This window comes from Homo sapiens, chromosome 9 (genome assembly GCF_000001405.40).
Source record: "Homo sapiens chromosome 9, GRCh38.p14 Primary Assembly".
In the NCBI taxonomy this organism is placed as follows: Eukaryota; Metazoa; Chordata; class Mammalia; order Primates; family Hominidae; genus Homo; species Homo sapiens.
In genome coordinates, this window is record NC_000009.12 from 131842775 (window position 1) to 132704563 (window position 861789).

At 46.6% G+C, this 861789-nt stretch overlaps 8 protein-coding genes, 5 long non-coding RNA genes and 1 pseudogene across 82 annotated transcripts, besides 73 other annotated features; 8 read left to right on the forward strand and 6 right to left on the reverse strand.

Moving 5' to 3' along the window:
• Positions 11896-12845: an enhancer, noted in NCBI's record as "H3K4me1 hESC enhancer chr9:134730057-134731006 (GRCh37/hg19 assembly coordinates)". NCBI's record gives its function as "activates a minimal SCP1, AML or CMV promoter by ChIP-STARR-seq in naive H9 embryonic stem cells {active_cell/tissue: H9 hESC(naive)}" and the evidence as "EXISTENCE:reporter gene assay evidence [ECO:0000049][PMID:30033119]".
• Positions 12846-13793: an enhancer, noted in NCBI's record as "H3K4me1 hESC enhancer chr9:134731007-134731954 (GRCh37/hg19 assembly coordinates)". NCBI's record gives its function as "activates a minimal SCP1, AML or CMV promoter by ChIP-STARR-seq in naive H9 embryonic stem cells {active_cell/tissue: H9 hESC(naive)}" and the evidence as "EXISTENCE:reporter gene assay evidence [ECO:0000049][PMID:30033119]".
• Positions 13348-13642: a silencer, noted in NCBI's record as "tiled region #13276; K562 Repressive DNase matched - State 12:CtcfO". NCBI's record gives its function as "represses a minimal TATA promoter and a strong SV40 promoter by Sharpr-MPRA in K562 cells {active_cell/tissue: K562}" and the evidence as "EXISTENCE:reporter gene assay evidence [ECO:0000049][PMID:27701403]".
• Positions 17338-237093, reverse strand: MED27 (mediator complex subunit 27). Of its 6 annotated transcripts, XM_017015329.2 has the most exons (9): positions 236868-237093; positions 234668-234812; positions 171563-171693; positions 96607-96700; positions 51111-51218; positions 45170-45259; positions 41284-41325; positions 20289-20366; positions 17338-17898 (listed from the first exon to the last, which is right to left on the reverse strand). In XM_017015329.2, the coding sequence occupies exons 1-9, from the start codon at positions 237068-237070 to the stop codon at positions 17764-17766; spliced, it is 1026 nt and encodes a 341-aa protein (XP_016870818.1). In that variant the 5' UTR covers positions 237071-237093; the 3' UTR covers positions 17338-17763. The 6 variants fall into 6 exon arrangements, with proteins under 6 accessions (XP_016870818.1, NP_004260.2, NP_001240810.1 ...); NM_004269.4 differs by lacking the exon at positions 45170-45259; XM_017015330.3 differs by lacking the exons at positions 17338-17898; positions 20289-20366 and adding an exon at positions 22441-26610.
• Positions 33954-34454: an enhancer, noted in NCBI's record as "H3K4me1 hESC enhancer chr9:134752115-134752615 (GRCh37/hg19 assembly coordinates)". NCBI's record gives its function as "activates a minimal SCP1, AML or CMV promoter by ChIP-STARR-seq in primed H9 embryonic stem cells {active_cell/tissue: H9 hESC(primed)}" and the evidence as "EXISTENCE:reporter gene assay evidence [ECO:0000049][PMID:30033119]".
• Positions 46606-47137: an enhancer, noted in NCBI's record as "H3K27ac-H3K4me1 hESC enhancer chr9:134764767-134765298 (GRCh37/hg19 assembly coordinates)". NCBI's record gives its function as "activates a minimal SCP1, AML or CMV promoter by ChIP-STARR-seq in naive H9 embryonic stem cells {active_cell/tissue: H9 hESC(naive)}" and the evidence as "EXISTENCE:reporter gene assay evidence [ECO:0000049][PMID:30033119]".
• Positions 56508-56802: a silencer, noted in NCBI's record as "tiled region #801; K562 Repressive non-DNase unmatched - State 23:Low". NCBI's record gives its function as "represses a minimal TATA promoter and a strong SV40 promoter by Sharpr-MPRA in K562 cells {active_cell/tissue: K562}" and the evidence as "EXISTENCE:reporter gene assay evidence [ECO:0000049][PMID:27701403]".
• Positions 122301-122802: an enhancer, noted in NCBI's record as "NANOG hESC enhancer chr9:134840462-134840963 (GRCh37/hg19 assembly coordinates)". NCBI's record gives its function as "activates a minimal SCP1, AML or CMV promoter by ChIP-STARR-seq in primed H9 embryonic stem cells {active_cell/tissue: H9 hESC(primed)}" and the evidence as "EXISTENCE:reporter gene assay evidence [ECO:0000049][PMID:30033119]".
• Positions 125355-125562: a silencer, noted in NCBI's record as "fragment chr9:134843516-134843723 (GRCh37/hg19 assembly coordinates)". NCBI's record gives its function as "represses an EF-1alpha promoter that drives an FKBP-Casp9 reporter gene in an ReSE screen in K562 erythroleukemia cells {active_cell/tissue: K562}" and the evidence as "EXISTENCE:reporter gene assay evidence [ECO:0000049][PMID:32094911]".
• Positions 129064-129264: a silencer, noted in NCBI's record as "peak7336 fragment used in MPRA reporter construct". NCBI's record gives its function as "represses an SCP1 promoter by STARR-seq MPRAs in K562 erythroleukemia cells {active_cell/tissue: K562}" and the evidence as "EXISTENCE:reporter gene assay evidence [ECO:0000049][PMID:32103011]".
• Positions 164090-164782: an enhancer, noted in NCBI's record as "OCT4-NANOG hESC enhancer chr9:134882251-134882943 (GRCh37/hg19 assembly coordinates)". NCBI's record gives its function as "activates a minimal SCP1, AML or CMV promoter by ChIP-STARR-seq in naive H9 embryonic stem cells {active_cell/tissue: H9 hESC(naive)}" and the evidence as "EXISTENCE:reporter gene assay evidence [ECO:0000049][PMID:30033119]".
• Positions 164578-164687: an enhancer, noted in NCBI's record as "active region_29215". NCBI's record gives its function as "activates an Ori minimal core promoter by ATAC-STARR-seq in GM12878 lymphoblastoid cells {active_cell/tissue: GM12878}" and the evidence as "EXISTENCE:reporter gene assay evidence [ECO:0000049][PMID:35858748]".
• Positions 197528-198029: an enhancer, noted in NCBI's record as "H3K4me1 hESC enhancer chr9:134915689-134916190 (GRCh37/hg19 assembly coordinates)". NCBI's record gives its function as "activates a minimal SCP1, AML or CMV promoter by ChIP-STARR-seq in naive H9 embryonic stem cells {active_cell/tissue: H9 hESC(naive)}" and the evidence as "EXISTENCE:reporter gene assay evidence [ECO:0000049][PMID:30033119]".
• Positions 198030-198529: an enhancer, noted in NCBI's record as "H3K4me1 hESC enhancer chr9:134916191-134916690 (GRCh37/hg19 assembly coordinates)". NCBI's record gives its function as "activates a minimal SCP1, AML or CMV promoter by ChIP-STARR-seq in naive H9 embryonic stem cells {active_cell/tissue: H9 hESC(naive)}" and the evidence as "EXISTENCE:reporter gene assay evidence [ECO:0000049][PMID:30033119]".
• Positions 199012-200211: an enhancer, noted in NCBI's record as "CDK7 strongly-dependent group 2 enhancer chr9:134917173-134918372 (GRCh37/hg19 assembly coordinates)". NCBI's record gives its function as "activates an origin of replication core promoter dependent on BRD2, BRD4, P300/CBP, MED14 and CDK7 cofactors, with strong dependence on CDK7, by STARR-seq in HCT116 cells {active_cell/tissue: HCT116}" and the evidence as "EXISTENCE:reporter gene assay evidence [ECO:0000049][PMID:35650434]".
• Positions 232867-234066: an enhancer, noted in NCBI's record as "MED14-independent group 3 enhancer chr9:134951028-134952227 (GRCh37/hg19 assembly coordinates)". NCBI's record gives its function as "activates an origin of replication core promoter dependent on BRD2, BRD4, P300/CBP and CDK7 cofactors, and independent of MED14, by STARR-seq in HCT116 cells {active_cell/tissue: HCT116}" and the evidence as "EXISTENCE:reporter gene assay evidence [ECO:0000049][PMID:35650434]".
• Positions 236990-237269: an enhancer, noted in NCBI's record as "active region_29216". NCBI's record gives its function as "activates an Ori minimal core promoter by ATAC-STARR-seq in GM12878 lymphoblastoid cells {active_cell/tissue: GM12878}" and the evidence as "EXISTENCE:reporter gene assay evidence [ECO:0000049][PMID:35858748]".
• LOC105376302 (uncharacterized) lies at positions 260446-261808 on the forward strand. Its single transcript, XR_930403.1, has 3 exons — positions 260446-260533; positions 260939-261032; positions 261398-261808. It is a non-coding gene; the product is annotated as an uncharacterized LOC105376302 (long non-coding RNA).
• Positions 286475-286975: an enhancer, noted in NCBI's record as "H3K4me1 hESC enhancer chr9:135004636-135005136 (GRCh37/hg19 assembly coordinates)". NCBI's record gives its function as "activates a minimal SCP1, AML or CMV promoter by ChIP-STARR-seq in naive H9 embryonic stem cells {active_cell/tissue: H9 hESC(naive)}" and the evidence as "EXISTENCE:reporter gene assay evidence [ECO:0000049][PMID:30033119]".
• Positions 286976-287476: an enhancer, noted in NCBI's record as "H3K4me1 hESC enhancer chr9:135005137-135005637 (GRCh37/hg19 assembly coordinates)". NCBI's record gives its function as "activates a minimal SCP1, AML or CMV promoter by ChIP-STARR-seq in naive H9 embryonic stem cells {active_cell/tissue: H9 hESC(naive)}" and the evidence as "EXISTENCE:reporter gene assay evidence [ECO:0000049][PMID:30033119]".
• Positions 293778-294291: an enhancer, noted in NCBI's record as "H3K4me1 hESC enhancer chr9:135011939-135012452 (GRCh37/hg19 assembly coordinates)". NCBI's record gives its function as "activates a minimal SCP1, AML or CMV promoter by ChIP-STARR-seq in primed H9 embryonic stem cells {active_cell/tissue: H9 hESC(primed)}" and the evidence as "EXISTENCE:reporter gene assay evidence [ECO:0000049][PMID:30033119]".
• Positions 311699-312199: an enhancer, noted in NCBI's record as "H3K4me1 hESC enhancer chr9:135029860-135030360 (GRCh37/hg19 assembly coordinates)". NCBI's record gives its function as "activates a minimal SCP1, AML or CMV promoter by ChIP-STARR-seq in primed H9 embryonic stem cells {active_cell/tissue: H9 hESC(primed)}" and the evidence as "EXISTENCE:reporter gene assay evidence [ECO:0000049][PMID:30033119]".
• Positions 317684-318926, reverse strand: LOC124902291 (uncharacterized). The gene is made up of 2 exons (XR_007061826.1): positions 318842-318926; positions 317684-317829 (listed from the first exon to the last, which is right to left on the reverse strand). It is a non-coding gene; the product is annotated as an uncharacterized LOC124902291 (long non-coding RNA).
• Positions 318915-401752, forward strand: NTNG2 (netrin G2). Of its 24 annotated transcripts, XM_017015212.2 has the most exons (14): positions 319284-319465; positions 322368-322509; positions 322753-322842; positions 323205-323339; positions 323575-324270; positions 355192-355835; positions 384075-384247; positions 387798-387821; positions 388869-389015; positions 392877-392945; positions 394647-394748; positions 396330-396497; positions 398136-398270; positions 399102-401752. In XM_017015212.2, exons 5-14 carry the CDS (start codon positions 324058-324060, stop codon positions 399335-399337), a joined length of 1911 nt encoding a protein of 636 aa, XP_016870701.1. In that variant the 5' UTR covers positions 319284-319465; positions 322368-322509; positions 322753-322842; positions 323205-323339; positions 323575-324057; the 3' UTR covers positions 399338-401752. The 24 variants fall into 24 exon arrangements, with proteins under 24 accessions (XP_011517398.1, XP_016870702.1, XP_047279926.1 ...); XM_011519096.3 differs by lacking the exons at positions 319284-319465; positions 322368-322509 and adding an exon at positions 318915-318945; XM_011519094.3 differs by lacking the exon at positions 322368-322509.
• Positions 326758-327515: an enhancer, noted in NCBI's record as "H3K4me1 hESC enhancer chr9:135044919-135045676 (GRCh37/hg19 assembly coordinates)". NCBI's record gives its function as "activates a minimal SCP1, AML or CMV promoter by ChIP-STARR-seq in naive H9 embryonic stem cells {active_cell/tissue: H9 hESC(naive)}" and the evidence as "EXISTENCE:reporter gene assay evidence [ECO:0000049][PMID:30033119]".
• Positions 327516-328273: an enhancer, noted in NCBI's record as "H3K4me1 hESC enhancer chr9:135045677-135046434 (GRCh37/hg19 assembly coordinates)". NCBI's record gives its function as "activates a minimal SCP1, AML or CMV promoter by ChIP-STARR-seq in naive H9 embryonic stem cells {active_cell/tissue: H9 hESC(naive)}" and the evidence as "EXISTENCE:reporter gene assay evidence [ECO:0000049][PMID:30033119]".
• Positions 342988-343282: an enhancer, noted in NCBI's record as "tiled region #1592; K562 Activating non-DNase unmatched - State 20:ReprD". NCBI's record gives its function as "activates a minimal TATA promoter and a strong SV40 promoter by Sharpr-MPRA in K562 cells {active_cell/tissue: K562}" and the evidence as "EXISTENCE:reporter gene assay evidence [ECO:0000049][PMID:27701403]".
• Positions 343633-344246: an enhancer, noted in NCBI's record as "H3K4me1 hESC enhancer chr9:135061794-135062407 (GRCh37/hg19 assembly coordinates)". NCBI's record gives its function as "activates a minimal SCP1, AML or CMV promoter by ChIP-STARR-seq in primed H9 embryonic stem cells {active_cell/tissue: H9 hESC(primed)}" and the evidence as "EXISTENCE:reporter gene assay evidence [ECO:0000049][PMID:30033119]".
• Positions 364568-365243: an enhancer, noted in NCBI's record as "H3K4me1 hESC enhancer chr9:135082729-135083404 (GRCh37/hg19 assembly coordinates)". NCBI's record gives its function as "activates a minimal SCP1, AML or CMV promoter by ChIP-STARR-seq in primed H9 embryonic stem cells {active_cell/tissue: H9 hESC(primed)}" and the evidence as "EXISTENCE:reporter gene assay evidence [ECO:0000049][PMID:30033119]".
• Positions 365244-365919: an enhancer, noted in NCBI's record as "H3K4me1 hESC enhancer chr9:135083405-135084080 (GRCh37/hg19 assembly coordinates)". NCBI's record gives its function as "activates a minimal SCP1, AML or CMV promoter by ChIP-STARR-seq in naive H9 embryonic stem cells {active_cell/tissue: H9 hESC(naive)}" and the evidence as "EXISTENCE:reporter gene assay evidence [ECO:0000049][PMID:30033119]".
• Positions 370887-371631: an enhancer, noted in NCBI's record as "H3K27ac-H3K4me1 hESC enhancer chr9:135089048-135089792 (GRCh37/hg19 assembly coordinates)". NCBI's record gives its function as "activates a minimal SCP1, AML or CMV promoter by ChIP-STARR-seq in naive H9 embryonic stem cells {active_cell/tissue: H9 hESC(naive)}" and the evidence as "EXISTENCE:reporter gene assay evidence [ECO:0000049][PMID:30033119]".
• Positions 396950-397467: an enhancer, noted in NCBI's record as "H3K4me1 hESC enhancer chr9:135115111-135115628 (GRCh37/hg19 assembly coordinates)". NCBI's record gives its function as "activates a minimal SCP1, AML or CMV promoter by ChIP-STARR-seq in naive H9 embryonic stem cells {active_cell/tissue: H9 hESC(naive)}" and the evidence as "EXISTENCE:reporter gene assay evidence [ECO:0000049][PMID:30033119]".
• Positions 398256-398745: a silencer, noted in NCBI's record as "silent region_20426". NCBI's record gives its function as "represses an Ori minimal core promoter by ATAC-STARR-seq in GM12878 lymphoblastoid cells {active_cell/tissue: GM12878}" and the evidence as "EXISTENCE:reporter gene assay evidence [ECO:0000049][PMID:35858748]".
• Positions 398896-398945: a silencer, noted in NCBI's record as "silent region_20427". NCBI's record gives its function as "represses an Ori minimal core promoter by ATAC-STARR-seq in GM12878 lymphoblastoid cells {active_cell/tissue: GM12878}" and the evidence as "EXISTENCE:reporter gene assay evidence [ECO:0000049][PMID:35858748]".
• Positions 399416-399485: a silencer, noted in NCBI's record as "silent region_20428". NCBI's record gives its function as "represses an Ori minimal core promoter by ATAC-STARR-seq in GM12878 lymphoblastoid cells {active_cell/tissue: GM12878}" and the evidence as "EXISTENCE:reporter gene assay evidence [ECO:0000049][PMID:35858748]".
• Positions 402246-402751: an enhancer, noted in NCBI's record as "H3K4me1 hESC enhancer chr9:135120407-135120912 (GRCh37/hg19 assembly coordinates)". NCBI's record gives its function as "activates a minimal SCP1, AML or CMV promoter by ChIP-STARR-seq in naive H9 embryonic stem cells {active_cell/tissue: H9 hESC(naive)}" and the evidence as "EXISTENCE:reporter gene assay evidence [ECO:0000049][PMID:30033119]".
• Positions 402752-403257: an enhancer, noted in NCBI's record as "H3K4me1 hESC enhancer chr9:135120913-135121418 (GRCh37/hg19 assembly coordinates)". NCBI's record gives its function as "activates a minimal SCP1, AML or CMV promoter by ChIP-STARR-seq in naive H9 embryonic stem cells {active_cell/tissue: H9 hESC(naive)}" and the evidence as "EXISTENCE:reporter gene assay evidence [ECO:0000049][PMID:30033119]".
• SETX (senataxin) lies at positions 418582-513970 on the reverse strand. Of its 13 annotated transcripts, none has more exons than XM_005272172.4 (28): positions 513897-513970; positions 512545-512656; positions 510875-510981; positions 506478-506661; positions 503487-503697; positions 499916-500025; positions 493522-493741; positions 491834-491953; positions 488503-488674; positions 488278-488365; positions 483550-487725; positions 468983-469082; positions 457856-458029; positions 455306-455538; positions 454113-454280; positions 453098-453254; positions 445776-445877; positions 445462-445577; positions 443649-443720; positions 440490-440639; positions 438693-438800; positions 435296-435483; positions 434286-434378; positions 432482-432646; positions 428936-429034; positions 426841-426928; positions 426629-426715; positions 418582-422211 (listed from the first exon to the last, which is right to left on the reverse strand). In XM_005272172.4, the coding sequence occupies exons 4-28, from the start codon at positions 506652-506654 to the stop codon at positions 421465-421467; spliced, it is 8121 nt and encodes a 2706-aa protein (XP_005272229.1). In that variant the 5' UTR covers positions 506655-506661; positions 510875-510981; positions 512545-512656; positions 513897-513970; the 3' UTR covers positions 418582-421464. The 13 variants fall into 13 exon arrangements, with proteins under 13 accessions (XP_005272229.1, XP_011516706.1, NP_001338457.1 ...); XM_011518404.4 differs by lacking the exon at positions 513897-513970 and adding an exon at positions 513246-513348; NM_001351528.2 differs by lacking the exons at positions 512545-512656; positions 513897-513970 and adding an exon at positions 512143-512212.
• Positions 425909-426895: an enhancer, noted in NCBI's record as "H3K27ac hESC enhancer chr9:135144070-135145056 (GRCh37/hg19 assembly coordinates)". NCBI's record gives its function as "activates a minimal SCP1, AML or CMV promoter by ChIP-STARR-seq in naive H9 embryonic stem cells {active_cell/tissue: H9 hESC(naive)}" and the evidence as "EXISTENCE:reporter gene assay evidence [ECO:0000049][PMID:30033119]".
• Positions 425909-427881: a biological region, named in NCBI's record as "P300/CBP strongly-dependent group 1 enhancer GRCh37_chr9:135144739-135145938".
• Positions 426578-427777: an enhancer, noted in NCBI's record as "P300/CBP strongly-dependent group 1 enhancer chr9:135144739-135145938 (GRCh37/hg19 assembly coordinates)". NCBI's record gives its function as "activates an origin of replication core promoter dependent on BRD2, BRD4, P300/CBP, MED14 and CDK7 cofactors, with strong dependence on P300/CBP, by STARR-seq in HCT116 cells {active_cell/tissue: HCT116}" and the evidence as "EXISTENCE:reporter gene assay evidence [ECO:0000049][PMID:35650434]".
• Positions 426896-427881: an enhancer, noted in NCBI's record as "H3K27ac hESC enhancer chr9:135145057-135146042 (GRCh37/hg19 assembly coordinates)". NCBI's record gives its function as "activates a minimal SCP1, AML or CMV promoter by ChIP-STARR-seq in naive H9 embryonic stem cells {active_cell/tissue: H9 hESC(naive)}" and the evidence as "EXISTENCE:reporter gene assay evidence [ECO:0000049][PMID:30033119]".
• Positions 426982-427156: a silencer, noted in NCBI's record as "fragment chr9:135145143-135145317 (GRCh37/hg19 assembly coordinates)". NCBI's record gives its function as "represses an EF-1alpha promoter that drives an FKBP-Casp9 reporter gene in an ReSE screen in phorbol 12-myristate 13-acetate-treated (for megakaryocytic differentiation) K562 erythroleukemia cells {active_cell/tissue: K562(+PMA)}" and the evidence as "EXISTENCE:reporter gene assay evidence [ECO:0000049][PMID:32094911]".
• Positions 453061-453561: an enhancer, noted in NCBI's record as "H3K4me1 hESC enhancer chr9:135171222-135171722 (GRCh37/hg19 assembly coordinates)". NCBI's record gives its function as "activates a minimal SCP1, AML or CMV promoter by ChIP-STARR-seq in primed H9 embryonic stem cells {active_cell/tissue: H9 hESC(primed)}" and the evidence as "EXISTENCE:reporter gene assay evidence [ECO:0000049][PMID:30033119]".
• Positions 453562-454062: an enhancer, noted in NCBI's record as "H3K4me1 hESC enhancer chr9:135171723-135172223 (GRCh37/hg19 assembly coordinates)". NCBI's record gives its function as "activates a minimal SCP1, AML or CMV promoter by ChIP-STARR-seq in primed H9 embryonic stem cells {active_cell/tissue: H9 hESC(primed)}" and the evidence as "EXISTENCE:reporter gene assay evidence [ECO:0000049][PMID:30033119]".
• Positions 508419-508468: an enhancer, noted in NCBI's record as "active region_29217". NCBI's record gives its function as "activates an Ori minimal core promoter by ATAC-STARR-seq in GM12878 lymphoblastoid cells {active_cell/tissue: GM12878}" and the evidence as "EXISTENCE:reporter gene assay evidence [ECO:0000049][PMID:35858748]".
• Positions 511476-511977: an enhancer, noted in NCBI's record as "H3K27ac hESC enhancer chr9:135229637-135230138 (GRCh37/hg19 assembly coordinates)". NCBI's record gives its function as "activates a minimal SCP1, AML or CMV promoter by ChIP-STARR-seq in naive H9 embryonic stem cells {active_cell/tissue: H9 hESC(naive)}" and the evidence as "EXISTENCE:reporter gene assay evidence [ECO:0000049][PMID:30033119]".
• Positions 511476-512996: a biological region, named in NCBI's record as "CDK7 strongly-dependent group 2 enhancer GRCh37_chr9:135229958-135231157".
• Positions 511797-512996: an enhancer, noted in NCBI's record as "CDK7 strongly-dependent group 2 enhancer chr9:135229958-135231157 (GRCh37/hg19 assembly coordinates)". NCBI's record gives its function as "activates an origin of replication core promoter dependent on BRD2, BRD4, P300/CBP, MED14 and CDK7 cofactors, with strong dependence on CDK7, by STARR-seq in HCT116 cells {active_cell/tissue: HCT116}" and the evidence as "EXISTENCE:reporter gene assay evidence [ECO:0000049][PMID:35650434]".
• Positions 511862-512071: a silencer, noted in NCBI's record as "silent region_20429". NCBI's record gives its function as "represses an Ori minimal core promoter by ATAC-STARR-seq in GM12878 lymphoblastoid cells {active_cell/tissue: GM12878}" and the evidence as "EXISTENCE:reporter gene assay evidence [ECO:0000049][PMID:35858748]".
• Positions 511978-512477: an enhancer, noted in NCBI's record as "H3K27ac hESC enhancer chr9:135230139-135230638 (GRCh37/hg19 assembly coordinates)". NCBI's record gives its function as "activates a minimal SCP1, AML or CMV promoter by ChIP-STARR-seq in naive H9 embryonic stem cells {active_cell/tissue: H9 hESC(naive)}" and the evidence as "EXISTENCE:reporter gene assay evidence [ECO:0000049][PMID:30033119]".
• Positions 512122-512511: a silencer, noted in NCBI's record as "silent region_20430". NCBI's record gives its function as "represses an Ori minimal core promoter by ATAC-STARR-seq in GM12878 lymphoblastoid cells {active_cell/tissue: GM12878}" and the evidence as "EXISTENCE:reporter gene assay evidence [ECO:0000049][PMID:35858748]".
• Positions 529968-530262: an enhancer, noted in NCBI's record as "tiled region #6614; HepG2 Activating non-DNase unmatched - State 7:EnhWF, and K562 Activating DNase unmatched - State 6:EnhF". NCBI's record gives its function as "activates a minimal TATA promoter and a strong SV40 promoter by Sharpr-MPRA in HepG2 and K562 cells {active_cell/tissue: HepG2 | K562}" and the evidence as "EXISTENCE:reporter gene assay evidence [ECO:0000049][PMID:27701403]".
• Positions 532025-532886, forward strand: LOC124902292 (uncharacterized). 2 transcript variants are annotated; one of them, XR_007061828.1, is made up of 3 exons: positions 532025-532111; positions 532210-532363; positions 532467-532886. It is a non-coding gene; the product is annotated as an uncharacterized LOC124902292 (long non-coding RNA). The 2 variants fall into 2 exon arrangements; XR_007061827.1 differs by having other exon boundaries at positions 532210-532886.
• TTF1 (transcription termination factor 1) lies at positions 532774-564066 on the reverse strand. 8 transcript variants are annotated; one of them, NR_134525.2, is made up of 11 exons: positions 564016-564066; positions 558681-560054; positions 557261-557484; positions 555367-555552; positions 553659-553737; positions 549302-549432; positions 547830-548057; positions 545365-545454; positions 543782-543847; positions 536285-536370; positions 532774-533394 (listed from the first exon to the last, which is right to left on the reverse strand). NR_134525.2 is itself a non-coding variant. In NM_007344.4 (11 exons), the coding sequence occupies exons 2-11, from the start codon at positions 560045-560047 to the stop codon at positions 533141-533143; spliced, it is 2718 nt and encodes a 905-aa protein (NP_031370.2). In that variant the 5' UTR covers positions 560048-560054; positions 564016-564066; the 3' UTR covers positions 532774-533140. The 8 variants fall into 8 exon arrangements, 4 of the variants coding, with proteins under 4 accessions (NP_031370.2, XP_006717336.3, XP_047279794.1 ...); NM_007344.4 differs by having other exon boundaries at positions 547823-548057; XM_006717273.5 differs by having other exon boundaries at positions 547823-548057; positions 563501-564066.
• Positions 539487-539646: an enhancer, noted in NCBI's record as "active region_29218". NCBI's record gives its function as "activates an Ori minimal core promoter by ATAC-STARR-seq in GM12878 lymphoblastoid cells {active_cell/tissue: GM12878}" and the evidence as "EXISTENCE:reporter gene assay evidence [ECO:0000049][PMID:35858748]".
• Positions 541064-541113: an enhancer, noted in NCBI's record as "active region_29219". NCBI's record gives its function as "activates an Ori minimal core promoter by ATAC-STARR-seq in GM12878 lymphoblastoid cells {active_cell/tissue: GM12878}" and the evidence as "EXISTENCE:reporter gene assay evidence [ECO:0000049][PMID:35858748]".
• A 3370-nt stretch (positions 564067-567436) lies between the features above and the next one.
• CFAP77 (cilia and flagella associated protein 77) lies at positions 567437-730545 on the forward strand. 5 transcript variants are annotated; one of them, NM_207417.3, is made up of 7 exons: positions 567437-567692; positions 639536-639643; positions 655921-656020; positions 656598-656826; positions 694827-694932; positions 700172-700273; positions 729614-730545. In NM_207417.3, exons 1-7 carry the CDS (start codon positions 567498-567500, stop codon positions 729734-729736), a joined length of 963 nt encoding a protein of 320 aa, NP_997300.1. In that variant the 5' UTR covers positions 567437-567497; the 3' UTR covers positions 729737-730545. The 5 variants fall into 5 exon arrangements, with proteins under 5 accessions (NP_997300.1, NP_001269886.1, XP_011516972.1 ...); NM_001282957.2 differs by lacking the exon at positions 639536-639643; XM_011518670.3 differs by lacking the exons at positions 639536-639643; positions 729614-730545 and adding an exon at positions 700889-701312.
• LOC105376304 (uncharacterized) lies at positions 567867-573481 on the forward strand. Its single transcript, XR_930405.2, has 3 exons — positions 567867-568957; positions 570455-570541; positions 573034-573481. It is a non-coding gene; the product is annotated as an uncharacterized LOC105376304 (long non-coding RNA).
• Positions 568545-568594: a silencer, noted in NCBI's record as "silent region_20431". NCBI's record gives its function as "represses an Ori minimal core promoter by ATAC-STARR-seq in GM12878 lymphoblastoid cells {active_cell/tissue: GM12878}" and the evidence as "EXISTENCE:reporter gene assay evidence [ECO:0000049][PMID:35858748]".
• RNU5D-2P (RNA, U5D small nuclear 2, pseudogene) lies at positions 578867-578916 on the forward strand (annotated as a pseudogene).
• Positions 579488-579989: an enhancer, noted in NCBI's record as "H3K4me1 hESC enhancer chr9:135297649-135298150 (GRCh37/hg19 assembly coordinates)". NCBI's record gives its function as "activates a minimal SCP1, AML or CMV promoter by ChIP-STARR-seq in naive H9 embryonic stem cells {active_cell/tissue: H9 hESC(naive)}" and the evidence as "EXISTENCE:reporter gene assay evidence [ECO:0000049][PMID:30033119]".
• Positions 580028-580322: a silencer, noted in NCBI's record as "tiled region #9749; K562 Repressive non-DNase unmatched - State 21:Repr". NCBI's record gives its function as "represses a minimal TATA promoter and a strong SV40 promoter by Sharpr-MPRA in K562 cells {active_cell/tissue: K562}" and the evidence as "EXISTENCE:reporter gene assay evidence [ECO:0000049][PMID:27701403]".
• Positions 582030-582530: an enhancer, noted in NCBI's record as "NANOG-H3K4me1 hESC enhancer chr9:135300191-135300691 (GRCh37/hg19 assembly coordinates)". NCBI's record gives its function as "activates a minimal SCP1, AML or CMV promoter by ChIP-STARR-seq in primed H9 embryonic stem cells {active_cell/tissue: H9 hESC(primed)}" and the evidence as "EXISTENCE:reporter gene assay evidence [ECO:0000049][PMID:30033119]".
• Positions 614976-615477: an enhancer, noted in NCBI's record as "H3K4me1 hESC enhancer chr9:135333137-135333638 (GRCh37/hg19 assembly coordinates)". NCBI's record gives its function as "activates a minimal SCP1, AML or CMV promoter by ChIP-STARR-seq in naive H9 embryonic stem cells {active_cell/tissue: H9 hESC(naive)}" and the evidence as "EXISTENCE:reporter gene assay evidence [ECO:0000049][PMID:30033119]".
• Positions 615478-615977: an enhancer, noted in NCBI's record as "H3K4me1 hESC enhancer chr9:135333639-135334138 (GRCh37/hg19 assembly coordinates)". NCBI's record gives its function as "activates a minimal SCP1, AML or CMV promoter by ChIP-STARR-seq in naive H9 embryonic stem cells {active_cell/tissue: H9 hESC(naive)}" and the evidence as "EXISTENCE:reporter gene assay evidence [ECO:0000049][PMID:30033119]".
• Positions 638306-638807: an enhancer, noted in NCBI's record as "H3K4me1 hESC enhancer chr9:135356467-135356968 (GRCh37/hg19 assembly coordinates)". NCBI's record gives its function as "activates a minimal SCP1, AML or CMV promoter by ChIP-STARR-seq in naive H9 embryonic stem cells {active_cell/tissue: H9 hESC(naive)}" and the evidence as "EXISTENCE:reporter gene assay evidence [ECO:0000049][PMID:30033119]".
• Positions 644198-644447: a silencer, noted in NCBI's record as "silent region_20432". NCBI's record gives its function as "represses an Ori minimal core promoter by ATAC-STARR-seq in GM12878 lymphoblastoid cells {active_cell/tissue: GM12878}" and the evidence as "EXISTENCE:reporter gene assay evidence [ECO:0000049][PMID:35858748]".
• Positions 644458-644547: a silencer, noted in NCBI's record as "silent region_20433". NCBI's record gives its function as "represses an Ori minimal core promoter by ATAC-STARR-seq in GM12878 lymphoblastoid cells {active_cell/tissue: GM12878}" and the evidence as "EXISTENCE:reporter gene assay evidence [ECO:0000049][PMID:35858748]".
• Positions 654582-655083: an enhancer, noted in NCBI's record as "H3K4me1 hESC enhancer chr9:135372743-135373244 (GRCh37/hg19 assembly coordinates)". NCBI's record gives its function as "activates a minimal SCP1, AML or CMV promoter by ChIP-STARR-seq in primed H9 embryonic stem cells {active_cell/tissue: H9 hESC(primed)}" and the evidence as "EXISTENCE:reporter gene assay evidence [ECO:0000049][PMID:30033119]".
• Positions 667114-667653: an enhancer, noted in NCBI's record as "H3K4me1 hESC enhancer chr9:135385275-135385814 (GRCh37/hg19 assembly coordinates)". NCBI's record gives its function as "activates a minimal SCP1, AML or CMV promoter by ChIP-STARR-seq in primed H9 embryonic stem cells {active_cell/tissue: H9 hESC(primed)}" and the evidence as "EXISTENCE:reporter gene assay evidence [ECO:0000049][PMID:30033119]".
• Positions 667654-668191: an enhancer, noted in NCBI's record as "H3K4me1 hESC enhancer chr9:135385815-135386352 (GRCh37/hg19 assembly coordinates)". NCBI's record gives its function as "activates a minimal SCP1, AML or CMV promoter by ChIP-STARR-seq in primed H9 embryonic stem cells {active_cell/tissue: H9 hESC(primed)}" and the evidence as "EXISTENCE:reporter gene assay evidence [ECO:0000049][PMID:30033119]".
• On the reverse strand, positions 682622-689743 carry LOC124902293 (uncharacterized). Its single transcript, XR_007061829.1, has 2 exons — positions 688943-689743; positions 682622-683294 (listed from the first exon to the last, which is right to left on the reverse strand). It is a non-coding gene; the product is annotated as an uncharacterized LOC124902293 (long non-coding RNA).
• Positions 688545-688817: a silencer, noted in NCBI's record as "fragment chr9:135406706-135406978 (GRCh37/hg19 assembly coordinates)". NCBI's record gives its function as "represses an EF-1alpha promoter that drives an FKBP-Casp9 reporter gene in an ReSE screen in HepG2 liver carcinoma cells {active_cell/tissue: HepG2}" and the evidence as "EXISTENCE:reporter gene assay evidence [ECO:0000049][PMID:32094911]".
• Positions 732466-732535: a silencer, noted in NCBI's record as "silent region_20434". NCBI's record gives its function as "represses an Ori minimal core promoter by ATAC-STARR-seq in GM12878 lymphoblastoid cells {active_cell/tissue: GM12878}" and the evidence as "EXISTENCE:reporter gene assay evidence [ECO:0000049][PMID:35858748]".
• BARHL1 (BarH like homeobox 1) lies at positions 739832-747478 on the forward strand. Its single transcript, NM_020064.4, has 3 exons — positions 739832-740489; positions 744555-744777; positions 746454-747478. Exons 1-3 carry the CDS (start codon positions 740024-740026, stop codon positions 746746-746748), a joined length of 984 nt encoding a protein of 327 aa, NP_064448.1. The 5' UTR covers positions 739832-740023; the 3' UTR covers positions 746749-747478.
• Positions 744198-745050: an enhancer, noted in NCBI's record as "H3K27ac-H3K4me1 hESC enhancer chr9:135462359-135463211 (GRCh37/hg19 assembly coordinates)". NCBI's record gives its function as "activates a minimal SCP1, AML or CMV promoter by ChIP-STARR-seq in naive H9 embryonic stem cells {active_cell/tissue: H9 hESC(naive)}" and the evidence as "EXISTENCE:reporter gene assay evidence [ECO:0000049][PMID:30033119]".
• Positions 749660-750161: an enhancer, noted in NCBI's record as "NANOG hESC enhancer chr9:135467821-135468322 (GRCh37/hg19 assembly coordinates)". NCBI's record gives its function as "activates a minimal SCP1, AML or CMV promoter by ChIP-STARR-seq in naive H9 embryonic stem cells {active_cell/tissue: H9 hESC(naive)}" and the evidence as "EXISTENCE:reporter gene assay evidence [ECO:0000049][PMID:30033119]".
• DDX31 (DEAD-box helicase 31) lies at positions 750223-827209 on the reverse strand. 17 transcript variants are annotated; one of them, NM_001322341.2, is made up of 21 exons: positions 827086-827209; positions 826796-826899; positions 819665-819921; positions 819487-819562; positions 818434-818477; positions 816936-817006; positions 815897-815961; positions 809674-809718; positions 808301-808342; positions 807460-807524; positions 805658-805777; positions 805415-805521; positions 804049-804284; positions 803121-803297; positions 799230-799289; positions 789267-789317; positions 787490-787629; positions 782890-782971; positions 775556-775667; positions 769313-769481; positions 750223-752338 (listed from the first exon to the last, which is right to left on the reverse strand). In NM_001322341.2, the coding sequence occupies exons 2-21, from the start codon at positions 826895-826897 to the stop codon at positions 752092-752094; spliced, it is 2268 nt and encodes a 755-aa protein (NP_001309270.1). In that variant the 5' UTR covers positions 826898-826899; positions 827086-827209; the 3' UTR covers positions 750223-752091. The 17 variants fall into 17 exon arrangements, 16 of the variants coding, with proteins under 16 accessions (NP_001309270.1, NP_073616.7, NP_001309271.1 ...); NM_022779.9 differs by lacking the exon at positions 826796-826899; NM_001322342.1 differs by lacking the exons at positions 826796-826899; positions 827086-827209 and adding an exon at positions 820598-820643.
• Positions 768051-768783: an enhancer, noted in NCBI's record as "H3K27ac-H3K4me1 hESC enhancer chr9:135486212-135486944 (GRCh37/hg19 assembly coordinates)". NCBI's record gives its function as "activates a minimal SCP1, AML or CMV promoter by ChIP-STARR-seq in primed H9 embryonic stem cells {active_cell/tissue: H9 hESC(primed)}" and the evidence as "EXISTENCE:reporter gene assay evidence [ECO:0000049][PMID:30033119]".
• Positions 827066-827933: an enhancer, noted in NCBI's record as "NANOG-H3K27ac-H3K4me1 hESC enhancer chr9:135545227-135546094 (GRCh37/hg19 assembly coordinates)". NCBI's record gives its function as "activates a minimal SCP1, AML or CMV promoter by ChIP-STARR-seq in primed H9 embryonic stem cells {active_cell/tissue: H9 hESC(primed)}" and the evidence as "EXISTENCE:reporter gene assay evidence [ECO:0000049][PMID:30033119]".
• Positions 827066-827978: a biological region, named in NCBI's record as "NANOG-H3K27ac-H3K4me1 hESC enhancer GRCh37_chr9:135545227-135546094".
• On the forward strand, positions 827261-852181 carry GTF3C4 (general transcription factor IIIC subunit 4). 2 transcript variants are annotated; one of them, NR_133925.1, is made up of 6 exons: positions 827261-828181; positions 835203-837029; positions 840447-840484; positions 840789-840919; positions 844465-844553; positions 846107-852181. NR_133925.1 is itself a non-coding variant. In NM_012204.4 (5 exons), the coding sequence occupies exons 1-5, from the start codon at positions 827825-827827 to the stop codon at positions 846169-846171; spliced, it is 2469 nt and encodes an 822-aa protein (NP_036336.2). In that variant the 5' UTR covers positions 827690-827824; the 3' UTR covers positions 846172-852179. The 2 variants fall into 2 exon arrangements, 1 of the variants encoding a protein (NP_036336.2); NM_012204.4 differs by lacking the exon at positions 840447-840484 and having other exon boundaries at positions 827690-828181; positions 846107-852179.
• Positions 827279-827428: a silencer, noted in NCBI's record as "silent region_20435". NCBI's record gives its function as "represses an Ori minimal core promoter by ATAC-STARR-seq in GM12878 lymphoblastoid cells {active_cell/tissue: GM12878}" and the evidence as "EXISTENCE:reporter gene assay evidence [ECO:0000049][PMID:35858748]".
• Positions 827619-827698: an enhancer, noted in NCBI's record as "active region_29220". NCBI's record gives its function as "activates an Ori minimal core promoter by ATAC-STARR-seq in GM12878 lymphoblastoid cells {active_cell/tissue: GM12878}" and the evidence as "EXISTENCE:reporter gene assay evidence [ECO:0000049][PMID:35858748]".
• Positions 827849-827978: a silencer, noted in NCBI's record as "silent region_20436". NCBI's record gives its function as "represses an Ori minimal core promoter by ATAC-STARR-seq in GM12878 lymphoblastoid cells {active_cell/tissue: GM12878}" and the evidence as "EXISTENCE:reporter gene assay evidence [ECO:0000049][PMID:35858748]".
• Positions 830793-830842: an enhancer, noted in NCBI's record as "active region_29221". NCBI's record gives its function as "activates an Ori minimal core promoter by ATAC-STARR-seq in GM12878 lymphoblastoid cells {active_cell/tissue: GM12878}" and the evidence as "EXISTENCE:reporter gene assay evidence [ECO:0000049][PMID:35858748]".
• Positions 852182-861789: the final 9608 nt, after the last annotated feature.

Genomic DNA, 861789 nt, shown 5'->3' on the forward strand with positions numbered 1-861789 from the left:
GCCAGGCATTGCACTGGGTGAGGGAGGCCGGGCCGCCTGCCCCCGAGACGCCCCTCCTGACAGGCTGGCTGCGGGAGAGGCTTTTCTTGTCCGTGGTGTGCAACTTCCTCTGCAGGCCTCTGCGCTGCCGCCTGGCAGTTTTACGAACCTTGTACCTGTCTTAAAAGGCTCCAAAGGCCCCAGAGGCCTCTGAGGAAACTGGTGCGCCCTTTTTTGAGATGGAGTCTCGCTCTGTGGCCCAGGCTGGAGTGCAGTGGCATGATCTTGGCTCACTGCAACCTCCAATTCCTGGGTTCAAGCGATTCTCCTGCCTCTGCCTCCTGAGTAGCTGGGACTACAGGCGCCCGCCACCATGCCCAGCTAATTTTTGTATTTTTAGTAGAGATGTGGTTTCACCATGTTGGCCTGGCTGGTCTCCAGCTCCTGACCTCAGGTGATCCGCCTGCCTTGGCCTCCCAAAGTGTTGGGATGTCAGGCGTGAGCCACCGCACCTGGCCTGGTGTGCCTTCTGTATGCCTGTTTACCCTCTTCTGCCCCCTCAGAGCCAGCATGAGAGGGTGGCTGGTTCCTGGAGCATTAAACGCTTCAGGAGGACCCAGATGTCATCAGGTGAGGAATGTCTAACCTATGGAGGTGTTTAAAGCTGAGTCCGTGAACCTCACATATCCTCATCTCCTTTCACCGACTGTTCACATTTTCCACGTTTGTGCACCTGCCTGCTCTTGCTCTCTCTCGCTCTCTCTCTCTCTCTCTCACCCCTGCCCCGCTAAACCCTTGCAGGCAGGCTGAAGCCACCATAGCACTTCCCCGTCACACTTCAGCCTGTGCCTGCTGAGAACATGGTGCGCTCCTAACAGACAGTCTCCATCATCCCGCCCCAGAAAATAGACGCCGATGCCACCATCGAATGTTCAGTCCACGTCCCAATTTCTCCAGCACCGGGACTGTACCTCAGGCTGCCCTGCCCGGCAACTCTGATTATTGGCTATTCCATTTCTCCATTCCTTCAGTCCACAAACAGTTATTGAGCACTTACTGTTTGCCACGTCCTGTTCTAGGTGCACGGTACACAGTGAACAAGGCGGATCAGGCCCTGCTCCCTGGCCCCCCCGCCCAGGAGAAGCTGGAGTCATTCCAGAGGGTGCCAGGGTGTCAGGATGGTGATTGGAGTCAGGCCCCAGCTCATGGTTGATTTGGTGCTTGCAAGTGAGCTGGGATCTGGGTGACGAGCCGGAGCTGACCATGCGTCTTTGCATCTGAGTCCCAGGCTGTTCCCTCCCTGGCTCCCTCACTCACTGTCTGGGTAGTGGCGGTGCCCCAGGTGCCCAGTGCTGTGCCAGGAGCGAGGGATGGGGGAGTTTGTTGCGGTTACCCCAGGCTACCCTGCTGTGGGTGCAGGGCCTGTGGGGCTGACCGCTTGGCTCTCGGTGTGCAGGCCTTCAGGTGGAGCGGCTCTCAGGTGAGGAGCTGACCCAGGAACAGTCCCGGGGAGCTGATCCTCACCTGGATGAGATCCCGGACTCGGAACAGAGGCTGCGATGGGTTGAGACTTTTGGGGTCGTCTGGGAGGGGGAGCGAGGATATTTTGCACGGGAAGAAATGCAGGACTCGGTGGCCAGAGGGCGGAGGGTGACACTTTGAAATGTGTCCTCAAATCCTTGGGTCTGCTCATCCAATGGTGGGGCCTAATGCTGCACTTCCCTTGAATGTCAGCCAGACTTGGTGACTCGTTTCTAACGAACAGAAAAGGAGCAGAGTGACGGTGGACACGCGAGACCAGGCCATCGAAGGCACCGTGGCTGGCCGCCGGCCCTCCCTAGGATTCCTCACCTGCAGGGGTCAGTGGCCACATGACCACATGGGAGGACACTCCAGACGCTCAGATGGTGACTCCCACATGGTGAGGCGCCGAGGCCTCCTACCGACAGCCACGCGGGTGCTGCCACCTGGGAAGGGGAGCTGCCTACTCAGGGGTGCATCAGATGATGGCCTCTGACTCTGTGACTGCACCTTCGTAGGAGACAGAGAGCCAGGCAATGAAGACACTCCTGAATCCCTGACCCTCAGATCCTGTGGGCCATTAACTTTGTGGCTTTAAGCTGCTGAGTTCTGGGGTAATTTTTATTTTTACTTTTATTTATTTATTTATTTATTTATTTATTTTTTGCAGCAAAATAAAACAAATATGGAGTTTGGGTTTAAACAGGTCCTTGAAAGAGGGGTCCTCTCTAGAGGTGTAATTAAAAATGATAATAAAATTGGCCAGGCGCAGTGGCTCACGCCTGTAATCCCCAGCATTCTGGGAGGCCGAGGCAGGTGGATAGCCTGAGGTCAGGAGTTCAAGACCAGCCTGGCCAACATGGTGAAACCCCATCTCTACTAAAAATACAAAAATTAGCTGTGCATGGTGGTGCATGCCTGTAATCCCAGCTACTCGGGAGGCTGAGGCAGGAGAATCGCTTGAACCCAGGAGGTGGAGGTTGCAGTGAGCCGAGATTGTACCACTACACTCCAGCCTGGGCTACACGAGTGAAACTCTGTCTCAGAAAAAAAAAAAAAAAAAAAAAGAAGATAATAAAGTTGTGGGGTATTCTGTTCAGGTGACAGGTGAAGCATCATCCAAGGAGGGGCCTGGATTCTCAACAGTTCATCTTTTGATGATTCAAACACACCCGCAACATCAGGGCGGGGCTGGAGGGGTTCGAGGCGGGGAACACAGTGGCAGGGAGGGAAGAGAACTCAGGGCCCGGGGTTAGAACATGAAAGCTGTTGGCTGTGACTTGATGGCTTAATCAGCCAATCAATACGCTTCCCAGGCAGAAGGAGTCGATGAAAAATGCATGAAGGGGGCTGGGGAGGCCTGGGAGGAGAAAATGAGGAAACAGCCTGCTCTGTTTGTCCAACACTGACCAAGAGATTAAATCGGCAAGGAGGACACGGGGAGCCACGGGCTGACTGAAACTTAGCACGTAACACACGTGCACACGGCCTTTCTCTTCATGAGGCAGAAACCCGCTCATTAAACTGCTTTTCTTGACTAAAGATGGATTTGATAACCTTTACCAGTGTTAAACACCAGCAGAAACTGAAATCATGTGGGGTGCAAGAGAGGCTGGTAGACTCGGGTGGAACCGGGGTGTTAATGATCATAGGGAAGACAGCCAGCAAGAGGCGAGTGGGAGGGGGCCCCAGCCCCGGCTGGGCCTTGGGTGTAACTGTGGTGAACACCACAGTCAAGAACAAAATCTGGCAATGAGCTGGGACTTTTTTTTTTTTTTTGAGATAGAATCTCGCTCTGTCGCCCAGGCTGGAGCGCAGTGGCGCAATCTCTGCTCACTGTAACCTCCACCTCCCAGGTTCAAGCAATTCTCCTGGCTCAGCCTCGAAAGTAGCTGGGATTACAGGTGCCCGCCATCATGCCTGGCTAATTTTTGTATTTTTAGTAGAGACGGAGTTCCACCATGTTCGCCAGGCTGGTCTCGAACTCCTGACCTCAAGGGATCTGCTCGCCTCGGCCTCCCAAAGTGCTGGGATTACAGGCGTGAGCCACTGCGCCCGGCCTGAGCTGAGACTCTCGATGAGCTCCTCTGTAAGGGGACTACTGTGGATTGTTTTAAAACACCAATTTTCACTTGACACCCTTGTGACAAGTAGGATCAAATCCAGGTGCACGTGACAGAAAACCCAGAACATTAGTGGCTTAAACCAGATAACTTAGTTCCCTCCAGTACAAGAGAAGACCAGAGGTGGATGTTCAAGTTGCCAGTGAGCCAGCCTCTCATCTTCCTGCTCTGCCATCCTCAGCATGTGGTTTCTACCTCAGGGTCTAGAACGGCTGCTTAACCACCAGCCATCATGTCCACACTTCAGCCAGCAAGAAAGAGGAAGGGGCAGAAAAGACCTCCCTCCTCCCACCACTCCCCTAAGGACACCTCCCAAAAGTTGTGCATAACCTGAGTCGCACCTCCCAAAAGTTGTGCATAACCTGAGTCCGCTCCTAATTGTAAAGAAGCTGGTCGATGAAGTCTTTAACCCAGGCTAAAATTGGGAGCTCTATTAGGAAGGAAGAATGGAAGCGTGACCATTGGGGAGGGAAGCGACAGATTCTGCAACGTCCTACGGTTAAAATACATTCAGCCTGAACAAAAACGACATCTTAGGTCAAAAGAAGACATTGACTTTGAGCACAGCGCCAGGGACAGAAGGATGACAGGGAGCGTAAGTCCCCACTTGAAGGGGGAAAATGTCACGTGGCGGGATGTTAAAAGTACACGGGATTAGTCACACAAACTGTGACATTTCAGTCGTGATGTGATACATGTAAAAACAGCAAACTTCATCCAGACAGAAAACAAAAATCTACCTGATCACATCTGAGTAAGAGGTCCCCCGGCCGCCCCTCCACCCCTGCTGCAAGGACCTTCGTGGGGTCCCTGGGCTGCACAGCTTGGGGAGGATAAGCAGAGTTCATCCTCTTTACCCCCAGTTAACAGTGAACCAGCCAGGAAACCCTGGGCTCTGAATATATACCCACTATGCGCTGAAAACCTGCCAGTGGGTAACACACACCCTGATCAGACGCGTGCATGGACAAATAGCACTTTCCCAAGATGTAGGTGCTAACAGAGCCCGTCACAGGGGGTGTATGAGTTGGAACCAAGTTAGTTGGTGAGGGACAGAAGGCCCCAAATCACGGTGCCTTGAACCAGGCAGAGGCTTCTCTCTTCTGTCTACACCCGGGGGTGGGTGGGGAGGGCTAGCTGAGGACCCACGGTGCCTTCAGACCCCCCAGTCTGTCCTATCTGTTCTGGAAGGGTGGGCTCCACGCCCAAGACATTCCATTCCCACTTCCTGGTCCAAGACACTGCTCCATATCCCACAGCAGGAAGAAAAGAAGGACATCCCCTTCAGGTGTAACTGTGTCTCCTTGGCGGGGCGAGACCACATGCCCATCCCTGGGCCTGCCACAGTGTGTATGTGGTATGTGTGTGTGCATGTGTGTGTGTGCATGTGTGTATGTGGTGTGTGTGTATGTGGTGTGTGTGTGCGTGTGTATGTGGTGTGTGTGCATTTGTGTGCATATGTGTGTATGCGGTGTATGTGGTGTGTGTGTGCGTGTATGTGGTGTGTGTGCATGTGTGTGCGTATGTGGTGTGTGTGCGTGTATGTGGTGTGTGTGCATGTGTGTGCATATGTGGTGTGTGTGTGTGCATATGTATGTGTGAGCATGTGTGTGTGCATATGTGTGTATGCGGTGTGTGTGCATGTGTGTGTGTATGCGGTGTGTGCGCGTGTGTGTATGCGGTGTGTGTGTGCATGTGTGTGGTGTGTGCATGTGTGTATGTGGTATGTGTGTGCATATGTGTGTATGTGGTGTGTGTGTGCATATGTGTATGTGGTGTGTGTGTGCATGTGTGTGTATGTGGTGTGCATGTGTGTGTGTGCGCGTGTGTGTGTGTGTGGGTGGCTCTGACGCTAAGACTGGCCTGGATCTCCTTACCCTGGGGTGCAGTGGGGAGGGGTAGTTTGATTCGAGCCAATCTAATCAAAGGATGTGAACTGATGGGACGCTGAGGACGGGTTCCCTCAAAGCAAAGTGAGACCCTGCATCTCTGGCGTGAGCTCAGCAGCCTTCAGTGGCCCCCATGGTGGTCCCCAGGGTGTCCGGTAGGTGTCTGCTACGCCCCGGAACCTGGGAGTATATTAGGTTACACGGCAAGAGGGAAGGCAGGCTGCCGCTGGAGATGCGGATGGATGCCAATCCGCGGAGTTTTGAGTAGGGAACATAGCCTGGATTATGCAGGTGGGACTGGCGTCGTCCCCACCATCCTTAAAGGGGTAAGAGGGAGACAGAAGGGGAGTCAGAGTGACGGCTGTGAGGCCTCGACCCACGCCTGCTGGCTTTGTGGGAGGGAGCGGCCGTGATCATGAACCAAGAAATGAGGGTGGCCTCTAGAAGCTGGGAAAGGCGAGGAAATGGAGTCCCCCGCAGCGCCTCCAGAGGGGAGCACGGCCCTGCTGTCCCTGGTGTCAGCTGTGAGACCTGCCGCAGACTTCCAGCCTCTGGGACTCTGGAATACGTTTGTCTGCGTGAACCACGCAGCTGTGGTCAATTATTACAGCAGCCACGGGGAAGGAACGCACTGCCCGTGGGCGACGGGGAAGGAACGCACTGCCCGTGGGTGACGGGGAAGGAACGCACTGCCCGTGGGCGGCGCTCATGGCACCGAAACCTCACTGCCCACGGGGAGGGCCCAGCGCCTCCCACCCCGCCTGCCACACATGGAGCCACGTCTAGGTCCCCAAAGGGCCGGCTGTGCGACAGCTCCAGCTTCTGTCCTCTGCTCTTTTTGCCTGGGACACGGGTCTGTCCTTTGAGAGTAAATGCCTTTTTTAAATTTTCTTTTTCTGAGACAGGGTCTCACTCTGTCGCCCAGACTGGAGTGCAGTGGCGCGATCTTGGCTCACCACAATCTCCACCTCCCAGGCTCAAGCAACTGATTCTCCTGCCTCAGCCTCCTGAGTAGCTGGGATTACAGGCGCCTGCCACCACACCCGGCTAATTTTTGTATTTTTAGTAGAGACAGGGTTTTGCCATGTTGGCCGGACTGATCTTGAACTCCTGACCTCAAATGATCCACCTGCCTTGACCTCCCAAAATGCTGGGATTACAGGAGTGAGCCACCACACTCGGCCGACTAAACACCTTTCTAGACACCATTGCTGCTGCGCAGAGCTGACTGCTCGGAGCGCCTGGTCCAGGCAAGCCCAGCGTCTCTCACCGCAGCGGCCGGAGCGCCCAGTCCAGGCAAGCCCAGCATCTCTCGCCAGGGCGGCCGTGGTTCGATCGTGCGTCTGCTGCAGCTCCTCATCCGAGAGGGCATGGTGCTGGGCCCAGTGTACAGAAAGGGGTTGTGGGAACCTCCCAATTTCTGGTGAGAGAGGCCTATTGTACAACAACATCAGCCTGGTCACCGCTGAGGACCAGCAGGATGAGTGTGTATAAAGTGCATGGAGGATGTGTTGGAATTTAAACTCTGGGTTCACCAGCCTTTGCTACCACAGCATAGTAAACGTTGCTGAAAAGTTTCTAAGTATCACTAGCAAGCCTCTGTGAAATCCCGGTGGGAAGCCCTGTTTCTCTGCTACCTTCTGCTCCTAGGAGAGGCCATGAAGCCAAGGCACAAGGATCCAGGCTTGTAGAGCCCATCAGACTTGAGTTCAAATCCTGACTCTGCCTAGAACCTCCCTGAGCTGCAGTCTCCTAGGTGATGAAATGGGGAAGCTGCCACGAGACAGGCTGAGGGTCACACGTTCATCCCCTTACAGGGTGCCCAGGCCTAGTGTGCGCCTGTCTGCAGCCAGGACGTAGCCAGCTGCCAACACGAAGTTGCCACTCAGTGAATTGGCGTCTCTTGCTGGTACAGGCTCACAATTGCCCCTTTTTCTATGGCCCCAGAGTTTTTGAAAAATTTTAGAACTACCTGTCTGCTTCCTAATGAGATCCCTACTCTTTTATGCTCAGAAGTTTTCTTGAACTTTGCTGGTTTGCAAACTAATGGAATGAAACAGAAAGGAGAGCAAATTAATTATGGCCTTTTGGCGATCATTAATTTGACCAACTACCCTTTGGAAAGGAAAGGCCAGTGCCTATTAGCTTTAGGGGCATCGCGTGCAAAGTCGAATATCAAAAAGCCACGGCAAAAAAGGGACTGCGTTCTAATCAAGGCAGGAAGATGCAATGTGTTCACAGAAATGCAGAGAGGCCCAGGAAAACGGGGCAGTGCCCATGATTCTACCACAGTCTCAGACACTTGCACTTTTTTCTTTTTTTTGAGACTGGATCTTGCCCTGACATCCAGGCTGGAGTGCAGTGGTGCGATCTCAGCTCGCTGCATGCAACCTCTACCTCCTGGGTTCAAGTGAGACCCTTGCACTTTCTAAGTGGCATTGTAAGGCCCTGTGCTGAGGACAGGTCGCGACCCACAGCTGAAGATGTCTCATGTCTACAGAGAGGAAGCCCTCGTGGGATTCCCATACACCTCCTGGACTCCTTTCTTTCTTTTATTTTTTCCTTTTTTTTTTTTTTTTTTTTGATACAGGGTCTCGCTTTGTTGCCCAGGCTGGAGTGCCGTGGTGCAATCATGGCTCACTGTAAGCCTTGACCTCCTGGGATCAAGCGATCCTCCCATCTCAGCCTCCCAAGTAGCTGGGACTGCAGGTGTGTGCAACCATGGCTGTCTAATTTAATTTTTTTTTTTTTTTGTAGAGATGAGGTCTCACTATGTTGCCCAGGCTGGTCTCGAATTCCTGGGCTCAAGAGATTCTCCCACCATGGCCTCTCTAAGTGCTGGGATTACAGGTGTGAGCCACTGTACCCAGCTTGGATTCCTTTCTCTGAATCCTTTCCTCAGAGTAAGAAGGGAGGCATGAGAAGTGTCCCTGTTCCACGGAAGATGGAGCGGGTCCCACGTGAATGAGCACCTCCCTACAGCATCCACACTTTCGCCTGCGCACACAAGGTGGGCTTCGCTCTCTGATCTTCTGCTCGTCTGACACGTGAACTGCAACCCTGGCACCTAGCACCTGTACACAGGGGCCGTGCAATACACATTTGGTGTTCAGGACTTCCACACCCAAGGGCTAGACTCACTGGCCAAATTGACAGATGTAGAATCCATGCTTAGAAGGGTCAAGTTACTGGCCCAAGGCCACCAATTTAGGAGCATACCAGAAACCTGAGCCTGGCATTCTCACTCCATTCCAGTCGGCAGATATTTATTGAGCACCTGCTGTGTGTGAGGGCCTAGAGCAGCATGCAAGACAGATGCTGCCCCTGCCCTGCAGAAGCTGACACTTGGGGAGACAGATGATAAGAGAGTTACCAGCAGTGTGCGGGGAGATCAGAAGGACGGGGCAGAGTTGGGGGAGGAAGGGACAGGGCGTGCACACTTTTATCCTGAGTGGTCAGGGACGGCCCGGTTAGTAAGCTCACTTCCTGGAGGAAGTCAGAGAGTGAGCCACGTGGCTTTCTGGAGGAAGAATGTTCCAGGTGGAGAAAGCAGCCCAGAGGCCAAGAGGTTGAACATGTGGGGAAGGGCCGGGCGATCTGCTGACCCAGTGGCTTCTTGCACCCGACCATCGAGGTGCCCTCTCCTGCCCTTCCCAGGGCAGATCCAACCGCAGCAGCTGCCCATGACAGGGATGGAGAAGCATCCCTGGCACCCTTCATTCTCAGCTGAGGCTCCTCCTCTAAGCACCATGACCTGGGCCTGGGGCCGGGCTGTGGAAACCAACCTGCTGCCGCCAATGTTTTCTTTCACTCACCTGTGTGGTTGCAGAGTCAATTTCATCTTGACACTGTAGGTCAAGTGTTACCCTGAGACGGGTTTGGGGACGTGAAACGTTGACTGAGGGGGGTTTGGTTCTGGCCTTCATGCTGTCATGCCCCTGCTGGGTGAGCCAAGCATGTTTCCAGGCCTTGGACATGGATGCCGTCAAATGCACGGATGAACTAGAAGGTATCCATAGTCCCTGCTGAGTGCGTGGGGTGGCGGGGAGGAGAGAGCGACCACGTTCTTCCAGTAGAACACCACTCACCACTCACTGAACCCAACACGCTACACCTGACATCAAGGCATGAGCCATAAAAGGGAAAATGGGTAAACTGGACCTTGTCAGAACCGAACACATCTCCTCTGTGAGGAGGAGGAAAAGGCAAGCCAAGGACTGGAAGAAAATACTTGCAAATCACAAAACTGACAAAGGACTTGTATCTCAAATATGGGAAGGGCTCTCAAAATTCACCATAAAAAAATCAATTAGAAAATAGGCAAATGATGGCCGGGCGCAGTGGCTTATGCTGGTAATCCCAGCACTTTGGGAGGCCAAGGTGGGTGGATCACTTAAGGTCAGGAGTTCGAGACCAGCCTGGTCAACATTGTGAAACCCTGTCTCTATTAAAAATACAAAAAATTAGCAGGGTGTGGTGGTGCATGCCTGTAGTCCCAGCTACTTGGAAGGCTGAGGCAGGAGAATCGCTTGAACACGGGAGGCCAAGGTTGCAGTGAGCTGAGACTGCACCACTGCACTCCAGCCTGGGCGACAGAGTAAGACTCTGTCTTGAAAAAAAAAATGGCAAAAGACACGCAGAGACATTTTGCTTAAGACACCAGATGGTAAATAAGCACACAAAAAGATCTTCAACATTATTAGCCAATAGAGAAATGCAAATAAAAGACACAAGACATCACTACATACCTATCAGAATGGTTAACGGAAGAAATATTGACAACGCCAAACGCTGGTGATACTGCAGAGAAACTGGATCACTCACACTGCTGGCAGGAATGGAAATGACTGCAGCCACTCTGGAAAATAGTTTGTTCCTTAAAACTAAAAATGGACTTACCATACGACCCAGCAACAAGATTCAAAGGCTTATATATAAAGGCACAGAAATGAAACTGATTTTCATGCAGTAACTTGTACGTGAATGCTCAGAGCAGCTTTGTTTGTAATAGCCCCAAGCTGGAAACTACCCAAATGTCCTCCAATGGATAAGTAGTTAAACAAAGTGTGGTACATGTACAGCATGGCACACTACTCAGCCATGAAAAGGAATGGACTGTACATACTGGTAGGTGGAACAACTTGAATGACTCTCAAGGAAATGATGGTAAGTAAAAAAAGCCAATCTCAGAAGGACACATACTGTGTGAGTCCATGTATATAACACTGGTGAACTGAAATACTTACAGAGATGGTGAACTGAAATACTTACAGAGATGGTGAACAGATGGGTGGCTGCCAGCGGTTAGGCGAGGGAAGAGGAGGTGTGTGTGGCTAGAGAGGGGTAGGATGGGGAGTCGTAAGGATGGTACCGTTAGTCATCTCGGTTGTGGTGGTGATGGTGGTTCCACAGAGCTACACATGTGATATAATTGTACAGAGCACCAGCCTGGGCAACATGGCAAGACCTGGTCTCTACAAAAAATGCAAAAATTAGCTGGGCATGGTGGTGTGCGCCTACAGTCCCAGCTACTTGGGAGGCCGAGGTGGGAGGATCACTTGAGCCTGGGAGGTTGAGGCTGCAGTCAGCCGGGATTGCACCACTGCACTCCAGCCTGGGTGACAGAGGAGAGCATCTCAAAAAAAAAAAGATATATATATATATAGCATAGCGCCATACACTCACACATACACACGAGTGCATGTCTAGCTGGTAAAACTGGAATAACCTCTGCTTCACCCTGATGTCAGTCCCCTGGTTTTGATACTGTACTTTAGTTATGCAAGATGTTAATATCGGAGGAAGCTGGATGAGGGGTACATGGAGCCTCCCTATATGTTTCTTTGCAACTTCCTGTGAATCTATAATTATTTCAAAATAAAAAGTGAAAAAATCCAACAGGAGATTAATTGGGTAAGTATGGTATGCATTATGGTATGCAACCAAATAGAGGAATACCCTTGTAACATAAAACCCAAGGATGGACACAACAAAGAAATAAACAAGCTGCTAAGGACAGCACCACTGATACACACTCCCGGAGACTGGAAGAGGCTCAGCACATGTTGTGTGGTGGAGGCTGCTGTTCATCCATCAGAAAGGGGTCTCCCCTCGGCCAGAGTGAGGGTCGCAGATGGCTCCATGGCTGCCCAGTTAGAGACTGCATTTCCCAGCAGCCCTGGCAGCTGGGTATGCTGTGTGACGAAGTTTCTGCTAATGAAATTCAAGAGGAACTGACGTGGGCCAGTGCTGGGTCTGGGACTTAAAACACTGGCACGTGCTCCTCACGTGCCTTCCCCTTTCTGCAGACTTGGAAGGTGCCTGTGACAATGTCCTAAGATGGGAGAGCAGGATTCCCAAATGACTGCGTGGAGCACAGCTGTCCACTCCCTGGTGGGGCTCTTAAGTGGAGGAGAAACGTGTCTGCTGTCTTTAAGCCACTGCATTTTTGGACCTCTGTGCTATAGAACCTTAGCCTTTGCTAAAATGGGAAAAAGGTTTCAAAATAGTACACAGTCTGATCTCATCTTTCTGCAAAAACAACAACAACAAACCACAACAACAACAACAACAACACGTCCATAGGAGGGTCTGGAAAGGTGAGCACCAAAGTGCTCCAGTGATGAGCTCCTGCTGGTGGGAATCATGGGTATTATTTCCTTTGCTTCGCTTATTCACATTACCTCATTTCCTACAAAAGGAACATATGGATTCCTTTTGTAATTAAGAAAGCAAGCCTATGATGCCGATGAGAGCCAAGGCTGAGATGAGTAACGCATTAAGTAACAGTCCATCCCACCCGAGTGCAGGGTGTGAGCACGGCGGGTGCTGACGATCGCTTGCTGCCGTCCCGGGCTGGCTCTCCAGCTTGTGGCCTCAGTTTCCTCTCCCTGTCCCCCTGGCCTCAGCCCCTCCCTTGTCCCTTCTTCCCTGGAGGCATAGGTCATTGTCTCTATCAAGCCCGAGAGGAGCACGCTGCAGATGAAGCCGCTGCCAGCAGGACCTGCCTGTTCCCTTAGCGCCAAACTGCGGCTCACACCGAGGACAGTCAATCTGCAGCTGAAATTTCAAACTCAATTAGCACCGAGACAGGCTGGAGCTGCTCCTGAGTAACTAATCATCGCACAGCTGCCAAGTGCTCTACCTGGGATGTGCTGTGAACCTCAAGGTTTAGCTCTTCAAGTACTAATAACAGGGCACAGGCAGCCTGCAATTTAAAATTCAACTTGAAAGTGAGTTTCTGAAGTTCCTTTCCCCGGATGTAAGGACCCGGCTGGGAAGGAGAGTGGGGGAGGGATGGCAGAGACTGGGGAAAGAGGCCGCCTGCGTGTCCTAGAGAGTGAAGCCTAATTATCCGCTGCCTCTTGTCCACAATCTTGGACGTGCAGATCATTCGGCCTTGAGTGGACTCAGCAGGTGAGCAGGTGGAATGGGGCTGGCCCACCCTGTCCCATCAGGCCCGGAACCATGAGGCTCCCCATCATCTTCCACATGCTGCTGGAGATGTGGAGGCTGGGGGCACAGATGAGAAGGGCACCTTGTCCTTTTCTGTCTTCTACCCACAGACCTGATGGCCGAACAGTGCCTCCCGTCAGGTTTGCAGGGGCTCCAGATCTTGTGAGAATCCTGGTGTCGTCCCTGCCCCTCCCAATTCCAGTGCCCTTAAAAGGCTCTCGATGTAGCAGCAGGCCCACACTCTGACACCCTAAATGCAATGGTGAGTTTGCACATTAACACGGAAAGATCAGCCTTTCATGCAGTCAGTGGTGGGAAGTGGAAAAACATCACTCTGTACCAAAAGGCCAATTCCCAATTTAGTTCAGAAAAAAAAAATCTGGACCACCTTTCATAGACCTCCTCGCTCCATTCTGTCAGTTCCTACTGGGCACCCGGGGGATTCACCGTAACCCGGCCAGCAGACAGTGTGGGGTAATGGCGTCCCGGCCTCTGGTGGCCACGGGAAGCATTGGCAAGACGGGGTAACCCGGCCAGCAGACAGCGTGGGGTAACGGCGTCCCGGCCTCTGGTGGCCATGGGAAGCATTGACAAGACAGAGGGGTCAAGTTCTGGCTGAGGGTTCTGGCTTAGGCCACGTTCGATGCGGCACACTCGGGCACGGCAGGGCCAGTCCCTTGCTGCTGAGGAGCCCCAGAGCTCGGCCGTGGCCAGCCTGGCAGCCAGCCCCTCCGTGTGCTGCTGTGTGAACCCCTCTGCTTGGCTTCTCATCTATAAAACAGGGAAAACACCACACCCCCCCCCCACCCCACTCCGGGGATTACATTAGCCGACAGCGTAGGGGGCCTGGCAAGCAGAGGGGCTGCACTGCAGGAGCCCTAATTAAGTCCCATAAAATACCTTGTAGGTCGGGCCTAGAGGTCCCTCTTGGATAGTCTATTTCTAATTGAAAAAAATTCTTTTGTAGAGATGGGGTCTTGCTATGTTGCCCAGGCTGGTCCTGAACTCCTGGATTCAAGCCATTTTCCCACCTCAGCCTCCCAGAGTGCTGGGGTTATCGGTGTGAGCCACTGCACCTGGCCCACCCTTGGACAGTCTAGCTCATGTTTTGCCCCTGGTGAACCAGCACCCATCAATGGCCACGTTCCTTTCAGTGACAGGCACCAAAGGATGGCTCTGAGGCCTGGTGACCATCCTCACAGCAGCGGCGTCTCTGGCTTCCCTCGCAGTCCACCATCTTAGAACTGACCCCAACTCACCTTGGTCTCTATTTGTGTCAACTTCAGGTCAGTGCATTCTGTTTCAGTGGGAGACACACAAAGCCGGCCTCCCTCAGGTTCATCTCCTGGAGTACCCAGCTTTTGAGTGTTTGGCAAATGAACCCATCACCCTTTCAGCCCCTCTCCCCTTTCTGGATCTCAAATATACTCCCGTTCAGCCTTGATTGAAGGTTGAGAATGTCAGAGATGGGAAGACCTTAAAGGCTAGCTGCTCAGGCTCGTTTTCCTCCAAACTTCCCTTTTTTGGGGGGGGCAGGGGACGAGATCTCACTCACTCTGTCACCTAGGCTGGAGTGCGGTGGTGCAATCTTGGCTCACTGCAACCTCTGCCTCCTGGGTTCAAGCAATTCTCCTGCCTCAGCCTCCTGAGTAGCTGGGACTACAGGCACATGCCACCATGCCTGGCTTTTTTTTTTTTTTAGTACAGACAGGGTTTCATCATGTTGGTCAGTCTGGCCTCGAACTCCTGACCTTCAGTGATCCACCCGCCTCGGCCTTCCAAAGTGTTGGGATTACAGGCGTGAGTGAGCCACTGCGCCCGGCCTCAACCTCCCTCTTTAATTAGGGACTGTCAAAAAGCAGGAAAACAGAACAGCAGGCAACACGCGCATCCCCACTGCGTAGCCTCCCTGTGACCAATGCACAGCCGATCTGTTCCATCTCTAAGCCCCCAGCCCCTCCACCATCACTGAATCACCAGCCTTGTGCCTCACGGATGAGGGCATGGGGTTCTCAGATGAAGCCACTTCTCTAGGCTCCTGCCACCGCTAGCAGAAGGCTGGGATGCAGGCCTGGGCAGTGCGTCCGCCCCCCGCCACCTGCCCACATCCTTCACACTTTCTGTCATAGCCACTCTTCCTGTGCTATTATTTATTTAATGTTTTTCTTTAACAGTCACACTTTTTCACCTAAATAAATTTATTTTAAATGGACACTTTGTATCACCCCTGTAAATGGGAAACTGCCATCATTTGCGATAAACAGAAGGTTTCTCTGAGGACGACACAGAGAAGACAAAACCAGCGCATTTAGTTCCAAGTAGAAACAGCGCCTGCCTGAGGCTGTCAACTCAAGGCTCCTCTCTCTTTTGAAAACAGAGACTGGCGGGAATTGGAGCGACCTTTAGTGCCCAATGGGGATGTTCTCAGACTTGCTGCAAATTGGGAGGATTCAAACAGTTAAAAACCCAGATCACTTTCTCACAATGAGATTTACCAGGACCACAAATCCATCAATCCTCAGATAGATGCTTTTCCCCATTTGAACGTCTCTGGCGTGTGCCGTCTGCCAGCTGGCAGTCACGACGTGCGTGCCACTATCTGCACATGCTCCAACTTGGTCATAGCTGGTCATACTGTCGTCACTTCGCATGAGCTGTGCACAACGTTCATACTGCACGGGGTCAGTTTACTTGCCTTTTAAATGTCTCTGGAAAGATGTGCGGCACTGAGACAAACTGTTATTATGTACCCGATATCCTCAATTCCATCTTTTCTTGCAATGCAAGAAAGAAACAAGTGTCTTACAAGACCAAAGAAAGGATACAGCAAGTCAATGAAGCTGTGTGCTGGTCTGTTACTGGGAGTTGGGTAAAGGGATCGCCTATCACAGGCTAAACAATAAGACTTAAGGCAGGAGAAATGACTGCTCCCTTGGAATAGATGAAAGAAACGTCAAAGCAATGAAAGGCTGGTGTGACGGATTCACGTGTCACACAGGATTATCAAGACCAGGGTTTAATTGGCAGCATGTTTTTCTTTATTAGTGGTTAGTAATGATGTATCTTAGGAGCACTGGCATCTTGAATTTGACAAAGTAGGTGTGGCGTTTAATCTACAGCCACCCCTGGTCTGGAAAAGTCCTGCCTTACCCTGTGTGCCCCTCCCACTTCCCCGAGTGGGCCATCAAAGCACGACCATTCCTCCTGGGCAGAGGCCTTAGGTGCCAGGGCACGTGACAGTCACCTGAGGGCTGCTAAAGATCAGGTTGCTGGACCCCACCCCAGAGCATGTGTAATTCTTTCTTTTTTTGAGATAGGGTCTTGTTCTGTCTCCTAGGCTGGAGTGCAGAGGTGTAGCCTCGACCTCCCACGCTCAAGCGATCCTCCCACCTCAGCCTCCCGAGTAGCTGGGACTACAGTCGCACACCACCACGCCTGGCTAATTTTTTCGGTATTTTTTTGTAGAGATGGGGCTTTGCCATGTTGCCCAGGCTGGTCTTGCACTCCTGGGCTCAAGTAATCCACCTGTCTTGGCCTCCCAAGTGCTGGGATTACAGGTGTGAGCCACCGCACCCCGCCTGGGGATGTGTATTTCTAGTAAGCGTCCACGGTGGCAGTGCTGCAGGTGGGATGCCACGTGGGCAGGCACTGTCCTAGAGCCCTCAGCACGAAACCCTCTCCATTCTCTGGCTCTTTTCGGCCAGGGGTGGCGGGGGGAAGGCTGGTGGTACCAGAAGCCAGGGAGGACCCACTGGTTCTTTTGGACATCTCAGAAGGTGTCATCTCTCTTGACGCTTTGTTCACGGCAAAGAGAACATTGTTCTAGCATGGGCCTGGCCAGGCTGGCTCTGGGCGATGCCACCACCCTCCTCAAGCCCTTCGCCAGGTCAACGATCTTCACAGAAACAGGCCATGTCTTTAAAAGTTGGTGCTGAGGCACTGAACAAAGTCGGGAGATGGGGCTGGGATCGAGTCATGGTAATATTTAGGACAAAACCTGGGGCCCACAAGCCGACACCCCTGCGAGTCCTGCTCACACGCATCTGGCCGGCTAACCCGGGCAGGTTCCTTTCCCTCTGGGGTATGCGTGTGACTGGTTTAGTAAAAAGAAACTTCTGCATGTTCTTTTTCTCAAAAGGAATCATTCATTTTTCAAGCCATCACAGCGTCTCTGAAATAGAGGATCTGCCAGCACTGCCCTCTCGCCCGCAAGCAGGACGCAGGGCAGTACGTGCTCAAAAAGAACCACCCTGTGAACATGGGACGTGCTGGTTTCTGCTTCTTCAAGAGGCCCAGGTCCATTATGTGTTCATGAACTGAATGTGTAGTACTTATAAGGTGCTGTAACAAACAGGAGACAAAGCCTTATCCAGGATACAAAAGGTTTATTGCTTATAAAAATAAGTTACCAAAACCCAAGCCCCACAAAACACAAGAACCCCGCATGACGATACCCATGAACACAAGGGCTCATTCCAGTAACAGCTCGCGGAGACGACAGACACCAGCACTGCCGACACACATGGACGAGGAGCATGCTGCACAGCTTCCTTCTACCAGGTTCTAGAAAGGTCTTCTTTGCCTTCAGTCCGCTGGCTAGTGGGAATAATTAGTCCCATCAGCCACAGAGGGAGTCTGCTCTTCAAGAGTGGCCTCTGCACACATGGCGCTGCTTTATGAAAGGGAGGAGCAGCTGTACACATCTGGGCAGTGAGGAACCAGCTGAGCCTTCTGTGGGCTTCCTGCGTGTCTGGGAAGGTGCTGGGTGGGGTCTGAGGCTGGGGCCAGCGTGGGGGCTACTGCCGGCAGGTGTCATGGAAGGCTTCGAGGGTTCGGAAATCCCTCCATGTCGGGGGAAGGCCGTCCTGCAGAAACTTCCCGCAGCGCTGGCACGGGGCCTGGAACAGCTTTATGTAACTTCTTAACCAGGTCTAAAAAGAGAAACGAGGAGAGAAGTGAAAGAATGGGATACGGGTGCTCCCAAAGTCCTCCTTCCTATCAAGCCTAATGGCCCAGACAACTTAAGTTGGCTTTGGCCCCAGAAGATGCCCTGTGATTTCACAGGGAGCAGCAGGCGGAACCCACAAGGTCACCTGACTGCTGATGTTCACGTCTGATGCTCGCGTGCCCCTCCTAACCGAAGGAGTTTTGAAAACAGAAACCCCTACTCTCAAAAGCAGGAAGGCCTCCCTGGAGTCCCCGTGAACCACCGAGCAGCCTGGTGGTCTGGGGGCCAGCACCCCACTTTCACTTTCTGGGTCCCATGTCTTCTGAATGTCAGTATCCATCCTCTTCTCCTTGCCCACTACTAAGAGGTGGCTGTGCATGTGTGCTGAGGAAGCCTTGGAACCGAGGACAATTCCAGAGTTCTCCGCGGAGGTCAACATGCCTTCTAGCTAATCTGATTTCAGAGGTTGTCACTCATTGTCACAGTGTGGCCTGACATACTGGGGGGAGGGGTGGGGACAGCCCTGGTGCCACCAAATAACATCATAAGCAGCAAATCCACACTTGAATGGTTCAGAGTGCAGAGCTTTCTTGGGCGTCATACATAAGGATGAGCCTCCCGTAACTCAATTCTCAAACACAAGGAGATTCACTACCAAAGAAAAAAATACCCAAACGTAAAACAGCAGGCAAGCAAGTTCTCGCGGTGAAAGGGCACGTGAATCTTGTCATTTAATGTCCTCCTGAATTAAGAGAAAACTGTTATTTGAAGAGGTTGGCCGAGCTTATTGATACACATTCTTCCATCTTCACCACAGCTGCCTTCATGGTGACAGGGCATGGCCCATCAGTACTGTCCCCCTTTCCAAAGGCCAGGTGTTTGGGGGTTTTGGCAATAAACACGAGGTCAAGAGGTCCTTCAGTTAAACTACTTATTTTTCCCTAAGTAGAAGAAGTTCTGTCTCTGCCACAAATAGTACTCATGTCTGTGCCTCAAATCAATCAATCAACAGATTCGTATTAATTAGCTGGTGTGGGCTGAGCACAGTGCTGAGTGCTGTGACAGATGTAAATGGTTCTTTTTTTTTTTTTTTTTTTTTATGAGACCACATCTCGCTCTGACACCCAGGCTGGAGCGCAGTGGTGCAATCGATCATAGCTCACTGTAACCTTGAACTCCTGGGCTCAAGCGATCCTCCCGCTTCAGCCTCCTGAGTGGAGTCACTGGGATTCAAATCTTCCCTAAATCCCACAGTCAGTTACCAAAGGGAAAGGGGGCATTACAACGTGTTAGGCTCAAAAGCAAGTCTTTATATCTATCTGAAATTGGAGCTCTTGCTGAAGATGGTCAGGGGAACTGTTCCCTGGACACACAGAAGGACCACTCTGTGGGAGCTCTGAGCACCTGGCTGTGTTGTGCCCACTCTGCCAGCATCATGAAGCCAATCAACGCACCAGGGATGTGTCTTCTGAGGAATGAACTCCAGGCTCTCTGAGCAGTGGCACTGTTGATGCCATGTGATAAGATGCACACTGATTTGGCCTTGCTAACAGGTCTTTGGAGTCGGTTCTCTAACCGGCAGACTTTCTAGCATGAAGAAAACAGGGAGTCCCAGCAGCGGTGGATGATGGGGTCTGCTGGCGTGAGAGCATGCGGCCGTGTGAGCATGCTGGCGTGAGAGCATGACGGTGGAACAGCTGGCGGCTACGTCTGTCAAGGACGCGGGGACATGGTGTTAGCCCTGCTTAGGCCAACTGGTGGCGGCGTGATAAATGCTGATAAACTGGCCCTGGGGTTCGGGGGAAGTCCTGACTTGCAGTGTTTGCCGATTTCCGTGGTGTCAACACTCCCACCAAGTTTGATTTCAAACTAGTAGTGGTTGAAGAACCAGCTCGCAAGATACTGAACAGGCACTGGCAGGAGCCGGCTGCAGCACCCCATTGGAATGGCTGCTTTGGGGCTGCTATCATCTCGAGCTCCAACTCCGAAAATCGAAGGAGGAAACGTCTTGGGAAACTGCACGATCTGTTAATTCACTGCTACATGCTCTGTGCCAACCACAGGGCCTGGCCCAGATTAGGAGCTCAATGAAATATCTGTGGACTAAGTCAATGCTGGAACTATTTTGGAAGATCATTTCTGAAACCACCGCTTTTTCAGCAAGTAGAGAAAGCACCAGTGAATGAAGCTGGAAGTGGTTTCTCCCAGATCCCTTCGCAGTTTAAAGAAAGTAGCAGTTTTAAACTGGCAGCCCCATCTCCCACTGGGAGGCCCTCAAAGTCTGAAGATGCAACGGCTGCCCTTCAAGCTCCCTGTTCTCACTTGAAGGGAGCTGAGGTTTAAACAGGAGACCTGACTCTTGAAGCCACTTACCATGAAGGATCGGACCACGACATCCGGCATCTGGGGCAGCTGATAGTGGAGCAGGGCAGTGGTGGCATGGTCTGTCACCTGAGAGTGAAGGACAAAGACGAGTTAGCGGCCACTCCAAGCTGGCATAGAGAAAACAAGCAGGACAAATGCACGCCTTCTGTGTGAAAACAGATCTGAGTATCTCGTGGAGGAAAGGGCATCTAAAATAAAATCTCTGTAGAAAAATTAGTTAGCAGAGTTGGGGACCCAGAGGGGGAGAAGAGGCATGCTGTCGGCAGAAAGGATGCAGGCCTGGAGGCAGGGGGCGTGTGGAAGATTCCAGCAACGGAAAGCCTGGCCAGGCTGGAGCACTGGCAGAGGGAGCGGCCAGAGGCCAGTGGGGGCAGATCCCAGAGGGGATCCCAAGCCTCCCTGCTCAGCAAGGCGCGGCACACACAGCACATACGACAAGGAGCACTTCCGCCCGGTACGCACACTTCCTCTTCCTCCTGCGATGGTTTTCCCAACAGGGCAATTGGTCTCTTTCCATTTCCTTGAATTCTCATTCTGTCACCATTTGTAGCCACACAGGATTTATGATGGGGAGCCTGGCAGTTTCTGAGCCACACAGGATTTATGATGGGGAGCCTGGCAGTTTCTGAGGCTGTTCTGTTGGGCCTCACCGTTGCTAGGATGGCCCTTCGCAGGAGCCCGGCGCGCCTGGTGTGGTCCCCTCACCAGCTCTCTGAAGGCTGTGGCCTATGGTCAGCACCTTAGGGGTCTGTGCCTATTGTCTCCTGACTCCTCAGGAGAAGTTTATCAGCAAGGCCAAGGGCAAGGCTGCTTGAAGTCCAGTGAAGGCATCAGGTGACCAGATGGACAGAGCACAGGGTTTAAGCTCCAGCACCACCCCCTGACCTGGATCCAGCTCCTTATCCTCTCTGCGTCTCCATGCCCCTTCCAAGGAGCAAAGGGGCTGGCCTCAGAACCCTGGTGGTTCTGAAACTGGATGACACTGTGAATTGTTAATGCCCGCCGTCAATCAGCATATGAGTAGATTATACCTAATTTGATAGTTATGTTCAAAGTAATGGTTTACATGATTGTCCTCATTAGGGATTCTTGACATCGCACATGTCATCATTAAAAACAAAACAGGCCAGGTGCGGTGCCTCATGCCTGTAATCCCAGACCTTTGGGAGGCTGAGTCAGGGGGGATCACTTGGGCCCAGGAGTTCAAGACCAGCCTGGACAATAGAGCAAGACCCCGCCTCTATAGAAAATACAAAAAATTAGCTGGCTGTGATGCCACACACCTATAGTCCCAGCTACTCAGGAGGCTGAGATGGGAGGATCATCCGAGCCTGGGAAGTTGAGGCTACAGTGAACTGTGACTGTGCCACTGCACTCCAGCCTGGGCGACAGAGACCTGTCTCAAACAAAACAAAATGAAAAAACCACACCTAAAATAAAAAACCCAAAAAACTCCAGAGAAAATCCTTAGCTTTGAGAAGAATGAACATAGGTCTAACTTGTGTAGACGTGTTCATTTTCTAACCCCCAATGAACACTGTGTATGTGGCTGAACCCATGCAGGCGCAGAGCAAGCTGGGCAGGTGGAGACCAGGGTCCGCGCCCCGCACGGTGATGTGTGTCCACACCTGCAGCTGGAGAGGCTGCCCCACAAAACGTGAGGACGCCGGCTCTGCAGCCAGGCAAGCCGGGGCCCGGCCCCTGGCCTCTTATGGGGGCCTCTCTAAGCCTCAGTTTCCCCTTCCATAAAATGGAGACTGTACTGCATACTGAGTAAGGCTCGTGAGAGGACAGAGTGAGGCCAGGCGTGGGAAGCACTCACTCTCTGGCAATGCCACCAGCCCCGCCTGCCCAGTCTCCTCTTCTGCTCTGCCTGGGCCCTGGACTTGCCCTATTTCCCACTGGACTTTCACGGCCTGCCCCATACTGCATCCCCAAGGCCTTAGGATATTACCCTGCATACAGCAGGTGCCCAATACATATTTGCTGAATAAAGAAGTAAACTTAAAAACGCCCACCCACCAAAGGCCATGTACCATAAACACCTGCGCTTTCTTGCAAATACATCAACGGTTCTTGTAGCCAACACTGTTGAGAAATTCTTACCCAAGTGGCTTTCAAGATAAATGGTACTTATTCCTTCGAATGCCAAGACTGCTTTTATTTTAAGCATTTTTGACAGACAGCTTTCTAAAATGAGCAATGTTTTTTTTTCTTTTAAACAGTAGTAATGATAACTTTGCAAAATGACTGGTGGTAATTGGCGGGGGGACATTAATGGCTACGAAACACAGCAAAGCAAACTGGGCTCGAACGGTCCCCGAACTTGAACGCTTGGTTCTTGCCCATCTAGCTCCCTTGCTAAGAAAACCTGTGAAAGTGTCATTTTACAGGCTGACAAGATGTTTTTTGCAATTATACTTGCCATTACAGAAGAACCAAAGTTTCTGGAGAATTCTTTCCCCTCACCCCCTTTATTTTTAAAATGTCTCCAGTGTAGCCCCTGTTGGAATAGCCGAGGCAGCTGGGCTGGCTTTGTTTGCTCCGGCCCTGCTGTTCCGTAGCTCCGTGTGTGACACCTTCCCTGCGATAGGAACGTCAGTCCCTGGGATCCCCTGGGTGAGACCACCTCCATCCATTTCAGCCTTTCAGCAGCCATGTGCAGGCAGAGAGGCTTTGTCTGGCTGCACTTTTATTTCTTTTGTTTTCACATTTTTAAACACAAATGACCAACACTTAAAATTTAGGAAACTTCACTTAACTGTGGTGCCCAGCTCCTCTTGAAGCATCGGAGGATCTGGGGACCATCTCATAGGCTACTGTGAAGATCAAAGGGGGCCCAGCTTCTCCTCATCTCTGTGAGTGTGACCCTGGCACTGCCACGTGGCCACCAGCTGCAGCAGCTGAGGAGCGGTGACACGTGCAGTTTGCCTGAGCACCCTAGGGTCTTGGATCCAGCCTACTCCACTCATCAGGGGCCCTGTGGCCTTTGGAGTTTAGAGCCTCTAACCAAACCAACAAGACCCTGCACTCCCAGGTTCCCCAAACCCTCCCCAGCCTGCTGTTCCCTGGGTACCTGGCCTGGCTTCCTGATCTTTATTTGAGCTCATCTTCCCTGGCCTGACAGATCTGTGCCCATCTCCTCCTCCCTTCCTCAGCTGACCTCTGGACTTGACCTCCTCTGGCTGAACTTGAGTTCTCCAAGCATTCCAAGACAACTCAGTACTGATAACTGCAAGGTGCTCTCTCCAGGCAAGGCGTCGTGCAAATTACAGGAACATCTCAAGTGGTCTTCCAGACCTGCACCTCCTCCAGCATTTTTGCTAAATGGCCTTTGACCCAGAGGCCTGAGCCAGAAACCTGGGCCCTGCCCTGTCGCCTCTCTTCCCCCTGCCTCATACCCAAGCAGCCTCGTGGTTCCAAGTTATCTATCTCAAATCCTTCTACTTCTTCCCATCTTGCCTGTCTCAACACGGCTCAGAGGGAACATTCTGCAGCAAAGAGGGAAAGAGCGTGGGCTCCATCCCTTCTAGCAGTGACGCCTTGGGCGAGGCACTTCATCTTTATTAGCTACAGTTTTCCCATCTGGAAAATGGGGATAATGACAGAGTGCCTACCACAGGGGATGACAGTGAGGGTGAAGTAGTGGGCAGAAGCGTGTGCTGGTCAGAAAACATGAGTGATTGCCATCGTTCAACTAGAAACCCAAGTATGTCACTCCCCTAAAACGCTCTCATGGCTTTCCCTGCACTCAGGATGAAATGCGAACTGTGAACTCCATGTGAAACCCTGCAGCACCCGGTGTCTGCCTCCTTTCCTCGGGTCCCTCAGCTCCTCAAATGCCCATCTCTGTCCTCCCTGAGTCCTCCCCTCAGCACGGGCCTCTGTCCTTTCCCCCTCTCCTTCGCGTGTTGAGGGAAGCCCCCCAGGCTCCCCCGATGGGGCTTGTCTCCTTGCCTGGCTCTCTTCTCCCATCTCAATCCTCATATCTGAACTTGGTATTTTTTGCCATGTTTGTTTCGTGTCAATTTCCCTACCTTGAGCCCATGTCAGTCTAGTGCCTGATGCAGAGGTCCTCAGGTCATGTGTGCAGACGGTGAGAAGGACCGCCATTCTGACTCTCTGCGGGGAGAGTGGCTCAGATGAGGTGGGTGGAGCCAGGGGCCTGAAAGGAGTGGGGACTGCGGGACAGGAGCTGAGGACCTGGGCTCTGGTCTACCTCTAAGGTGCTGGGGCATCTTGGACTTGCCCTCTGTGGTAGAAGTTACCAGCGGTCACTCATCCTTGAGTGACACAGCCCCGTCAAAACTCAGGATGGATATGTAATGTGAGGAAGAAATGAGCTTGAGTTGTGCAGAACTACAGGAGGTTTGTCACTCAGCATCCTCCTCCTCTCTGCAGACCAATCTGCCTCCTTGGATATTCACTGCACATCTAGGAAATGGGCCACCATGTTGGCCAGGTCTCCCAATCCCATTACAGTGGTGGCACAGCAAGTTCGAGCTGCGGCCAAGGAATTTTCCCCTTAAGAATGGTGCTGCTTGAAATGTTTGGGGACCAGCGGTGCTGGCACCATCTAGGAGTTGGTTAGAAATCTGCCCTCTTGGGCCCCTCTCTAGCCACAGCATTGGAATCTCCTGGGTGGGGCCCAGACACTAAGTCAGCCCCTCCAGGCTATTCCTAGGGATGCTAAAATGCATGAGAATGCGAGGCTGGTGAACACACAATCACTGGGGGTCTTTTGTCAGATTCTCATCTAGGAGCTCGGGGAGGGGTGGAGCGTTGGCACTGCCAGCTGACTCCCAGGGGTGCCCACACTGCTGGTTAGGGACTGGGCTTTGAGTGGCAAGGCTGGGGCATATCCCAGGCACTACAGGAGAATGGCCCCCAGAGGGCTGGGCATTTGATTCTGGGCCATGAAACAAAGAAATACAAATCAGAAGGACAGTCTGTCTTCTCATGAATCAAAATGAATGGTACCAGTTTCACAGTGGGCACTGTGGGGTGCCAGGGTGGAGGGTTTTCACAACGGGTGCTTGTGGAGTGGGGGTTTTTCCTTATTTCTGAAAAGTGCTTTTTTTAAAAGATCCATCGGATATTTTATTAACTTATAGTAGCTATTATTAATAAGAGCTTATTATGTGCCAAGTCCTATGTGCCCCTCTCATTTAATTCCCACACTAACTTGGAGATAGGTGCTTTTCTTTTTCTTCTTTTCTTTTGAGACAGGGTATTGCTCTGTCGCCTAGGCTGGAGGGCAGTGGCCCAATCTTAGCTCAGTGCAGCCTTGACCTCCTGGACTCAAGCAATCCTCCCACCTCAGCCTCCTGAGTTGCTGGGACTATAGGCTCACGCCACCCCGCCCAGCTAATTTTTTATTTTTGTAGAATCAGGGTCTCACTGTATTGCCCAGGCTGGTTTCCAACTCCTGGCTCAAGTGATTCTTCTGCCTCAGCCTGACAAAGTGCTGGGATTACAGGCGTGCGCCACTGCGCCCGGCCCACTATTCTGATTTACATTGGACAGAGGAGGAGTGAGGATGTCCAGAAGTTGGGAAGATGCACATAGTGGGTGAGGGCAGCAGTGTGGGAGCCCGAACACTGGGAGGCCCAGGCCTCTGCCCACCTCCTACCCACTGACTCCCATCCCCGCTCTCCCAGTTTGCAGATAAAGGTGCAGGCCCAGGGCTGTGGCCAGCAGCTGCCCGCCATCTCCCAGGGCAGGTAAGTCTTTGGGAAGCTACAGTTCCGACGCCAGGCACAGGCTGGGAGATTCACAAATGTGCCTGCTGTAGCACAGGCTGCTCAAGGGTAGCACGAACTGAATTCACTAGAAAGTGTCCTCTTCAGAGGCGGCGGGAGCCATGCGCCACAGCCCTGCTGGGCGTCTGGCTCACAGGCAAGGCACCTAATTAGTTTTTCCATTGCTGGTCGGCAATCTGGCCAAACTCAGCCTCTTTTTCAAAAAGTCCAGTATAAAGCATATATTCTCTTCCACTGCCAAGTGCTGGCAGCTTTTTCCAGCGCTGATGCAATCACTTGATTTCTTCAATTTCCCACCACCAATTACAGAAATATTTTAATAAAGGAAACAGAGCTGATGAACTCGCCATGTTTTCCCTCCTGTCCTCCCCAAGTCCTCCACTGCTGGTTTTGGAATTCCTCTGGGTGGCTGTGGAGCACAGGAGAACTTCACCTACAGTGATCTTCCGTCTTGTCAAAGCACTCCACCTTCAATATTTTTTTGTTTTACATTTTTCAACAACAAAGTTGTTTTTTTGCTCAGCATCCAAGACTTGGAAAAAACAGGCCTGGGGCAAAAAAAAAAAAAAAATCTGCTATTAACTAATTTAAATCCACTCTGTGGCAGCCGAGGTTCGGTCCCATTGTGCGGCAAAGCTAATGAGATTCCGCTGGGAGATAAAAGCCGCCCTCCCCCTTGGCGGAGGCCAGGAAGGGCACTAATGCTCCCAAGGAGAGGGAGGCGATTCACCCACCAGTGAGTGCAGGTTTGAAAAAAGGCTTGTAAAAACATCAAAGGGATGCAAGCCCAAGGAAAGGGAGGGAGGAGAAGGCAGGAGGGTAGCAATAAACCAGTGAGGCAGGGGTCCCTGAAGCAAGAGGAATGCGGGGATGGGGAGACAGGCCTCACAAAGAGGGGCAGAGGGTGATGCAGGGAGGGGTTTCACTGGGAGGCGCCTGGTTCACCCCAAGGCAGAGAAGTCTCAGATGCCTCATTTGGGGTGTGTCCCGTCTCAATGGTGACCTGCAGTGATTTACTTTGAGAAGGGTGACATCTCCATTGCCTGCCAACAGATCCAGTCCACTTGATCAATGTTCCTTTCAGTTTTCCCTACCCTCTCTCAGCATATCCAAACCCAGGAGAGAATGGAGCTTAGGGAGGGAGTAGGGACTCTTTCAAGAGACCTTGAAACAGCTGCCAGTCAACGTGCTGGAAAAGGAGATGCCAGTCAAAACAGTCTCCCAAAGCTCCTCTGCCATATTGTGTGCATGGAGCTCCTGACAGCCCCCCTCCTACAATCAGAGCTGGAGGGTGCTTTGGAGATCATGAGTTATTTTAGCTAAACCCAGAGTGGCACTGCTTGCAATAACAGCAACAACCCACATCGCCATTTACTGAGCACTAATCCTGTGCAAGAGCTGGTCTACGCTGCACAGCTCAGGGTGTGTGGCTCCTCCAACAGGAGCCCAGCCTCTGGATCTGTCCCTTGTGAGCTGTGTGACCTTGGGCGAGGATTAAATGGGCCGATGCAGGGACAGTGCACTGACATACAGACCTCAAGTGTACGACGCATGGCAAGCGCCCGCCAAATGTGTCCCCTCGTGGTTTTAGCCCGCTGAATCCCCACGATGACCTTATGACAGAGGTACTCTCACGTTTGGGACTTCTAAGTCAGGGGGCTAAGTCACAGGGAGGTTAAGTGACTTGCCCAAGCCAAGGAGCTGCTAGGTGGCACAGCAGGAGTTTGTTCCGACCTTCTGAACCCCAGCTTGAGTGCCCAGACTCTATGCCCCAAGCCTCATGGGCCCCCCACTCCAGGCCTCTTGGGGTGGACAGGGGTTGTGGGGGGATGAAGAAAAGTGCCATTTCCAGGCCCTCTCCTCCCCAGAAGGGACTGGACCTCAGCACTTTGAGGGTGGAGATGGGATTGGATAACAAGTCTCCTCACTTACACCCCAGTTCCTGTCACTTATACAATGTTCCTTCCACCTCTCAGCCAGAAGCTTCAACCTGTCTGGCTCCCTGCTATGTGCTGGCCCCAACCCTCCAAACGGTCTGACAGAGACACCGGTGGGCCCTCAAGAAGACCTCCAGATTGAATGAGTCTCCCTGCTGTGGACAAAGAAGGGGAAATCGGGCAAATACAAGGCGGCTGCATCAGGTGGGCATGCCCACACATTCATCGAGGGAATGAAAAAGTGTAGTGTGAGAAAAGGTGCAGGGCGGGGAGAGTGGGATGGTCCTACTGTGGACCCCAGATTCAGTGTGCATCCCACTGTGTGCCCGGGATTCAGTGTGCATCCTACTGTGAGCCCTGGATCCAGGTGTGCGTCCTGCTGTACGCCCCGGATTCGGTGCTCACCCTACCATACACCCCACATTCGGTATGCAGCACCCACACGCTTTTTCCTACTCAGGCCCTCTCCTGCGGTGGGGGCAAAGATAACAGGTTTAGGCCTAGCAAGATGATTTCTCACTTAAGCTTAACTCCCAGATTCCAGGTTTTATGTTGACCAGATAGAGGTTTGTTCTGTAGCAGTAAGGGAAGAATAAAGGACACTGTAATGACACAGAAAGGACTGGGGAGAAAAACCCTCTTAATACACTATTGTCCTCAGCAGTTTCCTCTTTAAAAAGCAAGGGCCTGTTGGGCTCCTTGAAGGGGAAAAGTTAAGAAGATGGCAATGCCAGTCACCAGCCTGGTACAGGAACAACGGCACCATTCACAGCAAGACCCTTGTCCTCTGTTTCAGGGGTGACCTTGTACTTGTCACCCATGCTGGAGTGTGGTGGTCTGATCACAGCACACCGCAGCCTCGAACTCCTGGGCGCAAGTGATCCTCCTGCCTCAGTCTCTCAAATAGCTGGGACTACAGACACACACCCCCACGCCTGGCTAGTTTTTTAATTTTTAGTAAAGACGAGGTCTTGCCATGTTGTCCAAGCTGGTCTTGAACTCCTAGGCTCAAATGATCCTCCTGCCTCCCAAAGTGCTGGGGTTATGGGCCAACCTTGCACCTCTTTCCTATCTTTTTTCCTCCGAATTTTCTGAATACTTTCAACTTGGGGTATTTGATTTGATTTAAATGGAAACTTACAGTTCCTGCCAGGCATTCTAAAACAGGGGCCCTTGTATTTCTCAGTGATCCAGGGATTGTCCTCAGGGGCTCCCGAGTGCCCAAAGGTCATGGGCATCATCTGGCCCCAGGGGGCATGCTCCTGGGCCGGAGTGGAGGCTGGCGACGCAGCATGCAGGTGAGGAACAGACGCTGGAGGCTGACTGCTGGGAACCGCCTTCCAGCTCCTGGCTGGTGGACCAGGCTGGGGACCAGGACCCAGGAGTTCACAGGCTCCCTGAGATGATTTTGGGTGCAGGTTCAAGGGCCGCTGCGGGCCACTGCCTGCTTCCCACCACCAGGGGACAGGACTGTGGCCGAGCAGCGCCTGGGGGAGCTGAGCTTGAACAGAGACGCTCTTCCTAACGCACCTGCTGAGGGCATTATCTGCCAGCACACAGCCCCCGAGGCCAAGCTAGAAGAGCGGGCGCCTCTACTATTCGGAGTATTTCCTCACAAGATTAGTAAACAGGGAAAGTTAAGTACTCAAGTGTTTAGAAGTTGCTTATTTAAAAGAGAAGCCTGGTAGGGACCCAGACTGTGGCTTCCCTCCAGCCAATATCGGCTTCTACGTACTGTGAAGAGAAGATTCTCTTAGATCTGGGTGAAAGTGACAAAAAGGCAGACAGAGGGGAACCGTAAGGAGACCGGGGTTTGACCCTAGCTTAGTGGCGAATGGCCTGGGGGGCCTCTTCCCTGCTGGCCCTCGGTAGAAGAGCGTGGGGAGGCTGGGGTGGGGCTGGGTGATTCTGCAGGCCCCTCTAGGTCTAGGTTTTCAGCAGATGCTGCTGCAGAGCCTGAGCTGTCCTAGTTATCTCCTGGCAGCATGTGCACACTGTGCCCTGAAGTTCCTGCCCCAATCCAGGAACCCACCTGCTGCCCTGATGCGATGGCACCCTCAGGTGGGCCTCAGATTCCAGGCCAGTTCAAAGAGCTTGAGGATTCAGCTTGGAACCAGGGAGGCCACCTGCACAGCACTGTCCTCTGTGTGGGAAGCCTCTGTGCCGCTCAGCCAGACTTTGGAGCACTCAAGTAGCAGGCAGCAAAGCCAAACGTGTGCTAGGCACAGGTGCCCAGGCAGTTCCCACGATGCAGAGATCAGAATGGACTTTCATTGGGTAGATGTATTTTAATGTTACACAAGGAGATCAGCCCAAGAGTTTGGGTCTCTACTAAGAGTTTTGCCAAGGACAGACCCACCAGTAAGGAGAGGGACAGTAGGAATCTCTTGGAAGGAGAAAACTCTTTGTGGGTCCTGTGGGCAAAGACATGAACCAAGTGTGTTAAATGTTTAAAGAGACAGCAATCCCTGCCAGCAGTGTTGCTCTAAGGATGTGTGCTGGTTCGATGAAGAATATTTAAAACAGTCCCAGAAGTACTCATTCCATGAAAAGAGGAGCCATCATTATTTCGAAACTGGAATGCTATGAAGTCAGCCCTGACAGTGATGTTAGGGGGCGATGGGGAGTGCGCAGAGACGAGCTTCTCAAATGGGGATGAAAGTACAGTAGAGCGGAAGCAGGGGATTTATTTTTTATTATGCAGCTCTCGTCTCTAATCTGTACCTCGGATTTGTATGCCACAGGTTCAGCGGGCCTAGCAGCCTGGAGAGGAAACATCGAAGCCCACAGGGACTTGGGATTACTTGGATGGGATCAATATTTCCTCCTCTGCTTAATGAAGGAGCCATTTGCATGGGCTCTGAAGGGCTTATAACTGTCCACCAGAGCCAGGCATGCTGCTCTGGGATGAGACCAGAGGCAAGGCTGCCTGAGCTGGAACTGGAGAGGTGAAGGCAGACATTGCTGCTCCATCTTGTCCGAAATCCCTGCTGACACTTTAGAGATCAAGCTCTGTGTCTGAGAGGGGCGAGCCTGTGGATGTACTCAGCAAGATCTCTGGCACACACCAGGGCCTCTACATATCAGATGTGGTTTGGTTTGGGGGTTCCAACCTTATCCTCTTTAAAGTCCCAGCCAGGGTGCCACTGACGCCTGAAAGGGAAGCCCCCAACTCCCTGGACCCTTGAGTGCAGACTGGCTGCAGACAGCCTTTAGGGGTGATGTACCCCCGCTGGCCACTCCACAGCCACCTACAGGATCCTTCTGAAAGCCCTGGTGGAGCAAAGGAGGCCTTGCGGACCTGGGTCTCAGCCGCATTTCCCTTCAGCCCCCACCTTCCATGGCAGCAATGCCGGCTCCTGGAGGAATCCGCCTCCCGCCCCAACACGTTTTCCTGGCGCACGTCTGTGCTCAAGTGGCCCCTCTGCCTGGAATGTTCCTGTCAGGCTAAGCCCTTCTCACCCCTCAGGACTCAGCTCAGGGTCTTCCCCATCCCAGCCTTGCCTGTACTCTCAGCAGCATCCTCTGCACACCCCCGCCGGGCACTTGCCAGACCTATGACCAGATGCCCCTGTCCCCCAAGCTGTGCTCTCCTTGAGGCCACACCTGCCACATCTCCATCCTCCCTGGGCCTAGCTCAGGGCCTCCGAGAGGACTGTGGCTCAGCACTGGGTACGGCTCACCTTGCAGGAGCCTGAGTGAATGGGAGAGAAAGTGGACAGGAGTGTATGTATTGATTTTCAGCCACTGGGGAAAGGGGAGCGGAGTGAGAGGGAAGGGATGGGGTGGAGAAGCAGAGGTGGACACTGCCTGGAAGGTGGGGCCTGGGCAAACAGGGAAACCCCAGGATAGACACGAGGGAACTTTCCAGGGTCCTGACCGCCTTCGGCGTCTGCCGAAGGCCCTGTGCGTAGCTGCGAGGAGACGCGCTGGGTCTTTGACCTTTCTCAGGATTAAGGAATTAAGGCTTTTCATTTAGATGAAAAGAAAAAAGTTCAGTGCTTTCCAGATGGTAAAACGTCAGTTTCTGTCACTGGCTGCCAGGAGAGTCCAAGCCCAAAGACACCTGAATTGTTCTGCACCCACTTGGTGTGATATTATTTTCTGTAGGAACGGCCCTGCAGTCAGAGAAACATCCAAAGACATCTGGGCTCCCAGGAAAACACAGACAATACCACCTACTTCTCCATCAAACTTGAGGCAATGACTGGAGAAGAATGCAGACTGCAGAGCTGGGAGAGAGACCCCGCCAAGAGGCAGCTCAGCCGCCAAGGTGCCAGGCGCCCCAGCCACCCCTGCTCAGTGGGGGAAACGGGAAATTGGGGCACAACATCTCAATCTCGGGTGCCTTCTGGAGATCACTGGTTGCGCCACTGGCCCTCCCAGGACCCTAGGGACTGATCCAGTTCCTGGACCCAGGATCCTGCCTACATCAGCATATCAGGGCTGCCCACAGGGCACTGCTGCGCGGCTGTAACTGTGGTGTCTTACAGGATCTTCAGCTCACTTTGTGACCAGAAGAGCAGATAACATGCCTGAAAAAATGAGAAGGCAGACAATGCTTTGGTGGGAATGGGTAGGTCTGTCATAGCAGCTGGGTCTTGGGTTGACTTTACACACGACAGCTGGGCACAAACCCAGGTCTGTCTGACTCCAGCCTATACCCTGAGCCACCGTGTCCACTGTGGAGATATGGGAAGCACAGATGGAAGGGGTGGTCACTGAGGAAGAGGCCTGCGGGAGGAAGCCTGCCCACAGGGGATGGAGGGAGAACTTTCTCAGGACAAGAGAGTGTCACCATTGACAGGCACTTCAGAGAAGTTGACCAGGTGGTAGACAAGACATTCACCTTACACTTCATACCTACGAATTCAACTTCACACCAAGTCTGTGGGGCAGCTACTCTCATGGCTCACTGCAGCCTTAACCTCCCACACCCAAACCATCCTCCCACCTCAGCCTCCTGAGTAGCTGGGACCACAGGCACATGCCACCACACCCAGCTAATTTTTATTTTTTTGGGGAGATGGGGTTTTGCCATGTTGCCCAGGCTTGTCTCAAACTCCTAGGATCATGATCCTCTGCCTCGGCCTCCCAGAGTGCTGGGATTACAGGCATGACCCACGCGCCCGGCTGCGTCTCTGTTTTACAGATGAGGAAACTGAGGCAAGTGAATCCACACAGGAAACAGTAGGGGAGCCGGGACCTGATGACACGGCGAATGGCTCTTAGCCACTCTGCTATGTGGTCTCTCTCTGGGATGGTCGCTGTGGGGAATGTGGTGGGAGGTCAGCCTGGGCTTAGAGAGCGGATGGGTGGGGGCCGTCCTGCCATGCTGGCAGCCCATGCATGGAGTTTACAGCCCTATGGGCTGAGGACGGAGACCTGGGGAATGGGAAGGTGGGCAGTCTTTCCAGAAGCAGTTTTCAGATTTTGACCTGAGTACACTGCAGCCCGCACAACCCTTCAGGAAGAAACAAGCTATACAGATGACAGATGACTACTCTGTGACTCCTCTAATGGCAGAAAGCCACAGACCACTTCCAGGGCAACGCAGCGTGCCCTCAGAAAGTCAACAGGATGGCCCAGGCTTTCCTGGTTCAATTTTAGCCATAAAACTGGGTTCATGTGAGCTCCTGGGCCATGCTCACACTCAGCAGGGGCTGAGGGAGCCTTGTGCAGGAAAGGTACTGGGGCGGCGTAAGAGGAGAACAAATGATCAAATCTGTCCTGAGTTTAGTTTAGATGCTTATGAATATTCAAACAAGACCATTAAGAGAGAAGGTGGCGGTAAAAGGGTTTTCGACTGTTGGATTAAGCCTAACGACCCTCCCTGCGGCTCTCAGCTCCCAGAGCCCCGCGCCGATGCTTCTGCTTGGCGACCTGGTCAATACAGTCCAGCTGTCAGCTGAGGGAAGGGCTGCCCTCAGGGATGCCCTGGGACCGTCTGCCGCCGCTCCTTCCCTGAAGCCTGTCGCCAGCCCACTAGCGGGCTCACGCACAAATCTCTTGGGCATACCACTCATCGGAGTCATGGACAGAACTTTGTCTTGCTACATGAAGCGGCCCATTTCCCTTTGCAAGGATGAAAGCTGTCCCCTCAGTTCTATCTGTTTGGGACACACTTGTGAGGCAGCAACAGAACGCACAGAAACAGATGAAAATGACACCACATTCTGTCCTTACAACATAAGTTCTCCCTGTTGGAAAAAGTTAATCACCATTTAAGAGGCGGGGAGATGGTCAGAGGGCTGAGATCTATAAAAGACAGAAGGGCCTTCAACGACTCTGGGAGGCAGCTCCCAGCTGTGGAGTCCCTCTGAGTGTGGGGGTCTCACCTGTGCAGGGCACCGAACAGGGAATGGGACTGAGATCTGGCCTGAGGTCTTAGAACTTTTGTCACAACCATGGCCTCTTCCAGGCCTTCATCTGTGGCATTTGAAGAGAGGCTTTGGGAAGGAAATGTAGAGGAGGCTGGTAGGAGGAAATGTTAGAAACTGAAAATAACGCGGCTGGGCACAGTGGCTCACGTCTGTAATCCCAGCACTTTGGGAGGCTGAGACAGGTGGATCATTTGAGGTCAGGAGTTCAAGACCAGCCTGGCCAACATGGTGAAAATCTGTCTCTACTAAAAATACACACACACACACAAATTAGCTGGGTGTGGCAGTGCACACCTATAGTCTCAGCTACTCGAGAGGCTGAGGCAGGAGAATTGCTTGAACTTGGGAGGTGGAAGTTGCAGTGAGCCGAGACCACACCACTGCACTCTAGTCTGGGCGACAGAGTGGGACCCCGTCTCAAATAAATAAATAAAACAATGTAATGACTGTTTATGGAGCCTCTTTAGTGGTGTGAAACACTGCAGCGGCACCACACACCCAACTAAGGTGTGCAGCACAACCTGACTCAGAGGAGGGTGACGGTTCCAATCCCTGGGGAATGATCCCATGTTGAAACAGTTTCCTTCCCTAGGAGTTGGAATGAGCGATAGGTTAGGATTTTTGAATACTATTGGGGTTGGTAGTCAATTTACGCTAGGTACTCCACGTACCCACCAACGCAATATCAGGTGTCCACCCACTTTTCAGAGAACTGAGTCTTCTAGGGCTGACTCAATCTCTTTTACTGAAAAGCACCTGGTGGCCACCGAGTAAACAGACCTTGATCAAGTCTGCCTCAGTTAGGGGCCAGTCTTGCATATTAAAAAGAATGAACAGGCCGGGCGCGGTGGCTCATGCCTATAATCCCAACACTTTGGGAGGCCGAGGCAGGTGGATTACCTGAGATCAGGAGTTCAAGACCAGCCTGGCCAACACGGTGAAACCCCGTCTCTACAAAAATACAAAAATTAGCTGGGTATGGTAGCGCATGCCTGTAATCCCAACTACTTAGGGGCTGAGGCAGGAGAATTGCTTGAACCTGGGAAGTGGAGGTTGCAGTGAGCTGAGATTACACCACTGCACTCCAGCCTGGGCAACAGAGCGAGACTCCATTACAAAAATAAATAAATAAATAAATAAATAAATAAATAAATAAAATAAAAATAATCAACTAATAAATGAACAAAGGAATGAAGAAGCAAGCGGCACCCTGCCCAGAACATGACCCACCATGCACAATCCATTTGCTCACAGCTAAAAGTTCAGACGGTGCAGAACTGAAAGGGTTACTCATCCCTCTGCAATGACTGTGGATGGAGAGCTGGACATCTGCGGGCTACTTTCATGCTGTCCCTTACCTCTGATGAGAAAGCTGCAAAGTGTGTGTGGGTCCCTCTTGGCCTCTCTCTTGATGTCCCCTGCCTAACCTGGGTGGTACACACACTCCACCTCTCTCTCCAGCCACCCTAGCAAGACAATGCAGTGAGTAGCTGTCGGTCTGCTCTTACTCTCCCTAAATTGCTGGATGAAAATGCACAGAGTTTTGAAATGAGGGGGTTAAAGAACAAAACAGTGGCTGCCCCTGCAGAGTTTAAATGTCAGAAAAATATGAACACGCTTGAAACCTTTCCTGGCTCTTTGTGATTCTGCCCTTTCAGATGGTCACCCGCCCCCACCCCGCCCATTTCTAAGTCCCATTCTCTGAATCTACTCTGCTGGAGACTTGCTGGCTATAAAAAGCTTCTTCACCCTAGGACCAAGTGCAAGGAGCCTCCAGGGACCACAGTAAATGATGGGAACCTGTTAGCAGCCATAGACCCATAGCAAGCTGTCCCCAGCCCTCTGCTACTTCCACACTTGGGTAAGGGGTCTAATGAGGAAGAGTGAAAAGGGCTTGCTGATGGCATGAACATCTGCAGACAAAAGGAAGGCAGAATTTTGCTTCCTGTGGTGGGATTTGCTACAGAAGCTCAGGTGCTCAGGCTGTAAGCCAGCGGGTCAGGCACGGGCCTGAGAGAATGTGACAAGGGCATGCTTCCATTCTCCTACCTCCTGACATTGTTTGCCAGAAATAAAAAGGTGAGTGTTAGCTTGGTTTGGCTCTGCAAGGCAATCCCCCTACCCTGTCACACTGAAGGAGACCTCAGGGTGGGCACGGGTGGGGGGCGTGGCTTCCTGCTTTCCGAGTTCTGCTTTCCCTCGTTCTGGGCTGGCCACAGCTGCTTCTTGTGGGCAAGAAAACAGGCCTAACACAGTGACTGCAACCACATAATGAAGGCCTAGGAGAGGGAGCTCTGCGGTTCTACCTCAGCTAGAGCAGGAGGAGAATTCCTCCATTAATGCCATGTGAGCTGCTGCTGGTGGCCCAGAACTCCCATCTCAGAGGTGGGCATAGCTGTGGCACCTCCCACCACTGTCAGGACATCTGGGTACTATCTTCAGCCTGAGCAATCTCCTCTTCTTGATGACCAAGGAGCATCCTCCAGCATGTCATGCTGCTCCCCAATGCACTTCATGCCACTGCTGCAGGCTGAGCTTTTCTGGATGATGCTGGGAACGAACCCCACCCTCGCCAGTCGACTTGGCTGGGTGCAAACAGGCAGAGCAGGTGGAAGATGTCTGCCGCAGTGCTCCCAAACAGCGTCTTTCTGGGAAACACTACAAGCAACATCAATCATGACACCCCATATATAAGTGGGTGGACAGGAGGAAAATAGAATCTTGAGGAATAGCAAATCCTAAAAAGCGGAGTTTAGAAACGTTGCCACCGAATCCTTCTCTTTTGGTGATTTAGGTTTGAAATACTTAACGTCACCCCATAAACTGTGCCAGGTCTCTGAATCTGCAAAGGACAACGTGGTCCCACCTCTGCACGTAGTGCAGGGCCTGGCAGTGGCACAGGGAGGTCTACCTGCTGGCCACTGAGATGAACACGACGAAATAGGCACGCCAGTCACCGCCCTGGGATGGAGGCTACACCGCGCATGCTTCGTGCTTTCTACCGCCATCTCCCACAAGCTCAGTGATACAGAAACAGGCTTTTTTTTTTTCTAACAAGATCCCAAACTCATTCTGTGTGATGATGATTAGTTGAAGGCTTTATTGATAAAGGATTAAGCTTAATTCTGTACATTATTTTCCAATATGTTTCCTTCATTTGACAGCAAATGGAAGACATTTTAGTTAGGAAGAGAGAGGACTCACTAATTTAATTCTTACTTGTCCCTGAAAAAAAAGGACTTCAATGTTATCTGCCTTTAGTTGTAATCAGAAGGCACTACCACCTCTCCCAATTGTGGTTCTTTAATCTGGTACAGGTCAATATCAGAGGTTAAGTCCACTTAGTTAATAATAGGTGAAAGGAGCGATGATAAAGGAATCTCAGAAAGGCTTCTGCACAAATACACATGATATGCCACTCACCAGTGAGATAAAATTCCCATCCCTTAGAATTCATCAATTTTTACTACTTGAAACGTGTTACACAGACTGGAAGGAAGGAATTGGCGGATGCTCCTAAATCTCTCCAACTAGACTAATATCAAATTTTAAACACTTCTGCTTCAGAGTGTGTTTGTAATTTTAAATAAATACAAAGAGTGCCTGGCAGGTTATTTTCAAGGGAGGTAGGATAAAAATACAGTACTGTCTTTCTAAATCTATGCTTCACCAAATCTGTGTTTTATACATTTTACAACTTCCTAATACACTTTCTGCTTGCATTAAAAAATACTTAATACTACAAGAACATTAAAAAAAAAAAACATGCAAAAGTGAGCATGTGCAAGCCCCTCCCTCATCAAGGGTATTGGAATGGAAATGGACCATTGTTAAATACCAAGTTACAAGCTGCAATGCTTACAGCCCTCAAGAAGTCATCATTGGCCTTTTGTGGAGACTGGAGGAGGGAACTCATTGCAATACCACAGAGGACATGAAGATAAGGACCAGATTGAGGGGAAAAGCTGACCATTTTAATGTTCTTCACTATTAAAGCAAAGCAAGACAAGGATAATGAGCAGCATTCTTTCTCCTCAGAATATTTTTCAACCAGCCACTGGGGGAAAAATGACAAGGACAGTCAGCACGGAAAACGTTAGCATTGAAGGCTGAGACTTTTTGCATGCGAAACAAGTAAATACCTCTGGTATGGTGACTTAGGTAAGAACACTAAGATGAGAAATGTGCTTCCCTGCACTAAAGCCTGTGCGTAACCACACCCTTCCTTCCTTTATGCTTCAGACCCAGGGACCAGGGAGGAAGAGAGAGTGGGAGGAAGGGAGGGAAGGAAGGAGGGAGGGAGGAAAGGAGGGAGGCTATTTTCTTCATTACATTTCCAGGGAGCTCAGTTGGGTAAAGGGTGTTAGAAGAATCAAGCTATGATTTTCTTTGTTAAAACTTTATTTTAGAGCAGTTTTAGATTTACAGAAAAGCTGCAAAGATGCAATAGACAGTTCCCATGTCCCTCACCCCGTTTCCCCATTGTTAACATCTTCCATTACTACGGTACATTTGTCACAACAAAGAAACCAACACTGGTTACTCACTAATAACTGAACTCCAACCTTTATTTGGATTTCACCAGTTTTTCCATTAGTAACCCCTCCCTCCCTCCTTCCCTCCCTCCCTTCCTTCTTCTTCTTCTTTTTTTTTTTTTTTTTTTTTTTTGATGTAGTCTTGCTCTGTCACCCAGGCTGGAGTGCAGTGGCTCACTGCAACCTCCCGCGTAGCTGGGATTACAGGCGCCCGCCACCACGCCTGGCTGATTTGTGTATTTTTAGTAGAGACAGGGTTTCACCATGTTGGCCAGGCTGGTCTCGAACTCCTGACCTTGTAATCCACCCACCTGAGCCTCCCAAAGTGCTGGGATTACAGGCATGAGCCACCGCACCCGGCCCCATTAGTAACCTCTTTCTGTTTCAGGATCCAATCCAGGGTAGCACATTGCATTTAGCTGTGATCAGATCATGAATCTGTAATGCTTATATAGGTTCCCTAAATGTGTGGTTTTCAGCCTCAGACTACTCCCCTAATCCTAGACGCCTGTCCTCTGCCTAGCCCTTATCACCAAAAAGGGGCCCAGGGGGCACTGTGGATTATGTACAGTAAACACCTCTAGAGGGTGGTCCATGACGCCCCTCTGATCCACTAAGTCCTATGCTCACTGCTCAATGCACACCAGATTTTCTTGTGGGGTAAGGAAATGTTTTAGAACCAGACAGAGGTAGTGGATGTACACTATTGTGAAGGCACATCAAGCCAAGGAGCATTCACTTTAAAACGGTTAATTTCAAGTTATGTGAATTTCACCTTGATCTACAAAAGAGTCCTGTGCTTCCTGGCACACTGTGGACACAACCATTCTTCATCGTGGGGATAACTCGGACCAAGCTTTCAAAATCACATCCCCCTCTGTGTAAATCCCGTCAGTGGTTTCTCACTGAATTAAGGATAAAATCCGAATTCTGCACCAGGGCCTAGAGGCACCTCCCTGACCTGAGCCCTGCCTTCTACCTCCACTTCATCCCCACTTCACGGGGCTGGCTCCTCCTCCTCACACTGCCTGCCTCAGTTTCCCCTACAAAGGCTTCCTCTGACTAGCCTAATCAGAAGGAGGCCCCCTTGTGTTTCCTGGCCACAGCCCCCAGTTAATCACCTGGAGTCATTTGTTAGGCTTCCTTGCCTGTTGGAGTTTCCTCTGTGGCCCTGGCACCTAACAGTGCCTGGCACAGAGCAAAGGGGCTCAGTGGATACTTTTTTTTTTTTTTTTGAGATGGAGTCTCATCTGTCACCCAGGCTGGAGTGCAATGGCACAATCTGGGCTCACTGCAACCTCTGTCTCCCAGGTTTAAGCAATTCTTCTGCCTCAGCCTCCTGAGTAGCTAGGATTATAGGCGCCCGCCACCATGCCCGGCTAATTTTATATTTTTAGTACAGACAGGGTTTTGCCATATTGGCTAGGCTGGTCTTGAACTCCTGACCTCAGGTGATCTGCCTACCTTGGCCTCCCAAAGTGCTGGGGAGTGGACACCTGTTGTTGAGCTGGATGAGGGAATGAATGAGATGATGGCCAACTCTCTTATTTCACTACTGGATGAGACCAGAGACAGAAGATGGATGAGAACAGAAGAAGCCGGCTGCTGCCCTGCAGGGAGCTGGCCCTGAGTACTGTGGGGACTGGTGGGGGTGTGGCGGTGGGGACAGAATCCTCATCAGCCACAGGGCCTGAGTTAGTCCAGGGAAGGGGCCCTGCACTGTCAGGAGCTGGGGAAATGAATTTTCTCTGGTCACTTTTCATTTCGTCTGACATTTCCCATAACAGTTTTTCATAAGGAAGCCCAATATCTGAAAAAGATACAGTGTCCCCAGAGCACAAAGTGGGGAAGGGGCAGGGTGAGGGAGTGCCAGCCTGCTTCCCTTGGCCCATCCCTTGGGCACCAGTGGAGACCGCTAGGGCTCTGAGAAACCGAGTTTTAAAACTAGGTTTTCAGAATACAGTTTTTGGAACATCTCAAAAACCTATGGTTTTCCTAAGGTATAATTTACATACAATATGACTGCCCCTTTGTAGTAATATAGTCCTGAGTTTTGACAAACATGTACGGCTGTGTAACACCGCCACAATTAAGATAAAGAATATTCCCACCACCCCACACTCCCTTGTGCCCCTTTGGGGCCAAGTCCCTGTACCCACCCTTAGGCAACCACGGATCTGATTTCTGTCCCTAAGGTTTTGTTTTTTTCCAGAATGTCATACATATGGAATCAGACAGTGAGCATCCTTTTCTGTCTGGCTTTTTTCACTTTTTCAAAAGCCTCTGATTTGAGACCAATGTTTAAACCTCAAAGCATTCACGTTTTCCTAATGCCGCTTGAGTAAGAAGCAAAAAGTAAAACTTACCTTCTGGAATACTTGATAGTTGGATTTGGACCATATATCAAGCTGAGGGGAAAGGAGAGAAGGATCATCAGCATCGGTCTTAGAATTCGGGACTTCAAGAAATAATATTGTAACTACTGTTAACCCTTCTTAAACTTGAAAAAAAAATCTGATTATAGAATAATAGGATCTCAGGGTTGAAAAGGATCTTAAATGTCTGACTTAATTTCTTCTTTATCCATTTGTAGGCAAGTTAAGAAAAGTCAATGAAGGAATACAGCAAGTCACCTTGAGGCACCTGCTGCTTCCAAGGCTCCTGCAAGCTGAGCCCCTGGCTCACTTTCAACTTTGATTCTCACCACGGCTCTTGCATATCTCAATGCCAAGGTCAATGCTGCCTCAGGCCCTTTGCACTTGCTGTGCCCTTTGCCTGAATTGTTTTTCCCATAAACCCCCATGTGGCTCTTCTTATACTCCCTTGAGCTCAAATGTCACCTTATCAGAGAGGCATTTCCCAGTTACCTTATCAAAACATTCTTTCCAGTACCTGTTACCTTGATTCTCTTTACTTTTTTTTTTTTTTTTTTTTGAGATGGAGTCTGGCTCTGTCACCCAGGCTGGAGTGCAGTGGCGTGATCTCAGCTCACTGCAACCTGCATCTCCCGGGTTCAAGTGATTCTCCTGCTTCAGCCTCCTGAGTGGCTGGGACTATAGGCGTGTGTCACCATGCCTGCTTAATTTTTGTATTTTTAGTAGAGATAGGGTTTCACTATGTTGGTCAGGCTGGTCTCAAACTCCTGACCTCAGGTGATCTGCCCCCCTTGGACTCCCAAAGTACTGGGATTACAGGCATGAGCCATTACACTGGACCCTTTTTACCATTTCAAAATTTAAAGTTTTCATAATATTTAAAACTGCCTGAAGCTCTATTATTTCTTTGTTTACTTGTTTCCTGCCTGACTTGCCCACAGGATGGAAGTTCAGTGAGGACAGGAGGCTTGCCTTCCTTCCCACTGCCTCTCCAGGTCCAGAAATGGGGTCTGGCATGTTGTGGGCATCAGTAGGTCTTTTCTGAGTGGAGGAAAGCTGGCAGCATCCAGCTGCTGAGCACCTGTTCCATGCCAGGCACTGCACTAGGCCCTCCACACACACTCATGTAATCCCCAGAACTGGCCCATGTGACTGGCCCCATCACAGTCTTATTCTCCAGATGGGGAAACAATAGCTCAGAGCCTTTCATGAGCCCAAGGCTATCTGGCGAGGCATCTTACAGATGGCCTCATCTGGTGGTGCTCAAATCCTGGCTGAGCATCAGAAGCCCCCGGGGGAAGGTTTTTGTTTTTTGATATACAGATTGCTCAGTTCCTCCCCTAGAGTATTGAATCAATGGCTGGAGCGGGCCCAAGAGCCTGTTCCATTGTTTGTTTTGTAGCCCTGCTCCCAAGGGTAACTGACGCCCGGCTGGTCAAGAGCCCCTGCTCTAGGGCACCCCTACTTGACGAATGAGGAAGCTGGAGGAGGTGTGAGTTGGCATGTGGGTAGGGCTCACAGTAAACCCAGTCCAGTCCTCCTCTGGTCACACTTGGTCACACACAGGGTACTTCAGTAGCTCATTCTAACCAAAAACATTTTGGTTTTTACTGGTTTGCATGATATACCAAATCAATCCCTTCTGTTTCAACAAATCAATGCCTTCTGTTTCAAGAGTTTAGAACAAATTAAGTATGGCAAAAATAGAACTACCCACAATACAGTGCTGACAGAGACGGCTCAAGGGCAATGAGGAAACGAGAAAGCCATCACTGTGTCCCATAGGTGCTAAAAAGTTGACTTTAATATATGAATTCAAGAGTTGAGTGAATGGAACACCTGGTCAATGGGCCTCTGGGAACCTGCCTTGGGGGTTGGCCAGCGGTCAGGTAGAGCCCTGGGCCATGGCGGTTTAGGCCTGTGTGGTGTGTGATTGATTTTGGAACACCAGAAAGCATTGGGAAGCCATTGGACAGGAAAAGTCCTTTAAGAAGACAGGACAGGATGTGTTGCATTTGACCCAGGACACTTCAGAGCTCTGTGTCTATTCTGCGGAATACACTGAAACCTGGCTTTCTGAAAACAGTGCTTGGAAATTAAAAGCAGGGCTGTGAACAGGCATATACATTTAGTTCTCCTGGCTTTTCCCTGTTCACAATTAGTTTCATGAAAATTTCACTGTGTTTGAAAACTTTTAGGACAGTAGAGAAGGTTAAGATGATTCTGAGGAGGCCACTCTGTACTTCCGCAGGAGAGGAACTCCATGAGTTCAGCTCATCGAACTCCATGACAAATCATGGAGGAGCTTTCACTGATCAAGCATTCATTCAATAGGAAAAATGAACCTCAATCACCCACTTCTCCCTACCCCCACTGCCTGCACCATCTCCTTCTTGCATTGCCACAAAAACCCTCAACAGATCATCCTCCTTCTACTCTGGCTAAACTGCTCTTCAGAAAGGTGGTGTCAATTGCCAGTCAGTGCCCCCCACTGAAACCACTGGATGGAGTAAGAATTTTAAAGATCTTCCAGTGCTGGAATTATAATGTGACAGCTCAACAATTTGCAAGGGGAAAAGTGACATGTTACCTCCAGATAACTCTGAGGGAAACCTCAAAAGAAACATATGAAATTAATTCCCCACATTATCAATTCTGTTGAAGAAAACTACTGTTGGGCAGCTGGTCATATTTGGGAGGATAAATCGGGTTCGTATTACTTTCTCAGTGCCGCAGTTTAGCACAGGGCTTAACAAATGCAGCATTTAAAGATTATTCAGGGGTTGCAGGATGAATAAGAATGACTTTTGCATCGTTTAGTTGTACCAAAATTACTGCCAAGATGACAGAGAGAAGCCAAAGATTCCAAATCTCAGTTTTAGGAAGAGGAACACCGATGTCTGAACTTGGAACTAATATAGTTCTCCTTCCATTTTGAGCCCACAGCTGTTTCTTCTGAACTTCTTCACTGTTTACCCTTCCTGCCTGCTTACATCATACATAAGCAGACCAAGACATAAACACAGAGCCAAGAAAAACAGAAAAGAAGAATCTGCTACATTAAAAAGTTATAGTTTTTATTTAAAAGTTAAACATATTTAAAAATCCTTCAGTATCTGCAAAATGTCTTAATTTAAAAAAATCTAGAGAAAAATATGCATTGGTTTAATGAAAACATGGCCTCTCCAGCCTCATTGTGGATTCTCAAAACACACCACATTTATTCAAAGTGAGGATGATGCTCTTTTTAAAAGGTTTAAATGTATTATTCAGGACCCTAGGGAAAAGCTCCTACCATCTGGGACAGAAGGACCTTAGATAATACGGTCTATTTACCTGGTGCGCATGGGTGAAAAAGGGACCCCTTAACCATAGGGCCCTCTTTTGCTAGGAGTGCACAGCAGGTGGTTCGTACTTGATTTTCTGCTAGATTTATGCCAAAGAAAGCCAGAAATGAGCATTCTGGAGTCAATGCCCTGCCTCTCCTCAGGGCCAGGAAGATTTCAGAAATTCATTTCAGGGAGCCAGGACTGATCCAAGTGAATATTTATTAGCTTCAGCTTATTTACTGCAGAGGCAGACATGGCTACCAATTCTTTGCTGGCTGCAATATTCAAAAAAGGAGCATTCTGGAAGCTGCAAACCTTCAACCTGATGAACAAGAAATTATTCTGAACTATAGTGTCAGGAAAAAGAAAGCGAAGCACCCTTCAGTATTCTGAGCAAGCATAAGAAAGATCTGAAAACACAAAAGTCAACCTTGTGGTAATTGGTGGCTGAGTCTGCAGTCTCAGGAGCAGCCTCCTGGCCTCTGGGGATTGCAGTAAGTATTTTAAGGGTGGGGTGTGGTCTGTTCTCAGGTGAAATGAAAACAAACCTTGCAGATGACCAATTGCTTCAGCACAGACACGTCTGTTCTCAGGGCAAACACCAAGACATCAAAAGACCTCTTGACACACAGGAAGAACTGGTGAAAATGGTGACAAATCAAATTTATTCACTGACAAGAACAATCAGAGCGACCCAGTATCAGCAGGCAGGTGATTCTGTCTGCAATGCTGACCACCACCACCACCTCCATCACAACCAGCAAGGGCGGATGCCATTTACTGATGAAGATGACGCATTCGGCCTGCCCTTTACCTGCGTTACTTTTAAAATCCTTTTGGCAATAACATGAGGTTGATAAAACCATTTCCAATTCACAGATGAGGACGCTGAGGCTCAGAGAAGTTAGGTGACTTGTCCACCATTGCATAGTTAATGCGAGGTGGGGGAATTTGAAACCAGGTCTGTGTGCAGAGGCCCAGCTCTTACCCTGGGAGGAAGAGACTGCCTTCCAGTTAGACAGCAGGCAGGATGCCGGGGCTGCGCGCTCCCTAAGCTGTCACTTGCGCAGCTCTTCTGGGAGCATAGTTCTGCTTTGAGGCCTGCTGCTGTGACAACCACTGCCACTAAAATTCATGTAACAGCAAGTGAACATTTTGGCAGCTTATCAGAAAGTTATCAATACTTCATTTCAAAAAACAGTGGAATCGATTCAAAATTATCTAAATAAAACTCGTAAGCCACACGAGGTTCCAACTTTTAGAACCTCTATTTAGTAGCTTCGTCTTGCAAGGTGAACAGGTGATAGGCCTATCAGTTTGGGTAGAATGCTGCAAACCAGCTATGGTGACGGATCTCTCCATGTTGTTACCCACATTTTCCAAACCATAAACTTCTATGTGGTCACCCTCTCAAATCTGCTGACCCTCCCCAGAGAATAAGAGTGAACAAGAGCCTCACCCAAGAACACAGTGTTACAGGTCTATTATTCTTCAACTTTTCACTTTCAATCAGGACATGCATTTGTTACTAAAAAACTGCTGAAAGCACAATTTCAGGGAATCCTCTGCATATGAATTAAACTGGATTCCCCTTTCCCTGGCTTTCACCCTTCCCCCTAGAAGTAACAAGAGGCCATTTTTCTGAAGGTCATCTGAACAATTTCAAAGGCTATAACAAATCAAAATGTTCCCTGCATCTGATATCAAACAGGGCTGATGCCAACACTTATTAGAGAAATCAGATTCAGCTCCCCACCCCCTCGACCCACATGCACACACACAGCCAACTTTGAAGTGGGAAGAATGCAGGGATCAGAAATTACCCTGGAGACAGCTCTGGCTGTCTTTGAAGGTTTCCTTTGATACCACCATTTCTTTTCCTCTCTTATGCTCGGAGGCTAAAAGCTGCCTTTTTTATTGATATGGGGTAATTAATGAAGCTATAGCATTAACATAACCTAAATCCCCCAAAAAGTTAAATTCGAACGAGACACATTTTTTTTTCAGTTAAGTCTGACTGGTATAAAATCAGGACAATGGCCAGGTATTCATCTTCAATCCTGCCTTTTAACATGCTGAGTCGTGGCTCTTGCTACTCCCTGAGTACAATGAATAAGTGGTTGGTAAGTCTGAAAAGCATTTTTATTTTATTAGAGGAATCAGGCTATTGGTCCTTGGTATCAAAAATATGCATTGCAGGTAAAGAGACAGGATGCTAGGGTCATGGCGGTGGTTGTTAGAGCAAAGTGCAAAGTGCAAAGTGATAGCCTTGCTGGGCTGGATTCTGATGGGGAAAAAACCTGCAAGGTCTGGAAATTAGGGGTGGTGCTGGGCCACTACAGCAGCAAGAAGGATAATGAAACTTTCGAATGTGCTGGTTGCTTTGGGCTTGGAGGACAGAGACAACCGCAGAGGCAGAAGTTAAGCCCATAGGAGGCTTCCTGAGCCACACCCAGGGCCTCTGTGGCTGTGCTCCAGGAGACTGCAGCAAAACACCCCCCTGCAGCCACCTAGGCACCAACTCAGCAAACGCAGGCTGCGTCCCGGGAGCAGCGACGTCTCCAGCAACAACGTGCTCTTGTAGAACACATGTCAGGCCCCAAGGGCTCCTTCCAGACGCCACATTTCATTTGGGATGTGCCAGACAATTCAACACATTAATTGCACTAATGCCTAGATTGTATATAAATAAAGTACACACACACAGAGTACTCAAAATAGAGCACTAATAATGTCTGCATGGTTTATTTTTATCATTTGTGAAGTGCTCTGAAAAAAAGGGGCTAATCAAATTGGCTAGGATGAGATTCTGAGTGGAACAGTCATTTGAGAGCTTCTCTGCCAAATGTGGTCAGTGTGTCCTTAAAATAACAAAGAGGCCTGGTTCTCTCGGTCTTGCAATTTCCACTTTTAGGGTCCCTGCTTAAGCACTGCTTGGGCCAACGCATACAGTTGTAAAGGGGGACGCAAGGCTTCCTGTCCAACCACATTTCTGATGTCAACCAGGGTCCCAAATGTACAGCCATTTTCCTTCGGAGAAAGAGAGAGGCCGGGCTAATCTCTCATCAGGAGGGCCTGAGGTCTCCCTTTACTCGTGTGTCTCCTTTATCCTCTGACTTATTTACAACTTCAATTACTGCCGCTCCTTTTAGTCCCCATTTCTCATTTTTGATTCTCCACTTTCCATTCCAGCTTAAGCATTTTCATATCCCAAGTAGGCTTTTTCATCATCTCCTCCCAGACAGGACTGGGCTCCTACCGTGCTCCTGGCACAGAAGTGCACCCTACAGACAGACAGTCACACGATGGAGCCTGTGCCCTTGAGGAGCTCCTGGTAGATGCAGGATTGAGATCCAGCCCTGTGTGGCTGTGGGCAACGTTACCATTCTAGGTCTCAGTTTCTCCATGTGTAAGATGAGTCTAAGAGCAGCACCTGTCTCATGATGCTGTGAGGAGGATTCGACAGCCACCGTGGGCAAAGTTCGCTTTGTGCAGTGCCTGCCTGACCAACGTATGTTAGTATTGTTAGTATTTTTATTAATTGCAAGATGGACATGTAAATAATCATGATGCACCAATTCTAGTACTAGGAAAAGATTGTTCTGAATTCTATGGGTGTATGGATAATGATGATAACTCTGTGCTGTAAGGAGAGGCAAACCCAGGTCGGCCATCTCTAGAGCCCATGTTCATAAGCAAAGAGGCTCTTGGGAAAATGGAGACAGGATGGGAAGGAAGATGGCATTCAGCCACTGTAAAGGGAAGAGTAAAACTTTGTCAGCTGGACTAGGAGGGATCCCAGGGCAAAAGGCACAAAACGTGCAAATACGTGAAAGAGTCTGGCATGTCATGGAAGCTACAGGGAGCACGCGGCTGGAGATAAGATGAGGTGTGTGTAGAGAATGATGCCAGATGAAGTCAGAAAGGAAGGCAGAGGCTGCGCCATGAGGCATTTAGACGCCTTGCAGAGGAGTCTGGATTTTATGCTACAAGCCAGAGTTTTCAGAAGTATATTCTACAAAATGGCAATGTCACAATATGCTCTAAGAATAAAAGAAGATAAAAAGAATTTGGTGGCCAAATAAGTTAGGAAAATATTGCATACTCTCTACTCCCTGTAAGATATTCATAAGGCACATCAGCAAACTGGTTTCCACAGTAAAGAAACCCACTGAACTTTCTCTAACCCAGAGTTTCTCAAACTTGTTTGACCATGCATTGCTTTCTGCCTAACATCTATTAATATCCTACTTTCCTACTTTGGGGAGGGCTGCTTTGGGCAAGGGGGAGATGGCAAAAAGAAAGAGAATCATCCGCTCGCATGTGTATTTTAGGAAGACAGCTCTGGAAGCCAAGTGAAGGACAGACTGTGAGGGAAGCAAGACTGGAGACTAGAAGTGAGGCGGTGCGTGCATTCTTCAGTGCAGAGATAATGAGAGCCGGAGAGGAGCGAGAGGGGTGGAGAGGGATGGGGGGCCCAGTTTGAGAGTTACTTAAGAGGGAGAACTGCCAGTAATCACTGACAGCCTAGACCGGCGGGATGAAGGGAAGAAAGCTTTAACCAATTAGGTGGGGGTACTGTTAACCAAGATAAGGAAAAGAGGAGGGAAACTGAGTGTAGGGAGAGAGATGATGAGTTTTGTTTTAGACAGGCTAAACTTGAGGAACACGGGAAGTCTGATCTAGAAACAAATCATGAGTGATCCTTGTGTGGGTGACATGGATGAGAATGGCCAAAGAGAATGCGCAGAGGGAGAAGAAAACTCTGGGAAACTGGGAAGTCAAGGGGGAAGACAAGAAAGAAGGAAGTAACTGGAGCAGCTGAGGAGGGGCGATCAGAGGTGTTTTGGAAGCACCATACCTCTGAGACTCTATATTTCAAGACTGTTATTTTAAGTTAGAATAAAAATAATACTAGTTATCATTTACTGAGTATTGACTAGATGGCAAAGTGCCAAGTGCTTTATGTGTACTACTTCAGACACTTTCAGTAAGGGGCAATTAAATAGAGTGTTAAAGGTATCATGCAAAGTAGGTAAATTTCCACTCCTTCTTATGATCTCAATTCAGAGCATGCTTCATTTGCACCCTAAGTTTGGTAACTCTAGTAGCACGGTCCTGATTATGACTCACCTTTCTACGTATTTGTTCTTCAACTCTCCAATTCGTTTGTAAGTCCTTGGCAAGCAAGGGCTATGTTTTGTACCAGGAGTGACTATGAAGTTGTCAACTTTGAAAAAACCCAACAAGAATGGCATCTCAAAATGCCACTGCCCATGGTCTCTGCGAGGGTATACACTACCCTCAGTGCTGCCTCTCCTGCTGACCAACAGTGTGGAACCTTCTGGAGCAGCTGTCAGAGTTTACAAATCAGACGCACAGACTACACCTGACTGATTACTCACTTTACATGCATGCTCCAAAGACATTTGGTTTTTCCAAAAAGAAAAAGGAAATCTCCCCTCAATGAATGATTTGGTATCAACGAGGAAATTTACGAGAACTGGGCACAGTCCTTGGAGCAGGAGTTGCATCCCACGTAGACAACACTTGTGTGGAATGTGGAAATGCTGGGTTACTTGTTCAAAACACACATCTCATTATATCACGGGCTGTGCTTCTTATGTAACGCCCTGCTATGTGCTAAGCCACAGTTACCACCTTTTTTTGAAGAACATTCTATTCTCATTATAATGTGGCTGTTGGGTGGTGAGTGCTAGTATTCATACTAACAAACTTTTACATTTTAATGAGAGTCATGAGGAAGGAAAGGCTCCCGATGGGGTGGGGAGACCAGGCTCCGTGCTGAGAGTGGCCTGGAAGAGTGTGGGGCATCTCAGGCACGGTGTTCATTACACTCTGGTGCAAACACAAATGAAGGCTGTCAGCTCCCATCAGCATCCTCTGATGCTCTCTGTGGAGCCATATGGAGACTGTGCAGTCAAAAGGAATTAGGGGTTCACAAGGGTGAACTTTCCATGAAACAAGTCACCCGTGGAAATAACACGTCTTCTTTCAACAGCAGTATTCAATATATGCTGCTGTGCACAGCCACTTCCTAAGGGCGACTTGTTAGTTTTGTGGAAAAAGAGTGTCATCAGGTTGTGTCAAATGAATGGGAATTTTCCTCGTGGTTCTAGGAAAAGCAAAATGCTGAACCTTGGGCTACTGAGGAGCTGCTTGACTTGGGGAAAAAAATCCATTTCCTCAGAAGACACATTTAATGAGGCAACTGGGGTCTAAGGTGATAAATTAGAAATTCAACTAAGGGCATCAGGCTTAGAGGAAAAAGCAGAAGCTTGATGGAGAATGCAAGCAGAGAGAATGAAATGTTTTTTCACAAAGTGTGCATCCTCACACTGACAAATCTATGTTTGCTGATCATTTCCGCTATGATTGCTAGTTTTTAATGCCATTCATCTGGAATTCGACTACACTTGTTCTGGGATACAGAAAACCAAGGAACACACAAGACTGCACAATGCTTACCTTGCCATCTTCTGTGTAGACATTCTCGTTATATCCCTTTACTATTGTTCGATCAATGAACAGGCTCCGCATGACGACGATCACTTTCAACACCTTTCCCAAGGTCACCTGCCAAAACACATGTAAGCTGACACTTGAACACGCAAATCACACAAAGTTGGGCAGGGGTGTGAGAAGAAATGACCACCTGGCCAATCCAGTGAGACTGGATTCATGGTGCTGGCCCTGTGGATCCTCCAGCACTGGAAAATGAACTCTCAATAACAGCAAGTTCTTTCTGTGATCACTGAAAAATGTTTTGGGCCTCAACTCGTCTAACTTCCCTAAATTTATTTATATTTTTGGCTTACAAACTCTGAGGATAAGTTTCATATGTTTACTATCTGCTGGAAAAAGTAAAATCCTTCCCTTTCCCATTTTAAGATTTTCTTTTTCAAAGGCGAGGATTCTACAATTCTGGCAATTATAGGATTTAGTGAGCACGTTGTTTCGTGCTCATGGCCCTATGTATACCTATGCAATATGTACAGAGTACAATATACAGAGCAAAGGCAAGTACCAAATGCCTCTTGGTTGAACTATCTATTTATAGTAACTGGTAAAAGTGGAAAAGCAATACCAAATAAAGTCAGGAGGTAAAAGGAAAGTAGCTGAATTTTATCTTCAAAAAAGAAACATGATCCTGGAAATACATTTAAGTGCTTTTACTCTCAGAACCTAAGCACATATTATACATTAAAAAAAAAAATCCTAAAAAAAGTGCAGTTTCATGTATGCCAGGGAAAAAGGAACCTGCTGTGCTTGCTGGAATAGGCTCAGCACCAAGAATAGAAACAGCACCTTCCCTTCTTTAGGGACACTATGGTGTGGATATGGCTGTTTCCCCCCATCAAAACTCAGCTTGAAATTTTATCCCCAATGTGGTGTTGGGAGGTGGGGCCTAGTGGGGGGTGTTTGGGTCAAGGAGGCGGATCCCTCAGAAATGGCTGGGTTCATTCTCGACATACTGTGTCCCTGCTCTGGCAAGACTGGATCAGCTCCCTCGAGAGTGGCTTGTTATAAAGCCAGGATACCCCTTGGGTTTTGGCCTTCACACGTGTCTGCCTCCCCTTAGACCTTCCACCATGTTGCGATGTTTGTGATGCGGTGCAACACAAAAGCCCTCGCCAGACGGTGAAGCAGATACGGGCATCATGCTTCTTATACTTCCTAACCAGCAGAACTGTGAGCTTAATCTCTTTTCCTATAAACTACCCAGCTTCATGTATTTGGTTATAGCAACAATAAACAATATACGGATGAAGACGAGGGGCTCACGTAACTCTTCTAAGACTTTGCTAAAGCTTTTCATTTCGTATATGAGAACCTGGACGCAGACCCCAGCCTGGGACCCACCCGCCCATAGTGCGAGTTGCTCTGATGAGGTTTTGACGTCACAGAATTTGCTGAAAGGAAGCCCTGCTGAGCTGCCTAAGGTAAGAGCCTTAGCCCCAGATGGCAATCCTGATCCTTCAACTCCGACCTGCCGTCAGTTTCTGGGGATGCCACCTCTAATCACCCCTTCCTTATATCCCCATTCCTTGCAGTTTTCCAACTGATCATCCTCAACAACAACCTTCCTCTTTCCTTGATTAGTCCTGGGTATCAGTGAACACCCCCAACGTTTGATTCCTTCAATAATTTCAAGCGTTAGGTTGATAGCTCTATTTCTGTATACTTTAAATAGTACTGAATACAAACATGGTAAGAAAAAACATTTATTTACATTTAAGGGACTGCTAATAAAGGCATCCTATTTCTGTATAACACTTTTAAATATTGTCACACCATGTAATGTTCAGTGGGTCTCTTTATTTTTTGTTGTCCTATGTCCAATCAATGGGTCATTTTTTTGTGTTACTGAAAATCCCTATCTAAGGATGCCAATAAACCATGGAGGTAGAGTGAGTAACTCTGTCTTTAGTCAACATGGAGCCTACTGGAAGAAAGGGAGGGAGGGAGAGCAACTGAGTTATAGTTGTTTTTTTTTTTTGAGGCGAAGTCTTGCTCTTTCACCCAGGCTGGAGTGCAGTGGTGTGATCTCGGCTCACTGCAACGTCCATCTCCCAGGTTCAAGCGATTCTCCTGCCTCGGCCTCCCGAGTAGCTGGGACTATAGGTGTGCACAACCACATCTGGCTAAGTTTTTTGTATTTTTAGTAGAGATGGGGTTTCACCATGTTGGCCAGGCTGATCTCAAACTCCTGACCTCAAGTGATCTGTCTGCCTTGGCCTCCCAAAGTGCTGGGATTACAGGCACGAGCCACCACGCCCGGCCAAGTTATAGTTTTGTAGTTACAGACACTGAAATCGATACCTTCTCACTAGGCTAAAGTGAATGTAGGTCCCACATGTTCTCCACAGCTCTCCTCTGGAAGGGCCACTGTTTGTAACTGCACATTTTAACTTTCTTTGCTAATAAGCCTAGGTGACTAAGCAATTGTTTCCTGAAACATCAAAACCTGGCTGATATTAATTAAATAATAAATTGCCTTTGTAATTTAAGTTTCTTAAGATGGATTTTAGAAATACATACTAATAACACCAGAAATTTTATATTCAAATTTTTTTCTATTAAAAGTTAATTTTGGTATTTTAAAGTTAACTAATACTTAAAAATATAAATGTTTATTATGGAAAAATCTAAAATTAGAGAACAAAGGAAGAAGACAGTTGTTCCTGGTCTTGAGATGGAAAGATAATCACCATTAACATTTTGGGGTACTTCCTTTCAATCATTTTATTATCAAAGGCTTATGGTTTTTGAATTTCTAACATCGTTATAATGAAACTATATATATATATTTTCTTTCTTTTTTCTTTTTCTGAAACAGAGTCTTGCTCTGTCGCCCAGGCTGGAGTGCAGTGGTGCCATCTCGGCTCACTGTAAACTCCGCCTCCCGGGTTCAAGCGATTTTCCTGCCTCAGCCTCCTGAGTAGCTGGGATTACAGGCGTGCGCCACCACGCCCAGCTAATTTTTGTATTTTTAGTAGAGACGGGGTTTCACCATGTTGACCAGGCTGGTCTTGAACTCCTGACCTCATGGTCCGCCCGCCTTGGCCTCCCAAAGTGTTGGGATTACAGGCGCAAGCCACCACGCCCAGTCATGTATATTTTCAAATCAAATTTTTCCTTAAAACTATGACAAGTATTGTTCCATACTGCTATATAGTCTTCACAATCAGTGTTGCATTGCTGCACGACATTCTACTGAGAGGATATCCTATAATTTCTTTAACCATTCTCCTATTGGTGGACATTCGGGTTACTTCCAAGTTTCCCCTAATATAAATATGGCCACAGTGTATATTTTTGTTCACAAAGTTTTCACCACATTTGGAATTATTTCCCTAGATTTGCAAAGTCATAACTACTGTGGCAAACAATACAAATATTTTAAGGCTTTTGATATAATCTGCCAAACTGCTAACCACAACGGTTATGCCAACCAGAAAGGTATGAACACACCTATTTCATTCTGTTCTTGTCAGCGATGGGCACTACTAAATCAAATCAAAACTTATGAGACTGTTGGAAATCTGAACACTGAACTACATGCTTGATAATACTGGAGCGTTATTATTGTATGAGATGTGGGTGTCATGGTTCTGCTTATGTGCTTTTGGAACCCTTTGAGAAATACGTACTGAAATATCTACAGATGAAGTGATACCATGGCTGTTATTTGTTTCAGAAGAGTAACACAGGGAGGGAAAAGGAGGTGGAGGTGGAGGTGACAAGATTGGCCAAGAGTTGGTCATTGTTGAAGCTGGGATGGGTTCATGGGGTTCTTTGTACTATTTCATTTACTCGTGTATATGTTTTTAAATCTTCCATAATAAGAAGTTTTTAAAAATCAATTAAGTTGGCACTTTGGGCAGGGAAGGGGTTTGTTGGATTTTACTTTTGCCACTTTATTACAAGTCTGCTCGTATCAGGATCCAAATATGGTCCACACAATGTGACTGGTTGACATGTCTCATAAGTCTTTCCCAAACTAAAGAGATCCCCCTCCCAACCCCATGTCCCCATTTTATGTGCTGAAGAAACTGGGTTATCTCCTACAGAGTTTTCCACAGTCTGGATTTTGCTGGTGGCATCCCAGTGGTATACTTTAACATGCTGCTCCTTCCTCTGTATTACCTGCCAATTGATAATTAGATGAGATGCAGGTTTGATTTTTTTTTTTTTTTTTGGCAAGATGACTTCCAGGGCTATAGTAGTTTATGGATAGTCAGTATGAAAAGTCTTGCACTGGCTTACTTTTGGGATCTTCTGAATCCATAAAGCTCTATGAAGTTTGTCAATTCTTATTTATTTATTATTTTTGAGATGGAGTCCTGCTCTGTCACCCAGGCTGGAGTGCAGTGGGGTGATCTTGGCTCACTGCAACCTCTGCCTCCTGGGTTCAAGCGATTCTCCTGCCTCAGCCTCCTGTCACCACACCCAGCTAATTTTTGTATTTTTGTTTAGTAGAGACAGGGTTTCGCCATGTTGACCAGGCTGGTCTCGAACTCCTGACCTCAGGTGATCCACCCGCCCTCGGCCTCCCAAAGTGCTGGGATTACAGGCGTGAGCCACCGCGCCCAGCCAATTCTTATTTTTTATAGAGCCAAAAAAGATCCTGGTGCTCATCTAAGTTGAATAGGCATAGAATTATGGCTTTATGCATTTTTTTTTTTTTGAGATAGTCTCGCTCTGTCTCCCATGTTGGAGTGCAGTGGCACAATCTTGGCTAGTGCAACCTCCCTTCAAAGTTCAAGCGATTCTCCTTCCTTGCCTTTTCTAGTTGCTGGGATTACAGGCGTGTGCCACCACGCCCGGCTAATTTTCATATTTTTAGTAAAGACAGGGTTTCACTATGTTGGCCAGGCTGGTTTTGAACTCCTGACCTCATATGATCCTCCCACCTTGGCCTCCCAAAGTGCTGGGATTATAGGCATGAGCCACTGCGCCCGGCCTGGATTTTTAACATGGTAATAATATACCCAGTTTTGAAGCCTAACATTTTGAGGCTTTAGAATCAGGTCTCGGCTCTGCTGTTGGAAAGCCTGGCCTAGCTACCTACCTTCTCTGAACATCTAAATGGAGATAATGGCACTCCCATCTCAGAGTGACTGTGAGGAGTCAGTGAGACAATGCACAGGTGAAGGGGATGGCACAGGGCCTGGCACAGGGAGTGCTCAGTGGCAATGCTATTGTTACTTGGCCCAAACCCCTGTTTGGACTTTATGGAGGTGAAACGGTTTGAAGCCAGTTAACGTCAAAGCTGGAACCAGAACTGCTGCTGTAGCCAGGTCAGTGAACTGGCTGACCTGGTCCTTATGTTAATTTTCCCTCCTGCTGTCACAACTGGGGCTACAGGAAGCTGAGAGGGGGTGACAGTTGTGCTGGACCTGAAGGATGAATAAGACTGTGGGGTCTGCTGAGCGACCACTGAGCAGAAAGTGCCTGCAAGCCTGAGGGTCAGGCAGCCAGACCTCCTGGCGGTGGCCATTTGGTGTGCAAATCAATTGCTCCTACTCTCCAGCACTGTGCTTCAGGCCCTCATTCTCCACTTGCAGGCAGTGTGACCCAGGGCAACTCAGACAACCTCTGGTGCCTGTTTACTCAGCTGTGAAATGCGGTGGGACCTTTTGAGGAAATTGAAGGAGGCGATCCATGTAAAACTTGGGCCTAGGGGTGCGGTGGACAGCAAAGCTCAATGGCTGTTAGCGTCCTTTCTCTTCGGAGTGTGGTGCAGCAGGAAGGGTAACGTAACAGGAGCCCTCCTGGCTCTGCCATCGAGATGGAGCCTGGTGTGCGCTCTCTAGCAGACCTTCCAGCCCTCACATCGCTCTACAATGATTCCGATTCTCATGTGTCTGGCATGTGCCAGTTTCTAACGTATCTGCATGCACCAGGTTGTAGTGACCTTGAACTTTTTGATAGACTGATAAAGAGATGCAGCACATAGAGGCCAATGGGCATCTTTCCACAAACTAGCCAATGCTGGTCACAGTCAGAAGCAAAACGCCCACCGACGGGGGCTACAGGTCGGCTCTTGGCAACTGCTATAGGATACCACTAATAAAAGCTAATGCCATCTGGTAATGAAGCGAGCTTGCTGTTGCCAAGGTAACACTTTTCTATACCAAGCAGCACATTTCCAAAGAGCTTGCTCACTACTCATGGTAGAGAGTCAGGGGAGGCACTATGTTTCCTGTGCAGGCATCAAGGTGCACTTGAAGAGGAAGCCCAGCCCGCCTCCCATCTGGCCATCGCCTCCCAGAAGTGCATTTATAAAACCTGCCCCTGCCTAGCCCCCCCATCAGGTCAGCTGCACTCTGGGCAGCGAGCGGGGGCCGAAACCAGTGGTCTTCTCTATCTGCTTTTCCAGCAATCGCCTGCCAAGCTGTATTCCACGAAGAGAATTTCTAATCCACTGTGGCAAGGCAAGTCACAAGACAGGAAAGGAAAAGTGGGAGGAAAGTAGAAAAAGTATTTAGTTCAGCTCTGCCAACTGACGTCTAACAAAAACCTAACAAATCTGGTGGTTGAAATGATATCTCTACTGCCTGACCATGTGAGCTGAGAAGGTGAGAGGAGCTGGTCACTTAAAATGATCTTCCCCCAGAACTCGTGTAGGGGGAAAAGTGCTTTGAAACTGAGCGGTATCTGCATCTAGGATCAGGGGAGGTGAGCTGACCAAAAACTTACCTGCACGAGGAACCCGGGGCCAGATAGCATCCCCAACCTGGCAGAAAGCATGTGTGTGGGAGGTGAAGGGGGATAGTTCAGGGGTTTGTCAGTTAGACAAATGGTGGCATGTCTAAGCCCTGCTTTGGGGAGGGGAGTGTGTTATTAAAAAAGAATTAAAAAGAAGCCAACTATTTATGTAAAACCATCCATGAATGTTATTTTCTGTATACAAAATAAAAGTCTGATATGTAGGCGCCCTTAAGGGATCTGTTGTAATTTAAATGATGTTTTTCCAAGTACAGCAGAAAGAAAGAGAGAGGGAGAGGGAGAGAGAGGGAGGGAGAGAAAAAGAGGGTAAGGGAGAAGGAGGGAAGGAGAGAGGAGAGAGACACAGAGGAGGAGAGGGGAGACACAAGGAGAGGGGGGAGAGAAAGAAAGAGGGGGAGAGAGAGGTGAGAGAGACAGAAGAAGAGATGGGGAGAGAGAATGAGGGAGGGAGGGGGGAAGGAGGGGAGAGAAGAAGGAAGGGTGGAAAGGAGGGGCTGGCGGGCACACCCAAAGGAGATTTAGGAAGTGTTTTCCTTCATACAATATTGAGAACTTTTCTCTTTGTACTAATTCCAAAGAAAGAACAGGCTAAGGTAAGTGAGTGCAGTGAACAATGTCTTGTTGAAGAAATGTCTGTACTGTGTGCAACACTGGGCAAGGACACTGATTCACAGAATCATAGAACTGTAGGCTGAAAAGGATATAAACAATCATTTTCTCTAACTCTCCCATGTCTAAAGAAGTAAACTGAGGCCTAGGGAGGTTAAGAAGTATCAAATGTGGCTCCTACCTTAAAGAAGGTAACAAAATCGACATATGCCCGGAGTCACTGGAGGGCACCTAAAGTGCTCTGCCACCTGGAGCTCACAATGTGCTTGAGGAACGGAGGGAGGAGGGCACTGCCTCACTGAGCTGTCTGGCACAACCAGAAAATGCCTGGTTCAGCACCTGCCTAATTCACCGCACATTTTGAAAGGGTGGAGTTGGCTATGTAGATGAGCAGTTCCCAAATGGGGTTCCAAATGGGAATCTCCTCCAAGAGGTGTTTTTAGATACGGTCTGTAAAAGCTCATCAGTGCCCCTATACTTTTCCTAGGGGGTCTTTCCTCCATATCATGCAGATTTACCCCTTTGCTCTGGAACAAGGGCAGGTGCATGCACACAGGGCAGGCAACTTTCTCCTCTGTCTGCCTAACAACCCGGGATTCAGCCCAGGCAGTTGTCTTATTCCCATTCTTAATAGAAGGAAGCTGAAGTTTTGAAAGATTTGAGTCGAAGGTCACTGGTTTTCTGTGAAGGGCCAGAAGCTGTCTCTTGCTGTTTCCCTACCTCATGCCTGGCCCATGACCCCACATCCATGCAAATCACAAGCAATGGTGACCAAAGAGCCTTGAGTCATGGACTCCTCCAGCCACCCAGCAATCCTCCTCCAGGGCTCTGTTAAAGGGCTTAAAGCCTTGCCGATCGAGACTCCTGGCTTCCCTCACAAATGACTTCATACACACACCACTGACCCCATCTCTAAGACGCTAATAAACTACTTGCTTCTTCTACTTGTAGCATTTTTTAAAAAGTTAGCACTCTGAATTCTGCACAGCTGCTAGGTATGTGTAGCCCTGACAGAGTCGTGCTGGGCGGAACTGTCCTCTTAACAGCAGGCTCGAGAGCTGCGGCAGCAAGGGGGATGAGGGAAACTGGCTGTTGCTTCTTTCTAGGAAAACTGTAAAATTGGATACAACCAAAAGAAAACAGAGACAGACCAACTCTGAAAGGCTGAAACTCTGGCAGAGCTGGGGCAAAGAAGATAAACTGTCATGCCAAGGAAGAGGGGGCCACCAGGACTGTATCGAGCGGGACAGTAACTGAATCATAAAAAGAAAACGGAGCGATGTGACTTGGAAACCAAGAGGTCAGACCGAGGGACTGTCAAAGCTAAAACCGATGTTCTTCCATACTGAAGGTCACTCATTTTGCTCTGCAAAACCAAACCAGTTGTGCCTCTGATGATAAAACACAATGTAATATAATGTGATACAGGAAAGGAGAAATGGCCCTGGGGGTGGCTCCCGTGTCCAGACTAGACTCCAGATACAAAGTTGTTATAGCCCTAAGAGGGGAATTATATTTTTCCTTTGACAAGGTCCCAGGAAAAATGAGGCAGACAAACTGAATTTAGGGTCTGTTTGCCAACAAGTCAGAAACCAACGTGCCAGCAAGATGGGAGCTACAGTTCTGGACTCTGGGAGGAAAAAAGACCTGCATTTGTGTCTTGGCTCTGCTCCTTCCTGGCTATGTGACCTTGAACAAGTCACTTACCCTCTTTAGGCTCCAGTTTTCTTGCCTGTCAACCCTGGAAGGAATGACACCATGCATGTGAAGTGCTCAGCACCACATCTGAACCATGAGAGTGCTGGGTCAGTGGTGGCCACGGGTGTATTAGTCCATTTTCACAGTGCTGATAAAGACATAACCGACATTGGGCAATGTACAAAAGAAAGAGGTTTATTGGACTTACAGATCCACATGGCTAGGGAGGCCTCACAATCATGGCGGAAGGCAAGGAGGCGCAAGTCACATCTTATGTGGATGGCAGCAGGCAAAGAGAGAGCTTGTGCAGAGAACACCCATTTTTAAAACCATCAGATCTTGTGAGATCCACTCATTATCATGAGAACGGCACGGGAAAGACCCACCCCCATGATTCAATCATCTTCCACCAGGTCCCTCCCACAACACGTGGGAATTATGGGAGCTACAAGATGAGATTTGGGTGGGGACACAGAGCCAAACCATATCACAGGTGTTACCCCATTAGTCCCCTCGGCACAGGGAAAGGCAGAGTGGGATAACCAGGGGTTTGGAGCCTGAGACCCAGGTTCAGATACTGCTTCTGCCATGTACAGAGCAGAGTGGCCCTGGGAAAGGCGGCCCACATGCACCTGGGCTTTCTTACTTCCAACATGGAACCCTCTCTAAGGACTGCACAGCTGATGCTATTGAGCGTCCACGAGAGCTACTATTGGACACTGCACTCAGTAGGCACTCCCTGTATGGTGGCAAATATTATCACTGTTGTCATTATTATTTTTTTTAGAGACAGTGTCTCACTCTGTTGCCCAGGTTGGAGTGCAGTAGCATGATCTCAGCTCACTGCAACCTCCACCTCCCAGGCTCAAGTGATCCTCCTGCCTCAGCCTCCCAAATAGTTGGGACTATAGGCATGCGCCACCACACACAGCTTTTTTTTTTTTTTTTCTTTTTTTTGAGATGGAGTCTCACTCTGTCACCTAGGCTGGAGTGCGGTGGCGTGATCTCGGCTCACTGCAACCTCTGCCTCCCGGGTTCAAGTGATTCTCCTGCCTCTGCCTCCTGAGTAGCTGGGATTACAGGCATGCAACCACCATGCCTGGCTAATTTTTGTATTTTTAGTAGAGACGGGGGTTTCACCATGTTGGTCAGGCTGGTCTCAAACTCCTGACCTCGTGATCCACTTGTCTTGGCCTCCCAAAGTGCTGGGATTACAGGCGTGAGCCACTGCGACCAGCCCAGCTATTTTTTGTATTTTTTGTAGAGATGGGGTTTTGCCATGTTGCCCAGGCTGGTCTTAGACTCCTGGACTCAAACAGTCCATCTGCCTCAGCCTTCCAAAGTGCTGGGATTACAGGTGTGAGCCACTGCGGCCAGTCTGTTATCCTTGTTTTTAAAAATTATTAAACACCCTGCCTAATAAGACGTGTTTTATTTTTATATTTTTCTTATTTTTTTAGAGACAGGGTCTTGCTCCATTACCCAGGCTGGAGTACAGTGGTATGATCATAGCTCACTGCAGCCTGGAACTTCTGGACTAATTTTTCTTTTTTCTTTTCTTTTTTTTTTAAATAGAGATCGGGGGGGAGCGGTCTCACTATGTTGCCCAGGCTGGCCTTGAACTCCCGGCCTCGAGCAGTCCTCCTGCCTTGACCGCCCAAAGTGCTGGGATTACAGGTGTGAGTCATTGCACCTGGCCAACAAGGTTTTTTTATGAGGTAGCTTATTCCACTCACGAGTGAACTGGGGTCATTTGCTAAAGAGCCATCAATGTTAACAAGTTGGGCAGCACTTCCAATTTTCCTTAGCTCTTCCATATTCTCCTCTCTTCTAAATTCAGAATATCCTGGTTGGAGGGGAATTTCAACACAGTGGACTAATCCATTTACCAAGTGTTATAAAAGGTTTTCATGCCTGGGAAGGGTTATGAAATAGTTTTCCATCTCACATTGTAAATATAAAATTCTTCACAATCTTCCTATCTCATCTCGTCTCCCTTTCAATAATAACAACACAAGTTCACATAAAATGTAAAGAAACAAAGACAGAATAGAGAATTGTGCTTCCCAATCTTGGTTTCATGCTACCTCTGGGCTTCCCTTGCAGTCTTGGGAAAAATCCCCCAAACTATCAAAATTAGCTCATTTAATTTATAAAACGTATATTCAAATATATAAAATATAGCCCTTCCAGGGAAAGTGAATACAGAATGAATGCCAATGCCTGTATAAAAATAGGGCCTCCAATCCAAAAAGATTCTATGTGAATCAAGTGGGATACAGGTTACCTGACAAAATGGGAAGCTACTGTTTTCTTGAACATACTGAAAATGTCAAGGTGCTCCTAACAGATGTGAAGAGGAATCCTCGACAGCACACGTCCTTTATCTGTACATGACACTGAACATGACAGTAATGAAGCCTGCCTCACACTGTGTTCCTGTCTCACTGAAACTACCTGCCACCCAAGGAAGCTGCTGTTTTCTGTGCTGGGTGGAACCAGCTGGCCCAGGGGTAGGCACCCTACACAGTGGCCTGGTAGAGAAGGCTCTGCCTCATACTGCTTAGGCCAACAAAACTGCGTCCTTCCAGGACCAGGTACGGTGGCTCATGCCTGTAATCCCAGCACTTTGGGAAGCCGGGATGGGAGAATTTCTTGAGCCTGGGAGGTTGAGGCTACAGTGAACTGTGATCAAGCCATTGCTCTCTAGCTTGGGTGACAGAGCAAGAGCAAGACCTTGTCAAAAAAAAAAAAAAAAAAAAAAAAAACAGAAAAAGAAAAAGAAAAAGAAAAGAAAAAACCAACCTGCCTCCTTCCAGAATTTGGACTGCAGAACATGGAAAAGAACCCAGAGCTGCCTTGGACTGCAAATTGTTCGCCCTTCCAGTTCCTTCTTCCTCCCATCTACCCAGCAAATATCTGTTAAATACATATTATGTGCAGGCCAGGCATTAGGCACCCAGAGTGAGAAATGAAATAGACATTCACAGAGCTAACAGTCTAGTGAAGGAGACAGGCAATGAAGAAGTGTATAAATACAGACATAGAAATTGCAAAGAGTTATGAAGGAAATGAACAAAACGGGGATAGCTTAAAGAGAGATTACTCAGGTAATATCTACATGTGAAAAAATGACATTTAGAACAGATCACTCAATTATTCACTTGCTCACTCATTTACTCAAATATTTATTAAGTACCCACCACGTGCCAAGCATCGTTCTAAGGACTGGAGACTGAGCAGGGAATACAACAACTTGTGCTCTCAGGCTTGTACATTCTTGGATGGGGGAGGGGGTTGTGGGCAGATAATAAACAAAAAATATTTGGTCCGTATGGGGCTGTGAAGACAACAAAGCTAACAAGGGGGTTGGTTCAAGTTTGATTGAAACCTACTGGGTAAGACAAGGTCATCCATGCCCAGTGCCGGAGCAGAGCAGCACAGGCCGAGAGGGCAGCACCTGCAAAGGCCTGGCATCCTAGGAACAGAAAGGAGGTCGGACAGGTGGGCAAGAGTGTGGCTGGCCACCAGGGGCCTTTGAGACTCTGATGAGGAGCTGAGTTTTGTCTGGGTGAAATGGAAAGCTACTGTAGGGCTTTCAGTAGAAAAGTGGCATGTCTGATGTGTGCTTTTAAAGGAACACCTTCCTGGCTGCTTTGTGGAGGCATCAAGAGAAGAAATGGAAAGACCAGGAGAGGGAATGATGGTGTTACTGAAAAGGGATCCTGATCCAGACCCCGAGAGAGGGTTCTCGGATCTTGTGCAAGAAAGAATTTGAGGTAAATCCATAAAGTGACAGCAAATTTATTAGGAAAGTAAAGGAAAAAAAGAATGGCTACTCCATAGACAGGCTGCTCAACTGACTATACTTACAGTTTCTTCTTGATTAGATGCTAAAGAAGGAGTGGATTATTCATGAGTTTTCCAGGAAAGAGGTGGGTATTTCCCAGAACTAAGGGTTCCACTCCTTTTTAGACTATATAGGTTAACTTCCTGACATTGCCAGGGCATTTGTAAACTGTCATGGTGCTGGTGGGAGTGTCTTTTCAAATGCTAATGCATTATAATTAGCATATAATGAGTAGTGAGGATGACCAATGGTCACTTTTGCTGCCATCTTGGTTTTGGTGGGTTTTGGCTGGCTTCTTTACCACAACCTGTTTTATCAGCAAGGTGTTTGTGACCTGTACTTGTGCTGACCTCCTATCTCATCCTGTGACTAAGAATGCCTAACGTGCTCTCCCTCTCCCTCTCCCTCTCCCCACGGTCTCCCTCTCCCTCTCTTTCCACGGTCTCCCTCTGATGCCGAGCCGAAGCTGGACTGTACTGCTGCCATCTCAGCTCACTGCAACCTCCCTGCCTGATTCTCCTGCCTCAGCCTGCGAGTGCCTGCGACTGCAGGCACGCGCCGCCACGCCTGACTGGTTTTCGTATTTTTTTGGTGGAGACGGGGTTTCGCCGTGTTGGCCGGGCTGGTCTCCATCTCCTAACCGTGAGTGATCCGCCAGCCTCCGCCTACCGAGGTGCCGGGATTGCAGACGTAGCCTCGTTCACTCAGTGCTCAATGGTGCCCAGGCTGGAGTGCAGTGGCGTGATCTCGGCTGGCTACAACCTCCACCTCCCAGCCGCCTGCCTTGGCCCCCCAAAGTGCCGAGATTGCAGCCTCTGCCCGGCCGCCACCCCGTCTGGGAAGTGAGGAGCGTCTCTGCCTGGCCGCCCATCGTCTGGGATGTGAGGAGCCCCTCTGCCTGGCTGCCCAGTCTGGAAAGTGAGGAGCGTCTCTGCCCGGCCGCCATCCCATCTAGGAATTGAGGAGCGCCTCTTCCCGGCCGCCATCACATCTAGGAAGTGAGGAGCATCTCTGCCCGGCCGCCCATCGTCTGAGATGTGGGGAGCGCCTCTGCCCCGCCGCCCCGTCTGGGATGTGAGGAGCGCCTCTGCCCGGCCGCGACCCCGTCTGGAAGGTGAGGAGCGTCTCTGCCCGGCTGCCCCATCTGAGAAGTGAGGAGACCCTCTGCCTGGCAACCGCCCCGTCTGAGAAGTGAGGAGCCCCTCCGCCCGGCAGCCGCCCCGTCTGAGAAGTGAGGAGTCTCTCCGCCCGGCAGCCACCCGGTCTGGGAAGTGAGGAGCGTCTCCGCCCGGCAGCCACCCTGTCCGGGAGGGAGGTGGGGGGGTCAGCCCCCCGCTCGGCCAGCCGCCCCGTCCAGGAGGTGAGGGGCGCCTCTGCCCGGCCGCCCTACTGGGAAGTGAGGAGCCCCTCTGCCCGGCCAGCCGCCCCGTCCGGGAGGGAGGTGGGGGGGTCAGCCCCCCGCCCGGCCAGCCGCCCCGTCCGGGAGGTGAGGGGCGCCTCTGCCCGGCCGCCCATACTGGGAAATGAGGAGCCCCTCTGCCCGGCCACCACCCCGTCTGGGAGGTGTACCCAACAGCTCATTGAGAACGGGCCAGCATGACAATGGCGGTTTTGTGGAATAGAAAGCGGGGAAAGGTGGGGAAAAGATTGAGAAATCGGATGGGTGCCGTGTCTGTGTAGAAAGAAGTAGACATGGGAGACTTTTCATTTTGTTCTGTACTAAGAAAAATTCTTCTGCCTTGGGATCCTGTTGATCTGTGACCTTACCCCCAACCCAGTGCTCTCTGAAACATGTGCTGTGTCCACTCAGGGTTAAATGGATTAAGGGTGGTGCAAGATGTGCTTTGTTAAACCGATGCTTGAAGGCAGCATGCTCGTTAAGAGTCATCACCACTCCCTAATCTCAAGTACCCAGGGACACAAACACTGCGGAAGGCCGCAGGGTCCTCTGCCTAGGAAAACCAGAGACCTTTGTTCACTTGTTTATCTGCTGACCTTCCCTCCACTATTGTCCTATGACACTGCCAAATCCCCCTCTGCGAGAAACACCCAAGAATGATCAATTAAAAAAAAAAAAAAAAAGAACTTTAATAAAAGAATGCCTAACGTCCTGGGAATGCAGCCCAGAAGGTCTCAGCCTTATTTTACCCAGCCCCTATTCAAGATGGAGTTGCTCTGGTTCAAATGCCTCTGACAATAGCAGCTTCAACTAGGGTGGTGGCAGTAGAGAAGTGAGAAGCCAATCAATTTAGGAATTGATATGATTTGCTGATGGAGTGGATATGAGGAGTGAGAAAAAAGGGGAAACTACGTAAGGAAGCCTGCAGGCTTCTGGTTTGAGCACCAGGTAATGACTTTGCTATTTATTGAGAAGAAGAAGGGAAAAAACCTGGAGGGGAAATATCACTTCCTTTTCACCAAGTTTAGGATACTTTTGAAATATGTAAGTGAAGAGATGTTAAATGGGCAGGCCAGGCACAGCTGAGGGCTGAGCTAGAGATAGTTCAATTTTATGAACAATAATAATAGGCCCTCTTTTTCAAGGTAGCCTGAGTGAATCTCAGATAAGCTGATGCTCATCCTAAACCCACTCCTGTGAGCAGCATTAGTGTGGACTCTGAGGGGCTCAAGGGGGCTCTTCCCCAAAAGTGGTGGGCCCCTGGACTTAAACAGGACTGTCCTCTTGATAAGGCAGATTCAAGTCCAGGTGAAGGTGGTCCCCACACAGACCTGCCGCTTGCATTAGAAGGGTGCCACAGCAGCACTGGCTTTTTAATATTTTGTCTGTAGGATATATGCCAACTTGACCTTGATGTAGACAATTTTAATACAAATCAATATGTGGACAAGGTCACTTTAAAAATCCAATTAATATGAATGGAAAAATATGTCCCACAGTTCTGTGAGCTGAAAGTGGAACAGTTGCAAGTTAGCAACAACGAGAGAGGCAACCAAACAACACTGTTTGGGTTCTTGTGTGTCTGAGAATGCAGCTCTCTGTGTCCTTAGATACATGAGGTAGTTAGAATACTGAAAACTTTTTTATTTTGCTTCTATTTAGGGTAGCTTAAAATTAAACTGTAGTTTGTTTGAAGAAAAACATAAGATGTACTGAAAACTGTGAATTCCTATAACCTAATTTTAAATAAATTAAACTCTGGACTTCAACTCACCCAGGAATCCCTAGAGAAATCTAAGGCTTTTATAAGATTTGAATAGTAGCAGTTTGCATTTATGTAGAATGCATTTACAAAACTGTTTGCAATGATCACCACGATATAAGGGGAAACCGAGGCGCTGGTATTTAAGAGTCTTGTTTATTCCTACAAGCATTATTCAACCAGGGCTCTAGGCACTTCCTTCTCAGATTTACCACCTCTACCCCTATATTTTACTCCTGATTAATGAGAAAATTTTATTTTATGCCAAGAATTACACAACCACACAATAAATTATAGGAATGTATTATGTATTACTATTATTACTGGATTCTTCCATATTGTTCTATTTTCCTTGTTACATTGTATCCCATTTGGAATCTCAGCTTTTCTATCCTTAAACCAGGTTGTAAGAGAATATAAATGATTAAGCATCTACCTAAAGACAAAACTGCCTTGTAACATCAAGGAACAGCAGCAAATTATGTAAAATCAGAATGTGATATTAGGGGTGCCAGTGAAATAACATAAACCTGTTTCTCAACTCATTTACATTTGGATTTTTTTTTTAAAGGGCTACTGAAGGGCCCAGAGCTGAGTAATACAGAAAAGTCCCACACTTTGCATGGCTTTTTCAGCATCCTAGGGAATCCTCACGGATTTGAAGTGCAGATGTCCTGCTATGCAGGGCTGAAAAGAAAGCTTCCATCTAAACAACACCGGCTAAGGTCACAGACAATTGTGTGAGTGTGTCTGTTCACCTCCACAGATTACACTGCAGCGACAAATTAAAAAGAGCCCAACTCTTTGCAGCCAAAGGACAAGCTGCTGCCTTGCATAATGTCTGCTCTGTCCTCCCCTCCTGGACTGGTGCGGAGGATCGTTCTGCATTTTCCTTCGTTCGAAAATAATACAAACCAGCAGACTTCCCATCTATCCCTCCCCACCCCCCACAACCACCAGTTACCTCATCTGCCACTAGTATTAATGCTCTTCATATACTCATTATTTTTTAATGATGCCTGTTTGTAAATAGCAAGATGGGATGCAATTAAACCATGAGAGGCTAAATAAACATACATACTAATTAGGATCTTTACAAGAGATTTTTTTTTCATGTATAGACTGGAATTTACCTTTCATTAATCTAACTTAATTGCAATAGTGCACCAATAAAGAGTCAACACAAATTAAGTGCTCTAAATGATTTCCCCATATTAAGGATGAGCAAGTGATCCTTCCTTTGGGTAACAAGCCATAGCGTGCAGGAGGAGGAGACTAAATGGGAAAACAGTACCACTAAACATTAGGAGGATTTTGGCACTAAGATAGGTATTGACACCATTATCAGAATGCTGGTGCTTCAGATGCCTGAAGTTAATGAGGTCAAGGTCACAGGTTCAAACTGCAGCTTCATCCCTCTTGCAAGTCAACTAGCTTTGCTTGGTTCCATGGTAGCAGACATCACCCCTTACATGTGTCAGCTGTCACTGGTTCCAAGAGAGACCAAATAAGGGTTTGGAACAATGGGTTCAAATCCATTCCCACTCCTAGAATAATAATGGCCAGGAACATTTGCTTCGTGGCAAGGCAGTAGATATTTCTGTATGAAAAGAACATCTGTTATTTGCAGGAAAAGAAAAGTTCTCATGTTTTAACCTTTGATTCTAGAAGGTGTGAAAGATTATATACATTTGGCAACTAACTTGAAGCAAGAATATGATGGTATATCAACATTAGATATAGTCTTTTAGCAAAGATGCAGAGTACCTAGCAACGTATTCATTAAACAGGTGCTGACTGAGCCCTGCCTAGCTAGCAGGTGCTGTGCATGGTCAGGAATCTAGAAAAATGTCACTCATCTAGAGCACTCTCCATCCTTTACATATTTTACTTTTCCTTCCCTGATCACTGCTGTTAACTGTCTATTGCCTTTCTCTCCTGGTCAAACACAGACATGCATGGAGATGCAGTGGCCCCAACTTCCCTGCTGCCCCACAGCTGAGCCAGTGGTACCTCTGCCTTAGAACTTGGCAAATCTTAAAAAGCAAGGGCCTGAAAAGTCCAGAAAGGCAAGGGGGCTAAGCCTACCACCCCGAGGAACTGAGACTCTATATTAAACTATATAACCAAGAGACCAATTAGATTCTGGAGTTCCTAATTTAAAAAGAAGTATTTGGGAAGCTCTCCTTGACATTTTCCAAAGTCTACTTCATGAAAAGGGGTCTGTGGTCAAGCATGTCCAGGAAACAACATGCTCCTCTTGAAGATTCAGTGTGTATGAATTAAAGGCTCTGAAAAGGACTGCAACTAAGGAAAGTGCTTAGCTTTCTTTAACCAGTGAGTGCTTCCTAAACTTACTGCACACATGAACTTCCTTAAGAATTAGTGTTCCAAGAAACCCACTTTGGGAAACACTGTTACATTAGTATCAGGAAAAAAATAACTCGCTATTCAACCAGGCACTGGTAGCCTGGATCCTGGTTTTGTGGTTTGATACCACACCTGACTTCACTCACTCCCATGTCACTCCCTGCAGGCAAAAAGGTGACAGCAATGCTGCTCCCCACTCCCTCACCCCCGAGTCTGGAACCCACTGAACCTGACTTCACTGTGCCACAGACCAACAGAGGCTCCAAGGATAGGAAATGGCTCCCTGACAGACTGTGGATAAAAATCTATCAACTCTAAGACGTTTAATCGCTCCCAGTTCAAGAACTTTCAAAGATCCACTCTTAAATTCCTTTTTATGGTTACATTATAAGTCTCTGAAAACCCAGTCTTGTAACAGCATCACCAACAGCCCTCACTTAATCACTCTGGTAGATCATATATAAAAACAAAACAGAGCTAAAAAAAATCATTCCATGTTAGCGAGCAGATGTCTAGCCCATTTGCAATTAATACGACCCACTTCCATACAATCAGACTACTTAAAATTCCTGGAACAAGATGTAAAAGTTAAGATGCAAATGTTCTGATTTTAATGAGAATGAATGGAAACTATAAAATCCTCTCTCCCTTTGAGGGTAGGTACAATCTACATATAAGTCCCAACTGCACACTAAATTTATCAACAAAACAATCATTTGATAACGCTTGTGTGAAGGAAGAAAATAGAACTGGGAAAGTCAGAAGTATTTTCAGAAAGCACTGCCTACCAAAATTACATTTGATCAAAACCATTATTCTTTTAAAAAACTTCACTCATTTCAATACATTTCCCTTAGTCCCCTACATGCACTAGGAGCTTTCTGTATTTCTTTGAATCTCTGTGACCTTTTCATGGATAGTAGCAGAGGTTGATAAAGAAAGACCAGGACTTGGGCATTTCATGGATCTCACTTCAAATCCCAGCTGTACCACTTAATGTGACCTTGAACAAGTTATTGAACCTTCTGAGTCTCAGTGTTCTCATCTATAAAACAGTGATAACATCTTCGGCTGACGGGTGAGTGTGAACATCAAATAAATAATCATAAGCATATAGTAAGGGGTCAAATAGAGTCCTGAGCACACAGTAGGCATATTAAGTGGTAGCAGTCATCAGAATAATATTCACAGTGGCAGGGGCATACTCTTCTAGGATCAAAAGGCAAATCTCACTGTTCACTTGTATTTCTCCCTGTTTGAAAGGCCGTTTGTTCGGCTTACCACAGTTGCATCCCTCCCTCAATGGTCCAGTCATGAAGTCTCTCCAGGGGTCTGTATTGTCCATGGCTAGGTGGCAGTAGGTTTCTCCAGGTGTGGACCCCAGCCCAACTCCATCTGAACCAGATACCCGAGCCTGCCTCCCGCTTTACCCCATCAATTCTGGGGCGAAACTGACACTTCTAACAAGCACCGAGGGCGGTCCAATGATTCCCTGAGCCACTGGCGTGGTACCAAACGCAGGACAGCACTCTGCCAGTCTTTGCTGAATGGCACAACCAAAACTCAAACTTTAATTCCTCTAGCGCTTGCTTGTACCGCTTGTCTTCATTCATTCATTCAACAGCTCTTAACAGAACGCTTCCTTTGTGCCAGGTGCAGTTCTAAGACTTGGAAATATGATAAGTAACAAGAAATAATGTGATAAAATTATATTCTTCTGGGGGAGCTTGCAGCCTAGCAGGGGATTTGTTCAAGGATGAGGGCAGAGGGCAGGGACCTGACACTGACTTTCTTTTTATCTTTTGTGACTGGCACAAACCCTATGGAAATCAGGCACTCAAAAAGTATTTGATGACAACGATGAACAAACTCAAGACAGTAAGACTTCAAAGGTACAATAAAATCCATAGAGACTTGGTAGTGGTTCAGGAACATCCAGTAATGGGAAGCCATGTAGTACAGCAGAAAGCAAACACACTTTGGAGTCCGGCTGACTGAGGTTAAATTTTGGCTTTGCTGCTAATTTGCTAGGCAGGCAGGCAAGTTCTTCTGCCTCTCTGTGCAGTACCTTCCTCTGAGGGCTGCTGTGAGATTACACTGTAAAATGGTGCATTCCTATCATGAATGGTTATTGGGCATTCAGCACGAGCCAGGTGCTACTGTATATGAGGGATACAAAAGCGTTGTACACTGAGGATACAGCAGTGACCAAAACAGTCTCTATCCTCACAGAGCTCTCATTCTAGTGGGTGGAGCCTGGAAACAAGAAACAAATAACATGGGGAAGAGATGGGTCACGTAGGGGCTTAGAGATCATGGTAAGGATGTCTCTTGGTGCAATGGGAAGCCCGTGGATTCTCCTGAGCAGAACAGTGACACTGCACAAGTGGCACTCTAGCTGCTGTGCAGATTACATGGGTGCAAGGGTGGAGGCAGAGAGGCCAGTTGGGAGGATGTGGAGAAAGATGGCAGCCTGAACTGGGTGGCACTGGGGAAAGGTGAGTGAATTCTGGATATGCTTCTCAGGAAGAACCCATGGAATTTACCAATGGATTGATTGTGAAGTATGGGAGAAAGACGAGGCAAGGACAACTCCAAGAATTCTGGCGTGGGCAACAGGAAGAATCTCAAGCAGCAAATGTGGAAGTCAAATGGCGACATGAACAGGCAGATTAATCTGAGGCTGAAGTCCAGGGAAAGGCCAAGACTAAGGATGTCAACTTGGGTGCAGCCAGCAAATAGAACCATTTAAAGCCATGAGATGTATGAGATTATCTAGGGAGTAGGAGTAGACAGAGAGGGGACAAGACCAAAAGCTGAGCTCCCAGACACGTCAATGTTTTGGGGAGATGAGGAGCAATCTATAAAGGAGACCAAGAAGGGATAGCCAGTGAAGGGGGAGGTGACCCTGAATAAACTGTAGCTAGTATTATGATAGCTTATTTTAAGGCAAAAACTAACAAAGCATCTACTCCAAAATTCCATTTGGCAAGTCTCACACATCTTTGTAATTGAAAGAACTGGACATAGATGGATGCGCAGTGAAATAAGCATGATCAATAATGAGTCACCTTAAAAGCAGACACAAGAACTGTCACCATGGAATCCTAACTAAAAACGTAACTCAAGATGGGGAGGGGGAAAAGACAAGAATTTTCACTCTAGGTTTGATTAAAGAACCCAGATTATTTACAAAGGATTTTTGAATGGAAACAATGGCACTTTTTAATAATCACATTGCTTAGGATCAACAGTTGCTGTGGTAATTAAGTGCATGAACAAGGCCTACAACATTTCATGATCTTCAACAAGTGTCTAGTAGAAACCACTGTCCTCCCACTCCCATGCCCACTGCCCACTGGCACAGCTGTAAGCAATGCTATCTGAATTAAATAGGCAATTTTCATGGCAACCCCCAAAAGGAAGGCTTCAATTAGCTCCACTTTACAGAGTAGCAAATGACGGCACAGAGACTGACTACTCAAACTCACATGAGTAGAAATGGCCAAGCAAGGATTTGAACCCAAGCTGCCTGGCTCCAGAGCCTGCCCGCTAATTACAATTTGCTTACAAGTCAGGTTACTTACGATGATGATAAGAATGATGACTACTATTCCTGTAACTACATGTAGTACAATTAGTTAAATTAACTTTTATTAAAATCCAATATAATACAATTTATATAATCAATAATACCATAGACCATATTAGTGTAAATGCATACTAATTTTTTAATTCAATCGCCAACAGAAAGGAATTGTGCATGTCATTTTTATTAAAATTGAGCAACTGTTTTATCTCAATGTATAAACACAATGAAAAGATTAACTGGAGGAAAAATCAACTGTGTAGAATGGGATTAAGAAATAAAGTAAAATATCAAGATAAACTGCTTTTAAAATCAGTTGAAGATTTAATATAGCCCTGGAAGGTTTCAATTATTTACACGCTTGGTCTATACAGTATAAGTCCAAGTTAATGAGATTCAATTGCTATGTATAAATTTGAATCAGGACAACCCGATTGTCTACAAGAAAACAGCAGCTTGGGCCTCTGTGTTAATAACTCTTCGAAACAAAGCTTATGGGTCAGGAAGAGAAACATCATTTTTGCGGCACATTATTGACTGCAGTGGGTTTGGAGAGAAATGGCTCCATTTGGTAAAATACAAACCCTAAGACAAGTTGCAAGGGATCCACAGTCTATTGATCAATACCACTGTTCTTCGAACAACAAGGCTAACGCTAATAATTTACATTGTCTCTTTGTCCTATAGAAATTATGAAGTCCCAAGAGAACCCTTCTTTGTGAAGCTCCCTGTATCTAGTACCAAGGGCTCTGGCATGCTATGTCATGAGGTGGAACACAACAGATGTTAATAGGGCACTGGCCAGCTCCCAGCACCTCCCGGTTACCATCTTCCTAAAGGCACTGTGCACAGCAATATATGATACTGTAGGTACCATCAAATGGCATTCTAAAGCAAAGTGATCCATTTAAGATCAATCCACAATCCTCTTTGCACACAGCACACCCCTTCAATACAGGCATAAATGGGATTCTAGGGGCATAAAGGAAGGTGGGGCTATCTCGGCCTGGAAATAAGGGTAGGCATTTGAAAGATGACATTAGAGCCCCATCTCAAAGAATGCACAGCCGTTTTGCCAGAAGGGGCAGCAGGTGGAGAAGGGTGCCATAGGCAGAAATGCAGGTACAAAGCATAAAAGCACCAGGCATGGGAATCTTGTTCCTAAGGAGCCCCTGGAAATGGGAAGGTATTTTTGCTTGTCACAGTAAGTCAGGGAGCTATTGGCATTTAGCAGATTGGAGCCAGGAATGCTAAACCTTCTGCAATACGCTGGCCAGTTCCATAGACTGGAACTGAAATTGTTCCATCCAAACTGCCAACAGTGCCTCCACTGAGAAACATTAGAGAATACTGAGGATACCCAGGGAAGGGAGGAGAGAGGGAAGAAGAGGAGAAAGGTCAACTGAGGCCGGGTTATACAGACCATGTACACCACCTATCCTAGAAAGGGGGGGCTTTATCCTGCAAGCAACAGGAGCCAACAGGGTAGCAGACTGGCATCTCTGGAATGATGAGTCCAGTGTGGAAGATGAGGGGAGGCAGAGTGTTTCAAAGCAGGTAGACCAGGAGACCAATGAGACGGCTGGAGCAAGGGTTCAGACGACAGGAGATGAGAGCAGTGAAGATGGGGTGGGGGGCTAGTGTGCAGGGACGAGGTAGGCTGATAGCACATCAGGAAGAATGCATGTGGCATTGTGGGTGACAATGGGGATGCCACCCGCAATGTAATCAGTGCTAGAGATTACAGTTTGGGGTTATCTTTCACATAGTATTTGATCAATAAGCATTTGTTACAAGAATGGAGATAAGTATTGGAACAGAAAAATGTTAAATTGGAGACAAGTTGCAAGGGATCCAAAGGGTGTAGGATAAGCGTAAGACAAGTAGTCTGGCCTGAAAACATCCAGCATTTATCACTGACTAAAACTGAATTAGACAGCCTTAAAAAAATAAAAATAAAAATAAAGGTAGTGGTAGTACTATGCATTCACTCAACCCACTTTTCTAAATTTTAAAAACAGTTTCACCCTGTCTCAAAAAGGCAAGTGCCACCTGTTTCTACCTAGCATTAATTTCATACATTCAAAATATTTTAAAAGTAAAATCCAATAAAATTCCCTTGGAGGTGGAATTGCCTTCTCCAACATTTAAATTCACTATTGTAAATGCCAGCCATTGAAATATACCTGCTAGGGATAGAGGAATATGTTTTCCACCTCTTTGGGACAAATGCAGTTGAAATTTGTGGAAGGAAACCAGAGATCTGAATTACGGGGCTTTCAAAGGTATCTTTAGAAATTATGAGTCTGATGATTTGGGCACATTAGCATTTTTGAAAAAGGGGGACAATCTAGATTGCCTAACTAGGCTACTGCTAATGTAGACTAAATATTTTTGTGGAATCTTAGGGAAACTCTGTTATCCTTAAGTCCTAAACATACATTCACTGGACAGATATAAGTGCACCACTGCCTCTGGGAATGACTGTGCTGTAGAAATTAACTAAACAGACAATGTATACCTAGTAAGTAGTATTTGCCAAGCAAACAAACAAACAACTCCCTGAAATTAGTTCTAAGAAAAAACCATTTATCTCTAAATTTGACTTAGTATGTTTTTGACACAAAATAAAAACTATGTAACATAAAGTGTTTTCTTTCTGCATGACTTAGCTGTCAGAAAACTGAAAAACAGGTTTAATGCCCAAGCATTTTTTTTTCAAGCTGCTCCAGTCTGGTGCCTGAAAGCAACTCCTTCTGCTTCCTGTACGCGGCCATTTTCTTCAACAGTAGGATCTCTCCCACTGTGCTTTAATGTGCAAGCCACCAGAAATTCACCCGGAAATGAAACACACATGTTCCAGTGTACTGAGTATGAAACAAGAGTTCAGAGAATAGAAGCTGGACCTGCAGGTCAGCAGAAAGCCTACGGAGAACGGCCTCCCAGTTCTAGCTAAGGCCTATGACCAGCGTCCTTAACCTGCTTTGGGAATGAGCCTCCTATTCTAATGAAAGTCACAGACCCTCTCCCTCAGAAGAAGGCACAGAAGGACATCCACACACAGAAAACTGCGGGGTTCAGAGGTTTCCTGAAACCCATCCACCACCTCCCAGGAGTTCATGGACCCAAGGTTAAGAGCCCTGAGATAAAGATAATAGCAATTTCAAGAGTAGGGAGTAGGGAGAAGGAGGATGGGGAACTCCCACAAAATGACATTACTAGGTTTTAGACAGAATGCCGTATTTACACGGAACTTGAAATCACTTGCCTCCAAAAGATAAAAAGCCAAGTACAGCTTTGGCATACATATTTAAGATGGAAGCATAGCACATATTTTGCCTAAGAGATCTCAGAATTGAGTGGGCCCAGAACAATTTGAGGCAGTTCTCAGCCTCGGTTGCTGGGTCCTGAGTTCACCTTTGGCTACAGGGAGGTTGGAGACTCTAGGGAGCTGAGGGCCAAGTGGGTGGCAAGCAAGCAAGCATGACATGCTGCAGGCTGGGGAAGAGCTGAGCATTTGGCTTCAAGTGATTTTTTTTTTAAGGATGAAAGTTTGAACTCTCAAGTCAGACTGGGATCCAAATTGTCACTCTGTCACTTAGTACTGTAGCACTGTGGGCTTGAGCCTCTTCAAGCCTGTTTTTTCATTTGGAAAATGGGGGATAATGCCACCCACCTCCTGGGGTCCCAAGTAGGGGTGAGTACAACAGTGCGGATAAAGACTGCACACAGTGCCCAGCACAGGGAATGCTCCTAAGAACAAAGACACTGGCTGAGGAAACCTCTAGCATCAGGTCACTATGTACCCCATGAATTTTATACTTGAAAGGAAACTTTATACTGTAAATTGTAATTCTAAGAATAATGCATAATTCTTCTTCCTTTTTTTTTTTTTTTGAGATAGGGTCTCACTGTGTCACCCAGGCTGGAGTGCAGTGGCGTGATCATGGCTCACTGCAACCTCCACCTCCGGGGCTCAGGTGATCCTCCCATCTTAGCCTCCCGAGTAGCTGGGACTACAGGATATGCATCACCATGCCTGACTAATTTTTAAAATTTTTTGTAGAGATGGGGTTTTTCCATGTTGCCCAGCCTGGTCTTGAATTCTTGCACTCAAGCAATCCACCTGCCTCAGCCTCCTAAAGTGCTGGGATTATAGACGTGAGCCATCACACCTGGCCTTAATGCATGATTCTAGTAAAAGTGATCAAACAATACTTCGGTGTCTTAAGCAGAAAGTAAAGAAACTAATGATCTTGCCCCACCCACCATGACATAAACACTCCTCTCTAACAGTGCAGTGTACAGATATCCCCTCTAGCCTGTTTACAAGTGCGCTTATCAATAGGTATATGTCTGTTTTTCTCAAAACCAGGATTGCACAGTCTGTATTTCAGGCTCATTTAATAATATATCATTCCCTAATTGCTCATCTCAGTATTTGAAAGAAGACATTTAATTTTCATCTCTTTACACATACATGCATGAATCTGAATCAACACTTACTCAACCAATAATTACTCAACACCTACTATGTGCCAGGCATTCTTCTAGGGGGTTGGGACATATCAATGAACAAAAGAGACAAACATCTCTCCTGTGTGGAACTTAGGGTCTTTCCAGAGGAAACACAAAAGCAATAAGCATAACAATAAGGAAATCATATCCTACATTAGAAAGTGATAAGTACAACGAAAGAAAATAAAGGCTGTTAAGGAGATAAGGAGTTGGGGTGTAGTCAGTTGCACTTGGTGGTAGAAGAGACAGGAGAGCAGAGCCTTGAAGACTAGGAGGAATGGGGGCCTGGGGAAACCTTTGGCCAAAGGCCTTAAGGCAGCGCTGGGCCTAGTGGTGGGGGAGAGGGGGTGGAGTCAGGGCAGATGATGGGCTGTCACAGGGGACACAGGCTTTCACTGGAGGGAGATGGGGAGCCATTGGAGGTTCTGAAGAGAGAAGATACATGCCTGATTTTCCCTATAAAAGGCTCTGGCTTCACGTGGAGAACTGATGAGAGGCAGGATGGCAGTGGGGAGGCCAGGCAGGAGGCAGCTATAATAATCTAGGTGTGAGGGACCAGAGGCTTGGAGAGGGATGGCGGCATTGCGGAGAGTAGAAGCAACAGTCAGATTCTGGGCCAAACACATATCATTTCATCCAATGTGGATATCTAAATATGCATGCTTACAAATGTTAATTTCTTATTCTGAAACAACTTTAAACAATTTCAGGCTCACAGAAAGTTCCAACAATAGTACAAAGAATTCCCGTACACCCTTCATCTAGGTGTCCTGTTAGCACTACCCTGCACCTGCCGCAAACTCACATCTGCACTCTCTCTGCACACACACCCAGTCCGTCGTCAAACTGTCACCCATAAATTTTAGCATCCATTGATGATTCTTGATTCTTGTCTGAAACAATTACTATGGTTGCTACCCAATTTTCTGGTTTCTTTTACATTTCTTAGTTCACATTCTACTGTAAGAAAGAGCTTTCCTTCATCATCACTGGCCATCAGAGAAATGCAAATCAAAACCACAATGAGATACCATCTCGCACCAGTTAAAATGGCGATAATTAAAAAGTCAGGAAACAACAGGTGCTGGAGAGAATGTGGAGAAATAGGAACACTTTTACACTGTTGGTGGGACTGTAAACTAGTTCAACCATTGTGGAAGACAGTGTGGCAATTCCTCAAGGATCTAGAACTAGAAATACCATTTGACCCAGCCATCCCATTACTGGGCATATACCCAAAGGATTATAAATCATGCAGCTATAAAGACACATGCACACGTATGTTTACTGCGGCACTATTCACAATAGCAAAGACTTGGAACCAACCCAAATGTCCAACGATAGACTGGATTAAGAAAATGTGGTACATACACACCATGGAATACTATGCAGCCATAAAAAAGGATGAGTTTCATGTCCTTTGTAGGGACATGGATGAAGCTGGAAACCATCATTCTGAGCAAACTATCGCAAGGACAGAAAACCAAACACTGCATGTTCTCACTCATAGGTGGGAACTGAATAATGAGAACACTTGGACACAGGGTAGGGAACATCACACACCGGGGCCTGTCATGGGGAGGGGGGAGGGGGAGGGATAGCATTAGGAGAAATACCTAATGTAAATGACGAGTTAACGGATGCAGCACACCAGTGTGGCACATGTATACATATCTAACAAACCTGCACATTGTGCACATGTACCCTAGAACTTAAAGTATAATAAAAAATAAAATAAAATAAAATAATAAAAATAAAAATAAAAAAAGAAAGAGCTTTCCCACAGCTATTGTTAAAGAAATGAGCAATATACCGTGAGCTATTCTTACACTGATAGCTTTCAATTTTTTACCATGTATTTACTTAAATCAGTGTGGACTCAAGGATTACTACTGTATTCAATGGACTGTAATCCATTATGAGTGTTATTTATTTTGGTGTTCAATTGTCCTGGGTTTGGTGAGTAGGAGGCTCCTTTCAACTGGCTTCTGTGTCTTTTTTTTTTTTTTTTGAGACACAGTCACACTCTGTCACCCAGGTTGGAGTGCAGTGGCACGATCTTGCCTCACTGCAACCTCCACCTCCCAGGTTCAAGCAATTCTCCTGCCTCAGCCTCCTGAGTAGCTGGGATTACAGGCATGCACCGCCACACCCAGCTAATTTTTGTATTTTTATTTTTATTTTTTTCTTTTCTTTTATTATTATTATACTTTTAGTTTTAGGGTACATGTGCACAATGTGCAGGTTTGTTACATATGTATACATGTGCCATGTTGGTGTGCTGCACCCATTAACTCGTCATTTAGCATTAGGTATATCTCCTAATGCTATAATTTTTGTATGTTTAGTAGAGACGGGGTTTCGCCATGGTGGCCAGGCTGGTCTCAAACTCCTGACCTCAAGTGATCCACCATTCTCGGCCTCCCAAAGTGCTGGGATTACAGGCGTGAACCACCGTGCCCAGCCTGTGTCCTTTGATGTGTCCCTATCATTCTTTGGGCACTTCCTTACTTTCCGGCACAGCAAGATGCTCTAGGCTCATCTTTTCCTGCTCCTGTTCTGGAATCAGCCACTTCTCCAAGGAGTTCCTATTAGTGAGAATGATATTTAGAAACTAATATGTGGATGATAGTTGTGCTCACTGTTGCTGGGGTCTCACTGCTTCTAGACCTTCTCAGCAGACAGAATTGGGAAACGTGCACTCCTGTGTACAGACACATCTATATCTATTTCTACATCCATACATTAAAAACAATCCATTGATACTGATACTTCCAATCGCAGTCCAACACACTGAGGGTTGACTTTTGGCATTCTACTTTCCATCTTTATAACTTCTCTCTCCAAAGGGATGAAACTTGGCTCCCATTATCCACAATTTATTTCCGTATTTGCTCAAACCTAGAATACACATAGTTTCAGAATCACTAATCCAAACCACTGTGAAAAACCAGCCAACCAACTGAAGTTTAATATTAGTTCACAGTTATTATAATCCCTAGCTTAAGGGTTTAGGGTCAAAATGTCAAGTTCAAAGGTTACTAGTGTTAGTTCTCTATCCCTCTCCTATCCCCTAAGGCATGGTCACATTATTCAATTGAAATACATTTCAATTTACTTGTTTTGCATTCTTCTTTTTTAAAATCTTGTCCAGTTTATTTACTTTTTCAAGTATGTGAAACATTCACATGTTCTAACAGTCAGAACTACATAAGAAGGTATGCTCAGAGTCAGGCCTCCCCAACACACACCTGCTTTCCTCTATTCCCCGCTCCTCACCTGTGACATGCCTTTCCCATCTACCCACCCATAACCAATTTCTCTGCTTCAGGTTTCTCTTTCCTGTGTTGTTTCCCCAGTAGAAATGAGCAGATAAGGGTATTTTATATCTCCCTTTTTCCAGAAAAAGTAAGCGTATTAAGGATACTCTTGCATTTTGCTTTTTTTCTATTAACAATATATCCTGGCAATCACTGCATGTGAGTCATAGAGGTCTTTCTCATTCTTTTCTGAAGATGGAAAAAAAAGTGATGTGGCTCCATTGTGCGAGTGTATCATAATGTATTCAATCACACGCCTCTGCACAGGCATTTCGGCTATTTCCAATATTCTACAATTACAAACAAGCTTCAGTTAATAGTGGTATATATGTATTTTCATATATTGCTGGAAGTGTGATGTACATAGTTTTCTTAGACATTGCCAAAGTCCCTTCAAAACAGTTGGATGAATCTGCATTCTCATTAGCAAGGTATGAGAGGGCGTTTCCCCACAGCCTTTACCAACAGAACCTGTTGTTATGTTTTTTTAATTTTTGCCAATCTGGTAGGTGAGAAATGGTACCTCAGTGCAATTTTAATTCGCATTTCCCTAATTATGGGTAAGGTTGAACATCTTTTCATCTGTTTAAGTATCTCATATATATATTTAAAATTTGGTGAATTGTCTGTTTCTTTTCCTCATTTTCTATCCCATTTTTGGTGTTTTACCCTATATTTTTATGATTTAAAAAATAATTTTAGGGATATTAGTCCTGTCTGTAATGTATGTTGCAAATATTTTCTCCCAGCTTGGCTGTCTTTTGATTTTCTAATGATGTTTTTGACCATCTGAAGGTGTTTTTCCTTTTTATGACTGAGGCCCTACTGACCTGAGATGCCACCTGCATCATACTCAATTTCCACATGTACTTGGGTCTATGTCTAGGCTATTTTATTCTACTAGCCTGTTTGTCTACTTATGAGCCAGTACTGCACTGTTCTAATGATACAGGTTTTAGGGTATGTTTTAATGCTTGACAGGGCTAGCTCCCTTGGTAGCTTTTCTTTTTGTGGTGTTTTCCTATCCTTTAATGCATACCTATTTTTCCACATCATCACCACCTTTAAAAAGCTTTCAATAAGTGTGTTAAATTAATTCATATTTATTGATATGACTGATATGTGTGGTCTCAACTTGGTCATATCATTCTATAGTTATGTGTGTAATATTTTCAGTGTTTCTTTCTCTAGGTGATATTTTCTTTGCTTGTTTATTTATTTAGGTCTACATTTTTGTTCTCACGCTTACCCAATAGATGACAGGAACATCACTTTCCCCAGGTTGTGGCAATTAAAAATATCTCTAGGCCTTGCCAAATGTCTGCTGGGAGGCAAAAATCACTCCCAGTTAAGAACCACTGTCCTAAACCAAGCAATTCCACTCCTAGGAATAGATCCAAGAAAAACTGTAGCCCACGGGTACTATGGAATACGAACAAGAATGTTCTGAGCAGGACTGTTTATTTGATTATTTTATTCTTATTTTTTTGTGGGTACATAAGAGTTGTATATATTTATGGAATACATTAGATGTTTTGATACAGGCATGCAATGCATAATAACCGTATCATGGAGAATGGGGTGTCTTTCCCCTCAAGCATTTATATTTTGTGTTACAAACAATCCAATTATACTCTTCATTATTTTAAAATGTAAGAGCAGGACTGTTTATAATAGAAAAACAGAAACCCAGAAATAAATCGAATGACCATTGATTGAAAAATGGATAAATAAATTAGTATATATTCTGATAATGGAATATTTCCTATCAGTGAAAATGAATAAGCTATAGCTAAACCAACAAATTGAATGAAATTTAGTAAAAAACACAAAATGTTCAGTGAAAAATTAAGTCCCTGAAGATAACATATAATCCCTTTAAAATAAATTAAGTTAAAACCCAGGGAAAATTAAAGAATAAATTTAGGAATATGCATATATATATGGTGAAGCATCCCCTCCAAAACAGGAGAGAGAATGATAAACACGCCAGGGGACAGCAGCTCCTGCGGGGGCGGTGGGGGGCAATCCCAGGCAGCACAGGCTGCCAATCATGCTGCAGCTCCTGGTCCAGTTCTATGTTCAAAGATGCCCACTGCACTATAAATAAACCAATATGAAAGGGCCATGCCTGCGTTAGTGATGACAGTGTGTCATGAGTCAAGGGTCACGATGAATCCAAATTTGTACATCTGAATTTAAAATGACAGGGACACCTCACTAAGCAGGGAGCCCTCCTCCCAGCCTGTGAGGCCCAGACTGGTGTCTCCTGCTTAGGTGGTGTCAACTTCTCCCTTTCTTCCCCTCACTCCTGTGCTCTGGCCACCCCGCTTCTGTTCTTCTGAGCTTTATCACCATCTGGCATCATTTTATGCAAGTTGCTGGTCTCTTGTCCATTTTCTATGCTACAGACAGGCTCCGTGAGGGCAAAAACTTCGTGTGGTCCACGCCGAACAGTGCCTAGAACTATGCCTTTATCTCCAGGGGCTCAGTGAGTATTTACTGAATAAATATGAACGCCTTAGTAGCATATCTCATAAGCCAGTTTGACACTAGAGCTGGGACTTACCAAAAAGGCCAGCCTTCATCAGAACTCCAAGGGCACAAAGGAATTCTCAAAATGTACTCCACAGATTACCTGAGACTCAGCTGAGATGCCCAAGAAACACAGCAGTGAGAAAAGGGAGAGCTCCAGGACGCCACCGTCCTTCCCCTCACTCCCTGCTTCCCCTCTAGCCGTCCTGGCCTCCTGGGTTCCCCAGAGCTGCTGAATTGGAATTTCTGTACTGCCTGTCAAGAATGTGCATTTCCCACAAACTACGCTGGTGACTCTTAGTCCTTTTCAAGCCTGAGCACTATTGAACTCAGTGGAGAAATCAAGGCCCCAAATAATTAAGCAGTCTAGCAATTCAACAGTCTTTCCTACCTCAAAGAACTCGGGGTGGAGTACAATGAGATAATGTTAGTCTAAATGGTTGAAAACAAGATGTGTCATTCACAAGCAGGGTATGAATATGTTATGGAAATTGAAGGTTGGTTAAAATGTCGATTTAGAAAGACTGATAAATGAGTTTCATCCTTTGCAAATCAAATAACATCTAAATAAACATGATAAAATACCAATATATATTTTCAGTGTCATGGTTGAAGCTTTTTTCTTTTCTTACATTTTTCTACCTAATAGATCAGTCAAAAATTGTAAATTAATATTTTAAATGCCGAGAGAAGCCAGCAGCTTGTTCCAGTCTGATTCAGTTAAGCTCTTAAAATATTTTGACTGTTTGAAGAAAATTAATAATGGGATGTTAGGCGGTAGATTAACTGACACTAAATATCAACATAGCTAGATTTATTTTTGGATAACTGTGCTCATCTCTTCAAAGAACGGAAGCAAGATTTATTAAATCATGAGTTATTAATTTACACAATACCAAAACAGCCCCGAAACAGAGCAGACAGCACCACAATGTATTTAAAGATTATGCAAGAGGCTGCAAGTTTAGATTTGACATTAGCTAGGGCTTGGATTGTATAGGCTACAGTTGATTACCTAAGGCTTACAAGGACACGAGAAGTTAAGCCAGTAACTGTCTTGGCAATTTCAGAATCAAATCAGTCACAAGTGTCATTCCTTCTCCCCTGAGTAGCCAAAGAGCAGATCCCCATTTCTGCCAATATGGACAAACAGATACATATGAAAGTCAAAGATGCTTTTATTTCTGCCATTCATGTATTCATTCAGCAAATGCTGAGTGCCCATTTGTCCTTCCTCCCCTCCTCTCACCCCATCTCCTCTCCTAAGAGTGAACTCCCTGTGGGTTCACAATTGTGAAGGGGCCTCCAGCATGTGCTCCATATCAAACACAGTCCTCAGGCTAGGAGGTGACTACTCCTAAGGTTCTGATTGGCCCCGAAGCCCTGGTGCTTCCAGGCCAACAACAAAAAGCTGGTTTGGCTTTAGATAAGCCAAGCTGAAATATACAGAGGGCTCAAAAAGTGCCAATTTGGTAGTCTCCCCCTCCCTTTTCCCTTTTTATACTCTGAAGAAACTGTCGATGATGGACTGAGACTCCCAATTACAGACTGGACCTGCCACGAGGGACAAAGGCCAGGGTTGCTCCAGGCACGTCAGGAGCTTCTTGGCAGGGACTGCTTGGTGAAGGAGGAAGCCAAAATGGGATCACCAAAACCTGCCTTTTGTCCATAAATTGCCTGAAGTCCAATGACTTCATGCTGTTTTCCCATGCATATGCACAAACAACCCCCAAGCCCTCTACACTCATATACCAAAAGCAGATGAGATTTAGAACAACAACAAAATCAGTGGAATGTGTTACTGTAGAACCAAGGCTGTTTAACAGGAGCCGCTCTGGACACCCATGTGGGCACTGCAACATCAGGTTTCACAACTCAGGTGGCTCTTAGGAAAATGCCGTCTTTCCCTACTGATCACAACACCTCCCTGCTCCTCCAGAGAGGAGTCTGCACTGGCTCTGTGGCTTGGGCTAACACTTAAAAATGTATCCTGAGGTGGGTGGAGCAAGATGGCCAGACAGAAGCCTCCCCCGACCATCCCCCCTGCAGGAACACCAATTTTTAACAACTACACACAAAAAAGCACCATAATAAGAATGAAAAATCAGGTAAGCAATCACAGTATCTTGTTTTAACTTTATTTCACTGAAAGAGGCATTGAAAAGAGGAGGAAAGACAGTCTTGAGTGACACCACTCCTCCTCCTTCCTCCAGCAGCTGCTAAATGGCCTGGAGAGGATCTGCACACTTGGGTGAGGGAGAGCACAGCGACTGGGGGACTTGCCATTGAACTCAGTGCTGCCCTGACACAGTGGAGAGTAAAGCCATGCTGGGCTCAGCTGATGCCATATCCACAGAGGGAGTATTTGGACCAGTTCTGGCCAGAGAGAAATCACCCACCCCAGTGTGGGAACTTGAGTTTCTCAGCAAGCCTTGCCAGCGTGTGCTAAAGTGTTCTGGGGTTCTAGGTAAACTTGAAAGGCAGTCTAGACCACAAGGACTACAATTCCTAAGCAAGTTCTAGTGCTGGGCTGGGCTTATAGCCAGTGGACTAGGGCGGCATGTGACCCAGGGAGACAGTAGCCTGGGTGGCTAAGGGAGTGCTTGCGCCACCCTTCCCCCAATTCTAGGCACCACAGTTTACAGCAATGAAAGTGACCCTTCCTTCTTCTTGAGGACAGGAGAGCGAAGAGTAAAGAGGACTTCGTCTTGCATCTTGGACATCAGCTCAGCCACAACAGGATAGGGCACCAGGCAGTCGTGAGGCACCCATTCTAGGCCCTAGCTCCCAAATGATATTTCTCGACACCTTGGGCCAGAAGGGAATCTGCTCCCTTGAAGGGATGGACCTAGTCCTGGCAGGATCCATCACCTGCTGACCAAAGGGCCCTTGGGCCCGGAATAACCAACAGTGACACCCAGGTGGTATGCCGTGGGCCTTGGGTGAGACTCTGAGACGTGCTGGCTTCAAGTGAGATCCAGCACATTCCCAGCCGTGGTGGTTCTGGGGAGAGACTCCTTCTGCTGGAGAAAAGCAGAAGGAAAAGTAAAAGGGACTTTGCCTTGCCCCTTAGGTACCAGCTTGGCTACAGGAGGGTAGGGCACCAAGTGGGCTCTTGGGGTCCCTGAGTCCAGGCCTAGGCTCTTAGATGGTATTTCTGGACCTGCTCTGGCAGAGGGGCATCCACTGCCCTGAAGGGTGAGTCTCAGGCGTGGCAGCATTCACCACACCTGTATGGTGAGTGTAAATTAGTACAATCACTATGGACTTTTCACTGACTGAAGGGCCCCCGGACTTTCAGTGAACATTGGCAGTGGCCTGGCAGAACTCCCCACGGACCAGTGGTGGTGGCGGTCACTGGGAGAGGCTCTTCTGCCTGTGGAAAGGGGAGGGAAGAGTGGGAAGGAGCTCAGCTGCAGTAGAATAGAGTACCAGCTAGATTTCTAAGGTTTTTGACTCCAATCCCTGGCTCTCAGACAGCATCTGTGAACCCACCTGGGACCTAGGGGAACTTGCTACCCTGAAAGGAAGGACACAAACCTGGCTGGCTTCCCCATCTGTTGACTGTAGAGTCCTAGCACCTTGAATGAACATAGGCGTAGTGGTTACAGCGAGCCTTGGGCAAGACCCAGTGCTGCGCTGGCCTCAAGTCTGACCCAGCACAGTCTCAGGAGTGGTGGCCACAGTGGTGTTTGCATCACCTCATCTCCAGCTCCAGGTGGCTTAGCACAGAGAGAGAGAGAGGCTCCCTTTGTTTGGGAGAAAGTAAGGGAAGAGGACCAAGTCTCTGCCTGGTAATCCAGACCTAAAAAATAGCGTTAAAGGGCAAATCTAAGTGTCATTGGTCTTAAAGAGGAGGTAGAGAAAAAAGACGGGTACAAAGTTTATTCCAAGGGGTAACATCAGATCACTGTCCAAAACTAGAGAAAGACAGCAACATTCAAGTACAAGAAGGTTATAGAACACCAAGCAAGTTTAACCTGAAGTAGACTACCTCAAGGCATTTAATAATCAAACTCTCAAAGGTCAAGGATAAAGACAGGATCCTAAAAGGAACAAAGCAACAGAAAAGAAACAAATAACATAGAGTGGAGCTCCAGTCCATCTGGCAGCAGACCTCTCAGTGGAAACCTTACAGGCCAGGAGAGAGTGGCATGGCATATTTGAAGTGCTGAAGGAAAAAAACTTTTACCCTAGAATAGTATATCCTATGAAAATATCCTTCAAGCATGAAGGAGAAATAAAGACTTTTTCAGACAAACAAAACCTGTGGGATTTCATCACACCAGACCTTTCCTATAAGGAATGCTAAAGGGAGTTCTTCAATCAGAAAGAAAAGGATGTAAATGAGCAATAAGAAATCATCTGAAGGTACAAAATTTGCTGGTAATAGTGAGCACACAGAAAAACACGTAATATTATGATACTGTAATTGCGCTGTGAAAACTACTCTTAAGTAGAAAGACTAAACAATGATCCAATCAAAAATAATAACTTTTCAAGATATAGGTAGTACAATAGGACATAAAGAAAAACAACCAAAAGTTAAAAAGCGGGGCCATGAAAAAGTGTAGAGTTATTATTAGTTGTCTTTTTGCCTTTTTTTTGTTTGTTTGTTTATGCAAGCAGTGTTGTCATCAGTTTAAAATAACAGGTTATAAGGCTGGGCACGGTGGCTCATGCCTGTAATCCCAGCACTTTGGGAAGCCAAGGGGGCAGACTGCTTGAGCTCAGGAGTTCAAGATCAGCCTGGGTAACATGGTGAAACCTGTCTCTATCAAAAATACAAAAACTTAGCTGGGTGTGGTGGTGCGGATCTGTGGTCCCAGCTACTCGGGAGGCTGAGGAGGGAGGATCACTTGAGCTCAGGGGGCGGAGGCTGCAGTGAGCCAAGATTGTGCCACTGCACTCCAGCCTGGGTGACAGAGTGAGACCTTATCTCAAAAATAAATAAATAAAATAAAATATAAAGAATGAATAAATAAAACAACAGATTATAAGATAGTATTTGCAAACTTCATGGTAGCCTCAAATTAGAAAATATACAATGGACACACAAAAAATAAACAGCAAAAAATTAAATCATACCACCAGAGAAAATCACCTTCACTAAAAGGAACAAAAGAAGGAAGGAAGACCTCAAAACAACCAGAAAACAGCAAAATGGAAGAAGTAAGTCCTTACTTATCAACAATAACACTGAGTATAAGTGAACTAACTCCAATCAAATATAAGTAAACTCTCCAATCAAAAGACACAGAGTAGCTGAATAGATAAAAAAGCAAGACCCATTGATCTGTTGCCTACAAAAACAGCCTTCACCTACAAAGATACATACAGACTGAAAATAAAAGGATGGAAAAAGATATTCCATGCCAATGGAAACCAAAAGAGAGCAGGAGTAGCTATACTTACACAAAATAGATTTCAAGACAAAAACTGTAAAAAGAGACAAAGAAGGTCATCATATAATGCTAAAGGGGTCAATTCAGCAAGAGAATATCACAATTGGAAATATATATACAACCAACAATGGAACACTTAGATACATAAAGGAAATATCATTAGAGCTAAGGAGAGAGACAGGCCACAATACAATAATTTAACACCCCAATTTCAGCATCGGACAGATCTTCCAGACAGAAAACCAACAAAGAAACATCAGACGTAACCTGGACTACAGAACAAATGGACATAATAGATATTTACAGAACACTTCATCCAATGACTGCAGAACACATATTCTTCTCCTCAGCACACAGATCACTCTCAAGGATAAGACTACATGGACCATTCTCAAGCACAGACCATACGTTAGGTAACAAAACAAGTCTTAACACATTAAAAAAAAAACTATAAGAATATCAAGCATCTTCTCTGACCACACTGGAATAAAATTAGCAATCAATAACGAGAGGAATTTTGAAAACCATACAAACACACGGAAATTAAACAATATGCTCCTGAATGACCAGTGGGTCAATTAAGAGATTAAGAAGGAAACTGAAAAAATTTCTTGAAATAAATGATAATGGAAACACAAAATAAAACTGGCAAACCTTTAGCCAGACTAATTAGGGAAAAAAAAAAAGAGAGAAGATACAAATAAAATAAGAGATGAAAAAGGAGACATTACAACTGATACTATAGAAATTAAAAGGATCATTAGTGGCTACTATGAGCAACTACATGCCAATACATTGGAAAACCTCGAGGAAACGGATAAATTCATAGACACATACAACCTACCGAGACTGAACCATGAAGAAATCTAAAACCTGAACAGACCAATATCAAGTAATGACATTGATGCAGTAATAAAAAAGTCTCCCAGTAAAGAAAAGCCCACGATCCAAAGGCTTCACTGCTGAATTCTACCAAACATTTAAAGAAGAATTAATACCAATCCTACTCAAAGTATTCCAAAAAACAGAGGAGGAAGGAATACCTCCAAACTCAGTTTATGAGGCCAGTATTACCCTGATACCAAAACCAGACAAAGACACAACAAAAAAGAAAACTATAGGCCAATATTTCTGATGATTATTGATGCAAAAATCCTCAACCAAATACTATCAAACTGAATTCAACAATACATTAAAAAGATCATTCATCATGACCAAGTGGGATTTATTCCAGGGATGTAAAGATGGTTCAACATACACAAATCAATTAATGTGAAACATCATATGAACAGAATGAAGGACAAAAACCATGCGATCATTTCAATTGATACTGAAAAAACATTTGATAAAAACCAACATCATTTTATGATAAAAACCTTCAAAAATTTGGGTATGGAAGGAACATACTTCAACATAATAAAAGCCATATATGACAGATTTACAGTTAGCATCATACTGAATGGGGAAAAAATGAAAGCCTTTCCTCTATGATTTAGAACATGACAAGGATGCCCACTTTCATCCTTCCATAATACTGGAAGTCCTAGCTAGAGCAATCAGACAAGAGAAAAAAATAGAGGGCATCCAAATTGGAAAGGAAGAGGGTCAAATTATCCTTGTTAGCAGATGATCCGATCTTATATTTGGAAAAACCTAGACTCTGCCAAAAAACCATTAGAACTGAGAAACAAATTCAGTAAAGTTGAAGGATACAAAATATACAGAAATCAGTAGAATTTCTATATGCTAAGAGCGAACAATATGAAAAAGAAATAAAAAAGTAATCCGATTTAATAGCCACACATAAAATTAAATACCCTGGAATCAACCAAAGAAACAGAATTGAGAAATAATGAAAACTCTCATAATGAAAACTATAAAACTCTCATAATGAAAACTATAAAACACTGATAGAAGACATTGAAGAAGACACAAAAAGATGGAAAGATATTCCATGTTCATAGGTTGGAAGAATCAATATTGTTAAAATGTCCATACTACCCAAAGCAATACACATTCAATACAAGCCTTATCAAAATACCAATGATATTTTTCAAAGAAATAGAAAAAAAAATCCTAAAATTTATATGGAACCACAAAAGATCCAGAATAGCAAAAGCTACCCTCAGCAGAACAAAACTGGAGGAATCACATTACCTGACTTCAAATTATATTGCAGAGCTATAATAACCAAAATAGCGTGGTACTGGCATAAAAAGACACATAGATCAATGGAAGACACTAGAGAGCCCAGAAACAAATCCATACGCCTACAGTGAACTCATTTTTGACAAAGATGCCAAGAACATACATTGGGGAAAAGATATCCCTTCAATAAATGGTGCTGGGAAAACTTAATTTCCATATGCAGAAGAATGAAAGTAGATCACTGTCTCTCACCATACATAAAAATCAAATACAAATGGATTAAAGACTTAAATCTAAGACCTCAAACTATGAAACTATTACAAGAAAATGTTGGGGAAATTCTCCAGGACATTGGTCTGAGCAAAAATGTCTTGAGTAACATCCCATAAACATAGGCAACCAAAGCAAAAATGGATAAATGGGATCATATCAAGTTAAAAAGCTTCTGTACTGCAAAGGAAACAATCAACAAAGTGAAGAGACAGTCCATAGAATGGATCTGCAATATTACTGAATTGCAAACTACCCATCTGACAAAGGATTAATAGCCAGGATATATAAGGAGCTTGAACTCTACAGGAAAAAAAAAATCTAATGATCCAATTAAAAAATAGGCAAAAGATCCGAATAGATATTTCTCAAAAGAAGATATACAAATGGCAAAAACCCAGTTAAAATAGCTTTTATCCAAAGACGGGCAATAACAAATGCTGGTGAGGAGGTGGAGAAAAGAGAACCCTTGTACACTGTTGGTGGAAATGTAAATTAGTACAACCACCATGGAGAACAGTTTTGAGGTTCCTCAGAAAACCAAAAAATAGAGCTACCATATGACCCAGCAATCCCACTGCTGCATATATACCCAAAAGAAAGGAAACCAGTATATCAAAGAGATAGCTGCACCCCCATGTTTGTTGCAGCACTGTTCACAATAGCCAAAATTTGGAAACAATCTTGGTGTCCATCAAGAGGTGAGTGGGTAAAGAAAATGTGGTACATATACACAACGGAGTACTATTCAGCCATAAAAAGTACAAGATCTTGTCATCTGCAACAACATGGGTGGAAATGGAGGTTGTTAAGTTATGTGAAATAAGCCAGGCACAGAAAGATAAACTTCGTTATGTTCTCATCTATTTGTGGGAGGTAAAAATTAAAGTAATTGAACTCCTGTAGATAGAATAAGGATGGTTACCAGCGGCTGAGAAGGGTAGTTGGGGTGGGAGTATGGGGGCAGGATAGTGGGGATGTTTAATAGGTACAAAAAGTAGTTAGTAAAAATAAATAAGACTTAGTATTTGATAGCACAACAGGGTGACTACAATCAATAACAATTTAATTGTACATTTTAAAATAACTAAAAGAGTATAATTGGATAATTCATAAAACAAAGAATAAATGCTTGAGAGGACAGATATCCATTTACCAGGATTTGATGATTACACATCACAGGCCTGTATCAAAGTGTCTCATATACCCCATAAATACATACACCTACTGTGCACCCATAAAAATTAAAATAAAAACTTTCAAAACAAGTATCCTGGTATATGCAAGAGAATGCTCATGCCAACATTATTTATAAAGCAAAATTGTAACCAACCCCAACATGCCTTGGCAAGAGAAAGAATAAAGTGTGGACAGTCACAGGATGGACATTAGACGACAATGATCAAACTGCCAGATACGACCACCATCAGGGATACAGCTCAGAAACAATATACATAGTATGATACTATTTCTACACAGCTCAAAACTCAAGGAGGCATTATTTAGGGATACAGGCACATGTGGCAAATTGCATTTTAAAAATGAGAAGGGGTGCCTCTCAGGGTGGAGATGACCACGGGTCGGGAGGCAGGGACTGGGGAGGAGCCATATTGTTTATATTCTATTTCTCAAATTGAGTGATGAGCTCATGGGTTTATCTAAGCTTTATAATTTACATATACATTACATATATTCTTTAGTATATATCAAATTACATAATTTAAAAATTTTAAGAAAAAATTGGCCAGGTACAGTGGCTCATATCTGTAATCCCAGCACTTTGGGAGGCTGAGGCAGACGCATCACTTGAGCTCAGGAGTTCGAGACCAGCCTGCCGTCTCTACAAAAAATACAAAAATTAGCCAGGCATGGTGGCACACACCTGTGGTCCCAGCTACTCAGGAGGCTGAGGTGGGAGGATTGCTTGAGCCCAGGCGGCTGAGGCTGCAATGAGCTGTGATCACGCCACTGCACTCCAGCCTGGGTGACAAAGTGAGACCCTGTCTCAAAAAAAAAAAAAAAAAAGAAAGAAAGAAAGAAAGAAAGAAAAAATCACCAGCCTAGTGCCTGGTAGTCCAAATCTTACTTGCCACCAGCATGACCTGTCCTCAGAGACAAGAGGAGGACAGCATCCTGGAGGCTTGGGGAGATAGGGATAGGTGTCCCCGCAGCCACGGGAAACAACTGCCTCCATTTCCTACTTGTCAGATGAGCACAGTTGGTGCTACCCACCTCGAGGGCCACAGTGAGGACCAGATGAGATAAGTGCTGTGTAAGCCACAAGACTCTGTCCACACAGACGTTCACTGTGCCATACAGACGGCTGGTTCCTCTAGGGAATTACTTCCCCTCCACTCCTTGCAGTTCTGTGGGGCTGCCAAGGCCTGACTCCCCCATCCTCTGGGCTCAGGGCAAGGAGCAACTGCAGGCTAGGCCAGCAGGAGTGTTCTTCCCAGGTTGTATGCACAGGGATGGAAGGCGGTTAATACGGAATCATTTGGGCCATGGGGCCCCCTAAAAAACGTTGTCCTGATCTTGTTCCTGACATGCCTGGAGCTACTCTGGTTTTTGTCCTGCCGGGCAGGTCAGATTAATCACTGAGTCTGATGCACCTGGCACCATCAAACAGCAAAACCAAAACCAACTCTTTCCTTATGTAAGTCAATCAGAGTTTCTGTTGACTGCATTCAAGGAAGCCCAGCCAATTCAGGAGGAAATGCCGTTTTATTTCAAAAGCACAGGCACAGTTCGTACATTTGCCGAGGGAGGTAAAGGAAGGTGTCAGCTGAGACTGCTCAAGTGCACCCTGCTTCAACGGCCTCTTAACTGGTCTTTCCCCATCAGTCTCGCTTGCCCCCAAAGCCTTCAGGAATACACTGCATTCCAGAATAAATCAATTTATTCCAGATTCATCTCCAGAAAACACTTTTTGGGGAACAGGTGACTAGCAGTAGGTAGTGGGGGAGGTGGCATCTGTTGGTCCTGCTCCCCCTCCAGGTAGGAATTCCCATCACCCACCTCACGATGGATGTGGTAGCAGTGAATAGCCTAGAGATTTGCCATCTCATAAAATTCCAACTTTTAATAGTAAATGCCAAATGCAGGCATTATGTTAAAAGTATGATTAACCCCATGGCCCATGGCAATCTGATTCTGAATCAAATCACCTACCACTGGCCCTGTAAGTAAGCACCAGCTTCTGTGAGTTCCTGTGTCGCTGAAGAAAGGTAACAAGTAGGCACCTAGATCCACGTGTCTGAATTAGCGGGGGTGGATGGGTGTTAGTGGTAGTAAATAAACAGGGCATATGAAATGTGATTCTTGCCTTGAATTGAGCCCCTAAACTCTCTCATCAGTCTATTAGGACAGAAGCTCCATGGGAAAGCAGGCGAGGTCGACCATCACTGTGAAATACATGCCTGCCTTCTCAGGTGGAAGGAACTCATCTGTGTGGCCTGTTTGCCTGGAATCCTGTTCCCTCTGCTCATTCCCTTCAATGCCAAATCCCACCCTCATTATGAAATGGGAGCTCAATGACCCAGAAATAATTTGAACAAACCTATTTCACTGAGGATGCATTCATTTTTATCTTCATTAACTCTCTGGGGCCCTGTCAGGTATGCTGAGAGCAGGGTTTATGTTTCAACTGCTAGGTCTGGGGTATCTTAAAATCTGGGCAATTTGTACATTTAACTGAGGCAGACTTTTTTTTTTTTTTGAGACAGAGTCTCGCTCTTTTGCCCAGGCTGGAGTGCAATGGCGCGATCTCAGCTCACTGCAACCTCTGGAGGCAGACGATATTTTGTGTTCTGTAGACAGATGTATTTTATATGAAGAAAACTGTTTCCCTTTTCTATGAAAAAAACATCGCATTATCTCCTTTTCTTTATGTTTTAACTGAAAGAAATTTTTTAAATATTATGTTATCCAGGTGAATGTCACTAATTTGTTTCCCCCACAAACGAAGTAACAAACATTTAACAAGCCCAGATCTTTTCCTGTCTTAAGACCAAAACACGCACGCACACACAATGCTCCCCGAAGATGAACGGCTGGAGTAAACAGTAACTCATCCTGGGTGACTGGCTATTTATAAGATTTCACACAAGTAAAATGCTAAAATATGGGGAGTTCACACTAGGCTCCAAAGCAGCAACAGCAGAATAGATGGAAAAAATACCCAGTCCTGAACCTTACCTCCCTGACGCCCATCGAAACCATCATTCTTATTCAATAAACTCTGCTTTTTATAAAATGTGGTGGTTCCTCAAAAATCTGTGTTCAGGGAAGTATTCTTCAAGCACATACAAGTATTATTACACAGACCACTAGAAAAGCTTCTCATCATTGAGGTCTCTATGCCTTCCTAATTAATAACATAATTTAGCATTTCTATCCCACTGTATTTCCAAAACACACCTGTCTTCGGTGAATTCATGCAAATACAAACATCTTCTAGGAGATTATGAGGCGATGTGTTCAGAGCAAACCATAATCAGAAACAGCAAAACCAGAAGTCATCAGTCTCAGAACACTTTCTTCAAATACATAATATTCTGGTTTTATATTAAGAGAGTGTTTTCTTTTTTTTTCTTTTTTTTTTTGAGAAGGAGTCTTGCTCTGTCACCCAGGCTGGAGAGTGCAGTGGAGTGATCTCGGCTCACTGCAAGCTCCGCCTCCCAGGTTCATGCCATTCTCCTGCCTCAGCCTCCCCAGCAGCTGGGACTACAGGCACCCACCACCACACCCGGCTAATATTTTGTATTTTTAGTAGAGATGGGGTTTCACTGTGTTAGCCAGGATGGTCTCGATCTCCTGACCTCGTGATCCGCCCGCCTCAGCCTCCCAAAGTGCTGGGATTACAGGCGTGAGTCACCGCGCCTGGCGAGAGTGTTTTCTTTAGCAGGATCCAACAGTTGAGCATCACTATTGTCTACTATACTCCTTTGGGGAAAATAGAAAACAGATTCGCCAAAACATTGGGAGGTTGCATTAAGTGACTTAAGGTGAAATGGTCTTACAGTGTCTTTCCTCTCTGGTTAAGTCTTACATGGGGTCTGAAATTTTGTTCAAAAGCAAGGTTTCAATGTGCAGAATTCTTAACCTACAGAATGCCAGTAAAGAAACTATGTTATTCACTATCAAATTGGAATTTAATCCCCATTCTCTAGATCCTACAACACAGGACCAGAGAGTTAATTGTGAAGTCCATTTTTTCCCCCAACATCCCTACAAATCAGTCAAGCTGATCTTACCAGAAGCATTGCTGATGTTCCATTGGGTCTGGATAAGTGGATGGACATTTCAGGAAACATCCTGTCAATGCGGCTGATCACATCATCAACATATCTACATGGGAAAAAAATAAACATGTGTGAACTACAACTCCAGTTAAGAGCTACAGATTAATAGTATTCAAAAGACATTGCTTTTAAATATAATTTTAAATCAATATAACACATTTTTAAGAAGGCAAATAGAATTAGAAACCTTTTAGTCTTTACCTCTGTATGTCCAGATAATGTGTTTTTAATGCTAGTTCTTGATTTTTCATTTTAAGGCATGACTATTAATCTTCTTCTATAGGAGGTCAGAATTTAGCTGTGTCACCTGCTGGGCCACTGGACTCCAACAACATGGCCCCCTCCCTTTGTCCTTCCAGTCCAGGATGGCAGCAGTGTCCTGCTGTTGCGCACCTCCGGGCTGTCTCACTGTCTAATCTGGCTTCTCCTTTGAATCACTGGAATAACCAATTCCCAGGATTAAATTCCTTCCTTTTTTTTTTTTTTTTTTTTCTTTGAGACAGAGTCTTGCTGTGTCACCTAGGCTGGAGTGCAGTGGCGTGATCTCGGCTCACTGCAACCTCTGCCTCCCGGGTTCAAGCGATTCTCCTGCTTCAGCCTCCCGAGTAGCTGGGACTACAGGCGATCCCCACCACACCTGGCTACTTTTTATATTTTTAGTAGAGATGGGGTGTCACCATATTGGCCAGGCTGGTCTCGAACTCCTGACCTCATGATCTGCCCGCCTCGGCCTCCCAAAGTGCTGGGATTATAAGCATGAGCCACTGTGCCCGGCCAATTCCTTCTGTTTTAAATACCTGAAGTCATTCCTGATCTCCTGGTTGTGCTCTAATTCAAGTTATATCACAATTTTTACTTAAATCAGTAGTCTGTGATTATATTCTAAAATCTCTGCATATATTTTTAATAGCTGAGACACATAGTGGCTCATGACTACATTTATTTACTTATACAGCTTTCTGTTTTCTTACATTTCTATTTTTTCTTCTCTTTTTTTCTTTTTTTGAGACTGAGTCTTGCTCTATTGCCCAGGCTGGAGTGCAGTGGTGCTATCTCAGCTCACTGCAACCTCCGCCTCCCAGGTTCAAGAGATTCTCATGCCTCAGCCTCCCAGGTAGCTGGGATTACAGGCACCCACCACCACTCCCGGCTAATTTTTGTATTTTTAGTAGAGATGGAGTTTTACCATGTTGGCCAGGCTGGTCTCGAACTCCTGACCTCAAGTGATCCACCTGCCTCAGCCTCCCAAAATGCCGGGATTACAGGCGTGAGCCACTGCACCCAGCCCTGTTTTGCCTTTTCATTTGATTAGTTTTCTATGTATCTGTTACAGTTTTATTCCTAAACTCTCTACCTGGCTCTTACCCCAAACATATCAGGCAAGCTATCAGCTTCATGTTTTCCTTGGAGATATCCCACCAAAAGGGAATCCTCTATTCTTATACCCAGATGAAACCTGTATCTCTTAAGGTTTTCAGTGACATTAAGGACTTAGCATGAGAACTGGCACATATAAAGGACTCAAAAATTTTAAGTGCCCTGATTGATAGTTCTACCACTTACACCATGGGCCAATTCTGCAAAAATGCCCTCTCTTACTGGGATAAATTCTCCCCTACAGTGGTAGCGCATTGTGAAGACATCAGCCCATAGCACTGAGTAGGGTCTGGCTCAGGTCCTTTGAGAACAAAATCATACAAGAATTTGTGTTCACCATCCAATTACACTGGACACAAAGAGGATGTATAATATAATAGCTGACATGTAAAACTATCTATTAAGGATTTTACATTGGATTTCATATCCATTGGCTACGACAAATTAAATTACATGTCCGTTAAGTCAGGGACATATAAAAGGTATATTCTCTTGGGGTAAGAGGGAGATTAGTTCTCGGTTCACAACATGAAAAGATTTTAGTTTGAACCTGGGGCTCATGAAAGATAGCAGAAAACATAATGCCTTTTGTTAAAAAGCGAACACACACGCCAGCTCTGAAAGTTAGAAAGTGACCCTACCTATTCTCTAAGGAAAGCCTATCAGGTTTTCCTTAGAGAATGTTATGTCGAGTTTTAAAACTTTAAGCTGAAGAAGGAAGGGGAAAAATTAGAGACGGCCCAGTGGTAAACAACGACAACAGTAAGAAGACTGCAGCAGAGATGAGTGAGAAGGCGTGGAGGTGCACTGAAGGGTATTTGCTCCCGGAGAAAAGAAGGCCAAGGGAGACTTTGATATTCTTCAAGTACATGAATGGCTTTCATGATCTCAGTACCAAACAGCATCTCCTATCTCTCAAAAGCACCATACCGTGAGGATATGGCACCAAAAAGTGAACTTGCTCAGAAAGAATGACAGGCATTTCTTAAAGGCAAAGCCCCATTCTGCTGAATTTTTTTTTTTTTTTTTTTTTTTTTTGAGACCGAGTCTCGCTCTGTCACCCAGGCTGGAGTGCAGTGGCGCAATCTCAGCTCACTGCAAGCTCCACCTCCCTGGTTCACACCATTCTCCTGCCTCAGCCTCCCAAGTAGCTGGGACTACAGGTGCCCGCCACCACGCCTGGCTAACTTTTTGTATTTTTAGTAGAGACGGGATTTCACCATATTAGCCAGGATGGTCTTGATCTCCTGACCTTGTGATCTGCCCACCTTGGCTTCCCAAAGTGCTGGGATTACAGGCGTGAACCACCGTGCCCAGCCTCTGCTGATTTTTTAATAGTTTAATAAACAATCTTTCCTGGATGGCTAAGACACAGGTTGACCACACATCATCTCCCGTGGTTCCCTCTAGATTTACAGCATCATGACACACAACCTTGGATCTAAGCTTAAATGCTACAAAAGGGGTGAGAAGTGAAGAAAGGAGGAAATGAACTCATTTTTCATCATTGCCTGACGTTTCTTGAAATGGTGAAGGCACATGACAAAAACATCATGCCCAAAGTTTATACCAGGTCACTGGAAACATTTCTGCATGTATATACTTCTTCTCTAAATCTATATGTGTGGTTTAAACCCAGTTTCTTCCGACTCAGCAGGAAGCAAACATCCACTGTCCTGTGTGAATGGAGGTCATTGCTAAGTATATGCTAATGGGGAGGAGGATAGGCGATGTCTTCTGAACATTGAGGCTATTGTCCTCAATCAATAGCCATCATAGCTCTGGACAGCAGAAAGCAGATGAATATGCAGATCTTCAGCACAAAGGTAACATCATAATTTGCTTTCCATTGTACCTTTCACCTTGAAGGCGTCAAGATACATTCTGGAAAACTAGTCTCCTTAGGAGGCTAGAAAAATAAAGAAATGAGGTGGGTTAAGTGATGATCCCAGGTCAAGCAAAAAGCCAGAAACCAAGCTCAGTGTGTAGATTTCTAGAATTCCATGCCAACTACCTAACTTTGCTTGCTTTTAGTAAGGGCCAGAGTTCTAAATGGGCAAACAAATGTTCCTGGCCATTTTTGATTCCTTTATTGATGAGATTTTTACCTGTAAGAAAAGGCAATGGCAGAAGAAAAATAAGTTCCTAGGAAAAATATCTGCAGTTGGCACAGGTAAGTAAAGAGATCTGGGTGGGTTTTGTTGTTGTTTTGTTGTTTCTTCCCCAACCCGTGACCTCAGACAAAGCTCAGCAAACTCAAAGACTGTATGAAGCAAAATGGATTTTCAGGAGATTGTTTTCCATTCACATGCCTAATACAAAGGAGATGCAAATTTCTTTTCTACAGGTGACATTATGTATTTGCCAAAAGGGGAAAGAGAGAAAGTCAGCTGCATTTTTAGCTGAGGAAAACAATGTCTAAATTCTCGAGGCAAAAATCAAAACATTTCATTTTCAAACAGACCCAACCTTCGAAACACAAATCAACCACTAGTGACTTGACAGAAATAAGGAAAGCTTGGAAGCTCAAATTAAAAATCTAGAGACAAAAATGACACTCTTTCTTGTTGAGGGAGGGGGTGTTGGTATGGGAGGTGGTCTCTGGCAGTACTCTCTGAGTGCTGCCTCCCGAGACGGTGAGCACGGCTAGCGTCTGCAGCGGGCTCTGCAGTGCGGCGCCCCACTTTGAGAGCAGGGCTAAGGACAGGTAGGAACAGTGTGCTCCCCTCCTACACTTCCACCATATGTTACACTCTGTTCTGTGGCAGAATCAAATTACTTTAATTTTTACCTTTGGAATATAGGCAAACAAGCAGTAACACAGCAGTGGTGACTAGTTTACACTTGAGCAGACGCGGCGCGGAAAGACATTAATTTAGTGCCAAATTGAGCAGTGAGTCACAATTTGCACATATCTGTCAACCTGTTAACAGGGTAATAACTTGGAAAGACTGCTGTTCCTATTTACATTACAGAAGGCTTTCGAAAATGGAGAGCTGCTTGGTTCTCCTTTTTGAAGTATTTGGTCAATGAGCTGGCTTGATGGTCCAAGAACTGGGCTAGAAACACAAACTTCTAGAAATTACAGATTCAAATCAAGGTATGATCCATAACTTCAGTATGTTCGGATAGAAAACGAACTTTTAAGCAACCAGAGCATTCTGTTTCCCTGCCCTTTGCCCTAGCTGCGGTAAGACTCTCAACGGTTTCCAATCCACTTTTTTCCAGCACAACCCAACCATCTCTTCCAGAAGGACAGCTTCAGTCTCAACTGCCTCAACATCTCCGCTGCATCAGAAACAATCCCACCATTTTCAAATGGCGAAAATGGATTTCAAGAGCCCTATACTTTTGTTCACTTCTAATTTTCTTCAAGTAGCCCAGCTTGCTCCTTTCAATGGCCTTAGTCCGAGAATTAAAGAACACCAGGACCTCAGAGGTCCTCTCATCCAGTGTCCCCAACAATTTACGGCTTGAACAGCATCTCCAACAGGTGGTCTGCATAAATACCCCCCATTGCCACCTCATGAGGCAACCCCTTGCATTGCCTGACGTCTGATTGTTTCAAATCCACTTACTAGTATCTGCACCCAATCACCCTACTTTAGCCTTTAGAATGACACACAAATATTTCCTCCAAAAACTAAAGGCTTTCTGGGGTCCATGAATGGACTTTATAAAAGACTGTTGGGTTTTCTGATTTCTTTCATCAGTGGTTTTTAGTCTTTTTTTTTTTTTTTGAGATGGAGTCTCGCTCTGTCACCCAGGCTGGAGTGCAGTGGCGCAATCTCAGCTCACTGCAACCTCCACCTCATGGATTCAAGCAATTCTCCCTGCTGCCTCAGCCTCCCAAGTAGCTGGGATTACAGGCACCCGCCACCATGCCAGGCTGATTTTTGTATTTTTAGTAGAGACAGGGTTTCACCATGTTGGCCAGGCTGGTCTCGAACTCCTGACCTCAGGTGATCTGCTTGTCTCTGCCTCCCAAAGTGTTGGGATTACAGGTGTGAGCCACCACGCCCGGCTGTTTGTTAGTCTTTCTTGGGTCACAGATCCCTTGGAGAAGGTATGAAAATTAAAACACATGTCTGTACAACATTTTATATACAATCTTCTGCAGTTCATGGACCTTTAAAGTCCATTCATGGATCCCAAGTTAAGCATCCCTGCTTTAGCCCTGTTCTAGAACTGTGGTCCCTGGTTTGCTTTTTTGTTCTTTTCTGAATGGTTAACTTTCATTTTTCAATAAAGCTACTTTTATTTATATATAAATATATATAAATAATTTTATATAAAAATATTTATATATAAATATATAAAAATATCTTTATATATAAAAAATTTATATATATATAAATATAAAAATATATTTGTTGCAGCCCAGAAGTGAACATAACTGAAATGGCATAGGGGGTACAAAGAATCTACTAATTCTGATCATCTTTAAATCATGTTTCTGTGATAGAGCCGCAGGCTAGTTTTTGTTTATTTATTTTTTAATTGACAAATAAAGATTGTATATATTTATCATGTACAACCTGTTGTTTTGAAATATGCATATATTGTGGAACAGTTAAAGCAAGCTAATCAGCACATACACTGCCTCACATATTTAGCATTTTTGTGTGTGTGTGGTAAGAACACCTAAAATCTACTGTCTTAGCAATTTTCAAGAATATAATACATTGTTATTAACTACAGCTACCATGTTATACAATAGATCTCTTGAATTTATTCCTCTTACCTACTTGAAATTTTATATCTTTTGATCAGTATCTCTCCCCAACCCCCATGCCAAGCCCTTGGTAACTACCATTCTACTCTGTACTTCTATGAGTTCAACTTTTTTAGATTCCACATAGAAGTGAGATCGTGGCCAGGTGCGGTGGCTTATGCCTATAATTCCAACACTGGGAGGCCAAGGCAGGAAGATGGCTTGAGCTCAGGAGTTCGAGATCAGCCTGGGCAACATGGCAAGATCCTGTCTCTTAAAAAAAAAAAAAAAAAAAAAAGTTAGCCGGGTGTGGTGGTATGTACCTATAGTCCCAGCTACTTGGGAAGCTGAGATGGGAGGATTGCTTGAGCCCAGGAGTTCAAGGAGGCAGTGAGCCATGATTGTGAGACTGCATTCCAACCTGGGTGACAAATCAGACCCTATCTCTTAAAAAAAAAAAAAAAAAAAGCGATCGTGCAATATTTGTCTTTCTGTCTCTGGCTTATTTTATTTAATATAATGTCCTCTAGGTTCATCCATGTTGTTGTAAATGACAAGATTTCCTTCTTTTTCAGGCTGAATGGTATTCCACTGTGTATATACACCACATTTTCTCTACTCATTCATCCACTAATAGACAGTTAAGTTGATTCCACATCTTGGCTATTGTGAACAATATTGCAATGAACATAGGGATGTGGATGTCTCTTTGACACACTGACTTCATTCCTATGGACATATACCCAGTAGCAGAATTGCTGGGTCATATGGTAGTTCTATTTTTAACATTTTGAGGAACCGCCATACTATTTTCCATAATGACTGTACTAATTTGCAGTTCCATCAACACTGTGTGAGGGTTCCCTTTTCTCCACATTCTTGCCAACACGTATCTTTTGTGTCTGTTTTTAAACACCTGCCTCTGACTGTTACTCATCCTTCCAACAAAATCAAAGACCTACCCCCATGACTTCAGAGGTCATCTGATTGGGGTAACCACTTTTGCCCTCTAAAGCCACATTTCTCATGCTTTACACCCATGCTCCTTGTTTGTATAAGTAAAGGGCTCCCTACTTTTTGTATCACTGTTAAGGCACAGCTCAGTGGTAAACTAAAGTCTCAAGTCCTAGGAGGGCCAAGGAGACCTTCACTCCAGCTGCAGTGACTGTTACAGCCTCATCTAGGCTTCTTCCACGTCCCTGAGCAGGCTCACTCTATCTTGGACACTGTGCACACTCTGTCTGGAAGATTCTTCTCACAAGTATTCTCACCCCCGTGCCTGGGTCATTCCTATTCATGCTTCCGTCTTTGAGTTTTCATCTTAAATGATGCTTCCTCAGGGAAGTACGGTCTCACACTTCCCTTGGCACCCCATCAGTCAGTGTACCCCATTTTATCTCTCATGGTACTTTTAAATTTGCTTTGTGCTCCTGTCCCCTTTGTCATTAAATAATTTTTTGAGTGATTATTCAACACCTAACTCCCCTACAGAATTCTATGGGAACCTATGACTGTCTTCTTTGATGCTGAATCCCAGCACCTTGTCACAGTATCTGGCACCCGCTAAGCATGCCTTAAATATTTCCTGAATGAACAGACTGTACATTAAAAGTAAGCCACGGAGACCCAAATTAGGCCATTATAAAACAACTACAATACAAAGTTCTCTTTAGCAGAGGAAGATGTGAGGTGTCGGGGGTCCATTACATTAGCCATCAAAAGTCACCAACAACAGCAACCAGAGAACTCCACAAAACAAACCTCGAAGAAAGCTGCAGAGCTCCTTTATAGTCTTCCAGCTTGATATGCAGCTCCAGAATCCCTGCATGTGTTTTAGTAGAAGCTCAGTGCCTCTTAGAAGCAAAACCTTCTAAAGAAACACACTGTTATTGACATGCCAATTTTAAAATGTTGCTTTTAATGAACTAATTAATTCTGCAAAACATTAGTACAAAGATGCACGCTACCAAATTGGGATTACAATACTAAAATGATCACAAAACAGAATGTGGAAGACATTTCTAAAGATATCGCCTTTGCAAAACATTAATTTTTTACTCCACACATCCAAATACATTGCAAACTATTTGTTATTAAAACCTTAAAATAATTTACTGGACAGATGGCTTAGTTCTCTAAAGACTGACCCCCTCCTCAAAAGAAAAAAAAAACACACACACACAACAAATCTGGGCCCTAGCCAGTGATCCCATGTTAGTGTGATGCTTAGCAGCTCGAGCCGGATTTAAATAGCACTTACCCCACACAATGTGTAAAATATATGCTGTTCATTTTCTCCACCCGTACAAAATCTAAAAGTTAGGAATGCATATATTAATAGACCACCTTTTGGGGAAAAGGGTAATGCCCAGTAGATATCAAGAAGGGAATCATTTGCATGATCTGAAAATGATTTAAGATTTTCCTCTACACCTGTCCGCAGTGATGAGACTGAGAGGCCTTTGACAGTGGGTGGAAACAGACGAGGGCTTGTTTAATTACTTCAGGAGATGAGATTGACTGAAACTACAACTATCAATCTCAAGATGCTGAAGAAAGAGATTGGAAGCTTAGGTCAAATTTGCTTACTTCTCAGATTTATAAAATATTTATATCACGGTTGTGAAACATTTCTGATTATTTGCTCAAGAAAATCAAAAATACTTTCTAAACTGTACAACCAGGCCGGGTACAGTGGTTCACGCCTGTAATCCCAGCACTTTAGGAGGCCAAGGCAGGAGGATCAGTTGAGGTCAGGAGTTCGAGACCAACATGGCCAATATGGTGAGACCCCATCTCTACTAAAAATACATAAAAACTAGCAGGGCATGGTGGCATGCGCCTGTAATCTCAGCTACTCAGGAGGCTGAGGCACAAGAATCGCTTGAACCCAGGAGGCAGAGGTTGCAGGGAGCCAAGATTATGCCACTGCACTCCGGCCTGGGTGATAGACACTCCGTCTCAAAAAAACAAAAACAAAAACAAAAAAAAAAAACAAAAAACCAAAACATAACACCAACCAACCAAACAAAAAACAAAACCGTACAACTAAAAGCAAGACTAGACGTACTGCAGACAGAAATAAACACACACTAGCTTAAATTTCCACACCATCTCTCACTACACACCCTTCTCATCCTAACACAACTGGCTACTTATCTACTGTGTTGTTCTCTTCCAAGGAAAGACACTCAAAAACTTCAAGATCTCTTTATGGCAACTCAACACTTAGGCAGGCAGAGCTGGCAAGATGAGGAAGAGCTGCTTCCTGGGAGGGAAATGGTGACCAGGCAGCAGTAGATGGGGAGCTTGATCCTGTCTTCTCCTTAGTAGCTCTTGAATTTCGAGCCATGTGAATATATTACCTGATGAAATGTAGGAGAATCACCCAGGCAAGCAAATAAAAGCTACCCCTCCATTTCCAGAAGTCGAAATCAATGCACAAGGGCCCAGCACACGCTGAAACGTATAAACCAACCTGCCTACCTTCTTCCTGCTACGGGGTGTCAAGTCGCCCTTTGAGTTCATGGGTACGTCATGAACTAGAACACGTGACAAATACCATCACAAAATAGAGTTCTTCTTACACATGACTTAGCATGATTTAGAGAAGAATTGTTTACTATTCCTACAGTATCTATTAATAAATATTTTTGAGTGCCTACTCCTCAACAATGACTGTGTTCTAGGAATGACATTAAGTACTAAGGATAGAAAACAATTATGGCAGCTGGCTCACAGGCCTTGTGAAAGGGGAGGATGGCGGGGCCCGAGCTTGGCCTTTCTGCTAGAGGAGGGAGAGTGACAGAGCAGGCACTGTTTTCCAGTTTTCAAAGCACTTTTGCACTCTTTGCCTCGCTCAATCTCTCGTCAACTCTGGGAAGTAAGCAGGGCAAGCAGAAAACTCCTGTTTTACAAATGACAGAAAAAAGAAGGCTAAGTGACTTGCCCAGGAAGACACTATGGCTGAGTGGCACAGCTGAGCCCAGAATCCACGTCTCTGGATTCCCCATTCTAGGGCTTTCTTACACACCGCAGTGCTTTTATTAGGTCTGCGAGGATTCCTTGGAAAAAGCAGGTTTCATTTTTGTCATTCTTCAGGTTTCTCATAAAACAACTGAGAAATCTTTTAGTAGTGTAGTAACAAAATGAAATCAATTGATGGTTTTCTTTCTTCCCAGTCATTTGGTAAATATTCATGCAGTGCCTAAGTGAGCTCAGGGATGCAGTGATGACTAAGGCAGTCTCTGCCTTCATGGGGTTTCCAGTTTCTTCAAGGCAGAAGGCTTGTCTCCAGAGAAACAGGACAACCAGGTTAAACGTCCTGAAGTTCTCCTGCTGGGTTTTTGATTTTGTGACTCTCAATTAATGTGCAAAGTTGGCAGGAAACAGGGAGGAGTGAAACAGTGAATACTTGCTTTGCATTTTATTTTATATTAATAACTAAAAATATTAATATAATTAATAATTTCTAAATTTCTGTTCTTCTTGCATTACAAATTTACTCAGGTATCTTGTGGGTCCTAGTTTTCCCTAAAACATTTAAGCAACATACTAAGTTTGGGAAAGAATTTTAATGTCACTCAACAGCTACCTGCTCTGCATGCCCTTACATCTTTACGAGAGAGAAAAAAGAAAAAAAACCCCTAATAATAAAACACCTGTGTTGAGCTTTCCAGCAACACCAATTAACAACGGTTATTAAGTCAGCCATTTCTGTCAGATCTGGTGAAATGACGCTTGGAGCTCAGATAGATGGTGAACTGAGATGCAACAATTCACATGGAGTTAAAGCAAAGCAACCTGTGGGCGGCAGACATTCAACCAGGAGCTGGCGAGGGCAGATGATGCCTGCCTTCCCACATTCCAATGGCTTTCCCTCCCGTGCCCAGGAAGGGCTGAGGACTGTCGCTGTGGCACCTCTTGGCAATGCTCGGATGTGGTGACTGCTTCCAGTTACTCAGTTTGCCGCACACGTGTAGAACCATTATTTCATTTCCATTTGATTTTTTTAACGTCCCTGAGAATCTACATGGTAGATTTCACAAAAAGAAACGCCAAAGAGAATGATCACAATCACTGAACGACTTGTTCTAGTCATAACCATACATTAAAGCAAATGCACACTCAGAGTCAGAAACAGTCAACACATCTGAGGAAACCGCAGAACCCCTCCTGGGACAAACACGCTATTTGTATGACAGTAAGTTTGATAGTCATTCATCAGACAATCAACTCCTTGAGGGGAGAGTCTGAGGCTCACGTCTTTAATTCCTGCAATAATCCTGCACATAATGCATACTCAATAAACATGTGGTGAACGGGACTGATTTAAGTAGACTGAATCAAAGAGAAATAAAGATCCCAGAGTAAACACAACTTTGTTCTGTAATTGTTTCTTCTACAAGTAGTAAAAATTTCTTAATCACAAAATGTCATCCAACAAAGTGAACAGACACAGTGAAGTTGTGCCCTTCCTCTCCCCTTTACTGAGGGCATTACTGTAGGGCAGCTGGGTTATAAAGCAGGACTGAGATGATGACAAACGGAAAGTAACTCACACAAAAACAGACCTTCCTGGGCGAGGTGCCTCGGCTGGAGCTCCAGATTTTCCCACCTCAGGACTCATCCCCCAACCTCTTAAGTGAATTGCTTTCGGGTGTCTACTGAACAGAACCTTCAGTAGAGAAGCCTTCTCCAAGGCCCTCAAATGCACACCAGACAAGTGTCATCAATCACGGTATCCTTGCCCTGTCCTTCATAGTACACATCACAGTCTATCTCACACATGTGGGGGAATGACTGTTTATTTGTTTACCTTGCCCACTAGACTGAGAACTCCACAGGGGGAAGGCACAGGCCATATTTCTCCCTGCCATCAGCCCCCAGCACACTGTCCAGCACACAGCAGGCTCTCAACAGACAACTGATAAATGAATCTTGCACGTGGACTCCTTACAACTCTATTCAGCACAACAGAGTCTGAAGCTGGGGCTTAGGAATCACAGGGACCTAGATGCTCAAGTTCTCACAGTGCCCTCATCTTGGACAAGTTACTTTAACCTCTCTAAGCTTTGGCATCCTTATCTGTGAAATAAGGTAGCATCACTATCCTCTTCACATAATCATTATGAGAAGTAAAGGAGTGAACACAGCACATAAAGCACTTAACACAAAATAGGCAAATAATGGTATTAGCTGTTCCTTTTATGTGTACAAACATTGTCTTTTTCTGCACAAAAAGGTTAGGAACTTCTGTTTGTGTCTACAGAAATACAAAGCCTCAAAAAGTTAATTGCAGTCATGAAAACACCTCGAAGCATGAGCTTTAAAAGCAGGGATGTTCTTTCAGGTTTCTGGTTCATTTTACTACATCAATGCATTTCAGTTAGTAAGCACAGTTCTTTTCATTATTTTTCTAAGAAGGCCAACGAGAGAGTGGACAGACTGTTCATATTTGGCATGATCCTGAAATGACCTAGTCAGGAAGTGAGCTGGAGTAAATGGATCTGGCTTCTAGAACAGGGACTATGCTGGAGAGCTTTCGTTTGTCCCTCTGCCATCCCGCACTGTGCCCCAGGAGGCTGGCCTACACACAGATTACATCAACAAGCCTTTTTCCTCTCTGGCTTCCAGCTGTGTTCTGACCAATACTAGGCACTGGCCGGAGACTCAGAGGGCAGGAGAAGCACGAGGCCAAGGGTCCTTGTCCTTGAGGGCTAGCTGTGACAACTCAGTAACAGCAAAACACCAATTTCTCCAATCCTACAGCAGGAAAGGTCTGGTTCATTCCACTATTCAGCAGAGGCACCAGCAGCAGAGGATAACAGGGACATGGACTGGGGGGAAGCAGAAGTCACCCATGACCAATGACATCACAGACCTTGTTCCTGGCGGCAGGGGGGCAGCAGCAGCTATGTTTCATGTTCACTGTTTCTCCACCCCCTGCCCCACTACCTTATGTAAAGAGCATTGGGTGGGAAATGACCAGAGCCTTCACCCTCTCCAGACCCACCCTCTCCACAGTGGTCTGTGCCCCAAAAAGCTGACCCACGTGGACTGCATCCATGGGCTCCTTTGCCCTCTGGCTGAGTTTGGCCAAAGGGAGATGTGGAAGGTGGAAAAGCAGTGAGGTCAGGGTATTTATCCTGCCTACAAATTCCCCAGGAACTGGCTACAACCCTCATCATAGCTCTGTCAGGATCCCTCTCCACGCAGCTCTCTCTCTCACTCTGGGCTGCAGTAAGTATGCCCTCCTCTTACCCCTGGGGGAAGGATAGTAACAGCTCCGCCCATGGGCACTAGCCCAGGTACTGCCCTAGTCCCTTATGGGTTCCTTATACCCTGCCCACACCTTTGGAAACAGTCCCTTTATTAAAGTCTCCTCAATCTGGAAATCGTTCCCTTAGACAATTTCTTCTCAGAACAAAAAGTTCTTCCTAAATAAAACACATGACATTAAAACCAACCCTGCTAGAGTAAGAAACATGGTAAATTGAAGAATATTTAAACCAACTGAAGGTAACAGTGATATAAGTATTCTAGATTAGTAATGAAACAAAATTTACATGCGCTCTGCTTAACTGAACAACATTCATTTAATAATTTTCCCCTGGAGTATTTTAACTGTGGATGCGGCTAGTTTAGAAATTCAAGACATCCAAACAGGATAATGGAAGGATCTGCCTCCCTGAGAAACAGGTACCCCAGTCTGGTTTTCTGCTGCCTCTCTTATTTCCCCTTCCTTCCTAAAGTGCCCTGGCACCTCCAAACTGTAGCCACAAAGTAGTCCTTCTCAGGCCACTGCAAAGTTTGCTTTTTCCTTTAAGTTTACTGTCAAGTTCATATTTGCAGGTGTGAATTTGCACAGACTAACAGTTTCCAAAATGTCATACACATAAAAGTGGTTTTAGGTGATATATGGATGAACATTTTTCATTTCAATATCTGTAGGTATAGAACAATATACAACTAGTAAATAAAACCTGTGATTTCATAGATAGCATTGCTCAGTCATGGTACCACAGAGGCTAGGCTTTAAAAAATTATACAAATATTATACAAATTATAATTAAAATTACATTATTTAAGAATATTAAAAATACTATACAAATAATAGAACAGCTGGCCAAAGGTTATGGCAAAAATTCTACAGTTGGTTTGCAAATGACTGAGTTTAGAAACACTATCTTACAGTAAGGCAGGTAATTAAACAGCTTCGTTCCAAAAGGGTTTTGCCTTGTTCGTAAATTGTGGGGTTTTTTTTCCCCCACTCTAAATAAATCTTCACTTTTATATCTTTTTTTTTTTTTTTTGAGATGGAGTCTCTGTCTGTCACCCAGGCTGGAGTGCCAGTGGCATGATCTTGGCTCACTGCAACCTCTGCCTCCCGGGTTCAAGTGATTCTTGTGCCTCAGCCTCCTGGGTAGTTAGGATTACAGGCCCCTACCACCACACCCGGTTAATTTTTGACAGGGTTTCGCCATGTTGGCCAGGCTGGTCTCAAACTCCTGACCTCAGATGATCCGCCCGCCTCAGTCTCCCAAAGTGCTGGGTTTACAGGCATGAGCCACCATGCCCAGCCTTTTTATCTTTTTAAAAAAGTTTTCATGCATATATTTGCATATATTGAAGAAGGAGAAATGGACAAGCACCCTAGGAGTGGCCAGGGTGTTTAGGTAAGCAGCACCACTAAGCAAGGGCTGCCAGTGATCAATCAGCTGGGAGCTGACCACACTGGGATGCATGTCTGGGAATGTGTGATGTGAGCACAGGAGGAGGGCCTCCTTGATAGAAAATGTCTTTCCCACAGCCAGCAGCATGCACGCTCAGTGGCTCCAAAATCCCTTTTGCCCTTTTCAAAGGAGTTAAAAACCACACCAGAACATACTTCTCTCAGTGGAGCCAAATCTAGGAGTCTACCTGAGACAGGTGGATTGATGCTTGCAATGCCCTGAACAAACTTTTAGAGGGTGCCCTCTACAGGTTTAAGGTGGCCTCAACAAACCATTAACTAGCCTCAGCTGTGATCTCCTGAAGCTGAGAAGTCTTGTGGCAGTCTTTCAAGTTCTGGCAGAAACTCTTTTATATTGTATATCAGAGGAGAAAGAAAGTGAATCAATTTGACCCCTCTGCTCATCAATGCTACCACTGACCCTCTGAGCCCTACTACCTATTTCTCTCCCATAGCATGCCACCCCAAAGAAACTCCTCTGCCCAGAGAAAGGGGACAACTTCAGGGGTGAACGAAACCCATTATTTATAAGCAAGGAAGGTCATAAGAATTATTATTATTTTTTTAAAAGCTTAGAAGGATGAGCTCATCCAGAAGACATAACAATCCTAAATGTGTATGCTCCTAAAAAATAGTCAATACCACGCCTCTCTCAGTAATTGACAGAACAAGTAGACAGAAAGTCAGTAAGAATACAGAAGACTTGAACAGGGTTAACCCAATGACATATATATTCTATATCCCAAAACAGTAGAAGGTACATCCTTTCCAAGTGCACCTGGAACACTCACCAAGACAGACCATAAGCCGGGTCTCGAAACATGCAGAATATGTTCTCTGACCACAACTGAAGTGAAAAATAAATAACAAAAATATAACATAAAGAGCCCCCATATATTCAGAAATTAAACACACTTTTAAACAACTCACGGGTCAAAGAAGAAATCACAAGAGAAATTAGAAAATACCTTGGGCTGAATGATAAAAATATATTAAAACGTGTGGGATGCAGCTAAAACCATGCTCAGAGGGAAATTTATAGTTTTTAAAAGCCTATATAAGAAAAGAAAAAAGACTTGAAGATCAAATATCTAAGCTTCCATTAAAAAAAGAAAAAGAAGAGAAAATTAAATCCAAGGTAAGTACAAGGAGGCAATAATGTGTGTAAATCAATGAAATAGAAGACAGATACAGAAAAATCACCAAAACCAAGAGCAGGTTATGGAAATAAAAATCAACAAAACTGAGAAGTCGCTAGTTAGACTGATCAAGAGCAAAAAGAGGGAAGATAATTTATCAATATCAGGAATGAATGATGAGACATCGCTCAGATTCTAGAGGCATTAGAAGAGAATACTATGAACCAATCTCTTCGACAGCTAGACGAAGTGGATGTCTTTGAAAGATGTAAGTTATATAACTGACATGAGAAGAAATAAACATCTAAAAAGCTTTACATCTATTTTGCTAAAAGTGAATTTGTTATTAAAAATCTTCCCATGAAGAAAACTCCAGACCCACACAGATCCCTCAGTTAAATCTATCAACTATCTAGGGAAGAAATAGTATCAATCATATGGAAATTCAGAAAACAGAGAAAAAATATTTCTCAACTCATTTAATGGATCAAGCATTATCCTGATACTGAAACTAGAGAAAGACACTACAAAAGAAAAAGAAAGTTATAGACAATACTCTTCCATGAACAAAGATACAAAATTCCTTAATAAAATATTAGCAAATAGAATCCAGCAATATATAAAAAAGATAATATATCATGATCAAGTGTATTCCAGAAATGCAAAATTGGACTAACATTCAAAAATCAACCCATGCTGTGTTCTAGCCATACCATGAAATATTACTCTGACACCTGCTAAAGGTATGAACCTTGGGGAAATTACGCTAAGTCAGAAAAAAATAAATACTGTCTGATTCCACTTTTAGGATATACTTACAGAGGTCAAATCCATAGAGACAGAAAGTAGAATGGTGGCTGCCAGGAGATGGTGGAGTGGGAATTGGAAGTTACAGTTAGTGGGCACAGTTTTAGTTTTGCAAGATGAAGAGTTCTGAAGATGAATGGCGGTGATGGCTGCACAAAAATGTAAATGCACTTCGGGAGGCCGAGGCGGGCAGATCACCTGAGGTCAGGAGTCTGAGACCAGCCTGGCCAACATGGCGAAACCCCATCTCTACTAAAAATACAAATATTAGCCAAGCATGATGGCAGGCGCCTGTAATTCCAGCTACTCAGGAGGCTGAGGCACAAGAATTGCTTGAACCCAGAAGGCAGCAGTTGCAGTGAGCCGAGATCACGCCACTGCACTCCAGCTGGGTGACAGAGTGAGACTCCGCCTCAAAAAAAAAAAAAAAAAGTGAATGTACTTAATGCCACTGAATTGTAACATTTAAAAGTGGTTAAATTATCTGTTATGTGTACTTAATAAGAATTTTTTAAAAATCAATCCATGCCATGTAACTTACCATATTAAAATAAAGGAAAATCATTTGATCACCTCAATAAATGCAGAAAAAACGTTTGACAAAATTCAACACCCAATTGATGATTAAAAAAAAAAAAACACATACACACTTTCAGCAGAGTAGGACTAGAAGAGGGCAAAAGATCTGAACAGATACTTACTTTGTAACAAGGACATGCCAATCTTCAGGCCAGTAAGCACCTAAAAGGAGGCTCAACATCAATAATCAAAGGAAAATGCAAAATGTACTTGGCCTGCACTAGAATGGCTAAAATAACAAGAACTGGCAATATGAAATGTCGGTGAGGATGCAGAGCAAGGAGACGTCGCATTCGCTGCCGGTAGGAGTACAAAGTGGCAGAACAACTTTGGAAAGCTGTTTAGCAGTTTCTTATAGAGGTAAATATACACATACAACATAAGATTCAAGAATTCCACTCCTAGATATTTGCCCAAGAAAAGTAAAATGTTATATCTACACAAACACTTGTACACAAATGCTCATAGCAGTTTTATTCTTTTATTCTTTTTTTTTTTTGGAGACAGGGTGTTGCTCAGGCTGGAGTGTGCGGTGATGTGATCATAGCTCACTGTAGCTGCAATCTCCCGGGCACAAGCAATCCCTCCGCCTCAGCCTCCTGAGTAGCTGGGACTACAGGTGTGTGCCACCATGTCCAACTAATTTTTTTTATTTTTAGTAGAGGTAAGGTCTCTCTATGTTGCCCAGGCTGATCTTGAACACTTGAGCTCAAGCGAGCCTCCCCCTTTGGCCTCCCAAAGCATTGGGATTACAATGTAGCATGAGCTACAGACCATGTGCCTGGTCCAGTTTTATTTTTATTACCCCCAAAACTAAAACAACCCACATGTCTGTAAACAGGTGAACAGATTAAACACATTGTGGTATATCCATACAATGAAATACTACTCCATAATAAAAAGAATATACAATGCCTGAACAACTTGAATGAATCTTGAGAACCTATGCTGAGCAAAAGCAGCTGGGACACAAAACATGCTTCCATGCACCATATATGAACTCTCAAAAGACACATCTGGCTGGGCTTAATGGTTCACGTCTGTAATCCTAGCACTTTAGGAGGTCAAGGTGGGAGGATTGCTTGAGCCCAGGAATTCAAGACGACCCTGTCTCTATTTAAAAAAAAAAAAAAAGAAAGAAAAAAAAGACACATTTAATCTAGAGTGACAGAGAGGAGACCAGAGTCTGCCTGGAGTGCAGACTGGGAGGGGGCAGATGACTGGGGTGGAGCATGAAGAAATTTCTGGGGTGATTATCCTATCTTATTTGGGGTGATATTTACATAGATGCATATATTTGTCAAAACTCATTGAACTGTACATTCATAAACATAAAATACATAAAACTGGTATATTTTATTTTATGTAAGTTATACTTCAAGTTGATTTTTTAAAACATGCTCGGAACATGCATTGAATTCTCAGCACTAATCTCAAATATTAATAGGATGAGAGTCAAATTCAGTGGGGTTTTTTTTTTTTTTGAGATGGAGTCTTGCTCTGTTGCCCAGGCTGGAGTGCAATGGCGCGATCTCAGCTCACTGCACACCTCCGCCTCCCGAGTTCTAGCGATTCTCCTGCCTCAGCCTCTTGAGTAGCTGGGATTACAGGCGTGCGCCACCGTGCCTGGCTAATTTTTTTGTATTTTTAGTAGAGACAAGGTTTCACTATGTTGGTCAGGCTGGTCTCGAACTCCTGACTTCGTGATCCACCTGCCTCAGCCTCCCAAAATGTTGGGATTACAGGCGTGAGCCACTGCACCCGGCCAAATTAAGTGGTTTTTAATAAGTCTTGGTTAGACAAGGCAAGAGACAGGATCTCCTAGGGACTCAGGTGATGAGAACTCAGGTTGCTTTGCTCTGCAGGCTGTGTCAGTGCTAGGGAGGCCATCAGCTCCCACCGTGGTGCCAAACCAGATGAGGTTCAGCAGCTGCTGTATCACCTGTGCCTGTTGAAACTACAGTCCTGAAAGACTCAGGCACCAAGCTTGGTTTTATAATCATTGCTGCATTCCCATCTGAGCCTGTGACCGGTCTTTACAGCTACGACCTGGGTGAAAATGGACGTGAACGTGTTCAGAGATAGCTGGAGAGGAGACGCAGACTCCACGTGCTGAGCAGAATTTCAGCAGGACAACCTCATCCTGTGAAGCCCTTTGGCTCTTTATTTGCCTGTCTGGACTATTAAGAGTTTCACATGTGTTTGAATAGAGAAAACATTTTTGACATATTTAAACCTGTACATTACTACTGAAGTAAGATATTTCCCTCAAAACAATTTTTGGATAGAAAATTCTTTTCATGTTGAATGGGAACAATTAATAAAACAGGAAGACAGTGCTGTAGTTTAGATCATGAAATCAGGCGTCCAACTGCCTTGGTCCAATTCCCAGCTCTATGAAGTAGGTGAGTTACTGGGCTTCAACTCTCATTTTGAAGTGAGGACAATAACAGTATCTTCTTTCATAAGGTGGCTGTGAAGACTAAATGCGTAAGGCATGGAAGGAGCCTGGCACATTTCCTGTACAACACACATGTATACCCGCACTAAGTGGTCAGTTATATGATGAAGATAACTCAGTACATTGAACTCTGACCCAGAATCCAAGTAACTGGGTCTTTTGCCACAGTTTTCTCCACCACCTCACCTTAACCCAAAGCATATAGGGCAGTGTAATCAGCTGAAAAAATCCTGGCGCCGCTCTGGAAAAGTCTAGATTCCATCCTGGCCCTCCTCCTTGTACAGAGGGCCACAGCGGGCAAATCACCCAGCCCTCTGGCTTCGGTTTCCTCTTCTTTAGACAAGGTAATCTCTAAGGGTCCTTCCAGCTCTAGTCAGTTCGATACACATTTCCTAAAGCTTACTACATGCACAAAGAAGCAATTATACAGTTATAAAGACTGTCCATCTTTGAATGGTACATACGGTAATTATTCCAGAAAACTCAAATTAATCAGAATACCCTATTTCTTAACCTCTGGGAATAACTGGAATCTATTATGCTTGATAGATTTCAGTGAAATCTATCAGTATATAACAGCAGAACAATTCCAAGTACCATTCTGGCATAAAATACGTGTTCTTTGCCACTATCTAGGGGGGCCCATTACTAGAAATTTCTGAAGAAACTTGTAACTAGAAGGAACTATTGCAACTAAGCCTGAGGACTAAAGATGAGTATTTTAACAAGAACCCCAGGAAACAAATTTTGTAATCAAGGAAATTTACAGGAACACTACAGTTCACAAATGAATATTTGCTGTAGCTGAGTAGGCTGCCCTAATGTGGCTGTGTAGGATGCTCAGAGGGCATGTGTAATTAAAGGGCACATACCTCATCTGTCTTTCACTTGAGGATCTCAGAATAGAACAGATAAAAACAATTATTTACTTAAATGTCAACGGCTTTAGAAATAGAAGCCAGGAATATAAGCATGCAGGTCTTCGAATTCTTAAATTTCAGACACCCACTCTTGTAAACAGGAGATCTGTTACAATTAACAGATGCAGCTGTAACTCAGATTCAGTTGTGTCGTATCAATCACTCCGTTTAATGCTCCAAATATCACCATATGCACCTACCCCATGAAGGCTGTAGCTTGACGCTCTGACTTGTGAAGTGGGGTGTGTGTGTGCGCTCGTGCACACAAGAAATATTTGAGTGGGTACAGTTCAAGAGCTAGGGACGTGGCTCATAATGATCCAGCAAAGAGTCTCTCTCACTCAGATCTCACCTTTGTCTTGACAGAGACTGTAGTGAATCACACTGTGAATGAGTCAACAATGCAACAGCGTTAAAGTCAACTGCTTAGAATTGTGTTAATATAAAGGATTACATGTAAAATGGGAGATAATCATTCCATTTTGGTAAAAACACGTGTAGTACCAACATGAATAATAATGAGGGATGACAAATTGGAGCGTATGTACAGAAGATGAATACAGCCAGTAATCCCTTTGAACACAGGTATACAAAGCCTTAACAACAAGGGGAGAGTGTCTACCACAAAATAAGAGATGAGATGACACAGCTACTCCTAAAACATGCAAATGGAAGTTGCTGAGTGAAGACAGATCAATTATCCTCAGTCGATGAGAATAATAAGACAGAGTGACAGCAGGAAACACTGAGGTTAAATATTAGGCAAAACGTAACAATGGGAAGAATGCTAGCAGAGGAGAGGCTGCCAGGAGAGTCGAAGAAATGACCGCCTGTAGAGGCATGCAGGGTTAAAGCTGGACACCTGCCTCATTATGAGTGGAATTATTCCTGCCACAGCTCAGGGAAACTGGAGAAGAGTGTCATTAGAGAGGTCTCTGCTGATCTAAATGGGTACGAAAACAAGGAGGCTGAGCTCTTGCTTATCAACATTTTTAACCCTCCAAAGTAAGTGAGGGTTTTGCCCACTGGGCAACAGTCTTGACACTGAAACCCATCACATGCCCGTAAAAATGGCCCGCACGTGGCATATGTCGCAGCAGGCAAGAAGGCAACACAATGGCTGCTTGTTTCAGAGACAGAAGCTTGAAGCTGTCTGGGCGGCGGCTCTGGGTAATCACATCCCAAACACAGAACAGGATTTTTTCCCTGCCTGAAATGCTCTCTGATATTTTTCAGCCTTAATTCAAAGGTTTCTTTCTTTGTTGAGTTCAGAACAGTATAGCATGTTTTCTGTTGTTAAACAACGTAAAGCATTTACACTTGATTAGCTGTAGTATGAGTATCAGCAGGACTTGGAAACTTTTCATCATCTTCATGAAGGTTCTGAGGGTCCGCTGACAGCCCTGGGAAATAGTGTTTTTCCAGATTTCCACTGTAAATAATGGCTGACCATTGGCCTCTGTGTTTCAAGGCCTGATGAAGGCAGCAGGGCACAGGACAGAACCGCTGCTTTCGTGAACTAGCGAAGGAGCCTCATGCTGGGGAGGCGCTGCTTTCTACAGTCCCTTCCCACTTAGGGTAGCACAGCCTGGCCATATCCACAGGGGCCCTAAACACTCTACAGCTAAAAAGCCTTCTTCTGCTCTCTCTCTCTCTGAAAGATGACAATATGTGCTGTGCACCCTTAGCGCTATTTTCTCCATGAAGTGAAAGGCACTTCAGTGAATCAATCCATGTTTGGAAATATATTCCAAAAGTTGATAGATTTAAGAATTATAATGATAATCTCCAAAGGAATCATATAATCCTGGAGACAGAAGACAACTGAGAGGATAGCTAGTCTAAATTTGTTACTCGATGGACAGGCTAGCTGACTGGTTTAAAGACTTCTATCTAGTGGTAGGCAAAGCTGGGACTGGAACTCAGATCCTTCTGAATGTTTTCTTTCCCCCATACACTAGTCTGAGATAGAGACATTTAAAATGTGGCTACTGATAAGCATTGTGAACCAATAAACTCTTCCAAAAGGCAGATTTAAGATACTCTTACAGCCACATGGAGAAAAGTTTCCACTGTTATTTATGTATTTATTTTTGAGACGGGGTCTGACTCTGTCACCCAGGCTGGACTGCAGAGGCACAATCACAACTCACTGCAACCTCCGCCTTCCAGGCTCAAGTCATCCTCCCACTTCAGCCTCCTGAGTAGCTGGCATTACAGGCATGTGCCACCACACCCAGCTAATTTTTGTATTTTTTTGGTAGAGACAGGGTTTCACCATGTTGTCCAGGTTGCTCTTGAATTCCTGGGCTCAAGTGATCCACCCACCTCAGCCTCCCAAAATGCTGGGACTACAGGTGTGAGCCATTGTGCCTGGCGTGTGATTTTTTTTTTTTTGTGATAGGAGTATTATATTCTGATCCACTCTTACTTTTCCAGCAATAAATTCTGGTCATAGTTTACATGTAATCGAAATTATCCCACTAGGTTTTGAGAAAGCTTGATCTATTTTCAAACACAGATTCAAGAAATCATGAGTTTGTGTTTAAAGTGGATGCTTGGACATACTCAACTCCATCCCGGCTGGGTGCTATTTTATGCTCAATTAGTATCTGTTTTGGTATTTTCTTTAAATCTTTTGGAATAAAACAGTAATCCTGTTAAATAAATTTTTGTAAATATTCTTGGCATTCTTTCCTTTAGTGAAGAGGAAAGCTGGATGAAGTTCATAGTAAGATGGTTTCATTTTATCTGAATTTTAAGTAACTGGCTAATGATTTTCATTCCACAGATGTGGACGACATTTCAGCATTGATTCAAATACACTTGATTCATCTATTTTGGTTTGCAAGAAAGTTTCTAATATAAAAATAAAACTTTAAAAAGCCGAACATAAATTTCTAAACCTGTGCTGCAATGGCCAGTAAAATATTAAAGCATAATGTTCAGCTAAACTATTTCCAAGCCATACATCATTTTCTGTTTGGGTCCTACCCAACTGTTTCAAAGTTCATTTTTACAGTGTTCAGGGATAATAGCAACCGTATCATTCACAGGAGCCATGGCCAGTCAATTTCTACAGAGAGGAAATGGAATTGTTCCAAACAGATTAAGTTTTAGCGTAGAGAACAAAGACCCCCTGAGGTTAGCATTTCTGAAACAAAATGGCCAGAAATTAAGTTTAGATAATTTCAAGGGATATATTTCAAGTGTGACTAGCTTAAAGTGGCAGGCCCCCTAACTTAAACATGAAAATTTTTAAAGCCCCCAGAAGCAGCAAGCAGAAGAAGATGGGAACAAGGGAGACACCTATATCATGGCAAAAGTATTTATGACACTAACAGCTGTAAGGAGCCAGGCTCAGTGCCCCAGCCTCCCCTCATTTGTCCACCACTGCTGGAGAATGTGCCCTTTCTCATTAGCAAAGGTTTCAGATCCTTCATGCCTATCTCTTCGAATGCCTACGCTTAATTTTTTCTATTTTTATGAGTATCTTTTTAAAACAAAGATATACTTACATTTATTCCTAACGAGAAAACAACTTAACTTTTGTGAATGTTATGAGCATCGGCTCCTGTGCTTTATATTTATAGTTCTGTCCATCTCCTCTCTTGTTATATAAGCATTGGCTCCTAGCTGTTGTTAGTATGTGCGCTGCATGTTTCCAAATTCGTTACCCTGACAACCCGGAGAAAATGGGCTTTGTGAGAGGGTCTTTGACAGTATGGGAAACCCATAACAGCACTTTCGGTTAGGCCTCCTCTCCATACTTCTTGGTTCTTGACTGCGTTCCAATTTATTACGGGGGTTAAAAAATGAATAGTGAATAAGTGAGTGTGCCCTTCTATGATGTTGACTACCCACCCAGAGTAAGTACTGATCTGATTGTGAGGAGAGTGGAGAAGGTGGTATAGAAGCTGAAAGGGTTAAAAATATGGGCTCCAGTGAACCTGGGGAAGTAATTAATCACTCTGAGCATCAGTTTCCTCATTCATAAAATGAAGATTGTAGTTGCACCTAGTTCAGAAGGTTGTTAGGATTAAATAAGGTAATCAGTGTTAAGTGCTTAGAACAGTGTCTGACAGAGTAATCACTCAATAAATAACAGCTGCCAGCAGTGATGGTGGTGGTTGATAGCGATTGTGGTGGTGCTGGTGCTGGTGGTGGAGGTGATGGTGGTGGTGGTGGAGGTGATGGTAGAGGTGATGGTAGTAGTGATGGTGATGGTGGTGGTGATGCTGGAGGTGATAGTGATGGTGGTGGTGGTGGTAGTGTTGGTATTATGCCTGTGAAGTAATATTCAGGCTCCTTTGTGCCTTCAGTAACTCCTTCACTGCCAAGATGGTCAATGAAAATTTCAGCCACTAAGACAAATCACTCTAGCCAAGTATCAGACAGGACCACAAATACAAAACTGGGTATTTTCAATAACATAAGAACAAGAGAAAGAAGGCGGCAAGGAGAATTTGGATTGGTGATATTGATACCTAACCCCCATCCTAAATTCTCTTACTTAAACCTTGAACCAAGGACGTGCAATTCTTATAAGACAGCGGTCTGTTTTAGAAAGTGGAAGGCATAATGTTTAAGCACAAGGGATCAAACTGGTCTGCTTTGATGAAGTCCTTTCCGATACAAGGACATATTACCCATATTTTAAGCTTTCCCATGGTACTATGCTAATGCATGTTCAACGCTACATCTAAAATCCCACAACCCTTCCAGCAATTCCATACTCAGTTCTTATTTTAAACTCATTGTATTTACATGCCTACACCTTTTCAATAAAGGCTTTTTAAAAGTGAAAGTACAATAAACTTACATACATTGTGTATGCATTATGACTTTTATTTATCTGGATTTACAGCATTTGCAGGTAGTTTCACTTAAGTCAAAAAGGTTTGGGAAGGTGAAAAAGTTCAGATCCCTTAATCTTTTCTTCTGAAAATAAATTATTCATGAAGCTCTCTCCCTCATTCCCAAATGGTTAGGTTTAAACAATTGCTTAAAGTGCTGATTTTAACTGACGAACACATTATTCATAAAGCCTACAGCCCAGGAAACACTTACTTGCTAACTGGTCATTTTCATCTGATCAATGACTTCACAGAGTTGAAACATACCACAGTGGAATGTGCTTCTAGCGCGAGGCCATGGCATTAAGTGCCTGACTCTCATGAACAAAGCAAGCTGGTTAATGGTCATTTTACGGTCCACATACTACTCTGAAATCTATTAGAGTGTGGCTTAGTCAACCTTATCAGAGATGATTTGGGGGTACTCAGCACAGTGGGAACCTTCCTGTAACAGGTTAATGGATCAATTTATTTATTTCAAATCTGTTCTTTTCAAGTTGAAAAGCCACTAAAGACTTTCCAAGAGATCAGCTCAATAACCACAAGGAGAGGCAGTGATGCTGGATCTGTTGCTCTTGGTCCTTCTCTGTCACTTATGGTTCAGAGCCACCGGCTCTCTGGTGACACCACAGCAGAGCTGAGTGAGATGAAAGTCTGGCTTTGCCTCTTAGGAGTCTACATGTCGATTAAAGTCCTGGGATACCTTATGTTGCAAGGCATCACCTCACTTTTTCTTGAACAAAAAATAAAGGATTCCACTTAACAGACCCTAGGCTGTTCCCCTTTCTTGATAAATGTTATTTCAAATTTTTGATAAAAACATGTCACTAACTTTAGACCTGTATCACCACCACCACCCGCTGGGAATTCTCTTTTTAAATTAACACTTTTTCAGAGTATTGTTTTGCAAAATATAACGCACCATTGGAAAGTAACCAAGCATCAGCAAGACAGCAGGTGACCTTCAGAGACCCGGGAGTCTTTAGTGCTCGCAACCATGCGCATCCCAGAGAGGACTTCCACCTTGCAGTATGGTCTGACGCCTAAGAATAAAGACTGCATTTTGGCCAGGGGTGGTGGCTCACACCTGTAATTCCAGCACTTTGAAAGGCTGAGGTGGGAGGATTGCTTGAGGCCAGGCATTCGAGATCAGTCTGGGAAACACAGTGAGAGCCTGTTTCTTTAAAAAAAAAAAAAAAACAAAACAAAACCAAAAGCAACTGATTTGCCAGGCATGGTGGCATGTGCCTGTAGTCCCAGCTACTCAGAAGGCTGGGACAGGAGGATCACTTGATCCCAGGAGGGCTGCAGTAAGCCATAATTGTGCCACTGCACTCCAGCCCAGGCAAAAGAGCCAGACCCTGTCACAAAAAAAAAAAAAAAAAGGAAAGGAAAGGGAAAAGGAAAAGGAAGTGTATTTCCACTAATGGTCCCTAAACTCAAGATTTCACAGACCAGGCAAGAGGAAGCTTTATTTGTGCTGAATTTCAGGTTACATGCTATATGGCTAAAAACCCAATGTTATCCCTAACATAAAAAACAACAAGTTTAAAATGTCTTTACTTAGGATCCCTTGTACTCTTCTAGTATCACTTTTAATGAAATGGTTGAAAGCAAGAGCTTTGGAGTCTGTCAGTCACTATACTGATGCTGGGTGGCATGATCTAGTGGACAAGGACCCGGACTCCCGACGCTTCAGTGCCCAAGTTCAAGTCCTTGCTCTGGCAGGACCTGAGCTAGCTATGTGACCCTAGCCAAGTCACTTAACCTCTCTGTGCTTCAGTTTCCTCCTTTACAAAAAATACCTAATAATATCAACCTCACAGGAATTCTGGAAGACTCAATGACTAAAAAAATGCAGAGTACTTGGACTCTAGCACGTAGCAAGTACTATCTGGATGCTCACCAGAGCTATGACCATCTTCACTCTTCACTAGCTGTGTGGCATTAACTTTCTTGTATCTCAGTTTCTTCATCTGATAAAGAGGAACAATACTATTTCACTCACAGCATCGCTAAATAACCATGCATGTAATGTGCTTGGCACAGGGTCTAGCATATGATATGTGCTTGATATGCAGTAGCTATCATTAATGTTCTATCAGTAATTGAATACTTTCTTACACTGTTCTTTACTCTGTACAAAAATCTTTGTGCTTGAATAAATATGCCATAAGTTTATTCAAAATATAAACTCTAGGCCATTCCAATTTGTGGGTGTTAATTCAAAATTTTCAGAAATGCATGGTACAATTTTCGGAACTGTACCTTCCCAATAAATCTCTCTTAAATGTATCCCCCATGACACCACCACTGTGAATCAACAAAAAATGCTCAATGGCTACTTGCAAATGGATAATTTTAAAATTAAACTGAAGTATAGATTTTAAAGTGATTACTTCTGCTTTCATTATCAGGTTGCACTTACGGCAGAGTCTCCAGCTCAGAAAACACTTTCCTCTCATGAATCTTTTTTTTTTTTTTTTAAGTTTTGAGATGGAGTTTCGCTCTTGTTGCCCAGGCTGGAGTGCAATGGCACGATCTCAGCTCACTGCAACCTCGGCCTCCCGGGTTCAAGCAATTCTCCTGCTTCAGCCTTCTAAGTAGCTGGGATGACAGGCATGCACCACCAAGCCCAGCTAATTTTGTATTTTTTTTTTTTTTTTAGTAGAGACGAGGTTTCTTCATGTTGGTCAGGCTGGTCTCAAACTCCCGACCTCAGGTGATCCGCCCTCCTCAGGTGATTCGGCCTCCCAAAGTGTTGGGATTACAGGCGTGAGCCACTGTGCCCAGCCTCTCATGATTTTTTTTTTTTTTTTTTGAGACGGAGTCTCGCTCTGCCGCCCAGGCTGTAGTGCAGTGGCGCATCTTGGCTCACTGCAAGCTCCGTCTCCTGGGTTCACGCCATTCTCCTGCCTCAGCCTCCTGATTAGCTGGGACTACAGGCATCCACCACCATGCCCAGCTAATTTTTTGTATTTTTTTTAGTAGAGACGGGGTTTCACCGTGTTAGCCAGGATGGTCTTGATCTCCTGACCTCATGATCCGCTCGCTTTGGCCTCCCAAAGCACTGTGATTACAGGCGTGAGCCACCACCCCCGGCCTCATGATTCTTATACTCAGGAATTAGAATGGGTCTTAAGCTAAAAGATATTTATGCTTATAAGAATGTTGAGACCAGGCACGGTGGCGCATGCCTGTAATCCCACCACTCTGGAATGCCAAGGTAGGAGGGATTGCTTGAACCCCGAGGTTCGAGACCAGTCTGGACAACATAGTAAGACTTCATCTTTACAAAAAGTACAAAAATTAGCTGGGCATGGTTTTGCATGCCTGTGGTCCCAGCTACTTGGGAGGCTGAGGTGGAAGCATCACTTGAGCCCAGGAGGTTGAGGCTGCAGTGAGCCTAGATCACACCACTGCACTCCAGCCTAGGCAAGAGAGAGACCCTGTCTCAAAAAAAAAAAAAAAAAAAAAAATCGTAGTACTACGAGGTGAAAGGGACCCAACCCTCTTCTTTTACTGACAGTAGAAACCCTGGTGCATGCAGAGATAGGCCCAAGGTTGCATCATTACTAAGGGGCAGAGATGGGACAAGAATCTTGCTTTGTTTCTGGCTCTAAGTCCATCTTTCTTCCCATTATTTTACAGGACTCCCTAATGGAAACACTTGAAAACATTGTATTTGTGAATCTAGAGCAGGAGTCTCCAACCCCTGGGCCACAGACGGGTACCAGTCTGAGCCTGTTAGGAACTGGGCCGCACAGCAGGAGGTGAGTGGTGGGCGAGCGAGCAAAGCTTCATCTGTATTTACAGTCGCTCCTTATTGCTCACATTACTGAGCTCCACCTCCTGTCAGCTCAGCAGCCGCCTTAGATTCTCACAGGAGTGTGAACCTGATTGTGAACTGCGCATGCGAGGGATCTAGCTTGCACGCTCCTTATGAGAATCAAATGCCTGATGATCTGTCACTGCCTCTCATCAGCCCTAGATGGGACTGTCTAGTTGCAGGAAAATAAGCTCAGGGCTCCCATTAATCCTACATTATGATGAGTTATGTAATTATTTTATTATATATGACAATGTAATGATAATAGAAATGAAATAAAGCGCACAATGAACGTAACGTGCTTGAATCATCCTGAAACCACCCCCCGCTCCTGCCCCCCACACCTTCTGTCCATGGAAATAGTATCTTTCACGAACCAGCCCCTGGTGCCAAAAAGGTTAGGGACTGCTGATCTAGAGATTGTTTACTCAGTCTTAGATATCAGGGACTCCATAAAGGAAAGACAGAAACCAAGATATCAGTCCTCTTTGCTGGGACAGGGTGAGCCTGGATTTTTAGTTTTTGGTGACGGTTGATTCAGTGTATATTTCATTACTATTTTAAACATCTTCAATGGAGGTTTCTTCTTGCATTTTGTACATTAAGTGCTCTCGTAACATTTTAGAAAAAGATTTTTCTTTTACTCATATTTCAGGGTAACATAATCATAATAAAGAGGTTGAGAGCTTTTGGGAAAAGTTTCCCAGTTTCTTGGTGGCAAGGGAGGATAAGCCCGTTGTGCCCATCATTTATACTAGGCCGCTGCTATTCTAGCCCAAGAGGGATTGGAGAGGGAGCCAGATGGCCCTGGCAGACTGCAAGGATGAAGAGCAGGTCCGGGGTGATGTGCGCCACACACAGAGCTCAGAGGCTTGAGAGGGCAGCGCATGAGAGTGGCTACTTGGAGGTGGTCAGGAAGGCCCTGAGGCAACCTCTCATCTGATGGAGCCAGCATAATTTTGGAATCTCTCTAAATCTCCTCCTGGAAACCAGACAAAGCAGCTATAATATTGAGAGCTGAATGAACTCTTCAGTAAAGCCAGATTTAAAGAACTCCCCATGATCCACAGCATATAGGTGGGCAGCACCACCCAGCATCAGCAGCCATGAGGCTGGAGGGCTGGGGGGGGGTGGGGGCATAGGAGGGAGGTGAAAGAGGACAAATGACCTGCCCTAGTGCCACAAGATCCCAAGATCTCCAGGAGATACTCATCTCCATAACAGGGCCCTGCAGCGGGAGCCTTGACAAGTGGGTCTGTGAACAGCAAGCAAATTGGGCAAGGTCCTCTGAGGGTGTGCATGCAGATGCCCACAAACCCTTACAAAAGGGTCACCAAGGGGCTGCAGAACCACCCAGCGAACCTCCACTCAGAAAAGCAGCTCCTCTTCTGTGGACACGTGGCTGGGAGCAGAACTCAAACAAAGCCGGCGGGACGCCCGGAGTGGAAGGAGGGTGGGCTGTCCAGGGCCTGGCAGGGCCACCAGCACAGCACCTGAAGGCCAGGACAGCCACAGAGTGCAGACAGGTACCCAGTACCTTCGTCCTCACTGAGGCCAGGAGGCCGCCCTGGCTACCATGCTCTCTCCACGGAAGAGCCCTCCACGGGGCCAACACAGAAACACTACACCCAGTACTACAAGAGAAAACAAGGTGAACCCGAACAGGACAGTCCACACCACGAAACAGGGACCACAAGCCGGTGAAAACTGTAACCAATTATTTCAAACTGAGCTGAAAGAAATTAAGGAAACAACTAACTGCTGCTTTGAAAAAACAGCACAAATCAGGAATAGACGTTCTCAGAAGCGAGATGGCTGGACAAGAAGAACATGCGAAATGAGAACTGGCAAAACTCAGTAAAATGTGAAGGAAAACAATGTTAGAAATAAAGACCAAATTAAAAGAGACATAAGAGCAAAGAGACATCACAGAAAGCACAGCAAGATAAATGGAGGCTAGGAGGAGAACAGTAGAGAAGACAAACACCAAACAGATCATGTGGAGTTCGTTTGGATCCTGATAAAAAACAAACTGTAAAAAGGCATTTTTAGACAAGTAGGGAAATACGAATACAGGCAGAGTATTGATGATATGAAGGAATCACTAATTATGTTACATGTGATAATGGCATTGTGATTATAACAGTGAATGTCCTTATTTTGCAGAAACAAGTGTTCGGGGGTAGAATGACATGACACAAGGGATTTGCTTGAAAACATTCCAGTAGCAACAACAAAAAAGCAAAAGCAAAAAAGAAAGAAACAAAGGATAGATAAAGAAAACACAGCCAAATGTTGGTGATTTGGGATTTGGGGGATTATCCCATGGGAGTTCATTTTCCCATTCTACTTTTATGGACTTTAAAACTTTAATAATGAAAAAGCATGCTGGGAAGAAGGACACCTGACACACTGTGAAGAGAGCACAGCTGGCAGAAGGAACAGAAAGTGCTGAGGCACAGGTGGGCTCAAACTTGGAGATTTCCCGGAACAGCGAAGAAGCTTAGCAAGGACAGGGGGAGAGAGAGGGAGGTGGAAGGCGATGAGGCAGCGGAGCCAGGAGGGGCCAGATCATGGAAGCCTTTGCAGACCAGCAATAAGAGGAGTTTGGAATTTATCGCGAATGTGATGAGAAGCCACTGAGGGGTTTAACAATTAGGGGCAAAATTAAACCTATGTCGTGAAATGTTGCTCTGGCTGCTTTATGTAGAGGCCAGAGTAGAAGCAGAGTCCAGTGAGGAGACCTTGGCCGGACCCCAAGTGCCAAAAGAGGGTGGCCCGGACCTGGGCCCCGTTAGTGGTGACGGGGAGAAGAGCAGGACTTGAGATGTAATCTAGAGATATTGCTTGTGGGCTAGACTGGGAGTGGGGGGCGGGGAGGTGAGGAAAACAGACATTTATTTTTGGATTCCAGTCTTAATTACCTGTCTGATTTTAATCCTTTTCCCAGAAATGAGAGGAAAACTTTGCAGTTTTCTATGGTTTATCTCTATACAAAGGAGTCTGCATCTCTAAAAGGGAATTTCAAAAGCACTATCAGATTTAAACCATTTCAGAAGTCTGACTTACATGTGTGGTCACTGAGGTCACTCTTCCATATAGATATTACAGTGATAAGCTTGCAGACTACACAGGCAACTGACAGAAGGGATTTTACTGCAAGGCTAACTACTCTCTCTCAAAAAAAAATCTATGTTGGCACTTTCTGTTTGCCTCCCTCTATCCCTCTTAATTCTAGTACAGACAGCTTCTAATCGGATTTGTTGTGATTAGAACATACAGGTTTCAAATATGAGAGGTTTGAAGCAATGAATATTTATTTCAGATCTTTCTGGAGGAATGAGTACTAAAACGATCTATTCCTTTTCCCTACATGGAAAGTGAGGTCAAATTTCATATTCCAATTTACAGTTGGAGCAAGTCCCCAATACAAAATAGTGTCTTTTAGATTTACCAAAAAAAAAATAATAGCTTGAGCAGGCAGGTTTTGCTCACTTATTCTTACACCAAATGCTATTCTTCAGAGGTTCTGCACTATAAATAGAGACAGACACATGCAGTTGATGGACAAAGCAAAGAAATATCCTAAGGCAGTAGACAGCAAATGTAACCTCCAGCAAGAAATTCTTCAAAAGCCACACTAAAGTCTCAGGTGGTATGTCCCTGCCACCCAGAATCTAGCACTCAGCCCTGTATACATTCACGTTTAGTAAATGTCCAATGAATGAATGAATGAGTATTAAATCTTTGACTCCAATTGTCCCGCTTCTCTCCTGAACTCTCCAAGTCCCTGGGCTGAATGAAGAGAGACTCAGGTAGGGGTAATGCTTTCATGGGAACAAGGTCAAGAAGACCCCTGGTAACATTCATGGAAAAGAACTGTTATACCAAAAAGGCTAATCCCAACACAGAGTAACCTACAGAGTTTGCCCCATCAGTCCTGTTCAGAAAACCAACAACAGGGAGGCTGACACGGGTGGGTCATCTGAGGTCAGCAGTTTGAGACCACCCTGGCCAACATGGTGAAACCCCATCTCAACTAAAAATACAAAAAATTAGCCAGGTGTGATGGTGTGCACCTGTAAACCCAACTATTTCCAAAACTGAGTATGTACCTCTCTATATTAAAATGCAGAAAGTAATTACTATCACAGAATTTATAAATGAGGGAAGCAATACAAGAAAATTTCAAACACTCAAATGCTCAGAGCAGGAAGATAACTGACATTAATCATGAACCATCTTCCTGTCACCAATTCCTACCTAGAAGAAATTATAAACTTTCTAGTACACTTTTTTCTTTTCTTTTTCTTTTTAACTTTCTAGTACACTTTCTTGCTTTAATAGTTCCCTGTCCATTCCCTCTTTCCTCCTTATGAACAAAACCCTGCCTGTGACAATTATCCCCTTTCAGGGAAGGGCCTATCCCCAGCTGTAGGGATCCTGAGCAGGTTGACACTATCCCCTCCAGGATAACTCTGGGTCCTTGGCAATGACTGGGATGCCAACAGGCATGCATGTGATGTGTGACCATTCTGGCCAATGAGACATGAAGAAATCGGCCGCAGGGCTTCTGGAAGAGGCTTCCCTTTTCTTTTTTTCTTTTTCTTTTCTTTTTTTTTTTTTTTTTTTGAGATAGAGTCTCACTCTGTCACCAGGCTGGAGTGCAGTAGCGCGATCTCGGCTCACTACAACCTCCGCCTCCTGGGTTCAAGCGATTCTAGAGGCAGAGTTACCTGGGACTTGGCTTTGTCTTGTCTGACTGGACGGGCTGCAGCCGTCTTGCAGCCATCAAGGGAGCAGCCGGAGGAAGAACAGCAGTTTACAAAGATGACATCCTTGAGCTACTGAATTACTGTATTACTGGATTCTTTTTTCTTCGAGACGGAGTCTTGCTCTGTTGCCCAGGCTGTAGTGCAGTGGCGTGATCTTGGCTCACTGTAAGCTCCACCTCCCGGGTTCACACCATTCTCCTGCCTCAGCCTCCCAAGTAGCTGGGACTATAGGTGGCCGCCACCACGCGCGGCTGATTTTTTCTATTTTTTTTTTTTTTTAATAGAGACGGGTTTCACCATAGCCGGGATGGTCTTGATCTCCTGACCTAGTGATCCACCCGCCTTGGCCTCCCAAAGTGCTGGGATTACAGGCGTGAGCCACCGTGCCCGGCCTACTGGATTCTAAGATACATTTCCCTCCACATTTATTAATCTCTGAAATCAGATGTGTTTTCTAAGCTGCAGTATGTCATCATGTAACTGGCAGAGATTTTCCTTCCTTAGTGGAACATAGTACCAGGGCACATCTTACAGGTGGTGACATCTCAGAGTTGACTGCAGTTCACCCTAGTGCTGCCCTCACCTTGGAATTTCTTTTTATAATAAACTGTCTTGTTATAAATGCATTGTCCTGTTTCGGTTAGTTAAATTAGTTCTACTGTTAAGTTAGTTTAAGTTAGTCAGTTGCAGGGTTTCTGATACTTGCAGAAGAAGGTACCAGGCTTAACGGATATACAGATCAAGTAGGAATCCCTGAGGCTCCTGTGTCAGACTGACCAGCAACCTCATTACCATTCTTACCACACAGTTCTGTTAGTAGACTGAACTTTTAATGATCCCAGGACACTGGGGATGTGTGATTATATCTGACTATGTAGATAGTGTTTTCAGAGTGAGAAGGGGCCTTGGAGATTGCAAAGTTTAATTCTCTCATTTAAAAAGTAAGGAAACTCAGGCCCGGAGAGAAATGACCTGCCCAAAGAAGAGGAGTGGGTCAGACAGAGCTGGGGACAGAAATCAGGAGTCTGGACTGTTTTACACTCACAGGGGCCTCCTTTGTTCATTTGCCTGAAATGTGGAACACGGGAGAGAAGAATGTGGTGGAGGGTTATACTTGACTTTGACTGTAAACTTTCCTCCCAACTCACCTGTTAGGCAGGACTTTGGATGTGCTCTTGTCACTCCAGCTGTATTCCAGTGAGTATCCTCCATCTGTCACTTTCACCAGTTACCTCATTTGCTGTCACTTCCTCAGTGTTTTCCTACATCTCCCCCTTCTTTCCCTCAGTTCAGAAGGGCATATATCTTTTTTTAAGACCAGTAAACCCAAAAACTTGGCTGGTAGTGGGTGTTCGATGGAACCTAAGTGATTCTCTACCTGATATGCTCAGTTCTAAGTTTAACTCTCATCTGTTTTCATGCTGACCTTTAAGCCAAAGCAAAAAGCCACGAAAAGAAACATAATTACTTTGTAGTCATTTGTAAAACTTGTTTTAGTTGCTGTTATTTATCTCTTTTTCCTTTAAATATGTGATTTGGAGAATACTCAAATTACATCTTAGAGCCAGTCTTTTTCAAAAGGAATGTATCTCCAATTTTATAATCAAATAAATAGCAGCTTAGCATTGTACCTCCACTATGAGAAGTTCACCTACTTCTTAAAAATTGCAAACAGTCAACTCTCTGTGTTATGAAGAATATGTAGGAATTTGGCTAGTAGGTCATCCAGACCAAGTTACTATTCCTTTCATCTTGCTGAACAGTTCGTTGCTTACTCACACCTCAACAGACAAGGGCAGAAGCAAGGACAGTAGGTAAGTCCTGAGTTCTCATCTTGTTTCTGCTTCTAAATGAACAAGCTTCATCAATTTTCAGTGAATATCATCTCGCTGGGTTAGTTTCCTTGTTTTAATTTTGTTTTAAGCAGCAGTGGTCCAGTCATTCATTCTTTTGACCACCATTGACCACATTCCTATACTGCCATTAGCGCTGGGGGAGCAAAGATGAAGAAGACACAATCCCTGCCCTCAAAGAGTTAACGGCTTAGAGAAGCAGAGTAACGCAAATATGTAATAACTGATGAGAAAGGAACGATGGAGAAACACAATGCATTATGAGGATACAGAAGATGTCATCAGGATCAACTGGCTGCAAAGAACAGGAACCCACTAAAACTAAGTTGAGTAAAAAAGGATGTGGGGTTTCACTGGCAGGACACCCAAATGTCCTCACAGATTCAAACATCAGGAATTCTGCCAGCTCTCCAAGGGAGAGGAACTACAAACTGAGGGACTGTCAGAAATCTAAGCAGCATCTCTCTGTCCTTCTCTGTCAGCTTTGTTTGATTCTCTAGGACATACTCATTCCCTTTCCTGTCCTCCATTTAGCAGGGTCTGTGATCAAAGGCCATGGGGTGTGAGGTAGGCAGTTTTCCACGAAGGGCTGTAAGGGCACAGAGAGAAGGACTGACAGAGGCAACAAGTGTCATCTCCAGGAAAGAGAAGGTTGTGTGTGGACCAGAGCTGTATCATACAGAGGAGTTCAAAGACACCTCGGGACTTGCTTAATCCAACTCCTGGTAATTATAAGGGAAAAAATGGCGGTGAACTAAAGTCAGGTGAGCCCAAGGTCACCTGGCTAAATCAAGAAAGCCCAGAATGAACCCAGACTCTGGTCTCTTACTCAATCCAGGCATCAAAGCATACCCCAGCAAAATGCTGCAATGCTGGAGATTCAATTATCCTCTCCATTATCCTAATCAGCTGATAAGTTATGCTCTTAAAATCAAAGGCCAAGAAAATAACAATAAAAACAGTCACTGGGCAGTGGGTGTATTATTAGTAGGTTATCTTATTACTGAGATGAGTGATAGGATTATTCCCAGGACCCTGAGTGCAGGTCCTGTAACCAAATGTGAAGAGCAAATGTTATTACTAATCCAATCTCCCATTACAAATAGGCCTTGCCAATGAATTTAAACAAATACTGCCAGGAAAAGGCAGGTAATTTAGGGAAGTTAGCAAAGAAATATCTACAAAGTCTTGTTTCTTCCTTGACAAACTGAACTTTTGACCAACTACTTCCTCATTTGCTTTAAGAAAATCTGTAAATATAAACTGTTTACAATGATTACGAAAATAGCTACCAAAAGACATCCAACCAAATAAATGAATACAGCAGTAAACTAAGCTGGTCCTGTCTCTAATCTACAACACTATTATCTAATCAGGAAAGACTGAAAAACAGATCATTACGCTTTAAGAACACTATAATTAAAAGAGGCCTTCCCCCTTTCTGCTCTCCCAAACCCTGATCACAACACGGTTATTTCAAGATTCTACTTGCAGGAGCCCCATTTAAACAGGAAAAGCACTAATTGGGGCTCTAGTAGCAGCTGTACTACTTTGATGTCAGTTACAAGGATGAACTTGAACAGAATTTTTTATGGCCCTGCCAAGCCAGCCAGTCACCAGTCCAGTTAACCCTTCAGCCACTCGTTATTCCAATCATGATTCCTGGAACCGTATTCAAAAGTTGCTTCTTCAGGAACTCCGCGTGTGCCACATTCTCTGCCTGAAGCCCCTACGCAGAGCAGAATGGTGACCATCATAGAGCAGCCAGGTGGCAGCCAAATAAGGAAGTGGCGGCTCTGGAACCAAAGGCAGTCAGGTCAAAGCCTGGTTTGTGGGAAGTAGTACTGAACTGAAAGTGAGAAAATTCAGGCTCTAGTTACCACTTGTCATTACTACTGCAGCCTTAGACAATATTTCTGGGCCTCATTTTCCTTGTCTGTAAGAGTAAGTTGGTCTGCATGATTGTTAAGGAGTGTCCGACTCCTTGAAAACCATCGTTAGGGCAATCTGATTTGATTTCTCCAACACAGCCCTTGTTCCCAGTCAACTCTCTGGGTGGCGTGGACCACTCTGCTCTGCGGCTGGCTGTGAAGAGATCTTCCCCTCCCTGAGAGCTGTGTCCTGGTCTCTCTGGAGGGGGTTCTGGAATGCAGTGCAAACAGCAGCACCCCAATAGCCTGGGGCTGCTCTTGGTTCATGTAAAGGGCTTAGGTCATTGCAAAAATGAATGGTCCTAGCCAAAAATAATTGTTATGTTCATTTCAAGAATAATTAGAAAATAAGTAAATTGGTCATTGTTGAGGGGTGCTAGACAACCAGCTCTATTCTGAAAACTAGAACACAAAGAAACCAATCAAGCATTTACTCTGCCTGTCCTGTAAAAGTTATACCACAGAGCAACCAAATTGTTTGAGATGGGGAAGTTTGTCTTTGTAGACGTGTTCCAGCTGATAGATGAACCGGGAAGATGGCATGACTATATCACCTCCCTGCACCCTGAGGAATGTGGACACTGAGCATAAGCGGCAGCTAACGTCATCAAAAAGAGAGACAACCAGACATTTTGTGCCTCCTGCTAGAACACAATACCATCGATGAAGCAGCCTTGTGAAAACAAACAAGCAAATCAAACATGACTCTGATCAAGCATCTTCACCCAGCCACCAAATCTACAGTATAGACCAAGCACAGACACATGTTTAACGAAACCAAGGAGATGAAGTCAGCAAAATCCAGACTATGGAAAACAACTTGGTGTCTTCAGCGACAAAATTTCAGGGGGAAAAAAAGGGAGATGTGGAAGGAAAAATTATATATACATACATTTAAAAAGACACAAAAGACATATCAATCAAGAAGTGGATTTTATTTGGATCCCAATTCAAACAAACTGCTTAAAAAAATTATGACACCTATGAAACAACCAGAAATTTATAAACTGACTAGACAGCTGACATTACAGAACTATTATTAGTTTTATTTTAGGTGGGATAATAGTATTATGGTTTTGTTTCTTGAAAGTCTTTACACTTTATGTATCTTGAAACTTTAGAGGTCCATAGTGAAATGCTTATGGATTAAATGATATCTTAGATTTGCTTTGAAATAGCATAAGGATCTGATGGATGCCGGAGTCCATATGAGTTTATTTCAGTGTTCTATGTGTGTGGACATTTGAAGTTCTCCATTAAAAAGTTAAAACAACAACAACAACAAAAAAAACTCTTAAGAAAAATGACTGTCCAAGCATGGTTTCACTCTGCCCTGACATTTAACCTTGTACCATTCTGCACTGGATCCAAATGGGCTGAAACACACTACTCTTCAGAACAACTGCAGAGCTGGAGAAACCATCGCAAGAGGGCGTTTTATTCAGGTTTCAATTGTGTATGTACAGAACTTGGAGCAAAGAAAATTTCCTTGCTGTCTATAATATGGCTAGATCATCCCTACCCTTTCTCCCACTTTCCTTGCTCTTCCTTTATACTACAAAGCCCTAAAAATTATGTCAGGGAAGAGCCCTTTATGTAAAGAAATGAATTATCATCTTTACATACATAAGATTAGCTACAACTACCTGGTGACAATTTGGTGCACAAGCTTGTACAGGCAAGTGATGAACCGCAGAGATGATGGGTGTCACTTGGCATCACTTGCCTTTTTCTTTTTCCCTCTCACCCATGCCTTGGGCCTTGGGAGCTCCCTGGACATTATCTGGCTCTCCCGAGGCACATAGCTGGAGGCAGCAGACCCAATCTAGGTCAAATATGGGACCTAACACCTCCCTCTTTGCCTCACCATTTTAAAGAACAGCATCAGCACAACCAATGAATGAAATCAGGTAAGATCCAGAGTATCTCTGCAATCTCGTTTTAAGCAGATTAGAGAATGTAACCAACGCTTATGTATCTTCCTTTCTGTATTAGGAGCATATGATAGATCTGAGCAAACATTTTGTTTTTCTAACTAAGTCACACTACTTATTTGCTACTAAATATTAAAAGCTGTTCCAAAAAAAAAAAAAAAAAAAAACCCCACAATAACCCAATCTGGATTTTAGTACTGAAACTAGATCACCTAGGGAGCCTGGTCTTAATGCTATCTGCCATCCGCCTTGCAGAGGGCCTGGAATATGGCAGGTGCTCAATGAAATATGGCATTGAATAAAGAATGAAGGAATCACTCTTAATTAAACTCCCCCATTTTAGGAATGGAGAGTTTACATTTTAGAAATGTGACATCTCCATAAGGACATCTGCTCAGTGGCAAAGCCACTTATGCCAAAATATTCCTTACCTTGGATGGGTTCTGTCTACTAGTCCATGCTAACTCCTTGTAGAGTGGCACCTGAAAACAAGATGGCTGGCTGGCTGGCTGGCTGGCTGGCTGGAGAGAACTCACCCTCGAGATTCTATGGGACTTCTTTCCTTAGGCTACTTGGTTTGCCTAAATTAACATTTTAATTTTTTATTTAAAGCATAATAAAACTGTATACATTTTCAATTCAGAACTTAAGCTCAAACCTTAACTGTTTCTTTAAATGGCTTTTGGTCTATGAATTGCCAAAAGCACAGATATACCTCTAACAAGAAAATTGTTATTTCTTGGGGGATGGGGGAAGGTAATATATGTGTGTGTGTATATATGTGTGTATATATTATAGTGCCACATACACATGCACATGTACACACACACGTATGTATAAAAGCTTACAATGGGAAAATGGGAGGCGGGTGGCGGGGGGGAGAGGGAGGAAAGTGAGGTGCTATTTAATAAGAGCAGTTGCTCTAAGCACTGAACTGCCTTAAAAATAAACCAGCCACCAAGTTCATTAAAAATCAAATGCTGGACCAGGCAAAATTTTTCCTCACATTCAGAACACACCGGATTCTGATGCTAAAACAAAGACTATTGTGCAATCAGCAGAAGGCTTCAGTGATTGAGAGATTCTAGTATTCGCGAGAGCTGAAAACAGACTGGCAGGCACCCCTCACGGACACAGCATGCTATTTCATGTGTCTGCACTTTGTCTTTCCATAAAACAAATGGGACCTTAGGGCAAAAAGGTAAGGGGTACAAAATAATACATCACTCTTCACTTATCAGGAAGCATTTGACAGAAGACAGTTATGCTTCCCAATTAGTTCCTAAAAATAAACGCACAATATTCCATCATTTTATGGATTCTGCCCTTCTTGAAAACTGTTTTAAAACGGGCTTTGACTGTTTGCTGGAAAAACTGTATGGAAACATGAGCCTGACTAGTCCCATTTAAAAAAAAAAAAAAGGTACAAAAATGTCACGCTTTAACCACTTCACTGCTGCTCCAGAGAGCCTTCTTAGTTCAATGAATTCTGACACTTCCCGCAGCAGACAGCAGGCAGCATAGACACAGTTGAATTTCTTGTTAGTGAAGAAACAGTTCAATGGAGCAGTTTAGGAAATAAAACCCTGGAGGAAGAGTTTCAGTCACCCCAAATTTTTGACAGAATTTGCACATCTTTAAAGCAAGGATTAAACTCCAGGTTTTCACACACACAAAAAAAATTCAGTATAGCTTTCTTTATCAAGAGCTAAATCTGGATGATGGTATCATTTCTTGAAGCAGCAGGACTCCTAATTGCAACAAAGAACACCACTGAAATTGTTACCCAAAATATAAATATGATTTCAGAGCTGTTGGCTAGAAGCACATTTTGTGACTATATGAAACTTAATTTCACACCTTGTATAAACATTTGCTCATTCACAGCAATTGTTACAAGTTTTAAGGAAAACCACTATTTGTCTTGGCTAAATTACAATAAATCATATCCTTCTGATTTTTGCACAGGGTGATGGCTAAAGACGTTTTCCTTCAAAACTGGCGTAAGACATGTGTAAAGCCCCATGGAATCTGGGCCCATGTGCTCAAATGAAACTAAAATACGATCTCTGATCGTGAAGAAGTCAAACACATAAGAAAATGCACAGATGATCCAAAATTCCTCTCTCAGTTTATTTTAAAATGTGGCCATTTGTGAGAACCAATCCTAACTGAGGCAAGCTGTACAGTTCTTCCTTCCTCAACTATTCCCAGGAGAAGGGACTGCTAGTCCAAAAGAGGAGGAGGAGCAGAAAGGGCTCATATAATTTACAACAGCCTGGGCCGTTGAAGCTGGTGTGCATCCGCAATAGCAGGAAGGCAACTTACCACGTCAACACAATTGCAGAGCAAAGCCAGGAGATGGGGCAGGAGGCTATAGTCAGCCCTGTCACCCAGTCATCACACTGCTACCCCAAGCCAGCAAGCGGAGCTCAGGGAGAGGGGGCACACGGCGGCCAAGGAGGCAACGCACTCTCTAACAAAAACAGTCCTCCAATTTCCAACCAGATTTGACAACTGACTCCATTTTCTTCCTACTTTATTTTGAAGTGGTAGACAGGGTAAGAAAAGGGACTCCAGTCAGGAGGAAAGCACCTAGGGAAAGGCACTTACTACCCCAGACCCTCCCCTGACGTCCAGCCCGCCATGTATATGTTTCTATCAGCAGCAGTAGCAGAAGTGGTAGATACCACTTATCATGCACTTCCCATGTTCTTCCACGTTGGTAGTCTGTTTCACTCATGGTCCCCGGTGGAACACTTCCCAGTATTTATGCCCTTGTGGAGTCTCCTCCCCTTGAGTCTGGGACAGTCTTGTGACTTGCTTTAAACAATAAAACATGGCAGAATTGACATGGTGTCAGTTCCAGGCCTAAGCCCCAAGAATGCTTGGCAGCTTTTGCTTTCGCACTCTTGGGAACCCTGAACTGCCACCTAAGAAGTCCAGCTCTTCTGCTCAAGAGATCACGTGCAGAGGCCACACGGAGAGGGAGGGGCTCTGAGGCTACAGGGAAAGAGAATCAGCTCCCAACCAACCACACAACTGAATACAACTCCCTGAATGATCACTGACAAGATCAGGAGTAGAATCACCCAGCTGGGCCAGACCAGACTACACAATCGTGAGTAAATAAAATGTTTTGTTGTAAGTAGCCAAGTTTTGTCATGGTTTGCTATGAGGCAGACGATAAATGATTCAACATGTATGGCCTCATTTATTCTCATGACTACCCATGAAGCAGATACTGTTATCCCCATTTTACAGATGGGAAAACAGCACACAAGTAACTTGGTCCACAGCTACTGATGGGGAGGTGGATTTGAACCCAGTCGGTGGGACACTAGAGGTGGTCCTCTAAATTGGGGACCAACAAACATCTTCTTGAAGGCCCAGGGAGTAAATATTGTCAGCTTTTCTGGCTACAGGATCTGCCGCAATGCCTGACCTCTGTGCATCTCCAACTGTAGTACAAAAGCAGCCATATGTAATATGGAAATGAATGCGCATGGCTGTGCTCAATAAAACTCTGTTTACAGAAACGGGTAGTAGGCTAGTGGGCCTTGGTTTGCCAATCACTGCTCTAGTCAATGTTTTTCCAACTGTAATGATATTCACCACCTGAGGATTTTGTTAAAATGTAGATTCGCATTCAGGAGGATCTGTGACTGAGTTTCAGCAAGTTCCCAGGAGACCATGCTGCTGATCCACAGACCACACTTTCTGACTCATGACACTCAGAAGTGCCTCATGTAATTAACGAGCACTTATTTTGTCCCAGGCATAATACTAGCCACTTTCTATGCTTCCTCTCTCTTTACAATCATGTAAGTTTTATTTTTATCCCCATTTTACAGATGAGGAAAAGGATTAAAGTCACCTGGGCCAGATCTTTTCATGAAGAAAGCTACCATGGATTTTCCCTCACTGCATGGCTCCTGTTACTGGATTCAATAAAACTTACTCTTCACATTTCAAGAACACCACACTTTAGAAGGAAAATTTTAAGACATGCACAAAAAACTTTAATGATGGCTAACCTGCCAAGCAAACTTTCTCAGTGTTTTGTCATTCTGCAAACTTTCTGTCACTAAATAGGGAAGAGGGTCCTTTTATTTCAGCAGTAGCCCCTATTTCAAAGGCTCCTGTAATACTTTACAAAATTGGCTTTGACTTTGGTGAGAGACAAATGTATGGAAGCGTATTACTATATTAAACCTAGTCTTCCCATCCAATCATTAACAATGAATATTTTTAGCATCTAAAAATGTGCATTTCAGGCAGATATGTAAATATTTAGCACTATACTTTTGAGACAACCTTTCATTTTCAATCATGCAGAGGTAGGTGTTTTCACTAATAGTCTAATTATATCTCATATTTTCATTCTACACAATATTTTGCTTCTATATTTGAAATAACCGAATTCATCTGTGCTAATAAATGTTCTAAATGGATATCTTAATAATTGAAATTAGCACATACTATACCCCTCAAAACAATTTACAAAACAAGAACTATTGTTTACATTACACAACAAGGCAAAACCAGCCATGATAGTAGCTTGGCTCCAGGTCACATATCAGGTGAAATTCCTCATGCAGCTCCAACTGATCCAGCTGTATTTGATCAGAGCCACTTTCTGACCTCTCGTCTCAAGAGTAAGTCCAAGCCTTGGTGTTCACGGCCTCAACTTGTCTTTACCCCCTTATGTCACTGTTCCCCATCCTCTGTGTTGCTCTGTCTGGGACACCTACCCTAGAGACCTACACAGCTAACTCCCTCCCCACATTTGCTCAGATGTCACCATTTCAAGGCAGTTTCCCTGACCGTTCTTTTTAAAGTCGCTGCCCACCTCCCACAGGCCCAGCTCTCCTGGCTCTTCACATCCGCCCCACTTTCCCCGATAGCACTAATCACCTCCTCACATTCTGTACATGACTTCTGATTGTTTGTCTTCCATATTCTCCACTAGAATGTAAGCACCACAAGGGCAGGAGTCTGTTCACTCAAGTGCTCAGGGCTCCTAGAACAGTGCCTGCCATTTAGCAGGCACTCAGATGACTATGAACTCAAGATCGACTTGTTTGCCAGGCACTGTTCTAGGCACTGGGGTTACAGCAGTCACCAGAACAAACAGGGTCCCTCCTTCACAGGGATTTGGGCCAAATAACAAAACAAAACACAACATAATACACCCATAAGAGAACAGCGGAACAGAGCGCTACAGAGATCTTAAAAAGGTGTATGATACAAAGTGACTGGGGAAGCTACTTTAGATTGGGTAGTCAGGGAAGGTCCCTCTGAGGAGGTGTCATTTCAGCTAAAAACTACAATAAGGAGAAAGTATTTAAATCTTCCACATGCTTCTCTGATTTTCCATCTTGCTGGTCTGCTGTGAACTCCTGAGGTGAGTCACAGTCCCTGTTTCTCCTGGCGCTTCCTGACATTTATACATTTATGCTGGTATTTTGAGCCTGGGACTGACCTGTTATGGCCTCACTGTGGACTTACATTCTGTCCTTATAAAGCTTCTCTTTGCAGCCATTTATACCATATGCCTTGAGCTCAACCTTATCTAGTATTTCTATTACAAGTCCAGTTTTCTTTTAGTTAGAAATACAGGATCTGTCTTTGTCTAACAGCTGTTTTATGTTGTACATAGCAGGGTTTAATTTTGGGGACAATCTGAGTCTTTTTCCTGTAGTAGATATTTATCTCATTGGTATTTATTGATATTGCAGGTGTGTGGCCTAATTTGGTGGTCTTATGAGACTGTTTTGTTTTATCTTCTTTTATGTCTTATTTCATGTGTCCTGCTCTGGATGCTTGCTTTGGTTCTTTGCCTTTTGCTTTGCGGACTCTAAGTCTTTACTGTTTTCTTCAAGACTCTGGCATCCCCTTTCTTTTTAGTGCTTTTTAAGAATTTTCTTTCAAATTTTACATAATACACTAAAACCTCTATTTCTTAATGTTTAGATATATCTCCTGCTCCCAAATAAGATGAGAAAATTTGTCATCCCAATCTCCTCATTCTATGTGCTTTGTGAATATTTTTGCATTCCCATGTTTTATAACACAGTCAAGTGTCGCATAACAGTGTTTTGGTGAGACCGCATATATGACAGTGGTCCCATAAGATTATAATGAAGCTGGAAAATTCCTATCACATAGTAGCCATGGTAAAGTCACAGCACAACACATTACTCATGTGTTTGTGTTTAAGCTGGTGTCAACAAACCTACTGCACTGCCTGTCACATAGAAGCACAGCCTATACAATTATGTATAGTACAGAGTGCTTGATAATGATAATAAATGACTGTTACTGGTTTATGAATTTACTGTACTATAATTTTAATTGTTTTTTTTTTTTAGCATATACTACTTCTACTTATTAAAAACAGTTGACTGTAAAACATCCTCAGGCAGGTCCTTCAGGAGGGATCCAGAAGAAGGCATTGTTATCATAGGAGATGACAGCTCTGTGTGTTACTGCCTTTGAAGACCTTCCACTGGGACAAAATGTGAAGGTGGAAGACTCTGATACAGATGATCCTGACCCTGTGTAGGCCTAGGCTAATGTGTGCATTTGTGTCTTTGGTTTTAGCAAAAAAGTTTAAAAAGTAAGAAAAAAATAAATAAAATAAAACAAAAATAAAAAATAGAAAAAAGCTTTACAGAATAAGAATATAAAGAAAATCCTTTTGTACAGTTGTACAATGTATTTGTTTTAAGGTAAACGTCATAACAAAAGAATCAAAAAGTTAACAAAATGTAAAAGTTTATAAAGTGAAAAAGTAAGGCTAATTTATTACGGAAGAAAAAATGTTCTTACAGATTTAGTGTAGCTTGAGTGTACAGTGTCTGTAAAGTCTACAGCAGTGTATAGTAATGCCCTACACCTTCACATTCACTCACCATGGCTCACTGACTCACCCAGAGCAACCTGTAGTCCTGCAAGCTCCATGCATGGTGAAGTTCCTGTCCGGGTGTACCATTTTTTATCTTTCTTTTTGGTTTGTTTGTTATAGAGGCAGGGTCTTGCTATGTCGCCCAGGCTGGTTTTGAATTCCTGGCCTCAGGTAATCTTCCCACCTCAGCCTCCCAAGTACTGGGATTACAGGCATGAGCCACTGCACACAGCTCCATTTTTTTTTACCTTTCATACAGTATTTTTACTATACATTTACTATGCTTAGGTATGTTTAGATACATAAATACTTACCATTGTCTTACACTGCCTTTAGTACTCACTATGGTACCATGCTGTAGAGGTTTGTAGCCTAGGAGTAACAGGCTACACCTTATAGCCTAGGTGTGCCGTGGGTTCTACCATTTAGGTTTTTGTAAATATATGTTTGCACAATGATGGAAGAGCCTAATGATGCATGACTGTATTTACCTTCTGAAATATTATTCCTGACAATTACTTGGCCTTGGCTGTTTATTTAAACAGACCACTCACTTCACCATTTCTCATCAGAATGTAAGCTAATGAATCGTTACATCCCCAGTGTCTCAAACAGGGTTTGGCACGTAACAGGCAGTCAATAAATATTTGCTGAATGAATGAACTGACTTCGTTGATCCCTTGACTCACTGCATTTTGTCACTGAGTAGTTTTTTAAAGAAAGACTCATGGGCCTTTCCTTGAGTTCATGGATTTTTTTTTTTTTTTTTTTTTTTTTTTTTTTAGAATACTACTATCTTTCTACATAACTTGGTTCAGTATAAAATTATTGGGTCAAACTTTCCCCCAAATTTTGCACTGCTCCACTGCCTCCTGGTATTAAATGACAGCTGTGGAACTGTAATCTTCTGTGATAACTTCCCTTGCTGCACGTTCTCAAAGAGGTTAAGTCCCTTCCTGTGACTGACTAATGCTGGTGCATCTTTTACTAGTTTTAACTTCTTTTTTGTTTCTTTTACTAAGTGTATGAACAGGAAGATTTCAGAATCTGGGGTAACTCTGCCATCTAACATAAAGCCTCCAGAGTATCTGTAGATGTGGAGATGAGAAGGGTCAGAAGTCTCATGCGATGTGGTGTGTCCCTAAAGTAGCAAAGCGGAGTCATTTACTCAATGCGGGGAGGGGGAGCGGTGGGAATGTGGACAAGCAGGATCTTGAGCTCTTTCCAAAGCTGCATAAAACTGAGAGAAACTTCATTCTAAATAGAGTCTGTCTTAAAGAAATCACTACCTCCCACTAAATAATCACACCTGGCAATGCAAGAGATCAAACGGTTATTCAAATGATATTAAGTCAGTCTTTAAGGTATTTCAAAGGCATTCTTATTTTCTTGCAAATTTCCTCAATTTTCTGTCTCCTCTTGCTTTCTATTTACATTATCTTAGCTGTCAGGAGGACAATATTTTGACGCAATAACAGGCAATTAAAATGCTATGGGCAGTCATGAAGAATTATGCGTGAAACTGGTCCTCTCCCTGCTGGAATGGGTACAAGAAAACCTCATTAATTCTACTGGGGCAGTGGGGAAAGCAGTCAAGTAGGAATCAGGACACTGGGGATGGCCCCCGGTTCCTCTCTTAGTTGGGGCGGCTGGCCCTCCCTGGGCCTCAGAGTCTCCAGTTCCACAAAGAGAGTGTGCTCCAAGGTCCAATGCAGCAAAAACTGTCTGAAAAAGCCACAGTCTGTGTCCATTAAGACAAGGACTGGTTTAGGCGATTTTTAGGTTTACAGTTTTTAAAAATGTGAGCTACAAAAATCATTTCCGTAAATACAACAGTCAATAAGTAAAATCATGGTATTAAAAACCTAAAATTGTGAGCTCTTTTGCCTTTTTCAAAATTTCCTATAGCATAGTGGCTACTCAATCTTTTTAATTTCAGAAAACAACATGATATTGAGAAATAGTTTTTGTTAGCTACTTAGCCATGCTTGTCTACAAAGGAATAGTTATTAATGTATCAGTGGTACCTATTCATTAAAGGAGCCATTTATTCTGGCTCTTGCCATTTGAAAAAATAAAAAAAAAGAAGCCATTTATAGCTGACCCTTGAACAACGAGGGTTTGAACCGCATGAGTCCACTTATACTCAGATTTTCTTCTGCCTCTGCTACCCCACAGGCAGCAAGACCAACCCCTCCTTGCTCCTCAACATGAAGACAATGCGGATGAAGGCTTTTATGAGGATCCATTTCCACTGAATGAATAGTAGATGTATTTCCACTTCCTTATGATTTTCTTAGTAACATTTTATTTTCTCTGGCTTACTTTATTGTAAGAACACAGTAATATAATACATATAACATACAAAATATGTGTTAATCAACTACTTTGCTTTTTTTTGCGGGGGGATTGGGGGAGAGACCAGGGTCTTCTTACATTGCCCAGGCTGGTCTCTAACTCCTGGGCTCAACCTTCCCCCTTTGGCCTCCCAAGGAACTGGGATAACAGGCATGCACCACTGTGCCCAGCTAATTGACTGTTTTTGTTATCAGAAAAGCTTCTGGTCAACAGTAGAACAGTAGACTATTAGCAGTTAAATTTGTGGGAAGTTAAAAGTTACATGTGGATTTTTGGCTGCGCCGAGGGTGAACAACCCCTGCATTGTTCAAAGATCAACTGTACTTTACAAACCTAGTTCTTTTTTTAATTTTACTTTAACCAAGTGCAGAACATGTAGGTTTGTTCCATAGGTACACGACTGCCATGGTGGCTTGCTGCACCTACCAACCTGTCATCTAGGCAAACCTAGTTCTGAAGGAGGATCTTCAGAAGTGTGGAGAGAGAAATGGTGCTAGATTTTAAAATATTCATTATCTCACTTAAACTCTGTAACTACTATAAGGTATAAATATTATTATCCCTATTTGTAGATGAAGAAACTAAGGATTATAGCATTATATAAGTGGCTGGTGAATGCTAGAAAAGAACGCTTTTATTTATAACACTTTGAAAGGATCCCACTATTCAGGATTCCTCTTAGAAAACAAGCTAGGAAACAGGTCTGGTTCTAATATTTTGCCTAGAACTTCCCTTTCAGGACCACAGCAGGAGCCTAGGATTTCTCCTAACCTTTTATTCCATGAAAACGTGTCTTGAGAGGCTTCGGCAATAGGTTCTGTGGCTGCTGGACAGGGTCTGATTACCCCCTTTGTAGGTAAGCTATGTATTTTTTAATTGTGGTAAAATATCTGTAACATAATATTTACCATCCTAACCATTTTTAAAAATTGTTTAAAAAACACATAAAACAGTTACCATCTTCACCATTTTTAAACATGCAGTTCACTGGTATTAAGTAGATTCACACTGTTGTGAAACCAGTTGTATTATTTTTAATTTAACTCTATTATGGAAATGTTCGAACATACCCAAGAGTAGAGAGAACCATACAATAAACTTTTGTGAGCCAGCTCCAGCAATTATCCATGTTGCCATCCTGTTTCATGTATCCCTCCCCTCCACATAAACATACTTAAAAAAAAAAAAAGGAACAATGCAAATCCTGGCATCACTATCAATTCGCCTATAACCTACAGCTATGATATAGCTGTACTCAAACACCTGCCGTTAGGAAGCAATGTATCTACCTGGCAAGTCACTGGGCCAGCAGAGCCTTGCTCAAAATACCTTGCTACTGACTATGTACTAGTTAAAATCTAACTTCAGCTTGCAACCAAGGCATTCCAAATTCAGCCACTACCCTCCTATACTGCAGCTTACACACCACCTGGGCTGTTCACTATGGTTCCCCCGCACACAGAACCTGCCCCACTTTAGATCCTTCCCAGACGGTGCTTCCCTGGCCCACCCCCACCACTGCTTCCCCACAGCTTCTCTGTTTGCTGAAAGTCTTTGCTTCCTTCAAAGTCCAGCTCCAGTCTTGTCTGCGAAGGGTCAGGGCCCTTAACAATGCTTTTTCTTCCCATGATTGAGCCCAAAGATACCATGTAATAAATACCTGAGGCTCATCTCCATCAATTTAGTGATGCTCCGAGGAGTCAACCCCTCTGGAACATTCCTTCATCCTCTGTTTTACCTATGAGCCTCTACCTGAATTGTCTCTCTCTGACCAACTCTGAGGTCCTTGTCCTGGGGTCCTGAAATTGCACACACTATTTACATGTTCACAAAAACTATCACTGCCATGAGGGCAGGGATTTGTTTTGTTGTGCAGGCCCAGATCCCTAGTGCCTGGAGGAGTACTCAGAACACTCATTCTGCAGTCATCCCAGAGTGTTTATGGAGCATCCTCAAATAAAACGTTCAGAACCACTGATCCAGTCCTTTTGGACCTGTGGGTTGCTTGCACACCCCACCTGGCCAATGATTTCAGTGTCACCCCAGGAGGATGTGGTCTCTCAGTTCACCCTTGACTCCATGCTCCACATCCTGAAAACCAGTCTTGTCCCAGGAACGTGGGTTCTGACCAGATCTAGGATTCCCATTAGTGCAGCAGCTGTGGCTGAACTGCACCTCCTGGAGGACTGCGGCTCGCAATAATCCCATGGCCCACCTCTATGCAAATCACCAGGAACAGTATTCTCTCCTCATAGTCAAGGGCACATAACACTATGCACTAATCAGATATGCAACGGGAAATCCATAACACTTGTAGTCAATTCATTAATCAATGTAACTGGCATTACAGGGGTAGGGTACGATGAGAAATCTGCGGGGTTCTTGCTGAAAGACAGGACTAGCTATGCTAAAGAGTGGAGCATAGCAAGTCCTGTCTTTTAAAACATAACTGAGAGCACTAAAACAAGAGCCTGTTTTCCCTTCCAAGACAACCTTGACGGTTTCTCATAGCTGCTACTTGTACCCAAATATCTTTGAGGCAGCCATACAAAACAACAGACACTTGCTATGTTAAAGTACAGCTGCGTTTCAAAAAATGCAAGTGCCATCAGGGACCTAAATGCACCTGTGAGAGAGAAATACTCTCAGATACAACTGCTCAGAACTTAATTTTAAAGCAGAGTTATTATTTCTATATTCTCTAACCAAGCCAGGAATTCCTTAGAAAATAGATAGGAACATTCTAATTTCATTAGTTGCTGTAGAAATTCAAAGCCTCTATTTTTCATCCCACTATTAGAAGCAAGAAAAATACCTTTAGCAATTATCCCTGCCCACACCCTACAAAGATGTGAACCAAACTCAATCACTGTAACAGGCAAATCTTTACTGAGCTCTGTAAATGATCTGTCCTCTCATAAAGCTGTGATATTTTTAATCTAATTTCCTGTTTTAAGGCACCACACTTAACATACATAAATAAACAATTTTCAAAATTAAAATACTATGAAACTCAACACAAAATATATAGCATGAAATTTAATTTTTCTTCGAAGGTTTAGGAAGGAACTAATAGTTTTCAGTGTCTTGGAGATATCAATCATTTATTTATTTGTTTGTTTATTTATTTATTTTAGACGGAGTCTCGCTCTGTTGCCCAGGCTGGAGTGCAGTGGCGCAATCTCCGCTCACTGCAACCTCCACCTCCCAGGTTCAAGCGATTCTCCTGCCTCAGCCTCCCGAGTAGCTGGGATTACAGGCGAGCGCCACCATGCCCGGCTAAGTTTTTGTATCTTTAGTAGAGATGGGGTTTTACCACGTTAGCCAGGATGGTCTCGATCTCCTGACCTCGTGATCTGCCTGCCTCAGCCTCCCAAAGTGCTGGGATTAGAGACGTGAGCCACCGCGCTCAGCCACATGAATTATTAATAACCAAGACATTTACCCAAAATGAACTTTGTGTAAGTTCACCTGGTGACATCTGTTAGGACATTTTATTATCCTTCATTGCCCAATTCCCATATTATTTGTTAAGAAAACAATGTCCTTCCACGTGTAAGAAATATGAGAGTGTGTGTACACAGTGGAAAATATCAATGTTGATTATAGGTGACATAATTTTATCTCAGTTTGAACCAATGAGAAAAAAAGGAAAGGAAAGCCTTGTTATCATTTCTTTCACCATTAACAGAATCTTTGAGATGTGAACATGGAAAACATCTCAATTCAAACGGGGATAAAAATCTACAAAATTCCCATCTGTCGATACTGCACCTCTTTTGGTACCTTCATTCATTCATTCGTTGAGATGGGAGTCTCACTCTGTTGCCCAGGCTGGATGGAGTGCAGTGGCGTGATCACAGCTCACTGCAACCTCGACCTCCTGGGCTCAAAGGATCCTCCCTCCTCAGGCTCCCGAGTAGCTGGGACTATAGGCACGTGCCACCACACCCTGCTATTTTTTAAAAAAATTTTTGTAGAGATGGGGATCTAACTACATTGACCCAGCTACTTTTGAACTCCTGGCCTCAAGCAATCCTCCCGCCTTGGCCTCTCAAAGAGCTGGGTTACAGGTATGAGCCACTGCACCTGGCCCAGTACCTACTTTTAAAGAGGAATGCACATATTCATACAAAAGATAACTCTTCAGAGCCCATCTGCCCCATAAGCCTTCCTCCTTGCCCCTTGCTGGAATCCCTGAGAAACTCACCACCCACAATATTCAGCTGGGACATACTACTGCCACTCTAAACAACAATAATTATAATACACAAGCAGCTAGCACTTACTGAGTGATCGCTGTATCACAAACACGGTACTCTCATTCCATTATTATCCCCATTTGACAAATGAGAAGACTAATGGTGAGAGGGGTTGAATAAGATGCCCAAAGGCACACATATGGGGCATGGGTGACCCGGGGTGCAAGCCCAAGAAATCTCACTCCAGAACCTGTTTGTTTAGCCTATGCATCTTTATTTTCATATGCAGGATGTTCCAAATCCCCAGCTTGACTGTAAATTCCTGAGAACAAGGGCTCTCTGTATTTCTAGAGTCTACCACCGTGCCTTACCTAAATCTGCTGGATAAATAACACCATAGTTTAACATCAGTTGTTATTCATGTTTTTTTTTTTTTAAAAAATTCAAGTTTTTCCTTACAGACCCTTATTTACCATGTTGAAAGGCTGTACCAAAAAGAATACTAGGGGAAGGGGGAGAAATGAATACAGGTATTCTTGATCTTAGCCATACAGCAACAGTATCACAGCTGAGGACGAAAGAGGGTGGGAGACACAGAGACGCCTGCTCAGCTCCCCCTCAGGAATGCTACCCAGCTGTGGGAGGACAGTCAACACGTGGGCTCCAGCTGTCAGCTCACGCAGAGTCAGCGTCAGCTGCAGAGAGCCACTTCTTAGAGTTAACACTGATTCTCAGAGACCTGAGGCTTCAGGATGCCCCCGTTCCGAGTGGGGGCACATGGGGAGCAGGTAATAAATGGAGCCCTGGCCAAGGTCTAGTTTACAGTGGATCCATCCACTGGGTCCACAGACCCATCTCATCATGACTAACTGAGACCAACATACAGCAGGTCCTCAAATAATGTTTTGTTCAACACATTTCATTAACATCGATGACAGGAAAAAAAATCCATTCCCAGCTGGGGCCACTGTCTGTGTGGGGTCTGCAGGCTCTCCCCATGTCTGTGTGGGTCTTCTCCGTACACTCTGATTTCCTCCTACATCCCAAAGACATGCACGTTAGGTGAACTGGTATGTCTAAATTGTCCCAGTCTGAGCGGGTGTGTGTGAGTGTGCCCTGTGATGGGATGGCGTCCTGTCCAGGGTTGGTTTCTGCCTGGCACCCTAAGCTGCTGGGATAGCTGCCAGCCACCCAAGGCCCTGAAATGGAACAAGCAGGTAAATAATTATCTTGTTTCTATTAATCTTTCTTAAATGTATGTATAGCTCACATTTACTTCAATGTTTAATATCAGAAGTGTTTTGGTCTTAATTTAGAAGTTTGGTGATGTTTTGCTGTAGGAACTTAACTCTTGTTATTTCAATTAGCCTAGGGTAAAATTAGCCTTGTTATACATTGTTTTGCTTCAAGTCGCAATTCCCAGGAACCTATCGATGATGCTAAATGAGAACTTATTGTATTTGACAATTTCTACAACCACATTAGGTCCTTGGTCTATGGGGTAAGATCTACCAGAGTAGGGAAGGCCGAATGGAAGTCTCTGATACACCCTGCTTCTGCACTGCCTCCCCCACCCCCAATACTGCATTAAAAACCAATATTGCATCCCAGGGCAATGGCAGAGATTAGTGCCACCTGGAAGGATCTAAAGGACGCAGGGGGCAGTGGTCCCACTTTACGTCTGTTTCATTTACCAGCCTGCCCCCTGCAGAAACCAGATGAATCCTGGAGGACTGCAGACCTCTGCGAGCTCAATCAGGCAGGGAGCCCTGATTGCCACCATGGTATCAGATGTGGCATCTTTGCTAGAGCAGAACAATATGGCCTCAGGTCATACAAAGCCATCACTGATTTAGTGAATGCCTTTTTTTCTATCCCAGTCAAAAACAAGACTCAGGAACAGTTCATATTTCCATGAAATAGACAATATACACTTAGAGTTCTGACTTAGGGCAAGTTCTCTTGCCCTTTGTTATAATATATAACACCCATCACAGTAGTCCCAGTGGCCCTCCCCAGCTCATGCCTGTGGTTGCCTGGGGGAATCCTACACGAGCATACGGAGGAAGGGGGAAGTGTCCAAGCTTGGTTTACAGACAGGTCACTCTGGCATGTGGGTAAAAGCCAAAAATCCATGGCAGCTGCATTACAAACTCACTCGGGGTGACAGAAAAGACAGCTGTGAGGGAAAAGCCTCCCAAGAAGTAGGGCTTCAAGCAGTGCCCTTTATATGGGAAAAGCAGCAGCTCAAGGCTAGACTACAGGAAGACTCATGGGCAGCAGTGAGTGGTCTGCTCAGATTGTCAAGGTCCTAGAAGGAAAAAGATTGGAAAGTCAGGACAAGAAAGTATGAGGTATGGACATGTACATGGGCATATGGGGAGGGGACACGAAGGGTGGAAAAGCTTTGTGTCACATGTCATCACCCACCATGGAAAAGGCATTAAACAACCAAGCAGAAAAGTGACCCAACCAGTTGACATCAGCCATCCCATTGTTAGCATGATAGACCCATGAATAAAGTGGCCACAGTGACAGAAACGGACCCAACAGCATGGACTTGCACTTATTAAAGCTGATCTAGTTGCTAATGCCAAAAAATAACCCATCTACCAATGACAGAGACCATCATCAAGTTCCCAAAATGGCACTATTCCTCAAGGAGCACAACCATCAACGTGGTGCAAGTTAATGGACTCCTTCTATCTTGGAAGGCCAGATATTTGTCCAACAGAAATAGACACGCCTTCCAACTAAGGGTTTGCCCTTCTGACTCACAGGGCCTGAGTCAGCACCACCATCCAAGGGCTTAGTGACAATCTTTGAACCAACAGCACTGGATCCCACATAATATTATATCAAATCAAGGAAACCCCTTTCTGTAGTAGGCCCATGATCATGGAATTCATTGATCACATCACATACTACCACCCAGCAGATGTGGTCTAGCCTGCTGAAGGCACAGCTGAAGCACCAGCTTGGAGACACTACTCAGCAAAGATGGGGTATGGGGTACCATCCTCCAGGATGCAGTATATGCACTGAATCAAAGACCTTTTTATGGTGCTCTCCCCTAATAGGAAGAATACTTGGGTCTGGGAGTCAAGGGGAGGAAGCAGGAGTGTCCTCTACACTCCATAATTCCTGATATCCCATGGTAGACTTCAAGCATCCCCCTTCCAGAACTCTGGGCTTTGCAGAGTTAGAGATCCTGGTCTGCAAAGCCCAAGTCTGGATCCCCATACTTTTGCCTGGGAATAGCAGGGATCTCACTGCATTATAAGCTATGGCTGCCACCTGGGCACTTTGGGCTCCTGGTCTAGGGACCAGTAGTCAAAAAGAAGAGTCACCATCTTGCCAAATTGGTTCTGCTCGTAAGAAGCAGGGGCTGCTGTTACACAATGGAAGCAGAGACAAATATTGTGGAGCCTGGGTACCCCTGGATACTCCCTTGCTCGATTTTGACCGTGAATGAAGACATAGCAACTCTGGCCTGAGAAAGGCACAGTGATGAGGGGCTCAGACCTGCCAGGGATGAAGTGCTGGGTCTTGCCACTATGGGAGCCACTGGAGCCGGCAGAGGTCACAGCTAAGGGTGAGCCAAATCTGGAATGGATGTCAAAGGAGAGAGAGAACGAGACTAACTGCAGAGGTGGAGGCTATAGTTGATCTTGATCCCACGAAGCTTCTAAGCTCTCCCTCAGGAAGGGAGGCCCCACTGGACTCCTGGAGGGGCAGCTCCTCAAATGTACGTAGTAGAATTGTAGAAGTAGAACTGAGCAACACAGGATAGCTGAGAAGACAGGGAGACGCAGTGATACATAAGTGTCTGGCAGTGAAGAACACAGCACAGTTGGCCCTTGAACAACATGAGTTTGAACCACACAGGTCCACTTAAATATTGAGATTTTCTTCCACCTCTGCCACTCCTGAGACAGCAAGACCAACCTCCTCCTCCTTACTCTACTCAACATGAAGACCATGAGGATGAAGACCTTTATGAGGATCCACTTCCACTTAATGAACAGTAAATATTTTTTCACTTCCTTATGATTTTCTTAATGACATATTCTTTTCTCTAGATATTTTATTGTAAGAATACAGTATGTAATGCATACAACCTACAAAATATGTGTTAATCAACTATGCCATTGGTAAGGCTATTAGTAGTTAAGCTTTTGGGGAGTCAAAAGTCACGCACATTTTTGACTATGGTGGGGGATGGGTACCCCTAACGCTGTGTTAAGGGTCAACTGTAGTTTAACAGTGGGTATTCATTGTAAAAAATAAAATTAAAATTAAAAGCCAAGTTTTTCTCCTCTGTAAGCCCTTATCTTATCATGTTGAAAGGTTGTACAAATCTGCCGCTTCCGGAGAATAAAGAATTAACTTCCAGCATGCTGGAGCTTAGCCATCTAGTAATAGTATCACAGCTGATGAAGATCAGGGTAGACAAGGAGATGCAATGGCAGATCCTCTTCCAGGAAGAACCTGCTGTCTGGCTACAGGACAGCGATCGACATACAGCCTCCAGCTATCGGCATGTTCAGGGTCAGCCTCTGCTGCAGACAGCTATCTCACCGAGGTCACAGCCTTCCTGGAGCCACCTGCATATGGTGACTGAGTGAGGCAGGGGTACAAAGGCCCAGACTTTTGGCCAACACAGGACAAGGCAGGTAACCCTGCTGCAGAGATCCCCTGGGTTGACCGAGGCGTTGCCAGCCCTGCACTGTAGGCTGCCATCTCCCCCAGCAGTCCTGCTTCCTCCCACTTTCTTTCACAGGGGGTGATCCCTAATAAATATATTGCAGCCCAATTCCAACTCAACCTCTGCTTCCTGAGAACCTAATCCTCTGCCTTGTACTACAGCTGAGACATACAGATTCCGGGTTCTCTGTGCCCAGGTTTGAATTCCAGTCCCAGCACTTCCTAGCTGGGGGCCTCCAGACAAGGTGGGAGCTTCGGTGTTGGCCTCTGTAAAGCTGAGGCAAGTAACGGTACCTCTCAAAGGACAGCGTTCAAACTACATGAGTGCTCTATGCGGTGGCTTTCATTATTAACCAGTCCGATGGTGTTCCTTCCCTCACTGCAGACTGCTTTGGTTGGTGATCTCTCATCTAATTTCTTTGAACTCTGAGTCTATAAATCTGGGCTCATTTGTAGAACAGAAATATCTGTTCCCACTGGCTGATAAAGTCTTGCTGCTCTGCCAAAAAGCACTGCTAACAGGGCAGAGTTCCAGGGCCACAGAGCACCAAAGCAGAAAGCTCTAATTCTTAGTACACGAGTGCTGAAACCATCCCCTCCATTTGCAAAGAACCAGAAGGAATGGGCGAGGTTCACACGCAAGTCTCAGAAACAAAAAGGGAAGGAGCGCACTTGGGGAGAGCTACGAACAGCAAAACAGGGTAGTGATTCTATAATACCACTCAAAAGCATCATCTTAAAAAAAAAAAAGACACATTTTTAATATCCTTTTTTTTTTTCCTTCCTCCTCCATTGGTCACTTCCTATCCTCCAAGAAGGGAAGACAGTGGTAGATGATCAGTGGGAGCATTATAGGAGCGGGAAACCAAGAAGTTCCAGGCCTGGATCTGTTACTGAAAAGTCTCAGAACTCACTGGAGAAAAATGCTTCACTTATCTGCATCCTTATTTCCTTCACTATGAAATGAGGGTAGAAAGGAGATGCCTTCTGGCTCTTCCAGGTCTGGGTTTTCATGACGCTCTAAATACTACCCAACGATGTCAGAGGTTCCTTAGGGGTGACGGAAATTCCATCTACCGTCTAAATGCCTACTCAATAAACTGCACTGAATTAATTGGTCATAGGAGACCTTTAAATTCTAAGTGCTCCTTTGTTTAAAATTAAAAAGTGTAAAAAGTATTAATAAGGAAAAAGAATGGTGGGGTGAGGTCTGTACAAACCAATCCTAGCCCCACATTTGATGTGTAAAGTCAGGTCCTGTACAAGCCACACTTGGGAGGCACGTCCATGTTAACTGACAGGAAGAAGGAGGGAAAAGGAAATTGGTGGCTTTGATTTACTTAATGTATTTACTTAATTTCAATTGTTTTATTTTTTCCACAGTGCCCAAGTCCACCAAAAAAAAAAAAATCTAAATCTATTTTGTTACCTGTCAAATAGGGAAAGGACAGCTTTCTAGAGCTACTGTGCCTGGGATTCATGCTAGTTTAAGGAGCTGATAAAACATGAAACAAAAATTTAAGACTGTGAGAGACTTCTAAGGAAACCTTTGGAACACTGTGATGCCCCAAGGTTTCTTCTCCGGGGACATTAAGTACCCAGCAAATCGAACTCCCTGTGTGGGGACCTGAAGCTGCAAAGAAAGAGTTCCATTCCTTTAAAAGACATACCTGGGAATATCTTTGCCGGAGCCCCAAAACATAGCAGGGTAAGAGAGAGTTGGAAGGTGAGGAGAAGTTTCAGCTCAACCATCCATAATGAAGTCTATCTATGGGCCGGGTCCACGAAAAAGTTCCCAAAGCCGGTCCTGTCCTATCATGATGTGTCCATCAATGTCAGAGACTAGGTCTTTTGTAAGTTTCATGTGAGACCCAAGTCTGGAAAAGTCTCTTGGTGTGGTTACCGAAGGGTTAAAGACAAGGTTTCTAAGGGACAAAGATGAACAGGACAATGGGGGTCACCCTGGCATTGACCCCAGAAGAAAGGCCTTCTTCTGGATCCAAAAGGCCTCTTTGCTGGTCCCCAAGGTACATTGCAAGCTCCTTAAGGGAAGGTTATTCATCACTGAATACCAGCACCAAACACTGTAGATATTAGATTTTATTTACTGAATTGCAAAAATGAATAAAAAGCATAGTGCCAATAAAATAACAATTACAGATAAAGAAGAGCAAGAATCTAGACTTCAGTGCTTCAAAGATAAGTTTTTCTACCAAAAGAAAATAAAAAATCAGGACAAACTAATTAAAAGCCTGTCACCAGCACCAACTCCAGCCCCACAGCTATCACATCTGTACAGGAAAGGAGGTGACAAGGTTAAGAAACACCATGAAATACTTAAGCAAAACTTGGAGTGTTTGGACTTGTTGGTGTTCCAGCCCACAACTACTGTTTCCTCTGAACTCCTCACAGCAACTAGTGGAATGATGAGCAGACAGTGGGTGTCCAAAGGACGCTCACCAATCAATCAGTACAAAATCAATCTAAGACAGGCTCTACATTAAGGCATTTTCAAAGCCATGAAAGGAAATTCTGAAAACCTGTATTTCTCAAAAGTAAAATCACTTTTGATCAAAAGTAAAATCACTTTTGATCAAAAGTAAAATCACTTTTGATCAAAAGTAAAATCACTTTTGAGAAATACAGGTTTTCAGAATTTCCCTTCATGGAAAAAAAGCCTTAGCCTTTTTCTGCACTTCACCAAAGATATACGGATGGCAAATAAGCACATGAGAACATGCTCACCACCATTACTCATTACGGAAATTCATGTTAAACCACAATGAGATACCACTGCATACCAGTCAGAATGTCTAAACATTAAAAAGATGGACAATGTCAAGTGCTGGTGGAAGCACAGCAACTGGAACTCTCATACCCTGCTGGTGGGAAGGTAAAAACGACACAACCTTTTGAAAAACAACTTGGCAATATCTTTAAAAAAGTTAAACACACACCTACCATATGACCTAGCTATTGTACTCCTCAATATTTACCCAAGAGAAATGAAAGCACATGTCCATACAAAGACTTGTACATGTATGTTCATACTGGCTTTATTAATAGCCAAAACAACCCAGTTGTCCATCAACAGATAAATGGATAAACAAACTGCAGTATATCCAATTGGTGGAATACTATACAGCAATAATAAGAAATAACCTATTGATACATGCAACAATATGGATGAATCTCAAAATGACTATGCTGAGTAGAAAAGTCAGATTTTAAAAAAAAATTTTTTTTTTTTTTTTAGAGATGGGGTCTCACTATGTTGTCCAGGCTTGTCTTGAACTCCTGGGCTCAAGTGCTCCTTCTGCCTCTGCCTCCCAAATTGCTTAGCTTACAGGCGTGAGCTACCACGCCTAGTCAAAAGCCAGATAAACAAACAAACAAACCAGTATATGCTAGGCCATCTTTACAAAAAACTTAAAAATTAGTCAGGTGTGGTGACACACACTTGTAGTCTCAGCTACTTGGGAGGCTGAGGCAGGAGGATCACTTGAGCCCAGGAATTTGCAGCTGCGGTGAGCTATGATCACACCACTGCACTCCAGCCTGGGCGACAAAGCAACATCCTGCCTCAAAGAGAAAAAAAGAAAAAAAAAGTATATGCTGTATAGTTCCTCTAATATGACTTCTAGAAAATGCAAACTATAGTGACAAAAAGCAGATCACTGGTTGCTTGGGGTGAGGGTGAAAGGAATGATAAAAGGGCATGAGAAAACCTTCAGGGTAAGAAATATGTTCATTGTCTTGATTATGTTTGAGTAAGGTGATAGTTTCAGAGGTATATACATGTGTCACAATTTATATACTTTAAACAGGTATAATTGATTATATTTTTGTAGCCTCAAATAAACCTGAAAAAATACAGCTATAAAGGAAAAAACAATACACATCAGATCACAATAAATTAAACTGTATACTTCTGATTTACATAAATGACAATGCATTATGCTTAGTCATAGATACCAATTTAACTAGAGGGATCAAACCACTATTATAAAATGAAATAATATATTCAAAAGAAAAAAAACAAAAAAATCACCAGCCTATCCTTTTCTGTGGATCTGAGCATAATAAGCTAAAAGAGGTCAGGAAAATGATTGGCATTGATGATACCAGATACATTCCAGAGCTGATGAGGCAGCAACAAAGTTAGGATCCACCTTCTTCTAAGTTCTAAATTCCAGCAGGTTCCCATCTGTGGCCTTGAGCAAGTCAGCTCTGCCAACATTCCCCCCACAATGCTCATTTCCCTTACGGTATAGATGCTCTGACAACTCTTGGCCCAGAGCCTCCATCGCTGGAGCAATCCTCGTACCCCTTCTGGAGCAGTGGTTCTGAGTCTCAGCTGCATGCAGGAATCATCCTGGGAGCTGCTTAAAAATATGGATGACTGGGCCTCTTCCCTGAAACAACTCCCCGTAAGATTCTAATGTGTAGCTAGGGCTGGGAGTCACTGTTGTTCCAAAGTCCCCCTTACCTGCAGAGCAAAGCTGTGGCCCTGCATCAGCTGGCTAGTCCCTTTAATTGGCAGCCCATTATAGTCTACTACTACTATTCAGCTGTCAGATGTCCCTAAAGTGAGGACTGGCCCTGACCACTCCTCCTAAGGGCCAGCAGGCCCTGAGCTCAGAGCGTAACTGAGGTTTAGAAACACCTTTAGTACCCATCCCCCTCACCACTGCCTCCAAACACAAAGAATGTCCAGTTCTTTCCACACTAACCAAAATTAGAGATTTAATGTCTCCGCAAGCTAGAAATAAGTATAATCTGCACTGAAAACAGGTTTTTCATGTTATTATTAAGAATTCCTGTGTATCTATTTTAAACGAGTACTCTCAGAGTGACTGGTACAACTAGGATAAAATCTGTTCTGCCCTAAAAGACTCAAGCTAGGAGACAAACCCACTTCCCATGCATGCCTATTCTCATGTTACTGAGGTCACTGTACCTGTGAGAGCTGGTGCAATCTTCAACACAGGTGAAAGAGAAACTGGCTTACTGCTTCTTGATGACTTATAACCCTAACCAGGGACTTGCTTTCTGGGCCGAAATCTATATGGCACAGAGACAGAAAGAAAAAAGCATCAAGAAACCATCAAAATTGGCTGGGCACAGTGGCTCTCGCCTATAATCCCAGCCCTTTGGGAGGCTGAGGCAAGCGGATCACTTGAGGTCAGGAGTTCAAGAGCAGCCCAACCAACATGGTGAAACCCCGTCTCTACTAAAAATAACAAAAAAATTGTCCTGGTGCGGTGGTGCACGCCTGTAATCCCAGCTACTCCAGAGGGTGACACAGCAGAACCGTTTGAACCTGAGAGGTGGAGGTTGCAGTGAGCCAAGATCACGCCACTGCACCCCAGCCTGGGGTACAGAGTGAGTGAGACTCTGTCTCAAAAAAAAAAGAAAAAAGAAAAAGAAAAGAAACCATTAAAATTACTTTCCATTCCAAGAAAGAACAGAAAGATCTGAAACAAAAGAGTTTCACTTACAACCAGCATTAGTTGGGGGACAGCATGGTGTGAAGTATTAACAATCCTGAAGCTCTTTGTTATGCAAAGAGAGATTTAAAAAAAAAAATGGATCCAGCTTCTATGTGATGAGCTGTACTACACAACCACCCATTTCTTTTCTTCCTTTGCCCAATAATGGCCAGTGATGTAATAACCACACCAGACAGCTGTCTTCCTGGATAAAATCACCTTGTAAAGGAGAAATGCAATTAGAGGATGCAATGAAATATAATTTTCAGACTGCTTCTGCAGGCTGCCACATTCAACTTAGTGCTTAATGGCCAGGTTCTTTATTACAGTTTTCTATTTTATGCAATTTCTCTTTGACTCAGTATCTACGGAAGACACTGGGTTTTAAATTTTAGTCTATGTCACGATGGGTCTGAGACAAACCCAGGTCAGGTTAGCTGAGAGTGAGGCCAGGATCAGAACCAGACACTAAGGGCCACAAGGGGCACGTGACAGTTGGGCCTGAAGGGTTGGCTAGAGCAAGGCTAGACGGGGAGGCAGGGATAGGTGGGATGGGGTGGCAGGGCTCTGTCACCAACTCCTCTGCCTGCTCTTCTGGTCTCCCTCCACAATTGCTGGCACAACATATCCACTCTGAGACTTCTACCCTCCCTGTGCTCATGAACAGTATCCCGCTCTCATCATGCAGTTTTAACCAATTAGCAACTATTTCTCCATACTCCTCTTTCACACCCCACCACCCAGTACTTTTGGGAAGGGGGGATTGGAGTATTTTAAAGTGAATCTGGTTCATCAAATCATTTCACCCAAGGTTTAAGGGTACCTCAAACTTGACATGCTTCAAATGAAACCCATTAATTTTCTGTTTAAATGCAGTAGTACTTTCTGCACCTTTAGATTCCCGGTGTGGTCAAACATACATCTGGCCTGTGGAAAGTACATAAAGGCTTTCAGAGTGAACATACACACACACACATACACAGAAATTCTCTCCTCACTCTGTCTCTCTCTTCTCTCTCTCCCCCACCAGGACTTCCTCCTAGCTTTCTGCCACAGGCCAGTGCTTCTAAAGATGAGGGAACCGAGGAAACCCCCCGGGACGCAGCAGGGGAGCGAATCAGTTCTCCTGTCCGCCTAAAGTGTTCCGTCCCTGACAGGCTACAGATTTCAGTCTGTGGCTTATTGAACTGAGTACGGTTCTCTCAAGGGGAGAAAAGTAACTTTTACAACATATATGCTAATGAAGCATAACGACAGAGAGCATTTAAAACAAAATGTCCCTATATTTATTCTCCATAGACAGATTTTTGCATTAATATTTATGAGGGATTCCTCGTTTATTTCTCCCAGAGATTTTTCTCTTGCCCAAAGAGAGGGGATAAAAGATAAGTAACATGAACCAATTATCTTTTAAACAGTTACAAAGGACTATCTTATTTATCTGCATTCTGCTACTTGATTAATCTTCCTAATATACCACTTTCCACATATCAGCCCCTGCTCACAAGCCCCGGGGGCCTGCTCTCCCTGTAGCAGCGCACTGCAAGACCTCTGCCTGGCTCTGGGGCCCTGCTCGCTGCCAGTACCTCTAGATCCAACCCTATCCATCCTCACTCTGCAGGAAGGGTTGCCACTGCCACTGGGGACAGACCTGCAGCTACAGAGCCCTACCCATAGGCATTTCTGTCTGTCCAAATTCCACCTGGTTCCCGGCCATTCAAATACCCAACACTTACACTTCCAATCCACTAAGAGCCACGGGCAGTAGGAACGCACGTCCAGAACATGCTGTGAAAGGATGTTTTGAGCCTCATCAGCCAGGTGAGCAGCACACAGAGGAACGAGCCTTCAGGACTCATTCATTCAACCAACAGTGCACAGTCAAGACTAGGCCGTAAAAGAGACACAGGCAGCGCCAGTCCTCAAGGAGTTGAAGTCTCACAACATGGGGCACAAAGTGGCAACTGCCCTGGAAGAGACAAAACTGAAACCTTATAGGAGTAAGAAGCTGAAGGTTTCTTTCTGCCCAATCACTGAATCACATTTTTCCTTCCCTCATCAAAGACAGACTGAGAGAGACACTTTCCTCTTCTACCTGCCAATAACAGGAGTACATAAAATAAATACATAAAAACGGACATTTCAGCAACTATTACTGGGTGTGACTTCTCTGACGCCTCAGATGAGAAACTCTAAAGAGCAATGAGGACAAGGCGACACTGGAGATGGCACACATAAGGAAGATGATCCCATACCCTTGGCCTCAAAATGCCTTCTGAGTCTACTTCAAGGCAAATGGAACAAAAAAGCAGAAGGAGAAAGAAACAGTGCTTGGGCCGTTAAATGTTTACAATCCAACCAGGCAAGGCCTTTCTCTGTTCCTGTGTGAGTCTGAGAGTGTACGCTGGCTTCAAGGAGCTCTGAATGCCAGGTATTTGACCACGAAGGGTTTCTTTCTGTCACCGTGTCAAGGTGGCCTGGTAATGTCTATAGTGCTCCTGACCGTTCATGAGCCACAATTATAAAACTTTGGCAGGTATCCTAGTTCCTACCAATCTTTTAACTTTTGCAAAAAAACTGGCCGAAATTGGGATCTTAAATCTTGAAATTCATTGTATCCCTCTCTTTTGGCAACTGAATAATTTTCCATCTAAGATCCCAATACGGGTAACCCTTGCTGTCTAAAACATTCCTATTCACACTCGGGACATGGAATTGATACGGATAAATATCTGGGATAAGAGTGGTATCCCTCACCATTCCTGGAGACAGCTCCGGTCTTGCAGGAAAAAGGCAAAAGCAGCTGTCTCAGTCAGACAGCTTAAACATGACTGATATTAATAAACGAGCTTAGGTAGTGTCAGTTATTGGAAACTGATCTCCTCCTTATTAATATGGTCCCGCAATGGAGAGAAAAGATTTCTCCATGTTCTAGAATGCAAACAATGTTTTAATCTTTAATTATATTCTCAATTTCAACTCTTCTAGAGAGTTATCGCCACCTAGGCCTAGGATTATTTCTTTATTACATAGCCTCTCTGTGGTATTTCATGAATACTGTTACTTAATACTTGCCAGTAGGGGAAAGAATGACTTAGCAAATTTCTACCCAAGTTTTGATGACTTTTTCCAAAACGCAGGAAACTTACAGCTGCAAAGTTCTCTGTTTCCTTTGTGGGACATTAAGCCGGGCGACATCTCTGCCCACCAGCCCAAGCTCAGGGTGAGCCAGCCTGCTCCCTTTGTACAGTGTCCCTGGAAAAGGAGACTGAGGAAACGCTCTGCATTTCCAAGGCTTGTGGCAATGAACCAGTTTGTATCACATTCATGGTTTATTCACTGTTACTTTGCTCAGAGGCAAACTAAATTCAACTCCAATAAAAAGAGATGCCAGATATTCTTGTTCAAGGTTCCTGTCCCTTCAAAGTTGAAGAATTTAACATAAATGAATCAGCATATAACCAAATTCTGCCCTCAACAAAATACCAAGAGTCCAGGAACAAAACAAACCCCAGGTAATCAAGAAGAAAATCAAGTCCCTGCAAGGACACATGCTCACAGTCACTATGTAAATGGTGTCTATAGCCAGGTTTTTGTAATCGAACTGCAGAAACCTGGAGTTTTATACCTGTATGGCAGAGGAAAAAAAAAAACAACAACCTTAAAAAAGGTCTCAAAATGAGCAACAGAAGAGATAATGATATAATGGCCAGGAAGCTACGAGAAGAGACTTGTTTAATGAGCTTCATCCTGGCAAGTGTTTGCCTTGCTCAGTTTAAACAGCAATGACGATCACCCCCCCTTCATGCATCACTATTGCCAAAGACGGATTCAAGTTGCTGCTTTGCTCTCTGTGATTCCCACTGGTTTTACATCAAGCAAAAAACAACATGAGCCTCTGACTTTCAAGAACAGAAACAGCATCTACCACACATCTTGGAAAGGATCCAATCATCTGGATAAGCACCATGTGTAATTTCAAGTCAATGATCTTCTTGGGAATTAATGTGCAAGGCGGTGGCAGAAAATGAGCCTCTTTCAGTTAAACTCCCAGAGCCAAATCAGTGGCCGTACCAAAGGCAATCTGTTGTTCAAACACTGGAAGCCCTAGGTGTGAGTGCTGTGTCATTATCCCTGTTACCTCCTGAATGGGTGGCACTTCCTTCCAGCAACACTTGTCACTGCATGCTGTTTTTGTGGTCTTATTGTTACTCAAACCTGAGAGGCAAGTCATCCAAGAATCGAAACGCAAAGTGAGGACTCTCTCTCTCTTGAAAGTATTACAAGATACTGAAACAAATGCAAACGCTGAGGAAATGGCACCAGTAAGCTCCAAAGAACATCGAAAAAATACTATTCAGCAATAAAATGGAACCAACCGCTGATACATGCAACATAAAGGAATCTCAAAAACATGTTGAGTAGAAGAAATCAGAAGGAAAATATTATGTTCTGCATGACTCCACTTATACAGAAGTTCCAGAAGAGGCAAAGCTAAGGTATAAGTATAGATATCAGAACAGTAGTTGCCTGGGGTGGGAGAGAAATTGGAGACAAGTATAATCCACCCTTTGGAGGAGTTTTGCTATAAAGAGGAGAGACACGAGGTGGGAGCTGGGAGGCAGAATGCAGTCATGGATGTGTGTTCTTACAGGAGACAGTTTTCAGGGTAAGCATGTTTTGTCTATGAATGAGAATGATCAGGAGAAAAGGGAAATAATTATGGTGTAGGACGGAAAAAGGAGACCAATGGAGACAAGGCCAGGAGTAGGTGAGAGGGATCCATCAGCAAGTAGATGGGCTGTTCTTAGCTTGGAGCACGAATAGCTCACCCCCAGGGACCACAGAGAACAAAGCCCGGGAAACAAGTATGCCCTTAATCAAGCAGACAGAATCTTTTCATGGAAGATAATATAATGCAAGAGAAACTGCCTGTCCCCACAACTTCCAGGGCATGGAGGTAATAGTTTTCAATGTAAGCTTTCTGAAAAACTATTTGTTTTCCCTCAAACCTAAATAAGATCTCGGTTTGCTGGATATGAACACAGTCACCTCTGCTGTTACTGAAAGCTGGCATTTCATCAGGCCAAGTTGTTGAAACTCAGAGGAGTGCTAGGCCATTCAGCCTGGCCATACTGATTGAAAGCAATATTCCATGTTAACACAAAAGCACACAACACTGCATTAGAAAATCGAGGCTGCTATCTAAGATAGAACACAGGTAAACACAGCTACATCTCTCAATAAATACATAGATATCTCAATATATAACTCATAGATCAATTAAATAAGATATAGCCACTCTCCAGGCTGATCCCAATCCTATGAGGCTCAGAAGCCCAACAATGTTTGCACAGCAACAGTGGACACAGCCTCTCAGCCTCTTTACGGAAACGATAGCACCCCTTGTGCAAAAACCTTAATTTGAGCATTTGGAAATCCTAGAAGTGAGGTCACTTCATCAGTGCCCTCTGAACGCTAACAAGTGATAAAATATCTTTCATCATGAACAAGATCTTTATCTTCTATCAAGCTTCTTTGGAGGGGGAGAAAGATATGAATCATTAATCCCATGAATCACTCATCCTATGGGAGCTCAGGGAGGAATCTGAGTCTTCAGAGACTACCGTTAGAGCCCTGCATTTTAAAAACAAACACATCGTACACAGCTCCTGCATTCCTGCCACGCCTGTGCTCTCTGCACAGTTGGGCAGAACTAGTAGTTTTGCTGTAGCAGCCTTAGTGCCATCCAACTGCTAACACAAGCCACGCAGAAACCTACCCATCACTGCACTAATACGCACAGGGTTGCAGAGAAAGGTGTGTGAGGAACCCAGACGCTAGCCCTTCACTGCTTTCCTCCACCGTTTAAAAACAAAACCTTTCCTTAGAATCCTGTAAGCCTATGCAAGAAAGCATCTAGCATTCTCAATGAAATAAGGCCCCCATCCTTCACAGCCAGCAGCAGATAAATCTGGTGAAGGGCGGCTGGGCTTCCCCAAGTGGACCTCCCTCCCCACTCTGCCCGTGGCCTTCTCAGGCACTGGAAGAAGGTCATGTCAGTCAACTTGGTCCATGTTGCTATGATGCTCTGCTCCTTGTTTGCTCCTATCTCTACTCAGAACTTCCCAAAAACCAAGATTATATCTTATTCATCTCCGAATCCCCAGCACAGTGCATAGAACCAAGCATTTGTAGGCCCTGAGTAAATATTTACTGAATAAATAAGTGAATGGGGTTTACAGGCTCAGCCATTGTTCCTGTGTGCGATGTGATGGTTTTAAAATAAATATGTCCACAAATTCTTTGACACGTCTTTCTTCAAAAGGGAGAGCCTCATCCCCTCCCCTTGCATGCCAGTCAAACTTCGTGACTCATTGCAAATGAACAGAATGGGGTAGAACTGACGCTGTGTGTCTTCTGAGATTAGGTCATAAAAAGGATGGCTGCTGCCTGGCTCTCATTCTCCTAGATTGCTGGCTCTGGAGGAGCCAGAAGCCATGTCATGAGGATATTCAAGCAGCCTGCGGAGAGGCCTAGGTGGAGAGGAACCGAGATCTCCTGCCAACGGCCAGCACCAACTTGCCTGCCATGTGAGTGAGCCACCTTGCAAGTGGAGCTCCTAATCCCAGCCAAACCTCAGGTGACTGCAGCCTTACAAGAGGCTCTGAGCCAGAACCACCCAAACGAGCCACTCCTGGATTCCTAATCCACAGAAACTGTGAGAGATAATGTTCATGGCTGTTAAAGCACTAAGTTTTAGAGCAATCTGTTATGAAGCAATAGATAATTAACATAGCAACCTTGGAGGATTTCGGTGTTTTATAAGGGGGTTGAAAGGATTTTCTTAATGACAAAAAGTTAGTTTATAGTTATGTTGTGCTTATAATAAAAATTTTGTTGATGGGGTTGTTTTTTCTTGTAAATTTGTTTGAGTTCTTTGTAGATTCTGGATATTAGCCCTTTGTCAGATGAGTAGATTGCAAAAATTTTCTCCCATTCTGTAGGTTGCCTGTTCACTCTGATGGTAGTTTCTTTTGCTGTGCAGAAGCTCTTTAGTTTAATTAGATCCCATTTGTCAATTTTGGCTTTGTTGCCATTGCTTCTGGTGTTTTAGACATGAAGTCCTTGCCCATGCCTATGTCCTGAATGGTATTGCCTAGGTTTTCTTCTAGGGTTTTTATGGTTTTAGGTCTAACATTTAAGTGGGTGAAGGATATGAACAGACACTTCTCAAAAGAAGACATTTACGCAGCCAACAGACACATGAAAAAATGCTCATCATCACTGGCCATCAGAGAAATGCAAATCAAAACCACAATGACATACCATCTCACACCAGTTAGAATGGCAATCATTAAAAAGTCAGGAAACAACAGGTGCTGGAGAGGATGTGGAGAAATAGGAACACTTTTACACTGTTGGTGGGACTGTAAACTAGTTCAACCATTGTGGAAGACAGCGTGGTGATTCCTCAGGGATCTAGAACTAGAAATACCATTTGACCCAGCCATCCCATTGCTGGGTATATACCCAAAGGATTATAAGTCATGCTGCTATAAAGACACATGCAAACATATGTTTATTGTGGCACTATTCACAATAGCAAAGACTTGGAACCAACCTAAATGTCCATCAATGATAGACTGGATTAAGAAAATGTGGCACATATACACCACGGAATACTATGCAGCCATAAAAAATGATGAGTTCATGTCCTTTGTAGGGACATGGATGAAGCTGGAAACCATCATTCTCAGCAAACTATCAGAAGGACAAAAAACCAAACACCACATGTTGTCACTCGTAAGTGGGAATTGAACAATGAGAACACTTGGACACAGGAGGGGGAACATCACACACCGGGTCCTGTTGTGGGGTGGGCGAAGGGGGGAGGGATAGCATTAGGAGATATACCTAATGTAAATGACGAGTTAATGGGTGCAGCACACCAACATGGCACATGTATACATATGTAACAAACCTGCAGGTTGTGCACATGTACCCTAGAACTTAAAGTATAATAAAAAAATTTTGTAATAAGGAGTCTTCTATAGAATACAACCAAAAGATGGATATTGATATGCAAATTTGAATAGTCCATAGATCAAATTATGCTCCCTTAAATGTCACAACTATATTCAATAAAAGGTTGAGATATGAAATAGAACAATACTATAATATACTCCTTTTTGGAGATTATTTTGCTTTTAAAACCTATTTATTGCTTTAAAAAAACTATTGCTTTTAAAAACTATATATGACATATGCACAGAAAAAGTCTAGAACAATATCCATCCTAATCTTAATAACTTTTTCAGATAACAAAAACATTATTTTTTAATGTTTTTGTTACCTTTTCAAAATCTACATTATGTATATACTATTATTGTTCTATTTCCTAGCTTAAAAAAGAAAAACAAAACTTTTTAGACAGGCAGCCATGTTGCATTTCTAGCCAACATCAAACATAATGAGTGGCACATAGTAGGTGCTCAGTGGAAGTGCAATGGGGCGGGACGCAGTGGCTCACATCTATAATCCCAGCACTTTCAAAGGTCAAGGTGAGAGGATCATTTGAGCTCAGGAGTTTGAGGCTGCAGTAAGCTGTGATCATACCACTGCACTCCAGCCTGGGTGACAGAGGAAAAACATGCCTCTAAAAAGAAACAAAAAGGGGAGTTGGGGAGGCAATTGATGTCTTTTAGATATAGCTTCTGCCTACTGGACAGTAGTTCTATAAAGGGATTCCAGGATAATGTAAGCCCAAAAAGCTCAATGATGTGAAAAGGCAGCAGTCAATTTTCACAGGAAATAGGCTACTAAGTATAGGAAATCATTTCTATGTTGTATTCTTAGGACACAGTAACCACTTTTCTCTTTGAAACTATTTTGAGTGATTTATTATAAATTTATAATGACAGTTGTGAACACCTCTCGCTCTTTTTTTTTTTTTTTGGCATGAGAACAGTCTGTTGATTGCCCTAATGCCTAAAATAGTTTCTAAGTGTCCTCACAATAGCATGTCACCTGTAAACAGGTTTCAAGCCAATGCAAATTAACAAATGGTGAACAGATGGACTAAGAACTGACTTTTGTCAAGAGAGAGTTAGCAACAAATACTTTTTGGCTCCAGTCTTATGGGACCATTAGAAAGTCTTTTACTTCTCGCCAAACATCTTGCCTCAGTAGACAATCCATGCAGGGAAAATGACAAGTTACAAGGCCCATTAGACTTTAGAGAGCTGAAAGTTGAGATTTGCAGAATCACCAAATCGACACATGAGAAACAACAGATAGAATAATGGCCCTTAAGAAGCATTCTGCCAAATAGTCAAAACTCTGGCTTGCATCACTAAAAGCAGCTGTCCCTGTAGTGACCTTCTTTTTGAAAAATATGGCCCCTGTGCATGCAAGCAACAGACACAAGCTACTTGTCGAGGCTGGCTGGTTACATTCCTCCTATCCTGGAAGCAAGTGTGAACTGTGAAGAAAGCCTGAAAATCATGGAAGTGGTGGCATAAGAACGTCCACCAGCTAGAGAAAGGATCCCCAGAGCAGTCACCCCTTGGGATCCCCCCGGCTCTTCACTGGTCTTTCTCCTCCTCATTCGTCAAGTCTCTGCCTCATATTGGCTCCTCAGAGAAGCCCTCTTTGATCACCCTATTTAACAGTATCCCCCACTCCCATACCTTACCCCACTCTGTAGTCCCTTCCTAGCACTAAGCATAACTACAAATTATGGCGTTAATTTATTAATTTGTTGAGGGGTGCTTGTTTGGTCTCCTCCCACCCCCGAAATGAAAAGCTTAACAAAGATGGGACAATGTCTGTCCTGCCCATGTTTATATCCTTGGGGCCTAGAAACATGCCTGACACAGAGTAGGTACAATAAATATTTGCTAACCAAACAGCAAATGAGACCTTGAGCAAAGGTAAACAATCAACTCATATATGCCAACACTCCCTTGGACTAGAAAAGAATGCTGTTTGTAACTGAGGATGTAATCAGAAGAAGGTACAAGGGGTGAGCAGGACAGGCGAAGGAACGCTTCTCGGGCATCTGGCCCTCCCAGAGGAGTGTGCACACTGACAGGAAATGGACTGATGTGCCCACATTTCTCATTCCACATCACTGAGTGAGCCTTTGCACTCACCTACTAGGGCTTCTAATACAAAAGAACCCAACAGGTTGAACGAACCAAGTGGATGAATCAAATGTGGCATATTCAAAGGAAGACTACACTGCAACAGAAAAAGGACAACAGGATGAATCTAACACATATGATGTTGAGTGAAAAGAAGCTCATACAAAAAAATGACACTGCATGATTCCGTTTAAATGAAGTTCAAAGACAGGCAATATTAACTGTTTAAAGAAGTCAGAATGGTGTTAAACTTGGGAAGGAGGGCAGCACAGGTATAGACAGAGAGCAATGAGGAGGAACCCTTATGGGATTCTGGAAGTGGTGGCTACACGGATGTACATGAGTGTGAAAAAATCATTAAACTGTATGCTCTGTGAAGCTTACTGTATCTGTTATCCTTCCTAATGGGAAAAAGAAGAGCACATATATTACTATTTTTAAATGTGAACGAATGAACCTAGCATTTATTCTAATCTCAGCTCTAGCAGGTTCTCTAGGTGGTCTGCAGCTTAACCAAATGTGCTCCTCAGCTGTCTCATTTATAAAATAAGGACAACTGTACTCATATTCTACCACCTTTGGGAATGTGATAAGGAAACAAATAATAAGCCGTGAGGTCTCTTAAAATCCTAGGTGGAAAAGTCACATACAAAATATGTAAAATAAACTGCATTACAGCTGTTTCACAAAGATCTATGCAAATTATGTTACCATCATGCTTGGTTTCTAATCCTAATAGATGCCTTTTTAAAAGAAAGAAATAATTCTGGGCCGGGTGTGGTAGCTCATACCTGTAATCCCAGCACTTTGGGAGGCCGAGGCAGGTGGATCACCTGAGGTCAGGAGTTCGAAACCAGCCTAGCCAACACAGTGAAACCCCATCTCTACTAAAAATACAAAAATTAGCTGGGCATGGTGGTGTGCGCTTGTAATCCCAGCTACTTGGGAAGCTGAGACACGAGAATTGCTTGAACTCGAGGGGGTGGGGGAGGGCAGAGGTTGCAGTGAGCCGAGATCATGCCACTGCATTCCAGCCAGGGTGAAAAAGTAAGACTCCGTCTCAAAAAAAGGAAGGGAGGGAGGGAATTTTGAAGAAAACAGTAACTTTCCACTACCCAAAAACAAGTATAAAGTAAAAAAGTTCACCCAGTACTAAAGTAATTTTTCAAATCCATCACTCACTGAGGTGGTAGGACAAGAGTTGTGGGCTGAGCCTTTGGTCTACGTTTGGCAGATACTCCCATCTGATTAGCGGAACGCTTCAATGACTGCTGATTTAAAAGGCCAGATGCTAGTCCTGCATGGTACTGCAACTGCAGAGAAAAACAAAACAAAAGGGGAAGAAAAATAGCATTTGGTAAAAGTAGGACAAATGGTATTAAACTAGCAATGCTTGATAATCTTATCCCCTTAGAACATTTTAAGTAACTTCAAATACAACTGCTCACATTCTGCTTCAAGGAATTTACCCATAAAAAGATAATCAGACAAACAGGAAACAAAACAAGAACAAGACTGTTCATCACAGCATTACCTCATGATGAAAAACTGGAAGCAGTCGGAATGTCCAACAACTGACTGTGAAATTGATTAAAATAGAGAAAGAACTTCACAACACCATTTTGTTGAATTAAAAGAAAAAAGGTTCCATTGTAAACAGAGAGGCACTTTAAAAAATGTTCTCTAAAATGCTAACTGTATTTTTCAGTAGTAGAATTCGAGTGATTTTTACTTTCTTCTTTATTTTTGACTACTATTCATATGCTTTATGTAAATGGTTTTAAAGCCTACGTAATTTTTTAATAAGAAAATCCAGAGGTTTTCCTTAGAGACAAAGTTAGTTCTGGGAAGTCTTGCTACCACCATATCTTGCTTATAATAAAAACCATAGAATTTGTAGTCTACCGCAGTACACCATGACCACGACATGGCTTATCATACACAGATTCAAACATACTATCAGTCTGCATTCAGAACCACTGAGCTATCTTTTCAATGGTTAAATTACAAATATCAATCATAAGAACAAGCTTATGAATATATCTTACAACAATGTATACAAATGGATATAGGCTCATTGAAAAGAATCGAATGGAGAAGCCAATTTCAAGTCCATGGACATGCAATTGGAACAATGTCATGGAGGTAAGGAAGCAGCATGCTTTAAATGTGTCTGGTGCCAGCATCCCTTACTTGATCCCTGGACAAACTGCTGAGCTTCATGGTGACTTAGGATAGATAACTTTACTTCTCTATACTTCAGTTTCTTATTGGGAAAGAGAAATGATACTGCCCAGTTCTAAACCAAACAAAACTTTGAATTCTAATTTACGTAAAATATAATATGCACATTTAAAGTGAACAGTTTAATGAGTTTTGACAAATGTATATACCTGTATAACTACCACCCCAAGCAAGACAAAGCAACTTTCCATCATTACAGAAAGCTCATTTGTGCCCTAACGCAGTCAATCCCCTTAGCACCTAACATCAGGAAATTCTGATTTAAAATATAACTCATCATTCTCACTCCTTGCTAAATGAAGTTTATATCCAATTTGACGTGTGACAATAACTTTTAGCTTCCCTTTCTAATTCTATACTTTTGTATTTTAGATCATAAGAGTTGTCATCAATATCGCTATAATAAAATTATCCTTGAAAGGTATCCCAATTTTGAGCAGATGTAAATAAAAGATTCACATGTGAAAATGCCAAGCTAAGAACTTGGATAGAGACCATTTATAACATCCAATATGTTTCTTCCTCTCTTCTCAGATTAAGCAAGGTCTTTCAAACATTTATTTAGAATTATCTAAACATACAAATAGTAATTCATTCTAAAGCTCTGAATCAATTTCTTCTCAAAATGCTCTTCCAAGGCACAGATTTTCTTTGCCGAGTCAGCTGCATTACAGCTCACGGTAATGAAACTGGCGACCACCATATAAAAGGGGCTGGGCCTTGGATGCAAAGGGCAATAATGTTCTGAAAAATAAATGGCCTCACCTAAAGCCATAGGGCTGCATGCAAATAGAGAGCAAAGACAACAAAACCAATTGAAATGATCTGCTCCTGGAAAGTGGCTATAAAAATGAGGCTATCCAGTGATCCAGTATGACAGAAGTATCTGTGTTTGGAGCATCCGTACTGCTTTTTAACAGGCTCTTGATTTACTTGGTCGATTTGCTGTGGGAGCCTTACAGGTGCCCAATACAAGACAAACATACATCACATTCATAATAAAGATGGAGCTCTTTTCAGGGTAGAAAGGGGGGAGCATAATTTGGCTCTAACAACTCATCTTAGACCAATGAATTTTCCTCAAATTTGTTTTTTTCCTACAGATTTCTTAAATGGGAAATCAATGGAGGCAAGGGACAGTACAAGTTTGAAAGACAATGTTTCAAAATGTCAGCTACTTGGGTTTCGATCTTCCCTGCCAGAATTTGCAATGAGTGCAATATGCATGGGGCTTTATGGAATTACAGGGAAAGACAGCTTGGCAGGGGCCTCCTCCTGGCTCAAGGAATCGACTCTCCTTTTGGCTTTCCTCCTTTGTATTTACTAGGGTCCATGCAAGCTCAGCCATTCCAGCCCTGCTGACTCTTTGAGTGGAGGAGGCCTGCTAACTATGCAGAGTGGCAGGGTGATTTTGCCCACCCGGCATCATTTTGATCATTTGCTCAAACAAACAAACAAACAAAAACCCAAAACAGCAGAAATGTACGCTAACTGCTATCTGTCTTTTAAAGGGTTCCTCTGAAACCTCAACCATCTTGGATGCTCTCAGTGTACAGTGCACCTCTAACAGCACACATAGGTGGAAGGACTCTTCTTCCCCCAAAACAAAATCTGCCCTTGAGAGCTGACTCATAAGGATTAAGCAGCACTTGTTAATCATATATATGTATCCCAGTTTCCAGGAACACGGCTCTGACTGTCAAGATCTATAAGGGGCCCATTAAATATTTACTGAACCACCTTTATAATGGGAGAAAAGGTCAAAGTTAATAAAACTGACAGGCAGCTCCTGTCCAACTGGATTATACATTATTTAAGCACCAAAACTCCATTCCATGCAACACAGTTTAGATCTGAAGAGGCTCCTGGAAAATGTTCACTCAGCCAATGGTTCTAAAACAGCAGAAGGGAGTTCAGAGTGAATCTACAAATTAACATTAGAAACATATAACTCCCCAAAATACCGCCATAAGTTCTCAATTACAGGTTCTGTAATATTTTCTATAAAAATATATTTCAATAAACATACTTCTCTCCAAATGTCTGCAGCATGGAAACAAGTCTATTTCAAAAAGCAACTTATCAAAGTTCTATTGTGATTTTTCTATCAAAGATCCTCCACTAACCGGGAGGAATAAAAATGAAAGAAGGAGAGAAATGATCTATTCTTTTAACTTTCATATCTTACAAGTGCGGGGAATGGGAGTGTTTATGTGCTGAGTTGGAGGGGAAGGTTCGTGATTTACTGTTAAGTTACTGCTCCACAGGAACAGCCATTTCCGTGTTGCAGTGTTCTCTGGATTTTTTAGAGTATTTCTCTCAGTTACAATTTCACTATCCATTAATTTCCACTTTCTATTTTCTATGAATGACCTAGGATTTTTCTATCAGTTCTCAACCTAAAGCCCTTTCTAACCAATTATATCTACTAATTACCTCTATACCTGAGAAAATTTTAACAATTAATAATGGTCTGAGGAAAGACCAATTAAAATTAGGAAAACTTTGATCTACTGAATCGTTTTTAAAATAATGCTGTTTTAGTCTTATTGAACACGTAAGAGGCTCCAAGTTGTCAGGCAGGGTCCTGACGAAATGTAAGTGGGAGAGGAAGCGCCTCTGTAACCAGCAGCCTCTTTGGAAATGTGCTCCTGGGCTTTGCTGCTACCAAACTGGGTGACCTTACACATCTCCTGTCCCTCTCTAGAAAATATGCATGACATTTTCTCTGAGGACCCCCAAACTCTAAAATTCAATTCCTTTGTATTTCTAAAGGTAGAAAGGTATTTGATGTGAAGGAATGTCCCTACAACATTAATACAAGAGACTTAACAAATCTTTTTCTGTTGGATAGCCAAGGTCTTTACAGAATCCTCTTTTAAAGAGTCCAAACTACTGGGAGTCCAAATTCAATTAGCTTTAATACGCTTCAAATTACAAATAACAACAAATACTGGAAGCAAATGATATAAAAGGAAATGATAAAAACAGGATTCAAATGCAAAGTTTCTGACTTAAATCTTGAGTTCAAGAAATCAGATGAGCAATCACCCCTCTCCCGTTCATTCTCCACTTGCATGATGTCTTCTGCATTGTTCTGAATGCTTCTACCCGCCCCAAAATATTCATAGGTTAATGTTTTGCACTGGACCAAAGTTTGAAAAGAGAACAGAAGGAAATTCATCACACCGATCATGTTCAATATACTAATGAAGCCAGTGGCATTCAATTAGGCCTAGTACTTAAAAGCTGAAGTGTATGCTGGAGCCTCCCTGGGGTCCCTGCTACAGCATCCCATCATATGCAGCACTGCTCTACCCTTGCCATCTGGCCCGAATCCCACTTTAAGAGAACCTGACATTTGAAAACCTCAAAACTTATAAGCCAGATCAATCAAGATTTGATTCTTCTCACTATGAAAATCACTATTCCTTTCTCAAGATTCACCAAAGGCTTCTTTAAGGGTAAAGGGGAAAAAAGAGCTCTCCTGGACGTAAGTTATGATTCACTTTATTTTTTTTTTAAATCACTTTGCATATAATTACATATAAAGGCAAAGAATGGCATAGAATTAAGTTATAATAAATTCTGTCTGGCTTAGACCAGAGGACCCACAGGAGGGCAGAAGAGATCAAGGGGGTAGGGAGCCCCACCATCTCCTCTGCCAGTCACTCTAGGCCAATTTCCTTCTCCAAGCACAAAGCTCCGGTCTGTACTGGGAAAAACGCCCAGAAAAGACAGCCTTGTGTTATTCCTGGGTCTGGGAGTGAAGCTGCCACCCAGGGAGTCTTATCTCTAGGGCACAGACCTTGTTATTGATGACTCTATTCTGTACAATGTCCAGGATAGTGCATTGAATACAGGTGATGCTAATGAATTTGTCAGCTAACAAGTAGACTGGCAGATTCATGGGAATGCTGGCTTGGCTTGGCACTGCAACCAATCTAGAACAGACTGCCTCCATCTGACAGTCCTCTTATGGCTGGCCTCTTACGAAAGCAAACACACTGCTTTCTAGGTGCTCACTGTCAAGATAGAACCACAGAAGAAACCTTTTTTCCTCTTATTCCAGTTGCCCAGAAAGTGGGTATGTTCACAGGCTTGAGCTTGGACCAAGCTCAAAAGAAAAGGGGTCCATAGGGACTGCCCCTAGATGACTTCAAATCACAGAATTTAACAATAGAGAAAGGCCAAAGTAGATGCCAATCTTCCCCCCTACCCACAACCCCATTTCACATGAGAGGAGATGCCAGCCTTAAAGAGGTCACTGACCTCAGGTCACACCATTCGCAGGAGGACGGTGGGCCATACAGGGTTTGCCTTAATAGCTCTGTCCCGCGGGGATAGGTATGCTGCATCTTTCTAACTGGAGGTACTGATGTTTATCTTCCCTTCGGCAACAGAACACAGCGATCCCCCCTGGATGAGAGCTGGCCCATGCCAAGCAGGCAGCCACGTTCCCATCACCAGCCTCTCCTGGCTCCTGCTTGTCATGATAGAACTCTTCACTCTGCCCTCCTGCAGGCGCTGAGACGTTGCATGCTTTTCCCTCCCACTGACTCCAGTCATGTGTTAGGTGGTGAGTTTGAAGAAGTTTTAAACTCTGTTGTCTTCAAGTTTTAATATTCACAGTTAAATACTTTAGAGAAAAGAAATCAAGAAACCATAGTTTCATCAGAAAATCTAAATTCCAGATGCACAGTGGCATGTTGAACCTTCCTAGCAGTTTTGATATGGCTGTGTCACAGAGCAGTTGTGCTTCTGTCTAACGGGTTTCTAGGAGATTCCACATGTATACTCTGTTTCTACTGAAGAATTCTCTTTGCAAATGTATGTTATATATAATGATAGCAAGCAAGGACACCAGTGCCACTTCCCCTGTAGATCACTGACCAAAACAGCCAGAGGTGGCTGGCGTAAGTGCACTGAAAATCCTTCCAATGTATAACAGAACACACCAAAGCCCACAGCCACAACCTAAGGACCCATGACACCTGGAACAATCCACACTGTGTACACCTGAATCAAGTCACACCCCATACAGCTGGGATGTGTGTTGCGACACTGCAAGGTAGGGTGCTAATCTGAGAGTCTCACATAGTCATGTTTCCCCAGACCATTAAGCTTTCAACTAGAACTAAGATTTCTGCAACATCAGGAAACTTTGTCACCACTGTGAGTTGCAAGGACCTTTGCCCCTCATTACTGAAATATGTTTTGTTTCCAGCTAATGAGAAAGAATCATGTATTACAATAGAGTTCTGGTTCTTCTTTTGAACATAACTCCAAGCAAAAAACAGGCAAGCTTGTCTGGTATTATCTGTGCCAAGGAAAACAGCTACAGAAAAATACCATAAATCTAATTGTTTTGCTTGGGTTTTAATCTAAATATCAGATGATGATATTAGCTTCTTTCCTCCTTTTATCTCCTAATGCTTCTTTCAAATAGCCAATAGTTTAGAAAAAAACACCTTAGACTTGAGCTTTTATGGGTAAATAATCTTTTTACTTGGTCAAAACAGCATCAATAAACCATAAGAAGGAAGCCTCCAATTTACTTGCCTATTTGTTCTCTCCTGGAAGCTCGGTTTCACAGCTCCTTCAATTACTAGGAAAGCAGGACAGCAAATCAGGGCTGCGCTTCCTGCTCCACTGTGGCATTATTTATATGCTAAATGCCATTTGAGTTTCTTTCTTCCCTACATATTAGTGCTCAAATGTCCAAACTTCAAAAGCTATCCAAGAAGTAAACAGAGACGATGGATAGCAGCCCTTTTCTTTCTTAAATATCTGTAATGGTTAGGGTTGTTTAGATTGTTCTACTGCAACTCCCCAGAATTTGCACCTTTATTAATAGGACTTTCTCCACAACTGCTCCTGTTTACACTACAGCTGTATGCATGTTATCATCCTTCAAAGGTGCCAGTCCAATAGAAGGAGAATGACTCACATATCTGAATGAATTCACTAACAAAGCAAACTAAAATGTGGCTAACAATGGAAGAAACAACCATCATAGGGATTATTATTTGTAAAGGGAAAGAGAAAGACAACAGAAGAAAGGGAAAAAAAGGGAAGATGAGCAGCTAAGAAAAGACAGACGAGGGTATATAAAAATTGGTGTTTTCCTGTCTCCCAGGAGCCCCCTCTCACTTCACACCAGGTGCTCACCCCATCTGCCTTGCATGGTCTGAGAGAGCAATGGACAGGGTCATAAAGAAAGATCATGTTGGAGAGTCACCTGGTGTCAGGGGTTGAACGTTTTTGTCTCCCCAAAATTCTTCTGTTTCAATACACATTGGCCTAATTCCCAATGTGATGGTATTTGAAGCTGGGGACTTTGGGAGATAATCAGGTTTAGATAAGGTCATGAGGGTGAAGGCCCCATGATGGGATTAATGCCCTTATAGGAAGAGGAAGAGGAAGAGATCAGATTTCTCTCTCTCCACCATGTGAGGATATAGCAAGAAGGTGACCATCTGCAAACCAGGAAAAGAGCCCTCACCAGACACCAAATCTGCCAGCAACTTGACCTTGGACTTTCCAGCCTTCTGAACTGTGAAAAATAAATGTTTGTTGTTTACCCCAGTCTATGGCATTTTATTACAGTGGCCTAAACTAAGACACATGGCCACTTAAGAAGATGCAGGCCAAAAATATAAATAGGATCAATGCAAAATTTGACAACACAGTAATGAGAGCATCATGACAGATTATTGACAGGCGGTGACAATGAATGAGAATATGCCCTCTGAAGAGGGACAACATGGTGGGCTATCTTGTTTGCCTATGTTTCTACTGGGGGAAGAAGGCCACGTCAGATGCACCATCATGTTCTTGTCACCAGCTAAGGTTGAACCACCCCAGAATCCTTATCCATTTGCATATTATACTTCTGGACTCAAGAAAAACAGATTGTGCATCTGATCTTTCAGTTATTAACCAAAGACAGAAGTAACAGGGAAGAATGACACATCTCAGGATTATCTTTATATTTCTACCAGAAATGTAGGACATTAGTTTTTAAACACGTACTTAAGGCCTGAATCAAAAGTCTACAAAGGAAGGCTAGAATTATGTCTGAGGTCCTAACACTGAAATCCTGTATTATAAATATTACTTTGAGCAGTCTGCGCTTGACTTCCTAGTACAAAAATCAACATCAGTGAAATTTAAATATGGAATGCAAACATTTTACTAGTCACCAAAAGTCTCCAATTAAGGCAGCTAGTGAGGGGTTGGTGTATTAGTCCATTTTCGCACTGCTGTAAAGATACTTCCAGAGACTGGTAATTTACAAAGGAAAGAGGTTTAATTGACTCGCAGTTCCACATGACTGGAGAGGCCTCAGGAAACTTATAATCATGGCAGAAGGCATAAGGGAAGCAAGGACCTTCTTCACATGGCGGCAGGAGAAAGAAGCAAGCAAAGGAGGAACTTGCCAAACGTAAAACCGTCAGATCTCATGAGCACTCACTATCATGAGAATAGCATGGGGGATCCGCCCCATGATCCAATTGCCTCCCATGAGATTCCTCCCTCAACACCTGGGGATTACAATTAGAGATGAGATTTGGGTGGGGACACACAGCCAAACCATATCAGTTGGGAAAGGGCTCCTTGAGATGTCTTAGGCCTAGTAAAAGTTGAAATCAAATGCAATGCTAGAGCCCTAATAGGCACTTGAGCATTTACTGACATACAATACTTTATTGGTTTTTCTTTCCAAACATTCATAGGTGAGGCATGGGGGAAGAACTAAATATTCCCATATAAGAAATATGACCCTGAATATTTCTCTTTTTCCCCCCCAAAAGAAAACAGATGGTTTTCAACTAAGCCATGAGTACAATGAGAACCATCACTGGACATTTCTATGTCTCAGTTCTAAACACTGAATTCTAAGCATCAGTCACTCATTGCCAAGGTATCCAGTCAATAAACTAATAAACATGATTTTTTGAAAATTGCCAATCTGATATTTTATAAACTTCTTCTTTTATGGGTAGTGTGAAAAAGGGATGGCTTCTCAGAAGAGAAAAATGAGTTTCTATGCGCCTCCTAGTCCATTTAGATTTAGCTGGAGAGTTTATTTAGCTCTTCTTTATTCCAGTGTCATGAAATGCCTGTTTCTGCTTTAAGCACCATTTTCATTATGGTCAGATGCAGCCCCATTAGCCTCCTTGGCTTCCCTCCATAAACCAACAGTCTGCTGGGAGACACCTGGCTACAAATCAGGGATTTGATCAGCCATCCCCTTACTCCCTGCTTACTGGGGATATACAGTCAGAAGAGGCAAGGAAGAAGGAAAGACAGTGAAGAGAAACTCACACGGAAGGAGACAGGAAAACAGGGAGCCATATAATCACTGACTGGAAAAAGATATATGATGATGATGTCAGAAAAACAAAAAAGTATAGGAGTGGAAGTGAGACAGCTGCTTAGTTAGGAGGCATGCAAGAACAGAAATCAGGAAATAGGAGAGAGCTCTTAAGAAGGAATTTTTTTTTATTGATCATTTTAACAACTGCATTGTCCTTTTGGGAACAGGAAGAACAAGGCGTGGTGGCTCAGGACTACGAGGAGGCAACGGGTCCAAGGAGGCACCTGCTTTCCTTTGTACTTGGCCATGAAGCAGCAAAGGCTGACACTCTGGAGGCAGTGTGGCCCAATGCACAGAAGATGGAGCCTTGCAGTGAGATGGCCCTGAGTTCAAACCCCAGCTCAACATGAGTGATTCTGGGTGTTTTTCCTCCCTTCTGAGCCACTTTCTTTATCAGCTCAATAAGAAAGGCAACGTTCAATCTTGTAAGGAGAGAGTTGTCTTTGCGTTTATTGGGCACACTCCCTAAGGCAGGCTTTAAAAGTGCCTTTTCCCTATCTCACAACAAATCCATGGGGGGCAGTATTGTTGGCCTCCTTTTACAGATGAAGAATGGTTGTTGTTGGAATTTGGCGGTATAATGTGTGCAAAAGCCTTAAGCACAGTGTCCAGCACACTGCAAACAGGCAAAAAGAGCTGTTCTTGTGATTTTCCCAAGTGCCATACCTAGAAATTCGCTTCCTCCAATAACACCAGGAATGACTGAATTTTCACAAAATTGATGAGAATGATCACCTTTTAAATCAAATCCTGTCACCCTAAGCATGTCAGATAACAAATTGATAAATGTAATGAGAAAATAGGAAAAATGTACCCACTAGGTCGTTCTAAATGAGTAGCTATATTGAGAAGGAAATCTAACTCAGAATTCTTCTCATACAACTGTGGAAGACAATCTATTACAAGACGATACCTCTTGGCATCATCAAATCCTAAGGACAATCGTCTAAGGCCTGCAGAAACAAGGTAAGTGCTCTAAATGAAAGGCAATCCCGAGGATTAGTTGGACAGCTCCTTCTAATATACTGTAGAGATTGTTCTTTTTAATCTACACACAACCTAAATGCCCAGAAAGTTGGCTCAAGCTTGACACGTGAAATAATCAGGTTAAGGAGTGCTTCTTAGGCATCTAGCAAAGCATTCGGTACTAGAAGATCAAAGTCTCTCTCCAGACTCCCACAGCACTCTATTTCTGTCGGTCTGTTTAAATTCTGATTGTGATTATCTACACACAGGAAGTATGAGAAAAGGTAATGCAGGTGGAAGCCTGTGTGTCAGGATTTTCCCACATAAATACAGGACTACGGCTTTTCCCCTTGGAAGGAAAAAAAAAAAGCTAAAGTCATACATATTAACAATGGGCATGTTTTTGGTTTAAAAGAAACAACAGATTAGAGTGAATTTTTTTTTTTTTTTGAGACAGAGTTTTGCTCTTGTTGCCCAGGCTGGAGTGCAATGGTGTGATCTCCTCTCACCGCAATCTCTGCCTCCTGGGTTCTCAAGTGATTCTCCTGGCTCAGCCTCGCGAGTTGCTGGGATTACAGGCATGCGCCACCACACCCAGCTAATTTTGTATTTTTAGTAGAGACAGGGTTCCTCCATGTTGGTAAGGCTGGTCTCGAACTCCCAACCTCAGGTGATCTGCCCGCCTCGACCTCCCAAAGTGTTGGGATTACAGGCGTGAGCCACCGCGCCCAGCCCTGAGTGAATTTTCTACTGATCAACAAGAGCTAGGCAGAGAAAGAGTTCTACTACTCTTAATCTAATTAAGAATGTGGGTTCATAGTCAACCATCTGGATATACAACAGAGGCCCTCTCCTTAACCAACTCTATGACCTTGGGAGAGTTCTTCAATTTTCTGAAGCCTTGGCTCTCTTCTACTATTGGGGATAACACTGCTACTCAATACTATCTGATTACTCTAGAAACAATCTCAGGTTTCACTGAACAAAATCATACTCTGGTTATTGGAGTTAGTGAGGGTTAAGAACATGAAAAGGGCTCAGCAAAGTGGCTGGCACAAAGCACACATTCAATAAATATTATTATGATTAGTGTTAATCGGCTGAGATTGTTGAGCCATTAACACTTAAGCTAAGTCTTAGGAGTGACTGTGTCAATAACTGGAAGAACTTGTATCTGATGAAAAAAACCTTAGAAAAGATAGACAAGTCAAAAACAAGTCTGTTCCTGTGGATTTGGGGAAGGGGAATGCACAGGAATGGCTGAGTCATAAGAGAGTTGAGCCTAATACGAGAAGGGCTACTCCAATGTGCATGTTCCCTACTCCAACTCCAATGATGCTCAGCAGCCTTACTCAAACTTTCCCAAATCTGCTGTGAAGAACAAGCCGAGCAACCAAAATGAGGAGCAGCAGCAGCCAGCTGGGAATGTCCAAGAAGGAATATTCACGCATCCATCACCAACCACGTCCATCCAGAGGAAGAGCCCAGATATGGAAAGTAGCCTGCTTTGGGACCAGGAGTGAGAAAATAAGAATAGGCAACTTGTGCAACACCTCATGTGTCCTTTTGGTCCTCAATACCCAATAAGTAGGCTGCCTTTCCCTTTAAGTACCTGGCAAGCAGGGAGCAGTGAAGAACTGAAGTTGCTCAAGCCAGACCAGAAGCCTTTCTGAAACACCTTTCCCAAGGCTGACCACTGTACATGACAGTGTGGGGGTTTTTGTGTATCTACCTTTACTCTTTTCCCAAAGTGTATTCCACAAGAGTGCCGGAACTGTCTTGTACTCCATTTTAGAAGCCTTACTGGCCTAGCAGAAGGGTCTACGTGAGCATTCAATAAAAATGTGCTGAGAATGGGATGGCCTGATGGATGCAAAGCACAGTGCTGGACATGAATGGACATACAAAGAAACCCTCTGCTTTTAGAAGGTCAAGATCTGCCTAGAATGTAAGCCCCGTAGGAGTAGATATCTCCCCTAGTCCTCACAGCTACATCCCCAGTGTCCAGAACAGTGCTTGGCCTATCAATAAAAAAAAAAATAATAACATTAGCTAATGTGTATACAGGACTCACTATGAACCAGGTGCTATTCTAATTCATTTAATTAATCTGTACAACCACCCTGTGAGGTAGGTACTATTATTATCATCTCTGTTTCACAGATGAGAAAATTGAGGCACAGACGTTAAGCGGCAGGGTCAGGACTGGTATCCGGGGAGCCTGGCTCTGGGGCCCCTGCTCTGTAACCACTACACTCAACTGCCTCTCCAGGACTTAGCAGGCTCTCAATAAGTATTTTTTAAATAAATGAGTAAATGAATACATTAGCTGGCAGGAGATAGCCTGAGGGGATGTAAGTAAACCTCAAAGTATGGTAGGAATTTGAATTCTGAATCAACGGAGTGAGGATGGTGGGGATCTAACGACTGCTCTTATTATCCAGTTAGGACTGCAGGTTACAACAAGCACAGTTGTGCTCTGGTTACCCAGGTAGTAAGGGTCCACTCTGTGAGAAAGAAGAGAACGCAGGAGCCGTGTCCACAACCAGGCCTCTTAGAGACCAGAATGCAGCCCACCGCAGCCCAACTGCTCCAGCAGCTTCCGGCCATTTGCCCTACTCAGCTTCTGGGATTCGGATTCTTCTGGGCTGCTTCTTCCAACTCCACCACAATCAACTCCTCCTGACTCGCCTCTGCTCTCTCTGGGACTCTGCCTGCTGCAGCCTGAGCAGGCACACTCGTGTGCACACACCTTTTCACCCACTCACTGCCTTCTGATGCTTCACACCCAGAACAGAGGAAGGGCCAAGAATCTGCCAGTACACAGCCATAATTCCCTAGCACAGTATAAAATGTATAAAAAGTTCTGAACATCTAAAGCCTTCTCATCGATGTAGGCGCCAAAACTCATGTGGCAGCAAAACCTGACGTGAACTGATGTGAGTCTATTTAAACCTTAATTTATCTCACTTAGTGTGAATAGTCATACATTTTGCTGCACAAAATTTGATTACAGGGTACTGCTCCAGACCCTGCTGGAGAAATTAATGGTATATGAGCCATGCTACTTTTCTATAATATAAAATGTTGTAAAATCCAAAACACATTCAGATGCCCAAAGCTTTGATAAGGAGCTGTGAACCTGTGCCAGGCCGTGGAGGGTGAGTGTACTGGGCACAGCACCCATGCTGGCTGGGACCTCATCAACTGCTGGCAGTCACCGGCCTAGGTGCCCATCTCTGATCTGAGCAACCACAGCCATAGTAGAGTCACAGGGCACACACACAGCCGGACAACCTACGTGCTCCGGCCCCAGCTCCTCCTTCCACCTGCCTCACCAGCATTCTACCACTCTGGTTGGCTTCCTTTCTGTTCCTGTTTTGAGGCCTCTTGCACTAGCTGTCCCCTCTACCTGGAACGCTCTTCACCCTGATCTTTGCATACCTGACTTCTTGTTGTGCAAGTCTCAACTTGAACTTCACCTTCTAAGAGAGCCTTTTCTGGCCGCCTAAAGGAGCTGGGGGTGCTTTCTATCACAGCAGTTTTATCTGAATCACAGTAGTAAAGCTGGCTAGGTATTACATACAGAGGGTTTGTTTCTTTAGTTTCAACTTCTCCCACTCACCTTCTCCCTGTCTCCCATACCTTAGAATACCTTAGAATATAAGCTCCATTAGGACAGAGGCTTCTTAGTCATGACTGTAGCTGCAGCACCTAGGACAGTGCTTGGCACATAGCCATGGCTGAATGAACAAATAAATTAAAAAAAAAAAAAATCCAAAGAGGTCTGTAGGCATTGCATAACTGCACAGCCAGACCTATATACCCTGCCTACACAAATGACAAGTCCCAATGCTCCCAAGTAATATGGAATTTTTATACCTTCTTTGGACTTCATGTAGTAGACAATTGGGGGAGAGGTGTCATTGGAGATACCGAACAGGGGAGTGGTATAATCAAGGACATTATAGCCTTCAAATCATTTTCAAAACACAGCCAGAGATCATCTGCAACAGAATCATCTACAGAGTGCTTGCCAAAAGTGCAGATTCCAGGGGCCCACCTCCAATCTGTGGGATCAGAACTTCTACTGAGGAACCCAGGAATTCACACTGTAACAAGCACCCCCAGGCAGCTCCAAGACGCGCTAAAATCTGAGCACAATCATAGTACACTCTCAAAATTAACATTTGCAGATTCACCGGTAGCTTCAGGAGGCCAGTCTCTTGAGACCTGGAAGCCATCAGAGATGCCACGGAGAGAAGCCTCAGACAAGTCACGGTCAACTAAGAGAAGGACACAGCTCTTGTTGGTTCACCAGAAAGATTCAGCACTGTACTTCCAGTATTGAGAGGATTCCTTCTTTCCAACTCCTATCAAAAATCTGGCCATTTCATGCATGTATTGTTGAAGAGTCAGGGAGGGAGCAGGATAGGAACAAATAGTAGAGATTGAAAGCTTTTAGAATTCTGAAACCCTACTCTAGTACCAAGTTACTTGATTAAGCAAATACAGAACATGCATTGCACAAGTCTTCAAATAGTTAAATTTTCAATCTTTATAAAAAAGAAAATCCATCAGATTTGATTGATAAGTATACTTTTTAAAACTAAGAGTAAAAAAGTAAAGATTGGCAACATTTTTTTGCCATATAATTTGCTTTCTTTGCCTTTTTCCACAGCACTGCACATAAATCAAAGAAATGTTAAAGAGGCCCATATATCACCAACTGGCATTTCAAAACTATTTACAAAGTCTTTAACAGACACAGGACAGAGTATGAAAAACCATGGCCAGGGAGGCTAAAACGAAAGGGAGAAAATTAACTCAAACACTGACAGAGAGTTAATTAAGTTTACAAATAACTCTCCAATGAGCAAATTATGATATTTAATAAGAAGGGCCTCGGTGAAGCAAGGTTACAAAATAGGGAAGGAGGTGGGGAGGAAGACAAGCCAAGAGTTTTCCAAGCAAGAATAATGTATATTTGAACAAGCTGGCTTTCTATGATTAAGCACAGAAATCTGGGAACAAGGCAGGGGAAATGATGTTTTAATAAAGTCTGAAATAGGCCTGTGAGCTGCATTTTGTATTACCCTTGCAAAAAAAAGTGTCGGTGTGTGTGGGGGCGGGGGAGGGGAGCAGAGCATGGCCCAAAAATTGCAAATCAAGGTATACAGGCTATGGTATGTGAACTGCTACTAGAGTGGCAGGAGGTAGAAAAGGGTGGAGTGACATGGGCTGGCTGTGCTTCCCACACAGAAAATGTGAGGATTTCCCAAAGGCAGAAGACAACAAACTGGTGACTTATGTCCTGGTTTTCAAAGACAGGGAGGGATGTGAAAAGGTGTTACTGGTCCATCTGTTGGAGGTGGCACAAGCCTGACCAGTGTTAGGGGATTCGGGCCTCTGCCCCCTCTTCAGGGGAGTGTGCACTGGTGCCAGAGCCACGTTGTCTCAAAGACAGCGGTGCCCCTCGTGACAGCGCTGCCTGGCTCTCCAAGGCCCTGACCCAAGGGAGTGGCTCTAAGTCTAGTGGAGTCTCTGCTTCTTTGAAAAATTCAGCTTCTAACACTGCCATCACACACCAGGTACTCTTGCCCTCAGCTATTCCGCTCCAGAAAAGCTAACTGCTGAGAGCCAAAATAGTAAGAGCACTGCTGAGAAAGAGGTTTTTAAAACCAGCGTGCACCTAAAAGAGGGGAAGAAAGGCCAGTCCTTTCTTTTCAGGAGCTTCGTGTTTTATCATTTCTCCCTCCCGCGACATAATGAAATACTAGCATCCGACGGATCTTCTTAGAAAGCATACTAGAGACCCAGAGACGTTATTACTCTATTTCAAAGCAGCAATGTGCATGTCTGCACACATTTCTTAGAATCATGTGATGAAAAGAAGACCCTTCATGAAAAATATAGACCCATTAAATCAAAATGTGCTTTTTGAAATACAAAGATGCTATAGACCTATGTGTAAAAGAAAGCAAAATGTATCAAAAACAGGAGCCAGAGGCCTTCCTGTTGAACACGGCAGAATGAAGTCATGTTCACCTGCATTCTCTCCCCAAACCACTAAAATGACAGCAAATGAATAAACTCACAGTATGAGCCTACAAGGACAAAGAGAAGAGGAGACAGCAACAGAAAGAGAGGTCAACTACATTTCAGAAGACAGGAAGTAAGTGGAACAGCACTACCTTTGCAGAGTGAAGTATACTAAACACCTACCCTGAACAGAAGGGAAGGTTGGGAGGGTGGGAGAAGTCGATTTTTAAAAAGCAAGCTGAACTGCACTGCAGAATTTCCAAAGACTGAGGAAGTGGGGACACTCGGTGGCCTGGAAGGCCAGGTGTCAAGTAGGCATAAAACAGATGGACTGGTTAAATCTTTCTTGAACACCCAGATCCCTGCTCCATCAGAAGCCAGGTGGTGTCCTCTCTGGAGAGGCTGTCCTAGAGGCTCAGGGTTTAGGGACAGCTGAAAACAGGTGGATAAATCTGCACACTAAATGGTGAGCTACCCTCTACCTCAGCCTTCACCAACAGAAATAGCAATCACAGTATCCTACATGTCTCCACTATAAAAAACATTTCATAGTCATAATAATGTAAAAACCAAGTATCAATTAAAGCAATGCAGTGGGAAGATGGTGGTCTATAAAAGTTAAATCTTCATCTTCCATGGCAGAGGCAACAGATAACTTCTAAAACAGCAGTCTAAGCAGGTTATTTAGGAAAATGTGGGCAAGTATCCAAGGAAAGAGCTAAAAGAGTTAAGAGAAGCCAGGTATGGTGGGGCACACCTGAGTCCCAGCTATTCAGAGAGGTTGAAGTGGGAGATCACTTGAGCCCAGGAGTTACAGTCCAGCCTGACCCCTCCTCTAAAAAAAATAAACAATGAAATACAGACTTAAAAGGAGTTGCCTCTGAGGAGTGGCATAGCAGAGTTGGGCAAGACCAACACATCTGGTATAAATCTTGTAGTATTATTTATTTGCCTTTTAAACTACGTACTTATGTTCCTTGGATGAAAATAAAAACTATACCAGGAAAAAAAAAACAGGGCCTCAAAGTTAAACAGATCCTGAAAATGGAAGCCCCTACACACTACAAAATGTGCTTTATCACCTGGTGACTATTAGTTTACTATAGTAACACTTAATTTTATTTCAAGTTTTACTGCCACAGTTAAAGGTTTTTACAATAGCAGATGCCTTCCCTCCCACACATCAATTAATTTGCAAATTCACTCAAGGTTGTAGAAATAATGAGGTGTGGAGAGAGTTCGTTCCACTGGTGGGCACTGCCATCAGAAGGTGGATGTGGTAGGCGAGGCGCTAAGCTTGGCCGCTGCTAGCTGCATGCCATGGGAGCCTGGGCACGGGGGACGGCTCTGCCACAAGCCCACGAGCCGAGCCCACCTTGGCTGCAAATAAAGATAAAGAACGTAATGCCAACCACCTTGAAAGCTGAAAAACCATAGAAAAATTAGACAGGCAAGGCATTTTAAGTCTCATGAAATAAAATCATGTTTTTAGGCTCCTTTTTATAGGTTCTTATTTGGTGTTTACCGAGAAAGTGAACTTTTTGAGAAGAAATGATGTGGCACTCTGAATGCAACTCTGGTCTGTACTTTGGCAAAACCACCTGTCAAGCCCACACATTTGATTTTTTTTTCTTCTTTCTGAAAGAGCTGAAGTAAACCACTGTTGTTTCAAAACACAGGGGTTGAAAATAGTTACACAGTTTCTGCTCTGCCAAAGAACTGTCTCTTTTCTCATTTTCACTTAAATCTTGTTCTTTAATGACCTAAATGATAAGAGGAACAAGAAGACACATTTTCATTTGCACCTAAGCAAATAGGATTGTAACAGAATGTGTTCGTTCCCAAATGTAGCTCTTAACTAACTTGAGGGGTTGACAGGTCCCAGGAGGCAGAGCCAGTCAGGAAGGAATGCAGAATGCCACAGATCACCAGGGCCCACTTCCTGCTTCCACTGGCTTTAAGTGATGGCTCTTGTCACCTAGCCACTCTCTTGGCCTCCCCTGCCCCTCCCTCTCACAGCCCTGCGCCCAAGCCACTCTTCTCATGGGGATCACCTAGTCCCGCGCTCCACACTAAGCCTCTCTCTAGGTCTATAATAAATTGTCTGAGTGTGAATAAGCATTTCAAAAGGCTTCCTGCTTTGAGAATTCACCTTTCCAACAAATTTAATAGGTGTCTACAACAGCCTGACAGGTAGCAACATTTTTTCTTATCCACAATTGGTCTGAACCAAAAGTAAAATATCACTCAAATATTTTTCCTACCCCGCCAGCTAAAAGCAGCCCCATACATGCTGTTTGTGTCTCTAAACATATCACTCTATTAAGAACGCCTGTCATAGTCTCTGGATTTTGAGGACAATAATTTTCTTTACACAATTATGAAGGCAATCCAAAGCTCCCCTGACATTTTCTGACCTGGTATTGTCTGTAAAGGGCACAGGTTAACAATGTTTAAGAAAAGATCACATACAATATATAAATCACGAAGCTTCCTGGGACATTGTATGGTCCGAGGCTTCGGATTCAATACCACATTACCAAGAAAGAAACTGCTTTTCTTTTCACTTACACTCCATACTGGGCTCAAAAAGCACCATTAAAATGCCAACAAAGGCATTTTTGGATCTACAATCATTTGACATTTTTTTCTAAGAAAATTTAAATTTGAAAAACTTTGGTAAATTTAGAGTCTTGTGAAGTACCACCCGCCTCCCCTTTCACTCCCCTAAAAAGGGCAAGAAAATTCATCATCAAAGGTTACCTCTCCATCGAATGTCATCAGAGTGTGGTATTTCAGCACATACATTTGTGTATATAAACTTCCAACTGTTCTGAGATCTCTGCCATTATTGGCATAACTGGATGAGTTAATAACGGAATGCTGCCTTCCTAAACTCCGGTGTGGATTTGGGCTTTTTGTTTTTGCTTTTGTCAGTGTAACTTAGATCTTTGGTGTTCTGTGTGTCTCCAGATTCTATTTCGCATAAAGGTAAGAGGAAGCCACTTTCTTTCCTTTCTCCACCTCCCTAACACAAGAATCCAAGGACATTCATAACTTGGTTATTAAAAATACACTATTTGTATTTTGAAAGTTCAACCATAATGTATTCCCTTCTTTAAAAATTTTATAGTATCTACACTTTCAATTTGAGATTTTTCATTCATGCCAGGTGAGGCTCTTATGTTCTGTATTAAATGCGAGGCATGTGTGATCAGTACTATTAATAATATAACAGTGCCAATCTCAGAAGCAGCAACACAGCACCAATACAGCCCCGTATGAATAGATGAGGAGTCATGAGTACCGCTGCAATCTTTATTAAACATATGGGAATAAAGAATGTGGCTTACTGCTCTCCCCCTCCCCCAGCTCAAGAATCAAGAGGAATTTTTCCTCTCTTCCCCAAAGGCATAACATATCATTAGGTCTCATAAATATAAACAGATCTGAAGCAGAAAACAAGTGATTACCTTTATTAGATTCAAGGGAGCAAAGAAAGAGGAGTTTAAAAGTGTCCATGGACAAATAAAGATCATAAATTCATCAAAGTATGTCAGACTCAAGGACTGAGGGTCACTAAAGTCACCTACTATCACAATAAGACAAACTCCAGTCCTCACGTCTCCAAGAACTACAACCCTAACAAAGCCTGCCCTTCGCTTTGATGCTATTGCAGCGCTCTGTCCAAGGTCAAAGGGCAACTTAAGAAATGTTCTGGAAAGATGTCTGCAGAAGAATCACAAGGTACATCTCACTTTTAGGTCGAAAGGTAGCTAAAACTGAGCACGTGATCAAGAATGGAACCTCAGCGCGATAGCTTGGGTTTCTGACACGGTACCAGAAAGCCACGCCCTCCTGTCTCCTCAGCAATCTCATGTAATTCAGGGACAGCCCCTTCCCTGGCACCCAGGGGGTTCAGGAAGAGCACCAGACTATGCACTGACTGTGGCCTTCACCTTCTCGACTGGCTATGAGCACAGGTCAAACAGAAAGAAACTCAAGGTTAGGGGGATGTGACATGTAGGTCTTCATTATAAAACATCAAATTGTTACGTGTAAAAAGTGGGGAGCATTTGTGCTGAGACTTCAACTCTTAAAACTATCTGTGAAAGTGGCCTAGTTTATTCACCGAGTACCATAATCAGTTCACCGGACCATACATATGTATGTGCACACAAACAGACACCCCCCTCAAATGAGTAGTATGTAAACGGAAAAGACCAATCAAGACTCCCAGGCTACGTAACTTTTGAAACGGTAACAATAGCCTCCAAGTGTTCACTGTGGGGCAGGCATTAAATCCTTGCAATGCAATAAAGGGGAAGGTGTTCCTACAACCCACACCACCAATCAGGAAGGAGGCTTAGAGAAGCTGTCATTTGCCCAAAGTCACACAGCTGATCCCAGGTCCAAATGAGCCCAATACCTGCAGGTTGAATTACAAAGCTAACTTGTCTAGCCAAACAGCATTTCATTCATTCAATAATGAATAATGAATATTAATACATCCTGAGTCAAATGTGCCTGGCACTGCTCTAAGGACAGTACTGGGAATAAGCAACAAACAAAACAGACAGACATCCATGCTTGTGGAGAGTACACTCTAGAGGAGAGATAGGACAGACAATAAACAAAGGAATAGGTACAACATGCAGGATGTTCAGTGACAAAAAGGAGGACCATGAAAAACGCACAGGGAAGCAGATGGGGGGTGGTGACGAGAGGGCCGCAATAGTAAATAGTGTGGTAAAGGAAGGCTTTCCTGCGAAGGGACCACTTGAGCTGAAACCCGAAGGATGCAAATGCATCTTAGAGGCAATCAAGGAAACCGTCTGACAGAGGGGAAAAAATGCAAATGATCATCTCGACAGTGAAAACTCCAAGGCCTGGTCAGCCATGGTGGCTCATGCCTGTCACCCCGGCACTTTTGGAGGCCAAGGCAGGAGAATTGCTTGAGCCCAAGGGTTCAAGACCAGCCTAGGCAACATAGCAAGACCCCATCTCTACCAAAAAATTTTTAAAATTAGCTGGGCATGATGGCAGACACCTTTAGTCCCAGCTACTTGGGAGGCTGAGATGGAAGGATCACTTGAGCCCAGGAAGTGGAGGCTGCAGTGAGCTCTGATCACACCACTGCACCCCCAGCCTGGGCAATAGAGCAAGACCCTGTCTCTAAAAAACACAAAAACACAAAAAAAACCCCAAGACCACAGAGAATGGGGCCTTTGTATGACTCAATCCCATTCTGGTGCTGGGTTGTTTAAAGCAGAGAAACAGACATTTTAGAAACATGAAAAAGCAAGAAAACAAAAATATTCCCTGGCTAACGTTTATTAAGTAGGAACATCTCTTTCTCCTAACCATTTTGATAGACTCAGAATGCAGGTCTTTTGGTTTATATGTATTACTGTTTTGTTTTTTTGTTTTTATAGTCAGGGTCTCTCTCTGTTGCCCATGCTGGAGTGCAGTGGTGAGATCACAGCTCACTGCAGCCTTTAACTCCTGGGCTCAAGCTATCCTCCCGCCTCAGCCTCCTGAGTAGCTGGGACCACAGGTACATATTACCACACCCAGCTAATTGTTTCTATTTTCTTGTAGAGAGGTCTACTATGTTGCACAGACTGGTCTCAAACTCCTGGCCTCAAGACATCCTCCCACCTTGGCCTCCCAAAGTACTGGGATTACATGTGTGAGCCACTGCGTCTGGCCGTTAACTGTTTTCTGTCTGTCTTGGTCATTCATATGTCACTCGTGCCGGCATGCGCTGCTTCTTAAGAAGAGCTGAGAAAAGAGCATGGCTCTACCACTTACCACCTGGATGATTTGGGCAAGTGATTTAACCTCTCTTTATCTCAGTCTCCTCACGTGTAAAACAGAAGTTATACTATGCATACGTTTCATAGGGTTGTCTGTGAAAACACATTTATTACAGAAACATGACTCAGTCTATTTCCAGGTACAGTGTTAGGTGCTAATAAAGCTTGGAACCTCAAAGAGGTTACAGCCTGTAAGTATTGACAGACATTAAATAGGTAACCCCCTACACTAAAAATGAATGACCTTTGTGTCAAATGCCACAAAGGAAAGTCATAGGTGCTGAAAGCCTATGCCAGAAGGACAGTCCAGGCCGAAGGAACAACATGTAAAAGCAGAGGCACTGCCTGTAAAATTTGTGACCGTGTAAAGTGACAGCAACGGAGAGAAAGACAGACAGCCCAAAGAGCAGAGCAAGGAGAGCTTGGCATGTTAAAGAAAATGAAAGAAGCTGTGGGTGGAAGACGAAATGTTGAAGCACTGCGCTGGGCACAGGTGAACGCTCAGCAAAGGATGGCAGTAACAACAGATGCTGCTGCTAGGACTGAGGAGCGCGCCACACACAATCACGCTCACAGACCCCTCCGTTTATCACAGAGAACAGTAAGCTGAAGTCACAACGCGAATAAACACGCTTGAAGTGTAATCCTAATCCATGAGCTTACTATATTTACGGTTACTATACACTGGTATCTTTCTCAAACAACTTTCTGATTTAATGCTCCCTATCAGGATGAAAGCATGGACAGTAATAGTCGCATATGGTGGTTTTCAAGCCCATGGTTCAGTCAGATACCTAGGTACTAGTTCATTCAGCCACAGTGACTGCCCAACGCGCCTACACAACAGAAGAGTAATCTAGGCTTTTAAAACGGTGATTCTAACAGTTGAAAGACTAGTTACTGGCATACAAAACAAACAGTAAGCCATTGAAATCCTTGGAGCGGTTGGTAATTCATATTTCAAAATCTAAAGCTTGGATGGTAAAGAGAACAGATGGCTGTGCAATATGCAAACAAATCCACAGCAACAATGGGCTTGGGCTGGCTTCGGTGGCAATGACAGAAAACCGGAGCTACCCTGCTGGTGATGGGAAATGACAATGGCATTGCAAAGAGGCTCTGGAAACATCACCAAATGAAAGTGGGCAAAACAGTCAGGCTTTCACCGGGCAGCTGTAGACTGGGAAAAGTGCTGTGTTTCTGACACATGAGCTTTGGCTGACACACAACATGTCCCGACCCCAGACAGGAGCTGCACCTAGATCTCTAGATCTAGCAATGCAGGATATGTCATCTGCCTCCCCAACACCAGCTGAATTCTGCCTGCCCCACGAATCTCACATCCTAGGGTGCGTGAGGGTGGATTTGTGATGCATTGACGCAACCAATATGCAAGGAATCAACAGAAGTTACAATTGGGAGGGTGTATGTCATCTACAGCAGTACAAGCTGCTATTCTACTTTTTTTTTTTAAGGCCCCAAAGAGAAAGCAGCTTCACCAAGGCTACACTCTCATTCATTCATTCATTCATTCAGCAAATATTTATGGGCCAATCGCTAAAATGTGCCAGGCATCCTTCTTTTTTTTTTTTTTTTTTTTTGAGACGGAGTCTCGCTCTGTCGCCCAGGCTGGAGTGCAGTGGCGGGATCTCGGCTCACTGCAAGCTCCGCCTCCCGGGTTCACGCCATTCTCCTGCCTCAGCCTCCCAAGTAGCTGGGACTACAGGCGCCCGCCACTACGCCCGGCTAATTTTTTTGTATTTTTAGTAGAGACGGGGTTTCACCGTTTTAGCCGGGATGGTCTCGATCTCCTGACCTCGTGATCCGCCCGCCTCGGCCTCCCAAAGTGCTGGGATTACAGGCGTGAGCCACCGCGCCCGGCCGCCAGGCATCCTTCTAAGCACTCGAGAAATATCACTGAAATAAACAAAGGCTACTTCCCAGTAAGCACTCTTTTTAAAGTAAAATATACAGTATATTAGAAGATAGAACATGTTATGGTTTTTCAAATGTGCAGGGCATGGGAGTGGGCTGCAATGTTAAATGTGGTGCTTACTGAGAAGATGACACCTGCAATGTGATCTGAAAATGAGAATCTAGGTATTTGGCATATTTGGGGGCAGAAGAGTCAGCACAGAAGCTCTAAGGTGGAGATGGGAGTGTGCCTGGAATGGCTTTGAATCAGCAGGAGACAGGGAAGAAGGAAGGAGCTGAGGTGGGTGAGGGCGGCCATTGTAAGCTTTCCTCTGGATAAGATGGGTGCCGTGGCAGGGCTTCGAACGGAGTGACAGGACCTAACTGTCCTTGCTAAATGACACTCTGCCTGCTGGTAGAGAACAGGCAGCAGAGCGGAGAAGCCAGCCAGTCCATGGCAGGGCTACGACAAGAACATGGAGGTCAACCTGGTTTCATTATGGCTTCAAATGCAATTAAACACTATGATTTTGGTCTCTTTGCCTTGAACCTGGACTTCAAAATTGCAAGGAATTCCATAAACCAAAATGACTCCCAATGGAATAAAGAGTTAACGATTTCTAGATGGAGAAGTTCTCAAGCTTGAAAGCAAAGAAACCACAAAGAACACTATTAAGAGATTTGCCGTACAGTTTAACTTTATCATCAAACCTGTCACTTACCACGTGAGTGCTATGTGTCGGGCACTCTGCTGAGAGGCGGGAGAACTCAGGGGCTAGTGAAGAGGAAGCTGTGTAACTGAAGCTCTGTGCACCTCAGTTTCCTCAGCTCTCAAGTGAGAACGATAATAATAATAGTACACACGCCTCCAGGCTCTTGTGGGGACTAGATGTGTTAATTCACGCAAAGTACCTAGCATGGTGCCCCGCACATGGCAAGTGCTCAATAAGTGCCGGCCATTGTCATTATGAGTCGTAACAGTGCAGCTCCAGTACTGACTCCATCCCGAGGTACTGAGCGAAAAGAAGGTTGGGTCTCACAAGTGGCCACTGAGCTAAATTCACCGCCAGTCTGTCTGCCATCAAAGGCCACACTGGATCCAAGGTACACTTCAAGGAGGGGAACCCTACTTCAAAGGAGAGTGAGTGAACACCCTGTGTCCCAAGGACGAGTGGAAGAGGACCCAGGAAGCCAGAGTCCACCTGCTTGGCAATCCCTCCTACCCCTTAACCGCCACTGTGTGCTCCGTTCAGTGCTGGCCCTGGGGAGAAAAAGACACTCAAGACAGGGTCCTGCCTCTAGGAGTTTCACTGGCTACAAAGGACACCACTCGCCTCTGTGACTGCAGGTCCCTCCCTTATAAAAGATAGTACTTCTGTGGCCTCTCTGCTAATTCTGAAATTTCATGATTCCAAGCTTTGTTTTGTTGTCTTGTTTCATAAGACCATAGAAGGGTGAAAAGTATCAATAAAAAAGTGGGACATTTTGATAAAGAGAAAATACACAATATTCCCCTTTCACATACACTTTACGATATGATAAATTTCACTCATACCACTACACCAATATCAGCTCCTTATACATCACTTTTCAAAATGCTGTCAGCTACAAATTGATGACCTGTGAGATTTCACCTTGTCGTGCTCAGCATCAGTCCCCGCATATGGGCTGCCCAGCACTAAACAAAGCTGCTGCCAGCCACCAGGGGCCTCAGTCTCTTCCCTGCGGCGGGGAAATGAATTATTAAAAGATTAAAAAGCAAATGCCATCACCTTTTTGCTTTATTTCCCTGTGGGAGAATACTTTAAACCAAACTAGGTAAGAAACCGCATGGCAGGTTGCTTAAGAGCAGCCATTTATACACAGAGAAATCTAAGTTGGGATGAGAGGTGGGGCCGTGGAGAGCGGCTGGCTGGTCTTAGGCGGCTCCACATGCAGAGAAGGCATCACCTGACGAGAGACTGCCCGTACAAATGTCACGAGAAAGCTATAAATAGGGCTTTAGATCTATACATTGGGCAAAAGTGTGGTGTGGAAAACAAATACTAAGGCAGCATGTTTACTTTTAGCTGGGAGCAGACGGCAGAGCTTAACTACACCCAGACCTTCCAGCCCATCAGGCTTCAATCTGGTCAAGGACATGAAGGTCCCAGCAAGGAGCACTCAAGGTGACAAAGTGCTCGGCTCCACCAGCACATCTCTGTTTCTGCCGGTACGCCCTGTGCACGTGCACACACACCGCACACTCAAGCACCAGCACACACGGCAGGATATTCTAGGAAGGCCCAGGCAACGGTTTGATTTCCTCCCATATGCTTTGTCAAACAACTAGGTGCTTCCATCATTTTCCCTCATGTTGAGATTAGGGGAGGGGAGGGGGCCACAGCCTGGTTCCAAAGAGTTAAGCTGCACTCGCAGCCAGGACCCAGAGCCACTGCCATCTCACCACTCCAGAGGCAAGGCGTACAATTTATCTGGAAGCAGTGCAACACAGCAGCCCTGCTGGCAGCTGTCATCAGACCACACCACGGGCAGCAGAGAAGAAGAGCAGAAGGGAAGAACAAGAAAGAGGAAATAAAGTAAAGAGGGGTAGAGAGAAGAAACAAAAAGAGCAAAGGGAAAAAGAGGGTTGTCAACAACTGCCTCTGTGTCCCTCAGCACCTAATGTGGGCTGTGAGGGAGACGACAAGCTCGCTAACAGAGCAGAGAGGATGGCAGTGAGGGTCCAAAGTGGGAGAGTAGACAGTCATGCTGAGAGCCCAGACTTGAGTGGACTGAACTGAGCACGCACACACGACTAAAGAGTCTGCATATTTTCATGGCTCACACATCCACTCTCACACCATCAGCTCTGTGATTTGGGTGCAAGGAAACATTCTGTAGACACCAAGCTTTGGGAAGAACCAGGTATGGCATGTAGGGGTAGCACCAAATGAACATTTAACATAGGGGACTGCAGTTCTGCCAGACAGTAACCATCATGCTACCGACTGCAGCGTCCACAGAGCTCAGTCGCTCCCCATCTTCCTGTCGGGCACTGCAAGCACAGCCTCACACGGCGTCAGAAGGCCTGCAGTGCCCATGTGTGTTGTGACAAAGCTCGACTGAAAGATGGACAGTCACAGGATGTATGGAACAAAATGAAAGAGATTACTTTTTAAATTTTTAAATAGTCAAATAGTCAGTGTGCTGAAAAATTTGTTCTTAAGGGCCAAAGTCCAAATCAGTACGGTATGGCAAAGAAGAAAAGGGAGAAGCAATTACGTGCAAACACGTTCGTGGGGCCTGGCCTACGGTGGCAGCTGCCGCTGACTTTCTTCTTCTCAAGAATGCAAATGATTAAGATAGATTAAATACCTACTTTGCTTAAATACTCTTGATAATGAGTTTCTTTCCTTCTTTTAAGGGTGTTTGATGTTGGCAGTTGATGGATCTTGAGTTAAATTGTTTTAATTCAAAACAGGACCATCTGTTGTTAGGATCTGCCGGCACTGCAGAGAACCAGGGGAGGTGACAAAGTACGTGATCTAGAGATATGTGGAGACAGGCAGGTGGCGGGGTGGAAAGAGCACGGCACGGGAAGCACAGACGCTGCCAGTCTTGTCCCAGCTGGGCTGCTGAGTGGCCACAGGATCTGGGACTCAGTTTCTTCCTCTACAAATGAAGAGGCTGGCTTAAGGATGACAAAGATGATGGTGACGGCCATCACTACCGGCAGCTACAGTTATTAACCCATGCTGTGTGCCAGGCACGGAGAAAAGGCTTTCACTGAAACAGTCTCATGGACACCCTATTTATACATTGTATAAACTCTTTATGCTCGAAAGTGTGTATACTGATGTTGCCCCCATTTTACAGATGAGAAAACAGGCTTCACGAGGTAAAGTCACTTGCTGCAGGTCACAAGGCAAAAAGGAAGTGCCAAGAGGTATGAGACTTCAACGTCTGCACTCATAACCACAATGCCATACTGCCCAGGGACCTCTGGGACTGAAGATCCCACAATTCCTGCCCCTCCTTTATCCACAGTCTAGTGGCCACAATCTGCATTCACCGTGAGTCAGCACTGAAGGAAATGCCAAGAAGAACACTAAGCATTTCTGATGCTGGAATCTTAGATCTATGAGTGGACCCTGCTGCACACACCACCATTGCAAGTTAGATCTTATTTCACTGGGCTTCACTTTTAATCCACATCTGTGACCTGAATGTTGATGTGAGTTATAAAAATTAGCAAAAACTGAACTAGAGCCAGTGGAAAATCCCCAGCATTTGACTTTTTGAAAGGCTAGCCATCTTTCAAGATAGGTTTATTCATTTGGAACCATGGTATTGATTGTATAAAAGAGGTGATCACGTACCAATTAATCATGTGTACATTACCTTTGCCAACTCTAGCTATGGGAACAAATTAGAGAGGTCAATACACAGATATCCCATAGACCATAGGTACTTTTGTTTTTGAGGGACAAGGTAAGTTTTCTAGTAACATCTGGAGTAGGCAAATGTAAAACTCTCAGTAATAAGAGCACTGCTTCCCCAAAATTTAAATGACTCTTCAGAAAAAATCTATATAGTTAAAACCAATAAAGTTAAATCTATATAGGGTGAGGGTCAAAAAAACCACAATACTATCAACACAATGAGGAGGTATTACAGTGTTTCAAAACGGAAAGAAAAAGTAACACTTATACTAGAAGTCCAAGATTTGGGTGCTAGCATCACAGTTATTTTCACTGCCAGACCCTGAGCAACTTACTTGACCTTTTAAGGCTTCTATTTTTTTTTTTTCTTAAAAAAAAAAAAAGGAATAAAGATGTCTGTCTTCAGGAAATAATAAACTCAAAATTCAGTTAGGTGGGGTACATTGGAGGAACTAGAAGGAGAGAGGGAGAATGAGGAGGGGCTCATAACACACGCACAGGAACTGCTGCCTGCTCTGTTTCATAAGCTGGGAGCAGGTACATGAGCATTTATTATACATCTGCATTTCACATATATGATATATATAGTTTCATACATAAAATCTTTTGTAATTTAAAAAAGAAAAAACCCTTCTAATTCCACTATTACAGAGATAAAATGAAAATATATGCTTCAGAAAAGAGTAAACTGAAAAAAATAATTTTCAATTAAAACTCACATTAACTGATTTAATAAGGAATTCCTAATGGTAATGGAATTTATGATCCAGGAAAAAGGTTCTTAGGGCAAAAGAACCAAAGCTCTACAGTATAGTAGAGGTGGAAGGAGCGTGGATATCAATAAGAAAAAAATGCCACACCAAGCAATGCAGAAAGGGCAATGGCATGAACTTACAATGTGCAAAAGATGACATGCAGGTCCCACCTTCCTTCAGGGCAACTGGCAAAGACTGTCTTCTCATCTCCATACCCAGTGCTGACAAACCGTGAAGGGAAATGAGACTCATACACCGTAGTCAACTGTGTCAACTGGCAGGGATGTCTTCTTGCTGATCTTTGCTATATTCTCCAAAATTTATATAATAAATGTGTTACTTTGATAATTTGAGATGTTTTTTAAAGTCCCTCATGAGATAACAAAGGAAAAGAGAAAAAAAGTCACAGAGGGACAAAGGGTAGATGGGAAAGAAATAGGGAGGGGAGGAGGGAAGGGAGAAGTACTCTGAAGTTTGGGGGCAGACACAAGCCTGGCTCCACTGCCTGGTGGCTGAGGGACCTGACATGGGCCACCTAACTCTCTAGACTGTTTTCTCCTCATTAAAGGAGGAACAATAATGCATACGTCATGGAGTTGCTTCTAGGTTCAGCAATTGTGTCAAGCACCTTGCACAGTGTTTGCTCATTTATAAATGCATGATAAACTTTCTTTCTCTTACGCTTCTTACTTCTCACTCCCAGCGCTTTTTCAGTGATCTTGCATCAGAAACTCCCAGAGGGAGAGGGAGAAGGAGACAGAGATGGAGAGAGTAACCATGAGATGCTCTGTCCTAAGGGGCAACACGAACAGAAGGTGAAGACGAGGCCGACTTCACCTCTTCCCTGGGTGGGTGCTCTACCGGCAGCCAGGCCGCCCACTGCACCAGATTTTCAGTGTGTAAGCTAACTTTGTTTATCCTTAACTGCTTTGCAGTTGGATCTGCTGACCTCACATCTGAAGGACAACTCTGTATCTGCTTCAGTGATCAAAAGCAGTCCACATTTTACCCTCAATGCCATGGCTGGAAAATTCCCTGTAGAAGCCAATCAAATGAAGACACTCTAATTTTTTTTCCCCTTCATTTCTGGTTAGTTTTCATTTAATGAGAACTCTTATCATTCAAGTCAAAAATGAAATTTATTTAATTCAGTGGAAATACATTAAAAACAGGAAAAAGTTTTAATTTGGAGTGCTACTTCATACCGTACACCAAAAGTAATTTTAGATCAATTAGAGTTAAAAGTATGAAATCAAATCACAGAGAAATATGGGAGGAAAAACAGATGTGAACGTCTCACAACTACTAAGTTTCAAAGAGACAGGTGAAAAGAAAAAGACCAACAGATTTGGCTATGAAATTTAAAATTTGTATATGTTTTTAAAAAAGAAAATATAACAAAATATAAGGCAGACAACAAATTGGGGAGATACTTTAAAAAAACAAAAATGTCTAAAATTAATAGATTTAAGGAAAACAAAGACAAATATATGTACCAAGTATGCCAAGATAGATACTCAAGATTGTTCCCTGCAGGCATATTTGTAAACATAAAATAGCTAGGCAACATATCTATCGATACAAGAAAAGTTAAGTAAATTACAGTACATTCATATAATAGAATGTTGTATGTATGGTGTACATACATATGATTTGTATGTATATTGTTGAATGAAAGAAAACTCGAAGATAATGTCTAAGAAGAGGAAATTACACACACACACACACACACACACACACACACACACACACAGACACACACCTTTTACATGCATAATAAAAGGTTCTAAGAAACTATTTGCCAGCCATTAACAGTGGTTATATTTGAGTGGTAAAGGGACAGGATAGGAAGGAAATGCCAACCCAGCCATTCACCCTTGACTTTTTAGGCCTCTATTATGTTTGTTTGCTTGTTTTACAACAAACAGATATAATTCCAAAGGAACTAACACCATGGCAGCCACTTCTAACTGCATGTCAGTATTTATTCTCCACTACGTTTTGAGTTACGGAACTCCAGTTTTTTAAACAGGATTCTTTGCTGCCCAGCTAAAACACTCTGTTTCTCAACAACCCTTGCAGCGAGGTAGCCAAGTGTCTAAGTTCTGACCAGTAAGAAGTGAACAAAATGTTATCTGTAGGTTCTGGGAAACCTCCTTAAAGCTCATGAGTGTTCTCTGTTCCTTCTTCTTCACTACTTCCTCCAGGTTGCTGCTAGGAATGAAAGCCTAATGGCTGGAGCTCCAGCAGCCATACTGGACAACTTGGGAATAAAAGATACATGTGGCAAAGCAATAGGATAATGGAACCTTGGTCCCTGGAAATACAGAGCTCCCAGACCAACTCTGTGATATTTTGAGAGGTTTATGTTATTTTATAGTTAAAAATGACCACGTATAAATATGAACACTAAATTTAGCAAGTAGGCAATGGATCAGAACTGACGAATCGAGAGAAGAAAAGAGATATGTTAAGGTAATAAATATACAGGCAAAAGTTCAACCACACTACTAATTAAGAAAATAAACTAGCACGGTAAACTGCAGTGGTTCACCTATCAACTAAGTAAAGATGAAAGTAGTTTTATTTTGTTATTTTGTGTTGATTGTTTTGACAATTTTTTCTAATGCTCACAAAAGTATACTGAAACAGGCCAACTAATATTGCTATGGAATATAAACTGGTATAGCTATTTTGGAAAGCAATTTAGTAATAGGTACCAAGAGTCTTTAAAAAAAAAAAATCCATACATTATTCTGGATGCAAGTAAGACAGAGGGAGTACTCTCCACCCTGACTTTCCACTGAATGCAGCTATAAAAGCTGAACAGAATATATGGAGCAGTTATTCGAGGACTATGAAGAGTAAATAGTAATGGCTGAAATCATCTGTTGGGTTTTTCCCGTCTCTCCATTCTCTCACGTCCCAGCCCCCAAGCAATCGTAGCAGTGGTGATGACACTGGCATTAGCAGCTGCAGTGGGAACCCAGAAGAGCCTAAAATGTTGAGGGTAGAGAAATTTCCTTTCCAGTTAAAGGAACAGTAGTCCCAAGAGAGTGAAGGAATCTGTCCCCCGCACATACGCACATACACACACATGCAACCTTGCTTTTATTCTCTCTCTGCCCTGCTACAGTTTTGTCACAAATACAACTGTGAAAGTACCCAGCAGAGCAGGGCAAATAAAGCCCCAGTTTTTTGGCTAAGGAATCAAAAAGGAGAGCCTCAAGAAAAGTATAAGAGAGATTACACAAAAAGAGGCACTTGGAAAAGTTACCTCATAAAGTTGATGAACTCCTGGCTTCATCCTTAAGCTGAACATGCATAGGTTTCACCTTAGAGAGCGTATGTGGTGTGTGTGTATATATATACACATGCAATCTTAAAGATATGTATGTAAAAGACCATATATCTATATATATCTTTAAGATTGTACTTGTTTCAGGGATCTCTCTGCCTTTACAGCTTTGCACCTCAGTTCAGTATTACCCAGAGAGAAAATAACCACGTGGAATGTGAACGTGTATTCAGCAGCAAAGACAGAGGCAGAGCATGAGATGAGGGGAGGAGGAGCAAGAGTGAAGGACATAAGAGATCGATAACCACGAGGAAGAGTACCAAATACAGTTGGGGTCCCATCTGCAAAATGGCAGAAAAGAGCCACCCATATACAGGTAACCTTACAGTTTAAGGCCAAACTGCTTGGCAATTTTAAAATGCTTCATTTCATAATGTTTTAGACACACACACACACACACACACACACACACACACGTCTTAGTCCACTTGGAACCTGTATAGTGGTTCAAATGGTGACCTATGGTTTTGTAATAAAGCTTGTCCAAATCACGAAAAAAAAAAATCCATACTCTTTGACCCAATCATTCTTCCGAGACTCTATCTTTAGGAAATACTCCTAAGCAAAAGATATTTATGCCATCAATATGTGTATCAGTGGTAAACAAAATTTCCAACAACAAGAAAATGGTATGAGAAATTATAGTGCATGCCCTGAATGGAATATTATACAGTTTTTAAAATCCAAATTTTCTGAATACTATATAATAACATTATCATATAATATCATAAAAATTCGTAAGCTATAGTGGGAAACAGGGTGAGGCTAGTTTTCATTGCATATCAAGAATGAACACAACAAAGCTAAAAACGAAAACATTTACCTAGAAAAAAAGACTAGAAGGAGGTATAAAAATGCTGATGGTGTTTAAAGCCCATTTATGCCTAGTGTTCCATTATTGGAACACTAAGCATGTGGGAGTTATTTATATCCTACTGCTCAAGGTCATTGCCAAGGTCTGATCGCAAAAAATTCAAAAACTGCAACCTCAGGTATACATTGGTTAGGTGGTGAGATTATAGATAACTTTTTTCTTCTTTCTGCTTTTCTGTTTTTCAGGCTGGGATAATGAGCACATATTACTCTGAAAACAATAATTAACCATCCCCTACAAAATAATAATTTTTCTTCTATCTTGCAAACATCCTTGACATTATCTCTTAGGATACTAAGTCATGTTATAGATTTTCCAATCACAATTTTTCTCTCAGGAATGGAAAAAAAAAATGTTTCTTGAATGCAGGAATCTCAATTACTCGTTTCCAGTCCTCCAGTCAACCACTACGGAGAGGAAAAACATTCCTACAGCTGATAGTTAATAAATAATGTGAAATTACTCAGAACTTTCATATCAGACCATTCCTCCTTATTAGGGAAAAAATTAATATGACACATTTGCAAGAACACCATTCCAAAGTAGTTTGGTCTCTGTGGACAATTACAGAATGTCAAGCTGTCACACAGAACGCCACTAGTAACTAAACTGTTCTTTTGATTCATCATAACTTAAAGGTCCCCAACCTCCCAAACTGTCAAGAAGGCCCCTTCCTTTCCATCTGTTCTACAGCCCCATGCTTAACATGAAAGGCCAACAGCAGAACCCCTCTGGACCTGTCAGCTCGGTTCATCAACCGCTCAGATAAGCCAACCCCACTCTGTGGCCACGGCCCGTCCTTCATCCGACACCTGCATCACGGGGGTGGCGGGCAGGGCTTTGGCAGCATGCTGGGGTGTCATGCCATTCATGGTAGGATTTCCGTGGGCAAAAGAGACCATTTCTAAACCACAGACAACTGGCTGTGACCAATTTTCAGGATAAAAAATGCACCCTGGGTTTTGCCCTTTAAGCACAGGTATAACTGCTTAGTAAATGAGAGATGTCCTGTTAAAAGCAAATAGCACCAAAGGGGAACACAAAGTCAACTATGGAACTTGGGCAATTTGGAGTCTTCTTCAATCTTCCTGAAATGTGATTAAGCATGACCTTTAAGAGTAGTGGAGCAACCAATCAGTTTTGGTGAAACAACCTTGGACAAGACGAAAGAGCACACGGCCTGGATGGAGGAGCCCACCATGGCAGCAGAGCCTAACCACCTCATTGTGCAGGAAAAGTTACTGAGGTTTATCTCCATTGATTTTACTTGCAAGAAAAACACATCAGAAAACTTCAACCTCAGCAGGACACTAAAGGTCGGTCTTGGCTTCTGGAGGGATGAACTTGATATCAATAGTTATTAGGACACATTCATACAAGATACACAAGAGTGATGGAGAGAAGATACTGGTAATCTTACTTAATCCTGGTGTGGCCCTAAATCAGGCTCTGCAGACTGTGGGAAAAATCAAGCAAAAACTTCAGTATTCCTGAGATGAGCTTCTGCAGGCATGTGCTCACACTGGAGCCAGAGGGAGAGCAGCGGTAAAGTGGTCATTCTAGAGCCCAGTGGGGAGGAGGCAACAGACTGGGAGCAGGAAGACGGCCAGCACGGTTGCCACACTCTCCTCTCAGCTCTAAGGGACAGGCTGGCAAGGTCTGGTGAATGTCCAGCAGAATACGGTCAGCCCAGCCGGGAAACCAGCACAGAGCATCATAGAGAACTTGGGCCTGGACAGGACCTTCCAACCAGAAAGGGCTGAGAACAAAACAAAGCAATGTGAGCACTCCGAAGCTGCACACTTAATCTCTGGCCCACCAACTGTCTGCGAGACTGGCTCCCAGAAGCCCACATCACCCTAACCACACATTCAGCTCTCAGAAATAGGAGGAAACTGAAAAGACTGCCAAAGAGAAATGGGGGAAATCCAAAGAAACCCAAAAAAGGTAAAATTTCTTCTAAAGAATCCAGAATTGGAATGTCTGTATGTTTTACACTATTTTAAGTTAAACTATTTTTTTTTTCCTCAAACCTAACACTACAAAGAGTCCTTGAGTTCAAGGCCAAGAAATTGGAGAAATATAACATGGGATGGGCCTGATCATACTTATTACCAACTCAACAAATATCAGGGCGTTGCTCATGATGTAATCCGAACAATCCGTCACCAAAAATCAGGAAATAAGGGTTCCGGCCACAGCTGGGTGGGTGTGGTCAAGTGTCCCAGGAGAAGGGACAGTAAGCAGGCCTTTAAGGATGGGAAGGATCAGGGAAGAATTGAGGAGAAAAGTTTGTTTCAGAAAAGAGGCACCATGTGAACAAAAGGGAAATCTGAAAAGTACCAGCTATGTTCCAAGGACAGAAAATGGAACAGTCTGACTACAGAAGGCAACGTGCAGGGCCTCAGATGGGAGATGAGGGGCGGTCCAGGTGCCGGGCTAAGGAGGACGCTTGTCCACGGGATCACCACTGAAGATGCTGACACAGCCCGTGGGAAGACAGCCCACTGCATGTGGCAATTAACAACCTGATTTTGGCTGAAGGTGTCCAATGAAGACAGTCGCTCTGTAAAAGACAGGGTCCAGGCCTGATTATGTTCACAGGGAAAAGAAGAGTAGGAAATCAATATAAGTTATAGATATCAAGAGCCCCTTTTGTGACAGCAAGAAATACTAACAGCTTCAACTGCAGCAGAGTGCCTTCCAAAGACTCCAAGGCTGGACTTGCAGTTTCCTCTGCTGGAAGGCGCTCTCCAGACACCACATGCAGGCCTCTGCTCAGACTCTGCTCTCCACACAGGCCTGCCCCCAACCCCATCAAAGGGACTCACCCCCGTCTTTCTGTAGCCCTTATCCTGCATGATTTATCACTACCTGCCATTGCTTTTATAGTTTTGTCTCCCCCGGCAGAATGTAAGCTCCATGAGGGAGGGTGAGGGCTGTGAGACCTTGACTTTTTCATTACTACATTGTCAACATCTCGGCATATGAATGGCACTCAATAACTACTGGATGACTGAAAAGACTCAATGATGGCCTTATTCATGTTTCTCCAATCATCACTTGTCCAGGAAACCCTAGGCTCAACACATGCATCTATACAACTGCACATTCACCCACACACACTGCAGCGAATGTTCTAATGGATCCATCCTTTTTCAAATGAAGTGTCAAGACACAGCAGTTTTTGTAATCAATTATGAGATGTGTCCCAAATAACATGTTCCCGATAACAGTTAAAGTACATGAGATTATCAATTATTTACTGATAAATTAGATCAGATTCAAGGTTATCCCTAATAACATTTCGGCCACTCATTTGCATTCCAGTAAGCTTTCCTGAGTGGGAAAGAAAGGGGTAGAATTACAGCTAGCTAGTACATGGATTTCTGAAAGGATTAACCCAAATGCCAAATGTACTTTGTTCTGAAGTCTAACTACGTTGGGGAAAAAAGAGGGCTTGTCTTGGCCACAGAGTCCAAGGCTCCCTGTCTCAGAGGCTCTACGTTCTTTCTCACCCCATCACTAGAGCTGATGCTTTTCAAAGCCCTATCCCATCCCCTGCCCCTCCTTAGCTAGACATAAAGACTGTGGAAATATGCACAGTGAAGGAAAAAAGGGTTAGGTCAAGCACTCATCTACATGGCCCAAGGTTCCTTCCAGCCTCCAGATCTGTGTTGTCCAACATAGTGGCCACTGGCTACAGGAGGCTATTTAAGTTTAATTAAAATTAAGTAAAATAAAAAACTTATTTCCTCAGTAACACTAGCCACATTTCAAGAGCTCAACAGTTACATGTGGCTAGTGGCTACCACGTGGGATAATGTGGATACAGAACATTTCCATCATCACATAAAGTTCTATTGGCGAGCACTGCTCTGATCCCAGAAAATATGTCACATATCACATTAAAACCAGAAGAATCCCGATGGACGAGACTGAGGTGCCAAAACAGGTCCCTTTCCTTGCCATTTTAACTACGATGAGAAAGTTTAGCTTATAATAGTTGATCAAAAGATGAATAAAACAAAACAACTGTGTTCCAGGAAAAAGGGCAACAGGAGAAAATAACATGGCTCCATTCAATCCGTGACTTGCCTCATCCAGCCCAAGCATGAGATTTCGCGAGACAGGGGTGGGCAGCGGCATAGCTCTGACAATCAGAGATGGATGGCAACACAGAGAGGGAACACCAAGGGGGAAAACGGCACCAGCAGGCCCTGGGTCTCCTGGCTCTGACAAGGTCGCCTCAAGACAACTTCATTCTTGTACATTTCCTTTAAGAGGGGTCAGTTATTCGTCTACAAATTTCTGCTTCAGAAGCAAAATCAAAACACTGTGGACAAAAGCAGACATTTAATCTGCAAACAGTCCCTATTTTGAGGTTGAATAATGAAGGTTAAATCCACGCAGTAGTGATCTATTAGTTATACAATATATAGGTTTTTGAAGTATGTAACAGCTATCAGGATAAAGCCTAATAACTCTTTGTAGAGGTCACATTTCAAAGCTAAGATTTAAATACATACACAGGGAAAAAAAATCTCTCTGCAGCAAAGCCCAGCCAAACACAGGTGCAGTGAGAGTTTCCACACCACATTCCAAGTCAGCTGAAATTACCTGTCTATTCCATTCTCTCTCTTTTAAAAAAAAAATAGTGGTTTCAGCGTAACCATCACCTGAATAGTATACATCGTCGCTGTTAGGCAATTTCTCATCCTTCCCACCCCTCCCACCCTCCCACCTTTCTCCGTCCTCAATGTCTATTATTCCACTCTCTGTGTCCATGTGCACACATTATTTAGCTCCCACTTAACAAGTGAGAGCATGCAGTACTTGACCTTCCATTTCTGAGTTACTTCACTTAATAACCTCCAGTTCTATCCATGCTGTTGTAAAAAACATAATTTCATTTTTCGTGGCTTAGCAGTATTCCATGGCATGCACACATCACACCTTCTTTATCCAATCGTCTGTTAATCCACCTTCCATTCTTTATGAGTGTGCTCTTTAAGGTTCCCACGAAAGGGCTGCTCAGGGCTGGGCGGGGTGGCTCATGCCTGTAATCCCAGCACTTTGGGAGGCCGAGGTGGGTGGATCACGAGGTCAGGAGATCGAGACCATCCTGGCTAACACAGTGAAACCCCGTCTCTACTAAAAATACAAAAAATTAGCCGGGCGTGGTTGCAGGCACCTGTAGTCCCAGCTACTCGGGAGGCTGAGGCAGGAGAATGGCCTGAACCCAGGAGGCGGAGCTTGCAGTGAGCCGAGATCGCGCCACTGCGCTCCAGCCTGGGCGACAGAGCGAGACTCCCGTCTCAAAAAAAAAAAAAAAAGAAAAAGAAAGGGCTGCTCAGACACCTGTGAGTTAGGCTGGCTGCTGAGAAAACATGATAAGGGAAAAAATAATGGGGTACGGAGGTGCTAATTTTGTTAGGATGAGCACCAAAGATCTCAATATAGTACACCAGGGAGAAAGAGATTTGGGTACCTAGCAGAAATGCTTACCTCTTGTAACAAAAAAAAAAGGAAAAGGAAAGTCTATTGAGAGGCTTACTATGTCCCAAACTCTGCAGTGAATAACTTATAGACATTACTGCATCCTCACAATAACCCTACAGGGTGGACACTATCCCGTTTCACAAGAGAAAATTGAGGCACGGAGACATGAAACAACATGCCTGGAGTCACACCGCTGGGAAACAGCAGAAGCAGGCTGTGGAACCAGGCTGCCTGCGTCCAGACCCAGCTTGGTAACTCTGGGCCACACTCCCCATCTTCCTGCTCTGCTTCTCCTACTTTTCTCCAAGTTTTCAGACAAAACAGTCGAGCCTCTTCACCAAATACAGAGTTCCCCAAAGCGTGGAGTGTACCCCTGGTGAGTACCAGGTGATTCCTGGGTAGATCTCAGGGGAACACTGTTTCTCATTTTAGTGTTTATATATTTATTGTAACATGTATTGGGAAAAAATATATATAAATTATATATAATATGCAAATTATAAACAAAATTAACAGATTAGATAAGTGACAAAATTTCCTTCTTAAAACAAATGTATTCAGAAAAAAAAAATCTGCTTAAAAAGATATCAAGTAATCAAAACTAAAGATAATATGGGAGTGTGGCAACAACAACAAAAACTCAAGAAGGTAGCATGCTGATATAGTTTGGATATTTGTTCCTGCCCAAATCTCATGTTGAAAATGTGATCCCCAGTGCTAGAGGCGGGGCCTGAAGGGAGGTGTTTGGGTGAGCGGGGCGGATCCCTCATGGCTTGGTGCTGTCCTGGCCATATTGACGTCTCCTTTAAAAGTGTGCGGCACCGCCCCGCTCCTCTCAGTGCTCCTGCTCTGACCATGTGAGGTACCTGCTCCCACTTTGCTTTCCGCCATAAGTAAGAGCTCCCTGAGGCCTCCCCAGAAGCCCAGAAGCTCAGCAGATGTCCCGCCACGCTTGTGCAGCCTGCAGAACGGTGAACCAATTAAACCTCTTTTCTTTTATTTGAGACAGAGTCTCACTCTATTACCCAGGCTGGAGTGCAGTGGCCGGATTTCTGCACACTGCAATTTCCACTTCCTGGGCTCAAGCCATCCTCCCGCCTCCCAAGCAGCTGGGACTACAGGGGCACGACCACACCCAGCTAACTTTTTTTGTATTGTTTGTAGAGATGGAGTTTTGCCATGTTGCCAGGTCTCAAACTCCTGGGATCTAGAGATCCACTCGCCTCGGCCTCCCAAAGTGCTAAGATTACAGGCATGAGCCATCACGCCCCACTACCTCTTTTCTTTATAAATTCCCCAGCCTTGGGTATTTCTTCATTGCAACCCAAGAACAGCCTAACACACCTGCAAATCTAATTTTTAGATTAAGAAATTTAGGAACCTAGTTGTTTTGTTTACCTTTGCTCAAACTGTCCTTTCTACCTGGAATATTCTCCTGCCCTCCTCCCTACCCTCCACGTCTGCCTGTCAGAAGCAGTCACCCTTTGGGGCAGGCCAAAACTCTCCCCTGGTCTTCTCTAGGGTACCCTCACCAGTGCTGCCTCCTCCTCAAGCCTCTCAGAAGGGCGCTTTCTTTGACCATCCCAGCCTCACTGCTCCCTCCTGCTGTGTACCCTGTGGATCTGCTTCCTTGCTGTCCCCCTCACTGCCCTGGAAGCGCTGTGAAGGCAGGGCCTTCAGTTGAGCATACATCCCTGCACATAGTGGGCCCTCAAGAAGCATTTCCTAAATGACCAAGCTGGGGCTCCCCCAGCATTCTCAGGAGACAGGATTAAGTATTCTTCATTTCTGTCAGCAAACAGGAAAAGGTACAAAATAGTTATGCCCCCAATATTTCCTGAAACAAGGGACCCAAGCAGGAATCTCCCAGACTGAATCTATAAGGAACTGGAAATTCTTTTTCATTAACGCTCACCAAGTTTTATTGCAACTCTGCAGGCCTAAGCCCAGATGGAGCTTTTGTAAGTCCTCCACAATGGACCTAGTCATCTATGAGTACTTTATAAACAAAATACAGTAATTAACCTTGGGACCATCGAAAACCACATGAACAACCAGACTAAATTAATATTTACAAGATCAAACAGGACAGCAAAGACGATTAGATCAAGGAAGATTTAGATGTGGGTCAACTCACACTGCAAACCACAAATGAAATCTGCTATTAAGATGCCTTATACTCACTCATAGCACTCATAAGCCACCTCTAAGACAGAACATTAGGACAGGTAAAGCATCTGGACTAATATCAGTATTGAGAGGACTCCCCATTATCCATCCGTTCACTGGAACCAAGAAAGCAGCCGAGACCATTAAATCCACAGATAACACAAAAGCCTCATTTTAGTCAAACCTCCACCACAGTGCAATTGCAATGATTAACAACGCTAAGAAAAGTAGCCATTTATTGAGTCCTTATGATGTGCCAGATGCCACTTTAAGTACTTCAGGGGATTTAATTCATTGAAGCCTTACAACAACCCACAGAGGCAGCTGCCAGCTTAGGCCCATTTTTCAGATTAGGAAGCAAAAGGAGATTAATTCGCCCCCAGGACAGCCAGGAAGGCAGTGGTAAAAGCAGGGTCTGAACCTGGCATCAGACAGGGCCTGTGTGCTTAATCATCATGTCATACTGCTGTACACCTAAAATTGCAATTTTATCCTCGAATATAACAGGCATAACATTTGCTCACATTTCCATCAAAATAACTATGGCATATTTGCTTGTTTCATGCCTTCCTTATGGTGACTTCATTAAGTCGGACAAATACTAGCATTTTTTATACCTCATTATTAGTTCCACAACAGACACTGCTCATGCAAGGAACACAAAGATTAATCCTCTTTCTAAATCTTAGCGGAGTTCTAGCTGATGCAGTCATGACAGGGAAAAGCAGCAGCAAACTTCAAATGTATAAGGCTGATGCCCTAGTAAATAATTACACAGTAGCCGGCCTCCCATCCCAATGATAAAATGAGAATCGCTGGGTGAAAATACCACCAATTTCCAAGCAGGTACAAGTTGAGCATCCCAAATCTCAAAATCCAAAATCCCAAATTTTTTTAGTGCCAACATGATATTCAAAGAAAATGTACTTTGGAACATTTTGGATTTCAGATTTTTGGATTTAGGATACTCAACTGGTAAGTGTAATGCAAAATCTGAAAAACCTCTGGTCCCAAGCATTTTGAAAAAGGGATGTTCAACCTGTATGAGCTCTTTCAGAAAAGCAACTTCTCAACTTTCACAGATTAGGAAAGGTATAGACACCGTGACAGAGGGCTCACACCTTGCAGAGGATGACTCAGGTCTAGTTCAGCATAACACCTCTGTCTCTGAGAACTGTACACCCCAACTCCATGGACACATTCAGTGGACCAGAACAAAGAGCTGGCTCCAGATGCTCTCTCAAAAAATGGAACTAAAGATTCTTCATTCGGCTCATATGGCTGACCGACGCTGAGGTAATGTAAACTCAGAGGCCATGAGGCCATCGTGCCCTGACAAGTACACCCATCTGCAGACAGCAAAGCCTGATAGAGACTCATGAGGAAGCAGAGACAAGGGACCATGGGGCCCCACAGCACCAAGACTCACAAAGGAGTTGCTCTAGCTCTTGGTGCCAGGCCCTTGCAAGGCCTGGCTATACTGTTTGCCCTCTGGTTCCACAAAACACCTAAATAATGCCTCCTTTTTGTTCACATGAACTCAAGTGAATCTTTTCCTTTTAATCACAAGAGCCTAGACAAAAGCACACCACCCGCGGTAATCCTCTGCCAATCCCACCAAACAGGATGATCTACAGTGCTTGGCCATCCAGAGCTGTCTGGTTTCAGGCAAGGCATGTGTCCTCCTGTAGCCTTAGCGTCCTCATCCGGCAAACCAATCTAGTCTAGATTCACAAGTCACTGGGGACCAAATGAGAAACAAATGGAATGTGGGCTGTGGTCTGCTGTGAGCAGTTACTTCTATGGGTAATCACATATGGAGGCAGCCGCGGCAAAGGTCTGCCAGTGGTTGGTGTGCCTTCAAGAGGGAACAGAGCTGGGCTGCGCAGGCCACAGGTCACATGCATATGGTGTTTAAATATTCTCTTGCATCTGCAGCTAGTTTCCAGCCTGAAATAATCAGGAATAACTTAGTGGGACCTCCTTAAACTTCATTTGCTCTAGGATAGACATAAGCCAATGCGATGGCAATTAATTCAGTTTCCCACACTCACCGAGGGAGTGACTAGAAAATTCTGCCTGTACCTTGGATTTCCTAACACGTGGTCCCAAACGTTACTCATGAAAGTGAAAAGACCTCCTGAGTTTATCTTTCTTTGAGACTCACAAATTGTCAATGCCCCCTCCACTTCCTCAGCCCTCCGTGGTGACAACAAAGGAGACATCAGGACTGTGGCGCCCAGTGAGTGGAGCCCGGTGAAATGGCATGCACCAACAATCCCAGTTACTTGGGAGAATGAGGCAGGAGGAGCCCTGGAGTCCAGGAGTTTGAATCTAACCTGGACAATATAGTAAAACCTAATTTCTAAAAAATAAACAAAATAATAAATTAACAGAGTGGAATGTTCTATCCTCAAGAAAAAAAACTTGTCAAGTGATAATCCTATTTTTTTAAAGTTAAGAATTATATGAGGCTTGGCCACCACTTTTAAAAGTAAAAACTTTAAGCTGAGTGAAAATATGTAGAATGTGATCATCTGAAAGTCACACATAAAAAGCACAATATAACATGATTTTTCCAATCTTTTTGTGCATAATCTAGGGACACTGGTCTCCCTCTTCCTACCTCACAGAGAGATGGGTACATTACTTTTTTAGCAACTTGGAAGATGGTACAATTTGGCTGTGTCCCTACCCAAATATCATCTTGAATTGTAGTTCCCATAACCCCCACATGTCGTGGGAGGGACCCAGTGGGAGGTAACTGAATCATGGGGTGGTCATCCCCACACTGTTCTCGTGACAGCGAGTTCATTCTCACAAGATCTGATGGTATCATAAGGGGCTTTTCCCCCTTTGCTCAGCACTTCTCTCTCGGTATCATAAGGGGCTTTTCCCCCTTTGCTCAGCACTTCTCTCTCCTGCCGCCATGTGAAGAAGGACATGTTTGCTCCCCCTTCCAGTGCAATTGTAAGTTTCTTGGGGCCTTCCCAGCCATGCGGAACTGTGAGTCAATTAAATATCTTTTCTTTATAAATTACCTAGTCTCAGGTATTTCTTCATAACAGCGTGAGAACAGACTCCTATAGAAGGTCACGTGAAGGTCACCGGATGACACAAATATCTGGGCTCTCCAAATCCACATCTCTACAACTTCAGTGAAACTGTATCAAAAGCTAAGGGTTTTATAACCAGCCCCATTAACAACATATCACATGTCACTTATTCTAAAACCTGAAATCATGATGCATTTTACGGTCACAGTGTCTGAAAATTACCTGTGGCAGTGCTTTATCTTTCTTAGTGGTACAAAGAATGAAGCGTCTTACACTTTATGGCACTTTACATTCAATAAAACAGAAGCGATTTGGTGAGTGTCACCCTTCCCCACCGTGCACACCTCCTTCCCATCCCTGAAGGAACTTTTAAGCCCACTCGGGCCCCATTCTGAAAACCCCACTTGACTGGAAAGAAGCAGCAGCAGCAGTCGGCTACAGACTCACACTACTTAGCAGAAAAATGAAATTTAACTCACATGCAAAGATAAAAGGGGACAGCTCTCCGCAACTGAGACACAACATACGGGACCAGAATCCAAACAAGTCCTTTCTTCAAAGCTTCTAACCCGAACTTTGGAGAAAGTCTGGTATCTCAGAGAGGGCAAGAGGAACAGATCACCCTCAGAAAGACTCTGGTGGAGCACTACAGACCAGCCTGGGGGCTTAGTGAAAGGGAGGCCAGCTTCAAGTTTCAACAGTAATTTGTGCATAATGATCCTCTCAGGTTGACACAAGATAAATTAAATAAATTAATCAAAGTACAAATTGTGCTGGCAAGCTCTAGTGCCTAGCTTCTCCTAAGACCAACCTGCCAGCAATGCCAAGGCTGCGCCTCACAGCCACCAGCTCAGAGCTGGCAGGTGATGGGGCCGAGAGATGCAGTCATGCTCTGAGCCAGAGGCAGCAATCTGAGGGGCGGGCCGAGGGAGGGCTCTGCTGAGCCGCGACAGTGGAAGCCTTAAACACAAGATCCATTACAGCCTCAACACCCACAGCCATTTGTACATCATGGCTGGAAATAAATCCTCGGGAAAGCAGCCATTAATGCGCCTTGCCCAAAACCCAGCTGAAGATCCCTGTCTGCTGATTTGTGATACAGGGACATACGACTTCCCTCAACTTCCTCGCTTGGTATTACCAGTCTGAATGGCAGCTTAGGTGACTGTTGATATATTTAGTACCAATGCTCACTAATAAATTTCATTATCATACTCCTCAGAGCTAACACTGAGGGAGCCCTGAGCTAAGTTCTTTACCAGGGTTAGCTCACTGAGTCTTCACAGACATCCTAGAAGGTAGGAACCATGATTCTCTCCATTTAAAGATGTGGAAACTAAGACTCAGGGGAGGTCAAGCAACCTACCCAAGGACACAGTAAAGAAACTGCAGAGCTTGGACTTGATCTAGTTACCTAATGCTGCTGGGAAGTTGGTTTCAAGGTAGAAAAACAGAAACAAATTAACAAAAATTCAGTTTCCATTTTTTTTGTAGAAGAATCACTGATTAGCATAGGTATGACCCCCATGCGTAGAGATTAATGGGAGAATGAGGAAATGGGTGGCCCCCTGTTTTGGGGGAGGCAGTGACACACCATCTTGTCGAAATGCAGACACGTCACCACTGGCAGACAGACACAGTGGAAGAAGATGAGTGTTCACAAAAAGCTGTAGACACAAGCTTGACCTCTTTGGCTGCCAGCTCCATGTACACCTGTAAGATACAGATATCCCTGTCATAAGGCAAATTTGATGTAGGCCAACTCTCAAAGGCCTTTCTCATCAGTTGGACAAATGTGCAGAGAGACGGCAAAATTTACTACTCCCCCTCCCACCCGACTGTGACCACTGCACGGTCCCACATGATGGCTCCATTTCTATAGAAGCTTCCTTCAAGGGCCGCCCTTTCCAAGCTTCTACAGGAAACCCTTTACGGTCCCCACCAAGCACACTGTGTTGCTCAACTGGAAAATTCAGTTTTCAAACAAAATGTTTCAAACATTTCCCAGCTGGGCGCAGTGGCTCATGCCTGTAATCCCAGCACACTGGGAGGCTGGGACGGGCAGATCACTGAAGGTCAGGAGTTCAAGATCAGCCTGGCCAATATGGTGAGATCCCGCCTCTACTAAAAATACAAAAATTAGCCAGGCATGGTGGCAGGTGCCTGTAATCTCAGCTACTTGGGAGGCTGAGGCAGGAGAATCACTTGAACCCACAAAGCGGAGGTTGCAGTGAGTGGAGATCACACCACTGCACTCCAGCCTGGGTGACAGAGCAAGACTCCATCTCAAACAACAACAACAACAACAAATCCCTTTTTTCTTTCAGAGGACAGTGTCTACAAGTTTTAAGTTTCTTTTCATCTCCTGTCACCCTACAAGTAGCTCTTTCTTCATCAACTAATGGACTGATACAAGAGCCTTTCTGCATCTACAGCCATTTCTCCAACACTAAAGGACACTTTAGGATAGAAAGGGGGGCGGCAAAAGGATGTGGGTGAAACCTTGATGGATGGATGCTGAACCTTAACTTCAGACATAAGTTCTCCAAATGAAAAGTAAGTCAGAGCTAAAAGGGCCAACGGTGCCTTATTCACAGCACATGCCTGCAGGCCCTGTCCCTTGAGGGCCAAGGAGTGGCTATGGGAGGGTATGTCTCAGTCTCAGCCAGCATGGTTAGAACTGGAGGTGATGCTAAGGTATAAAAATAACCACACTTTACACCTTTTGACTTTGGTTGTAAGATCTTGCTTTTTATACTGACACTGCTAGTAGCTGGTAAGTGAAGTTGATGTGGCATACTTTCAAACTATATTGTTTTAGCTTGAATGGTCTATAATAAACTTTTATAGAGCATAACATGTTAATCACTATAAAATTTGTTGTATTTTAAGAAGGGTCTAAACATTTTATTAATAAAATGCCTTGTTTACAAATCACTCCTGCCATCAACCTCATTTTACAGATCAGGAAACAGGAGTGAGCTGAACAACGTCACCAGTTACTAAAGGGCAGCAGCAGGGCTGGCACCCAGGCCACCCACCGGGCCCCAGAGCCCAGGCTTTCACCCCATTCATCGCAGCTGCTCCTGGCTTGATGCAATGACAGGCATGTCCATGCTTCAGAAACTGTGAAGGGCTAAAATAAACATAAGGTATTTCTCTGACTTTCACTGTATCCTTTCTTTGCCCTTTTCATAACTGCCTCAAAATAATCAGGATAATTTACCTTCTGTTTGTATCCCCAAACTAGTTTTAAAAAAGAAAAAAACAAGCCTTAATATGCATGCTCCTTCAGCAAGCCGAGCTGTGAGTGGAATGCATAAGCCCAACACAGACATTGCAGCAGCCATGTGCTCTGGAGACACAGGAGTTAGTAGTCATCTCCCACCAACCTGCAGAAAAGTGGGCCTGGAATCCTACCTATGCTCCTACCTCCTCTCAAAAATACGCCCAATTAAAGCTATCATATTGTCTTCAAAGATAATTAAGCTACTCATCTAACTGAAAGTGTTTTGTTAGTTTGTTTTCTTCTGATGGACTTGCTAGATGTTGGAAATACAATGGGGAACATGCCCAACTGGCCCCAGGCCCTGTCCAGGTAATCAGTACCTACAGTCCAGCATGAATCAGGCCATGATGTGGGCAACACGGGAGCGGGCAGGTGGCCTGCAGAAGCACATAGGAGGGCTGCCTCACCCCAACTTGGGGAGTTAGAAAAGACTCTCAAGTAACAAATATAGAAAAATGAAAAAGTATTCGCCATGCATAAAGTGAGGTGGGCCCATCTGAACATGGCAACAGCTCAGGCAGTAGCAAGGGCCAGCAGGTTGAGTATGGTGGCTCAAGGTGACTAAGTACCAGAGCTGGGGTGCAATGGGAGCCAGACCTGGACCACATAACGAGCTACATTATGGAGACTGTCTTCATCCTGAGCACGAGAAGGAGTCATCAATACATTTTTTTTTTTTTTTTAAACAGACAGGGTCTCATTCTGTCACTCAGGCTGGAGTACAGTGGGGTGATCACAGCTCACTATAGCCTCAAACTCCTGGGCTCAAGTGATCCTCCCACCTCAGCCTCCTGAGTAGCTGGGACTTAGGATTATCACATACCACCACACTTGGCAGATATTTTCATTTTTTTGTAGAGACGGAGTCTCACTATGTTGCCGAGATTGGTCTTGAACTCCTGGGCTCAAGCTATCCTTAGCATCAGCTTCCCAAAGGGCTGGGATTACAGGTGTGAGCCACTGCACCCAGCCATCAATACATTTTCAGCAAGACAGTTACGTAATCAAACTTGCATTCTGAAAGGTCACTCTGACTATGTGGGAAAAGGACCAGATGTAAGACAGGGCTCAGTGAGGAAGCTGTTGCAAGTGTCCTAGTGACAAAAGATGGCCTGAAACAGGGTGGGAGTATTTGCTCATTCAGTTAGCAGCAAACTCATTAGTATCATCTGAGGAGATGGGAGATGCAGTCACTAGGAAGTGCCTTCCAGAGCACGCCAGGCTGCAGACAGTGACAATGTTCCCATCTGGGTTGCTTATGGGAGGCCTATAATAGGCCTTTTCCATTTTGCAACTCATAAGAATAAAGCAGTTCCCCCAGAAACCCCCTCAGCTAGCCAAGAGCTCTGAAACCTTCCTTGAAAGCAGTACGTACCCATCACTACGTGACTGAGAAGGACAACACTTCACTATCTGGAGGAAGTCTCAACAGGAAAAGCAACATTCCCCACAAGACATCTCACTAGGAAATTACCACGTTCTGGCTTTATGAGCTGAGGTCCCCAAGTACAACGTTTTGGCCGAGGATTCCAACCAACTGCCAGCAGGATAATGTGGTTATGCTGTCTGAGCTACTGTGAAAATGCATTAAAATCTCAATGTTTGAGCTCATCCAAGCAATTAAAATTAACACGGACTGTTCTGTTTTAGACTGGGAAAAACAAGGGATAGGGGAATGTTGGCCTCCATAATCCTCTGCTAGTTTCTTAAACACTTTAAAGGCATTTGGAGCTGGCATGGATGCTATCCAAACTGAGTGTGAAGGGAATCTAGTTAGGCAGGAACACCTCCACCGCTCAAGTGTTCAGGGGCAGGGGGAATGGCAGATGGGAGCCTGGGGTAATGAGCAAAAAACTTAGACCTACTGGGCACCTACTATGTGCCAGCCCGAGCTAGGTGCATTCACCACCCGGAAAAAGGAGTATCTTCAAACCCATTTGGCAGGTGAAGTGGAAGAAACTTGGAGAGGATCTAAAGCACACAGAAACTATCATGGAGACACCGGAAGGAAAACGCACTTCCGCCTTGTTGCTAAACAAAGCTCTTCAATGGTCACTTCATCATTTTCTCCTCACTAAGACATCAAGAATTCAGTCTATCTTGAAACTCAGGTGATTCCAATTCTCATCACAAACAACATGGATGATGTAGTAGTTTGAATCAATGCATTCAATTCTGGGAAACATGCAGAATACCAAGTGTGACTTTAAATGGCAAGGTAGATAAATCTTGCTATGATTGGATGACTGGATGAAGAGCAGGTGGGTGATCGGACACACCAAGAGAATACAGAGCATCCGGGAACCCAGCATACCCGGAGGAGGTGCTGAAGTCAGGGAATAAGGCCGGTCTCATGCACGGGCAAAATCGGCCTTCGGGGATCTAGAGGAGATGTAAACAGACCCAGTCCGAGATAAAAGGAATAACAAATATGTAGCTTCTTTGCTACAGAGTCACCAATACATATCTCAAAGAACATGTAGAAAGTTATCTCATGATAGAAACAGACCAACTGAGTCACGTCTGAGGTCGATGGAACCCTAAAGCTGATTGAGTGGTTGCCTTTCCTCCATGGGCCACAAATGTAAGATATATAGTGTTCTCTTCCAATCAATGAGAATCCCTTAAAGAGAGCACAGCCTTAGGCTAGAAAAGGATAAGGGAAACTGGTGCCATGCCAAAGGCAAATAAGCCAGAAAACGGTATATCGCTAACAATACATTTGCACTAAGTGTGGAGCAGAATTAAAATGCACCATACTATAAAAACTGGGTGATATTTAAGACACCAGGATAGCAAGACAAAATTTCCTTCATGTTCAGACACTGCTTTGGATAAGTTACATTTGCCAATTTAAGTCACCCGGCACTCTGTCATGGTCCTTTCTGACAGGAAGGACTGGTAAGCTGAGGCATTTAAGGCCACTGGTTAAGGAAAAAATAAAACTAGAAAAGACAAGCAGTAGGGCCAGAAATTCTTACTAAAACTAGGTGCTTTGGGCACTTTAGTCCTCTGTCGACCAGGAAGGTAGGGAATTACTGGCTTCGTTCACTGTGTGTAGAACAGCAACTGGAATATAGAGGTGCTCAATAAATGCATATAGACTGGATGGACAGGATATTTCCTAGCAAAAAGCACACTACCCAAAAACACAGTTTGGAAATGATTAAGAATTAGCACACTGGTAGCAAGTGCGACCATTTTCTCACACGTTAATGCATATACACGTTCAAAATCTACAGATTCTCATCCTTCAAAATTTAACACGTATAGCGGCATCAAGAGAGGGCTAAGACCAGAATGCACCGTGGCGGGAACTACTGATAAGTAATCAGTAATCAGTGAAGCCTACTGACTAAAAATAACAGTGGTCTACCATAACCCTCCAGTGCTGAAACACACAGACACACGCAAACAGGGAAAGGAGAAGAGCGGCGGGCATCTCAACTTATGAACCCAATGGGTGACCAAGTACGATTCCTGTTTAAAACAAACAAAAAGGTGCAGGGGTGGTGCCTGTCTTGACACAGTCATTCTTTTGTGCCCCCTCCCACCCCAGTAAGGGGCTCCTGGGCAGTACCTTTCTCTTTCATGAGACACCCCGCAAAGATGCCAGTGAGTTGCTCAGATCCCAACTTACCGTATCTAGAGCTTAACGCACACAAGGGTGCCTGCCACTCCCGAATCTGAGAGGCCTGCAGCTGCCTTCCTCATAAAGGTCAAGGCAATTCCTCTAAGCTATGTCCATGCCCGGGCTGGGCCCCATATGGCTGTCTGTGGATCACACCTGTCCCCAGTGATTCCCTTTGGTATGTCTCATGGACGGACCACTGGTCCTGCTGCACTGATGGGTGTCGCCCGGGGGAAAAGGCAGTACCTTAATGGGCCTCAATGGTAGAAGAAACCTCTCTGCTTTTCTGGACATTCTGCTGACATTCCCTTTTATAGCTGCCAAATACTGTTGGTCCCCGTTAGAGGGCTAGCAGCATGGCCTTGGACAAGTCACTCTCTATCAAATGAGATGTGATGCCCAACCTGGTCACCAAGGTCCCCTAACAGTCAAAGGAAGTACAGTCCCTGGAGTGTGCTTGGAAACATGGCAGAGGTGGTGCTCAATTACTGCATGCCTGCTCTGTACTCAGTGCCAGGCATGCCAAGACGACTCCAGTCCCCACCCTGGAGAACGGGGCCAGACCCATAGAGCAGGCAGCCGCAGTGTGGTCAGCGTGACTGCCCAGAGGCTGTGGGGCAAAGCCGGCTGAGCTAAGCTCTGCTTGGTCTTCATCGAAGAGACACTTTATCAGGGCTGGAGGAAAGAATGCATTCGCAAAAGTGCAAGGCATTCCAGGCGGAGGCATGGCGAGCAGCAGGGCACAGCTGACCTCTGCAGGCTCCTTGCAGCTGACCCAGGGTGCATCTCGCAGAGCAGCCACAGATGAGGCTGGAGGAGACTTCAGAAACAGCCTCCAATTCCCAGGGTTGAAACAAGTTTGGCAACGTGATAAAAAGACAACAAAGTTCTTGACTTGCCAGCAAGTACTAGATGAGCAAACCGTCCCCAGTGTGATGTGAGGGTCTTAGGGAGTTCCCTTCACCTGGAGAAGTCAGCAAGGAAAAGCAGAAGCTGAGCCAAGACCCTGGCCAGGGACTGGCCCCAGCAACAGGCCTCACCAAGCCCAAGAAACTGTGGTGAGCTGGTGCCTCCCAAAACAAGTAAGTGACTGCGGCAAAGGAAATGCAGAGAGCAAGTTCCAGAAGCCAAAGAAAAGTGCAGTGAGCAGGAGGCAAAACAGATGCCCCAGCTCCCCTCCCGCACACAGGCCAGAAGTCCTGAGCCAGCGCAGAGGATCCCTAAGATTAGCACAGAGCATAGTTTGGGAATCTTCTACTGCCAGAAAGAAAATGAAAAAAATAATAAAAATAAAAATAAAAGCACATAGCAGCCAAAGAACTGGAGAAGAAGCCTCCTGGCACTCACTCCCAGGCCTCCTGCCTCTCAGTGCTCCTGCACCTGACAACAGCCACAACCAAAATCTGAAAAAGTTAAGGTGATGCAAACAGAGGCAGATTCAGAAGGAAAAGAAACCACAATCTAAAAATGACCGAGGAAGAGACTCAGAGGCTCCAATTTCACTCCATTCAAATACTGTTTTATTGCACACTTAGAAATCGTTAATACAAATAATTACCATTTATTAAATGCCACTGTGTGTCCAACGCTGAACTAGAAACTTGATATACAGTTTCCAGTTAGATGCTTAGAACAGCCCTGTGAGATCAGCGCCATGCCCATTTCACAGTCCAGCAGGTGTCAGGTAACTGGCCCAAAGTCTCAGGGCTAATACAGGACAAGCCTTCATCTTGCAGGGAAAACAGACAAGTAAAGGCAATCATGGGGTAAACACAGGGAGCACCTAATTTGGATGCATCTCAAAGCCTTGCTTCCCAGAGATGTTTAACAACTAAGCTGAGACCTGAATGACTAAGAGTTTTCCACAGAAAGAAAGGAGGAGGAAGAACAAGTGCAAAGGCCCCAAGACAAAGAGATGATGGCCCCTTGGGGAACGACAATTACTTCTGTAGACTAGAAGTGGCAAAAAGAAGAAGAGCAGGGAAAGTGGGGAGAGAGGAAGCTGTGCACTAAAGTCTCCATAGACAAAATGCAGGATGTCTGGGCTCCATTTTCACGTATGGACTCCAGTCCTCGCCCCCCAACCAAAAAAGCAAGCAAGCATGCAACAAATTTAGCAAAATGTTCTTTTTGTTGTTGTTGTTGTTTTGAGACGGAGTCTTGCTCTGTCGCCCAGGCTGGAGCGCAGTGGTGTGATCTCGGCTCATTGCAAGCCCCGCCTCCCGGGTTCACGCCATTCTCCTGCCTCAGCCTCCCCAGTAGCTGGGACTATAGGCACCCGCCACTATGCTTGGCTAATTTTTTGTATTTTTTAGTAGAGACGGGGTTTCACCGTGTTAGCCAGCATGGTCTCCATCTCCTGACCTCGTGATCCGCCCACCTCGGCCCAAAATGTTCGTAATAGTTGAAGCTAGGTCATTATTCTCTCACTTTTGTGCATATTTGAAATTTTCCATAATAAAAAGTTTTCATAATAAAAAGGGTTTCTTCCCCCCGCAAAAAGGGGGGAGGAAACAAGCTAGAAGAACAAGTGGTGCTAGACCATGACGACAACAACGGGCCTGTGCTGGGGCTGCTAACGGTCAACAGGTCATGTACAGAGACTCCCCCGGGCCACACACTCGCATGCAGTATTCACATCATCCTCACTGCTACCCTAAGAGGCAGGACTACTCGTGGCATTTTACAGATGAGGAAACTGAGGCTAGGTAAGCCGGCCAAAGGACTCGGGCTCCCGTGTACTATTACTAGAAAGCCTCCAAGTGCCAGCGAGGGAGCTGGAATTCATCCTGAGAGAGAGGGAGGAAATCACCGAAGAGTGACAAAATCAGATCTCTACATTTTAAAGATCCCTCGAGAGCTGCAGAGTGGAAAATAGATTAGAAAGGGTAGACTACAGGCCAGAAACCAGTGGGGAGGCTGCGGCATTGCCCTGAGCAATAATGGAGGCCCGGGGAGAGGCAGTACCAGTCAAGATGGAGAGGGAAGAGCTGAGAGGCTGTGAAGAGGGGAAATCAATAGATCTGTCAGAGGGTGTGAGGGACAGGCAGAAGCGACGGATGACACCCAGGGATCTGGGTAGGTGGCTGGCTAAGGCATCCCACCACGAGAAGCAGGTTGGTGGTGGGGGTGAGGATTTCAGTTCTGGACTGCTTCAGTCTGAGAGGCCTGTGAGTCTCCAAGGGCAGCTGTCCAGCTGGGCCCTTTGATACATGGGTCTGGATGTCGAGGGAGGGAGCCAGCCTGGTGATGGAGTTAGATGTCATTGTGTGTGGCTGGCAAGTGAAGCCACAGAACAGATGAGATGGCCCAGAGAAGGGAGAGAAGCACTAATAACCCAGCGGCCTTCTCCCAAACCAAACCACCATGAAGAGAGAAGACAAGAAAACGGGAGGCTTCTGTACATGTAATGATATGCTTCCTTCCCACCACCAATGTGCAATTTTGCATAAGGACAAATGACAGAGACAATTTCCTTTCTATTCAACATTCCTGGAAGAGAAGAGGAAATGCCCTTCATAGGCTCTGGTTACAATGTACAGAAGGCTCTGGACAAACCACACAAACCTGATCATCCCAGAAAAGGCTGATGGAAGAGAGTCAAGCAGGGTATCAACATGAGTCCCCATGGCCAGTGGCTCCCAGACGGCAAGTTGACACACGTCCAGCAGCCTCTGCAGCCTCCCTGGGGCCGGCCAGTGAGGCTTCCAAAGACAGTTCCTGCTCTTTTACAGAAAAGAATGAGGGAGTCACAAACCTGATTCCAGGCAACAATAAAGTGACTATTTTCAGAAACCACAACTAATAAGTAGAACATAAAGACATGGAATTGGGCCAAAGCCTTGGGATAGAAACCGTTTAGAATGATAGGGGCATGGCTTGATTTTCAGTAATATTTACCTGTGGTGTGTCACAAGAGGCGAATGCTGTCTGCAGAACCTTTGCAAGGTAATTTTCCACTAAAGTCCCTGGGGGCTGCTGCTCCACTCTGGGATATTCTGAGATGCTCTGGAGCATACAAAAAGGCTGTGTGTACTTCAGAAACATTACTGGACTAGAGCTGAAGAGGTGGAAATACTCTCCATTCCTCGGATTACAATTTTGTTTCCACGACCACAGAAATGCAATGATGACTCCAATGAACCTCTCCAGGGCAGAGCTGGAAGGGACTGAAGAGATCACCCAGCCCAACCCTTCATCCTACCGATGAGGAAGGTGAAACCCAGTGGGGGAAAGCCACTGGCAGGAGGCCACATAGCAGGACAGTGGAAGGCCGAGACTGAACAGTGCTCTCTAGAATGCTCTGTCAGAGTTCTCCTGACTGCACACCGCCAGGCACAGCTTCACCGTTCATATTAAAATGAGCAAGAATAAAGGACAGTCGCCGCAAGCACGCCACACTGGGCACCGGCCTAGGTCCCTCAGATGTGCTCAATGCCTTAGTCCCCACGACAGCCCCGGAAGGTGGAAGCTACTGTTATCCACATTGAACAGAGGAGGAGGCTGAGGCAAAGACACGTTCTGCCACTCGTCCCAAATTAGAAAGCTGGGAAAAGGGGGATAAGGATTCAAACCCTATAAAGTCTGACTCCAGAGCCCTGCTGATAACAAGCACCCAGTTTACAACCTGGAGAGAATCCAAAAGTTCTAAATTAGCCTTTGTGTTCAGATATTGTCCTAAAGAAACAGGGCTTGCCGAGCATGGTGGCTCATGCCTGTAATCCCAGCACTTTGGGAGGCCAAGGCTGGAGGATGGCTTGAACCTAGGAGTTTGAAACCAGCCTGGGCGACATAGTGAGACCCCCATCTCTACAAAAAATTTAAAAATTAGCTGGGCGTGGGTGTGCATGCTTGTAGTCCCTGCTACTTGGGGGGCTGATGCAGGAAGACCTCTTGAGCCCATAAGGCTGAAGCTGCAGTGAACCATGACTGTGCCACTGCACTCCAGCCTGGGCAACACAGCAAGACCCTGTCTCAAAAAAAGGCTAAAAATCCCAGACTGGCCCACAAGACTTTTCCCACCAGGTAAGAGGACTATAAAACAGATCTGATTTCCTAGCTCTTACTGAGTACCAAGATGAGAAGAGTCCCCTTTGGTGTGCACAAATATCTGCCTGGGGCAGAATATGCCCTTCTCACCTCCTCTCCATGGTCCTCTCACCACTCCTGTGGTTTGTCCCCAGGATCCTCGCCCTGCCTTTGCCCCTCGACTCCCACACCCCCCACCAAACCCCCAGTCCCTTACCTCCACCCCCAGGTTCTGTGAGGAAAGAACTGCCCCCCACACACTAATTCATATTAATGTGTGAATTGCTGTCTCACTGGAAAAGGTGCTGATTATTCAACAGAATCTCCAATGTGAAGAACTTCAGGAGAATAGCAAAGTCAGGTGTGGGAGGCCTGGTGAGGGAGCAGAAGCCACTGGAAGATGGGCCACCACTGCCTGGAACCTGTCCTCAGCATCGTCTTAAGACAATAATAGCAGCCACTGGAGAGTACTGACTCTGTGCTAGCTTAAGTGCTTTACTTGTATCACCTCATTTTGTCCTCATAACACCTTTCTGAGGTGGGTACAATTATCATTCCCATCTTAGAGAATACAGCACTGAAGCACAGAGAGGTTAGCCTCACAGCTGTCAGGTAACACAGCATGTGAGCCAGAGTGGTCAGGCTCTGGAGCCTACGCTCTGAACCACCGAGCAACACTGCCACTTGATGAACGAGCACACACACGAGAAACAGGCGTCCCATGAATGAGCACACACACATACGTGTAACATGCACCCCATAAATGAGCACACACACGAGTAACGCACACCCCATGAACGAGCACACACACACATGAATAACAGGTGCCTCATAAATGAGCACACACACGAGTAACACACACCCCACAAATAAGTCCATACACGTACGAGTAACACTCACTCCATGAGCACACACACATGCGAGTAACACACACCCCATGAACGAGCACACCAAACACACAAGTAACCCGTATCCCATGAACCTGTGCCCCATGAACGAGCACATGCATACAAGTAACCCACACCTCATGAACGAACACACGCATGAGTAACCCGTGCCCCATGAATGAGCACACGTGTATACGAGTAACACGCGTCCATGAACAAGCACATATGCATACGAGTAATGCACGTCCATGAACGAGCACACATGCATACGAGTAACACACGTCCATGAACGAGCACACATGCATACGAGTAATGCACGCCCCATAAGTGAGTACACACATACACACACCCCATGAACAAGCACACACACACACACGCATAACACGCGCCCCATGGATGAGCACACAAGCATATGAGTAACACACACCCCATAAATGAGTACAGAGGCATATGAGTAACATGCAATCCATGAGTACACAGGCACAGAAGTAACGCACGCCTCATAAATGAGCACACACGTGTATGCGCAACACGCACCCCGTGAACGAGCACACAGGCACTTGCGTAACACACACCCCATAAATAAGTACACATGCATATGAGTAACACGCACTCCATGAGTACACATGCGTACAAGTAACACACGTTCCATAAATGAGTACACACATGTGTACTATCACGATGCCTGGTCATTATAACTACCATTTACTTAGCACTTACTATGTGTGAGTTACCCTAAGACATTTGATGTGCATTATCTCAATCTTCGCTTCAACCCTATGATCCAAATACTAGTATTATCCCCATTCTACAGATGAGGAAACTGATACTCAAAAAGATTTTTTTCCCTTGTATCAAGGGTTGTGAGCTCAAGCATAAGCAGAGCTGGATCAGAACTCAGGTAGTCTTGACTCCAGAACTTACATCTAAGTTTTTATATTTTTGTTATACCTTCCTTGACTTCTGAATCCTGCCATGTATCTTGCTGTCCAGGAGACTGGCTGTATTTCATTGTTTTCTCTGGTTGGCTGTTCTTTTCACAATGGCTCCCACGGTATCCAGGGTTTGCAGGTGGGGAGGGAGGAGGAGGGTGTAGGGTTCAAGGCTAACCAGGGCAGTCTATACTACAGCCAAACTCACTACGCTAGCAAGTTCATTTTGAGTGATGGGGTGCTACGAAGGTTAGATTTAGGTGAAAGAACACCTTTGCCAATAAAAGGACAATTCAGAAGGGTGCTCAATCCTAAAGTCATGATGATTAAATTGTGAGGGGCATTTAAGTGATTTTCTCTCCTATTATATTCTGAAGGAATCTGTATTCCCTGAACATGTAGCAGCTATATGGAGAGAAGAATGAGTCAGGGGTGGGCCTGGTGGGAAGGAAAACACAAGTAGAAATCGGTTATACGTAACTCACAAAGTAGGATAACCCTAAGAGGCTGGTGGAATTGACTCTCCTCTTCCCAGACAGTTTTCACACTGCTGCCAAAATGACAGCCGCCACAGAACACCTGACATCAGGTGCAGCAGCTCAAATTAGCCTGACTCAGGCAACTCCAAAAAACTTCCACCAAGTCCCATTAGAAGGGCACACCAGGTGACAGATGATGTGGATAAAACTGCTACAATCAGCCTTCAAAGAGCTTATCATTGGTTCACCCAATGACCTCACCTTGGCCTTCCAAATGACCCCCAGCCCTGGCCTCCATCATAAGGTCTCCAAATTGCCTCCCATCCAAGCACCACAACTGGCTTTCTCAGTAATGGCTGAAAATGGAAATGCCCTCACTGTACTTCATCAAAAATACAAGCAAGCAAACCACGAAAGGGGTTGTAAATTAAAAATTCAACAGAAAACGCTTCGATTCATTTATTCTTTCATTCTCTCAGTGAATCTTCACTGAATGATTACAGTGTACCAGGCGCCTTGCTAGTTGCTGGGGACTCCCAGCAAGGAACAAGATGGACATGGTGCCTCTCCCCTGAGCCTTATAGTTTACCCTTAATAGAGGACAGAGTCCCTAAAGGAAAGGCTCTGCGTTGCAATGTAAAACGATTCCAACCCTGTTAGTTCCATGATGCAAAAACAGAAAAGAGCACCTTCAGAGATAGATGTGAGAGGTGAACTTTGCAGTAACTTAGTCATTAAGCAACTGGATTCTAATAAGAACAGTTCAGGAGGGCAGGAGGGAGGAAATGTCTTCAGACTTTCCAATGGAATATTCTTGGAATAGAAAGTTGCTCTTTCTGTAATAAAAAAAAAATCAAACGTGAAAAAAAAAAAAGGTAGCAGCAGCACCTCGCTCTGGGCCCATTTCCCAAGCCCAGTAAAAAGTGACACTTCTGGGGTCTTTGCAGCTTCAGATGTTGCCAGGGAAAGGCGGACGTCTTAGTCTGCTTTTCCAGGCAAATATACAAGTAGCCTTCTGCCATAAACAAATGAAAAAAATCAAAGCCAGAAATAAAAGCCTGGTGACAGGATGCCAGAAACCTTCAAAAGAGGACCTTCAGAATAAGTTCAGGTTAACTCTCAGCATCTCTGAACATAATAAGCACTATCAAGTCTACATTGACTATTTTATAGCAAGGACAGCGTTGATGCCAATTATTTTTTGCCCTAGTCAAGAAAGCTTGTCATCCTTCTCACAACAATTATCTATAGGTGCATAATAGTGAAAAGCTAAATTCTTTCCCCAATTCAGTACAGGAAAAGTGCTGCTCACAGCAATTTAACATCATTCCATTAGATGGGATTCATTTTTAAACATGTTATTCTAACAATTATGCCAAGTACCATGTAATTAATATTCCAACTGACTTTACAAAAATTACAAAATCCCCTAAAGAAAATAATTAGTCATTAGGCATGAACGAGACTTTTCTATGGCCAACAGCACATAAAACAGAAAGTTCATCTCATAATGGATGGGTATCAAAGCCTTTCTCATATGTCCTTCAATTCTTAGCCAATAGTGCATAGAGCTGACATTGGCAAGTTACCCCAAACTTCACTTAACCCATTAACGCACTTACTGGTTTAAACTCTTTGAGGGTAAAATGATGAATGATGAAAGCTTTACCAATTAAAAAGCTCTTTTCATTTGTAGGAAAGGCAAGATAAACACATATAATTAATTGTTTGCTTCTTCCATGTTCCCAGCTGGAAATTAGAGTACTGGCTTATTTCTTGAGGCTACTTTTTGTGTTTATTAAAGAAATGTATATAGACATCCTCATCCTTGTTCTCCCTCTTTTCTTTCAGGGTTTTGTGTATTCTTATAATCTACTTTAAATCCCTTCTAGAAAAAGGTAAGGTATAAATAAGTAATAGTCACATAGGACATTATCTGCTATAACAGAAATAAAAAACATGTTTTCCTTGCCGCCCTCCTCTGAATAACTGGCAGTGGCTGCCTAGCGCCAGAACAGAGAGTTACAAGGATTCTAAGCCAACATACACACAGCCTCAGCAGGAAAGAATGCAATGGTTGATTAGTGATGTCTGCCCTAGAAAAAGCAATAGGTTAAGAATCCATGTACCATGTATTTGCCATCTCCACCCTTTGATAAATCACTAAAAATTAGAAAAATACATACAGTTTCATGAATAAAATATAATGTGAATTGTTTCCAGGATGCAAGTAAACGGGGAAAAAAATTGTTTTCTACAGTTGAAAACCTTAAGCAAAACTGGACTAAAACATCAAGTTTTAGAGGAAAGAACATTGAACCAGGTCAGGAAACCCAAATTCTGGTCTAGCTTGGGGAGCTATAAACAGGTCAGTTTACTGGGCCTCAGTTTGCGCACCTCTAAAATAAGGGGCTGAGTCTCTTAACTGTTCTCTTGTGCTGGTGAAAGAACATGGTTCTTTTACAGATGCTTAACCTCAGCAGGCCGGGGGCATGGCTACAACCTCGACACCTCCTCACATTGCTCATATGAGATTTATAATCTGGGATAAATGCATACGGATATTTTTAACCTGTAGCATTTCCAGCACAAGAAGTTCCACATACATAACATTTCTTTTCCTTAATACAACCTATTTTCCACTGTGGGGCAAGGGTGGGGGTTGAAGTAGGAACTTCTAATAGTAGAACAATTCAGTGATTAAACTACCTTCATTCAAAAGTTCAGTGTCATCACTTCAATGTAAGACTAGTCATTTCCACGAAGTGTCCCACTCACTCATGGTTTTGAGATCAGCCTGAATCTTCTCACCACTGAATAGCCCTTGTCACTGTAGCCTATTTTGAGAACTTTACCCATGGAATACATCAACATGGCTTCCTTTTCCAAACACCTATCTGTGTAGAGCTGGAACAGTCCCACGTCTGGCCTAAAAAACTGCAACAGACATCTGTGATTTCTCCAACTGCCCTGCATCCATCCCTTCCGGGAACTCCCTCTCTCCCAACTCCAAGGAACCCCATTTCCTGTGTTTCAGGTGCTCTGAGCTGAGGATCCCACCCACGGGTGCAGTGAATCATCTCAGAGGGCACCTATCAAGTTTGGGCCAGAATCCTTTTTCAGAGCCTGACATGGACACTGGGAGGTCACCAGGTATAAGAACTATGTATATCCACAGCTGCTGAGTCATGTTTTTTATCCCTTGGAGAGCATCAGGACAACAAAGGAAAGCAGTCCTAGAGAGGGCAGGAGAGTGATGTTCCTGCCACCCACCCAAGCACCCTGATCCTCCTGAGTTCAGCCACAGAGAAGTAACTCCCTGAACATTTTAGTTCCTTGAACCAATGAAGGCCCCATGCTTTTTTTTTTGGCTAAATCTAGACCCAGCTGGGTTTCTGTCACTGGCAGTCCAGAGTTTTGGGGAAAGGCTTTACAGGCTAAATGTATGCATTCAAGGTTCAAGTTCTTTCTTTAGTAACCCATGATAAATCACCTTCCTGAATCACAAAGCAGCTCCCACGGTTCCACTTCAAACCAAAGAATACTAAAACACCCTCAAAGAGAAATTCAAAGAAAAAATTCTGCACACCAGAAAAACTCTCAAGCTTTAGCTCTTACTCAAGACCTAAGGGGAAAAAAAACCACAGAAACGAGGAAAATGACAATGGATTACTGGAGGGGGCACAACCCTGCATACAGTTAAACAACCAACAATTCTAACAACAATTATTCAAAGAGGCAGCACAGTATAATAAAAGAGCTTCCAAAATCATTCCTAAAATATATATTCTAGTTCCCAATCAACAAAAAAAGCCCATACACACATGTACGCCACACCACATAGCACCCAAACAAAAGGAACTTGTTAGTAAACAAACGAACCGTTTCCAGATTCATGAGCCTAATTGTTTCTGTTATTTTTCAGCTACAGTTTAGTTTGCAACTTACAGCTGTCCTAGGGTCTCTGCCACAGGCCTGCCTGCTGAAAGAAACCATGAATATCAAACTCTACAGAGCATGTTAAGAACAATCTCCCTTAGGTGGCATCTAAGTAATTAGAGAGTCATCTAACAAACGGTATTCTAGTGATGCTCATCCATCTGTGACAGAGGAAAAGACAATACAAGAACATAATGTGCGCAGCTAAACATTTAGACACCTCCTGGGGGCCACAGATTCCTCTGCGAACCTGACAAAAGCTAGGAAGCCTTCCCTAGATATACATGCACATACCACAACATACTGCATATAATTTTAAGGGGTTCATAAGAGTTGCTCCCTATACCCAGTCTCCAGGTTAAATACACCTGAGTTAGAATTTTTAACATGTAATCACCTGAACATCATGAATCCCCAAAGACTTCAAAGGACTACAAAATAGGTTACAGAAAAATTCTACAACTTCCAACTCTATAACCCCATGCTGAATCAAGAACATAAAAAGCAATAAAAACATACTCTTGCTTTCTGCATGTATGGAATATAAGAAAACTTGGTTTTCCATATATTAGCTCCGTTTATTACATCTCCCTTACCTTGTTTGACCACTTATATGCTTGAAGGAGTTGACTATAGAGAGGAGTTTTGTCCTGCACAGGATCCAGGCTTAACAGCCCACTGTTATGAAGAGGATGGTTCTCAGATGGCTTGCCTACCAGATTGCTCAGACGTTCCAGCTCACTGAAAAGCAAAGAGACAAGGCAAATAAACCTAAGCCCATTTACACTCCAGGGTAAAGCCAGCCCCCAGGATCAAAGACTGCTCTTCAAACCATCCATCAGAAGTCCCTTAAGAAGAAATACTTTTTGAAAGGTTAAAAAATACTTGGGACACTTAAAAAAAAAAACCCTAAATGAGAGTTTATCTGACTTTAAAACAGAGCTTCTGGTGCCATTCCAAAGGAGGAAAAAAAAGGTAAGGGCAGTAGAATCAATAAGACCCCCATAATCAGAAATTAACAACTCAAATTCATCCCTGCAGTGGGGAGGAGACTTTCTGGAATTTTGAAATGTGGTATAACACTGCCTCTCACTAAGAGTTTTCAGACCCACGTGCAGATCATTACACTTGGCAGAACAGCAAGTACCTGATTAAATGATGATTATTTATCATTCACATAGGGATAGATTTGTACATGATGCTTCACAGATGGTAAAACTTAACAAAACAAAGAAGAGATAAAATAAACAAATGGAATGGGAAGACACCACTGAGGTGGCTGTGTCAAACAAACACACTTCAGTCTAGCAGGAAAACCCTAGAGAAGCTTGGGAAAGCGAGCCAACAAGAGCACATTCCAGGAGTACGTTCTGAGGGGCCAGTCCCAAACTGCCAACAAAAGACTCTCTAGGAACAGCTTCTTATGCCACATTCATTTTGGAATCATCAGCCACCTTCTTCTTGGCACTACTGTACAAAGATTTAAGAAGGCAAAAGGATAATGTCAGCACTCTTAAAGTTTCTATTTAAAATGGTGAAGGGTTATAATATCCTGAACATTACAAAGGGAAGTAACTCGGAGAGAAAATGGAAAGAAAACAGAAGATAGGGAAGAATAGCCAGTGCATCCCCTGAAGCAGAGAAAGTATTAACTGGTGCTCGGCGCGGTGCCAGAGAACAGCAAGCGGATGTGGGCGTTGAGGAGGGCTGTGTGATTTACGGCAACTACTTAGGGGGAAAACAAAAAGGCACCCATCATTTGGCCACCTCCTCCTCCTCCTCCTCCATCCTACCTCCTCTTTCCATCTGGTTACTAAGGAGACCAAGTTGAAAAAACAAAAATCCAACCAGTCCAGAAATCAAAGGATGACTAGCTCACCAAATGCTTTCCCCTACTCAGGTCAGTTCTGAGAAGTAAAAGGCAAAAATCCTGAAATTCTAACCTTCCTGGGAAGGACTGACTCTCTTATAAAACAGAAGGCAAGTTCAGGACCTAAGCAATCAAGAAGTGCCTACTATGTGCCAGGCCCTTTACAAACATCCTCTCATTTAATTCTTACAACACTTAAAAAGTGTAAGTGAAGAAGGTACTTTGTAAGGAAGAGGAGGAAAAGTGGAATCCTTAACCCTAAAAGACTACAAATTAAGAAGCAGGGGCGTTAAGCATAAGTAATTAAACTGGTTAAGAGATTAGAGAGTAGGTCTCTACTGCGGAAGGAACTCCCACAGGAGTGGGAGTGAGGAAACTGATCAGGTGGTTTGGGAGCGGTTAGGGGAAAAGGTGAAGACAGCTCAAGGCCTGGCCGGTCCGTCGTGGTTGCGGGTGGGTGGTGGTGGAACTGATGAAGTCCAAGTTCAGGGCCGGGGAATTGGGGCTAATCAGATCGGGTGCACTTGGGTTTGGAGCCGACTGACCAGGTCCTGTCTGTACTATTACTACATTCGGATCAGACGTGATGGGGCACAGAGGGCCTACAGGTGAGAAACCTGCCAAGCTCAGAGAAGTGGAAGTTCATGGGAAAAGCATGCCTCCTTGTTAGGAATGGAACCGCCACAGAAGAGGTCGAGGATGGCGGAAGACAAACAGGACCAGGAGGCCAGGAGAAGCAAGACGAGAAAGCGGGGATGGTGTTAAGATGTCCCTGAGGGACAGGCAGAGGCTTGGAGAACAAGAAGAGAAAGAACAGGGATCAAGGGAAACGGAGAACAGCCCCTGCCTGGGAAGACTCGAGCGACGTAGGGGCAGGGTCGGAGCGGGGCCGGTCCCCGACCCCGGCCCCTTCAGCCGGTACCTACTTGAGGTCCCGGTTGACCGAATGTAAGTTGTCCTGGAAGTGCGCAATAAAGGCCTTCTCCCGGCCCTCCAGCGTCTCCTTGTTCCGCATCCCATCCTTCAGGCAGTCGAACACCCTGCTCACGCTGGAGCGCAGCGCCTGGATGGCACTAATGGCCTGGGAAAAGGCCTCCAGGTTCACACTGACATTTATCACGTCCGCCATGTTGCCGCCGCCACAGCAGCTCTCCAAAGCCGGCTTCGCAAGCAAAAAAGCCGCGCTCGCTGATGACGTATCTCCGAAGACCTCTGGGAAATGCAGTTCGCGCGGGGCTACCCAGAAAGCACTTTCGAAAAAGGGTTTCCCCTTGAGCTAAACTAATGCATGGGCAGGAAAGTGATTTTTCTCAACTTGGGGAAGTCAGGTTGCACTCCCGGTTTGCTTAATGGTGACAAAGAAATACAGAAAGTTCCCGCATTTCCCCAAACTTGCACTCTGGGGAATCATAGGGAAAAGAATTGCTCAGAGCAATAGTGTAAAAAGGAAAGGAACATAGCCCATTCAATAAAATGAGTCCATATTCATAAATAAAGCGGGGAGAAGGAAAGTTTCTTCTTTCCAATAGAATGCCAGCTCATAAATGCAGAAAGAGTGATGGAATTAGAAAATTGCCATTTGACAGCCATTAGAATAATTGATTCAGATAGAAATCGATGGATGCTAAAACTAGTGGGTGAAAGTGTCAGAAAAATAACAGGCTTTTTAGGTAATCTCAAAGTATCGTCCCCCAAGATGCTTATTAATTAAGAAGAGGAAAATAATGATCCAGAGATTCCACTTCTGGGCATATACCCAAAAGAAGCGAAAGCAGGGACTCAATACCTGTACACATGTTCATAACAGCATTATTCACCAAATAGCCAAAAGGCAGGGGAAACCCAAGTGTCCATAAACTGATGAATAAACAAAGTGTGATACTGGCATACAATGAAAAATTCTTCAGGCTTAAGCAAGAAAATTCTGACATATGCTACCTGGAGGAAACTTGAAGACATTATGCTAAGTGAAATAAGCCAGTCACAAAAAAACAAAATTCTGTGTGACTCCACTTATATGAGGTGTTTAGGGTAGTCAAAATGTTAGAGACAGAAAGTAGAATGGTGGCTGGTTTACAGTGAACACACACCTCTGAAAATAACATACATAGCATAGAGGTTGTGGAAGAAAGAGAAGGTTTGGGATTTAAATAAAACCAACAAAATGTTGGCCAAATCTGGCTTTATGGAAAAATTCAATGTCTCTTTGTCCTGTTGGCTATAGACAGGTTTCTGAAAATTTATTATCTTTTTACTAAAGGGAACCTGCCCAAGTCCTCATGTTCTTTCCTTAGAGGAGCTGGGGTTGCATAGCTTGGAGCAGAGAAGAGGAGAGCAGGAGGCAGATCATGATTGTGACCTTCAACTCACCTTCATGTCAACCCAAGACAAGAGTCCTCCTTGGTTAACTAGTGGCAATAACAATAACCAGTTGTAGGAAGGCTGTAGAGAGGAAGATTTCAGCATAATATTGCAAAGGGCCATATTTAAGTCTGTACTTAAAGAGTACAGACTTGGAAAAGTTTTACAGCTGGATGGTGGTGATGGCCATACAACAATGTGATTGTACTTAATGCCACAGAACTGGACACTTAGAAACAGTGAAAATGGTTGATTTTATATTATGTATATTTTACCAAAAAATTTTAAACAATTCATTAATGTAAACATAAGGGGGGATGGATAGTGACTTAATAGTGACTTCACAGTGGAGAAACATGGCAGACACCAGCTTAACCAAAAGGCCAAGGTCAACATCACCAGTGACGGGACATGTTGTGCACCTCCTGATACAATGCACTGGAAAGAGCACAACATGACCTCCATGATATTCTTGCCAGCAGTGCATAACCTGAATCTAATCAGGACATCAATAGAACTCAAACTGAAAAACGTGACAAAATAACTGACTGACCTATACTTTTTCAAGAAATATCTGTGTCAGGCCATACACTGTGGCTCACACCTGTAATCCCAGCACTTTGGGAGGCCAAGGTGGGTGAATCATTTGAAGTCAGGAGTTCGAGACCAGCCTGGCCAACGTGGTGAAACCCCATCTCTACTAAAAAGACAAAAAATTAACTGGGCGTGGTGGTGGGCACCTGTAATCCCAGCTACTTGGGAGGCTGAGGCAGGAAAATTGCTTGAACCTGGGAGGTGGAGGTTGCAGTGAGCCAAGAGTGCATCATTGCACTCCAGCCTGGGCAACAAGAGCAAGACTCAGTCTCAAAAAAAAAAAAAAAAATTACATATATATATATATATATGTCTGTGTCACGAAAGACATGAAGGTTGAGAAATTCTTCCAGATTAAAGGAAACCAAAGAGCTGTGACAACTGAGGGCAATGTGTGAGCTAGGATCTTCTTTTGCTGATACAACTGGGACAATTGGTGAAATCCGAGTAAGATCTGTAGATGAGTTAACAGTATTTTATCAGTGATTGTATTGGTCTGTTCTTGAACTGCTATAAAGAAATACCTGAGACTAGGTAATTTGCAAAGAAAAGAGGTTTAACTGGCTTATGTTTCTGCAGGCTGTACAGGTACCATGACTGGAGAGGCCCCAGGAGGCTTTCAATTATGGGGGAAGGTGACAGGAAGCAGGCGCATCTTACATGGCTGAAGCGTGAAAGAGGAGGAGGTGCCACACACTTTTAAACAACCAGATCTCGTGAGAACTCACTCACTATCACGAGAACAGCAAGGGGGGAATCCACCTCCATGATCCATCCGCCTCCATGATCCAATCACTTCCCATCAGGCCCCTCCTCCAACACTGGGGATTACAATTTGACATGAGATGTGGGTGGGACATAGAGCCAAACCATATCATTGATAATTTCATGATTTTGTTCATTGTACTGTGGTTATGGAAGAGGATGTCTTTGTTTTGGGGGAAATACACCCTGAAGAGAAAAAAGATCATCATTATGTCTACATGAAAAAGAAAATAAAATGAATATGTTTATTTAGAGAGAGAAGGCGAAAGCAGATGTGGTAAAATGTCAACAGACACGGAATCTGGGTGAAGGGTATACAGGAATACTTTGTATTATTCTTGCAAGTATGAAATTATGTCAAAATAAGTTTGTTTTTGTTTTTTTTTTTTGAGACGGAGTCTCACTCTTTCGCCCAGGCCTGACTGCAGTGGAGCTATCTCAGCTCACTACAAGCTCTGCCTGCCGGGTTCACGCTATTCTCCTGCCTCAGCCTCCCGAGTAGCTGGGACTACAGGCGCCCGCCACCGCGCCCGGCTAATTTTTTGTATTTTTAGTAGAGACCGGGTTTCACCGTGTTAGCCAGGATGGTCTCGATCTCCTGACCTTGTGATCCGCCCACCTCGGCCTCCCAAAGTGCTGGGATTACAGGCGTGAGCCACCGCGCCCGGCCAATAAGTTGTTTTAAATGGCCATCCAGGCCAGGCGTGGTGGCTCATGCCTGTAATCCCAGCACTTTGGGAGGCCAAGGCGGGAGGATCACCTGAAGTCGGGAGTTTGAGACCAGCCTGACCAACGTGGAGAAACCCTGTCTTTACTAAAAATACAAAATTAGCCGAGCGTGGTGGCACATGCCTGTAATCCCAGCTACTAGGAAAGCTGAGGCAGGAGAATCGCTTGAACCCTGGAGGCGGAGGTTGCGGTGAGCCGAGATCACGTCATTCCACTCCAACCTGGGCAACAAGAGTGAAACTCCGTCTCCAAAAAAAATAAATAAGTAAGTAAATAAAAAGGCCATCCTTAAGAGGCAGGGAAAGTCTAAACCACCGTCTAGGTGGTAAGAAAAATCTTCAGTTCAGCCAGACTGTGCTGACAAGGATTTTGAAATTGGGTAGTTCACCTCAGTTCCACCTCCTTAATAATTCCCCACTTCCCGGCCAAGTGCGGTGGCTCACGCTTGTAATCCCAGCACTTTGGGAGGCCGAGGAGAGCAGATCACTCGAGGTCAGGAGTTCAAGACCAGCCTGGCCAACATGGTGAAACCCCGTCTCTACTAAAACATACAAAATTTAGCCGGATGTGCACAAAACTTAGTCTGGCGTGGTGGCACGTGCCTGTAATCCCAGCTACTCGGAAGGCTGAGGCAGGAGAATCGCTTGAACCCAGAAGGTGGAGGTTGCAGTGAGCCGAGATCGTGCCACTACACTCCAGTCTGGGCGACAGAGCCAGACTCTGTCTCAAAAAAATTCCCCACTTCCTCCCAGCCTGACCGCACCACCTCGGTTCAAATCCTCTAGTTCTGGAAACACAAAGATGAATTCTGCTAAGAAACTGGACCCCGACAAACCAACTATTAAACACTATTTAAATTAATTGTCTCTTGCAAGAAAGCTGTTTTGTCTTGAGATTATATAGTTGCTTCCATTTCCTGACATCTAGCTCACCTTTACAATGTGGTCATTTATAGCTTTTCTTAAGGGAAGGGATGAAGATAACAGGAAACTTCTAGCTGTGGAGCTTTAACAAGTTATTGAACCTCCCTGAATCTGTTTCCTTGTCTGTAAAACAGACTGGTAATAATACCTATCTTCATAAAATAGCTGTGAGGTTTAATAACACCTTGCAGGTGAAGCTTTTGAAATAATGCTTGGTAGATAATAAACGCTCAGAAGAGCATAGCTGTTAGGAGAAGGTGTCTGTGAATTATGCTTCTCATCCCACTGAGAATTCTTTACATAGACTCAAGCAAGGATTAGCAATGGGATTATTAGTTCAAATTATCTCTAATGACATGATCTTGTTGCTAATAGCTGGTCAATGAATTTTATCCCATAATTCACTATATTTGGTGGTTTTTTTGTTTTTGTTTTTGTTTTTGTTTTTGTTTTTGAGATGAGTCTCGCTCTGCTGCCCAGGCTGGAGTACAGTGGTGCAATCTCAGCTCACTGCAACGTCCGCCTCCCAGGTTCAAGCAATTCTCCTGCTCAGCCTCCCAAGTAGCTGGGATTACAGGGGCACGCCACCATGCCCTGCTAGTTTTTGTATTTTTCGTAGAGATGGGATTTCACCATGTTGGCCAGGCTTGTCTCCAACTCCCAGCCTCAGGTGATCCGCCCGCCTCTGCCTCCCAAAGTGCTGGGATTACAGTCGTGAGCCACCGCCCCTGGCCTTGGTGGCCTTTTTGTCACCTTTGGAATGTAGGGGTAAGGCTTTTTCCTAAGGTTTTGGTAGAAAATATTTTTTAACTTTACAAAAGTAAAGGAAGTAAAAGTAAAGAGAAATATCTTTGTTCGTTGGCTTGTTTTGGTTTTGGCTTTGGTTTGTTCATTCTTTCTAGGAAAAGAGTAGAGGAGGCAAATTCTATTATCTTAGGTACTTACCTTTTGGGGGTTCCTGAAGGATTAGAAAATGTGACTCATGTGGTATATTTTGTCCCCAGGAAAAAAAAAAGTACCAATCTATTTCTACCCTCACCCACATATGCCCATAAACATGAGATTTTATGTACAATTTCAGGGGGTTCATAGCACCACCCTCCAAAGCCCAAACATGAACCTCTCGTTAAGGATCATACTCTAGCACAAACACCGTTGGGTGTCCAATGCCTGGGACTCAATAAGCACTCAGTATAAGTTGGTGGAAGCAATTAATTAATGCAATATGTTATATTTACTTTCTTGGATCCTCTCTCCAAATTATTCCATCTCTTTGTGTATGCAGATCCCATCTCTGCCTCATGCTTAGTCTCACACATACAATAAGATTTTTCTTTGTCTCACTGTCTGATTCAGTGGTTTAGACTCTGATTGGTGCAATAAAGTACAAATAGACTTTGCTCCCATAGCCATTAGTTTTCAGGATTTCTCTGTGGCTCCCCTCTTCTGGGAAACTCAGAAATTGATCAGTGGAAATACACATTTCCCCTGAACATAGTAAGGAGTCTTTTATCACATCAACAGAAAACTTTTCATTTTGGAAAGGAATGGACAGAGTTTCTCTAAGGGGTCGTAAATTCTTGGGAATGTTGGCACTTACACGCCTGCATCTGTGTGTGTTTGTGGGATATAAATTACTTTAAAGGAGTTCATTTCGAGCAATATCAGATTTTAATTATTATGATCTTATGTTTGGGTAAAAGGCAGCGCCCTGCTGTTAATATCTTCCAAAATGAACAAGCCATTAGCTTGGTGCTATTAGCTCAGGAGTATTAGAATGAGCAATCAGAATTAAAGTTGTCAGTATTTAATTAAAATATGCTGCAACTCCCATCATATTCGGAGAGCATGTGGTTTAAGCATTCAGACTGAGAAGGCACCCTCATTAATTAATAATTATTAAGGATTCGCTAGGTGCAGAGCAATGCATTCGACGGTTGGAATGTCACCAGAGAGATTTAAAATCAAATCTGCCTCAGATAAGCCACAACGTAACTAAGCCACATGTCGTAATCAGTGTGGCATAACGCTTAAGACCTTGCAGGTTGTTCTGATGATTAAATTAAGGAAGCATCCAGTTCTGGGGACATAGTAGGCATTCGTTTTAGTCCTCAACAAATATATATTGAATGTGCCCAACATTTTGCTAAACCTCTGGGGAGTCAATGGTACAGCCCAATAAATATCACCGAAAATATCTGAAGTGGGTTTTGTGTTCTTCCATGTTTACCTGGTTAAGGCTCAGAACAACCAACATTTTTAAATTGCTTAGAATCAGGTTTATTATAACTAATCTAAAACAAGTATGGTAAAGAATCCTCTTTTAGTCCTCTCTGAACTTTTCCTCTTATTTCCTTCCTATGATGATTTTGACACGATGCTGATGCTGACGATGGTTACCATGAGGACAATGACCCACATGATCCCAGGGACAAAGCGGACCCTGGAAGTCAGAAAATCTTCATAGACTAGGGCCTTGGCCCCACTGGTATTTCTCAGATGCATAAGTTAACCCTTCCAGGCCTCAGTTCTTGCAGCTAGAGAGTAAGAAAGTGAATCCCCTCTGGGGCTAACAATCCAAGGGTAGGTGATTCAGAGGAACTTGTTCAAGAAGGAGGACAGGGAGGGAATCCTTAACCGTCAACCCTGATCATAACCACCATGCCAGGATTCCTGCATTCCTGATTCATTCATTTATTAGGGAGTATCCACCCAATAAAAGGATTAAATAAAGATCCAGGTAGAACGTGTTCCTGTTCTCATGGCACCTGCCCACCAGCTTGGTAGGGTAGGCAGACACAATCAGAACATGAAACACAGTGAGGTTCAAGTGCAAGGTAAGAGACATACATGGAGAATTGTGGAGTCCCTAGACAGTATGGTCAGAGCATCCTCCTGGAGAGGGGAGGCTTGAGCCATACTGCCAAGGTACATAGGGGCTGACCAGGTGAAGTGGGGGTAGAGGTAAGGGAGGACCATCTGGCCAGGGCAAAGTCTCCAGAGTGAGAAGCCGCATAGAGTGTGGAGGGGCGGAGCTTGCAGCAAGGAGCCAGAAAGGCCTTGGATGGCATTTAATAAATAAATGGAATAACTGTTGTGTATCCTGAGCTTCCCTCTGTAGGTAGGGGCGGGGCAAGTGCAATAGATGGTTAAAGCAGGGGGTGTCATGTGATCAGATCTCTTTTTGCAAGTCCACTGTCTAGCTATGGAGAAAGTGGGCAGATGTGCGCGAGCTCAGAAGCAGAGAGATCAGAAAGGCAGGGGAGACCTCCACCTGCAGAACAGCCAATGAAGGACACACAGGAGCCATACTCTTCCCATCACAGGAAGCCAGAAGGTATTTTAAATATTTTAGTAAATTATTGATTGCCCATTTGGATGCTCACTTAATCAACCACTGGGTATGTTGTTAGGGGCCTCCACTCTCTGCCATGTTCATACGTAATTAAGTACAAGACGTCTCAGGAACGGACCCTTTTACCAACACATTAGGCCAAATCAAAGTGAAACAAAACACGCATTGTTTGTGCAGCCTCAACCGCAGCCCATTTGAGGGAGGAATTGCCTTCTAATTCTATTACTGAGTTATGTGGATGGTGCATTTTAATCAAGAGGGTCAGTGGTCTGCCAGCATCAGAAGCTACTAAACCTGGAGTCTTCACCCAGCACCTGAGTGCAAAGGGCAGATGCCTGGCTTCCAAGGCCCCAGGGAAGGCCAGGGCACATGGGGCGGTAGCAGCTCTAGGATTTTTGTCTCAGGAGCTCCTATTCAGCTCTCCCTACCCCTCCCAACACCCTCTCTAGCTTTCCCTCCCCCAACTCTCCATAAGATAACAAAGGGAGCTAGTGAGATTCCAGACAAAGCAACAGTCCATTCGCCTTGAAACAAGAGCCTTATTTTTCTTAATTTTCCTGATTACAAAATACATGCTTACTTTGCAATCTGGGAAACCATAGAAAAAGCCTACATAAGAAAATTAAGACCGGATGAGGTGACTCACACCTGTAATCCCAGCATTTTGGGAGGCGAAGGTGGGAGATCAATTGAGCTGAGGAGTTTGAGACCAGCCTGGGCAACATGGTGAAACCCTGTCTGTAGAAAAAATACAAAAATTAGCCAGATGCGGTGGTGCCCGCCTATAGTTCCAGCTACTCAGGGGGCTGAGGTGGGAGGTTCACTTGAGCCAGGGAGGCAGAGGTTGCAGTGAGCCAAGATGGCACCACTGCATTCCAGCCTGGACAACAGAGTGAAATTCTGTCTCAAAAAAAAAAAAATGGCCAGGCATGGTGGCTCATGCCTATAATCCCAGCACCTTGGGAGGCCAAGGTGGGTGGATCACTTGAAGTCAGGAGTTCAAGACAAGCCTGGCCAACATGGTGAAACTCCATCTCTACTAAAAATACAAAAATTACCTGGGTGTGGTGGTGTGAGCCTGTAATCCCAGCTACTTGCGAGGCTGAGGCAGGAGAAATCGCTTGAGCCCAGAAGACAGAGGTTGCTGTGAGCTGAGATCAAGCCACTGCACTCCAGCCTGGGTGACAGAAAGAGACTTTGTCTCAAAAAAACAAAGAAAAAAAATTAAGTTATGCATAATCCTACCACTCCACATTTTGATTATTTCCAAATATACATTCTTTTACAAAATTAGAATCATACTATTTGGAGACCTCCATCTTTCATAATATAGATTAAATACTCTATCATTAAAAAATCATCTTCCAAAACATCATTTTAATGACCATCAAAGATTCTATTCAATGGCTTTGCAGAATTTATTGAATTCCCTGTTGCTGATGGCTTAGGTTTCCTACCTTAAACGATACAGCCAGCTGTGGACATGCTAATTTGTAAGTCTGTGTGTGTGTAAAGTAGACACATTCCCTGCAATTGATGCGTGGTCACCGTTTGGCTAGAAAACACCTTCCCTGTTTGGGAGTAATCATGCAGAGGACAGCCAGGAGCCTGGTTTTCACCTCACTGGTATCACCAGTCCATTATTGGGAGGCAGTGGGTGGTAGAGGTGGAGAGAGAGATGATGATATGGTTTGGTTGTGTCCCCACCCAAATCTCATCTTTACTTGTAGCTCCCATAATTCCCACATGTTGTGAGAGGGACCTGGTGGGAGATAATTGAATCATGGGGGTGGTTTCACCCATACTGTTCTCATGGTAGTGAATAAGTCTCATGAGATCTGATGGTTTTGTAAGAGGTTTCCCCTTTCGCTTGGGTCTCATTCTCTCATTCTCTTTGCCTGCCACCATGTAAGAAGTGCCTTTCACCTTCTGCCATGATTGTGAAGCCTCCCTAGACACGTGGAACTGTGAGTCCATTAAACCTATTTTTCTTTTCTTTTTTTCCTTTTTCTTTTTTTTTTTTTTTTTGAGATGGAGTCTCACTCTGTCACCTGGCTGGGGTGCAGTGGCACGATCTCGGCTCACTGCAACCTCCGCCTCCCAGGTTCAAGCAATTCTCCTGCCTCAGCCTCCTGAGTAGCTGGGACTACAGGCATGCGTCACCATGCCCGGCTAATTTTTGTCCTTTTAGTAGAGACTGGGTTTCACCATGTTGGCCAGGATGGTCTCGATCTCTTGACCTCACAATCCGCCCGCCTCGGCCTCCAAAAGTGCTGGGATTACAGGTGTGAGACACTGTGCCCAGCCAAACCTCTTTTTCTTTATAAATTACCCAGTCTTGGGTATGTCTTTATCAGCAATGTGAAAACAGACTAATATAGATGGAGAGGCTTTAGGAGACAGACAGACAGACGTGTGCTCAAGTCCCAGCTCTGCCACTTTTGGAGTGATCCCATTATAGAAGTGTGGCCACACTAACAAATGCATAAAAAGCTACAGGTGGTTTGAAGGGAGAAGAGTTTATGGTCTTGCGTGATGAGTGGTCTGGAGATACATAATGAGAGGCTGATGCCAGGGTTCATCAGCAAGTCTCCTCTTTCATCAGTCTGCCCCACCACCCTTAACCTCATCCTCATTTCTGTCACTTCATGGTTGCAGGATGCATCATAGGCAGGAAGAAGTAGGAAGCAGAAGAGGTGGCACCGGCAGACATGCTCATGCCTCGCTGGCCAGAACAATGTCACATGGCCACCTCTATCTGCAGAAAAGGCCAGGAAGTCAAGTTTTTCTTTCTTTTCCAGCCCCCATTAGCACGGCTGGCAAGAAGAAATAGAATGTGAGCTACATGTTTTCTAATAGTCATGTTTAAAAAGGCAAAGAGCCTCATACCCACTAGGCCAGCTATGATCAAAAACAAAAACAGCTGGGCGCAGTGGCTCACGCCTGTAATCCCAGCACTTTGGGAGGCTGGGGCGGGTGGATCATCTGAGGTCAGGAGCTTGAGACTAGCCTGGCCAATATGGTGAAACCCCATCTCTACTAAAAAAAAAAAAAAAATTAGCCAGGCATGGTGGAAAATTAGCTATGTGTGGTGGCACATGCCTATAGTCCCAGCTACTCGGGAGGCTGAGGCAGGAAAATCGCTTGAACCCAGGAGGCAGAGGTTGCAGTGAGCCAAGATCGCGCTACTGCACTCCAGCCAGGGTGAGAGAGTGAGACGCCATCTCAAAAAACAAAAACAAACAGAAAGTAACCAGTGTTGGCAAGGATGTGGAGAAGTTGGAACTGTGTGCATTATTGGTGGGAATGTAAAATGGTACAGCCACTGTGGAAAACAGTATGGCAGTTCTTCAAAAACTTAAAAATAGAATTACCATATGATCTAGCAATTCCACTTCTGCATATATACCCAAAGAATTGAAAGCAGGGTCTAAAAGAGATATTTGTATGCCTATGTTCACAGCAGCGTCATTCACGGAAGCCAAAAGGTCTAAGCCACCCAAGTGCCCAGCAAATGAGTAAACAAAGTGTGGTCTAGCCACACAATGAAATATTACTCAATCTTGAGGATAAAGGAAATCTGACACATGCTACAACGTGGATGGACCTTGAAGACATTATGCTAAGTGACTAAGCCAGGCACTAAAGGACAAATACCGTATGATTCCACTTATGTGAGGTACCTAAAGAAGCCAAATTCATTGGCCAGGCAAGGTGGCTCACGCCTGTAATCCCAACAGTTTTGGAGGCCCAGGCAGGTGGATGATGAGGTCAGGAGTTCAAGACAAGCCTGGCCAAGATGGTGAAACCCCATCTCTACTAAAAAAAAAATACAAAAATCAGCCAGGCATGGTGGCAGGCACCTGTAGTCCCAGCTACTTGGGAGGCTGAGGCAGGAGAATCGCTTGAACCCAGGGGATGGAGGTTGCAGTGAGCTGAGATCGCGCCACTGCACTCCAGCCTGGGCAACAGAGTGAGAAAAAAGAAGTCAAATTCATAGAGACAGAAAGTACAGGATGGTGGCCACCAGGGGCTGGTCTTCAGTGAAATTCATACATCTGAAAAGAACACAGCATAGAGGTTGTGGAAGGAAGAGAAGGTTTGGAATTTAAACAAAACCAACAAAATATTGGCCAAATCTGTCTTTACAGAGGTTTAAGAGGTCCCTGGAGTAGTCAAATTCATAGAGATAGAAAGCAGAATGATGGTTGCCAGGGGCTAAGAGTAGAGAGGAATAGGGAGTTGTTGTTTTATAGGGCAGAGCTTTGGTTTGACAAGATGAAAAGAGTTCTGGAGATGAGTGGTGGTGATGGCTGGACAACGATGTAAATATGCTTAATGCCACTGAGCTGTACACACAAAATGGGTCAAGATGGCCAATTTTATGTTATATGTATTTTGCCACAATTTTTTAAGAAAGGTAAAGAGCCACAGTGATGTGGTTTGGCTGTGTCCCCACCCAAATCTCATCTTGAATTATGGCTTCCATAATTCCCAAGTGTCGTGGGAGGGACGAGGTGGGAGGTAATTGAATCACGGGGGTGGGGCTCTCCTGTGCTGTTCTTGTGATAGTGAATAAGTCTCATGAGATCTGATGGTTTTATAAATGGGAGCTCCCCTGCACAAGCTCTCTTGCCTGCTGCCACGTAAGATGTGACTTTGGTCTTCACCTTCCGCCATGATTGTGAGGCCTCCCCAGCCATGTGGAACTGTGAGTCTATTAAACCTCTTTCCTTTATAAATTACCCAGTCTTGGGTATATCTTTATTAGTAGCATGAGAACGGACTAATACATACAAGAATTAATTTTAGTAATATATTTTAACCCAATATATCCAAAAATTATTATTTTAATCTGCAATCAATATAAAAATTACTAATGAGATAGTTTACATTCTTTTTTTACACTAAGTCTTTGAATTCTTTGTGGATCTTACAGCACATCTCAAATTGGACATTAGCTACCCTTTAACTATTGTGCCACATGCAGCTAGTGTCTAGACTATTGGACAGCTCAGCCCTATAATAAAGATGGGCATGGGAGAACCAGGAGTGGGAAATAGAGATTAGGTCAGCCAGCCTGACCCGTCTTTGAACCTTGGTTGGGACACTCAAACTCCTTGAGCTGGGAGATGGTGGATGGGTGGGTGATAATAAACAACTTCTATGGTTGACGCAAAGATTTTATTGGAAAATATGTGGAAAGCCCCCAGTAAACTCTCCGGCACACAATAGCTGCTTTTGTAAATAGTGGCAATTGCTATTCATGTTTCCATGGAGAATAGAGATAATAATAAAAAGGACATTATATAAACTTTTTTTAAAGTTTGTAAGATAATAAGAGAAACTTGAATATGTTTTGTATGTGTGTGGGTTTTTTTGTTTTTGAGACAGGGTCTCAGGCTGCCACCCAGGCTGGAGTGCAGTGGCTTGATCACTGCTCACTGCAAACTCTGTCTCCCAGGCTCAAGTGATCCTCCCACCTCAGCCTCCCGAGTAGCTGGGATTACAGGCGTGTGCCACCACACCAGGATAATTTTTGTATGTTTTGTAGAGACAGAGTTTTGCCCTGTTACCCAGGCTGGTCTCAAACTTCTGAGCTCAAGCAATCTACCTGCCTCGGCCTCTCATGCCTGGGATTACCATGCCCAGACATGTGTGTGTTTTTAAAGAGTCCTCTTTCAGAAGTACATACTGAGATATTGATGGGTAAGATTATATGTTATATGGAGGAGCAGAGGTAGATGGGGGAAGGTGAAATCAGATTGGCTATCAGCTGAGAATTATTGAGACTGGGATTCATTCTACTGTTCACTCAACTTATGTTTGATAGTTTGATAGTTTCCATAATGAAAAGTTTAGAGATTTTTTATTTTTTATTTTTGTTTTTAGGTACGTTATGTGGGTACTCAACATGCCATGAGTTTTTCAGATCCTAAGTTGTTATTTTGGGAATTTCTTGGTTCTTTATTTTGTTGTTAGAAATGAGGTCTCCCTCTGTTGCCCACAAGTGCAGTGGCACGATCATAGCTCACTACAACCTCAACCTCCTGGGCTCAAGCGATCCTCCCAACTAGCTGGGAGACAGGTGTGTGCCACCGTGCCCAGCTCAGGAATTTGTTGGTTATGGTGACTGCCTGGTAGAAATAAACAGGCCGTGCGGACTCTTGGGCACCATAAGCAACCTGTCCACTGTCCACTGTCCAATGTGATGGTCACTGCTGGAAAGGATGAAGATAACATGATACTACTAGCAATCACTTTACTTCCTCTGCATAGTATCAACAGGAAAATGACTTCTGTTTTTATCTTTGCCCAAAACATTGATGTCTTGTGTTATTTGCACTGGGAGGAGATAGTTGAAGTCTGTCAAAATGGTAGTTCATTCTATTCAACTGCTTGATTTGTGTGTGTGTGTGTGTGTGTGTGTGTGTGTTTTCATAACAGATGTAAATATGTAAAAGCTACCTATGGTAATCACTTTTATCAATTGTTTAATTACTTAAAGGTGAAGACTAATTTTTTAGAAAAATAACAGCTACATTGAGCTATAATTTACATACTATAAAATTTACCCTTTTAAAGTGTGCATACTTTATATATCCACAAAGTTGAGCAGCCATCACCATTATCCAATTCCAGAACACTTTCTGTCCCTCTCAGTCTCTGGAAACCACTTTTGGTCTCTATGGATTTGCCCATTCTGCAAAATTCATGTAAATGGAATCATACGATATGTGGTCTTCTGTGTCTGGCTTCTTTTACTTAAAATAATGGGTTTTTAAAAGTTTCATCCACGTTGTAACATGTATCAGAATTTTATTCCTTTTTATGGACAAAAAAAGTGGATAGACCACATTTTGTTTTTCCATTCAACAGTTGATGGGCATTTGGGTCATTTCCAATTTTTTGACTATTATGAATAATGCTGCTGTGAACATTTGTGTATAAGTTATTGTGTGGACATATGTTTCCAATTCTCTTGGATATTTATCTAGGAGTGGAATTGTTGGGTCATATGGTAACTCTGCTTACATTTCTGAGAAACTGCCAAACTGTTTTTCACAGTGGCTGCACCATTTTTTATTTCCACCAGCAATATATGAGGGTTCTTATTTCTCCACATCCTCATAGACACTTTTTATTATCTGCCTTTTTGATTATAGCCATTCTTGTGTGTGTGTACTGGAATCTCATTGTGGTTTTGATTTGCGTTTCTCTAATGACTAACATATTAGTCAGGGTTCTCTAGAGGGACAGAATTAATAGGATAGATGTATATATGAAAGGGAGTTTATTAAGGAGAATTGACTCACACCATCACAAGGTGAAGTCCCACGATAGTCCATCTGCAAGCTGAGGAGCAAGAATGCCAGTAGTGGCTCAGTCTGAATCCCTAAACCTTAAAAGTAGGGAAGCCAAAAATGTGACCTTCATTCTGTGGCTGAAGACTGGAGAGCCCCTGGCAAACCACGGTGTAAGTCCAAGAGCCCAAAAGGTGAAGAACTTTGAGTCTGATATTGGAGGGCAGGAAGCACCCAGCACGGGAGAAAGATGAAGGCCAGAAGACTCAGCAAGTCTGCTCATTCCACCTTCTTCTGCCTGCTTTCCTTTTTAAAAATTTTTTATTTCCATAGGGTTTTGGGGAACAGGTGGTATTTGGTTATATGAGTAAGTTCTTTAGTGGTGATTTGTGAGATTTTTGTGCACCCATCACCCGAGCAGTATATGCTGAACCCAATTTGTAGTTTTTTATCCCTCATCCCCCTCCCATCCTTTTCCCCAAGTCCCCAAAGTCCATTGTATCATTCGTATGCATTTGGATCCTCATAGCTTAGCTCCCACTTTGGAGTGAGAACATACGATGTTTGGTTATCCATTCCTGAGTTACTTCACTTAGAATAATAGTCTCCAGTTCCATCCAGGTTGCTGTGAATGCCATTAAGTCATTCCTTTTTATGGCTGAGTAGTATTCCATCATATATATATATATATATATATATATATATATATATATATATATATATATGTATATATGTGTACATATATATACATACATATATGTGTACATATATATGTATATATGTATATATGTGTGTGTGTATATGTATGTATGTGTATATATATATATAACATTTTCTTTATCCACTCATTGATTGATGGGCATTTGGGCTGGTTCCATATCCTGGCAATTGCAAATTGTGCTGCTATAAACATGCATGTGCAAGTATCTTTTTTATATAATGACTTCTTTTCCTCTGGGTAGATACCCAGTAGTGGGATTGCTGGGATTGCTTGGTCAAATGGTAGTTCTACTTTCAGTTCTTTAAGGAATCTCCACACTGTTTTCCACAGTGGTTGTACTAGTTTACATTCCCATCAGCAGTGTAGAAGTGTTCCCTTTTCACTGCATCCATGCCAACATCTATTTATTTTTATTTTTTTATTATGGCCATTCTTGCAGGAGTAAGGTGGTATCACATTGTGGTTTTGATTTGCATTTCCCTGATCATTAGTGATGTTGAGCAGTTTTTCATATGTTTGTTGGCCATTTGCATATCTTCTTTTGAGAATTGTCTATTCATGTCCTGAGCCCACTTTTTGATGGGACTGTTTGTTTTTTTCCTGCTAATTTGTTTGAGCTCCTTGTAGATTCCGGATATTAGTCCTTTGTTGAAGGTATAGATTGTGAAGATTTTCTCCCACTCTGTGGGTTGTTTGTTTGCTCTGCTGACTGTGCAGGAGCTCTTTAGTTTAATTAAGTCCCACCTATTTATCTTTGTTCTTGTTGCATTTGCTTTTGAGTTCTTGGTCATGAATTCTTTGCCTAAGCCAATGTCTAGAAGGGTTTTTCCAATGTTATCTTCCAGAATTTTTATAGTTTCAGGTCTTAGATTTAAGTCCTTGATCCATCTTGAGTTGATTTTTGTATAGGGTGAGAGATGAGGATCCAGTTTCATTCTCCCCCATGTGGCTTGCCAATTATCCCAGCACCATTTGTTGGATAGGATGTCTTTCCTCACTTTATGTTTTTGTTTGCTTTGTTGAAGATGAGTTGGCTGTACATTTTTGGGTTTATTTCTGGGTTCTCTATTCTGTTCTGCCTGCTTTTTCTAGCCACACTGGCAGCCAACTGGATGGTGCCTACCCAGTCTGAGGGTGGGTCTGCCTCTCCCATTCCACTGACTCAAGTGTTAATCTCCTCTGGCAACACCCAGAAACAATACTTTGCATCCTTCAATTCAATCAAGTCGACACTTAATATTAACCACCACAACTAATGATGCCAAGTATCTTTTCTTTTGCTTATTGGCCATTTGTGTATCTTCTTTGGAGAAATGTCTTTTCACATCCTTTGTCTATTTTTAATTGGGTTATTCATCGTTTTCATTGTTGAGTTGTAAGAGGACTTTTAAAAAATGAGTTCTAAATGACACCTGACAGAGTGGACATAATTGAGCAGATAGTAAAAGTTCTTTGAGATATTAATCATACTGCACCTCAACCCCTCTGCTCACCAGCACTGCCAATTTACTAGGTATGAAAGGCTTTCATTATGAAAAAAAAAGATATTTCGACCTAAATATTTCCAAAACCTTTCCATTAAAGAGAACAGAAGGAGGAGGAGGATGTCATTCCTTTTTATACCTTGTGTTTCCTGAGCACCTGCTGGCATCTGGGTGAGTGATTGCTCTCTGGGAATTGTTCCTAATGAGATATGAATACAAGTTTCTAAAACTCAAGCTGCTGTGAGATCAAGGCCACCTCAATAGTGACCACTGGGTCTGAAGAGAACACATAGAAAGGAGAGTCACTTTATCTAAAGGGTTAGAGAGGGCTCAGGAAGGACATAACATGAAAGCTAACCCAGTCATTCTCAAGTCTGTCTGCAGGACATTCTGAGAGTCCACAAACTGATCTGCAAACATAAGAAATAGAGCAAACATTGATTAATGGAATACTCCATGCCAGGCACAATCTAGGCCTAGGGAACACAGCGGGATACATAGTGAGATAAAGTCCCTGCTTTATGAAACTGACATTTTAGTGATGGAAAGTGGTGAGATATGTTAAGAAGAGAATGAAGTAGGATAAAGGGACAGAGTGATGCAGAGGTGCCATTTTGATAGATAAGGAGATCTTTGAGTAGTCACCTGTGTGCAGTCAGGAATTGATGAGGCTGTGAGGATATCTGTGGGAAGGATATTCCAAAAAGGAAGAACAGCAGGTGCAAAGTCCTCGGGGAGGCTAGGCGTGGCGGCTCACGCCTGTAATCTCAGCATGTTGGGAAGCCAAGGCAGGAGGATTGCTTGAACCCAGGAGTTCAAGCCTGGACACCCATCTCTACAAAGATAAAAAATTAGCTGGGCATGGTGGTGTGCACCTGTAGTCCCAGCTACCAGGGAGGCTGAGGTGGGAGGATTGCTTGACCCCAGGAGGTCAAGGCTGCAGTGAGCTGTGATTGTACCACTGCACTCCAGCCTGGGCACCAGAGCGAGACCCTGTCCCCACCCTCTCCCCACCAAAAAAAAAAAAACCCCAAAAAACGAAAACCCAAAGTCCTTGGCAGGAGTAGTGAGGAGACCAGAGTGGCTGGAACACAAGAGGAAAGGGAGAAGGTGGATGGGAGCTGAGATCAGAGAGGCGAGGGAGGCGGGGTCTCATGGGACCTTTCACTTGACCTTGAACGTCTACTGCAGAGCAAAAGAACCCTTGGGCCACACATCAAGGATGTGCATGCACATTCCAAAAAGTCTTTATTGGAGTTAGCTCATGCTGGGTCTCCCAATCTTGTTGGCGTGTCTTCTTCTCATGGCAGAAGAATGTCTGAGGGATCCCTTGACCGGATGGTGTGTTCTGTAGGCCATTCCCTTTGAGAACATCTCTACTAATCAGAGTCTGGTTTTCAGCAAAGTCCACGCCTCCAAGGAACATACATAGAGGTTGTAGAAGGAAGAGAAGGCTTGGGATTCAAACAAAAACAAAAACAAAAAAATACACTGGCCAAATCTGGTTTTATGGAGGCTCAAGACATCCCCTTTGTCTCTCTGTCCTATCCACTATGGACAAGTTTGCCAAACAGTTATCATCCTTGTTACTGGAGAGATCCTGCCAAGTACTCATGTTCCTTCCTTAGAGGGGCTGGGTGTGCTTAGCTTGGAGCAAGAGAAAGATCATGGCGGTGACCTTCAACTCACCTTCATGTTAGCCCAAGAGAAGATTCCTTCTAGGTTATCTTGCGGCAATAACAAGAACCCATTGCAGGAAATCTGTAGGGAGGAAGATTTCAGCCTAATATTGCAGAGGACTTCCTACAGTTGGAAAGGCAGTGAGTTCCCCATGACTAAACGTATTCGAGTAGACATTAAAAGGACATTAATCTGGGACTCTAGGCAGGAGATCCCTGCACTGCTTGATGAGTTGGACCAGAACCCCCTCAGAGCTAAGATTCTGTAATCATATTGTGCTGTCTTTCTTCTGGGTAAAAATCAAGACCATTTTTGTGACTTCATGAATCTCATCTGTGAAGGAGAACCCTGTGGAACAAGTTGAAGGTCATGTATAGTACACCCTGAGTCTTCTTCTTGGAGTTGTGTGCTGTTAAGGGGGCTTTAATTAAGCTTTCCCCTCCAGGCACAACCAGCTTGTTTTGGTGGGTGCAATATGCCATCCCAGAATATGTCAAACTTCATTTGCAAAATATCAGACTGCTGTTTTTTTTCCAGAGCCAATCTGCAGAGTAATACGTTCAATAACTTTTGCTCTTTTTGCTCTCAAAGATAGGTCTCTTTTTGGAGTCGATAGCGCAATAAATGCGGATCTGGTGCAAATTCCAATGGAAAGAAAAGATATTGTTATTTAAAGGCCAAATAACGGCTTAAAATTAGAGTTGTGAAGGCATTGAAAAACACCAGACTTCCCAGATGGCTTGGAGATAATTCACTTTGCACTCAGTCCACTCACACGCTAAAAAAAAATACTTTGACTCTGTTTCTCCTCAGATTGAAAGTTGGTGCCTGCTTTAAACATATGTGCTTCTCTCTTTAAATTTAGCTCTGAGTCATGTTGTATTACATTAGGAATTCAGCAGGCAGGCACTTGGAAAATGTACATCAATGCGTTTATTTTTAAATTATATAAAAATAAAAATATATATGTTTAAATATATTAGGCTATATTTTTGCCCAATTTCAAAATGGTTGTTCTCCAGAACAGATTAGATAAAACAATAATAACGATGATGACACTATGGTTCTGGAACACTGCCCGTTCCCAAGGATCCCAAATCAACTTGACAAACCCTGTCGCTTCTAGCCCCCAGTCCAGCTATGCGCGGGACTTGTCACAGAAACCTCCGCCTCCGTGGGGGACCAGGCAGCTCCCCAAACAGCTGCAGGGTGGCCTAATTAAGATGCTCCTTCCTCCAGAATGTCAGGTCTCTGGGCAGAAGTCAGCAAAGGCTGGGGGCTGGGGACAGTCAGGGAGGCAGAGGCAGACAGTCTGGAGGGACATCTTTAGCTTAGTGGCTAAGCTCATGGGCTGAAGGCCCCACCAAACAACGCTGGGTGCAAATCCTGGCTCTACCCCTTCTAATCTATGCATCCTTAGAGAAGTGATGGGGCCTCATTTGTGTCTCAGTTCGTCACCTGTGAAATGAGTAATGGTTCCTACTTCCCAGGGTTGCTGTGAGGACTACCAGGGATAATCCCTTTGATTCATTTAGTCATTCACTCACCACATATTTATTAACATCCACACGACAAAGTGGTGAATAAAACAAACAAACCCATAATCCCAGGCCTCATAGAGCCTGTGGTCTAGTGGGTAGAGAGACATGAATGAATAAAAAACCCTGATGATTTAATCAGAATTGTGATGAGCACAATGAGGGAGAATTTGCAAAGTAAGGCCCACCCAGATCAGAAGGCTCCAGAAAGCTTCAGCAAAGAAGGAATGTAGACTGTGGTCCGGTGCCTGCCACACAGTAGGTGCCTGTTAGTTCCTGTATGCATTTCCTTTGGTTGCTGTCACAAATTGCTGCAAACTGAGTGACTTAAAATAACATATATAGATCGGGTGCAATGGCTCATGCCTGTAATACTGGCACTTTCGGAGGCCATGGCGGGCAGATTACCTGAGGTCAGGAGTTCAAGACCAGCCTGGCCAGCATGGCAAAACCCCGTCTCTACCAAAAACACAAAAATTAGCTGGGCATCTCACACCAGTTAGAATGGTGATCATTAAGTCAGGAAACAACAGATGCTGGAGAGGATGAGGAGAAATAGGAATGATTTTACACTGTTGGCGGGAGTGTAAACTAGTTCAACCATTGTGGAAGACAGTGTGGCGATTCCTCAAGGATCTAGAACTAGAAATACCATTTGACCCAGTGATCTCATTACTGGGTATATACCCAAAGGATTATAAATCATGCTACTATAAAAACACAGGCACACATATGTTTATTGCGGCACTGTTCACAATAGCAAAGACTTGGAATGAACCCAAATGTCCATCAATGCTAGACTGGATTAAGAAAATGTGGCACATATACACCATGGAATACTATGCAGCCATAAAAAAGGGTGAGTTCATGTCCTTTGCAGGGACATGGATGAAGCTGGAAACCATCATTCTGAGCAAACTATCACAAGGACAGAAAACCAAACACCACATGTTCTCACTCATAGGTGGGAAGTGAACAATAAGAACACTTGGACGCAGGGCTGGGAACATCACACACTGGGGCCTGTCATGGGGTGGGGGGCAGGGGGAGTGATAGCATTAGGAGAAATACCTAATGTAAATGACGAGTTAATGGGTGCAGCAAACCAACATGGCACATGTATACATATGTAACAAACCTGCACATTGTGCACATGTACCCTAGAACTTAAAGTATAATAATAGTAATAATAAATTAGCCAGGCATGGTGGCTCATGCCTGTAATCCCAGCCACTCAGGAGGCTGAGGCAGGAGAATCACTTGAACCCAGGAGGTTGCAGTGAGCTGAGGTCATGCCACTGCACTCCAGCCTGGGTGACAGAGCAAGACTCTGTCTCAAAAAATAATAATAATATTAATAATAACATTAATAGTATCTTGCAGTTCTGGAGGTCATAAGTCTGAAATGAGTCTAATTTGGCAAAGAGCAAGGTGTTGGCAGGGCTGGGTTCTTTTTTGGAGACTCAAAGCAAGAATCTGTTTCCTCGCCTTTACCAGCTTCTAGAGAATTCCTTGGCTTGTGGCCCCTTCCTCCACCTTCAAAGCACATCACTCCAACATCTGCTTTCATGGTCATATCTCCTTTTTCTGACTTTGACCCTCCTGATTTCCTCTTATAAGAATCCTTGCGGCCAGGAACAGTGGCCAACACCTGTAATCCCAGCACTTTGGAGGCTGAAGTAGTAGGATCACATGATGCCAGGAGTTCAAGAGAAGCCTGGGCAACATGACAAGACCCCGCCTCTGTAAAAAATTAAAAATTAGCCTGGTGTGGTGGCACTGGTGACCCCAACTACTCTGGAGTCTGAGGCTGCAGTGAGCTATGATTGCACTACTGCACTCCTGCTTGGTTGACAGAGCAAGACTTTGTCTCAAAAAAAAAAAATCCTTGCTGTTTGATTAAACCCAACTTAATCTCCTCATCTTAAGATCCTTAATGTAGTCACCTCTACCAAGTTCCTTTCACCTGTCAGGTAACATATTCACAGGTTCTGGGGATTAGGATGTGGAAATCTGTAGAGGGGCATTATTCTCTCTACAACAGTCCAGGAAGTTCAATATCCAAAATGAGGAATTCCAGGTCAAAAAAAAAAAAAGAGATAGAGAGAGAGAAAATAGAGGGGCAGAAGTTATCAAAGAAAAATAATACATGACAATTTCCCAAAACTTTAGGGCAAACATTTCCAGATTTAAAGAGCCTTCAGAGTGCCAGTGTAAAATCATGTCAAAAGCTTCCAAAGACAGAATGTCATACACAAAAGATCAAGGATCAGGCACTGGACTTTTTTTTTTTTTTTTTTGAGACGGAGTCTCGCTCTGTCGCCCAGGCTGGGGTACAGTGGTACAATCTCGGCTCACTGCAACCTCCGCCTCCCAAGTTCAAGCAATTCTCCTGTCTCAGCTTCCCAAGTAGCTAGGACTACAGGCATGCGCCACCGTGCCCGGCTAATTTTTATATTTTTAATAGAGACGGGGTTTTGCCTTGTTGGCCAGGCTGGTCTTGAACTCCTGACCTCAGGTGATCTGCCCACAGGCATTGGACTTTCTAACATCATCACTGGAAATTGGAAGAAGGCACAGGCCTTCATAATCTTGCGGAAAAATATTTCCAACCTAGAACTTATTGATAATCTTATTTTATTTTTAGAAAGAGGGCCTTGCTATGTTACCAAGGCTGGAATGCAGTGACTCTTCACAGGCACGACTGTAGTGCACTAGTCAGGCTTGAACTTCTGGCCTCAAGTTATCCTTCCACCATAGCCTCTCAAGTAGCTGGGACTAAAAGTATGCACCACCATGTCCAGCTGATAATTTTTTTTCTTTTAGAGATAGGGTCTCACTATGTTGCCCAGGCTGGTCTTGAACTCCTGGACTCAAGTTATCCTCCCACCTCAGCCTCTCAAAGTGCTGGGATTACAGGTGTGAGCCACTGCACTCAGCCTCCAGCTGATAATTTTATCAATCAAGTGTAAGTGTGGACTAAGTATGTTTCAGACATGCCTGGTCTCACTGAATTTTCCTTCCATGCATCTTTTCTCAAGAAGCTACTAGAGGACGTGCTCCATCAAAATGAGAGAGTAAACCAAGAAAGTGGAAAACAGAGAATCCAGGAAACAGGGGATGCAACAGAAGAGAGAGGTAAATGTTATTACAGAGGACCCAGACCACAGGTGTGCACAGGGCCCAGCACAGCAACCAGGCTGATTGCAGCCCAGGATAGAGGGCTTAAAGCAAGACACAGAACTAATAGGTTCTGAAGTTTTAATTATATTAACAAAAGCTTTAGAGTTGTGACAGAGATAAATTAGCAACTACATTGAAAATATAAAAACCCATCAAAATTACTAACTCTGAGAAAAATGAAATTGTACCAAAAAACGCAATCACAGTGCATTGGGTAGTCAGTGGCATATAATATTTTCCCAAGTCATAGGACAGTAAACACTGAATATTGGTTTAACTAGAACCTGTGATCTTGGGGTGGTGAGATAAGATAAACGTGTGTGTGCCTGTGCCTAAGAACTAAATCCTCATTTTCTATAGCAGGTAGTCGATTATATGATGCTTAAAGCTGAAACATCAAGATAAAGCTAAAAGAGTTGAAGGTGGCTGCCTCTGGGACAAGGGATCAGCACCAGTGAGTAGGGCTATTTTTAGAATAAACCTTATAGGGCTACTTGATTTTTTAAACTATGTACATGCATTTCTTTATATATCTATATATATATATATATATACATACACACACATATATATACACACATATACACACATATGTATATATATGTGTGTATATATAGTGTGTGTATATATAGTGTGTGTATATATATGTGTATATATATATGTATATATATATATTTTTTTTTTTTTTTTTTTTTTTTAAAGGGAGGAGAGAAGGGAAGAAAATCCTCTCTGAAAAAGGAGGCATTGGCGGGTTTTGGGAGGAGGCGGCCCCTCTGGCATCTTTGGGTTTTCTCTGACTTCAGCCTCATTAAATCACAGGAGGGAGATGACCTCAGCAAAGGACATCGAACCTGTGGGAGCACCTGTGAGGCAAGAAGTCCTCTGCCCTCTACCCTCACCCTCCCCAGCCATCACAGTGCGGTGGCAGACAGGCCCTGTGAGCGGCAGGCACCTGTCAGTGCCAGAGTCCTCCCAGCAGGCCTGGTGGCCCTGGTGAAGGGGTCAGCTTGGGAGAGACGAAGCTTCTTGGGATGGAGCTGGGTGGGAGAGGTGGAGAGGAGGACTTCATGGCTACATAGTACATTACAATCATGCCTGTGAATAGTCACTGCACTCCAGCCTTGAAGGGAGATGGGGCAGGGGGTGATGGAGAAACTTCCTTGCAACATGGACCTGAGTGGATCCCACCCTCCTGACACCCAATGGGAATGTTAATATGGCTCAGCTTGCTCCGGCAGCCAGAGACACCCTCTGTCCTCTGAGGTCCTCAACTCTCTGCTTCAGTCTCCAACTCAGAGAAAATCTCAAGAGAGGGGCATGGCTCCTGGCAGGGGGGTTGGGGAACAAAAGAAAATGTCGCCTCCCATCAACAATGGGTATGTGGCTCCTGAGAGGGCTGACTCCTGGCACACCCCACCCCAAGTCATGTAGGGTCACTTTGGGTGGGGCTTCTGGGTTCCTAGAGGTAGGAGGGATTTGAGCAAGACCCCAGGCAGAACTCAGGCTCTGCAGCTCTGACACCCTGGAGCTCAGTACAGTCACAAAGAAAAGTGGTGAAGAGTTCAAAGAACATGGGTCACTCCTAGCCTGAGAACAAGAGAATGGCAGGTGACCCTAGATGGCGTCCTCTATCCTCTTTTAAAATATGGCCGGGCGCAGTGGCTCACACCTGTAATCCCAGCACTTTGGGAGGCCGAGGTGGGAGGATCACCTGAGGTCAGGAGTTGAGGACCAGCCTGGCCAATATGGTGAAACCCCATCTCTACAAAAACACAAAAACGAGCCAGGCGTGGTGGTGGGCGCCTGTAATCCCAGCTACTCAGGAGGCTGAGGCGGTAGAATCACTTGAACCCGGGAGGCGGAGGTTGCAGTGAGCTGAGATCGCACCATTGCACTTCAGCCTGGGCGACTGAGCGAGACTCCGTTTCAAAAAAAAAAAAAAAAAAAGGACGGTCACCATCAAATTGTACTGGGCTTTCAAGGGAAAAAAACATGTGAGATGTGCTATCAAAACACTGAAAGAGTAGACTTTAAGTGATGAACGTTCTCAAAGGGAGAAGGAAATTCAGTGTGGAGCTCCGTGAACAGCGGACGTCTCTAATTTGAACCCAAGAAGGAATAAGCTTATTCCCCAGATTCTCCACAGAATCAAAATCCACATCGTAGGGAACTAACTAGCATTGGTGGATGGTAACATGTTAAAGAGCAGGTGTGGGGACAGGGTGTGTCTGGGGTCAAATGTTTGGAAAATGCTGAATTAAACAAAGGAAATGGGCAAGAATGCTCAATAATGTTCATTGTAAACATCCCAAAGAAGTTTATATCTTTTGACAGTTGCACCTGTTTTTAAGAAGCAATGGATGGGATTATAGTTCCATGGAACACATTTTGGGAAACACTGGCCAAGTATCTCAAGCCCCTGAGGGCTTGGCCATCCCTAGCACCTGTGTGCAATATGCTTGGCAAGAACACACATCTGTGAGCTTCTTTGCTCCCCAAACCCCCACCTAGCTAGGAAGTTCTGAAATATTTGCAGGATGGACTCCATCTTTTTGTCATGCACAAGTCATATAGTTTATGGTTTTTGCAAAAAGGTGTGTCTTTCATTAATTTTCTTAGACATGGGGAAGAGCCTTGGAAAATAGGACCTTAGCTGACTCGATTCTTCTAGTTCTTACTTTTTTTTTTTTTTTTTTTTTTTGAGATGCAGTCTCATTCTGTCGCCCAGGCTTGAGAGTGCAGTGGTGCAATCTCGGCTCCCTACAACCTCCACCTCCCAGGTTCAAGCTATTCTCCAGCCTGAGCCTCCTGTGTAGCTGGGATTACAGGTGCCCACTACCACTCCTGGCTAATTTTTTTTTTTTTTTAGTTTTCACCATGTTGACCAGGGTGGTCTTGAACTCCCTTTCTCAGGTGAGCTGCCTGCCTCAGTTTCCCAAAGTGCTGGGGTTACAGGCATGAGCCACCAAGCCTGGCCTGGCTCTTTCTTTCTTGATTCCGTGGGTCTCTCTTCAACCCCACACATCACCCTGAGAATCACCTGTTTTCATGCCCTTGTTCCAAGAGCTGTTTGTCAAGCCTTAAATGACTTATGTATTTATTCAGGGTCCCTTTACCTTTTTAAAAGGTGGAATGCCACAGGCCCACTTGCAACAGGGGCTTCTCATGCGATATTGGTGCCCTTGAGGGTGTGGAAATGCGCAGGTGACAAAAATCCACTCTGTAGTCCATTCACCAAGTCTTAGTTGATTAACGCTACTATGATACCTGAGACTGGGTGTCTCATAAATAACAGAAATTCATTCTCTGGACGTTCTGGAGGCTGGGAGGTTCTAGGAGCCTGCAGGTTCCGTTGTCTGGTGAGGGCTGGTCTCTGTGTTTAAGATGGCACCTTATTGTTGCATCCTCCGGGCAGGGTGGGGGGCAACGCTGTGTCCTCACATGGCAAAGGCGGAAGAGCAAGGGAGCTGAAGGCTGTGTGAAGCCTCTTTAGTAAGAGCCTTAATCCCATTCACAAGGGAGGACCCCTCATGGCCTAATCACCTCTTAAAGGCCCCATCTCTCTTAATTCTATCACACTAGCAACACCTGAATTTTGGAGCGGACACATTCGAACCACAGCACCAATTCCAACAACATGGTTTGGGGCTGCATCTACCTGGTTGGGGGGCGGGGGGGCGAGGAGCACCTTTTGCTCACTGGCACAAAGGTGCTGCTGAGTGGGCCAGTGGCAGCTCTGACTTCCTGTAAGGTTATAGGGTTTACAGATTTCACCAGATTAGCATAACCTGGGAGTAGCCTCGTGTCAATGATTTCTGAGTTAATTAATGGTGTCTTTGAACTCCAGAATTGAGCTGAGCGGTTTTAGACCCACACGAAGCCAGCAGCTCTGCACTGGCACCTCTGAGAAGGGAAGGGAAAAAGGACGTTTGACCAATTATATTAAAATTGCGGGCTGGGCATGGTGGCTCATGCCTGTAATCCCAGCACTTTGGGAGGCTGAAGTGGGAGGATTGCTTGCATCCAGGAGCTCAAGACGAGCCTGGGCAACATAGTGAGACCCTGTCTGTAAAAAAAAATTAAAAATTAGCCAGGTGTGGTGGTGTGCACCTGTAGTCCTAGCTACTTGGGAGCCTGAAGTGGGAGGACCACTTGAGTCCAGGAGGTTGAGGCTGCAGTGAGCTGTGATCACACCATTGCACTCAGCTTGGGCAACAAAGTGAGACCTTGTCTCAGGAGAAAAATAAAAAAAGAACTGCTGCTACTTCCTTCCTAAAAACAGGCCCCCTCTTCCTTCCACTGTGGAACTGAGCATTCAGCCTCAGCCACCAATTTTGTAAATACAAATTTCCCCTTCCCCTCGCACACTGACCCTCAAATCTCTAAGCAGCCTGAATAGCACACGAGGGTACTATAGGGCACATCAGCATGCCCTGAAGGCAACCTGGACGTTTAATTTTTTAAATTTTTTAAATTTTGTTTTTTGAGACAGAGTTTCCGTCTTGTTGCCCAGGCTGGAGTGCAGCTGTGTGGTCTCAGCTCACTGCAACCTCTGCCTTCCGAGTTCAAGCGATTCTCCTACCTCAACCTCCTGAGCAGCTGGGATTACAGGTGTGCACCACCACGCCTGGCTAATTTTCGTATTTTTAGTAGAGACAGGGTTTCACCATGTTGGCCAGGCTGGTCTCGAACTCCTGACCTCAGGTGATCCGCCTGCCTCAGCCTCCCAAAGTGCTGGGATTACAGGCATGAGCCACCATGCCCAGCCCAACCCGGCCTTTTAAATTTTTACCACTTCAGTGTTTTCTCACTCTGGGTGGGAGGGAATCTTCTGTATTATAGCATTTCAGAAACACTCTTGAAGACAGGATGGAGACATGTAATGAATCTTTTTGATTTCCAAGGTATGTCCTGTGTTTGTGAGTGAGATTGTTTGGGGGTATGAGTTCCCTGGCTCAGTGCTTCTCAAATTTGAATGTGTAAATGAATCACCTCAATACTTATTAAACATGCAAATCATGATTCAGCAGGTGTCTTTCTAACAAGCGGCCAAGTAATGTTGATGTGGCCAGTCCACCGGAGGTGCAAAGCATGGCGATGGTGCTGCCCGTGCTTTGGGATCAGAGACCCCCGTGTTACAATCCTGCTTCTGTCTTTTACTCACTGCTTGACCTTGAGTAAGTTATTGACCTTTACGGAGCCTTAGCTTTTTCCTCTGGAAGAGACAGAGAAATGGATATCCACTTCCAAACACTCTTGTTAGAATCACATGAGATCATCTACCTCTTAACATTCTTGTTAGAATTACGTAAGCAGCATGGCTTCTGGCATGTTGGAGGCTCTCATTCAATGGTGGGAATTCCATATTTTTTCCTCTGCCTTTTAAAAAACAAATATCAGAAAAAGAGAGAAAACTTCGTTAAACAAAACCTCAGTTGTAACGTTTACCTGGTCTTTGCCACCGAGTTTAGACCACAGGGGCTCCCAATGTTTTTGTCTCGTCCCAGTCCACCTGAGGGCCAGGACTGTGCCTGCACGTGGTTAACGCTCACTAACTGGTTGCTGAATGAATGACTAATGCACTTCCGCCAATAATAGTAGCTGTAGCTGGCAGTGGGGCCCACTTCTCCCTAAGGCAGCAAAATTAGAATGTGTGGGAGGTGGGGATAGAAAGTAGATGAGAAAAGCTCTCTCCAAGACTCTAATACTCCCCCAAGGGGGCATCCCTTCTTCCCATTTAGGAATCAATAGTCCAAAGGAACTTCCAGAAAACTTAATTTTACCTCTTCTAAAATCATACGTTGTTTGGTTCTCTTGTTTCCTGTGAGCCCCTACAGAGGAACAAAAAAACAAAACTGCAAGGGCGGCCAGGGAACCATTGTCAGCTGTGCTGGAGAGGAGGGTGGCTCTCTTCAGGTGCTCAGCCTTGGAGGCCCCGTGCTGCCTCGTCCCTTCCCTGGGGCTTAGCTTAGCTCTCTTTGTTGAGTTGGCAGGTCTTTGGCTAAGGATTTGCACATCGTCAGTGTTACAACCTGCTGCCACTGTTGTATCTCGTGGCCGCTCTGCCCTCTGTGCAGCCCAAGAAGTCTTGGCATCCCTCTGCCCAGGCATGAAGCTTCCAAGTCTTCGCCCCACTCTCCAAGCCAAATTGAGCTGTCTCTGCCTTGCCTTTCATTTTCTTTCTCTGTGGGTATAATTGTGTTGACAGCCACAAGAAACCAAATGTTTCCCTACATCATTTAGAGATGTGTGGCCTATGAAATTCCTTTCCATTTTGTTGTTTTCACCATGACTGCAATGAGCACAGTTGTCAGGAGAAAAACCTCAAAACATTTTGGGGAAATAGAGAAAACTTAGCATCCTAGCAATGTGTTGCCATTAGACTAATGAATCAATCAGGCAGCCAGATCACAGTGACTGCCTGAACAGAATGCACCTAGCTCCATGCAGATGTAACCTGTGATGTCACAGCCATGGCCTGTCCAGTGCATCCCAGGGCTGAGTGAAACACAGACCCAGTTGGGAGCTGAGAGGAAGGATGGGGTGAATAGCCAAGGGGGTGTCACAGGGCAGATGATGAGTAGGTAAATTACTGAAAGGTGCAGTTAAGATCTGAGACTAGGAGTTAGAAAGACAGCGAAGGTGGCAAGAGACACAAACATGGGATCTCCCTAAATCCATCACACGGATTTATTTTTTGTCTTAAAGGGATATTTTCCCCTGATTATAAGAGTTCTATTGACCTATTAAAGACAACGTAGAAAATATAAAAGTAGTTGGATGCAGTGCCTCATGCCCTTAATCCCAGCCCCTTGGGAGGCTGAGGTGGGTGGATAGGTTGAGCCCAGGAGTTGGAGACCAGCCTGGGCAACATGGCAAAAGCCCATCTCTACAAAAAAATTAAAAAATTAGTTGGGCATGGTGGTGCATGCCCGTAGTCCCAGCTCCTCAGGAGGCTAAGACAGGAGGATTACTTGAGCCCAGGAGACAAAGGTTGCAGTGAGCCAAAATCACACTACTGCACTCCAACCTGGCAACAGAGTGAGGCCCTGTCTCAAAAAAGGAAGAAAAGGAAAGAAAGAAGAAAGGAAGAAAGAAAGAAAGAAAGAAAGAAAGAAAGAAAGAAAGAAAGAAAGAAAGAAAGAAAGAAAGAAAGAAGGAAGGGAGGAAGGAAGGAAGGAGAGAGGAAGGAAAGAAGGAAGGAAGGAAGAAGGAAGGAAGAAGGAAGGAAGAAGGAAGGAAGGAGAGAGAAAGGAAGGAAGGAAGGAAGGCCAGATGGGCGCAGTGGCTCACGCCTGTAATCGAGCACTTTGGGAGGCTGAGGCAGGCAGATCATGAGGTCAGTAGTTCAAGACCAGCCTGCCCAACATGGTGAAACCCTGTCTCTACTAAAAATACAAAAATTACCTGGGCATGATGGTAGGTGCCTGTAATCCTAGCTAGTCAGGAGGCTGAGGCCAGAGAATCACTTGAACCTGGGAGGCGGAGGTTGCAGTGAGCCGAGATTGTGCCACTGCACTTCAGCCTGGGCAACACAGCAAGATGTTGTCTGGAAAAAAAAAAAAAAAAAAAAAAAAGGAAAGGAAAGAGAAATAGAGACAAAGAAGGAAAGAATAAAAAGAAAAGAAAAATAAAATATAGAAGCTCATGAAAAAGAAAATGAAGATTGCTTACAATTCCACTTTTGGTTAAGTATACTCTTTATATGTATTCTATTAATTTCTATTTACATCCACACCAGCCAGTCTATCTTGCATGGTTCAGAAGGGCCCTGGACAATTGTTAAATAAGTACATCCCTGCCGCTCTTTACCCAACGCAAGCTTCCTGAGGTTGCCCACGTGAGAAGCAGTCCAATTTCAGCCCAACATCTGCATTCTGAACATCACCCTCACGACCTTTAAGGCTGGAATCAAAATTTGCTCTTTGTTTTCTACATTGGCGGTGTCTTATCATGTGTGGCATGTCATCTAATCAGTCATCAAGTCCGGATTGTTCCACCATCCAAATGTATTTTGAGGCCAGGCGCGGTGGCTCACACTTGTAATCCTGGCACTTTGGGAGGCTGAGGTAGGTGGATCGCTTGAGCTCAGTAGTTCAAGACCAGCCTGAGCAACAAAGTGAGACCCCTCCCGCACCACCGTCTCTACCAAAACAAACAAGCAAACAAGATTAGCCGGGTGTGGTGTCGTGTACCTGTGGCCCATTCAACCTCTTTTTCTTTATAAATTACCCAGACTTGAGTATGTCGTTATTGGCAGCATAGAAACAAACGAATACAATCTTAAACCACAGACTTTCAGAATATGAAAATCATAAAATTTTCGAATCCAGATTTTACAGTCATTGGAGATTCCAGAAACCAGTCTAATAACTCCACCGTATAGATGGAGAAACTGGGCCCAGTGGGGCTCAATGACTTGTTCCAGGCCCAAGAGTTAAGGGCAGAGGTAAGATCTCCCCACATCAAGGCAGACCTATTCTTCCATAGCAGTAGTTTTCAAACGGACTTCTCCAAGGCACCAAGGTTCCTTAGAAGTATCATAAAGGTTCCGCCTGCAAGACATTGAATCCCACTAGGCCTAGTTTCTCCATCTATACAGTGGAGTTATTAGACTGGTTTCTGGAATCCTCCATGACTGTAAAATTTGGATTCCAAAATGTTATGATGAAGGGAGGGATGAGGAAGGGATGAGCAGAGAGTGGAGCCTCAAGCCTATAATTAAAACAGTTCTACTTTCACCTCATGTATCTTGAGACCTGAGTAGTTGTCTTTTTTAAAAAAGGGGTTTTCTTCCCCCCAAAAGTTTCAAAAACTCATGCACTGTATATTGTGTTTAATAAATAATCATGAGCAGCAAAAAAAAATTAAACCAAAACCAGAAAATGAAACCCCACACATGATCCCAATGGTAATACAAATGAAATCTTTAAAGATATTGGTTAGGAACACTCAGGTTGATACAAACATCCTAATTTTGTTTCCTGCAGGTAGTGGTTGGGGGTTAGAATGACAGCCGTCTATAACAGAATACAGCCTAGAAATCTGCATCTGAGTTCCTGTCTCAAATAGAGCTGGGCAATTTCAGATTCTGGGTACAGAGAGGAAGAGAAAAGACTGTCCCAAAATGTTCCTCTGGCATCACGTCAGGAACTGCATGTATTTACAAAGAGGCACTCACTCCTGAAAGACCGTGGTTGATAATGACATGCTTGGAGGATTGGATCCTAATTCTGATTAAGACTTTCAGCTACACAAATAAAATATTTTCATTGATCAAGGCTGAATCTTCCACTTTTACTCTCCAAAATGCATGTTTTCTATCCTGGGGAAGTAACGCCCCCAAACTTTAAACAAGGTAACCAGATCAGGATTCAGTCAGTAGCAATCAACAAGGACAAATGGATTAATGACTGGCGGTGGAAAGACATTTGTCCAGGTCTACAATTTAATTTTATGTATGTATATATATATTTAGAGACGGGGTCTCACTGTATTGTCCAGGTGAGTCTTGAACTCCTGGTCTCAAGTGACCCTCCAGCCTCGACCTCCCAAAGTGCTGGGATTACAGGTACGAGCCACTGCACCTGGCATACAATGTCAATTTTTAAAGTTTACAGCATCAGCCAGGTGCAGTGGCTCATGCCTATAATCCCAGCACTTTGGGAGACTGAAGCATGTGGATTACTTCAGGTCAGGAATTCGAGATCAGCCTGGCCAATGCAGTGAAACCCTATGTCTACTAAAAAATACAAAAATTAGCCAGGTGTGGTAGCATGCGCCTGTAATCCCAGTTACTCAGGAGGCTGAGGCAGGAGAATCGCTTGAACCTGGGAGGCGGAGGTTGCAGTGAGCCAAGATCCTGCCACTGTACTCCAGTCTGGGTGACAGAGTGAGACTCCATCTCAAAAAACAAAAAAACAAATAAACAAACAAAAACCTTACAGCATCTTCATAAATAAACTGCTTCCACTCTAGGACACTTTGAATGGAGGATAAAGGGTGCCAGGGAGCACACTCTTTTAGCCCCTAGCTTTATCTTTGTGTCCTTGTTCCTAGTGCAACACTCCGCAATAGGTTGATTAGAAAGACACTCATGTACTTTTTGTTTTGGTTTTGGTTTTGGTTATTTATTTATTAATTTATTTTGACGGAGTCTCACTCTGTCACCCAGGCTGGAGTGCAGTGGTGTAATCTCCACTCACTGCAACCTCCACCTCCTGGGTTCACGCGATTCTCCTGCCTCAGCCTCCTGAGTAGCTGGGACTACAGGTGCGTGCCATCATGCCCCGCTAATTTTTGTATTTTTTAGTAGAGATGGGGTTTCACTATGCTGGCCAGGCTGGTCTCAAACTTCTGACCTCGTGATCTGCCCGCCTTGGCCTCCCAATGTGCTGGGATTACAGGCATGAGCCACCGCGCCCAGCCACTCACTTATTATATAATGGAAACCTCACTTTCACTTTGCCGGGATCAAGGTTTAACTTCACTACAGTTCAGTATTTCCAGGACTGTTGAAAGATTACAGACAAAAGAAGTCTCCTATGAAAAGCTACCCAAAGCAGAAGGGACCTTCATGAGGGATAAGACCCTGCTCTCTTGCTTTCTAGCGGGTTTTAAGGCAACTCTTTTTTGTTTACTTTGTCTTTCTGTTTCTGCTTGTTTGTTTTTTACACACGTTCAACCCAAGGATCATAAAAAAGCTTGGCACTCAGGGCAGTGACAACACCCTTTTATTTCGGTGTGCTTTATTTTTTTCATAACTCAAGTAACGATGTAACTTATGATCCAAATGAGACTATGAGAGAAAAGGGGAATATTAAGAAATACTGTATGTGCATTTACTTTCCCGCATATATTCAGTTTCCATCACCCCAGCATCCGAGCTCCACGAGGGCCGACTTAACCCAGCCCGCCACAGTGCCCTCAGCACCATGGACAGCGCCCAGCAGAGCGCAGGCGGGTGGAGGAGGCTGGGCAGTGCGGTCAGCACCTGGGAAGCAGCTGATGAGGCAGGCCAGAATGTCTACTGTGAGACCTAAAGGATGAGTGCGGGTTTTCTAGATGAACATCGGGGAAGAGAATATGCCAGGCTTCTGTACAAACTCTGAAAAGGGAAAGACGAAGACTTGTCTGAAGAGCTGCCAAAATGCCACCATGGCTACAGTGGAAAATGGAAACGTGAAGAGGGGTGAGACAGACTAGGCAGGGACTCTGGAGGCCTGGACTTTATCCCAAGAGAGGTGGAAAGCCACTGAAGTATATAAAGAGGAATGATGACTCTTAGTTGCTTTTTTTTTTTTGAGACGGAGTCTCGCTCTGCCACCAGGCTGGAGTGCGGTGGCAGGACCTCGGCTCACTGCAACCTCTGCCTCCCGGGTTCCAGTCATTCTCCTGCCTCAGCCTCCTGAGCAGCTGGGACCACAGGCGCATGCCACCACGCCCAGCTAATTTTTTTATTTGTAGTAGAGACGGGGTTTCACCATGTTGGCCAGGATGGTCTAGATCTCTTGACCTCGTGATCCACCCACCTCGGCCTCCCAAGGTGCTGGGATTACAGGCGCGAGCCACCGCACTCGGCTTTTTAAGTTCATCCACATTTAATGATATCAATATACTGCAGGGTATTTTTCTTTTACTTTTTAATAGGTAATATTTTTACATGATTCAGAATTTGAAAGCATTCAGTGATAAGTCTATCTGTCCCCTCTATTTTTCCCTGGAGTCATCTGCAAATGTTATTAATTTCATATTTATGTGTCCAGGGATGTCTTGCAGCTATATAAGCAAATATTTTCAAAAATAATATGTCTTAATATATTTTTGTACCCCTTTTGCTAAAGGTAATGAATGCATGCTTTACACACTCTTCCGCACCTAGCTTTTTTCATCTAATGCAATATGCTGAGGGGATCTTCCACATCAGTTGTATATCTTAGTTTAGCATTTAAGGCATTTCATCTCCTCAAAATTGTTTCCTGCTGTTTCTCATCTTTTTCTGTGAGGCCAGTTCTTGCCTTTGGTCTCAATCTTTAGAGTATTATTTTCTAAACTGTGTTTTATATTCACAGACATTCCTCACCCTACCCCACTCCCAAATAAGTTTGGGAAGTGCCAGGTTAAACAAGGTTCAGCGTGTCTCCTTTCTGCAGAACTTCTCTGGACTGCAGTAGATTTAATGTCCTAGTCCTCACACTGGCTCTCACAGAAAGGACATGGTGTGCAACCTTTCCCATCTGCATTTGTTCCTGGAACCTTTTCCCTGAGCATCTCAGGGGAATGTTGTGCTGTAGAAGGGATGTAGGAAAATGCTGCTTCAGACAGCGTTTCTCTCCCTAGTCCAGTACTCAGTAAAGACTGACCAGTTCCTGCTGTCTATCTATCTTTTATGCTTGATGCTGACCAGTACTTTTCTGTTAATAATTCCTCTCCAGACAGGTTAGAGCAAAATCAATTAGGTTACCACTTTCTTAGTCAGTGACCAGATATACCCTGGTCACCTTGATTAGATTTGAGTGTTTCCCAAGTCAGCAAGGCATCCACAGGCTACTTCTCAGAGAGAGCAAATTTCTGTGTTTATGTGTCCTATGCTGATTCTGACTAGGTCTGCATTGTAAAAGGGACTTCTGCTCCAAAGTTGGAGTGCCTTACCCTAGCTCCCTAATGACCGACCATAGACCAGAGGACCCTGGGCTCCATCTCCAGGCGTCTGTCTCCTATCCCATGGCCTCCTCAGCCCCTGTTCCCATACTCAGTTGTATAGGATATTATATTGGGCACTGATCACTTTTCTCCAGCAGAATTGCAAATTTTTTCAAGTCAGAAACTTTGTTTTCTTCTTAGTGTGTTCCATATCAACCTCTCCACCCTCCCCCAGGGCCAGGCACACTAGAACTCATTATTTTTGAAATAACTTTATGGGAAAAATAGGTACCTGATATGGTTTGGCTGTGTCTCCACCCAAATCTCATTTTGAACTGTAGACCCCGTAATCCCCACGTGTCGTGGGAGGGACCCAGTGAGGGGTAATTGAATCATGGGGGTGGTTGCTCCCATGCTGTTCTCCTGATAGTGAGTGAGTTCTCATGGGGTCTAATGGTTTTATAAGGGACTTTCTCTCACTTCGCTCTACAGTTCCCCTTCCTGCTGCCATGTAAAGAAGGACGTGTTTGCTTCCACTTCCGCCATGATTGTAAGTTTCCTGAGACCTCTCTAGCCATGCTGAACTGTGGGTCAATTAAACCTCTTTCCTTTATAAATTACCCAGTCTTAGGTGTGTCTTTCTGAGCAGCATGAGAATGGACAAATACAGTACCTATAATCTCTCTCTTCACTTGTCAAGCAAAAAAATGTATTGCTCAATAGAGCTCTGCAAACCAGTGGACTTGTGGGTGGGGATGTGTTCTGTCTGCACCTGCCCTCCGTGTCCTCACCTGCCCCGGCTCACAGCCAACATTCAGTGAACACTGGGGGTGTGGGCCACAGTCCGCCCATTATTTGAATATTCACAGAACCAATGATGATAAAGGCTGGGGGTCCTTGGAGATCATGGAGTCTGACTCCCCTCATTTTGCTTATGAGGGGCTAAAGATGGCTCTGGCTTGCCCCAGGACACACAGAACTGGGACTCAAGCCCAGGTCTTCTGCCTTCCCTGGCTCTGCCACTGGCAATATTGTCTCCTTGGTAAAACGGGGTTAATGATATCCACCTTGCAGGACTACTGTGAGGCTCACTCTGCCGAGAGGGTGCATGTAGGGTTCTTGGCACAGTGTCTGGTGCTGTTACTGATCAATGTATAGTGGTTATTGTGGCTAAGCAAATATCCTTCCCCCCATGCCTTAAAAGCTCAAAAGAGTAAGGCTGATTTCTCTACATTTCTAATGTCTATCAGTGTCTTACGGTTAATAGAGCCCAGCAAGTATTTGATGATGGTAACCGGTTACCTGGTTGCTTATGTAACTTTTACCTTATAGCCCCAAGAGAAATTGGCCCTGTCCCCTTCTGAAGGATGATAGGTGTCCACTCTGGTAGAAAATTGAGTTCCTATGTGACTTTGGTTAGACAAGACTCTTCCCCTTGCCTCGATTTCCCCCATCAACTCACTAAGCTTGGCCTGAGGAAGAAGATGCAGTAAACCTTGATTTATGGATTCATTAGGGCTTGGAAAAGGTCCCTAGTCCTCAGAGCCAAGCACTGTTATTTAAAGAACACTGATGGAAGAGTGGAGTTAGGTACTCAAATCGCCCTCAGAGGACTGACAAGGCAGCCAGTCATTGTAGGGCATTTAGAGAGCTAATTCCTTGTTTCAGTATTTAAGGCCTTCGAAAAAGCTACATCCATCTTCCATGAAGAAAAAAAAATGTTCTTGCATCTTCCTGCTATCTAGAGATTATTTAGTACTCTGATATTGACACCACTTCTGTAGAAAGATTTAAAGATAAAAATGCAATGTATTCAAGTGCTGATCATTTTTCATCGTCACTTAGTGACAGTACAGCCTGGAGTCAATTGCAGCAGATTTATCTTTTGTGATATTGATTGCGTGCATGTGTGCTGAAGCTGTTTGCAAATACCTGGCTTCATCTATGAGGGGGCACTGCAAGCGCTGGGGGTGGGAGGCTTGGACAAAGAGACAGGGCTTGGTGAGGACCCTGCCTCTAGCTTTTTGCACTACAGGAGAGTCTGGATGGGCACTGCTGAGAAAGAACTGGACCAGGAGTCCCAGAAAAGGCTGATCATTAAATGTCTGGGGAGGAACCTACTGTTTAGTCATCATGCAAAGTCCCTGAGGTGTTAGGAGCGAAATGGTCGGGAGTCATTTGTGTCCTGAGGCTTATAATAAACATGCAGAGCTGGAGTTCCAGCCTTCTTTGAAATTTGTGTCTCCTCCCTAAAAGTGTATGGGTCAACAGCTCCCCAGTTGGGGAGATGTGATCCCAGTCAAGTCATTCAAACTCCCTGGTCCTCAGTCTCCCCATCTGTCAACAGCTCCCCAGTTTGGGAGACAACTAAGCCCTAGAATGACACCATCTTCCCTTCATAACAACAGGGCTACGATTTACACCCACTGCACTGGCCATTTTCCACACTACCTTATGAAGAGCAACCCTGGGAGCAGGGGAGGGAGGATGCTGAAGTCAGGGTGGGTGGTGGTGATCGGTATCCTTCATTTTAGAGGACACAGCTGAATTTTAAGGAGTCAAAGACCTTGCCCTTAAACCACCTGCCTTTCGTGCAGTCATTTCCTTCCATCTTATCCCCACTGGTGGCCACTTCCTGGATTATTTTCTTTCAAAGCCAGCTTCAAATCCTACACTGTCTGCCTATTAGGGAGTGGTTCTCACCAGATCTCAAGTCCCCATTTTAAAAAATGACAGTAGAGTATGGTTCAAGAAAAAAAAATAAAAAAGAAAAGCAATGGGTTGGAAAATAAAAAAGTAGAATTCTGGGCCTGACTCTGCCACTAGCTTATTTGGTGACCTTGCTACTTATCCTCCAGAGACCTCAGTTTCCTCACCTGTAAAATGGATTAAAATGAAAGCATATTGAGGTAAAGGCAACAAGAGCTATTCCTTAGTTCATGTAATAAATATTTGTTGAGACACGATTCAGGTTGGGGCACCTGCTTTGCTCTGTACAGTGTTGATATGTCTTCTAAGGCAGTGGAAAGTTCTTGGTTTCAGGGTCAGAGACCTGGGTTTGAATCCTGCTTCAGCCTCTTGCTCATTGTATGATTCCAGGCAAGTCATCCAAACTCCCTGGCCCTCGGTCTTCTCATCTGTAGCATTGAGATGGTGATATGGTTTGGCTCTGTGTCCCCACCCAAATCTCATGTTGAATTGTAATTCCAAATGTTGGAGGTGGGGCCTGGTTGGAGGTGATTGGATCACAGGGGTGTTTCTAATGGTTTGGCACCATCCCCCCAGTGCTGTCTTGTGATATAGTGCTCATGAAATCTGATTGTTTAAAAGTGTTTGCTTCTCGCTTTCAGTCTCTCTCTGTCCTGCGCCTGCTGGCCATGTGAAGATGTGCTGGCTTCCCCTTCACCTTTTGCCATGATTGTAACTTTCCTGAGGGCTCCCCAGAAGAAGAAGCCTGTGCAGCTTGCAGAACCACGAGCTGATTAAACCTGTTTTCTTTATAAATTACCCAGTATCAGGTATGTTTTTACAGCAGTGTGAGAATGGATGAATACAGACAGTCACTCCTGCCCCACAGGGCAATTATGGGGAGAGGAGAGCACTCATATGGCCCAGCAGGGTGTACATTAGAAGCACAGCTGATACCAGTTACTCAAATGACTTTCAGTGCATGTTTGAGGTCTCAACTCTCTTCTAACCCATGCCTACCACTTGCTGGTGGAAATGGGAGCTCCCAAGCACCCCTCCCCAAGCTCCCCACACTGAAAGCCATCATGGGCTTTAAACACCTTGGGTCCCATAGAAGCCCAAGCCCCAACCAGCAAAGGTCTATTTGAGCCCCACTTCAGGATGGCTGGTCATCCTGGTTGTAAATGCCAAGAATTTCCAAGAAGGCCAATCTCTCAGTGTCAGGGAGCTTTTCCTTGATATTTAGTCTACACTGACTATTCCTAAATTTCATCAATCATGCCTCCACAGACCCAGCTAAATCATTCCTCCCCTCCTCCCCATGACTCTACACTTTTTAATTCTGGTCTACGTTTTCCACCTGATACCTATTTTGATGCTTCAAAGACATCAAAATAGGGATAGAACCAGGAAACAAGGTTCCCGTTCCCTGCTCTGCCCCAGTCATGGACACCCAGACTTTTGGAGATGGGAAGGACCTTAGAGATTATTAAGAATTTACCCTCTTACTGTCCAGGTAGGAAAACTGAGGCCCAGAGAGGAAATAACCTTGACAAGGTCACAAGCCCATGCTTTCATCCTTGGATTTTATTGGATAAAAGAATGCATATTACTGTCACGGGCAAGGTCATTTGCCAAGAGCTATTAGCTTGGTCACAACTTAATACTGTTTACTGAGCACTTCTCTGCTGGTCAGGAAATGGGCTTCCCAAGGCAGGTGATTTATCTCATTCAGTCCTTGCAGCAGTCCTTGGAGGTGGGTACTATCACCCCCAGTTCCCAGCTGAGAACACTGAGGCTCAGAAAGGTTAAGTAACTTCTCCATGGGTCACACAGCAAGCTAGAGGCAGAGCTGAGTTTCAACTCCAGGCCTTCCCAACTCAACATCCATCACTTCTCTCTCAATAACACTTGAGATCAGAAGTCAAGAAAGTGGCAATAAAGCATCAAGAGGTTCAAATTCCACAGATAGGGAAAGAAAAGGGAAAGTGTTACCTCTAGGAACCAAGCCACTTGGCCTGGGACCTAAGGAAATAAAGGGCAGGACATTTTATTGAGTTGTTTCCTCTGCACTGGGAGCATCCAGTGCAGACAGGGGGCTTATTTATCTCTGTATCCACAGCACCTGGCACAGAGAAGGTGCTCAATAAGTGTTTGGTGAATAATAATGGAAGAGTGTGGAAAATGACCTTACCAAAGGGAAGGCCAGGAGGGAAAAAGTGCACACAGAAAGAATATTATTGTCTATGCCTCTCCAATATTACACACCTGGGAGAATAGGAGTGTTGACATCACCCCAGACAGGAAGTACTAACAACTAGCTAAGATTCTACCCCAAGATATTCAGAAAATTCCAGTTTGTTGCCAATTGTCTTGTGTATAGTAATAAGGTCAGAAGAGTTACCATTTACTAAATCCTTACCAAAGGTCAGACATAACACTAAACGCTTTAAATGCATCATTTCATTTAAGCCTCACACCAGCTCCCAAGAGGTAGGTGTTATTGGTGTTCCCATTTTGCGGAGGAGAAAACTGAGTCACAGAGAGGTTAAGTGACTTGCCCAAGGTCACACAGCTAGTGAATATTGAAGCTTGAACTCAAAGCTCAGTCTGCTAACACCAAAGGTCCACTAACTCAAAGTTAACCAGTTGACTTGAAGTCAATGGCTGGTTGTCCTTATCACTGAATCATGGACTTGAGACTCCAAACAGCCACCAGCCTGGAAGCCATCATTTAAAAATATTGTTCTAGCATCAGAGTATTAGAACATGCTGGTGATCCACACGTTACTTTCTTGTTCTTATTATTTATCTTCATCATTCTAGATCCTCTCCCAAGTTCTTTAATCATTGCCTGTCACCTGCTGACCTGTTTGTTTATTTTTTCTGTGTACAGTGTTTTGGATTTGTACAATCGTCTGGAGGATATCTTCCTAGAAAGGAATTTAATCATGTTCCCACCCTGCTTTCTGTTCCTGGAGAGGCAGGTGGCCACCAAGGCCCAGTATGGTTCCTAGCATGTACACTCCAAGAGGGCAGGCACCTGTCAGATTGGATGCCTGGCACTGTAGTGGGTGCTTACAAAACGTTTTTTTGAGCAAATGGATTTCATATCTCTGTTCAGCAGAAATGGTATTGGCATCTCCAAGCAAGGTAAGGTAATTTCTACCATGCAGAGCATCAAATCTCCCTCATCTCATAGGCCCTGGGAAATCTTTCCAGAAGCTGTTACTTCTCTTTCTCTGGTCCAGAAAACTGCAAAGCATCTGCTTATTGGGCCAGCCTGACTGGCCTGAGTCTAGTGGCCTTCCAGGGACCATCCTTTCCTGGCCCGCAGTACCCTCCCCAAGGATAAAGTTTCTGGGAATTGGACATCTAGCCTCCGAGGAGCCAGGATGACCTCACCAAGGAAATTCCCTTTAAGGACACTTTTCCAGGCAGAGGCTCTGGGCCCTAGTGACCTACGTGACCCAAGATGGAGCCTCTGGAGTTTTCGAGGTGGGTGAGGAGCCAGGGCAGGGATCCTAGCATTGGATCGTATATCTCCTTTTCAAATGTATTCCATAATCTTGGCCATTTTCACCACATCACACCTCCAGCTAAGATCGCTCTCTGCCTGAACCTCTTTCAGTATTATTTTTGCATTGTTCTTCTCTCCAGGGAATATCCTGGTTTAGACTTTCCTCCCAATTGAATTTGCCTTTCTCCCCTCTGAGCCAAATCCTATTTTGTTATTTTCCATTGGTATCTTTAACCCTCTTTGAGACATCTGCATTACCTCTCTGCCCTTCTTGGTGATAGCAACACCTCCCAATTAAGGATCTTATGCAAATTTCATTAGCGTGCTGTTGACTCATCTTCCAGATCATTATTAAGGATGTTAAATAAGAGCAGAACAAACACCGGTTTCCACACACCTTCAGGGAGGCCGTGCTGTGTCATTTTTCTTGGGTTTGGGTGTGTGCACCATTTCATCTGCAAAGTAAGTTCTTTTCCATTCCAGTTTGAATTTATTTCATGAGGAAAGTTTCATAATATATTATAACCAATGTTTTAATAAAAATCTTATAGCTATCCATGGTACCCCTGCATGTGTAGTCCCAGCAGATGAATGAATGAGCTTAGGTGACCTGCTTGCTTTCAGTAGAAACTTACATTGCTGGAGAGCCCGCAGTCTTCAGGGTGCCCTCTGAGTTTCCTTGAATATCTCTGCATTCCTTGCTGGCCTGGCCAAGAACATGTACTAAATACCTACTAGATTCAGGCTTCCACCTGTGCTGGAAGAGATGCCAAAATGGAAAAAGGGGCCCTTGTCCTCAAGAATCTTATGTCTGACTGAGTAGAAAGAACATTCCCACACACAGACCCTCCACACACAAGGAAGTGAGCAAAGCAAGATTCTGAGGAAAGCAACATTTAATCAGGTACAGGCTACAGTTTAAAATGTTTAAGCATGGCATGCATTTTAAAACTTTAACTTTTTATTATGGAACGTTTCAAACATACACGAAATGGAATGAGTCCCTGTGCACCCATTATCCAGTTCGAACAGTTGCAACACTTTGCCATTTTTATTTCATCTCCCCACCCCCCTTTCTCTCTCTCTCTCTTTTTTTCTTGGAACACTTTAAAGAAAATCCCAGGCATCATATCACTGCACCAGTAATACTTCAGAAAGCAACTCTAACAGATAGGCTTTTTTTTCTAACATAACCACAATGCAACTAATACATCTAACATTATTAAGGATAACTCCTTATGACATACAATCTATTAACTGGTTCTTGTTCAACTTTTCCCCTGATTGTCTGAAAAATGTCTTTTTACAGTTGGTTCATTTGAATCAGGACCCAAATGAGGACCACACATTCTAGTCCTTATTTGAGGCATCTGGTGGACCTGCCTGTTAAGTCTCTTAACTTGTAAAATATCCTTTCTAAAATGCCATTTATTTATTGAAGACACTAAGTCATTTGTCCTGTAGAATTCTAAGTGTAGTTCATTTTAAAGGACACTTGTTATATGAAATATAAACATAGAAAGATAAACCAGGAGATAAAGTAATATAAACTATGCGTGCCAAAACATTTGAAACATGGACCCTTCTAGTTGGAAGGAAGCCTAGAATTTCTTCACACAAACCCAGCCTCCACCCCTTTCCCTATCTTTGCCCCAGACACAAAATCCTCCTCAGCAATAACGTGATAGATGTACATTCTCTTCACTTTGTAGAAGAACCCACTTTGGGATTCTTTTCTATACCAAATCCTTCCCATGCAGATTAAAAAAAAAGTTATTCAACTTAGCAACAATTAAAAAATCTATTCATACAAATCTATAGCAAAACTCTATTGCCCAAAATGTGCTACACCTGGGAAGAGCCCTGAAATTAGAAAGAGAGAAAAAGGGAAGGAAAGGAAGAGAAAGGAAAGAAAAGGAAAGAAAAAAAGAAAGAATGGCTGGGCACAGTGGCTCAAGCCTGTAATCCCAGCACTTTGGGAGGCTGAGGTGAAAGGATTGCTTGAGCCCAGGAGGTCAAAACTGAAGTAAGCTATGATTGCGCCACTGCACTCCAGCCTGGGTAACAGAGTGAGATCCTGTCTGGAAGGAAGGAAGGAAGAAAGGAAGGAAGGAAGGAAGGTAGGAAGGAAGGAAGGGCAAAAACAAAACGAAACAAAATAAAGGGCCATAGACACAAGAAATTCCAGCTAGAGTTAGAGATGTTTAGGAGGCTAAAGGTAGATGATGGTTAAGAGCAAAAGATGGCTAGGCACATGGGTGTAATCCCATGTGGCCCATGCCTGTAATCCCAGCACATGGGAGGCCAAGGTGGACTGATCACTTGAGCCCTGGAGATTGAGACCAGCCTGGCTAACATGGCGAAACTCCATCTCTACAAAAATTAACCAGTCGTGGTGGTGTGCACCTGTGGTTCCAGCTACTTGGGAGGCTGAAGTGGGAGGATCGATTGAGCCTGGGAGGACAAGGCTGCTGTGAGCCATGATCACACACCACTGTACACCCTCCTGGACAACAGGGTGAGACACTATCTCAAAGATAACGAGCAAAAGATGATGGAAGTTTGTTGGACTAGAACATGACCCTACCCCCTTCTACTCTTTTGTCTAAGACTTGATGGCTCACTGAGGTGGAGAGGGAGGCAAAGCCAAGTTCTGGATGGGAATGTTGTCTCTGTTTTGAGCAATGGTTTTAACTTTCTGAGCCCGAGTCCCCGTCTCAGTGACCTGGGATGATAATTCTTACCTCCAGGTTGTGTGCACGAAGCCAATAATGTGGGAACGGGGCAGGCCACCCAGTGTCTGGCACGTGGCTGGAGCTCAATGGGGGAGGGTTTCTGTTGTGTGCATGGTGGGGCTAAGCTCCACCTGTAACACTCCAGACAGACAGCCTGTTCATTCTGCCTGATGGCAGGTCATTGCACTGGGGAAATCTATCACATTGATTGGCTCTCCTAACAGGCTGATTGGGGGAAAATAAAACATTCGACATAAGTGAAAAAACGGGAGTAGGTGAATCCGTGAGCCCTGTAGGGAGGTGGCCCCATGGTGAGCATTCCAAGTGCAGGTGAGTGAATTTGAGAACAGCTCTTCTGTTTTTTTCTGAAGTATTTGTACCACATTCAGATCATTTTGCATTTCCGGTCTCAGCTTTATCCTTTATAATTTTCCCCAAATACTAAGTAGGTTATACAATTCCTCCAGGGCTGTCGGATGCTCACTGCCCTGATGTGCTGATGGTGCATTTGTTTACCAGAAGGGATCCAGGTGAGGGGAGGGCCTCAGCCCCTCTCAGCCCGCCTCCTGCCTCCCCGCACCTCCTGGAAAACCTGAACCGCTTGCATTCATAGTCAGCAGGTGCTCCCTTTGTCATGCGACAGGAGAAGGACCTCAGCCTGCACCTTCAGGCCCCTCCAGCCCCTCCACAAGGGATTTCCACCAGAAAGTTTAAAGCTCACATAAGGATCTGAGCCTCTCCCAAGAGAATGGCGAAATAAACACAAGCTGTTATTGGCGTCATCTCAGTATTGATCAGGGCTCATAACTGCTTAATTCTTCATTTTTATCAAGTCTTCCCAAACTCCCAACCATCTTCAGTGCTTGGGCATTTCGGCTTCGTGTTGAAACGAGGTTGGTGCAGCAGCTGTTTCTGCATCAGGGGCTGCATCTCCCACCTCCCTTGGTTATGAGCAGACTCTCAGCCCCTCCTGTGTTCTCTTCTCCATGGCTAATCTGCAGCTGATGGTTTGGTTTCCAGAGATACAACAGAGCTTTCCTGAGTCCATTAGAAACCCATTATTTAGGGCGGTCACCCCTACTTCCTTCCAGAACCCTCACCCCGCTGACCACAAAGATCCCTTATCAGGAAAGTTGGTGTTTGGTTTCCTGAGGGGGAAAAAGCCCATCTACATCCAGAAATGACTCCATGTGCCACCCTCGGAAGGAAGGCCTTCCTGTTTGGATGCAGGAGGGCAACGTCACTGCTTGCACAAGGCCCTGTCTCAACTCCAAACTCACCTGTCAGCCAACAGAGCTCTCCAAGTCCTGGCAGGGAAAGCAAGAGGGAAAGAAAACAATCTCTGAGTCCTTCAAAGACAGAGCTCTCTTTACGACTACGATTTCCAGCAATCGATCACTTATTTTCAATAAGCAAGCCTCTTATTCCACCCTTCTATGCACGAACCCCCAAAATAAACTGCGCTAGTCATTAACGCCCCCTCCCCCGTTCTTGTTCTCATCTTTTCCAGTGCTGACTTGAGTTTCTTTTTTAACGTGGGGATTTCCTCCACCCCCTGCCTGTGACCCCCTCTTAGGAAATGTAAAATCGAAAGCAGCAATAGAGCTGCGGTCTTCACGAAGAATAAAATCAGTGACTGCCAACCTGGCCCACGGCCTCCCGAAGCAAGCTCACCGAGGACTCATTCTAGCTGCGCCAATCACATCGTGATTTTAATAATTTAGCCCCAGGTGGGGTTGTCTCTGCTGGTGAGTGGCTTCGGGACCTCAAGTTATCAAAATATTAATGCTACTGATTTGTCAGCCCTCACTGATGGAGCGTCAGAAGCTTCTGGTAGTTGCAGGGGAGGCAGATTTGTAATAATAGAGACAACGCTGGCCAAATGGGAATCTCTGAGTGAGGAAACACAGGCGGGCGTGTCCTCTGCCCCTGGCTGTCCTGGGACCCCGAGGGGAAGACTGTGGCTCAGACCTTGCAGTCAGTTAGACCCTCCAGGGATCAAGGGCGAAAGGGGGATGGATAGTGTCGCAAACCTGGTGATTCAGATTTTTGAAATCTGGCATAGGGACTCCCAGTGGAGTGTCCTTATGGATTATTTTGCTGTCTGCCAACACGTGGGTCGCATGGCCCTGGTGGTTAGTGGAAGGGCTTTACTGGAATCAGGCATGGTGTTGAATAACATTAAATCACCTCATGAGAATGACTCCCTTTTCCAATTCTCTTTCAATTTTCACATTGCTTAAAGGGAAATTTCAGGTGCTCCGGGTCTCTAACGCCTCCCTAGTACTTACGAATCTTCTTCCTTAACAAGGAGAGCTGTCCTCAGGCTCCCAGCCTCTAGTGGGAACACAGCTCTAGAAATTGACAGCATTATTTGGTTTTCATTATATTTATTTTTATAGTTACCTTATGTTTGTAGCAAGTTGTACTGATTTTCCATTTAACGAGGTGATATAAAGTTTCCTTTTAAAACACATGTTTAAGTTAATGTTTAAGTTAAACATTAGATAATTCCAAATAAAACTATTAAGAAATAAGAGTTAGGGTGGGTGCGGTCGCTCACACCTACAATCCCAGCACTTTGGGAGGCCAAGGCGGGTGGATCACCAGAGATCAGGAGTTCGAGACCAGCCTGGCCAACGTGGTGAAACCCCGTCTCTACTAAAAATACAAAAAGTGTTAGCCAGGCATGGTGGTGCATGCCTGTAAGCCCAGCTACTCGGGAGGCTGAGATGGGAGAATCGCTTGAACCCAGGAGGTAGAGGTTGCAGTGAGCCAAGATCCTGCCACAGCACTCCAGCCTGGGTGACAGAGCAAGACTCCAACTCAAAAAAGAAAAAAGAAATGAGTCTGGGTGGTATGTGGATAGAGCAGTACATCTGAAAGTGAGTTTGGGGTGAAGGGTCTACGGTCAGCGGGGAGAGCAGCTCTCCACAAGCAGGGAGCACTTTTCATTCGAGTTCCCATGGTGCTCATCTCATGCTAGCCCCCAGGAGACACTCACTGCCCACGCATCTCTCGGGGGCTGATGTGAGCCGAGGCCGGGTGGGGCGGGGGAAGCCGAGGCTGGAGAGCCAGAGGGAAGCACAGTTTCCCTCTCGGGGCCTCTGCTTGCACATGGGGATATTTAGGTTACTTCAAAAACAAATGAGAAAAGTCTGGGGAGAGTTCTGGTAAATGGGGAAAGTACTACTAAACGTACGTAACGGACACGTTTAACAATGTCACATACTGGATCTCTGACTGCCAACTGGCCTCGAGTCCCCCAGACCCAGCTCCCTCCCAAATAGAGCAAAAGCTTCAGGCTCAGAAGGCAGAGTGGGTTCCCATTTGTGCCACTGTGGGAAACGTCCTTAGACACTCACTCACCTTCCAGCAACCCCAAAGGGGGTGGGGTCTGCCTCAGCCTCAGAAGGAGTGGAGGCCTAGCAAGGGGAGGTCCCTCCACCAGAGATCATGGCCACCATGTCACTCAGCCCAGGAGTCTGACACCAAAACCCGCCCTCCTCCCTTCTCTGCCCTCCTGCCTGATCTTTTAACAGCAGTAATTACATGGTTCAGAAATCAGACTAGATAGGAAGGTGTTCACTGCAAAGGCCGGCTTCCACCCTCCATCCTCCACTACCGGGAAGCATGCTATTACCTTCTGATTTAGCCTTCCAGGTTCCATACACAAATAAACACAAACAAACGGGGTGCATGTGGCATTTTCTGTATGTATAACCTTATTCCACCCTTCTTTTTAACTCTTTTTTACTGTGATAAAATCACATATATATATATATTTTCCATTTTAAGTGTACAGTTAAGTGATATTAAATATATTGTAATGTTGAGTTACATCTCCAGAACTCTTTTTTTTTTTTTTTTTTTTGAGACAGCATCTCACTCTGTCACCCAGGCTGGAGTGCAGTGGCGCGATCTTGGCTCACCACGACCTCCACCTCCTGGGTTCAAGTGATTCTTGTGCCTCAGCCTCACGAATATCTGGGATTACAGGCAACCGCCACCATGTCCAGCTAATTTTTGTATTTGTGGTAGAGACCGGGTTTCACCACGTTGGCCAGGCTGGTCTCGAACTCCTGACTTCAGGTGATGCACCTGCCTCGGCCTCCCAAAGTGCTGGGATTACAGGCGTGAGCCACTGTGCCCGGCCTCCAGAACTCTTTTCATCTTGTAAAACCGGAACTCAGTACCCATGAAACAATAACTCCACATTCCCCTCTCCCTCCAGCCCCTGACAACCACTGTTCTACTTTTTGTTTCTATGAATTTGACTATTCTAGGTACTGCATATATGTGGAGTCATACGGTCTTTGTCCTTTTGTGACTGGCTTACTTCACTTAGCATAATGTCCTTCGGGTTCATTTACGTTGTAGCCTGTCACAACGTCCTTCCTTTTTAAAGCTGCAAAACATCAGTATCCAACGTGTGATGCAGTGGTGCTAATTAGAGCATGGCTTACTCTGCCTGCGACCTCAGTGTGACTTAGCTGTGGTCGACCCTTTTCTGGGAAGTCACAGAGTCCACTGCTGTGGCTAGAGCTGGAGGGAGGTCAGAGAGGTGGGTGGGAAGGAAGGCGGGTGGGCTGCAGGCTCACTGAAGGTGTCTGCTGTAGTGCTCCTGGTAGACCAGGTGTCTAGGCACACTTCACAGGCTGGAGGCGGGTCCTCAAAGGGCCTCAACCAGAAAAAAGTGAGTGTGCCGCCTGGTGCCTGCATGACAGGCACCGTGACAGTGCAAAATGCAGTTCCCGCCTGGAGATCTCACACTAGGTAAAGTGGATGTCAGGACGTGACTGCGTATCTGTTCAAACACGCTCAGCATCCTGCTGGGGACCATCACGTGGGGGAGACGGGCATGAGGACAGGGGCCTTTGACTCGGCGTGGCGTGAACAGGGTGTACCTGCAAGCACTGGTCACTTCCAAGAAGCCTGACACAGCCTGCCCAGGGGGACAGCCCTGTCCTGCACCTGGGCAAGGACACTCCCCTTCTGCAGCCACCCCTACCTCGGGGCCTCAGAGCCTGCTAGTGATGTCAAAGAGCAGAAGGAGTCCCTTGGTCCTGATAGGGGCTGAAATCATCTGTTGGAGTCCTAGGTCTCAGTACTCAAAATATGACTATGTCTGGGGAGAGGGACGTTAAAAGGGGAATTAAGTTAAAATGAGGTCATTAGGGTGGGCCCTAATCCGATATAACTGGTGTCCTTAAAAGTAGAGGAGAGTGGGGCCGGGCACAGTGGCTCACGCCTGTAATCCCAGCACTTTGGGAGGCCCGGGTGGGTGGATCACCTGAGGTCAGTAGTTCGAGACCAGCCTGACCACCATGGTGATACCCTGTCTCTACTACAAATACAAACATTAGCCAGGCGTGGTGCCTTGTGCCTGTAATCCCAGCTACTCAGGAGGCTGAGGCGGGAAAATCACTTGAACCTGGGAGGCAGAGGTTGTAGTGAGCTGAGATCACACCACTGCACTCCAGCCTGGGTGACGAGTGAGACTCCATTAAAAAAAAAAGTAGAAGAGAGTGGGACACACAGATCCTGTGACGACGCAGGGAGAAGATACCGTCTATCAGCCAAGGAGAGAGGCCTCAGGAGAAACCAGCCCTGCCCACACCTTCATCTCTGGCTTCCATCTTCCAGAACCATGAGGCAATACATCTCTGTTGTTTAAGCCACCCAGTCCCTGGTCCTTTCTTGCAGCAGAATAATACTGATCTGGCCTGCTGTGCGATACCGTGAGCTGCGGGAAAGAAGCCTTGCTCCCTGCTCTGCCACCCTCTCTGTGCCTCACCCCGCCCTCTTCCCAGAGGGTACCTGGGAAGTCCCAGCCCCATCCTTCCCCTGCTCTGAGTATTTTCAATCTGCCTTTGGACATCAAGGTGCACATTTCTGGCACCCATGGCCTCAGCTGTAGAGTGAGGCCAGCCCCACCTCACTGGAGAGTGCAATTGCTCAGGCCTGGATTTTAATCCTGCCAGAAGGATTAAATCCTCCACAGCTGGTGGCCGCAGATGAGCTTCTTCACCTCTCTGAGTCTCCATTTCCTCGTCTGGAAAGTGGGGGATATGTGGGCTTACTGTGGGGATCACGCAAAAGGTGAATGAGATGCAGTGCAGTGTCCAGCACATGCTTCAATAAATGGCCGTTCACCCTTCTCTCTCTTTCATCTGCCAATATTTACTGAGCTCTTACGATGTGCACAGTCCCAGGCACTGGGACACAGCCGGCAAGAACACAGACAAAAACCCCTCAGGAACATCCTAACTGAGGGAGACAGAAAACAAATGCAATAAGTGAGATGTAAGGTCCGTTAGACGTTCAGCACAGTGGAAGGAAAGTTCAGCAGGAGAAGGGATGGGGAGCAGGGTAGGGGGTGGGTTTGGGTTGCTCCACTCCCTGACCCGCAGAGCCATTTGGGGTTACGGCCCAGGATCGAGGGGTGCTTCCCTGCTTCCCTGAGCTGCTGAAACAGCCGATTCGAACAGGGATAAAGGCAGGACAAGACGAGCTGACCGTCTCATGGTGGGCAGTGGTGGGGAGCATTGGTGGGGGAAGGGTGGGGCTTTCCTCAGGCTCACACTGGCTTCTTTCTCCCCTACAGATGGTGAGGGGACGGCAGAGGAAAGGAGGTCTCACTGGTGCACACGACATTCCTGGATTCTCTCCTTAGTGGTTGTTTTTGTTGGTAATAGTAGAAACAGTAATAGTAGCAACAGCAGTGGTGGTAAACGTAGCATGAACGTTAAGGAGATTCCTCTGGGTGCCTTCTGGCTTCAAGTTCCTGAGCAGAGCTGGGCTGCATGGAACAACCAGAGCTGTCTTCCTGGACAGCTGACATCCCTTTTGTTTTTCTGTTTGCTCAGATGTCTGGTTAATTTCTGCACGGGAATATCATATCCGGAGCTCCCGAGGCCCTTCTAGAATGTTCTGTCTTGCACTTAGCAGATCTCCTTTCCCTTGACAAATGGACTCCATCTCCTCTCTTTAGACTGGATTTCGCTGATTTGTGTAAATTTGGCATTATAAAGTATTTATATGGCTCGGTGCTGGCAGTGGCCTCTCTCCAGCCTCCTGGCTCTGTTCCTTCCTGGGAAGATGAGTGACTGGGCTGGACAGTGACTGGCCACGACTGTGGACACTGCCCTGAGTAACTCCCGGCACCTCCACCCTTTCAGTCCAATTCCACGAGTGTTTACTGAACGCTCCCTCTGTACTCCGAGTTTGCTCCATGAGAAATTCAGACATGAACAAAAGGTGGTCCTGCCACGGAGGGGCTTGCACCTGGCAGGTGAGGCAGGGATGGAAACAGCTCCACCTGGGCTGGTGGCGATAAGTCATAAGAAAGGGACACATAGAGCCCTTCAGAGTCCCAGTTTCAGGAGGGGCAGGGAGGGCTTTCTGGAGGCCATGGCACATGACCCCCGTAGAATGGGGGCACGTGGAGAGGAGGGAGGGGATGTGGAGTGAAGGGAACAGCACAGGGAACAGCAGAGGCAAGTGTGCAGGAAGCAGGGTGGGCGCCACAGGGCTATGTGCTTAAGCAAAGCCTCCGCCCATGAGACAAGGTAGAGGGGCAGATGAGGGCCCCAGGCTGCAGGGTTTCCTTTTGTTTCTGAAGCCAATGGAGGGGTGAGGGACGGGGATGGGTGAGCCCAGACTGGAAGTGACAAGAATCAGGTGGAGCTTCAAGTGGATCATTCCAGGAGCAAGAGATGGAAACCAGCTCCTACGGAGCATCTACTCTGCGCCTGTGTATTCGTTTCCTGTTGCCACTATAGTTTGTTATGGGGTAGCAAACTACCCCATACACTTAGTGGCTTGAAACAACACACATTGGCCAGGTGCGGTGGCTCACGCCTGTAATCCCAGCACTTTGGGAGGCCGAGGCGGGTGGAACACCTGAGGTCAGCAGTTCGAGATCAGCCTGGCCAACATGGTGAAACCCTGTCTCTACTAAAAATACAAAAATTAGCCGAGCGTGGTGGGGCTTGCCTGTAATCCCAGTTACTTGGGAAACTGAGTCACGAGAATCATTTGAACCCAGGAGGCGGAGGTTGCAGTGATTGCACCACTGCACTCCAGCCTGGGTGATAGAGCAAGACTCCATCTCAAAACAAAACAAAACAAAAAAATCAACACACATTTATTGTCTTACAGTTCTGAAGGTCACAAGTCCAAGATCAGTCTCTGTGAACTAAAATTAAGGTGTCAGCAAAGCCAAGTTCCTTCTGGAGGTGCTAGAGGAAGGTCAGGAGCCACCAAATCAGACTGAATCAGGTCTAAGCTTGGGGCCTTCAGTGATGGAGAATTAACAGAGCTGACAAAAGAAGTGAGGAGATGAGGTTGAGGATAGGGGGAAGGCTAGTGGCTGCATTCGGGGCCAGATGGAAGGGCCCAGCTGGAAGCTTACGCCAAGGGAGGGGTTGGGCTGGGAACAGTTCTGAAGGTCAAGCATAGACTCGGGGAGTCCCTGAGATGGGGTTAAGGGAGAAAAGGGTTGGGCATAGAACCAGAGCGGGGAACAGGGCCAGGACGCAGCAGAAAGGCTCCCAAGGTGTCATAAGGAGGGGAGAGGGAGGGAGTGGCCAGCAAGGCTGGTAGTGTCTAGGAATGTAGTGTCAGACACCAAAGGGAGTGAACAGAAAGATGGTCAAATGCCAAGTGAAGCTCTTGGGTTCAGCAACTTGGAAGTGTCTCGCAGCAAAAATGCAGGGGTTCCCACCATCACCAGCTCTCAGGTGGTCTTGAGAAGGGCTGTGTTTGGTGCTGTCCAGGCTAGGCTGGCTGTAAAGACTGCAAGACCTTTGTGAGATGCTTAAGCTCCAGGAAGATCCTTCTCAACCCAAAGCAAGAACCTCCCGGCTGAGCCCAGTTAGCCTCCACCCTGTGAGAGACAGCAATAAGACTCCGATGCTGTTTAAGGCACTAGGCCATGGGGCAGTTTGTTATGCAGCCTTAATAGCATGGGTCAAGGATAACATTGGTAGTTTCGGGTGGAAATTTGGCAGGAAAATCAGTGGTCTGTTGGCAGATATTTTAGTTCCAAATTGTCCACGGGTACTCTAATTGGAGATGGGATTGGGAAGAAGAGAATTTTTATCTCCAGAGCTGCCTCTTCCCTCCCACTAACACACCAGCCCCTCCTTTCCCAAGGCATTCTGCTCTTGTTGTACCCTTATCATTCAAGTCTACTTTGGGGGAATCAGCGTGTTTTTCTTTCCAGGGCCATTGATGCCTATAACCTGAGCTCTTCCTCTGAAAGGAAAGACTTGACTCCCCAGTTTCAGTGGCTAAGGGTTGGGTCGGCACTGCACTGAAGCTAGGTCATAGCTGAGGGTTGAGTCGGCACTGTACTGAAGCTAGGTCATAGCTGAGGGTTGAGTTGGCACTGTACTGAAGCTAGGTCATAGCTGAGGGTTGGGTCGGCACTGTACTGAAGCTAGGTCATAGCTGAGGGTTGGATCGGCACTGTACTGAAGCTAGGTCATAGCTGAGGGTTGAGTTGGCACTGTACTGAAGCTAGGTCATAGCTGAGGGTTGGGTCAGCACTGTACTGAAGCCAGGTCATAGTGGCTTGAGAGAGCCAATCGTTACATTTTAAAGAATTTGGTGAGATGATTATTGTGATGGCTAATTTTAGGTGTTTAGGTGTTTTGACTGGATTAAGGGATACCCAGATAGCTGGTAAAGCACTGTTGCTGGATATGCCTGTGAGGGTGTTTCCAGAAGAGACTGGCATTTGAAGCCATGGACTGAGTAAGGGAGACCCATCTTCATCCAATGTGGGTGGGCACCATCCAATCAGCCGAAAGCCCAGGTAGAACAAAAAGGCAGAATAAAGCTGAATTCATTCTCTCTTCTGGAGCTGGGACACCCTTCTTCTCTTGTCCTTGGACATCAAACTCCAGGTTCTCTGGCCTTTGGACTCTAAGACTTGCACCAGCAGCCCCCCTGGGTTCTCAAGACTTTGTCCTTGAACTAAGAGTTACACCATTGGCTTCTCTGGTTCTGAGGCTTTCAGACTTGGACTGAGCCCAGCCTCCCTGGGTCTCTAGCTTGCAGATGGCATATCATGGGACTTCTCAGCCTCCATAATCACGTGCACCAGTTTTCCTGAATAACCCCCTCTCAGATCTCTGTATATACCCTATTGGTTCTGTCTCTCTGGAGAATCTAGACTAATATAATCATTAAACACAACCATTATTAAAAATTAAATTACAGCTGGGCATCATGGTTCATGCCTATAATCCCAGCATTTTAGGAGGCCGAGGTGGGGGCAGATCACTTAAGCCCAAGAGTTCAAGACCAGCCTGGGTAACATGGCAAAACCCTGTCGCTACAAAAAATTCACTGGGTGTGGTGGTGCATACCTATAATCTCAGCTACTTGGGAGGCTAAGGCACAAGAATTGCTTGAACCCAGGATGCAGAGGTTGCGGTGAGCTGAAATCATGCCACTGCATTCCAGCCTAGGTGATGGAGCAAGACCCTGTCTCAGAAAACAAAAACAACAACAAAAAACCTTTTACCAACATGCCACTTCAACTTTGGGACAGGTTTGAGAGGGAGCCAGAATGGCCCCCTTAGCCAGATCCTTGTAGACTTTTGTTTGGAGCTTATGACATCATACTGTTCTCACCAAGGCTTGTGGTATCTGTTTGTCGCCAACAAAGCTGATTTTTTTTTTTTTTTTTTTGAGACAGAGCCTGTCTTTGTCTGTTGCCCATGCTGGAGTCCAGTGGCACGATCTCGGCCCAGCCTGAGCACACAGCCAATTCAAGCAGGTCTTCATCAATTTGTTGTAGAATTTTTTTTTTTTTTCTGAGACCCTCTTGCTTTGTTGCCCAGGCTGGAGTGTAGTGGCACAATCTCGGCTGACTGCAACCTCCGCCTCCCAGGTTCAAGCAATTCCCCCATGTCAGCATCCTGAGTAGCTGGGGTTACAGGCACCCACCACCACACCCAGCTAGTTTTTGTATTTTTAGTACAGACTGGGTTTCACCATGTTGGCCAGGCTGGTCTCGAACTCCTGAGCTCAAGTGATCTGCCCGCCTTGGCCTCCCAAAGTGCTGGGATTATAGGCGTGAGCCACCGCACCCAGCCCATTGTAGGTTTTAAGATCACTGGTATCATCCATAGTAAAAAGAGAGAGGGATGGTCATGTTCATAGACCTTAAAGTGGAAAGTCACCTACACCTGGAGGCAGAGGCCTGGAAACTTCCAGCCACATGACCTCAGGAAAGTCCTTTCCCTTGTTACGTCTCAGTATCCCCAACTGTAAAGCAGGAGGGAGGACCCTGATGTCAAGGCCCCTCTGGCGCAGGACTGTGAAGTGCCTAGGATGGGCTCCCATGGACCGGCTGGAGTCCCCAGATCCCCTGGGGTCCACCAACCCTGCTCCGGCAGCACACCCTGCGGGCTGCGGCTCCCTCCCCTGCCCAAGTGGGTGCTTCTGAGGGAAGGGTCCAGATAGCTCTCCTGCCTCTCCTCCTGCCTTGACAGGGAGCAGGCTGCATGGAGAGGCTTTTAAACCTGCCTGGCTGCTGTGAGTATTGATCAGCTTTGTTCCTTAATGGGATTCTTGCGTGCTCGCTGCCGGCCGCCCCTCCTCCAGCCCCCATTATTCTGGGCCATCGCTGCTTCAGGCCTCCTTCCCTCAGCTGAACAACACCAGAGAGTGGAAGAGCTGAGAGCGGCGCTCCTCTAAGGGGGAACGAGGGGACAAGCAAGCCACAGTGCTAGCTGGGGGCTGAGAGCTGAGCCACTGCCTGTCACAAAGGATGGCCAACTGCCGAGCACCTGTCCCAGGAGCTGCGGGCTACTTGGTGACCCCCACGCTGGGGTCAGGTCCTGGAGCCCTCTCCTGAGCCCAGCTGAGCCCCTCCTTCCTCCCTCATGGGTCCAAGCAAGTGTGGCCCTCAGGTGTGGGTGGCCGTGCCCTAGCCTCTCTCTCCCTGTTGTTGCCAAAGAACCCCCAAAAATGTCACCTGTGAAAGTTCTGGATTTCCTCGACTTCGGGAAATGGCAGTTTTCAGGCTGGTCTGTTGCTATGGAATTCAAATTCATGGCAACTTTGTGCCATTGTGTTGGCTGCCTGCCTTAGCTCCTCTGACTTCCTTTACAATCAAGTCAATAAAAGTGTCACCTCGCCCTCATCTTTTTAGTATTTATATTTCAGATCAATGTGAGGCCTGAAGCCCATTGATTACCCTCCGATGAGTTGCAAAAAAGTGCAGTATTAAAAAGGGCTGGTTCTGAGATGGAGCCGGGGAAGTTGCTGGTCATGTGAGTCAAGTTGTTTTCACATACAGCAACATCTTTTATTTATACGATTGCAATGTCTACCTCTGTTGTAGCTGTTCCTGCCTTTCCCGTGACACCGGGGCTGCAGTTCCACGCCCCGACAAGTTGCCTGGTTGTTGCAAGCACCCCACAGTGGCCTCCAGCCTGTCCTGGGAAACCAGCTCTGAAGAGCAGGGACCCTGCATTACGCCTTCCGTGACAGCCCCGAGGGGAATCTTCAAAAAAGAGACACACTCGTGGCACTTAAAGGAAGCTGAATGTGCCTGTTCCTGGCTGGTCTGGGAGAACAGGCTTGTGCTGGGGACATGGAACACACTTAATGGCCAATCGATACCCAAGTCACGGTATCTGCTGCCCGCGGTTTACGTTTTCTAATAGGCGCCTCCTCGGGTCATCAATACAGTGGTAGAAATGTCATCTTCAACTTCATACTGGCCCCAGGGCTGCTTCCAAGGCAGCCAGCACAGCCCCTTACAGCCTGGAAAGGAACACAACCACTGGCAAGCTGGGCTTACGCATCCCCAAAGAGGACACGGGAACAGGCCAGAAACACACACGGCAGAGACTGCAAGCCCCATGGCAGCCCCTACCCATTTCGTCCCTGACTCACAGCTTGATGATGTAGCAATGAGGGTGAAAAAGAGGCCCGTGCAGGCTTTTTTGTCTTGTTTTGTTTTGTTTTGAGACAGAGTCTCACTCTGTCTCTTAGGCTGGAGTGCAGTGGCGTGATCTTGGCTCACTGCAACCTCCGCCTTTGGGTTCAAGTGATTCTCCTGCCTAAGCCTCCCAAGTAGCTGGGATTACAGGCACGTGCCACCAAGCCCGGCTAATTTTTGTATTTTTTTTTTAGCAGAGATGGGGTTTCTCCATGTTGGCCAGGCTGGTCTCAAAGTCTTGACCTCAAGGGATGCCCCCTGCCTTGGCCTCCCAAAGTGTCGGGATTACAGGCGTGAGCCACCGCGCCCGGCCTCGTGCAGGCTTTTGAAGCAGAGGGAAAGCATCTCAAAGCACGGCAAGAGGGGACAGAGCTGGGCCAGGGAAGGAGTCCGTCATTTTTAATAGTTTGTAATTTAGGAAGTAATGGAGTGGCATGACGAGGGGCTTTGAATTTTCACACCCAGCTACTCTGCTTCATAGCTGTGTGATTTTCGGCAAATGACTTAACATATCTGAGCCACAATTCCTTATGCATAAACTGGGGATGATAACAGTGCCTGATTGGTGGGGCAGCCTGCTGGGAGCTTAACTGGGATAACACAGGTGATGAGTCTGGTCCAGGCAGCTGGCACAAAGGAAGTGCTCCCTCCTTCTTATTACTAACTCGTGTTATTGTTACTGTACAAAATGCCTGACCCTCCATCAGACATTGCACCCCATGGCACGCTGGCCATCCCCAAGCAAGGCCTCTACACGTGCCTGCGCATGCCTTCTCTGACAAGGAGGGGCTGTGTCGGCTCCGGCCACCCCTGTATCCTCAGAGCCCAGTACTCTGTTTCACTCGTCACCAGGCTCTGTTTTAAGTACTTTTCTGTGCACTAGCTCATTAGATCCTCAATAATATGATGGCTAGCCATTCATCACAACAGTTTCTAGAAAATTCCTTGCAGATGTGAGAATGTGGCTGGTGTCATTGTGGAGTTTGACGGCATTTCTCTTGGTGGGTGATGTTGGGAGTTTAATTAGAAATGGTGGGGCAGACCAGTTGTGGTGGCTCATACCTGTAATCCCAGCACTTTGGGAGGCCAAGGCAGGCAGATTGCTTTAAGGCCAGGAATTCAAGACCAGCCTGGGCAACATGGTGAAACCCTATATGCACACAAAAAAAGAATGAGCCAAGTGGGGTGGCATGCACCTGTAGTCCTAGCTACTAGGGAGGCTAAGGTGAGAGGATCACCTGAGCCCAAGGAGATAAAGGCTACAGTGAGCCATGATTGCACCACTGCACTCCAGCCTGGGCGACAGAGTGAGATCCTATATCAAAGAAGAAGGGAAGGGAAGGGGAGGGGAGGGGAGAGAAGGGGAGAGGAGGGGAGGGAAGGGGAGGGGAGGGGAGAGAAGGGGAGAGGAGGGGAGGGAAGAAGAGAAGGAAGAGAAGGGGAGGGGAAGGGAGGAAAGAAGGGAAGGGCTAGGTGCAGTGGCTCATGCCTGTAATCACAGCACTTTGGAAGGCTGAGGAGGGTGGATAACCTGAGGTCGGGAGTTCGAGACCAGCCTGATCAACATGGAGAAACCCCATCTCTACTAAAAATTCAAAATTAGCCTGGCATGGTGGCACATGCCTGTAATCCCAGCTACTCAGGAGGCTAAGGCAGGAGAATCACTTGAACCCGGGAGGTGGAGGTTGCAGTGAGCCAAGATCGCACCATTGCACTCTAGCCTGGGGAACAAAAGCTAAACTCCATCTTAAAAAAAAAAAAAAGGGAAGAAAGGGGAGGGGAGGGTGGGGGAGGGGAAAAGCAAAGCTGGGGCAAGTGACCAGACCATGAGAGTGTCGAAGGACCCCTTGCTGGGGGCGCCTAAAGACCGCGTGCAGCTCGTGTCTTCTTGCCTGGCTTCTTGCTCACTCTTTTTTGTCTTTTTTTTTTTCCTTTAAGGTGAAATTTACATAACAAAGAATCAGCCACTTGAAAGTGACCATGGCATTTAGTACTTTCACAAAGTTGTGCCACCACAACCTCTAACTAGTTCCAAAATATCTTCATCACCCCAAGGTAAAACTCTGTATCCATTCATTAGCAGTTACTCCCCACTTCCCTTCTCCCTCCTGCAACCACCAATCTGCTCTCTGTCTATGGATTTACCTATTCTGGATATTTCATATAAATGGGATCATATAATACATGACCTTTCGTGACTGGCTGCTTTTACTTAGCATAATGTTTTCAAGGTTCATCCTGGTTGCAGCACGGATCAATACTTCATTTCTCTTTAAGGCAGAATAATATTCCGTTGCCTGGATAGACCACATTTTGTCTACCCATCCCCTGTCGGAGGGCACTTGGATTGCTTCTACCTTTTGTCTCCTGAGAATAAGCTGCTGAGGACACGGGTGTACAACTCAAATACTCTTGATTTGCATCACAGCTGGACTTGCAGCTCTCAAAACCATCCCCTCTCCTGGTTCTGCCCTGGTGCTCCCATCCCCCTGGTTGACTCCTACTCAATCCTTAGGGCTCAGCTTCATGCCACTTCCTCCAGGAAGCCTCCTTGCTGTGCCTGGACAAGGCTGGTGCTCCTTTTCCTGAGGGGCTCCGTGACACTCTGGACAACCCCCAAGCAAGACCTCTGCACATGCCGATCACTGCTTGTGAATGTCTTCCCTGATGAGGATGCAGCTGTGCCTGCGCCAGCCACAGCTGTATCCTCAGAGCTCAGCACAATCCTGGGTGCACAGGAGGCACTTTAAAATGCTTGTTGATTACCTAGGTGGCCATCACCTCTGCAATTACTGGGACTTTGTGGCAGCTTCATAGGTTTTCTGACCCAGGAGTGATCATCAGATTGCAGGTTGGAGCGAGGTTCGTTTAATAGACGGGAGAAGCCACCTCCAGTGATTATCCCCAGTGGTGAAAGGCCCTTGGGAGACTTGTTGATAAAACAAAATGCAGTATGAAAATGGGAGCAGGCCGGGGAGCGGTGGCTCACGCCTGTAATCCCAGCACTTTGGGAGGCCAAAGTGGGTGGATCGCCTGAGGTCAGGAGTTTGAGACCAGCCTGACCAACGTGGTGAAATCCAGTCTCTACTAAATCTACAAAAATTAGCCAGGTTTGGTGGTGCATGCCTGTAATCCCAGCTACTCAGGAGGCTGAGGCAGGAGAATTGCTTGAACCCGGGAGGCAGAGGTTGCAGTGAGCAGAAATCACGCCACTGCACTCCAGCCTGGGTGACAAGAGCAAAACTCTGTCTCAAAAAATAAAGAAAGAAAGAAAGAAAGAAAATAAAAGAAAATGGGAACAAAGCTGCCATTAAAAATGATTAATTAGAGCCCTGCTCATAGGTCTATGAGGAACAACACTATTAATATTCATGACCCTTAAACATTCTCCATGCACAGCCACTTACTCTTTATTTCTGTACTTGCTACTGTGTGGGCTCACCCTTTACCCTGAAGCTCTCCGAAGCATGAATTCTTCCCCAGAATGATTCCCTCTGGAGGGAACTGGGCCAGAGTTTCTGCCACTCACTTGCCTAAGGACTGTCACCATTGTTTACCCGCTCCCCAGACGCCTGCGCCCGGGCAGCTCAGAAAGTGCTTCCCCTCCCACCCCAGCCAGGTAGCAGGCAGAATGAGCCTTTTTTACGGTTTTATTTTGTAGCTGAACGCCACGGTGGTTTCTGGGAAGAAGGGGACAATGCCTGACCCCACGGGAGAGGGCTTAGCTTTCCCTAATAAGATGGCAGCAGAGAGATGACACAGAGAGAATGAAGGGACCGCTTCAATAGGGCAGCTGAAAGGAAACCATTCACGAGGGAAGGCAGAGTGAGAAGCCCGCAGGGGCAGGCGCCCCAGGAGCCCGTCAGCTCCACGGCAGCTCCAGCTGGGGAACATGCCAACCGCAACCTGGGAAAGCGCCAATTAAAAATATTAACCCCTGTGCAGGGCTCCGGACGCGGGCGCTGGTCATGGCGGAGCAGCGGCTCTGTGCTTTGAGGAAGATGTGTAGGAGAAGGAAGTGCAGAGAACCCAGTCGGGCTCATTGTTTTGCCTGTCCCGGTGGGAGCAAAAATCACTCCCTAGCACTTTTTACCTGTTTCTTGCCCCTGTGGCATCTTTGCTCTCCATCTGCCTCTTAGGAAGGGCCTCCTTTCTGCAGTGCCATCAACCCTTAATGAGGGCTCCGTGAGGATAAAGACCGCGTCCACTTTGCTTGCTGGGGCCCAGCACACAGCAGGCGCTCAATAAATGCTCGATGAAGGATAATTCGGTTATTTAGCCCTATTTAATTACAAGCAACTCTCAATTGTCTTTAAAAATGATCAGGAGGGGAAGAGAACATTCAAACATGTCTATTTGTCTTGGGAGTGGGGTTCTTGGGCTGATATTTCATAATACATGTGATTACACCGGGTATTTTGCAGGAATTTTCTTCTCCAGGTCTGAGATGTGTTACGTAACTTTTCTTCTTTAAATGTAATTGACATTCACTGGGTGCTGCACAGGCACTGGGCGTGGTCTGAGGGCTTCATCCTCACATGCTCCGGGATGGAAGTGTGATAGCAGCTGCACTTCCCATCACTAGGAGCATGACTTCATCAGGTATGTCCCGAATAATAACCAGCCACACACACCACACACACACACACACACACCACACACACACACACCACACACACCCCCCACACACACACCACACACACACAGCACACACACACCGCACACACACCGCACACACACACACCACACACACACCACACACACACACCACACACACAGAGCTTCATGGCCATATTTAGTGATTAGCTAATATAAAAAAGTTTGTACAAAGCTGACTTTACCCAGCAGGTACATTCCTTACCTTGTGATCTTGATGGGGAAACTGAGGCTCAGAGAAGTGAAGCAACTTCCCAGGTTCACACAGCTAGAGACTGGCAGACTATAGGATATGGTGTTTACGTAAATGCAAATGTATTTGAAAGCTTTTGATTCTGAGGCTAGAAGTTCATTCAAGAGGATCCGACTATCTTCTGCTGCACATAAACGGGATCTCCCGCTTTGCTCTTACGTGGCTGTGACTGGCTTCGACCCCTGTTGTGGAAGCGAGCTGGTGCTCCCTGCACCGCCCTTGCCTGGGGCAGCTACAGCTCAGCCTGGCTCAGCACTCCCCATCTTGCCAGACTGCCCCAGTCCCTCTAGACAATCAATCTGGTCTTCCCCAGCCTCCCAGCTCTGTCTTCAGTGCCCTTTAATTAAACAGGAACTCTCTGCAGAAAGCAATTGAATTATCTAATTATGCCCTCCTAACCCAATTGCCGTCGTTAACACCAGTGACTTGGCAAAGCAGGTGTCTATGGGGCTCAATGGGAACCAGCAGTGACCCCCAAGCCACTCCTTTCTCCCACCCCACCCAACCCCAGACCTTGTCCTAAATAATGAATAGCCCAGAACCTGATGGCTGTGCTGGCCGGGACCTCAGATGCTGGCAGGAGCTTCAGCTGCCCTTAAATGCTCCTGAGTGGCTGCAAAGGACAGGGAGGGTAGAACATCCATCCGAGAGACCTCCTCCTGCCCTGGCTGGGCCCCGAACCGCTCTGTGGCATCCAAAGCATCTGGCTTCATATCCACTGGTTTGTTTTGTGTAATCATCCTGCAGCTCCCGAGCGGGCATCTCCTGTGTGAGGGCACACTGCCAGGGGCTGGGCATCAGAGATGAAGTCTTACTGTCACCTGGCTATAGTCCCAGGACATGGCCTTCACCCTGACTGAAGCTGGGGCTGGCTGACTCACCCCCACCTTTTCTGGGGCCCCCAGCTCAGAGCCCCTCTTGGAGAAGGATTCAAGGCATATTTGAATAATAACTATTAAGATAAAATTCTAATATTGTGTGCATAATATTTAATGTGCTGCCTATGTAGCAAACACCAGGTTCTTTTAATTTAAACGTAATTCTTACTTTTTTTTTTTTTTTTGAGATGGAGTTTCGCTTTTGTTGCCCAGGCTGGAGTGCAATGGCATGATCTTGGCTCACTGCAACCTCCGCCTTCCGGGTTCAAATGATTCTCCTGCCTCAGCCTCCTGAATAGCTGGGATTACAGGTGCCCACCACCATGCCCAGCTAATTTTTGCATTTTTAGTAGAGACGGTGTTTCACCATGTTGGCCAGGCTGGTCTCAAACTCATGACCTCAGGTGATTTTCCCACCTCAGCTTCCCAAAGTGCTGGGATTACAGGCGTGAGTCACCACGTCTGGCCTTACTTTGTAATTTGAAAACATGTCAAACCTATGCAAGTATAGCAAAATTAATTCCTGTGTACCTTTCCCTCGATTCCCAGTTTGTGAGCACCTTGCCACATTGCTGTCTCTCTCCACACATAGTCTATACTGTTGTAGTTTTGTTGACTCCTTCTAGAGTTAGTTGCAGACATCATGTCCCTTCACCACAAATTACTTGCAGCTTGTGTCATCTAAGAATGGGACACTTACAGCCTCAGGACAATGATCAGATTCAAGAAATTTAATACTGATAGCATACCACTGCCCTATGCGGGAGATGGTCCCTGTGCACGTTTTGCTAATTTTCCCAATACTCCTCTTTTCAGTAATTTTATCTTTTCCCTTGACCCAGGGTCCAGTCCAAGACCCCACATTACACTGGGTTGTGCCTCGTCAGCCCCTGTAGTCTAGACCAGCTCCTCAGCCCATATATATATAAAATGTGTATATATATATATATATATAATGTATATATATATAAAATGTGTATATATAATGTATATATATATAATGTATATATATAATGTGTATATATACACACATATATACATATGTATATATGTATATACATATATGTGTACCTTATATATACGTGTGTGTGTGTATATATATATGTATTTTAATGTTGGAAAAATTTTAGATTTACAGAAAATTTCCAAAGATAGAACAGAGTGTTCTCCATAACCCTTCATCCAGTTCCCCCTAATGTTATCATCTGACGTAACCACAGTACACCTGTCAAAAGTGAGAAAAGAGCGTTGTTGCTGCTACAGACCAAACTCCAGACGTTGGATTTCATCTGTTTTTCCACGAATGTCCTTTTTCTGTTCCAGGATCTCACTTTGTACTCAGCAGCAGCTGTTGATCTTTCAAGAGACTGATGGACGTTAGGTTCTTTCCAAACTTGTGTCATTTTAATTTCCTCAACAACCCTGCAAAGACGGTGTGTTATCGAGGAAACTGAGATGAGAGGAGGTGAAATGACTCACCCAAGGTCACATGGCTAGTAAGTGGAAAAGGCTGACTCAAGCCCTCAGCCTGGCTCCAAAGCTAGCTCCAACTTCATCTGCATCATGAATCTCTCTCTCTGTCTCTCTGTCTCTCGCTCTCATGCATACATCACACTCACACAGAGGTGCACACACAGCGTTTTACCCATATTTAGCAATTGGCTAACATAAACAATTTTAACAACGTGCCAAATATTAAAAGAATCCCTCACTTTATCCAACAGGTATATTCCCAAAAAGTTGACTGTAGTTCTGTAGAAGAGCTCACTAGAAAGTAGCCATGTATCGGCCGGGCACGGTGGCTCACGCCTGTAATCCCAGCACTTTGGGAGGCCAAGGTGGGAGGATCACCTGAGGTCAGGAATTCAAGACCGGCCTGGCCAACATGGTGAAACCCCATCTGTACGAAAAACACAGAAATTAACCGGGCTTGGTGGCGCGTGCCTGTAGTCCCAGCTACTCCAGATGCTGAGGCAGGAGAATCACTTGAACCCAGGAGGCGAAGGTTGCAGTGAGCCAAGATCACACCACTGCACTCCAGCCTGGGCGATAGACGGAGACTCCATCAAAAAAAGAAAAAAAGAAAAAAAAAGTAGCCATGTATCCCTTGCCTGCTATGGGCTCAATGCTTTGCATATATTTCTTCATTTGATCAGTACACAACTGTTGATGGGATGTGCTGTCACGCCCATTTTAGAGATATGAAAATGGAGTCACAGACATGAGAATTGACTCATTCTAGGTGGAACGGCCAGTTACTAGCCGAGCGGGGATTGGAACTCAGTTCCCTTTGTCCCCAGTGCCTCGTCCTTAACCACCAGGTTCAACTCACTCCCAGATGAAAGGGTTCCCGCTGTCCTTGTGCGTCCTCGTGCAGTGGCAGTGGAGAACGCTGGACAGAATGGCTGCAGAGGCTCTGCGGTAGGCCTGACGCCACTCATGATTCCCAGGGACTCCTGTGCCTCGGGCAGCCAGTGCCACCCTGTCACTCACAGGGATGAGGCTGATCCAAGGGCTCCACTTTAATAACGGGTCCAGCTGGTGCCAGCTTTTATTTTAGCGACGTGTGAATGCTGTTGCCATGGAATGCAGCCTTATACCCAGGGTGCAGGAACTACCGAGAGGAGAAGCTGCTCTGGGCTGTGTTTTTCCCTCTATCCAAATTTCATTTCCCTCTGCATGTTCCACCACTGATTATCTTTTTAGTCTGCACAGAAAACTGGCACACGGAGGACAGTTTGAGTCAAGGCGCTCTGTGCTTTATCGTCCCCAGTCCCCATGTGTTTACAAGCCACCACTTCTGAGAAGGGAGGCATATGAAATTGTTATTTTCCCACTGTGTGTGAAAATAGCATCCGAGTAGAGCGTGGGGCAGGATTGGTCCAACATGCCAAACAGCAGCTCTTCCTTCTCAGTAGGACAGCGGTCCCCAAACTGCTCCTCAGACACCCTTCACTCCTGTTAAAACTTGGCTTAAAAAGTCTCTTTTTGAAAAGAGGGGCTTGGGACTCCCAGGAGTCTTTGCCTGGGCATGTACACAAACCAGCGGCCCTCTCGGCCGTGCGGCGCGTGGAGGTTGTGTGAGCCCTGGCTTCCGCGTCAGCAGACCTGGACTTAGCTTCCAACAAGCTGAGTGAACTTGGGCCAGTGACTTAACTACTCTGGCCCTCCTCAATTGCCTCATTTGTTTTTTGTTTTTTCCTCGAGATGAAGTTTCGCTCTTGTTGCCCAGGCTGGAGTGCGATGGCATGATCTCAGCTCACGGCAGCCTCTGCCTCCTGGGTTCAAGTGATTCTCCTGCCTCAGGCTCCCAAGTAGCTGCGATTACAGGCACCTGCCACTTCACCCGGCTAATTTTTTGTATTTTTAGTAGAGACAGGATGTCCCCATATTGGCCAGGCTGGTCTTGAACTCCTCACCTCAAGTGATCCACCTGCCTTGGCCTCCCAAAGTGCTGGGATTACAGGCATGAGCACTGCTCCCGGCCAATTTCCTCATTTGTAAACAAGGGAAACAACTGGTTACAGCTCAGAGCTGGGGGATAAAGAAAAAGGCTGTAAAGCCCAGTGCCCGGCACAAACTAACTGCACAGTGACAGGAGTTGGCAGCGGTATCGCCTTTTCTTCCCATGACCACTCCCTACTTCCACTCCCTACTTCCTTCCTTCCTTCCCCCCTTCCTCCTTCCTAGACAAAAGGACAGGGCATGAGGTTGGGGAAGTGGTGAAGGGGGTGGGTAAAAGTCTAAATGGGTGCTTTTAGCCTAGTAGAAGGCACAATACATATTTCCAAATAGCTGCAATGCCTGTGAGACTGTACTCACGGCCCGTGGTCACCAAGCACAACCTCCACCTCCCAAGTTCAAGACCAAGTGCTTCTGGTACATGTGGTTTTAAGTGCAACCTCCGCCTCCCAGTTTCAAGACCAGGCGCTACCAGTACATGTGGTTTTAAGTGCACTTTGTACATGATCTTTCTTTTCTTTTCTTTCTTTTTTCTTTTTTCTTTTTTTTTTTTTCTTTTTTGAGGCAGAGTCTCACTCTGTTGCCCAGGCTGGAGTTAAGTGGCGCAATCATGGTTCACTGTGGCCTCTATTTCCCTGGGCTCAGGTGATCCTTCCACCTCAGCCTCCTGAGTAACTGGCACCACCATGCCCCACTAATTTTTGTATTTTTTTATAGAGACGGGGTCTCACCATGTTGCCCAGGCTGGTCTCAAACTCTTGGGCTCAAGTGATCCTCCCACCTTGGCCTCCCAAAGTGTTGGAATTACAGGCGTGAGCCACCTCACCCGGCCTATGAGATCTCTTCTAATCCTCAAAACAATCCCATGGGGGAGGGGCTATTCTTATTCCCATTTTGCAGATGGGAAGACTGAGATTCAGAGAGATTCACTAATACATCGAAGTCACACGTCTACGGTAGGGTGGGGGCTGGGGTTTCAAGCTGGTTGTCTGCAGAGCTGTAAGCTTTGTCACTACCACGCCCTTCCCACAAGAGCAGTCCAGGGCCTCAGGGTCAGGGGCTGGCATTAGTTCTTCCAGCGGGGAGAGCCAGGGATGGCTTCTCAGAGGAGGGAGCAGCAGGGTCAGCCCCTGAAGCCCCGTAGGATGTCCTGGAGACCTATGGCGACGGCAGGCCTGGGTTGGGGGCCAGAATCCACCGTTTTCAGTGCCCACTATTTTGTTCCCAAGGAAGAAACGTCCAGGCCAGGGGCATCGCAGGTGTGTATGGGAAACAGCCTGGACCCCCGGACCACAGCATGGAGGGCAGGAGGGAGTAACATGAAGCGGCTGTTGGGGGAAGCTGGGCTAGCGTCACTTTAGGACCACTTGCAGACCTCATTCTCTAGGCAATGAGAAACGGAGGGTGGCCAGGGAATGGAATGAATGGGGCAGAAGAGGTGTGAGGCTCAGATGATGGCATCGAAGGTACAAGTCAGGAACTGGACTGTCTGCTGAGGGGCGTTCATGGTCATCCATTTACTCATCTGTTGTGTCCTTGAACTGTTACATTCTTCCCAGCTAACATACAAGCTCGCTGAGGTCAAGTGGAGGAGCGAATGTTGTGGGTGCTCAGGGGGCCGTGGGGAGTTTCAGCGATTGGGGGCGGCTCACTGCTGTCAGCACCGTCTACCCCCTCCCCCCGACCTGGCCCCTTGTCTCCAGTTGCCATGGTTTTTTCTTCTTCTTCCTCCTCTAGGGCAGGTAAAACCCCAAGGAATACCTGGAAGTGGGAGGAGTGGAAAGCGGGTGGTGAGGGGGGCACCCCTCTTCATCCGCTGTGGGAATTCCAGGCAGCTCGGGAGAACTTGGACGGACTGTTTTCATTAGGAGTCATACCCACTAACCCACACACAGACCTCTGCACTTCTCATCTGAACACGGAGAATATATTTCAGAGCCATGATTGTCTCACTATGTGTGTGAGGGGGAAAAGCTGACAGGTAAGACAATCCTATTCAGGAGAGAGACAGAGAGAGAGAGAGAGGAGAGAGAGAGAGAGGGGAGTGTGCAATAGCAAGAACTAGAAGGAAATGCACTTTTATTATTATTATTATTATTATTTTAAGACAGAGTCTCGCTCTGTCACCCAGGCTGGAGTGCAATGGTGCGATTATGGCTCACTAGGTAGCCTCGAACCCCTGGGCTCAAGTGATCCTCCCACCTCAGCCTCTTGAGTAGCTGGAACCACAGGCGCCGGCCACCATGCCCAGCTATTTATTTTTATTTTTATTTTTTGTAGAGATGAGGTTTTGCTACATTGCCCAAGGCTGGTTGCAAACTCCTGGCCTCAAGCCATCCTCCCACCTTGGCCTCCCAAAGTTCTGGGATTACAGGTGCAAGCCGCTTTGTCTGGCCAAATTTGATTTTAAATATGCCAATTAGCATCGATGCTGATCCTATTAATCCACTAATTACTTAGCTTTACCTGAGCACACAGGAGTCATTTAATATAAACTGCACATACCCCTCTTCTTACTCATTGCTTGTCGGGTCATTCAGCTAGCACACATGTATTGAGTGTCTACTGTGGGCAAGGCACAAGAGGTCTTCACTGAGCCAGCCAGGCAAAGCCTTCCCCTGTGCAGCTTGCAGTCTGGTGGAGGTGTGAGGAGGGGGCCCCAGTAACCAGGAAGTCACAGCATGGTGTGGGCAGGGCTCTGTATCAGGGGAAACATCGGATCAGGTGGGAGCTGCGGAGGCCTGGGCACCCCCAGCATCGGCTCCCTCTGACCCTCTGGCTGTCTGCCTCCTGACCCATCTGGGTTTCAGGAGGGTAGAACTATATCAGTCTTGTTCTGTCATTCTTCTGGATAAGGCACATGGAACGGCCCTGGTGGGTACTTATTAGATGAATAGACATCACTTTTTAACACCTACTCAGGCACAGCCCTTGGCATGACCGGCCTGTTTCATGCTGCATCATTGCTGTCTCTATTTCCTTTTTGTAGATAAGGGGACTTGGAGAGGTGAGATTGTTCGCATCGGGTTATACGGTGAGAGAGTTGTAGAGTGGGGATTGGAACTACTTCTTTCCCAAGATCTCATTCCCCCCATTCCCCCTTCTCCCAAAGCCAGACCTGCTTCCATCAGCACCTGCCACCTTCTCAACAGCCTGTGCCAGGTAGAGGTGAGGGAAGGAAGGGCAGGTGGGAAGGAGGGTAGAAGGAGAGGGCAGTCTGGAGTCAGGAATATCCGCGGCGCCCAGTCTTGGCGTCTTGTGATGCTGAAACTCAAGAGCCCCCTGACTCAGCAGGATATTAATAACCCCGGCCGGTCCTGGGAGGGCACCTCTGCCAGGGAGGAGAACAGCACGGCTGTGCGCCCTCCCTGCCGCCGGTGGCAGCTCACACTCTACTGTGCTCACCTTGCCTGGCTCCCCACACAGGGAGCTCCCTGGAAGCTCCTTGGAGCAGATGCTGCTCTGTATCTCCAGACCCTAACACAGAGCTTGGTGCACTGAAGGCACTCAATAAATAACTGTGGAGAGAATGAATGGATGGACGGATACATAAACAAAGCTTCAAATTTCCCAGAAACATCCCTCCCAGTTCCTCTCCCTACTTTATCATCCAGTTGCACATAATATGTGCTCAATGAACACAGGTTGGCCAGGCATGGTGGCTCATACCTGTAATTCCAGCACTTTGGGAGGCAGAGATAGGAGGATCACTTGAGCCCAGGAGTTCGAGACCAGCCTGGGCAACCTAGTGAGACCCCTGTCTCTACAAAAAATAAAAAAATAAAAAATTAGCCAGGCATGGTGGCACACATTTGTAGCCCCAGCTACATGGAAGGCTGAAGTGGGAGAACTGCCTGAACCTGGGAGGTAGAGGCATGTCCTCACCACTGCACTCTGGCCTGGGCAACAGAGTGAGATCCTGTCTCAAATAGTAGTAGTAATAATAATAATATTAATAATAATAATAAACACACAGGTTGCTTGCTTCATGTTTAACATTGCCCTCAATTGAACACATTTCTCAAGTACCGTGTGTGTCTGGTGTGGCCCTGGGCTGTCTATAGGGTGGGTAGAGACTCATCCTCATCCTCTAAAACAGGGAGAACATGGAGTCCAATGTGCCTCTCCCCCATCCAGACAGACATGACGAATCCATCGCCAGGCAGCCATGACTAGTCAATCACAGCACTCTGTCCTGATAACCTGGGATCCAGCTCAACACAGCCCCCTGGTCAACACTGATACTTGGAATTTTCCCCCTCTTCACCCTCTCTGCCAGCTGCACTTCTCCATCTGAGTCTGAGAGACCACAGACGAGGGCAGCCAGAGAAGAGCCCCCTCTTCCAGAAGCAGAAGCTACTCTCCTCTCTGGTTATAAAATGCAGAGTGGTGGGTGGGCTTAGCTGGGGGAAGGTTACTGGGGACAGTAAAGCATAGGCTCTATAGGACCAGAAGTTGCCTTCCTGCTCTGCTGTGGGAGGACCCCAAGGTGGCCCGACCCCAGTGACCTGGGCCCTGAGGGGGATGCTTGGGAGCGGGGTCTTCCTGAAAACACCCTAGGGAATCCCAAGGGCAGCAGAGAACCACATCACCCCAAACTCTGGGCTGCGGGCATGTGCACATGTGTGTTTGAGGTCAGCAGTGATTATCAGTATACTGAACAACCAGCAGGCCATGGGTGCCGCCCAAGGGGACAGGCAGGTGCCAGGTGAGCGCAGGAGTGAGACCTAGAGGTCCTGCTGCTGTGCCAGGCACTAGCCCAGGTAGCTGCTGGGTTTGGGGGAGGTCTAGCTATCTAGAGGTTCCCAAGGAAGGGTGCTGAGTGGCCTGGGAAGTGGGATGGGGAGACCCTCCAGGGGCCCAGAATAGTGGCTCTTTGCCGACAGTAAATGCATGAAGTATTTCAATGTTTCAACAAATGGGAGTGGTGGCCCTCGTGCAGACCAGCCGGACAGCAGCAGCCCCACATATGGATGCCTCATGCCAAGAGGTTCTTTCTGGAAACTGCCTGGTCATACCTGGTTAAGAGGTTCCAGCCTCACCCTTGGGCTCCCAAGGCCCTGCAGACACAGAGCAGTTGCTCGGTACATGTTTGGCCATTTAGCTGCAAAAGGAGAGTTTTTCCCAGTGTACCATAAGGCATTTCTGGAGCTCACATTGACAAAAATTAAAAATCAAAGCACAGACCAGAAGCTCAGGCCTGTCTACCCGGCCCGCCGCCTCTGTGTTCCCCAGTGGCCGCGCCGCTGGCTGCCCAGGGCGTCACCTGTGCCATGTGCATGGTGTGTTAATGTCAGGCTTCTAACAATCCTGTTCTTGACGCATGTCTCTCCTCTCCTTAGGGAGTTGTCATTGTGTTGATCGTTCAGGGAAACATTTGTACTGGGTGAGCTGAGACTCCTGTGTCAGGAGAGGACCTGGGAGGCCAGCAGCTTATCTGAAAATGTTAGCACTGGAAGCACCCTCAGGTGCCACCAGCTCAAACTCCTCCCTTGATGGATGAAGATCTTGAACCCCAGAAATGGAGTCAGGGACTCAGCTACAGTCCCAAAGCTTTCAGGGGACAGAATTGGGGCAAGAAATTCTGAGAAATGTGGGCGGGGAAGGGTCAAGGCACTGGCCGTGGGGTCACAGGCATGTGTTTGGATCCTGGTGTAGGACTTGGATCAAGTTGTTTCACCTTTCAGAGCCTCAGTTTCCCTATCTGTAAGGAGGGACAAGGAAGAGCCCCCGCTTCCAGGTCTGGCACATGTTCTGTTATGTGGGGCGCGAGTAGGGGTTTGGAAGAGAGAGGTGGTGCTTTTGGCTGCACAGTGAATGGGTGTTGTAAGCTGACCTCAGAGAATGAGTTCATTTGAACAGGAGTTCAGGGATATATCCCTCTATTTGACAGGAAAGTATATTTTCTTTGCCTTCTAATGTCGCCCTAGTTCACCATCTTATGAATTCAAAGCCAAAGGTGGCCTTTCCCCCTTTGAGGTGGGGTGAGCACTCCCTGTTGCTAGAGGCCCAAAGGCTGTGCTAGGTAAGGGGAGGCCCTTCTGCTCAGGCTGGGGACACTTTCCAGGGTCAAGGGTTCACCTGCTGCCGGCAGGCTGATCACATGTGGGGCTCCTACACCCCTCTGAGCACTCTGCACTCATCATTGCATTCTTAACTTCTCACGACAACCCTGAGAGGTGGTGCTGTTGTGCCCATTGTACAGATGGAAAATTGAGGTGAGAAGGCGTGCCCAAACACATAAGTGGCAGCACAGGGACTCTCAGCCCGGGCTGTCAGGTTCTGAGGCCAGGCTCATAAATGTCAAGCTTACCGCGAATGTGGCCAAAGACCATCATATAGGCCACTGGAGGACCATCCTGGGGCCGTCTCAGCATCCCCAGGTGACCACGCCACACGTGCTTGGCTCAGAGTCCCATCGGCCTCAAGGTGATCTCCAAAAGCAGTGAAAGAAGCTGGGGTCATCAGAACTACAGAGAGGGGTCCTGGAGGAGCCTCTGGGCAGGGCAGGGAAGGGAGTGGGCCAGATAACCACAGAACTGCGTCGTGCAGCCAAGTTGGACTCCAGAACCAGCAGAACCAAGAGAGGAAGTCGGGCCCAGAACTTTTGTTTTCCCAGATTCAAAAGAAAAATCTCCTGGGAGTCCTTTTGAATGTGAGAAGCCATGTCCCTCCAACTCCCAGGTGACGCAAAAAGCAAAGCATGTGGCCAAGTGACCCTGGCTGCTTTTCCCTCCCAGCCTGCACGTCTGTGTTTACTCCACCAGTAAAAAAAAAAAAATGAACCCAGTGAAAAAGGAGTGAAGGGTAGGGATGGGAGGCAGAAGACTCTGTGAGGAATCTCCAGGGCCGACAACTCACCGGGACCTCCAGGAGGGGGAGGAGTCCCACCCCCAGAAATGGGGGCAGCATGGGCTAAGTGTGGACATCCTAGAGGTCGCGGGCAATGGCCAGCCAAGTCCACGGAGTGAGAGACCAGTGGCAGCTGGAGCTGTCTCCATCCATTAGGTCGAGTGTCATGAAACAAGAAATCCAAGCTGGTTCCCAAGATCAGGAGTTGACTTTGTGAGCGATGGTACCTGCCACCTTCTAGGGAGCCCTGATCCCAAGGCCTTCCTTTGAATAGAAAAGATCGACCAAGAGGGAGGCAGGACGAGGAAGAGAGAGGGACCCTGTCTCACCGTGTCTTACAGCCTGGACTGCTGGAAAGCACAGATGTGGGGATGTTTGGGGAAACATCACTGTGTTTCCTTTTGGCAGGATTCAGAACAAGGGCCAGGGCCAAGGTCACAGGACTCAGAATTCAGTGCTTTGATGGACCAAGAGTTTGTATGCCAATGGTGACAACTTAATGAGGAAATGGTTGCACACAACAGAGCATGTGTGAATGTGCACGTGAGATCAGGAAGGAGGCAGCCAGGGAATACTCCTCTGTTGATCAGTTTCTCTTGCTGTGGGTCGTCTTTCAGAATTTTCAGCTGCCTTTCGTTACAAAGATCGCTGCGCCCAGCTTGCCTACAGCTGTCGTTCATCTGTGTAGGACTTTGCATGGTTGCAAATGGGTGCTTTTGGGGTGGGGCCTACATGGGGCTCTTTTTGAACGACGACAATGATCAAGCGAGCAGGGTGTGGGGGTGCAGTGCTCTGAAGGCCGCTGCAGGGTTGGTGAGCTCCCCGGGGCAGTGGGAGGCAGAGGGCTGAGGCACAGAGCAGGTAGTTCTATAAGTGGGTCAATTATTTAGTGATCAGCACATGTCTGAGAGGAAGGCCACATCTGCTTTGCTGTCCTGGAGGCCCAGATCCCCTGCCCAATAAGGAAGAAAGATGTTTTCCTCTAGGGGAGGAGTCGCCGGGTGGGAGGGGGAGGCAGCTTCCTCCTGCTGATAATGCATTTTCCCTTCTGATTGCAGCCTTTCCTCAGCTCCTGCTCTCCTTGCTGATGCAAACCTCTTCTCAATCACCTCCACACGCCCCTGCTGCCCCGAGCGGGAGGCTGTGAGAAGCCTGCACACCTGGCGAGAGGATGAGGCAGACCCAGGAGAAAGATTCCATGACTCGGCCAGCTGCGGCTCCTTCCACAACTTCTCCTGCTCCCCACATTGGGAGTCGGGAGAAACTGTCCCAAAAGCAGGAGAGGAATGGGTGGGATGAGGGTGGAAATTCGGATTCGGATTCAAGAGCAGATTCTGAATTGTTCATATGTGAAAAGAGACACTGTGGCTGGGAGGAGAGCTGGGGCTGGTGTTTCCATTTATTTCCCAGGCTTGATGGCCAGGTGACACTGGTTAGTCTAACCCCATTACTCTTCTGACACGGAGCAATGTTCCCCTGGACTCCCCATCATCGTGGAACAGAGAGCCTTGGCCAGAGGAGAGACTCGGCCAATGACGACTAATCAGAGCCGACATTTCTTGATCATCTACTACCTGAAATAATTCCTACACATTTTCTCAGTGAATCCGTCCAACAATCCCAGGAGGTAGGTGCCATGACTATCACCACTTGACAGGTGAGGAACTGAGGCCCAGAGAGGTGGGAGTGGAGGTCTGGGTTCCCACCAAGCCTGGGGATTGCTCTTGGCGCTCCTAGTTTGAGCTTTCCTTGTCTCCTATCCTGAGAGGTAGGACTCGCCTCCACCATTGACTTTGTGTTGTCTAGTGTTTTTGGCAATACTGCCACATGCCTGCATGCATGTGTGTGCATAGGCATACACATACCCACTCACACTTCCTCAGACTGCACCGCCTCCCTGGTTTGGCCTGTGTCTGGCACATAGTAGGTGCTCAGACAACCTTTGTGAGGTGCACAGGCAGCCTGGTCCATGAGATGTGAATAATCCCACTAGACTTGCTGCACCCCAAAGGCAGGACCCAGTGGATCTGTCACCATGGGCATCCCCAGGGCTGGGGGATGCTGGCCCACAGTAGGTACTCAGTGGGTAGGCCACAATTGCCCAGAAGATGCCCCCTGAGCTCGAAGCTGGCAGGGCTGGGCAGTTACCCGCTCTCACTGAAAAAGGGGTGCCAATGCTCCTTTGCATCCTGTCTCCTGAGACTGAGGAGTCCTCAGGGACTCCGGAATTTATGGCAGTGAGCAGCGATGGGTCCTGCCTCTGGGGCTTCCAGACGAGAGACCGGCTGCCTGCCTGGCTGTCTGCTGCTCCATGGAGTGTGGAGGAGGTGGGCTTCCTTCTCACAGCAGCCACCCCTCGCCAGGGAGCTGAGCAGCTTTGCCTGGAGGAGCCTGGGCTCTTCTGGGCTAAGCTTTGCTGCTTTCCTCTCCCTGTCATGCTGCTGGAACTCGGGAAAGAGACATTTCCATGGGAACTCACGGATTGGAGGGATCCCAGCCAGGCTTCTGGTGGAAGAAACTTTGCAGACAAAGGCACAGTGGCACAGTAGTATTTCCACCCAGTCCACAGGGGCTGTTCTCACCTGCCCAGGGCTCACTTGCCATGAAACCTGGAGAAGGCACCAACTCACTCCCAGCTCCCAGTCCCTGTATCTTTTTTTTTTTTTTTTTTTTTTTTTGGCTCTGTCACCCAGGCTGGAGTGCAGTGGTGCGATTCAGTCTCAGCTCACTGCAACCTCCACCTCCCAGGTTCGAGCGATTCTCATGCCTCAGCCTCCCAGGTAGCTGGGACTACAGGCACGCACCACCACCACGCCTGGCTAATTTTTGTATTTTTAGTAGAGACAGGGTTTCACCATGTTGGCCAGGCTGGTCTCAAGCTCCTGACCTCCAGCGATCCACCTGCATCAGCCTCCCAAAGTGCTGGGATTACAGGCGTGAGCCACCGCGCCCAGCTAGTCCCTGTATCTTTTGCTGGCAAGTGGAGACTGCGATGCCGGTTCCCTCCCAGGGCTGTTGGGAAGAAACAATCTTGGAATGATAAGCTTGGGACTGAGACCATATATCAGCGAGCCCAGCCATGAGGCCTGTATTCAAATAGGAGCCCTGCCTTCCCGGAATAACCTAGGACACATCCTTCAACCTTGGTATTCTCGTCTGAAGAATGGCCAGGATAAGAGTCTCTTTCACAGAACGGTGGTTAAAGCAGAAATTGGAGATTGTAGTAAACTGCTGTGCTTGGTGCCTGAGTGTGTAATACCAGAGCCACCTTGTGTTAAGCACTTTCTAGAAGCCAAATCGATTTCAAGCATTAGTTCACTAAATCCTTAGACCAAGCCTAGGTATTGGAGACCATTCTAACCTCCATTTTCCAGGTGAAACAAATGAGCCTTGGCAAGGTGAGTCACATAGCCGGGAATGGGACCCCAGGGCTGCTTGACTCTGAAGCCCCAAATTTCAACTGTGACTGTATTAAGTGCTCATTTAAGATCTGGAAGAACCAACAAGGTTCAGCCACCATCCCATTTCACAGCTGAGAAAATTGAGATCCAGAGCAGGGAAGAGCCCAGTCGAGTCGCAGAGCTGCTGGTGCTGGAACCAGGCCTAAGGTTCCACAATGGCTGCTCACATTTATTGAGCACTTACTGTGTGCCACGTTCGAATTGCTTTCTGTCCATCATTTTATTTGATCTTTACCATAACTCTAGGAAGATGGAGACTATTACAATCCCATTTTTCATTTGGGTAAAGTGAGGCAGAGAGGGAAGTAACTTACTCAAGGTTGCACAGCTAATTAGCAGGAGAGGCACGACTCATACCCAGAGAGTCAGGCTCTAGAGCCCTCATCCAAGCCGCTTTGTGGCACTGCCTCCCAGCCGGGGCAGGCTGGCCTTGCCCGGCAGCCTGGGGCCTAGGTCGACTTGCCTGCCAAGGAGGTGGAGTCTGCACGACTCCTACGGTATGGCCGCCACCGGGAAAGGCAGGGTGCCGCTGAGCTGCAGTACTCAGGGAGATGGGCACGGAGCTGGGACTGGCAAGCTCAGTGTGCTCGAAGGCCATTAGCCCCCTGCGTCTCCGAAGAGAAGTTTATCCAACAAAATGCAGGCAAGCAAAGAACACGTTCCACTTTATGTGTCTCTTGTTGTAGGCAGTACACATCTTGGGAGATGTGTGGATGAAAGGCGCCATATAAAATGCAATCAATTATGAATCACCATTACTGAATTAATCACATGTATGATTAATACAGTCATAATAATTAATGGGAGTATGGTCTAGAGATTAGAGCTGAGGACTGACAGGGAGGGGTCAGAGTGCTTCTAGTAGCCTCTGCCACTGCCTAGAGGTGTCACCTTGGGGAAGGCAGGTTCCCCCTGCGCCTACCTTGGCAGTAGAAGGGGCCCCAGGATGTCTTGAATACCCCTAGATGGTCCTGGGCACAGCATCTTACCACCTCCCTAACAGCTGCGTCTCAACTGCTCAAGGTCAAGGGGACAAAGAGTTTGTCGAAGAATCAAAATCGTGGCCTGGCATAAGTGAACAGAGTGAGCGAGGAGAGGGGTGAGAACTTGGTAGGGGGTGTCCTTTGAGCTTGCACTTGACTTAAATCAGCAATGTGAGCTCATTTCTTCTGTCTGTCTGTCTGTCTGCATCAGGACTTGCCTCCTCTTGGAAGTCCCCAGAGGGCCTGGACCTCATCTGTTACCTCTCGTTACAAAGCTAGTAGATTATTTTTGCTTGTGACTTTATAATTTCCTGTTACTCATCTATACCATGCAAATTTCCTCATTGTAAAGGAGTCAGGCAACCCAGAGAGGATATCTATAATAAAGCACATTGGTCCCCCCTCATCTCCCCTGTTCATACTTTGGTGTATGTCTTCATCGTCCACATATATAACGGATGTGTCCATATATATAGTGGACTTATATACAATCATATGTATATAATCATACATATGTATGGTTATATACAAATCCTTTTCAAAAATATAGATGGAATAAAATTAAGTGCATTGTTCTGCAGATGCTTTTTGATAGCAAATTCCACATACACAATTCAAATTAAAACTGTGCATTGGAGCCAAAATCCCACCAGTGAAGGGGATGATTAGGCTGCTGGTGAGAGGGGAGCCAGCGGTTATTTTCAGGGAGATTCATTAACACTTTCCTGCCCCTGGTGCTCAGCTTCTTTTCATTGCCAGAAAAAAGGTCATTTATCAGAAGTTACCTTAATGAAGTTTAAAAATGAATGTCCGTCAACCACCTGGTCCCCGCAAGGCTGAAATCCTATTTGTTCCCTATCTTGGAAAATAAGTGCTTTATGGTTCACTTGAAAGGAACATCGTCTCCTGGAGGCTGCTGTGGAGTGCGGTCAACTCAGGATCATAGCAGAGGGACCACCCTCCTGGACAAATCCCCTCATCGTGCAGATGGGGAAACTGAAGCCAAGAGCAGGGAAGGGATCTCCCCCAGCCACACAGCATGGTAAGGGCTGAGCCAAGAAAAGCCCATTATCCCAACTCTCAGTGCGGTGCTCTTTCCATTATCCTGGGGTCTGGAAATGAGGAAACCAGAAGACAGCTTCTGGCATAGGTCCCCGAAAAAAAGCCTGTTGGCATCAGCTTGTTGCAGAGGCAGGGAGTATTGGTGAGGTGGGGGCTGGCAGGGAGGCATGTTAAAAATTGTTTCTAGTGGCACATATCTTTACATATGGGTCACTGAAACCATCCTGGCAGTGCTAGGGAGGAGGCACCCCTGGTTCCTCCACTGTGTTTAGATGAACTACAAGTAAGAAGCAGCTCCTCCATCTCTTTGGCCATTCCTGACAGCATCCAGTCCACAGTGATGATGGAGGAGCAGGGTGGTTCCCAGGGATTGATGACCATGCCCTGGGGTGACAGCAGGCTGAGGGCTGACCCTGGTCATCACTCACCCTGTGCAGGAGCCCCACACCCTGCCCTTCACTGCTGCCTGCAGGCTGAATGCTTAAAAATCAAACCACCAAGATCTGTTCTCTTCTCCCAAGGAGCTTCCTCCTGCATAGAACAGGTAACCAGGGGTGGGCCCATGTCTGCCTTCCTGGGCTGCTTGGTGAGATAGGCCCATCTCCAGTGGTAGGCATCTGAGAGCATGTGCAGGTAGAGGCACACAATGGCCCTGTTTTTTGACCCCTCTTTGAAAAAAGAAGGATTTACCGTTCATATCTCACATATGGGGAAACTGAGCCCCAAAGCAGTCTGGGCCGTGTTCCAAGTTCACCAGCCAGCCAGGCCAGTGAGAGAGCATCACCCAGAAACCCAAAAGCCCTGCCTCCCCGGCCACAATCCTTAGCTATGTGACCTTGGGCAAGTTACTTAACATCTCTAACTTGAGGCTTTGCTACTAGCAGTGAAGTCACAGGGCTTTGGCGAAGATTCAGTGAATAATGCACACAAACTGGTTTGCATGGAGTCTGGCATAAAACAGGTGTTCAATAAATATATTATTATTATTATTACAGCAGATGACAGTCTTTAATTCTGCATCCTCTTCCTGTTTTGTCACAAGATTCCAAATATTATTCAGCAGTATAACTCCGTCTCCAGTTTTCAGGGCAGCTGAGAACAGGGAAGGGTTAAGGTGGAGGTGAAGGGTGGCAGCAGGGCGGGGCACTGAGGTGCCATGTCTTGCTCCATTCCCAACACCCTCTGTGACCTTGGGCTGGTCTCTCTCTCTCTGCCTCTCTCTCTGTCTGTCCTCAGGCCCTTTGTTCTTGATGCATCCAAATGACAGTGCTGGCTGCTCAAGGCTGCAGTGAGCCCACCCCAGGAGGCCAGGAGTGTCCGAAAACCACATGTGCTTCTGGAAGATGTGGAAACTCTCCCAGAAGCCCTGGGAGGCAGGCTGGCAGGAAACCTCCTGGGGATCAGAGAGCCCAGGGCTGCCGGATATGATATTGTGAACTCGGTGGCCTCTGCCCGGGGCTGCTGCTACCGGAGCCCTCCCACACCTGCCTCCCATGCTTGCAGGGGAGGGAGACAGAGAACCCCTCAGCCAGGCCCCTCCTGCCCCACTACTCTGCACTCCCTGCAGAGCTGGCTTGGCTTCGTCAAAAGCAGGGCCCATCAGGGTGGAGGCGGCGATGTGTCAGCTGGTATTCAGGCTCTGGTTGTGCGCTCAGATCGCTCCCCCTCCCCATCTCCCCAAATCCACCCACCCACCCCGGTACCCACTGCTTGGGGCCTTCTGGGTGGCAGCACTTCACAGAGAGAGACCGAGGAGCAGCCCTGAGCCCTTGGCTGTGGGGGGTGGGGGAACTGACTCACTTGGCCCCCCTCCCTCGTGCCGATGGGGCAGCCCCCACACCCATGGGCGCTGGCACCCCGGCAGGCCCCCGGGTTTTGGAAGAGGAAGCTGCAGCCCGGCTGCGCCTGACCGGAGCCGGCTGAGGATGCGCTCTGGGCGCAGGGACCCGCTGGCCCCCGGGCCGGGAGGCGATGTTTAGGCAGCGACCCCCCAGAGGCTGCCGGGGCCACCCTGGCCACGGGCCCGCCGGGACGCCCCTGCTCGCCGCGCCCCTCCCCGGGCCGTGGCGCGTCCCCCGAGCCGCGCAATATTTCCTTCCTGCACCTTTAAGAAGACCGTTGCTCCGTGGTGGGATGGTGTGTTAAAGCCACACAGAGGAAGTTACGCAGCCCGGATCAGACCGAGAGATAAAAGCCCCGATGGTGATCGTGAGTGATGGCAAGAGGATTTAGCCTCGGCATTAACTTGGAGCGGAGTGCAGGGGGGCAGTGAAGCGCCCGCCATCTGGCCCGCGCCGCGCCGGGGGGATGCCCCGGCTCCCCGACGAGACGCCGCGAAGCCCACCCGGGCCGGGGGCTGCCCGGCGCCCGAGCGCGGGTCCTCCCCGGGCCGCCCAGGGGGGCCAAAAAGTTTGCACTTGTTAGCGGCGACCTCCCGCTCAGCCCGGGCGGGCGATGCGGGCGGCGCGGGCGGCCCCCTCCCCCGGCCCGCGTCTCCGGGACGGCTGCGGGCGGCCCCCCCGGCGGCCGGAGGGCTCCCTGGCCCCGATCTGACGGCGGCGGCGGCGGCGGCCACAGCGGCGGGAGCGGCGCGGGGAAGGAGCAGCGGCTCGCAGCCCTCGGCCCGCGCCCCCACCCAGCGCCAGCCCGAGGGGGGAGGCGCAGCGCCGGAGGGTGGCGGTCCTCGGCCCTCCCAGGTCTCCGCGCCGGGAAGCCGCTCCGAGCCGGGGTAAGGCGGGCGGGGAGAGCCCGGGAGGCGGGCGGGGGGAGAGGCTGCAGCTTGGCCAGGCCGGTTTCATTTTTAAAGGGCTTCGGTGACCATGCAGGCTTGCCCGGGCCCGGGAGCCACTTACAGCGGCCCGGCAAAGGCTCGGATGCAAAAGTTGTTTGGTGGCGGCTGCTACGAGCTGAGAACTGGAGTCGCCCCAGAGGGGTGTGTGAGGGTGCGTTCTTAGCAGCATCTTAAAGGGGTAGCTTGTCTTTCTGGCCAGCTTCCCCCGGGTCCTTTCCGTCGTGTGTGTGAGAGTGTGTGTGTGTGTGTGTGTGAGAGAGAGACAGAGTGTGTGTGTGTGTGTGTGTGTGTGTGTGTGTGTGTGTGTGTGTGTGTCGGGGAGGGATGTTGCAAGGATGCTCGGATGTGTCTCGGAAAAGGAAACTAACCCTGCTCCCGCGCCTCTCCCCCACCCCAATTCCACCGCCACCGCTTAGAGCCACCCCCATCCCGTGCCCTCCCATCTCTCTGCAAACTGGGAGCCTGTGAGTTGCACAGAGAAACTCCCGGCCAGTCCGGCTGGAAACTTCTCCCGGCGCCGGGAGGGGGTCGGGAGGTGAGGGGGCGCAGGCACTGGTTTGGGGCCGGCGTGGAGTCGAACCTGGAACTGAGCGGCGCGCAGGTGGGGGGAGCAGAGGCGGCGGGAAGGCGGGAAGAGAGGACCGCGGGCTCGCGGGGTCCGCCCGCTCCGGAGTAAGTTGGCCGTCTGGGCTGGGGGCGGCGGCGGCCGGGTCGCCACAGGCGGCAGCGCCGGGGCAAAGGATACAGCCAGTTCCTGGGCGCCCTGCTCTGTGTCTTTTAATTAAGAGAGGCAGTGCCGAAAAAGGGGGCGCCTCAGTCCCGGCCGGGCCTTTATTACGGGCTTAATTATTAATTGCTGCCGTGGCTTGCACGCAACTTTGGGAAGACGAAAAGCAGCTGCGGGGCTGCCGGGTCGTCGGTGTCCTAGGCACAGGGCTCGCAGCCGGCCCGAAGCACTGACTCGACCCTGGCCCCGGCCTCGACCCCGCCCGCGGCCCGCCGGGACCCACCCGGGAGCTGCTGCTCGCGCCCCGCCTCCCGCGCCCAACTTTCCAGGGCTCCCGCGGGCGGGGACCCAGGGGCCGGATAAAGGGCCCGCTCCGGAGCGGGGGGACACCCGGGCCGCCGGAATTAAGAGGCCCGCCGAGGCTACAGTGAGCGCGGGGCGCCCGCTGGACCCCGCCCGGGGCAGAGGACGGGAAGGTGACCCCGCCGGCCAAGCTCCCTTTCCCTCCCGGCAACCGCCACTCTCCCCTGAAAGCAGATTTCACCCCCCTCTGCCGCCCCTGCCGAGGAGGGAGAGGGAACCCCGGGGTGGGCTGAGTATCCCCCCTAGCCCCGGGAGCCCCCAGCGCCCTCCCTCCCGTGCCCCCAGGGGCCCCGCGCCCGCCGCGGCAAGTTTCCCACACGGCGAGGGCGCAGCAGGCAACTCCAAGAGGAACCTGCTGGCGAGCCCAGCCAGCTCGGGAGGCGCTAATTCAATAAGACAGAGAAATCTGAGTTCAGAAATCCTGATAAAATCTAATTTTCGAGTTTTAATACCCTGGCTATCAGCCCCCCTTGGTTCCTGAGGACTCTTAAAAGAAAATAAAGCACATTGATTCTATTTGTTTCTGGGAGCTGCAGTTTCTTAATAATATCAGGTGAAGATAAATTTTCCACGGAGAAAACGATCCTCCGGGATGCAGCTTCTTACTCTGAAAATTTCCCTGCCGACTCCTCACTCTCTGCGCTCCTCCTCGTTATCCGGGGACTCCTGCCTCTCTTCCCCCTTCTCTTTTTTCTTTTTGGCAGAACCCGCCTGCAATATTCGTGTGCTGAGCTCGTAATTCCCCCTGCGATGCCAGCAACGCCCAATTGATTGACTAGTTGTAAACACATTTTTCCCCTGGCAGATTTTGTTGTTGTTAGGGTTTTTTAAATTTATTTATTTTCCAGGGAATGCGTGGCATTTAAACCAACAGGACTGCAATTAATAGATTTGCGAGTTGCGCCGCGCGCGCCGCTCGCCCCAGCCTCCCGGCCTCCGGGCCTCGCTGCCTCCCCGCGCCCGGCGGCGTCCAGCGCCCTGCAAGCCCCGAGCAGCCGCGGGTCCTGCAGCTGAAGGAAGGTTGCAGCTGCGCCCTCCTTGCAAGCCGCAGCCCGGCGTCCTGGTTGTCCCAGCAGCCAGGAGATCCCTACCTGTTAGTGAACAGTTAGGAGTCGACTGCTGGAAGAATTAATTAGGAACGTGCTGTGCTCTGGGCAGCGCGAGCTCGGGTAGAGGCATCCAAACCTTTGCCGGCGGCGCTATTTTATTTTTACTACATTTTCTCAGGTTGCAAAAATAGACACCGGGCACGTTCTGTCTTAGAGTTTTCTAGCAAGGAGCGCCTTCAAGGCCAGGCAGGCTCTGTAACAGGTTCCCCTTTAAACAGCCAGAGGTGAGACGGGGAAAATGGTCCTGGCTGGGTTCTCGTTCATCTCCATCAGCAGTCCTTCACCCAGAGAGAGGGGCAGGGGTCGCCCTAACTCAGATGAATGAGTCCCATGCCTGGAGCCCTGGGGCCCTGGCTGGGGGCTGCTCCGAGCCTGAGGTGCTCAGGGCGCTCAGGGCAGCAAGTGTCCGCCACTTCGGTTTGTCATTTTTGGCAGGAGCGTTTTTCTGTCTGGGTGGAGAATGGAGTTTCACGGAAACACAGTTAACTCTTCAGGGGCCTTGCAAGTACAGGAGGTGAAGAGGATGTCAGGGGAGAGCCAGGTCCAGACTGGACATTTGGGGTGGTTTGGGAAATCAAATGCAATCATCGAAGACATATTAACCAGAATAATTAATCATGCAGGCACTTTTTTACTGCAGTAACCTTTGCCCTATTGGCCAATATTTTTGGCCAGAATCCCATGCTGGCTGGACTTGGATTCTCCGGGTGACGTATCCAGTGTCTGGAACACACCACAGTACTGCAGTCGTGTTATTTCCCAATGTAACATTCATGTAACTGGTATCTATTTTGATATAATATATTAATTATATCTATTTTGATTTTAAATAATTAACAGAAGCTTAAAATAGCACAGCAATAATCGTAATTGTAACCCATTTATAGACCTACCCTCTAAGAATGATTTGCAAAATGCTGGCCTTGATCAGAAAAATCTGAACTCACAAAGCATTGTTACCTCTTTGGCAGTCTTCAATATCCCTAGTTTCTTACAGTTAAAAAAAATTAAATTTGCCATTTCAGATTGTGCCTATGATTGGGGGGCTGTTTCTCAGTGCCTGGCTCTTCATGGTTGGCCAGCACGTGGAGCACTCTGTTCATCTGTACATATAGGTATGGGTCCATCTGCACCTATAGTTACATGCTCATCTTTGCCTTTAACAACTTTGACATTCTGACTTGACAGTCATGGTATTTTAAAGCAACCATTAAATCTTGGCTCCTGGGGATGCTTTTGAAAGTCTCTGACCCCCAAGCCGGGGCACTTCTGCTGAACTAACACTCCCATAAATGAGAAAAAAATGCATCACCTTTTAAATAACATGCCCGATCTCCAAATGTGCAACTCTGATATTAATAAAAATAACCCAGTTTTCTCGGGAGACTTTGCTAATGCAGCCTCATTTTTTGCACATTTTGCCGGAGAGCTTTTGTTCTTATACGTCTCTATTCTCCCCCTCTTTAATTTGTTGCAGGTGTTGTTGCTAATGAGCTCTCTCTCTCTCCTCCCCTCTTACAATGAAAGACAAGTCAGACCCCAGGTACCTGGATGGATTGAGAGCTGAGATCTCAGAAACTTCATAATAAGTTGCCGATGGCTACCAGCCAAGGTCAGCTGGGCCCCATTAGTGCCGGCCCCCACCAAAGCAGAACCAAATAGCCTTCTCCCCAGTGAACACCTCAGTAGCTTTTCATTCTAGTCCAGTCACACAGCTGTTGCCACCTTAAGCTCATATGAAAGAAATCTCTTTTATTGGTCTGAGAACCCAAGTCCAGTCCCAAAGAGGGAACATGTTTCCAGCTAACATGCCCACCTCCTGATTTTATTTTATCTTTACAACGCAGGCTGGAGGGTTGTTTTGCCGTTGTGTTGAGCACGTCACCCATTAAGAGCCCTTTAAAGACCTGGATTGATTGGAAGGACAAAAATTAAAAGCAATCTGATCCAGCCTCATGCAGGATCCCTGCGGATTTTCTCCTTATCCCATTTCCATCCACTGTCACAATTTGAGAATCTGCCTGATTTGATCAGATTCACCTCCAGGGGAGGTGTGATACCAGGGTTAGGAGGACGTGAAGTTATGGGCAACTTTCTGATCTGTCCATCAGCAGTCTGAGAAACGCTGGCTCTGAATTTTCCGTGTCGGCCTTTTGGAAACAACAAGTTCCTCGCTGTTTGCAAAGCTTCAGTGCTCGGGTCCCTGGGACACCCCGGCCACCCTCGCCTGGTAGATGTGGCATTTCCATGCTGAGGCCGCGAGTCCCGCCTGACCCCGTCGCTGCCTCTCCAGGGCTTCTCTGGGCCGCGCCTCTGCAGACTGCGCAGCCATGCTGCATCTGCTGGCGCTCTTCCTGCACTGCCTCCCTCTGGCCTCTGGGGACTATGACATCTGCAAATCCTGGGTGACCACAGATGAGGGCCCCACCTGGGAGTTCTACGCCTGCCAGCCCAAGGTGATGCGCCTGAAGGACTACGTCAAGGTGAAGGTGGAGCCCTCAGGCATCACATGTGGAGACCCCCCTGAGAGGTTCTGCTCCCATGTAAGTCCACTTACTGCTCTTTTGTTTGCCCAGGCCAAGTGGGAGGAGGTCTGGAGGAGATCCTTGGGGTGGACGAGCAGAGCTGGAGGACTGAGATGCAAGGCTGACTTTCCTGCCTCTTGACCAGGTCTGGACCAGACCTGGACCAGGTCTTTGTCCCACCTTGGAAATGTGTCAAAACAGAGGACACCCTGAGGACACTGGGGTCATGTGACATTGTTCTCTGGGGTAGGGGCATTCTCGGCCAGCTGGCCACTAGTTCAGTTCCCTCGGGAAGCCTATAGTATTCAGCTCCGCAGCCTTCAGGCTAAGCCCCACCTCCTGTGTAGGAAGTCAGCATTCTGGGCGAGTGAGCAAGATGCTACCTGCAACATGATACTGTAAGCTCCCTCTGTTCATCCTTTCTGTGGTGCAACCTCTTAGCCCACTCAATCCAATCCAGCAGACGGTACCATGAAGCTAGAGCATGCCAAGCACTGAGCTGGCCCTTTGCATGGGGAGGTTTGACGGAGGCTCAGAGGGGATTCACGCAGGATGAAGTTGGGGGTTAAGCTGGGACAGACAGTGCAGCTTGGGTCCCCTTCCACTTCCATTCCTACATGCAATGATGGCAGCCCCTGGGTAAGTCGGGGGAAGGCAGACATTCAGGCGTTGTCCCTTGCCTCCCTAGCTAGAGAAGGAGGGGTCCTAGGGGCACGGAGTACTTCAGTACTCAAGTAATGTTAACAGCAACAACAACAGCAGAGATGGTTGCGTGCGAGCTGTCTGAGTGTGTGGGCCGAGCCTGATGCCATTGCGAGGAGTCCTCCCCTCAGCTAGCCAGGTGGATTCTGTGTTGTATAAAGCAGGAGCGTCAGGGGAGGGCTCTGGCCCAGTGACGTCTGTGGGCTTCTGTTCTGTCATCTGCAAAATGGGCACACTAAGAGCACACACTCCTAGGGTCATTGTGAGGAGTTTGTGGTTTAATTAACGTAGGTAAAGTGTTCGGAATAGGACCTGGCACAGAGTAAGTGCACGCAGATGTTAGCCGTTGTCATTCTGGTCATACAGGTGGGGTAACTGAGGCAGCCCAGGGGTGACGGGTAAAGGCATCTGGCCAAGGTCACACTCCAGGAGGTGGCGAAGCTGTGATTCCAGCTTAGAGTGGCTCCAATGTCTCTGAGCTAAGCTGCTTCCCACTGGGCAGTGCTCCGGAGGCCGTCCCTGGCAGGGCAGGGCAGAGCTGGGTAGGGCAGCCAGGCTGCAGAAGCTCACAGGAGGGGCTTGATGCCATCCCCCAGGCAGCTGGTACCTCTGCGTGTCCTTGGAGGAGCCTCCAGGTCTCTGGGTTTGTGGTGGGGCTGACCCGGTGCCCCCACCTCAGAGTCCTGAGGACTTGATCTCATGGGCCGGCTCTGCTCACATCACAGGGCAGTCAGCCTGAGAAGGTAGCTTCTTACTCAGGCTTGTCAGTGGTGATGAGGCTGTCACTGTGGGTGGTGGCTGGGCCAGGGCCAGCTGGGGAGAGAGAGAGGGAGGGAGAGAGGGAAGGAGAAGGCGGCACGAAGCCAGGAGCTGGGGCTGGATAGTCTGTGGCCATAACTGCCCCGGGGACCGCAGGGCCAAGCAAGGGGGCTGGGCTCTGGAAGCCAGGAGGAAGGCCAGGATAGGGGCTGGTACTCAGTCCACATCTCAAAGCCGGTGGGAGGGTTCTCCACACGCTCTCGGGCACGGTCAACCTCTGTCTCTCGTATTAGAGTCTCGACTGTATTTTCTCTCTTAAATATTAATCACTGCCTTAACGTGCTTGGGGGAGCAGCTAAATCATAATTCTAGGACCAGCTTTGGGTCGAGGGCTTGAGGTGGGGAGATGACCCTCAGAGTCAAGTCCGAGGCCCTCTCCTTGCCAAAGCTGTCTAGGGTGTCATTGGCCCTGGACCTCTGCCCTGCCCCCACCCTCAGACAGAGAACCCAGTGCAGTGGGCGGCTGTTCTGGGGAGGTGGTCACCCCTCCCAGTCCCAGTGCCGGCAGAGCCTCATCCCAGGCAGCCAGCCTCAAGCCCTGGGGTCTAGAAGAGTGCTCTCTCCCATCCCCATCCCCTGCTCCTCTCCTGGGCAGACAGGTGGGGAAGGCAGGGGAGAAAGAACAGTCCCTCCACAATCTCCCACATGGGCAAGTCCTCGGCGTCTCGCCACCTGTGTGATGGACTTAAATATTTCATCATGGGCTGCCATCCAGCTCTGCTTTGATTACAAATGTGTGTCCGATGAGGACGGGGAGGCCGCCGTGGCAGGTGGACGGCAGCCTTTTGCAGGGCTGGCTTTTGGAGGGCTGGCTTTGGAGGGCTGGCTTTTGGAGGGGTGGTTTTTGGAGGGGGTGGTTACTTCTAGATAGATCTGGGTTCAAACCCTGATGCCACAGTTTATTGTGGCTTCCCCTGGGAGGGTCCGGGCAGTAGGATGCTCTGAGGTAGGTCCTACTCTAATCTCATTTTTGGGAATAGAAAGTGTTGCCTAAATCCTGCCAACATCACTCCGTTGAGAAGGCAGGCTGGGAACTGCCTGTAGCCAAGGCCCATGCCCACCCACCAGGCGGCACAGCCTCCCCTCTCTCCACTTCTGACCTCTCTGAGTTTCACTGTCTTCCTCTGCCCAGTAGAAACCATAATGTAGGAGTGTCACGGTGCTGGCGGGACGGCACAGCCCGGCCGTGCTGCCGTGGTACGTGCGGACACATAGTAGGTACTCAGTGTGCAATACTAGTCACCAGCTTATCACTGTTGTGATTATGGCCTCGGTGATTTTCCTGGCTTTGCTTCTTCCCCGGGCTCCTTTGCCTCTCCCCAGCCTTGGGGACGCCACGCCTTGTATTGCTAGTCTCTGGCAGCATGTGGAAGATGCAGGCTGGGGGAGCTTCCTCGCCTGCAGCCCCAGCAGCTGTTGTTAACCAGCCACCAGGGGGCGCCCTAATGGCGGCCAGATGCCCACTGCCCCCTTAGCCTTGCCATCGCCCATGGGTCCTTGCTCCCCTTCGCCCCTTCAGTGGCAGGTGCTACGTGTGTCCCAACATCCAGCCCACGGGAGCGCAAGCCCGGCTGCACTCCGAGGGTACAGGAGGGACCCAGGGGCGGACGGCCTTTTCAGATGCGGGGTGCAGACCCTCTCTCTTTCCCAGGCTTCCTGTCCTTCAGCAAGGCCACCTGAGAACTGAATTGTAAATTCCAGCCTTGCAAGGAAGGGGAGGAGGCTGAAAGACAAGATAAATGAATAAATAAAAACCTATTGGCTCTAAATGCACAATGAGAATTAATAGGGATGAGCTCTCAACAGAGGATTCTTGGGCGAGGACAAAATTGCAATGAGGGCTGTGGGAGAAGAGAGGCGGCCCCCACCCACATTCCCAGGGCCTGCCCCTGAGGTCAGCCCAGCAAGGCTGCAGGCCGAGAAGGAGGCAGGAAGGGCGACGGGCAAAGGCATCTCAGCCCCTCACAGGGCAACTGCTGCTTGCAGGACCCTTGGAGATGGGGAGGGCGTGACTGGCATTGGGAGGTGCCCCTTAGCGCTCTGCAAGACACGTCTCCCGCCAGCCACCTGTGGTCCCCGTGAGAGGAAGGGGGAAACCCTTCCTTTGTGCCTTGGAGACAAAAACTAGCCACCCGAGACTCAGGGGTGAGCTGACGAGCAGGTGAGAGAGAGAGAGAGAACTACTGCCCAGGCAGCAGGGTGCCAAGGGAATCCTGCCACTCCCACTCAGAGCAATCGCCTCAGTGCAGCAGCGCTGACCTCACCTTGATAGAGGTGCAGAATCCCAGACCCTGCCCCACAACTGCCGAGCCAGACTCTGCCTTTTAACAGGAAGTCTCTGGAGCGCTGGGGTGGGGTTGGTCCAGGATGGTGGATGAAGCCTGCCGTTGACGAAGGGGCCAGAGGTCTGTGGGTCCCATGGGGTCTGTGCAGGTTAAGAGGAGAGGCATTGCTGAGGGGAGACAGGAGCCAACAGGAGAGCACTAGGGGGTCCTGGGAATGGAGGGATGGAGCTGGGAGCCGAGATTCCCAGATGCGGGCCTTGCTTGCCAAGGCGGGGGGTCTGTGCTTCTGAGCAGGAGCCAGTGGAAGGTTCCAGAGAGAGGCAGCACTACCTCCTGACAAGAGCTACAGGCCTAGAATCTGAAGCCCTGAGCTCACATCCCAGTGTTGTCACTTGGGGGCTGGGTGGTCTGAGGTGAGTCATTCAAATTCTCCAAGCCTCAGTTTCCCTATCTGTAAAAGGGGTATGATCTTCACTGCCTTGCCCACCTCACCGACTTCCTGGGAGAGGAAACGCCTCTCACAACATAACAGAAGGTGCTTGGCAGAGACTGTAAGTTCTTTTCTAGTGTGAGGCTTGAATATTATTGTTTATCCAATCTTGATAAGCTTGACATTTCTACATTGACATGGGTGAACATTCAAATTTCAGCCATGTTGGAGTCTCCAGCATACAGAGGCACCTTGGCTTTGGTGGACAGGAAAGCCAAGGGCAGGCTGTGAACGTGCATCTTTGAACACACATCTTACTCAGTTAGAACCTGCTTTAGCTTCTCTGTGCCTCAGTTTACCCAGCTGCAGAGCAAATGGTTCCATTCCTCCCCCAGGGGGTCTGCTGGGCTGTTGAATGCAGACAGCAGGCAGGTCCTGGAGTCCTTGAGCCACTCCTCACTGTGACATTGAACACCACATGCAGAATCAAGGTCACAGACACTCTGCCTCCTGCCAGACCTTGAGGATCATGAAATGTTTCCATCCAACAATGCAGAGCTGACCGGCCCGATGGCTCTGGCCTCCTTCCCCCTCTGTGTTTCTGGCCCCAGCCTCCCTCCTCTCGCCGTCACAACCCTCCAGTCGGCAGATGTTTCCAGGTATGACCTCATGCCAGGCACAGTTGTGATGGGAAAGTGAGATGACTAGAGATAAATTAAGTGAAAAACAAGAGAAAAACACTACAGACATTGAAGACAATACCCAGCTAACCACAAATGGTGACACCGGGGCCTGATATGATAGGAGCTGGGGAAGGAGGAGGGCGTGCCCCTCCCCATGAACTCTCCGGGCGCTCCAGCCTTGGCCCGTGCTGTCTCCTCCACCCGAATGCCTGCCCCCTCCTTCCTTTCTTTTCAAGGCTTCCGCTTCTACCTGGATAACCCTGGCTCCTTTTTCAAGGTTCAGGTTGGACCCTACCTCCTCCTCCAGGAGGCCTTCTCTGACTCCTTTGCCCAGTGGGGTGAGGAGGCCCTCATTTGGTCATCATCCTGCTTACTGACTGGCCTATCAGTGAAGAGTTCTGGCCCTAGGAATGGAGAGTTTAGAATCCCGTGCTGTGTGATCTCTGATGTGAGACCTAACCTCTCTGAACCTTAGTTTCTCAATGGGAGCTATTAATAGAACGTGCATAGGAGACTGTCATGAGCACGGTGCTTGGCACATAGTAGTTGCTCACTGCGTGCTGGCTGTTGGGACCAATTCTGTAACTTTAGATGTCTGCTTTTCCCCTGGACTGTGAGCTCCTCAAAGGCAGGGCTGTCTCGCTATCTTTGCATCCCCAGCACCTCCCTCTGGACTTGATCAGTGCCCAGTAAGCATTTCCTGAATGAATGGATGCATGGGAGGAAGCATGGTGTGATCCAGGAACGCTTCTCAGAGGAGGCAGGATCAGGGCTGTATTTTTTTTTTTTTTTTTTTTTTTTGGAGTCAAAGTCTCGCTCTGTCGCCCAGGCTGGAGTGCAGCGGCGCAATCTCGGCTCGCTGCAAGCTCTGCCTCCTGGGTTCACGCCATTCTCCTGCCTCAGCCTCCCCAGTAGCTGGGACTACAGGCACCTGCCACCACGCCAGGCTAATTTTTTGTATTTTTAGTAGAGACGGGGTTTCACTGTGTTAGCCAGGATGGTCTCGATCTCCTGACCTCGTGATCCACCCACCTCAGCCTCCCAAAGTGCTGGGATTACAGGAGTGAGCCACTGCACTTGGCCAGGGCTGAGTCTTGAAGGAAAAACTGGGGTTTGGGTCAGGACAGAGGAGACCCTGGAAGCCCCTGCTTCTCTCCACTGCAGTCCCTGTTCTGTGGGATTTGCGATTGGATGAAGCCGGGAGGTTTGCACAACTCTGTCCTTAAGTCAGTTGCAAGTGACTTCGGCACCTGAGCTGCACCAGCCGTTAAAGCCACTCAGTCTCTTGAAATGCCCGAGGCAGGGCCCAGCCTAGGACAAGAATAGTTCTGTGAAATGACATCTTGTTGCACAGTGAAGTCTCCCTCCTGGGCAGTAGACAATGAGAAGACCGAGGCCCGGGGCCCAGGGAGTGAGACCCTTGCTTCTGACTTCCCTTGAGGGAATGAGGTTGGGTCCAGACACCCCGTGGAAGGCAGGCAGCTGTGTGAAAGGGCCCAGATGGGACATCTTTCCAAAGAATGTCAGAGACTTAGAGACCCCCAGACCTTTCCGGTCTGCGCATCCCCACCTTCCCAGGCTGTCTTCCTCTATGCTTCCTAACTCTGATGTTTAATCCATTTCCCTTTTTCTCATTTACTGTGGGTATAATGACAAGCTGCCTCCAATCCCACCTGCGATGGGGCAGGCAGTGGATGGATGGACAGACGAACGGACAGACAGGCAGGCCGCACCATGCTGCGGATGAGACGGATGGATGGACAGACGGACAGACAGGCAGGAGCACCATGCTGCGGATGAGATGGATGGACGGACGAACGGAGAGGCAGGCAGGTCGAACCATACTGCGGATGAGACGGACGGACGGACAGACAGGCAGGCCACACCATGCTGCGGATGAGATGGATGGATGGACAGACGGACAGACAGGCAGGCCGCACCATGCTGCGGATGAGATGGACGGACGGACGGACAGATGGACAGACAGGCAGGAGCACCATGCTGCGGATGAGATGGATGGACAGACGAACAGACAGGCAGGCAGGTCGAACCATGCTACGGATGAGACGGACGGATGGACGGACAGGCAGGCAGGCCACACCATGCTGCGGATGAGATGGACAGACGGACAGACGGACAGATAGGCAGGCCGCACCATGCTGCGGATGAGATGGACAGACGGACAGATAGGCAGGCCGCACCATGCTGCGGATGAGACGGACGGACGGACAGGCAGGTCGAACCATGCTGCAGATTAGACGGACAGATGGACGGACGGACAGACAGGCAGGCCGCACCATGCTGTGGATGAGATGGATGGATGGACAGACGGACAGACAGGCAGGCCGCACCATGCTGCGGATGAGACGGACGGACGGACGGACAGACAGACAGGTCGAACCATGCTGCAGATTAGACGGACAGATGGACGGACGGACAGACAGGCAGGCCGCACCATGCTGCGGATGAGAACTTGGGCTTCTGGAGGGAGGAGATGGGGCCCGGGGGCATCCCGCACTTCTGGGATGTGGGACTTGGGATAAGTCCCTTGTGACCCTGAGCCTTGGTTTTCTCATCTGAAACTGGGCATGGCGCTGGACACAACCTCGAAGGACGTGTGTACAAATAAGACGAGACCAGGCGTGTGATGACCTCAGCTGGGAGCCAGCACAAAAGGAATGCTCAAAAAAAGGGCCGGGTGCACGGTGGCTCAAGCCTGTAATCCCAGCTCTGTGAGAGGCTGAGGTGGGCGGATCACCTGAGGTCAGGAGTTCAAGAACAGCCTGGCCAACATGGGGAAACCCCGTCTCTACTAAAAATACAAAAATTAGCCGGGTGTGGTGGCGCGCGCCTGTAATCCCAGCTACTTGGGAGTCTGAGGCAAGAGAATCACTTGAACCTGGGAGGTGGGGTTTGTAGTGAACTGAGATCGTCCCACTGCACTCCAGCCTGGGCGACAGAGCAAGACTCTGTCTCAAAAAAAAAAAGTGTATTTTTATTTTTATCCTTTTTAATTCTAGAATTTAGCTTGAGGGACAGAAGAGGACCCCATAGGCCAAACCCACAGCCAGAGGCACAGGCTGTGGGCTCAGAAGTGGGTCTTGCAGGATGGGAAGGGTCAGGAGAGTGAGGATGTGGGCAGAAGGAATGGTTCGTGCAGAGACGCAGGGAAGGGGGCCAGGTGATTCGAGGGGAAAGTGTGTGGGTGACAGAGAGGAGACAGTCCACTCCCCCTGCCCACCTCATCCAAGCCCCTGTAGGTCTGTTACTGTGCATCTGACCGGTGAATATTCTGAGACTTCTCAGAGCCCACTGAGTGTAGGAGCTGGGGTTCAGCCTTCCTGTGTCTGGCTCCTGACCGCTCGCTAGGGTTAGGAAGGATTAGGCCACAGGCTCTGAAGGAGCAAGAGGGGCAGGAGGGCAATTGAGGGGCAATTGAGAGGAACCCAGAACATGGAAGCCCTGTGCCGTGGGGCTGGTCCAGAGCTCACCAGGCTGGACCACGTGGTTGCTGAGCCATGGCCCCTGACCGGGGCTGACCTGGCCAGAGTCCCTGTGGCCAGCACTGATGCAGGGCTCCTTCCTAGAGGGGCCGGGCCATGAGGAACAGGAGAAACGGCAGATGATGCGGGAACCGGTCTGTTCGGCTTTGGTTTGCAGGATCCGATTTGTTTTTCATCAGCAGCAGATTTGCTTAAGTATATGAAAATGTGTTTCTAATTCCCCGAGCACACACCAACTGCTGGCGGGGGAGGGAGCAGTGCATAGGAGCAGAGTGAATGCCACCGGGAGTCAGAGTGCTAGGCCCTGGCTGCTGAGAGAGCGAGAATACGCCCCCAGCCTCAGTTTCCCCAACTGAGCAGCCGGGGAAGATTTGGCTAGATTAACCAGTTCATTCAATGTTCCCTGCTGATTGCCAGGTACATTCTGGGAGTTTAGGGAAATCCAGATTGGTCAGAGACAAAACCACACAAAACAGTGGACTCCAGTGCAGACAGAGGGGTCCTAGATGTATACCCCGGGCTCAGCATAGCAATAATCATTTTAAAAAAGATTTTAAAACATTTTTAAAACTCAGGTGAAGTTCACATAACATAAAATTAACCAGTTAAACAACGTTTTGGTGGGTGCAGTGGCTCACACCTATAACCCCAGCACTTTGGGAGGCCGAGGCAGGAGGATCACTTGAGGCCAAGAGTTTGAGACCAGCCTGGGCAATGTAGTGAGACCCCATCTCTCAAAAAAAAAAAGTCTTATTGTGTCTAACATAAAACTTGCCTTTTAAACTATTTTACAATATACAATTCAGTACATTCACAATGTTGTGCAACCAGCATCTCTACTTAGTCCCAACACGTTTCCATCGCCCCAATAGAAAACCCTGCACCCGTTAGTTACTCCCCATCTCCTTCCCCTGCCCCTGAAAACCACGCGTCTACTTTTTGTCTCCATGAATTTAGCTATGCTAGACATTTCATACGAATGGAATCAGACAATATGAGGCTCTTTGTGATGGCCTTCCTTCACTGGCAAAATGTTTCCAAGGTTTGTCCACATTGTCGCATGACTCAGTGCTTCATTCCTGTTTATGGCTGCATAATATGCCATCCTGTGGACACACCATATTTTGTGTATCCGTTTCCTAACTGATGGACATTTGAGCTGCTTCTGCTTTCTGGCTATTAGGAGTGATACTGCTGTGGACATTTGGGTCTCAGTTTTTGCATGTGTGTATGTCTTCATTTCTCTTGGCTGTCTACCTAAAAGTGGAGTTTCTGGGTCACAAGGTAATTCTATGTGTAACTTTTTGGGGAGCCACCAAACTGTTTTCTACAGGTGCTGCACCTCTTACGTTCCCACCAGCAATGTACGAGAATGCCAGTTTCTCCGAATCCTTGTCAACACTTGTTATTTTCTGGTTTTGTTTTGTCTTATTAGGATGAGCCTAGTGGGTGTGGGGCAGTATCCCATTATGGTCTTGATTTGCATTTCCCCGATAGCTAATGATGTCAGTGTGCTTCTTAGTCATTTTTTTGTTTTTGTTTTTGTTGTGTGTTGTTTTGAGACAGAGTCTCATTCTGTCACCTGGGCTGGAGTGCAGTGTTGTGATCTTGGCTCACTGCAACCTTCACCTCCTGGGTTCAAATCATTCCTGCCTCAGCTCCCAAGTAGCTGGGATTACAGGTACACACCACCACACCCACCTAATTTTTGTGTTTTTAGTAGAGACAGGGTTTCACCATGTTGCCCAGGCTGGTCTCGAACTCCTGGCCTCAAACGATCTGCCCGCCTGGGCCTCCCGAAGTGCTGGGACCACAGGCGTGAGCCACCACGCCCAGCCTATTTTAAATTTAATGAACTCCAATGTGTGTATTTTTTTCTTTTGTTGCTTGTGCTTTTGGTGTCATATCTAAGAAACCACTGCTAAATCCAAGGTCAGCAGTATTTACCCCCATATTTTCTTCTAAGACTTTTATAGTTTTAGCTCTTATATCTAGGTCTTTGATCCATTTTGAGTTAATTTTTGTATCTGGTGTAAGGGAAAAGGTCTATCTTTATTCTTTTGCATGTGGAGATCCAGTTTCCCCAACACTATTTGTTGAAGAGCCTATTCTTCCCCCACTAAATGTTCTTGGCAACCTTGTCGAAAATCAATTGAGCATAATCTATGCACTTACTTCTGGACTCTCAAATCTCTGGGTTTTTTTGTTTGTTTGTTTGTTTGTTTTGGAGTCAGAGTCTTGCTCTGTCACCCAGGCTGGAGTGCAGTGGTGCGATCTCAGCTCACTGCAACCTCCCCCTCCCGGGTTCAAGCGATTCTCCTGCCTCAGCCTCCCAAGCAGCTGGGATTACAGGCACTAGCCAGCACGCCCAGCTAATTTTTGTATTTTTAGTAGAGATGGGGTTTCACTATTTGGCCAGGCTGATCTCGAACTCCTGGACTCAAGTGATCTGCCCACCTCGGCCTCCCAAAGTGCTGGGATTACAGGCGTGAGCCACAGCGCCTGGCCTCAAATCTATTCCTCTGAAGCATCAAGCATTCTATGTGCACTACTTCATGAAACCCTCCTGGATATTCTGCACTGTAGAAACGATTACTCTCCTGTTGTGCCCATTTTATAGATGAGGAAACTGAGACTCCAAAACTGAGTGAAGTCAAGGCTCAAACTCAGATCCCAGTCATTTGATGACTAGGCCACAGTGAGGCCTGAGGAGGGGAAAAATCCCAATGGTTACCCTCCCCTTCCCCTCCCCACCCTCATTTTCTTCTCCCTCTTTCAGGCTGGGATGTGGACTTGGATTCTCAGAGCAGGGTCCTTGGAAGGAGATGCTGTGACTTCTCTCTGGCCTCCAAATACCTCCTCAGCCTCCAGTCCACCTCCGTCCCTCTCCCACGCAGCCAGGCACTGTTCTGTCCTCTTCCTTGTCCCACAGTCAGTGCTTGCATGTAGCAGGTACTTAATAAATGCTGAAGATAATTATCCATCATTTCAAATAGAGACACACAACTTAGAAGGCATGCTGGGATTGTCTAAGGCCAGAAAAACCCCAATGTCGATAAGCATGTTACAGTGAAATTGACTGCGCCCAGGAAAGGGGACCCCAGAAGCAGGTGGCTGGTGTCCCCCTACCCTGCCCCAGGCCCCGAGTTCCCCAATCCACCACTAGGAAGTCCTGGGCTCCTGTGAAGACAATATAAAACCACTGATTAGGCCAAGTGTGGTGGCTCACACCTGTAAATCCTAGCACTCTGGGAGGCTGAGGCGGGCGGATTGTCTGAGCTCAGGAGTTTGAAACCAGCCAGGGTGACATGGTGAAACCCCATCTCTACTAAAAATACAAAAAAAAAAAAAAAAAAAATTAGCTGGGTGTGGTGGTGCACACCTGTAGTCCCAGCTACTCGGGAGACTGAGGCAGAAGAATTTCTTGAACCTGGGAGGCGGAGGCAGAGGTTGCAGTGAGCCGAGACTGTGCCACTGCACTCCAGCCTGCACAACAGAGTGAGACTCGGTCTCAAAAAAAAAAAAAAAAAAAAACTACTGATGAGGCACATCCCCCCCTCTCATTTCCTATGAAGGAGAAACTGAGGCCCAGAGGGTTGGAGTGACTTCCTTGAGCCCCCCATGAGGAGCTTCAGACCCTGGAGGCTCCACCCCAGGCCAAGGGCTCTCCCAGAGGTAGACTGGAGCCATGAGGACAGGGGCCCTCCCCAACCAGGTCTCTGTCCATCTACACGTGCCCTGGATCTGACTTCACGTGATGGCATCTGGTGGGGGACACAGGATGCCTGCCCGGATGCCACCTGCAGCCAGTGGGGGCCGGAGCTGCCTCTTCAGGGTCAGTGAGGGTGATACATCTACTTCCCAGCCTGCTTAGGTGAGCTCCCGCCTATGTGTCACTACTGGTGACTGGCATGGCTCAGAGCCAGATCTTGGGGGCCCTGAGGGGATCAAGAGCGTCCCCTAAGCCCATCTGCCAGCTGCGGTCTTCTCTGTGGTGGCAGCATCACAGAAAGTGGACAGAAAGAGTGCTCTGTGCCAGGAGGGCAAGGCCGGGTAGGATGGTGGCTGGAATGCTGGCGATCGCAGCAATGCCGGCGATCATGGTGCTGGGTTTTGGTGGTGTGCTGGACGCCTGGGAGCCTCATGAGTGAGAGACTGGGGCACACGTGCTTCCGTAGTGCCATGCACCGGTGGCAATTCAGAGAAAGACGCTGTGCAAAGCACCCCATGTGTGCAGCTTTTTGCCCTCTCGTAACAGGACGGAGCCAGGTCAGAGTGCAGATGAGGAGAGGAAGGTGCAGGGAGGTGGAGATGCTGACCCAAGTTTGCACAGCCAAAACTAGGATCGGTCTCCAGGGCCTCCGTCACTGTCCTGTCCTGCCTTCTGTCACACAGGAGTTCGAATGGTCGTTCTGAAATTGAGAGCTAGCGGGGCTGGGATCTCACTGGGCGGCCACAGAGGGGTCCCCTGACCTCTTGGGGTCTCGTTGGCAGGAGGGAATTGTATTGGAATATCCAGGTGTGTGGATCCCTGTGAATCTAACCCTGGAGTGTTCCAGAACTGCCCACCCTGTGGAAAGGGACTCAGGCCTGTCTTCAAGGACCTGGCATCCTTCTGTCCCAGGGCAGTTTGTCTTGGGTCTCTCAGGGACCGTTTGGGCCTCTTCAGCCCCTCATTCCACTTCCCTCCTGCTGCCCAAGTCATTCGTCCACTTGACTCCAAGAGTCGGCTGGGGAAATAAAAGGAAATGAAACACGACCAGGCATTTTCCCTTGGCCGAAGCAGAAGTCTGCTGTCGGGCAAAAGGTGAAGAAGAGACCAATGAGAGATGAGCCCACGGTGCTCCTGCCCTCCACCAAGGCAGGCCATCCTCTGCTGCCAGCCTGCAACAGGGCAGTGTCCTTCTGGGAGGTGTCCCTCCCTCTGGGGGATCAAGAGATGGCCAAAAGCAGGTGGCAGCAAGTGGAGAAGGCTGTTAATCCAGAACGCACCTTGTCTCTGCCCCTGTCCCCACCCAGGCAACATCCAAAACCTTTGCCCACAGTTCTGGGGCTGGCACCGTCCTGGGGCTCAGCTCCTAGGGACGGGGCTCCCCCAGGCACTGGCTGCCAGGAACTGGGTGGCCCCGGGCAAGTCTCTTCCCATTTCGGGGTATAGACTTCCTGCCTGTAAAATGAGGGGGTCTGCAGGTCAACCTCAGAGTCCCACTGTACCCCCAGATTCTGCTTCAGGGAGACGGAGAGAGAGAGAAAGAGAAAGAACGATAGAGAGATGCAATAACCTCCCAGCATCCAGGAAGACCCAGAGGGGAGAAATGCAGGGAACCTACCCAGAAAACCCTGGAGCGGGAGCTTCTCACTTTTAATGGTCATGGCCCCACTTGAGAATCCATGGTGCTCTTCCTAGAACCACGCATGTGCACACGTGTGTGCAAACACTGGGCTCATGCACAGGCACACACACACACATATAAGGTTGCAAACACTTTCAGGGACTTCCCAGATTTCTCTGAGTCCATCCGTGGTCACTTTCGGTCAATCATCTGGCCTGAGCAGGTTCTGCCTTCTGGGGGCTCTTCTACCCTCAGGGAAATCAGGGTTTGGTTCCCTGTAATTGTCTGGTCCAATTGTCTGAGGACTTTCTCTTTTTTTTGAGACAGGGTCTCACTCTGTCACCCAGGCTGGAGTGCAGTGAAGCAGTCTTGGCTCACTGCAGCCTCGACCTCCTGGGCTCCAGTGATCCTCCCACTTCAGCCTCCTGAGCACCTGGGATCACAGGCATGCACCACCATGCCTGGCTAATTTTTGTATTTTTGTAGAGATGGGGTTTTGCCATGTTGCCCAGGCTGGTCTTAAACTCCTGGGCTCACTTTCTTTTTTTTTTTTTTTTGAGACGGAGTCTTGCTCTGTCACCCAGGCTGGAGGGCAGTGGCATGATCTTGGCTCACTGCAACCTCCACCTCCCAAGTTCAAGCAATCCTCCTTCCTCAGCCTCCCAAGTAGCTGGGATTACAGGCACCTGCCACCATGCCTGGCTAATTTTTGTATTTTTAGTAGAGACAAAGTTTCACCATGTTGGCCAGGCTGATCTCCTGACCTTAAGTGATCCGCCCACCTCAGCCTCCCAAAGTGTCGGGATTACAGGCGTGAGCCACCGTGCCTGGCCATAGCCAGACTTTCTTGATTCTATATCCTTCTCCTCAGAGCAGAAACATCGAGCATTTGTTGAGTGCCTCATGTATACCAAGCCCTTAACCTAAGCTATAGCTCATTGAACTCTCACAGAAGTCTTAAGGTAGAGCTTGTATTTAGATCCGTTTTGAATATGAGGAATCTCAGGTTCAGAGAATTTAAGCCACTTGCCGAAGGCCACACAGCTTCTAAGTAGAGGAGGCTGGCACCTCCAGCCTGGGCCGCCCGGCCCGGCATCCAGGTTCCTAAACAGGCTGCTCAGCTGACACGAGTCGCTCTGGATCTCAGAAAGCGCCTGATAGACGGAGGCGGCTGTCATCTGTGTGTGTGTGTGCGTGCGTGCAGCCATGTGTGCTGGTGAGCATACTGTCCCTGTCAGCCTCTCCTCCCCCAGCACACCCCGGCAGCCCAGAGAAGGGAGGGCCCGGAGGAGTGACGGTGTTCCCCACCCCCTGCCCTTTGAGACACAATGGAGTCCGCTAATCCAGTTACTTGATAATTCACTTATTTCATGTCTATTTGGCAGCGAGCGTGCTCCCACGCACCAGCTCTGGGGAAGGCGAGATGGCTTTGCCTGGAGGAACCTGATTGTTTTTCTGGGGAAGGAGTGGGGGAAAAAATTGCACCCAACAATGGACAATAATGGGCCTAAAAATAGAGGGTGGAGGGTGCAGGGGGTGGAGGAGTGTGCTGTCTGCCAAGGGAGGGCTCCAGGCCTGTCTGCTTGGCACGGGGCAGCCCTACCCTCCTGCCCAGTTCCCCTCCCCTGCACTGGGTTGGCCGCCTCTCAGCCTAGAGGAGGGGCACTGGAAGGAGGAGGCCCAAGTGGGTGGGGGGCTGGGTGGCCTTCCTTGCTGTCTCTGCCCGCTCCAAAATGGAAAATTGTCCCACCCAGGGGGTCCTGGAGGCAGCAGCCACGACCTTGGGTGGACGCTGCGCCTCATCAGCCCTGACTAGCCGTGATGCCCAGGACCTTCCCCCAAGGGGCTCAGGCATCAGCTGAGAACTGCAGCCTTGGGTACAGAGTACGGGTTGTCTCCCAGCAGGAAAGGGAGGTTTCAGGTTTTGTGGCTCTTTTCCATCTCCCAACACTTGGGGCAGTCTTCTCGAAGGCCTCAAGCCCAGCGGGCAGCTATGACCCCACCAGGAGCGGAGCGGGCAGGGACCAGGCTGCCCTCTAAGCCACTCGGCTGGCTCTCAGCCGGGGTGCACACTGGACTTGCCTGGGAGCTTTTCATTCCCCCCCTGCCGCAGCTGCCCCCCAGACCAGCTTCAGCAGCCTCTCTGGGCGGCCCAGCAGGAGGAGGCATTAAACCTCCCCAGGTGGTCCCAGTGCACAGCCAAGTTTGAGAAGCACCGATTGAAACCTCTCCCAGGCCTGCCCTGGAGCCCTTCCAGCCTGAAGCATCTTGTCGTCTTAAAACTGAAAGACCAGGAGGAAGAGAATTCCATGGCCTGCCTCGGCTCTCTCAGAGCCTCTCTCACATCTGAGCTGCAGGTGCTCCATCCTCCTTCTGGCTTCCTGGGTGCCGAGGGGTGCCAGCTCTCCAGGCTTGGGAGAGGGCCACTTAAGCCCTCACACTTTGTTCCCAGGCTCTTCACCTGTCTTCCTGGAAGGAGGGGGCCGGCCAGCATTAGGGCTGTCACGGGCGCTGCTTAATGTCAAGCTGCCCATCTGGCTCCTGGCCTCCCTTTGGCCTTCTCTCCTGCGCTCCCCACCAAGCTCCTGGCTCAGCAGCGTGCATGCGTTAACCCATTGCCCCCCTGCAGTGTTTTGTGTGTCCAGCCTGGCCCTTTGCTCAGTCGACCTAGAGCACCATCCTCCCAGACTAGTCGAGTGTCCCTCCACCTGTCCTGAGTCCAGATGAAATCCCACCTCCCCCAGGAAGCCTTCTGACTGCCCCAGCCCGTCACCTCCAGGGCTTGTCATCTGTGCCACTCATGGGGACCAGGACACAGGTGACTTCTCTGGTGGACACAGCAGAACGGTCAACATTCCCAAAAGGGAGCAAATTGCCCGAGTCACCAGAAGTGTGACCTTGAGCAAGCATCTGGCTCAGGGGCTCTTGGCTTCCCCACCTGTAGGTAAAATAACAGGAACAGTGTCATCGTGTGGGGGCCCTTCCCTGGACCACCTGGACCAGCCTCTCAAACCTGGCCACACATCTGAGTCACCTGCTGAGGGTTTTGGTTAGTTGGTTGGTTAATTACTCGATTGGTTAGTTTGTTGGTTTGTTTGTTAGCTTTCAATTTGGAGTAGAATTTCTGACCTTAGGGCCCAGGAATGTTGCCACACCCCTCCCGTCCCCAGGTATTGTCATGTTTTCATGGGTGGCCAAATCTAAGAGCTGCTTCTCTGGGGCACGAAGGATGTTCACAAATAGTTGATGAATAAGTGAATGAATAAATCAATGAAACTTACCAGCCCAGCCTCACTACTCGCACCCACCCCCAACGACGAGCCAGGGTTCATCCACAGAGGGGTGTACCTGTCCAGGTGTCCCCAGGTGTGGGCAGACCCAGTAACTTTACTCTTTCATCGGCCCCACCGCCTCTTAACTCCTCAGAGACCAGCAGGAAGAAACCCTCGGAGGTCGCAGCTTCTGGCTGTTCTCAGGGGCAGGCCCCGTCCATCGGGTGCTGTGTCTACTCCTAAGACCTGGTTCTGAGTATGGAACACCTGGAGAGGGAAGGGGCCGAGGAGGGGGAGTCACTCGGCTGTGTCAGGCTCCGCCCCTGCCTTCCTGAAGCACACAGTGGGGAGGGGACACACCCGTCATTAACCGAAGAAGCCACTGGGGAAAACTGTGACCCAGTGCTCCCTTGGGACTGGGGGGCAGTGGCCAGGGGTGTTTTCCCTGAGGAAAAGAAATTTAAGCAGACACCTGCCAAAGGCTGGAGGGAGAGCTGTAGACAGAAGATGGCTCAACCTGAAAGCTCCGCGGGGTGGAGGGGGCATCCAAAGGGCGGGAGAGACTGGCCAGTAGAAAACGAGGCCAGAAGCCGGACATGGTGGCTCACGCCTGTAATCCCAGCACTTTGGGAGGCCGAGGCGGGTGGATCACCTGAGGTCAGGAGTTCGAGACCAGCCTGACCAACATGGGGAAACCCAGTCTCTACTAAAAATACAAAATTAGCCAGGTGTGGAGGCACATCCGGTAATCCCAGCTACTTGGGAGGCTGAGGTAGGAGAATCACTTGAACCCGGGAGGCCGAGGTTGCAGTGAGCCAAGATCGTACCAGTGCACTCCAGCCTGGACAACAAGAGCGAAACTCTGTCTCAAAGAAAACAAGGCTGGAAAGACAAGGGAGAGAGGCAGAGCTGGTGGCAGAGCCAGGCCCAGGGTTTGGACTTAAGAAGGGGAAGGCGCTGGGGCTCTGAGGAGGAGCTGGAGACAAAGGGAAGGGTGTCTGGCTGCAGGCTGAGAATGGGCTGGGGGTGGGGAGGCTAGAGGGGTCGGTGGAGGCCCCAACCAAGGCGGGGCAGGGGAGAACAGAGTGAGCCTTTAGGAGAAACCACTGCTGGGGACCAGGCTTCACTCTCAGCCCATCCGGAAACCTCTTTCAGCTGATGCTTCCCCCGACCCCCTTCCCCACCCTGGGCCTCTGTTGGAAGCTGGCTGAGGCCCTGTTGATCAGCAAGAAAGCCCAGGGCAGCTCTCAGAGAAGAGGAGAGGGGGCCCAGAAAAGGCCCCCAGGATCTGGGGAGGGGATCCGAGGAGAGGCAGCTACCAAGCGCCCCAGCCAGGGGGGCCTGTCCCTCACCCCACCCCGGCACTGAAACCCTCACAGCCACTTTTTTCCTCCCTCCGTGATAAAATATTCATGGCGGCAGAGTGGGCCCTCTTTGGGAAGGCTGCCTGGGTCTAGCTTATGCTCTGCACAAGCTTTTAAAGAGCAGGGCGCTGTTCCTACTCTCTAAGCATTTTCTAAGTCCTGAATCAATAATGCACTTTCCTGGGCTTCTCCGGATGTAGCCCTCTTCCTCTCGGTGCCTTTCCCCCGCCCGCCCCCTTATCTTTCTTTCCCTTTTCTTCTCTCCCGTTCTTTCATCCTTCCATCTCTCCTTTCATTTACTTTTTAAAAAAGTATGAAAGTGTTGAGCTGTTTGGGTGGCCAGTGAAGCCCTGAGTAGGGAGTGGGCAGGAAGGGAGGCGCCAGACTGAGCCCCTGTGTGTGCAGGGAGGAGGAGGAGGAGTGGGAGGAGGAGGAGGAGTGGGAGGAGGAGGAGGAGTGGGAGGAGGAGGAGGAGGGAAAGGAGGAGGAGCAGCAGCGGCTGAGCGCTCCCGCTGGCCCTGCTAGGGAAGTGTTTGAGGATCACTGAGCTCCTGGTGTGGGGAAGGAGGAGGGCTTAGCCTCACCCGGCCTCCCTCTCTCCTTTTTCTAATCAATTAGAAAGTGTTTACAGCATAGCCAGAGAAAAATAGGGAACCTGGGACCAAGAAAAAATGCAAAGCACCGGCCAAATTTCAGCCCCACACTCGAAGGAGGGAGCAGTGGGGTTTCACCTATCTGCCTTCTGTGGTAATGAAACCCCTGTCGCTAGAGGTATGCAAGAGAAGGGGAGCCTTACCCTGTCTGAGACAGACGCCCATGTGTCTGGTCCATTCTGTCAGTCGCCTGTGGGGTGCCCCAGGGATGCACGGGCACTCTTCAACTGGGATAGAATTTCCTGCCCCAAACATTCCTGGAAATCTGGCTGTGGGAAGAATCCACATATGCCCAGGGCAAAGCAGAATGTGTCCTTTAAGAAAACAATAATACATTTTTAAGTTCCTGGAGAGATTAACCCTTGTCTAGCCAGAGCCATGGCAATGCCTCCCCGCCCACCACACTCTGGTGGTTCGGCTGACGGAGGAGATCAGTCATTCAGGGGTCTGCGGTCCTGATGAGCAGTGGGTGCCCACACCAGGCCTGGCATTTCATCCTTGCTTTCTGACCTTGGCTTCCCAGTTGACCCTCTCCCGGGCAGCTCGTCCATCAGGGCAGCCCAATGCCCTCAGGTCCTCCGAAAGGATCTCAGGGTGTTCTGTGGGGGCAACCCGAATTGGTGTAAGAAGACTAAGCAGTCGATCTGCTGGAACAGCATCCCCAAAGCGGAGCGAAGCCCGCGGATGCCCACCGCCTCTCCCCCAGGCAGCGTCCTACCTGGATAGAACTGCCTGGAGCCACTGCAGAGGGTCCTCGCTCAGTTAGGGAATGTTTGTCATATACCGCTGTGTGCAAACAGCTGTTGGGAGTGTGGCACAAAGGTGGGTAAGGCCCCTGCTCTCCCAGAGTTCACACTCACAGAAGGTTCTGGAAGGAGGAACACTGTGGGCAGGGTTGAAAGGCCTAAAGTGCTCCCTTTCCTCCCAAATAATGCGGGGTGAGGGGCGGTGAGGAGAGCCGCTCTGAGCAACCAAGGAACTGAGATGCATTTTCTGGGTCTCCTTTTGAGCCGAGGCAGGTTCGAGAGGCAGCCAGAGACTCTGGGTTCAAGGTGGACCTGTGCCCAGGCCATGCCCACTGTGGCCCCCCTGGGGGAGGAGCAGGGGCGGTCGCCGTGGCTTTGGGAGGCTCATTGCTGGGACAAGCGAGTCCCTGGGGAGGCAGCGCTTGGAGGCTCGCTTGCCTGCCCCTGCCTGAGTAATTGCTTGGAGCTGGGAGGAAAATTGCTCCAACCAGAAAACAAAACAGAAAAGCCGCCTTGGCCAGCTGCAGCTCCAGCCCTAAAATGCCAGGTTGGTTTACGCTGATTCACGAGCGGGGAGGGTGACCTTGCTGTCTGTTGTCCAGGGCCTGTGCACGAAGAGAATCTGGAAAGGGAAGGAGAGAGACACCTGCACGCTGGGGAAGGAATTAGCAGCACAGAGAGCAAGAGGGACAGCGATCAATGAAACCATAGAAGGAGAATGAGAAACACACACACAGAGAGCGAGAGGGAGCAAGAGAGAGAGAGAGAGAGAGAGAGAGAGGGACAGAAAACAAGAGGGAGGGAGGGAGGGAGAGCTCAGAGAGTTAGAGACCGTCAGGGCCGCTAGAATTAGAATCAGCTCTGAACAGAATCTCCGTTTCCGCTTTGTTAATAATTTATTCCCTCTGCAACTTTTCTTACCAATAAATAGGAAGTAATCTGTTAAGGAGAATTCCCCTAGCACCCCGGCTTTCTCCCTGGAGTCAGGGGAGGAGGATGTGTCTCTGTGCCCTTCCTCCCTAGCAGCATGGGGGCCTGAGGAACACGCAGAACTTGAGACTTTAGGATGTCAGGGTCAGAGGCGGACAGCCCACTCCTGCCCGGTCATTTTGTGAACGGGGAAACCAAGGCACAGATAGGGCAAGGCCCTGGCCAAGGTCACACATGGTGTTAGGGGCAGTCCCCTGAGTCCTAATTCCATGGCCCCACGGGTCAGGGCACCTATTGATTTATGCACCTGCCCAAGCCATAGGGTTTCCCCCGAAATGGCAGAGGCCACATCCAAGGAGGAGGGTGGGGCTAGCTCGGCTGCCTTTCCTTGCCTTCCCCCACGATTGCTTCCCCCGTGCTCGAGTCCTGGCCCTCTACCTGGGCACCCACACCCAGGGCCTCTCCTGGGCAGCCTCCAGCCTTCCACCTTGTATGCGGCAGCAGCCTCCCGTCCTGGTGAGGCTGAGGGGCTGAGGATGAGAAGGGTTCCGTTGGCAAATCAGCAACAGCAGTCAAGAGACGTGCCGCCTGCCTCCCCGTGGAACCCGAGTCTGCGGGAGCACAGTGCGGCCCAGGCAACAGCGTCCTTTCCCTTTTGGGTGAAGGGCACCATTTCCCAATTTGTCTCAGGGCCCAGCTCAGTGGGCCATCCCCTGGCTTCTTATCCCACCTCAGCTGCTGCCGAGCCGCATGACCCTGCGACATTGCTCAGCCTCTCTGAGTCTCGGTTTCCTGAGGATCGCACTCTCCAGGATCCCTGGGAGCGTGGGAGGTGGGGTTGAGGCACACAGGGCGCCCAGCACAGGGCCGAGGTGGAAGACATGCTCCCTAACGGCGGGGCCTGCTGTTTGCTGAAGCACCAGGCCAGACAGTGGCCATGAATGTGCTCCCAGCATCCTTCACCCATGAGCTGGCACCACCGAGGCACTTGCCATGGTGCACCTGGCATCATTCCTATGACAACCCTGTGAAGCCAGTGCTAGTAACCTCATTGAGCGTTCATTCATTCTCCGAAGATTTCCCGAGTCCCTGAGGAGGGCCGGGGGCTGGGGCTGGAGTGGGGACAGGATCAGATGTGGTCGCTGCCCGCATGAAGCCTCCCCTCCAACAGAGAAGCTGAGGCTCTCGGGCAGGAGAAAGATCTTTTCCTCACCCATTCTATGTTAGTGGCTGAGGGCCCATCATAACAGACAGATTAATACCACCAAAGCATACCAGTGGATTTAATATAAGTTTTATGTGAAAAAGGCTTTAAGCCTTTCTTTTTTTTTTTTTTTTTTTTTTTTTTTAGACAGGGTCTCACTCTGTCACTCAGGCTGGAGTGCAGTGGCACAGTTACGGCTCACTACAGCCTCGACCTCCTGGGCCCAAGGGATCTTCCTATCTCAGCCACCCAAGTAGCTGGGACCACTGGTGTGTGCCACCATGCCCGGCTAGTTTTCTTTTTTGTTTTTTGAGGTTTTTTTCTGTAGAGATGGCATCTCCCTGTGTTGCCTGGCCTCATGGGAGCTTTCATAAGGAATGAAGACCCAAAACATTGGTGAACATCTATTTTGTATGCTAGGTTTAATGGAGAAATAGTCATGGAGAAGTACGATTGGCTTAAAAAAAAGGTATCATCTCCTGGTGATAAACTGGCGGGAATTTTGCAAGACCTGTGTGTCCAGGTCCCTCTCTGTGACCCTGCATCTTTGGAGATGAGAATGTTCCTTCCTCCGGGCATTGGGAGGGCACCTCTCGAATGAGCCTCATGTCCTGCTTCAGGGAAGAAGGGCAGGGGAAGGTCAAAGAGTAACCTTCCGCTTCTGTGGTTTTCTCAAATCCCTTCAGCTTAAAAAAAATTTTTTTTTTGAGACGGAGTCTCACTCTGTCACCCAGGCTGGAGTGCAGTGGTGTGATCTCAGCTCACTGCAACCTCTGCCTCCCAGGTTCAAATGATTCTCGTGCCTCAGCCTCCTGAGTAGCTGGGACTACAGGCACGAAACGCTATGCCCAACTAATTATTTATTTTTTTTAATTTTTAGTAGAGACAGGGTTTCACCATGTTGGCCAGACTGGTCTTGAACTCCTGACCTCAGGTGGTCGGCCCGCCTCAGCCTCCCAAAGTGCTGGGATTACAGGCGTGAGCAACTGTGCCCAGCCTAAAATATTTTAAGAAGGTTTTAGCCTGTAATCCCAGCACTTTGGGAGGCCGAGGCGGGCGGCTCATGAGGTCAGGAGATCGAGACCATCCTGGCTAACACGGTGAAACCCCGTCTCTACTAAAAATACAAAAACTTAGCTGGGCGTGGTGGCGGGCACCTGTAATCCCAGCTACTTGGGAGGCTGAGGCAGGAGAATGGTGTGAACCCGGGAGGCAGAGCTTGCAGTGACCCGAGATAGCGCCACTGCACTCCAGACTGGGCGAAAGAGAGAGACTCCATCTCAAAAAAAAAAAAAAAAAAAAAAAAAAAAAGAAGGTTTTAGGGTAGCATGTCCTGGGCTTCATTGGGCTCAAGGAAATTGGGGGACTCGCCCAAGCCTGTGGAGCTGGGGAGCTGCTGAGGGAGTGAGCCAGTGCATCCCTCCACAAACCACAGAGCCCTGCCCGGGACACCCTGGCGATTTCATCCCAACTCTGAGATTTCATCCCAGCGCAGGCTTGGGTGCAAGGCCAGCTGCATGACGTTGTCTGTTCTTCTTCCTGAGACTTGGTGACCATTCCAGTGACCGCCCCTCCACGGCCTCCTTAGTCAGGGGCCTGGAAGTTCAAATGGCTGGGCTTCCCACAGGCACATTTACCTCCATTCTTGCTAACAGTTCACTTTCCCATTCAATTATGTTTTTTGCCTGCAGCTTGCCTATGATGTTTACAACCTGGCCTCTGACTTTGACTGTACCCTTTGCACAGAAAATAACATAAAAGGAAAAGCATTTAAGTGCCCATGACGAGGCTTGAAAAGCATGGCATGAAATGGTTTCTCCATAGAATATTTCATGCCAGGAGCTCAGGCTTGGCATCTGTGTAGGAGGCTCCTCCTCACCCGGTTCTCTGGTGCTATGGGCCTGGCTGGCTGCCTTCCCTTCCCTCTGCCCACCCTCCTTTGACTTCTAGCCACACTGCCTGACCTTTCAGGTGACTTGCCTATGTGTGTCCAGAGAGATAGGAAAGCTGTAGACATGATGGGCTTGGTTTCCCCAAGATTCCTCAAGGTTGGGTCCCGTGGAGTCCAGGGGATGGGTAAGTGATGTGCGGCCATGGGTACTTAGTGTCTTATCTGAGACGTGGAGCTGACTGTAGCACCTGCCTCCTGTGGGTTGCTGAGAGGGTGCAGGGAGGAGCGGCTGTGAAGTGCCCAACCCAGCCCGGGCACAGGGCTGGCACTCAGTGAATGTTACAATCATCACACTCTTCTGAGTCAGCCGTTCCCGGGACAGTCCACGCCATGAAGTTCCAGGGTTTCTCATGCACAAGCCTGGTGGTCTCAGCCTCATCCCTTCCTCCTGTGGAAGGTTGCTGGGAGTGGAGTGTCCCTGAGTTAATACGAAGCTGCTGTTTCAAAATAATCGCTCCCATTTGGAGACATTTCCTAGGGATTCTAGGTAATGTGAGACACAGACCATCTCACATGGCAATCAATAAGAAAATAGAGACTCAGAGAAGTCAAGTGACTTTGTCAAGGTCACAGAGCCTCAAAGGAGAGAGCTGAGAGGGAACTCAGGGCTTTCAGACGCCAGGGCCCAAAACTGTATGGAAAATGGGTATGTTAACTCATCTTTCTTTTTTTTTTTCTTTTAGACAGAGTCTTGCTCTGTCGCCCAGGCTGGAGTGCTGGAGTGCAGTGGCGCGATCTCGGCTCACTGCAAGCTCCACCTCCTGGGTTCACGCCATTCTCCTGCCTCAGCTTCCTGAGTAGCTGGGACTACAGGCGCCCGCCGCTACACCCGGCTAATTTTTTGTATTTTTTAGTAGAGACGGGGTTTCACTGTGTTAGCCAGGATGGTCTCGATCTCCTTACCTCATATCCACCCGCCTCAGCCTCCCAGAGTGCTTGGATTACGGGCGTGAGCCACCGCGCCCGGCCATTACCGCATCTTTCTAGAGAAAATCCCAAGACTCTTTTTAAAAATCAGCGGTATGATTTTTGTTGTTGTTTTAATTTTCATGAAATATTTAAAGAGGCAGCTACTACTTCTGATACTATCAAAGGGCGGCTTTGGAGCCATGCTGAAAGGCTAGAGGTGTGCCTAACAGTCTCTCCCTATATTAGGCCACTTTGTTCTGACTGCTGTTTTTGTGATTAGTTGATCTGCTGTCCTGGAGATGGGTGGAAACGCGCAGACCCAGAGGAGGCTGGCAAACCTTCACCCCCACTCAGAGGAGACACTCCCAGTCTCAGCCCCACCCCCATGACATTATCAGCTGTCAGATGCTGACTGGGGACTGGGGTGGGGGGACTGGGGTAAACTGGTCTTCTAATACCCCGGTGGGTCCCCAGAATTCCCCCAGTGAAGAATAGAAGGTCCAGGTGCAATGGCTCACGCCTGTAATCCCAGCACTTTGGGAGGCCGAGGTGGGCGGATCACCTGAGGTCAGGAGTTCGAGACCAGCCTTGCCAACATGGTGAAACCCTGTCTCTACTAAAAATACAAAAATTAGCCAGGCGTGGTGGCGCACGCCTGTAGTCCCAGCTACCTGGGAGACTGAGGCAGGAGTATCGCTTGAACCCAGGAAGTGGAGGTTGCAGTGAGCCGAGATTGTGCCACTGCATTCCAGCCTGGGCCATGGAGCAAGATTCTGTCTCAAAAAACAAAACAAAACAAAACAAGAATAGAAGGAAAGTGAGAGGAAGCAATACTGTGTTTGTAGAGGAAAAGGAAGGTCAGGTCAGCGCCAACAGTGCCTTTGCTGGGATGCTCCACACTCCTGACCAGCTCAGTGGAATTCTGAGACCTTGGGGAGCAAAATCAGAGGGGGACAAGGAGAAAGACAGAAAGAGAAAGAGGGAGAGAGAAAATTGTGTTGGCCGCGGCTCGGGATTTATTTATTGTACTTGCTGTTGACTGAGCTCGCTCCACAGCAGGCGAGGGGCCTGTAAACACACAGGCTGATTCATTAGTTTCTGACCATCTGCTTCCCGGGCCGGGGCGGGGGCCGGAGTGCCCCATAGGTTGGAGCAGCCAGCTTAGAGCCCCCATCTCCAGCCAGAGCCAGCTGTGTCAGTCTTCCCAGTGACAGACAGGCCGGGTGCAACTGGGGGCTTTGAGGGATACCCTGTCCCCCGCCACAATGCCCCCACCCCATAGAACCCATCAGGGGCCTGGGCAGGGCAGGGCTAAGTAAGGCAGGAAGATGAAGAGAGACCAGGGAAAAGGTGAAGTGTGGGTGGCTCAGCAGTTGGGGATGACGGGAATACTATCAACACTCAATAGGAGATATGTCAATATCACTGTCATTTTATTAATAGCTTATTAATATGATGATAATAATAATAAGTATAATTGAGTGAGTGGTTACTGAGGTCCAGGCCCAATATGCAGGCCTCACTACACTGTCCCCAATAAGCACATTAACAACTCTATGATGGATGATGAGAGAACTGGGTTCAAAGATTGATTCAAGTCAGGAGGGCCTCCTGGAGGAGGCACATGTGGGAGGGCTCTGAAAACCAGGAGGACAGACAGTGGCCAAAGGAGCACAGGCTCTGAGGTGGGAGGGGACGAAGTGGCCTGGGAAATGGCACAGCTTCAGTGCTGGGTTGATAAGAGCTTTCTGGGTAGGTGACGCAGTGTGACGCCACTTGGTGCCAGCGTACTGAGAAACCAGGCTGGTGGAGGAGACCCCAGAGACATCCTCTGGGGAAATAGGATGAAAAACTCCCAATTCGTCTCTACCCCTCTGAGCCATTCCTCCCGGCCTGTTCCCTCTTTGCTCACCTGGCATGAGGCTTGTCTTAGTCAGCTCCGGCCACCATAACAAAGTAGCACACGAGACCCAGGTGGCTTAAACAACAAAAATGTCTTTCCTTGTTCTGGAGGCTGAAAGTCCAAGATGAAGTTGTTGGCAGGTTTGGTTTCTGGAGAGGCCTCTCTCCCTGGCTTGGAGCCAGCCGCCTTCTCACTGTGCCTTCAAACGGCCTTTTCTCTGTGCACATGGGCCCCAGCGTCTCATCCGGCAGCCAAACTTCTTCTTCTTCCAAGGCCACCAGTCAGATTGGACTAGGGCCAACCTGAGGGTCCCATTTAACCTCAATCACCTCTTGAAAGAGAATCTGTCTCCAAATACAGTCCCATTCTCAGATACTAGGGTTAGGGCTTCAACATAGAAATCTGGGGGACACCATTCAGCCCCTAGGAAGTCCCCAGGGGCAGCAGAAGCAGCACTGGGACTTCAGGAAGGGAGTGATGGCTGGGCTGGGGGAAGGGGGGCATGTGCCTGGGTGCCAGAGCCCAGGTGCAAGTTCTTGGAGCATCTGCCCATCACTCCTCCTCCCGAGCGGCACAGACAGAGCCCATTCTGCATCCAGGCTCACAGCACCCTTCCCGGCTGCTGGCTCCCTCACGGGTCAAGCCTGCCTCCTCCAGCCCAGCACCTGCTACCCACTCAGGCCATTGGGCCATCCCCACAGCCTCTCAGTCCCTCACCATTCCAGGCAACAGCACAGGACAGGGTGTGTCTTGCCCAGAGTCACCCGGCCAGTGAGTGAGGAAGCTGGGAACCCCCCCGCCCCATGTCCCTCTGCTGTCCTGGCATGGTGGGCTTGCCAGTGGTGTGGATATCTCTGATGATAACAGCAGACTCCTCCTCAGAGGTGCCATCTGCTCTCGAGAAGGCTGGGGCCAGTCCTACCCTGGCCCGGGCCTCAGTCCCCCCATCTGCTTAAGGAGATATTGGACTCTATGGTGAGCTCCTGCCACCCTGAGGTTGCATAGGGGCCTGAGGACAGAGCTATTTTGGTCAAAGAGGGATTTGTGGAACCTGCCTCAATGAACCGAGGGTCAGCCCTGCCACCGAGGAGCCCCAGGCAGCCAGGGGACCTGTCCTTCACCCTAGAGGATAGAAGCCCAAAGGCTGCGGCTGCTGCAGTGGCACCTGGTGGGGGCCGCGGGGCTGTGGCTCAGCCCCTCAGAAGGCGGTGGGCCCCATTTCCCCCATGGGGGCCAAACAGCTCATTTGAGAGTGAGAGGTTTTAACTTAGATCCAAGCCATTTTGTGTCTGAGCAAACCAGACACCTGAAACATGCATCAGAAAGGGCCACAAGTGGTCCGGAGCACTGGGTGGTTGTTAGTGACAGTGTTCGTTTTTTTCTTTCTTTCTCTTTCTTTCTTTCTTTCATTCATTAATAGACTTTATATTTTAAAGCAGTTTTAGATTTACAGAAAATTGAGCAGATAGTACAGAAAGTACCTAAAACCCCATGCCACCCTCCCCCACCCACCATCTTTCCCTGCCTATTATCCACATCTTGCATTAGTGGGGGATATTTGAGGTTTTGGGGGATTTCTCTTTTTTTTGTTTTCGTTTTTGTTTTTGTTTTTTGAGACAAAGTCTCGCTCTGTCGCCCAGGCTGGAGCGCAGTGGCGCGATCTCGGCTTACTGCAAGCTCCTCCTCCCGGGTTCATGCCATTCTCCTGCCTCAGCCTCCCGAGTAGCTGGGACTACAGGCGCCCACCACCACGCCTGGCTATTTTTTTTTTTTTTTTTTTTTTTTTTGTATTTTTAGTAGAGACGGGGTTTCACTGTGTTAGCCAGGATGGTGTTGATCTCCTGACCTCGTGATCCACCCGCCTCGGCCTCCCAAAGTGCTGGGATTACAGGCGTGAGCCACCGCGCCTGGCCTTTGTTTTGGGGAATTTCTTTAGAGACAGGGTCTCCCTCTGTGATCCAGGCTACAGTGCAGTGGTGCTGCATAGCTCACTGCAGCCTCAAACTCCTGGGCTCAAGCAATCTCCAGCCCCAGCCTCCCAAGTAGCTAGGACCACAGGTGTGCACCACTATGCCCAGCTAATTTTTAAATTTTTTTTTGTAGATACAGGGTCTTGCTGTGTTGCCTAGGCTGATCTTGAACTCCTGGCCTCAAGTGATCCTCCCACTTCTGCCCCCCGAGTAGCTGGGACTAGAGGTGCATGCCACCACACCACACCCAGTTTATTTTTTATTGTTTGTAGAGACAGGGTCTCTCTGTGTTGCCTGGGCCGATCTCAAACTCCTGGGCTCAAGTGACCCTCCTGCCTCGGCCTCCCGGAGTGTTGGAATTCCAGGTGTGAGCCACCATATTAGTCATGTCTGATGAACCATTGTTGATACATTATTATTAACTAAAGTCCATAATTTACATGAGAGTTCACTTACTGTGTTGTACAGGTCTATGGGTTTTTTTGTTTGTTTTGTTTTGTTTTTGTTTGTTTTTGTTTTTGTTTGATACGGAGTTTCACTCTTGTTGCCCAGGCTGGAGTGCAATGGCACGATCTCGGCTCACTGCAACCTACGCCTCCAGGGTTCAAGTGATTCTCTTGCCTCAGCCTCCCCAGTAACTGGGATTACAGGCATGCACCACCACGCCCGGGTAATTTTTTTGTATTTTTAGTAGAGACGGGGTTTCTCCATGTTGGTCAGGCTTGTCTTGAACTCCTGACCTCAGGTGATCTGCCCGCCTCGGCCTCCCAAAGTGCTGGATTACAGGTGTGAGCCACCGCGCCCAGCCTGGGTCTATGGGTTTTGACTCATTCATAATGGCATGCATCCACCACTGCAGTATTATACGGCATAGCCTCACTGTCCTAAAAATGCCCTGTGCTCGGCCTAGTCATCCCTCTGACCCTGGGGACCACTACGTTAGTGACATTTTCAGATCCCTCTGGCCTGTTTCCATCAGTGACACTTCTCACACCAAATGTATGGGTTTTCCACACCAACAACCTAGTCTCCAGCTCTCTGGACACCACTGGGTGTCCGATGATTCCGTTCAATTGTAACACTGCCCAGAGCTGGCGTCAGAACCCTCAGGTGAAGGGCTCAGTCGCACCACACTGCCCCCACCTCTGACGCAATTGCAAGTTCCTGCCTCCCGTACTTCTGTCCAATTGGCTGTAAATTGGGGGTTCCCACGACCCCTCCCTCAGGTTTGATAGTTTGCTAGAACAGCTCACGGAACTCAGAAAGGCATTTTCCCTACATTTACCTGTTTATCAAGTTCAGGAACAGCCAGATAGAAGAGACTCACAGAGTAAGGGATCGGGGAGAGACCCAGAGCTTCCAGGCCCTCTTTGAGCACCTCAATGTGTTCACCAATCCTAAGGGTACAGGTAAAAAGGCTCAGGGGCCGGGCGCAGTGGCTCACGTCTGCAATCCCAGCACTTTGGGAGGGCAAGCCAGGTGGATCAACGGAGGTCAGAGTTCGAGACCAGCCTGGCCAACATGGCGAAACCCTGTCTCTACTAAAAACACAAAAATTAGCCGGGCGTGGTGGTGCATGCCTGTAATCCCAGCTACTTGGGAGGCTGAGGCAGGAGAATCGCTGGAACCTGGGAGGTGGAGGTTGCTGTGAGCCGAGATCGCCCCACTGCACTCCATCCTGGGAAACATAGCAAGACTCCATCTCAATAAAAAAATAAAATTAAAATTAAAAAATAAAAGGCTCAGGAAGGTGACTCAGCTAAGGAGATATTTAGAGAGTCGAGAATGTGAATGGGAATTTTTGAGGCGGACAGAGTGGAAGGGCACATGAAGGAGACAGAATGCCATCTGCAAAGGCTCAGAGGTACAACCAGGCAGGGGCAGGAGGACAGCTGTCCCGGGGAGGCCCAGGCACACTGTCACCAGGTGTGGGAGGGCAGGTTGGGGTTGGTATATTACAGAGTCAGGACTCTGTATTCCAGGCAACGGGGAGCCATGGAGGGCTTCAAAGCAGGGGACTAACACCCAGCCTTCTTGGTTGTCTGTATTTAGAGCAAGGACAAGTATGCATTTTTTCTTTGGAAGCCATGGGATTGCACACCTCTGCACGCATTGAGGAAATGGGCACAAATCTCCCAGCTGTGTCTGGGCACCGGAGCACAGGCCCTGTAGCCACAGAGCAGGTTTCTCGGTTCGCAGGCAGGGGCTAGGCCGCGCAGAGGCTTCCCAGGCCATCCCGAGCATCCAGCACCCACCCTTCCCTTCTCCTCTCCCCGCTGCAGGAGAATCCCTACCTATGCAGCAACGAGTGTGACGCCTCCAACCCGGACCTGGCCCACCCGCCCAGGCTCATGTTCGACAAGGAGGAGGAGGGCCTGGCCACCTACTGGCAGAGCATCACCTGGAGCCGCTACCCCAGCCCGCTGGAAGCCAACATCACCCTTTCGTGGAACAAGACCGTGGAGCTGACCGACGACGTGGTGATGACCTTCGAGTACGGCCGGCCCACGGTCATGGTCCTGGAGAAGTCCCTGGACAACGGGCGCACCTGGCAGCCCTACCAGTTCTACGCCGAGGACTGCATGGAGGCCTTCGGTATGTCCGCCCGCCGGGCCCGCGACATGTCATCCTCCAGCGCGCACCGCGTGCTCTGCACCGAGGAGTACTCGCGCTGGGCAGGCTCCAAGAAGGAGAAGCACGTGCGCTTCGAGGTGCGGGACCGCTTCGCCATCTTTGCCGGCCCCGACCTGCGCAACATGGACAACCTCTACACGCGGCTGGAGAGCGCCAAGGGCCTCAAGGAGTTCTTCACCCTCACCGACCTGCGCATGCGGCTGCTGCGCCCGGCGCTGGGCGGCACCTATGTGCAGCGGGAGAACCTCTACAAGTACTTCTACGCCATCTCCAACATCGAGGTCATCGGCAGGTAAGGCCGGGGGAAGCCCTGGATGTCACCTGCAACCTGGGATGCTATCTGTTACCTGGGACGTTATTGGATACCTGGGATGTTACCTGGTATGTGGAACATGACCGGGTTCTTGGGATGTTACCTGGTTCCCTGGGCGTTACCTGGTATGTGATACATCGTTACCTGGTTCCCCGGGGGTTACCTGGTATGTGATACATCGTTACCTGGTTCCCTGGGGGTTACCTGGTATGTGACACATCCCCTGGTTCTTGGGATGTTACCTGGTACCTGGGACATGACCTGGTTCTTGGGATGTTATCTGGTACCTGGGACATGACCTGGTTCTTGGAATGTTACCTGGTACCTGGGACACTATCTACTTCTTGAGATGTTACTTGGTTTCCAGGAGGTTACCTAGCACCTGGGACATTACCTGGTTCTCAGGACATTACCTGATATTACATCATAGGGACTGCCTAGGATGGCTGGGGCTGCACAGACCCAATGCCTGAGCTTTTCCACGGAAGAAGGTGCACATGTCGGAGGAAGGAAGTGCATGTGTTGGAGGTGTGGAGGGCAGGAGTGGAGCCTGTCTGGGCAGAGCTGGGCTAACTCCTGGTGCTGACTGTGAGAAGTGCTCTGAGGCTGTCCACTGACTCAGTGAATGGGCTCTCATGTTCAGGGGTTTCCGAGACCGCCCTCAGGCTCCATGATTCACTAGAAAATCTCACAGAACTCAGCAAAGCTGCTATATTCACAGTTATGGTTTATTACAATGAAGGATACAGATTAAAATCAGCAACAGGAAAAGGTGCACAGGGCTGGGTCCAGGAGATACCAGGTGCAAGCTTCTCATTGTCCTCTCCCAGTGGGGTTGTGCAGGCAGCACTTGATTCTCCCAGCAGTGACATGGGACAATGCTTGTGAACTATCACCAGGCAGGGATGCTTACTGAAGCCTCAGTGTTCAGAGTTTTTACTGGGAGATGATGGTATAGGCATTGCTGATGATCTGGCTGGCCTTTGGCTCCAATCCCTCCAGAGGTCGAGCTGATACTACATGGCCCAAGGCATAGGCTCTCTGATGTGGCCCAAGACCCGCAGGCAAACATGGACACTCTTCCTAGACAGGACAGTCCAACGGCTTATGGATTAGAGGTCACCTAGCAGAAACCAGGCCGGAGTCAGATCTTTCTTTGGAATGTGCAGGGTGTGGACAACCCAGGCCTGCTGTGGCAGCTCTTTCTTGCCCAGCTCTGGAGAGGAATGTGTTTTGAGGAAACTTTGAGGAAGGCAAAAGACTGTCATAGGAGATGAAAGCAGCCTTTACCTCCCAAAAACTGTTTAGACTGTGGATGATTAAATGGTTCTGTGTTGTCCTGGGTCATTTGTACTTTTGGCAGATAATATGCCAGTCTGTGGGGGCAATGCCATCTACCCTGGGCCATCTGTAGAATGGGGATGGTAACAAGCATAAGTCTCTTGCTGGATTGTGGTGAGGGTTAAATGAGTTAAAGTTGATGAAGCACACCGAACAGTGCCTGGCACATAATACGCACTAAAAAAAAGTGTTTAATAAAAAAATTGGACAAAATAATGGAGTGAGAGGGCTGGGGCGGGCTGAGGGAGGAGAGAGTTGAGACCCAAGGGTGCTGGGGCAGTCCGGGCCAGGAGCCTGGCTTAGGCAGGTGCAGGCAGGGGCTGCACCTGGGGAGCCCAGCTGGGATGATCACTGTGGGCATCTCTCCACTGCAGGCTTTCAATGTCCACCCAAATCTGTAATTCCTGACAAGTGGAAAAAGTGATTTGCCGTATGGCAGGTAGAGCATAATCCTGTTTTTGTAAAATATATAATATGCCTTGTATATCATTTCTGCGTCTTGAACAGACATTGGCTGTAAGTGTGTACAGGACCGGGAAAAACATCATGGGTTGGGGAGAAAGGCTGGAAGCCCGTTTGCCAGCCATGTGCTGTGGTGATGCCTGTGCCGTGAGGCTGGGCAGGCCGCTGTGGTGCTGCTGTTTCCAGCTTGTATTTGCATTTTGTTTCACTTTGACGGTGTGTGTGGATTCCAGGTGGGCAAAGGCAAAGGCAGGTCGTTCATGAAGCTGGAGTCAGCTTCAAGTCTGGCAGATGGGAGTGAAGCAGGTGCAGACAGGGGCCCGTGGTTCTGACACCCGTGATCTCTAACCCACCTCCAATTGGGACAGGATATTCAAAATCAGGAATGTTCTGGAAACCACCCCATATATAGGCACTGTTGTGGAACTGGTGTCCAGACTTTCAGCCCCTGGGCATCTCCGTGACCTCTGCCCTCGGGATGCAATTGTCTGGTTGTTACTAGACACCTGCCAATCCCTGCAGTCCCACTGGGCTTAGCAGCTCAGGGCTGGGAACCAGCTCCCCAGGCCCTGCAGGCTCCTGGCTTGTCTTCTGACCTTGGACTGCTCAGGGAAACCCTCATCTTCAGGCAACTGTTCAAGGACCCTGCCTTACCTTTCATAAGGTGGCTCATGTGGGGCCCTCATGTCTGGGCCAGCTGTAGGATCCAGACTGGGACTGTGATGCTCAGGGCCTGGTGGTGCCCCTTCAACCCCAGCAGGGTGACCTGGGGTTCAAACCCTGCCTCTCTGCATCCTGCCTTGATTTCCCATCTGTGACAAGAGGCCTGAGGCTGCCTGGAGCCCATGTCTCCCTGGAGGTGGTTCCGCTTGGCACCCAGCCTCTGCGGGCGGCGGGGAGGAGCCGAGGTGGTGGCGAGAGTGTACAATCAATTCAGAGAGAGAGTAAACACTCTTCAGGCGGCAGCTTGGCTTGTCGTTGAACTCGGTTGGGTTAGACGGTTCAGCGAAGGACTGAGGTTACCTCCCCTTTTCCCTCTTCAGTTCCGCTGGGAAAGTCCAGCCATGCTGAGAAGCCAGAGACACAGGACTGGTGGCAAAGGGGGATGTGGGACCCGAAGTTCCTGAGTGGGCACCAGGGACCCCTGGGGGTTCCCAGGCTCTGGGATTTTACACCGATCCTGTTCTGGGGATTCCCTCAGAATTTCGTGACTGCCATGTTGCCCAGTGGCTCCGCTGTGGCCCACTAACAAGAACAGCAAACGTTTATCGAGCATTTGCTACGGGCTCATTTGCTATTGAGCGCTGTTATTAACGGCTTCATGTGTATTTTCTTGTTTAATCAATAGCCGTTTAATTCCCCAATGGTTATTGAATGGCTCAGATCCCACAAGCCAAAGACACGGCACTGAGCAAGCCAGACCTGATCCCCACCCCCTGGAGCGCTCCCCGCGGGGGCAGCGCTCCCCCAGCCTCGTGTTTTCAGATGAAGAAGCCAAGGACTCTGAGGTCAGAGAATAGAAGGAGATTGCACAGCGCCACTACATGGCAGACAGCTAACATCTAGACACAAGCATGTCCAGGCTCAAGACAGACTCAGCCACCGAGCTGTCCCTAGCCCTGGCCCGGTGGCTGCCTCATTTCTGGTTCCAGCTCTGACTTGAGCCCACCTGGAGCTCAGGTAGCCTGTATGATGGAGCGATCCCACGGGACTCCCCTTTGAATTGAAGGTTCTTTGATGGGTGGTGGCTCCCTGCTCTGCCACTCAAGTCAGTGATTTCCAGCTCCAAGGGGGACCCCAATGGCAGGCAGCAATGTAGGCAGGAGGGGGAGGACAGAGGCACCTGGCTGCAGAGGAGGAGCTGGAGCAGCTGCAGCAGCTGCAGCCAGCCCAGGGCCCTGGGAAGGAGGGACTGGTACAAATGGTGAGGGGGACAAGAGGTGGGGACAGACTGAGCTGCAGCCCCACAGGGGGCAGGTGGGCTGCCGGTGGCTCTGAGAGAAGCACAGGCACCCGCAAGTCCCAGCCACGCCCCCTCCCTGCCTCCCGCGGAGCCTGCTCCACGTGCCCATTCCTGGAAGGCAGGCAGGGGGTGGGAGCTATTTTCTCCTTCCACACATGGGGAAACTCAGGTGCGGAGCCTGGAGAGTGGCTGGCTTCAGACTGTGCAGCAAATCTGGGGCAGAATCTGGATTTGAGGAGGAATGAGATCATCCCTTTATGGTGCTTGGAGCGGGAGGGGCCTCCGCCCCCACCCTCCACACAACCATTAAGAGAAGCGGGGCCCAAACCTGACCCAGCATCTCACAGGAGAACCATTTAAGACAGGGTTCCCCAGCCCCACCACTGAGAGCTTTGGGACCGGGAGGCTTGGGGTGAGGTCCAGAAGGCTGTGTCTTTGCAAAGCTCCTCAAGTGAGCTGGAAAGGTGGAAGCTGCTGCATCCATGGAGATGGATGACTGTAACCTGTTGGAACCTCAGTTTTCTCATCTGCAAAATGGAGAAATAGTAATGACTTCAGCTGCCTGTTGTGAGGAGTCGATGAAATGCTATATTCAAAGAGCTTATCCCAGTGTCTCATTCCTCTGGTTAGACGGTGGGAGAGGGAAGTGGGGGAGGCTTGGGGTCAGGGCTGCCTAGATATGAGGCCATTCCTGCACCCACCCCAGGTACTAGAAGGAGTGTGGAAGCATGCCTCTGGGTTCACAGGGGTTGCAATCCCAAATGTCTGCAGAGGCTGGAAACACAACTTACGTGGAAGCCAGGCATGGTGGTGTGCGCCTGTAGTCCTAGCTACTTGGGAGGCTGAGGCAGAAGGATTATTTGAGCCTGGGAGGTTGAGGCTGCAGTGAGTTATGATGGTACCACAGCACTCCAGCCTGGGTGACAGAGAGAGATCCTGTCTCTAAAAAAATAATAATAATAAATTCAAATGAATAATAAAAATAATGAGAAGAAGATAATGTACATGGGTACCTATGGTACCAGCGGAAGCGATAGGGAAGGGTGTGGCCTGGGGAGAAATGGAGACAGCAGGCGCCTCACAAGACAGTGGACCAAACATTCCAGATCTTCTGCGGTTACAAAGGAAGGTGCACAGAAGTATCTATGTAAAGTCTCTTGCTTTCAAAAATATTGGCACCTACTTCAAAAAGTTGTTTAAACTCTGTGCAAGGAAAACAAAATACCCCTGCAGCCCAGGGCAGCTCACGAGCTGCCAGGGAGCACCCCTGCTCTGAAATGCTCAGTGTCCTCCTGCAGCCGTGGTAGCAGCTGCATTCGATGGGCCCAAGGCAGGGCCAACACACTGGAGCCAGGGCAGGGGCAAGATAGCAAAACAGCCCAGCCAGCTCTGCCCACTCCAGACCTGGGAGTCAGAGGGAAGGGGGCATCATCCCACGCAAGTTCCTCTGCCCAGAAAACCCAGGAAGCTCCAGGAAGGCAGCCCAGCGGGTCCTTTGCCAGCAGGAACAGGAAAGGAGGAATGAGTTCCCCATTCCTGGAGGTATTCAAGCCCAGTGGGTGGTGTTTGTGGGAGATGATGAAGGGAGGTCCTTTGCACCAAATTAAGGTCTTGTGTGCCCATTCTGTTCAAAAGGAATAAATGTGGATTAAGGGAACAGGAAAGGCAGGTACCATTTATTGGGAACCCATGGGTTACGTGCCAGGCATTGCATCCTCACCCCCTTTCTGCCCAGGAGCAGGCTGAAGTCCTTGAGCGAGAGGAAACCCGTGAGTTCCAAGAGGCTGAGCTGGGCCTGGACGGGCAGATCTGAGCTCCAGACTGGCCAAGCCCGGCTCCTGCAGACCCAGCTTCCCCAGACCCTGTGGGGGTCTAGCTGCTCTATGTCCCTGGGCCTCCCCCAACCTGTTTTTTCCTCAACACCCTCCCCTCTTTCTTGCCTTCTTGTTTTCTTCCATAAACGTCCTGTCCCTATTGATCGCCCCGTAACTGGAGATGGACGGACACCGGACTAGAATAGAAACAGCAGAGGGAAGAAAACCATGGAGGGTGGGCAGGTGGGCGCGGGGAGGGGAGTGCAGAGACAGGCGATTTCAGCCACCCTATTCCTGTACCCACCCTCCCTGCATCTCTTTCTCAGCTGCTCTACAGGAAAAACAGGGGCAAGAAGGGAATTCTGTGATGTTATTCTGCCTGCACTGACTCCTTGAAACTCTGGGAAGGCAGAGACAACTCCCTCAGCAATATTAACTGTCATTCACTGAGAATTCCCATAGCCCAGGTAGCATCCCGAGTCCTTTATGTGCATTTCCTCATTAAGTCCTATCCTGTGAGGATCATTGTCCCCATGACACAGATGAGGAAACTGAGGCCAGGAGGTTGAGATATAGATGGAAGGGCTGGGTGTGGTGGCTCGTGCCTGTAATCCTAGCACTTTGGGAGGCTGACGCAGGAGGATCTCTTGAGTCCAGGAGTTCAAGACCAGCCTGGGCAATATAGTGAGACCCCCATCTCAATGAAAACAAAATAGATGGAGGTACCCATGAGGATGGCTATTATTGGAAAAGCAAAAAATAACAAGTGTTGGCAAGGATGTGGAAAAATCGGAACCTTCATGCATTGCTGGTGGGAACAAAAACGGTGCAGCCACAGGGGAGAACAGTATGGTGGCTCCTGAACAAGTTACATGTAGATTTAGCAATTCCGCTCCTAGGTATAGACCCAACAGAACTGAAAGAAGGGACTTGAACAGATACTTGTACACCCATGTTTATAGCAGCTTTATTCAGAGTAGTCAAAAGGTAGAAACAACACAACTGTTCATCAACAAATGAAGACATAAAATGTGACCCATCCATATAATGGAATATGATTCAGCCTTAAAAAGGAGGGAGAACCTGACACACGCTGCGACACAGATGAACCCTGAGGACATGATGCTAAGTGAAATAAGCCAGACACAAAAGGACAAGTACCATATGATTCTGCTTACCCGACGTCCCCAGAGTCGTCAAATTCATAGAGACAGAAAGTAGAATGGTGGCTGCCAGGGGCTGGGGGAAGGCGGAATGGGGGTTAGTATTTAATGGAGACAGCTTCAGTTTGCGATGATTTAAAGTTCTGGAGAGGGATGGTAACGGTGCTTGCACAGCACTGTGGATGTGCTAATGCCACCAGACTGTACACTTAACAATGGTAAGGTGGCTGGGCGCGGTGGCTCATGCCTGTAATCTCAGCACTTTGGGAGGCCGAGGCGGGCGGATCACTTGAGGTCAGGAGCTCAAGACCAGCCTGGCCAACATGGCAAAACCCCATCTCTACTAAAAATACAAAAATTACCTAGGTGTGGGAGCGGGTGCCTGTAATCCCACCTACTTGGGAAGCCGAGACAGGAGAATCACTTGAACCAGGGAAGTGGAGGTTGCAGTGAACTGAGATCGCACCACTGCACTCCAGCCTGGGCAACAGAGAGAGACTCCATCTCAAAAGAAAAAAACATGGTAAGGTGATAAATATATACGTATATTTTAGCACACTAAAAAATGAAGGAAATAGATGGGTGGGTGGTCTCCATGTCAGACTGTCCAGGTGCAAATTCTGGATTAGGTGTGACCCTGGGCAAGTTGTCTAACCTGTCTTTGCCTCCTTCCCACCTCCACAAAATGGAGACAATCACCCTGGAGTTTAAGTGAGACCATCCAGAGAGAGGAGCCACAACTGTCAGGGATACAGAGAAAGAACAGCAGATCACAGAGGGCCTGGAGGTTCTTCTACTGGGGCCTATGGGCTCTTAGGAGCGCAAAGGGTGGGTTTCAATCATCCATGGACTCCCTGAAATATATGCTAAGTGTTGTGTGTGTGCAGTCAGTTGGTGAGAGCCCCTAGTTTTTGTTCCATTCTCAAAGGGGGTCCATGATCCCAAAATATTTGGAGAGTCCCTGGAAAGGCAGCTTTGTGTTCTGCTTTTCATTTTTTAAACCCAACTCTTGGCCGGGCGTGGTGGCTCACGCCTGTAATCCCAACACTTTGGGAGGCCGAGGCAGGTCCATCACCTGAGGTCAGGAGTTCAAGACCAGCCTGACCAACATGGTAAAACCCTGTCTCTACTAAAGATACAAAATTTATCCAGGCGTGGTGGCGTGCACCTGTAATCCCAGCTACTCGGGAGGCTGAGGCAGGAGAATCACTTGAACCCAGAAGGCGGAGGTTGCAGTGAGCCGAGATCGTGCCATTGCACTCCAGCCTGGGTGACAGAGCAAGACTCCGTCTCAAAAAAATAAATAAATAAATAAAATAAACCCAACTCTTTGGGGACACCCAGCTCTTTGGGGACAGACATTTTGTTAAGTACAGTTCACACACCTTCAACTGCATCTCCCAGGCCCCCTGAGCTACTGCTTCCCACCAAAAAGCGGGCATGCACGATTCCAGACCACATCAGCCTCCACTGAGAAGTGCCGGTGTTGGGAAGGGGCCAGACTATGCTGAAGAGTTGGGGGGTGGTGGGGTCCACTGCCAAGGCAGGTGGTTGACCCCTGGACCTGCGGTCTCCTCTGGTCTTTGGCTCTGCTCCACTGCTGGGTGGGGCGGAGAGGGCAGGAGGGGCATCTCGGCCTTGGCCAGGGTCACAGGAGGCTTGGGGAGCCCTGCAGGTGCTTGGGAGAGAGTCACGCACAGCAACGCCTTCCCAGCAGCACTAGGCAGAATCGGGGTTCCCTCTTCTCTTGCCTAAGAAGGCATTTCCTCTGCGAGCTTTCTCGCCATCATATTAATTCACTCAACAGATGTTTTTTCTCAGACCTTGCAGGGATGAATTAACACATATTTCTAATGGGCACTGCCTTGGTTTCTTGGAGCCTCCATAACTAAGTACCACTAACTGGGTGGAGGTCAGGAGTCTGAAATCAGGGTGCAGCTGGCTTCGCTGTGGAACCTGCAGAGGGGAATCTGTCCCATACCCTCCGCCCTCCGCTCGCTCCTGGTGGGGCCGGCAGCCTCTGGCGTTCCTGGGCTTGCAGCTGCGTCACTCCAGTCTCTGCCTTGTCTTGCGGCTGTCCGCTCCCTGAGCATCTGTCTTACACGCTGTCTCCCCGTGTCTCTTCCTACAGGGACACCAATCACATCGGATAAGGGCCCGCCCTCCTGCAGCATGACCTCAGCTTAACTTACATCCTCATCCACATCCACAAAACCCCGTTTCCATGTAAGGTCACATTCATAGGCACTGGGGGTCAGGATGTCAACATATCTTTTCGGGAGACACGATTTGGCCCACAGCAGGCACCTATGACATGCTGGACACAAGCAGGGTGCCAGGGTCCAAGAGCATGGAGGGGCTGACGCTCCCGTAGTGGGAGAGCAGAAATCAACAAACCCAGTACCCCCAAGTGCCCACAGGTGCACGGTGAGAAAGAAACCAGGGCAAGGCCAGGCACGGTGGCTCACGCCTGTAACCCCAGCACTTTGGGAGGCTGAGGCTGGCGGATTGCTTGAGCGCAGGAGTTCAAGACCAGCTTGGGCCACATGGTGAAACCCCATCACGACAAAAAATACAAAAATTAGCCAGGCATGGTGGTGTGCGCCTGTGGTCTCAGATACCTGGGAGGCTGAGGTGGGAGGATTGCTTGAGCCCAGGAAGTCAAGCCTGCAGTGAGTTATGACTGTGCTACTGCACTCCAGCCTGGGCAACAGAGCGAGACCCTATCTCAAAACCCAGGGCAATATGGGAGTGGAGCTGGGAACCAACCTGAGACCTGGACCCAGGGGTCAGGGAAGGCCCTCCAGGGAGGGGGGCTTTGAAGGAGAAACCTGAAGGGGGAACGGGGGCACGGCATTTGTGGCAGGGGGACAGCAGGCAGGACAGGTGCAGTGCCTTCTAAGGACTCAGTGTGATGTGGCTGTGGTGGGTGAGTAAGATTCCAAAGAAGAGCAGGCAGGGCCAGATCACGCCAGCCCTGCAGCCCCGGGAGGAAGTTGGTTTTGGTTGAAGTTTGGTAGGAGGGCTACAGGCAGGGGAGAGGTGTGATCTGATTTCCGGTGTTTGGAAATCTGAGTTGGGGGTGGCGGTGCTGGAGGCCTGCAGGAGACTGGGCGGGCCCTACCAAGACTGACAGCAGCCTGGCCGGGTTCTGGCAGGGACAGGGGCTGTGATGTGGGCCGCCTGGAGGTGGTCTTTGGTGGCAGTGTTGCTGAGTAGCTGATGGGAGCAGGCGGTGGGAGGCATCATGGAGGACTCCCAGGCATCTGGCTTTGAGACACTGGGTGGATGGAAATTTTGCCTTGTCAAATGGGGACAGAGGTGAGGGGATTTTCTGGAGGGGAATTTTTTTTTTATTTCTTAATTTTTTATTTTTATATTTTCATACAGCAAAGTGGACCTTTTGGGGGTACAATTCTAGGAATTTTAGCACGTGGATAGAGTCATGCAACCACCACCACAGCCTGGGCCCACAACAGCCCGTCTCTCCAAGAACTCCCGTCCCGAGACCCCTGGAAGCCCCCATCCTGCTCCCTGAAAATCTGCTGTAAGTGGAGTCGTGCGGCAGGTGGCTTTTTCAAGGGGTCTCCTTCGTTCTCACTGTGCCTCTGAGGCTTATGGCGTGGCCGCCTGCGTGGCTCGGGCTCCTCACTCCTGAGTAGGACTGTGCCGTGTGCACTGCACACCGTGGTCTGTTTACCCATTCTCCGTGGAAGGACGTTTCGGTGGCTCCCAGTCTGGGGCGATTATGAGTAGAGCTGCTATAAACATTCGTGGAAAGGTTTTTGGGTGAACATAAGTTTTCGCTTCTCTTGGGTAAACACCCAGGTGTGGACGGCTGGGTCGTCTGGTGAGCGTGTTTAACTCTATGAGAAACTGCCAGGCCGTCTTCCAGCGCGGCTGTGCACTGGAGGAAGCCTGACTTCTATTTTGGACCTGTTGGTTGTGAGCGTTTTGGAGGCATCCGGAGCATTTGGGCCTCTGAGTGTGAAGCGCAGGCGAGACTGGGCGCGGGGAGTCCTGAGCTCCGCGGTGACGATGACGCCCGCCGTGGGGGCGTGCGAGACTTCCGAGAGGAGAGCCGGGGAGCCGGGCGGGCTGCAGCCCTGAGATCAGAGACAGGGGGAATCTGGCAGGGCGGTGCCCCAAAGCCACGCGGGAGCGGTTCCTGCAGGGCAGCGGCCACCTGTGTCCATGCTGCGGCGGGTCCAAGTGGAGGAGGCCAGCGTGGGCCCATGGACCTGGGAAGATGGAGGTCACAGTAGACGCACCCAGAGCAGAGCCCGGGAGTCCGGGATGAAGGCCGTCGTGGGGTGGTTTCAGGGGTGAATGCCAACACTTTTAAAAGAGTGAAATAGGGGTAAAAAAGAGGGGGTGTAGGCAAGCTTTTGAAAACGTTTTGCTCGGAAGGGGAGCAGAGAGATGGGGTGTGAGCTGCTGGGGGAATGGGGAGGGGAGAGGGCTCTTCCTGAAAGGCGGGAGGCGCGGCAGCGTTGGCGTTGGGATGGGAAGAATCCACCAGGACTGAAGATAGCTGTGGGGAGGGCGGGAGGGACGCTGGGGACAGGAGCCGAGGAAGTGATCGGGGTGGGCGGAGAGCTGACAGGACAGAGGGCCCACCAGCATGTGTAAGGAGGAAAGGCTGACTGATTTCATATTTAGGTCAGAAACCCTGCTTCTAACACCTTCTAGAGACTCCATGTCCATCTTGACAACCCAGGGTGGCCCACCCTGGTGGCTCACAGAAGTCCCTTTGTCCTGAGTAAAGAGTGGCACATCACGGTGCCAGCGAGCAGCCTGCCTGAGATTCCAGCTCTTTCCATTTGCTCTTTTCTGGCAAGTCTCTTCCATTTCTCCAGGCCTCAGTTTCCCCACCTGTAAAATGGGATCCCGCTCTTGTAAAGATTGTCTGAGACTTGCCCGCTCAAGTCCCAGTACTCAGGAGGTGCCTGAGGAAGGGGAGCCATTGATCCCTTGAAGGAGTCGGTATTTTGTCACCTGAACACACAGACCATGTTCCTCCGTCACTCGCCTGGGGCTGAGTGGAATTCCTTGGCTTTATCTCCAGCTCTGTCCTCTGTCCCTTCATCAGTCAACAGTCATGCAGGAATGAGAAGCTCAGTTCATAGTAGGTATAGCCAAAGGTACTTTGGAGGAGAGTGCTGCTGCCAACAGCGGACGGGGGACTGAGCCCCACCCAGTTCTGCCTGGGCCACTCCCTCTGGGTCTGTGGCCATGACACCCGGCAGGCTCCTGTCCCCCCGACCCCAGCTCTGTGGCTTGCTGGGCCTCACCAGCTGCGATTGGGCAGGACAGATGGGGTTGGAGAGGGGAAGTTGAGTGGGGAGAGGACAGGCCACATCCAGGCTCATCCTCAGGCCTTGTTCTGCCCCTGGGCTGGGCTGCCTCCCTCCACATCTCAGCAGAGGGAGCGTGGGGTGGGTCATTGTAGAGGATCCCTGGCCCTTCATCCCATGTGAAGCCTGTTTTAGACTCACAGATGCTCCCTTAGATGTACCCGCCAAGTCACACACACACGCAGCCATTCACTCATCTGTAACATGCCCCTGACTCACACATAAACACACACCTGCCCCACCCACACATGTGAATCCGCTTCCAGAAGCACCCAGTCATAGACACATCACACTCCACATGGCTGCCTTGCACCCCTGCTCACAGACGCGGACCCACAGGGTGAGCGGAGGCCTCCGCAGCAGCCCGGGGTTCACCAGAGGCCTTGGCTTGACTGCCCTGGGCTCAGGGCTTCTCTGTGCTTCTCCCCCATGTTGAGGCACCCACTTCATGCTTGGGTTCCTGGAGGCCTCTTTCCACTCTGTGGGACAAAGCCCCCTCTGGGCTTCTAACCATCCCTCCATCCCACTCTCAGCCTGAACTAGGTCCCAAGGTGGACCCCCTATCAGCAGCCTTGCCCCCTAGAAGAGAGGTGCAGGCTGGCGTCAGGATTTGGTTTCGGGACATGACTGGCCTCCCTCCCTCCCTTCAGTCTTGCCCTTTCTGTAGTTTTTTGTCCCTAAACACAAACCCAGTCACTTCTCTGCACAATATCTCTAGTGGTCTTCTACTGACCTTAGACTCAAGTCTGTGCTCTGTGACCACAGACTTTCCCTCTCACCTCCTTCTGTAGCCTGGGCTCTGAGACTCCCAAGATCAGCCACCCCAAAGGCTGGGTCTCTCGGGCTGGCCTAGGGGCTAGTCCTTCTGCCTGGAACATGACCTAGCCCTCCCCAGCCTTCCTGTCTGGCAAACTCCTCACCCCTCAGGACTTGGCTCAGAGAGCACCTCTCTGGAGCTCCTGAAGGCTGGAGACCTGTGCAACCAGCCCCTCGGTCCCCTTCTCCAGCCTTGGCGGCTTGTGACAATTCCACAGCCTTGCCATAGCTACCATAGCTATGCACGTACACGTCTGACACCCGCCCCCATAGGCTCTGAGCTCCAAGGGAGCAGGGATGGGGTCTGGCTTGTTCTCACCTTAGCACCAGCACCCAGAACCAGGTAGGCGTGCTGTATATGTGTGGAATTCATTCATTCATTCAGTCAGTCAGTCATTCATTTATTCATTCATGAACAAATGAACTTACATGAACAAAGAAGTCTTACTATCTGGAACTCTTTCCAGAGAAGAAAGAGACTGGAATATAGGCGCTAGGAGGCAGAGAGGCAGGACCAGCTGGGCTTGCTAGCACCCACCCTTGTCGCCTCCCACCCTTCCACCATCACACCCTGCTCCTTCTCCTGTTTTCCTTGTGTGAGAAATGGGCCTCTCTGGGCTACCACCTGGGCCTGGTCCTTCCCTCGGGGGTGTTGGGCCTTCCTGCAGGGGAAGAAGAAACCTTGCTGAAGTCAGCTAGGCTGCTTAGGCTGGGGGTGCCTTCGCAGGCCCTGGTCATACCCACCGTGTCACCCCTAAGCCGCACACCCAAGCCTCCCAGCACCCGCCCGTCAGCCTCTGTGTTGTGTGCAAGGAAGCTGCCTCTGGCTTTGTAATGGGTAATAGGATTTATCAATAGACTGAGGAGGTGAGGTATGTTAAAGCACTTAATAGAAAAGGGCTTCGCACAGAAGCCCAAATTTGATTTAGCCAATGAACTCAATTGCCGGCCTGATTGCGTTCCAGGAGGCGCAGCAGCCAGCATTTGTCCATGTTACCCTGGAAAAGCCAGGCTGCGCCAGGCGACCAACCCAGACCACCCAGACCTCCCCTCTGCCCCCACGGCTCTGTTGTTGGTTCCTCGCTTTCTCAGGATCTCAGGTTTGAATGGCAGTCCTTTGACCCAAACAGTCCCAAGTTCTCCAGCATCCAACAGCCTCCTTCCCTCTAGTGCCCAAGGCTTCCCCATCCCATGAATTAGCTAGAAGTGCAGTTTGCTACCATGTTCCTTTCACCATGATCCTCAAATCCGTGTGTCCCCTGGTCACTTGTCACCTCTTACTCAAGCTGGCCTCTGCAGGCTTCCCTCCTGACCATTTGTTTCTTCTCTGGCTGCTGCCCATCTCCCCACACTGCTTGCCTGAGCCAAGGACACATCTCTCCCAACCCCCCAAAGAAGACCAAGATCCCCAGGCCACAGTGTTTCATGACGTCTTGACTCAGGCCTGGGCATAGCAGATGGGAATTACCATGTAGAAAAGAAGGACTTGAGGCCGGGCACAATGGCTCATGCCTGTAACCTCAACAATTTGGGAAGGCAGATCACCTGAGGTCGGGAGCTCAAGACCAGCCTGGCCAACATAGTAAAACCCTCGTCTCTACTAAAAATACAAAAATAAATTAAAAATTAGCCAAGCATAGTGGTGCATGCCTATAATCCTGGAAACTCAAGAGGTTGAGGCAGGAGAATCACTTGAACTTGGGAGGCGGAGGTTAAAGTGAGCTGAGATCGTGCCACTGCACTCCAGCCTCCAGCCTGGGCGATGACAGAGTAAGACTCCATCTCAAAAAAAAAAAAAAAAAAAAAAAAAAAAAAGAAGGACTTGAGAGGATTTCCATTAGCCATCACCAACCTTGAGGCCGTCCATCGTCCATCCATTGGCCACGGCCACCCACCGGCTGGGGAGGAGAAACCTCTTGGCCATGTAAGCCCGCAGCCCCCTCCCAGGGCAGCATCATTCCTCACTGCAGTCCAGGTCCCCAACCCCAGCTCTGTGAGTCCTCAGAAAGCGAGGGCCCTTGTTGCTTCAGCCTCCTCCTTCATCCTGCAGAACACGCCAGCCTCCCTTGTGAGCATCTCCAAGCCACCGTAAGATCTGGGATTTGCTTTAGGTTATTTTGCCCATAACCCAGAGGCTCATGAAAAATGTTTTTTCCCAAAACAAAAGAACACTCTTCACCCAAAGATAAATGCGCTATCTGGCAAGAGAAATTGGAAAACATTGCTGGCTGTGTTAAAATAGTAGTCTAACTTTAGCCCCCAAGGTACCAGAGCTCTGCGAGGCCAGTCTCAGTATACACGACATGTAATAATGTGGGGACGGGTGGTAACATACCAGGAAAGAAGGACCAGGCAATGTGATTAATGACCAGGAACCCCCATGGTCCTGCAAAGAGGTGCTTTGAGACAAGTTGGGGACTAGCTCTCCCAGCCCAGCACCTGCCCACCCCAGTTCAGAGCCATTGCCGTGAACACTCTGAAATCCCCGTGGGGCTTTGCCTTTGCAGAGAGCCAGCCCTGGGGCCTCCTCCTCCCTGCCCAGCTCCAGCACCATCCCTGGCTCGCTCACCCAAACTCACCGCTTCCTCCGTCATTCCCCGCAAGGAGTGGATGACATCACTCTTTCCGGCAGCCAGGAGTTGACCTACATTCCACCCGCCCTCCTGTCTGGGAGACTCTCCAAACCCCCCGCTCCTCTCTCCCTGGGAGGAGGGAAGGGCCCCGCTCACGATTTTTGTGGAGTGACGGTGCCAGGCCCGGGTCCAGATGGTGCCCCCGCAGCAGCTCCCAGGCACTGCCTGCCCCTCCCTGCAGCGCAGGGCACGCTCCTGCCTGGCACGGGCCAGGGCCCCTGTCATCCTTCATGTGGCTGTCAGGCCCCCAGCTGGGCCTGCCACGTTTCCCAGAGAACTGGTGTTATCTGGGCTGGGCTCTCCCCTGGAGGTGAGGCCCGGTGCTGCCTACTAACAGTTGTGGTCTCCAGGGGCTTACTAGGGACTCATCCATTCAAGAAAAAGGGAAACTTAGCTGAAAAGGTGGCTGTGGCTCTGTCCTTGCTGGCAGCAGGGCCAGCTTCCAGCAAGCAAGTGAGTGCGCCCCATGTCAGGCCGTGAGAGAAGTCAGGGTCTGAGCAGAGGGGCCAGACAGCCACACGGGTGAGCCGGGTAGCAGGTGGGCCTGCCAGATGAAATACGGGATACCCAGTTAAACCTGAATTTCAGATAAACAAGGGAATCGTTGTTTTTTAGGGTAAGTATGTCCCAAATATTTCATGGAATATACTTGTACTAACAAAATCATTAGTTATTTATCTAAAATTCAAAAAAAATTTTTTTTTTTTTTAGAGACAGGGTCTTGCTCTGTCACCCAGGCTGAAGGGCAGTGCAGTGGCACAATCACGGCTCACTGCAGCCTCAACCTCCTGGACTCAAGCGATCCTCCTGCCTCAGCCTCCGAAGTAGCTAAGATGACAGGTGCTCACCACCATGCCCTGATAAATTTTGTGTTTTTTTTAATTTTTTTGTAGAGATTGGGGGGGGGGGTCTCACTTTCTTGCCCAGGCTGGTCTCAAACTCCTGTTCTCAGGTAATCCTCCTGCCTGGGCCTCCCAGAGTGCCCAGATTACACGCATGAGCCACTGCACCAGGCCTAAAATTCAAATGTAACTCAGTGTCCTGTATTTTTATTTGGGAAATCTGGCAACCATTGTGGCATGGGGCTCTGTGGGGAAATGACTCCAAGAGGCCAGTGGGGGCCAGGCATGGTGGCTTATACCTGTAATCCCAGCATTTTGGGAGGCCGAGGTGGGCGGATCATTTGAGGTCAGGAGTTTGAGACCAGCCTGGCCAACGTGGTGAAACCCCATCTCTACTAAAATACTAAAATTAGCCGGGTGTGGTGGCGGGCGCCTGTAATCCCAGCTACTCGGGAGGCTGAGGCAGGATAATTGCTTGAACCCAGGAGGTGGAGGTTGAAGTGAGCCAAGATCGAACCACTGCACTCCGGTCTAGATGACAAAGCGAGATTCCATCTCAAAATAAGTAAATAAATAAAGGATAAATATCTGGCAATATGTTACTGAATCCTCCAAGAGGCCAGGGGGTGTGTCACCTCTTGGGGCGCCCCAGGGGCCTGGAGAATAGGTTGATTATCTCTATTTTGGGGAGCTGCAGGCTCTGAGAGAGGCTCTGGGGTGGGTGTTGGACGGGACAGCATGAATAAGGGGCCCTGCCCTTGGGGTCAGGCACCTCAGGGCTGCCAGGTAAGGCCGATCTTGGCACCTGGGAGCCCATGTACTCTCATCTCCGTCCCTCCCTCTATCACCTGTTGGCTGTTGACAATAGCAACAATAATAATAGCTGACGTTTCCGGAGGGCATGCTCTGTGCCAGACCCAGTGCTGAGCCCTCGAGGGTACCAGCTCAGCTTGCCCTTCCCTGACCCTTGACAGTCCTGCCACATGGAAACAGCCACTTCCTAGGGTTACAGGACACCGACTGATTCCCCAAGGCTGGTCACCTTCCTGCCTTTGCCTAGCTTGAGGGGTCAGAGGTTTGAACCCGACTGTCTGGCCACCGCGCTACCTGGTGCTGCAGCCCAGCCGTGACACTCACCGGCCTTTAACCCAGCAGGTGCTCCATGCCGGTTGCTGCACACAGAGCTCCCATGCATTATCCCCTTCCTCCCTTGCTTCTTTCTGCAAACATTGAGCACCTACTGTGTGCCAGGCAGTGTGTTAGACATTTACCAAAAATTAAACCCAGAGAAGTGACTTGCTCAAGGTCACCTAGCCAATCAGTAGCAAAACCTGGGTAAGAATCTGGCTGCTGACTCAGCCTCTCTCTCTCTCTCTCTCTCTCTCTCTCTCTCTGTGTGTGTGTGTATGTGTGTGTGTGTGTGTGTGTGTGTGTGTGTGTGTGTGTGTCCCATGGAGCGTTCTTGCTGCCGTCTGAAGAGCTAAAGCCGTAGGATTCTGCAGTGGGGCAGGGGTGGAGAGGGAACAGCCCTGGTGGCCTGGGAGGGGTCCGCTGGCCTCATGGGCTGGCCAGCATGCCCTATCTCTATGTTCATTATTAAATCATCCTTTCTGATGGATGAGCTGAAAAGTGCTGTGTCGGGGGATCAGGTGGCCCAGGTGATGGTTTTCTGGTGAGATTGATGGTTCCTGAGGGTCAAATTCAGAGAGCGATCGCTTGGGAAAATTGATCCCACAGAAGAAGGGGAAATATCTGGGCTGGAGTGCAGCAGGAGCCCAGACTGCCCGCCCAGGTCCAGATCCAGGCAGAGGCTGGTGCCAGGAGGGCACGTGGCAAAGGGGGCTTCTTTCTTCTTCTGTGGCTGCATTTCCTTGGCTGTGGCTGGGCCACAGAATTGGTAAGCAGGGCCATGGGCAGCAGGCATGGGGGCATCTGGCTTAGTGGCCCCTTTCCTGGCCTTCTTTGTCCCCATGGAATGGACGCGAAGCCAGCACTGAGAGAGACGCAGGCAGCAGGTGGCTGTGAGATCCAGCTCTAGTGCCATGCAGCCCCGAGTGCCAAGCCTGCTTCTTCCACCCACAGCCCTGGCCCTTGACCCATCTGAGCCTCGCATTCTCACCTGTAAAGTGGGAAGGACAGTGCCTTCTGCGTTTTCACGAGGATTTGTTTAATAATGCATGGCGTCTGTCCACGTAGGAGCACTCAGCAAATTATTTCTATGTGCTTGCTTATTTATTTCATTTACTTCATCTCCCGAGGGCCTTCCAGAATAGGGCAGAGAAATCACAGAAGGCAGGCAGCCTGAGGCAGGGAGGGGAAGGGTGTGCCTGTGTCTGGGGGAGCTGTGGGGTGGCTGCAGTTCCAGGAGCCTGAGTCTATCCAAGAGCCAGCACACTGAGACTCTTCAGGCTCTGCCCACTGCCTGCCCACTTCCTAAAGTGGGGTTCACCAGCTGTGTGGCCTTGGGCAAGTTGCTTAACTTCTCTTGCCTCATTTCCTTGTCTGTGAAATAGAGATAGTCATAGTATACTCTGCATAAGGTTCCTGTGAAGAGGTGATAACTTCACTTGTTGAAAGCTCTGAGGATCCCTGGCTCTAGGAGCTCCTGAGTATAAGAAATGGAAAACTGGCATGTCCTAGGCACCTGTTTGTCTCATGCAAGAGCTTTATAGACCGTCTCCCACTTGATCCTTCCAACAACTCCATGAGGCAGGTGTTACTGCCATCCTTATTTTACAGATTAGAAAACAGGCCAAGTGAAATTCAGCAACTTTCCTGAGGTCACACAGTCGTTGGCAGAACATCCCAGGCCAGTGGGGCCCAGGGGATGGGGTTACCATCTCTCAGTCACCCAGAAAGACAAAAGGAAGGCACACAAACCCCAGTGGGCACCGCTCTGTGCCAGGGCTTTTGTTTCACCCCAACCGTGATGAGTGTGGGTGATGTGGCCGGTGTGGTCCATATCGCTCCTCAGGGCCAGTGTCACTGGTGTGCGTGGCAGCCTGTGGCATACACAAGATATTGTTTCCCGCTCTTCAGGTGAGAAAAGCGAGACTCAGGTTGGCTAAGAATTTGTGCAGGCCACACAGCTGTGTGCACCATGAGCTGGGCAGAAGCCCTGCCCACCAGCACCATGGGGGCTCCCGGCTCCTGCCACACAGGCCACCCGGGAGTGCAGACACTAAGTGTGGCTCTGAATCGAGCTGCTTGGATTCAAGTCCTGCGTCTGCCCCTTACCAGCTGTGGAACCTCAGGCAGCTCACTTCACCACCCCAAGTCTCAGTTTCCCCATCTGCACAACGAAGATAATAATGACATGTCATTCAGGGGATTGCTGTGAAGGGCTAATGTTCTAATTCGGGTGGCACTCTCAGAACAGTTCCTCATGCAAAGTGAGCACTCACGCATCAGCTGTCTACCCAGGAGACTTCCTTTGAGGCACAATGTGATAGCGTTTTGTTTTTTTGTTTTTTTTGTTTTTCTGGTTTTTTTGAGACCAAGTGTTGCTCTTGTCCCCCAGGCTGGAGTGCAATGGCATGACCTCGGCCTACTGCAACCTCCACCTGTTGGGTTCAAGCGATCCTCCTGCCTCAGCCTCCCGAGTAGCTGGGATTACAGGCGCATGCCACCACACCCAGCTAATTTTTGTATTTTTAGTAGAGACGGGATTTCACCATGTTGGCCAGGCTGGTCTCGAACTCCTGACCTCAGGTGATACACCCGCCTCGGCTTCCCAAAGTGCTGGGATTACAGGCGTGAGCCAACGCGCCCGGCCCCAATGTGATAGGTTTATAAAAATAGGAAAACAAATCTCTGAAGATTTTTAGGAGAGATACTGCAAGAAAAGCCTGGAAGCTGTAAGCCCTTCCCTGTTTCCACACATCCCGATCATTCATTCACTCACAGCTTTACCCAGATGTGATTCACACGTTGTACAATCCACACATGTAAAGCGTACAATTCAGTCGCTTTTAGGTTATTCACAGAGTTGTGCAACTATCACCACAGCAGACTTTAGAACATTTCCATCACCCTAAAAAGACACTCTGGCCGGGTGTGGTGGCACACGCCTGTAATCCCAGCTACTTGGGAGGCTGAGGCAGGAGAATCACTTGAACCCAGGAGGCAGACATTGCAGTGAGCTGTGATCGTGACACTACACTCAGCCTGGGTGACAGAGCAAGACTCTGTCTCAAAACAAAAAAAAAAAAGAAAAAAAAAGTCATCTACCTATCCTAGACATTTTGTGTAAATGAAATTATACAAGATGGCTGGGCACGGTGCTTCATGCCTATAATCCCAGCACTTTGGGAGGCCCAACTGGGAGGATCACTTGAGGTCAGGAGTTTAAGATTAGCATGGCCAACATGGCAAAACCCCATCTGTACTAAAAATACAAAAATTAGCTAGATGTGGTGGTGGGTGCCTGTAATCCCAGCTACTTAGCAGGCTGAGGCAGGAGAATCACTTGAACCCAGGAGGTGGAGGTTGCAGTGAGCCAAGATCATACCACTGTACTCCAGCCTGGGTGACAGAGCAAGACTCTGTCTCAAAAAAAAAAAAAAAAGAAAGAAAGAAAGAAAGAAATTATACAATATGTAGTCTTTCATCACTGACCGCTTTCACTTGGCATAATGTTTTCAAGGTTCTTCCATGTCATAGTGTGGATCAGTATTTCATTACTTTTTCTGGCTGTATAGTATTCATTGCCTGCTTACACATTTTGTTTTTCTGTTGATGGATATTGGGTTGTTCCCACCTTTTGACTATTATTAGCAATGCTGCTATCAACATTCATGTACACATTTTGTGTGGACATGTTTTCGTTTCTCTTGGTTATATACCTAGGTAGAATTACTGGGCAACTCTAAGTTCACCTTTTGTAGAACTTCCAGACCACTTTCCAAAGCAGCTGCACAATTTTACATTCCCACCAGCAGCGTATGAGGGTTCTGATTTCTCTGCATCCTCACCAGCAGGTGATTATCCGTCTTTTTGACTCTGCCTATCCTGGTGAGTGTGAAGTGGTATCTCATTATGGCTTTGGTGTGCATTTCCCTGATGGCTGTAATGTTGAACATGTTTTCATCTGCTTCTTGGCCATTTGTATGCCTTCTTCGGAGAAATGTCTGTGCTGATCCTTTCCTCATTTTAAAAACTGGATTATTTGTCATTTTATTATTGAGTTATAAGTGTTCATTAGATGTTCTAGATATAAGTTCCTTTTTAGCTATGTCATGACTTGCAAATTTTTCTCCCATTCTGTGGGTTGTCTTTTCACTTTCCTGACAGTGTCCTCTGAAGTACAAAAATATTTAGTTTTGATGAAGTCTAATTTATCTATTTTTTTTTCTTCTGTTGCTTTTGCTTTTGGCATCCTGTCTAAGAAACCATTGCTTAATTCAAGGTCATGAAGATTTGCTGCTATGTTTCCTTCTTCTTTTTTTTTTTTTTTTTGAGACAGAGTCTCGCTCTGTGCTCAGGCCAGAGTGCAATCTCAGCTCACTGCAACCTCTGCCTCCTGGGTTCAAGTGATTCTCATGCCTCAGGACCTCCCAAGTAGTTGGGATTACAGGCACCCACCACCACACCTGGCTAATTTTTGTGATTTTAGTAGAGACGGGGTTTCACCATGTTGACCAACTTCAACTCCTGACCTCAGGTAACCTGCCTGCCTCAGCCTCCGAAAGTGCTCAGATTACAGGCGTGAGCCACCGCACCTGGCTCCCTACGTTTCCATCTGAGAGTTTTCTAGTTTGCAGCTCTTTGATCCATTTTGAGTTAATTTTTATATGTGATGTGAAGGGTCCAACTTCATTCTTTTTACGTGGGTCTCCCATATTATTTATTTATTTGTTTACCTAATAATTTCTTTAAATTAATATACTTTAAAAATTTGGTTTCACTTAGGCAGTATTTTTGTGATCCCAGGTCTTATGAGTCTGACATTAAAAAAAACATACTGTGTATTCAAAAACAAATAATAGCCTGTAGAGCTGTTTTACAGTCCATGCGCCCATCTCCCCCAGTCATCTCGTACATCCCACTTTGGGAGCCAGTGCTGATCATGATGAGTTTTATGGGGAGGGAGAGTGTAGCAGGGGCTGATTTGAGGTAGGGGTTGTGAAAGGCCTCCCCAAAGAAGTGGCATTTGGCCTAGAATCTGACACCACCTCTAAATATTAGCTCTAGGAGAAGGGGCAGAGCCTGTAGTACATTCCAGGCAGAGGGAACAGCATGTGCAAAGGCCCAGAGAAAAGCAAGATCAGAACATCTGCTGGACAGAGACATGGAGAGAGAGACAAAGAGACAGGAGAAGACGGAGACATGGAGAGAGGGGCACTGAGAGAGCCAGAGAGGCCAAGAGGTCATACACAAACACCATGTCCACACACACCGACACAGAGGCAGTACCACCCACAGTGACCTGCAAAAGTCAGAGAGACCAGAAGCACCTGCATTGACCAGGTGCCATGTGTGTGCCAGCCTTGCCAGCCTTTCCCCACACAGTGCCAGCTCCTCCCTGCAGCCCTGCTAGACAGGGCAATTCTCTCCTTTGGAAGAGGAGGCACTGTGCTTGTTCTGGGGCTCAGCCAGCGAGTTGAAGAGGCCGGGACATCTTCTCCTGTTCCCGAGGAAGACAGGACTGATAGGAGGGGCTGGCCAGGATGGAGCCTGGGCAGAGCCAGCTGGGGAGGGACGTCTGGATTTGGGTCAGGAGAAACCAACTGTATGACTTTGGGCGACTTCTCCCTACCAGCACCACCCAGCCTGTCCAGCTCTGACATCCAATGGCTACCTATTATCACTGTTACAATATGCTTCTTGGATTCGGCCGGTCTTCTATGCATCTTTACTAAGCCAAGGTCAATGTTATCACCCAAAGTTGATGGCAATCTTTTCTTTCGGTAGCTGATATCTAAAAATATCCCTTCCTCAGGCCAGCAGTGCGGAGCACAGCCCCGGTTCCGTACAGCTGAGGTGTTCCTCTCCAGCCAGCTCAGGGGGGTGTTAGATAGGAATTCAGAAGTTGCGAATTAAAACCTCCCCAGGTCAGATTTTGCAGACAAACTCTTGTTAGACAAAGTCAGACAGGTTTCTTCCCTGCAGGTCTTGTCAGAGCCTTTAATCTGCTGAGATGTATTATGACCCTCAGTGGAGTGAGGTAGGATCAAGGAGCAGATGTCAGGGGATTTGGAGAGCATCATATGCTTGACCAAAAAGGTTTAAGCACAGAAACTTTCTGTGCCAAGGACCATCTCTGGGATCTGGCATCTCCAGAAAGAAGGGCCGCCCGTACCAATAGGTGCCTGCTGTCCCCCTCTGTGCCTTTCCCAGAGCTAAGCACATAGCAGTCCTGCAGCACGCATGTGGCAATGGAGGGATGAGAATGCCAGGGAAAGAGTGAACAGGCTTTTTAATGCTCTATTTATTTCAGCTTGGTGTTCCAGTAAAACCTCGGCAGGGTTAGTGTCCAGGCTCTCAGGGGAAGATGGAGTTAAAATCACACAGACTTCAGCGGTGGCTAGTGCTGCTGGCCAGGGCTCTTGCTCTGCCTCAGAATTCTGTTCCAGAGAATTCCAGAGACGTCCTTCGTCCTGGGAACTGAGCATCACGGCACAGTGGATACATGTAACCTAAAGCGGTGGGTTCCTGAGTGCCCCCTCTCCCACGGCCCACCCAGGACCTGCAGGATTCTCTCCTCCTCCTGGGAGGAAAGGCGTCAGCTCAGAAACTCACTGCCTTCTCCACTCTGGCCTGACCTCATGTTTCTAAATAACATTTCTAAAACATGGACTTTAGGCCAGTCGCAATGGCTCACACCTATAATCCCAGCACTTTGGGAGGCTGAGGTGGGCAGATTGCTTGAACTTCAACCAGGAGTTTGAGACCAGCCTGGGCAACACAGGGAGACCCTATCTCCACAAAAAATAAAAATGAAATTAGCCAGGCATGGTGGCACGCGACTGTGGTCCCAGCTACTCGGGAGGCTGAGGAGGGAGGATTGCTTGAGCCCGAGAGGCAGAAGTTGCAGTGAGCCGAGATTGTGCCACGGCACTCCAGCCTGGGTGACAGAGTGAGACTCGGTCTCAAAAAGCAAAAAGACTCCATTGCCTGGATTTACCATAATTTCCCTAACCATTCTGCAGGATAATTCGAGGACAGAGAGAAGACCCCAAGGAGGAAGGCAGCCCTGGTTACCAAAGCTGGCAGATGGGGGTTAGCTGGAAGCCCCAGGGCTGGTGGACGCAGGGGCCGCTGTTTCCCCACCCAGATCCTTGCTCTGGAAGGCGGCCCCCAGGGGACCCTTCATTCCCACTCAGACAGGGACAGAGGCGGGACAGAGCCGAGGGAGGAGGGCTCAGATGAAGCACCTGGCAGGACTGAGATATGAGGGAGGCCGGATGCGAGGAGGGAGCTCTGCAGCCTGTGGTGTCCAGGAGGATTTGGGGAGTGTGAGGTGAGAAAACAAAAAGCGTCACCCCTCCCAGTGGAAGGGGAGCATGAAGAGAGAAGAAAATGCCAGTTACACATCCTCAAAACAATCTCTGAATGGACGAGAGCCAGTCAGGGGGAAACGGAAGTTGCAGTGAGCCAAGATTGTGCCACGGCACTCCAGCCTGGGTGACAGAGTGAGACTCTGTCTCAAAACACAAAAAGATGCCGCACACCCCAGGCGGGACGGGTGGGCCCAGGTGCCCTGCCCTGGTCCAGGCCTCTATTCGCAGGATCTCACTGATCTCTCCCTGCCCAGGCTTTTGTCTCCCAGACAAACCAGTCTCCATGAAGCAGCCACAGCGTTATAAAATATGGCCCAGAGCAGGACACGCCTAACCAGTCAAAGGCTTGCAGAGTAAAATCCCGCCTCCGTCTCCTGGTCTGGCCTCCTCCACCCCCCAGCCTCATTGCAGACCTCACGGGTGGAACTTCTTTCAGCCCTAGGGCTTTCCTCATGCTCTTGCCTCTTTCTAGAAGGTTCTCCCCTTCTGGCCCGGCAACTCTTGATCCTCCTTCAGGTCTTAGTTTAAAACTGTTCTTCCTGGAAACTGTGGACTCCCGTGATGCCTTCTTCTTTGCACAACCCGTGGGCTCTTTTAACAGTTGAACACTGGAAGAGGTGTGTGATTCGTATTGTTATAATTAATAGACTTTATTTTTAGAGCAGTTTTAAGTTTACAGAAAATTGAGCAGATAGTACAGAAAGTTCCCATTTCCCCACCCCCCTGCACAGTTTCCCCTATTTTGGAGTATATGTGTTACAATGATGAGCTAACACTGATACAGTGTCATTCACTAGGGCCTGTTATTTACATTAGGACTCACTCTGTGTTGGACACTTCAGTGGGTTTTGCCATATGCATAATGCCACATATCTACCATTGTGGCATCATAAAGAATGGTTTCACCGCCCTAAAAATCCCTGTGTGCCACCTATTTATCCTCCCTCCCTGTCCCCTCCAATCACTGATTTTGTTCATTGTCTCCCTGCTAGACCCGAAGCACCATCAGGTCAGGGAGCCATCTGCTTTGTTGACATTATACTCACTGTTCCCAGCTCAGAGCCCCTGCCACATAACAGGTGCCTGATAAATATTTTTCTTTGCATATTTTAATAAAAATAGGATTCTACTAAACCCATTGCTCTGCAATTTGCTTTTTCCAAATATTGACAATATATCTTGGAAATCTTCCCATATCAGAATATAGAGCACACTCTGTCTCTCTTTCACTTTTTATTATGGAGAATTTCCAACACAAAAGAAGATGGTGTCTGCCATGATGAACCTCTGTGTACCTCTCACCCGACTGCAGTTACCAACTAGTGAATCTTCTTGTTTCATCTGTACCTCTGCCCATCAGATAATTTCATCTGTAAATATTTCTATGTGTATCTCTCTCTGCTTTTTTTTTTCCTTTTGAGATGTAGTCTCGCTCTGTCTCCCAGGCTGGAGTGCAGTGGTGCAATGGCTCACTGCAACCTCTGCCTCCTGGGTTCAAGCGATTCTCCTGCCTCAGCCTCCCCAGTAGCTGGGATTACAGGTGCACCATCACACTTGGCTAATTTTGTATTTTTAGTAGAGATGGGGTTTCACCATGTCGGACAGGCTGGTCTTGAACTCCTGACCTCAAGTTATCTGCCTGCCTTGGCCTCCCAAAGTGCTAGGAATACAGGCATAAACCACCATGGCTGGCCCTTTTGTTTTGTCTTGTTTTGTTTTTGTTTTTGTTTTGTTTGTTTTTGTTTTGTTTTGTTTTGTTTTTTTTGGAGACAGAGTCTTGCTCTGTCTCCCAGGCTGGAGTGCAGTGGTGCAAACATGGCTTGCTACAGCCTTGAACTCCTGGGCTCAAGGGATCCTCCTGCCCTAGCCTCTTGAGTAGCTAGGACTGCAGGCATGTGCCACCACACTGGCTAATTTTTTTATTTTCTGTAGAAACAGGATCTTACTATGTTACCCAGTCTGGCCTCAAATTCCTGGGCTCAATTGATCCTCCTGCGTCAGCCTCCTAAAGTGCTTGGATTATAGGTGTGCACCACCACGCCTAGCCTGTGTGGTTCTCTAAAAGATAAGGACTTTAAAAAACATAACCACAATATCATCATCACACCTAGTAAACATTAGTATCTAATATAGGCAATGTCCAAATTTCCAGTTATCTCATAAATATACGTTCCATTTGTTTGCGTGTTTGATTTTACAGGATGTTTGAACCAAGGACCAGAGGAGCTTCACTTCTGCCATTAATTGGTATGCTTTTGAGGTTTCTCTTGCTCTAGGTCCATCCTTTTTCCGTATCAATTTTTTCTCCACGCAACTCATCTGTTGGAAGAAGTGGGTCATTACTGCCGGAGTTTCCTCGAGTCCAGATCTTGCGGATGGCATCCCCTGGTGTCGTTCAGGGTGATGCTCTGTCCTCTGTCTTTCCTGTGCGCTCACAGCTGGGTCTAGAGGCTTGATCTGATTCAGGTTCAGTTGCTTTGGCTTCGGGTGGGGGTGTGTTCTTCTAGAGACGCTCACTGTCTGCTGGCCTCTCAGTGGGAAGTTCTGGGCTGGTGCGGCTCAGTGCCTGGAGCTATGCATTCATCAGGGACTGCAAATTCTCTCGTGAAATGCTTCTATAAAAAGAAGCTTCCCCTCATCAACTTTCGGTTACCCCGAGGTACAGTTTATATAGGACAGGCAGGATAAATGCTTGATTCTTTCCCTTTATTTACCAGTTTTCAGAATAATGAGTCGCCTATAAATATTTGAATGAATGGATGAATAATACACCTGTGAATGAACTGACGGGGGTGTGGGAGTTGGGGGTTCTATCTGTTGCCCTCAAGGGCGTGGCTGTGGGCCACAACCTGACAGCAGAGGTCCAGCCTGAAGCCAGGTGCCTTTCTACACAATGAAGTGCAGCCCATGGCCAAGTCTCTGTCTACACCAGGTGCTGGCAGCAGCCTCTGTCACCCATCAACCCACATCAGTCAAAGGCTAGGGTGATCAGAAGCTGCATTACTAAGAATCTAGCATCTGGGACAAGGCAGTATCATCACTCTCCCCAACTGAGATGTGAGGAATCCTTGAAACCAGCATCAGAGCAGAGAGGAGAGCCGCGCAGTGACTGCAGGTGTGGCCTTTGGAACACGGCGTTGATCTCTCTGCAGGAAGGGGAATCAAGGAGTTTCTGGCCTAAAGGTTGGGCTGGTGGCCTCCAGGGTTTCTTCCTGGGCAGCCCAACACCCTCCTGGGCCCCTCCTGGGAGGCGCTCCTTTCCCCAGAGGCCAGGCCAGGCTGCCCACAAGCTCTCTGACATCTCTGCCCTCTCGGTGTCTCCCCAGGTGCAAGTGCAACCTGCACGCCAACCTGTGCTCCATGCGCGAGGGCAGCCTGCAGTGCGAGTGCGAGCACAACACCACCGGCCCCGACTGCGGCAAGTGCAAGAAGAATTTCCGCACCCGGTCCTGGCGGGCCGGCTCCTACCTGCCGCTGCCCCATGGCTCTCCCAACGCCTGTACGTGCCATGCCCCGGGGCCACGAGCCCACATGGCTATAATCTTCCCTGCCCGTCAATCCCAGGAGCTGTGGATCATACACACGCACACAAACCTGCACACAGGCACATACGTGTGCACATGCATGCAAACGTGCACACAGAAACATACGAGCATGCATGCACAGGCATGGGCACACATATGAATGCAAAAACACGTGCATGCACAGAAACACACGTGCGTGCATGCACCCCCACACACACACCTTGTTCTACAGCTCCCAAACGCCAGGTCTCATAACAAGTCCCTCTAGCATACCTGCATCCTGCTGAATGCTAAGCTGCCCTTCCAGCCCTGGTCCACAGGGAAACCCGAGAGGAGCTGCTCAGCAGCATTCCTGCAACCCTTCGCCTTCTTGACCCTGAAGGCTGGCAGGTGGCCCCCATGGGATGGCAGGGAGTGATGGGGTGGGACCCCCACTTCAGGTGAGGGGATCAGTAGCATCATCCCTGATCATAAGCATCTCTGGGGTGTTTGGAGCGAGCCACCAAGGCCAAGTGCTGCGTGTTCAGCACTCACCTCCATCCTCAGAGCAACCCCTGGGAACTGAGCTTCCGTTATCCCTTTTTACAGATGTGTCCTCTACGGCCTGCACCAGAGTCCCCCCGCACGTGCTCTCTGCCCACCCCTCTCCTGTCCTCGCCCAGCCATGCCAGGGAGCCATCCTCAGGGCCTGCCCACTCACATCTGCATCATAGACCCCCTTCTGAGGACCACCCACCCGGGCGCGCTAGCGTAGTCCACACTGTCTCCATGAAATCAGAATGCCAGGAAGCCCCTGGGCTGCAAGTGGAGAAGGCCACAGACTGCCCCTGGGGTGGGCTCTCCCTGACCCCCACCACTGCCACTTTACGGCCGTTCTCAAGTGTGTGGTTGGTGTCCGAGGCCCTCCTAGGCACTTTGTGCATCTCGCTTCACCCTCACACAGCCCCGCAGGGTGGAGTCCTTATTACGGTCCCTTCTCCAGATGAGCAGACTGAGGCCCAGCGAACCTCGGGGCCCTCCCAGGTTTCACAGTGAGTTGCATGCCAACGCCAGGGCTTAGGGCAGCTACTGGATCTGATGCTCAGACCAGGCCTGGGCAGTGGCCTCCTGCACCCCATCTGGGCATCCTCCCTCGACGGGTGAAAGATTTATGTGACTTTAGGCTGATCAAAGCTGAGAGCCACGTGCAGAGGCCATGACAGGCATGTCACGCGTGTGCTACAGCAGGCGGTGAGACAGGCCTTTGAAGGGGTGACTTGGCAGGCACCCGACAGCACTCTCGGGTCTTCAAAGGCACAAAGAGCACTCCGGGGGCTGACAGCCCACTCCAGCCGCTGCCTCCTCCCAGCTTCCTGTCCCCATCTCTTTGTGGTCCAAACCCTTTCCTGAGGTCTCTCTTTAGTGGCCGTCACTCTCTCCCTGACTCACAAATTTGCTGCCCTTTCGTCTGTCCTGAGGGCCGCTCTCTCTTCCCTCCTCTCTGTCTCAGTTCTCTCCACCATCACACCCTCCTTTTTTTTTTTTCTTAAAGATAAGTCTCTCACTCTGTCGTCCAGGCTGGAGTGCAGTGGCGCAGTCATGGCTCACTGTAACCTCAACCTCCTGGGCTTGAGCGATCCTCCCACTTCAGCCTCCCAAGTAGCTGGGACTGCAGGTGCACACCACCAGGCCCAGCTAATTTTCGTGTTTTTTTCAGAGAAAAGGTTTTGCCATGTTGCCCAGGCTGGTCTCGAGCTCCTGAGCTCTAGTAACCCTCCTGCCTTGGCCTCCCAAAGTGCTGGGATTACAGGCATGAGCCACCACGTCTGGCCATGTCTGGCTTTTTTCTTCCACTTGCCCCCTGCGCCTGGAGGGTTCTGCCCATCTCTGGCCACCTGAGACTCTTACCTGCCAGTCACACCTAGGAGGATCCACTGTCCCCACCCTCACCCCCAGTCACCACCTCCAGTCTAGCCAGCGATGGATAGACAGGCCTGTAGGGGCTGGGCAGCTGGGTCTTCCTTACTTAGGGGAGACTCCTGAGCTGGCCCCACCTCCTGCTTCCCTGGGAGTCCCCGGGAATTGCCTTTGAGGCCCCCAAGCCCCAGGAAGGAGGGGTTTCTTCTGGCATTTGCAGGGTCACAGGTGAGGCTGGAGGCGCTGCTGTCCTCAGCACCCAAGTCTCCTGCCTTCTCTGGGGTGCCAGCAGGAAACAGCCCAAAGAGACACAGAGGCTAATTTTGCCCTCACCCTGCCCCTACCGTGACCCCTCCTCAGTAAGTGGCACCGACACCCACGGGGCCAAGTGCAAGTCTGGGGGTCACCTTGACTGGAGACCCTCCTCCCGCCACGTTCTTTGAACTTCCCTCCATCCGCTCCAAGTCTCTCCCAATGCCATCCTCAGCCCTGCAGCAGCCCTCACTCCCGATGCCTTCCCACCTCCTCACCACTCTGCCCCCACCTGGCCAGCCCATCACCCTCCAGGGCCCAACTTGGAGCCCCCAGGACCTCCCCGTGCCCTGCCTGATGTCCCGCCTGTCCCCACAGAGCCTCACTTGGTCACCACCCAGTCCTGGCCCTTGCTTACTGTGGCTGCACCCCGAGGTGTCCTCAGGGTCTAGCAGGTGGCTGCCCAGACATGGAGGTGGAGGAAGGAGTGGGTGGGGATGGGCTTGTCCTCCCAGGCCTCCCTGCCTGTCCTGCTGGCCACAGCCTTGGCTTGCCCAGGAGAAGCCCATGGGCCACACATCCCACTGCCAATCCCACAGCGTCCTTTCTCGGGAACACCGTGGGGAAAGCTGTGGCACCAGCTCCTTCCTTTTGCAACTCTGATGAATCTCACCCAGGGATTTCAAGGCCCCTGGTCACACCAGGATCATAGGCCTCCCCCATCCCCTGGACACACAGAGACACACCTGGATTCAGGTCAGGCCTCGCCCACTCTCGGCTATATTTCTCCCCAAGCCGTGTGTCCTCAGCTGTAGAATCAGGACCATAAGGAAGTTCCCTCATAGGGTTCTTGTGAGGACGGCACGATTTACGCAGGGGATGCTGACACCGTGCCTGGCACGTGGGACGCACTCCACCCGCGGCAGCCGCTCCCATGGCTTCTCAGTGAGTTTTCCAGCCACACTGCACTTCTTAGACAGGAACACTCCATACGATGTCCCTGTCCTGCACTGGAGGGCCCAAAAATCTGAAATAAGAGGAGGAGTGCGTGTGAAGCTCCCAGTGGAGCGTTTGGCACCTGTCCAGCATGTCCCCAAGGGCAAGTCACGGCTCTGAGATTCAGTGTCTCCTTCTGCAAAATGGGCCAATAGTGGTTCCTCCCTCCCAGGGCTGAAGTGAGGATGAAATGGGATAATCCACCCCCGTCCCCACACCCTGCAGGTCATCATGATTGCTAGCAGTTGTGTGGTGGAGCAGGTGCTCTTGAGGGAGCGACACCTCCAGGTGCTCCCCTGCCCTGCTGGCCCCTCTGCAGGGAGGTGACACCCAGGCCCCTTCCCCTGGGGCAGCCAGCTCACGCCCGTCTCTCTCCCACAGGTGCCACTGCAGGTTCCTTTGGCAGTAAGTACACGCCTGGGGAGGGTGGCCAGGGCCCCCACTGCACGAGCCTCTTTGCATGTCCTGGAAAAAGCTGGAGAGAAAAAAGGGGCTTCAGTGTCCCCTCTGGGACTTGGGCCTATTCACTCCCTCCTCTAATTACACCCCATCTGCTTCTCCACCTCTCCCCCCTCCACCTCCCCCCCTCCACCCATCCCCACTTCACATCATATGCCATGTGTCATGTGTCATTTTGCTGTGGCCTGTGGCCCAGCAACTCTCAGGCTCTCCCAGGAGCTCCATCAGTGCTGCTTTGGAAAACGGGACAGGACTTTTTGCAGGTCTCTTGGCCCCTGGGTGGGCTCCCTGCTCCTCCTGCCACCCACGCCACTTCTCTCACCTGGATCTGGGAGAGCAGTCTCTCCTGCCAGTCAAGAGTGGGGTGACCTTCCCCCACCAGGGGCAGAATCCACCCCCTAGCCTAACCATGGGGGCAGCCTCCCTCTGGGCAGCCTCTGCAGCCAGCTTGTCCCAGGGCTCTGCTCGTCCAGGTCAGCTCAGGTCCCAGGGGAGTCGGACCAGGGAGGGGCATCTGCAGGAGGTGGGGGTCCTGAGAGTTCCCCAGGAGGGCGAGGGCGACATGGCGCCCACAGGTTATCAGTAAATGTCATCGAGACTGTCCCCAGACACTCACAGGGTGCCAGGCACGGTCTCTCCTTTCAGCCTTGCAAACCCCTCCCCCTGGGAGGTCGCCATCTGCTCTGCGAGGCAGCAGGAGAGGACTGGCCAATGTCAAAGAGCCAGCCGGGAGCAGACCCCAAATCTCAGAGATGCTTCTGGGGTGCACCGTCACCCTCCACCAGGGCTCTGTGGGGCCCCACATCCCACCCAAGTTGTCCCTCCCGGACCCAGGGGGCCCCTGGCTGGGAAGCCAGTGAGCCGAGAGGGCGCCAGAAAGAAGCTGGACCCTGCAGGGACGCTGGTCTGCACAGCCGTCGTAAGTTGCTTCTCTGTGGTGTCCCCACCCCGGCAACCCCCCAACCCTCTCTTGCTTTTCCCATCTCTCACCAGGCATCAGCAGGTCCCAGAAAGACCCCGACCCCAAAGGCCCTGTGGCCACTGCGGCCACCACAGCCATGACAGGGGCCCCTACTACTCCTGTCCCCTCCACGTCCACTGCCTGGGCCCCCATGGCGCCCAGCACCCCACAGCCCACAGGTGGGTGCCAGGGTACAGCGACCCCTGTCATCCCACCCTCTCCTGCTTCTAGCCTGGGTCCCTGCCTCTCTTGGGGTGGGAGGGTCGGCAGCCCTGGGCAGAGAGCAGGGGCTTGGCTCTTAGAATAGAGACGCTAGAACCCTAGAGCTGGGAGGCCACAGGCCAAAGGGGCTTGAGGACACCTGGGTCAACCTGTTCCTGAGCCCAGCCAGGGGATTCAGGGATCAGTTCAGCTTCCAAAGTCGTCTTCCTCCTGCCCTTCAAGCCATTGCTTGGAAGGGCTCCCAGACCATTGTGGCCAGACGGCTGCAGGAACTGAGAGGAAAGGTGCTGGGGGCAGCGAGGCCATCCTGACATGCAGCCAAAGACTGGCCTTATCTCCCAATGGTGCTTCTGCCTCCGTGGTCCCTGGAGCCCCGCCCACACCCTGTCCCCACCTGGCCCCCAGGGCCTCTCTGTCCTTAGCCCCTCAGCAGCACACCGGTGGGATGGATGGAGCAGGGTTAGCCCAGAAAGCAAATGTCTCTGATCAGCAGGGCAAAGGGAGCCTCTGGAGCTGAGTTTGGACACCGTGGGCTGCTGGGAATGTGGAGGCTGTGTGTGTAGTGCAAGGCCAGGCCAGGGCCAGACGTCCTGCCCCCTCAGGGGTCTGCCACAGACAGGCATGGAAACCTGATTCTCGCTCCCCTCCAACGGAGGGATTCACGTGTATTCAAGGCTGGGGGTGCTGGAGTGGGCCTCTGCTCTCACCTGGACTCACCTGGGGAGTATCCCTGCACTCTGTGCAGTGCAGGTGCCAGGGGTCTGAAAGGATTTATCCTTCCCAGAGGGCACCAGGAAGACGATGACCAAGGGGAATTCTTCCTGGTCCCAGCCAGGGAGGGGTGCTCCAATAGCCTGCCACACCCTGTCCCCCGCCACCCTGCAGGGAGGACCTGGTGGGGACTCCTGGCCCCTTGGGTAGTGCCCTGGCCCTCCATCTCTCTGATCCAAGGAGACCTGCCCCACTGATCCTTCCCCCTTGGGGGGTGGCATTTCTAAAGGGCAGAGTCCCCTCCATCAGCTCCTGCCTCGGCCTGTTGCTGGGTGGACACTCAGGCTCCCCAGACAGGGGCAAATGCTGAGAGAAAGACCTCCTCCTTCCTAGGCCATCCAGAGCAGCTCCCCTGGGGGCAGCACACCCCACCTCTTTCTACATCCTTCCTTTTCTGCAGGAGGCATTTACAGGAGGCAGGGGCTAGCCAAAAGATTGGAGGATTTCCGGGAAGCCTCCTGACCCAGGAATCCTCTTTGGGGTGGAAGACATGGGTCACTCTGAGAATTCTGGACTTCAGACATAGGTTGGCCCAGCCACAAGGGACCTGTGCTTTGCTGCTGAGCCTGTGGTGGGCAGACAGAAGCAAAAACAGTGGTGGTGGGTGCTGTGCCTGTCTCCAAACAGGGGTTTGGCTGGGAGGCCAGATACTCTCCATATCACATGTGCAAGTGCACACATGCACACACACACATGCATGCACACACACAGGCATGCACACGCACATGTACACACACACACACACAGAGGAATCCATTTGCAGAGCTGCTTCTGACTTGGTGCCAGGGCAGCCGTGGGAGGCTGGGCAGATTGTGCAAAGTTGGGAATTAAAGAGGAAAAGTCAGAGGCCAGAGTGGGAAATGCAGGGGAGGTGAGGGTCCCCAGGACCCCCTCAGTGAGCAGAAGGCACACCCTCCCTCTCGGCAAGACAGTGCTGCTCTGCACCCTCAGCCCTGTATCAAGAAGCAGGACATTAGGGGAGGAGGTGGCTCCAATGTGACAGCCAGTGGCCCCTACAGCCCACATCTAGGGGCTCCTCCCTCCTCTTCAGCAACTGAAGCCCCTGTCCAGAGCCCCCATTAATGAAAACGATCATTGCAGTAGCTGAGGGTGAGTTCTCCTGGGCTGTGCTCGTATCATTGTATCATCATATCATTGTATTCTGGGCTCACAGCTCCGTGAGATGGAGGCTGTTATTTTCCTAGTCCCACAGGTGAGGGGATCGAGGCTTAGGAAGAAGCAGCTGGATTTTATGATATGTAAATTACACCTCAATCAAGCTGTTTCAGAAGAAAAAAGGGGCAGCTGCTCAAGGTCTCAGAATTATGGAGAGGCACGGGCAGGATTTGAACTCAGGGCTCGCCAACTCAGCCACCCAAAGCTATTGTCCTGAGGCCTCCAGGGGCTATGAGGTAGAGCTATCTTTTTTTTTTTTTTTTTTGAGATGGAGTTTCGCTCTTGTCGCTGAGGCTGGAGTGCAATGGAGCAATCTCAGCTCACTGCAACCTCCGCCCCCCCAGGTTCAAGCAATTCTCCTGCCTCAGCCTCCCGAGTAGCTGGGATTACAGGCACCTGTCACCATGTTCAGCTACTTTTTGTCTTTTTAGAGAGACAGGGTTTCACCATGTTGGTCAGGCTGGTGTTGAACTCCTGACCTCAAGTGATCCACCCGCCTCAGCCTCCCAAAGTGCTGGGATTCCAGGCGTGAGCCACCGCACCCGGCCAAGTAGTGCTGTCTCCAAGGCCTGGCTTGCAGGGCTTCCCAGTTCCAAAGGAGCAGACCGGGCTTCCATGGGGCCTTGGCACAGCACACAGGCCATGGCGAGAACTTGCTTCCCACACACCTGAGTGTGTCCCTGGGCAGCCAAGCCAGGACTCTCTCCCTCCCCAAGACCCTGGTCCCTGAAAGATCCTGAATACCCCCGAGTGCCTCCCAACAGGTGCTTCGGGCTCTTTGAACAGAGTCCAGCTGGGCCTCTGAACTCCTGGGCCAGATGTTTCTCCCGCCTGCCAATGTCAAGCTGTCTGGAGGACAGCGCTGCGGGCGGAAAACGCCGCTGGAGACACTAATCCTTTCCTGGGCTGGGCCACGGAGGATGGAGGGAGACAGGCTCTGAAGCAAATGCCTTCAGGGCTGGCTTTCTCATGGCTCTAATTAAGCCCTTGCCAATTTGGGCCTGGCGGCCTCATCTTCCCACTGAACATCATATTAAAGTCAATTCATGTCCAAAGCTCCCCGCTCCCAGCTGGAAAGTCTTCCGCACTTGTTAGCTGGTAGCTTTTCCTTTTCTTTCCCCACAGCCACCGTTGTGTATAATCCCTTCAAGAAGCGGAAAACAGCAGCGCTCCCCTGTCCCTCTGGGTTTGTCCTTTGAAATTTGGGCACAGGGCAGTTCTTTGCCAGCCCTGCCTGCCTGCCTTGCTGGCTGTGTGTCCCGTTAGTCTACGGGCTGAGCGTTGTGTCACTGGTTCATGCTGGGGTCCCTGGTGAAAATGGGCCAGGCCAGGGGTCAGGAAGGTAGAAGGGCAGTGATCAGGGAAGCAGGTCAGATGCTGGGGAAGGCTCCGGTCCCTGGATTGCGGCTGGACAGGAAGGACACCTTCCAGGACACTTCTGGACACATGTAAGATCTTGGCCGGAACACATGTCCCACTTCGCAGCCATTAGCCAGAGACATCAGCTCAGAGAGGTCTGGGCCCAGAGGCGGGACCTGGTCTAGCTCTGTCCTTCAGTCAGAACGGGGACGGCACAGGGAGTGTAGAAGGGTCTCGCTGAAGAATATGCAGATTCTCAGGCATGGGTTCACCTCTCATCTATCGGGCTTTAAGTCTGCATGTGCCCTCCACAGGCTGAAATAGTGTAGATGCTGCCTATGTAGTAGATTTGGACCCAATTCCTTTGGCCAGTGTAGACAGAGCCTCTCCTTATAGTGCTGCTGCTTCTAAGGGGCCTGTGGGGTGCGGGGCTGTGATGCCTCAGTATGTACCCAGCTTCCCTCAGCACCACCCCCTCGCATAACTTGGTTTCTTCTCTTCTTCCCCCCAAGAGTGGACCAGGCCATCTACGGCTGCCCCTCTCTCGAGCAGGTGGTCCCAGGTGGCCTCCCGTGCAGAAGGTATGGGGGGGCAAGGCCTGTGATGGGCCTGAGACCCCGGGGAAGCGCCCTCTTAGACTCGTAGGCCCCTCCCTCTGTAGTGGAAGTAGCAGGTGTGCATGGTGGGGACCTGAGGTTGGAGGGGGGCCGCAGGAACCAACTGAGGGCACGGGTGTAGAATGTCGGTGCCTGGGGAGCTCTAGGGCACAGTGGTGAGGGAGCGGCCTGGTAGAGCAGGTCTACCAGCTCTGCCCCCAAGCTCACCTGCTTCAAGAGGTTCCATGTGGCACCCCCACGCCAAGCCCTTCCACCAGCACTCCCTCCGAGGGCTTCGGAGTCTGGTAGAGGCCCCGCCTCCCACGACAGGAACCCCCCTCTCCAGCTGCCCTTGCTCACAGGACACCTGGGCAGTTGCTGGATCAGAGAGTCAGAGGGGGCTTCCTGCAGGAGCGGGGGCCATGAGACCTCGGAGGGTGGACTGTGGTGGGTGAAGGGAGAAGGCAGCACATTCCAGGCCGCAGGGCCAGCCGGGGCAAAGGCTTGGCAGTGGGATGGCAGGGAGCCTGACAAAGTGGAAAATGTGTGGGTTAAAGGAGGGAGGGCGGGGTCCTGGAAGACACTGACATCCTCCTGCTACGTGGGAGGAGACACAGGGCTCATCTGTAGCCATAGACAGACATGCCAAGGAAACGCGCAGGCCTGCCCGACTCTCCAGAAGGGAAATTGTCCCTGGCCCCAGCTCACCAAGCCTGGGTGGGGAATTAGGGCCTGAGGTCTAGGGAACAGGTGAGCTGTTCCTTCCAGCTCACATGTTCAAATTTCCTCCAGCCCCAGCTCTGAGCAGCGAGCAGGGCTTTGAGCGCCCTCTACTGGCAGGAAGCTCTGGCGCTGGAAGCATGTTTAGAGAGGGTCTGAGGCTCGGTTCCTAGAAACCTGGAGGACCTGGGCCTGGTGTCCTCTGTGGTGATGGAGACAGAGCTGGCGGGAGCCATCGCTTCCCTACCCTGGGCCAACCAGGGCACCACAGACCCCCAGAGGGAAGCCAAGGTAGTGACGATCCCGGGACAGTGGCCTGCTCACCCACAGATAGGGCGTTGGGGTCCCAGCGGGATTCTGGGCAGTGGAAGGCAGGTGCCGTCCGTGTTCCTGGCTTGACAGCACTTGCGAGTGGGACTCCAGGGACAGCGAAGGATTCACTTCGGCTGGAGCAGGAAGAGTGTTTCAGAAAGGAAGGGAGATGCCAAAGTCCTTAAATGCCAAGTTTAGTCTCTGGGTTTGATGCTCCAGGAAGTTTGGAGAGGCGGTGGGGAGAGCAAGAGACGGGCGTGGTGTGCAATGTGATGTCAATCTATCTAAAAACAGTTTGGCTTCCAAGAAGGTCTTAGCAGGGCGCGGGGGTGTCAGGGGTTACAGAAGTCATTTGGAGGATTAATCCAGCCAGATGTGTCCATGGTCTCAGAGAGGGGACCAAGGGCAGGGCTGATTTGCAAGCTTGGGATGTGCTGTGTTTCCTTCAGGAAGGGGCCCCACCTCCCTGGGCTCTTCGAGGAGAGGGGCTGTGTGATTTGAGGCCAGAGGGGCCTCTCCCTCCCTCACATCTGAGCAGGCGACAAGGCTGCCTGCCCTAGAGCTGGCCCAGGGCGGCTCGGAAGCCTTTGCTGGGCTCTTCCCTGGGCAGTGGGACCATGACAGACGAAAGAACCTGTTTCTCATCTCTCCAAGCTGTGGGCACCCCTGCCGCTGCCCCTGCCCCTGCCAAGGGCTACAAACTTTTCCAGCTCAAGCCCAAATCTCCTCAAGTGATGCCTATTGAAGAATTCCAAGGTAAGAGGATGGACCTGGGGCCCCATCAGCCCTCCCTGACACCTGTTCCCCATCCGCCGCTGGAAAAAGACGGTGCAGGATAGAGGACCGATGCCTGGCTCCGAAAACCCTCCTGGAGTAGCTGGGTCAAGGTTAAACTGAGTCTCTCTTCCCTACAGGCCTCCCTCCCCAAGGGAGCTGGGAGCAGGTATGAGTCAGAAGCCAACTTGGGCACAGTGGGCAGGCCACACAGCAGGCAGAGCAGATGCCAGAAATAGCCCATCCCGGCTCCCCTGGGAGGTGTGGCCCTGGGGCTCGTGTTGGTTGAAGCAGAATCTGGGACACACGGGTCACCGATGCTGCTCTTTGGGACACTTAGAGGATGCCTCATCTCCTCATTATCTCTGGAGGGACAAAGTGAAGGGGGCAGGACTAGGTGGCCCACAGGTGGGAGTGCCCACCATCTCTCCTGGGCACAGGCTGTTTCTCTAGTCTCCCATGCCCTTGACCACTGGGTCAGTCCCTCATCCCATCACAAAAGGGAAGCTGGGTCCTCTAGAGATACACAGATGGTGTTTCAAGAGGGTGGCCGTTGTCCTTCCTTGTTCGGGGGCAGCCACATTGGCTTTCTTGCTGGAGGGTGGGTGGGTGGGTGAGTACTGTGTCCCTTCGTAGGAACATCAAGGGATGCCCCCCCATTCTTAGGGATGGTGACCTTCCTCACCAAATCCTCCATTGACAATGTGGGATTCACCTCCAATCCCTGAGAGCCTTGCCCCAGGCAGTCACGGGCTTGTCTGGTCCTTGGAGCGGAGCTGGTTAGGCAGGGGTCAGCCTGAGAACCACGTAGGGGTGGGGTGCAGGAGGCGGCAGGACATGGTGGTGGTGGTCCTTGGTATGAAACCATGTGCTTCCAGGAGCAGCGAGTCAGAAGCCGGGCCAGGACCAGGGGGAGGCATGCAGGTTCCCAGGGCTCCTGCTTTAAAGTGGCACTCACTCTTAGCATCCTGCAAAACAATCAAACTTGCAGAAAGCTCAGGCTAATAAGAAAGGGTCTGGCAGGTGGGCGTTTTCCTCCCAGCCATCTTCCAAAGCAGCATGGGCAGGAGCTCCTGGCCCATTGCATCTTGTCCAGCGTCCATCCATGCATTCATCTACCCGAGGATACCACGGCGAGCGCCGTGAACCCAGGCGTCGCCCTCCCCCAGTGCACAGCCAGGTGGCATGACCCTGCCCTCCTTGCATGAATCACTTTCTAATCACCCCGGCATGTGGGCATCCTTCAGCGAGCGCTTGGCCCTGGTGCCCAGCCAGGCATTAGCAGGAGCTGCCCACTGGCCCTCCCTGGTTCCCTGCCCACAGGGCCAGGTGGGAATCCCTGGGCTCAGCCTACTCAGGTTCTCCTCTGGGCTCAAAGCAGGGAGGCCTCTCTCTTCCTGAATCCGATGGAAGGGTGGGAGGCCTAGGGCACCTTCCGGTACCTTTTCCAAAGATGCCTTCCTCCGTCCCTGCATGACCTGGGGTGAGTCCTTCCTCGCCCTGTCCCTCAGTTTCCCTGAATGCTCGCTGACCATTGGTATTTCTCCCACTTGGCCGGCCCAGACTGCGAATGCTACGGTCACTCCAACCGCTGCAGCTACATTGACTTCCTGAATGTGGTGACCTGCGTCAGCTGCAAGCACAACACGCGAGGTCAGCACTGCCAGCACTGCCGGCTGGGCTACTACCGCAACGGCTCGGCAGAGCTGGATGATGAGAACGTCTGCATTGGTGAGAGGGCACGGACACGGCACAGGGAACTTGCTGGAATGCGTGCAGGGTGCACTGCCCTGCGAGGTGGCCTCTGGGGCCCCCTGCATCAGAATCACCTGGGGAGACTGTGGGAATTCTAACTCCAGGGCCCTCTCCAGTTGAGCATCTCTAAGGACAGAAAGCTCCAGAAACTGCTCTATTAGTAACCTACCCTTGCGGTTCTCCGGTAAGTTTTGCACTGGAGTTGCAAAACTTACCAGTGGCCCTTCCCTCTCTGGGCAACTGGAGGGGACACTGACCCTTCCTGGCTCCAAAGAGCTGTGACTCTGGCAGGTGGCAGGCACTCAGTGGCAGAGGCCACTGAGCATCTGTCTGGGGCTGGTGTGTGGGGGGGTCCCCCTCCATAGCTCCTTTCCAGAAAGGTGGAGGAGCAGCCTATCCCTCCTCCTGCAGGGGCCCAGTTGGGGGCCAAAAGATCGCCTTGCTGCGTGCATTTGTGCAAGTCCCTTCCCGTTCCTGGGCCTCAGCTTCCTCATTCATCAAATTGGGAGGCAGATCAGATCAAAGGTTTTCAGCTCTTTTTTGTGGCTGAAGCTTTTCTTCAAATGCTTTACCAGCCCAGGTCCAGCTATAAAGCTGCTCTTCACCCCTGGTGGGCACCCAGTCTGCTTTCTTCCAAGTTCTACTCAAGGACTGGCTTTTGGGTAGAGAAGGAAGTCCATCAGGGCCCTGGGCCTGGGCAAAGACCAAAGCCATGACCGCCAACCAAAACGCACCAGCCTGGAATGGTTGCCCCTGTCGTCAGTAGAGGCCAGGTCTCGGCCTCAGGGGCTGTCCCCCAACCCTGCCCAGCCAGGCCCCTTGGGACACCATCACCCATCCCCCACCCAGCAGGAGGCTCTGGCTGCCCAGAGGAGGGGCTCCTGCAAAGCTGGAGCTGTCGGTCTGAATTCTGGCGGCAGCCTTCAGATAATTCCATCAACTCTAAGTGATCAAAGCCGCTGACGTCACAGGGGGCCAGCTGCAGGGACAGGGCAGGGCCTTTGGATCCAATTAGAGGTGCCCACACCCTGGCACCCTCCTCCTCTCCCTGGCTCTCCCTGCCTCCACCCCGAGAGCCAGCACTGAGCTGCAAGGTTTCTCAGGGTGGACGATATTCACCCTCTCCCACAGAGCCCCAAGGCAACCAACTGGGCCCACCCCGGGAGCAGGAATAGGCTGTTCCTCCACTCCCCTGCAAAGGAGCTATGGAGGGGGGCCACCCCACAACACAGCAGCCCCAGACATGCTCAGTGGCCTCTGCTGAGTTTCTGCCACCTGTCGGAGTCATAGCTCTTTGGAGATGGGAAGGACAGCGACCCCTCTAGTTGCCCAGAGAGGGGAAGGGGCTGACCCAGGCCACACCAGTGCCAGGGCGGGGAAGGTGGGGCTGGGACGTGTTTGATCCCAAGGAAGGAAGCCAGAGTCTTCTCTCCAGGCCTGGCCACCCTGGGAAGTCCCCACCTGCCGTCCAGCCGCGGGCTCACGTGGACCCAGTGTGGGGAGCATCCCCTGGGGAGTGTGGAGATGCTCCCTGCGAGGCCGGGAGAGTGGGGGTCCGAGAAGACGGCGCCCACACGTAGCCCTGACCGCGCGCCCGTGCCCGTGTCCGTCCAGAGTGTAACTGCAACCAGATAGGCTCCGTGCACGACCGGTGCAACGAGACCGGCTTCTGCGAGTGCCGCGAGGGCGCGGCGGGCCCCAAGTGCGACGACTGCCTCCCCACGCACTACTGGCGCCAGGGCTGCTACCGTGAGTGCGCGCCGTCCCCCGTGGGCGGGGCCTGCGGAAAGGGGACGGGGCAGGACCGAGGCAGTGGGCGGGGCCTAGTGGGACGGGGCAGGGGCGGTGGACTGGGCCTAGCAAGACGGGGCAGGGCCGGGGAAGTGGGTGGGGCCTAGTGGGACGGGGAAGAGGCGGTGGGCGGGGCCTCGCGAGACGGGGCAGGGCCGGGGCAGTGGGTGGGGCCTAGTGAGAGCGGGGCAGGGTTGGGATAGTTGGCAGGGGCCTGGTGAGATGGGGCCGACCCGGGGGCGGTGGACGGGGCCTAGCGAGACGGAGCTGGCAGGTGGGCGGGGACAGGATGCTGCTGAGGTCCGGGGCCGGGCCGAGGGGCGGGTCCAAGAGCTCGGGGCGGGGCCTGATGCGACCTGAGGCACGGTGGTGCCTGGTGGGAACTACGAGAAAGACCGAGCTGGGGTTGGTTGGAAAGGTATTTGCGGGGACAGAGGGAGGGAGGCTGTCCAAGTCGGCGTTAGCCGCGGGCACAGGGTGAAAGGAGGCTCCAGGCGCGTGGAACAGCACGTGCACAGCTCTGGAGACTGCAGGCGCGTCTGAAGAACAGCACCGAGGCCAGTGGGGCGGGGAGAGAGGGGCAGCGGTGGGAGGCAGCCGGGGGCCAGATCTCGCCCGGGCGCCGTCACCCTCCGAGGGGGGACGTTTCGCACCCAGCGCGCCTGGAGCCTCCTACATCCCCGGCCCAGACGGCGCCCCCGGGATCTCGCACACCCTGCTTCGCAGGAGCTCGGAGGTTGGCGGGGGGACCGGGCCACCCCCCGTGCTGACCGCCCCCTCCGCCTGCAGCCAACGTGTGCGACGACGACCAGCTGCTGTGCCAGAACGGAGGCACCTGCCTGCAGAACCAGCGCTGCGCCTGCCCGCGCGGCTACACCGGCGTGCGCTGCGAGCAGCCCCGCTGCGACCCCGCCGACGATGACGGCGGTCTGGACTGCGACCGCGCGCCCGGGGCCGCCCCGCGCCCCGCCACCCTGCTCGGCTGCCTGCTGCTGCTGGGGCTGGCCGCCCGCCTGGGCCGCTGAGCCCCGCCCGGAGGACGCTCCCCGCACCCGGAGGCCGGGGGTCCCGGGGTCCCGGGGCGGGGCCGGCGTCCGAGGCCGGGCGGTGAGAAGGGTGCGGCCCGAGGTGCTCCCAGGTGCTACTCAGCAGGGCCCCCCGCCCGGCCCGCGCTCCCGCCCGCACTGCCCTCCCCCCGCAGCAGGGGCGCCTTGGGACTCCGGTCCCCGCGCCTGCGATTTGGTTTCGTTTTTCTTTTGTATTATCCGCCGCCCAGTTCCTTTTTTGTCTTTCTCTCTCTCTCTTTTTTTTTTTTTTTTTCTGGCGGTGAGCCAGAGGGTCGGGAGAAACGCTGCTCGCCCCACACCCCGTCCTGCCTCCCACCACACTTACACACACGGGACTGTGGCCGACACCCCCTGGCCTGTGCCAGGCTCACGGGCGGCGGCGGACCCCGACCTCCAGTTGCCTACAATTCCAGTCGCTGACTTGGTCCTGTTTTCTATTCTTTATTTTTCCTGCAACCCACCAGACCCCAGGCCTCACCGGAGGCCCGGTGACCACGGAACTCACCGTCTGGGGGAGGAGGAGAGAAGGAAGGGGTGGGGGGCCTGGAAACTTCGTTCTGTAGAGAACTATTTTTGTTTGTATTCACTGTCCCCTGCAAGGGGGACGGGGCGGGAGCACTGGTCACCGCGGGGGCCGATGGTGGAGAATCCGAGGAGTAAAGAGTTTGCTCACTGCTGCCTCCACGGCCTGTTTTCTTTCTGTGTTGGGGACGGTGGGCAGGTGTGGGGCTTACAGAGGAATCCACAACACAGCCTTAAAGAAACGGTTTCCCTACTGGGGCCACCATTTCCCTGGGCCTTTCTGTGGATTCCAGCAGGCAGTGCCCCCTCCCCGCAGGCTTGGCTGGCAGAGTTTTCCACCCCGCGGCCAGGCTGCAGGTGCCCCACCTGTTAGGAGCCTCCCCACACTGAAAGGCTGCCTCCCTCCTTTCCCAAAAAAGAAATCCGGAGTGTATTGGCCCTTTTCTACAGAAGTCCAAGGGAAATGACTCAGGGAGAATCCTAGCAGAGGTTGAATCCAATGCTCTGATTTATACTGTGTCTCGGTGGCCACCTCCGATGGATGTGTCATCTCAGACCTGTTGCAGCCGGAGCCTCAAGTCCAATATCAGATGAAGCTGAACCCACAATTCGGCCACCGCCTCCTTCCAGAGTTTCAGATGGCCAGGTGGGCAGAGGCGGGCAGTGCAGAGACCCCAGACGTGCCGGCCCTGTCCTCCCTACCTTCTCAAGATTAGGAAGGGGTGCTGGAGGGGACAGGGGCAGCTTGGGAGTGGTGAGGAAGCTCCTAGATTCGGGGCTCATCCCCTGGGGCCTCTGATTCAGAGGATCCAGCAGTTCTCCCATCTCCGCTTGGTGTCTCCAGCCCTGGGGCCACACTTCCCCCTCGGTCCAGCCTCCTGTCCACCTATGTTTATTTCAGAGCAGTGCCGGGGGTCCGGTCCTGGTTGCTAACTGCTGCCACTGCTCCACCTGCAGGTGCTCCCAGCACTGGCTTCTGCCACCACACCTGTTCTTTCCCAGCTGCGAGGTTTAGACCTGGGTCCTTCCCTTGAGTCCCCAAAGCTAAGCTAAGACCAAGTGGAACAAACTTGGCCTTGGGGACAGCAGGAGATTACAACACAGAAAAGGAGGGGGAGGCACAACGGGACACTGCATAGGACTCACAGTGTCCCGAGCCCACACACCAGCCCCTCCTGGCCTCCTCTCTCTGCTCCCACCCCCAGCACCCTGCTGACCCGGAAGTGCCTTCCGACAGGCCCTGCATCCTCCTGCAGCTGGCCCATCTCTACCCTCACATTCTTCCTTACGCACAGAACCCCACTGCCTGGGACCCAAAGTGCCCAGATAAAATAAAACACCTCTCTGGGGCTTCTTGTGGATAGGAGTGGCCAGGGGACACAGCTCTGGGCAGTGAGATGTAAGCAGGACTGATGGGTGGGCTTCCAGAAAGTTCTTAAAAGTCATCCCTTCCTCCACGCCCCACAAAGCCTCAGTTGTCCAAGTTTGTGGCTCTGGTTTTTCTCTCTCATCCCTCCCTCTGCTCTTCAGTCAGCAGGATGGGGAAGGAGCCTTCTTGAGACACTGAGCATAACAGTGTCACCCTCAGGATAGTGAAGGGTGGAGCCGGGGGTGGAAGTTGCAGAGCCTGGGACACCTGCCTTGGCTGCAACCTCTGCACTGCTTTTATTTATCTACTTATTTTTATAGAGTTGAGGTCTCACTATGTTGCCCAGGCTGGTCTCAAACTCCTAGGCTCAAGTGAGCCTCCGGCCTTGGCCTCCCGAAGTGCTGAGATTACAGGCATGAGCCACCGCACCACCTGCCTGTCTTACTGTGTGAGAAAAAAAATAAACGGTGATGTGATTAAAACACTAGAATTTGGGTTTTCTGTTCCATGCACACTTTCCAAGTTCTTGGCCCTGCCTGATTGGCATCCGGGCCCCCTGAGCCCTCTAAGGCCAGAGAGAGACTGAAACCCACCCTTCCTTGGCCGCAGCCCCCCATGGTGACCCTCAAGTCACCAGGAAGAGGAATGTCCATGACTCAGGCCGAGGAGTCCACCTCTGTCCAGAACAGGACTGCCCCTGCCTTCTAGTGAGCACAGGGCAGCTGAGCAGAACTCACCCCAGAGAAACAGCAGCGCTGGCCGCAGTCGGTAAACAGCAGGCATTTCCTCCTAGTCATCAAGATGATAAAATGTCACCTAGAAGCAGAACTAGAGGCAGAACTTGAGACAGGGACAGCAGGGCCCAGCCCCAGTGGCCAGCCCTGGCCGGATCCACGAGGCTGGGGGCCCTGGAGCGTCAATGACATCCCAGCACTGTTCTTGTCTGGAGGCAAGTGGGCCACCCTCTGTCAGGCACCAGTGCCAGGCTGGCATGGGGGCTGCAGTAGAAGCCCCTGGTGCAGAAGGTGGGCGGCTGGGGGCTGTGAAGAGGCCCACACGGTGGTGCAGAGGGCATGCCTCTTTATGTCACCCTGGGTGTGTCCCCGAACACCCTCGAGGGGTCTGGGAGGTGGGGGGCCTCTGTGGGCAGTCACTCTGTCCTCCTTGACCTCCGTCAGCTGGGCCCACACTGCGTCAGCTTTTCTGGCACCGGCCTGTGCATTCAGGGCTGGGGAGGTGGAGCTCTTTGTAAATCAGAATGGCAGCCCCAGTCCCCGGGGACACACTCAGGCCCTGACCTCCCCGGAGGGTGGAGGGAATGTTGCCAGTGGCCATTTGGAAAAACTCTGACATCTTCCAGGCAGCAGGAGGAGAAAACGAGGTCAGCAGAGCCAAAAGTCCTAGGCCATCCTCTTTTCAAATGGCACACCCTTGTCCCCAGAGCTCATATTTTGACACCTGGTTCTGGGAGGTGAGGAGGAAAAGGCTCCCATTGTGCGCCTTGGATCATCATCACCGCATCCCCAGGCGCTGCGCTTACATTACTGCATCAACCCTCACCTGCACCCTAGGGCAAGGTTTTCAGCCTCAGCACCATTGACCTGGGGGGCTGGGTAATTCTCCATGGTAGGGCGTGGGGGCTGCCCTGTGCACGTGGGATGTGCAGCACCATCACTGGCTTCCATGTGGCACTTCAATGTGCACCGTCCCCAGTTGTTGCAACTCAAAGTGCCTCCAGTAATTGCCAAATTGGGGGCAAAATCGTCCTAGATTGAGACTCGCTGCCTCAGGAGGAAAGGATGGTCATGCCCATTTTACAGAGGGTAAGTGAAGGCTGGGAGAGGCAAAGTCACTTGCCTGGGGTCACAGTTTCTAAGAAGCAGAGAGGAGAGTTGAACCCAGGGCTGCCTGACTCCAGAGCCCAGTGTTTCACCCCCAGGCCAGGCAGCCCTGGGCAGGCATTGGGCATCCACTCCCCGGCGGGCGGCTGCAGCTGCCCCCCCACCTCCATGCCTCCAGCTGCCTGCCTCCTTTGGCGCCCACAGCCAGGTCAGGCTGAGCAAGGAACCCTGGGGAGCCCAGCTTCCTCTGAACCGCTCTGCTGTCAGGGGAAACGCCTCCCCTGGCCCTCTGCGGCAGCATGGCCTGTCCCCTGCCCCCACCCACTCCCCTAAATAAGCAGAATTGCTGCGTCGGCATTTCCTGCCCAGCTCATGCCTTACAGTTACGAGGCATTTATGGGAGCTTGGGGAGCAGCCAGCAGCATCTCCCGGCAGACCTGAGCCCGCCTCCCTGTCTCCCCAGGGGCCTGGTCCATCCCGGCACATCCCAGCCAGAAGAGTTAAGGGAAAGGCCCCAGGAAGAAAAACATTACTTATTTATTTTTCCGTTTAAACCACCTGTCACAACTTGTAGGAAAGTTCGAAAATACAGAAAAGCAAAATCATAATAATTTTTCTATTAAACTCACCCACAATTCTTCATCCAGAGCTAATAACTGTTAATACTTTTTTTTTTTTTTTTTGAGACGGAGTCTCGCTCTGTTGCCCTGGCTGGAGTGCAGTGGCACGATCTCGGTTCACCGCAACCTCCACCTCCTGGGCTCAAACCATCATCCCACCTCAGCCTCTGGAGTAGGGGGAACTGCAGCTGTGCACCACCACGTCCAGCTAATTTTTCATATTTTTGGTAGAGGCGGAGTTTTACTATGTTTTCCAGGCTAGTCTCGAATCCCTGGGCTCAAGCCATCCTCACTCCTCAGCCTTCCAAAGTGCTAGGATTACAGGTGTGAGCCACCACGTCCAGCATAACTGTTAATGTTTTCTGATAGATATTTCTAGTGTTTTTCCATAAAATAAAACCCACACTCAGACATCGCCCCCCACCCCTGCAATTGCTAAGCCCTAGCACTGAGGCTGGACATGCCTTATTTCAAGGGTCCCTTCAGTGATGCTGAGCGTGGGATCAATTAATATAATATGGCCATCTTACAGCTCCACATACCAGGGCTCTGAAAGCGTCCTGGCCAGGGACCTTAGCCACAAGCACCGAAACAAAACACCAGGTGATTTAAGAGGCAGAGGAGATTAAAGGATCACAGACCCCTCAGACACATGTCAGGAGAACAAGGTAAGAGTAGGGAAAGTGGGCCACGCGGTGGCTCACACCTGTAATCCCAGCACTTTGGGAGGCCAAGGCAGGCAGATCACCTGAGGTCAGGAGTTCGAGACCAGCCTGGCCAACATGGCGAAACCCCGTCTCTACTGAAAATATAAAAATTAGCCAGGCGTGGTGGTGGGCACCTGTAATCCCAGATACCTGGGAGGCTGAGGCAGGAGAATCCGTTGAACCTGGGAGGTGGAGGTTACAGTGAGCCGAGATCGCGCCACTGCACTCCAATCTGGGCAACAAAGCAAGACTCCGTCTCAAAAAAATAATAATAATAAAAATAAAAACTAGCTGGGTGTGGTGGCAGATGCCTATAGTCCCCCCCCCAACTTGGGAGGCTGAGGCAGGAGAATCCCTTGAACCCAGGAGACGGAGGTTGCAGTGAGCCGAGATCACGCCGCTGTACTCCAGCCCGGGCAAAGAGCAAGACTCCGTCTCAAAAAAACAAACAGCTGGGCTCAGTGGCTCATGCCTCTAATCCCAGCACTTTGGGAGGCTGAGGTGGGTGGATCACCTGAGGTCAGGAGTTCGAGACCAGCCTGACCAACATAGAGAAACCCCGTTTCTGCTAAAAATACAAAATTAGCTGGGCATGGTGGTGCATGCCTGTAATCCCAGCTACTCAGGAAGCTGAGGCAGGAGAATCGCTTGAACCTGGGAGGCAGAGGTTGCAGTGAGCTGAGATTGTGCCACTGCACTCCAGCCTGGGCAACAAGAGCAAAACTCCATCTCAAAAACAAACAAAAAAACAAAAAAGAGGAGGTAAAGTGGAGTCAGGAAGGGCACCCAGTATCCCGCCCAGGGTGGCTGGAGAGCCAGAGCTTCAGATGCTGCCTTGGGCGCTGCCCTGGGCACATCCCTCACCCCCAGGGCTACCCCCTGCTGGCCTCCCCACCACAGCCCCCACCACGCACCCGCACCCTCCAGTCCAGCATTTGCCACTCCAGCAAGGGGGGGTGGGCTCTGTTTCCTCAACCAGAGGAAGAAAACAAAGAAAGAATGTCCACCACGGAGCGGGTGTGTAAGTTGCCCGGGGTCGCACAGCCAGGAAGAGCCAGAGGCCAGGATTCAAATGCACTCTCTTGGGCAGGCTGCACAGCCCTGCACCTTTTTTTATTTTATTTTTTCCCTTTATTTATTTATCTTATTTATTTTTAACAACAATGGCCTCATCGTATACACATCCTTCTTTAGCCTGCTATATAAAACTTAGCACTGTATCTAGACTATCAAAGGAGGCCTTTTAAAATAAAAGAGAGGCCGGGCGTGGTGGCTCACGCCCACAATCCCAGCACTTTGGGAGGCCGAGGTGGATGGATCTCCTGAGGTCAGGAGTTCGAGACCAACCTGGCCAACAAGGTGAAACCCCCTTCTCTACTAAAAATATAAAAAATAGCTGGGCGTGGCTGCAGGTGCCTGTAATCCCAGCTACTCAGGGGGCTGAGGCAGGAGAATCGCTTGAACTCAGGAGGCAGAGGTTGCAGTGAGCTGAGATCATGCCATTGCACTCCAGCCTAGGTGACAAGAGTGAGACTCCATCTCAAAAATAATAATAATAATAAAAGAAAAAAGAAATGCAAGGCCAGGCACAGTGGCTCATGCCTGTAATCCTAACACTTTGGGAGTCCAAGGCGGGCGCATCACTTGAGGTCAGGACTTCCAGACTAGCCTGGCCAACATGGCAAAACCCCGTCTCTACTAAAAATACAAAAATTAGCTGGGCGTGGTGGCAGGTGCCTGTAATCCCAGCTACTCGGGAGGCTGAGGCAGGAGAATCGCTTGAACCCGGGAGGCGGAGGTCGCAGTGAGCCTAGATCATGCCACTGCACTCCTCTGGGTGACAGAGGGAGACTCCGTCTCAAAAAAAAACAAAAAGAAATGCAAAGCCCCACCTTTCATTTTTTGCCCAGCCTCTCACCCTCTTCCCCTCCCAGCCTGGGCCGGCTGGCAGTGGGACTCTGGCTCCCAGGGCAGGGGGTTGCCATGTACCCTTCTGACACCTCAGGGTCTGGCCCAGTGCCTGTGCTCCTGGTGGCACAGGAGACCTTGCTGCCCCACAGGGGCGGCCAGGTGGAGGCACCTGCGGCCAAAGTGCTCCAGATGGCTTCCAGCCAGAGGCTCTCTCCCTGGATGATGGAGCAGGTGGCCCTTGGGACCCAGCCAGGAGTAGCTGGAGTGAGGCCCAGAGTCCTGGGAGCTCGTGCCTTTCACTGCTGACCCAGTGCCCGCATTTCTGCCCCTGAAGGGGAGGGCAGCTCCTCAGGCAGAAGGACGGTGAGCTCTGGAACCTGATTTGGGCTTGAAGCTGTACCCCACACCTGCCAACTATACATCCTTGGGCAAGTTCCTCAGTCTCTCTGTGCCTTGGCCATCTCATCTGTGAAATGGGGATGTTAAAAATAGCGCCTGCAGGGTGGGGCCGTTGTGAGGAGTGAATGAGTTGAGCCGCGCAGTGTTTAGAACAGGGCCTGGCACCAAGTCAGCCATCCCTAAGTGTCAGCTGCTGTGATTGCTTTGTTTCCTCTGTGCCCCCTCCCCAAAACCTGCTAGGAGGGTTCAGGCTCACTCACACCTCCTTTCTCACTCATCATATTCCTGAGCACCTCAACGTGACCAGCCTGGCCCAGTGAACCAGACAGACACAGGCTCTGCCCTCCCGGAGCTCCCGGTGGGCCCCTCGCTGCCACCTGCCTTACACACCAGGCAGGATTGAGATTCTTTGTAATCTGCAGAGGGGCCCAAGCTTTTGTGCCAACAAGAAGGACCAGGAAGACTCCCGAAGCCCCTGCCCACCCCACCACCCTCACCTGGCCAAGCCCGGCCTGACTCAGCAGGCCCCAGAAACCTCGGTGCCTGTTCCTCAAACACCCGGACACCTCCTTCCCCTTTCCCCTCCTGCCCACAGAGGGCTTAAGATTGGGGATGGGGTTGTTTGGGGGGTAGGGGATGAGGGCAGAGGGAGGCTCACAGGACTGGGGAGGTGGGGCGTGAATGGGACAGTTGGGAACCAGGAAATGGAGTTTCCAGCGCCCTTCTAGCAGGCACAGCTGACTGTGCCACCTGCCTTCAGAGGTCTCCCCATGCCCAAGAAAGGACGCATGGGCCCCCTGGCTTGGCCCAGCAGGAACATGAGGGCCAGGCAGGGCCAATTCCCAAGAAGCTGAGCCTGCAAGGGACCCGTGGAGAAGATGGGCCTATAAGTTGAGGACGGGGCTCCTGGTGGCCCCCACAGCCCAGGCCAGGCTTGCAGTGCTGGGGAGTACAGGCCTGGACAATGCCTTTGACGGGGTGGCTTTGAGACCTGTGACTCGAGTTTTACACAGCCAGGCAGCGCTAACCCCGGAGACCAGGATCCCGACCTCTGGGTGTCAACACGGCGCCCCCTGCATTTCCAGGGCTAGGACAAGAGCACAGATGGAGGCTCCTGTACCACGTGTCTGGATATTTAAAGCCGCCCATCAAGCTGTTGAATAAAGTTCAGCCAGTCCTAGACAAGCAATCCCTTCACAGTGACCTGAAAGGCTGGGCTCAAATCTGTACCCTTGGACTCCTCCAGCTGTGGCCAGCACGTGGTGGGGTGGCTGGGCCTGGCTTCCCCAACCAGTCACCCTACCCAGGCTCTGATCCTGGGTGGCCTAGAAGGAGTGTGCAGGCTCTGGGGGGCACGCCCCTTAAGCCCATGGCGGGGTTGGGGAGGCCCTGAGCAGGGCTGGAGATACCCAGCCTCACCTCCTGGGGCCCCCTGGGGCCACAGAAGCTATCAGGCAGCCTCTGTGACCCCTCTTGGAAGACCGGCCACAAATACCCACAGTCCCATGGTGCACATAGGGGCAGAGCTCTGGGGTAGCAGGAAACCTATGAGTGGAGACATTTGGGCCCACCCCCAGCCAGCCAGCTGCCTGCTTGGCCAACGGCAAATGTGTACTGCTGTGCGTGCCACGCTGGACAGCCCTGTGCCAGCCACTGGGGCAGCCAAGGGAAGTCTTGAGTGAGAAGCAGCCTCAGTTCAGACTGACGTGTCAGGGGGACGTAAGCCCTGGTGTTGCTGGTTCTTTAGATCAGCATTTCCCTGGGGACAAGTTTCGTGGAAGACAATTTTCCGATAAATAATCAGAGTGGGGGATGGTTTTCAGGTGAAACTGTTCCATCTCAGATCATCAGGCATTAGATTCTCATAAGCAGCATGCAACCTAGATCCCTTGAATGCACAGTTGACAATAGGGTTCATGTCCTATGAATCTGGCAGGAGGTGGAGCTCAGGCAGTGATGCTCACTTGCCACTCGCCTCCTGCTGTGTGGCCCCATTCCTAGCAGGCCATGGACCGGTACTGGTCTGTGGCCTGGGGGTTGGGGACCCCTGCTCTAGATGTTTCAAGAAAAACCAGAAATCTCAAGTTTAATGTCAACCTTTGGATTTTCAAACATTGACAACTACCTTGTCTATCTTTAAAATCATGGGGACCAATTCTTCAAAAAGTCAAACAGAATTCACATAAGATCCAGCAGTTCTGCTCCTAGTACAGGTCCTCAAAGAATGGAAAGAAGGTATTCAAACAAAAGCTTGTACACAAATGCTCACAGTGGCACGATTCACAATAACCAAAGGCTACTGGGAAAACAGCACAAAAGCCACATTTGGGAAATAAATTGTCCATCAACTATCCATCAACTAATGAATGGATAAACAAAATGCTGTACAGCCACACAGTGGACTGTGATTCAGTCAGAAAAAGGCATGAAGCACTGATACACCTACGATGTGGGTGAACTTAAAAACATTATGCCGGCTGGGCGCGGTGGCTCACGCCTATAATCCCAGCACTTTGGGAGACCGAGGCAGGAGGATTACCTGAGGTCAGGAGTTCAAGACCTGTAGGGACCAGCCCTACAGGATCTGTGGGTTTTTCTCCCTGTGTGGAGAGATGAGAGATTGTAGTAATAAAGACACAAGACAAAGAGATAGAAGAAAAGACAGCTGGACCCGGTGGACCACTACCACCAAGACATGGAGACCGGTAGTGGCCCTGAATGCCTGCCTGCGCTGTTATTTATTGGATACAAAGCAAAAGGGGCAGGGTAAAGAGTGTGAGTCATCTCTAATGATTGATAAGGTCATGTGAGTCACGTGTCCACCGGATAGGGGGCCCTTCCCTGTTAGGTAGCCGAGGCAGAAAGAGAGAGGACAGCTTACATCATTATTTCTTCTATGCTCTTTTCAGAAAGATCAAAGACTTTAATACTTTCACTAATTTTGCCACTGCTATCTAGAGGGCAGAGCCAGGTGTACAGAGTGGAACATAAAAGTGAAACAGGAGAGTGACTGCTGAAGCACAGCATCACAGGGAGATGGTTAGGCCTCCGGATAACTGCGGGTGGGCCTGACATCAGTCAGGCCCTCCACGAGAGGTGGTGGAGCAGAGTCTTCTCTAAACTCTCCCGGGGAGAGGGAGACTCCCTTTCCCGGTCTGCTAAGTAGCGGGTGCTTTTCCTTGGCACTGACGCTACCGCTAGACCACGGTCCGCTTGGCAACGGGTGTCTTCCCAGACGCTGGCGTTACCGCTAGACCAAGGAGCCCTCTGGTGGCCCTGTCTGGGCATGACAGAGGGCTCACACGTCTTCTGGTCACTTCTCACCATGCACCTTTAGCTCGTATCTCTGTATGGCCTGGTTTTTCTTAGGTTATGATTGTAGAGCAAGGATTATTATAACATTGGAATGAAGAGTAATTGCTACAAACTAATGATTAATGATATTCATATATAATCATATCTATGATCTAGATCTAGTATAATTCTTGTTATTTTATATATTTTATTACACTGGAACAGCTCGTGCCCTTGGTCTCTTGCCTTGGCACCTGAGTGGCTTGCTGCCCACAAAGACCAGCCTGGCCAACATGGTGAAACCCCATCTCTACTAAAAATACAAAAGATTAGCCAGGGGTGGTGGTGGGTGTCTGTAATCCCAGCTACTTGGGAGGCTGAGGAAGGAGAATTGCTTGAACCCAGGAGGCAGAGGTTGCAGTGAGGTGAGATCGCACCATTGCACTCCAGCCTGGGTGACAGAGCAACACTCTGTCTGAAAAAATATATATATATATATATTACGCCACACGGAAGAAGCCAGACACAAAAGGTCAAAAAATGTATCATCCTTTTCTATGAAATGCCCAGAATAGGCAAATCCATGGGGACAGTAAGTAGACTGGTGTTCGCCAGGGGCTTGGGGAGGGGAGAAGGGGGAGTGCCTGCTTAATAGATACAAAAAATTAGCCAGGTGTGGTGGCTTATGCCTGTAATCCCAGCTACTTGGGAGGCTGAGACGGGAGAATCACTTGAACCTGGGAGGCAGAGGTTGCAATGAGCTGAGATTGCACCATTGTACTCCAGCCTCGGCAACAAGAGTGAAACTCTGCCTCAAAAAAAAAAAAGAAAAAAGAAAATTTGAAGTTTTTAGCCTCCAGTGTGGCAGCGGATTCAGGCAGGCTCATAGACAGATGCTCAAGGCACTGGTGAAGGACCTGTGGGCCACAGCGCACTCCCACGGCCGCGGAGTTTTACCCCACAGATGGCTGATTAATTACAAAGACGGGAAGCTTGTGGACACCCCCTGGAGCAAGTGACCAACTCAATGCCACCAATAACGGGACAAACATATTTTGTGCTCGTGATACAACAGCACAGGAAAGACACACCACCACTGACACAGTGTTCTTCCCCCAAATATGTAACCTGACTCTACGCACGAGGAAACAATCGGACAAACTCAGATAGTGAGGCGTTCTCTAAGATAACCGGCCTGCACTCCTCAACAATGCCCATACGTGTGCAGGAAGGCTTATGTTGGAAAAAATAATAGTAAAAACAAGAAAATAAATAAAAATGCCAATATTGTGAAAGACCAACAAAAAATAAAATAAAAAGGGAGTGGAGTTGTTCTGAATGAGGAAAACTAGATACAGGACAGCCACGCACAGTGCATGATTCTATGTTGGATCCAAATCAAATCCTTTTTAAAAAAAAAAATATAGCAATAGGCCAGGCACGGTGGCTCATGTCTGTAATCCAAGCACTTTGGGAGGCCGAGGTGCATGGATCACGAAGTCAGGAGTTCGAGACCAGCCTAGCCAATATGGTGAAAACCTGTCTCTCCTAAAAATACAAAAATTAGCCAGGCGTGGTGGCGTGTCCCTGTAATCCCAGATACTCAGGAGGCTGAGGCAGAAGAATCGCTTGAACCCGGGAGACGGAGGTTGCAGTGAGCCAAGATTGCGTCACTGCACTCCAGCCTGGGCGACAGAGTGAGACTCTGTCTCAAAAAAAAAAAACAAAAAAACAAAAAAAAAAATCAGCAATAAAGGACATCTTAGGACCATTGCAGAATTGTAACTATGGATGATATATTAGCTCGTGTTATTATATCAAGTTTAGATGTGATAATAGTGTTGTGATCATGTAGAAAAATGTCCTTATTCCAGCCGGGCGCGGTGGCTCACGCCTGTCATCCCAGCACTTCGGGAGGCCGAGGCGGGTGGATCACGAGGTCAGGAGATCGAGACCATCCTGGCTAACACGGTGAAACCCCGTCTCTACTAAAAAAATACAGAAAAATTAATCGGGCGTGGTGGCGGGCGCCTGTAGTCCCAGCTACTCCAGAGCCTGAGGCAGGAGAATGGCGTGAACCCGGGAGGCGGAGCTTGCAGTGAGTAGAGATCGCGCCACTGCACTCCAGCCTGGGAGACAGAGCGAGACTCCGTCTCAAAAAAAAAAAAAGGAAGAAAAATGTCCTTATTCCATAGAGATACATGGTGAAGTGTTTGGGAGTGGAATAGCATGACACCATAGCATACTTTCAGATTGCTCAATGAAAACTGAACACGTAGACAGAGGAGCTCATGACAGCCTGGGCAACATCACGAGACCCCGTCTCTAAAAAAAGAAAAAAAGAAACAAGGGAGTGCAATGTGGTGAGATTGGTGAATCTGGGCAATGGCTATTTAGATATTCCTTGTACTATTTCAACTTTTCTTTAAACTTAAAATTTTCAAAATAAAAATTTGGATAAGAAACAGGCCAGGCGCGGTGGCTTATACCTGTAATCCTAGCACTTTGGGAGGCTGAGGTGGGTGGACCACCTGAGGTCAGGAGTTTGAGACGAGCCTGGCCAACATGGCGAAAACCTGTCTCTATTAAAAGTACAAAAATTAGCCACATGTGATGACACATGCCTTTAATCCCAGCTCCCCAGGAGGCTGAGGCAGGAGAATCTCTGGATCCAGGGCAGCGGAGGCTGCAGTGAGCAGAGATTGTGCCACTGCAGTCCAGCCTGGGCGACAGAGTGAGACTCCATCTCAAAAGAAAACAAAAACAAAAATTAGCTGGGCCTGGTGGCAGGTGCCTGTAATCCCAGCTACTCAGGAGGCTGAGGCAAGAGAGTCACTGGAACCCTGGAGGCGGAGGTTGCAGTGAGCAGAGATTGTGCCACTGCACTCCAGCCTGGGTGACAGAGCAAGACTCTGTATCAAAAAAAAAAAAAAAGAAAGAAAGAAACAAAAAATGTTGAATGACTATTAATAGAGCTAGACTGATGTGGTTGCATTTATGAGAAGTGAGGAGAAAAATTCTATCCCTTCCACATACCATGCCCAAAAATAAATTCAAGTGGTTAAAGACATAAATGAGAAAAGTGAGGCTTTAAAACACTTAGGAGATTGATTAATTCAACTACATTAAAATAAAAACCAGCCAGGCGTGGTGGCTCACGCCTGTAATCCCAGCTACTTGGGAGGCTGAGGCATGACAATCTCTTGAACTTGGGAGGTGGAGGTTGCAGTAAGCCGAGATCACGCCACTCCATTCCAGCCTGGGCAACAGAGCGAGACTTCATCTCAAAAATAAAATAAAATAAAAACCTTCTGTACAACAAAAGACATCAGTAAAGAAGCACAAGCCACAGAGCAAGATAAAATATTGGAAATAAATGTGATACTTAAAAGATTAACATGGAAAATATTTGGAGAATTTTTCTTTTTTTTCTTTTTTTTGAAATGGAGTCTCACTCCGTTGCCCAGTCTGGAGTGCAGTGGTGCAATCTTGGCTCAGTGCAACCTCCACCTCCTGGGTTCAAGCAGTTCTCCTGCCTCAGCCTCCCAAGTAGCTGAGATTGCAGGTGCACGCCACCACACCCGGGTAATTTTTGTATTTTTAGTAGAGACAGGGTTTCACCATGTTGGCCAGGATGGTCTCCGACTCCTGACCTTGTGATCCACATGCCTCAGCCTCCCAAAGTGCTGGGATTACAGGTGTAAGCCACCGCGCCCGGCCAAGAGTGATCACCAAAGTAGTAAAATAGTGAAAAATGGAAACAACCCAAACACATAGGACCGAGAAGCTGGATGTGTGGCCCGCTCCCATGCTGGAATTCTCTAGCTCTTCCAATGAGTGAACTGCAGAGGAATCCTCACCCTGAGCCTGGCTGACACGTGGGACTGGATAACCCTGTCGTGGGGACTGTCCTGCCTATAGTAGGATGCTCAGCAGCACCCCTAGCCTCTACCCATGAGACGCCATAGCATCCTCCCGTGTGACAACCACAGATGTCTCTACATATTGTCAAATGTCCCCCTGAGGGGGCAGAATTGCCCAACTAAGAACCACATTAGACAGGGCACAGTGGCTCACGCCTGTAATCCTAGCACTTTGGGATGCCCAGGTGGGCGGATCACTTGGGGTCAGGAGTTCAAGACCAGCCTGGTCAACATGGTGAAACCCCGTCTCTACTAAAAATACAAAAATTAGCCGGGCGTGGTGGCAGCCGCCTGTAATCCTAGCTGTTCAGGAGGCTGAGGCAGGAGAATTGCTTGAACCTGGGAGGCGGAACCTGGGAGTAACCTGGGAATTGCTTGAACACGCCACTGCACTCCAGCCTGGGCAACAGAGCGAGACTCCGTCTCAAACAAACAAAAAGAACCACATTAGAGCCATATGAATCCTCATGGATAAATCTTAAAACATAGTGCTGGGTGGAAAATCTATATCACAGAAAGGTGGATGCAGTATAACACTTTTCATATGAGGGCTAAAAACACACCAAGAAAACATGATGGCTGCGCACATATGTAGTGAGGTCTCAGGCTCATGTCACTTCTGCAAAGGGAGAGAGGGACAGAGCATGCCACAGGGCTCCAACTGTATCTATAGTTCTTCATTTATTTCCTTAAAAAGTAAAAGATCTAAGGTAAAGAAACAGGAATGGTGGGTACAGGGTGTTCCTTATACTATTATTATCCTACTCTGTATGCGTGAAATAGCTCCCTTTAAAAAAATAACAGGAGGCCGAGATCGCGCCACTGCACTCCAGCCTGGGCGACAGACGAAGACGCCATCTCAAAAAACAAACAAAACAAACAAAGAAACAAACAGCTGCCTCAAAAACAGAAAAGATGACGAGAAGGAGAGGTCTTAGAACGCATCCTTATCTGAAGGACAGGATACAGTCTTGTTTTAGGAAACTCCAGCTGCTCTGTGTCATTGAAAGGGAAGAGGAGAGACCAGATGGTCCAAGTTCACCAAGGCACTGGGAAGGACCTGAGACTGACTGCAGGCCCTTCATGAAAGCAAAGCCTGGGTGTGTTATAACCGCCAGTCCCACTCTCCCACAGTGAGGTCCATCCCGGCAGGGGCTGAGTCCACCTTGACCACTGAGACAAACAGACCTCGTGATGGACTCAGTGTTTTTAAATTGTGGAGCTTGGACAGGGAGGGGCGAGATGGAGAACGAGGTATACACAAAAGAGAACAATGTGATGAGGGCATGAAGTGTGCTTACCAACCTTCCCTCACCCAGAGGCTGGAAGAGATTTTAGAGCTTAACAGAAAAAGAGTGGGAAAAGGACACTGCTGGGCAAAAGACATGAACTAAAGACTTCTCGGCTGTCCCCATCAGTGGCACGGTGGTCTCAGCAGTACCGATGTGGATACTCAAGAACGTGAGGCTACCGTGGAAATGCTTTGCTTAAACCACACGTGAGTTTCCAAGGAGTGAAGATCCCCAGGGAAAGCATCTAGGACCCTGCCGTGTTGGCCCAGCTCTGGGAAGTCAATCGACGTGGACCCCTTACTGTGTTAACTGCTAATCAGCCTTCTGTAAAAATGATATTGCAAATTCACCTGTAGCCGTCTATTTTGTTCTCTTGCTGGTGAGGAATAGGAACTGATGTAAATTGGTGAAGGTTTACTGGAGCCTGTAAGAAAATATTTTATGAAATTAAAAAAAAAAAAACACAAGAGGCCTGGTGTGGTGGCTCACGCCTGTAATCCTAGCACTTTGGGAGGCCGAGGTGGGTGGATCACGAGGTCAGGAACTCGAGACCAGGCTAATCAACATGGTGAAACCCTGTCTCTACTAAAAATACAAAAATTAGCCGGGCGTGGTGGCCCGTGCCTGTAATCCCAGTTACTCGGGAGGCTGAGGCAGGAGAATCGCTTGAACCTGGGAGGTGGAGGTTGCAGTGAGCCGAGATCGCGCCACTGCATTCCAGCTTGGGCGACAGAGCGAGACTCGGTCTCAACATAAAAAAATAAATAACAAGAAACATCACCTGTCTGCGGAAGGCGTACTGTGCTCTGGCCCTGGGAGCCGGCTAAGGGATGTGGGGCCAGGGTCAGAGTGTGGCAGATGGGCCTCTTCAGACAGGGACCAGCTTCCCCAGGGAGGCCTCCTAGCTGAGCCTGGTAAAAGGATGAAGAACATTCTAGGGGGCCAGGCTGGAGAGCCCAGGAATTGCAGACAGAAGTGAGCCAGGCAGGGGCACTCCACATGTGTGTGGGTGCGAGTGTATAATAAATAATGGCTGCAGGGTGAGCCCCAGTTCTGCTAAGGCAGGAGGCAGGGGAATGACTCTTACGGCTTCAGGGGTCTGAAGAGGGGCAGGGGGATGGGAGGCTGGTGATCCTAGTTCAGCAGTGGCAAAGCCGGTGTCTGAGGGAGCCTGGTGGGGGGGTGACCCTGGGTTTCTGCCTCCAGCCCTTTGAGAAGCATGGGCTTTGCGTGTCCTGTCTCTTGGGGTCACACGTGGGAGTTACTGAAGTGAAGGCCCAGGCACATCCGCCTAACAGGGGCGGGGCAGCTGCAGTCCCGCCCACGGCCACCGGGGGCGGTGTGTATGGTTCTCCGCACAAGCCGAGGAGCTGAAGAGCACGGGGAGGATGAAATCTTGCCCGCTCTGCTCTGGCCGTCTGGGTGCAGCTGCGTCCTCCTGGAGGCAGGAAGGGGCACCAGGCGGGCTAGCGTGCCACAGACCCACAGGTGAATGGGCCCACAGCCCAAGTCCTCACCAATGCTCTCCTAAGCAAAGGGAAAGTATCCAGGGAACCTCGGGGTGTTGTTAGGGTTAATGTTTACGAAAGGCTTCGAAGAGGGGCCGGGCGCGGTGGCTCACACCTGTAATCCCAGCACTTTGGGAGGCCGAGGCAGGCGGATCACCTGAGGTCAGCAGTTCGAGACCAGCCTGGCCAACATGGTGAAACCCCGTCTCTACTAAAAATACAAAAATTAGCCGGGCATGGTGGTGGGAATCCGTAATCTCAGCTACTAGGGAGCCTGAGGCAGGAGAATCACCTGAACCCGGGAGGCGGAGGTTGCAGTGAGCCGAGATTGCACCACTGCACTCCAGCCTGGGTGACAGAGCAAAACTCCGTCTCAAAAAAACAAACACCAAACAAACAAAACACCACAAGAATACCAAGGGCTGCATCCCCAAACCAGTAAATCAGTAATGCTAGGATGGATCCCAGGCAATCAGAATTTTTTTTTTTTTTTTTTTTTTTTTTTTTGGTTGTTGTTGTTTGGGACAGTCTTGCTCTGTCACCCAGGATGGAGTGCAGTGGCACAATCTCTACTCACTGCAACCTCCGCCTCCTGGGTTCAAGCGACTCTCCTGCCTCAGACTCCCAAGTAGCTGGGATTACAGGCGCCCACCACCACACCCGGTTATTTTGTGTTTTTAGTAGAGACGGGGTTTCACCATGTTGGCCAGGCTGGTCTCGAACTCCTGACCTCGGGTGATCCGCCAGCCTCGGCCTCCCAAAGTGCTGGGATTACAGGGATGATCTGCCGCACCCGACCTCAGAATTTTTTTTAAAAGCCCCCAAGTGAGCCCAATGTGCTCCCTAAGGTTAAAAACTCAAGGCTGAAAACTACCAATCTGACAATTCTGTTGCAATGCTGCTTGAAAACAAAGATAACTGTGTCTACTGAGCTGACAGGACAGCAACAGAGTTCCTCCTCCTGCAGTTTCAAACACCCAAACTACGAATATGCCATTTCTGCCATTTGACTTGGCAAATGCCTTCTGTGTAGTAGGACAGGGTGACGATAACTCACGTCTTTGGAGTCATGGAGGGATCCCTTGTGTACAGAAACTGCCTTTGTGGTGCTGTACAACATTATCAATTCTATTTGAGCTGAGGCTAAATTTTAGTTTCGTCCCTCAATTATTTATTCCTCAATGAATGGTGAAACCCAGGAGGTGGGGGCGATTGTGGGGGCGGATGGGTCAGGAAAGAGATGTCTGGTGACTTCAAAAACCATCACTAAGGCTGCTGCATAACCAATTCCACAAATGACCACCATGCAGCACTCATCTCTCGCCAGGCCATTGGGCAAATTTATTACTCCCCCTAAGTCCCAAACACACCATTTTACCCTCCCTGGTAATTTGTGTATGCATACTGAACAAGCCAAGCAGGCCAAGTGGGCTGTGTGCACACACTTCTGGGTACAGAAGGAGACACAGAGGCGGAGGTCAAGTGCCTTTTAACAGGCACAAGTGTGGGGAAGCTGACTACATTTCCTGAAGTTTATTGTTTTATAAAGTGTGTTCCACTTCCATAACCATCAGCAATTACCCCTGGCAAGGGCAATTCTACCCTGTCCCTCCACCAGTGCTTCTGGCAGCTCCTTTCACGGGTCACTGTTCATCTGTTCCTCCTATCTCACCTCCACCCCAATTCCAGCCTAATGATCAGCACATATTTCTGTTGGACCAAACTTCAGTCTGTAACTAAACAGCACAGCTGGCCTCAATGCACCTCATTACTGTACAGAGAAGATTCCAAAAGGAGCTAGGAAGGAGGGCCGGGCTGGATAATGAAACTTTTTATATCTGAATTGCACAAATCCCCACCAAGTAATTTCAGCATAAAGCAAACCAAATGGCAGACGAAATGATGTTAGTACCTTGTAGTTTACTTCATAATACATAACCTCTAATCCATGTCCATCTTCTTGTTTCTGCTTTTAATTCTGCCATTTCCTCTTAAAATTTAGGGTTTAACAAAGACAACAGGGCTGTTTGCCAAATCGCAGCTATTAATTCACAGCATAGAAAAGTCAAAGCTATAGCAAAAAATTGCTAATCTGCACAACTTTAAAAAATAGTTCAGTACATTTTTGTTATAAAATTCATTTACAGGAGGTTATTCACATGTACTTGTCAAATTTACTCCTGATAATTCACAAAAACATACAACTCAACAAACTGTGCACAATAAATCCAAGGCAAATTATATACAAAGAAACAAAACAAGCTTTTAAGTAGCACATATTCATTTGAAATAACTAATATTGAAAGAAGACAGGGAACTTTCTTTTAATGCCATGGCAAAGACGAAGCGAAGAGCCACACTTCACACCTTGTAAAAAGAATAGCCCTGTTCAACAACGCTGCGCTGACAGCCACATCAGGAGGGGCCACGGTGAACATAGGAAATGGCTTTGGCAAATACTTGTACCAACTGGAACGAGTGAAGTTTCAAAAGTAATGTGAGGTACAACTGCATTCCGCTGTGAAAGGCCGTCACAGGACACAGGCTCGTCTGTTAGAAAGGATGATCTAGTTCTACCATTAATTCTTGCAGAATCAGATCTGCTGAGTGGTGAACCAACAGGTGAACACAACGTAAGAACAGGCATCAAACTTCACTGGAAATAATATTGTTCAGTGTGTGGCGGCAAAATATGCATTTTAGAGAAAACTTATTTCTCAAATCATGTGTTAATAGTATTAACATGAGCAGCGTGAGAGACATCCTGACCCCAACGTTTTTGCCATGCCTCCCTTTAGAAGCTTAGGAGTTTGTACATTCCCTAAGTGGTCAGCACTACAAGTGTCTGCTAAAATGGGCACTTCATCAAGATAACAGGAAAGCAAACTTAAAGTAACGAGATTTCTTCCCAAAGGCACATGGAAGAAGCTGATAGAGCCCTTGACCCAGACAGAATGGGACCCATCCCTACCCGTCCTGAACTGTCGCACACTGCATGGCCAAAGACAAACTCTCCACCCCCACAGAGGAAGCAGTGGCTGACTCTGGGGACAAAGCACTCCAGGAAGTCACCTGCTCCCTGGGTTTCAGGAGTATTCAGTTGACCGTCTGGACACCAGTGAGGGAGACACAGGTAATGAAATCAAATGCTCAAACTTTTGGCAACCGAAAGTTGTTTTTTAAAGCTCTTTATAATCTGCTCAAGTAGAATTTCTAACACAAAACCCTTTTTTGCTTAAAAAGCAGATGACAAAGGAAATGTCAAATAATGCACATGAATCTTCAGCTATTTTCCTACCCCCAAATGAGATATGGGGCTGCACAGCATTCACTACAGATCCCTAGTTTTTACAACTGTCAACTGTACATTCTCATGTTTAGGATACTCCAGTTCACTGCGTGGATATTTGGAAAACTGGACAAAATCAGGCAGCCCACCCCTCCCTTGTCCCGAGCTTCCTCGATCTCCATTCACCATGACCAATTTTTTCCCCCACAAAAGCACTATCACCTCTAATAGTAGCTGGAAACACCTATCAGATATTCTAAACAGCATGTATTTTTACCAGGTAGATGATTTCTGAAGATCACAGGAAGTCTACCACTCTCTTCCCAGTTCTGAACTCCTCTGGTTACGCTTCATTTTAAATCGGGTGCTTCTTTCCCGCCCAAAATATTCTATTTGGCCTGCCCCAGTGGTTCCCAAGCTGCCTGGTGATCAGAATCCCTTGGGAAATGTTGAACACACAGCTTCCCAGGCTTTCTGGAAAACTAGTTAGATCTGTCTGACAATCTGTAAGCTGAGGCGATTCTTCCACAGCTGACCCAGCGCTAATCTAGCATTTGGCAACCAAATGTCTGTACCTCACCAGTCACACAAGGCTCACAATATGCTGGGAGCATTTGAATGATAGCTCAAGAATTATTCTTTCACTCCATATTCTTCTCTCTCAAGAAGATTAGGAATTTTAGCTAGGGAACTATGTGCATACTGAAACAGGTAAATGAACTCATCACAGAAATATAATACCCTGGGCCAATGCACTCTATCTAAAAATGCACCATGTCAGCAAGACTTTACCTAACATAACCGTGCTGCCCAAAGTGTCCCCTAGGAGACTCCAGGTTTTTGGGGGGGTTTTTGCTTTTTTTAATAGAGCCAGAGACACCTGACCCACCAGCACTAACTCAGCTTATTCCAAGCTAGGCTGTTAAATAATTATCTGTCTTGCTCTAACAATGGTTGAAAGGACCCGCCCTCCTCCCATCTTTTTTTTTTTGGTAATATAAAGTTTGTTCTGTTGAAAACTGATTAACATTTTAAACAGGGGGAAAGAAAAGCGGTCTACTAGATTAAATTTTAAAAGGATTTTGTTATTTGCTATACAAATATACATTTCAACTTTTACAACATTCACTCCAGTCTGACCTCCTTGTCTATAGAAGACTAAGAGATCAACATTTCCAGTCTCTGACTTCAAGGACATTATTACGGATACACAATGCCCTCTGAAAGCTTTTGCAAATGACAGAAAATACTGAAGATGACCAGAGGCTCAGGTGTTAAGGATGCATTTTCCATGTTTTCCAACAGCACACAAACTCCTTACAAAAAACAAGCTTATCTAGATGGTCCCACGAGCTGGTCATCTTCAGTTTACAATATGCTGTGGCTGCTGGCCCATGTCACTGGGCTTTCCTATAAAAGCTTTCTTTTCTTGGAACTGCTGTCCTCCTGCTCCAGTGTCCTCTTGTCCCACCTAGAGTTCCTCCTGGTGTGATGGGTCTCGGAACCACACTTCTCCTGCTCCCCTTCACTGAAAGCCCTGGCCTCTCTCCTGTGACAGAGCTCCTCTTCCGGGTCATCACATTTGCTCTGACACGTGGAAGCCTCGGGACTGGCAGCTGGAGGTTCGCCCCGCACGGGAGGTTTGTGGCTGCTCAGAGCAGCCACTACAGCAGCGGGCTGCTGTATATGGCTCAGGTCCTGGTGAACGACAGGGAAGCCCGGCTCGCCCGTAGGAGGTGTTGCTCCAGGATGCTGGGGGCTCGAGGGTTGTGGATCCCAAAGGAATATTCCTCCTTTGACCTCAATGCCCATCCTCTTCAGCAGTCGTGGGTCCTGAAGTTGGTCATGAACAGGAGGTCTTTCAGGGTCCTTTGAAGTAACAGTAAGAGTAATTTCCTTGGAGTCAGAGGGTGTGTGGTATAGAGAAGCAGCAACAGATGTCTTGGCAAATCCACTGTCTAGCTTGCTGCTGGGCAAACCACCCTGGGGTCTGGACCCCTCTGGGGCTATGGTAGGAGGGTGAGTGAGACTTCTCTGCAGCACAGGCTTGAGTTTCAGAATCTTCACTGCATCATGTCTATAGTTTTTGTCACAGGTCTTAATAATGGCACCACGCTTCTGAGCATCCTGAATCAGCTGATTCCAATGCTGGTTTTCCTTGAAACAATGAGAAGGGAGAAATAATTACACCCCAAAGAGACACTGCTTGGGAAGCATAGAGTTCCAGCTTTCATTTCTGAACAAATAATACATATTATTGTATGAACATATTCTCAAGATTCATTACTCGTCAGACAAGGATGAAAGGAAAAAATAAATTCAAATAAAAAATGATAAAGTCCCATTCCTAAAAATAAGACCTGGTCACAACCTATAATGGAGAACTTCAACTTTTGTTTTTTTTTTTTTTTTTTTTGAGACAGAGACTCACTCTGTTGCCAGGCTGGAGTGCAGTGGCGCGATCTTGGCTCACTGCAACCTCCACCTCCCGGGTTCACGCCATTCTCCTGCCTCAACCTCCCGAGTAGCTGGGACTACAGGCACCCGCCACCACGCCCGGCTAATTTTTTGTATTTTTAGTAGAGACGGGGTTTCATCATGTTAGCCAAGATGGTCTCGATCTCCTGACCTCATGATCCGCCCGCCTCAGCTCCCAAAGTGCTGGGATTACAGGCAGGAGCCACCGTGCCTGGCCGAACTTCAGCCATTTTTATCAGTGCATTCAACTGCAACGCAGGTCTGCACTAGTCACTAGGAGCATCATGTTGCTATTTATATTTCAATAAATTAAAATAAAAAATTCTGTTCCTAAATTGCATCAGCCACATTTCAAGTACACAGCGGTCACACACGACTAATGGCTATTGTACTGAGCAGTGCAGACACAAAACATTTCCGTTATCACAGAAAGGTCCTTTGGACATTGGTGATCTAGAGTACTGCCTACACCTCTTGGCAGGGCTAACGTTCTGAAACAGGAAGGTCTGGTTTCAGAAAGCAAACTTCTGAGTGCATGTGACTATTCTAGAAAAAGGCCCAAGGCTTTCACTGGATTTCTAAAGGCCTCCCAAACCCCGAATGGCTAAAACATCTTCATCCACCGAGATCTCAAGATATCATCTCACTTTCTGCCTGTTTCCTACAGGAGCTTAAGATATTAAATCCCATCGGGAAAGTTGCCAAACACATGCACCTCTCCTCTCTTCCCGAGTTTCTTCAGAGGAGGCTGCTGCTTTACAACCACTAGAATTCGGGTCTCTTTAGAAAGAAGAAAGAAAAGAAGAAAAAGGATAGCTACCCTCTCATGGGGGCTCCTGTACTGTTCATAAAGGTATGTTAGGGAAGCAGTGAGGCTGCACAGTATTTACTTGCTGTGTGACCTTGGTCAAGTCACTTGACCTCTCTGAGCCTGTTTCCTCATCTGTAAAATAGGAGTAATATTTTATTTAATGGATTCTAAAGTGCACGTTGCTTTCACATTTTAGCATTTCTGACCTTGGGGAGCCTCTTGGCCATGTACCTATCCTTGGAAATTACATGATGAGGCAATTATAACCCTTAGACTTTTAGTCAATAAACCATTTAAAAATAATGCCTGAAAACCTTCTACAGACATTTTCTGATAAGACAAGATAACACCAGCATTAAAACTTATGCACTGGGCCAGGTGCAGTGGCTCATGCCTGTAATCCTAACACTTTGGGAGGCTGAGGCGGGCGGATCACCTGAGGTCAGAGGTTCAAGACGAGCCTGGGCAACATGGTGAAACCCCGTCTCTACTAAAAATACAAAAATTAGCCAAGTGTAGTGGTGCACAGCTATAATCCCAGGTACTTGAGATGCTAAGGCATGAGAATCGCCTGAACCCAGGAGGCGGACGTTGCAGTGAGCTGAGATTGTGCCACTGCACTCCAGCCTGGGCAACAAGGTGAGGCTCTGTCTCAAAAAAAAACCCCCAAAAAAACCTTATACACTGGAGATAAAGGGTTCTAAGAAATCCTGGAGACAATGGTGTAACTCTTAGCAAATGCTAAATTGCCAACCTTATTATTGCACTTGGGATGAATGACAACACTGATGACTATGGATTGGGAAGTGATTCATTCGTGCTAAATTCTGAAAGTGAAATATTTTTAGGAATATCTTAACCTATTATTTTACTTGTATTTTCTATGTATGGATAAGAATATGGTAAAAATCTGTCTAAAGTCTTAAGAGTCCTTTCAATAAATATGAAAGTTCTAAGTGAAAATAAGGCACTGTGTCATAGTCTAATAATGGTACATAAAATAGTGGTGTATATTATAATGAATGGTTTCTTGAATTTGATGAACTATGGTAATAAGCTGACTTCACAGTAGTTTTTCAAGGTTTGGAGAAAGTCATGTGACCAGAATAAAATGCTTGGCCCGGTGGCTGGCATACTGAAGACAGGTCTGTGGAGGGAGCGCCAGGCTCTGGGGGCTCAGTTCTCTTTCTCACTCAGATCTCTAGAGATCCTTAGCCTGTGGCTCAAACACATATGTGAAGCAGATGGCCTTGCAATTTTTGCTAAGTTCACTACACCTAAACTTGGTGTTTAATCCATTCCTAAGATCACAGAAACAGTTCTGAGCAGGCACTATTAGCCTTGGTTTCTCAGAGGAAATCAAACGCTTTAATGATTGATCCCATTCCCATAAGGGGAACTAGGCTAAAAACTTAGAAACAAAAGCAAATGAATCCCCAAAACAACAAAGAAAAAGCCCAAGGACAAAAAAAGTTAGGAAGCCCAGCTGACATGTCGGGAAGTTTCAGATTCTCGTCTGTCTCTTTTTGTAGCACTGCCTTCCTAGAGTGAAGACAATGTCGGTGCCATTAGCTGGAGGTCAGTGGTCTGCACAGTTGTGCAAGTGTGACCCAGGGGCTCCCAAACACTGTCTAAACGGAATGTGAAAAAGGGTTACAGAATAACCTTGCAAACCCTACTTCCCATGTCCTCCTTGGGCTGCCCTGCCTCCTGCACCCCACCCTTCACAATCATGATGCGCCTCATCCATCCAGAGTGCACTGCCAAGACACATCAACACCATGAGGTGCCAACTTAAGGGAGGATGAAAAACAGTAGTGCCCACAAAGCCTCCTTTAATCAAGGCATCACTAAAAGATGTATCTCTAGCAACATTTCATTTACTTGTCAGGTTTAAACATGATCAAAATCTGTGATATTAAATATATTTGTCTTGTTTTGCTCAACTGTACAAATAAGTGTTAACAGGCTATTCAATTGATAAGAGATCACGTTTTAACACTCAGATGCTTATGGTCACAGGAAAAGCAATTTTTAAAAATCCAAACCTACATTTTGAGATAACTATAGATTTACAGGAAGTTGCAAGGAAAGTACTGAGAGGTTGCATGCACCCTTCACATGGGTTCCCCAAATAGTGATAAAAATCAACTTTTTAGGCCGAGGTGGGATGACTTTAGCCCAGGAGTTTGAGACCAGCCTGGACAACATGGTAAGACCCTTTCTCTACTAAAAGTACAAAAATTAGGTACATGCGCCTATAGTCTCAGCTACTCAGGAGGCTGAGGTGGGAGAACGGCTTAAATCCAGGAGGCGGAGGCTGCAGTGAGCTGTGATTGTGCCACTGCACTCCCGCCAGGGGAAAACAACTTTTTAAACTTTCAAGTTATACAGAAATTTTTGTGAGAGAGGTGTAGATCAGTGAGATTAACTTAAAGGCTTTTAATTCTAAAAAGAGATTACCCCAGTGAATCTTAGCCTAAACAAGCAGGAATGGAAGTACAATTTCAAAGAGAGGAAAAAATAAAATAATATTGCTTTCTATTCCACTGGATATATTTAAGAGTGATGTAATAATTTTAATTGCTGTATTTTAAAATGTCAATATTGATAATACATCAGAAGCATAATCTTCAGTAATATTTAAACTTACAAAGATTTTTTCTATCAACTTAAAAATAGGAGGTACATAAAAATAAACGGTACACAGCTTTTAAAACTTCCTTCAGAGCAGGCACACAGACGACAAAGGCTGGAGGTGATAGAGGAGTGAAACAAGAAAGAAGGTGTATCTGAGCGCCACCTGGTGGCAGGAACCAAAACCAGGGGAAACAGCCACCAAGTTGGCTCTTCTTAGATGAAATCAATGACTTCATAAAAAAGAGAAATGAGGAAAACTACAAAGTTATTACCCCTAATAAGACAAACAGCAAATACGTGCTACATCTAGCTGTGATATCAGTGAATTAAGCTGTACCATTTGTCTACTGAAGTTGGAAACTCGTACACCTCTTCCAGAGGGGCGCCTGTCCTGGCAGAAGAATGCCGGAGGCGCTAAGTGCTGGAGAAACAGAGTGAGCAGCACAGCTCCCAGTGCCAGCAGAAAAGCAGAGCAGAGCACGCGCCTGCAAACTCTCTCTGGCATTAAGCTGGGCCAATAACAGCCACATTTACTGAGTGTTTACTAAGTGCCAAGCAATTGCTTTGGCACTTTACATCTGTGGGTTTAATATACCTTCTTAACAATAATCCTATGATGTGGATAATTTGTTTTAAAATGGTCACCTTGAGAGCCCAGTGTAGATACTTGGGTTCTGGGCTGAAAAAAGGCGAATGGTTCACGTGTACACAAAAGCTCCTAGGAAGAAGTTGCTGGAAAACATAACAACCATTATTTTGTAATCCAGAAATCATTTACACTTTGATGGAAAATAAGAACAAAAACTCAATCCAACAACAGTAACAATGGGTAAACTTCTGAGCTCTCTGGTACCTACCATCAGGGTCCTCAAATGTCCGAGGATGAAGAGGCTGTACTTGGCTCGTGTGATGGTGACATTCAATCTCTGCAAACTTGCCAGGAATCTAGGCAATAAAAAAAGAGTTCCTTCTTTGTCTAGAATGACTTAACATGCCCATGTGAGACAAAGGTGGACTCTAGAATGACTCAACGTGCCCGTGTCTGACAGAGGTGGAATCTTGAATGACTCAGTGAGCCCGAGACACAGGTGGACTCTAGAATGACTCAGCGTGCCCGTGTGAGACACAGGTGGATTCTAGAATGACTCAGCATCCTCATGTGAGACACAGGTGGACTCTAGAATGACTCAGCGTGCCCGTGTGAGACACAGGTGGACTCTAGAATGACTCAGCATCCTCATGTGAGACACAGGTGGACTCTAGAATGACTCAGCGTGCCCGTGTGAGACACAGGTGGACTCTAGAATGACTCAGCATCCTCATGTGAGACACAGGTGGACTCTAGAATGACTCAGCGTGCCCGTGTGAGACACAGGTGGACTCTAGAATGACTCAGCATCCTCATGTGAGACACAGGTGGACTCTAGAATGACTCAGCGTGCCCATGTGAGACACAGGTGGACTCTACAATGACTCAGTATGCCCATGTGAGACACAGGTGGACTCTAGAATGACTCAGCGTGCCCATGTGAGACACAGGTAGACTCTAGAATGACTCAGCGTGCCCGTGTGAGACACAGGTGGACTCTAGACTCAGCATGCCCATGTGAGACACAGATGGACTCTAGAATGACTCAGCATGCCAGTGAGACACAGGTGAACTCTAGAATGACTCAGCATGCCCATGTGAGACACAGGTGGACTGCAGGCAGCTTTTCCGGGACTCCTTCACTCCTCTAGAAGTCACAGTGCTTTCTTACTCTCCGTCCCAATACAGGGTACCGGGCACAGAAGAATTCCTATTAAAAACAGGAAACAAACCAAAACCTCGGGGCTTCCTTCAAAGTGATGCATCTATCAATTTCCTATTTTTACCTGGATAAGATAATTGGAAATTTTAACAGTGCAATCTTGAAGCCTTGAAAAATCCTAAAAATGTGGTACCAGCCTAATCACTTTATTCTTACATTTAAATATATCTAGACTGTTAAGATATTGTAGAACTAGTGTAGAAATACATGAACACCAGATAAATATTTCAGTAGATCAGAAAAAGAGCTCAGAAATAGAATTGATGTATGATAAAAGTGAAATTTCAAATTAGCTGGGAAAGAAAGGTCTATTTATAAACTGACCCTGAGATACAACTGGGCTCTGTATATGCAGCCCATCCCAGGGAGGGGCAAAGATTACTTTAATTACTATTTTATTTGAAAACGAACTAATTTATAACCTGTAAATTCTGTCTGCTTCTCATGACAAGAAACAAATAATCATGTAAGAGTCTTGGGCTTGGGATATTTTCTGTCACTCATACAGGTGTCCTTAGCATCTTAAATAAACTGACAGTAGTTAAGGTGAACAAATTTAGCCAAAGCAGGAAAACACAGAAAACAATGACACTTTGACACATACCATGGGGAGTAATATGCCTCTGCAAAGTATAATCTAATTATTTATTTGAATCTTATTAAATAAAAGAACAGATTCACACTATGAAATGGGTTAATATAAAAGACACCAAGGCCGGGCGCAGTGACTCACGCCTGTAATCCCAGCATTTTGGGAGGCCAAAGTGGGTGGAGCACTTGAGCTCAGGAGTTTGAGACCAGCCTGGGCAACCTGGCAAAACACTGTCTCTACAGAAAAATACAAAAATTAGCTGGGCGTGGTAGCACATGCCTGTAGTCCCAGCTACTCGGGAGGCTGATGCAGAAGAATCGCTTGAACCCAGGAGGTGGAGGATGCAGTGGGCCAAGATTGCACCAAGATCTAACAGTGGGTCTATTTCACAACTTAAAAGAGAAACTTTCATAGTATTACACAGGTTTTCACAAAAGAAAATTAAAAAAGCAAATGGTGTTCTCTAACAGTGATAATGAACCTAATCCTGAACTATAAACAAGCAACAATGTATACAAGTATAAAAGAGCAACAATGACAGTAACTCACCCAATTGAACCTTGGATGCTATTTGCTCTGACACACGTAACAATAACACAATCCTTCTGCCGACCCTGGAATGCATCCACAGTGTCTACTTCTGCTGGTCTATTTACAAAAGAGAAACATATTTACTGGAAAAAGGAAGATAATTATTAAGTATACATATTTATAAACTAGTTTTTTGGTTTTTTTTTTTTGAGACGGAGTCTCACTCTGTCGCCCAGGCTGGAGTGCAGTGGCGCGATCTCAGTTCACTGCAAGCTCTGCCTCCCGGGTTCACGCCATTCTCCTGCCTCAGCCTCCTGAGTAGCTGGGACTACAGGTGCCCGCCACCATGCCCAGCTAATTTTTTGTATTTTTAGTAGAGACTGGGTTTCACTGTGGTCTCCATCTCCTGACCTCATGATCCGCCCGCCTCGGCCTCCCAAAGTGCTGGGATTACAGGCGTGAGCCACCGCGTCCGGCTTAGTTTTTTGGTTTTTGACAGTCTAGCCTCACTCTTGTCCAGGCTGGAGTGCACCAGCATATTCATAGCTCACAGTAACTTGAACACCTGAGCTCCGTCTCAGCCTCCTAAGTGGCTAGGACTACAGGCATGGACCACCACCCTAATTTTTCCATGTTTTGTAGAGATGGGGTCTTGCCATGTTGCCCAGGCTGGTCTCAAACCCCTGGCCCCAAGCAATCCTTCCACCTCACCCACCCAAAATGTTAGGATTATAGATGTGAGCCACCATGCCTGGCCTTACAGTCTTTATTTTTAAAGAAACTTAAAAAAAAAAAGAGAGAGAGAGAGAGACAGAGTCTCACTGCGTTGCCCAGGCTGGACTCAAACTTCTGGGGCTCAAGCAATCCTCCTTGCCTCAGCCTCCCAAGGAGATGCATGCACCACCATGCTCGGCTGCTAAGACATTTTAAAAACATTTTCTTGGAGGTTAGCCTGAATTTCCTCCTCTCTCCATTCCCTGGCAACCACTAATACACTTCCTGTCTCTACAGATTTTCTTATACTGTGAGTTTCACATAAATGGAATTACAAAATGTGATTATTTGTGACTGTTCCCTTAGCATAACATTTCCAAAGTTCATCCATGTTGTAGCATGTAACAGAACTTCATCCCTTTCTTCATTAATATTTCATTGTACCACATAGTACAAGTTATTTACTTAGTGTTAAGGTGGCAGCGCTCCCCAAATTGATCTACAGATGTAATCCAACTGCCTTTTTTACAGAAATGGTCACGCTGATACTAAGTCTTTGGCTGGGCATGGTAGCTCATGTCTGTAATCCAAGCACTTTGGGAAGACTGTGTGAACTCAGGAGTTTGAGAACAGCCTGGGCAACTTAGGAAGACCTTGTCTCTACTAAAAATGAAAAAACACACAAAAAATGCAAAAAACAACACAACACTAAGTCTTCCAGTCCATGAAAACAGGATGTCTTCACATTTATTTAGGTGGTTTTTTTTTTGTTTTGAGATGGAATTTCGCTCTCGTCGCCCAGGCTGGAGTGCAATGGAGTGATCTCAGCTCACTGCAACCTCTGCTTCCCGGGTTCAAGTGATTCTCCTGCCTCACCCTCCAGAGTAGTTGGGATTACAGGCGTGTGCCACCATGCCCAACTGATTTTTGTATAATTAGTAGAGACAAGATTTTACCATGTTGGCCAGGCTGGTCTTGAACTCCTGACCTCAGGTGATCCACCCACCTGGGCCTCCCAAAGTGCTGGGATTACAGGCATGAGCCACTGCACCCGGCCTATTTAGGTGTTCTTTAATTCCTTTCAACAACGTTTTGCAGTTTTCAGCGTACAAGTCTTATACTTCTTTGGTTCTATTTATTCCGAAGTGTTTTATTCTTTTTGATGCTATTGTAAATGGAATTGTTTCAACTTCCTTTTCAGATTGTTCATTGCTAGTTGCATCAAAATATAATCAACTTTCACATATTAATCTTGTATCCTGCTAAGCTTATTATCTCTAATAGTGCCTTTGAATGGCTTTGTTAGGGTTTCTAGAAATAAGATCATGCCACCTATGAAGAGAGAGTTTTACTTTTTTCTTTCCAGTAAAGATGCTTTTTATTTATTTTCCTTACTTAACTGCTCTGGCTAAAACCTCTAGTACAATGTTGAAAAAAAGCATTAAGAGTTTCAAACATCTCTCCTGATCTTAGAGGAAAGGCTTTCATTCTTACCATGAAGTATAACGTTAGCTATGAGTTTTTTGTAAATGCCTTTTATTAATAAAAAAAGTTCCTTTGTATTCTTTTTTTTTTTTTAAATCATCAAAGCATTTTGGGTTCCGTGCAACTTTTTTTTGTATCTACTGAGCTGATTATGTGGGTCTCCTCATTCTTCTAATATGGTATATCATATTGATTTTCATATGTTGAAGCAATCTTGCATTCCTGGGATAAATCCCACTTGGTCTTGATGTATAAATCCTTGTAATAACCTGCTGAATTCAGTTTGTCACTATTTTGTTGAGGATTTTTGTATCTAGTCATAAAGGATTTGGATCTGTAGTTTTCTTGTGATACTTTCCCTTGGCTTTGGTATCAGTGTAATACTGGCTTCAAAAAATGAATCTGAGTGTTCTATTTATTGGAAGCATGTGAGAATGACTTGTGTTCATTCTTCTTTTAATATTTGATAGAATTCACCAGCTTAGCTTGGTTCTGGGCTTTTCATTATTGGGAAATGTTTCATTATTTGTTATAAAGGTCTGATTTTTTCTTTTTTTTTTTTTTTTGAGATGGAGTCTCGCTCTGTCACCCAGGCTGGAGTGATGCAGTGGGGCAATCTCAGCTCACTGCAGCCTCCGCCTCCTGGGTTCAAGCGATTTACCTACCTCAGCCTTCCGAGTAGCAGGGACTACGGGAGCGCGCCACCACGCCTGGCTAATTTTTGTATTTTTTTTCAGTAGAGATGGGGTTTCACCATGTTGCCCAGGCTGGTCTCAACCTCCTGACCTCAGGTGATCTGCCCGCCTCAGCCTCCCAAAGTGCTGGGATTACAGGTGTGAGCCACCACACCCAGCCTACAGGTCTGATTTTCTATTGTTTTCTAGATTCGATTTTGGTAGTCTGTGTGCTTCTAAGTTAAGATGATTTTAAGGTTATGGATCTCCAATATTTAATCTTTAATTTTACTGCTGAGGTAAGAAGGAAACAAAAACATGATTTTCATTCTATACATAAAGGCAATACAAGGGTTAAATCATTTATTTAAAGTGAAATGTTACTTTTAGTCTTGCTAGAACAAGAATTCAGATGAACAAGTCATGGAACTAAAAGGTAAAGACCTGGCAAGTTTCTTAGTCAATTCCACTGCCAAGGAGAATGTTGACATTCCAACTGCCAGGAAGTAACCTGTCTACCCAGGAGCCACACAGCACAAGTCTATGAAAGCCAGCAGCATCCCAGCTTCCTCGTGCCGTATCACCAATTTGCACAGACCACTCCTTAAGAGTTTCCCTTTTCTTCTTTCCTTCTATATCCTCTCATTCTAATTCAACAAGAAAATTGGAAATATTTATAAAAATGCCTCACCCTTTTCTATCGAACTCTTTGTCCAAATCCTTCTGAATCATCGTCTTCTGGGCCTTGTAATGAGTTATTATGCCAATGTTTCGAAAACTAACATCCTTTCTTTTGTCTTTAATAAGCTTAATTATTTCCATCACCAGTTTTATTTCTTGAACATTTATATATGAGCTAAACAAGATGGAAAAAGAAAACACAGTGTTATCAAAACTAATAGCAGGCTAATTGCTAACTTAAGTTCCACTGAGTTTGTTTCCCATTATAGTAAAGGGCAGGCAGATAGGCTTCATCTTTTATTCAGCTAGCAGTGACTCCAAGAGGCTGTTACAATGACCATTAATATGGTATATATGAATAAATGTGAAAATACTATGGTAAATATGAATACATGTGAAATGCCCAGTGAAAAATGAAGTTGTAGAGAGAAAAGAGTTTGAAATCAACTGAAGTTTAGGCACCACTTTCTTCATCTGTTGAAACAGGGAGAGCAGTATTAAGAACAGCAGTATTAATAAGAACAAAGATGTGAATAAGAGATAGCTAACATGAATTAAGGATTAACTATCTTCCGAACACTGAGAAAATGCTTTACATGTATGATCTTCCTTGTCCCTCACCACTGGCTGCATACAACACACACCACACAACCGAGCAGCTGCCATCCACACAGACTCAATGTGAAGGATGTGTCCCACTTGACCCCAGTTGAACAACATGGGGCCCTGGAGCAGGTTCATGTCCTCTTTGTAGTCCTCAGCAGCCTCATATCCTGCACTCTCAACCCCTCCTGAAAACACATGCTCCCTCATGACCATACCGGACCCAAAATGCACCAAGACCAGGGGATGCACTGCCCCATCCCTTGATTCCTGAGGCTACCTTACCCGCCTTGCTTTACGAGCCTTAAATACCCATTCTCCTAACTTTGAGACTTACTAAATGGACAACCCAATCAGCTAGCGATCTCTTCCATCCCTGAAATCCTCATGATGCTCTGCGGCTTAACTCGCAATCCTCTGCTCTCCTCCAAGAGGCCTCATTAAAACCTTTAGGCTGCAGTCCCTCCAGCACTACAATCCCATGGCCAACAACTCCTCTGTATGTGTAACCTCTTCAATGAGTGTTCCCTACTTCCACCTCTGTATCTTATCTAACGCCTGATTCTCGCCTGAGGACGCCACCTGCTCTGCAGCCATCCCATGATGTAGAAGTGGGATTTGTGTTTCCTCCTACTTCATGACAGAGTGGCACTTGTATCCGTGCCAACAAATGCTGCCCCTAGACCATTCCTCCCCTACTCTCTCACAAGAATCCCCAGCTCCTCTGACATTGCTGCTTCTAGCAACACCACTCCTCTTTGCTGTCATATACAGACCACCTGAACACATGCCCTTATTCACAACCCAATACCATCCAACCTCTGTCACTACTTCCTTCCTCCCTTTCACATTTTCATTCAACTGAATTTATACTTAGCCTTCACAGTACTTAACCCAACTGGAATAACTGCTTACCCAGGTGATGACCTGCTGAAGGCCTGTCTTCCCATGAGACCACCATCTTGCAATGGGCACGTCTGTTTCCCTCACTGCTGTGAGCTCAACAAGTATCTACTCAAGCACTTGCTTATGACATTAGGTAATATTATCCCCATTATACAGAAAAAAGAAGCATCAACTTAAGTGAACATGACTGTGCCCTGACACTAGGCAGAGAGATGTGTATAGGAAATGTATTTAACAGAAATATGAATGCAAATCATGTAACAATTCTGGGACTATCAGAGGACTGAGGCAAGAGGAAAACATACTCATTATCCCGTCTTTCTGAACCATCTCCAACATCAAACACAAGGTATGGCTGAAATGGCCAATCTGATGAACATCGAATGGCTTCTGTCTGTCTGTAAAAAAAAAAAAGCAGTCAACATTCAGAATAAAGTCAAGATTTAAGAAAATATCTTGGTATTACTACAATTTTTTCTGTGTGGTGATGTGGGCTGGGGCAAGTAAGGGGATAGCAGGAATATTCTTTTCTAGACGTGTATTAGTGAAAGGTACAAAACAAATTCTATTTCTTTCCTGGTGCTGGGAGAGGTGTCTATATCATTAAAATATAACAAGTATGATTGGAAAGACACTCATAATAGAGTAAGCCACAGAATACTATGTTAAGTATGGTCCCACATTTTTCCTTCAAAAATTTAAAAAGTAAAAAAAGATATGCATAGTAAAAGGACTGAAACTTGGCCAGGTGCGGTGACTCTCGCCTGTAATCCCAGCACTTTGGGAGACCAAGGCGGGTGGATTGCTTGAGCTCAGGAGTTCGAAAGCAGCCTGGGCAACATAGCGAAACCCCGTTTCTACAAAAAGAAAAATACAAAAATTAGCCAGGCATGGTGGTGACTGAGTGTAGTCCCAGCTACTCAGGAGGCTGAGGCAGGTGGATTGATTGAGCCTGGGAGGTCGAAGCTGCAGTGAGCCAGGACTGTGTGCCACTGCACTCATCCTGTGTGAGTGACAGAATGAGACCCTGTCTTCAAAAAAAAAAAAAAAAAAAAAAAGGACTGCTGAAAGTGGATATACCAAAATGTTACCAGTGATTATTTCTGGGTAGTATAAATATAGGTGACTTTTTCCCCTTTTCTTTTTTATGTGCTTTGCTGTATTCAACATGATGGCTATTATAACAGGACAAAATTATTAACCCTTCATGATTTATGCTTTTTATGACAAGACCTAAGACGACAGTAAAATGTCTATTCTTCATAAGTAGCTAAACTACAACAAAATAAGGTCACAAACAATAAGGGGAACTCACCTATTTGTTTTTAAGTTTCTGTTATAAACATAATTAGAAGGGAAGAGGCATATGTCTGGATGCATCCTGTACTGAACAGTGAGCTGTAGAATGGGCAGCCTGCTGATCATGTTGTGTTCTACATTCTCTTCCAGCAGTCTGCAGAAGCGAGCCATCATTGACTGGTCGTAGCCATACTCCTGTGCTTTCTGTGAGGGGCAAAATAAAGCAACAGTTTCCAAGAATTCATTTATATCTTTCCCACTATTATAAACACAATTACTGAGATCTAATACGTATATGGCAACGTTCAGGTAGCATAAGATTACCAACCACAGCTTCAGAGAAAAAAGGTGTTTCTGACTCTGAGCCTCAAAATGCCATGAATCTTTTTTTTTTTTTTTTTTTTTTTTTTTTTTTTTTGGAGACACAGTCTCGCTCTGTCACCCAGGCTGGAGTGCAGTGGCGTGATCTCAGCTCACTGCATCCTTCACCTCCCAGGTTCAAGCGATTCTCATGTCTCTGGCCTCCTGAGTAGCTGGGATAACAGGAATGAGCCACCACACCTGGCCAAAATGCCATGAATCTTGAATATATGTGGAGGTCTTTTCTACTCATATACTGCTAATGAAAGAGATATGATCTTGTGAAAGACAACTGATGCTATTTTGATGCTACAAGACGCCACCCAAAAAAACCAGTAATAAAGGAAATGTAACACAGATTTTAACAATTATTTCTGGGGGTACACCCTCACAGACAGACATATTGAATGCCACTGTAAACAAGCCTTTTGAAGACAAAATTCTTCATTCATCCATCTAATATGTACTAAGCATCTATAATTTGAAGTGCTAAGACCACTAGAGTGAATAAGATGAAGTCTCACAGGACTTAATTTCCAGTGAAGGAAACAGACTCGACTTATGTGTTGACCATCCCTAATCCAAAAATCCAAAATACTCCAATGAGCATATCCTTCGAGCGTGAACTTTAAGCATAAAGTCAGCACTTGGGAAGTTTCAGATGGTGAAGCATTTCAAATTTTTGAATTAGGAACGCCGAAGCTGTGCTAAATGGATTTCACAAACCAAATAATGGGTTATATTCTGCAATCTGAAAAACAGTGACCTAAGTGACAAGTGGGATAAACTGTCTTGATGTTACCACAGTTGTGCCTTGGGATCTACTTTCCGATGGCAGCAACACAGAAAGTTTCAAAAAGGGGAGGGGGAGGGATAGCATTAGGAGATACACCTAATGTAAATGACGAGTTAATGGGTGCAGCACACCAACATGGCACATGTATACATATGTAACAAACCTGCATGTTGTGAACATGTACCCTAGAACTTAAAGTATAATTAAAAAAGAAAAGTTTCAAAAAGTACTTTATCTTAAATAACCCTGAAGTAAAAATGTGCTGAAAACTTCACTAAGATGATGGAATCTTCATGAGTGATGTGAAAGATACTGGCACTGAAGACGTGCAAAGCCTGAATAAACTTGTTTCACAAACTATGGGAGTGGAAGAAAGGCATTACTTCTTAACCTATTTATATGTGTGATTTTAAACAGGTTTGTGAAAGCATAAAATAATTATTAATAGATACATGCCAATTTTCCCTAAATCCTCAAAAGTTTATCTGCGTTAGCTCACAAAACCTAATTTTTAATCTTTTCTTTGGGGAAACAGAAAAGGAAGTTATGTAAGGTAACGCATCTACCTCCAGACAAAACCTTAGTCCATTCTACAAATGACATAGATTTATTAATATATATTCTGACATGGGAGGATGTCCCTGATTTACTGATTGAAAAAAAAACCAATTCTGCACAGAATGATTTTGCCACCTTTAAACAAAACCAAACCCACGTACATATACACATAAACATATACATGTATACAAACCATATACCACTTTTTAGTAACTGACTCACTGTTAACCCCTAGAATACAAACACCATAAGGGCAGGGATTTTGTCTGTTTTCTTCACTGTCATAACCCCAGCCCCTAAACAGTGCCTGAATTATGGTGGCACTCAATATATACATACTGAAAAAGACGAATAAACACACAAATGCCTAGCAATATCTGTTAAAAATACTCACTTTCACTGTAATTACCACTAGAAACAGGTGGTCAAAAAAGGCACCTTATGGAAATGAACTTTGTAATTATTTTCTCAAAATAGCCTGTTTTATTTGTACAACAATTTAAACAGCACAAATGGATTTTTTTTTTCTAATTTTTGTTGTTTTTATCAATCATTGAAGTAGGCAGTAAAGTTGAGGCCCATTAACAATCTCTCTTTTCACTATATGCCAAGGCCCTTCAATGAAATCCTGCATCATTTAAAGAAATGGGATACAGAATTTGCTCTTCATTATTCTCCGTGAACAAAGTTACCTGCAGCAGTTCTTCCCTACACACACGGGTTTTCACTGGGTGACGGGTGTGCTTCTGGGCCACACTCTAACATGATCATGTACCTGCGCTCAAATGTCATACAAAGAACTGCACTATCATTCTGAATAATTCCGAAATCAAAAACCACTAACGATAACCACCTGCATTCATTCCAAGCTTCAACAAAAATGCTTTGAAAATGATCTGTTCTCTAGGATTATTTATGAAGCCACTGCTCAATTATCTGTATAAATAATCTATGTTATTAGTAAAAAATACACATTTCATTAAATTTCAAAACCTCTTCAGATTACTTCAAAACATCTACTGGATCCTGATTCTAATGTGCATTTCCAGGAGAATCTTTCATGAGATTAAAAAAAACCAACAGAGAAGAGTAGACTACAGTCTGGTTCTTCTCTTCCCAAAGTCAGAGCTTGTAATTGAGTCTTTTTTTCCCCTGTACCTTCACTTTCAGATGATGTGAAGGGCACAGACATGTTCTTGTATTAACACTAGAATACCAAATTCTAAAAATGGAAATGTACTCCAAAATTAATTTAACTTCATGTTTTCCTCAATTTGTACATATTTAAACAAAAATGAGGAGGGTAGGATTCTTCTCTTTATTTCTGAAGTTTTTCTTTTATTATTGTTTTGGTGTTTGTATGATTAAAATAAATCAGATTCAGCTCTTAAGAGACTTAAAAAAGGCAGACATGCACACTGCCTTTCCCAAAGCTTGGTTTCCATGGCACGTCATCCATCTAGGCTTCCAAGTCCCTGCCACACTGCTTCTGCCACACATACACAGAAGAACAACTATGACCAAATGGACATTTTTAGGCATTTTTTAAAATTTATTAAGTGCTTCTCTTTTCTTAGTTACTGCTTACTTTTCCCTCCAAATTAAGAGGCCAATCCAAGAAAGATGTCTCTCCCTCCTGAAAACAAAAATTTTAAAAAGCCCCTTCCATTTTAAAGCAATCTGAACATAAAAAACTTACCATAGAGATGACTGTCGGAGGGAGCTGCTTAGGATCTCCTACTAGGATGAGCTTATTGCAGCGATGGATGAGTGGAGTAAGAGTCTCAATTTCACAAGACTGTCCAGCCTTGGTAAGATACAGAAGAGAGAGGCAGTCTTAACAATCTTTGCTATTTATCCATATAGTTTATCTGATTAAAGTTCTAACCATTCAGAAAAGTATCACACTTCTCCTGCACCAAATATCAAAAATACAAATTTTCCCTGAAAACAAAAAAACAAAACAAAACCAACAAAATAAACCCTCCAGGCTGTGTGCAGTGGCTAACACACGTAATGCCAGCACTTTGGGAGGCCGAGGTGGGTGGATCACCTGAGGTCCGGAGTTCAAGACCAGCCTGGCCAACATGGCGCAACCAAAAAAATTAGCTGGGCGTGGTGGCAAGTGCCTGTAATCCCAGCTACTTGGGAGGCTGAGGCAGGAGAACTGCTTGAACCCAGGAGGCAGAGGTTGCAGTGAGCCGAGATCACATCACTGCACTCCGGTCTGGGTGAGTGCAGACTCCGTCTCTAAAAAAAAAAAAAAAAAAAGCAAGACTCCGTCTCAAAAAAAACAATAAATAAATAAAAAGTAAACTCTCCAAACATGTCTAAAAAAAAAATCAAACTTGTATTTTTGAAGTCAGCCACCAACGGGGCCACTACCACTTGGGAACCAGCCGTAAGTTCAGAAGGCCATGCACATCCTAGATGCGTGCTTTTTGTTCCTGCTGGGCATGAGCCTGAAAAATTTTTCTCCTTTAAAGTCCTTTTAAAACTTTATTTTAAATTTTTTATTTATTTTTTAACTTATTTTTTTTTTTTTTGAGAGAGAGAGTCTCACTCTGTCACCCAGGCTGGAGGGCAATGACATGATCGTTGTTCACCGCCTCCCGGGCTCAAGCAATCCTCCCACCTCAGCCTCCCGAATAACTGGAATGACAGGCACACACCATCAACTCCTGGCTCATTTTTGTCTTTTTAGTAGAGACAAGGTTTCACCATGTTGCCCAGGTTGGTCTCAAACTCCTGGGCTCAAGCGATCCACCCTCCTCAGTCTCCCAAAGTGCCAGGATTACAGGTGTGCACCACCATGCCCAGGCCCTTTTCAAAACTTTGTATTTGAGGTTCAGAAATCACATTAGGAGCGTCCATGAGTGTGTTTCCCCATATCTTTCTTCCTTGTTCCTCAGCATGCCTCTTTGATGACAAGACTCAAATTTCTCTTAAATTCAATGACATTTTCTTCAACTATTTAATCATTTCCACTTTTTGTCCTTTCCTTCTGGTGAAAACTGGATCTTGGGTCTCCTGATCACTCAATTCTCTGGTATCTCCTGCTCCATCTCTTTTGTCTTCTGACTCTACGTTCTGACAAACAGTACGTACCCAATAAATGTTTGCTCAAAGAGTGAACTAGGAATAAAAGACATCAGGTGAACATACTGTGGCTCAAAGCTATCCAAAATTATATTAAAACTACTTCAAAAGGTTACCAGAGATATTCTAAGCAGGAGTGAGACAGTCACTCAGCAGAGATTTTGTTAGAAACCATCAGTCATCCTCAAGACTAACCCCCAATACTGGAAAATCCACTTTCACTATGGAGGGTCATTAAGGAGTATATTTCTACATAAGGGAATACACAGGTAATAGCAAGTGAAAATCAGATGCAAAAAAAAAAAACACATTTCCTCAACATTTCAGCAGCCACAATTCATCTAAGACTTACTCCTCATAGTAGTAGTCAAAGTTGTATGGCTGACCGTTCACTGACCTCATCAACAATGACACAGCTGAAGGGGACACCCCCTTGCCCACGGAAAGCAGACTCAAGTAGTAAACCACCACTTGTGCTCAACGTGCAGCAGATGATATGGGACTCTAAGATGATGATACTCTGTGTTTTCTGTGGGCGTCCTTGAACCTAAGAGAACAAAGGTTAAATCAATATTCAGCTGTACATCAATCCTTGACTATGACAGGCCTATGTTTACTATAAAACACTCACTATTTATTAAAATAGATTTATGACAGAAAAATATTTAGTAAAAGTTAGGGGAAACCCTCAAATCTAGGAAACAGCAGAAACATTTAAGATAATCACAAAGCAGAAAGAATGTGTGCTTCGCGGCTGAAACACAGAATATGATTTAAGCACATTAAAAATTTTTATCCAGGGTTTGATTTGGTCAAAGTAGATTACAATCCTTCCTGTAGTCAGATATATGTAGGTAGGTATCTGAAGTAGAGATGTAATAATTCTGAGTTGTGAATTATATGAGTAAAACCAGGGGTGGAATTCAGCCTGAATGTACATTTTTCTGTTAGTTTTTAAGTATATAATATTGCCCTGTCTTTTTTTAGTGCTTTTGCTAGTACTAACAAAAATGCCTGTGAACCTGACAAATCCTCTATTTCCACAGTAAGGAACAGTCTGGTCTCCCTCTCTAACGCAGTGTGCTGTGATGGAGCCGGACGTGAGTGACGCCTCACAGTCACACCTACACTGCTCAGTCAATCAGCATTTCCAGCAGAGATTCAGTTTGCTGCTTTTTGCTACTAAGAAGTAGTGGTGATTCATCTCAGCACATACGATATATTCAACCATGGAATTCAAGGCATTCGTGTGAGCTTTAGGAAGAGGGTGGCACTGTGGTCCTCCACGGCTCACACAGTAAAGCACTGTCAGACACTGTCCTCAGCCACCTAGTGAGTACAACTGCTGAGCATAGTTTCATGGCCCACAGAACACATGTGATGAGCAGCAAAAAACATCTGTGAAGATGGACTTCATCCTTGACTCAGGAAAGATTAATCTGGGGTTCTGTTTAAAATCTGATTAAAATCTGTTTAATCAAAAGCTTTCACATAACTTTTAGTTTAAATAAACTGCTAATGAAAATATGCATTAAATTCAACTATATTTTAGTCACATAGAGAAAGATCATAATCCATTCAGGAGGAAACTTCAGCAAAAATACTACTAACGTCATCAGTTACTATTACCCTCTTTCCCTGACCCCAGTGTGGTTTGATTAGGGCTGCATTCTGACAATCAGGGTATACACCTGGCTCGGCCAAGCTTCAATGAGTCTAAATCTTACAGGATATTTTCACATCCAAAAAATACTGGAGAAAAGCTACAAAATGTTACAGGAGTCTTATGATCCAACACAAGTACAGGGAGTTTATGCTCTAACCCAAGAATTGCAAAAAACAAAAACCAAATATCAAAGTGCTGTACTTTCTTTTGCCGAATTCTGCCCACCATCACTCTACTTCTATCCAGGTTGGAGCTCTGGAGGGCTCACAGTTGCCACCCTCATCCTAAAGCTCATACAGGTGACTTTTTTTTTTTAATAGTGAAAACACCCACAAAGCTATTTTTTTTGTTGTTTTTTTTTTTTGAGACGGAGTCTCGCTCTGTCACCCAGGCTGGAGTGCAGTGGCGCGATCTCCACTCACTGCAAGCTCTGCCTCCCAGGTTCACGCCATTCTCCTGCCTCAGGCTCCCGAGTAGGTGGGATTACAGGTGCCCACCACCACGCCCAGCTAATTTTTTGTATTTTATTAGAGACGGGGTTTCACTGTGTTAGCCAGGATGGTCTCAATCTCCTGACCTCGTGATCCGCCCGCCTCGGCCTCCCAAAGTGCTGGGAGTACAGGCGTGAGCCACCGCGCCTGGCCAAAGCTATTTTCATTAACTGTTTATCTGATGATAATTATCATAATTGTTTTTTGCAGTTTATGGGAAGCAGAAATAGAGCACCTTATAAGAAAGAATTTAAATATTTACCAGACTTAAAACAAAAAAGATAACTTATAACCACCTCTTAGAAATCTTAGATGGTGGTAAGAATTCATTCTTAGGTTAAAGAAAAAAATGCAAATGTTGTTACACCATTTTCTCCACTTCCACAGATGTTTGTAATTTTTCATAACAATTTAAAATGTAACTGAGAAAAGCCCATAGCTGGCCAGGCATGGTGGCTCACGCCTGTAATGCCAACACTTTGGGAGGCCGAGACGGGGGATGACTTGAGGTTGGACGTTCCAGACCAGCATGGCCAACATGGTGAAACCCCATCTCTATTAAAAATACAAAAAAAGGGCCAGGCATGGTGGCTCACGCCTGTAATCCCAGCACTTAGGGAGGCCGAGGTGGGCGGATCACAACGTCATGAGATGGAGACCATCCTGGCCAACATGGTGAAACCCCATCTCTACTAAAAATACAAAATTTAGTCGGGCGTGGTGGCGCACACCTGTAGTCCCAGCTACTCGGGAGGCTGAGGCAGGAGAATCACTTGAACCTGGGAGGCAGAGGTTGCAGTGAGCTGAGATTGTGCCACTGCACTCCAGCCTGGCAACAGAGTGAGACTCTGTCTCAAAAAAAAAAAAACACAAAAGAGGCCAGGTGTGGTGCCTCACGCCTGTAATCCCAGCACTTTGAGGGAGGCTGAGGCAGGAGGATCATGACGTCAAGAGATCCAGACCATCCTGGCCAACACGGTGAAACCCCGTCTCTACTAACAATGCAAAAATTAGCTGGGCGTGGTGGCACACGCCTGTAATCCTAGCTACTCGGGAGGCTGAGGCAGGAGAATCGCTTGAACCCGGGAGGCAGAGGTTGCAGTGAGCCAAGATCACGCCACTATACTCCAGTCTGGTGACAGAGCAAGACTTCACCTCAAAAAAAAAAAAAAAAAAAAATTAGCCAGGCATGGTGGTGCACGCCTGTAATCCCAGCCACATGGGAGACTGAGGTTGCAGTGAGCTGAGATCATGCCACTGCACCCCAGCCTGAGAGACAGAGTGAGACTCTGTCTCCAAAATAAATAAATAAAAGCCCATAGCTTGTCTGAACAGTCATACTTAAATTTTAAAAAGAAAAAAAAAAAAATCAAGAAAATGCTACAGGTGAACTACTTACCTCTTTAATTTTAGAAGCAAGTTCCTGCCTTTCCTTAGAAACTTTGGAAATGTTTTCATCTAATTCTTGCCTCTGGAAAAAAATTCAAATGTCACAATTAAAACTAAACTAAGCATTTTTAAATGCCTTCCAATGGACTACCTCTAATTTTAAAAGAGCCTGTATTTCACCAATGAAAAATGTATTTACCCAGCTTATTTCCTCTTTACCACTGGAGTCCTGACACACTCTGTATGCTGCTGCGTAAGACTCAGCTGTGTTCTGTGCGCTGCACGTGAGCTGTCTGCTTAGCATTCCAGCACTGGGAGCATCACGCCACCCTTAACTTCCAGGTGATTCAAATGAGGCTGTAAATCACACCCCAACCATTCCTCTGGCCACAGTGATGGGCATCTAACACAGGCCTGGCCAATCATGCACCCATCTTCTTAAAAATAGGGATTAGACCTGCTTGCTCACCCAGGGACTAAACTAACTGCTTCTTTGGATATATGGATGCTAAGAGAAAGACTTTCTCTCCCTCTGGGGTTTCAAAGCTGAGATGGTGGAAGCCCTGAGATGCTGACACTCACCTTTCTCAGAAGAAATGGCTGACACACAGAAAAACAAATTATGGAGTGGAGAAATGATATCATGTGACCCTCTGGATCCACCCATACTGAAGCTAATTCCCTTTCTGTCTAACCTAATTTGAACTGGGCTCAACATGCAACTGAAAGGCAACTAATAAACTCAGTATAGCTTTAATATAAGGCAGTACAGCCTATAAGCCAAATGCAAGGCCATGTGCAGGGACTCATGCCTGTAATCCTGGCACTTTGGGAGGCTAAGGTGAGAGGACTGCTTGAGGCAAGAAGTTCAGACCACCCTGGGCAACATGGCAAGACCCAGTTTCTACAGAAAACAAACAAAAAAATTAGCCAGGCATGATGGCACACGGCTGTAGTCCCAGCTACTCAAGAGGCTGAGGCAGAAAGACAGCTCACTTGAGTCCAAGAGCTTGAGGCTAAATTGAACCACAACTGCACCACTGCACTCCAGCCTGGGCCACAAAGTGAGACCCTATCTCAAAAACAAACAAAAACGCAACACCCCATCTATTTTCGTAAATAAAGTTCTACTGGAACACAGCCACATCCATTTGTTTATGTATTATCTATGGCTGCCTTTGTGCTACCAAAAGCAGAGTTGAATAGCTGCAACAGAAACCAACCATATGGCTTGCAAAGCCTAAAATCTTTACTAGAATATCTTGCCCTTTACAAAAAAGTTTTTAAAAAGATTTTTAACAAAAGTAATTTTAATAAAAGAAAAAATGAAAAAAAAAATTAAAACCAAAAGGACAAAAAAAAAAAAAGCAGAAAGAAATGTGTTAATCTGAGACACATTTTTAGTGTCTTAGTACACATTTTTATACATGAATCATGCCATTCCCCAATAAATAAAGGGCATTAAATACTCATTAATTAGGCTGGTCGCAATGGCTCATGCCTGTAATCCCAGCACTTTGGGATGCTGAGGTGGGCAGATCAACTTGAGGCCGGGAGTTCGAGACTAGCCTGGCCAACATGGTGAAACCCCATCTCCATTAAAAATACAGAAAATTAGCCAGGTGTGCCGGCACAACCTTGTAATCCCACCTACTCGGGAGGCTGAGGCAGGAGGATCACCTGAACCCAGGAAGGTGAGGCTGCAGTGAGTCAGGATTGTGCTACTGCACTCCAGCCTGGAAGACAGAGCAAGACTCTGTCTCAAAAAAAACTTGTTAACTAGTTCGTATACCTGAGTTATTATTCAAGAAATGCAAAGATACCTGTATTTCCCGTCCACCTCGGCATAGAGCTCGCTGCCGGGAAAGCTCATCCAGCTGATAATCTAGAAATTCCTTTCTTTTATGCATCGCCTGAACATGAGAAGGTAACTCTTTTTCTAATAAAAATAACAAATAAAAAATTATATGCTATTCTAATTCTAACAAACTCACACACATATACAACACAATGAGAAGGAAAATTAGTTCCCAAAGCCAGACTAATTCTGGAGGCTTCAAATTACCTTTAGTGCCCAAGTCATTTTCCACCAAACAAAACAGAGAAAACACTAGTATATACCACATTCAGTACTTACTCATTCTGTGGTTTACTTGGCTGTCCAAACTGAACTTTAGAACCTCACTATTAATAGACTTTTCTGGACCCAGTCGTACTAAATTTATATCTCCACAGTTTCCTGTTGATAAGAATCACAGTTAAGGACTAATAAGGACACTGCTGATCAATCCTGTCTCTATACATAGTATCTATATTTCTAAGTAAATATGTTAATAATCAGAGAAGGGAGCAAACATGAACTTCCAATTAACCAGACACCAGGGACTACACCACAAACTTCTTATACATTATTTCAGATATTGTTCCTAACAATCCTATAAGGCAAGTAGTTATCATTTCTACCTAATAAAGGTTAGCAAGGCCATCTAAACAGTACACTACAGAGTTGAGATTCTATTACAGTAACATTTTCAAACTATGTTCAGTAGGACATTCCATAGCAAAATAGTTTCAAGAAAAATGATGAGATAAAATAAACGAAGCAGTTCTCTCATGTTGGGGAAAGGGCTTGTGGGGTGCCTGCATAAACCAGCCATAAAAATATGGAACAGTAAGTTGTAGAAAGCCACAAGAGGCCTCTGAGGAGTAAAGCCTTCTAATTGCCATCATGTTCCCATGACCAGAATGTGACCTGCTCTCCTATCTATAAACACTGTGCTCAAGGAGAAAGATACTCCTTTGAAGCACTGGAATGTGGCCAGATATGCCAGCTCCTAGTTAGGCCCACTCCCCACAGCTGCTCTCTGATAAGTTAAAAAATAAATCAGTAGTTAAGTTTATACTGCTTCAGCACAAAGAAAATTTACCTAAACCGCCATTCCTATACATTAGGTGTATGACACACGGCTCTCCTTTCACCATTTCACTATTTATTTCAATAAATAGTGTGGAGATCATAGCTTGGAGCCTTTGCAGCCTCTGATTTGCTCTGGCCCCCTGGTTCCCTCCTTTATGAACTCTTAACCTGTCTCTTCTCATTTCTTTGTCACCACTGCACTTCGGGTACCCTACGGGTGGTATTGAGGCTGATCCCCAACACTCTTAACTGCAGAATATTTCAAAAACTTTTATATGTTATATATTAATATGTAATTTTCAGAACAGAATCTTATTTGACCATCGAGCCTTCTTTTGCAGAATACTCAGAATAAAGCTTTTAAAACTATGTTCCACATCACCTTGATACTCTAGAAACTAAGGGACACAAGATGATAGAAATTCTTGGATATAATAATTGCAAGAACTATAAAAACCAATTTAACCTGCCTGTTTACTAACCACATTTTAATCTCAGGTTAACACATTGCTTTCTTCTTGTCCTTTTGGTTTTAATGTTTTTGTTTTTTTCTTTTATTATAATTTCTTCTATTGGGTTTTTTAAAATCTTTTTTCTGACCAGGCACAATGGCTCACGCCTATAATCCCAGCACTTTGGGAGATATAAGTGGGCAAATCACTTGAGGTAAGGAGTTTGAGACGAGCCTGGCCAACATGGCAAAACCCCATTTCTACTAAAAATAAAAAAATTAGCCAGGCATGGTGGCACACACCTGTAATCTCAGCTACTCAGGAGGCTGAGGCTGGAAAGTTGCCTGAACCCAGGAGGTGGAAGTTGCAGTAAGCCAAAGATTGCACCACTGCACTCCAGCCTGGGTGACAGAGCAAGACTCCGTCTCAAAAAAACAAACAAAAAAACACCTTTATTCGTCTTTATTTTTTTTCCCACGTGTTATTATTTTATTTAAAAATTCTCCATTACAAGGCTGGGCACAGTGGCTCACACCTGTAATCCCAGCACTCTGGGAGGCCAAGGCAGGTGGATCACGAGGTCAGGGGTTTGAGACCAGCCTGGCCAACATGGTGAAACGCCATCTCTACTAAAAATACAAAAATTAGCTGGACGTAGTGGCACATGCCTGTAATCCTAGCTACTCGGGAGGCTGAGGCAGGAGAACTGCTTGAACCCAGAAGGTGGAGGTTGCGGTGAGCTGAAATCGCGCCACTGTACTCTGGCCTGGGAGACAGAGCGAGACTCCGTCTCAAAAAAAAAAAAAAAAAAAAAAAAAAATTCACCACTACAGCCAGGTGCAGCGGCTCAGGGCTGTAATCCTAGCACTTTGGGAGGCCAAGGTAGGCAGATCGCTTGAATCCAGGAGTCTGAGACCAGCCTGGGCAACATGATGAAACTCCACCTCTATCAAAATTGACAAAAATTAGCCAGGCGTGGTGGCCTCCCCCTGTGGTCCCAGCTACTTGGAAGGCAGAGATGGGGGTATTGCTTGAGCAGGGGAGGCAAGACCAGTTTCATAAATAAATAAATAAATAAATAAATATTCCCCACTATATCACTGGGCTAAATTATGCAATCATGTAGAGTTTGTCAGCATTTATTCTAATTGGACACGTCACAGTTATTTGTTTACTGTCTATCTCCATCCTTTAAATGTTAAGCCCCAAAAGAATAGGGTTTTGATCACCACCTAGAAGAGTGGTGGGCACATAATAAATACAATGATTATATGAAAAATGAATGGCTTATTTTTAGTTATCTACAGCATATTTTTTATCCCAGTTCAGCTCATTTTCCTAAATTTAAGGTCAACATTTACTTGAGGGTTTGAAAACCTTTTTTTTTTTTTTTTTTTTTTTTTGAGACGGAGTCTTGCTCTGTCTCCTAGGCTGGAGTGCAATGGCGCAATCTCGGCTCTCTGCAAGCTCCGCCTCCCGGGTTCACGCCATTCTCCTGCCTCAGCCTTCCGAATAGCTGCGACTACAGGCGCCCCCCACCACGCCCAGCTAATTTTTTGTATTTTTAGTAGAGATGGGGTTTCACTGTGTTAGCCAGGATGGTGTTGATCTCCTGACCTCGTGATCCACCTGCCTTGGCCTCCCAAAGTGCTGGGATTACAGGAGTGAGCCACCTCGCCCGGCCTGAAAATTTCTTAATTCACTTACGTTTCCACTAGAAAGGTAGATGAGATTACCTGGAAACCCACCTACTATAAGCACCCAGAAATGTTCCGCAAATTATAACAGATATCCTTTACACTGCTGGGTAAGCTCAGGGGAATGTTAAGAGAAATCCCTAGAGGCCAAAAACAGAGAGAGAGCTGAAAACCAGATTTGAAAGCCCCTGAGCTGTTGTGGCACCCGTAAGGGAGCAAGGCTGGGCAGTGTCTAGGTGCCTGGGTGTCTGTTTTGTTCTTTAACATTCTTGAGGTATAATTTACATTCAGTAAAATGAACAGACTTTAAAATTCTATTGAGTTTGACATTGCTAAAGCTACCATTCCAATAAAAACATATAAATTTCTACAATGGGAGCTTGCTAATGCCCACAAGAAAGTAGAGGGGCCTGAAAGAGGTGGAAGAATTAAAAACAAGTGTAATTATCTTGGCTTAGGCTCAGCTGGGCCAGGAAAAATGATTTTAATTAAAATATAAACTATTAATCAAGTGATTTAATTAAATTTAATTCCATCTATTAATTACTGATTTAGATAAAATAATTTTAAAATAATTTATTTTTTCTGGCTTACAAAAAATAAATTTTCTCCTTATACTTTCCTACCCCTAAGCCTGTGTCACATGTGCATTTAGGGAATAAATATATAATACAGCAAACGTGGTCAGGGGCAGTGTCTCATGCCTGTAATCCCAGCACCTTGGGAGGCTGAGGCAAGAGCATTGCTTGAAGCCAGCCTGGGCAACACGAGGAGACCCTGTCTCTACAACAAAAATTTAAAAATTAACCCAGTGTGATGGCAAACCTGCAGATCCAGCTACTTGGGAGGCTGAGGCAGGAAGATCACTTGAGCCCAGGAGGGCAAGGCTGCACTGAGCCATGATCATGCCAATGTACCCCAGCCTGAGCTGGGGTACAAAAAAAAAAAAAAAAAAAAAAGAAAACATGATTAGACTTATAATCATTAATGACATTTAAACAGCAAATAGAAATTTACTTATTCTGTTAAAAAAAAGACAACAAATAAAGACAACAAATACAATACTAATAACAAATTAGCCTTCAAGAAATAGACAAGCTGTCTTATACAAAACATTCCAAAGAATAACAAAAAAGTTCCCAACTCATTTTTTTTTTTTTTTTTTTTTGAGACAAGAGTCTCGCTCTGTCACCCAGGCTGGAGTGCAGTGGCGCGATCTCAGCTCACTGCAAGCTCCGCCTCCCGGGTTCACCCCATTCTCCTGCCTCAGCCTCCCGAGTAGCTAGGACTACAGTACTACAGGCACCCGCCACCACACCTGGCTAATTTTTTGTGTTTTCAGTAGAGACTGGGTTTCACCGTGTTAGCCAGGATGGTTTCGATCTCCTGACCTGGTGATCTGCCCGCCTCTGCCTCCCAAAGTGCTGGAATTACAGGCGTCAGCCACCGCACCTGGCCCCAACTCATTTTTTAAAGCCTGTGTAACTTCAATACTAAAACTAGACAAATACAGTGTAACAAAAATTACAGGCTGGCCTCATTTATGAACATTAATTTCAAAGTCCTAAATAAAACATTAGCAATCTAGCAGTGTATTAAAAACTAATACAAGACACCAAGGTGTCCTTATTCCCTAAGAATCAAAGATATTTTAACATCAGAAAAATACTATAATTTACCATATTAACAGATTAAAGAAAATTTTCATTACCATTTGAAGCATGCAATAAAATTCAACACCCATTCATAACAAAAACACTAATGAGAAAGCAACTCTTTAACCTGGTAACGGGTATACACAAAACCCAGAAGCATTATACTTAATGGAGAGACGTTCAAGTCATTTCCTTAAAGGAGACCCAGGACCACAGGAAATAGTGAAAATGAAAGTACTGAAAAAGAAAAAAAGGTCTCTGTACTCAGAGAGGATATCATTTGCTCTCTTATTTATTTATTTATTTAGAGGCAGTTTCACTCTTGTTGCCCAGGCTGGAGTTCAAGGGCGCGATCTCGGCTCACTGCAACCTCCACTTCCCGGGTTCAAGTGATTCTCCCGCCTCAGCCTCCCGAGAAGCTGAGATTACAGACCCGTGCCACGACGTGCAGCTAATTTGTATTTTTAGTAGGGACAGAGTTTCACCATGTTGGTCAGGCTGGTCTCAAACTCCTGACCTCAGGTGATCCATCCACCTTGGCCTCCCAAAGTGCTGGGATTATAAGCGTGCGCCACTGTGCCCAGCCTGCTAATTAAAAAAAAAATAAGGCTGGACGTGGTGGCTCATGCCTGTAACCCCAGCACTTTGGGAGGCCGAGGCAGGCAGATCACGAGGTCAGGAGATCGAGACCATCCTGGCTAACACGGTGAAACCCCGTCTCTACTAAAAAAATACAAAAAATTAGCCGGGTGTTGTGGCGGGCGCCTATAGTCCCAGCTACTCGGGAGGCTGAGGCAGGAGAATGGCGTGAACCTGAGAGGCGGAGCTTGCAGTGAGCCGAGATCGCGCCACTGCACTCCAGCCTGGGCGACAGGGTGAGACTCCGTCTCAAAAATAAATAAATAAATAAATAAATATCCAACCTAGACACCTCGTTTGCCTCACCTTAGTCCTGGCCCGGCTGTGCAGTCAACATACACCTGAAAAGCAGCTTAAGCTCACGCCACCAGGGAAAGTTAAATTAAAACTACCAACTGTACACTGCACAGGGACTGCTCTCAGGAGCTAACTGGTACAATCACTTTCAAGAAGAATTTGGCACTACCTAGAAAACTGAAGATGTACAAACTCTTGAACCCCCACATTTTCAATTCTAGATATACATATGCTAGATACCCATGTTTTAATAAAGTTTTGTAATGCTCAAGTTTGAAATAAAAAATTGAAAAGAAACTAAATTATCAATGAATAAATGTTGCACACCTTCAATGAAACACCCTATAGCAGTTAATATGAGTGACTGCAGCTATTCACAAAATCAATCTCACAAATGTAAAGGCAAGTGGAAAAAAGTAAATCAGAGACTGACAATGTATTGTATGTTTTAAGAGCAAATGAATTCTACGTGTAGGTAATACATATGTGATACAAAGGAAAATGTGTGTGATTCCTCAGAATAAAGATGACATGTTCCAGCCTCTCTTATACCTCGGTGTGGCCGAAAGGAAATAAGCAGAGGCGCTATTGGCAGGACCTAGAAACTTTCCTTGTAACATAGCTAGTATGTTCCCTCTGCCCCTTCTTCATCTTTTCCTCACACTTGCTGGAGCTGGAGCAGCTATCCTGACCGCAGGTGCACTCGAGAATGGAGGCCACACATGGTGAAGCAACCAGATGGAGGCTGGGTCTCCAAGGACTCTCTAAGGCAGAGTAGCCATACCAGTGACTCTGGTACCAGTTCTGAACTGCCCACCTCTGGGTTTTTGATTTTTAAAAAAAAGAAGTAAACTTCTGTTATATTTAAAAGCCACTGTATTTGGAGTCTGCTAAATCAAATCCTGTTAAAAGGCACTGTTAGGTATCCTTAAGGAAAACTAAATTTGGTAGGGAAGACAAGACATATGAGCTTGGAAAGGTCATCAAATACAAAGCCATAACTATACCACTCAACACAAGTGATATGAAAAATAAGTGTTAAGGTTAAATAAAATGAAATAATTTCACATCTTCACTTTAGTGCCCTGAATCATCCGTTGTAATGCTCATTATTATCTACATTCTACCGAAAAAAGTTATCCCTCTAGTGTATTTAACATTTCTAAGCTTCAGTTTCCCCACCTATAAAATACAGATGGTAGGGTTAACACCAAGTTCATGGGATTATTTTGAGAATTACTGACACACAGTCAACACTCAGTGACTGTAAACAATGACTGTTTTCACTGTTTTCAATAAGCTTGTGCTTACTCAAAGCCTCATCTTTCACCGCCACCTAATGCTCTGGGAACCTCAAGAACCATCTGAGGCTCTCTTGCCCTGATTCTTTTTTTTTATGGCAATCTCTGCTGCTCAAGTACTCCCTAACCCTCTACTGCCTGTGGCTAACTCCTAACTGCCCTTCTCTAACCCTCACACAACTGAATCAGGGTCCCCCTAAGGTGTGTGGAACACCCCACATTTTAGCCTCACTGTGGAACTTATCACTCTGTACTGACCTCTCCACTTCCTCACTAGGCCGTGTGTCTCCTTGAAGACTTCACTGATGAAACCTCAGTACCTGGCACAGGCCCTGGCACAGGGTAAATGTTCAATGAAATACTTGCTAAATGAACTCACAAGCCACAGATTCAAGTAGAAGCTATTACCAGGACTGGCCTGCTCTTTCCTTTGTCATTCAAAGTTGCCTACACTTAACACTGAAAACAAAAACAAATTTAAAATCCACAAAAGTATCATACCTAAAGGATTCTTCTTGTCTTTACATTTTTCTTTGAATTCAAGGATAATTTTTTTCATGAGTTCATCAACAGCTGCATTGGAAGGTGCACACACGAGGACACGGTTTTGTTTGATTTTGGCATTGGAGTTTTCGTCTGAATGCCCCTTCCTCTGGTTCTACAATTTGCCACATATACATACCAAACAAACACACAAAAAATATGGGTGAGCTCTATTACATAGCTTTAAAGTTTGTCTTTACTTCCATGTATTTTTGAAAGTTCTCGTAATAAAGTTAAAAATAAATAAAAGCATCTACATCTAACACTGATATTTAAAATTACTCCAGCAAAAAAATTTGTCATAACTGCTCTGAGCCTTACTTTATCATCCACTTACTTTAATGAATACTCAATCCAAGCCAGGCACAGTGGCTCACGCCTGTAATCCCAGCACTTCGGGAGGCCGAGGCGGGCGGATCACTTGAGGTCAGGAGCTCGAGACCAGCCTGGCCAACATGGCGAAACCCCATCTCTACTAAAAATACAAAAATTAGCTGTGGGTGGTGGTGTACGCCTGTAATCCCAGCCACTAGGGAGGTACTCGGGAGGCTGAGGCAGGAGAATCACTTGACCTGGGAGGCAGAGGTTGCTGTGAGTCAAGATCGTGCCACTGTACCCTAACCTGGATGACAGCGAGACACTGTCTCAAAAAAAAAAAACAAAAAACCACAATCCAACCAAAATGCAGCCCAGCATTCACAGCATTCTACGTGACCTACCGTGAAGCCTGAAGACCATCATTCTAGTCCTTACGATTTGTTTCACATAAGATAGTGGTTTTTTCCTCTTTTTATTTCCCATAACCTTCCCTCCCTCTGCCACCCTTTTCTCTGACACAGTTACACACAATATAAAAAATATATACAAATCAAAGAGGAAATGGCATGTTAATACTTATTTACATGTCAGTTAACTCAAGTAAAGTAAAATGATACAGCTAGTTAACAGCATCAGTGCCCTCACCCATACCTACCTCTGTCAGTAGACGATAGAGGAGGCCAACAATAGTTTTTGATTTTCCTGTTCCAGGTGGTCCATGAATCAAGCAGATTTTGGCAACTGATGGTGAGTGTTTCACCATAGCATATGCAGTTTCTATTGCTTTCTTTTGATCTTCATTGAAATCTCTTAAGTACGCAATCTATATAAAAAACACATTTTTGAGAATGAGTTGCTGTTTCTGTAGTGGAATTTGAAAGGAAGAACATGAAAAAGACCTGTCCAAATTTCTTTCAATGCATGAGACAAAAGCTTTGGTTATGGTCAGACAAGACAAGGACACCAAAGTGACCTTTAATCTAAAAAGCACGTTCACTACTGGAAAGAAAGCTAATTACTTACTAATTACTAATTAGTGTCTGTAACGCTTCAAGTACTTACAAATACAACTGTACTTTTATTTTTTATTCTTACAAAGATAATCACAATAAATTGCATTTACTAATCCACAACTTTTCTTCTATTTACTACTCTGTTTTTTTCCTTCTTTAGTCAATTTTCTCCTTAGTGAAAACATCCCAAGACTATTTATTTCCTAGCACATGTGATACAGTGGAAAAAGCATGTATGCCAGGGGAAGATCTGGGTGTAAGCTTCACTTGCACTTACAAGCTAGGCCACTACGCTCCTAACCCAAGCCTTGGCCTCTGTTACTCATTAAATCTAGGATTCCTTAAGAGGTGAGAACAGACTGAGATAATGCACATGAAAGCCATAGCATACAGCTCTAGAGTTTCTAAATAGTTAGTTTCCTTTTGCATTTCTCTGTTAACTTCCTAGAGTTTATACACAGCTTCACATGTTCAGTTGACAACTTCATCTTTGCATTTCCAACAATACCGGCCAATTCTCCATCAATCATTCAAATGTAAATTTAACACCACTAAACCTGAGACTTCTCACCTAATGCACATTAAGTAGGCTGCTGACCTAACATTTTAATGTTGCTCTTCCAGCAACCTTCGACGCTTATTGTACTGTACCTTTTCCTGAAGTGAGCTGACTTAACCTAAATTACATACTTTGCAATACTAAAGAAAACTAACACTAAACTGTTCACCGTGAACACATTTTTGTTGTAAACATATAGGAATACATAGCAGCTAAAAAATATGATGCTTTAACATCTTAACATGAAATTATCTAGTATCATACATCATCACTCACAATTCTCTCAGATGTTGTAGTCAGTAAATCTTTTGTACAGAAGTCCATAGGGTTTGGATTCAGAACAGCTCTAGCCAGTTGGTTCCGACTACCCAACAGAGACATGGCTTTCAACTTCCTTTGTGTAGTTACCAGAGAACTGATTACAATACAATTCACAAGTTCGTTTAAATTGGCCGGAAAGTTCTCTTGAGTCTGGATGGAAAGGTAACACTCAGTTTTCCCATTACGCACTATCATCAAGAAAGAGAAAAAGCAACTTCAGTTATCACTGAATAATGCTGCCTAGTTGTAAAGGTCATGCAGAATTAGGTATTTTTAACATATTTTTGGATATTATTTACATAATTTACCCAGTAAATATTTATGGACTGCTTCCTGAACCCAGTAATGTTCTGTCCTCCGGAGGCTTATTTTCTAGAAGATGGAGGCAGATAACCAAATAAATATGTCAGGTGGTAGTAAGTGCTCTGAAGAAAGCACACAAAGGGAGGAAGTGATGGGGATGGAGGCAGATAAGCTGGTCCGAGAAGGTCTTCCTGATGAAATATTTGAGCAGAGACTTGAAGTAAGGGAGTAAACAGTACTCAGCAGAGGGTAAATAGTACTACATGCAGAAAATAAGCAACTGCAAAGATCGTAAGACAGAGATGTGCCAGGAATATTTTAGAAATAGGGAGAAGGCTAACATGGATAGAAGGAAAAATAGGGAGAAGAACGCTTAGCGACTCAGAGTAAAACGGGGCTACATTTTATAGGGCTGTGCAGATCACAGTAATGACTCTGAACGCTATTCAGGATCAGGGTAGAAAACCATTGGGCACTCTGTGTAGGGAAATAACATGCTCTATCTCACAAACTAAAAGAACCACTCTTACCTCAGAACAAAGAATAACTACAATGAGAAAAGTACAGAAACAAAAAGACCACTTACAAGGTTACCATAGTAATTTAGGTAAAAGTTAATGACAGCTTGGACCAGGAGGCACTAGTAGACGTGGGAACTGGATTTGGGATATATTGCAAAGGAAAAATCAATCATATCTGCTGACAAATTAGAAGTGAGGTGTGAGAGAAAGTAAGGATCATGGATAACTCCAAGGTTTTTGGCCTGAGTAACTGAAAGAAGTGAGGCCCCAATTAACAAGATGGGAAAGAATGAAGGAAGTGCAGATGTCAGGCAGAAAATCAAGTGTTAACTTTTGGACTAGTGGATTTGAAATGTCTAACACATTTCCAAATGGAGGTATCCAAGACATGATTTTGATCTATGAGGAGTTCAGGGAATGAGACTGCCTTAGAACTATAAATTTGGCAAAGGTAATCATTTTCAAGAGCCAAAAGCACAGAGTAAGCCATCAATCCTCACTGCAACTCTTCTAAATGTATCCTATATTCTACAGAATTAAGCCCTGATCACACAAATAAACATGGTACACCTGTTATAATGCAGTACAATGTTGACACACTTTATTGCTATATTAATATATCATGCAAAAAGGAGAAGGAATAATGAAATAATGTTCTTCTCTTCACATAACTAAGACTAAAAAAGTTGCAATTGCCAAAAAGGCAGTTTGGCATAAGAAAAACAATGTGGACTTTGCAGTCAACAAAAGCAGGCTTCAATTCTGGACTTACCAATTAACACTGATGACAGCCTTGAAAATAGGTTTACTTAACATCCCTGAACCATGATTTCCTGGGGAGCAAGGAATAATTTCTTCTACCTTTTGGGGCTTTGGGGAAGATTATAAATGTACATAAGAAGGACAAGTCTCGGCTGGGCGCGGTGGCTCACGCCTGTAATCCCAGCACTTTGGGAGGTTGATGGGGGTGAGGAGTTCGAGACCAGCCTAGTCAACATGGTGAAACCCCGTCTCCACTAAAAACACAAAAAATTAGCCGGGACTGGTGGCGGATGCCTATAATCCCAGCTACTTGGGAAGCTGAGGCAGGAGAATCGCTTGAACCCAAGAGGCGGAGAGTGCAGTGAGCCGATACAGCACCACTGCACTCTAGCCTGGACAACAAGAGTGAAACTCCGTCTCAAAAAAAAAAAAAAAAAAAAAAAAAGGGACAAGTCTCACTGCATACATCTGGTATTCATTAAATTTAGGCTAATATTTTTGTTATTAAATTACCTAGGGAGAAACATACAACGGATGGAAGTGATGTAAGCAGATTCCTCAAGCTGCCTTACAGTGAGTTTTATGTTTGGTCATCTCATTAGTAATTGGCCACAAAACCAAGGATGAAATGTAATTTAACAAACAACAGATGGTCTGCAAATGGTCCATTTTATAGCAAACACAATGATGGATAAAGAAATGTAACAAAAGGATAGAACATTACAAAAATAAATACAAGGTCTTTTCCAGTTAAGTCTAGAAAAACTAGAAAAGAGACTCTGAATGGCCATGTAATCAACATAGCAAAAACATGTTCGGTAAATGTCTATCAAATACACTTGATATACACAATTGAGAAGTAGATTATTAGATGAGACTGTATCTGACATTTCCTGTCAATGCCTCATTATTTACTTACTGACTGACGTGCGGCGAAATTTATGAACATAACCAGAATGATATTCGTGGAGATCTTGTATGTCATTTCTCTCTGTATCTTTCTTCTCTTCATTTATTCTCTCAGGAGCTAAAAACACCAAATCGTTTTCCTTTGGATAAAGCTGTTTAGCCAGTTCACATTCTTCCAGATAAACTATGAAACAAGAAGAAGTCGGAATTCATATAACTCTAATAGAATTATTTTAAATAAGATTAACTTAAAAGAAATTAAATCCTTGTATTAAGTTCAAAAATACACAGCACTAAAGGACTCTGCATATACTTTAAAATGGTAATCTAATCCAATCAAAAACTTCAAATATTAAAAATATCAATTATAGAATATAGTTTTCTTCAAAACTGCTATAAGGCCAAAATAGACAAAACTATAATATTGAAAAGTAGCTAATAAATTTTCTTTCCTTTAGGTTTATTCTGCTTTTTTTTTTTTTTTTTTTTTTGAGATGGAGTCTCGCTGTGTTGCCCAGGCTGGAGTGCAGTGGCGCGATCTCGGGTCACTGCAAGCTCAGCCTCCCAGGTTCTCGCCATTCTCCTGCCTTAGCCTCCCAAATAGCTGGAGGCGCCCGCCACCACGCCCGGCTAATTTTTTTGTATTTTTAGTAGAGATGGGGTTTCACTGTGTTAGCCAGGATGGTCTCGATCTCCTGACCTCGTGATCCGCCCGCCTCAGCCTCCCAAAGTGCTGGGATTACAGGGGTGAGCCACTGTGCCTGGCCTATTCTGGTTTTTAACTAAATTTCTCTCATTTGTTTCCAACTTTCAAAACCCCCGAAGAAAATTCGGAAACAGATCCAAGTAGTTATACACCGCATAATGATGTTGTGGTCAGTGATGGACCGGATATATACAACAGTGGTCCCATAAGATTATAATATATTTTTACTGTATCTTTTCTATGTTTAGATACACAAATACTTCCCCATGTTACAATTACCTACAGTATTCAATACGGTAACATGCTGTACAGGTTGGCAGACTAGGTGTGTGGTAGGCTACACCGCCTAGGTTCCTCTAAGTACACTCTTACTTCTCATGATGTTGGCATGATGATGAAATCGCCTGACACATTTCTGAGAATGTATCCCCATCATTAAGTGACATGTGATTGTACATACAAGAATTTTGCAACTTCTACGCATTTCAAACAAGTGGGGAAAGACGGTTGTAAACTACATGGGACTAGGAAAACAGAGAAAGCACTGGAATAAAGTTCAGTACCAACTGCCGAATCTAGCCCTATACTCTGAAAAATACAAACCACTGCTGAGAGAAACTGAAGACAGCCTGAACAAATGAAGAAATGTACTAAGTTCAAGGCCTAAGACTTAATATTGTTAAAATGTCAGCTGTCCCCAAATTAATCTTTAGAGTCAAAGCAATCCTAGTAAAAATACCAGCAGATGGCCGCCAGGCACAGTGGCTCACGCCTGTAATCCCAGCACTCTGGGAGGCCAAGGCAGGTGGATCATGAGGTCAGGAGATCGAGAACATCCTGGCCAACACGGTGAAACCCCGTCTCTACTAAAAATACAAAAAATTAGCCGGGCATGGTGGCAGGCATCTGTAGTCCCAGCTACTCGGGAGGCCGAGGCAGGAGAATGACGTGAACCCAGGAGGCGGAGCTTGCAGTGAGCCGAGATCACACCACTGCACTCCAGCCTGGGTGACAGAGCAAGAATCCATCTCAAAAAAAAAAAAAAAAAAAAAGGCCAGGTGTGGTGGCTCACGCCTGTAATCCCAGCACTTTGGGAGGCCGAGACGGGCGGATCACCTGAGGTCAGGCGTTTGAGACCAGCCTGGCCAACATGGTGAAACCCCATCTCTACTAAAAATACAAAAATTAGCCAGGCGTCGTGGCAGGCGCCTGTAATCCCAGCTACTTGGGAGGCTGAGGCAGGAGAATCGCTTGAACCTGGGAGGTGGAGATTGCTGTGAGCCAAGATTGCGCCATTGCACTCCAGCCTGGGCAACAAGAGTGAGACTTTGTCTCAAAAAAAAAAAAAAAAAAAGCAAAAAAAAAAAAAAAAACCAGCAGGCATTTTTATAAATGTTGACAAGTTGATTCTAAAACTGATGACAATAAAAAGAAACTTTTTACAAAGAACAAAACTGAAAGGCTGACTATCCAATTTCAGTATTTTTTATAAAACAACAATAAGAGACTGTGGTATTGGTGGAAGGCAGCTATACAGATAAAGAAAACGGTGTTTAAAAGCAGACCTGCAATCAAGATCAACTGATATTCCGACAAATATGCCAAGTTATTGAATGGCAAGGTTATTCAATGAGAAAGGCTACATTTTTTTTAACAAGTAACACTAAAACTGAGCACCTATTTTTACATTGTTTTTGATTTATTTTTTTAGAGATTGGGTCTTGTTCTATCTCCCAGACTGGAATGCAGTGGTATGATCACAGCTCACTGCAGCCTTGAACACTTGGGCTCAAGAAATCCTCCTGCCTCAGCCTCCCATGTCACTGGGACTCTAGGTGTGTGCCACCATGCTCAGCTAATTTTTTTTTTTACTTTTCTGTAGAGACAGCGTCTTGCTATGTTGCCCAGACTGCTCTCAAACTCCTGGCCTGAAGTGATCTTCCTGTTTTGGCCTCCTAAAGTGCTGAGATTACAAGTATGAACCACTGCGTCTGACTTCTACCTTTAAAAAAGCAAAAAAAAAAAAAAAAACCCTTAATCCTTACATATGTCATATATAAAAATAAAATTGAAATGGTCATCAACATAAACACAAAAATTAAACCATAAAATTTAGAAAAAAAAAAATAGGAGAAAACTGTGACCGTGGGTTAGGTAAATGCTTCTTAGGATACAAAAAGCATTTTGATGGGATGCCATCAAAATCAAAACTTTTGCTCTTCAAAAGATACTGTTAGGAAAATTAAAAGGCATTCCACAGATTAGGAGTAAATATTTTCAATATATAAATATAATAAATAACTTGTCTCCAGAATATATAAAGAACTGAAAAATAAGGAAAAATAAGAGGACAAACAATCCAACTAAAAATGGAAGATACATGAAGGGGATATGTACATTGCCAGTAAGTCTGTGAAAAGATGCTCAACATTGTTAGCCATTCTAGAAAAGTAAATTAAAACCACAATGACATACTACTACACACCCGTCTGAATCACCAAAATTAAAAACACCACATGGGCGCAGTAGCTCACGTCTGTAATCCCAGCACTTTGGGAGGCCGAGGCGGGTGGTTCACCTGAGATCAGAAGTTCGAGACCAGCCTGCCCAACATGGTGAAACCCTGTTTCTACTAAAAATACAAAAATTAGTCAGGCATGGTGGGGCGCCTGTAAACCCAGCTACTTGGGAGGCTGAGGCAGGAGAATTGCTTGAACCCGGGAGGCGGAGGTTGCAGCCACTGCACTCCAGGCTGGGGCAACAGAGCAAGACTCCGTCTCAAAAAAAGAGAGCTCAGGAGCCTCAGCCAGCTCCAAATCTACCAGGAGAAGGGTAAGACGAGCTCAAGTGTGAAAACACTAATGCAGCACCCTGACAAAAATCAGAATACAGCATACAGCACAGGGTATTAATGGTCCATGGGGTTTGAACTGGCAGTACTTGAAACTCAAAGCTTCTGAGGGACAAGAGAAGAAGGGAGAAGTACCCTTTTATAACTGCATACTGTAGGTAGAACCAAAAGGGGAGAAAATTTAGGGTCCTGCAAGACCCTCAAAAGTGGAACAAACTCTGGACTTCACTACACTTGCAGAAAAGGGTGTCACTGAACTTGTAATTGTGTAAACCATCTCATTACCTCAGAAATAGAAATAAAATTAATAAATCCATATGTAAAGATTACAAAAAAAAAAAGAAAATGGAGATCCAACATACTAATGAAAATTCTCAGCCTGGGAGTTTGAGGCTGCAGTGAGCTGGGATTGCGCCACTGAACGTCAGCCTGGGCGACAGAACAAGACCCTGTTTCAAAAAAAAAAAAAAAGAAAGAAAGAAAAGAAAAAGAAAATTCTCCCCAAAACCACAACCGGGAAGGAAAAGAATACTGAATTAGGCTGGGCGCAGTGGCTCGCGCCTGTAATTTAGGCACTTTGTGGGGCCAAGGCAGGAGGATAACCTGAGGTCAGGAGTTCAAGACCAGCCTAGCCAAAATGGCAAATCCCCATCTCGATTAAAAATACAAACATTAGCCAGGCATGGTGGCACATGCCATAATCCCAGCTGCTTGGGAGGCTGAGGCAGGAGAATCGCTTGAAGCCAGGAGGCGGGATGCAGTGAGCTGAGATCACACCACTGCACTTCAGCCTGGGTAACAGAGTGAGACTCCATCTCAAAAAAAAAGAAAAAAAAGAATACTGAATTAAACATATTAGCTACTTATTTGGGGATATAAAAAACTATTTTGGGCCAGGCGCAGTGGCTCACGCCTCACCTGTAATCCCAGCACTTTGGGAGGCCGAGGCGGGCGGATCACGAGGTTAGGAGATCAAGACCATCCTGGCTAACATGGTGAAACCCCGCCATTACTGAAAATACAAAAAATTAGCCGGGCATGGTGGCGGCCGCCTGTAGTCCCAGCAACTCGGGAGGCTGAGGCAGGAGAATGGCGTGAACCCGGGAGGTGGAGCTTGCAGTGAGCTGAGATTGTGCCACTGCACTCCCGCCTGGGTGACAGAGCAAGACTCCGTCTCAAAAAAAAAAAAAAAAAACTATTTCGAACAAAAACCTCAAAAATGAAAAAAAATTTAAAAAAAATTTTTTTTTAAAAAGGACAAGAAACTGGATATTTACTCATTACAAATGAAAAAATAGTAACTTCACAGTGGAAACATGAGACGCCACCTTAACAAAGCGATGCAAGTTAGTATCACCAGCAATGAGATTTATCAACGTCATGTACCTCCCAATCTGACAGACTGAGAAGAGCACAAACTACTTCTATGTTTTTCTTGCCAAAAATGCAAAACCTGAATTTGACTCACAAGGAAATATCAGAGAAACCAAAATGGAGGGACATTCTGCAAAGTAACTGGACAGCACTCTTTAAAAACATTTAGGCCATGAAAGACAGAGAGAATGAGGACCTAAGTGTCCTAGACTGAAGGAAACTAAGAAGACATCACAACTGAATGGAATTTGTGATTCTAGATTGGACCCTGGAGCAGAAAACAGACATTTGTGGGACAAGTGGTATAATATGAATAAGGTCTAATTAGCTCTTAGTCTACACCAACATAAAACCCTGGTTTTGATCATTGTTCTGTCTTTACGTTAAGATGTTAACATTTGAGGAAACTTGGTGAAGGTTATAGGAACTCTACTAATTTTGCAATTTTTTTGAAAAATCTGCAATTATTTCAAAATAAAAAATCAATTCCTCCAAAGCAAATCCAACCCCACAGGATTCTTCATCTCCTTACTCCATCCCATGCAACTCCCTTCTCCCATAACGAGGGAACCCTGCCTCCTAACACCAGCTGTCTTATACGTTAGCTCTATTTTACAATACACAAAATCATCTAAGAATTACTAATACTAAGCCAGTTCTACTACTGACAACAAATCTCACAAATTTTGGCTGTTTTTGTCACCCAGGATGGAGTGCAATGGCGCAATCTCGGTTCACTGCAACCTCTGCCTCTTGCGTTCAAGCAATTCTCCTGCATCAGCCTCCCTAATAGCTGGGATTACAGATGTGCACCACCACACCCGGCTAATTTTGTATTTTTAGTAGAGACGAGGTTTCACCATGCTGGCCAGGATGGTCTCGAACTCCCGACCTCAGGTGATCCACCAGCCTTGGCCTCCCAAAGTGCTGGGATTGCAGGTGTGAGCCACTGTGCCCAGCCGAGTCTACTATTTCTAAAAGTACTTATATCATTTTTTTCTCTGTGGGTTATACATATGACCAATTTAAAATATAATTAGGTTCACCTACTTCAATTGTATTTCTTTTTAAGGCTTGCTTTTTAAAATTCATCTTTGTTGATTTAATTGTTCAAGTCATATATATGTAAAAAGTATACTCTAGTTCTATCAGTTTTATTTATTTATTTATTTAGAGACAGGGTCTTGTTATGTTGCCTGGGCTAGAGTGCAGTGACCATTCACATATGTGATCATAACACAGCATAGCCTCAAACTCCTGGGCTCAAGTGATCTTGCCTCAGCCTACCACGTAGCAGGGACTACAGAGGCACAGGCCACTGTGCCCAGCTCTTTATCTATTTTATTAGGTATATGCATTCAGAATTGTCATATCTTCTGTTGAACCAAAATACTCCCTTTTTATCTCAAATAATGCTTTCTGAGCTGGGCATGGTGGCTCACGCCTGTAATCCCTGCACTTTGGGAGGCCAAGGCAGGCGGGTCACCTGAGGTCAGAAGTTCAAGACCAGCCTGGCCAACATGGCAAAGCCCAGTCTCTACTAAAAATACAAAAATTAGCTGGGTGTGGTGGTGAGCACCTGTAATCCCAGCTACTGAGGAGGCTGAGGCAGGAGAATTGCTTGAACTCGGGAGACAGAAGTTGCAGTGAGCCAAGATCAGCTACTGCACTCCAGCCTGGGCGACAGAGCAAGACTCTGTCTCAAAAAAATAATAATAATAATAACAACAATAATAATGTTTTCTGCCTTAATGTCTATTTAGTTTGATATTAACAGAGCTAAATAAGTTTTTTTTTTTTAATTTGGATATGCATGGTTATCTTTTACTTACAATCTTTATGTATCCTTATATTTAGATGTATTACCCACTAACAGCATATAGCATGCCCAGATTGGTGTTGAAATACTGCTTTCAACTAAAATATAGCAAGGCTCCTTAGAAAACTGTAAGCTCAGTTATGGGATAAAAACAATATATATGATGAACTTGGAACATCTTGTCATAGCACACAGCCTCAGAGCCAACTAGAAGGAGCTGACTGAAATGGACTGAAACACAAGCACACCAATCCATGCACTCATAGTTCTTTTTTAAGCTTACCAGTCACCACTGGCACTTACTAGTGATTTTTTTTTTTTTTTTTTGAGATGGAGTCTTGCTCTGTCTCCCAGGCTGGAGTGCAGTGGCACGATCTCGGCTCACTGCAACCTCCGCCTCCAGGGTTCAAGCGATTCTCCTGCCCCGGCCTCCCTAGTAGCTGGGACTACAGGTATGCGCCACCATGCCCAGCTGATTTTTGTATTTGTAGTAGAGACGGGGTTTTGCCATGTTGGCCAGGCTGGTCTCGAACTCCTGACCTCAGGTGATCTGCCCCTCGGCCTCCCAAAGTGCTGGGATTACAGGCCTGAGCCACCGCACCCGGACTACTAGTGAATTAAACTCGTTATTCTGAAAACTGGTCAAGCAGCAAGTATTTATACTGCCTTTCCTTTATAAACTATGCTACTGAGTAACCAAATAGTAGTAGAGAATTTTCTCTCTAGAGAAGTATTCCAGCTAACATAAAATGATTAAAGTATCACCATTTTGCTCCCTTTAATGAATTAGTGACTAAGTACAAGCAGCTGTGATTATCAGAAAAAGAAACCAGATACCACGTACCTGCTGCTGCTGATGGAACATACCACCAACTATAAAATAGTTTTGCCAAAAACAAGTAACAAAAATTTACCTGAATTGGATCAATCCTCTAGTTCCAGGTATCAATATACAGGAAACACACAGAGGACAGAGACACATTCTAAACACCACCAAGGGGATGCAATATCAGCAAAATCCAGACCATGATTAACTCTATAAAACTAATTTTTCAACAAAAAAATTGCAAGGGAAGAAAATGAGAGAATTCTAGTTTAAAAAGACCTATCAACCAATGCCATTGGGTGGACTACTTTGGATCTTAAGCTGAAAAAAAGTGTTATGAGATAACTGAAAATTTGAACACTGACTGATATGAAGGGATTATTGGTAACTTTTTAGGTATGACTTATTTTTAAGCTCTTATTTTTTAGAGATAGTCACTAACATAGTCACTAACTGAAGATGACATGCAAAACCTCTCCACAGAAAACTATAAAACACTGAGAAAAATTTAACCTAAATAACTGAAGATATATACCTTATTCATGAATTAGAAAGTATTAAAAGTTGTCAATTCTTCCCAAATTTCCACTTCTTTTCCTCTAAAATTTATATGGAAATGCAAAGGGCCAAGAATAGCCAAAGCACTCAAAAAGTAGAGCAAGGTAGGAGGGGTGAGGCGCCGTGGCTCACACCAGCACTTTGGGAGGCCAAGACGGGCAGATAACTTGAGGCCAGGAGCTTCAGACCAGCCTGGCCAATAGGTGAAACCCCGTCTCCACTAAAAATACAAAAATTTGCCAGGCATAGTGGTGCACACCTGTAGTCCTAGCTACTCGGGAGGTTGAGGCAGGAGAATTGCTTGAACCCGGGAAGCAGAGGTTGCAGTGAGCCAGGATCGCGCCACTGCACTCCAGTCTGGGCGACAGAGCAAGATTCCATCTCAAAAAACAGAACAAACAAAACAAAACAAGGTAGGAGGACTTGCTCTGTGAGTTATTAAAACTTCTTATAAAGCTAGATTAAGTAAACAATGTGATATGAGCCCAAGGGTAGGCAAATGATCTCAAGAAGAACAGACTGATGCCCAGACATTAAGTGGACTCCAGACGCATGACAAACATAGCAGTGCAGTGAAGCACAAATGGTCTTTCAATAAATAGTACTGGGATAATCAGACCTCTACTTGGGGGAAAAAAAAAAAATGGAACCCAACCCACATGCCTCAGTCAGAAACAAAACAAGAAAGCTTCTAGAAAAGGGGTTCCCAAATTTCCTCTGTAAAGGGCCAGATAGGCTTGTGGGGCCACACATAATGCCTGTTACATACTCTTTTTTATAGAGCTTTAAAAACGTAAAAACCAGCTGGGCGAGGTGGTTCACACCTGTAATCCCAGCACTTCAGAAGGCTGATGACACAGGAGGATCACTTGAGACCAGGAGTTTGAGATCAGCCTGGGCAACGGCACAAGACCCCATCTCTATATTTAAGAAAGAAAAAAAAAAGGGGGAACATAAAAAATGTACCCTAGGGCAATACAAAATCAATACATGGGGTAGGTGGATCTGCGAGCTGTAGTTTGCTAACCTTTGTTCTAGAAGGTAAGAGAGATCCTGATCCATGGGTGATGGGGGTGGGGGCAAAGGAAGGCAAGAGAATGTAATTTGCAACCTGTAGCAGAGAAAGATTTCTTACTCTTCATTTAAGAAACGGGACACAGAGCACTGACAATAAAAGACTGATGTATTTACTATGTTCAAATAAGCAATTCTCAATAAGAATGAAAAAGAAATTTTTAAGACATCACTAAAAAGAGTCAGTATGTAAGTCAAAGTGAGGAAATGACTTCTACCCAGATTATATAAAGAACTCCTACAAATCAACTGAAAAAAAGACAACAGAAAATGACCAAAAGCCTTGAACAGGCACTTTCCAAAAGAGGTTACTGAGACAGCTACTAAATATGTGAAAAGATGCTCAATCTCCCTAATGAGGACATTACAAAAGCCCACAAAACACCATCAATACACACAGCCCAACAGCTAAAAATCTCAAAACAATCTATACAAATGTGTTGCTGAAGACACAGAAAAATGCAACTTCTCATATACTGCTGGTGGAATATAATTTTGTACAATAGGCTTGGCATTATTTACTGAAGTTGAACTTATACACACCCTAATATTCCACAATCTACTTCTGGATATAAACTTAACAAAAATGCATTCAGAAGAACACTAAGAGATACATGGGTGATCATAGTAGCATTATTCATAACATGCTGTGCAGAAAAGAGTTAACATAGCAGGCATGCTATCCTTCAAAAGACCTGCTTGCGAGGCTGCCCCTTGGCTGGTATCTAGGAACTTAGATTTTAGGACAGTTCTCATCATTCCCTAATAAAAATGGCTCACTGTTACTAAACCATGTGTGAAAATGATAAGTTCCTGCCAAACATCCGCTTTCTTTCTGCTTTGTGGCTATTGCATCTCAATGTACAGCTGACAATTGAACATGAGTTTGAAGTGCACAGGTCCACTAATTCATAGATTCTTCTCCATCTCTGCCACTCCTGAGAGAGCAAGACAAATCCCTCCTCCTCTTCATCTATCTACTGAGTGTGACGATGATAAAGATGTAGACCTTTATGATGATCCGTTTCACTTAATGAATAAATATATCTTCTCTTCCTTATGATTTTAGTTTCTTTTCTTTAGCTTTATTGTAAGAATACAGTACATAATACATGTAACATATAATTGTAGTTGTTGTTTTTTGTTTTTGTTTTGTTTTGTTTTTGAGACAGTCTCTGTGCCAGGCTGGAGTGCAGTGGCGCTATTTCGGCTCACTGCAAACTCCACCTCCCTGGTTCAAGTGATTCTCCTGCCTCAGCCTCCCAAGTAGCAGGGACTACAGGCACCCGCCACCATGCCTGGCTAATGTTTGCATTTTTAGTAGAAACGGGGTTTCACCATGTTGGCCAGGACGGTCTCGATCTCTTGACCTGGTGATCCCCGCCCGCCTCGGCCTCCCAAAGTGCTGGGATTACAGGCATGAGCCACCGCACCCAGCCTCATTTTTTTTTAAGCACATCTACAGAGGAGGATGGATGGGGGTTGGGGGTAAAAAGAGGACTTATTCATTTTATTTTAAAGAGTTCTGAATGTTTGGTGTATTTATAACTAGTATATAAAAGTGGTATGTGGTTCGGATCAATCATGAAATGAAAAGACAGATGCCAGGAAGATTTACTCAGAATCTGTAAAGACTATTATGCAACACCCCCACCAAATCCCTCCACTCACCCTCTCTCCCATTCCCAGCCCCCACTGACAATTCAGCCTGTAGTATTCTAACTACAGAGTGGGGAAAAAAATCATAAATTTTACATTCATAATTGTTCCAGTAACTATCCTCATTAAGACTTTAAGCATATTCTAAGAAGTCACAAATTTAGCTTAGAAAATTTGTGTCCCCCTAAATTCAAATAATGCTATCTCCTCTTAATTAGAAATCTCCAATTATTATATCATATATTCCAAGTTGCGTAAGAAAAAACTTACCTGCAAACTCCCAGTATTTTATATAATCGGCAGGAAATTTTCGTACTTGCAACTGATAGAAATTCTCTCTATTTGGAGAGTTGAGCCATTCTTGTGCCACCTATACAAAGCACAAAAGCAAATTAAGAAAGCAACATTCTGGAAAGTGATGCTAAATAGTAACATTTTCCAAAGTTAAGCAACAGTAAAATCCAGAAGCTAGAATCTAGGTGACAAAAACTAAAAATTGATTCACGGCAGGTTAATACAATTATCTGGAACTGTCCTGCCCAATTCAGTAGCCACTAGCTACATCTGGTTATTTACATTTAATAAAAATGTTAAAAAATAAAAATTCTGTTCTTCAAACTAGTCACACTTGCAGTGCTCAACAGCCACCTGTGGCTGCTCCGCTGTGGGCAGATGTGGAGCATTTCCAGCAGTGCATAACGTACTGCTGGACAGCTCCGGTAGAATGCTACTTCCCAACCAGATCAGCTAGCTCACAAGTCCAAAAGGACCTAGATTTGTGGCAGACCTTAGGGATTTCTCACCAACATGTCATCCTGCCAGTTTATAAAATGCTCTATACCCATCTCCCAGTCTGTCAAAGCTCCAAACTCAGAAGTACCCTTAAGGATCTTCTGAGAAATAAGACTATTCCCAATCCCAAATTTAGGAAGACTACTAGTATAAAAAAGTCATATTAGCTTTCACTTTTTAAAAAACTAACAAATATATTACCTTTTGGGCCCTAAGGAGGGTTTTGTCTAAATGTAACAGTTAGTCATTAAGTATTTAAATCAACAAATAGTCTTTCAGTTCCTCTGAAGAAACTTATCCTCAAAGACTATTGGTGTTGAACTGCTTCTGCACTGGTTAACCAACCAAGACTCCACAAGGGTTATGCTATGGACAGGGGAACAAAACAATACTGAATCTGTGTTATCTGCTAGTAAGGTCAGACTCTGGACCATGATAGTCATGATCAGTTTGTATCACCCAGAATACCCTACAGTAAGGCAACTCCATAGAATCATCATCAAAAGTGCATTTTATGTTCACAGCATTATTTACAATCACCAAAATGTGGAAACAACCCAAATGTCCATCAGTTGGTGAATGCATAAACAAATGTAATATATCCATACAATAGAATCTCATTTGGCAATAAAAAGCCATGGCCTATTAATACATGCTACAAGGATAGGCCTCAAAAAGATTACATGGAGTGAAAGGAGCCAGATTCAAGAGACCACATATGTACACTTCTATATACATGACATTTCCAGAAGAGGCAGATTTATAGACAGACGAGAGATTAGTGTTTGACTCGGGCTAGTGGTAGGAATGAAGAATGACTACCAATGGGCAGAAAGGATTGTTTTAGGTCAACAGAAATGTTCTAAAACTGGGTTGTGGTGATGGCTATACAACTATAAATTTACTTAAAAAAACCATTCAATTATACACCTTAAAAGGGTATATTTTATGGTATAGTATACCTTAATAAAGCTGTTAAAATGCATCCTAGTGTGTACAACAAAGATAAAAAAAATGGATCACTAAAATTTTATCACAAGAGATTTACCTGAGAGTACCTAGAAGATCCTAGATAGTTCCCATCTTGGAAAAAGGAGGGCAGATACTTTTAGTTTGAAATTATTTGGGCCTAATATTAACTTCTACAGCAACCCCAGGAGCCAGAGATTAAGTGGATCTCTTATAGTCAAGCTACAATGACCGATTAATGATAGCTGAAATTCTGGAGCTATCAAAGAGAAACTTAGCTAGGTAAAAAGTCCTAATTAACATATACTCAATATACTACATAATTCACAGGTTTGTGTATTTGATGCAGTTACAGGTTTATCTGTTTCATAACTCATGTGGCCTTGGGAAATTAAGAAATCATAAATTGCATGAGCTAGTAGTTTCACACTAAATGAAATAACTTCAAAGTACAAACAAGTGTATGTTTGTGGTCCATCAGAGCATTATCAAAGTTAAAAGTAATCAACCAGGTTCAGAGGATGAAAAATCATGCAGATGGTTAGAAAACATACTCCTTTCAAAAGGTGTCAGCTGCTGTAAAAAAAAAAACAATAAAAAGAAAACAAGCTCCCTGAACATAAGAACATTTAGAATACACTGAACAGAGATGAATATACAATGTGGCCTTCCAAGTTTTTTGGTTTTTTTTTTTGTTTTTTGAGATGCAGTTTCAGTCCTATTGCTCTGGCTGGAGTGCAATGGCACCATTTCCGCTCACTGCAACCTCCGCCTCGTGGGTTCAAGCGATTCTCCCGCCTCCGCCTCCCATTAGCTGGGAATACAGGCATGCGCCACCATGCCCAGCTCACTTTTTTTTTTGGAGACAGAGTTTCGGTCTTGTTGCCCAGGCGGGAGTGCAATGGTGCGATCTCGGCTCACCACAACCTCCACCTCCCAGGTTCAAGTGATTCTCCTGCCTCAGCCTCCCAAGTAGCTGGGATTACAGGCGCCCACCACCACGCCTGGCTAATTTTGTATTTTTAGTAGAGACAGAGTTTCTCCATGGTCAGGCTGGTCTTGAACTCCTGACCTCAGGTGATCCACCTGCCTCAGCCTCCCAAAGTGCTGGGATTACAGGCATGAGCCACCGTGCCCGGCCCACATTTTGTATTTTTAGTAGAGACAGCGTTTCACCATGCTGGCCAGCTGGTCTCAAACTCCTGACCTGAGGTGATCTACCCACCTCGGCCTCCCAAAGTGCTGGGATTACAGATGTGAGCCACCAAGCCCGGCTAGCTTTCCAAGTATTAAAGGTCAGTGGTAATAATGTAACAATCTCATAAAGCACTATCACTTCAAAGAAGCAAACTATGTTCCTTTTCTTCCCACTCCAGACATGAACGACAGATATCCAGTTAGGCCTCATCTTCAAAGGAGGTCTGAGTTCTCTTTTTTCCCAGTAACTAAGAATAGATTATTCTACAAAACTGGAGGTTCCTAATAATTTAGTAATTTAACATTTTTCAGATCAAATAGTTGAATATTATGTTTTGATAAAAATACTTCCACATAGACTAAATACACTGTTTGGTTATAATGAGGTTTCTTTTTTGTGTGTGTGACCCCAAGAAAATTCTCTTTAAAAAAAATTATTATTATTATTATTATTTTATTGTGTTTTTTTTTTTTTTTTTTTTTTTGGAGACAGGGTCTTGCTCTGTTGCCCAGGCTGGAGTACAGTGGCACGATCTCAGCTCACTGCAACCGCCACCTCCCGGGTTCAAGCAATTCTCCTGCCTCAGCCTCCTGAGTAGCTGGGATTACAGGCACGTGCCACCACGCCCGGCTAATTTTTGTATTTTTAGTAGAGACAGGGTTTCACCAAAGTTGGCCAGGCTGGTCTCAAACTCCTGACCTCAAGTGATGATCCGCCTACTGTGGCCTTCCCAAGTGTTGGGATTACAGGCGTGAGCCACTGTGCCTGGCCAAAATATTACATTATTAAAACAACAGCTGTTTCACTGGGGAAAAGAAGTTCCTGCAGCACTGGCTCCCAATAACCAAGACTGTCCTTGACTTACATAAGACAGCCAAACACAAACCCCAAAACAGACAAAGCAACTGACATTCATCTCCATGTCCTGTCCCCTTTCAATACAAAAGTCTAAGGCAAACTCACTGATTTCTGTCCTGGAGCCCTCTTCCTTTGAGGACTTAAACTCCTAGAGTTATCCATTTTCTTGCATCAATTTCTTCCTGCCCATTGCTCATTCCCATCAGCATACACACTGAATTCGCTCTAAGAACACTCTGCCACCAATAAACAAAACCCTTCCTTGTCTCCAAATGACCATTCAGCTTAGTGCCCCCTTTTTCCTGCTCCCAATCAATATGTATGTTTTCAAAACACTCCTTCCACTCACTTCTTTGTACATCTGGTTTCCAACTTAACCACTGCTGCACAAAAATTGTCCACCCATCAAACTCAATGATGACCTCCTTGCTGTTATTCTTCCTTACCCATCTCAGGTAGAGCTAATCCAAATCTCCGGTTCGTGATGCAGTGTCAGGAGTCTATGCAAGGCCCTCATCATTTGATTTCTCCTTCGTCCCTGATTCCACTTCCATGACAACCTCCACCCTAGGTATCCACTACAGCTGTGTTAGTATAACCGAAAAATCCAGAAGGGGGGTGTGTGAGAGATTTAGACAAATGGTAATCTACCATAAACTAGGTGTTTTGTTTTTTCAACCAACTTTTAAGTCTTCTGGGACTGACTCACATAGTACTCTTTAGTATGTAATGGCTTCATTTTACTCATCCATCCTTTTAACCAGCTCCAACTCTATATCCTATAAATGACATCCTAAGACATAGAACCCTCATAGACAGGCGTGTATATGTTCTTCTGACGAGGCTACGCAGGAATAAGACTGCTAGATCATAAAGGATCACAAACTTTTGCTCACCTGTTATTTTAACTTCCTTTCCTCCTTTCAGTAACACTTCATATACTTATTACCACCAAGTTTTCTGCAAACTATTTGTTGTCCATCTTCTACTGATTTCCCTGTTTTTTGCTGTCGATTTACAAAAGTGCTTTGTGGGTTTTAGCTACTAATCTCTTGCCAGTTTAGGAATGTTTTAAAACTCTCTTCTTCACATCTGTTAACTCCAAATATAGAGTCCTTCACTAAAAAGACATTAACTTTGACAGAATAAAATCCATTAATATTCATTAATCCATTAATGTGGCTAATGCTTTTTATGTTTTTATGATTACCTTCATCACCTAAACTGACATTTTGATATTTTCTTCGTTTAGTTTTACTTTCCAAACATATGTGATTTAACCAAAGTTTATGTGCTATAAAGTACGAATCTTAGCCTAATTTGCTTTTTCCCCAATGAAGCAGGCCAGTTTCCTCTAACGATCCATCCTTTCCCCACTGATTTGTGATGTCCTATTTATCTCGTTTTATCTAAGATTGACACATATGCAAGAAGGAGTTCCTTCTTAGGAGCCAAAGGGTCTCCCACTGTTTCTCCGGGTATCCGCCTGCCCCGTGCCACTCTCGTATGTGTCTATTACTATGGCTTTGAAACAGCTTCGTAGCAGATAAAGCAACTATCATTCCCCCCATGCCCTAGTTATGCTGTTCTTTTCAAAGTGACTTTATTATAATAGATTTTGCTTTTCCTTACAAATTATAAAATAAGCCTATCAATCACCTCAAAACAATCCTGCTGGGATTTTAACTTGAACTACATCAAATTTATAAATGAATTCAGAAAGAAGTCACATCTTTACAATGTGAAGCTATCACATCCATGAACATAGCGCTCTCCATTTTGAACAAGACTAAACATCTTCCTTTATCACCTTTAAAATAGTTGTAAAGTGTTTTCCATAAGTGTCTCATGCATTCATCATTAGACTAGTTACTAACAGGTGTGCAGTTCCAGTTCCTGTGCTATCTTCTTCCATGTTTCCTAACTGGCTACTGCTGCCACAGGGACACTACGTATTTTTTTGCACATCCATCTTGTGCCCAAATATGGATGCTGCTGGGGTTTCTGTGTAGGTCATCTGCAAATGATCAGAATCGTGTCTCCTCCAATTATTTCATTGCTCCATTTTTGTCATTTTAATGAACTGTATCACTGAATATCTGTAGCAGCTGTCATCTACAACTGTTCCATCAATTGTTGCTTCGTACATTTTGAAATTATTATATACATACATGTTCACAATCAATTATATACGCTTGGGTAACTGTTCCTTTCACTGATATCTAGTGTCTTTGCCCCTCTGAATTGTTCTCATGTTAAAGTAAATGTTGATTGTAAAAGTGCAACTCCAGCTTTCTTTGGTTCATGTTTGTTTGCCGTATCATTTTCCTTTTTTTTTTTAAAGGGACAGGGTCTCACTTTGTTGTCCAGGCTGGTCTCAAGCTCCCAGGCTCAAACGATCCTCTGGCCTCTGCCTCCCAAAATGCTGGTATTACAGGCATGAGCCACTGTACCTGGCCATCTTTTTCCATTCTTTCATCTTAAACCTTTCTAGCTTTTTTTTATTTCTGGCAGGTAACATTGTTCCTGGAACTTATGATTTTAAATACATTCTAAAGGTCTCAATATAACTGCTTATGTATACACTTATTCAGTTATATTCCCTTGGCATTAAAAGCCCTCTCAATCTCAACTCTCAACTCCTTCTCCATTTCTAAGAAAATCTTGGTCTTAATTTATCACTTTTTTCTCTCCGAGATCCTTATTACACATATATTAACACTTCTCTATCCACTTTATTGCTTTTTCTTGTCTATTTTCTGCTTCTATCCTTTCGTGATAACTTGTGGGAGATCTGAGTGGACATTCTAGCTTGCCTACACGTTCTTCAGTTGTATCCACATACTATCCACTCCATTTCCTGAGTTCTCTAATGATTGTGTCCTCTATCCCCAACTAGCTCCTGTTTGTTGTTCTTTATGGTTTCTCCTTCTTGCTTCATGTTTCTAGCATGCTCTATTTTTTCGAGAATATTTAATATGCTTATAGCTAAATTTTATTCTGACTATTCCAATAATTTTGCTTTACCTGCTCCATGTTGTTCGGTTTGTTACTTTTCTCTTATAGTGACTACACTCCAGACAGGAAATGCAGATGTTCCCCTCTGAATTCATACTCCCCAGGGAGACCAGGCACATCAGCTACAAAGGAACACTGCAGGAACAAGGGGCTACAGCCTAGCATCACCTAGCTTTTGTATCTCTACTGATGAGTAGGGTAGAGAGTCATGGGGATACAACTCTGGGAGTAAGCATTTCAGTATTACAATCTCTAAGTCTACCCTGATACTTACCTTTCTGAATTCTCACTTCCTTGGTTACAATAATTCAGCCCTAGGGATGGGAGGGAACAAGTGAACTTTCAAGAACCAAGCAATCCAACTATATCCACTGTTAGTTATTCCTCACAGGAGCTGGGATACAATGCCACTCTAATGCTACCCACTGCAGACATGAGCTAGTTCCAACTTTTCTGCCCTGCACCACAAGGTAACATAAGGGTAGTACTCTAGCCCAGGGTAATGAGGGGAAGAAAAAAGGGGGAAAACCTAAGAAATTCTTTTCTACTTTAATTCCCATCTATAGGAATTCTAGTCTGCTCTACTTACTATTTCCTTCCCATCCCAAGAACCCAATCACATCCTAGGCTGCCGCACAGTTTCTCACAATATGTATCAGTTTAACATCTTCAACTACACTCCCTGGCTTCAGCAATGTCACTCCCAAAAGAGAGGGCCATTAGCCCGTGATCATTTGACATCAAGTAAACAGCATCACAATCTAACCAGATGCTTAAGCCAAAAACTTCAGAATCATCCTCCCTTCTTAACTCCCACATCAGTTCTATCACCAAGTCTTCTAAGTACTCTCTCCAAAATTTACCCCCAATATATTGAATTCCTCTCCATTTCTACAGCTCCCACCCAAATCAAGCCACCATCACCTTTCTCCTGGGCTACTATAGTAGCCCCTTGACTGGTCAACTGCATTTATGCTTACCTTTCTAAAGATTACTCTCCACAGCAACAGCAAATGGTGTGTAAAAAACGTAAACTGGTTACTATTACTATTCCCCCAGTCTAAATGACCAACCAAATAAAAATCTTTCAGTACCTTCTCACTGAACTGAGAATGAAATATCAACCTGCAGCTTACAGCGCTGTATCTGGCTCTCATTTCTCCAATCTTATTTCATTTCTCTTTACCCCTTATCAGCTACTTCACTTCGGCCATACCAGCCTAATCTCTTTCTTCGTTAAGACTCAGTTCCCATCTCATGGCATTACATTCTTGACATTCCACCCCACCTCCTGAACAATACTTTCTTCTTCTGGATGTCAGCCAGGTCTCAAGAGCAGCCTCCCAATATTGCCACTCACAACAATTCATCATTTCTGCCTATTTGTTTCCTTCACAGAACTGATTACAATCTGAAATTAGCCAAAGCATCCATAGCCATACCACCCTAAATTCACCCAATCTTGTCTGAAATTAGCCACAGAAATAGAGCCATCTCCCTACTGGGCACTGAGAATCCAAGTTAGTGCCTAATGGTACTAAGTTAGTGTCTAAGGGTACTCCTTGCCTGCCTGCTCCCTGTCCATGCAACCTACAATGACCTCTACACAGGAGAGGCAACAGTAGAGGACTGCAGATAACAGAAAGCATATCTAAGTTTTAAAATAAAAGAGCATTTGCCACAACTGACTGCAAAAAATTGGCCCCTGGCAAAACAGTGCACATGTATCCAATTAACACTTTTATGTGTTAAATACAAGGATTAAAAAAAAAATTCTTCTTCCCGTCACATCAATATACAAAAGACTCATTTCTAAAAGTTGAATCTGTTCTCATTTGTCTTTCGTAAGAGATAATTCTACGTAATGTCACTACATTCCACTTGCAATAAAACATAACCAAATAATTAAATCTATGTTTCAGGTTCTAAATAGGATATAAACCAAATTTGGTAACCCCAAAAAAAAAGTCTAGGCCGGGCGCAGTGGCTCACGCCTGTAATCCCAGCACTTTGGGAGGCTGAGGCGAGCAGATCACAAGGTCAGAAGATTGAGACCATCCTGGCTAACACAGTGAAACCCCGTCGCTACTAAAAATACAAAAACAAAAATTAGCCAGACGTGGTGCCGGACGCCTGATGGCGGGCGCCTGTAATCCCAGCTACTCGGGAGGTTGAGGAGGGAAAATGGTGTGAACCCGGGAGGCAGAGCTTGCAGTGAGCCAAGATCGCACCACTGCACTCCAGCCTGAGCAACAGAGCGAGACTCCAACTCAAAAAAAAAAAAAAAAAAAAAAAAACTAAACAAGGCACCTTAATACCACCAATAATTATTGGCCTGTATAAACCAGAAATGCTTAAATAAGACGGTTGAAATCGTATGGTTAAAAAGAAAGGTGTAACTTCAAAGTAGATTGAACACACACCATTTCCTTCCCTCCTGAAACCCCACTAAAACACCAAAGAGATTTTAAAAAACAGCATTGACCAATTAGAACAAAAAGGACAGAAGAGGAGACAACAGTAACCACACTTTGGAAGCTGCAAAGCAGAGGGATGAATGGAACTAACTCAGCAAGCCCAAGAACGTGAACTCCAACTGGGAAGCAACAGCTCTCTCTAGAAGGATGGCTGGAGGGCAACTGTTCCTCCCTGGTCCCAGCAAAAAATGACAAGAGATTTTGTCTCTAGAGAGGATAAGCAGTCTCTGACCTTGAGGACAGCAAGGATGAGGATGAGATAGTAGTAAATGTTTACACACTGAATGCTCCAACACCTCTCCTCCGTCCCCCACTCCTACCCAGCCCTCTTCCCACACTCAGCTCCCTGCCACGCCTACATTTCCCAGGTAAAATATGTGACGATTCTTTTTTGGGAACTGAGACCTGACAGGAAAAATAAAGACTAAAGACATTGGGAGGCCGGGCGCGGTGGCTCACGCCTGTAATCCCAGCACTTTGGGAGGCCAAGGCGGGTGGATCACCTGAGGTCAGGAGTTTGAGACCAGCCTGACCAATATGGCAAAACCCCACCTCTACTAAAAACACAAAACTTAGGGCTGGGCGCGGTAGCTCACACCTGTAATCCCAGCACTTTGGAAGGCCGAGGTGGGTGGATCAAGATGTCAGGAGATCGAGACCATCCTGGCCAACATGGTGAAACCCCGTCTCTACTAAAAAATACAAAAAATTAGCCAGGCATGGTGGCAGGCACCTATAGTCCCAGCTACTTGGGAGGCTGAGGCAGGAGAATGGCATGAACCCAGGAGGCGGAGCTTGCAGTGAGCTGAGATCATGCCACTGCACTCCAGCCTGGGCAACAGAGCGATACTGTCTCAAAAAAAAAAAAAAAAAAACTACAAAAAAAAAAACCCACAAAAATTAGCCGGGTGTGGTGGTGTGCACCTGTAGTCCCAGCTACTCAGGAGGCTGAGACAGGAGAAATGCTTGAACCCAAGAGGCAGAGGTTGCGGTGAGCCGAGATCGTGCCACTGCACTCCAGCCTGGGCAACAGAGTGAGACTCCGTCTGAAGAAAAAAGAAAAAGAAAAAGAAAAAAAGACATTGATTGACATAATGGTGGGGTGGGGCTTCCTAATGAAGTGCCAATGGTCAACAAGCCCACCCTTTCACTCAGAGCTTCTGGTGTTTTCATCTTTTATATATATAACAAAATACAGATTATAACTGCACCTAAGCACAAAACCTTACCATGAAGAATGAAACTAATGCTGGGTTTTACCCTGCTATGGCGCCCTTCAGATCACGTTTGCCTTCCAGAGTGCAACCATAAAGAGGCTCGTTTTTGTAAAAGTATCTGAAGATTTCATGTTTTCCTAGGCATCTTTTTTAACCTATTGCTAATCAAATTTATTCTCTTTTTAAAGTAATATTTTTTAAATGGAGACGGTATTTCATACAACATAAAACTCACCATTTTAAAGTGTACGTCTCAGTGGTTTTTAGTACTATGGTTTTATTTACTATGCTGTGCAACCATCACCACTACCTAATTCCGCACCATTTCCATCACCCCAAAAGAAACACTGTACCTATCAGCAATCCCAATTCCCCCCTCCTTCCTTCCCCTGACTACTACTCATCTTTCTGTCTCTACAGATTTGCCTATTCTGGACAATACATATGAACGGAATCATATAATATGTGACCTTCTGTCCCTGACTTATTTCACTTAGCACAATGTTTTCAAGGTTCATTAGTGAACACAGATCTTCACTTCTTTTTATGGCTGAATAATATTCCATTCATTGTATGAACAGACCTGTTTATCCATTCATCAACTGACACACATTTGGGTTGTTTCCACTTTTTGGCTACCATGAATAATGTTCCAATCTACTCTTTAGTTTCCTGTTCTTAAATGTGAGTAGACCACCAGAAATCATTACCACCTGAAAAAAGGAATTAACAGAAAGGACTATAAACACTAAAATGAACAGGAAAAACCAACTGGGGAAACACGAACCATGCAAAAAGAGAAAAACTTTTAGCTAACTTTAAAATTATCATAAACTTTAGCTAATAAAAAATACCACATCCATGAAATAGAATAAAGGACTATTCAGAGAACAAGAGTTCCAGGAAACTAAAAATACGCTAAAAAGGATTCAACGGACTTAGGAGAAAAGTTGAGGTGGCCTCCAAGAAAGGATAACAAAAAGAAAATGAGATGAAAGATAGAAAAAATTAAAGAAAATGAGAAGATTAAAGAAATTCTAAGACATGCAAGATTTCAAAAATGTACCTCTCATATATCCTCTTCTCTGGAAGCCTGAAGGACAGGCCTCGCTAACATGAGTAACCAAGAAAGATGACGGGGGTGGAGGAGATACAGACCCAACCCAAGGATAAGGACTACTATTTCAGGAATATCATCATGCACCACACACAGAACAAATTTATAGATTAACTAACGTACCTGATCATGAGCGATTTAAACATTCAAGAAAAGACATCCTGGCATTAATTTAGTGATAAGTAGAAAATTAAATAAACATATAAAACAATAAATCCAAGGAAAACACAGAGTTTGGAAGGAAATGGAAAGGCAATTACAGCATACTACATGGCTTAGCTGAAGATATCTTTCACATAGTCAAAATAACAAAAATGGATCTAAAAATTTCAAGACAATCCCATAATGAGGGTGAGGGAACAGGAAGAGTGTGTGCAAGGGTTGGGCTGGAAATGGGGGTAGTTCCTGAAGCAGGAAACAGAAACGCCTAAAACTGAAAAATCAAGGAGTTACAATATGGACATGTTATTCAGAAATATGGAAGGAAGGCCAGGCGGGATGGCTCACGCCTGTAATCGTAGCACTTTGAGAGGCAAAGGCAGGTGGATCACTTGAGCCCAGTAGTTTGAGACCAGCCTAGGCAACATGGGAAAAACTCTGCCTCTACTAAAAATACAAAAATTAGCTGGACATTATGGTGTGAGCCTGTAGTCCCAGTTATTCAAGAGGCTGTGGTGGAAGGACTACCAGAGGCCAAGAGGTTGAGGCTGCAGTGAGCCATAATTGTGCCACTGTACTCCAGCCTGGGGGACAGGAGTGAGACCCTGTCTCCAAAAAAGAAAAAAAAAAGATAAAAATGGAAAGAAATTTCCAAAGGACTCATTAAGAATAGAAAATAGTTACTTGAGGGGATGAGGGGTGCCTGATGTTCTTTATAATGGGCCAGATAGAAATCTTTGACTATTTTAAACTCTGTATATGTACAAATGGAACTTGTGCTCATTCTGTTTTTAAAAAGCTGAGACTACAAAAATGTCCTGAAGGAAATAAATCTTAATAAATATCTTTTAACTCAGGAAATGAAAGTAAGTGTCTACCCTTCATAGGGTTATGAATGGCTTCTAAGCAATTTAGTGCTTTCCAGCGAAAATAAAGCAACTCCTGCTAAAACAAAAGTACCTTAGGAAAAAAAAATAATAAAGCAACTCTCAAAAATGGCTAAAATTTGAGGTACGAATTGATCAAAAGATTTAACATAAAGTACATTGATGAAGATACGTTCACTCAAGCTTTATAAAAGCCATTTATCTTGCCATGTACAGTGTTAACAACTCACTTCTCTTCTTTTGTAGTAGACTTGTCCCTTTGTACATTACACTTCCTTCCCCAACACTCCAATCTTGTTACCAGACTGTCTTTGCACTCCACTCTGCCTGTAACATACTTCCCACAGTTAACTCCTAGTCACTTGGGTCTCAGTGTAAATATCATCTGCTCATAGAGGTTATCTGATCTCTCCAGAAAGTGCCCTGTCCCCTTTGTTCTAGATCATACTAGAGTCCTTATCTCAATCCCAAATGGTCACTTCCAGAGAGCAGAGACCTCACACCTGTCTTGTTCACCACTTTATCTCCCATGCTTGTAAGAGCACTTGGCACATACTAGGCACTCAAATATCTATCAAGCTAATGAACCATGACTATTTACCTCAACATTGTTGGTTTTAAGAGTATTACTGTATACACGAAAGTTTCTTTTGAGGATTAACTAAAAATTTGCTCCCACTTCTTACCTGCCTTGAAAACACACACACAAAAATCCTTCTAAACGCAGTTGAATGCTTACACTAAAGAATTATTTGATGTTTTTCTCAAATTTTAACGGGAATCTTATCGTTTGTCAACTCTACTTGAGTAAGGAGGAGAGAAGAACCAGAATAGGATGTGCTGGGGTTGGGGAGGCTGTTACACAGAGCAGCTGCTGTGATGAGTAAGAAACTGGCGGCCAGACGCAGTGGCTCACGCCTGTAATCCCAGCACTTTGGGAGGCCAAGGCGGGCAGATCACAAGGTCAGGAGATTGAGACCATCCTGGCTAACATGGTGAAACCCCATCTCTACTAAAAATACAAAAAATTAGCCGGCCGTGGTGGCGAGAGCCTATAGTCTCAGCTACTCGGGAGGCTGAGGCAGGAGAACAGCCTGAACCCGGGAGGCAGAGCTTGCAGTGAGCCGAGATTGCACCACTGCACTCCAGCCTGGGCGACAGAGCGAGACTCGTCTCAAAAAAAAGAAAAAAGAAAAAAGAAAGAAAGAAACTGGGAAGTCTGACGTGTAGGGAAATTTAGGATTCATTACTTTGTGTTCAATGTAATTCACCCTTTGCCACCTCCTCAAGAAAACTACAGCAGAGGTCTCTTACTTAAAAACAAAACAAATGCACATGGGAAACTATCTCCTCTGAGAAGTCTTCCTTTACCCGTGCGTCAATAAACATTTCCTTCTGTGTTACCTCTGCACTTGGTATATTAGCACCCTGAGTTGTGTCTATCAGCTCCAAGGAGCAGAGTTTCCAGCCAGGCACAGTGGCTCATGCCCGTAATCCCAGCACTTTGGGAGGCCGAGGCTGGTGGATCACCTGAGGTCAGAATCAGAAGTTCAAGACCAGCCTGACCAACATGGTGAAACCCCTTCTCTACTAAAAATACAAAATTAGTGAGGCCTGGTGGCGCAGGCCTGTAATCTCAGCTACTTGGGAGGCTGAGGCAGGAGAATCACTTGAACCTGGGAGGCAGAAGGTTGCAGTGAGCAAAGATCGCACCATTGCACTCCAGCCTGGGCAGCAAGAGCAAAACTCCACCTAAAAAAAAAAAAAAAAAAAAGTGTTTCCTCTGTATTGCCAGTATCTAAAACAGTGGCTGGCACAAATGTCTGTTCAACATGAAATCTAAAACCAGTATCTAAATCGAAACGGTCAATTTTAATTTAACTATACTTTTTTTTGTTTTTTCTTTTGAGACAGAGTCTCACTCTGCCGCCCAGGTTGGAGTGCAGTGGCGCGACCTCGGCTCACTGCAACCTCCGCCTCCTGGGTTTAAGCAATTCTCTGCCTCAGCCTCCCGAGTAGCTGGGATTACAGGTGCCCGCAACCACGCCTGGCTGATTTTTTGAACTATACTCTCATTTTCACTCAGCAAGGTAAAGAGGTAACTTGAAAAGTTTGGAGAGGCATACAAATGAAACACATACTTACTGTTTCAAAAGTATTCAATACCATCAAAGGGAAAAAAACATTAAAATAATCTCCATAATTGTGAAATCTGACAGGCACAGGTCTTGAGATGGACTGACAAAGACTTGCAGGGGGCCCACACTGACCAAAGTTCAAAAACATTTCATATTTCCATTTTAAGACCTCTTTAACGAAGGTGTCAGAGACAGACTGTGATGACAAAAGAATGTTTACTGGAGAGGAAGATGGAAAATATTTGCTTTCACCAAATGGAACTTTGCAACCTTGCCTGTTGGAATTATTCGGAGACTGAGGATGAAGAACATTGCACGAATTCTTCATTTCACCAACTGGCTTCTGAGCTATGAGGGGAACTGGCTGTGGTACTTTCAAAATCGACTGTATCCCCTTTGACTTATTTTTTAGAGACGGTGAAAGTGCTGAAGAAGTTTCCAAAGATTTAGAAAGACCAGCAATTCGTGAAGTACTCTTTGAGCTAAAAATCTTAGTGGTAGGTCTCAAAGGTTTAGATGCAGGAGGAGGCAAGCCAGGTTTACGAAATACATCTTCATCTGCTGCTTTCACTTCAGAGTGTTTTGGGCAGTATTCACCCTGGTTTTTTGTGGTTTCAAGACAATCTTTGTACTTACACTTTGTGCCACTCAAAGATTCCAACTGAGGCCGACTTACAGAATCTTCTTCAACCTCAACTGTATCTTTTCCATGAATTAGTTCAATGAGTTTATAATTGTCATTCTCCATTTGTGAACATAAATCCATATCTTCAGGATCATTTTGGGTTAAAAATAAGTTATCTTCCTCTGCATCACTGCTGGAGTCAGGCTCTCCTTCTTTCAAAGCTGCCATCTCTATATGACGTGCTGTTGGATCACCTCCACCCAGAGGGTCTTCTGAAGTGGAGACAATTACTTCATTTGTTGGTACTGTTCCATTTAACACTACAGAATCACACTGGTTCAAAGGGCAAGCATCATCAGTTGCTGGAGACCCATGTTTTGCTTTTATGGTTTCTGGTTCAGAAGGCATGCATTTTATTAACTGTTTTCTGTTACTGTTGGCAAGTACCTCAGTTCCTCCTGTACAATTATAATCTGACCTATCAGATTCTGGTACAAATATGTCAGAATTCTGTGCTGTATGTGACCCTGCTCTTTTAACATCTGTACTTTCACAATCAGAAAGTCTTCGTCTATTTTTTTGTGATTTGGGTCTGATCTGCCTTTGCATCTGAAGTTCTTGACTAGTCAGAAGTTTCTTATTATTTCTGACAGACAGGTTCTGAGGAGAAATTAATTTAGTCTTTTTTCGGGTATCAACTACTCCAACAGTTTTGCCATGATCACGTAATTGAGCTACATAATCCAAAGACCGCTGGGACAACTCATATGCCTTACGAGGACCCTTTTTCAGGCCAAGTTTCTCAGCTGTTGAAGTTGGCTCAGGACACTGACGAAATTTCTTTGGCGGCACTATAGCAGGAGTTGTTCTACAACTTAGGTAATTTGAACTTCTATTCTGTCCTTTTTTGGCATCTGAATGAGTTTTCTTAGGGGTCTTAGAAACTGGAACTTTCCTGATGGGTTCTGTACAAGTACAAAGCTTTGAAGACTTCTTTTGTGAAACCGTAGTGGCTCTCTGAATACGTGAATTGGGAGTTGAAGTCCTTCTATCAATACTTTTAAAATCATTTCCCACAAGATCTCTCTTATTAGTATCAGACTGGCCCTCATTTCTGACAGAAGATGAAGGCCTCACAGGATCTTCAGCCATTGGTTTTTCAGATCGTTTTCTCTTAGGCTTTTTTACTTCAATTTCACAAAATTCTTCAACAGAAATACTCCGTGGTCTTGTGTGTTCTTCAATGCCCTCTGCTCCTTTTTTAACAACTTCAGATACATAATCTGTACAACCCTGACCATTTGTAGTATTGGCTATAGGAGCCAAACATTTTTTCTCACCATCTTGAACTGAATTATTATCGTCTGGATGATCTTGCCAAACTGAAAACACTTCAGATGAACTTTCAAACTCAAAACACTGAGAATCAGATTCCTCAAACTGAAAAAGAGTCTCTGTCTTTTCTTCCTTTACTGGATTCTTTTCCTCCTTACTATTAACTGTTGAAACGTGCTGCTCTGGATGTTCCCTCTCAAGGCATATTTTGTCCTGTTTAGTGAGTTTCTCAAGACTCAGGATTCTTTCATCATCATCATCATCAGAATCTGAAATAATAATAACCTGTCCACGGGAGGTATCTCCAACATTATTTTGGTTAGCTGTGAAACATCTTTTATCTTCTTTTACTTTCCTTTGCAGCTGCGATGAGTTCTGAGGTGAATCGGATGGGAACGTAATAACACTGGCTTGAGCTAGTAAAGATAATTTGTGAAGGTCTCTGTCTATCTGAGAATCCGTTAAGGTGTCAGATTTAGGACTGATGTCAGGGGCCTGTTCTCTTGTCAAGTTAGAATAAATCACACTGGTACTATTACTCATCTCCTCATCTCTTGATTCAGGTACAGTCATAAGATCTTTAAAGGGAGATGATTTCTTCTCTGAAGCATTGGTCATTTCTGTAAAAGGGATCAATTCTTTACCATCAACATGAAATTCCTGTATTTTACAATTGTTTTCATGGAAAGAGAAAATAACTAATTCTTCATTCTTTAATTGTTTCTCTTTTGGCAATACATTGTTTTGAGATTTTTGTTCTCCATTCTTATCATCCAGAACACCACTAGGGTCTAAAGAAAGATTGTGTATGAAACCATCTCCTTTCTGAACTCCTGTATCTTTCCTTGAATAGAAACTCTCAATGTTAGATACAGTCAAATTTTCATCTAAATTGATAGTATTATCGACCAAAGTACTCTTCCTGTGTTGCTTCTTTATTACATGTGATAACTTTGCACAGATTTCATCTTTCTGTACCTTAGTTTTTCGTTTTGAGGTTTTAGCAAGAGCATCATCCTTTAAAGAGAAATCTTCATTCGATGTGGACACTTTTTCCAAAGCATCAGTGCTAGAATCAGTCAACAAACGTGTTGATACTATTATTCCTCTGTCACATCCCCTTTCTGGACCATTTCTTGAAGTACAGTCCTTTGGTGTATATGAAGAGATCTCTTTTACAGACTTCTGCTTCCTTGTACTTATTTTAATTTGATCTTCAGCTCTTTCAGTAAAAATGTTTTTACTACTCTGCTTTAAGCATGACCCAGCTAAGAGATGGTCCTCTAGTTTCACATCCTTTATATAATTTTGCTCATTATTGTCACCTTCTATAGTGTTATCTGCTTTGATCAATACACTGTCTTGCACTTTCATTGGTTCTTTAGAAAATGTTGGGCTGGAAGCTTCCAAACAATGCATATCTTTTCTAGACGTCTTCCCCATTTGTTCACTTTCTTCTTTATTATAAGATGCAGGAGAGATTTTACATGCAGAAGTCAGATCCACAAAAGTGTTACATGGAGGTGCTTTGAATTTTATGTTTCTAATAATTTGCTTTAAGCAACTTTGTAGCTCATGGGTTTCCTGACTAGTCAACTGCCAACCTAGAGATAAATTTCCTCTAAGGAATAAGTTGAGCTTATCCCAGAATCGCTTGCAAAGAGACTGCTGCCCAAGCTGATAACCTTCTTTAAGGAGACTTCTAATCAGCTGCACATAAGCAAGTTGTACAGAGTTAGATGGCATGGAATGCAATGACAGTGAAGATATCATTGCTGTTCCTTTGGAGCAATTTCCAGATGATTTCTCAGAACTCCGTGTAAACGCAGTGGTAGGAAGCTTGGCACATTTGACGACGGCTTCCACCCATTGCTGGGAACTTACCCACAGCAAATGCAAACATTTTTTATTTCTATGCAGTTCAATCACTGATACCAAAATTAGAAGAAAAAATTCAGTGACTTTGTCACACACAGCATCTGTTTGGTTGAGGACTTCTTTGACTTCAGAGTACAGATGATTAACAACCTGTGCTATGTAAGCCACACCCAAATCCTTAAGATCCATGAGGGACTGGACAAAAGGGATGAACCATAGAAATGTGCTGTTATGAACACGCATGTCTTGACCAATATCTGACTGAAGTACACTGGCTAATGTTTCCATTTCTTCATACATGTTAGGACAATAATCTGGGCAAATGGCTGTTCTCCATCCAGAATCCTAAAATGAAAGAAATGCTGATGTTCAGATAAATAAGCACCACTTATGACAGGTTCAACACCCAAGTCGTTAAGAAAAATACGTTTCTCAACTCTCTTATTTTGGTTTACCACATCATTATTATGCTATACAATGGTATAATTGTGGCATATAATTATATCACAATCGTAATACACCTAACTCCCAAGAAAGTGAAAATATAAATTGAATTTTGAGTTTTCATAAAAAGACAAATTGGTAACACCTTTATGTACTCTCACCTTCTGTCCACTAGCTAGTTTTGATTTCTAGTCATGCCATGTATGTCCCCATAAACTTTCCATCTTCCCTAAATGTACTTATAAGTTAATTTTCCAAAGTATGCATACTGTAGTTAGAGTCCATCTTCCCCAACACACAATACATCTGCTGTTCAATGAGAAGGGCTTTTACATAGCAGTAGATTGAGAACAGCTACATATCACAAAATCTGCAACTCAACAAATTATACAAAATAGTCTACACAATATAAAGGCAATAAAATAGCATCTGAATTTTCAAAGTGTTTTATACCTTTTTGGTCTTTTCAGGATTATAATTGTATACGATCTGGCTGCAAGTCACCATATCATCCAAATAGGACTCCGGTTCTAACTTGGTCCTTAAATATTAAGAATAAATAGAAATTACTGAAACGAAGGGGGAAAAAAAGGAAGAAACACCTCTTGTTAAGTAATCTAGCTGGAACACACTTTCTTATAGAGATGATGTTTAAATCCTGACATTAGCTGAACTAACCTTACAGAGCTGTTCCGTATATGTCGGATCTCTCTATTGTAGCTTGCGTTGTTGATAATGGTTTGAAATGCCACAATAGGATCCATAAGTTGACCCCAGACCTTAGATCCAAGGCGATCCAGAATCACCATAAAACAGTGTAACGCTGGCCAGAAAGGATCCACACTATCATCTGAAATACAATGGCACAATCGTTGAATTACTAAACAGTTAGAAAAACATACTACAATATATTGAGAATTAAGCATATTCTTTATCTGGTGAGTAGCAACCCAACTAAAAGCCAAGGAGCAAATAATTTAAAGCAGTGCCGCCACCAGTCCTCAGACACACAGAGGGTTTCAAAAGCAGCCACATTTTCAAGATTTTTTGCAAGCAATACTATGATACGTCTGTAAAAAAAAAAAAAAATTTAGTGGCAAACAAATTACTTAATGGGCAAGAAAACAGTCTAGGTAAGCACAATCTTTTCACACCCTGTTTGCCATACCAGAAACAACCTTTTCTAATTCAGCTCCTCAACCCCTGCCAAAACTTTGTAGTCCCATCCTCCAATAACTAACAGAAAAGAAGAGGAAAAAAATAAAGGAAAGAGAAAGAAACTTGGTATTTACAGATCTACATGAAGCCCATAATACAAGAAATTCTCTTTCAGCATCATCCTGAATTTTGTGTCACGCATCTAGTGTAAATGACTAAATTCTTTAGCTAAGGAATAAGGCAAAGATACACTCTTCATCCATCTGTATCTCAACATGGCTTTGCTGTTCTCTACTTTTCATCCAACCTCCTGCTTCTCTATCAAATATGCAGTAGCAAGATACCGCCCTACTCAAAGACCTTCAATGGATACTTAATGTCTTCCAAGAAAATTCAAAATCCTCAGTCAAGAACTTAAAAGATATTGATCTACTGTTTATTTCCATTTTTATTTTTCATATTCCTATAATCATACACTATCTACAGCACAAATAGATCACTGGCTTTTTCCAAAATAAGCACTAGAATGCCCTCAATTCTAGCACAACATATCAAAATCCTATCCATCCTTAAAAGTCCAGCTTAAATGCCTCCTCCTATATTAAACATTCCCCCACTTCAGTCATCTACAGTACTCTTCTGAGGCAAGTGCTTGAATTCACGCAGTCACTGCTATTGCTACGTCATCCTAGAACTTGTGACTTTACTTCCCTCATACTTCTCAGACTTTACCACAGTCATTTGAACTTTCTTATATATGTTTGTATCCTCCACTGCATCTGAAACAGTGCCTGTGTCTAATAAGCTCACAAGAAACAAAGTAGTTAGATGAAGACAATTATGAAAAGTTTCTCAAAGAGGTAATTAAAATTTTGAAGACAAGGCTGGGTTCAGTGGCTCACACCAGTAAATCCCAACACTTTGGGAGGCCGAGGCAGGAGGACTGCTTGAGGTCAGGAGTTCAAGACCAGCCTACACCCATAGTGAGACTTTGTCTCTAGCAAAAATTTAAAAATTAGCTGGGTAAGATGGCACATGCCTGTGGCCCCAGTTACTAGGGAGTCAGAGGCAGGAGGATGACTTGAGCCTGGGAGGTTAAGGCTGCAGTGAGACCTGATTGAGCCACTCCAGGGTGGGTGATAGTGAGATCCTGTCTCAAAAGAAAAAAAAAAAAAAAGGTGTTTGTTTTTTTTTAAGATGGTTAAGGGAGCTAGCTTAACAGAAAGGACAGAATTATACATGTAGTTAGGCACAGGGAAAGAAATGAACAATTTATGCAGTAAATGTTGGCAAAAGAGTAATAGCCTCAGACATAATCTAGCAAGAAAATATATGCCAAAGGCCGGGCGTGGTGGCTCATGCTTGTAATCCCAACACTTTGAGAGGCCAAGGCAGGCGGATCACATGAGACCAGGAGTTCAAGACCAGCCTGGAAAACATAGTGAAACACCATCTCTACTAAAAATACAAAAATTAGCCAGGTATGGTGGTGCATACCTGTAATCCCAGCTACTTGGGAGGCTAAGGCAGGAGAATCGCTTGAACCCAGAGGCAGAGGCTGCAGTTAGCCAAGATCGCACCACTGCACTCCAGCCTGGGTGAGAGAGAAAGACTTGGTCTCAAAAAGAAAAAAAAAAAAAAGAAAAAAAAAAATATATATACACACACACACACACACACACACACACACACACACACACACGCCCTATCAACAAAAGAATAACATTAATATATTTATATTAGAATCTCCCACAAATGAGTTTATATACAACATTCAAGTTGCATGAAGAGAATGAGGGGAAAAAATTATACTCATTATGTTTTCTCATAGGATCTGGTATACTTGGTCTTTATTAATTCATTACTTCCTAAAGATTAGAAGCACTTATTTAATTACAGATCCTTCATGATTAGCATGATACAAGCATCAGCAAAAGGAGGTCAGGATCTAATAATAAACATGACTACAAGTTTTAGGCCTCATTATCTAGACTATCTGGAGCAGCATATCCAAGAGAATGTTCTGTGATGATGGAAATCTTCTGTCTCTGCATTGTTCAATACAGTACAGGATAGAGTACAGGCACGTGTGGCCATTGAGCCTTGAAATATGACTAGTGGGACCAAATAACTGCATTTTTAATTTTAATTGACTTAAATTTATTTTAATAATCACATGTGGCTGGCAGTTACTGTATTAGAGAACCACAGAGAAACAAAGAGGCAGGCAAAGGGAGGCCATGGGACAGAGAAGGCTTACCCCACAATGTTAACCACAATGTCATTACAAATGGGTCTCCCAGAGGTTCTGATGTTCATCCTACCACCAACTTTTTCATCATGAAAAAGTAGATTAACTTCCCTTCTTCTATGAAAGGAAGGTATTGAATTAAATTATAAAGGTCCTTTCTGATTTAAAAGTCTCATGCCTGTAATCCCAGCACTTTGGGAGGCCAAGGCAGGCAGATCACCTGAGATCAAGAGTTCAAGACCAGCCTGACCAACGTGGTGAAACCCCGTCTCTACTAAAAATACAAAAAAATTAGCTGGGCGTGGTGGTGCACGCCTGTAGTCCCAGCTACTTGGGAGGCTGAGACAGGGGAATTTCTTGAACCCAGGAGGTGGAGGTTGCAGTGAGCTGACATCGCACCATTGCACTCCAGCCTGGGCAACAAGAGTATGACTTCGTATCAAAAAACAAAACAAAACAAAATAAAAAGTCTGAATCTATTACTAAACCAGAAAAATTCTTTTCTCCACAACATACACCAATTCCTGCAGTGACACTATCATTTTTAAAGTGCATCATCATCACTATATTCAACAACATTCAGCAAGTAAAGTTTATTACCATCTGCTTCCCTCTCCATAGTGTGAAGTATCGATTGCATAAAATCATTTTGTTTGTCTGAGCCCAACAACAGGGAATCCATGGCTTGTTCCTCAAGAATGGTCAGCAACATGCAAATACCTGTAAGATCATTTAGAGTTATCTTGAATTGATGAAATAATACTATACTAATGCCTGGTTTAGTTTGCAAAAGAATAACAAGGCAGGAAGATGAAGCAAGATAGTATTTAGTTTCTCAAACATTTAAGTCTCAGATATTCATACACAACTGCTCCCAAGTAATAGAACTCTAGACTAATTCAAGTGTGAAAGTACAAGATGGTTAGAAAACAATTTCTAACATAACTACCATGTAACTTGTATCTCACCAATATAAGATGCCTTCAATTTTAAGATGTACCATATTCCATATACCACTAAGAAAGAAAAAAAAAATCACTGCCATTTATGACACGTGACCTTAAGATTTGGAATCAAGGAAATGGTATAGAAGTATTTTGAGGCCGGGCGTGGTGGCTCACACCTGTAATCCCAGCACTTTGGGAGGCCAAGGCGGGCAGATCACAAAGTCAGGAGATCGAGACCATCCTGGCTAACATGGTGAAACCCCGTCTCTACTAAAAATACAAAAAAATTAGCCAGGCGTGGTGGCAGGCGCCTGTGGTCCCAGCTACTCGGGAGGCTGAGGCAGGAGAATGGCGTGAACCCAGGAGGCGGATCTTGCAGTGAGCCGAGATCGCGCGACTGCACTCCAGCCTGGGCGACAGAGCAAGACTCCGTCTCAAAAAAAAAAAAAAAAAAAAAAAAAAGTATTTTGAGCCACAATAGGACTTGTAAACAATGCTGTCAACTCTTTCTACCAGGAAAATTTAATTTTTTTTTTTTTAGGAGACAGGATCTCCCTCTGTCACCCAGGCTGGAGTGCAGTAGCACAATCCTAGCTCACTGCAGCTTCAAATTCCTGGGCTTAAATGTTCCTCCTGCCTCAGCCTCCCAAGATGCTGGGACTACAGGCGTGCACCACCATGCCCAGTTCTACCAGGAAATATTTTACACACTGAAAAAGGAGTATTAACAATCAAATCCTATTTAAAGCCAACTATTACACTAATATTTTGTTAATAAAATGTGGCCGTAAACAAGATTCGATTCATTTGCCAGTGCTTGAAAATGTACTGCTTACTACAGAAAAGTTTCTAGGATATAAATACTGTTTAATAACAAGATATGTAATAGTTAAGTCAACTTAATGACAGAATAAGAACTGAGAACTATAAAATCCTATCTTCAGTAAGTTTCATCAGATCACCAAAGAGAACACTTCCCTTTTAGGACCCTCATAGGAACTACAGGGCCGGGCGCGGTAGCTCACGCCTGTAATCCCAGCACTTTAGGAGGCCAGGGTGGGCAGATCACTTGATGTCAGGAGTTCAAGACCAGCCTGGCCAACATGGTGAAACCCCGTCTCTACTAAAAATACAAAAAATTAGCCAGGTGTGGTGGCGTTTGCCTGTAATCACAGCTACTCGGGAGGCTAAGGCAGGAGAATTGCTTGAACCTGGGAGGTGGAGCTTGCGGTGAGTGGAGATGGTGCCACTGCACTCCAGCCTGGGCAACAGAGTGAGACTGTCTCAAAAAACAGAACTATACGAAAATACCAATTATATTAGTGTAGGAATAATACTCACCTAACCAATAGCTTTTGTAGTTGGTAGTATCATACATGTGTGAGGGCAGAAGAATCAGTTTACCCTTCTCTAGGACAGAAGAAGTATAAATGTCTGGACTCTCTAAAAGCCCCAACTCAATGACTTTAAAAAGGCAAAGTAAAACTTCTTGTAAGTCATAATAATCATCTCTGTCCACTTTCCCCAAGTTTCTTGCAGTCAAGATAGCCCAACGCCGAACCTAAATGCAGAATATATTTATTACTTAATTCAATAAACAATGGTCTACAAACAGCAAGAACACAGAAAAGAAAACAGGATTCTCTGCATATTTTAAAAGACATGTGACATATTAATTAATGCAATGTGTGGACCTTATTTGATCCTGATTTGAACATACTAACCCCTAATAAACAGTTTTAGACAATCATTTCCATTCATTCAAACACTGACTGGCAAGACAACATTAAGTAATTATTCTTTTAGATGCAATAATAGTATTTTTCTGGCTGGGTGCAGTGGCTCACACCTGTAATTTCAGTACTTTGGGAGGCTGAGGCGGGCAGATCACCTGAGGTCAGGAGTTCAAGACCAGCCTCGCCAACTTGGCAAAACCTTGTCTCTACTAAAAATACAAAAAAATTAGCTGGACTTGGTGGTGCACTCCTGTAGTCCCAGCTACTTGGGAGGCTGAGGCAGGAGAATTGTTTGAACCTGGTGGGGAAAGGTTGCAGTGAGCCAAGATCCTACCACTGCACTCCAGCCTGGGCGACAAGAGTAAGACTCCATCTCAAAAAATATATATATAATAATATTTTTCGTTTTTTTTAAGTCTTTATCTTTTAGAAATACATACTGAAATATTTTGTGGATGAAATGCTCTGATATCTAAGATTTGCTCTAAACTAATCTAAAGGGGAGTGGAATGTTGACCATGTATTGATAAAGCTAACTGATGGATTATGGGGGATTCATTACACCATTCTTGCTACTTTTATGTTTATCATTTTCCATAACAGAATGTCCAAAAAAGGAAAGAAAACACAAAATGAGGAATCTCAAAAGAAATCAAAGGGCATTTCTAAATGGCAGAATAGCATAAAGAAGTGATTTTAAATTTCTTGGAGACTATGAATTAAATTTAGTGCTCACAACCAACCTTAAAAAAAAAAAACAAGAACAGAAAAATATCAAGAGTGCATCCTTCATAGTAAAAGTATTATTTTACAAAATACATTATATAGGCATATGCATACACAAGGAAAACATTTTTTACTACAGATTGTAATCAAAAAGTTGGAAAAACACAGACCCCACAGGTAAAAGCATGAGCTCTATGCCAACATAAGCAACAAATTATAAACTACTGAAAAAGTTTTGGAATCCATGAGACCTTACTGATAATAAGTGGTAGAAGGGGAAAAGACTCTTGATTACTGTACAATCAATGTCAAGTGGTAAATAGTAAACATGGAGAGTGCTGGAGTTAGGAAATGACCATCTTGCAATCACCATAGTTCAGGCAAGACACATTAATGAATGCTAAATTTAGGAGATCTTGATGAAATGCATAGTATTTACATGGTCTTAAAGTATCTAAACAATAGAAATTACACAGCAGAGAAATGGGACAGCACCTTCACCGAATGCTCAAAATTAACATCACCATGAGTTGCAAAGGATATGGCGTGCCTCTGTCTACATATGACAAGCTGAGAAGGACAGTAACATCACTTACATGGTACTCCAGCTGGGAATGTGTAACCTGAATCTATGCATGAGGAAACATCAGACAAACCCAAAGTGAGGAACACTCTTTTTTTTTTTTTTTTTTTGAGACAGAGTCTTACTCTATCGCCCAGGCTGGCATGCAGTGGCACCATCTCGGCTCACTGCAACCTCTGCCTCCTGGGGTCAAGTCATTGTCCTACCTGAGCCTCCTAAGTAGCTGGGATTACAAGGGTGCACCACCACGCCCGGCTAACTTTTGTTATTTTTAGTAGAGACGGGGTTTCACCATGCTGGCCAGGCTGGTCTCGAACTCCTGACCTCATGATCCACCCACCTCGGCCTCCCATAGTGCTGGGATTACAGGCATGAGCCACCGTGCCCAGCCTCACTTATTTTTTTAAAAAGAGGCAGAGCAGGAATGACTGTATTCTTCAGAAAAGTAATTTTCATGTAAGACAATGAAATGTTCCAGATTAAAGAGGACTAAATGGACGTGACAGCTAAATAAGACCTTTTACCAGCAATAACTAGAGGTTTTGCAAATGCATGACCTCTCCAAAATTGTATTCTCAGGCTATCACACAAAAATAAAATGGTATATCATTGTGGTCTTATTATTTCCCTGATCATTAAATAGAAAACATTCCTTCATATATTTATTAGCTATTGGTAGTTCCTCTTCTGTTCTGGGACATGCCTGTTCAGATCTTCATCCATATTTTTTGTATTGTTAGTAATATGATTATCTTCAATTTTTTACTTTATTTTTTTGAGAAAGAGTCTCACTCTGTTGCCCAGGTTGGAGTGCACTGGCAGATCAGGGTTCACTGCAGCCTCAACCTCCTGGGCTCAAGTGATCCTCCCACCTTAGCCTCCTGAGTAGCTAGGGCTACAGGTGTGCAACGTTATGCCAAGCTAATTAAAAAAAAAATTTTTTTGTAGGGATAGGTTCTTGCTATGTTGCTCAGGCTGGTCTTGAATTCTTGGCTTCAAACAATCCTCCAACCCTGGCTTCCCAAAGGCCTGGGCTTTCGAGCATGAGCGACCATGCCCAGCCCTTTTCCCAATTTTTAACTAGTATTTTCACTCTCTTTATGGTATTTTTTGATAAACAATAACTTTTCATTTTAATATAGTCAAGTTCATCAACTTTCCTTTCATAATCAATGCTTTCGTTTCTATAAAACCCTTCCTCAGGCCAGGCATGGTGGCTCATGCATGTAATCTCAACACTTTGGGAGGCTGAGGTATGGGGGCACTTGAGCCCAGGAGTTCGAACCCAGCCTGGGCAACACAGTGAAACCCCATCTCTACAAAAAATTAGCTGGGCATGGTGACCGAGGAAGGAGATTTTGGTGAAATGCCTGAGCCTGGGAGGCAGAGATTACAGTGAGCTGTCATCACGCCACTGCACTCCAGCCTGGGTGACAGAGCAAGACCCTGTCTCAAAAAAATAAAACAAATCTTTCCTCACCTTACAATCTAAATGCTGTACACCTCTATTTCCTGCAAAGAGTTTGAAAACTGAACCTAACTATGGTTTTTTAGATAGATTTTGTCATTATGAATGATAATAAGGTAGGGATCTAACCTCTCTTTCCATATAGTACAACTTTCCTTTTGTGAGATGGAGTTTTGCTCTTGTTGCCCAGGCTGGAGTTCAATGTTGCAATCTCGGCTCACTGCAACCCCTGCATCCCGGGTTCAAGCAATTCTCCTGCCTCAGCCTCCCAGGTAGCTGGGACTACAGGCACACACCACCACACCTGCCTAATTTTTTTGTATTATTAGTAGAGACAGGGTTTCATCATGTTGGCCAGGCTGGTCTCAAACTCCTGGCCTCAGGTGATCCGCCCACCTCAGCCTCCCAAAGTGCTGGGATTACAGGAATGAGTCACCGTGCCCAGCCATATCTCCGGTATTTCTTTGTCCTGATTTTTATTTTTCTCTTTCTGGGACGTCTTACATCTTTGTTAACACTACTACTTCTACCCTCCATTTATCTTTTAGCTTTTCTTTTTATATTTTCTATTTCTCTTTTTCTTCTTAGGGATTTGCTCATTCTGGTCTTCTAATACAGTCACTCATTCTCTTGGCTGTACCCACTGTATTATCTATCCCATCTTCTGAAGCCTTTATTTTAAATATCTCATTTTTCAATGTTACAACAACTTGGCTTGGTTCTCACATTTTCTTTCTTTTTTTTAATTATACTTTAAGTTCTAGGGTCCATGTGCACAATGTGTAGGTTTGTTGGTTCTCACGTTTTCTAGTTCTCATTTCACATTAGTATCTTCCCGTATTTCTTCTAGCATGTTTACTATAATAATTTTAAATTTACTGGACAAGTGTCCTAATATATCTGCTTCTACTGAAATCTTCATGTTTCTCATATGTCTATTATTTTTAGTTTGTGAATTCCTTTTCACTCTGGGGTACTGGCTCCTATCAGGCGGTGCCTATGGAAGGCCAGACTCCAGACTGGCTTATGCCCAATCAATTCAGGGCTGAGTGATGGATAAAATCCAAGCCAGAAAAACGTACTCACTCACTGCCACGCATTTTAGTTTTCTAAGTCAGGTCGTCACCCTTTACTCCCGGGCAGAAGCAGCATTAGAAGACACTACTGGGCTGTAATCCCCCAAGTCCTGGGGTTAAGAGGGGATGATAATGAAGCAATTATCAGTGGTTAATTGGTCTCCACCTGCTTGTCTCAGTGCCTCACAAATATTAGGGGTTATCCACTGTGCTGATTTCATTCCTACCTTCACCTGGATCAGATCTTTTAGTTGAGAACAGATTTGGATGCAGGTTTTATTCATCTAAGGCAATGATGAGGGAGAACTGGAAGCAGAACCTTAACAGTTCCTTTTCTACTTTATTCTCCCACAGCCCATTTTATTCTCTGGCTGTGGGAGAATGCTCTGAGAGGTAATTCCATAGTGCCTCCCACAGGCACTGCCAGATAGGACCCAATACCCCAGAGTGAAAAGGAATTCACAAACTAAGGATGTTCTCCTCCCCATCTCCCACATTCACCTTTCAAAACAGCCCTTGTCGGCTGGACGTGGTGGCTCACACCTGTTATCTCAGCACTTTGGGAGGCCGGGGTGGGTGCATCATTTGAGGTTAGGAGTTTGAGACCAGCCTGGCCAACCTGGTGAAACCCTGTCTCTACTTCCGGCGTGGGCAACAGAGCAAGACTCTGTCTCAAAAAATAAAATATAATAATAAAAAAAATTTTTTTTAATAAACCAGCCCTTGTCAACTCAGAGTTTCTCTCAATGTTCTCCATTTTCTCTTTCAAGTTCCTCTAGAGTTAAACCTAGAGAAAGGACCAACAGTGCTGGTCTTTGTTCTGTCAGAGCATGCGCTTTCCTCGTGTGTTTCAGGGATTTGGTTTGCAAGCTCATCCGACAGGGAGGAATTCTGTGTCCCTCCTACCACTACCCCTCCCCTTCCTAAATATAAATTTGGGCTGCTTTCTATCCATCCTTGAGAGTCCTGCTCCAGAACTAGGTCTACTATCAGCAGCTCAGGGCTCCCAACCTTTGGTTACATAAGGGCTAGGCAGACTCAGTCACCAAGGCTGCAAGTGCTTCGCCCAGGCACTGGTTACAAGACCAGACCTGCTTCCTCCATATGTAAACAGCTTTTAAAAAGCCAGTGAACCTTTTTAATACTTTGGCAACCTTCTTTCACAGGCAAAGAAGCACCCCCATCCGCCCCTTGTTTGGAGTGCAGAGTTTGGCTTTGGTTCTTTGCCTTGCCTGGAGTATACTTCTAATTCCTGTTGTCCTGCACAAGCTGAATCCCGAGCTACCCACCGCCACCCAGGCCAGGTTTCCACTCATTTATTACTTCATGTTTCTGTTCCATTGCTGGTCCACAGAAATAAGTTTTCCTTTGGAGGAATGTGATTATACCCCTTTAATTTCCTCCTTTTGCTTTTTTTTAATATCATTGGTATGTGTTTGGCCCAGAGGAAACTGAAATTCACCATCATCTTGACTGGCAATCCCATTACCATGCTTTTTTTAAAAAACGTAATTTTTCTTGCCTTACATTGGCAGAGTAGCCCTTCCTGGCTACTGGCTTAATGTAGTCACTCAGTTCTAGGTGGCATTAGGCATGAGACCTGAAGCACAGACTGTCTTACCACAAAAGGTGACAAGATCTCAAACCTTAGCCAAAGGGCTATGTCAGGTTTCAATGCTATCTGCTTCTGTTCCTGCTCACTGTTCTGGATTTTGTCCTTCTTCATCTCTAGCACCAGAATTTCCCAGTCTCCCTCCCTACCTTCCCTTGTTTTAATTCTAATCTATCAGCAAAATAACTTTTCAAATGTTTTAACCGGTATCTCCATGTGTCTGCAGTGGGTCAAGCAGGTGAGAAAGTCAAGAGAAGAGGTCTTCTTGAGTTCAATTCAACATACTGAAAGGACATCAAGTTATTCCCGTTTGTCTTTTAAGATCAAGCATCACCTGTCGGTAAGTATCCCCTACCCTCTGAGATCCCCTCTTCTTTGACCCCAGAGCGCCCTCTACTTAACTGTAGTAAATTTTAAAGCAAGAAAAATTTTAGCAAACATTTTAAACAAAATCCACACCAAAAACCGCTATTATAGCTATCTATAGGTACAAAAGCACAATATACCCTTCTATCGCCCAACACTCACACTCACCATTTCATTGGGATGGACTAAAAACAAATAGATCCCTGGATGTTTATCAAACACCTGAAAGGAGCAATTGGCTTGTTCCATCCGACAAAGTGCTTCAACACATAACTCGTCTAAAAAGAAAAAAATAAGTAAAATACATAAATCTTATCACCTTATCAAGATTCCCTAAATTAGGCTCCTTGGGCTATTCTGTAAATAAATAAAAATTTGCTTTTTATTTTTCCAAATTGAGGCATAAAAATGCTTATATTGTAAATGCAGGAACAATATTTACCTGACAGGCTAAATCCGTTGATCACAGGGTGTTCTTAGAAATTATTCTGACCTTATTAGAATAGATCCCTTTTTTGCCGGGCGCGGTGGCTCACACCTGTAATCCCAGCACTTTGGGAGGCCGAGGCGGGCGGATCACAAGGTCAGGAGATCGAGAACATCCTGGCTAACACGGTGAAACCCCGTCTCTACTAAAAATACAAAAAATTAGCCGGGCGTGGTGGTGGGCACCTGTAGTCCCAGCTACTCGGAAGGCTGAGGCAGGAGAATCGCTTGAACCCAGGAGGTGGAGGTTGCAGTGAGCTGAGATCATGCCATTACACTCCAGCCTAGGCAACAAGAGCAAAACTCCATCTCAAAACAACAACAAAAAAAAGAATGTAGCTCTTTATTCACACTTAGGATAATTATCTCCATAGGGAATGTATAAAGGACCTGTAACCATATGGTTATAGGTCCAACTCCATTTGTATCTTATGTTTTGATCCACCTAGACTTTATCTGATACAAAAACAAGGAATAAAGTCAGCTTTACCCCTAAGTTACTAGCTATCCCACTCCCATTTATTGAACAATCCATTTACCCTTTCAGATGAATCAACTTTAGCTGTAAAATTTCAAAAAATATTGTCGTTTTTTCATATTACATTTTCAATATCATAGTTTTTTCATTAGTGACAGTGGTTGGCTTTAGGGATGGGGAGGCATAATGAGTAGAAAAGCATGAAGGGCACTCCTAGGATGTTGATAATGTTTCGATTTTTGATCTGGATGCTGGCTACACAAATCTGTTTGACTTGCAAAAAAACATCAGGCTTATATACTTTTACGGATAGATTATTCTTTAATACTTGAAGAAGTCTTAGAATTTTCAAATCTAGTTACTTTGAATTTATTGGTTTAGACAAACAGTACAGGAAATAAATCAGAAAAATCCATAAAGTATGTTATCCTACAGGGCAAATATATGGCCTCCCTCAACAAGTCAAACTCATGGCCAAAAAAAAGATGAGGGCACATGTTGGTTTCCGTACGAACATAGTTGGCACGTGCAGGGGTTTGGTTCCAGGATACCAAAATCCACACACAGCTGAGTCCTGCAGTTGGCCCTGAGAAATCAGCGTATACCTAAAGTCGACCCTCCAGAGAAGCGGGTTTTGCAACCCATAAATATGGTATTTTTGATTCCACTTTGGTTGAAAAAAGATCCATGTATGACTGGATCTGCACAGTTCAAGGGTCAACTTAAGATGGTTTTTGGGTTTTTTAGAGACAGGGTCTTGCGCTGTTGCCCAGAATGAAGTACAGTGGTGTGCTCATGGCTCACCTCAGGCTCAACCTCCTGGGCTCGAATGATCCTCCCACCTCAGCCTCCTGAGTACCTAGGAATACAGGCACATGCCACTATATCCAGTTAAATTTTCTTTTTTGTAGAGATGGGGGAGGGAGGGTGTTGCTACACTGCCGAGGGTGAGAAGACTGTTTTGAATTAAAAGAGCTGGAAGAACTATGTACCAAATGCAATGTGTGGTCCCTGACTAGATTCTAATTTAAGCAAATCAGCCAAAAACACATTTTGCAACTATTGGGAAAATATGAAAATGAACTAGATTTTAGTATCGTTATTTTGGGCCAGGCACGCTGGCTTACACCTGTAATCTCAGCACTTTAGGAGGCCGAGGTGGGCGGATCACTTGAGGTCAGGAGCTTGAGACTAGCCTGGCCAACATGGCAAAACCTGTCTCTACTAAAAATACAAAAAATTAGCCAGGTGTAGTGGCAGGCGCCTGTAATCCCAGCTACTCAGGAGGCTGAGGCAGGAGAATCGCTTGAACCCAGGAGGCAGAGGGTGCAGTGAGCCAAGATCCTGCCACTGCACTCCAGCCTGGGCGACAGTGAGACTCTTTAAAAAAAAAAAAAAAAAAAGGTATTGTTAGATTTGATAGGTTAGGGAAATGCCTTTACTTTCAAGAGATTCGTATTATGAAATGCAAATATCAACAACCAAAATCTAGACAGCTATAATAAGCCATGCCATAGTGGTTAATGAAAATTACTACAGAATAGCATTTCCCAACCAGGGGTGATTTTATACCTCACCCCCCAAAAGGGGTATTCAGCAATGTCTGGAGACATTTTTGGTTGTCACAAAGGAGATAGGGAGTGCTAGCGGCATTTAGTAGACAAAGGCCAGGGATGCTGCTACACATCCTACAATGGACGGCACAGCCCACAGCAAAGGATTATCCAAAATGTCACCAATGCAAGGCTGAGAAACCCTGCCACAGACATACTACAAGAATGAAAATTATTATTATTACTATTTTTTAAGACAGAGTCTCTGTCTGTCACCCAGGCTGGAGTGCAGTGGCACAATCTTGGTTCACTGCAACCTCCGCCTTCCAGGTTCAAGTGATTCTCCTGCCTCAGCCTCCTGAGTAGCTGGGATTACAGGTGCCTGCCACCACACCTGGCTAATTTTTGTATTTTTAGTAGAGACAGGGTTTCACTATGTTAGCAAGGCTGGTCTTGAACTCCTGACCTCAGGTGCTCTGCCTGCCTCAGCCTCCCAAAATGATGGGATTACAGGCGTGAGCCACCATGCCCGGCGAGAATGAAAATTATTAATAATTGAACAAAGAGGTGAACAGATACGTAATAAAGCAAATATAGCAAAATGTTAACAACCGTATAAACTATGTGATGGGTATATCATGTTCACTGTATAATTTACTTTTCTATGTTAAAAAATTTTCACAATAAAATGTTGAGAGCCAGGCATAGTGGCTCGTGCCTATAATCCCAGCAATTTGGGAAGCTGAGGTGGGAGGACTGCTTGAGCCCAGGAGTTCAACACCAGCCTGGGCAACAGTGAAACTTCATCTCTACAATAAACACAACATAAAATTAGCTGGACGCAATGGCACACGCCTGTACTCCCAGCTACCCACAAGGCTCAGGCAGGAGTATTACTTGAGCCCAGGAGGTAGAGGCTGCAGTGGGCCATGACTGCGCCACTGCACTTCGGCCTAGGAGACACAGCAAGACCCTGTCTCTAAAAAAAAATAAAAACAATCTTCAGTTACCCTCTGAACAAGATAAGTTTGAACTGTGCCCCAAAAATAGGTATTTTGTGTTTGAACTCAAAAAATAAAAAACGTTGGAAAAAAAATGAAGTCCTAATTATATATCCTAATTATATGTTTAGCAAACAAATTTGCAATATAGATAAGCCTAAATTCTTATGGTACTAAAATAATAAAACTGATATAACTTGAGGAACCATCAAGATACTCACTAACACGTTCATGTAGAAGCAAGTAAGGATATTTCAGTATTTCAAGAAGAGGAACTCGAAGCTTATTTTCAAAGTCTTGCCCAGTGATGTCAAACAGTGGCATCTCTCCATTATTGTCTACTATATATAACTCATCATCATCTCCAATTTCTGCCTTCATGGATTTTTCAAAGTGATTTATGAGACGTAAGGTTTCTAATTCCCATAAAACCTAGAGGAAAATAAAATGGGCAGTGTGCGTTATGTCTTATCATCAACAAAATACACTGAATGTGACGACCTAGAAAGCCTTTTCCTAAGTACAAAAATTCTGAAATGTAAAGTATTAGAGCTTGTATTTTAGATTTAAAGAAAACTATTCAAATGTGGCCACTTTTATGAAAAGTGAGTACACAGAGTATGAGATATTGGCTAGGCACAGTGGCTCACAGCTGTAATCCCAGCATTTTGGAAGGCTGAGGTAGGAGGACTGTTTCAGGTCAGGAGTTCGAGACCAGCCTGGGTAGCAAAGCAAGACCCTGTCACTAAAAAAAAAAAAAATAGAAAAATTAGCTAGGTGTGGTGCATGCCTACAGTCCTAGCTTCTCTGGAGGCTGAAGCAAAAGGATCACTTGAGCCCAAGAATCTGAAGCTACAGTGAGCTATGATTGTGCCACTGTACTCCAGTCTGGATGACATAGGGAAACCCTGCCTCTAAGAGAAAAAGAAAACAGGCCAGGCACACTGGCTCCTGCCTGTAATCCCAGCACTTTGAGAGGCTGAGGTGGGCGGATCACCTGAGGTCGGGAGTTCAGAACCACCCTGACCAACACGGAGGAACCTCGTCTCTACTAAAAATACAAAAATAGCCAGGCGTAGTGGTGCATGCCTGTAATCCCATATTCGGGAGGCTGAAGCAGGAGAATCGCTTGAACCCAGGAGGCGGAGGTTGCAGTGAGCCAAGATCACGCCACTGCACTCCAGCCTGGGCAACAACAGGGAAACTCCATCTCAAACAAAAAACCAAACAAACGAAAAAAAACAAGAAAACAAAAAATAGTATGCTATGTTTAAACACTTTTTATTTTTTTTTGAGACAGAATCTCGCTGTCGCCCAGGCTGGAGTGCAATGGCGTGGTCTCAGCTCACCGCAACCTTGGCCTCCCAGGTTCAAGCGATTCTCCTGCCTCAGCCTCCTGAGTAGCTGGGATTACAGGCGCCCACCACCACGCCTGGCTAATTTTTGTATTTTAGTAGAGACGGACTTTCACCATGATGGCCAGGCTGGTCTCAAACTGCTGACCTCGTAATCCACCTGCCTCAGCATCCCAAAGTGCTGGGATTACAGGTGTAAGCTACAGCACTCAGCCTTAAACACTTCTCTTGTAGAAGTTTTCTATAAATATCTCAACATCCCTATCAACTACATTCAAAAAAAAAAAAAAGAGAAGCTGGAGCCTCTCTGTCAAATGCAAAACCGAGGCCCTTCTATGTCTTCCCTTCTATGTTCTAGCCATAGCTAACTACCTTAGTGCAGCTTGTGGTATAAAAGACGCTGGATAGCTTCATAATTAGAAAACTTTATAAAGTGCACGTTTCTCAACACAAGTCCATTACTAATCATCCTCTCCTCTATATACTGTATATATCTCTATGGTCTACGTTCTGTTTTTCATCAATAAATAAACCAAATATTCAAAGCCAAATATTTAGAATTATATCTTTCACTTTTGTTATCATGACTGGAAAATATGCTTGCCCTTAAAGGTTTATGCCATTTGCCCATTAAAAAAAGAAAAAAAGAAGTTATTATTACCAATTAAAAAAAAAAAACCCTGGCCAGGCGCAGTGGCTCACAGCTGTAATCCCAGCACTTTGGGAGGCCGAGGTGGGCAGATCACCTGACGTCAGGAGTTTTGAGACCAGCTGGGCCAACATGGTAAAACCCCATCTCTACTAAAAATAAAAAATTAGCCGGGTGTGGTGGCACGTGCCTTTAGTCCCAGCTACTTGGGAGGCTGAGGCAGGAGAATCGCTTGAACCCACCTGGGAGGCAGAGGTTGAAGTGAGCCAAGATCACGCCACTGCACTCCAGCCTGGACAAGAGAGTGAGACTCTGTCTCAAAAAAAAAACAAAACAAAAAAAAAACAACCCACTAACAAAAACCCAGGCCATTCAGATACTCAGATACATGCATGTATTATAGCACTGACCAAAAAATTATGAAACAAATCCCCTCCCAATGACTTTATTTCATTAAATTATTTTATACCAATGTGACTAAAAGCAACAGATCATAAAATTCTGATCCAGGTTTCAATTCCATCCGTGATAAACATTTACTCAGCACCTAGTATATACCAGGCAATGAGTTAGGTACTTGACTTATATTAGCCTTCAAAGTCGGCCAGGCATGGTGGCTCATGCCTGTAATTCCAACACTGGGGGGCCAAACCGGAAGGATCACTTGAGCTCAGGAGTTCAGGACCAGCCTGGGCAAAATAATAAGACCTCGTCTCTACAAAAAAATTTTAAAAATTAGCAGAGCATGGTGGCACATGCCTGTAGTCCCAGCTACTCAGGAGGATGAGGTGGGAGGATGGCTTGAGTCCAGAAGGTTGAGGCTGCAGTGAACCGTGATCGCACCACTGCACTTCCAGCCTGGGCAACAGAGCAAAGACCTTGTCTCCAAAACATAGCAAAACAAACTATGAAAACCCATGTGGCCCATGGAAAATCATGAGACAGCACTTCCACTTTCAGGAATTTGTCCTAAGAATATACTCGAATGTGTAAAATGATATATGTATAATCACTCCACTGCACTCCAGCCTGAGTGACAGAGTGAGACTCCATCTCTAACAACAACAAAAACAAAACAAAAACAAAAAAAAAAACCCACAAAGTTGAAATCGTATCATCATTTCTCTGAATACTTCCAACGGAGTTCAAACTTACTCTCTTCCCAGCTATCAAGCTCTGAAAAATATTGCCCATCTAATATATTTTACCTCATGCAAGAATGGCAATTCATCTCTTGCTTTGTGGTACTCAGCCACACACTCCAAGCAGTAGCAGAGGTCTTCGTCGGCTGTTTGAAATTCACCGGACGGAGTGTTGGAAGCATAGCGCTTTAGGAAGTCAATGGTGGAAGCACCACCTGGCGTACACCAACAACATGTGCTCATTCTGTACCTACAGCCAGAAAAGATGACATCAAGAAGAAAACCAACTTCAGACCTACTGTGTGTCAAGAATAGGTACACTTTCAACTTGTGACCCTGGTTTCAATTTAAAATGTGTCACTAAAACCCAAATCTTCTGCTGGCTGGCTTATCAATCACTGATTCACTAAACTAAAAAAATCCTTCTATTTTTGACATACGAAAAATACAGAAAAATAAAAGCATTGTATAAGGAATAAGTATCATAAGGCAACATAAAGTTGTGCTACAGAGAAGGCTCAAAACAACACAGTACCGATAGAAAATATATAGAGACCCAGACTTACCAATATTTTCAAAGTACAGATTTTGGAATGGGGAAAAAAGTTACCAACTACAAACTTAAGTTCATTTCATAAACTGAATGGACCTAGCTCAGCATTCTCATCAGGAGTGATGTCACCCTCAAAGAGATCTAAAACTAGTTAGTGGGACGTGAAAAAGCCCTCCTCTTTTTAGATATAAAGCTCAGATAAACATACAGTACATAAAGAGAGACACAATATATTGGTGGTAATAAAATTCACAGGAGAGGCAGTTTTTAAAAATGTTTAAAAACTCTCCACTCAGGGAGAAAGGTTAGAAGGAGGTTAAAAAACCTAAGTAAGCTGGGAACGGTGGCTCATGCCTGTAAGCCCAGCACTTTGGGAGGCCGACGTGGGCAGACTGCTTGAGGTCCGCAGTTCGAGACCAGCCTGGCCAACATGGTGAAACCCCATCTCTACTAAAAAGAATACAAAAATTAGCTGGTGGTGCGCATCTGCAATCCTAGCTGCTTGGGAGGCTGAGGCAGGAGTACTGCCTGAACGTGGGAGGCAGAGGTTGCAGTGAGCCAAGATTGCGCCACTGCACTCCAGCCTGGGTGACAGAGTGAAACTCTGTCTCAAAACAAACAAACAAAAGAAACCTAAGTGAAGACACTGAGTATGTGGGAATGGAAACATGGCAGTGTGAGATTTTTGAGTATCACCGTCACCCTAAAATTCAGAATACATAATCTTTACCAACAGGAAATATAAAACATCTCAACAGAAACTAGGCTTGGCTGCTGAGGCTTCTGTGGCATAAAGCTAGTTCCTAAAATAAAGTGATTTTTTAAAATTCTTTAATTTCTTCTTATACCCACAATTAAATAATTATTTAGAAATGCATAAGCATAATCAAATACATTGTCATATGAATTGATTTTTTAAAATTTATTAAATATTACTTTTACTTATGCTTTTGAAGAGGTATACTTTCTTCATGGTTCTAAAAAGAATTTAGGGTAGCTTTCAACATTAAAGTACATACACACAAAAGGACATTTAAAAATGAGATTTCAAAAAACAAAATCAAAACTTCTTTAGAAGAAATTTAATTTCACTAAGTTCTACATGAGGAGCTTCCTGAAAGCAGAGAAAAAGGATAACATGAGTTACACAGTTCTCATCGACGTGGGGGGGAAAAAGAGTATGCAGTGATAGCCGCAGAGTACCGCCCTTTCCTGACACAAACTCTAACTCAATTACATTTTATTAATGCCTTCTAGTACAAGGGCACTGCAGACTAGGAAATGCCAAGTAACATGGGATAAGGTCTTCAATGTATTTCTGCAGAATTTAAAATTATTTTATTCAAAAGAAGAATTACTTATACCTAAGAGGCCAACATCACACTACTAGTAAGTTAACAGCTTGCAGAAGCTGTTTTTTTTTCCGGTAACCTAGTTTAATATGGAAAGTGAACTTAGAAGACGTAAGAACAGAAAGTGAAACTTCATGGAGGTTTCTCAAACATTTGAAGCATGATTTCAGCAGCTAACAGACTGCAGCCAATTTAAGCTTTAAAAAACTTAAGTGAGACTACCATGCAAATAAAATGTTGCATACTTCTTTTCCCACTTACCTTACTTGAAGCTCCAAATGTTGTGTACTTTAAAATAAGTACTAACAAAGGAGACAACAAAAGAAACCTTCTATTAAGAAAATTACAGAATTTGCTTTTTATTTCACTTAGAAAACTAGCCTATTTCCACAACCAAAAAAGCAAGACTAAATTTTCTCAAAATATATAGGAGTTACTACCAAAATAGGTGAGTGTCATGGCCGCTAGAAGATAACGGAGAATACTGCTGCAGAGCACACCAACAAGAGAACATGTGCTTCCATGGTTCTTCTTCAAAAGGCTGTGTGTGTGGTTTTGTCTTCAAATTTAAAATCATCACTGGCCTAATGGCTAAGCCCAGGAAACCTCAATAGGGCATATTTTGTCTTTAAGGAGAAAATTATTGCTTCTAAACTACTGTGAATCCTCTTAAGCTTTTATACAACTCAGTTCTTCTTGAGGTCTATTTTGTTAGTTTCATCAGACTGTAACGGCTTGCAATCATTAGTGAATGACAAATGGGTGTGTCCAGACAATACTCAAGTTGCAAAACCAAAATTAAAGCAACTCTCTGAGCACCCACCAAAAAGAGAGCTAATGTGTCAAAACCAAAAATATAGGATGCTTCACCATAGGTATTACTGTAATTTTCTACAGACTTATCCTTAGGCTATCCATTTCTCAACATTAACTAGCCAGAAACTTCAAATAACAATCTCTTTCTTCTACACTTCTCAGCTAAACATCTGGAAGTTTAGATTCACTACCTCCCAGCTCTTCAGCTCCTTTGCACTCTGGCTTCTACCCTTACACTCCACTGAATGTGAAGTCCCTAACAATCTTTACATTACCAATCCAATAGGTTCCTGACCTGACTCTGCTAAAGCATATGAAAATGCTGCCCATCCTTTCCTTACCTACAACACACCATTTTTTGGACACCACTTCTACCCAATCACCTTCATAATTACCCCTGCCTTTGTTACTCATATAAATGCTAAAGTTTTCGAAGGCTTGTCCTGAGAATTCTCACCTCTTCATTCAGTACTCTTTCTGGGCGGCCTACTTCAAACCACTGCTTCAACTACTGCCTAGATTGAAGCTGCCCAGACTGAGAATGTATTGTAAAACTTAATGCAGGCAGGGCGCAGTGGCTCACACCTGTAATTCCAGCACTCTGGGAGGCCGAGGCGTGAGGGATCACGAGGTCAAGAGATCAAGACCATCCTGGCCAACATGGTGAAACCCCGTATCTACTAAAAATATAAAAATTAGCTGGGCATGGTGGTATGCACCTGTAGTCGCAGCTACTGGGGAGGTTGAGTGAAATGATGCACTGTTCCACCTACTCAATAACTGACAGCCTAGCCTAGAACTCCAGATATATTCAATATCCAACTGCATACAGTGTATCTCTACTCACATATCTGACAGGCACCTCAAAGTAAACATGACCAGAACCCAACGAAGTCCTTCCCTTAAATCTGTTATTTGTTCTATATTCCCTTGTTGATGACATTACCATACATTCAATTTTCAAACCAGTAACCTAGGAATTATCCTATACGCTCCTTCTCCCTCAGCCGCAATCTCTGAGCTCCAGAGCCTACCCCTTAATTACATCTCTACTTTCTTCTCAGTGCAACCGCCACTGCCTTAGTTCAGTACATTTTCATCATTTGCCTGGATTACTGAAGAAGCCTAAATGATCTATTTCTTCTTTGATCGCCATCAATTCCTCCTCCAAAATGCTGCCAGAGGCCAAAGCCCCAAACTGGACTTCGAAAGCACAAATGACTCCTCCTCCAATGTTGGGATAAAATTCAAATTGCTGAGCTCAACACACACAAGGCCCGCGATGATCCAGCTTCCACATCATCTCTTTCCTCCACACTTACCTCCCTTGACTTGCTCTTCCTAAAACCATTCATGGTGACTGGTATTCCCTGCCTTTATGGAAGCTCTTCCACTGGCCTTGGAAACCCACCCTCCTACCTCTGCCCGGTACTTAACTGTGAATACACATCAGACTTACCTCAGGAACTTAAAAAAAAAAGTAGAAAAGATCCTATGGATAAAATTGTTTCCCTTTTAAAGAACTCCACTAAGATTCGAAGAGAAAGCTGGATTTGAGAACAACCAGTGTGCAAGCTCTTCCTGAGTGTCATCACGTCTGGGGGGGGGGCCTGTCCGACCCGTCCTCTCTTCCAGTCTATCTCTGATGACCTTCTTCTCTGTCCCTTTAGGACTCTGCACATGTTTCCATCATTGCACTTACCTTGGTGCTCTGAACTCCTGCTAAAAAAAAAAATTATTACCTGGACAAATGGCCTACAGAAAAGTGATCGTCTCAGCTGGGCTTAGTTGTGAACAAACACGGATTTGCATTCATATATGCCCAGACTCTGGCCCCAAAAGAACATTTCTGAAATTAAAAAACAAAAAACGAAATTGGTAAGTGGCATTTATACTCTATATCCCATCTGAGCCTGGTATCGATCCTATTACAGACAGATACTGCTGGCTGATGAGGAAGCCCAGATAGGTTAGACAACTTGGCTGTGGACTTCCAGGAAACAGCAGAACTGCAATTCTGACTCCCAGTTCCACAAGGGGCTGTCCCCACTCACGGGGACAGCTAGGCACCGAGCCAAAAATCCCCCAAGTTATTAGCCCGCGCAGGTAACATCAATCCTAGGATCCTCAGCTGTGTCACTTATCAAATACCACACTCGGCCTTCTCCTTGTGGAGCTCTTTTCCCTCAAGGCAGTCACCCCCGTTTCACTTGGGTCGTGCAAATTGCTGGGCACATCCTTAGATCCCCAGAAGTTGGGGAGGACGGACAAAGTCCTGTGGCCAGCAGCAAAAGCTCCAGCCCCTCCAAGTGGGAGAAACAGACTCTCCTCCAAACGAAGGGACCGGCCGGGCGCGGCGGCTCGGAGGATCCCTGGAGCAGCTGAGCTCAGCCTGGGAAACACAGCCAGGCCCTGTCTCTGCAACACATTTTGTTTTTAATTAGCCGGGCGTGGTGACGCGCGCCTATGGTCCCAGTTACTCGGGGGGATGAGGCGGAAGGATCGCTGGAGCCCAGGAAGACGAGGTTGCTGCGAGCCGTGACTGTTCCACTGCACTTCAGCCTGGGTGACAGAGCGAGACCCCGTCTCAAAAAAAAAAAAAAAAGAAAAAAGAAAAAAAAACAAAGGGAGGGACTCCAGGCGAGAGGCAGACGAGCGTGTGGAGGGAACCGACACTTTCCACCCCGAGACCTCCCGCTCAGCCCCAAGGAAACTACGCAGTATCCACACCAAAAACAGCTCACACGAGACCGCAGTGTAGACAACGGAAGGACAGGGGGTCGCAGCGGCCGGGTCCAGCGCGCAGGAAGGCAACAGGCGGCCGCCAGCCGTCGAGGGGTGCTCCCGCCCCCGCACCGAGGGAAGCGGCCGAGCCCGCGCCGACTCTTCCCCCATCCGCCCACCGGGACCTAGGCGCCGCGATGGTTCCCCGAAGCGGCCCTGCAAGCACAAGCCGCGCCTGCGCTCACGCCCGCCCGACCTACGGCCTCCAGCCCGCCGCTACCCTCACCGCTCTCTGGCTGGCGTCGGCCTCTAGCCCACCTCCATACCGGGCCCCGCTCTAGGCCACCAGCGGAAGTGCGGGCCCGCAGCCGCAGCTACCAACCAGCTGTTGCCGCGAGGTAGGCCCCGCCCCCGCGCTGAGTCGGCCGGCCGCAGGCCCCGCCCCGGCCGCTGCTTTCTGGTTTTGGTGCCCCCCAGGGGGCGGGGCATGGGAAGAGCGGCCGCGGTGCACCGCCCACGCCGGGCGCTGGCGTCACGTCCGGGCAGCTGGGGCCCGACCAATCCCGAGTCCCCGTCAGGGTGGACGGGGAGAGTTTGCCGCGGAACCTTGACCTCGGCCCCGCCCGGGGCTTCCTGCGGGTGGGGCGGCTCCGGGATGAGCTCTGCTGCGGGTGGGGTCAGCCCTTACCCGCTGGCCATTTCCGTTCCCTCTTTTTTCTTCTTTTTTCCACGCCTCAGGTGTCTCAGCGGATGTACTACGGTGACGAAGTAATTTTTCTCTTTAGATTTCCTTTAAAGACCTGAAATGTAAATTACATAAACGTGTAATTTCGGAGGAATATGTGTATATCCTTTATATTACAAGAAAGGGAGACCTTAGGTCTTGCGAACAATGCGCGCGATGCGCAACACAGCAGAGTAAATCCCTCGCTGGTGCGGTGGCTCCCGCTTCTAATCCCACCACTTTGGGAGGCCCAGGCGGGAGGCTCGCTTGAGCCCGGAGTTCAGAGACCAGCCTGTGCAACATAGCGAGACACCCGTATGTACAAAAAAAAATTAAAACTCAGCCACCGAGGCCGGGCGCGGTGGCTCACGCCTGTAATCCCAGCACTTTGGGAGGCCGAGGCGGGTGGATCACCTGAGGTCAGGAGTTCGAGACCAGCCTGACCAACATGGTGAAACTCCGTCTCTACTAAAAATAAAAAGATTACCTGGGCGTGGTGGCGGGTGCCTGTAATCCCAGCTACTCAGGAGGCTGAGGCATGAGAATGGCTTGAACCCGGGAGGCAGAGGTTGCAGTGAGCCGAGATCGCACCACTGCACTCCAGCCTGGGCAAAGGAGCGAGACTCTCTCTCCGGAAAAAAAAAAAAAAAAAAAAAAATTAGCACCTGTGGGCCCAGCTTGTTGGGAGGCTGAGGCAGGGGGTGGATATCCATTGAGACCGGGAGATCGAGACTGCAGTGAGCCGTGACTGTGCCACTACACTCCAGGCTGGGGAACAAAGCAAGACCCTGTCTCAGAAAAGTCTATAAATAAATAAAAATGAGTAAAATCCACTGGAAAGCCTATCCCCCCCCTTTTTTGTTTTTGAGATGGAGTCGCGCTCTGTCACCCAAGCTGAAGTGCAGTGGCGCAGTCTCGGCTCACTGCAACCTCCGCCTCCTGGGTTCAAATGATTCTCCTGCATCAGCCTCCCGAGTAGCTGGGAGTACAGGCGTGTGCCACACGCCCGGCTAATGTTCATGTTTTTAGTAGAGATGGGGTTTCACCATGTTGGCCAGGATGGTCTCAAACTCCAACCTCAAGTGATCCGCCCCGCCTCGACCTCCCAAAGTGCTGGGATTACAAGCGTGATCCACCGCACCCGGCCCCTACCCCCTTTTAGTAACGCCTACTACTGACCACGATGATGCAGCGTCACCGTCTTACAGTTAATAGAGGAGACAGGGAAATTAAACAATTAGTAGTGGTGACTCAGGCGATAAAAAAAGAGGCTGAGATGGGCCAGCTTGGGAAAAGTGGGTCAGATACAGCCTTACCGAGGAGAACCCTGGCCCGAGGATGAGGAGCAAGCCCAGGGGAACACTGCGGGAAAGGCCCAAGGCGAAGGAAGATTCTAGCAAGGGGGCGTGGCTTGTTGGAAGGGCGTGGTGGCCGTTATGCAAATTTAACCGTCTAAGGAGCAGCACGCGTTGACCGTTATTTTCCTCTTTTCTACTTCTTCATCCTGTCAAATATTTTGAACATATTTTGTTTTATCATATAACACTAATATACCAACACAGCCTTTATACCACCACAGTCATAAAATATAATTTTTTTTTTTTTTTGAGACGAGTCTCGCTCTGTCGCCCAGGCTGGAGTGCAGGGGCGCCATCTCGGCTCACTGCAAGCTCCGCCTCCCGGGTTCACGCCATTCTCCTGTCTCAGCCTCCCGAGTAGCTGGGACTACAGCCACGTGCCACCACGCCTGGCTAATTTTTTGTATTTTTAGTAGAGACAGGGTTTCACCGTGTTAGCCAGGATGGTCTCGATCTCCTGACCTCGTGATCCGCCCGCCTCTGCCTCCCAAAGTGCTGGGATTACAGGCTTGAGCCACCGCACCCGGCCATAAAATATAATTTTTATCATTTTTTTTAATGGAGAAAAGTGCCATGAAGGTAACTTGTGCCCAGAGCCCACAAAAGTCATAATTTCCTCCTGTCCCTGAAGCCCTCTGTAGGCCTTATCATCTTCCCACATTTTTTGTCTGTGAACAACATATAAATTTTACATGCTTTTTAACTCTGTATATGGAATTATGGAGGATGTATTTTTCTGCAAATTGCTTTTTACACTCAATGTTATGTCCTGAGACTCATTGATTCAAGGTGCATTCAGGAATTGTTGAGCCCAAAACTTACACAACCTATAGAATGTTAAACAGAAGCACTGCAATAGACTTTGTAAATATAAAATTAGAAATGAAAATTAATACTTATTTGGAATGAATAAATAAGTACAAATTACAAACTTCTAAAGCTGATAAAACCATAAACATGGCCAGGCGCAATGGCTCAGGCCTGTAATCCCAGCACTTTGGGAAGCTGAGGTGGGCAGATCACCTGAGGTCAGGAGTTCAAGACCAGCCTAGCCAACATGGTGAAACCCGGTCTCTACTAAAAATACAAAAATTAGCCAGGCTTAGTGGTGCATGCCCGTAGTTCCAGCTACTTGGGAGGCTGAGACAGGAGAATGGCTTGAACCCGAGAGGCGAGGCGACAGAGTGAGACCTCATCTCCAAAAATAAATAAATAAATAAATAAATAAATAAATAAATAAATAAATAAATAAATAAAAAGACTGGGAAGTATGAGGCCTCCAGTATCGTTCTTTTTCAAAATTGTTTTAGCTACTTAAGGTCCCTTGCTATTCCATGTGAATATTTAGAATTGGCTTGTCCCGTTTCTGCAAATAAATAAGTACAAGCAGTTGGAATTTTTATAGGGATTGAATTGTATTTTTAGATACATCTGGGGAATCAATTGACACCTTAACAATATTAAGTATAGCAGGTTCTCTAATAAGATCATTTTGTTCAATGTGGTTTTGTTATAACATTGATGAGAAAAAAAAAATCCATTCCTGCTCAAGGCTTTTTTTTGAGACGGAATCTCCCTCTGTAGCCCAGGCTCTGGAGTGCAGTGATGCGATCTTGGCTCACTGCAAGCTCCGCCTCCCAGGTTTCGGTTCAAGCAATTCTCCTGCCTCAGCCTCCTGAGTAGCTGGGATTATAGGCACGCACCACCACGCCCAGCTAATTTTTGTATTTTTAGTAGACACGGAGTTTCAGCATGTTGCCCAGGCTGGTCTTGAACTCCTGACCTCGTGATCCGCCTGCCTCAGCCTCCCAAAGTGCTGGGATTACAGGTGTGAGCCACCGTGCCTGGCCCCGAGGCCACTTTGTGTGTGGAGTTTGCCCCTTCTCCCCATGTCTGTGTGGGTTTCCTCCAGGTACTCCAATTTCCTTCCCGATTCCAAAGATGTGCCAGTTAGGTTGATTGGCATGTCTACATTGTCCTAGCCTGAGTGAGCATGGGTGTGTGTGTGAGTGTATACCCTGCAAAGGGATGGCATCTTGTCCAGAGTTGGCACCCACCTGGCACCAGGAAAGATTCTGGCCATCCGCGATCCTGAACTGGAATGAGTGGGTAGATTATTACCTTGTTAATCTTATTAATAAAGATTAGTCTTTTATTAATCTTTCTTGAATGTATAGCCTACATTTATTTCAATGTTTAATATTAGAAGTGTTTTGTGTGTTTACTTAGAAGTTTGGTCAGAATAACTGGCTTTTATGAGACAAGTCAGAACTTGTGGCTCAGAAGACAAACCCCACACACATTCAAGTGGATGAAAACAAGCCCCCTACAAGGGCTCTATCCTCCTCCTCCTCCTAGTTGTTCTTTAGTTTCAGAACCTGTTTGATGTGTTTTTTTAATCCTATATATATTTTACGGTTGTGACTTATCCATTGTTTGATTTTTGTACAAGAAAATCTTTGCTATAGAAATCAGTATACTATTTTTATCTGGAGAGAAGATATTATGGCAACTTAAACTGTGGTCAGATGTTAGAGAAAAATGTATAAATGCCTTCTTGCCATGCTATCAGTCATATTACATTCATTTTATATTGACTGACAATATCAAAAGTTTCTTTTTTTGTTTGTGTAAACTCTAATTTCTATCAAGGTGTAATGAATATTTAAAGTTGGTTTTTCATTACAAATCTCTCAGTGTTGGTTAACTGATTTTTGCCAGGACCATTATGCATTAAGCAAACAAATTCCACAGCCATTTGGGGGTAAAAGAGTAGGTTACTGATTTGAGATATTTCTTCTTTTTTAATGTAGGTGTCTACAGCTATAATTTGTCCTTGGAACACTGCTTTTGCTACATCCCATAGATTTTGGTATGTTGTATTTTTGTGTTCATTTGTCTCAAAGTATTTTATTTTATCTATTTATTTATTTTTGAGACAGAATCATTCTCTGTTGCCCTGGGTGAAGTGCAGTGGCATGATCACAGCTCACTATAGCCTTGATATCCAGGGCTCAAGCGATCCTCCTACCTCAGCATCCCAAGTAGCTGGGACTATAGGCAAATGCCACCATGCCTGGCTGATTTTTTCTTTTTTTTTTAGTAGAGACAAGGTCTTGCTATGTTGCCCAAGCTGGCCTCGAACTCCTGAGCTCAAGCAGTTCTCCCACCTCGGCTTACCAAAGTGCTGGGATTACAGGTGTGAGACACCACACCCAGCCCAAAGTGTTTAACTTCCCTTTTGATTTCTTCTTTGACTCATTGGTTGTTTTAGAGCATGTTGTTTAATTTCCACATATTTTTGAATTTTTTTGTCTTCCTTCTGTTATTTGCAGTTTCATTCTATTGTGGTCAGCGCATATACTTTTCATGATTTCAACCTTTTTAAATGTATGGAAAATTGCTTGAGGCCTAACATATGACCTGTTCTAGACAATGTTTCATGTGCACACGAGAAGAATGTCTATTCTGCTGCTGGTGGTTGGAATGTTCTGTATATTCCTGTTAGGGCTAGTTGGTTTATAGTGTCATTCAATTCCTCTGTTTCTTTAATGATCTTATGTCTGAGTGTTACATCCATTATTGAAAATGGGGTGTTAGGCCAGGCGTGGTGGCTCACGCCTGTAATCCCAGCATTTTGGGAGGCCGAGGCGGGTGGATCACGAGGTCAGGAGATTGAGACCAGCCTGACCAACATGTGAAACCCCATCTCTAGTAAAAATACAAAATTAGCTGGGCATGGTTGTGGGTGCCTGTAATCCCAGCTGCTCAGGAGGCTGAGGCAGTAGAATCGCTTGAACCCAGGAGGCAGAGGTTGCAGTGAGCCAAGATCGCGCCACTGCACTCCAGCCTGGGCGACAAGGCTAGACTGCGTCTCAAAAAAAAAAAAAAATTAGCTGGGCGTGGTGGAGGGCACCTGTAGTCCCAGCTACTCGGGAGGCTGAGGCAGGAGAATCACTTGAACCCAGGAGGCAGAGGTTGCAGTGAGCCAAGACCATGCCATTGCACTCCAGCCTGGGCAACAAAAGCGATTTGTCTTTAAAAACAAGAAAAAGAAAGAAAAGAAAAGTGAAAAAAAAAGAAAATGGGGTGTTAAAGTCTCCAAATATTATTGTACATCTATTTCTCCTTTCAATTTTATCAGTTTTTGCTTCATTTTTTGAGGGGCTCTGTTAGGTATATATGTATATATATACACACACATATATATATGGATTTTATATATATATAGGTTATATATATGTATATATATTTATGACAGTTATATCTTCTGATGGATTGATGCTTTTATCATTATATCATATCCTTTGTTCCTTGTAACAATTTTTGTAACAATAATTTGTAACAAGCTACAAATTATACTAATTTGTCTGACATTAGTGTAATTACTTCTGCTCTGTTTTGGTTACTATTTGCAAAGAATGTTTTTCTCTTAACTATTTATGTCTTTAAATATAAAGTGAGTCTTTTTTTTTTTTTTTTTGAGAGAGAGTTTCCCTCTTGTTGCCCAGGCTGGGGTACAATGGCGCAATCTCGGCTCACCGCAACCTCTGCTTCCCCAGTTCAAGGGATTCTCCTGCCTCAGCCTCCTGAGTAACTGTGATTACAGGCATGTGCCACCACGCCCAGCTAATTTTTGTATTTTTAGTAGAGACAGGGTTTCTCCATGTTGGTCAGGCTGGTCTCGAACTCCTGACCTCAGGTGATCTGACCACCTCAGCGTCTCAAAGTGCTGGAATAACAGGTTTGAGCCACTGCGCCCAGCCAAAAGTGAGTCTCTTGAAGACAGCACATCAATTGGATCATTTTTAATCCAATCTGCAATCTGTTTTATAATTCAAGAGTTTACTCAATTTAAATTTAATGTATTTACTGATTTAAAAAGATGTCACTTTTGCTATTTTTCTATTTGTTTTCTGTATGTCTTATATATTTTTGTTCAGTTCCTCCAATGCTGCCTTCTTTTGTGGTAAATAGATATTTTATAGTATACTATTTTAATTCTCTTGTCATTTGTTTTACAATATGTTTTTGAATTATTTTCTTAGTGGTTGCTCTGCAGATTACAATGTACATCTTAGCTTATAATAATCCTGTAGGATTAATATGGTTTTTTTTTTTTTTTTTGAGACAGAGTCTCACTCTGTTGCCCAGGCTGGAGTGCAGTGGTGAGATCTTGGCTCACTGCAAGCTCCACCTCCCGGGTTCACGCCATTCTCCTGCCTCAGCCTCCCGAGTAGCTGGGACTGCAGGCACCCGCCACCACGCCCGGTTAATTTTTTTTTTTTTTTTTTTTTTTGTATTTTTGGTAGAGACGGGGTTTCACCGTGTTAGCCAGGGTGGTCTCGATCTCCTGACCTCGTGATCCACCTGCCTCAGCCTCCCAAAGTGCTGGGATTACAGGCGTGAGCCACCGTGCCCAGCCTGATTTAGTTTTAATAGCATACAAAATCTTTGCTTTGCTCTCTCTTTATATTGTTATTTCTATTGTTGGTGGGCCAGTTTAGGTTCTTGACTTCACTGTACAAAAGAATTTGAGAGTGAATCTAAAGTGAAAAATAAGCAAAAGAGGCTGGATGCGGTGGCTCATGCCTTTAATCTCAGTACTTTGGGAGGCCGAGGCAGGCAGATCACCTGAGGTCAGGAGTTCGAGACCAGCCTGGCCAACATAGCGAAACCCCGTCTCTACTAAAAATACAAAAATTAACCAGGTGTGATGGCAGACTCCTGTAATCCCGGCTACTCAGGAGGCTGAGGCAGGAGAATCGCTTGAACCCCGGAGGCAGAGGTTGCAGTGAGCCAAGATCTCACCACTGCACTCCAGCCTGGGTGACAGAACGAGACTCCATCTCCCGAAAAATAATAAAAATAAAAATAAAGGCTGGGCACGGTGGCTCACGCCTGTAATCCCAGCACTTTGGGAGGCCAAGGCAGGTGGATCACTTGAGGTCAGGAGTTCGAGACCAGCCTGGCCAACATGTGAAACCCTGTCTCTACTAAAAGTACAAAAACTAGCTGGTCGTGATGGTGCATGCCTGTAATCCCAGCTACTAGGGAGGCTGAGGCAGGAGAATTGCTTTAACTCAGGGGGTGGAGGTTGCAGTGAGCCAAGATTCCACCACTACACTCCAGCCTGGGCAACAGAATGAGACTCTGTCTCAAAATAAATAAATAAAATAAAATAAAGGCAGGAGCAAAATGCCTTTCATAAAAATACTGTATCCAATAATGACAAGTACCAAAGATACTATTTGGTGACTGACAATTATCTGCTACAAAACAGGAAACACAATATATTTACTGGATTGTTTTTCAGATTGCAGGTGCCCTCTGGCATCCAAAAGAGGGATTTCTCAAAATATAATCTGCAGTGAGATCCACTTCATCATTCATTTATATCAATTTTTTTTTCTTTAATTATTTGTATCTCCCTGCTCCACCTCACAGTGACACTATGTTACTAAAAGCATTAAATATCTGGGATTTATGCTTCAAACCAAGACATCATTTGAGTAATTTAAAATGATATACAGCTCTCATGTAAAAATGATGCTTTGTGGTCACAATTACCTCAAAAAGTAATTATTTCAAATAGCCTGAGGTATCATGCTTTAGCAATTACAGAAGCATGCTTTTGACACCTGGCAACTTTTAAAGTTAGGCAAATGTGAAATGCTGAAAGATGTGAACAGCTGTTCCTCTGTATAAGTTGAGAGTGCAGCAAACTCAGGTAATGTCTTTATTTTTTAAATTAACCTCATCAGCCCACAGTTATACATACTAAATCCAAGACTTTTGGAAATACAGATCCAAAGAAGGGAATACCTTTATCAAGTCACAAAAGTTTGCCAAATCAATATAGTAGTCTTTAATACAACACAGTCATACTTTTGTTGAAGTCTTATATTATTTTCATGAAAATTTTCACACTAAAAATATCCTTTAAGTGCAAAATTGCAACATTGTATATTTTAATGGTGGTTTTGAACGTGGCAAGATATTTTATACAAATTAATATGGGTTTTATTTTATTTTTTCTTTTTGAGACAGAGTCTTGTTCTGTCACCCAGGCTGGAGTGCAGAGGTGCAATCTTGGCTCACTGCAACCTCCGCCTCCCAGGTTCAAGCGATTCTTCTGCCTCAGCCTCCCTAGTAGCTGACACTACAGGCATGTGCCACCACACCCGGCTAATTTTTTGTATTTTTAGTAGAGACGGGGTTTCACCATGTTAGCCAGGCTGGTCTTGATCTCCTGACCTCGTGATCTACGCGCCTCGGCCTCCCAAAGTGGTGGGATTACAGACATGAGCCACCACACCCGGCCTAATACAGCTTTTAAATGTTGCAATTTAGGGATGGCACTGTGGTTCACATCTGTAATCCCAGCACTTTGGGAGGCCAAGGCGAGAGGATCACTTGAACCCAGGAGTTTGAGACCAACCTGGACACTACAATGAAACCCCATCTCTTAAAAAAATTGCAGTTTCTCCACTTCACATGAATGCCTTCTTGCAAGCTGTTGAAGTTTAATACAGCAGCGCAATTGTGTGTGTACAAAACGCTCTTCTTGATTCTGCGGTTGGCCCAAATCCAGATAGAGTTCCAAAGTACAAAGAGCCTTCAAATTCTATCTTAAGGAGATTCCACAGTCTTTAAAAGTATTTGTCAGTCGGGCGCAGTGGCTCATGCCTGTAATCCCAGCACTTCGGGAGGTCAAGGCAGGCAGATCACCTGAGGTCGGGAGTTCGAGCCCAGCCTGACCAACATGGAGAAACCCCCGTCTCTACTAAAAATACAAAATTAGGCCGGGCGCGGTGGCTCATGCCTGTAATCCCAGCACTTTGGGAGGCCGAGGGGGGCGGATCACGAAGTCAGGAGATTGAGACCATCCTGGCTAACACGGTGAAACCCCGTCTCTGCTAAAAATACAAAAAATAGCCGGGCGTGGTGACGGGCGCCTGTAGTCCCGCTACTCGGGAGGCTGAGGCAGGACAATGGCGTGAACCCGGGAGGCGGGGCTTGCAGTGAGCCAAGATAGCACCACTGCACTCCAGCCTGGGTGACAGAGCAAGACTCCGTCTCAAAAAAAAAAAAAAAAAATACAAAATTAGCCAGGTGTGGTAGCGCATGCCTGTAATCCCAGCTACTTGGTAGGCTGAGGCAGGAGAATCAGTTGAACCCGGGAGGCAGAGGTTGCGGTGAGCCAAGATTGTGCCATTGTACTCTAGCCTCGGCAACAAGAGCAAAACTCCACCTCAAAAAAAAAAAAAAAGTATTTGTCAATATTTTATGGTTTTTTGCATGGAGGACTTGCACAAATTCTATTAGGGTCGTTGCTTGGAATAGTTTGTTGTTGTTTTGTTGTTGTTTCTTTTTTTTTTTTTTGCACATGGAGTCTCGCTCTGTCACCCAGGCTGGAATGCAGTGGCACGATCTCAGCTCACTGCAACCTCGGCCTCCCAGGTTCAAGCAATTCTTCTGCCTCAGCCTCCCAAGTAGCTGGGATTACAGGTGCCCGCCACCATGCCTGGCTAATTTTTTTTTTTTTTGGTTGAGATGGGGTTTCGCCATGTTGGCCAGGCTGGTCTCAAACTCCTGACCTCAGGTGATCCACCTGCCTCAGCCTTCCAAAGGGCCGGGATTACAGGCGTGAGCCACCGTGTCCGGCCTCATTGCGTGGAATTGGATGGTCTTTTGGGTTATTATAAATGGTGACTGTGGGATGCAAAAGAATGGCCCCCAAAGATATTTATTTCCTAATGCCCAGAATCTGTGAATATGTTACATTTCACCACAAAAGGAAATAAGGGTTGTAGATGGAATGAAGGTTGCTAATCAGAGAGATTAAGATAGGGAGACTAGCCTGGGTTATCCAGGTGGGCCCAGTCTACTTCCATGAACCCTTAAAAGTGAAAGACAGGCAGAAGAATGGGCCTAAGAGGTGCCACCTGAGAAGGATTCAATGGCCTTGCTGGCTCTGAAGCTGGAAGGAGCCACAAGCCAAGAAATGCAGTGGCCTCTAGAAGCTGGGAACAGCCTTCAGTTCACAGAGAGCAAGAAAACAGTCCTGCAATCACAGGGAACTGAATTCTACCAAGCCATGAGCAGAGAACATTCTCTCCTAGAGCCTTAGAAAAGAATGCAGCCCTGTTGGCATCTTGACTGTAGCTCTGTGAGAGCTATCTAGAACTTCTCAGCTGCACAGCTGTAAGATACTAAACTTCTGTTGCTTTAAGCCACTGAGTTTGTGATATTTGTTATGGCAGCATAGACATTTAGTAGAGATTTACTTTAAAATGTTTATTTTCTGTTTTTGTATCTAGTAACTTTACCTAATTATTAATTCCCATACATTTTCTAAAGATTCTTTTAGATTTCCTGTATTTTCAATCAGATCATCTGAATTATAGCAGTTTTATATCCTCATTTCCAATCCACGTAGCTTTTACTTCCTTTTCTTGCTTGACTCACAGGCTGGATAATGCTGTAAAGAAGTGGTGAGAGTATACATCATTCTCTTTTTTTTTTTTTTTGAGAGATGGAGGGTGGGTCTTGCTGTGTTGCTCAGGCTGGTCTCGAACTCTTGGGCTCAAGAGATCCTCCCACCTCAGAGTATTATTCTTTTTCTTAATCTGAATGAGAAATTTTTCACCTATAACAATAACGTTGACTACCAGTTTTTGTAGATACCTTTATCTAATTAAGGAAACTGCCATCTCTTCCTATTGAATGGATTTAAAAGTTATCAGTGTAATTTATTTTTTGGTTTCTCATAATTTTTCTTCTTTATTAACATGGTGGATTGCACTGATGGGTTTTCTTTCTTTTCTTTATAAAAAATTTTTGGTGGCTATTTGTTCCTTTTTCTTTTTTTTTTTTTTTATTGTTGAAGGGGAATTCACATAACATAAAACTAACCATTCTGAAGTGAACAGTTCCATGGTAATACACTCACAATGTTGTGCAACCACTTTAAATAGTTCCAAAACATTTCGTTACCCTTAAATGAAACCGCACACCCATTCAGCAATTGTTCCCCACTTCTCTCAGGCTCTGGCAACCACAAATCCGCTTTCTGTCTGTATAATTATCAATTCCATTTCGTATAAATGGAATCAGGCAATATGTAACCTTTTGTGTCTGGCTCCTTTCACTGAGCATGATATTTTCAAGGTTCCTTCACGCTGTAGCATGGATCACTACTTCATTCCTTTTTGTGGCTGAATAGTATCCTATTGTATACCATTTTTTGTTGATCCGTTCCACTGAGTTTTATATGTCTATTATTTTCTTTTTTCAGTTACTATTCTGTTTGTTTTATTTAATAACTGGTTGAAGGCCAGCTACGGTGCTTTGCTTACCTTATGGGTTTCCACTTTCACCAACTTTCTTGCCAGCTCATTGATGCATTTAATAACATTGAATAAAACCTTTATTCAACCTTTCTGGTGTTCAGAGGGAGGTCGGGGCAGTCTGGATACCTACACTGCTAAACTGCTAAAAACAAATCCCTATGCAATTTTTTTAAAACCCAGAATGATTTTAATATATGTTTTTTCTCTTAAAAACAGCTACAGTGGGCTGGGCGCGGTGGCTTACGCCTGTAATCCCAGCACTTTGGGAGGCCAAGGTGGGAAGATCACTTGAGGTCAGGAGTTCTAGACCAGCCTGGCCAACATGGTGAAGACCTGTCACTACTAAAAATGCAAAAATTAGCCGGGCATCATGGTAGGCACCTGTAATCCCAGTTGCTTGGGAGGTTGAGGCAGGAGAATCGCTTGAACCTGAGAGGCGGAGGTTGCAGTGAGCTGAGATTGCACCACTGCACTCCAGCCTGGGCGACAGAGCAAGACTCCCTCTCAAACAAACAAACAAACAAAAAATAGCTACAAAGGCCTTGGAAAAAGTGATGTTGAAAAAAGTTTTGAGTACATAAAAGTTTAAGGTAAAAAGCACCCTGCATCTTGCCATATATTCAACAGACATCGAGTAAATCCTCACTGGAGGGTGGTTATGACCAGTCAGTGGCATTCACATTCAAAGGGAGGCACAGGCATTAGGTTAGCAATTTCCACTGTGCTGAAAGTTACACAAGGGTGAGTACAGGGTGTTCCGAGAGCCTTCTCCTTCCCAACTGGGTTAAGCCCTTCCAAGGAGGCCTGTATTCTCAGTCCCGCCTTCAGACCTGGGCAAGCCCTCAGGGACCCTTGCTGTTTGGAGTGACTTCTCAACGTTTTCAAAGTCCCTCTCTACTGCGTGGGACAAGTTGGGGCTGGCAGTACTGTTCCCAGACCAAGCCCAGGCCGGGTCTGGCTGCGTGTTCTAGTGGCTCAGTAACGAGAAGCAGATAAACTAAGAAAGGAAGTTTATTGCTGTAACCAGATACAGGGAGAAGGTCGGAGATAGTTTCACCAGACCAACTCGAAGCATTACAATTTTCTCAGTGCTTACGTGTGTGGGGGTTATATGGCTATGTGTGGTATCGCATTCGGCTAAGTCTATAGGTGACTAATTTTGTTCTAACTAGAAGGTTAGGAGCCAAAAATGCCTTCTAAGTTTAATGAATCTATGAGGACCCCAGTATCATCAAGGCCTGTCTCCCAAATTCTAATTAATGAGGACTGTGGTACTGAGGTGATTATTTCTATCTTCTCTCTTTAACGGTTTGGTCCAGAGAGCTGCCTTAGACTATCCAGTAAATCTGTTCGCACAGCTGCCTTTGTTACCTTGACGCGTCCCGGATTTCATTGACCTGAGACGGGTCCTGGCACAAGGAATGTAAGGCTGTCTCCATTATCTTGACTTGCTCCAAGTTTGGGAGAAGCCTGTGCAAAGCTTCTCCTGAACGTATGTTTCATTTCTGGCTTTGAGATCTGGGCATCGATTTCTCTGGGTCTAATTATTAGCTCAATGTTAAGGCAGTGCTGTGGAAATGTGTCTGTGTAACTGGGGTGCTATGCAGGCCTGTCTGTGTTACTGTCAGGGAGAATTGGCCTGGCCCAGTACCTTCCCTGGGCAGAGCCTAGAGCAGGACTTTGAGGTCCTCAGCTCCAATTCTCCCTGTTGGGGGCACCCTCCAACTCTCTACCCCTAACCCCTGCACGTGGGGTGGACCAGATGCTCCCAGGAGCTTGGGGAAACTTGTACTGAGGGGCTTCTTCCAGAGCTATGTGTCTGGCTCTGGTTCTAGGAAGGTAGGGTGGTGGGCCAATTCAGCTGACTAGTGAGCTGTTTCTTTTGCAGAATTGCCTGAGATTGGACCACCAGCATGGTGTCTAGAAAATGACTTTGGGGTGTCTCAAGTTGCTTATATAGACAGGAATCCTGGCTCCCCCTCCTCCAAATTGCCAGCCACCCCTTCCCCTTCCCCTTCCCCGCAAGGATAGCCCTGCCTATAATTCTTTGTAGCATTCAACATGATTGTGATTGTCTATTGTCTTCCTGCCTGGCTTCTTTCCTTCCTCTTTTCCTCCTTCCCCTACTATTCCCTTCCTTCCATTCATTCAGTCAACCCAGACACCATTCAAGGTTCTGGGGGATGTGGGAATAAATGCATTTCTGCTTCCTTGGAGCTTATATTCTGAGGCAGGAGCTGGGCAGTAAAAAAGTAATTCAAAAAGCAGGATAGAGATAAATGCTATACACATAACACCAGAATGAGGTAAATTCATGGGGGTCTACTTGGCACCGGGGGGAGGTCAGATAATGTCTTCTCTCTGAGGAAACCTCATTTGAGTGGAAACCTAAATGAGGAGTCAGTCTTGCAAAAATGAACCTTCCACTCTTTTCCATTGAGTAGAAAATTAAATGAGGAGTCAGCCTTGCAAAGTTTTGTTGCATTGTTCTAGCGAAGAAACGGTACCTGCAAAGGCCATGGGGTGTTTCCTGCTATTCATTCATTCATTCAACAGCAGGTTCCTGGAGTGTGGTGGGTGAGAGGAATAAGAGCCTGAGACAGGGCTGAAGAGATCAGCAACAGCACATTGTGCGAAACCCCTGTAGACACGATGACATAGAGTTTGAATATTATCCAAAAGCATGTGGGAAGCCATTTCAAGGTTTCTTTCTTTCTTTCTCTCTCTCTCTTACTTTCTCTCTCTCTCTCTGTCTTCTCTTTCTTTTTTGACAGAGTCTCGCTCTATCACCCAGGCTGGAGTGTAATGGCATGATTTTGGTTCATTGCAACCTCTGCCTCCTGGGTTCAAGCAATTCTCCTGCCTCAGCCTCCCAAGTAGCTGGGATTGCAGGTTCCCACCACCACACCTGGCTAACTTTTGTATTTTTAGTAGAGACAGGGTTTCACCATGTTGGCCAGGCTGGTCTCGAACTCCTGACCTCAGGTGATCCCCCTGCCTCAGCCTCCCAAATTGCTGGGATTACAGGCATGAGCCACCACCCCTGGCCCCATTTCAAGGTTCTCAACAGGGTGGTGCAGTATCAGTTGTGCAGATGTGGGGACTACAGATTGGAGAAGGGCTGGTAGGGGAAGCAAGGAGATCAGTGTAACTCAGAGAATGAAGCCTGAGATCACGGCAGGTGGCAGTGGAGGTGGCTAGACTAGAGTCCAGGTGGGCTTGGAGACAAATGTGGTGGGGTGGGGTTTGCTCTTAGGTTGGATGTGGAGGTCCTGGAGGAAAGGATGGAAACAGGATGACTTCTAGGTTTCTGACTTGAACAAACAGAACGACAATACTGTTAGGTAGTTAGATGGACATTAGCAGCTGGGAGAGGGAGAGAGAAGAAAGCAGGAGGGCTGTCACTAAGACCAGCCCTAGCCCACCTAAGTTCAGCCTGAGACCGTCCTAACTCCACCCTAATGGATGGAATTTATGGTACAATCTGGGGCCAGCACATCCTGGAGAAAGAAAAACTGGGGCACAGATAACGATGGCCTAAAGCCACACGTGCCCAGTCCATGTAGGCCATAACCCAGGGAAAACCCATCCTCATTATAGTCGTTATAATAAAATTTACATGTGGTTTTGCCTCTCTGAGTGGGCTTTTCTTAATGAATTATGGGTAAAAACATGCGCAGTTTAACTTCAGGGATATAACCATAAACTGCCAATCAAATGATATCATCCTGTCACTCAAACACAGCCCAAGCCTCAACTCCTCCAACAAACCCCATAAAAGCACCTTGATTTTTGTAAAGAGGGGCTGATTTTACTTCCCAGAAATGAGCCTGCTCTCCCTCAGAGTGTTTTACTGTGTTGCAATAAATCTTGCTGTAAGCTTGCATTTCAGTGTTAGTTTGCCTTTTTTTTTTTTTTTTGAGATGGAGTCTCGCTCTGTCGCTCGGGCTAGAGTGCAGTGGCGCAATCTGCCTCAGCCTCCCGAGTAGCTGGGACTACAGGCGCCCGCCACCATGCCCGGCTAATTTTTTTGTATTTTTAGTAGAGATGGGGTTTCACCGTGTTTGCCAGGATGGTCTCGATCTCCTGACCTCGTGATCCATCTGCCTTGGCCTCCCAAAGTGCTGGGATTACAGGTGTGAGCCCAGCCTAGTTTGCAATTCTTTGCTCACTATCACAAGAACTGAGATTGCTGGTCCAGAGCTCCAGCTCTGTTGATCTTGGTTAAAGAATCCATTCCAACACAGGATGCCCGGTAACAATACCACTGGCAGAGATGAGGAAGCCCGGGGGACAAGTGACAGATTTTGAGATGGGTGTCAGCAATTAGAAAGTTATTTGTGCTGGGCGCGGTGGCTCACGCCTGTAACCCCAGCACTTTGGGAGGCCGAGGCAGGCGGATCACCTGAGGTCGGGAGTTCGAGACCAGCCTGACCAACATGCAGAAACCCCGTCTCTACTAAAAATACAGAATTAGGCAGGTGTGGTGGCACATGCCTGTAATCCCAGCTACTTGAGAGGCTGAGGCAGGAGAATTGCTTGAACCCGGGAGGAGGAAGTTGCGGTGAGCCAAGATCACATCATTGCGCTCTAGCCCAGGCAACAAGAGCAAAACTCCATCTAAAAAGAAAGAAAGAAAGAAAGAAAGTTATTTGTAATATAATAGATTTCAGGTGTAATACCTGAGTGGAGATAGTGAGTAGGCAGATGAATTTTTTTATCCTGGAGTTCGGGGGAGAATCTGACCTGTAACTATACACTTGGGAGGAGGGATCAGCATATACACATTATTTCAAGGCATGGAGAGAATGTGAAGAAGCCCAAAATTGAGCTCTGAGGAACACTAACTTTTCAATGTTGAGTGCAGCGGGAGGAGTGTAGCAGAAACTAATTGAGTCCATATATATATACATATATACACACATATTTTAAATTAAGATGAGTTACACTAGAGCCTGTTTGTATGGTGTTAATGGTCCAGAACAGAAGGCTGACAATTTAGGAGAAGGATCAACAAAATATCAAAATCTCAGAAAATGCAGGTGGTAGCCAGGCACTCACACCTTGTAATCTCAACACTGGGAGGCAGAGGTGGGAGGATCACTTGAGCCCGGGAGTTCAAGACCAGCCTGGGCAACATACGGAGACCATGTCGCTACACAAAAATAAAAAATAAAAATTAGCTGGTGTGGTAGCACATGCCTGCTGTTGTCCCAGCTACATGGGAGGCTGAGGTGGGAGGATTGCTTGAGGCCGGGAGGTCAAAGTTGCAATCAGTCGTGATGGTGCACTCCAGCCTGGGCAACACAGTGAGACCCTGTCTCTTTAAAAAAAAAAGGAAAAAAAAAGCAGGGGGATGGGCTGCAGGAGCTTAGGTGTAGGGATCGGCGTAAGTGTGGCTGGAGGTAGGTTTGTCTGCTTGGTGGAGGGAGGAGGGAGCTTATGTCTTATGGCTTCACTTTCCTAAGTGGATTATACATGAGGCAGAAAGGGAGTGTGAGAGGGCTGACTGTGCACGTGAGCTGATGTGGGGAAAAGCAAAGCAAGCCTACTAGAGATTCAGAGTAGCATCCTTTGGTAACATTGTGTCCGTTTGAGCTTTATCATCATTAAAGTGAAATCTGCCAGCTCAGTTGTAATTTTCTTCTGGGAATATTCAGCTCTTCAGGTGCAGGTAACAGGCAAAGGGAAGGGCTCACCCAGATCTGGTGTCTTAAACAGGGAAGTGCCTCAGGGGGAGAGAATGCCAGGATGGAGGGTGTTCAGGAAGGTGATTGTGGCAAGGGACCATGTGACAGCCTGGGTAAGCTGGGAGTGACCTGATAGCACCGAGGGAGGCTGAGAATGCCTGCTCATGTATTTCAGGAAATAAACAGGAAATGGTGTTCAGGAAGTGCTGGACTGTGTAGCCTCCAAGAAAGCAGGCCCCAAGGCTGTACTGTCAATGCTTGTTTTTTGTTTTTTTTTTTTTGAGACGGAGTCTCTGCCGCCCAGGCTGGAGTGCAGTGGCGGTATCTCGGCTCACTGCAACCTCTGCCTCCTGGGTTCAAGTGATTCTCCTGCCTCAGCCTCCCGAGTAGCTGGGATTACAGGCACGCACCACCAGGCCCAGCTAATTTTTGTATTTTTAGTAGAGATGGGGTTTCACCATGTTGGTCAGGCTCGTCTCGAACTCTTGACCTCCCGATCCTCCCGCCTCGGCCTCCCAAAGTGCTGGGATTACAGGCGTAAGCCACTGTGCCTGGCCTGTCAATGCTTGTCTTTTTAGCTCCTAACAGTACCTGGCTCACTGCACGTGTTCACCAATGTTTGTTGAGCTGCACTTGTCAAAGTGAAGGTGGTGCTATGAAGTCAGTGGATGTCTTGGTCTGGCTAAGATGCTAATTTCTGACCTACTTGGTATCTGCCATGCTGGGCCACTTTGTTGGGTAATGAAGTCCATCAGTGAAGACAAACAGCTGAAACACATGACTAGGGACAAGGACAAAATGACCAAGAACTGAGCCAAGAACTCGAATAATGCATAGTCAAGGCTGTTTAAAAACAATTTTATGGGCCAGGTGCTGTGGCTCACGCCTGTAATCCCAGCTACTCTCAGGAGGCTGAGGCAGGAGAATTGCTTGAACCCGGGAGGCGGAGGTTGTAGTGAGCCGAGATCACACCACTGCACTCCCGCCTGGGTGACAGAGACTCTGTCTCCAAAAAACAAACAAAAACAAAACCAATTGTACATGTTCCACAGCCTTAGTTCTTGTGAGGTGGGTATTGTCTTTCTCTTTTTACCTTTGTTCGCTTTCTGAGTCACTTTCTTTAGTAAAAGGTGAGATTTATAGGATCTGAAACCAGAACATTGACTCACTTTTTTTTTGAGACAGTCTCACTCTGTCGCCAGGCTGGAGTGCAGTGGCGTGATCTCGGCTCACTGGAACCTCCGCCTCCCAGGTTCAAGTTATTTTCCCACCTCAGCCTCCTGGGCAGCTGAGACTACAGGCGCAGACCACCACACCCGGCTAATTTTTGGTAGAGATGGGTTTTCACTATGTTGGCCAGGCTGGTCTCGAACTCCTGGCCTTGAGTGATCCACCCACCTCAGCCTCCCAAAGTGCTGGGATTACAGGCATAAGCCACCATTGCCCAGCCTCTGTTAATTTTTTTTTTTTTTTTTTGACACAGGGTCTCTGTCACCCAGGCTGGAGTGCAGTGGTGTGATCTCAGCTCACTGCAACCTCTGCCTCCCAGGTTCAAGCGATTCTCTTACCTCAGCCTCTCAAGTAGCTGGAATTACAGACACACGCCACCATGCCCAGCTAATTTTTTTTTGTTTGTTTTTTTTTTTTGGTAGGGATGGAGTTTCATCATGTTGGCCAGGCTGGTCTCAAACTCCTGACCTCAAGTCATCCGCCTGCCTTGGCCTCACAAAGTGCTAGGATTACAGGTGTGAGCCACTATGCCCGGCCTCTTCAGGCTTTGATGTATCTTACCAAATTGCCCTCCAAAAGGAACATAAAATTTATATTAAGTTCTTCTCCATTTGAAATATCTCGGGTGGTTTTGCTTTCCTGATTGATGGAATAGCCCACCATTGAAATTATCTTTGAATATCCAACAGGAGTTGTGTGTTGACACTGACACATTTTTTTTTCTTTTCTTTTTTTTTAGGAGTCTGGTCTGTCTCTGTTGCCCAGGCTGGAGTACATGGTACCATCATAGCTCACTGCAGCCTCAAACTCCTGAGCTCAAGTGATCCTCCCACCTCAGCCTCCTGAGTAGCTGAGACTATCGGCTGCACTACCACACCTGGATAGCACCTTTCGATAAGTATAACAGAGTGTCCCCTCCCCTCCTCTCCCTCCACCCCTCCCTCCTTCCCTTCCTTCCTTCCTTTTTACAGAGACAAGTTCTCACTATGTTGCCAGGCTGGTCTCGAACTCCTGGGCTCAAGTGATACTCCTGCCTTGGCCTCTCAAAGTGCTGGGATTAGACGTGAGCCACTGTGCCTGGCCTAAGTCAGTATTTCTACAAGCAATGGAAGAGATTGCTGATTTTTGTTTGTTTTCAGTTAAATACCAGGTAAGTTCAATGACTTGCTTTGACAGGACATCTTATATGAAAAATACCTATCTTTGAACACTAGAATCAAACTCAGGAAGTTGAGCTATGTACACTATGATAGGTACAAGGGAAAGAGACCGGTTTGAGAGAACAGTGGATTCACAACTTCCATCTAACACGAATGTGATCCATATATACATGGAGAGCAGACATCTAAACAACTGGAAACACAGCAGAAGGGCATGCTTTTTCGAAATTGTTACCTTTCTCATTTTCGCTCAGTACCCATATAGCTGAACTCACGTAATGAAATGTTCATAGAATGTGACCCTATTCTCTGCTACAATTAGAGGGATTTGTGAAACTTTTGTCATTTAATAAAACCATTAGTTGTAATTATTTATTAAATCAATTCATATGTTCCTCTCTTTTCACATTCAAATACGTTTTAATAGGAATGGCAATATATTTTAATGCTCCAGAGGAAAGAGTAGAACTCTGGCCATTGTACATTCTTTATTAAACATCAATACTGAAAACAGATTTACTGACATATGTATATAAATATAATCAAACTGAGAAAAAGGGACAAGAAATAGTAATCTCTCTCTCTCATGCGGTGGTGCGATCTTGGCTCACTGCAACCTCCACCTCCTGGGTTCAAGCAATTCTCCTGCCTCAGCCTCCCAAGTAGTTGAAATTACAGGTGTGCACTACCACACCCGGCTAATTTTTGCATTTTTAATAGTGACAGGTCTTCACCATGTTGGTCAGGCCGGTCTCGAACTCCTGACCTCAGATGATCCACCGGCCTTGGCCTCCCAAAGTACTGGAATTACAGGCGTGAGCCATGCATGGCGCCTGGCCTTCGCTTTCTTTTTCTATGTCCTCTCCTTCACTATCGTCTTCATAATAAAAGATGTCTCGAAATGGGAAAACTTGCTTGGGTGCTGCAGGAGTCTGGATTTTAGTGCCTTTTTTCTCCATCATTTTTTCTAACTTTTCCTTCAGCAAAGGTAGAGTCGTCTCATAAAGGTAGTCGATGATCTCTACAGAAAAGAAATTTAATTGTGCAGTTATCTGTCTGTACAAGGCCTCTTATCAAGGTCGAGGCATACAGGAGGCTGGTAATGAATATGAACTGCTCTTGTTATTGCTGTGTGTAAGGTCTGGTTCCAATTGGTTTACCCACATTCACTTCTTCAATCCTTGCAAAAATCCTACGAGGTAGGCACTGTTTTTAACTTGTTTTTCAATTGAGGAAACCAAGGCATAAAGACATTAAGAGACTTGCCCGAGGCCTTGGAATTCATAAGGATTCAAACTCGGGTAGTGATGTCTGCTGAACGCAAAGACGCATTTCATCACAGCCCAGGGTACGATATCACCCAAATGGCAGGTCCAGGAGAAATACCAGTGCCGTGCAGACTGCATGAGAGAGCACAGGCCTGCAAGCTCGTTAGTGAAAATCCAGGTTCTGGACTCGGTCTAGAGACTAGGAATTGGTACGTAGGTCTGAAATGAGGCCCAGAAATCTGTATCCTTTTTTTTTTTTTTTTTTGAGATAGGGTCTCGCTCTGTCACCCCAGCTGAAGTGCAGTGGTGCGATCACACTCACTGAAGCCTGGAACTCCCAGGATCAAGCAATCCTCCCACCTCAGCCTCCCCCTCCCACCTCAGCCTCCCAAGTAGCTGGGAACACAGACAAGCACCACCATGCCTGGACACTTTTTGTATTTTTTGTAGAGATAGGTGTGTGTGTGTGGGAGGGTCTCTCTTATGTTGCCCAGGATGGTCTTGAACTCCTCGTCTTACAAAGTGTTGGGATTACACACATAAGCCACTGCATCTGGCCAGAAATTTGTGTTTTTAACAAGTTCCTCACATGGCTCTGATGATCTGAGTTTGGGACTTACATATCTAAACCACCCACAAATGGCTACAAAGAAGGAACTGGGTGTCTTTTATTCTTTCTGGAATATGTGTATGCTTCTGTGTATGTGTGTACATGCATGTGGTGTGTGTGAGTGCATGCATGTGGTGAGTGCATGCATGTGGTGTGTGAGTGCATGCATGTGGTGTGAGTGCATGCATGTGGTGTGAGTGCATGTGGTGTGAGTGCATGTGGTGTGTGTGAGTGCATGCGTGTGGTGTGAGTGCATGTGGTGCATGTGAATGCATGTGGTGTGAGTGCATGTGGTGTGTGTGTGAATGCATGTGGTGTGAGTGCATGTGGTGTGTGTGAGTGCATGTGGTGTGTGTGAGTGCATGTGGTGTGAGTGCATGTGGTGTGTGTGAGTGCATGCATGTGGTGTGAGTGCATGCATGTGGTGTGTGTGAGTGCATGTGGTGTGTGTGAATGCATGTGGTGTGTGTGAGTGCATGCATGTGGTGTGAGTGCATGCATGTAGTGTGAGTGCATGTGGTGTGTGTGTGAATGCATGTGGTGAGTGCATGTGGTGTGTGTGAGTGCATGTGGTGTGTGTGTGAATGCATGTGGTGTGAGTGCATGTGGTGCGTGTGAATGCATGTGGTGTGTGTGAGTGCATGTGGTGTGTGAATGCATGTGGTGTGAGTGCATGTGGTGTGTGTGAGTGCATGTGTGTGTGAGTGCATGTGGTGTGAGTGCATGTGGTGCGTGTGAATGCATGTGGTGTGTGTGAGTGCATGTGGTGTGTGTGCATGTGGTGTGAGTGCATGTGGTGTGTGTGAATGCATGTGGTGTGTGTGAATGCATGTGGTGTGAGTGCATGCATGTGGTGTGTGTGAGTGCATGTGGTGTGAGTGCATGTGTGTGTGAGTGCATGTGGTGCGTGTGAATGCATGTGGTGTGAGTGCATGTGGTGTGTGTGAGTGCATGCATGTGGTGTGAGTGCATGTGGTGCGTGTGAATGCATGTGGTGTGAGTGCATGTGGTGTGTGTGTGAATGCATGTGGTGTGTGAGTGCATGTGGTGTGTGTGAGTGCATGTGGTGTGAGTGCATGTGGTGTGTGTGAGTGCATGCATGTGGTGTGTGTGAGTGCATGTGGTGTGTGTGAGTGCATGTGGTGTGTGTGAATGCATGTGGTGTGAGTGCATGTGCGTGTGAATGCATGTGGTGTGTGAGTGCATGCATGTGGTGTGAGTGCATGTGGTGTGTGTGAGTGCATGTGGTGTGTGAATGCATGTGGTGAGTGCATGTGGTGTGTGTGAGTGCATGTGGTGTGTGTGTGAATTCATGTGGTGTGAGTGCATGTGGTGCGTGTGAATGCATGTGGTGTGTGTGAGTGCATGCATGTGGTGTGAGTGCATGTGGTGTGAGTGCATGTGGTGTGTGAATGCATGTGGTGTGAGTGCATGTGGTGTGTGTGAGTGCATGTGGTGTGTGTGAATGCATGTGATGTGAGTGCATGTGGTGGGTGTGAGTGCATGTGGTGTGAGTGCATGTGGTGTGTGAATGCATGTGGTGTGAGTGCATGTGGTGTGTGAATGCATGTGGTGTGAGTGCATGTGGTGTGAGTGCATGTGGTTGGTGTGAGTGCATGTGGTGTGAGTGCATACGTGTGTGAGTGCATGCATGTGGTGTGTGTGAGTGCATGTGGTGTGAGTGCATGTGGTGTGTGTGAGTGCTTGCATGTGGTGTGGTGCACGGGCATGTCATGTGTGCATGTGCTGTGTGCACGAGTGTGTGTGTGTGATGGCAACACCAGCAGGACTCAGTTATTTACAGAGTGGTCGCTAAGTGTCAAGCACCGGGATGACCACACCCTACACGTTCATGCTTCATTTAGGACTTCTGGAAGTCCTGTCAGATAGGGATTATAATCTGCCTGTTTCCACCATTTTGCAGCTGATGAAGCTGAGGCTCTAAGTCCAGTCACCTGCCTAGGTGACTTTCATTACCAGCATGTGGCACCAAATGCCATGTTCTTAGCCATATAAATATTAAGAATACTAACCTGGAAAAGTCTTTTTCTGCCAAAATGGAACATAGACAGCTTTCAGCCTAGAAAATTTAGTTTGAACGTAAGATGGAGGAACATCACTTTAGAAAAGGAAAGAAAAGATAAAAAGCAAGTTAGTTTAAAAATCTATCATTTCAATACAGTGTAGTAAGTACATTTATTCAGGTGAGGTTTATAGTTTTTTTTATCGTAAACATAAGATCATCATACATGTGTGATACAAATATGACACAATTTTTGTGGAATATGGAAAGCTATTGTTTATTTGGTTTAAAAAAATGTAAAGGGGAAAAAGAATCAGTAGTACAGAATGGATTCTATTTAAATTAAGATAACTTGTATCACTAGTCGAGAAGGCAAAGTATAGAAGGCAAAGTATAATGCCGGCTAACGGGCTGATGCTTACCTTGTGCTCAGCCCTGCCCTAAGCACCTTAACTGCAGCAATAAATAATCCTCACGACAACTCAAGGAGGGAGTTACCACTCTCTCCCTCGTGCTGGAGAGACGAGGAAACTGAGGCACAGAGAAGTTGCCCAAGCTCACATGGCTAATCAGGGATAGAGCTGGGACTTCATCAAGTAGTGTGACTCCAGATCCTACCCTCTTAACCATTACACTCAGGACACATACATATTGGTCACAATTCAAAGACAGATGTTCCCTGATGTTTATTTCACAAAGCTAAAAAGAGCAGATGCTTATGAGGTTTTGGTACGTTTTCAATTTACAAAACATTTCAATTTACAATAAGTGGGTCAGAAATTATTCTTAAATTGTATTTTAAAGTAAAAAACCACTAAACTTTTTGGGCACTTTTTCCTAATAAAAGGGGAACATTAAAAAACAATTAACTAATCCAGTTGTTAAAATGATTAGCATGAAGAATTTGATCTGCTAAGTATGTAGAGGTAAAAGATGATCAGATTCTTCCGACCTCTTCATCACAGCAACCACTAGCTGAGGACGTATGTGCCAGGTACCAGACAATGTCTCTTTCTCGCATTATCTTCTTTTTTTTTTTTGGATGGAGTCTCGCTCTGTCACCCAGGCTGGAGTGCAGAGGCACATTCTCAGTTCACTGCAACTTCTGCCTCCAAGGTTCAGGTTGTTCTCCTGGCTCAGCCTCCTGAGTAGCTGGGATTACAGGTGCCCACCACCACGCCCAGCTAAATTTTTGTATTTTTGTATTTTTAGTAAAGATAGGGCTTCACCATGCTGGCCAGACTGGTCTTGAACTCCTGACTTCAGGTGACCCACCTGCTTTGGCCTCCCAAAGTGCTGGGACTACAGGCATGAGCCACTGCACCTGGCCCATTATCTCCTTTAGCCTTCCTGACAGCCTATTAAACCATAATGCAGATGAGGAAACAAAGGCTCAGACAAATAGGGAACAACTGCCCACAGACTTTAAGTGGAGTCCCTGGACTCTATGCCAAATCTGTCTCACTCTGAAACCCCAGCTCTACGGCAGCCTGTGCCTTTTCCCTTCCCATAATGCTGTGCGCCCAACATGCTGCAGACCCAAGCCCATGCTTCAGGAAGCAACAAGAACTGATCTGGACGTTTTAAAACCAAGCAAGTGTTACACCTCATTAGGTGGAGATGCTATCCTTAAATCCTGCCTATATAATTCACAAAGTCTTTAAGAATCTGAGGAGACTGAACCTTCAATATAATTTTTACCATTTTGTTATTAAAACTTTGAGAGTACGTAGTATTTCAAATAGTATTTGACTAGATGCCATAATCTCTATCTTAGAGTTTTGAGATTCGTAAATCTGAAATAGGTAATCAGTTCATCAGTTACCCCCTACCTGGATTTTGTGGGGCCCTTTTATTTATTTTTATTTAATTTATTTTCTTGAGACAGGGTCTCACTCTGTCACCCAGGCTGGAATGCAGTGGCGTGATCTCGGGTCACTGCAACTTCTGGCTCCCAGGCTCAAGCGATCCTCCCACTTCAGCCTCCAGAGTAGCTGGGACAACAGGCATGTGTCACCACGTGCAGCTTAATAATCAGTTTTTAAACATGTAATTTTATTTAAAACCATAAAAACCCATTTTAGTTTTAAAAATCATGTGATCTGAAGAAATGTCACAAAGCATACACAAATTTAATGGAAAAGCTGAATTTTTTTTTTTTTTGAGATGGAGTCTGGCTCTGTGGCCCAGGCTGGAGTGCAGTGACGCAATCTCGGCTCACTGCAACCTCCTCCTCCTGGGTTCAAGCAATTCTGCCTCAGCCTCCCCAGTAGCTGGGATTACAGGTACCTGCTACCACGCCCAGCTAATTTTTGTATTTTAGTAGAGATGGGGTTTCACCATGTTGGGCAGGTTGGTCTCAAACTCCTGACCTCAAGCAATCCACCCGCCTTGGCCTCCCAAAGTGCTGGGATTACAGGCGTGAATCACCACGCCCGGCCGAAAAGTTGAATTTTTAAAAAGTGGTTTGACATTATAAAGGGCTTTGTCAATGTAAGTCGTTCTCAAGATGGGAGCTGGTGGGGTGCACATCAGCGTCACCTCCTTCAAAGCACCTGGCACCCTCCCTGCTTGGGGCCTATGATGCTGAAGAGTGGGCACCCTGCCCCTCAGATGAGCTAGAAAAGAAAAGACTTTGGGACCACGGCATGTATCTGTGAGTCCTGGCAGGGCCTGGACTAAGAATTTCCAATTCTCCACATTCAAGAAGGAAGAGACGGATTGTCCTTTCTTGTTTGGTTATAATCCCAAACCATAAATAACTAACCACCAGAACCAGTTTAAACCCTCCCTAATGGTTCCGCAGAATATTGACTAGAAACAAAACAAAATCTTTCCTAATGGACCAATGGCGACCTCACACCAGTAGCCACACTTCTGGAAGTCAGCCAGGCTGCAGCAGCCTCACCCCACTGTCTACCTTCCAAAACCAAAGGCCAAACAATCCCTCAACATCCCTGCATCTGAAAGTCACTGATCCCCGAGCCCCATGATGCTCGGCAACACGTAGAGGGCCTGTGCTCTGCAGCCCAGCTCTCCCTTGCGTAGCAAGCAGTAAGTTGAGATATCGAGAGTGGTGGGCCCTCCAATCGCAGGAACTGATTAAAATGCAAGAGCTATGTGCAGTGAAGGCTCACAGTGAAGGGAAAGAGAGACAGCTTATAAACACAAGAGCCATGTTCAATCTCACTTCTCACATGAGAAATGCAAATGAAAACCACAAGGAAACTGACAGAAGCTTAAAGAGGAACAGGATCTTTATATAGTCTTAAAATGTCTTCCCACAGCCATTTCTTACCACCAAAGGAAGAACCAGTATTTTTATACAGTGGGGAAAAGAGGCAGATGCTGCCTTAGCTAAATAATAAAAAAAAGTCAAAACGAGAATTATGTACCTTGTGACGTAATGCAGTGATAGCAAACATCAGGAATATGCTGTACTCCTGCCCGAAGGACACAGCCTGAATCTCCTCAAGAGGAAATACCAGACAAGTGCCAACTGCGGACATTCTACAAAACACCTAGCCTGTATTCCTCCAAAATTTCACTACCATCAACAGCAAAGATGGACGATCTTCATAGATTAAAAGACAGTAAGGAAGGCCGGGCATGGTGGCTCACGTCTGTAATCCCAGCACTTTGAGAGGGATTAAGGCCAGGAGTTCAAGCATAGCCTGGGCAACATGGCAAAACCCCATCTCTACTAAAAATACAAAAAAAAAAAAAAAAAAAAAAAGTCAGGTGTGGTGGCTCACGCCTGTAATCTCAGCAATTTGGGAGGCTGAGGTGGGTGGATCACTTGAGGTAAGGAGTTTGAGACCAGCCTGGCCAACATGGTGAAACCTTGTCTCTATTAAAAATACAAAAATTAGCCAGGTATGGTGGCAGGTACCTGTAATCCCAGCTATTCAGAGGCTGAGACAGGAGAACTGCTTGAACCCGGAAGGTGGAGGTTGCAGGGAACCGAGATCACGCTGTTGCACTCCAGCCTGGGCAACAAGAGTGAAAATCCGTCTCAAAAAAAAAAAAATTAACTAATTAAAAAAAAAACTAGCCAGGCAGGGTGGTGCATGCCTCTAATTCCAGCTATTTAGGTGGCTGAGGCACAAGAATTGCTTGAACCTGGGAGGCAGAGGGTGCAGTGAGCTGAGATCACACCATTGTAACTCCAGCCTGGGCAACAGAGTAAGACTCTTGTCTTCAAAAAAAAAAAAAAAAAGGACACTAAGGAAATGGAACAATTATTAAAGGGGGAAAATGCTATCAAGGACATTACTGGGACAACTGGTGAAATCTGAATGTGGACTATGTTTTAGAGGGTGTACTATATCAATGTGAAACTTCCTGATTCTCGATTGTACTATGGTTATGTAAAATAACATCCTTGCTTGGGAAGTGGTATCTGCCACTAACTCTTGAATGGTTATGGGAAAAACCGTATTCCCTTGGAGGAGGGAGAGAGGGATGATAAAGTGAACGTAGCAGAATGTTCAGAAGAGGCGACTATGGGTAAAGGGGATGCGGGGTTCTTTCTGTTACTCTTGCAACTTGTTTAGCTTTTTGAAGCCTTTAAGAGACTTTGCATACATTTCATTTGCCTTTCTTGGGTGTCTTCGGTGGCAGGTGGGCTGGAGGGAGGGCTGGTCTGATTTATTTGGTCCAGAGCACAGAGACTGGAAGTCTCGAATAAACACACACATTGCAGCTTTCCTGTTCTGTGGCGCTGGCACACCACCCTGCAACCACGCAGTGTTTCCTCACCCAAGACTGTATCTTGGCGCTTTCTTTGCCCCACCACCGAGGGGCTTTCTCATGATTTTTTGTAGCTATAAAGAATGTCACTATATGGGTAAAATACATATATAGCCAGTCCCCTATTAACAGGCCTTTTGCAGTCAGTTACTCTGTATACAAGTCATTTCATGTATGTGTGAAGTTGTTTTGTAGAATGTATTTCTAGAAATGGAATTACTAGAATTATTTGAATTTTGAATGGTACTAAGGCTGCAAAGTATGTAAAATTTACCAAAACAGATAACAGTAATTGGAGGGAGTGAATGTAGATGTTTAATAAGGACGGCTGGATTTTGACAGTTGCTGAACTGGGGTGATGGGTACATGAAGCTTCATTTATTTTGTATCTGTCTAAAATTTTCCTAATAAAGTTTCTGAAAAAAATAATTGGGCATTGCTAATAAAGCAGTACTTAGAAGAAAACATATGGCCTTAAATGTATATTACAAAGAAAGAAAAATGGAAAATGAGCTAAGAACCCATCTCAAGAAGTTGAAGAACAGCAGCAAAATAAACTCAAAGAGAGCTGAAGGGAGGGCGTGATAAAGAGCTGACATTAGAATAATCACAAGATAGGGTCAACGCAATCAAAGCTGGTGCTTTGAAAAGACAATCTCTGGTAACTCCTATTCAAGCAGTAACAAAAGAGAGTAGGTATAAATAGCCAACATTAGCCATCAGAACATCACTCAGATCCTGCAGACATTTTGCATAAACCATCTACGGAAAATAGATACTGGTTTCCTGTAGGGCTACGCGTGGCTGGTGAGTGGTAAGGGGACACTTTTCACTGTGTTTCCTTTCAGGTTTCTTTCTTTCTTTCTTTTCTTTTGAGATGGAGTCTTGCTCTGTTGCCCAGGCTGGAGTGCAATGGCATGATCTCGGCTTACTGCAACCTCCGCCTCCTGGGTTCAAGCGATTCTCCTGCCTCAGCCTCCTGAGTAGCTGGGACTACAGGCACCTGCCATCATGCCTGGCTAATTTTTGTATTTTTGTAGAGACGGAGTTGAACCATGTTGGCCAGGCTGGTCTTGAACTCCTGACCTCAGGTGATCTGCCCACCTTGGCCTCCCAAAGTGCTGGGATTACAGGCAAGAGCCACCGTGCCCAGCCTACGTTTCTTTAATTCTGGACTACGTAATCTATTACCTATTCCAGAAAAACAGCAAAATCAAACTGAACAGTCAAGTCCTTTTTCCTTATGGGTGGGGCATGATATTCAGTTCTGTATTTGAATTGTTACACACAACTAAAACGTTCTAACTGGGAACCGACCAAGTCATTTAACCAGCGCTAAAGCACGGGGTCTCGGCAGGGTAACACATCTGAGTCACCTGGAGCTCTGAACAATCCTGACAGCCAGACCCCACACCAGACCAATCCCATTCATGCGAAGCCAGACCCCACACCAGACCAATCCCATTCACGTGGCACTGGTATTTTTTAAAAGTTCCCCAGATGATTTTGAAGTGAGAGCTGGGCTGAAAACCAGAGAATTGCTAGTGTTTACAAAGTTCCAAATTGGGTACACAAAGGTAACTGGAACTCCTGGATGTCTGGAGCGTGTGCTGAGTTGTCAACTGTCTGAAGTCCCCTGAGGCGTGGGAGTCTGGCCTGCACACGCACCCAGCCCATCGCTGCCGTCATTTTACTCACTGTTCTGGGCCACCTGGTCCCTTTCCAGTCCCTTGAATGTGCCCAGCCAGTGCTGGCTCAAGGTGTCCGCATTCACTACTCTCTGTCCGAACATCTTCAGTCTCATCCCCGCATGGCTACCCTGCCACCGCTTCTGCTTCCATAGTCTTCCCTAACCACTCTATCTGATTGCCCCCGACGTCCCTTCTACTCTATTTTTGTTTTCTTTTTGGTACCATGCTATCTGAAATGAGCTTATTTGTTTACAGTCTCTTCCCAGAACTAAATGTGAGTTCCTACTCTGTGCCTGGTATACAGAAGGTAGTCAATAATTATTATTAGTTTGATATCGTTATCATCAATGTAGTTTTTAGGTTAATTCTATACTATACAAAACTTGGCATTTGTGTCAGCAGAATGGATGCTCTACCAGGCAAGGAACTTGTCTTTTGTTCAATGCTGTATCCCCAGAGCCTAGAAAAATGCCTGGCATATAGGCACCTCGTATTTGGTGGGTGAAGAGTAATTCTGAGCCTTTGATTTTTCAATAATTGGAATTGATAAAAGGTATGTACTGGGAAAATTCACTTCATTGTTACTAAAGTACCTATAATATCACCTCCAATGCCTGCCAAGGTCAACTCGACTGTATGGTAATACTTCCTTACACGATTATTTTTCCACTGGAAAACTGAAATAGGAGGGAGGTGGGTGGGCCATAGGTATTATGCTCTAGCTAAAATCTGTAATCACAAAACACCTGAGGCGTGATGATCTATGTGACACTAAAAAAAGGGAAGAAAAATGAAAAACATATCCAACTAGTGATGTATTTAGTGTCATGAAAACCTGATCTACCTAGCAGCTCAGAGCCTTTACGTATACACTGCTCCTAAAATTACAGTTTCCTCTGCACTAACAAATTGGTTTCCTAGCAAATACACTGAATTTTAACCACCACTTATACAAAATTCCAAATGCAGCATCATTATCAGCCCTGTAAGATGATAGGGAGTTATTGTATTTATTAAGTCATCTCTATATTTTAATTAGTTTAATATTAAACAAATGGTCTTACCCTATGGCACTAGCAAGATCTTCCCAGTCTATTTCATTAGTATCTTCCACATTTATTTCATACAACCTGTGAGAAAAAATAAAAATTAAATTTTCAAGCAAAAATAATCATGATAGCCATCTTCATGGACGCGTGGAGTGCTGAGAGCTGGAAGGTATGTGCGCTTTCGCCGCATTCCAGCTCCCTCGTTACACATGCACAGTGAGCTCAGCATCCCAGCCCAAGGTTAATCCAGGTCAGTCAGTTGGTGGGCTACAGAGATGGGCTGAAAAGACCTCTTTCCTCTTTCTGAGCCCTTTGTTTCTCTCAACAAACCATGTTGCTTTCTCACAGTAAAAAACACCACCTCATCATTCAACATAGACACACAGTAAGAGGACATCTGTACTATGTGACAGACACTGTGAAGGTCTTTTTTTTGATACAGGGTCTCGCTCTGTCACCCTGGCTGGACTGCAGTGGCGTGATCGTGGCTCACTGCAGCCTCGACCACCTGGACTCAGGCAACTCTCCCACCTCAGCCTCTCAAGAAGCTGGAACCATAAGCACGTGGCACCATGCCCGGCTAATTTTTTAGATTTTTTGTAGGGATGGAGTCTTGACATGTTGCTCAGGCTGGTCTCAAACTCCTGGGCTCCTCCTGCCTTGGCCTCCCAGTGTTGGGATTATGGGCGTCAGGCACCACGCCGAGCCAAGTTAAGACCTTAAAGTGCGCAAATTCATTTACAGTAACCCTCCCCCCCCAATCTACAGACAGGGAAATGGTGCCAAGAGACACAGTCATGGGCTCCAGATTGCATGACTAATAGGTGGGGCCGACACTGGAACCCAGGCCTGCTTGACTTGAGATGCCCTTCTTGGATCTGGTAATCTATGCTGCCTCTCTAGCAGGGAAGACTGGGCGGGGGCATAACCACCCCCCGATCCACCCCTAGGAAAGAGGATCAGGAAACCCACAGTGAGCCTTAGGCAGGGCTCACGTGTGAGGCAGAGGGAATGAAGGCGGACAGCAAGGCCAGAACCCACAGGCTTCTGCTGCTCTTTCCTGTTCCTCAGTCGACATGGGCCAGGTCCACTAGTCTCACACGCATCACGAAACGGGCCCATGTCTCCCTTTTCCTCGTCACCCTTCAACACTTTAGGGGGGACCCTGCATGGACAAGGAACTCAAAGACAAAACCAAAGACAAGCAAGGGTGACACCAACAAGCTCATGCTGGAGCACAGGAGGGCTCTGCCTGAGTCATTTACCCCCATTTTCCAACGGGCGTAAATAATTTATATCCATATGAAATGCTTCAAAGACTAAAATACACGGAGTATACAGTATGTTTCACACGTTATTTTCTTTTATCCTCCTGAAAGCACTAAGAGCTAGGTACGATTATCGTCATCCTCAGTAGATGAGTTAAGATGAGTAAACTGAGACTTAGAAGGGTAGGTCATATGCCCACAATACATGCGGAAAGTGCTGGAACAGGGATTTGGACCTTGGCAATCTCACTGCAGACTCTGCTGGGTTAACAACTTCTCTTTGGCTAGAGACAGAAACAGTTAAGAGGCATCCGTTTCTATTTTTCATACCTTTCAATAAGGCTGACCTTGGCCCGCAGGGCATTCATGCCATAGTAGATACGCCGACCATTAGTCATCCTCTTGGTTAGAATTTCTGTCCTACATTAAAAGGAAGAAAAACATAGTTTACTTTCAAGGGTAGAGTTTTCATTAAAATATCCTATATTTTTCTTATCTAAATTGCTCTCATTCAGAACCAACTTCTAACTTTTCTTTTTTTTTTTTGAGACGGGGTCTCACTTTGTCACCCAGGCTGGAGTGCAGTGTCACGGTCTCAGCTCACTGCAACCTCCACCTTCCGGGTTCAAGCGATTCTCCTGCCTCAGCCTCCCGAGTAGCTGGGATTCCTTACAGGTGCGCACCACCACGCCCGGCTAATTTTTGTATTTTCAGTAGAGACAGGGTTTCACCATGTTGGCCAGGCTGGTCTCAAACTCCTGGCCTCAAGTGATCCACCTGCCTAGGCCTCCCAAAGTGCTGGGATTACAGACATGAGCCACAGTACCTGGACCTCAATGTATTTTGACTATCTATGCACAGACAGGCATTGCTCTTATTACCATTACCAGCCTTGGAACATCAAATAAGACAAATTTAGTAAAGTGAGAAATGATTTGATGATTCCTCTAATGCCGAAGCTAGTGGCTGCAGGCTGACTGAAGGTTCTAGTAAAGGCAGTGACCCAATTAAAAAGATTTTAAAAGTACTTATCTTGAATAGCAAAATTTGTCACAATCTGATAGATCATTAGCTGTTATATTTACATTCTTGGTAACGGAGATACACACGCTGATCAACAACATTGTTGCTCTTAATGAGAGCCATCCACGTTTACAGGGTTGAAATGTACCAGTGGAGGTCACTTCAATGTTACACAAGGTAAATAAACGTTCAGAGTTTAAGTTTCCTATTTTTATCTCAAATTAATAGCTAAATCTTGCACGTTATCTTAATTATGTTGATCTTGAACCAGTACTACCCTTAATGATTACCATGTCCTCCTTTTAACATTGGTATGTCATCCTCCACTTGAGGCTTATAACTCACTCTTCCTTTTTTTTTTTTTTTTTTGAGACGGAGTCTGGCACTGTCGCTGGGGCTGGAGTGCAATGGCGTGATCTCGGCTCACTGTAACCTCCGCCTCTTGGGTTCAAGCAATTCTCCTGCCTCAGCCTCCCGAGTAGCTGGGATTACAGATGCCCGCCATCCCGCCGGCTAATTTTTTGTATTTTTAGTAGAGGTGGGGTTTCACTATGTTGGCCAGTCTGGTCTTGAACTCCTGACCTTGTAATCCACCTGCCTCAGCCTCCCAAAGTGCTGGGATTACAGGTATGAGCCACCGTGCCCGGCCCTCACTCTTCCTTCTTTTAGCTAAAAATAGAGGTAAAAAGAGCTCTGGTTCCTCCAACATTCCCTGTTCTTTGGAGTTTATTCCCCTGGAGTTGTAAGGTATATAAACAGTATGATCTAGGAGTTTGCTTTTAACACAAAATATGTCTACTCTGGATTTTACTCCTATTTATTATTCAAGAGCCACTGAGTGCCCTTCATGTGCAAGGTAGGGGGGTCATGAGCATGCAGAACCACTGGTTTGAGGAGTTCGCTGCAGCTGGACATCCAGCTCCGCGACTCTCCAGGTCTTGGAAAAGCTATATCCAGCAAAGAATGTGTGGCAGAAGCAGGACTGAAACTGTCTCTATGTGACTGACGCAGCCAGGAGCATGCCTACCTCGCTTCATCTGAGGAACCGCAGAAGCAGAAAGCACATTAGAAGGGTGGAGCTGCTACTGATCACTACACTTGTGATTTCTCTCTGTATGTTAGTTTTCTATCTTTTTTCTCTCTATATATTTTTTATTTTTTTGAGACAGAGCCTCGCTCTGTTGCCCAGGCTGGAGTGCAATGGGGCGATCTCAGCTCACTGCAACCTCCACTTCCTGGGTTCAAGCGATTCTCCTGCCTCAGCCTCCTGAGTAGCTGGGACTACTGGTGGCTGTGAGCCACCACACTTGGCTAATTTTTGTATTTTTGGTAGAGACAGGGTTTTGCCACATTGGCCAGGCTGGTCTTGAACTCCTGCCCTCAAGTGATCTGCCTGCCTCAGCCTCCCAAAGTGTTGGGATTACACGCATGAGCCACTGCGCGTGGCCCCTTTTTTTCTAATGCTGCCAACAGATTGCTACCTTGTTTTATTAAAGACTTAGAAAGAGTGAAGAAATCAGAAGTCAATATTCAGTTTTAAAAAGGTTCAAGTTCTTTAGGAGAAAAGCATACACTCTTCAATGCATCAGGGCTAGTTACGTGCTCATTTAAATCAGAGAGTGATATGGAAGCAGCTGGGGCAGCAGACTAGACACGATTGTTCTTGACACGTCAGCTTCCCCACGGCAGTTACACAGATATTCTTGGTAACCTCACCTCTCCACAGAAGCTGGAGAGACAGAGAAAGAGAGAGGGAAGAACTTACCACTTACTTTTACACTGCATCCAATTTCTGGTTTGCACTTTAGCTTCTACTTCTACCCAAGATATGCCCTTGTAGAGTTTTTCCCGAACAATTGATAGGCAACTTTCAGGATTTTCTTGGAGTTTGGAATCCACCTCTTTTAACTCCTGGGGAGACATCTTCTTCAGAATCACTTCTTCGACAGCCTTGATTAGTTTCCGGGTTTCAGACTTACTCCAAGCACCACGATTTCTTTCTGTAGATATAAAAAGATGGTCTTATAGTAGCTAGTCTATTTGCTTTCAAACACAATATTAAAAATGAAATGATAAATCGGGTACTTTTCAGAAAATAATGTGCATCTCAATTATATAGACATAAAACAAACACAATTATGTGCATATTAAAATGAAATTACTAACACGGTCATGGATTCTTTTTAAGAACTAAAGCCTGAAATTATTCAATAAGTCCTTTCTTAAAGCAATGTTTTATTTATTTATTTCAAAACAGTTGTTCATCCTGTTTCTGAGAACGTCTCCCGCATCAAACTGTGAGGTTCCCAAACATTTAATGGGGGAAGAAAAGCCAGCCAAATGGCTTTTATGTTATGTACATGTCTCTTGGCCAAGAGTTCATAGTGTAACAATATAAATAGCTACACTGATACCAACACAGTACTTGATGAAGGCACCTGAGAATTTCTGAAGCCAGTTATCTGTGGCGGATGCCCCAAAGTATCAACGGTTCACCCTTCTTCACTAGAGACATTCACGGTCACGCTAAGTAAGGAGCGTCACACTGGCAGCTGTTTGGCTGTGCTTTTGGTCTGGCCACAGAATGTTACATTTTCCCCTCAATAACAATTTGGATGAATATTTAAAAATCAAGAGATTTCCAAAAAAGAAAAAAAGATAGCTAGAGTTCACAAAATTAAAAAAAAAAACAATTTAAGATTTTCCTCTAGTTCTTGGAAACTTGAAGAACTGGCTGCAAGGCACTAGCTGTGTGGCCGGAGTGTGTGAGCCCCTGTGCTAAACAGAAAACCCGGTCAGGACTGTCTTCTGAAAGGAAACCTTTTAGGAAAGAGGAGACACAGACAGGAGGTCACCAACACTGGTTCTGAGAAAAGTCCCCGCCTGACGGGCACGAACTGCGTGCCTGCCTCCCTCCCAACGTGTCCCGTGCCACTGCGGGGAAGTGACCCTCCGCCCAGGCTCTCCCACCACCAGTTTATTGGGGTCCTGGTCCACTTGGCAGTTATATTTGCACGGACAGTTACTGAAGTGTGGTAAAAACCAGCCTAGTGGGTAAAGGTCACATGGCTTCACTAAACACACGAGGAAACCAAACAAATTAGTATAGAGAACAGCTTAAGAAACAAAGCTCTTGCGGAAGACAGGTCTACGGTGATTTCCGGGCATTGGATCGGTTATGGCTGAACCAGGCCTGTCAGGGCTTATTTCTTCAGCGAGGTGGGCACTGGGGGCTGCCACTTACGACTGCTGATCTGTGAGAACTTGAGGGCCACGGAGAGGCTACTTCGGGCCACCATCTCACCAATCGTCTTCCAGTCATTCCCAAGGAGAGAATGGTACATCTTTAACTTCTCAGTATCTCCTTCGCTATACCTAGGAGAAAGGGAAAATGTTTTACAAGTTTAAACGAACTATCAGATTAAAAATGGTATTCTCATCCCAGTACGCAGCAATCGTGGGGAAAGCTGAATGGGGCAGGCTGTCAGGGAACCCGGTCACAGCCCTCTTCACTTCCTGTTGGCGTCTCACTGGTGGTCATCCTATCAATCAATCACTGAAGTGGAGACCAGAGGCCTGGCTCAACTGAACAGCAGCCGGAGCAATCACTTAGCCCTTCTTCAGCTCAGAGCCTCTGTCCCTGTGGTGGAAACGGCCTTCCTCCACCCGACCTGGACAGTGCCTGCATGCTCGCCAGTGCCGTTTAAAGGGTGCGTTTTCGGGGAGCGCCTCCCTGACCCCCTTAGCCTGAAGTCCCCGTTGATTGCTCCTGGAGAACACCGTGCTTCTCTTCCATAGCACTGGTCACAACCTGCACTCACACGTGCACTGGCTCCCTTGTTCATGCCTCTTCCTCCAGACCAGCACTGCCCAACAGAAACATAATACGAGCCTCTTACGGAGTTTAAGTTTCCTAGTAGTCATAGGAAAACTCACTTTACCTAGTTTTAATCAAAGGAACTTTAAGAATATATTTCTTACATGGACATGTTGCGTGATGAAAAACAAAAACAAAAAATAATATATTTCATTGAACTCAATACATTAAAAATGCCTATCATTTCAACACGTCATCAGTATCAAAAAATATCAACGATGTATTTTACATTCGGTTCTTCATCTTGAGCCTTCAAAACCCAGCATGTGTTTTACTCTGACAGCACATCTCAATGTGGACTAACTACATTTCAAATGTTCCACAGGCCCAGGAGGCTGCTGGTCACCATACTGGAAGACACAGCTCTAGAAGGGAAGTTCCATGAGGGCAGAGATCTTGTCGGTTTCGTATACTATGTTATCCATAATGCTTGACAGACAAAAGATGGCTTTACTGTATAAACTGCATAAACATGCAACAAATGGCTTTACTGTAAATATGTAACTACTTGAGAAATGTAAAGTGCATTCATCCTACATAAAAATACATGTTGGGAGCAAGCCCCCCCCGCAAACTGGCCATAAACAGAATCTCTGCAGCACTGTAACATGTTCATGATGGCCCTAATGCTCACGCTGGAAGGTTGTGGGTTCACGGGAATGAGGGCAAGGAACACCGGGCCCACCCAGGGCGGAAAACCGCTTAAAGGCATTCTTAAGCCACAAACAATAACATGAGCGATCTGTGCCATAAGGACATGCTCCTGCTGCAGTTAACTAGCCCAACCTATTCCTTTAATTCGGCCCATCCCTTCGTTTCCCATAAGGGATACTTTTAGTTAATTTAATATCTATAGAAACAATGCTAATGACTGGCTTGCTGTTAATAAATACGTGGGTAAATCTCTGTTCGGGGCTCTTAGCTCTGAAGGCTGTGAGACCCCTGACTTCCCACTTCACACCTCTATATTTCTGTGTGTGTGTCTTTAATTCCTCTAGCACCGCTGGGTTAGGGTCTCCCGGACCGAGCTGGTCTCAGCAAACACATATATTAAAGTACTAAGAAAAGCACTATAATATTATAAATGGATTTTAAGATTAAACACCTAAATATTTAAATAAATAAAAAGCAATCTTTATAACATCTTCAGATTCCTATCTGAGTAGGAATGGTGGTTTATGTCATCACTAAGAAGTCCTAAAAAATACAATTTCTTTTTTTTTTTTTCTTTGAGACAGGGTCTGGCTCTGTCACCCAGGCTGGAGCACAGTGGCATGATCATGGCTCACTGCAACCTCCACCTCCTGGGATCAAGCGATCCTCCCACCTCAGCCTCCCAAGTAGCTGGGACTACAGGTGCATACCAGGCTAATTTTTGTATTTTTTGTAGAGCCACGTTGCCCAGGCTGGTCTCAAACTCCTAATCCAGTGATCCGCCTGCCTCAGCCTCCCAAAGTGCTGGGATTACAGGCATGAGCCACCGCACCCAGCCAAAAACAAACAATAACATCGGAGCATTTTCAGACATTTGTCTGTAAATGCAGCGTATGGTGAATAGAAACTGGTTATTCTTCACTATTTTTTTTTTTGAGGCGGAGTCTTGCTGTGTTTCCCAGGCTGGAGTGCAGTGGCGCAATCTCGGTTCACAGCAACCTCTGCCTCACAGGTTCAAGCAATCTTCCTGCCTCAGCCTCCCAAGTAGCTGGGATTATAAGCGTTTGCCACCACGCCAGGCTAATTTTTGTATTTTTAGTAGAGATAAGGTTTCACCATGTTGGCCAGTCTGGTCTCGAACTCCTGACCTCAAGTGATCCGCCCACCTCAGCCTCTCAAAGTGCTGGGAATTATAGGTGTGAGCCACTGTGCCTGGCCTACTTTTCACTATTAAGAATCATGGCTGTAAGCCAGGTGTGGTGGCTCAAGCCTGCAATCCCAGCACTTTGGGAGGCTGAGGCAGGAGGATCACTTGAGGTCAGGAATTTGAGACCAGCCTGGTCAACATGGTGAAAGCTCATCTCCACTAAAAATATAAAAATTAGCTGGGTGTGGTGGCACACGCCTGCAGTCCCAGCCTCTTGGGAGGCTGAGGCAGGAGAATCGCTTGAACCCAGGAGGTGGAGGTTCCAATGAGCCGAGTTCGCACCACTGCACTCCAGTCTGGGTGACAGAGGGAGACCCTGTTCCAAAAAAAAAAAAAAAATTGCCAGGCACGGTGTCTCACCCCTGTAATCCCAGCACCGTGGGAGGCTGAGGCAGGTGGATCGCCTGAGGTCAGGAGTTCCAGACCAGTCTGACCAATATGGTGAAACCCCGTCTCTACGAAAAATACAAAAATTAGCCGGGCGTGGTGGTGGGTGCCTGTAGTCCCAGCTACCCGGGAGGCTGAGACAGGAGAATTGCTTGAACCTGGGAGGCGGAGGTTGCAGTGAGCCAAGATTGCGCCATTGCACTCCAGCCTGGGCGACAGACTGAGACTCCATTTCAAAAAAAGAAAAAAACAACAAAAAATCAACAACAAAAATTAAAAATTAAAATAATAATAATTCTTTGATTTTTTACTTTCTATTTTTTTGAAGTCAGGAATTGCTTGCTATAAAAATATTCTAAGGGTAAATGATCACCACAACACAAATAATACAGCACAAAGAGATGAACTGTTAGATTTTTAGAATGACTCTAAAAATTACTCTAAAAATTTCATTCCTGTGTGTGTGTCACAGGTGGAAATATATTACCTCAGCTGCCACCATTAACCTGCCAAAAGCATTCTTGTAAGTCCCATTTAAAATGTTACCTTTAGTGGATTTTCTTAAAAGTTCTGTTCACAATTGTCTAACCTCAGGATTGGGGAAAAACAGGCAGGGCAGGTCTCAGTCTGTGTGTGAACTTTCCTCACCTAAGGCTGATTTATTTCTGTAAAAATTTTAAAAAGGAAACCGAGGTCATATCAACGTTGGAAGTTTAAGTAATGACCTATGTCTCAGTTTACAATCACAGAGCTAAGCAGAACTCAACTGCCGCTGCCAGAAGATTTATGAAAGCTGCCTCTCAGAGAGAGGTCAAGCAGCTGAGTAGAAGGTAGTTTTCGGGGGCCGTGGAATCCGAGCTAACACCTTCCTGCTTCTCCTTCTGTCCCTGAGCAGAGTGCTAACGTGCTAACCCAAACGCTCGGTCTACGTTTGGTTTGTTTTTAAATGTGTTGGAAACAAATTATAATCCGATATTGTATTTGGGGAAAAGGAAGGAGAGAATGACAACCGGGTTAAGCACCCCAGGTTGATACCACTGAACTGCATTTAAGGGACCTAATCCCAGCACTTACCTCCACCTTCAAATAGTTACTAAAAACCCACAGCACTCTGCTAAGTGCTGAATGGAACATGTGTCGAGATGGGATGTTTGGGTTCACAAGGAGCTTATGACGTAAGCAGAGAGCAGAGTAAACAGGAGTCACAGCACATGAAGCAGCATATGGGGAGTGCTAAAGAAAAAGTGTAGAGAAAGCTGCAGATGCAGGAAACAGAAGGTCACCACAGCTTCACTAAAGAGGTGGGGATGGAAAAGGCCATGAAGACACACATTTGACAACAAATACACCACCTGGTTTCACACACACAAATCTGCGTTATCTTTACTGCTAATCCACTGCTGTGAATATTTTGATTTATGGTATCAGCAAAGACTAGAGAAATGTTGTCTCAAGCTGCTAAGACTTTTTTCTTACCTGCCTTTGTAATTGTTGACATCGAACATCTTCTTTGCTCGATAGTATATAAGTTTCCAGGGCCGGGCAATGTTCCTACCTAAAGTCAGAAGAAAGGTGATCAGAGGGACTCACATGAAATGAAGTCGCAATTGTAAAAGGAACCCAGAACAGCCCTTATAACAACATGAACTATCCTAAGCCCCGTGTTAAGGCTGGGATTTCCTACGTCCTGAAGAAAGCTGTCTTGTTTTTTTTGTTTGTTTTTTTTTTTTTGAGAGAGTCTCACTCTGTCACTGAGGCTGGAGTGCAGTGGCACTGTGTCGGCTCACTGCAACCTCCATCTCTTGGGTTCAAGCAATTCTCCTGCCTCAGCCTCCCGAGTAGCTGGGATTACAGGTGTCCACCGCCACGCCCAGCTGGTTTTTATATTTTTAGTAGGGACGGGGTTTCACTAAATGAAACCAGGCTGTTTCATTTGGTGAAGGCTGCTTCACCAAATGAACCAGCTGGCCAGGTTCATTTGGTGGCCAGGCTGGTCTTGAACTCCTGACCTCAGGTGATCCGCCCTCCTCGGCCTCCCAGAGTGCTGGGATTACAGGCATGAGCCACCGCGCCCGGCCTAAGAAAGCTGTCTTGAAGAGCAGATACACACAATCACCAGTTTCCTTGGAGATCTCCGAAAACTAAATGCTTAGTACCCTGAGGCTTCAGCTTCCGGTCTATGCAATTTGTGGAAAGAATCCTTAAGAGGCAAAGTAGTTTTAAGATAATGTGAATTAAGAGGAAGAGAACACTGCGGTGGAGAATACAGGGTAACAGTTTTCCAGAAGATGAACAATAATCTTTCCCAAATCAGCTTTTCTCACTTTCTCACTCTAAGGGGAAATAATCCCTCAACGGGGGCGTACTAGCCTGCTTTTCTTCGTGGATTCCACACAACACCTAAGAAATTATCCTCTTTAAATTCAAGAGAGATTTGCTTTCGCTCTGATCCCATATGACAGCATGACCTTCTAACTTCACAGGCAGCACCTCCAGTCGGAGGGTTCCAGTTACAAAGCACACATATGGCCACACTTAAAAAACACGGGAGACCATGGTGCGTATAAGGATGTGCTTTGTGTAGCGTACACAAAATATAAATAAGGAACAGGAGGAGAAACCAAAACCACAACTATTGCCAAGGAAGAAAGGTAAAAGTTGATCATTTAATTTTTCACCCTAAACTTGGGAGACATGAACACATTCCAAATCCCAGAAAGTACAGACTGGCAATAAGAATACCATCAGGGCTGGGCGCGGTGGCTCACGCCTGTAATCCCAGCACTTTGGGAGGCCGAGGCAGGCGGATCACGAGGTCAGGAGTTCGAGACCATCCTGGCTAACAAGGTGAAACCCCGTCTCTACTAAAAATACAAAAAATTAGCTGGGCGTGGTGGTGGGCACCTGTAGTCCCAGCTACTCAGGAGGCTGAGGCAGGAAAATCACTTGAACCCCAGAGGTGGAGGTTGCAGTGAGCCAAGATTGCACCACTGCACTCCAGCCTGGGCAACAGAACAAGACTCCGTCTCAAAAAAAAAAAAAAGAATATCATCAGCCATCACAGCAGTTAATGTGCGCCGCCTGCAGGCAATGGGCCAGGTACCGTGCTAACACTTACCATGGGTTATCTTGTTTATGGCTGGAAGGCTGTGGATGGTCAAAGGGTGATTGTTTCTAAACTTACCAATGTGTAATCTAAACGAGTATCTCCTTTTTAAGTTGGTGATCACAGATTTTTCCTCAGGATATCTGTCCGTGTACAGCAGCTTGTCTGCACTCTCAATGCCTGTCAGGGCTAGAAAGTCTTCCACATTTTTCTCTAACTGCTTATTTTCCTTTACAGAAAACTTGCCAAATTTAATAGCGACACCTAGAATTGGGAAGGAACAGGGAGAAAGTGTGTATTGTTAATAATGACAAAAGCAAACCTATGACTTGGTTTTTCATCAGCAATGACAGTACCTCGGCCCAACAGTCCCAACACCTGACATTCGCCCTCCTGCCCGCACTTGCAGATTTGGCCTTTCCTTCAGGGTTCAGCCCAAGCCACACCTCTTCTGTCAATGTCTTCCCGGGTCATCCTATTCCAAAGTGACCTTTCCTGTTTAATCTATCTTTTTAAAAAATAGTTTTCAAATTTATTTATGCATTCTTTAGAGATAGGGTCTTGCTTTTTCACCCAGGCTGGAGTGCAGTGGCATGATCAAAGTCCACTGCAACCTTGAACTCCTGGGCTCAAGTGATTCTCCTGCCTCAGCCTCCCGAGTAGCTGGGACTACAGGTGTGTGTGACACCTGGCTAATTTTTTATTTTTTGTAAGACGGGGTCTTGCTGTTTTGCCCAGACTGGTCTTAAACTCCAGGCCTCAAGCAATTCTCTTGCCTTGGCCTCCCAAAGTGCTGGGATTACAGGTGTGAGCCACCTCACTTGGCCTAGGTTTACTTTAAAAATATCTTATGGGCAAGGCACAGTGGCTTATGCATGTTATCCCAGCACTTTGGGAGGCCGAGACAGGCGAATCATGAGGTCAGGAGTTTGAGACCAGCCTGGTCAATAATATGGTGAAACCCCATCTCAACTAAAAATACAAAAATTAGCTGGGCTTGGTGGCAGGCGCCTGTAGTCCCAGCTACTTGGGAGGCTGAGGTGGGAGAACCACTTGAACCCAGGAGGCGTAGGTTGCAGTGAGCCGAGATCATGCCACTGCACTCCAGCCTGGGCTACAGAGCAAGACTCTGTCTCAAAAAAAAAAAAAAAAGAAAAAAAAAAAAGTCTTTTATGAAATACATACTCATAAAAATTTCAACACAATACACCAAAATGGGATTCTATACCACTCTATAATTGTGTGTACGTGGGTAGTGCTGTCTTTTTTGCTTAATTTGTCTTGTCTATTTTTCTGAATCTCTTCAATCCCATTAATTCTGGAAGGTTATGACTCCTCTTTTTACTTTTTTCAATGACCAGTTGTATTGGGTCTCACACAACAGATACTCAGTAAATATTGCTCATTTGTAGTATACAGCCTTAAATTTGCAGTTTATTCTTAAACCCAATAAGCTTTATTATTGGATTTAAGAATAATAAAGGTTATTTATTATTCTTAATAATAATAATTCTTAATAAGAGAGGTTCAGAAACACAGTGAAATCAAGAAGGTGATCAAGTCTACCACAACTGGCTCACCATCAATTTAATATCTTGGAGAAAGAAACGATACCTCATTAAAGTTGATTTTAATTTGACAGCATTTTAATTTTATATAACTGTTGTATCATTTCCAGTGTCTCAACCAATTAACCTCTCGTCCCTTCTCTTCTTAGTGGGAATTAATTATCTGGTCTCTTTAGCCCCATTCTTCCTGGCCACCTTTACCAGAAACTGGGCAAGAAGAGGAAAAGCAAGTGCACTTTATTTTGCTAATTTTACAGCTTGGACAATTCTGGTAGGAGATAGAGGTGAAGGAGGAGAAAGAATGCTTCTTGTCGATCTATAAATCTGAATCATCCATAAAAGAAAGTTAGGTGCTAGCTCTGCATACAGGAAGTTCAACAAACACTAAGGCCCCACAAGCTCACCTTGTGCTTTAAATTCCTTAAACCGTTCCAAGTCGTCCCGGTACATCCGCTTGATTGTGCTGGTGGCCCTGTCCTTGATGTTAGGAATGAACTCCTGAAGCTGTTTCACGGCAGAACCCAAATCCGCATCTGAATCATCGGCATCTCCTGAATCTGCAGATAAGTATCTTATTTCGGAATCTTCAGCTGTTTCCACATTGTGTTCTTCATTTGCAGGTTCTAACCTAAGGGGTTAGAAAATTGGGTTGACTAACATTAACACATCACTTGACCTCATAACTTTAAAATTTTTCCTTCTTTTTTTTCGTGAGACAGAGGCTTGCTCTGTCGCCAGGCTGGAGTGCAATGGTGCGATCTCAGCTCACTGCAACTTCTGCCTCCCGGTTCAAGCGATTCTCCTGCCTCAGCCTCCAGAGTAGCTGGGACTACAGGTACGCGCCACCACGCCCGGCTAACTTTTGTATTTTTAGTAGAGACAGGGTTTCGCCATGTTGGCTAGGCTGGTCTCGAACTCCTGGCCTCAAGTGACTCACCCACCTTGGCCTCCCAAAGTGCTGGGATTACAGGCATGAGCCACCACGCCTGGCCTTAAACTTTTCTTAAAATGGCTCTCACTTAGGCTACTAGAATATTAAAGCAAGATGAGATCTTGGAGTTGACTCAGTCTGTGATTTTCAAACTTTTTACTGGAACTTGAATTACTTGGATATATCTCAGAGGGAGCCTAGAAGCTAAAAGTGCAGCCCTAAGCCCCATTTCCACTGGTTATTTGCTCAGACTATTTTTCAAAGGTAATTTGGGCTTTTATATTTTTCAAAGGTAATTTGGGCTTTTAAATTTACTCATAGATTTTCTAGGGCTGGAATAGTTCTTAGTGAAAATCGAATCTGTCTTATTTCACACATGAAGAAATTAAACTACCTGCCAAGTTTACACAATTAAAGATGTACGATATTCTGTACAATGAGGGTCTACCTCTTGATGATTTTTGCCATTTAATATGTATGTGCTAAGGGTAGGCACGGTGGTTCACGCCTGTAATCCCAGCACTTTGGGAGGCTGAGGCAGGCGGATCACCTGAGGTCAGGAGTTCGAGACCAGCCTGACTAACAAGGACAAACGTCGTCTCTACTAAAAATACAAAATTAGCCAGGCATGGTGCATGCCGGTAATCTCAGCTACTCAGGAGGCTGAGGCTGGGGAATCGCTTGAACCCGGGAAGTGGAGGGTGCGGTAAGCCGAGATTGCACCATTGCACTCCAGCCTGGACAATAAGAGCAAATCTCCACCTCAAAAATAAATAAATAAATAAATAAAAATAAAATTAAAAATAAAAAAAAGTCTGTGCTAAATAAAGAGGTATCGGCAGAATCCATACGAAAGAAATATACCAGCAGCTGGAATACCACTCCCTCGTTACCTTGGCGCCTCTTGCACGTGCTTGCTTGCCAAACAGGCCTGGGTTTTCTTTTGTCGGGGCCTAGATTTCACACCTTCTTCCATCATGGCGCCATCACCTTCTACTGAATCAAAGAGTGTGCTCTCAGAGTTCTTACTGGGCACTGAAAAATCATCACCAGACACTCGTGCCCTTTTGACAGACGTAAGCTTCCTTTTCTTAGACTTCTTCTTTGTACTGTTGGATTCCTTGAACCCTTTAAGAGCTGTACTGCCTTCCACAGTCCCAACCTCACTGCCCACCTGTGATCCTTCAGGGTATGCACTCTCGAGGCTCTCAGGCATGGCCACTGCCTCAAATTCCTGGTGATTGGACTTTTTCTTTTTTTTCTTAGACTTGTTTTTATAAGCAGGTGCTGGTATTCCTGCAGTTTCACCATGCAGGCCCACAGCAGGCCGGGATTCCTGCATATCAGCCCCAACCTCACTGCCCACTTGTGATCCTTCAGGCATGGCCAATGCCTCAAATTCCTGGTGATTGGACTTTTTCTTCTTTTTTTTCTTAGACTTTTTTTTGTGAGTAGGTCCTAGTAGTTGTGGAGTTTCATCATCCAAGCCCACAGTAGGCTGGGATTCCTGCATATCAGTCCCGGCCTCTCTGCCTGCTTGCGATCCTTCAGGCATGGCCAGTGTCTCATATTCCCGGTTACTGGACTTTTTCTTTTTTTTCTTAGACTTGTTTTTATGAGCAGATGCTGGTAGTTCTGTAATTTCACCCCCTGGACCCACAGAAAGCCAGGACTCCTCCTGGTGGGATTCTGACTGAGGCAGGGTGTCCCTTGCCCGCTGGCTCTCCCAGGATGCAGCTTTCCTCTGATGCTTTTTATTCTTTTTCTCCCTAACTTTACTGTGCAGGGCTTCTGATTTATGTGCATGTGACTTAGCAAGTACCTGAAATTTGTCTGTTTTAGGCTTTCTTGGTAACTTCTGTTCTATGCTCATATCAACACAAACAACATCAACATCCTTTCTAAAATGCTTTGGTGTGTTGTTAATATTTTCTTTATCCACAAGGACAACTGTAACACCTGCTTCCTCGTCCACCTCCAAAGCACTATATCTTCTCTTTTTTCTCTTTTTGAGTGTGGAAGTGGCATTTGCAGTCTCATCACAGATTCTGGATTTTTTCAAAGGAGAAGAAATGAGATGCTGGAAATCTTTTTTCCTCTTTTTCCTCCTAGTTATTTGAGACTGTTCATTCACCAGGGAGGAGTCTCTGAAAATTTCGTGGGAATGTTTCTGAGGTCTTTCCTTATGTATAGAACACTTTTTCTTTTTCTTGTCAGAAACTGGAGTGTGGATTTCAAATCTGCTTGATTCTCCTTCCATTTTATTCCTATATGGAAATGTGACAACAATGGTTTATTTTTGCTTTTTTTTTGAGACGGAGTCTCACTCTGTCGCCCAGGCTGGAGTGCAGTGGCGCGATCTCGGCTCACTGCAAGCTCCGCCTCCTGGGCTCATGCCATTTTCCCGCCTCAGCCTCCCGAATAGCTGGGACTACAGGCACCCACCAGCACGCCCAGCTAATTTTGTTTTTGTATTTTCAGTAGAGATGGGGTTTCACTGTGTTAGCCAGGATGGTCTCGATCTCCTGACCTCATGATCCGCCCACTCCAGCCTCCCAAAGTGCTGGGATTACAGGCGTCAGCCACCGTGCCTGGCCTATTTTTGCATTTTAAACATAGCCTCAGCGGAAAAAATCACAGCAAAATGAAATTGTATGACAAATGACAAGCCTGTAGTCATGATTACAAATTTCAGATTATTCTAGATACACAGGTGGCTCACTGGAATTCTCTCTGTCTGGTCCCACTGCCTTTATGATAGAGAAAAAAAGAGTTAACAGAGAACAACAGTGCCTTGCACCATAAGGCCCCTGTCCCCCACAGCCTCACCTCTGAACTCGTCTTTCCAACTCTGCGTTTAAGCCAAAAGCAGCTTGTTTTGCTTCCTCAAACGTGCCATAACCTTTCCCCCCCAGCTCTCCATGAAATTCTCTCCACAGCCTCCCCACCCTCCTTGCCTCCTGCCATCCTTCAGAGCTTGGTTTGAAGATCAGTTCTTCAAAAAGTTTTCCCTGATTCCTTGGGCTTGGCCTGATTCCCAAGTAATATACTTTCATATTTAAAAAAGAAACATTTATTTAGTCATTTACAGGCTGTCTTCTCTGCTTTAAAAAAAAAAGACAAAGAAAAAAGAAAACAAGGAAGAAAAAGATGGTTTATCTGTCTTGTTCCCCTCTGTGTTTGTACCATGGAGAAGCCATTAGACTCCATTCGAGTGCAGGATCCACAAAAGGGCTTCGCAGTGGGGATATCAGGTATCCACTGACCTCAAACCAGAAGTTGGCCTCTTTGTGAAAGAAGTTGGATATGCCTTGTTAGTGTCCAACAAAGAGCGGACGTTCTGCGATACACTGGAATAAATTTCACAAGCCACTAACGTTAATACTCACATACAGGGTGTGTGCACTTGGAATTAAAATACAGAAATATAAATGCACTTTCCAAAAGAGATGATTAAAAATATAATTTTGCAAACATGTCTTATTGTTCTCTTTGCTCTGTATTGCTTCTGGGTTTCATTTTTTTAGATTTATCTTTGGCTAAATGACACATTTACGTCGTACAAAAATAAAAATGATCTTCATATTTCCTCTCCTTTTTTACACAGAAGGTTAACATCTATATATTGTGATCTGCATTTGCTATTTTCACCTAACAACATAGATCCTGGAGCTCTCTCTATATCAGCGGTCTTTAAAGTCTCAATGCTAAGCACATTTTCTACAGAAGCTACCTAATTTATCCGGGGTAGTAAATATCAGCTGTATTAGACAAGGAATATGTTACTCCCCCAAGTCTAACACACCTACTTGCACTGCCACATCCTCTCTCTCTCTGTCTCGCTGCAACAAAGGAAGTGTCCCTTCTGTCAAAGGCTATTTCCTTCCGTTATAGGAAGGAAAATGTGTGCTGGCTCCCAACCCTCTCCTGCCTTCTCAGAGAGATGGTGGTCTCTCCGTATCTTCTCTCTCATCTCTCTCCTGTATCTTCAGCCTGCGTTTTCTAGCAAAATGCCAACAATATTTAATCTCCTCTAACTTAAAAAAAAAATGCAACTGTCGTTTAACCCTAAAGTCTCATCCAGCTGTTCTCTTTCTTCCCCTTCACAGCAACATTTCCTGAAAGAGAAATCACTCTTTCCATTACCTCACCTTTCATCCACTTATTAACCCACATCCTGGTAGCTCCCACCCCACTACTCCACTGAGACCGTTCCAGCAAGAGTGCCTTTGTTCTTAAAGCCACAAATTTCAACAGACACTTTTCAGGCCCATCTTTTAGGACCTCTTAATAAATCACAAACAGAGCAAAGCCGATTATTTCTTTTTTTTCTTTTTTTTTTGAGACGGAGTCTTGCTCTGTCGCCCAGGCTGGAGTGCAGTGGCGTGATCTCAGCTCACTGCAAGCTCTGCCTCCCGGGTTCACGCCATTCTCCTGCCTCAGCCTCCCGAGTAGCTGGGACTACAGGTGCCCGCCACGACGCCAGGCTAATTTTTTTGTATTTTTTAGTAGAGACGGAGTTTCACCGTGTTAGCCAGGATGGTCTCGATCTCCTGACCTTGTGATCCAACCGCCTCGGCCTCCCAAAGTGCTGGGATTACAGGCGTGAGCCACCCACTGGCTGATTTCTTTTCTTTTCTTTTTTTCTTTTTCTTTTTTTGGAGACAGAATCTCGTTCTGTCACCCAGGCTGGAGTGCAGTGGCACGATCTCGGCTCACTGCAACCTCCGCCTCCCGGGTTCAAGCGATTCTCCTGCCTCAGCCTCCGGAGTAGTAGCTGGGATTACAGGCGCAAGCCACCAAGCCTGGCTAATCTTTGTATTTTTAGTAGAGACGGGGTTTCGCCATGTTGGCCAGGCTGGTCTTGAACTCCTGACCTCAGGTGACCCACCTGCCTCGGCCTCTCAAAGCGCTGGGATTACAGGCGTAAGCCACAGCGCCCGGCCTTGATTTCTTTAAATAACATTTCCCCTTCCATCAGTTCCTTTCCTTCTTTTTTGTAAATACTTCCTAGGCTGCTCTCTGGTCTCTGGAGCCCAGTACAACCTTCTAAATATATAGTCTCTCCCTGCTAAAAACTTTTTAGGGTTCCCCTGTTATTCTTAAGATAAAGTCAAAATCCTCACAGACCTGCAAGAGTCTTCATTTCTTCATAATCTAGCCTAGAGATGGACAGAGGTAAGTCCATGCCCACCTCTCTACCTCTCACTTCTCTCTAGGTTTCAGAAACCCTGCTGTTTTCAGTTCCTAGAATACACTACCTTCCTTTTCGTCTCAGGAACTTTGCAAAAACAGCCCATTCCATCAGGAAAGCTCTTCCTCCGCATTACCTTTCTGCCCTTTAACTGGTCCAAGTATGAAAGCCACTTTCTCAAGAGGACCTCTCTAACTCCTTAGCCGGTCTCATCTTTCTGGTTAACAGTGTTTCCCAACAACCAGCTGCTCCCCATTGCACTTTTGGCAGTTATAATATGATCGGCTTCTTGAGGGCTGGAATCCTGGCCATCTTGCTCCCAAATGGCTCCCCAGTCAGTGCTCGATACATATTGAGAACGGATATGCATTTATCCCCCCTTACTCAGAACATACACTTCCCGCTCTGCAGGTACGTGCCCAAACCTGGTCCCGGATTCTCTCACCGCCTTTGGGGTGCGAGAGAGACCCCGCTCTGCTCCCGGGTGGGCGCTCCAGGGCTGAGACTGGAGGAACTAACCAGATGTGAATTCTGCATCTTCTCACTCCCAAAGACCCAAGCCGCGGCCGGGCGCGGTGGCTCACGCTTGTCATCCCAGCACTTTGAGAGGCCGAGGCGGGTGGATCACCTGAAGTCAGGAGTTCGAGACCAGCCTGGCCAACATGGTGAAACCCTGTCTCTACTAAAAATACAAAAATTAGCTAGGCTTGGTGGCGGGCGCCTATAATCCCAGCTACTCGGGAGGCTGAGGCAGGAGAATCGCTTGAACCCAGGAAGCGGAGGTTGCAGTGAGCCGAGATCGCGCCACCGCACTCCAGCCTGGGCGACAAGAGCAAAACTCCATCTTTAAAAAAAAAAAAAAAAAACACCCAAGCCTCAGTTTCCCCGAGATAAGGCCTGGGGCAAAGACCGCGGCCTGGAGACCTCAGGCCAAAAGGCGGGTCTCCCAGAAGACGGGGAAACCCACCACCCCACGCTGAGTTTTTACGCGCGCATTTTGAAAAACAGAAACAACAAAGGCGCTTTCAACTTACCCTCCGAAAGCGCCGCCACCTTTCTCCCAACCCGGAAGTGCTGCTGTTGAGGAAGCGGAAGTAGTAGTGCGTCGCCTTCCGGCCCCCTCGGCGTCACGCTGCCATGGTAACACGGCTGCCGCTAGGCCTTGGAGGCGCGCACATTTGCCTACCCATTTTCCTTCTGGGTCCTTTAGACGTCAGGTGGGGTAGAGAGTGCTCCTGAAACGAAGAAAGTAGGACAGAATCCCCCTCCATTGACGTACTAATGCATGCGTGCATTCCATTTATTCCAGTTTTTGGTGAACTCCAGGAACAACTTGGGAAGACAGATGACAAATCAACTAAGATAATTTCAGATTATCTTGTAAGGAAAATAAAACAGGGTGACGTGATGGAGAGTGACTAGGGGACGGTGGGTGCTACTTTAGATGTAAGAGAGGGCTCACTGAGGAGGTGACATTTGAACTGAGTTCTAAATGGAAAGGGCAGGCAAAAAATCTAGGCAGAAGAGTGTTCCAGGCTGGAAGTGAGTGCAAAAGTCCTGAACTTGGTTGCTGGAGGACCTGGGACAAGGCCAGAGCAGCTGGAGCACAGAGTGAATCCACACAGTGAACCCACAGGGTGACAGACAGGTCGCACACGCCCAGCCTAAGTGAATGCATGTGAATGCAGGGGAGGGGGTGGGAGAGGAAGTCAGAGGTCTGCAGGGGCTATCTGGTGCAGAGGCTGATGGATGTTAAGCTTGGATGAAGTCTCAGAAGTTTAGAGTTAGCAGGAGCTTTGGAGATCTATCCCAGTCTTCCCATTTCAACAGAGTCCTGAAGAGACTTAGCCAAAAGGGCAGCTTTAACCTGGCCATCAATTCGAGGCCATTATATTTACCAACCAAACGTTTAACCTTTTTGGATAGTGAACATATACGATATAGGCAACAAGTTTTCTCACTTAATCCTTGTAATGAGGTATTATTAGCCCCACCTTGTGGATGAGAAACCTGGGTTTACAGTAACTTGTCCAAGGTGACTTAAATGGGCCAGCCAGAAATCAGACCTATGCTCTTTCTACTACTCCACTATCTTGCCCCTCACTGTTCCACCTGACTTCTATGTGATCTGCCAAGTGGCTTTGATTAAAAAATGCACAAACTATGCTTCCGTGAAAGTCTGGAAGGGAAGCAGGTTGGAGAAACGATGAGCCTATGTATGTACTCATGTTGCCATGCAAGGGCTGCTCTGGGATGTGGACGTGCAGTTGGAGCTCCGTCTGGAGAAGTCTGTAAATGTGGTGTTGTCCACTGTTGATATGGAAGGCCTTGAAGTCCAGGTCCGTCATTGGTGTCACGTGTTCTGTGGTGACCCCACTTACCCAGAGCCTTGTGGTGCTAGTGATGCATGAATGAACCCACAAAAGGCTGGCACTAGAGGAGAGATTAGATATCATCCAGTATCGATTCAGGAAAACTCCAATAGTGGTTTCCAATCCTCCTCCAACTGCACCAATCACCTGGGAAGCTTTTTTTTTTTTTTTTCAAATGCAGAGTCTCAACTTTGCAATGGATTTTATATTAAACACTATTGTATCACATTAAAATCTTCGGACATGATAATGACATTGTAGTTACACATGGGAATGTCCTTGCTACATGATGACGTACTTAGGGTTAAATATGGTGTTGACAGATATTTTTCAGGTGATTCTGTAATGTGTGTATGTGCATGCTCACAGAGAGAGAGCAAGAAAATGTGACCAGTGCTGGGGACGGGTGAATCTGTTAGTCCAAACTGCACCATTTTGTAAGCCCCCTGCCATTTTGCAGACCTTGCTTAAAGTGAAACATTCCACGGGGGTTCAGGCAGTGAGAAACAGCCTGCCTCTTATCATATTCTGCTGGGAGAAAGTGACAGGAACATCACGTTCCACCAGAACAAGGGCCAAACTGCCTCATCATGGGAATACCTTATCAACATCTTCCCGGGCAGCAGGCCATACCCACCGGGCCCCTCCCCGCCCAGGCCTATAATTTCTCCAGCCTGTAAGCAGCGGTAGGCACTGGCATTAAGCTGGTCTCCCACCTCTGTAGGTCTCATGCTGGACATAAAGCCTGAATTTGCTGTAGAGCCGCCACTCTTTCTTTAACCCTCCCCTTCCCTTCAAAATCTAACCGAATCTAGGTGAAGCCTATATGTATTTTCATTGTATTCTTCTTTCGACTTTCAACTTTTCTGTAGGTTTGAACTTTTTCACCAAGTTGTGGGTGGGTGGGTAAGGGGATTTTTAAAAATGCAGCATCTGGCCTGGTGAGGTGGCTCATGTCATTATCAGAGCAAGACTCCGTCTCTTAAAAAAAAAAAAAAAAGGAGAGCCTCAGATGCCATTTCCAGATATTCTGATTTAGTGAGTCTGGGGTGAGTCCTGTGAATCTTCGTTTTTCTTTTTTTGGCACATGGTCTCATTCTGTCATCCAGACTGGAATGTAGTTGCCGAAACACGGCTCATTGTAGTCTCAACCTCCTCAAGTGATCCTCCTGCCTCAGCCTCCCCCATAGCTGGGACCACAGGTGTGTGCCAGCACACCTGGGTAATTTTTTTAATTTTTGGTAGAGATGAGACCTCACCATGTTGCCCATGCTGGTCTCAAACTCCTGGGCTCAGGCCATCCTCCCTCCTAGGCTTCCCAAAGCAATGGGATTACATGGGTGAGCAGCCAAGCCCAGCCCAAATCTGTATTTTTCAATTTCCCTTCATTCTGTTGCTTAAATTTGGGAACCATTGATGTAATCCAACTCTAGCGTTTCCTTGTCACCCATCTCACAGGAAAAAAAGAAAAAAAGCCCTTAGGATCCAAGAGGGTGACTTGCCCGAGTCCTCCCAGTGGGTCAGCATCAGCATCAGGCTTGGAATGCATTTAGTGCTCTGTCTCAGGTGTGTGTGTGGCGCAAAGAGCAGAGGTGGGGAGGGGTTGTGAGTGGAATGGGGGTGAGCAGAGGATGGAGTCTTCGACTTGGAAGACAAATGTAAATGACCCTCTATGAGCCACGCCGCTTTGAACGCAACCCACTGGAGATTCTCGGTTCTCCTGTATCGATTCAGGAAAACTCCAAACAAGTCCACACTGGTAGCCACCAAGAGTTTCTTGAAAGAAAAGTACAAGCCGAGCCGGGCTCTGTTGGCGTCCCGTCGCCAAGGAGACGGGCCGTTGCATTCGTCCTCCAGGGGTGGTCTTGGTTTTCTTTCCTCTCCCAGTCTGCAACGCGGGGCCCAGGAGACGCCCTGAGGATCCCGCGGGGCTCCTGCATTGCTCCGGGGCTCTTTGCGATGAGGGGCCGGCGCGAGCGGGGCGCGCCTGGCTCCGGAGGGGTCCTGGCATCTGAGTTTCCCCCTCAGGATCCCGGTGGTGCGGCCCGGGCCGCCCGGCAGGCCCTTCGGAGCTCCAGGCTGTGCCCGACGTGGGGAAGCGCGCCCAAACCAGCCCGCGGGCCGGCTCCCCGGCGACCTCAAGGATGCCAGAGGCCAGGAGCTCCGGCCCGGACCTCACGCGATGGAGGAAGCAGCAGCAGCCTGTGCGCCGCACGGTCAGCCAGGTCTGCCCGCCCCCGCGGCGGCCCCTGACCGTGGCGGACATCCGTTCCGGCATGGAGAACGAGCGGCTGGGGGTCGTGCGGGACTCCATGTTTCAGAACCCTCTCATCGTCAAGGTGAGCACCCCACGCCCACCGCGCTTTCGCTGTCGCCGGCTCCGGGCACCTGCGCCGCCGGGGGTCCCCACCCGCAGCGCCCTGGCCCCGCGGCCCGGGGTCCGAGCGCAGCGTGGGAAGCTCCAGCTCTGGTCCAGACAGGCCTGGACCCCCATGCAGGTCGCGTCGCCTCTCTCAGCCTCGGTTTCCCCATCCTCACAGTGGGATGATAATGGCACCACTAAAGGGACTGATTGGGAAGATTGAATAGGGTAATTTCTGCGGGACCTCGGGACAGCGCCTGACATGGGGTAAGGCTGCAATGGGTGCTGCTGTGGTTTCCCACAGAGTGAACCCACAGGGTGACAGATAGGTCGCACACGCCCAGTCTAAGTCGTGGCTGCCAGCCCTCCCAGGGTAAAGGCCGCCTCTCCGGTTCCGCTGCACGCCTGGGGTACGTCTATGCAGCGGTGGCTCCGTGTCTGTCCTGGAAGCATCACGTCGAATGTTCATTTCCGTTCGATCATACTAATTTCTTACCCAAATTACAACCCTAAGAGAAAAAAAGCATAATCTTTGGCCTAGGAGGCTCCGCAGACAAGAATGAGGGAGCTGCGGTTTCGGGCTGGATCACTTTCCCTTCCATTACACTTCCCTCCTCCCCACCTTTAGCCTCGCTTCCCGCTGATGGGAAACCAACACTGCTGTGGCGGCCACACCTTCCCGGGGGCCACTGGAGAAGTCAGGCTGAGGCTTGGGGGTCAGGGAGCAAGCCTCGAGGCGAATTTATCTTGCGCCGCTGGAGGGCAGTGCGCCTTTAAAAATGCGCCCCGCGTCCCAGGTGCGGGAGTGGAAGGCGCAGGTGGTAACCGTGGATTCAACAACAATTATTTGTGTGACCGCCAGGCGCTGAGTAGAGCCCAGAGGTGGTGGTGGCGGTTTGTTTTTGTTTTGGGGAAAAGGGAACCCGTGCTAGAATTAACTGAGTTAATTGGCTCCTGGCAAAACATTGACTCCCTCCTCTTGCCTTCCCTAAACTCGGTCCTGAGAGGAGGAAGGATACTGCCTAGGCGCAGGCTGCACCTGGGGGAGGCTGGCTTCCCACACTCGTGCCTTTCCATCGAATAGGCTCCTTTCTTAGGCCTCTCAAAGTGGAACAAGGTCCTTCACTTACTTCTACGTGAGAAGAGCCACTCTGAGTGGACAGGCAGGACAGGCAGGTGGGGCCCATTATTCTTGGATGAAGGAGAGAATCACGTCCGCCACCTCTGACTACCTGCATTAAGGTTAGGTCGTTGCTTTTGTTCAAGTAGTTAGTAGTGAGCCAACTTCTTCCTACTGAAGTGTAAAGTGAGGGCGTATGGAGTTATTCTCCATGGTGAGTTAGTGTGTGGTGCCCACGCTGAGCAATATGTACACACACACACACACACACACACACACACATACATGCATATGCATTTGTGTATGCACCCATATAACATACCGTTTACATCTATCATATATACATGTATGCATATGTATAATATACATGTACATATGTGTAAAATGTATGTACATATATGTAAATTTCCCCCTTCTTTTCCTTTTTCCTTTTGCTTCCCCCGCCCCACCCAGCTATATCGAGGACAACATTTGGCCTCTGGATGGCACTAGCTAAACAGCTTCTAGGACCAATTCAATCCCTGATTTCTGAACCCAAGCTTAGGGTCGGAAAATGTACAGGAGGTGACTCACCCACGACTGGGGTTCTGTCTTCAGGGCACGAGATGCAGAGCAGGTCTGCCCTGGCCCCTGGTGACCATGCTGGAGCAGCAGGGACCCACGTCCAGGCTCGTGCTCTCTGATGATGGAGCCTGGGGTTCTCTTCTTCCACCAGGGACAGCCAGGGGGCAGCCTTTACCTCTGGCTTTCCTTCGTGGGTTCTTCGGGGTCTTTAAGGTACTTTCTGGAGCAGTTAAGATGACGTCCACTTTTCAGTATTTACCATATATAATATTAGAATATCTTATAACTTTAGAGGTCAAAACCTGACATAAATAAAAGTTGGCAGAGAAATTGACCGCAAAAGGGAACCTTGACTGTTATCTTTTCTGGACCCTTTTTGCAAATGAGCACACTGAAGCCACCTCTGTTGTTTTTTTTGGGTTTTTTTGTTTGTTTGTTTTGTGCTTTTTTTTTTTTGTTTGTTTGTTTGTTTTGCTCAAGGTTTTGGCAGAGATTGGGTTTGCAGCTTCGTTTGCTAACTCCCAGCCCAGCATTATTTTTACCACTTCAAACAGCTTCCTATATTAGTTTTTTTAAAAAAATTATGAAACAACTTTGGTGTTTTTGACTAAAGAAAAAGAGAAAATGGAAAATATGTGAGGTTGTGGAGCTTTAAGATTTTTTTCTTTTCATGTTATGGAAATTTCTACTGAGCTTGGCTTGTGGATTTCTTCATTGTGGCATGTCAGTTTCACCATCATAGATTTTCAGCTCCCCGTAGTAGTGTGTGCCTTTCCGCTATGTATGGTAGAGGTTGGGAGTGCACTCTGCCGTGGTGTCTTTAGGAGGGTGATTAGAACTAAAGTATATTTTGGTTTTGTCTAAGTCTGAACCTGAAGGTGTGCATTGGAAGACTATAGCACCTTAGAAATAGGCATTTATTCTACCATATTGGGGGGTTGTTTCGTGGGTTGTTTTCTCCAATGAATAGGATCAGCATTTTTTTTCATTTAAAATGTAGAAATACTGACTGAACAAACTCAACAGTGTTATTTCACATCCATAAAATTTACCAGGATGTATACACATCAGTTATTCAAGAACACGTCTGCAAGTTGCCACCATAACCAAGTGAAAAGTGAAAAACTGAGACATCCAAGCAGGTATTTTATCTACAGATGCTCAACAACCATTTGCCTCATTTAAAACCAAGTCAACTGGTTATTTAATAGGAGTGATTGAATCAAGTCGGTGTTTTACATGGCCACAAAAGATGTAAATATTTTCCATTAGAAAGGGTTTCAACTCTAGTATAGACAGTGATGTGCAGTTAGCCCGTTTTCCTTCAAATGTGACTCTCTGGAAAGAATAAAATTAAATAGAGAAAGAACCAAGCTTCTCCCTGCTTGGTTCTCATTTCCCCAGAATTCTGTGACTCCACATAGAATCCTGCTACAATAGCCTTCAAGACTCCTTCACAAAACCTGTCAGGGTTGCACCTTTCCTGCCATCGGAACTCAGCTGATAACCTGTCAATACAATTATAGGGAGAGACTGCTTGGTTTGCTCCCCTGACAGCCTTGGATCTTCTGTCTCCCTGGAGAGGCTGCCTATGTACGGGGGTGGAATTTATGGAATCGAGCACCCTTAGAAAGTGTAAAAGATCGTAGCACCCGATTTTTTCATAATTTATTATTGACTTTGTTTTTCTGTGAGGTTTTATGTAACCAATAAGAAGTGCATGCATTTTTAAAATAGAGTCATAGAGCAGACACGGCATTTGGGGCTGGAAGACATCTTACAGACATCTAGTCCACCTCCTTTTTTGAGGAGATCAAGGCCCAGCGAGGGGAACAGACTCATCCGAGGTGCTATCCTCACCTGGTGGCAGAATTGGGATGAGACTAAGGTCTCCTGGCTTCCAGCCCCACGTTCTTTTGGCCACAACATATGATTAATTAACCAATGACAATCCAGATTGGTGACATCATGTATAGCAGGCAGTCAAAAAGTGTTCACAGATGAATCAGATCCCAATATCATTTCATTCAATGTTCCTTCCAAAGTGAGCTCTACTGATTTCTTAGGACTTCTTGACGGCCAAGAAATATTTGTTGAAGGTTTGTCAAGTGCCCAGTGCCATCCTGAGCTTTCCTGGGGGCATAGAAACAAGTTTAGAATTCAGCGTTGCTGAATTTCACAGGAGTTAACCATTTACTATTTAGCTGGGGAGATGGGATACATGCACACGTTTATAACTGTGCAGATAGAGATGAATGCGAAGAGGCAGGCAGCTTAGCACAGCACCTGCTGTAAGGAAAGCTCTTGGGAAATGTTAGCTCTTATTCACACACACACACACACACACACACACACACACACACACACGCAGGTATGCACAAATAAGACAGGCATTGTGATGGGTCCCCACCCCCGTAAGTTTTCAAGTGAGCTGCATTGCCCGGAAGAGTTCAGATTTGCAGGAAGGGAGTTCTGGGCAGGTCTCAGGGACCTGGAACCAGACCTTGAAAAGTGAAAAAGCAGAGTTGGGAAAGTCATTCAGCTCCATTCCGCCCTCCTCGGCTCCTAAATGCTTGTAGGTTTTCACCCCAACTTGAGTCCTAGTTTACAAGACCCAGTGCTGCCGCTGGGATCATTATCATTATCATCACGAGGAAGCGTTTATTTAGAGCCAGTGTGTTCAAATTGGATGCTCTACAAAATTAGGCAACCACACCATGCCCACTAATAGCTTAACATCTCTAATAAATATTGATGCTGGCGAACATAAAGGCACGGAGAGGGACCAACACAAAGAAGGCAGGCAGACAAAAGCCCAGTTGTACAAATATCCCAGCATGGGTCAGTATTTTTATTACATTTGAGTACAATCTGAAAATGTTACACGCAGCTTTATTGTTGAAGAGAATATACCCCTGATTGCTCCAGTCCTTTTACATTCAATTACAATGTAATAGGAGAAAATAAAACCTTAGGAAGGGATTTAAAAATGAGCTGCCCATCCTAATGGCCCCATCTTGGAGGGCCAGTGGGTCAGTTTCATTTTTCTAGAGAGTGCCGTGGGTTGATCCATCCTTACAACTCTCTCCCTCGTGGCCCTTTTTTCCTTTTTTCTTCTTTTTAAACCAAAGTCTCCCACTTCTGGGTGCCCAGGTACATCCTTCAGTGAGTCGGGCTGAGGCAGGAAACTAACCCCCCCGCCCAGCTCCGTGGCCATTTCAGAAAGCCGAGCTGCCCCCTTCACCGGCTCGTCACCACCCTGGGGCAGCCACTGCCCTGCCGGAGGAGCCTGCTGTCCTCTTTGTCCCTCTGAAGAAGGTGTGCTTTGGCTTTGAAGCGTTAATTAAGCGCAGACCTCAGCACTCAGGTTCCTCCTGTTGAACTCAGCACTTTCCTATTACGTGGCTCTCAGAACACTGCGGTGGCGTGGCAGGAAGGCCGTTCCTCCAGGAAAAATTCTGAGGCTGGGGTGAACTAATCAGAGGTCTCTTCTCACACCTTCCAGAGCATTCCAGGCTCAAGCGTTGCTCACTGTATAATTCTGCCTGCTTGTTCCTTATTTTGAAAGACAAAGTTTTCCTCATTTACAACTGACCCTGCGGACGAAATTTCAAAACCCCGTTTTCTATTGCAGTGGTTTGCAAACTGTTCTGTGGTCTTCAGGAGCATTGGAGGTCTCGTGAAATGTCTGATTCAAACAGCCTTTTAAGAAAATGCATCTTTATATTTAAAGTTTAATAAAAACATCAAGATAATTAAATGTATTTTATATCAAATGCTAACAATGGAGACCACCAACATGTTAGCTATGCTTGGAGTTTCCTAGCTTTGGGGTGTTAGTTCTCTGTGTTTGTGTGTGTGTAATGCTTGTAAAATGTGTCACAGACAATGAACATTGTAACCAGGCATAGGACTTTGGGCTGAGCGAATCCCTTGGAGTAGGACAGTGTGCTGAGGGCTTTGCGGTGGTCCCTGAGACCTGGGCTGTGTTAAACCTTAGACCCGTCTGCTGGGCTCTCACTCCTGCCTCAAGAATCTCAGGTTGGCTGGACAAAAACAAGGGAGGCACACAGTCACACTCATCCAGTGTCTGGTTGATTTTTGGCATATGCTATAACTGTTGATATGCTATAACTGTTGAGTGCTTCTTATCTGATTTTTTTTTTTTTTTTTTTTTTTTTTTTGAGACAAAGTTTTGCTCTTGTTGCCCAGGCTGGAGTGCAATGGCACGATCTTGGCTTACCACAACCTCCGCCTCCCCGGTTCAAGGGATTCTCCTGCCTCAGCCTCCCTAGTAGCTGGGATTACAGGCATGTGCCACCACGCCCAGCTAATTTTGTAAGTTTTTTAGTAGAGACAGGGTTTCTCTGTGTTGGTCAGGCTGGTCTCGAACTCCTGACCTCAGGTGATCTGCCTGCCTCAGGCTCCCAAAGTGCTGGGATTACAGGCGTGAACCACCACACTGGGCTTTTTTTTTTTTTTTGAGACGGAGTCTCACTCTGTTGCCCAGGCTGGAGTGCAGTGGTGCAGTCTTGCTCACAGCAGCCTTCGCCTCCTGGGTTCAAGTGATTCTCCTGCCTCAGCCACCCGAGTAGCTGGAATTACAGGCGTACACCACCACATCTGGCTAATTTTTGTATTTTTAGTAGAGACAGGGTTTCACCACGTTGGCCAGGCTGGTCCGAACTCCTGACCTCAAGTGATCTGTCCGCTTCAGCCTTCCAAAGTGCTGGGATTACAGGTGTGAGCCACTGTGCCCGGCTGATCTTTTGTATTAGTTTTTTTTAATGCCAGCGTTTGTTGGTCATTGGTAATGATTCAACTTTAAATAAAATTGTCCTTGGAGTCTTCCTTCAAGCTCCTGCATCAGTATGTGAAGACCACAGTATAAATGAGGAGGGCTGTTAAAATGATTCCAGACTGCAGCTTTTGTTTTCTTTTTTTCTTTTTTTTTTTTTTGAGACGGAGTCTCACTCTTTCGCCCAGGCTGGAGTGCAGTGGCACAATCTTGGCTCACTGCAACGTCTGCCTCCCAGGTTCAAGCAATTCTCTTGCCTCAATCTCCTGAGTAGCTGGGATTACAGGTGCCTGCCACCATGCCCAGCTAATTTTTGTATTTTTAGTAGAAACGGGCTTTCACCATGTTGGCCAGGCTGGTTTCAAACCCCTGACCTCGTGATCCGCCCACCTCGGCCTCCCAAATTGCTGGGATTACAGGCGTGAGCCACCATGTCTGGCCGCAGTTTTTCTTTTCACACAACTACAAAAGATATCGAAATAGGTTGGCTGCCCAGGCAGATAGAAAACTGCACCTACTTCAGCAGAGAGGAAGGCCAGCAGTGTGGTATAGATGCCAGGTTGGAGCCAGCAGATCCTAGAGTGAGTTCTGTCTCAGCCACTTACTGGCTCTGCCACCCACGAGACTATTTACCCTTTAATCCTCAGTTTCCCCTAATTTAAAATGGAATGGTAATAGTTAGCACCCCAGCATGGGAGAGTTTTGAGGGTTCAGTGAGACAGTGCAGGCAGGGTCTGGCCCAGGAAAGAGCTTAATAAGTGAGCATTTTGTTATTTTCCATTATCCCGAGTCCAAATATTTATGTTTCTCAAAGCTACCTTATTGTTCTCAGCAATTGACTTTAAGTCAACGTTAAATGTCTGAACTTATAAAGAAACAGAGAATGAGACAAATCCACCCAAGTGCTTACATTTTCCCCCTTCTGCTCTCACTGAAAAATACTGTCACCCACCTCATCTCTTGTTTCCTGTGGCCATGTGCCCTAGTTGCGAGTGAAACCATCCAATTTCTAGCACTCATGCCGAGCTTACCCTTGAGGGTTCTTGGGCAAGTGGCTTAATTTCTCAGCCTGGGTTTCCTTATTTGGAGAGTCTGGGTACTAAGACCTACCCTACCTACATCTCAAGGTTGTAACGTGGTCGGATTCAAATGAGATACTATATGATGGAAGAGATTATGGCAAAGTGGAACGAGGCCAGGAGTTCTTAATTGAGGGGGGCAGTTTTGCTCCCCAGGGAACACTGGGCCACGTCTGGAGACATTTTTGGTTATTACACCTGGCGAGGGGGTGCTGGTGGCATCTGGTGGGCAGAGGACAGAGATGCTGCTCAGCATCCTGCTATACACTGGACAGCGCTCCCAACCCCAAAACAAGGAATCCTCTGGTCCCAAATGTCAATAGTGCCAAGGCTGAGAAGCCCCAAACCAGGAGACATAAAGGAGACGTGGGAACTTCGTTATCCTTCACCCGTGGTTCATGGTCTCTTGTAACCTAATGCAAAGACTCTAGAAATGAGCCGGTTTGGTTTTAATTGCTTCTCTACCCATTGTTTGCTTCCGATTGTCTTCCTCTCATACACTTTATGGCTATTTAAAATCCCCGCCTTTGAATCCGTTTCGTTTCCCGAGCAATGTAGCTTACATGAGTTTGCTAGCTTCTGTCTGAGACTTGTCAATCTCTAGCCTCACCCATGTTGTCGTTTAAAAAAATAAAAAGCATTTCTAGCAATCCATACAGTGTGGCTCAATAATTCATTAGATAAACTCATTAGCAAAGGGGCTGATTTGTTGAGTAATCACTGACCGGTAGACAAGCTTTGTTTCCCTGGTGCACCAACTTCCAAGGATTTTGTTTGGTTTGGTTTTGTTTTCCTCAGCATGAACTAATCTAAGATTTAAAACAAAATTGATTGAGTACACCAGAAATTAAGCTCACAGTGGGCCAGGGCCCCATCACAGACTCTATGCTCTCATTGTGGCACTAAATACAGCATTTCAGGGAAGCAAATAAATATGCTTTATAAAGAAAACAGCTGTATTTTTCCACCCAGTCACTCAAAGGCACGTCAGGGTTCGGGCAAGAAACTGACAGACATGGGTCAATGAACAGGAAGGTCAACATGAGTAGCACACAGGAGGGAGAATGGCCACCAAAAGGATTGTGGAAAACACATAATGAGCCAAAAAGAGGGATTTTTGATCTTTTATATGAACCAAACAATACATATTTGGGAGACCAGTGAACTCAGAAGCATACAAGATAAATTTCTTTGTGTGGATCGAAATCTTTTGTGTTTGTCCAGAAGAATGAAAGTGGAGGCTCAGAACTCTTTGATTTCAAGGTATGTGTGGCATTAGTGAGAGGACACACCGCTGCCAGGTGGCTGGTTGTTTGTAACCAATAGCACAGCGTCTAAGCTGTGCCGTGGCGTCAGAGAAGCAGCCCCAGGGAGCCAAAGCTCGGATGCCACAGCCTCCCACAAAGATGGGGCACCCAAAAAGGCAACGAGAGAGGTGATCTTTCGGCCACAGCATTTCTGTTGAGGGAATTAGAAAATTTACTGGCAGCTTTATTAGTTAATTTTACTGGACAATAGTGAATTTGGCCGTGTCACCACATTAAAATGCCATCATAATATTCCCATTATGTAGAATCGCATTTATATTTTCCATCTGCTTCCCAGGAGATCTTTAAGAGCCAAGATATTGGCTTTTTTTTTCCTTTTTATGCATTTAAGACTGCTAATGAACCCATCAGCCAAAGAGCAAATATTTATTGAACACCTACAATGTGCAAGGGACCGGAGGAAACACAAGAGGTTGAAGACTTTGTGTCCAAGAAGTTGTAGTCTGATCAGAGAGAACCAGACTTTGCACATTAAAACTCATAAGTTATTAAAAGTGGGTGGCTGGGGGCAGTGACTCACACCTGTAATCCCAGTACTTTGGGAGGCTGAGGCAGGAGGATTGCTTGAGCCCAGGAGTTCGAAACCAGCCTGGGCAACATAATGGGACCTGGCATCCACAAAATTTTAAAAAATTAGGCGGGTGTGGTAGTGTGCACCTGTAGTCTCAGCTACTCAGGAAACTGAGGCAGAAGGATCTCCTGAGGCCAGGAGGTTGAGGCTACAGTGAGCTATGATCACACCACTGCACTCTAGCCTGGGTGACAGAGCAAGACCTTGACCAAAAAAAAAAAAAAAGGTGGAAGGAGAGGTGATGAGAGGCCAGAATGCCACGTTTAAGCGTTGAGGCAGGAGCAGTATTGGGGCTTTCCAGGCAGCGCAGACGGCTGATGAGGTTGGGCTGGGCCTGTAGGATGGACTAGATTCCACTGGGGGAACAGGACAGGAAGGGGACACCTAGAGCAAAGGCACATCACCTGGAATGTGCAAGGTGTTTTCAGCAAGAATGGACATGCCTGTAATCCCAGCACTTTGAGAGGCCGAGGTGGGCGGATCACTTGAGGCCAGGAGTTCGAGACCAGCCTGGCCAACATGGTAAAACCCTATCTCTACTAAAAATACAAAAAAAAAAAAAAATTCTGGGCATGGTGGTGCACACCTGTAATCCCAGGTACTCGGGAGGCTGAGGCAGGAGAATTGCTTGAACCCAGGAGGTAGAGGTTGCAGTGAGCCAAGATCGCGCCATTGCACTCCGGCCTGCAGCCTGGGTGACAAGTGAGACTCTGTCTCAAAAAAAAAAAAAAGAAGAACAGAACAATAACTCTATGATTCTATGCATTCATTCACTCACTTCTTTAACACCTTTTGAGCACATAATGTGTACCAGGCACAGTACCAGGCACCAAGGATACAGGGGTAAACCCACCTGGATATAGGCTTTGTCCTTGAAGAGCTTACAATCTAGCAGGCAGAAGCAGACAGAGATGAAAATCAACAGCAAAGTGGTACAGACGTGGCCACAGCCATCTGGATGGGATCCATGCCCAGCACTGAGGGCAGCTCCATCTTCACCTGGACGAAAGGAGATGAGGAAAGCTCTCATAGGCTGATGGCTTGGCTTGTGTCTTTTTTTTTTTTTTTTTTTTTTTGAGACAGAGTCTCGCTTTGTCACCCAGGCTGGAGTGCAGTGGTGTGATCTCGGCTCACTGCAACCTCCATCTCCTGGGTTCAAGTGAATCTCCTGCCTCAGCCTCCCAAGTAGCTGGAATTACAGGCGCCTGCCACCATACCCAGCTAATTTTTGTATTTTTAGTAGAGTTGGCCAGGCTGGCCTCAAACTCCTGACCTTAGGTGATCCGCCCGGCTTGGCCTCCCAAAGTGATGGGATTACAGGCGTGAGCCACCATGCCCGGCCTTGGGCTGAGTCTTGACACAAAGATTAGCAAGTATGTGGGGGGGAACTGAAGAGGTGGGGGCAGGGTGAGATCCAGGTTTTGCCAGGCTTAAAGTTTATGCAATTTTGGGATCCCTCTTTAAGAAACAGAATACAGAATTACAAATAATTTTGAAAATTAAGTCCAAGGCCTTGAAATGTGCTGGAGAGTGACCCTGAAGCTTAACTTCACTAGTTTCATGGTAAATCAACTTTGGGAGAGAAAAAGCTTCCCAGGAAAAGGGATGGCGTGTTCAGCGGGGCTGGAGTTTGGAGGGATGCACACTAGACCATTAGACTTGAGAATCCTGGGTTCTCATGCTCTGGTTTCTCTTCAAATCGTATAAATCTTTCGCCTTTTACTAAAGATTTCTGTGGAGAATCCTGGGTTCTTCTCCAGGCTTCGTGACATTCAGTCATTCATTCATTTCTTCACTAAGCATTGCACAGTTCCCCTGAACCAGGCACACCAGGCACTGGCACCACAGTGAGGAGTTCGCAGTCTACTGCACACTCTCATTGGCTCTGAAACCTTGAGTGACTCACTAGATGTCTCTAAGCCTTGATTCTGCACACCTGAATGGCTTCTCTCCCATCCTTCATTTGCTCATTTGACCATTTGCAAAATGTTTATTGAGGAGCTGTTATGTGTGCTGGGCCTTGGGGACACCTCAGTGGATAAGACAGCCTTAGTCCCAGGTGGCTTTTTTTTTTTTGAGACGGAGTTTTGCTCTTGTTGCCCAGGCTGGAGTGCAATGGCACAATCTCAGCTCATTGCAACCTCCGCCACCCAGGTTCAAGTGATTCTCCTGCCTCAGCCTCCCCAGTATCTGGGATTACAGGCTCACACGACCATGCCCAGATAATTTTTGTATTTTTAGTAGATAGGGGGTTTCACCATGTTGGCCAGACTGGTCTTGAACTCCCAACCTCAGGTGATCTGCCTTCCTTGGCCTCCCAAAGTGCTGGGATTATAGCTGTGAGCTACTGTGCCCAGCCCAGCAGGTGGCTTTCAAGGCCCTGCAGAAGACAGACAGTAAGCCAAGGACTCCTCACTCAGGGATACACATTGCGGAGGAGTGCAGGGCACTCAGAGGCTAGGGAAGCCCCACCTGGAAGATACCACGGATGCTATGTTTTAGCCCAGCCCTTCGAGCTGAGGGGTCCTGGTCAGTGAAGAGTTACTGGAAGTGGAGTGTGTATGTGTCCGCGTTCACATGAGCAATGGGACGAGACTGTTCCAGGCAAAATAAGAGATTTTATGAGAAGACCCAAAGCAAGGAGGAACCTGGAGCTTTGGGGAAAGAGGGCCAGGGGGCTGCAGTGAAGCAGCAGGGAAAGGCAGCACTGAGGTGAGGCTGGGCAGGAAGTCAGAGGCCAGGGACACCTGCAGGGGTCAAAGCAGGGGGAATACACAAAGGGCTGAGAGACAGGTCCAGAAACCAACAAGAGGCTGCAGCAACCACACCTCCTTCCCTCTACTGAAGGTGACAACAGGCGGACAAAGGGATACACTCCCAGTGGCAGCGTGCTGCGATGTGACAGCTGGGATGGACATGTTAGTTGCATCCTGGTCCCCAACCAGGCTGGGCACAGATGGCAGGACGTGTCCTTCCAGGCTGGTTTAGGGTTAGTGACTACGATTTGTTTACTTTTTGTAAGTTACACAAGCCCAAGTCCGCCGCGCTCCGTATTTTCACCAAGTCGTTCAAGGGAACCTGCTGGAGCAATTCCGGGGAGTCCCTTAGGGCTGAGTGTTGGGCTTCGCGGCTGCCTCCAAAACCTTTACAAACCATCACTGAAGATTTTTCTGTCTTTGTAGGCACCCAGGGGGCATAAATTCGGAGGTTTAAGCAAGTCTTTTAAAAACTACTCTTCTAAAAGGAAAGCGCCTGTTGGGCGAACCTGAAAGCTCTGTCTTTTCTTAGGCAGCCGCTTGCTTCTTGGGGAGATCTTCCCAGGATCACCTCACAGGATGCTCACGGGTCTGACTTCTCCCGGAGTGGGAGGATGAGGAAGAGGCTGAGCCTGGAGTCTGGGTTTCCAGGAGGCTCCTGGCTGTAGACCATTTGATCAGCTGACGCTCCAGTTTGCCCACTGACAGCTGCTGCCCTCTGTGCAATGTGCTCACTGTGTGCCGGGCACTGTGCCTCTCCCTTACATCTTTGCAACAATCCTGAGACAGGATGACTATCATTCCCATTTTACAGATGGGGAAGCCGAGGCTTATAGAGGTCACACAAATTGCCCATAGTCACCCAGCTCATGCCTGGAGGAGCCAGGCTTCCAACCAGGTCTGTCATCCCAAAGCCTGAGGTCGTAACCGCTGTGCAGATCCAAAAAACTTAGTGACATCAGTGGCCATCACTGGTTGAGTACCTGGCCAAGTGCCAGATCTTTTACATATATTATCTCAACTCTGCAAGCTCCGTGTCTTGAGCCCAGAAAGGCTCAGAAACATGCCCAAGGCCACATGAAGGGTAAATGGCAGGATTGGGGCTGGCAGTGTGGCCTGAGTAAGTCCACAGCTTGTCATGCTTCCTACATGTTATGCCACACTGCCCGTTACCCTGGGAGACCCCTTTGTCCTGATGGGAGAGAAGAATCCAGTTAATCCATGTGCTTATCACCTGCGTCTATATCTATCTGAAGGGTCAAGCTCATCTGGGGATATGTTTTCTGTTCTCCAAGGACCTTACAGTCTAGTTGGGCAGAAAATTCACATCACACACGTGCACCTACGGCCAGAAGTTGACTGCACAAGGCTGAAACCAATGCAGCCAAGACATCCATGGCTGTTAAAAAAAGAGTTAGGAGGCCGGGTGTGGTGGCTCACGCCTGTAATCGCAGCACTTTGGGAGGCAGAGGCAGGCAGATCATGAGGTCAGGAGATGGAGACCATCCTGGCTAACACGGTGAAATCTGTCTCCTAAAATTACAAAAATTAGCCGGCATGGCCTCGGGTGCCTGTAGTCCCAGCTACTCAGGAGGCTGAGGCAGGAGAATCACTTGAACCAGGGAGGCAGAAGTTGCAGTGGGCTGAGATCGTGCCACTGCACTCCAGCCTGGGCGACAGAGCAAGACTCCATCTCAAAACAAAAAAAAAAGAGTTAGGAAGAGGGAGCAGCCCTGGCCTGGCCTGGTCCAGAAAGACCTGTGGAATTGCTGGAGGGCTGAGAAGAGGAGGGACAGGTGTAGACAATGGCTAGACAAGGTGAGAAATTGGCTGCCATGAGCTTGGGTGCATTTTTAGGGGAAGTCTGGAGGAAGCACACTACCAAGAAGGCGGCAGAGGGAGGTTCCTGGGAAAGGGATGCTGGGATCAGGTGAGGACCGCTCAAGGAGCCTTCACTTTGGGTGTCACCACTTGAAAGTTTAAAGAAGAGACTCGGGATAAAGACGCATAGATACCGGGTTTCCCACGGATGTTGGATTTCAGGTTATTCCAAACGTGCGCATCTGCCGGCCAGGGAGCCAGGATGGCTGGGGGCAAAACCTCCATCAAGGCTGAGCAGAGCGGCCTCCCCCTTTTCAAAGGAAAGGCATCCCCTCCTCCTCTCCCAAACACGGCTCCCTTCTTCTCCCCACCTCCCTAATCAGAGAGAGCAAATTGTTATCAGATTAGCGCCAGCAATGAAAAGCACAGTCCCGCTCACCCTCGCAGTTAGTTAGCATTTAGATAGACTGGGACTGGGGCCCACACAATAGGCATCAAAGCCCAGCTCAGGGCGGCGGGAGGGATTAATTTCTTTAACCAACAGGCCTGATCTGGCCTAACTCATTACCCTGCCTTGTCAGCGTGGATGTTAGATTCGATTGAAGATTATACCATTTAGGCCTTTCCCTTGTTTTCTGCCGAAATCTGGGCTATTGAATTGCACATTCTTGCGTCGCCCCCGTCAATACTCAGCGGCCTGAGGTTCTAATTCTGCTTCATTTAAACTTCATCAACTTTTCCAATCAAGTGGAAGGATCCGAAATAGGCTCTGTGAGCAGAAGGGCCCGATTCCCTTTGTCAGATAATTTATTCTGTTTTCTCCTCCCCCACTCCTTTGCTCTCTTTCTCTCTCCAACCTCGCTCCCCAGTCCCCTCTCTCAATGCTCCCCCCTCCTTATCCCCATGCTGAAAATGAGATTACAGTATTTAAATGACTATGGTAATCAATCTAGGGACCCCGAGCTGAGATTGAGGTTAATTTTTCTTAGCAGAACAAAGAAGCGTGATGCCTTTGGGGACGTGAAGGTGCAGTCTGGGTTTCTTGCTTGTGTTTTTTCCCCCCCGAAATTGCAGTTTTAGGAGTCTTTTCTTGTCACTAACTAGGCGCCGAGTGTGATTTTTAAAGGCAGCAGCCTCTAAGAGAGCAGAAATGTAATTTTGAGCTGATAAACAGCTAACGGCCTTCAATCAACAATTTTAATAGGAAAAAAAGTCACTTACATGATATGGGTACAGATCTAATGAAAGGGTGATCATTTACCTTATTTATTTTTAAACACACATGGAATAATTTCCCACTGTGTTAGAACTAGTAATTACAGCCACACGGTGTGTCCGTAAACTTTTGAATGAAGAGCCTTGTCACTCAGACGGCCCTCTCCCTGGCAGCTTTTGCTGCTATAAAAGTTGAGATTTTGTCATGTTTTGGCTAATTGGAAACCGGGTCATTATACCATTGAAAATCTACATGAAAGTGACTTGTTCAATTGTTACCTGAAGCATTCACAAGCCGGCCAGTCATTCTGCCGAGACCCCCGCCCGCCTCCCCGAGCTTCTAAAACAGAGAGAATCAAAATATGTATATTTCTTTGTCTCCCTTTGCTATCTTGTCAGAGCTGTTTTACATGCTGCCACCCAATGTTATCTTTTATTTGTGTCAGGAGAAAGGATTTGACAAGTTCAGTATACAATGTTCATTTGGCAAGGCAAATTTTTCATACCAATTTTGAGTTAGGAAATGAAACTATCTTTCAACAGAATGAGCAACATCATTTTTGGACAGACTTATTATGAGAGAGAGGATTGCAGAACTTTATTTCCTTGCATGATCCCGAAAAGTCTAATACATTTTTTAAAAGTAGGATCCCGTTTCCACCTGCAACCCAAGTTGGGGGGAAATGAGAAACAACAGTAATGTCTTCAAACAGGGAGGCCTAATGTCACATTCCCCACCCCCCCTCCCTGTTTCCCGCCAGTTATTAAAAGGCTGGAATAAATTGTTCCTCTTCTATATTATAATGACTTTGCTTCAGACCCTTTAAACTGTGGGTGAGTTTCTGACAGTCATCCACATTTGCAAAGCAAAATATTTATTAACCATCATCGTCTAAAGCAGCAACGGAACCTGAGGCAACCTTGTTTGTGCAGAGCGAGATTCCCCCGCCCCTGTACCCACTTTCCATCACTGTTTGCCTAAGAAAGAAGACTCTCTCACCCTCTGTGCTACCGAATTCATTTGGGGCAGTGGTTTATGGTGACATTTTTCTTTCTTAAAGCAAATATTGACTCACCATGGGGAAATTAAAACTCCATTAGGCATCGCTACATTGTCGAGCAGCCTGCATTACAGCAGTCAAGCTACTATTAATTGGTTTCTTCCTCAGGAATAATTCAGGGAGGGCAGAGGGAATGGAGAAAGAGAAGATGGATCTCAGCCGTAATTCCTTAAAATGACACCATCTAAATCAGCAAAGGTGATCATTATGTGGTTATTAATCGAAATATAAAGAAGACACTGCCTAATAATAGGATGAATTTATCCATATAAGAAGCCTGCAGCTAAGTTATTTCTGGGCTGGAGAGAATACATTTTAAGACACAGGTGGGCCAGCCTTGGCCAGATTTGGGCCAGAACCGGCTTCCCCAGAGCACGAGAAGCCCCGATTCTTCTCTCCTCTATCTGGGTGAAGAAGTTTTTGTTTCCTGCAATGAGGTAATTAGCTGTTCCTGCAGCCCATTCACGGCTTCCTTCTCAGCACCAACGCTCTGTTTTTTCACCCTGACCATTCCCTCCTTGGCCATCCAGCAATTCCGGCCATGCCCAGCCCATCCTATGTCCCACCCACTCCACTAAGACTTCTCCGGTCCTTCTCGGGTCTAGCGGCTTTGCCCTCTGTATTAGGGCTGCCTAACGAATGACCACACATCAAGTGGCTTAAAAACAGGTATTTTGGCTGGGTACGGTGTAATCCCAGCTACGTGGGAGGCTGAGGCACGATAATCGCTTGAACCCGGGAGGCGGAGGTTGCAGTGAGCCGAGATCACGCAACTGCACTCCAGCCTGAGCAACAGAGTGAGACTCTGTCTCAAAAAAAAACAACAACAAAAAAACAGATATTTATTCCCTCAGAGTTCTGGATGCCAAAGGGCTGGTTCCTCCTGAGAGCCGTGAGGGAAGGATCTGTTCCAGGCCTCTCTCCTGGTTTGTAGATGGCCCTCATTATGTTCCCATGACATTCTGCCTGTAAAGGTGTCTATGTCCAAATTTCCTCTTTTTATAGGGACAACTGTCTCCTGCAGTATCATCTCATAATTACAAATTATCTTGCCAATGACCCTATTACCAAATGAAACCACATTCTCAGGTACTGGGAGTTAGGACTTCAGCGTATGAATTTTGAAGAGACGGAGTTCAACCTCTAACATTCTCCATTGACCCCATGGCTCAAAGTTTGTTGAGCATTAGATTCTTTCTTTTTTTTTTTTTTCTGAGACAGGGTCTTGCTTTGTCACCCAGGCTGGAGTTCAGTGGTACAATCATAGCTCACTGCAGCCTTGACCTCCTGGCTCAAGTGATTCTCCCACCTCAGCCTCTTGCATAGCTGGGACCACAGGGGCATATGCCATCATGCCCAGCTAATTTTTAAGTTTTTTTTTTTTTTCACAGAGACATGGGTCTTCCAGTGTTACCCAGTCTGTTCTCAAACTCCTGGGCTCAAGCAATCCTCCTGCATTGGCCTCTCAAAGCGCTGGGATTACAGGTGTGAGCCACTGCGCCCAGCCAGAGCATTAGATTCTTAATAACTGCAAGGAGCCGGGCACAGTGGCTCACACCTGTAATCCCAGCACTTTGGGAGGCTGAGGCAGGCGGGAGGTCAGGAGTTCCAAACCAACCTGGCCAACATGGCGAAACCTCATCTCTACTAAAAATACAAAAAATTAGCTGGGCATGGTGGTGGACACCTGTAATCCCAGTTACTTGGGAGGCTGAGACAGGAGAATCACTTGAACCCGGGAGGCGGAGGTTGTAGTGAGCCAAGATTGCACCATTGCACTCCAGCCTGAGCGACAGAGCGAGACTCTGTCTCAAAAAACAAACAAATAAACAAACAAACACCCTGTACGGGAAAAACACACCTCGATTACCCTGGAAATGAGGTTCCTTCCAAACAGCTGGGGAGGCGCAGAGGTAGGGGCCATTCTCTTGCCATCCATAGTCTGGGTTTTGAGACTAGGGAACACACCCAGGTCCCAAGGCCTTCAGGGCACAGTCAGCACTTTGAAGACCCCCCCCTGCTCTGCGTACACTGGCATCACCAGGCTGCGATGGTGTTGGTCAGGGTCCCACCAGGCCCTCTCTGACCATTGGCTTCTGTCATATCTCATTCACATGTGACTGCTTTGGGCTTGGGTCCTGGTCTCTGGTCCCTGAGTTTTGGTAAGAATAACAAGGTAATCACTAGAGTGTCACCCTGCATGTTGAACTGGGGACCTCTGTCTTGTTTTCTTTCTTTCATGATAATGGTTTTTCTCAAATGTTTGCCTATTCTTGGTTGGGTATTATATTTTTATTTGCCATTTCCTAAATATTTGCCTGTGGATGTTTTTTCTCGGACTGCTAGAGATTGCGGAGGAGAGGCAGACTAGATTGGAAAGTGAGATAAACTAGTGGTTTTTCTTCTGAGTATGGAAATAAAGAGCTACATGAGGGTATCTTTAATGTCTCCTTTCCAGCCAGGCATGGTGTCTCACACCTGTAAACCCAGCACTTTGGGAGACCAAGGTGGGCAGATCACGAGGTCAGGAATTTGAGACCAGCCTGGCCAACATGGTGAAACCCTGTCTCTACTAAAAATACAAAAATTAGCCAGGGGTGGTGGCGGTTCCTGTAGTCCCAGCTACTTGGGAGGCTGAGGCAGGAGAATCGCTTGAACCCAGGAGGCGGAGGTTGTAGTGAGCCAAGATCGCACCACCGCACTCTAGCCCAGGTGACAGAACGAGACTTCAACTCAAAAAAAAAAAAAAAAAAAAAAAAAGGCCGGGCCCAGTGGCTCATGCCTGTAATCCCAGCACTTTGGGAGGCCAAGGCGGGTGGATCACAAGGTCAGGAGATCAAGACCATCCTGGCTAACACGGCGAAACCCCGTCTCTACTAACAAAATACAAAAAAAAAAAAAAAGTTAGCCGGACATGGTCGCGGGTGCCTGTAGTCCCAGCTACTTAGGAGGCTGAGGCAGGAGAATGGTGTGAACCCGGGAGGTGGACAGTGAGCTGAGATCGCGTCACTGCACTCCAGCCTGGGCGACAGAGTGAGACTCTGTCTCAAAAAAAATAAAACTCTGCTTTTCATGATCATTGCTTTAGTCTGAATGCAAATGCCACCATTGCTTTCTGCTTGGTGAGAGGCTCAGTTAACCTTGGAAGGGAAGAGGCTCAGTTAACCCAACTGCTTCCAAAGCAGCTCCCCGGATAGTCCACGACTGCTGCCCCAGAGCCCTCTTTTCTCTGGTACATGGGGTCTGCACTTGGCGTTCTCCTGGGCACTCCCTGGCTCCGTGGCCTTCATCTCCTACACTTATTTCTGGTGGTGGTTTCCTCTGGTTTTGCTTTTCTGTTTGTCTGCTTCTGTCTAATTTCTATCATTCATAAATTTTTTAAAATTTCTGGTTCTGTGATAGAGCTCCCTTTCTTATTTTCTATACTATTTTGGATTTTTTTGCCTTTTGGAAAATACTTTCTCTGTCCTTTCGTGGCATTTGTGGGATGGGGGGAGAAAAAGTGGATGAATAGGTTCAGTCCTCTGTTTTGATCCAATCTCCTCATTTTTCCTTCCTAAGATTTTTGCAAGCATTAGATGTCATAATAAACTGGTAAGGAACATTCCAAATCATAGCCTTAAGATAGTTACATTTATCCCCTACAAAAAGAGTTTTAGAAACTACCTTAGCATCTACTTATAATGCAGCCAAGAATGTTTCCATTCTTCCCAATGACCAGAGCTATCCTGTGAACTAGAAAACCACTCCTTTGTTGCGATCTGAAGAAAAGCCCTCCTGTCCCAGTCGTTCCTACCAGATTGCCAAGTACCAGGAAATCTCAGCAGAATCTCTGTCTTATCTGACACATCTGGGACCTCAGTCAATATGTCAGAAGGAAGAAGCAGCACTTCAAGCTATTTTTACCCAGTAACAGAAAACTTGTTCCTCTTCTGGTCATGGCCAAGTAACCTCCTATCATATCAGCCCTCCCAGAGATAACATTTATATACTCCAGATAAAACGTAAAAAAAAAAAGAAGATGCTAGGAAGTGAACAAATGCAGGCAGATGCAGCGGGCAGATGAGGGAGTCAACACTTGGAGGAAGACAACAGCAGGAAATGACTTTCCTATTTTAAAAATGACCTTTATCCAAAGGCCAGGCTATAGTCAGTGCTGCACAGCATGTCTACAGTTTGGATAGAAACCTGTGATTCTAGTCAACCTGTGGTTGAAGAACCAGAAGACAGAATTGGAGCAACCACCATCACTGGAAGGTGAGGGAAGAATCCAGGAAAGGAGAGAGCCAGAGAAGGGAAGTCCAAATTCAGGGTCTCTGGATAATCCCTGAGCCCATACAAAAGGCACAGATACTACAAAGCCCAAATAAGGCTAAAATAAATAACAGAACTTAGACATGAACTTCCGTCCACTGCAGAAGAGGCAAAGTTTGCACTTTGAGTTCAATCAAGTTAGCTTCTTGCAAACAAAACAAACAAACAAAAAATGTTTTAAAAGAACATAAATAATCCAGAGTCTCTACAATGGGTCAGTCACAATGTCCAAGGCACACCTCAGAAGTATATTTGACATGCAAAGAAATAGGAAAATATGACTCACTCTCAAGTGAAAACATATAGAATTGAGATAATTATCCAGATTTAGAATCAGCAATCCTGAATTTAAAGTGGATGCTATGACTGCGCTTGAGATGTAAAGAAAAATATGTTCTCGATGAATGAAAAGATAGGACAAAAAGTAACCCACAGGAATCTAGAAGTGAAAATACAATGTCTGAGGTAAAAATTCACTTAATGAGCCCGACAGCAGAATCTAGATAACAGATGACTCAGTGATCCTGAATATATACCAATAAAAGTTATCCAATTGAGGAACAGAGAAAAAAGACTGAAAAAAGTGGGCAGATCCTCAGGGACCTGTGAGATGGTATCAAAAGGTCTAACATGTTTTCCTGAAGGAATAGTAGCCCAAATTTCCCCAAATTTACTCAAAGACATATTAGGCTGGTGCAAAAGTAATTGCAGTTTTTGCCATTACTTTTGCACCAACCTAGTACATCTCAGTGAATCCCAAAAAGATTTATTGAACTACTGGCCTCAAGCAATTCCTCTGTCTTATCCTCCCGAGTAGCTGGGATTCCAGGTGTGAGCCACCACTCCTGGCTATTCAAACGAGATTCCTAAAAATTAACAAAACCACGCCTGTGAACGTCATAGGCACATTGTGAAGAACCAAAAATAAAGAGAAAATCTTGAAATCAGACAGGGAAAAATAACACACTGCACGTCAGGGAACAACAATTCAAATAATCACAGATGTCTCGCTGGAAACACGGAGCCCAGGAACACAGACCTTGGCCCAGAGTCCTCTCTTAGAATTTCTAGTTCTATAAAAGGACATCAGGAAGCAGGACACAATATAAGTGAGCCTGGATCTGGGGGAGGGCAAAAGGGTGATGTGTGGAAGAAATGTGTCGTTTCAGGGACAAAGTGGAGTGGAATCCCTAGCAAGATGTGAACAGAGTCTGAGGGCTTTACATGGGAGGAGTTGGGTGGCCAGGAACCCATATTTGAGAATGTCAGCTTGACAGTCTTGTTGGGAGCCAGACCCGTCCATAGATTGTAGCAAGGACTTTGGACTTGGACAGGTCTGCAGTTTACCCCTCCTTCTGCTGCTTGCTAGCTGCATAACCTCAGATAGCAAGAGGGTCCCTTCTTAGTCCTTGGTTCCTTTTTTTTTTTTTTTTTAAGATGGAGCTTGCTTTGTCGCCCAGGCTGGAGTGCAGTGGTGCGATCTTAGCTCACTGCAAGCTCTGCCTCCCGGGTTCAAGCAATTCTCCTGCCTCAGCCACCTGAGTAGCTGGGACTATAGGCATGCGCCACCACACCCAGCTAATTTTCATTTTTTGTTTTGTTTTGTTTTGTTTTTGAGACAGAGTCTCACTCTGTCGCCTGGGCTGGAGTGCAGTGGCGCGATCTCGGCTCACTGCAAGCTCTGCCTCCCGGGTTCACGCCATTCTCCTGCCTTAGCCTCCCGAGTAGCTGGGACTACAGGCACCCGCCACCACGCCCAGCTAATTTTTTTTGTATTTTTAGTAGAGATGGGTTTCGCCATGTTAGCCAGGATGGTCTTGATCTCCTGACCTTGTGATCTGCCCGCCTCAGCCTCCCAAAGTGCTGGGATTACAGGCGTGAGCCACCAAGCCCGGCCAATTTTCGTATTTTTAGTAGAGATGGGGTTTCGCTATGTTGCCCAGGCTGGTCTCAAACCCCTGACTTCAAGTGATCCACCCCACCTTGGCCTCCCAAAGTGCTGGGATTACAGGCGTGAACCACCATGTCAGGACCCTTGATTCCTTTTCTATAAATGAGGGCTGACAATAGCACCTACTTCATGGGGCTGTTGCAAAGATGAAATGAGACAGATGTGTGTAAAGCTAAGTGCAGAGCTTGCTCAATGGTAAGGGCCTGAGAAATGGCACTTGCTCTGAGGGCTGCTGGGTTTCTGTTTGCCAGCCGTACTCGTGTGTGAGCTCTTCTAGCCTTTGATGGCCCTTCTTCCCTTACCACACTCTGTGAGTCGTGATTATGCCAGCTGGTACTCACCTTCTCACCTCTATGACAAAGGACAGCACAGATGGCATAAACTAGCCACCTGCCTGTGGGCAGACTGCCCTCCACCCTGACCTGAGATGCCACTTCACTACGCTCCCCACACTTCTCCTCTCCTCACGTGGCTATTCATTCATTTTTTTTTTTTTTTGAGTCAGAGTCTCACTCTGTCACCCAGGCTGGAGTGCAGTGGCACAATCTTGGCTCACTGCAACCTCCGCCTCCTGGGTTCAAGCAGTTCTTCTGCCTCAGCCTCCTGAGTAGCTGGGATTACAGGTGTGAGCCACCATGCCCAGCTAATTTTTGTATTTTTAATAGAGATGGGGTTTCACCATGTCGGCCAGGCTGGTCTTGAACTCCTGACCTCAGGTGATCCACCCGCCTCGGCCTCCCAAAGTGCTGTGATTACAGGTGTGAGCCACCTCTACCAACCTATTTATTCATCTTTTAAAACCCAGCTTTGGTCAGGCGCTCATGCCTGTAATTACAGTACTTTGGGATCACTTGAGTCCAGGAGTTAGAGACCAGCCTGGGCAACATAGGGAGACCCCATGTGTAAAAAAAAAAAAAAAAAATTAGCTGGGCATGGTGGCATGTGCCTGTAGTCCCAGCTACTTGGGAGGCTCAGATGGGAGGATCGCTTGAGCCAAGGAGGCTGAGACTGCAGTGAGCCATGATTACACCACTGCACTCCAGCCTGGGTGATGGAGCAAGACCCTATCTCGAAAAAATAAAAATAAAATAAAATAAAATAAAATAAATAAGGCCCAGCTCTGGGTCCTCTCCTCTGGAAGTCTTTCCAGACCCCATCCCCGCTCTGAGGTGTTTTATGTGGCCCCGCTCTTTGCCGCCTTTGTATCCTGTGTGTATTTCTGTCATTGTTCTTACCATGTATATGAAAATGTCTGTCCTTGTGGGTTCCTTGTGGCCAGGAACCAGGTCTTTTTAAATTTTTTCTATCCCCAGTGCCTGCAGTACTTGGCATAAAGTAGGTGTTCAATAAATGTTTGTCAAATGAGCAAATAAACAGTTTAATGAGGACCTGGGAGACTGTCTCCTAGTGAATAGTAGCCTTGGCATTTCTACAAACATCTAGATGTATTTTCGATCCAAACTTAAGACACTTTCATTTTAAGATTCAAAGACAGGCTTTTCTCCATGAAGGAAGGCACAGCTATGTGCACAGGTGGGTGGAACCTATGAATCTACAATTTGGTTTCACCGAGAAGCAAAATATCTGTGCGTACAACTTTGTGTAATTGAAACACGATTCATATCACAACAACCTGTGTGTTATCAAGCCCCCAAGCGCCCATGAGCAGTGCAAACGGATATAGGAACCTGTAGGGGGGCAGAGGGATTGCTTCTGGTCTGGCTTTTGATTTGAGCATTTAACAAGTAAATCCAAATGGGCACTTTGAAACCGTGATCCCTTCCAGCATGGCCACTCTGTCAGATGCACGCTCTGCCTGGGCCGCCCAGAGCACAAAAGCGAAAAGGAAGGAACACATGGCCAGTCCCAAGCCAGAAAGGGCCTTTCTGTGGCAGGATATTGAGCTGTTTGATAAATCCCAATATTACGCTTGAATTATACTTGAATGCTTAGAGAAAGACCATTGTTCAAAGACGCTTAACATGGACTCAAGTGGATCCCTTTCTTCCGCCGCCTTGGAGGTGGTGTTGTGGGCTGTAATGATTTGGTATTGTATTTATAAGCTGACAGGGTAATCCTAGGAACAGCGGGAGGGAATGCAACCCAGGCAAGACTTTTCCACCCTGCTAATTAAAACAATCCTTCCTCTCCCCGTGAAGGCTAATGAGACAGAAAGCGAGTGGGCTAATGAAAATGTCACCACGAGATTGCCCACTTATTTTATTTATTTACTGAATGTTGTAACTTCCATTTTGGGGTTCTAAGAGAGAGAAAAAGAGAGAGATTTTTAAAACTTTACTAGAAAGCCCTCTCTCATTCATCACTGCTCTGCCCAGGATGAGCTATCACCATGCGTAGCTTTAGTGATCTGAGATTTTATCTCCAGTTGTCAATAATAACGACACGCTAGGAAAAGACTGTGTTCACTTCAAACTAAATAAAAGTGAAGGAATCTGAATGCTTTTCAGAGTATTTCCCCCTGAATCCAAGAGGCCAGTTTGTTTATGAAAGGCTTGGCCCCTGGGGTGGTTGGTCGAGTTAAAGAAGCTTCATCGATACCGAGTGGTGTTTGGTAGACCGGAGCAGTGTGTCCAAGCAGACTTAATGTCTACACCAACAGCGTTTGGCACTGCCAAGATAGCAGGAACTCAATTAACATGGTATCGAATGGTGTCCAGCATGACCTCACCCTTCAATACCATGAGGGCACCCCACGGCCCACCTTCATTTCAAACCCTTGCATTTTTCTAGAATGTTTGGTGATGTCAGCTCATGACTTTATTGTCACCCACTGTACACTGGACCAGTGAAAGAAACACAGGGCTTACCTTTATGTAGATTCTGCTAAGTGGGATTTTTATGCTAATGAGTCTGAATTTTTGGTCACCAGAGTGCATTTGCTCAGTGAGTGAACTGAGATCGGCAGCAGGTGCGCATTCCCCAGGAGAACCCAGGGAATGAAGAAAGGATGATGGTCTGGTTATGGACTTGGCAGGTGTATTCATTTCCATGGCTGCCATCGCAAGTCACAACTTGGTGGCTTGAAATAATAAGAAATGTATTCTGTCACAGCTTCAGAGGTCAGAAGTCTAAAATCACAGGTGCTACCTGGGCCAAGCTCTCTCCAAATTCTCCAAGGGAGGGTCTTTCCTGGCCTCTCCCAGTTTCTAGTGGCTCCAGGTGTTCTTGACTTGTGGCCGCATCACTCTGATCTCTGCCTCTGTGGTCACGTGGCCTCTCTCCTGTGTCTTCTCATATTCTCTCTTACGAGGGCACTTTTCGTTGAATTTAGGATCCTCAAGGATCATCCAGGATGATCTCATCTCAAGATTCTTAATTGCATTTGCAATGATCCTTTTTCCAAATGAGGTCACATTCACAGGTTCTGGGGACATACCTTTTGCAACCCACTATAGTAGGGTTTGCAAAAAATTTGAATTGGTCACTTGATCCAAGTCAGTTACACAAGCATTTTTCACTCTTGCTTCAACAAAGAATTTCTCTTCCTAGTTTTTTCATGGCATGAAGATATATGCAGAGTGATCTTTATGAAAAGAACAGTCAGGAAAAAAAATACAACCTTTTGAAGACATTTAAGTGATATCTAGTGGCCATTCCACCATTCCACATTTGAAGCTGGAAACTTTAATGCTACGGCAATTCAAAGTGATAATTACGAACGCTTCAAGTGAGATTCCTGATGGGGAAAATGCCCATGATAGGTTGATGAGTGGGGTAGTGAGGAGGAGGTGGAACACAAAATTATATGTCTAGTATGATAGCAGTTTTGCAAAAATTATCCTTGTCTGGAGAGTGAACTTGTCTGGATAGGGCCAGGAAGTGAGCTCTGAAAAATGAAAAGTGGTAAGTTATAGATAGGGGCTGGATTTTCCCCCCACCCCTACTTTACAATTTCTGTTATGAGGATCATTTTTAAAGTTACAGTAGAGCTTGCCTCTGTGGGGAGACAGGAACAGGAGGGAGACCTGCTCTTCATTTCGCACCCTGTGTATCATCTGACTTCTGTGTCATGTGCATGTAATACTATTCAGGTAACTCGATGCATAAAGAAAGATGACAGTTCCTGTCATCATGAGGCCTTCCCTGATCGCCTTGTCCCCAAGCACTGGTCCTGCTTTCTGAAGACTCCTTGAGCTGTTGATACACTGTGAGTGTGTTTATAACCTTACTCTGCAATTGTTTGTTTGCTCTTTTCTTCTTGTGCAAGGAGTGAGACCATGGGCTAAGGCTCGAAGCAGAAAGACATTAAGGTGCACTCCAGGAACAGAAAGACGGCCAGTATTACGGGTTCAAACTCGACGCAGGACGTGGCAAGAGGCAAGGCTGAAGGAAAGAGTCGTGGATGTCACAGTAGAAGTCTGGACTTCGTCCGAGGGCAGTGGGAAAACATCAAGAGGGGCGGGACCACTTTTGCATTTTTTTTTTTTTTTTTTTTTTTTGAGACGGACTCTCACTCTGTCACCCAGGCTGGAGAGCAGTGACGCGATCTCGGCTCTCTGCAAACTCCGCCTCCCGGGTTCACGCCATTCTCCTGCCTCAGCCTCCCGAGTAGCTGGGACTACAGGCGCCCGCCAGCACACCCGGCTAATATTTTTTGTATTTTTAGTAGAGACAGGGTTTCACCATGTTAGCCAGGATGGTTTCGATCTCCTGACTTCGTGATCTGCCCGTCTTGGGCTCCCAAAGTGCTGGGATTACAGGTGTGAGCCACCGCGCCCGGCCCACTTTTGCATTTTAGAGAGATCACCCCGGGTGTGGAAAATGGGTATATAGTAATTTCACCATATAGCTGTAATAGATATAAATAAACCTCAAGAGTACAGAGAAAAGTGAGACATTGGCCAGGCGCAGTGGCTCACTCCTGTAATCCCAGCACTTTGGGAGGCTGAGGCCAACACCTGAGGTCATGAGTTCAAGAGCAACCTAGCCAACATAGTAAAACCTCGTCGCTACTAAAAATACAAAAATTAGCAGGGTGTGGTGGGCTACTGTAATCCCAGCTACTCAGGAGGCTGAGGCAGGAGCATCACTTGAACCCAGGAGGCGGAGGTTGTATTGAGCCAAGATTGCACCACTGCCTTCTAGCCTGGGAGACAGAGCGAGACGCCATCAAAAAAAAAAAAAAAAAAAAAAGACATTGGAAAATAATTAGAAAGTGATGACTTTTGAGTATGTATTGCATTGTCTTTATATAACTTAAAGTTTGTATAATTTAATTTTTAATGATGTTCCTATTTTACATTTGGCTTGCAAGATTCCTGATACTTAATGATTGGCTCTGGTGAGCTGATAGAGACTGATTTTGTATACCATTGGTTTCTATTGAGTCTCAAATGCATGTATTTTAGGAAAATGTAATATACTTCCACACATAAAAATTTCCAAGATAAAAGGATTCTGAGTTCTCCTTTATTTGGGGGAACAGATATGGTATATATATATATATATATATATTTTTTTTTTTTTTTTTAGACAGGGTCTCAAGTCATCCAGGCTGGAATGTGGTGTCACATCATGGCTCACTGCAGCCCCAACCTCCTGGGCTCAATCAATCCTCCCACCTCAGCCTCCTGAGTAGCTGGGACTACTAGCACATGCCAACATGCCTGGCTAATTTTGTATTTTTTATAGAGATGAGGTTTCACCATGTTGCCCAGGCTGTTCTCAAACTCCTGAGCTCAAGTGATCCACCCATCTCAGTCTGCCAAAGTGCTGGGGTTACAGGTGTGAGCCACCGCACCTGACCGGCCAACATTCTTTGTTTCTTGTTTTTTCTTTTTTCTTTTCTTTTCTTTTTTTTTTTCTGAGACGGAATCTCACTTTGTTGCCCAGGCTGGAGTGCAGTGGTGGGATCTCGGCTCACTGCAACCTCTGCCTCCCGGGTTCAAGCGATTCTCCCACCTCAGCCTCCTGAGTAGCTGGGATTACAGGTGCACACCACTACACCCAGCTAATTTTTGTATTTTGAATAGAGATGGGGTCTCACCATGTTGGCCAAGCTGGTCTCAAACTCCTGACCTCAGGTGATCTGCCCACCTCGGCCTCCCAAAGTGCTGGGATTACAGGCATGAGCCACCATGCCCGGCAGTCAATATTCTTAAATTAAGGCTTAGGAAGCAGTTGAACATGATGTTTCACTCTGCACTGTACCCAGCCCTGAGTCCTGAAGAACAAGACCTGGCTCATGTGGGTAGAAGCTGCTAAGCCAGAGAGGAATTTCCTGGTAGGGGCGTGCAGGACCAGGTTTCCTGTTCTTTCACCTGCTTGAATCACTGGCTTTGGCTTCCTTCCTCTATGAGGCTCTGTGATTAAGCCAACCCAGGCAGCTGAAGCATCTGTCTGGTCACTCCCCGCTCTGAGCCCTGAGCCGAGAGATCCAGCTCTCTGTGGTCTGATTTAGTCTTCCTGATTCATCTTCAGATAAATCAGCTGCTGTTATAGTTTCAGCTCTTACTCTGGGTAAGATGCTCTAATCTGGCCGGGAGTGGTGGCTCACACCTGTAATCCCAGCACTTTGGGAGGCCAAGGCGGGCAGATCACGAGGTCAGGAGATCGAGACCATCCTGGCTAACATGGTGAAACCCTGTCTTTACTAAAAAATACAACAAAAATTAGCCGGGCGTGGTGGCGGGCGCCTGTAGTCCCAGCTACTGGGAAGGCTGAGGCAGGAGAATGGCGTGAACCCGGGAGGCGGAGCTTGTAGTGAGCCGAGATCGTGCCACTGCACTCCAGCCTGGGAGACAGAGCGAGACTCCGTCTCAAAAAAAAAAAAAAAAAAAAAAGATGCTCTAATCTACCTGTCCAGAGCAAACATCTCTCTTATTCCTCGATCCTATGGTGCGGTGATGTAGATCACCACTCAGGGAGGAATGGAGGATATCATTCTTATCGTAGATCATCATCATCAACATCAGCATAATGGCATCATCATCATTATCAACATTATAACATCATCCTCAGCGGCAGCCGCAGCAGCAGCAATAACAATAATAACTGCTCTGGGAGGCCGAGGCGAGGGGATCACTTGAGCTCAGGAGTTTGAGACAGGCCTGGGCAACATTGCGAAGCCCCCTCTCTACAAAAAATAAAAATAAAAAAATTAGCTGGGCATGGTTGCACATGCCTGTAGTCCCAGCTACTTGAGAGGTCGAGGAGAGAGGATCGCTTGAACCCAGGAGGACGCGGCTACAGTGAGCCATGGTTACACCACTGCACTCCAGCCTGGGTGACAGAGTGAGACCCTGTCTCAAAATAATAATAATAATAGTAATAATAATAATAAACAACTCACATTGACCGAACAGTTTCTATGGGCCAAGAAATGGTTTTACAATGCATTCTCTCATCAAATCCTCTTAACAACCTGACCAGAGTAGATACCATTGGTATTCCCATTTTACAGATCAGAAAACCAAGGCTCAGAGAAATACAGAAACTTGCCTGAAGTCACACTGCTAGTGAGTGGTGAAACCAAGATCTGAACCTCCACTAGGCTGAATCCATAGCCCATCCTCTTGTTAGTAACTCTGCTACAATGCCATTGACTAGCTATTGACAATTATGATTAACATCTAGATCATGTTTGAGGGTTTACAAAGTACCCTTGAATCTATCATCTCATCTGCTACCACCCTGGGAGGGCCATCATTATTTCTGTCGTCATTTGAGAGTCCAGGGAGCCGAGGCTCAGAGAGGTGTAGGGACTTCGATAACCCATCAGTGGTAGACAATGGATCTGAACCTGGGTCGGACGCTGCAAGCTGTGCAGGCTGCCCTATTTTACATAGACACTTTCTGGAGTCTGGACCATTCCTCTTCAGTAAACACCTCCCACATACAGGACTTTCTGATGCAACCTGTGTGTGTGTTCCCAAAATAGCTGTTGAGTGACAGTCTAGCCTCCTTGATTTGAAGCTTGCAAAGACCACTGTTTTCACCATCACCCTTCTCTCCTTGCCTCTTACTCTCTTTTCCTCCTTATTCCCTTTTCCTCCTCTCTGCATCCTAAACACACAATACCAGGGTCAGTGGGACCCGCAGCCTTTGTTTTCAAAGTAAAGTGTTGAGAATTTCACCCCACAAATCTGTCATTTGCATACTGTTTCTTTGGGAGTAGGGGGAAAAGGAGACTGTGGGCCAGATATTTTCATGCAATTCTACTCATTATTTACGCAGACAAGGAGATATTTCAGTAAAACTGCACTCAACTCTGAGTGACAAGGTATCTTTCTGCAGTGCAAGGTTCAGGGAAATTGTAGTGAAGTTGACAGCTTTTTAATGTACAGTTGCTATTCCACTGAAATACGGCATGTTTTTATTTTGAAAGTACAAGATGACCTATTTATTAGCTGTGATTCAAGCTGAGTTTACATGCTGGGAAACACAAAGGGAGAAGAATAGCATATTTCTTTTGAGGGCCACAGACACCCTCCCCGCTCCCCGCCAACCACACATAAGAAAACATTGAAACTGAGTGTTCTGAATTGGAGTGGACGTATTTTCCTTGAAATGACAGCCTACCTTGGAATCACGGGAAAAAGTTGCCAATTACCTTAATCATCCTCCTCAGGGTAACAACAAGGAAGTGCTTAGGCTGCCTCGGTGCGCGGAGGCAGAGTGAGCAGTGAGTTCTGGGGAGACAAACAGCCCCGGATTCAAATACCAGGAACCCGATCTTCTTCAATGGCAAGGCTTGGGTCAGGCACGCCTGAGCTCCTGTTCCTCCAAGGGTGGCTGGTGTGTCTGCAGCGTCCACAGCCCTGGGCACTTGCTGGAGACGCAGAGTCTCAGCCCCCACCCCAGACCTTCCTAATCATCAGAACCTACATTTCAACAAGGTCCCAGGTAATCTGTGTGCATATTCCAGTTTGAGAAGTGCTGGGCCAGCCCAGAGTATCTTCTACCCTTTGTGCAGTTTAGGGAGGTTCAGTTGTACACTGTTCAGTTGTTCACTTATTTGGCACCTACTACTATGTGCCAGGAGCTGATCTAGGTACTAGGAATACAGGCGGTAAGACAGACATAGCCCCCGCCCTCCCTTGGGAGTTTCCAAGACAAGCAGTGATATGGAACAAGGAATTGCAGTGGGGATGGATTATAAGACCATTCTCTCCTGGACAGAATGGCATTCGCATCTTGATGGGATTGTAACTGGCAAAATTTATTCAATAAGAAAAAACAGGCTGGGCACAGTGGCTCACACCTATAATCCCAGCACTTTGGGAGGCCAAGGCACACAAATCACTTGAGCACAGAAGTTTGAGACCAGCCTGAGTGACATGGCGAAAACCTGTCTCTACCCAAAATATGAAAAGATTAGCTAGGTGTGGTGGTGTGCACCTGTGGTCCCTGCTACTCAGGAGGCTGAGGTGGGAGGATCGCTTGAGCCCCGGAGGCAGAGGGTGCAGTGAGCTGAGATCGAGCCACTGCATTCCAGCCTCGGCAACACAGTGAGACCCCATCTCAAAAAAGAAATCTCTGTGTTATAATTTATGCTGCATCATTTTACATAATCTTATAAACCTTTTCTTATAGGTTATTGTGTACTTGGAGATAATCATGCCCATCTTTTTTTTTTTCATCGAGGCAAAATTCGCATGATATTCGATCATTTTTATATATGTACTTATTTTTTGTAGAGATGGGATCTTGCTATATTGCCCAGTCTGGTCTTAAACTCCTGGGCTCAAGCGATCCTCCCACTTCGGCCTCCCAAAGTGCTGGGATTACAGGTGTGAGCCACCACACACGGCCAAACCATTTTAGAGTGTACAATTCACTGGCAGTTCATGCATTCACGATGTTGTACAACTAGCACCTCTGTTTTGAAAGTTTTTTCATCACCCCAGAAGAACACCCCAAAACCTTCCAGTAATCACTTTCCATTCCCCTCTGCCAACCCCTGCTAACCACTAACCTGCCTTTTGTCTCTGTGGATTTGCCTATTTTGGATATTGTATATAAAGGGAATCATAACATGTGACTTTTTGTGTTAGGGTTTTTAACATGTTTTTAAGGTTCATCCATGTCGCAGCAAGTATCAGTACGTCATTCCTTTTAATGGCTAAATAATACTCAATTGTATAGATATGCTGCAATTTATTTATCCATTCATTGAGGGGCATTCATGCTCATTAAAATAAAAAAGTTTTTTTTTTGTTTTATTTTTGTTTTTTTTTTTTTGAGACGGAGTTTCCCTCTTGTTGCCCAGGCTGGAGTGCAACGGCGTGATCTCGGCTCACCGCAATCTCCGCCTCCCGGGTTCAAGCGATTCTCCTGCCTCAGCCTCCCTAGTTGCTGGGATTACAGGCATGTGCTACCACACCTGGCTAATTTTGTATTTTTAGTAGAGTTGGGGTTTCTCCATGTTGGTCAGGCTGGTCTCGAACTCCCGAACTCAGGTGATCCGCCTGCCTCGGCTTCCCAAAGTGTTGGGATTACAGGGATGAGCCACTGCACCCGGCCAGAAAAGTATTTTAATTTAAAATAGGCCGGTGTTTATCTTAGGTAAAATGGACCATCTTGGTAAACGGCCCTTCGTGAAGCAACAATGCTCAGTTTGGATTATGTCAGTTATTGTCACTTACATATGTAGTAGCAGTTTTTCAAGATATTAACCCAAGACGTAGGAAGCATTCTTCCTGAGAAGGAGAACGCTATGGTCTGTAAGGCTAAAATTGGAGCATGACGTTGAAAATAGGATTCCAGATTACATGCATGGGGCTTCTGGCCACGCTTGAATAGTAGACACTGGACTTGAAAATCACTTGTTTGGGTCTGCAAAGCATGCATTTTGCACCCACAACACTGCCTGGAATCAGTGTCAGTTCTGGGCCATTTTCCCATTTTATTCAATCAACCGTTGAGTTCACACGCCAGCCATTCCTTAAGTGTCAATTCTGAGCTGGGCCCTGGATAGATGACAGTGGCCCTCCCGGGCCCACAGGCCAGGCTTCCAGACATGCCCAAGATGAGAGCTGAGCAGCCACCAGGGTGAAGGCTCCACCTCGTCCTTCATTGGATTCTGAGAACACCCTTTCCTCTTCCACTTCCCGTTTCCTACAGAGGTGGCTTTGCAGCTCCGTGGGAAATCAGCTTGCACATGGAAGCCCTGGGCATTAGCAGCAGCAATGGAAGAAGGTATTTGTGAGGCTAAGGCGCTCAGATGGGGTTTTCCAGCCAAGCAAACCTAGAGCCACCTGCGGCATTGCCAGGGAGACAAATGCCACATCTGGAAAGATATCTGCATAATCCACAGCTTGTCATTTGGGCAGGAAGTGTGCTCTCTCCTTTGAGAATCTGCCTTATTATGGGCTGGATCCATGCCAGGAAAGAGGAACGAGAGGGGAATGAAGCAGGAGCACATACACTCAGCACATTCATGCCATGGTTTGTCCTCTTGGCTCATGGCCCGCCTCCAGGGCCCCACAGGTTCAGGAGGTGCCTGTGGTTAGATTCAAGAGAGATGGCCATGGCAAGGCAGGAAGGCTGACCTGAGTCCTTCCGGCAGGGTGGCTGGGTCTTGGCTGTGGTCTCCCGAAATCGTGCAGTGTTTGGATCCATAGCGAGGGTGTTGTAAATCATTTGTCGCTACTGGTAAAATACTGACTTTTGCAGGTTATTGATCTTTTTTCTTTAAAATTTTTTAAAAAAAATTGTAGTAAAATATGCGTGACCTAAAATTTGCCGTCTTACCCATTTTTAATTGTAGAGTTACGTGGCATTAAATGCTGAACCGCATTAGATACTGTGTCATTGTGCCACCATCACCACCATCCAGCTCCAGAACTCTTTTCATCTTGCAAAACTGAAACTCTGTCCCCATTAAACAACTCCTCATTCCCCCTCCACCAGCCCCTAGCAACACTGTCCTATTTTCTTTCTTTCTTTTTTTTTTTTTTTTTTAGACAGGGTCTCACTCTGTTGCCCAGGCTGGAGTGCAGTGGTGCAATCTTGGCTCACTGCAACCTCCGCCTCCTGGGTTCCAGCAATTCTTCTGCCTCAGCCTCCCGAGTAGCTGGGATTATAGGCACGCACCACCATGCCTGGCTAATTTTTGTATTTTTAGTAGACACAGGGTTTTGCCATGTTGGCCAGGCTGGTCTCAAACTCCCAACCTCAGGTGATCTGCCCGCCTCAGCCTCCCAAAGTGCTGGGATTGCAGGTGTGAGCCACTGTGCCTGGCCTCACTGTTCTATTTTCTGTCTCTATGAATCTGACTACTCTAAGTACATCATAAAAGCAGAAGCCTACCATGTTTGTGTTTTTGTGTCTGGCCTATTTCACTTAGCCTCATCTTCATCCATGTTGTAGCTTGTGTCAGAACTTTATTCCTTTTTAGGGATAAATACTATTCCACTGTATGGATAGACCACATTTTGTGTATTCATTCCTCTGTTGAAGGACACTGGAGTTGCTTCTACCTTTAGGCTATTGTGAATAGTGCTGCTATGAAGATGGGGGCACAGGTTATTGGCTTTTGAAAAACAAAATAAATATGCTGGGCGCGGTGGCTCACGCCTGTAATCCCAGCAATTTAGGAGGCCGAGGCAGGCAGATCACTTGAGGTCAGGAGTTCAAGACCAGCCTGGTCAACATGGTGAAGACCTGTCACTACTAAAAAATGCAAAAATTGGCCAGGCGTCATGGTGGGTGCCTGTAATCCCAGCTATTCAGGAGGCTGAGACAGGAGAATCACTTGAACCTGGGAAGTGGAGGTTGCAGTGAGCCGAGATTGCACCACTGCACTCTAGCCTGGGCGACAGAGTGAGACTCGATCTCAAAAAAAAAAAAAAAAGAAAGAAAGAAAAAGAAAAACAAAATAAATAAGAGAATTTCTCTGCTCTTGTGTTCTCTAGTGCTCTTTTAGGGGAGGGGGCTTCCAACTGGGCAGGGTGCATTGGGTGCCGCTCTCCACCTGCCTCTCATCTCAGCCTGTAGTGACAGGCGTTTGCTGTTGACCCTTATGTAGCTGTTCCAATTATGGGTGCTCATTCTAATGTAATTGTCCTACAAATGATGCTGGTGGGGACTTTCCTCAGGATCTAGGTTTGCTCACAGGCATGGTGAGCACATGAGAACTTGATCCATGAGATATTTTTCATTATGGAAAAAAAAGTTCAGAAGAGCTTCCTTAAAATCTAGGAAATTAAAGAGTCTGCTCGGTCGTGCCAGAGAGCAGGGCTGAACCCTGATCCTGGAGCCCAAGGCTGTGGCCCTCAGACCTGGATCTCTGAGTCGTCTGGTCATGCGTGGTCCTGGTTTCTGTTTTCACCGAGAACACCAGCTCGAATGAAGCCCCGATAGATCGCGTGTAGTGCTTCACTCTTCACCTAACTACCGACGGTGCCTGCCAAAGATATGGCTCTCAAGGTCGGGCGTGGTGGCTCACGCCTGTAATCCCAGCACTTTGGGAGGCTGAGGTGGGTGGATCATGAGGTCAGGAGATCGAGACCATCCTTGCTAACATGGTGAAACCCCGTCTCTACTAAAAAATACAAAAAATTAGCTGGGCGTGGTGGTGGGTGCCTGTAGTCCCAGCTACTTGGGAGGCTGAGGCAGGAGAATAGTGTGAACCCAGGAGGCGGAGCTTGCAGTGAGCAGAGATCACACCACTGCACTCCAGCCTGGGCGACAGAGCAAAACTCCTCCGTCTCAAAAAAAAAAAAAAAAAAAAAAAGATAACATGTGGCTGGCTGACTGAGGGCTCTACTGTGTGGGAAAGCATGCCAAATGCTTTCAACATCATCTCATTTAAGTTAATCTTCCCAGCAGCCCTGTGAGATAGGAATCAGTTTCCCATTTTATTTTTACTTTTTAAAATTAATTTTAAAAATAAATACAGGTGTGGGGAGCGGGGGTCTCCCTATGTTGCCCAGGCTGGTCTCAAACTCCTGGGCTCAAGTGCTTCTCCCGCTTCGGCCTCCCAGAGTGCTGGGATTACAGGTGTGAGCCACTGGGCCTGCCCAGTTCTCCCATTTTCCAGAGGTGAAGACTGAGGCTCAAGGAGGTTAGATGATTTGCCCCAAAGTCTTAGGGTAAAGCAGGAGAGCCAGGATTCAGACCCCAGTCTGACTCTCTCCAGATTCTACACTCTGCCACTGATTCTGCATTTTATGTTTTCCCCCCTTAAAATCAACTAATGAGCAGAAGAAACTTGGTGCAGAATGCAGCTGGAAGTGCTGGGCTTCCATCTGTCAGTTAGAACCTGCCTCTTTCTGGGGATGCAGAGAGTGAACTGGGTGGAGTTAATGATCATTGTTGTGTTAGAGGACCTCTTCCAAGAAAGGAGAAGTCATATTATTCAAATCCCAGTTTCATTTGAAGCCTAGCAGGTAATCGAAAGCAGACTTCAGACTAGTGTAAGGTGGCCTGCCCTGACTAGGCTGCCTGGGGTCTTGTCTTCACTCGCCAGCTTGGACGTGATCCCTGCTCCTGCCACCAGGAGCGCGTGGCCTTTTCTTGGCCATCCCCATCCACAAAGCAGCATGCGGAGTGGCTGCGGTCGGTCCGCGTAGATCAGCACGTCGGTTACACACAGCGTGTCCGCCGTGTGTTCGGACCTAACACTCCTCTCAAATACACACTAAGCTGCTGACAGCGGCAAACGCGGGGACTTCAGACACCTAGCGCAATGTATATGTTGAAAGAGTGGTTTTCTAGAATACTAAAAGGTAGAACATACCAGAAAATTGGGCTGATTAAAGAACCAACCTGCTACTTCCTCTCTGTACTCAGCCCTAGAATATTTCTTAATAAAACCACCCAACATTCAAAGGATATCCACTGGAGGAAAGACCTACTTAGGAGTCCAGTTTACAAGGCAGTGAGATTATTTGTTTTACAGCAGCCGCTGTATTATGCAGTTAGGGGCTGCCAGGGGAGGTACCCATTGGTAATGTGGTGACAATGTTATGTGCTTTGTTTGGGAGTGTGGCTTAATTAGATGACAACTTGGAGGTGCTAGCTGTTCTCAAGGTAATACTGGTCTCCTGGGCTGAGGACTAATTTAGCTTTTTCGTTTAATTCAGAAATGGGGAGAGGGAAGAAGCTCAGGTTGTACTGGATCAAGATACACACACGCACACATGCACACACACACACGCACACATGCACACACACACACTGTTACTATATGTACATCACAAAACTTTGGTTGCATGACCCTGGGAAGGATTGTGGCCTCAGACAGAGTAGGAGAAGAATGGAATGACTCTCACATTCAATTAGGTTGATTAAAACACATCACTGCTGAGGCCTTTCTCTTCCCTCATGCACCATAGCAGGCAGTGTAATGTTGTGTTAAGGCACAGCTTTGGCTCAGGCAGACCAGACATTGGGCAGGTATTTACTGAACTTCTCTGAGCCTCCATTTCTTTATAAAACAGGGATGGTAACATTCACCTCCTGGGCTGGTTGTGAGGATCCAGCACTTGGCAGAGTTCTTAGAACACAGGAAATGCTCCCCAAATGAAGCCTCTGTTTTGTTTGTTTGTTTGTTTTTGTTTTTGCTTTTTGAGACAGAGTTTCGCTCTTGTTGCCCAGGCTGGAGTGCAATGGTGCAATCTCGGCTCACTGCAACCTCCACCTCCCAGGTTCAAGCGATTCTCCTGCCTCAGCCTCCTGAGTAGCTGGGATTGCAGGCATGCACCACCATATCCAGCTAATTTTTGTATTTTTAGTAGAGACGGGGTTTCACCATGTTGGCCAGGCTGGTCTTGAACTCCTGACCTCAGGTGATCCACCCACCTCGGCCTCCCAAAGTGGTGAGACTACAGGATTGAGCCACCATGCCTGCCTGAAGCCTCTGTTTATTATGAGCAGTCGGGGAGTGGAGATACACGAAGAGACCAAGGACCGTGCCTCTAGAATAATTGGGAGATAGGCACCTATGACGTGGAGATGAGGTTATGGGAAAAGCCCAACAACTGGGCTGTGGACAAGGGTAGGGCACCGTGGAGGTGGGAAGTCAGAGAAAGCTTCACAGAGGGGGCCAGTCTGGAGGTCAGTTTACAAATTTCCTTTATGGTTCATGAAACTATGATATTTATGCCATAAAGTTGATCCATTTTAAGCATCCAGTTTGGTTGATTTGGCAGTTATGTGCAATCACGTAACCTCCATCACAGTAGAAATAAAGAACAATTTCCCCACCCAAAGAAGCTGTCTTTTGCTCCCTTGCACTCACCCTCCTCTCCTACTCCTGGCTGCACTCACCCTCCTCTCCTACTCCTGGCTGCACTCACCCTCCTCTCCTACTCCTGGCTGCAGCAACCACTGATTGCTTTTTGTTGCTACAGTTTTGTTCTTCCTAGAATTTGATATAAATGGAGCCATAGAGTACACAGGTTTTTTTTTTTTTTATGTTTTACTTCTTTCATTAGCATAAGGCACCTGAGATTCATCCATGTTGTGGCCTATAGCAGTACTTCATTCCTTTTCATTGCCAAGAAGTTTTCCATCATATGGGCTACCACAATTCACTTATCCATTTGTTCAGTTGTTGAACATCTGGGTTGCTCCCAGTTTAAGGCTGCTATGAATAACCTGTGATTTCCAGACAGACACTTTTGTGGGCATATATTTTCATTTATCTTGGGCAAATACCCAGGAACGGGATTGTGGAGTTACATAATAAACGTCTGTTTAACTTTGCAAGGTTCTGCGATATCATTTTCCAAAGTGGCTGGACATTCCACGTGGCTACCAGCAGGGTATGAGCATCTCAGTTGCTCCCCGTTCTCACCAATAGTTGGTATTGTCAGTCTTTTTATATTTAATGGTTGAATTTCCAGGGATGATTAAGAGTTTTTTTGTTTGTTTGTTTGTTTGTTTGTTTGTTTTGAGATGGAGTCTCGCTCTGTCGCCCAGGCTGGAGTGCAGTGGCACTATCTCAGCTTACTGCAAGCTCCGCCTCCCGGGTTCACGCCATGCTCCTGCCTCAGCCTCCTGAGTAGCTGGGACTACTGGTGCCCGCCACCATGCCCACACCCGCCACCACGCCCGGCTAATTTTTTGTATTTTTAGTAGAGACGGGGTTTCATCGTGGTAGCCAGGATGGTCCTGATCTCCTGACCTTGTGATCTGCCCGCCTCGCCCTCCCAAAGTGCTGGGATTACAGGTGTGAGCCACCACGCCCGGCCGATTAAGAGTTCTGTAGGCAAATGAGGTAGGGAAGATATTCCAGGCAAAAAAAAAAAAAAGCATTTGGAGAAGCAGGGAAACAGGGAGAAGGATGCAATGTGTGAGAACTACAGGTCAGTGAGTGTTCCTGGGGCAAAAAGTGGGGGCCTGGCAGTGGAGAAGTTGGGAGAGCAATAGATGGCCTCAGGATGTGGACAGAGGCTGGACATGGGTCTAGACCATTAATAATAAAAACAATGACTGCAAACACTCATTAAATTCTGCATATCAGCCACCAAACTTCTGTGAGATAGGTCCTCCTATTATCCCTTTTCACGGATGAGGAAACTGAGGCATGGTTCATTAATGTGCCTACCTACATACAGCTGGTAAGCAGAAGAGCAGAGATTTGAACTCTGTGGTCTGCCTAGACAGGCCATGAGCTTAACCACGGCACCACACTGCCCACCAGGAAATTTTGGTTCTGATACTGTAGGCCATGAGATGCCTTTAAAGATGTTAAGTGGGGCAGTGAAATGAACAGACCTGTCTTTATGCAAGACCATGTGGCTGCAGAGAGAGCCCGGATTGGAGCGGGTAAGCCGGGAGGCTCAGAGACCCAGGAGGAGGCTATGGCAGTTGTGTGAGTGAGAGGTAAGCAGCAGAGGGCAAGAAACAAATGAATGGGTTGGAGAGCTACTTAGGAGACAGCCTGATTGAGTATGGAAGATGAGGAAGAGAAGCTAAGGATGGATGTCAGGATTTTGGCTTGAGCAATGGCAGTGCCTCCAACCAAGATGGAAAATTCCAGAATGGAAGCAGGTCTGTGGAAAGATCATGAATTGGTCCGGGCACGGTGCCTCACACCTGTAATCTCAGCACTCTGGGAGGCCAAGGCAGGTGGATCACTGGAGGTCAGGAGTTCAAGACCAGCCTGGCCAACATGGTGAAACCCCGTCTCTACTATGAATACAAAAAATTAGCCGGGCATGGTGGCATGCACCTGTAATCCCAGCCACTTGGGAGGCTGAGGCAGGAGAATTGCTTGAACCTGGGAGGCGGAGGTTGCAGTGAGCTGAGATCGCGCCATTGCACTCCAGCCTGGGCAACAAGAGCGAAACTCCATCTTAAAAAAAAAAAAAAAAAAAGAAAGATCATGAATTGGATGTGGGTAGTCGGTCTGCCACAAACAGTGGTCTTTTAGCGCTGGTGGTTTTAACACTCAAGTGAGGGCCCGGAAGGCCCATGACATTCAATGATTCATAGTTTCGCGAAGATTCAAATTTGAATATCCTGCACTGTGAGGTGTGTCTGTGTGTACAGGAGTCATTTGAACTAGTGAGTGTACCTCGTCAGCCACCCAGCATCTACACTGCCACCTTACTCCATAGTTCTCTCCTCTTCATTGTGTGACACTCATGAAGATTCCTTGTCCCTTTCTTGATCCCCACCACGCCCCCTAAGTTCAGGGCCATCACTGTTTGCTACCCGAGCCAATCCTGGTTGCCTTCATTATGGCATCTCTCCACCAGCCCTCACCCCCTCCACTCTGCCTCCCACCCTGAGTCAAGGAGATTTTCTTTTTTCTTTTTCTTTTCTTTTTTTTTTTTTTCCAGAAGGAGTCTCACTCTGTCGCCTAGGCTGGAGTGCAGTGGTGTGATCTCGGCTCACTGCAACTTCCGCCTCCTGGATTCAAGCGATTCTCCTGCCTCAGCCTCCTGAGCAGCTGGGACTACAGGTGTGTGCCACTATGCCCGACTAATTTTTTATATTTTTAGTAGAGACGGGGTTTCACTGTTAGCCAGGGTGGTCTCGATCTCCTTGACCTCATGATCTGCCTGTCTCGGTCTCCCAAAGTGCTGGGATTATAGGTGTGAGCCACCGCACCCAGCCTGAGATTTTCAAAAGAACAAATCTGGTCCCATCGCTCCCCCATTGCGAGCCCATTAGGGCTCCCCTTGCTGTCTGCAGGGTGGGTCACAATGCATGTGTCTCCTCCCAGTTGGTGTGCCCTTGTGGGGAAGGTCCAGGGCAGATAGAGCTCTTCTGCAGTTCGTGCCTTGACCAGAGCATCCACTGCCTTCTCCTAAGCGGAAAGTCAAGCCTGTTGAGAACATTCTTACAGCAGCCAGGTGGCGTTGGTTTGGGCACTGATGTTATAAATAGGCAAGACCCCTTCCCGTGCCCCTGCTTTGCAAAGAGCACCTGGGCTCAGCTCTGATTACCTTGGGTACTGCAGCCTGAAGAGGAGGGGGCCAGGTTGGTGAGCAGTCCAGAAACCACAGGAGGACCAGTTGAAGGAGAAGAAAAGGCCAAAATAGAATTGGAGCATGATTTTCAAGTCTCTGAAGAAGGTGGCTTTTCTGTTTTACTCCAGAGAGAGCTATTGAACTGCCACTAACATTGGATTCTGCACCAGGAGTCAGGCCTGTGCCCAGCAACTAAGAATCAGGACTAGGACCTCGGTGGAAGCTCCAGGGAGGCAGACTCCAATTGGATATAAAGAAGAGGTGCCCGAGAGTGTGACGGATCTGTTGCTGAGATGGGGTGCCTCATGCAGCAGGGGTGCTCTGTCCCAGAAGGAACTAAACAGCCTGGAGACCCACTGACTCTGCAAGGAACATTTATTGGACCTGAGCAGGAGGGAGGACCAGATGACCCTTTCTGACTCTCAAATTCTTTGACTCTAAGAAGGAGTTCCATTCCTAATATACCTGAAAAGCTCTTAGTGGCGCTGCCATTAAGCAGAGTTAATGGCAATAAATTCTGCCATTGTATTTCTTGGCTAAGCAGAGAAAAGCATTAGACTCATGGTGTGTGCTCAGTCAACACGAACCACTTGGCTTTTCTTTTGCCAAGCAGCAAGTTAGTGAAGCTGGATGAACCTGGGGCATGGACCTGACACTCAGCCTTCACTCTTCCCTTCATGCCCTCAGTGAATCTCCATTTCCTCTTCTGTAAAAGGAGGGGAGTAACAGTGATTCCTAAAATCCTTCCCAAATTTAACGTTCAGCTTTTTAAAAAGCCAATATAGGCCGGGCGCAGTGGCTCACACCTGTAATCCTAGCACTTTGGGAGGCTGAGGCAGGTGGATTGCCTGAGCTCCGGAGTTCGAGACCAGCCTGGGCAACACGGTGAAACTCCGTCTCTGCTAAAATACAAAAAAATTAGCTGGGCAAGACGGCATGCGCCTGTAATCCCAGTTACTTGGGAGGCTGAGGCAGGAGAATTGCTTGAACCCGGGAGGCGGAGGTTGCAGTGAGCTGAGATCACGCCATTGCACTCCAGCCTGGGCGACAGAGCGAGACTCCGTCTCAAAAAATAAAATAAAATAAAGCCAATATAATTCATATATCTGGTGGAAGGAAATATATATCATGTTGGTTCCAATTGAAGCCAAAAGATTCATTTAAAAACCCCACAGAAACCGTTTGTTTTCATAAAAAGGGCTTCAGTGTGGGGGCTGGAGCCAGGGGCACCAGGTAATGAACCCCAACCCTGTATCTTGCTGCCCACTCTTGTAGCAATTCTTGGATTCTTGGGTAGGAGTCAGAAAGCTTGGATCATTCTGGATGTTTTCTCCCTTAATCAATCATCTTTTGGTCTCTCACTTCTGAGTACGTAAGAGCCATTTGCTTTTCACATTTACAATACTTTCTTTTGGAATGTTGTCCCTTACTGATTCAGAGAAAGGAGGACATTTGTTTTAACAGATTTGAATTTATCAGCGTGTGTATTTGCACCAAAGCATAATAATAATAAATTACAGTCCTAATAAGTAGGTTGCCCAGAAGGAGGGCGGTGGCACCCCCAATAATTGATGTACATTCTTTGCAATTTAGGGGCATCATAATTTATCGGGGTTCATTTTTTTTGTATCCAATTTGAAGAAAGGCAGCTGTGTTTTGTATGCAATAAACTCTGCCATTGTACTTCTTGGCTAAGCAGAGAAAAGCATCATAATTTTTTGCCTATTTCCTAGTTATTACTGCAGTATCTAGTAGCTTCTTTATGGGAAAGAGTTTATCAATATTTCAATTATAAACCCCAATTTTCAGGAGGGTTGTAACTCATCTATTTAAAAATCAGATCAGGCTGAAAACACAGTGAGTAGCTTGTCATCCCAGGAAACCGAGGGCTTTCTAAAATATTAAATAACCAGTGTAAGTCAGTTCGATTTCTTTGAACTTTTAGGGTAAAACTTTGGTTTTACTTCCCCACATGAATAAAGTGGAACTAAGCTTCTTTCTCCATAAAACGTGTTCAGGTGTTACTGAGGTTTCCATTTGCAAGTAAAGGGAACAGGTGCTGAAATCGGCATCTCTGATATTGTTCATTGGTTGGTGTGTTCTGGAAAAGCTGCCCACACATCACATTTTTTACCAATTGAGTGATAGTTTGATACAATGCCCTTTTGAATGGAACCACGTGGTGAATCCTTTTCTAGAAGTGAAGACTACTTCAGGAAAGCAAGTAAGCACTCCTAATTATGCAACAGTATCCTAGCTTTGAGAAGGCAGACATACCTATAACGTAGCCAGGGGCCAGCATTGCCCTTGTTATTGAGTGGATGGGGACAGGCCAGCCATCTAGTGGCCCAGCCCTCCTGGTAGACATGTGGACCTCAGGCACCTAAGGCCATCTGTTGACTTCAATCAGTCAGTGACTTGAGCCAATTCTCCCCACCCAAACCACACACTGAGGCACTTCTTTCAAAGTCCCCTTAAGTCAGAGAGTGATCACTTAGACCATCCCAGGATTACCTGAAGTGAGGACATCACAAAATGTCATAACATCCTACAAAAAAAAAGAAAGAAAAGGCAATAAATTAGCCTGCACAAAGAACTCCAGTCCATGGGAAGGCCCAGTGATATCTTGTGAAGTTTGTTCTACTCGCAGATCCTAGCTGGCCCTTTCCTAGGCTTTATCAGGCCTGGGACCTTGTTGATGGCAATACCATCTGTCATTGCAGCAGAGCCCAGTAGTGTGGGGTTCTTACCTTAAAAAGTGGAACTGGCTGGGTGCTGTGGCTTACACCTGTAATCCCAGCACTTTGGGAGGCCGAGGCGGGTGGATCACCTGAGGTCAGGAGTTCGAGATCAGCCTGGCCAACATGGCGAAACCTCATCTCTACTAAAAATACAAAAATTAGCCAGGTGTGGTGGCGGGCACCTGATATCCCAGCTACTCGGGAGGCTGAGGCAGGGAGGACTGCTTGAAACCAGGAGGTGGAGGTTGCGGTGAGCTGAGATCGTGCCACTGTACTCTAGCCTGGGTGGCAGAGCGAGACTCCTGAAAAAAAAAAACAAAAAAACTTCGAGACCAGCCTGGGCAACATGGCGAGACCCTATCTCTACTAAAAATACAAAAAAATAGCTCTGTATGATGGTACATGCCTGTGGTCCCAGCTACTCAGGAGGCTGAGGTGGGAGGATCGCTTGAGCCTGGGAGGCGGAGGTTGTAGTGAGTTGAGATCGCACTACTGCACTCTGGCCTGGGTGACAGAGCAAGACTGTCTCAAAAACAAAACAAAACAAAAAAGCAAAACGAACCCCAAATGTCTCTCCACTCAGCTCCCAACAGGATGCAATTGTCAAGGAAAGGCTGTAACTCTTAACTGTGGGGTTTGGGGAGGCCACAGAATGTAGTGGCCAGGATGTGGGCTTTGAGGTCCACAGACACAGACCCGAGTTCTCATCCAGCGTCAGCCACTTATTAGCTGTATAACCTTGAGCAAGTTATTTATCCACTCTTAGTTTTCCCTTCTCTAAAATGAGGACAATTACACATTCCTGGTGGCACTGCCGTGGCGATTCAATGAGGAAATGTGAGTGCTGGGCCTGGCACTCGTCCATCCACGAATATTTTATGAAGCACCTGCTGAGTGTCGGGTACTATCCTAGGCTCCGTTGAACGAGACAGGTGAGCTGCCTCTCTCGTGGTTACATTTGAATGGAGAAAGACAGACAATAAATACACAGCCGAAAGGTAGCATCGCTTATAGTAAGTGGCTGGGTGGGGAAGGCAGCTCAGAATGGGTGACTGAGGAGGGGCTCTGTCCACAGTAGCTGTTGTCCTGCCCCCCATCTTGACATCTGCTGCCCCTCTCCCAGCCTCATGTGCCTTGTCACGTGCCTGTGCCTGTTCCCATTTGTACCCCATCTTCAGCCAGCGCTTGACTCATTCATCTTCATATTCCCTACGGCGCCTCCTTGGTATGGCGCCAGGCATGCGGTCAGACTCCAGAAATGTGTTCAAATGAACCTTCTGAAAATACTAGACAGGGGCAGTGCCTTCTAGCCCTGTGGGTGCACAGAGTCCTGGCCCTGGAGCCATCTCTTATTCAGTGATGGACTTGAGCGCCCGTGCAGAATCCCATTAAGATTTCCATAGCCTGGCCCCACTCAGCTCCCTCAGTCCTAAGTCCATTTCCTCTTCCTCTGGTCTTCATGGAAAACAGCATCTCAAAGAAACCATTCAGTTTGGGCAATAACCACCTGGGAGATGGGAAGAGGCTGCTGATCCAACTGGAGATTTAAAAAAAATTTTTTTTTTTTTTGAGACACGGTCATACTCTGTTGCCTAGGCTGGAGTGCAGTGGTGCAATCTCAGCTCACCGCAACCTCCACCTCCTGGGCTCAAGCGATTCTCATGCCTCAGCCTCCTGAGTAGCTGGGACTACAAGTGTGCACCACCGTGTCTGACTAATGTATGTAGAGATGGGGTCTCACCAAGTTGTTGCTCAGGCTGGTCTTGAACTCCTGAGCTCAAGTGATCCACCTGCCTCAGCCTCCCAAAGTGCTGGGATTACAGGCACCTGGCCCCAGGCAGATCTTTAAAAAGACCCATGACTGGCCCCTACTGGGACAGCAACTCAGGGCAATCCTTCTTATGTGTGCAGGAGCTGACTGAGCCCCCTAAACCGGTCACCCCCACCCCTGAAGATGAGGAAGATGAGGCCAAGGTTTGCGTATTCTCTGGATGAAGCCCTCGGCCTGGGTCCAGTTGTGTGATCCTGAGGACTCGCTCCCACGCATGCCCGCCACACTCAGAGCCCTAGGAACTGACAGGCGGCCGCATCTTAAGACGGGGACGGGGGTGGGGGGGCGGGGGGAGAAAGGATTAAAATCGAGATTTCGCTATTATTTTTCTCTGATAAAAGTGCAGCGAGGAATAGCTCGACTGTGTCACTGCCTAGTTTTTCTTTTGTGTTTTTTGCTTCCTGCTTCAATATCTTCCTCCAGCTGCTCATGTCTCCTTTTCTTTTCTCCTCACTTTGATCTATTCGTTTTCCCCAGAAATGGGGTTTATAAATCATTGTAATGCAGCCTTGGGAAAGATGGTGCTTAGTGCAGGGAGAAATACATCGCCGCTAACAGCCCCGGCAGGGAGAAAAACTCTCGCCTTGTTGCTGGAATCTGGCGACAGGTTACTGATGGTATTTGCTTTTTATGTCTGCACGCGTGCCATCGGGGCAGGGCCGTGGGGAGCGTTCCGCACGCCACCTTGGTAATATTTCAAGTCTCCTCCGGCAGTCGAAAACAAACTGCTCCTGCCTGCTCTCAAGGAGGCAGAGAGAGAAAGGGAAGGGAGACGCGAAGGCGGGGAAGGAGCATAAAGACGCGTGCCTGTGATTCTCTGGATCCCACCCCAGATAAAATCAGCTCCTAAAACACCCCTTTCCCTCCCTGAAACCCTCTGCACATTTGGATTGACTTAATTAATCTGGTGTCCCAGATCGTCAGGACCGACTCTCCCAGGCACAGTTAGGAGTCTAACAGCCCCGATCCCTTATTTCCGAAGGCCCGGGGCCTCCCTCCCTCGTCATATTTTATGATCCTATTTTCTCTGCAGCTCAGAGCAGTAGAGAAGCGTGGGGCTTGAGATGTGGGCCTCCTTCTTACTCAGAGCGGCCTTGCGGTGCGTGTGAGATCCGGGGCGAAGGAATGAAAATCCTGCGAGGCCTTAAATCAGAACATAAAGAGGGACCCCGTTATCCCGGAGCCAGGGGCGCTTGCACAGATCCGGGCCCCTGGACGGGCCTGAGATGCGCAGAAGTGCAGCTTACGGTCGCAGCGACAAGCTTTTGATTTCTTCTTCACCGACAGGCCTCTCCACCTTTGTCTCCCTGGCGGGGGAGGGGGGGGGGTGTGTATGGAAGGCTCAGCTCATCCCCACTTTCCCGCATCTTCTTTTCTCCACATATGGAATTTCGACTGAATTTTCCCATCGTTGCTGCATCTGTCCACTTCATCTTGCCTGTGTGGGCTAGGTTTCATCCTAACAGTGATCAGCAGAAGAAAATGTTTATTCCTCTTCATAGGTCAGGTCCGCACAGGACAGAGTGAAATGGAGACAGTGAGTTGGGGAATTAGCATTGGGTAGCTCAGCACTGTCCGGTGGAACTTTCTGGAGGGAGCTCTCCCTCCTGTGTCCAGTAGGGTCACTACAAGCCGCATGGCTAGTGAGACTTAATTATAATTAATTTAAATCTAAATAGCACTTGCGGCTGGCAGGTGTCGTGTTAGGCGGCACAGATGTAGCCAGGCAAGCTGGAAAATTCAAAGGAGACGCTTCTGTTGGTGATACCTTGTTATACCTGGAACCACTGTTTCCAGCAGGCTAACACTAAAACACTGAGGCATGTGCAAGGAAATAAAAGGGTGAAAAAAGCATGAAATGGTTGAACCCTTTTGAAGTCACACTCTTCCTCCAAGTACACTCAGGGGTGAGGATAGTCGCAGACTTGATAACCAGACCAGATCGTGGGAGAAAATTTCCTTCGGGGTAAAAATGAAAAGATAGTCTGGGTAAATTGTGACTTGCCCTTCTGGTGGCAGCCCAGTCTACAGCCCTGAAACTATTTTTTTTTTTTTTTTTGAGACAGAGTCTCGCTCTGTTGCCCAGGCTGGAGTGCAGTGGCGTTATCTTGGCTCACTGCAAGCTCCGCCTCCCAGGTTCATGCCATTCTCCTGCCTCAGCCTCCCGAGTAGCTGGGACTACAGGCGCCCGCCACCACGCCCAGCTAATTTTTTGTATTTTTAGTAGAGACGGGGTTTCACCGTGTTAGCCAGGATGGTCTCGATCTCCTGACCTCGTGATCTGCCCGCCTTGGTCTCCCAAAGTGCTGGGATTACAGGAGTGAACCACCGCGCCCGGCCACCCTGGAACTAATTTATCCCATGCACCTAATGTGGCCTGGATGAATAGGGTGTGTGTGTGTGTGTGTGTGTGTGTGTGTGTGTATGTGTGAGTGTATGTATATGTATTTGTGTGTATATATGTGTGTATATGTATGTCTCTGTTTAGGTGGGTGTATGTGTGAGTGTGTGTAGGTGTGTGTGTATGTGTGTGAGCATGTGTGCATGTATGTGTATGTATATATATATGCCTGTATATGTGTGTGTATGTATATGTGTGTATACATGTGTATGTATGTGTGTATATGTCTCATGTGTGCATATTTATGTGTATATGTGTGCATATGTGTTTGTGTATGTGTGTTTACCTGTATGTATGTGTATATGTGTGTGAGTGTGTGTGTATGTGTGTGTATGAGTGTGTGTGAGAGCGTGTGTGTATGTGAGAGCGATGTGTGTATGTGTGTGTATGAGTGTGCGTATGTGTGGGAGTATTGTGAGTCTGTGTGTGAGTGTGTGTATGTGTGAGTGTATGTGGGTGTGAGTGTGTTAGTGTGTGAGTGTGAGTTTGTATGAGTGTGTGCGTGAGTGTGTGTGAGTCTGAGTGCATGAGCGTGTGCGTGTATACTTCTTAAAGACCTTCAAGACACTTCTCCTGACATCCAGGTCTTCATGCATCCTTCCATGCAGGGCATCGCACCCTGAGGACTTTGTAAGCAGAAGGGCTTCCTGACCAGCCCCTTTGGAGTGAATGGAAGAGTGTTTATGGATGTACCAGGGGATAGTTCAGAAAAGCTACTCCATCCATTTCCTGCTGTTGCTCTCTCTGCCTTTGCTCTTGCTCCAGCCCTTCCCCAGTTCCCGGGCAGTTCAGCGGTCAGACTGCCTGGCCACCTCCCACCTCCTCCACTTTATGAGGCACAGGGCCTTGGGTAAGTGACTTGACTCCCCAAAGCCACTGTGTTCTCCTCTGCAGAGTGGAAATGATAATAGCACCCACCTCAAGAATGTTTGAACGTCCATCAGCAGATGAATGGATATAAAATATGGCCTATCCATATGGTGGAATATTACTTGGCCATTAAAAAGGAATGAAGTACTGATCCATGCTACAGCATGGACAAACCTTGAAAACATTATACTAAGGGAAAGAAGCCAGATCCAAAGGACACATATTAGATGATTCCATTTACAGGAAATATCTAGAATAGGCAAATCCATAGAAAATGGATCAAATAGACCAGTGGCTGCTAAGACCGGGGAGATGGGGGTGTGAGGAGTGGCTGCTCAACGGGTATGAGATAACCTTTTGGGGTGATGAAAAAGTGTTGGCACTAGATAGAGGTGATGGTTGTGCAACATTGTGAATCTACTCAATACCACTGGATTGTGCACTTTAAAAGGGTCAATTCTCTGTCGTCCAGGCTGGAGTGCAGTGCAATCTCGGCTCACTGCAACCTCCGCCTCCTGGGTTCAAATGATCCTCCTGCCTCAGCCTCCTGAGTAGCTGGGATTACAGGTGCCCGCCACCACGCCCAGCTAATTTTTGTATTTTTAGTAGAGACGGGGTTTCACCATGTTGGCCAGGCTGGCCTCAAACTCCTGACCTCAGGCGATTTACCTGCCTCAGTCTCCCAAAGTGCTGGGATTACAGGTGTGAGCCACTGTGCCTGGCCAAAAGGGTCAATTTTATACTACGTAATTTTCACCTAAATTAAAAAAAAATTAATGTAAAAAATGTATGCTCATTTATTTACTCAAAGCCCTCCGCACAGTGCCTGGCACAATAGCAAGTGCTGAATGAAGGTTGGCTTTTAAGAACAGTAACAGTGACACAACTCACCTCCAGTCTTTGGAAATCACACTTCTTATAGATGGAACATGAGAGGAGGAACTGGGCAAAGCGCCCCTCGTTTTGGGGTTAGACAAAACCCACGCATTGGACGAGGTGTGTGGCCAAGGGTGTGCCCGGGTTCTGGGACTGCTTTTGCAGGTCTCTCTGTCTTACGCCAGGATGAGTTAAAGACCCCTGGTACAGCCCGGTGCTGCCAACTACAATTTGGCTAATGCCTTAATTGCATCTGCTTCAGCGGCCTTCCTTCTGGCTCGGGGACCATGTCTATTTCCCTGCTCCCTGGTCCCCAGCAGCCAACTAGGGCAGGCCCCAGCAGCAGAACAGCTTGATTCCTTGAGCCCAGGGAAGCTATAAATCTAGAGCTTTAATCATGTCTTCATGATCATTCAGCAAAGAGCGACCGAGGATTTATTCTACCGGGACGGCCAAGGGAAGACTGCGGGGGTTTGTCGTGGGGGATATTGGTTTAGCAAAGGCAGAACTGCTCCCCTGGGCCCTTCCCAGGCCTGGCCGATGAACGATGACACCAATGGCCATAACAAGGCAATGACAGTGTGTGCGGGCAATGCTTTGTTAAAGACAGACAGGCTTCTCAGCCAAGGCCTTTGTTGTGCCACTTCATCCGCCTCACAGAGTGGCTGCGATTTCCCCCCGTTTCTGCTCTAGAGCCTGCGTCCTTGAGAATGCAGTAAGCATTTTTTAAACGCCCCAAGGGTCCTTTCCAGTTTTCTCTGCAAATGTTAAGGAGGAGGAGAAATCAAGGAAATCCAGAGAGGACTCTGTGGTCCCTTGCACACGGCAGGCACCTAATATCTACCTATTGAACATCTCCGCTCCTTCATTTTATGGGCGAGAAGAAAGAGGCCCAGAGAGGTAGCGATTAGTAACTGTAACACAGCTGGTCCCCCAATTCCCAGTGTGAGCTGGCTGCTTCAGTGCCTGGCCTTGTTTACAAACCGCAGTCTTGGAGTCGCAGAAAGGGAATGGGTTCCCCTGGGACGGAGGGAAGAAAGCCAGCCCCAGTGCCTGTGGCTGATCTCTAGGACGTGTTTCTTGTGAGTTACTCTGGAATAATTCTAAGTACGTGCAAGTGGTCCTGCTCCTCCGTTTGTTTGCTTGTTTTGTTTTTCCACGATGAGGTGCTGCTTCACTCATTTATCTGCCAGGCACAAATTGGGACATTTTCATAGCAGAAGGTGTTGGTTTCCCTCCTTTTTAAAATGGCTGTGACTCGTTCCATTACATAGATGTCCCATAAATGTAGGCTTCTGTGCCCCCACTCCAACAGCACCTCCAGCAATGGCCATTTCTATCATCTCCAGGTTTTCAACGTCATAAAACTACACTGCAAGAACACGTTTGTCTTTGGGAGGCCGAGGTGGGTGGATCACCTGAGGTCAGGAGTTCGAGACCAGCCTGGCTAACGTGGTAAAACCCCGTCTCTACCAAAAATAGAAAAAAATTACCCAGGCGTGGTGGTGGGCGCCTGTAATCCCAGCTACTCAGGAGGCTGAGGCAAGAGAATTGCTTGAACCTGGGAGGCAGAGGTTGCAGTGAGCCGAGGTCGTGCCACCGCACTCCAGCTTGGGCAACAAGAGCGAAACTCCGTCTCAAAATAAAAATAAAATAAAATAAAGAACACGTTTGTATATACATGCACTTTGTATGTAAGTTTATATATATTTTACAGAGTGAACTCCATGAAGATAGGCCTGGGTCTGTCTCTCCAGCACCAGGTCCAAGGCCTGGCACATAGTGGATGCTCCAGGATTCATAGATGTGTGTATTATTGCGGAGCACCTAGCTGCTATCCAGCAGTCCAGAGTGGGCTGGATAGCAGGACGGGGAGAGGCAATGAGTCAGGAGCATACAGAAGAAGTATATAAGCCAAATAGAGGAGGAAAGGGTGCCTGGGCGGGCTGGGAACGGATGGAAGGTGGCCACTCTCAGGTGCTGTGGATGACGTCGCAAGTCAGCCAATCTTTGCGAAAGGCACTTTTCAGCACCAATGACATTTTAAAATGTGAGTACCCTTTGGCCCAGAAACTCCCCAGTTAAGATTTAAGCTCCAGAATTATGTGCACATATATACAAACATGTTCTTGCGGTGTGGTTTTAGAGTGTAGAAAACCCAGAAACGAGAGAAATGGCCATTGCCTGGGATGCTATCTGGGGGCAGAAGCTTATTTTATGGCACATCTGGGTAATGGAAAGAGTTGCAGGCATTTAAAAAGTCAGGAAGCTGGGACAAATTGCTGAATGAAGTCGGAAGCTTGCTGTCCCCTGGGCCACCCCCACCTGGATACCTGAACGAAGTGGTCTTTCCTCAGGTGTCCACCACACAGCAGAGGTTACTCACAGTAGAGGAGGGAGCCTGGCCCCGGTGGAAGACCCCCAGTGATACAGCAGGAAAGGGGTCACCGGGCTAATGACGCTAAGGGGGAGGGGATGCTGCCTTACCTGGGGACCAGCAGAGATGGTGGAGAGTGGTGACCCCAGTGGGCACCGTCTCTTCCCATTCAGCCCAACCACCCAGGGCTTCAGAAGCAGGCCTGAGCCTGGAGGCAACGGGGAGTCCAGGCCCAAGGACAGCAGCGGAGGTCCCTGGTGTCCCTGCTATCTGTGCATGGGGCTGCTGACAGGAAGGACACAAACACTCACCTGGCTTGGCCTGGAAGGGCCCTGAACTCGGCCCAGGATGCACAAGTGTGGGTGGATTCCACTCCAAGGATACCTGGGCTGGGAGCCGCCTGATGGTTTTAGTTCCCGGTCATGGCTGGGTGACAGGCAAAGGGGTCGGATGGGAATCACGGAAAGAGGCTGCTTTCCCTCATTCCGCATCACAACCTGCTGTGCTTACAGTGAACGTCTCCATAGAGAAAAGCAGTTTCTTAGTGACTGACAACAACAAAGTTCAGGTATTTCCCAGCAAATGGCACCTAAAACCACTGCAAGCACTGTATCCTTTCATATTTTAGGGAAACATGCACATCTTCCCATCAGTAATGAGTGTATTGACAGCCCTGATAACTGAGTATGCCGTGGGCCAGATACAGGGCTCGGTCTCTGCCGCCTCCTCCCAGAACTCTCCCAGCATCTCCCATTTTACAAGCGAGGATACCAAGTCTTGGAGAGGTGAAATTGCTCACCCCAATTTAAAAAAAAAACCGGACGAGGCAGAACTGTGCTGTCTTCAGAGCCTGTTCCTGCAGGCCACACAACTGTGGAACAGCACAGGCCCAAAGGGTAACAATGCAAGCCTTGTGCAAGCCCTCTAGGTGGTTAAATGTTCTAGAAGCCACATTCAATACGTAAAAAAGAAACAAGGGAAATTAATTTTAATGACATATTATTTAACCCACTATGTCCAAAATACTATCAGTGCAATGTGTAATCAATATAAAATTATTAATGAGCCCGTTTTCCATTCCTTTTTTGGCCTGACATCTTGGAAGCCTGGAGTGTACTTTACACTCACTGCACATCTCGATTCCAGCCTGCCGTGTTTCAAGTGCTTAGTGGCCACACGTGGGCTGTGGCTATTGTATCCAAGAGCATCACTCAGGAGAAAGAATGGTGACTGTTTCATTGACTTGGAAATGCTGGGCCGGGCGCAGTGGCTCATGCCTGTAATCCTAGCACTTTGGGAGGCTGAGGCGGGTGGATCACCTGAGGTCAGGAATTCGAGACCACCCTGGCCAACTAAAAATACAAAAATTAACCGGGTGTGCTGGTGCATGCCTATAATAATCCCAGCTACTCGGGAGGTTGAGGCAGGAGAATTACTTGAACCTGGGAGGTGGAGGTTGCAGTGAGCCAAGATTGTGCCATTACACTCCAGCCTGGGCGACAGAGCGAGACTCTGTCTCAAAAAAAAAAAAAAAAAAAAGAAAAAAAGAAAGAAAGAAAAAGAAAAGAAAATGCTGGCTTGACAGTTCCCTTGACTTCTTCCCAGTGCTTTTGTGGCAAGTTGTCTGAAGGAGTCTCTTAAAAGTCGAATTCACATATTCTTTTGCTTAATTCTCCAGCTTTTGGGGATCTTTACTATGGAGTTCGATTTTGGGTACTCTCTTCTACTGAAATTCATTAGTCATGGAATTCATGTGCGAGAGTGTTTCCTGAAGTCTTGTTTGCATTGCAGCAGCAAAAAAACAAAAATAAAAAATAAGAAACACCTGGTCATGAAGGTTGTGTTGGGGGAACAGTAAATCTACCCTGTGGAGTATGATACAGCCAGGAAAAGGCACAAGTTAGACCTAGATGTGGGCCTTTGATCTATGTTTGAGGGAGTGGCAAGGTGCAGATCCCACGTGTGCAGGGGAAATGCCTGCACTTGTAGCCGTTGGTATGTGTGCCCAAGTTCAGGTGAGGGAGGCACAGAAAGACACACCCTGGTGTTCACTTGGGGGACCTCAGTGGGTGAGATGGAAAAAAAGGGGTTGTTTATTTTGCCTTTATACACATCTGATTGACTTGTACAACAAGCATGAAGTAACTTAAAATAGACTACCCATAACGTTTTCTAAAAAAGTCTCTTAGTTCTGCCAAACTCTGCCTGAGTCCTCAAGGCAGAACAGGCAATTCTCTGCTCCTTGTCCCCAACACTTCATGGGAGCTGTTAGCTTTTAGAAACAAACAGGATGAGCTGGGCTGATGGCACGAGGAGACATAAAAACTTACCGGAGGCAAGTGGTTCAAAATAAGGCAGTGATGAACTGACAGGAGGAAGGGCCTGCACCAGAAACCTGAGAACATTTTGGTCTGCCTTTACCTGTGGATAGCTGACATTAATACCATTTGAACTTGAAAATCCATGGCGGGGGAGCTTAAGCTATGTCACAGAGGATTCTTGACTGCAGAATGTCTAGGGGTGGGATGCAGACATGAGCACTTTTTTTTAAAGACATGGTCTTGCTCTGTTGCCCAGGCTGGGGTGCAGTGGCTCTCTGCAGCCTTGATCTTCCAGGCTCAAGCAATCCTCACTCCTAAGCCTCCTGAGTAGTTGGGATTACAGACGTAAGCCTGGCTGACATGAGCATTTTTTTAAATGCCCCTTGATGATTCTAGAGAGCAGCTGGGGTTGAGAATGTCCACTTTACTCTCACGACAGGACCCATCCCGGGATGCCTTTAGACAACGCTTTGATTGACACACATTCAGGTCAGCTGCAGTTAGCAGGATTGTGTCTCCACTGCATGAAGCCAGGCACCCTTATACACCAAGTCCCAGGAGGAGCACAGTTCCTGGAACTTGGGTCATGGGATGGGGACATTCTGCAAAGCCAGATGCCAGAGAACAAATGTCGCATTGCCCTCTGCACTATGTCGGCAGTTGGTACTCTCTTCCCAAGGACCCGATGTCAAGTAATTTCCTGCACATCCGGTCCTTGGGAAAGAAAGACTGGATCGGTGTGGGGACACCTGGCAGAGGTGCCCCAAAGAGCTATTTTTCCTCTTCAAGAAAATAGCTCAGAGTTAGTTCCCCCGACCTCCCGGCTTCCTCCAGAAGCCTGTCTGGCCCCTCCTCACCACATCCCAAGGACTTGCCCAGTAGAAGGGGCTGGTGGAGATGACCTCTGGGCTCCTCCACCTGCTCTAATTCTTTGATTCAGATCAATCAATGACATTTGTCACAGCCAGGTGTCCTGGGGCTGGGAACAGCCTTTGTTTTCATTTCAAATTGTAAAATACAGGCCAGGTGCAGTGGCTCACACCTGTAATCCCAGCACTTTGGGAGGCCGAGGCGGGTGGATCACCTGAGGTCAGGAGTTTGAGACCAGCCCGGACAACATGGTGAAACCCTGTCTCTATTAAAAATACAAAAATTAGCCAGGCGTGGTGGCATACGCCTGTAATCCCAGCTTTTGGGGAAGCTGAAGCAGGAGAATCGTTTGAATCTGGGAGATGGAAGTTGAAGTGAGCCGAGATCGCACTACTGCACTCCAGCCTGGGCAACAGAGTGAGACTCCATCTCAATAAATAAATAAATCATAAAATATACATAACAAAATTTACCATCTTAACTATTTTAGGGTGTGCCGTTCCACAGTGTTAAGTACCTTCACATCGTTTGTGTAATGGATCTCTAAAACTCTTTTCATCTTGGAAAACTGAAACCCTGTCCCCATTAAACAACATCTCCCCATCATCCCCCTCCTCCCCTCAGCTCCTGGCAATCACCATTCTCCTTTCTGTCTCTGCTAATTTGACTGTTTTAGGTACTTCATATAAGTGGAATCATACTTTGTCCTTTTGTGACTGGCTTCTTTCACTTAGCACACTGCCGTGAAGGTCCATCCACATTGTAGCATGTGTCAGAATTTCCTTCCTTTTTAAGGCTGAGTAATATTCCCTTGTATGGAGGGACTATATGTTGTTTGTTCATTCTTCCATCGATGGACACTTGGGTTGTTTCCACCTTTTGGCTATTGTGAATTATTCTGCCATGAACATGAGGATGAACATATCTCTCTGAGTTTCTGCTGTCACTTCTTTTGGGTATCTACCCAAAAGTGGAATGGTAGAATCACACGGTAATTCTATATTTAATTTTTTGGGGAACCACCATTCTGTTTTCCACAGCAGCTGTATCCTTTGGCCTTCCCACCAATGGTGCACAAGGGTTCCAATGTCTCCATATCCTTGCCAGCACTTGTTATTTTCTGGGTTTGGTTTTTTTCTTTTTTTTAGTAGTCACCATCTTAACAGGTGTGAGATGGGGGGAACATCCTTGTCAAAGCTCTGTTCATGAAGTGTCCTGAGATAAGGGGCACACAAGCAGATGTGGATCTGATGAGCTCACTCCCCCTCCTGCATCCAACCCTTCAAAGGCCCCTTGCCTTAGAACTGTAGATTAGGGCCGGGTGTGGTGGCTCACACCTGTAATCTCAGCACTTTGGGAGGCCGAGGCGGGTGGGTCACTTGAGGTCAGGAGTTCGAGACCAGCCTGGTCAACATGGCGAAACCCCGTATCTACTAAAAAATACAAAAAAATTAGCAGGGCCTGGTGGTGCGCACCAGTAGTCCTAGCTACTCAGGAGGCTGAGGGGGGAGGATTGCTTGAGCCCAGGAGGCCGAGGCTGCAGCGAGCCGAGGTTGCGCCACTGCCTCCAGCCTGGGCAACAGAGTGAGACTCCGTCTCAAAAAACAAAAAACCACAGATTAGAACCCTTCAAACAGGCCACAGTCCTCCCTTTTCCACTCCAGCACTTTCCACTCCAGCCTCATTCCAGGATGCTTTCTCTGGAATAGGGAACCTCCCATGCCCCACCTGCCAGCCCCTGCCCTGGGCCCACCTCGTACTCACCCAGCACTTCCTTACTCTCCATTTAGTTCTCAACTCAAATGTCCCTCCCTCCAGGAAGCCTTCCCTGACCACTCAAGAGCAGGCCACAGCCCTTGCCCTGCATTTTCTAACAATTGTCACAGGGGTAATTCAATGCTTCGTCCTGTGATGTCTGTCTTTCCAGATGGGATGTAAGCATCGTGAAGGACTATGATGTCTCTTTTGCTCACTGTTATATCCCAGGACCTTTCACATTGTAGGTGCTCGGTTGGTATCTTTTGAAAGAATAAGCACACACACACGCACACACACACACACACACGCACGCACACACGGCACCCATGTGGTCAAGTTTAACTCTCAGCCTATGTATACAAACCAGGACAGCCCTTTTCAAATGGGAAGAATCAAAATAACTATAACATGTGTCCTATTAAAAGAACATTTTCCAGCCCCCAGACCTGGAAAATGATCTGGGGAAAGAGACCTGAAGAAAGAGAAGAAAGTCTCTTCTCTTTCTCCAGTAGGTATGAATTCACTCATCTTGGCCACTTCCATCTTTATAATGGAGCCAAGGAGCTCTCTAAGAAGAAACAAAAAAGGCATGCTCCCTTGTTAGCAAAAGGGGTGGGGGTGGGGGGACCCAGCACTTGCCAGGGTAGAACGAGCTCTCTGTGAGAAGCCGGAGTACCAGGGGCGGAGACCCAGCCATGAGAAGGGCTGGAGGACCAGCTCATGCAATCACAGAGATATTTTCCCCCAAGCGCCTTACAAAAGCAGATAAAGGCATGATAAAAATACCTTCCATTTCCCCCCTAATTTGTAGTTTTCTGGTGTTAGCAAGGCTTATAAGACACATGCTCCCAATTAGCTGCTCCTCTTAATTTAAATGCTTCATAAATTATCTCCTGTGCGTGTGGATTATCACTTCATAATGCGAGTTAGCATTTAAATAAATAGCTGTGGTGTAGAAAATTAGAGAGGTTTACTTCTGAGGCGCTGGCATAATGAAGGAAAATACCACGGCAGCTGAACAGGGGCAGAGGGAGGAGGCGAGGGGACATAGAGGCACATCCGTGCTTCCCAGAAAAGGGGAGTTATCTGCAAAGTCCATGCATCACTTATGGGCTTCAGCATTCTCTTTCAAAAAAAGTATTTCATTTGCCCACCTTTTTAAAAAAAAACTTTTAATTTTGAAATAATTACAGACTCACAGAGAGGTCTCACTTACCCTGACCCCAGTGCTCCACCCCGGCGGTGACATCTTAAACATCTAAGAAATAGCGAAACCGGGAAATGGACAACAGTCCATCTGCAGGCCTTATTCAGACTCTGCCAGTTGCTCCGTGATTTTTTTTTTTTTTTTTTGAGATGGAGTTTTGCTCTTGTTGCCCAGGCTGGAGTGCAATGGTGTGATCACGGCTCACCACAACCTCCGCCTCGTGGGTTCAAGCGATTCTCCTGCCTCAACCTCCCAAGTAGCTGGGATAACAGGCATGTGCCACCACACCCGGCTAATTTTGTGTTTTTAGTAGAGACGGGGTTTCTCCATGTTGGTCAGGCTGGTCTTGAACTCCTGACCTCAAGTGATCTGCCCACCTCAGCCTCCCAAAGTGCTGGGATTACAGGCGTGAGCCACCACACCTGGCCTTTGCTCCATGATCTTTTAAAGAGTGGTCTTTTCGAAGCCATCTCCGTGTGCAGCAATGACAGTCGCAACAGTCATTGGGTGAACACTTATGCGCCAAGTCCACGTGCCTCCCAATCAGTGTCTCGCTGAGTCATTACAGCAATGCTAGGAGGGAAGTGCCCTGGTTATCCCCATTTTACAGATGAGGGAGCTGAGGCTCAGCAGGTTGCGCCTTAGTAGAGGCCTCCAGCTGGTAAGTGATGGAGGCAGGATGAGGACCCAGGTGACAGTCATTGTGGATCCTGAGTCCTCAGCCCTAAGTGGCTACCGAGGTGGTGGTGACAGTGCTGGGAAGAGGTGGAGTCCAGTTGGCCTCGCATCCCAGTGTTCTCTCTGCTGGCATGTGTGGTGCCCCCTGGGCAGTAGGGTCCTGAAATCTGGATGGTTATTCTTTTTTTGAGAAAGAAATTTGGGCTGTTTCCCAAGTGCGTCCAATGCTTGGAATATTTGCTGATGTGTGATGGACACAGCAGCAGGCCCACAGTAGAGCCATCGCAGGCTCTGGGCATGTCTGCCTTTGTGCGCCCGTTTAAAAGATTATTTAATGTGGCCGGGCACGGTGGCTTACGCCTGTAATCCCAGCACTTTGGGATGCCAAGGTGGGTGGATCACTTGAGGCCAGGAGTTCCAGACCAGCCTGGCCAACATGGTGAAACCCCATCTCAACTAAAAGTACAAAAATTAGCCTACTCAGGAGGCTAAGGCACTAGAATCACTTGAATCCAGGAGGTGGAGGTTGCAGTGAGCCAAGATCGGGCCACTGCACTCCAGCCTGAGCGACAGAGTGAGACTCTGTTTCAAAAAATTTTTTTTAAATGATATTTTATAAATGGATATGTTTATTTTTTTTCCTTATGCTTGGAAAATAAATTAAAACACTTGTGTGGGCCCCTATAAGGACGGTGGGCCCAGGGCACTGTGTCCCACTGCCTGATGGGTGAGTTGGCCTCACATGCAAGGCATATGATCCAGAGGTTCAGAGAAGCAGTTAGAGCAATGTAATCAGTTGGGAGAACCACAGACCTCAGAGGATTCAGCCCTGGAAGCTGTGACCCAAAGCCCACTGGGAAGTGATGCTGAATGAGAGGCAGAAGTTGAGAAGGTCCCGTAGAATAATCTGGAGAAGGTAGCTATGAACCCAGCTCCCCAGAACTCCGTTGCAGGAGCCCCAGAGCCTCAGAGTCATCTTGGGGCACCCTGCCTGCCCACAACTCTCTGGTGGGAGAGAACTGGGGTCCATCCACTTCTTCCTATTCCTTTAAGGACCCCCCCCCACCGTTGCCCACACACACACATCAAGTGAATGGCCACCCCCTCAGGTCCTGCACAGACTTCCAAAGCCACTTCTCAGAGTTTCACGTTTCTTTCACTTTGGGATCTTTTTATGTTGTGCTATAAACATAATCAGGTAGGTTGGTGATAGGAGAGACTTGGCCAGCCCCAGGTTACAGCTAACCCAGCTATTACAGGATTTTTCTATGCAGGAGCATTGTGAGAGAGGGGGGTTGTTTTTGTTTTGTTTTGTTTTGTTTTGTTTGTTGAGACAGGGTCTCACTCTGTTGCCCAAGCTGGAGTGCATTGGTGCCATCATGACTCAATGCAGCCTCGAACCCCTGGGCTCAAGCTATCCTCCCACCTCAGCCTCTGGAATAGATAGGACTATAGGCATGTGCCTGCTACCACGCCTGGTTAATTTTTGTATTATTATTATTATTTTTGTAGACACAGGATTTCACCATGTTGCCCAGGCTAGGCCCAAACTCCTGGACTCAATCTGCCTGCCTTGGGCTCCCAAAGTGCTTGGATTACAGGTGTGAGCCACTGCACCTGGCTTCACTGGGCATTTTTATTTGCTAAATCTGGCAGACTAGCTGGCAGCCCAGCACCTGTGCAGACCTTTGCAGATCCCCCCGCCGCCCCCATGATTCCATCCCACCACCACATGTTTTCTCCTTTCTGTTACTCAGAAAACATCAAGTTTTAGGGATCAGGAATTGTGTCTCTCACTTCAATATTCCCAGCACTGGGCACAGTCTCTGGCACACATCTGACACTGGATATCATCTGTCAAATATGTGTTGAGTACTGGCACTCAGGGAGGTCTTTGTGAAGAGATGGACCAGTCATTTAGGAAGTAATTTTCAAGACTCTTTATTGTAGAATGCAAAAGCCATTCTATAATTAGCTGCATTGTGGCTAATCACATGACTGTTTCCACAGTCTACTTAGGCATAGCACAGTGATAAGTGTGCTCATGATGTAGGCAGGTGTGAACACAAACATAACCACCATCGTTGGCCAGGTGCATTGGCTCACGCCTGTAATCCCAATGCTTTGAGAGGCCGAGGTGGGAGGATGGATTGAGGCCAGGATTTCAAAACCAGCCTGGGCAGCATAGTGAGACCCGCATTTCTACAAACAAAATTTAAAAATTAGCTGGGCGTGGTGCAGCCATAGTGGTGCCTGTAGTCCCAGCTATGCAGGAGGCTGTGGCGGGAAGATCACTTGAGCCGAGGAGATCGAGGCTGCAGTGATCCATGACTGCACCACTGCACTCCAGCCTGGGTGACAAAGGCTGCACTCTAGCCTGTCTCTAAAACAAACAAACAAAAAACAATGGCTCGGATTAACTCAGTGTTTGCTGTGTGCCCGGCTCTGGGAAAGCATTTGTATTGAACCGTATGAAATTGCTTCTTTTTCCAGTTAGGGCCATGTCTTAGTCCGTTTTGTGTTGCTGTAAGTTAACACCTGAGGCACAGAGTGACTGATAAAGAAAAGAGGTTTATTTGGCTCTGCAGGCTGTACAAGACGCATGGCACCGGCATCTGCTCAGCTTCTGGTGAGAACCTCAGGCTGCTTCCACTCACAGCGGGAAGCAAAGGGGAGCCGGGGTGTGCAGGGACCCCTCTGTGAGAGGGAGTCAGGGGTTGGGGGAGGGAGGTTCCAGGCTCTTTTTAACAAACAGCTTCCAAGAAACTAACAGAGTGAGAACTCGTTCACCCCTAAGGGACGCATTAATCTGTTCACGAGGGATCTGCCTCCCACCCAAACACCTCCAACGTCATTCAGGATCAACTTTCAACACGAGGCTTGGGGGAGCAACCATCCAAACTATAGCAACCCGCAAAGTGGGCACTGTGGTATGGGTGCCAGGCATTCCCTCATCTAAGCGCCAGACACACCCTCAGAGGCAGTTACTATTTGGCCTCCCTATTTTACAGCTGGGGAGACTGAGGCAAAGAACAGTGATGTAACTTGATCCAGATCGTCCTGATGAGTAACAGAGCTTGGATTTCAACCCAGGCAAGTTGTAGTTCTCAAGTCCGGACACGGATTCCCTTCCAGACTGTATACTCATCAGGATACCTTCCTGTCTGTGGAGAGGGTGGTTCCAGGCCAAACCAGACGCGTGAAAGCCAGATGATCCCTAGTTGTGTCCCTGGAGCCTTCCCCAGTGCAGGCGAAGGGCAGCTCCTAGTCTCAACCAGAGCTGTCGCTGACCTTGGAGTTCTATTTTTTTTTGAGACAGAGTTTCACTCTTGTCACCCAGGCTGGAGCGCAATGGTGCGATCTCAGCTCACTACAACCTCTACCTCCCAGGTTCAAATGATTCTCCTGCCTCAGCCTCCCAAGTAGCTGGGATTACAGGCGTGCACCACCACGCCCGGCTAATTTTGTATTTTTAGTAGAGACAGAGTTTCACCATGTTGGCCAGGCTGGTCTCAAACTCCTGACTTCAGGTGATCCACCTGCCTCGGCCTCCCAAAGTGCTGGGGTTACAGGCGTGAGCCACCGCGCCTGGGCTGATCTTGGCTTTCTGAACACAGACTTCCCACTGATCACATTGCGTCCTCTCCTCACGAACCCGAGTCTATTTGCCGGCCCTAGAGATGTAGCTGGGGTGCCCTGCATGTGTCAAAAACTGTTTTATAGATTTTGGGTTGTCTCTTGTAAGGGTTTGCATCTAGAAAAAATCTTGCTTGATTAAAAACAAAGCTCATTGTGCATTTTCCAATCTGTATCTTTTTGCTTTGAGTAGAGAATACATGTGGTCTGGTGGGTGCCTTGCTCTGGAAGAGTGTGGTTTTCCAAGCCTCTGTTCTGTTTGGCTTTCTGTTGGACAGTCATACACTTACGAACGCCTCGGGACATCATTCATTTATTCACTCACTCACTCGTTCACCCAAACACGTAATTATAAAACTGCGACTCCGGATCCCTTCATCCCAGGAAGGAGCGTGACTCAAGTGAAATGGGATAAATGTGGGGGCTGGTGGGGCGCAGGGATGCGGCTAGTTCACATTGCTCAAGTATGCAGGGATCAAAGGCCACCGTTGGAATGTTCCAAGACCTTTGAAGCTTGCAACAAAGGGGTTTCTAAGAAAGTTCAGCCCTTAGGACCAGGGGGGGAATGCACAGATGGAGCTGCTGGGGGTTGGTGGCAGGGCCACTCAGTTCGGGTGGCGGCGGTAGAGAATGATTAGGGAATTACCAAGTTATTGACCAACAGGCACACAGGGCCAAAGGTTGAGAAGAAGGCAGGCAAAATGGTGCGCGTGACTCAGGGCAGGTTGTTTGGGGGGTATCAGAAATGCCTGGAGGAAGTTTTCTCTGAAATAGTCAAAATTGGATCCGACGGCTTATGTCTTTCCAACTGATCTACTAATCATATTTCTTCAAATTTTATATCCCTGACCCTTGTAAAAGGATTGCATTGAAGGCGTGTTTTAAGCTGCATTTTAATAAGTCAATAAGAAAGCTCAAAATTATTTAAAGCTTCTTAAAGAGGATTATATTTGATTTCTTGTGGGAATTCTGGGGTGTGGAAGAGAAAGAGGCTCAGTCCTTCTGAGGTTGTTTAACATGAAGGAAAATGCATCATTTCAGACAAAAACTTTTAACTGTTTTGTTGTTCCAATAGAGATGATTTAGGACAAGGAGACTTTCATTATCTGCTGGCTGCATTAACCGAGCCTGAGGTCTTCCAGCGAGAAGAAACTGCATTTTAAACTTTCCAGCAAATGTGAGGCCCTCCTTTGCAGTTTATTCCCTAACCTTTAAAATGAGAGTTTTCTGATATTCTGAAAAGGGCAGTTGGATTCCCCAGGTATCTGGAAGAGCCCAGCCTGGGTATCATGCATCTTGGGAAATAGACACTGGGCCTGAGCAGATGTTGAATTCTTGCTTTCTATGGCTGCATCTACCACTAGGCCCCTTCGCTAAGGCTGGTCTGCAGTTGGGAGCGTTACAGAACCCAGGCTGGTTCCAGGCCACAGTCTCCCTGCTGAGGGGATGCAGAGCCCACTTTGGGACTGAGCCGATAATCGTCTCTGAATTGCCTTCGTTTTTGCCAGTCTTGAATGCCTCAGTCAAGGGGTAAATCCACAGGAGTTAGGCAGGGAGAAGTGTCTCGGTTAGGAGCAGGAAGAACAAAGAAGCCACATGAAATTGGGCTGGCAGCTTTCCCTACATCCAATCAGCTTTGAAGATATTTGGGTCTGAAGAGCTCAAGCATCTTGCATTTGCCACAGAGGCCTGAGCATTGCTCTCCTAGTTCAGACTCTTGTCACCTCCACCTGGAGTGCAGAACCAGACTCCTGGGTACCCCCACCCTCTGCTTTCTCCTCTACCCCATCCTGTGCGCACTGGTAGTAGTCCAGCTTTCCCAAACTGCAGTACTGATCCTACCATGGCCATGGAACCACAACCATCCCTGGCTCCCTATTACCTCTCAAAGAAGATAGCCTGGCACAGCCTGGCCCCATGACTCACCTTCCGTCTGGTCTGCTGGATCATTTGCCGCTGCCTGCATTTCTGTCCAGGCTTTTCTGCCATCTTGGCCTGCTCTGTGAAATCCTGCACCATAGCTCTGCATTCAGCATTCCAAGTCTTTCTCGAATGCCACCTCTTCTGGGAGGTCTGGCCCGAGCCTGGCAGGCAGATGAGCTTGCTTCTCAGAGTTCTCGTGGCCTGTAAGACTTCCCTTGTGGCGTTCCTCTATGCCCAGCTGTTCTGTAAGTGTCTATCCTCTGCTTGGTCCTGGGGTTGGTTGCTTCCAGGAACACCCTCAAGATTGACTATCAGAAAAGTCTAACTCAACCCTTACTCACTGTGTCCCATACCGCATGCTCTGAGAAACCTTCCCCTAGTGACCCACCCTCCTCTTGTGGGGCTGGATGGTGAGCTGTCTTCAGTCTCTGGGTCCCCAGAACTTTGCTTATGTCTGTCTTCAAGCTCTGATCTTCCATCTCCCCACAAGCTGTAATAGGGGCACACAGGTGGTGTCTGTCTGAGCAGATGGGTGTAGCTCATCTAGATGCAGTGCTTGGTACTGGGATGGTTCCCACGAGGTGCTGGGTAATGAGTGCTGTGACCTTACTTGGAAATAGGGTCTTTGCAGAGGTGATCAAGTTAAGGCTCTCAAGATGATACCATACTGGATGTAGGGTGGGCCCTAAACCCAATGACTGGTGTTCTGACAAGAGAAAGGGGAGGGAGATTTGAGGCACAGAGACACACAGGGGAGAAGGCCATGTGGAAACAGAGGCAGAGATTGGAGTGATACAGCCACAAGCCAAGGAGCACCGCAGACTGCCAGCAACCACCAGCAGCCGGGAGAGAGGCCTGGAATGAGTCCCCCCTCGGAGCCCCAGAAGGAACCACTGCTGCTAACACCTTCATTTCAGACTTCTGGCTTCCGGAGCGGTGAGATTTCTGCTGCCTTCAGCCACCAAGGTGGTGGCGATTTGCTGCAGCAGCCACAAGAAACGGATACAGAGGCGATGGTTTGGGGCCAGGAATGCATGATCAGGTCTTCCCAGCCGCTGGTGCTGTGACGCCAACCTCCTCTGGTCTTGGGGCTGCCGGAGCTGCAAGCAGCCTCGTACATCTGCCTGTGTGTCTCGTGCCAGGCTGACTGGTTTCTCTGTGTGCCAGGATGCTCAGAAGCCTGGGAGGCACCAACAGTGGGGCCAGGATGAGGGACACCTAGTTGATTACTGAGCTCTGCCTCTGGCGATTAGCAAGGTGACCCTGGGCACATGTCACCTCTCTGACTAATCTGTAAACCCGGCACAAGAGTAGACCTGCTTCACAGGTCATAACGACGAGCCTTCTGTTCATTCATTCAGCAAAGATGCATTGAGCACCTACTACGTGCCAAGAACTACAGGCCCTGGAGACAGCGCAGTGAGCAAACCAGCCACCAAACCCCATCCCACAGAGCTTGTTTTAGGGAGAAGAGAAAGATGATGACCCAAATTCATCAGTAGAATACATAGCGAGTTGTTGATTGGTGCTACAAAGAAACACAAAGCCAGGCAGGGGTGCAGTTCCCAGTGGGAGGTCGGGTCAGGAAGGGTCAGGGGTCAGCAGGGGTCAAGCGCCTAGCCTTGGGCAAGGCATTGGGCACATAGTAATTGCTCAGCACACATGAGCTGTCTGCACTCCAGGCTGGGGGCCTCTTCCATTTCTCCCCACAGGATGCTCTTGCCTTCTCTTGCCCTGCATTGGGTTCCAGTGCTGCCTCCTGGCTCCCTTTCTTGAGCATCTGAATGCCAAGGCAGGTGTCTAGGGGGTGAGTAGGGAACTGGGCCAAACTCTGATGGAGATGTGGGAGGCCGTAGGCTCAGACGGGCAGCCTAGGAGTCCAGACCCTCTGAGTCTGGACCAGCATTCACGAGGGAGGAGCCACTGAGACAACCAATCTGGGGGCAGCGGGGCCCTGCCACAGCTGCCTGCTCTCTCAGTCATTCTACTTGCTTTTGTTTAGAAGATGAGAAAGTCCAAATGTTTGCAATTTCTTTGAAAACTAAGACAGGAGATTAAGGAGTCAGTGTGGTGGAATTTTTTTTTCCTTCTCGTCTACCCAACCTAACCAGGTGATATGGTTTGGCTCTGTGTCCCCACCCAAATCTCATGTGGAATTGTAATCCCCACATGTTGAAGATGGGGCCTGGTGGGAGGTGACTCGATCATGGGGGGTGGTTTCTGCCCCATGCGCCTCTTCCCTTTGCTGATTTTAGCCTGTAGCTTTTTACTATCATAAACCATAACCGTGAGTACAGTGGCTTTTCTGAGTTCTGTGGGTCCTTCTGGCAAATTCCTGAAGCTGAGGGTGGTGTTGGGGAGTCCTGAATGGCAGCCAAGCCTCAGCCTCTGCTTACCCTGCACGAGGCTCACAGGTGAAGACGCGGCACTGGTTCCCCCCATTTGTTCTGTCAGTGCCAGTGGCTCCGGGTGTGCATTCAACCCTCCAGACTTCAGAGGCTGTACTCGCCGAGAACAGGAGCAAGTTCCTCTAATAATCAGCCTCCCCCTTGGCTTTTATTACTTTGGGCAAAATAAAATTTGCTCCCAAGTAAGCAAAAGCTCCCTGACAGCCCTGTCGGCGTGAGGTGTCCTATTTGAAAAGATATAAGAGGCCAGGGACAAAAAACGCGAGGCTTCTCCAAGGCAGATGGGGCCCGGCGTGGGCTGGAGGTGACGAGGAGGGGACTCAGAATCTAATGAAGAGGAGAGGGCTGGGGCCGGAGATGCTCATCTCAGCCTAGCCCTTTAAAACCAAAATGATGGAGTTCATTTGCATTTAGATCTCCTTGGCTCCCTCTTTTCATCTAAAGACAAATCCTCACAAAAGGCTGCTTAATTAGACCAAATTAGATTTCCGCTCTGCAGCTTGTCATTCATTACAGAATGCTGTTCTTTTTCTATTTTGGTAATTATAGGCTGGTCTATAAACCAGTTTGTAAGCATTCACTCCAGCCATTGAATATGACTAGCATTCCTGATTTTGTGCAGAGAGGAGGAAAATTATTCAGTTGCACCAAATCTGTCTATTTTATAAGTTGGATCAAGACCATCGCTGGAGTCTTTTACAATAATGGGTATTCTCACTCCTAATTCTTTAATGATTAATTGTAGGAGCAGCACAGGGCTTGGTAATTTTCAAGACTAAAAGCTAAGTACAAATAGATTTTCGCATGTAGCAATTATGCCACATACTCAGAATCTTTACCTTAGTGATGCAACCCCATGGCATCTAAGAAGCCACCCATTAAAGCATTTACAGCACAACCCCTCATGCCCAGCTCACAGTGCTCAGCCATCTTTTGCCCTGGGTACCCTCAGGGAGCTCAGACCTTTTCCCCCATAGTTCATCCCACCATTGTTCATCCTACCATCGTGCATCCCATCCTCCCAACCACAGAACCACAGAGTTTCCAGTTTTCAGTTTCAGATACAGACACAGCTGGGTGGGTGCATGGGGGAGGGCCTTGGGGGGCTGGGCCTGGTTTGGTTGAGCCAAGGTCCTCCTTGTGGCGTTCTTGAAATACTCTTCATTCATCCAACCTGCTGCAGCGCATTGAACCTGCTGATCCAATCACCTCCCACCAGTGATGCTCCTCCGAGTGGCTGGAGGGATGTGCTGCAGAGCCATGGCCTGAGTTCCCTCCAAGGATGGCCCCGTTGGCTTTGCTCAGGCCATCCTGGTTGAAAGCGTGTGGGCAGGTGGGCCGAGCTGGCCACCAGGGACAGATGTTGCTGATGGAGTTTGGACACGTAGCATCAACTCCCTCTAATAATAGTGGCCACATTTTCCTACTGCAGATATTTAGAATGGCCTACTACGTGAGAGGCAGTGAATATTCTCATCTGACACCAAGCCTATGAATTGGGTGGTGTCCAGAGACAGGCTCAAGGGTGAGGTCCTTGGCCAAAGTGACGCGGCTATCAAGCAGGAGAGTGGCAGTGGAACCCAGGTGAGGCTGGCTCTGAGCTCTCCACTGTGCGCCTCTGCCTCCCTGAGCAGGAGAAGCAGATGATGCGGCTCTGGATGACACGGATGGAGACGCGCTCCAGATAGGAAATGGCAGAGCTGGTGGGGGGGACCCTGAAAATCAACCGGCTCAGCCCCCTCATTTTGCAGATGGGACCACTGAGGCCAGAGAAGAGGAGAGGGGGCCTCCTCGGCTGCTCTCCTGGACCGCCCTCCCCAGGAGCCACCAGACTCCCTCTTGCTCCTGGTCCCTGCCCACCTGCTAGTCATGAGGTGGGAAACTGCTCAGCTCCCCTGCCCACCCACCCTGCTCTGGGTCCAGAGACTCCAACCCTGTGGGGTCAACAGCAGGGCAGGAAAGGGCTTTCCCACTTTTTGCCCTCATAGCTCAACTCCCTAGGGAATTTGAGAACAGATTCCAGACCCTGTTCTGGAAGACCTGCCCCAGATGGCCCAGGCCTGGGAGGAGTAAGCTTCCATAGTAGTGCCTGTGTGCCCCACCCCTTGGTGCTCAGTCACGTGAGCATCCCAGAGCATGTGCTGAAGACCTACTGTGTGCCGGGCACCGGAGACGCCACAGCAAATGAGACAGGTCTGTCCCGTGCTCACCCAGCTGACCTGCCGCAGAGTGAGACGTGGCAGAAACCACCATTTGAATGATCCATTCATCTCAAAGACGTGGGTCCAGGAAGGAAAATAGGTGACATCCTGTGGCTGGGGTTTCTCACGGAGGCTACAGAGTCCGGGGGCTTCTCCAAGGTGGTGACATTTCAGCTAGGAGTTAGCGGGGCCAGGCGCCGGTGAGGAGAGGGATGTGTCAGCCTGAGCACAGACTTCATGCAGGAAGGGGCCTGAAAGTTCCAGGAGCCGAAAGAAGGCCCAGGGCAGAAAGCGGACGGTGAGCGAGAGGGCATAAGATGAGGCCAAGGCTAGGAGCAGAGGTGCCCCCATTGTGGTCCGGGGGCCCCTGTTATCAAAACAAGCCACAGACAGTCCCCGTGTATCCACCTTGGGTTGCTTATTTCTTCACAGCAGGCTGAGATCTGTTAGCTCGAAAGCACACTAGCACCAAACAAAATCTTACACATCCAGTTGCTTTAAAATATCTCCAACAAGCAGAATTTTAGCCATTTAGAGCCCACCTGCTTTGCACACCCACAAAGCCACACTCGTGTCTGCCGGCCATGGATACGACAGAGCCTGGGGACTGTAAGACCCCAAGCTACTGCTGCCCTTGGGAGCTCTCTGGGCCCAAGACTCCCTGCCGCGCTGCTAGACGCTTCAGCCCTGTCTCCCCCAGAGCGGCCTCACCCTCCTCCTTCCTGGATGGTGGCCCCTCACTGTCACCTCTGGACAGTCTCACAGACATCCCTCCTTGGGGACTTCCCCTCTCCTGAAACCCCATCCAAGTCCTGCCCACTAAAGCTTGTGTATTCCTATTTCTTTTCCCTTTGACTAGCCGCCTAATCCTCGAACTCACTCCTTACACTCCTCCCTCCCCAGCAAGATTTCATCCATCTTTGTGTGCTCAAGGTACCGAGCACAGTGGCTTGCACCCCGTCGGTGGCTGCTGCCCCGCTCCTGCTAGAGGAGGAGAAGCATTGCTGCTGAGGCCTCTGCATCATCTGCCCTAGGAAATGTCAACCCAGAACCAATCATAAAGCAACCCCAGAGGCTGCGAAGAGGAGGGGGTGGGAGGACCCTGTCCTCCAGCCTCCCAGCTTTGTGCTGAAATGAAGAGCCGCCGCTTCCTCTCCCAGCCGACCCCAGCCTTATTAACAGGCTTCGTTTTAGGGACGCCTCCTCCGCCTCAGCTATCTGCTATGCTAACAGGTCAGCTGCCATTTTGTGTTAAACTCCTTCTCATTTATTACAATACCACTTTTTATTGACATGGAAATAAAACTTACAATCAATAAGATATTATGAAATATACATCAAAACAAAAGTCACTGGAGCGGGCGTTTTCATCTGTTCTCAGGAAGGAACAAGGGTTTATGGTTGGGGGGGGGGGGGGCGGCGGAACACTGAACATTTTTCTTCCCTATTACATGATGCGATTTTCAATGAATCTATAAAGAAAATGAAAACATAAATAGAGTAACCAAACAGAATGATCCCTGCAGCTGTCAAAACTTAAAACAGTTCAGTTTTCCTTTGATTTCTGTTTTAAGTTTTGAAAAGTACATAGATCATTCTCTGCTTTTTCCTTTTCTCTCTTTCTTTCTTTCTTTTTTTTTTTCTTTTCATAGGGAGCCTTTTTCTTAAATCTGCTCACTCAGGGTCTGCTGGCTGTGACCCTTGACAGCTAAACTGACCAAATGATCAAGTGGACTCTGCATTTCTTTCGTAGGCTGCCGGCCCGGCCTCGGTGGGAACCTCTTATTCTGTTTATGACTCCTCAGCGGTGCAGAAAGTTATTCCTTCCCTTGCTGGACACCACATCAAAGGAGGCCCACAGGTGTTTCTTCCTTCTGCTAAAATAATGTCACCCTGGAGAAAAAGGGGAAAAGAGGGGCCCCTCCCGGCTTCCGCACACCTACTGCGTGCTGGGCACCCGTGGCGCTTCACCTCCATGGTCTCGTCTAAATGTTGTCATTACGCCATGGGGTGGGGACGGTTATTCCCTGTTTAATGAGTGATGGGAAACTGAGACTCCGAGAGGCCAAGTAACTTGCTCAAAGTCACACAGCAAAGAAGGATCAGAGTCCGGTTCCAATCCTGCCTGTTGACATCGAGTGGGCGCTGGCAAGGGCTGCCAAGGCAGCCTAGTTGGATTCTCATTTTTTTTTTCTTAAGAACACATGGACACAGGAAGGGGAACATCACACTCTGGGGACTGTTGTGGGGTGGGGGGAGGGGGGAGGGATAGCATTAGGAGATATACCTAAGGCTAAATGACGAGTTAATGGGTGCAGTACACCAGCATGGCACATGTATACATATGTAACTAACCTGCACATTGTGCACATGTACCCTAAAACTTAAAGTATAATAATAATTTAAAAAAAAAAAAAAGAACGCACCCTTCCAGGCTATGTGAGGGGGCTCATGCCTGTAATCCCAGCACTTTGAGAGGCTGAGGCAGGCAGATCACCTGAGGTCAGGAGTTCGAGACCAGTCTGACCAACATGGAGAAACACACTCTCTACTAAAAATAGGAAATTAGCCGGGCGTGGTGGTGCGTGCCTGTAATCCCAGCTACTCAGGAGGCTGAGGCAGGACAATCGCTTGAACCCAGGAGGCAGAGGTTGCAGTGAGCCAAGATCGCACCATTGCACTCCATCCTGGGCAACAAGAGCAAAACTCTGTCTTAAAACAAAAAAACAAACAAAACAAAACAACAACAACAACAAAAACTCACCCTTCCAAAGAGGCCTGACTTGGAGACCCCCATACATAAAGCATATATTAGAGTGGCCACCCAGCTGGCTCAGGACAAGGAGCGTCGAGCCCCTGAGCTCCTCTGACCCACGAGGGGTTGTGGGGGACCTGCAGCAGCCACCCATCTTCTCCCGTGTCCTCGGTGCAGACGAGGCTGACGCGAACTGACACCTGGGTCTCCAGACTCACAGTCCAGAGCGCTCCTCCTTCCCCCACCACAGCCTTTCAACAGTGAGGCCATGGCAAGCAAAGGGGGCCACACTGTGAAATGGGATGCATCCAGTTTCATGGTTTCAGACATGCTTCCCCAGCTCCCACCATACTGTCAGAACAGCGAGACTCAGATGGAAACGGCCTTCACTATCCTTCCCAGCCCAGGGCCCACTCCCCACCCCATGCCCACCTCAGCACAGTCTCAGAAGAGAGCACAGTCTCCTCAAGACTGAGCCACGTTTTCAAAGCACGTGTCCTGCTGTGAGCAGCAGTCACTTTGTCTGCACGTCTTTCCTCTCCTGTCCTCCCATCCTTAAGGGAGAAAGAGTTTCCTCAGTTGCTCGACAGGAACCATGGCATCTCCTTCCTGTGGAGGTATTGTCTTTTTTTTTTTTTTTTTTGAGACACATTCTCACTCTGTTGCTCAGGCTGGAGTGCAGTGGTGCAATCTCGGCTCACTGAAACCTCCACCTCCTAGGTTCAAGAGATTCTCCTGCCTCAGCCTCCTGAGTAGCTGGAATTACAAGTTTCCACCACCACACCCGGCTAATTTTTTTGTATTTTAATAGAGACAGGGATTCTCCATGTTGGCCAGGCTGGTCTCAAACTCCTGATCTCAAGTGATCTGCCCGCCTCAGCCTCCCAAAGTGTTGGGATTACAGGTGTGAGCCACTGCACCTGGCCTAATTTTTCTTTTTATATGAGATTCACATAAAATCAACCATCAGCCATTTTTAAATGTGCAGTTCAGTGGCATTGACTATATTCGCAATGTCATACAACCATCACCCCTCTCTAATTCCAAGACATTTCATCACCCCAAAAGGAAGCTCTGTACCCATGAGCAGTCTCCCTCCAGCTGCAGGCAACCACCAATCTGCTTTCTGTCTCTTCAGATTGACCTATTTGGACATTTTAAATGGGTTCATACATGTGGCCTTTTGTGCCTGTCTGGATTCTTTTCCTTAGCATAATGCTTTCAGGATCCATCCACATTGTAACATGGATCAGTGCTTCATTCCCGGTTACGGCTGAATAATATTCCATTGTGCGGATGTGCCAGGCTTGGCTTATTCATTCATCAGGACGTGGTGTGGTTTCTGTCTGTTGGCTATTGTGAATAACGCTGCTATGAACACGCAGGTACATGTGTTTGAATGCCTGTTTTCTTTTTTTTTTTAAATTTTTGTGGGTACATAGTAGCTATAAATATGAACACCTGTTTTCAATTCCTTTGGTATATCACTACAAGTGGCATTGCTGGGTCATATAGGGTAATTTCATCTTTAACTTTCTTTCTTTTTTTTTTTTTTTAGATGGAGTCTTGCTCTGTCACCCAGGCTGGAGTGCAGTGGCATGCTTTTGGGTCACTGCAACCTCTGCCTCCTGGGTTCAAGCGATTCTCCCGCCTCAACCTCCCCTGTAGCTGGGACTACAGGCATGCGCCAGCAAGCCCAGCTAATTTTTTTATTTTTAGTAGAGACAGGGTTTCACCATTTTGGCCGGGCTAGTCTCGAACTGAGAGCCACGGCACCTGGCCCTCATCTTTAACTTTTTGAGGAACCATCAAGCAGATGTGTTCATTGTATAACTAGTTCTCTATTCATACAAATGGAGACGGAGCTGCTGATAATTCAAAATAGCAGAGTCTAACAGTGGCCAGTAGCTGGTATGACTACTTTTTATTAAGAAGCTTCCAGGCCCTCTGCTGACAACTTTGCCTACATTGTGAAATGCTCTGCCACCCTCCGAGCTGGAGGCTCTCATGATACCTATTTTCTAGGTAAGAAAACTGAGACTCGGAGGTTAAGCATTATAACTTGCCCAAGGTCACGCAGAGTTGAGAAGCCAGAGTTCCAGCTCGGGTGGCTTGGCCCCCAAGCTCATGTTCTTAATCACAAAACTGTCACGTCCCAATCATGCGCCAAATGGTTTCTGTTTGGATTGCCATGTGACAGGGTAGAGGCTGGCAGCGGCGGATCTCTGCTCCTAATTATGCCAGGCTCAGACTGTTATGAAAATGAGTTTGCCTTCCTTGAGCACGCCCCAGCTGTGAGCAGCGGGAGCTGGCCGGCAGGTGGCTGGAATGAAACCCCACACAGTGGATAACCCACCAAACAGACAAGTGACACTTGACTGCAAAGTACGACGCCAAGTGATTGCACTCCATCGCGGCGGTGAGCTTCATCCCTCCGTTCCTTCAGAAAACAGCCTATTGTCCCCATAACAGTTCCCATTTATTGGGCACTTACTCCATGTCCACCAAAGTGCAGAGGTCATCTGACCACAGACCGAAGAGGGGGTATTATTTTCCCATTTTACAGACAAGGAATCGGGGCCCAGGTAGTTTTCGTAAACAGGTGACGAGCATACAAGTGTCATTCACTGAGCTGGTGTCAGTCCAGGTGCTGGGATTTGAGAACACACACCTCATATATATATATATATATATATATATATATATATATATATATATATATATATATATGTATGTATATGTATGTGTGTGTGTGTATATATATATATATATATATATATTTTTTTTTTTTTTTTTTTTGAGACGGAGTCTTGTTCTGTCGCCCAGGCTGGAGTGCGGTGGCGCAATCTCGGCTCACTGCAACCTTGGCCTCCCGGGTTCGTGCCGTTCTCCTGCCTCAGCCTCCCGAGTAGCTGGGACTATAGGCACCCGCCACCCCGCCCGGCTAATTTTTTGTATTTTTAATAGAGATGGCGTTTCACCGTGTTGGCCAGGATGGTCTCGATCTCCAGACCTCGTGATCCGCCCGCCTCGGCCTCCCAAAGTGCTGGGATTACAGGCGTGAGCCACCGCGCCCGGCCCACACACCTCCTCTTAATCAGAGGCATCATCGCTTTTAGGGACTTCAGATTTTGCCCGGGAGGAAAAGTTTCTGGGAGTTCCTTCCCCAAGACGATGAGCTGCTTCCTGCGAGTGACCTGGCTCTGTTCGTAATCTCAGATGATACCTAGCTAGTTTTTATTGCTCTTTAAAAAAATATATCCAATCAAGGTATTAGTTCCTTCCAACCTCTCACGTTCGCCTTTTGTCAAAACGCTGCGCGTTTCCCCCTCATTCCCCTAAACATGCTGTTGAGTTACCGGCCCCCAGAGGCCGGGGACTCCGAGCGGATGCATCCCCGCACCTCGCTGCTCGCTGCCTTCTCCGAGTGTAATCAAACATCAAGCTAAGTAGCAAATAAATCTCTCGATCTCATAAGCTGCACAGCGAGATCATGTAAATGCAAATGAAGGACCTGATTTCAAGCTGTCGAGGGGGAGGGGAGGGAACGGTGGGGCCCTGTCACCGTGACCGCCTCACACGGCAAGGGCCATACATCAGCCGCCAGAACAGAGCAGGCAGCCGGAAGGGAGGCCGGGCTGCCCCGGGGAGCGGGGACCAGGCAGGCGGCAGAGCGCAGGCAGCCCCGGGCCGTGGGAACCAGACAGGGCTGGACTGGGTGGCGGGGCAGGCCTGAGGACGCCTGGAGGGGCTCCCCACGGTCCGCGGCTCCCTTTGGACCCGAGCTGGGAGCTGCTATAGCAGTCTTAACAATAAGACAGCAGTAATAGAAGCCATCGGTTACTGAGCAACCTCCTGGGCCAGGTACCATGAAACACTCTACATACAGCGTCGGGAGGTTTTGCAGGGGAGGAAAGAGACCAGATGAGGTGAGGGACTTACCCAAGGTCACACGGGAAGTGGCAGAGCTGGGAGTCCGACTCAGCTCTGAGTGAATTAGTATGCCAGCTACCCAATTCTCCTCCATGACCCCTCGCCCCCCAGCCACCAGCCGTCATCTTAGTCCCCATGATAAACCAGAGCAGAGTTGCAATGACACAGAAGAGACTTTTTCATAGATAAAATAGAAACATATAACTTAACTCTATTGTGTGGCTTTTTAAATTATAAAAGTAAAACCTCAATATCGAAAAAAGGGCCCCCATCTATAACCACACATCCTCACACATCACAGTTATGGGGCTGGGTTTCCTTCCAGTATCTTTTTCAATGCATTTTTTTTTTAACGTGGTTGTAACAGTAGTCCATGTAGAATTTTGAATCCGGCTGTGGTTTTTTTTTTTTTTTTCACTTGACATTACTTTATACGCCTTTGATCACACATGGATGTGGTCTTCTCATGCGTGGCTTTTTCGTATCATTATGCAGTGTTCAACTGACACTCACACAATGCACAGGGTTCAAAGCATTGGGCTTCTAAGAGGATGCCTGAGCCCTTTGATGCATAATGCACCTTATTTTACATGATTGTTTATCTGAGGTTCTCATTATGGAAATAAATAAATATCCTCTATGCTAATAATGATCACAATTTGCATTTATATTGTGCTTTTCATTCGAGGATCTTAAGTTGTTTTACAATAATGAACTACCCCCCCATGAGCAAAATGGTATGTGTGTGCCTATGTATGCATGGGTCTAGCTATATACAGATATTTATTTAATCACTACCAGGCAACAGGATTTCATATAACTGCGCTTTAACAAAATGCAGGAGAGTGAGTGGAGGCTTTTCAACTGTCAAACAAACATTAGTTTAGACGCAGGGCTGGAGGGTTAATGAGCTACACTATATGTGGTTGCCAGGAAGTGGGGAGTGATTGATTCCTTTGAGGGGCTAGCTCGTGATGGAATGAACGTCTTTGGTGGGTCTGACACTCAGGCATCGAGCTCCCTGACAGAAAACCTGCCACTTTGGAAGTGACCACTGGCCCGTTTGTCTGGAATAAGATCCAGTTCAAGGCTATCTCAGCAACAAAGCCAGCTGGCTTCCCCACTTTTCACCTCTTCACTTCTCATTTCTTATGTCTGGATTTTTAAGATATCTCGTGCAAAATCCACAAGGTCTTTTAAGAGGTACAGCTGTTTTGCAATAAGAAATGAGGGCTAGTTAAGGGGAAAAAAAAGTAGATTGGGTGGGAAATGATTAGACTTGAGTTGCAAGGCGGGTCACTCGTTTTGAAGAAGTTGTGCCATGTAAATGGGCTTTGGTGAAGCTCCAGGTCTAGAGACCTTCGTTCCTGGGTCCCAGGTAGCTTCGGATCAAAGCAACAGCCTGTGGGAAATGCTACCTGCACCTGCCTCTAGCTAGCCCCAGTAGTTCTCATGGCGACAGGCTGCTCCCAGGGGGCTTCCGGGCGCTGGGGCTGCCAGCCCGGCTTGGTTCCCAGCATGGGTTTCCAGGGCCTGGCCCTTCATGATGGGGAGTGGAGGAAGCTGATATTGCAGGAGGAGCCCGGAGAATCCCAGGACCCCCTGGGACGGGGAGAGAGATGGTTTTAATTAGAGCTGAGAGATGGGAAATAAGGCAGAGAGGGATGACATCTTAATGAGGTTTAATGAAGCTGTCTGCTGATGGGGACAGCTGTCACCCAGAGCTGTATTCCAGCCAAGCCACTTTGTGATGGAGGAAACTCGGAAAAAGGCGGTTTGAAGGCAGCTGAGGAGGGAGGGGTGGTCAGACTCGGAGCTGGGATTTTTCTCCGTTTGCCTCTTAATTCCAACACCTCATTGACAAGGGATTCCAGCTAGTGGGCCACATTAAAATAGCCTCCAACACTTCAGAATTCCCTGATGTGCAACACTAAGGAGTGCCTCTTAAAAGACCTTGTGGATTTTGCATGAGATGTCCTAAAAATTCAGACATAAGAAATGAGAAGCGCAAGGATTTTGAGGGCTGAAAGGGGTCTCTTCTCTTTTTGAGCCTCGACTCCTTGCTAGTTCAGTGGGGATACCATGGCCTCCCTTGCAGAGTTGTTGTGAGTATTGGGGCGTGGCTGGGAGTTAAGCTCAGAGGTGTGATGTCCAGGAGAGGTGAGTTTAACCCCAGCTTTTCTATTGACTACCTGGGTGGTGTTGGACAAGTGTGAACCTCTTTAAGCTACTTGACAGTGAAGTTGGCAGAGTTCAGGGAGAAGCAAAAACACTCTCAGCACATGCTCAGCACATAGTAGGCGCTCAATAAAGAGGGCACAGGACATCCTGTGTGCCCTGCACGGAGGAGGTGCAACACAAATGTTGATCCTGTTCCTTGTTTCTTTCTTTGCTGCATGGTGGTTCTAAGGGATCCCTGTGCAGGGAGGGTGATCTCAGCCTCCACATGGCCCAATAGCCAGGCCACGCCAGCTGTCCCAGGACCTTTGCACATTCCAGTTTGCGACCTGTCTAGGATACCCCTTTTGTCTCTGCAACTGGCCACCTCTCATCCTGGCCTGGGCTGGTGGGGCAGGCTGATGGGGCACCGGGTGGCTGATCAGAGCTGAGATTTGGGACCGAGTCTCGTCAGTTTCACGGATGTCAGAGTGAGGTTACCAAACGTCCTAGTGTGTTTTTGCTGCTGTAACAGAATACCTGAGATGGGGCAATATAGAAAGAATAGAAATTTGTTTCTCAGCGTTCTAGGGGCTGGGAGTTCCAGATCAATGCGCCGGTGGTTTCTGTGTCTGGTGAGAGCCTAGTCTTTGCTTCCAAGATGGTGCCTTGGTGCTGTATCCCCCAGGGTGGGGACGAATGCCGTATCCTCGCATGACAGACGGACAGAAGGGGATAAAAAGGGCGAACTCCCTCCATCAAGGCCTTTTATAAGGGCACCTATTCCCCCATGAGTGCAGAGCCCTCATGACTCAACCACCCCCTAAAGGCCACACCCCTGAATACTGTTGCATTGGGATTAAGTTTCAGCATGACTTTGGAGGCGATAAAAACATTCAGACCATAGCACCATGGAAAAGCAGGTGACCGTCAAGCCTCAGGTGGCCCCTGTGTTTTGATGGCAGCTGAACTCAGATGTCTGTCACAACCTGCTTGCCTGTGTCTGAAAGTTCGGGGTCAGGAGCTCGTTTGAGTGCCTCTCCCTGTAGGTTCTTAACAGGCTTCACACAGCCCCTCTGAGGTGCCCAGAGACCCGCCACCCCTCTGTCAGGCAGCTTTTCTCTGTAGGCTTCTAGAAGGCCCCACTGGACAAGCTGGGGAGGGAGGCCAAGGGTCAGCGCTGGGCACTCCCACCTCTGGCTCCAGGCCGCTCCCTGCTCTAAGTCCCCTTGGCCCTCTTACCCTCCCTGGCTACTCCTGGAACCTTCTTCAGATCAGTTCTTCCCAAAATGCCAATTCAAGATCTGTATGTGTCTTTCTTTTCCTGATTACCCTTCCCCCAACGCAGTCAAGACAGCTGTCCTGGGTCCCAGTCACTTTAGTCCTGAACAGCAGCTCCTCCGTCATTTTGTTCAACATTGTTATAATGTTGATGAGAAAAGAAATCAATGTCCGGCCGGGGCCACTGTCTGCATGGCGTCTGCGTGTTCTCCCCGTGTCTGTGTGGGTTTTTCTCCAGGCACTCTGGTTTCCTTCCACATCCCAGAGATGTGCACATTAGGTGAACTGGTGTGTCTAATGGTCCCAGTGTGAGTGAGCATGGGTGTGTGTGTGGGTGCGCCCTGCGAGGGTGTGTGTTGGTGCTAACCTGTCCAGGGTCGGTGCCTGCCTGGTGCCCTGAGCTGCTGGGACAGGTTCCCGCCACTCACAACTCTGAACTGAAATAAGTGGATTGGAAAAATGAATGAACGAATGAGTACAAAGTATTAAAAATAAAAATCTGTGGCCGGGCATGGTGGCCCACTCCTGTAATCCCAGCATTTTGGGAGGCCGAAGCGGGCAGATCACTTGAGGTCAGGAGTTCCAAACCAGCCTGAGCAACATGGAAAAACCCCATCTCTACCAAAAATACAAAATTAGCTGGGTGTGGTGGTGCACGCCTGTATTCCCAGCTACTCAGGAGGCTGAGGCAAGAGAATTGCTTGAACCCGGGAGGTGGAGGTTGCAGTGAGCCGAGATTGTGCCATTGCACTCCAGCCTGGGCAACAAGAGCGAAACTCCATCTCAAAATCTGTAAAGTTCCTTGTGTGATCATTATACAAACGCACGACTGTGGACAAAGTGTAGAAAAGTGCTCAGCAAGCCCTTCGGATTGATGATGTTTGTTTTTACCTGCACAGTCGTAGGAGGGGCTCTTGGCAATTTTGGCTTTGCAAACATTTATTCCTTGATTTAACCCATTACCACTCTGACTGCTGTCACTCATGGATTCCCCCCAAATTGGGTAAATAATGATCTTATTTGTTTTTATTAATCTTTCTGAAATGTATGGATAACTCACATTTACATCAATATTTAATATTAGAATTATTTTGGTGTTTATTGAGAAGTTTGGTGATGTTTTTGTGACCAGACTGTGCCGTAGGAACTGAATTCTTGTTATCTATTAGCTTATGGGAAAATTGGTTTTCTTATATGTTGTTTTGCTTAAAGTTGCAATTTCCAAAAACATATTGATGATGTTGAGTGAGGACTTACTGTTATGTTTTCTGAAGTGATAGCTCTTCCCATAAATCTCAGTCTATATATTGAACAGTAGACTTTTGCCAGGCACAGTGGCTCATTCCCATAATCTCAGCACTTTGGGAGGCCAAGGCGGGAGGATTGCTTGAGGCCAGGAGTTTGAGACTTGCCTGGGCAACATAGTGAGACCCCATCTCTACAAATAATTTAAACATTATCTGGGAGTGGTGATGCGGGCCTGTAGTTCTAGACACTCTGGAGGCTGAGGTGGGAGGATCACTTGAGCCTGGAATGTCGAGGCTGTAGCAAGCTGTGATCGTGCCCCTGCACTCCAGCCTAGGCAATGGAGCAAGACCCTGTCTCAAAAAAGAACCCCCCCCAAAACAAAAAACAAAACAACAACAACAAAAACAGCAGACTTTACCTGGGCTTCTCCTGTGTATAAGGCTCTGTGCTGTGCACCGTTGTGTGGGGCGGAGAAGGCCAGGAAGTCAAGGCTCACCTGTTCCATATGAGCCAAACCCCACCTGCAGAGATGAGGTCTGTGCACATGAAAATACAATCCAGCCCAGGCCATCTATGCTAAATGCCAGCTCATGAAGTAGGAGGCAGCAAAGACTGTGGAGTCAGATGTGGGTTCAGACCCACCTTGGCCACTCAGCCATGCGGCTTTGGGCAATCAGGACCCTCCGGCTGTCCATGCCTTCTTTTCCATACCTGTGAAATCAGCACAGTGGTTACACCACGTTACAGGATTGTTTTATGAATCGGCAGTAACAGGGGAGCCGGGCATGTGGATGTCAGGATTATAGATGTTTGATGGGCACATGGGCAGGTGGGTGTCCAGTTAGCCTGTCTTGTGGGGCAGATGAACTGGTAATGAGTGGATGTGCTGCTCCTCTTGGGCATTTGCACGTGAACAAAGGGACTCTGAGACACACCGTACTTGCACCTAAAGGGCTGGATTGTGGACAGTGGGATTTCAGGCCTTGGAGGTATCCGGGGCCAGGTGGAATACAGGGGAAGGTTGCCGAGGACTCCCACGGCTCCAGCCTGGGCGGACACAGCCATGCTCATTTGATCATGCTTTGCTTTATTGCGCTTTGCATGTAGGAGTCCTCACAAAGCCCCGTGGGTGGCCTCCGGCTGTGCCCAAGTGAGGCCCAGGAACCCCTGGGGTTTCCTACCCATGACCCTCTCTGACACTGTGATGTAGTGTAGCCTGCCCAAGAAGAAAGGAAGTCCAGGTGCCAGGGCAGAAGATTGAGGGGATGATGGGGCTTTTCTGAGTGTCCAAATCTGCTTCTTGGCTGAATTCCTGGGAAGTTCCACTTCATCCTTCCAGGCGATGCTATGGTCTGGAAAAGTCCTCGGAAATGAGAAAGCCACTGCTATGGGCATTCTTGGGGATTTCAGGATGAGACTCTCTAGTCTAAGAAACATAGACCAGAGAATGCATTTGGAAAAAAAATAGTCATTGTGTTGTTGTTGCTGTGGTTTATCTGGTGCCGGTGTTCATGCAGTTCTCATGTGAAGCTGGGTCTCCGCTGTGGACAGAGAGCACATTGCTCCATCAGCAGAGAGTTGGGGGAAAGGGCTGGCAGACACAGTCATGGATGAATGGCTCCTGGGGGAGGGCAGCAGGCTGCAGGTATGGTGTGAAGGGTACACGTTGGGTCAACAACATCATGACACCTAAAGCCCCCGGTGCTATCTTCGGTCACTGCCCCCACCCAGGGGTCCTGCACTCCTGACTTCTAAACCCAGAGACGAGTTCTGCTGGTGTCTGGCTGCATCCGCATGGAGGAGCGCACCCCTTGTGTGTCTGGCTTCTTTCACTCCACGCTTTGTGTCAGGACCACACATGTGGTTGCCCACAGTAACGTTCTTTCATTCTCAGAGTTTCTTTTTTTCTTTCCTTTCTTTTCTTTTCTTTTCTCTTTTCTTTTCTTTCCTTTTCTTTTCTTTTCTTTCCTTCCTTCCTTCCTTTCTCTCTCTTTCTTTTTTTATAGGGTTTCGCTCTGTCACCTGGGCTGGAGTACAGTGGTTCAATCATGGCTCACTGCAGCCTCCACCTCCCGGGTTCAAGTGGTTCTCCCACCTCAGCCTCCCAAGTAGCTGGAACCACAGGCACACGCCACCATACCCAGCTAATTTTTACATTTTTTGTAGAGATGGGGTTTTGCTATATTGCCCAGGATGGTCTCAAATTCCTGGGCTCAAATTGTCTGCTTGTCTTGGCCTCCCAAAGGGCCGGGATTACAGGCGTGAGCCACCACACCTGGCTCATTCTAAGTTTCTTAATCTCTGTGGGCACTGTTGGCATCAAGGGACAGATAGCTCCTTGATGTAGTGGGGTTGTCTGGTGCATTGTAGGATGCCTGGCAGCATTCCTGGCCTTTACCCACTAAATGGAGGATAGCACCCTCTCCCAAACCATGACGACCAAAAATATGTCCAGACATGGCCAGATGTCCTCTAGGGCACATTATCACCCCTGACTGAGGACCACTACTGTAGGGCATTCTGTGTTATGAATATGTCACAAATTTTTTATCCACCTACGATGGCCACTTGGGTTGTTTCTAGCAGTTGGCTATCATGAATTGAGCTGCTATGTGCATCCTTAGACATGTTCTTGGGTGGATGTACACATTCATTTCTGCTGGATGTCCAGGATGGAATTGTTGGGTTATCGGACAGGCATATATTTAGCTTCAAGAGATAGTGCCAAACAGCACTATCCACGGTGGTTGTAGCAGTTTACACTTTCACCAAGTGCATGAGTATACCAGTTGCCCCACATCCTTACCAGTAACAGTGAATTTTTTCTTTGCATTTCCCAGAGGTTGACACCTTGACATATGTATGGCTCTTGGCCACTGGGACATCCTCTTAAATAAGTTCCTATTCAAGTATTTTGCTCATTTTTTTCTGTAGGACTATCTGCCTCTTTCTTATTGATTTGTAGTAACTCTTTATATATTATGGATAAGACTACTTTATTATGGATATCTTCTCTCACGCTTTAAACTCACAGACTTTTAGAACCAAGGGCACTCTGCTTCCCACATCAAATACCCTGGTGAACATGACTGCCATTGCTTAACTGTACTTTTTGCAAGACAGTGAATTTCATAAGAGCAGGGCTGTGTGTCTGATCTGTTCACCCTAGAACTTCCAGCACAGAGGGCTTAGCGCTGAGTGGGTACAAAATAAATATTTGTGGAATGAAAGTATGAGCAAACCTCCCATTGGGATTTTTTTTTTTTGTAGTCTAAAGCTTCCACATGTTTCAGCAGTTATTGATTCCCAGGCAACCACACTAAAAAGCAGAGATTGAGGCACACACCTGCTCCTTGCTCCCTGCCTGAGGGTGGCAGCCAGCTCCTGAGTCTGTCTGTCATTCCCCTGCCAGCTGAAACTCTGCCCACCTGCACCTGCCTTGAGGGAGGCAGAGTCTCTCCCAGAGAAGTCACATTTTAATTAACTTCCCCGGCAGTCACTGGAGAGGCCGGATCATTTTCATAAACAAATGAGAGGCCAGAGCTTTGTCTGTAACTCAGAGAGCATAGTATGGAAGGAATTCAAAACAAGCCACCCTGCAGGGTCCCCATGCACCCGCCTGAAACTCAGAGCCCCATCACTCTTGAGGAACATTGGGGTCTGGGATTTGAGATGGAAAAGAAGCGGAAGAAAAATGATCAACTGTTGTGTAAAGAAGAGCCAATGGTCTCAAAGTAGGCTGTATGAACTGCATGTCTGTGTACCCCTAAAATTCAAAACCTAACTTTGGATGGGATGGCGTTAGCAGGTGGGTCTTTTAGGAGATGATTAGATCATGAAAGCAGAGCCCTTGTGATGGAATTTGTGCCCTTAAATGAAGAGGAAGAAAGCTAACTCTATCTCTGCTCTCTGCCACGTGAAGATACAACAAGAAGGCGGCCATCTGCAAACCAAGAAGAGAGCCCTCACCAAGACACTGGGTCTGTTGGTGTCTAGATCTTGGACTTCCCAGCCTCCAGAACTTTGAGAAATAAATGTCTATTGTTGAAGCCACCCAGTCAATGATAATTTGCTATGGCAGCCTAAGCTGACTAAGACATAGTATTTTACCCACTCATTTATTCAACCCCTATTTATTAGCATCTATTCTACACTGAGGCCTGGGAAAAGAAGAGTGAGGATAAAGATTCATGGGGTATACAAAAAAATCTCCATACCTTCTGCTCACTTTTGTTGTGAACCTAAAACTGCTGTAAAATATAAAGTCTATTTTTTTAAAAAAAACCTTAAAAAATAAAGATTAGATCCCTTTCCTTGTGGGGCACACAGGCTCATGAGGGAAGACAGACATTAAACTGATCATTATGCAATGAATGACTTAAGTACACTACTTTGTGATTTTATTTGAGATGTAATTCACATTCCCTACAATTCACCCATTGAAAATGTAGAATTCAATGGCTTTTAACTTATTCACAGATTTGTGCAACCATCACCACAATCAATTTTAAAACATTTTCATCACTCCCCAAAGAACGCCCCTTAGCCATCACGGCTACAATCATTCCATCCGACCTGTCCCCAGCCCTGGCAACCACGAAGCTACTTTCTGTCTCTGGATTTGCCTGTTCTGGACATTTATGTAGATGGAATCATGCAGGATGCGGCAGCCCTCTGTGTCTGGCTTCTCAGCATGATGTTGCCAACTCTATCCATGCTACCGCGGGTACAACCCTGTCATTTTGTAAGTGCTGGGAAGGCAGGCTGAGGCTGCTGTGGTGCCACCATATAATAAGGAGGCTTGTCTAGGACTGATGCCAATCCGGGAAGGCTTCCCAGAGGAAGTGGTTTTTAATATCAGGCATTTATTGTGCACCTGCTGTGTGCCAACAGGAAAAAGAAGGTAATAGGAGCCATGGCTCTGGCTGGATAGGAGTGTGTAATCCAGGCAGGGGGGTCTGCATGTGCATTCATGGAAACCATGAGGGTGGCAAGTTCTAAGCCCCAAATGAGCAGAACAGATAGCTAAGAGTCACTGGCATTCAGACGAGGGTGAGCCATGGTGAACCCAGGGGTCCTGAGAGTTTCTGGCAGAGACAGGGCTTGAAGAATAAGGACCAGTAAGGGTGGGCCTTGAGCAAAGAGCAATGGAGGTGGCTGGGATGCCTGCGATCCTTCAGATGAGGGGGAGTGGGTTTGTCTATCTCAACAGGGGGTGCTGTGGGGGAGCCTGGGAGGCAAAGCTGCAGGGCTGGGTGGGGTTGGAGGGTGCAGGGCCTGGACTGCCAGCAGAGGGAAGGGTTTATTTCAGAGGCAGTGATGAGCCACGCTGGGTGGTCCTTGACCATCTGTCTACCTCTCAGCACCCAGCCTGTGGGAGCTGGAGAGAGGGGGATATAGACGAGATGGCAGGAGACAGCGAGGCCAGAGCCCACCAGACCCTCTGGACAGTCTTTGGCGCAGCCAGAGTGGAGAGATCCCGGGAAATGTAACACCCTGTGACTTCGAAACCACCGCCTGTGGCCTGTGGCCTGTGGCCTGTGGACAGTGGAAGGAGCAGCTGCACCCACCCTTCTCAGTAATGGCCCCGGGGCCTGCTGGCACCAGGGAGCCACAAGAAGCTGGGGCTGTGGGCATTTCTTTGGCTTGTGGATCTGAGCATGAGCTGGGGGCAGCCAGCCTGGGTTCCAGTCCCAGCTCTGCCACTTCCTACTGCTTGACCTGAGGCAACCTGTCGGATCTCTCTGTGCCTCAGCTTCCCCCTGAGAAACGGGGATGGTAATGAGACCTGCCTCACTGCGCAGCTATGCAGACGGCATGAGGGAAGGCCAGGGAGCCCCAAACATTGTGCCTGGGATGCAGTCCGAACCCAGCAAGTGCCCACTGATGCAGCGGGTGCGATGGGGTTCGAAGCACTGTGCAGGACAGGGTCTCTGACCTCGAGGAGCTGCTGTGATAAAGGGAGACCGCGTGGCAGGATGATCAAGAGCGCCAGTCAAGAGGACAGGCACGCCTCCATGCGATGCCCTGCCCAGCGCTTGGGGGCCGGGGATATCGACCCTGCCTCTCTAGGCCTCAGTTTCTATAGCTATAAATGGGTGGTGGCGGCAGGGTGGGGGCGGCTAATGTGGTTGATGACAGGGCAATTTCATTTGCACAAACCACCTCTGAGAGGCCAAGGAGTTCCCTAGAGTCCCAGGGAGTAAGGACATCTGGCCAGGTGCAGATGGGTGGCAGTGGCCCTGTCACTGTGTCTTCCCCAGGTGAGGATTCGAGGAAGTGACTCCCTCATGTGCTACAGTGACAATGGTTTGAGTGGTCCCTGGTATGAGGAAGGTGGGAATGAAGGTAGGAAAGATGTCTCCTTCCTTCGACGGGGCCTCCAGATGAGGCCTCCTGAACTGGGTCCTGCATTTCCAGCTTGAGCCAGCCAGGTCTAGGCTGCACCCCAAACACAGCGGCTCAGCTCGGGGACTGTGCTCCCCACTCCAACAATACACATGTACCGAGAGGCCCCCCGTCTCTGATGTCTTCACTTGCCTTCAGCACAGACACACAGACCCGCTTCTGCTGTGTGACCCTGTGCCAGCCACAGCCTGCGCTCCTCCCAGGGAGGGCTCTGCCACCCACTCCTGTGCCACCCTGAAGGCCACGGCAGGGCCTGGGGGAAATGCAGGCATCTGGTGCCTCCCTGCTGCCGGATTACAATACATTTGGTCTGAGACTCCACTCCTCACCTCTGCTCTCTGTCCTTCCCCCGACAGGCTGAACTCGGCAAGCCCCGGGAAAGAAGCTACAGTCTGCCCGGCATTAATTTTAATTATGGACTCTACATCCGAGGGCTTGACGGAGGAGTCCCTGAAGGTGAGCGAGCAGCTTTGGAGCATGAGGGCAGAGGAGTGGGAGGGAGGCTCACCCCTCTTCACAGACCCCTTGACCTAGCTCGCTGCTTGGCAGCTGGTTGGGTGCTGGAGAAAGACCCAGGGACCGCCAGCCTGGGCAGCTGACTGGTAAAACCCAGGAAGTGGCCCAGATGGGGAGGGCCAAGCAGGGCCCTGGTGTGCGGTGTCAGGGAACTAGCATGGGTATCCCCGCACCGCCCCCCTTCCCCGCCGCCGGCAGGGACTGTGTGCACTATGCTGCTCACGTTACAAGAATGGAATGAGACTGGGACCAACCCTCTGCCTGCCCAGAGGAAGTCAAGGGCCAGCCCAGCTCCAGGGAAGATGCTTGGCTTGGGTACCCTCAGGATCTCTGGGAGCCCTGATCCCGCCGTTTTGGGCCATCATGCTTTCTGGGGGCCAGGCAGGGTTGTCACCCAGTAGGCTCAGGTAAATGGGAAGGCCGAGGACCCGCGTGCCCCCATTTCTTCTCGATCAGCTGCCTCAGGGTGCTTACTCCCAGGCTGACCACTGCCCCGTGGGTCTCTCCCTGCCCTCAGCCATCGGACGCTGGAACGTGTTCAAGCAGCAGCCCACCTGCCCCCACGAGCTGACCCGGAATTATATCGCAATGAACCGCGGGGCGGTGAAAGCCGGCCTGGTGACTGCCCGGGAGAACTTGCTCTACCGTCAGCTCAATGACATCCGCATCAGTGACCAGGATGACCGGCGCATGAAGAAAGAGCCGCCCCCTCTCCCTCCAAACATGACATTTGGGATCCGGGCACGGTAAGGTGGCTGGCAGCCAGGGCTTCATCCCTTGAGGGGGTGGAGGTACCAGCTCAATCAGGGACAAGGTCGGAGGGTGACAGGGAAGTGGAGCATCCTCCCAGCCCCACTGTCCTCTCTTCAATGACTCTCTCTTGTGTGACCTCTATAGCCACACCCTGAATCCTGCTGAGCTGGGTCCTGGCCTTATAGCAGGGTACCCTGTAGGGCTGTGCACAGGTCACCCACTTTCCCTTGATCAACAAACAGTGATTGAGACCTGTCCCTGGGCCAGGCCCAGTGACTCATCTCTGTAATCCTAGCACTTTGGGAGGCCCATGTAGGAGGATCGCTTGAGTCCAGGAATTCGAGGCCAGGCTGGTCAACGTGGCAAAACCCCGTCTCTACAAAAAAATTTTAAAAATTAGCTGGGCATTGTGGCACGTGCTTATAGTACCAGTTACTTGAGGGCTGAGGCGGGAGGATTGCTTGAGCCCAGGAGGTCGAGGCTGCAGTGAACAGTGATCGCACCACTGCACTCCAGCCTGGGCAACAGAGTGAGACCCTGTCTCCAAAAAAAAAAAAAAAAAACCTGTCTCTGTCTTCATGGAGTGACAGATGGGAGAGCCTGCCAAGTTACCCAAGCACGGCACCACCCCCGGGAAGCCAGGAGAGAGGCTCTGGAGCCTGGGCTCAAACGTGGACTCTGGCCATAACTGGCCATGGGATCCTTGCCCCAGCTTCCACATCTGTAGAATGGAGATAACAGTAGCACCTGTTTCACCGTATGCCGAGGTTTCAGTGACGTAATGCATATAAAAACCTGAGCACAGGGCCTGGCCTACAAAGGGCACTCAACAAGTATTAGCTACTGTTCATGTTAAGATATGATGTAATGTGAGTTGTAGATCCAAGAGCTATGAAATTTTTAAAATTTTTTATTGAGGTTTCACTTATACATAGTGAAATGCACAAATCGTGAAGGGTTCAGCTTAATGCAATTTTACAAATGGACACACTCAAGCAACTACTACTGAGATAAAGATATAGAATAAATCTGGCACCCCAGAAACCTCCCACACTCCCCCTGAGAAATAGCAGTTCTATTCTATTCTTCCATCCCCTGAGAAATGACTGCCTGGTGGCCCCACTGTCACCACAGTTTAGATGACTGGCACGCATGTCCCAATGGGTCCACATCCTCACCATTGTCAACAAGGGCACGACCGGCCTGGCGCTTAGATAAGCTCCCTAGTGCTAATGAGGGCCCACAGGCCACACGCAAGTAGGGAGGGAGATGGGGGGACACCAAGAGAAGAGCCATGCGTCCCATCCAGTCAACACCCCATCTTCTTCTGACTGCCCTACAGAAACCAGCTAACTGCTCTCTCTTCTTCCAGAATTGGCCCTTCCCAAGCCACCTTCCACATTACTCCAGAGTTATCTTGCTAACACACAGATGAAATGAGCCAGACATGACCCATGTCCCAACCCTGGCACACATGACATTCTATAAAAGCAGAATGTAGTTGTGTTTAATCGAAACTCACTCATGGCTCACATGATTGGAAAGTGCAGGGACAGCTTCAGGCATAGCAGGATCTAGGCAGTCAGGCAACATCATCAGCATCAGGTCTCTCTGTTTCTTGGCTGTGCTTCCTGATTTTGGCTCCATTCTCTGAGAAGCTTCTTCCTCACCTGCAAATGGCCAGCAGCAGTTCTATTCTGTTTTTCTCTAAACAGCCCAGTGCAAAGGGCGTTGGTGCTACAGACACCTTGAGTTCAAGACTCTTTGGGCCAGCTCAGGTTACATGACTATCTTCTTTTTTTTTTTTTTTGGACAGTGTCTCTGTCTGTCCCCCAGGCTGGAGTGCAGTGGCGCAGTCTCAGCTCACTGCAACCTCTGTCTCCCTTCCAGGTTCCAGTGATTCTCCTGCCTCAGCCTCCCGAGTAGCTGGGACTACAGGCGTGCACCAACACGCCTGGCCAATTTTTGTATTTATAGTAGAGACGGGGTTTCACCATGTTGGCCAGGCTGGTCTTGAACTCCTGGCCTCAGGTGATCCACCCGCCTTGGCCTCCCAAAGTGCTAGGATGACAGGTGTGAGCCACTGCGCCCGGTTACATGACTATCTTCTACTCAGCCACTGTGGTCAGGGCTGAGACGCCAGGCCTGGGTCATGTGTCTGCCTCAGAGCCAATGGCTGAGGCCAGGGGAATCTGAAGCCTGGCTGGCCTGGTCTGATGATGCGCCCTTCCCTGGAGTCAGGGGTGAAATCAGTCCCTGCAATCTACGTGGGCCGATGGTGGAAAAGACGTACAGACCAGGGTTGTGTTCCAGGAGGGGAATGGACATCAGGCAGGCAGTAGGACTTCCCAGCCCTTTCTACCTCACTACACAAGCTGGTCATTAGCACAAAAATGACCAATATTTGTGCATTGCACTGAACAAATAAATAGAAGCGGCTGCTCCCAGACAGTAGCGGACTTCTTGCAATCCGAAGCCCCGTTCAGTGGCCTGTGACTGACAAAGCCAACATCTCAGCCCATCTGCGTGGCAGCATCCTGCCCGGCCCTCATTTGAGGCCACTGACATTCCATCCCTAGCTTATCTTTCCAATCTCCCCTCTTGCTTCTCCTGGACTAGGTGCCTTCCTTTGACTGTGCCATCATATATATATATATATTTTTTTTTTTTGGGGGAGGGGGGTGGTAGTTCCTTCTTTATTTTTTATTTTTTCTAATTTTTTATTGTGGTAAAATATACAGAAGATTTATCATCTGAACCATTTTTAAGTATACAATTCAGTGGGAATCATTACATTCACGTCGTTGTGTGACCGTCACCACCATCCATCTCAAGAACTTTTTCATCATCCCAAACCGAAACTCTTTCCCTATTAAACACAAACGCCCCAGCCCCTGGCACCCACCATTCTACTTTCTGTTCCTATGAATTTGACTACTCTAGAGATCTCATATGCACGGAATCATACAATGTTTGGCTTTTTGTGTCTGGCTTATTTCATTTATGTAATACCCTCGTGGTTCATCCATGTTATAGCACGCATGTGAATTTCATTCCTTTTCAGGGCTGAGCAATGTTCCCTGTCACTCATTCATCCGCTGATGTGCATTTAAGTTGTCTCCACCTTCTGGCTATTGTGAATAATGTTGCTGTGGACGTGGACGGACACGTGTCTGTTCCAGTCTTGCTTTCAGTTCTTTTGGGTGTAGACCCCGTAGTGGGATTGCGGGATCAGGTGGTAATCGTGTTTTAAGTTTTTGGGGACCCGCCACACTGCTGTCCACAGCATGTGCCGTGTATGCTTTTGTATACTTTTCCCACCATCCTACTCATGGGAAAGAACCCTGAGGATTGAGTAGGTGGGAAAACCTACTCATTCTTCAAAGTTCAGCTCAGCATCGCCTCTTTGGTAAGTTTTCCCACCTCTCGTGGCCTCAAATACCAGGCACATCTCTCCCCAGAAATGCATTTCTATTCACCAGCCCTGAAACCAGGAAGGTGACACTAGAGACACCTTGGAAAGTCACTTCGGGGCTGGATTAATGAACTCCTGTACATCGTCCTCCCTGTACCTTTGAAATCATCCCCCAAGTGGGTCCCCCAAGGCATCCCCTGTGACTTTTGCTGCTGATCCAGCTCCTCTTCTCAGCTCCCAACACATGTGCCCTCCCTTGCCCTGTTCTCGCAGGCTGCCTGGGGCAGAGAGGAGCCCCTGTTCCTGGTCCGTGCTGTGCACTAGGTCACTAGATCAGTCCATGCTGGTGACCAAGTGTCACAAAGACAGTGTGGTGGCAGGAGAGGGGCCCTGGGTCGGGAGTTGGCCTGGGATGCTAGTTCCAGCTTTGTCCCCAGCTCTCCACGTCACATTCCCCCCAGGGCTTCTGTTTCCCCATCTGTAGATAGGGGGCTGCACTAGTGACACATATACTAATCACAGCACTCTGTGATTCTCAGGCTATGTTTTGCCTCCTCAGCTTGGGTCTAAACCTTCACGCCAATTTATTTTCATGGTTATGAAAACCTTGTGCCAGAGGTGGGCAGGATTACTATCCAACTGAGGCAGGCAGAGGTTAACTGACCTCCCCAAGTTCACACAACCTCTTCATGGCAGGGCTTGGCCTGGATTCTCAACCCTTAGTATGTTTATATTTAAAAATAGAGCCGGGTGCAGTGGCTCACGCCTGTAATCCCAGCAGTTTGGGAGGCTGAGGTGAGTGGATCATCTGAGGTCAGGAGTTCGAGACCAGCCTGGCCAATATGGTGAAACCTCGTCTCCACTAAAAATACAAAAATGAGTCGGGCGTGGTGGCATGCATCTGTAATCAGTAGGCTGAGGCATGAGAATTGCTTGAACCTGGGCGGTGGAGGTTGCAGCGAACCAAGATCGCACCACTGCACTGCAGTCTGGGTGACAGAGTGAGACTCCATCTCAAAGAAAAGAAAAGAAAAGATTAGAACACAAAGGACACTTGTGATCACCTGGTTCAAAGCCCTTACTTAAAACAGGAGAAAATAGAAAGAAGTTAAGAGAGGTGAAGTGAGCTTCCCAAGGTTGCACAGCAATTTGTTAACTGAGCCAGTTCTGGAGTCCAGTTGTCAGGCTCCCCATCCAGTGCTCCTCACTCTGTGTCCTACTTCCTTGGAACCGATGTGCAGCCGGAACACCCACAGCTTCTCATCCTAGTGCCGGGGTTTTCCACGGCATCACTGAAGTCAGCTGGGCTCAGAAAGGACAAGCATTATCATCCAGCTTTCAATATAGAATCTTAAATTGCTGTAAAACCAAGTGGCCACAATTCCAGGGAAAGGACGTGATGAAGTGCTGGCTGTATCTTCTGTGATGGTAAATGGGCTTTGCATATGCAAATTGAATGGATTTTAAAATGGTATTTAATGACAATTTTCGTAGCAGACATTAACATTAATTGCACAAAAATGAAAATGCTGCATTAGGTTGCTGTTAGCAGCAAATATCGTGGCCATAAAGCTTTATCTTTATCAACAGCAGCCCTTCCTGATGTGACGGGCAGCTCCGCAAATTGCAGGCAAAAGGGCTTTTATGGAGCAGAAATATCCCCCAAAGCAGGCCCAAATCAGCATCAATTTCACTTTATTTCTTCGTAAATGGAGGTTAAATGGCTTCTGGAAAAGCTTTTACTGAGATGCCCAACCTGCGTGGAAAGCCTCCACCCACCTTGCAGCATAAGTGCGGAGGAAACGGTGACAAAATCATTGCCCCGCTCCCTAATGGGGCTATTACTTTAAAGTTATGGGGCCAAGGCCCATTTTCTAATGATCACCTTTTACAAGCCTCAACTGCATTTCTTTCTTTACTTTAAAAGCATGTTAAAACACCAAATCCGATTACACCCGACAGAGGAGGTGTTGGGGAGGTTTGGTCCAATAAATAAATAAACAAAACAAAACAAAAACAAAATGAGTGTTATTTACTCACAATTACAGACGTGTTAAAAAAATAAAGTCCCACCTCAGACTGAATCCACTAACGCTCCCTCTAAGCTAGGATGCTAATGAGCAGAGGGGTTGTGACTGCCACCCTGTGAGCTACGATTCTGACCACAGCCAGCCCCCCAACCCCCATCCATGTCTAGATTTGCAGTGGGCAAATGAATTGTGGTGAGGGGTGCACCCCCTCTTCTCCACACGTCTCTGAATCTGCCCATTCAGCCTCAATACCAGATGGGATGCAAAGCCGAATTTAGATTATTCAATTACTTCCTTCCCAGTTATCCTATTTGGTTCCCAATCCACACCGATTTGCTGCAGGTTGTCACTAAATCGGAAGGGTGCATTTCAATCCCAAAGCCTCTGTGGCTTGCAGGAAGTGGAGACCTGAGGAGTTATCTGGAAAATGGGGGTTGTGTAGACATGGGGGCAGACTGGGGGCCGTGTAGACATAGGGTCAGTCCTGGGGCTGTGGCTAAATCAATCCACAGAGGAGTTTGGCTGGTACAGTAATTAAAGGAAAAAAAAAGGTTGAGTTGCCACATTTTTAAAAAGTCAGGAGATTTCATATAAATACCTGAATTTTCCATTTCCCTTGAACAAACAGAAGCCTGGGCAAGTGGATCTGCGCTCTGCCTGGCTCCTGGGGCTGGGGCTGAGGGGCAGCATCCCTTTGGACAGAATCCATGGACTGTTTATCCCAGTCCTCACCCAGACTGGCTTCTCTCATTTTTGTTACCTGCCTAGTCCAGGTAGGCACGGAGTTTGGAACCCCTGGTGTAGACGGATTGTCTCGATCCCTCAGCTAACGGCAGCCTCTTTGTGTCCTCTGATAACAGTATGAGCCACCGCTAACAAAAGCTGCTCTGCATCGATCTTAAACGTGGCAGGCATTTTGCACACATAATTGCTAACCCTTATGTCCTTCCTATGAGACAGGTATCATTCTGCACACTTCACAGGCCAGGAAAGGGAGGGCAAGGGCCCTCCCCGAGGCGTTACGGTGCAGAGCCCGGATTTCTATCCAGTCTGGCAGCTGGCTTTGAAGACCACACCTCTAGGATCAGGCAGCTGGAAAGAGCCCCGGCATTCTCTCGCTGCTGTTTCACTGTCAAATCCCAGAATTCAAGTCAGGGAAGAATTTTAAATTCTCATTACCAGCGTGTAAGGCCCTAACACAGATCTCAAAGCATGCTGCCACCCAAGGTCCGGAAACAGATATGTCTGGAGGCCAGATATGTAACTATTAAAGACACACTTAATTATTGATGCACTTTAATAAGTGTTTGCAAATGTTCGCATGCCCTCGGCACATCTTAATTGTTACTGCTCCTAATTGGCCCGGCACTGTCGATTATGATGAGTCAGGGATGGCGGGGAGGGGAGGAGCAGGGAGGGCCCGGCAGCAGCTGGCGCTCCTGGTGGACTCTGGGCACCCTGGGCTCTGCCGCTGTTCTGCTTGGGAGCCTGGGCCACAGTCAAGACACAGATGCCAGCAGGAACATCCATCACTCAGTCAACCAGCAAGCAGCCCCTTGCGCATCAGTGTCTCACATGGGCCAGATGGAAGGTGGGAAGACCCTACTTTGCACTAACAATGGCAACTATGTGTTATTATTACTACCTCAGGTCAGACACTGCCGAGGTCCTCAGGAGCATCCTCATTAACTAACTCTGAATAGCTCAGTGAGTACAAAGTTAGCTCAAGTGAGTACAAGGTTGGAATGCTTCTATCCCCGTTTTACAGAAGAAGAGACAGAGGGTCTGAGAGGTCAAGTCATTTGGCTTCTGTGCAGTGCGAGGAGGATTAGTGTGGCCTGAATGCCTATGACAGTGACCAAGGGTCTGATCTGCCTCCCTAACACAGGGGTAGAGGTGACACGGGCAGGGACTCTGCTCATGTTTTTCCAGCACTAGAAGGGGGATGAGACAGGATTCTGTGTAAGGCCATCCTGTCTGGATTTTTCTTAAGGCTTTAGAACTTAATCTGAACAGACCCAAAGAACCTGCTGAGCTTCTCCTTTCTGGGTCACTTCCTTCCCTTTCACATTCAGCGGCAACCACTTCCTGATAAACTCAAACTTCTTGTCAGGGCATCCAGAACTTTCACCACGCTGGATGCTCCAGGCCTGCTTTTCTCACGCCAGGATCTGTGGTGCTGACCACAGTGCCTTTGCGGAGGAGGCCTTCGTGGAGTTGCTGAATGAGTGCATGAACAAATGGCCACATTGGGGTCCAGATATAAAGCCAGTTGCCACGTGCAACCTGAGTAGCATCCTTAGATCAGCACTAATTAGCCTGGTCTACACCCCCAATCCTGGTGCAGAAAGCCTTCAGACCATGGAAACATAAGAAACATCAGATAAGCGGGAAATGCTGCTGGCCCAGCCTTCTGTCTGCAGCCGCTGCTGGTCCTGCTATCAGATGCATCATCAGCCTGACGCTGACAAATGTGAAGGATGCAGGAAATTTTACAGGCTGTTAAAAAAATGTTTGCTGCCTGACAGGTTTTTTTGAATCTCTCTGCCAAGCTGATATATTTTACAAATTTACAGTGGGCCCATCAATCACTCTGGGTGATTTTGTTTCTCCTGGATCCGATGGCCAAAAAAATCCAAGCCACCCACCCAAGCTCCTATAAAATAATAATAAGCCCTTTCCCCAGCAGCCATCCCAGAGATCCGAGGCAGTTTCTGAAGGGCGAGACCACGTCTGCATTTATTGGTGTCCTGAAACCCGGCTGAATGAAACCTGGTCTGACCACAAGGGGGAGCATGTGGATCTCGCAAAGATCCCCGGGCCTCAGAGAGGGCCTGAAATGTACATTGCCCCCTGCAAAGCCAAGTTTCTCCTGTCCCCCGCATAATCTGCTCCCTGGCACTGACTGCGACTGTCGTTAATACTCCTCTGCTGTATGTCAGGTCCCAGAGCGCAGGGAGAATGTCAGTTTCATCCATCGCTGCATCTTCAGCGTCCAACACAATGCCTGGCACATAGTGAGCACTCGAATATAGTCTGGGGCCCTTTAAGACTTTGAGACAGTTATCAGAAGCAAAGAGAGAGTCCATCTGAGACCCAGAGAGGGGACGTTAAAGCCAGAGATGACACTTCATAGACTCCGCTGTGATCCCCGCCCCCCGCGCCGCCGACTGATGTCATGAGTCTGCAGTGCAGTGATGCTGCCTCAGAGAATGAATGTGTTCCTCAGCCATGTTAATAGAGGTAGCAAGTTCAGAACAAAGGAGGTGACCTCCTTGCTCTTTTCAGCTGCTCAGGCCATACTTGTAGTATCAAGCTCAAGAATGCAGGACATCATACATTCAAGGGAAGGTTCATAAACAGGAAATCGTCTAGAAGGGAGCCGTCAGGATGATGGGCGGGAGAGGGGGAGGGTGTCTACTGTGTACAAAGAACAGGAGAAGAGATGAGGTCCTCCTAGCTGGACGTGAAAAGATGCCGCAGAGACACAGCAGCTGTCTATAACCATCTGAAGCCCTGGGATTAGGACAGTGGGGGGGTTTTGCTCTCAGAGGCTTCAGAGAACAAAATGAGGACCAGAGTGTGTGTTGGAAGGGGGCAGTCCTCATAGCTGTGTGTGTTCAGAATGTGTGTTGGAAGGGGGCAGTCCTCACAGCTGACACTTTCTGGGCCCCCACTGAGTGACCGCTGCGTCCAACACTGAGCCCTGTACCTCATCTCATTAAATACAACTCTACCAAGTAGAGACTATCATCCCTATTCTACAGATGGGGAAACTGAGGCTCAGAGACAGTCACTTGCCCAAAGTCTCCTGGCTAGTTGGAGGCAGCACCAGGATTTGAGCCGAGTCTCCCTCCAGGGCGGCTGTTCATATCCACAGGCCGCATGCTTCCAGGAGGCAGAGCAAGGCCCTGGGCGAGGAAGTCATTTCTCATCCTGAGCTCCGTTCACGTTGGTGCCAGTGGCCTGGTGCGGAGGTGAGTCCTCAGCAGCGAGATGGCGGCTACGAACAACAGTTACAGCAATGAACGGCCAACGCTGATGAGCACCTACTGGGGCCTGGCTTTCCACAGAGCAAATGGATTAATCCTCACTGCAGCCCTGTGCAGCAGACGCCCGTCACCTCTATTTATCCATGAGAAAAGGGAGGCATGGTGAGGTTCTGTCCCTCAGCAAGAGGTCACAGGTGGCGAATGGAGGTGTGGGGACTCTGTCCAGGCAGCTTACACCAGGACCCTAGCCCTTAGCGGCCTGAACAGGTTCTTTTGGGAGGTGGAGGCACTGGCTGGCTGCCCAGCCCGGGCTACCTCTGCTGGGGCTTTGGGAGCCCCCTGAACTGAGTCCGACAGGGGTCCCCTGCTCCTCAAGGCCTGCCTGCTTCCATGGACCTGGATCTCCAAGGAGTTTTGTTAAAAGGGGCCCAGGCTGAGGGCCAGTCTTGCTCGGTGGCTCACACCTGTAATCCCGTCACTTTGGGAGGCCAAGGCAAGTAGATCACTTGAGGTCAGGAGTTCGAGACCAGCCTGGGCAACATGATGAAACCTCATCTCTACTAAAAATACAAAAATTAGCCAGGTGTGGTGGTGGGTGCCTGTAATCCCAGCTACTCGGGAGGCTGAGGCACGAGAATCACTTGAACCCGGGAGGTCGAGGTTGCAGTGAGTCAAGATTGCACCACTACACCCCAGCCTGGGCGACAGAGCAAAACTTTGTCTCAAACAACAAACAAAAAAGGTGGGGGACAGGCAGGGAGCCATAACTGGGAGAAGGTAGCAGCCTGGGGCCCCCATCTTTTCCCCCTTCCACTCCCAGGAAGCCCAGCCTCCCTGGGGCCCCAGACTGGCTGCTCCTGATCCACCCTTTCTCCCTCCCCAAACTCCTGCTGCTCCTTCCTCCTTCATGGGAGCTTTGTCTCCAGAGCCAGGACAGAGACATTTTTCATGCTTTGCCTTGTTTCCCTTTCGGCTCTCCTGTGGCCCGGACAGAGATTTATTCGCGGCCTGACACTCGCGGCATCCCAAGCAGGGAGGGCTCAGGGAGGCACTGATGGGCCCGTAATGGATGGGGCCGCCACTCCCCCAGGGCCTGGCCAGGCCCGAACCCCATCCATCAGGAGCAGCTCGGTGCCAAGGTCAACGCTAACGAGGCTGGCCCGGCTGGTTCCCCTCGGAGCCTCCCAGGTTGCATCGCACATGCTCTGCTCTGCCTTTGATTTTTCCAGAGCTGGGCCTCACCCGTGTCAGGGGAGGGGCACAGCGAAAGCCCTTCTGGGAGCCAACGCTGGAGTCCAGAGTCGGGAGTCCGGCTTGGTGCCTGGCCCGGCCGTGGGCCTCTTATCGCCTCTACAGCCTCCAGCTCACAACACAATCAGAGGGGCTGCTAGGGTGAGGTTGGTTTAGCTCTTTCCGGGACACGGAGGAGATGGTGCTGCTGTGAGCCAGCCGGCACCTCCCTGGCACTGCACGAAGAACCAGGCATCAAGCCCAACACATCAGCCCACATCCCACTGTGGCAAGGGACCCCGCAAGCAAAAGTAGTCACAGAATGAGCGCGTCATGCAGAGGAGCGGTGAGCCCAGCCAGGAGGAGCTGCAGGCAGGCCCTGATACATCCCGTCGGTGGCCAGATCATCTCATCGTGTGGAGGAACAGTGAGCTCACAGGACAGAGCTGCACGCTGGGCCCCATCAGTCCCGTCGGAGGCCAGATGGGAGTGGCTGTTCAAGCTAGAAACCGCTGGAGCCTTGCATTCGTTTTGATGAATAATAGTGCCAGTTTCCGGGGCTAGACACCATGCTGGGTGCCTCATACACATCAACTCAAGAGATCCCCAGACGGGCCCTAAGGTAGCAACTGACTCTCTTATCCCCATTTTATAGACAAGGAAACCAAGGCCCAGAGACACTTGTACACAGTCATGTGGTTGCAAAGGGGTCACGCTGGGATCTGATCTCAGAACCCACATTCGTTACCTCCGGCCTATGCTGAGAGTTCATTTAGTGCCCACCTGTGCTGGGCATTGTGGTGCTGGGTGTTTGGGATACAGAGAAAATAAAACACAAAACAAACCAATATGCAATCAGCAGGTATAACAGCAAGGCAGTGCATGCTGTTTCTAGTGGGCAGAGGACCCAGGAGAGAGGGCACAAGGGTACCTTCGGGTCTGCTGAGACTTGACTCTGACTCCCCCAAGCTAAACCTCCTTCAGTCCCCTGAACTCCCTCCCTCCCCACGTTTCTCTGGACTCACAGGTGCTTTTCCCTCTGCCAGGGATGCTCGTTCCCACCTTGCCTGGCGGAGGCCTCACCGTCCTTCAGACACTCCTGTGTCTCTTGCCTGGAGAGGCCACCCTGTGTGGCCACTGCCTGCAGACCTGAGCATCTCCCCCACCAGACTCAGTGGGGCGGGCCTGGTGTTGCCCACTCCTCCTTCCCCAGTGCCAAGCATGTGCCTGCCTGGAATGTTGTAGGTGCTCAGTAAACGCTTGTTGACTGACTGCGTGAGAGGGAACAGATTGCTCAAATGCAGTGCGTCCTGGATTTTGGGAACAGGCACTATTCTAGTGCCAAGAGCACATGAGACGGCCAACTCTTTCCCGGGCACGACTCTTGCAGGGCACTGAGCTTCAGCTACAGGAGCTGTTGAAAATCATCGTTTGTTAATTTCCTGGGGTTTCTGAAACAAATTACCACACGTTCAATGGCTTAAAATAACAAAAATGAAGCGGCCGCGCGGCGGCTCACGCCTGTCATCCCAGCACTGTGGGAGGCTGAGGCGGGCGGATCACGAGGTCAGGAGTTCGACACCAGCCTGACCAATATGGTGAAATCCCGTCTCTACCAAAGATACAAAAATTAGCTGGGTGTGGTGGCACACACCTGTCATCTCAGCTTCTTGGGAGGCTGAGGCAGGAGAATCACTTGAACCTGGGAGGCAGAGGTTGCAGTGAGCCAAGATCATGCCACTGCACTCCAGCCTGGGCAACAAAAGCAAAACTCTGTTTAAAAAAAAAAAAAGTAACAAAAATGGATCCTTTCCTAGCTCTGGAAGCCGGAAGTCTGAAATCAAGGTGTTGGCAGGGCCACGCTCCCTCTGCGGGCTCTAGGGGAGGGTCTCCGACCTCCTCCAGCTCCTGGTGGCCCCAGGTGTTCCTTGGCATCCCTTCAGCCACTGCTGCCTCAAACTTCACGTGGCTGTCTCTCCTGCATCTCTGTCTTCTCCTCTTCTGTCTCTTACAAAGATATTTATCATTGGGTTTAGGGCTCAGCCAAATATCCCCAGATGATCTTATCTCAAGATCTTTAATGTAATTACATCTGCAAAGACCTCTTTTCCAAATAAGGTCAAATTTACAGGCTGGAGGAGGGTTAGGATATGGACACATCTTTTGGTGGTGGAGGGGAGACCATTCAGCCCACTCTAATCATCGAAGCATCTTAACACAAATCAAGTCAGAGTGTCCTGCATTTTAGGTGTCGTTGGGTTTTGAGAAAACAATCTTTAGAATTATAATTTTACAATGGCTTCCCCTGGAGTCTTGCTACCTGTTGGCCCCTTATGTTTTTGTGAAAAATGCAGAAGGGGTTTGTAATCAGTCAAAAGATGATAGGTATAGGCCAGGCGTGGTGGCTTACACCTGTAATCCCAGCACTTTGGGAGGCCGAGGCGGGCAGATCACCTAAGGTCAGGAGTTTGAAACCAGCCTGGCCAACATGGCGAAACCTTGTCTCTACTAAAAATATAAAAATCAGCCAAGCGTGGTGGCAGGTGCCTGCAATCCCAGCTACTTGGGAGGCTGAGGCAGGAGAATCACTTGAACCTGGGAGGTGGAGGTTGCAGTGAGCTGAGATAGTGCCTCTGCACTCCAGCCTGGGTGACAAGGGTAAAACTCCATTTCAAATAAATAAATAGATAGAGATGATAGGTATAAATGCTTTTATGAGGAGCAGGTATTTTATTTTTTTAATTTAAAAAAAATTTTAATTTTTGTGGGCACATAGTGGGTGTATATGTTTATGGGGTACATGGGATGTTTCGATACTGGCATGTAATGCATAATAATCACATCGTGGAGAATGGGGTCTCCAGCTCCTCAAGCACACAATCCAATTCTACTCTTAGTTATTTTTAAATGTGCAATTAAGTTATTATTGACTCTAGTCAAGGGAGCAAAACATTTTAACCAATCCTTTCTTTTGTGTTTATTAGAAAACTTTCCAAACAAATAGAAAAGTTCAGAAGCAACATAACTAACTCCCGTGAACCCACTACCTGGATTTAGCACGCTAACCATCTGGCCGCTTTCGCTTCTGATCCTTTCCTTTAATATTGAAGAAATAAAACGTGTCAAACACAATCTGAGGCCCCTGTGCACACCTTCCTAGCCTCAGCCCCTCCCCGTCTTCCCTGAGGACCCTCCCGAGGTTGGAGCACGCATGCTTTCCACCCAGCGTGCCCAGTTTTGCTCTGTCGTTAGCGATCCATAAATCATAGGGACTACTGAGCGGGGTCCTGTGCCCTGGAAGTCACTCTGCACATGACTCGCTCATCTCATGACACACATTTGCAACATCACCCTGTCCCACTGTCTGAATCGTCCGCCACAGGTGTACCCATCTCTCTACTGCTAAGGTGTTTCTCGTGTCCCCCCATGACAAGGCCCCCACCGGCACCCTGGCACACCTGGTGCCCCTGTGCGAGGGTCCTCGGGGTTGATGTCCACGAGCAGAGCTGCTGGTTGGAATGAGACCTCCTCTGCCTGTGCCGACAACCCCAATTGTCCTTCCGGGTGCTGGCCCCATCTGCCCTCCCATCTTCTCAACTCTTTCTACCTCCTCTGTGTCATTGACCACGGGTGACTGTGAGGAGATGACCCTTCCCCTGTACCCCTGACCACAGATGACAGTGAGGAGATCTCCCTCCCGTGTCCCTGACCATGGGTGACAGTGAGATGACCCTTCCCCTGTGTCACTGAACACGGGTGACAGTGAGGAGATCCCCCCGTCTTGTGTCCCTGACCACAGGTGATGGTGAGATGACCCTTCACCTATATCCCTGAACACAGGTGACAGTGAGGAGATCCCCCTCCCCTGTGTCCCTGACCACGGGTGACAGTGAGGAGACGCCCCTTCCCTGTGTCATTGACCACGAGTGAGAGTGAGGGGACGCCCCCTTCCCTGTGTTATTGACCATGGTGACAGGAGACGCCCCTCCCCTGTGTCATTGACCACGGGTGATAGTGAGGAGATGCTCTGTCCTCCTGGTCAGGCAAAGGATGGGTATCAATGATCACCTTGGAAAAGGGGTAACTGAGGCCCACAGGTGAGGCTGTCCGCTGAGTTACACACACTTGTTGAGAATCCAGTCTCCTAACACCCAGTCTGTGGGGTCTGCCATCCTCACTACCTCCGGGCAGAGGTGCCCACCTGGGACTCACCTTTGCCCCCGGAGCCAGGATCCCCCTGCCCAGTCGGTTTCTGAGTGGCCTGGCGGATCTCCTGTTCTCAGCCCTTTCCATTTTGGCTTCACCGAGCGCTGCCTTCCTTGCCGCCTGCTGCCTGCACCGGTGCCGGAACTGCTAATTGAATTCATCCTTGTGAAAAGTGTTAACACGTTGCAAATGACCTCTCATTCAGATTTAGAAGTCAGGTGTGTGCCGCTAACCAAGCCTCCCGGCGTCATTAGCTTTTATGTTGGATCCACAAACAATTAAAAAGTAGCCACAAGCCCAGAGGTCCTCTTCTCTAATTAGTTCTAAGAGTCCTGCTAGGGAGACAGGCGGGGCCTCAGTTCCACCCCTCTTCCTAGAAGAAACAGGCCCTGGAGCCAAGGGGTGAATTAAGAAAAAGGCAATGAGGGGATGAGGGTGGGCCAAGGGGTGCAGCAGCCTCCGGGGCGCCAGAGCTCAGCCCCCCAGCCCGCCCCAGCTCTCTGCTGGGAGGACAGAAGTGCCGGGGGCCAGCAAGTGGAGGGTCCCCTGCCCGGGAAAGGCTCAGAGTTGGGACTCTCAAAGGGTGCCAGGGAACACGTGTGCCAGAACCACTTGGCGGGGGTGGGGGAGGCACCCTTGTTAAAATGCAGATTCCTTGCCACCACCCCATCCCCAGGCCCAGAAAGCCAGAATGTCTGGGGGTGGAAGGTGACATCTCTACTTTTACTAAGCTCTCTAGGTGATTCTTATTCACTCTTCAGACAGAGAACCCCGGCTCGACATTCTGAGGGAAGGAGAGACTGTGTCAAATGCAACTTCTTATTCAGGCGGAGGCCTGTGTCTTTGGGTCCAGGGCAGCTGGACCTGAGGGCTGACACCTCCCTCCCAGGGCTGCAGGAGGACTCTGGCACCCCTGGGCACACTTGCCTTCCTGTGTCCCTTCCTCTGTTTAAAAAAATCTATTTTATGGTTATGTTAGTATAAAGATGAATATAATCCAGGCTGAATTATTTTTATTTTTTTCTGATTTTAAAAGAAATTTAAATATTTTATGAGTCCCTAAAAGTGTCTTGGGCCCAGGCACGGGGCCTTCTCGGCCTGATGGGCGGGCTGGTCCTAGTTCTTCCTTTCAGGCCTCATTACTCCTTTCCCTCCTGGAAAGGAGGAATTCCCTCTTCTCTCTCCCCTCCTTGCCTCTCCTGGCACCCCTTTCTGCAGCGAGCAGAGATGAAGGCAGAGAGAGGATAGAGAACTTGCCTTGAAGCCTGAAGACTCGAGACTCAACACAGACCTCTCCCATTTCCATGGTGAGGAACTTTGAGAAGGCCACACACTCTCCAGGGCCTCCGTTTCTCCGTCGGTCAGTGGGATTAACACTCCTTCCACTACAGGAAAAAAATTGTGTCAAATCCATCAGTGAATAGTTCCTTGGGCTCTTGGGAAGAGAGAGAGGCACCAAGTATTTTTGTTGTTTAATTGGCGTAGAACCAGGGTTACAAATTCATGAGCCTGCAGAGGCCTGGCAGATAAAAGGGGAGGCTGGCCCTGTGTAAGGCTATAGGGAGTGGTGGGGACTGCAGCAAACTGGGGCACATACCTGGTCTAAAGTTGGCAGCTCCAGCCAGTTGTGGACACATAGGAATGTGTACCAGTGTTACCAGATCATCTAACATCTCAGTAAACAAAGCCAGGCATTTGGACTTTTATGTGAATCTTCTGATTTTTAAAAAAATATATATTGGTTACTTAAGATTTCAAAATGCTACAGGCCAAACTAAGCATGTCTGCAGGCCAGACCTGGCCTAGAGTCTGCTATTTGCAACCATTTTAGGGCAGTAGTCACCCAACGCTGATCCTGAGTGAGTTATTTAATCTTGTTGAACTCCAGTTTATTTATACAAAAAGTGGGGCTGACATAATAGTAGTTCCTGTCTAGTAGGTTTCTTGTCGGGATGAAATGATGCGGTCCCTGGAACTTGAGTGCAGTGTGGAAGGGAGGTGGGTGTGGTTCCAAAGGACAAGAGGAGAGAGCTTGTGGGAATGGAATGTTCTGTGTCTTGACTATGGTGGTGGATACATAAAACAACACATGATTAAACCACACAGAAATACACACACACACACACACACACACACACACACGAGTATGGGCGAAATCAGGGAAATCTGAATGACGTTGTTGGACTGTATCAATGCCATTATCCTGGCTGTGATTTTATTCTACAGTTACCATTGGGGGAAACTGGGTAAGGGGCACGTGGGATCTCTCTGCATCATTTCGTACAAACTGCAAGTGAATCTACAATGATCTCCATAAAAGTTTCAGTTTAAAAAAAAATAGATTTAGTGGTAGCTTTGGTACCCACGGGCAATGTTATAATCGCTTGTTAGAAAAAAACCACGGTGAAACTGTAGGCACAAGCAAAGTGCTCAGTAAACAGCCATGGAAGTCACTTGACAGTCGGACAGCCACGTCATTCAGGAAGCCCTGGGTGCCAAGGAAAAAGGGAGACACCCCAGCCCTGCAGCACGCAGCTCGGGGCTGTGTGAGAACACGAGGGCGGTCTTCAGAAACCCCATCCGGCAGGTGGAGAGGGTGGATCTCCCTAGACGGCTCCACTTCTGGGTGTCCCTCATGGATCGGGTGTCGATTTCGTATCGTGGAGAGAAGCCCAGCCCTCCAGCCTTCTCCCTCCTCCCAAACCAGCCATCTACGGTCTCAGGCCCAGCCTCAGAGGCCACCATCCGCCCCTCCGTCCCTTCTCAGCTGCGAGGGTGCCAGCAACTCCCCGGCCCCCGGGAGCAGCAGACTGCTGGCATATTAGAGATGGATTTTAATTTTATTTTAACAAAATAGCTGTCTCCACTGGAAGAAGCATCAAGAGCCAAATAAGGACCCGTCTTGAGTGGAATCACGTTGAACAGACCTCGGCGCTGTCATTGATTTTCCAGGAAGAAAAAAATCGCCTCTGGCTACTAAACCGAATTAGTAGTCACTGATGACCAATTATTTTAGCCTGCTGTGAACGGAGAGCCGTACTAAAATCCAGTTTGTCAGACCCAAGTCTCCCTTCTGAAACACCTTTCAACAAATGTGTACCTAAAGTCCCTCAGAAGGCTCCTCCAGCTTCCTCTCTTCCGCCAAGTTCTCCAGCTCCACAAAGTTTTAATGAGCAGCGAAGATGAAGATGGGTTGCCATGAAAGGGCCCCTCTAATCCACAGAGCACTCCTGGCAGAGCGGAGCCGCACCGGCAAATCAGAGCTGTCAGCCCTCATCCCCCGCACACACAAAGTGTCAGCCTAATGTTTGCAAATGATAATTTCCATTTCCCCTGCACATCCCCTGTGCCTGCATCGGAGATCAACCCCTGGTCTGGGGTATCAATCGCGGAGCAGTCAGGATGGGTTTGATGGAACTAATTTGAAGTTTCTGGGAGGCCTATCCCAAGTAGGAGCTGATTTCATTTCATTCCCCCTTTTTCGCTTTATGGGACTGAGTTTTGACCCGGTTTTGTTGCTAGTGGGCGCGTCCGGTGGTGAGAAACTTTTCTGGGGGGTTCCTGCCAGGTTATCAGCAAATAATTTGTCGAAGCTCTTAGCAGGGGCCCTGTCATCACGACACAGGCTGTTCAGGAGTCCACAGGCAAGCCCAAAGCCCGGCTTTCCAAACAGTAGAAACAGCAGCTTGGAAGCCCTCACAGCCCGAGTGTGAGGGCCTGAGACCCCTGGATGGGGCCCAGCGTGGAAGTCAGGACAAATCGGACTCCTTTGTGTAGGGGAAACACTCACTCAGAAGTCCAGGCAAGCAAACTGCCAACAAGCACAGCTTGACCAAGCTACCTCCACCTGGACGAGATGACTGGATCATTCAGACCCGCCTTGGAGCCGCTCAGCACACAGCTTAACCATTAGGGGCAAAAAGCCTCAGGGCCAGGGGAACCCGGATTCGGATCCTGGCTCTCCTGTCTGGCTACTCTGCATCCCTGAGCATCACACGGGCAACTCGCTCCATTTCTCTGAGCCTCAATTTCCCCTTCTGAAAGCCAGGAGTCTCCATCCTCCCTTCCAGAATTGTGAGGACTCGGTGAGCTTTGCACGTGGAGGGCTTGGTATAGAAAGTGCTCGTTAGGATGGGAGGCATTTGGAATCGCTCTTATTCTTCAGGGTGGATCAGGCCCATCTCCAGCTGGCGGTCCTGCCTGTGTTCACCCTGTTCCCTGTCTGGAGCTCTCCTGCCCGGCCACCTTCCACCCATCCCCAGAGATCTGTCCAAAGCCTCAGAGGAGATGTCCCTCATCCAACCCACTTGCTGGATTAACCTTTCTCTCCTCTGAGCTCCGGCCACACTGCAGGTGGCTGTCTACACTGGCATTGGCCCTTGGCACTGCAGGGCGATAGGGCTGCAGCGTGGCTACCCCCACAGGCTTACGATTCGAATGACTACTGCGTGGTCTTGAGCAAGACAGTGGCGTTCCCTGGGCCTCAGATTTCTCATCTGTAAAGTGAGGATATTGATATCAGTCTCTCGAGTTGTTGTCCCAAGGATTGAGGAGGCAGGCAGGGAGTGTGAGCTGTGAGGATGGTTATTTCTGCTGTATGCTCTGTGACCCCAGAGGGCAGGGAGCCACCCCCATGTTCAGACATACCATTAATGCTCCTAGATGGTCCGGATGGGTGGATGGATAGGTGGGTGGGTGGGTGAATGAATGGATGGATGGATGGGTGGGTGGGTAGGTGAGTGGGTGGATGGTTGGGTGGATGGATGGATAGGTGGATGGATGAGTGAGTGGGTGGGTGGATGGATGGGTGGATGGATGAATGGATGGATGGGTGGGTGAATGAATGGATGGATGGATGGGTGGGTGGGCAAGTGGGTGGATGGTTGGGTGGATGGATGGATAGGTGGATGGATGGGTGGGCGGGTGGGTAGATGGATGGATGGATGAGTGGGTGGGTGGATGCATGGATGGATGGGTGGGTGGGTAGATGGATGGATGGATGAGTGGGTGGGTGGATGCATGGATGGGTGGGTGGGTGGGTAGATGGATGGATGGATGGGTGGGTAGATGGATGAATGGATGGATGGATGGATAGATGGATGGATGGATGGATGGATGGATGGATGGATGGATGGATGGTTGGGTGGGTAGGTGGATGGGCAGATGGATGGATGGATGGATGGATGGATGGATGGATGGATGAGTGGGTGGGTGGATGGGTGGGTGGGTGGGTAGATGGATGAATGGATGGGTGGATGGATGGATGGATGGGTGGATGGATGGATGGATGGGTGGATAGATGGATGGATGGATGGATGGATGAATGGGTGGGTGGATGGATGGATGGATGGATGGATGGATGGATGGGTGGGTGGGTGGATGAATGGATGGATGGATGGATGGATAGGTGGATGGATGGGTGGGTGGATGGGAGGATGGGTGGATGGATGGATGAACGGGTGGGTGGATGGGTGGATGGATGGACTAACGAACGAGTGAACGTAGAGTTGAGATCTCATTCATGAGGTGCACTGCCCTTCTGCTGTCCCCTTCCTCCCCCTGAAATGTCCTTGGGCCCTCAAATCCTGTACCATTCCCCCTCCCCCAGGTTAATCCACTCTGCTACACCGCAACAGTGTCTGGCATCATGCCCCCTCCCCTCTCCTCTCACTCAGAAACCATCTCTAGTACATTCATAAAGCCTTTCCTCTGCTATAACTCCTGCCTCAGCCATTTACTCCTCAATCTTGTCTTTTTAGTTTTTCTTTTGAAACAGCCTTATTGAGGTGTAATTTCCAGACAATACAATGATCCATGCACAATTTGATGAGTTTTGACAAATTTATACACCTGGGTATCCAATGAAGATATAGTACATTTCCAGGCCAGGCACAGCAGCTCACACCTGTAATCCCAGGACTTCAGGAGGCCAAGGTGGGAAGATTGCTTGAGGCCAGGTGTTCAATACCAGCCTGGGCAACATAGTGAGACTCCCACCTCTACAAAAATTTAAAAATTAGCCAGTTACGGTGGTGAGTGTTGTAGTCCCAGCTACTCAGGAGGCTGAGGCGAGAGGATTGCTTGAGTCTGGGAGATTAAAGCTGCAGTGAGCTAGGATCGCACCACCGCACACCAGCCAGTTTCTAAATAAATAAATTAATTAAAAGATACAGAACATTTCCATATCCCAGAAGTCTCTCATGTCCCTTCTCAGTCAGTGCCTTCCCCTGCCTCCAGGAGGATCCCCAGCCCTCACCAAGCTCCTGGCCTCAGGTCCGGTGTGGACCTGACCCAATTCCTTCTGCCCCCTGGCCCAGGAGCCCCTCCCCAGACACTGGCGCAGGGCCAGCCCTCCATTCCTCTCTCCCTGGGCTCTGAAGAGCCTCGAAGGCCAGGAGGGCCGTGCTGCCTAGGAGCAGCCCGCAGTCCTCCATCCCTACCCCACTGCCTGGGCAGACCCTTTCAGTATCACACAGAAGCACAGATGTTCCCAAGCCTGAATTACTTCTGAACACAGTCCTGAAGATTCATAAGGAACAGGTCTGAGAGCAGCAGATCTCCCTGGCTCCTCCAGCCTGTCCTCGGCTTCAGGAACCTCCTCTCATTCGTCTTCAGGAAGGGGTTGCTTCCATGGCGTCTGCCGGCCTGGCCGGGCTCTCTGTTCTCCAGGGCAGTGAGGATACAGGATCGGCCCTGACATGCCGACTTAATGGCTGATCTTCCCATGAGAGAGAGAGAAGGGAATCAAGAGGCCACGTGTCCTCGGTGCTTGCACCCGTCCTGAAGGATATCGGGGCCACCCCACCCCCATCACTAGGTTCCCCAAGGAAAAGCCCATTTCTTCCAAAGACCTCCTCCTGGGCATTGCAGTTGAGGCCACATGTCCTCAGGAAAGGAGTTTCCAAAGGCTTCCAGAGTCACTCAGCTTCTCTACTGAGTGCAGACGGTCCAGGCCTGGAGATTTGGAGAGGACAACCCAGCACCATCCCTGCTCCGTGGAGCTCAGAGCCTGGTGGGAAAGGTGGACCCTGAGCCGACTATTATAAAGAACTTCAAACACCTCGCATGTGCAAAGTGCAGGCATGGCAGAGTGGGCAGAGCTAAGGGAGGTCTCGAGAGGTGTCCGCCAGGCGAAGGAGAGGAGTCCAGGAAGAAGTATGGGAGGACTCTGCATTTGGGAGGGGGTAGGAGAGGGACTGAGCTGGAGACCCTCGAGAATCATGCACTCCCAGGGGCAATGGGAAGCCACTGGTTGTGCTGAGAAAGACAGAAATAGACTTGCTTTTTTTTTTTTTTTTTTTTTTGAGATGAAGTCTCACTCTGTCACCCAGGCTGGAGTATAGTGGCAAAATCTCAGCTCACTGCAACCTCTGCCTCCCGGGTTCAAGCGACTCCCCTGCCTCAGCCTCCCAAGTAGACTACAGGTGCACGCCACCATGCCGAACTAATTTTTGCATTCTTAGTAGACACAGGGTTTCACCTTTTTGGCTAGGCTGGTCTTGAACTCCTGACCTCAAGTGACCCACCTGCCTCGGCCTCCCAAAGTGGTGGGATTACAGGCGTGAGCCACTACACCCGGCCCCAGACTTGCATTTTTTTAAAAAGCCCTGGCTCCTATGAGGAGCAGGGGGCCAGGGGATGGGGGCTGTTGCAGGGTCCAAGGACAAAGGACGGTGTCTGGGAAAGTCTGGGGTCCTATATGAAAATAGCCAGGGCCCCTGGACTTGGCCTCTATGTGCACCTGGCTTGCTGGGCAGTGTTGTTCAGCCTTAACTGCCCTCTCTTTTGTGAAAATTGATTCAAATTCTCTTGGCTGAAGACACTGCAGCCGGAAGGGTGGGAGTCCAGGCTTTGCTACTGGAGTGTGCTGTGTGACCCTGGGCAAGCCATTTGACCTCTCTGGGCTTCGCTTCCCATTCCTACCTTTTCCATGCTCATTTAGTGAGGATAAATAATTAAGATCCTCCATGTGAACCCCTCCAGCGCCTCAAAAGAATGGACGGCTGTAATTGTTACCACAGGGGCTCTCCGCCTGGGGCAAAAATCGTTCATTTTGGGGGTGGGAAAAATGCCTATATTTTACCATAAAGAACTACATTTACTTAAAAAACTGAACGTGTTGTAAGGAAGCATCAAAAAATGGTTATGGAAGACAACAGGAAAAACAGCTCCTAAAACTGCATTCTTGAAAGGTCAAGTACACAGGGAAATGCTAGATGTCCCCAGTGCATGGTGGGGTAGGGCTGGGTTCTGCCCATGGCTCCAGGAAGGCAGGATCACCCCCGGGTGCTTTGTGGTGGAAAACAAACGGCCTGGAGAGTTCTGATCTGATGTTCGGTGTGGACCTGTGCATGGTAGGCGGAGCTGGGAATGTGTCCTGACCCCGAGTCTGGGGACCGGAATTCATCACCCTCACCACCGGCCACGCGGCCTCAGCCAACTCTCAGGAGTCCTTTTCTTTCCTTTTTTTCCTCTATTCTTTGCAAAAGGATCATATACAACCACTAAGTAAGCTGAAATATGAAAGTCTTCCTTACCCCATCCCTAGTTCTGCTCCCCTGCCTCGGGCCTCGCTGTGGACATCACTGGTAGGCTTCTTTCTTCTTTCTTTTTTTTTTTTTTTTTGAGACAGGGTTTCACTCTGTTGTCCAGGCTGGAGTGCAGTGGCATGATCTCTGTTCACTGTAACCTCCGTCTTCCGGGTTCAAGCAATTCTCCTGCCTCAGCCTCCTGAATAGCTGGGATTACAGGCACCTGCCACCATGCCCGGTTAATTTTTGTATTTTTTAGTAGAGACAGGGTTTCGCCACATTGGCCAGGCTGGTCTGGAACTCCTGACCTCAAGTGATCCACCTGCCTCAGCCTCCCAAAGTGCTGGGATTACAGATATGAGCCACTGCGCCCGACCTTCCAGTCTTTTTTTCATCCACCCACGTTTGTGCAGAGGCACCTGTACTGTATGTCTCCTCCCCTGACTTCTTGTTTTACACATGATGTGTCTCAGGGATCTCTCTGGCTCATTACACACACAGCCACTTCATTCTTTTTGGCAGCTGCATAATATTTCATCATGAAGGCCGTCGCTTTTACAAATGTGACCAGCTCAGTGAACAACTGGGAGGCACAGGGGGGTCCGAGAACACCTGAGCCCTGACTGAGAGGCCTGTTCACACCTGCTCTAAGGGTTGACTTCTTTCCCGGTCCCTTAGGTGAAACCTCAGGCTTCCTCGGCTTTTCTGGTCACTTCTAATTACAAAAAGCAATCTCCATGCTCTAATTAATATGCCCAGGCTCGGGTATCATCAATACTCCCAATTTCATTGGAAGATGAATTTCTTTCCTCCCCTGGCTGGCTGCTTGGTGAGAAATGGCAGGGAGTGAGCTGCATCCATGTGTCTGGTTTCTGCCCCGCCACCCCCACTCCCAGGCTCCAGGATGAATGCAAGATATTACAAGGGGCCTTTGCTGTTAATGCATTAGCCTATTTGATTTGGTGCTATTATACATAGCATCCTTTTTTAAATTTTCTAATTTTTTTTAGAGACAAGGTCTTGCCATGCTGCCCAGGCTGGTCTTGAACTCCTGAGCTCAAGAGATCCACCCATCTTGGCCTCCCAAAGTGCTGGGATTGCAGGCATGAGCCACTGCGCCCAACCTATTTTACTTAGTATTCTTTGATTTGTGTTTATAAGTGAGACTGACCAGTAGTGTGTATATTCTCCTTGTCTCGGTTTGTGATCATAAAATGATTTGGGAAGCTGTTTTAGAAAAAGTTGTGGAAAGTTCTGGAATAGTTTCTATAGGACAATTGGGAGAGCTTGTGTGTAAAAGTACCCGGGGTCAGGCACTGTGGTTCATGCCTGCAATCCCAGCACTTTGGGAGGCCAAGGCGGGCGGATCACTTGAGGTCAGGAGTTTGGATCAGCCTGGCCAACATGGCGAAACCCTGTCTCTACTAAAAAAAAAATACATAAATACAAAAATTAGCCAGGCGTGGCAGCGTGAGCCTGTAATCTCAGCTACTCAGGAGGCTGAGGCAGGAGAATCACTTGAACCTGGGAGGCGGAGGTTTCAGTGAGCAGGAATTGTGCCACTGCACTTCATCCTGGCCAATAGAGCAAGGCTCTGTCTCAAAAAAAAAAAAATTAATTGACACGTGCCATATTTATTTATTTATTTATTTATTGAGGCAGAGTCTCGCTCTGTCGCCCAGGCTGGAGTGCAGTGGCGTGATCTCGGCTCACTGCAAGCTCCGCCTCCCGGGTTCACACCATTCTCCTGCGTCAGCCTCCCAAGTAGCTGGGACTACAGGCGCCCGCCACCACGCCCAGCTAATTTTTTGTATTTTTAGTAGAGACGGGGTTTCACAGTGTTAGCTACGATGGTCTCGATCTCCTGACCTCATGATCCTCCCGCCTTGGCCTTCCAAAGTGCTGGGATTACAGGCGTGAGCCACTGTACCCGGCCGACACACCCCATATTTATTTTTACCCTATATTTTTTGGCCCTATACTCTTCGATTACCTCTTTATGTGATAGTAATTTTTTTTTTTTTTTGAGATGGAGCCTCATTGTGACGCCCAGGTTGGAGTGCAATGGCACAATCTCAGCTCACTGCAACCTCCGCTTCCCGAGTTCAAGCGGTTCTCCTGCGTCAGCCTCCTGAGTAGCCGGGACTACAGGCATGCGCCACCACGCCTGGCTGATTTTTGTGTTTTTAGTAGAGACCGGGTTTCACCATATTGGCCAGACTTCTCTTGAACTCCTGACATCAAGTGATCCACCCGCGTTGGCCTCCTAAAGTGCTGGGATTACAGGTGTGAGCCACCACGCTCGGCCCCAGTATGATAGTAATTTTAAAATATTTTTCTATAAAAGTATAAAGCTATTTCAGTCTTTCCACTAGCATGCTTGATTGCATTTAAAAAAAATTTTACTTTGAGATGATTATAAATTCACAGAAAGTTTTAAAGAGAAAGTTTGTACAGAGAAAACCCACGTCCTCTTCACCCAGTTCCCCACAATGACAAAATTTCACATAACTAGATTGCAAAATGAAAACCAAAAACTTGACATTGGTACTATGCACAGATTCCATTCAGCTGCCAATTTTATATGCCCTCATCTGCATGTGGGCATGTGTGTATGTGTGTGTGTGTGTGATGTATTTAGTTCTTGCAGTTTTATCACATGTGTAGATTTGTGTGACACAATCAAGACACAAAACTGTTCTGTCATCCAAAGATCTTCCTCACACCCCCTATAGTGAACCCTGCTTCCCTCTATTTCCCAATGCCTGGAAAATTTCAAGAATGTTAAATATATGGAATCACACAGCGTGTAACCTTTTGAGGTTGGCCTTTTTTGCTCTGCATAAGGCCTAGAGTTCATCTGAGATGTTGCATGTAGGGAGAGTTCATTCTTTTTCGTTGCTGAGTGGTATTCCATGGTATGGATGGAATTGGATGTTCTTCTGATCTATAGCTTGTCTTTTCATCCTCTCCTTTTCATTCATTCATTGAAGGATGTTTTTGTTTTCCAGTTTTGCACTGTTACAGCTAAAGCCGCTATGTATTCTTCAATTACATCTTTAAATAAAAAAAAATTAAACAAATAATCAAGTAAAGCTGCTATGAACATTTGTGAATAAGTTTTTAGGTCAACCTAAGCTTTCATTTCTCTGGAATAAATGCCCAGGAGAGCAATTGCCGGGCCATCTGGTAAGTATGTGTTTAGTTTTTTTTTTGTTTTTTTATTTTTATTTTTTGAGATGGAGTCTCACTCTGTTGCCCAGGCTGGAGTGCAGTGGTGCGATCTCGGCTCACTGCAACCTCCGCCTCCCGGGTTCATGCCATTCTCCTGCCTCAGCCTCCTGAGTAGCTGGGACTACAGGTGCCCGCCACCACGCCTGGCTAATTTTTTTTTGTATTTTTAGTAGAGACGGGGTTTCACCGTGTTAGCCAGGATGGTCTCGATCTCCTGACTTCGTGATCCGTCCGCCTCGGCCTCCCAAAATGCTGGGATTACAGGCATGAGCCACAGCGCCCGACCGGCAGTTTCTTAAAAAAAAACTAAACACCAGGAGCTGGTTTTTTGAAAGGATCAACAAAATTGATAGACAGCTAGCAAGACTAATAAAGAAAAAAAGAGAGAAGAATCAAATAGACACAATAAAAAATGATAAAGGGGATATCACCACCGATCCCACAGAAATACAAACTACCATCAGAGAATACTACAAACACCTCTACGCAAATAAACTAGAAAATCTAGAAGAAATGGATACATTCCTCGACACATACACTCTCCCAAGACTAAACCAGGAAGAAGTTGAATCTCTGAATAGACCAATAACAGGCTCTGAAATTGTGGCAATAATCAATAGTTTACCAACCAAAAAGAGTCCAGGACCAGATGGATTCACAGCCGAATTCTACCAGAGGTACAAGGAGGAACTGGTACCATTCCTTCTGAAACTATTCCAATCAATAGAAAAAGAGGGAATCCTCCCTAACTCATTTTATGAGGCCAGCATCATTCTGATACCAAAGCCGGGCAGAGACACAACCAAAAAAGAGAATTTTAGACCAATATCCTTGATGAACATTGATGCAAAAATCCTCAATAAAATACTGGCAAACCGAATCCAGCAGCACATCAAAAAGCTTATCCACCATGATCAAGTGGGCTTCATCCCTGGGATGCAAGGCTGGTTCAATATACGCAAATCAATAAATGTAATCCAGCATATAAACAGAGCCAAAGACAAAAACCACATGATTATCTCAATAGATGCAGAAAAAGCCTTTGACAAAATTCAACAACCCTTCATGCTAAAAACTCTCAATAAATTAGGTATTGATGGGACGTATTTCAAAATAATAAGAGCTATCTATGACAAACCCACAGCCAATATCATACTGAATGGGCAAAAACTGGAAGCATTCCCTTTGAAAACTGGCACAAGACAGGGATGCCCTCTCTCACCGCTCCTATTCAACATAGTGTTGGAAGTTCTGGCCAGGGCAATCAGGCAGGAGAAGGAAATAAAGGGTATTCAATTAGGAAAAGAGGAAGTCAAATTGTCCCTGTTTGCAGACGACATGATTGTTTATCTAGAAAACCCCATCGTCTCAGCCCAAAATCTCCTTAAGCTGATAAGCAACTTCAGCAAAGTCTCAGGATACAAAATCAATGTACAAAAATCACAAGCATTCTTATACACCAACAACAGACAAACAGAGAGCCAAATCATGAGTGAACTCCCATTCACAATTGCTTCAAAGAGAATAAAATACCTAGGAATCCAACTTACAAGGGATGTGAAGGACCTCTTCAAGGAGAACTACAAACCACTGCTCAAGGAAATAAAAGAGGACACAAACAAATGGAAGAACATTCCATGCTCATGGGTAGGAAGAATCAATATCGTGAAAATGGCCATACTGCCCAAGGTAATTTACAGATTCAATGCCATCCCCATCAAGCTACCAATGACTTTCTTCACAGAATTGGAAAAAACTACTTTAAAGTTCATATGGAACCAAAAAAGAGCCCGCATCGCCAAGTCAATCCTAAGCCAAAAGAACAAAGCTGGAGGCATCACACTACCTGACTTCAAACTATACTACAAGGCTACAGTAACCAAAACAGCCTGGTACTGGTACCAAAACAGAGATATAGATCAATGGAACAGAACAGAGCCCTCAGAAATAATGCCGCATATCTACAACTATCTGATCTTTGACAAACCTGAGAAAAACAAGCAATGGGGAAAGGATTCCCTATTTAATAAACGGTGCTGGGAAAACTGGCTAGCCATATGTAGAAAGCTGAAACTGGATCCCTTCCTTACACCTTATACAAAAATCAATTCAAGATGGATTAAAGATTTAAATGTTAGACCTAAAACCATAAAAACCCTAGAAGAAAACCTAGGCATTACCATTCAGGACATAGGCGTGGGCAAGGTCTTCATGTCCAAAACACCAAAAGCATTGGCAACAAAAGCCAAAATTGACAAATGGGATCTAATTAAACTAAACAGCTTCTGCACAGCAAAAGAAACTACCATCAGAGTGAACAGGCAACCTACAACATGGGAGAAAATTTTCGCAACCTACTCATCTGACAAAGGGCTAATATCCAGAATCTACAATGAACTCAAACAAATTTACAAGAAAAAAACAAACAACCCCATCAAAAAGTGGGCGAAGGACATGAACAGACACTTCTCAAAAGAAGACATTTATGCAGCCAAAAAACACATGAAGAAATGCTCATCATCACTGGCCATCAGAGAAATGCAAATCAAAACCACGATGAGATATCATCTCACACCAGTTAGAATGGCAATCATTAAAAAGTCAGGAAACAACAGGTGCTGGAGAGGATGTGGAGAAATAGGAACACTTTTACACTGTTGGTGGGACTGTAAACTAGTTCAACCATTGTGGAAGTCAGTGTGGCGATTCCTCAGGGATCTAGAACTAGAAATACCATTTGACCCAGCCATCCCATTACTGGGTATATACCCAAAGGACTATAAATCATGCTGCTATAAAGACACATGCACACGTATGTTTATTGCGGCACTATTCACAATAGCAAAGACTTGGAACCAACCCAAATGTCCAACAATGATAGACTGGATTAAGAAAATGTGGCACATATACGCCATGGAATACTATGCAGCCATAAAAAATGATGAGTTCATGTCCTTTGTAGGGACATGGATGAAATTGGAAACCATCATTCTCAGTAAACTATTGCAAGAACAAAAAACCAAACACCGCATATTCTCACTCATAGGTGGGAATTGAACAATGAGATCACATGGACACAGGAAGGGGAATATCACACTCTGGGGACTGTCATGGGGTCGGGGGAGGGGGGAGGGATAGCATTGGGAGATATACCTAATGCTAAATGACACGTTAGTGGGTGCAGCGCACCAGCATGGCACATGTATACATATGTAACTAAACTGCACAATGTGCACATGTACCCTAAAACTTAGAGTATAATAAAAAAAAAAAACAAAAAAAAAACTAAACACATACTTGGCCGGGCACGGTGGCTCACGCCTGTAATCCCAGCATTTTGGGAGGCCGAGGCGGACGGATCACGAGGTCAGGAGATCGAGACCATCCTGGCTAACACGGTGAAACCCCGTCTCTACTAAAAATGCAAAATATTAGCTGGGCGTGGTGGCAGGCACCTGTAATCCCAGCTACTCGGGAGGCTGACACAGGAGAGTTGCTTGAACCCGGGAGGCAGAGGTTGCAGTGAGCCAAGGTCGCACCACTGCACTCCAGCCTGGCAACAGACCAAGACTCTGTCTCAAAAAAAAAAAAAGAAAAGAAAAGAAAAGAAAAAGAAACTGCCAAACAGTTTTCCGGAGTGGCTGTGCCATTTTCCATCCTCACCAGCAGTGCATGGGAGCTGTAGTTTCTGTGCATCCTCATTTGGTAGTGTCATTATGCCCTCTTATTTTAGCTGTACTAATGGGGGCATAGTGATATCATAGTCTTCATTTGCATTTCTCTAATGGCTACAGATGTTGACTATTCTTTCATGTGTTTGTTTGCCATCCATATATTCTCTTTGATGAAATATCTCTTCATGTCTTTTGCCTCTTTTCTTTCTTTCTTTTCTTTTTTTTTTTTTTTTTTTTTGGTTTTTGTAGAGAGGGTTTTGCCATCAAACTCTTGGGCTCAAGGAATCCTCCCACCTTGGACTCTCAACATGGGGGGATTACAGGCCTGAGCCACCGGGCTAGGCTTTGCCAATTTTCTTTTTTTTTTTTTGAGACGGAGTCTCTCTCTCTCTGTCACCCATCCTGGAGTGCAGTGGTGCAATCTCGGCTCACTGCAACTTCCACCTCCCAGGTTCAAGCGATTCTTGTGTCTCAGCCTCTTGATTAGCTGGGATTACAAGCACCCGCCACCATGCCCAGCTAATTTTGTATTTTTAGTAGAGACGAGGTTTCACCATGTTGGCCAGGCTGGTCTCGAACTCCTGACCTCAGGTGATCTGCCCCCCTCGGCCTCCCAAACTGCTGAGATTACAGGCGTGAGCCATCATGCCTGGCCATCAGTTTTCTAATGGGATTGTTTGGGGGTTTTTTGGTTTTGATTTGTTTTGTTTTACTGTTGAGTTTTGAGAGTTTTTTATTCTAGATACGAGTCCTTTGCCAGATACATGGTTTACAGATGTGTTCTCCCTGTCTATAGCTTGCCTCTCCATCCTCTGAACCGGATCTCCCACAGAGCAAACGTTTTTAATTCTGAGGAAGCCCAATTTATCAGTTTTTTTCTTTCATGGGTTATATTTTTGGTGTTGAGTCTAAGAAACTCTTTACGTAGCCTTAGATCCCAAACATTTTCTCCTATGTTTTCTTCTAGAAGTTGTATAGTTTAATGTTTTGTATTTAAATCTGTGAACCATTTGAGTTAATTCTTGTATCAGGTGTGAGACTTAGGTTGAGTTTGTTATGTTTGTTTGCTTTGTTGTTTATTTTGTCCAAGATATCCAAGGCTCCAGCACCATTTGTTGAAAAGACTATCCTTCCTCCATTGAATTGCAATCTCCCTCCATTTGCTTCTTTTGGTTTATTATAACTCACATATAGCCCAATTTACAATATCCTGAATTATGAAAAGTTTATCTCCTAAAATTCTGCCTAGCCTTTCTCTCTGTCTCCTTCCCCCCTTCCCTCCCGCCATGTGTCCTCTCTTTCTCTCTCAGTCTTTTTCAACAAGAAATAATTACTGAGAGCAGCACTGTGCCAGTTCACACCAGATATAAACCATACCCGCCCTCGTGATGTTGGTGGCCAATGGCCAAGACCTGCTGTAAATCAGCAAACAAACCAATGAATGAGCGCCCCCCGCGTGGGAGGGCGCCGGACCAGGGCTGTCCTAGGATGGTTGGGGAGGAGCCCTCTGGGGAGGTGGCCTCACTACTGGGACCCGAAGGCAAAGGGGAAGCTGAGTGTGTGCTGAGCGAGAGAAAGAGGATTCCAGGGCTTGGAAGACGAGGTGGGGGATGGCATGAATGTCAGGAAGGAGCTGGAGAAGGAGGCAGGAGCCGCTGGAAGGGACCTGCGGCCCGGGCAATGAGTCTGGGCTTAGGCTAAGACATGGGGGGGGGGGCATGGAAGGCATTTTAAGCAAGGGGTGATATGATCTGACTTATGTCCTAGGTTCTCCCCATGTCAAACCAGCTTCTCCACCTTTGTATCCAAGGTAATGCGCCCCAGCAGAAGGGGCACAGCCTGCCGGTCTCCTTCAGAGAACCCAGGCTGGGGCCGTTGGGACTCCCAGGGTTTGTCGGTTACTCTCATGCCCCAAGCCCCTTTCCCAGTAATAAGAGCTGCTGGCCGGAGCTAGACATGAGGATGTCAGCCGAGCCCGCAGGAGGGCTGAGGGTGCCTTTGTGGTGGCGATGGATGTACCGGGGACTGCTGAGAAGAGAGCTTTTCTGTTGTGAACGGTCTCTTGGGGTAGATATTTTCAGATTATGAATCTAGTGTCATTAGAAAACACAGCTATAAATTAGGCTGCTCAGAAGCATGGGGTGTGTAATAATTAAGTAATAAAAGTCACCGCAGGGGTAAAAGAACTGGAAAACAAAGAACCACCGTTTGTAGCAGCACCACAGGCTGCTGTGTGAAGGACCTCTGCGCAGGGGCGGCAGCTGGAAGCTGCTGAACCTTTGCTCAGACAGAATCCCAGCTCAGCCCCGGCCCAAAGAGAGCTGCGTGGAGGGGAGGCAGACTGGCCTCGGAGCACGGCCAGGACCCAGGGAGTGGATATTTAGGGTCTGGTTTAGCTCTGCAGCTGTCTCTGGGCCATAAGCTGAAACACGTGGAGGAGCCCGGCAGAGAGCGGAGCCAGCCTGATAGGGCGATAGGGCAGGGTGAGGCCTGGGGCGGAAGGGGAACTTTTACTCAGCGCCGGCCAATTGCTGCAGCCAGGAGTGCAGTCCAGCATGGGCAGAACTTACAAATGTCAACACACTCCAGGAAGTTGTTTTTTGAATGGAAAAAATTTTAAGTGTTGACAATGATTTCAAAGTTTAAGACCACCACGCAGGCCACATAAAACGCAGAGTGAGAGGCTCGAGGTCTGCCATCTCTGGTCCTGAGCTGTGTGACCCTGGGAGACGCTTCCCCTCTCAGCACCTCCATTTCCTCATTCTTTTTTCTGTGAAATTAAGTCACAGGGTAAGTTCTGAGGTTCTGACCCCTTCCTGGGGCATTTGCATCTTTGAAAAACACATAAACCAGGCGTGGTGGTTCACACCTGTGATCCCAACATTTTGGGAGGCAGAGGCAGGAGGATCACTTGAACTCAGGAGTTTGAGACCAGCCCGGGCAACATAGTGAGACCCATATCTCTACAAAAAATAAACAAAAAATTAGCCAGATATGGTGGCGCACGCCTGAGGTCCCAGCCACTTGGGAGGCCGAGAATATCAGATAAAAGCTGTGGATTCTCTCCCTAGATGAAAGTCTTTACATAGCTGCACAGAAATAATCGCCTGCACCTTCATGGGACTTTGGGAGGCTCAGAGCCTGGGGTTAGATCATCTCCAGGTCCTTAAGCCTTGAAGCATGAGGCCTGGATGCAGCGCCTCTAGGCGCCCTACGTGACTGAATCGGAGGTGCCCTGAACGAGATCCCACGGTGACCCAGGTGTATAGTTTGAGAAACGCTGCTCAAAGGGCCCTTCAGCTGCCGAAGACTCTTCATGTTCCGGTCACTGGCCGTGTTCTGGATACCGCTCATGGGAAAGGTGGTTCCCATCGATGTTTCCCAGTGTGTAGGCTGAGGAACCCCTGTGTACGAGTGTCCTGTGGCCAGTATCACAAATTACCATGAACTTGGTGGCTTACCCAACAGGAAATGATTCTCTCACAATTCTGGAGGCCAGAAGCATGAAACAGGAGTCAGCAGGCCCCGCTCCCTCCCAGGGCTCTAGCCGAGGACGCTTCCTGCCTCTTCCAGCTGCTGGCGGCTCCAGGCGTTTCTTGGTTTGGGGTTACAGGGTAGCTCACGTTATATTAGGTTGGTACAAAAGTAATTGCAGTTTTTTTCTATTGAAAGTAATTTGAGGCCAGGTGCAGTGGCTCACGCTTGTAATCCCAGCACTTTGGGAGGCCAAGGTGGGTGGATCACTTGAGGTCAACAGTTCAAGACCAGCCTGGCCAAATGGCCAAACCCCATCTCTTCTAAAAATGCAAAAATTAGCTGGGCATGGTGGTGGGCGCCTGGAGTCCCAGCTACTCGGGAGGTTGAGGAAGGAGAGTCACTCGAACCCAGGAGGTGGAGGTTGCAGTGAGCTGAGATCCCACCACTACACTCCAGCCTGGGCAACAGAGCGAGACTCTATCTCAAAAAGAAAAAAAAGGAAAAGAAAAAGAAGTAATTTGACAATGCTGGTCTAGAGGCTTGATTACATTCCAGTTTACGTTGGGTTTTTTCCCCGAACATGTTTGGTAGGCAGTCCAGCATCCCTCCTAGCATATCAGTTCTGGCACAGTATCTATTTGTCACTGTCAGTGATGTCAAGATTGATAACTGGGGTCAATTTTATGTTGTGTATATTTACCACAATAATAAAATGATGGTCATATAAAGGGCTGGTCATTTGGTTCAGCTGCTGCAGCATGACCCATCTGCTGGGAAGCTCCCCATCAGCCTCCACCTGATCATTTTAGCAGCCACAGATGAATGTTCCCTAGATCCATTATTTCATTAGGAGTCACAAAACACTGATTTTCCCACTAATTCTGTCATTCCTCCTGCATTTATGAGCTCTGGCTTTTCTATAAAGAACTTTTCCGGCCGGGCACGGTGGCTCATGCCTGTAATCCTAGCACTTTGGGAGGCTGAGGCGGGTGGATCACGAGGTCAGGAGATCAAGACCATCCTGGCTAACATGGTGAAACCCCACCTCTACTAAAAATATGAAAAATTAGCCAGGCGTGGTGGTGGGTGCCTGTAGTCCCAGCTACTCGGGAGGCTAAGGCAGGAGAATGGCGTGAACCCAGGAGGCGGAGCTTGCAGTGAGCTGAGATCTGCCACTGCACTCCAGCCTGAGCAACAGAGCGAGACTCTGTCTCAAAAAAAAAAAAAAAAAAAAAGAACTTTCCCTTATCGCCTATTTGATTACCCCAGGATGCAGTTTGTACTAGAAAGGCAGGGAAATGTTCTGTTATTTATTTTCAGAATAATGATTTTGTGGCCCAGCAACCTCCAAACTGCACAAGGAGGTTTTCCTTTTTTCCCACCAGAATTATGCATATATATCCATATGTCATATAGAGAGTGCTGTATGATGGATTTCAACTCACGGCCATTGTTATTCTGTCTAATGCTCAAATTGTCCTGTCTTTGGCAAATTTGGGCTGGCCCCTGTGGTCCATTACCATGTCTCCCAGTAGCCTCTGACAGCCTTCTTGCTTCTGGCATGGGGACCTCCTGGGCACAGAGATCAGCCATTTCTCCAGTGATCCCCGGTTCTTTTGAGCAGAGAATGGCACTTAGAGACCACAGTCTGGGCACTAGGGGTGCTCACTGCTACTGAGTTGTTGTCACTTCTAGACTTTTACAGTGGACAGAGATAGGGATAGGAAACATGTTACTTTTTATCAAGAGGAAAACTAATGAGTTGATAATGATATTTACAATTCAAATTTAAAATTACACAGGTTTTTTTCTACTTCTTTGATTTTATATAGGTATTTCTTTTCTCCTAATGACATTTATATAATTACTAATTTGCTTTATCCTGGAATGTATACATAATAGTTTCAAACTAACAATATCAACATTATTATTAGCAACAAGGACACAGCTTCAGATTTCCTCATGGTTCTTTTTATCCTCGGGATATCTTACGCTAGGGATATTCTGCCCAAATCTCTTTTAAAGTCACTTGAAGCTGGGCGAGGTGGCTCACGCCTGTAATCCCAACACTTTAGGAGGCCGAGGTGGGCAGATCACTTGAGGTCAGGAGTTTGAGACCAGCCTAGTCAACATAGCAAAACCCTGTCTCTACTAAAGATACAAAAAATTAGCTGGGTGTGGTGGCTGGTGCCTGTGATCCCAGCTGCTCAGGAGGCTGAGGTGGGAGAATCACTTGAACCTGGGAGGCAAGGTTGCAGTGAGCTGAGATTGCATCACTGCACTCCAGACTGGGTGGCAGCGTGAGACTCCACCTCAATAAATAAATAAATAAATAAATAAATAAATAAATAAAGTCACTTGAAATCATCTGTGGTTATGCCACAACTTGACATACAATTAGGTTCATTTGCTTTCTCCTGTTGTTATTTGGGGTAGATGCTAATCCTTTCTCTTTAATTTTTTCATAATTAGCAAAAAAACCATTTTTTATGTTTCCAAAGTCAAAACTATAACACAAAGTCTATTCAAAAAGTTCTAGCTTTCCTTTCTGTCATTTCCTTCCTGTTCTCTCCCTCATTCTACAGGTAGCTTCTTAGTTAATAAGTTTGGTTTATCTTTTCATTTTCTTCCTCATGAAAATAGAAATATATGTATATGCATCATATATATATGATATACATCATAAATTCTAGATATCTATCTTATATATATGGGGGCATCCTATGGGACTGGTTAGGGGTGCTTATTTAGTTTTCTCTGGTTGGTTCTAAGCTCCAAGTGGGTACAAAACTTAGGGGAGCTGGGAGTTATTAACCAAGTCCTGGACATTCTGGGTTGGCTGTTTCAAGGTTATTCTTTGGCTTCCTGGCCTGTTGGTAGAGACCACAGTCTGACTTCCTACAAGTCTGGCATAGCAGGTGGCTTCCTGGGCTGGTTACTGTACAAAATGGGCTGGTTTCCTGGCCTAGCTGCTGCAGATTGTGGCTCATAGTTCTTTTTTTTTTTTTTTTTTTGGAGACAGAGTCTTGCTATGTTGCCCAGGCTGGAGTGCAGTGACGTGATCTTGGCTCACTGCAACATTCATCTCCCAGGTTCAAGCAATTCTCCTGTCTCAGCCTCCCTACTAGTTGGGATTACAGGCACACGCCACCACACCCAGCTAATGTTTGTATTTTTAGTAGAGACAGGGCTTCACCATGTTGGCCAGGCTGGTGGCAAACTCCTGACCTCAGGTGATCCACCTGCCTCGGCCTCCCAAAGTGCTGGGATTACAGGTGTGAGCCACTGCACCCAGCCCATAGTTCTACTTTTATATGTGGTTTGGCCATTGTCCATTTGGATATTCCGTCTCTCAACCTGTTTAGAGATTAGGTCCCACCTGGGAGCAGTTGGCCATTCGCTGCTACAGAGGCTTGTGGCTGAGCGGGTCTGCCTTGCGGTGCTTCCCGTGCTGCTCTGGGATTTTACCCTTCTCATCTGTAAGATGGGAATAATACTAGTATCCATTTTCCTGTTGGGAAGGGGTGGAGCATACAAAATGCCTAGGGTAAGTGCTCCTTGGCTGGAAATCGTTGTCAAAGGGAACCAGAGCCAGACACTGATTAAAGGTGGTAAAGACATTTTATTCAATACTATTGCAAAAGGGGAGAGGCTTCAGTATAGAACTGAGTTCAGTTCCAGATACAACAGAAGTGGGGATGTTTAGCTGAGGAGCCAAGGGAGGGGCGGGGTCAGTGGATGGAAAATTACTAAGAGGAGACATCAAGGCAGGAAGATCCTTGCTAAAGGCAGGCCAAGGTCATCAGATATCAGGGGTGCAGGTGAGGAACTTAATCAGCTGTCAAGGGTAATCAGATGTGAAGGGGTGGGGAATCAACGTAGCGGGACTCTTGGCTACAACTGGCTTCAGCAGGCCAAGGAAGGGCCCAGGGATGAGTCCTAGTGAGAAAGAGCTCAGAGGACCAGACCTCTAACGTCTGGTCAAGGAGGGAGTCCTACCACCGTCCCAGGCCCACCACTCATCAGCCTATGTGAGGGACCTGTTTCGTGGCTTTTGAGCGCTGGGAGAGAGGCTTTCACAGAGGTGGGAGTGATGTACCCCACAGCCCCTGACGTTTAGGAGGCTCCCGGGGGCGGGCGGTGGGGAGCGGGTGCCTCTGGTCTTTCCGGGGCCTCAAGCTCTGTCTGGACTTCTTCCCTCCAGGCCTTCCACACCCTTCTTTGATCTGCTGCAGCACCGGTACCTGCAGCTGTGGGTACAGGAACAAAAGGCCACCCAGAAAGCCATCAAACTGGAGAAGAAGCAGAAGGTAAATGCAGCCCTCGCTCCCAAGTTGACAGCTGATGGGGTGGAGAAGAGAGAAGGGCTGGCCAGGGCCAAGCATCGAGATGACACTTGTGTATGTTTGTCATTGGGGATGAGTGGGAAATCAGGTTGCATCTTCTGCCCAGCATCAGAGAATCTACAGCTGAAAGCATCTTGGTGATTATCCAGTTCCTACCCTACCTAAGCTCAGAGCGTAGAGGAGATGGGTCCGGGCCATCAGTCAATAGGCCCTGTGTGACCCTGAGCGGGGATGAGAACCCAGCTGTCCTGACTCCTACCTCGGGACCCTTCCCACCAAACCTCTGCACACACCCAAAATCAGATTTTAGACTAATCCAACCTGGCCCACACAGAAGTATGTCCTGTACAATCTATAGAGAAAAGGCCAATAAGGCAAAGTTGAAAAGGAAACCACTTCTGAAAGGGTGCCTTAAAGAACACATTATATTAAACTTTGTAACATTTTATTACAAATTAACCAGGAAGCAGCATTCCAAACACCTCCCGTGCATGACGTGCATCCTCTCATCTATGCTACCAAAGCCACAAGGCAGGCATTGTAATCGCTGCTTCCCAGGCGTGGAAGTCGAGGCTTGGGGAGGCAGTGCCTGCACAGGGAAGTTTGAGCTGAGGTCCCAAGGATGTCCAGACACTGCCGATTGCTGGTGATAGGAGTCCCTAGCAACAAGCAGGACGTCAGGGCAGTGAGGTTTTTTAGCAGGAAGGAAAACCATCTTTAATTCTTCGTTTGTGTTGTCATACACATGTGAAAATACTCAAGGCCGGGCGCGGTGGCTCACGCCTGTAATCCCAACACTTTGGGAGGCCGAGGTGGGTGGATCACCTGGTTTGAGACCAGCCTGGCCAACATGGTGAAACTCCTGTCTCTCCTAAAAATACAAAAATTAGCTGGGCATGATAGTGGGCACCTGTAATCCCAGCTACTCAGGAGGCTGAGGCAGGAGAATAGCTTGAACCTGGGAGGCGGAGGTTGCAGTGAGCTGAGATTGCACCACTTCACTCCAGCCTGGGCGACAGAGTGAGACTCTCTCAAAAGAAAAGATACTAGAATGGTACTTCCTGGCTGGGTACGGTGGCTCACACCTGTAATCCCAGCACTTTGAGAGGCCAAGGCGGGCGGATCATGAGGTCCGGAGATCGAGACCATCCTGGCTAACACGGTGAAACCCCGTCTCTACTAAAAATACAAAAAATTAGCTGGGCGTGGTGGCATGTGCCTGTAGTCCCAGCTACTCGGGAGGCTGAGGCAAGAGAGTTGCTTGGACCCAGGAGGTGGAGGTTGCAGTGAGCCAAGATCGTGCCACTGCACTCCAGCCTGGGCAACAGAGCAAGACTCCGTCTCGATAAAAAAATAAATAAATAAAAATAAATAAATAAAATAGTACTTCCTTTAAAATATTCTGAAACTCGAGCTTTCAGAGAGATCAGATTGGCCTCCTCGGCAGTAGGTCCAGACTGACGATGGTAAAATCAGAATCACTCTATGTTCACACAGTACTTTATAGACTTCATCAAGGCGTGGCTCCGGCGTGGCTAGTTGTCATGACAATCACAACCAGCACCCTCCCCAAGCCTCTGAGCTGAGGGCTGGGCTGAGTATGCACCCTGAGTTTCTGCATTTAGTTCTCTGAGAATGCCCTGAGGTCAGTCTCTCCTCCTATCATCTCAGTTTGGTTTATTTCACGGGGAAACTAGGGCTCAGAGAGATGAAGTGATTTGCCAACAGTGTCAGACCTAGGTGTGTCCAGCCTGAGAGTCCAGGCTCTTCCTGAAGAAGAGGTCCCACTCCTGCTGTTTACGGAAAAGCCTGGGGCTCAGCAACAGCGCCTATGATGTTCTAGGGCCAACCAGGGGATCGGAGGAGTCTTTCTCGAAATCCTGGTACCCTCAGGAGGGGCCAGGAGGGGTGCACGAAGTGGGAGGCTGAGGATTTCCAGGCGTGGCGGGTGCCAGGGCCTCTCCTGGCTCTTCTCAGCAGTCTGCAGAACGTCAGACACCTCATTAAAGAGCTCGGCCTTGTAATAACATTTTAAGAGCAACCCACGACTAGTTTATTCGTTAATGGCTCAAGCAAGAGTCCACTTGCTGTGGTGATGGCCGATTTCAGAGGGAGCATTACCAGCACAAACTGCTTTCTAGCCCCGCATTAGAGCTGGGAGTTTTTTTTGCTGTTTGTTTATTTTTGTTTTTGTTTGTTTGTTTTTGAGACGGAGTTTTGCTCTTGTTGCCCAGGCTGGAGTGCAATGGGGCAATCTCAACTCACTGCAACCTCCGCCTCCTGGGTTCAAGTGATTCTCCAGCCTTGCCTCCTGAGTAGCTGGGATTACAGGCGCCTGCCACCAGGCCCAGCTAATTTTGTATTTTTAGTAGAGACGGGGTCTCACCTTGTTGGCCAGGCTGGTCTTAAACTCCTAACCTCACGTGATCCACCCACCTCAGCCTCCCAAAGTTCTGGGACTACAGGCATGAGCCACTGTGCCAGGCTTAGAGCTGGGAGTTTTAATTAGCAGGTATTTCACGCATCCCAGAGTGTTGGTAAACCGACCCCATCTTCCAGCTCTAGGACAGAGTCCCTCCTTTTCAAGCAGAGCCCCCAAAACAGCTCGTGTGGTTTGGAGCAGGTACCAGCTCTGCATGTGTGGCTGAGTGAGTCTCTCTTTGTTGGGGTCTTGGTTTCTGCATTGGGTGCGGAAAGGGGTCTGATTAAACAAGGCCCCACCATACTGTGCCTGTTGGGGGAGGAAAATGTCTTTCCTTCTACCCATTCTAGACTCATGGCTGAGGGCCCTATCACAAAAGACAGATTTGCAAGAGAAAAGCATTCAAATGTCTTTCAGTTTTATGTGACACATGAGCCTCTGTAAGGAAATGAAGGCCCAAAGAAATGGTTAAACGCATATATTTTTATGCTGGATTTGGTGAAGAAGGGGATAGTTGTGGAGAAAGGATTGGATGAATAGTGTGATCTTTTGGTGATAAACTGGGGGAAACTTCGCAAGGCCTGTTGTTCAGATTATCAGGATGTTCTTTACCTGTAAGTTTTGGGGGGCACCTCTCGAATGAGGGTCGCATAACCTGCTTGAGGGGAGAAGGGCAGGGGATGTGAGCGAGACGTCCTACTTCTCCCTTTTTCAGTATGCCAAGGGGGCATATTTGGAGGTATTGTGAACCCCATCACTTAGCGCATAGCAGGCACTCAGAAAACACTTGTTGTACCAACCTCGTAATCTTGCTCCAAGATTCTCTGTGGCTGCTATATTGTCCTACAAATGGCTACAAACCCCCCAAACGCTGGGAGGCTGTGGTCTGGGGTTGATAGACAATTTACCGGACTTGCTTAGACGGTCAGTTTGCAAAGCCACATCCCCACCACCACAGACCTCAGTGTCCTCCTCAAGCCTGTAAGCATCGGGGTATGTCCTGATTTGGATGGTGATGACCCCAGATGAAATTCGTGGCAACAGCTACCACTAAGTGAGCCATCATCTTGGCCAGCCGCCCTCCTCAGAGCTCAACTCAGCAAACCCTGCAAGAACCCTGCTCAGTGGGCGTTGGCACCCTATTGCTAGCAGAAGGAACTGAGGCTCAGACAGGTGACATGGCTGCTTGCCTCTAATTCCGAAGCCTGGCTCCATAACCCCCGACTAGACAGCCTCTCTGCTTTGGTTCAAAGATAGTTTCAAAACCTTCTAGACATGACCAGGTGTGGTGGCTCACGCCTGAAATCCCAGCACTTTGGGAGGCCAAGGCCAGTGAATCACTTGAGGCCAGGAATTTGAGACCAGCCTGGCCAACACGGCAAAACCCTGTCTTTACTAAAAACACAAAAATTAGCTGGGCGTGGTGGTGGTTGCCTGTAATCCCAGCTACTTGGGAGGCTGAGGCAGGAGAGTTGCTTGAACCCGGGAGCCTAGATCACAGCACTGCATTTCAGCCTGGGCAACAGTGACACTCCGTCTCAAAACAACAACAACAAAAAACACAAAAAAACGGGTAGGGGGGTTTGTAAGTGATCCACAGACACTTTCAGTAAAATTAATACAATAAAATCAGTAAAAGGGGTTTACTGGGGTGGTGGCACCTTCGATTAAACTCGGTTCAGTCTTTATTTGCCGATTGTGCTGTCTGTGTGCTTCACACCATGGGAGGTGACGCGGAAGGTTTACTGGGCCCCGCCCTTGGAAGACAGTTGCCTTTAGGGAAAGAGGAAACATAAGCCTGGTGAACCCCAGGGCAGATCCATGTTCTGTAGGGCCTGAAAGGTCTACAGTTTGGAATCCCAATTTAAGAGAAAATACACAAAGGAAACCTGAGACCCTGTGAGCTCATGCCCAGGGCCCCTCCTAACTGAGCCCTGAGATAAAGGACTTGGCAGCATTGATGGCCTCAGGGCTACTCCGCCAGGCCTCTGTCCCCAGTACTCCCCGGGGGCTGCCCTGAGCCAGGTCTGTGGCTCTGGCCATAGCCAATACTGACGACTCCCAAACCAGGGCCTCCAGCCCATCCCCAGCCGCCTACGCCCCATCCCCTGGCACATCTTAGGACATGACACAGTCGAAGCCAAGTGCCAAGTCTTTTGGGTCAGTCTAGAACAGACCTTACGAGCTATGTGGCTCTAACAGTGGACTTGCTGGCACCTGTCAGTGGGCACAGGCACGCAGGTCAGGAGCAGAGGGGCTTCCACTGTGTCTCTGAAATCACACCTGCAGAGACACCGTGGTGGGAGGTCCCTGAGTCCCCCGAAGAAGCTCTCACTCCTCCTGCACGAGCAGGCCATGGAGGACCTGCTCTAAAAGACACTAACCCCTGGAATCGTGCACTTCTTCATCCAAACACCATGGAGTCCTGGGGACCCACTGGGGCTGCGTGAGCCACGGAGGACAAGTTCAAGGATGACTGAGACACTGTCCATGCCCTGAGGGTGGCTGCACGCTGGAATCCCACATGTTCCAGAGACTGGAATGCTCCGGGTGTCCTGGGGTCCCACCCCCCCTCCCCCAGTCTCCTGAGCTGTGGCCAGAGACAGGACCATGGAGGCAGGTGGTGTGAAACAGCCTTGGAGAAGGGCTGGGGCCAGAAGGAAAGTGACCGAGGATCTTGCCACGCCAAGAATCCCAGCCCTCTGTCTCTATATCCCTTCAGCACGGCCTTCTCCAAGTAGCCGGGCAACCATCTCACCTTTGCCTTTCCCTGGCCTACAGGTGGTCCTTGGGAAGCTGTATGAGACCCGGAGCAGTCAGCTGAGGAAGTACAAGCCGCCCGTGAAGCTGGACACCCTCTGGCACATGCCTCACTTCCAGAAGGTCAGTGTCACCTTCATCCACACCCCTCCCTGCACCTTGCTGGCTGCCGCTCACCTTGCCAGGTCCTTACCTGCTGTCTCTGGGTTCTGTGGGCTTCTCACCATCGATTAGTACAACAGCCGCAGCAGCAATCGCAACAGCTAATGTTTCCTGAGCACTTCCCAAGGCCCGGAGCTGAGCCTTTGTGACTTTTCACATTCACTGAAGGGGGCAGCTGCTGCTACCAGGCCTATTTTCCAGACAGGAAACATGGTGGATGCTGCGGAGTGGCAGAGTCTTGGGCTGAACCCAGACCATCTGGGTGCAGAGGCTGGGTGGCTGTCCACCTAAGGCAGAGGCAGTCTTCCTGTAGAGGAGGCTGTCCACCTGGAGGAGGCTGTCTAGCTGGGGAAGGAGGCTGTCCACCTGGGGAGAGGGCTGTCCGTCCGCCTTGAGGAAGGAGGCTGTCCACCTGGGGCAGAGGCTGTTCACCAGGGGAGGAGGCTGTCTCCCTGGGGCAGGGGCTGTCTGGACCAAACCTCCCTCCAGGGAAGGGGTAGTTGATGCATGACATCCTGCGCTGGGAATTTTGGGGTGCAAGACAGATGCATGCCAACCAGCATGAACTTCCCACAGAGTGATGTCCCTGAGGAGAGAGGAGCAAAGGTCTACCAAGGACTGGGGCAAGTGTGCGACACGTACCCAGACTGACCTAGATAAGGACCCAGGGAACACGCCACATTCTGGCCTCAGAACTCAACCGGTGTTCACTCAGCCTTGTAGCCCTGTAGCACCCAGACAGGGATTCATCTTCAACAGCTTTTGGCAGGGAAAGAACAATGTAAGAGCCGGGGGCACCGTACGGAGAAAGGGAAGTGGGAGATTTGGGAACAGTGGCTTCAGGATGGGGCCGGGGGAGGTGCGTGTGTCCAGCTCAGGCAGAGGGAGCCTTTCTAGGAGGCCACAAGGCAGTCGCCTGGCCCCGGGAAGACAGCTGCAATGTTCCTGGGCAGCCAGGCCCGGCCGCTGTGCCGCATTAAACTGCAGTTTAAACAATGAAGGGACCGGTGCCTTTCTGAGCCTAATGCACTCGAACAGGCTGTAGAGCTTCACCGGAGAAACCTGCTCTGCCCCCCCTTGACGCGGCCTCTCATGTCCTGCCCAAGTGGCCTCTGCCAGCATATGTCAATGACCATGCGCCCTGCCGCCCGTCAGTGCGCTGCCTCCGTGCACAGCAGACGTCAAGGGAGGAACAGGGCCGAGTACGTTTGGGAGGTGGAGGGAGTCACTGCAGCTCCGCAGCTCCTCTCACCGCTCCTGCCCTCGACAGCACGGCTCATCTCTAGCTTCTCTACCTTTTCCAGCCATGTTGCTTCCTCTGCTTCTCCTGCTCTCTCACTCACTCAGCAGATTCCGTCCACAGCCTCCATCCTGGCCCTGGCTGTGGTCTTTCCTCACTGCCTATTTTTTTTTTTTTTTTTTTTTTTAAGGCTGGGTCTCACTCTGTCACCCAGGCTGGCGTGCAGTGGTGCAATCACCTTCACTGCAGCCTCAACTTCCCAGGCTCAGGTGTTCCTCCTGCCTCAGCCTCTTGAGTAGCTGGAACCACAGGCTTGTACCACCATGCCCAGCTGATTTTTGTGTTTTTTTGCAGGGATGAGGTTTCGCCATGTTGGACAGGCTGGTCTCAAACTCTTGGCCTTAAGTGATCCTCCTGCCTGGACCTCCCAAAGTGCTGGGATTACAGGCATGAGTCACCATGCTCAGCTACCTCCCTGCTCCTTTCTCTGTGAGAATCCCTGCAGTTCATGGGGACGCTGCCTGAGGAGGGACTGGGACCCAGCGTTCCACTGGCATGGGCTGCCCTCTGCAGCACTCTGCTTTAGGCCTTGACTCCCAGCCCCACTCAGCCCCCTCCTCTCTGATTTAGAGCCCAAGACCATGGACACAGGAGGCTCAGGTGTTCTCCCCTCAGCAGAGCAAGGAAAGGGCTCCAGGTAACAGTGCCGCACCTGTGCTGGGAGCTCCGGTCTGTCTCACTCACCTGTGTCCCACGGCGCCTGGCCCCAAGTAGGAGCTAAATGCACATAGAATGAGTTTCCATTTTCCAAAGAGGGGATTTGACTCAGCTGACCATGGGTCTGCCAGTCTTGAGACCGTTGTTCTGAAATATGATTATGAACAATAGCAAACCAGGAATGATGGCCTCCTGTGCCATGCCAGGCACTGTGTGAGGTCATGTGTGCATATTACTTCATTTCAGCCTCAGAACAAGAGTCCTGACCAGGTGGTGCAGATGAAAGGCAGAGGGGGAGCACCTTCCTTGCCCAGAGAGTGGCGGGGACAGGAACCCAGGTGTGTCTGATGGCAGGGCCCAAGCCGAGACACATGACCTATCGGGCCATAAAACTCATGAGAAAGAAAATCAACATGCAAGCCACAGCATATACTGAGTGTTCGCCTCCTTTCCGAGGGTATTCGCAGGATGCTGGGAGTTAAAGCTGCAGGCTGTCTCCCTATCCTACTTGCCAGAAACCTGGGGCCAAGGGAAATGGGGAATTGTGCCGGGTTCATCCCTGGATGCCACCCTGTCCAACCCAGCAGAGACCCTTAGACACACAGAGTGCTGCCGTTATGGGTGTCACACGCAGTCGCCTCCTTGTCAGGAAGTAACACCAACAAAAAGTATTTACCGAGCCCTTAGAATGCACCCGGCGCTGAGCAGGTCTCATCTCATAGATATCATGCCCCCATTCTACTGACATGGAAACTGAGGCTTGGAGAGGTGAGAAGTGGAGTCTGGGTCCAATCTGGGGTTTCCTAGCCCCAGGGCCTCCCGAGGACCCCTTCCCTCACCTCCAGGCCCCACCCACAGGTCCCCATTCTCACCACCAAGGGATCCTTTCTTCCCCTTCACGGCACTTAACTCTGCAATTAATTAACTGGGCAATTTTTTTCATCTTGCTCAGTAAAATGTGAGCCCCCCAGGACCGTGCCTGTCAGTTCCACACCTTGTCCCCAGAGGCCAGCAGGGTGCCTGGCACAGAGTAGGGGATCAGTAAACATCTGTGGAATGAATGAATGAGGGGATGAAAGACTGAACCGCCAGTACAGCCCAGAGTGACAGAAGAATTTAAAAGTCTGTTACAGACCTGCTGAGCCTCCCCTTTCTCCCCTTCCCAAACCAAGCACCCACCATCCCGGCAGCCACCAACTGGGCCTGGACTCAGGGGTCCGGGCGGGTGGCCAGGGCCACTCCCCCTAGGCGGAGCTGCTGTCTGTGGTGTCTGTCACGTGTGAAGCCCCGGGAGGGCCTTTGTCTGCGCCTGGCTTTGCCGCTGATCTGCTGCCCCCACCCCGGCCCCATTATGAAGGGAAAAGCGCTTCCAGAAAAGTTGAGCCTGTCACGGTGATGGATAACCTAAATGGACTCTCCCCGCTCACGAGCAGATGTCGACGCTGAACTCTGTCAGAAATAATTAAACACCTTTCACACTGAAAAGCAGCAGGCAGGGCGCGGCTGCTGCACCGACACCGCCAGCCACGAGGGGGCTGCCCTGCCAGAGGGGCTGCCGAGACCCCCGCGCTGGATGACCCGGGCCACTTACAGGGTCGAGAGAGGAGAGGGACCAAAGAGGGAAGAGGACACATCCCCCACTGTGCATTCCCTCCAGGCAGGGCAGTACAGAGATGTCTTCTTTCTGGTCTGTGCCACCAGCAACTGCCCCTGGTGGCTGGGGCCCAGAAGGGGGTTCTGCCAGCAGCTGGCGAGGGGCCCTCCTACCAGGACAGTTATGCCTGGGCTCTCTCTCCAGACCTCTGTTTCCTCAGCTGACAATGAGTGGGTGGGACTAGTTCTTGAGCGTTCCTTCCAATCCAAGATTCTGTGATCCCCAGTTCACTGGCCCAGGAGCCATGTGGGAGGGGATGGGGGCCCTTGGAGGTGCAGACCCCAAACCCAGGGTGAGCCAGCAGGGGGAGCAGCTCAGATCCTTCTCAGGTGCCCATTTTGGGGATGGGACATGAACTCATTTTCTCCCATCCCTGAATGGAGGAGCCGCTGGGCTGGGGCTGATGCCCTCTGTGCCCTGTGGGGGATAGAGACGCTCCCCTGCCCTTTGGCCGGGTGTTCTAGGTCTCCAGGGCAGACAGCAAGGCCAGCAAGGAGTAATGTGGTACATCTGTGTGCACGCATGACTCCAGGGACAGCCAGACGGGGTCAAGTGGTGACCCTGCCACACCTACCTGTCAGGTGGCTTTACCTGTCTGTGACCCACTTCCTCTTCCATAAAATGGGCTAACAAATGCTCCCCTGGCTAGGCTGCTGGGAGGATCCAGAGAGAATATGTGTGCACCACGCTCAGCAGAACGCCTGGCCCATGTTAACTGCCTATAAGTGGCAGCTCCATGAGGATGGCTGTGGAGATCATTCATTCATTCATTCCCCTGCTCATTCACAAATCTTTTCCACATGCGCCTTCATGCTGGGCCCTGTTCCCCGCACTGATGCTATGCTGGCGAACAGGCCAGACTCGGGTGTGACTGCCACCGTTGGGCTGCTGGCCGCTGGCTTGGGGTGACATGGACAGACAGACCGACACACAGGCAGCTGCACAGCTGGGCTCCTGGGCCGGGAAGTCTGGAGAAGCTCTGCCCTAGGTGTCCTCAGGTGTCCCCAGGTGCGCCGTGTCCACAGCCTGAAATGGTCCAGAGACACCAACCTTGCTTGAAGGGCGGAAGCCACTCCCATAACAATAGCCCCATTAAACATAACCCTGCGTGGGCCGGCCCACCCTGTTTCCTTGCCTTTTGCAGAAACTTCCTCAGGGCTCTCCAGGCAGGGTCCAGACACCCCCACTTGCCCAGGCAGCCCTCCCTGGGGCCCTGGCTAACAGCGCTTCCTCCGGTTCTCAACCAGCCACTCATGCACAGCCACACAAAGCAGACGGTACATCCTTCTGCCCAAAGATGGAGAGTGAGTGCCCCCAAAAGCTTATGGCCGATGACAATGGCGAAAGACTGGATGCCACTGATGAAGAGATGGCTCAAGTACACGTTAGGAGACCTTGAAAACCACGGCTTTGATCTGTACTTATTGACACTTTAATAACATATTGTTGGGCAAAAGAGTCCATGCCACGGGCCCCGCCTGGAGAGAAGCACCCGAGCATCTCTGAGCGTCTGCACAATGCCTACAGACATTCGGCAGGAGGGCCCCACAAATGGTAGCAGTGGTGATCTTTGGGGCGGGGGGGTGGGGGGTGAAGCTGATTTTCCTTTCTCTGATGCTCTTTTCTATATGGTTTGCATTTTTTTCAATGAGTAGATGCAGCTTTTCCAAAACCAGTAAGGCTATTTTTTTAAATGTTTTTAAAAGATGGAGATCCTGAGTTCTTCCCCAGGTGTTCATCCCAGTGTTCGACCTCCAGCTTTGAGCTCAGTTCTTCCTGATGTCTCACCAAACGCTCGCACGCTGCTGGCCAAGTCCGGTTTTGCATATTCAGCTTCCCTCAGGCATGAAGGTCAGGGCTGTGCCCCAGCAGCGAGGCCTGCTGACTTCCGGAGCCTGGATCTTTATTATAAAATCTATGTTATAATTAGAGACCCAACATCCATTTTAGAAGGGGGCTTGCCCAAGCATCTGTTGGCTGGCGGGGGGGTCTCCACATTCCCCTCCCGCCCCCACCCTCGGAACATCCGCCCCTCCCCCCACAGTCCTTGTCTCTGTACACTTCCAATACCCACCAACATTACATAGTCGTTCAGTCACTAAAGTATGAACAAATTGACTATATTTTCATTTGGCTTTTGGTTTCAGCCCCACTGCTTTAGAATAATGGCCCAAGCTATTAAGCTAACAGTTTGATTTACAAGCTTTTGTGCTCTGAACGCTGGGATCAGACTCCTCTGTTCGTGGAAGACTAACCCTGCTTCGGGTCTCCTGGGCCCCTGGCTCCCTAATAGAACAGGAGATGGAGGGAAAAAAATATATCTCAGCAGCCAGCCAAGCAGTGACACCCAGAGATGCAGCTGATTAGTGAAAGCTGCTGAATCTAAGAAAAGGATTTTCTTTCCCACCTTTAAGCTCTCTTACAAATCATAGCTGGCTGGAAAGTTAACTCTCTGCTACACCCCCCAAGCGGGCTTCTAGCCTGTCCACCCTGCCGCCTCTGCCTCTCCACAAGGCTTGTCCAGTTAAAATGAAGATGGGCCGACCCCCACAAAGGTGTATCCGAACCCAGGAAGGACAGATGCCAGATCTACGGCCCCTCCCAAGGGTCTCTGCACCAGTGATGTATTTTAAGAATCCTGTCGCTTCCTTGCATCGGAATAAGAATCATCTTACGTCACTGTGTAGGGCACCAAGTGCAGGAATGGAATGTGTCACATGCGGAAATAGGGCAATGGGAAGAATGATTCAGAGGCCCTGATGGAGTTGACACTTCCTCTGTAAATACAGATACCCCCCATTCTACATGGATCAGTATGCCGACGAGCTGACTTGCTACAGGGATGAAAGCAGGAGCTTGGCCGGGCACAGTGGCTCATGCCTGCAATCCCAGCACTTTGGGAGGCTGAGGCGGGTGGATCACCTGAGGTCAGGAGTTTGAGACCAGCCTGGTCAATATGGTGAAACTCTGTTTCTACTAAAAATGCAAAAATTAGCCAGGCGTGATGGCAGGCACCTGTAATCACAGCTACTCGGTGGGGCTGAGGCAGAAGAATCGCTTGAGCCACGGAGGTGGAGGTTGTAGTGAGCAGAGATTGTGCCACTACACTCCAGCCTGGGTGACAGAGCAAGACTCTGTCTGAAAAAACAAACAAACAAACAAAGCAGGAGCTTAATTGGTTTTACATAATCTGGCACCTCAGAGGTATAGAATTTTTAGGCACCTGCTCGTGAGGTGACATTGCTGCTCAAATACTGGCAAGCCACAAATAGCCAGAGCTGAAGTTCTGAGGCAGAGACAAAAGGAAAGGAGGTGTTCATGTATGTGGGGAGTGATGGGGGAATAGCGGCCAAGTTCCTAGAGCAGCACTCAGAGTCTGGGAGTGTCTGTGGTGGGGCCTGCAGAGGCCAACAGTGAAGGGATGACCGAAGCTGACACTTCCAACAGGACCAGTCCTACAACCTGGGAACCCCCAGCCTGGCTGCCCCCTTCATCCTTCCAGCTCCAGAGGCTTTTCTGTCTAATCTAGAAGGTTCTTCTCCCTGATTATATGCAAAAATATTTCGGTTTTTTGTTGAAAATCACCAGAATCGATGAGTAAGACAGCTGGTTTGGGCATCAGTTACATCTTTCTAATTTCTAGAGGCAGCAAGAGTCTCATGTTGAATTTTGGGAGTTGATGGAATTTGGGGGGTCCCCAATTTCTTCTTCCGACTTCTAGCTCATCTCCAGGAGAATAAATCTCCGATGATCTAGAGAGAATCCCACCAGCTTGGGAAGGAATTTGGGGAGCAGCATCTTCCTCAACATCTCCCTTGAAGCTTTTTTTTTTTTTTTTTTTTTTTGAGACAGGGTCTCACTCTGTTGCCCAGGCTGGGGTGCAGTGGTACAATTATGGCTCAATGCAGCCTCTACCTCCCAGTCTCAAGTGATTCTCCTACCCCAGCCTCCTAAGTAGCTGGGACTACAGGCGTGCAGCTAATTTTTAATTTTTTTTTTGTAGAAACAGGGTCTCACTATGTTGCCCAGGTTCCTTCTGGTTTCTGAGTGTCCCCACTTGTCAGCCTCCATCCCCTGGCCCCAGCGAGGTTGGTGGGGTGGAGACCCAAAGCCACCTGACATGGTGCCATCTGATATGGGGCCGTCAGCAGGTTCTTGCCCATAAATGGCATCAGATGATTTCCTGGGATAAACTCAGGGTTCATTCAAACTGAACTCTGGCAAAAGTGCAGGTGAAATGGACCAAGATGCTACAAACACAGCCTGACTGGCTACCCTCAGAAAGGGAAAGTGCATGGCGTCAGTGAACACATTTGGGGTAGGGGGAAAGTAAGACAATGGGGAGGTTTTATGAAGACCGACTCTGTCTTCTTCCCCTCCTCTCCTCAAAGAAGTCCTAGGAAATGATGCCTTAGGGTGGTGCAAAGAAAAAAGAAAAAAAAATGTGGGCAGTTTGACCAAAGTCCAGTAGCTGGGAGAGTGGAGGGGAGAAGTTATCCTAAAGATGGAGTTCCAAGACAGCAGCAATGATAACATCAACAGCTCACACGTCCTGACTCCTTCTTGGGTGCCAGCCTGGGTGCCCTTTTTTTTTTTTTTAAACTGTATTTTATTTTTTTAAGATGGAGTCTCACTCTGTTGCCCAGGCTGGAGTGCAGTGGCACAATTTTGGCTCACTGCATCCACCTCCTGGGTTCAAGCAATTCTTCTGCCTCAGCCTCCTGAGTAGCTGGGATTACAGACATCCGCCACCACGCCCGGCTAATTTTTGTATTTTTAGTAGAGACAGGGTTTTGCCATGTTGGCCAGGCTGGTCTCGAACTCCTGGCCTCCAGTGATCCGCCCACCTTGGCCTCCCAAAGTGCCGGGATTACAGGCATGAGCCACCACGCCCGGCCCAAGCCTGGGTGCTTTCGTGAGTTATCCCATTTCATGTCAATAACTCTCAATAACCCCACATGGTAGAGATGAGCTGCCCTGTCTCTGAGGCAAGGAGGCTAAGGCTCGGAAGCTTAAAGTCACGTGCCCAAGGTTAATAGCTAGCATGTGGCCAGGTGGGGACTTGGACTCTGGCTGGCTGCCTCCAAGCCTCAGGCCCTGAAAGAGCTGATAAACACTAAAGACTTGCAACTGAGGTCGGGGGCCAGTGCAGGGCTAAATGCGGGCCCGGGAAGGAAAGTGCAGGGCGGTCAGGAATGAGGGATTTTATGAGTGTCCAGAGTGTCGTGGCCGGGCCTGCTCCGGCTGATTTAAGCCCTGGCAATAAACCAAACTTCCCACTGCCCCAAAAGCCTCTAGACCTTGATAAAACCTCGGGCATCTTTTAAATTGCAGTTTGGCCCCAAGGCTAAAAAGGAAAGAGGCGGCTGATCCCGGATTCAGGCTTACTGCGTTAAAAGTGGGAGGCTGAGGCTGAGTCCAGCAGGAGGGCTGGGTCTGTCTGTGGGCTGGGCAGCCATGCAGAGTGGCTCCAGGTCCCAGCCTGCCTCATGCCCGCCCCAGGTCTGCATCTGTGAAGTGGGGATGGCAACAGAGAGGACCAAGTGCAATCATGCGTGTGAAGCGCGTGGCACAGGCCTGGCTAGGGGACGGTCATGGAGCAACAAAGCCTCTGGGAGGGACGAGGCCCTGGAAGCTGCTCCTTTAGATGAGTTATTCGAAAACTTGGCTTTGCCTGGGATCCTCTGAGGAGATGTTTAAAATGCAGAGTCGAAGGCCCAGTGCGGTGGCTCATGCCTGTAATCTCCCAGCACTTTGGGAGGCCAAGGCGGGAGGATCACTTCAGCTCAGGAGTTTGAGACCAGCCTGGCCAATATGGTGAAACCCTGTCTCTAGCAAAAATACAAAACTTGGCTGGGCATGGTGGTGTGCTCCTGTAATCCCAGCTACCCGGCAGGCTGAGGCAGGAGAATTGCTTGAACCTGGGAGGTTGAGGTTGCTGTGAGCCGAGATCACGCCACTGCACTCCAGCCCAGGTGACAGGGTGAGACTCCATCTCAAAAAAAAAAAAAAAAAGCAGAGTCCAGGGCCTCTCCAGGACTCTGATCCAGTGGGTCTGGGACAGCCACCAAACCTGTATTTTCAGCAAGCCAGCTGCCCCAGCTCTCAGGGTCAGTGTCAACTCCACTCTTACAGTTACGTTCAAATATGTGTTTACTGTGGCAGGTGGATGTATTTTCATATGTTTGACATGAGGCATGATGGGGCTTTCAAAGGGAAATGTGCAGTTGGAGACCGCCTCTGTCTGTTAAACAGCCCTAAGGCTTATGAACTTCTGTCTTAGTCAGGCTGCTCTAACAAAATCCCATAGACTGGGGAGCTTAAACAGATGTTTATTTCTCCTAGATCTGGAGACTATAAGTCCAAGGTCAGGGTGCCAGCATGATCAGGTTCTGGTGAGGGTCCTCTTCCTGGCTTATAGCCAAGGCACCTTCTCACCGAGTCCTCACTTGCTGGAGAGAGAGAGAGGAAGCACACACTCTGGTGTCTCTTCTTATAAGGACGCTAATCCTATCATGGGGGCCCCACCCTCACGATCCCATTTAAACCTAATCAACTCCCCAAGAGCCTTATCTCCAATGCCATCACACTGGGGGTCAGGGATTCACATACGCTTTTTGTTGGCTGAGCATGGTGGCTCCCACTTGTAATCCCAGCACTTTGCGAGGCTGAGGTGGGAGGATCATTTGAGGCCAGGAGTTCAAGACCAGCCTGGGCAACTAAGTGAGACTCTGTCTCTACAAACAAACAAACAAACAAACAAACACCATATGCGAATTTTGGGTGGACACATTCAGTCCATAGCAAGCTCTTTTTCAAGTGCAGTGGAAATCTGCCTTCTACCTTCCACCTCCTTGTTGTGTTTCTTGCTTCTTGATCCCCATGGAATCACCTTCTCTCCCTTCCACATGACAGCCCTGCAAATTCCCAAAGTCAGATACCATTTCTTCATAGACAACCAGGGTCTCGATTGCACCCCAGGGCAGAGTTCTGAATGTTGGAAGGGGGAACCCCACGTTGCAACAACAGTGGACGGCCTAGGCTCCACGGTCTCCACCAGTCCATGCTGCATTCTCTACCTTTATCCACATGCATGGAAGATTTGTCAAGCTGCACTGCATTTCTATATATTTTTAAATAAAATTGTGACTGAAACTGTCTATCAACGCCACTTGAATCACTTAATACAAGAACCTCCGTGAAAATTCCCTGCTGGAGGGCAATTTCAGGAAGAAGCTTAGTCGGATTCGTGTATACTAATAGTAGTAATAACAGTACAAGCCACCATGTCTTCAATGCCTACACTGTGTGCCAGGCACCATTCCAGGGGCTTGGCAATGACCCCACGGGATGGGTAGTATGACCCTTACTTTGCAGGTGAGAAACTGAGGCCCCTGGTCACACAGCTGGAAAGCGATAGGACCAGGATTGGAACTGAGCTCTGTGGAACTCAAAGCCCTATGTCCCTAATCATCGAGTGCACTGTCATGCCTTCTGTTGTGGAAAAAACATGCTCGACGTGATGGAATGTGCTCCGTTTGGCTTCATGTGGCAGAAATTGAGCAAGGGTTAGAATCTGTTTAAACCAGGGGCCTGAGAGTTGCTACACTTTTCTTCAGACTATGCTTTATGCAACCCTTATTTTTATTTTATTTATTTTTTTTTTTGAGACAGGCTCTCACTCTGTCACCCAGGCTGGAGCACAGTGGCACAATCACAGCCTCAACTTCCTAGGCTCAGGTGATCCCCCACCTCAGCCTCCCAAGTAGTTGGGACTACAGGTGCACACCACCATGCCCGGCTAATTTTTTTTATGTTTTGTAGAGATGGGGTTTTACCATATTGCCTAGGCTGGTCTTGAACTCCTGGGCTCAAGAGATCTGCCCGCCTTGGCCTCCCAAAGTGTTAGGATCACAGGCATGAGCCACTATGCCCAGCCCTTAAATACCTTGTTTCACCTTGCGTGCAATCCGCCAGATACCTTCAAATCACTTGGAAGGAGACAGGGTACAACTACTGAAGAAAGTAAAACACTTCTTCCACTTAGAGTTTAAGCTGAGCAAAGCAGAGATCTTCAGGGTGCCTGAATCTTGGATGCATTCCTAAGGGCTGTGTTGCCTCATCCCCAGACTCCTGACCCACTCATCTGTCCATCCGTCCATCCATCTGTCCATTCATTCATCTATCCAACCATCTATCTATCCATCCATCTATGCATGCATGCATGCATCCATCCATCCACCCATCCATCCATCCATCCATCCATCCATCCATCCATCCATCCATCCATCCTCAGCCATCTGTCCATCTGTTTGTTCATCCAACCATCCAGCCAAGATTTGTTTGGTGTCTACTGGGTGCCTCTAAAAGTAGAGTTACCCCAAGACATTTGAAGGCCTCCTGTCTGCGGACATTTCCCTAGAACCATGCCCACAATATGGCATTAACATCTTTGCTATCTAGCTGAGGACACTTAGCTCTAATAGTCCTATTTGTGACTTGTCAGGCTTAGCCTCGTCAACCACAGAAAGGTTCTGCTCCTTCTTAAAAGATACCAGAAAAAAATCCTTCCTGGTCATTATTCCAATAAGATAAAAGGGGAATAACAACACCAAACCTCGTTGCAGTACACTCCACCCCGATGGGCCGAGGACACCAAACATCTGAGTGTGTCCCCAGCTTCCCTGGCAGTAACTCAGAAGTTGTTCAACAGCCTATATTAATGAGCAATAAAGTACTGACGGGCACTGCATGGACGGCTCAGCAAAGGACTTAATTTGCAACCGAGCACAAAATCAAAGACTGTCAACCGAGGAACCATGTGGCTGGATAAGCACCTTGTGCTACCTGAGAAAGCACTGTCAGGTAAATTTCCAGAGAAAGTAATTAAGGAATCCCCATTGTCTAAATTCAGCAGTAAAATTTGGAGCTCTGGAATTTGATGCTCACCAGGGAGCTGGTGTCTCCTCCCAGCCCAATCCTTCATCAGAATGAAGAGTGGAGGCTTAGGAAGGGATCAGCTGACGTGCCTCCCGCCCTTTCCCTAACACACCCCCCAGCCCTGTGTGGTCCTGCATGTGTTGTCTTGTCAGAGAAGCAGAAAGCAGCAAATGAGATCTCCGCGTTGTGAGATGGGGGTGAGATTAATATACAAACATATAGACCTGAGATCTGGCAAGTGCCAATTAATATTTATCAAGCACCCACGGCGTACACGATACCGAGAATCAACATGCAAAACATACAGTCCCTGGCATCAGGCAATCTCCACTCCGAGTCACACTCAGGTTCCGCGCACAGATAGATGATCCGTGTGCTTGGAGGCACCTGCCCCGGTGGGAGAACCCACCAGGAGTTTAAGTTAATATTGATACAAGCGCCCTCTTCATACTGAGACAATGTAGGATTCTCAAGCAGGCATCGTCAGCACCCTGGCCTCCACTGGGGGAACCCTGATGAGACACTACCCCAGATCTCTAGGGGCCGTCCCATTCACAAAGACACCTCAGCAGGGCCTCCGTCGACACAGTCCCTTCACTAACTTCTTCTTAGTCTTCACGATAAAAGAAAAAGTCCTCCTCCCCACTGAAGATCAGGCTCTGCTGTGACCTCCCCTGTCCTGATATTTCTAAGCGGGGGTGGGCAGGTTGTGGCAGGACCCCTCCAGAAGAAAGAGCTGAGCAGCCTCCCATCATCTGGGTTCTGCAAAGAAGGGAGGACCCCCTCCCCGGCGGCTCAGCTTGTCAGGGCCTTTGTTGACAACCCCATTGAAAGCGGCCTCACTGTCTTTGTGAAGTTTCCTCCATCTCCCATTCACTCCTTTCTCAGGCAGTTTTTGAAAGGTGAAAAGTCTGGAAAACACACACACACTCTCTCCCACCCCACCCCCCGAGCCCCATCACACAGAGGGAGAGGGGGGTGGCAGCTTGGGGGAGCCGGGCTGACGAGCCCCTCACCTGGCCCCGCGGTGCACCGCCTCCAATTAAATCAAAATGGTTTGTTTTTAATGGTCTTTTACACTGACAAGTGGGCGATCATTTTGGGCCCACGAGCTGTCAGGGAACTGAGGCAAATCCTCCGTTGATAATGCCCAATGCTTCCAATTAGGAGCCGAGGCCGCTCCTGGCGCGCTAACGATTCCCCAGCCAGCCCCCAGGCCCCTTTGGCGCTGGCTGTTTCTTCCGCCTCCTCCACCGCAAATTACTGACACAAAACGGAAGGCCCCGCGTCTCCTTCGCCACGCCAGGCCCGGGCCCTGTTGGGTTTAATGAGCCGATGGAAGTTTCGTGGCTCCGGCGCTAAATTCTTTTCTTGTTTGACAGCTGCTCGGCTAAGGCAAGTGTTGACCTTATAAAAGATTTAGTGTTTCTCATTATTTTCTGTCAAGCTTCACAAGCGATGGCGCGGCGGTTATCATTTGCATCCTGGGGTGTGTGTGTGCAGGGTGTGTGTTGGGTGCGTGTGTTGGACAGGGGCTCCAAGGTGCAGACGGGAAACGGGAAGGGGTCTTTCCCTCTCCCCAAGTTGTCCCTGGCCCCTGCACAGCAGCTGCCAGCGTGAGGTTCTTGCTGGGCCCAGGTGTTTCAAAGAGAAGGCAAGATGCAAGTCCAAGGTGATGGATGCTTCCACGGCTTCCCGGCCTCCCGGTGGAACCAGAGCCACCGCCGTGGGGGCACGGGAGGAAGCCCAGTGCGCACCGAAGTCGGTCGACTCTCAGAGCCTGCTGGGCCCAGCACAGCCAGGGATGAGCGCTGGGCAGCAGGACAGTCCCAGCCAGACTCAAGGCTGAGGACGGTTTTAGGGTCAAGCTCAAGATTTAATCAGGGACCTCACTCTTGCCTCAAAACCCTGGTTAAGGCAGTTTCCCAAAAGCTTCCTCCTTTTGCTCTACACCTGGAGAACCGATTTTTTCCAAGTGGCTGGCATTATTCTCCCCAAGCTGACTATGGGAACTTTGTCAGTCCTTACTTTGTTCTGGCACCCCATGCAAATCGAGGCCACTTGGTAACTCACAAGGCTGCCGGGAGTCCATGCGGCACCTTCCCCAGCCCCTACCGGCCTCCTCATTTCTTTTCTTTCCATCTCTGCATCCTCCCCTTGCTCCAACCTACCTGCTGGCTACCCCAGGAACGGGTGACCTGAGGTTGCATAAAGAGTGACAGAGTCAAGGGCAGAGGAACGTGTAGATGTCTCCTCCCCCGGTTCTGAGTTTATAAGCATCACTGATACCATGGGAGACTCCATGTTGATCTTTTAGAGTGAAAACCTGGCACTCCACCTCCCTCCCGTGCCCACGGCAGACCTTACTAATCAATCGTTGTGTACTTTTTTCACCTGCCTAGGTTCAGCCTTAGAATATTTTGTAACAGAGGTTGGCCATCAGCTACCACCAGTCTATTAGAGCCAAGTAAAATGAAACAGTACTGCCATCCCTGCCTTAGAGAGGTCATGAAAATAAATTGCTATAGGTATTCCTAAAATTGCTTATCTTTTTATGCTACATTAAGATGATATTTATAGAAAAGGAAATAAAATATATAGCCCACTACATAGAAATAAATAAATTAGACTTCACCAAACTTTGAAAGCTTTTGTGCTTCAAACGATACTATCAAGAAAATAAAAAGACAACCAGCAGAATGGGAGAAAATATTTGTAAATCATATGTCTGACAAGAGACTTGTGTTGATGAATATATAAATTACTCTTATAAGCCAGTAATAAAATCCAGGTGTGGTGGCTCATGCCTGTAATCCCAGCACTTTGGGAGGCAGAGGCGGGAGGATCACCTGAGGTCAGGAGTTCAAGACTAGCCTGGCCAACGTGGTGAAACCCCATCTCTACTAAAAATATAAAAATCAGCCAGGCGTGGTGGCAGGCGCCTGTAATCCCAGCTACTCAGGAGGCTGAGGCAGGAGAATCACTTGAATCCAGGAGGCAGAGGTTGCAGTGAGCCGAGATTGCACCATTGCATTCCAGCCTGGGTGACAAGAGTGAAACTCTGTCTCAAAATAAATAAATAAATAAAAATAAGGACGGGTGCGGTGGCTCACGTCTGTAATCCCAGCACTTTGGGAGGCTAAGATGGGCAGATCACCTGAGGTCGGGAGTTCGAGACCAGCCTGACCAACGTGGTTGAAACCCCGTCTCTACTAAAAATATAAAAATTAGCCAGACGTGATGGCACGCACCTGTAATCCCAGTTGCTCAGGAGGCTGAGGCAGGAGAATCACTTGAACTGAGGAGGCAGAGGTTGCAGTGAGCTGAGATTGTGCCATTGCACTCCAGCCTAGGTGACAGAGCAAGACTCTGTCTCAAAAAAAAAAATCAGTAATAAAAAGATAAATAACTCAATTTAAAAATGGGTGGCCGGGCACAGTGGCTCACGCCTGTAATCAGCACTTTGGGAGGCTGAGGTGGGTGGATCATGAGGTCAGGTGATCGAGACCATCCTGGCTAACACGGTGAAACCCGATCTCTACTAAAAATACAAAAAAATTAGCTGGGTGTGGTGGCGGGCATCTGTAGTCCCAGCTACTCGGGAGGCCGAGGCAGAAGAATGGCATGAACCCGGGAGGCGGAGGTTGCAGTGAGCCGAGATCGCGCCACTGCACTCCAGCCTGCGCGTCAGAGTGAGACTCTGTCTTGCAAAAAAAAAAAAAAAAAAAAGGCAAAAGATAGGAACAGACATTTCTCCAAAGGAGATAAACAAATAAACACATGAAAAGATGCTCAACAACATCATGAGCCATCACGGAAACACAAATCAAAATCACAATGAGATGGGACTTCACTCCCCCTACAACGGCTAGAATAAAAATGACAGACAACAACAAGTGTTGGTGAGGATATGGAGAAATTGGAACACCCATACGTGCTGGTGGGAATCAAAAATGGTACAGCCAAGTTGGAAACACTTTGGCAGTTCTCCAAAAGGCTAAACATAGAGCTCCCGTATCACCCAGAAATTCTACTCTTAGGTATACACCCAAGAGAAATGAAAACATACATCCACACAAAAACTGTACATGAATGTTCTAGAAGCATTACTCATAATAGTCAAAAGTGGAAACAACCCAAGGTCCATCAACTGATGAATGGGTAACAAAAATGTGGTCCATCCATACAAAGGAATACTATTCCCTGGAAAGGAATGAAGCGGTCCTCTGTGCTATAACGTGGATGAACCTTGAAAACATGATGCTAAGGGAATGAAAGCAGCCAGTCACAAAAGACCTCACATTGTATAATTCCATTTATATGAAGAGTCCAAAATAGGGAAAGCCACACCAACAGGAAATAGATTAGTGGTTGCCAGAGGCTAGGGAAGAGGAATAGGAGTGACTGCTAATGGCTATAAAGTTTCTTTTGGGGGTGATGAAATGTTCTAAACTTAGGGTGTGGAGGTGGGTTGTACAATCCTAAGAACAGGCTAAAATTGGTGAGGTTTATGGTATGTGAATTATATCTCAATAAAGCTGTTTTTAAAAAGAGTCACTTTAAAAAATAGCCCAGTTGGATGAGATGAGTGATCATCGCCTAGATTCTGACTTTAGGGGCCAGAACAGGGTGATAATTGGCCACCAAGGTCTGGCCTCAGACGAGGGGAGTCTGCTGTGTCCTCCACTACAACTCTCATTCACCTGCAGCCTATTGAGCTTACAAGCTGAAGAAGCTTAGGAGCTGACCTGAGGTTTATGGAAAGTTCACACACACACCCCACCTTGGGACTGGTGTTACCCAATTATTTTGCTCCTAGCGTCTAGCAAACAGCTTCATTGTTCAATTTTGATTTCAACTGCTGCTGACTGGCCTTCGCTAATCCTTGCGAATGACCTGGAGCCATTGGTATGGCTTCTCGAAGGAGCAAATCGATTCTCATTTTCAAAGGCACAAATGCCTAGCTTTCCTTCTGCTCCGGTAAGTCCCGCAGCCCTGCAGTCAGTCCATGGAGCACAGCTCTGCATTCCAGTTGGGGCTCTGTCACTTAGTAGCTGGGTGTCCTTGGGCCGGTGTCGTATCCTTCCTGAGCTTCAGTCTCCTCCTTTGTCAAACCAATGGTCCCCCGCCCCATCCCCTCAAGGTCGCTGCTCCTCCCCATTCCCTGGGCACGGTTCACTGAGAGTGGTGCCGGTGCCATTTGAGAACCTACATTAGACCTTGCAGGAAGGCAGGAAGTTTGTTTTCCAAGCAGAGCTTGGCTGTTCTTTGAAATCGCAGCATGTGTCAGCAGGGAGGGTCGGGTCCTGTGTCCTTGCTCATCTATTTTTGGACCACAGAGAAATGAGAGCCAGTGGCAGAATAACAATCTAGGGGACCAGATGTCTCAGGAGAGACTGTTACCCTTGTTAATTACTTAAACGACAACCTGCTACATCAGAGCTGAGGACCCAGCCTGCTCTCCCACGATGTCCTACATGAATCTGTGTTCTACCGGAGCCTCTGACCTCCAGCTGCCCCGAACTTGACAGGAATTACTGACCTGGGACTGATCCATAATTTTCAAGTGCCTCTCATTAGAGGAGACAGCCTCTCAATCTTTTAAAGCAAAATCTCTCTCCCAGTCACCTGAGCAGTTGTCACTTAAAAACTAATCTAAAATCTCTATGCCTGTCATTATTTTTTTTTTTTAGCTCTTTGGCAGATTTTATTTTTTTAAATCTGTTTTCCCCCCCCAAATCCTCCCTTTTGCCTTGTTAGTCTCCAGACCTGGCACTGGAAGCTTGGTGTTTAGTTAGGGGACCTTCGTGTGGCCAGTGCGTGGGGAGGGGGCGTCTGCTGGCTCAGCTGCCCTGGCAGTGGGACTGGGTCAGGGACCTGGACTCAGAAAGTGCTGTGGAAAAGCTGATTGACCTGTGAATTTGTACAGCGCCAGATTTGGTTTCTTCTGGCCATTGAGGTGCATGTACACACACACACACACACACACACACACACACACACACACACACACACACACACACACCCCCTCCATGTGTCTCTGGGATGGGTTCGCAAGCAACAGCAAGGCATAACAGTGGACAAAAGGCTCAAGACAAAACACACGGCTCCTGCCCTGCCCTCCCAACAAGAAGAGCCCCAGGGCTGTGGCTGCCTGAACCCCCCACCTGTGGCAGAGGCGTCGGGTGGAGGCAGTAAGAAGGCAAGGAAAGAGGGAAGGGGAAGAAGGCAAAGGCAGCCCGCTTTTCAGCTTGTGGACCAGAGCCATTCAACCCAGCAGAAGGCTGGTGCCGCCTCGCAAGGAGGAACGGCCAATGCCTCATCTCCAGGTAGAGCCTCTGCGTCTTGGATATTTTCTCAGGCATGGAGGTGAATTTACGCCCCCATGAAGCTGGATAAGCCCAACTGGAGGGGCCATCGGGAAGTCACATACGTAAGCCAACGTCACCCACCACTGGCGGCTACGGTTCCTGTGGCAAAACTTTGTAATCAAATTTGGAATCCTGCCCACATCTCCAATAAGGGAAACTCATAAAACAGTTATCCTTTCTAAACTGTGTGTGGCACGAGGAGGCCCTCCCTCACCCCAGGTCACCTCCCACAAATGCAGTTTGAACCCACATTTGTGTTCTCATATGAAAAAGAGGAAAAGGCAATAGTCCCATAGAAATAAAACTGAAATCCTCTCTGCTTCCCTCCCTGGGCTCACTCTCCTCCCTCCCAGAGGCAGAGCCTGGCGTGACCTCTGAGAACATTCTTTTCCTTCCGCCCCTTTCTGTCTAAGCAGATTCACACATATGCTGGAGCTAAACAGGGAAGCGTTTTGTATGTTTTTTATTTTTTTCATATCAAGGAAATCATGCTTAGGTTCCATTCTGTAAATTTTTTTTCATGCAACGTTGGGTTTTTGAGATTCATGCACATTGGTTCTGATAGACCTGGAACAACACTGTCTAATATAACTTTCTGATAAAAATGTTCTACATCCACCTGTCCACTGCAGTAGCCACTGGCCACTCAGGGCCATTGAGCACTTGTTTTTGTTGTTGTTGTTTTTGTTTTATTTTATTTTTTTTTTTTGAGACAGAGTCTCGCTCAGTCTCCCAGGCTGGAGTGCAGTGGCACAATCTCAGCTCACTGCAACCTCCGCCTCCCAGGTTCAAGCGATTCTCCTGCCTCAGCCTCCTGAGTAGCTGGGATTGCAGACACGCACCACCACACCCAGCTAATTTTTGTATTTTTAGTAGAGACAGGGTTTCATCATGTTGGTCAGGATGGTCTCAAACTCCTGACCTCGTGATCTGCCTGCCTCAGCCTCCCAAAGTGCTGGGATTACAGGTGTGAGCCACCCCACCTGGCCGCAATTGGGGTTTTTTTGGCTTTTTTTGGTTTTGTTTTTAGAGACAGCACCTCACTCTGTCACCTAGGCTGGAGTGCAGGGGTAAGATCATGGCTCACTGCGGCCTCCACCTCCTGGGCTCAAGCAATCCTCCCCCTCAATCTCCTGAGTACCTGGGACCACAGGTGGATGCAACCATGCCCTGCTAAAATTTTTTCTGTAGAGATGGGGTCTTGCTATGTTGTCCAGGCTGCTCTCGAACTTCGAGTTTAAGCGATTCTCCTGCCTCAGCCTCCCAAAAAGCTGCAGTTACAAGTGTGAGCCACTGCACCCGGCCTATTGAGCACTTGGTATGTGGTTGGTGCAACTGAGGAACGAAGTTTCAGATTTTATTTAATTTTAGTCCACTGACATTGAAAGAGCTGCATGTGGCTGGGGGCTGCCATGTTGGGTGGGGCCTGCCATGTTGGGTGGGGCCTCTCTGGAGTGTCCACTGTAGTGGATGCAAGGTGTTCCACCCTCTGAATTCACCACCCTTCATCCGAGCAGGCCCCACTGATGGACATGCAGTTGTTCCCGGCATTTATTGACATGGTACTACCGTGAGGATTCCTCATGCACATCTCTTAGTGGACATTTCTGAGAATTTCTGCAGGGCATGTATGTAAACGTGGACTCGTTGGTTCGTAGGGTGTACATGTGGCCAGCCTTTCTGGCTATGCCAAGTCTCTCTAAAGAGGTTGTACGAATGAACACACTCGCTGGTAGTGCATGGAAGTTCCCGTTTCTCATGTCAGACTCCTTCCCGTTATTACCAATCCGATGTGTGTGTAATGCTTATTCTCTTGCTTAATGTGCTATTCCCTGATGATGCGCTGGGTTGAGCATACTGTCCTGTTTTTTGGCCACTCAGATTTCCCCTCTGGAAACCACCTGTTCCTTTCTTCTGCCCTTTCTTCAGCTGTGGGACCCCAGCACCAGCTACTCTTTCTCTTTGAGTATCTGCTTGTGTGCTATTTCCTCAGGGAAGCCTTCTCTGGCCTCAATCAGAGTTGGAGTCTCTGTATCATAAGCTCTTACAGAACCTTGTACTTCTTTTAATACACAATTCTAATTGAAGAATTCGTTGTGTGATTTTATTTTTATTAGTAGTTTCTCACTCTATCTCAGGGACTAGCCCCATCTCTGATACACAATGGATGGTCAATAAATAAGCATTGAATAAAATCATGAATACATAAATACAAGGACAAGGGCCACATCTTAGCCTCAACCCAGGTCCCATGGACATCTTCTCTAGGATAGCACCAGTTCATTCCACATGAGGATTTTTTCATTGAAAGTAGAACAGATTTTTCAAGCAAGAATACAAAGCAAAACCTCAATAAATACCAAAAGGTCTGACTTGTGAGGATTACTTCAGCACCAAAGAAATTGAATTAGAAATCAGTAACAAACCTAACTGATAAAATTGCCTGGAAATGTAAAATCACGCTTATAAATAACTTAGCGATCAAAGGAGAAATCCAAACAGAAATTAGATAGAAATTAGATTAAAAGAGAACTGAGCAAAAACAAATATACTCAAAACTTGTGAGATGAGCTAAAAGAGAATTTAGAGGGAACACAGTTGCTAATGCTGTGTTATATAAATGCTAATATTGGAGAAAAAAAGAAAGATGAAAGGTAATTAGCTAAGCCAACGACTCTAGATGCTAGAAAAAGAACAACAGAGTAAACATTAGTGAAATGTCAAAGGTACAATTAAGGATATCAATCAAATGAAAAGTTGGTTCATTGCAAGTGGATTGGAAAAGCACAGATGCTTTCAAATGAGTTAGAAAATGGGGCCCACCGCTCTAGATGCGGGAAGCAAAGTGAGACCTCCGTTCAGGGACTGCGGTGCTGAGGAAGGGGCCTGCTGTCTGGCGGCTGGTCTCAGCTCTGCCCAGGACTCACGGGAGACCTGGGAGGGTCACTTCTCACCTTCGGGCCTTGGGTTTTCCATCTGTAGTATGGGAGAGTTAGATTCGATATCACTAAGGTCTCTTCCAAACCTAACTCTCTGGGAATATTTTATTCTGATCCAGTAGCAGGGAGGAAAAGGATGTTATCCCAGGAGGGAACTATGATTCCTAGGCAGATGGAGTAGAAATCTCTTCTAGGATCTAGTAGCTGCTCATCTCCCCTGCCACATCCTGCTGCCCATAACAGCAATGGCTCGCTTTCATTTCCTGGAATTCACCCCCATTCCTCCTTTGCCCCTTCCTTTGCCCCTGGCTTGCTCCTTCATCCTCCCCAGAGAGCCCTTCCTGAGCCCCAGATGGAGGTAGATTTCCCCAGTCCACAATCTTATTAAATAGCTCTTGTCGGCCTGGTGCCGTGGCTCACGCCTGTAATCCCAGCACTTTGGGAGGCCGAGGTGAGTGGATCACCTGAGGTCAGGAGTTCCAGAGCAGCCTGGCTAACATGGTAAAACCCCGTCTCTACTAAAAATATAAAAAATTAGCTGGGCGTGATGGCAGACACCTGTAATCCCAGCTACTCGGGAGGCTGAGGAAGGAGGATCGCTTGAACCCGGGAGGCAGAGTTTGCAGTGAGCTGAGATCACACCACTGCACTCCAGCCTGGGCAACGAGAATGAAACCCCTTCTTAAAAAAAAAAAGAAGATAGCTCTTGTCTAAATGTCACAAACAATCACATGTACAGTGTGTTTAGTGACCGCTTCCCAAGATGTCTCCCTGGGTCCATGTGGGCTCTGCCTTCCTGGCAGGTGTGTTTCCAGGGCACTGCATGGCAGCGCTCTGTCCTTATTTCTGCGATGCCATTTAGATTTGTGCAATGCTCCCCATTCTAACAGGACCAGCTCCTTCGCCAACCGGGATAAAGCCTCCCGCTCGCCCGGCTCCCAGGGCTGCTGGCGGCTGTGGCACTTGCCTCTTATTTACCTGCATTGACCTTAGAGCAGCTCAGAGCTCCATTCAGCAAAGCTGTCTCCTGCCAAAGCCATTACAATTTCTTAGCTCCAGGCAGAGACAGACCGCAGATGGCTTAATTTAGAAGCATCTCAGAAGGAATTCCTTGCTCCACAGCTCTTCATCCTTTGACTCCAGGGGTCCACAGGGTCGTGACCACAGAAGGGCTTGAGGCCTGACTTGTAGTCAGGCTCCTCATGTGTGGCTGGGCTGCTTGGAGAGGGGGGAGCGTGCATGTGCGGCGGAGCCATGACCTTGCAGCCAGCGACTTTTGCTTCATGGACTCCATGAGCATTTAATAAGAGGCAATGGAGCTCGTGACGAAGGGCTTGGGGCCTTGAGTCTTGCAGCCCTGGGTTCAATCGCTGAAATGAAGCAAATGACTTAACCTTCTGGGACCTCCACTTTCCCATCTGTAAAATGGAGACAACGATGGTGCCGGCCTCCTCCGGGCGTTCCAAGGCTTGTGTGAAATAAATGCACAGCGCCCAGCAAATAAGCAGGTCTGTTCTTGTCCTAGCATTGCTGTTGACAAGGGGCTCAACATGCCAGTTCTGGCCTCCAGGACAAATTTTGCAGAGAGGCACCCAGCTACGAGGCCCGTTGAGGACTGGAACTCCCCTCTCCACAGACAACTGTTTTTTTGGTTAGGGATTTGGAGACTTTGTGGGTACAGAATAGGCCCCATCTCCCTTCTCTTTCTAAAGGGCCCATCCCACCTGAGGTGGACACTTTTGCTCGAGTTCGCTTTCAGTAGAGTCTGCCAGGCCCAGGCACTAAGCATCTCCTTTGGTTTTCGCCTCCAGACTCCGCCTCGCTGGGGCCCCTCTGGCCTCTGCGGATCTGTTTCCCTCCTGTTCTCTCCCTTCCCACCTCCCTCATCACAGTCCTTCCAGGGCACATTCAAGTCCCTCCTGGCATGAGAAGTCCTTGCTGGCCGCTGGAGGCCAGACAGATTGTCTCGATTTCCTTCACTCATCATTCATTCATACATTTGGGGGCCCACCCGACCTTCTTTAAACACTTCTCAAATGCCAGGTTCTGTGCCAGGCACTGGGAGTCCTTCAGGGAACAGGCCACGAGCAGACCCTGCTTCATAGAGGAGGAGCCCTTCCTTGAGCTCCCTTCTGGGATGAATTCACTCCGTGAGATTCCAGTTGGAATGGGATGTCATCCACATCAGACACCACAGGTGACATGCGCTCTGCCTCTCCCAGTGTCGGCACACAGCAGGTGCCAAAATGTGTGTGGTTAGTCATTGGGAGGAGCCTCTTGTGCCCAAAACACCCCTTTAGAAAACCAAGGGGAATATGGAACTTGGAACTCTGAAGTGCAAGGGGTGTGTGCTTAGCAGCTGCTGGCACACAGTAGGTACTTAATAAATATTTTTTAGATGGATGGATGGATGAATGCTTCTGCTTCAGCGAAGTTTCTAAGTAAACGGCGACTGCGAAAAAGAAAATTTCTCACCATGGTTCTCCTTTTGTCCTTGTGTGGTTAGACTGAGCAGCTCCTTAGGGCTTCAATCCTCCAGCCACCTTCTTGGGGTATGGGATGAGTGGGTGCTGGTGAGCCTCCTGCCACCAGCAGGGCCAGCCACAGCCCCACCCACCATCGCTGCATGCTGATTTGCCCAGGGAATGGCTTGAGGGCTGTATTAGCTTCTAGAGGCTGCTATAACAAATTGTCACAAACCTTGGTGGCTTAAAACCATAGAAATGTTTGTTTTCACAGTTCTGGAGGCCAGACCAACAAAATCAAAGTGTCGTCAGGGCCACATTCCCTGGAAGGCTCTAGGGACAATCCTCCCTGCCTCCTCCAGCTCCTGTGGGCTCCCGATGCTCCTTGGTTGTGGCCACATCGCTCTCATCTCTGCCTCTGTCTTCACATGGCTGTCTCCTCTGTGTCTTCTGTTGCTACTAAAGATGCTTGTGATTGGATTTAGGGCCCATCTGAATAATCTAGGATGATTTCATCTCGAGATCTTTAATTATATCTGCAAAGACCCTGTTTCCAAATAAGGCCACATTCTCAAGTTCTGGGGGTTAGTACATGGACCTATCTTTCTGGGAGTCATGGTTCAGCTCACTACAAGGGCCGAGGAGGAAGGAATGGACAGGGCTGAGAGGTGGTCTGCAGAGCTATACTCCCCTATGAAGAGCCATGGGCACCCAGAGAAGCAGAGAGAAGCAAGGTGGCTGCCAGGGACTTGGAAATGGGAGCTGCTATTCAAGGGGTATAGTTTCATTTACGCAAAATGAATACTCTCTAGAGACCTGCTGTACAACGCTGTGCCTAGAGTTAATAATAGTGCATATACAGCTGGGCGCTGTGGCTAACGCCTGTAATCCCAACACTTTGGGAGGCCGAGGCGGGTGGATCACCTGAGGTCAAGAGTTCCAGACCAGCCTGGCCAACAAGGAGAAACCCCGTTTCTACTAAAAATACAAAAAATTAGCCAGGCATGGTGGCAGGCGCCTGTAATTCCAGCTACTCGGGAGGCTGAGGCAGGAGAATTGCTTGAACCCGGGAGGTGGAGGTTGCAGTGAGCCGAGATCACACCATTGCACTCCAGCCTGGGCAACAAGAGTGAAACTCCGCCTCAAAAAAAAAAAAAAAAAAAATAGTGCGTATACTATACTGTGCACTTGAAAATGCTGCTAAGAGATCAGATCTCATGTTAAGGGTTCCCACCAAAAAAATCTCCAATAAACAAAACAGCAAAAAACCAACTGGGCATGAGGAAGCTTTGGAATAGATTTTTTTTTGGAGACAGAGTCTCTGTCCCATAGTCTGGAGTGCAGTGGCATGACAATGGCTCATTGCAGCCTCAACCTCCCAGGCTCAATCAATCCTCCCATCTCAGCCTCCCAAGTAGCTGGGACTATAGGCATGTGCCACCATGCCTGGCTAATTTTTGTATTATTTGTAGAGACAGGGTTTCACCATGCTGCCTAGGCTGGTCTCTAACTCCTGGGCTCAAGCAATCCACCTACCTTGGCCTCCGAAAGTGCTTGGATTACAGGTGTGAGTCACCTTGTCTGGCCGTTGATGGCTATTTTTGATTGTAGTGATGGTTTCAGGGCTATTTGCATATGCCCAAACTCATCAAATTTTACACATTAAATACAGGTTTTGCAGGTTAGGTAGATCAATCATACCTCAACAAGGCTGTTACAAATATCTTTCAGAAAAGTAAAATTAATTTTGGGAGGCCAAGGGAGGAGGATCACTTGAGGCTAGGGGTTCCAGACCACCCTCAACATATTGAGACCCTCCCCCCATCTCTACAAAAAATTACAGAAATTAGCTGGGCATGGTGGCGCACAGCTGTAGTCCTAGCTACCTGGAGGCAAGGCAGGAGGATCCCTTGAGCCCGAGAGTTTGAGGCTGCAGTGAGCCATGGTTGTGCCACTGCACTCCAGCCTGGGTGACAGAGTGAGAACCTGATGGGGGCGGAGGGTGGTAGGGGGGAAAAGGAAAATTCTTATAGTGACATTGTAACAACATGGATAGTTGTTTTCACATACTAAACATTTTGCAAAGCTGAATATAAATAGTTATTATTACTATTTGAAAAATATGCCTGTGTTCTAAAAAACAAATGAAAAGACACCATTGGTGACTGGCCACCAGAGACAGCACAATTGCCAATCTGGATGCCACTGAAGGCCAGGGGTGCCTCAGGTCCAAGCCGGCTGGACACCAGGGTGGCTGCATGCCCCCGAGACCCCAAGGTCTGATGCACCTGTCTTCCTAAGTGTCTCTAGCTGCCCTTTTTTTTTTTTTTTTTTTTTTTTTGAGACGGAATCTCGCTCTGTTGTCCAGGCTGGAGTGCAGTGGCACAATCTCGGCTCACTGCAACCTCCGCCTCCTGGGTTCAGGCGATTCTCCTGCCTTAGCCCTCCCTGTAGCTGGGACTACAGGCACCCACCACCACACCCAGCTAATTTTTGTATTTTTAGTAGGGATGGGGTCTCGCCATGTTGGCCAGGCTGGTCTCAAACTCCTGACAAGTGATCCGCCCACCTTGGCCTCCCAAAGCACTGGGATTACAAGTGTGAGCCACTGCTCCCAGCCTCTAGCTGCCTTTTAGGAGCCATGGGCCTCAGGAAGATCGTGTCACAGTGTAAACATCAGGCCACCACTTGCCAGAAGGTCACAAAGGTGTCACTAGAAGCCCTTTGTCCACAGACTATTTTCCTCCTGCACACTGTGCAAGGCCTTCTCTCTTCTCAGTGTGTCTTGTGAGGCTACTTGGACATTTTTCCGAAACATTGAGATTGAGCTGAGGGCACAATCATGGTTTGATTGATGGAGATCAGTTGCACAGCAGACATGCAGCCCTGGGTCCAGGTGGGCACTGGGTAACTATGCTACGCGCTCTGACCTGAGGGGCTCAGTAGCTTTTGGGCTGGGCTCAGGCCTCTCCCTTGGTTGCAAGAGCCCCAATGCGATTCTGAGGCAAAACCAAAAAATCTGAAACCCGAGGCTGGGGCTGGGACTACGACTGGTGCTGCGGCTGGGCTGAGGCTGGACAGCTCTGAGAAATGCTGCCATGGAGGGTCCCTAGAGGGACTTGCAAAGGGCCCTGAAACCTCCTAAATCACCTGCACTGTTTTTTATGTAAGCACTTGTGGGCATTTTTTTTTCCCAGAGGAAAAGGGCCCATGGCTTTCCAAAGAGCATCCCCAAGGGGTCCACATCCGCTAGAAGGTGAAGAACATGGTTATTCCTGGAAGAACGGAGTCTCTGGTCACCATTTGATTTTTATGGGTTTCTAACAACGCTCCACAGCCCCCTGCCTTCTTTCACCTCAGCAAGTGAGGTGTAGGCAGCACCCTAGACACAGCATGAGTGGCAGCTGTGACACAATATTCTAGAAAGAATCCAGAACTTAAGAGTCCAGAGGTTGGGGGTCACCAATTCCCTATGGGGGCAGCCCTGAACCACACTCTGCCCTAGGCCTCTGTTCCCTCGTCTGTGAAATGATAAACACAGTCCGAGGGGGATTCCACGTGGCCCCGAGCACAGAGACTTTCCCTACAAGCCCCTCCTTATCTTCCCTCTACCCCCTTTTAATATTTCATCCTCTCTCCCCACATTTTTCTTCTTCTGTCACCTTTCTTCACCCTAACCTGCAGCGCCGTGGGCTTAGCTAACCACTCCGGGGTGGTCAACCCTGGCCTGGATTCTCGACAAGCACCCTGTGGCTGTCCTAGGCATGGGTCCTGCTTTATCCTGAACCCACTGCAGAGCCTTTGGCTGCTCCTGCAAATCCAAACAGGACCTGCCCTGCCCACCCTCTACCTGGCCGCCGCATCCCCTCACAAAGTTGAGCTCTCTTGGACCCCAGGGCCAGCAGCCACGCTACCCCCCTTTGCCCTGGAATCCCAACCCATCCTTCGAGACCCCCTGTATGCATCTCTTCCCCAGGACCCACCCAATTTGTTCTCACTGCGCACTCCCCAGCCTTCTGTCCATTGTAATGAAATAGCTGTGTAGTTACTGCTGGATGTCTGCTCTCCCTCTAGAATAAAAGCTCCACGAGGGTAGAGCCGAGTCTCTCTGGTTTACTGCCATATCCCCCACATCTGACACAGAGTTGTGTTCAATAAACATGCATTTCACGAATTAACAGATGGATAGAAGCCCAGATGCAGGAATGAGCACGTGAGCCCAAACCCTTTCCACCCTGTGCCGCCCTTAGGTTATCCCAAAGGAGAAATGCTGAGGCAGGAGGATGTTGTGCTGTTAATGGGATGGATTTTGTAGCACTTGGAGGTGATGTAACAGACACAGTGGACACCAGGAGGCGAGGCGGGGTCTTCACCCACCACCATTTCTTGAGAAGAAAGGGCAGGCTGAGATACCGATTGCACAAAATCTTAACTGAAGAGGCTCCCACTCTTTGAATCTGTCTCCCTTGCATTTTTTTTTTTTTTTTCTGATTTATTCTTGAGCTCTGGTTCTGGTGATATTGAAGTTCAGCTCTTGACTCCTGTGGTGGCTGCCACCAGAGAGGAGGGAAGTGATCTAATTCCCAGCAAGGGAGTGCAGACAGGGTCAGGAGGTCCCCCTTGGAGAGGGTGGCTTGTTTGGGGTTTTTAATGGTGGAAAAGTAGTGCATGAAGGACACTGGCTACTAGGTCCCATTGCGTGGTCGTCTGGTCATGGCCTGGTGATTTTTGTTCTGCCTGTATCTTCCCCAGCAAGGAGCTGGACAGAAGGACGAACAGTTCCCCCAGGTAGCCCCTGCTCTCTGCCTCGTGGCTCAGCACCAGGAGGCTCACAGCACTTGCTGTGACTTCCTCCCTCTTACAGCTATTTTTATCATTATTCTAAGATTGAAGCAGGGGGCAGGCGAGGGGAGCAACTGGAATGAGCTACACTGAAGTCTCCCCTCACCCACCCACTCTTCCCTTCTATCCACAGGTGGGCCGCCACCTTGATACGTTCCCCACGGAGGCCGATCGCCAGAGAGCATTAAAAGCCCACCGGGAAGAGTGTGCCGTGCGCCAGGGGACCCTGCGGATGGGCAACTACACCCACCCCTAGCCCCTCCCTCCCCTGCCACAAGAAGCCATCTTGACATAGTGGAAAATTCCCAGAAGGACTCCCTATCTTGCCCCAACCCTGACATTCCCCCATTTTTATGCAGGTTCTGCTTCAAGGAGCTCAGATTCAAGTCTTAGGCTAATTGTTTTTGGTAAAAGTCCCCCCTTTTAGGTTAGCCAACATTAGTCTCCACTTAGCCCCAGTGACCCTCTACCTGGAGCCTCCTCCTCTCCTCCTCCTTCTCCTCCTAGGGCAGGCTCACCCTGCCTCTTCTCAAGCCCTCACCTGCCAAGACAAGCCCAAATTACAAGACAATTTTTTAGACTCCAGGCTAAGGGTCGATTCCATGGCTCTGCCCATTAAGTGTTAAGAACGACCTGTGTATTTGCTGCAGAAAGCATGACAGTGACGTGCTTTGAAAGCCCTCATTTTCTATTCCAAACATGAGTTTTAATTGCTCTTTTTGGGATGCCTGATGTCTCATCACGGCAGTATTATCTCTCTGGGACCTCTGACAGCAGGAAGAGCCAATGGTTCATTACTCGAGCCTGCCCCCGCCTCCTCAGTGCTGGGGCCCCGTCAATCAAGCAGGCCAAGTTGGACTCCTCCCCCAGGACTGACTTTGGAAGGTCAACCCACTCTGGAAAAAGCCTTCCAGGCCAGCGGGTAGACTGCTGAACACAGGCTGCTGAGCTTCTCAGCCGAATTCCTGGACACTTCCTCACTCGGTCTTTCCGTGTGTTCTTTGGATTCTCTCTGAAAATTTTATGCTGATCTATTTTAAATTAAAAATGCTATTTGTCATCCTCCTTTTGTGTCTCCATTTGAAAACCAGTGAGCAAATCAGCCTTAGAGACATCAAATGAGGGTGCTGCCACATAGAGACCTCTCAAGGTAAGCTAACCTCCAAAACATTCCAGCCACACCTTTTTTGAGGGAGGCAAATTTTCAAGTTTTAAATATCATTTCTAATCTAAGGGTTTTTTTTGTTTGTTTGCTTGTTTGTTTTTGAGACAGAGTCTCACTCTGTTGCCAGGCTGGAGTGCAGGGGCGCAATCTCAACTCACTGCAACCTCTGCCTCCTGGGTTCAAGCGATTCTCCTGCCTCAGCCTCCCGAGTTGCTGGGACTACAGGTGCGCACCACCACACCCAGCTAATTTTTGTATTTTTAGTAGAGATGGGGTTTCACCATGTTGGCCAGGATGGTCTTGATCTCTTGACCTCATGATCTGCCCCCCTCGGCTTCCCAAAGTGCTGGGATTACAGGCATGAGCCACCGCGCCCAGCCAAGGATTTCTTTCTTTTTTTTTTTTTTTTTAAACAGAGTCTTGCTCTGCCGCCCAGGCTGGAGTGCAGTGGTGCAATCTCGGCTCACTGCAAGCTCCACCTCCTGGGTTCACACCATTCTCCTGCCTCAGCCTCCTGAGTAGCTGGGACTACAGGTGCCCGCCACAACGCCCGGCTAATTTTTAAAAAATATTTTTAGCAGAGACGGGGTTTCACCATGTTAGCCAGGATGGTCTCGATCTCCTGACCTTGTGATCCACCCACCTCAGCCTCCCGAAGTGCTGGGATTACAGGCGCATGCCACCATGCCCAGCTAATTTTTGTATTTTTAGTAGAGATGGGGTTTCACCGTGTTGGGCAGGCTGGTCTCAAACTCCTGACTTCAGGTGATCCACCCGCCTCAGCCTCCCAAAGTGCTTGAATAACAGGCATGAGCCACCACGCCCAGCCCCCAGACTCATTTATCCAACTGCCCACTCAGCATCTCCCCTTGGGTGTCTGGCATTCATTGTTAACCACCATAGCCAAGGCAGACACTTGACTTTTTTTCTGCCAAACTTACTTCTCCCTCCGTCTTTCCCATCTCATAAGTAAGACCACCATCTACCCAGCTGTGGAAGCCAAAAGTCTTCAATACTCATTTTCCTTCATCCCTCCAATCTCCCAAGCAGGCAGAGTCTGAGTGGGCTGGCCCTGAGCAGGCGGTAGCACGCCATACCGCAAAAGAGTGCGAAGCACAGCTCTGCCCAGCAATTTCTGTGTGATCTTGAGCAACAGTCCTATCCTCTCTATGCCTCATCTCAGAGACAGGACCCCACGCATCACAGACTGTGTCTTCAAGCTAAATCAGGTGACCATTACATTAAAGAATGTGCATGACATGATTAGTACAGCAACTGGCACTTTTAAGCAATAGATTAATATGAATTATTATTTTTTTCTTATCACTGACTCACACTGCAGAGGCATCAACCAGAGCCCTGTGAGTGACTGAGGGACTGGGCAGGCCAGGACGCTCACGAGGACGGAGGGCTTTCATCCAGATACATCCAGAAGCTGAAGGATATTTTGAATCGAGCCCACTCTTTCGCTCTGAAATCCCCTACGGAAAGGGGAGGGGGCACATCAGGAGGCAGAAGAGTTTCCTGAAGAACCCAAAATTGGCCCCACTGTGGCAACAGAGATGCCCTCCCAGGCCTGCTTTTCCCCAGGACCTGGGCCGAGGCAGGCAGGACAGGCTCAGCTAGGAAATCTCTTTTGTTTCTCCAATCACTCCTTGCCCCATTTGCTGTGGGACCCGCTAGGGCTGTGGCAGATGCCCTGGAAGCATCACTCTGGGTGCTCTCTGGAGTCCTCCGGGTGCTCCCAGCCCAGGCCGGAAGCAGTGCTCACTGGAGAGACCCTCAGCTCCTTGTCCTACAGTGCCACCTGCTGGCGAGTCTGAGTCAGAGGCGGCGGAGATTCCCGGCCCTTCCCTCTCTCCTGGCGTCCTTCCCCCACCAAGCCTGGTTCTTCCCGCCTCATTGATTATCTGTGACTGCACAAAGCCCCGAGTCTGATTCTGGCCTGATTCTACTTTCTTGGGTATCCTGTCACCTCGGCCAAACCCCTGTCCTCACCTGAGCTGACCCTGGCTGGGGCAACTACCTGCCCTTTATGACCTGGATAGAGTCCCCACAGCGTCCAGCCTGGAAGGGCCTTGGGGATCATCTTGTTCGTCTCCCTCCACTGCCATTTCCTCAACTTCATAGGTGGAAAGTGGACGTGAAAGGAATCCTGAGTCCACTCACGAAGCCAGGGCAGTGAACTCTCCCAGGCCAGTGACGTCCACGACACGTTCCAGAGCCTGCCCCCCAAAACCCCTTCCCAATGAAAGATGGATGGAAATGGGGATAGCCTAGCTTTCCATCCCAAGTCCTCCCAGTCACGCACCAACAAATGCCGGGTGAGCGTGAGTGTCGTTGGAGGTATGACTTTGTGCCTCCGTTTTGGCTAATTTCCTCACTGGTTGGCAGTTAGGAACATTCTACCTCCTGGTTGACCTTCTTGGCAACACCTCATAGGAGGTTTAACCAAAGAGGTCCACAGGCACTGTTTCCACAGGCCTAGGGAGGCAGCTGGTCTGGGCCCTCACCTGGCCTGCTTGAAATTCTCTGAAGTCCCCTCCAAGGTAAGAGGGAGGCAGCACCACACTTATGTGCACCTGGCAAGGTGGACGGGGCAAGTGCAGGACTGGGTGCCAGAGCGTGGAGATGGAGCCGTTGGGAAGAGGACTCATGAAGATGGACAGGCTTAAGGACACCTGGAGACGAGGCTGAGTCTTCACCCACCACCATTTCTTGAGAAGAAAGGGCAGGCTGAGATACCGATTGCACAAAATCTTAACTGAAGAGGCTCCCACTCCTTGGATCTGTCTCCCTTGCATTTTTTTTTTTCTGATTTGTTCTTGAACTCTGGTTCTGGTGCTGTTGAGGTTCAGCTCTTGACTTCTATGGTGGCTGCCACTGGGCAGGAGGGAAGTGATCTACTTCCCAGCAAGGGACTGCAGACAGGGCCAGGAGGTCCCCCTTGGAACATCCAGGAGAAGATAAAGGGTGGTAGAGCTACTTAGCATCCATACAGTGGCAGGACAGACTTCCCGGATGAAAGGTCCAGCTCTCCTCCCACACTGACCCCCACTGGCTTCAGTCCATGGCCAGATTTTTAGAGCCCAAACTTCATTAATTCTGTCTCTCTCTCTAAGATATAACCATATAATTAATTAACAATTTCCTTGGTCAGAAGAGAGAAGGTGGTTCTGGAGTCTCACTGTTGTGGAGGAATGGTAGCCATGAGCTACCATAAGGCCAGCCATGTCTGCTGCCTGCCTAGCAGGGGGCTCCTGGAAGCACTGCTCATAGGCCACAGACCCAATTCTAGTCCCCAGGGAGGTCCCTGGATCCACACAGAGTTGGTTTGGCTTTTAATTCATCTATCCCAGTGCCCCAACTAAACCACAGATTTAGAAGTCCAGGGAAGGCACGTCTCTGCAGCAAGCTGATCCCAGCCTAGGTGCTGAGGTGTGCCCCCAATGGCAGCCAGACAGGTCTGTGTCTCCAACCAAGCACCTTCGCTTGCATTTATCCGTATGAACCCAATCATTCTTTTTGCTGTACTCATTTTTACTTGGGAAACCCTTTGATGCTTAAAATCATCACTAAGGAAAAATAAAACTAGGTTGGCTTTTTATGCAGGTTCCTAGAATTGAATGCAGGTAACTTATAAACTTGAATGTACAATGGGAGATTATCTATGAAGGGGATTTAGATCCATGGGCACCAATGCATTCTGTGGGCTCCATTCAAGTGGATCAGCTCTGTCCCACTCTCCATGACTCACCAGTATCTGGCATGATGCACAGGATGGAGGGTATGCTAGGAAGGAAGGGAGGAAGGAAGGAAGGAGGGAAGGGGAGGGGAGGGATGGAGAGAGGAAGGGAAGGAAGAAGGAAAGAATGGAGGGAGAAAAAAAGGAAGGGAGGGAAGAAGGAAAGAAGAAACAGGGAGGGAGTGAGTGGGGAGGGAAACAGGAAGAAAAGGAGGGTGAGAGGAAGAAGAGAGAGGAAGAGAGGAAGGAAGAAAGGGAGGGAAGGGGCAGGAAGGGAGGGAGGAGGAGCCAATGGGAAGGAAGGGAGAAAGGGAAGAGGGGAGGAAGACAGGAAGGAAGGGAGGGAGGAGAGGAGAAAGGAAGGGAGGGAGGTAGGAAGAGAGGGAAGGATGAAAAGAGGAAAAGAAAAAATATGTTCTTTTCCTGGTTTCAGGAGCTCTATGAGGTTTTAAGCTAAAACAAAACAAACAAACAAAAAAAAAACACATAAGAACAGCATGACCTTGAAGCCCACAAATTGCCCAAATCCTTGTCCAACTCCACTGTTTGCAGAGCAGAGAGATGACACCCAGGCCTGGCCTGTATCATTCGAATCCTCTGCTCACTTTGCCTTAAAAACTGGTTTTGGTAGGAAGACCCTGGGTAAAGGTGGGTGCTGACTTTTCTAGAGAGGGCTGAGGAGACAAGCCTGAGGACTCAAACCTGCCAGAGGAAAAAGGCTCTAGGTATTATTAACAGCAGTTGTACTATGAATTACATAATTGCTATTCTTCGAGCCTGCAGCCAAGTGCCAAGATTCCTCACACGAACCACGTGAAGAGGGCAACAATATCCCCACCTTACAGCTGGAAGAAAAAACAGCTCAGAAAGTGACCTGCTTTAAAAAAAGAAAGACGGCGATTTGCTGAAGGTCACAGAGTGCATCCTGGACTAGGATGAGACGGGAGAGGCACTCGCGTAAGGGGCAAAATCTAAGAGGCGCCAAAAAAACTCAGGAACCAAAACCAATGATATTTTAATACATTTTAAAAACCAAAATGTAAAAATTCATGATGGATAAAATATCAACATTTTAAATAACATCTTATGTGACCTGCCTCATCTCCTTCACCTTAGTCCCAGCCCTGGATTCTAGAGTCTAGAGAATTTGAACTCAAGTCTGACCAATTCCGAGTCTGTCCTCAACAACCCCTGCCCATATGCTACCACTAGACCCAGCTATTCAGAAGCTTGAACAGCTCTAGTAGGAGCCCTGAGTTTAAGCCACCATTCATAAGGGAGGAAAGACCACTTTGGGATCATTCTCAAAAAGCTTTGGGCAGATTGCTCTGTGTGATTCTGCCTGGGGACCTCGGTGAGCAAAACCAGCAGAAACAACCCATTCGCTAGCTCCAGGGCTGAGAGGTGTTACGTGGAGAAGGAGGTGGGGCTAGGAGAAAGTTGCTAAGAGCCATGACCTAGCCAGGGTCTCAGGCCTGCCCAAGTCATTCCTGACCCAAAGCCAAACCCAAGCCAAGAGCCCCAGGTGGCGAAGAAGGACATGGATTCTACAGCCAGGTGGCTTCTGAACAAGCAGGGGGACTCTCCCACCCGCATCTCTCACTGCCATGTTCCAATGTTAATGCCTTTGTACCCAAGGGAAAGCCGAGGTCTGGGCAAGAGAGATGAGTTGTCCAGAGTGTGGGCAGTGCCAGAGCCTTCTGGAGGCTTCTTCATGCACCTGCCTGCCCTGCCCCTGGAGAAGAGCAACTGTGGTCGGCTCTGTGGGTATGGGTGGGAGGTCTTGGACCTGCTAGGGCTCTGAGTCCATCAAGAGGCTAAAGGTCTAAAAGAAAGCAACACCAAAGGACTGGGCAGGCAAGGACTGGAATTGGAAGCAAGAGATTTCAAGAGGAAGTGGGAAGCTGGGGGATGAGAGGAGTTGGGGTCCTGAAAAGAGAGCACAGAGAACACAGAACTTGGACACTGGGGTGGCAGTTCTGGCTCTTGGTTAAGACTGAGTGATCCTGGGGACCCCGGCCCTTGATGTACCTTCATCACACTGATTTTATTTATTTATTTATTTTTTGAGGCCCCCAATGCACCCCTGCCAGTCCCTTGGGGAGGGGGCCAAGAATTGCTCAGGGTGGGGACCTGGGGCTGGGGAGAGGGGCCTGCCTCCTGCTGTGGGAACAGGGGCTCAGAGAAGTTGGGCATATTGCCGAGGCTCATCCCCAGCTCCTTTGGACCTGGAAGCCCTGATACCCCACGCAACCAACCAGGCCTCTTTCCCAAAGGTGGGAAAGTAGGGTGGACTCAGGGCCCCCTGGACGCTGAGTAAATTCCCAGCTAAACGAGAGCTCAGGTGAGCCCCCAAAAATCTCTTCCGCAGTGGACAGGGTGAGATGCAAGACCCACACCGATAATGGGAAAATCAGAGGAGGAGGCACCTGCATGGAGCTGGGAATCCCGAAATCGGAATAAAACGATGTTATTGAGAGAGGGCTAAATCCCAGAGTAAATTTCAAACGAAATAAATCGCACAGCACATTTTAGATGATAATAGACGGCGGTAACTCAATACTAATGATAGTGTACTGACAACCCGCTAATAGTCTTGGGCTCCAAGAAGCCCGGCAAAACCGGCTGGGGCGGCAGGAGGTCCGGCTTTGGTGTTCTTTCCCACCGGGAGAGGTTGGAGCCACCCTCACTCCCGGCCGCTCTCAATCGATCGCAGCTCCCTTCGCTCCCAAGCTTCGCTTTCGCTGGGTCCGGGATCCAAATCCCAACCCAAGAGCCAAAGGCCAGAAAAGGCCCTGGCGTTGCCAGCTGCTTGTCGCCCTGGGGAGGGGCGGCTCCGGACCCGCCCGGGGCAGAGGAGGACAGAGCGGACGCTCTGGGGACCAGGCGGTCCCGCGCATGCTTGGCCAGGGGCATCGCCGTGGCTAACAGGGGGGTTGTGTGGTGGCGGGGGCTCGCCGTCGATCTAAGTGAGGATCTCGGTGCTCCGAGGAAGATGAGATTCCTCAGGGGATGCGGGCGCAGGCCTGGGAGGAGTGGGTGATGGGGAGGGAAGTGGGGTCTCCAGAGACGCCCAGAGCAGGAGCAAGGCCAGGCTGGGGACTGGACTGGAAGAGCCAGGGCAGCCGGCTCTCCTCGTGATTTATGGGCCCCTCCTCATCCACCAAACTGAAATGAGCTGCCGGCCCGGACCGCCGCGGGAGGTGCCCACTGCAGTGGCCGCCGCCGATCCAGAGCCTGGGCCCCCGCCCTCCCGCCTCCCCGACAGCTTGCAGCCGAGCCGGGCCACTGTCCCCCGGGAGCCGCCCGTCCTCACCCCCAGCCCGGCCGGCGGCGGGGCCGCTTCCAATCTGCCGGCGGGCACAGGGGGAGAGCGCCGGGAGCCGGGCGCGGGGCCACCGCCGACCTAGCCCGAGGGAGGAGAAAGTTTTTGCTCCTCCCGACCACGCCAGGCTGCCCCCGGGAGAATTCTGCGTTTAGAGGGCATGCGGGTGCCTTACGATTTGCTGCGGTCTCGGTCGCTGAGCCCGACGTAGGAGCCGGGGTAGTTTCCTGGGGGCTGGGGGTGGTGGCAGGGGCGTGCAGGCCGGGCTGGAAAGGCCTGGCTTCCCGAGCCTGCGGGGGGTAAAAGGACGCCTCTGACCCGCCCGACCTCGATGAAGGCGTTTGGGCTCCGCTCTGTCCGCCCTTTCCGCCGCAGACCCGGGTTGCGATCCCTGGGGCTGTGCAGAGAGGATCCAGGCCCGGGACACAGTTCGGATCTGCCCGCGGTCCTGGGCCCCAACGCCGGGGGCTGACCCTAGAAAGGCGCTGGACTGGAGCCCGTGACGGGGTGGGAAGGGCGAGGGGGCGCATGATTCACAATGAAAAGGCCACGTTTCCAGAGTTGCCTTGAAAATGCATCCCTGGACGAGCTCTGGCTCTGCGTGGAATAAGAAGCCGTTAGCAGGCGTCTACACTCGCACTCGGAAGCTCTTGCGTGGGTCCTGTTCAGAGGTACAACAGCACCGGCCCCCCAAGAGGTGCCCATGGGAGAGGCCATAAGTGGGGGGTGGGCGGGTTACTGCCTTCTTTGTCCCTTGAGCTGCCTCCCTTGAGCCACACGGATTTCTCGAGGTCTCCCTAACGCCCCTGACAAGATCTTCCCAAGTCCTCCAACCTCGCCCTGAAGTGAAGCCATCGGTCTCGTCACTTCCCAGGAAGACACCTGGCTTTCCCCACTCCCGCCAGGCCCACAGGGTCCCAAGAGGCCAGAGAGACAGGACTGCAAATTGTCCTACATGGGAAACACCGAGAGCCCAACAGAAATGCCGCAAACAACATAACTTGAATTTTCTTCCCCACACTAGAAAAGGGGTTCTCGACGCGCGCGCGCACACACACACACACACACACACACACACACACACACACACACACCACACTTCTTCCTCCGCTGGTTTTAGTCCCTTTCTGCTGCTGGAGGAAGAAAAACGGGGGAAGGAAAAAGGATCTACAATAGACCTGCCGACGAATAATTTGAATAACTGTGGGAAAGGGTCGGGGAACGCTAAAAAAAAAAAAAAAAAGCCCAGCGCACATCCCAGCCCACCGCAGCGCAGTCGGCTCGGCCCCCTCCCCTCCAGCCGTACCCCCCTTGGCTAATCACCCTCATTAGGAGCTTCGTCACCGGCCTAATGAAAGCAAACCGTGTGGAAATCGCCGGTAAACAGTTGGGTCTGTGCTGTAATTAATTCGGTGTCTCTTTTAATCAAACTGAAAGGGAATCGGGCAGCGGCTTGCGGAGCCGTGACATCACCCCCAAAATCGGCCAGAGCCAATCAGCGTCATCACTCCGGGGACACGTGGGCGAGTCCCCTTAAAAAAACACACACAACACAACGAAAAAAAAGAAACAACAAAAAAAAACCCAGACCCAAAGTAAAAGTGACACAAGTTCATTTTTTAAAGGAAGGGGGGGAGGAGAAGGCGCGCGCGGACCGGCAGAGAGCTGCCGCCGAGGAGCAGGGAGGCGCTGTCCACGGTGCTGACGGGCCCCCGGAGCGGCGAGGGCGCGGAGAGAGGACCTCCCCGGCCAGGTGGAGAGTCATGAGCCGCGGGCAGCCGCCGCCGCTCTCCGCGGTGCTGATGCCGCCAGGTGCGCTCCTTTCCGCCCGCTGCTAGCGCGGCCCGGGCCCGCAGCTATCTGCGGTGCTGACCTGGCCACCCTCAGCCACCACTTGCCTGGAAGAAGCGTGCGGTTTGGATTTTTAAAACGCCATTCTTTATTTAGATTCCAACATCCTCGCGTTTCTTCTGTGCCAAGGGGGCCCTCGGGCCGTCCGTCTCCCCCTTTGCTCTCCCCAACTTGGCGCGCCCTCCCTCCCATTCCTCCCTGACACTCCCACCACCCCCCCTCGGCTCGGCGGCTCGGCGCGATGCTGCAGAAGACGCACTGAGCCCTTTTGGATCTAATGCGCAGAGGAGGTTGGCCCAGAGCTCCCGGGCTCCCCCAAGGCTGAACTCCGTCCAAGGTGCCCGCAGGCTCCCTGCCCGCCTTCCCCATGCCAGCCCGCAGCTAGGGGCAGGGGCAGCGGCGGCTGGGGTTGGGGGTGGGTGGGGAGCTTTTGGGGAGGACAGGTCGCAGCTTGGCTATGGAAGGCTCCAATGGCTTTGGGATCGACTCCATTCTCTCCCACCGCGCGGGCAGCCCCGCCCTTCCCAAGGGGGACCCCTTGCTCGGGGACTGCCGTTCGCCCCTGGAGCTGAGTCCACGCTCAGAGAGCAGCAGCGACTGCTCTTCGCCAGCCTCTCCAGGAAGGGACTGTTTGGAGACGGGGACCCCACGGCCTGGCGGGGCATCCGGCCCAGGTTTGGACTCCCACCTGCAGCCCGGGCAGCTCTCAGCCCCGGCCCAGTCGCGCACCGTCACCTCCTCCTTTCTGATCAGGGACATCCTTGCCGACTGCAAACCACTCGCGGCCTGTGCACCCTACTCTAGCAGCGGGCAGCCGGCAGCCCCTGAGCCTGGGGGCCGCCTTGCGGCCAAGGCCGCGGAGGACTTTAGAGACAAGCTGGACAAAAGTGGCAGCAACGCCTCATCGGACTCTGAGTATAAAGGTAAGAAAGCAGGAGGTGAAAACTTGGGGGGATGCTATGTATCTAAAAACTGACATTTAAAAGGAATACACATGGCGGGACATGCACTCGCTCACCTGGGGGCTCCCCCAGGGCTCAGGTTGAGCAGTGGTTCTCCTCAGAACATTTCAGCCAGTCCTGTGGTTATGCCTTTGAGCAACAAAGAGTCTGGTGGAGACAGTGTGGGCAGGGGAGGGATACTGCGTGCCCGAGAGGAGATTTCCCCAAAATGCACAAAGCAAACTTTCTAAACTTCGACTGGGACCCCTGCCCTTCCAGCAGTGCTGGTGGACAGGAGCAGGTCCCAATCAGGCCAGTGGCTCTCTAGGAAGAAACCGTGCAGAAGCAATGGAAGACTGAAAGGGTTCTGCTTTATAGAGTGAAAATACAGCAGAAAAATTTCAGCTGGAGCCCTGAGAACCGTCAGAATTTTCTGCCTTTTAATCTACATTTCCAGACAGGAAGAAAAACAGGGCTTTTCCTCCCAATGGGCCCAGTGTGATCCGGGTTCTGTGAGTCATGAAAAGAGGCACTCACTTCAAAGCAGAAACCTCAGCCAGGAAGCTGCCTGGGAGCAGGTCAGGGGGCTAGTGCAGAGGGCAGTACCCTGCACCCACCCCCCAATGGCTCTCATTGAATTTGATTTTAAGTGCCTTGAGCAACCAACTCCGGGTTTTATGCAAGTTCCAGGGATTCCTGAGTAACCAGCCTTTTCTCCCGCTACACTGGGGTTGTTGCCCCTCCACTTTTCTTTTTACCTCTATGAATCTTCGTTGTTGTTTGTTCCATTTTCATCCCATCGTAACCAAGGAGATGAGATCAGGGTTAAAAGGAAAGGGAGAAGGAAGGAAGGAAGGAAGGAAGGAAGGAAGGAAGGAAGGAAGGAAGGGAAAGGGAAGAAGAAAAAAAAAGAATTCCCTAATTTTGTTTCTGACCCCCAGTCACTACCTCGACTTTAGCTGTTTTTCAAAGCCAGAGGCACAAAGTTCTTTCTAAGGGAGAAGTCAAGGGGCAGAAGGTGAAGAGGAGTATGAGGGCTTCATGGGAGACAGCCCCACGTCCCCATCTAGCAGATCACTGGGAGTGGGCAGAGGCTGTTCAGAGCTCTTTCAAGCACATAATTGATTCCCAGAAATCTTTTCAAGAGACAAAATTTCCCTGTAAGGGCAACTTCTTTATTGTCTTGCCCCCTCCCCCAACACCCCCACCCCACCCCCAGCGCCATACTTCCTGGTCCCTATTTGGACCAAGTCTTCCCAAAATTTTAGGAAGGCTCATTTAACACTCTCCTCCCAACCAAGAATTCGTTTGTGGATATGTCCTGACTCCAAACCGAAATTCATCGGTCCGACTGCACATCCCATTTTCTTGATTTCCCCCACACAAATGGCCGAGCCTCCTTCAGCCAGGCTGTGCCGACCATGCCTGGAAAGTAGGCAGGTTTAACGGAGCGGCCAGGAGGAGATCCAGAGGCATGCGGGTGTCCCCAGGCCCGGGCCCAGTGGTCCTTGCTCCTCCCCCGGGGGGCCTGCTTAGAGAGGCAAAGAAAACTTGCGCTGGAGAGAGACTGGCATGGAGAAGGGGGAGGAGGAAGGAGGGGGAAGTCAATGTAAATATATATTCATAACATCATGGTTATTATTTACCATTTGCAACAAGAACGGCCCCGCTTTAGTTAGAGCAAAGAGCACGAATCTTCCACCGCCCATGCTAATGGCTGGAACTGGAGATAGTGAGGCCCTTGCCTCCTTTTATTTATTTGCCCCCAGGAAGGATTTTGAGGACAGGTTTCGTTTAAGATAATTAGAATATCAATTTTCTTCTCCTGTCTCTGAGGATATCTGATCGGGAGGTGACGAGGGCCGGCTGTCTACATATCGCTTAAATAGGTTTGGAGCGAAGGGGGTAGAAGGTCTTGCCCAACCCCCACCCCAGGTGTTGCTGCCTTTGCCCCTAGTGAAAAAAGGAGCAGGGTCAGGCAGCGAGGCCTTGTCTGGAGCGTTTCTCAAACGTGGAGGGGACCTTTTCAGAGCTGAGAAACAGACACCCTGAGCCAGTCCGTGGAGCATTTAAGCTGGTCTACTCTCCAGCCGCCTTCCAAGCTGAGTCATTTCCTCCAAGGAGGGCATGGGGGAAGGTCAGCCTCATCCCAAGTTTCTGCTATCAAAGGCTCTTCAAACAATATTTATTTGATAATATTTAAAGAAGCCAAAACTCGGCTTTGAAGTAAGGTGGTCGGCGACACTAGCGGCTGGATCCAAGGTCCAGGGAGAACCCAAACCAGAGTTTTGTTCCCAGCAGGCAGGGTCGGTGAATGGGCCTGGAACTCGGGGACACTGAGATGTAGCCTCTAGAATCAGAGTCTGGGAAGCCAGTACCCCCTGGGCTGAGCCTATCCAAGAGGAGGCCAAGGCAGAGTGGGCACAGAACCTGCATTCAAAGGCTCCAGTCCACGCTGGAGGGGGAACAGAAGAAAAGCCCCAGTAGCTGACCCATTCTTCCTGACACCACAAACTGAATACCTCCCGACCTCCAACGCAGACCTCGTCCCTGAGAAGCGGGGGATTTTCATTAAGTAGCCCAGGCAATTTGGTCAAAAAGTAAGAGTTCTATGATATCAAGTTTGAGATTTGGATGATCGTTTCCTCAAACTTATTTAAACTATCTGTCTGCACAGACAGAACTCAAGTCCCCCTATTCCAACACATATCCTTCTCCATGCCCAAATATGGGGAGCCCACAGGGCAGGGAGAGCCTGGTGCCAGCCTGGAGGAGGCAGGTGGAAAGCCTTAGCGGGCTGCCGTTTCTCCTCTGCACTCTCCTGGCTCACCAGGCTGGATGCCAGGCCCTCCTTGCAGCGAAGCGCTGCCTTTTCAGTTGAAAAGTCTCGATCCCTAACGGCTCAATTAACCGGATTATTGTTTCCTACAGAGAGAAATCACCTTGCATTCAGCTGAACCCCGTCACTGCAAACGCCACGCACAATGAAACTCCACCATAAAAGAAAACAGAGAAAAAAGGGAGTAGGTTGGGGGAAAGCCCCAGTCTGAGCCGCCAATTTTGGGGAAGTGGTCTAGCTGGTTATATAATCGCTTTAGAGGGAGAAGGAGGGTGAGCATTGAGCTTGTTCGATTAAGTGTTTTCTGTGCAGTCAAAGCCGAACGAAAGTGTCTGGGATAAAGAAACTACCTGTGCCAGGTCTATCCTTCGACCTCAGGAGCTGGGCCCCCGGTGTAATTCTGTCCCGACTGTGGGGTGTAAACACACGATGCCACGCAGGTGTAGCAGGAGCCATCGTTAGCGGGCAATGTAATGACAACGGAACGCAGACCTGGGCAATGCGCGCTGCGCCCAAGGGGCAAGCGAGTGGCAGGGTCGCTTATTCTCCCAGTGCTCGGCGCTCGCAGACCCGGAGCCTTCCGCCCAGCGCCCTGTGTAGGTAGCGAGTGTCGGGAGAAATCATCACTACGAATTCGTTTCCATATAGGGGCAACGCCAGGCGGGGCACAATGATCTGTCCTTGAGGACAAAGAGTGATTCCGGAGAGAGCAGGTTTTTGTCCCTCCACGCAGGTTTCTCTCCCCAGACCCCAGCCTTCGGCTTCCTCCCTTCCTGTCACGGACGCAGCCGGAGAAACTGGGGCCCAGACGCGGAGCTCACTCCGCCAGAAACCCTGGGTCCCTTCCCCTACGCTGGCAGGCTGGGTCCGGTTCCATCGTCGCGGCTCCGTTTATCCCTCCAGGGAGCGCGGGCAGAGCGCCGAGCGCGGCGCAGGGACTGGAGTTCTCGCCAGCTTCGGGTTCTTTCTCCCCGGAGCTGCCCGGGGGGTCTCGGCCTCGGGCGCTCCCGCCGCCGTCCTGTTCCCCTCAGGGTTCATGTCCTGTTCCCGGGGCCCCAGAGGTCCCGTCTGAGAGCGGCCCCCGCGAGCTTGGGTGTCGCGGAACCACCGCTGTCGGAAGCCGAGGTTACACAAACGCCACGGGCAGGAGCGGGAGGGCACCGGCGGCGGCTGCGAGGCCGGGCCCTGACATGCCGCTGTGTCCGCAGTGAAGGAGGAGGGCGACCGCGAGATCTCCAGCTCCAGGGACAGTCCCCCGGTGCGCCTGAAAAAGCCACGCAAGGCGCGCACGGCCTTCACCGACCATCAGCTGGCGCAGCTGGAGCGCAGCTTCGAGCGGCAGAAGTACCTGAGCGTGCAGGACCGCATGGAGCTCGCCGCCTCGCTCAACCTCACCGACACGCAGGTCAAGACCTGGTACCAGAACCGCAGGTGAGGCCTGGCTGCGGGGGTAGAGGCAGAAAGGGAACTTCCCCTTTCCTCACAGCTCCTGGAGGGGACCAGGAGTCTACAGGTTGGTGCTAAGGGAGGGCCCCAGAGCCTCCCCCATTCTGTAAAAGTGGGAAACTGAGTCCCTAAGGGGACAAGGCCTTGCCCAAAGTCCCCACAGCGAGGGACAGAGATGAGACTAGACTTGGTGTCCAGCGTCCAGTCAGCCCTCCCCCGGATGGGTGGACAGACACATAGGCCACTGAAAATCCAAGTCCTGCCCCAGCTCAGCCGGAGTGGGGGGAGGTCTGCCTGGAGCCCCCACCTGAGCCAGCGTGGGTCTTGGAAGCCCCAGGCCCTTGGAGGGGTGACAGTCTTGATGCCCAGGAAGCCTGTGAAGAGGACGGCCAGGCAGTGGCCCTTGGGGTGTTGAAGCCTGGCCCAGACCGGGCAGCTGCCGCAGGGGCCTCAGAGTTTCTGTGAGGCTCTTCAGGCCTCCCCAGCCTTTCTGGTCCCAAAACCCGAGGGGGGAACTGGCCAAGCCCTTGTTCCTTGGGGACAGGGTGACTGGGAAGTGGGTGTTGGGGCACCGGACTTGAACTCGTTTCCTAATTTCCCTCCCGAACACACTCACCAGACGTAGATGCAAATGTACAAACACAGAGGCATCCACACACTCAACCCAAATAGCCACACACCGACACACACATCAATACAACTTGCAGTCACACACGCACGCACGCTCAGCCCCACAGTCACTCGCACGCTCTTAGCAGAGGCAGGAATGGTGCTTTTCATAAACAAGCCTCAGAACACATCGCCCCATTAATAATAAATACTGATTACTGCTCCGGGCATCAATAATTAAGGCCTGTTACAGTAATTACACAATTATGATGATGATGAATAATTCAGGGAGGGAAACAGGGCTGGTGTGGCTGAGCCCACCTTAGTGGGACCCTGGCTGGTCCGCCTAGCCTCACCTGCAGGTGAGCCTAGGGTCCAGGCCTGACTTCTCCAAACCCCAGGCCGTTGGCTGGCCAAGGCCTCTGGACTTTGGGGCCAGACAGTGCGCAGGGCTCGCAGTGCGAGCCCTGGAGGATGGCAGGTGCAGCCTGCTCCAGCCGGCAGGGCGTGCGAGCCGGGAGCGGGTCCTCTCCGGTTGCCATTTCAGGCCTGCTCGCTTCTGCTAGCTTGCAGCCCGGCCAGCCTGCAGAGGAATCAATCGCATTCCCTTCCCTGAAGAGCACCCCCCCATCCCCTCAGGCCTCTCCAGGGTGATCCTACCTTCATAAAGAGGCACGCGCAGGGAGGAGCACCCCCTACCCAGCTCCAAGGGTTCGTTCTGCGATCTCCTGGGCAGGGTAAGGCGCAGTTAGAGCCGGGCTTTGGGGTCAGACAGCAGGGCTTAAAACCCAGGCTCCTTTTTGAAAACCGGCCCAGACCTCAGTTTTCCTCTCTGTAAAGTGGGGTAAGAGCCACGGAAGGCCGGTGGAAGATAAAAGGAGAGGATGCACGTAAGGCGTGCGATGGTGCCTGGCACTCGGTTATTTATTAACAAATGAGTACGATCCCTCTTGGCCTCCCTACAGGCTCTCTGGGCCAAGCAGTGGGGAGGGGCTGGGGTCGCTGGATGCCCTAGCCCTGATCCCGCCATACGCGTTTATTTCGGCCCCCAGGACTAAATGGAAGCGACAGACGGCCGTCGGGTTGGAGCTGCTGGCGGAGGCAGGCAATTACTCAGCGCTCCAGCGGATGTTCCCGTCGCCTTATTTCTACCCGCAGAGTCTGGTTTCCAACCTGGACCCCGGCGCGGCGCTCTACCTGTACCGCGGCCCCAGCGCGCCGCCGCCTGCTCTCCAGAGACCTCTGGTGCCCCGCATCCTCATCCACGGACTCCAGGGCGCCAGCGAGCCGCCCCCGCCGCTGCCCCCCCTGGCCGGCGTCCTCCCACGCGCCGCGCAGCCTCGGTGAGGCGCCCGTCGGCTCCGGGGCCTCCTCCCGCGGGCTCGGCGTGGCCCCTTCCGCCCGCCTTTCTGAGGGCGCAGGTTCGACGCCCTTTCCCGGGAGGGGGCCCTGCCCGGCCCTCCCTGGCGCCCCAGCCCAGTGCCCCCCGAAGGGCCAAATGCCAAGTCCACTGAGGCCCGGACCCCGGACTGCGTCTCCCCAGCCCCCCTCGGCGTCCTCTCTCGCGGCCGCTCTGTCCGGGAGCCATCCCCACCCGCCGGGTGTACATACGCGTCTCTGCCACTCCCCACCCCCAGCCTCTGCCGGCTCCCCTAGGCAACCCCTTTCTCCCCAGGAGCGGGTGCGGCTGATTCCCAGGCTTCGCTCTCTCCCACGCCCCTTCTACGCTCCAGGTGGAGAACAGCCCCTCTCCCCGCGCCCCCGCCAGGGAGAGAAGGGGAGTGCGGAGCCCCGTCTCCCTACCCCTCGAGCACCTGGGCCAGCGGCTGAGCTGTACATACCGTGTGCAAAGTGTATATGAAGTTATTTATTCGTGACCCATGAGCCCGTGACCGTGTCCGTGGATTAGTGAGTCTGTGGCCTGTGCCCTCCCCACTCCCAGGCGGGGCAGGAAGGGGCCAAGGGGGCTTGCCCACCCACCCCGACCCCAGCCCCCAGCCTCAGCCCCGGTCCGGGGGCAGCCAGGCCTCTCGGGTTCTCTCTTTTTTAAATGTCGAAATAAACTTCTTACAAATGACCAGGCGCCTGTCCGCGCTCGCGTCGCTGGGTCCGCACTCAACCCCTCTCCCATCCCTCTCCTGGGGACTCGGTTTCCTTCCATCCTCAATAACGAAACATTTTTGTCCCCCTTCTCTTCCCCGGTGCTGTGGACATGCGCGGGGGCCCCGACGGGACTCGCTGGGGCCCGGGTCTCCCCTCCCTGGCCTCAGTCTTCCCATCTCTACAGCGAGGCCAGCTCGTTGTTCCCCTCCTCCTCCTCTGTCTCCATCTGGTTCCTAGCGGCTCCCAGACGGTCCCGAGGGCCGGGGCGGGGGTCCGTGCCGGAACAGGCGGGGGTCAGCGCGGGGCCTCGGTCGGCTGCGGGCCGGGCTGCGGGGCCCTCGCCGAGCCGACTCATCTGGCCGCGACAAGGGCCCCGGCAGCTGGTGACCGGCCCGCCGGGCGCGGGCCGACAGATGGGCTCCGAGGCTGCTCCCCCCATCACTCCCACCCTCCGCCCAGCGTCCGGCCGCGCTCGGGCTCCCGACGCTCGCGGGCGCCAAGGCGGCCCGGGCCTCCCGGCCTCCCGCACCAGGCAGGACTCCGCGCGCCTTCGCTGCGAACCAGACGCCACATCGGGTAAACCCCCACTCCCACATCTTCTCACCTCCCCTTTACCCCGGGAGGAGGTTGGAAATGAGACCCAGAGGGGAGCCAAATCCCAGCGTCTGCCCCATCTCTTCTGGCTGCCCCAGACCGCAGCTCTAGCATCTCAGGGGAGAGGGGTTTAAGTCCCGAGTCAGACTCGAGGCTTCCAGTTCACGTCCAAAGGGCCACGGTCACCTGAGACTGCTCCCTCTCTGGGGAGGTGGGCGCAGGTGCTCCCTTCCCACACACCACCTGCAGCTCGCTAACCCTCAGCGCTGGGAAGTTTTGGGGGCCGGCAAGCCGTGGCCCCTCTAGTTTGGGGGCAGGGTTTCTCTGAAGACGGGGGCTGTGTTCAGACTATAACCCCTCTCGAAAACCATACCCACAGCCAGGTCCGCTACTGTTTCCTCCCTGCCCCGAAACACCCTCGCACAGCAGCTTTCTTTCCTGGGATGGCGAGGGTATTATTCTAATTTTGCAAAATGCACAGCAGCTAATTAAGTCAAGGAGCCCCTCGGCTTTCGAGTTCTTTTGCATGTGAATGGGGGTTGGTAAATCCCCAGCTCTGGCTCTGGTGGGGGGTGAGGAGAGACTGTCCCCAACTCAGGGTTAATGAAGTGGGAAAGGAGTCTCTCATAGCCTCCTGCAAACAAAACCCCCCATGCAACAAACCCTGCCCAAATCCTACATGGATTGACTTAAACCCAGGGGATAAGTGCTTTAAATTAATCTCATTGAATAAGAATGAGACCAAACAAAACTCTTTAAAATCATATTAAAAATCTATCAAAGGACAACTTGCACTGGTGTGCTTTTCATTTTGTGAAAGTGAAGGAGATAGACCGTAGCAACCACCCTCACATTTACACAGTGGCAGCGCAAACCACAGACACATTCTCAACTATGTAATTGTCCTTGTACCTCAGAGGCGATTTCATATCCTACATTAATGAAGAACAAGGCTTCCCTACAAGTTTATAATTAGAATATTTTAAATTGTCCTGCACATCCCATCTGTAATAATAACTTCACAACCTTTGCAGTGAGGTGGGCTCCTGCCTTCCATCCACTTAGAAGGCTAAATTGGTTTCTGTTCCCAACCCTGAGGTTGGGCGAGCTCTCGTGTAAGAAAAAAAGAATGAATGTGGGACCCCAACAGGCCTGACAATAGGAGAGGGCTGAGAAGCCATCTTCCCCCGCTCTGCCACTGACCCATCCCCCCTCATAAACGCCGACTCAACAGGGAGGGGGCAACAAAGTTGAAAAGAAGTTTAGAGCTCCCTGCTGGCCCTCGGTCGCAAGGGAAATTGAGGACTGGGGCAAGTTGAGAACCTGAGCTGATTTTCAGGGTGCCCCACTCCCCCCACAGCGACAGGCCTGGCTCTGGATTCTTCCTAGTGTGGAGCAGATTAAGAGATAATGTCTAATGATCAAGGGGGAGGTTTAACAAGACCAGTTAAGAAGCCTTTTCAAGCAGGGCAACTTCTCCCGTGGAAAAGCCTCCAACTTGCGTCTCTACAAAGCAACGCCCGGATTTTAATGGCTTCCACTGACTGTGGCCTGAAGGGCTAAGCGGGGAGGCCCCTGGCAGTTTGGGAGATACCTGCTCCGAAAGGTCTCATTTACTCCCCTCTTCCCTAAAGTTCTCCTCCCTTCACCCCAGGGGGAAAAGAAAAAAATCAAAATAACCCACTGGGCTTCGTTAAAAAAAAAAAAAAAGTCCTTTACTGAGATTTGGTTGGTTCGTTGCTTCTCTAGAGTGCAAGGGGCTGTCTGCACATCAGCACGGACTTCATCTCTCAGCAAGGGGTCTCTGCCCTTCAGTGCGTGAGAATGAGGCCCGTCAACTGCTAAGGCTGTGGCAAACATGAGGATGTTTTGGTTTCCAAAAAAACATTCTACAAGCCCACTCGGGGGAAACGCTTTTAGGCTGCAACATTCTATTAAATGTCCAAATTCTGTGTGACTCTAAATATGGGAACCAGGCTTATGATATAGAGACATGAGTAAGTTTGGGAAATTTTAAAAAGAGGCATGATTAAACATACACAAAAATTAGAATATGTACAGTGGAATTAGGCTAAAGCTTTGCCTAATTGGTGCCTGAAATGTATAATCTGTCAAGAGCCATAATAGAAGAGAAAGAGATTTATTTTAAGGTTATTTAAATTTAAACAATATTAACCTTAAATCTGCTAAATCCATGTTTCTTTATTAACTGGGGTAATATAGTGATTCTACTTAGAAACAGACCCACATAGCATCTATGGCAAGAAACCCTCACCATAAGAGTTAGCAGATTAAGTGTGTAAGTTTTGATCTTGGAATTATCGTCACTCACACGTTGCATGATTCTAGCACTTCTCTTTCCCCCCAGGGATGCCGAACTCTGCCAATTCGCCCTTTAGTGGAATGAGTACTGGGGGAGAAAAAGTAAGGTTTCTCTTTGATCATCCCCAATCACTGGCATTAATCCTGTTTTTCACACAGCTGGGTTTTGTCTATAAAGTTTGATCCCTCCTTTTCTCATCCAAATCATGTGAACCATTACACATCGAAATAAAAGAAAGGTGGCAGACTTGCCCAACGCCAGGCTGACATGTGCTGCAGGGTTGTTGTTTTTTAATTATTATTGTTAGAAACGTCACCCACAGTCCCTGTTAATTTGTATGTGACAGCCAACTCTGAGAAGGTCCTATTTTTCCACCTGCAGAGGATCCAGTCTCACTAGGCTCCTCCTTGCCCTCACACTGGAGTCTCCGCCAGTGTGGGTGCCCACTGACATTCACCTGTGTCTAGAACGGAGGCAAGGATGCTGACCCCCCGTGGTCCCTGCAGGAAGGCCCACCTTGCCAACTCTCACCACCCTCTCGTGGCCACTCAGACCTTCCAAGGATCTGGGGGGATCTACTGAAGTGGTGCCTCAACACTGGTCCTGGGGAGACCACAGAGGGCGGCACAGTCACTGCAGAGGAGAAGGAAACTGAGAAGGCAAGACACAGTGGAGAGGACAGGAGCGGTGCCCACAGGTGTGGAGGCCTCCAACCCTTTCTCTTCTGGACCCCTCTGCAAGTGCCCAAATCTTACATTTATTGGGAAATCAATATGCTCCAGGGGGCCTCTTTCAAACCTCCCAGAAAACACAATGCAGGGGCAGGGCGGGGTGGGTCGGGGGCGGGGGGCGGGCAGCTGTGGCCTGGGTCACAATACAAAGACCCCCAGACCTTTCTTGAAGACAAGACAGGATTCGATAGGGAAAAAAAGCTTGGGATACTGGTGCCTTTTGACTTCAAAGGCAAATAATAAAAAGCCAACAGTAAATCAATTAGCCCTGAGAGAGTGAGTTTTCAGTGGACATGAAAGAGGGAGCAATGCATGTAAATGCAACCTCGTGTTTCCAGAAGAAAATAAGAGGGACCACGAGCCTGAGAACACATTCGTATTTTTTGACCCAGACCAAAAACTTTTGGTCCTTTTTAACGGTACATTCCTACATTAAGAAAATAATTAGTGATAAATATATTCTCTTTTTGTACAAATTCAATTCCAGTTTTTAACACCCTAATTCACAAAATTCATGCCAATGTATGCGCTGATAGGCTGAAGCCAAGCTGTGAAACTTCAGAACACAGTTAAGGGCAGCAATCAAGCCCGTTCCAGGCTGACGCGCAGGGCGTTCTTACATCACATCCCGGGGTGCCAGCTCAACCCCGGCACGTCAGCACCTGGGTGAAGGGAGTGCCGGGCACTGATGGGATCAATACAAGACACAGACCCCTTCCGTCGGGAGCTGGCTAGTCTCTACAGTGCCCCACACCACTGATTTCTATCAGGCTCCAGGGCCTCCCATGGAGGAGAAGGGCTGTGGCCCCTCTGATTCTTGGGGACGTGGTATTCAGGCAAAGGCGCAGTTATTTTTCACAAGCCTCCTCTGACAAGAACTGGACATCAATCCACTGCCACCCGGGGCTTCCAGGTTCCACTCGAAGACCCAGAGAGATTTTAAACTTTCTGGGAAGTCTTGCTGTCCCGCTGTACACCTTTTTGGGTTTTTCTCCATTTTAATGTTTTCCCACGGCCAAAGCAGGGTGTCGGCTGCAGACTGTGCTGCAGGGGCCGGCCACCAGGCTCTCCAGGTGCGTTTTGCTTTTTGACCTTGGCGATGTCGGCCTCCATGCCGCTTGAGTATTCCGAACGTAGGATTTCAGCGAGGCTGTGTTTACTCTGGGTCTTCTTATGAAGGTCAGGCCTGAAGAACAGTAACAGCAGAGAGGGAAAAGAAACTTTATTATTTTTCTTTCCCATTTGGAAAGAGGCTGATAGCAGCTGGTTCTGAGACTGTGAAGCTGACATTTTTGTATTAACAGAAGTACAATCCCTTCAATAGTACTTGTTTTGATATTCGATGCACCAGAAGATTAGATACGGCGCTGACAGATTTTCATAACAGCGGCAAAATATCATGGCATTTTTAAAAGTGAGGCTTTGTTCTGTGTTGTTTTCATGGGGAAAAAAAGAACTATACACCCTCATGCTCTGATGGCAAATGAGGTGTATGATACAGCGGTTTGCCAAAGGACAGGGAAAAACCCACCGTCACACTCAACAACATGAAGCAGTGAAAGCTCACGGCAGCTTCCCAGTAACCCCTAAGCAGCTTAAAGCAACTGGCCTCCTCATGGGCTCCTGAGGGCTTCAGGACTCAGCCCTGCGGGAGCAGAGTCCAGCAAGTTCCACGCAGCCCTCCAGGGTTCCACAGTGAAGGCTGGGATGACAGCCAGATAGCTCTTTATGAACGGAAAAAACTCTTAAACATATTTCTGACCCTACAAAACCCAAACCCAGGGCACAGCCTGGTCAATGTCTGCATCTAGGATTAGACCAGCAGCTTTCTGCAGCCCACACAAACCCGGGTGTTAGAGGGAGGTCTCTCCCTACCCTAAGTCACTCAGAAAATGCCAAAGGTTGAAAATCAATTTCCGATGTCGAATCCTGATAACTGTTCTGAAAAGATGGCAATTTTACCATTTGATCGGAAGATCAGAGGAGGAAATTTGTAGATGTTCAATCATACATAAGAAGAATGATTATGAAAACTGAAGAGTAAAACAATGTTTCTTAAGACAGGATTTTAACCAAAGCAACAACAATAAAACAATTACCAATAAATCCACACTTCCTTGCTGGCAACTCCTTCAATACCAAAACGGCAATGTCTTAGGATACTATAGTGTCATGGAGTTCTCACAAAGACATATGTTACGTTCTGCTACTACATTTAGAGCATTTTCTTTGCTGTAATCAGAGAATAAACTGAACTGAAACTGTGGTCAAAATAAATGTAACAATGCCTTTAAAACCCAAGAATTAGAAATAAGACTAATAGTGTGTTGTTAACCTGACTGTGAAAGCTTGTAGAAACCCATTATAAACGAGCTAAAGCAATAATACCTGTTTCTAATCACACTCCAGAGGACAGGGTGACAGTCATACAATGGTGTTTTCTATTGCAACATACAGGAAGACACATTCAAGCCAACCTCTGCAGGAAAAGAAGATCTGAAACAAGGGGACAATGAACAGATAACATTTAAAGGCCAGGAGTTTATGGGGTGAGCACATCAGGGCAGGATGTAGTGAGAAGATTAGAAGTATACAGGGAAGACTTCCTGGGGTCTGTGGGAAATGATTCACATACACAATCTCTTACAATCCTCGCTCAACAAGGTGGGTACGGTTATTATCCTCATTTACAGACAAGGACACAAAGACTCAAGGAGGGTAACCTGCCCCAGGACCACATGGCTGGTAAGTGGAGAAGCCAAGAGGCAAACTCAGGGCAGAGAACGATTTGCCGGGTCAGCGGGGGCAGGACTCAGCTGGACCAAGGGTGGAAAATGGTGAGATGTGATGGGAGGGGTCCTCTGTGGTCTCCTAAGGACTACTTCAGCAGGACAGTGGGGCAGGAGCCAGGCAAGTGAGTAGGGAGTGGTGAGGGGAGACAGCAGAGCTGCAGGGTGGAGGAGGGAGAAGCCAGGGTTGGAACTTGACTATCACTCATCAGCTGAGGACACAGAATGAGTGACTCAGGCTCTGTGCCTCAGTTTCCTCACTGAGAATGGCACTCAGGTGTGAGGATTAGAAAAAATCAAGACATATAAGGGGGTAGCTGGTGGTTGGCATGTGGATCGCAGTCACAGTTAAACATTAGGAAACTGAGGTCTGGAGATGCCACGCACCTCCCCCAGAGCCACACAGGAGCCAGGACTGGTGCTACGGCCCCTGACAGCTGGGCTGGGGCTCTTCTGAGAGCATCCACCACTTCCCTAAGAGCAGCGAGTCTCATCATGGGTCACCCGCCCAGTGCGGACCATGTGCACCAGTGTCCCTGGAGGAGGTCCAAGCTGCTGGGGGCTGACCTGTGGTTGGGAAGTGGCGGGAGACAGGGCCTGCGGTTGGGCGCACTCAACTTGTTCCAAACTGAAGGCTGCCAGTTCCTGTGCCTGTAGTTTATTTTTAGTCAGGTTATGTGACAGAGTGAAAAGGGTCTGACAGGAAGGAATGCTTTTTCTTCCCTCTTGTTTGAAGCCAGGTTCACAATGTGTATAATTTTAAATGTAACAACCTAAGTTTCAAAATATGCAAAATTTCAGTCAAAATATGCTCCCCAGCATAAGCTCCAGCACTTCAACGATGGCTCCTGCTACCGCTAAGGCAAAATAAAGAACCAGCATCTTACTGGAGTGACTGATACACTAATTGCCTACAGAAGCGGTGCGGGCTGCGGGAGCATCTTCCAGGCACCAGCGCTCAGGCAGTGCGCCCGTGCTCCCAGGCTGCCATCCACCCAACAGAGCAGAAGCCCACACCCACAAATGCAGCCTACACAACAGGCAGACACCCAGACACCACCGGGGCCACTTCTACAGCTCCTCCAGACCTGTCCCTTCACAAACACCGTGGGTCTGGGGTGGAGGAAGGCAACCACTGGTGCGTACATTGCGCCACTGAATAGGAACAGGAGGGCCCACGTGGTGGAAGAGGACGCCGTTCGAAAGCACCTTTTGGAGATGGGTCCTACGTGCCTTCAGTTATCATCACCACCTTTCCTGGCTATTTCATCATGTTAGTCAATGTCCTTTTGACCTGGGATGCAAAGCCAGCAGTCCACTCACTCAGAGGTTCCGGTGGTCAGCAAGCAGGCAGAGGGTGGCATTTTCTAGCCCAGACCTCTTCCTTAGGTGGGAGAAGCTCAGGCCAACCCTGCAGGGGTTTCACCTGCTGTCATGACAGCCACCTCAACAAAACCCATTCATCCCTTGGCCAGCTCCCTGTCTCCTTTTCCTTTGTTCCAAGGCCCAATGCTGAAAAGGCGAAGTACAGATGGGAAGATGAAATGCTCTAAACCCAAGCATGCGATGGGCACTCAATTTCTCCTTCTGCCAAGCTGCAGTGCTCCCAGGAACCTGCCAACTTTCTCGCCCTCCTTGCCCTCCAAATACCCGCACCCCTCTCCAATGGCCTTCCTGAGCATCCACCATAGTAATCCTGTAGTTACCAAGCAACAGATCAGTTTATCTAACCACAGGGAACTCCCTTGTAGTGAAGGCTGAATAAACCCCCCCTCAGTTACCAGGCTGGATTACTCAGCAAGACAGGCAGATGCCACTTGCACCACCAATAAGGTGAAATCACAGCCTAATTAGTAAATCAATATACCCCGTTACAATGACCACTGGAGAAGAGAGATCGCAGGGCCTTCTCCCAACTTTATCATTACATTCTCACAATGATCTTCCTAGGTAAAAACCCATTCTAATTCAGGCTTTTGCTAATGGCACTCTTTTATAGGACAGAAGTTTAAATTTTATTTATGTACCGTTAAGGCTATCAATAGTTTCTTCCATGTTTTATGGCTTTAGGGTCATGTTTGGGAAAGTCTTCATTCTAGGATTTCAAAAATATTAAAGTATATTTTCATCTAGCTTGCTACTGCTTTAATTCCATCTAAGTTTTATTTTGATTAATAGAAAAATGAACTGTTTCTTCCTAAGAGTTATCCAGTTATCCACAACGGTCACTGAACAGTAACTCTTTTCCCCAAGGTCTTGAAACGCTCCTCTAGAGCACTTCCTGCAGGCTCTGTGTGAAAAGCAGTGATGACCACAATGGCGCCCTTCATGGGCTCTACAAATAGATGAAAACATTGAAGCGAATACCAATTACATGGGTTGTTAATGGATTTAAATGTAAAACAGGTAAAATCAAAGCCATCCAAACCGACTACATGACATAGGCATTTAACTTACTCACTTTTCCAACCACCGCCTGAAACAGGTACTACTAGTATCCCCACTTCCTGGTAAGGAAACTGAGGCACAGAGAGATTAGGTCATTTGTCCAGGGCCAAAAATCAGTAATGCAAGAGCTGGAATTTGAACTCAGGAAATCTGACTTCACAGAGTTTAACCATAGCAGTCTGTCACCATGCTACAGTTTTCAAAACAAGGGGCAAGTTCCTGGCATAAAATGTTTTTAATATACATAAATCTGTATGCCTGTATGTATACGTGCAAAGTCTGAAGGATATAGGAAATGTATCAGGGTTAACCTGAATGTAGGCTTATGGTTAATTTTTGAGCTTTTCCCTATGTCCTGTAGTTTTACAATGAGCATGCATTATTTTTATAATTAGAAAATAACAGTATATTCACTCTAAGGGGAAACAAAAGCAAATGGTAGAATTTTGTCCTATAGTGAAATGCCAGAGTATTTTAATTTCTACTCATCAGAAACCTGTCTGCCTTTTGGCTTTGAGTTGGTTTGATTTTGCGAGGGTGTAGTACAATTAAAACATAGACAGACAGACAGACAGGGGTTCTTCAGAATGAGGACTAGTCAAGTGCACTCCTCTAATCTGAACGAGGCTGCTTATAAGCACATGTTCCAGGGCCACGGCTAGGCCCTGAAGGTCTCTGCTGACGACGCAAGTCCCCCACATGGGAAGAAAAGCCTGGGCTCTCAGTGAACGCAGGAGACCGTGAGGACTTCAGGTGGCCCGGGACTGACTATAAGTCTCTACACTTGTGCCTGACTCTATGGAGGACAAAAAGGCAGCAATGTCTGGGTAGGGTTTTGGTGGCTCTCAGGTCACAGTGAGGGTAACAGGCAACTCCAGGGGAATGTGACAAGCGGGCCCTCCGTATGCTTGTACACAGAGGAGCTGAGGGAAAGAATAAGCTGGTGTGGGATGTCATGACAACTTGACCTTGGCATGGGCCAACCCAAGGAGGATGCTACCCTACCTTTTATGGTCAGTGAGGAAAAGGAACTGTATCTAGACTCTTTCAACCTCTGGGTTCTGTTCTGGTAGAGAAGTATGCTGGCAGACCAGCTGTTTTAGGGATGCCTTCTTTGTGATTTCTTAGGATCCAATCAAGTCTAGCTTTTGTAAAACTACCAGAGCCCCAGAAGACACTCGGCTCCAGTTGAGTCCTGCTGTGGCAGTGGGAATCATGGGAATCACAGCAGCATTCCTAGGAGGGGTTCTGTGGACACAGAGGCTGGTGAAAAGTGGACTTCAGCTTTGTGCCAAAGATCAAGATCTAGTGAAGCTCAGAACTCCGAGCCCTGGGCCAAGGACAGGCACAGTGGCAGGCAGCACAGACCACAACTGAGAAAAACCGCGGATGGCCCGGCACACTTGCTGCCTGGAAGGCCATGCACATGATGGGAAAGAGGAGAGATCATATTTAGATATGGCCGATGTTTGAAAATGAAGGGCTTCACCAGAGCCCCAGAAATGGATGGGAACTTTGAGACTATTTAGCCCAGGTGACCAAAACTCTTAGGAAGTTCTGTCAGAACATAAGCAGGAACTTCAGATGGCAGGTGGCAGTGCTGGGGACGGGCAGAGGACCAGAATTTGATGACCTTGGTTGGAATCCCAGTTCTGCCACTCGCCTAGCTGATGACCTTGTAGAGTCACAGCAGCTTTCTCCAAGCTTCGTTTCCCGGTACATCAGAAAGGACCTATGCACAGGCACATGGCCAGTATGAAGGTAAAACAGCCTACAGTGCGTTAGAGAGCTCGGTACATTTTAATTCTGTGAAAGCCTTATGAATTACTGTTAAGATGGAGAATACAGGGTGAACATGGCAGCAGTGAGTTGTGCTTGGAACTGTTATGATTACACACTGAAAATACTGACTGAGAAGGACCAGCTTGAGGCAGAATCCCAGCCCCACACCCCAGAGCGCAGCCCTCTGGGCCTGTCCTGTTTGACACTGTGGGTGAACTGGATGAAATCATGAGGCATGTCTACCACATCTGCAGGAACAGCTAATACACTGGCTGACAAAATAACAACAGTCTAGGAGACCAAAGGGATGGGCCTACGCTGGCAAGGTGAGCTTGAACTGGGACAGATGTCAGGTCTTGCTGTTAGAAGGTAGGGTGGCATAACTGTCACATATGCAAATGGACAGGGATTCAGTTGGCAAGTTTCAACCTGAAACCAGAGGTCTGGGTTCGAATCGCGGCTCTGCCCAGTGGACAGTGGTGCCATCATGGGCAGTTTCCTCCTCTGTAAAACAGGGATAACATCATGATTGAAGTGAGGACCACAATGGCCATCCATCATGGGGGCCAGTGCCTGGCCACTGCTGAGCATCCATCAGTGGAGCCGCCATCCCTGCCATTATCATCCCCTGCACTAACAGACGTGATTGCCCCATACTTCTTGCTGGGCAGTTTCCATTGTAAGTCTGGATACTTTCACGAACCAGACTTTGAAAAGAACCTGGGCAGATAGGATGGGTGGAGCCGAGCCATCCAGAGGACAGGCTGCAACAGTACAGACCAAAATGCAGCTGGGCCTTCGTACAGCCTGAGACAGGCACACCAGAAACAAGCCCCTCTGAGCAGGGGTCCTGGCACAACCTCATACAGGCTGTAGAACTGATTCTGGAAGTTCGGCCAAGGTACTTATTTCTCTAAGTCCCACGTTATTCACTTACAACGATTAATGAGCTAACACTCTATTCAGCACACAGCCTGTTAGGAAAGTACTCAGTAAATGCTGACTAGTGTTATTATTAACAGCACGAAAAAGAGAAAAGGGGAGGAGACAGGAGTCATCCTCAGATATGTGGCATATTGTCATGTGAACTAAGGCCTGGTCTGATCAATAACATCACTTCTATGTTTGCAAATCATGTACACACAGCGTTTGAATCTCACAGAGGCCAAACAATGGAAATAAGACCAAAGGGTGGAAAATGAAAGTAGTGAATTCTGGCTCATTCTCAGAAGCTCTAATGGCAAGCCAGGTCCATGAATGGACAGCCCTGGGGGCTGCAAGGCACTGGGACGCCAGGGGTGCTGAAGCACAGGCCACAGCAACCATGGGAAGTGCAGTGGGACCCACAGGACCAGGTTGGGCCAGGCTGGGCAGACTCAGGGAAGACTCTATGTAGTTTCCATCTTTTATTTACAGATCAAAGAGAGGAAGTGAGACAGGGCAGACAGCTGTTTATCAAACACCCACTCTGAGATCAGCACTGAGCTAAGGCTGCACATTCCTTACCCTTCCCCACACCCTACACAACAACCCTACAGCACCTCCATTTTACAGCTAAGCTGCTGAGTTGGAATCAAACTCAGGAATGTTGGCTTCAAAACCCACGCTCCTAGCACTGTACCGTTCTGCTTCCAGACCTAGAGGAAACTGGAAAAAAAGTTAGATCCAAATCTTGCTTATAATCATCTCTTCTCAAAGTTGTTCCAATGATTTCCCCAAAGAATAGAAAACATCTACGACCCACTCTTGGAAGTTTGGCCAAGGTACTCATCTCTCTAAGTCCCAGTTTATTCACTTACAAAAGCTAATGTACTAAAAGCATTCACATGCTGCCCATTACGAAGATACTCTGACAGTTTCAAACCAAATTCTTCCACACACACTACCAAAACATCTCCTACTTTAAGGCCATTTCTTTGGTTACACGAGTAGTTATCTCCTTGTGTTCATATACTTGCTATTTCACCCAATACAGATTCTAGAAACCAGCAGCTTCCAGACGGGGCAGGCGAGAAAGCGGACACGGCCCTTGGCTGAGAGTTTGGGCTTCAGGATCTCTAAGACTCAGAATCACATGACCGGGCTCCGAGTTCTACACTGGCCACTGCGGATCCTGCCTTGGTCACAGGGACTGGATGAGGCCTCAGTGAGATAATGTGCATGGAGGACTCAGCTCAGCAGAGAACACACGTAAGCCCTCAAAAGAGATGCTGCTGCCACCGCCACGAGCACTTAAAACTGACATGCACAAAGTGTCACATGCTGTCGCTCTGGGATGCTGGTTCTCAACTGTATCCCTCATTTTGACTATTAAGTAGTTAACAAATTACTCTGCATTTTGGACCGTAGCTATAACATTGGGACCAACGTGGAGATATCTGAAAAAGACTTGAAGTCATTTCGTACAGGTTATAACAAGATGGAAAGGCTCTGACATCATGAAGAAGAGTGTGGAGGGGTCCGGGATACACACCTTCCTGTTGCAGAAAGCAACTTAATGAAAGTAGAGTTAGATTAGAAGAGGAGAGGAGGTAGTCGGCTGTAATACAGGAGGGGTTTGGGATGACTAAAACTATCCTGCGTGCAGAAGGGGAGACCTGGGGGACTGTCATGTTCTTTCTTGATCTCTCAAATGATATGAACTAGAAGAGCTCTGAGCAAGGACGAGCTAATGAAGAGCTGGTACTCTCCTGTTGCACACGGCCGCATCTGGACCTAGCGGTTTGTGCTAGGCCAGCCACATCTACTAATTCCAGTGCTTGGGCAGCTCCAGCAGTGAATGTGCCCGTCTCCAGCATCGTCCCGGGAGAGGCTGGCTGGGTTCCTGTTCTTTGTTGTCAGCCCTGACTGCATGACTGAAAGCACGCCCTGTGGTTCCCGCTGTCTGCAGGTGACCCAGGTGTGGAGGAAGCTCAGGGTCACTGTGAAATCCTCTAATCGCCTCATTAGCAGGGTGGGGAGGAGGGTGCGTTTGTTCCACGAGGAAGCAGAAAGCTGGTAATTGCATGGTGTCACATAGAAAAAAACCATGGTGGAAGCAAAAGGCCAAATGTAAAAAGCTGTGTGTGCACAGCTGTAATTAAACCAGAGCCCGAAAAGCAAGGCCCACAGCACCTGACCGTAGAAGGAAGGTAAAGCAGTGGAAACTGGTTTTGCATGGGGTGTGCTGAGAGGGGAAGGGCAGAACCCCCACTGGAGCATGTGCCCACACTGTGCAACCCATTTGGAGTTGCCTGTGAACATGAGGTGCATGAACTCTATAACAGATGGATTCATTTGACAAATGGTCCCTGAGACTACAGGCCAGTGTTCCCCACTCAGAAGAAACGCAGTCACCTTCCACAGTAGTGCTCCGATCTCTTGCTCCAGGCTGGACAAGAGTTTATTCTTAAGAGAAATGCCCTAAAGACACGATCCAGCATGGACCCCAGAGGTGCCAGCCTGCCTCCCCTGACAGAGGCCATGAGAGCATGTTCTTGGCTATCATCTGTGCAGCTGGCCCAGGTTCTACATAAAAAACTACTGATTAATCCTAACTTATCTTTAAACTACGGATATATTCAGCAGCACCTTGCTGCCCTGCCATGTGAAGAAGAGCATCTCATCATCTGCTCTGAGGACCACATTCTTTCAAGTTCCCAGGGACTGTCCCTGGGTCAAGTTCACGGTCACTTCTATCTCACTCTTCATAATTTTAGATTTTACTGAAACACGGTCTCCTGGGTTGGAGCCTGGGCAGAGCATTTTCATACGATTCCCCAGCAGACTTCCAGAGCACATTCTGTTTCCCCATATACTGCCACATCTGTCCTCGTGGCTACTTCTGGTGGTCCTAACTGTTTTGCTCTGGTCTTCCAGCAAGGCCTAGCAACCTCTCTCTGCCTGGGTGCCTGCTCTGGCCTTGTCTAGGTGGGGTGGAGGCCCCACTCCTGAGCCTGCTCATTTCTGTGTTCTGTGGGCTGATCCCAGGCCTCCTTCACCAGGGAACAGAACCAGCGGCTGGACCACGAGGGGCATGGGGAATGCTGTCCTTCCTGAGGATGCCTTTATGTGGGGAAGGAGATCCCAACCCCAGGCCTGTTCTCTTAGGACAGAATGACTGACAAGCAGCCCCTAGAGTTCTGAAAGACGACTTTCCCACCAGGCAGGGTTTGCTGTTTTCCAAATTCACTACACAATAAAAAGGGATTTACCTCCTTTTCAAGTCAGAACAATTCCTTCTTCCTTTCTTTTCCTTTGTGCACTTCCTCTCAGAATTATAGGACATTTTGGTTTCTACTCATCTATTACAAAAAATTTACCGAGCACCTACTGCGTGCCAGGTTCTGTGACAGGTGCTGGGCATTCGGGTTGAGCATCTCAAATCTGAAAACTAATATGCTCCAAAACCCAAAGCTTTCTGAGCACCAGCATGATGCATGATATGTGGCACTAAAAGGAAATGCTCACTGCAGCACTGCAGAGTTCAGGGTTTGGGTGCTCAAAAAACCTGTACAACGCAAACACCACAAAACCTGAAAACACTGAAACCTGACACACTTGTGGTCCCCAAGCATTCTGGATGAGAAATACGCAACCTGCACGATGAGCAAACACCAGGCAGGGGCTGTTCTCTAAGCTATACTTTCGAGGAGGGGCAGACGCTGACCACACATACAAATACCACAAGCAGATGCAAAGCTGCCACCACAACAGACCAGGGCCAGGGCAGAGACGTGAGGGTGTCTGCCTGGCTGGAGAGGGCACAGCATGGAGGGGAGAGGTCCAGGCCCAGGACATGTTCAGGCAAAGGCCCTGAGGAAAGGATAAGAAACAGGGGTGTGGGATGAGGCTGAACAATCAGCAAAGGCTGGGGGCCTTTGTGAGGAGGGGGGTTTGTTGTGGCTTGCTCTAATCACAGCCTAACGGGATGCCACTGAAAGGCGCTAAGCCAGGGCAAGATGCGGTGAGGGCTGTGGAGGTGCTAGCTGACTGCGGTGCCGTGGCCACAGGAAGACTCGGTGGGAGACTGTTTCAGAGGTTCGGATGGAGCGCCGGGGCTGAGGGCTGCTATTCATAAAGACAGCGTTTGGGAAGCGGAGGGAAGAGACAGATTTAAGGAGGCCGGAGGGATCAACAGTGTTGGATGCGGCTGAGATGGAGTAGATAAGCACTGACTCAGGTGCAGTGGATTTACACGGAGAAATCCTCATGTCTCCAAGTGTGGTTTCGTCCAGCCTCTCATCTCATGTTTGGCCAATCTGTCTTTTTACAGAATGCTAACTGGCTCAATGAAATCGAGAAAGTTTTCACAGTGGGCAAGATTCCAGGTTTGCCTTCAGCTAATTAAGTGATATTAGGGAGGTTGTAAATGCCACATAAAAATTGGCAGGCAAGCTGCTCTAATGATGAGAATATTGCTTTACAGGGAGATGCAGCTGCAGCTTCTTAATGCTCGTCTTTGAGGGACTCGGTTCCATGTTTCCAAGGTTGTTCCTGATAAGAAAAGTTCAAGGGTGCTAAAAGGTTGAAGTTCACTTTTCGTACTCTCGGTTCCGCGGGTACTCGCGACAATGATGGAGGCTGGGGGAAGAAGCAATGCGACAATATGGTCGTTGTGATGATCACCAGATGCTCCCGCTTATTCCCGTGCCGGACACCACGATGTTTCCACTCATGATCTGGCTTAACCCCCACAATCAAAGGGCGACTTGAGTACCTCCCTTTGAGGCCAGAGGACCCAGGCACAGAGACGCTGAGTGACTTGTCCAGAGGCACACAGACTGTAAGTGGCCCGGCCAGGATTCAATCCTGGTGTCTGTGTGATTCAATCCCAGATGTAATCACTGTGATTCTCCCAGAGTCGGCATGTAAGAAACCAGAGAGGGGCAAGGGAGAGGGCTAACGGGGGTACAGACTCCTCAAGCTAGAGCTCTATTCTGCACAGTTAGCTCTTCCCAGGTATTAAACAATTGCTGAATGAGCAAGGGTGAGAACCAGAGAACAACACAGCACAGGCCTTCAAAGATGAAAACCACCCCAGAGCTTTGCAAAATTTCCAATTGGAAGCATTTCTGATAATTCAGACAGGAAAAATCTATGAACCTGTCCTATCTATGAAGAAGGGGCGACTGGTGTGTATGATTTCCACGAGGATGTTTATTTTAGAAAGTAAATGACTTCTAGAACTTCAGAAGTGTGGGAGGTTAAGGAAATCCTCTGCAAGGCCTGGCACACAAGCCACAGGGTGCGCTGGTTCTGGTCCCACTTCCCCTCTTCCTACTGATCAGTGCCTGCTGAGCACTGACTTAGCATGCCCAGATCTACTAGGTACTAAGGGGTAAGAGAGCCCCAGCTTAGACTCCATGCCTTATTTGATAAAATCAGGAGCTACCAGCTAACATTTGGGCTAGGCTGACTTGAGAAAATTTATACAAATAAAACTTTTCTTTCCAACAATTCAGATTGCTGTTTAGTAATTTTAAAGAGGAAGCTAGGAGCAACAGGGGGACAAAATTATTGCATTACTGATAATGAAGATGTCCCAGATGTTTCTAAGCTCTAAGAACAACACTAGAAAGGCAGGTGGCAGAAGTCAGGGGTAAAACCAGTCTTAGGTACTATAAACTGAATCGTCTGGGCAAAAACTACTGTGTGAGCACAGCATATAATTCACATAAAATAGGGTGGTTTAGAAACAGCAGACTTGCTCTTTCGTACTGTCACAGTACCAAGATCTTTAAACATTTTTAAATTTTATTTTTATTTTTTAGAGATGGTGTCTCACTCTGTCACCCACGCTGGAGAACAGTGGTACAGTGATCATAGTTTGCTGCAGCCTTGACCTCCTGGGCTTGGCCTCCCAAAGCACTGGGATTATAGGTGTGAGCCACTGTGCCCAGCCTAACACTAAGAACTTAAGGCACATCGTTTCTATATTATTGAGCCATTTTCCACAGAGTGGCAGCGAAATGAGAGAGAATCGTGGCCCTATTGAGCGTGCCTGCTCACTGTTCTGACACGTTCTACTTGTGTGACGACCTAGACAGATAGACACCTGGCAAACAACACAATTCTGCCTCTCCCAGCAGACAGTGCTGGGTCTCAGCATCTCCTGGAAAGATGGGGACTTTGGAAGGATATGTTACCTTTGCTTCTCAGAAACTGCTGAATCTACTATAGCTTCAAAATAAGAACTGCATTTCACGGAAGGGAAAATGCTGTTTTCGTGATGGATGTTGCTAAGGGGCCATTCAATATTTTACCGACAGCACCAACTATCTGTGTATATGTCTATGTCGGTGTTTGGGGTGGGGGCTGTTTTGACAGGTTTGCGTGTAGGTGTCAGAAGAGTTTTTGTGACTATGACTGTATTTCTATGTGTAGGGGAAGATATTTACTGTTCCCTTGCAGAACTGAGCACTGGAAAAGTCGACAGAAACCTAGTTATTAAGATCTCATTTGGGGCCACGAACTATTTATTTTTCTTTTCTGAAAAGTGGTCGAGTGAAGGACTAAAGGCAATGTAAGAGACGAAGGGTCCCTCTCCCATCGCATGGACCAGCCGAACAGCCTCCTCACTAACCTGCTCCCGATCCCCATTCTAATACCCGCCTGAGCTCCCGCTTGGCATATGACAGGTGAGACAGGCTTCTGTTAGTCTGATGGATTTGGTTTGCAGATATCACAGGTTTGCACATAATATATAATTATTCTAGGCAGTAAACACCGTAAAATGGAATGCAGAATAGTTTAGAGAATTTAGTGCCATTATTTTATTCACCCATACAAAACATAAGGAACCCATTCTCTTTCTTGACAGACGGATTTCAGAGGAGACGTTTCAGCTCAGAACAGTAATTGTGACCACAGCATAACTCAAGCACTTTGTGGGGTTTAATGGACTTTTCTTTCCAGTCCTCAAAAAGCAGCAACTGGCATTTGCTCAAACCCTGACTGAGGTGTGGAAAATCTGTCAAGTTTTCTCTGCCGCTTACCCTGACCACAATTATACGGTCCATGTGCAGATTAGCTGCAAAGTCATTCCTCCTCCAGGAGTGACAAGATTTCCCCAAATAAAAAAAGGTAACTACTGTATCCTCGAGTGCCCGTCTGCCTTCGAAAGGCAGGGGTGGGGGGAGGATCTAAGGAGTGTGAAGAGAAATGCCTTCAAAAGAAGGGCATAGCAACGGAAAAAGTAGCTGTAACAGAGTGGGGACATGGCAAGAACAGAGAGCGGCATTGTCACGGGCGGAGTAATCCTGTGACACACTGCTGTCACTCACCACCCGGCTCCCTGCCGCGCCAGCCAGACATCAAAGGCTGCCCCATACCATCTTACATGCTCTTTATCAGCTAATCAGCCCATTCTTCCCTAAATAAAGCCCTGTTAAATCCCCTGCTCACAGGGGTATCGTGGTCTTGGTGCCCATCTGCTAGCGAGGGTCAGCTGGGGCAGGAGGCGGCAGGCTGCTCTCTCCCTAGCGGCTTCTCAAGGTAAGGACAATGCTGCCTCCAATTCCCCCGCCCACAGGCCTCCCTCTCTGCTTTCCAAGATCTGGGCCGGTCTGAGGAGCTGCTATCTGGATTAACACTTGCTAATGAAATCTCCAGTCATAAAGGGAGATCATCTGCTAACTATGAAATCTTGGGATTGCATTTATTTTCAGGGATCGGAATAAACAAAGATGTGTGTTTCTTTTTTTTTTCTTCTTTGAGACAGCGTCTCACTCTGTCGCCCAGGCTGGAGTGCAGTGGCGCGATCTCGGCTCACCGCAACCTCTGCCGCCCAGGTTCAAGCGATTCTCCTGCCTCAGCCTCCCAAGTAGCTGGAATTACAGGCGCCTGTCACCACGCCTGGCTGATTTTTGTAGTTTTGGTAGAGATGGGGTTTCACCATCTTGGCCAGGCTGGTCTTGAACTCCTGACCTTGTGATCCACCCGCCTCGGCCTCCCAAAGTGCTAGGATTATAAGAGTGAGTCACCGCGCCTGGCCACATGTGTGTTTCTTAACAGTAATCATTTGGCAGATCTCTTCCTCTGCTCTCAAAGTGTCACCATTGCCGAGATGGTAACAAAATGATCAGGCTTCTGATGATGAGGCTACTCTTAGTCATCAGCTGGGAAGCCTCATGGTTTCATTCCGCACTCAAATCAAAGTTAACATGCATGAGTACTGGGGAGAGCAGATCCTAAGACAGGATCTGGGAACCCAGTTCCCAGGCCCCGCAGCCTAGAATCCTGGCACAGCCAAGAGGGCCTGGGAGTAGAGCTGAGGCATCATGGCCCTCTGGGAGGACAGCCTGGCTCGAGCAGAGGATGAGCAGAAACATCTTTGGGCTGCAGCCCTGCTCTGCACTCCTGAACCTCAAAATGGCCTAGAAGGAACCAGCAAAGGACACGTCCACACTCATCTAGGCACTGCAGTAGAGCAGCACATAGAAACAGTTTCTGTTTGTTTTTCCTCAAAGAATTACTGGAGCATTGTCCTATGTGAGAGTTATTAGTATCAGAAAAGAATCAAGCATCTTAAAAATTCCAAAACTGGGAAGAGAATTAGGCAACACTGTATCCATTCCAATGAGACTTGGAGGTGCCAAGTCCCCCAGAGAGGTCAAGTTGGATGTCCCCGAATCTGCTTTTTAGCTTGTAAGAACCTTCATCTGCAGGGCCCTATATGGTTCAAAAAGCATATTCACAAGTCACCTCATCTTTTTTTTTTTCTGTAGAGACAGGGTCTCGCTATGTTGCCCAGGCTAGTCTCTAACTCCTGGCCTCAAGCAATCTGCCTGCCTGGGCCTCCCAAGGTGCTGGGATTACAGGAATCACCTGATTTTGATTCTCAAGACAATCTCGTGAAGTAACTAAAAATATGGATTTTCCTCCCCCTAGTGTAGTTGAGATCGAGGCTCGGAGACGTTAAGAAAAGGGAAGGCCCCAAACTCACATCAGAACGGAGCCGACTTCAATCCAACTTCCCTGACTGCAAGACCAATGGTCACTTCCCTCCACTGGGTGGTCCCTCTGTCTTTGCCGTGACAGGCTAGAGAAACGGGGCCCTGACAAGACTGATGGAATAACTGACACTTCCCGGTGAACGGAGAAGCCAGACATCGTGTGGGAACAGGAAGCACAGAGTGGTCCTTCCCGGTGAACAGGCAAGCTGGACACTGGGCAGGAACAGGCAGCTCAGAGTGGTTCTGCCTGCAGATTCCCAGAGTCAGTGGGGGAGCCTGCGGCGTTTGTAAATTAACGTGGAAAAGGGAGGATAAACAATGCAAACTAACCATCCACAACGTTCTGGGATTGAACCCAGAAATCAGGACAGGTGAGAAAAAAAGTCTCTGTGCCCCAAACATTTGTTCAACGGACCGTTCCCACATAAACAATGAGACCATCCGCCCCAAAGTTCTGACATGAGTGGCTCACAGGGCCTCACGCGCTCTGGCTCCTGTGAGGGCTGAGGCTGGTACTAAAAGAACGTCTTTGAGGAGAGGAAGAAGGCCTTTTACAAATGTAGCATGCTGAGGGAAATCATCTCAGCACTGGGAAAACAGACTCAGAGCCCAGCCTCGAACAGGGCAATACCCCTCCCTCTCCTTCCTCTCCCCAGGACCTCTGGACAAGTCCTGAACATGCTCTTTTTGGGAGGAAAGGGCTCTTTTTGGGAGGAAAGGGGAAGGGCTCACCGCTCTTGCCTTGATGAGCGCTCACCACTGGAGGTGCAACTCAGCAGCAAGGAGCCCAGCACTGACCCCAAAGCCAGCCTGTTAGAGATCTGGGCTTCAGCAGCTCCTGGAATCTGAGGCTGGGCACTCAGCCCTTCCATCTCACTGGAACAAGGTATGCTCCCAGGCCTCGTCACACAGAACACACCAGAATGTGTCATACACATCTCGGATGCTTTCCAGGGCGGACCGCAGCACAACTGAAGCTCCGACTACGTTTGGGCCCTATGAACCCCACCACATTTGGGCCCAAAAGGAGGCACCCCTGAATTTCTGCAAGATGAGGTGGCTTTCTTCTCATTCCAAGTGCTTGTTTATTGGGAGAAGGGCAGGTATGAGTGAGAAGAGAGTTGCGGTGAGCATGGCAGCTAGCACATCACATCATGTGAACGGAGCTCTCTAGCCCCGTCACGGGACGAATTCAGCTCATCTTACCTTTTCACGTGTGCTTTCCTCTTCTTTCTAGTCAAGGCACTAAGATTCCTGGGGGCATCTCTTAGTCCGAAGCTCTTCGCCACATGCCCAAGGTGGAGGGATCGGACGTGGAAGATGTGCTTCAGCTCCCTGGGGTAGGTGGCGTAGGCTTGGATGAAGGACTGCAGAGCTGAAAGAAAAGAGAGCGGGGAGGGAAGCTGTCAGGACCGGGGTCTCCAAGCTCCAAAGTGCCCGGCCTAATGGTTATCTTCTGTACTTTATCTTGCCAGGCAACGAAACATGAGCAGGACAATTACAACATATACAAACAACTAAAATCTAGACTTCTGTGTATTTCTTCAATTCCTAAACAACAAAAAGAAAAAAACTACAGGGGGCCACAATTATTACTTGAATATGCCCGATAAAATATCAGATTTGACCACACAGCTCCTAACAATCCCACAGGGTGGGGCCCAGCACAGCACCTGGTACCAGCAGGCACTCGGTAGATGTCTGTTGTGTAAATGAGTGAAAAGAGAGAATAGGTGAAGAAACTAAGAAATGATCAACACAGGACATCGTTTTCTTATGAAAATGAGAAAATCATTAGACATTTATATTAACACATTTTTCCTAATTAAATTTTACTTACTTTTGAATAGTTAATGCATGCTAGTCTGTTACAAAATTTACAAAGTTCAAAAGGCTGTCTTATGACTGTCATGTTTACTATGAATGAATGACATTACCACCAATGCCCCCTTCACCACAAGCCCCACCTCCAGCTCCCTTATCCATAGGCAATCCCTGATACCAGTTTTTTGTGTACTCACTGGACTTTTTAAATTTAAAATTTTTTAAAGAGATGGGGTCTCACTATGTTGTCCAGACTAGAGTGCAGTGACGTGATCATACCTCACTGTAGCCTCAAGCTCCTGGGTTCAAGTAATCCTTGTGCCTCAGACTACAGGCTAATTTTTAAATTTTTATTTTTGTAGAGACAGGGTTTCACTATGTTGCCCAGGCTGGTCTTGAACTCCTGACCTCAGGTGGTCCTCCCGCCTCAGCCTCTCAAAGTGCTTGGGAATACAAGTGTGAGCAACCTCACCCAGCCTTCCTCATGGGATTTTAAAACCAAGTTCATTCTAAAAGTATCCAGGATTAACCAATACAGAGCTTCTTGCTCAAAGAATGTGTAAAAAAGGGAATGAAACAAATGTTTAAAGGAGAAAGAAAACTACTAAGTCTCTAAAATAGTCCCTTGAGGACTGACAACAATTTAGGGACATTCATCAAACACTACGTCAGGAAAGTTTCAGTGCCGTTTTAAAATTAAGAAGAGCGGCCGGGCGCGGTGGCTCAAGCCTGTAATCCCAGCACTTTGGGAGGCCAAGTCGGGGGGATCACCTGAGGTCAGGAGTTTGAGACCAGACTGGCCAACATGGTGAAACCCTGTCTCTACTAAAAATGCAAAAATTAGCCGGATGTGGTGGCAGGTGCCTGTAATCCCGGCTACTCAGGAGGCTGAGGCAGGAGAATCACTTGAACCTGGAAGGCTGAGGATGGAGTTAGCAGAGATGGTGCCACCGCACTCCAGCCTGGGCAACAAGAGCAAAACTCTGTCTCAAGGAAAACTAAATTAAATTAAATTCAGAAAAGGGGGTCCTTGTTGTAGGTCCCTCCTCCCTGAGAAAAAGGCCAGACTCATTCCCAGGAGGGTGGAGCTTTGGTCTACTTAACTAGGCATTCCCTTGAGGAAAGATTCTCGTAGATTGAATATCTGGAAGTAACAATGAAAATCAAGTGTCCACCCGCTTCTCACTCCAACAAGGAAGGAGGGGGACATCCTGCAAACACTCCCCGCCATCCCTGTCACTGCTCTCTTCACCTCCAATCCTGCTCTTCTGCCAGCTGAGCCAGAGCCCAGCCGATGGTGTCTGATGGAGGCAAGCACTGAATGCCAGCCTTCGCTTCCTCACTCTCCTTGTTGAGCCACTGGACTGGCAAGTTTGCCCACAGCTTAAACATAATATCCCAGCAGCACCTGGAGATTGGCGTTTATGAACAGTAATAAAAAGTGTCATTTTAGCAGATCAGCTCCTGGAAGGATCCTGGGGAATCCATCAAAGCTCTATTTACTGAGTAAAGTGAACTCCTTTTCCCAATCGATGAGCAATAATAACCAAGGCAACTCCTCTGTACCCTACTCTTAAATCTGTGCTTACTCCCCTTTTTAATAACTAGGGACTTTTTCAAAGAAAATCTTTAACGCTTCAAATGGTCTGTACTGTTTGGAGTACACAGAGCCCCACTAGATACAGAGCCCCACAGCCAAGCCCTCAGAGGGAAAGGCTCTACTGCTACGCGACCCAGGAGATTCAAGCCTCTTCTCCTCAACCTTTCTTTCCCCAACCCCCAACACTCACTCTGGTCTCAAAAAAGACAAGACCGAAACCAAGTCAAGCCGAAACCATGCCAAGAGCCTGCACTTTTAAAATCTCAGTTACCCAAATCCCGCTCTAGGTCTCTTCATTTCCTACCTCTCTTCTGTGTATGCAGATGAGTCCCTGGGCTTCCACCCTGGTCACCTCTCTTCCTCTCCTCCTCTCCACCAATCCTATGAGCTGAGCACTGAGAGCATCTGTCCCAGGAGATGTAGGTGCCCAGCTAACAGCTTTACAGGGATAATGAGTTTGCCAAGATGTGGCAGGAAGTGTTTTCTCCCCAGACAACTGGCCAGGCAGCATTTCACACTGCATATTTTTACTAAACCTCCTTGTCCTCAAGGCTCCTGTCTCACCGGGGACAGCGACAGTTGGTTGTTCTCACATACTTGCATGGACTCCCATGTTTGGATAATTCAGAGAAGCAGGAATTTCAAAGACGCTGCAGTAGCTGTCTGCAGAACCTTTCAAGGAGCAGGAAGTGCTCATGTTGGCAGCGTCGAGAATGTGCAGAAGGAACAGGGGCTGTGGGACCCACACAAGCGGAAGGTGGAGAAGTAATGAAAGCAGACATTTATTTGGGGTGACGGATGAAGCTACAGGCCACCAGAGTTCAGCACTTTGCAGTCACTGATTCCTATTTCTTGCCAACTACTTAAGGTGCCTGAATTAGGGCAAATCTATTTTCAAGTATCTCACATGGACACATCGTCCTTTTTCATTCCTGGACATTTGGATCAGAAACTAGTGGTATCTTATGATGACTTGTAAGATGAAGGAGACAGAAATAAACAAACCTCCAGCCTGGAAGGTGAAGATCATCTCTGCTCCTCCCAACCCCACCTCCACTCCCACAAGAGCACCCTTCAGTACAGAATAAAGGCACACGCATCTTCAAGACCACCCAACACCTACAGCGACAACTACGGAAAGGATGGAGGAAAAGGAGGTTCCCTGCTGTTCTCTTCAAGACAAAGCATTTGGTAAAGTGCCCAGCCTAGCTCTGACCCCACTGAGGGGAGAAGAATGACTTGTCATCACTGGTGTGGGTTTTCTAGACTTTGAGAAGCATCCCTTCCAAACAGGCATAAATCCTACATGGAGTTCCTGGTCTGCAGGAAGACCTGAAGATGGAGAGGATTAAGCCACAGAAGCAATGGTCATTTGCAGGCAGAGGACTCTAGCTTCCAAGATTTTTGTTCGGGAATCTGGAATTCAAACTTATGTTACCACTCGTTTTACAACTTGAATCCCTAGCTAAATGATGCAAGAAAACAGAGGAAAAAAGGGGTAACTGCTTCTGGAAACTGACAGTTAAATGCTGGTTATTAACAATGACTGGGTCCAAAAATGCAAAAGGAAAACAAATACATACTTGGCCCAGTTTCTAACTAGTTTTCTGCCATCAAGGCAAAAGCCAGCTGCTTTGTTAATTATTCAGGAGGTGGGTTCTGAAATGGCATAAAAGGGAAGCAAGTCAATAGTGGGGAATTTGCATATGCAGATTGAAATGCAAAAGAGTGTCTCCACCTATGGGGTGCAGTGGCTGTTCCTATGCAGTAAATTCAATACATTTAGGGTGGCAAATACGTGTATACTCTCTCAAGCCTCCAAAACTCAGTCCTAAGAAACAGGAGAGAAGGAATGGTGGCGAGACTTATGTCTGAAATGGGGTGACTGAGCTCTGTAAGAGGCGGTGTTGTCCCAGCCCATTATCAATCTGGTGTGGAAATTGATTAGCAAATAAGAGACATGATACGTTTATTTCCTTCATGGTACATAAACATTGGGAAGTGACCCTGTTCCAATATTCCTTAAACAAAAGACAAGTGACCCTGCTTGTTTCATGGTATTAACAAGTTCAATGGTAATAACAGTGAAAGAAAACCCAAAACCACATCCTTTAAGAATTACTGTAACTTCCACTCAGATGACCGAGACACCTTGAAATAGTTGTAGTCTTGCCAAAATATCTGAGGCATCACTGACACCAAAATCGAAGGTGACAGTGTGGGTTTGATTTATTTCTTTCCACTGCAACTTTGATACCAGCCCTGGAATTCAGCAGCACAACACCTTGTTATGTACTGCACAGCCAGCTGAATTTGCCTAACTTTCATCAAAGGTCCAAACTGTAAAGTTACACTGTGACAAAGACCCTATTCCTCTTGAGAGACACAGAGCAATACTCCTCTAGAGGTAGCAAGGTAGGAAAACCCTTGGGAATTGTTGAATTCCCTTTAGGGAAATGCCAAGACAGGATATTATTAGAGAAAAGTCTAGAAGGATATACAATGGCAATTACGGGGACTTCATCTTTTACCTTGTGTGGTTCTGATTTTTAACGACAACCAAGAATTGCAATTATAATGTGCTAAAGGTATGTAACAGGTCCTTGACAATATTTGCTGACTAACCCATTTTTTCATCTATATTTTCTGGTGACCACAATTGCTCCTCAGCCAGGCTCCCAGCTTTCACACTTGCCCCCGCTAGAGTCTATTCTCACACAGCAGCCAGGTGATCTCTTTCAAACCTAAGTCAGATCCCACACTTCTGCTCCCCCTTCATTCCGACCAAGACCCAAAGTCCTACGTGATTCTGCCTTGGCCAGCACCCCCTTTCCACCCACACTGCCTTCCTCGAGCTCGTCTGCACCAGCTCCCACTGCCCAGAATGCCCTTCCTTTAGAGAGCCACGGGGCTCATCCCACTTCAGGTTTTTGCTCAAGTATCACCTACACAATGAGGCTCACTCTGACCCCATTAAAAATGCACTCTGCTATGTCACCCCTTCACCTCCCCCATCTCCTTCTACTTATTCCATAGCTCTTGTCACCTTTAAATGGACTAATCTGTTATGTTTATTATGTTCACTGTCTGCTGCCCCTGCACCCCACTAACATGTTGGCTTCACAAAGCAAGGATTTTTGTTTTGATCTCGCATGCATTCCAAGCACTCAGAATAGTGCCCGATTTGATAAATATTTGTCAAATGAATGGTTTTTAAAGCATTTCTATTTATAAAAAGAAAGGATGCTACAGTGTTCCGATATTGGTAAGCCAGCCTGGCACTCTTCTCAAAATAGCAGGCAACTAACAAAAAAACCCTGTGCATACTCCAGCATGGAGTAAGTCTCATTAGACATGGTCAGTCTCTGGCCAAGACATCCCATGATAAAAAGTACCAGTGATTACAAACCCCCTTCAGCCATACACTGCTTATTACTCAACGTGAACTGTGAAGTCTACATCTAATGTATGGTGATCCCAGGAGCCAACTTATCCAACAAAGGGTCTGAATATTAAGTCAACACCTCTCTCTTTCATAAATTTCCTAGGAATTGGGTTCATGGTCTATGGCTCTTCCTCAGTACTGTTCTTTCTCGTTTTTCTTTGTGCCTTCAAATAGGAACTGCTTAGGTCTAATATTTCCAGCTCTGGCCTTCATCTCTAATTTCCATCTCTACAACTATTTCTACTAACGTGTCACATGTCTTCTATCTGGTTTTCAAAGAAAGAGGAAAACAGATCCTTAAGATCCAAGTTGTTGGGTCAAAACTCTAGTCCCGATATAAGCCAAGATAAAGCCTCATTTGTGCAAAACATGGGGAAGGATGAAATTAACATTTAATATCACTTTAAAGCCTTCCGTGCCTGCTTCCAAACCCTGCAGAATTATGGAGATTGAAGGCTTTGGCTGGTGAGCAGGGACCTCCATGTTGGCCTCTCAACCGGTTTGGGGGTATGTGGGTGAAGGTGGGGGAGAGCACTCTGCTGGGCTATCCACTGCGCAAGCACCTAGGAAATCGACTGACCTTTCTTTGCCCAGGAGACCCTCCTCTCACTGGAGTGCACGTAATCTTCAAATACCGTCTGCAAGACTGTGGCTCGCTCTCGGATTTCCTGGGGGCCAACAGCATGGGATTTCTGAGAGGGCGACGGAAGGATTAAAGGAGAGATAGAGTCAAGGTCAGGAATAATGAAGCAGTTTATAATAGATTTAATAACAGTAAAATCACACAGTAACCACCTAGGGCCAACAAGGGTAATCCTTTCAATATTACTAGGAAAAAAGGGAGCTATAGAGATGTCAAAGTCAAGTAAGGATGAGGGTGGCTTTATGAGAGAGAACATCAGGTCTGTTTACTTATTTACTTACTTTTCTTCCTGACCTCTTACCATGCATGTTCAAAATCAAAGACCATTGGAGACACTTTGGAATTTTCCAAGTCCAATTCAGACATTTAAAACATCACTGAACATGAGCTGTTTTCAAATGGGTCTTGGATCTCCTAGGAATCTTCACCTTTCCCTCACGCGCATCAGTGGAACACCGACAATTTCTCTTCATGAGCACTCCACAGTGACCTGCCTAACATTCTGCTTTTAAAAGTTACCCCATCCTTGAATTTCAGAGCAGGCTTCCTCAGTGCCTAGAGCGGTTCAGACTTCTAGTGTTTCAAATTTATTCCTCCAGCCCATGGCCACTGTGGCCAGGAACCTATTAAGGAGTGAGTGGGCTGTTCCAGGACAACACACTCAAAGACTGCCTGGATCTTTGCAGCAAATCGTCCCTGTGTAAGAAGTAGCATCTGTGTGCATGCAAAGAGCCTACAGATGGAAAATGTTAATAAAATAGACAATTATTTTCTTTTCATCCTTTAACAGTACCAGAGAAAAAAATTTCCTTTTTAAATATCCCCGCTAAAAACTAGTGGCTTTTGTCTCCAATATCGTAAAACAAACATGAGTGCTTTCTACTGAATGTGAAATCAAGAGAACACAGATTCTTCCACCCAATGAGGCCAACCTGCCAAGTGACACTGATCACTTGAGTGGTGCTAGTGCCTCTACTTCCACCTGCCACCCTGGTGTGAACCCCCGGGGAAAATCCAGAGTGAGACCGGGTCGTGCTGCTTAACCTTGTAGAGGACGGTGTATGAGCGCCTGCATCTGGCCTCACTAAGACTCCCTGAGCCTCTCTTTCACCTTTAAGGCTGACAGAGGAAGAACAAAGGGGAGGAAAGAAAAAGCCTCATTCTCTGGATCGACGTTCATCTCTATATTAAGAGACTTAACAACGTGAAAATGTTTTTAGTTTAGTCAAATCATTCCTGCTACCTGTTTGGTTGATGACAGTCTCGCTGATTTCACAGTTCAATACAAGGTCCCCCTAAGGGTTCTATCCGCTAAAATGTCAGGAGAAGAGTCACTCAGGAGCCGTGTTACCAAAGTGGACATTTGCTATTGTCATTAACAAGGATTTTTTTTTTTTTACCCTCTTAACTGATGTGAAATGCAAACTTTTTTTTGCTGCCCTCCTTTCGTTAAGCCACCTCAGCAGCGCAACTGTCACCTTCCCTGTGTTTTTTTTTTTTTTTAATATGAATGTGAAATTAGCGAGGATGCCCTTTCCCCTGGCGGACAGAATCCTCTGTTATTAAAAAGTAAAGCACTTTAATAATGAAAACTTTTTCCTCTTTTTCTTGTGTTTTAACTGTTTAAAATTAATGAGAAGGGCAGAATGGTTGTCAAAGCAATATTGAAAGCCGGGCAGCCAGGACCGAATAAGCACAAAAATCCCTCTAGAGTGTTAAATAAACAGAGCTCCAGCCCTCTCCGAATCCCTCTGTTGGTTATTGTATACATTCTGTAACAGCTCTCAGAATAGATCTGAGAGCCAGGGAGGCAGAGAGGTTTCAGAATTCCAATAAAGGCCTCAAATTAAAGACAGCCTGGTGCGAATTCCAGGAGAAAATTAAAGAGACCTCAAGCTTAAGTGACAGGTGACTTGCTTCTGTGTCACAACTGTCAGGGGATTTAGTGATAATATGGCAATATATTACAAAGGGCTTTTCTTATTCCCCCCTTTAGGTTTCAAAATGAGGCATCTTTTCTTCCCAACCAAAAAAAAAAAAAATTACATATATATAATGTGAGTGTGTATACAAGCGAAATACGTAGGGAAAAAAAAAACAGGATAGAACTAGGTTCACAGGTTTGAAATGATAAGGTCAGTTTTAGTAAAATATAAGAAAAAGTTAATGGCAGAAAAAAATATATACAATACTTAGGAAAAAAAAAATCTTACTCCTCCCTAACCCCTGCTTCCAGAAATACCTTATTTTAAAATTGCCCCTCTTGAGAATGAATGAGGTATTTTTCAGTTGTCTTCTGGGGAGGACAGTCTAAATTTAAACTGAAGACAGAGGGGGGCAGAGTTATGCAGCACCATCTCAGCCCCCGACAGGTAAAATGCTCCTATAATGAGAGCGGGTCAAACCCCTGAGGGCACATGGATACCTGGCAGGGCTGGCTCTCCCACCCTCCAAGACACAGAGTCAGTACTGGTTAATGAAGCTAACTTCAACTAGTGGACCATGGGTAGTTTAGAAAAACACATTTCCAACCATCCATCCGCACGCAATGCACCTTTGTCTCTAACATCCTACTGATCTTGGAAAACACAGGCCATCAGAAAGGATGAGCAGGGGGCTCTGAACTTATTTTAAGATCTCGCAATGCCAGCAACGGCTCCTTTGTTGGGATAAGTTTACAGGTATATTTCACAGGACAAAAACGCTTGTAGGAAAAACATGGTTGGGTGTGTGTATACTTTGATGATGAAGATTTCACACCTATCAAGAAGCAACAGATGAGTCTAAGATAAATAGGCTGGACTATTTTTATTATAAAAAGTAATAGCAAAGGTGGGAGGTTTTTGTGAAAGCCTGCACCTTGATATTGCCAACTTCCAAGGTATTTTTAAGCAAAATGGAAGGGTTTTGTTTTAATCACTTTATTGCCAAGCTGAGTTTTACCCCCATGGTCCCTAGAACCTTCTGAGTGCTTCCCAGTAAAGTTGAAAGATCAAATTTATTCTCTTTGTAGGTAGGTGAACATTCACACACCCAGACATAGCTATATATGTTTTATATACCTAAATATGAAATATACATTTTACAGATGCTTCACTCGCTTTCTTTCTGTTCACAGAAGCCCAAAAATGTATGTGCCAAAGGGACATTTACCATGGGCTTCAATCACGCTGGGTGAAGGAGAGGGGCACTGTAATGAGGTGTCTGGCTATCTGAACGAAAGGCCTAGCTACTGAACCCACATTTACATGCCTGGCATTAGTTCACATGCTAGAGAACTGCTCAAATTGAGGACAGCAATTAAGACACACGTTATTTCTTACGCATAACAGATTTAAAAGTTGTATCCAGCATCTACTTTATTCTTCTTACTACTGACATGAATCACACATAAAATACTCTCTCGGGTTGTGTATATCTATGTGATAATTAGTAACACAGTCAATTTAGTTTAGTTTTTCTTTTTCCTCTGAATTCAAGTTAAACTTGGCTCAGCAAGCCAGGTCTTCACCAACATGACACCTACAACGTAGGATGGTTAATTTAGCTTTCTAAGTTAACCAGTTATATCATGAAAGCCCAAACTTACTCAGCTTTTCTTAAAAAAAAAAAAAAAAAAAATCACCAAACCTTAAAAATATCCAAGCATTCACTACTGTCTATCAAGGTAGGAGCTGGGGCTGAGATCATGAGACAGAGTTTCTAGACCTAAGAATCTATGAGGTCTGGAACTCTACAGGGCACTTTATACCTCGTTTTATTTAAATCTCACAGCAATTGTATGTTTTACAGATGGGAAAACTGAGACTGGGGAGAAGATAATCTGCCTGAGATTGCAGAGCTAACAGCTGGGAAGCAAGGATTCAAACTCAAACTCATATCTATCTGGGACCTGGCTCTTACTCATGAAGTTAGAGCCACTCCTCAAGTCTCAGGAAGTCCTTGAGGCTGGCCTCAAGCCAGGGAAAGTCTTAAGGAGAAGAATTTATGCTGCAAGGCCACAGAAGGGCAGATGCTACCAAAAAAAAACGACTGTAGCTTGTTGCTGACAGAGTGGAGGGAGATGCAGCTGCTCCGCTCCTTCTCTGGGGACGTGTCCTTCAGGAGAGGCTTCCTGCCCTTCTACAGCTTCCCTGCGTTGCGCAGACACACAGTGATCAACTCCCTGGAGAGAAATGATCTGCACTCGGGGATAAAGACTGACACCAATGCCAGGCCCAGAAAGAGTATACCTGAGACGACGTTTGATCAAACTTACTATCTCATTGTGTAATTGTACTACTTGCCTTTATTTCTAGAGAGCTGGCAGATGCTAATGTTCCACTTATTATGATACAGCAAAAAAGGGCACTGGGATTCATGTCCCTGAGTCTGGGCTTTAATTCCACATCTGCTACTAACTTGTATGACTACAAATAATCCTGATAGTTACAGTAATAATAAAAAATGCCCTTTGGGCCGCGTGTGGTGGCTCATGCTTGTAATCCCAGCACTTTGGGAGGCCAAGATGGGCAGATCACCTGAGGTCAGGAGTTTGAGGCCAGCCTGGCCAAGATGGTGAAACCCCGTCTCTACTAAAAATACAAAAGTTAGCCGGGCATGGTGGTGTGTGTCTGTAATCGAGCTACTTGGGAGGCTGAGGCAGGAGAATCGGTGGAACCCAGGAGGCAGAGGTTGCAATAAGCTGAGGTCACGCCAGTGCATTCCAGCCTGGGAGACACAGCAAGACTCCATCTCAAAAAAAAAAAAAGCCCTTTGGTCCTATGTTTTATACTTGGGACTCCAGGACTATTTCCCACACAATCCTCTGACGTCCTTAAAAGAACACTATTTTATCTCAACTTTACGTGCGAAGAAACTGAGGCTTAGAAAGGTCCAGTCCAGGCCGGGTGCAGTGGCTCATGCCTGTAATCCCAGCACTTTGGGAGGCTGAGGCGGGCGGATCACAAAGTCAAGAGATTGAGACCATCCTGGCCAACATAGTGAAACCCCGTCTCTACTAAAAATACGAAAATTAGGTGGGCATGGTGGCATGCGCCTGTATTCCCAGCTACTTGGGAGGCTGAGGCAGAACTGCTTGAACCTGGGAGGCAGAGGTTGTAGTGAGCCAAGATCGTGCCACTGTACTCCAGCCTGGCGATAGAGCGAGACTCCATCTCAAAAAAAAAAAAAAAAAGAAAAAAAAAAGAAAAAAGAAAAAAGAAAGGTCCGATCACAGGCTGGTGACAGATGAGGAACGTGACCCTGAGGCGTGCTCTTAGCCACTCTGCTACACTGCCTCTCCGAAAAGAAACTAAGGCTTAGAGAGGTCCAGTCCCTGCCCAAGGTCACACACTGGTGACAGATGAGGAACATGACCCTAAGGCCATGCTCTTAGCCACTCTGCTACACTGCCTCCTCCAACAGATCCACATCTGCTCCCTGCTGATCCCACAGAGCTGCCCTGGAGCCATAATGAAGTATCTGGGGGAACATTAAAAAAGAAACCAAAAGGCCGGCTACGGTGGCTCACACCTGTAATCCCAGCACTTTGGGAGACCAAGGCGGGTGAATCATGGGGTCAGGAGTTCGAGACCAGCCTGACCAACATGGTGAAACCCTGTCTCTACTAAAAATACGAAAAAATTAGCTGGGCGTGGTGGCATGTGCCTGTAGTCCCAGCTGCTCAAGAGGCTGAGGCAGAAGAATCACTCGAACCTGGGAGGCAGGGGTTGCAGTGAGCCAAGATCGCGCCATTGCACTCCAGCATGGGCGACAGAGCGAGACTCCGTCTCAAAAAAAAAAAAAAAAAAAAAAAAAAAGAAGAAACCAAAAAAGCCCCTTAACTAGAATTTATGATAGTTCCAAAAGAACGGAAGTGTGCCAAGACCAATGAAGATCTGTCTGGTCACAGGTCAACACCCCTAATAACAAACTTAATAAAGGGTGGTCCAGAGGCTTACGAGTCTTATATGAAGTACTGACTTGCTTAAAGTAACCTGATGACCAATGGAGTCTTTAACAGCTTTTATTGTTCACAGGGATCTTTGCTGTGGTTGATCAAATTTCACCTCTAAATATGACTAACATTTCCTTATTTAGAAAAAGACTCAATTATCTTGGTTTAGTTAATACTAATAAAGGCATATTGGTATACAGTTAAATATATGTGCTTTGAAGTTAAGACTTCAAATCCCAGAATGACTAAAGCATATTAGTGTGCCCCTGTGAAAGTTCCTTTACCTCTCTAAGTCTCAGTTTCCTCATCTATAAATTGGGGCCATCACCAACTTCTCGGATTGCTATAAGATTAAATGGGACCGTGCACATAAAGAGTGTAGCACAGTCCTAGGTTGGGAACACACACTTTGCTAATAGAGGCTATGGCTATCTCCTCTCCTGGTATTACATACATTTCCTTAGATGCTCTCTAAAACAAGAGAATTTAAGTCAGGCTCAGTGAAACGGGGTCCCTCCCTGCTCAGGGAGAATAATGATCCAAATACAGGCACATGCTAAAGCATGAAAGAAACTCTTAAGCTTGATCTATCTGGCCCTGATTTTCCAGTTCATCCTCAGGCATACAAAAACAAATGTAAAATATTCAAGTGATTAATATCTCATAGACAAAATTACATACAGCAACACTGCACCCACACACGGGAATACTGAGTAAGGGGGTGGGGTGGGGTGAGGGAATAATGGTCTAGTCGGGTGCAGCCTTAAGAGAAGGAGCAGGAAAGGGTGTCCAGGGCTGCCTGCACCTGCTCAGAATCTCCATATGGAACTGCATGGATAATAAAAATTTTTCTTCTTAATGATCTCAACTTTACTCTTCCTCTGTGGATAGCACACACACATTAAAAAATGGATGAACTAACTGTGTCTGAAAGGAGACACAGAGATACTTATTTCTTCCATGCTGTCTGGGATAGGCAGGTCTAGGCAGCCGTCCTTGCTGAGAATCTGGACAGGGACCACCGGGGCTGAGCGTGTGGCACTGCCTCCAGACTCATTCTGGCCTGGACCTCCTTTCTGGGGAGCCTGCTGCTGTCTGGCAGGCTTCCAGAATGGACCGTAGCCCACTCGCTAGATGAGAGTGGCAAACGCATCCAGAAGCAAAGACGAGGAAAAAAAAAAAACAATCAAGATTTGGCCTCATCTAATGTTCATGGTTCTTAAAATAAATGTATTGCTTGACAGAGGAAGTAACCCATACACAAAGTCTCTACTACCCCAAATCAAGTGAGTCACATCTGTTGGCAGCGAGCACAATAAATAACAAAACTCACCTGGGCTCCCCATCGTTTCCCTTTAAAACAATCATCTCTTGTCAGAACACACAAAATATCTTCCATCTTAATCTCAGAAACGCTGTAAAAGGAAGGGCACAGCAAGGTAACTTTTTGCTCTTTCAAAAACACCCAAGACCTTGATGCACAAAACTGGCCTATTCTTGAGCTAATTAGACATGAAGTAGAAGTGACACCTTCCTAGGAAAGGAAATATTTTCCTAAACCCTTAGGAATTGAGAAGGGGACCTCTATGATATTAAAGGGACAGGATGATATTCCTGACAATTTCTTTCCTCTCTGATGAATTTAAAATAGGCTACATTTAGAATTTCCTTAATAGAGATTATGTCATTATTTCTTAATAAATCTTGAATACCAAATAAGTGTGCCCACTCACTGATCCACTCCCTTGATTTGAGCAGATGATGATGAAATAGAAGCATTTTGGTCTCTTTAGTTTATACTGAAGAGGAAAAAAAAAAAAAAAAGGAAGAAAAGGGTGGCCAAACATCCTCCACTGTGGGGTAAACACCCCTGTGAGGGTAACGAGGGCACAAAGCCCTGTCCCAGCAGCACTGGCCTTTCTTCTTCTACCCTGGAGGAGCTTCACTCCCCCATCTCTTAATTACTGATGGGTGAAGACCAAAGGATCTCTAACGAAGCCGGAGCTGTGTGCCAAGCACTGAGACAAGAGCTTGGGCTTCACTCAGGAACAGAAGCCACAAGGAGCCAGAACACAACAGTCAGACCTGCCTAGCAGTGGAGTCTGGAAAGCCTCCGCTTCATCCAATCAACTGCAAGGCCACAGCATTTGAATGTAGGGAGCAAAGAGAGACTTGCGTGTCAGAGATGAAGGAAGAAACGTGAGCTGCTGAAAGGATACTTCCCAGGGAGAAAGAGAAACAGAAAGAGAAGAAGGAGTTCTGAGGGGGAAACAGATCATAAGAAGACAAATGATTTTGTTGTATGCTCTTTTTTTTTTTTGAAAATGTAACAGCAAATTAAAACATGAATGGCAACCTCTTAGGTGGGAGAAGACAATTCTCCCCCTTTCACCCAAAGGTTACTCTGACAAGGCTATGAATGAAAATGCCACGTCTCTGACAGCGATTTACCTGAAATGTGTCATCTCCCTGCACACCCCCAGCCCTCACCCCTCAGCATCCTCTCTCTGCTGCCAACTCACAGCCCTATGGATGAGTGAAGCCTTTTTACAGCAGCAAAGAGTCAACCAGAGGAGGCAGAGCATGCTCTGAAAGGGCAGGAGTCAGAGGGAGAGTGCCCTGACTTCATGGGAAATCTATTTTTCATAGGAGAGAGCAATGCATGGGTATTGAACTCGCCTCTCATTTGTGCCTGGCACCCCGAGGGAAGGTGAAAACAGAGCCCAGTCCCATCTTTTTCTTGGTCTGATTTGCTTCTATTCATCACTTTTTTCTTGAGAAAAAAAGAGGAAAAACACAAAAATAAAAGAAATGCAAGAATTTGGAGTCAAATCTTGAAGCAGAAAGAAAAGAGTAATGCCGTTTGCAGTCAGGAACAGAAAAAGCTAAATATGCCACAGAACAGTAAGGCAGTGTTCTCAAATGCGTGTGCTGATATTCCAGCCAGAGTGTGGCTCATATGCTGTGTCCACATGGCGACGTCGGGGAACCACACACCCTAAGCAAACAGGAGCTGAGAGGGAACGGGAGTGATTTACAGTTTAAAAGGGCCTTCTTCCTCTTCCTAAGAAACTGCTGCTTCTGAGGAACAAAGCAAATCTACTATGATTATTTATGGGTCCATCAACAGATCTGAATCACCTCACCTTAGTATGAAACGAGATGGATAAATAAATAAATTCAGGGAACTGTCTTATGCCTGATCTAAGAAATACACATTTTGATGAAGCATTTACATTTTAATAAACCAATGATGATTTTCATTAGAAACACATTTAAAGGGGAGGCAGAAAAAAGTTAAGAAGTTGACAAATACAAAGAAGTCAAAAGAATGCAGAAGCAAAGTTCTGAGCATCTAGACAGAGGTGGCAATGGCCCAGGAACCTGTCTCTTGCCCTGTCTGCTCCATTCAACTGCTAGGGCGAGCACCGCAGTGCTCGATCTAGGAAGGCGGGCAGCCATTTGTCGTGCTGGCCCTTGCTGCCGAGAGCCTCGGCCTGCCTTCTCCAATCTGCCCTGTGGTGCCTCAGCCCTCCCAACGCCCCTCTGCCTGGCTCTCATGTTCTCAGGCACGAAACATGCACATGCTTCCTCCTCAAAAAATATTTAGGAGTCGACCTTTTGGATTCTAGAAACTTTCCAGTCTGCTTCTTCCCACTGCGCACTTTGCAACTAGTTAATAGGGGTTTTGTTGTTGTCGTTGTTGCTGTTTTGCATTAAGTCAAAGAAACAGTTCATGTATAGATACAGCCAATGTAGGGCCTTTCCTCAAACAGAAATTGGGAAGAACAATGCATGACTGCAACGTAATAACCCAGATTCTGATGTCTGTTTAAGTTGATTACAGTGCACCCACGAGGCAGCAGCAGTCCAGGCCCAGGCCCCTCACAAGTGAGTTTTCAGAGCCGACGCCAGTGAAGTGGGGCTCATGCAAGGACCCTCCCTCCTCACGCAAATGCTCTTCCACCACCCTGCAGAGTTCCTCCCCAAAAGACCTACTTCCTCCTTTCAGAAGAGGTGGCGTTATCACTGAGTTGTCTCCTTTCTAATGCGGGATTAAAAAGGGAGTCACGTAAATGCGGGCACACTATTTTTTCCAGACAAGATCATCACAGCAGATGATGGTATTTGTTATGTCTTTAAAATATACCTGACTCCCTAATACTTCGTGCCTTTGCTAATCACTGTTTTCCCTTCTCAATTTTAGCTTTATATCTGAGCCCTTCATAGCAATCTACTTGAATGTGTTATTAGAGAAAAATGAAGAGAGCAGAGAGAGGCACCTCTGCTGTTAACTCTGGCATTAGACAATTATCATTGGGCTCTGCAACTGCTGTCACTCATTTTTCTTAGGAAGAGGTCATGTTAAAGTGAACGAGCATGGGGGAACATCCAGAGAGCTGCGGCCAGGAAGGAATGGGAAAATGGAATTTGTAGCTCTAGAATGGAAGGAAGAGGAAAAGAAGTGTGAAGCGACTGACAGGCTGTTATGGTGTGGTGACTACATTTTCTATTGTGGGGTTACAACACAAAATTCTGAAGATGCTTTCTGCATGTACACAAATTCCTATGACAGAGAAAAGCAGCCACCAGCAGCATTATGACGGGCTCCCAGCCTGTGAGAACAGGGTCAGGGAGGAAAAGGAAACTGGCTGCGCCAGCGGGCTTGCATTTTACCTTCCCCAGGGTTCCTGGTACACCCGCCCTGGTGGGTGTCAGCCTCGATGCTGAAAGGGCAGCAAAGAGAGGCCAGCCAGCCTCCAGCTGAGGGAGCTCAGAACTCAGCCGGAGAAGCAGCGCTGGGTGAAAAGTGACTGACTGATCTATATGAGACTTCTTTCACTAATAAGATACAATATGCACATCTTCCTTAACAAATAAAAACCACTCTTTCAACTGACAGATTGTGTTAAGATAAAGAACACACTGAAGAAAGGAAAACCCAAACTATTATTTTGGCCCCCTGACATTACAACCAGGAGTAGTTTCCTGCCTCCCCCAACACTGAAGGACACACAGCATGTTTTCTGAATGAGCCTCAGTCCGTAAGTGTTCACACTAACAACCTTGAAAGAGTTTTGAAAAGTCTTACTAGCATGAGAGGCAGAGTTCTGCGGATGGGAGACGGGGCAGGTGTGGTGGGGACAGCCACACACGGCTCCTGCAACTGAGTGGGCTGCACCCCACAACAGGCCCCCAGGCTGCCTGCTAGGATGTTTTCATTCCAATGAAGAACGTAGTGCTTTTTTCTAGCACTGTACTTTAGGGGAGAAAAGTGTTGCAGTTTTATTTGATGTTTTACATAAAACACAGGGCTGGGCAAGGAAAAAGAAATAAGACTATCCCATTTACAGCGAGCTGGGCTGTGTGCTCATGGCACACCAAGTCTAGAATCCAGGGCTTTACGCAGAGGTATGAGGTGCTGAACTGTGACACACAAGATGGCAGCTGAATGTCCTGGCTGTGAGTGTAGTGTGGATTTCAACTGCCTCAAAATCATTTCCCCTGGGTTCATCTTCCTGGGGGAGGGAAATTGTGTGATGAGTAAAAAGCATTATTTCTTTAAAAGACAAATCAACTTTGAAGATACAAACCATTAATTGCAAGAAATAAAAGTTGTGAATAAGAGTCCTTTCAGAAGCTGCGAAGATGGTGCACACTTATCTTGCAGCAGGAGAAACGAAACGCAGCTCTCTAAAAGAAAACCAAGTACAACACATCGTCCTATGACTTAGTCTGGCAACGCAATGAAAACTGTCATGTGCTGAGGATATTAAAGGTTTTAGTTTTTGCCACTGGCTATTCTGGGACTCATTTAGGGATCACAAGGGTTAATGGCTCTTCGTCAGCTTACAAGGCCCATTCACTGTAAAAAGCGACAGAAAGTTAATTAGGTGAGACCAGCCGAAACCCCATTCAGGTTTCTGACTCACTTGATTTTGTGAGAAGCCAACGAGTTGACATATTCTGCCTCCGAAGGAGCCAAAATGAGCAGGCTGCTCCCATGGCAGCCAATCCGGGCGGTTCTTCCAATCCGGTGGATGTATTCTGCAGGTGAAGATGGAGCGTTGTACTAAAAAGGGTAACAAAAATGAAGGCATTCATAGATCAAGGGACTGCCATTAATTGGAAGTGCAATACTCCTCACCTGCCTCCAGGTATCCCAAGAATTAAATCCTGGTGCTATGGTTACCCTAACACAATCACAAGGAGAAGTCACCCAACCCTGAAACTCCTGGCTTCATTGGAAATAACAAGGCTCCGACAAGCAAATGTGAACAGTGGCCAAGTTTCCGATAAACGAGACGTCTTCTCATCCCAGTATCTCCTTTTTAATTTTACTTCTCCACAGGTCTCTTCATTTTCTTATTTGCATCTTTTCACTGTGGTGACTGGATGAGGTGAAAATGTAGGCAGGTGGGGGTAAATTTCTCCAGGATGACCACATGACCTTGGCCTACTTCCTTGGTAGACAAGGCCACAGGGTGAGGTGTCCAGAGGACACTGGAGGGTGTAAGGATGAAGGGGCTCCCTGCTCTGTGGGCAGGGTCTACCTCTGATGCCAGGCCACCAGGAGCAGGCCCCAGGAGCTGGTCCCCACCAGCCTGCAGCAGCCCCACTCAGTCCTTCAGAATGACGGCCATTCTACAGAATGCGGGCAGGTGAGGGGCAGGTTCCCTGCAGGTAGGGACATGCTTCTGCTTGCACGGAGAGCACTGCCAACTCAGAGAAAAGAGCAGACTCTATCACTCATTACAATGGATAATGCAAAGCATTGTATGTTTTCTTTGGCAATAACTTTGTCATCATTAAAGCTAATTGACCATCCACTCATTCTTCCCTATGTTTTCCCTTTGATGCTACACATATCAGAGAGATGAGGGCCAAGGTCAATATAATGTATGGGAGGCTAGGCATATTAAATGAATCAATATTCACAATATAAGCTCTAAATGATCAATTCTGTATGTCTGGCCTCCCATACATTAAAATTGTCATTGCCTTATCTTCAGTTCACTCTGTGGCCAGCAGGAAAGAAGACACAATGCCTCCAGTTCTAAAGTGATCATCTGCAGTGAGCAGATCAGACATCCTGGCCAGTGACAGGCATGCAATCCCACTAAAATGTGAATAAACCATGACTCACGTCAACAGGGCATGTCCCCCAGCCCCGACACAAAAGGGCTTAAAAATACCATTCTGTAGACTAATGAAAAGAAAAAACAAAACTAAAACCACCAGACTCTAGTGCTAACACCTGTACCCTCTGGCAAAGCGTCTAAGGCTAGAGGTATGTGTAAGATGCTGTCAGGAACTTAATTGCTCCCTGCAGGTCAACGTACACGGACACGGCTCTCGGACAGCTGAGCCATCTCCTTCTGGACACAATGAGGCCTCCCAGGGACCGAGGTAATTCCCATTATTTTCAGGTTGTTGAAATTTTGGTTTGTGACACGAATTAGTCTAGAAGCAGGAGAGCCTGCCACCTCCCTCTCGTGAACGCACATTCTGGCTGTTTTGCTGCAGTGGTGAGGTGGGCTGGGTTAAGGAAAGATGTCAGGGGAATTGAACAGATAAGGCTGGTTTGCTGCCTGGTTACCAGGGCAACACCCAAGAGGATAATAATAATTATTCTACTTAAAGCCAATGCATCTACTCATGATCATATATTCCTGCCTAAAGCTTACACCTTAACAACTAAAAAATTACCTGAACAATCCACGTGACTTGAGGGAGATCTAAGCCCCGAGCTGCAACATCCTTTAACAAAGAAAAGAATATGGTTTAACACTGAGTTTCTGAACCTTTCTGGGGTCCTGGATATGTTTGATAATTTAATGCAAACTCTGAGAGTTCACCCGCCCACAGTACATGCACATTCGGGCATACACGTATATGCCCAGTACGTGTACACACACACACACACACACACACACACACACACACACACACACACACACACACACAGTCCTGCATACAACTTCAGGGGGCTCAGGGACCTACTGCAGTCCTCTTGTGGTTAAAAATTCTGATTTAGGGGCAAATTCTACAGAACCCATTGATGAGGGAGTCACAACACCCTTTGCTAAAAGAATCCACAGGTTAGCCTAGGAACTTAAACAGTAATTATCAGTTGTGTAATGTAAAGAACTCTGAACTCTTCTAGCATGTTTTATTGATTTACATTTTATCTGAAAAACCACTTGAGGAACACATTCATGGATTATCACCCCCCGCCCACAACCATGAGCAACGCCTAACAAGCTGGCCTTGAGGTGTGTTCTGGAACATCTCCCCTCAAGGCATTCGCTGTGGGAGTGAAGTGCAAAGTATTTACTTAGGATTTTGCTTTCTGGCCTCAGAGAGCAGCAAGGATCTAGTAACCCCCTACCCCCATCTCTTCAGGTAGCTGGATTAGAATACAGGCCAAGCCCATTAATCGCTTCAAAGATTTAGCTAGATAGCTGAAAAACTATAAAAGCAATGGAGATTTATTTTTTAATTTTATGTATCTTTTCAACTAGTCACCACCCAAAGAGCAAAAATTCTCTACTCTCTCTAGTCTCTCACCATTCTAGCAGACCAGAAAGTGGGAATTTCCCTGACTTTAGCATACATCTGTACTCAGCATTCATTCTTCAAGAATAACAGTCGTAACAAGAGTGTCCCAGCCAACATTTACTGAACACTTACTACCCACCACACACTGCGCTGAGACCTTTACCTGCGTTATCTTGACTAATCCTCAAAACAACTATTACCCCCATCTGACAGATGACAAAACCAAAGTTAAGAGAGATAAAGTATTTTGTTCGGGGACACACAGCTGGGAAGTGGAAATAATCCTCGAATCCAGGTCTGCTTTGCTTTTTCAAGGCCATATTATATTATACCGCATTCCACCATCAAAAATGATCCCATGTCCCTCATATGCTGCTGGTGGGAATCCCTATGGCAGGGAATTGGGTAGTATCTAGCAAAATTACATGTGCATTTGCTCTTGACCCAGAGCAGTATCACTTCTAAAAGTCCACACAAAAAAAGATACACTGACAAAAATACAAAATGATATAGGCATGAGGCCATTCATTTCAGCACTATATATAATTTGTAGATCTAGAAAAAAACTGTCAACCAGCAGAAGACAGGTTCAATAAAATACAGCAATATCTCATATAACAGAGTACTATACAGCTATAAAAAGAACAAAGATTTCTATATACGGATATGGAGACTCTAGGATATATTTTGAGTGTGTCTAGTATGCTTGTGTAAGAAGTTGGGAAAATACAAACATATTTGCTCATATTTCAGTAGGAAATAATGGTGGGAAGAACCCCCAAAGCTTAAAAAAACAGTTATCGCCAGGGGAGGAAAAGAAGAGGAAGGACAGGATAAAGATGGAAGCTACACTTCCTTTAATGAACTTTGATACTTTTGACTCAGACCGAAGTGTATTGGCATAATTTAAAAAGATAAACAGCTGTCACTATAGGAAACACAGAGTATCACTTATGACATATTCTCGCCAAACAAAATAAAACCTGAAACCTAGAACCTAAATCTAATCAAGTCTCTAGATCCAACTACTAGTTTACAGGAAGTATGGGAAAGAGGAACATGTTGAACACCGTGAGGACACAATTAGCCAAATCCTGAATGTAGGGTATTCTAAAAGACAAATGATCTGGTTTCTTCAACAAAAAAGTTAAATAAAGGAGGAGTAACGACACCCAAAACACATTAAATAGGCAGATGGAGAACCAATACCATGATAGAGGCTCACAAAACCACCAACTGTGGTTATCTCTGGACAGAGGGATCTAGGGGGATTTTTACTTTTCTCTTTGTGTTTGGCTTTAACAATGAATTCTTATCATTTCCCCTACAATTTTTATTTAGAAAAATTTAAACCTACAGAAAAGTTAAAAGACTAGTACAATCTAGATGAAGGAGATACAGATGTAACTCCTTTACCTAGATTCTGCCACCACCAGTCTTTGGCCCATCTGTGTTCTATCTACGCATGCCCACGCACACACACACATATGCAAGCACATTTTTCTGAACCATCTGAAAGTAGGTTGCAAACATCATGACAATTTAACCCTAAATACTTTAACACATACCTCCTAAGTAAAAGGACACTGATCTACATAACCACACCACCATTATCACACCTCAGAAATTTAATGCTGAATAGCATTTTCTAATAAACAGTCCATATTCAAATTCTCCAACTGTACCTAAGATGTTTTTTTTTTTTTTTTTTTTTTTTAAAGATGGGGTCTCATTCTGCTGCCCAGGCTGGAGTGCAGTGGCACAATCACTGCTCACTGCAGCCTCAACCTCCTGGGTTCAAGTGATGCTCTGGCCTCGACCTCCTGAGTAGCTGGACGACCAGAGGTAAGTTCCGCCACACCCAGCTAATCTAGACTCTTTCTGCCCAGGCTGGTCTTAAACTCCTGGGCTCAAGCGATCCCCCCATCCCAGCCTCCCAAAGCGTTGGGATTACAGGCAAGAGCCACCACGCCTTAAGATGCCTCTTACAGTTGTTTTTCTTTCCTAAACTAGGATCAGATGGTAGGTCACGCACTCCGTTGTGTCTCTGTAGACTTCCTTAGTTTGGAACCACACCCCTGCCTTTGATTGACTTACTTAGTTTTTCGATGTCTGTCATTTTTTAAGAACATCAAAATGTTCCTGAGGACATCGGACAACTGGATTTGTCTAACTGCTTCCTCATGGTAAGGTTGCGGTTAGGCTTTCTGGCACAAACAACCTCAGGGTGGTGTGTGCTTCCCATGGTTCCATGTCGGGAAACACACTGGGGCAGTCTGTCCTGTATGGGTCCCTCTGTTGAGAAGGTGACTTTCTCCTTCGTAATGAGTAAGTAGCTGGGGAGTTACACTTTGAGACCATGCGAATAGCATGGTCCTGTTTCCTAAAACCTTTCACCCAAGGCTTTTAGCATTTACTGATGGCCCTTGTCTGTACTGTTACCTTGATGACTCTTTAAGTCTATCATTCCTTCCATCCATTTCACAGCTCTGGGATACTTTTGTAAAAACAGCCCACCCCCAACCTACTGTTAAGTATCACAAAGGATTCATATGTACATAGCTTTTTTTTTTTTTTTTTTTTTTGAGATGGAGTCTCGCTCTGTCGCCCAGGCTGGAGTGCAGTGGTCTTGATCTCCTGGACGTCATGATCTGCCCGCCTCGGCCTCCCAAAGTGCTAGGATTACAGGTGTGAGCCACCGTGCCTGGCCTGTACATAGCTTTTTTGAAAAACAATAATACTATGCAAAATTTCTATAAGAAACACACTCCCGGTGGGCGCAGTGGCTCACACCTATAATCCCAGCACTTTGGGGGGCCGAGGTGGGTGAATCACCTGAGGTCAGGAGTTCGAGACCAGCTTGACCAACATGGTGAACCCCATCTCTACTAAAAACACAAAATTAGCCAGGCATGGTGGTGCATGCCTGTAGTCCCAGCTACTTCGGAGACAGAGGCAGGAAAACTGCTTGAACCCGGGAGGTGGAGGGTGCAGTGAGCCAAGATTGCGCCGTTGCACTCCAGCCTGGGCAACAAGAGCAAAACTCTGTCTCAAAAAAAAAGAGAAGAAGAAAAAGAAAAGAAACACACTCCTGCTTCCCCCAGCGTCGGAGGCAGGACTTGAGGGAGACACCATCCCACCATCACTCCCCCAGAAGGACCACTGAGGGTACCTCAGGATTTGTCTGTCTTCACTCGTAACTGAGATTTGCAGGTTTCCTTTGAATGCTGGCTAGGCTGCATTTATAAGTGTGTAAGCAGAAGTTAAATGCACTAAAAGTGTGTCAACCACCCACAAAGTGTTTTCAGACAGCTCCCACAGGCTCTGGAAGCTGAAGGCTGATGTTGCAGAGCTGATGCCTTTGAGAACACAATTTAGGATGTTCTCTATCTAAAGGGGAGCGGGAGCCACTTTCTACACCAACTACAGTTTATGTTTTTAGAAACACTGATGAGTTCTTACATCTGCAAAGCTCTTGTGAAGAACTGATTTCTTGTCTTTAAGTGCACTGCAGTGGGAGATCCACGTAGGCACGGGCTGCTTGAGCTTCACAGACGTGCCTTGTAAAAATTTAATGCTCATTGGCTTAGTAAATTCAACCAGCAAACACTAAGACTCTAAAGACTCTAAAATAACATGTGACGTTCATGAAACTCACTGTGAGTCCAAACACAGCGCAACAGTGAGTGATGAAGGGCGCCAGCAGCCTGTCATTGTGTCTTCAAGGCTCTATTTCCTACCTGGGTGACCTAGCTCTGGACAACAGGCTAAGACACAATCTTCCGGTCTCCCACTAATGCGTGTGTTGGGGGAACCTCACTGACGGCCAGCCACTGCCCAATACTCCTTGTTTTCTCTCCCCCAGATTTAACTCAGCCATTTCTTTAGGCTACCACAGTGAATAAGGAGAAAGAAAGGCAAGTCCTAGTCTAGGAAGAGAGAACTGGACTGCTTGCTCCAGTCCCACTTAGGGGCTGTCCAATCTGCGTGGGTCAGTTTGGCAAGCTGAGCCTCAGCTGCCCCGCCTATAAAATGGCTGGGAGAACCATGCTATGTACGTCATGAGGTTGTTGCTAAGATCAAATGAGACCACGTATATGACAAATATCTTCAGACCTATAAATCTCAGTATTCTGAGACTCTGTAAATCTCACTTATCCTGGTGAAGTAAGAACTGGTATCATGGCAATTAGGCAGAGAAGTGATTTCAATGTCTCTGTACTCTCCTCTTCCATCATATCTCATTCTCTGCCCCCGCCCTACCCAGGGAGAGGTCCCAGGGAAACAGCAGAGGCTCCATCTCCCTGGAGCACAGTCAGCCAGCTACATCAGATCAACAGGAGATCATGACCCACCAAGACTCAGCAGAGGATTCTGTTCTGTCTGCTCTTAGAACTTAGATGTAGCTTCATTTTATTCCTTTAAGCTAATTCGAGCAAAAGAATTGCTAAAGTCAGTTCTGAAAGACACTCAACGGTGAGGCCTTGAAGGCCCTGGGCCTGACAATTGGCTGCCTCCATGAGACCTAGGAGTACAGATGGAAGGCAGCTTGCTCAGGTGCCAGCCTGTCAGTTGGATTAAAATGACTCATTTATTTACCCAAGAACCTCACAAAGTGCTTTTACTAACAGGGAGAGGGGGCCTGCCGTCTCTCTGAGAAGGGACGCAGCACACTCGCCTCTGACGCCTTCCCGGCCTGCCAAAAGTCATTACTGCCGTGTGTGGAAAGCCATCAGCAGGGTCCAGGCCCCCGTTGTCCGGGTGACAGATTGGGCTGCGTAATCAGAGGAGGAAGGAGAGAGTGCAGAAGCTGTCAGAGGCGAGAGATCTTGGCTGGAGCCGCCAAAAAACTGGCAACATGAGTTAGCGTAACTGAGTAAACAGCAAACAATCTCCAAATGATCTTTCCATTAACGAAACAAAATAAAACGAAAAAGATACACTTTACCTAAAAAGCATACCCCAGAGAAAAGCACGAAAGTCTACATTTATTTGGGACACAGAACTGACATTGTGACTCTTCACAGCCGTATCTCCTTTGTCTCCTAGCCTCCTGGCACGGTGGAAATTCCCCAGGAGGAGAGGAAATTAAGAACTGCACAGACAGAACAGTATGCTTCAAGCGGAAAAAAATACGGAGAAGGTGGAGGAAAGCAGCACAGGTGATTTAGGTGCATCTTCTGAAAAAGAAATGCACGCGCCGGACAGCCAAGGAGGATGCCAAGGGACAGTTGGCGCCCAGGGCGGGCTGCAGGTATCTTTCCTTTCTGGGAAAAAGGTGACTGCACTCCATCCAGGGACAATCAAGGACAGCCACCGGAGACCAACAGAAAACCTAATGTCAGCCTTAAAATCAGGTGGCTTAGAAACTCCATTTTCCGGCCATTCGGTGGTACTTCTTATCAACTCGTCAACATAATGATGGTATTAAAAGCAAGGTTCCTTTCCTCTGGCTTAGGGTGAGTTCTTCACTGTAAGTAGGAGGAAATAACATTTTGCAGATAATCCAGTGTCTGATATCTGATCCCTTTGATTGCTTAATTCCACTTGGGAAAGTGGGCTTTGAACTTCCAATGACTCCTTCTTGCTCATCCCTACTTCCTACTTAACTTGGCTTTTTCTTAGATCTAGTTTTCCAGAAGACACGAAATTACATTGTGAATGTGTGAGGACTCCTCGTCTTTCACACACTGATTTCTTTTGCCCCCAGCTATGCTCTGCCTAGACTCCATCTTACCATAGCCACACCTTCATTGAACAGCCACATTACACAAAGCCACATTATCAGGACTTGCGAGCTGCATGAAACTAAAAAGGTCCCTGCTTTTGAGATGTTTATAATGAAAATGAAATGAAACACACACATGCACCCTTAACTGTTCCTAGCAAGAAGGAAAATGGGGTGGGGGACTTTTTAACCATGAAGGAAACAGCGTAATTGTGAACTTCTGTGTGAGCACACTGCTATTTCCAAATTTTCATAAAGACATTCATTCTGGCCTTGTTAAAAGGATCTCGGGATGATAAATTAAAATGGCAAAAGGCACAGTATAAAGGGGGGAAAATCCCCATGTAACGATTAACAGCACGATTCTTCTTTATCAAAAGAAGCCAGTTCTCCATCTGTCTCGTCCTGAAGTGGCCCTCGTTCCTCATTAACACCAAGGAGGCTCCTGGAGAGTGTTCGGATAGCCTGGCAAGCAACAGGCTGCTTAAAAGGACGCAGAGTGGCAGCATCTCCCCCGACCCAGGCATGATCTATTACAGCGTGTGTGTCCCACTCGCCCCGCAGCTCTCATATGCTAGAAGCATCAGCTAGAGCAAACAAGCATGGCAGAAGAGCCAGGAACACCGAGAGGAAGCGAAGAACTTCCCACGACTGGGAACCGGCCCTCCTGTTCTGGCCCAGCAACCGAGAGAAATGAACCCCACCCAGCTCTTCTCCAGTCATCTTCACTACACAGCAAAGAGAGTCCCCAGAATATCGGCATGCTGGAGTGACCTGGACTAGAAAATGAACAAAGACTGAGGGCTTTAGAGAAATCAGGCTGTGGGCGAGGGAGAGTTCTCTTTCCATGTGGCACCTGGGACTGGCAGGGCGCAGAGGGCTGGGAGGTACTGTGCTTTGCCAAGACAATGGCATTCTTTGTCTAGCTGATACCACGTGCCTGCAGGTATCATCAGCCAGACAGAACAAGGAAAGTGATTGTATGCTTTTGACCTGAGAATTATATTAACTATTTCAGAAAGAATAATCTTTTCTTCCACGCAGAGCTACTAAAAATACAAACAACAGAACTTCAGATACCTGGAGTTTTCTTTAAGGCTTACAACTCACTCATGTCTGTAAAGTGTTTGCATACTAGGAGACTCAACAATTTCTGAGGGATAAATCCAGCATGTTATGGGTCAAAGATAAAATATTCTGTTCCTATAATAACCCAAACTCCACCCCAAAGGTTCCTACTGCTTTCTATTTCAATATTCACAGTCCAGAACATTCACTTCTCAGATAACACCAGATGAATGAAAAACTTATTCCCAGTGAGCAAGTCTATTAATCTCTGTCTTTAGAAAAACACACACACTGGTAGCTCTTAACATCAAGTTTCTTGGGCCCTGTCTAGCGCCCCCAATTTGATCTACAAAACCAAGCGCCTACTGCATGCCTGCTCTGTGCTAGACACTGGGATAGAAATGCAAACAAATCACAGTCCTTGTCTTCATGATGCTTACGACCGGCTGGGAAGGCACGCAGACCAGGTGGGATGATCATTACAGTGAAGAAACGTAGGGTGCATTGGGACAGCCCCATGGGGAAGAATGGGGGGGCTTCTGAGTTTCATTTCTCTGAAGACATAAAATTTAAGGGGAGACCTAAAGATGGTTTAGTCAAAATCATGGTAGTGTTCCAGGCAGAGGGACTAGCATGAATCAAGGCCCCAAAGCTAGAAAAAGCCAGATGATACATTCCAGGACTGAAAGAGGGGGCTGTTTTGCTGAAGGGTAGGGAGCAAGGGGGAGTAGGGTGAAAAGAGACAAATAGGGGTCAGGTTCCACAAAGTATTGTTAGATATAATAAGGATTTTTGACAAATTTCTTTCCCCCGCTTTTTTTCTTTTGAGACAAGGTCTTGCTTTGTTGCTCAGGCTGGAATGCAGTGGTGCAATCACAGCTCACTGTAGCCTCGACCTTCTGGGCTCAAGTGATCCTCCCGACTCAGCCTCCTGAGTAGTTGGAACTATGGGCACGTGCCACCATGCCTGGCTAATTTTTATTCCTTAATATTTTTTGTAGAGACGGGGTCTTGCTATATTGTTGCTCAGGCTGGTCGTGAACTCCTGGGCTCAAGCGATCCTCCCACCTCGGCCTCCCAAAGTGGTGGGCTGGTAGGCATGAACCATCACACCTGGCCCAACAAATTTCTTTATTAAGTAGATTATTTGGAATTAATCTTCACTAGAGACCACGGATAAAGATGGCTTTAGAACAAGCTCGAGCATCTGACTCGTGGATGGGCCTCATAAAGGGAAGGACTTGGTCAGACACAGATCTCCTCAGGAGGCAAGTATTCCATGGTTACAGCTCTCAGGTCTGAATGAGTGTCTGCAGAGCCACTGTTTGCCTCACACACGAGAAATGACACTGTGATAAGCAGGTTACCAATAAGCCCCCTCTTGCAGATAAGCACACATATATAAACACACAAGAAACCATGCTGCACTCATACAGAGACTCTACACTTAAGACAGAAAAGTCTCCATTGCCTTTAATACTGAATATGGAATACAAGTTCCTTAAAAAGTAATTGCATCAAATGTGGCCTAGATGGGCATTCAAACAGCTTAGTATCTTTGTTTCTACCCAGCACTTGTTCACTGGATTGACTAAATTTATGGTACAATTTCATTACTGTGTATATAGGGACTTCTCCAATAACCAGCTGGGGATTAAGTTACATCATCCAAGATGGAACAGAGAAGGCATTTTAATCTTTGGAGATAGCAACAACTACGGTAAAGTGAATCCCCAGCCTGGGGGTAGAGAACACTGAAGGTTTGAGTTTTTAATCTCAAAAGAGCACAAGAGGCATGAGTTTAAAAGGTCAGTGTTGTGCTGGAGGAGGCAGCTATCCCGGACTGCAGAGCCTGAGGCTGAGGGAGCAGGCCCTGAAATCACAGGACAAATGATAGTCGGAGACAGCAGCAAATAAAATCGGCCCAAATGCACCGATTTTCCTTTAAGAAAAGGTAAGCAGAGGCAATCAGAGTCATTTTGTTGTGGAAAGACTTTCTCAGCTCTAATTACTCCCGATAGCTGTAATTTACAAGTTTTTGGTGGATAGAAATCTCCAAGATTCACACATTTTCAGACCAACAGCTGCCACTATTAGTGAGCAAATTGCCAAGTCTTCTGCACGGTGGTGGCTGGCTATCTGCAGCCCTGTCAGGTAACAAGAAAGAGGTGCAAAGAGGCCAGCCCCACCAAGGGGCCCCTAGTGTTCCTGGGCCCTGTAGGACTGACCACAGGACAAACTGTCAAGAGACGAAAGATTACACAGCCATCACAGAAATGTATCAGCCTTCACATGGAACACAGGAGGATACGTACCGTGCAAAGAAGGACGCCTCTTCTGGAATGTGAAAATTCCTGAAACACTGCTGTTCTTTCCTACAAAAACAAGGAAAAATAGAGCCTTACAACTCAGAGACAAACTCCAGCAAGGTAGGCTTACATCTCCCTAGCTCTCTCCATCTCCTACTGCTAGAGCTATTTTCAGGCACAGAGAGGTTTGCCAGGAAAGAGGAAGAAGCGGATTCTTTACATCTTCTAAGATGACCCTGTACTTACAGGACCGGACTTGAGGCTACAGCCAAGTAGCAGGCGCTTTGAGGGTGCATTTTTGTGAGACACTACCAGGGCAGGCACACTCTCCAGGAATGGCCAAAAACAAGAACAGGAAGGCACAAGTTACTGCATGCAGGGCTTCAAGCCTGCGTGCAATTTATTCTAAACATTCTCCTACAAGTGCTCTGAAGGAATAAAGAATAACCAACCTTCTCTACAGGCAGTTTTTTAAAAGATTAGATATTTATAAAACTATGTATTTTAATTGGAGAGAAAATATATTTACATTAGAGGAAGAAAATATAATACCACTCAAGGCAAACCCCCACTACCACCAGGGACACCTTGACGTTTCCCGAGTCTCCATTTTATGCATAACATAACCAAATATGCAGCTTTCCAAAAAAAAAAAAGGCATCCTACTATTTATACTATTAACATGCTCTTATATAGCAACAGAATATGAACATCTCTTCATGCCAATAAGTATCCAAAGACCAGGTCATCTGCTGTGGTGAAATAGTATTCAACTAAATGGATGCACCATTATTTACGTGACCAATGTTGTATTATGGCAATTAAGGTTGTCTCTGATTTTTTTTTTTTTTTGAGACAGGGTCTCATTTTGTCACCCAGGCTCACTGCACAATCTCAGCTCACTATAACCTCCACCTCCCGGGCTCAAGTGATCCTCCCACCTTGGCCTCCTGAGTAGCTGGGACTACAGGCATACACACAATGCCTGGCTAATTTTTGTATTTTCTGAAGAGACGAGGTTTTGCCATGCTGCTCAGGCTGGTCTCGAACGCCTGAGCTCAAGCAACTCACCAGCCTCAGCCTCCCAAAGTGCTAGGATTACAGGCGTGAGCCACCTCGCCCTGCTGATTTTTTAATATTGCAATCAATGCTGTGATAAACATCTCTATAAATAAGTCACTGTGTAGATTCTTAATTACTCCCTTAGGTTAAATTCCTAGAAACAGACTCGCTGGACCAAAAGGTGAGCATCCTAGAATGCTTTCAGTATGAGCCTGAAACGGCGCATTCTGAGTGCTCTTCAGTCATGAAGCTCTATGCACTTGAGTTGGTCACATTCACCTGTCAGCAGCAAATACAAAGAAATAGAACCAAACTACTCAAAATCTGGAAAAAAGTAAAGTCTCTGCCGCTTTGGCACAGTCACTATGTGCTGTGGCATGTCTTTCTGGTCTTTCCTGTGCGTAGATTTTGTCCATGGCTGGAAGCCCGGGGCACACCTCACTGAGTACACTGGATAAAGACATACAAACAACAAACATTCATCGAGTGCCCACCATGTACCAGACCTCACACGTCTGAACTTTGCTAATCCTCACAACAACCCTATGTGTAAGTACTATCATCACCCCCATTTTCCAGAAGAAAAAAACTGAGGCACAGACAGGTTAAGGAACTTGCCCAAAGGACACGCACACCTGGTAAAGGGCCGGAATGATATCCGAACCCAGGGAGCTGTGTTCCGGAGTCAGTGCTCAGACCCTCAAAAGGACAGATCCATTTGTCCAGTCTGCTGCACGGTCTTTATAAACGATCATTTTTAATGGCTGCATCGTAGAATCAAAATCAGAAAAAAATCAGAAAGTTCATAAAAGCTTATGAAACACCTTAAAGACTAGTTATGATGTATTCAGATTTGGGGTAAGAAAAAAAAAAAACCTACCAAACTCTAGACTTTCATCACAACTACCATGCAAATAGTAACGTCTATCCAATGCTCATAAACTTTTTTAGAACCATGTCAACCATCTAAGGAGACCATGCTAAGGCCTTGTAGGACAGTGGCCAGGGTAATAAGTCAGGAAAATTTAAGTGGGACTGTTTCAGCTTAGTCTGGAACAAGAAACTCACCCCTAATACTTACAAAAGAAAACACAGGGATACTATAACCTCCTGTCTTCCACTGCAAAGGCTAAATACTACACAGACATTCTACTTTTTAAACTATAAAAACACAATTTTAACTATAAAAAAACAACTTTTAAACTATAAAAAAAGAACTATTCCTGAAAGACAGATAAAAACAATAGTAATAAAGGCACTTTAACATCTACTGAGCACTTCCTGTGTGCTAGGCCCTGTACGGAGGGCTTTGTCTGCATTAACTCAGCCAACCTTAAAGGAAGTACAATTATCATCCCCATTTTACAGACATGGAAACTAGGTCACAGAGAGGTTAAATATTTACCTGAGATTACACAGCCAGCAAGTGACAGCCAGGACAAGACCACAAGCAGGGTGCCCCCAGAGGGCACAGCTATAAACAGCACGCTAGACTACTCCCCTGTTACAAAGTGAGATGAACAGCCTCTGTATAATGAAGCTATAGACTCTTGTGTGTGATCTATTACAGCGAATTCCTAGACCATTCTGAGTCCATACCCAGCTCCCCCCAACCACGCTTGGATCGACGCCGCAGAATGCCTCTGGTAAAAACGGATTCACAGGATTAGTAAACAAAGCTTGAAACAAAAACAAAACCCCAAACCATTAACGGTATTAAATAAATAAAACCAACAACTTTGATTGAATCAGGGATCCAAAGGTAAAGACCAAGAGTTTACCTAATGCGCAAGGGCTGGAATATTCAGGGATTTCTATATAATCTTGTGGCAAATAACCGGTGTCCTTGAGTGACCTTGAACAAGTTCGCTTTTCTGGGCCTCTATTTACTTAATTATTAAAACAAAAGAGCAAAAGCAAAGAGAGGCTGGACTTGTTTAGGATCGTGTCAAACCTCTAGTGTCCCTTTTAGCTCTAAAAATCTTATGATCTTTTAAGCTGGCTCAAGTCAAATCTCATCCTGATTTCTAGTTTTCTTTCACACTTTCTAATTTTTGAAGCTGCCTGGTAACCTCTCCTCTAGGGCAAAATGGCTCCTATTTCGAGTCTTGCTCGTTCTTTCTTTCCCAATTCCAGTGAGTATATCTCACTCCCATATTCCACCCCGACTCCATAACAAACGGCCTAGTTAAGAGTGGAGGAATGCGACTCACATAGCCAAGTCCCTAAAATAGGGGAAATGTTGTATTCTTCTTCCTGAACAGAAATCTTACTCCGTGCCGAGAAAGAACTGGGAACCCGAAGCCCCTTTGGTTCACGGTACCCTCTCCCAACCGAAAGTGTTCTGAGTGCAGCGCTGTGTCTTGTTGACAATGACAGCAGCCGTGCTCAGCAGTACCATATGGGATCCACAATTTAGCTCCATTAATGCTCTTAATTTGAAGACATCAAGCCCTAATTACACACTGGGTACTAAAAAGGCAAAACCCTTCCCTGGTGCCAGCTACTTAGTGGTACTCTGTTGCCTTAACAGCTGGTTGAGGTAGATTCAGGCCAAGTCCAGGGCCTGTGAGCTCTCTCGGGTGGAAGAGACCAGCTCCCAGAGCAAAAGCAAATGGGAACAATAGACTCCCCTTGCCCCCATCAATCCAGCAGTGTGATCCCCTCTAGTTTCAGTGGGTCACCCATTTTCGTCTCATTCTTGACTTGCCCAGTGGAGTGTGCAAGGGTCGTAGCCATTGCTGAGCCTAAAGACCAGGTTTGCCGGACTCAGGTTCGCCCCCATCTCCACGTGGGGCCGCAGTGTTGTCGCTGCACAGGGAGATCAGTGCTCACCTCCTGCTCCATGCCGCCATGCAGCCGTAGGAATTTTAATCGCATGGAGGCAGATGGCAACTGCCCTGATGCCGGCGCCCCTGAGCTGCTCAGCAGGGTCTGTAGGAAGAGGCTGTAGTGGAACTCCACCAGCTCGCAACTTGAGAAAAAGACAACCATCTTCTGGTCTTCCTCAAACTACATCGATACAAAGGGAGGAAAAACCGACATATTTTAAGATTAGGTGACGCCAAAACGAATATTTCTCTAAACTATACAGTCATGCTGACCCCCATTTGGAAATAAAGGTGACTATCTTTGAATTATTTAAAAAAACAAAAACAAAAACAGTGATACTCCACTCTACAAAGAATGCAGGAGAGGAAAACGACACAGCTATCATTTCAAACAGGTTTCCCTTATCTGACAAAAATAAACACACCTGGGAGCACAGCTGTGTGGGAGCTCCGTTCCCTTTATTCGCCCAGGGCTTGCCACATGCAACACTACCTGGCTGAGACCCTACATATGCAGAAAACCTTCACCCTTAAGCCCTTCCACTTACTATTTTCTCACATCTCAGAGTCAGCGCAGAAATCTAGTAAATAAATACACAAATGCCAAGACTCTTGGAGAAACATGAGCACAAGCCCCTACGTCTGCCTCACATCCAGCTGTTCCCGCCACCTGTGATGTTCCTAATATCAGTCCCAGGAAAGGTATCGAGAACATTTCAAGCTGAACATCATGGCTATCATTGACCTCTGAGTTTTTACCATAATCCTAAAACCTGACTGAAAGGATGTATATCAAAGTCTGCATCCGGAATGCAGACATAAGTTGGAAAACCTCTGATTTTTGGTGTCTCAACTCATTGCTCCCAATGGCTTAACACAAGAAAGCAGGCCTTTCTTCCCTGAATCAAGTCGGCTCTAGCCCACAGTCCCACCTTGCATTTCTGAAGGATGAAGGCCGCTAGGCAGACAAGCCTCAGTTTGCTGGGAACCACAGTCACATGCTGCTTGAGACTCTCTGGTATTGCAAAGCTGTCCAGCTTGTCGCCAGCTGGTGGAGGACAGACCTCCTGGACCGCTTTGTCCTTTGGGTTCAACTGGTCATGGCTCTTGTCCAGGACAGAAATACTGACTGGATCATGCAAACTGATATCAGCTAGCCGCGTTACACCTTGGATAAAAGTAAGAAGGGCAAAGCAGACAACAAACACACCATGAAACTGGTCACAAAAGCGTACCCCCATACAGCACCCACCCATGTATGTTAGGACTACGTATGTTACCCCATGGGTATCACCAAGTCCCAGCACTGATCCGCCCTAGTGCCAACGTGTGTGTTGCAGGGAGATCTACCAACGTATCTTTCCATAGCCATTCTATAAACACTCACCTATGGAACAGCGTCCAAAAGATAGCAACAGATACTGCGCCCACCCCCACCTCCCAAAAGGGTTCTTTGGTCAAGTAAGTTATGGCAAATCTTGGATTTCAAAGGTTTCACAAAAGCGTTTTTGCTATAAGCAGCCCTCTCAGGGCCTTTATTGTGTTAATGTGCCCTGAGAATATCCAAGGGAGGGATGTGGGGCATTTCTCAAACTTTCTTGACCACAGAATCCCTTCTTCGTGAATCATCCCTCAAAAATTAGAACATAGGGAACTGTGAGGGACCACATGCATGGCATCTGGTACATGCACATCATAATGTGGCCTAGTAAATCAAGGAAACCAGACAGAAAAACGTGAAAGCTGCACTGCTGGTCAATGACTCACTGTGTGGGGTGGATCTGGTAGAGTGATACAACTTTTCCAAGCCTTCGTGTTCCCAGTGATAAAAAAGAGAGCTAAGAATTTCCATCTCACATGGATGGAAGACAGAGAAGCGCTTCATTGATATATTTTTTAAGTTTAATAGCTCTATAGGAGGAAGAGTGATTACATTAAAAATGCACTCAGATAAGAGGTCATCATCTTCAGTGCAAGGGCCCTGCTCTCCATGGGTTGCAAGTGCACAAAAACCTCATGAAACCACCAAGCCAATAGCAGCCAGTCTTTTCTCGTCCTCATCCCTGCCCTTTCTCCCTTTCCCCATGCCCTGGGGAACATATCTGTCTTGGATGACTTGCAGAGGGAAGTTGGGAGTGTAGAACATAGAGTTTGAAAAGGCAGTCTTCTAAGGACAGCTCTCTCCCTGCCCCCACCTCCCTGAGGTTGAGAATCACTGCAGCAAACAACCCAGGTTAAATCTAGGTCCTTCCTCTTCATTAAGAACAAAGAAGGACCCATCACTTCTTTTCAACTCACCTTCTGTGAGTGTCGCTGATAGCAAGACATTCTGTCGTTTTTGGCATTCAGCATTTACAGCATTAAGTATCACTGTGATGTCCTTTTCAAAACCCAAATCCAAGATTCTGTGATTGTAAAAAAAAAAAGAAATTTTCAACTATATGAAGAGCAGATGTGGTCTAAGGGGCTACAGAAGTTGCAACAAGGAGAGGAGAAACAGCCCTTCTCTTCTACCTGTTATCATCCTGGGACGAGGCTCACCTGTCTGCTTCATCAAACACCAACCACCGCAGCCGACTAAAATGAATGTTCTTTGTGGATTTTATATGATCCACCAGGCGTCCAGGAGTTGAGATAAGGATATTTATTCCTTTGCGGAGTCTGTTTAAAATTATATATCATAAAAGAAAGTAAATCAAACAGGGCCACGCCAGTAGAAAACACAGGAAAAAGGCAAAATAGACAGACTCATTTCATGTACAGTGCAAACGTGCCATAGCCTGAAATCATGACAAAACATAAAAACTGGGTAGAAAGCTGTACTTGAGTCTTTCCCTGTACTGTGAAATGCAATTGTTAAGATCTGAAATTACATTAAAATCATAAAACTTTAACTTTGAAAGGGATCATAACTACATAATCCAATGCTCTTTATCTGACTCATAAATCCTCTCTAGAACCTTCCAAAGAGATTGTAGTCTAGCCTGTTCTCGAAGGTTTCTGTGCCAGAGAATCTAGTATCTGAGCAAGTGATTCCATGCCAATGTGCTCCAATTGCTAGGACACTTTTTTCTTATGCTAAGCCCTTTATGTAACTTCCATTCAACGGGGCTCAGCTTTGTCCCATGGGTTATATACAATAAATCTAATTTCTCATTCCCCAGACAACCATTTTCCTGTCAGTCCACCGTAATAAAAGCTTCCAATTTTTAGCACATTTTTTTTTTCTTTGTAGAGACGGGGGTCTCACTATGTTGCCTAGGCTGGTCTCAAACTCCTGGTCTTAAGTCATCCTCCTGCCTTGGCCTCCCTAAGTGCTAGGATTACAGGCATGAGCCACTGCACCCAGCCTAGCTGGATATATTTTCAAGCTTCCCTTGCAGTTAAGTATAGTCATGTTTGTTTTAGCAATGGGATAAAAGGTAAAGGGAACACGCCAATCACACAAGCACCTTCAGAGGGAGCAGGTATGAGCATCTCTGTACCCGCTGGCAAGAAATTAGATGCAATGGTTGGAGTGCCTGCAACTATCTAAGACTATGAGGTAATCTTAAAAATGGAATCCTCCCATAGTGGCACAAAAAGACAGAAAGAGCTTGGTCCCCGACACTGGAGCACCAGGCCAGCCTTGGACTGGCTCTGTCAGATTTCTTAAATGTGAAAGAAAAATAAAACTTGTATATTGTTTGTGCCACTGTTATTTGTTATTATTGTTGTTATTCACAGCTGAGTCTAATCCTAACCAATGCTTTGAGGTTTCAGGTTTCATATTTACTCCTCAGTTATAGACTACATGCATCATTATTGAGTACTGATTATTAAGCTATAATACAATAAAAATGTTTTCAAAAGAATGAAGACAATTTGAGATTTACTTGTTGCAACGATTTTCAACTGACACCCATTACAAATCCTAATAAAGGAACAAACATATTCGGTTGTAAAAAGCAAGTTACAAAGCATTATATAAGTGAATGATCTTGTTTTTGTAAAAGCAAACAACAAAACCCCAAACTCTTAATGTCCACAAAAATGAGTGGCATGCAGGTGGATGTATACTAAACCAGGGATGCTATAGAGCATTGGGTAGGTGGGAGTTAAGAAGTTGACAGCACTGTTACTAGCAACATCAGAAGGAAACCTGTTTGTAGGTTTAATATTTTAAAAAACAGCACCGTCTAGAGGTGACCGCTCCCCACTGACTCAATCTGTCCCTGTGCACCGGGACTAGGAAGCAGAGCCTGAGACAAAGCTCTCAGCAGGTTTAGAAGGACCCAGCCTTACTGAATAGGAAGGCAGGACACATTCAAGAAGGAAACAACAACCAACAAACCTCTTCCTACCTGGCCTTTTCTGATTTTCTCTTCTCTCCTCCCATTAACACTCCAGGCACAATCCAGGTGAAAGGCTACAGAAAGACAGCAGACCACAGTCAGTGCAAAGCCCCCTTTACTAACATCAGACATTGATTCCAAATTCCCTTTCCTTAAACAAGGCATGGGAGAAAACTGGTGCTTCTCATTGTATAAGGTGTTATTGTGCAGACACAATTCCTAGGCATTGCTACACCCATGTTCACTATCAGCAGTAACTTGAATTATAGGTATATAACTAGCTTCTACCACAGTGAGAGAGAAATGTGAGCTTCTTAAATCATTCAAGTAGCTTGCCTTTCTTTTCCCACAGAGCCTGAACTGAAAACACATGTCAGTAAGTCTACTGCCATTTTTGGGGTTAAGATAAAAACCCAAGCAACACCCTTCCCTACTCTCCACCCCTAATAAAAGAAAGGATGGATCAATTCATGATCCAATTTGGTGAGCTGGCTGGCTTTGATTCTGAAGCCTTCACTCTCCTTTCTTAAACAAATCCTACTTGCAGCTAAGTTGCTTTCTACTGGATCACCATCAGGCTGTACCTGTGAATTTCTGTATGTGGCTTGCTAGTGACTATGATGAACAAATTGCAGGACTTTATGCACCAGGAGTCACTGATAATTCAGCTAAGCTAGAAATTGGTAGGTTTAGATCAGTAAAAACCTATAAACTGCCTAGAGAGAGCAGAGATATCCAGGCAAAAGGAAATAATTCTTATCTCTTTGAAAATAAAGAATAGACTGTAGTATATTAAATCCTTCCTCAAAGTCAGCAAGCAAGATGAAATGGAACTCATGGTTTGCCTTACCTTAAGCAGTTTCTGGACAGTGTCAAAGCTTTGTAGAGCTAGCTGTAAAAATTTTAAAAGTTATAGATGATGAACAGGATCCCCCTTTTTTTTTTTTTAAAGACAATTTAATGTGATTAGGATCCAAACTTGGACCTCAAGTTAAGATTTAAGAAGAAAAAAAATCCTATACACAGAATCTAATATACCTTGTTCTTAGACTGGTTCTGCAACCTGTCAGTTTGGGCAAAGAGGGTAAAGACAACACTTCTATTTCTTGGACATACACAAAAATAGTGTTTTGTGCTCCCTCTGCTGGCTCAAATTCCCAGAGTGCCACACAGAGAAGTTCAAGTCTGTGGTGCACAAAAACGTAAGAGAATGAAACAAAGTAACCTGAATTTGACTCTCCTTAGAAAGAGAAAGAATATAATATGTACGCAGAGTAAACCACAATAGTGACGCAACAGGGTAGCCTCTGGGAACTTCGCTCTCAAGGAGCGATGACTGTATTCTACAACTGTGCCAGGATATCTGAAGCCTGGGAGATGGTCGCTCCTCAAGTTTATATCAATAAAACAAAAGCAAACCAACAGCTCCATTTGAGAACAAAGCAAGTGAAAATTAAAGTAGGCTACAACCATTAACAACCTTCAAAAATGCCTCATACAGAATCCCGTTCTTAAAGAACGTATATACAGTTTCCACATATTTAGTATTCATGAAGCATCCTCGAGAAGTAGCAAGTTTGCTGCTGTAAAAATTTTAATAGCTTCTGTGCCTGCTCCTTCATTGGACTGAGCTGAGATAGGGGACTGCAGGCTATATGAAAAGCTGACTTCAAATCATCTCTGTGATCAATTCTCTGTAAGGAAGTGATTAGCATTTGATATAGAAACCACATACCCTAATCTGAAGTTGCCTCTGTAGGCAAATAAAATAGATCAGATAGAAGAGATTTCCACCAAGAAAGAAAAAAATATTGAAAAGTTTAACTTTTAGGAACAAGTAACATTTTTGGTAGCAGTAGCTTCTTAAAAAAAATAAAGGTTCATTTTCAGAGCCAACTGCTTTTGGTTTTGAATAAAGTTGCTAAAAAATTGCATTTCTGTAGGTTTTTTTTTAGCAACTTAATTCAAAACCCAATTAAACAGACATTTAATAGTATCATTAGTTTCTAGACAATAGGAAAATACTTTTCCATACTTATGATTCTCAGAGACTACTTGAATTTTTCTCCTTGACAAGAACCAGAAGGATGGTTTCCAGGCAAATGGAACTGGTGTGCAGTGGCTTGTGCAGTAGGGAGAAACATGGTAAAACCACTTTTAAATTCAACGGGACATTAGTGAAAGCATGTGCTTAAAACTTGTCCCAAAAGGGAGCCTGCTTACCTCTCTCGTTGGCACGAGCACCAGGGCATAGGGGCCATCACTGCGCTGTTGACACACAGAAAAAAAATGCCATGAGCAGGATAAACAAAGGCAGACTCCAAACGGACAGGACACAGGGGTGGCCGGTTGTAGAACATCAGAAGCACTCTTAATGAAGAAAGGGACAAAATAAGGTTGCCCACTGATGTGGTCTGGCTGTGCCCCCACCCAAATTTCGACTTGCATTGTATCTCCCAGAATTCCCACATGTTGTAGGAGGAAGGGCAGGGGGGCAGGAGTGAGGTGGTAATTGAATCAGGGGGGCCGGTTATTCTCGTGATAATGAATAAGTCTCACGAGATCTGATGGGTTTATCAGGGGTTTCTGCTTTTGCGTCTTCCTCATTCTCTCTTGCTGCTGCCATGTAAGAAATGTCTTTCGTCCTCTGCCATGATTATGAGACCTCCCCCAGCCATGTGGAACTGTAAGTCAAATTAAACCTCTTTGTCTTCCCAGTCTCGGGTATGTTTTTATCAGCAGTGTAAAAATGGACTAACACACCCACTAACCCCATTATTCTAGAATACTGTTCTAGAGGTCCTGGCCCATACAATCAGACAAGAAATATGATGTATAAAATTAGAAAATAGGAAACAAAATTATTGTTAGCAGATGTTATTTTATCTTACAAAAAAAAAAACCATAAGAGAACTAATGTAAAATCTATTACAAACAAGATAATTTTGTCAAGCAGCTGAATGCAAAATTAACATATAAAAATCAATAGCCAGGTGCAGTGGCTCACGCCTGTAATCCCAGCACTTTGGGAGGCCAAGACAGGCGGATCACTTGAGGTCAGGAGTTTGAGACCAGCCTGGCCAACATGGTGAAACCCCGTCTCTACTAAAAATACAAAAATTAGCTGGGCATGGTGGCGGGCGCCTGTAATCCCAGCTCTTCGGGAGGCTGAGGCAGGAGAATCACTTGAACCCAGGAGGTGGAGGTTGCAGTGGGCTGAGATCGCACCATTGTGCTCCAGCCTGGGCAACAAGTGAAAAACTCAGTCTCAAAAAAAAAAAAAAAAAAAAAAAAAAAAAAAAAAAAAAAAATTTCAACAGCCTTCCAATATAAAAAGTTAATAGCAACAAAAAAGATAAAAGGAATATAAGCTTAGCAAAAAATATACAAAATCTATATGAAGAAAATTTAAAAACACCTCTGAGGGGCATAAAGTAAATTTTGAATAAATGGAAGGATACACCCTATTTCCAGATAAGAGGATGCAATAGTACATATAAGCTAATTCTCTCTAAATCACTCCATAAACGTAATGTGATGCTAATAAAAATGCCACAAATGTGTATATATAAAATAACATATATAACCAAACAACCTGATTTGAAAGTTCATATGGAAAAATAAATGTACAAAAATAACCAAGACATTTATGAAAAACATCAGATGTTAAAATAATTTAAAGCTACAGCAATTACAAATAATGATACTGGCACATGAATAGAGATTATAATAGCAAATAAAGTTGAGAATAGAATCAAATAGATAACAAAATTTAGAAAATAATATAAGGGCCATTTTATATCAGCAAGAAAAAGATGGTTTAATTCAAAAGTCCTGTGAGAAAAAAATAAAGTTAGGAAAACAAAGCTGGAATTGTCCTTTTAACAGATGACATAAAACTCAGAAACCTTAAAATAAAACACTGATACGTTTTATTACCTAAGAATTTTAAATTTCAGAATGGAAAAATAATACCTAAACAAAACCAAGAGTCAAATGATAACCTGGGGAGAAAATATGCCACACCTGAGAGAAAGAGCTAATTTCCTTAATTTATATATTTTAAAAAGCCCTGTAATTCAATCTTTAAAAAAAGACCAACTTGGCCAGGCACGGTGGCTCACGCCTGTAATCTCAGCACTTTGGGAGGCTGAGGTGGGTGGATTACTTGAGGTCAGGAGTTAGAGACCAGCCTGGCCAACATGGTGAAACCCTGTCTCTACAGAAATACAAAAAAAATTAGCCAGGCGTGGTGGTGCATGCCTGTAATCCCAGCTACTCAGGAGGCTGAGACAGGAGAATCTCTTGAACCCAGGAGGTGGAGGTTGCAGTGAGCCGAGATCGTGCCATCGCACTCCAGCCTGGGCGACAGAGCGAGACTTCATCTCAAACAAAACAAAACAAAACAAAACAAAATTCAAATAGAAAAATGAATAAAGGGCCGGATGTGGTGGCTCATGCCTGTAATCCCAGCACTATGGGAGGCCAAGGCGGGTGGATCACTTGAGGTCAGAAGTTCAAGTCCAGCTTGGCCAACATGGTGAAACCCCATCTCTACTAAAACTACAAAAATTAGGCGGGCGTGGTGGTAGGCATCTGTAATCCCAGCTGCTTGGGAGCCTGAGGCAGGAGAACTGCTTGAATCCGGGAGGTGGAGGTTTCAGTGAGCCGAGATTACGCCACTCCACTCCAACCAGGGCAACAGAGCGAGACTCTGTCTCAAAAAAAAAAAAAAAAAAAGAAGAAGAAGAAACATAAAGCAGCTGAGAGCATTGGAGGGCATGGGAAAACTGGACCTTCTACACCGCTGCTGGAGTGCACACTGGCATATTCCCTTTCAAGTTTAATGTTGGCATTATCTACTAAAATAAAAATGCACATTCCACTTACAGAAATTTCTCCTATAGACCATATGTGTGTGTAAAGAGGTTGTAGAATATTTTACAGACTGTAGAGTATTTAAGTGGCCTTGTTTGTAGCAAAATACTGAACATAATATAAATTCCACCAACCAATAAGAGAATGAGTCAGTAATTCACGGTACATACATACATACAATGAAATGCTAGGCAGTCATCAAAAAGAACAAGGTAGCCCAATATGGTGCTAATTAAGGAGCCCAAAACACATCAAAGAAACCAAAGCAAGGCACAGAACATCCTGCATAACAAAGCAACCACTCATGTATCAAACCAAGCAAAACAGAAAAACAAAAAACTTCACAAAATTGGTAAGAGGAATTACACATCCTCAAATTTGCTTGATATGCAGAGAATTTCCCCAGGAGGATATACAAGAGACTGGTAATAACCACCATGGCATCTTGAGAAGCAAACTGTGCCACTAAGGGAAAGTGGGAATAGATGACTTTACTTTTCGCTATATATATTTTTGGTACTCTTTGAAATTTTTAAAACATATATGGTACATTATATCTAAAAAGTATTAATAAAAAAAACAGAAGAAACCAAAGTAATCCGAAAAAGGCCCCTAAGCCAATGGTGCCTTGCACATTCAAAGTGCTCAAAGACACTGAATGAATGAACAAAACAACGTTACTGCCAAAGCTAAGCACAGAGTTAACAGCAAATTCAATTACAAGTATGGTTTTCGTGTTTTGCATAAGAAACATTTACCCAAAAGAAGAAAAGGATTTGGAATTCAAACCAGAGTTGTCTGTACTCAACATCGACTTTGTGAGACTACACTGAACGCAGGCTAGGAATGGTAAATATGCTAGTACAACAGCAGCAACGTGCCGCTGTGTGACGTTAGGAGATTCTGACATTTCAAAAGGTGTTACTACATAGAGAAGAAGAAAGAAAAATCAATTCCTCACAGGGCACAAGTAAGTGAGGGAGGATGGATATGATGTTAAAAAAAAAATCAGAGCCAAAATAACTGAAGAGTGTGAACACAGAAAAGCAGTCCGTTCTCACGCCATCACCAAAGTAATTTAAGGATCTGTTGGGTGCCTTAAATTTGCTGTGCCCTCCAGATAAGCTTTTTACAGGTCAAATCATTTTACAATGAACTCCAAGGGACTATATTATTACTTGAAATAAGTGAATTAAATTGAGGCTTGGAAAACTGTGTTTCTACAGAATATTCCAGTCTTTAATAGAATGACCGACCTGTTCGTGATTTTTTAAAATATTGCAGCAAGTAAAATATGACATATAACCAATCAAATCACTGCCCCTCCAACTAGCCACATGACCACGTTGCTGACGATGGCTAAAGCATGATGTCACCATGCACTGCCCGTCGGGTCTCAACACTGCACATGCATTAGCTCAACCCTGATCCCAGCCCTTGGAGACAGGCACTGACCGCTACCATCCCTGTGCCACAGCAAAGGCACTGAGGCACAGAGGATGAACAATTTGCCTCAAGTTACCCTCAGACCCAGGATTGAGCACAGCTGCCCACCACACCATTCCCCTGATATGTATGTCATCAAATCTCTCTCATCCTCCAGTCATGGATCTATGAAATTAGAGTTAGGCTAGAACTGTATAAGCCATTCCAGCTCAAATAGTCCAAACTCTTCAACTGGTATAAAGAAAAACCTCTCCACTGGCAAGATGCTCTCCTGGAGTACGTAAGTGGATGAGACTTTACTACATGATTGTAGTAATTTACATTTATTTTTCTCTATGTGCCAGGGACAATGCTAAGCACTTTACACAAATTCTCTCACCGTAAAGCACTTAATAGGGGGAAAAAAATCAGTTACCTTTAGGAAGTAAAATTCCTCACTCAGAGAAAACCAATGTTAACAGTTTGCTAAGAATTATTCCAGCCTTTTTATGCATGCATACACAACTATTACTTATGAAACTGGGGTCACACTATACACATCATTTTGTAACCTGCCCTTTTTCAAGTAACAAAGCAAGAATATTTGCTCAAGTTCACAAATAGTAATTGAAAAAGTATCATTTTTTAATGGCTATACTTGGTTCCATCTCTGGATGATTTTGTAGGGTTTAACTGATTTTTAAAAATTCTGAACCTATTCATTTTGAATGAATTCAGGCTTATAATTTCAGACTTACAAAATTTTGCATAAAAAAATACAAGGAATTTCCACACACCCTTCTCTCAGCTTCTCCATATGTATTATCAACACTTTCATCCACTCATTTTAGCATCTATGATAACTCACGCCTGAAACAATACTACTGTGGCATTTGCCAAATGGTGACTTTCTATTTCTATCATTTGTATATTTATTTATTAGAGTTCTACATAAAGAAGAATTCTACCTTCTCCCTCATTTATTTATTCAATAATTTATTTGTATCAGTTTGAACTCACGGATATTTTGTTTTAGTTTATAGACTGTAATGCAACACTATTATTGTCACTCAAATATCAGGTAGGCTAGATATACTGCTAATTCTGCATATCCAAACTGAGAAAAACAGTAATCGATTAGCTTTTGTCTGTTTTTTGCAGTCACCTCACTTTCTATTTCTGGTCTCACCACTCCCTCTCAGCTGAGAATAACGAGGCTGTATTTGTAGGATCCTGGGCTGGCGTTTGAGATGAAGCCTCTGCCCACGGATCACAGCAGTTAACTGGCCTCCTAGGGAACTCAACCCAGGCACTAACTTAACATGTTTCACAACTAAAGATAAATTCTACATAATCTCAAAAATGAGGTAGCCCAATTTGTCCTCATATTAACATTTCAGCTAAATGGCTGCTTATTTTCATATTTACTGTTCATGAGAAACCACTGTTTTAAATATGAAGTTCAGCCTTCTTGGTCAAAAGCAAACACCACATTGGAACTTAGAAGGTTAAAATATAATGCTTTATATACAACACAGACTCAAGCATGAATGGATAGCTGCAAAACCAAATCACCTTTATTGAGTGACCATTCTGTAAAAGGTCCCACGTTAGGTACTGTGGAAGACACAGATGCATGGCCCCTACATAGCACAGGAGCCAGGAATTAACCTTCACTGTAAGTCTTCACACAAGAGTAAGGAGCTTGGTCTCTGCAGCCAAACAGAACTGAGGTAGAAATCCAGTTCCTCCATTACTTGCTGCATGGCCTTGGTTATTTAACTTTCCTAAGCCTCTGTTCTTCTTCGTAAAATGTGGATAACAGTAATACCTATAACACAGTGGGGGAGAGAGCAGTTAAAGATTCAAGAAGGGAACACATGCAAAGTATCATGCCTGACACACGGGGAGCATCTTACAAAGCTTCCCTGTTACACTTACTATGACAATTGTGAAGTGTATTTATTCTACTCTAGGCACAGTCTCTAGATACAACACATTTATGCAATAAATAAATTAAAAGGAGGTGAAAAAAATACTCAGTGAAAACAGATTCTTTTAGTCCTAATATTTCTGTTATGCTTCAGTTTGATGGTTGCTTATGCACTATGAGCAATGACAGAAAAACACATTTGATACACACCTGTATTTTTGACTCCATTGCTTGAAGGGACTGGACCACAGGGATGCAATAGGCAAGAGTTTTACCTTTCAAAAAAAAAGCAGAAGCAATTAAAATCACACACCCTACAGATGTTTAAGAAAAGCAAAGGATGTAAAGGAAACAGGCTCTGCTATCTTCCAGTAGTACTAAATTCTAGGGAAAGGGAAACTGCCCATTATACATCCAAGAGAAGTGAAAAGGGACTTCCCCTGTCTGCCACAAATCCCAATTTTGCTTTGTAAAATGAGTACTTCTAAAAAACTAGAAGCTTCAGTTCCTTTATTCATCTAACAAGAGATAACGATATGTCTCCCAAATTACACAGAAGCTCAACTTGATGGCTGTCTGTAGGAGCCAGAAAATTCCTCCTTTGAAGTCCTCCCTACCCTCTCAGATGAGCTTCAGTGGTCAATTACATCTCTGCAGTGCTGATGTGATTGGGAGCCAGTCTGTACTCTAGAGCTAATCTCTAATTGCAGAGAAACCAACAGATGGCAAAAACTTTGGGTATCCAGCCTTCTGAATGGTGGCCGAGCTGGTGGGAGTAAAGGATAGCTGACTGCCCACTGAGGGCACATGAGGGTCAAAAAAGCAAGTCCAGACTGGCCTGGAACACGGCAGAAACAGTGTTCTGTCCTCGAGCACAACTGGCATCTGATCAGTGTACGCTCAGGCCAGAAATCACTCTGTGTTTAACACCAGAAGAAGACATTCATTCTCCACTAGAGTGAGAATGGGCAACTGTGGCCACCACACCTTGGTAAAGCCCCGAAATAGGCTCTGAGGAAATTATAGCCGAACCTGACTACTTCCTAATCATTTCTCATCGTGGTACCATCAACTGTCCCCTTCCTTTCATTATGTGAACACATTCAGGGCTCTAATCAAAAGCATGGCCTCCCTCCCCCAAACGAAACAAAACTGCCACCACCACCAACCCAGACACCGCATGGCAAAACCTAGTGCATGACCATGGGCCTGAGCAGATGAAAAAGGGCAGAGATGAAATGAGACTAACCTGAGCCCGTCTGGGATCTCACGAGAGCATCTCTGCCTTCCAGCAACACAGGAATACTTTGCTTCTGAACACTGGGCCACCCGAAAAAAAGAACACACTTTACCTATATTACCCAGTTACTGGCAGAGACGCAGGATACATAAAAGGCAACTGCCCACACTTGGATTCATCTGGCAACTGCCTCCTTAGAAGCTATCAAAGCATTCAAATAAAGGTGTGAAGAAACTTTTGATGATTATAAAGATCAAACCCTAGTTATATTTTTAGAACTTAGCCTGAAAATGGTGAGGCAAACCAGAGACTGGCCATTCTATTAAACTAATTCTTTTAAAAATGGGACAGGCAGCCGACTGCAGTGGCTCACACCTGTAATCCCTGCACTTTGGGAAGCTGAGGTGGGTGGATCACCTGAGGTAAGGAGTTTGACCAGCCTGGCCAACATGATGAAACCCCATCTCTACTAAAAATACAAAAAATTAGCTGGGAGTGATGGCACGCACTTGTAATCCCAGCTACTCAGGAGGTTGAGGCAGGAGAATCGCTTGAACCTGGGAGGCAGAGATTGTAGTGAGCCAAGATCGCACCACTGCACTCCAGCCTGGGCAACAAGAGCAAAACTCCGTCTCAAAAAAAAAAAAAAAAAGAAAAAGAAACAGGCATGACAACAAATCAGAGTTACCACCAAGTGTATCACACACTCTTGCCCTCACTAACAGGAATATGAAACACAACGAAACATAATGGAAAGGTTTCCATGCAGGATAGCAGGAGGAAGCTCGCCAACTATTCAGAGAGCCAGCAGCAGCTGTCCATTCTCCAGGAAAAGGTTATGGACATGCTGAAATGTGTGTCTACACATGTATTTTAAAACAAGAAACAAAAGAGACACAAAAATCACTTAAATTTGGTTGATAAAAAACTTGTGGGGAGGTCCCTTAATTTGGACTTTAATATTCCTATTAATTTTTACTAGTAAAAGTAAAAAATCATTATGAAAATGCACAGAAGCACAAATACTCAAAACAAGGAAGCTCATCTCCTCGCACCTATTTTACTTCTTTATTTTCCAGGAGTCATTCCCTGTAACAAACATTGAAAACATTTTTTCAGTATCCCACTCTATCCAACTGAACATTTACTCTTGTCTTTTTGGTTGACCCTAATTCTTACTACTAAGAAACGACATGGTCACATGCTATATTTTGGCCAAATTCTTTTCAGGGAAGCACAGAAAACAGCGGCGCTCATGCAGCCCACCTTCTGGATGAGACGTCTCTTGCGGTTCAGAGCCAAGGGCAGAACTGGATGGAAAGCCAGTCTTTCCATTTAACAGGTGGAGAGAATGAGTAGCTAAGTGAGACGACAACCCTTTATGGTCGATAACCTGGCACTGTGTTCCAACGCCAAGACACAAATTTGCTCTGCCTTGCACACACAGGTTTCGTCCGGTTATACCCACGTAATGCCTAAGAAATCAAGAGGAGCCTGAAGTTCTTACCTGGTCATACTAGACATTTTTAAGACCGTATTTATTGTGGAAATCTAAAAGAGGAGATGAAAAAGCTTTAATTAATATTTTGATACAAAATATTTAACGGAAATTACACAAGAAAGGAGAAACTATTGAGAGAACATTGACTACTATGATCAAATTAAGTTCCTCCACCCAGGTGGTGCTCTCTACTTGGGGCGATTCTGCCACCCGCCCTAACTCCCTGGGGACACAGGGCAAAGTCTGGAAAAATTTGTGCTTGTTATAACCAGGGGAGGGGGGCACTGCTGGCATCTAGTGGGTAGAGGCCTGGGATGCTGCTGAACATCCTACAGTGCACAGGACAGTCCCCAAAACTAAGACTGACCTAGTCCAAAATGTCCACAGCACCAAGGCTGAGAAACCCTGATCCACCCCCCAGGTGAGAAAACAAGTTTAGGTAACCCACCCTACAGAAGGGGTAGTAAGCTGTAACCGAAAGTGCAGAGGAAACCAAGCCTGCCTAAAAGTTAATATATTTTTTTCTTCTTACTCATGAGTCTGGAGAACTCACTTTTTTTCCTTTAAAGTGTCCATTTGTTTGTAGAACACACACCAAAATACTCTTCTTCCCTTACTTCTCTAAAACTGTGGACGTCCTTTAACAGCAAGATGCCAGCACAGTTCCCTCTCCTATGGCCACTGTGACATCTGCCACCACAAATGGCTTCACCACTACAACTATCCAGTAAATAGGGAGCTGTTTTAAGTTTAGCAAGTGATGTCCTGACCCTAAATCACGTTAGTCGAGGAAAGTCTTCAATACTTAAAAAAACACACACACAAAAACACAAAAAAACAGAGGATGGGGGAAGGGGGGGCCAGAAAACAGTGAACAGTAACCTAAGCACCCTTGAACTGTCCTAGAAGAGTATCATATCAATCTGAGTTCATTCAGGTAACTTAGAGCAGAAACAAACACTCTCTGATCTCTCCTCCTAGAGCGGCCATTTCACAGACCTTCTGAACGGACAAACACACCAAAAAAAACTGACCCAGAAAACACTGAAAGGTACTTACTAAATGTGGGTGGAGGCCCAGCTCATGAAAAGCAGCTGAAGTAAACACTTTTTCTTGCACCTGCTTTACCACAGGTCTGCAAATGATGAACAAGAACCCAGGCATCAGTGCCAATATTAACAAAGAAAAGGCAGAACACATTTTTTTCTTCCTGAAGGGCATCCGCCCCTGGACATACCTGTGGAGTTCTGGAATGTCAGGGTTGTTTTTAAACAGTGATGAAGTCTTAATGCACTGTCTCTCCTCCTGGTTTCTATCACTTGTGCTAACCGAATGCTTCTTTGGAGAAAACATTTTTTGTGCGTTCCCCTTAAAAGTCCTCTGAGTTTCTTTAACACTAGTTTTCTTGGCTGGGAGAAATGAAGTTTCGTTCCTCCGTTTCGCTGGGGGAGCCTCACTGGACGCTTGGTATTTTCTTTTCGTAGCCTTTGCTTGCTGCGTTGTTCCCAGAAGGAAAGATCAACAAGAGATGCATTAGTCCATGAAAACAGAGCTCGGAGTGAAGCCTGACTGCCCACAGAATTGCATCTCTCCCTGCAGAGATCATTATGCCCCATATGTCAAGCAACAGTTTAGGGTTTGCAATCAGACTCTTTGACTCAGCTTCTTCCAAAAGGTAAAGAAAAGAAAAAAGAAAAAAGTCTCAGCTCACTCATCTACCAGACCTCACCAGCCATTCTTAACTGTTAAATCAATCAAGATAAGGTAAGGATGAAGAAGCAGCATTTTTCCAGTTGAATGTTAACTAATGGAGTCTGTTTTAAGGGAAGCAAGAATCCACCTTGTGAAGGGTGTGTCAATCCATATTCCTAGGAACCCATTCACCCAAGGAGAAAAGAGGGGTGGGGGAAAACGAATCTTTTCTCTCCACCAACAAAGCACACTGGAGACCGCACAGGAGAGAGGGGCGAGGGGGAATGCGCATCTCAGCCCGTGCCCAGGAAGCGGAAACATTCATTACCATTCTACCCTAGCGCCTGGATCTCTCTCATTCTCTCCTCTCAAGCTGCTCCTCCAGATTCAGACGGCCTGGAGAAAATTCCTACGCCCTGTTCCCATTCCAAATGAGAATGCTGCTCCATCCATCACCTCTACCACAATTACTTCCTACCTCCCTTGCCTTTCGAGTCTCTGAGTCCCCGAGTCTCTGCCTGATTGCGGATTACAGGCTACACAGCACTAGGGATCTCTTGCCTGTTGCTTCTTATTTCCATTACAGGAATGTGCTTAAATGCATGATGTCCAAACTTCCCCTAGGAGAAGGAACATCCAATTCCTCTATTTTCTTTGGCCTTCTTTTCTGATTTACAAATGAATATAAAAGCATCCCTTGAGTAGCCAGTGCTTGTTATTCTGGAGTTTTGGGTTCTCTCAGAATATGTTATTTTCCTCTTTGCTTGAAATAATGACTTGGTTTTACATGTCGGCTTTCTTTAGCCATGACTGTCAGCTTCAGACTAACCTACCAATAACAACAGTTCTTTGTTCCCTAAGGATTCTTTTACCTAAGTAATTAAATACAACTTCAAATATCTAATATTAATAAAGTAAAAACGGACATATTCCATCTTACAAATTTATTTTTTACAAAATCTCAAGTTTATGAATTTTCAGATTAAAGAAAGAGATGAAATCAAGTTTCAGGTTTGTTGAATCATTTGCAAGACAGTATGAAATGTGCAGACTTCACCTGATTTACAGACCCAGGACTCCTGGAGCACAAAAACTCTTAAAGGCCACTCCCGCCATACATGGACTTCCTGACAGTCCCGGGCAGGTGGACTGGCAGCCTCTCCCTGCACACCTCCTGCATCCCATGAGGCAGCCCATTCTGTTCATGACCCATTCTAGGAATCAGGAAGCTGTCTCTGACATTTATGCAAGATCTGCATCCTTGAACATCTACCTAATAGTCTGAGGTATACTTTCTGCAGCAACACAGAACAAGCTTACTTCCTCTTAACACATAACATTCCTTCATATATCACATAACTCTCTTTTCTTTCTTCTTTGGACTCAATATTTCAAACAGGACACAACTTTAGATCCTTTATCATCTTGGTCACCCTTTATTCCTATGTCAACATCTCTCTAAAAGCAAGTACTCAGAGTTAAACCCATTAGGTTTTCCATTGCTCTTAGGCTGAACTAAAAAATCTGTAATATTGCCAGGTGCCATGGATCATGCCTGTAATCCCAGCACTTTGTGAGGCTGAGGTGAGCTGATTGCTTGAGGCCAGGAGTTCGAGACCAGCCTGGGCAATATGGTGAAACCCTGTCTCTACAAAAAAATACAAAAATTAGCTGGGCATGGTGGTGCATGTCTGTAGTCCCAGCTACCTGGAGGCTAAGTTGGGGGCATCACCTGAGCCCGGGAGGTCAAGGCTGGATTGAGTCGTGATGACGCCATGATGCCACTGCTCTCCAGCCTGGGTGACAGAGTAAGACCCTCGCTCAAAAAAAAAAAAAAAAAAAAACTGTAATATGATCAACAAAGCCTTCTAGAATCTGACCTCTGGCCACCTCACCAGCTTCAGCTTTACTCTCTGCCACTCGGGTCTTCCTTCAGTTCCTAGAATGTGCTGTGCTCCTTCCTCCTCCTTTGCACATGCTACTCCCACATCCAGGACTCCACTCTGCCCTCTGGCTGGCCACCCTGTACTCATCCTTCAGATGGAGGCTGACCAACTCCTTCCTCAGAAGAGCCTTTCCTGACCTCTCTTCACCCAGTCAAGCCAAGGTGCTCTGTTCTTGGCTCTCCTGGCACCCGTATTCTCCTCCATAGCATTCGACAAAATAATAAGCATAGCACGGAACTCGTTGTTTTATGTCTGTCTTTCCCGTTAGATTGTAAGCTCCACAAGAAAGGGGCCAGTCTGTCCTACATAGCACTGTATCCCCTGTATAGGCCCCTGTCTGGCAGAGTAAGCACTCAACAAATACTTGTAAGATGAATGAATAACACACAATGGAATTATCCCTTTCCACCAGCTGGATACGGTTCTACTACTTGTTAGCTTTTCTCCCCCAGCATCCAAAACACATTCATTTAGCAGTTGTCAAGAAGCTTCGTTCTGAAGATACAAAGTAGATTTGCCAAGCCCTTGAGGAAGTTACACACTAGCAGAGGAGACAAAAGTATAAAGGCATAAATCCAACCTCTACATTGGTGCTACAGAAGAGGTACATAAAAAAGGCTATGAGAGCACCAACAAAAGCTAGACTAACATGGCCTCCTTCTGGCAAAGGAGAGGGAGGCAAGAAAACCAAGAATGCTTCGTGAGGTAGCCTCTGAGCAGAGAGGGAGCAAGGACATATCTGAATCTACTAAAAATTACTACTAAAAATCTAAAATCTACTAAAAATCTACTAAAAAATTCGTTTGAGTCTCTGTTGCCGCACCTGTAAAATGAGGGGATTTTGGCAGATGACCTCTAGGGCCCATCAAGACCTGAGAGTCTAAGATGCCATGGCTTTGATATTAATAAACATACTGAGTAGTTACTATATGCCAAGGAGTATACTAAGTACTCACATGTATTCTCTCATTTATCAACACAGGTACTGTTATCATCTCATTTTAAGATGCAAACATGGAGGCAGAGATGTGACGTAATTTGTCCCAGAATCACTGAAGGAACCAGGCTTTCCCCAGGCATCATGATTCTACATTCTAGAGGCCTCACAACAATACTATAATCCCTTTTATTAACTGCATCCTCTTTGCTTTAGAAAACATGTGTATGCTGGAAACTTACTCTTTCTGCTCAACATTATAGTTTTGCCTTGTATAGTCTTAATCCACATGGATTTGGTTTTTTATACATAGTGCGAGATAAGGTTCCAATTTCAGTTTTTAAATTCACACAACCACACAACCAATTGTTCCAGTGCCACTTATTAAAAATGTCAGCTTTTCCTAAGCAATTTGCAGTGTCATCTCGGTCATGAATAAAATTTCCATTTTTGTATTGGTCTGCTTCTGGGCTCTCTTTTCTCCTTTGCTGGTCAATTTGTACAGTTTTGCACCTTATTCCAGACTGTCTGAAGAAATAGAGCTTCATAATAATTCTTAATTTTTGATAAGTTAAAAAAAAAAAAGAAAACATCATGTGTAGTGATTCCAATTTTGAGTTGTTCTCTAAAAGGACATACACCAAAATGGCAACAAGCATTGTCTGAGTATGGCAATTATGAGTGGGTTTTTAAAAATCTTTTTTCCTAATTTTCTATAATAAATTTGTATTAATATCAGAAATTTTTTTTTGTTTTGCTTTTGTTTTGAGACAGTCTCACACTGTCACCCCAGCTGGAGTGCAGTGATCTCTGCTCACTGCAACCTCCACTGGTTCCTGGGTTCAAGTGATTCTCGTGCCTCAGCCTCCCGAGTGGCTGGGATCACAGGCACCCACCACCACACCCAGCTATTTTTGTGTTTGTTTTTTGTTTTTGTTTTTTTTTTTTGAGACAGAGTCTCGCTCTGTCGCCCAGGCTGGAGTGCAGTGGCGCAATCTCGGCTCACTGCAAGCTCCGCCTCCTGGGTTCACAGCATTGTCCTGCCTCAGCCTCCCGAGTGGCTTGGACTATAGTCACCCACCACCAGCCACCACACCCGGCTAATTTTTTGTATTTTTAATAGAGACGGGGTTTCACTGTGTTAGCCAGGATGGTCTCGATCTCCTGACCTCGTGATCCACCGGCCTCGGCCTCCCAAAGTGCTGGGATTACAGGCGTGAGCCACTGCGCCAAGCCTTTTTTTTGTATTTTTAGTAGAGATGGGGTTTCACCGTGTTGGCCAGGCTGGTCTCCAACTCCTGACCTCAAGTGATCTGCCTGCCTCGGCCTCCCAAAGTGATGAGATTACAGGTGTGAGCCACCTCGCCCAGCCCAGAAAGTATTTTTAGAGAGAAAATTTCTGCATAGTGTTAGATACAGCATAATTTAAGCTGTTAGTCTTTCTAAATCCAGTATATTAGCTACCCATCTCAAGTTCAGGCTACTGGCAAGTCTCATCAGCATATCCATCATTCTCATTCACGACATCAATGAAAATGTAGATCTAGGCCTGGCTGGCTCACGCCTGTAATCCCAGCACTGTGGGAGGCCGAGGTGGGCAGATCACAAGGTCGGGAGATGGAGACCATCCTGGCTAACACACAGTGAAACCCCATCTCTATTAAAAATTCAAAAAAATTAGCCGGGTGTGGTGGTGGGCACCTGTAGTCCCAGCTACTCAAGAGGCTGAGGCAGGAGAATGGTGTGAACTCAGGAGGCAGAGCTTGCAGTGAGCAGAGATCGCGCCACTGCACTCCAGCCTGGGAGACAGAGCGAGACTCCATCTCAAAAAAACAAAACAAAACAAAACAAAAAACGTAGATCTAGACAAGGCCACCGCAGACACCTGTCATCACTGCATTAATTAATCCCCTTTTGATAACCATAAAACTAGGTAGCCTATATGTATTTACTCAATGCTTCTTATGTGTTAGTTACCAGGCTCTGCAGAGGACACAAGCACCCCACTGACCTCCTGATGTAGCAATCTATTATCCAAAATGGAGCCAAAACTACTTTATACTGTTGGCATTTATTAAGTGCTTCTATGGGCCAGACAACGTATAGTCTTCATGTATACTATCTCAATGAATCCTTACAATAGTCTTCTATGGAGTAGAAATTATTGTTCTCATTTTATAGATAGGAAAAGTGAGAATCAGAAAGATTAAGTGACTTGCTCCAAGGTCACAGAGCTAGTGTGCAGCAAGGGCAGCATCCGAATCCCAAGTGTATCCTATTCCAAATCCCATGCTCCCAGTGGCTCTTCTATCCTTCTCCCCGCTCCACCCAGATGCAGCTACACTTGGCTAGCTGGACTCCTTACTGCCAAACATCTAAATCCTAAAGTTTGATGATCACTTTATGATTTTAATCAGTCTTTCTGTCCTGTAGTCCTCTTTTCTAAGAGACAAATCAACTATCCTAGAAACCAGTTTTCAGTTACTGCTTAAGTTAATTCTAGGGCATCTTACCCCTCTCTAGCAATGGGATTATATCAATGAAACCGATTTTCCTATCCCCCTCCATTGCATGGGGATGAAAATCTGTCCCATTTTTGAAAGCTCTTCAAAAAAACTCCTAGTTGCCAGTCCTCATTCCTGAAACAAACGAACCTTCCTCATGGCGACCAAAAGAGTTAAACTCAAAAATATCTGAAGAGACTTATTCTGAGCCAAGTATGAGTGACCATGGCCCATGATCCAGCCCTCGAGAGGTCCTGAGAACATGTGCCCAAGGTGGTCGGGGTGCAGCTTTTTTTTTTTTTTTTGAGACGGAGTCTCGTTCTGTTGCCCAGGCTGGAGTGCAATGGCATGATCTCGGCTCACTGCAAGCTCCGCCTCCTGGGTTCACGCCATTCTCCTGCCTCAGCCTCCCGAGTAGCTGGGACTACAGGCGCCCACCACCACGCCCAGCTAATTTTTTGTATTTTTAGTAGAGACGGGGGTTTCATCTTGTTAGCCAGGATGGTCTCGATCTCCTGACCTCGTGATCCGCCTGCCTCGGCCTCCCAAAGTGCTGGGATTACAGGCGTGAGCCACCGCGCCCGGCCGCGGCTTGGTTTTATACATTCTAGAGAGGCATGAGACATCAAATACATTTCAGAAATACACTGGTTTTGTCCAGAAAGGTGGGACAACTCAAAGCGGGGGCTTCCAGGCTATAGGTAAATTTAAACATTTTCTAGTTGACGGTTGAGTTTGTCTAAACACCTGGGATGGATACAAAGAAAATGCTCAGGTTAAGATAAAAGATTGTGGAGACCAAGGTTCTTTTCAAGTCTTTAGTGGCTGCCCTTAGAGACAACAGACAAGTGTTTCCTATTCAGATCTTTGAAAGGTGGTAGACTCTTAATCTCTTTAGGATTGGGAGGGCCTGGAAGAAAAAGATCTAGCTATGTTAATAGAGATTCTTTGCAGATGCAAATGTCCACCCCGCCCGCCCCCCCCAAAGAACAGCTTTGCAAAGCCATTTCAAAATGTGGCAAAGAAACATGTTTAGGGGTAATATTTTAACTTTCTTCTTTGTCACATAATGTTAGGCCAGAGCCAGTTTGGAAAGTAAGTCACGATATATAGGGTTAAATGAAAGCCATCTGATGAGAATTTATGGTTTGTAGGGCATGACTCTTCCCAGACAGGAATGTGGGCAAGATAAAAAAAAAAATCAGAGCTTAGTCCGCACTCAGTCGAGGAAACTGGCTTAGAGAAGTTAAGCTTTGGCCTGGGACTTGCGCCGGAACTTCAGGTCCTACCTTCCACGGGAAACAGCCTCTAATTCCTTCCTTTACTTTTCTAGGCGCAGGAGCCAGCTCCCCGCCCCTCCACACCGCTCCACTCCCCGCTTCCAGGCGCATCCCTGCGGGTGGTGTTCCGGTTAGAGACACGTGTTTCGGCGCAACTTGTCCCGAAGCTGCCCGGTGTCTTTCTCCCGCTTAACTCCGTGAATGACTCGAAACCCGACTCCAAGGCACGGCTGCAGCTCGCGGCGCGCCCACAGCCGGGCCGCGGGTGGGGACGGAGCTGAAGCCGGGTCAGAACTCACCCGACTCGCCTGGGCTGGGGGACGTCTGGAGAACGTCCTGGGGTTGTCGAAGAGCGAACCGTCGGCGGCTGCCATGGTCTGCGTGGGTGACGCGTGGTGCAGCAGCGAGCCCGGTGCGCAGACTGCTGGGCCCGGGACCCCACGTGGGACGCGCGAGGACCCTGCGCCACCGCCCCTTCCGGGTCCGGAACGGCTCCAGCTGTACGGACTCGTCCCGAGGGGAGCCGGGGACGGCGGCACCGGGCGGGTAGGGACAAGACTACCGCGCGTGCCCCCGCCTGGTGGCAGCCCCTCTCTGCGTCCCTCGCGGCCTGGCAAAATTACATTCGGCCGAGAGTTCACGCTGGGGAAGCTCTCTGAATGCCTCTGAGAAGCGAGATCCGGCGCCATCTCACCGACGAGCCTCCCCTTTACCGCCCCGTGCGTTTCCTCAGCACTTTAGGAACTAAAGCCTGTCTGGGTAGCTCCCTAACAGGCTCTGGAGCTCAATCCCTGGGCAGGGAAAAGGGGGTCCTCGGGGCTCCCCGCTCGCTGTCCTTTTTCTGGACAGGCAGTTCCTTGGCCACCTGGTAGGGCCGCGTTGCCTGGCAACGGCGGGGTCCTTCTTGGCTCGGCGGCGCTCGGGGCCTGAGGGGAGAAAACCGCCGCGGAGGGCGCTGGGGGTGGCGGCGGCGGTCCGGGAGGTGGTCGCGCGACTGCGTGGAGCGCCAGGGCGTCCGACCTCTGCACCTGAGAGAAGATGAACACGGCCGACCAGGCCCGGGTGGGGCCCGCGGACGACGGGCCTGCGCCGTCTGGGGAGGAGGAGGGAGAGGGGGGCGGCGAGGCGGGCGGGAAGGAGCCAGCAGCGGACGCGGCCCCGGGGCCCAGCGCTGCATTCCGCCTCATGGTGACTCGGCGGGAGCCGGCCGTGAAGCTGCAGTATGCGGTGAGCGGCCTGGAACCGCTGGCTTGGTCCGAGGACCACCGCGTGTCTGTGTCCACGGCCCGCAGCATCGCTGTGCTGGAGCTCATCTGCGACGTGCACAACCCGGGCCAGGACCTGGTTATCCACCGCACCTCGGTGCCCGCACCGCTCAACAGCTGTCTCCTCAAAGTAAGTCATCCCCCGCCATCCCTGGGGTCTTCCCCTGTCCCCCTCTCGCGGCCGCATCATCCGTCCCAGGGGAATCCGATCCCACACTCTGTCCGGGGATTTCCCTCTTCGCACCGAGCGCTGGGGATTTATTAAGCAGCCAGGGTTACCACAGCTTAAAAAAAAAAAAAGAAAAGCTCTGCAGCTGTCTGCACCCTGTTTCCCCAGGTCACCCGCCGCCGCAAACACAGGTACACACCCAGGGGGCTTCCCGGAGTTGAGTCCCAGGAACCCCTCCTTCGCCCCTCCGTCGGGCCCGCACATGGAGCGGGTTACTCGATGGTGCTTTCTGAGACTCCACCCCCTGTAGATCCAACCCGGGGCCTGCCTCTGTCGTTGCTGCTATTGTTTGGGGCCGACTTTCCGAGGTTCTTGGCTGGCTTTGTCTACTGTGTGTGTCCTCCTCTCGCGCCTCTTTAGCTTCAGAAAAGAAAAACTGGTCCCATCCATTGTCTTAATTGTTTCAGTGACTTTATTATGAATGGTCCTCGCCTCTCCTTGGGCAAACGGGTAAATACTGGATCTCGGGGTTTGTACTTTAGTTTTTCTTTACTAGCTAAACATCTTTGGGATGTTGAATGAAAATAAAGATTCGAAACAACTACCTATCTTAAACTTCAAGCGCAAGGTCAAGTAGTAAGCCATAGCGTTCCTTTTAGTTGCTTAGAGGTGTAAAAACTTTCCATATATCCTTGATAGAGGTGTACGCTTACATGTGAACTGTCAGTGTATATTCATACATTCAATAGATATTTGAATACCATTCTGCTTGGTGCTGCCCCATGTTCTGGAAATAAAGCAGTGTACAAAACAGAACCCCTGCCCTCATGAAGCTTACATTCTTTGGCAAGTCAAGCACAAATGATAAGGTCCTGTCAGGTAGTGATAAGCACTGTAAAGATGTGTATCCGCACATAGAGAACATGTTTATGTGTTCGTAAACTCTTATTTTGGAAAACCATTGAAAATATGAGTCATTAGCTATAGGTAGGGTGCAGATAACCCTCATCACTTTGTAGCATACTTAATTCAAGTTTCAAACATCTTTCTGTTGTTAGATTGTTAGTCAGCTTGTATGACTAAGCTTCCTCTAAGATCTTCTTGAAGAAGATATGAACACATTTGTTCAAGTGTAAACAAATCAGATAGACAGATGCAACCCTATGAAATTGAGAAATACAAAAGGAGGGAGGCAGAAGAAAGGTGATTTAAAAGGTGTATCTTCTGCTGTAAAGGAATTTAACTGTTTCCAAGGATGTTCATCCGCACAGCAACTCAAGGAAAGTATGTATGTCAGTATAGTAGACATCGAATACCTTAGCAGAGAGAATGTAAAGAAAGGAGGGAGTAGTAAGGGGAGAGACTTATGGGGCAGGTCATCTGGTGGTGAATCTGCAGCAGTCCTAAAGAAGGTAGTGTTTGGTTTGTAAGAGGAAGGAAGGAAAGGGCATTCCAGGCGGCAGGAATGAGGCATTCATCCCATGTGCATACACGTTTAAGTCATGAACATAATTAATTATTGTTTGTATAATGACGGATCAGTACATGAGCTCAAGTAGGTCTTCTAGAGAGTCCGAGAAAGTAAGATGAGACCAGTTTGTGGACTTGGAAGGTCGGTATGAGGAAGTTGGCTTCAATCTAGGAAGTCTTTAAGATGCTGTTACAGTTTCATTAGCATAGAGTGACCTGCTGTGGTTCAGGAACATTACTGGATAGAGGCAAGAAGATGATTGTTGTGATCAGTGTAAAATAAAAGTGAAGAGACTGGGCTTTGGCACAAGATAGGCCTATCTATAAAAGGGGGATAATGAAGCGTTGTTTAGGTTTTTTGGAAGATTAAACACACATAATCACTTGGCCCAGTTCTTGGCACGCTGTAAATGCTCAAGGTGAAAATATAATGAGTTGGGCCGGGCGCGGTGGCTCACGCCTGTAATCCCAGCACTTTGGGAGGCCGAGGCGAGCGGATCACGAGGTCAGGAGATCGAGACCATCCTGGCTAACACAGTGAAACCCCGTTTCTACTAAAAATACAAAAAATTAGCCGGGCGTGGTGGCGGGCGCCTGTAGTCCTAGCTACTGGGAGGCTGAGGCAGGAGAATGGCGTGAATCCGGGAGGCGGAGCTTGCTATGAGCCAAGATTGCGCCACTGTACTCCAGCCTGGGCGACAGAGCCAGACTCCGTCTCAAAAAAAAAGAAAGAAAATATAATGCAGTTATACAGGTATGAAGGAGTAGGAGTCTGGATTAATGTCGTGGTTGTGGACATGAGTATTCTGATAAAATTTTGACTGTCATTTTGCCTCAGTTAACATTTACCACAACTGCTAACTAGTAACAGGAAATCCTTATATAGCTCTCTTATAGTTGACAAATGGCTTCTATGAAATTAATTAGTAACATCTTCCCCTTCTGTACTGTTGTTTTTTTTTTAATATGCACATCACATAAACCATCAGTCATTTAGCAGTCTTTTTAGACTGATTGAAGTGAATGAATGCTGAGTTGACCCTGCAGTTCTACAAGAGCCCTCTGTGGGTTAAAACTGGTGTGACGGTAGGAATGTAAAGAAGTCTGTGTCAGCACTTTGATGACTCCACCCATTGGCAGTCTGTGGATTTAAATCTGCTCGGTGCCGTGCAGCATGCCTTCGCGCTAACCTAAATGGTGGACAGTCTGCAGCGCAGATGACAGTTTTAGTGTAGCACTGTTAGAAAGCTAGGTACTAAACACCTTTGAAGCTTTTGCTCTATAATTCTGTTATTTAGATTATGAATTTGCAGGAAAATCTGCAGTTATGTAATAGTTCAGACATTAATTATCAGCTGTTTTATAAGATTGTATGATATAAAGGTGGACAGTATAAATCTGAAAAGCAATGAAATAGTGATTTAAGAATGTCAGAATTGTTTTTCCCATTGGACTACTGATTTAGTGACTCATCTAGTGAGACATTTGTGTATAGTTCCAAATTCTGATAATATTTGTGTACCGAATTGTATTGTGCATCAATTGTTAGGAGCCTTAGAAAGTATTAACTTCATCTGCTACATTAAGTTAAATAACTGTTGCCTGTCTTTGGACTCTATTACCTGTCCTCAAGAAGCTTACTGTCTAAAAGCTTCAAGTGAATTTTTGTCAGGTGCTTACAAAATGCCTAACAGTTAGTATTAAAAGTATTTGCCATTAAAAGTGATGGTGAAAACCGCAATTACTTTTGCACCAACCTAATAGTGGTCAACTGGAAACTGGATGGTGTACAATTAAATGATTGGCTGCGGGCAGGCCTCTGGGAGCTGGACTTTTTAAGTATACTCCTTGGGCATCTGAATACTTGATTTGTTAACAGTTTTGTGATAGGGAGAGTTGGAGGGAGGTTCAGTAGTCTAGTTGAAACATATGTCAGAAATTGCTACACAAAACCCTAAGACTTTTTCCTACCAGTCAAGATCTGTACTGCTCTCCATCCTGTCAAGAATTCTTCCCACAATGAGTAGGACCAAGGGTTGCTTAAGCTTCCTTTATTTCATCCCGTGCTGCTGCTTTGGGTTACCAATCCTGTGAGTTTACTTCTACAGTAGCTTTTATTTGTAGCAAATTTAACCTATTCTAAGGAGTATTGCTTAGTTCACAGTATTAAAGGATTTGATGAACAATTTTATATCTACCTTTCATTTGGTACACAACTTTATGTCTACCTTGCATTTTTGCATACTTTTATTAGCATTAAATATCTTATTAACATTTACTTAAGGCTGAGTGCTGTGGCTCACACCTGTAATCCCAACACTTTGGAAGGCCAAGGCCGGAGGATCGCTTGAGCCCAGGAGTTAAAGACCAGCCTGGGCAACAGAGAGAGACCGCATCTCTACAAAAAATTTTAAAAATTAGCCAGGCATGGTGGTGTGCACCTGTGGTCCTAGCTACTCAGGAGGCTGAGGTGAAAGGATCACTTGACCCCGGGAGGTTGAGGCGGCAGTGAGCTGTAGTCACGCCAGCTGCACTGCAGCCAGGGTGACAGAGAGGAATCTCAAAAGTTTTTTTTTTAACTTAGTCCTCAGAGTATATTAACAATTATCATAGGTAACTTTATTGAGCGCTTAATATATGCTTTGATATATTGACTTATTTAACCTTCCTAACTTTCTGGGACATGTATTAGTCTCATTTATAAATGAGGAAATTAAGGTCAGAAGGTTTAAGCAATTTGCGCACACAGAGCTGGTATGTAGCAGAGCCAGCATTTGAACCCAGGTAGTCTGGCGTCATAGCACAGATTTTCAGTTATTATGTTGTGCTTCATTATGTCATCTCACAAATTTCATCTGCCTGTAGAAAGCACCGGGCTTTGATTAGCATTGTTTTATTTCCAAGCCAGCCACCTACACCTCATTTAATTGGCATTTTCAGTCTATGATTCTCCAGCAAGTTTCATAGTGTATCCAAGAGACTACTTTAAAATGCCTTCCTAAAATCAAGATACACTGCCTAAAACACCATTCCCAAAGTATTCCACATACTTTTGGATAATAAAGGGTAATAACTGCCTCCCTCACCTCCAAAAAAAAGGCTCTGTTGTTTAAAAAGGCAAAAAAGTTTGGCTTCCTGTGGCTCAGTAGGTCTTTATAGTAGTTCCCTGGCCGAGGCATTTAGTGTCCTCGTGTCACTTTTCAAGGGAGAACGACATATAAATATAGTATTTCCAAAGCTTGTTTGGCCATAGAACTATTTTTCAAGGGACAATTAAAGGGAGTAGTGTACTGTGAAACACACTGTAGGAAAAGTTAGTTCTCTATTTTGTGGACAATTTTCTATTTACATTTCATTTTATTTGCTTATCTATTATGTCATCTAGCAATTTTAGCAGAAAAGAGAATAAGAATAGACTATTCCAGTTACCCTTTTTTTTTTTTTTTTTTTTTGAGATGGAGTTTTGCTCTGTTGCCCAGGCTGGAGTGCAGTGGTGCCATCTTGGCTCACTGCAGGCTCCACCTCCCGGGTTCATGCCATTCTCCTTCCTCAGCCTCCTGAGTCGCTGGGACTACAGGCACCCACCACCATGCCCGGCTAATTTTTTTGTATTTTTAGTAGAGACGGAGTTTCACCGTGTTAGCCAGGATGGTCTCGATCTCCTGACCTCATGATCCGCCCACCTCAGCCTCCCAAAGTGCTGGGATTACAGGCGTGAGCCACCACGCCCAGCCATCCTTTGCTTGTTTCTAATCATCACTCCTGTCTGCACAAACTATTCATTTGTTAATACATTGAGGAATTTTCTGTTAGGCTTAATGGTCTGTAGTTTTTGTTATTTATGTACCATTTGGGGGATTTTTTTTTTTTTTTTTGCAAAGCCTGGCTCCATCACCCAGGCTGGAGTGCAGTGGCGCAATCTCGGCTCACTTCAACCTCTGCCTCCCAGATTCAAGCAGTTCTCCTGCCTCAGCCTCCCAAGTAGCTGGGGTTATGGGTGCCCACCACCACGCCTGGCTAATTTTTTGCTATTTTTAGTAGAGATGGGGCCTCACTATGTTGCCCAGGCTGGTCTCAAACTCCTGGTCTCCAGTGATCCACCTACCTCGGCCTCCCAAAGTGCTGGGAGTACAGGTGTGAGCCACCATGCCCAGCCATGGGGGATATTTTTTAACTCTTTGTTGCACTCTGATTTTCTGATACATCCCCAGTTGTCCAGACTTCATCTAGGATGTAGTAAGTGGTTCTGAGTTAATGTCTTCCAAGTGCTTTCTGTGTCCTGGAGGGTAATTCCTCTAGGCTTGAACATTTAAACTCATTCAAGTGACTTTTATTATATCCATGTGTGTCTTAGGCTGGAATTTCCTTTTAATCATGTTCTACCCTTTCCAGTTTAAAGAGCAGCCTCTTTGAAAAAGGAAATTGACACTAAAAAATAATTGAAGCATTCTTTTTCTTTTACCCATTTCTCTAAAGACAGTGGATAAAGTCCTTCCTTCTTCCTGCTTTCAACATAACAAAACATCTTTTGGCTAGTCTCTGCTCTTTTTGGCTTTAGCTTTCCTATTTTTTTATGGTTCTGAACCACTTTCTTTTGGTCATTTATCTCTTCCTCCATCTTTGATGTCCCTTTAAAATCTTATTAAAGAGCTCACAGCTGGGCACGGTGGCTCACACCTGTAATCCCAGCACTTTGGGAGGCCGAGGCAGGTGGATCACTTGAGGTCAGGAGTTCAAGACCAGCCTGACCAACATGGTGAAACCCTGTCTCTACTAAAAATACAAAAATTAGCTGGGTGTGGTGGTGCACGCTTGTAATCCCAGCCACTTGGGAGGCTAAGGCAGGATAATCACTTGAACCCTGGAGGTGGGGTTTGCGGTGAGCCGAGATTGTGCCACTGCACTCCAGCCCGGGCGACAGAATGAGACTCTGTCTTACTGTCCCATACATGTTACGAACTTGGAGGAGGGAGAGATGAATGAAAGCTTGAATGACCTCAAAAGGCCTTATAGGGAGAATTAGATCTGGTAGGATAGATGGGATTTACATAGGGAGAAGAACTAGGCAAGGGAGCCGGGGAAAGCTGAGGTGGGAATGTTCAGGAATGGCAACTAGAATAGTCTGATTAGAGTGAACATTATTCTATAGAAACAGTAAACAAAGCAGTTGGAGTTGGCTCTCGCCATTATTTGTCAATGAAATTTCAGATAAAGGACCTAAAGCTGGCATTTGTATTGCAAAGATGTTGTAAAAATCTAAATATCAATTTGTATCAAAGATATATATAGATACATATTTTCATAAATTTGTTAACACCTTTTTTGTTTTGTGACTAGTTCAGGTAAATGCTCTGTTGAATCTTAAGAATCAAGTACATCTCTCTTGCATATATTAATTCTAAGAAGAATATGGGAACCAGGCTATGAATAATGACATTCTGACTTATTTTAAAAAATTGCCATCTCCTTGAGTAAATGCTCATCTGATAGTTTTTATATCTCTTATTTTCAGGTTGGCTCAAAAACAGAAGTTGCTGAGTGCAAGGAGAAATTCGCCGCCTCCAAGGACCCCACGGTCAGTCAGACTTTCATGTTGGATAGGGTGTTCAACCCTGAGGGGAAGGCTTTACCACCAATGAGAGGATTCAAGTACACCAGCTGGTCTCCCATGGGTTGCGATGCTAATGGCAGGTGCCTCTTGGCAGCACTGACCATGGACAATCGCCTGACCATCCAGGCAAATCTCAACAGACTGCAGTGGGTCCAGCTGGTTGACCTGACTGAGATCTATGGAGAACGTCTTTATGAGACCAGTTACAGGCTCTCTAAAAATGAGGCCCCGGAAGGAAATCTCGGGGATTTTGCTGAGTTTCAGAGGAGACACAGCATGCAGACCCCAGTCAGAATGGAGTGGTCGGGCATCTGTACCACCCAGCAGGTCAAGCATAACAACGAATGCCGGGACGTTGGCAGTGTGCTCCTGGCTGTCCTCTTTGAAAACGGTAATATCGCCGTGTGGCAGTTTCAGCTGCCGTTTGTAGGAAAAGAATCCATCTCTTCATGCAACACAATTGAGTCAGGAATCACCTCTCCCAGTGTATTGTTTTGGTGGGAATATGAGCACAATAATCGAAAAATGAGTGGCCTTATTGTGGGGAGTGCTTTTGGACCCATAAAAATTCTTCCTGTCAATCTCAAAGCAGTCAAAGGCTATTTCACTTTAAGGCAGCCTGTTATCTTGTGGAAAGAAATGGACCAGTTACCTGTGCACAGTATCAAATGTGTGCCACTTTATCATCCTTACCAGAAGTGTAGTTGCAGCTTAGTAGTGGCTGCAAGAGGCTCTTATGTATTTTGGTGTCTTCTTCTGATCTCCAAAGCAGGGCTGAATGTTCACAATTCCCATGTCACAGGCCTTCACTCACTGCCAATTGTCTCCATGACTGCAGACAAACAGAATGGAACAGTCTATACTTGCTCCAGTGACGGAAAGGTGAGGCAGCTGATTCCCATTTTCACAGATGTTGCATTGAAGTTTGAACACCAGTTGATTAAACTCTCAGATGTGTTTGGCTCAGTGAGGACTCACGGGATAGCAGTGAGCCCCTGCGGTGCATACCTGGCCATCATCACCACTGAGGGCATGATCAACGGCCTCCACCCTGTTAACAAAAACTACCAGGTCCAATTTGTTACTCTCAAAACCTTTGAAGAGGCAGCTGCTCAGCTCCTGGAATCTTCAGTTCAAAACCTTTTTAAGCAGGTAGATTTAATAGACCTAGTACGCTGGAAGATTTTAAAAGATAAACATATCCCTCAATTTTTACAAGAAGCTTTGGAAAAAAAGATTGAAAGCAGTGGAGTCACCTATTTTTGGCGTTTTAAGCTTTTCCTCCTGAGGATTTTATATCAGTCAATGCAGAAAACCCCTTCAGAAGCCTTGTGGAAACCCACCCATGAGGACTCAAAAATCTTACTAGTGGATTCGCCTGGGATGGGCAATGCTGACGATGAACAGCAGGAAGAAGGCACTTCTTCCAAACAGGTGGTGAAGCAAGGCCTGCAGGAGAGGAGCAAGGAAGGAGATGTAGAGGAGCCCACTGATGACTCGCTCCCCACGACTGGAGATGCTGGAGGCCGTGAGCCAATGGAAGAGAAACTCCTGGAAATCCAAGGGAAAATCGAAGCTGTGGAGATGCACTTGACCAGGGAACACATGAAGCGAGTCTTAGGAGAAGTGTATCTGCACACCTGGATCACAGAAAACACTAGCATCCCCACCCGCGGACTCTGTAACTTTTTAATGTCTGATGAAGAGTATGATGACAGAACTGCACGGGTAGGTGTTTATTAACAAAAACTCTGAAATTGTAAAGCCTGCTTTCTTCATGAGAAAGAAATGACCTAAATTGAGTTCCTGAAGCTCAACTTTTGCTTTGACATTTTTTAGGTAATTTATTTGCTTGAGGTGCAGGGTAATAAATAGGAAGCGTGGATTAATGCAGAGGATGCATTCATAGCATATAAAGAATATTTTGATTCTTCTTCACACTGGCCTTGTTAGATATGCAAAGTTTGCAGGATGAGCTTTCCAGACTGGATTAGCTCAGAGGCTGCATTTAGCTGAGTAGTATGTGATGGGCAATCATGGCTGTAGAAATATGGTGCCCATGCTCCCTGCCCTTCCTCTTTTGCAAAAGTTTTGTATGGGAGGGGTGTAGTGACATGTTTTCCATTTGATAGAACTTAAGGATATCTTCAGATTTAGTCAAGAAAGACATATAAAGTAAACAAATTATTACTCATGTCTCATTTTTACAAAAACTGGGCACAGTCTTTATTTTGGTAACAGAACAAACTTACCTAGAATGTATTCTATAGAATTTAAGTTGCTTAACAGAGCACTAGGGTTCCCAGTGCATATTACCACTCAAAGCGTTCTGAGGATTCCTACAGAAAAGAAACTGATACCTTTGTGTAGCTCGGTATTACTCAGACTTCTTGATCAGAGAATCTTTCTTGCAGCTAACAGTTGTTAAAATCCTGAAGAACTTGTGTTCCAAGAAATATACTGTGTTCTGAAATATTCAAAACCACAAATATCTGTACTCCTTTTTACTTCAAAGACTGATACTTACTGACTAAAGTCTTATTTAAAGTATTAATTGAAGGCAGTATCCTTGTTCTTAATGTTAAGCCATTCACAATCACTTGTTGCACTTTCTTGTTGGAAAGAATGTGTATGTTTGTGTACACACGTTCGCCTTTGAAATTATTGCTCATAGAATGTTTGCAATGGTCTTAAGAGTATTAAGATGCACTGTTCATGTAACTGACTTTACTTCTTTAAAAGTTAACTTTTGGGGCTGGGCGTGGTGGCTCACGCCTGTAATCCTAGTACTTTGGGAGGCCGAGGAGGGCAGAACACAAGGTCAGGAGACCAGGAGACTAGCTGGCCAACATGGCGAAACCCCGTCTCTACTAAAAATAAAAATTAGCCGGGTGTGGTGGCGGGCGCCTGTAATCCCAGCTACTTGGGAGGCTGAGGCAGGAGAATCGCTTGAACCTGGGAGGCGAAAGTTGCAGTGAGCTGAGATTGTGCCATTGCACAATCGACAAGAGCAAAACCCATCTCAAAAAAAAAAGTTAATTTTTAAACGTTGTTTCATTGTGTTCCACATTGTCTGGAAAAGTATTCTGGTTATCACAGTGCCATGGGACCTGGTTAGGTTTATTATAAGAGTCAGTGAAAAATTAGCAAAAACATGTTAGAAAGTACTAGAGGTTGGATTTGTAATGATTTAGAATAATTGTCCAGATACTCCATGAGCCTGGGAAGTTACATTTAGCATGGTGATGTGATTCCAACATAGCCATTTTAAAAACCAGAAGATTGCACACCCGTCCCTGTTTATAGCAACTGAGTTTATTGAAGACCACGCATTCCTGTCTTAAAAATCCAACTATATGCATAAAATGAAGACTTTTTAAACCTAGGATGTTGGCTTATTAGCAGTTATAAATTATTTTGGAGATTATCAGCCTAGTATGCTAGTACAGTTAAACTAGCATTTTTTAACCTTTTTAAATTATCACTCCCCCCCGAACATTTTTAGACACTTTTTCTGAATTGCCCCTGCCCATGAAGTTTTAATGTATTTTGTGTGTCTGTTTATGTACTGTGTGTATATCTATGTTTTATACGTAAAAGTAAGAACTTTTTGTCCCAAGAACTAATATTTGCTGCTTTGGAAGGACTATCACTCCCATTGAGAATGTGTGAGTCAGAATAACACAGTTGAGAGTTCAGCTTGCCGAGATCAGGGCTACTGAGAACAAATAGCAATCCTTCCTTATGTAAAATTGAGATATATCTGGGCCGGGCACAGTGGTCATGCCTGTGACCCCAGCACTTTGGGAGGCCAGGGTGTGAGGATCGCTTGAGCCCAGGAGTTCAAGGCCAGCCTGAGCAACATGGTGAGACCCTGTCTCTACATAAAGTAAAAAAAAAAAAAAAAAAAAAAAATTATCCTGGTGTGGTGGCACAGGCCTGTAGTCCTAGCTACTTGGGAGGCTGATGGGGGAGCCATGTTCTCACCACTGCACTCTAGCCGGGGCAACAGCGAGACCCTGTCTTAAAAAGGAAAAAGAAAAAATAGAGGTATGTATGGGAGGAATTCTGAGTAGTTTTTGTCACTGTATCATTATCAGGATGTTTGGCCTGTCTAGAATAGCAGAGTGAGTTTGGTCATCTTTGCTGTTAGGGACCATATGTTAGAATTCTTAAGACTGAAAAGAAAAAAGGCCAAAAATTAATGGGATTTAAATTTGTAGAGGATATACAGAAGAGGTAAGATAGCTGGCTTACCAACTTCTGAGCTAGTAAGACACCCTTTGAAACGTAAGTGAACTAATTTTAGTGAATTAATCCAAAATCTTGTGGATTCATCCATAAGAGGTTAAGCAGAAATGGATTCGAAACTAGAAGGGCGCTATCACTAGTAAGAGAAGACAACTCTTGAGGGTTGTGTATCCCAGCCTCCAAATTACATATCCAGTGAAGTTTTAAAAAAAAAAAAAGAATTGGATTCAAGTTTTCTTTTCAGACTTTTATTTTTAAACAGTATAATCTTTTTTTTTTTTTTTTTTTTTTTACTGAGATGGAGTCTCACTGTGTCAACCCAGGCTGATGTGCAGTGGCGCAATCTCGGCTCACTGCAACCTCCACTCACGGGCTCAGGCAGATCCTTCTGCCTCAGCCTCCTGAGTAGCTGGAATTACAGGTATGTGCCACCGTGCCTGGCTACTTTTTGTATTTTTAGTAGAGACGGGGTTTCACCATGTTGGCCACCTGGTCTCGAACTCCTGACCTCAAGTGATCCACCCGCCTTGGCCTCCCAAAGTGCAGGGATTACAGGCATGAGCCACTGTGCCCAGCCAAGAGTGTAATCTTAAAGCAGAGAAAAGCAAAACTGAAGCAAAGAAAGGCCTAGAGCCTGTGCCATTACCTCTCTCACTCCCAGCTTCTTGCTCCTATCGTGGGTCTTGCCATGCCTCTGCAGTGGGGTCAGCTTGTCTCAGATTGCAGGCTACTGGACCATGTTGGCCATGGGTCTTTGGGCCATCAGAATAGACATTTGTACAGTTCTGCAAAGAGAGCAGTATTCCACATAATATTTTGCCTATAGAGATTATGCTTTTTCTTCTTAAAGTCAAAACATTATAAATAATAGCTAAATACTTTGTCTTCTAACAGAACTCTGAAATCCTTGTTTCAGAAGCAACTAAAACAAGGCAAGTAATAAGATTTTGGTTTTCAGAACAGTTTTCTCCTTAGTGGTTACAGTTTACCCTGTTATCACAGAGTACCTGAATAAATTTATTTTATTTAGCTAGTTGACACAGGTTGAAACTCTAGTTCTTTTATTTTTCAGACAGTATAATCAGGATTTGTGGAAATGCAAATCTCCTGTCTTCTGTAAAATATTGCTCTTTTCTTTTTTTCTTTATTTTTTAATTTTCCCTTTGTGTTTGTAGGCTTTTTCTTCAGGAAATCCTGCACTTACACTAAACTTTGCTGACTACTTTGTCTTACTAGGTGCTGATTGGACATATCTCAAAGAAGATGAACAAACAGACTTTCCCTGAGCACTGTAGTTTGTGTAAAGAGATCTTGCCATTCACAGATCGCAAACAGGCAGTCTGTTCCAATGGCCACATTTGGCTCCGGTAAGCCATTTTAAAAGTTTCTACTTCTGCTCATTTTTCAGTTTTGTGTAGCACAAACTACTGTATGTGACAGAATAGCAACTTTATGCCAGTTATCTGTTGCCCTTGCCAATTTGTTGGAGAAAAGCTGCTATTATAAAGCCTGATGTGGACTTTTTTCATCAGTGTCACTCAAGCAAGTTGGCCTTTAAAGACAGTTTTTTACTGCTTAATATATAGGAGTTTTCTTGTTTTATTTGTTCATTTTCCTAATTGAACAAATTATGGCTCCTCTTCCTAGCCTCACTCTAAGACCTTGGTGTGTCCTCATGTTACTGGACCTGTGGGCTGCATTTGGCACAATTACTCCCTCCTTGAAGCACTTTCATCACCTGCCTTCCGGGACACAGCACTCCCTGGTTTTTGTCCTGTCTCTGACTCTTCATTCTCAGTTGTCTTTGCTGATGGGCACCTCAGCTGTCTGTCTTTCTGCCTGTTTTTCTTCTCTCAGCACTTTCCCTGGGTGGTTGCTTATCATCTGCACACTGATGATTTAAACATAGAGTTTTTGCCTGTATCTCTCCCCCTAAGTCTAGGCTTATATATCTAACTGCCTGCTCAGTACCTCTATTTGGATGTTTAATAGGCATTTCAAATTGGAATCCAACCTTTTGTTCCTACCTCTGCAGCCCTGGTCCAAAACACCATCATCTCTTGCCCAGCTTATTACACCTGTAGTTACCTTCCATCTGGTCTTCCCACTTCCATCCTTGCCCCTCCAGTCTGTTATTATAGTTGTGATAGTGATTGTATCAAAACTTTGTCACTGGCTACTTGTTTCTGATGAGTAAAACTAAAACCCTCTCAGTGATCCACAAGACGCCACACAGCCTGGGGCCCCTTCCTCCCTTTGTCCTCCCGCTGACCTCATCTGCTGTATTTGTCCATCTTGTTCGCTTCACTCCAGGCAGAATGGCTTCATTCCTCAGGTACGTGAGGCGCCCTCCACCTCAGGACGTCTACACTGGCTGATTCCTCTACCTAGGATGCTGTTCCAGCAGATGTCCACGTGGCTTCCTTCAGTTTCCCATTATCAGTTAGGCCTTCCTGGCCACCATATCTAAAATTGTAACACCCCACTGACATACCTTCCCCTCCCATTACTTTGCATCCTCCTTCCTTGCGTTATTATTTTCCTCCTTAATAATTATCACTATTTAATATATTTTTTCCTTGTCCTTCCTCTAGAATGGAAAGCTGTATGAGGACAGGAACTTATGTGTTTTGTTTACAGCTATTTCTAGAACAATGCCTAGTACATGGTGGGCACTAAATTTTTTAATTTTTTTTTTTTTTTTTTGAGACAGGGTCTTGCTGTATTGCCCAGGCTGGAGTGCAGTGGCACAATCTTGGCTCACTGTGACCTTTGCCTCCTGGGTTCAAGCGATTCTCCCACCTCAGCTTCCCCTATAGCTGGAACTACAGGCATGCGCCACCACACCCGGCTAATTTTTTTTTTTGTATTTTTGGTAGAGACGGGGTTTCACCATGTTGACCAGGCTGGTCTTGAACTCCTGGGCTCAAGTGATCCACCCACCTTGGCCTCCCAGAGTGCTGGAACTACAGGCGTGAGCCACTGCACCCGGCCAAATTTTTAACAAGATTGTGCTACACGTACCATATTAACTCACCAGTTCTGTTATCAAAATGTATGTACATTTTTCTACATCACTACAAAGATAACATTCTTAATGGCTATAGAGGTTTCTAGTGTATGAATGTTTCATAATTTACCCCCTTATTATAATTTGTTTTTTTTCCAATTTGTATTGCATTCCTACACTTTTTTTTTTTTTGAGATGGGGAGATGAGGTCTCACTATGTTGCCCATGGCAGACTCGAACTCCTGGGCTCCAGTGATCCTCCTGCCTCAGCCTCCTGAGCAGCCAGGACTATGGGCATGTACCACCATGCCTGGCTTCTACACTTTTTCTAATTTGAGTGTTCAGACTTTTTAAGAGAAAAGAATAGGAAATAAGCTTGTAGTATATTTTAGGTTAGTAATAAAAATAAAAACATATACTGAGTGCTATTAATATGCCAGGCACAGTCTAAGCTGTACACACTTATTAAGTTACTATATTATGGTGGTTGTGAAAATAAGTTACTAGGATTACAGGTGTGTGCCATTGCACCTGGCTTTCTGTTAGTTAAGATTGGGTATAACTACTGTCTTTAAGACTGACAGTACATTGGGGAAAACCCTGACGAATATTGAAGGCAAAATTAATGATGCAAGAAGAGACAGGACACTAACAAATGTTCACAGGTTCAATTCCATCCAAAGATTATTCATTGAGCCTTTACCAGGGCCAGGCAAATAAGGATAGGTGGAATGTATTTTTGCAACAACCATGTATGGGGAGCATCATGATTACTTTTGTTTTTACAGATGAGATTGGGGCCTGGGGAAGTTAAATAATTTGCCCAAGTCACAATGGTGGCTTGTGGCATAGCTCAGAACCTGACATTCTGTCTCCAGAAGCCACATGTGTAAGCATTACACATTAATGTCTCCTAGATGGGTTCTTTCAGGAAAACTGTTTTCATTTTTCTTGACTAAAGTTAGGGCTGAAATACCCCAGTATGATTTCTCTAGGTGAGAACCAGTGCTTGCTGTCACTCAGTTGTAATCTTTCTTCCTAGATATTCAGTTCTTTACTCAAGGTGTGCCTGCCTGGAGTCCCTTCCCCTAACCTCTGCCTGCTTGGAGTCCCTTCCCCAACCTCCTCCTTTGTGTTTTCTGCTCCTTAGTTGCTCACCTGAAAACTGTTATTTTTTGGGAAACCTTCCCTGCAACCCAGATGTACCCTTTCCCATCTCATTGCATCCCACCTGTCCTTATTTGCCTGGCGCTGGTAGATGGTCAGAGAATAATCCTTGGATGGAATTGAACCTGTGAACATTTGTTAGTGTCCTGTCATTTTTTTGCACCATTAATTTTGCCTTCGATATTCTTCAGGGTTTTCCCCAGTGTACTGTCAGAGTCTTAAAGACACTTTCTAATCTTAACTATTAGAAAGCTGGGCCCAGTGGCACATGCCTGTATTCCCAGCTACTTGGGAGGCTTAGGCAGAAGGATCACTTGAGCTCAGGAGTTCAAGGTTAGGCTGGGCAACGTAGCGAGACCCTGTCTCAAAACAACAGCAACAACAAAAAACCTAACGAATAATTCTCAATATAATACATGATCAATTTTTAAAAAACAGATCAAGAATTTAAAGTGCGGTCAGGTGTGGACAGACTAAATTCTTTTCTGATGCTCAAACAGGAAAACTGCAATCTACCTGGATTAGAACCGTTGTGTCTCTTTGCTAAGCATGGAGTATTGGTTTGGCCAGCTTTGGTGCACAGGGGGATGCATTGTTATGTGAATGTATGAGTATCATGCTTTCATTTGGTTAATGTGTGGTTTTATGATAACTCTCTGTGATGGAGAAACATCAGTTTCTGAGTGTTAGTAGAGCAAACCCTCTCCCTTGCCAATACAGTCTGTCTTCTTTCAGGTGCTTCTTAACCTACCAGTCCTGCCAGAGTTTGATATATAGAAGGTGTTTGCTCCATGACAGCATTGCCCGGCATCCAGCTCCAGAAGGTGAGTGCTTTCCCTTACTTGGGAGGGTGGGTGGGTGGAACATGCTGGCAGAGGGCCAGCGCCCCAGAATAACAGTTCTAGTCACGCTCTACACTTCTTGGTATTGTGTTGTCGGGGGTGGGGGGTGGGGAGTAGGCCCCTGCTGCTCTTTACGGTGTTACTGTGAAGCCACAGCTAACTAAAACATGGCCATTGGAATATGTCATATTGAAGTGCTTACTGCATTTAGTATGTAAGTTTGTCTGCGTTGCTATTCTGTCACTGCAAACAAATTATTCATTCCAAAAAATGTCAGAGCTTGTTTCAGTAGATGACATAGATAGATTATATTTGAATGTAAACTCTGTGGATGATACTTTATACGAAGACATTATTGAACCAGTAATAGGATATTCACTTGGAGTCATTCTTCCAGTAGCCATGATGGGTTTTTTTCCTGGTTGGTCTATGTGCTCTTTCCTGATAGTTCTAATGTCATCCGTTTCTGAGATAACTACCTGGAAATAAGATTGTAGAGTGGGCAGGAATTAGTGATTTAATAATGACGCAAATGTCAGATTTTGTCCTGACGTTAATAATGCACTCTAACCAAGTGAGCTAACTAGGTACAGAATATACAATTTTATATGTATTTTGAGGGGAATATTCTATTCTCAGCTGAAACAAACAGCATTCTATATAAAACTACATAAATTCTTGAGCTTTGCTCTAAACTGGCAGAAGCTCTCTAATTCTCATAAGTTGGTATGTTGATACCTTGTGTTCTGTTGTAGCTTTTTATTAGGGAAACAACAATCATACACAAAAGGAAAGAGAAGGGTATAATAAACCACTGTGTGCCCATCACTTCAGAAATTATTGACTCATGGCCTTTTCTGTTTCATGTGTAGTTCCCTCACCCACCTCCCTCCTCCTGATGGATTATTTTGAAACACATTTTTGGGAACTTTTAAATTTTTACTGCAATTGATAATGGATATGCTGCTTAGGCAGGAAATCTGGAAGAGATTGAAACTTTAAAAATCTTACCCATTGACTTTGAGTCTAGCCATTTAAAGCTTTTGAGAAGAATGAGAAGCTACTGGATCTAAGAAGAGCACTGGAGTAGAGTTTTTCATAGATGAAAGACGAGGAGGATTTGACCAGTGTTGCCGCATTTTTATTTCTCAAGGGCATAGCATTTTTTAAAAATTCCTATTACTGTAATTTTATGAGAGAATATTTTAACATTAACAATGTATGAAGAACACATTCTCGGAATATACTCCTTTCTTTAAATTGAATAAATTTAGCTTTATGAAACATTCTTCATTACCCTTATTTTCCTGTTTCATTACATTTAACTTTGTGAACCACAAGTTTAGTCCAGCCTCATTTGGAATGATAGAAACCGAAGCCCAAAGAAGTGAAGTGCTTTGTCTAGGGATATGTAGCTGGTTTATTGCAGAGGTGGGACCAGAATGCCCGTCTCTCAACGCTACAGTCCGGTATTCATCCCTTTTGACTGTCTTTTCCGAAGCTAACAGTTGATACCACTTGTCCTCCTTTTGCAGATCCCGACTGGATTAAGAGGTTACTGCAAAGCCCCTGCCCTTTCTGTGATTCTCCTGTCTTCTAAATAATCAGTGACGGGAAGATGGAAGGGCATGATGAACTCTGCCATAGAAAACTTCCTCCAGCCTGAAGAGAAGGATGCACTGGAGGAAGCCGGACCCTCACGAGTGGAGAGAAGTCCTTGGTGATTGTAAAGAGGGCCCCTGGAGCTCATTTCTGAATCGCACTCTCCATTTCCAGAGACTAAAGGATGTCCTTTGAAATGGCTGGACTCAGAGAGTTGGAGTCGTTTTGAGATGAGCATTAGCCCCAGCTTTGTAACCAATGAGGAACACTTACTTATTTTTAAGTATCTTGACAGAAGCAATTTGAACACAGTGTCCCGTCATTTCTAGAAACAGAATGGTCTCTTCTAGAGAGCTTGGATAAGGACCTTGCTGGGTTGAGTTAGGTTTTAATCCTTGCTTTGGTTTGGAACTGCCTTCGGGCTCCAGAACTTAAATTGCTTGGTCCGTGGCATCTGATGTACCAACAGAGATTAAAAGTGTAAAGCAACACATGGGCTGATGTTTTGTTCTCAGAAAATAGCTGCTGGTCTGCATCCCTCCATTCTTGTTTTTTATGCATATGGAAAACATTTTCCTAAAACTCTATATTCTTAAGTTGAAGCCAAGACTAAAATTTAATGTGTCAAATGATCTGGTGACTATTATAATGAATAATTGTGACTTATTTTTCATTCTCTCCTGGGTCATCAGGTTTCCTGACCCAACTCCTTAATCCGTATAAAGATGTCAAATACTGTAGTTCACCCACGCCACAGCCCTGCTTCAGACTTAACTGTGGTAGCCTAGATGAGCTATTTGTACACAGAGGAAAAAAAGATATTTTCCTCTTTTAGTAATAAGACTTTCAGTATTTTTAATGTTGACATTTCCAGATGTTTCATTTAGTATCCAGGGGTCTGTCTGGAGACTTCTAGAGAGGGACAGCTCAGAAGTGAGACCCTTGAGCTCTGGTGCTGTAAGCTTGTGCAATTAAGTTGAACAGAGCCTGGGAATTTCTTTCCTCTGCACAGTCCCTTGATATTTGGAATCCAGGTTCTGCCCCCAACCCCTACCCACCCAGTGGTCTGTTAAGATGTCTCAGATGGGGCTGGGCTTGGTGGCTCATGCCTGTACTCTCAACACTTTGGGAAGCAAAGGCAGGCAGATCACAAGGTCAGGAGTTCAGCCTAACCAACATGGTGAAACCGTGTCTCTACTAAAAATACAAAAATTAGCCAGGCGTGGTGGTGCACACCTGTAATCCCAGCACTTTGGGAGGCCGAGGCAGACGGGTCACTTGAGGCCAGGAGTTCGAGACCAGCCTGGGCAATATGGCGAGACTCCGTCTCTACTACAAATACAAAAGTTAGCCTGGCATGGTGGCGCATGCCTGTAATCTCAGTTACTCAGGAGGCTGAGGCAGGAGCATCACTTCAACCCAGGAGGCAGAAGCTGCAGTCAGCCGAGGTGGCACCACTGCACTTCAGCCTGGGCAAGACTGGAGACTGCCTCAAAAAAAAAAGAAAAAAAATGTTGGTACTTAGATGATACCATGACGGCAACCTCCCCACCCCCACCCCGCATTGATAGGTAGTGCAGACCAGCCCTTGGAGGCACTTCTAAACAGTCTGCTCAGAAATGTTTTCTGTTTCCTATTCAAATTGCTGTTTTGTCTCCTATGTTTAATCATGTATTTGCTATTCTGCTTATTTTTCTCATTTGGTGGTAATTTCAAGAAGAGCGTTTATCCACTATTGATTTTCAAGAAAGAAACCAAGCAGCATTGAAATCATGAGTAACAGAATTCAGAACATTGTATGGTGGAAGTCATTTGTGTCTGCAGCTGTTTTTTCACTTTACAATAAATAAGAGTAAAAATTGAGATCATGTCAAAAAATTATTGCAGTTTTAATCATTATGGCATAGTTTCACTTCCCCTCCCCCCATTAGAATCAGTGGAGATTTGTTCTTACTAGGGAATTTTGGACTGCTGCCATTTAAAACTTAGGTTTTTATTTAAAGCAGTTGTGCATTTTTGAGAAAATGTATTGGGAGTAACTAGAGAGGATCTCCCAAATTTTTTTGTATGTCTCTCTAGGAGTAAACATGGCAACAGTTTTTCTAGAACGTGGACTCACTGCAGGGACTGGACCCAATGGCATTGTTAAGACCCTAAAATCTAGCCACCACCTGCCTCCCCCAGGTTTCCACACACCCAGTTGGAAGGCCTTTCCCTGCCCTTGTCCCTGTCTCACACCCATGGAGGTTAAGCTACAGAGCTGGGGAAACAGGAGATTTTGAGTTAATGGCAGCCTCACAAATAGTGCTTCTGAATTTCTCTGAGGGTCAGCATACCTCATGGGAGTGTGTTGCTCAGTGCAACCTTGGAAAAGTGGGAATGGCACCAGACGTTTTTCAGGTGCCTCTTGCAATTCAAACTTACATCCTCTATACCGTCCTAAAATTTGCCTGATCTTATTTGGTAGATTTCAAGTTGCTTTCAGCTGTGACCGTAATAACTGTTTCAGGAACTGGAGAAATAGTGGAAGTGCTATTGCCGCGCTGCATGTAAAGCACAGGAGCAAAGATTCGATACAATTAGACCCTTTAAGCTACAACGTGGTTGCATTTGGGGAGTCTGATACCCACATAGGTATCACATTTTCTCTGCCTGGGGTTAATTTGTTCTTATTATTCTAGGTAAGAAATTGATAGCTTGTTATGCTTGGTACTCATTCTGAAATCCCTGTGTGTCCACCAGGCAGACTTCAAGCAATCTCTACCTACTATTATATCTGCCAAAACTACCAATTATTTTTCAATGTCAGAAGTTATTAGAGCCACTGGCAAAGCTCATGGTTGAATATGACATTTTTCTGCTTTTCCCTCTAAGAAGTTTTTGAGAATGTTAATGTTGAAGTATGCAGGCTGGACCTACCAGCAAGTTTAACACGTTAATTAGGTTAAAAAGAATATTAAAAGGCAATAATTAAATATTTCAATTATTTTGTAATTATAATGGTATCAAATAAGATGCAAAAGAAGTTGATGCTTATTGGTGCTTAAGAGAATTACAATACTGGTTTTATGAGCATCTTTTCTCTGCAACAGTTAAACTGCCTCAGAGTTTGTGAATTGCTGCAATTCCTGGAATGGAAACAGGAATTAGGGTCACTGGTTGATTGGCACAGGATCTTTCCATCGTTTCTGCTCCTGACCTCTCTCTCTTGCCTTTCCTTCCCCCAGACACCCTCTTGGTTTCCATTCCTTTAGTTCCCTCTGCTTTAGAACACAGATTACATGTTGGAAAGAAAAATGGATTAATGGTAAAATTTCTAAAAGCTAAATTGTACAGTGGGGTCTCACTTCCTAGAAGAAACTATTGGTAATATTTCTTTCTAAAGGTAATAGTATTAATTGTATCTGGTTTTCTTCAAAACTTAACTATAATTTCCTTGTCAGGGTGCTCAGTAGCTCTTGGTTTGACTTTGGGCTAAGGGATGTGAAATTTTAGCTCCTTCCCACCACCTGTTTCCCCTCACTCCCACCCCCAGCCAATATTCTTCATAAGCAAAAATTATGGTTAAGCTAAGCTGAATGGGTTATATTCAAAGTAAGTACAGACGGCAAATAGGCAGACAAATACAGGAATGTCTTTACAATTAGCCCACCATGGACTGTTTTGAGTCTCTGCATGGTTTCCATAATTCATTATGATGTATCTTTATGCTCTTTCACTGCTCTTCTGTGCGTTGGAGTTTAGCAATTCAGTGAGACTGGGGAGTGTCTCAAGAATGGAACCTTTGCCTTCAAGGTTGGGTCATCAAAAATCCCTCTAAAGGATCTAACTGTAATGAACTGTTTTTATTTTTGCCATTAGTGCAAGTATCAACTGGCAGCCTCAAACAGCTTTAGACTATGTCTCAGGTCTCTCATAGTTATACTTAGAACTGCTCTTTCTTGAAGCTAAAAGAGGTTTTTGGAGTAAAGATCTGCTTCATGTCTGCTAGCATGGTATCTGCTGTTCAACCTAGTATAGAGCATGTGAAATGCAACTGTCCTTTAATGGAATTCAGCCAAACTCCAAAAATACTGAGTTGCTTCTAGTTATCTAAAGTAGTACAGAATCACTATCCCGATGAAGAAGTGGGGTTTTTCAGAAGATTGTAAACTCATTTCCATGGCACAGATACAAATCATCGTCAGGACTTGTTAGCCAGTCCATGTCTCATTGATAGGATGTAGCCTGCCATCTGCATAGATGGTTTAACATGGTGCTGTTTTTGAAAACTTGCTGTGGAAATAAATTTGACAGACGAGTAGTTATTTGTAAAGCTGTCCTAGAAAGAGGTTAATTCTTTTGGTATATGAATATTTCTCCTCCAATCCTTTTAATTAGGTGGTTCAGCTTATCTTGTATTTTCTGAGTCATAACTATACTCTAGGGCCAAGACCTACTATAAAATCTGGGGTCCTAACCAGAGAGTTGTTTAGATCAATATGATATGCTTTGCCAACATGATCTAAGAAGGTATTCATTCTTTCTGGGTTTGAGAAGAGTTGACGAAAGTGTAAGATTATACTCTCATGCTAAAATAAGGTATAGGCTAAGTGAAATACTGTAAATGGGTTGGTTAGAATTAAAGTTTAGAACTCTAAATCTTATGCTTATTTTTAAAGTAAAAAGTTGCCTCACTGTCATGAAATCCTGTTACTTTCATTAAAAAAAAAAATCCTGTAAAATGGTCAAATTGGATAATGTAAGAGATAATGATGGCTTTGAGGCATTTCATACTTTACCAGTTTACATTTGGCTAGCAGACTGGTAAGGTTTAGGGTTCTCTCCACTAATGGAAAATTAAATGCTAAACGTCCTAAGAATTATGTTGTTTTCAAGGCTTTGACTCAGATTTGTACTTTGATGTATGAAAGTGAATATCAAACTTGTTTATAGAAAAGACTATATAGAAAAATAAGTCTGTGTTGTGTATAGTGATACATGTTTTATGTTTACCCAATGCCTGTACTAAATCTTGTGCTTGGCTTTGAATTATATATGTGTTTACCTATGACTTTTTTTTGAAATAAACAGAACAGTCATCTAAAAACATAAGGTTTTGGAAAGGAGATGCTTTTTCAATTCTTACCATCTGATTAGGTGGAATGTTTTATAGACTTTTGGTGTTGAAAAAAAAAAGTTTGATAACAATGCATTTTGCTTGGAATACCCCCCAATCCAGAAAAGTTGGTGACTTCTCTCCATTGTATATATGTACATAGTTTTCATTACTAGATTGTAAGCTCCTCAAGGGCAGGAATTGTTTTATCTTTGTTGTTCCTGCAGCACCTAATGTAAAGTGCCTTGCACAGGGTAGGTGCTCATGACGTGTAGAATGAGTGAGTAACTTCCTGCCTCATCAGGATGAAATGTGGTTCACTTCCCCTGTGTTCAACACTACAAAGCTACTCCTGCCAGAAGAGGGCAGAGTTCTTTCTTGGGTTTGAACTGGCTTTTTTGGGTTGAACCAGATCATCCCACATCCTTAGCACTACTTAACCTTCTTTTCCTGAAGATTACATATCAGTGTCCTGCGTTTTTATCTAATATTAGAGCTGAGGTTCCTAGGAAAATTTTGAAGTGGGGAAGATTATGGAGAAAATGAAATGGAAATTTGGGGAGGGTGGTTTGTCAGTATAAGGCCCTGTGGGGTAATCATATTTTAGTTATTACTTGTTAAAAGGGTAACAGAACCTCTGTTTCTTTACCAAGTCGCTGGTTGGCCATTTCTCCAATTGATGAACTACCATTGGTTTTAGCTCTTTCTCATTTGGGATTCCCCTCAATTGCTTACATGATTCTGGTACTTAGAGTCTAATAGAGTTGCTGTGAATATGTAGTGCTGTACATAATGGCAGTTTTGTAAATGTGAGATAACCTTGAATATGTTGTGGTTTGTATACAGAGCCATTAGTATTGTTATTTTGGCCACTTTTTTATTCAAAATAAATAACATAATTATTTGTATAGTGCGTGTCTGTTTTATGGAGTTGCCACGGTTTATAGCAAAGCTTGGAAACCTCTGAAAGCCTGAGCACCCCCAACAAAGTTAAGTAATGCCCGGGCATGGGCAGACAAGGAGGAAAGAGCTCTGTGAGGGAAGTGTTAGGGAACTGGCCACTAGCAACTACCTCAGAACCAAGTCAGTAAGTCTTAGGTTGTCTATTCCAGAAAAAGGAGGAATGTAAGGGGAAGTAACAGAGGTTCAGTAATATGTTAGGCCACATGTTCTTAACAATGTCAATTAAATAGTATTTGGTGAGGAAAGTGACCCTGAAAAATATGATCTCTATAAGCATTATGTATTTGTGAAAAGATGAGAATATACCAGCATTTTTTGCAGATAGTCATCTGTGCTTTTATGGTAGAGGCAGTGTATCAATGGGTTCATCCATGTGCATCAGAAAGACTTGGAGGATTTGTTAAAACACTGGGTGGGGTGGGCTGGATGCAGTGGCTCACGCCTGTAATCCCAGCACTTTGGGAGGCTGAGGTGGGCGGATCACGAGGTCGGGAGATCGAGACCACGGTGAAACCCTGTCTCTACTAAAAATACAAAAAATTAGCCGGGCGTGATGGCAGACGCCTATAGTCCCAGCTACTCGGGAGGCTGAGGCAGGAGAATAGCGTAAACCTGGGAGGCGGAGCTTGCAGTGAGCTGAGATTGCGCCACTGCACTCCAGCCTAGGTGACAGAGCGAGACTCTGTCTCAAAAAAAACAAAAAAACAAAAAACAACAACAACAAAAAAAACAAAAAACACTGGGTGGGGTGAACCCCACCCCTAGAATTTCTGATTCAGTAGATTTGGGATAAAGCCTGAGAACTGCTATTTCTAGTGCATTCTTGGTTGCTGTTCACACTGCTGATCTGGGATCTGTGTTTTGAATACTGTTGGTCCACAAATGAACCCAAACACTGCTCCCTGCCTTGCTTCTATGGTGCCCACCAACAGTTCACATGGATTATTGGTTTGTACAAATCGTCAGTCTTACCTGAGATTCTCAGCATCACTACACCAGTTACTTTTAACTTTATTAAGACAAGATTTTTAATTTTATCCTTTCCTAAGGAGGACACATGGAATAGACCACTGTAGTGAATCCTTTCTCTCTTGCAAGTCTGGCTAATTTCAGTCTTCCTCTAAAATTCCCCTTCAGATGAATTGAAGCTAGTCCTCCCATCCATTGGTGTACTTGAGCTTAATCCAGCCCATCGTTTGAAGTTCATTGAATAAGAAACTTCAAAAAAAAAGCCAAAGTATTTGTGCTACTCCTATTGTGAGATAATTTAAATGAAATACTGATTGCAGGGATTTCAGCAGTGATAAATGTACAATTTAGACACATATTCCTGCTGAGAACAATCAGAAAAGCTAGTTTAAAATGTTGAAATATACATATGAAAGTGTTGGAGACTGAACCAGGCAGGAATTACAAGGCGAATATCTGGGAGAAGGAGGAGTCTCAGGCAAACCCAGCATTCAAGGTAGGTTTCTTCTCCTAGATGAGTCTGCCAGTTTCAGAAGAAAGAGATGAGAGGCTAAAAAGAGTAGCAGAGCTTTTGACATCATTGCATGACCATAACAGAAATTGGACAGCATTGCCCACCAAGAAAGGGGCTATCCTGGTAAGAAACCTCCACTTTTAGGATTGGGAATCCAAAAGAGCACACCTTCAGAGAAAAGGTGAACTGAAAACAGGCTAGTTTCCACAGAAACTGAAGCCCAGCTTCCCATCATTTCAATCCTTGAAGATGGGTTAAAGTGATCTAGGTTGGTCAGAGCTTCTCATGATCTTCTTTTGAAGGAAGAGGCTATCCCTAGGCCTCAAATCACAATGTTTGGCATTCAATCAATAATAGCCAGCCCCAAAAAGTAATAACTAGGCACACAAGACTATAAGACAACATGTTTTTCTTAAAACAGAAAAAAAAAGGTGATCCAAATTATGTTGTTATCATATATGAACTTTAATCATGTTTAATATTCTCAGAGAAATAAAAGATAAGTTTGAGAATTTTTACAGTTGTACAGGGCTACAAAAGAAGCAGCAGCAGCAACACAGGCCACACATGGCCCACAAAGCCTACAATATTCACTGTCTGGGCTTTTACAGAAAAAGCCAGAAGAAAATATCCAGAATGATGTGGGGAGAGAAAAACAAAACCCCCAAATGCAGGAAAAAGCATTAGAGATATGATGGGAGGATGTAAGGAAAATAAATGTAATAGGAATCCCAGAAGGAAAGGAGAAAGAAGATGGGGCAAAAGACATATTTGAAGAAATAATGGCTTGGAATTTTCCAAAACTTAACTAAAAAATTCATGAAGCCCTATAAACACCAAACAGGACAAAGAAAATGAAAAGCACATCTAATCTATCATAATAAAACTGCTAAAAATCAAAAACTAGAAAAGCTTTAAGTAACCAAGGACAAAAGACAAGTCACCTTAAAAGGAGCATCAATAAGACTTGACAGCTTACTTCTCAGTGGAAATAATGAATGTGAGAAGACAATGGAAAGGTGCCTTCAACATGCTGAAAGAAAATACCAACCTAGAATTCTGAACTCAGCAAAAGTATCCTGTCATAATGAAAGTAAAGATATTTTAACACAAAAATGAAAAATAATTTATTACAAACAAACCAGCACTGAAAGAAATTCTAAAGGGTATTATTAGGTAGAAGGAAATCCAGAGAAGCAGCAAATAAGAGCACGAAAAAGGGAAAATAGATGGGCAAAAACGATGACTATATAAAGCAAATAGGATGTTGTAAAAGTTGGTAGAATCAAAATGGGGTCACTAATATTAAAACATACAAAAAACCCAACAGTACCCTGACAAATAGAGCTGGGGGAGGGTCATAAAGACAGGATTCTCATGCTTGTATGCCTGATAACAAAAAGTATCATAAAATACTCAACAGAAACCACAACCTTGCACAAACTCCATTGCAACGTTATACAAAAAAATACTTATTCAAAGATATCTGCCCAGCAACTGCCTGTCCAACCTCAGACGTGCATTACGCTTATTATTGACCTTTGTAGCCAAGGATAATTATTTCAAAACAATTATGTAATCCTCATTTTTTCCTTAAAAATCTATGTCTTCCTTTACCTCCCTGAAAACACACTTAGTTTACTATGGTGCATGTATCCCCACTGCAATGCTCTATTCCCAAATATTTTTCTTTCAGAGAGCCTATCTCATATTTATGCTGACATATATGGTGTCAGAAGTGAGACCCAAAAAAAAGATCACTATCAGATCAGCGATTATGGGAACCAGTGTGCAGTACTCATGTGAGCCTTTTGTGCTCTCTGCTTCTGCAGCTCACCTTTTCTGCCCTGGTGAGTCTTTTCCCAGGCTGAGCCTCCCACTTTTTGGTAGAGGCTTTTAAAATATTATTTGGGATCTTGTTTAGATAAGGTCACCTTAATAAAGGACCATACATTCCCTCCTCAGATGATAAAAGACTTTTTGTCTTCTGGTAAGCCCTTTTTGGTATAAAGACAAGTGTCTCTCTGAACACTGAGCTTTGGGTACCCAACTCTATATTCTGCAGAATTTACATTCTGTCTGTGAGGTAGGTCTTTTCTGGTGAATATATTTTTAGTGTGGTCTGTGTACCTATTTTAATGTTTTGTTTGATCTGAATGCCTGGGTTAAAATTTTTATGAACACTCTTGTCTTGGTCTCTTTTGATTTGGTTTGACTCTCTTCCCTTGCTTGTTTCTGAAAATCTTCTGAGAGCCAAAATAAATTTCTAAATGGTGGGTATGGGATAGCTAATTAAAAACCACTAGGGAAGGCCGGGCATGATGGCTCACGCCTGTAATCCCAGCACTTTGGGAGGCCGAGGCATGCAGATCACGAGGTCAAGAGATCGAGACCATCCTGGCCAACATGGTAAAACCCCATCTCTACTAAAAATATAAAAATTAGCTGGGTGTGGTGGTGCGTGCCTGTAGTCCCAGTTACTCAGGAGGCTGAGGCAGGAGAATCACTTGAACCTGGGAAGCGGAGGTTGCAGTGAGCCAAGATCGTGCCACTGCATTCCAGCCTGGCAACAGAGCAAGACTTCGTCTAAAAAAAAAAAAAAAAACCCACTAGGGAAGTCACCACCATCTAAAACACTGGTGTAAATGCTTGACATTTCCTGACAGGATTTACAGGATTTTCTTTGCTCTTGAGAGATTGATAAGAAATAGAATGGCATTCTCAAACATTAAGGCATGCCAGCTTTTCTGGGACTCCAGCCAGCTACATATTATGGCCCATTCTTGTGCACATGTTTAAACTGATAGGCAAAATTATATCAAGGAAAATTCAGAGCTCAAATGGTCATGATTCAAAAAACCTGGAAGTATCGAAGTACCATGTAGAGTCTTCTAAATTCTTTTTTTCCCTGCCTCCGTTGAATCTGCTGACTGTGCTACTGATATTGATTTAAAACTCAGTTTATGGCATTCCAACCAAGATTTTTTTTAAATAAAAAAGGAAGTAATGGTCTTTTTTTTTTTTTTTTTTGAGATGGAGCTTCACTTTTGTTGCCCAGGCTAGAGTTTAATGGTGCGATCTTGGCTCACTGCAACCTCTGCCTCCCGGGTTCAAGTGATTCTCCTGCCTCAGCCTCCCAAGTAGCTGGGATTACAGGTGCCCGCCACCATGCCCAGCTAATTTTTTGTATTTTTAGTAGAGATGGGGCTTCACCATGTTGGCCAGGCTGGTTTTGAACTCCTGACCTCAGGTGATCTTCCCACTTCGGCCTCCCAAAGTGCTGGGATTACAGGTGTGAGCCACAGTGCCCAGCTGGAAGTAGTAGTCTTAAAGGGCTTTTAAATGAATGGCTTTACAAATTACATCAGTAATTTGTACTGGTGTACAAATTGTAACCTAGACACCTTTTAGAAATATACATTTAGATTTGACTGACTAGCAATTATGTGCAGTGATGGAACACTTAATTGAAAAATTAATAATCTGAAAATAAAAAGAACTAGGTAAATGTTTATAAAAGTTAGGCTCCTGGATCAAACGAGTCAAAATCTTGAGCTCTGAGCAATTATATGCAGTATCTCTGTCCAACATAAACATTTTGCTTTTTCTGCCATGCTGAAGCCAAAAAGAAACATCTGCTGGGTGGGGGAAAACTGCTAAAATTCTTCACCATCTGTGTTTACTAATAAAGCAAAGCAGACTGGCCAAAAAAAAAGATTTGTTACTAGTTCAAGGCTACTTGAAGATGTTTTCCTTATTCAATTCCATCAGTCCTAGCTAAAATGTAAACATTGAAAATTTACCCCTAACCTCATTTGAAACTGAAAAGTGGGGGTGAGGAAGGTGAAAGAGGTTTTTAAAAATTCAAACTGCCATGAAAACTGCTTTACCCCAAATTTTGGTCCACAGCTTTCATTAGATTATCTATTGGGAAAAATAAAGTTTAGTCATGTGAACAGATCCCAATTTTGTCAGAAATATGATTTAGCTCTAACTGTCTTTTATAAAGGAATAAATTTGTATTTCTAGCTCATGACTAATATTCTAAAATGAAAGCTCTAAGATGATTGTGTATGTGTACATGATGTGTATATGTGTTTAGGTGTGTTTACATACATGTGCATGTATTACATTTTATGTTGTGTCGACATATAAAAATCTAGTATAGTCAACCAAAAATCCCTTAAGGAATTATATTAAGATAAATGAATGCTAATATAAAATAGTAATTTACCCAAATGCTTTTTAGTTCACATGACTTCAGTAAATCTTTTTTTTTTTTATTTTTTGAGATGGAGTCTCGTTCTGTCACCTAGGCTGGAGTGCAGTGGCACAATCTCAGCTCACTGCAACCTCCGCCTCCCAGGTTCAAGTGATTCTCCTGCCTCAGCCTCCTGAATAGCTGGGTCACAGGCACGCACCACCACACCCAGCTAATTTTTGTATTTTTACTAGAGATGGGGTTTCACTGTGTTGGCCAGGCCGGTCTTGAACTCCTGACCTCAGGCGATCCACCCATCTTGGCCTCCCAAAGTGCTGGGATTACAGGCATGAACCACCATGCCCAGCCCATAAATCCTTAATAAATAAGTTGGTTTTAAAATTATTGGTAAAAGGAAAATACAAATGTCTTCAAAGTATCATATAAATGTCTACAAAGTTTATAAAACTGTAAACCCAGCCTAAAACAGAATGATCTTTATGTTAGTTTTTTATAAATAAGACTAATATTGTTGATTTAATGGAAACAAATGTATCTTCTGTATTATTGGCAAAACACACATATATTTAACTTTAAGGTTCTTACTTAGGTGAACATCTGATATTTATAGGCTATAAAAATGGTTAACAGGAAAAAGGTTGGGCGTGGTGGCTCTCGCCTGTAATCCCAGCACTTTGGGAGGCTAAGGCAGGCAGATCATGAGGTCAGCAGTTCGAGACCAGCCTGACCAACATGGCAAAACCCTGTCTCTCCTAAAAATACAAAAATTAGCTGGGCATGGTGGTGCACACCTGTAATCCCAGCTACTCAGGAGGCTGAGGCAGGAGAATCACTTGAACCCTGGAGGTAGAGGTTGCAGTGAGCCAAGACTGTGCCACTGCACTCCAGCCTGGGAAACAGAGCAAGACTCCATCTCAAAAAAAAAAAAAAAAAAAAAAAAAAAAAAAGGTTAACAGGAAAATAACTTGAAATAATGACTAGCTTTGTCTAATATCTCAGTTTTTACAAGCAATCTAGGTAAACTGTCAAAAACTAAACAAATTAGGTAAATGTAAATGGGATAAATGCTTATAAATGAACTTTTCATGTAATTTGAAATTTTAAATTACATTAACTTAAATAATAGATACTCATTAAATGTGTGGGTCATTTCCAAATTAGGTAAAAATGGAAACAAATTACTAAACATAAGTTTGTTTTTGGCTTCTTGAATGTTATAAATGGGCTAAGTGTGTTTGGATCTATTAATTCATTTAAATATTATATAATCAGATAACATATTTCTAAAAATTATAAAATGGTTCTCATCTATAAAATACTAATATGTGATAGATAATTCAAGATTTTTTGCTTCCTAGGTTTTCACTAAAATTTAAGGTTACTGAGAGTTAAAATTCTAATTAATATATACAATTCTCCATATAAAAGTGTCAAAAATAAGATTTTTTAGTAAAAAAATTAAAAAGGCATAAAAATGTGTTTATTGGAAAAAGAATAATTTTGTATAATTTGGAGGTCATTTAAAGGTTGTTTCAAAATATGGAACAAGATAGAAATAAGGAGAGAGATATGTGAGGAAAGTTATAATATGCATATAAAGATATATTTTTGGTTTTAAAAAATTAAAAAGAAAAATAATAACTTTATATGAGAAAGAATCTTCTTTGATACATTTTGTCCTAAAATTAAATGACTAGTTATTTAAGAAAGAGGTTGTATAGGACAAAGCAGAAAGTCCAAGCATGTCGTCAGTGGTCTGAGTAAAGGGTGATAAGATTTATGAAAAGGAAATTTATGAAAGAAATTTTGTGTATGATCAAGTTGGCTATAATTAGAAAGAAATTATTTATAAGTCTACAAAGATTGAGCTTTGATATTAAAAGTACACTAATCTAATACCAAACTAAAAAGTTTGGTTCCAGATGTTAGAACAACAAAGTCATCCTTTTTTTTTGAGACAGTCTTGCTCTGTCACCTAGACTGGAGTCTAGTGGCATGAACACAGCTCACTGCAGCCTCAACTTCCTGGGCTCAAGTGATTCCCCTTCCTCAGCCTCCTGAGTAGCTGGGACCACAAGTGCATGCCACTGTGCCGGGCTAATTTTTAATTTTTTGTAGAGACAGAGTCTCACCATGTTGCCCAAGGTGGTCTTGAACTCCTGGGCTCAAGCAGTCCTCCTGCTTCAGCCTCCTAAAGTGCTGGGATTACAGGTGTGAACCACCATGCCCAGCCAAGTCTTGAACTATTGATTTGTTCTTAGGAAAATTATAAGAGGTTTTATTTTTATTTCTTAAATATATTTAACATCCATCTTCTAAACTCCAGACAGTTTCTATTTCTGAGATCTATTTCATTTCCCTAGTTTCAGGTTGGAAATACTGTCTTTTCAATTCAGAATGGTAATTTCATTTCTCAAGGTAACATTTTTCTTTTTGAAACTTCTCAGATTTATATCTCAGAAGTTCAACTTTTGCTGTACCTCACTGCACATGATTTGCAGGTCATAAGCCATTTTCCTGGGTTCTTTCTCTCCTTGGAAAGTTCTATCCTTTTGCTTGGCTGGTGTGTTAACTCTCTCCCTAAACCTTTTCATCAACTCCTGCAACTTTTTATCTGGCTATAACTCTGCTGTTATGGCCTGATGTTGAAATGTTTACCTTGATGGACGAGAAAAGCAATATTTTCAGTATAACTTGATTCTGTACTTCTGGCTTTGACACGTCAGAATTATTTAATATAGCAAGGAAGCTTCCTGTGCTATTACTAAGAGCCATGTGTCCCTCTGCTCAAGGTTCTAGTTTTCTTGTTTACATTCCTCTGTAATAGAATGTACACTCATAACCTGGGACACACTCTTCCTGGGTCTGATTAAATTCAAGTACTCTTTCATCAGGTTTGACTTCTAGGTTATGTAAATGGGCTCTCCATGTGGAGAAACAATCACATACAGGGGTTTTTTTTCTTTTTCACCTTTTTGGTAACTGGCCTAATAAAGCCAAAGATTGTATAGGTTTTTGATTACTTAGAAAAACTGAGCTTTAAATTTTTTGTTTGAGACAGGATCTCATTCTGTTGCCCAGGCTGGAGTGCAATGGTATGATCATGGCTCACTGCAGCCTTGACTTCCCAGGCTCAAGCAAGCCTCCCACCTCAGCCTCCTGAATAGCTGGGATCACAAGTGTGTACTACAACACCCGGATAACTTTTTAAAAAACTTTTTGTAGAGACAGGGTATTCCTATGTAGTCCAGGCTACTCTCTAACTCCTGAGCTCAAGTGATCTTCCCTCCTCTGCCTCTCAAAGTGCTGGGATTACAGGGGTGAGCCACTGCACCCATCCATAACCAAGCTTTAAAAGGGCTAATTTTTTAACATCCATTTAACTTTCTTTCTCTCTCTTCCTCTCTCTCTCTCTTTCTCTCTCTCTCTTTTGAAGACAGAGCCTTGATCTGTTCCCCAGGTTGGAGTGCAGTGGCACAATCTCAGCTCACTGCAACCTCTGCCTCCTGGGTTCAAGTGATTCTCCTGTCTCAGTCTCCCAAGTAACTTGGACTACAGGCACCCATCACCACACCTGGCTAATTTTTGTATTTTAAGTAGAGATGGGGTTTCACTATGTTGACCAGGCTGGTCTCAAACTCCTGACCTCAAGTGATCTGCCCACCTTGGCCTCCCAAAGTGCTGGGATTACAGGCATGAGCCACTGCACCCAGCCTCCATCCATTTAACTTTCTATGTTGCTTTGGAACTCTTTTAATTATCACTCTGGTTAAGTAAATGACTATTATTTTACAGTGACCTGTGATTCTGTTTTGATCAAGTATTTCAAACTTTTTGACATCTTTGACAG

Coding starts and splice junctions, on each gene's coding strand:
- BARHL1 (NM_020064.4), top strand. CDS start 740,024: ATGGAAGGCTCCAATGGCTTTGGGATCGACTCCATTCTCTCCCACCGC. Junction 740,490..744,554: donor ATCGGACTCTGAGTATAAAG/GTAAGAAAGCAG, acceptor CTGTGTCCGCAG/TGAAGGAGGAGGGCGACCGC. Junction 744,778..746,453: donor ACCTGGTACCAGAACCGCAG/GTGAGGCCTGGC, acceptor TTCGGCCCCCAG/GACTAAATGGAAGCGACAGA.
- CFAP77 (NM_207417.3), top strand. CDS start 567,498: ATGCCAGAGGCCAGGAGCTCCGGCCCGGACCTCACGCGATGGAGGAAG. Junction 639,644..655,920: donor ACATCAAAGGAGGCCCACAG/GTGTTTCTTCCT, acceptor TTCCCCCGACAG/GCTGAACTCGGCAAGCCCCG. Junction 700,274..729,613: donor ACATGCCTCACTTCCAGAAG/GTCAGTGTCACC, acceptor TTCTATCCACAG/GTGGGCCGCCACCTTGATAC.
- DDX31 (NM_001322341.2), bottom strand. CDS start 826,897: ATGCGCCTGGAAGCGGGGAGTGGAGCGGTGTGGAGGGGCGGGGAGCTG. Junction 819,563..819,664: donor GACATTCCAGAACTCCACAG/GTATGTCCAGGG, acceptor CATCATTTGCAG/ACCTGTGGTAAAGCAGGTGC. Junction 775,668..782,889: donor GGAAACGATGGGGAGCCCAG/GTGAGTTTTGTT, acceptor TCGCCCTCTCAG/AAATCCCATGCTGTTGGCCC.
- MED27 (XM_017015329.2), bottom strand. CDS start 237,070: ATGGCGGACGTGATAAATGTCAGTGTGAACCTGGAGGCCTTTTCCCAG. Junction 20,367..41,283: donor ACTATCAAGTATTCCAGAAG/GTAAGTTTTACT, acceptor CTTCACTCTCAG/GTGACAGACCATGCCACCAC. Junction 17,899..20,288: donor TCGTGGTCCGATCCTTCATG/GTAAGTGGCTTC, acceptor TTCTCTTTTTAG/ACCTGGTTAAGAAGTTACAT.
- NTNG2 (XM_011519096.3), top strand. CDS start 324,058: ATGCTGCATCTGCTGGCGCTCTTCCTGCACTGCCTCCCTCTGGCCTCT. Junction 387,822..388,868: donor CACTGCAGGTTCCTTTGGCA/GTAAGTACACGC, acceptor ATCTCTCACCAG/GCATCAGCAGGTCCCAGAAA. Junction 398,271..399,101: donor CTGGCGCCAGGGCTGCTACC/GTGAGTGCGCGC, acceptor CTCCGCCTGCAG/CCAACGTGTGCGACGACGAC.
- TTF1 (XM_047423838.1), bottom strand. CDS start 563,518: ATGCAGAATTCACATCTGGTTAGTTCCTCCAGTCTCAGCCCTGGAGCG. Junction 545,455..547,822: donor ATGCAGTGTAAAAGTAAGTG/GTAAGTTCTTCC, acceptor CTTTTAATGTAG/GACAGAAATTCTAACCAAGA. Junction 543,848..545,364: donor AAGGTCAGCCTTATTGAAAG/GTATGAAAAATA, acceptor TTTTTCTCACAG/GTTGTATGAAATAAATGTGG.
- GTF3C4 (NM_012204.4), top strand. CDS start 827,825: ATGAACACGGCCGACCAGGCCCGGGTGGGGCCCGCGGACGACGGGCCT. Junction 828,182..835,202: donor TCAACAGCTGTCTCCTCAAA/GTAAGTCATCCC, acceptor TCTTATTTTCAG/GTTGGCTCAAAAACAGAAGT. Junction 844,554..846,106: donor CCGGCATCCAGCTCCAGAAG/GTGAGTGCTTTC, acceptor CTCCTTTTGCAG/ATCCCGACTGGATTAAGAGG.
- SETX (XM_005272172.4), bottom strand. CDS start 506,654: ATGAGCACATGTTGTTGGTGTACGCCAGGTGGTGCTTCCACCATTGAC. Junction 487,726..488,277: donor ATCCTGAAAAGACCAAAAAG/GTATAAAACACT, acceptor CTTTCATTTTAG/GATTCTGGATGGAGAACAGC. Junction 454,281..455,305: donor CTACAACATCTGAGAGAATT/GTGAGTGATGAT, acceptor TTTTTTATATAG/ATTGCGTACTTAAGAGATTT.